At 35.7% G+C, this 1153433-nt stretch overlaps 6 protein-coding genes and 2 pseudogenes across 16 annotated transcripts; 3 read left to right on the top strand and 5 right to left on the bottom strand.

The window, feature by feature from the left end:
* Positions 1 to 116436: 116436 nt before the first annotated feature.
* NAF1 (nuclear assembly factor 1 ribonucleoprotein) lies at positions 116437 to 168389 on the bottom strand. Its single transcript, XM_081077419.1, has 8 exons — positions 167858 to 168389; positions 163511 to 163679; positions 136376 to 136469; positions 135050 to 135132; positions 126808 to 126968; positions 123760 to 123811; positions 120283 to 120385; positions 116437 to 117580 (listed from the first exon to the last, which is right to left on the bottom strand). The coding sequence occupies exons 1-8, from the start codon at positions 168217 to 168219 to the stop codon at positions 117108 to 117110; spliced, it is 1497 nt and encodes a 498-aa protein (XP_080933545.1). The 5' UTR covers positions 168220 to 168389; the 3' UTR covers positions 116437 to 117107.
* On the top strand, positions 153327 to 154139 carry LOC308508963 (proteasome subunit alpha type-1-like; annotated as a pseudogene). Its single transcript has one exon. The product of its transcript is annotated as a proteasome subunit alpha type-1-like (transcript).
* Positions 168390 to 255828: 87439 nt separating the features above from the next.
* Positions 255829 to 264318, bottom strand: NPY1R (neuropeptide Y receptor Y1). Of its 4 annotated transcripts, XM_081075686.1 has the most exons (5): positions 263946 to 264065; positions 263127 to 263238; positions 262579 to 262803; positions 257687 to 258536; positions 255829 to 257581 (listed from the first exon to the last, which is right to left on the bottom strand). In XM_081075686.1, the coding sequence occupies exons 4-5, from the start codon at positions 258383 to 258385 to the stop codon at positions 257129 to 257131; spliced, it is 1152 nt and encodes a 383-aa protein (XP_080931812.1). In that variant the 5' UTR covers positions 258386 to 258536; positions 262579 to 262803; positions 263127 to 263238; positions 263946 to 264065; the 3' UTR covers positions 255829 to 257128. The 4 variants fall into 4 exon arrangements, with proteins under 4 accessions (XP_080931812.1, XP_080931811.1, XP_080931813.1 ...); XM_081075685.1 differs by lacking the exon at positions 262579 to 262803 and having other exon boundaries at positions 263946 to 264318; XM_081075687.1 differs by lacking the exons at positions 262579 to 262803; positions 263127 to 263238; positions 263946 to 264065 and adding an exon at positions 264174 to 264301.
* Positions 264319 to 274496: 10178 nt separating this feature from the next.
* On the top strand, positions 274497 to 280993 carry NPY5R (neuropeptide Y receptor Y5). 3 transcript variants are annotated; one of them, XM_081075454.1, is made up of 3 exons: positions 274497 to 274661; positions 276574 to 276613; positions 279321 to 280993. In XM_081075454.1, the coding sequence occupies exon 3, from the start codon at positions 279330 to 279332 to the stop codon at positions 280668 to 280670; it is 1341 nt and encodes a 446-aa protein (XP_080931580.1). In that variant the 5' UTR covers positions 274497 to 274661; positions 276574 to 276613; positions 279321 to 279329; the 3' UTR covers positions 280671 to 280993. The 3 variants fall into 3 exon arrangements, with proteins under 3 accessions (XP_080931580.1, XP_080931578.1, XP_080931579.1); XM_081075453.1 differs by lacking the exon at positions 274497 to 274661 and adding an exon at positions 274824 to 274916; XM_081075452.1 differs by lacking the exon at positions 276574 to 276613 and having other exon boundaries at positions 274497 to 274916; positions 279321 to 280986.
* An 85340-nt stretch (positions 280994 to 366333) lies between these two features.
* Positions 366334 to 368223, bottom strand: TKTL2 (transketolase like 2; the record flags this gene model as incomplete). The annotated part of the gene is made up of 1 exon (XM_081076954.1): positions 366334 to 368223. One exon carries the CDS (start codon positions 368221 to 368223, stop codon positions 366334 to 366336), a length of 1890 nt encoding a protein of 629 aa, XP_080933080.1.
* A 5590-nt stretch (positions 368224 to 373813) lies between these two features.
* On the top strand, positions 373814 to 407206 carry TMA16 (translation machinery associated 16 homolog). 3 transcript variants are annotated; one of them, XM_081077616.1, is made up of 8 exons: positions 373814 to 373947; positions 383123 to 383235; positions 388438 to 388475; positions 389717 to 389801; positions 390986 to 391134; positions 392643 to 392685; positions 401467 to 401574; positions 405621 to 407206. In XM_081077616.1, exons 1-7 carry the CDS (start codon positions 373945 to 373947, stop codon positions 401570 to 401572), a joined length of 537 nt encoding a protein of 178 aa, XP_080933742.1. In that variant the 5' UTR covers positions 373814 to 373944; the 3' UTR covers positions 401573 to 401574; positions 405621 to 407206. The 3 variants fall into 3 exon arrangements, with proteins under 3 accessions (XP_080933742.1, XP_080933741.1, XP_080933740.1); XM_081077615.1 differs by lacking the exon at positions 405621 to 407206 and adding an exon at positions 403878 to 403991 and having other exon boundaries at positions 373820 to 373947; XM_081077614.1 differs by lacking the exons at positions 401467 to 401574; positions 405621 to 407206 and adding an exon at positions 394122 to 394873 and having other exon boundaries at positions 373820 to 373947.
* A 661-nt stretch (positions 407207 to 407867) lies between these two features.
* On the bottom strand, positions 407868 to 1064065 carry MARCHF1 (membrane associated ring-CH-type finger 1). Of its 2 annotated transcripts, XM_081077612.1 has the most exons (10): positions 1063178 to 1064065; positions 871759 to 871835; positions 870608 to 870748; positions 802949 to 803157; positions 685295 to 685443; positions 542446 to 542496; positions 480651 to 480730; positions 451955 to 452135; positions 415528 to 415675; positions 407868 to 408174 (listed from the first exon to the last, which is right to left on the bottom strand). In XM_081077612.1, exons 5-10 carry the CDS (start codon positions 685403 to 685405, stop codon positions 407876 to 407878), a joined length of 870 nt encoding a protein of 289 aa, XP_080933738.1. In that variant the 5' UTR covers positions 685406 to 685443; positions 802949 to 803157; positions 870608 to 870748; positions 871759 to 871835; positions 1063178 to 1064065; the 3' UTR covers positions 407868 to 407875. The 2 variants fall into 2 exon arrangements, with proteins under 2 accessions (XP_080933738.1, XP_080933739.1); XM_081077613.1 differs by lacking the exons at positions 685295 to 685443; positions 870608 to 870748.
* On the bottom strand, positions 965893 to 966595 carry LOC308508885 (protein FAM204A-like; annotated as a pseudogene). Its single transcript has one exon. The product of its transcript is annotated as a protein FAM204A-like (transcript).
* Positions 1064066 to 1153433: the final 89368 nt, after the last annotated feature.

Genomic DNA, 1153433 nt, shown 5'->3' with positions numbered 1-1153433 from the left:
ATATAGATGATGTAATATAGAATTGTACACTTGAAACCTATGGAATTTTACTAACCATTGTGCCCCCAATAAATTTAATTTAAAAGAATTAGGCAGAGGACCTGAATACATAAGTTTTTTCCAAAACAAACAAACATTACACCTAAGGAAACTGGAAAAAGAACAGCAAAACAAGCCCAAAGGGAGTACAAAGAAAGAAATAAGAAAGATCAGAACAGAAATAAATGAAATAGAGACAAAAAAAATAAATAAAAGATCAATGAAACAAAGAGCTGTTTTTTTGAAAAGATAAAACTGACTTGGAAGAAAAAAAAACAAAAATCTTAATATTGCTAATTTTCATTTCTGAAAAAAAATGTTTTTTGTCAAACGTTAATTCTAAAAATCCCCAGGAAGTGTTATTATTGGCACAAATTAAATAAATTGCCCATTTTGGACAAATAATAGTAGTCAGAAAGATGAATTATCATAATGGAGCCAACTTAGGTCAGAAACTGCATCCTACCAATCACTGTAGCTTTTGTAGGCTCTACCAGAATCATATGATTGAAGTGACAACAGTAATATACTCAAGGACTAAAGGGAAGAGTGTGAGCAAAGAAATTATTAGGTGTCCACTATATTGTCTTCAGAAGATAAAATAATTGAGTTGTCGCGTAACAGAAAACACTTAACTTTTATTATAGATTGAACACTTAAGCTGTCAATTCATTTTCTAATATAAATTTATTTTGAACACAACTAAGAACATAATATTTTAGGAATGGGAATAAAGTAACCATGTACAGGGTGTAGAGATGAATTAGAACTATGCTATTAAAGTGCTGAATTGCTTGTATTCAATGAAATAATTGCCATTTTCTCAAGACATCCAATTCAGCAGTTCACAACGCTCTACTGCACCTGCTGTTTATGAGCCTAATTATGAGTGCAGTGCAGAAACCACCAACAACAAATATGACACTTCAGGATATATCAAAAAAAGACTAACAAAGTGAAAGGATTTACTACAAAAAAAACCACAAAAACAAAAAAATGAAGTGCTTATAAATAAAGAAGACCAAGGTAATGTTATCTAAAATGGCACAATAATTTGCCCTGAATTATGTTCTAGAAAATAAATAACACTTGAAAAGAAACATAGCATTGCCTGCAGAGTTTGAAATTGCTGCCTCCAACGACATTATTTCCTGTTGATATCAATTTGCCTCAGGGACAAGATGTCTAACCAGCAGTCCATCCCCAACTGGTTACCAACATTGTCTGCTGATGACCACATCTCTGTACACGTGAGCTGATTTTTGTGAGGAGGCTTTGTTCCATAGCCCAGGGACTGCATTCTACTGGCCGAAAATGGGATTGTCAGTAAATAAGCAAGTATCCAACGTTGTGCTCTTGTACCTAAGCTGACAATGTTGGTGCTGCGTCCGACTATTTTAACATTCCTCACATGGCCCACCTTGTTAAATACTTAAACCAGGAGTGACCAATGTCTAGAGATCATAACTGATGATCGTGGATGCAGTATTTCTTACATAGTAGATTCTGGGCTTAGCCACATTAAGTGACCCTCAGGAACAGCAGAAGCACTCTTGACTCATGTTTTATGGATGCTCTGACCTTCCCATACCATCTACTAGAGGATAATCTTCCAGACAATAGTGAATGTGAGTTCTTCATCTTTTCATCTTTAGCATAGATCTTACTGAAGAGTAAGCATGTGATAAAGGTTTGTTGATTACATAAATAAATGAATGGCACTTCTAACTAGGAAAAAGTAACTCCACTAGAGGTTCAGAGAATAGGCTTCCACAATAAAATGACAGCTGTGTCCATCTATAGGATTACATGTTTATTACAAAAACATAGTAATGACAGATGCTACTTATTATTTATTATTTTATTGCCTTGTCCATTAACAGAAAAACTAAGCAAAGAGCTATTTCTAGAGTCTTGCAAGACATAAAAATGGCTCAGACATCAGTGGCAGGACATAAAGTGGTGAAAAGTCAGCACCCTGAATATACATTGAAAGTACCAACCACAAGATATGCGGATGAACTAGACCTGTGATGTGAGAGAAAACAGAAGAATACACAAACATGTTAAATACAGGAATAGACACAGAGATAGACAGATAAAAGATAGGGATAGAGACCGAGAATTCTGGAAATAAAGTAACAATGTGAAAACAGTCAGTGTATTAATTCTACTAAAGTTGTAAGATTACAAGGGTAGATGGGTTAAAGGAGCATCTAAGTGTTAAATACAACATTCAGAAAGATGACCGAAAAGGATCTGCCAGTGAGTTAGGAGAAAAAAACAAGTAGTACTTCCATCAGAGGAAACAATACATCTTGTTAAGTATTGTTTCTAAGTTAAATAAAATGAGGACTAAAAGTTGGTCATTGTTTTTGTCAAGTAGAAGTCATTGATAACCTTCTCACTACTGTTTTAGAAGAGAAATAGGGAGGAAAGACTAATTAAAATATCTATTAAAGAGAATGGGAGCAAAGAGGAGGAAACCGTGTTTAAAGCAGTACTTGCGATGAGCTTTACTGCAAGGGATTGCAGAACAAGGGGTAGACAAGGATGTAGATATAGATATAGGGGATAGTGGGAGATCATTTTCACAGGTGGAAAGATTTACAGGATGTTAATATGATAATATAACTGAAGGGAGATGGATAAAAGATAAAGGAGGCAGTGGATGTAATTGCAGGAGCAAATTTGAGTGAGCAACTCACAGTGCTTTGGAGACACTGTCAAATGATTTACTTGTATTGTCTCATTTATTATTAAAATAACCACTGAGGTGAATATTCTTATGCTGTTTTCCAGATGAGTAATGGATTAGAGAGGACTGCTAACTTGCCTAAAGTCACACAGCTAGTAAGAGGCCGAGGCCAGAGATAAACCCAAGACTTTCAAATTTTTCTGAGCTTGACCTAATCATTAACTATAGGTGATAAAATTTGTCAGGACACTAAGGTATAGCTATTAATTTTACTTGAACCTAGGGCCATGAAATTCATTATATATCATTTAACGTACCCAAAAATTATCTTTGGCTCTAAGAGAAGGACTTCAAATAACATTTTTATACAAATTTCAGTTACATAATTCTCCATAGTCAGTCAACAGAAAAAATATATACACTCGTATATACATGTATAGTTAAATCAACTTTATAGAATTTTAGTTATATAAAAACATTTTGTCTATATATAATCCCCTGTTCAATTTTTCAACAAAGACAGTACATTGCCAGAAAAATATATTGTAGAGTTAGAGATAAATGTACAGGTTTATTTCCCAGGGTTCCATATAATGACTGTGGACACCAAAGAAAGAGAGGCTGAATCACTTACCAGAGATAGAGATTGAATTAGACCAGAGAAACAATGGAAAATTCTTGGAGAAATGAGATTGAAACCATGTCCTAAACCAAATAAGGAAAATAAAAAGTTGAAGAATCAAAACCTAGGGAAGCTGTGAGTTAGAAAATGTTATTTGGGCTGTTACAGATGTAAAAATCTTAAGTATTTTCCTTTAAAAATTCCATCTTTTATTTACGAAGTAGTATGCAAGTGATTAAGTGCGATATGGAACTGAATAAACATAGGTCTAAATCCTCAGTGAGTAACTTGGATATTTTGCCTCCCTAAGATTCCATTTCTTCATCTTTACTAAGAAGAGTGTCTACCTCAAAGAGTTGTGAAGATTATATAAGATCATTTTGATGGAGCTTACTGCTTAGCCAACACTAAATATTACATCATGTTGGTAATTTTTATTGCCTTTTATATTTGGGTATAAGTGTTTCCTTGAAAGTTTTTCTTGAAAGCAGCTGCAATTTAAAATGAATTCTGGTCTTCCTAAATTTGTTTTTTAAATTAATCTCTGAGTAATGATCAAAAAGATTTAAAAAAAAAAGAAAAGTTGAGAGAATTTGCCACAAAAGACTTCTTAAATCCATGTATCCTTAGAAATGAAGACTCTTAGCAAACTGACATTAGACTTATCTTTATGAGATTTACAGTTATTTTGAGAACAACATGACAACATGAACATTGAAATAACTGCCCAACCTCAATGCATTCTCACCATAAAATACTTTCTTTAGAAAGTATTTTATATATTACATATAAAGTACTTACATATAAGTACTTTATATTACATATAAAGTACTTTCATTATATACCATATACATATACATATACATATATACATATGTATATATATATATACACACTCGTATGTCAGGCACTACGCTTTAAATAATTACTTTGCAGTCACGTATTAAATTTTTAAAACCTCTCTATTCAAATAAATGTTCACCTAAGGAACATTCTTAATACTACTTTTCCTATCTTTTGAAGGCAGAAAGAATACCTTCAACAGCCACGTATAGAAGTGAGAGTTTTAAAGCCCTAATTTATAAAAAAAAAAAAAAATTATATAATCCCATCATTACAAATGGAGTAAAGTGTGTTCAATTTTGTGTTTTATTTAATAAAGAAATTAACATTTCCCCTCTTGTGTCTTACTGAAATTCATCAGGATACTGTAGTTCATAGTGATTGATATGTTACTAATTATTACCCCACAGCCTAAACTGCTAGTAGTTCAAACATTTTACATCATTATGTGATTGTAACTAAGTACATCTTCCAACCAAATCACTAATAATATTTAAAATTATTCAGTGACTACAAAATAAAAAGGGGGCCGGCCGGTGGCTCAGGCGGTTGGAGCTCTGGCTCCTAACTCCGAAGGCTGCCAGTTTGATTCCCACATGGGCCAATGGGCTCTCAACCACAAGGTTGCTGGTTCGACTCCCACAAGGGATGGTGGGCTGCGCAGCCTGCAATTAACAATGGCAATTAAACCTGGAGCTGAGCTGCACCCTCCACAATTAAAACTGAAAGGACAACTTGAAGCTGAATGGTGCCTTCCACAACTAAGAGTGAAAGGACAACAACTTGACTTGGAAAAAAGTCCTGGAAGTACACACTGTTCCCCAATAAAGTCCTGTTCCTCTTCTCCAATAAAATCTTTAAAAAAATACAAATAAAAAAATTAAAATTAAGCTAATCTTATGGATTACTGTAAAAAGAGTAAGAAAAAAAGATCTTAAAGAAGCACATTTTTACGCTATTAGTTTCCTTATTTTTTCTTTGATTTACAGAGTTTCTCTTCTCTGCCTGGCATCACCTAATTCATTGATGTCAATTGCTTGTCTTTAAAATAACTGTGTATTTGACATTAATTCACAGTATCTGTTAAATTGAATTTATCACATCTTCCTATGAAAATGTTGTGTTCCCAGAGCAGTTTATTTGCCAGACTATCTAAATGACCTCTAATCCAGCTATAGAAACTAAGTTTCCACACCATTTCATATTCTGATGATACAACACTTGGTTTGAAAACGTCTTATTACCCTAAAAGTTCTCTGGTTGGAATGTAGTGAACAGCTGCACTTATTCATGTTTTCTGGATCTGTATATGAACACTAACTAAAAGTATACAGGAAAAAATACTGTTTCCATCCTACCATGATAATCCCAGCAGATAATTAATACTTATTTATTTTTTTAATGAAAAGTCTGCTGCGATAAGCTCCCCTTCTTTCATTTGGTTTACCAAAATCAATGTACTGTCTGGCTTCATGTAGTCATTTCATGACCTAAATAGCAAGAAGAAAAATATATTCCTTTTGCTATGTAAAAATTTAATGTAAGGAGTTGGAATGAGTAATGTTAAATTTTTCAGTATTTTTCATTTCAATAGTCTTTGGAGACAATGGAAATAGATCTCTATATTCCATGTTATTTAGGAAGTTTTATTATGAATAATATATTTTATTGATAACCTCATCTCACTCCTACCTTTTTATGTCTTACTTGTATTTTAAATCCGAATCTCTAAACCGTCTTCCAAACCCTTCTTATAACTATGTGTAACCCTTGTCATGCTATTGAGTATAGCAGTTATACCAGAATGAAAAGGATTTAGGCAATCCCCTTGCCTAGTGCCTAATTTATAACCATATATGAAAAAACAAACAAGTGAACACTTATTTCTCAGGGATGCTTTACATAGATGAATTCTATAGCTATTCCAGAAGTCCATAAATTATGTGGTGATGACTATGAAGAAATAAAGTATTGAGCAACAAACACAAGATACCTTGTTTTATCTAGTGTTTTATTAACTGATTTCTACTCAGTTCAGCAAATGTTCATTGAAACTCTACGAGGTCTCGCTTTTCTGAGATACTAAGAAGAATGGAAATGTCTGATATGTGATCAGAGTTTCAGAAAACTGGGCAAAATAAGAACAATATGCACAATGAAGGAAAATCACCACAAAGGGATGAATGTGTAAGGAACATATTCAGGAAAAAGTAAAAAATAAATAGAACAGCAGATGAAAGTCCTGCTGGACATTAGTTTAAAATATGATGGATTAGGTAAAGGGGTTCAGACTATAAGTTCTTCAAATAAGTGAAGCAGGAAAATTTGTTCAGATATAAAAGTATATTTTGTTTGCACTATTGCTTGTAGTTTTCCTTTGCCAATGCATATCAAAAAAAGGAAGCCAAGCTATTGTGTAATAAAAATTATGGCAACTATCATGGGGTTAGGACCTCCTACCTTCCACTCCCTTACTCCCAGGTCTGGCACCAAAGAAAACCCTGGACTGCTTTTAACATAGTGAGTGGTCAGAGGAACGCTCAGTAATGATGCATATTTAATTTTTTGCCAGCCACGTGCATGAGCTCAGCAGGTAACACAGAACTAATAGAATACAATACTTCTGGTATTTGCTATGCAGCAAGTTTCACATCCATCAGACAAGACAAATGGTTTGCTTCTTCAGTAAACTTCACTTAGTTCTGAAGTTATTCAAAGAGTTCAATAATGCCAAGTATAATACTGGCATAGAAACCAATAACTTTTAGTCTCTAGCAATAATCAAATTGTAAATATAATAGGAAAAATAATATTGTACTTATGATTTCCACAAAATTATAAAAATGTAGGAATCAACTCCAAGTATCCTACAGGAAGAAAATTTAATTTAGAATTAATGAAATATATAGAAAATAGATTAGAGACACACAAAATTAAAGATGTAAAGAGCACAGATAATTTTTAATCCAGTAATTCTACTTGTCAACATCCATCACTCAAATGAACTACTATGCTATTCATTGCAGTTTTGTTTTTGATATTGAAAAACTGGAAACATAACTGTGTAACAGTAAGAAAATGGTTAAATAAATTTCAGTAAATTAATATTAGAGAATGCAAGAAAGCATTTAAAAAGTATGCATTAATTCTATAAAATCTTAAAGATATATTCAGTATTAAAATAATTGGAAAATAATATTTATAGTATATTATTTGTGTAAAAAATAAAAGGTAAAAAAAATATGAAAACAATGTGTTTGTAAACTATGGTAAAAAAATTTTTTAAAACCCAAGTAATGGAGTAATATTCCTTGTTCATGGATTGGAAGACTTGGTATTTTTTTACATGTTAATTTTTACCAAATTTATCTTTTTGATTCAGATAATTTCAATCAATATTTCAAAATGTTTCTTGAAACTTTACCAACTAAATACTAAAATGCACATCAAAATATGTGGGACCTAGAATAGCCTATTTTGGTTTCATATGGGTGAGCAAAAACCAAGCTGAATTCCTGTTTAAGTCAATGCTATTTAGAGTTGTCTGTCACTTTCAGACAAACTCAGATGATCCATAGAGCCGTCTTATCAAAATGCCCTCATGGACATCATCAATATCAACTGAATGTATCTCGACAATAAATGTCAGCCCCAAATTGCCATCCCTTTTTCCTGTAGATAAGTGGTTTTACCAAAGCCTTTCCAATATCCGTGGGTTGGAAAGTCTCTTCTGTATCAGATGCTGTATCTGTGATGCATAATTTGTAATTTGTAAACCCTTTCATCAGATATGGATAGTCTCCTTTCATTAACCTTTTAAGTGCCAGGATGGGTGCTAACACTTGTTTCTCTGTTAAAACCCTTTACATTGTATTACAGCATGATTTTTGATGAAGGCTTTTTGAATCCACATTCACAAATGTTGTCAGCATGAAATTGGGGGGTGTATTATTTTTCCTGTTTGTGTCAGATTCAATTCTTCCCAAACAAGTACACATAAGATGTACCCATTATCCAGGATCATTTTTATGGCAAAATAGACATAAAAGGCTCAAAAATGTTTAGGTTATCTATGAATCAGGCATGTTACAACACAGCCAGTTTCTTTGGTTGTAGATTTGGGGTTCATGCCAGGCAGAAATGGCATAATTTTATCAAATTTCAAGGTTCTGCAGTGCATTTTAAAATGTATACTCTATATTCCTTCAAATAAGGTAACGATATGTCTCAATTACAGCGTGGTGTAGGACTAGTGATTGCTGGCTCCACTGCAGCAACAGGCAATGATGGGAAGAGTTTGGGAATTTCAATTGGTAATTCAGCTCCAAAGTTGAGTTGATCCTTGCATAGGGAATAGAGGATCCCTCACAGGACAGTGAGTTTGTCCCAGTACAACTGCAAGTCAACAAAACACTTAAGTATTAACTCTGATATTTTTGGTTGGGTTTTCTCCCAGCCACTCTACTGGAAGCTTTTGAATTACCACTTTAAATTCATGAAAATATTTTGTATCGGGAGTTTTCATCAAGTTTATCTAACTACTGATAGTTTATCACATCCAATCATTAAGAACTGGCAAACAATAAATCCAAAGTTTATTCTCAAGAATTTATCTATCATTGAATTAGTTGGGAGATGTAATTTTGGTGATCTCTGAATGATCGCGGACATAATTTTTCATCTGTTTTGGTCTGAAAATACTGATAGTTCCCTCATAGGCTTCAGGATGCTAATCCCATAGGATAAAAGTAACCTGTTTACATTTAGTTCAGGAGCCCTGGAAAGCGACCATATTCGAGTCTTCGGAAATCTAGTGATTTGAGTTGAGCAAAGTACTGGCGGATGACCCTTGTGTATGAGGAACTGGCTCTCCTGCAACTCCTTCACCATGAAGATCCAATCTAAATATTGTACTTTTACATAACCTAGCCAAAGCAATGGGTCAAATAATAAGAATTTTACCAAAAATGGACCAATTCTAGAATCTTGTGTTACCAGTCACAATAAAATGGGTATGTGATGTACAATGGGCCAGTCAGAACTCATCACCAGAATTTTTAGAAACAATGAAAGGAGAGAATCAAAGTTGTGATATGTAGTCTAGCTTTATGCAAGTAATAAGGCGTGAAAAGAAGATTCTGTTTTTCTAACTTGTATATAAAAAATGATTCCTTCTAACCTTTGCTGCTTCATCTCCTGGAATATTTGTCATGCGTGTGCAATAAACCTGACATATACCATATTGCTCCATAACAAAATTCAGGTAAAAATCCACATCTAGCTGTGGGGAGAAAGGGTGGTATGACAGGTAAGAAATATAGACTCTAGCTGTACACTCCTATGTGCGCAATTTAAAATGGAATTGTTCTATTACTAAAAGAAAGGATGAGAAAATAGATGTTTCAAATAACTGTCAGTTTCTATCTGACAAAACATGTTTGTTAAATTCTTCCTTGAATTCTGTGAGCTACCCCATTTTTTTTTCCTGAGCAATTTTGTTCAGTTTTCTGAACTTTGAAATCCAGAGAGGCAATTGTGCTGTTAACCATTTGGGTTTTCGATAAAAATTCTACTTCTGGAGTAAATAAAGAGCAACTAAATTTTACCTGAAATTTCAATCATTCCAGGCTCTGGTAAAAAATTAGTTTTTAATTAAAGAATATTGAGCAATGCAGAATCCAGATTTGGAAGGTTTAGAATCACGTTCTAGAGTGACTAACTCATCCTGTTTTGCCTGAGAATATCTTGATTTAATTAATAAAAGTCCTGTGTTCAAAAAAGCCCCTTAATTCTAAGAAAACCTGGAGAGTTAGTAACCCTAAACTATAACTTTATATCTCAATTCTAATAGACTCCTCGCTTGCATTTGTAACCCAGTTTTATTGACTGATCTGCACTCTGATGACCTTATTACTTTCAGGTCCTCTAGGACTGAACTGGGATCCTAAGCTTACTCTCAAACATTCTTGTGAGAATAATAATCTCCTCGTGAAATCTTAGACCTATGGTTGCAACTATTTTCTGGCTCCTACTGACTGAAACTTTGTCATCCAGTAAAATAAAAGCATTAAAAATATATTCTAGACTTTACTTTCAGAACCTATCACAATCGCTGGCATAGACGTTTTATAAAAATGTTTTATACAAAAATAGTTTTTAAATAAATTAGTGCATCTCCACATATTACCTGTTCCTAAATACCCTGTCACCACGCTTTGTACCCCTGCCTGGATATACCTGCCATATTTTGCTGAATATCCCTATGTTGGCATTCTACTAGCTTATTTGTTACCTGGTAACACAAAATGTCTGTCTGCTTGAGCAGCCATCCATTATGTCTGGTCGGCTCAATCCCTAGCTATCTAAATATGAAATCATACTAAGTTATTCTCTGGATAATTTCTCTATCATTAAAACTCACTGTGAATTTTTAGTTACATATGAACTAAATAGCTTAATTCTTTCAAAAAATTAGGCAATGGATATTTGCTATCAAAAACACACTCTTTTTGTAGTTGTCCTTCTCCCATAGCTTCTTTTAAATGCATGGTGGCCATACCAAAACCACATGATCCTATCCTACTGGGACAGATGATTAGACCTTCGAATGGACACATAAACAGTAGAAATCCACACAAATTATTTGTTTAGCCAACCAGATTTTTCTCATGTCAAAAATGTGAACTATGAGACACAAAGCTTGAATGAATCTAATGGACTTAGACCTACGTTTATGTGGAATTGGAGTCAAAATTGGCACTGGGGCAAGGCAAAGCCACATACAAGCCAAATTTACAGAAAATCAGGCGTAATCTTCAAAAAAAACCAAAAAACTAGTCTACGAATTTTAAAATAAAACATATGGACAGAGGGAAATACGCTAAGGCCAAGAAAGAAAAAGAGAAAAACCTGTACATTGACTTTTGCTGATGCAATGACACCTAGTTACATTTCCTATGGTGGCTTCCATGAAAGGAAATGCACCTGCATCCTGATAACCAGCACCCTTCTTGCTGGGACCTCTTTGAATGTTTTGTTCATTGAATCCAAATAACCTCTGTCCTGGGAATTGATCTATCTGCCTTTTATACAAATCATCCAGCCACCAGTACAAAGGTAAAGTTCTGAATACCTAAACTGAATGTTTCATCATACTGTTTGTTGCCTTTTATCTTTAAAGAGTAGAACCAGAGAATGTTAGCACTGGACAGGGTCTTTCCTTCACTCATTTCATTTCTCTCCTTTGCAAAAAAAGAAAAAAGAAAAAAAGAAAAAAAAGAAACAGACCCATGGAATTGAGTTGATATTACAATGTCAATGAAAAAAGACAGTGACTTAGAATTTTGATTTCCCATCCTAGAATTGTCTACTATGTGATCACCTCATGTATATTTAAATGTCTCTGAAACGCTAAAGTGTGCAGTACAATCACTTCTCTATCCTCCCTTGCCCAGCAGCAGCAGCCACTGACATGTGGACCCCACCCCTGCTGTTTGTGAGGCTGTGCCTTTGTGTGAACCAGCTCAGTGAGTTGGAATCTCCACAAGAGCGGCCAGCCTATCATGATGCTAGCTATCACTTCCAAGCCTTAGTTAGCTGGCACTGTGCTTTCTGTTGTGCTGTCTTGAAGTATCCCTTCTGTTGTTCTATTTTGTCAGTTTCATGTGTGGCTGATTGCTCTCTACCTCAGCTCACCGCACAGCTTCTGCTTTAGCACATGCCATTGTCATCTCTGTCCTTCACACGATCAGCCTGAGAAAAATGAAACATATCCGTTGATCTTGTCTTTTCTATTCCAACACGATCAATTAGCAGGGCTGAACTTAATTTCCGGTCTTTTGTTGAAATTTGGGTTCAGTATTGTAAATAGTAAGTATAGTGTTAGAATGTCTTTATCTAGGTGAATATAATGTTTCCAAATGCAGACAGCATTCCTATGAAATCTGAGTTTTACTTCTACTCATTTTTCCAGCCAACCACACACACGTGCATGAACATAGGCACACACATGCACAAACAAGAACACACACACATACTCTCTCATGCAAAGCTGTGTCAAATGTGTTGTTTTTAGTAGTGTCTTTTTAATAAAATACTCAAGAAACTCTATTAATAAACAGTAAACTGTTTCTGAGAAGCCATGCTTTGTTGGCGTTTTTTCCATTGCAACCTTATTCTTTTTGTTTCTTTCTTTCTTTCAGGTGTAAAAAACAATGTAATAGTTAGATATTTACACCCCTCGCAAAGTGATAACCCCCCCAAAAACAAGTATCCCTCTGCATAATATTGAATGTCAAATGTGTTTTGCATAAAGGACAAGAGCACCAGTAGCCATCTAATTCATCATCTGTTCACTATCAAACTGAGGGGAGAAAGTGACTGAAGTTGCTGATGAGAACTCACTAACTGCCTCCAGAACTCACCAGGTGAGAAGCAGACATGGGTCTGTCTGCTCACATGTCCCTTAGATCTGGAAAAATATACCAGGTTCTTTCCACCAAGAACCCCCTGCAGCACCAGTAGCAGCACCAGGCAGTGTCCCTGTCTCCGTCACTCCCCAAACTCCACTGGAGAGTGAGCTGCTAGCCAGCTCCCTCATTGCAGAGAACACCCATCTCCATGAGGCATTCTCTTCCTGCTACCCACCTCTTACATGACTGGAAGTGGGAAAGATGAAGCCCCCTCTTCCTCTTTTCCATAACAAAGGAAGGGAATCAACATTATAGTGTTTCTACTCAAATGAATTCCCTTTAAAGACTCTCCAAAGGGCTTCTCTGCTAGAAGCTGGAGATTCAAATTGGCGATCTATAGAATAGGAACCATTTTGGCTGCCTCTTGGCAAGACCTGCCTAGTTATGTCCAGAGTTTCTCCTCAGACTGTGGGTATCCTTAGCCCCTTCCACCACCATTGCCTTCACCTTGTATGTTTTAGCTAAAATTACAAGATGAAAAGTCCCTTCAGATCTTGCTACAATGCAATTTAAAATACAATCATACATTCATCTAACATAAAACTTAGCTATAGCTCCATTTATAAATTATTAGATTTTTAGTAAATTTACAATTTACTTATAAATGGATATTGAAGTTCATAGACAATTTGCAAGAAGCAAATCATGAAGGGAAACGAAACATATATGAATTTATGATAATTTCTATGTACCAAAACCCTTATTTAAAAAAATCAGCAGTTACCAGAACTCATGAGGGCTGTTTTATAGGCGTTTCCTTCATGATACAGACCTGGAAATAATTCCCAAGTAGGCATCTCCTAAGCTTTATTCTTTGTTTCACCTTATGTCTCAAGAGCTCCCCCACTCTTTTCTCTTACATAGGACAATTGCTTTCCTCTCTTCTATCTCAGCTTAGTTTTAGCATGAAACGGGGTCTCTCCACAGCCCTCCATGCTTGTTCCTGGTGGAGGCAAGAACACTGTTCAACTGTGTCTCAAGAGTGTTATGCAAACCACTATGAGGAACAATAAAATGGTTAAATGATAATGGTTACAGACAGAATCTTCTTTTTTTCCTGACAGCACAGGCTTCTGTTGTACAGGCCCTGATTCCCATTCCGATAACCTAACTGAACCACTCCTTGGCCTTCTGTCCTATGACTTTATCCTGAAAATGGACCTCACGCACAAAACAAAAACCAAATCAAAAACAGAAAAAGCTTTTTTTAATCCTAATTCCTCTTCAGGGAAGAGCACAGTTCTTGTGCAGTCCTTCCATAAAACTGGCAGAGTACAGAGGAAAGACGCCAAACTTCAGAGTGAGCTGTTCTGTTAATTCCTAGTCACCATAGTTATCTAAGTGATCTAGGAAAATTACCTAACCATCTGAGCCTCCTCACTTCCTTACTGATGAAAATAAGGAAAATAACATCTGCCTTTCAGGTTGTGCAAGACTTAAATCAGATAATAAGTAAAGCACTGAGATCACAGTCTATAATTAATAAAGACTTGTTTATTGACTAAAGTCCCCCAAAACAACTGGACTGTTCCTCACCTCATAGACAGATGCAGTTAAGGTGTGACCAGAGGTGTCCACTCACGGTGTCGCTTTCTGAGCACCGCCAACTGAGCTGGTCCCTCGCTGCCTGTGTCTTGGCTCAGTCCAGGAATGAACCTTCTTGGCATCCCAACAACCCACTTGAGAACTTCAGGTTTAATCCAGAAGCAGTGATGGTGGATTTATAAACTTACTAAATATGGGGTCAGAGGCCTAGTTTTGAGCCCTGTTTCTGCCACTTTCCAATACCATGGGTGCAAGTCAGTCCATTTGTATGCACTTCCTATACTCACGGTGTCTATGGACATTCAACAATTATATACGTACAGTGTATGTAATCAATGTATTGGATACGAGATTTGTCATCTTAGTCAAGTAATTCAACTTCTCTAGGCCTGTCTCTGCACGTGTTAAATGGGGATAGTGAACCTGCTGGTCTAGAAATTATTTTCTGCTATAACATTTTATCTTTACGCTAAAGGCTAGTTTATGAATGCCCTTTCTCCTTTCAAACATGAGCTAATGGATGCCCTTAGTAGTTTACTTAAATTATACAGGATTACCTAGCTACTTCCTATTTTTCTTTATTTTTGTTTTTATTTGGGGCCAGAAAAGATTTATTCTGAGGTCTAGTCAAATGGCAGTCAATTCAACAGCACACATGGCAATGTGGTATTGGCTGTGTCAAAAACCAAACCGTAACAAGTTTACATGTGTCTGTTATCTTACTACATGTGAAAAGTTATTTAGAATAATACTTAATCTAAGAAGAAGAAAAGCTTCAAATATATGTTTCATGATAATTCAATAATAAAATTCAATAAAGACTTCTCTTTCATCTTTATATTTTTATCACATGTTAAAGAAAATCTAAAATGTAATAAAATATCATTAGTTGGACTCCAATTAGCTCTAGTTCATCCTTTAGAAATGTACAGATATGATTGATTTATTTTGGAGGGGAAAATAAAGTTTTCCAGAAAAAAAAATAAGAATATGAGTATGGTGGTGCAGATCTCTCTTCAAGATCCTGATTTTGATTCTTTTGGACATATACCCAGAAGTGGGACTGCTGGGTCATGTAGTAGTTCTATTTTTAATTTCCTGAGGAACCCCATACTGTTTTCCAAAGTAGATGCACATTCTACATTTTCACCAACAGTGTACAAGGGTTCCGATTTCTCCACATCCTTGCCAACATTTGTTTTACATATACAGTAGTACCTCGGTTTTTGAACATCTCTGTTGACAAACATTTTGGTTTATGAATGCTGTAAACTGGAAGTAAATGCTTTGGTTTTCGAACACGGCTCAGAAGTCGAATATGTCACATGGCTTCCCCTAAGTGCAAGATCCTGAGGCCTAGCTGTCGGCTGTTGTCGAATGTTTCAGAGCTCGTGAATTACGTTAGAAAACCGAGGTACCACTGTATACATTGTGTGTGTGATTTTTTTGTATATCAATTATATCTTAATAAAACATTTAAAAAACTTAAGGAATATGTGTATGGCAAATTTAATATCCTGACAAGTAAAGGGACATACACTGGTCTTAAGAGTTTTTTTTAAAGAAATATATTTTTAAATAAAAAAAACACTATTTTTTTAAGTACTTACAAGATTGTCTTGAGAAGTAGAACTCGCTCCCCATTTTTAGTGGTCAGTGTTTCTGATTATAACTATGATAGGAGTAAGACCAATAAGGAAAACTGACATGATATTTCCATATCAAAAGTGTCAACATCAAGAAAATTTTTAAAAATGGTGCTCATAGCTTATCATTTTGTTTTTAATTACAAACAATAAGAAAGCATATTGAAAGTGGAAAATAAAGTGACCAGTACGAACTTCCATTGCAAATCAAGCATAACTTTTTGTTTGTGGGCTCTGTTATCTTAGTTCCAAGTAATTACAGTGGTTTTTACTTCAGTAAAATAAAAATTAGAATTCATGCTCTCACTTGGTCTACAAGAAGCAGACATATATTCATTATCCAGCCTAAGAAATACATATATATATAAAACACTATGACCCCTAAAGTCTCCTATGAACCCTTGCCCAGTTCCACCTCCGTCTCTCTCCAGAAATAACTATCTTGACTTATAGTATTTATAATTTTTCAATGCAGTTTTGTTATTTTTATTATCTATGTATGTAACCTCAAATAACATGTTGCTTAATAGTCTGTTCTTAAGCTTTGTTTAAATGGAATTAACTGTGTGCATTTCTCTTGCCTCTTTCACTCAACAGCCCTTTAATGAAATTCAACTATATTGATCCTGTAGATCTAAATATTTCATTTTCCTGTTGCGCCAAACTTCCAGTATATGAATATAACAAACTGTGTTTATTTATTCTGGTGTTGATAGAGTATTGACTTTTTTCTATTTTTTTGTTTCAGTGAATAATGATGCCATGAGCAATCTTGTGCATCAAGAATCTTGCTGAATCATAGGGAATGTATCACTAACTTTAGCAGGTAATATGAAACAGTTTTCCAAAGGGACTGCACAAATTAAAACTTCCACGAATAGTAGGTGAGGAGTATCATTGCTCCACATCTTCAAAAAGACTTTGTACTGTAAGACTCATTTTCGCCAGCTAGGTCAGTATGAGAATGGAAGTCACTAAGGCTTTAATTTGCATTTCACTATCTAGTAGTATTAAAACTCTTCATGTGCGTAGGGGCCATCTGTACTTTCTTGTCTATGAACTACTTATTCATAACTTAATGTGTTTACTCTCGGGTTGTTTTTCTTTACCTTATTAATATGTAAACTTTTTTACATATTTGAAACACCAATCATTTGTCGGTTGTACATAAAGCGATAACATCCACTTTGAAGGTTCTCATTTTATTCCTTTTATGTCTTTTGATATACAGAAGCTCTTAAGTTTAATGAGCTCATTTCTTAGCCTTTATGGTTTCTACTTCTCTGCACTAAGAATAATGGATTTTTCTTTGTTATTCAATGCATAACAATTACTGTCATTATTCTTTTTTGTTGCTCAAATTACCAAATTTGCCGAGTGGAGGCCCCTTCCAGCTGGATCTTCTGTCATTTTTTTAATATTACCTCATTTGCATTTGGGCTCTTTCAGGCACAAGATATCTCAGTCTCACCATGTACTTTCCTGTTTTAGGACTATAATCAGCCATTTCTCTAAGAAGTCCTGACTCTTTTTCTTGAAACCATGATCTGGGCAGTCAGTGTATTAACTGATGTCAGGGTGTCCTTTCAGGCCTTTATTATACAGAAAAAAATTATGAAATGTGTGTTTTAACAAGCATGGGATCATATTAATATTTTCAATTCAAAATCAAAATCAGAGACTGTCTTCTCTCTTACATTTTTTTAAATTAATATATTTTTTCCCTGACAGTGAAAAATTATAGTTCCAATAATATTAACACATCAACTTGCCGTATTCTCCAATATACACAGAAAAGTCTCAAATTATATTACCAACATCAATATTAACAATAAATCCATAAGTAATGTTTAAGATATGTTTTGTAGTACTTTTTGTCCTGAAAATATATACCACTAAGGATATGTAGTGAGAGCAGTTTTGGTATTTTATTTTCAAAAATTACCTGAAATAATCCTTTTCTCCACATGGTGATACTATCAATGTGATAGGCATATACATTTGTTTATATTCAATTTTAGGAGGACCTTTCATCCTTTGTTGATACAATTTTATATTTTAATATGTAATATTCAAGAGTCAAATTGCTTAATGCTTGTTTTGGAAAATACTGATTTGTTCCAAAACTATTTACATATTTGAACATAACACAAACTTGGTCTTTGCTTATGCGTAATATCATCAACAGAAAACATCACCCAGTTGAACCAAGCTGAGTAAGCGTATTCACACACATGGAACATCCATCAGGTACCTCCGTTCACTGCATGTTATAAGCCACACACATCACACTCACAGTAGGTGTTGCGACTTTCCTCTAACTCTGCTTCTTTCACTTCACAACTTTCCTCTAACCCTGCTTCTTACACAAGACATAAGTTTCACTTCCACCAGCAAACTTTAAATCTGTTTCATGGTAGAGTGTCCTGTTGATTGTAATATTTATGTATTTCTTAACCATTCAACATGTGTATAATTGTGCACCACTTTTGTTAGTTTTTGAGTGCCACTAACCCCATATTTCTCATAAGCCCTGTGGATTTTATTGTACAATTTTGTATAATACAGTGATATTTTGGAGTGCATACATCTTGTTATAACAGAACTAAAGAGAACTCAAGTTCTCATTCCTATCCCTTCCATTCATTCCTATCAACTTTCTAGAAATATCATTTTTCAGTAAGTTCTGACTTAGATTCTGGTTAATCCTTCCTGTGTTTTATTTTGAGAAATGATCAATATAGATTAGATGGTAATGATAGATAGGTATATAGATAGATATGGACATAGATAGATAGATAGATAGATAGATAGATAGAAAGATAGATAGATAGATAGATAGATAGATAGATAGATATAGATAGACAGACAGACAGACAGACAGACAAATAGATGATAGATAGATAGAATTTTATTTCTCTTTCTTTCTTACCAAAATCAGGATCATAAACCTCTCCTTTCCTAGCTTTTTTTTCACTTAACAATATGACATGCAAATTACTACATATAAGACCATAGATATTTTTCTTTCCTTTTTTCACAGCTTCACAGGATTTCATTGTGAGATTGTACAATAGTCTATTGAACCAACCTCATCTTGATGGATATTTGCATTATTAATTACATGTTATAATGCGCTGAAGTAACTTTATACATATGCTATTTTCTATTTGTGGAGGGATTTCTTTAGGTTAAATGAAGAAAAGTGTTATTTTTGTGGTTAAAAGGTAAATATATGTGTAATTTTGTTGGTAATTCATTTTACATCAGCACCAGCAAAAAAATAAGAATTCCTGTTTCTCCACAACCTTGCTCTCAAAATGAGTTATCAAGCCACTTTTATTTGTCAATTCTATGAATATAAAAAATGATATCTGTGCAGTTCTAATTTGTATATTTTTTATGTTTAAGGGCTTTCTGTGTATCTTTTGTCATGATCTGTCTGTTCATAATTTTTGTTCACTTGTTAATTGGATTTATGGTCTTTTCCTTCTTGAGTTTCAAGAACCCTTAATAGATTAAAGACATTAGCCCTCTATCTGTGATGTAAGTTGTAAATTGCAAATATTTTCTCATTTTGTGATTTAGTTTTTACTTTGCTTCTTGAGGGACTCCAATTGTATAAACTTGTACATTTATCATTTTATCACTAATGATGTTTGCCTTTCCTTTATTTTGTTTTTGTTCTTAGCTATTTTAATTCTCTCTTCATTGACATGAATTGTATTTACAGTCAAATAAATTCTTTTGTCACCTTGTACTTTAGTATTCACTTCTGAAATTATTTTAACTTTTCATTTTTTTCAGTTGTGTTTACTTTATGCTCTTTTCATTTTTATTCTAAGTCTTCCAACATCTTTAATTGCATACTTTAAGAATATTTAGCTCATGTTGGAATAGTGTGTTGCAGGTTTTATCTGTATTTTAGTGGGTTTTGTGGATTCTACTTTTATTAGCTAAAAATAGTTTTTATTGTGAAACAATTTTAAGTGAATAAATATTTATACTATGTGTTGATAATGTCCTAAAATTTATGTAAAAGATTTCATTTTTATTTCTAATATATTAAGAATATTAACTAAAAATGGATCAAAGACCTAAACACAAGACCTGAAACAAAAAAGAAGAAAGCACAGCTACTAAACTTGTGGACCTTGGGTTTAAAGAGGATTTTATGAATTTGACTTCAGAGGCAAGGGAAGTAAAAGCTAAAATAAATGAATGGGACTATATCAAACAAAAAAGTTTCTGCACGGCAAAAGAAATCCTCGACAAAACAAAGAGGCAATCAAACAAATGGGAGAAAATAGTTACAAACAATACCTCTGATAAGGGGCTAATATTTAAAATATATAAGGAACTCATACAACTCAACAACAAAAAGACAAAGAATCTGATTTAAAAATTGGCAGGGGACATGAACAGACACTTCTCCCAAGAAGACCTACAAACAACCAACCGATGTATGAAAAAATGCTCAACTTCACTAGTTATTAGGGAAATGCAAATCAAAACTATAATGAGCCATCACCTCATACCTTTTAAAATGGCTGTCATCAACAAGACAAAATGATAACAAGGGTTGGAAAGGCTATGGAGAAAAAGGAACCCTCACACTGTTGGTGGGACTAGATTGGTGCAGCAGCACCAACATATATTCCCAGTGTGGAGGTTCCTCATAAAATTAAGAATAGAATTACATATGACCCAGCAATCCCTCTCCTGGGTATCTACCCAAAAAATCTGAAAACATTTATCCACACAGATACATGTACTCTAATGTTCATTGCAGCATTATTTACAGTGACCAACACATGGGAACAACCAAAGTGGCCTTTGATAAATGATTGGATAAAGAAGATATGGTATATATACACAATGGAACACTACTCTGCCATAAGAAAAGATGAAATAACACCATTTGTGACAACATGGATGGATTTTGAGATTATTATGCTAAGTGAAATAAGACAGACAGAAAAAGTCGAGAACCATATGATTTCACTCATATATGGGATACAAAACTGAAAGCAAGAAAGGCAAAAGACAAACAAATAAAGAAACAAAAACTCACAGACACAGACAACAGTTTAGTGGTTACCAGAGGGTAAGGGGATGAGAGGGATGGTAGAAGAGGGTAAAGGGGACCAAATATATGGTGATGGAAGAACTAAATCTGGGTGGTGAGCACACAATGTTATATGTATAGATGACGTGTTATAGAATTGTACACTTGAAACCTATGTAATTTTACTAATATTGTCACCCCAATAAATTTACTTTAAAACAATGGGGGGAAAAAATGGAGAGGTCTAACGCATTTCCATTTACATTGTGGTTTGTATTTTTTCTCTTAATACCACTCTGATATATCTTTCTTTAAGTTCTTAACAGCCTATTCTTTGAAGCCTCTATATCCTTTAATTAAAGTCAAAATAAAAATTGAATAGCTTTCACTTCTAAATTGAATTATCTCATCCAAAAGAATTGCCTGGAATCTATTATGCTTAAAATACAATCACTCTGTCTCCTTTTTTTCAGGTAATGCAAAAATGGTTTAATATTATAAAATGAAATTCACAGAACAAAGAAAAATACTATTGTGATAAATGAAAAAGCAAAAGATTCAACATCAGTAAAATACAATTACTCTTAAACGGATAAAATTCTAACAGTCAACTATGATTATGAGGCTTGAAGTAACTGTGCTAATGAAACTTCTAGCCTTTTTCAAGATGAGATGTGAGCTGTCTTTTGACATATATATATATATATATATATATATATATATATATATATATATATATATATATATATATGACATATATATATGTATCTGAACAGGGACCAGTGGAGAGAATATCCTACCTTCAAGAAAGTAGTGTTGTCAGTATGAGGGATATAAATGATGAACGTCTAAGTATTACCTTGTTTTGTACACTTGAAACTAATAAATAAATTAATTAATTAAAAAAAATGATCATAAAGGTAAAAGTTATGTAAATACATGAAACGAGAATGACAGAATGCTGTTAACTGGGGAAGCTGGGTGATGGGTACTTGGGGGTTCATTATACTTTTCTCTCCACGTGTGTATGGCTTCTAGCTAAAGTTTTCAAAAAAAAAAGTTTAAAAATTGTTGGTGGTAAGTTGTAAAATATATGGGTATCCTCAAAAAAAAAAAAAAATATCTTCTAGTAAAAATATATTTAGCTGTTATCCCTGCACATGTTGTAAAGGCATGACCACTGGTAAACATGCCCCTGCTGTATAGAACTTGGAGGGGGGGCAAAAGGGGGGCATTTTTGAAAGTGGTGAGTGACATTGATGATTGCTGAAGCCCTCAGTGATCAGCACAAAAGACTGTTCCACTAGCACTGAGCTCTCACTGCTCTAGATGCATTCGTCTGTGCTGCAGGTACAGCTGGGTCCAGCCAGCTTGAGTGACCCTTGTAAAAGCTTGTTGTTTTTTTTTTTTTGTCTCATGAATGCCCTTGATAATAAATAAAAAAAAAGGGAGGGGGAGATAATGTATCTCTCTACAGTTTCAACTCAAAAAAAAAAAAAAAAAAAGAAAGTAGTGTTGTTAATTTGTTAATACTAATGCTACCTTAATATACTTTTTTTGTTTTTATCCTTTATTAAATTTATTGGAGTAAGATTAGTTAGCAAAATTATATGTTTCAAGCATACATTTATATATTTTTATTTTATTTTATTTTATTTATTTTTTTTTTTATTTCCATAATACATCATCTATATATTGCATTGGGCTATCACCACCCAGAGTCAATTCTCCTTCCTTCACCATACATTTGACCCCCTTTTCCCTCTTTTACCACCCACCTTCCCCCTTATACTCTGGTAACCACTAAACTGTTGTCTGTGTCTATGAGTTTTTGTTTCTTTGTTTGCTTGTCTTGTTCCTTTGTTGCTTTCACATATGAGTGAAGTCATATGGTTCTTAACGTTTTCTGTCTGACTTAATATTCTTCTTTTATTCACACTTTTGAACCCTTATTTTGGAGGGTTTGGTAGATGAAGATGAGTTATCGCTCATTAATTTCAGCAAACAGAACAATAGACATTGTTCACTGACTTTAAACCACTAAGTAACTGTAACACCACTATGCAATCTACATAATTAAAATACCTGAAAAAAAACCAATCTCATACATTTACAGTTGACAACCATAAATTTAAAAATATTGTAAATTTTCTAAGTAATAATGTAAAATGTGAATGAAAGGAAAATCATGAAATCAGAAAAGAATAACTTTCAATGAAATAAAATTTTAAACTCTGAAGTTTAACAGGTTTTTTTTGAAAAGGTGTTTATATCTTAAATTTCATTAGTTTAACTGATGTCCACCTAAACGAATGTGCTTAAAAAGGAAAGTTTTAAGTTATTCTAGATGTCCCTATGTAAAAAAATATGAAGCCCATTACAAGGAAAAAAAAAATTATATATATATATATATATATATATATATATATATATATATATATATATATATTTCAGTTTTCTTTACCCAAAAGGAATTTATATGATCCATATATAATAACATTATTGAAAATACCATTTATAATGATTACTTGCAGGTTGTATATTTTAGTGTTTTTGAGAAATCAAAAACAGGAAATCTGATCATTTGGAGGGCATTAACTATATTAAGTAGCCTCATTATCTCTCTACTTCCTAAACGATCATTAGTTAATAATATTGTTTGTACAAATATACTTTTTAGTCATAAATCCACCATTTCAATTTTTATTTGATCATTCTTTTCTATTATCTATATATTTACATTAGTTATTTCAATGTTTTATACCTTTAGAAAGATTTTGTTTTGATTTATCCTAGTTATTATATTGTTAACGTCATTCTTTGTGTATTAAAGCAAATGTGTTATTTTCAGGTAATGCTCACAAAGTCAAGCCAAGCTATCTAACAGAAAGGAAATAAGGAAATAAGGAAGGAAGGAAGGTTGGGAGGGAGGGAGAGAGGGAGGGAGGAAGAAAGAACGCAGGAAGAGCAGAAAGAAGGAAGAAGAGGAAGAGAGTAAAGCCTTACTTTTTTGAAGTTCATGCTTTTCAGCTACATTAATTCATATCTTACCCAACACATTTCCTCGTCATCAAGCCATCATTGTTAATGATTACTGTGTCTGTGCTAATAATCCATCCCATACCTTGGTCTCGTTTCTAATTTTTTTAAATCTCTTCCAATATGTTCTCCACTCCAAAGCAGTTACCCATTCTATAATTATATCCCAGACCATACATCAACAAACAAGTTCATGATCTCTAAAATCTTTTTCTTTTTGAACATCCTACTGTCAAATCTCTTCCTCCTATCTTCCCAGCTCATGGCCTACTCTCCCTCTACTTTAAGTCTTTAAGTTCATGAGACTTCTAATATATTAACTCTAACAATCACTACCCTCTAATACCCTCCTGTCTCCATTTCCACTCCTCATGGCTCAGATTTCTTTCAGCATTGTCATGGTAAATCCTTAAAAAGGCCTTCCTCTTCCTTGAACCCTTTCTTCTAGTGTTTTACCTCTTTGAAAAACCTCATGGCTGGATGCACGAAATTACCTATATTATTATGAGCACTCATGAAGCTCAACATTAATGGGAAAAAAACATGCCAACAAATGGATTGATTTAAGCTTATATCTATGATCACAAATTATAAACGGGCACTTATATTTACCCTATAATCCTGTCTTATTTCCAGCTATTGGTTCATTGTCTTTCTTGCTTTTCTTTTAGTTTACAAATTTAATTTTGACCTAGCCCTCTTGCTCCTCCTCAATTTTGTTAAATTCCTCACCTTCTAGGTTTTACTTTAACAAGCTTATAACCTTTATTCCATTTTTAAACAGTAAGGAATAGCTGCTGAAAATTGATACAGTTAAATAACACAGCTCACTTTGAAGTCTAGCATCTAATTAGAGCTGTTTCAGAGACCACATATTAGCTTCCCTGAGGTTTAAAAGAGACAATGCCTTGAAGGCCACCACTACGTTGATTAAGTGTCTGGATCCTTTCATTATCGGCTCTCCTCTCTTTTCTGAAATTAGTCTCCAGAGAATATGACTGGAAGATACAAGGACAGTAAGTACAAGTTATTGGTCTCATTATGGAGAACCACAGAAAACATAAAAATTCCAAATATTTTTCAGTCCTAAGGCTTGCACTGCATGAGAAATCCTGACCTAAACAGACTTGGACATTTTTCACTCTATAATTATTTATACAGTTTAGCACTGCTTAAAGAACAAAATTCAAATGTATTAAGCCTAGTACAGAAGCACTCTATTTTCCAGTCTTATATTTCACTATTTTCTTATGTGACACCTGCTGCTCAGTGATGCTCAATAACTCTTAAAAAATACAGCATGTTGTTAATGATTTATTGTTCCAGGTCATCCTTTCTATTGTTGCCTCTGGAAACAAATTGGATATGCTCTCTTCTCTTAGATGCCAAACCATAACTCAGACTAATCATAAGCTAATTGGATAATACAAAAGAAAACAGGAGTATTGCTTCTTCTTCAATTTCTGATTAGCCACAAACACAGACCATGCTATCTGAAGCCTGTGAATTAATGTCTCCCACACATCATTCCCAAAGAGACCTTTATTTTCCTTTCAGAGTGCATGCCGGTACCTCTGAAGGCAAGTATCTCTGCCTCTGCAAAAGCAAAATGCTCTCACATACATAAGAGCTCCGTTAATGTTTGTGGGACAAATAAAGAATGAATATTGGTGTGCATTGTTGCAAGCAACTAATGGAAAAACTAGGTTTTACTGGAATGATACCAAGCATTTTACAGAGTCTAAGGGAAGGGATGAAGCAAGGCCTTAGGACAAAATTGGAACTGGGACTGCTCAGAATGTCTTCTTTATACCAATTTCTACTTTTTTCTCCCAATATACTTCATTTTTCTTTGCCTCCAATTCTTTCTCTCGCTCTATTCTTTCTCTGTCTCTCCCTGTCTGTGTAATTTAGCTGATCCTGTTTATCCCATTCACATGTCATGATCCTATATCTCTCCAACTGCTTTTTGCAATCCACATTTGCAAATATAGAAACTGATTTGCCCCTCTGACATCAAGTGTCTATCCCCAAAATAACTATAACCAAAGGGTCAGATACACAATATACAAATACAGTTGCAATCATAAAGATGGAGGAGGAAAAGAGCTAAATTCTAGAATTGGGTGGTGGACACACAATGAGATAGGTATCGAATAGGAGTCTGCTAGGCAATGAATGATATAAATGGGCTATTAGACGAAATAATTGAATAATATTTATTTAGACCTCATAATATGGATTCCTAGACAATTTCTTAGGTCATGTCAAGAAATTAAAGACTTTCCATCTTTCAAGTATGCTTTGAATATTCTAATGATACCCATTAATTACTGTCTTTGTTCCCTCTGCAACCCCCAATCTGTCTTTGCAATTACAAGAAACCTCAAAGTCCCTGGAAACCTTCACTTTCCCAGCTGCATCATTTTCAGGGTCAGACTTAAAGTCTCTTGCTAGAGCAACTACTCAAATTAAAGTTTGGCGTTTGCCCCACCATGGTTTCAAATCTATAATGTACTGACTGGACACCCTATTACTATACCACCTCCTCCTCCCCTGCCCCCTGCTGCCATCCCTACAATCCCTGAGACTGTATTCTTCTACTTCTCAGCCTTGAGGATAAACCTAATTTCACCATGAGAAAAACAGGTTGATTTGAAGTACCAGTTGTTTTTTGGCCACCTCTCTAAAATACCTGCCTTTGCAACTCCGGTCGTTTTCATTGTTCCCTTTCATCAGAATCATTCATATTCAGGTCATTCTAGTTGTTTTACATTAACAGGAAGATTTCTGAAGGCCTTACTAGTATTTAAATTTTCTTTTCCCCAAAACTGTGTTTCTTCCTTTACCTTCTACATTATGCTTCCTTACTCTTTCATAACTGCTCATCTCCTTGGGAAATTATGTGAAACAGAGTCGCCTTCCGTTTTGCACATTTTTCAGGATTCCGTTATTTGAAAAATACAGAAAGTTAACCTCAACTAGCTTAGGCAAAAATGAAAAATTTATTGAATGAATTCATTCAATAACAGATATTTATTTTTCATAATTGTATAACCTATCAGATACAGTGCTAAGTGCCAGATATTCAACGGTAAACAATAGAGCCTGGTCCCCTTCACGCCAAGCTAGTGGAGTATGGAGTCACCTGGGTAACTTATGCAACCAGAGGAAGAGTTGGCTAACCAAGCTGGAGTCAGGGCAAGAGTAGAGCTGAGCTTTAGCAATCTCTGAGACAAGAAATCACTCCAAGAAAAGCAATTACTAAGAACCCCTATTGTTTAGATCCCTTTTTAATTCATAATCTTACATAACTCTTACAAGCATATAATTTAGTATTGTCTCCATTTTGCAGATAAGGAAACGAAGGCTCAAAAAGATGAACAAATCATCTAAGGTAATCTAAGTAGTAAAATCAAAAGCTAAGATTTGAATCCAAATCTTAAAAGCTCAGCATCCAACTCTTTTCACTTTATCATTTTGCTTTCACTCCAAAATCCAGGAAAATTAGGAAATGACATTTATGTCCACTTGTTTTTGAAGACATACAAAATGTGACAATTTTCTCATTCACTTATGTCAGTGGCCAAGTGATTCTATGACTTCCACTTTCCGGTTTGTGAGCCTTTCTCTCCACAACTGACTTCGTAGATTTGCATACATCCTACACTTACATAATTAACCCAATGGTATGGAAATAATATACGTGCGATCTTAATGGATATATTAAAACTGAGATAATTAGTGTTGCTTCATCAATGCAAGTTAAGAGAAGCTAGATGCGTATTTAGGTATGAAAACAAAAAGAAAATGAAAGAGGTGCCAATAGAATTTGTACAAGGTAAGTTAAAATTAGAGTACTATATGTGTGCATATTGCAATGTGGATACAATTTAAATATGTCATTAGGCAAGAATACATCAAAACAAACCTGACTTGACAGATTTTGTATTGTTTATACAGCACCTCACAAAGGCATTTGAGATGGCTTAGCAGTAAGAAGTACAAACGGGGATCTATGATTGCTGTTATAAAATATGTCCATAAACTGAGAAGTGTCCCCCCAAACCATTACTTTTGAGGAAAGCTCATATTAGAGATACTTCAGTAACACAAGTCCAAAAAGAGTTAGTGCGCAATATTATCTAAGTCTTTCATTTTCTTCTGACAGCAATAGAAATTCCAGAGTCTATCATGAATCATGCATAAACAACACACAGGTCCATTTCGCCGTATTAGAAATCCCTGGCTTCAGGTTGACATTTCATCCATTAGATAGGGGAGTGAGGAATCTTCATGTTAGGTGGGGGAGAGAGGAATTTTCATTTTCTAATTCAGTGAGCTAACTTAACTTCCTCCTTGCTGAAGTGCAGGCACTCACGTGGATGCAGGTGCCGGTACACCTGCCTGCACACAAATAAGAATAACAAACACAATTATTTCAAGCTATAAAATTCAAATCAAATTCAAATTTGTGAGCTATTAGCAATAATGTTTGATAACTCACAGGATACAAGATAAGATTTATGTAACTTCAAGGAGAGCAAAAATCATTACCCAAAGGAAAGACGTCATTTTGAATATATTGCATGTACTTAAGTATATTCTCCTGACAATGATTTGCATTGTTTGTTCTTCTACTGTAAGCTTAACAAATAACACTGTATCAACAGTGAGACCTGAGCACTAGCCTGAGATTCTATACACTGTACACGCTAAATGAAAAGTGTTACCCAAGAGACCTCAAGCTCTCCTCCTTTCCTTTTTAATCCCCTCTGTCCCATTTATTTTTGAAGTTCTTAAAAGAAGGTGCTTTAATTTTCTTTGTCACCTTTATTACCAGATTTAAATTCCAGCTATTACTGAATGGTTCGATCCCTGCTTGCCATATCACCTCCTATATCTTCTTTCTTTTCTACTGCCCCATAGCTCTCTAACTTGATCACAACTCTTTTTCCTTCTCTCAAACCTCCATCAGAATCTTTTTTGGTATAAGCATCTTTTACTCAAGACTTTGGCAGAATGTGTGGATTCCTTAGCAGAATACATAAAAGAAAGCAATCTTCAATTTATCACTAGATACCAGTGTCATTAATAGTATCCTGCCATCGCCACTACAGAGAACTTCCCACCAGCTGTCCTTCTGAGCTTCTGTGTGTTTATTTGCTCATTTTTAAATTGTTGTGTCTTTATCTTCCTTAACCAAAACTTTGCCGCATCACAGCTTCTTTGTATTGTGATCTTGCTTCCTCCTCTTCACATTGTCCAACAAAGAGCTCAAAACTCCAAATTTCTGTTATTTGATTAAGCGATTAAGCAGAGAAAGTTAGTTATCTCGACTTCCTTGTGTTTCGTGTCAAAAGGGTCATTAAAATATTTCTCTAAAGAAAGTATCTGTCACCTGTGATCTCCAGCTTCACATATATACACCAACAGAAAATTAGAGTTGAAGTTTTTCTTTTGCAGAGGATGAAATCCAGACAGTAAACCCTGTCCCACAAATAGTCTATGAAAGGATAAGAGAACCTTTGGAAAATTGCCTCTTCTCAAGTGCTGAGAAAATCTGAATCATGATCGATTATTTATTTCTTACCATTTTACACAAAATTAAATTAGGGATATTAGGCATCTTGATTCCAAAACAGGAGACTCTAGAAGAAGCCCAACTGCAAAAATATTTTGGACTGGGTTTGCAACAGAAACACAAGGAAGACATTGGGTTTGTTTAGAGAAAGCTTTTCTGCCTGCTTTTCCCCCTGGTTCCCTCAAATGCCCCCCTTTTCAAGTACACTTTTTCTATTTTGAGGGTGGTCTCATGGATGCCAGTAAGAGGGTTTGCAAAACCAATAAGGGATTTCTCCCCAAATCAGTAATGGGGTTGTAGAGTCCCTTCAGCAATCTCAGAGACAGCAGCCCTTTCTGAATGATTCTCAGTTTCACCCTGAGGTAACATTTTTTTTCCAAGAAACTGCCTTATTTTTCTTTAGCAGTGGAAACAAACCAAATTTCTATTTCCACAGCCCATAAAATATATAGCAGTACTCGAGACAGAGTAAATGAGAACAAAGAGTCTCCTTCGGTCCTCCCTATCACTTTTTGTTAAGGTGCACGTGGTAAGGATGACACTTCAATCTTTTGAAAGCAGTAGCGTCCCAGGTTGGAACAAAAAATTCTTTATTTATTTATTAAATGATGTATTTATTAGATTCTACCTCCCGGCCCTTGGTTACATGACACTACACTCTAGGAAAGCATTCCTGCATACAGCTCTGTAGAGATGTACATGCATATTTTTGGACTCCTGTGTATTTTGTTTCCATACTCAGGTGCTAGGACAAGGGATTGTTATTTACTTATGAACCCCCTTAAATGTCAACAATGGTTGCCTGTATTTCTTCGATAGCCTATATAAGCAGAGTAGATATTTGATAGCTATAGGCTGTTTCAATGTCCCAGAAGATAAAAATGGGTGCAACTAACTGTGGGAAGAGAAATAGAGTGTTAATTGTTTTATCTCATTTTCTAGTATACATAGCAGAAGGCTATAAACTTAACTTTTATATTTCTAGTATTTCTATATCTCTAGCATTACCAAGACCATTGTACAAAATAATATAGTAATTCTTTTTATCTAAGTTAATGGTCTGACCGGAACATATAGGTTCTTTACATAAAGTCATAAAAAGTTTCATCTACCATGTTTCCCAAAAATAAGACCTAGCCAGACCATCAGCTCTAATGCATCTTTTGGAGCAAAAATTAATATAAGACCTCGTATTATATTACATTATTTATATTATATTATATTATATTATATTATACCCGGTCTTATATTATAGTAAAATAATACTGGAACTTATATTAATTTTTGTTCCAAAAGATGCATTAGAGCTGACGGTCCAGCTAGATCTTATTTTGGGGGAAACACAGCACCTGGGCCAGTGCTGAGCTAATGTGATAAAGCATACCAAGCTTTACCAAGTTTGTCACTCGCTACTATAATGTATTGGAATATCATTAGATTAATTAATTAAGATATAATTAGTTTGAAACACTCAATAATGAATCAATTGATATACTTTTAGTAATAATAAATAGAGTGGCTACTAGATATCTCCCAAGAGAAAATTTTTAAAAAATGAACTATCATGTTAGACAAGTTAGTCAAAATAACATTACCAGTATATCAGGTAACTTCTCAGTTGCCTTCTCAACAAGGTCTTTCCTGACCTGTCTTTGTAAAATTTCAACCTGATATCCTGACACTTTATATTCCCATTCTCTGCTTTTTCCTCCTTTGGACTCATAGTGATTAACATACTATGTATTTTCTGAAATATAATTCTTTATCACCTATCTCCCCCAAATATACACTCCATGAAGGCAAGGATCTGTTGTTCACTGCTTTGTCCTTCGTTCCTGAAACAATGCCTGACACATAATAGTCTCTCAATAAATATTTGTTAAATGAGTGAACAGATACATGAAAGACAAACTGCTGAAGAATTCCTTTAATTTTTCTCTTCCTTGCAGTGAAGAAAATTGCCTTTTCTACAGGGAGGAAAATTGGTTTTCCCTGCCCTAGCACTATTCCTGCAGAGTCCCTTATCTCCTCTCCATCACACTTCTCTATAACTTTTCCAATAAAAACAATATGAACACTTGGAAGAGCATGATATTTAGTACCTAAAAATATAGATTTGTCCTACCTCTGTAACATATGAGCTGTTTAAGCCTGTTATCTCACTTGTGAAGTGGAAATACAAATGCAAGCACATTTGCAAAGATGTAGAAAAGATTAAAATGAGTGTTGGAAAGTGCTTTGTAAACCTCAAAAACGTATATAAATATTTACAATTACAGGCCAGCAGTCATTACCCCAAGAGCTTTTTCTTCTCCTTTCTGCCAAGTAATATTTATCCTCCAGTCCCATACAATACACATTTTTTAATTATAAATAAAACTATTGCTTGAGCACTTTCTTCTTCAATGGCAGTCCAGTGGCTGCTATACTGCCTTGTGGAAGGGAAGAGCACATCATTTTTCAATATTTGTGTGACTGCCGCTTCTCACGGACCTCCAAAAACCAGACTTAAGCCAATGAGCCAATAGGGAAGAATAACTCATGTAAGGGTCCAGCAGCCAGAGAGAAATAGCAGACAAAGTAAACAAAGTTATACATGGTAAATAAGATCAGAAGGTAATATAAAGGAGGTAATATAATTACAAGGGTGCTAGCGAGATCTTTTCTCATTTGCTGTGGACTCTGAAATTAAAAATGAGATATAAATTTCTTTGTTCTACAACATTGCTCTTCAGGAGTATTCTATTAGAGAGGAAACGCCACTTGAGAGAAACACATAAAAACCAATATCAGTTTTCAATATCTTCACATAAATTAGGTTTTAGATAACTAGCTCTCATTGGAAGGAAGAGAACAAAAGCCCAATGGAATAGGACTGATATTAAATGAGTCCTAAAGCTAGGGAAAATGTAAGTCCCAGAATAATTCTTGAGAAGAATATATTAACCTAGGGCAAGGTTCAGCAAACTTTTTCTGTAAAAGATCAGACAGTAAATATTTTTTAGGCTTTATACGCTATTTGGCCTGTATGGTAACTACTCATTTCTGACACTGTAGCACAAAAGTTAACTGTAGACAATATATCAGTGAATGGGTATCACTGTATTCCAATAAATTTTAATTACAAAAAAAGGCCAAATGGCCAATGGGCCATAGTTTGTCAATTCCTGGCCTACAGGTCCAAAATGGGTAGATTCCTATCATATTTTTCCCAGAATAATGAAAGAAGTGGGATCTCAAGAAAATGGCAAAACAAAATCTGCACATTTCCTAAGGTAATTTAATGCTGCCAGGGCTCATTCTGCCATCAAGCTTTACATGGAATATTAAATCTCAGTTCATCCTTGTTTTGTCTCCAACCAGAATTCATTTCAGCAAAGCAGATTACAATCCATTTTTCCCTTTCCTTTTGACAGGACACACTTATCAAGAGCAGTAGAGCTCAGTGGCTGAAGATGTGGGTTCTGAAGCCAGATTTCCAGCATTTGTCCTACTCCCTCATTTACCACATGTGTGACCTTGGACTTGTAATTTAACCTCCATTTCCTCATCTGTAAAGTTGGGGGTCATAATGGAACCTACTTTACAGGGTTTTTATGAAGACTGCATCAGAAATAGGTAAAGCTCTTAGAATAATGTCTGATATATATTCATTGCTGTCTGTTAGGTATTGTTTTGAATCTTTCTAGGTGAAGAAAGAAGAACTCTTTTCTACCTGCTCCTGAGTTTCAAATATATAAATAAGTAAATTGTATAGTTGGCTGATGATGTAGGCTCACTATATTGCTTCAGATTGTGGCTGATCATGGGAAAGAGAATTGTGAGAACACAGTGACATAAATGGGGCTTCTTTCTCTCAGTCTCAGTTCTAATCTTCTTGTTTCCACTAGGTTAGTTGTTGGTGACTATGGGAAACTGGGTGTGTGTGCAGGTTTGAATTTTGTGAGAAGGGTGACAGAGAGTGGAGCTTTTTCAGCCATGCCTAGGGTACCTTCTCAAACCAGGACCAAGAGCCTCTGGATAAGAAATAGAAAGCAGAAAGTGATGGAGCCTGGAAAAAGTTTGGTGTGAAGAAATCCATGGATCCCTTAGGGCATGAGAGTGACTAATATTTTTGTTACCAAGAGGAAAAGAAGAGACCAAATAGATAAACTGAGTCCTCTCTACCCCAGAGCTATCGAGACAAGCATAGAAGCCAACTCCTTCCATCCTTTCATATTGTCAGGCCAAGGGGAAAAAGATTATACCATTTTCCATTGTTTGTGTGACTGGTGTCACTTAGGGTCTTCCAACAGCCAGACGACCCCAGTGAGCCAACAAAAAATGTACCAGCCTGTATAAGGGGGCTCAGAAGCCAGAGAGAGCATTATTAACAAGAGAAATAAAATAAAATGCCCAGGAAACTAGAGCTTCTGGAAAGACAGGTAGCAATTTGAATGAAAATGACAGAACCCTTTAAGGAGGTTCAGCACAAGGAACATTTTGGAAATTTAAAATAAAGTGTAATTTTTCCAACTAAACAATTTAGTAGACAATTTGAAGATTATAGTCACTCTTGAGATCTAAATAAGTGATGCAGAATATTAATTTCAAGTCTTCTTTCAAAGCATTATGAAAAACATAAAAGGATAAACTCATGATGGAAAAGGTGTTAGATACAGAAAGTCTAACATGTGAATTATTTATAAAAGTTCCAGAAAGAGAAAAAGGAATAATGGAGGAGGGGGAAAAAATAATATATATATACCATGGAGATTACTCAAAAAAATAAAATTTGAACTACCTTATGACCCAGCCAAAAAAAAAAAAAAAAAAAAAAAAATATATATATATATATATATATATGTATATATATATATATATATATATATATACATATACACCCTTTTTGGAGGTAAAGAAAGAAAACAGATTGAAAGTAAGTTCTCATCCAATTCCAGTCTGAACTGGCAGAAAAAGACACATACTTCTGCATAGGTGGGTAAATGCCTGAATACTAAGATACAGAAAAAATTGCAAAGTTCTAGACCCCTCCAAAAAAAAAAAGTTATCTACAAAGGATAAATAATGAGATTTTCTCATTTCCAACACTGGACACTAGAAGGTAGCTAACTAATATCAACCAGTTTTTAAGAGAAGATTAGGATCGAGAGATGTGCATTCACCTGAGATACATTCACCTGTCCAGGCAAAAGAAACATATTTAAGGACATGTAATATTTCAGGTAGTAATATTTATAAAATAACATAAAAGTATTTAAATATGTTTTTGGGATGTTAAAATAACTGCAAATAAGTCTTTCGAAAACAAGAGAGACCTTCTCTATGGAAAATTCCAATCATCTAAAACCAAGAGGGGCTAAGTGGAAGGGTGGTAGAACATGCAGTGGTGCATTGTCATGGATAAAAAAAACACCTTATCCTATTGACAAATAATAGTGTTTAAATATATTTCTGATTATGGTAACAGGAATAGAAGTTGTAATTATGTATGGAATTGAATGCTACAACTAAATCTCCAAATTAACAAAGAAAGCAGGAGCCTGGAGAGTTGGGTGAAAAAACTAAAGGGATTAAGAAATACAAATTGGTAGTTACAAAGTAGTCACGGGGAATGTAAAGTACAGCATAGAGAATACAGTCCATAATGTTGCAACAACTATGTATAATGCCAGGTGGGTACTAAACTAGTCAGGAAATCACTGAATAAATTATATAAACGTTGAACCACTATGCTATACACCTGAAATTAATATAATATTGAATGTCAACTGTAACTGAAAAAAGAGTAATTTTACAAAAAGAAAATAACATTAATAGAAACTTGGTCATGTTTGGTGTAACAAAAATAATATAAAATTAAAAATAAGAACAAGTAAGTTGGAAGAAAAACAAGTATCTCAATCATTATAGTAAACACAATGAAACTAAACAACAATATGCTATTTTAAGGGACTACTAAAAATAAAACCCAGCAACATGCTGTTTTGAAGAAACTAGAAACAAAGGGTTAGACACAGATTGAAAACAAAATTATGGTGCAAAAAAAAAAAAAAAATTGGTCAAAAGCACACAAAAAGAAACCAGCGGCTGTCAATATTAGTATGAAATCAGATACAATTTAAGCTAAAAAAAAAAAAAAAAAAAATCCTGAAAGAAAAACAAGAGAATTCTGTAGCCACAAAAGGCAAACGTATGAAATTTCATAGTCATAAACCCACACACTAAAATTTGTCTCATAATACATAATGAATAAAAATACAAAGAGAGCCTGTTGAAAACACAGCACTTAATGTAAAAAAGTAAGGCTAGACAAAAGCAAATAGAATGATTCAATACTGACTTGATTTAATAGACATATAGGTACAATTCATTTTGTCCATTTGTTTATTCACTATGTACACAATTTTACTATGTACCTGGCAACAAAGAGCCTTTAACAAAATAAAAAAATATATAGCTATATATCAGGACATATTCTCAGCTCATGATCCAGATGGATTAGAAATACATAATTTTAAAATTACTAATTTAACCACTAGAAATTTAAAATATATGATCCTAGGATAATCCTTAGACCAGAAAAGAAGTCAAAAAAAAGTTCACAAACTATAGAAAGAGAAATGGAAAGGAAAACTTCACTGCTGAGAAACAGAAAAAGCTGTACCTAGTAAAAACTTAGCCTGCAATGTCTTTGATAATGAGGACAAAAGAAAAAAATACATATTTGTCTTATCATCTTATTAATAAATTAGATACAAATGAATGAAAATCAAAGAAGTAAATAATTATAAATGAATTTAAATAGGAAAATAAATAGGTAGTTAATAAAATAGTACAAAGGCATCAGTAGTATGAGCTTATTACCAAAAAAAATTGAGACAGAATAAAGTAATACAAGTTTAGGGGTGCAACTATGTGCTAAATTTTTTAAATCCAGAGGAAACGATTGATTTCCTAATAAACTATAAATGAGAAGAACTGACACACAGAAAGAATTGGGAATAAGAATCCACCTAGTATTATAAAAGACCTATTGAAATGGTCACAAGAGCCATAGGTTAACAGTCAAGCTTTATCAACTTTTAAAGAATGGATTTCAAAATAGCTCCAGGAGATGAGTCAGCATCATAGTGGCATGAGACATGCCTCATTTTTGTACCCCCCTCAACAACAAAAATTTGGCACCTATCCACAGACAAAAGTGCCTTTGTGGGAGCAGAGGGAAGCAGCACCATATGCCCAGGGACCCGGAAGGAGCCTCGCCCAACTTTGCATCTGGTAAGAGGCAGACAGGCCTCAGTCCAGGCTATGGACCCTGCAGAGGCCTGAGAGAACTGGCCTGTTGTGATCCTGAAGCCCCTGGAAAACACTGTCTGAGACAATCACTCACAGACGAGAGACAAATTCCTAGAAATATAAAACCTGCCAAGACTGAGTCATGAAGAAACAGAAAATCTGAAGAGACCAATAACAAGTAAGAATACTGCACCAATCAATAAAACTCTCCCAACAAAGAAAAATCCAGGACCAGATAGTTTCACTGATGAATTCTATCAAACATTTACAGAAGAATTAACACCAATCCTCAAACTTTCTTAATGCCTTTTAAATTTTTTTAAATGTAACTAAAGATTGATTAACTCTAACAGCAAAAATTTCTGACTCCTTTTCAGTTCAGGGACATTCACACTGAAAAAACACTTTCAAATAACATGTATTAATTCCTTAGTGTTACCACAATAAAATACCACGGACTGGGGAGCCTAAAACGGAAATTTATCTTCTCACAGTTCTGGAGGGTACAAGTCCACCCAGAAGGCTTCCTCCAAAGCTTCTAGGAGAGGTTTCCTCTTTGCCTCTCTCAGCTTGCAGTAGCCCCCAGCACTCCTTGGCTTGTGACAGAATAACTCCACTACGTGCTTCTGTCTTCACTCTCTGTCTCTTTATTCTCATTAGACACCAGCTATGTTGGATAAACCACCCTAATGGCTTCATCTTAACTTTTCTACATCTGCAAAGACTCTAGGTCAAAATAATGTCACATACATGAGTAACAGGAGTTAGGACGTCACCATATCTTTTGCAGGAGACACAATTCAACCCATAACCTAAAGTCAGCAATAAACACATATCAATTTCAATCTGTTTTGTTGGGTTTTGAAGACATTAATTAGCTCTCCTTTCCATAAAGCAATAATAGCATGCAACCTTGGCTGATTATTACAATCATCTGCAAGCTTATAAACATCCCAATTCTCAAGCCTGCATCACAGAACAATTAAATCAGCATCTCCAAAAACATGAGTATATATGTAAAGTCTTAGATGAACCAATGTGTGTTTAAGTTTGAAAAGTACTGTAATAGACACAGGAAAAAACTAAATAGAAAAAAATCTGCTTTATTATTAAAGAACATAGTTTCACTCATGAGGTCAAAATATGGTTCTATTTCTTTGCACATAAATTGAACTTAACTCCCAGTCATAGAAGAGCTAGACAATTGCAGGCTACTCCCTGCAGGGGCAGAGCTTGGCCCATTTGGTTCTAGCATTTGGCCTGCCAGGAGTCAGGTCCTGTGAGTGAGAGAAGACAAGCTAAGCCAGAATAGACAGTGTTTTCACGGTCTCATCAATCAAATCAATCTCCCATGGAGAGTAGTGAGAGGTGAAAAAAATAATAGGAAGTTGCTATTACTTCCAAGGATCAGATATCCATTTGTTTTTCTTCTCTAAGAGAAGCAAACATAATTTTTAGTTATAATTGCAAAAGCACAATTAATTGATTGTTTCCATTCCCCGTAAAATCTTGCCGATCTAAAATTGAGTTCCTCCTCAATTTACTAATTTAACTTCTATTTTTTCCTATCCAATGGAATCATCCTTTGGTAGTACTTCCTACACAACAAGAGGCATGTTATTTATTTTCACAACATGTTAAATATGACTATCCATCAGAGGTAGATATCTATCGACCAATTCCTTTATTAATTTACACATTCAGCACATATTTCTCTAGGGTTGTACTCTGAGCCAACAGACATCTTTCCAGTCTCTGCCTTGGACTTTATATTCTATTAGAAAAGACAGAAAATAACAAGCAAACAAATAAATATTGTAGGTAGTGATAAGTGCTTTGGAGAAAAACAAAGCAGAGTCAAGAAGAGAATGTGATAAGGCTCAGGGAAGCTTTTGCTAAACACAGTCTCTCGGCACTCCGCATCCAGTCCTGCCCCTTCTATGTCCTCTACTTACACTAGAATGGAAGAATAAAGACTACATTTCTCAGATCCCCTTTCAGCTAGCTCAGTAGGTGTGGCTTAGGTTGTACCTGGGAGATGTCCTTGCAGAAAATGTGGAAGATTCATGGAGTTTGAGGCCTTTCCTGCACTGGTGGCAACCAACTGGCAAGCTTCAGCACATGCAAACCCACGCACCGCTGAGCACCAGAGTCCCCTGTCTAATACTCGCTTCATGGTGTGAGGTGGCTGTGGCAGCAGCCATGTAGTTAAGTGTGGCATCGGCCATTTCCTGCCCTCTACAGTGGTATGGCCCAAAGTCAGGGGGTTCAGTAGTGATCCCTTGGTTGGCTTTCCTTCTTTTTGTAAGCTCTAATTTTTAGATTAAATGCCTTTCTCCCTGAAATACCTACCGTTACTTCTGTTTTCTGCACTGAATCAGAGGAGCTGCTTCAAAAAGAGCAGCCAGGAAAGTCTCTCAGATGAGTTGACCTTTGAGTGAAGAGATACCTAAATGAACATACGCATGCAAGGACCAGGGGAAGAGAGCTCTAGGCAGAGAGGATAAAAACTACAAAAAATGAGTTCAACGTGTTTGCCAGACAGCAAGAAGTCTACTCTAGCTGGGGGCGGGTGGGGGGGAATAACTGAATAGGAAGATGGTTAGTACGCAGTATGGAAAGATAAGCAGAGGCAGGATCACTTCTGGCCGTACAGGGCATGACAAGATAATAAGATTTATTCTCAGATGGGAAGTATTTGGAGTGTTGTAGCAAGAGAGTGACACAAGCTTGCTCCTGGGTGGAAAATAGACTATAAGGGAGAGATTATAAAAGCTGAAGACCACATTGAAGGTTGTTGCCATGATCCAAGAGAATATAATAATATAAACTATGTTGGTGGGAATGGGGAGACTATAGACTATACACTGGAAATGGGGAAAAGAGACTGGATATATTTTGAAGGTAGCCAAAAAGACTTTTGATTTGTTGTACAGAATATTCCATGCAAATATAACTGGTTGAACACATAAATTTTTACCCAAGCCAAAATACCTTAAAAATGAATGAGGACTTTTAATAGTTATGCTGGGGAAACAGACATACACTGGGATTGTACCAAGCAAAATAGATGTAAAAATCTCTGAAGCATGAGGAAAAGAAAGAACTTGAGAATGACACAAAAGGTTTTAGCTTGAAACATTGGAGGGATAAGATTTCTACTTTGAGAGACGAAGGACTGGAAAAGAAACAGGGGGAGGTGGTTTACATCAAGAATGCTACCAGGGCTGGCTTTATGGACATATGACCTGTGCACTTGCACAGATACCGTGCTCAGGAGCTTACCTCCAAATGGAAGGCCAATCTCTTTAATCAAGGATGTTTATATCATTAGAGCAGATAAAACAAGATTACATTCCGAGACTTTTCTGTAATGTTCAGCTATAACTTAAACTCAAGGGAATGAATATGGCAGTGGCTCAGTCCAATTTTCCTGTGATTTTTTTTTCTTTCATTCAATTTAGGAAAACTACTCTTGATAGTAAAGTATTAGTTTCCCTTCCTTGGGCTCCTTTCTAACAATCTGGCTGTGCACAGTTATATTACCTGTTGTGCCCTTCTCTGCAGCTGGCAGGCTCTGAGAGGTATGCTTTATAATGCACCTCTGCTTCCAGCCTGTGTTCTCTTGGGGAGATCTGAATATTATTTCTCTAAAACAATATAAAATTTAAACTCACAAAAGATCTATTCAGAACAGCTGAGACTTACATGCGTACACGTGGTCAAGCTCTGTGACCAGAACCCTCATCTTTAAAGAGGCTTCAACAGCCACAGTCCTAGCCGTGTTCAATTGTACATTGTGGGTATCTTTTCTTTCCCTTCTAATACCAAATAGTTTCAGATATGACTGGGTGAGCGTCAGCATATACTGCCTTAATTAAAAAATTTAGAGCAGTGCTTTAGTTTCCTAGGGCTGCCATAACAACTGGGTAGCTTAAAACAGGGTAGCTTAAAACAGCAGGAATGTATTGTCTCACATTTCTGGAAGCTAGAAGTCTGAGATCCAGGTAATGGCAGGGCTCTTCTCTCTGAAGGCCCCAGGGGAGAATGCTTACTTGCCTCTTCAGCTTCTATAGTTTTAACTAGTCTCTCCCCTGTCCTTCCTAATAATCTAGTCACAGAACTGACACTAGGAAGTTATCTTTCACACTCCTGTTCATGCATCCCTTACAAACCAATCGTTTCCAAGGTCCCATTGTCCTCTCTCTTTTGGTTGCTGTCCATTCTTTGCACTGTTACCCCATTGTTCAGGGCCTAAGCTCCTCACCTATGTCATCTTAAAGGTTTCTAATCTCATTCCCTCACCTCAGCTCCCCTTACCTCGTGTCTAGGTCCACCTATATTCTTCCATCTAAATAGTTTTTTGGAAACACAGCTTTAACCACATAACTTCAGAATCCTTGGTGCTTCAAATCTAAACTCCTCAACCTAGCATTCAGACTTCTCCAAATTCTAGACTCGACCTACCTGTTTAATCTTATATCACAATATTTCTCATGATGCCATATAATCCAAAACTCCCTGCCCTCCCCCCAACACACCCCATGCTCTCTTCTTCCTCTCTACATATTCTTCTGTCATGTATTATGATAGGGATGATCTCTATATATGGCACCCTAGCATTAATGAGCATTTCTAGTGCCTAGATCTTGGTTTTTAATACCATTCTCCAATAAAAGGAACCAAGGCTCTTTAAAGAAATGCTGATCTTGAAAATAGGGTAGGAAATATAAAAGATGAACCAGGAGAATCTTGTTGTGCCAGAAAGTAAGAAAGTGCACAAAATATAAAAATCCCTTAATGATAGTAGTATGACAAAGGGACACAGGAGCCACATGAAAAAGCACCCAATATAAATTTATTTTATAAATAAAATAATATTGGATTGTAACCAAGGTATAAAATAAATGTAGGGATAAAATAAATGTCCAGGAGTAAATAATGATATAAATCAATGGTTGAATAAATGGGGAAGAGAGGCAAATCTCCCATGCAAAGAATTTCAAATAATTTATGTAAATACTCTATACTAATGGTCGAGAAGCGTAATTTTTTGCTCATAAAGTGTGGATTGCACAGTGATTTTTCCCAAAAAAATGTACAACATAAAACAGGAAGAAAAAGTAACTCTGAGTGGAGAAAACTGACAAACACAACCTTAGCCACGTGATCAAAGTCAACATCAACAGTGATAAGTCATGTTGATAGTTGTGTACCTAATCTGTGATGTGACAAAATGGCCCTTTACCTCTGTGCTCTTCCTCCCAAAATAACCATGAACTCCAAACTAATCATGAAACAAATATCAGACAAATCCCTATTGTGGGACATTCTATAAAATATCTGACTAGTACTCTTCAATACTGTCAAGATAATCAAAAACAAAGAAAGTCTGAGTAACTCTCATAGCCATGAGATGTCTAAGCAAACTTGACAAGAAAATGTAATGTGGTATTCTGGATGAAAAAGGGTATAGGTATAAATAAAGTATATCTGAATAAAATACGGATTTTAGTTAATAATGTATCAATATTGGTTAATAAATTATAACAAATGTACCATATATACATATATATATATAAAATACGTATACATATACATATATATATATATATATACACACAATATTTTTAATTGGAGGACATTAGGCAAGAGTATATGGAAACTCCTGTACTGTCTTTACAATTTTCCCGTAAATCTGAAACTATTGTAAGATAAAAATGTTATTTAGAAAAAAATAATGCCCCGGCCTGCAGAACTGTACGATTTCTGCAGAATTGTATAATCATTGCTGCCTCATTCTAGCTTCAATTACTCCTATATGTTATTAACATGAATACAATTATTTTTAAGGCATCATAAATTTGCATTTCACCATCATCCAACACAAAATAAAGGGGAACAGATGCCTAACTGGATCAGCAAATCCAACAAGCGTATTAGATAGTGATTCCCAGCCCAATGATGAGAAAAGTCCAAGGCTTCCAGATGTAGATACTTTACTCCAATTACACGTAGACTACTCTCACATGAGCACAGCATCAAATCAGCAACGTCATCCACCGTCTCCAAACTCGCACCTGCATCACGGGGAGATTCTACTGGCAGAAACTCTTGCCAAAAGAGACCCAGTTTACCATCTGTCAGTGAGAAGCACTGGCAAGAGCTTTGAAAAATAGAAAAGAAAACACCATTATTCTTTTTTAGCCGTGACAGTCAAAGTCATTGATAAATGGTAGGAATAAATTTGCATGATCTTCCAGGAATTCTCTCATTAATTTCTGTAGGCAATTTAGATCATAGTCATTGGTTCCCTTGAATTATGTAGTTTCTTTATCTCTTAAGTAGTATTGGTAGCTTTCCTGACTTCTCTTCCTCCTGTCCTTCCAAAGAGTCTATAAGTACCCAGTTCTTTATATTAAATTTCTTCCCATTTCAAATACCTTGAGAAATTGCAGTTTTACTAGCCAAATGCTAACTGATTCAATTGGTTAGTAATTCGGTCAATGTATATGGTAATCCCATGCTCAGGGTCATTCAATTTCTAAATATACTGCCTCACAATCTAGCAGTAATTTATTATATTTCCATACCAGAAAAAAGTATTCTGTCTGATACACAAGAAGCTGATACACAACCTTAGACAACTCTCGAATTCACCTCACCATTTGGTCTCAAGGATGATAATTCCGGCCCACAGCAATTTTAACCCATTCTCTATCTGATCAATCTGAATTGTATCATTAGTTTTAGTAATTAATCTCTCTGATATACATTAAAAAATAGTACAATATCAAACCAATATTAGAACTGTTCAGTATTTTCCCACTGTCAGAGGTAGTTCCAGCATAACACACACAGTCCATGGGCAAAACCAGGTATTTTTTTCAAAGTCCTCTGTGAATATATGCCAGAGTTCTTGAATTAGCTAGAAAACAAACTCAATGTAGATAGGTGGTTTACACTTGAACAGTGCTAATAAGTGCAGCAGTCCCAAATAAAATACAAGTGTTGAAAGAACAAAAATCAGATCAGTCCATGGCTAGTATCCTTTGAAAACCACCTCTTTATGAGACACCAGGACATGTTTAGTTATTTTTTCCCAGACATCTACACAAAAGAAGTTGTGTTCACAAATTCCAGCTCCGAAGCATAGAGATGAAGTAAAGTGGTATGTCAGTGTTTGCACAATAATAGCCATTATTTGAAGGAGGGGAAAAAAATAAAGAGTGAGAAGAAGAAAGGGGTAAAAAATAATGAAAAGGTGATTAAAATAAGGGGGAATAGAAAGGGAATAGTGGGAAAAAAATGAAGGAAAACACAGAAAGAAAAATATTCTCCTTCACTTTGACAGTACTTGTGAGACAGTTAAATGCAGTTACTGTGATAAATCACCCAGGTATTCCCCATGACATCAACTTCTTGCTCACTGCTCTTCCATTTTGGAGTATTATTTATTTAAACCTGCTCTAAATAAGATAGGTACTGTGGTGTCATCTATATGAAAAATAAAATAGGTACAGAATCTCTTAAGCAGAACCAGAAGTATCTGTTAATTTGTTAATCTGTTGTTTAGATCCTAACAAAAAATTAAAAATCTTGATCTGCAACCAAAGGAAGATATGAGATCTCATGTAAATAAAAGCATTTTCTTTAATTTAAAGTTTATTGGGGTGACAACAGTAAGTAAAGTTACATAGGTTTCAGATATATAATGCTCCAATACATCTATATATCATATTGTGTGTTCACCACAAGCAATTGTTTGATTTAATTTTATTTTTAGATAAAAATCCAAGTTCTTATGCTCCTATTAAAAGAAGATAGAAGGTAACTGTCTAACAAATGCAATCACTTCACTGACAAATGGAATCCAGCTCTTTTTTTAAAAGATGACACAATGAGTAGCAATTACAGAGCATGAATTTCTGTTGAATAGTATTAGGTTGGTGCAAAAATAATTGCAGTTTAAAAGGTTAAAAATAATTGCAAAAACCTCAATTACTTTTGCACCAACCTAATATTGTTTTTCCTTTTTCCAGTTTGATTGTGGTATAACTGACAAGTAAAATGTTAAGATATTTAAAGTGTGCAACATGATGATTTGATAAATATAAACACTGGCAAAGGACTCTTCCTGAGTTGATTATCTCATCCATCACCTCATTAATGAAACTTATTTTTTGGGGGGGAGAGAACATTTTTTTTTTACTCTCTTAGCATATTTCAATTATACAGTACAATGCTATCAACTAAAGTCACCAAGTTATACATTAAATCTTCCGAACTTTATCCTCTTATAACTGAAAGTTTGTGCCCTTTTACCAACCTCTCCCTATTTCTTCCATCCTCAGCCCCTGCAAACATCTTTCTACTCTCTGTTTCTATAATTTGACTTGTTTGTTTGTTTTTAGATTCCACATATAAGTGATACCATGTAGTATTTGTCTTTATCCATTTGGCTTATTTCACTCACTATAATGCCCTCCAGAATCATCCATGTTGTCACAAACATCAGGATTTCCTACTTTTTTAAGGCTGAATAATATTCCATTGCACATTATGCCATATTTTCATTATCCATAGTAATGTTTATTTAAATAATTCTTTATTCAAGTTAAAAAACTCCCTTATTCTAGTTAAGATAAGGATTATTAACTTTGTTTCTATAGTACTACACAAATTTCCCAAAAAGATTTGCCTGCATTTGAAATTCTGACATGGAGAACTATTTGGCATGCAAATTATACATTATATATCAATTATAATGTAAAGATTGGACTACTGAAAGTAAACAAGGTAACTTTTATAATATCAGTGCTTGCTACAAAGTAGGCACTCAAGTATTTGAATATTAATAAATACTTCTAATTGTAACATTAATTAAAATACCTAAATTCATTGTATTCTTATAGCTGAGGCAAATTATAATCATTATCTTGTTTAAGTCTCAAGGTTATCATATAAAGTAGGTTGTATACTCGTGTCACTCCCATTATACAAGTATGGAAAATCATACACAGGGAGGCTAAATCATACACACACACACACACACACACACACACTCCTTTTTGTTATGGTCTTTTTTTGTGTTTGTGTGGTCAAAGTAAAGACTTTGGTCTAAGAGTTAGGGCTTGACACCAGACTGTCCAGCCTGTACAGATGGCTACAAAATGGGAGGAAATTCCATTAAATGACATTAGACTACTATTACACTACTCACACCACTGCTCAATGAAGAACTTACTACTAGAATTCTAGTGAACCAAAAGGTGTTGGACAGCAAATCAGTTCATTTACAACAAAATAACAACTTATTCTCCAGATAGAAAAATCTGGTTCTGTTTCTCTTTATTTTATTTTTTTTTAATTTCAGTTTGAACTGGTACAAATAAGCTAGACTTCTAGAAGCAATGAAAACCTTCCTCATGTTCTCCTTTGTATTTTTTCCTAAAAATGGATTGACTTGTTCTTTGGGAGAATTAGAAATTATTATGTATTTTTCACATATTTCTGAGGTTTAGAATGCACATGTACTTAAAAGTATTTTATTTTTTACCTCTTCTTTCTTTTTCCCTAGGTCCCTTTTTCCCAGAAACAATTACTTATTGTAGCAGACCTGAAGCATCGAGTCTTTTGTTTCGTCCTAATTGTTTTGATAATTTGCCATTATCTATTTAGATGAGATGAATCACATTTTAGAAATGTGTGTGTGTGTGCGTGTATGTGGTGTATAAGTATGAATTAGTGTCCCAGATTTACTAAGGAAGGCACAGTATCCTGAGATTGTCAACCCATCTTGTAATAGACTTATCATGAACTTGATATGTCAAAAATACTGCTGTATTTTAGTCAAGCTTTCCTGAAATGCTCCCCTATTACCATTAAGTTACTCTCAAATTAAATAACTAGGTAAATAGTGTGACTTCTAGTGGCCCATCCTAACCTACTTGTAGGGGAACTTATACCAGTATTTGAAAGACTATGTAGATGGCATTTGAATAGAAGCATCTGCAGTTCAATTTAGGAAAAATTAAACTGTGATTCTTCTTCACCAACTTGGAGAAAAAAAAATGTTCTTGATGTCTTTTCTGGGTTTATCAGAATCCATACTTCTTATAAAGTGGTGATTTTGATGCCTAATGAATAAAAACATACTCATAAACTATACAAGGAAGGATGGGCATTTAGAATAGGCAACATAGCTTGAGGAAAGCTGATGAGGAATAAATCCTCTTTTATTTACTCAAATCTCTAAGTTGTATTTTATTTTAGTCAACAAACTTTTTGTCCTTCATTCCTTCCTCCTACATGATTCCTTTCTTCCCCCTTTTTTCTCTCTTTTGTGGACAATGGAGTTAGTGTTAGCATTTTAGCTTCTCAGAAAAAAAAATGTTGTATTTTTTAAAAAATATAAATTACTAAACTTTACATGACTACCTAACAATAAACATATACTAATAATATTAAGTCCTTTAGGTGCTCTCTAGAGACTCAGAACTAATTTGGGAATCTTTTCATCTCTGACGTAAAACTTGGCTACTTTACTTTCCCAGAGAGTTTAGTAGCTAAAAATGGTTGGAGGAAAAAAGAAAGCATGATGCCATGGTCAACTCTGAAAATGCACTTGTAAAACTCTCACAGGATTATTTCTAACAGTATGAGTCTCGACAAGAGCAATATTTTTTGAGTTAGAAATAGGAAATGACACATACTATGAATTATTTATGCATTAAGTTAGCAGTTTTAGTTTGTGGGAGCTATAAAGTCTCAGTCTCTCTCTCTCTCTCTCTCTCTCTCTCTCTCTCTCTATATATATATATATATATATATATATATATATATATATACACACACACATATGTATATAGGTATATATATACACATATATACGTGTATATATATACATATATATACATATATATATATATATATATATATATACACATATATCTTTTAAGTGAATTAGCAATTGTAAAAAATGAAATGTGATTAACATTGATGGAAAGTACCAGCACTCCAATTTATTAAGTCCTGGTTTCCAGAGAGGTCTAACTTCATAACTATTCCACAGGACAGTCTCATCCTGAGGGCAATTTAAATGTTAGGGATAAACAAATAAAAAATATCAGAGGCAAGAACGGTGAGGGCATGCTAAATGTTTTAAAGTTTGAAGAAACCTCAGAGAGAAAATTGACTTAGACATCCTCCATCCTTAATTTCTACCCTAGCCAATTTTAACAAGAAAAGAATAGACACCATCAGCCAGGCTCTGCTGGAACAGTATGTGATCCAGCATGAGATTCTCACACTACCCTTATACCCCCCAAGGAGTATGATCTTTGCAATTGTGGTTCTATTAAAAAAAGGGGGGGAAATGCAATTTTTTGTTGTTGTTCTAAAATACCCTTAAGAAGAAGCCAAAGATTTATCCTATGTGTTTTCTTTGAGGAGAAAGGGAAAATTAATAATTAATATTGACCCTCTCCATACCAGACAGATATTTTTTGCTTACATTTATAATGCATGAGGTTTATGCACCTAGTCATTCACTTACAATAGAGTAAACCTTCTTTTTCTTATTCATATTTTTTAAATCATAGTTTCCTTAATAAAAGTAATTTTGCAGACATCCTATTCTAGAAGACATTGTTACACCAATTTACAGCTGGTAAAACTAAACAAAAAATGGCTTGTCCCAAAAGAATACCAAATTAGTTAGTGTCAGAAATAGAAATAAAGTCTCATGATTCTCTACCCAGTATTCCAGTTCACACTGAAACTTTGAATTATTAAAAATAGTTCTAGGGAAGCAACACTCTTATTGGGAATATACAGTTAAAATATGACAATTGCCTCATGTTAAACTACAGTTGAACAAGAACATGGTTCTCATTTAAGTTAAGCTATAGTTAAAAAATAAAGATACACATTTCTTCAATATAAGGGTATTAAGTTTTTTAAACAGTTTCAGGAGGCTGAATAAAGTTTTAAAAAATTAAAATAGCAATCCTAGTCAAAGCACCAAATGTAATATCTGCAATGATGATTGTCACTCTATTCTGTTTAAACTTACAAGAAACATTAGCTGTAATATGAGGTCACTGACATTTTATAAATGAGAAAAAATGAGACTCAGAGAAAAACGATTAAATGAATTTCCTAAAATCAAGCTGCTGGGAAATGACATATTTGTGACTTGAACCTGTTCTTCTGATGTTATGTATAGTTCTCTTATGGAGTAGCATGCTCATTTACTTGTTTTGTGATTATGATCATAAGATAAATAATAAGACTCATTTATAAATTATATATAAATCATTAAAGTGATTAGTGATAATGCTTGGAATCTGACAATGTCCATTTAATATGTAACAAATATCAAATTTAAAAAAATACTTCACATGACAATTAAGACTTGAAAAAAACAAAGTGATATTTGCATTTCTCTGATGATTAGTGATGGTGAGCTTTTCTTCATATGTCTATTGGCCATCTGTATGTCCTCTTTGGAGAAATGTCTATTCAGGTCTTCTGCCCATTTTTTAATTGGAGTGTTGGTAAAAAGGATCAAATATATGGTGATGGAAGGAGAATTGACTCTGGGTGGTGAACACACAATGTGATATACAGATGATGTATTACAGTATTATACACCTGAAACCTATGTAATTTTACTAACATTGTTACCCCAATAAGCTTTAATTTTTTAGAAAAAGTTACAGAAGCAATCACATTTCCAAAGAAAAATAAATTATGAGTGGAGCTACTGTTAGCACTGCATACTCTATGCCAGATCAAAGCCTCACATGGTCCTCCAGCCCCATCTGCTTTGTCTTAGGAGATAAACCCTCATCAGGACTTAGGGCTGTTTTGTCTGCTCTGACATGAGGACACACCTGTGCATAGTAATATCAACACAAATTATCACTAAGGAAGCTGGTCCAAATGAGGCACCAAATGGACAAATGATTACTAAGTCAAGATCAAAGGATTAGAGCCTTGGCAGGTGAGCAAGGCTTCAGCAGATTTTATCAACATCATTAAAGCCTTCTTACTCAATGAGATAGAAGCATGAAGTGGATTGGTTAATTGAAAGTCACTTTGAACCGATATTATGAAAAGAGAGATATACATATCCAATTTTTATTATTTAACACCTATATTATTTATATCCATTTGCAATCTTTATACTGTCAGGCCAAAGACTTTTTTGGAGATAAACATCTGTGATCAGATTCTCAAGCTGTCTTTTTTACATAAACCATAATTATAAATGTATTATCTAAGACTTCTAGTTTGTGGTTCCTAAAAGTGGAAGAAAACTTTTAAGACTCTTAAAGACAAACTGAATGCAGAATCGCTCTAGATTTTGCATTTTTCATTATTTTCCTTCCATTATTTTAGAGTTGTCTAGCATACACATGTAATTTGAAAGCACTTATTGTTTTCCAAGGTATTAAATTTAATTTTCATGGTTTCAATTCATATTTTATCATATTATGTTATATCTAAATTACATAATTACAAGAGCAATTCAACTGGCACAAGCAGGTTTAATTGCTAGCACAATGACTTTTTGTAAGGCTGGTAAGAGCAGAAACATACAGGTATGCTCAGAGATTACATACTAGCGCCAAAAAGCATTCAGTATACATGGGAATCTGTCAGTATTGTGCAAAGGGAAGGGAAAACATCAGTTAGTCTCAATGAAGGACTCAACATGTGATGTCCAAGGAAAGATATCACAAAACAATTATTTCAGTAGGGAAACTCAGTAGTCTACCATTTTCTATCAAGGTCAATTCAGAACTATTTCAGCTTTCCTGGGTTGAATAGAGTTAGCTAAATGAGCTCTGTTTTCATGCCTCAGAAATGTGCTTGGGGAACTTTCACAGTTTGTCTTTTGTGCGCTCTTGAAAAATATGTCATTTTACAATTATTTCATTTATACTGAGTCCATAAGAGATAACACTGTTGTGCCTATATTTAGAGATATTTGGTGTTCTTGGGAATACCAGAATAACAATATAATATAAAATGTTTGTATAGATACTGTACACAATATCTTTATGGAACATAAAATCTATTGTGTTTTCCAGTTTAGTAAATTAAATATCAATATTTTCCATCATGCGTCCTGAAAGCTTTTTTACATCACAAATATTCTACATGGCAGATGCTTTTAGGTAAAAAAAATCTTAAACAAAATGTTTTCTATTTTATCATCTAGAAAATTCTCTAAGGAAACTAGTAGTCATTCTAAAAGTTTCCTAATGAAAATACTTTTCTTCTATAAGATAAATGCTTGTGTCTCTGTTTTCAAAAAGACAATCAATTAAGCACATAACATATATGGTATTCCAGTTCTTCCTTAATTCTCTGAAAGATCTTACATTTGTTTTTAAATTCCACTGAATTCAAAGAGTGTGTAAATATAATGTTTAAATCTGGCAACTAAATTTATTGGCATTTAAAAAAAAATGTCCTTAAAATCTATCTAACTGGGCATAACCTATCAATTTAGAGCCATTTTTTTCAAATTGAAGTAAAAACCAAAATAGTTAATGCTTTCTCCATTAAGCATTAAAATTTCCAAAAAAAAAAGGCATTGGATTCAATTTCTACCATATTATTTTAATAAAGCATTGTTTCATTCAATTAAAACTAAAACTAAATTTTAAGATACAGACAGTATTTTGGAATCACATAATATAGAAGCTCATCTATACAAAATGTTGAATATATGCCAGGGTTTCTTTTTTTCTTTTTGGTTTGCTACCTTTTTTTTTTTTTAACATTTGTATAAGTGCAGTCAAACAAAGACATTCACTTAACAAGCATTAAATGAACCAACATTAATTAATTGTACAGACTGTATTAATTTTACTGGATATCTAATAATAAAGGGTGACTTTCAGCAATGTCTTCTAACTGCTATACCGTGTTTCCCTGAAAACAAGACCTAGCTGGACAACTAGCTCTAATGTGTCTTTTGGAGCAAAAATTAATATAAGACCCTGTCTCATTTTACTAATGTAAGACCGGGTCTTATAACATAATATAATACAATAATATAATATAATATAATATGATATGATATGATATGATATAATATAATATAATATAATATAATATAATATAATATAATATAATACCAGGTCTCATACTAATTTTTGCTCCAAAAGATTCATTAGAGCTGATGGTGCGGTTAGGTATTAATTTTGGGAAAACATGGTATTCAAAGGATTATTTTCAGCATGTTTTTACCTAGACTTTCTGTAATGTTAGATATTGCTCATAACACCCTCCATGAAGTACTGCCTTTCCTTCCTTTGTATTACATTACCTTCTATTGGTTATTTTCTTAATCTCTGACTAATTATTCTCATCCCCCACTGTAGATCCTCTTCGTAGCCTACACCTTAACTACTGTCGCTAGGGTTTCTTCCATCCTTGAACTTCTATGATTTCCCTGGATGACTTTATCCATCTTCATGATTCCCATCACCACAACTCCAAAATATGTATTTCTAGCTTATTCTTCGTCATAATATTATTCTCAACTCCCTACTACATAACTCAAATATCATTCAAATAGGTCTTTTTTTCTATAATAACACTGCACAATTCATGTGGTTTATAATTACAAATATTTCCTTCTTGTTTATGGCTCTGCTCCAGATTGTAGTGACATATGAACCATTATAGGATGGCTGAAGAAGAAATAAATCCCGGGTTCTGATGTTCTTATTATAGAGAATAGGAGAGCAAGACCAGTCATGGGAAATGAAAACATGTTTCTTAAGCCTCTGCTTAGAACTGGTAAACTAAAACTATTTTTCTCATATCATTAGAAAATCACATGGCCAACCCCAAAATCAATGGGGCGGTGAAATATTAAGGCAAAGGATAGAAAAGTATTAAAAAATGTAAATAAATTTAATAGTCTTTCAAACTATTATACTCGAAAGCAGTAAGTTCAAACTGATAATAATTATTTTGTCAAAATACCTTATTGTCATCCTATGAATCTTATTTTACCATTGTACTGTTACCATTTGCCCAGTTGTTCAAGCTGAAAAATTGAAAGTAATTCTCAATTCCTCCATTTACTCCACAGTACACCAGTCAATACCCCTTGCTACTTCTATCCTAAACATCTACTATAAAAGTCCATTTCTTTCTATCCTATAACTGCTGCACTATTTCAGGATCTTGTCATCCCTTACCTAACTATATTAATGATCTGTTACATTTGAAAGAATCTGCTGTAACAGATTTACCTCAAAACCTCAGTAGTGTAACATAACGTAATAGAAATTAATTTGCCACTCACAAAATATCCAAAATAGTTATTCTAATTTCATGTCTGGTACTCTTCCAAATAATGACCCACTTCTACCAAGTGGCTCTACCACCTTCAGTTATCTTTTCCTAAGGGTAAATGATGTACAGGATTGCATGTTGATGGGTCTTGTGTGCCAGGCCTAGATGTGACACACCTCACTTCTATCCACTTTCTTTTGGCTAGAATGTATCATATGGCTTTACCCATCTTCAAGAGATTAGGATACACAATCTAGTTGTGTGCTCGGGAGGAAGAGAACATGGGTTTGGTGAACAGCTAACCAGTCTCTACTACAATCTTATAGTTGATCTTTTTGCCAGCAGAAAGGCCACTGTTGTCCGAATAATATTTCTAAAGCATAAATTTGATGTTATTCTTCCACTTAAAATATCTCCAGAACTCTACAATGATTGAGAATAAAGGTTAAACCTCTTAGTGAGATATTCAAGGCACTTCCTGTGAAGACAACCTACTCTTCAGTCACATTGCATTACTTCCAGTTCTGTGAAAATAACATGCTGAACCTTCAGTCTGCTGTGCTGCGGTCATAGCCAACCCCTGTACTGCTGTTCATTTAATAAATAAACAATCAACTTTAAAGCTTAATTCAGGCAACAGCTTCTCTATGAAGTCCTTCATTATTGCTTTAGAAGTCATTTAGAAATGACCATTCTTCCTTTCGTTCCGTTTATCCTACATACTGTTTTCCCATGTCAATTACAACACTTTATACACTTACTACCTCTCCTTCCCTGCCACTATGCTATCCATGGGATTGGGGGGAGGGACATTAGGTTCAAATATTCCTCAATATTTGATCAATACTGAAGATTATTATTTATCAACCCATCAACAATGAACATAATCAGGCAGATGCAATAATATACTAGTTACAAATTCGGCTGACCTTCTCAATGGAACCAAGTGACAGAAACCTCCATAAGACCACACAAAATCCACAATATTACTGGGCGATTCAGAAAGGTGTAGGTGTACTTGACTCTCTAAATTCTTATTCCATCTTCATGAAAAGATGGAAGTGGCTGCCCAATTTTAGCCAGTCTACATATATTGAGCACTTTTCATTTCGTCAGTGAAAATAATTTTAAAATTTACTGCGCTGTAAGAGTAGGTTAGCATAAGAAAGAAAGCCATTTTCTGAATGACCTTAACAGGGTGTGGACCAGATGTCCTGTTTGAAAAGAGCTTATCTTGTTAACTGCCGACTGGGTGGGGTACAAACCAGCTTATCTTGTCAAATCCCCAGAATGTGGAACAAGCCCATGATATGTATACTCTTTGAAGCTATGGAAAATTACTGGATGCTTTAAAGATGCTATATAAACCCTTGGCTTTGAGTGCTCGGGGTCCTTGTTAAAACCCGCTGCGTCGGGCAGATACTTGGACCCCAGCTAGCTGGAAATAAACCTCGCTGTGTGACTTGCATTATCGCGTGTGTCCTCTGTCCAATTGAGGGGCGGTCGATTCTAGACCTTAACAGCGCTAATTAACAAACTTGCTGTTAATTACAGGTAAAGTCTTGGGAGTGAGGGCTGCTGATTCCAGGGCCTGGCAGTCTATCAAATCACCTCTACATTGTCTGATTAGAGTCAGTTAGATGACTAAAAAGTTAACAAACTTCCCCCAAAGTCAGGACCAGTATACTCCAGAGTTTTCTCCCAGAATGTGACTCAAACATTTGGTTAGAAAAAACTGTCTCAGGAAAATTTGTACTGTAAATAACCAAATAGTCATGAGGGTTACTACAGAAGACTCAAAGAGGAATCACAGATTTTACTTTGCTAAATCACAATGTGAACATGTTCACCTAACTTCTATCTCATTAAAAAAACATTGATGAAGCATCACATGATTACCTCAGAAAACATGAGACTATTTGTGGACTGTCTTTGGTTCCTAATGATTCCTTTCATGATTCAAAAAATAGCAATGGGTGTGAAAGTCACTTTTGCAACTTGGTTTAAATGAGGAAATGCAAGAATGAGTCTTAATATTCTTTCAGTGAGGTTTCCATTCTGATTTACAATTTTTTTCCCAATAAACATGAAATGGACTAAAAGTAACAACAGAAAACCGCTGCTCTGATCCAGCTTCCTTTCCATATATGAAAGAAGCCCTGATTTCAGTCAGGTTGTAAAAAGACAACAAAAAGAGAAACCTGGACAAATTTAAAATTATACTAGTCTATGGACCTAGTGAAAAACGGGGGACACAAGAAACACTTAAAAGAATGGAACTCTAGGAAGAATAGTTTTTCAAAGATGAGCAGAGAGCTTCAGTGCGTTGCACATCTTGGGACAGTGGGAGTACAGAAGAGGGGAGCCATAGGTGGAGATTTTCGGAGAATGAGGAAGATGATAGAATGGGTTAGAGAAACAGAATAAAATCTCAAAGACTTCCAAATGCAAAACCAAACTGTTTGTCTTCACAATTCTAATCTCCAAGGCATTCCTTCAATTTTGCTCTGAACATAACAATGGAGGAAGGGCTGTCACTGTAATCATGCACATTCTTACAATGATTGGATTTGAGAGTCCTGTCAGAGCTGCAAAAGAATTAAGAACATAATACCCACAGTGCAGCCCAACTCCTTCCCATCTCAAATGCTGCCAAGATCAAAAGTGCAATAGGTCAGAAATCTGGGACATGGGCTAAACACTAAACACTGGTGAATTCCATTTACTGAAAAGAAGGGTGGCCCTTCAAGACTAACAACCCAAACCATATATATAAATGCATATATATATGCATATGTATATATATGTACATATGTATATATACACATATATGCATGCATATATATGCATACGTATATATGTGCATGTGTATATATGTATATACATATATATACATAATATGCATACATATATACATATATATCTATATGTGTGTGTGTATATATATTTTTTTTTCTCTTTTTGCTCTTGTCATGGGGCCGATTGTTGGTAAAGAGTCAATAGATGAATTAACACTGAGATAGTAAGGATTTACCATCACTTAATGGGTTAAGTCTCTGAGGTGCATTTGTTTTTAATGGGAGACAATACAATATGCTAGAAAACAAAAACTCTAAGGGTTAGATTAAAGATACCACTTTAAAAAACACAAAAAAGATACTGGACTAAAAAAGAGATAGGTTTTAATGCAAGAGGTGGGGAGAGAGAATTCTTTGGTATGCCCCTGAAATCCTATTCTATAGGCTCTTACAGAAGGCTCAAAAAGAACAAAGTTTGAAAAATACAGGTTCTATTGTAACAGCTATAAAAGATATCAGAGGGGTAGTAGATTGGGGGGTGGGTTATCACTTAATGAGGCATTTAAATGTGTAACTATTACATTGCTTTGTACACCTGAAACTAATTATAAAGAAAGAAAGAAAGAAAGAAAGAAAGAAAGAAAGAAAGAAAGAAAGAAAGAAAGAAAGAAAGAAAGAAAGAGAGAGAGAGAGAGAGAGAAAGAAAAGAAAAGAAAAAGGCGGATGGTTTTCAAATTGCAATAAGAAAGAGCTTTCTAACAACACCAAAACCAAAAATAACAAGGCCTATTATTTACTGTATGCTTCTGCATGCAATTATATTCTGTATATTATCTCATTAAATCTTCAAAACAGACTTTTGTGTTTGGCACTCTAATGACCAATTGGAAAAGGAGAAGGAAATTAGCACAGGGACGTTAAATACATAAATTGCTTCACATTACACCTGAAACCCACACCTACATGGTCTGATACTGGACAATCATTTTAGTAATCCTGTCACACTGCCAGTAATTAGATATAATCGATAATAGGACCAAATGCTTCATGAAGCCATGTTATTAAATTTCACTCAAATTAATAAATCATTTCTCTGTACTTGTCATGTACAAAGGATATAATGCTTTTCAACTGATGAGATTCACTTTTCTTAAAAAGACAATGAATTTAAAGCCATTTATCATGTGACAATCTATACTTCTTTTCAAAGAAGTAGAGATAGGTAGTTCTTATTAGATTCTTGGGTTCCTCAAGTGAAGGAGATCTATACCCATTTATTTTTTTTCTTTTGGTCTGGAATGCTAGTAATGAGAAGCCCCACGGAGCTCACCACCTTAGCATGGCCAACTAGAAAAGCAGCTGGATATTTCTGTGCTTCTGAAGAGTGTCCAACATTTAGTAAGAAATTAAACACCAGCAGGACCAGTAAGGTCACCATGAGGAATGCACTTCCCCAGTGGAAACTGGCACGGATCACACAACCAGACAAGAATGCCTTCCATACTGACGGTATAGAGTGACTATGTCTGAGACACTGAGGTATTGTCCATTTCAGGGGAGGCCAGAATGAACATTACTGACCAAAGACCAGTTGCCTCACTCAGGGCTGAAATGCCACATAAGCCCTCTGCTCGTAGGACCCAGGTGGTCCTCCACAATACACCTTGAAAATCAAATCTGTTTAAACCGGAAATGGTACTGTTTTCCTGGAAGCTGCCATCAGAGAATGAAAACTCCAGTGAGAAGTTAAATTAAATTTAGAAAAATAAAGAGCATTATATTTTCCATGTGCCTCAGGTTATGGCCTATAAAGGTCAAACCCACTGATTGTTTATTCACAAGATTGAAATTCAAAGCTGTGGCCCCATTAAGGCTACTTTTTGTTTATTTGTTCAACTCTGAAAAGTGTTGATTTAAATGTCAGGTTTAACTTGAAAGGCTAAAATAAAAAGGACAATTGTAAGAATATCATAGTGAAATCAATGATTTCAATTATTGATTCTATAACTTTACGGAAAATAGGTCTCACATGCAGCACTAACGAAAAAAGAAAAAGCATCTGAACCTCACTTCCAAGAGACTTTGATGTAGTAGGTCTGCAATGGAGCCCATCTGTATTCTAGATTACCTATACATTTTTTAAATCTTGTGAATACATTATGATAAACACATGTGAAATTAAAAAAAAAGTGGACCAAGTTCAAGACTGTGCACTCAGCAATGATCTTTTATCTATTCTCAGGATAATTACAGATACCAAAGGCAGCACATGAAAAACTTCTACTGGGATCTTTTGGGGGGATTTCTCTAGATTTGCCTTCCTTCTATGTCTTTGCTAGCATGTTTTTCTTTAGTTCCTAACCTCAATGGCTTCATGTCATGCAGGGCCTCAGCTCCCACACCCCGCACAAGAATGCAGGATATGGTGAGGCCAAAAAGGAATAACAACGAAATCGCAGATAGGGGAGTCATACCATTATATTCTCGATGATGGCTGCTCAAGACACAAAAGCAAACATCCTCCAGTACTCCAATGAGGGGTCTTGCTGCACCCCAGTCTTGCAGGCGGCCGGGCGAGACACAGGAAGTAGGATCCACACGATGGGCAATCTGCCATCCGCACTTGCTATCCGCACTTGCTAGCCACAATCTGCACTTACTAGCCACAATCTGCATTTACTAGCCACAATCTGCGCTTAGCCGCAATCCCGCCGTAAGCTACTCTGCCAACCAACCAACCAAACCCCCAGTGTAGCCAGGGTTAGTTATATTAGTGGCTAATGGCTAACTGGTAACAGCTGATGGCCACCAGCCACAGAGGATGGCCATCTGATTACAGCTGATGGCCATCTAATAGAGCCAGCACCTTTCCATGTGAGGCTGAGAGTCTGGAAACTACTCTCTGGGACTCTGTCCCCACACTTCATGTTTGGCTTCTTTTTTCTTTTTTTCTTTTTTCTAATTGCCTCATTTCAATCAGGAATGATTTTTGAAATGTTGATCTTGGTTCTGACCTAGCAATCCATAAGATGCTATATATAATTATCCCCAAGGTCTACATACTGCAAAGGTCACCAAATGGTGACTTCTCTCCCCAACTTTCTCCCTAATCCAGGGAGGGAGATCAGAAAAGATACTTCTCTCTAAACCTTCTGAAAATAATGTGTAGACATAAGGGGGTGGCGAGGTGTTTCTGACTGGTTTATGCTTTGAACATTCTGACACAAAGTTCCTCAGTGCCTAACGCCTCCTAGGCGGTAACCTAGTTTCCCTATACTCAGTCTCTAAGTTAAATTCTCATAGAGTTATTCTTTTTATGGGTAAGAAATTCAGACCTTCTGGAGCACATAAAAGATTGAGAAAAATAACATCTTATCAATAACGTGGCACATATTTATTTTTTTTAGTCATTCACTTACTCATTATTTATTCACAAATATCTCTTGGTACTTACTAAGTGCCAAACATAAAGAATAAACCTGAAGCAGAGGAAAAAGGCAGATTAAAAAAATACTTATGCAATATGCCAAGGACTGTATTAAAGAAATAGCAAACAGATATGAGGTGTTCTTTTTCTTAAGTTGCTGATGTGTCTCTGAGGTAACATTAAGAGAAGATGTAAAAGGGATGGTGGTAATTAGTCATATTGTTAACCTCTGTTTCTGAAGGATTTTGTGATTGCATCATTTACTATTCATCAGCTTTATTTCTATTCTATTCTTAGAGTACTGCATGCATATGCTTAATGAATAACAAACTCCTGTACTGGTGTACTTGATCCAAAACTACCCGCAGCTCCTTAGATTTTACCCTCAGAGCTGTATTGGGGAATTTTCAGATCTGTAAATAATTCATTACGTAATTCCTATCTTTGGTTTTGCTCTTAGAACTGACATACATAGTGATCTATGTAATTCTTCTTTACTCCGCTTGCACAGCAAGGCATCATTTATTTTGCTAAGAAAAGACATTTTATTTGGAATAAGGTCCCACATCCACTTATTTGGCCCCTTTAGTCATTAATAGTAGCATACTGGTGACTTACTAGAGCAAGAGCTGGCACAGATATTTTGCATTTTTTCTTCAAATTATAAGAAAAGAAAACAAATTGCTTTCCCCATTTTGCCTTTTTGGTATATGCAAATAAAATTCCAGGGCTTGCCCTGAACAAAGCCTAAAAGGACATTTATTTCATTTAACTAGGAGCTTATCAGGGAAGTCAATTCTACAAATCGCAAGGCCAAAGTGATCAGTTGCTAAAAGCTTTGCCACTTTCACTAGAAAATGCTTAAATTCCTATTTCCTATATGCTAAATATGAAAATGTGACTCAGAATTGACACTGAAGGATAAATCAAAGAAAATAAAATCTTCCCATAGTTTGATTGATATGAAAGTTTGTACCCAATGAACTAGGAAAGAGAGATAAGCAGCTTGCATTATTTTCTGAAAATCAGTCACTAGATTTCTGTTTTCTAAAAGGAATGGAAAATGCAAACCCACCAATGGGAATTCTGTCTTCAAGGTAAAATAGATGATAAAAACAGTATCTGTTAAATGTTGGGAGGCACATCTGATCATAGGGAGAAAGAATAAACGGATTTGTGTACAGAAGAAGAGTATTTTACTACACTGAGCCATGTTGATGTAACTGCCCACTCCCAACGTCACTCGTTTACACTTCTAGATTGCTATGTCAATACAACAAATGGGAGCTTAGTGAAAAATCTATAGAAGTGCAAAACGAAGACAAAACAATAGTGTTATAAATGTGGATCTTTGATTCTACAGAATTGTAACTGTCCCTGAAAGCTCTTTTTAAATCAAATCAGATGCTACAGACCATTTAGGCCAATCACCTCCTTTTACAGTGAAGAAAGAAAAGAAAAAAGAACCCAGCTACATACAGCTCAGAAGATAATGTCTTAAATTAGATACCTAAAAACTACATAATATAAACTTTGGAACTAAACTCCAGTTCTCTGTTCTTCACCTGCAATAATTTTTCACATTTTCCATACTGGGGTAAATTGACAAATCACAGGCTGAATTATATATATTAACTGTACACTGAAGACATTAACTTTATCTCGTAATGATGATGTAAACCAAATCATTAAAAGGTAGTTTTATTTAGCTTAACAACGCTTATCCAAAAATAATTATTAAAGGGACATACTGTAATACAGAAGTATTACAATAATAAGTATTTCCTACACATCCTTCTGTGAATTGTTAGCTAGTTACATTCTCTCAAAGTATTAGGGAATTGTAATAGTACTAATTTTAACAATTCTCAGGTACTTTACAATGCAAATAATTGAATTTCCATGAATAATACTATTTTAAATAGAAGATGTAAGAGTATTTTCCAGTGTCACTTATTAATGAAATGTTATTGATATTACAGTGAGATATTTGCAACCTATAAAATCATTCTTTACCAATGTTATAAAACATACTAAAATCTAATCCATAGAAGATAATATGGACCCCTATGTTTATTTAAATGAAGTATGGGTGGAAAAAGAATGTTAAGAAATGCAGACAGCTGTTTTTAAGCTTAGTATTATGGTATTATTATGTATAAAAGAAAAAAAACTTTAAGAAATTGGTGTGATACCCCTGTATTTGTTTAAATAGAATATTTGAAGATCTATAAGGACAAAATAACTATCTAAGGAACATGAAAAAGTAGCTATAAAGTTTGTGAAACAGAGACCTAGGTAAACTCACCCTGTTGTGTCTGCTTTTTACCTGAATTTTGATCTCCAATTCACCAGTTTTATAACACTGCCAGGCTTCCAAAAACTTTCATTTTAATATATGACTCCTCTGCTTTAACACGTCTAATTCCCTAATTCCCATTGGTCAAAATGCATATTGTTTGTCCTAACACATAAAATCCCGTATAATCTTAACCTATGCAGCAGTACCTTTCGATGTACAAGCGGTTGTGAACTCCGCCTTCTGCGGACTTCCCCCCAAATCTCCCCACCTTGGCAGTCTGCAGGATCCCATCCAAACGAATCCAGTCTCCAGTACTTCCCTCTGCCTTCACTGCTCACCTCAGCAGGTGCACCCTCATCCTTTCAACCGGGGGGTACATCGTGTCTTTCTGTGAACCCTCTGCTTCCTGGGAGCCCCGCTGACCACGTTACTGAATTTTTCAATGATGTTATCGATAATTTTATTATTTTAGCTATCTTATATATCTATCCTAGTGGATAGCTCACCTGTCAGGGGGAAGAACTACTTTTATTCTACTCAGAATCTCAAAAGGTGCATTGTAGAGAACTATGACAAGAATAGTCATTCAATAAATGGTGACAACATGAATAGTACATTTCAGAAAGGAGCGTATCTTCAGGTGACCAGAGGAATAAAGTAATCTTTCCAGTGTGAATTCTACAGTCAGAACTCAGGTTTTATTTTCTGAGCTGTAAATTCAAGTTCTCAACTCCCTACATGGAAGACAGTAAACCAGGGAGGAGGCCAACCATAAGTTGCTATAGTACCCCATGAATTGGACCTAAATCTAAAATTAATACATTGGGGAGAAAATTCTCTACATCTTACGTTCAATTTATAAAAGATAGGTAAAGTGTAAGACAATGAGGATTACTGGCACAAAAAACAATGTAACAAAACACAAACATATGGACCATCTATAGGTTTTTTTTCAGCTCTCTACAAATTGTTCTAAACAGAAATAACTAAACTGTCTCTGCTCTATAGATATCAAACAATTTTAAAAGTTTTGCATATAAACATGTATTCAGGTTTTGTTCAATCAAAGCAATATAAGCAAATACTTTAAAGCACTAAATAGTACAAAGGAAGAGTTACCTTTCCCATACCTCTTCACTCCCTTCCTGCACCCCACGTACACTTTTATCCATTTCTCTTCAAATTTTTCTGGTAGTTATCTCCAACATTCTGAGCTTCTCCCCCGATTTCCTGATTCATAAACTTTCAACTTTATATATTAACATCCTAATAAGAAAAATAAGGTGGTTTTTCCACTTACAAGGATGCTCCAATTTCCCTCCCCCTTCTCCTTCAAATTTGACAATATAGCAATACTCAGTGCTTAACTGACTGCTATTAAATTCTTTTTAAATCTATTCAATTTCCTTTCTCATTCTATTGGCCATAGATATTTCTGTCTTGACTCTGTTTTGTGAGATGAAGACATTAGCCTCAACTTGTTTCTTTTCCCTTTCTTTGAATTTATTAGGGTGACAATTGTTAGTAAAATCACATAGATTTCAGGTGTGCAATTCTGTATTACATCATCTATAAATCCCATTGTGTGTTCACCACCCAGGGTCAGTTCTCCTTCCATCACCAAACATTTGATTCCCCTTACCCTCATCTTCCACTCCCCCATCCCACATACCCTCTGGTAACCACTAAACTATTGTCTGTGTCTATGAGTTTTTGTTTCTAATTTTGTTTGTCTTTTTTCTTTTGTTGTTTTGGTTTATATACCACATATCAGTGAAATCATAGGGTTCTCTGCTTTTTCTGTCTGACTTATTTCACTTAGCATTATACTCTCAAGATCCATCCATGTTGTCATAAATGTTCCTATATCATCTTTTCTTACCGCTGAATAGTATTCCATTGTGTATATATACCATAACTTCTTTATCCATTCATCTATCGAAAAACATTTTGGTTGTTTCCATGTCTTGGCCACTGTAAACAAAGCTGGAGCACACGTGTCTTTCTGGATAAATGTTTTCAGACTTTTTGGGTAGATACCCAGGAGAGGGACTGCTGGGTCATACGGTAATTCTATTTGTAATTTTTTGAGGAACCTCCACACTGCCTTCCATAACTGCTGCACCAGTCTGCATTCCCACCAACAGTGTATGAGGGTTCCTTTTTCTCCACAGCCTCTCCAACAGTTGTTACTATTTGTCTTGTTGATGATAGCTATTCTAACTGAGGTGAGGTGATATCTCATTGTGGTTTTTATTTGCATTTCTCTGATGATTAGTGATGTAGAGAATTTTTTCATATGTCTATTTCGTATGTGCTATTTCATATGTCCTCTTTGAAGAAATGTCTCTTCCGGTCCTCTGCCCATTTTTCACTGTTTGTTTTTTTGTTGTTGAGTTACATGAGTTCCTTGTATATTTTGGATATTAGCCCCTTATCAGAGGCAGTGTTTGCAAAAATCTTCTCCCATTCAGTTGGTTGCCTCTTTATTTTGTCGATGGTTTCTTTTGCTTTGCAGAAGGTTTTAAGTTTCATATAGTCCCATTCGTTTATTTTAGCTTTTACTTCCGTTGCCTTTGGAGTCAAATTCATAAAATGCTCTTTGAACCCAAGGTCCATAAGTGTAGTACCTATGTTTTCTTCTGTGCAGTTTATTGTATCAGGTCTTATGCTTAAGTGTTTGATCCATTTTGAATTAATTTTGGTACATGGTGATAGATAGCAATCCAGTTTCATTCTTTTGCACGTGGCTATCCAATTCTGCCAACACTATTTATTGAAGAGGCTGTCTTTTCTCCATTGTATGTTTTTTGTTTTTATGTCAAAAATTATCTGTCCATATTTATGTGGTTTTACTTCTGCGTTCTCAATTCTATTCCATTGGTCTATATGTCTGTTTTTCTGCTGATACCATGCTGTTTTGCTTATTGTAGCCCTGCAGTGCAAGCTAAAGTCAGGGAGTGTGGTACCTCCAGAATTGTTCTTTTTTCTTAAGATTGCTTTGGCTATTCAGGATCTTTGTAGTTCCCAACAAATCTGATGATTTTTTGTTCTATTTCTTTAAAAAATGTCATTTGGATTTGATGGGGATTGCATTAAATTTATATATTGCTTTGAGTAATATGGTCGTTTTAACTATGTTGATTCTTCCAATCCATGAGGACGGAATATATTGCCATTTTTTTGTGTCTTCTTCAATTTCTTTTAAAAATGTCTTTCACAACCTTGGTTAAGTTTATTCCTAGGTATTTTATTCTTTTTGCTGTAATTGCAAAGGAATTGTTTTTTGTATTTCTTTTTCTGAAATTTCATTGTTATTATATAGGAATGCAGTCGACTTTTGTACGTTGATTTTGTAACCAGCAACTTTACTGTAATCATTGATTGTTTCTAACAGGTTTTTGGTGGAGTATTTAGGGTTTTCTATATATAGCATCATGTCATCTGCAAAGAATGACAACTTAACTTTTTCATTCCAAATTTGGATGCCTTTTATTTCTTTCTCTTGCCTGATTGCTCTGGCAAGGACTTTCAACAATATGTTGAAAAGCAGAGGTGATAGGGGACAGCCCTGTCGTGTTCCTGAATGTAGAGCAAAGGGCTTCAGTTTTTTACCATTAATTATGAGATTAGCAGAGGGCTTGTCATATATGGCCTTTAATGTTAAGGTATTTTCCTTCTATACCTATTTTATTAAGTGTTTTAATCATAAATGGATGTTGTATCTTATCAAATGCTTTTTCTGCATCAATTGATATAATCATATTTTTGTGTCCTTTATTTTGTTTACCTGATGTATCACATTGATGGATTTGTGGATGTTGAACCATCCTTGTGCCCAGGGAAGAACCCCACTTAGTCATGATTAATAATCTTTTTAATGCATTGTTGTATTCTATTTGCTAGAATATTGTTTAGGATTTTTGCATCTGTATTCATCAGAGATATTGGTCTGTAGTTTTCTTTTTTTGTGTTGTCCTTATCACAACACAAAACATTACCCTGGTATCAGGGTAATGTTGGCCTCATAAAATGAGTTAGGGAGTACTGTCTCTTCTTCAATTTTTTGGAAGAGTTTGAGCAGAATTGGTATTAGATCCTCTTTGAAGGTTTGGTAGAATTCACTAGTGAAGCCATCTGGTCCAGGACCTTTGCTTTTGGGAAGGTTTTGGATGACTGATTCAATTTCGTTACTGGTGATCGGTCTGTTTAGATTTTCCAGTTCTTCATGGTTCAGCCTAGAAGGCTATATTTTTCTAAGAACTTGTCCATATCTTCTAGGTTATTGAAATTGGTGGCATATAGTCCTTCATAGTATTCTTGGATGTTCCTTTGTATTTCTGTGGTGTCCGTGATAACTTCCCCTTTTTCATTTCTGATTTTGTTAATTAGTGTCTTCTCTCTTTTTATCTTAGTGAGTCTAGCCAAGGGTTTGTCAATTTTGTTAATCTTTTCAAAGAACCAGCTCTTTGTCACATTAATTTTTTTCTATTGTCTTTTTGTTCTCTATTTCATTTATTTCTGCTCTGATTTTTGTTAATTCCTTTCTTCTGCTGACCTTGGGTTTCATTTGTTCTTCTTTTTCTAGTTGTTTAAGGTATAACGTGAGATTATTTGTTTGGGATTTTTCTTGTTTCTTGAGATAGGCCTGTAATAATATAAATTTCCCTCTTAAAACTGCTTTCGCTGCATCCACAAAATTGGTAGGATGTATTTTCATTGTCATTTGTTTCTATGTATCTTTTGAGCTCTCCTCTAATTTCTTCTTTGACCCAGTCGTTCTTTAAAAGTATGTTGTTTAATCTCCATGTATTTGTGTTTATTCCTGCTTTCTTTTTGCAGTTGATATCCAATTTCAAAGCCTTGTGATCAGAAAATATGCTTGGTATGATTTCAGTCTTCTTAAATTTGCTGAGGCTGATTTTACATCCCAATATATGGTCTATCCTTGAGAATGTTTCATGTACACTAGAAAAAAAATGTATACTCTGATGTTTTAGTATGAAGTGCTCTCTCTCTCTCTCTCTCTCTCTCTCTCTCTCTCTCTCTATATATATATATATATATATATATATATATATATGTCAATTATGTCCATTTCATCTAATGTGTCATTTAGGGCTGCTATTTCATTATTTACTTTCTGTTTGGATGATCTATCCATAGCTGTCAGTGATGTATTTAAGTCCCCTAGTACAATTGTGTTTTGGTCAATTTCTCCCTTTAGTTCTGTTAGTAGTTGCTTGGTATGTTTCAGTGCTCCCTATGGGGGGCATAAATATTGATGACTGTTATGTCTTCTTGTTGTATAGTCCCCTTTACCATTATGAAATGTCCATCTTTGTCTCTTGTTACCTTTTACACCCTGAAGTCTGTTTCATCTGATACCAGTATGGCTACACCTGATTTTCTATGGGTACCATTTGTTTGTAGTGTCAATTTCCACCCTTTCACTTTAAGTCTATGCTTGTCCTTGTATCTGAGATGTGTCTCTTGGAGATAGCATATGGTTGGGTTTAGTTTTTTGATCCAATCTGCTTCTCTGTGCCTTTTTATTCATGAGTTCAGTCCATTTACACTTAGAGTGATTATGGATATGTGAGGATTTCCTTTCATTCTATCTTTAGTTTTCTGGTAAGACTGTATCCCTATTGTTTCTTTGTCTTTTTGTTGTTGTCTATTATTTCTGTGTGCTGATATTCTATGATGTTTCCCTATGTTTCTTCTTTTATTACAGTATATATTTCAGTTCTGAATTTTTTGGGGGGAGGTTACCCTTAATTTTATGGAAAAGAAAGTTTGATATTTAGAGTATTCCATTTTCTTCAGCATGCTTACTTTCTCCATTCCCATATTCCAGTTCAGGCCTTTACTCTCCTTGTTTTAATGTTTTGGTTGCCACAAATTATCCCTGTTGATGGTAGTCGAATAGCCTCCTTCAGTATTTCTTGTAGTGCAGGTCGTGTATTAGAAAATTCCCTCAGCTTCTGTATGTCTGGAAATGTCTTTATTCCTTCTTCATATCTAAAGGATATCTTTGCTGGATATATTATTCTTGACTCAAAATTTCTCTCTTTCAATAGTTTGAATATTTGGTTCCACTCCGTCCTGGCTTGTAGAGTTTCTGCTAAAAAATCTGATTATAATCTAATGGGCTTTCCTTTTTAGGTTACTGTCTTCTTTTCCCTGGCTGCCTTGAGGATTCTTTCTTTGTCGTTGATTTTTGACAGCTTCAATACAATGTGCCTTGGAGAAGGCCTGTTGGGATTGAGGTAATTAGGTGTTCTATTTGCTTCCTGGATTCGAGGATCCAGTTCTGTCCACAAGTTTGGGAACTTCGCATCGATAATTTGTTTGAATATATTCTCTGTTCCCTTCTCTCTTTCTTCTCCTCCTGATATGCCCATTATTCTTATATTGTTCTTTCTGATAGAGTCAGAAAGTTCTTGTAGAGTGCTTTCATTTTTTTTTAAGCCTCAAGCCTTTCTTCTTCCATCTGTGTCATTTCCAGGTTTGTATGTTCGATGTCACTGATTCTTTCTTTCATCTGGTCAACTCTAATAACTAAACTGGCTATTTCATTCTTAATTTCTTCTATTGAGTTCTTAATCTCCAGAAATTCCATTTGGTCCTTTTTTAAAATTTCAATCTCTTTTGTAAAATGATCACATTGTTTTTTATTGTGTTTCTGAGTTCATTAAACTGCCTTTCTGTGTTTTCTTGCATCTCAAGTTTTTTCAGAACTACAATCTTTAATTCTCTGTCATTTAAGTCACATAATTCCATATCTTTAAGTTCCTTTTCTGGAGACTTTTCACTGTCTTTCTGAGCTGTCTTTTTGCCTTGGTTATTCATGACAATTACTGAATTATTATTTCTCTTCCTAGACATCTACAGCCGTGGCCTCTGCAACAGGTTGATAGGAAGAGGTCTTTCTTTTGTTTTCCAGTCCTTTTGGGTAGAATTTTATTTTCTCTCCGACTGCAGCCTTTTTTTCTATCTCACATGGTAGTGCTATGTTTCCTCTGCACTGTTCCAGCTTCTCACACAATGGGGGGATTCCCTGAGAGACAGGCTTCTCCTCTGTTAACAGTTCACCTGGGTCACAGACCCCGTATCCGTGTGGGTATGAGGAGAGCTTTTGAAGTTCCAAAGCTCTTTCTGCACCAGATTCAGAGCCTCTGTGTTTCAGCAGTTCTGTTTACTCCTGCAGGGATCTGCCCAGATAGGTAGAGCCAGGGGCGGGGTGAGTTGTGAGAGGTGGCCCAGAGCATTGGCGGCGACCACCACCACAGCTGGTCCTGCTTCCACAGCTCCCTCCCCTTTGCCGGAACTAGTTGGGCTGCAAATCTGTGTCTGTGGTCCACAGTTCTCAGAACTGCAAATATTCTGTTCTTTTGATCTGACACTGCTACTGTTCTGATTCTAGCACGGGGCAGGTGGGGGTGGGGTGAGCTATGGGAGGGTAAGGAGGGGGCGGCTAGTTTCAGTGCCTAAGGCTTCCGTTCTCTGCTTGGCAGTGAGGGCTTAAACCACCATTTTCAGCCTTCTTCCCTCAGTCTTTTCTCTGATGTCTCTACCGTGAGCTTTGGGTTCAGCCGTGTTATATGCTGCCCCCTCAGCCCTGTGGGCCGTAAGCGGAGCCCTAGCAGTCCGAGTTCTTCCCTCTCCCACAGCTGCGGTAGTTCCGGGATGCAGCGAGCTTGGAGCACTCAGCTAGGTCTGCATCCTGCACCCGAGGGGCTCCGTCTCTGCACTCCTCCCTTCCCTCCTTTCCAGCTCGCTGGATTCACCCACCTTTAAGTGAATTCAGTAGTGGGCCTCTTCGTCTTGCCTGTCTACTGTGCAGGGAGTCCTTTGTGGAGTTATAGTTGTTTGATTAGTTGTAAATTCCAGGGGAGATTTACAGAGGCTCACCTCACGCCGCCATTTTGATGACTTTTCCTCAACTTGTTTCTAAGAGTGCTTAAAATAAGAAATCAAACTGAAATGTGGTAAGATGTCTTAAAATGAATTGAGAATAGAAAACTAAGTCAAAAGTGTTTTAAAACTCTTTCATAGTAGTACATTTTTTATTCTGATTTTGAGAAAATGGGCTTTTAAAGTAATGCAATGAAGTAATTTCTTAATCTATTATGCTAATATCCGTGAAAAAATATAATTTTATAGTTGTGAGAGTATGAGAACAAATGGTAGAAGAACACATTCCTCTCTAATTTTCATTCCTTTTAATAAGAAGAAACAATTGTTCTGAATTTTCTCTTTGAATAGTCCATCAATTACAGTGAGTTCATACATAACACACACTAAAAATTATACTTTTTATTATCTTTTTTTCAAACATAGCTACTCTGCAGAAGAAACACATATAAAACAATATAAAAACATTTAGGTCTATGCAATTTTGTGGAGGTAGATTTATTTTGTGGGGGAGAATATGATGCCAGATCAACAAAGAAGGCAATCACATGATGAATGTTATAAAGGAAAGAAAATAGTGAGAAAGTGGTCTACATTTTTATTTCATCAGTCACTAATAACAACTTGTGATAAAACTTAAATGAAAAGTTACTATCTAAGCAATTACCAAGCTTCTGAAAGTGGAAGACCTACCATTATTTAAATCATCACCTGATTTCACAGTTAACTGTGTAAAAGTGAACTTTACCAGTTTTGTAGGAGACCGTGCTAAAGCTATGTTTGAATGAATGTAACATGGGAGCAGTGTGAGTTTATTTGATGGTTGGTTTATTTTAAAAAACAAATGGGAATGGAACAGGGAAATGAAACGGATGCTGTAAAATTGTATGAAAACTATAATAAAGGCAACCACAATAGTAGAGAAATAATATACAATTGTCACAGGTGAGTTTCTAAGAACCGGACTCTGAAATGTAGGGTAAAGGGTAGCATTCAAGAAGTGTATTATAGTTTACCACATATTCTCAGGATCAACTCTTAGGATGGGAAGGGAAGAGAAGAAAGCAATATAGTGGTCCCCCTTTATACCCAGAGGACATACGTTCTAAGACCACCAGTGGATACAACTTCAGATAGTACCGACCCTATACACATACATACCTATGATAAAGTTCAATTATAAATTAGGCACAGTAAGAGATTAACAATAATAACTAATAATAAAATAGAACAACTATAGCAATACATTACAATAAAATGTATGTGAATGTGGCCTCTTTCAAAATATCTTATTGTACTGTACTCACCCATGCACTTAAAGATGTACTATATGTCTTCTCTTTTGGCATATCTGCATTGCCAGCATTGGTACTCTTGCACTTTTGGGCCATGATTAAGTAAAATAAGGGTAACTTAAACAGAAGCATTGCAATAAAATGGCAGTCGATCTGGTAACCCACAGGCCAACTAAGTGACCAATGGGCAGGGAGCATCCAAAGTGTGGAGACGCAACAGCGTGGGGACGCAAACAGTGTGGAGTTGCTGGATAAGAAATGATTCACTGCCTGGGCTGGTTCACGTTCTAGGCTGGATGGAGTGGACTCGCGAGACTGCTACTCAGAACGGGAGCAATTTAAAATTTATGAGTTGTTTATTTGTGGAATTTTCTGTTTAATGTTTCGGACCCCAGTTGACTATGGGTACCTAAAATTGTGGAGAGTGAAAAGTCACATAAGAGGGGACTGCTGTATTTGCAGAGGGAGTTTTGCAGGGGTAAAGTAATAACAAGGGACACTCTGAAGTTAGAAGCTGGACTAGCCCTTCAGAGAGTTCCACAATTGAAACCAAGTCATGGAGTTTTTTATAATGCACTCCCCAGCCCCCACCTCCACATTCACCACAGGTTGGAGGCAGGTTGCCTCGGGGTGTTAGTGTGTCAAGTTAACAAAAAGAGCAAAGAACTGAGGATGTTAGCAAGCATCATTCCTAGGAACCGGGAGAGTAAGAACTTCTGTTCTAAAATAGGAACTGGCTGAGTGTTGTGAGCAACTGAAAGGGCAGTCACGACACTTCAGTCTATTCCTGAAAGTCAAGGGGACATTAACCCCTCCGCAGTGCCCTATGTCCCTGCGTGGTACTCGTGACATGAGTGGGGAACAAAGTCCCCACACACAGGTTCAGATAGAGTAACACAGCTTTTTTGGGAGCCAATGTCCCTCCAGAGGCCAGCTCTGGTAAGCACAGAAGGTTATACAGAACAGAACAGAATTTAATAACGAACCAAGTCCCAGGTCAATTGAGGTGGAGAGGTTTCCTGGTCTGGAGAGGTAAGTTTGTACCACGATGGGTCTGAGGCAAGCTGGTCTTGCAAGGAAGAACTTTGGAGAGTCCTGGAGTATCAGGGCTTGCACCTCGCAGAGGGTCTTAGCTGCAGTGTCCCGTTGGACTACTTATGGCATTGCTCTGGAGTTTTTTTATCCTCTTTTCCTTAGACTTGTTTACCTCTTAGATGATAACGAGAAGTTGTTTGTTAGGAGTTGTTTACCTCTTAGGTGAACGTGTTTATCATTCAATTTTGTTATGTTCAGTTTCACACAAAAACATACACATGTTTACTTTCATGTCTATGCTCTAAATATAAACCTGTTTACTTTCACTTTACCCTTATCAGTCTCACACATGTGCAGCCATAGTCCTGTCCTTACTAGTAAACAATTTGTTTTGTAAACCTCAATCCAACGTATACAATACATTTTATATGCTCTATACACCACTGAGGCATCACAACATCCAATACTGTCTGCCCTCCGGCCACATCAGTCACAGCAACTGACATTGGGGCTTCCACTTGTTTGTAATAGTTCAGTGTCATCTTCCAGGCTCCATCTGTGTTTCTCAGGGCTAGAAAGTGAACTAATTGAAGATACGGTGGGGCTAGCATCTCTGCATCTTTGAGTCCTCAAAGCACTGCTTTCTGCCATTGCCCTCTAAATATGATGCTGTTCTTGATATACCAATTTGGCTGTATGTGTGGGGGGAGAAAGGGGAGAGGAGTTGGTAACTTGAAAGACTTCAGTGTAATATTTTAATAAAAAAGCTATTATACTGTAACCAAGGAATCAATGGTAGGGGCATTATGCCGACTACAAAATGTGCCCATTCCCATTATACATTTTAAGACTGATAAAAAGACCACTGGCTGGATCCATGGGGCCGGTGGCAGTGGATCCACCATGAAGTGAACTCCTAAGTCCCTGCTATCAGAAAAAGCCACAAATAATGCATGGTTTTGGGTATCAGTGCCAATTCAGACCAGTACATCAACAATACTAAAAATGTTATGCAATTTTCTTTTCTCCAGTATATGGCTTCAAGTGTAATTACTATCACTTTTAGAAGCAAGAGGAATCTGTCCCGACCCGCGGGACACTACACGAGGAACCCCGAAGCACCTAGAAGGGAGAAAAATGGGAGACACAAAGACCGGAGACAAGACAGGAGTTCTGATCAAGTCTCTCTTTATTGCAGCTCAATCATGGGTTATATACATTCTTTTGCTGGGTGGAGGGGCATTAACATAAGAAGGGTTGCGGCAGGCTAGTGATCTTAAGCCATCGGGACACATCCTACAGAATGTGGGTGTTACCCAAGTAACTTCCTCTATCTCATGCTTCTCAGTTATGTGATGGTGCCTTTCAGGCACCTGCCCTCTACAGGAATCATTATTTTGTATACTTGCTGTAGTATTGTGGATCTCCCTACCAGGAATCTGGGAAGAAGTTAATACGTTTCTGGTATGAAAACTGACTCTGGTCCAAAAATTGAACAGTGAATTGTGATTTTGTAAATTGTGATACCCACATTCAACATTCTGATCATCCATCATTGATATTTTCTAGTTAAATAGACTGAGAAATACTCTTATTGGCTGATAATCTATCTGGTCTCTGGAGATACACATACTATTAATTATCTCCAGAGCTCTCTGTAGGTCTGGCCTACCTGGCTACCACTGGGACCTCACCACACTTTATGACCATTGTACCTGCCTGGCTTCCACTTGCTTCTATTATTTCAAGATCCTATTCTTTCCATCTAAGATCCTGCCTTGTTTGGAGATTTAACTTTATGTATAGCTATGTTACACTTTTATTAAGTCCTGTGCCTATTTCCCGCTGTCTTTCCTCTGCCTGCTCTCTCTATGCTGCTATGGAGGTCTCCTGACTCCCATAGTCAACTTCTAATTGACTGTCTTTAACTTTTCTTTGTCTCTCTCTAGAGCATCAATTGCCTTTGGCACATATCATCCACCTTCATTGTCCTTACATTTGGTCTTTCCTCCATATTGCTAATGTGTCTGATATATTGCTCTTTTCACGGATACATTATTCCAACTTACCTCCCATGAAAGTTTCAGCAATTTCACTGCTACCTTATGCCAAGGGCTATGTGTGGCCCACAAATACCCCTACCTATGGATGTGATAGTGTCCCCATTAGAGTGAGACAATGAGTGGTACAGCTCCCCATTTTCAAAATAGCATCTGCTTTCACAGACTCCTCGTGGCACAACTGTTGCAGGTTGGGTTCCCCAGGAAGCTACTCTGACATGGGGACTAGTGTGCAAGAAGTGTCCTGGGCTGTACTATTGGGATCAACAACTCTGGTGAAAGGACCGGAAGCAGGATTTGGCAGAAGAAGAAGTGAGGCAGCTACTATGTGCTCACAACAAGCCATCCTTGCAGGGCGTGCTGGAGCTGAGGTGACCCTTCAGAAAAGTCCCAATTGTGCTGAGCGGGCAGAGCACTTAAAGTCCTCACCAACTTTCCTCAGCAAGTTTTTGGGACTTGAGTCAAGGTAGATTTCTTCAGCAAAAAGCAATTACCAGAGAAAACTGGCTGTGGAAGGAGGCCGGCATTTGGCAGTATGCTCTGTGGTTGGGGGGAAAGTATTCCAGCTTTGGAGGGGAATCTGCAAAGCATCTACATAGCTGGCACCAAAGTACCAACTGCAGGAGAAATAATTATAGGATCAAGACCTGATGTTTCTATTTCTCACTTAAAGATAGTCACTGTATGAGGGATATACATGACAAATATCTAAATATTACATTGTTTTGGGCATCTGAAACTAATAAAAAAAAGTTAAAAAAAGATGAAAAAAAAGTTTAAAAACCAAATTGTGAAGGATTTTAATGACTAACCATGTAATGTTGAACCTGATATATGCCATAGTTCAATAGATATGTAATGTGTTTTTCAAAGACAGTTTGATTTAAACATTCCTACATCTATGAATAAATGTCTTCTCAATCAACAGACATTGGATTTTGTCCAATATTAAAAAAAAAAAGATAGTATTGGGGAAACGTTAAATAATTAAATTGATCACCTGCGTCCTTCTCTTCTATTTTCCATCGCTTTTATATTCTGCTTTTATCTTTGCCATCATCCATCACTCCTTTGTCCTCAGCGTGCACTAATACTAGATTCATGTTTCTAAAACACTGTTAAATTTAAATTATTCGCATCCACCATGAGGGTCTCGCTTTTCTCCTAAAGAATAAATAAAACCCAGTCTTTAAAACCTTCTTCAACCTAATTCCAACTAACCTCCCTACTCCAAACACAAAACAACCACTTAAACCAGAATGATCTATATATTGTTCCTCCCCCACACAGCCTGAAACATCCAATTAGAATTGCCTCTTTCATGTTTTGCTCATACCATTCTACCCTTCTGAAAAGCCCTTCCTTCTCCTATTCATCTTTCAAGATGACCTCAATCAAAATTCCCATGGCAATTGAAGGACAGGTGGTGACCTCTCTCCCCTCTGGATGTTATCGCTTGTTGCATAGAGCACCCTATTAGAAATTCTTTACGTATAACCTCTCATCAGCTCTCATATCATTGTTCTGCTTTGTGATTTGCCTTTTCACAGAACTAATTCTTCTCTTCCTGTCTGAGAGTAAATCATTTTGCAGCAAGTAGTACTCTGATGTCGTATGCCTAGTATCACTAAACCCTAAATGAATGAATGTGGAAGAGCACCAGCCACAAGACCAACATCTGTGCCACTTTCTCATTAAGAAAGAAAGCCCTCCCAACTTAAGTGTTGCCTAAATGTAGGATTAGTCCTGTCCTAAAACTTGTAGTGCTTAACATGATGCCAAATTACAGTCCATCCCCACTAAGCCTATTTGTACCAACAGCGGGTGTTGGCACATTCACTGTGTGAAAAAGGAAAATCATTCTTACATCTTGGAATCCATGCTGGTCCTTCTTTGTGTGGAAATGAAATTAAACACTAACATGGTACCCATGTAATAGCTATAAAAGCCTTTTGTAGCACATCACAAGTTAGAGGCATGCGTATGGATTTTAGGATTATAACCATTATTCGTGTTGAGCTACAAAGGCCCTCAAGATTAAGTCATTCCTACGGAATAAATTGTCCCATTCTTGATCGCCAATAAAGTTGTGAGTTTTAATATATATTTTTAAAACTATTTTTTCTAAATTTTTCAAGGATTGGAGCAATTGGGTTGATTGAAATACATATTTTGCCATTGAGTAGCATTCTTTGAATGCTCTTAGGATTTCAGATCATTTCATCCTAGAGAAGAATACAGAGATCCAAAATCTAGCTCAGTGGTTCTCAACAGGGGGTGATTTTCCCCCCATGGTGGACATTTGGCAATGTCTAGTAACACTTTAGATGTCACAACTGAGTGGGGGAGATGCTAGTAACAATTAGTGAGCAGAGACTGAGAGGCTGCCAAATACCGTACACAGGACAGCACCCATAGGAAAGAATTATCCAGCTTAAATATCATAGTGCTGAGGTTAGAGAAATCCTGATCTAGAACAAAGTGCTTTTTTTTCAGGTGTAGTCATATACTAAACAAGAGGAAATGCATTCTTCTTCTGAGAGTAAGAGATTTCACTCACTGTAGCTTCCAAAATTAGTTTAATATATATATATATATATATATATATATATATATATATATATATATATATATATACATGAAGGTAAAATAGATTTATGAGGTAATTATCTATTTGCCTACAAATGTTTTATTGTAGGCAAGGCAAATCACGCCATGGGGAATTAAAACCACAGTGAAATTTGCTTTAGTTTGTTTTACTCTAAGGATTGTAATAATTCCCTAATGACTTTTTTTTATCATAGTTGAAACTACATAGCATATTTTGAAGTATTTTACTTTCCCAGGACTGGATATTGTGCAAGACATTTTTACTATTACCATTTGGATCCTTTAAATGTATTCCAACCAAATGGTTTCTAGAAATTGCCGCACTGTAATTCTTCCTGTAGTTATAGCCTTTTCATCTTTTCTTGCATCTTCCATTCATTTATAAGTGCTCTTAGCCTGACTTTATGCTTTCATTGGGCCTCAAGTACACAAATGTAGAGACTAAACATCTGCTCCTTTCTATAACCAAAGTATTCTCTGCTGAAGTGACAAAGACTGACTACCGTTACTTAGCTTCCTAACCACCATTCACTAGGGCCCTTTCAACTAAGAGAGTTACATATTGTTCTCCTAATAAAAAGTGATATTTCTTTTGAGAACTGAACAAAAAAGGTAAATATAGTCATCTGTTTCCATTATGCGTTTCATTAGCAGCAAATTCCCTTAATGTTTATATCAATAAGATTTTTTTTAAGGAAAACAAAAGGAGAAGCACACACACAAAAAAAATTTGTAAATGTGACTTACATAGAGTGCCCAGTATTATTAATAATCGATTAATTAATTAATGACAGTAGGTAATGAAACATTTCATGCAGTGGGGAAATAATTTTACTTTATATATAAGAGGTTTATACAGAATAGAAAACTAAATGAGTACCTGCATTTCTTCTCTAGTGAAAATAATAATAAAATAATAGTTAAACTAATAACATGTTAATTTGTACACAGGTTGGTCATGCACCGTCATTTCATGCTGGATTTATTCACAGTCTGTGCCTGGTATGTATATTGTATGAAACTGATAAGAAAAATATGACCATGAAGGAGTTACAAAGCAATTTTTATTTCAACATGCTAAGTGATAAAATAACCAAATAAAGAAGAAAGGAGAAAGAGCTAATTTTCCCCCAAATCGAGATAATACGAGCTCTCATTGCACAGTTTAATGAATGCCAAGAGGTTGATCACAACTAAAATGGAGAAGGAGATATTTTAGTAGATCAGAGCCTGAACTTGTCCAACAATGTGCCCATAAATATTAGTAAGATTTTTTTTTTCTGGTGCTTGCTTCTGTTATAAGGGCTCAAATTGCTAAAGGAACTTCAGCAAAATCAGAGACCTTGAAATTCCCAATGGAAAGGCTTCCTAGGATCCTAATTATACTGTCAGTTTCAGGTGGTCATGTAAAATACCTTAGAATATCACCTCTAATAGAAAAAGGATTATTTTTAAGTCAATAGACAAATTTATAATCCTTAATCCATTATTAACTAGATAAATTACCTTATGGAACTCACATGATCTCTCTGGTTTCCAAGGTCTTCATATGTTAAATTCTACACTATTAAACACATAATTATTGAGTTCGTACTAGGTAGTGTACATTACCAACACAAGAAGATGATACAGTGTCTTTCCTGCTCTCAAAATATGAGAAAATCTATTTGCCTTTTGAAGTAAGGTAGTTGATTAGAAAAATAATTCTGAAGATATCAAAAGGAAAAAATAAGAGTTGAAACAGAGTGGAGTGCCCTGATATCAGAGAGAGTGTCACTTATGTAATTGATTATCAAATTAAACATAGATATTCCTACTGGTTTATCATTGGCCAGCTTCTAAGTACCCCACCATAGATGCTCTAAAATACCCCTTTGGGTAAGGCTCACTTAGGTATATTATATGACAAGGAAATGAAAGTGGAAGGAACATTGACCCTCGGCCTATAATATGAACTAATCTTCATGGTTAAAAGGACCAAAGATAAAGGGAAAAAAGGATAGAGAGGAACAAGCAATTGCTGTCTTCTCTCTTTCATGTTGGTTCACTGCCCCTTTATCTAAAGTTTATCAATAACACTTTGATTGTTGCCTGGATATGAATTAATTGTCAAAGGCTGACTTGAGATATTTGATAACTGAGAAAGTCTAAGCAGCCTCTTAATTTACATTCTTCCAGATTCCATATGTTTATCTAGACAAATCACCAGAAAGTAAACATTAAGTTATATTCTCTTCACTCTCCATAAGAGTTTCATCTATGAATTAAAATACAAGATACTCTCAACACACATACATAATGCATATTGATGTAAGAAAGGTCATTTAGAAGTTTTTTTTTTTTTTTCTTTATAATAGTCTTGCAATCATTCATGAACTAACCTCTCTTACCAATCCCCAAACCTTGGGTTCTTTTTCACCTGGGTTATTTAACTGTATTCCAGGGAATCCATGAATTCCCCAAAATTTAATGCAAAAAAAAAAAAAAGTAATTTTTTCCTGGGCTGAACTGGAGACAGATCTAATGCTTTTATCATCTTCCTAAAAAAGTCTGTGATCATTTAAAAACACAGTGAACAATTCACTCACTGCTTTACTTGGAAGTCCTAGATTTAGAATAAAGAGATGCTACTCTAAGCACAGTTTGTCCCTAAGTAATTTTCTTCATGGGTCAGTCATAAATATCCCCCTATATTTCTTTCCACAGTGAGAGAAATAGTGGTTTTCATTCTATGTGTACATGTCTGTGATGGAGTAAGAAAAGGTTGGGATGGGAAGAAGCCTCGCCACTCACAGTCAAGTTACCATGTAATTACAAGTGGTGACAGATTTCTTGGATACTTGGCTTGGATATATGAACAAAAGGTTGAGAGAGACAGAGCTGGAATTCTGATTTGATCCGCCTTCCTTTGGAGGAAGCAGTACATAATTATATCCCAACTGATGATCATGAATCAAGCTTCAGACTTGTATCTAGGCAGGTTGCCATTATTGTATTTGCATGCTCTTTCAGTTTCAGAAAGATAAGTCAAGGCAGCAGATATTTTCCTTTAGATCCAGAACACCTTGTACCAGAGGTCCCCTCAATTTTTTTTTTTGCCTTGGTATTCCAAATTACTACCAGAATCTTTAACTCAGAAGCTGTTTTCTAACTCCATAGAGTATCTCTTGCCATTTATAGATTCAGTAGACTCCAGAGAAGTTTGGGCATTGCTAAGGTCAGTAATAGTTTCCAGAGGAAGGAAGTAGGGCTAGATTTTTACTTCATTCTTTATTAACTGTATATTTTGATATCACTTTGGTTATCAGTTAGATTAACGTCCTATTTCCATTTTCTGTAGTAAACAGAAAACTAAACATGACTTTACTGTCATAAAATAAGATTGCCATTTGCCTAGCCCTGCTGTATAATTAGTGACCATCACAAGGAATGGCTCAAGATAAACTATCCCAAATCCCAAATCTCAAATCATTATTTTTAGTAGCAAACCTCCAACATTTCATTAGCTTAAAGTTCACAAGACAGAAAATCTGATGCTCTAGGTATTCTAAATATTCTGGGCATATGCCATAGTTGGAATGAAATATACCTGAAAAAATGCTGGCACATGGAAGACATCACTAATATACATCATGCCACTAGCTTCCATCTACAGGTTAGATTCCATTAATATTTATATCCAGTTTACAAGAACTTTGAAAGTTTTTTTTTCAAATTGCTGGCATACTTTCCAATTTTCCAGGCTTCTTTCCAAATACTAGGATTCCTCAGGGGGCTTACACATGTTCATGAATCATTCTCTAATGCTTCCCAAGGTAATGGAGGAACAGAGCCTCTCACATCTCAGCCAGACCCCACAGTTGATGGCCATCTGCTGGATTTGATTGCTTCTACTAGGGAGGCACCACTGTCACTACTGAGAAGACAGGGAAGCAATCTCACAGCAAGATTCTCTAGTCTAAAGTGTCATAGTTCTTGAATTTCAAGCATATACTGCCATCATCGCCATACATCTGAGAGTCACACATTTTTGCCTTAGGGTTGTGCTGCATTCAGTGGGCTCAAATGAACACTAAAATGGAGTTTAAAATAAAGACTATTAAGGACATCCAAATAAAGAGTACACATTGTCATTTACAAAAATACGCTTTCTACCTCTACACATTTCCCTCACTCTCTACAGCTATTCCAATACGTCCTTCCTCAAACTCTCATTAAAAATTATTTATCCAACCACGGAATTATATAGTTTGTTTTCCTTCTGTTCACCAAACTTTGTCGCTCTGTACTTTCTTATGTAGATTAACTCGGCAGGAAGGACTCATTTCTTTATTACAGGAAGCAAGAGAGGAGGTTATCAATAGGCAAAGATTCCCTTTGGTGGCTACAGAAGAAGCGAAATTTAATTTTTGCACCTTAACCATAGGCATTTTCCCCAACGTGAACCTCAGCGTGAATATGAGTGCAATGGAGGTATGAGGCAACTTCAGAATGAGTTCACATAAGACATACTCGTATGTGTCCCTACAATAACTCCTGCATTTGTGCTAAGTACAAGTCGATGTCTACACTCAACCCTCAATTTCAATAAATTCCCTTATAAGAGCCCACATTGTCCTTTCCTACAGCACACCATTGATTGGCACTATTTTACTTTAAAAAACATGTTGTTAAGTCTATGGATTTTATGATAGAGGGAAATTCAGGATCCAAACTCCTTTTGTGCTCTTATGTAAAATTGCATATTTGATAATACATGTGGGGAGAGATCCAAAACATTTCTCTCAGGCACAGCAAAAACTGAAATAAAAATATATCACAGTGGCCGGTTAGCTCAGTTGGTTAGAGCGCGGTGCTAATAACACCAAGGTTGCCGGTTCGATTCCTGCATGGGCCACTGTGAGCTGCGCCCTCCTTTAAAAAAAAAAGTGAAATAAAATTGATTAAAAGATGAAAAAGCCACCCATCCACAATTCTATAACCAAGTATTTGCTCAGCCAAAGTATCTAGAGAAAAAAATGGCTATCTGTCCACAAACCCAGGTATGCTATAAATAAAAGATTGATTTTATTGTATTATTCTAATTAATTTCTCTTGATATCCCATTCTAATAAAATGATGGGAAACAATTTCATTCCATTTTTAAGTATCTCTCCATTTCTTCAGGATTTTATCTAAGTTCTGAGAAGTTTACAAAACACCCAGGACTCAGAGTATATACATTTGATTTCAATCTACATTTTTGATCCAGGACCCTTTAATTCAGGGGATTTCAACTTTACTTAACATGTCATACTAAGGTCCTAAGAACCACAGTCTGCTCTATTGTGGTTATAGTGCATGGAAAACTGTGCAATGTCTAATCATCCTTCCACAGCCAACCTCCTCTCCAAATCTTTGCTGTGTCCCTGGGATTCTGACTATAGCTCAATCCCCTTTACAGTTAAATGCTCCAAAACTCTCAAGGATCTTGCCAGTCCTGAGGACTCTGGGGCCCTGTGATATCTATCCACTCTCATTCAGCACAGCATTTTTAAGTGGTGCAAAAAATGAAAAGAAGAAGCAACGCTTTTTCAGGATGTTCTCAATATGATATATATTCTTGGCATGTAAAGAGCCCAGTAAGGGACAAGACTCTCAGAAAGCTTACACATATTTTCTTATCACAAACACTTATTAAAACAAGGAAATTACTATGAACTCTATCACAGAGAGTCAGGGTAGAATCTTGGACCAGCTCCAGTTGTCTGTTCTCATGATAGAAATCTTTATGTTGCTTTCTCCTCTTCATCTGGCATAAATAAAACATGTAAGGAAAAATCGACATTTTCTTTACACTGAGCTCACAAAGTGAATAAACCAGCTCTGTGGGTTTTATTTTAATGTTGTGAAGATGATTGAAGAAGTATTGACATTTTCTATGTATGTTTAAGAAAAGGTCAAGCTAGAAGATAGTGAAGTATGAGAGATGCCTCTTTTTAAATTGCCTTTTTAAATTGCATCTTTTAAAATTGTATCTCAAGACAATAGAGAAAACAGGAAATAGGAAAAGAAACTCCATTTTTGATGGAATGGGGATACACCTATAGCCAAAATCCATACAGGATGAATTGCTGGGGACATGGAAGATTTGACCACCATGAGAGAACACATGGCGCTAAACTGTCAGACAGGGCACAGGGCTCTCCAAGGTCATGGCACACCCGGAGGGACACAGTCAGGGACCTCTTACTTGGAACTACAAGAATGGGATACGTGAACTGTCTATGGAAGCCATCCTAGATGCCTTCCTATATCCCTTCTAACATGAAAATGTGGCAGAAGCAACAGCTACATTTTGAAATGTACAGAAAACACCATCTCTGCAAATATTCTGTAATGAAGAGATGTGTGAATGATCAGGAGTTCTGGAGCTTCTAATTTTCCTCAAATAAATAGCTGGAGGGTATCACAGCGATCCAGGGAAGATTTCCATGAACCCAGACAACAGCCCTGGCTCCCTATCAACCATCCTCTAAATTATTGCTGGTCCAGGGAGAAATTGCCTCTTTAAGTATAATCTTTTTAATTATATAAAATTTATGCTATATATGAAAAACAAAAGGCATACAAATGAGGGGTGAAAAAATAAACAGACAAAAAGGGTGACCTTAAGTCAATGAAAATATTGAGTAAAACATTTCTAATAACTCAAAAACAGTAATGAAAATATTGCACCTAAAAAGTAAGACATCAAGAGATACAAAATTTGATGAATAATTGAGAAGATAGCAGGAGGAAATAAAACATGACATGTGGAATTTATGAAGAAGTAGATAAGAAAATAAAATATACCATCAGAGAAATGAAGTCCATGTAAAATTTAATTCAAGAAAAATGTCTTGAAATAAAAAAATGTACTTGAAATTATACATTATAGAAATTACAGATTAACAGGGTACGGCATGGGTCAGAAAATACTGATACAGAATTTTCAGCTCTAATGCACATACCAGAAAAGTCAATGGCTTTCCATGAAAAGAAAAAAGTTTTGAAAACCCAAAGAAAAAAAAGAAGACACCATTTTTCTTCCAAAAATCAGAGTAACCTCTCCTTTCTCACAGTAGTATTCACTTCTGGGAAAGAGCAGAACAATGCAAACAACAACCTTACAAGAAAAATCATTACACAAGAAAAATGTTCCTGGCCATGCTGATTTAAAGATTTAATGACCATAGAAAAATATTTTTAACATATAGAATTCAGGAAATGTGATTCAAATGATCTCTTTTTGAAAAATGTGCTAAAGGAAGAACTTAAAATGAAAGAGAATTAAATGGAGAGACTATGGTAAAAACTGCTGACATGGAACGTTGAATTCATTTAAATACAGGACCTTGGCCAAAACTATTAAAAGAGTTATGGTTACAGAGGAGAATTTTAATGTTTTAAACTGTGGCACAGGAGAAAAAGTAACGTAACTAAGAAAAGTTAGGATGGCACACTACAGAGAACACATAAAGAAGGGTAAGTTTGCTGCTAGCTTCATCTTTTTACAACCTGAGACCAAAATATATAGTTTAAAGCTGATAAATTAAGTAATAGAAGTATACTTAAAGGTATAAGATTAAATACAAAAAGAAATAGCATCAATAATATAAAATCAGGTAAAATATAAACAAAAATCAGAAAATGGAGGGAACAGAGGTCTGAGGATGTCGAATTGCGCTCATTTTATCATCACTCATAGTAGTCAATAAGTCATTGCTGATTACATAAGAACTAAAATTATTATATCAATTATTAATAATAGTAATAAAGGTAAGTACCTGAGAACTAAAACCAGACTGCAAAAACTAGAGGGTATCAGAAGAATAAACACATGAAGCCAAATAAAGAAAAGAAATACATGCTTATTTCTATCTAGATAGACAGATTGTGGAATGATAAACAAGAAATCAATAAAAAGATTAGGGGAATGACAAATGGGAATTGTTAGCAATGTTACAGTTGACTGAAAAAAATAATTTAATATAAATTATGCTGCATATGAAAATTCACTAGTAAATTATTTTTAATGACAAAATATAAAGGATTGACCAAAGTCGGTACTGGCTTTGAACGGTGTCATTTAGCTAGCTGGAACTAGAGACCCTTCCCTGTGGAGGGCGAGGCAAGAACAAGTTGCAGGAGATTGGTAAGCAGGAAATGAAGCAGCAGCCATTACACTCCGGAGCTTGGCATAAAGCTCCAGCACTACGTTGTCACTGGACAGCTCATCACCGCCTTTCTGGCTTGTTGAGATGACAGGGCCTGCTGAGCCTGTTGCTCTTACAGCCCCCACAGGAGATTCCCTCTCTAAGTCCTGAAGAAGGTTCATGTGCAGCTGGAGACCAAAAATCTGCCAGCTCTTTCTGCTTAGAATAAGGGATTTGCTGTAGGCATTAGACTTTATGTAACTGTGAGACCCAGTGAAGAAGTCTGTGAAAGATTTCTGCTGGGGGGGCCTGACATTAGCATAAAGCAGCAAGGCCAATAATCAGAAAGAAAACCTGGATGGGAAGAGGGAGAGAGCAATGATACACTGGGATTCATGAGGAAAGCTGGAAACTATGTCTGCCTCTGAGCACCTCCCGCCTCAAAGTCACAGCAGAAGGATACGTCAAGCATACTTTAAGCATATTCCTTTGTCTTTGATGACTTCCACCAATATAAGGCAAAAATACAGACTGATATTTTGAATTCTAAGAAACGGGTATATTACAAAGGGGTTCAGAATAAGTCTCCCCAGAATGTGCCATTTTGCACGCAAATTATTTTGAATTGAAGACAATTAAGGCCCAAAAGACTCAGGAAGGGTTTTGTTTTGTTGTTTTGTTTGGTTTGGTTTTGTTTTGGTTTGGTGTGTTTTGTTTTGTTTTGTTTTGTTTGTTTTACCACCCCCATAATTGCCTAAAATAATTTAGATAGAAAGTCTGGTCCAGGAAAAAATCTAGCACAAGCGATAACTACAAAGAATATGGGCTAGGTGTGGTGGGCTGGGCAGCGCTCAGCAGGGCCCTTTGTTCCAGTTCTTCTCTGTGTCCCATTGTCTCTGCACGGCATGGCAAACATTTGTTTATCAAATATTTGTTCTTCCCATCTTCCTTTAAACTGTCTCCCTTTCCTTGGAGCCCCAAACCCCCACCCTCTCTGACTTAGCTCAGGATAGTATATAAGCTCCAATTGCTTGCCTTTGACCTCTCATGTCTTTGTGAGGCTCCCATACTGTACTATGAAATTACATATATTTCTCTCCTGTTATTCTGTCTTATGTCAATTTAATTAATAGACCAGACAAAAGAATCTAGAAGAGTAGAGAAAGCAATTTTAATCTGCTATATTATAAAAAGAATCTTGCCCAGTCTTCATCAGTGCTAAACTCTCAAAGAAGTGTTGAGCACAAAGTCTCAATAGTACTTGTTACATAAATAACCAGATGACTAGATGTCTAATTATACTCTTAAAACTTGGAAGGTAAGACTCCATTCATTCTCATTTGGAGTATTTTTGCCTGATCTCTAACAAAATTAAGATTATTCTCATTCTTTTTTTTCTCCTCACTTTCAGTATGATTGATAATAGGTGATAATGCCATATTCCACTTGAAAAGCACATATTCTGTCCTTTCTATTTGAAGCATAGCTGGAGGTAAAAATCAATCTAGAATGAGAGACCATGGCTGTCATCCTCAAAATGAAATTCAAAGCACTTTTTTTGAAACAATTAATTTACTTGGCACTAGTTTCTGTCACAATTCTCCTACCCTTCCTTCTTTCATCATCATAACAGAAATAGTAACACAGCGAAGATATGGAAAAGATGCTCTTCTACTCTTCCATAGTTTTAGAACACATTTACTGTATTTCTATTGTGAGTCAGACCCTGAATGAAAGATACATTAATAAAACAAAGTTCAAGAATTAGAGAGGAAAAGATATAGGACTACAAACATGAATAATAATGAGAGGGATGCCAGGAAAGTACAGAGCTACAAAGTTGAGAAGTAGGAGGAGGCGGCCCTATCACTGAGTCTTGAAGGATGAGTCAGGATTCACTGGGCTTGAGGTCCAAGAAGCTATTTTACACAAGAGCTATGAAAACAGTGGTAGTGAGACTTGGCCAGAATAATAGACAAGGGAGATATTTAGGTGTTGGATCAATAGAACTTGGTGATGGGTTGGAATACAGAATGTGCTGAGAAGAGTCAATAGAAAAAGAAAATAATTTAAGAGAGAAATGGGAATAATCGACATGGGAAATGTCTAGGGCGCAGGTCAGCAAACTGCTGTGGGAAAAACCCAGTGGACAGCTTGGGACCGGAAAGTTCCAACCCTCTAATCACATGGTTGTTGGTTTCTCTGGGAAGCAGCCCCCATCCTTAGGTGCTTCACAAAGTCACCTCATTAACATAAACCCATTTGTGGTGGAAAGGGGCTTATTAAGAGTAACAAGACATCCATTTCACCGTTAGTGGCTCTGAAGTGGCCATTTCAGGACCTAAGGATAAGAAACCAAATACAGTCAGCCTTCCATATCCGTGGGTTCTATATCCAGGGATCCAACCAATTGTGGATCGAAACACTGAAAAAAAAAAAAAAAAGTTACATCATTGCTGACCTGGACTATGCTGCTGGCCTACTATGGTTGTGTCTGTACTTAACATGAACAGTCTTTTTTTCTTGTCATTATTCCCTAAACAATACAGTATAACAACTATTTGCATATCATTTACATTGTATTAGGTATTCTTATATAAGCAATCTAGAGATGATTTAAAGTTTTCAGGAGGATATGCATGGCTTATCTGCAAATATTATGCCATTTTATAGAAGGGACTTCAGCAGCCCCAGATTTTTGCTATTTGCAGGGATCTTGGAATCAAAGCCCCATAGATAATGAGGGACCATTGTATTATGACAAATGACCTATCATTGCTCTTATTACTCAGGAAATTCCAAGGGTTCAGGAGTTCTGTCCCAGGGGTTGAAGACCAAATATAATGGGGGGTGCCAAAAAATGTATACAAGTAGATATATTGGTCAGTGTTGCTCAAGCAGTATTCAGCATAATCAGAAGTGTCTGGACGCTGATGGTAACCACTTTGAGCACCTCTTGTAATTACAGAAGTCAAACATGACTTGTATTTATCTTTTATTATTGGTATGTATTATTACAATTTTAATAGTTTTCTTATCTTAAATTGTGTATACATTGTTTGGCACCCTCTGTATATTTATTAAAAACCACAATATCATACTCCCTACAAGCTGCTTGCAGGATTTTTCAGTCTTCCTCTCCTTGTCTTACTTTCCCTCACAGATCTCTCCCTCCTTTACAGCTAGTCACCATTCCCTTCAAAGTTTAGTTAGGTGAGAAGGCTTCTGCGTAGTTAGAAGCAACACCTACGTAAAATTCATGTGATTAACTATTAGTACAATTCTTAGGAAAGAGAGTGGTGTCAATATTTTCTTAAAGCCTCTTGAGGTGATCCTAATTGGCATCCAAGGTTGAGAAGTACTGTTTAAAAGGAATAATATGTTTAAAAGGGAACAACATTCTGAAAGAAATCAATAAAATCGGCAAGGAAGGAGCAAAATGGAGGCACTGAGAACAGCAAGAATTCTAACACAGTAGAAAAAGTGAGAGATTATTGTAGTTGGAAGGGAGAAAAGGAGATGTGGATGGATTTTAGAGTTAGGACAATCATGAGAGCTTGCTAATTGGCTCAATATGTTGGATAAAAATAAAGTATTATGGGTGGCACTCAGGTTTCTGGTTTGGGCAACAATATCTTTAAGGAGGGGGGAGAAAAATAGCAGCCCTATTCCTATTGCCACGTAGCTGGCCATGGTGTTCAGCTGAATATAAACAATAGTACAATGTCAGATAAGTTCACTCTGTCATCATAATGGTGCAAGACAAAAACAAGACCCTCTGTGATCATGACTGAGCACAAATAAAATAAGACCATGCTGATAAAGGTTATTCATATATCAGAACCCACAAAATGGAGACCTCCCGAGTGGCCAAGTCCAAATCTGTCAGCCAGCACTATTGGGAAACATCTGTGAAGGAAGCCTAACATACATCACTTAATCCTCCAACTCAGCTTTAGCCAGCTTACTTTACCTTAGAAAATAAGACCTTCTAGCCTTGTAAGGAGATACCTGACCTCCTAGCCAATCACACCCTGTTTCCATGTTGCTGCTTCTAACATTTTGTAAAACTTGTTTGCCCCAAATCCCTCAGAAACAGTGCTCCACTGCTGCAAGGCTCTGTGTTCCCCCAATCGATGGGTTGTTTTCCCTTGAATAAAGGACAACAAACTCATTAATAAATTGTTCTGTCATCTGACAATGGAAACCACAAAAATGACCAATCGTTTTGTTCTTCCAGCAAATATAAGTGACTGCTGCTTCTCTACCAACCACAGCATTCACCTTGCTCTAATCCTCCATCCTGACATATAAAAAGTATTAAGATGCCCGATTATGGAATTGCCCCTAATGGATACAGCCAATCCAGAACCAGTCCCGACTTCTGTGAACCCTCTCCAAAACCACTTAGCACAGCCCATCTTCTCTCTCAATCCTCTCCTAAGCACACTCTCATTGAGATGCCCCGCGTTCCCTGTGGGAGCCGTCTCCTGTGCTGCAACAAATAATAAACCCAATTTCGTTTGACTACAAGTGTCTCCTGTTGGCCTTTGGTGACATTTACTGAAAAAGGGAAGTATTGGAGAAGGATAGGATTGTTTGAAGACAAGAGGATAGTTTTGTTTTGTGCGTGTTGAGTGTGAGGCACAGATTTTTTTAGGGTAATTAGATTTATTGATCTGGGACTCAGAAAAGGAGTTTGTGCTGAGAAGTAGATCTGTGAGTCATTAGCACAAAGATGATAAGTGAACTCAGAGGGAGTGGGGCAGATAAGTTTATCTGGAGAAAGTCTGTATGGTGAGAGGAGAATAGGTCCAATACAAATCTAAAAGAGAGGGTGGAAGACAAGGCAGAACAGACAAGAATCAGGAATGACCAGGATTTAGGAGAAAAACACATCACTTAGGAGTGACATCACTGAAGATAAATAAAATGCTTCAAGGACAAGTAGTTAACCAGATCTGTATAATGTTGTTTCATATGCTTTCATTTTTTGTGTCCTACCTTGCCTTGCTCTTAAAATTATTTTATCATAAAAATAATGCATGCACATAATTTTTAAATACGTATACACATGAACTCCATCCATTCCTCAAGTGTGACTACTATGAGCAGTATTATATGTTTGGGAAAGGTATTTTTCCTGGACTTTTATGAATGTGCAAGAATACATATACTTTTGTTTTTACATAAATATTAGACATAGTTTTGTACATTTTTTAATTAAAAAATTAATTTCTGCATAATAAATATGACCACATAAATATAATTCTTTTCATTGTATGTTTGATGTTCTATTATACAACATACCATAAATTATTATGCCATTTTAACCATTTTTCTATTCTGATCATCTGGGTTGCTTCCAAGCTTACAAACAGGGTGGTAAGGTCTTCATACATAAATATTTAACTGCTTGTGCAATTACGTTTGAAGGATACATTTCTCAGACTGAAATTTCTAGGTTACTAAGTTTGTGTAGCCAATCTTTAATAGTTAATTATTCATTTAAAGGATTACATGAACTAACATAGCCACAAGAGTTTATGAGTTTGTGTTTTCTAAAACCTCAGCAAGTATCATATATATCTTTCCTAGCCTCAAAATGAAGTGCTTCTCTTGGTTACGTCAAGCATGGCCCAATACTTGCTGACCCATTATTGCTCTGACCTCTCTATACACAATTTTGGTTCCCAGACACTTATTGCATCGGTTCACTTTCCAGCTTGCTGAGGCTGCGCCCAAAAACTATGAACTGAGAGAATCTATTTGACAGTATTTGGTGGTATTATATGCAAAAATAGAAAAATGCCCCAAACATGTCAATCATTCCTCCTCTCCCCCTTCTTTCCATGAGTTTCCCAAGGTAGTTCTATAAAAGGAAGCATAGCTCAATGGAAAATCAAGTCCCACGTTAGTCACCGTGGAGTCAGTGACCAATGACCACAAAGATAGATTTCTGGCAGAGGTTTTGTAGCTTTGGCCAAGCATGACTGTTTCCCACACTGCCCCAGGCCCCACTCACATCTATAGCTTGGGAGGGACTAACTATCCCATCAGGCTATTAGATGAAAGAATTGGGAAGAGATCAGCTGAGTTTGTCCCTGAATTCTGTAATCCAGCTTCCTCACCATAAAAAGGAAAGGACACTTTCTGAACTAACATGTATTTTTAACTTAAAGCTATGCCACCCCTGGTAAAAGAAGTGGAATGTCTTGGATTTAAATATCGGAGCAGCAGCTCCTCCTCCTTAGATGGGTGCTAGAAGGCAAGTGGGAAGGAGACAGCAGAAATGTCCTCCCACAGCTGTCAAACTGTGACCTAAAAGAACAGCCTCACATCACACTAGAATACATTTCCCTGAAACGGTCTCTTTCTGGGCAGATTCAAGTGAGTGCCAGAATAAAGACACACCTTCTTGATGCATTACTGTCACTTAACTGCAGTTTATCCTTGTTTATACAGAAGTAAAAGGAAGATATATTGTAAAATACTTGGATGAAACTGAACTTCCTTTTTATTTTAAGGATGAATTTCACCCTTACAGACCAATGTATAACAATGTTTATGCTACCAGTTTCAATTTAAAAAAAAAATTAATTGGCAAGATTTATTAAAAATATTCTTATTGTAATTTTGCCTGGAGTTGAGCATATAACTAAAATAAAGATGCAAGTTTTTAGTCATGCTTTTTCACTACTCTCTGTCTTATCACGTGTTGTAGCTTACTTTGCATGCTATTCCCAATTTCTCAGCTTGGAAAACTCCTACTCACCCTTCAAGACACAGCACAAGTGTCACCTCCCCTGTGGTCCTTTTCCCTGCTCTCCCCTTTATTATCTCCTTGTGCCCTGTAATTATTTCTACTAAGGTACTCATCTCACTGAATGGAAATCACTTATTCCTTTCTCTGTCATCCCTGCTAGCCAGTGAGCTCAAGAGTATAGTTTGTGGATTAGTCATTGTGTGTTTCCAGAACTTAAAGTACTCAATAAATATTTATGGAATAAATAAAGGGAAATGGAAGCCTTCTTCTGATGCTTCTGTTTCATTAACTGAAATTAGAAAAGGGAAAGAAATTTATCTTAAGGAATACCTTCTCTGGTAAAGGGGCAAGAATTCCAATAACTAGAAGGTTCCATAGCATAGAAAGCTCACAAAATGTGAAAATTGATATCCAAATAAAAATTTCAGAAATATTGGTGGCTTCTGGACACCTAGTAAGAACTTAAGAGGAAAGAAGTGACTTCCATCTTCTGGATTCATCTGAGCACCAGCCCCAGTGCTTTTCAGTGAGTTTCAACAATTTGCTAACAAGGTATATAAGTGTTCTAACAATCCTTATCTCCCTTTTGCTTTTAATCATCTCTAAGCCTTCCTGGCAATCAAAGATAATTGTATAAGAAGAAAATCAGCACTTCTGCATGAAAGTGTTTCTGTAGCTCAACTTGCTCTTTTTGATTTAACTATTCCTTGCATTAGTGCACGCAGAAAAGCGCTCTCACTTACCTAATACAGGGAAATCAAGAACCTAAATGAAAAATATTGCTTCTTATAGTAAAATAGAATGATGTACATTGCAAGTTCTACTTTATCTTGTACACATACAAAAATTTTTAAATTTTTCTTGTGATTATTTCTTTTTTTTGTCACCCATATAAAATAAATCACATAAAATATTACATATTACCTAAGAAGACTTAAATTTAGTTTTCCAAAATAGGATTATGCAATAAGACAATAGCCATAGTGACAGACTTTTGAGAGAACATTTTTTTTTTAATTTTTATTGGGGAATATTGGGGAATAGTGTGTTTCTCCAGGGCTCATCAGCTCCAAGTTGTTGTCCTTCAATCTAGTTATGGAGGGTGCAGCTCAGCTCCAAGCCCAGTAGCCGTTTTCAATCTTTAGTTGCAGGGAGCTCAGCCCAAGGTCCCATGCAGGAATTGAACCGGCAACCTTGTTGTTGAGAGCTCAAGCTCTAACCAACTGAGCCATCTGGCTGCCCCGAGAGAACATTTTTTTACTTTTTTCTTCCCACCGGCATACCAACAACCAATGTTGAAGAATTTAATTTGCAGACATTTTTATAATGTAGAGAATTAACTGCTATCTATCATTAAAGTTTAGCTAGAACCAGAAAGAGGAGGAAAGTAAAAAAAAAAAAAAAAAAAAAAATGATGTGGGGAAAATCCTTTCACTGAGTATTGTGCAGAGAAAAGAGAGAAAGTGCTCATATGTATGTCAAATTTTAGGTTCTCTAGACTGTGTGTGTGTGTGTGTGTGTGTGTGTGTGTGTGTGTGTGTGTGTGTGTGTGAGAGAGAGAGAGAGAGAGAGAGAGAGAGAGAGAGAGAGAGAGAGAGAAAGAGAGAGAGAGAAAGAGACTTTTTATGAAATAAGAGATAAGGAGAAATAAGGCTCTAGGAAAGGGCAGGTCCACAAGCTGCTGAAACTATATACCTGGGAACAGCCACATCAAAATAAATGTGGCAGCACAGAGTCATCAGGTAGATTAAGGATGTTACGGACTGAACTGTGTCCCCCCCACATTCACATGTTGAAGTCCTAATACCCAATGTGACTGTACTTGGAGATGGGACCTTTAAGGAGATCATAAAGATGAAATGAGGCCATAAGTGTCTAATCTAATAGGACTGGTATCCTAATAAGAAGAGGAAGAGACAGACACCAGCGATCTCACTCCTTTATCACATGTGTGCAGACGATGCCCATGTGAGGACACAGCGAGAAGGCAGCTGTATAAGCCAGGCAGAGAAGTATCATCAGAAGGGAATTTGCCAGCACTCTGATCTTAGACTTACAGCCTCCAGAAAAGAAAAGACACATTTTGTTTAAGCCACTTAGTCTGGTTTTTGGTTATGGAAATCTGAGCAAACTAACACGGAGGGCCTGAAGTTTAGCTTTCTTGAGTCATTTAGTACTAGCTTTCAAAATATTTTGCTCTAGAATAATTTATAATTTGGGAAACTTTTGGTACAATAAGGTGCACTACCCATTAGCTGATAAAAGTACATTAGTCCTAGCCCCAAGAGAAGGGCAAAGCCTATTTATGTTACTGTAACATTTGGTCTCAATGAAGATAAGCAGGTCTTCTCCATTTTTCAAAATTAAGCCTTTACTAAATCAAGTCAGCTTAAACATTCAGTAGTCAAGTGTATCATCTTACAGAAAAAGCCTTTAAGTTAACTAAAAATCTAAATAAAAATTGGTGTCATTCTCCCCTAACTTTTGCTGGTGGTTCTCATTATTTACCATTTCCACTCTTTGGACTGTTTTCTGTTATATTTCAAACAGGTGATTTCTTTTTGTTTGAATATAACAAAACATGGGCATACAAAGATGTTGATGCCTTTATTTGTGAAATTATTGATCTGTATTCAAGTAGTAAGAATGGATGGACATTTATATTTAAGGAGACCCATTCCAACCTTTAGGCTCATTAATGTATTAACCAAAGTCATAATAAATGATCACTAAGAAATAATTTACAGTGCAGTGGCAATGATAAGCTTCAATTTCTGAATGATATCAGAGTGAGTGGTCACATGAAAATGCCAGTAGTGTCGTCTTTCTGACCTTAGTAATGATCGTGTACGTCTTGTGAAATTCCTGAAGATTTAGTATAAATGACTAAGAAAGCTATTATTTGTGCATAAGAGAAATCCAACTCAATTATAGACAGAATTCAGTAATTGGTTCAGTGCCTTTTCATACTTTAGGGCATTTTAAGTCTGAGAAATAAAAGAACGAAAGAAAATTGGCACTCGAAAATTTAATTATTAGGTGCAATACAAATTTTTCTTCATCCTTGATTTTATCAAAAGTTATACTCTCATGGGTTACACCAAGACTTCGGCAGACCCCTCCTTTATAATCACTAGTTTATGGAGTCCCTATTCTGGTTCTCACTTGTGCTGTTACATTCCTTAACAGTCTTAAGAGGCTCTGGACTGAGGCAGGGCCTGATGCAAATCCCAGCTCTGCAAGTTGCTGTCTTGGTAAATTAATCACTGTGAGGGGCAGTTTACACCATGGTATAATTCAGAAAACGATAGTTCTTATATAATCGTATGATTATAAGCATTAAGTGAGACAACTTCTATAAAACTGGGACTTAACATGGTGCTTGGAATATAATTTTAAATGCTTAATAAATGTTACCTGTAATTAGATCATAAAGTGACAACAAGAAGAAAACAAGGAAAATACTCAAAAGCTGAAATGTATACTTTTGAACCTAGTATCTATGATTCTTTAAAAAAAGTGTTAGCTGTTTAATATTTGACCAATTAATGTGACTATTCTCTCTTGTACTATATTTAGACTTTACAAGATAGTCTTTTATAATTGCTATAATTTTCTGTTGGAAATGACAATTTCTTAAGACAATAAACATGCTGGACAGCATTTTCATCTTATTAGAAGCAAAATTCCATCCCTACAAAATAAAATACCTACTTAATTCTTTCCAAGAGTTAAGTAAAATAAAATACACTTGCTTTTAGAGATAAATGATGGCAAGGATGTGAAGAAAAGAGAATGCTTATTCACTGTTGGTGGGAACGTAAATTTGTGTAACCAAGATGGGAAATAGTATGGAGTTTCTTCAAAAAAAATTACAAAATAGAACTACCTTATGACACAGCAATCCCACTTCTGGGTATGTAAACAAAAGAATTGAAATCAGGATCTTGTAGAGATATCTACACTCCTTTGTTCATTGCTTCATTACTCAAAATAGCCAAGCTATGAAAACGCCCTAAGTGCCCATCAATGGATAAATGGATAAAGATGCGGTGAATATAGCTGGCCTTTAAACAACATGGGGGTTAGGAGCACCTACTGTGAAAATCTGAGAATGCCTACAGTTAGACCTCCGTATACACAGATTCCAACCAGGGAGTTAACCCTTGAACAGCACTGATTTGAACTGTATGGGTCAGTTGAACTGTATAAGTGGACCCTGCAGTTCAAAGCCATGTTGTTCATGAGCCAACTTTATATATACTGTTCGAACAGAATACTGTTCGGCTCCTGTTATGTGAGCCAACTTGTACAATCTTGAGGACATTACACTAAGTGAAAGAAGTCAGAGAAAAACAAGTAATGTATGATATCACTCACCTGTGGAATCTAAAAAGGCTGAACTCAGAGAAACAGACAGCAGTAAAGTGGTGGTTACCGGGGAGGGGATGAAGGAGGTGGTAGAGGAAATGGGGAGATATTGGTTGAAAGGTACAAACGTCCAATTATACCATTAACAAGTTCTAGGGATCTAATGAACAGCATGGTGATTATATCTAATAATACTGTATTATATACTTGAATTTTGCTAAGAGATTAAATCATAAATGTTCTTACCACAATAGAGAAATGGCAATTATGTCAGACTGAAGGTATTAGCTAATGATATGGTGGTAATCATTCTGCAATACATAAATGTATCAACTCCACATGTTGTACACCTTAAACTTACACAATGTTAATGTCAATTATATCTCAACAAAGCTGGAAATAAATAAAAACTAAAAATGTACTTGTGTTTGACCAAGCAAGTATATTTTTATAAATAAAATACATGTGAATGCCTGGTTTGCATTTATCTTAAATCCTCTAGTAGATGTAGAAACCACGCATATTTTCCAATGTTCAATAGTTGGCTGCTAGGTTTCGAATGCACCTGTGATTCTGTTCCTGTTGAGAATTAAGCTTTAGTTAAGTAACAATTGTGAATAAGAAAAATTGTAACTTGCCAATTATACCTTGTATTGTTTATTTGTTAACGGTTTGTTCTAAATTTCATTTAAACATAATGTCAATAATAACATTCTCTACTATCAAGCTTCACCATTTTGAGGACTTCGGTTTTTACTTAGAAAATGCACAATTAATCATGCACTTTCATTAACTGCGCGTGTGAGAAGCCTCTCTGTTTGGACTGTGAAGCAGGGCACTGCTATGGGCAGCTGTCCTAGTAGAAGACATGGTGTGAACCTGGGAGCCTAAATCGATAGAATGAGGAGAACTCACCACGCGCTGCCAGTGTTCTTCTTATACCATTTCAAACTAAGTAGCTTGTGCAAATTAAAGTTAAATATGCAAATATCCTCAGACTCTAATGCATTGGTCAATATGGCAGGCACTAGCCCCAAGCAGCTATAGAAATTTAAATTTAAATTAATTGAAATTAAAGAAAGTTTCAATGCAATTCCTCAGTCCCATTAGCCACACTTCAATATCCCCATCTGGCTAGTATCTACCATATTAGGAAGTGTCAATAAAGATTATTTCCCTCAGCAGAAAATTCTGTTGGGCAGCACTAGTCCAGAGTTTCCATTTTTTATAATAATGAAAACAGAGGCAGATAAGAATTTCTGTAAAAGCATGAAGCGTAAATACTCATTTTTTTCCTCCTTTTCATCCCTTGTGTTTTTTTCTTTTCTTTCTTCTGCCTAGTTTTTCCTCATCTCAATAGTATCAACCGGTACAGAAGATTTCAGTTTCGAAAGGAAAATTTTAATTAAAAATTAATTTAGAAAAACAACTTGAAGTAAATCTTAAGTTTCCTGAAAAATTTAGAGAACATGATACAAAAGGATATTTTCAACACTCCATGTGAGATGAATATTTATATGTAACTCCAAAATAAAGACTTATTCATTAGTAAATTAGGCAAAATTAGTAGACAAAATTTATTTTGATTTTCAGTCCACGTTAAAGAGAATTCTGCATCCTTCTCCCCTATTTTCAAAGAATGGCACACTTCAGAGTTATTTCTCTACACCTACCTTTCTTAGCAAAAGTAGCTAATCCTGATACTCTTTGGGCATTTTGCTAATAGTAGGGACAACTGAACCCCAAAAACAGAACCCTCTGCTTCCACTTCTAAGGACCAGTCTATGCTCAGGTACAGCATGTTCCTTTGCCCGCTCCTACGCTGAGAGTCCAGGGACACTGCACTCTCCCAATGCCATCTTCTCCCCAGGACAAGGCTTTTTTTTCTCATTCTCTTTTCAAGTTTAGACCATCTTGCAGGAGTGAACCGACTTCAATTCAGCAAAGAGTGATCTCACTTCAGTCCCAGACCTAGGAACATTCTACAAATAAGCTTTTATCTGAAGGCCCTGGATTCGTTCAACTATTTTAAAAATTGGTTCCCATAGGGCTATTAGTTCTCTTCTATTTGTTCCATTAGCCAGAACCTGGGAGAGGATAAAAGCCTAAAGTAAACTAAAAGCACAATATACAATAGTGTAACTTTACCATTTTTTTTTCACTATTGCCCCCCACTCCAAGAAGCTTTTTTAGATACTTTTTTCCTAATCTCCCAGTGTGAAATTTTAATACCTCAGATATAGTGTATATGTAATAACTGTATGGGTGCCTATGCTTTGTACATAAAAAGAGTAAGAATTTTTCACTTTCTAAGAATCATGTTTTATCTCCTTGGACATAATATTGCCCCCTTTAATAATGTCTGATAAATAGGAATTGAAATACCAGAAATAGATACTATTTTCAAGGTCCTTTACCTGCTGCAGCGCATTGTCATGTACAGGTCAAAGCTTATAGCTTGCTTGAGTGTGATTAGGACTTTTTTACCTCCTGCATACATCATAATTTGCATACATTAATAATTTAGTAAGGAAATATCCTCTTTGGGCTTTCTGAGAAATCACAGTATCTGAAGTCACTGAACCTTAACCTTGGAGATCTTCTATTATCGTACGCCATGATTTTCAATGTAACTGTTACAGGCAGGAGAGGATTGTGAAAGAATAAGAGACAAGGACATAGCAGGAATGGAGGAAATGGATGAAGATCCTAGATAATAGCATATGGCACATTTTTTTAATTTTTATTATCCAATAGCCATTCATCCAAGCCCATTGGTCAACAGCTTGCCCGTGTCTCTTTTTTGGAAACCTCTGAACATAACAGATTAGCACTTGAAGAGCATCTCTTATTTCCCCACTCTCAATTATTAAAATGCCTCACCACTTCCTAAGAAAATAATATTCAAATGTTGAGCATTGAGTTCAATATGAGAACATCTGTCATTCTTTAAGGTAATAATTGCTAAAGATTTACACTAACCTATATTCCATTTAGTCAAAAGTTCCCCCCTGCATATTATTTGGTAAGTCAACAAATCTTTACAATTAAGACAATAAATAAGGCTTTTCATTGATATTTTCCTTCATTATTCTTCCCATGGAAATAAAAAGAATATGGGGATTTAAATGTATAATGAAATATTGTTCTTAAGATATATTCAATTAAAGTAACAAGCAAAAATACACTCTTTGATTTATTCTATCATCCATCCATTCATTCATTCACCCAATAAATATTGACTGTAGGTGCTATGTAACAGAGGAAAACACATTTATCCTAAAGAAGCTGGTACTGAGACATAATTTTTGTTCATCTGAGGAGTCCCTCCCTTTTCAGGTTAGATTCTCAAAAGAAAAGGACTTACTGTCTTTTTCTTTTGGTTATAGTTCTTTAATGAAACTAAGCTTAGGAAGACATAGGTTCCCATTCCCTCTTTTCTCTTCCCAATCTTTCTATAAGTTGACAATAAATTATTTAGAACTCTCCATCTGTACTTATCCAGGATATTTCTGTTTGGAGCAGAAATAGGCTTTCATTAAAACAACTCCAACCATACAAGGTTTTGATGCTTCCGTTTCACCTTCTTTTTGTCCAGATAGAAACTTAATCTTGCAAGGGCTGAGAGACTACAACTAGAGAAAATTACATCCTTCATATACAATTCAATACTTCTTTCTTCTCCCTTCATTACCTCTGACCTTTATATTTTCTATCGCAATATAAAATTCATAATTTATACCATAAGTAATCTCAAAATGAAATGCTTAGAAGCTGATACTATCTAGCTAGACTATACTGAAATGTTGGCCTACAATTGTTACTCTTTGAAGAAGGAAGAACAAGTTCTACCTATTCACTCTGAATTCATTAAAACTTTTATTTTCACCTTCAATTTGTCTAGGAAGAAAAACAAATCCTCTTGTAGTGAGGCTAATATTTGTTCAAAGTATTTTTCTATGAGTTAGTGAATTAAAAAAGTAACATTTAAGGGCATATAGAAAGAACACAGGTAGTAACAAGAGGACGCTGACATATCCTGCCTCACAGAGACAGAAAAACATGCCAGAACTTGCTCTATGAGATCTTCTATCAGGAAGGACAGAGCTCCTCCATAGGGAGCTAAAACCTGACTTGAGTTTAAATAAAAAGGTGTTTCTCAGGATCACCTCACATTCTTGTATATGTGGAGAGGTTACTGCCATCATTAGTGAGTGTGAGAGCTGTCACGTCCAGCCCAACACAGGCAGTGAGGGTGCGAGAAGGGGCGGCTTGGATTAAGTTTTTAAGAAAGAAAGAAACAGAGACTTAATGCAGTTAAATCTCTCCTCATGGCATTGTACACCAGAAGCTAAACATTAATGAATGCCAACTATAATTTTATATATATAATGTGATGGTTCAGTGTGAGGTCGGAGGGATAGTGGATGGGGGAGGGGGGTTCACAGTGTGAGGGATATAAATGATGAACGTCTAAGTATTACCTTGTCTTGTACACCTGAAACTAATAAATAAATAAAAAATAAAAATAAAAAAGATACTAACAAAAAAAAAAAAAAATCTCTCCAAAGGCCAGGGGTCTCTCAGTCTCAGAGGACTGGAGCCCCTAATCGGACCGGACCGAGTGGAGGTTTTTATTGATAAGTATACAAATACAAGAAAGTAACATTGTTTCTTACACGGTCTGTGAGACTCAGACATCATAGTAGAAAAATGTTTATTCCAATCACCCTTTGTCTGTAAACAGCCGAAGCACAAGGTCCCATGATGTCTTAATTAAGGTATGTACCAGAGCAAGCAATGGCTTTTCCCAGGCAGGGGGAAGGAGAGGGAAGTCCCCTTCCCATATTTGTCTAAGGCAGCTCACTGGGGGTCCCCACTCGGTTCCATCTGGCTTAGGTTGTATCTCCTGTGAGATATCTTACCTGTCTTTGGCTGCAACTGTCTTTTGGAGACCAGACAGAGACATAGGTATAAACACAAGGATGGAACAGAGTCCCAGAAAGGCACAGTCTCACAGACTCTTCTTTCCTTAAGGAAAGACACGGAGGGACAGTTGGCTAGGCTGTTGTGCGACTACAGAGAGTGGCCAGGTATGAATGGCCAGTGATGGATATCTGATCTTCTGATCTGATCTGAAATTAAAATATAACGTACCACGGACTGTGCTTTTAAAATCCAGAGACAGAATCTTTATTTTGCGTTTCTCATTTTGTCTTTCTTCATGGCAAATGATATGTGAGGTGGGATCCTATTGAGTATGCAGCTCTAGAGATCATTAAACAAGAAAGAAGGCAGCTTTTCATTATTTATTTAGTCAGAACATATAGTCCATGAAATCTGTGCGTTGCAGACAGGGTTTCCATGGAAACGATTCTATACCAAAGAATGCCTGACTAGGATGGCAGATTTGCTGTTACCATCACCAGCCAGGGTAATGTTTGCAAATCCCACCATCTTAACTTTAAAAGTAATTTTCATGGTAAATGGATTGTGTCTATCTTCTCACTGCCCTGGAAATCTTAGGTCAAACAACGGTGATGCATATGTGTTTCAGGGCATTTCCACAGATTTTAAAATGATTTTTAGTTTTCATTTTGGTTTTTCTATTTAGGTTTTCATCAAGTTAAACTCTACTATGGATTTTTTTGAACCCACAATTGACGAGCTCCAGCCACTTTATGATTTGTGGTGGTCCCAGGAATCAGGAACCACAGTCTCTAGGGATTTATTTTTATTTAGAAAATACATTAAAGGCTTATAACTAATAGAGCTATGTAAGTTTGTTTCTCCTTTCTACAATAACTAGAAATTGTTTCTTTTCACGTAAGTTAAAACCCGGAAATTCCTTTTCAAAGGATCTTGAGGAAACTCCTTATCTAAGGGTATCCTATAAAAAATTTCTTTTTTACACATTTCTAGATGTGACTGGCTATTGCTTACCTACACTTTATTGTTTCTTATTCAAAGTGACAAATATTGAATATATTCTTCTAGCTATAAAGCTCAAAAAATGATTTCATGTTAAATAAATTGATGAATATCAGAGTCAAGGGAGGAAAGAATAACTATCAGCTGAGAGGGGAAAGCAAAATGGTAAATTTCTTTGGTAATTGTCAACCCATTTAAAATATTCAAATTCTGAGAGCTATTCCTAGAAAAATTAAAAGTAGTTTAGTTCTCTCCTTTAACCACCACTATTCCCTCCTCTTCTCTGAGCATAAAGTAAAATACACAATTCTTGTTAGTTAGTTAGTTAGTTAGTTAGTTAGTTAGTTAGTTAGTTAGTTTTGAAATCAGATGTCTTGAGGCTTGAGCAACTGGAAGGATGGAGTTGGCATCAACCAAAAGAACAGAAACTTACAGTGGAGTAAGCTTGAAGTGAAAGTTTGGGACATGTGAGGATATTTATTAGTCATCTAAGAAAAGGTAGTCTGTGGATTTCTGAGTCTGAACAAAGTCTGGAAGAGATGAGTAAACTTAGAAAACAGAAATGCACCAAGCGCACAGCCTGGTGGGCCTCCTCCTTTAAGAGTCAATGAAAGAGAATCAACCAGAAAAGGAAACTGAGAAGCAGAGCCACTTCCCTGCACAACTCCAGGAGACACCATGTGTATTTGGGGCTGGGTAAATGGCATGTCTTAGAATTGTGCAATCAGGAGCCCATCTGAGAAAGTGTGATCAGTGAGGTAGAATAAACAAGAGAGCTTGACATCCTAGAAGCCAAGTGGGATAAAGTACGAGAAAGTAGAAAATTACCAACCATGAAAAGAAGCTAAGTGTGATGAAGGCTGAGATCAGACAATCGTCATGTGCACTGTAGAGGTCCTTGATAACTTTGACAAGAGCAGTTTTCACTGATCAGTGGGGACAAAAGCCTGATTCGAATAAACTAAAGAGAAATGGTAGATGAAGAATTGGAGACTGGTACTATAGATCATTTTAAAGTCATTTGTTATTGTTGTTTTAAAGAGAAGAAATATGGCAGTAGTGGGTAAAGTGGTCCAAAAGAATTATTATTATTAATTATTATATATATATATAGGCTGGGAGAGGTAATAGCAATTTTTCCAGTAAAGAAAGATTGGTGGTGCAAGAGGGAAGAGGAGGAAAGTGCTAGAGTGATATCTTTGAGTAAGCAAATACAATACACAAATAAAGTGATAGGCCTTAAATCAAAGTGTTAGCTAAAGAAGACAGTCATAGGATATTAGGACAAAAGCAGGTTGGTAGATAGACATGGAGCTGGGAGTCTGAATGCTTTCTGAGGTGTCACAGATTGGGTTCTCTGGACTTTGGAATGCTGAATATTTATGAGGGATCAACACCTATGGAAGAGAGAGAGGAAACAGGATTCCACGGAAGAAAAATTCAAACTACAGTGAATGCATGACGAAGCCTAAACCAACCCCAAAGAGAGCTCTGGATTTCTCCCTCAGTGCCTTTCTGCCACCACCACCCACATCCCTCATAAACAGACACTGGAGGTGGGCGTCCTCTGGAAGGGTGTATACTCTTGGGCTCTTGCTAGGTAAGGTGGACTTGGAAGGAGCTGATTGGAAGGAGCTGATTGCAGGAGGCTATCTGCTGACAGCTCTCCCAGCAGCTGGGGTGATGGCTCTTTCCTTAAATGGGGATGTGGGTGATACTTCTCTTTGTTCTCCAAATAGAATTGTTTCCATTTTCTCTGTACAAAGAGGCGAGCAAAACTGATACTTGGGAGTGAGGAAGGATAGTGAAATTGGGGGGTGCGAAAGTGGAGGCCTGGAAGATAGAGGAGAGGTGTGAAACTGTCACGGAGGTGAGTGACCAGTGAATAGACTAGGGAAATACACTGCACTTCCTGGCAGTTTTAAAGGGTCCATTTTAGATTTAGTAGTTATGAATTTCAAGTGATATTAGCACGGTGGTTTGGTTTTCTCCATTTACATTCAACTCCACATGTGTTGGTTGCAGAGACAGACTGAGAGAGGGGAAAATGAACTGAGAAATCAAACAGTTAATAGGGGGCCAGATCGAGGAACTTGCAGGCCATTTAAGAACGTTTTTGCTCTGAATGAGACAGGAAACCATTTCAGGGTTGTTTGTTTTAGTCCTTTTGATTTTGAAAACTAATACACATATAAGAAATTGCGTAGAACATGAATGCACAGCTCAATAAATGATCACAAAGGGATCACCCATATAAATCAATCCAGGTTAAGAAACAGCACAGAAAGCTCGCCTCCTTGCCCTCTGCCAATTGATATGACCTCCTCACTGTTAATGGTCTTTGCTGACATTTATGATAATTCCTCTCTTGCTTGCGTTTTAGTTTTGCCATCAAAGCTTGTGTCCCTAAAAATTAAAGATTACGTTAGTTTTCACTTTTCTTTATCTTTTCATAAATGGAATATATATGTTGTGTCTGGCACTTTTGTTCTACATTCTGTTTTTGAGATTCATTCATGTTGCATTTGTAAGTTCAGCCAAGCACAAGATCAGACTTGGGTTTGGTTTTTCAGAAATTTTAACCCTGCAACAACAGGAGATAATTTTGTGAAGGGAGTTGTTTTTGTGTGTGTTTATTTCTGGATAATACAGAAGTTATCTGAGTCCTTACCCAGGTTGGGAGATTGGAATTTACAGCCCTGAACTCATCTTTCTGCAAACTCTACAGTACACTTAAAAGTCATTATTGACCCAATGTGAAGTCCTTATTCTTTATTCCCATGATAATGTTTTATGGCAGCAACTATGTGATCACTTACAATTTTGTCTTCTGTAGAGACTAGCTGTTTAGTTACTGCATGCCATGAACGACTTGTGTTTAATTTACCAGGACAATGGAATCAATGATAATTTTAAATCTATTCAGATGGGAAAACAACTTCAGGTTCCTATCTGTAAAATTTTATTGCTTTTATTCGAATATACTCCCATTTATCAAAAACTCGACCAGTCTATGTTCAGTCAGGAAAACAGAACTATTAAAATTATTATGTGAATAAGAAGCTTACTATAGGAATTAGGACATAGACAAATGGGGGAGGAGTTGGAAAAGGGAAGACAGGAAGAGGAGAGGTGAGAAATCACAGCCAGTCACTAACATGACAGTGGGTGGGTAGGTAGGAGCACGCAGGAAAATCCAAGTCGTGCATGCCTGGCCACAAAAGTGGAAGCACAGACAGAGGATTTGTGGAGAGGCCTGTGAAAGCTACCACCTCTGAGGAAACTGCAGTAACACACTTGGTGTTCGGCAGGACCAGGAGCTGGACAGAGCTGGAAGCTGGAACCTCCCTCTGTGGTCTCACTGTCTGAGACCAGGAGCATCCAGCAGTATTGACTTCTCTCTCACTTCCACTTGTACAATCTTATGATCATGGGTGTCCCCCTTGATCAATTCTAATCCAGAACCATACAGAACAAGCGATCCCGCAAAATACACTCCCAGGCTTAGATAGGAATGGTAGTACAAGCTGACACATTCAGCATACTCTGTTCATGTGAGGAACGATACTGATTTTCACATATTAAATAAACCACCCTGCTATCCTGGAATAAACCCTACTTGGCAGTGTTATAATATCCATTTCCTTTTTTGCATTTTTCAAATATTTGCTGAATTCATGTTGCTAATTCACTTTGTACATAGTATTTTTGCATCTTACATGGAAGATACATATGAGATCTGCCTGTAATATTCCTCTTTTGTCATGTCCCTGTCAGACTTTGGCATCAAGTTTATGTTGGCCTCATAAAATTAGGTCGCACTGCTTCTTATTTTTCTATTTCCTTGTAAAATTTATGTAATTTTACATTTTTTCCCCAAAACATTTAGAATTCCCTAGTCAAGCGATCTGGGCCTTAAGTATTCTCTGTAGATTCTTTTTTTTTTAAGTATAGATTCTACTTAAGTAGCTAAAAAACTGATATTTTATTTTTTCTGTGTCCATTTTTATATTTATTTTTCTAGAAATGTGGCTATTTCATGTACTTTAAAAAAATTTATTGGCATACAGTTGTTCATTAAATCCTTTTGTTTCCCTAATATTGGCATTACATTTATTTTACCTACATGAATATAATGTTCAAGCAGATTTCTTCATAATATCATCAAATTAGAAAAGGAGAATCACTAGGATCAAAGGCTAGTAAAAGACTCTTAACATTTTACTAAATAACCTTCTATAATGTTTGATATTATCCATGGTATAAAAAAAATGGATGGTTTTTGTAGGCTTGGCCATGCTTAATAATCACATTCCTTTTAATCCATTTTTTACCAACTTGATAAACTGAAAACAGTATTCTTCTACTTAATTTTATTTGCATTTCTTTAAATTTATTTAAAAGCTGAGCATTCTTTTTCCAACTTTTTATTGGTCACATATATTTCTTTGTGAATTGACAGACCATATCCTATGAGTTGCATTTTGATTTAAAAGACTAAACAGGCAAACTCTACAAAAAGGAAAAATAGTCAAACACCTTCAATATGACTAGTGATGAAAGAGTATTACTAACAGGATGATACTGTTTATTTAAAATAGTACACGTTGTACATTGTTTATATGTATGTGCGCAACAGAATTTTGCAGCTAGCTATTTTACATAATTCTTCTCTGTCTGCTTTATTTGTGAAGATCTATTTTTATGCATAATTTTCAAGGTAAAACAAAAGCCTACATGTAAATGTTTGCCAAATTATCATGTAAATTAATATCATCATTATGATACCAAATTGCCCCTTGAAACAAAATTGCTTCTCCATAATAAACAAACTAATAAAGATGCAACAGGGGCATTACACAGATCTTAGATCTAAGTTGTTGCTAAAAATATTCAAAATAAATTCCTAAAACTGACAAAATACAGCAACAGATAGACCATCAGTTTTTGATTGATATTAAAAGTGAATGTTTATAACCCAAAAAGTGTACATTAATTTTAAAAACAATCTATAATTTCTTACTAATTACTCGACACTGATTTTTAAAACAACTGATTTACGACTAATTTAAAAAGCAATCCACATTTTCCATGGAATTCTTTAATAGATACAGGAATGCTGTAAAGTATTAACCCATGGAGTAAAATGAAACTCTTGGAAATATTGTAGCTTAATTATGTAACTGCTATAACGAGTATTCTTATTATGGAAGTAAAAATTCTAAGTGGATAAATAGAAAATAAATATCATTGAATTAACCTTGAATTATTTTCGTGTGTGAGTGTGTGTGTGTGTGTTATGTGTGTTGTCACATCAAGTGCTGGTAAATTTCTAGCAAAATTTCTTATCACTAATGTCTCCTTAAATGTAAATGAAATAGTTTTATTTTCTTAGTTTTTGTTCTAATATTAGTTTTTCTAGTCCTCTAATTCCAACTGTTGAAAATCTTGCAGTTTATCGTTGCCCTCAGTGAGGCAGCCTGGAATGGTGGTTCCAAGCTCACATTCTAGAAACAGATGACTATATTCAACATGACTTCATCATTCCTAGCTCTTAGAAATTAGTCCTTAATTGCTACAAGGCTTCATTATCCTCCTTCATAAAATTATAACAATAGTATTCCCTACTTCACAAAACTGTTATAAAGATTAAAAGATATAAACCACACAAAATATATCCTTTTTCAGGGGCTGACACCTTACCTAATTACTCAGACACTAAACCTGAGTCATTCCAGATGCCTTCCCTTCTCTACCCTACTCAATAACATTGCAAGTCCTGTCAATTCACGTTCCTGAAATTTCTGCAATCCAAAACCACCTCAACCACTAGTAAATCTTCATTATTACTCTCCTGTGCTGTTTTCATCAATAGTTTCCTAATCTGCCTCCTTCCATTTTCTCCCTCCAACTCATTCTCTCAGATAGTGATGTTTCCAAAATACGAAACTAACGGTATCACTAACCCGGTGTGAAGGCATGGGGTGAGGTTTCCCCAGGTAGGCCCCCAATGCTACCTGTCATTTGGCCTTCAGCTCCTTTCTAGCTTCTGGGATCAGTTTCCCCCATTCTACCCACACCCTCTACAGTCATACTGACCTGCCCATTGGGTTCTCAACATGCCGAACTGTTTTCCAGTTCCACAGCTGTTCTCAGGCTTAGCCCTTATTTTCGAAGAACCAGCACCAGGATCATGTCCTCTGTGAATGCTTCCCTATCTTCTTCCTCCTTCCATGTCTACCTACCGTAGAACTGACCTCCCTCACCTCCACGTTTCCACTACACTCTGTGCAGACATGTACTTGTATGCTAGCACTTGGTGCCCTTGTGTGCGTATTTTCTACTATAGATATTTTCTACTATAGATACTGAAGACTCTAAGGGTTGTATCTTCAGCATCAAATGCATGATCAATAAAAAGCATAAAACATGTTTTTATTGAATAAATGAGTGAATGAAAGTTCAACGGCTCTCTAACCTCAATTTCACTAGGGTGGTTAATTTAAAAAAAAATACATTAACGGTAAATGATCATGGTAATACATTAACGGTAAATGACTTCCCTGTCAGTTGCTACAAAAGATTTACAGAGTGGTGCTTTCATTATTTTTTCATATTTACAAATAAAACTAGTGCATGACTTCAAGTGGCTTTCTCACCCCAAAGCTATTTTACAAAACAGAGAAAACCTGGAGGGGAAAGTAAATATCTCCTAGAATACTGTTTTCTTTTTATTCTTTAGTTTTAAATTCCCTGGAAACCTTATTGTATATACACATACATATACATACGTATCATACATTATTCTTTGCTATTGATAAGGTAAGCTCTTTTTGATGACCAATACAAAGAACCCAAAAATCCCTGTAGTAGGCGTTATCATTCTTAATAAAGAATAACAGCCATATTTCGATATCTAAAGTCTAAATTTTTAAGCAAATTTTATTATCTTGAGAAAAAAAGATTACTAATTTTGATGTTCCAAAATCTTCCAATTTCCACATTAGCATTGATGGGGTACTCTGAAAACCAGTTCCAAAAAAAAAAAATAATAAATCCATTTTCTGTTGATCTCTCTGACCCATTTCTGGGGCACAACTGACGTGGAAACGTGTGCCAAAATTGATTGAAACCTTATAGCAATTAAGGACTAATTTCTTAGAGTAGGAATGATGAAGTTGATACCCTGAGAAATACCGTCAAGTTATTAAGTAAATAGAATTATCACCCATGTTTGTGGCATTCAATTCAACTGAAATCAGCACATAAAGACCACTATATTCTAGAAATACAAAGAATCCCATAGGTTATGAATCACTATGAAGCATCTCAAAACACGTTTTCAATTACTGTCTCTTAAATATCTTTTGTGTGCTAGCAGTAAGAGCAGATGTGATCCAACAGTGCTGGTCCTCAAGAAGATTACAGTCTAACAGGGAAAATCCATACAATCAGTTACAGTAAAACATCATGAGTATTACGACAATGTAAGTAGAGCACTCTGTGAGAACTAATATTCTTAGATTTCATTTTTGCATTCACAGAAATAAAACTTTTGAAATGAGTATTTTGTAAGGGGTAACGCTGCTTCCCCATCCTGAAAGGTGGGTGCCCATCCAGTTCAGATGGCTACATGTAAAAGTATCTAGACGTAGTCTTTGACTACAAATTTATGAAAACTAGAAAAGTATTAACTAGCATGATTTAATCCATTTTATAAGAGCAATCTACTTTGCCTTTCTGTAACAAAAATAAACAATGCTACTGTAAGAGATAGTTATATACCATTTTCCACATCTTCCACCCTAAGGAAATGCAGTGATGTTTAAGCTGATTATGCCTAAAAAAAAGAGTCTCATTCTGGCCTCGTCTCTATTTCTCCTCCCAGAAACTTCCCTGGATCGTTTTGTGTTCCATTTGAGTCCTTCCCTTTTCTGATGTTCTTGTATGTGGGCATTTTTAGTATTTAGAGAATGTCCTTAGACTTTGTGAACTTACTCAAATTTGACCTTTCACCACAATATGCCTGGAATGAGCTCTGTAAGGCAGAGACAAACACCTGCAGTTGTTAAGCTGATGACAGTGTCCTGTTCTTCTAGTTTAAGAATGAATTCCTGTTTATAGTCTAAATTATACAGAAATTCCCCATTGGGCAGAAATATACACATTAGATATTTTTCCAGATGTGTAAAGACCATGAAATATTTCCTCTATTACTGGCTAAAATCATTTGGAAGTTTTTCCTGTATAGCCATTTGAAACCCAACATTCTTTAGGATAATGTTTCTCTAAATTGAAGTCCACAGATATATTCTTACAGGTATAAGAATGGTGTAAAATGGTGTAATGTAAATGTAAATGGTGTAAAATGTAAATGTACATGGTGTAAAATGTAAATGGTGTAAAAGTCCACAGGTATAAAAATGGTGTAAGACGTGGAAAAGAATTCTCATAGAATTAAATTTAGTTTCTTAACTCAATGTTTCCCAAACTGTTATCTGAGAATAAGTTTCCGGGTGTCCATAACAAAAAAAATTTTAAAGGATTAGTGTATTACCAAATTTGAGAAACAGTTACTGTTATACCAGCTCCGGAAGAAGAAAACCTTGAGAAACTCTCTATCCAACACATCTCTTTCCCTTTCTTCAAATATTACTTTTTTAAAAAGAGGAAAGCCATGGATCCCATCTTCTAAAAAAATGTACGTATCACAGGTTTCTAATGGGTTCTACAACAGCAGGGACCAAAAAAAACCACGTTAAGAACCACAGAATCTACACTACAGAACAGCGGTTTCCTAACCTAATACAACATATTTGAATAATTCTTCCAGGTCCCCGGGGTCTTCTAACAAATTGTCTTCTTAGCAAGACTAGAGATATCTCTCAGAGATGCACACTACCATGAATTTCTGCCAGCTATCATCTATGACAGTAGTTTCCCAAATTTGTTCTTGAGAGTAATGGTATAGTGAGATGTCCTAGGAAAAAAAAATAAACATGGGAATATAGTCTATAGTCCTTGATAGAAGATTGAACCATATGAAATTGCCATTTGGTAGGAAATTTCATATGGTTCAAACTAACAATATTTGAATGTATCAATAAAGTTAATGCCTACAGTTATTTCCTTCTGCCCTTAATCATTTCTCTGCCTATAATCTTGCTAAACAGAATTCATTTGAACTCACACTGTTACCAATAAATATACTAGCAATTATACTTCGTCAAAAACCAAACTAATGTTAAAGAAAATTAATCATTTGCTTTGAATCATTCAGCCAGCTGCTAAGATAGCTTGAGTAACTAAGCCTGGCAGTCTTAAATCGTATCTAAGATGACAGCTGCGTGATATGTAGTCCAACAGACATTTGCAAGAGTGGTGGGATAGAAGAGAGAGAAGGTTTTCCCAGCACTAGTAAGTCATGGAAGCACACAATGAAAGCCTTAAACAGCTGTAAGAACAGGTTTTGCACAAGGCAGTAGTACTGATACTGAGAACCTTTTATTAGTTCATCTCTACCATCCAATATAGGCCACCATTGTCTATGTATCACATTTTAATAGGAATGCCATGCTAACAGATTTTCCTCCTTTGTATTTGTTGTATGTTATTATTTGGGTCACATCTCTTGTTAGAAACAATGTTCAGCCCATCTAACCTCAATATGAATAAAAAGCTCTTACCACATAAGGTCACTTTGTTCTGTTTGGGGTTTGGTGTAATGCAACCAACTTCAAAATAAGCCAATGTAATATTTATGCCCATTTCATGAACCTTATAAGTAGAAATGAAAGGCACTAACCAACTAAAATGTGCAAAACAATCAGGCTTTTTGTACTAGTCTTCAAATAGCTACATGTATATGTACACATTATAAATGCATATATGTGTGTGTGTATGTGTGTGTATATATATATAACATATAAAAATGTACATATACTTTCTTATTGAATGTGCAGAAAATTTTCATATTTTTTTCACTAGCTGTTTTCATTATTTTACCATTTGATACACAAATTTGTACCTCGTTTCCAAGACACTAAGTAATTGCACATGTCTAATCCATCAATGATAACAATTTAGGTACAGAGTATACAGAGTCAAAAATGAGATGTAATTTCATTGCTGCTAGCAGGTCAAAACAAGTACTTTGGTCTGATAGATGGTATTAAGAAGATATTTCTCAACTTTAATTTCAAGCACACTATAATAATTGTTTCCTTGGTTTCTGAAACATAATCACTACATAAAGCTAGAATCAGACCAGGTCACAGAACAAGTAAAGAAAGGCTTTTAGAATTATTGGCAATTTGTCTGCAGAAAAGGAAACAAATGTGTGGAATTTTTATTTTCACCCTAAATGCATTATATCATAATTAATGTAGAATGCATTAAATCATCGTGTACCTGCCACATTAGTTGACAATGAATTCTCATAAATATTTTTAAAATTTTTCTAGCTTGTATTCTACTAAAAGTAGCTATGTTTAAGTTATACCTCAAAGTGTACTCATATTACCGTTTGTATCAAATATGCAATGTTAGAACAAAGATTTCATGGAATGCATATTTTGTGAACACACAAATTCACTCTATATGTTAATTTAGTTTTCTTTTTTAAAAAGAATCTAGTATTTAACAACATACTAATTTATTTTCTCTAGCAATTATAGGAGTACACCACTCTTTCAAAAAAATTCCACATATCCTGAGCATGTGAAGACACGGTCCTAAGTAAAATATTTTCTCAAGCCTACCTCAAACCAACTGGGAAAGGGCGACAAGTAGACACGTGAGGGTTTCTCTTCCTCTGCTTAAATTCCCCGACTTGTGTCTTCCGAAGACAACAAGAGATTGCCTTTTTCTGAAACAGAAAAGAACTCAATAATGGGATGCCATGTAAAAGAACTAGTAGAAAGCATTGAAACCAGTTAATCATATTGTCTTAAAAATATTTATGTAAATTTATAAAACTGAAGGCAAACAGCAACATTATTGTTGAAATATACATAAATGACACATTATGTCTGAGATTCTATCTCCCCCCAAATCATTATGATTGTTATCTTAAGAAACCTTGTCCTTAAAAAATACACTTAAAGGGGGCAGCCAGTTGGGTCAGTTGATTAGAGTGCGGGCTCTTGGCAACAGGATTGCTGGTTCGATTCCCACGTGGGCTGGTGGGCTGCGTCCTCCACAACTAGATTGAAGACAACAAGCTGCCACTGAGTTCCCCCAAAGGGGCAGCCAGATAGCTCAGTTGGTTGGAACGTGAGCTCTTGACAACAGGGTTGCCAGTTTGATTCTCACATAGGATGGTGGGCTGTGCCCCCTGCAACTAAGATTGAAAACGGCAACTGGACTTAGAGCTGGGTTTCGCCCTCAACTAGATTGAAGGACAGTGACTTGACATGGAGCTGATGGGCCCTGAAGGAACACACTGTTCCCCAATATTCCCCAATAAAATTTTTTTTTTAAATTTAAAAAATGCACTAAAGTTTTTAGCACCTGAAGATTTAAAATACTCTCATTAGTTTAAAATTATGCTAGACCAGAACTTAGTCTACTCATTTCTTATCCATCAAACGTCCTGAATTTTTTAAATGTCCTTAGTGTTCACCAAGGCAAACAACAAAAAAAAGGGCCATAAAAGGAAAAGTAGTACAGTAGAGGTGGGGAGTAACAAATCAGAATGTGTGTGGGAAGAGAAAGCATTCTATACTCCTCTTTGCCCCCAGATAAGGAGATCTCTACATAATGGCCCTGTGCCATCTCCTGTGTGTCCAGTTAGTCTTGATAATTAATAATGAAGCTACTCAGGGGATGGATACATTTTGGTATCTACCTTTGTGGTTTAACTAACATGCCTTTTAAGGAAAGTTCTTTGGTCAATTTTGAAATTGCACGTTCTATTCCAGGTTTCCACTAGACAGTCTTAATCCAGTTCTTTCAATATCTATTTCTAACAAGTGGACAAGTCATCCAGATATCATGGATCTCAGTATCTTTTCTGTAAAAGAAAGGAAGAGGAGACAGTGTTACCTCAATAAAATGCATATACGAGGTCTGACAATTAAGTTCGTGAACTCGTTTTCAACAAAATTGCCAACTTTTTTTGATATCAGAAGGATTATTCATTATGCAATTATACCAACTGTTAGAGCGCAGTACTCATAGCACCCAGGTCACCGGTTCAATTCCCATATGGGCCAGTGAGCTGTGCCCCCACTCCCCCACAACTAGATTGAAAACAACCACTTGACTTGGAGCTGATGGGTCCTGGAAAAACACACTATTCCGCAATAGAAAATGTGTTAAAAAAAAAAAAAAAGAAATTATACTAACTGGACAAACAGTCAACAAAGCTGACTATTTGGAAGTGCTGAAAAGGCTATGTGAAATAGTGGTTAACTTTTCACCAATTCATGGCTCTTGCATCACGACAGTGCACCAGCTCACACAGCACTGTCTGTGAGGGAGTTTTTAGCCAGTAAACAAATAACTATATTGGAACACCCTCGCTACTCACCTGATCTGGCCCCCAATGACTTCTTTCTTTACCCAAAGATAAAGGAAATATTGAAAGGAAGACATTTTGATGACATTCAGGACATCAAGGGTAACATGAGGGCAAGTCTGATTCCTGCCAGAAAAAGATTCATTCCGGAAAAAGAGTTCCAAAACTGCTTTGAAGGGTGGACTAGGCATTGGCATCGGTGCATAGCTTCCCAAGGGGAGTATTTCGAAGGTGGCCGCAGTGATATTCAACAGTGAGGTATGGAACACTTTTTCTAGGGTGAGTTCGCAAACTCAATTGTCTGACTTCGTAGTAGCTTAGGTGATAATTTTAATTTTACGCATTTACAACTGCAGATGTGCAAAGGCATTCTCCACATTCAATCACGTGTCAATCTATTTTATCGTAGGAAAAGGCTAAAATAAAGAAGTCTCTATCTGAGGTGAGAAACTTGTTGTGTAAAACACTGTTTATCTTTATATCAGCTAGCAGTTTAAAGATGTAGAGCTACAGAATTTTAAAAGCACTGAGATTAAGGTAGGGATGGTGAAAATTGTATTTCTCTTCCAAACGAAAGCGACAACAGGTCCTCCTTTTAAACTCCAAAGACAGATGGAGTTGACGAAATACAGCTCTGAGGACCCAACGAGATGCTACAGATACAGTTTAAGCAGCCAGGTTTTCTTTCTCGTCTTCCCAGTCAAGCCCACCTGGTCACCACTACTCCAAACAGTACTCCCTGCAGTTCCAGGATAAATGGCCAAGAAGTTAGTCATATACCTACCCTGCAATCTATCTATACAAAGAATAAATCACCCGGGGTCAGGGGTTACCTGTTAATAATAGTTTCGTAGGTAGGTCTCAGCTCAGATCTACCGGATTTGAATCTAAAATAAAGTCCAAGAATGTGCATTTTTAATAAGCTATCCAAAACTTAGGTGATAATTATAGGTGATTTCCAGGAACCCTGAAGTTTCAAAAACCCTGAAGTAAGTATGAGGAGCAAGGTAAATTGAATCAAAGTGTTTAAGGTAGCTACTTAACTGAGAGCAGATATCAAATGGTAGCACTCAGCTCTGTGTTTCTTCAGATATTATGTACTATCAGGTACTAATGCTTGACAAGTTACAGGGATTCAAAGATTTTTTAAATGCCATGGTGATTATAACTTTTTGATTTATAATACTATTAATAAATGATAACACCTTACTCTTTCCATTCTTGTAGAAAACTTTTTTTTAGTCCTTCTAGATATAATCTCATTTAACTCTGATGATATTCTATCAACCAGAAAAGGACGGTGCCATATATGAAGGTAACTCCTAAAGAGAAGCTGCAAAAAGATTTCAAAAAAGAATAATAAAAGTACAACACATGCTAAAGTCAGCGTATACCAAAACAAGAGGTTCTCAATATGTGCCCAGGAACCCTGCAGATTCCTCAGTCCGTGGGGAGGTGATGAGGGGCCTGGGTGCAACCAGAGCCCAAGGGCTTGTGGTGAGTGGTCCCCAGAATACCCTGATGTGCATACAAGCATTATTTTCTAAGAGTGTCAAGGAACGAAAGATTGGGAAGCACCAATTTAGCAAAAAGTGCTGATCAGACACTAAAGGAAAAAACAGGCTTAACTCCTTGCCATCTTACTGAGTGACCTTAGTTAAGTCACTTAACTCTTTGGAACCCTTAGTTAAGCTCTTCCTTATTTATTAAATGAGGACTAGTTGATGCTACTTTTAAGGACTTCCCTATTTCTAAAATTTCGTAATTTCCCTTACATTTGTATCATGATGTAAAATAATACTGGTCATTTAACAACTCCGAATTCAGTCGGTCCCTCATTAAATAGTTATCAAGCACCTAATCTGTGTCAGGCATGTGAGAATCTGGGAGACACATAGTCTCCTAGTGTGGGGTCAAATACATGTTATTGTGAATAAATAACATTTTATTGTGAATAATCGTGTGTCCCTTTAAGTGATTAAACACTGAATAATGACCAAATAATGGAAATCTATATATATATAATGAAAAGCTTCTCTATGCATAATGAATAAATATTAACTTTAATTATAGTCATAGTTTCTACCAATATGTAAAGCTTTCCATTCCTTCTCTGTATCCTTTACTTGTTCTAAAAAAATAAAAAAAAAAAAAAACAAAAAAATTCACACCATTTAAATTTACTGGTAAGTTGCATTTACAATCAAAATCAACTTCCAAAGTATGTTTATAAAAATAGTTTATTTTAAAGATTCTCCATAGAACTCTAACACCTCATTTTCAGATATACTAAAAAGATAATCAGTACGTTCAGTATATTTTGATCCATGATAAAAGTTGTTCCAGATCTATTAATAAATCTAAATATATTGTTTAATTGGACAGGGATGGGAAAAAACATGGATTGAAAGTTTTAACTAAATATTGCATAATTAGATTTTCCCTCTGTAAATTTAAACTGATACAATTTCATAAAGGTTACAATGGATGCAATTTCACATGGATACAATTGCATAAAGGTTACTAATATATATCAACTTACAACAAAAGGAAGAACTTAGTATTTTACAATGTTTTAAAAATCTAACTCCATAATCGTTTTCTTTAAAAAAAGAAAAAAAAAACCTTCCCATATTTAAAAAAGAAAACAAGAAACAAATTTTCTCATATAACATAAAAAGTCCACATTGCTCTGGAAATGCATACATTCACCTAATAGTACGATCCAAAATGAGAATTACTATCTCCAGAAGAGGGGGGCGGAGGCAAGGGAGGTGGGGGCGGAGGTGGTGGTATGGAGTAGGGAATGGGAAGGAATGGGGGAGGTGCCATGTTAGGCACAGCCCAACCCATGTTTACAGAGGCAGGTGGTGGAGGTGGTGGTGGTGGTGGAGGTGGGAGTGGAGGAGGGAGTGAAAAATGATGCACGTCAAACACTGGAGGAGGAAAGGGATACCGTGGCATCATGAGACTCTCTTGTGTCCGAGGTAGAAATCCTGGAGTCTCCAGAGATGCCGTGTGCTCTGGGTTATAAAACTGTGGAGGCGGGGGCCTCCCATGGGCGGGTCGGGGATGTCTACCCCGGGAAAATCCTCGTGTAGATTCTCTGTTGCGATACCCTTTTGAATGCTCTGAAGCACAGCTATGAGCATTCCAATTCTGATGTACTTCTGCAAAATCTTCACCTTTGAGTGGGGTAAAATAAAGCATAAAAACAAAATTAAAAATCTTAATACATCCAAAATACTGTTTCAAATTTCAATAATGCCTTTTCTTTAACTTCCAGTATATCGTATGGTAGTTAAAAGCGTAAGGCTTAAAATGATCAATTTTAAAGAATCCAAAAGGCCAAAGTATCAGGAAAGGAAAGCCCAGCACGACAGAAACCTTTTAGACAATAACCCCTCGACGCCAGCTGAACACCACAGAGAAACCTGGACACCGCCCCCACCAACACTCGCAAAGGCTGAATGAGGGTCTAGACTTCCACCCCTGACAGGTGCTGATGCGATGTCTCCATCCTCAGACCAGGCTGGTGTCAGAGCAGGCCGAACAGGGAGATAGTCACCGGCCTCCCCACAGTGACTGGAGACCCCGTGGGGAAGCTGGCCTTCCACCCCCTGACCTGCCGCCTGCATTGGGTGGAGTCAGAGAAGACCTAGCAGAGGCAGGACGATCACTGGTGCCCAGTGGTATGAGGCCACCCCCTACTGGAGTCAGGGGAGCAGTAAGGAGGCATCTGACCCTCCCAGGCACAAGAGGAGGCCTAGACTTGCCCAGCAATAACAGGGCACCTCTGGCCTCAGGTGTAACAGAGGCTGAGAAGAAAACCTGGACTTCTATCTTTACCTGGTAGTAACAGTAATAAGGGGACACCCTCCTTCTTTTCCTGCCAGAGAAGTTTTAAAAACAAAACTGCTAAAACATAAGATTTAAATAAGATTTTGGGTCTCATCACATACCCATTATTTCTAGGTTTCAAATGAAAATCACTCGTCATACCAAGAAGATTTCAAACTTAGTGAAAACTCAAAATGAATTGAGGTCAATAGCAAGATGTCAAAGACCTCAGAACTACCTGAGAAATATTTTAAAAGTCATCATAAAAATGCTTCAATTATGGACACGCTAGAACAAATAAAAATTGAAAGCCTAAGGCAAAAAAGAAATACAAAGAAGAAACAAATAGAAATTTTTAACTGCAAATTCAATAATATAGTAAAGATGTCAATTCTCTCCAAACCAATATACAGGTTTAATGCAATTCCTATAAAAATCCCAGCAAGACGTTTTGTCAATATAGAGAAGATTATTCCAAAATTCATATAGAAAGGCAAAGGACTAGAATAGCTAAAATAATTTTGCAAACTTTCAGAAAAAAATACAAGAGAAAATCTTTGAGATGTAATGTATAGGTAAGAAATCCGCACACTTCATACAAGGAAAACTAATAAAGTGGGCTTTATCAAAATTAAGAATTTTTGTTCTGCAAATGACCATTTTAAGAGGATGAAAACACAGGCTTAAGACTGGAAGACATTATGTACAATAACTCTCATAATTCAAGTTAAAAAAACAGAAGTACAATTAGCTAACATTGGGCAAAATACATGCACAAATAAATATATCAGTGAAGAGGATATGCAAATTGCAAATGAACACATGGAAAGATGTTCAATATCATTAGCCATTAGGAAAATACAAGTTAAAACCACAGTTAGATATCACTACACACTATGAGAATGGCTAAAATAAAAAAGTGACAGCACTAGATACTGGTGAGAATGCAGAGAAACTGAGTCAGTCATATATCGGTGATGGGAATGTAAAGTGGTACAGCCACACTGAAAAACAGTATGGCAGTGTCTTGACAAACTAAACATACAAACATCACATAGTCCAACGACTGCACTCTTGGACACTTATCCCAGAGAAATGAAGTTGTGTTCTCACAAAAACCTGTACACAAATGAGTAAAACAACTTTATGCCCATAACCAAAAACTGTTAACAACCCAGAAGACCCTCAATGCATGAATGGTTAAACAATCTGTGGTATATCCATGTAATAGAATACCACTCTGGAACAAAAAGAAACAAACTTGACACATACAACAATCAGGATGTATCTCCATGCTCAGTGACAAGTGCCAATCAATCCCTAATGGTAACATACTGTATGACTCCATTTATAGGAGTATTCACAATTTTGACAAAAAAATACCACAAAAATGCAGAATAGATTACTGGTTGCCAGGAGTTAAGGAGGAGGAGGTAGGGAGGAAAGTGTGAGTGACTATAAAAAGGCAACATCAGGGATCTTTTTCTGTGATGGAACTGTTCTTATACCTTCACTGCATCAACGTCAATACACTGGTTATGGTATTTTACTGCATAGTTCTGCAAGATATTACTATCGTAGGAAACAGCGTAATGGGCATACAAGAGATATTATTTCTTACAATTGCATGTGAATATATAAAAGCTTAGTTTTTTTAAAAGTACAAATAAAACATAAAAAGGTACAATAAAAGGGAACGCATGTTAAAAAATAAAATACCTTGATTTAGCTATTTAGCCATATAATTTAATTCTAAACAGGGAAGTAAGTAAATTTCCTAAGAAAAAGTGCTCACGAGCACAAATGACTATACCGAGGCTTAGTTTGCTTTTACCCCTGGAAGCTTTTTTTACGTCCTTAAGCTTGAAAAACTACCTATGGATTATCCTTGTTACTCTCTCCCACCACATCTCATGCTGTGGAAGATGCTAGGTAGATGACAGGAGGCAAAAAGAAATCCCAGAAGTTTCCTTCAGTTTTATTACTGATGAACTTAAGTAAATGTAAGTGAAGATAAAAAATTACTATATATATTACGTTCACTCACCTGATTCATTAAATTCAGATTTGAATTTTTTCCGGCCTGGAATCTGAGACTTCTTTTTCTGTTTGGCTTCTTTTTCCTTTTCATCATCACTGAAATCTAAGGCCTGAAAGAGAAAAATATATAGATTTATGTCATGTGAATTTACCAATTCAACGGTGCATACTTGGACATGAGAAGAACACGCCTATTATTTAACACTGACCCTGAAAGATACTTTTACACTTAATATTTTCCAGTAATACTTGAATTAATTACATATGGCAGAAAAATAAACTGTTTTTTGATAAATGCCTAAAGACTGTTAATTGACAAAGAGTCAGAAGAGTACTCAAGGCTTTTCATTTATTTATTTATTTACTTACTTACTTTTAATTCCTAGAAAGTTACAGATAGATAACTTTAAAATGCTAATCTTTAACAACCTTCAGATATGGCTATTCCCTAGCTAGAAGTCTGACTTCCTGCTTAGAGTCAAGATTCATCACAGTGCCCCCTGCCAAAAATGCTAAAGGAAGGATCAGTCAGGAATGTGCAAGTAACCAAGTATCAGATCTAATATAAACATAGAAGAGAATGTTTCATCTTTCACTCATGCAAAAACTGCAGGTACTCATTATATGCAGGCAGTGTTCTAAACACTTTCCAGGTATTAATTATTTATTAATATGTCATATATAGTAAGGGCTGAATAATAAGGCACAATTAGGGTAGAGAAAAATCACTGGCGATGCTATCTAGATAGCACTGCAGGGAAAGGTTTTGACAAGCAGATACATGCATGACCCAACTTATAAGAGGAAATCATTTTAAATTGCAAGAGGGAAATTCAGAGGTAACTAAATTTGCGATTCACTGTTACAGCCCATCAAAAAAACAAGACTTACAAGCTATATAATGACTTCTATGATTCCTTAGAAATCAGGCATATTATTATTTTATTAATATCAGAAAATAGATATGTTTCATAAAAAACATATGAAAGCAGGCTAACTGTGTATGCATGTGTGCACATTTTAAAGGAAGAAATAAAATGTATATGAAAGTCTCTGTGTGGGATTTTCAGTATGGTGTTGCTTGGATACATTCTAGATCAAATAAATGGTCCATGAAAAACGAGGCCATTCACCTCAGGATCTATAACCAAACTCAAAAACACCAACTAATTTTAGTACCTTCAAAATACATGATTTTTTTATTACTGATCTTAATGTGCTAAGATTTTTAAAATCTTGTTGAATCTGGTGTCTACCGACAGTGGAAAGTATTGAGATTAGACGGAAAACATTCCTGTCTCTGAAACTGTTCATTCAAATGAGAAAAATAGGTAAACAGACCAATGACAAGTGCTGTGCTTTACTGTTATGGGAATATGGGGCTGAAGAGGGGAAAAAAAGGGCACGGAAGCCTTCTTGGTACAAGTGACCCAAGATAAATCTCTAATGATGAATCAGCAGTGAAAAGAAGGGAAAGGAAATTTCCAAGGATTGGGAACATGTGCAGAGGCACAGTATATTCAAGAAATGAAAATGGTTCTGCAAGGCAAAGTGAAAGCTTCTTATATAGAAAAATCAGAGACAATGAAATTAGAGAATAAAGAACCTTACTGTGCCATTTTAAATAATTGGGCATCATCTAAAGAGCAGGGAGGTTAAAGGATTTTAATTGGCAATAGTTTATTTTAGAGAGAATGTCATAGCAATATTTTGCAATCACCTGTTAAAATAGGAAAAAAAATCGCATTTTCCTTATATAAAAATTAATTTAAACTGGCATTCATTAAACACACTTAGTCAACTATAAATTAAGTACTCATATATTAGAAATTATTATGAGTATGATACATTCCCTATAAGTAATTTTTAGTTCCTTTATGCAAGTCCAACATTTCCCACTTTCACAGCATTGTTTTTCAAATAAGTTTAAACCCACAAATCCCCAATTCTAATCTATGATTAACACTAGGCGATAATTCTAAACTACAAAGTGTCATCAAAATCAAATGAACTTTAGACTTTCAGAGTTTTCCATACTGTAGAAATAAAGGACAGATAACTACTTAGAAAAAAACAAACTACATGAAGTATGCTCAGATTTAATTTTATAATTAGCCTAATCAAACCAATTTTATAAACAATTAGAATTACCATAATTAGCAACTTCAATGCTTAGGTCTGAAACAACAGAATATTTGCCTTTCACCAGAAATGTCTTTCAAAACCTTTGTGAAGTCTCGAATACTTTAAAAGCATGTAATTTCAGTAATAAAATATCCTATACATAACTAAGAACATAAAGTGAAGCTTCAAGGCTTTAATGCAGGGGTGTCCAAACTGCGGCCGCGGGCCGCAGATCTATTGTTAATTGGCCCGCAGCAAATTCCAAAAATATATTTAGTTTACTTAAATAAACCAGGTGAGGCAATACGTACTTCACCTCGAGTGAGTGGCCGGCTGTTTGTGTATTTTACTGCATATGGACCTTGGTGAAAACCATTGAAAAAAGTTTGGGCACCCCTACTTTAATGGAAACCACATGACTACATGCCATAAACTAGAAAATACACTCCGATGGTGATCTGGATACTAAACCAAGACCACTCACTGGTTAAGTGACCCCCTAAGTGAGCATGAGTTACCTAATTCTTACCTCAGCAAAATTAGAAATTATCAGAGACTATGAATCTTCAACATTGCTTGAGAACTAAAATGAACAAAGTTACATCTACAAATAACAAGAATTTATAGTACTGGGAAACTTCCTAAGAACTACTGAACACATATTAAAACTCTCATAATAATTACATGTTTTCTTTCATATTGTATAAATTCATTTTCAAGACATGTATACACTCATTGCTGCAATGTTTACATTTATAAACTTAAACGAAAGAAAACATGCTCAAACATCTCCATGGAAAATTAAATCAAATGATTCTACACACTATTCCTGACTCTATTCCATCTCTCTAGAAAGACTCTGAGACGTAAAACTAGTCCTGCTGACATGGATTCAAAACAGAAAATCAAGAACTCTCCTTTGAAGACAGTGACTATATTGTAAAAGATGGACAGGTAGGTAGATTCTAATGGTTTTGCACCTCCAAAAGTAAGGCCACTTATTAAAAGCACCATTAATAAATGTCTTCATGTATCACATGGTAAATTACTAAATTGAATAACATTTTTAAAAATATTGACAATTCTGCCTTTATCAGGTGTCAAAATTGATTAAAAAATAGGAAATTATAAGTAAAATGATAAGGTGATAATTATTAAAACGTGGCTGAAAATATTTTAAATAATCAATCAAAAATTCTTACTGAAAGTAGGTATAGAAGAGTCATCTAGGAGAGGGGGAGCACATGATCTCACATGTGTAAGCAGCAGGAGAGACCTCCTCACCATCAAAAATGATGAATTTGTAAGATTAAGTCCTGCCTTACTTTCTAAAATATTGTGTAAAAAGACTTATATTTACATCCATTGGTGGTTCCTGGTCATTCTTCCATGATGCATCCGATCCCCTATCCCTAGGAAGAGAAAATAAAAAGTCAAAGTACTTGTTAGATTCTGGTAAGCACTTATAACTTAATAGCATGGAAAATCATAAAATCAAAGACATGCGCTCAGCTCTTAATTTTGCAATATATATGAAAATAACAGCAAAAAGAGGACCATTTATATGTCCTTTACCTTGTTTCAGAAGATGTGGGAAACTCCTAAGAAAAACCTACCAGTTGGACACACACAGACATTAGGACTGGGGTATCAGAATGAGAAGGCCAGGCTGTGGTGTGCAGAGGGAGGTGGTCCTGCAGACCATAAGCATCTCCAAATGCTACAACTTGGGCACTTTCATGACACCTTACTTAGTTCAGAAAACTCACTTCACTAAATGCTTATTCTACACCCACTATAGGTCAGACACTGGTCCAGGACAGTGCTAAGGACACAAAAACGAATTATGAGGCATTCCCTTGTCTAAGATTTTACAGGCTTAAAACTGTAGAGATAACAACACGGAATGCTTTTCCTCAATTTACCTGAGGAATATCAATGAGACTCCATCAATAAATAGTGACTCTCAAAGCAGAGAGGGTAAAATAAAGGTTATCAAGTTTCGCAAGTGGGAGGAGTTTTTAAGATTCTGAAGGACAGTATAATCACAAGCATTAATTACATTTAGTAGAAAGTTTCATAGTCTGACCAACAAAAGTATATATATGTATATGTAAATATATATATCAATCATTAGTATGATAATAATTTCTGTTAGCTCAGTTTAATCTTATTTTTTAATCGTTTAGATTCCATAGTTTGGCAATATGTTGTCATTCAATTACAAAGTATTAGCAGTAGATGTCTTCACCGCTTTATACTAGATCTCAAAAATAAATGAGATTCTCAGGAATTCATTAAAGTCATTAATCCATTAATCTCCAGTCTATAAAAATCAATTTACAGATGTCAGAGGGCTGGCACAATGTCAAAGTCACTAAGTTTGCTCTGAAATTCTGATTCAGGACTTTGACAGATGAGGCATTGGCAATGACTTTTCCACCACTTAAAGTTTTACTTGCTAATTATCATCTTACTCCTATACATTTAACATAGCTCCAGTGCTCCTTTTGTGCATATATGCCATGTGTGGTACCCTTAACCTGGAGTTTAAAGACATAAATGGGAAAAGTGCCCCACCCAGTGCACTTACCACTGAAAAAATCAAAATCTACTGAAGAAAAGATCAAGCCACATTTCAAAGAGCACTTTTAACACAGAGAGTCAGTTCATGGGAAGCTCAGTGTAAAATAACCTTACTAGAGGTGGGAAAGCTGGAGAGGAGCTGAACTTCTCTACCTCAAAGGCCAAGTACTGCAGTGAGTTCCCAAGACAGACAACAAAATGCAGTCTAGACTAGAACTGGCTTTGTCGGGCGGGGCCTCTGCAGGGTACGAGTAATTTCCCGATTCTTTAGTTTTTTGTTACTTTTTTCCAGGATAAAAGTCTTGTTCATGCGAATCAAGAAAAAAGACTGCCCGTATCGTTTAAAAATCTATTTAATAAACATCTTCAGAAAATCTTTTTCAGTTTATCTGTTTTAAGTTAAAATATTTTATTTGTCAAAAGCAAAACGTATAGCATATCCACAGCAACATTCTAATATTCTAAGCGGAATGAAATGCTAATTTAGGCATGATTTTAAAACACACTAAAATCTTTATGACTTTACTGTCTATTTAATTTACTTTTCTTGTCAGGGGTCATTTAGAAAACTTAACCTTATACAGCCTGAAGAATAACTTAGGCATAGTGTTCCTTCAGGTAATTATGTGGATTCTTAAACGTGAATTTAATCAATTATCGGGAACAAAAATTTCATATCTGAAATAATAAGTAAAATTCAGAGACTTGCTTTAATATGGAAGTGAAACAGAGACCTTCTGCCGTGCAGTTGGGACGAGTACTTTTGACATAGCACCAACACTGGCTTTTGAGAAACAGGCAACTTCAAGTTTTGACATAGCACTCACTGACTGAAGTTCTCTTTGTATTTCCTACAAAGACCACGTCCCTAATGCTTTACCGATATTTCAAGTTTCCAATTAAAGGAGAACTAGGCCTCAGAGAGACATGCAAGTCAAACTGAGTGCAAAGTCTTCTTGGATTTAACATCTCTCTTCCCTCCCCATCTCTTGTGGACTTTTCTTCCACTCCTAATTTGACGATATTTTTAGTGGCTCATATTCATTACATCTTTCTAAAGTATTAAACTAAGTTTTATAGAAAGAGCAATTCCACATGAACTATATTCCACTGGTTTATATAAAATTAAATTGTATAATTATAATATGTTTGATATAAACAGCTCTACAGCTAAACACTTGGCAGCACAATTAAAACACGGAAATGCAAAGTTAACCAGTGGGAGCATAAGTATGCAGCAATATTACTACCCACATGACACAGGCATTTTATAGCATAGTTACAGACAAAACTGAGAGCGCTGGTTTATTAAAGTCAACCCTGTTTATCATCACTTGATACAGAACTTGTCACGGACACATTTTAGTTGTCTCTTCTCTAAGTTTATAATTTACAAGGAACCTGAAATCGACTCATTTTTTTCTTGCGAATTACAAAGTTTTATTAATAGTTAGGCCAGTGAATGTAATCCAAAGAAAATATTTAAAATGGAAAAGAAGTCTTTTAAATGGTAACACTAATACTGAAGTAGCATGTATATTAAAGAATGCATACAATGACAAACAATGAGTTAGAATTCATAAAGTTTATATGGCTCAAATGTATTCCTACTAGTTGATGAAGTCATTTTGGGCAAAAGACATAAATGATCTCTACCTGTAAAATCTGATAACAAATTTTAGCTTTCAGAGATGTTATTAGGAAGATAAATGAACTCTTTGGAAGACAGATACCATTTAACTGTAAGACACTACTATCACTGATAATTATTACTAAAAAATAAACATTAGATAAGCAAACAACATGTCAATCAAGTACTTACTGTTTAAGTTTTTCTGTGAATATATATTGGGTGAAGTCTTTCATTGACGGAGCAAAATACATAGTGTCCTTTATTTTAATACCTTTACTCTCAATGTGTTCTGAAGAATTAAACCGTAACACATAAAACGGATGTGCAACAGGTCCAAATATCTCAAATATCTATAAAATAGAAGAAACATAAAAAGCCTCCTTTAACATGTAAATAATGACTCAAAAAGTTAGTAATATTCAAAATAGAAAATAATGATTTTGGTAATTTTTGTCAGTGTCAGAGAAATAAAAATTGCATTCATATTTAAGCCATCTTTGTATACTCATAAAGCTTTCATATTTTGATTATAAATGCATTCGCTTTTTCCAGATTTCTTTTTAAGAATTTAAAATGAGTGTAGAAAGCTTACCCCTTGCTAAATTCAAATCATTTTGGTGGTACCAACTAGATACAAATTATGAATTTTTTTCTTATTGCTCATTTGAGTTGTATGGTGTAAGAAAAGAATTACAATTGAAAACTTCTGAGAAATAAAATTCTGTCTGGCATTTGGAATCTTATAATACAAAACTTAAAAGCAAACTTCTGCTTTAATGGGTATTCAATCATTTCTGCTGTTTCCATACAGAGATTAACATTTTTAAAAAGTTAAATCACAACTTTTTCTAACTCAAAAAGTCACAAAATTGCTTTGAACTTGAAGTCACTTATTTCTCAAAAAACAAAGATGCTATAATACAGCCTTTAACTTTTATGTAAAAAAAATACTTTTGACTCACAAATTATTTCTGAAAATGCTTTATGAACGATGAAAGACTCATTTTCAAACCTCTCAAAATAAATACCTGAGTTTTTAAAAATAATGTTTCTAATAATGAATGTATGTATATTATAGGCACTAGGCCATGACTAATGTCACTGTAGATTGCTCCAGTCTTTTTTCTATTAATAAATTGTTCAAGATTATATTGTAGTTTTGCATACTGCTCCCTTTTAAAACCTAAAATTGCACTAAGTTTTTCAATGTTATGAATATTCTTTGTAACTATAATTTCAGGGGCTATATAACATTCCTTTATAGATCTAGCACAATTTGTTCACTTGTCTTATATTATAGAACATTTAGGAAGCTTCCAATTTGTTCAATATAATTAATGGTACCATGATGAGCACCTTTATATCTGTGTAAATTTCTATGCTTTAGGTTTCCTGAAAACTGATTTGTCAGGGAATTCCATTACTGGAGCCAAGAGTATGATGAGTATTAAAACTCTTGATGTAAATTACTAAATAACTTTCCAAATAATTTGGACCATTTTAAACCAACTACATTGAAAGTGCCTGATTTATTACATCTTCAGTTCTTGAGATTTTCATAGTAAATGCTCTCATTTTATGCTTTTTAGTCTACCACTCAAGATTTTATTAATTTTCAATATGGCATAAAACAGCTCATCCATCAGGATACCAACACTGTGAAGATGCAATTACTCTAAAAACAACTAGCAATACTGAAAACACTTAGATTGCCAATGAAATAACACTAATAGCATCAAAAATTTAAGCTTTTTTTTTTTTTAAAGCTAACAAACAATTGGAAGGAAACAGAAATTTGCTTTGAAAACATTTAGAAAAATATTCTTCCAACCAGGATTGCAAAGGATACGAAGACTATATTGGAGCACATCTTTTACTGACCCACATTATACAGATTAAAGTAATATGTCATCTTACTTGTCACTTTCTTAAAGAGTCTTAAAAACAATTTCCTTTTTTTTTTTTTTTAATTCCCTTGATGAAGATAGAAAAATCTGATTCTTTAAGTTCCGACAGGGATAAAAAAATATCTTTAAAAAATTTCCTATGACTCCACTAGGGCAAAGTACAATAATCACTGTGACCTGGCACATAAAGCTGTTTCCCAAGGATTTATTTCCTGGGTGGCATGACTGCATTTCCTAACTGTGAGAAATGATTTCACTACAGAAATATCTTAACACTGTCAGGCTTATGCAGAGACCAGTTTGAACTAAAATATAAGTGACATTCAACATTCTTAGATAAAACCAAAGTAGACTTAGTTACCTATTCTTTTTTTTTTTTTTTAAACCACTGGTCACATCTTGTGACTCACTTGAACTCCACCCCGCCCAGCTAATGCTGCATCCCCGAGGGCACTCTCAACACCATGTCAACCAGCCAGACACATGCTCCTAAGGAGCCTCTTTCCTAAGGAGCCTCTTTCAACAGGTGGGCCTTACGAGCAAGCTGGCAGGTGGCAACAGGCATAGGGGGCCCTGAGCTTTTTGCTCAGCGACCTCAGGCCTAATACTGGTGGTAGCCAACCCCAGTTCACAGCAAAGCCACTCCCACACCCCTCCAGGTCCAGCATGGACAGCAGTCAACTGCATACAGCTTTGAAGCACCTACCAGGTAGCCACCGGCCGGTAAAAGGCAGGGCTCAAATTGCCCAAGAGATTCCAGAAACAACTCACTCGGAGGCCAGCTTCAGACCACAACCAGAGCACTACCTGGTTAGACCCACAAGTGGCACATCCAAATGGCGTTCTCCACAGGCACAAGCCCACGGGGGTGAATTCTCCGTAGAGGGATCAGTCCTTAACACAGCAGTTCATACACTGTGGGCAATGCCGATCCTCATAGCTACTCAGCCTAGGAGCCAATCCCACCCACTAACAAGCCAAAAGCAATCAAAGCTCAACCACACCAGGAGAACGCACACAATACACGGGACACCTCTGGGAAGCACGCACAGGAGATTAGGGAGACTGCTACAAAGGACACATACTACATATGCCACCCAGCAAAGACTGCGAGGCATAGGTGATCCACCTAATACATAGAAGCAAACACAAGGTGGCAGCCAGAAGGAGGAAACAAAGACACGTGTCCCAAATGAAAGAACAGAAGAAACCACCAGAAATGGAACTAAATGAAACGGAAGCAGCCAGCCTACCAGAGACAGAGCTTAAAATATTGATGATATGAATGTTTAAGGAACTCAGTGAGAATTTCAACGGAAGGATAGCAAGCATAAAGGATATAGAAACCTTGAACAACAACCAGTAGGAAATAAAGAATACAATAACTGAAATGAAGAACACACTACAGGGAATCATCAGCAGATGAGATGAAGCAGAGGATCAAATAAGAGATTTAGAAGACAAGGGAGCAGAATTCACCCAACCGGAACAACAACAACAAAAGAATAAAAAACAATGAAAATAGTTTAAGAGACCTGTGGGACAACATCAAGCGAAACAACATTCACATCATAGGAATACCAGAAGGAGAAAAGAAGGAGCAAGGGATCAAAAACATATTTGAAGAAATAATGACCCCAAACTTCCCTAACCTGGTGAAGGAAAATGATACACAAGTCCAGGAAGTGCAGAGTCCCAAACGAGATGACCTCAAACAGGCCAAACCAAGACACATCATAGTCAAAATGGCAAAGATTAAAGATAAAGAGATAATCCTAAAAGCAGCAGGATAAAGACAGCGAGTTACTTACAAGGGAGCTCTTAGTTGCCTATTAAGATCTGAAGTGTTTATGAGCCACAGCTACAATAAAATCATTATAAAGTTATAAGTAAATCAATGCCACATACGGCAGGCAACAGGAAGCTACATTATGGAATCAGTAGATGGCATACACCAATACTGAGGTATTTAGATTAGCAGACATTTGGTCCTGTCCAAAACGTCCATGGAGACATTTGGTCCATTGTTAATATAAATCCCACCCTTTTGCAAGATTCCAACCCTGACCCACCTACCTAACCCTATCTACCATTACCAGCTAGGTTACCAAGAGTTATTATTGGCAATACAGCCATAACAATTATTGGACCAATAATACTAGATGTATTTTTTATGTGTTAATCCTGTAAACCCAAAGTAGAAATAAATGTAATGGGCTCTTTAAACCTAGGCACAATTTCTAAGTGTGAACATTTTGGATAGGAATAAATATCAGGGACCTTTTAGCACGGACCAAACAAATGTCCTGCTAGAGATATTTATGATCCTACCCAAAATAGTCACAGGAAAACTTGACTGAGTTCACTTAAGCAATTTAGCTAGAGTTATACAAAAGAATAATTCAACAATATTTTATACAACTATCAGCTTCAAAGTATAGATTTTCAACTGGCTAATACCTGAAAGCTAAATTGTGAAGAGCAACTTTAGACAAAGCAGGGCACAGGCCAGCACATTTCATCTCACATTTGCATTAAACCTCCACTCCCTACTCAGTCTTTCCAACTAACTCTGGGGATTTTGCCACTTCCACACTACCAGCCTAAAAGATAAAAGGAAAGGAAGGAATAGGCTGCAAGGATGTTGTGAAAAACAGAACTTAAGACAGTAATGTCTGAGATGTTTACCTTATGGTAGGCAAGTGACCTTCTTTATACCTTAATTAGTATACATTCTGTAGAACTACTCATATAAAAATTTATTACAACTAATATGTTATACTTGCCTATCATCTGAGAAGTGATTTTCTAAATGCCCTTCTACTTGGCTCTAGCTTATAATCTCTTATTCAAAAGTAGCATCTTTCTGCTAAAATCTCTCAAAGGATTCCGGTCACATAAAGGGGTGACAAACACACACCACCACCACCACCACAGTACAGATATAGCATGGGGTGGGTCGGGAATAAACTGACAAGCAGGGAAGTAAGAGTACGCTAGTCCCCCAAATTCTCACTGTGCAGCACAGGCTTGGCTGATGCTCTGTGTGTGACACGACAAAGTTCCAGCAGCTGGGGTCCTGCCTGTGTCAGCTGGCTGAACATGCATAGAGCTCGCCCCCACAGAGAAGAAGCTGGGGTCTCCTCCCCTCTCCACATACACCACGTTACACACTTATGCGTTAGCCTAAGAGGGGCTAAGTAACTCCCAGTTTCTCTAGGTAACAACATATTAAGGAATGTCCAAGCCCAGGAACGAGGCTGGAGGGCTGTGCATTTAGAGCAGCGGTGTCAAAACTTTTTTCAACGTTTTTTACCAAGGGCCATATGCGGTAAAATACACAAACAGCCAGGCCACTCACTGGTTTATTTAAGTAAACTAAATGTTTTTGGAATTTGCTGCAGGCCAATTAACAATGGATTGGGGACGGCAGTTGGCAGCAGGCCGCAGTTTTGACACCCGTGATTTAGAGGGTGGAGATATGCATGCTGCCAATCTGAGAACAGCTTTCGAAGAAGCCATTAGCCAAAGGCCTTACTGTCCACCCACCGAGCCAGCTTTTCACTAAACTATCAAGAGGGGAAATAAACCTCCACAGCTATCCAGAATTGTCTCCTATCAATCACTTTATACTGACTTCCCATTAATAAAAATGAAGAAAGTATGATTATTCTAACTCATTAAGTCAAAGAGTTACTTCAATCACTGTATTATACAAGTAATTACACAAGTTACTCATGAAAAAAACAAAACACTGTACCAATATACTATGGAGGCTTTCAGAAAATCATCACATACTCCCAGCCAAGACTGTAATATAAAGCATTCTTTAAAAAAAAAATCCATAAAAATTCCTATCCAATGATATTTGATAGGGAAATATTTTACTGTTTTGGTTTATTAAAAAGTAAAACAAACAACAACAAAAAACAAAACCTGCTCTGACGAATACTCAAAACTAAATGCAAAACAAATAACCAACAAATTCATGTTATATAGGTGGCATGGGTTGGTCATTTTTTTTTAATCCCTGATATTAAAAAACTAAACATTAAAAGTGGAATTTTATTCATCATTTATCAAGAGGAACAAATCATTATTACATCATCATTACTATTAAAGTATTATTAAAGGGAAAAAGGCAGAAATACAAATCTGAGGTTGCCCTCTTTAAATTAGTGGGAAGGGGAAAGGAGGTGGGAGGGAAATAAATCAGATAGACCAACTGGATTGAAAATTCAATTTTGTTCCTTTTTAATTTTGTGATTTTTGAGTAAATGAAGATAATTCCACCTCCATACAGAACTTAAAGTGAATTTTTAAAAAATACACAAAATATCTATCACAGTGGCTCATTATTACTGTTATTATTGAAGAGCAGAGAAAAAAGAAAGGATATGCAAAAGTTTAACACTGAAGGTAAACTAACTTAGTGTCTAGATAAGACATGCTAAAGATCTAAAATGACATTCAATTTCATTTTCTGGTCACTGGTTTGTTTAATTAATACTCTCAACCCCCAACTCGACTCTGCCATTATTTAGGGGAATTATTTCAAGGTGCTTAGATTTATAATCAAATATTTTTGAAAGACTTGTTACTTCCTGAATTTACAAAAGCTTTCTATGTAATATTTAGAAATAGATTTAATAAACACTTCCCTCTAGATTTACACTACATAGCTAAAGTTAGAGGTGTAAATATTACATTTATCTGACTCCTTTCAAAGTCAAATGATCTGAAAAGCTGAATATTAACATTTTTAGTCACAATTACAGGACTGAGAATTCAAATGTGTTAGAGGATATAAGAAATGTGAATTTAGAGGTTTTTAATTAGAGAAGTATTAGGTATATTTAAATTAAAATTGTCTAAGCTTCTTACAGAAAAAAGGCAACTATCACGCAAATCATAAGTAAAAGAGTCATGGAAATAATCAGTTTCAATTCATAGTCAGAAAAATCAAGAAATATGTTTCCCTTACCTCTCCTCCCTCCCCTATTCTACTACTTTTCTTGAGGACAGCAAGAAATGTTTACGTGGGTTTTTTTTGCACCAGAGCAGAATGTGGGTGTGTCCTAAAGAAGTCCTATGCAATAAGCATGGGCAAGTACTGACAGCACTCCTTGTCTTTCCACCTTCTCTGAGGGGAGTAAGCCCCCTAGTTTATCTCTAACACCTACAAGGCACCTGCGGTGTGCATATTTGCAACAAAGTACTAAGCCTAGGTATTTGAAAGGGAAAAAGGTAGAGCACCATCCTTCAGGCATTAAAAAGCCCTTCTTCCCCTCACAAACTTTCTCAAAAATTGCCAAAAAACATTTGTTCTAGACTCCAATTAATTCTGCCACTGATTGCTTTGCAATCCTAAGTGACTCATTTTTCTTTGGTAAATTAATGCCTGTCAACCTAAGAAAACATATGTAGGTGTCGTGCAAGGTGGAAGGACCCTGATAAAAATCGGATCCCTTTCTAATTGTTGTTAGAATAGAACAGAAGGAAAAGGCAGAGAAAAGGTAAGGTTATGTGAGGACCCAATAATATAGTTCAAAATACATGCTTTCTTCCTGATTAAATAGAAATTAGTCATATCTCCTAAAACAAAAAAAAAGAAGCCAACTGGCACTTATCTGGGAAAAACTAAACCACAGAAAGTTGCTTCTCCAAAGCATAACAGCTGTTATTTGTTATTTGTTTTCAACTCAATATACATTTACTTAGCACACGTAATTTACAAAGAACTGTATTTCATACAGTGGGGAATACTGAGATAGACAAAACTTGGTCCCTACTGCCAGTAAAGAAACACTTGGTTAGAGTTTATCTTCTTGATCTTAGAGGGTTTTATGCCCTCTGCTGCTGGCTCAGGATTGTGTATTTAATGGGTAAAATGTGTGCGGTCTTCCCTATTAACGATGGATGTGCAGGGTTGTGCAGTTAGTCACGAGGCTAAAAGGGACCCAACCTTATGATGCATACTCAAGTGCATATATTCGTAATTCCCCAGAATGTGCTTACAGTGACACTTTAGGGCATCACTGAAATTGTTTTCCACTTGGAAAAGACTGCTCTCTCAGCTTCCACCTGAGGAAACACAAGTAAAAAGTTCTGAGAGCCGCTACTCAGAGGGACTTAAACAAACCAGAAAAGAATAGTAACGATTGCACTGTGGGGAGTCTTCTGCACTTCATTATGAGGGCCTGGGGGTAGGGTACTGTGGCTTACTCAATATGTAGAGCTACTGCCTAGCAAAGTACCTCACAAACATAAGGGAAAAATTCTATACATGACTCAAAGCGGCAAAACTACTCAAGCGGCAGAGTAATCAGTATTAAACCAACATATAGACAGACACATAGCATTAAACAAAATTGAGAATGCACTAAGGAGAATGTTCAATGTGGGAGCTTTAGATTGCTCATCTACTAAAATTACTAAAGTTTTTTTAGGACACATAGGGAAAGTCAGAAAAACCAATCAACAAAGAAACACAGTAATTTGTAAGATTTGAATTTTTTACAAACCTTTCCTGCAGCCTGTCGATCACTTTTAAAAATGACAGTCTCCTCATTAACTGGAGGTAGGTTAGTCATAGATTCAATTATTACTGAAAAATGAAACAAAACAGATTATTTCAAGATTTTATCAGAAGATAATATAGAATTTAAGAGGGAATTTAGGCTTTAATTCCAACATAATTTAAAATAAAATTTAAAGTAAGATAATATACCTCTATTCCCCTTGATAAACAAAGTCTATTTATTACCAAGCAGCACAGGGAAATGGATTGTACATATTTTTATTTAATACAAAAAGCTACAATTCTAAGAAAAAAAAAAGAAAGTGTAAAGTCTCACTGACAATTTGAATTACCCATTAAAAAGTCAACAAATTCAAGATGTATACATTTTCTCTTCTATCTTTGCTGTGTCCTTTAAGTCCTGTAAACTAAGGGAGCTGATGGACAATCTAGGTCTGCTTCCCAGTTCCAAAATCCTATGACTTGGTCAACTTGGACATCTATTCTCAGGTGTATGTTACTCTGAGAGTTACTGGCAGCTAGGTAACTTCAAGGTCTTTCATATAACTACCTCACATGTTGGTGCTAAAAGAAGCCCATAATCTCTAGTTCTCTTAAAATCCAGCAGCTTCATATTTCATGCCATTAATATCTGTATTAACATCACAGACCTTTCTAATTTACATGTTTGAGATAAAATCAAAGGCAGTAGACAGAATAATACCCCCCCAAAAAAGAAAAAGATATCTACACCCTAATCCCTGAATCTGTGAATATGTTACTTAACATCAACTTTTTTTGAGGATAGGATGAAGATTAAGGACCCTGAGATGCAGAGATTATCCTGGATTATGCATTGAGGCCCAATCTTAGGAGTTCTTAAAAGCACAGAACCTTTCCAGGCTGCCTTCAGGGAGAAGCCACACTATAGGCTTTGCAGTTCAAGGAGGGGTCCATGAACCAAGGAATGCAGGCAGCCTCTAGAAGCTGAAAGGGGCCCGCAGATGGATTCTCCCCTAGAGTCTCTATAAAAAAACTCAGCCCTGTGGACCCCGATTTTAGCCTAGTAAAACACATGTCAGACTTCTGTCCCAAAGAACTGTAAAATAATAAATTTCTGTTGTTTTAAGCCACTAAATTTGTAGAAATTTAATAGCAATAGAAAACGAATACCACACAAAGAAAAATTCTGGAGAACTATGTTGATAAAAGCAGATTTTAATTTTTTATAAATACAATGTACTTATGGATTACTTATATAAGTAAAAACTTTAATTATTAATGCATGCTGGAATATAAATAATTTCTATTAATACAATTATTTACATACCTAATTGTTCAATAATACTTGAAACCATCCCAAAAGGCTTTAATTCAGTATCTTCAGGAAGAATAATAGTGAGTTCTTCAACTGAAGGTAGTTCCTATAATATAAAAAAAAAGCATTAATCTTTCTCCAGCTTCAACAAATCTAAAAGGAGACACAGTTTCCATTTAAACCACTATATATATTTCTGAAGATGTAACATTAAGGACATATGCCATCTCTTTGATGTTAGCCTTTTTAGTGTCTGACATTTCTCCCACCTCCAACATCTCCCCACTTAAGTGATGCAACAGTCTGCACCCTAATCCAGATAGACTGCGAACACAGAGAAAAGTACCACTCAAGATTTTTCCAAATGCACTAGAAGAGGGGAAAAAAAAAAATTGTTAAGGAATCCAAGGAAAAGAGACAATGTACATTATTTTCCAAAGAAAAGAGACAATGTACATAATTCCCAAAGACATTACATTTTAAGAAAAATAATTCTACTGGACACTACAACTTCACAGAAGGAGAGTTCTCTTTCTTGGCTGCCTTGATTTAGTTGATCAGTTTGACTGTGATTAAGTTATTGAACAGGAATGCAGCACTCTCTTCTGGGTCTGTGTGAAAAAGAGATATAAATGTCTGGCCTATTCAGGAAAAAACACAGAATTCCTGGAAACAGAACGTAGCCGTCAGCCTAGAAAAGCTGTGAAAATGTTGCCTGGCATCTTCCCTATCTAGGTTAAAAACTAAATTTTTTAACATCGAAAGATTTGTCTTTTCTGACCCAGCACCTAACTCTCAGTTGCTATAGAAACTAGACATTGAAGTAAAGATGAAGTTGTAGAGAAATCTTAAAATAAAACTGACCTTAGGAAATTAAACAACCAGAGCTTTCTATTCTTGACCTTTACCAACCAAATGGTCACAGTTAACTCTTAGAAGAAAGTGTTTCAGTAAGAAGGCTTAAAGTACAAAGATCCTATTAATGGCATGTTAGGAGTTAGTTTGGGAGGACAAAGATAACTTTTGGAGAAACGTTGGAAAAGATGGGAAAACCTAAATAACACAGTGTATTGCAGATACATGTATCATGGGTAATGATTTTCCACTACAGGGACTCAAAAAAGGTTTTTAACAAAATCACTTAACTAGAGTTAAAGTATAACTTGCTTCTTCTGGGAGATGCTATATTCTGATCAAGGATTACTTATGAAGAACCACTCTAAGGGTCTCAACCGACTCAATGTAGAAGACTTACCTCTATATGGTTAGTCTGGGTGGGTTTGGAAAAAATGACTGTTTTATACATCAAAATTTTTCTGTACTTGTAGGGAGAGGACAACCACTTGTCACTTTATCCTATTAAGTGTGGAAAGTCTTTTCTTGGCAAGACCATGATTTGAAAGTGGTCCATGTGTATACCAAAATAGAGAAAGGAGTTCAGTTGTTAGAACAAACTAGTAAAGAAGATGTAATATGGAATAGCCTTGTTTAAGTTCTTACCTAAAGAAACCCCACACTCTGTTAAATATAAGACTGAAAAACAACAATGTTGGGGGACTGCAGAGAGGAGGGCTTTAATGACATTTTAGAGGGCAATTGTGACATGGGTCTCAAACTGGTTCTGGTTCTGGAAGTGGCACTTTGCCCCACTGTCTAACCAAATTATGGTAAGATCTAGAGCAAATACTCTTATTAGTTTTGGACTAAAACTAGTGGTTAAACAGTCAGGAGTGTGGCAGTAGAAGAAAGGGCAGGGAAGTTTCCAAAAGAGAAAGTGTTGCTAGATCTTTTATGAAAACCTCCCAACTGGATAGGAGGGCAGACCACATACCATTAACACTTAGGACACAAAATCAATCTTATTCTCAAATACTAAATAAATGCTATTTGACCACAAAATGAAAGGGTCCTCATTTTGTATTTTCTAGTAGGAGGAATAAAATCCCGTGCAATATAATTATGTTTCGGTACAATCTAAACTCTGATACTGTTTTGATTTCTTTTATTTTTTTTTCCTTTAAAGTATAAAAGTAGTGCATGTTCTTGTTTTTAATAACAGGAAATATTTAAGTAGTACAGAAAGATGCCAATAAAATAAAATTCCCCTACCTTATTCCTTTCAACCCAATTCCTCTTCATAGACAGCTGCTGTCAAAGTCATTCAAAAACATTTACTACATAAACATAAACTTTCTTAACTTTAAAATGTTTTACTTAAAAAAATTCTGCCCCTTTAAAAATTTTTACCATTACATACAATGATACAACAAACATTCTTTCATGTAGATCTTTGAGTAACTCTTGTGAAAAATTCTTCTGAGTGGAACTGCGAGATCGAAAGATATGAGCATTTTTAATTTTGACTATACTGCTAAATTTCCTTCCGAAAATGTTGTATTAATTTACATTTCCACAAACAATGTGTAAGAAATTTTCCTACAGCCTCGCCATCATTGAGAAGCAAATCTTTGCCAGTCTGATAGGTCCAAAATAGTATCTTGCTTTAATGTGAATTTCTTCATTAATTAGGAAGACTGATCATCCTTACATGTTTCCTGGCTATTTTGTATTTATGAATTGTTTGTGTATGTCATACTTTTTTTTGGAGGCTTTACCTTTTAATAAATTTGTAAGAGAACTTTGGGTTCTTAAGAACATTTGCCCTTTATCAAGTATGTAGCACATATCCACTCCCTTACCTCTTAGCATGTGTTTTAGCATTTAAGCTTTTAATGAACTTTAGTATTTTGATTTTTATATAGTCAAATATATCAAATCTTTTATTTAGCTTTTGAGACTAGTGACAGTCACATTTAGAAATACCTTCCCTTGATCAAATTAATTTTTAAAATTCACCGTTTTCAACACATCTAGTTTCATTTTCAATATTTGTATATTTGGTCCATTTGCGATTTTATTCTTATATAAAATAAAGGCAGAGATTGGATTTATGTTTATCCAAATTACTAGCCAGTTATCCCTACATGTTGAATAATCCATCTTTCCCCCTACTGATTAGAAAAACACATTTTAATATATACTAAATGTACTCATATATTTGGACTTTTTACTGAAATCTCCATTTGGCTCTATTAATCTATTTCACTGTCAGTACTAAAATATTTTAACATCTAAGCTTTTCTTAACATGTGTTAATACTTGCTAATAAGGGCTAGTTTCCCTATCCAATTCATCAATATTTTTCCCATTGGAATTTTTCTAGCTATTCTCATACTTATTTTACCAGATAAACTTTAAAACCGACTTGTTATATTAATGTCGTTAGTATTGATTAAAATCACATTTAATTACAGTTGTCTATTTATAGGTACTACATAGTCCTAGGCTTTTTCAAAGCCATTTTATACCTTATTTGCTTTCATAAATTACTAGTTATTTAATATTTTTTACAGCTATTATAGGGTACTGACTAAACACAAGAACACATGCTGAAATTTGGGTCTATTGCTTTCCTTGTGTATTCACTATATTACTATATTTACAACTTATATATATATTACCATATATATAACTTATAAAAATATACGTCCTCCTTCTCCTTTTTAATATTACATCATATTTTTCACTTTTCAACATTAGTTGGTATTTCCAGAATGTCAGTTATCGAGCAATTGTGATACCTGACTCTTAGGTATGTTTCAAATGTTAAGCCTAATGATGCATTTTGATTGGAATTTCTTTTTAATAAGATTAAGAAAGCATCCATCTATTCCTAGCTCACCAAGTTTTTGTTGTTGTTGTTGTTGCTGTTTAATCAGGAAGGGCTGTTGATCTTTATCAAATGCCTCTTTGTCATCTTTTGACATCATTATTATTTATTTTACATGGAGCAGGTCAATCTATAGGGTCTGATGAAGACGTAATGTTCTGTTCTAAGGATGTCTATGAGACATCCAGCATGAGGAAGACGGGAAAAAGACACAAAGCTGGAATATTTGCCATGAGCAGGAACTCACACTTGTGGTACAAAACAATCTGGAACGCCCCCTTATTTCCTGTTGCTACCTTATTTATATATATATATATATATATATATATATATATATATATATATATATATACACACACACACATACACAGAGCTAAAAGTTTTGCCTACAAATGTGAAAGATCTCCGATGTTATGTACAACCAAACTTAGGGGGAAAAACAGACACAGACAGCGCTATCTGTGGTCACTGGTACAGTCCAATTCCTGTTCAGTGATCCCTGTACCTTGTTAACAAAGTAGCGTATATACAGTTTCCTGAGCATTCTTCAAAAAGGCCAAAAGTGATGTGCATGAAATCTCAATCCCAATACTCTGCAGAACACAAAAGATATATAAAGAACTAAATATTGTACAAAAAACGTGTAAGAGGTAAATGAGATCACTAAGTGAAACCAAGCCTTGCACAATTCCAGGTTGAGAGCCTGTTAGGGACTTTGCTTTTGAAAGTCCAGTTAAGTCAAGCAACGTATTTGCTTTGAAAATGGCAAACATTTTGGGAAATGAACCAGAGGAGAAAAGATATATTTGTTCCTTTTAAATAAGCACACTAGAAAGGAAGGACAAAAGGGGGGAAATAACCCAAACTCCATCAACAAGAATTCACACACATGCTGTACTTTCCATAAAAATTTTGGCAGGTCTGAAAAGGTAGAACTTTAGAAGGTTCAAAGGGAAAGTCCCTTGGATTCCCATGTCACACTGGGCAACAAAAGGTCCTGTCTTGATGTTTCGGTAGGAAATGTCACCTTCTCTTGCTATCTACTAAATCTAAAGTACTACATCACCAACAAATCTAGTCACTACCAAATTATCCCGCTGCTTTTCTTTCTTCTAAACACATTACTGTCTAACATCTTATTTGTTTCATTGCTTAGCATCTATTTCTCTAACTAGAGAAAATAAATCCAACAAAAACTAGAACCTGGTCAGTTTTCCTCACCCAGGACAATGACTAGCACATAAGAGGTACTCAGTATATATTTACTAAATGAACTGACATTCTCATCAGTCCGAGCTACACAAAAATCTCAGAAGAGATCAGTCTGTTTTCTGTCTTAATGAAAAAAATCAGAATTGAATTATGTCATCAAAATGGCGGCGTGAGGTGAGACTCTGGAAGCCCCCCTGGAATTTACAACTAATCGAACAACAATAACTCCACAAAGGACTCCCTGCACAGCACACAGGCAAGACAAAGAGGCCGACTACTGAATTCACCTAAAAGTGGGAGAATCGTGCGAGTGGGGGAGGAGGGAAGGAGAAGTGCGGAGATGGAGCCACGGCGGGTGCAAGACACAGACCTAGCTCAGTGCTCCGAGCTCGCTGCATCCCAGAACTACCGCAGCTGCGGAAGAGGGAAGAACTCGGACCGCTAGTGTTCCGCTTACGGCCCACAGGGTGAGGGGGCAGCATATAACATGGCTGAACCCAACGCTCACGGCAGAGACCTCAGAGAAAAGACTGAGGTAAGAAGACTGAAAACGGTGTTTTAAGCCCTCACTGCCGAGCAGAGAACAGAAGCCTTAGGCACTGAGACTAGCAGCCCCCTCCCTACCCTCCCAGAGCTCACCCCGCCCCCACCTGCCCGGTGCTAGAAGCAGAACAGTAGCAGTGTCAGATCAAAAGATCAGAATATTTGCTGCTCTGAGAACTGTGGTCTGCAGACACCGACTCGCAGCCCAAATAGTTCCAGAAAAGGGGAGGGAGCTGTGGAAGCGGGACCGGCTGTGGTGGTGGTCACCGCCATTGCTCTGGGCCACCTCTCACAACTCACCCCTTCCCTGGCCCCACCTATCTGGGCGGATCCCTGCAGGAGTAAACTGCTGAAATATACGGGCTCTGAATCTGGTGCACAAAGACCTTTGGAATTTCAGAAGCTCTCCGCATCCCAACAGAAACGTGGTGCCCTATGACCCAGGCGAACTGTTAACACAGACGCCCGTCTCCCAGGGAATCACCCCAATGTGGGAGAAGCTGGAATCGTGCAGAGAAAACATAGCACTACTGTGTGAGAGAGGAAAGAAAAGGCTGCAGTCCGAGGGAAAATAAAACATTCTACCCACAAGTAATGGAAAACAAAAGAAAGACCTCTTCCAATCAACCTGTTGCAGAAGCCACTCCTGTAGATGTCTAGGAAGAGAAATAATAAATCAATAATTGCCATGAACAACAAGACAGCTCAGAAAGAAAGTGAAAAGTCTCCAAAAAAGGAACTTAAAGAAATGGAAATATGTGACTTTAATGACAGAGAATTCAAGACTGCAGTTCTGAAAAAACTCAACGAGATGCCAAAAAACACAGAAAGGGAATTTAATGAACTCAGAAACGCAATCAAAGAACAACATGAGCATTTTACAAAAGAGATAGAAATTTTGAAAAAGAACCAAATGGAATTTCTGGAGATTAAGAACTCAAAAGAAGAAATTAAGAATAAATAACCAGCTTAGGTAGTAGAGTTGACCAGATGGAGGAAAGAATCAGTGACATCGAAGATAGAAACCTGGAAATTACAAAGATGGAAGAAGAAAGAGACTTGAGACTTAAAAGAAATGAAAGAACTCTACAAGAACTTTCTGACTCTAACAAAAAGCAATATAAGAATGGGCATACCAGAAGGAGAAGAGAGAAGGGAACAGAGAATATATTCAAACAAATTATTGATGAGAACTTCCCAAACTTGTGGACAGAACTGGATCCTCGAATCCAAGAAGCAAATAGAACACCTAATTACCTCAATCCCAGCAGTCCTTCTCCAAGGCACATTGTATTGAAGCTGTCTAAAATCAACGACAAAGAAAGAATCCTCAAGGCAGCCAGGGAAAACAAGACAGTAACCTACAAAGGAAAGCCCACTAGATTATCATCAGATTTTTCAGCAGAAACTCTACAAGCCAGGAGGGAGTGGAACCAAATATTCAAACTATTGAAAGAGAGAAATTATGAGCCAAGAATAATATATCCAGCATAGATATCCTTTAGATATGAAGCAGGAATAAAGACCTTTCCAGACATACAGAAGCTGAGGGAATTTTCTAATATACGACCCGCACTACAAGAAATACTAAAGGAGGCTATTCGACCACCATCAACAGGGACAATTTGTGGCAACATAAAAAGGGGGAAAGTAAAGGCCTAAACCGGAATACGGGAATAGAGAAAGTAAGCGTGCAAAAGAAAATGGAATACTCTATAAATATCAAACTTTCTTTTACATAAACTTAAGGGTAACTACTCAAAATAAATCCAGAACTGAAATATATACTGTAATAAAAGGAGAAACAGAGGGAAATATCATAGAATACCATCACACAGAAATAATAGACAACAACAAACAGGCAAAGAAACAATGGAGACACAGCCATACCAGAAAACTAAAGATAGACTGACAGGAAATCCTCACGTGTCAATAATCACCCTAAATGTAAATGGACTGAACTCACCAATAAAGAGACACAGAGTAGCAGACTGGATCAGAAAACTAACCCAACCATATGCTGTCTCCAAGAGACACATCTCAGATACAAGGACAAGCATAGACTCAAAGTGATAGGGTGGAAATTGACATTCCAAGCAAATGGTACCCAGAGTAAATCAGGTGTAGCCATAATAATATCAGATGAAACAGACTTCAGGGTGAAAAAGATAACAGGAGACAAAGATGGACATTTCATAATGGTAAAGTGGACTATACAACAAGAAGACATAATAGTCATCAATATTTATACCACCAATAAGGAAGCACCAAAATATACGAAGCAACTACTAACAGAACTAAAGGGAGAAACTGAGCAAAACACAATTATACTAGTGGACTTAAATACATCATTGACGGCTATGGATAGATCATCCAGACAGAAAATAAATAACGAAATAGCAGCCCTAAGAGACACATTAGATGTAATCGACATAACTGACATATATAGAGCACTTCATCCTAAAACATCAGACCACACATTCTTTTCGAGTGTACATGGAAGGAACATTCTCAAGGATAGACCATACATTGGGACATAAAATCAGACTCAGCAAATTTAAGAAGACTGAAATCATACCAAGCATATTCTCTGATCACAAGGCTTTGAAATTAGATATATCGACTGCAAAAAGAAAGCAGGAAAAAACACAAATACATGGAGATTAAACAACATACTTTTGAAGAACGACTGGGTCAAAGAAGAAATTAGAGGAGAGATCAAAATACACATAGAAACAAATGACAATGAAAATACATCCTACCAAAATTTTGGGGATGCAGCGAAAGCAGTTTTAAGAGGGAAATTTATACCATTACAGGCCTATCTCAAGAAACAAGAAAAAACCCAAATAAATAACCTCACGTTACAACTTAAAGAACTAGAAAAAGAAGAACAAGTGAAACCCAAGGTCAGAAGAAAGGAAATAACAAAAATCAGAGCATAACTAAATGAAATAGAAAACAAAAAGACAATAGAAAAAAATAATGTGACAAAGAGCTGGTTCTTTGAAAAGAATAACAAAATTGACAAACCCTTGGCTAAGCTCACTAAGATAAGAAGAGAGAAGACACTAATTAACAAAATCAGAAATGAAAAAAAGGGATGTCATCATGGACACCACAGAAATACAGAGGATCATCCAAGAATACTATGAAGGACTATATGCCACCAAATTCAATAACCGAGAAGAAATGGACAACTTCTTAGAAGCATATAGCCTTCCAAGGCTGAACCATGAAGAACTGGAAAATCTAAATAGACGGATTACCAGTAACGAAATTGAATCAGTCATCCAAAAACTTCTCAAAAGCAAAAGTTTTGGACCAGGTGCCTTCACTAGTGAATTCTACGAAACCTTCAAAGAGGATCTAATACCAATCCTGCTCAAACTTCCAAAAAATTGAAGAAGAGACAGTACTCCCTAACTCATTTTATGAGGCCAACATTACCCTGATACCAAACCTGGTAAGGACAACACAAAAAAAGAAAACTACAGACAAATATCTCTGATGAATACAGATGCAAAAATCCTAAACAAAATTCTTGCAATTTTCTTTGAACTACAGGGCTACAATAATAAAAACAGCATGGTATTGGCAGAAAAACAGACACACAGACCAATGGAATAGAACTGAGAACCCAGAAATAAAACCTCATAAATATGGACAGATAATTTTTGACAAAGAAGCTAAAAACATACAATGGAGGAAAGACAGCCTCTTCAATAAATGGTGCTGTAAGAATTGGATAGCCACGTGCAAAAGAATGAAACTGGACTGTTATCTGTCACCATGTACCAAAATTAATTCAAAATGGATCAAAGACTTAAGCATAAGACCTGACACAATAAACTGCATAGAAGAAAACATAGGTATTAAACGCATGGACCTTGGGTTCAAAGAGCATTTTATGAATTTGACTCCAAAGGTAATGGAAGTAAAAGCTAAAATAAACAAATGGGACTATATGAAACTGCAAAGCTTCTGCACAGCACAAGAAACCATCGACAAAATAAAGAGGCAACCAACTGAATGGGAGAAGATTTTTGCAAACAGTGCCTCCAATAAGGGGCTAATATCCAAAATATACAAGGAACTCATGCAACTCATAAAACAAAAAAACAAACAACCCAACTGAAATATGGGCAGAGGACCTGAAGAGACATTTCTCCAAAGAGGACATACAAATGGCAAATAGACATATGAAAAAATTCTCAACATCACTAATCATCAGAGAAATGCAAATAAAAACCACAATGAGATATCACCTCACCCCAGTCAGAATGGCTATCATCAACAAGACAAATAGTAACAAGTGTTGGAGAGGCTGTGGAGAAAAAGGAACCCTCATCCACTGTTGGTGGGAATGCAGACTGGTGCAGCCGCTATGGAAGGCAGTGTGGAGGTTCCTCAAGAAATTACGAACAGAATTACCATATGACCCAATAATCCCTCTCCTGGGTATCTACCCTAAAAATCCGAAAACATTTATCCATAAAGACACGTGTGCTCCAATGTTCACTGTAGCTTTGTTTACAGTGGCCAAGACATGGAAACAACCAAAATGTCCTTCGATAGATGAATGGACAAAGAAGTTGTGGTATATATACACTATGGAATACTATTCGGCCGTAAGAAAAGATGATATAGGAATAATTGTGACAACATGGATGGATCGTGAGAGTATAGTACTAAGTGAAATAAGTCAGACAGAAAAAGCAGAGAACCATATGATTTCACTGATATGTGGTATATAAACCAAAAACAACAAAAGAACAAGACAAACAAATGAGAAACAAAAACTCATAGACACAGATAATAGTTTAGTGGTTACCAGAGGGCAAGGGGGGGAGGGAGATGAGGGGAAGGGGGATCAAATATATGGTGATGGAAGGAGAACTGACTCTGGGTGGTGAACACACAATGGGATTTATAGATTATGTAATACATAATTGGACACATGAAATGTATGTAATTTTACTAACAAATGTCACCCCAATAAATTAAAAAAAAATCGGAATTGAAAATATAATTCCTAGAATTCAAACATGAATCCTGAAGGAATGAAAAGGACCTCAGCTTAACCTTCTCAGAAATAAAGTGAAAAAAGGCAGGTTTCCAAGGAAGCTTCACTACCCAGGATTGATGCATAGATACCTCAGGTTGCAGCAGCAAACATTATTACAATTATTAGATTAACACCTGGCTCCCCCATAACACAGCAGCGGCCCCAGGTAAGACAATGGATATATCTCCTGGGTCTCATAGGTCTCCCGTATCTCCTTTAAGCATATAAAAATCAATCTCTTTGATTTTTCTACAAGTGGGGAAAGGATGTGTATGTGTGACAGAAAAGAGGAGAAACACACAGACACATTCCAATATTAGGAAAACTATGGCCAAAACACACACTTGAAGTATCTGACCACTTCGGCAGTGCACAAAGAATACAAAGAATCAGAAATAAAATGCATATTGATGAACCAAAAAAATTAAAGGGAGAGGTGATGAAGGAAACCTGGGATAGAAAGACCTTCTTTATCATATACCATGTTTCCCCGAAAATAAGACCTAGCCCGACCATCAGCTCTAATGTGTGTTTTTTGGAGCAAAAATCAATATAAGACCTGGTCTTACTTTACTTTACTGTAAAATGACTTTACTGTCACTTATGTAATATATGACCAGATATAATATAACTAATATAACATAATATAATATATAACATAATACCAGTCTTATATTAATTTTTGCTCCAAAAGACACATTAGAGCTGCTTGTCTGGCTAGGTCTTATTTTGGGGGAAACACGGTAATAAGCAAAAACCAAGCACACTGAAAATAACAGAAGAAGGCTACTTACTTAATTGCAGGTTAGGAAGATTCAAGCGTGAGCCTGGATTACCCCATAACCCTCATGGAAAGACGGGCGAGTGGGTGGAAAACTCATTTTATTCTGCTTATGCAATACTAGACAGTATATATGTGCTCATTTAAATGTAATTAATTAAAATTAAACAGAATTTAAAATGCAGTCTTCAGTGACACTAGCCACATTGCAAGTGGGCAGTGGTTTAAGACAACAGTTTAAGCTCCAAAACTTAAGTACATATTAAGACAACATGGCTATAAAAAGATTTGCATCATTGCAGGAAGACCTCTTGGACTACACCGCTTTACATTCTCATACACCTGAAGAGCCCTCCATTACAAAACATACACCAAGTATTAGTAGCACTCATCTATTTGTGGCCATTAATACAGGTAAAATTTTAAAATGACATTATAACAGCAGGCACCATATGACTATGAATTCTTAATGTTAACATGGACATTCCACTTGGGAAACAAAGATTTGTGATAAATCTTCATTTTCATAATTGTTATTTCCCCAAATTAAAATGAAACCAAATACCTGTTTTAGATGTAGAGTATCTGCAACTAGAGATAAATATCTATGCTAGCATTTAAATAAAATTAATATGGCGTTCACAGACTCAAATATCAAGAATAAAAATAATTTTTCTGGACATATTTATTCAATGCTTGTATATGTAATAACAGAGTGGCAAGTATAGGAAGAGAAATATTGCATTCACAGCATCAGCAGAAAAGGCCACACAGAAATAAAAATCCTCAGACACATCACAGCATTTGGCAAATGAACTACTGGAATTCACACACTAAAGCAACTGAATCATTGTTTCCGGGGAGCGTTACAGTTCCAAGTCAAAGAGGCTTTATTAAGAGGTAATATGTACCACAGCTTCTTAATCCAGTCATCTACCGATGGGCATTTCGGTTGTTTCCATATCTTGGCTATTGTGTAAAGTGCTGCAATAAACATAAAAGTGCATACTGATTTTTGAATTGGAGTTTTGGATTTCTCCGGGTAGATGCCTAGGAGTGGAATTACTGGATCGTAGGGTAGTTCCATTTTCAGATTCCTGAGATACCTCCATATTGTTTTTCATAGCATTGTACACCAGAAGCTAAACATTAATGAATGCCAACTATAATTTTATATATATAATGTGATGGCTCAGTGTGAGGTCGGAGGGATAGTGGATGGGGGAAGGGGGGTTCACAGTGTGAGGGATATAAATGATGAACGTCTAAGTATTACCTTGTCTTGTACACCTGAAACTAACAAATTAAAAAATAAATAAATAAATAAATAAATAAATAAATAAATAAATAAATAAAAGATACGTGAAAAAAAAAAAAGAGGTAATATGGCCCAAGCAAATACAATTTAAGAAAGCTTACTTTACATTATACAGTCATGCTTCACATGACAATATACAAAATAAATGATTATTCAGAAACCAAATAATCAGGAAGTTCCCATGATCTACTTCCAATGTTACTATGCACGCGCCCACAAGTACAAAAAATATAGGAGACTGGAATCTACCTGCTACTAGTTCAGAATCTTCTCCTCCCCAATTACACCACCAGGCAGGTCACTTTTTTTTTTTTCTGGGTGTAAGTTTTCCTATCTATAAATAGTGAGAAAACTAAGCAAAAATGCTGAATAGTTCATATAAATGGCTAACAATGCAATTAAAAAATTAACTGCATGTAATAAAAAAGACAGTGCAAAAACAAATTATATACCAGGCTCTAACAAAACTATTATGATACTGTGATAATAGATACTCATAACTATGGTATTAAAGAAATGCAAGATATTAAGGACACTTCTGAATACCCATGAAAGAGCAATATTGTCTGTGTTATAAGAATATTATTATATTCTCATTCTCAAACATCTGTAAGGCCTACAGTATTGCTCAGTTAAATAAAATATTCAAACAAGCAGCAGCACATAACAAACTGTAGACATACCCATCAAAAACTGGGTGTCTAAGAATTCCAGCACAAAAATTAAAGGATCTAATGGGTCAAACATGGCGTTCTCAGAAGATGACATTGATATTTTACAATGGCCTTGACCTTCCTAGCTCTTAAAGGCTTATTATAGGGCAAGGAAAAAAAAATCAGCAACCTGATGATCCTCTGAGGCAAAATTATCTAAAGAACCTTGATTTGGGTTTTCATTCACAAATATAGAAAAAGAGCAGCAAAGGCTAGTGGGGAAGAAATCAAACATTCCGAATGGCAACTAATCCTTTTTGGTGCTGGTTTGGGGAGAATTTTTAAAAGTAAGGAAAGTGGAATGAAAGTATCATCTGACCACTTATCTCATATTACCTAAGAGGACATACACGTGGCAGCCAATTATCTGTGAGATTCATTTTTCAGATATGGTTGACAAGTAAGGTCCAATTCCTGTAGTACTGAGAGCCATAACTGGAAACCATTTTTTCCCCTATAGCTGATAAAACATATTGGAAAAAAGAAAGAATTAGGGCCATACACTGTGTTTCAACTGTAACCACACATAACATTTAGTCTAATTCATCAGTTTCTCCAGGAAAAGTACTGTTACAAAGTTCATGGAACTCAGCTATTTCTTTAGCTATCACCAATAAATATCATTTGCCCTCATTAATTACCTCATTGTATATGACACCAAAGTTAGAGTCAGACTAGCTGATTAAATATTTTCACCTAAAAAATGAAGTATCTTTATCTTTTTTAATAAAAGCAATGTTCTCATACTGTTTTTCTCTAAAATTACTGTCACAGAAACAAAGTTCATAAGAACACCTTCGAAAGTTGACTACATAAATGTAAAATAAAATTATAACCCATCTCAGTATGAAAAACCTTCAATGATGAACCCTATCATATTCTTTTATGTTAACTGAGACCACATTTCATGAAATCTAAGATTTTATATATCACGATGATAAAAGCACTTCCAAATAACTGTAAAATGCCATCAATTATTGGTCCCAACTTTTCACAAATGTTAAAAGGTGAAAAAAGTGTCCACTTTAGCATTGACATTAGCTGTATGCATGAAAAATGAAAGAACAAACAAACATTCCCTGAGCCCCTACTATGTAACCAACACTGGAAATAACTGTCATGCAACAGAGTTGGTCTCTTCATTGGGAAAGTTCATATTCTCTTTACCTGTAACTTTGCACGTATATCCTATCCACCTTTTCAATCTAAGTTCAGGCCATAATGCCTTCCTTGACCGCTGCAGTGCAAGTTTTCTCCCCTTTCACTCCTTCTTATGGCTTCTTTTGTCTGGTAGCATTCATCTGACATTCAAACCTTCTCTCTCTGGTGTTACTTTGCTTTCAGCCTAAGTGTGTATACTCACTCTCTAGTGAAATTCCTCTTTAACAGACATTTGTCTTTATTCTCTAAAGCAATCAGAATTCACTTATTAAAATCTACTGGAGAATGGGGGAATCTAATAAATAGAATGTTTCTGGGTAATGATCACATATACGTAAATACATAGGACATATATAGATATGCTACTCAATAAAACAGTATTTATTTGAAGGTAACAGATCATTCATGCTTGATATTAGCTTTACTGAAATCAGTTTATACAATGAAGCACAAAATATTAATTTCTTAAAAATATTTGTAGAGAATACCAAACATTAATGACAAACGATTTTCTTTTAAGTATATGAGCCATTTCTTAAAAATCAGAAGTTTTGAGAAGACTGTTATTAAGTGCCATCAGTATTCTAAGATACAATAGTATTAGTAGTAATTCCAAAGACATCAAGAGTCATAAAAAGCTAAAGTTGAAAGAGGCCAGTACTTTAGGACAAAACTTATCAACTAAGTTAGGCCTTGAAAACATCATACGCATATTCAGTCAGTTCTTAAGTGTAGGCCAACGTATAATTTTATAGATAGTGGGAGATCAAAAGGTATGAAATAATCCACTGTAACTTCTGGCCACTTGAAGTGGCCCAGATGTATCCATATCCTCATGTTAGGATATTTTAGGATATGTGTCTGCATTGCCAGAATCAAAAAGAGAATATGACTAACTACAAAGTACATTTGTTCGAAAATGTAATATAGGAAGTCTCCAAATCATGAAGGAAAATTTACCAAGAATCACCTACAAGCATTAAATTTGTTTCTTGGTCATGCTATATTGTATGTATAAATACACACTTTATCCTTATTGTAGCATTATCCTTTTTTTAAAAATCCCCAAAACCAATGTAATCATAATTTCCAAACATTATATAAAACTTTTCACATTTTCAAAAGAGTAAATAGGCATTAACTGATAACATTCATTTCTGCTTAAGACTTTGAAATGTCACAATCCCATAAATGTTTTTATGATTCTAAAAATTTTAATTACATCTGATTTATCTGAATGAAAAGTTCAGGGCATAAACTCCTGAAAACATTTTTCAAAAAGATTCTAATTTTCCAATTCAATCACACACCAAATAAACCCTGTGTGGTTTAATGTAGTTCCAAGGCTATAATATGCATGCTGCTTTATGTTTACTGTGCAGGTTAATATATAAATCTTCCCAGTATTAAAGAAGGGTTTGTTTGCAAGAATAATTCCACCTGGTTTTATCTAACATCATGTATTACATAATTATGACATTATGAAAAGAGCCTATTAAGACTCTCCTTTTCAATGACTGACTAATATAGCTGACTAATCCCTCTTTTTTTTCCTTCCTCAATCAAGTTATAACCAAATCTTATGAAGGGATTGTTGCAACTCTCTAAGATTTTATTCGAAAAGAACAATCTCAAGGTTACTTCACCATATATTCCTATATACTGACGATGAAACATGTGCAGGAGTTAGTTGTTAGATCACCAGGATCTAACTTCCCAACAATAGAAAAGATTCAAAAAGCTAGATGCAAGGAGGTGACATTCCTGCCTAACAACAGACTAAATGGAGGTAAAAATTAAGCTCAGCATGCCTAAAGGACAACAGACAACTGCCTAAACTGTGAGACACTTTATAAAAAGGTGGGACATAAAACTGGGTTAAACTGGGCATGTCTGTTTTAGAGCTCTCTAAGCCTCCAGCACAAACTCTAAAATCGGTTTAACTCTGGCCCATTTCAATTTATGTACACCTTTTAGCAAAGACAACATGGATAAAACATTTCATAAATTTTCTTCAGAAAATATATATTTTATTATAACTAATTAGCTGGTGCCTCCTATACCAGGAGACCTGAACGAAACAGCACATACGTCCCAGCTAGAGTGATAACAAAAGAGGAAATACTTTCTAGGAAGAGTGGACTGTCATTTCCTTAAAAAAAGAGAAAAAAAAAAAAATGAACCTAAGCTGAGTAATAGGATTATCTCAAAAGTGAGCAAATACATATAAATCTAATTAGCCAGTTCCTGGGGAAGCTGAAAGTAGAAGACAACAATATTTACACCCAAGGACACAGAAATCCATGTACGTGCTAAAATGAAAAAGATCAATCTACAGGTAAACTGATGAAGTCAGTCAATAAAGAAAAGAATAAAAGGACAGGCAGACTTGATCCATAGCTTTGCTGGAGGCTCCAGCCAGGCCCAAGAAGGAACCATGTTTTGCAATCAGTATAACAATGATGTCACTCGTTGGAGCCCTCAGGGCAGGACTCATCAAATTGAATATGCAATGGAAGCTGCTGCCAAACAAGGTGCAGCCACAGTCGGTCTGAAATCATAACCCATGGAGTGTTGGTTGCCTTGAAGAGAGCACAGTCAGAACTTGCAGCTCATCAGAAAAATATTCTCCACCTTGACAACCATATTGGTATTTCAATTGCAGGATTTAAGGTGATGCTAGACTGTTACGTAATTTTATGAGCCAGGAGTGTTTGGATTCCACATTTGTATTTGACAGACGTCTTCCTGTGTCTCATCTTGTAGCTCTAATTGGAAGCAAGACCCAGATACCAATACAAAGATATGGCCAGAAACCATATGGTGTTGGGCTGCTTATTGCTGGTTATGATGACATGGGCTCTCATATTTTCCAAACCTGTCCATCTGCTAACTATTTTCACTGCAGTTCTATGTCCATTGGAGCCCATTCTCAATCAGCTCATACTTACTTGGAGAGACATAATCTGAGTTTATGGAACGTGACTTCAATGAACTGGTTAAGCACGGTCTGTGTGCCTTATGAGAGACCTCCTGCTAACAGGAAGTAACTACAAAGAATGTTTCCATCGGAACTGTTGGTAAAGATTTGGAGTTTACAATATATGACGATGATGATGATGATGATGATGATGATGATGATGTGTCTCCATTTCTGGAAGGTCTTGAAGAAAGGCCATAGAGAAAAGCACGGCCTGCTCAACCTGCTGATAAACCAGCAGAAAAGGCCGCTGAACCAATGGAGAATTAAGTGATAAACCAGTCTATATGTGTATTATCAACTATGTAGGAATGCAAGAACACGTACTGACGACAATAATCTATACTTTGAACCGAAAGACCTGTAGTGGTGACATAGTATGCTTTAAGAACCAGTCCAGACTGGTCATCAAAATGGAGGCATGAGGTGAACCTCTGAAAGCTCCCCTGGAATTTACAACAAATTGAAAAACTGTAACTCCACAAAGGACTCCCTGCACAGCACACAGGCAAGACGAAGAGTCTCACTACTGAATTCACCTAAAGGTGGGAGAATCGCGCGAGTGGGGGAGGAGGGAAGGGAGAAGTGCGGAGATGGAGCCGCGCGGGCGCAGGACACAGACCTAGCTCAGTGCTCCGAGCTCGCTGCATCCTGGAACTACAGCAGCTGCAGGAAAGGAAAGAACTTGGACTGCTAGGGCTCCGCTTACGGCCCACAGGGTGAGGGGGCAGCATACAAAACCGCTGAACACAACGCTCGCTCACGGCAGAGACCTCAGAGAAAAGACTGAGGTAAGAAGACTGAAAACGGTGTTTTAAGCCCTCACTGCCGAGCAGAGAACAGAAGCCTTAGGCACTGAGACTCGCCGCCCCCTCCGTACCCTCCCAGAGCTCGCCCCGCCCCCACCTGCCCGGTGCTAGAAGCAGAACAGCAGCAGTGTCAGATCAAAAGATCAGAATATTTGCTGCTCTGAGAACTGTGGTCTGCAGACACCGACTCGCAGCCTAACTAGTTCCGGAAAAGGGGAGGGAGCTGTGGAAGCGGGACCAGCTGCAGTGGTGGTCACCACCATTGCACTGGGCCACCTCTCACAACTCACCCCGTCCCTGGCCCAACCTATCTGGGCAGATCCCTGCAGGAGTAAACAGAACTGCTGAAACACAGAGGCTCTGAATCTGGTGCAGAAAGAGCTTTGAAATTTCAGAAGCTCTCCGCATCCCCACAGGGATGTGGTGCCCTAAGACCCAAGTGAACTGTTAACAGAGGAGAAGCCCGCCTTTCATGGAATCCCCCCATTGTGTGAGAAGCTGGAATACTGCAGAGAAAACATAGCACTATGAGAAACTCTATGAGAGAGACCCATAACACTATGAGAGACAAAAAAAAGGCTACAGTCAGAGAGAAAATAAAACATTCTACAAACACCTACTAGAAAACAAAAGAAAGACTTCTTCCAATCAACCCATTGCAGAACCCACTCCTGTAGATTTCTAGGAAGATAAATAATAAATCATTAATTGACATGAATAACCAAGGCAACAAGACAGCTGAGAAAGAAAGTGAAAAGTCTCCAGAAAAGGAACTTAAAGATATGGAAATATGTGACCTAAATGACAGAGAATTCAAGATTGCACTTCTGAAAAAACTCAACGAGATGCAAGAAAACACAGAAAGGCAGTTTTAATGAACTCAGAAACACAATCAAAGAACAAAATGAACATTTTATCAAAGAGATTGGAATTTTAAAAAAGAACCAAATAGAATTTCTGGAGATTAAGAATTCAATAGAAGAAATTAAAAATGAAACAGCCATCTTAGGTAGTAGAGTTAACCAAATGGAGGAAAGAATCAGTGACATCGAAGACAGAAACCTGGAAGTGACACGAATGGAAGAAGAGACTTCAAACTTAAAAGAAATGAAAGAACTCTACAAGAACTTTCTGACTCCATCAGAAAGAGCAATATAAGAATAATGGGTGGACCAGAAGGAGAGGAAAGAGAGAAGGGACCAGAGACTATATTTAAACAGTCGACGAGAACTTCGCAAATTTGTTGGAAGAACTGGATCCTCAAATCCAAGAAGCAAATAGAACTCCTAATTACCTCAATCCATATAGGCCTTCTCCAAGGCACATTGTATTGAAGCTGTCAAAAACCAATGACAAAGAATCCTAAAGGCAGCCAGGGAGAAGAAGATGGTAACCTACAAAGGAAAGCTCATTAGATTGTCATCAGATTTCTCAGCAGAAACTCTACAAGCCAGAGGTAGAGGAAACAAATATTCAAACTATTGAAAGAGAGAAAGTTGAACCAAGGATAACATACAGAGCAAAAATATCCTTTAGAAACGAAGGAGGAATAAAGACGTTTCCAGACATACAGAAGCTGAAGGAATTTTCTAATACATGACCTACCCTACAATAAATATTAAAGAAGGCTACTTGACCACCATCCCCAGGGACAATGTGTGGCAACCAAAACATAAAAAGGGGAGAATAAAGACATGAAATGGATTATGGGAATGGAGAAAGAAGACATGCTGAAGGAAATGGAATACTCTAAATACCAAACTTTCTTTCACATAAACTTAAGGGTAACCAATCAAAAAAAATCCAGAACTGAAATAAATACTGTAATAAAAGAAGAAACAAAGGAAAACATCACAGAATGCCACCACACAGAAATAATAGACAACAACAAAAAAGGAAAAAAATAATGGAGACACAGTCTTACCTAAAACTAAACATAAAATGACAGTAAACCCTCACATATCAATAATCACCCTAAATGTAAATGGACTGAACTCACCAATGAAAAGGCACAGAGTAGCAGACTGGATCAAAAAACTAAACCCAACCATATGCTGTTTCCAAGAGACACATCTCAGCTACAAGGACAAGCACAGACTCAAAGTGATAGGGTGGAAATTGACACTCCAAGCAAATGGTATCCAGAGAAAATCAGGGATATCCATACTGGTATCAGATGAAACAGACTTGAGGGTGAAAAAGGTAACAAGAAACAAAGATGGACATTTCATAATGGTAAAGGGGACTATACAACAAGAAGACATAACAGTCATCGATATTTATGCCATCAATCAGGGAGCACCGAAATACACCAAGCAACTACTAACAGAACTAAAGGGAGAAACTGACCAAAACACAATTATACTAGGGGACTTAAATACATCATTGACAGCTATGGATAGATCATTCAAACAAAGAATAAGAAGTGAAATAGCAGCCCTAAATGACACAGTAGATAAAACGGACCTAAATTGACATACATAGAGCACTTCATCCCAAAACATCAGACTACACATTTTTTCTAGTGTACATGATACATTCTCAAGGATAGATCATATATTGGAACATAAAATCAGCCTCAGCAAATTTAAGAAGATTGAAATCATACCAAGCATGTTCTCTGATCACAAGGCTTTGAAATTGGATATCAACTTCAAAAAGAAAGCAGGAAAAAACACAAATACATGGAGATTAAACAACATACTTTTAAAGAACGACTGGGTGAAAGAAAAAATTAGAGGAGAGATCAAAAGAAACACAGAAAAAAATGAGAATAACAATACATCCTACCCAAATTTTTGGGATACAGCGAAAGCAGTTTTAAGAGGGAATGATTTATATCATTACAGGCCTATCTCAAGAAACAAGAAAAATCCCAAATAAATAACCTCACATTACACCTTAAAGAACTAGAAAAAGAACAAATGAAACCCAAGGTCAGCAGAAGAAAGGAAATAATAAAAATCAGAGCAGAACTGAATGAAATAGAGAACAAAACGACAATAGAAAAATTAATGTGACAAAGAGCTGGTTCTTTGAAAAGATTAACAAAATTGACAAACCCTTGGCTAGGCTCACTAAGATAAAAAGAGAGAAGACACTAATTAACAAAATCTGAAATGAAAAAGGGGAAGTTATCACGGATGCCACAGAAATACAAAGGATCATGCAAGAATACTATGAAGGACTATATGCCACCAAATTCAATAACCTAGAAGAAATGGACAACTTCTTAGAAACATATAGCCTTCAAAGGCTGAACCATGAAGAACTGGAAAATCTAAACAGACCAATCACCAGTAACGAAATTGAATCAGTCATCCAAAACCTTTCCAAAAGCAAAAGTCCAGGACCAGATGGCTTCCCTAGTGAATTCTACCAAACCTTCAAAGAGGATCTAATAGCAATCCTGCTCAAACTCTTTCAAAATATTGAAGAAGAGAAAAAAAAAAAAAAAATATTGAAGAAGAGACAGTGCTCCCTAACTCATTTTATGAGGCCAACATTACCCTGATACCAAAACCTGGTAAGGACGACACAAAAATATCTCTGATGAATACAGATGCAAAAATCCTAAACAAAATTCTAGCAAATCGAATGCAACAATACATTAAAAAGATTATTCATCACGATCAAGTGGGGTTCATCCCGGGTACAAGGATGGTTCAACATCCGCAAATCCATCAATATGATACATCACATAAACAAAATAAAGGACAAAAATCATATGATTATATCAATTGATGCAGAAAAAGCATTTGATAAGATACAACATCCATTTATGATTAAAACACTTAATAGGTATAGAAGGAAAATACAGGAATATAATAAAGGCCATATATGACAAATCCTCAGTTCATATCATAATTAATGGTGAAAAACTGAAGCCCTTTGCTCTACATTCAGGAACACGAAAGGGCTGTCCCCTATCACCTCTGCTTTTCAACATAGTGTTAGACATTCTCACCAGAGCAATCAGGCAAGAGAAAGAAATAAAAGGCATCCAAAATGGGAATGAAGGTTAAATTGTCACTCTTTGCAGATGACATGATGGTATATACAGAAAACCTTAAAGACTCCAACAAGAAGCTATTAGAAACAATCAACGAATACAGTAAAGTTGCTGGCTACAATATCAACGCACAAATGTTCATTGCATTCCTATATACTAATAATGAAATCTCAGAAAAAGAAATACAACAAATAATTCCTTTTGCAATTGCAGCAAAAAGAATAAAATACTTATGAATAAACTTAACCAAGGATGTGAAGGACCTATATGCTGAAAACTACAAGACATTTTTAAAAGAAATTGAAGAAAACACAAAGAAATGGAAAGACATTCCGTGCTCATGGATTGGAAGAATCAACATAGTTAAAATGGCCATATTATCCAAAGTAATATACAGATTTAATTCAATCCCATCAAAATCCCAATGGCATTTTTTAAAGAAATTAAAGAAAAAATCATCAGATTTGTTTGGAACCACAAAAGATTCCGAATAGCCAAAGCATTATTAAGATATAAGAACAATGCTGGAGGTATCACGCTTTCTGACTTTAGCTTGTACTACAGGGCAACAATAATAAAAACAGCATTGTACTGGCAGAAAAACAGATACATAGATCAATGGAACAAAATTGAGAACCCAGAAATAAAACCGCATAAATATGGACAGATAATTTTTGACAAAGAAGTAAAAAACATACAATGGAGAAAAGACAACCTCTTTAATAAATGGTACTGGGAGAATTGGAAAGCCATGTGCAAAAGAATGAAACTGGACTGCTATCTGTCACCATGTATCAAAATTAATTCAAAATGGATCAAAGACAAGCATAAGACCTGAAACAATAAATTGCCTAGAAGAAAACAGGTACTAAACTTATGGACCTTGGGTTCAAAGAGCGTTTTATGAATTTGACTCCAAAGGCAAGGCAAGTAAAAGCTAAAATAAATGAATGGGGACTACATCAAACTTAAAAGCTTCTGCACGGCAAAAGAAACCATCGACAAAATAAAGAGGCAACCAACTGAATGGGAGAAGATTTTGCAAACAGTGCCTCTGATAATGGGCTAATATCCCAAATATACAAGGAACTCATGCAACTCATAAAACAAAAAAACAAACAACCCAATTGAATAATGGGCAGAGTATAGTTTCAGAGGCCCTGAAGAGACATTTCTCCAAAGAGGACACACAAATGGCAAATAGACATATGAAAAAATTCTCAACATCACTAATCATCAGAGAAGTGCAAATAAAAACCAAAATGAGATATCACCTCACCCTGTCAGAATGGCTGTCATCAACAAGACAAATAGTAACAACTGTTGGAGAGGCTGTGGAGAAAAAGGAACCCTCATCCACTGTTGGTGGGAATGCAGACTGGTGCAGCAGTTATGGAAGGCAGTGTGGAGGTTCCTCAAAAAATTACGAATAGAATTACCGTATAACCCAGCAATCCCTCTCCTGGTATCTACCCAAAAAATCTGAAAACATTTATCCATAAAGACACTTGTGCTGCAATGTTCATTGCAGCTTTATTTACAGTGGCCAAGACATGGAAACAACCAAAATGTCCTTCGATAGATGAATGGATAAAGAAGTTGTGGCATATATACACAATGGAATACTATTCGGCCGTAAGAAAAGATGATATAGGAACATTTGTGACAACATGGATGGATCCTGAGATTATAATGCTAAGCGAAATAAGTCAGACAGAAAAAGCAGAGAACCACATGATTTCACTGATATGTGGTATATAAACCAAAAACAACAAAAGAACAAGACAAACAAATGAGAAACAAAAACTCATGGACACAGACAATAGTTTAGTGGTTACCAGAGGATAAGGGGGGTTGGTGGGAGGGATTCGAGAGGAAGGGGGATCAAATATATGGTGGTGGAAGGAGAACTGACTCTGAGGGGTGAACACACAATGGGATTTATAGATGATGTAATACAGAATTGTACACCTGAAATCTACGTAACTTTACTAACAATTGTCACCCCGATAAACTTTTAAAAAAAAAATTATCAGTCCAGGTGTGAATTTTTTCCAAGCTCCTTCACTGTAAAGCATATATTGTGACGCATTTTTCTTTGAGAGGGTATATATTCATTTTCTAAACAGTATAGTTATGTGTACTAATGTTTTTATGTAAAGAATATAGTGTCTTTGTGATTTTAAAGACAACTGTGAAATACAATTGTTTCACCTGCTGGGGGAAAAAAAGTGACATGCAGAGAACTATTAGGATATCCAAGAAGCACATAAAATAAACAGCATGGCCATCCTACAGAGCTGCCTTAATTCCCAATGACTCTCCTAGCCAAATAAGTTTAAAACAAAACCCCCTTCTCCTGAAGTACTTTCGCGAGTGTCTACTGCTCACAACCACAAGGGTCCAACATATGTGGTAACACCTTCCAAGTGTTTCCCTTTTCACCTCTATGGAGAATAACTACTATTAATGACTGAATGGCACCCCATTCTGAAATGGATATAAACCTCCCTTTCCTGTGACAGACAATCCATTCCTCCTGGTTTGCATAGGTTGATACCACCCACCCAACCCCAACCCTTCTTAAAATATACACACATTCACACTCCACTCTGCCAATCGCTCTCATATGCTCCAGCCCTCACGCTCACTCATGTGCTTTCTCTCAAGCACACACTTTCCTACATATTCTCCTACACAAACAGGAGTGACTACATGACTCATGCCAGAACAATCTGCATACCCGTTCCACTAGACTCGGTAATTTGTTCAGGGCTGTGTACCAAGACGCAGGTAAATCAGTAAAAGTCCTTCCATGACTTTCATACAAGAGTATCAGTGGCCAACTGCCAGCCCCATGGAGAAACACCTACTGATCAACTGAGAAAGAAGCAGAGTCCTAAAGACACTGAGTACTTGTAGCCATACTATCCTTGGTAGTAAGAGCCAAGTCATTCTCTTCCCTTGAACTTCAGAGTTGGGGGCCTGATGGAGTCCTAATATACTCTTTCAGAGCCCTAAATCAAAGATTTAGTGCAGACCAGGGAACTCTACCTATCTCTAGAAGCAGAGTTGTCTAAAGGACTAAAAACTTCTAACAGGTTTATTTCCTAGTTGTGTAAATATAAAGTGAACAGCTCGTCAAGAATCTAAAACTGAAAAATAAAGACCTCTTCCATCCTTCTCAAAGATCTCTAGGAACTGGCACAAAAAGGAAAGGACCAGCCCATTTTTCCAAGTTTTAAAAGCGAACACACTTTCCCAGCAAAAATGTAATTTTCTGATATGAGCCAAATATACATACTCACAGAACTCAATAGCACTTCCAGCAATTAAATTTATTTGTCTCTGCTCTATTTCTTGTCTGTTTCCCTCCACTAGACACTATGAAAGCAGAAACCGGATGGGTTTTGTTTACAGCACCTAGCATGTAGCAGGTGTGCTATAATAGTTTAAGAATGAATTAAGTTAAATATTCACTCATTCATTCATTCCATTGACTGAGAACCCATTACGTGTAAAGCACTCTACTGAAAACTACAAGAGCTACAAAGATCAAATATGAACCTAGTCCAGCAAAGAACACGGTTACTGGCCTCTCTGCGGCTACAGATCCTTTTCGACTTTGATGAAAATATGGGTACTCTATACAGACACATACTAAACAAATAGACCAAGATTTTACATTCAATTTCAAGGGAGTCCCAAGGTAAGAATTCCAGATCTAGTAAGAAAAATAAGTTGACATATACACAGAAGTCCTTTATTTGCTGATTTTTATACTCTAAGAAAAAACTTAAGAAGAAAGGAAAGCAAGATTCAGGGAAAAGACCAAACAAGTGTCCCAATATTTTCAGAAAAAGAATCATAAGTTGGGAGAGGCTTTGTGTAAAAACACTACTGAGAGATATCAATGTCTGTAGGATGCAAACATGAAATACTGATGAAGTTGCATAAAATTCCAAGGGATTTCAATACATGAAACACAAGACAGTAAATTTCTTATATGAGTAAAGAAAAAGAAATAATATTGGTAGAATTCAGTTATGGAAAGGCACCCTACCGCCTCCAGGCTTTTCAATTTTTTTCAAAACTTGCATTAAACTTTTTCACTCATTTAAGCATTATATAGTAGTTGAAATTAGTGATCATTAAATTTATAAAAACAACTAATAATAACTAAGTACATGTGAGGGTAGGGAGAATAAACATGTAACAATATAGCCTATATTCTGAAACTCTGAGGAGACTTTCCTCTTGACTCGAGAGGTTTCAACCAGACTACCATTATCCTCCTCGGGGCATCTTACAGCTTAAGAGGAAATAATCACACAAGAGCTAACTTTACAAACCAAACCTATCAAGTGTCATTTTACAATGAACGTCAACTAATTAGGATACCTAATAAGCTCAACCCATTTAATTTCATTTTCTATGTCTCTAAATACAATCAATTAAAAAGAATGATTTCAATTGCCATTGAGCAAAATTTTCTGGCTTATGGATATAAACAAAACAAAACAACAAAAAATAAATATTTTCTAGGGAAGATTAAAAAATGAAAAATAGCAAGATAAAGTTGACACCCTGGGGGAAGAACAATTAGCAAATGTTAGAGTTAGAAACTTAAAAAGTATTCAGATCAATCTTCTCTTTTACTTAAAAAAGGCAAGGCATGGCAAAAATAAGTCCATTAAGAAATTCAGAATAGTCTTCAAATTTATGGAGCCGGTACAGACCAAATAAGATCAATATGAGTACCACAATATATTTGAGAATATTCAAATTGGGTTTGTGTAGTGACAAATCTAGGTACTTACATTAAGAAGTAACTCATCTTTTGTTTTAAGAGGAAAATTCTTGTTTTCCTTCTCAACTTGTAAATCATCTTCTCCATCTGACAGCACTGGAGCAAGTGATGTAGGAGAGGAAGAGGAAGATGAGGAAGACGAGGAAGATGAGGAGCTTGAACTATCTGAATCTGTTTCACTGCAGGGAAGAAAAAGTTGAAAACTTAGTAAATCATTAATATAATGGAATGATACTAACATAAGATTATTCAACTAAGAAATATCTACTTTACCACATGTTTATTGTTACTGGTGTAATTCACAAGCCAGCATTTTGAAGTCGATTACAGTATTTGGAAAATAGTCCTTACGCCACTGACATTTCAAATCCCGATGTAACTGATACTCTCTTATTAATACAATAGTTTTACACATCACACATCTGTCTGAATATAATTAAGCATGTGACATATCACTGACAGAAGAGGGCTCTGGGCAAAGCACTTCTCTTATTGGTCATTAATGACCAGATCACTTAATTGCCATAGTTTCTTCTCAGTCTTCAGACAATTTGGAACCTCAGTCACCAACCATGTTGACCCGTCTACTCTGAAAACCCCTTTCGCCCTTGACTTCCACAGCACTTCTTGTTACTAGTAACCCTCCTCACAGTGTAAATTTTGTTTGCTGGTTACCCCACTTTGGCCCCTTTCATGTGCTGAGCCCCATGCTCATTTTCCCTTCTCTCTGTACTCTTCCCATGGATAACCTCACCCACTTCAATGTTTTCAATCATCATCCAGGTGCAGAGCACTTCTACACCTTCAATGCTGCTATCTCTAAGCTCCACTCTGACCTTTGGCTGCATACTGGCCACCCGTGTGTGAATGATCTGTATCTATATTTACTTCACACAGCAACAAGTTAAACGGAAAAAAAGTGCATTCTCCTCACTGAATCACTTCTGTTTGAGCTTCTATTTTATTTATTTCTTAGTCTTTAATCTAGTCACTATAGGTAGAAACCTCGGAATCACTTTGAGCTATCCATTCTCAAAGTCAATGACACAATTCTATCTTCAGATTAGTAAACATCACTCCTATTCCATTTTCCATCCCATTTCCATTGCTACTCCTATTTCAAGTCCTCATTTCTCACCTGCTTTTCTGTAATAGTATAACTGATGTCAATACTACTCTGTCCCCACAATCACCCCTTTTATCCTATTGCTGTAGTACTGCTACTTTCACCCTCTCATGACCTTCCATCCTAATCAGTTCACACTCTAGCTTTAAAAAAACCGTTCTTGACTGAAGATTAGATATGTGGTAATCATTGTTGATTTTGTTACATGTGATAAGAGTATTGTGATTATGTAAGAGAATGCCCTCTTAGAGAATGCATGCTGAAACATTTAGGAATGAAGTATTATGTCTGTAAATGAATTTCAAATGGCTTAATTACATGTACAGGTGAAACTAACACTTCTGAAATGTTATTAACTGCTAAGTCAAGGTGATAACTATATGGGTTTATACTATTCTTCCCATTTTTTATTAAGAAAATATTAAAACACAAGAGATAAACCTTAACAAATTTTCTCCCTAAATCCATAGTGTACAAGGTGAAGGTCATGCTCCTTAGCATGACATCTATCTCAGAGCCACTTGCAATCAAGTTCCCGGTAACCTTCACAATCTCATCTCCTACCACTTCTCACACACAGGTTTTTATCTAGCATAGAAGTGTATAGAGTTTTCCATTTATGATACTTCCATTGACTAGAATGTCTTCAAATGTAAAGAAATCTCATTTCTCTTTCCATATTTCCCCGAAAATAAGACCTAGCCGGACCATCAGCTCTACTGCATCTTTTGGAGCAAAAATTAATTTAAGACCCGGTCTTATGTTAAAGTAAGACCAGGTATAATATAATATGATACTGGGTCTTACATTAATTTTTGCTCCAAAAGACACATTAGAGCTGATGGTCCGGCTAGGTCTTATTTTCGGGGAAACATGGTTATAGGTTCATCTTAAATATTGCCACCTCTGAAGCCACCCCCTAATCAACAAAAGAAGCATTGCTGACTTCCTTTCCTATCTCTCACGGCACTTTTTTTCAAACTACTTATTATGAAGGACTTGAAATCATGACATTAGCTCTGGTAAGTATTACCTTTCCTCCTGTTACAGACGGAAATGGGCAAAGGCCATTTCACCACTTGGGCTGAGGAATGAGCAAATCCATCCGATTTGCAAGTGAACTCCTTCCTACCATTGTTGGCTTAAGAATCTCTCCCTCTGTCCCAGATCATTCCCATCAGCACACCAACATTCTGCACTGCATGCTTAACCATCCATCGATGCCTCATTTCTCCCCTTAAAATATCTTTGAAAAGTTATTAACACATTCTGTCTCTACTCCCTTATTTCTTCAATCATCACCACTCCTTTACAAGGTCACCAAAAATCTCCAGCTGTAAAATCCAGTGGACACCTTTCTGTCATATTATTTAACTTCTCAGCAACATTTGACATGCCTCCCCACTCACTTCCTCAAAAACCTTCCATTTTTTTGCATGTATTATAGTACAGTGGTATCCCACCGTTCTGTCGTCATGGCTTTAAATATGAACTTCACTGAAAAAGACTTAAAAGACATAACACTTAAATGCAGAGTTTGAATACTGTTTCAATTCTAATTCAAACAAACCAACTGTTAAAAGACACCATTGAGACAACCAGAAAACTATGAATACAGACCAAGTGATATTAAGGAATTAGGATTAATATTTAGTAAAACTGATAATGAATGGTGGTTATACAGAGTATTTTATCAATTAGAAACTCATAGCAAAGAATTTTCAGGTAAAGTAGCACGATGACTGAGATCTGCTTTAAAACTATCAGGTTAAAAAGTGTTAGATAAAACAAGATTAGCAAGTATTGGAAACTGTTAAGTTTGGTGATGAGTATATTGCATTCATGATATTATTCTCTACTTTTTCCCAAATTGAACATGTCTATAATAAAAAAGTTCTAACTACAATCTGATGATGCTGAAATGTACATCTCCAGCCTAGAACTGTCCTCCAAACCCTAAATTCATCAAACTACTGCTTGCCTGACATCTCCAAATGGCTGTCAGAGAAATCTCAAATTAATTGTCCAAATTAAACATTCCTATTGGTTTCTAGCCCCCATCTCAATAAACACTGAGTACACAGCACCACAATCAACCCAGCTGATGGCTCTTTGTCTAGCCACTTCCACATCTATTTGTAAGCCTGACCACGGTAACTTCAAAATATTCAATCCAGACAACCATGGTCATGTCATGGACTCACGCAACATCTTTCCATCTACTTCCACTCTTCTCTGCTTTTGCTCTTGAACCCAGTTCAATTCTTCCTCTACAGAGCAAAACTTACTAGAATGTTAACCTGCACATGCCACTTCTGTGCTTAAAATTCTTCAACAACTTCTTCAGTACGTAGAATTAAAACTTTAATATGGCTACAGGGTCCTACAAGGGTGGGGGTTCTCCTAATACTTTCTCAGTGCCTTGCTTGCTCCCTCATGGTAATTTTCACCAACTCTATGTATTGATATGTTTACTTACATTTTTCATCCCTCTCACTAGAATGTAGGGCAAGGATCATGTTTACTGCGGTTCACCTCTGTTCTGTATCCCACACAACACACTCCCGCACGACTTGTAAACATTTAATGTGAGTAGAGAACATCCTACACACTTAAGTCCTTAAGTCTTCACCCACCATAGAAGTTTCATATTTAAAAGACACGGGGCAGCGGGGTCGGGAGAGGGAAGTCTTACAAAACCTAATCAGAGTATACCATAATACTAAGTGATAATGTTTTGCTGATTTCACGAACACATGCTCCCAACAAGGATTACAGGAATTAACAAAATTGTCAGGAGCCAATTTGGAAGCACAGAGAGTCCTTTCCTCCTCAATTCACCTGCTTCAAAAACACAAGCACACGTTAAACTTCATGGGGGTGGAAAAAAACATCAGATCTGACACAAAACTCAGTTACAACCACCAGGGACACGCCAAACCAAGTAGCTACAGAAATGATCCAATATCCTCAGGTTTTCGATAGTCTAACTGAAAATGATACGATCTGTATACACATAGGATCTTGCAGACTACCAAATTTGGGGGAGGAGCGAGCGGACTACCAGGCTCAGATTCACAGCGAGATGTGCAGTCAACAGCGAGAAACGCGCGGCCCGAGCAGCGAGTCAACACGTGCGCGGTGAGCTCCAGGGGCCTCCGCTCACCCGCAGGCCCCCCGCGGGTTCTACAAGCCCTCTCCCCGCGCGTTCGGGACCTGCAGGCACCCGACCTGTCCGATTCTGAATCCGAGTCCGACATCTCCAAGAGGCCTGGGGGCTGCGCCAGCGGTGCGGCGCCCGTGCCGGTGACGCAGTTCCCTCCAGGTGGCGGTTCTGGCCCCAACTGCGGCGCGGAGCCCTCGCCGACCGCGGGGCCGAGCACAAGTTCCGGCGGCTGCTCCTCGGCTGCCGGAGTCTCCGCGGCCTGCCCCGTGTCGGGAGACCCCTCAGCCGACTGTCCCGGCGGCGGAGGCTGTGGGACAGGAACGGAGCCCGGTGCCTGCCCGGTGGCCTGACCTTGGCCAACCCCAAAGCCGGTAACATTGAATTTCAGAGTCTCCAGCTGAGCAGCGGCGGCCTCCACTACTTCCATGGCGTCGAGGCAGTCTCACGTCCTGGGCCTCGGGCAGGCTCGCGGCTCGCTCGGGGAATACAGCAGCCTTGGCAGCGGCTATAACTGTACCTGGGTCCCACTTCCCGCGTTTCTCCGGGAACCACACGCGGGGTTGCCTGGAGACACGCCCCCACCGCTCACTCAGAGGCACTTCCGGGAGAGCGTATTACGTAACGTGACGCGCTGCGCTCCCTGGGGGCGGGGCGGGCCGCAGAACCTTTGAAAACCGGACCTCGGGCGGTCCTAACGCCGCCTTTTTCCCTGCGTTAGCGGGACGGCGCCGCTCACACGGTCAAGTCGGACGCGTCGAATCGCCAATTGCTGGATCTGGGACAATTCTACTACAAACGAATATTCTAACGGGTTGTAGGACGGGGGGAGATGACTGTGCGAGCCTCTGTGTATCAGAAACTTGAGCCTGGACGTCTTGAACACACATGTCCCGTAAACTTAATTAAAGTGAAGTGAAGTGAAATCGCTTGAAAGGTAGCGAACACGTTAACCACTTATCTCAAAAAAATCTACTACAACTATTCCATTCCCCCCCCCAAAGCCCTCTCAAAGACAGCGGTAATAATGATGGACAACGTTGCTGCCTCGTGATGGCCCGTGTTGTAGTTGACGCTGCTCCTTAGAAAGGGTGGTAAAGGACTAACTGTAGTAACGTAACCTGGAAAACCATCTTTCTAGATCATAAGGCAAACAAGCGAAAAGGTCTTAGGGTTGAGGTAGGGATCAGAATCTCATGGTTCCCGATTAGAACTTCAATGTGATGCCTCAGCGCCTCCAGTAATAATAAATAACCGCTGTTACCATTTATTAAGAATATGTGCCAAGGACTAGGCTAAAGATTTTCTCAGTTACAGCCCGCTGGAGGGGGATTGGTCCCAGGACCACGTCCAACCCCCACCGCCGCCCCTCCCCCTCAGATACCAAATTCAGGATGCGGAACTCGCTTACATAAAATGGCGTAATATTGGCATATAACCTACTCACTTCCTCCAGTCTACTAAAAATCGTCAATAGATTACTCATAATTCCTCATGCAATGCGAATGCTGTGTAAACAGTTGTTATACTATATTGTGTAGGGAATAACGACAAGAAAAAAATTCTGTAGGTGTTCAGTACAGAGGCAACCATCTTAGGCCTAACCGGATAGTTCACATCAGCAACAACGTAACATTTTTAAAAATATTTTTTTATCGGACATGGGTTGAATCCACGGATGTGGAACCTCCAGATACAGAGGGCACCCTGTTTTCAGTGAGAATTTAGTGGGTGCCTTCCACAGGGGTACATCTTTACAGAAATTCAATACAAGAATGATAGTCTCTCGTTTTGAGGCGCTTGCACTCTAATTGAAGTAAAAAAAGCCAATGCACGGAAGATAAGTAGAAAGATACTTGAAATGTGGAACTCAAGATGCAAGTTCAGCAGTAGTAGGAACTTAAGTAAGACTTGTGGGCTATATCATGGATATCCTCCAAAGGGAAGCAGGAATTTCAACTTGAAATACTGCTCACTAATGCAATGATGAAGCAGACCTCAGTGTTCCCAGCTAATAGATCTGTGTTCAAATCTCTGCTCTACCATTTTCTTGTTGGCAAGTAACCCGACATACCTAAATCTCATTTTCCTTATCTGTAAAATGGAAAACATACTATCTCATTGAGGGCATGTGAGCGTTACTTAAGGTTTTATAGAAGAGAATGACCCCTGTCATACACATAATAAATGTGCAAAAATACTTGATAAATACGTGGAACAATGCATGAACTTCTGAATAAAATGATACTTCAGTTGCAATGTCTTGCAGAGATACGCAGTATAAACTGGAGGAGAGAAGAAATTTAAGTCAGAATGACCCTCCAGCCAACCAAAGGTTTGCATTTTTCCAGGAATTAAGTGATGAAAATCTGAACCAGGGCTAGAGTCAGTGAATTGAGTAAAGGAAATAAATCCCCAACATCAGAATAATTGCAGTATTGTAAAATTTCTAAACAAGGAAACTAGAAAGAAGTTGGTATTCCCAATAAACATGGAAACGTTGGAATGAGATTATGATACCGAGTTTGAAGGAAAAGGGGACAGTCAGTTGAAAATGCCAGTAGACACTTGAAAAATATGAGACTGAATTTGATAGAAAGGTTAAGACCAGAAGCAGAGGTTTGGGAACAATTCAAATACCCATTTGTTCGTTCAGTGATGATTGACCTCTATGCTGTGTGCTATGCCCTGCACTATGAGCTGGGCATACAGGACGGTGAATGAAACGCAGTCCCTGTCCTTGAGGAGCTAACAGTTTAGTAGAAAAGACAAGTTGGAAACAAGTGATAAATACTTCAGTAGAGAAATATAGTAGAAGCATGTACTGTGGTAGTGGAATGTACAAATGGGAATGTTAAAGAGAAAGAAACTACTCGTAAAGTAAGGAAGGCTTTCCAATGAATATGACATTTGAGCTGGGCCTTTGAAGAGAACCAAAACTTTTTTTAACCTGAGAAAGTAGGAGCACTTCATAAGCGGGAATAAATAAGATCATGTAATATTCTTTTTAAAACCCTAAATGTTTGATATCACGCTTAGAATAAAATCTAGACTCCCTGCTTTTGATCTTCAAAACTCTTCCTGATCTGGCTGCTACTTATCTCTCTGATTTCCCCTCCTTTGTGCCATTTACGTCACTGATCTTGATCTTTAGCACACCAAGCTTATTCTTTACATGTGGCAGTCTCACTCTCATGATCTCTCTTCTCTTCACTTAATGTAGTTCATTTTCTTTATTTACTCATGTCTCTACTCAGATATTACATCCTGGATAGGGCTTTCCAGACCATACAACCTAAGAATACCCCCTAATACCAGTTACTTTCCAGCTCATTGCTCTTTTTTTATTTTTAATAGTAAGTATCTTCACATGAAATTATCATATTTATTTACTTTTTTATTGTCTCTGTTTTCCCATAAATTAAGTCTCATGAACTCAAGATCTTTGTCTAATTCACACCTGTCTCTCAGTGTCCAGAACCATAAGAAATCCTAAAAAAAAAAAAAAAAAAAATTGAAAGAAAGAGAAAACAAACAATAAATCTTTATGAAACAATAACAGTAAAGAAGAAATGATTTACAGATAAAGGTTAAAGGTACAGGTGATATCTAAGTTATTCATTCAGTTTAAATGAATCTAATGATCGCTGAGAAAGGCTACAGTTTCCAATAAAAAGGTCTATTTGTTTTGGGGATGGGGACACTCTGTGTTGCAGGATAAGAATAGCTGTACTTCTACCTAGCTTTAAACTAGGTCACTATTTTTCAGTTGCTAGTTTTTCTAAAAGCTGGAATGTTTCAAAATGTCTTAAATTTACCTACTTCCAGAGCCTGCTTCTCTACCACATTAGTATTTCTAACAGCTGCTAAACTTGGTCTGAAGTCTTTAGCCTAAGGCTAAAAGCTAAAAAAAAGGGGAAAAAAACAAAAAACAAAAAACTTCCTTGAAAGAATAAACAGTTTATAAGATTACTATTAAAATTAAGTTTGTCTTGAATTAAATTATGAACTGAAAGTCATGTGATATTCCAGAGCTAACATGTAAAAAAAAACCTAAACATATTCTTTAAAGTGCAAAAACAAAGTTTATGAGAAGAAATTTACTTGAAAAACAAACAGAATTTTGCAAGTTCGCCAGTCTCTATTTATTATAAACATTATGAAATTTTTCAAAAAAAATAAAACTGCTAATCAGCGCTTACTGCCATTTTCATCGATTTGCAATGTGTTGCTACTCAAAATAGGCGGCATATCACATGGAAACTTGTTAAAAATGCAGAAGCTCAGGCCCTACCTTTTCAATCAGACTCTGCATTTTAACAAAATTCCCCATGTCATTTGCATGCACATAAAAACCTGTCCTAGTGATTGTGTAAGGGCAGGAAACATCACCAGAGTAGCTTAGTGCTTGAAAGTAAAGTGAATGAAAGCCTTTTAAAATAATAGTTGACGTATTGGACTATTAAGTCTAAGCTAAATAAACTGAATAGCTCATTGTCTATTGATACCTCTACTTGGTTGCCCCACAAGTACTTCAAATTCTCACATCTAAAGCTGATCTCGACATCCTTTTCCACATCCTTCTCCGCCTTTATCTCCTATCCTGGTAAGGTCACCAACCTCTCTATACCAGCTTCCGCATTTGTTGTTTTGACTTAGTCCATGTCACATTCACTCATTCATTCAAAAAATATTCATCAAACACTAACTTTGAATCAGGTGCTAGGTATTGGGAATAAAGTGGTGTGGGGACAGAGTCCCAGAGAGCAGTTTCTAGGCTCTCGGTCTCACGTGGAAAGATGCTGGCTCGGGTAGTAGATGGCCGTCAGCTGTGACTAGTTGGCCATCAGCTGTTACCGGTTAGCCATTAGCCACTGATATAACTGCCATGGCTATTTAAGCAGTTGGTTGGTTGGCAGAGAAGTGGATGGTGGATTGCGGCTAGCAATTGGATTACCTTGTGGATCGTGTTAATCCTATTTCCTGTGTGTCGCCAGGCCACCAGCGAGACTGGGGTGCAGGAAGACCCGTCATTAGGATACTGGCAGATGTTTGCCTTTGTGTCTTGACCAGCCACCATCGAGAATATAGTGGTATGAACCTTCTATCCATGGCTCCTTTGCTGTTCCTTTTTGGCCTTGCCATATCCTGCGTTCTTGTGCAGGGAGCGGGAGCTGAGTCCCTGCATGACAAGTGGCAAACAAAATAGAAAAGGCCCTAAGCTCTTGGAACTCACAATATAAAATTTCAGTTTTAGATAATGAATAGCCATGACATCAGAACTCAATAGACCTTTCAGATTTTTTTCTAAAAGCTTTAATGTTTCGGGAGCTAATCAAGGTGAGGGTTAGGAAATGGGGAGGATGGGGAGATTGGCATTTCAGATCCCTTACACATGTTGGGTTTCAAGTAAGATTTCATTTTTAGTGACCAAAAAAAATACACCAAATAATTTGAAAGCTAAGGCTTTTTCTGGGAATGTCGTTTTATACATTTTGTTTTTTGTTTCAAATTTTTAAGTCAGGCATTTGTATAGGTGACACACTGATTGAGCTTAGTTTGTTTCAGTATTTAAAAAGACATTAGTAGACACATGTACAGTTCAGTTAGAAGCTTACAATGCCCTTGTTAAATGGAAATAAGATTTTCTAATATTTGTCACATAATGACTGCAAGTAGGATATGTGACTGTTTAGGCAAGTCGTTATTACCATTTTCATGTACAGTGGCACTAAGACTGGGTCAGGGTCTGTATTTTGCATTGCAGACTAATGAAGTAAGAAAAAGAAAGGCATAAATGCTATTTCAGCCCAAAACATTTTACTAGACCTTCTTGAGTGCGGACAGAAAAAATAGAAAAAATATGTACCAAAAATGAGCCTGTTGTTAGGGGAAATACCTATTTATATTCCACTCCTTATGTTTCCATAGAGGAAAGATTTCCACTCCATTACTCAGGAATGAGAATATGAAAGTAACACCTCTAGCTTCCCTGTCTCCTCTCATATCCCACTGGTGAAGAAAGTGACTTACCTGATTGGTGAATTTGAGAAAGGGGAGCTGAGCATGTTTGGGCCAATACCTTTGGGACCCTCCTTCAGTTCTACCTAGTGGCAGAGAGGGTGCATCTAAGCTATGCTCCATTATGCAATAATAATAATAAGTGCAAACACATACGTAGCATTGAACTGTGTGCCAGCCACTATTCTAAACATTGTATAAATCTATTCAATTATTTCCACAAAATTTTGAAGTAGATCTAATTATCATTCCCATTTTATAGATGAGGAAACAGGCTAAAGAGGATGAGTGAATTTCCCAAGATTACATGGCTGGTGAATGTTCCTATATGCTCCTCCAGAGGTCTGAAAATTCCAACTAATACACTGACTGAAGTCTGTCCATTCTAAGAAGGTCATTCTGCTGAAGATCTAAGACCATGTTTGGTAATCAGTGTTATCAAGAATCAAGGTAACTTTTTTCTCTATCCGACTATCTTTTGGGTCTTCTTTCTAAATTGCTGTGTACTTCGAAAGAGAAGAAAGGAATGGTATTTATTGGCCACCCAAAAGTCCAATCTGTAGAGGCCAACGTTTGGGAACAGCAGCATACAGAGAAAATGAATGTTGAGTGCTGAGTAGCAACACCTAAGCTCTCCAACACAAATGAGCTGCCCAAATGTCCCACTCCCCAAAGCGGATGTTCCAAAGCAGTGCTGTTCTATGGAAAGCTCTTTAGTGACGGACATGTTCTATATCTGTGCTATCCAATACAGTAGCCACTAGCCTCATTTAGCTCCTACGCCCTTGGAATGTGGCCAAGACAACTGAGGACCTGAATTTGGACTTGAATATGAATGAATTTAAATGTAAATGTTCCTTCAGAAGAGTCATGAAGTTTTCAGCTAATACAGTGACTGGATAGGTGAGTCTGTCTAGACCCAAAAGTCCATTTTGCTACCACTGCAACCATATTGGACAGTGCCATTTCCAACCTTTATCATCCTTCTAAGCTTTCTTTTTGTAATTCTTTCACTCCTATCAAATATACATTAGATGATGAACTCCCACACCTTTCTGCCTCCAGATTTATAAACTTCATCCATACCCACTTTTGTTACTATCTCTTTGATCTCAAAAACTAAGAGATCCCTCAGAATCTAGAACTAACTCAGATGTGCTATGAATTTCATCTCTGCATGCCTTCTCAGGGACCATTCTCATCTATTTTATCTCAGTCGTTTTCGGTCAAAAATCAACATTTTTCTTCTCTCTTTCCTTTTTTCCCCTTTAAACATGTTTTCTTTTAAATCCCTTTCTTTATCTCTCTTTTTTTTCCTTCATAGGAAAACTTCTTGAAAATGTAGTCTGTACTTGGTGTTCTCCACTTCCTCATCTTCTATTCCTTAACTCATTGCAGTACACTTACAACAAAACCACTACACTAAAACTTTTAAATTGCCAAATCCAATCAATATTCCTTAGCATTCATCTTTACTGGCCTCTAGTAATATGATACTGTTTATTGCTCCCTCACTTGGTATTTCAGGTATCATTCTTATATTTCACCCCTTTCTGCTTTATTTCTGTTTATTTTATTTTACTTTTAGCATATTTTTTATCTTTATTAAATTCATTGTGGTGCAACTGGTTAGTAAAATTATATAGGTTTCAAGTGTACAATTCTATAATCCATCATCTGTACAAGGTCAGACAATTAAGTTCGTGAACTCATCCTAGAAAAAGTGCTGCATACCACATTGCAGAATATCACAACAGTCACCTTCAAAGTACTCCCCTTGGGAAACTATGCACCAAGCCCAGCGCCTAGTCCACCCTTCAAAGCAATTTTGGAACACTTCTGAAATGGCCATCAGAGCTGTCATTGTATTACCTTGATGTCCTGAATGTCATCAAAATGTCTTCGTTTCAGTATTTCCTTTGTCTTCGGATAAAGAAAGAAGTCATTGGGGGCCAGATCAGGTGAGTAGGAAGGGTATTCCAATACAGTCATTTGTTTACTGGCTAAAAACTCCCTTACAGACAGTGCCATGTGAGCTGGTGTGTTGTCGTGATGCAAGAGCCACAAATTGTTGGCAAAAAGTTCAGGTCATCTAACTTTTTCATGCAGCCTTTTCAGCACTTCCAAATAGTAAACTTGGTTAACTGTCCAGTTGGTACAAATTCATAATGAATAATCCTGCTGATATCAAAAAGATTAGCAACACCATTGCAACAAGTTCACAAATTTAATTGGCAGACCTCGTATCTACCACATCTGCTTTATCCAATCATCTATTGAAGGGCATTTCAATTGATTCCAGGTCTTTGCCACCGTGAATAATGCTACAATGGACATAGTATTACATATATCTTTACAGAGAAATGTTTTCAGATTTTTGGGTGTAGATATCAAGAAGAGAGATTGCTGGGTCATATGGTAATTTTAATCTTCATCTTTTGAGGACCCTCCATAGTATTTTCCACAGTGGCTGTATCAATTCACATTCCCACCAGCAGTGTATGAGGGTTCCTTTTTCTCCACAACCTGTCCAATGTATGTTATTACTTGTCTTGTTGATATTTTTGACTCTTCCTCCATTCTCTCTTAACTGCTGGTGTACTGATCAGTTCCACCTCTCTCTAATCCATCCTTATACTTTTCCCAGAATAAGATTTCTGAAATGCAAATGTGATCATAATTTTTCTGGTTCAAAACCTTCCAGTAACTCACCGTTGTCTTATGATAAAACTTCTAAATGTGACATGACATGAATTATACATCAGCCACCCGAGTGGTGATAGGAATGAAGATGGTATTGTTAGAGACAATTTTAACCAAAGCATAGAGACAAAGAAATATTGGGCTTGTTTACTTTTTTCGGCTATAAATGTAGTGATTTCTATGTTCAACATTCTGTTCTGAGAAATGTCACAATATACAGGATATAATCTAAAACTTGAGCGCTCTTGACGGTTGAAAGCATAAACTTTAGCTTAGACTTCCCTGAGGACTCCACTTAACATTATTGTTGACCCTTAAAAATTACCATCTGTCTATTGTGTTAGGTCATCCTCTGCTCCAACCACTAAAACCCTGTTTTCACGGTAGGTATTTTAAAGTCCACCTAACCACATCAAATATGACTAAGAACATTAGTTGGTAGTCTTTCAAGGACTCTTCAAAGCTCTCTTAGGGTAAGCAGACATTCGCCTTGCTCACTGCTACTGGAACTACCAGGTGGATCGTACGAATCAGGTCCTTACAACATGTCTCCAAATAAACAAATTCTCTGTGCAGGGTTACAGGGTTACCTCTTTTCCTCGAGACAGAATTTATATATACCAATTGCTGTACACTGAATATTTGTGCCCCCCCAGCAACATTTATATATTGAAACCTACCCCCCCTCATTGTGATAGTATTAGGAAGAGGGGCCTTTAGGAGGTGATGAGGTCATGAGGGTGTGACCTTCATAAGTGGGATTAGTTTTCTGTAAGGGACTTGAGAGAGCTCCCTTGTGCTTTTGTCAGTGAGATTATAAAGGAACAATGGGCAGTCTGCCAACAGGAAGGGGGCTCTCATCAGAACCTGCTCAAACTGGCACCCTGATCTCAGACTTCAACCCTTCAAAACTATGAAAATTCTATTGTTTATAAACCACCCAGTCTGCTTTGTTAATAGCAGCCCAAACTGACAAAGACACCAATACCCCATGACCTAGTCGTAACAGTACATTAAATTGGAACTTTTGAATGAAGCACCAGAGTACATGAGGTGCCACATTCCAGGAAGTGATAGACATCCTTGAATGAAGTGTTAGACTTCCTTGGGTGTAGAATTTCAAAGGAAATAGCCAAAACTCATTTATAAGAATTTTAAACTCTCTTACATCAGAACAATAAAAAAAGAGAAGGATGGACATTCACTGGATTTTATGAAGAAGGTTTTGGAAAGAAACTTGGTAGACTGTTGTGATTACCACCGCCTCCCTCAATTCCCCTTACCTCTTCTTCCTGCCATCTCTCATCAACACAGGAAGGACTGAAACACCTAGAAGGATAATGAGCTAAGAACGGAGGAGAAACACTAGAACAAAATAAAAGAGAAAAGAAGACCAAGTCCCCCTTCCCACTATCAGTGACCAGCTCAAAGAAGACTTCAGCTAGAGAAGTAAGTGAGAGGATTTTACGTTGAAATCAAATTTATAGTTTTGACTATTATCCAGGACATTTCTGAGTAGTGACTATATTTGCCACTTTAAAAGATCATAGGATGTTCTCTTATTGAAGAGGGGCCAGAAAAGTCAGAGGGATTGAGTTTTCACACAGACAGGAGGAGGATTCTTTTTACTGGGCAGATTTAAAGGGACGGGGGAAAAAAAAGACAGAAGTGAAGCTGTATGAGTCTGCTGTACACAGTCTGAGCCCCAGACTTCCCCAACCATCTGCCCATCCAAACCTGGCAGAGCTCCGCACTGCAGCATACTCTTATTGCCAAGGCCAAGTACCCCTCAAAGCACACCTTGGAGAGCAGAAGGTAATTCAAGCAAAGACACAAACTGCTACAAAGGGAAAGACTACATTGCTCTGTATCAGTGATTCACTTATCAAGCTCATCCCTTTCTTGCCTAACATTCCTCAAATTGTATATTAGTCTTCACTCTTTATCATGCCTAACTGGACGTTGCCTTATCGCTTCTGTCCCAGACCAGTGCTGATACCCAGCTTCAACGTCTGGCTAGATCAATGCCCTGGGAGGAACACACGGGCCTCTCGCTTGGTCATACACACTCCAGACCAGGGCTCAGGGCTCCAGGTTGAAATGGGTCTCTGAGACAAATTGAACTGCTAGACCTAAACCAACTCTACATTCATCCTTAACTTTAACTCTTTCTTTTAGTGATGTCTATGTATTCTTTTTTTCCAATCCCATCTCATCACACATCGTATTCATTATTAGTCTATTCCACTTTTGACCCTATGAAATGCTGTCTCTCCATCCTACCAACACATCTCTGAACCACCTTCGCTAATACTGCTTCAGAATCTCAACTTAACCTCAGATAACCTCTGTGTCAGGGGTGCACTGCTGTGCACGGTGCTGTCAGCCGCTTGGTTTACCAGCATCATCTGCACCAGGTCAGGCAGGACTAGGAGGTCCAAGGAGGGCATATGAGAGGGCAAGTCAAATTTTCTATGTCAATTATGCCTCAGTAAAGCTGAAATTAAAAAAAAAAAAAAACCTGAATATTTTTGGAACAGCTGCTGTAATCCAGGTTGGATGTATGGATGACACACTCAGCGAAGTTCTTAAACACTTCATTCTTATTTTCAGCTCTATCTGAAGCTAGGGTTTACATTCCCTTTTTCTAAATTTGAGTTTACAGGCCAGTTTTGACTATTTCTTATTTGTTGCCGATAATTCAATCTTGAAGTTACTAAAATTGATTTTACTCTTCCAAGAAAAATACTTTATTTTTAATAAAGCAATATGAAAGTTAAACAGAGGTCAATCAATAGTTGAATGGTTTCATGAACCAGCCAATTAGAATGCAGCAGCTGTCATCATTTCCAATTTGGGAAAGGAGCAGTAAAAAACAGATGTTTTGTGGTTTGTTTGTTTGCTTGCTGGGTCCGAGAAAATTATTTTCACACTGCCTTGTTGACATTTACTAGTAAGCGAGGGAAAGTTCTCATAGGAAATATTTCCTTTTCCTCTAGATTCCAAATTCAAATATGTCAAGGTCATTCTCGTTCAGTTTTCTGAATTAAATGATGATATCCTTCAGTGGATTATTTACTGCATGTATCACGGGAAAGGTGATACTGAATGATAGAGTGAGGAAAAGGTGCTATGTTTCCCTGAAAATAAGACCTGACCGGAAAATAAGCCCCAACATGATTTTTCGGGATGACATCCCTTGAACATAAGACCTGATGCAACTTTTGGAGCAAAACTTAATATAGGACCAGGTCTTATTTTCGGGGAAACACGGTAATTGGCCCTGGAATCTTTTTGTCAAAGACACCCTGGTTCACTGCAGGAAGTAGGCAAGATCATTTCGATATCGTTCAGGGCTTAAGCAATTAACTTACTTTTCAGCAGTTCTGAATCATACCTAATGATTAAAGTAGTGACCCTACTACCTCTCACCATTCTTCTCCTGTCACCTGAGAAGTGCCAATTTGAGGACTGGTGCAGGCATCCTAACCTAACAATGCAGTTAGCTTCTTCAGGAGGGGGTGAGTTTAAAACCGTAATGGAATACTTGAAGCACAGGCTAAGACAGGATTGAAGAAAGTCTTATCCTGGGCTTGAAGGTGGACTAGATAACTTCTAGGATAGTGATCTCCAGCTTTTTGTTTTTGTTTTTTTTGGCATGTGCCCTTGTTTTGCATTCTTTTATGAGATGGTCAGACAGATGTGCTACAAGAAGACAGAGGAGAGGCTCAAGAAGCACCAACATTTATTATACTCACAGTTCCTAGAGACAGGAGCCACATAAAGCCATGCGGGAAAGACACCAGGGTGGTCAGGAGGCAGAAGACAAGAGCCTGGGGGAAGATTTAGGCCACTACCTTTAGTGGGCTTTCTTGGGGAAAGGCAGAGTAGGGCTGAGTGAACAGTTTAGGATTGCCTAATTGGAAGAATTTATGCGGGATTTGGGCTATACGTGTGGTCCCTCTTTGCCTGGCAAGTGGCTCTGCTAAGATTAAGACAGAATAATGTTGCCTCTGAGGCATATGAGCCAGACAGAGGAGATTTGGTTTTGGATTTGTTAGTTTGCATATGAAAGACTGCTCTACTTACTGCTATCTCTAAGAATTGGCTAGCCCCAGAAACACAGTCTCTCCCTAGCAAGGAAAGTTTTTTTTAAGATGTCAAACATAATAATATACAAAAATTTAAAAATATTTACAGTACAGTACCACATCAGAAAATGATTTGGCAGTACATACCCTCAAAATATGCATATTCATTTACTTGTAAATTATATACATTAATATATTAAGTGCATTAAAATTCACAACAAAAATGGAACTTTTAAAAATGATAAATTTTAGATTAAACTTTAGAGGAAATAAAGCATACTATTAAAATAACTCAAATTTAAAATCAATGCAAACTTTTAAATTAAAGGTACAAAAAGTTTTTTATTGAATACATAGCAGTTTTATTAATAATTTAGTGAGAGTAATACTATTGAATATGAGCTATTATTTGAAAATATTGTGTTAGCAACGTGATACAGCAAATTAAAGATGAGTTTTTAAATTTAAGTTTTTTACTTTTTTAATATGGAAAATTTTAATAGTTAGAAAAGTAAAATAAATACTAGAACAAACTCCTGTGTATTCTTCATCCATTTCAATCTTTATCAGTCATAGCAATCTTGGTTTATCCATACCTCACACTCCCCTGACCATTGCCATGAATTATTTTGAAACAGATTCCAGGTATATAATTCATCTGTAAATGTTTCAATATGTATTTCTTTAAAATACGTATTTTTTAAATAAACCACAATCTTATTAACACAGAAAAAAATTAACAAAAATTCCCTAAGATAGTCAAATATCCAGGCACTGTTCACATTTTTTCATGATTTTTTACAGCCAATTAAGCTTATTATTCATAATTGATTTAGTGACTGTAATAGCTGAAAAAGACACATCACAAAAGCATAATAAAGCAATGTACATTATACGCTTAGAGTTGTTAAATTGTGCATAAGAGTGGATGTGAAAGCATCTTTCAAAGAGTTGCCTTGATAATTTTGAACATTTTTACCCAACCTTTTAAAATCTGATTGGGCTGCCATTGTTTTCATCTTGTAATACATTTGACAAAAGAGATCTCTTTTTTAATTGAGATGTAATTGACATATAACATTGTTTAAGGTATACTAATGTGATTTGATACTCTGCATTTATATATTGCAACATGAGTACCACCATAGCCTTAGCTAACATCTTCCTTATGTCATACAATTATCATTTCTTGTTTGTGGTGAGAATATTTAAGATCTAATTTCTTAGTACTTTGAAGTCTATAATACAGTATTGTTAACTATAAAAAGAGATCTTATTAGGAAACAGAAAGTACACTTCGTTGTCTTCTTGTTTTCTTGTTTACTAGTACCAAGCACTGGTTTCTTTGGAATAATTTTTAAAGCCATTCATATGTACAATGAGAGGTACTTTAGTTAAAACCATTTATTATATATCATAAAACTATAGGCAAGACTAAATCTACTTATGTCACACTTAACCATTCGATGTGTTACCATATACTTCAACAGAAGGGACAAGGGCAAACTCTTCTATTGAGCCCTCTTTTCCTTCTTCCCTCCAAATACTTCTCTTATTATACCAAACTCTGGGTGCATTTAACTATAGAATGAAGGCACCAGGGTCAATCCATATATTTAATATAAGTAAAGCTTATTTTTTTCCAAAATTCTTCTAATTAAAAAAATAAGTATAAATGGAAGCGCTAAAATTTTCTTTCTACTCAGTGGATTGTCACATGTACCCCTTGGGTGAACACCAAATGTTTTCTGAGCTTTCTAGTTCTGTTAATTGCTCCTTTTCAGTACTTTTGGAAAGTTCTTAGCCATTATTACTTTACATATTTCTTCTGCTTCATTTTCTCTTTCTTTTCCAATTGGTATTCCGATTATCCATCTACAGCTTTTGGAATCGTCCCACAGATTCTGGATATTTTATTCTGTTCTTTTCGTTCTTTCTTCTCTTTGATTTCATTTGGGGAAGTTTCTGTCAACCTTTCTCAAGCTTTTTGATCTTCTCAAGTCTAGTCTACTGATGATGAGCCCACGAAAGACATTCTTCATTTCTGTTACGTGTTTTGTATTTTCAGCATGCCCTTTTGGTTCTTTCTTAGTTTCAATTTCTCTGTTGATATTACCCATCTGTTCTTATATCTTGTCTACTTTTTTCCATTCGCGTATTTAACATATTAATCATATTATTTTAAATTCCCTATCTCATAATTTTAACATCTTTGTCATATCTAAGTCTGGTTTGGGGGCTTGTTTTGTTTCTTCAGACTGTTTTTTTCTTGCCGTTTAGCACGCCTTGTACATTTTTTTGTTAATAGCTGGATGTGATATAATATGTAAGGTAATAAGACAGCGAAATAGTCTTCAGTGTGAGGTTTTATGTTAATCTGGCTAGGAATTAAGTTGTGTTTAATATCTCTGTAGCTTTAAGTACAAAGGCTTCCAATCCCTCAAATATCCTCTTTTTTGCTTCCCTGTTGACTTTAGGCTTCCCTGAGTACTCCTCCTTAGAGAGAGTATGTGTTTCAAAGCTCAGCAGTAAAGCACTGTTATTATACTGAAGCACTGTTGGTATGTGGTGAGGTATAGGGGAAAGGAAGCATTCTATATTCTGATTATATCTTTTACTGGACTTGTGTCCTTGGACTATTACCTTTTCAAGTGCCTCCTTTCCCCCCCTGTCCCATGTGAGACAGAAAGGCTATAGGGGACTGAAGTGAAATGCCCTTTTCCCACTTGAGGTTAAGGCTTTGCTAAAGATTTGCCCCCGAGAATGTAGGTCTTTGTTATGGAGAATACTCTGGGCATTTTTCACAATGATTAGTTTTTCCTTCTTCCTTTCAAATCCAAAAAGGGATTTTTCTTAGCTTGTCCTCATAAGAATGAGTTTTAGAAAAGGATTTCAGGTATTATCTCTTGAAATATTGCTGCTCTACAGTGGCCTCTGTCCTTTCTTTCTGTGACTCCAAATTTACAGGTAATAGACCATTTTACCATGTCACATGTTTCTTGTGCTCTTTTATGTATTTTCTATTTCTCATACTTTGAGCTAGACATTTTCATTTTTTCTGACCTATCATCCAATTAATTCATTGTTTTTTCATTCTGTTATGTCTGGTTATTTTTCTTTCTGTGTTGGATATTATATAGAGAAAAATTATAGATAACTTGAATTTCTAGATGATGTTTCCCACTGAGAGAATTTATTTTTGCTTCTTTTACTAAGGTGATAAGACCCCAGGTCATCTGAATCTAATCAACAGTTAAAATGACTCTAATTTGAGCCTTATTTCTGGTTCCCCCTTAATTCCTAGGGTGGGGACTTCCATAAAACCTGCAGTGTTTACTAGGCATCCTCCTTCTTCATAATCCTTAAAACCTACTTTTTTGTCACCGGAACTTCAGGAGTCTATCAAAGCAGTAAGCTTAGCATTACAGTCGCAGCAGTTACTTTTGGAATTGACAGATCCTGGATTCATCTCTCTGAACTTCCATTCTCTCTAGGGTATTAGTGTCACAAATCTTTACTATTTGGCAGCTTTATTGTGCCTTCAAATAGATTTTAGTTTGTTTTATTTTTATCCAGAACTTCTAGTTCTTAGTTAGAAGTAGAATAACAAAAAATACTTCTTAAAAAAAATAGGAAGGACCATAGAGAGTAAAAACATTTATTTTTTTCTCTATCTTAGTGATCTGAAATTTTGGATCCATAAAGTATCAAATAAGATCTGGTCCAGAAATGATATATATATATATATGATATATGTGTAACACTAGTAATATAAATCAGCTAATATATATATATATATATATATATAATGTATATATTATATATTATATATTATTATATTATATATATTATATGTTATAATATAATATATTGTATATTATATATTATATATATACATATGTGTGTGTATATATGTGTGTGTATATATGTATGTGTATATATGTATATATGTATATATATGTATATATATACACATATATATGCATGTATATGTAATATACCTAATTAGTACATTATGTAAAAAGTTTCTTTTCATAATTTTTCTTTCAAACATTTCTGGCTAAGGCAACAACATTATATGGCATTTAATAACTGCAAACTAGCCTGTGGAGTTAAATATAGCTCTGTGGGAATTATAGCTCTCTGTGGTTTAGCAGGCTATGTAGATGACAGTTTTCTCTTGAAAACTCTACAGCTAGTTTGTTACATTTCATTATTACACAGACTTTGATAATATCCTCAATTATTTTACATATTTTTGAGGTCATCCCAGGGGGAAATGAGCAAGATTTCCCAAGTTGCCTTAAGTAGATTCCAACCTCCTAATAAGGATGTTCCTCCACCTTAACTAGTGCCTCTTATGCTGGAACATGGTCTTTCACATATGGATGAGAGAATAAATGAATGAAAACGGAGGCATTCTCTAGATTTTCAAAGTTTTCCTGCAAAAAAACCTCAAACTGAGCATAAGAGTCTTTCAGTGTTCTTACCAACATCAAGTAGGGCAAAGCAACCGCCTCTGTGATAGAGTTTCGGGGATGTTTTTAATTGAAGGAAAATACTAAAAATAGCAATATTAAGAATACAAATAATACAATAATTCAGGTTAAAAAATAACTAGATTATCTGTGGTTCAAGCAATTATTTGCCTTCAGGGCTTAAAATAATAGTTTCCAAAGATTTGTGTATCTTCAATCTGTGCTGAATTAAGCTTATCACATTTTTTTGAAATTTTTTTTATTGGGGTAACAATTGTTAGTAACATTACGTAGATTTCAGGTGTACAATTCTGTATTACATCATCTATAAATCCCATTGTGTGTTCACCACCCAGAGTCAGTTCTCCTTCCATCACCATATATTTGATCCCCCTTACCCTCATCTCCCATCCCCCACCCCCTTACACTCTGGTAACCACTAAACTATTGTCTGTGTCTATGAGTTTTTCTTTCTCATTTGTTTGTCTGTATTTTTATTGTTTTTGGTTTATATACCACATATCAGTGAAATTATATGGTTCTCTGCTTTTTCTGTCTGACATATTTCGCTTTGCATTATAATCTCAAGATACATCCATGTTGTCACAATGTTCCTATATCATCTTTTCCTACCGCCAAATTGTATTCCATTGTGTATATATACTACAACTTCTTTGTCCATTCATTTATCGAAGGACATTTTGGTTGTTTCCATGTCTTGGCCACTGTAAACAAAGCTGCAATGAACATTGGAGTACACGTGTCTTTATGGATAAATGTTTTCAGATTTTTTGGGTAGATACCCAGGAGAGGGATTGCTGGGTCATATGGTAATTCTATTTGTAATTATTTTGAGGAACCTCCACACTGCCTTCCATAGCGGCTGCACCAGTCTGCATTCCCACCAACAGTGTATTGGGTTCCTTCCTCACCACAGCCTCTCCAACACTTGTTACTATTTGTCTTGTTGATGACAGCCATTCTGACCGGGGTGAGGTGATATCTCATTGTGGTTTTTATTTGCTTTTCTCTGATAATTAGTGATGTTGAGCATTTTTTCATATGTCTATTTGCCATTTGTATGCCCTCTTGGGAGAAATGTCTCTTCAGGTCGTCTGCCCATTTTTCAAATGGGTTGTTTGTTTTTTTGTTGTTGAGTTGCATGAGTTCCTTGTATATTTGGGATATTAGCCCCTTATCAGAGGCACTGTTTGTAAAAATCTTCTCTCATTCAGTTTGTTGCCTCTTTATTTTGTTGATGGTTTCTTTTGCTATGCAGAAGCTTTTAAGTTTCATAGAGTCCCATTCATTTATTTTAGCTTTTACTTCCATTGCCTTTGGAGTCAAATTCATAAAATGCTCTTTGAACCCAAGGTCCATAAGTTTAGTACCTATATTTTCTTCTATGCAGTTTATTGTGTCAGGTCTTATGCTTAAGTCTTTGATCCATTTTGAATTAATTTTGGTACATGGTGACAGATAGCAATCCAGTTTCATTCTTTTGCACGTGGCTATCCAATTCTGCCAACACTATTTATTGAAGAGGCTGTCTTTCCTCCCTTGTATGTTTTTTGCTTCTTTGTCAAAAATTATCTGTCCATATTTATGTGGTTTTAGTTCTGGGTTCTCAATTCTATTCCATTGGTCTATGTGTCTGTTTTAATGCCAATATCATGCTGTTTTGATTATTGTAGCCCTGTAGTACAAGCTAAAGTCAGGGAGTGTGATATCTCCAGTATTGTTCTTTTTACTTAAGATTGCTTTGGCAATTCGGGGTCTTTTGTGGTTCCAAACAAATCTGATGATTTTTTGTTTTATTTCTTTAAAAAATGCCATTGGGATTTTGATGGGTATTGCATTAAATCTTTATATTGCTTCAAGTAATATGGCCATTTTAACTATGTTAATTCTTCCAATCCATGAGCACGGAATGTCTTTCCATTTCTTTGTGTCTTCTTCAATTTCTTTTTAAAATGTCTTGCAGTTTTCAGCATATAGGTCTTTCACATCCTTGGTTAAGTTTATTCCTAGGCATTTTATTCTATTTGCTGCAATTACAAAAGGAATTATTTTTTGTTTTTTGTTTTTTTTGTATTTCTTTTTCTGAGATTTCATTGTTAGTATACAGGAATGCAATGGACTTTTGTACATGATTTTGTAGCCGGCAACTTTACTGTATTTGTTGATTGTTTCTAATAGCTTTTTGGTGGAGTCTTTAGGGTTTTCTATATGTAGCATCATGTCATCTGCAAAGAGTGACAATTTAACTTCTTCATTCCCAATCTAGATGCCTTTTATTTCTTACTCTTGCTTGGTTGTTCTGGCAAGGACTTCCAATACTATGTTGAAAAGCAGGGGTGATAGGTGACAGCCCTGTCGTGTTCCTGAACATAGAGCAAAGGGCTTCAGTTTTTCACCATTAATTATGAGATTATTTGAGGGCTTGTCATATATGGCCTTTATTATATTAAGGTATTTTCCTTCTATACCTAGTGTTTTAATCATAAATGGATGTATCTTGTGAAATGCTTTTTCTGCATCAATTGATATAATCATATGATTTTTGTCCTTTATTTTGTTTATGATGTATCACATTGATGGATTTGCAGATGTTGAACCATCCTTGTGTCCCGGGGTTGAACCCCACTTGGTCGTGATGAATAATCTTTTTATGCATTGTTGTACTCGTTGTGCTAGAATTTTGTTTAGGATTTTGACATCTGTATTCATCAGAGATATTTGTCTGTAGTTTTCTTTTTTTATGTTGTCCTTACCAGGTTTTGGTATCAGGGTAATGTCGGCCTCATGAAATGAATTAGGGAGTACTGTCTCTTCTTCAATTTTTTGGAAGAGTTTGAGACGGATTGATGTTAGATCCTCTTGGTAGAATTCACTAGTGAAGCCATCTGGTCCTGGACTTTTGCTTTTGGAAAGGTTTTGGATGACTGATTTAATTTCGTTACTGGTGATAGGTCTGTTTAGATTTTCCAGTTCTTCATGATTCAGCCTTGGAAGGCTATATGTTTCTAAGAACTTGTCCATTTCTTCTAGGTTACTGAATTTGGTGGCATATAGTCCTTCATAGTATTCTTGGATGATCCTTTGTAGTTCTGTGGTGTCCATGATAACGTCTCTTTTTCCATTTCTGATTTTGTTAATTAGTGTCTTCTCTCTTTTTATCTTAGTGAGTCTAGCCAAGAGTTTGTCAATTTTGTTAATCTTTTCAAAGAATCAGCTCTTTGTCACATTAATTTTTTCTATTGTCTTTTTGTTCTCTATTTCATTCAGTTCTGCTCTGATTTGTGTTATTTCCTTTCTTCTGCTGACCTTGGGTTTCATTTGTTCTTCTTTTTCTAGTTCTTTAAGGTGTAACATGAGGTTATTTTTTTGGGATTTTACTTGTTTCTTGAGATAGGCCTGTAATGATTTAAATCATTCCCTCTTAAAACTGCTTTCGCTGCATCCCAAAGGTTTTGGTAGGATTTATTTTCATTGTCATTTGTTTCTGTGTATCTTTTGATCTCTCCTCTAATTTCTTCTTTGACCCGGTCGTTCTTTAAAAGTATGTTGTTTAATCTCCATGTATTTGTGTTTTTCCTTCTTTCTTTTTGCAGTTGATATATCTAATTTCAAAGCCTTGTGATCAGAGAATATGCTTGGTATGATTTCAGTTTTCTTAAATTTGCTGAGGCTGATTTTATGTCCCAATATATGGTCTATCCTTGAGAATGTTCCATGTACACTAGAAAAAATGTATAGTCTGACGTTTTAGGATGAAGTGCCCTATATATGTCAATTAGGTCCATTTCATCTAATGTGTCATTTAGGGCTGCTATTTTGTTATTTATTTTCTGTTTGGATGATCTATCCATAGCTGTCAATGATGTATTTATGTCCCCTAGTATAATTGTGTTTTGCTCAATTACTCCCTTTAGTTCTGTTAGCAGTTGCTTCGTATATTTTGGTGCTCCCTGATTGGGGGCATAAGTATTGATGACTCTTATTCTTCTTGTTGTATAGTCCCCTTTACCATTATGAAATGTCCATCTTTGTCTCTTTTTACCTTTTTCTACCTGAAGTCTGTTTCATTTGATGCCAGTATGGCTACACCTGATTTTCTCTGGATACCATTTGCTTGGAGTGTCAATTTCCACCCTTTCACTTTGAGTCTATGCTTGTCCTTGTAACTGAGATGTGTGTCTTGGAGACAGCATATGGTTGAGTTTAGTTTTTTGATCCAATCTGCTACTCTGTGCCTTTTCATTCATGACTTCAGTCATGACATTTAGGGTGATTATTGATATGTGAGGAGTTCCTGTCATTCTGTCTTTAGTTTTCTGGTAAGGCTTTGTCTCCATTGTTTCTTTGCCTTTTTGTTGTTGTGTATTATTTCTGTGTGATGGTATTCTATGATGTTTCCCTCTGTTTCTTTTTTTATAACAGTATATAGTTCAGTGCTGGATTTTTTTTTTTTGAGTGGTTACTCTTAAGTGTATGTAAAAGAAAGTTTGATATTTAGAGTATTCCATGTTCTTCAGCACGCTTACTTTCTCTATTTCCATATTCCGGTTCAGGCCTTTACTCTCCCCATTTTTATGTTTTGGTTGCCACAAATTGTCCCTGTTGATGGTGGTCGAATAGCCTCCTTTAGTATTTCTTGTAGTGCAGGTCATGTATTAGAAAATTCCCTCAGCTTCTGTTTGTCTCGGAAGGTATTTATTCCTCCTTCATATCTAAAGGATATCTTTGCTGGATATATTATTCGTGGCTGATAATTTCTCTCTTTCAATGGTTTGAATATTTGGTTCCACTCCCTACTGGTTTGTAGAATTTCTGGTGAAAAATCTGATTATAATCTAATGGGCTTTCCTTTGTAGGTTACCATCTTCTTTTTCCTGGCTGCCTTGAGGATTCTTTCTTTCTTGTTGATGTTAGACAGCTTCAATACAGTGTGCCTTGGAGAAGGCCTGTTGGGATTGAGGTAATAAGCTTATCACATTTTAACAATAATTTATTCTTTTTCTGGAATTATGTTAAGCTTTTGTAGTTATTATCTTCCTATAGCTTATGTCTAAAAAAATGCAAAGATACACAAATATGACTAAATTTGAAAATAGAAATTTGGGAAGCATTTAATGACTTCTAACTATGTCTCTAAAAATGGTAAACCTCTTCATTAATTGACATGGTATTATTTCTATGCCAGTACATTTTCCTTTTTTTATTGTATTCTACCAACTCTCTAAAATTTTCTTAAAAGGCATTGAAATAACAATGGACATTTAAAGAGGAATGTGTGTCTTTGACAAATGATATTTGGAGTGACTGATGGTTTCTGTTTATTTAAATTTAGTGGTGTTTATTTTAAAGCAGGTTTTTCTTGTTTTATTATGTTCAATAGAATTACTATTGAACTAGACCAGATAAATAGAAAGCATTATAAATCATCCTTTTTTTTACTATGTTTCCCCGAAAATAAGACCAAGCCAGACCATCAGCTCTAATGCATCTTTTGGAGCAAAAATTAATATAAGACCCGGTCTTATATTATATTGTGTTACATGAGACCCAGTCTTGTATTATATTGTGTTACATAAGACCTGGTCTTATGTTATAGTAAAATAAGACTGGGTCTGATATTAATTTTTGCTCCAAAAGTCACATTAGAGCTGATGGTCTGTCTAGGTCTTATTTTCGGGGAAACATGGTATTACAACAGATGGTGGTTCTATTGCAAAAAAGAAATTCTCCAGTTAGATAGTCCCTGAACATGCGGCATGTAATGTAAAAAGGTATGGTTTTGCTTCAAAAGCATGATTGAGAGTACCGTATTTGGCATTGCTAATATGAGTTCTTTGGAGGTCACCAGAGATAATTTTATATGCAGAAAAGGAACTTAAGAAGTTTAATTTGTGTATTAAATTTACAATTTTAAAACCCTGTTTAAAATTTACATTTTTAAAACTTTCTGAAGCATTTAAATTTACCTCATAATCTTGTTTGCTTGTAAGACTGGTAAATTTTAATCAATAATTTTAAGACGTATTTGAATAATATTTGGAACTGCTTAAACGTTAAACACCTTCAACATTTCAAGTTGCATTTGTGAGTTTAATGTACTTTATTTTCTTAAGTATTTCAGTTGTTTTCAAATATCCTGACTGGTTACTTAAATAACTCTTGTAAATCTAATAAATGGTTAAACATGGTAAACCTAAAGTTTTCTCAAATGTCCTAACGCTATGCATAAACTTAGTACTACTTCAACCTAACAACCACCATCCTAAATAAATTGTGCAATTCCACATATTAAATTGAAGTACCAATATTTCCATACCAAATTGTTGTTAAAATCACTAATACAGTTGACCCCTGAAAAGTACAGGAGTTAGAGATGCTCTAACTCTCTGCGCAAGAGAGTTTCTGCTGTGCAAAAATTCTTATATAACTTTTGACTTCCCCAAAACTTAACTAACAGCTTACTGTTGACCAGAAGCCTTAGCAATAACATAAAATTGATTATCACATTTTGTATGTTATATGTATTATATACTGTATGTTTACAATAAAGTAAGCTAGAGAAAAGAAAATGTTATTAATAAAATCATAAGGAAGAGAAAATGCATTTACAGTACTGTATGTATTTACTGAAAAAAAATGTAAGTGGATCCGTGTTCAAGAATCAACTGTATATGAGGTTTTAATTTGTACTTTCTTTCAAATATAAAAATATTAATTCTCGTATTCTATTTCTCCTAAATCTTTGAATGCTTAATCCATCATATTCCTCTGATTAACTGTTGCATAACTATAAGAAAATAAAATTTAATTCAATTCACTCATGCATTCATTCATTCATTCACTCATTCATTCATTCATCCAAACAGTTATTTCCTTAATTGTTAGTGTGTATAGCTCAATGTTAGCTAGTGTCTATAGCACAATGAACAAAGCAGAAAAAAACCAAGCCTGTACTCATGGAGCTTAACTTCTTAAGGGAAAAGAAAAATGATAAACAAGATATATTTATCGTATAATTTATAATATGTTAAAAGGTGATACAACACCCATTTGGATGGCTACCATTAAAAAAAAAACAACAACAGAAAATAACAAGTGTTGGAGAGAATGTGAAGAAATTTGAACTTTTATGCACTGTTGGTGGGAATGTAAAATGGTACAGCTTCTGTGAAAATAAAATGAGGGTTCCTCCAAAAATTGAAAATAAAATTACCATATGATGAATAATTCCACATCTCTGTATATACTCAAAAGAATTGAAAGCAAGGTCTCAATAGCATTATTCACAATAACTGAAAATGGACGCAACCCAAGTGTCCATTGACAGATGAGTAGATAAGCAAAGCGTAGCGTGTATATATATGTATACACAATGGAATATTATTCAGCTTTGAAAAGGAAGGAATTCTGACATACGCTACAACATGAATAAACCTTGAGGACGTTATGCTAAGTGGAAAAATCCAATCTCACACACACACACACACACACACACACACACACACACATACACACACACTACATGATTCCATTTATTTGAGGTACTTAGGGTAATGAAAATCACAGAGACAAAAAGTAGAATGGTAGTTGCCCAGGGCTGGGAGGAGGGGAAAAGGGGGAACTATTGTTTAATGGGTGTAGAATTTCAGTGTCGCAAGATGAAGAGAGTTCTGAAAATGAACGGTGCTTATGGTTACACAACAATATAAATGTACTTAATACCGCCCCACTGTACAAGGTAGTAAATTTTATGTTTTGTATATTTTGCCACAGTTAAAAAAAAAATGGAAGAAAAAATTTAGATTCTAGGGAGAAAAATAAACTAGGAAAGGGGCCTGAAGCAATTTTAAACTGGATTGAAAAGAACTGAGATAAGCCTGCAGATTTGAGTAGGGCAAAAGAGTTGGATCTGCAGACATTCAGAAACTTTGATCTCATTGTCACCCAAGCTTCTATTTTGATCACTAGGTCACCTGATTGAAAAATTCATATAGAGATTGGGCTCATAACTCACCTGATTTTCCTTCACACGGAGAAATCTTTAAATATCTTCCAGGAGGACACTTCAGGGAATTTTGCCTCTCTTTAACTTTAAGATAGGGAAAATTTTCTAAGGCTAAAGAATCTTGTTTATGTTTTTCAGGACCTCTAAATGTTTTTTGGATATTTAAAATGTTATTTGATATCTCACAGGCTTTTTCTGATTTATGAGATCATTCTACCTTCAGAAATACATAACTGTTTTTTCCTGAATGCACAAAATATAAAATTGCCTGGCATTGTATTAATAGATGTTTTTCGGAGAAAATCTGTTTGTTGCATTTAGACTCTCAACTACAATATTACTTGGAAAATGATACTTGGAATACATTTAAAATGCTAATAGTTCCCAAAACTAATTATATTAGATTCATATAAACAGAAGATTGAGAAATCTTGCTAATTTATATCTAAGCAAAATTACACCAACAGATTTTTAACTTGATCTGGCCAATATCATTGTAATGAGCAATATCCGCTCCCACCAGTGGAACTTGAAATGAGAAATAGCAAAAATTTCCATGTACAAATTACTCAACAACAAGAATGAATTGCCAATATTTTAAGGTGCATTTTTAAAGTTTGGCAATTTATTTGCTATGTGACTGTAAGAAAAATACCAGACATGCTTGATTAAAAGTTTCTGTCCACATTTTAAAAAGACAACATAGAAACTAAATTTACAAAAATCTATGTTTCCCATTAAATTGCACTGTTTGTGTGCATATAAGTCATGCCATAAAGTGATTTAAGCTTATCTAACTTAAAGTTTTAAATGGAGGCATATACTTTTGGAGCAGGAAGAATAGTAACTCTCTGAAGTCGAATCTCGGTTATTCCTCCTGCCCTTCATTCTCAGACATAAATTGCTTAAAGTAACCAAAAGGAGGAAGTTGCTGGGGCTCAAACAGCTTTTCTAATACTCAAGAAAGGATAAAGGCACATATGTGTTGTGAGGAGCTCGAACAGGAAGGGGACAGAGCCTTCACAGGAAATAACCACACAGACCTCTATCACATGGTGCCCTTGTTCTTCCTTGAATTGTCAGCCATGTTCCCATGGCTCTGTCCATCTGTCTGTCTGAAAAGTGCTTCCCTTTGTTCTTCAAATGTCATCTCAATTTTTGTTCAAAAGTAGTGTTTCTGTGAAACTTTCTGTGGCTGACTGCATTTTTTCCAAGATGACACAGCAATATTTCCAGTCCCACATGCTCTTCCAGTAAGAGGTGGAATCTATTTTCCATCCCCTGGAAAGCGGGCATGGCTTTGTAACTATCCAGTAAATAGAAGGAGCCCAAATTGGCACTGTGTGACTTTGAAGCTAGGCTACAAAGTGTTTCTGTTTAGACCTCTTTCTCTCCTTGGGACTTGAGTCCTTGGAACCCAGCTACTGTTTTGTGAGGAAGCTGAAGCCATGAGGAGAGGACTTACCTACCATGTCTACGTGCTTCAGCATCATCTGCCACATATTTGCGGGAACAGGCCTTTGGATGATTCTAGCCCTCAGCTTTCAAGTCTTCCAGCTGAGGCCTTAGACATTGTGGAACAGAGACGTGCTGTCCCTACCATGCCGTGGGCAAATTCTTGACTCAAAACGTGGTTGAACTCTTAAGTTTTGGGGTTATTTGTTATGCAGTTAGAGATAACGGGCAGGGCTGCCAGGGGAGCATGTGGAGCCCCAGGGAAATATTTCTTGTGGACCTCCTCTCTCTATAAACTATTTGATTAAAAAGAAAGGTATTGTAAAAGTCATGGGCCCATGTGAGTTCTAGTGATTTATCAGTGAAGAATATGTTTATTGTCCAATCAGTGAACTTGAAGATTCTTAGTCCAATGTCTGACCTTTCCTAGAGTCATGTCAAATCAGCAGATCAGCACTATTCTGGTGGTACAATCTATCATGACCCCAAGAAAGAAATACTGTGCCAACCAGTAGAAGTGATCCACTTCTTAGGCCGTCCTCCTGGAACAGGGGCCTGGTCACACACCCCTGGGTGACCTCAGACGCATGAGTCCCAGAGTTCTTTGAAGCACTTGATTGGCCTTATGCATAGGTAGGAAGTCAGAGAATGCCTCAAAGAGGAGAAAGTGGAACCTGGCCTCAGATCCCTTAATGGCACACCTGGCCCCAGACAGTCCCAAGCACTAGCGTGGGACTTCGAAAATTCCAAGGAGATTTGACGTATCAGGGCCTGGAAGCACAGGGACTGAGACAGGGGCTCTGCTCGTCACCCTCTTAAAGACACACTGACATTGGAACACCTTCCCTCATTTCTCCCTGCACCCTCAGTACTCCTTTCCACCCATCCTGCTCTGTTTTTCCATATAGCACTTAAACAAACATTGATATACAAGATATTCATCTTTTTAAAACATTTTAATGTCTGTTTCCTCCTTCTGAAATGTAAGCTCCAAGAAGGTTGGCATTTTGTTTGTTCCCACTTGTGTCCCTATCTCCTAGAATAATGCCTGGAGCTGACAGGTATTCAGTAATATCAGGTAGTGATAACTGTTAAGAAGAAAATAAGAAGGGGTGAGGGCATAGAGAAAGGTTGGGATAGAGGGCTACTTTAGATAGGGCAGTCAGGGAATGTTTCTCTTCTTATATCTGAGGAGAAGCTTGAATGAAAGGAAGCAGAGATCCAAAGATGTAAGGGGAAGAGTATTCCGTGCAAAAGGAGTAAAACTGCAAAGATCCTGAAGTAAGAATGTGCTTAGTGTGTTTGAGGAATAGACGAAGGGTGTGTGATTAGAACAATGTAGGACAGTGGGAGGAAATGAGGTTATGAGATCACTATGATCCTGAAAATACAGAGCTTTTTAAGCCAACCTAAGAAATTTATATTTTTTTCTGAAGTAACTGAAAACCACTGGCGGGTTGTGAACAGGAGACAATATGATTGATGAAAAGTGAGTGAGCAGTTAGTGAGAAGACTGTCCAATTAGAAATAAGAGGACTTCATAGGGAGAATAAAGTGAAAGCACACAAACATGGGCAGAGTAGTTACATTTGGGAATTGTTGGAAAAGAAAATCACTCAACAAGCATTTATCAATTACAGTGTGCTTACTTATAGTATGCTAAGTATTAGAGATATAAACGTTAATAAAATACAGTCATAGAACTCACATTCAGTGAAAAAAGAAGCAAAACCAAATAATAAGACCCTGGGCTATTGTAGTAGTCATCGCACATGATTGTAATTTCATTGTCTATTTTTCCCACTGGACTAAGACCCTAGGTAAAGGACTTTGCCTATTTTGTCTTTCTCTCTTATCTTTCTCTTTTGATATCTCCAGTTCTGAGTATGACTGTGACAGAGTAGATGCCATACATATACTTTATGAATGAATGAGTGAAGGTTAAAGCAATGATGAAGACCTCTAAGGGCAGTATGAGAACACAAGGGGAAGGGACATAGCTAGAGATGATGTTACCTGAGCAAGTGGGAAGCATGGTTGGCATTCAGGAAAATAGGAATGCTTATGAAACTCCAGGAACGATTGATTTGAGGTTGCAGACTATAACTTGAGATGTGGAGACTTAAATGCAATAGGATTTAAGAAATAGGCATACATCACATCATGGAGGCACTTATAAGCCACCTCACCAGTTTTTCTATGCACAGTGGGGAAACAGAAAAGGGACTTCAGCAAGAAAGGGATGTGCTTAGGCTGATGTGGTATAGCCCTGATTTGGGTTTGATGTAGGCCACACCAGATTTAGCAAATCACTCATTGGCTGCTATATCAGACAAGTGGCAAAATGTTTTGTTGTCGATTAATCTGGACTTTTGGAGTGGAGGCAAACGAGAAGGCTAATATAATGACCTCCTTCTGTACCTCCTCTCCCTGTTCCCTTTGTACTTGTATGAGAGCCATGTGACTCCTACCTGCAGTCACTCTTGCCCTGGGACTTGAGACTAAGTCTGTCTACAGTCAGAGGTGATTAAGAGGGGAGATCTCAGAGCCCAATGAACTAAAACCATGCCAACCCTGCCACTTCTCTCATTCTGACTGCATGCCCTAAATTGAGTAATCTGGCTGTTCCCTTATTTCTAAAATCAAGATCAAAGCTCTACTCATATGTTCACCAAGACTGGGTTCATGTTCTGTGTTTACTAATTGCCTTGATTGCATCTTATTAGACTACAATATAGAGACTATTATATGGACTACTATTATATGAACTACTACATTATAGTCTATATAACATTTCTGCATGAATTAGAAAAAGCTATGTTCTCAGGGAAGAAATAGGTGGAGCTTCAGACTCGCAGGATTGATAGTTAGCCCTTGCTGGACACCTCTGTGCTGTTCACAAGCTGCCCAACTGTTGTTGGTGGTCCTGCCTGAGTCCTGCGTCATCAGACTGTGACCCCTGAACCTCAGCCTGTGACCTTCATCTTGCTACCAGACTTCTCATACTGGATTGGCCCCCTGCCTTCTCCCCAAAACCCAGCTGAGTGACTCCTGCCTGCTAAAACAGTTTAGGATTTTAAGGGAAAAAATGCTGTTAATTCAAGTTTAGAGGAATATTTTTAATTTTTTCAATGAGGTTTAAAAACCATACATTAAGAGTTCAAATGATCTATCTTTCTTTTGTATATTATTTAGTCACGTTATTAGAAAATTAATATTTGGTTTTATCATATAGATAATTTTCTTATCTATGATTGGCCAAGGTGTCTACTATTATATTTTCTTTCTCAGGAGAGTCACCTGACGTATAAATCAGATATTCATATATATATATATAGATTTTTAAAAATAATTTCTATTCTGTTTCATTGTCTATATGTATATTGTTACACCAATACAACATTGTGTTAATTATTCTAGTTTTATAAGACTAGATAGATAGATAGATTCCTCTTTTTTTTTTTCAGTAATGTTTTGTGGGGTTTTTGCTCGAAAGTCTATTAGTTTTATTTTACTATAGCTACAAAAGTTTATTTGAAGTGATGTTTACACGATACATCTTGTTTCCTTACTTTTCAGTATCCTTATATTTTATGTATATCTCTTATAAGTAGCATATTAGTTGGGTTTGTTGTAGTTGTCAAATATGATAATCTTTATCTTTTAATTGGAGAAGTTATTTTTATTTACATTAATAACTGATATGTTTGGGTTTAAATCTATCACTTTGCTATTGGTTACGTATTTATCTCATTTGCTCTGTATTCCCTTTCTCTCATTTAGGTCAGTCAGTTGCTCAAAATATATATGTTTTGAGCATAGTCAGCAGGATCCTTTCACTAAGATACAAATATCCTCAGAAATAGAGAACTTCTAACAAATACAAAATTATACCTTAAATAAGGCAGGATATATTAATAAAATGAGCAGTCAGGGGTCTGAGGAGACCAGAATAGGAGAAACACGAGTGGGCAGCTTTTAAGGAGAAACAGTAAGTCCTAAGAGAAAGCTAGCATCTATTTGATCCCAGTATTGCAGGGGCCTAAGTTATAACTGGAAAAGTATCCAAGGAACAAGGGTCTGGTGAGTAAACACTGAGCATTCTGCTTAATTCCTGTAGTCATCAGGTATCTGTATTTGTCCATCTGGTCTGCATATAAAACCACCTCCCCATCACTATATCGTGTAATAATAAGTATTTATTCTCACCCTTGAGACCATGTGGATCAGCTTCTATGACTCTGTTTCAGAGTTGGCTCCACTCTGGGGGTGTTCATTCTGAGGCCCGGGAAGTAGGAATAGTGGTTGCTCTGGGAGAGGTTGAAGTCAGCCACCAAATAAGTTTAAATACACAATGACATTTAAAATCTGGTCTTGAACTTGTACATTCTCACTTCCACCCACATCTCATTGACCAAAACAAGTCCTATGGAGAAGGCCAACATCTAAAGTACAGGAAAGTACCCTCCTCCTACAGGAGGTCGGGGTTAAGGAATATGTATTTGCTGAACCGTAGTTTAACTGATGTCAGTGGGTAGCTCGAAAATGCTTTTAAAGCACCCATAATTCTTTCTGTGCTTTTTGCTCACGCAGCAAAAAAACATCATCCTTGGGCTTTTGTACCTTCTCATTTTGGTCTTCATGAATGTTTAAATGAAATCTGGATAGCAAGTGGGTCCTTTCTTTATAAAATCAGCTTGCAGTAGACTACCGTATACTTTGGAACTTGAAAAAAATAATCATATAAGATATTTGACTTCTTCCCTGCCTCTCCCTACAATAAGGACTTCTGTAGTGCTCTTCAGATACAATAAACATCTATTTTTGTAAGCTATTTCAGTTAGGTTCCATTAAAAGTAGGATTCTCTTCTTGGGCTTTAGCACGCTTGCAGTTATAGTCTGCAATTATACTATTTTGAAATTTATTCAGATAATTGGTATTAGAATTCAGATAATAGGTATTAGAATAGTAGAAACTCATAATGTAGACATAAGAATAATGCTTTAATCATTTATTTTTAATATTAGAGAAAAATAACAAATTCCCAATGCATTGAAAATATTACATTGAGAATAAAGTGAAGGCACTTTGAAGAATGCTTTCACATAAATATAATGCATCATACTGTCTGCTTGACAAATATAAATCACACAAATATAAATCCTCTGCATACAAGAAACACCTAAATTAAAGATGAATAAGAGCAAGATACATATCCAAAGGAACATGAATAAAACAAATACTTTCAATCCACTGTAGATATGTAGCAAAACAAAAGTATAGGATAAGATAGCAGAATATTGGAGTTGTTATCGGCAGTTGTTATCGGCGGTGGGAGTTTCATTACCTAATATCCTCAGGTAAAAGGAATTCTAGTAGGTATTTCAAAAGAAATAAAAAGAAGAACTGAAAACAGGGATTTATGACAATACTGAAATCAACACTGTGTTTTTAGAAACTGGGAAAGAACAAAATTGACTCAGTGGCAGTTTTAATAGGTTTGGTTGGCTAAGAATGGCAAAGCATCATTGATGCTAAAAAGTTACAGGCAGCAAAGACAGAGCACAACTAAACCACCTGGACAGATGATAAAGTAATGAAGAAACTGGGAGACTTAAGGGCATGGGGAACAGAAGAAGAAGGACAAAAGGGAGGAAAAAAGGAAGGGAAGAATGAAGGAAGGAAGGAAGAAAGGAAGGAAGGAAGGAAGGAAGGAAGGAAGGAAGGAAGGAAGGAAGGAAGGAAAGAAAGAAGGAATGAATGCCTTAAAAAAAACCCAGCATTTTATATGTGCTGTACTTGGAAGGTTTCTATGAATATTTAAACTTTAATGACAGAAAAGAAAAATCTATCCTTATGAAAATCTGTACTGGGTCTTAGGCAGAAATGGGGCTCTTCAATGACCATATAGTTTCCCAAATCTTTTTGTTGTTCTGAGATGCTCAATTTTTGTAAACCAAAGTCTTTTCTTTTGAGATAATTTACACACATAGATTTGCAAAATATATTGTATCACAAAAACTCCACAAATTGCTTTCCTGTCCCTGCTTCTATAGCAGCATCTGTTTTTTGAGATGAATAAGATGCACTCAGTCCAAAAGCAGCCTGGACTTTGAGGAAGGTCTACAGGGAACAACACAGGGAATTTTTGGTCCCTCTGTTATATATACTCGCAAAAATCCCACTTTTTTATTGAACCCAGCTAGCTACTTTTGCTCATTGCAAAAGAAAATATATATACTCACATAACTTGTGATTGAATATGCTATAAAAACCATAAATAAAGCCCTCAAACTGGTATTCAAAAATGCCCAGAAAATACGATTATATTTGGCTCACTTTTATTTTTTCTGAGACGACTATTTCATACCTTCTCTCTTCAAATTTCTTGTACCCCTTTCTTTACTCTCTTTAGTGGTACCCTCACCTCTTACTTTATTGTAAAAATACTCAAAAGTAGACACAATCAATACAGCCACAAGCATTCATGTTCATATTGTATGTGTCTACTTTGCCATAAAGGAACGTGTTTCTGCTTCCCCCCAAAAGGTCACCCTACCATCATGCTCTGGGTTCTGTCTCTTTTTCCTTGCACTCTTTCTGCTGCAGCAATTTCTTGCTCCCTTTTGGATCCTTCCTATTCTCGCTGGCACATGTACGCTTCTTCAGCATTATCTACCCTGTACTCCACATCCTCCTTCGCCTTCCAGGATGTCTGTGCTCCCTTTATCTTTTTCATTTCCCCCTTCTCATTTATTCTTGAACCTACTGAAATCAAGCTTCTGTTTCCAGCAAATTTGTTGACATGGTTTTTTTCAAGATCACAAACAGTTTTCAAGTTAGTAAATTCAATGGGTTGTCCATTATTAGTCTTACTTTGATTGGGTTCTCAGCGGTATTGGACATGATTGACCACTTTCTGCTTCCTGAAATAGTTTATTGTCTGCTTCTCAGATACACCTCTCTTTTGTTTTCTACTTCACAAGCAGTCTCAGAATCCTCTATAGATTTCAGCTTCTCTAACTACCCTCTAATATTGGAGTTCTCAAAGCTGAACTTTGATCCTAGTTCTCATCTCTAAATACCGGCTCTCCTTAAGTGATACCTAGTTTCATGTCTTTAAAAACATGTTCACTTCTACATTTATATCTCTTGTCTTCACTTCTCTTCTGAGCTCTAGACTCATATCTAACTACCTACTACATGGAATTTCCATTTGTGTAGTGTATCAGTTGGGGTAACACTAGATGCTTTAACAAACAAACTTTCCAAATTTCAGTGGCTTAATATAATAATAAAATGTAGTTCTCATTCATAGACAGTGCAATTTGGGGGGGGGGGGTTCCAAAAGCATCCTTCCTCATGATGATGAGTTGGTTTCCAGACTTCTCCCTTATGTTTTCACCCTCACCTAGGGCCTGAGGGTATTCTGCTTCAGTGAAGAGGAAGCAGGAGTAGATAAAACACCATACCTTGGTCTCTTCTGGACAGAATCACACACATGTTCTCCTTTGTTCCATTGGTCAGAACTAATCATATGGCCCCTCTCAGATGCAGTATGAGCTAGGAAATATTGTTTCTGGGCTAAAAGCTTCTCACCAGCAATGATTATACTATACTAAGGGGAGTATGAATCTTTCATGTGCAGTTAGCCATCTCAGCCACATTCTGCCTTTCTTGCCACCAAATAAGCATTCAAACCCTTCTTCCCCTACACGAAATCTAAGGATCTGCTCTCTGAGGGATAAAGCCAAAAGTTTCATCAGCTATTGTATCCAATTAACAGTCCAGGATCTCTGGGTGATGAATGATTCTCTCCAGCAGAGGTGGGTATGGTTCCATGTACTCTGGCAACATATGAACTAAAAAAAAGGTTATCTGTCCACTCCATCCCATGCCCTCACAACCAATATACAGTGTTGGAGCAGGGACCAAAAAAAAAAAAAAATGCAATAAAAACTTACATTCTGAAAAGGAAAGTGTCTGGCAAAACTTCTCACACCAACTGAAGGAAAACTCTGTATTTTCCCTCTGCTACGCACCCCACTTCACTTCTGGCCACCAAATGTGTGGGTTTTTTTCCACACTCGCCAATTCTCTGATACCAGGTGGGTGTCCTACAATTCAGTTCTAACACTATCTGGAGATAGCATGAGATCCAACAAGTTAAGAGCTCAGTACCACAAGACTGCTCCTACCCTAGACACCAGTTGCAAGTCCTAGGTTGTTACCTGTCCTTCTGACTGCTGGCTGTAATTGGGCGTTACCATGCTTTCCTCCAGTTCTATAATTTGCTAGGATGGCTCACAGAATTCAGGGGAACACTTATTTATATTCACCAGTTTATTATGCAATAAAGGATGCAGATGAAGAAATATGTAAGGTGAGGTCCAGAAGGATCCTCCGTGCAAGAGCTTCTATCCCTGTGTAGTTGTAGATGGTAGAGAAAGGCTTTTGAGGCAGACAAACAACATGTGCAAAGATTCTGAATTCAGAAATATACACGTTGTATTTGAGAGCCTGAAAAAAGACCAGCGTCTTTGTGGAAAGTTCTGTGGAGTGGAAAACTTCCAGAAGTGGAAGAGTGTGCCAGTTAAGGATTGTGGGGTTTTATTACAAGAGTAATGGGAGATTACTAAAATAAGATTTAAAGAAGGGATGATATGATTAAATGTACACTGTTACTGTATCATAATACAGTCCAGTATGGGCCTTGTGAAACAGATTCTGCCATCCATCAAAATAATATTGTAAAGGTCAATTTCATTGCTGTTGAAGAACTCAAAATAAATCATTAAAATGACTAAAAATATATCTGAAATCAAAGTTAGAATACTTGTAAATCTTTGAATCAATTTAAATAGTAAATTTTTTCTGGCTTCTATAAATAGGCCTATGTGTGATATACAATAATCAAAGTATTTTTAAATTATATTAAGGAATAGATTTTTTAAAAGTAAAATTATGACTCATGCAATATAAAATGAGTAGATATCAAAGATTTTATTTTTAATTCGTAACTGATGATGAAATCAATAAGATAGTAAAATTTTAAAGAAAAATTCAAAGAGCCCTACGTATATAGGCAAATGAGGAATGATGAAATAAATTTACAAATAGATGTACAATGGGTCCATCCACATGCAATAATCAATTCTATTCTACCTGACACAACTAATTTGCATTTCTGTGGAAAGAATCTTCGCATTATTACCATGTTTCCCTGAAAATAAAACCTAGCTGGACCATCAGTTCTAATGCATTTTTTGGAGCAAAAATTAATATAAGACCCGGTCTTATAGTAAAATAAGATAGGATAGGATAGGATAGGATAGGATAGGATAGGATAGGATAGGATAGGATAGGATAGGATAGGATAGGATAAGATAAGATAATTCCTGGTCTTATATTAATTTTTCTCCAAAAGACTCATTAGGGCTGATGGTCTGGCTAGGTCCTTTTTTGGGGGAAACACGGTAGTTACTCACAACTTGTAGAGTTGAAAGGTAGTGCAAAGAATGAGAGTGAGAAGATCTGGAAGGGTATGCTAGAGGAACACATTTTTGGTCAGTTTCAAAGTCTTACAGAATTTTTCTATAAGTATATAAAAATTATAAATGTTACGCCCTATAAAACGGCTGCTTTAATACTGGACTATAAAAAAACTGCCCTGCCCTTTAATAGACCGTACCTAAAATCAATGCAGTTATTTCTGGAAAAGCTCTGTGGGCTCCTGGAGCAGTTCTGCTTTAATCGTGATGTAGGTCAGCTTCATAACCTATGAATCTAGACAGATTTCACTCCTGTGAGGGAGACCCTGATGAGAGAATCCGGCCATATGATGAAGGACTCGTGACCCATGGGAACTGTGAGACAATACATATGTTGTTTTAAGCCGCTAAGTTTTGTGGTAAATTTTTATACAGAATACAAAACTAATGTAAATAGATACAGTAGGATTCCATTTATATAGAGTTGAAAACTTGGCAACACTCACATATGGTGTTAGATGTTAAGATAGGGACTGTCTCTGGGAAGTAAAGAGGGGTTAACAATTGGGTGGGGACATCAGAGGGTTCCTGGTATCTGATAATGCTCTTTATCTAGGCAAGTGTGCTCATTTTGTGGAAATTCGTTAAGCTGTACACATAGGATTTGTGTATTTTTCTGAATATATAGTTCAATTAAATGTTAATGAAGAAAGATACGATTTTGCTTTCCTAAGAGTTTATATTTCTGATTCCATTGCCAAAAAATACCTGATAATATTAACATATATTGAGCCTGCATATCTCCAAGGGCTTCATATGAACTAACATGTTTTTATATTTTAAGTTTGGTTTTAGTGAGCTTTTTAATTTAGAAATCTGTTAATTTGATATAGTCAAATGTAAAAATGCAGTACTTGTCCCTTGGAGTACACTTGTATCTTGTTTAAGAATCATCCCGACCCTGTAGTATTTTTAGAGTTAAATCAATATAGAATTGATTACAGTGCTTCTAGGAACAAGTGAAGTGTTTCCTACATATGATAATTACTTTAATATACTCTGTGTTTTTAAGATAAGTACAAAGTCTTTGGTGTGCATGAAAGGCAGTTTTCTCTCCTACATAGACACCCACAATAAAAACATTTCATTAATTATATTGAACCCACTTTTTCCATTTATTTATTTATTTATTTATTTATTTATTTATTTATTTATTTATTTAAACTTAGACTTTTCTGTATATACATTTTTTTATTTTATTGGGGAAGGGGAACAGGACTTTACTGGGGAACAGTGTGCACCTCCAGGTCTCTTTCCAAGTCAAGCTGTCCTTTCAGTCTTAGTTGTGGAGGGCGCAGCCCAGCCCCAGGTCCAGCCGCCACCGTTAGTTGCAGGGGCACAGCCCACCATCCCCCGCGGGAGTCTAGGAGTCGAACCAGCAACCTTAGTTGAAAGCCCACTGGCCCATGTGGGAATCGAACCAGCAGCCTTTGGCATTAGGAGCATGGAGCTCCAACTGCCTGAGCCACTGGGCCGGCCCTTTCCATTTATTTTTGGTAAGTGACATCGCTTTTTATTCCTAACATATAAGGACTCTACTGGTGCTTTTTTTTTATTTTTTTGCATGAAGACAAATAATTTTTCTTAGTAATTATTATCATTTTCTTGTTACAATCTTGGTTTTTAAATGCTCTCTCTAGTTTGGCATTCCAAACAATTTGAATTGTATTTATTTATGTTTTGAATACATAATATATTCTTTTGATTCAAAATTCAAAAGATACAAGAGTGAATACAGAGAAAAATCACCTTCCTACTCTGTCTCCAAGGCTCCAGTTCTTCTTCCACCAGGCAATGTATGATATAATTTTCTTGTGTAGCCTTATGGAAATAGTTTATGCATATATAAGAAAATATGTGTGAAATATATTTATATATTTGTGTTGATGTAGATATAGATACAGTTATGTATTTCCTGTTACTCAGAAATGAGCAGGCTGTTTTTTACTCTAGAGACAATAAGCTGCTTAAGATGAGAGTCTCTCTGATTCATCGGTGGGATCTCTCCAGCGCGTTGATGTATAATTTTCCCCCTCGCTTTTTGGCACGTGGTGGCATATATACCCATTCTTCACTGTATATGGTTTTTGTTTTTTGTTTTGTTTTTTAGATAACAGCATTTTTTTGTAGTGAATTCCATATCAGTACATAAAGCATTTTCTTACCCCTTCTCTTTTTTTTAATTAATATTTTTTCAATTACAGCTGATATTCACTATTATTTTATATTAGTTTCACATGTACATCATAGTAGTTAGACATTTATATGATTCTTAGCCCTTTTCATGATGGTATAATATTTCATTGTGTATAATATTCCTTTTTTTTTTACTTAATCTTATGCATATTTCGGTTGTTTCCAATAGCTTGCTATTATAATGTGCATGTGGCCATCAAAAATACTTTATTATGTTTCCTTCATTTACTAACACCTAACTTCAGTTGAGCACTTAGTATGATTTTGGCACCATGTGAAGTGCTTTACATAAATTATCTCATTCAGTTCTCAAGCTGACTCCATGACAGCAGTACTTTTTTTATTCCTACTTCACAAATGAAGAAAATGAGAGGTTAACTAATTTGCCTAAGGTGAGAAAATGAGTAAGTGAAAGATTCAGAGTCTGGTAGTCTGTGCATCTCCAAAACTCCTATAACAGAAAATAATTATATAGATATTTGACACCCCGTATGTATGCAACATGCTGGGAAGAGCACACAAATGAATCAGACACAGACCCATCTTAAGGAGCTGATTGTAAGTGTTAAAAACAGACTGATCATTTCTGAGTAACAGTAAGTCACTTAATTATAGCAGATTTCAACGTAGTGACTGACAGGTCAGTAAAAAGACGTTCATCTCTACACAGAAATTACAGTTTAAAATCGTATTCTCAATTTCAAGTTACGTAATTTAACTAAAGAGTACCAGCTTTAAAAAGTAGTAATTATAACATTTAATAAAACTTCAAATCTGCTTCTGATGTAATCATAATAGGGTATAAACTTAACAGCTAAATTTCAAAAATGAGCACTTTTTAGCAGTGAAGTGGGAAACATATCTAAATCATTAATTATAGCTAGAGATAAATCTTCCAATGGAGGAGAATTTGAAACAAATATGAAGAAAATGAATGTCGTGGGAAGAATTCTGAAAAATGGCTTGCCTGATTCTAGGACAGAAGTTAAACTTATTGTGATTATTGGATTTTGAAAATTCCCATTTCATTTTTTTTTTCACTGCCAATTTTCTTTAGGGACAAAGATTAGAAGTGTCAAAAATAACATTTAACAGACATTTCTTCCAAATTTGGGGTTGTGTAGGAAGGCAAAATGTTATAAAGAAAACTTCTTTTAGATTTCCAGCTTAGTTTGGAATATTAAAAAGAAAAGGAAAAAGAAAAAAGTTGTAGTAAGAACAGAAAACATAGTTTATAGACAGGTATTTGCATCCGAAATATAGTCTTGGCAATTCAATTACTCCTTTCACTCTCCTTCTACAGATGCCCTTGAATTTACTCCTAAGACTTCAACATTTGGCCATCGTATTCCTTATCTAGTGACTCCTGTAATCTGCCTACATAAAATCAAAAATTTAGGTCGAATTAGGACACAGGAGAATTTTTCAATTTTTGGCCTTTGAATTGGCAATCAAATCAACGGATACGACTATCAAAATGCAGATCCCCAGGCCCAAATCCTGACTTTTTAAAAACAAAGTATCCAGCAACCTGCATTTTTGGTGATTTCATGCACCCAAGTTTTAGAACTACTGCACTGAAAGCAAGGAAACTACAGGGGTTACCTATGACTTCCCTCTTCCCTCATGCACTTAGAGACAAACCAGTGGATAGAAAGTGTACCAACTCACCGGAGAGGTGATTCCTATACCGGGCTCTGCTGCTCCCTTGCAGACTGACCTTGTTGAGACACTGAACGTCCATGAAACCCATCCTCCTGTTCCTCTGGGTTACTGTGAGGTTAGGATAACATATGTGCCGGCTCTTTATTTCCTGCCATAAAAACGTATGATATTAACATTCTCTCAGAATAGGTTAAAGAATAATATATTAAAAATAAAATTCATTTCTATTTCCAACAACAAAAAAAAAAGAAAAAGCAAGGAAGACAACAGATAAATATTTGTTAACATTTTGTAAATGTATGGCAGTATTAAATACCAGTTTTCATAATTATTATTCTTAATAGCTCTTCCTTGTGTTACTTTTTCACATGGAAACCAACAGCACATTTGCTTCCACTGATTTAAAGATGGACAAGTTTCACAGATAAGTGTTGCTTACTTTTTGATACAATTTAGTTTCCACCAAATCTCTGAAAATCTTTCTACATCACGGTAGCATGTATGCCTTGGGGATTATAGTATCTTTTGCTTTTTTTATTTTAAAAAAGAAGCATGAGTTAGTTTGACAATTGTGACTAATATGATCACAACCCCTGGGAAATTAGATGGTTTTCTGGAGACATCACTAAAAATTACCGACTGAAACTATTCCTGTCTGATGTATGAATTGCTCTATACACCAAGGCTACAAACTGTCAGAATAAACAAACCCTAAGATGAGAACCTTTTACTAGTTGTTCCAGCTGGTCAAATCACTGATGAGTCAGTAGACACATCTGCCTGTTGCATAAGTGCCTTACCATTTCCAGGCCTCAGGAGCCGGGAGAAATGAAGGAATAGGATCAGATAATGAAGGCACAGGGGCCTGTGGTGTATCTTCTATCATCATGACTGAAAATAGGGATGCTTCAATCAACAAAAAGAGGTTGAGTGGAAAAATAGAAAGCAAAAGTCTAATGCTATAAAGGAATTAAAACAAAAATTGCAAAGCCAAAGTGATATACTATATTGCTATAACTAGAAAGGGAGTGGGGGCGGAGAGAGAAGGGAGGAAAGGGGAGGGGAGGGAGAAGGGGGGAGGGAATTAGAATCACAGTTTTGCATTTCTAGCTGTATGGCCTTGAGCAAGTGACTTAACCTCTCTGTTTCACTTTCATCTGCAAATGGCAATGGTGCTATTTTGAAATGCTGCTACATAAAAATACTCAAATGTTGTTTTTATCAATATTATTAGTGGATTTATACAGTTAATATTCAGTTACTCATGAGTAGTATCTGACTGGACTTATGGTAACTCTATCTGACTGGACTTATGGTAACTCTATGTTACTCATGAGTAATATCTGACATACAGGCATTTGCAAAGTGACTATTGATTTAATTCGTGAGATTGGACTACGGTTTTCAATTTGAAATTTTAGGCTCTTTAAAGCTTTTCTCTAGAAGTTAGTCTACTACAAAATTTGAAAATAAATTTACATTTGATTTTTTAATATACCTAGATTAGGAAGAAAGACATTTTTCCCTTACTGATCTCCTTTATTTTTACTCAGAATTAAATTATGTATATATTTCAATATAATTACTCTCAACTTTATTCTAGGACTACCTAAATAAAAATGAGAAGATATTAAAGACACTTTAAAATTCTGATAGGGTAGTGATATTATGATTCCATTTAGTTTAGCTTTTTAAGGCTAAACTCATTATTCAAAGGCCTCTGGATAGCTCTGACATTTAAAAAAAAAATACCAAATTAAACTAATCAATGTGAAATATGTAGACTTGTGATTAAACAGAAAAGTTTTTAAAAAGTAAATCAATGAGATTCTATTGAGAGTCCTACATTGTAGTTTTTAGCTGAAATAATTCATGAACCTGATTCATTCAGGGAATTTTTTTTTTTTTTTTTCTGAGGAGGGCGCAGCTCACAGTGGCCCATGCCGGGATTGAACCAGCAACCTTGGTGTTATTAGCACCATGCTTTAACCAACTGAGCTAACAGCCTCCACCAGCTTGTTCAGGGAATTCTTAATGGAGCCTTAGGAGAGGAGGAGTAGAAGCATGTTGCTGCCTGAGGCTTGAGTAGTATATAGATATGCTGTACAGCATAAACAAGGAAAATCTGAGTTTGCTGCCACCTGCTTCACATTTTAATTGGTCCGGCCACAGTTCTGTGAGCACTGCAGTAACTCTTCTCTTATATGTCAGCATTCTTAATGACTGTGAGCTGAATTCATCAGTATGAAGAGATGAGGCTGACAGGAATTAAAAACACGATCTATTTGGCATTAAGAGAATACCACAGGAACATTGGCATGGCACCTACTACTCCTTTCCAAGGACATAATCAAAAGAGAGTTGGACAACCCTCACCACCCACACTTCCCAGGTGGCTAACAAATAAATGGATCATTACCGAATAGGCTAGCAGGTTTCGGGATATTGGAAACAAACTGTCCATGACTGTTTTCAAGTTTAGAAACATCTAATGTCATTCTTTGACATTAAAAAAAAAGAGACTTTAGTAAAATTATTTCCAAAAGAAGAAAGTAACCTAATGTGAAGGGAGGTAAAAACAATGTTTTTGCTGCTGCTGCTGCTGTTAATTTTCTCTTGCCATTGGCAAAGCAAATGATTTATTTTGAAATTTAGAGAGACTATACGCCTTTACATAAGTTATATAATTTGGTTAATATAGTACTTCTAAGTTTAACAGAATCATGGTTCCAGTAAATAATAGGAATTCGTTGTGTGTTTTGCTCAAGTTAATATATTTCAATCTGTTTACACATGTATTTGGTCACATTTTGACAAATTTGACAGGCATGACTGGGTTTTATACAATAGAATTAAGAGAATGAATTAAATTATTCTAAAATCACTTAGATATAATTATAAGGGTAAATAGTGGTGGAATAATCTGCAATGGATAAATGAATGGCAGCTTAAAAGTTAAAAAGCATATAGTATTATACAAAAATAAGATATAAAAGTTTCCCTTCCCCTTTAGGGGTATTCTACATTCTACAATTCAATTTCTTTTTAATGACAGCTTTATTATAGCATGTATCATATCAGTACTTCCTTTGTATCACCAAATGATTCCTTTATGGACAAACAATATTCCAATGTATAGAGATATACTACATTTTGTTTATCCATTGATCAGTTGACAGACATTTGGGTTTCCATCATTTGGCTATTATGAATAATGCTGCTGTGAATATTGTGTATAAGTCTTTGTGTGGGCATATATTCCCATTCTCTTGGCATATGCCTAGGAGTGCATCTTGCTGGACTTATGGTAACTCTATGTTTAAAATTGGAGAAACCTGAAGAATATTCTTCAAAGTGGCAGCATTATTTTACATTTCCACCAGCAATATATGAGGGTTCCATTTTTATAATCCTTATCCACACTTGTCTATTTTTCTTATTTTAACCATCCTAGGGATGTGGAGTGGTATCTCATTATGGTTTGATTTGCATTTCTCTAATGATTAATGTGGAACATCTTTTTGTGCGCATAGTGGGCCACTGTATATCTATCTATCTGTCTATCTATCTATCTATCTATCTATCTATCTATCTATCTTTCTATCTATCTATATACACACTTACATACATACACATACATACACATATACACATACACACATACATACATGTATGTATACATACAAGCTAATTTTATAACTTTATTATATTACATATATATGTACATATATTTTTAAATAAAAATGCCTATTCAAATCTTTTACCAAGTTTCAATTTATTTTGTTATGTGTCCTTTCTTAAAATTAATTTTATTTTTAGAGGTATTTTAGGTTCACAGCAAAATTGAGGGGAAGGTAGAGAGATTTCCCATATGTCCCCTACCCTACAAAGTGCACAGCCCCCACTGTTATCAACACCCCCACCAGAGTGGGATATTTGTTACAATTGATGAACCTACACACACACCCCATAATCACCCAAGGTCCATAGTTTACATTACTCTTCACTCTTGGTATATATTCTATGGGTTTGGAAAATAATATGTGATAAAACGTATCCATCATTATGGTATAATACAGAGTCTTTTCCCTACCCTAAAAATCATGTCTTCCAGTTGCTCATCCTTCCTCCCTCTGAAACCCTTGACAACCACTTATCTTTTTACTGTCTCCTTAGTTTGCCTTTTTCAGAGTGTCATATATTTAGAATCATACTGTATGTAGCCTCGGATTGGCTTTTATCACTTGGTGATAGTAAGGTTCTCCCATGTGGTTTTATGGATAAACTGATAGCTTATTTCTCTTTAGTGCTAAATAATATCCCATTGTCTGGATGTGCCACAGTTTATTTATCCATTCTTCTACTGAAGAACATCTTGGTTATTTACAAGTTTTAGCAATTATGAATAAAGCTTCTATTAACCCCTATGCATAGGTTTTTCCTGCAGACATAAGTTTTCAGTTATTTGTCTATTTTTGAGCTGTAAGTGTACCTCATATATTCTGGATACAAGTTCCTTAATAAGACATGGTTTGCAAATATTTTCTCTAATTTCATGGGTTATCTTTTCACTTTCTTGATGGTGTCCTTTGAAAAGTTTTTGGTCTTGATGAAGTACAATTTATTTTGTTTATTTTTTGTGTAAAAACCATTATCTAATTCAAGATCACAAAAATTTACTCCTATGTTTTCTTCTAGGAATTTCATAGCTTTTACTGTTATATTTAAATCTATGATCCATTTGAGTTAATTTTTATATATAGCATGAGGTAAGAGTCAACTTTATTTTGGTGTGAATATCTAGTTATCCCAGCACTATTTATTGAAAAGATTAGTCTTTCCCTGTTGAATTATCTTGACAGTTTTGTAAGAAGTTGACAATAAATTTAATGTTTTTTTTTGTTTGTTTTTTGCATAGATGCTCAATTCTGTTCCATGGTCTAAACTTATGTCAATATCACTTGGTCTTGATTACTGTTCCTTCATATTAAATTTTGAAATCTGGAATAGCAAGACCTCTAACAGTTTTCAATATTTTTTTGTTGTTTTGGGTCCTTTGCATTTATTTTCATATGTATTTTAGTATCAGTTTTTCATTTTCTACAAAGGTGTAGCAAGGATTTTGATAGGTATTGCATTGAATCTGTAGACTAGTTTGGGAAACAGCGCCATCTTAACAATATTAAGTCTTCTGTTCCATGATCATAGAATGTCTTTCCATTTATGTAGGTCTTCTTTTAATGTCTTTTAATAATGTTTTATAGTTTTCCATGTAACTTTTGCACTTCTTTTTTTTTATTTTATTTCAAAGTACTTCATTCTTTGTTGTTGTTTAAGACTTGTTTTCTTAATTTCATTTTTGTGTTGTTCATTGCCAGTATATAGACATATAATTGATTTTGGTATAGTGATCTTATATCCTACAGCCTTGCTGAACCCATTTATTAGTTCTGATAGTTTTTTTAATGGATTTCTTAGGATTTTCTGTACACAGTCATGTGTTGCTTAATGATGACAATACATTCTGAGAAATGCATTGTTAGGTGATTTTGTCATTGTGTGAGCATCACAGAGGTCTAACCTACTACACACCTAAACTGTATGGTATACTACAAGCCTGCACAGCATGTTATTATACTGAATACTGTAGGCAGTTGTAACACGATGATTAAGTATTTGTATATCTAAACACATTGAAACATAGAAAAAGTACAGGAAATAATATGGTATAAAAGATTTTTTAAATTGTACAACTGTATAGGGCACTTACCATGAACGGAGCTTGCAGGGCTGAAAGTTGCTCTGGGTGAGTCAGTGAGAGAGTGGCGGGTGAATATGAAGGCCTCGGACATTACTGTACATGACTCTAGACTTTATAAACACTGTACACTTAAGCTACAATACATTTAGTTTTTTCTTTCCTTAATAATAAATTAACCTTAGCTTACTGTAACTTTTTTTACTTTATAAACTTTTTAACTTTTTGAACTTTTTAACTCTTTTGTAATAACACTTAGCTTAAAACACAAACACATTGTATAGCTATAGAAAAATAGTTTCCTTTTCTATATATTTTTTCTATGAGCTTTCTTCTATTTTAATTTTTACTTTTTTTCCCCACTTTTTAAACTTTTTGGTTAAAAACTAAGACAGAAACACACACATTAACCTAGGCCTCCACAGGGTCCGGATACCAATATCTCTGTTTTCCACTTCTACATCTTGTCCCACTGGAAGGTCTTCAGGAGCAATAACGCACATGGAGCTGTCATCTCTTGTAATAACGATGCCTTCTTCTGGAATACTTCCTGAAGGACCTGCCTGAGGCTCTACTTGAGGAGGCGTCACTCTTTTCAGAAATATGTCCATGGTGTTTTGCTTCATTTGTTTCTTTTTTATCATAGATTTTTTCTGTAAAGAAACGTGTTTCTGAATATTTTATGCTGACATGGAATTATCTGAAAATAGTAAACAAAACCATGTAAATTATTTTTTAAAAATAAGTGTGTTTTTTATGTCAATCTACAGCCCTACTGATTAAGTGCTTCTTTGAAGTAGGGTTGGGGAGAAGAGGGAGAGGGAGAGGGAGACTACTGAAGGCTGAGTAAATATGGAAATATCTCAATAAAGATGTTTCTTACCCACTGAGCCAGACTGAAACTGATGACTTGATTACATTTGTCAAGTTACTGTCTAAAGACTATAGTCTGTGAAAGATAGTGAAGCAGTTATGCAAATTTATGTATAAAAATAAAAATCACATATGTGCCTTGAGGGAAAGCTTTCAAGCCAAAATGCTAATGATGTGAGATAACAATATTTAGCATCTCTACAGATTTTAATTCAAAGAGCAAAATGTATTACAAATTTATTATCTGCTAAATGAAAGTAGGCAATGTTATTTTCCTGTGTTATAAATTTCAAAAGTGTACATTTTAACTGAACAAAAATATAGACATAATAATGAAATCTTTGAAAGGGAAAACACCAGAAAACAACACCTAAAATAAATTTTTTAGGACTTAAAAACATCTCAGCGACACAATTGAATCAAATGTATGAATAAAACTGCATACAAATTTGAACACTATAAATATTTTAAAGATTATTCTATTCCACAGCATTTACATTTTAATATATAAGTTAAATTTTTTTAAAGAGTGTGAATTGCAGGTTATTTAGTGTGAACAAAATATGGCTGCCATCTTAAAGACTTTAAAACTAATGGGAGAAATAAAACTAATTCATGGCTCTAACAGTAACTACATGTTATGTGCTAAAGAGCTGCAAAGGAGGCAACTAGAAGAGACTGAAGAGGAAGTAATTATCTGTGATTGGCTTTGTAAAGGGGAATTGAGACATATTTTGAAGTATACGTAGGATTTCCCAACTCTATATTGGAAGAAGTAAATTTAGAGGGTAATAAAATAATGTTAACGAACTGCTAGAACGTGAAGTGTGATAAGTGGAATGGTGAGGGCTAGACTGAAGAGGCAGATTAAGGTGGGAATGTTTTCTTCAGAAAACAGAAATAAGAAATGACCGAAGCACTCTGAACATGACAGTAACACAATTATGTTTGATTTTTTAATCTCTTTTCAAAGGATTGATGCAATAAATCTGAGATAGAAAAGACAGGAATAGAAGTATTTTGTAGGAGTGTGAGGGATTAATTTTTTTCTTTTTTTCTTTTTTGGACATAGAAGAAAAAACTGTACAAAGTCTTAGAAACTTTCTTAACACACACCTTTACCTCCCTCATCCTGTTTCCTTCCTTCCTTCCTTCCTTCCTTCCTTCCTTCCTTCCTTCCTTCCTTCCCTCCTTCCCTCCCTCCCTCCCTCCCTCCCTCCCTCCCTCCCTCCCTCCCTCCTTCCTTCCTTTCTTCCTTCTTTCCCTTTTTTAACTACAGAAACAGAACTCCACATATAACTTAGTTATTTATATGCCCGGGTCCATGCAGTGAATCAGTTGTATTCTGAGGTGTTGATGGAATGTTCCTGTGGAGACTTCGTTCTAGAGGCTGGAAACATAAATATAGATATCATAAAAAGAGATGAGAGTTAGACCTACAGATTTGGAACTCTTTCTCATAGAATTTAAAAGAATGCTCAGTTTTGGGGTAGAAGATAAATAAGAATAAGGGATGAGTTTGGAAGGTAAATTCTTCAATGAAAGGTAGCCACACAAGGCAAGTAAGAATGCAGGATTTAGTAATTTGAAAACTATTTTGATATAGAAGCCCTGAAAGAGATTTGGACAGTCTGAATTTGAACTCAGATACTTCATTCTTCCTGTAGTTTACTCTCTGGGATCCTGGAGACAAACAACTCCTTATTTGGAGTTTTCTGAGAACATTACATGTGTTTTCTCATTTTATTCTTACAAAGATTCTATGAGTTAAGTACTTTTACTGTTCTCATTTTATAGATGAGTAAACTGAGGGATAGGAAGTTTGAGGTGCTTGCCTAAAATTACACAGTTTGTGAATAAAATAGCTGGGATTGCAGCCCGTTCATTCTGATGCCTGGGACCCATCCTTTTAATTTAATTTATATATTAAATACCAAGTTCCCCTGTCCCATCACTGCCTCTGTTCTGTCATTTTCTCCTGTTATTCGCTTATTTATGCTTATACCAAGAGATAGGAATTTTGTGTATATTAAAGATATAAGAGGAGGGAAAAATCAATGTCACTAGATAAAATTATTTTGATTTATTTTTCCTATGGAGAAATATATGACATTGTTTATCTGGGTTTTTTTTTTTTTTACATAAACAACATAAAACTTTGATTATGTTAAAAAAGTAATAATAAGTTTTATTTCTGTATTGCACAGAAAAATAAACAGTAATAAAATGAAGAAGAATGAGAGAGACAAAGAAGAAAGAAAAAGAGAATTAGAAAAATAGAAACAGAAAAAGCAATTGAGAGAAAAAAATAGACATAAGGGGAAATTTGTAAACTAAAATTTATTAAGCTACTACTGTATCAGATACCTGTATCAGGTACACTGCATGTTGTAGCAGCGTCTGTTGCTTTCCCACTCACAACCAGCCCCCACTTTCCCTGCTTTCACAGCTCACCAACTTCCTGCTTAGTTGCAATTCTGTGGGAGGTCCCACCCAGCCTTTTGGCTACCATCTTACAAGCGTGAAGATTCAAATCTAAGGATTAAGCCACGGGAAATATGAAAAAGTCTCAGTTCTTCATGACATCATGGAGCCACTAAATCAACCAACCCAATAGTTATCTCACCCCCAGGCTCCTTGTCTAATAAGATAATGCATATATTCATTGCTTTAGCCTCTTTTAATTAAGTCTTCAGTTAGTGGCAGCTGCAAGGATCTTAATCTCGCTGCCATTCATGCCTTCACTGAATATAAAAATACATATTCATATTGAATCTACAAAGATTCCTCCAGTGCTGGGAATGCCACCCACTTTGAGTTGCTCTTACACAGTGGGGGTAGGGAGGAATGTGGTTGTCACCGAAGTGACTCACTTAAGCTCCTCTTGCTAGTCCTTTCTTTGGTTTTGGTGGATGGTGCAGCCACAACCAGGGGCACAGGCCCTTCAGGCATCACAATCTGTATCCCAACAGGCTACTGCTCACCACTGAGATGAGCAGAGGTGAGAACTCCAGGTGAAGGACTTTCAAATAAATTGTACAGGAAGGAGAAAATGAGTATCAGAGGTGGTGCTGTGTTGTGCTGTAGCAGCAGAGACTGTGACTTGCCCCACTGGTCTTCTTATGAATTTACTTCAGGAAAAAGGCCCAACAGAACTTCTATTAATAAAGGGATATGAGTCGTCCAAGGGGTAGACTGAGGTAAATGCTTCAGTGTGATGCCCAAATCCCTCTTCAGGGCTAAAGGACTCATTCCCTGGGTTGCTCTAATTGCTGCTGACACACAGTCCCCAGCTCTCCGCCTTCTCAGCAAACTGCCTTTACCAAAGACAGTTGCCAAGCCCAAGGTCATGCCCCTTCCCAGCACGGCCGGCAGCCATGACTTGGCGGGAAAAAGGCCCTGCTTCCTCACTCCAACATAGGACAACTCAGAGGGACCAATCGGCTTCAGAGATGCCAGTAGGACCTAGGGAGGCCTCTGCTGCCCAGCGTTGCACCTAGCATCTTCTGACCCGTCCTGTTTCCTCCACAGGTGTTTATCCCAAGACCAACCATGTTATAATAAAATATTGCACCCTACTTTCAGAACCAGAGGCTGCTTCTGGGGAACCCAATGTGCATCATCTGGTCCAACATCACAGGCCTTTCTGAGGAAGTGACCTTCGCTGCCGAGCTTTGCAGAATGAATACAGATAAACCAAAAGAGGAGGCCAGATCATTTAAATCTGAGGCAATTGTTCTCAACAGGAGGAATTATCATACACACCCCTTCACCCACAGAGGGCATTTGGCCTGGAGACATATTTTAGTTGTTACAGCTAAGGGTTTTACTGGCATCTGTTTGACTAGAGGCCAGGAATGCTGCTAAACATCTTACACACACAGGATAACCATCCACAGCAAAAAGCTATCCAGTCCAAAACGTCAATAGTGCCGAGCTTCAGAAACCCTGGCCTGAGGAAACAGTGTATGGAGAGACTGAGGTGGGAAGGCGCATGGAACATTTGAGAAATTAGAACCCAATGAATCTGGAACACAGTACCAGGGAGTGGAGGGGAGGGAAGTCGCAAAGCAGGCAGTGTAAAGGAAGTTGATTTTCATATTAATGGAAAGCCATTGAGAACTTCTACACTAGGGACAAAAATGACCTGGGGGTATGTTTTTAAGAAATTACCCAGTCTGCTAATGGGTACTTGCAGTTAAATGGAACTCGAGGAGAAGCAGAGGGTGTCCAAGAATCATGTGAAATTTATGGTGGCTTGATTAGCTGGATGTCAGGGGAGAAGGAGAAAGTTTTTGAGAAATATTTCTGAGGAAGAGGTAAAAAAAACTTAATCATGAACTGGAGAAACATGATGTCACGTGTAAGTGCATGGCCTCGAGAACCAGAGGACCTGGGTTCAAATTCCAGTTTTGCAGCCTTTAGCCGTTCATATTTTATGTCTCTATGCCTTGGTTTTTGACCTGCTGTTATGACTATGGAATGAGTTAATTATTGTAAAGTGCTTAGGTGTGCCGGGCGCATGGTTAATGTTGTATATAAATCCTCTTAAATAAATAAACCGATTAAGTACAGAGATACAGGATATCTCCAAGGGTCCTGGCCTTTCTGATTTGTGTGGCCGGTGGACGATTGTGCCATTGACTGAGCTGAAAAACCGGATGAGACTCTCTTGGTTTTGTTTTCTCTTGGGGGTTGGAGGGGTGGTGGCCAGGCTCATGGACAGGAAACCACTGGGTCACGGAAACATGGAAAAGTGGAGTAGCTAACAAGGTCAAGACTGTTTGGATAACGAGTAAAATGACAGGAGAAACTCAGGAAGTTTTTAAAAGTGCATCCTGAATATATTCTTTAAAAAAAAAAAGACGAGGTCTTGTGCTAAACAGAGCACGTTGCCGTAAACCCAGAGCTTCCAGTAAATATCGCCTCCTCAACCTTGTACTGCACAGATAAGATTTCCTAGGCTCGATTCTTCTTCTTTCGAAGAGGGAGTTAAGTTGTGAGCTGATACTGATTGAATTATCATTACCACTTTGTGACATTCACTGGTACCAGTTTGGGTTATCAAACAAACTAAAGAAATTCTACCAACCATATATTGAGAATTCCATGAAATCTGAAGACAATTTTAAGTCTCAGTGTTTATCTTATTCTTATTAAACAACAATTGTTTTAATTTTTCCCTTTCCCTTTCCTTCAGAAGTGTAACCAGCTTACACGATGCAGGACTAGGATGGTAACAGAGTAAGTTAAAAAATAATATCATTAGTGAATAGTATTTCACCTGAGTGCTTAGAAGCAAATCTAAAATTGCAAAGTTGTCTGTCCATGTGAAAATGTGAAAGAATGATACATCTGAGGTGCACTTATCCAAAATTGTAATGCTAAGGGCTATATAAATCAGCCTGAAATTTCTTAGCATCTTTGTTCTTTTGCAACTGTTTATTTAGAGCATGTTTTTTTTTTTTTTTTTTTTTTTTTTTTTGAAACGGGAAAAAATTTGCAGGATCATTGTCTCTGGCAACACATTCTATTTCTCTACTTTGACAAGCATATTTAGTTAATTGCATGGACTACTGGTATGAATATTTTTTTTAGAAAGAAAGATACATGAGGCTTGGGGAGCTTGTTTTGTGTACTGTGATCCCAGAATAGAAAAAAAGAAAACCCAGTGGTAAGTGGTAAGTTTGAAGTGTTGATTACATAGAGGAAAATAGAAATTGGTTTACTTGTAAAAGGAATCTAATTCTGGAATTTTGTTAATTTGCACAAGATGGGGGGGGGTAGAAAATTGCTTCCTATGTTCCCTCAAGCATGCAGTATATCATCATTGGCCATTTATTCCCTTATATTTTGCGTAGATTTTGAAGTCTAACAAGTGTTTTTATAAATATTTTCTTGGTCTCAAAAGAGCCCAGTGAGGCAGACACAGCAAGGCATCATGGCTGTTGTACAGGTGTGGTGACCAAGAATTAGATGTGAAGGTCACAGCGAATAATAGATACAGCACTCCCCTGAACTCATGTCTTCTGACTCCAGGATCAGAGCTATTTCTTTCCAGTTTGACTTCCATTATGTATGTTTTCTCATTTGATTCAAGAAGCTGGGACCTTCAAAAAGAAGCCCAAGGGCCTGATTAGCTCACCAACAACAACTGTATTTATATATTTAGAAACATCTTAGAACTAAATGTAGTGGTCCAGGGCCAGTTCAAGTTCTAGTCCTTGCCATTCTAACATATATATATATATATATATATATATATATATATATATATATATATATATATATATATATATTATATATATACATACTCTTTCATTTTAAAGTATGAAGATTATGTTTACGTCTTCCAGAAAGAGGTACCTATACAATCCATGTGTACAATTTAGCAGTACATGGCACATGGTAGCAAAATATTTCCTTACTAGCTGCATGAGTTGAAACACCTGTGCCTCAGGCATGGACAGGTCACAGGCGTGTCACTCGTAGCCCAAAGTCCCTGTGGTGAGCCAGTGGTTATGCAGGACTGAAGTTATGCTTATCTTCAGGTTCATTTGAAAAACTGTCTGTTGAGGGAAGGGGCCATTATCTGCTTCAGCATTGCACATCTTCAATGAGTGGAGTATCTGGGACAGACTAACTGAGTCAATATTTGTTGAATAAATGAATACATGGAGTGTGGTAACCTCCAATGGAGGCCTCAGCAGGCCTCCAACACCCATAAACGACTATGTACCTTTTAACATCCAACTCAGCAATCGCCCAGTGAGTCAAAAGCTATTGAGTACCTTTTACATGCCAAACTATTTTAGGTGCTAGGGACTCATAAGTGAAAAAAAAAAAAGCTCAGTTGAATTTATAGTCTAGTGGCAAGAGGCAGAAACAAGACAAAAAATTAAAGTGGTAGATGGTGATAAGAGCTAAGGAAAACAATAAGTCAAAAGATGGAAATAAGGAGCATTGGGTTGGCTTACATATTATAGGCAGAGTAGCCAAGAACCTCTAATCTATGGAAACTATTGTTATCTCCTTTTCATGTTTATAGTCACTAAACTGAGCGTCTTGTCATTCACATCCTTATCTAATTTTCAGGCTTGTAATTGAAAGCTTATTTTTTTCTAGGCATTGTATACATACATAAATGTCACAGAATTAGTCATCGGAGAACTTTCATTTTAGAGCGTGTCCCCTAGTCATGGCTTGGTGGGGCACGTGGTACATGTTAGACTGACAGACTCCTGATGTCGGGGTGGTGTCCAGATCAATCTTTGGAGACTCACAGTCCCTAACAGATAAACCACACCTTCTGATAATAAAGACCTTAGATTTAAATTTTGAACAATTTGTTTCATTCTTTGGAAGAATTTAAAAGGTTTATAAAATAATTCAGGATTTAAATGTTTGCAGTTCCTCCCTCACCATTATATGCGTGATTATCACTAGTTTGTTGTTTCCCTTTTAATTCATAAGTGTCTTACCCAGCTCAGGCTGCCGTAACAAGTGCCAGAGACTGGGTGGCTTAAACACAAATTTATTTTCTGACAATGCTGGAAGCTGGAAAGTCCAGCAGAGTCATTGTCTGATGAGGACTCTCTCCATGGGTTGCAGATGGCAGCCTCTTGTTGTCCTTATACAGCCTTTCCTTGGCGTGTGCATGGGGCCAGGGGTGAGGGTGGGGAGCATAGAGTGACAGAGAGAGAGAGATCTTCCTATTCTAATAGGGTCACTGATCCTATTGGATTAGGATCCCACCCTTTTGAACCTCATTTAAATTTTATTTATATCCTAAAAGCCCTATCTCCAAATACAATTAGATTTGGGACTAGGGCTTCAAAATATGGACTTTACAGGGATATTCTTCTGTCCATAGCACTAAGAAAACAAGTCTTGAACATACTATTTTGAAAAAGAATACATCTGATCTATTCAACCAATATTTATTGAGCTTGTCTTATGTGCCACACACTATTCTAGGCATTTGGGTTATATCAGTGAACAAAGCAAAGATTCTTGCCCTCATGGAATGTACATTTTGGCAGGCAATATTTTTAAATAGATTTTAATAATCTGAGTTATTGAATGCCTGATGATATTTTTCATGTATCTTACTGAGGTCTTGCTTGGTAATAATTTTTTAAACATTAGCAAAAAAGAAAAATCAGACAGCTTGCAAAAAGTCAGGCATTACTAAAAGTACCATACAAGATATGATGACAAAAATATAAAGAAAACATACTAGCTATCAAAATTTATGTTACAGAACTCCATTAAAATAAACTGGTTTTGTAGGGCCATGAGTTAAAATAGAAAAGGTTTTCCTCGGTGAAGAACTGAACAGCATTTTAAAGCATTTTTCCAACAGGCACAAACAGTATTAGAATGGCGTGACAGGAATGAGAAATAAATGACAATGAAATGTTACGTTTTGAAATCAGTGGACTAGCCCAAGAATAAAAGTGAAATAGCAAGGAAACCTTTAGAGTATTACTTATTAGGGATTAAAAGCTTAAAAATGCTTATTTTATTATGTCACAAAGACTCTAAAAAGACATTTAATCTGAGATAGGTAAAATCAGCAAGAATAATTTCAAGGTTTTATTATCCTCTTTCCCCCCTCTTTTTAAAAATTTAGTTTTCAATTACAATTGACATGCAGTATTATATTAGTTTCAGGTATACAACATAGCGATTAGACATTTATATGCATTATGAAGTGATCATCTCATAAATCTAGTACCTACCTGGCACCACACATAGTTATTACAGTGTTTGACTATATTCCTTCCTTATGCTGTACTTGACATCCCTGTGAGTATTTTTATAACTGACCATTGGTACTTCTTAATCTCTTTCACATTTTTGCCCATCCCCCTAAACCTCGTCCCATCTGGAGACCATCGTTTGTTCTCTGTATCTGTGGGTTTGTTTCTGTTCTGTTTGTTCATGTATTTTGTTTTTAGATTCCAGTAAGTGCAAGAATACATTTTAAAGAGATTTTCTTTAAAATCAAGTTGTATCCCTTATAATTACATAGCATTTAACAAACAATAATTGACAACCACATATACTTAAATGTCATAATATTATTCCAAATCCATTTCTAAACCTGATCCTTTAAAGAGAAGATGACCTATTTTGTCAAATGTGTTCTTAGGTAGCAATGTGATTAAAAATTTTCAGATTTTAACCGAAAGACAGTCATATCTCTTTCCTGGAAGGGCTCCCTTCCTGGACACAATTCCTGAGCTTCTGAAGCCCTGACTGTGCTCTGAAGACCTATAGCACTAGGTAGAACACTTTGGAAAAGAGAGAAAGGAAGGGTGAGAGGGTGAAAGGAAGGAGGAACGGAAGGAAGGAAAGCAGAAAGGAAAGAAGGGATGGAGGGAGGGAAAGGGTGTATAGTATCCCCTAAGTCATCTTTCTTGAGAGTCCCCATACCTCCCATGTCTGTGATACCACCAGTGCTATCCAAGGATACCTAATACTTGACCAGCAGTATTGCACGCTGTGAAACAAATGTTTGCATATTCTTCTGTTTCCACATTAAGAACGAGGGATGGGGTGTTTATCTTCTCCGATTCCAGCTTGTACAGAATGATTGTCTTATTTTATTTGGAAGACTCCTCTTCTTCCTTTCCAACTCACATCATTTTGTTTTTTGAATAAATATTCCAGGGGCTATAACTTTCCATCATTTAGGAATTTTTTTTTTTAAAGTTGTAGTTCATTGCCTCTTCTGTATTTCCTCTTAAATACTTCCACAGCACTCACATTACAGTCTATCTTCTGGGAAAAATAAAACAAAACAAAACAAAACAAAACCTTAGAGTGTTGCAGAAAAGAAAAGAAAACCAACTTAAAGCATGTTGTTTTTACTTTGTATTTTTTCAGTTGTGCATTCTTAAAATTTAAATTATGACTGTGGAATGATTGAGACTTTTTGTCCAGTGAAATTTAATTTACTTCTGAAACCATTTACTTCTTTTCCCCCAGATTTATGGAGATATAATTGACAGTTAACATATTGTGTAAGTTTAAGGTTTACAACGTGACGATTTGATGTGCATATATATTATGAAATGTTGACCATAACAAGGTTAGTGAATACATTTATCACCTCACATAGTCACAATTTTTGAAATCTTTTTAGTATAAGTTTTTATTTTTTAAATACAAAAGTAAACATGAAGTTATGTTGCTTCAACGTTAACTCAGTTTTGCCTCATTAAAACTAAGTCCCTTGGGAATTAGCACAAAGAAAAATCACAGCTTCTGATGTTATCTGTTAATCCATTACAGTGATATTTTCTAGTGAATGACTATTTCAGTCTCAGATCATGAAAAACAGGTGAAGAATTATGAATGGATTAATGAAGAGAATCATCTTTTAAAAAAAGACTTTACTTATTAAAAATTAGAACACACAATGTGATATGTAGATGATCTGTTACAGAACTGTACGCCTGAAACCGATGTAACTTTATTAACAATTGCCACCCCAATAAACTTTAATTAAAAAAAAGAAAAATCAGTTTCACTAAAACCTCAGCCAAGATGGTGCCCAGATAACTAGTCACATTTCCCGTAATATTTGGCTCCTAGGAATGATGTGCCCTCCGGTGGTGTTAGGACTAGACCCAATAATAATTTGTTTGTTATCGCTCAAGAGAAACAATAGTATGTTTTTTAATGTGCTCTGTTATCTTCATTTATTTGGAGTTTGGAGTTTAATAGCATTGCCTCATTGCGTTTTATTTATATCATCACTAACCTTAATGTTTTAAATCAGGTTGTTTTGCCCATAAATATGACCCATGACTTTTACTCTATTAAATTGCACACTTAGCCACTTAGGAGAAGAGTAGGATGACTTAATTTTATTGAGATCCACGCTTCCTAAATTTCTTTTACATTTTTTTCCTAACATTTTGTTTCTTTATACTGACAAAGAATTCCTCTAGGTTTTCATTTTTAAAACTAATAAAGCCAACTCACAAACATAGGAAATACTTGGGTGATTGATGGATTTAATTATACTGGTGGAGGAACAACAACAACAACAACAAAACCCTGAAGCAGTAGTAGCCTGTGGCTGGCCTGGAACAGCTAGCCAGTAGTAGTCTGGGACCTGCTGATTTAATAATGCAGAAAACAGCAAGTGCACTAAGCAGGGAGCAGAACACATCTGCAAAGAGTGGTGACACTCAGGAAAGATGGCGTCCTAGTCTGTGCTGTGACAAGGAAACGTTGCTGGCCACCCAGGAGACTCTCGTTCTCACATGGCAGCAATGTCAATCAGTAGGGTTATTTCTACATTAAAAAAACAAACAAACCTAAAAAAAAAAAAAGAAAGAACAGCGAATGGGATACATTTCATACACATTTCATGTGTATTTACTGCCTAGTCAATATTTTTTTTTCCTGAGAAAATCAGAGCTGAGTGGTTGTTGTTGTTGTTTTCTTTTTTTTTTGTTTTTAAAGAAAGTGGGGAAGTGAGCAATGTGTAATTTAGATGGATTGCTGAATAGAAACACAATCTACCCTGAGCAGTTTTAGATTCACATTTTATATTTATGGATTTAATCTCATCATAACCTCTGCTACTCTGTGGAAAGGTATAAATAGAACAGTTAATTGGCTTTGCAAACATTGCAGGCCATTCTAAGGCAATTTATCCTACAAAGTAATTTCTAGCATTTAACAAAATTAGGACAATATTGGCAAAATATAACCCCCCAAAATAAAAGTTCCTAAACTTTGACTGCTCCCCTTTTCTACCTGTCCATGTTTGCATATACCTATTCAAATACTCAACTCAAATGGTTCTTCCTCCTGGTAGTCTTTCCTAATTTCCCAAGACAGTATTATATCTTACTCCTCGGTGTTCCTGCAACACTTAGTTTACATTTCTATTTTGATACTGTTTCCCCGAAAATGAGACCTAGCCGGACAATCAGCTCTAATGAGTCTTTTGGAGCAAAAATTAATATAAGACTGATATAAGACCCGGTCTTATAGAAAAATAAAACCCGGTGTTGTTATGTGATGTCATGTGATGTTATGTTATGTTATATGTTATGTTATGTTATACCCAGTCTTATAGTAAAATAAGACCGGGTCTTTATATTAATTTTTGCTCCCAAGACTCATTAGAGCTCATTGTCCGGCTAGGTCTTATTTTCCGGGAAACACAGTATTTATTTAAGTCTGTCTTAACTCTACCACATTATAAAAAAAACTATTCTTAAAAAAGTAACCATGACTTATATATGATAATAGCCAAGGACATCTTCATGCTCATCTAACTCAAGGATGATGTCTCAGTATTTGATCTTATTTACCCCTTTGCTCTATATTTTTCATTGTCATTTTTATGCTCTCCATCTACTGTACCTGATTATAGAATCCAACAAATAAGTATTTGTAATTAATGGTGCTGGGGACCACTATGTGGTAATCCTATGCATATATATCACTTTTGAAATTCAAAATTAGGTGTCTGGAGGTACAAAATTGCCTTTGGCTAAAAGAGGAATACACAAAATAAAGCATTGAATGTCTACTGCAATTTCATAGGCAGTCTCCTAAAAGTGCAGCAACTGTAAAATCAATATCAGATTCTAGAGGAACTGAATTGAAAACTCAAATAATACTGGTCAGCAAACAATTATCTGGTCTGTAAGAGCAAAATAAAGAGAGGAAAGTGAAGGCTTTATGGGAAGTCAACACTTCCAAATCCACTCATCTGTGTGTAATATTAGTGAAACCATAGAAGTCTCTTTTTCATGTTACAAGCAAGAGCCTCAAACCCTGAGAGCTGAGAGGCAGCTTTGACCAAAAAAGACAAGGAAGGAAGGAAGAAAAGGGGAGGGGAGGTAAGGGGAAGAGAAGAGAATAGAGGGAAGAAAAGAAAGACCTCTGATATTGACATAGATATTGACTAAAGAGAATTTTGAAATATGCTTTTATTCTACCTATTACCATGAATGCCATAGGTAATGGTTGTATATTTTGACATCAGTGGTATTATCTGGAAATAATGGCACTCTGAATAGTCGATATGTGATGATACAACTCAAGTGATTTGCAGAAGTATATATTATGGTGACAGCTAACATGTCCTGTGCACTTTGTTATTCTTTCATCAAATATTTATTGATTCCTTTAGATTTAGGAACTGAGGGCACCAGGTTTCACAAGATGCAAACAAACAAATACTACACAGGCTCTTAGAAGGAGTAGTAGAAGTGATTGATTTTGCTTCTTGGTATACAGGAAAGGCTTGAAAAAGTAGGAGCACTCTGACCTAGTTTCAGGAATGATTAGTGTGTCAGGTAGATGGAGATGGATGGGGAAGGAGATTTTCCAGACAGGTACAAAGGCCCAGAGGTGTGAAAGGATAAGGATGGCCAGAGAGCTTTCAGGGGAAAGATTTGGCTGTAGCACAAAGTACAATGGAGAGAATTGTAATTAAGGGAAGTTTAAAGTAGTCAGGAGCCAAACATGCAGGGCATTGTATTTGAAACTAAGAAATTGGACTTTATTTTGCTGTCTAGTGCTTCTCTTTAGTGCATATAAGGATCTCCTGGAAAGCTTGTAAAATGTCCCAGTCCTAAAAATTCTGATTCGGTAGGTCTAGGGTAAGCTCCAGAAAACCATGTTTAGCAAAAATCCTCAGTGACATTTTTGAAGGTAGTTTTTGTTGATACCTTGAGAAAACAGTTCTAGTAACTGCAGGATACCGAGGCATTCTAACCAGAAGCATAACATTTCTGCAGGATACTTTGGCATGGGGAAAAGAAGGAAATGGGACACACTTGATTTGATCTGACAGCCCAATGTTTTGTAAAATATTTGGTCTGGGATGAAGGAGACCTGGAATAGTAGTCTGGCTCCATCACCAAACAACAGTGTTTTTTCAGAGTGGTAATCTAATTTATCTGACTCATTTGCATCTTTTGTTAAAGAGTACAATATTATGAACCTTCCCAATAAATAGATAAATAATAAAGCTAAAAATGCTTTAAAATATCTGTGCTTTATGCAACTCAAGTGGAAGTTTATGATTGTAAACTATACAAATGTTAGACTGGCTAAATCAAGGATATGACCCAAAGTAGAGAATATGCAGTATTAACGGATACCAGCTAACACTTAAGTTTATGTTTTTGAAAACGTTGTCATTCATTTTTATTCTTACATATCAGTGTAGCCTTTAAGAAAGAGTACATAATTGCTTGTTCTAGTTAAAAATCAATGTAAGCATTTTTCTCATTTACTTTATTATTTATGTTCCATTTATAAATATAAAAGACATTCATTTTAATTATTTGTAATAATTTTTTTAAATGCTCCAGTAGTTTTGGTGCAAAACTACTTAATAAAACTACTTAATGATTTGTCAATAATGCATTTGCGTATAAAAAATATCTTCTCACCATAATCAATATTGCTTATTCTTTCTAAACCTTTGGTTCATTTATAGATTCCTAGTGGTCTGCAGAGCAGTCTTTGACTTCAGGTTTTATGAATACATATGAAAACTGAAGAGACTGCCTCTTTCTTATCTGAATGAAAAACTGAAAATTCAGACTTTTCATTTAACATCACTTTTAACACCCTAACGTAACAAAATTGATGACAATGTTTTTTGTTTTGTTTTATTTTATTTAGAATAAGTGGTTTAACTTCTCAGGACCTCAGTTTCTTTTTTCACTTATTTTCAGTTTAATAAACTTCCTGTATTTTTTTTTAAGTGGCTTATTTAGTTTTTTGAACATCACATTAATGGGGTTGGAAGCATGGGTTCTTAAATCATATGAAAGGTATTTTCGTCTTTTTTTCATTTTTGTTTCAAGGACACAAATGGCAACCTTGATAGCCATCTTGCAAATACATCAATTGTTTTTCAGAAGAATTTATATGAAAAAAAAATGAGTGAAAACACTTTGCCATTATTTTTGGAAAAGCCACTGAGAATATCCTTAATAATAATGATAGATGCTGAAAATTTGAATATAGGTTCTCAGACAAAAAGTAGAAAGATGTGGTCAGAACGTACCCTTAGTATCCGCCTAATAATTTCCTCAGCATTACAAATTCAAATCGCTAATAGATACATAAGTACTATCTGCCAGGAACTTTATAAGCATTTTGAAATTTTTCAGTTGTGGACACTGATGCATGAAGGTGTCAGGCAACTTTCTTAAGGTAATATTAGTGGTTAGAAAGTAGAACTGGGATTCATCCCGAGGGAGTTGGACTCTGGAGTCAGCACTTGTAACAACATCCCACTAAACTGAATGAGTCTCTTTTAATTCAGACATGCACAAACAGATTCTGTCATTGATCACAAGCAATCATTTAGATTTTTACTAAAGTATGAAGTTCTCAATTTCAGTGATCTCTGCCAAGGTAATAATAGTGGACTATGAATTATATAAATGAAATGATCATCTTTTTATTCTTTGCACAAAAAAAAATGAAAACTTCTTCAAATCTATCTTCATATAGGTTGAAACAATTCATTCAAAAGCCCATTTTAAAAGTGGGAGTTTAAGTGTACCCATGTGGAATAAAGACCTGACCACTGTTCTCATACAAAAGTTCCTGGAGTTATTGAACTAAAAGTCAGGAAACCTGATTTCTCAAACCAGATCTGCTGGCAACCACCTGTGTGCTCTGAAGAAAGCAAGTTATCTTTCTTGTCCTTAGTTGGTTTTTTTTCTTCCATTATAATATCAAAGGACTGGACCAGCCAGCCTCCACTCTATCTGTCAGCTCTAAAATTTTATGCTTCTGTCATTAAGAATAAAATGTGTTGCCCATCGCTGAGTTAAACATAATAATGGATCATCTCAGATCTGAAAAATATGCCTTTAATCTCATGTAACACCTCAGGCTCACGGTATCACAGGAGAGCTATACCAATCACATTTAGCGGCTTTGCTTATATAGTTTATGGCCAGAATTGGTTTGCTTTAGATAACACAATCTTATACTGTGCCACTGTTGCTAAGATACAGTTTGTAAATAAAAGTTATTTTAAATATACATCCTGGTGTAGAGAGGGAAAAAAAAAAAAAAACATGGATAGTGGTTGGCCAAAGATTTAAACGTTTTGAGAGGTCTGAGACAATGCTTTAGATCAATCTTTAAATGGCCCACTTTTAAGTGCATCCTAAAATTATTTTGCTTCACGCTGAAACTGAGTGAAGAGGGGTTAGGAACTCAGAAGGAGAGTGAGCAAGTCTAAGGTTAGTAATAATGATGAATTATTTTGCAGCTCAGTGACTTGGCCAGTTTGAAAAAGACACTGATATTGTTGCCACACGGCTCTGTAAGGATATTTTGTCCTTGACATTTAAGTCTCAGTCTTTTCACTAAAAAAAAGGGAGAGAATTGTCATCATCCACAATCGATCAAAAAGGGCCTTGTCTTAGAAACTGCTGTTGAAGACTAAAGGGATTCCAACTGGTCAGCCCTGTCTCCAAGGGCAGTTGGCACGTGGGTTACCAGACAGAGATGATAGAGTGGGTTATTTCCCCTGGGCTGAGCATTAACAGGCAGAAAATCCTGTGGCTCCTCCAGGTGACTCCTCCACCACAACCTGACACCCCACTACTAGATATCCATGTCCAAAGCCATAGTGGCTTTCGCTCTTCAAAAGCCCTCTCGGGAATGTGAAGGAGTGAGGCCGAAGAAGCCTGTGCTTCTGAGGGGGGTTTCTGGGCAGCTAGTTGTCAAAAGGACAAAAGGGTGGGGAGAAAGGAGTCTGGAGGGTACCTTGGCTGCCAGTCAAGGGAGAAAAGGAACTGGAAGTGTACTCAGGCTTTCAAAGTCAGATTTTTGCCTGCTTCCATCATTTCACCAAGGGCCAGTCCAGCTGTCCTAGCTTATTATTGGCTTCATGAATGAGGACTGTTCCATTAGTCTATTTCATTGACTTTGATGATTCTAGGCAATATTTCTATTAGCCACGTTCAGATTCTCAGGCTTTGCATAATATACCTCCTTCCTTCATTCCTCATCTAAGCAGACGTGTCCTGTCTCCCAGCCTGTGTTTATTCAAGAAATCTAACTTGATTTTATGTTGATTAATCAAAAGCCCTTTAGCCCCTGATAGGCTTCTGAGGGAGGCTTGAAAGCATCACCCCTGCCGCTAGGCATTGTGAGGTCTTTATAACATTGACTAATTCAGAAGTGTCCCACTGAGAAGATGCTGTCACCACACACTCACTCACAGCAGCGTACCAATTAGGATCTCTTCCACAACAAGCAACTCTCTTCTTCCACCCTTTTCTTCCACTGCCTTTTATTATCATCATCATTATTACTATTACTATGATTATATGTCCAACTTCTTCACCAGCTCTAAGGTGTGTCTACTCATAGCCTGGACAGCGTAGTCACAGCTCATTACCATTCACACTGCGATTTCTTCCACCCCACCCCCTACCACCAGTGTCAGACTCAGTACTTGGCAAAGGGTTAGCTTTTAGTCAGTCTTCCTTAACCAAAGGAAAATGATAAGAGCAGAAGAACATTTCACCATTATTTGAAATAATATCTGAAAGCAATAGACATTCTTAGTATTTCTCTGTTTCTTAGAGGGGAAAATAGGGCTGAACACTTCGACCACGGTCTGGTTGATTTTGTGCATGCTGCTGTGAATAATGAGTGTAGATCCCACTCAAACACGAGTCGAAGCTCCAAAATGGTAGGTGATGAGAATCATTCAAAGCCTTAGGGTTTTACTAACCTTTGCTACCTGGGTTTGGTCCTAATCCGTCCTTTTTCTTCTTTCCCTTTCATCTGACTCAGGATCATTACCTTCTTGTCTTTCTGGGTATCTCCCATGTCCAGGCCATAAAAATAAATGAATAAAATAGAACAGTAACAAAATCACTCTGTTAGTAAGTAAAAGGTTAACTTGGAAATTGCTGATGCCCAGACTGCTTAGCTAATATAAGGACATAAATCATATACTTCTCCAGCATGTGCCCCTGGGAAAATCCTGGAAGAAAGTGTTGAACTATGGGCTTCAGGCTGTTTCATAGAAATGGAACTAAAGACACAACAGGAGGCTCTCACTGCCAAAGAAAAATGAGAAATATAAATCTTGCAAAAAAAGGTACACTAAAAAAGTAGGAGAACATAATAATAACAAACTCAGGAGCTTAAACTTACTGTCTTCAAATAATTCTATGATTCTAAAGATTTATATATGTTTTATACAGCCATACCTTGAATTTCCACACTTTATGGTTATGCATATTTAAAATACATGGTATTTGTAGTCAGCCATCCCTATGGTCGAGATGTTCCACAACTTACCAGCCTTGTGGCCTTGGGTTTCTGAGCTCTCTAACATCTAATGAACATAAACAAAGGGTAATTGTTTTATGTACAATAGGATTAAATGCTAATTGAGCTTTGTGTGTGCTAGGCACACGTTGCCTCATGTAATCCTCACATAACCTTATGAGGTAAGGACCATCATTAGCATATTTTTCAGATGCGATAGCTAACATACATAAAAGTTAAGTCATTTGCCCAAGGTGAGACAGATGGTAAGTGGGAAACCTGGGATTTAAGCTCAGGCTAAAGTCTGAAGAAGCCACACTCTTAACTACTATTCTTTAAATCAATATGTTTGCAAAAATCTTAGACATGGAAGAATTTAGTAGAACCCATTGTTTCCATGTGAGGAACCTGGGCCTCAGAATTGGGTCAGAGTCACCAGGGAGTGACAGGTGCAGGAGAAGGAGCCAGCTCCCCTTTCTCTGCATGCACACCTCAAACCTCACTGCCCTGGGAGGGCTCTCTCCACACACGCGCACGCACACACACACACACACACACACGCACACACACACACACACACACACACACACACTAGAGATGCTCATTGGGTTGTCTGAACTTTCATGAGAGCCAACAAAAGAATATTTGTTTTGAGAAAAGTTTTTTTTATATTATTTAGATCGTTTATATAAACTAATAAACTGCAGCATCAGAATAAGAGTCGATAAAGCAGAGGGAATAGAGAAGAGTGGAAATGAACAGAATTAAATCTGGTTTTGATTATTTGCTGTATCTCCAAATAGGAGAAGTATGGGTGCCATGGAATTTTTCATCCTTAGTCCATCACTTACGAGGACTTCATCTATACAAAAAAATCAAAAGAGGGGCTACAGAAACATTTACATTTTTTAACTCTTTTTGTCTATGTGCAGGTTGGGGGTTTTCCTCAGCTACCACTGGTGTCCTACTGGAAATGTAATGACACTACTAGGGTCTCTTACTAGAGCAGCTCAGTACCATTCACACCTTGTAATTTCTTGCTCACAACCATCCTAGGAAAGGTGAAGAGGAGATCGAATTGTCTCCTTTTGTCAGAGGACAGTGAGGCTCAGAGAAGTTAAATGATACACATGCCAGGTTGCTGCACTGACCTTGTGATTCTCATGGTCTCTCAGAGGATGGTTTCATTGACCACAACCTCTTTCTCTTTCTCCCAAGTGTGATGGCCTATGTCCCAGGAATGTCCTGTAATTGACATCTAGATCTGTCTCTGTATATCACTTCATAGTGCTTTTTCTTTTTGTTGATGGTAAAGATAGAAAAACAATAGAGATGAGAGTCACTCCCTCTAAAAAGGGACTTTAGAAGTGGTGGAGTTGGAACGCGTAGTTACTATGGACCTTGTCACAACAAGATCAATATCTATTTTTACCCACAGACTCAAAAGGCAAACTCAGAAGCAAGCGGTTAATTATTTAATGACTGTAGAAATATGTATCAGCCCAGAGATAAAGGTTAACAGGAAAGTTTTTAGTCACAAGTTTATTGCATAGATGTACATCATAATCTAGACTTAACTCAAACCTAATCCACCCTCAGACCTCTGAGCAGCGAGTTATAAGTTATAAGGGAAAGGAAAGAAGACACAGGTATGAGTGACATCAGTCCATCAAATCAGACAAATTCCCACGTTATAATATCAGAGGGTCAAATTTCAACAGTCTTTCTTCATTGTCCTGAACAGTTTTTGACAGACTTGCCTAAATCTGCTTGTTGCTTCAGCACAGGTAAATGGTTGCTATCTGATATAGTGATTACTATTCAGGATCGTGTTGGGCCCTAAAAATGGTCTTGTTTTGGTTTGACATATTAATTATTTAAATAATTTTTGATCTGGCATTTGCATTACTTACGGTACAGGCTAAGTTGCTTTCATAAGGATACCCCAGAATACTCAGAACACCTTATTATGCTCACATTTACTACAGGTCAGGAATTGAGATAGGACAGAGCAGAAAGGGCCTGTTCTAAGATGTCTGGAGCCCTAGCTGGAAAGACGTGAAGGTCTGGGGGTGATTCAGATTATTAGAGGCAGGAATTATCTGGAGGCGTCTTTACTGACATCTCTGCACCTGGGTTGGGAGAACGTGAAGGCGCCCTCAGCTGGGGCTGTCAGCCTAAGCCTGGCCTCTCCATGGGGCTTGTGCGTGACACAGCAGGGCAGCTGGGTTGCCACAGGCATCCTGAGACTGAGCATTCTGAGAGAACCAGCTGTGAAGCACGTGGCCTCTTCTGGCCAAACGTTGGAAGTCACATAGTGTCACTTTAGCCATGCTTCATTGGTGGAAGAAGTTATAAGTCCTTCAAAGGGAGGGGACATCGACTCCACTTCTTTATGCCTTGTTTTAAAACTGTAACAAGATGTTTAAATAAATGTACACTCCAAAGGTGAGCATTCCAGGGCTGGGGATGGCTCTGCTCTCTTCAACCTATGGCTTCCAAGGTTTCTCCAATTTTCACCATTTTCTAGGCAACACTGAGTAGAATAAGCATCTGTAAGGTGATGACCTGGAAATAGCACACTTCAGACTCTTTCATATCTTAGATAGGCCCACATGACTATAGAAGAGTCTGAGAGAACAATGTGTAGATTATAGATATGAGAGGATATGAGTGCCCAGGTAAAACTGGGGGGATTCTGCTAAGAAGGAGAGAAGGGATGTTGGGAGACAAAGGACCTCAGTCTGCCCCTCTGTACTTCCCTCCTCCCCCAAATTCTACACATACACTTTTCTTTCTATTAATACAACTCTTCCTCTTCCCCCAAAAAAGACAACTCAAAATCTCATCCTATTTCTTCAGGCAGCCCAAAGTCAGGATTTCTGGATGATATTCTGTCTTCTCCATCAAACCATGTTACCCCAAATATAAGATGTAACCAGACAATCAGCTCTAATGTGTCTTTTGGAGCAAAAATTAATGTAAGACCCGGTATTATATTTATATTTATATTTATATTTATATTATATTATATTATATTATATTATATTATATTATATTATATTATACCCAGTCTGATATTATAATAAAATAAGACCGGGTCTTATATTAATTTTTGCTCCAAAAAAAGCATTAGAGCTGATTGTCAGCTTGGTCTTATTTTTGGGGAAACATGGTATCTGGCTATGGCTCCTCCTGGTCTGGCAGACATCAAACAACAACCAAACAAAATGTTAATGGCATGAGCCTCCCAGCTGGCTCTGGACAACTCACCTCTGGTTGTTACATGATAGAAAAATGAACTGTCCTTTTTTTTTAATGCACTGTATTTTTTGTTTGTTTGTTTCTGTCACATCAGCTTAGCTTTAACCCAAACTCATACAGCATTTATCAAGAAATGACTTGACTCTTCTACATTTATTTCAGTTTTGTATGTAAAGAGGCCTTCTCAACCAACAAGACTATGTATATTACCAATTTAGGATTCAGTGGAGTCTATTTTGCTTATTCTCTGTTACCTTGTTCAATGATCTCAACAGACGCTGCAATAGAGAGCACAAAGAGAAGAGCAGATGGTCTGGAAAAAGAATCAAAGCAAACTTGGCACTCGTTGTTACAGTCATTGCCACTTCTTTTGCTTTCAAATGAGAAAAATCATTATAGTTAGTTTCTGGAAATTTCCCTACAGACTCAGTGAAACCCAGGATGCTGAGATAAGGATTAAGAGGAAATCCTCTTATCCTTGCCCACTCCTTGTCACATTAACTGATGAGGCCGCCTGAACATTGTCATGTGGAATAATTAGGTGAGGATTATGTATTCATCAATTGACTTCTGAAGCTCCTACTCAACCCCTGACTACCGAGGGACAATTCTGACATGGGCTATATGTGGCAAGTGTTAAATAGATTTCTAGGTCAAGGTGGAGTCTCTCCTGCCCAGGATGTCACGTCAGCAGACTAAAACTTAGACAACTTTCATCTCCCCTTCAATGCCCCACTTTACCAGGCAGCCAATCCCCAAACACCAAGCCAACTCTGGGCTCTGTACTTAGTTCCGTATTCCTTATTCATTTTCTGGTTTTCTCTTCCTTGTTCCTTATCCTTTCTACTATAGCAGCATCCTGCCTTTCACCCCATATTGCAATTCTCTGGACCCCTGGAAACAGAGACTCCCACTTCATGAAGTTTGTATCACCTAAATTGTCTTCTTTATTTTTAACCAAGTTATCTTAATTTTCAGTAGTGTGTGTGTTCCTTGATTCTTTTTAAATCTTCAAGTGTTTATTTTAGAATTCTGAGACCAAACTGATACAGTAACACTGCAGTTAATCAGATTGCTTGGGTAAGTGATAGTCCTATTAACTAGAGTTTGGTAAAATAAGACATTAGAACCCCGCACACTGGACATCTCCAGGTGCTGTCTGGACATCAGTGGACATAAGTGTTAATGAAGACTTCTAGAGTCCCTGCAACTGAAAAGATTATGATTCTCCCATGTGGATAATCAATATTACTATTATTATTATTCCGAATTGTTAAATGTAAAAATTATTTTTAATTATGATTTTGCTATAAAACCTAAATCAATAAATGTTCTTGAATAGCAAATAAATGATTTACCAAAGCGTTTTTTGATGCGCATGTTTTGTTAGTGTCCTACACATAGGCTTGCCCTGCCCTAGGTTATGTAGGCTGACTTTAATAATGGTCTCTTCAAAGCAGAGAGGGCTGGGCACTAGTAATCATAACACAGATACCATCTTGCCCAACACAAAGACACTTATAACACAGGAGGAATCAAACAGAGACATAAAGTACAGCCAAGGCAAGCCCGAGCCAGAGAGGAGGAGCTTGACAGGTACCACAGGTAGTCGGGAATACTAGTTTATTCAGCACCTTGGGGACCCACCTGAGTTCTCGCAGACAATTCGGGAGGAATTTGTGAGAAGTCTAGAGTTTCTGCAGACCAGTTTAGAGAAGAGAAGAAAATGAAGTTATAATAATAATTGTAATTCAGTTTTCACTTCCTGGTATATGTAATCTGGTTAGTGTGTGTGTGTGTGTGTGTGTGTGTGTGTGTGTGTGTGTGTGTACGTACACACACAATGTGCATGTGATAGAAGATAAAATATATTGCAAAAAATTGAATCTTGGTGATTCAAAGTCTTCAGTCACCATAATCAGAAATCTTTGATCATTGCTTGTATTATAAATTAACATAGATGTATAAAAAAAATATGGAAGCGATTGAATTTAGTGTGCAAAGTGCTGTAACATGCCCTGAAAATTATTTTCTGTTATATTCAGTATTCTGTCATTTTGCTTTTGTTCAGGGCAACCAACAATAATTTTGTATCTTTAATCACAATTTTAGGGCATGTATTAAAATTTCAGTTCAATTTAACAAATGTGTCAGGTATAATTCAAGATACTGGGATACAGAGATGATGAAGAAGTAATCTCTGTTTTCAGAAGCCTCATACTGAAAAGATACACCAAAAACATATATAAATATAGATACAAAAAATATGAAAACAATGATTTGAGGCAGTATAATTAAATTCCATCATATATACCCAAAGTAAATAGTGCAGCAGTGAACTAGCAGCACATAGGAAGATTACTTAATTTAGTTGGGGGATGTGGGGTTTCAATGCGAAAGCATTCCTAAAAGGAGGTAGTGACTGATCTGTAGGGGGGAGAAGAGAAATCAACTAGGCAATTAAGTCAAGATTGGGAACCAACAAAGGGATTATAACAAAGTTATAGAACACTTGACCTCGTGAGAGACTGAGTGTGCATTGGTGTGATTGAAGTGAAAAGTGCATGGACATTTGGGGAGTTAAATCTGGAAGGGTAGCGGAAGTTTGAACTTAATCTCGAAGGTATGAGGAGCTGCTAAGAAATGAAGCAAATGAGTAACGTGATAGGATTCGCATGTTAGGAAATTCTTCTGGCAGCTGTTTGGAAGGTAGACTGGAAATGATAGCTAAGAACTACTATAAATGGCTAATCGAGAAATGACAAGGGTGTCAAGTAAGGCTTTGACACTGAGGTAGAAGGAGAGGAAATAAAGCATTTCAGAGGTAATGTTTGGGTAAAAGGGGGAAGGAAATTAAGATAATTCTCCTTATTTCTGGTAATTGGTGGTTCCACTAACTGAGTCAAGGAAAACTAAAAAAAAAAAAAAAAAAAAAAAAAAAGCAGATTTGGATTTGTGTGCAAGATGGATGCTGGTGATACCTGTCATAGAAAATAGATTTGCAATGTTTGTGGAGGTGTCAAAGAGGCATTTGGAAATCGGATTTAAAAACAAGAAGTCTAGGGTTGTGAGTGATATAGTGTAATTATTCTTATTGCATCTCATGTAGATCATCTTAACACTACGTTTAATCATCTGTTATCAAAATATAACGTTTCTTTACTCCTTGTTTTATGGAGTATGAAATACTTAATCATGCTGTTCTAATATGAAGAAGAACCACATAAATGGAATCATAATGAAAGAGTCAGTTTTAGAAGTCAAAAATGCAAAGGCAGTGGCTGAGAATAAATCCCCTGAGAGCCATATTTAAACACAATATTTCCTTGAAAGAGATATTTTCAAATTTTTATGCATCGCTAAAAGGTAGTGTGGGATTGAGGTTCAAAGCACCTTTTCTGAAACAGACTGTATGTTTTATCCCCAGTTCTGCCCCCCTGGGCTGTGTGATTTTAAACAACTCACTTATGCTCCCTGTGCTTCAGCAATCTCCTGAGTAAAATAAGAATGGTAATTTGAGGACTACATACCACACAGGAGTTTTTGTAAGAATTAAATGAGATATGACAAGTTAAGCATTTAAAAGAGAGCCAACAGATAGAAAGTATTCAATAAGCATTTTCTATTATTATCTTGAATGAACAGTAGTTTTTATTATTGTTTTGACATACATCTACCTAGGATGGTGAAGAATGGTCTCCAATTTGTTATCTCTATACCAAATGAATCCAAAGGCGGTACTTGACCTAAGTAGAAATTACCTTCATTTCAAAAGGGATTCGATACAAGGTGGATATGTAAATGTGTTTCTTCTAGGGAAATGGAGATTTTTTTCCAGCATTAAGGAAAATTAAAGCACATTCAATATTTAAAATACATACATGTATATTCAGTTTGGGGGAAAGTGAACTGTTTGGCATTGTTTGCAATAATCACCCAGCTACTAGTTTCAGTTTTTCCTAATAATACAGATGCAATCCTAGTCTTAGTAAACAAACTGTATGATGGACAAAAGAGAGAGATTATTATAAAAATTGGAAACTAAAACAAATGCAATTAGTAAGCCTTAATTGTGTAAAACTGAGGGCAATATTTGTTCTTGAGCTTTCTTGTGGTGCGTTCTGAAGCAGAGCTAATTAGCTTGGAGAGTCAGCTCCCCATCTAGAGGAGAGGGTGTGGGCAGAAACCTGTGGTGTCGGACGGAAGGGAAATTTCAGAAAATGAGAGGATTAAAAAATAAAGGATACCAAATCAAACATTTCAAATCAAAAGTAGAGAAAGAATACCCTGGCCTCTCCACACCTAACCCCCGTAAAAAATAAATAAATAAATACATACATACATACATAAATAAAAATAAATAAATAAATAAATAAATAAATAATAAATAAATAAATAAAAATTTGTATCCATGTATCTTGTGTTAAAGGAAAGAAATAAGGGCTGTGAGATCATTTAGAAGCAGCATCACCCCCTGCTATGTGACGCTCAGTTCAGCTTCTGAACTTTGAACTAATTCTTTCTCTTAATTCCCTTTTCTTTCCCTCTTAACTTTCTTGATTATATGCCTTCCTCTGAATAATCAACAAGTCAAAGTGTGGTTTAAACAAACCGGTCTCAGAAAATTGGTCTAAGTGGATTCCAGGAGTGTTGGCTCAAGATGAATTCCACACAGTGATAGGATGCTATGTCCTCAGGGTGACTAACGTGTTTTAATTCCGATTCCCAAATCCTGGGAGCTGTCTTAGATTATAGCTTTCTTGAAATAAGCACTGTTGAATATTATGTTTATTAAAAGGCAACGAGGCAGCTTCTCACACCATTTTTTTTCTACATACATATATAGTAGGCATTTGGTAGGTCCATTCCTAAATGAAGCTTTACCAAATAAAATATGAAAACTAAAAGTGACAAGGTACAATGAAGAGGATATGGAAGGGTAAAAACTTAAGAGGACACTAAAAGTGTATTTCAATCTATTTAATATAGCTTCCTATACAACACACAACAATTAGATACATCTTTTGGAGAAAACAGCATAAAAATAAAGAAAACCCCACCATGTAGTACATTTTGCTCCCAGGAAACCACCCACACTTCTCGATTTGGAAATATATCCTTAGGGTATTTTTGCCAGAAATAATTTATCCTTCCCCACATTCACATGTTGAAAGAAATCTTCCTAACTTCCTCCTCCTCCCATTTTAAGGGCAAATTTATACTTATGAAACATACCCCTGGCTTAGTTTATGTCTTCTTGCATTTTTCCATTAGCAAAGTAAAAACTCAGGATTCATTATCTTCGGTCTCAGAAAATTGGTCTAAGTGGATTCCAGGAGTGTTGGCTCTAGGTGAATTCCACACAGTGATAGGATGCTATGTCCTCAGGGTGACTAACGTGTTTTAATTCAGATTCCCAAATCCTGGGAGCTATAATAGATTAGGAAGAGCTAAGGTCAAGCATCCATCTCTAGTCCATCCACCTATGGCCAATCTTGGGGTTGGGAGTAGGAGAAGGAGTAGGAGGAATAGGGCTGCATATTAGAAACATGGCAGCTTTCAGGGAAATGTGACAATGCGCTGAGAGGCAACTTCCAAAATTATCTACTACAGGCTCTGGCCAGAGTTTATTCACCAACAGGATTAAAAAGAATCAGGGAGATAAACTGTTTGGAAGAGATGTACTTGGGATGTGATTTATTTTAAAACAGTGTCCTCAAATTGCTCTTTGGGGTTGAACACAGAGTATTGTGGCAATGACAAAACAGAAACCTAGAGGTATCTTATCTCAGTAACAGGCTAGAGATCTTACTTTTTATCCATGGTCAAGGAAAGACAAGATAGTGTCGATAATATCATCCCTCTCACAAGATCAAATAGAAAAATGACAGTTTCAGATAACTATGATTTTCTGCTTAGTTTTGCTTTGCTTTTCTAAGCATAACATATGCAAACATGGCCAAAACAAAATACCATACTTAGCCTTTTCTGATACCAGTCTTTCTCACACAAGTGGCACTGTTTGAGATGCTACCAAAATTGTACATATTGCCAAATGCTTTATCCTTAATGTCAGATTCATAGAAATAATAGCACAAATTTTGTTTTTAACAAAGGCACTTGCTATATTCTTAGTTGAAATTTTATCTCCTATTTAATAAGAGTAACTAAAAAATAAGAAAGGGACTATTTTATGCTTAACCATTAACTTTTAAATAAAAATTCTCAGTATGGAAAAATCTATAATAATATAGACAAGCTGTTCTAAAATTTGTATTGAAAGATACAAGCCTAGCATAACTAATTAAATATTGAAAAAGAAGAATAAAATAGGAGGAATCTCTCTACCTTACATTAAGGCTTACTATACAGCTACAGTAATCAAGACAGTGTGGTATTGGTGAAGGGATAGACATTGAGATCAATAAAACAGAATAGAGAATGCATAAATTGGCCCCACATCAATATATCCAACTTGTCTTTGAAAAGGTGCAAAAGCAACTCAGTGAAGGAGAGATAGTTTTTCTTTTTCCTTTGTTTAAAAAAAGGTATCGACTAAAACTTCACACTTTATACAAAAACTAACTCAAACTAACATACATACAGATCACAAACATAAATGTAAAACATGAAACTATCAGTCTTTCAGAAAAACTAGGAGAAAATCTTCATATTTTAGGCAAAGTATTCTGAGACTTGACATCAGAAGCACAATCCATAAAGGGAAAAATTCATACACTGGACCTCATCAAAATTAAAACTTCTTCTCTGCCAAAGACCTTCTTAAGAGGATGAACAGACAAACTACAGACTGAAAAAAATATTTGCAGACCACATATCTGACATAAAACTAATATCCAGACTAGTATAAAACATTTTTTACTATCAAAAATCAATAGTAAAAAAACAAATAATCCAATTATAAAATATGCAAAAGAAGTGAAGAGACATTTCACTGAAGAGGATATACAGATGGCAAATAAGCATGTGAAAAGATGTTCAACCTCATCAGTCAACAGGGACATGCAAATTCAAACAACCATGAGATAATCATGACCCTCTATAAGTATGGCTAAAATAAAACTGGTGACAACACCAAATGCTGGTGGGAATGTAGTGAAACCGGATCACTCATACAGTGCTGCTGTAAATGTAATATGATACAGCCAATCTGGAAAACAATTTGTCTGTGTCTTAAAAACTAAACCTGTAATTGCCATGTGATCCACCAGTTGTACTCTTGGGGGAATTTATGGAAATTTATGTTCACGTGGAAAACCTATACACAGCAGCTTTATTTATAATAACCCCAAACAGGAGACAACTCACATCCTGAAACAAATGAATGGTTAAACAAACTGTGATACACCATACTATAAAATATTACTGTGTAATAAAAAGGAATGAACCACTGATACTCAAAACTCTCTGGATGAATCTCTGGGAAATTATACAGAGTCAAAAAACCTCTTCTATCAAACGTACAGAAACTTAAGGAATAACTATACCAATTACACTACTTTCTACTAAGGAAGCAAGCTTGTGTCTGTGCGGGGATTTCAAGGTCCTGCGACCCCAGGAAGTGGTAGAGGAGGAGGGGCATGGACTCCGCGAGGGCGTGTCTGATGCCTGTGGACTTCTTGCAGGATGGATGGAGAATGGCTGCAAGAGTCTCATTATCAAGGGCACGACCTGTAATCAACCAGCTACCAGCAGCTGAAGGGAATGAGTACTTGAGTTCTGCAGGAGAGATGGTCTGACTGGCGTACCGCAGCATACACTGCAAGAACAGATCAATATCAACATTTCTAAATTACATTTTCAGTGACTGAGAGAATAGGCTTCGTGACTAATATTCACACCTTAGGAAAACCATGGCAAGATATCATTACTAACTCAAATCCCCTTAGTGGCAAATAAACAATTCTTGAAAATCGACTAGACTTACGAACAGAAATCGGAGGCACTTTGCTTGTTTGTTTATAAACCTGCTATTTGGGTCCATTGATCTAGGTATTAGAAAATTAATCTGGGTGTATGGCTGGAGTATTTTTATATGTCCTTTAGATGTAATTTGTATTAGAGGTATAGAACAAAATGTATAAATATCATAGTAAGGTCAAGTGGAGATTAGTTGAAAAAAGTTGGTCGATGTATTCAATCCACTGAATGTGAACATTTAGCCTTAAATTCAAAAGCTAAGATTAGTGAGAAGAAGAAAAATATTCCCTTCTGAATGGAAATGAATAAATATAAATTCCATAAATTCTATACATTATGACTTTTCTTGATGAGTGTTCTTTGTAACTGTGACTAATTTGGGCAGAGTGTATTTCTATACCAAAAATGATTCATTCAAAGCAGGAAACACGAAGACTATGAATAAGCACTAAGTAGCCCTGGCAGAGAAAACTAAGGTCAAGTATGCCAGTCCCTTAACATTTTGAGAGTAGAAACTCCATTGAGATTTCTGATAAAAGCTATGGACTCTCTCTCAGGAAATATGCCTGCACTAAAATTTTTACATATATGTTCAGGGGGCTTCTGCATCCCTGGAAATATTTCTTTGTACTCCATTATTCCAAGAAGACCAAATTGGAACCTCCGATCATCCATTATTTTCCACTCCCAGTGTCACCATTTCTAATTCAAGCCAATTTTATATCACTCCTCGTCTAAGTCATCCTCTCCCAATCTTTCTTATTGAGTTTACTTTCATGTTACACAGGTCACTATCCAGCTTAAAATTTTAGTTTTCTTCTCTGCTACTGAACAAAGTGCAAACCCCTCAACCCATTATTCAGATTGCTCTATGATTTGATCGCAGTTTATCTTATCTTTCTACCAGCTTTATTTCTTGGATATACCTAACAGAACTTTTCCATCTCTATCCTTTTACTTGTAAAGTTTTTGTTTTGCTTGTAATGCCTTTTTTTTCCATCTGTGCCTATCGAGTTTAAGGCTCAATTTAAACATTAAATACCCTTTAAATGTTGCCTTTATATTAATATCTTTCTGCGCTTTCTCTAATGTTCCCATAGCATTTAGTTTATGTATTTTATATAGTATTTGACATCTATTTATATTGCAATCATTTATACATGTGAATTACCTCCTTTTAAGATAGTCAGTGTTTTGGGTTTGGAATGTGTCTTATATGTCTCTTTTTACACACATTTATTTATTTAATAAAATTGTATTGGTACCAGTCATGTGCTTGGTACCCAGTACAAAAGTTATTAGCAAAACATACGTGGTCCTTGTTGTCATAGAAAATACAGATAAGCAAAACACAGGCAATAAATTAACAAAGCAACAAATAATTACAAAATGTTAAATTCTGCGAAAGAAATAAACAGAGAGCTTAGTCAAAACTTAACAGAAAGGCCTACTTAGAATGATCAGGAAAGGCCTCCCCATGTCTAAGAGATTGGACTGACGCCTGCAGGATGACGGGAAAGCTGTTATAAAGAAAGCCTAGGAAAGAACATTTTAGATCGAAGGAACAGCATGAGCAAAAACCCTAAGATGAGAAAAAAAAGACCCTTGGAATGTTCTCGAAATTAAATTAGGGTCCAGGTGACTGAAGCACAGTGAATGAGAGGGGGAATTGCACCAAATGTGGTTGTACAGAGAAGCAGGGGCCAGATTATTTAGGGCTTTATTGTCCATCATAAGCATTTTGGATTGTATGCTATATGTGAGGAACAGAAGGGACACATAATTTAATTTGTATGTAAAAACTCTTGTAAGCTCTTCTATGGAGGATAAACTGAAGGTACAGGAACAACAGAGAATCAGGAAAGCTGGTTAGAAGGCACACGGTATTGGTAGAAAGAGATGGTAGCAGCAATGGAAAATGTGCATTGTTTTGAGATGAATTATAAAGGTAAAATTAATGGATCTTAGGGACAGATTTGAAATTGTGAATGAAAAAAAAAGAATAACCAAGGATGATTTCTAAGCAGCTGAATGACTAATGATTAATTCCAGTCTTCTGGAGGAGAAATGGATTTGAGAAATTAATAATTTAGTTTTTGACTGCCTCAAAAGTCACTAGAAGATTCTAGGAAGATTATGGCTTGATGATGCCTCTGCTGACCTCCGCCTCTCCTCCATAGAAGCTGCCGGGGCCTGACTACAGGCATGGCTGGAGAATGAGAGCCAGCTCCAGACCCTGGTGGGTCCTGATGGACAGTACGGGCACAGACTTCTTTCCTCTAGGTTCGGCAAGAACCTAGGCAATCTCTAGGCAAGAACCTAGAGATTGCAAAGTTCTTGGAGAAAACCAAAATGTTGAGGAAAAGCTATGAACTGCCTCCCAAACAAGGGCAAGATTGTTTCTGAAAGGACTTGCAGGTGCACCTGACCTCAGCAGAGAGGAAAAAAATGTTGGCCAGGGTTCTCCTTACTTCCAAGGCTGGATGAAGAATGAATGTTAGATACAGAAACAGCACTGTCTGCTATAGCAATGTACCTTGGAATACACACTTTCAGTTTTGAAATAATTCTGTCATATGATATGAAAACTGAGGCACCGAGAAAGTAAATCGTTTGCCCAACTTCACATAGCCACAAGGTGGTGGAAGTGATTTTTGAACTCAGGCAAATAAAATCTGGCTACAAATTGTTTATAGTGATAAAGACGCCCCAGGTTTTGCAGTTATAACTGGTGGCCTTAGCAAGCCAGTCATTTAGTAAGAACTAAGCCTGAAGTCCCTCATCTACAAAGTCTGGTGTATGGATGACTGTGTTGGTCTTTTCCAACTCCACCATTCTATGAGAAGCACATATTAATGTCCTTAAATAACGGGACAATATGGCTGTGACACAGGAATCGTGACTCGTTTAGGCTAATCTTAATAAAATTAAAATGTTCATAAATCAGATTCTTGGCCTTCTCAGTTAAGAACAAAATTTTACTCACAATGTGTAGCACTGAAAAGGACTCTGTCAACATTGACAATCTGTAAAGAAGCCAATACAGAGGCCTTTTATCTGTGATGAATATTGTATTTTTGAATGAATAATACCAGGCAAAGTGAAATATGAACCAATGTGAAGGTTTAGGTACCTAAATAACGGCTTTACTTAATAGAAAAATATCTTTGCCTTTTAATGAATTGCTTGTGACGCTGATACTGAAAATGCATCTAATTTGGATTCATGATAGTGCTTAACTTAGACTAAAAAATAAACATGTAACAGTAGAAGCAAGAGACCAACTGCACACTAACATAATAACAATTGATCATGATAATAATCGGGCATGAAACGATGTGCAATGAGTGTGCATTATTTTTTATTAGTTAACTTCCTCAAGAGTTAGTGTTTGTTGTTTTTTTTAACTTTTTATTTGGAAATAATTATAGATTGATAGGATGTTCCCTTTAACCAAGTTTTCTCCAACTGTTTTATCTTATATAATTAGCGTAATATATCAAAATTAGGAATTTGATATTGGTACAATGTGTGTATAATTTTAGTCATAAGAGTTAGTTTTAAACCTTAGAAAAAAATGTCTTCTTTTCGTAATTAAGATGCATTTCCACCTATGCTGCTGGCTCAAATTTTCACTTTGGGCTGAAACCTTAACAGAATAAAGACAGTTTTTGAATAATGAGCTTACTTCATGCTCTTGTTGCTATACTTAGCACTGCTTAAGATATTTTCAGTATTAGCTAAATTATATCGTCATTTGTCCAACAACCAGATTTTATGCTATTTTTATAGGTACATTTGTTGCAAAAAAGAGAGTATTTGAGAAGTCCATTAAAGCATTTTGTTAAAGAGTGGCATTAGTACTTGAGAATGTTCTCACTGAAGTCAGCACAGGTGTCTCAAATTCTATATACAGTTGACCGTTCAACAACGCAGGTGTTCGGGGTGCCAGCCCCCATCTTCCCTCAGTTGAAAATCCTTGTATAACTTTTGACTCCCTCAAAACTTAACTACTGTTAATCAAAGCCTTACCAATTACATAAACAGTTTATTAACACATATTTTGTATGCTATATGTATTATGTACAGTATTCTTACACTAAAGTAAGTTGTAGAATAGAAAGTGTTATTAAGAAAATGATAAGGAAGGGAAAAATACATTTATAGTACTATGTGTATTTATTGAAAACTTTCTGCATGCAAGTGGACCTGCACAGTTCAAACCCAAGTTGTTTTGAAGGATCAACTGTACTTTAAATTTATAATTTCCTTTTCCTCTAGCCACTCTTGATCTTATCTGTGTTAACATTGTTTTGGAGCACTTTTCTCTGTATACCTGATCTTGTGACAAGTCAATTATATGCTTGTTTTATTGTTGTTGTTGGTATTTGACGTGGGTGGAAAAGGCGGGTCCTGAGTTCCCTTCAGCACACACAGAGGGTCAGTTCCCCGCAGTTCGCTCCATGTGAGTGTGGAAGGACCCTGGTGTAGAAAGGGCAGACTGGAGCTCTATAGCCAGCTGTAGTATCAGCTGGATCTGGTTACTTAGACTCTGGTGAGCCTCCGTTTCCCCACCTCTAACAAACACATTATAAATTCAAGGACTTCTTAGATACTTTCTGCGTTTAATTCAATAATTCTGTGATTTCTCAGATAATTCAGTAAGTAGTTCAGCTGGGACACACAAATTCAATCCCGTAGCCAATGTTTCCTAGTGTGGGATGTGATCAGCAAGAATACAGTTCCATTTCTTTGAAAGCACACCTTTGGTACGCTTGGAACATCAGTGGATCATGAGCCGGAGAATCTTTTCAGCTATGACAGTCTGGCTGGGCGATGGCCCTAACCTCTCGCATGCTAAGCTAGGCAGCCTTTGCCATGCCGTGAGCCAGGCCAGAACACGAGCAGCAGCACATTGAAATTCTACGGCTCAGTTGCCAGAAATCTAGGATAATAGATGATGTGTGGTGCATTAGGAGCATGGGATTTGGAGCCAGACCTTGGTTTGAACCCCAACCCACCTCCCTGGCTGTGTTTATAGACAGCTATGTGGATCAGGAATGAAGGAAGACCAGGGTGAGTAAACTCTGGACAGAACTTTAAGAACAAGCACAGAGACAGTCTTACTGTCTGCCCCATTTCAAACTGCCTTCTGGACAGAGATGCTTCTGAACAGAAAGATGTGATTTCCAGCCAGGCAGGAGTCAAAAGTGTGTGAGTAAACCCTGCCCTTAGAAAGTGAAGTTAACAGAGGATAGAATGACCTCACAGCAGATAAATATAAACCATGAGCAAAAATGAGCATTAAAATCATTCATCTTCAGATTTGGAAAAAGACTGCAATTAGGACCTCATCCTCAATATCCTACTATATCCCGACCAGTGGTTATCAACTCTTTGCTTCAGTATCCCCAATCATGGGTAACTCACTATCTCCCAGAATAAATGGTTTAATATTATGCCTTCCTAATTCTGTCCTTCCTGATTAAGGACCATCCTTAATGTTCTTATATTTTCTTGTGTAATGGTTTGAGCAGGAAGTAAAAGAGAGGGGGAAGAAAAAGGAAATAAGTGCAGCTCTTGCCAAATCTTAGCCTAATGGTTGGACAATATCACAATTTCATTGGCTTTATTTACAGGACTAATTTAACCTCAGAATCCATGAATTGATATGGATAAGCAATTCTTGGTGAGCATTTCCTTTGAACTTATTTGCATTTTATCACCTTAGAGAGAAGTATTTTAGAGTACTCAAAATTTCACATTATTGTAACCAAGTTTTGGAAAAATTCCAGAACAAGTGGTTTCCTTTTTTATATCTATTTCAAATACATGGTTTGATGTTTTCCCCAAGCATTTGCTTGAAGTGTGAAATTGTTCCCACAGCTCTGGTAATGCTCCTTAAATTTCTCATCAAAAACAAAGTACAGAAGCATACTGTATGGAAAAAAAGAACTTTAATAAAGATGGCCAATCCTAGGTGGAACCAAACCTGCAATGTGTGTAACCATATGTGCAGCTTTCCAAATGGTTAAAATGCTTAATTTTTTCTTTCCTCAAACTGGAGGGTTTTTTTGCATCATCCTCTGTTTCCTTAGATAGGGATTATATATGAGGACAGTCAGAACTATTAAAAATGAAGTGACTATATTTCAGAAGAATAATTTGTGTTTTCTGTAACTGTGCAGCCGTTATATTTTAATATCTAATACACAATCAGCAGGAACTTGTTTTCACTACTCACCTCTTCAGTCTTTGCCATCCAGAAAGAGCAGGTATTATTGATTTCTCCACGTAAGCAGTTATGGAGGAGGGTTACAAGGAGGTTGAAGTGTCTAACTCTTAAGGAATCCATCTAGGAAATTAAAGATATTTCAAAAGAAATATTTGTGGATGTATACTAGTCTAAACAGTAAAGAGTATCGTAAAGTTACATAAAAAGAGAGCCTACTAGTTAAATATGACTGACTTCTTTTAAAAGAAAGTGACTAATTTTAAGACAAGAGAACAGGGCAGTGCAGAGTTTGAGAGGGAAGGCTCCAGACTCTGATAGTTCTGAATTTGGATTCTGGCTTCACCATGAATACCTATATGACCCTGAACAAGTTATTTTTGGTTAAACCTGAGCCTATAATTACATCCTTAATGATAAGGCTGATACAGCTATTTAACCTCATCAAATTCGTGTGAGGAATAAATGAGATACACAAAAATTATCTCCTATGGTCCCTAACACATAGTAGTGCTTAATAAATGTAAGCAGTATTATGTTACTGCTTAATCCTGGACTCTAGAAATATTTTTTGTGTCTGCTATATTCCAGGTTCTGTAAGAAGTATTGGAGATATAAGAATTTGAAGTTTCTTGCTTTGTCAGTTCTCAAAATCTAGTAGAGAGGAGACAAACCTAAAGAAACGGCATCTAGTGTGAAAAGTGCGGTGACAAGGAACATGGGAACAGAGCCTAAGGGGACCAGGGCAGAATTGCAGATAAGACATTAAGCTTTTAGATGGCTTTATAATTGACAGTCTTTCCATTGCTGCAGACACCTAGAAATGCTTCTGATCCTTCATCCCCTATGCTAGACTCCATGGATAAGATTTCTGGGAATAAGTCATGTGCTTCTAAATTCTTTCTGCGGTTAAGGTTGCTGTCTAAGCACTATTTTAGGGATTGTCATTAAAGCAGAACATTCAGTGCATTTCTGGAAGTGTCAAGAAGTTCTGTGGGGTCTTTTGGGACACTTCACTGATGGGAGGGCATATGTCATCTCGTATGAGGTAGTGATTTAACTGTGGCCTCTGGAATCAGGCTCCTGGGATGGACTTCTGATTCTTTCATGGTTTGCTATGTGCAAAATACAGTTTCTCTAAGCCTGTATTTCTATAGAATGGGGAGCATAACATTGCTTACTTTATGAAATTTTATAAGGATTAAAGAAGTAATATAGGAAAGGCACTTGATAGATGCTAAGTGACAAATGTTGGCTGTTGCACTCGGTTGAAGACCTAAAACGTGCTCTTAGTTCAGAAAAGTCATTTTTTAATTTGGTTTCTTAGGACCATGAGCCAGTAATCAGAATAAAAAGGGAGTACATCTCTTGGCAAAAAGGAAAAATCTAGAGGTGCTGGAAAGAACACCTCTCTTTGTAATTAAGTTATTTTCTATTTCCCTGGATGAGGAAGGGTGAAGGATTCTCTGTCAAATTAGATAAGGACTGGTTTCCATTTACGTTGTTGTGATAGCTCTATTTTCTGTGTACTTGTTCATAATGTTCTCATTTAATGTGTAAATATGTTTTAGTCCTGACAAGGTGTGCTCCTGGTTTTATGACCAAGTCTGTTGCCATGCTGCCCATAGTTTTATATTTTATATTTAATAAGAATCCATTGATTTATTCTTTTTATCGGATTTCTTCTTGTGAAAAGATTCATGTAGAATAAGCCACAGCTAAAGAACAGCACTTGCCTAAATAGCCAAGACACTAAAAGACAGAAAAGAGCAAAGCCATGGAAGGAAGATATGTCACCCATAGAAATATCAATAACAGACTCTGGACACAGGAAGTGGTGGGAGTGTCCATCACACTAAAATAAACATGCTGATTAATTAAAATCTCCCTCACCATGCCTTGCCTGCAGTCTCTTTGTTAGTTTCACCAGCAGCAAAGCTGTATTGTCATTCTCTGATTTCTAGTGATTATTGTCTGAAATGTTGTATTGTAACTGAAAACAGCAGCTCCAAAATAACCAGCCACTCCTTGCCACATGAAAATCAAAAATAAATAAATAAATCACACATTTGATAGTTTATAATAATTATACAAATGTATACCATGTCATTTCTAAACCAAATTCATAAGATTTATTCTTTTCAATCCTTAAACCCAAATTCTTAGTTAACAGACTTGTTGAGGTTATCACTTTGTGAGATACATAAATGTCTAACCACTATGTTGGGTTGTACACTGGAAACTAATACATAAATAAATAATAAAATTGGGGAAAGAGAAGAAATATTTTAAAAAATTGATGATATTTAGGTTAGGTTTTCTGCATAAGCAAGCTTTTTAAGCCTTTTTAAAATTGTGAAGTATTACACACATACAGAAAAGTGCACAAAGGATAATTGAAGAGCATAATGAATAGCTATGAAAAGAACACTCAGAAGGAGAACTAGAATATGCTATATTCTGAGACTTCCTGTACCTGGCTGTCTCATCCAGATCCCACTCCTTTCCTTTCCAGCTTGAGGTGTCCATAGCCTTGACTTTTACAGTAATCACTTTCTCTGTAGTTTTCCTAACTATGTATGCATCTCTAAAAATGTAGTTTAGTTTTGTGGTCTTTTGAAATTCACGTGAGTGGGATCATACAAAATGTGTTATTATTTTCATTTATTCAATGGAAGATTTGGGATAGAGTCAGAGTTTATTTAGTTTTATTGCTATAAAATATTCCAGTCTATGGGTACACTGTGATTATTTGTCCATTCTACCATCTTTGGACACTCAGCTTATATCTAGTTTCGGATAATTAAGGACAATGATGCTGCAGACATTCTTTTGCATATAGTACATTCTGGTCCACATGGGCAAGAGATTTTGTTGAGTTCTTTTCCTACGATTAAAGTTGTAGGATAATAAGATATGCACATCTTCAACTTTACTAGCTAATTCCAAACTGTTTTCTAAATTGGTTGTACCCATTTACAGTCCTACCAGTCGTGTATGCAACTCATACTGTTCTCATTGTAGCCAGTCTTAAAGGTATGCAACTGTGTTTTAGTGTAATTTTAATTTGCCTATTCCTGATTACTAATGACATGGAAGAACGCTTAGATGTTTAGCAATAATTTGAATTTCCTTTTTTGTGAAGCTCAAATATTTTGTCCATTTTTCTGCTAAGTGTTCTTCATTTTTCTTAATAATATTATTAAATAAAATCTGAATACCTTTATTGATGTATATTTGACAAATAAAATTATAAGGTATTTAAAGTATACAATGTGATGATTTGATTTATGTATGCAATGTAAAAGGACTCCTCCTATTGAATTAATTAACCATATCCATCACCTCGCGTATTTACTGTTTTTTCCAGGACATTTAAGTTCTCCTTTCTTAGTAAATTTTAATTGTACAATACAGTGTTATCAGCTATAGTCATCATCTTATACATTAGACCATCAGAGTTAATTAGTCTTATCACTGAAAGTTTATACCCTTTTACCAACTTCTTCCTGAATTTCCTGTAATCCCCTAGCCCTTGGCAATCACTTTTCTGTTCTCTGTGTCTGTGAGTTCAATTTTATATATATTTTAAGATTCCACATATAAGTGATACCATGAAGAATTTGTGTAACATGTTTGATGAGCCACAGGGTTAAGCAGATGAAGAAAATATGGAGACTGTAAAAGAATTCACATTGCACTAAAACATACATTCGCTAGCAGAATCCTAGATCGCTGAGAAAAGCAGTCCTGGTTGTGATGAAAGACTTAGCAGTGCCTACAAACTCACTCAATGGCAGTGAGGGAACAAGGCCCCAGTTATCTCTAAAGCCCCAGTTCAAATCCACCTCTTTCCACCACTTTAACTGTGTGTGAAGTACATTCATTGGGAAAACACCCATTCGTTTGATTGTCAAATTTTGAAATTATAATATGCATTTAGATTTCCTTGGAAGTTTGTGGACTAGAAAAGGGAATGAGAATACCCAATGTTAATAGTAAATACATAAAGCTAATATGAATAGTCAAATTCTGTTTTTAAGGAGAATTCTCCAATTCAACAGAAATTATGGATACAATAATCATAATGGCCATTTTCTCTCCACTTCACTCCATTTCTTATGGCAGCTAAAATCAGAGAGAAGGTGGATGGTATTGTTATGCCCTAATGATATAATTTATAAAGAGAAACAAATTATTGTCCAAAAGTCTATCTTAGTTTCAGCTCAACGAGTTTACTCGCACTGGACAGACCTGGGTTTGATTTCTACCCCAGTTGTTAGTGTGTAGCTCAAATTTTTCAACTTGAGCTTCAGTTTCCTCTTATGTAAAGTGGCCGCTTTACATATTCTCACAGGTACTTAAGAACTTGACATAGTACTTGGTATATACTAAATGTTTAAAAATTCTAGCTATTAGCATTTTATTCCAAATATATATATATATATATATATATATATATATATATATATATATATGCTGCATTATAACTATGCTCTTAAACTAAGCCAATAATTTGTTTTGTTCATTAGGAAACCTAATGGTTCTATAGTTTGTATATAACATGGACATTTGTTTCTTCTTGAATTACAATGGATGCGTGTTGACCCTAGACTTTACTATTAGGTCATCAACATCTTTGGATAAAAGAGAAGAATTTGATGTTCAGTTCATTATATGAACCTAAGCAATCAGCAGCCTATACAGCTGAATGAAAATCAGAATGAAATGGCCTTCTTAGCAAATGCACTGACAAAGAAGCACCTACGTATTTAGGCTGTTCTCAAGTAGCCATTTGTTTCCATAGCACCTAAGTAGAGAAAGACAAAATTTCCCATTAGTCCCCCTAAGCAGAGAAACATCAAGTAGTTTAAAATTCCAGGTTTTGGTCAGGAAAGATGATCATAGTTTCCATTAAAAGTTGGTTTTAGATTTTTTTTTTCTTATTTGGTTAACTAAAGTCATTCTTGGGCTATAATTTGAACTCATATTATCATTCAAATTTTTGATATTTGTTTGACCTACAAGACTAATCATGCAAGTTTTTAAAATCTGCAATGTCCTGTTTGGCTTAGTTTAGAAGAGAAAATAACATAATAAAAAGCACTTTCTTGGTGAAGATGGACTTAACAGGGGGAGTTCAAGAAAATTTCAGGATGTGAAGTCAATATGATCATAAATGAGAAGGAAGGAAATTTGGTCATTATGTATTCATTCATTTGTTTTAGAAATATTTTTTTCAAAACTTTCTAAGTACCTGGCACTCTGCTAAATGCACTGGGGACGGTTCCTGCCTTTAAGAAGTTTCAAGAAGCAAAGGAGGAAGATTGCGTCATCAGTAGTTATGTTATACTATTGTAGAAAGCGTTTCATTAGCAAGCAGATATAAGGTACTGTGAGAACATCGTGGGAGGGAAGACATGGAACTACAAAAGAAAACGAAACTGAAGAGAGACACAAAGGAGACACCTCAGAAAAAGCAAAAACTATTTTAATAAAGAAAATGTCTATCTTTCTAAAATCAAACATATTTAATACTTTGTGTGTATAATACATCAAAGATATGTCTTGTTCTTCAAAATGTCCTTTCTCCAAATGATTTTGAGGCTCAATCATGATTATAGGATACATGAAATTAAAAATATTAACATGACAACTACTCAGTACTCTGTATAGTGCATTATTTATAAGACTCCACAAGGCACACAATTTATACAAATGAACACGTGCTATATGAAGGGTTCTCAGTTTTCAGGTATTTATCCCTGCTAGCCAGGGTAAACATTCTTCTAACATTGTACCTTGGTGTCCTTTGAAAGATGGACATTGAAAAGTAAAAATAAGTTAGGATATAGGCACTGATGTATGGAAAATACATTTTGTGTTTTTATACACTGTAAGCTGGAAATGCCTTTTAAATTACATGTATATTTATTTTGAAAAGCTTGACAAACACTGAGCAATCTGTAAAGAATGGAAAACCTCTTGACCATCAATTCAGATATAATTCTACTATTTGTAGCACTATTAATTTAATGGTTAAGCTAATTACTTTAAAACCCTTTGATTGTCAGGTACCAAAATAGTTTTGAAGTTAGAGAACTGCTTCCCCACTTAATTCTTGTGGGTGGCTCAATTCCCCATGATATTCAGAGCTGAAAAGTATTTTTTTATGCATTTTTATCTTAAGCAATAATCCATTAGGAGCAAAATAAATCCTGTCTTAAAATTTTTAAAAAATGCAAATCATTCTTGAATGACTTTAGACTGTAGGATTGCAAGACACAGACTCTCTTTTACCCCCACATCCTGAATTCTGCTCTTTCATGTTGTCACGTCTGTAACAGACTGAAATGATGCCTGTTGTTATATCAGGACCACCCAATGTAGTGACAATCTAATCTAATCAGGATGGCCCAATCTAATGAGAGTGTCAGGTGTAGTGCTTCTAAAGTCAGTTAATAGTAATACTTTAAAGAAATTTCATTGCAAGAAATACTGTATAAGAGCCTTTATATTATATGCATGAATTCACAAAAAGCACTTAAAGGGCATCTGGTCAAAACTATTGCCAGAAGATTCCAAAGCCCATACATTTTGTTCCAAATGTAATTATGGCAGTTACCACAAAAGCAGTGAAAAGCAAGATAAGAAAATCGTGGTCTTTCTTCAATGATTTCAACCCCATTCCTTGGTTGAACAGGTAATGAAAGTATGTTGTAGGTTGTGCTTGTTTTGAAAGAGATGTCAGCTGGGACCATATGCTACAGCAGCTTCAGATTTTTTCATTATCATTGTTGTTGATTTTTTTAAATGCGACTGGGCTTGCTTGCTTCAAAGAAGTCTTAGAAACATCTGTGTGCATGGTCGACATGGCTATTGTCTCGTAGTCATCATCCCGAGACCGGAAATCACAAAAGTTAAAGAAGAACTGCAAGTCTCTCTGGAAATTTTTGTTCAGGAATCCATAAAATATGGGGTTGACACAAGTAGATATCATTGCTGTGAGGTGGCAGAGCAGGAATAAGAGATTATGGTTGCAGGTAGCAATGATCTGATGGTTCCAATCAAACACTGTATTAAAGATGGTAAGAGGCAGCCAGCAGACCGCAAATGCTACCACAATGGACAGCAGCATGATGTTGATTCTTTTGGTTTCACCGGACCTGTACTTACTGTCTCTCATCTTGTCCATCATGTTGTTTCTCCTTTTTAAGCGTATATATATCTATAGAGAAAAGAAAAAAATGAGTTCAACTAGAACCACTCATGTAATGAGGAATTCTATGGAAAGAAGGTAAAAAGGCAAATGGTCGGGGGGTAGTTTTCTTACCTTGAAGTAGCAAATAAATATAAAACAGAGTGGGCCGAAGTACTGCAGCACCAAGAGGAGAGTGGTGTAAGACAACCTATGAGAGTCCAATGGAAATTTATCAAAGCATACATATTTGTCCTTGTACGCATCCAGTGTGACATTTTGGAATGGCTCATCAGTCAAGACTTGAAAGATCAGGAAGGGTAGAGAAGAAGCAACAGCAAGGACCCAAATGACAGCAATACCTACATATGCATGTCTATTATTTGGTCTCCACCCTCGTGGGTTGATTATCAGCTGGTAACGTTCCACAGCAATGAGAACCAGAGAGAAAATGGACACAGTGATTGAAACACATTGCACAAAAGGATTCAACTTGCACATTGCCTCACCAAAAACCCAGTGGTCCATTAATGTGTAGACAAATGTGAAGGGGAGACACATGATGGCGACAAGTAAGTCTGAGAAGGAAAGGTTCACAATCAGGATATTGGTCACATTTCTCATCTCCTTTTGTTTCAAGATGATTATGATCAAGGCCAGGTTTCCAGTGACGCCAAGAATTATCACAGCTCCATAAGCGAGAGCTAATGTAAATATCATGGCCAAGGGCAGATGACAGTCATCATTTTCAAAAGCCAAAAACTGGGAATTCTTCTTTGAAAAATTATAGTAGATTGAATGGTTTTCAACCTGGGAAAACACAGTTGAATTCATTTTGATTGGTTTGGTTGTTATAGATTAGTTTAGATAAATGGATAGTATGTTTCTTCAAAGCAGGTCAAATGTTCAGCTTATTCTTATTCCCCATATTGGAATCCACTTATCAAAATTATTCTGAATTCTTCATTCCCTGGAACTGAACAATCTGTAAAGAGAAAATGACCAATTGCATTACTAATTTTATGGAGGGCAGTCAAAATGAATTCTGACTGACAGTACTATTTAATGTGAAGACATTGAAATAAATAAAATGAAATCTGTACAAACATCTTTTTAAAATAGCAGAAACATTTTGAAAAAAATCTCACAGTATTTTTCATTGGACTTGCTTACACACCAAGTTTCAGCAAAACATAGTGGTCTGTAAATTAGTAAGGCATGTGTAAATCTCATGCTCAAATTCTTACATAAACAGTACTATCAGCACGTTCTGAACACTGTCAGAGTATGAATATATAACATAAAATGCAATGCACAGCTTAAAACAAGAAAAATATATGAAACAAGCAAAGCAGAACAAAACAAAAATTACCTAATTCTTCCTCTTACTATAAAAATGAAATAATTCATTTAGAGGTCAAGTTGTAGTACTAGCTCCATCGTACAGTGAACTACTCTTTAAGGCAGACATATTTAACACAAGTATATTCCAAAGGAGATGATTAATACAGTGAAACATCAAAAATACTTTGTCATATTAAGGACTGTTGAAGGAACAGATGTTTAATCCAAAAAAGACTGTAGGAATGGTACAGACATCTCATAATTGTCTGGGTAGCATGTGGCATAGGGAACTGGACTTAGAGTAGTAAATCTAACTACTCAAGTTAGAAGTAGAACCAAACGAAGTATATTATATTAAAAACAAAACAAAACAAATTTCACATTGTTATGAGGAACAAAGGTTTAATCAAATGGGATGAATTGCCCTCAAATCTAACAAGTGTCCATACACAAAAATTTGTAACTACTAGACTTTTGAGGATTGTGTAAGAGGTTCAATTGCATAACTCTGAAGCTCTAACTGTAAGATTCTATGATTTTATTAATATGTCCCAAGCTTTCAAAGGATGTTTAAGGTTCTAGTCATGTAAATATCCTCCTTCCCTCTAGATTGTACACAGATATAAGACAGGGACCTAATTTGTCATCATGTTGATCTTTCATAGCCTTTTGTGATATACATATTCTTTTCTTACCAACAAAACAAATTACAGTGATAGTTTTATAAAGATTAAAAGCTTTTTTAAAAAATCTCTAATTTACTCTAGATTACTAAGTAGATATATGAGGTGAGATTTCTTCTGTTAATTAACAGGCCATTGTGCCTGTGTTAAGAAAGGGAATTGTGTTTATTTCTTATTTGAGAACAATAAAGAAACTCATGAAGATTTACTTCCATTGAAAAGGAGATAAGACATTTAATGAACCACCAATACATTTACTTTTTAAGTGGTTCCTCTAATGAACCTTGCCTTGAGTGTTTTTGCTTTCTAGAATATGGAGTGTTTTTTACTATAAAACCACAACTTGGATTTATAAAACTGAAGAAGAATAAAAATAAAGGTTGCTAATATTAAGTGAGAATGAAAGTAGTAAGATTAGAAATGGTAGTGGAACAATTTCAAATGTGAATGTTATTAGAAATATGGCTCTCCCCTCCTCTATGCAACAACGTATAATTATAATGACTCCTAAATTTACGTGGTGATCACACTTTTTCTCTCAAGAATATCAAAGGCAGAATTGATATGTGTCTCCTAGTGTCTTGAGAATAAACCTTGAAGAAGCAAGTAATAATCTAAAAATTCTCTGGAAATTTCTCCCTTAAGGATTCAAGAAAACTTTGTATCATACTGCATATTCAGGTTGTTATCCACATATTGAACATTACTTATCAGTTCATTGCGAGTTTTTCTTCATTATGTAAAGTAAAAATAGCTTGATAGGAAAGTTCATCTTCTTTATGCTATGACTTCTCATGGCTCCCTGCACCAGGTGAGTAAGTACCCAGGTATGAGCCACATGAGGTATGCACTATTGAATCCCTCCTCAGCCTGATGCTTAAGACCTCTACATTATGCCTCTCTTCTATCTTTCACTGCTTGCTCTAATAGTCCCATTGTGATGCTCTGTTCTAGGCAGGCCAGTCTCTTCACAGTCAAGTGCACCTGGCCTGTTTTAGCATCTGCGTCTTCGCTCCTACCATTCCTCTTGCTAGGTGTTCTGTCTCATCACAATCCAGTCTACCCATCTTTCAAAGCACCATGTAGTGCCTTGAATCCTTAATCGGCTCCTCTCAATTATAATATAACCCCTTTAAGGTAATGACTGTATATTTCATAGTACCTTGCAAATGTTAGATTTAGAATTAAAATGTGCTGACATAGTTGATGCATGGTTGAAATTACAGATTCTCTCATGAATCAATCTTAATATCAACAGCTGAATTCTATCCTAGTCCTTTTACATGGCATAGGGAACTGGACATAGCAAAACGGATGCTAATTACAATAGTAATTTTATTAGTTCAGGTATATAGGAAAAAAATGTTCCACTTTGTGTTAAAAAAAGAAATTGTTTCTGAAAGAAAATTCACTCACCCAATAAATACTTATTGAACACTTATTTTGTGTCAGGCATGATTTTAGTGGAGACAGCAGTTACGTTCTCATTGAGTTTCTAGTCTTGTGGGCAGAGAAAGACAATAATAATAATAATAATAATAATAATAATAATAAATAATAGGTAGTATGACAGATGATAGTAAATGCTATGGAGAAAAATAAAGCAATGCAGGGGAACTGGGATTGTTGGTAGCTGCAGTTTATTACTGGGTGGTGAGGGAAGGCCTCTGCCTGCCTGAGAAGATGGCATGTGCAGTAAGTGCTAAGTGAGGAAGCCATGCAGAGATCTCAGGGATTGCCTCCCATATGGAAAGAATGTAACATCCTTAAGGCTGGAGCCTATGTGGTGTGCTAAACAGAAATCCAAAGTGGAATAAATAAGGGAGAGACTAGTAGAAAATTAATTGGAAATGGTAAACAGGAGGAACGGACTGTGTAGGGCCCGATTCCACTGGACTGTCTGACTTGTTTCCTGAGAAAGATGTGGAGTCACTGGAGAGTCTGTGGTAAAGGGGTGAAGTTATATGACTTGTTTTAAAATTATTGTTCTAGCTGCTGTTTTCAACAGACTTAGGAAAGAAAAGAAGTAGGGAGATTCATTAAGAGGCTAGTGCATTAATCCAGGTGAGAGAGATCATGAAGATGGAAAAGAAGAAAAATAAAAATTTTACATCCACTGACCAAGTCCGACAGAATTCAATGTGTATGAGAATTAATGCAAACATTTATTAAATTATTACAATGTATGGGCTACAAAGACAGCTTTCTTGCAGATGAGTTTAGGTAAATATAGTGAAACTCTATAACACATTTGAAATTATATTTGATAGACATTTTCTGTGAGGAATAGCACTGTTCCTACTAAGTTAACTTACCTAGAGATAAAATGTAAACTTTTTATTTTTCAATTATTTGCAAGCCTCCTTTGCTAAATGCATGTTGGGTAGTACTTCCAGTTGGATAAAACAGTTCCCCATTTGGATAAAATGTGTATTTTCAGCCTACCTTAGTATAATTTCAAGGAAGAGTAATTGTCAGAAAATGAAAATACTAAAAGAGAATTTACATACATTATCTTCGCAATAGAAAATAATTTGATATTTACTATTCCAATATATAGTTCTAAAATAAGGTGTGCAACTACAGATACGACAAAAATGAAATATTATTAAATCTCATGATGCCTGTCATGTGCATTTACAGACAAATCAGAGACACTGAATACATCACCAGTTGGCAAATAGAAATTTCTTTCTGCTTTCCAATTAGAAAACTGTCTTTTCACTACTTGCTGTCCTTAGTGCTCTTACTACCTGAAAATACACCTTTCTGGTCATAGCCTGCCACAGGTAATTTTTTCATGTGCTCATAATTAGCTGTTCACCTCGTGTGTTTTGGAAAAGAAATTCCATCCTTGTTACAAGCAGCCCTCCCAAAGTTACTGGGAGTTTAGCTCCCATGAGTTACATAATTCCCTGTTTCTTCCTCTCCAAGGAGGGCCTGTTCAACACACAGCGCCACAAAACAGTAAGAAAGACTAATAAAGCCATAGTCACCTACCGATAGGCAATTGGTCTTGTCATGGGTGGGGAGCTGGGCTGGAAAGCTTTCTGCTCTCTCTTGCTTCACCAGGCAAGCAGCCTGGAGTCTTGGGACTGACAGCAATGGATTTTCTGTTCTGTCCAGGCAGAGACAGGCGAACCCTGCCCTTACCCTTCACTCTGTGCTACCTAGTGAGTGATGCTTTCTCCTAGGATCCTGGTGAGCATGGCCAATCTAAGAGGTCTTGGAAAGGGGAGGGGTGGATGTCAAAGCACACTGCCTCTCTCCCCCCTTTTTCCGTGCAGCGTGCATGGGTGCCCACCTTTATTGTTAGCTTGGTGAACTGCCCCAGATTTTCCTCATTCCTAAACCTCCCCAAAACACACACACACACACACACACACACACACACACACACACACATTTGCCACCCATCTATCAGGGAAATATGTCTATCTTTGATGATGAGACTATCAAAAAGGAAAACATCCAAACCAACTAAAAACAAGCAAGCAGAGCCCAAACTCAGTTCTCTCTGACCCAACATCAGTGTTTAAAATATTCACCTTTCTCCGGTCTCCCTGAGGACCAACGGAATACTCTTAAGCCACCTCCACCTCCAGCCCATCGCCAATCTTCCAACCCAGCCGGGCTCCAACATCACTGTTCTAAAAGGAGCTAAAGAGTTCCCTGATTAAAACTTGGAAATGGGAGGACGGGCTCAGGGCATCCACCAGGGAGTCGCCACAGCCTGGGAGGGCCCAGTACAGGTGGATGGGGCTTGGTTCCAGCCCAGTCCTGAGAACCACAAGTGTCCCCGGGTGCTACGCTCACGCCGGGGCCTCCGCGGGCTCCCCGCCCGGCACGCGCCGCCAGGGGGGGGACGAAGGCGAACGACCCGCCAAACCCACCCTCCCCAGACCATCCTAGCGCTGGTTGCTCCGCCAAAACTCCAGTGCGGCCGCCCGGGCAGAGGCTCCAGCTCAGCTAGTTACAGAAAACTGCGAAAGATGGGCGAGGTGACAGAAAGACCAACTAGGGCAGCTGCCCTCCCCCTGGGATTTCGTACGAGAACCCGAGGAGAGAAGAACTCTGATCCCATCCAGAAATCCTGCCGGGACAGGCTGTGCAGGTGCCGCAAGTTCGGTTACCAGCGTCCTCACAGCCATCGGCAGGAGTCCTGGAGTTGTTCCATCTTTCCGAGCATCCCGCGCCCTGCCCGCAAGGGGACCGGGACCGAAAGGACTGACCCCCCCACGTCCCACCTCAGGGCCCCAGAGCCAATTTCGGGCTCTCGTATGTTTTTTCCTTCCTCTCTCATCCTCCCCTCCATGAAGGAGAGATTTCTCAAAAGTCCCTTAAAAGGGTGTACACTTGAAACTTACCCGTCAGTTAGATTCGTCCTTCTCACCCCTGTTTGTGGAAGCGGGAAGGGTGGCGATGGAACGGAGCCGAGAAGGGAGCCAAGATCTGCTGGTATTTCTCCTGCTCCAACCCTCAAGATTGATGAAGATAAGCAGAGACGCCCCCTTAAAGCCGAACTCCACCTCATCCCGGGATCACGTGACGCGCCCCACGAGTAGCGCCTCAAGCTCCCCCCCCAAACACCTCACCTTGGATATGCACCTCGGGGGAGCGTTGCCTAGGAATTACGGAAAGAAAAGCAATTAAACTAATCCACACGTTGTTAGACACAGACGCACGGTGCAGAGGAAAGTAATCACTCATACCCACACAGTCCTTGACTCCGCGAAGGCCAGGCGGTTCTACCAGGCTTTGGAAAAGTCAGTGCCACCGTGTTTTCCTTTGTTTGCAGGTCAGTGCCATCTTGTGGCCGACGTGCCACCCGGCCGAAAAAGCTGGGCTGTACACCCAGCTCAAGAATGACAGGGGTGGTTACTTAGGGGAAGAGAAAACGTGACATTCACGGCGACATCATCCACTATCCGTTTCTTGCTTCGTTTTGTGACGTTCAAGTAGTTCTTCACACCAGGGCCGAGTTTTTCCCCCCTCATTTTAAAAAAGAAGAGAAGACTTAAAAAAAAAAAAAAAAGCAAAAGTAGCGAATCAGTCTTCCTTTCTTTCCACTGAGAAAATGCATTGAGTCAGATCTGTTCCCAGTGTCTGGCTGCTTTTTTTAGGGGAGCACGATGGACGGAACATTTCCCTGACGGTCAAAGAATCAATGCCATTTCGTCGGTCCTTCATCTACAACAGTACTGAGCATTATGAATAAAAGAGAATGTACAGAGTACACTGATGGTGGTAAAACCATCGTGGTGCTTGATGATTCAGGCTAATTAATGATACGCTGATCTCAGATGATTTAAATAGTTCCATTCTACTTTGAAAATTAAAAGTTGTGTAACACAAACATGTGCGCGCACACACATTATTTACTGATGTAGATGAATAAAACTTCCAAATCAAACTGTCAAAAAATAAAAAGCCTTCCTAATAAAGATATAGGTGACTGCCTAGAATACGCATAAAGGTTTTATTACATAACAACTATGATTGCATTCTGTCTTCAGACTGAAAACAAAATTCCAACACAAATGGAATTGCCTGAACTTTACACTGTTAAGAAATGTTTTGTTTTGTTTTCTCCTGATTGTTAGGCTGAATAAACATTATGTAAAGCTCAATATAGGCCATAGCTCATTTATTTATATAGACAATGATGTGCACAATCTTTTTATTTCCTAGCAAAGCTTTATAAAATATTTGTCATTAAACATTTTTATATAGTTGGAAAGGAATATGATCAAGAATTAAAAATATCTGATTATGTAATCAATGTACTATAATAATAGATAAGAGCATACATTTTAAAAATTCCACTGATGGTTAAACAGAGTAGAATGGCATATACATTTTCTTTTTCTTTTTTTCTTCTTCTTTCTTTCCTTTTTTTTTTTTTTTACCAAGGTTAAAATTAAGACATAATTTAGGGATTTCAGTTATTTTAAAGAGCAATAACTTATTTAGGTTTCTAGTCACCCCCTGTCCAATCCATTTGCTTAAGTCGTTTTCTGTTCTTAGAAGCAAGTTTACCCCCAAGGTTTTGATCATCAAATTGGCTACTTTTAGCCTGCTGCAAGAATTACACATGAAATAATTTAATTCTCTACGAAGAACACATTTTTTATGCTATATCAGCTAATATATTCCTATATATTAGCTGCTATATATCAGCAAATATTTTTACCTGAGAATATAATTTGGACTCATTAGATACTTTCCTTCCTGTATTTTCCAAGAATGCTAATAAAGGCATATCCACAAGAATGCCTGAACTACTGTGGCTATTGTATTTTGTCATCTTATTAACTTAATTTTTATAAAGTGTCCCCCTTAAGGCAAATTTATAAAGCTGCATTCTTGAGATAGTCATCTCAATACCAGTCTTTGTAAGATCGTTGATCTCAAAGACTTTTTCTATGTCAAATGTTGTGGTAAAAAGAGAAGTTTTGAAATGCTCCTCAACAACAGCAAAATTATTTAATTCTCTAGGAGTATCATTTACTAAGTGTTCTTTCCAAAGTGTGAAAGGGAAAAATTAAGCATAGTATAATCACCAAATATAATGTAAGATCCTCGTATAATGTAATCTTGGAAAGTTTGAAATAAAGTCATCTGAGTTCCTCAGAAGATGTGTTAAAGAGAAGATAGTTGTTAAATAAAGATCACTGATTTTTCTACTCTTAAGTGAACACTCAGTCACATACTTTCCTATTTGGGATTCAAACTAGATAAAACCTTTGCTAGGGAGAGATAATTTTTTGCATTTTGTGTATTTCTTTCTGAAATTTCAAAACAGTCTAGCCTATAACCCATGACTAGGAAAAATAAATTAATGAACTATTCTCATAATCTCTTGGGCCAACAGTCTTGTTCTGTCATTGAAACTGAGGGATAGTCTCTACTCATTAAATCTCGGTAGATATTAAGTTTATCATATACATTTTAAAAAATGGGACACCTTTATGGTCTGACCCTTTAAAATCCATGATTCAATAATTGTCTAGCTAAAAGTGTGTCACTATACTTGGTACAGGAATTTATCCATTGTGATGACTTTATTGCTCTCCTGATGAATTTCTGCTGCAAGGGTTAAAGTTTCTGAAATGCTATTAGGCCTTGATACAGGAAAATTATAATAAATTATCATTTAGAAAAATCTTGATAAGCATTAACACTATATGTAACTAGAAATGTAAGTAGGGAACTAGAATGTAGATAATATTGAAAAGGAGGAAACCCCACTGGGGTAGCACTTACCCCAGCATGTTGTTGGGTTAGTTCATATTCTATGAATTAACCAGGTGCCAGATTTCCTTCTTTCTGTGACTTACCTACTGCATTTCTTTGAATCTATGCTATGATACCACAGCAAGTAAGTTGCAATGTTATTTTATGGACCACTGAGAAAGAAAAAGATGCTTCCAGTCAAGCAATGGCATACAATCAATTGTAAATAAATCTAAAAGTTAGAGTACTAAAATGTTAAAGAGAAAGCCCTCATCGTAGAACCTATGATATATATAGTAAGTAAAGAGTTGTAACTAAATTGGTTAGTTTAAATAGTACAATCAGTTTATCCAGTTGTCTTTTTTAAAAAATTAACTAGCAGAAGGAAGTGACAATGAATTTAGTTTAAATGTTAGTATACAAGTAAATACACAAACAATTCCATTATCTTCCTAGTGTAGAAGACACCAAATATTTATGGATTTGTTTTATTTATGGAAGACATCCAAATATTTATGGATTTGTTCTTGGTTTGAAATAGGAATGCACTCAAGAAAGTTCTTATTTGGTTACACAGGCTACAAATTTAGAGCATTTGTTTTAAAACTCTGTCAGAATAAGACTGCATAGGACTAGGATCTTAAAATTATTTAGCATATATCTGAACATCATTCTCCAGATCTCATCTTGTCAGACACCCTTGAGCTATTCAACAAAAGTGTGGTGCTATTTTACAAAAGCCTATCATTTGGGATTTGTTGCATGCCTAATGAAAAGAGAGTTGCCATTGTTACTATTGTTGTTTTTTATTATAATTATTACTATTCTCTTCAGAATTCCTTCCAAAGAGATGGAGTAGGAATCCCTGGTGAGAAGGGCAAGTATGAATGCCGCCATTGAACCTTCCATCATCTCTGACAAACATCTCTGACTGTGCATTGCCCCACTCCCACCCCCACCTCCGAAATCTCAGGCTTGGCATTAGACCTCTTCACAAGCCAGCACTTCAGGTAGCCGACATAAGTACATCAGACTTGGCCCCAGGATGTAAAACGGTTTCACATCCCTGAGATAGGGCCGTTTTCTCCCAAAGACAGGAAAAAGATCCCTTATGGGCACCTAAATTTCACAAATGGGTGCAGAGGTGGTATGGTATGAAATGTTTGCTTAGGCAAGTGTCTTTTCTTCATTCCTTTGAAGTCTAGCTGTTGCTTTTCTTTCCCCAGATACATATAAATCTAGAAAGAGGATACATATCCCAGGATGGGCTATGGTATATAATCTGACTCTTCTCAACCCAAGAAACTACTTAGCTACCACTCTCTGCTAGCAGAGCATGTAGGTGAAAATAGAACTCAACTGCACAGATTATTGTAATTACAAATTCAAAACCTTACTTGAGCCTTTAATATTACCTAGAAATCATTGGGCTTGTGTGACTCCCAATTCCTCTCCTCTTCAAAGATATTTCATATTGTCACCCCTCTCCCCCTCTGACTGCACACCGTCAGTCTCAATGGACTCCTCCTTCCTTCTGAAGTGAGTAAAAGCTCCCTAAATCTCTCATCCCTCGTGCTGGTAGTAGGTCCTCCAGCCTGGCTCTTTCAGTCCCCAGGCTTTGAGTCACCTTAGCCCATTGAGTTTTCCCAGCTGATGCCCCAAACATCATATGACAGAGATAAGCCATCACCATTGTGCTCTGCCACCCAATCCATGAACATAAAATCCATAAGCGAGTTGTTATTTTATTCCACTAAGTTTTGAGAGGTTTATTAAACAATGCTAACACTTATTTATTAAATAATTCAGTTTTACTGGCTTAACATTAAAATAAAAACAAAAACAAAATTGCTCACTCTTTCTCATTATAACTCTCTCCCCCATGTCCTGGCTGCTCTGGCTGTCTTCTCTTACCTGATAGCTTCTTCAAGAAGAAGGTCCATCACTGTCCTCTGATTGGCTCCTCAAATATGGCCTACCTGAAACTGCTTCTGCCAAGGACACCAGTGACAGAAGCCAGTGGACACAATTCAGACTTTATTGTTCTTATTCTTTATGTTGAATTTGACTCTCTTGACCATCCTATCCTTCCGGAATTTTATTTTCCTTTGACTTCACTAACTCTACATTTCAGGCTTTTCTCCTTCCTTACTGGCTGTTCCTCAGTCTCTCCCCCAGGATCTACCATCTCCATCTAACTCTGAGGTGTTTTTTTCCTTAGGATCCTATAATATAAATGGGCCAGAGATGGCACCTCTGTATTAACCTAAAATGGTCCCCATATTATCTACTTCGTCACAGCAGGCTAGGACTATTAGCCCAAAGCCAGAAAGCACCAAACTCAAATTCTCACACATCTAATTGCTTTAAATATAGCCCCAAATAAATATTTGTTTTTGCCACTTAGAGCCTACCAACTTCATACACCCTAAGAAATTACACCCATCATCTGTTAACCATAGATAAGACAAATCTTGTAACCATAAACCACACCAATCTGCAGCTGTCCTTCGGAACTCTGCCTCAAGTCTCCCCACCTTGCTGCTGAGTGAAGTCACCTAGGTATGAAAGCTCCCCTCCTATTTTTCCCTTCCCACGCTTAAGAGTCCCTTTGTCCTATCCTCATTCTGGGTGACAGCTCCACATGTTGTCTCTGGAAGGTCTCTTGCTAGGACAGACTTCCCCTGCCATGCAACCCTATCCAAGACCACCCAAAAAAGCTTGTATGTTATCATCTTCTGTGGACCTGTCTGTTCTTTGATCGACCCTGAATTTACCAAATTTACTGGAGATTTCATTCTAAAGCTTCTCTTTTTCCCCCACTCTTGATGCATATTCATACTCATGCCATCAATTATTTGCTTGTATGCTCCTAACTCTAAATGCCTATCTAAAGTACAGCTCTCTCTCGTGTTTCCTTGAAAATATGCTCCTGATAGTGGACTGGATGTCAATCAATGTCATCATCTCTATCCTGCAAGCCAAAATCTAAGAATTGTCCCCAATGTTTCCCTCTCACACCCTCAAATTCAGCTGGGCAGATTCCCATCCATTTTACTCCCTAAATATCTTTCAGATGTGTTCTTTCACATCCATCAAGCTAAGCTCTCTTATTTCTCAACTCAGTGGTCTCTCTGTCACTAGCTGCTTTCACAGCAATCCAGTTATATCGCTCCCCAGCTCAAATTGTCTAGTTTTTCTTGAGAGCCTTTAAGTAAAGTGCAATGTCCCTTGAAACCAACATTTTCAGTATCATCCTCTACCACGTCCCATACACATCAGTCAAACTGAACTATTTGCACCTTTCTGGATGTTACCCTCTCTCTCACCTTCACACTATGTCCCCACTTCTAACTTGCCCACCCCCTCCATCTGCTGGTTTCTCTCTCACCAGTTCCTCTCCTTAACTATAAAGCCCTCTCTTATATCTCGCCATCTCCCCAAATCCTCCATAAACTGAGTTTGTCTTATTTTTATTCCTGCAGCTCCCTAAGTTTGTTTCTATCATGGAATTTGTCATACTATGTTGCAACTTATTTATTTGCACAGACCTACAACTACACTGTGATCACTGGAAGGTGGTGACTCCTTTTTTCACCTCTTCAACCTTAGAGTATAGAATAACATCTGGCATATCATAAGATACTGAAAAAAGTTTTGTTGGACGATTAAAGTACAAAAAGTAAGGTAGGATTTCATAAATTAACGAACATCACAAATCAAGCCCGGTTGTTCATCTCAAACATTTAAAAAATGTCTTTGGCATTTTAGCTATGCTGGATTATTACTATTTTTATACTGCACAAAATGCTGGTATCCACGTGTACGTTTTAGTATATGTATATATGCTTACCACTAACTCCTCTTGATGATTCTTCTCCTATTTTTAGATTTTTTATGTGTTGATTCCGCTTTCCCCATTAGGTGTAAGCTTAAATAATGGGCCATACTGTCTTTGAAAATGCATATAATGTCTAACAGATGAAATGTCTCATATTTTTTTCTACCTGCTGAATGATATACTTTTAAAAGCTGAGTAACCTGTGAGAACAAGAGGAAGACTACGGAAACAGATGCACTTTTGAAGAGCATATTATTTAACCATCTCAATTTTTGATTCTGGACTTATACTTTGAACAGTTCATAAAATATTATTTTTAAAGACTATTCAAAACAAAACAAGATATCACAAATTAACTCTCATTTTCATTTAAATAGAGTAAAGCTATATTTAGACTTACAACTAGATTTAAATGATTAACAATCAAAAATTAGCTAAGAAATGAAAAATTTATTTTTAGAAAACAATGTTGGGGAGATACTTATCAGCAATACCACTTATTGTGAGGAGTTTTGATCCACAAAAGAAGACTATACAGCCTATATATGTATTTACATGATAGAATGTTATGTCTCCAAAAGAATCCATGTTCTCTTATATATATATATATATATATATATGATAAAATATATATTTACATATATACATATATGTAATATATACATATTTTGTGCTGAAATTTTAAAAATAATATAATTAGATAAAGAATTGATCTGTAAGACACCCACAACTTCTTAAAAGAATGAATCAAATGTCATTATGCAGTTATTATAGCTGTAGGAAAGAGAATGTGCCAGTATTAATGGGAAACTCAATAGTATTGCTTCTTTTTTTCTAACACTGAGGGGGAGACAAACAATTTCTATGACCATTACATTTTTCTGAAGATCCACAAAGGTTATTTTTGTCCACGTATGTCTGTAATGCATGCTTGTTCATGGCATAAAGTCATAGGTATTCAGAGCTCAAAGAGGGCTTTAGATTTGCTAGTCAAAACATTTCACTTTTCAAACAAAGAAAGTGAAGACTAAAAAAATGAAGTGCCTTGTGCAAAGCCACACTATTAATTTGGGATAAAACCTGACTGCAATCCAGGTGTTCTGACAAGTGTCCCTTATACAACTATGTATGTGATTGTAAAACTGTATACATGCGAATAGCATATATGTGTGTGTGTATTTTAAACATGGAAAATTTACTTTAAAAAAGAACTGCACATTCTCTCTGGAAATCAGTCACCCCTTTATATTTAATGATCTCATCATTACTACATCAAAAGGAAAGATATAAAGTTTTGCTTAAGTAGCTTAGCACTTGTTAGAAGAAAGCAATGAAATGTTGACAGTGCTTGAGGACCTCAGAATTATCATTGAATTGCCTGGGAAAATGACTCTGTGCACACAAATACTTTGGGCTTACTTTTTAAAAGTTTGCTTTAAAAAAAGCAAACAGCTTTTGTTCCATAAAAAAGTGGTATATATTTCACAATTATAAATCAATTCCTTGTTTTAAGTCCTAGATATTAATTACAATGACAAACTATTACTATCCCAAAGAAGTCAATGAAGCAATGGGCATCATAAAATATTTTTGATAACACATAGAAATGGCCATTTCCACATCTTTTAAGAATTAAGGATTTAATTTTACCATGGTAGAAACAGTGGATAAAGAAATATTACTCTTAATGAATATTTAAAAACTCTCAGAGAAAAATATGTGTCAAATAGTCTAATACGATTTTCTCTACTTTATTTACCCCCACTATTCCCATAATACATCAAGGTCACATTTCATTTGAGATCATACCAAAGCATTTTAGTAACTCTCCTCCACAAATGGTAGCTGTTATTAAAATGCAACAATAACTTTGACAAAAACAACAGACACGTGCCTCAAAGAAACAGACAACAATGCAACAACAGGCATTGTTTGGAGAGTGTTTTATTCTTCAATAATTTGTCTTAGTAATCCCAAATAATTTTAACTTTCACCTTTATAGATAAGCTGTCTTTCATAACTAATAAAGAACCATGACTGCTGGGAAAGAGCCAGTTTAATTTTGTAACACATATAACATCCAACTTAATTTCCCAAATGAGCATTGTATAAATAGTGAGTAGGAAAACTACAGGAGCAGAGGTGAACATGACTATTTCTGTTCCCAGAGGTAGCAGTCTCCCTGCTTGACTATTACTCCATAAAACAGAACAAAATTACTCTATTATGTTCTACAAAGAGTGTTGATGATTAGTCTTGAATCCTTCCTGGGAAATTTGAAGATAAAAATGTATGTATCTTCATATCTTCCTCTTTACATAGCATATTGTTGGGATTTTCAAAATAACAATTTCTTCCCCACAAAAGTACTCTTAATATTTTTTCACTCTGTGTACATCAAAAATGTATTTAAAGAAGAAATTCTGACTCCCTTTTTGAGATCTGCATGTTTTTGTATGTGGTGAGAAAGGAAATGGTGAGTTAATCAAAATCTTCATCTCAATGACATGTTGACCTTTTATTTTTAATACCCTAATAGCAGTTACTTTAATATAAAGGTTCATGTCATCAAGGAACAAGCAAATTTGTGGAAAAGAAAAAATAAAATTCATTTTGTATTTTTAATATACAAAGCTTATAGCATATGTTTTTTGAAGATTGTCATAATGGGATTCCTTTGAGAGTTGTTTTAAAGCTAATGTGTATTTGAAGTTGGTCTGTATTATAACTGTGCAAGGGATGAAAGGATAGAAAGTTATGCGGCAATGTGTATATAGTACACTAACTGTACAGATGTAGGAGTTAAAAAAAGTTTAAGAACAAAAGTTTGTTTTCTCACTGATTATCCTTTCTCGACACTTCCATCCCTCCCCTCACCCATTGCAGAATCCCATGGGCCGGCTCAGACTACTTACTGTGTTAAAATTTGGGAAAGAATATACTAGTATTCCAGAAATAGAAAAGAATGAGATAGGAACTGGATTTACTTGAGGTATTGAAAATCTATCTCTCTCATACAATGACAATCTATACAGATCCTCTATCAAATGCTAAAATTCAGCAGAAAAAGAGTGCAGGAATTTTGTCTGACTTCTAGGAGAACAGAAATTAGATTTACACATTGCTCCCAAAGGATACAGTCCTCTCCAGTTTACAGAATCAGTCCCACAGAATTGCACTCATCACCAGATACACAATGCCATGACTGCCAGTTAGTCGTTTTCCAGTGTTAAAGTATACAAGAAATACAGCCTTCATCGTGCACGCTACAGTCAAATCTCTCTCTCTCTCTCTCTCTCTCTCTCTCTCTCTCTCTCTCTCTCTCTCTCTCTCTCACACACACACACACACACACACACACACACACACACACTGACTAAAAATAAGGCAAACCATTGGGGATGGAAATCACGTTGAGGAGAAACAGGAGGACAAATTTTATTGTTTTTTTTTCTGTCTTTTTAAATCAATGGCATCACTTTTTACCCCCTCGTCGTCTTTTTATCAGTGAGTGTGGTCTTGAGAAGCGTTGATTCCACTTGGGCTTCACTCCCCAGCGCTACGCTTGCCCACGCCCACAACTACTCCTCCTAAGCAATGGGAATAAATCCTTTCCCCATTCATCGCTGACTCCTTTGTGTCCCCTACACGTTCAGGTCAACCTTGGTGCCTAGACTTCTCCCTTCCTCTCTTCAAAAAGGTGCAAGATAAAGCAGTGTTCTGTTTTGGTCTTTATTTGTTTTTATTTTTTTTATTTTTCCGAACAAAGAGAGAACCTGGGCCTCACAGCTTTTTCTCGGGGAGCCTAAGCTCCTACAGATACCCCCGCACCCCGGCACGATTTCAATACTCCTCCTAGTTCACTTCACAGAGCTGGGATTAGAATGGGCAGAAATCTTCCTGTTCCCATCAAGTTAACTTGGCTTCAGCGGGGAACCGGAGGCCAGGGAGACAGGGTGCCATCCTGGGGGCCTGCAGCGTCTCCCTAGGGCACCCAAACAGCAAGGTAGGAGCTGGGATGCCCCGGCCCGGGATTTGGGAGAGGCCGGCGCGGAGCAGGCGCCCTGGAGCAGGGTCTCGGGGGTCGCTGGAGCAGTCACGTGCTCCCCAGGCACCTCTAAAACCCCCGCGGCTCCCCACTCCCTCCTCCCCACTGCCACCTCCAGGTCTCCTCCTGCAGCCACCGCCGCCCGCGCGCAGGAGCGACCGCGCTCCGCCACGTCCCCGGGAGCCGAGGCGCCGGCAGCGGGGGCACCCCGAGGTACGGGGTTCAGCCTCTCCCCGACACCCCTTCCGAGCGGGGCTGGGCCTGCAGGGAAGGGCGAGTCCGCACTGGGCCCCGGGAGCCGCACCTCGGTCCCCGGGTGTTTTCGGGGCTCCCGAGAGGGCGGGGTGGGGAAGCCGAAAGCAGCTCGCTGGAAAAGTGGGGATCTGGGGGGCGGGCGGAACGGGCGATTGTTAGGCGTGAAGGGAAAGCGGGAAGGGACCCGGGGAATTCTTCCGTACGGGGCAGGTACTCACCCGCGTGGAGCAGGCACGGGCCGGACCCGCGGGGAGAGTGTGCGGGGTCCGCGCTGGAGCCTGGGAGGGAGGGATGCGTGGGGGGTCGGAGAGGACCAAGCGCTCCCCCTGGGCGGGACGAGCCCCGGTGCAGCCCCGGTGCAGCCCCACTGGGGATCGGCCGCCCTCGGGGTTTCGCGGGCCAGGGCTCAGCCCCAGCCCGACCCTGACCAGGCTCCGGGGCTCAGTCCACCCGGCTCCACTCGGGGCGTCCAACTGCCGCGCGGTCCCGCAGCTGGCGGGAGACCCAGAGGCAGCTGCGCCCCGGGTTTGCGCTCCTATTTGCAAGGTGGCCTCCTACCAAATGCGAGCAATAACATATGCACACACCTCGAATTCCAGAAATAGGGCATTTCTATCCCCAAGTTTACCCACCGTTAGCTCATCTGTTCAAGGAACTGAACCATCGTATTGGATCGAAGCCAAAAGACCTTGCCATAGACCATGGAAATAGCCTCAAGCGCTCTCAGCAAAATGTTGCAGCCCGAATGCAATTTTAAATTTCTGATTTCTCAAGGGAAGAGAAATTCTGCTGTTAGAACTGAGAAGAGAGGGTGGCGCGTGCCTGTGTTTGTCAGTTGAGCAGCAGAACTCTATTTATCTTTCCCATTAAATTTTGCCAGATTCTGGCTGTAAAAATAAATCATGGGAATATTTGAGAACCTGGAATCTCGCCATTGTGCTAGGATCACAGCAAAAGAGGCAATAGTTGATATTTTATCATTGGTAGAGGGGGAAAAAATTACATGTATTTTCTTCTTTTGTGTAATTGGCATCCTTTGTGAAAAGAAAGATGTGCATTTTCATTAGGCAGGAAATTATCCTAATAAAGGAAAGTTATTTAAAAGTATAAGCTCAGTCTCTTAGTATCCTTTAAGTTCCCTGCAGTTTCTCCTATTATCCTAAGATCTACTTAACATACTTCAAGTCTACTCAGATTTCATTTGTCATTGTGTTAGATATAGATCAATTTTTATTAAAAATTACAATAAGCACAGTTTGACGAATATTTTTTTTCTTTCACTTTTTACTCGGAGGATTAAAGTTTGATGTTTCAGCTTGCTAATTCAGATGGTAGGAGATAAAACTAGATACAAAAGAGAAGAACAAAATCCCATATTTAAGCTCAACAAAGCTTTGACACAGTCAATATAAAATTTCTTCTCAAATAATATTTTGTTTTAAACCATTCTCTCTTTGGTTATATTTCATAATTTCTCTAGTAATCTGAGATGAAGAAAAGTTCACATATAACATTACTTGTATTATGTATAAAATATGTTGCATAAAATTGTACAGCGTTCATTCTAACATTTGTTGAAAGACAATTATTAAACAGATTTCTATTTTCATTATAGGTTTGCTTATTGTGCTTTTCAGGAAAAAGAAAGTGAAGGGGTAAGTTTAAGGAAAGAAATCCTTTGGCCTTCTTTTGCCTTTCATTTTAAAGTGTTTCTTCTACCTTAGATTTTCAATTTAAAAAAAAAAGAAGATTTAAATCTGATTGGATAAAATTTTCCTAATGTGGATGAAAAAGGGGCCACATACTAAACCTGACAAGCTCAGGAAAGGCCAGCATGGCAGGCCCTACAAGCTCCGAGACTGAAATTAACCACATAGAAAGGCTGCATAAAATTCCTAACTAAAAGTGGTCATGGTGGGTAGTCATATCCTTGGCCTGTAGCTGCCTTGACAAAGGTCACTCTTTACCTTAACTGAGCCTGTCTATTTTCTGTTATCTCCATTAGAGTCTAACAGAGAGGACTGACTGTGTATGTGGGAAGCAATCTGAACTTCAGACTTAAAACCATGTTATTTCTATTACCACAAACTTTGCAGCAGTTCCTCTTCAAAAAATTTGGATAGTAATATTTTACACTAAATGAGTGTCATCCTACAGTTGCATGTCCCCAAACTGCACAGAGCCTTTGTAGAATTAACTATTCGATGTTTCTCTGGCCTTACCTTGGTAGTAGAAAAGGCAGTCGGTAACTAGTGGTCTACAACAGAAAAGGATTGTTTTAAGAAAGTGAGTCAAAAGAATAACTAAGCAGGATCACAGTAACAAATAGCCTGCATAGTCTAAGTGTATATAGGATCCTGGATAACTTAGATGGAGCCAAGGGGCCATCAGAACTTTTAAGTTAAGCAGGGAGGCCAGTCAAGGATGCTTTGATTAGCAGCTCACCGACTTATCCAGGGTATTTGCAGGGAGGCCATGGATTAGTAATGTGATAAATAAGATGATTCCGTAGGCCATGGGAGTCGCTTTTGTACCACTAATCCTTTCTAACTTGAGGTAATATCAATGTAAATTAGGGGTTGGGGTCTAAGAATAAATGAATCAGATCCCGAGTTTCTGAATTTATTGATCTTCAAAAGGATGTCATTAGCTTTCAGAAAGTAGTCCAATGAACATAGAATTAGTTGTGGAAGTTGTGAAAAACTTAAACTTTCAAATTTTCTCCTAGCTCAATGGTGTGTATTTGAAACTTGCTGTATATAAAACTGAATTAGTTATTTATAATGCATGTATGTACACAACAGGATTTCCTGTCTGGAAATTTATTGGATCAGGACCTATCAGTCTGAAAGATAACTGAATAACAAACTGAAGATAATAGTGTTTACTATTAATTTAAATACATAGCATTTTCATAGTTTTAACTATAGATCCCACTATGGAAATAGGTAGATACGTGTATATTGATATGGAATGAAAAAAATGTTTAAGTTACATATATATTAGGGTCTCTGTAACAATATATATTCATCAGAATTAATTATTGCTGTCCTGAGTATTCTGCAGGAAAATTTTGTTAAAAAATAAGAGTGCTTACGTTTTAAACAGGATGAAAGATTTCTTTTACCTTTTATTGATATAAGCAGTTTTGTGCTTCGTCAGGAAATACTGTCAAATCTCTAGTATACAGCAGTAAATAAGTAATACCATTGTGGTATTAATAGTATTACATTATCAATTTCCTTTGAAATGAAAACTTATTACAGGGTGTTATTACATTAGCATCTCTTCTACATTTAACTTTAAGATATAATATTTTCCTTAAACAATATGAATTTATTGAACCTTTTCAAAGCTAAAATCTGTTTTCAATTTTTAAATTAAAAATCAAACAGGTAAATGTTGTCTTTAAAATCACCAGCAGCACTGCTTGTCAGTGGCTATTTTAATTCACGATAGTCTGGCACATCTCAAAGGACTGAGGCTTGATCACGGAATGATTTTGCCAAGTCCAGCATTGTGTTCACATAGTCAACAGTACAAGTTGATAAACATTTATTGAGTGCCTACTATATACACGTAGGTCCTGAGACAGTGTTTCTACACTCGAGAAGCTTTAATTTAAACACTGCTTGAACTAAATAATATTTAGGATGCTAGATTTTTGTTTGAATTTTTCATTTGCCATGAATATTTATTTAACATCTGCTATGGTGAAGTTACTTACGGTAGATACCACGAGTAAGGGAAAGTTTCTGCTTTTCCATTGCTTATAAATAAGGTAGATGGTATGTATTATAATTGCAATGCAAAACAGACTGTGACATGTAGCACCAGACAATTATAAACAGAGCACTATAGGGGTTCAGAGGAGGAGATCCCATCCAATTGAGTAGACCAAGGAATACTTTAGGATAGGTGACTCTTAAGTTTGGCTTTGATTCAAGTAGGAAAGGAAAAAATGTTTAAGGTAAGATTATATGACCACACCATGCACCAGGGACCTTGATTAGAGAAGACTATTAATGAGTTATTGTAAATTAGGTATTGGGCAGTTCTTATCTACATTTGCCTCTTTCTTCCCTAACATTATTTCCTACATAAATTAAAAATATAAAAAGTCTGCTATTTTAACACGTTACACACCACAGAAATGATGATAGACTTAAACTTACTATAATTGATACTGGCTGATGATATTTGCACTGCGCTTGGAACCAATGAAAGACTTTACAGAACTTAGGAGAATAATAAGGTAATGAGAGCAAATTGTAAAATTTAGTTTCCCTCTCAGTGGATTCATTTATAGTTGTCATGTAATTTTTTTCAAGTTGCTAACTGATGTCCTTTTATTCCAAGCAGGATTATAATATGGATTTAGAGCTCACGGATTATTATAACCAGACACTTGCTACAGAGAACAACACTGCTGCCCCTCGGAATTCTGATTTCCCAGCCTGGGATGACTATAAAAGCAGTGTAGATGACTTGCAGTATTTTCTGATTGGACTCTATACATTTGTAAGTCTTCTTGGCTTTATGGGGAATCTGCTTATTTTAATGGCTCTCATGAGAAAGCGTAATCAGAATACCACAGTAAACTTCCTGATAGGAAATTTGGCCTTCTCTGATATCTTGGTTGTGCTGTTTTGCTCACCTTTCACACTGACCTCTGTTTTACTGGATCAGTGGATGTTTGGCAAAGTCATGTGTCATATTATGCCTTTCCTTCAATGTGTGTCAGTTCTGGTTTCAACTTTAATTTTAATATCAATTGCCGTTGTCCGGTATCATATGATTAAGCATCCAATATCTAATAACCTAACAGCAAACCATGGCTACTTCCTGATAGCTACAGTGTGGACACTAGGTTTTGCGATTTGTTCTCCACTTCCCGTGTTCCACAGTCTTGTGGAACTTCAGGAAACATTTGGCTCAGCGTTGCTGAGCAACAGGTACTTATGTGTTGAATCGTGGCCATCGGATTCATACAGAATTGCTTTTACTATATCTTTATTGCTAGTTCAGTATATTCTGCCCTTAGTTTGTCTAACTGTAAGTCATACCAGTGTCTGCAGGAGTATAAGTTGTGGATTGTCCAACCAAGAAAACAAACTAGAGGAAAATGAAATGATCAACTTAACTCTTCATCCATCCAAAAAGAGTGGGCCTCAGGTAAAACTCTCCAGCAGCCGTAAATGGAGCTATTCATTTATCAGAAAACACAGGAGAAGATACAGCAAGAAAACAGCATGCGTATTACCTGCTCCAGCAAGACCTCCTCAAGAGAATCATTTAAGAACGCTTCCAGAAAACTTCGGCTCTGTGAAAAGTCATCTCTTTTCATCCAGTAAGTTCATCCCAGGGGTTCCCACCTGCTTTGAGATGAAACCTGAAGAAAACTCAGATGTTCATGAAATGAGAGTAAATCGTTCTATCATGAGAATAAAAAAGAGATCTCGAAGTGTTTTCTATAGACTGACCGTACTTATATTAGTGTTTGCTCTTAGCTGGATGCCACTACACCTTTTCCATGTGGTAACCGATTTTAATGATAATCTTATTTCAAATAGGCATTTCAAGTTGGTGTATTGCATTTGTCATTTGTTAGGCATGATGTCCTGTTGTCTTAATCCAATCCTATATGGATTTCTTAACAATGGGATCAAAGCTGATTTAATGTCCCTTATAAACTGTCTTCGTATGTCATAAATCTCTCTGTGTGCTTACCAAAGAAAGAACAAATGCTTGGATCATCGAAAATATATTCATGATAATTGTGTCTGTATAACAAACAAATTTTGTTAATTTATGGAATTTAATTTATGTATAAGAGTTCTGGATTTGAATGTCAGTTCATAATATATGGAAGATAATTTTAATATGTTATAGTACTTTATACTTTGTATAAAATCAGTGTCAATCCAATCTGTAGTTTCATTTTAGAAAGTAGTTATATTACCTTTTATTTCATCTTGTCTTGTAAATTAATGAATTATAATTTTTAAAAAAATAAAAGTTATATCTACCAACTCAATATTTTTGTTCAAAATTATAATAAGCAAAAATATTTTTCCTGAGGAACATTTAATTTCAAATGTAATGAATATTTATTATCTATTTATCTTCATTTCTACTTCACAAGATTCATCATGTTTAGTTTGTGAAAATACAGAAAATATTTAGTATGCCCAACAAATCGTAACTAAAGGACAGATGTATGCCCAAGTCATGATTATAATTGTAAACATTAGGTACAGTTTTGTAACTCCTACAGGAAAATGCATATCTCCTATTATTGATAATTGGTCAAAGTGTCATTTTATCCCCATTGTCCTAGTAATACAAAATTAATTTACCAAATTAAAACAGATTTTAAATCTTTTCCAGACTTATACCATATTAATACTATCAAATATTGTTTTTATATACATATTTTATATTCTAAAATGTGAAGTATAAATGATATCTGTATTTCCAAGCATTAAGTAGTTTTAAAGAATACTTAAAATGTCCACAGGAAAAGAAAAAAAAAAGTCAGTTAATTTTTTTTGGCCAGGATATAGAATGCTGAATATACTTTACACTATTTCAGTACTGAGGTCTCATATGCTATCTTACCTAACTGAGGTCAATCTTTTCAAGTGGAACTTTTTGTTTGTTTTAATCAGTTCTGTAAAGAAGTGAGTCCCTGAAAATAATTGAATTTTGTCCATGTGGTTCAAATGTTCGAAATAACGTTGCTGTCTTCATCTACTTCCTGTAACTGATTTAGCCATCCCCTGTATTGATTCTTGTTCATAAGGGAAAACAACAAAACAAACTTTTTAAGTTTGCAAACAATATGTGGTTCTGGTAGTTATGTAATCCATTGAAAGTCTAAAATCTTGATGGGGGCTTTCTTTGGTCCCCTCTCCTCCCCTAGATGATATCTACATGTAGAGGAAGCTGAAAATGGCGCTGGTCCACAAGGTTCCCTCTGCTGGCTCCTGCTGAATTCCAGTTCACTACAGTCGTCACCCGGCCTGATCTCCATGTTACAGCAGCCTCTGTCTGTGCTGTATAAATGTATGGTCTGTTCTCAGCAAGGTCAGGGCCTGAAAGTCCGGCCCCAGAATCCCCCACCCCTGCTGACACTGTCAGATGTAAACTCTCTGAGTCCTAGCTATATCTTCCATTTTGTTTTGTGCCTAGGCTATCTGTTCTGTGGGGTGTTGCCCCTGCCAAGTCTGAGGATGATTCAGGAACTTTAAACTCATCTCCAGGAACTCTGCAGGAACTTACGAAATTCTGCTCCTGGTATAGGTTACCATAAACTGAGACAGGCAACATGGGCTTACTCGGGCTTTCTCTGCCCAAACACTGGAAGCTGCCATATCTATGCTGTCATGGTCACCGCACGTTGTTGCAAAAGCACTCAAATTTTCAGTCTCTCTCTAGATTTTCAAATATGATACTGTGTACAAGCCCCGTATGCTTTTAGCTTCCCTCTCATCTATCTGGTGCTACATGAGTTTTTATATGATAGCAGATAGAGAAAGTGAAGAAACTTTGGTTTCCATTTGCTTTTCTCTTTTTCTCCCACTCCTTTTTACTCAAAGAGCTTTCTGCTTCATTCTGCCTACTATGAATGCCCCCATACTGATAATATCTTTACTTTTCTCCACACTGTGGCTTATAGTAAAACTGTTTAGAACATCAAGGTTTGCTTTTGGAAAACTAAGCTCTTGTGATTTAAAACCTTCTTCCTTTTGCAAGGCTTAGATTCAAGACTATTGTCTCACCCTGCCCCAAAACAAAAACAAAAAATCAAAGCTAAAGAATACCCTCTTATTTAAAAGCAATAGGAATTTTCATTTCCACCAGGGCAAGCAATATCAAGGTTTAACTTTAGTGGCTAAAGGGGGGGAAAAAAACCTCACTGATAAGGTCAAATATAAATACAAGGGAGGTATTTTATCCTCTTTAAGTTACATTAGCAAATGTACAATAACTGTCAAATTTCACACATTTTATGGTTGCTGATAGATGAGTTTAGTTAAAATGGATAAACTAATTTGGGGCTCTTAAACTATTGAATTCAAAGGAAGCAATTTGTCTTTTCTAAGCAAAAATGACTGAATGTTTTGAATAATTGAAAACTGAGAAGTTTGAATGAATTGGTGGATAGAAGTCATTAAGAAGGGGATGAATGGTTTTAGAAGCTTATTACGAATAATAATTTCTTCCATGGAGATTTGCTTAGTGAGTTAAACTATTTATGTTCAATCAATTCTCCATTGCTCAAAAGCTGATTCTCTAACTTTTTTTACTGTTTTCTCTCCTGGTGTCTGATTTGATAACTCCTTCCACAGCACCTTCACAAAGCAAGTCTGGGGGAAATCACTGGAGATGAAATTATAAACAACTAGCCTCATTATTGTTCAAATTATTTAAAAATATTTAGTTCAGGAAGAAATGTTAAATTGAGTTTTAGTGGTTAAATTATTTCTGCTAGCTATGCTGCCCATTACTATGGATAATACAACAATGAATGAATGAATGAATAAATAAATAAATAAATAAATAAATAAATAAATAAATAAATAAATGGAAAATGCACAAAGAGCAACGGAGATGATTAAATGATGAAGAAATGTATGTGAGGATTATTTTCTTCAGATATCTATTGAATGCCTACTGTGTGCCAGAAACTCTTCTAGGTGCTTAGGATATAACAATGAATAAGAGCCCTGCTCCTTTGATGTTTGCCTCCTGGGTGGTGGCAGGAGATGGACAAACAATAAGCTATAAGCAAGAACAATAAAAAGTGAATTACATAGTAGTGATACAGTGTATAGATAGATACATTCATTTCCTAGGGTTGCCATCAGATGACATGACAAAACCATTTGCTCTACATAATTCATCCTACATTAACTTGATATTGGTGTGACATTTCTGTTCGCTAATTGTCCTTATCCGATGGAAAATAAAATGCCATATATCTTTCTGACAAGCAGGAGCCAGCCACTGAGGGTAAACTCCCACAGAGACAGGGAGATTGGGTGCTATCTTGATATTTTCAATTCAAAGAGAGGGCTCCAAGGCCCTTCGGAAAAACTTTCTTGAGCTGTAAAATTGGCAAGAGGGTTTTTATTGTTATTCTTTTAGCTTTTTAAAAGACTTACAAATTAAAGAATTTACAATGTCTTTTTAAAGAAAATTATCTAAGAAAAGCAAAAAATCTCCCCTTTGGCCCCCAGAGAAATTTATTATTATTATTACTATTATTAGAATTGTTTAACCCTTACACTGTATTTAGGTTGTTCTCAGAAGAGGCAATTTTGTCCCCCAATGGTCATTTTATAATACCTGGAGGCATTTTTGATTGTCATAACTGGGAGAATGAGGTTACACTCATCTAGAGCATAGAGGCCAGAGATGCTGCTAAACGTCCAACAACAGTAAGACAGTCCCCACAACAAGGAATTATCCAGCCCAACATAGCAATAGTGCTGAGGGTGAGAAAGCCTAGCCTATGAGGAGATTAATCACATAATTTATCATCTAAACTGGGACACTTTTTAGAATGAAAAGCTGGTACTGTTAATAATCAGACTGTGACAGCTGATGCATGTATATGATGTATACTTTCTTTGTAAATTAACTGTCAATGATTTGACTCTCAAGAATTATACTCACAGCATTTTATTGACAGAATCTCTCCGGGTATGCTGGTAAACACACCCACTTTCTGCAGTGGCGTGGGTGTGTCCTGATTTGTAGTGTTTGTGATTTACATAATGTAAATGCCACCACCGTGGTCATTTCAAGCTATCCACATGACCTCACTAAATGTGGAGTTGGGAAGAGATGTACAAGAGCGTGCTATCATATAGTATTTCCACTGTACACATACAAAAGATGGAAATAACCTTAGAGCAAAGAAAACAGTACAATAATCAGGAAGTGATGAATGTAGAATACTTATTACCTTTGTTTATAACATGATTTACTTAACTGTAAATTTATATCATTTTTTATTTTTTTCAGTTATAGTTGACATTCAATATTAGTTTATATTAATTTCAGGGGTACAACATAATGGTTAGATATTTGCATAGTTTAATAAATGATCCCCTGTGTACTATACATATCCACCTGGCACTATAGTTATTCCATATCATGGATTATAGTCCCTATGCTTTCCTTTACATCCCCATGACTATTTTGTAACCACCGATTTGTACTTTTCAATCTCTTCTCCTTTTTTCTTTCAATCACACCCCCATTGTCTCTCCTACCTGGCAACCATCAAAATGGTCTCAGTATGTATAAGTTTGTTTGTTTTGTTTGTTTATTTTGTTCTCTAGATCCCACATGTAAGTGAAATCACACTGCGTCTTTCTTTCTCTGTCTCACACTCCACTTGTCGCAATATCCTCTAGGTCCATTGATGTCCTGGCAGATGACAAGAATCCATTCCCTTCTCTGGCTGAGCATTACAAGTATTTCATCGTGTATATGTACCACCTCCTCTTTATCCATTCTCCAATTGACTGACACCCAGGCTGCTTCCACAGCTTGGCAATTATAAAAAAATGCGGCAGTAAACGTATGGATGCAGATGTCCCCTCGAAGTAGTGTTTTGGGTTTCTTTGGATAAATACTCAGATGTGGGATTATTAGGTCCTTCTTTCTCTCTTGCTATAGACTCTGTTTTAAAGACTATTTTGTCTGGTACAAGTATTGCTACCCTAGGTTTTTTTTTCCCCCATTTTCATGAAATATCTTTTTCCATCCCTTTATTTCCCAGTTACGTATGTCTTTTAATCTGCAGGGATTCTCTTGTAGGCAGCATATATAAGGGTTTTGTTTTCTTATCCATTCAGCCCCCCCTGTGTCTTCTGATTGGAACATTTAATCCATTTACATTGAAAGTAATTGCTGATAGATATGTAGCTATTGCCATTTTATTACTCATAATCTTGATTTTTTTTTTCATCTTAAAGAAGTCCCTCTAACATTCCTTGTAATAATGATTTGGTGGTGATAAACTCCTTTAGCTTTTTCTTATCTGGGAAGTTCTTTATTTGTCCTTCAATTTTAAATGATAGCCTTGCTGGGTAGAGTAATCTTGGTTGTAGGTCCTTGCTTTTCATCACTTTGACTATTTTGTGCCAATCCCTTCTGGCCTGTAAAGTTTCTGTTCAGAACCAGCTGCCGATCTACGGGAGCTCCCTTATGAGTTACGAGTTGCCTTTCTCTTGCTGCTTTTAGGAGTCTCTCTGTCTTTAATCTTTGCCATTCTAATTATAACGTGTCTTGGTGTGGGCCTGTTTGGGTGCATCACATTTGGGACTCTGCACTTCCTGGACTTGTATGTCTATTTCCTTCAGTTAGAAAAATTTTCAGTTATTATTTCCTCAAATAGGTTCTCAATCCCTTGCTTTCTCTCTTCTCCTTCTAGTACCCCTATTATGTTGTTATGCTTAATGTTGTTCCAGAGGTCTCTTAAACTATCCTCATTTGGCGGGGAGAAGGGGTGTATTTTTTTTCTTTTTGCTATTCCATTTGGGTGTTTCCTGTTACCTTGTTTTCCAAATCACTGATTCAATATTCTGCTTCATCTAATCTGCTGGTGATTCCTTCCAGTGCATTCTTCATTTTAATTATTGTATTCTTCACTTCTGACTAGTTCTTTTTTATGGTTTCTATGTCCTTTTTTATGCTTCTTATCTCTTTGTTGAAGTTCTCACTGAATTCCTTGAACATCCTTATAACCATTGTTTTGAATTCTGTATTTGGTAGATTGCTTGCCTCCATTTCTTTTAGCTCTTTTTCTGGAGTTTTCTCTTGTTCTTTCATTTGGGACATATTTCTTTGTTTCCTCATTTTGGATGCCTCTCTGTGTTTGTTTCTATGTATTAGGTAAATCTGCTATGTCTTCCAGTCTTGGCCAGGTGGCCTTATGTAGTAGGTGCTCTTTCAGTCTCCCTGGTCACCTGTTTCATGTGCTCCAGAAGAGTCCCTTGTGTGTGCTTTCCTGTTATAGTTGAGACTTGATCGATATCGGCACATCAGTGGATGGGACTGACCGTCAGACTGATTGGCTGTGGGGTTTGCCACATCCACAACTTAGAGGCTGCTGTGGGGGGGTGCGGCTTACCCCACTGAGTGCCTGTTGAAACTACCCTTTGTGCCACTTGTGGGGCTAATTGGGTGAGGCTCTGCTGTGGTCTGAAGCCAACCTCCAAGTATGTTGGGTCCGGGGCCTTTTGCGAGGGCTCCAGTGCAGGCCCAGGTCACCCATTGCCTGTCACCAGACGTGGACTAGCTGGGAGGTGTCACAAAGCAATCTGTGGTTATTTTTTGCCTGTGCTAAACCTGGAGGTGAGTGGGAGAGGTCTCGCTGTGAACTGAGGACATGTGCTTCCAGTACCGGGCCTGGGGTAGCTCCGCAAAAAACCAGGACACCCTGAGGTCTGCTGCCACCTGCCAGCTCCTTTAAGTTCAGCCACTGATAAAGCTTCACGAGGTATGCAAATTGAGTGAGGTATTGTCTCAGGGAGACACTAGAGTGGGAAGGGTTGTGGTCACTAGGTTTATGTAGATTCTTGTTTGGTGCCACTACTGAACCTGGAGCTACTCAGCAAAAGACTCAACACACCCAGGCCAGTCGCTGCCTGCCTGGGGCCCGTGGACTCCAATAGTTTTCTAAGAAAGAGTGAAATGTGGGTGGGCCTAGCTTCTCATAGAGAAAAATGCCTCTGGCCATTGGGGAAGTTGGGTGGGGTGGTGTCCCAGTGAGTCAGCAGGATGAAGCAGCTGAGCTCTCCAGGCCAATCAGATTTAGATTTGGCCATGTGGGGGCGGGCTTAACAGAGGAAAGATGGTGCCCACCTGCTGGCTGTTTGGGAGGAGTTGAACCCCACACAAGGAAAATGGCGACGGTCTTTCAGTGCTTATCCCACAGCCACACACTTCAGTCTGCCCCACATATGCTTCTGATGCCCCCTGAGTCACCATCCCTCTGCCGGAGACCAGGGTAAGTGCATACGAGTGACTGAGTCTGCGCTTGGGCTGTTTAAGAGGACGTTTGAGTTTCCTGAAGCCATTGGTCCCACCAAGATGGTTGGAATCCCCACTGTTTTTCACAGTCAGATGTTGTGAGGGGTACTCTATCTTGCACCAGTACTCCAGGCTGGAGAGCTGGTATGGGGCTGGTGTCCCTGGCTCCTCCAAGGGAAACCTCTATGGCCAAGATATCCCTCCTGATCTCAACCACCACATGGAGGTTTGGGGCCAGCTTGTTTCATGTCTCCACCCCTACTTCCAGTCTCAATGTGGCTTCTTCTTTCTATCCCTAGCTATGAAACTTCTGTTCAGCTAGATTTCACATGATTCGCCAGGCTGACTGTTCTATAATTTAGTTGTAATTTTAATGTGTTCACAGAAAGAAGCAGGCATAGTGTTTATCTACTCTGCCATCTTGGATCTCTCCCTAAGGTTAGATTTATTTTATTTGAGATTTTTCTTGTTTCTTGAGGACATGTATTGCTATGAATTTTTCTCTTAGGATTGCTTTTGCTGTGTCCCATAAATTTTGGGTCATGTTTTAGTTTTCATTTGTCTCAGGTACCTTTTTTGATTCTTCCTTGATCTTATTGTTAACCCATTCATTATTTAGTAGCATGTTATTTACCCTCCATGTGTTTTCCAGTTTTTTTGTCCTTGTAATTTGTTTCTAGTTTTATACCAATGTGGTCAGAGAACATGCTTGATATGATTTCAATCTTCTTAAACTTATTAAGATTTGTTTTGTGGTCTACCATGTAGTCCATTTTGGAAAGTGTCCCAGGTGTACTTGAAAAGAATGTATATTCTGCTGCTTTGGGGTGAAATGCTCTGAAAATATCAAGTAAATTCATCTAGTCTGTGTGTCATTTAAGGCCACTGTTTCCTTGTTGATTTTCTGTCTGGAATATCTGTGCATTGGTGTCAATGTGATGTTAAATTCCCCTACTATGATTGTATGACTGTTGATCTCTCCCTTTATATTGGTCAATATTTGCTTTATATATTTAGGTGCTCCTAAGTTGGGTGCGTAAATGTTTATAAAAGTTATATCTTCTTGTTGGATTGATCACTTTATCATTATGTATTGTCTCTCTTTGCCTCTTATTATAGCCTTTGTTTTAAAGTCTATTTTGTCTGACATAATTATTGCTATCCCAGTTTTTTTGTTATTGCCATGCACATGAAATATCATTTTCTATCCATTTACTTTCAGTCTGTGTTTGTCTTTTGATCTGAGTGGGTCTTTGTAGACAGCTTATGTATGGGTCTTGTTTTCTTATCTGTTCAGCTATCGTATGTCTTTTGATGGGAGCATTTAATCCATTGACTTTTAAAGTGATTATTCACAGATAAATAGTTATTATTACCATTTTATTATTCATATCTTTGTTCTCCCCCCCCCACACCCCTCACATCTTCTGAAAGAAGTCCCTTTAACATTCCTTGTAATACCACTTTTGGTACTGATGAATAGCTTTTTCTTGTCTGGGAAGCTCTTTATCTCTCCTTCAATTTTAAATGATAGCCTTGCTGGGTAGAGTTTTCTTGGTTGTAGTTCCTTGCTTTTCATCACTTTAAATATTTTGTGCTAATCCCTTTTTGCCTGCAAAGTTTCTGTTGAGATATCAGCTGACAGTCTTACTGGGAGCTCCCTTGTAAGTAACTAGTTGTTTTCTCTTGCTGCTTTTAGAAGTCTCTCTTTGTCTTTAACTTTTGCCATTTAAATTATAGTGTGTCTTAGTGTGGACCTATTTGGGTTCATCTTGTTTGGGACTCTCTGGACTTGTATATCTATTTCCTTCATCAGGTTAGGAAAGTCTTCAGTCATTATTTTTTCAAATAGGTTCTCAATCCCTTGCTTTCTCTCTTATTTTTCTGGTACCCCTATGATGTGAAGGTTATTATGTTTGATGTTGTCCCAGAAGCCCCTTAATCTATCCTCATTTTTTTTTTACTATTATTTTTCTTTTTACTGTCTGATTGGGTGTTTTATGCTACCTTGTCTTCCAAATAGCTGATTCAATCCTCTGTTTCATCTAATCTGCTGGCAATTCCTTAGGTGATTCCTGTATTCTTCATGTCAGTTATTATATTCTTCATTTTTGACTGGCTCTTCTTATGGTTTCTATGTCCTTTTTTATGCTTCTTATCTCTTTGTTGAAGTTCTCACTAAGTTCCTTGAGCATCATTTTAACCATTGTTTTGAAATCTATATTTGGTTGATTGCTTGCTTCCATTTCTTTTAGTTCTTTTTCTGGAATATTTTCCTGTTCTTTCATTTGGGATATGTTTCTTTGTTTCTTTATTTTGGTTTTCTCTCTGTGTTTGTTTCTATGCATTAGGTAGATCTGCTGTATCTCCTAGTCTTGTCCAGGTTGCTTTACGTAGTAGGTGCCTGTGGGGCCCAGTGGTACCATCTCCCTGATCACCTGTGCTGGGTGCTCTAAGGGTATCCCTTGTGTAGGTTTGTGTGTACCCTCCTGTTGTAGTTGAGTCTTAATTGCTGTTGGCATGTTGGTGGGTGGGATTGACCCTCAGGCTGACTGGCGGTGGGGTTTGGCCATGTCTACAGCTTACAGGCTGCTGTGTAAGGGTCCTATTCTGTGGAGCAAGATTCACCGCAGCAGGCCCTAGTGTGTGCTGAGACTATTCTTTGGGTGTGCCACTTGTGGGGCTAATGGGGTGGTGTTCTGTTGTGGTCTGAAACCGGCTGCTGGGTATATTGGCTCTGGGGACTCTTGGGAGGGGTTTCAATGCTGTCTCAGTTCAGCTGCTGCCTGTGATTATCCTAGGACTACATGGTAGGAAGTACAAAGCTGTCTGTGGTTGGCGCTGCCTGTGCTAGACCTAGAGGAGTATGGGAGAGTTCACACTGTGAACCAAGGATGACTGCCACCAGTACCAAGCCTGGGGTAGCGCTGCAAAAAGCCCAGGGCATCCCAAGGCCTGCTGCCACTTGCCAGCTGCCTGTAAGACTCAGCTGCTTGATAGAGCCTCATGTGGTATGGGAGTGTGTGAGGAGGGTTCTAAGGGAGTCATCATGTTGCAGTGAGTGATGTTCACCAAGTTAATGTTGATTCTGCTTTGGGGCCAGTGCTGATCCTGGAGCTATTCAGCAAAAGGCTCAGAGCACACGAAGGCCAGCCACCACCCGCCTGGAGCCCATGGACCCCCGAGAGTTGTCCAGGAAAGACTAGCAAGGACTGGGGCTGGCTGCTGGCCATGAAAGTGCCTCAGTTATTGCACAGGTTGGCAGGGGGTTAGGGAGAAGGGCGAGGGGCGTAGTGTCCCTGGAAGTAACCAGAATGGAACAAGAGGAGCTCACCAGGCCAATTCAGATCTGGCTGTATAGGGGAGGGTTTCAGCACAGGAAAAATGGTGCCCACCTGCTGGCTGCACTTGAGGAGGATTCTACACAGGGAAAATGGTCACTGTCTCTCTAGTCCTTGCCCTGAAGCCAGACTACTCAGTCTCTCCCACTATATCTCTGGTGTCTCCTGAGTTGTTGTCCCTCCACCAGAGCCCATGGTGATTGCCTAGGAGCAAGTGAGTCTATGTGCAAACCCTTTAAGAGGATGCTTGGGTTTCTCCAGCCTTCCGTCTTTCCTGGTTGGTTGATATTCCCACTGTTTTTCACAGCCAGATGTTGTGGGAGGTTCTTCTTCCTAGCAATTGTACTCTGGGCTGGGGAACCCAATGTGGAGCTGGGGTTTCTTGCTCCTCCGGGGGGACCTTATAAGTTTATATATATTTTTATAATGTCTGTTTTTAACAACTGACTTGCAAATTTCCTGTAAATTTAACACAGAGTTTTGTGAGATGGTACAAGTTGGCTCCAACCCACCTCTTACTTTATGTTGTAACTGGAAAATAAAAATTTACTGTTGAACTCTTAGGGTATGTAAAATAAATACAAAGGGCGAGGGTTTGCTTTGGCACTTTTTCTCACACCGAGCGTCTGCTGCCCAAATTGTCCCCATTCTCCTCAAAAAAGAATTCACTAATTTAATTGTTCAAGACTCAGAGTATTTATTGAACCATAGTTTCTCTATAAAAAGAGTTACTTCAAAAATTCATTAGCTTTACTGTAGACAGGCCTTGGTCTAGAAATAGTAGTTCCAAAGATAAGGAGAGAAAAAAGTTGGCAAGTGGGAAAGTCCTTGTGGCAGGATCCAATTTTCACATGATTTGGAAAAAAAATCTTCATAGTCTGTACAATTACGCTGTGGCAACTTCTTGGTTTTTTCACAGGACAAGCCCAGCATTACAATGGTGTATCAATATTGCTGAACATGATTTGTTAACATTCACTAGACGTGTCTTATCTATATTATGCTAGTTCCGTTTTAATTTTATTTTTGTTTCAATAAATATTATATATGACAAAAGAATTGTGAAAACACATCTAAAAGATAAAAATGATGTTTTATAATAATATAAGTTATATTATTCATATATTGATTAATGAGTTATAATGTTCTCCATCATTTTCTATAATGTGCTCCTTTAAGTTGTATAAAACCGTACATCCATTCTAGACCAAGAATCCTTAAAGGGGTTGATTCTTTGCATCCTTTGAAAGAGTTGATTTTTTTATACACTTTCATATATTTTCTGGTTTTAGACTATTCAGAGTTTCCTTCAATCACATTTTTTTAAATGTCTAGTTTTGTTTAAATTGACTTATTGGTCGCTGAAGTCGAAATTCATATACAAATCATGATTGTACAGTATAATTAATTTTGCCAAAAGGAGCACATCTGTGTAAGCACCACTCAGATCAAGCTAGAGTAAACTTCTGGCACCCAAAAGCTTACCTTGTTTTAGTTATCACACTATCTTCTCCTGTAAAGTAATCACTATTCTGGATCCTAATACCATAGATTAATTTTACCAATTTTTGAACTTTGAATAAATGGAATCACATAGTATTACCCTTTTTGTCATCATCTTTTGTTCACATTATATATGTGAAATTCATTCATTTTACTGTGTATTATGAGTTTATGTATTTTCGCTGCCATTGTATTCCATTGGATGAATATTGATGGGCATTTGGTTGTTTCCAGTTTTGGTTATTCCAAACAGTGCTGCTATGAACATTTTTGCACCTGTTTTTATGAATATATTATACACATTTTGGTTGAGTCAATACCTATGCATAGAATTGCTGGATCATAGGCTATACACGTGATCAACTTCAGTCGATAATGATGAAGAGTTTTCCAAAGTGGTTGTACAAGTGTATATTCTGACCAGCTGACCAGTATCTATTCACTCCAGATCCTTACCTGTACCACACAATGTAATGTCACACTTTTTATTTTTCTGTCTATATTTTAAAATTTTAGCCATTCTTTAAAATGTATAGTGGTATCACATTGTAGTTTTAATTTGCCTTTTTTCTGATGATTAATACAGTAGCACATTTTCATATATTAGTTATTTGAATATCTTATTTGGGAAAAGATTGTCCAAGTTTTCTGTTTTTGGGGGTTGTTTTTTTCCATTTTTATATTGGAAAGACTAAGACTAATAAGATAGTCATAGTAATTGTGAAATTTAGGTGGGTAGTCTGTCTTTACTTATTGATTGGTTGTTCTTTATATATTTGTCATATGAATGCATGCCTTCTTTGTTCTCTCACTTTGTGCTTTGTCTTTCACTCTTTTATTTACTAGAAGTTCTTAATTATTTTGAGTTGATCCATCTTCTCCTTTATGGTAAGTTGCTTTTTATGCTCTGATTGAAAAATTTTACCGAGGGTCACAAAGATCTTATATTTTCTCATCTAAAACTTTTATTAATTTGCCTTTCATGTGTAGAACAATTCATCTAGAAGTATTTCTATGTATGGTGTGAGATTTACTTTTCCCCATAGAGATATCCCATTGGCCCAACACTATTTACTGAAATGGCCATACTTTCCCATAGCTCTGACAAGAGTTGGTATTTAGTAGAAAGTTCTTCAGATTTGTTCTTCACCTTAATTAGTCTTTCCCCTTTCGTTTCTATAATAAATTTTACAATTTATACACTGGAATGCAATAATAACATACTTTATTATACTATTATGAATAAAGAACAAGATAATAAATTTATAAGTCAGTTTAGATAGATTTGACATCATTACATTTAATTTTGAAATTCATAAATATTTAGTTAAGTAGTCTTTAAATTCTTTCAGCTGTGTGTTGTCATTTTCAATATAGCAATTTTGCACATCTTCTTTTAGATGTATTCCTAAATATTTGGTGATTTTGAATGTTATTTTAAATGCTAATTGTAAAATTATAAACGTTTCATTTTTGAACTGTTTATTGCTTGTATGTATATATTTTTGTATTGGCTTTCTAACCAGCAAACATACTAATTTTGCATATAAATTCTAACAATTCATATGCCGGGTATTTTGGATTTTCTACATATACCATTATGTTTTCTACAAATATTGACAGTTTTATTTTTTTCATTTCTCATCATCATACATTTGGTTTATTGTCTGTGACTTATCATGTTGCGACCTGCACAACACAAGCCGTGGGAAGGTGAGGGAGGCGGCGAGGGTTGAACTATAATAAAGAGACAGAGACTCATATACAGTTAAATCACAGAGGACCAAGGGACTCGCAGTCTCAAGAGACTGGAGCCCCGAATCCAGTATTTATAGGTTACAAACAATGAACATCACATGATTAGAGGCAGGGTCTGTGAAACTCTTACACCACTTCAGAAAAATGATTTCAATACCCAATTATTTGTCCCAAAGCAGCCGAAGCATATCGTCCCAAGATGACTAAGGTGCGGTATGCACCACCTGGGGGAGAGAGTCTCTCACGGTGAAACTGTGCCATGAGCTCAGCAGAAAGAGCTGAATCTTATTGCTCTAATGGGCCTCTCTCACAATAAGGTGAGAGGGAGTAGCAGAGGCAAGCGGCAGCTTCCCACAAGAACAAGAGGAAGGAAGGGCAAGGCTCCCTCATGTTGTTTCTTATAGCAGCTCATTGGGGTCTCATCGGGGTCCCATCTGGCTTGAGTTGTCCCTCCCATGAAGAATCTTACTCGTCGTTGACCGCAGACCCTTCTCTTGAAGACCAGATGGAGAGACTCAGGATATTATAAACTCCATCCCAGAGAGGCACAGTCCCACAACTTCTTCTTTCCTTAGGGAAAGGCTGTGGGGGACAAACGGCTAGGCTGCTGTGTGACCACATTATCACACTGGCTAAATCCCTCAATATAATGTTAATAGATTTGGTGATTGCAAGCATCCTTGTCTTATTGCCAGTCTCAGGGGTAATGTACTTATATTTGTTTTCTATGCACACAGCAAAATCTATGCTTGGTGTGCAAAGCCTAAAATTAGATGAATAAGTTAGGACTTGTCATATTACTCCTGTAACAGTACATACTCATGTTCAAGGTATCATTCTGATAAAATACAAGTTACGTCTCATTTACTTCACTTGAATTTGCAAGGTGAGATTTGAGGGATATTTCAAACATAATCAGACAAGGGTTTCAGTGACTAGTGGCAACTAAACAGGAGATGTTTCAAGTGTTGGTGCTAGCATTTTGATATTTTCTCTATGTGGCATGTCAGTGCAATTTAGTGATTTCACAATTACTATGACTATCTTATTAGTCTTAGAGATTTATCTAACACTTTTAACTATGGTACTAGATATCTGTATACCTAAAAATAATACAGTCACCATTATTGTGTGTGTGTGTGTGTGTGTGTGTGTGTGCGCGCACGCGAGCGCACATATGTGTGTTTTACCTGGGTCGATTTAGCAGTTGAATTTAGTAGAAAGATCATAGACTTTGGACCAATATAGGCCTTAATCAGTACCTCACCAGTCATTCAATATATGTGTAACCTTGACCTGAGGGACCCATTTCTCCGAACCTCAGTATCTTCATCTATTAAATAAAGATAAGAGCAGAAAAATAGGCAAATAATGAGCATTAATCATAATAGCATAACAATATGTCTAGTATAATGCTTGCTATATTCATTAGGCCCCAAATAAAAATTATATATTATTAATAGTAAAGGCAATAATAAAATATATCTGAATAATGCAACAGAATAAAAACCAGGCTCAGGCAGTATAATCACATAGATGTGCATATAAATCTTAGTTGCACCAATTACAAACTATGTAAGTATACCTTCACACCTCAGATAAGTTACTTAACACCTCTGAAAATAAGTTCCCACATCTATAAAGTAGAAAATGATACTAATTTATAGGATTAAAATGAAAATTAAAGGAGATTGTGTATAAGAGACTTAGCACAGTTTCTATACATGAGACGCCTACAATCCGTGGTAGCTATTTTATTATTGCTGCTGTTAAACATCATGAAGATTAACTGAGCTGGGATATGGAATGTTCCAAACAGAGTGCTTGAGATACTAACTAAGTGTTAAACCTGCACTGTCTTTCATTTACCACCATCACTACCTCCCTCATTACTGCTACTGAAGATTGACTGCAATTCCAAACTTCTAAAGATCAGAATTGAACAGATGAGTACAATAAATAGAAAATATGTATAGGACAAAAGAATTCCGGAAATTTTCCAGTCTTTGCTCATTCACCTTTATCCTGTGAATTAAGTTCTCATTGAGGAACTTCTCAAAATGCATTTTTTAAGTTCATATATATAAATAAGATCCCATATTTTGTCATTTCAAAAAATACTACTTGAACTTTTCTACAAAAAGCTGTTCAAAACTGGCTACCTGGGTGTTCTCACCAAAACCCAGCAAGACCATGACTGTTTCTGCTCAGAAATTTGAAAGCCCTGTATTGCCTTCTCTTCAGCTTTTTTAACCGGCTGGTAATCATATTGTCTAGACTCCAGTTAGCTTCCCTGCCTCTTATTTAATGATCTAGGACCTTCATTTCCTGAACAGGAGTAGACACACATGAATGAATTTTACCCATTAAGACACAATGAATCATTTTCCTAAGAAACAGCTAGGTTCAGCAGCTGAGAGAACCACAAAAGACTTCTTCCTCTTTCATGCTGTGAATCTAAATGCAGTCTTTTTCCCCAGTAAGTTAGAAGACTTATTCTTAAGAGTGACTAAAGGAGAGTACATTGACCCTTAAAAGAAATAATATGTCCCAGAGAACATAGAAATAGACCGGGAGGTTGGGGTATATATATACTTCTGGATTGTACCTGACCATCTGGGTAATCTGATCTAAGTTTCTCACTGGTGATATGTCATAGCTTTTTTGTTTGTTTGTCTGTTTGTTTGTTTCTTAGCAGTGTGATGGGATTAATCAGAAATCTGAAGAAAGAGAAAGGGATTAAGATAACCTAGGAATTTTAATATTTGTAAAAATGAAAGTTAATTTTAATATTAGTTGCTTCAGTTAATTGTTTCAATGCTTTAATGTGGTGCTCTCCTCATTTTAGAGATGAGGAAACTAAGGTGTATGAAACTATTACTTACACAAGCCAATAGCTTGCTGGTAGCAGAGCCAGGATTTGACGCTCAGTTGTCTGAGTTCTCTCTTTGTTCTACCCTGTATTGCCTTTTTTTAAAAAAATAATAAACCTGGTACCCTCCTGCTCTAAATAAAACAACTGACACATTCACCTTTGCCTCTACAGGAGGTAATTAAATTCTGTAAGGATTATAGGCAGGCAGTGAATAATCTATGGCCACCCTATCCTATTCAGTCCCACTCTACATGCCAGAGAGAACATACCGGAGCAAATGGACAGAAAACCATACAGGTGGGTTTAGAAGAACATCTGGGGAATTGAACACCCAGGCCAAAGAGGCCCAACTCAAGCTCCATTTCCTAAGGGCTTCAGTTTATCTCCTTTGCTGATTCCTGAGCATGAGAATCTCGATCGCTGCTATTGACTGAATCTCTTAAAAGTAAGATAACTTTTTCTTCAAAGAGTACTTTTAAAAGAAGTACTCTTCATGTTTCTTATTTTGCAGTTTTATACTAACAACATAAAGGATTTATTGAGATAACCTGGGCAGCAGACTGTAAATTTAGATCCCATTGGTCTAGTTTTATCTGATGCTCACACAGAAAGAATGGCCCCTTCTTAAGATGACAATCGGTGCTGGAAGTTTATTACCTGTGGGCTAGGTAAGAGTCACTAGGATATGTTTATTTCAGATACTTCCCCCCCGCCAGTTTTATTGAGAAATAGTGGGCATATATCACTGTACAAGTTTAAGGTATACAGCATGAAAGTTTGAGTTACATAGGTCATAAAATGATCACCATGATACATGTAGTTACTATCCATCATCTCATATAGCTACAACTAAAAAAAGAAAAATATTCTTCTTGTGATGAGAGCTCTTAGGATCTAATCTTTAACAACTTTCCTATATATTATACAGTAGTGTTACCTATAATTAGTGATGTTGTACATCACATCTCTAGTACTTATTTGTGTGTGAGTGGGTGTGTACATTATATCCCCATGCCTTATTTGATGATACCTCTTTTTCATATGTTCTTTAAAAATATTTTTATTATTTGAAATGTATTGGAGAGAGAGAAGCATGGAATAGTGTTGCATACCAATGTTCACATCATATGCACCCAAGTGATAAGATTTGGGGTGAAGCTTTTACTTTCTTCTTTTGCCTTTCTGTACAACTTGAATACTTTATAACAAGCATGTATTTTTCACGTAATGAATATAAGGTAATTCCTACCATACAACATAAATGGGATCCACAAAATTCAATTTCTTAAAATATATGTAATATATCTGCAATGGTTAGTAAAAATAAAAATACTATTTTCAGTTAGTGTGTATTGTCATAAATGTACAAAAGTAAAGATGATAAAAACTATGGTATACACAAATGACTTTACATTGAACTGAGAAAGTCCTGTCCCAAATAATCACAGGGCGGTCACTTCCAAACAAACCCTCACATGGTAGTCTACCCCCATTTGAGCATAGGTGTTGAGTAAATGATGGGAGCTGAATGATAGTCACATGATAGCCAGGCTTTACTGAAGTATTGTGTTGTATTTATTATGCTAAAATAAGAATTTTTATATAACTAAGGACAAATGATATATGTTAATTTTGCTTAGATCCTAAAGAGGGTGTCTTTATTAACTCACATTGTGTGCCCTAATCTCTACCTCAAGTAATGCCACATATTGGCTTTTTTTCTACATGTGATGCGGAACCCATGGAATGAATAGAACTAAGAGATAATGAAGAAACAAGTCAAATAAACTAAACTGACCTATACAGCAAAGAGGGAGAAGCAGAATGAGAGAGAGAAAACCATACAGGTGGGTTTAGATGACTATTTGAGGAGTTGAACAATGAAAGACTCCAAACTACCTGATATATATATTTTCCATAAAAATATAAATAAATTTCTCAGTTTCTTTACTACTGTTATCAGGTTATTTTCCCAGCAATGAACTTCATTTTAGTGTTTCATAAAATACATATTTTGTCACTCATTACATCATTTTCATTTTCTTTTGAGGCAAATGGATAGTTTTGAAAGTATATGCCCACAAATTATTACTACATATAACATTTCAATTAAGTACATAAGAGCTGAAATTTAAGTATCTAGTTCAAAACTACAACCTAACATAAATACATCAGTTGCTTACTACAAAACCTCTTATTCAGTGTGATTTTTTTGTCTATTTAGAAAGAGAGACCACCAGTTATCACTCTATTAATGGTACCTTGTTGTTCTTGTACCTTTCCCCTCAAATTGTTCTTGTGTGTTTCATTCTTCTAAAAACAGTTTGCTGGTTTTAGTTACTTCTTTGTCTTCACAGATTAAAAGAAGTTTTTAAAGAAAGAGATCACATATCACCTTAGAAACCTGATTGAAGGGAAGTGATATATCCTAAAACATAATAAAGCAAACGGGCATCTGGCTGATTTATTATTTCTAGCCACTTCTTAACTGGTCATGTTGTCTTTGTGAAAAGTGAACAATGCCAGGTCTTAAAGAAAGGTGTTAGCAGTATTTCCTAAAGCACTATGTGATAGCAAGGTCAGTTAAGTATTCTCAGAAGAGTACACGGGCAAGTAACTACTAGGTTATCATGAGCTATCTCTGTATAAATGGGGTTTGGCAAAAATTGAGAATGTCACAATATCCAGGCTGAATATAAATAGGCACAGCCAGAGAACTTATACATCTATAGATGTTCCCTAGAAATGATATTGCAATCTCAGCGTATACCCATTGTCTCTTTTCGTCCATGATTTGAGAAAACGAGAGCTCACCTTAGGTGGCTACACACAGAGATACTCACAAATAATATAAAGACACCAAGTTCTCCTCTCTCCTGTGTTTCATGTGTGGCATTGAGTCCCAGATATGTGTGAGTTTTCCCATGGTTTCCAATCATGGATTAATACTTTTTTCCTTTGTCTTTTTTCTGAAATTTCCAGATCAAGACTGGAGGCAGAAATGTTTACATACTTCTGCACCAAACGAGTACTAAAAAAATTAGAAAGACTGAAAAGACCGCTTAACGAAAAGGCAGAAACACTTCTCAACATTGCATATCACTCCTATTAGCATTATCTTTTTCTCTTGATCATAGGTGTTCAGCCTGGTCCAAGAGAAATAAAAAGAAAAAGAAACAAAGAAAATTTCATGTAGATGAAAGAGGCATTTTAGGCTTGTGACAGCCGTATTATTGCAAAGCTAGCAGACACTGACTCTCTGGTAGTTCTCTGTATAAAACATCCCAAAGTGATAATTATCCAATTTTCCCTACACTAAAGAAAAGATTATGTTATAGCAGAATCTCCACTGAATTCCAAGAGCAAATTACTTTTGGCGAAAAGCTCAATGGACTCTTAACTAACATCTTTTCTAAATAGCTTCGGTACTAATGGAATAGAAATTTTAAAAAAGGGGACGATGGAAGACTTTGAGAGTTTGGTTTATTAAGAGTAAAATTTAAGAGTGCTAATGTCCATACTTCCAGGATAACTACATTTTTATTATGATGCTGGAAGGAATGTTAAGAGAAAAAGTTTTCACAAGAATTCAAGAACACAGTGAATTCACAAACAGCATACATGGTTGTGTCCTCTCCAATCTGCAGACCAATTATGTGCCCTACTATTGTCAGGCTTAGTACTTACTTTCTGCCCTTGACTACTTTCCCTGCAAGTCAATTTTCTTTTCTCCCATATGTTGGTGTCTTTCCTGTATCTGACCCTACTAATTTATAAAAGGTATTATTAAACGATGCTTTAAATATTGTCTGGTTAACTCTCACGCACTTCTTAGAAAACTATGAATCCTTGCAGCCTTCAGGAGTCTAATTTGGAAATACATTTCAAAAACCTTAAAAAGTGTATTCTTCTTGATTCAGAAATTGTATCCCACAAATTTTCTAACAAGGAAAAAATCAGAAATATGCAAAAATTAGCAATAGGATATTCATGAAAAGCTGTATTTAACTTAAAATGTGCAAATAATCTGAATGTCCAAGCTTGGGATTGTTAGAATTAATTTTTTAGAGATGATAGTGTCAGTAAGGTGGCAGAATAAGAAGCTCTGGACTTCTAATGGGCAGACACACCACTTCAACAATAATCCATGGACCAATTTTCTTTGTGATAAATCCAGAAACCAGCTGAGAAGCTCCCGTGCCCCCTGTGAGCGTAAAAACAGCCACATCATAGTTTGTAGGAAAATCTGAGGCACCTTGTCACCAAAATCCCTCCCCTTGGCACAAAGCCATAAGATTTGGAGAAATTCCCAGGTCCCAGCTTCTCCCTTGGAGGGAAGGAAAGGACTAGACCATACATCCAACATTTGGATCTTTCAGGGGACTGCCCAAAAGACTGATTTCAGTCTTATCTGAATCTGAGTCCAGACAGGAACTCTCAGGACGTCTCAGGTTGGGAATCACTGAGAACAAAGATGGTGATTTGGACTAGCAGCAAATTTTGCATTTATGTTCATCACATATATTGGCCTTTAATTTTCATTTCTAGTAGTGTCCTTGTCTTGCTATGAGGGTAATGTTGGCTTCGTAAAATGAGTTTGGAAGTGTTCCCTCCTCTTCAATTTTTTGGAAGAGTTTGAGAAGGATTGGGACTAATTCTCCTTTTAATGTTTGGTAGAATTTACCAGTGAGGCCATCTGGTCCTGGGCTTTTCTGTGTTGGGACATTTATGATTACGGATTCAACCTCCTTGCTAATAATTGGTCTGGTCAGATTTTCTATTTCTTCATGATCCATTCTTGGTGGGTTGTATGACTCTAGGAATTTATCCATCATTTCTAAGTTATCCAGTTTGTTGAACCTTGAATGACATAGGTGTTAGGGGTACCAACACCCCAGGAGTCATAAATCTGCATATAACTTTTGACTCTACAGATGGCCCTTTGCATACATGAATTGAACCAACTATGGACAGAACATAGAATTTTTGATCCATGGTTGGAAAAACAGTTATGAATGAAAAAATACAGTTTTTGACCCATGGTTGGTTGAATTTGGGATGTGAAACCTGCAGATACGAAGGGCCCACTGTATTTATTTTTTAAAAATCTGCATGTAAGTGGACCCACACAGTTCAAACCCTTGTTGTTCAAGGGCCAACTGCATACCAAAAAGTCAATAGTGGTCAAAAATTTGGTGATATTATGATATAACATGTTTCCCTGAAAATAAGACCTAGCCGGACAATCAGCTCTTTTGGAGCAAAAATTAATATAAGACCCGCTATTATATTATTATATTAGCCCCAGTCTCATAGTAAAATAAGACCAGGTCTTACATTAATTTTTAATGCATATGTATGCACACACACAAAAATTAATATAAGACCTGCTATTATATTATATTATATTATATTAGCCCCAGTCTTATAGTAAAATAAGACCAGGTCTTATATTAATTTTTAATCTATATATATGCACACACACACACACACACACATATAACAAGTAATGTTCAGTCGGGAAAATTAAAGAATAGCATATAATATCTATAAATATGCATATGCGTACCGATACATATGTATGTGTCTGAACAGCATTACTTAAATACTAAATAAGCTGTCAGTTTTAAATTAGCTGATAAATACAAGTTCCATCACTGACAGGCATTTACATTTAAAAAGAATCTCAGCACCAAAGAAATCACTACTCTGTTTAAAAAAACAAGCAATTGTTAGGAGACAGCTTAGGTTCTACTCACCATTTGCCTTTGAAACTACTTCAGAGAAGTTGCTAAATCTGACTATAGGACATATTGACGGGATGGTGTTAGCTCCTTATCAAATGTGCTAATGTCAGAGTATATTTCTTTTTTCTTTTTCTTTCCTTCTTTCTTTCTTTCTCTTTCTTTCTTTCTTTCTTTCTTTCTTTCTTTCTTTCTTTCTTTCTTTCTTTCTTTCTTTCTTTCTTTCTTTCTTTCTTTCTTTCTTTCTCTCTCTCTCTCTCTCAATCTCTCTCTCTTTCTTTCTCTCTTTCTCTTTCTTTCTCTTTTTCTCTCTCTCTTTCTTTCTTTCTTTCTTTCTTTCTTTCTTTCTTTCTTTCTTTCTTTCTTTCTCTCTCTCTCAATCTCTCTTTCTTTCTCTCTTTCTCTTTCTTTCTCTTTTTCTCTCTCTCTTTCTATGTTTCTTTCTTTCTATGTTTCTTTCTTTCTTTCTTTCTTTCTTTCTTTCTTGCTTGCTTGCTTGCTTGCTTGCTTTCTTTCTTTCTTTCTTTCTTTCTTTCTTTCTTTCTTTCTTTCTTTCTTTCTTTCTTTCTTTCTTTCTTTCTTTCTTCTAAAAGAGTTGTATTTGAAGGAAAAAAAAAGGCCCAAATAGAAAAGAAAAGAGAGAGAGAGAGAGAGATATCAAACCCTAGCAATTAAACTTTTTCTGTTCCCAAGAGGAACACGCAGAATGCCAGGGAATTAAATTATAAAACTATAAACATTGAACCACCCGCAAGTTATTAGAATGGCAAAAATCCAAAAACTTGTGAACACCAAATGCTGGCAGGGATATGGAGCCACAGGACCTCTCATTCATTGCTGGTGGTAATGCAAAATGGTACAGCTACTCTGGAAGACAGTTTGGCAAGTTCTTACAAAATTCAATATACTCTTACCACATGATCCAGCAATCACACTCCTTGATATTTACCCAAACAAGTTGAAAATTTATGTCCACACAAAAAGTTGCACATGCATGTTTATAGGAGCAGCTTTATTCACAATCACCAAAATTTGGAAGCAACCAGGACACCCTTCAGTCAGTGAATGGATAAATAAACTGTGGTACATCCAGACACTGGAATATTATTCAGACTAAAAAGAAATGAGCTATCAAGTCATGAAAAGACATGGAGGAGCCTTAGATGCATAGCACTAAGTGAAATAAGCCAATCTAAAAAGGCTAACTAATGTATGCTTCCAACAAGATGACATTTTGGCAAAGGCAAAAGTAAGAAGACAGTAAAAAGATCAGTGGTTGCTAGAGGTTAGGACAGGAAAATGAACAGACAGAGCACAGAGTATGTTTAGGGCAGTGACACTATTCTGCACGATACTATAATAATGGGTATGTCATTATACATTTGTCAAAATCCATAGAATATACAACACCATGAGAGAACCGTATATAAACTATGGACTTTGAGGGATGATAATGGCTCAATATAGGTTCATCAGTTGTAACAAATGTCCCACTCTGGTGAGTGGTATTGACAATGGGGGAGGCTGAGGGTGTGTTTGGACAGGGGGACACAGGAAATCTTTGTACCTTCTGTTTAATTAGGCTGAGAATCTAAAATGAAATCCACACAAATACACATATGTATGTACATAAAGAGTGTTACAGAATGTGAAGAATCAGATGTCATGTCATCAAATTAAAAAGCAACAACAATATAATCAGAAAGAGGAAGAGTCTTCAGATGCAGAGAGATGGGAAGGAAAGGAGCAGGAATTTTCCAACTAAAGAGAGATGCTTTCATAACTGATTTTTATCAAGTATTTATTTGCCCTCTGAGGCCATGTGCATATTTGTCCTCTGGGTTTTATGTTGCTGGATCACTTCTTGCTCATCGCCTCGTCTTCTTTCATGTTCTCCTGTAGTTTTCCATGTATTCATCCTGCTTTTAGTTTGGCTTGTCTGCCTTCTTTGTACTTTTGTTGCCCCTATTCTCTAGTATAAAAGAAACAGTAAATACAAACTCTGAGACCTGAAGATTTGGGGCATGTGCCTCCTCAGAATAAATGCTTTATTATAAAACATTCATTAAAAAGCATCCAGTCCAAAATCAATTATAGCTTTAGGTCTCTGAGCACTCAGAAAAAAAAAAGGAAAAAAAAGGAAACCAACATTACCTTTAAAGACAAAAGTACAAAGTTCACTGTATTTGTTTCAATGGAAAGATAAATTTGTTTAACAGTATATTCCTTTTAGAAAGCACTGAAAGACCAGCTGAACAGAGACCTTGAAAAGTTGTTTTTCATTGCAGATATAGGAAAATTGACTTATTTCTCCTCTACCTCAGGAAATAAAGAAAATGAAGATTTGACATTCTAGACTACTTCCAAAAAAAATTGCCAAATCTTATTATATGTAGATGAGGTATGCTAGAAGCTTGGCTAAGAAGTGTGTTTGTTACATTCCTGTCAACGTGCTCCTTATACAATTGGTAGTTGTAGAATACTCCATGTAATGGTGCACCATCCATTATTACTTACTGCCTCTGACTGCCTTGGGATAGCAAGTGCAAAATGTCAGCAGACACATTAAAAAACAAAGAGATGGTCATCAGCACTGGACACGTTGAGAATTGCCATCGGACCCTTCTAGTACTTTAGAGGCCTGCAGAATAACTAAATAAACCCCTGTGCCAGTCAGTTAATTCTAGACTAAGGGAAGAATTGGAGACAGCCAGTACAAACCACTCTACTGAGAACCTCTGATCTAAAAGTCACTGGAGAAATCAGGTGTGACTAAAGGGGTATATGAAATCAGAATAGGATTGTTTGCAAAGATGAGAGAAATTACAGGAAATTGGCCCGATGATACGTGTGATTTAGTAGTAGGAGGGGAATTACACAGGAGAAAATGGAAAGACTCATTGAAGCAATGACCTTGAGTAATGAGAAAAAAAATGTCTAAGTGTAGGGGTTACCCTAGGATGGAAACTCATCTATAGGAAGAACAGAAAAAAGAAGACTGAGAATATATGGGACAGAATATGGCTGGTTACGTAATTTGTGGCCCAAGTGAAAAGTGAAAGTTCAGAGCCCTGGCCAAGGGCAGAGAAGTCACTCTCCCCTTCCCATGGTGGGTAAGTAAGTATGTTAGTCAAGGCTGTCTAGAAAAACAGAACCAGTAGTGTGTGTGAGTGTGTGTGTGTGTGTGTGTGTGTGTGTATGTGTGTGAAACATGAAGAAATGTATTTAAAGGAATAGGCTTATGTGTTTACAGAGATTGGCAAGTCCAAAATCTGTAGAGTAGCTCAACCAGGAAGCTAAAGACCCAGAAAGAGCCAATATTGCATTTCAAGTCTGTGATAACTACTTTTATGTGTCAACTTAACTGGACTAAGGGACACTCAGATGGCTGGTGAAACATTATTTCTGGGTGTATCTGTGCGGTGTTTCCAGAAGAGATTAATACATGAATAAGTCAACTGAGTAAATAAGATTGCCCTCACCAATATGGGCGGGTACCATCCAATCCCTTGAGGATCTGAATAGACTAAAAAGGCAGAAGAAGGTGAATTCTCTCTCTTCTTGAGCTGGGACATACATCTTCTTCTGTCCTTGAACGCTGAACATTGGAGGTGGTCCTCAGGCATTCAGACTGCAGGACTTATACCAACAGTCCCTGGGGTTCTCAGGCCTTCAGAATTGGGCTTTGGACCATCAGCTTTCGTGGTTCTCCAGCTTCCAGACAGTGTATTGTGGGACTTCTCAGCCTCCATAATCACATGAGCCAATTGCCATAATGAATCTCTTTACATCTTTATATATTCTATTCATTCTGTTCCTCTGGAGAACCTTGACTAATACAAAGTCCAAAGGCTGTAGTCTGCTGGCAGAATTTCTTCTTCCTCCAGGAAGGTCCGTCTTTTATTCTACGAATATTCAGACTTTCAGCTGATAGAAAGAAGCCCACCCACATCATGGAAGACAATCTGCTTTACTCAGAGGCCACCAATTTAAACGTTAATCTCATCTAAGAACACCCTCACAGAAACACCTGGAATAATGTCTCACTGCATTGTGGCCCAACCAAGTTGACACGTAAAATAAACCATCAGATCTGGGATCAGGAGTGGTCTGGAAGCCTCCTGCCCAGTCACCTGCTGAATGAGCTATGGAGCTTCCAGACCCAGCCATCGCCTTGCCCCACATGGGGCATGTGCCCTGCCCTGACCACATTGCACTGGTGTCCAGGAGTTCTGCATGGGTGGGAGGAGGCTGATAGCAGAACACAGACTGTTGGCCCAATACAACTTGTCTCCCTAGTGGAGGATGGCAGCAGTGGTGGGGAGGGGGATAATGCAAGAGCAGGAGGGGGAAAGAAAGGCTGGGGGCCGGCATTAAGGGATCAGAACCCACTTGGAGTTGGTAAAGAAGCACTATGAGGCAGGACGCAGGCTCCAAGCCCCTGAAGCATGTGCCATTGTTCTTTTGGACCTCACTTACAAAATACAAATACAAAGGTAAAATTATTGAGAACTGCATCTTAAGACAGGGATTACAGAGCATGAAACCCCCAGAGCAGGACCCTGGGAGTGTGGGCCCTGTGTGAGGCCTGGACTCATATGCATGAAGCATGTGCCCACCCGGATGGAGGTAGATGAGCATGGCTTAGTGGGATTTGTGGAATTTTTCACATTGCTTTTATTTGCTCAATAGAATCAAGTGATCGACTGAGAGAGAGAAAAGGGAAGAGATGGTGGAGGTTTCAGGAGAGAGAAGACATTAAAAAATCATTTAGGAGGACTGGGAGAGAGAAAATGAACCAAGAAAATATACCTGGATTTCTGGGCAGCTCAAGAGGCTACTTGAATTTCACGGTCACGACTCTAAATAGAGACCAAACAGTGAGGTAGTATAATTTTCCCCAGCAGCATTCAGATGTGTAGCTGCAGAAGGGAGTGGGGAAGTGCTGGAATCTTTCCAGGAAAGTATCATCAAGCAAAAGAGGGCAAAGGCGTCGAGCTTGTAGGTAACAGCGTGATAAGAATGTTGGAACATAGACATAAATAAATGAATAAATAGGCAAGTAAATGAAAGATTACTTAGTAAGTTCCAGACACTTTGTACCAGATAGACTACTTTCATTATCTTATTTAATCTTCAAAACATTATGAGTTAGTATATTCATTTATTTTATCCAGCAAGTATTTGCTGAGCACTTTTATGTGCCAGACACTTTTCGGTAGCCATGGCTTATTCATAGGGAAGATGTGCACTTTCATGGAGCAGGAAAATGAAAATAACCATAAGTAAATGAACAGCGTAGTTTTAGGTAGTGGACAGTGTTTTGCAGGCAACATAATTGGGTAAGAAAGTGGAGTTTGGCTGAGGCTGGATAGGATATTAAATCAGGTAGTGAAAGAAAGTCTGAAATAATAAGTGAGTGGAAACAAGATTAACACACACACACACACACACACACACACACACACACACACACACACACGAAGCTATAATGAGTGGAAGCTAAAGAGATGTCTTACCTTCACAAGAGCAATGGAAGGCAGTAAGCAACTGCATTCACAACCTAGTCTATGTGTAGCATAGTCTACGTGAATGGCGCCCCCTACAGGCGGGCAGCACACAACCGCACATACACCACGAAAGGGAGAGTACATCCTGTGCTGAAGACGCTCCCAACTGCAAGCACATAGATAGAAACGTGTCGAAAACACGGCAAAATGTATATAATTACCATGGGATGCTGATTTCCATTTCTCTGGGAGTTTCAGAAAACCCTTAACCGAGTGAGGTTATGATAATCGCTTCTGAGTCTGGTACCTACTTTTCTTTTGTTGCTGAGCTCTGCTGATTCCTGTGTGCCCTCTCTACTCTTCTTTTCCCACACCTGTCTGTGCTTGAATGCCATTTACTTTTAGGAGAAAGCTTATTTAACACTCTGTAGAAAATGACTGGTTTCTACTTGTATAACGACACAAAGTTCATTTAAAGTACAGAGTCATTACTTATTGTACTGTCTGTGAGGCTTCCATTTTCTCCACTGTACTCTGCAAAGCACCTGTTGCCACTCACACATATGAGCTCCCATTTGCAAGCTGCCGTGACTGGTTGGTTTTCTCTGCGCCGAGTGTTTTCTGTTCTTTGGCCAGATGTCTTCGTGTTCTCTCTTCTTTCTGTACTGCTGCCATGAGAAGACATTTTATTCTCCCTTCCATTATATCAAACTTTGGCATGAAGAATGATTTCTTGATTGGGTATGAACGGAAAAGGAATCTCGGGTAAAAATATGGATGCCATACTAGTTGCAATGTAATATAGTTTATGTCCTAAATTATATCTTCTCATGGATTTTTCTGACTACGCATTTAATAGTCATTGTCTCACAAAGTGTAAAAAAGAATGAACCAAGAATCAGAAGTTCTGCGCTCTAGTTCTAACGCTGATACTTATTAGCAAGCTACTATAATAAACACCGATGATCTTTATTTCTTCTTCCTATATAGGCATGGCGATCTGGGTCTAATATACAATGTTCTTCTGAACACCAGGGAGGAAATGTAGGTAAAAATGATTTGTACATCAGAAAAACACGTTATAGTCCTAAAGCTTATTGTACACATAATTTTTGCTGGTTACTTTTTCTATAATACATTTATTTTAAGGTTATAATTAAGATAGTTCAGAAAAGGTATACGTGAAATTATGTCTAGCTAAAGATGCTATTATAGAATATTTAAATGTGGATGCCTTTAACTTTGCTCCTAGCAGGAAGTTTTCCAGTGCAAAATCTTTTTTCTGATATGTAACACCATAACAGTCACTTTGTTCAACTTACTATCTGAGAGACAAGGTTAAAGATATTCACAGTAATTGATCTTTTTGAGAATGTGAGTCATGGGAAATTGAACTACCCTAATGTACTAATGGCTTAAAAGCTTATGAACTGACCAAAATACACATTTTGCACATGGGAAAGAACATCATGGCCTTGTAAAGTACTGGGGCCACATAGCTATCTTGAAAAACATCAAAGTGGAAGAAATTCTATTGTCTTTTTTTCCCTATGTATTGGAGGTTTCATTAACATATTACTTCTAAAACTTAAAAACCACAATGAAAAATGCATATGGAGAAAAAGATTTAAGAGGGTCATGGATATGAAATAACCTCAAGAAAAATAAATAAAAAGTTGATTTTAGGAGTGAAATGACCCCTTTAAAAGAAAGAAAAAAAGAAACTCAGAACTTCCAACACCTGGCACTAATTGGAGAATCAGCAGATAGAAAAGGGGAGCTAAACTAAGTGGCACCAGTTTTGTTCCCTTAATTATAACCTTCTCTCTTAGGTTCTCTATAATTCCACTGCTACGAATATGTTGCTTCCCAGGCTTCCCCTTAGCATGAAAACAGCCGTGCCTTGATTTTGTCAGCCTGAATTTAAATCTGTGGAGCTTTGGTCTATACTGACGCCTGAACTTAAATTTGGAATCTCAGAAGTAGCTACTCCCACCATGTTTCACATTCTTGACATCACTGGACCCTATCCAAGCCACAAACTCATATCTTCCCTGACCCATCTATCATTTCTGCTCTCAGATCCTTTGTTTACATCCTAAACCTCCTCATGGAATACTTATTTTACTGTCTAGAAAATTTCACTCTCCAATAACATCACTTGCCCTGTAAGTACCTCCAGGGTAGGCTGTTCATCCTCTTAAAGACAGTATACCAAACACTCAAATACCAAACAGTGGGGAATTTTAATCTGAGTAAGATTAGAAGCCAGAAGTCTTTAGACAGAGAAGTAATATGATTTATTTAAACTCTCAAAAGACTACAACACGAGTAAAAGCAAAAGGAAGCTATTGCAATAACCTAGTTGGTGTCTTGGACTAGAATGTTAATGACAGAGGTGATGAGAAGTGATGAGACACTGAATATTTTTCAAAAGTAGAGCTGTTGGTTTTTGATGTTGAATTGGATGAGGATGAAAGAGAAGTCAAGTGTGTGTGTGTGTGTGTGTGTGTGTGTGTGTGTGTGTGTGTGTTCCATGATTAGCTGGGTGAAAGAGAGTGTCATTTATTGAGATGGGGAGACTAGGGGTGGAGAGTATTGTTCAGTAGGAGTGCTGAATAGAAATTCAAACATTTTGTTTTGGACATGTAATTTTGAAATGCCAATTAGACATTCATGTAGGGATGTCAAAAAAAGCAGCTGAATTTTCAATTCTGGGATTAAGGGGAGAGGTTGGAGCTGGATACATAAATTTAGGACTTTTCTGTTTATAGGCGGCATAAAGCCACAAGACTGGAGATTTCCAGAGAGTGGATAAATACATCTAGAGAAGATCAGCAGTGTGAGAACTGTACATACACGTGTAGATGGAATGTGGTAAAGCAACAAAGGAGACTGACGGGGGAAGTTAGTGAAGTAGGAAAACCTTGACAGAATAGTATTTTAAACAAAAGAGAAAAAAGCATTTCAAGCAGGAGGAAATAATCAATCGATGCTGATGGTACAATATGAAGATGAAGTGATAGATATTTCCAGAAAATATTTCTTTGGATTTGAAGTTTTTAGCATAGACAGCTCATTTCTTGCATTTAATGGACGATATTTACAGAGCCCTGTTGTTGAAGAAAGTCATATTTTCCCAGGTACCCAAAACTCCATGTTGGATGAGAATCTAAGTATAAACAGTCAGCAGCAACAAGAATAAAAAAGATAACATAATTAGGAATAAACAAAATATGAAAAATACAGGACCTGAATGAAGACAACTTAAAAACTTTACTGAGAAATATTATGGTAACCAGAATAAAGGTCTCCAAAGATGTCTCTGTCCTGTTTCTGTAGCTTGTGACCAAATTATATTACATGGCAAGAGGGACTTTGTAGATATGAATATATTTAGTGTTTTGAGATGGGGAGATTACCCTGGATCACCCAGGTGGGTCCAATGTGATCATAGGATATTTATTGGGGAGCTCAGAAGGGTGGGAGTCAGAGAAGGAAATCTGACAACAGACTCAGAGTTTATGTGGGCCACTAATCAAGTAATGCAGGCAGCCTACAGAAGCTGGAAAAGATAAGGAAATGGTTTCTCCTCTAAGTTTACAGGCGGGAACACAGCCTTGTCAATCCACTGTAAAATTTTGACCTAAAAAACTATACGGTAATGAATTTGTATTGCTTTAATCCACTGTGTTTTTGGTAATTTGTTGAAACAACCATGGAAAACCAATACAGATTTTTAAAGACTTGAACTAGTGGGAAGAAATCGTCTATCACATGTACGCAGAGATAAATCTATACATGCCCAGAAAAGTTTCTGGAAGCACTCCCATCTGGTTGGTGAGACCTGGAATAGCCTTAGAGAACATTTTCCTTCATCTTTTACCTTCCTGTGCTATTGGAATCATTTTATTTTTAATTAGCCATTTGTATTACTTTTAATATATTTTTTTGAAAATGCCGTGGATTGGATAAAATTGAGCCAATTCATTTCCAGTCACTGCGGAAGGCAGTTTCTCTCCCCAGTAGTGGGTTAGATTTCTCCTGCCACTGGGATGGACAAGTAAGAAATATGGAAGCAGTTGGTTTGTACTGATGCTCTTAAAGATAAGCAGCCATGCCTTACACCTTGGCATAGAAATATACAGAGCATAGCATCACAGATAAAAAATATAGCTAAGGTTTTCAAGCTTTGCCAGATATTCTGCAGTCCAAATAATAAGGAATCATTGGATAATAGGGTTCTCTTACTCTTAGAAATAATAATAGCTTTGAAGCAAATTTCATATGACACCTGTTAGTAATCATTTTACTCTAGAAAAAAATGAAATGGGGAAAAGATAAGAATGATATAAAGGTTCAAGAATAATAGCTGAACGGCTCTGATAGATTTGACATTTTGATGGTGTCCTGCCATGATTCAGTGTATTATATTTTGTCTGAATGGTAAATGGGTTATGTGTGAAAGGGCATAAATGTGGTCATTTAGCAAGTGGCGTGTTTTGCTTAATGCAAATCGCTAAAACGTAAATCCTTTTTGTAAACCGTCAGCATGTCTATTTTGTTTTAAAATGATGCCACTGACAGTGATCAAAGCAATAACTGTGTGTCCAACTGAGAAGAAGATCCAATCAACGGTGCTTTCCTACTGTGGGGACAGTAAAGTCATTTACAATACTAATATTTGCTTATTCTGATATTCTGATAGAAAATTGTTTTTCTGAACCATAAACTATTCTGATTGCTGTCTGTTCACTACGTATTAGGCTAACTACGACTGTCCTTTCTCTGAAGGCCACACATATGTGACATACTTTGCTGTTGTACTCTGTATCTTCCTCTGGTTACCTTGCTTTGGTTACATAGAACAAATTATATAGGCTGGTACAAGACTTTAGCTTTATTTGAGGTTATTCTAAATGTATAATAATTCATCAACATAAATCCTCTAATCACCACTTTTTAAAACTTCAAAGCCTAGGAATATTTCTAATAAATAAACATAATTTTGGCATTTTACCCTCCCACATTACAACCAATCCTTTTTTTTCTGAACAAAGAAGTTTCATGATATTTTTATAATATTGGCCTAAAAGATCAGACACACTTAGTTTTAAAGATGGAGATTTCATTTGAATAAAAAGCACTGTGTGCTTCACGCCTCTTTCACAGAATTTAAATACAAAAAGTACGCTTTTGGGAAATGTAAAGTGTTTATCACCACCGAAGAATATCTTTGTTTATTTTTCCTATTGACATTCATCTTTATATTCCCAAAAGTTTTCATTTAAAGCTAAGAATTTTAAAACCTATGGAACAGCTTTTAAGTGTTATTAGATAGTAATAGAACCTAGGAAAGTACATTCAGAAGATAAATAGTGCCTAAAAATTGTGTTTGGGACCCTAAAAAATATTTTTCTTTTCTTTCTATGGTGTAATTCCAAGAGAAAATAAATAATGAAAATGATGTCATGCTCACTTGGCATGGTTCTTTCTGATATTCATTTTACTTAATGAATCTGGCTTTGCAAAAACAAGAACTCAGTGCTTTGCCTGTAATTAAGATGTGCTGCCATCAGGAGAATTGAAGCTGTGCCTTCATTATAATCCACTGACAGCACTTACGATAAGAATTTTACATGCTTTCCACTCAGTGATATTAGTAAACAAAAACAGAACAATTAACAATAGCCGAATGTATCATTTTTCATAAAATAATACTAAAATATGGAAGTTCTTAAGCAAACATGATTTCAAATTTAATTATTTTTCTCAATATTACCAATCTTCGTTACCGTGATATTTAATTTTTCCAGATATAAATCTTATTGATGCAGCATTCTGCAAAAGGTGATATTCTCTTGCTCTGCCCACTTGAAACAACACAGTATTAACCACAATAGCCATTTGGACTTCTTTCCATCTCCTTATTTATGGAATGAGAAACCCATGCTAAGTACAGTGTAAGTCAGTAAGCATAACTGAGTATCAAACAATACAAAGTGGGGCTGACATTGATTTAGAGTTCTGCCCCTCTAAATTCTTTTTAGAGGGGCAGAACTCTAAAAAGTTCTTAGAGTTTTTAAGAACTTTTCCACTATTTTAGGGAAATGGTGAAAATTTTTAGAATGGCTTCTATTCTGGTCTGGCTTCATTTTCTATGTTTCGTTCTCAGTTTTGCCTGCTCCTACTTTCTGTGTATAATCTGCTCTTTTGACAGTTCTCAAAAGGGATTAGGAAACTCCCAATTGAAGAGAAAGCAGGTATTACTGTGGCCTAAGCACATTCAATCGGCTTTCTAGGGCAGAGTTCTGTCCTTCAAAGTGAAAAGGAGAGAAAAACACATCTTGCAATAAAACTCCAAATATGCAATATTGAATGGAGCATATCATTTCTTCTCTTCAGTCAGAGGGAAGCTTTGAAGCTACTGGAACATTTATTTTAACCTTAGATGATGTTTGTTTTGAAGCGTTTAAAACATGCCGTTTCCAGTCTTTGAGATATCATCTTATTAAATGCAATATTTTTTTATGCTTCGAGTTTTTTAAATTAAAATTTTAGCTGTACTGATATGTATTAATGAATTAATTCATGTGTTCTATCAACCAACATTTATTTAATGTCTACTATATGGGAAACATTGTGCTTGACAGGGATACAGAGTATAAAACGGCTCTGGTTCCTGCTTTCCTAGAGCTTTTTATTCTAATCAGTTACAGGCAGAAAACAACCCAGCTTTGCTGGCCTTAGTGATTCTCCCATCTAGAGGCCTTGAGCACTTGAGGTGCTGAATCTTAACAAAGAAAAACATCCTTAACAAAAGAAAAACGTTCTGGTTTTTTTTTTTTTTTTTTTTGCATTTCTCTTTGGTAAAACTGTCCCAGAGAGTTTTGCCGGGGCCCCAATGTGTTATACAAAGTAAGCACAGTACAGCATATTTCAGTACAGGGAATCTTCTCTTTGCATGGTTCTGTTACACATAAATTTCAGTTATCATGGTTGACTTAAATAATAGTAGTTCCCCAACAACACAGTTCAAATTTTAATGGCCATGATATATTAACTTTGAGTAATTGTAAAATACAAACTTCCCTGCTAACGCTCCAGTCCACAAATCACTGTTGTGAATAACAGATGTGCATCATGATTAGTGATCAATCACATCACTTCTTTCAAAGTCTGTTGTGATTGGTCACTGCGCATGTGTTATTCGCTTAGTGCCCAGACGGCAAAGCGTGTAGCTGCACTGCTTCCCTGTCTCTTGACATTTTACAAAATAAACCCATCTGACATTTGACAAAAGTGGATAACTGAAAGAGCAAATAGGCCAAAAAAAAAGACGCAAGAAAAGCAAGGAAACAAACACACAAAAAATGATATGGAAGTGAAATTCAAATCAAACCTAAAAGGAGTTATAGAAGAAATAATTAATTATGAAAATGTCAACCCTGCTGCTGTTTGAGAGACTGTAGATATGTAGCCAGTGGGATTTATGAAAGGGAACTTGACATTAATGAGAAAAGTGGTTGTGAGGAATATTCCCAGGGGAAGTGACGCTAACAGCAAGCTTCACATTAAAGAAACTCTCAGAGGTATTCACAACATGGAAAGCACTAGGAGAAAATGTTGAGAGATGACCCAAATTTCAAAAGATGTATGAAAACTTGCAAAGGCATACAGAAGATGCTCATTCTGTATCTGTACGCAATAAGTTATACAATGAAGAGACGGCAAACACTTTTCAATCTGGTTTTGAGAAGTTTTTCCCCAAAGAAATAAAATATGTTAAATTTCTTCTAATGTTTTGCATTACAATGTATCAGATAGATAGATAAATAAATAAATAAATATTCATTTTACTATTTTGCATTTCCCTACATATTTATAACCAATGGTTTAAAAAAACCCATCTTATTCAATGTTATAACAAAAAGTTTTAAAGATAGAACAATTGTAGTTTTTACCATTAATTTAAATGAATCCTTTGCATGGTTTCAGTTTGAATTTTCTTTTTTTTCTTTTTTTGATCCTGCACTACTGTGCAAAGCAGACTGCCTGTATATATTATATCCTACTCTCTTCATAGCACCCATAATTCATGTGGGGGTTGATCCAGGGGTGGTTTAAGTACCATAGGCCATCAAACACAGAGCTCATATTCCTTTTCACTGACTAAGTACCTACAATGCTTCTCAGCCCTTCTGCAAAGATAGTTTCATTGGGCAAGCTCACCATTTTGGTAGACATGAAAAAATAAGCCTGAAATTTGGAAGGATGTGTAATCTGAAGTATTTTTCCAGGCAATTCCTCACCTCCTGTGTACATATAATCAATTCTGATATAAGCCAGCTCAGCAGATCTATAGACATTTTGAGTCATGACTAAATCCACAATGGTGGACACTGCTCCATTTGAGAGCACTGTTCAATAAGAAAAATTAAAATAAAAGAGGAAAATATTCAAATAACAAAAAAATATATTAGAATCCTTCTCATTGCAGAAGAGTTCTAATAATACTTATTTTGAGAACAGTAGAAAAGTCTATTTATGTCTAAGACCTATGGCAAAATGATCTTGATTTTTAAAATTGGTATAATTTAATAGAAAATGTTGTCTCTTAAAAAGAGATAGTCTATTCATATTTTCATATTTTCTCTTGACTTAAATACATGCTTGTATCACACTGAATACTTTTTTATATTCCGGATCACCACTTTAATACAGTTTATTTCTCATTTCCTAATGCCCAAGCGATAAAATAAACTCAAATAAAGAGAAACTGTAATTTTTTTTTATTGTTTTGATTTACACTTCATAAAATGGAGCGAAAACAATGCAGTTCTTTTCTCTAGCTAAAAGATGTTCACATAATTCACCTTCTGACGCTTGCAGAGATGTACCACTAGACACTCTTTTACTGAAAGAGTCATATTTATTTCCTTGATTTTGAATATGCATTTGGATGTGTAGCCTTGAAAAAGATTACATACAAAACAATTTTCAATTGCATTTTGATGATGGAGGTCGCATATTTTAACTAATGAGTTTTGTGGCTCACTGCTATAGTTTGAGAGGCCTGGAAATGAGTTGTGCCAGTTGATGGTTGCATAAGTAGATAAACAAGGCTGGATCAGTTCAGCAGAGCACCAAATTGCCAGTAAAAGAATAATAAAAACAGCCTCCTACTTAGCAGCTGGGAAGAGTACATGCCCTCAAGTTCACTCTTATTTAATAAAGGAGTAAAGTCCTTTTTTATAGTAAATATCCTTATCCTGCATCAGAGATAATAAAACATGAATCCAAATAAATAAGCTGTAGTTTACATAATTGTTTTAATGCTTATACTCTTCCAGAAGTGAAGAATAAAAAGCATTTTGGATTAAACTGTTAAACAGCAGCTAAAGGACATACATATTAAAAGAAACAAAAAAATCTGTCTAAAATATGGAGGCAATATGCATATTGAATAAGTTCGCTAACTTTAAAATCAAAATTCAATTAAAATAAGTAAAAGTCTTTGTCTAGCCAACTTCAATGAATTTTGGAACTCCCTTTATTGACAACAGTGTAACAGCCTGATTAGAAGAAAGACCTAGGAACAAGGAAGCAATGAGAAGATCCAAAGTCTAGTCCTGCTTTTGCCAGTAAGTAGAATTCTAGAAAAGATTTATAAAAAAGAATAGCTCTCCTTCACTGAGGACTTACTCTACAACAGTCAGACCCTTTGTTCATACACCTTATTTAGTCCTTTCTCGCAATAATCCTGGGAGATAGGTATCTTTATCTTCATGTTATAGCTAGAAGCAGAACCCCAGGCTTCCCAAAGCATAGGAGCCAGTAAGGGGTCAACCTAGAATTAAAACTCAGATTCATTGCACTCTAAAGGCTGCATCCTTCCCAAGAGGTTAAGTCTCATTCCTTCTTAAATAATCCAAAATAAAACGGGTTCCTTTTTCTTATCAAATCAGTTTCAAATGTAAATGAGAGTTTCTCTTTTGGCAGTGAGCTCCTGAATCTCACTCATATTTTTTCCATTGCATCATGCTGTCACTGATATTTTATGATCTTAGTTATATTTAAGTTATTGCATTTTATATTTTTATTTTTACCCTAAGTAATAAAGCGTATCTTAATATTTGTCTCTGAGTAACAATAAGGTCAACTGGAGAGCAAAGGAGTGTTTTGAAAATTTAAAGGTAGTAGACAAGCTGAAGTCATGATTATGCTTTCATTATGGAAAAACAAAAGATTTGCTTTCTAAACTAAACAATACTTCAGAAGACTGTGCAGACTTTATTCAATACCAAGAAACACCATTAAAAAGACCATATTTATAGGGTGAGAAACACGAGGCCATCTGCTGAGACTATAAGGGCAAACACCAATTTAAAATAAAGGCTTAATTTCCCTTGTTGAAAATATGGGAAGAGACTTCCCCTCTCTCTTAAAGTATTTACTTTAGAAAACCTGTACTTGTGAGTTTGTTCTCTGACCCTTTGACATGAGTGTGGTTTTTTGTTTTGTTGAGAAATAATTGACATGCATCACTATATTAGTTTAAGGTGTAGAGCATGATGGTTTGATTTACATATATTGTGAAATGATCACCACAATACTTTAGTCAACATCCATCATCTCATATGGATACAATAAAAAGAAAATAAATTCTCCTTGTGATAAGAACTCTTAAAGATCTACTTCTTAACAACTTTCTTATATATTATGCAGTTCTATTAACTATAGTCGTCATGGGTGTACATTATATGTAAATCTTTTTAAAGCTGAATAAGCCTCTTGCCAGCTTTATAACCCAGAAATCTCTTTCTTAAGCATCTAGGAAACATCTCTTTGAAATGTAATCAGGAAGAGAGAGCCCCTCTCTCCTCCTGTGGGAGGGGAGGAGCCTAACTTCAGCGGGGCTCCTTGCTCAGAGTTGCAAAACTACCTCCTGTTATAAAGATATGAGAGTTTTCTTGAATAAAGCCAATGAAATCACATAGCTGGTCGCTACAATTACCAAGTGAATTTAAGATGAACTATGTGGGACAAATGGTGCTGTGAAATCCTCTTACTTGAAGACCAGTTATTGTTTATTTTGAGAGCATGTATGTAATGGGTTGTATCTGCTTGACTATGTAACATGGTGAGATTTCCTTCTGTGTAATCCCTTAGTTGATTGTCTGTGACATTTGTCACATTCCAGTTTAATGTTTACTCAATAATAACATTATTTTCTTTCTCTTTTACCTTTATAGAGAGGTTTCCTGAATTGGGAGGAAATTTTGCTTTTAATTATTTCTCCCAACAAGAGAAAATATATTTTCAGAGGATCAGAAGTCCTTATAAAACTTGAGTCTTGAGCCCAGTCAGGATAATAAGCAATGAACATTTTATCAGTGAACATTTGAAAAGATGTATGTGACTGACTGATAAGAGAAATCTGTACTTATTCTTTTCATTATTAAAGAGGTGTGCATTGTGCCCTTTCGATAGAATACAAGGTAGTCTAATTTTTCTATCTAAGATTCAAATTCAATTAATGGATGTATTGGGAATTCGAGGCATTACATATGTAAGTGCAAAACACAGCAAGAAAAGTGGTGGTTGACATTTAGTATGTTAAACTAAGCAGTATTCTCTATGTTCGTTCTCTTAAATCTCAACCCATAGGATGCTCTGTTTAAAAATAAAAAATAAAAAACAAGGAGGGAGGAAGGGAAAGTTTTGGAGGCTGCATACTATATTCTGTTTTAAAGGTTCACAATAATATATACTAAACATTAATAAATAATAACATGTGCTAAATATAATGTGGTAATGGTAGCATAATTATAAGGTCTGAGATATCTTGCAGTCAAGAAATTTGTCTCATTTTGTTTGATCTAATTCTTTCTAAATTTATTTGACCTTTGAGAACATTTTAGCAACTAGTTGTTAATATCCTCAGTGATGCTAGTGTCCTGTGGAACAGAGCGCTAGCAGTCACTGAGGATTTTAAAAAAAATATTCAAACTGATTGTATTAGGGAAACATATTTTGGGAAGTGCTGATTTAAGGCCAGCACTGATAATTTACATTTTTCCATTTCCATTTAATCATTTGAACAAAGAGACACACATTTGATTAATCATGAAGTGCTGCTATAAAGCAGTTTGCTTCAGAATTTAACATATGGCAACATTGGCAATTCAGGGTTTTTGGTTAATGGGGATTAACAAACACAGCTGGAAGCCTCTGTTCATCATTCAGAAAGAGTAATCTGTAGAAGTAGCTTTAAAAGTGCTTTTCTTTTCTTGGGTTTTTGGATTGTGCTTACTCTCATGGAAATGGATTTCATATTAATCCTTGGGGTGAAAAATCGACATAATCTTTTTCTATTATTAAATGAATTATTTTTAATCAACTCTGCTGCTTATGCAGGCATTTTCCCAAACCAACTAGTATAAAAAGCAAAAAATTCCTTTGTGCCGAAGTGGTTGTTCCACTAAAATTCTAGTCTTCAGAGTGAGAACCAAAATCGTTTACCCCTATATTCAACCTGGACCTGAGGACTGAAACTGCTGTCCTACAAGCACCTACAATGACATGACTTTCCTACATCGCTATCTTCATCAGCACTTATTTTTCCTGGAGTCCTTTGCCCAACCAAACAGTTTGATTGTATTGTACAGCACCTTCCTGAGGGACCCATCACCTCCTCAGTGCAGAGCATGTCCATTACACCCCAACGTCTTCTACTTGACCTTTCTTTCAATGCTGGACTATAGTGATGAGAGGTAAACCCGTGATTCTTCAACAAAGGGGTGGCAAGAGATGAAGCCTCAAAAATATGGTTGACAATTTTTTTTTTTATTAATTAATTTATTTATTAGTTTCAGGTGTACAAAACAAGGTAATACTTAGACGTTCATCATTTATATCCCTCATACTGTGAACCCCCCTCCCCCCATCCACTATCCCTCCGACCTCACACTGAACCATCACATTATATATATAAAATTATAGTTGGCATTCATTAATGTTTAGCTTCTGATGTACAATGCCATGATCAGGTATCCACAGTATCCCTGAGGTGGTCTCCCAAATAGGACGCATGTCCATCGGATACCCAACAAAATCTTTACAACATTATAGAATACCTTCCCCAAATTAATTTTCAAAAGAAAAACCCTGAAGCCATCTTGTGGTTACCAGCTGCTTCCAAATCCCTTCACCTTTCCCCTTATCCCCAACCCCCTCCCACACACCCATCTAACCACTCTCGGTTTTTTCTCTGCGTCCCCAAAACTGACTCTGATTAGTTCATTCACATAGTCTTTTCTTTAGATTCCATATATAAGTGAGATCATATGGTACTTGTCTTTCTCTTTCTGACTTATTTCACTTAACATAATGTTCTCTAGATCCATCCATGTTGCTGCAAATGATAAGATTTCTTTCTTCTTTATGGCTGCGTAATACTCCATTGTATAAATGTACCACAGCTTCTTAATCCAGTCATCTACCGATGGGCATTTTGGTTGTTTCCATATCTTGGCTATTGTGTAAAGTGCTGCAATAAACATAGGAGTGCATACAGATTTTTGAATTGGAGTTTTGGATTTCTCCGGGTAGATGCCTAGGAGTGGAATTACTGGATCATAGGGTAGTTCCATTTTCAGATTCCTGAGATACCTCCATATTGTTTTCCATAGTGGCTGCACTAATCTGCAGTCCCACCAACAGTGCACTAGCGTTCCCTTTTCTCCACATCCGCGCCAGCATTTGTTGTTTGTTGATTTATTGATAATAGCCATTTTGACTGGAGTGAGGTGGTATCTCATTGTGGTTTTTATTTGCATTTCTCTGATGGTTAGTGAGGTTGAGCATTTCTTCATATGTCTTCTTGCCTTCTGTATGTCCTTTTTAGAGAAATGTCTCCCCAAGTCCTCTGCCCATTTTTTAATTGGGTTGTTTGTTTTTTTGGAGTTGAGTTGAGTAAGTTTTTTATAGATTTGTGATATTAATCCCTTATCAGATATATCATTGGCAAATATCTTTTCCCATAGAGTAGGATCCCTTTTTGTTTTATTGATGGTTTCCTTTGCTGTGAAAAAACTTTTTAGTTTGATGTAATCCCACATGTTTATTTTTTCTCTTACTTCGCTCGCGCGAGGGGATATATCAGTGAAAATCTTACTCCGGGTAATGTCCATGAAGTTTCTTCCTATATTTTCTTCTAGATATTTTATGGTTTCAGATCTTACATTTAAGTCTTTAAGCCATTTTGAATTTGTTTTTGTATATGGTGTAAGGAGGTGGTCCAGCTTCATTTTCTTGCATGTGTCCGTGGTTGACAATTTTTAATGTGACTGAATATCATTTCCTGATGATATGAAATTTCCTGATGATCTCTTGATGTGAAAGCACATAGTTAGGATCAAAATCAGAGTGACCCCCTTTAAAATTGATTCTCTTCAAGTAGATGGGAGTCTGGTTTGAAGAGGGGCCCAAATCAAGGGATGACACTTTGCAGATGAAGTTCAACATTACTTTATCCTGGTTTCTAAACCCCGTTTAAACTTCTTGACAATACGGCCTTATCATTTTTCCCCCAACTCCGTAGGTTTGCTTCTTGCTTTTAAACAAGGTTAAGAATAGAGTAAGGAGAAAGAGATAGCCAAGGTTAATGTAATTGGAAAGGTGAAAAGTCTACCAATGTGATAAGATCAAATACTTTTACACATAACTTTTTTTTTTTTTTCACATTCTGGTATTTCAGAATCTAAAATTCACAAGTGAGTGGCAAGAAAAAAAGTGACAACGTCCACTTCATATGCCAACATTTGGGTATGTAATAAGTCTTTTGTGAAAAAAATGCCTGGCACATAATAGAATATTGAATGAATGAATAAATGAAAGAAAACATTCCTTGTGCTGGTGTATCCTAACGAGTGGAAAGCATATACTAATGAATTCTACCCTTTCTTGGCATATTTGTATTTCTGAATGATCTTGGGAAAATTCTAATGCACATACACTTTAATTTAATAAAGTGATCAATCTTTAAATGAATTGCTCTTCTAAATTTAGCACAGTGATGACATAACATAATCAACAAGGAGATCTTTTTTGGTTTTTATTCCTTCACAAGATAATAATCATCCAGTGAGAAAAGAATTACTGATCCTTAATCAAAAGAAGAGAGAAATCAGATTAGGATATTTTTACATTAAACTTATTGAAAACGTTAAAGGAAATATGGAGTTGGTGAAAGCTTGAAATTAAAATTCACAGCCAATTTCCAAATAATTTATTCCCTCTCTTCAATTCAGTGGAAGCAATAAAGCTGGCAAAGTAAATATTAAACTTCATTATTGAGTTCAAAAATTACTCTGCAGAATGTGTGTATAGACTACAACAATGCTTCTAGACACAAATATTCTTATTTCATTGAAGACAGATTCGGCCTAATTCAGAAGAATATTGAATTAGCATTACTACATATTTCATGAGGAGACTGAATTTATCCACTTAGTGGAAAGGTCAACTGGAAGTTAATTAAGGAGTGTTGAAAATGAGTTACATTATCAGCTTCTGTTTAAACTGTAGTAGAAAAGAAGGATCCATGAAGTAGACACAAATAAGAGAAAGGATTCATCAGACTAAACTTAATTAAATGTAACAAATTTTAGTTAAAGAGAAAAAAGGTCATTTTCTGAGACAGATATATCCAGTATAGTAGGTGAGGAGCTTAAGTTGGGACCTAGCTTTAGGAGTAAAGTAGATCAATGACTGGTGTCCAAAAGACCTGTAGTTGTGAATTTGACCATTGGTTCTTGCATTTTTTCCATTCACAACCATCAGGCAGTGGCTATCCATGTCCTCACAAGAAGGCAAAAGGATGTAGAAATTAAGGCATTAAAACACTTATGGACCTTGATTAGTCAGTCACAAGCAAGACAATCTCTAGTCTGACATTTAACTCCATCAGTTTTAGTAATAGCTTAAAAAGATGGAACTTTGCAAAAAGTTTCCATTTCCTGATTTTGATAAATTGGCTATTATAAATTTCGACAAATCTGGTTTAAAACTAGTGACTTAAAATTATTTTTTAAACTAGAGAATCATATGATTTCACTGATATGTGAAATGTAAAACTGAAAGCAACAAAGAAACAAGACAAAGAACCAAAAACTCATGGACACAAACAATAGTTTAGTGGTTACCAGAGGGTAAAGGGGGATGGGGGTGGTAGATGAGGGTAAAGGGGATCAAATATATGGTGACGGAGGAAGAACTGACTCTGGGTGGTAAACACACAAGGGGATTTATAGATGAGGTAATACAGAATTGTATACTTGAGACCTATGTGACTTTGCTAACCAATGTCACCCCAATAAACTTTAATAAAAAATTATTTTTTAATATTTTCTTCCTCTAATTAATGAATATCAATTAATAGTTGATATTAACATCAACTCAATAACCCAATTAATATCAATTAAAAGTTAACTTACATTTAGTAAACGAATATCCCAAACTGAAATAGCTGTCTATAATGGGTAGTTTCATTCCAAATTAAATTATTTAAAGAATAAAGCCTGAGCAACAGGACTTGGGGAACTAATTTAATATTAATAGTGTTAAAAATTTGACATTTAATTGTTTTGTTGCCCTTATTTTTTTCTATAAAATACAGTATTCTTTTCCCTCTTTTTAATAAAAAAAAAAAGTGAGTGGAAAGGAGTGGTCTTAGATTTGATATAAATCTACCAAGAACTTGAATATTTGAAATAATTTGGAGTTCATTTCACATTTAGAAAGGAAATTAAAAATGTTTGTCTTAAAATGAAACCAAATAGAAGTAGGTTTGAGTTTTTTTTCCACTACTTAATCACTTGACAAAATCGTATGATTTGTTTTCACTGAGTCCCATTTATAAAATGGAACACTGATAACTTATTGTGTTGTTGGGTGAATTAATATGGAGAAAATGTGTTTAATATTGTCATTATAAAGCTGATTTGTATTTAACATTATCATCATAGCCCCTCTCACATGTTGTAGCTATTATGGTTCTATATTTTAATAGAACGGAAGCTCCAGTTATTTGTAAAACAACTACACTCAAACTTACAAAACTAACCAAAAGACGGAAGGATATTGTATACCTAACATTAGAAAATTATTTAGAGATCTTCTGTGCAAATTATTTTTGGGGTGCATTAATAGCTTTTGTGAAATATTAAAAGGTGCATCTCCAAAAGAAATTCCCCACTTTAAAAATAACACTTATTAGCATCCTGTGGAACTTGAGAGCACCAAGGAAAACAGTTCAGGAAAAGCTAATTTACAGTATTTGGAATTCTACTTGCCAAGTATAGCAATCATATTAGACCACTTCAATATGTAGTTAAATTATATTAACTATTACTCTATTGTATCAGTCAAACTCCTAGAAGAAAAAAGATGGTGGATTAAAACAAGAGACATGCAGATATTTTAATAAGTGGAGTTTTTACAAAAACGCAAGCAAGATTTAGAGAAATTAGGGATAATGCAGTATCCCACGGCTAGCAATAGCAAAAACTGTTATCACATGTAGGCTTGAAGGTGCAAGGAGAGGGAGTAGAAATGAGAGAGTGCCATCATGAACAAGGCTCCCTCAATGAGCCTGTGGTGGAGAAACACTCCCACCCTCCAGCTGCCCAGCAGACACAGAGCCACACAATCACCCATCCTTCAATCACTATACTCTGCTTCATGAGATGAATGAACAGTGAGTGCTGAAAAACCACAACGGGAAAATCCTGCAGCTCTCTGCTATATACTGTTATGCTTCAAGCAGTTGAGTGATGCAAGTGGGGGAGATAGATTCACAAAATATTGGAACAGCATGAAATGAAAAATTTGTGGTAGACAAAAAAATGAGTTTAATAACTATTGTATGAAGAATGATGAAAATTTGAAAGCCTAGAAAAATATTGGCAGATAAAATAAGCTATGAAATCAAAATCCTCCTGCAAAAGGTAATCTGAATTGTTAGATAAAAGATTATCTAAAACTAGTAACACTCATACTCTCTTAGGCAAAAGAAATTGGATACCAAATTAACTGTCTGAAAAATCTTAGAAGTAATAAAGGATAGATGGAATCTACGATTCCGTTTCTTAGACTGTGACATTTTGCTGGAGTAAGTGAAGATAGTGGGGTTGGCTTAAAGCTTAATTCTGGCTCTTCTTAGCAGCATAAACATGAGCCAGTCAGCATCTCACTAAATTAGTTTCCGCATCTATGAAAAAATGAGATTAGTAATACCTAACTCCAGGTTTGTTGTGAATATATGTCTTCATGTATATGGACGTTCTGTTTCACAGTAGGAACAAAATAAATGTCATTGAAATAATCGCAGCATAGATTTTCACCTTGGAAAATCAACATGTGGCGTTATTTTTATATGATGTTTATTTTTTTCTGACCATCTGTATTAGTCAAGATAATTAATGCTTGGCTATGCTACAGTAGCCAAAAACCTCAAATCTCAGGATCCTGAAACAACTAATTTTTTTTAGTTGTTTTCATTTTAGTCTATGTGGAGATTTTGAGGGACCTAGGATTCTTCCGTATTGGGATAACTCTGGTATCTTAACATCTTTCCTGCTGGGGAAGAGAGAAGGTAAAGATAGAAAGCTATACTTAAATGCTCAACTTGAAAGTAATTCACTTTAGTTTATTTCATATGTCACTGACCAGAATTAGTGACATAGCCTAAATAACGGGAGAGACTGGGAAATGGTTTCCTCTCATGTGTTCAAGGAGAGAACTGCATATAGCTGAGCACTAATAGTCTCTATTACAGTATACCACTGGGTTTATTGTCAGCTGCTTGGACTGCTATTTTAATTACTTAAAAAAATGCTTCTTGGCATGAAGCAAAATGTGTATGGCTTATATTCTCTAGCACTTAAGAAATCACTGGACACTTAAGAAGACCCTTAAGAAGAAAATCGTTACTTGATTACTAAAAATACAAATTTGAAATCATCTACTCCTTGGTTATCATAAAAAGATAAGAAATAACTAGTGTTGGCAAAGATGTGAAGAAAAGGAAACCTTTGTGTTCTACTTGTGGGAATGTATATTGGTGTAACTATTATGAAAAACAGTATGGAGTTTCCTCAAAAAAATTAAAAAGAGTAACCATATGATCCAGCAATTTTACTCCTGCATATTTATCCAAAGAAAACTCTAACTCTAACTCAAATATATATATATATATATATATATATATATATATATATATATATATATACATATATATATATATATACACCCCCATGTTCATTATAGCATTATTTACAATAGCCAAGATATGTAAACCACATAAGTGCCCATTAACAGATGAATGGATAAAGAAAATGAACACACACACACATACACACACACACACACACACACGCGCACACACACACACACATTATTCAGCCATAACAAAGAGTGAAATCTTGCCATTTGCTACAACATGGAAGGAACTTAAGGGTATTACGCTAAGTGGAATAAGACAGAGAAAGAAAAATACTGTATGATCTCACTTGTATGAGGAACCAAAACGAGAACAACAAAAAATGAGCTCATAGATACAGAGAACAGATTGGCGGTTGCCGGAGGCTGAGGATGAGGGGTGGGCAAAATGGGTGAAGAGAGTCAAAAAGTATAAACTTCCAATTATACAATAAATAAGCCTAGGGGAGATAATGTATGGACTGATGATTATAGTTAATAATACTGTATTGCATGTTTGAAAGTTGCTAAGAAAGTACATCTTAAAAGTTATCACAAGAAAAAAATTCTGTAGCTATGTATGGTGATGGATGTAATTTACTGTTTGTCACTTCACTAGATTATAAGCTTCCTGGGGTCAGGAACTATGTCTTATTCATCGCTCTACAGTGTTTAGCTAAATACTTACACATGGTGGGTGATCAAATTGAATTATTCTATAAGTAATAGGATGGATATACATCACAAAATTGTCACTTTACATGCCATTGGCAAGGGTGACATCAGCAATGTAAAGTCTAAGTCTTTCCCTTTTATTATATATCTCAGTAATTTTCCTTTTTTAAAACAATGTATGATGAGCAATTTCTATCTTTTCACTTAGTAATTTATTTTTAATGACATTTTTGTGGTCTAAATTTCTCAGTAGATTGTTTCTTCAGAACGAGAATCTTGTTTTCTCTTGTATTTGTTTATATCCCATAAAGTACCTACTTCCAATGAACATTATACTTAATAGCTTCTCAATAAATGTCAGATAATTGCTACGTTGAGTGGATACTAACCGTGAAAAACTGATTTAGAACAAAGTATAGTTCCAGACAGAGTTTAGAGAGTAGCAAGAAAGCAAATTGACAAGCTAGATGGGCTTTTATCTGAAACTTCACCTGAAAATAGAGAACTAAGGCCATTTTCTGTGACATGCACAGTACAAATTTCATGGCCACTGAACAACTAGACAATTTTGTCCCAAATTGATTCACATTTTTCTTTCATGTATCAATTTATTTTGCTTCTACATCTAAATTTGTCCAGGTAAAAAAAGAGGGGAATCTTTTGCATGACTTTTCAGCAAACAAGAGTGTAAACACTTGATGAAATGACTCGATCCACTATTTATTGCATATAGTTGCAACACCATTCATTGAAAACACAGTACCAACACTGCAAAAAAGGGGTTAAAATCAGAAGAACATTCATTTTGTAAAAATGAACGTGAAAACTAAAGAAAAAGATTCTCTATATAGATCACATTGCTGAAGTACATATTTTGTCCCATAAAAAGCTGATTCATTTCCATTACCATGGTGACCTAAGAGAACATGAAATTGCCATGGATTAATGGTTTCACTTAGGGGCCAATTTTCAAACTAATAGGCATGTGTTCCTTTTTGTCCCTTATTCTTGGTAACATTCACCAATGGTCTTACATCACGTTTTAGGATATAGTGTATCATTTTTTTCTGTCAGAAGGTGACTTGTCCAGGAACCCGAAGCAAAACAAACTGTGTGTCTCTGATAAAGCCCCCCAAAGTAACTAGTACGAAAACCATTTTAACTAAGTATTAATACATTTGCCTTGCCATTTAAAAATGCGGCAGAGGCTGCTAGAGATTCATTAAAATCCATCGTCCTCTTCTTTCTTGGCATAAAACAAGATTACATTTCCCTGCAGTCAAGTTTGTCTATGTGAGTTGGGTTTTATCCAATGGAATATGATTGGAGGTCACATATACCACATTCAGAGATGACTAATTACATCTCCTAAATATGTTTCTCCATGTTTCTTTCCCCTTCTGAATGATTAGGGTAGCAATGCCCCAGATGACCTTGGATGAAACATATCAAAACTGGCAGAGAAAACGGTTGTCAGCCCGGCTAATGAGTAATTGCCACTCATAAAGGAGTTCCACTCTGCTGACTTTGATACCAGCTTTGAACTGTTAGAAAAGAAAGAAATCTTCTTGTTCTTTAATCCACCATGTTTCAGGGGCTCTTGGTTATTGCAGCTTAGCCAACCAATTTTGACCTCAGACTTGGTGTGGGGTAAATGTGTGTCTCATGCAGTCATAATCACAAATTAAGAAACATAATTATTAGGAACTTAAATTGTAAGATCCAAAAACGGAAATGATACATCTTCATAAATAACTTGGTCTTGCATAAAAATTAGCGATAACAAAAACTATGTTTTATACGTATATCTTTTGTTTAGCATAAACTAATTTGACAAATGCCTAAGTGAAGGGCTTTAGGAATTTAATAATTCATTCTTTAAATTGTATCCACACATTGTCCTGAAATTTAGGGGTTTTGTCATTATTTGGAGTTCTCAATTTTCTTATGAATGTGGATCCATCAAAATGTAGCAACTTGCCAATATTCGATTACCCTAACTGTATATTGTATGACTCAACACTATTTTGATATACTATCAAAGACCAAATTTGGCCAAAGACCAAATTTGTCATTAGGTAGTAATAGTGATAGTGATAATGTTAAGAGCTACTATCACAGTACCCATTACTTTCTATAATGTACATTTAATTTAATCTTCACACCAAATTTGAAGTCGATATTAGTATCCACATGTCACAGATGAGAAACTAAGGCTCAGAAGGAATTAAATAACTTGTCCAAAGCTCTAAACACGTAAGTTGCTGGAACCAGGATTTGGATCCAGGCTTTGACTCCAATGTTTGTGCTTTTAGTTCCCCACTATATGAGCACAGAGAGAAAATTATTCAGCAGAATCATTTTGCCAATTTTCCTTGAGTATCACTGCTTTAGAGAGAATTTCATGTACTAGCAAGATACCGAGCCACTCTGTATTGCTAAGTCAGAACTGGACTCTTAAGTCCTTAGCTTTGTAGAACATCTCTTCTGAATCAAGCATAGAATAACGTATAAAAATGAGAAAATTATCTTCAAAACAAAAAGAAATGACATCTTTCAAAGTGTTAGAAATGTAAAATTATATTTCTGGTTCTTTATCTACAGTGGAAACCACATCTGATGTCATATCCATTTTTATTTTTACAATTTGATATTTTATCTTCAACCTCCACTTCTAACTTGGATTTCAGACATAATTCCAAGTATCTAAAAGACAATTCCACCTGGGCTTTATATTGAAACCTTTAATACAACTCTTTAAACAAAGCACACAGTTCCCCTCAGAACTTGACTGCCCATCCTGACATTCCCATTTATTTCCCCAATTAAATAATTGATTTCTCAGTTCTTTTGCCTTCGTGTTACTTAGTTTGTACTGTATGTATATCACTTATCAAATTCATGAATTTTAACTATTTTTATACACAATCTATCTCCCCTAATGGCTTGTAGTACATGATATTTTATAAATGTGTCTTTTGTTTAGAAGAAATTAATTTTAACAATTTAACATTCAGTCACTTATCTATTTAACTACAAATTTACTTTAAGAGATGGTGACATTTTACACTTGAAACTAATAAAATATTGTGTGTCAACTGTAATTAAATTTTTTCAATTAAAAAAAAAGACGGTGTCTTTTGAACTAGGTGGGAACCATTGCTTTATATCCATCCTTATGCTCCCAGAAAGATCTGGTGCAGTTTCCTGATTTTAACTGGATCATGACAAATATCTGTTGAGGAACAAATCACACATAAATACATTAATAGAGAACTTTAGTACTAATAGATAAGATAAATTCTGAAACAAGAAAGGGCAGTTATATAAAACTAGAGTGCACATGAATCAATGCCCAGTGGGCAGGGAGTAGGTGAAATCCATCTTAACATTATGATTTGGAGAAATTTTTATTTAGAATAGTAAGGTGATTAATAAGCACCCAACAGAAATGTAGTTCATGTGTAACAAGCTGCAATCCTGGAAACTGTTAAATTTCATAAACATGATGTTTTGTAATGACAGAAGTTTTTTAGGTTAATATGAAATAGTGAAAATGAGAACATTTGAATAAGCATTTGTCAATGCTTATCAAGAAGTATGCAGATGACAGACACTCACTTATTTGAGAGACATGAGTCTTCAAGTCATCTTAAAAAACATTCTCTAAAGAGGAGCAAGAGAAATTCTCTAGAATTAATCAGGCAAGATTAGTCCTACCATTTTGCTCAAACTTCTCACATTTTCTTTCGTTCATCAGGTATGTTAATGCTAAAAATTAAGTATGATTCTGGATTTGAGTATTAGGATCACTAGGAGCATTATCGTTATCATCTTCTATTGTGACAGATTTATTAGTGTGCAAAAAGGAGGAATGTTTCAGCACGTGTAATTCCTGATGTTATCACTAAGAAACTATGTAGTCTAGAGGAAATCGCTGAATCTCTCTGGTTTCCACGTTCCCCTTCCACAAATGAAGAAATAAAACTAACGTCCTTCACTGGTTTTTAAAAACAATCTGATTCGAAAAGAGTGTATTATTAAGTAGGACTATCTGCTCCCCTCAGTGAAGATCTTTCCTGGCAGATGACATCTTTATTATGAGAACATTCCAGGGAAAACTAAAAGTTTCTTAAGAAGAATTCGTGTTTAAGACTTGAGCCCATTTGTCTCTTGTTTACATGGACTTAATTTGATGCTTATACTCAAGGAACACATTTCTTCAAATTAGGTTTTTATTCAAAGTATTAGTCTATCCTATGGTTATTAGACTGATACTGCTTCTAATAACCCAGCAAATGTCCATCTGGTTTTAAACACAAATGGCAGTTATAAGGATCTGGGACAGCTGCCAAAATTGTGGTCTTGTCTTCTTTTGTCGTACTTCTCTTAAACACAAATCAGGAGGATCCCATATGTTTTGAATAGAGTCAAGAAATCTGGTTCTGGATTTGACTTAGTGTAAAACCCAGCTCTATTTTAGTGTTTTCCTTAAGTTTAGGTATATTACAGAGTCAATGTTAGGAGTTTTGAATCTATCATACTCTAGAATAAACTTGAATTTCTAGGAATTACTTAAATAACAACCAGATGAAATTGAATTACACCATATGGATTTTCTCTACTTTAGTGCACTTCTCAAGGTTGGTTGATAGAGATATCATGCCTGAATATCTTCTATTACTAGGTTAAAACATCAATTATCAGGTTAAAATAAGGGACAGAAGGAGGTACCAAGCTTAAATATGAATAAAGGAGAAGTCCAGGGCATTTATAAACAACCTCCCGAAAAGTCCCCTAAGGAAGAGACTCTAATCAAATGATTTCTTTTTGATGGGCAAAGCCAATTTGACTATATTCATAACTATTATAACTGGCAAACAGATTTCTATACATCTTCATCTATTTCTGGCTGAGGTCAACATTATCTTTTACGCCAATTCACCCCAAAATACAGTAACAATATTATGAAACCCACAAGTTTTGGTTTCAATGTCATGAGCCAAATATGTCTCAGCACAATTGAAATCCAAAGTCTGCTAGCTACAGGTAGCTGGGTTTTCATGAACATTTGTAGATGACCTATGTAACTTAGGGGAGCCACCCCTCAGAGAAGATTAAGAATTGACACCATCCACAGGGATATAAAATATAGCATATCGAATATAGTCAATAATATTGTAATAACTATGTATAGTGCCACGTGGGTACTAGACTAATTGGGGATATCAGTTTGTAAATTATATAAATGTCTAACCACTATGCTGTACACCTGAAACTAATATAAAATAATATTGAATGTCAACTGTAGTGAAAACAAAATAGCCCAAGTTAAAAAAAAATGGCACCATTAAATTATTTCTTTGTCAATGAAAAATGTTAGGGGACATTTAATTTAGAATTTCGTGTAGTAAATCATAGGGAATGTTTGAACAAAAATGTTTGTGCTTTAAAATCTATTAATCACAATTGAAAAAATATTTTATGAATATATATTGTGTAACTACCCTATACACATATGATGTAGCTCAATATAACAAGTGCTGTTAGAGAACATTTAATTAAAATCAAAGAATTTTTGCTTCTCTGTTCAGTTATAAAATTATAAACTTTTAGGACTCTGCTTTCCATTCTCCGCATAAAGAGAGGAGATATAAAGATACATATGATTTTTCTTTTAGAGTCAGACCACTTACCAAGTCATAGACAAGATAACTTACTCAAAACTCCACTCTTTGTCACTCATTTCCTTAACTTAGGTCTGAAATCTGCTGTAAGGGTGAGAGTAAGACCTGCCTCAGGTAGGACCACCGGGGGGTCAGGTTCTGGTCTCCATGCTTCTGTTTTCTGAAACTCAGTTTTAAATGCTTACTCCAAGAATCGGGCACAATTTATATACATTCCATAGCATAATTTATATACAGAATTCCAATTGACTTATTTCAAATGAAGGAGAAACTGATATTATCCTAGCCTAATAATTGGAGTCAATTATCTGAATAAGAAAGTGCTTTCCTGCTGACTCTGGAAAGTAACTTTTATAGAAAAATGTTGCTTATTGAATTTATTATTATAACCCATAAGCCACAATAGAAAAGCTTTAATATTCTCATAAATAGATTTTCTCTATTTTCGAGATAGTTACACATCTGGAACCAACCATCTGGAATCAGAATACCTCTCCCTTATCACATACCAGTTTACACTCTCCACACTGCCTTTTTTCATATCCCTCATCAGTTAGTAACATTTCTGTCATTATAACACAATCTCATGAACAGGTTAGGATTTCCATGATTATCTTTTATCTTTAGTTTCCAGGAACTGTGGCTTGTTAATTTCATCAGTACACTATCTCACAAACATGATCCAGGGTGAGTTACTTCTGGGAAGTTGCCTAAAAATAATTAAATCTGTCTACAGTTGGTTTGTTCTGGTTCCTTTTACTGAGAGTATGACATATGTTCTCGACTTTTATCCTTTTACTTCATCCTCAATCTGTGTATTTAACCAATACATTGGACTTTACAAAATAGACTAGATTCATAATTATAAATGTATAGTATGAAATAACCATTCTATTATCAACCATTTTAGGAATGTTAGCATTAGCATCTAACATAAGAAAAAGATCACACTTATTCTATTGTGTTAGATGAAATAATTATATTTAAGAATAAAAAAAATTGGTAGGTCAGTATTATTTGAAGGACAAACATGGTTTTCTTTGAAAGTATTTATATTACATTCTTTCCTACCTAGCCCATTTCCCACTCCCCTAATTTAAAACATCATCAAAAAGTTTAATAGAAATCATATAAAAAGTACAGCAAAAGAAGCCAAATCAATTATTGACTTCCTCTATATTTTATATGTACATTATATATAGTAAAAAGTACCCATTGGCTGTGTTACATTGACTAACATACTTTTTAAATTGCATAATATCAAGATGAGGAAATATGACACAGAGTAAATATCAGAGACTTTGAAAACAGGCTCTGTTGGTTTGCAATAGAAACATCTGTCTTTATTTGGGTAGACTTGAACAAATCCTTGATATCCTTCATATTTGGCTTCTGTATCTATAAGTAGTGACTGTCCTGATAAGCCATTTGGGGATTGTAGATGATGTGTACTGAATGGTGAAGTAATTCCTATTTCTTTGAGGCTTTATGGGATTAAATTGTAATAATGTCCAGCATATTATGGGTATTTAATGGGCAGTATTGGTTATTACTATTGACAGAAGCTTACTCTGAAAGGCTATAGACATGTTGACCTACAATCAACAATAAAGTCTATGCTTTTAGAAAGATAACTGAAAGCTAACAAATTGCATAAAATCTTATTGGGTAAAGAGAAATGAAGACCAAAATTTAGAAATAATATTGACATAGGCTTATGTCATGTTTCCCACTTTTCAAATAATTTGCATATCAATTTCAAAAAGGAATTTAATCAGTAGGAATTAACCTTTTATTTCATGGACAACATCAAAATAACAATAGAGTGTGGTAAAAAGATATGAGGTATAATTCTTGCCATTAAGTTCCTTGTAATGCACTAGAAGATAACAGAGACATTTTAAAGTATAATAAAGAGCTAAAATTATGACAAAGGTAGTAGATGTGAAAGAAATTCAAGAAAGCAAGAGTAAGTAAATTTAACTTAATAAGTAGTCAGAGTAAATGACTAAATAAGTACGTAGTCAGAGAAAGAGGTGGGGAGAGATAGGCCCTGAAGATAGATGAGATATGGAGATGTGGATGTGGATAAAGGTGAGCAAAGGAAAGCCATGCGTAAAATCATTGTGGCAGAAAGAAATTCTGTAGGTGTGGGAAAGTGAGAAGACTGAAGGTAGCAGTGAGCGATCAGTGGAGATAATCATGGTAAGAATTAACAGTCATGGTGGGACCAGATGGTGGAACACTTTAGTGCTAAAATGACATGTCTGGTTTTGATCTGATAAGCATTTAAAAACAACTATTTTGCAATCAGATCTGAGTTCAGATGCTTCTTCTGACATTTCTTGGCTGTGTGACTTTTGGAATGCAAACAGACCTCTCTGACCTTCTGTTTCTTCATCTGTCATATGTGGAAAAGAATTCTAAAGTCAGAGAATTGTACATACAGTGCCCAGAAGATTATGGTTCACAACACAAGTTTTTCAAAGGAAGCCAAAGACCAAAACGTGTAGATTGTAGCCTCATTTCACGAAGCAGACTTGAAAATCAAGAAAGCAAATGATTTTGAAGAAATTCTTAAAGATGAGTGATTGTCACTGGTTCTCTGGACTCTCAGCCCTGTGTTCCGCCCATTAAATCACATTAATTTTGCCAATTGTGCAAAATCCCAAATACACAGAGCAATTTGGGAATCACTAAGCTAGTAGGGAACTATAGAAAAAAAGTTAAAACTTTGTATTATTTGTTATTTTATATACTATGATTATATTATATGTTACTAATAACATATATAATCACAAGCCAAAATAAATATTTGAGCATATGGATTATCAGTTAAATAATAGTATTACATCAATGTTAAACTTACTGAAGGTTGGAAACTGTCCTGTGGTTATGTAAGAAAATACCTTATTCATAGGAAATCACACTGAAATATTTAGAGGTAAAAGAAGGCTATGACGTCTGCAAATTACTCTCAAAAATTCTGAGAAAAGGACATATATTTTGTTCTATATACATATATGTACGTGTATGTATAAGTATATATGTATATATAAGTGTAAGTATATACAAGTATATGGGTGTTCTTTGTACTATTCTTGCAACTTTTATGTAATTTAAAATTATTTCTATATAAAAAGTTTATGAAAAAAGAGCAGGGGAATGATAAATACAGAATCCAGCTGATATGAAAGAGGCAGAGGAATTAGGTAGGACAGCAAGACACAAATTAATGTGAAGTGTTAATGTTCTCTGTGACAGATTCATGGCTGTTCCTTTATTTACTATGCTTTAAATTACATGTCAGTCATACTCGTGTGTGTATGTGTGTGTGAAATAGTACATTAGAAGGAAGAATAAAGGAAAAATAATTATCTGTAAAAAGTAAGGATTTGAGCAAGAAAAAATTACAAAACAATTCTGCCTATAATTTTGTCCAAATGATATAATGAGATATAAGCAATATATTTAGAAAAGGAGAAGAGATTGATGTAAGATTTGAGAGAGAACATTCAAGCCACTTGAGATGAAATAAGACCTTCAAAGTTAAGAGTTGCAGTTATCATTTTAGAGATCTGGCAAAGTCTAAGGGAACTGAGGAAAACATTGACTTCACAATGATGAATTCCAGGACCGTGAAAGATATGCTTTACTCTGTTGAGAGTTGCACTGTTCAGAGAAAAACATCTTTTAGGAGTTAAGGATTGTTAATGTTTGTGTGGTTCTCAAATTTTACAAACCAAAATATAGATTCACCAGTACACACAGAATACTTATTTTATACAAAGAACTGTACTAGGAGATATCGGGAATAAACACATACAAAAACAGCATGCTTTCCACCTCAAGGAACATAACATCGTAAACAGAAATAACTATGTTTTGAGGGAGAACATGAGATGTCATGAAAGAATGAAGCAAGAAGGACTTCTTCGGAAGAAAAAGTATTTGGCAGTCCTAAAATACATTAGTGGATCAAGAGAGGATTTTGAAGAAAGCTGCTTACAAGTAGACCTTGAAGTTTGGGTGGGATTGCAGCAGGTATAAATACTGGAAGAACCATAGCAAGAAAGTCTTACCAAGCATCAGGGTCAGTGTGAGAAAGCTGAAGTTACAAGCAGATTGTGCACTGTTCAGACTGATGATGAAATGTCCAGCTGACTGGAGACTTGGGAGAACCATGAGAGGCCTGGAGACCAGGACGGAAAGGGGACTTAGAGCTGGATTGTGCCAGGCATTGCTGGTGCACTGAGTAAGGAATATTTCCCAAACGTGGTGAGCACATACTCCAGCACAATAGGCAAACATCTCAGTGGTGTGGTGGTAAGTCCTCCTGTCCAACCTGAATGGCACCTGTTCTGCATGAAGAAACAGATGCCAAGTGGAAGTTCTCTATCTTGCCCATGGCAGAGTCACACACACAGCCCAAACATCTTCAAGCATGGCTAGCAGTGGGGTGTTTCTGAACTCTCTCATTTCTAGCACACTGTTCTCAACTTGAAATTCGAGATTTGTGTCATATCTCAAAATTGTTTTTCAATTTGGTCCTAATTGTTTTATATGAGGCAGACATTATTGAAGATGTTTCTATGAAATTGTAGCTGTTCCCTAACTTCAGTATAGAAAAATTTTCTTCTGCTGTTGTTTTTTTTTTTTGTTGTTTTGTGTTGTTTTACTTTATTTAGTTTCTGTTTTATTTTATTTATTTGCGTGTAGAATGTTTACTGCCATTTAAAGCTCAGGCAGGGAAGTTAAACACTTACCACTTTGCCATCTAACCTGGAAGTCACATATTTTCTTCTTTGACTAAACTCCACGGGAGACAGAAACATTCTTAGTAAGACGGTGGCTTCGATTTAATTATATCAGCTCCAAAGCATAAAAGAATTTCCTTCTCAGTGTGTTACTGGCTATGGAATAAAACATTCTCAGAGTTTCTAAATTAAATTAAAACCGGCTTTTTGATAGATTGCCTAATTAGTCCAGGAAAGAATTATTCCAACAGTTACAAATATCAGACCAGGAGCCTTGAGTCATCCAGGTCTCGCCCATATCACAATTTAGAATGCCCTAATTTCCATAAAAAGTACAGGCCTTCACAGAACATCTCATGTTAGGGTAGCACACTCTCCTCTAAAGAAAAAGAAGTGCTACTTTATTAGACATGGTTGCATTTCCCAGGGTTTTTGTGATTTCACCACGGTGAAAATTTCTTGGTAGCAACCTCAGCAACCGGGGAAAGAGAAAATATTATGACTAATCTGAATTGCTCAAAGTACATTTCCTGGTGGATCACACCCCAGGCACCATTACCAAAACTGTGTTGGGTTATATGAGGCATCATAAAATGGCACAGCTAAGAGGAACTGCACTCTATTTTTAAAAGTTAAACTTTTTTATTATGTAGCTTTAATCAGAAAAATTGAATAACCTGGCTAAGGTTAACCAGAGCTGAATGGCGGAGACAAGACAAAACCTCAGGCTTTCTGATTGTGCTCATTTGTACTTCACCTTTCACCACTCCTGAGAGTCAAAGAATTTGACTCCTCTTCCCTGGTAAATTTGAACCTCCTCTTCCCTGGTAAATACAAAAATGAAAACCCAATTCTTTTAAAAAGCCAAACATTTTTAAATGTTTCAATATGCCCCCAAACCATGTAAACAATATAAATAGGGTAAGAGTGGTTGCCTCTCGACAAAGGAACTATTGGCTGAGGGATAAAGGAATAGGAGGGAAATTTATGTTTTTCTACACACTCATTATGTCTTTAAATTTTGTCCTATGTGAACAAAATTTTTTCTTAAGGAATTCTTCACTAAGACGAATTAAAATTGATAGAGAAAACGTGTGTGCATAGATTAAGGAGATGCCTACGGGTGCCAAGTTGACAAGTGGAGGACTTATGATGGTTAATTATGTATCAACCTCACTGTGCCACAAAATGCCCAGATATTTGACTAAGCATTACTTCTGGGTGTGTCTGCCAGGTTGTTTCCTGATGATATTAGTCTTTGAATGGTGGGCTCGGTAAAGCAGGTTGTCCTCTCCAGTATGGGTGGGCATTACCAATCTATTAAGGGTCTGAATAGAACAAAAGATGGAGGAAGGAAGAATTCACCCAGCTGCCTGCTTGAGCTGGGACATTGTTCTTTTCCTGCCCTTGGACTGAGACACGATCGGCTTCCCTGATCCTCAGGCTTTTGAACTTGAACTGAATTACACCACCAGCTTTACTGGGTCTCCAGTTTGTAAACAGCATATTGTGGGACTCCTCAGTCTCCACAATAACTCCTAATATTAGTCTACATAATATACTCATTATATATATATATATATATATATATATATATATATATATAATATAACATATATATCACATATATACATATGATTGGTTCTGTTTCTTGGGAAAACTCTGACTAATGTGGTGTATTTATTATGTGCCAGGCACATATGCATTATCTCATTCAATTCTCACAGTAAAACTGGAAGATTTCTATGTGTTATGCAGTGGAAGAAGCTAGAGCACTGGTCTGTGATCCTTTCCTTTTCTCGTCTGGGGAAATGTGAAAAGGCAGACAACCCAGTGTAATGTCCTTGTCAACATGTTAACTGAACCTCGGAGTAAACAGACTAATATTTGCCAGGAGGGGGATATTTATTTCCAGAATGTTTGTAACAAGCTGTGTCTGGTTAAGTATAAATAAACTCAAAATCTATGTTTTTTTAGGCATGGCTCTGTGGAAAATGTCACATAAAGTAAAATACAAAAACAGAGATGTGCAGTGTATGGTAAACCCCCAAAAGGTTACTATGAAATCTCATATATTATTAGAGTCAGTGAATAAGTGTCTAATGCAGAAAGAGAGAATTTGGGGGACCAACTCAATATTCCAGAACTCACCCTGCATTGACTTCCGTCTGTCTTCATTCAAGCCCCTTCTTGCTTCAGAGCCTCTCAGGAAAAGGCTCTTAAACAGCTCTTTTATGATGATTTGCCAGTAGAAATTTTGTTATGTAGACCTATCTGCAAATGGACACTCCTCTAATTGTGTGCTTGAGAGAAAGAAAGGCAGTAAAAAGAGGTGAGAAAAGACTGAAAGGAACTATATAAATGGGTACCTAATGAAAGCTGACTTCACATCATCAAAAGGTCTTTACCGGGTCTTCAAAATATAAAAAGAATAATACTTATGTGTGCATGGTTCGTGAAATCCAAACATTGAATTAAGGTAAATATATTATCATCATAATCGCTGGAGGATATAGAGTGTAACAGTTATGAGCTTAGCCTCTAGAGCCAGACTGATTAGATTTTAATCTCTGCTCCTCTGTGTATTAGCTATGAACATGGCCAGGCCATTAACTTCTCCATGCCTCATTTTTCTCATCTGTAAAGTGGGAACAATAGTCCTTAGCTCATACGGTTGTTATAAGGATTAAGTGAGACAAAATATATAAAGGGTTTAAAACAAAGCCTAATACGCAGTAAGTGCTTCACAGGTATAAGCTATTCTTACTCTCAGAGCTACATATAAGGTGCAAAACTAAACAAAACAAAACATTTTGAACGAGCTCAGTCGGTGACAGGATCAGAATTCCAATCTTGCTATTTGCAAAATCATACACTTCGATAAAATACAATTCTATCTTGAAAGATTTTGTAAATATTTTAAAATTAAAACTATGATTTCAGAGCACTTTATATGCATATCTATTATGTCACTTTATGAAAGGTATTGTAGTTTTGTTTTGTTTTCACAGCCTTCTCTATCAAACTATGATTTCAGAGCAGAATTGTGGAGCATTCATCTTTGTCTTACCTGCCCAGCAGAGTGAATGTTAAACACTGGGTTTTTTAATAAATGTTTGGTAAATATCATACACTGTTGGTGGGAATACAGACTGGTGCAGCCATTATGGAAGGCAGTGTGGAGGTTCCTCAAAAAATTACGAACAGAATTACCATATGACCCAGCAATCCCTCTCCTGGGCATCTACCAAAAAAAATCTGAAAACATTTATCCATAAAGACACGTGTACTCCAATGTTCATTGCAGCTTTGTTCACAGTGGCCAAGACATGGAAACAACCAAAACATCCTTCAACAGATGAATGGATAAAGAAGTTGTGGTATATATACACAATGGAATACTATTTGGCAGTAAGAAAAGATGATATAGGAACATTTGTGACAACATGGATGGATCTTGAGAGTATAATGCTAAGCGAAATAAGTCAGACAGAAGCAGAGAACCACATGATTTCACTGATATGTGGTATATAAACCAAAAACAACAAAAAACAAGACAAACAAATGAGAAACAAGAACTCATAGACACAGACAATAGTTTAGTGGTTACCAGATGGTAAGGGGCGTGGGGGGAGGGAGATGAGGGTAAAGGGGATCAAATATATGGTGATGGAAGGAGAACTGACTCTGGGTGGTGAACACACAATGGGATTTATAGATGATGTAATACAGAATTGTACACCTGAAATCTAGGTAATTTCACTAACAATTGTCACCCCAATAAATTTTAAAAAATTGGTAAATAAACACTAAGTGCAGCAAATAATAATCAGTATACTATTTGACCTGTACTTTTCTAACTCTTAAAGTCACATTACTTGAATTTCTATATTTTATTTTATGCAGTCGCATTTGAGCGTATCTTTGGCAGATCATTGCCAAAAATTTTAGATACTTAGTGGCAAATAAAAAAAGACATTCCTCAAGTTTTACTTACTTCCTTTAATCTAACCATACCATTCCACTTAGCAAATGTCACTTATGACTCTCAGAGTAGTAACTCAGATTTATCTCATTACTTGATCAAAGGCACATATTATCTGGCATCCAATAAACATATTTTCCCAGCAGTTGAGCTCTTAAATGCCTCAGCTATGTTGCAATAATTTAACTCTCCTCAAAAACAAAGAAATAAAAATAAACACGTAGCTTCCTTTCTTTATAAAACTGTCTTCAGTCAAGAAAAAAATTGAACATTAATATAGCAGGTCTTAGCACTATTAAAATATTCTCAAAATTGTTCACCATGGCAGTTTTCTGTTTTATGTAAATTGTTCACAGACACACACACACACACGCACGCACATATACATGCACGCCTCACAGATACCCCCCAAATTACAGAACTTGAAACAACCAAAAATGGGAGAGTGCTGACCCCTGATTAATACAGAAATAAAGAGGACAAGTTAACATGAAGTGCTTCAGGCCTTCAGCTCAGCATTTCTATCACAGTTGCACACCATTTCTCTTTCACAAATCTCTCACTATATCCACAAATGCAGTACTCAGAGGCTGTGACATGCAAAACCCATTCCTCTGTGACACTTAATGCCTACAAATCTACTTTCTTGGTTAAAGAATTACACTGAATCTACAATTTCCCTTTAACCAGAAAGATGTACTCATTGGATAATAAAATAAAACAGAATCTGTCATTACGAAGTGTAAGCAGGGCATTCCATGGTTTAGGAGAACACATCGATGGTTTTCAAGTGAGGCAACAAAGAACTTGTAACAACTCTACAAATCCAATCCTCAAATGTCCCCATATTAAGCCTTAACTTGAGCAGCAGAGTAAAATATTTTTGCCTCAATTTCGGAGCTTTGAGGTTCTAGATGTATATTAAAACATATTTGAATCTTTCTCTAGTTTGTCAGACATATGTGTTTAGTGTATGCATGTAACTGCACATATAATTCCATTATATGTTCTTATTAGAGCTTATTGAAGATAGGTTAAGGAATAAAGTCAAGTAAAAAAGGAAGGATTTCTACTTTATTAGATCAATCCTTTGTGGATAAAAATATGTTTTCGAAAGTAAATTTTCAGCCTCCCTTAAGTCTTTAGAGTGTATAGCTCTTTTATTTTGTTTTGGATTGCCAGGACATAAGCTTGCTTATTATACGAATATGTAAAAAAACATTGTATCTAACAAAAACGGAAAATGATTAAACCACAACATATCCAAAATGAATGTAGAAGGTGTTTGCGTAGCAGAATATATATATCCTATATGCTAAATCAAATGCAAGCTCATAGACAATAAGTGCTAGGTCATGTATCTAAATCTCATTGTTTAATAAATATTAAAATTAATCAGGATGATATGTTGAAATGTAAATATACACAGAAGAATTTGTCATGTGTCTGTAAATATCTTAGTGTCTAATGTTGAGCAGAATGAGAATTTCATAATATAGATTTCTGATAATTTATTTTACTTTTCAGTTAGTAGCTGAACGATAGGAAAAAGCAAATGCAGTTGAGGAATTATAAAATAATAGCAAGTTGCTTGTCTCATGTTGATCAATGGGAATCACACACACATACACACACACACACACACACACATTGACAAGTCATAAATCTTTTCTTTCTGCTATAAGTGTACAGCAGGGGTTCTTAACCTGCAGTGCAAGATCATAAATGGAAATAAAATTATATATTTTTTTGCCTTAACTTCTAATTGAAGTTTATCATTTCCTCTAATTATTAACATATAGGAAATCAAACAAACAAAAAGACAGCAACAACACACACCATTAGTACTACAATAGAAATCGTAGATATTTTTATATCACATAACAATTATTGCAAATACTGTTTATGTCCTTTACTACTTTGAAGTTATTATAGTTATTAGTCATTGCTATTATTATTTAATGCAATAATTTTAAAAGTACACACATTACTATAGCACACGTTTATTTTTAAATATTTTGATTATTGTATTTCAATATGATTTTTGCCATTGTATATTCATGTATTTTACTTTATGCATTTAAAAACATGATTATGACAAAGAAATAATAGACTTTGCCACACTGCAAAGGGGTCTATGTGAAACAGAAAACAGAAAAATGGCACCTCAGAGATGTCCTAATCTCCAGAACATGTGAATATGTTACTGTACATGCCAAAAGGGACTTTGCAGTTATGATTAAGGTTAGTAAGATGAGGAGAAAGTCCTGGATCTATCATTTAAGTAAGCCTAATGTAATCACAGGGTCCTTATGAGAGGAAAGCAAGAGTGCGAAAGTGAGGAAGAAACGTGATGATGGAAGCAGAGGTTGGCGTGATGTGCTTGGAAGACAGAGGAAGGGGCCATAAGCCAAGGAGTTCCGGTTGCCTCTGGGAGTTGGAAAGGGCAAAGGAAACCAGTTTTCCTCTGGGGCCTTCAGAAGGAATGCAGCCTGATGACAACTTGATTTTAGCTCAGTGAAACTCATTTTGGACTTCTGACCTCTACAATGACAAGAACATAATTTGTGCTGTTTTAAGTCACCAAATTTGTGGGAATTTGTCACAACAGCAGTAAGAAACCAATACACCATGACATCAAAGAGTCAGGAACACCTGAGAGGGTGATGTTGATCACTTGTTCCACTAGCAATGCCCATCTTCCTGGGACTTACGAGAAATGATTTCAGCGTCTTTCATATATGGAACACTGTCTTAGATTGACTATTACTAAGAACAAGTGCTTTATTTTCCTGGAAATATGTCGCGTCCCGTACCACGAGGGTTGTAGGGAGTGAGGGGGGCGATGCAGGGTTAAGAAAGACAGTAGCAATGAGTAGAGTGCAAGCGGGGCCAAAGCACTCCAGCCTCAAGGATTGAGCCTCAAATCGGCCAATGCACAGCTTTTATTAGTTAGGTGGGGAAGTAAAGGAGATAAAGCTTGTCAATCTCAAGATCTGTGAATCCCATACATTATAATAGGAAACTGATTCAAGCAAATCACCTTTGCCTGCGGGCAGCTGAACCGTAAGTCTCAGGATGTATGTACTTCTCCAAGGGACAAAATCTTTATGCATATGAATAGATGGAGAGCACATCATTGAGTCACTTCCCCTGCAGGTTGTGGGAAGGAATGCAGCCACAGAGGCAGAGGCTCTCCTTAGGGGTGGGGTGGGGGAGGTGGGTGGATGTGCCCACCTATATAAACCCCGTGGATTCTCTTGTTGATCCCCACGGGGCTGTGTCTGGCTTGAGTTGTTCCCCCGTGGGGAATCTTACTCGTCATTGGCTGACCAGCCATCTTTCTGGGGCCAAACAGGGAGACATAAGTTGCAAGTACAAAGATGAAGCAAAGTCCCTGAAAGGATCCATCTCACAGACTCTCCTTTCTTTAAGGGGCAAGTACGAAACAGATGGGTAGGCTGCTGCGTGGCAACAGAAATATTTCAATACTAAAATATGTTTAAGGTTTTAGTGCAATTATATTGACCTTACACCAAAAATAAAAAAGTAGACATATTTTCTGTTATTTGGGGAATAATAATTACTTTTCAGATTTCAAACTGAATATATCTAAGACCTAGTATTTACACAAATGACATTCTTTACTCAAACGCAATTTGTTTTTTTAGAGAATGTAATTTTAAAAGCCTCGAAAGTGATTTTAATATAATTATAGCAATTTTTTTTCAGCTGGGAAAATTCCATAGTGTTTTGATGCTTTATTCATGTCCACACAGAATCGCAGTAATAACTTATTAAAGACCAAGACCATGACCTAAACTGCCCTAGTCACTCTTTAGACTACCTTGACCAATACACTGACCATTATGTAAGACAACATAATTAATATTGTCCCGCAGACAACTCCTTGTAATGACATATTCCTTGCCTTTACCAGCCTGATTTACACATTATAAATCCATAATGGTTGATGAGATCAAACATGTTTTATTTTATTTTATATAAATATATGCTGTTGTTTTATCAACCTAACAGTATCAAAAAACCACCTCTCTCTTTTATAAAGGCAGCTTGTGGAAACAGCATAATTTTGATAATGGAAAGGTCTTTGTGTGATGAGTTAGTGTACCTCTTCTTGGAAACAGTTCAAAGGCAATTCAATCATTCGTGAACACCATCTTCCTAATGCTAGGCCTACTGTTGCTATTTAATTCATTTGAAATCACAGTTATGATAACTGGTTCCTGGTAGCCAAATATATACACACACACATATATACATACATATATTTTTAATACAAAATGTGGAAAGGGAATTATTCTTTCATGACATGGATTAATTGTATGTGTATAAGTTTTGAAATCATTCCAATAAATGACAGGTTTCAAATTTGCCCAGTGATGTAAACATAATTCAATAGACTCCAAGTTCATTGTATGAATTCCACTGAAATAAAAGCTTGAAAAAAATGATAGTCCTATTTGTTTTTAAGTCAGTGTAAGAGATCTGAAAACCCTGGGAAATGCTGCCCTGTTCATAGCCAGATTTCCTAGTTAGCCCTTCGTGCTTGAGCAAAACCCTTATTATTATTCCTGTGCCTAGGAATGCATCACTGCTCTTTATACAAATTATGAAAACTCAGCTAAGAAAGGTCAAGCACGAGGCACATCATTCTGAACCACTGAGTGCTGATACTGCTAGTGATGTTAAAGATCAACCTGTACCTCCAATTTTACACATTAGGAAACAAAAATGTACAGAAGTTAAGAGGCTTGTACAAATGCATGTCGTTAACAGAGGCAAAGCCAGAAAACTCTGCCTTCTGATCCCATATTCATTGCATTAGATCCCATTAGTTTATCTTCAAATCAATTCAGTCTAATGTATTTGACTCGGTATAGTCCAACACCTGAAGTGTCAGATACTGTGCTAAGTGATAGAGATTAACAAAAAAATAAATAAAAGAATAATGCATTCTTAAAGAGAAAGAAACATGTAAATAAATCCATGGTATTAATTTGAAATCTGTGCTGTAATAAAAATAGGCTTCAAGGAGGGAAGGAGTCAGCTCAATTCTGGAATCAGTGAAGGCTCATTGAAGAACTTATTCCAGAATTGAGTTTGCAGACCTAATGAGAGAGTATTCCTATCAGAGAGAAAGAAAAATCATGGATAAAAGCAAGAAAGAACATCCTTCTCTGTGATCTTTCCTCGGCCACCACACCTCTAACAGTAAGAATGACAGAGGGAAAACAGGAGCTTCCTGTACTCCGGGTAAGACTGTGCTTCCTGGGACGTCTGTGACTCAACTGGCAGGAAGTAAGCGGGTGCCACAGAGTGTCTCTTGTTGTCCGAAGACATTAGGAGAGAGACTCACAGATGCAGGTGTCCTCGGGAAGAATGCCCATCTGTCGCCTCACCTCGCTGTCAGAGTTCCTGGCAGCAGGTGCCCAGTGGTCTCACAACCTTACTGCCACATTCTGCTTGTGACTATTAGAGTCAATCATGTCATACAGGTCATGTATTTTTATTCCTGATTACCTCAGTCATTACATGAAGCCCAAGATTTCCAAATTCACCCTCTTCCCCAGTTTCTCATCCTTTCAGACTTCTGTCTAGAACTCATTGTGAGTCTACTCAACAGTACCATAGCTGGGTCACACTCCGCCACCATGCCATTTTTCAAAGATGTTTCTCTCTCCCAGTGTGAGAGCTTCAAGTTAAAGCACACAGGCTGACTAGTGGGGCCCAGGTTTTCGCCTCCCCCACTCCCTGTGCATAAGACCCTTTGGCAGAACACCACCTACATGACTTTAAGTGGTTTAGATCCTGAGTCATTTTTCTGAATGTTCCCTTTGTCTTCTCACTGGAAGTGAAATCTAACTCCACCCTGGGGCCATAGCTTCTCTTATATGCCTTTTAAAAGAATCCTTTTTCTTTTGCTCTCCTTTACTCATTGAGTTATGTTTAATATTTGCAATAAAGTAATGTAGATGCTCACCAACCAGAGACCACATGAAACACAAGAATCAAAGTGGGGCTTAATACTTGTTGCAACGGAGACCATATGCCATGGGGAAAAGATGGGGTATCTCAGTAAGAGGATACTATGAGGCAGGGGTTGTTATAGGATTGGAGCTTATGTTAGGTAATTTTGGAGAGGAACCAAGGAAGTGTGTTTTGCTCTGGACTGGGTGTTTTTAGAAAATGAGGGCAATTCTATGATTGTGTATCTTCCTTTTCATCTGGGAGGTAAGTGGAATGGACTGGGATTAAAGCTGTAATTGATAAAAGAAATAGCAGTTGCTCATGTAGCATGCGGGGGGGGGGCTTGGTTACTTTTGTGATTTGCACAGTGTTCTATTTTTCTATACTCAGAAATGATTATGGAATAGTCTTGGTTTTGCTTCTTCTGTCACCGCCATTCAGAGTGACCTTGGCTGATGTGGATAGTCTATGCAATTGTTTATATTAAGAAAGAAACAGCATAGCCTTGCCATGAGTGCCAGGTCAGCATTCAGGATGGCTTCTTTTCTTTCTCAGGAAATATCCTTGACAGACTTTTTTTCCCTTCCATATGGAAATACTTTAATGCTTCATCACTAAGTATATTTGCTGTAGTTTTTCACAGATACTTTTAACAAAGCGAAGAAAATTGATTTCTGCTCTTACTGAGAATTTTTATCATAAATGAGTATTAAGCTAAGCCGTTACACAACAATGATTGAGTGACAGACACACGAGACTGGCCTGAAGGCCTAGATGACACTCTCTAATTTGTCCTATGTTCTAGGCCTCCTTATCTTCAGGCTCTCCATCTTCCATAGTCCATGTTAACGTTTTAACCATATTTCTAAAATATAAATAATCACAGTACTTTAAATCTTATTCAGTAATTCCCCGGTACTCACACAATAAATTCCAAAATCCTGTGCATAAAAATGCCTTCAAGTTATGATCCCCTATTTATATATTTAACTGCATTCCTTGTAATTCACCCATATACATTTAAATGTATTTATATCTAAATATTCATTAATACAACAGTACTTGATAAAATGCCAAGCAGAGTTTTAAGCATTGTTAATATAGCAGTGAATAAAGTAAATGAAACTATTTGCCCTCACAGATTTTACAACACCCAGAGAGGGAGAGACAATAAAACATAACTCCTATAATGTCGCTCTTTAATATTTCTTTTAGCTAAAGTGAAAAACTGATTTACCACTGAAGAATGACAGTGGATTATAATAAACTTAATCAGATAAGCACACTCCAAGTGCTGCTGCTATCTTTTCTCAGGCATATCAACAGAGCTCATCACACCTTTTACAAATGACTTTTTTCTCTTAACTAAGAAGCAAAGACCTCTAGAAGCAATTTCCTTTCACTTAGAAGAAACAGCAGGACATTTAACAATTTATGTCAGAACAATGTCAACTCTGACTCTTTGCTGTCATCTAATAAACAGGAATTAGATAATCTCACCATCCCACAAGACATTTTACTGTTCTGATGACACCATGCTAATTGGACCTGAATAGGAGGCAACGTAAGTATTCTAAATGCTTTAGTGAGATACAGGAAATGAACAATAAATCCCTGGAAAATACAGGGATCTGTCACCTCATTAAAGTTTCTAGGGGAAGAGGTGGTAAAGTCGTCTTCAACATATCACAATTCCACCTATCAAATGAAGTACATGTTTCTATACACTGTGATCTTTGCTAAAAGACCACAATGCTTAGTATTTGGAAGCAACATATATTACACTTACTGAATGATCTAAATAGAGACATGTCAGCTTTTAGTGGAAGCTAGAAGAGAACAGACCCACCAGATGATACAGGATGTTTAAGCAGCTCTGCCATTTTTTGTCTCTATGATCCAAGAGATCCAATGATGCTTGAATACTCCATAAGTGTTCTCCATCAAGACTGTGGCTGGCTTTGATAAGAAAATCACAACAAAGTCTCAGAATTCTAGAACAAATTCAAGCCACTTTTGGAATGTAAGGTTCTTTTTGAGATACAGTTAATGGCATGAGTATCTGGTTGCTGGACATTGGGAGACATTAAGAACTGACATACTCCTCAAGAGATGAGCATTCTGAGGTCATTCAAAATTAGATTATACATATCAGTATTCTACGTTCAACTGGAATATACTTATTTGGAGTATCTCCTGAAAGCCTAAGGAAGTTACCTAAACAGGATGTTCACTCTTGTGCTGGTTGTGTTTTTCCCTCAACTCACATCTAAACCTTTATAAGAAGTTCCTTTGACCAGTTTTTATTAGAGAGGAAATAATTGGAATCTGGCTAAAAATGATTTTGTAGATATGATGGCATTAACTGGAAGTGACCTACAGTGACAGTAAAGTTGTTGATGATATGAATAACACTATCAACATATTTGAACTAATTGACGTTTCTACAATGCTACATCCAACAATGACAGAAAATACATTCTTTTCAAATGCACATGCAATATTCATCTGCTTAGATCACCTGGTGGGTTATTCTAAATATCTAAAGATCACAAAAATAAAGAATTAAGACCAAACATGGTATACTTTTACTAATATGGTATTAAATTAAAAATAAATAACTGGACATATCTGGAAAATAAAATTTGAAAATTTAAAATACATGATATCAAAATGTTCGTGATGGAGCTGAAGATCTTGCAATAAAGATATAAAATATTTAATATAAAGACGCAAAAATTAGTGATCTAAGCTTCCACCTTAAGAAGTTATAAAAGAGCAAGTTAAAAATAAAGTATAAGAAAAAAGTAAAGAATATGAAAAGAGCAATAAAAAATCAATAAAATTAAAAGTTGGTTCTTTGAAAAGATTAATAAAATTGATATACTTTCAACAATATTGATTAAGAAAAAAGATAATACAAATAAAAAATGAAAGAGAAGCATTTATCATTTTGTGAGGGGTGAAATGTCTATTACATTGTTTTGTAAACCTGAAACTAAACTAAAATAAAACAAAATAAAAATTTCTAGAGGTAGAAGTATATGGAAAAAAATGAAAGAGGGGACCTAATTATAGATTCTATAGACATTAAAAAGGTAATAAGGATATATTATAGGAAGGGAATAAATTTGACTGTCAAAAGAAATGGATAAATTATTTGAAAAAAATAACAAAATTGACATAAGAAAAAGTAGAAAATCTGGAAAATAATCCTATATCAATTATAGAAAAATAGTCATATATAAATTAGACAAATTTAATTCATAATTAAAAACTTTCCTACAGAGAAAATTTCCGGCCAAGACTACTTCACCAATGACTATCAAACATTTAATGAATAAATAATATGAATCTTACTCAAACAATTTCAGTAAACAGAGGATGAAGAAGTATTTCCCCAGTGGCCTTATGAAGCCAGCATAACCATAATATGAAAAAGTGACAAATATAGTCCAACAAAAATTAGAGCCCAATATCCCTAATGAATATATATGCAAAATTCCTTTAAAAGTATTAGCAAATTGAATCCAGCAATATATAATATGTATAACATATCAGCACCAAGTTGGGTTTATCTCAAGCATGCAAAATTGGTTTAGCCTTAGAAAATCAGTCCAGGTAACTACCCATTCCAGCAGAATAAAAGGATTTTTTAAAAGATTTTATTGGGGATGGGGAACAGGACTTTATTCAGGAACAGTGTGTACTTCCAGGACTTTTTTCCAAGTCAAGTTGTTGTTCTTTCAATCTTAGTTGTGGAGGGTGCCATTCAGCTTTAAGTTGTTGTCTTTTCAGTCTTAGTTATGGAGGGCACAGCTGAGCTCCAGGTCCAGTTGCCATTACAGAGGGCGCAGCCCACCATCCCTTGGGGAGTGGAACTGGCGACCTTGTGGTTGAGAGGATGCGCTCCAACCAACGAGCCATCTGGGAGGCAGCTCAGCTCAAGGTGCTGTGTTCAATCTTAGTTGCAGGAGGCACTGCTCACCATTCCTTGTGGGTCTCCAGGAATCGAACTGGTAACCTTGTGGTTGCGAGCCCACTGGCCCATGTGGGAATCGAGCTGGCAGCCTTCGGAGTTAGGAGCATGGAGCTCTAACCGCCTGAGCCATTGGGCAGGCCCCAGAATAAAAGGTTTTTAAAGCATGATAATTTCTATAGAAAATATAATTTGACAAAATTTAAACATCCATTCATAATAAAAACTCTCATCAAAGTAGGAATTTGAAAAGGACTTCTTTCAAATGATAAAAGCCATCTACACAAAGCCTGCAGCTCACATCATACTTAATGGTAAAATATTAAATCTTTCTTTTCCTGTGAGGTTCAGAACAAGGCTAGCATGTCCATTATCACCACTTCTATTCAACGCTGTATTGGATTCATAGTTTGTACAATAAGATTAGAAAAACAAATAAAATACATAAATATTAAAAAACAAGAAAAACTTTCTTTGTCCTAAGATACTGTGATTATGTACATAGAAAACCATTTGGAAGATATACCCAAAAATATCTTGACAGAATTTGTAAGTAAATTTAGCAAGAATTCAGGATACAAATTAAACATAACAGTAATAAATAACTGGAAATAAAAAAAAAATAAAATCTATATGACTTACAACAGCATCAAAAAAGTATCAAATCCCTAGGACTAAATCTAGCATATAATTCTCAGTTGGAAGTGACCTAGTCCCTGCAGAGACATTTGGCAAATGTCTGGAAATATTTTTGGTTATCATAACTGGGGACCACTTCTGGCATCTAGTGGGTAGAGATGCCAGGAAGCTCCTAAGCTTTCTACAATGCACAGACAGCACCCCACAACAAAGATGTGTCTGGTCTAAAGGGTCAGTAATGCCGAGTTTGAGAAACCCTGATATGGCATAAGATGTGAAAGATCACTACACAACAAAGGTTTAAGACCCAATTGAGAGAAACTTACAAAGACCTCGATCGATACGTTTTTAAGTTACAATGGTTCATGTATTGTTATGACGGATATGATGAAATTAATTTATAAATTTAACATAATTCCTATTGAAACTGTATCAAGTATTTTTTAAAGGAAGTAGAAAAGTTCATTCTAAAAATTTTGTAGACTCATAAAGGATATCAAATAGCTAAAACAATCTTGAAAAAAGGAAAACGAATTTAGAGTTCTTACACTACTTGATTTCAAAACTAACTATAAAGCTCGAATGCAGGACGTAGATACATGGATCACTTGAACAGAATAGAGTCCAGAAATAGACCCACTCATATATAGCCAACAGATTTACAACCAAGGTGCCACGTTCATTCAATGAACAAAGGAAAACCTTTTTAAGAAATGTTCCCATATGACAATTAGATATCTGTCTGGAGAAAACAAAATACAACAAAGCAAAAAAAAAAAAAAAAGTCTTATCTCACACCAAATACAAAAATATTTTGATACAGGTCATATACCTAAAGCATCAAACCTGGAAACATAAACCTCGTGGAGGAAAACAGGAGATTATCTTTGAGAACTTGGAATCAGCACAATTTCTGGGACAGGACACAAATAGCACTGACCAAAAACTTGAAAATTAATTAATGAAATTCCTTAAAAATTTAAAGTGTGTGTTCCTCCAAAGACGACATTAATAAAGTGAATAAAAAAGCCATAGATTGAGGAAAACATTTATGACACATATGACAAAGGATTTGAATCCATAATATATAAAGAAACCTACAAATCAATAGTAAAAAGGCAAACATCCCAAATTTTTAAACGAGCCAAAGATTTGGACACTACACACACCATCGATATACTGACACCGAGATACTAAATGCTCAACAAACACATGAAAGGGTACTGAATATATTTAGTCATTGGGAGTCTGCAAATTGAAACTATAAATGAGGTACTATTTTATACCCATTGGAACGGCTAAAATCAGAAGGACTAACTCCATTGCCTATTGTTAAAGGTGTGGAGCAATTGGTAATGGCACCTTGGATTTTCTTTGAGAACTCTTCTGCTGCACTCTCTAGCCTTCTGTTTCAGAAGTGGAATCTGCCTGTAGACTTCAGGGCTGGGCAGAAGACTTGAGCCTGGACAATTTGAGTTACAGCAGATAATTCAGAAATGTTGCTTGATCTAAGCTGGCTCAATTAAAGTTAGTAAAGTCAGCTCTGGGTCTTTTAATTCTGGGGAAATAAATGTTTCTTTTTTTGTGTTGGCACTTAAACTGGTAGCATATAAAACTGATACAATTGGTGATCATCAGACTAGTGGAGCTTTCATGGAAACAAAACAGCCACAGAATTATATGGAGCCAGGAAGCAGAATGACAGATCAATTTGGTGCTGAATCCAGCAGTACGTAAGCTTGTTCCAAGCCTGGACTTGCTGTTAGAAAAAGCAATAAATTCCTTTTCCTCAAGCCAGGAATTCTGTTTTTCATTTGCAACTTAAAAAATAGTGATTAAAACGGAAGTAAACCAGACTCCATTTTTTCTTTGCCAGTAAACAAAATCAATCTAGAATATATGTTTTAATCCTTCTATGTACTATATTCTTTTTGATATAAGACTTGAAAAGGCATTCATTTTTTTCCCTGCTTTATAAGTAAACTGTTTTAAAAAGCTTCTTCTAAAAGGATATAAGACATACTATGATATGCTATACCAGTTTTAAGCAGAGATTTTACTCTGGGGGAAAAATCAGTGTTAAAATGAATGTCCTCACTTCATTAAACGGCAAAGGAACCAGCATTGCCACAAGAAATGAAAATCTATTATCTAAAGTGGTTGAGATGAAGAATGAACAGGAGGAATACAGTGGTGTGTATTACTTTCAGGAAGAAAAATAAAAAAAAATAACCAAGTTATTCTTGTCAGTAGTCAAGTGAAATTGCTAGATTTAGAAAAATGCAATTCTATTAAACTCTGAGAATGTCTGCAGATGGTAAACTGATAGAGGGGTTACGCAGAAATTTAAGAGGGAGTGATCATCAAGAAAATATTTATTTAAAAACGGGTAATAGTGGTCTCTACCAGCTATCATAAACACATGTTCAAAATGAGATGTATGACATGCAGCATGTCAAATTAGTGAAACTGACCATAATTCAAAATCCACAACTTTTACAATTAAAATATAATAAATAAATATAATTAATGGTGTGATCTTTGGAGTAAATTTTAAAATAATATAAATTAGGTGAAATTTTAATATTAAAACAATAATAGTCTTCAGTTCATTATATATCATCCTTGCAATAATCTGAAATTTCTTTTGTTTGGGATCTAAATCAGGCGTACAAATTTATCAAAGGTAATAAGAAAAACATCTTTTACTAAATTTTAATAATAGCTACATTTGTTAATAGCTTATTATTATTAAATACTATGCTATTTACTCTAAATGCATTATTATATTTAATCCTTACAATAATCCCATGTTATATATTTCATTAAGGTCATTGTAAAGATGATGAAACCAAGAATTACTGAAGTCAAATAGATACCTTGTCACAAGCTAAACAGCCTATGTGGAATTTGGTCTGTCTCAGTTTAGATCCCATACACAAGTCAAAACAGCAGAAAATGTTTTTGAAACAAATTTAGGCCCAAAGAGTGAAGTGAAAAAGATCTCCAAATTTAGGAACTACAGAAATAAAAATATACTGAATTAAAGAAAGCCCAGTTTCAAATTTCTGTAACTGACTCTAGCTCAATTTTAACAGATATCTCTCCTGGGAAATGTAATCTATATACATACATGAGATTTTTAAAATTTTTATCCAGTGCTGATAATTTTTGCAACACTATTGGAAGAAACAAAGCTCAATTTCCACTTTAAACAATATTTTTAAAAATCTAAATTAATTAAGATCTGATACAAGAATAAAACCATCAAATCATTGGAGATAATTTTGGAGGACAATATTTGTACAGCCCTAGATTTGGCAATGGATGTGGAGAAAGATAGACCTTAAATAAGAAAGCACATCCAGAAGCCATGTAAGAAAAAAATAGTCATATTTAATTGCATCGTATATTCAACAATATTGTTTTCTACATGCATTGCTTTTATCATCACATTCACTGTAATTTTTTTCTGACTCTATTGTTTGTCTTATTAATTTGCTTTAATAATATTTCTATTATACAAAGAATTCATCAATTAATAAAAATAAGACAAATATTTGAAGAAAATGAAGCAAAGAATATAAACAAACAATTCACATAGGATAAAATTCAAACATTGACAAGCATGTAAAACTATCTTCAACATGGCTAGTAGTAAGGCAAACACAAAACAAAACCATAATGAGATGCTATTTTTAACTGGTCAGATTGGCAAAAATTAAGAGTGAAAATATCGCCTGCTGACAGTATTTCAGAAAAATAAGAGGGACACTTGCTAAAACTGTTTTTTTGGAACATAATCTGTCAATAACTGTTAATATAAAAAGAACATGCTCTTTGATTTAGCAGCTCCATTGTTTTTTTAAATCTCATCTAGGAAAAAATTAAAATATATATACAGGGCTGGATTTTTTTTGTAGCATGGAAGCACCTAAAAGTCTACTAATTGGGGAATGCTAAAAGATGTTATACGCATGCCTTGAAATTGTAAAAAATATCCACTGATCTGAAGAGATGTTTAGAGTATACTGTAAGTAAAAAAAGAAACTTTGAGTGTAATGGGTAGAAAATGGTTCCACTTTAGTTAAAATAAAACAAAATAAAAAAATTTACATGTGTTATATATCAAGATAAAAATACCCTGGGAAAAGGTCATTTGTCTGAGTATGGAGAAGGGACTAAAAGAGATAAAAAGAGATACAGTGGTTACCACAGGGAATAAAGTAAGAGATGGGTTGGGAAATGTGAGATCATTAATTTTTTACTAATAAAATTCTGTATTGTTTTTTCCCATTAAAATAAGTATGCATTATCCTGTGTAATTATAAAACCTAAAATAGAAAGACTTTAAAAATTTGAAGCTGTAGTGATAAGACCAATTTTAATGTTGAAAAATCCCAACATGCTATGTAAAGCCAGTATGGTGAATAAAATGTTGTAACTACAGAATGAGTCAGCAAGTGGCTCCAGGGACCTTGCAATTCTGCCCTGTGGGTGGACCTGTGGCAACTGCAAAGCATTCAGATTTGAAAATTTTGAAACACCATTTCAGCTCACCTCTAGCTGACTTCAGTATAGGTCCTCCTCTTCCTCATGAAGAAGAGAGTTTTGATAAGGAGAGGCAAAAGGAGAGTTTTAAGGAGAGGCAGAAGGCAGTGAAAAGAGAAAATTGATGGAGCAAAGTCATAGAGTTAAGTCAGGAGATTATGCAATCAGACACTTCCTGAGGGCAGAGCTGAGAAAGGGAGAAGGATGGATCTTTTTCAGGAATGCAAGTTAAGATGCGAGCTATTGATTTTTATCCTTCAACAATAACAACTGACACTGACATAGCGCTTACTTTTTTGACAGTCACCATTCTGAAAGTCTTATACATTTAACTCATTTAATCTTTCCACAACCTCATGAAGGTACTTAATACCTTCAAACCTGAAGGTTTTTTCCATGTATGGAATATACTCTTCTCTTCCAATATGCCCATTTTCTTTCCAATTTCTTTACTGCCTAACACCTAACACCTGTCGTTGTTCTTAATACCTTAATACCTAAGCAATACTTTCAAAATCTACATCAGCATGTTAGGTTAAATCATATGAAACTTCTAATATTTGAATAATTTTGACCCACAACAATGAGAATTTCATATGTTTCAGTGTAATATCATCCTGTGTTTGTGAATTTTACTTATGGACATATCTTTCCCACCGAAGAGGAACCATGGTAAGTATCCAAACTTTTTTTTTTTTTTAATCTCTGTTTCTCCAAAGCCTATTAGGGTATCCTCTACATAGTATATATTCACTAATAATTACAGAATATAGAAATAAATGAAGATACAGAGAAATTCTAAAGTAGGAAGGCATGTGAGAGGATTAAAAAGGAGATAAAACAAAAGACTGAGGGCATGGACATTGATGGTGCAAAAATCAGTGTATGATTCAGTCAAATTCTTAAGAATAGGTGTCAATATTGCTCATAAAATGTGTCTTTCAATGGCACTCAGGCTTAAAGACACTCCCAAATCTGTTGATTAATTGATATATTTCCTATTTCGGCTCCACGTACGTAGCCATGTTGAAGAACAGAAGTCCAAAAGAAGAGGAGATTCTAAATGGTTAGGAAATATGTTATTATACAATCTGATGTAATTATTTAAAAATGGAAAATGATGTAAGTCAGCATTATAAATACCTGGAAAGTGCATTTAAGATCAAAGAGATGATGGTGAAAGGGAAGTTTTCCGTAGAAGGCTTTCCAGATGAAGACAGCATTATAGAGCACTGTTCCATTTTCCATTGAATACATGTACGATAGAGAAATAGTCTTTAAAACTATTGGATGTGGCTGAACTAAGTAGAAGTTTTAAAGATAAACATAAATGTAAACCAGCACCAATTGCTATAATCTGTTTTGTAAGAGAAGAAATGAATTTTTAAGATATACTAATAAGTGCAAAGGTAAAAAGAGTCAAGAGTGAAGATAACTAACACTACTGACATAGGTGACATTTTGAGTTCTTAGAATTGCAAAGTGTAAACTCTATAGTTCATGAGCAAATCTATACAATATGTCAGAGACTCTCAATGGATAACTTGGCCTTTTACATAGAGATTAATACTGCCCTATATCTTCTTTTATTTTCTTCCTCAAATTCAAATATCACTTCTTACTATCTCCCAGCTTCTATAAGCTCATCCTTTCTTTCTTCTTAATTCAAATCCCCTCCTCCCTTTAGTACTCTGAATATATGTCTACCTTCATCTTCAAAATTTTATAGCATTCTCTTTCTATTGATTTTTAAGCCTGATCCATACCGCTATCTCCACTAATCTTAAAAACCTATGGACCTATGACCTTTTAAAGTACTGTATTATTATTAGTGGTAAAAAAAAAAAATTCTCAAAAGTCTTACTGATATCACGGGCTTCATTTTCTCACCACTTACTTCATCCCTACCTATTGCTGCCTGGCTTCCACCTTCCTCTCGCTACTCCATTTGCTGTCTTGAAGATTTCAGGGGAAAAAAAAAAAAATAAAATAAAAGATAGTTAATGGAGTAAGGTCCCAGAGAACATGAGAAGATGAGCAGTGATGAAAGCAATGCAAAGTGATACAAGGGAGCCTTGAAAAGGAGGAAACACTGTCACGGTCACAAAATTGTGGGAAGTCACCTGGAGAACAGACTAGAAAGAAGGGTTTGGTCAATCCATGTCCGGGAAAAGTTATGGCCAGATAACCTGCAATAACACATTGTACTGGGATAAGTACTGTGTAGAGAGAACCAATCTGTATGGGACCCAGTCAAGAGTTGATGTCTTGACTGGAAATTCATGAACTGTTTTCATAAACAACAAACAGAAGCCATTATTACAGTAACTGAAATTGTGGTACCTTGTACAATAAAGATGCATTGGGTGAAGGTCATGCCTTTATTGTATAATTTCAGATATTTTGGTTGTGGTGAGGGTGGAGGAAAGTAGAAAAGAGAGAGAAGGTTAAGAGCTGCATGAGTATGTAAACTGTGGATGAAAGACAATAATCCAAAGGTTCCAATCGTTTAAGAGGACTATAATTTACTATGTTGAGGCTAAGTTAGCTAAAGGTCTCTTGGACAATTTTCACCACAGTATATAAAAACGAGGGTGAATTCTTTTTTTCTCAAGGGCTCTATAGTTTTTTAAGTTTTTTTTTTCTTTCTTAACTTCCTTACCACCTATACCAAGCCAGTTTTTCCTGGGAGGACTTTGTAGCCATTGGCTTCACAGATCATCAGTATTTGTTCCTTAAAATAGCTTGTTTCGCCTGATTGGATCACCAGCATTCTCAAATAAGACATTCCAAGTAAAGCTGGAATTGTATAATATAACCAACTAAAACTTGGTAAGAAGGAGGGCAGTTTCTTACTGAAATAACTACCCTAAGCTATTTTGCCACACACTAAAAAGGAGATTTCATAGGCGTTTTTCAATTCTGAGGAGAAGGAGGCCATGAGAATCAGATATTATTTTAAAACACTTCATTTTAAATTACAAAAGCAGAATGTATGTAATCATTGTGGGGCAGCTTAAGCAATAGCTTCTTTAAATATCTAGAAAAATAGAAAAACAAAATGAATATTCCAAACAGATTACAACAATAAATTTCCCTCCCATCAGTTCATTCAGTTATTATTGTCCTGCTGGATTTGGGGTTGGTAGTCACATAATGTCTCACATAAAACTGAGCCCTGAACATCCTGATGCAGTCCACTGATTTGGTCTGAAAGTTGTCTAAATGACCTGCTCGGAAGCCTGTCCTCAGAGTTTATCCTCTGAATTGTTAACATTAGTCCAAGGTTTTAACTTATCTAAAGCTGTCAGAAATTATTTTCAAGCTCACATACCACAAAACATGATTGATTAGTCTTGACACAAAGCTTATCAGAATAGTGATTCAATTAAGGTGAATAAAATCTAATTTTTCATAATCATAAACATTATGTAGGAGTAAAGTTAGCCTACTTGATCAGCAAAACTATTTCAGTTTAGAAAAAGCAAACCCAAAGAGAATAAAATATAAGCTTGTTTCATACTTAACATTGATGAACTAGAACACAGTTTTTCTTTTTTCCTTTTTTTTAATTAAACAAAAATAATTAAACTGGTCTTTCTTGCTACAGAGTTATACATTTACCCCAAATTAAAGTTACATCTCATTTTTTAATTATTTTTTTAAGGTTGTAAATTCTCATATTATTTTAATTGCCTTTTAAAATAAAATTGTTATATCACATTTTAAAATACATCCATTGGAATTAGAATGACATATCAAATCTGACAGTGATAAATTAATTCTGACTAAATAAAGTGAGTTCTCTAAACTTCAGGGCACCATGCCCTAGATTGTCCTAGATTGCAACAGGAGAACATTTTGCTCCGAACCTGAATTTAAGATATTTTGCTATTAAGAGAACAATTGTTATCTAAGTTGTGGAAATTCATATCAAAAATAAGGGATTGGCCCAAAAGTAAATGTGAGGTTTACAGCAGGTATATTGATGATTCTCTCTCTCTCTCTCTCTCTCTCTCTCTCTCTCTCTCTCTCTCTCTCTCTCTAAGTTTATTGGGGTGACAATGGTTAGTAAAGTTACATAGGTTTCAGGTGTACAATTCTGTAATACATCATCTATATATCACATTGTGTGCTCACCACCCAGAATCAGTTCTCCTTCTATCACCATATATTTGATCCTGTTTACCCTCATCAACTACCCCTTACCCTCCTTACCTTCTGGTAACCACTAAACTATTGTCTGTGTCTATGAGTTTTTATTTCTTCATTTGTTTGTTTTGTTCCTTTGTTGTTTTCACTGATATGTGGGATGATCATCTCTTAACTATTTATACAGCAGAATTCACAATAAACTGAAGTTAGGTTAATATAAATTCAGTCAGTACATGGTAACAATATGCACCATCAGAGACAATGAGGAATATCAAAGATAAAAAAGCAGAGAAATAGTCTAGCAGTGACAGCAAGCTGGAGTCTTACACCCAAATGAAATAATGTATATGGCTATGAATTATCCAGGAATCTTGTCACAAGTCAAGGAAAACATGTCTCTTGTGAATCTAAACTAATTGTATATATATAAAAAATTAAACAATCCATTGGTCAATCAGAAATAAACCTGAAACTTCTAACTTCCTCTCCCTTGGAACGACGCGAAGTATAATTTCATACTATAGACACAAGTGAATGAGAGTATTTACCTTCTCCTTAATGAAGAAACTGAAAATACTTTTCATAAATCTTGAATATTCTATTTCTAAAACTTATAGAAGGATAAGGCATAGAGATGTTTCAGGACGTGTGGACTGGATGAAATACAGTGCTACCGTCTTTACTATTTCTTACTATGTTCTTTGCTTTGCTCTCTTGAGACTCTAAGCAACAGGGCTTTGACAATAGTTGAGTCACAGGAGGAAAAAAACTTTTTAAACAAAGATGTCATCTTTGCCAACCCCTCCAGTCTACGCTGAATTCAGAACATACTCACATGGGTTCAAGTAACTTTCTAATTTCAGGCTTTACTTTGGGCAAAATTGCAGGAAGGCAAAGTAAGATACATAATTTACTACTGGATCATGGTGACTTCCTTAAAGGAGGCTCTGCCAGAATTAATATTTTAAAGTGTTCCTTTGTTTGGCACTTCAAAGATGTCACAACTGGTAATGAATGATAACTGTAAGCATGGGTGAAAAATATGGCTTTGTTTTGAAAAGTGGAAGAGGGGCAATTATGAAAGAGGATATTGGAAAAAAAATCACAGGGTTATTCTCAGACAGATCAATTTTAAGAACGAAAACATGGATTTAAGGATCTGGAAATAGAGTCGCTAAAATCTTCCATGCCTACACGCCACTTGCAAAATCTTCAGGACCTACACCCTCCCCAGAGTACCCAGCCCCCCACAAGGGACATCTACCTCAGTTTAAGGATTGTGAACCTAAATTGCTAAAATTACTTTAATGAGATCTTTTTAGTTTAACTTTCTAAAGAGCTTCTAAAAATATATCTCTTTAAATGGGATATTAAAAGAGAATATAATCCAGATGTAATTGCATCAAGATGCAATTTAATATTTGTAGAAATTGACAGCCTATTTCTAAAATTTATATGAAAATTTAAAAGATCAAGAAAAGGGAGGGCAATCTTGAAAACAAGAAGTGGAGGAAGTGGAAGACTTAAACTACTAAATGTTAGAATTTAAGAAAAAGCAATGGTAATTAAGACAGTGTAGCATCGGCACAAGTGTAAACAAATAGACCAATGGGACTGAAACAAATTTACACATGTACAGTCACCTGATGCATGAGAAAGATAACACTGGTGCAGTGAGGGAAAGGGTTTTGTTTTTTAACGGTGCTGTGCAATTGTGTCAAAAACTGTATTGACCTCCAACCTCAAACCTCACATAATAATTAATTCCAGATGAATTATAGATCTGTATGTGAAAAATATAAAGTTTGCAGAAGAAAACACAAGAGAGTATCTTCAATAACCTTAGGGAAAGTAAAGATTTTTTAAACATAACACAAAAAGTGCTAACTAGAGAGAAAACGATGATAAATAGGACTACATTAAAGTGAACACTTCTGTTTATCTAAAGAAACTCTTGAGGGATTTAAAGCTAGAGAATATTCCCTCTTACTTGAAGAATTGTAGACACCAGGTTCACCTCTTCTTTCTTCTCTCTGGAACTGATAGCCACTGGTTGATACCTCAAGGAATAGAACCCTTACAGGATTCTTAAGGGCTTCCCCACCTTCCTCCAAAAAATATTTTTGGTGGTCTCTGAGATTGCATTAGTCATTTAAAAAAAAACCCAACCTGATCTATTGTCATTATTAAGGTGTATTTATGCATGTTTGGTTGAAAACAGACAATTTTGAACCCTTCTTTCATGTTATAAGCCATAAAAACTGAAACCCGTTCCCAGTATGCACACTCAAATTATGGCAAGTAATTTTGTGTTAGTGTTTTATCTATTTTACTGTGTCTGATCAATGTTCTCTCTCAGGTTTGAAAAATAAGTATGGAGACTTGTTATTCAATAGCACCCCCCTCTTAGATATGTAATATTTAACTGATCCTACTAGATGGGAATGGCTATATTATAAGATCCAGTTATAATCTCATACTAGCAAACACAATTGGATATTTGTGTGTCTGTATGTGTGTGTGTGTGTGATAAGTGAGATAAAATTCTTTGTGTGCATTTTCTAAATGTTTACAATGGTCCTTTAGCAACTGTTCTTATTTTTACAAAATAATTTTTAAATTTTATGAAACAAACAGAGCACTTATGATCAATTTTCAAGAGGAAAACAGAACCAGCTCAGAGAAAAAGGTCAGTGGTAGAATGAGTAGGCTCCAATTTCTCCGATTCCCAAGTAGGTCTTTTTTGGTCTCTATCACACTTTCTAGATCAACATTTCCTGAAACAAATTGGTGATGCCTCCAAAGAACTTAATGAGGGCACTTACCAAGGTGATAAAATAAGGAACCGATTACCTGATAAGCCAGACACAGAGTAATTTTAAATTTAGTTATGAACCTCAGGTCCATCTTTAACTTACCTGACTGGTACTCTTTTCTTGTATTCTAGCCATATAATTTATCTACTCTCAGGTAAAAAGTAAGGGTTCTCCTTAAAACATGGCTTTTCAGCCCACACATTGTTCTCGGGCTGTTTATCTCCAGCTCAAACCTTTTTCCAGGGTTACTACTGTTCAGGGACATGCCTCTTTGTGCTTCTAGTTTAGAAAGAACAAGAGAGAAACCAAATCACACATACAAGAAACAAACTAAGTCAAACTGCTGGTTTTTAAATGTATTTATTTATGATATTGACTTTAGTATGCTTAGTGAATATACTCTAGTTAGCAGTCTGGTTTGGTCATTGAAAAAATGAAACATTTCTGAAACCTCACCAAACAGTGTAGTGTGCAGACTAGAACTAGTTATGGTTTCATCTCTTTATGAAACAGCCACTGCAATCAGTATGGTGTATCTTAAGAACCTTCACTGCATCTCCATAGCCTCTAAACTGTAGAGGAGAGATGGAGTTAAACGTCAGAGGAAATCCCAAGGCAACTGTAGTCAAACATTATCTGGGAAGTTGCCAGTAAGACTGCATTACATGACAGCTCAAACTTGCTTTAAAAACTTGGGCTACTGAAGTCTACAGTTAAATCCACATTTTCTCTACTTGCAAGGAAATTACACACATTTAAGAAACTGGTACCTGTTATTCCCAACCCAATCAGTTATTTGTAGTCTTATCAGAAAACATTGTGGCTGTTTGTTATTTGGTTACTTAAAATTCTTTAAACCGACTTTAATGATTCAAAAATGAAAGTGATTTTTGTATTGTCATCGTTTAAGAGAAGGGTAATTAACTTGAATTTCTACATTAAGAATAAAGAAACTTGTTAAACATCTTTTGAAAAAAGCACAACGGTATAGATATAAATGATGGTTTTGTAACAATGAGAATGAATGTAATATAAAGATAACAGTATTTTAAGATGAAAACCAACAGACTGACTTTTAAAGAAATCAGCCATTTTAATTCTTTAAAGTATATTTCACGGCCTCTATGATGTGTCTGGCACTGATTCCAAACATATCCAGCAACTCGCTAGGTTTCCCACTTCGAGGGACTCCTGACACTGCCAGCTGATGAACAAGGACATCAGGCTCCCTGGAGACAGCCGCACAGACAGCTTCTCCAATGCCACCTTCGCGACAGTGATCTTCCACTGTGATGACCTGGCCGCCTGTAGCTTTTGCGCTGGAGATGATGGTGGCAGCATCCAGGGGTTTAATGGTAAATGGGTCAATGACACGAACAGAAATACCTTGTTGAGAAAGATGGTCAGCAGCTGCTAAGGCTTCATGCAGAGTGACTCCAGCTCCAATAACTGTGACTTTGTCATTGACACTGTGGCGGATGACCTTGGCCTGTCCAATCTCAAAATTTTCTTGGGGAGTATAAATAACTGCAGTTTCTGGTCGGGTGGTCCGAATGAAGCACATCCCTTTGGTATTCGCGGCCAGATAAATAGCATGCTCTGTCGAGATGGCATCACTTGGATAGAAAACAGTACAATGGGGAATGCTTCGGAACATGGCTAGATCCTCCAGGGCCATCTGCGAGGGTCCGTCTTCACCAATGGACACCCCGCAGTGGGAGCCAATAAGATTGATATTGGCTTGTGATATGCCTCCCATTCGGATCTGATCAAACGCTCGGGTCAGAAAGGCAGCAAAGGTACTAACAAAAGCAATGGTTCGACCACGTGCGGCACAGCCTAATGCCACACTTACCATGTTTTGCTCAGCAATGAAACACTCAATAAAACGCTCAGGATGTTCTTTCTTGAATATCTCGGAAAAGGTGGAGTTCTTTGTGTCCCCATCCAGGACAATAACTCTTTTATTTTCATGGCTCAGTTTAGCCAAAGCCAAACCACACGCTTTCCGAGTAGTTATCTTGTCACCGACTTTGTAGTCAGGCAGACGGGTCATTTTTATAGGCCTGATGCTGATCTGAGGTGAGTCCTCAACAGGGGGTTTCGGCCTAAGATTCTTGTTGGTCTGTATCTGACTCTCAATTAATTCGATGATTGCATCTGCTCTTTCTTTGGGCATGGGCTTTCCGTGCCAATTGTCCGCATCCTCAACGTTGGGGATACCCCGGCCCTTGAAGGTCTTTGCAATGATGGCAGTGGGCTTGTTCTTCATCTGAGCCGCTTGACAAAATGCTTGGCACAAGGCTTCCACATCGTGGCCGTCCACTAAATAAGTATTCCACCCAAAGGCTTCACAGCGATTCCGATAGACGTCGGTGCAGTGCTCCAGGGGTGCAACGCCACTTTGCCCCAAGCGGTTCACGTCGAACACCGCCACGAGATTGTCCAAACTGTAGTGGGAAGCAAAGGCCAAGGCCTCCCAGACGGAGCCTTCCGAGGATTCCCCGTCCCCCAAGAGGCAGAACACCCGGTAACTGGCCTTGTCAAAGTACTTGCCAGTGTAAGCCATTCCACACGCGGCACCTAATCCTTGCCCAAGAGATCCCGTGGCCACATCCACAAACGACAGCCGTGGGGTGGGATGTCCCTCCAAGTCACAGTGAATTCGCCTCAAGTGCAGCAAGTCGGACTCGCTGATGTAGCCCACCTCTGCCCAGGCGGCATAGAGGACGGGAGCTGCATGGCCCTTGGAGAGGATGAACCTGTCGTTGTCGGGGTGCTCTGGCTCTGTGGGCTTATACCTCATCGTGTGGAAGAAGAGCACGGACATGATCTCGGCGGCGCTGCAGCACGACGTGGGGTGGCCGGAGCTGGAGGCACACGTGGCCCTGATGGAATGGATCCGCAGGCGGTTGGCCATGTCCCGCAGCACCTGCACCGTGTCTGCGTCGGGCTTGGCGTCGGGCTTGGCGTCGTCGGCCATGGTTTGTGCAGAGCAAACGTCGGTTCCCGCAGAGTAAACGCTGGTTCCGGCGGAGCAAACGTTGGCTGCGCGCCCGTGGCCGTCCCGTCACGTGACCCCGCCTCCTGGTCCCGCCTCCTGGCCCCGCCTCCTGGCCCCGCCTCCTGGAGGAAATGGGCTCAGCAACCGGCAACAGGGACACGGGCGTGGCCCGCCAGCTCTGTCGCGAGGCTGTTACCGGTAGACAACCTGGGGACCTGCCACGTGCCTCCACACGCTTCCTTCCTCCGCGTGATTCTGCCTCTTTCTTCTACACGTGACCGTCTCCTTCCAGCCCAATTGAATGGGTTTTAATGATTTCTTTTGTTACTTGCATGTTCAACATTATTAAACATCAAATTTATTTATACCTTTCCTTGTAAGTTCAAAAGGGGGCATTCTTATATCCGTATGTTACAGGAAGCTATTTGTGAGGTTGTGCTTCTTTTATATGGATTAACACTGTATCTGAGACATCACTCTTTACAGTAGAGCATTAGTCCAAATGGTCCAAAGTCACTTTTTTTTTCCAGTCGCTTCAAATCTGGCAGCACTTTATATGGCATATGGCAGCACTATGTCACCATAGACTTTCTCAGAGCAATGGAAAATTCTAACTTATAGATAGAAATACAATGACAAATGTAGCCAAAAATTACAGGAAGAACAAATCTAAAACCATTCACTGGCAATTTCCCCAGTTTACCCTAAAGTACTATTACTGTTACAATAAATAACTTTTAAAACAAAATTAATTTACTTACTTTAGTTATAAAACTAAATTTGTGCCACTGAGCTTCTCTAGTGGTCAAGATTTATAGCTTATCATCAGAAAACAAAACACAATGACAGTATATCATTTCCTGTCATGTCCTACGCAACACAGGCAGCAAGGAAACGAGAAGGGGCAAGGGGCAGCTTTGGGTTAAGTTTTTAAGAAAGAAACAAACAGAGACTTAATGTAGTTAAATCTCTCCGAAGGCCAGGGTCCCTCACAGTCTCAGAGGACTGGAGTCCCTAATGGGACCACTGGAGGCTTTTATTGATACTCATACAAGTAACATTGTTTCTTACACAGTCTGTGAGACTCATACATCATAGCAGAAAAATGTTTATTCCAATCACCCTTTGTCTATAAATAGCTGAAGCACAAGGTCCCATGATGTCTTAATTACGGTATGTACCCTCTCAGGGTCAAGTCTCTCATATTGTAACAGCTCCATTGAGATAGGTGGAGAGAACTGATCTTTACTGTCCTCACGACTTCTCTCACAAACAGGTGCAAGGGAAAAGCCAGAGCTGGCAGTGGCTATTCCCAGGCAGGGGGAAGGGGAGGCAAGGCCCCTTCCCATATTTTTCTAAGGCATCACGTCAGGGGTCTCCACTCGGTTCCGCCTGGTTTAGGTTGTATCTCCAGTGAGATATCTTACCCGTCTTTGGCTGCAAACCATCTTTTGGACACCAGATACAGAGACATAAGGTGTAAACACAAGGATGGAACAGAGTCCCAGAAAGGCACAGTCTCACAGACTCTTCTTTCCTTAAGGAAAGACATGGGAGGAGAGGGGGGACAGTTGGCTAGGCTGTTGTGTGACTACAATTTCCCCTGCTCCCATGTTAAACATCTTGATTCTTGAGCAATAATTCGTAACATTGACTTCATATTAAAATCATGACACTGGGAAACAAAACCAAAAACAAAACAACAACAACAATGCTGGGTTGCATCCCAGATACGTTGAATTTGAATCTCTGGAAGTAGTCTGGGAAGCTGTATTCTTTTTTTAAAAAAAAGATTTTATTGGGGATGGGGAACAGGACTTTATTGGGGAACAGTGTGTACTTCCAGGCCTTTTTTCCAAGTCAAGTTGTTGTCCTTTCAATCTTAGTTGTGGAGGGTGCCGTTCAGCTTCAAGTTGTTGTCCTTTCAGTCTTAGTTGTGGATGGCGCAGCTCAGCTCCAGGTCCAGTTGCCATTTTCTAGTTGCAGGGGGCACAGACCACCATCCCTTGCGGGAGTCGAACCGTCAACCTTGTGGTTGAGAGCCCACTGGCCCATGTGGGAATAGAACCGGCAGCCTTTGGAGTTAAGAGCATGGAGCTCTAACCGTCTGAGCCACTAGGCTGGCCCCTGGGCCGGCCTCTGGGAAGCTGTATTTTTTAAATGTTTGCATTGATTTTAAGTCAAAGTTAAGACCAGATAATCATCTGCAGATAGGCAGTGGTTCTCAACAAAGTACAACCCATATGTACTTTAGAGTCAGTCATCTGGGGAGTTGCAAAAAATCTCACATCCAGGCAGCACTCCAAACCAATTAAATCAGAATTTCTGGGTGATGTATCTAGGCATCAGTAATTTTAAAAGCTCCCTAGACAATTTTGGTGTTCAATCAGGTTGGAACCAACTAATTCAGGGAGTATTGCTACTGTCTCTTACATTATATCTCAGAAAAATATTTTAAATATTTTCTATTTAAACTAATTCTATCATTTTCATTTTAAGGATATATATTTGAATAAACCATAATGGTATGACACCAACAAGATTTTAAGACTTGATGAAGGAATGTTAGAGTAGGAAAAGTCCTTAAGAGGTCATCTTGTATGCATTACTCCCCAGGTCCTTTGCAAATTAATGTTTGCTTACCCTTTTAGATAAAGGAAGAGACAATAAAAACAAACTAGAGTTGGACTGGGAGTAAGATGGGAATTAGAGGGAAAAAAATATTCACAGCATCATAATACAAATGACTAAGGGCTGACAGAAAAGCAGTTAATATAAACACAGGTAGCTCACTATTATTCTGGCTGAGGCAAGCTCTAATAAATCCGAACAACTGATAAACATGATAATTTTAAAATGAGCTATGAGGCAGTGTTCACATGAAAAAAAGATGGGAGAAATAGGAACTACTTAACATTTCTCTTCAAGTTCCCAAATTCTTTCATTTATTTAATTCCATCAAAGTATTGCACAACTATTTCCCAAAGTATTAAATAGAAAGTTTTTAACATTAGTAAAGGTCAGTTGTGTTAAGAAAAGAATGTGTTCTTGGAGATTTAATACCCTAGATAGTGAGTATCGATTTCCCACTGTCATTCTATGAGACTATGGATTTTTTTATACTATAAAGCCAACAACATTTTATAAATTATCTGTAAAATATTATAAAGTATTCTGAGATATTTTTAAAAGGGAAGTCTGGAAAGTTACATAAAAGTTAATAATATTTCATTTAAGCATTTTAGTTTTTTAGAATATATTTTTAAAAACACAATTGAAAACCATGTAAGTATAAAGTATGCATAATTTGATAATGCAAAATTACCCAATGTGGTTGTGAACACAACTTAGTGAAATAAATCAAATATATGATACAACATTCTATTCCCCTCATTTAGAAGATTCTATCATTGACAAAAACCCAAACAAATATTTTTAAGTCAACATGCCAAACATTTAGTTGTCTTGGAGAACAGTCCACTACTCACTTTAGAGTTCATTTTGGAAGACAGGCAGAAGTATTCTGCAAATAGAAAGAAATTATTTATTTATTTATTTATTTATTTATTTATTTATTTATTTATTTACTTATGTATTTATTTAGGTTTATCCACACAAAGTAGGAATTGTGAAACTCAAGTACCTACTGGGCTAGAGAGGTACCATGAATATATGAATGTCAGATATTATATAAGAGGGTTGGAGGAACCTATGACAAACTGGAGAATACAAGCCCACCTAAAATCATTCAAAATTGAAAAAAAAATCTGTGAACACTTTGTTGAAAAAAAACACCCCATCAAACAAAACACGTCTTCAGGCTACCAGTTTGATCATTGATTTAAAATCTGTTGAAAATAAATAAATGGTGTTTTTGTTATAACTTTTGTTTCATTTTTTTTTGCTAATTTTTTCTAATGATATGGAAACATTTATTGTAGTGTGTACTTCAAATAAAAATAAGATCTAGCAGGATCACTAATACAAATAGCTATGGAGGGAAAAATATAAATTGCAGAAATTGGTAAGTGCTATATCTATTGGGTTACAGTAAACAACACACATAACGATTACTCTGGAGGCCTTCACTGATTTGTGAAAAAATGTATATATATTTGCTCTATGAGGGTGAGTTATATTTAGAGGTTGGGAACACTGAAATTTCACTTATATTTTATCTGAACTGTTGAGTTTTGTTAAAATAAAATTTTATAAAAGAAAGACATAAACATTGAGTTCATTTTTGTTTTCTTCCATGTCTTGAATCTGGTTAGTTTAGTAGGATGAGTATAGAGCAAGTAAGGGTAAGATGCTTGTGTGAGACAATAGGTTTCTTGGGGGGAAAAATGTATTTTTGCAAGCACTGGAAGAAGTATTCTAAATAGATCTGTTAGTTTAAATTGTGTTGTGGTGAAGTCTAGTAAATATTTGTTTAAATATTTTATCAGTTTTCTTTTCTATTAATTACTAAAACAAAAAAAAAGGTAATTTCCTGCCAAGGTGGTTGGTTTTTCTACTTCTTGAAATTTTATCAGTTTTTCCATTATATATTTGGAGCTATATTACTAAACACATGTATATTTCAAATAGAAACTTTTTATCATTATGAAATGATCTTATCCAGCTACCATAATATCTTTTGACTTACAATTTATTTTGTTTAACATTGCTGTATCTATACTAATATTGTTTTCATTAGTATTTGCTTAGTACACCTTCATCTTTGAGTTTTAATTTTTCTGTTTCCTTATATTTTAAATACTATGTCTCTTATAAACAGGACGTAGTTGTATGTTTTAAACCCAATATGACATATTAATTTTTTAATTAGGGCACTTAGTCCATGATTATTGCTATATGTATTTAAATCTACCACCATATTTTTATTTTTTATTTTCCTGGTACTATGTCCCCCCCTTTATTTCCTTGCATTGAATGATCTGTTTTTTAAAATTATTTTCTCTACTTGTTTGTATCCTATTGAAAGTTAGGTATACTGTTTCTATTTTTTAATCATTGTCCTAGAAATTAAGCATGTGTTCTTATTATATCAATATTCAATGTTAATAAATACTTAACCGTTTTACACAAACACACATCTCTGTATATTTAAGGCACAGGAAAACATCTACAAACTGTCTATGATAGTTATTGGGTGGCCGGACCCTTAGATGGAGCAGGATGACGTGGGGGGAGGGAGCAGAAGCGGGGAGATCATTCCGTCCTTTCTGAGCACTCCCCCCAGGAGAAGGCCAGCCCCCAAGAGCACAGCCTGGTTCGGCTCTGGAATTGCGCGCTGGGTCAGATGCCCACGCTCCGCGTCCGGGCCTGGGGCGCCACTGGCCTGAAGCGCCAGGCGTCGACGAGCCCAGTTCAAATCTCCCGCCTCGTACTCGGCGTGGGGCCAAGTTCAGCCTCCCGCCCCAAGCTCCCTCCCTCCACGCCACGCGAGCACGTAGAGAGGCTGCCCGCTGGAACAAGGCTTAAAAGTCCGGCACGGGCCACAAAGACCAGGTCTCGGTTCCCCGGGACATTTTAGGGAAACGTACTTGCCCCTCCCTTTCCGGTCGGGGCCGCCCCAGCTTCTTCGGCCCCACGTGTGTTTGGGTTGGAGCCGCCCTGTGAACTCCTGGAGCTGCTGTCGGTGAGGTAGCCCGGGTCTGGAGTGCAGCATCCCCCCGGGGCCGCGGGGACGTCACCATGGTGGGCACCCTCCCGCTCCCTCGAATCCGCTCGGCTGTCTGGAAGGCTCTTGTAGAGCAGAGTGGCGGGAGGAGGAGGCTTGGGAAGCTGGGAGGGCAGAGGATGCGAAGTGATTAATTACACGGGGCGGCACGCAGGGGCGGCCGGGTGCGGGGCGCAGCCGCCCGAAGGAGGCGTCGGGGCCCAGTCGTGCGGACCTTAGAGATCAGCTTCTGAGGTCGAAAGTGCACACAGGGCGCCGCGCCGTTCTTCCCTTGGTGCCTGACTTCATCCTGGCCGCGGCCCCCTCGGCCGCGTACTTTTACAGTTTTCGCTTCTCAACCGGTGTACGGGGACACTGGGGGTGGGCAGAACTCGTGAACGCGCTGCTTGCACACACCTGTGCCCCCTGCCGGGCTGGTGGACTGGTGGGCTCAGGGGCCTCTGCCTGGGCGCCCAGCCCCGCGCGTTAGTGACCCACTCCCGCCCCAAATCCTGCTCTGTCGTCCCCCGGTCCCGCCCGCCACGGCGCTGCAAATGGTTATTTTTTTTTATTTTATTTTATTTTATTTATTTTATTTATTTTTTATTGTTTTTATTAAACTTTGACTAGACGTGAAAGTGTTTATATAACACACTTATAAAGTATAAAGATTAGCCGTAAAAGGACCTCTCGTTTATCCATTATCCACTGTAAGAAATAAAACAGCATGGCCTTTGAAAGCCTCTGTGTTCCTGGAACCTATAACCTTCAGGAATCCCTCAGAGGTAAACAGTATCTAAATTCTGTATAATTCGCTTACTTTTCTTTATAGTTCCAACTTATATTTGTATTCCAAAACTATTTGTTGTTTCTTCTTGCTTTTTTTCACGTATGTTCTTGAGAATAATTCTTGAATAGGAACATTTTCAAGTTTTTAATAAAATACTCATTTTCAAGTTTTTAATAAAAACAATAACATCAGAAAGTATAATCTGGTAAAAGTTATGATACTCTGGCTACTTTCTCCCCCCCCACCCTTTTGTTTGTTTGTTTGTTTGTTTGTTTTTAATACAGCTGTCATTGTTGTCTTTCATGTCTACTACAGTCTTTTTGCTTTAGATTATATATGTTTGTGTAAATTCATTCTTTTGTTTATCACTACACTTGTGCCATAGGCAACCCTTTATAATTGTCTTTCACAGCCTTTCCCTTTCACACTGGAACATTAAAACATTAATAAATGTTATTGTGTGTGAGTGATTCAGGGGTTGATTGGTATTTGACTGTAGTTGTCCTTGACGATGAGAATTTCACTTTTGTCAGGCTGTGTAGTAGAAGTATATTGCCTTATCATAAGAGTCAAAAGAGAGGCATGCGTATAAATCTGTTCTTGTTGGCACATCTCCTGCCCTGTCATTTTTCAGGCATATCTCCAGTGATTGCTGCATCTTTTATTGAATTTAAAACTCAGCTTGGCACTGGAGGTTTTCCATCTAGACTTTTATGTCAGTTACTTGAAACTTATTTCAGTAGAACTCAGATTGTTGGCCATTGCAAGTCAGTAGACTGAGCTGGTACCTGTCTGCTAAATTACGATCTTGGTGAAATTACTTAACCCCTCTGAGTTATCCGATCTATTAAATTGGGATAATCATAGTGCCTACCTCAGATAATTGTTGTGAACATTACCTGTAAACCAATGAACCTGATGTCTGGTATTTGGTAAATGTTAGTTGTAATTGACTTGAGTAATAGTAGTAAATAGTAACAGCTTGTAGTTGTCCACTCTTGTTTCTTTATTTTTGCTTATTGTGGTTTCCTAGGGTTTCACAAGTTCATACCTTTCCCTTATATCAAAATTTAGCTAACATGGATCTTTTCAAACTAATCCATCCCACGTAACACTTTTCATTCTGCATTAGGTTTTAGTGCTTTTAAGTCTGGTGTGTACTAGGCACTCACAGGTATACTTCTTTTTTATATGAGCCTGTTAAGGAGTTTGAGTGTGCTTATCTACATAGCTAGATTATAAACCATGAAAAAGTGTGCCATCATCCTCCCTTGATTACTGTGGGCATGAACTATAACTGACTACATATTCCTTAATGACAAGAATTATGTGTTGTTGGGTTGACATCTATAAATGTGAGCTATTACAAGTTAGCTTAGTACATCTTATTTTTCTTTTCAGCTGTATTGAGATATAATTGACATACAACATTGTGTAAGTTTAAGATATACAACGTGATTTTTTATACATACATGTTACGAAATTATTGGCACAATAAACTTAGTTAACAATCCCTTACTTCACATCATTTCATTTTTTCCCCCTGTTGTGAGAACTCAAGTATACAATACAGTATTGTTAACTATAGTCACCATGTTGTACATTAGGTCCTCAGAACTTACTCATCTCATAACTGGAAGTTTGTACCCACTGACTGCCTTCACCCATTTCCCCCATCACTCACTCCTGACAACCACTAATCTACTCCTTGCTTCTTTTAATTACGTATTTTAACACAAATATTTGAAGCATATTGCCCCTACAATGTCTTTCTCTGTTGCTGTTTTTCTTTTTTTGGAAACTATTTATGTGTTTTCTTCTATTACTCTCAATTCTGAATTCAAAGAATAGTTTAGAATGAATTTTCTGAAGTAATCACTGAAGACTGTAGGAAAGCGATACTTTTAATACAAGTTTTGTGATTCGAATATTTCTGTGGCGCTAGAAACTTTTCAAAGTAGGCATAGTTATTCAAAACAGTTCATTAGTTATGCCTATGAAAAGAAATTGTGCTTTTGCTATATCTTTGAAAGTTAAATTTGCTAATTTCAAAACATATACTGTTAATCTTCTATAGAAAATACACCTTAAGACTTGTCCCTCCGTTTTTTTCATATGTTTATATTCTGTATTATTATTGATAGAGTTTTATTTCAGTTTTCTGTTGAAGCATTTTGTTGGTTTTTTTGTGTGTGTGTGTGTTGTGATATACTGAAAAATATGAAAATGTCTTGGAATGTAGTGTTTTATTGTACCTATTTCTGTACCTATTGTACCACATCCTGCCTTGAGGCATCTTTTTCATGAATAAGTTATTATGAGGAATCATGAACTACAGTTGAGTCAGAATACAAGTTGTTTCTTTGTACCTTCTTTGTACTAAGTCTTGGTTTCTTTAACTGAGATCTAAAGCTATGAAAATGTTTTCATACTACAAAGGTATCAAACTATTTTTTGTTCTAAAGAAAGTTTTTAAATCTTTAAAGGAAAAATTTTTAAATAATTGTTTTATTTTTCAATTACAGTTGACATACAATATTTTATTAGTTTCAGGTGTACAACGTAGTGATTAGACATTTACATAACTTATGAAGTAATACATTGATAAATCTAGTACGCATCTGACAGCATACGTAGTTATTACAATATCATTGGCTGCATTTCTTATGCTGTACTTTTACAATCCCATAACTGTTTTGTAACTACCAATTTGTACGTCTTAATCCCTTCCCTTTTTTCACCGATTCCACCCAACCCCTCTCACATCTGGCAACCATCAAAATGTGCTCTGTATCTATGAGTTTGTTTCTGTTTTGTTTTTTTACTTTATTTTATTTTTTTAGATTACACATATAAGTGAAATCATATGGTATTTGTCTTTGTCTGACTTATTTCACTCAGCACAGTACCTTCTAGGTCCATCCATATTGGTGCTGATAGCAAGATATCATTCTTTTTTATGGCTGAGTAATATTCCATTGTTTATGTCCCACTTCTTTATCCATTCATCTTTTGATGGGCACCCAGGTTGATTCCATATTTTGGCCATTGTAAACAATGCTGCAATGAACATATGGATGCACATGTCCCTTAGAAATAGTGTGTGGGCTTTCTTTGGATAAATGCCCAGCAGTGGGATTACTGGGTCCTTCTTTGTCTCTTGTTATAGCCTTTAAAGTCTGTTTTGTCTAATATAAGTATTGCTACTCCAGATTTTTTTTGTTTGTTTGTTTTCATTTTCATGAAATATTTGTTTCCATCCCTTTATTTTCAGTCTGTGTGTGTCTTTTGATCTGAAGTGAGTCTCTTATACACAGCATATGTAAGAGTCTAGTTTTGTTATCCGTCAGCCACCCTATGTCTTGATTGGAACATTTAATCCATTTACATTTAAAGTACTTGAAGATAGATATGTAGTTATTGCCATTTTATTCATATCTTTTAATTTTTTTTTCTTTTTATAGATGGTCCCTCTAACACTTCTTGTAATACTCGTTTGGTGATGATGAACTCCTTTAGCTATTTCTTGTCTGGGAAGCTCCTTATCTGTCCTTAGATTCTAAATGATAACTTTGCTGTGTAGAGTAATCTGGATTATAAATCCTTGCTTTTCATCACTTTGAATATTTCCCGCCACTCCCTTCTGGCCTGCAAAGTTTCTGTTGAGAAATCAGCAGGCAGTCTTATGGGAGCTCCCTTCTGAGTAAATAACTGCTTTTCTCTTGCTGTTTTTAAGATTTTCTCTTTGTGTTTAACCTTTGGCATTTTAATTATGATGTGTCTTGGTGTGGATCTGTTTGGGTTCATCTTGTTTGGGACTCTGCACTTCCTGGGCTTGTATGTCTATTTCTTTCACCAGATTAGGGAAGTTTTCTGTCATTATTTCTTCAATAGATTTTCAATACCTTGCTCTCTTTCTTCTTCTGGTACCCTGATGGTGCAAATGTTGGTATGCTTGATGTTGTCCAAGAGGCCCCTTAAACTGTGCTCAACTTTTTTTTTTCCTTTTTGCTGTTCTGATTGGGTGTTTTCTGCTACTTTAACTTCTGAATCACTGGTTTGACCCTCTGCTTCATCTAATCTACTGTTGATTCCCTCTAATGTATTCTTATTTCATTTATTGTGTTCTTCATTTCTGACTGGTTCCTTTTTATGTTTTCTGTCTCCATTTTTATGTTTTCTATCTCTTTGATAAAGTTCTCCCTGGGTTCATCTACTCTTCCCCCAAGTTCATTGAGCATCCTTATAACAGTGGTTTGAACTCTGTGTCTGTATTTAGATTGCTTGTCTCCATTTTGTTCAGTTCTTTTTCTGGAGCTTTGTTCTGTTCTTTCATTTGGGACATGTTTCTATGTCTCCCCATTTTGGCTGCCTCTCTGTCTTTATTTCTATGTATTAGGTAGAGCTGCTCTGTTTCTGATCTTAGTAGAGTGGCTGTGGGGGACCCAGTGGCACATTCTCCCTGGTCACCAGAGCTGGTGTTCCAGATGTGTCCCTTGTGTGGGTTGTATGTCCCCCCTTATTTTAGTTGAGCCTTGGTTGTTGTTTGCATGTCAGTAGGAGGGATTGACCCTCAGGATGATTGGTTTTGAGGACTGGTTGTGATTAAAATGGAGCAGCTATTATGCAGGGACTTACCTTGTACAACAGGATTCACTTTAGCAGGGCTCTGGTACCTTCCCAGTCTGCCCTTTGGGTGTGTCGCTTGTGGAGGCAGCTGGGTGATGCTCTGACTTGGTCCAAAGCCGGCATCTTCATATGACAGCCCCAAGAACTCCTGGGAGGGGGCCCCCCACAAGCCCAGTTTGGCTGTAGCGCATCCTCTGCTCGGGGCCACCTGGCATGAGCCACAAAGCAATCTGCAAATGGCAGCCACCCACTTTGGGCTTGGAGGTGCCTGGTAGAGGCCAAGCTGTGTACTGAGGCCTGCTGTCACTCGTGCTGGGCTTTGAGCTACTCAGCACAAGGTATGGGGCACAGTGAGGCCAGATGCTGCTTGTTTGAGTTTTGTGAACCTTTGAGAGATTTTAGAAAAGTCCGTAGCATGAGCCAAGATAGGTCATTTGTAAGGAAAAGCCACTGGAATGGCTTGGATGGGCCCACAAGTTGGGCGGGATGGGTTCTCAGGGAATCACCAGGGTGAGGTGAACAGTATTAGTCAGGTTGCTGTGTTTGCATGTTGGGAGTGGGAAGGGCTCAACAAAGAAACAGTGGCTTCTGCCAGCTCTTCTCTCTGGGCGAAAGCTGCCCCTCCAGCCCTTGCGCTGCATCCATAGAACTTAGTTCCTCCCTATATGTCCCTGGTGCTATTTGAGCTGCTGCCCCAGCACTGGAGTGGAGAGTGAATGAGTCCATCAGCAATAAGTCCATGCACTCGTCCTTTAAGAGGGACACCTGGGACGCCTGTAGCTGCCCATGTCTCACTCAGCCACAATCTCCACTGGGTTTCACACCCAAAAATTGTGGGGACTTCTCTTCCTGGCACTAGAATCCTGGGATGGGGAGCCTAGTGTGGGACTGGGACACCTCTCCCCAGAGGGCACCTTTGCAGCTGAGATATCTCCCTGATTTTTAACCGCCACATGTAAGTGTGGGGCCAGCCCATTCCACGTCTCCGCCCTTCCTACCAGTCTAGAGGTGGTTTCTTCTATATGTCCTTAGTTATAGGACTTCGGTTCAGCTAGATTTGAGATTCTCAATGATAGTTGTTCTGTAGTTTAGTTGTAATTTTGATGTGGTCATGAGAGGAGGTGAGCACAGCATTTATCTACTCTGCCATCTTGATTGGAAATCCTCAGGGAAAATTTTTCCCAGACTTGAACATATTGCTGAAACAGTGTTACACAGCTCTGTAACTTTAGTTGTTAAATTTTAACAGCTTCAGAGAGCACCTTTTTTCCTTGAGATTTTTGTGACTTTTGTTTCATTTTATTTATTAGGATATGAAACAATGATACCTTTTCAAAGTGCACACTTTTGTTTTGGTTTAGGTGCTGTGAGGGGCTTGCATTAGTTATCTCTTTCTGTGTAACAAGTTATCCCAAAATTGCATGGCTTAAAACAACAACATTTATTATATCAGTTTCTGTGAGTGAGGGATCAGGCAGAGCTTACCAGGTTTCTGCCTCTAGGTGTCTCACATGGTTGCCAGTGAGGTATAACCGGAGGCTGTTGTAAATTTTAAGGCACGACTAGGGAGGATCTGCTTCCCAGCTCACTTACATGGCTCTTGGTACATTCATCTCCTCGTGGACTATTGCACTGAGGGCCTCCGTTCCTCACCGACTATTGGCTGGAGGCCTCCCTTCATTATTTGTTACATTGGCCTCTCCATAGGGCAGATCACTGCATGACAGTTGGTTTCCATTAGAGCAAACCAAGTGAGAGAGCAAAACAGAAAGTACACAAGACAGAAGTCAGAGTCCTTTCAAAACCTAATCTCAGGGTTGAAATCTCATCAGTTTTGCCAAATGTTATTTATTAAAAGTGACAACACACTCGAGGGGAGAGGAACACACAGGGGCATGAGTATCAGGAGATGGGATTCTTTGGGGGCCATCTTAGAGGCAGCCCAAGTTTTTACTTGATTTATGTTTGATAGGTAAACTTCATGCATAAAAACATTCTTATATCTTCCACCCTCACACATGTGCAGAGAGACACACAAAAGAATGCACATACTGTTTTATGATGGCTTTATTCTTTATTCCCTTATACCCATAACCAACTTCCAGTGCCATTTTGGGTGTCAGACTTGGAGCTCTCTCTCTGGTCAGGTTTTCCAAGAAGGGAGCAGTACATACTTGTCAAATATTTTAGTGAATATTTATTCAAGGAATGAATGCATGTGTAAATGAGGAATTGGTGGTCCTTTTAATTCTGTCTGGAGCGTTTTACAAAGGAAGTGACTTTGACCCGCATCTCTTCAAAAGACAAGTAAGGAAATGGATTTTGCAGGCAGAGGTAACAAGCATAGAATCAAGAAGTTATGAGACAGAAAGGTGTGGTCTGGAAATCGTGAGAAGTTCAGTAAGAATGGGATGGATGATGAATATTTTGAAGAAAGAGAAACAGTGATGGAGAAGTAGGTTGGGGGTAGACTGTTTTTCATGTTAAGGACTTAGGACTTAACTGTGAGCTAGTAGAGTTAGTGTCATAGAAAAATAAGCTCTGTGACTTCCATGAAGGACTGACTAGTACCGGTAGTGAGAACTTAAAGGCCATCCTAGTCGTGAAAGCTCATGAGGCTGAATTAAGGCAATGGCAATTTTGAAGAGAAGATTCTAGAAACATTTAACGTTTTTGAGTATCAGGTGTGTTGAGAGACTGCTAGCTGTTCCCTAATAGACTTTCTTTTTCCTCTATAGTACGTAGTTTATTCTTTTCTGAGAATAAACATTACATTTACTCATCTTCCTTATATAACCTCTGTTTAAATTTTGGTCAGTGGGATGGAAGCAGAAGACTCTGCAGCTTCCCAGATCTCGCTCTTAAAAGAAAGCGGTATGCCTTTTGATTTTCTTTTCTACTTCTCACTGGCTGGAATTTAGACCTGGTATTACTATGCCATCTTGGACTGTATGGGTACACAGGAGGCTGGATAGCCTAAAGATAGTAGTATAGATAACAAGATGGAAGGAACCTGGATCTCTGACGGCTTTGATGAGCAGAGCCTCCAGTCCCTGCTTTTTTATTTGATAGAACTAAATTTTATCTGGGTTAAGAAATTATTACTTTGGGTTTCTATCATAGGAAGCCAGACCTAATTCCTAAATAATAATAGGTGTGATAAGATATAGAATTATGTAGGAATAAAGAATTGCTGAAATGTCTAGTTTAGAGCGCTGAATGAATTGTGACCTAGTTAACTGGCATAAGGCTTGAATGGGAAAATAATTTGTTTCCTTTTGGATGTGTTAATTTGGAAATGGCCTCTATTATTTCCTCTGTTCCTATTTTCCTATGAGCCCAACTTTGATTTTGTTTGATTCACTGCCCACTCTGTTCCATGTACAACTTCTACAATCAAGCTTCCATTAACATCCTGTGTTCTTTCTGCCCTCCTTAACTTTCTTAATTGTTACACAAATTTCCAACTGTGCGTCCACTCCCTATCTGCATTTTCTGTACCTACTTTGAAGATGAAACAGTTGAAGAGCTGGATTTATTGACCCTTTCTGGTCCTATCTGTATTTTCTTACATCATGGAGAGTAGTTCTGAATATATCTGTTACGACCATGGAAACAAAGACTGAATTATTTAACAAGTCTGGCTCATCTCTTGATTCCTAGTGTAGTGTTTCTGGCTCAAACTATGTCTGTTATATTACTGTTTTTAGAATTTATTTTTAAAGGGATTTTTTTTGACAGAAATCACTTATATATCTGACTTAGCATGTGTCATATGTTTTCTTTCATTTTAGCCTAAAGCACCAAAGGGAAAAATTGTGGGACGGGAAAAAAAAGTCATCCATCCGTACAGTAGAAAAGCTGCTCAAATTACGAGAGAGGCCCACAAACAAGAAAAAAAGGAAAAGTAAGTGTCTTTTTATCATTTGTGTTGTGCATTGGTGAAAAGTCCATTTACATATTTCTCCTTCATCAATATTCCTCTTCTTCCCCTAAGTATTTTCTATGCACTGAGGGTAAAACAGTGAACAAGAATTCAGCTTTTACAGACCTTACCTGGAACAGATACATAAGTTTGAGTAGGTTGTGATGAGTGCAGTGAAGGAAAACTAAAAAGGACTATGGGATGGAGAGCTAGGTAGATGTGCTATTTTACATAGGATAGTCATGGAAGGCTTCTCTGAAGAATTTACATTTGAGCAGAGAGCTGGAAGATGCGAGGGAGGGAGCTATGCAGATGTGGGTGTGGGGGGGGGCATATAGGTGAAAGTGACTATTAGACATATCATAGGAGATACAGAATGGGCAGTTGGATATGTTTAGTCTGTAGTTCAGAGGACAGCATAGGGATGGATGTAGACATAAATTTGGGAGCCATCAGCATCTATGGGTCTGCAAGCCGTGACATCAGATAAGGTCACCTAATGAGTAAATGCAGAGAGGAAATAGAAGAGAGCCCAGGGTTGTGTCCAGAGGCCCTTCAACCTTGGAGAGGCTGGAAAAAGGAAGATCCAGCAAGTGAGACTGAGAGGGAGGGAAAAGAAGATCGCGTTTCAAAGAGAAGGTGGTGTCAATCTATGTCCTTTGCTGTCCATTAATGTGAGGACTGAGGATTGATTTAGTCATTTGACTTAGTAATGCGGAAATCATTTAGTAAAGTGGAGAGCCTGTATATTTTTGTGGGTTATCTTCTTAGTTGGTGCTCTGGAAATTACATGTTAACTCAAAACAATCTAATTCAGGTTAATGTCAAGTTAATTTCAATAGTATACAAAAAATTTGCTCCACTGTGCTCCATTCCCACCCCTGCCTTTGTACTGTTATTGTCATTTACATTACATCTTTATACATTAGAAGCCCATAAACACAGTTAAGTAATTATGTTTTTATGTTGTTGTCTTAAATTAGAAGAAAGGTGTTACAAATAATAATACATTTATACTATCTTCAGTTTTGCTGTTGTGTTGTTGATATTTCCTTTGTGTCTTTCCTGGACTAATTTTGTGAAGTCTGTGCATTGTGTGTGGCCATTGAAATTTCTGCTCAGTTGGTGGTCAGCTAATGTTTAGACCACGATTTCTCTAAATGTCTTCCATTAATAGGTCTGTCAGCCGTTGCCGAGGGCCTCTGTGAGTCGTGGGGCATACCTTCCACACTCCCGTAGGCAGTTTACTGAGACTTCACTTCTTGTTTGCACAGAGCCGCCCCGTTAGCCAGAGGTGAGAGACTAGGACTTCACCAGGTCTTTTCTTGGCATGACCCAATCCTGACAGTCTCGATTCCCAGGAATATGTTGAAGCTAGCTTTTCAAAGCTCTCTGTGCACCTTCCATTTCCCAGTTTTGTTTTGTTTTTCTTTTTAATTTTTTGGTCAGCCTTTTGTTAGCCCCCAACTAGTAATATCGCTCCGGAAGCTGCTGTCTTAGACAATTACTGCTAATGATTTTCCAGAAACAACCTGGGAGTCGGGCTGTTCCTGCAGAGAGAGCTCTGAGTCAGATTAAATAAAGACAAAGTAACTCTGAGAATGGAGCCTTTCAGTATGTTGCCTTTCAGATCAAATGGTGTCAGTTTTTTGAGTAGCAGCATCACTGAACATGAGTCATTGTTTAATTTAAATGGGCACACGCTCACAGATAGCATCTTACAATGCTGCTGGTCTGCACTAGAGCAGTGCTTCCAGGAAGACAGAAATGTGAGTTGCATGTTTTCAAAAATGGTTGGTGACAAGATACTCAGACTGTTTGGACAACTGTAAGCAAGATGATAGAAAAGGTATCAATAGGACTGAACTTGAACTTTGGCCACCTGTGGCTTCTTAGAAATCAATAACAGTTATACAATACTGCTTTAATTGCTGCCTAAGAAGTTATACCACACATCTTAGCAGCATGAAACAAACAGTTTCTTGGTCAGGAATCCCAGTTGCCACTTCACTGGGTGCACGAGCCTCAGAGTCTCACAGGGTTACAGTCAAGATACTGGTTGGGGCTGCATTCATCTCAGAGCTTGATGGGGAGAGCTTTTGCTTCCACGCTTCCTCACGTGGCTGTTGGCAGACCTTAAGTGATGTTGGCTGGAGACATTAGTTTCTTGCCATGTGAGCCTCTCCATAGGGCTGCTCACAATGTGGCAGCTTGGTCCCTCCAAACCGAAGGCTTTGAGACAGAGCTAGAGCGGGGACCAAGATGGAGGACAGTCTTTGTAACCTAATTTAGGAATGACATCCATCATTGCACTATCTTATTTGGAAGAAGCCAGTCACTACGTCCAGCCACCTTCCAGGGCATCAAAGACACAAATCAAGAGGCAAGAATCAGTGAGGATCATCTTAGATAACTACCACCTTTTGTTATTCTCCTACCGAAGATTCTTGATTTTCTAAGGAACACAGGTAGCCAGGCAGCTCAGAGTATCTAGCCTCTGTACTTTTTCTCAGAATTCAGGATTCTTTGTACTACTTCCTAAGGTTTCTTCTTAGGGACAAAGAGAGGTGGGGGGCGTGGAGATCCCAGAGGATATCTGTTAGGGTGCGGTGCCTTTGACCAGTAGTAGAGAATGCAAAAGCAGACTTGCTGGGTTGATCAGATTGACTCTTCCTGATGTCCTCTGATTACCTAAAGACACTGCAGGAGTGAATAGCAACAGAGTAAGAATTCAAATGTGTTCTTCATTTTTAGTATTTGGACGCTCTGATTTAGAACTGTATGAAATACTGCTTCTGTGCATGTTAAAAGAAAGTAGTATGGTTTGTACACTAGCACATTTCAAGCAATGCAGAATTTACAGGCAGCAAATAGCTATTGTGTATCATGATTTTAGCTTTGTTTTCTCAGCATAGCAGCATTTTGTTGTTATGTACTGTCATCCTATCCTGCAGGGTATGTAGCAAGGAACTGTGAAAATGACTTAGTACAAAAAAGTAGCAAAGGGAAACTACTAAGCATAATGGCTAAGAGTCTAGGAAACAGATACTTTTGAGAATTAATCTATTATCTTTCTGTTTTTCTTTATCCCAACTGATACTACTCTTGTTCCCTCATTGAGTTTATGCAACTTGACTTCTCACTAGATTCTTCTCTCCAGCCTTACTTGAAAGGAATAAATTCTTCCAAAGTTATTCTGAACCTTGTTATGAAGTGTTCTTTATTTTTTAAAATCAACTTTGAGGTATACATAACATACAATAAAGTAGACATATTTTAAGTGTGCAAGTGTAGGGCTTTAACAATACATTGCTGTAATGCCCCTGAGCAGTACACAGTGCATTTTTATCCTCCCCAAAGTTTCTCTATGCCACTTCCCAGCCAGTCCTTCCTCTCCACATTCAGCCTCAGGCAACCACTGATTTGCTCTTTATTTTCATAGATGAGACTTGTCTTTCCTAATGTTTCATATAAATGAAATCATATTGTATATAATATTTTGTGCCGACTTCTTTTGCTTATCATAACGTTTGAGAAATTTATCCGTGTTATTTCACATGTTAATCGTCTTTCTCTTCTACTACTGAGTAGTATTTCATTGTATTGACGTGCAGTTTCTTTATCTATTCATCTGTTGACGGTCATTTGGGTTGTTTAGACTTTTTGGCTATTTATTACCGAGGTCTGCAAACTAAGGGCCCAGCCCCTGTTTTTACGAAAAGAGTTTTATTGGAAAGCAGCTATGCCCATCCTTTCACATTGCATATGACTGCTTTGAGGCCACACGGGCAGAGGGGAGTAGTTGTGGTGGAGACTGACCATATGGCCCACAAAGCCTAAAATCTCACTCTGGCCATTTAAGAAATTTGACAGCCCCTGCTATTACAAATAAAGCTGCATGAACGTTCATGTACAATATTTGTGTGGACATATGCTTTCATTGTTCTTTTAGTTTCTGGAACTGGAATAGCCAGGTCATATGATGGATGTATGTTTAAGAATATAAGAAATCGAATTTATAAGAAATTAAGTTTCTAAGAATTGCAGGTCATGTGAAAAGTGTAATGTTTAAGTATGTAAGAAATTGAGTTTTCCAAAATGATTGTACCATTGTATATTTTCACCACCAGTGTATAAGTGTTAACATTTAGTCCATATCCAATTAAATATATTGTATTATTAGTTTGTTAAAAAAAATTAGCCAATCTGATAGGTGTACAGTAGTATCTCAGTCTGGTTTAATTTGCACACTTAGTAATCTCGATGGCTACTGGTGTTAGGTATCTTTGGATGTGCTTATTGTCATTTGTATGCCTTTGTTTTGATGGGAAAAAATCTGTTAAAATCTTTTGTCCTTTTTGGTGTTGGGTTGTTTGTTTATCATTAAGTAGGAAGAGCTGTTTGTATATTCTGCATGCAAGTCTTTTGTTCATTATTTGTATTGTGAATATTTTCTCCCATTCTGTGGCTAAACATTTTTTTATAAAAGAGGCTTCGTTTTATTCTCTAGTTTTCTAGTTGTTTAAAGTGAAAGAGTAAATCCTGTCTGCTTTGCTGGGCAGGGGCAATGGATATTTTGTTCATTGCTGTATCCCTAGTGAGTGGTATAAAATGTACCAACAACTATCCAAAGATCTCTTCTGAATGAATTAGTATATAGAATATCAACAAGAGAAGGCATGTATCACTTCGACTGTTTTCTGAGAATAAATGAGTCTTTTTCTTTGTTATAACTCCTTTCAAATTTATGAAAAGTAACCATTCTGCTCTGTTCTTGTTGAAGTTTAAAAGGTGACAGTAATGTATTTTGGTCTTGGTGGCAGCACTCAATCTTCTAGAAGAGATTCATTACTCTTTTGTGCACCAGTATTCTGCATATTACAATACCCGCCCGAACATTCATAATTCAGTCAAGCTCATTTGTGTTTTCAAAACTGATTTGTTCTATAGATGTGCTTTAGTCATTGAAGAGCTAAAAAACTGTTTCTAATAACATTTTGTTCAAGTGATTTAAAAGAGAAGCATGGTGTTCAATGTTTCTGTATTAGCAAAATTAATTTCATATGTACGAAAAAATGATCTTGAATTAAGGTCTTTTAGGCAGTTTCTCTTTTTGTTGTTTTGACAAATTTTTAAAACTTGCTTTGGAAATTTTCTAACATGTTATGCACCTTTTCTTCTAAGGTTGAAGAATGAAAAGGCGTTGCGTCTCAAACTTATTGGTAAGTAGACTTACTTATTTGACATTCTGGCTAGAATATTGTGAAGGTCTGCCCTATACCTGTTTTTCTTTTGACTTTCCTAGTGAAATACTGTTTTTTTCTAGGTGAATTTTCTTTATCAGTCTTGATTAAAACAAAACAAAATCAATCATTAAACTCTTAGAATAGTGTTAATAATATTTCTAGCTCAGTGTTTCAAGAATTATTTGGAAATTCTTTAATTCCAAATAATTTGTATTCACCTACCTACATAGCTATCTGCATCTATCATCCATCTATCTATCTGTCTGTCTGTCTGTCTGTCTGTCTGTCTATCTATCTAAAGTTTAATTCTAGTGCCGTAACCATTAGAATTATGGCCTAAGTATTTTGGAAACTAGTTCATATGTAATGATGTGGATACATAGATCCTCAGTCGGTGTCTCAGCTCAGTGTCACAATCCTTTTTTTTTTGAGGGGTGTCAAATTTATTTGACAAATTTATTTCCAAATAGTGACTATTAGGCTTTATTACTAAAATTAAAGGTATTTGAATTCTTACCTAATGCTTCATCGGGTAATGGAGTAGTATTTCTAAATGGGCTCAGTATCTGGAGTAGGGCCATTTTTTGATCTCTAATATTGAGAAATCTCACTGAAAGTGACCCTCATAGTCTGATTTCCTCTGAAGGATGATGTCTGTTAGCTCTTTGTATCGGGCAGATGCTTATGTTTGATGTATTTACTAACTTTGAGGCCCTGGACGGGTCACTTAACCTTTCTCATCCGTGAATAGGAATAATAATAGTACTAACCCTCAAAGAATTGTGAAGCTTTGGCATAGGGCCTGCTGCTTACTAGATGTTCAGCAAATACCATTTTCATTGTTAATCTCATTTTCATTTTTATTTTATTATGTTTTCATTTTTATTATTTTACTTCAATCCTTTGCTTTTTACATGCTTAGACTGTTATGTTAAAGTAGTCTTTCTTTTTTCTTTTTTTTTTAAATTTGTGCATCCTTGGTTGATTAAGAAATACATACAGATAAGAATCCCTCCCACCGCTTTCTCTTCCCCAAATTAAAGTGTGACAATTTAATTTCTTACAGACTGGTTTAATTAGCTTTGAGCCCATGCAAGCCTTCATATTTAGCATTGAAATAAATTTTGATAGTTTTAAACACATCGATGTTGAAAATTATAATATCTCTTTCCTTAAATGATGACTCGTAGTATTTATCTTGGTGCTTGTTGTTATAGGTGAAAAACTGCAGTGGTTTCAGAATCATCTTGATCCCCAAAAAGTAGTATATTCAAGGAAAGATGCTTGTGAATTAATTGAAAGGTAAATACTGGGCTTGTTATAAACACTGGGCTTGTTATGAACAAAAGGTCGAAAAGAGCAATTCTTCAGTCTGGTTCTTCAAGAGGCAGACTTCTGTTCTGGATTTATAGAAAAGCAGATGGGCTTTGTTATTGGAAAGACTTGACTCATGTCCGAGCCTCTAAACTTGAGTAGGTTGTAACCTCTGTGGGCCTCAGAGTGGTAGTCAGCCCAGCTTCTTGGGACCTGGAAAGGCTTCCCGGGGAAATGTCATTCCAAGTGTCACCTGCCGGGTAGGCATTAGCAGATTGAGGTAAGGTAGTTGGAAGAGCCTCTAGACAGAGGGAACAATATCTAAAAGGCCCACACGTGAGAGCAACATGTACAGTAATCTGCCAGACATTTAATACGACTGAAGCAACAAGTTCAAGGAGGGAATTGTGACAGGTACAATAAGTGACAATCAACTCATGAAAGACGTCAAATATCATTGTAAGAGTTTGGATTTTATCAAAGGACGTTGGGATGAGAGCCTTTGGAGGCTCCCATTGCAGAGCATCTGAGATGATCATATTTAGACTTTAGAAAGGTCACAGCAGGGAGAACAAGGAGAATGGCCCGAGGGACCATGGCTTTGGCCAGGAGACTGCTGGGAGGCTGATGAAGCAATCCAGGCAAGAGATGGTGGCAGCCTGTGCTTGGTTAGTAGCAGTGCAGTGAAGAGAAATGCAGGATTCCAGAAATATGAAGAAGGTAGAAGTCTCAGTCTTCAGTGAAAACTTAGATGAGGCATAAAAGGACGAGAGAGGACTCAAGGAGGACACTTACGTCCTTAACTTGGGCAACTGGATGGATAGTCATACTGTTTCCTGAGATGGGGAGCCAAAGAGATGGAGCAGGTTGGGTGGGGAATGTGGGGAGGGGAGGCGTGAGGACCTGGTCAGTTTTGATGTGTTAGGCCTCCACAGAGCAAGTGCACACGTCCAGGAGGCAGTTGGATATGAGGATCTGGAGTTTAACAGGTACTTTAATGGCAGGCAGTGATTTGGTTGCTAAAATTTTGGGAACGGTTGAGTTATCCAGGGGAGGTCTGAGGACTCAGAGGATTATAAATGTGTAAAGGACAGGTGAAAGCTGGAGATTATGTTTTAAATGAAAGCCAAATATACAGACTTTGTAACTCACATCATTTTCTTATTTTTCAGGTATTTAAATCGATTCAGCAGTGAGCTGGAGCAGATTGAATTACATAACAGCATCAAAGACAGGCAGGGAAGGCGGCACTGTTCCCGGGAGACAGTCATCAGACAGACGATGGAGCGGGAGCGACAACAGTTTGAAGGATACGGCCTTGGTGTGTTCTTCGCTGTGCTTTTCCCTTTTCCTTTCTAAAATACATAGCGATATCACTTATGATTCATCTCCAAAGTTTGTTATTGTATTTAATTTAGTTTGATTTTCTAAATAATATTTTTTATACTTTTATTTATTTATTTATTCATTTTTTTATTGGGGAACAGTGTGCTTTTCCAGGACCCTTAAGCTCCAAGTCAATTCATGGTTTTCAATGTAGTTGTGGAGGGCGCAGCTCACTGGCCCATGTGGGAATCGAACTGGCGACCTTGGTGTTATGAACACTGCGCTTTAACCACTGAGTCAACTGCCTGCCCTCTTATTTATTTATTTATTTATTTAATTTTCACATTCTCCAAAACTCAGTTGTGACAGTGACATCATATCTTTGTAATGTGAGAGTAGAGTTTTTCTCTCCCGCTGGCTCATACCTATTTGCTTTGTTTTAGATTTATTACTTGCCCATCTCCAGCTACATCTGAATTTCTTTAGAAGGCACTGTGTCCTTCTCATCTTTGTAATTCTTGTGGTACCAAGCTATATTTATTGCAGTCATTCTTGAGAAAGATAGAAATCAAATATTCATTCTTAGCATTGTAACATTTGTTACCATTCCTAAAGACAAGTGTTATCGGTTTACTGTCTGAAGAAAAGCACCTAGTAAGTGAAGGTGCTTCAGGCTTGCAAAGCCCACAAATAGGTGAGGACCCAAAGGCTACATATGGCCTACAAATGGTATTTGATTGGCTTATTAATTATCTGTATAAAAAATGTGATTTCACATGAAAAATGCAGATTTCTGGCTTCTCTTAAAAATTCAGATGATTTGGCAAATAATTTGCTGGATGTACTATACTTACCTGTCAGTTAAAGGAAGCACTCTATGGCTTCCCTTTGGCATATCCGAATTGACAGCATCACTACTTGCACTTTGGGTCATTAAGTAAAATAAGGGTGACTTGATCACAAACATTGTGATACCACAACAGTCTATCTGATACCCAAGACAGTTACTAAGTGGCTAATGGGGCAGGTAGGTGGAGATGAAACAAAGAAAGGGATGGTTCATGTCCTGGGCAGGATGGAGTGGCACATTCTGAGATTTCATCAAGCTATTCAGACTCGCGGCAATTTAAAACTTATGAATTGGTTATGTCTGGAATTTTCTGTTTGATATTTTCGGGCTGCGGTTAACCTCTGATGACCGAAACTTTGGAAAGCAACACTGCAGATAAGGGGGTACTACTGTAGGTTTGTTTTATTTTACAGATTCTATTTAGCATTCATTATGTAATTGCATTTTCTTTAAACCACCTTAAACTAAGCCCTTTATACTTATAAAACTTACTGTCATATAGAAGCATAACAATGCTTTGAAATTTTGTTTTGCTTTGTATAGTCTTGCTGTCAATTTTTATTTGTTCTATCTGAGATGATAAATGAGGAAACTATAAAATGTTGTAATTTGGAAAACATTGTCTAATGAATTTAAATTATTTTCTTTCCCAGAGATTCCAGATATTGTAAATGCAGGTAATCTGAAAATGTTTAGGTGAGTCTGTCACTTCTGTTGTTCCTTGAAGCTAAAATACTTGTAATACTTGTTGTAAAATACTTGAGACATAAACTTTCTTCCCTTTTCAGTTTAGACATTAGAGCTGAAAGGAGGTTTTTGTTTTTTTTTTAACCTTTTCTCTTTCATCAAAGTATAATTTTCCTAAATTGTGTTTATTTGAAACACCAGATACACACTGGAATGATGGTGATATGTGCTTTTATTTATTTATTTTTTTGCTTTTCAAAACGTTATTAAAGTACTAAAAGGACTCCATCTCACTATTCCTTCCCAATACTTAATTTTTTAAATGATGGGGACAGACTTGATGGCTCAGAGTCACATTGAGGGACAGTTTGCAGTACCTTCTTTTGGAGAAGTTGGTTAATGGGAAGTGATACCAGGGAAAGGGCTAAGTCATTCAAAACCAAGCAGTCCAGCGGGCTCTTTAATAGTACTCTTTTTTTAACCAAAGAGATGACTGAGTAGGATTTCAGTTTTGAAACATGGCTTCTTTGTCTTTAGAAAATGATTTTTTTTTAAAGCATTTTGGTCTTAACCATGTTGATAGGCCTGAAATTTTATGTTAATTGAAATTAGACAAATTTAAATCCAGTCATGTTCTTTGACACCTTTAAGCTTATTTTATATTTTTATACTTCTGAATTCATAGAAAAATACTTAGTATTTAATATTTATAAAATATTAGCTCTAATAAAATTCACCAATCACACTTAAATAGTTCACTGTTTAGCTCATATGCTTGTATTTATAATTTAGATACATGGAGCTTAAGATTCTTTTTATGCCTTTATTTTTTTGCCTGTAATATGAATTGAGTAGATATATGTATGCTCTTTATTTCTAAAACAATGTATGTTCTGCCTCTCCCCAAAAAAGCCAGAAATGGAGAAGAAATTAGGACAAACTATTGGTACTGCTGGTTGGAGTTCAGTTCTCAAACAGTCTTCATATTGTTCCTAAAATAAATCAACATGCAATTGTCACCATAAATGTTGAGGTTGAAAAACTAAGTTTTCTAGTATAACCATAAAAGTTGTTTGATTATTGACCCTTACCTGTGACTTCCCATCATGTGTGAAAAGAAAAACATTTGCAGATTTGCCAGGTATGATCCAGTTCCTGCTTGTGAGGTTCTTCATACCATAGAGTCTGACTGAGGGAAGTGTGCAGGTTAGGAAGGGTAAAAGAATGCAACAGAGCGTCCTTGTAACTTCTGCCTCGTATTTTCCTGTATTGCTTTGGAAGTTTGGGATCTGTGGGAGTCTCTGTAATGCATTTATGTTATTTCTAGTGCATTTGAATCTGCTGTAAATTTATAAACTTCATTCTGCTACTTTCAGAATTTTGAATATTGACCTTCTGCTTCCCCACCTCACACCCCACCAACCCGCTATACTCTTTTAATCTAGGGAATGGGATTTTGATCTGAAGAAATTGCCAAACATTAAAATGAGAAAAATGTGTGTTAATGATGCAGTTCCTAAGAAGGGCAAGAAGAAAACTGTTCTAACTGTAGACAAAGATTTGGGGGAATTGGCACTAAATGATGAATCAAGTGACTCCGATGAGGACATGACTGCAGTGGCCTGATTTTCCTTTATTTGAGTTGAAAATAAATAATTTGAAAGCTTCAAGTTGCACTTGAATTGATTATTTAGCTTATTCTCTTACATGATGAGAATCCCATTTGCATGTTCAAAAACTGTTAAATGATTTTTATTTAAAAATGAATGTTGCTTTTTATTTACACTAAGTTGCTCAAAAAGATATAGTGAAATAGTGATTTGTGTTTCTGAGCCATAGTATCCATGTTACCTCATCAATATAAACTCAGATGTGATTGAAAGGGGCTTGTTATGAATAACAAAATACACATTTATTGAAATTTCAAGGACTTTAGGAGCTTTCTGTCACTAACAGGAACAAAAAACAAATACGTATGTATTATAAATCACAATATCACACCTGGTATATTTATTTAGGTCTTTGATTTCACCAACTTTGGGTAGTTTTCAATACTGACCTTGTGCATCTTTTGTCCAATTCATTTCTATTTCATATTTTGAAGCTATTATGAAGTGGTATCAATTCTTCATTTTGTTCTTATTGTTGTGAGTTTATAGAAATACAGTTGATTTTCCCTGGATATAAGTATCCTGCAATCTTGCTAAATTCACTTATTAGATTAGTAGCGTTTTTTTGTGTGTTTTTTTTTTTTTTTTTTTTTTTTTTTTGTAGAGTCTGTAGAATTTTCCACATAGGTGACCACGTTGATTACAAATGAAGAACATTTAGTTTTGGTCATAACATTTGATTAGTCAAAACATGACCAGTAACACATCATTATGCCCCTGGTTTAGAAGCACATAGCCTCTGAAAAATAAAATAATGTATATTTAAAAGTATAAAATTCTCGTATTTAAAATTCCCTCTCATGTTGGGAATTGGGGAATTGTGTTTGTAGCTCCTGGTATTATGGTATTATTGGCCCCCACGCTCACTGCAGCTCTGGCAGGCCCGCCCCATGAGCCCAGGATAGCAGCTGCCAGCCGTGGCGGCCACACATAGTAGCACACTGATGGCTGCGGCCGCACGGGTTGCCGGCCACTCGTGGCTAGCACACGGTGGCACACAGCAGCCGCTCAGCTGCATTACGCAGTGACACACACTGGCTGCTGGGCCACAGCGCCCCCAGCAGCTCACGCAGCTCACTGGCCCTGTGGGAATCGAACCGGCGGCCTTGGCATTAGGAGCACAGAGCTCCAACCACCTGAGCCACTGGCCTGCCCAGATACTTGGGCCCTTTTTTTTTTTTTAACTTTTATCAGGAAAGAACAAGTAGAAAATGAGTATAGGGTGCATGTTTAAATGTGCAAGCTCTGTTGTCTTTCTATTCTCTACTGTTATGAATCTAATGATAAAATAGGATCACTGAGAAATGATTGTGAAAGCATTCTGTAAATGGTAAATGAGTATGGAAATATGTTTACTGAGAGCAACAATAATAAGTTGGTGCATGGGATTTTTATACTTAGGTCTATAATTTTACTTGTTTATATCTCAAAGGAGGGACCGCCTCACTCAGTATTTTCACAGCTTTTCATAAGCCAGTAAAACATGTTTATGTAAGTTAATATGTAATATCTACAGTTATATATAATCATAGATAATTACATAACAAATACAGAATTCTAAAACATCGATTTACCATTCCTCCCAGCCATAGAAATTAATTCAGTTCAGTTATTAGGTGTGACACACAAGTTATTTGAAAAGTCAATTGAAGGAAGACACGCTTATTACACTTTTAAATCTTGAAATCAGGGTACTTCTCATAATATCCAAAAACTTGCTGACTATCTCTTTTACTGTAAGTTTTCATTAATTATGTCTTAGAACCAATTTTATTTCATAGTTAAGGAAGTAGAGAATATTGTACCACCACATGTCACAAACATTTTGTGGACATAAATTTATATTACAATATTAGCTTCCATGATCTTTAATGCATTCCATTTATTTTTTTACTATGAAGTATTTAGGAATGATTATTCTACCTTAGTCATTATATGCTCTGATGTAGAGGTCACAGACTTCTCTAATATTAATTTTTGTTTTCAAAGGCCAAATTGTGAAAGATGAATATGTATCTTTTTTAAAAAAAATATGGAAGTGATGCTGTAACACATTCATGCCGTTCTTGTACCAGCCTTGCTCCCTTAAATGAAACTCAAAAGATAACAGCGCTGAAATCAACAAAAGGTGTTCTAATTAAGAATAGAGAATTGCCTCAGCGGTGACTCAGATTTGGATCTTATATACAACTTGACCTAGATGCCATTTTTTCTTTATTTTAAATTTCTTGAAAGAAAGCAAAACCAAATTAGTATAATATTAAAAGATGTACTTTAAAATGACCCTCAGTATTATGCCATCATGAACTAGCTGCTTTTCTAATTACTTGAAATGTTTTCACGTCATTCCATTATCTCTGCATATGGTTCCTGTGGTACATTATGTGAGCCTGATGTCCCACAGTCTCTGTTCAGGGTAAGAGTAGAATCTAACTTCAGACTGAGAAAGAGGACTGGATAGTAATATCATCATCAGGAAAGCAAAAGATGTCTTCATGTTCCCCAGCCATTTGAAAATGTCTATCACCGCATTATCAGCACTACCCTTTTCTATACCCATTTTAATATAGTAGATTGCATAATTTATCATTTGTTCACTCACTCATTCAGAAAATCTTTATCAACCTGTGTCAGGTGCTGTGGTGGAGCTCTGGAAGTTAGAGATGAACACACGTTCATATGAAATCATACGGTTCTTGATTTTTTCTGTCTGACTTATTTCACTTAGCATGGTAATCTCAAGAGCCATCCATGTTGACACAGATGGCAGTATTTCACTTTATGGCCAGGTAATATTCCATTATACATGTGTACCACATCTTCTTTATTGTACCAAGTCGTTATCCAATCATCTATCGAAAGACACTTCAGTTGTTTCCATATCTTTGTCAGCATGAATAATGCTGCAATGAACATTGGAGTACATCTATGTTTATAAATAAATATTTTCAGATTTTTGGGGTGGATACCCAGAAGAGGGATTGCTGGGTTGTACAGTAATTCTATTTTTAATTTTTTGAGGAAACTTCATACTGTTTTTCATTGTGGCTGTACTATTTACAACACTGAATAGAATATATGTTTTTCCTATAATCTCAAAAACATTTCTGAGTGATTAAATGATAAATAAACATACTATGTTTCTTAGACAAGTTCTTCCATTAATAAATATATCGTTAATATGTTTATTATATTAAGTATATTCAATATAAGTGATGCATTAATAAAAGTGTGTGTGATTTTATCTACTTTAAACTTTCAATTTTTATCCTTAAGTATTTGGAATATTACATTTATGTTTAAGGTAAATTTCCACTGTATGTTTTTCCTAATTTTCCTCCAATCAGTTATATCCTAATTAATGTGAAGAGAGGGATGGGAGTCCTCTCTTATAATTTTCAGTTGAAAAATAATACAAGTGATAATACTGTATCTTCTCTTGAATACAGTTGATACATATGCACAAATTTTGAATTTGGCTAAAGTATTTTAATGATAACAGGTTCTTATGTTATAAATTAGAACACCACTTTATAAGGCTCATCAAACCTTTTTTTTCATAAATGACTTCATATGCAGGCAAATGTGTAATATTTAACCTGGTTTTGACTTAAATTCAGTAATCAATTGGTGAATAATGCAATATAGATTGATGCTATATTTCTGGAAGTAATTATACTATTATAGTTTCTATTGTTTCAGAAGTTAATACTATTTTGCAACATCAAACGGAATAGTCAAAATTTTCCTTGTTATGTCTAGAGCAGAAAATGAAGTAAAATGGGGTTAAAATTTAAACCCTGATGCCTACTTTTAACTTCCATCTTTTTCTTCACTTTACAACCTACCTTTCTATTTTTGTGCTCAAAGTGATAATAAGGAATAGCTCCTGGATATTGAGGAAGTTCTTACATACAAAATTACTCATAAGAATTTGTTAGTTTTTGGGTTTTCTTTTCCATTCTTACAGTGAAGCTGTGTTAAATAATGCATAACTATTTGTCTGTAATTTTAAAAAATAGAGACATTAGACTGATTCTTATCTGAATTATATTTCTATAGCAATTTTCACATTTCACTTTGAATAAAATTCAAACTCATCAGCTCTTTCTATCAAGCTTGTCCATTTCCATCTGCATAGGCACCCTGCACTGGACCCAACTTAAATTTCTTGCAGTTTAAGACCTATGAGGTCTGACAATTAAGTTTGCGAACTCATCCTAGAAAAAGTGCTACATATCTCACTGCTGAATATCAACTACGGTCACCTTCGAAGTACTCCCCTTGGGAAGCTATGCACTGATGCCAGGGCCTCGTCCACCCTTCAAAGCAATTTTGGAACTCTTTTTCTCGAATGGCCATTAGAGCTGTTGTATTGCCCTTGATGTCCTGAATGCCATCAAAATGTCATAAAAATAAGGCCATGTCTAACCTGTTTCTCCGCGCCCTCCCCCCCCTTGCAGTTAACATGCCTTTCTCCTTCCAGATGGGCCTGTAAAACAGAGAAAAGCATACCTGGATGTTCAGGTTCTTTCCTTTTCCCAATTCTAGGGCCTAGTGAGGGCTATTAACTCAGCCTTTTGAGTGGCGGTCCCAGGGGGCAGGGCCTCTACTTCTATCATTTCATTTAGGGTGACAGTTGCTAGTCTTTTATCTGTTTAGTTTGGCAAACCATTCTTCCATATTTGGGAGGGGTTCACTTTCTAGGTCTGCCCAGATGAAGTATGTTGTACTTGTATTTTCTATGCAGTTATGTTCCAGATCCCCCAGCTCAATTGGGAATAGAGTGGCTGGGTTTAAAATGTGGCATGTTTTTATGGTGATAGCTGGGTTGTTTAGGAGCATGGCCTGGATTGATCTCCCAGGCGATAGCCATTCTGTCCCCTTAGATTTTATCAGGGATTGAACCTGGTGTGAGATCCAGATGGCTACAGATTGTCCCAAAGTCACATTTTCTCTCTCTTTTAAGAGGGTGACTTAACAACCACTCTAAGGCAAGGAGGCCATCCTTTGGTTGTCTGATCTAATTGTTTAGAAAAATGAGCAATTACCCAGGTCAGAGGTCTAAGCTTCTGAGTTAAGACCCCAAGTGCTATTTCCCTGTCTCTCATGTACATATAATAGAAATCAAGTCTTCGTTAAGTCCAGGAGACCCAAAGCTGGTACTTGAATCAGCTGTCACTTGAGTCCCCGAAAAGCCCTTTCACATTCTGACTCCATTCAAATGATTCATTACGCTTCCCTTTTAGGCCTTCAAAGAGAGATTTGGCTATTAATCCAAAATTAGGGATCCAAATAGAATCTGGTCATCCCCAAGAAACGTCTAAGTTGCCTTCTTATGGGGGTAGAATCACGGTTTGCAGATAGCATCTCTCCTGTCTTCTCAAGATACTTTTTATTTTGTTTCATTTTTAAAGAAACCATTCTTTATATGTCATCAACAATTTAAATCACTATATGTGTTTTTTAAACCACTATTTAAGGGGAACAGGACTTTATTGGGGAACAGTGTTTCCAGGACTTTTTTATTGGGGAACGGTGTGTTTTTCCCAGAACTCATCAGCTCCACCCAAGTCAAGTTGTTGTCCTTTCAATCTTAGTTGTGTAGGGTGCAGCTCAGCTGCAGGTCCAGTCACCAGGAGTAGAACCTGGCAACCTTGTGGCTGAGAGCCCTGCACTCCAACCAACTGAGCCATCGGTTTTTCAGCTCAATGTCAGCAACTCAGCTCAAGGTGCCGTGTTCAAACTTAGTTGCCAGGCACACGCAGCCCACAGGGGGCGCAACCCACCATCCCCTGTGGGAGTCAAACCAGCAACCTTGTGGTTGAGAGCTCACTGGCCCATGGGGAGATGGACCGGCAGCCTTGGGCGTTAGGAGCACGGAGCTCCAACCACCTGAGCCACCGGGCCAGCCCCTGTGGGTACTTCTTGAGCAGTGATGATGGCTAAGTTGTTTTTCAGTAGTAATGTTTCAGTCATCTTCCTCTTAAACATTAAACCTATTTTCTTTCCTTGTAAAATAGGGAAAATGTCATGTGAAATTCATATACACGGATAGATTGTACATTATTTTTATTTATTTTCTTTGAGCCAAAATGAAATGGTATAAAAAGAAATGCAGTGACTATTCTTGTTATGTTGATCTCCCACACTTAATCTGTGTTATCTTTGATAAAGGGGATAAACGATTTCAGGTTAGCTCTTTGTGTTAGTATATTATTTTCTGCTTTCTCATTGTGAAAAGTGATAGGTTTTATTTGTTGGAAACAGACCGAAAGATTAGAGAACCAATTTTTTTCAGTTGTGTTATTTTTTTCTTCTAAGAGATACTAATGTAACTCAGTATGTCAAGTACCATGAAAAATACAGGTGTAGTAGAATGTTATTCACACAACTTTAGTATCTTTTAGTCTATTTCTAAAGGATGCAATGCAAGTGTACCTGAGTATTTTCAAGGAAAAACAAAAACAATGCCGTATGAGGTTAGCTAGATATTAATTAAGTTTTAACAATTTATCTAGAGTGCTTTTTTACTTTTGAAAATTAAAAATAGAATTTATTTCCATAATTTCACTTCTCAAGGGTCTAATTATTTCATTTGCAGTGATGTAACTGATGCTGATTTCCTTTTGCTTTAGCAATCTGGGTGGAAGTATGGCTTTATGGTTACATAAGTTCTATCTCTTTAGTCATTGGAAAATTACCTTTGTTTAGTTCATATGGAGTCTCAAAATAGCTATAAAACTGAGTCACAAATTACAGTAAAGAAAATAGTAACTGTTTTACCTGGTCTGATGTTTTAAAAGCCATACTGTTAGATGAATAATTTGGGGAATGGCATATCATCCTCTCCCTCAAACATTTGTTCCTAGTTTTTCCTATGCTATCAAAGCAAAAAAACATACCAAGCCACGATGCTTGGAACTAGAATAGATAAATACTTGCTGCATGGATGAGTTTACTTTACCATTTAGGGCCATATTTGTCATGTCATTTCTCGCTGGACCAAACTACCTTAGAGATTATTTGTCTTTAGAGTAGTTGCTTTTAAATGATATCCTTAATCATTGTCTATAGAACATGTTCTTTCTGCAGTGCTAACTTGTGCTCTCTTATCTAGACCACTTTGCGGTCAGTCGTCTATCTCAGTAAGATGGTTTCTGCAGTCCGTGGCCATGGAGCAGAATAAAAGTAACTCTCCCTGTTGGCACTTCTGTATAAACTAAAGGTTGGTAGACATGTTTTGGAAAAGCTAGATAGTAAATATTTCAGGTGTTGCCGGCCAAATGTGGTTTCTGTTGTATAATCGTGTGTTTGTGTGTGTGTGTTTTACCACCTTTAAAAATGTAAAAGCCATTCAGTCCATTGCCATACACAAATAGGCCATGGGCTGGGTTTGGCCTGCTTGCCACAGTTTGCCAACAGCTGGTCTAAATCAGTGAGCTGAACTTCCATGGCCCTATGGCTATGATACGTTTCTAAACTCAGAGCAACTAACTCTGAAATCTGTGGTCTCTTTTCCTAATATCCTAGTCACTTCCTTGCCTTACCAATGTAAGTATCTCTTTAGGACTCCTTAGCATTAAATAGGAGCTTTTTCTACTCTGTATCTCTTGTGTTTCAGGGGCAGGAGATTGGATAGGTTTCCTCTTTGCTCTACTGCCAATTTCAAACAATTTCTCCCTTAGTTCTTTGAAATTTTAATATTCTCTCCCTTTCCTTATTATCTTACCTCCCTGAAGAGCCTTCTTTCTGCTCATTCATTGAGGACTTTAGCTCTTGGCTCAGTTTTCTTCCTCTCTCCCATTTCAGTCATTTTAGTGATTCCAGTAGCCAATGGATCTACTGATCTAACAGATCTAACAGATCCAAGGGATCTAACACTGCCACCTATACGTTTCTCAGTCTTTTTCTCTTGTCACGTCAGAGGCCTCTCAGTGGTCACGCCCACCCAGAACCTTATCAGCATCTGGAACGTCTGTAAACTTGACTTTGAATATTTCCTCCTCCATTCAGTCACCTATCCCTCGCCATTGATGAAGTTCTACACTGTGACCTCATTCTCTAATTGGGTATCATCTAACTCCTGTCTTCAGCTTCTTTCTGGTTCAGCTTAGATTCAGAGTCCAAAGCTGCTTCCTTGCATTTGCTCTCAGTTCCTCTGCCCTTGACTGCATGATATTCCTCTTTGAAAACCCAAACCAGTTAAGGAAGTTACCTGTCTCCTTCATACCTGTTCCCAAGCAGCTCAACATTGTTGGAGAATCCCTGAAAATAAGACCTAGCCAGACCATCGGCTCTAATATGTCTTTTGGAGCAAAACACAATATAAGACCCAGTCTTATATAAGACCCAGTCTTCATTATATTATACTGTATTATATATTATATTATACACGATCTTATATAAGACCTGGTCTTATTTTAATATAGTATATAAGACCTGGTCTTATATTAAAATAAGAATGGGTCTTATATTAATTTTTGCTCCAAAAGACGCATTAGAGCTGATGGTCCGGCTAGGTCTTATTTTCGGGGAAACACAGTATCACAGACCATTTTCCAATTCATGTTTGCAAATCTCAAGTGGATTCTCAATACTGCTTACCAGTTTTACTGTTTCCCTATTAAGTTCATTTTCCAACTTGGAAGATAATATTTTTTACCACTTTTTCATACTTTCTAGCTTTAATACTAGGGTCCTCAGTGTTCAGCTGTTAACTTTTTATACATCATTGAGAAAATAGACACTCATTTTCTTTCAATTTAATGGATGTAGTAGCTTTTCTCCTTTCAAAGACAAGCATTCCTACTTGTGCTCTAAATTCCCACACCTTATTGTCTTCTTAAGAACCTTGATTCTCCCCAAGTTTTTCACCTTTAGTTTCTCAAGCTAAAAAACTGCCTATAAATCATCCTTGATTATTCCCCATGTCTCTTTCGTGTCCTTCCTTAGTCCAATTAGTATTTCTGGTTCTGTTTCCAAAAAAAAAAAAAAGTAAATCAGTTCATGTGAGGCCATCTCCACTTCGCGCTCTTACCTAATCCACCAGGTCTTGGCTGTTCTATGTGCAGAAAGTCGCTTCCTGACTGGCCTCGTGCCACCATTCTTGTCCACTTAATCCATTTTTTTATTACCTGAGTAGAAAAATGCTGTTATATTCTTTTGTATATCCAAACCTTATTCATGAGAAAATCCTTTCTCTATATTACATTATTTTTCTTGAAGTATTTTTATTATTATTAAAATTTATTGGGGTGACAATGGCCATCAAAACTACATAGGTTTCAAGTATACAGTCTATAATACATCATCTGTATATTGCATTATGTGCTCACCACCCAAAGTCAGTTTTCCTCCCATCACCATACATTGGACGCCATTCACCCTCTCCTACCAGCCCTTTTTCCCCCACATTATTTTTCTTAGTGTTTGTTTTAAACGGGGTTTGAAAGATATAGGTTATTTCCGCTGCTTTTTCCTAATGAGTGCATCTTTTTCTTCCTTTCTGCAATGTCATGGGTTTGTCAGTCTGTGTTGGCCTTGTTTGAATGTTGCAAATACAAATCTACAGAAATCCCGGTAAGTTAACCAAAAAAGTATAGAACCCACAACAAAGGTATGAGTCACTCCTTTAATATACAAAGTCTTTCACAGATAATTATTTTCTTTTCCTTAATCTGCTTTAGTACACATTATTCACAAAACAGTAAATTGTTAATGCAAGAGAATTAGGTAAAACCAATAAAGTACAAATGCTCAATTTCAAAAATTGCACACAGTTAAAATAATTTTTTCTTGTTAATTTTAATGCAATATCCAATTTCAAAATGGGCTTTCTTCAGATGTGGAGGAAACACTGCAGCCCAAAATAACAGTATGTCCTTTCAACTGTATTAATATGTAAAATAGCACCTTTGGGCTGACTTAAGAAAAAAGGTTTTTATCTTTCTTAATTAAAGTGTAAGCCCTACACAATTATTATATAATAACTACAATAATGATAAGTTTTAAGAGCTCTACTTTGTCCCAAAATACTCAGTGGCAAGGCAAAGAAAGGTAAACTATGTCAGGCAGATGGAATAATCTTTCTCACCTCACACCAATGACAATTATGATACCTAATGATGTCATTGCTCTAATGAGCTAATTTTCCAACCAAAGAACAGCTGTTTTAGGGGTACTCAGAGACCTTTTGCAAAACAAGATAAATACAACCATGAGGTCATTTCACTGGGACTACAATCACATGTGAAAGCAGCTCGGAGAGAGTTAATCTTGGGGCATTTTGAAAGACTCCTTCAGTATAAACCTATCTTCCTTCAATTTCTCCACTGCTATATCCCAGGTTGATGGGATCACATTTGGGTGTTGTTTTCTTCATTTTTGTTTTATTTGTGTTTGTACTTAAGCTTCATTGCCTTTTGGACTTCACTTTTTAAAAAAGTGCTTGAATTTCATTCCTTTACAATTTAATCTTTGATCCTATACAATTAAAGTGACAGCTTTTAAAAAATTAACAGCATAAATGTTTGTGGCTTATAGTATTGATAATACCACAGATTCTTGATTATAAAAAGCCAGAAAGTTTTAAACCAAACTGTAAGTTCATTCTTCAATTCCAGTCCTTTATTTCAATTCCAGTTTATTTCTTATATCAGCAGGTAAACATGCTTCAAAAAATAGTCATTCTGGAGAGCAGTTTTTCTTTTTGGAGGGTATATCCAGTCCACAAAAGCGTTGTCACAAAGCCGAATCCTTTCGTTGAAAGGGCAAATGTACCATTGCCACACAGAATATAAGAAGAAAATAATCATCCTTAGGTTTTAAGTGCACATAGTTATTTAGCTTGAACCATAAACAGCCATTGCAAGAAACCTTTTTAAAATATTTGAATTCAAGAGTTCAGGGTTTAAAAAGGTCAGAAGAATAACAATAAGATGTTGACTTTTAACCTGCCAGGGTGCTACATTATTTTCTCATTTCAAGAATGCCAAAGCCTATGTAAGTCAATTTTGAGAATTTAAGTATGGTTTTAAAACACCATGTCATCTTTTGTTAATACAGTAATGTTTATCTTTACTTTTCATTCTAGAAATGTTTTTTTTAGTGTTAAGTATAGCCCTTAATACATGAGGCCTTATTTTAAAAATAGCCAATTGCCTCTCACTGTGAAATGAGCTATATATACACTTACCTATCTTGCTTAGGTTTGTACAGAATTTAAACAGTATTTTTGGAAGTAATTAAGGTAAATAATCATTTTCCTTCCAGAACAAAGAAAAGAGAAATCAACATTTCTTTGTTTGCTGGTGACTAAATTATTTCCCCCAGGAATATTTGTAAACCGCATGTTGCCATTGCTAAACCACAGGAAAAATGGATTAGTAAAAAGCTTGGAAAAATGAACAGATAAATTGAATCAAGTTTAATCCCTTGGGTGAGATGCCATGTTCAGTTTGTTTAAGTTTCATACTTCACTTGTGTCCTTATTTGCACAGAAATTTTGGTCCAGTTCAGTTATCTCAATTATGTTTGCCCTGTGCCTTTTATTTCACATCCCAATAATAAAGTTTTAAGAAAGGTGAGTTTAAACCTTTGTTTCCTGACTGGAAACCTTAACATGTTTCTCATGTACATACGTGAATACACATACACATGCCACACACATAGAGTTGACATCTCCCTTTATTCTTGGGCATCAGGACTAGTTGGACTCGGTATCAGCCCCTAATTCACATCATCTTTCTCCCATTAAAAAGGTTATTTCTTTTTCCCTTTTCCTATGATATCTTTGAAGAACAAGCACACGGATCATTACAAAGTGCATCAATGTGATACCCAGATTTGTGCAATGCAATACCCATGCTTTGGTTCCTGTGGCCACCGTGGTTCCTTTTCCACAATAATAAATATGACAGCTAACAAAAATAAATCACCTTTTTAAAATGTAAGACATCTTTCAACAGGCCACTACATCTATAATCATTAATGTAGCTCACGGCAATATCATTCACACTTCAGTTTTACATGAATATGCAAACATCATAATAATCAACTGAACTGTCAAACCTAAACAACTCAATGTATTACTTACCACAGAATTTGTCCAATATTTTTGCTTCCCAGCTGAGCAAGGGAAATGCTGTCAGCTTTTAAAAATAGAGTCTAAATGCTTAACTACTCATCTGTCAAGTTGACACCTCATATGGATTTTTTTTAAAGCCTTACACATTTGACTTAATAATGAAAATATTTAATTTTTATTTTCCGTATCATAAGTGCTTCATTGTAGCAAACGAGTTAATTTCAGAACTTTGCTAAAGATTGCTTTATCTTTCTATGCTTTTGTTTTTTGCACCCTTCAGAGAAATTGTAATTTTATCTAACTCTTCAACCAAGATATTAAATTTGTTTGATTAATTTAGTGCTTTGTAAAATTATAACATTTGTGCGACTTTGAATAAAAGAATGAGTTAAGCTGATGTTTTGCAATATTAACTGTTAAATGAAGCAGAGGCTCTAATTTTAGGATTGCTATGCAATATGGTTAATTCAAATTGAGATATGCTGAAAGGATAAAATACTGGATTTTGAAGACTTGGTTCATAAAAAAAGATGTAAAATATCTCAATTAACTTTTGACATTATGACAGGTTGAAATAACTTGGATATATATTGTTAAATGTAATACATCATCAAAATTAATTTCACCTATTTTACTTTTTGTAATGGGGCTACTAAAAATTTAAAATTTACATATGTGGCCTGCATTTGTGGCTCACGTTATATTTCTGTTAGACAACACTGGTGTAGAGGGTCCAGATTTCAACTTCTGTGTGTATTCAACAGGGCTAATTAAACAAACAAATGAAAAAAAAACCTCTGCACATCCTTTGTTCATGATTTAAATATAAATCCAAGTATTAATATCTTCAAATGCATACTGCATTGATTTTAAAAACATGCATCTGTCAAAACAACTGGACTCCACAATAGCCAAAAAATCTGTTACCTGTCAAAAGTGAGACTATCAAAAGATGCTTCCTCCCAGTGTGCTTCTGATGTATCTCGGGGCTAATGCAGACAATGTCAAGCTTAAAAACAAGTATGTTATTCCCAGATGAGATAGTTAACATTACGAGGCCCTAGAAGAAATACATATTGTAATTCAAGTCTGTATTCTTAAACTTTCCCCTGCAACCTTGAAGACTCATATGTCTGTTTAGTCTGACGATGAACTTTGCCTAAAAGGACTCCTTACTCCAGTGATATTTTATAACTGTTTTAGAAATTACTCTTTAGCAAATGTTTCACATCTCCATATCACACTTTAGACTCTGCTTGATGGGATCCTGGTCATTTGGTGTCCTTCCCTCCTTTCCTTTCTGAGCAAAGTAAGGAAAGGTGACTCAGTAGGAGAAAGGGGAGAAGATGAAGAAAGTGAATAATTCAGGATCACTTCTGTCATTTGTAGTGGCTGAGGGCTAGAAAGGTATTCTTCAGCGAAGAAACTCCACCTGTCTCCATCACACTGGTATAACTTCAGGGGGGCTGCCTTCTGCAGATGGCAGTGAATTTGTACCCGTTTGCAAGACAGGCACCACCACGGCATCCTTGATGTCCGTGTTTATGTGACACGAGAAGTTCTTCTCCTGTTTTTTGGCAGTGTCTGGGCAGTTTTGCACAAAGATCACACGGTTGTATGCCTTCAACCTGCGCCACAACTGAACGTAGGCTTTACACTGTACGTACATGAAGACGAGACCTCCCGTGAAGCCGATGGCCACCACAACCAGTTTTGTCCAAAATGGCCATTCAAGGACACCTTTGAAATAAAAAAGAGAATGCTGTCACCAATCAATGGATTTGGTAACTTTCTTCCACAGCTCCAAAAGACTATGCCTTCCTGATAAAGTTCACAGATAAGGAATATATTGCTATATAAGTGTAAAATTCTATGGATAAGAATTATAACTTGAATTGCTTTTAAATATGCTAAAGGTATGGTTGAAATTATATATGAAGAAATTCTCTTACCTACCACTGTAATGATGTCTCATTTCCCCTCCTAGTATCAAGTACCTACTATGATTATCAGTACTTGAAACATACATGAGACTTTTGATACTTTAACATTTATTCTTTATAGCTATACCTTTAAGGAAGGACTGACCATATTGAATGGAAGGATCAGCAGCTAAAATCCTTAATCTGATTATGAACAATACCTAAAAGTAGGAGGTACAGAAATAGGTAAATGTATGGGATTGTACATACAGGTCCCCATTCCCACCCTCATTCTTTAAAAACTTAAAAAAAAAAAAATGAGAAATAAACTGCCACATCTCACCAAAGACAGAAAGAGAATTTCTCAGTATAGACATGCATAAGATTTAGGATTTTAGTTACCTGTACTTGTTTCATAAATTACATTTTGTTACCGAGAACATCACTTTCTTCCACGCCCCCAATATAGCCAAAACAATATCATAAAAATATATTCAATATAAAAATTAGTAATGTGATGGTTTGTTATATCCCTTAAAAATGGAGGTAATGGTATTAGGTTGGTGCAAAAGCAATTGCGGTTGTAAAGGTTATAAACAGCCACAAAAAACGCAATAATTTTTGCACCAACCTAATCGTATTTACCTCATAGAGTTGTTAGAGTGGATTAAATGAATTAGCACTGACACACAGTGCTATAAAAATGTAAATTGTTGTTGCTAGCTGAGTGGTTTAAATGCTATGCATCTTGGCCTGACTGAGTTGTAGATTAATAGCAAGGCTTTCTCTGGTGCCTACAGCTAAGACCTTTCTAACTTCATTGGGCTTCATCAATCTTTGAATGTCGCACCTAGAGTCTGAGCATGGAAACTTCAGGGATGCAGGTGAGGAGAAAGGCTGGTTAGCTGCAAGCCAGGCCACTACCCTTTAGTCAGCACTACACCGCCTCACCCTGTGCCCCGGGCAATCCCCTTCATGGAGAAAAGCTCAGAAATCTACCAAAACTTAAAAAGGTCCTGAAATGCATAAGTGGCCACTGTGTGTACTGTATTTGTTAGGAAACATTTACACCAAACTTTCAGAGCACAATGGCAATGGCTTATAAGCTGGATACATCCACTGGCCCCTTTCAGGCTCATTTGCCTTCCAGCAATATTGTTTCTCTGAAAACCTACTTCCTTGCTAATGGAATAGGGTCCCAGTCCTTCTCCATGGGAGGCACACATGCTGGGTCACTCGTAACAGATTGCTTCTCTGTTTTCTCTTTAAGTCAAATTGGGTAAACCACAAGCTCCCAGATGGGTGGTTATAATATAGCTGCAGATGAGGCAAATTACTTATTTCCTCATCTTTAAAACAATGATCTTTAAGGTCTATGCCAGCTTTTAAATTTAAATTCTAGGAATATTCTGCATGTCATACGTGGCAGATCGTGGGCCTGGAGGCACCGGGAGTATGTCTAAAAAGCCGTTCCCAATCCCTAACCAGCAGAAGAGAACCTACCTCATTTAACAGTGGCAGGACAAAGTATATATAGAAAAAGCATTGCTTTGGTAATTTGGGATATTTTTGGCTGGATGCTTAGATTACGCAGAGTTACAAAATATGTTTGTATAAGGGTATGTGTGAGTGGTAGGGCAGGCAGGTGGTTTTCTCCTTTACTTTTCTTCTGGTCGCTTCCCTACAGTTGGAGCGTATTCAGTCAAACTTAGTTTTACAAATGAGGAAATTGAGCTTCAAAGTGATTATTTTATTCACGATAACTAGCCACTGACCAAGGCAGAACTAGAACCCTGGCCTTCTGACAACTAGCCCAAGTCAGCATTTCTCATGTTTGGATTGTTACCAATAACCAACATATAATTACTTTAAAAAGGAATAGTTTAAACAACAATGGTGAAAAGGAAAATACTGTATGAATTGCAGGGAACTAATTTTGAACACACACTCTAAGTAGATGTTAACAGCCAACGAGTCCTACACAGCCATTTGTTCTTATCTGTGGACACAGCTACAGCCAGCGAAAATTTGGGAGCTTCTCCTAATAGACCAATTATTCTCTGAATAATGAAGCCTGGACCTTGCCCTGGAGATACTGAGAGGCTCACAAGTGAGTCAGGCATGGGAAAAAAAAATCGATTGGTTATGCTAGTCCCTTGTGGTATATACATTTGAATAATTCTGGGGCAACATTAAAATCTGCACCTACGGTCTTTTTAATAGGTAGCATAAATTTGTTTTTTCTTGGTCTGTATTGTTTTGTGTTTTGTTTTCAACACACAAATAGTATACTGGAGCATTCTTCTCGAATAAGTAAAGATAAGGCAGGAAGAGCAATTGTTTTCCCAAATTAGAGTTGGCAACCTGGATGAATCAGGATGTTAAAGTTCCAAGTACCATGTATTACATTTTTTTTTCCTTATCACATGTGACAGTGAGATGCGAGAGGTATCTGAGGCATCATGCATATCATCTAAAAAGAACAACCATTTAAAAACATAAATGGTTTGTTATTTTTTTCCTTCCAGGATTGTTGTTATAGTTCATAGATGTTGCTGTTTTTATACTCAACCTCAATTCTGGTTGAAGAAGGACAGTTTGTTCCTCTTCCAATATTTTGGAAGGTTTTCAAAATGGATTTAGAGTATTTTGACTTTTAAATTATACAGTTTTTTTCCCCCCTAAAAACTTTAAAAGTAAATTCAGAATCGGTACTCAGAGTCTCAATACCAGAGGAAGATGAAAATAAAACTCATACAAATGGCTGTACTACCTGTAATGGATTACATTGGGAAACCAGATTTTAAATACAATTTGAGCATAAGTACAGATGATACCCTTTACAAAAGTCACTATTTGAAATTACATGACTTAGGAGCTGTCTCACCAGCAAGTGGATCTGTAGAAATAGCCCCAGGCACTGCTTCTTGATAAATATCTTGCTTCCTAATTCAAAAGCTCTGAACACCAAAGATAATAGTTACCTAATTTTCATTTGATTTTAAGAAACTGAAAATAATTTTTAAAAGTAATATGATAGAAAGCTGACACTTGACTATATGTGTGTATATATACATGTATATATATATACGTACATATATACCATGTTTCCCTGAAAATAAGACCTAGCCGGACAATCAGCTTTAATGTGTCTTTTGGAGCAAAAATTAATATAAGAACCGGTATTATTTTGCTATAAGACCGGGATATATATGTATGTATATGTGTGTATATACATATATATACACACACACACATATATATATATACATATATAACCCAGTCTTGTATATACATATATATACATATATATGTGTGTGTGCATATATATATATATATATATATATATATATATATATATATATAAAATATATATATATACTGACCTTTGATTGCCATTCAAGCTTTCTATTGGGAAATCTAAGGGACCTGAGTGATACTCCTTTGGGTGACTGGTCTGAAATCCTGCTTCTACCCAGAAAGGAAAAAGGAAAAAAAAAATTGAAAAAAGTATTTTTAAAAAAGATACAAGTTGGAAAAGCTTGAGTATGAGATATTCACACTTCATCATTCCTTCTACAGCATTGACTGGGCCACTTGCCAGGTGCCACACACAGAGCTCAGCACCATGGGTGTGCTGGTGAGTAAGACAGGCTTAGATGGCCTGCTCTGAGCTCAGAGGCTATTGGGGAGGAAAGACAATTACATGAGCAATTACAATTACGTGTCCTGGGAGTGGGAGAGCAGAGCTTCTCAGCATGACTGCACAATAGAGTCATGAGTTAGGGATAATGAAATCTGAACCTCTGAGGATAAACTTCAGGCTTCGTAGGGGTATGGAAACTCCACAGGTAATTCGAATGTGCAATCAAGATGAAGTAAGGGGTGTGTGGTAAATGCACGAAGCTATGGGAATATATGGTTCTTCACATTTCGAGAGCTTCAGAATTACCTGTTTGCTTCTTAAGCACAAATGACGGGGTTCCACCCTCAGAATTTCTGATTAATAGGTCAGAGGGGATGGGGTGGCCGAGAATCTGCATTTCTCCACCAAGTGCCCAGGTGATGCTACTGCTAGTGGTCCAGGGACCACATTTTGAGAACCACTGTAATAGTAACAATGATTCTAGTTCAGGGAGCTGAACTAGGTTTCCCAGACAGAGAGAAGTTTAAGGTGAACTGCAAAGGTAGAGTGGGGGTTTAGGGAGCGGTGTGAGAGTATATGGGTGTTTGAGTGTGTGGAGGTGGACAGGAGAAGCAGGGAGGAGATGCTTTATGTAAAGAGAAAAGCTAAGCAAGGGTCTGGAAGTATGTTGGGGGAGCTGACGAATGGTCAGCATAATTGGCTACAGCTAGGTTATAGGGGGAGGCACATAATCCCACTAAAGAGTTTGGTGTATGTTTTAAGAGTATTGGCTAATTAGGGAAGGTTGTGGTCACATTTGTACAATATTTTGTAACTTTGCTGGAAGCACATTATTAAGCATGGGTTGAAAGTGGGCAAAACTTGAGAAAGTCCAGTTAAGAAGTCGTTGCAGTTTTTAGGTAAAAGACATGGTCGTTTGTACATGGATGGTGGCAGTGAGGAAGGAGAGAAACGGACAGATTCCAGAGCATATGAGGCAGAATAAATAGGATTTAGTGATTGACTTACAGTAGAAGTGGGGGAGAAGGAGGAGATGAGGAATTAGAGCTGTGTTGGCTTTGGTTACTGGGTGTCAGTAATGTCTTTCCCACAGGTGTCGGAGTGGGAAGTGGTAGTAGATGGAGTTTGGACATACTGAGTTGGTGCCTGGAAGACCCTTAGATGGGCACGTTCAGGAGGTACACAGATGCATAATCAGAGTGCAGTATGAGCTGGGGATAAATTTGGGGTGTCATCAGAATAGATGTGACAACTGGAGACATAAGGATATCCAGGGGAACCAGAGAATGAGCAGGCAGAGTGAGCTAAATGGAAGGCGGCATGGGACCCTGGGTTCTGGAGAAACTAGGTGGCTGAAGTTGAGGCTGTCAAGTTCACACGAGATAAATGATCACTATGCACTCACATGTCTCAGTAGTGACTCTGAATAAAGGAATGTAAGAGAGAGATTCTGACCTGTTGACAACATCTGAATGACATGAGATTGCTTCTTCTTGTGATGCCTTGGAGAGGTGCTCTTACCCTCCTTTCCCTTACATGTGACTTAAGGAGAAAGGAAAGAGCCCTTGAGGACTAGTACAGCTAGACCATGACCGTGTCACCGCTGGGAGAAGGCGAGGCTACACTGGGGCAAATTTGTGATTCTCAAACACTGAACTCCAAGTCAGACATCTACAAATATGAAGTCTCTGGTTATCATGCCTGCCCTTGATTATTAGGAAAACATTTGAGTCGTGAGGATGTATGTTGGGTATAGAAAGGTGGGGATGGTGGTGGAATGTCTCTTTGTTTTTCCATACATACACAATGGCACCGTTTCTGGCACACTTTCCCGTTACTGGGCTTGGGCCAGTGCCTCTAAATATAGGGAACACAGATTTAAAAAAAAAAAAAAAAAGTTCTACTCTCTAGGTCCTACCCTATTTAATAAGGATCTAATAGATATTATTGTTTAATCGAGCATCTCAGTAACAATGCATAATGTAGTTGTAAAGAATGTAGTTTGATATAAATTATATAAAAATGAGTTAAGATTGAACCAAAAAACAAACAAAACATCCCTACTTGTTTTTCAAGCCACAGTGTTTTCATTCTCTTTCAGAAGCAGTGGGACCTGTATCTCCATCACCCCTCATCCCCGCCCCCCCAATCCCCCCCCCCACCACCACCACACACAGCCCCTTTTATTCGCCCAGGTCCCAGTCGCTTCTAGAATGCCCAGAAGAGCACGTTGGTGTGCACTGCTGCCATCATGAGGTCAAGTGTGAGAATGCAACATCCTTCCCTTCTGCTTGTATGAATCCAAAGACATACAGAAGTAACAAAGCTTTTCTTTTAAAAATTATTTTCTTTTCCTCACTTCTTCTCATCATTTTCTTTTCCTTTTTTGAGGGAGGCACATAAACATTTTCATAACACTACAAACTTACAGTGTTATCATCTGAACAATTTCTCCTTTCAAATTCACCATGTGTTTAATATTGTGTTTGTTCCCCCTGCCACCCCACGTGGGGATGCGGGGGGGTGGGGGGTGGGATGAGTTAGGGGACTATTTCTCACTGTTTTACCAGCTATGATTTAGGCTATATGCTAAAGCTGTTAGAATCCGACGAAAAATAGAGCTGGGTACCTTCAGAAGTGAAGATAACCTAGTTTCAATGACCTATGCATTTTAAATATTAGAATATGCCTTAATGATTTTCAAACTGTAGAGGGCGGGTGCCTGTAAGGCACCATCACATGACTGAGAAGCATGAGATAGAGGAAGTTACTTAAGTCTTTAGATAACACCCACATTTCTGTAGGGGGTGTCCGGATGGCTTAAGACCTCTAGCCTGCGGCAACCCTTCTTATGTTAATGCCCCTCCACCCAGCAAAAGAATGTATATAACCCCTGATTGAGCTGCAATAAAGATAGACTTGATCAGAACTCCTGTCTTGTCTCCGGTCTTTGTGTCTCCCATTTTCCTCCCTTCTAGGTGCTTCGGGGTCCCTCGTGTAGTGTCCCTGCAGGTCGGGACATCAAACATCTTTTTTTGCAGACTTGATGCCATCCTTCACAATCAAACTATTAAACTGTTTAAAATTTCAAACTATAGTGTTAATCCACTCTATCAACTTACATAGTACTAATAAGCTATTACATTCTTTACTACCGTATCCGCATATTCATGTTTTTAAAGAAGCTAAATTCACTGGGTGAATTAAATCAAGTGAAAAACCTTTCAGTTTTAAAACCTGTCGACCTTTTCCCATCAGGAAAAACCTGATCCTCATCCAGCTCCTGCAAAGCCTGGAGTGGTGGATGAAATTTTATATATTTCTCCCTACTCAAGTTCACATGAACTTGATAAATCTCCCATCTCAGCTTGGCACCCCATTTATAGTCAATAGCATCGTTGGAGAAGACTCGATTGCCAGCCCTGGTGTTTGCTAGTGCACTAAACGGGGGAAATGGCTTCCCTCCCTGGTTCTGGGTATCCTCACCGCATCCAAGAGGGGAGAAAAGAAGAGACGTGCCCTTACCATTGTCGTTACCTTGCTTGATTTCCTCCGCTGTCCGGTCTATTAATACATACAAGGACCAAACCACACACGTGATTGCGATGACGTGGAATGTGACCGAGCAGAATATTTTTCTCCTTTCACTCGTGCTCATCTGTAGTTTCTCCCACTGCAATTGTAAACGAATCACACAAAACTGAATTTCTAACCAGGAAACTTTGTTCCCCAATTATAGCCCAGACATAGCTCATGAATGGAGGGAAAGCATTAAGGATTTGCAATTTCAGAGGACACTATAATATTCAAATAAGTCCTCGTGTAGAAAGACATGAAATCTGGGCAGCCGGTTAGCTCAGTTGGTTAGAGCACAGAGCTCTTAACAACAAGGTTGCCGGTTCGATCCCCACATGGGCCACTGTGAGCTGCGCCCTCCACAAGCAGATGGAAACAACTACTTGACTTGGAGCTGATGGGTCCTGGAAAGACACACTTAAAAAATTAAAAAAAAAATGTTTTAAAAGGTTAAAAAAATTGCAAAAACCATAGTTACTTAAAAAAAGATATGAAATCATAACCTGTGGAATTATATGTAACTTAAATACATATTAAAGTGAAAACAAAAATATGTTTGTATTTCCAAATGAATTAAATCAAGTCTTTTCTGTTTTGCTAACCTGTCATTTCCTTGTTTGTGACATGAATGGGATAGTTTTAATACTGAACAATTTTTAGAAAACATTTTATTTCAGGTTTCTGCATATCACTTCTTTGCAGTACTAGGTTATAAGTAGTAATAAGTAATCTCTTTGTGGATTAAAACATAACCTGACATAGTGTTGCATTACTGAATGTATAACTCAAACAAAGAATTTGAATGGCTGGATGATACCGGTTTACAATTCTTCTCCTGGGAAACACATTTTATCATCTGGGCAATGGGAGAAAATCAGTTGAGACCCCTTAGTGCAGTCTGGATTAGCTGCTGCCACTGTTGTCACAACCATTGACCCTTAGTCACACTCCTCAGAAGGTTGAGAGCTGCTCCCTCAGTCTGAGAGAGGAAGAGGGCCACAATTTGTATACTTACATGTTAGGTTTTGTGTCCATATGAGGGAATGTGTCTACTTATTAACTTTGAAGAAATAGACTCTCAAACAAAATTTTAATGCTTTGACAGCTACAGCATCATTTCATTCCCGAGTTAAGTATTGTGTCTTTATTTCTCTTTGTATTATTTCTATAGGAAAATCAAATCACTTAGGTCTTGTTAGAGGTGAACTGATGTGCTAAGCTTTCAATAATCCACGATTCTTATTATGTTTTTGCTAAAGCAAAATCGTTAGAACTTCAGAAGACCCCATTCCTTCCCCACCTCCCACCCCACCCCCACATATAATTCCATAAGCAACTCAGTTGGAAACAAGAGGGCATCCATTATGTCCCATAAAGTCATGGTTCTGTCACCAGCTCTGAGACATTGGTGAAGTCATTTAATCTCTCCAGGCCCACTTGCTTCATAAGACTTGAATTGTGGCAGAAGCTGTGACAGAGAGGTTTGGGAAGAGAATACCAGTCTTTTCTTCCTCTGTTAACAGACTAGTAATTCTATGAGGGTGAGAATTGTGCCAGCTAAAAGCTGCTTTCCAACCTTCCTTGGCAGACGTGAACATGGGCTGTTTTTCACCCGTGAGGCATGAGGGGCTATCTAGTGAGATATCAAGTGTTCACCTTCCTGACTCAGGAATTGCTCCTTCTTCCTTTCCTCCATTTTCTCTTCTTTGCTGCTTGGAAATCATAATTGATGGTAAGAATCCCAACAGTCATCTTGCAAACTCGAGGAAAAGTTTTGAGAATCGGAGAGACCTCAGCCTGATGAGCAACAGTTCACCTCTGGATGACCACTTACACATGCAAGGAAATAAAGCCCTGTCTGATTAAGCCATAATTTCTCAGGACTCTGCTGCTTGTTAGCAAATGTAATTCTTGATGAAAGAATCAAATAGATACTTCCTAACTTCCCTTCCAGTCTCATGGTTAAAATCCTATAATTTCATTTGTAAGAGAGCAAATTTCTTCAAGTGTGATCATGATGCTCCAGAAATCTTAAACATGTTAGAGACATAAATGTTTTATTTACAAACACCATCTTTTACTCTCCTCTTACTGGCCAGTGATCACAGTTTTCCTCATAAGGTTCTGTTAGTCCCAATTAACAATTCATACTTCATCTTGTACTTTCTTCTCCATCACACAATATTTTATATATTATTCCATGTAAATAATGGAGAAATTTTAGTAATGTGGCCAGGGGAAAACCAGGTGCTTCAATTTAGATTTAATTTTTTAATTGATATTGAATTGAGAAGATTTTAGTACGTGCATCTTGGCTTTTATCAAAACTTCATATCTGTGAAAGATTGATTTTTTAAATTTTGTTTTGTTATTGATTTACTATGATGTTAACTTGAATAATCTGTATAATTATAGAATAGAATGTTATCCTTTTGTGACTTAATGATGATTTCTTGAATTACCTCAATATTCAATGTGACCAAATAAAAAATGCAGGATGGTTCAGAAAATCAGCTTGACACATTCAAATTTCCTAAATTTTGCAAGTAGATGAGAATACTTTTGGTAACAAAATAAACAGACCAAATCAACCCTCAATTGTAAAGCTGGCTTTTAAAGAAGCCCTTAATTATTGGGTCTTCTTAAATCTAAGGAGCATTTCAATGCAGTGACTGAAACGCATTCTTCAAAATTAATGAGCCTTACATAGAAAAGTATCAGTGTGACCAACAGGGAGGGACCAAATCAAATAAAGACTCCTTCTAGTTCCAGACAATGGAAGCTCTAAAGTTGTCCCTTCCTAAGCTCAAGAGCATTTTAAAAAAGAAGTGTAGATGTCATAAAAATGGTGGCGTGAGGTGAGCCTCTGGAAATCTCCCCTGGAATTTACAACAAATATAACAACTATAACTCCACAAAGGATTCCCTGCACAGCACACAGTCAAGATGAAGAGGCCCACTACTGAATTCACCTCCAGGTGGGTGAATCGCACGCCAGCGGGAGAGGAGGGAAGGGAGAAGTACGGAGACGGAACCGCTCGGGCGCAGGATGAAGACCTAGCTCAGTGCTCCGAGCTCGCTGCATCCCAGAACTACCGCAGCTGTGGGAGAGGGAAGAACTCGGACTGCTAGGGCTCCACTTACGGCCCACAGGGCTGAGGGGGCAGCATATAACATGGCTGAACCCAACGCTCATGGCAGAGACCTCGGAGAAAAGACTGAGATAAGAAGACTGAAAACGGTGTTTTAAGCCCTCACTGCCGAGCAGAGAACAGAAGCCTTAGGCACTGAGACTAGCTGGCCCCTCTCTACCCTCCCAGAGCTCGCCCAGCCCCCACCTTCCCGGTGCTAGAAGAAGAACAGTAGCAGTGTCAGATCAAAAGAACAGAATATTTGCTGTTCTGAGAACTGTGGACCGCAGACACAGATTCGCAGCCCGACTAGTTCCGATAAAAGGGAGGGAGCTGTGGAAGCAGGACCAGCTGTGGTGGTGGTCGCAGCCATTGCTCTGGGCCACCTCTCACAACTCACCCTGCCCCCAGCCCCATCTATCTGAATGGATCCCTACAGGAGTAAACAGAGCTGCTGAAGCACACAGGCTCTGAATCTGGGGCAGAAAGAGCTTTGAAACCTCAGAAGCTCTCCACATCCCCCCATGGAGGTGATGCCATATTACCAAGGCCAACTGTTCACAGAGGAGAAGCCTGCCTTCCAGGGAATCCCCCCATTGTGTGAGAAGCCAGAATAGTGCAGAGAAAATATAAAACTACAGTGTGAGAGAGAATAAAAGGCTGCATTCGGAGAGAAAATAAAACATTCCACCAACACCTACTGGAAAACAAATGAAATACCTCTTTCTATCAACCTGTTGCAGAACCCACTTCTGTACATGTCTAGGAAGAGAAACAATAAATTATTAATGGCCATGAAATCAAGATTGCAATTGTTAAAAAACTCAACGAGATGCAAGAAAACACAGACAGGCAGTTTAACGAACTCAGAAACACAATCAAAGAACAAAATGAACATTTTGCCAAAGAGATTGAAATTTTAAAAAAGAACCAAATAGAATTTCTGGAGATTAAGAACTCACTAAAAGAAATGAAGAATGAAATAGCCAGCTTAGGTCGTAGAGTTGACCAGATGGAAGAAAGAATAGGTGACATAGAAGATAGAAATCTGGAATTGACACAGATGGAAGAAAGAGACGTGAGACTTAAAAGAAATGAAAGAACTCTACAAGAACTTTCTGACTCCATCAGAAAGAGCAATATAAGAATAACGGTCATGCCAGACAGAGAAGAAAGAGAGAAGGAAACAGAGAGTATATTCAAACAAATAGTCGATGAGAACTTCCCAAACTTGTGGAAAGAACTGGATCCTTGAATCAAAGAAGCAAATAGAACACCTAATTATCTCAACTCCAACAGGCCTTCTCCAATGCACATAGTATTGAAGCTGTCTAAAATCAATGACAAAGAAAGAATCCTCAAGGCAGCCAAGGAAAAGAAGATAGTAACCCACAAAGAAAGCCCATTAGAATATCAACAGATTTTTCAGCAGAAACGCTACAAGCCAGGAGGGAGTGGAACCAAATATTCAAACTATTGAAAGAGAGAAATTATGAGCCAAGAATAATATATCCAGCAAAGATCTCCTTTAGATATGAAGGAGAAATAAAGACCTTTCCAGATATACAGAAGCTGAGGGAATTTTCTAATACATGACCTGCACTAAAAGAGATACTAAAGGAGGCTATTAGACTATCATCAACAGGGACAATTTGTGGCAACATAAAAAGAAGGGAGAGTAAAGGCCTGAACCAGAATATGGGAATGGAGAAAGTAAGCATGTTGAAGAAAATGAAATACTCTTAATATCAAACTTTCTTTTACATAAACTTAGTGGTAACCACTCAAAAAAAAAAATCCAGAACTGAAATATATACTGTAATAAAAGAAGAAACAGAGGGAAAAATCATAGAATACCACCACACAGAAATAATAGACAACAACAAAAAGGCAAAGAAACAATGGAGACACAGTCTTACCAGAAAACTAAAGATAGAATGACAGGAAATCCTCACATATCAATAATCACCCTGAATGTAAATGGATTGAACTCACCAATAAAAAGGCACAGCTATCACCTCTGCTTTTCAACACAGTGTTGGAAGTCCTTGCCAGAGCAATCAGGCAAAAGAAATAAATAAAAGACATCCAAATTGGGAAAGAAGATGTTAAACTGTCACTCTTTGCAGATGGCATGATGCTATATATAGAAAACCCTAAAGATTACACCAAAAAACTATTAGCAACAATCAACGAATACAGTCAAGTTGCCGGCTACAAAATCAACATACAAAAGTCCATTGCATTCCTATATACTAACAATGAAATGCCAGAAAAAGAAATTAAAAGAAAATTCCTTTTGTAATTGCAACAAAAAGAATAAAATACCTAGGGAATAAACTTAACCAAGGTTGTGAAAGACCCATACGCTGAAAAGTATAAGACATTTTTAAAAGAAATTGAAGAAGACACAAAGAAATAGAAAGACATTCTGTGCTCATGGATGGAAGAATCAACATAGTTAAAATGGCCATATTACCCAAAGCCATATACAGATTTAATGCAATCCCCATCAAAATCCCAATTACATTTTTTAAAGAAATAGAACAAAAAATCATCAGATTTGTATGGAACCACAAAGACCCTGAATAGGCAAAGCAATCCTAAGAAAAAAGAACAATGCGGGAGGTATCATAATCCCTGACTTTAGCTTGTACTACAGGGCAACAACAATCAAAACAGCATGGTATCAACAGAAAAACAGACACATAAGACCAATGGAATAGAATTGAGAACCCAGAAATAAAACCACATAAATATGGACAGATAATTTTTGACAAAGAAGCTAAAAACGTACAATGGAGGAAAGACAGCCTCTTCAATAAATGGTGCTGGGAGAATTGGATAGCCACGTGCAAAAGAATGACACTGGACTGCTATCTGTTACCATGTACCAAAATTAATTCTAAATGGATCAAAGACTTAAGCATAAGACCTGAAACAACAAACTGCATAGAAGAAAACATAGGTACTAAACTATTGACCTTGGGTTCAAAGAGCATTTTATGAATCTGCCTCCAAAGGCAAGGGAAGTAAAAGCTAAAATAAACGAATGGGACTATATGAAACTTAAAAGCTTCTGCACAGCAAAAGAAACCATCAACAAAATAAAGAGGCAACCAACTGAATGGGAGATTTTTTCAAACAGTCCCTCCGATAGGGGGCTAATATCCAAATTATACAAGGAATGCATGCAACTAAACAACAAAAAAACAAACAACCCTATTGAAAAATGGGCAGAGGACCTGAAGAGACATTTCTCCAAAGAGGACATACAAATAGCAAATAGACATATGAAAAAATGCTCAACATCTCTAATCATCGGAGAAATGCAAATTAAAACCACAATGAGATATCCCCTCACCCCAGTCAGAATGGCTATCACCAACAAGACAAATAGTAACAAGTGTTGGAGAGGCTGTGGAGAAAAAGGAACCCTCATACACTGTTGGTGGGAATGCAGACTGGTGCAGCTGTTATGGAAGGCAGTGTGGAGGTTCCTCAAAAAATTACGAATAGAATTACCATATGACCCAGCAATCCCTCTCCTGGGTAGCTACCCAAAACTTCTGAAAACATTTATCCATAAAGACACATGTGCTCCAATGTTCACTGCAGCTTTATTTATAGTGGCCAAGACATGGAAACAACCAAAATGTGTTTCGATAGATGAATGGATAAAGAAGTTGTGGTATATATACACAATGGAATCCTATTCGGCGGTAAGAAAAAATGAAATAGGACCATTTGTGACAACATGGATGGATCTCGAGATTACAATGCTAAGTGAAATAAGTCGGACAGAAAAAGCAGAGAACCATATGATTTCACTGATATGTGGTATATAAACCAAAAATAACGAAAGAACAAGACAAGCAAATGAGAAACAAAAACTCACAGACACAGACAATAGTTTAGTGGTTACCAGAGGGTAAGGGGGTGGGGGGTGGGTGATGAGGGTAAGGGGGATCAAATATATGGTGATGGAAGGAGAACTGACTCTGGGTGGTGAACACACAATGATTTATAGATGATGCAATACAGAATTGTACACCTGAAATCTATGTAACTTTACTAACTGTCACACCAATAAACTTTAATTAAAGAAAAAAAAAAGAAGTGTAAAGGGATACTCAAACTTTCCTATTTTTCCTTTATAAATCCTTACAGAAACTCTTCAGGAATTCACTAGACAGCACACAGTGGTAAATGTAATACCACAGCGCCCTCTTCTGCATGATTGCATTACTGCATACAAAAGTCTGCATAAGGCATCAACAGAAATCTTTGTATTTCATAAAATGTTCATCCATAGACAAGCCTTCACAGTGAGGAATGGATGGAAAAGGCAAGGATAGAAATCTTATTTTAACAAAGCTGTCACGAAAGGGTCTTACTTTAATATTCGGGAAGCTGAAATTCAATACCAGTTCACCAAAGATTTTGTGATCCGAGAATGACGATCTGCCCAGTTTTATAAAACAACGTGTGCTTAGGCCACATGAGCATGTGCCTAATGTTTACCAGGGTGACCCTCTGTAGCGGGGGATATTGGAGAGGAGAGCCTTGCGGGGTGCTCAGTGTGGTTCCCTGCTCAGCAGCTGCAGTGTCAGCGTCACCTGGCACTTGTTGGAAATGCAAATTCTCACACCCCACTTTTTTATGATGATTCTGTTGGCGTTGCCTTGTCGCTGATGAAGCATAGCTCTCTGCCAGTGCGGCAACACCCAGACGGCCACTGCCTTTCCTCTTTAGGTTATTCAGGCCTGAGTCAAATATCCTTTCCTCAAGTCCCTCAGTTTTAAGGTGACACATGTCTCTCCAAGTGGTCTCAGTGAAGCAGGTGGAAAAGCTAAAGGCAGCAGCTCCCTTCCCCAAGGGGCAGGGGAAAGCCATGCACCGTAGTACACCACCCGGCTTTTGACACCTCTTTAGAATGCTAATGCTCTTAGCACCTCCTACATAGGCCGTCTTGGACCTTGGTTTAAGCTTTATAATAGCTGGTTCTTTGGTAACTGTTCTATTGTTTTTGGCCTTTGGTCTCTTGCCAAAGCCGTCAACAGTAGAAAGAATTGAACAGAACTGTTATTCATTTAGAAACATGCTACTGGATTTTTTTTTTAAAGTCTTGTACGTTGGAATATAAATTAATACAAACTTTGATTCTGTGAATTTTTCTATTTGTCTTAGCTAAATCAAACTGTTCAGGTTCTCTCATTTAAATTGCTTGTATTTTGTCCTAAAATATAAATTCAAACAGACGGCATAATGAGAATGCTTTTCAAATCTTTGTACGAGTGAAGAATGAAGGCAGTTTATTTGCACAATATCAAAATACATGAGGTAGGGACTGCGTTACTGAATCCATTTCGTTTTCTTCCTTGACACCGTTTCACTCCATTTTCCAGCTTTGGTAACCAGAAGAACCAAAAACATCAGCAAATCTATATAGCGCTAGAGCAAACAACTACCACCAGATGGCGGTAAGCCCCAACTGTTGCTAATACCAATAATTTTTTTTTTTCTTTTCTTTTCTTTTTTTTCTTTTTTCCCCGTGCAACTAGACCCCGGAGAAGCCGGCCAGTGGAGCAGGCTCTTCCTGGTCATTTCATTGACCCAGCATAAATGCAAAACCACATTTTAACTGTTTAAAAATTTCGGACCATCCCTGATTATCATTTTATGGTCGAGCTTTACTGCATATGAGTGACAATAATACCCAGAACAGAAAGTCTAAAGTTTATTACACTATCTACGTGCTTTAGTAAGATACAGTGTGCAAGTAAACCCTGCAAAAGTACTGGGGTTTACAAAATAAGTAAAGTTTCTAGAAGACCTGTTGGTCTGGGGCAGTAGTTCTTAAAGTGTTCACCAGAAGCATGAGCATTAACTTGGGTCTTGATAGTGTTAATTAATTAAACAAAGAGGTAATTGGGCCCAGGCGGCTGTAATGCCAGGGTGGCCTTGGTAAGCAAACCCAAACCTAAGCCTGTAAAGGCCTGGACATTCAGCAAGCCAAACCTAAGGATAACCAATCACAGCCAACTAGGCTTTAAGCTGTAGCCAATCAAATGATTCCCTTGCTTTGCTTCTGCACTTTATGTAAATCTTTCCCCTGGCTCCTGTGGGTGGAGCACTCCTAACCAATTCTGGTTTTCAACTGATTCAAATTGATTATTATTCAAATAAACTCTTAAAAATTTTAATATGCCTCAGTTTATCTTTTAACATTAGAAAAGCAATTATTTTGGGCCCCACATCTGACTTACTGGATCAGACACTCTGGTGGCAGGGCCCTGCAACCTGCGTTTTAACTAGTCCTCAAGGTAGGTAAATTCTCCTAGCCTAACGAATGATGCTTGGCAGAATTGTATGGTGACCTCAATGGAGTCTATATTAGAAATAGTATTTGTCACTCCCTGACATAAACTAATCACTAATCCAGGGAAGGAAAATCAATAAGCCAGTTTGATTATTTGGCTGTGATGTAAATATTTCAGGTTGAGTGAAAAATCACCAAATCAGTGAATTTGTTTGAAGTAGAGTCGTTTGGAGTTAGCTCATTCATCACTCAACAGTGGCATTTTTTAATTCCACTCTTTCAAATTAGTGTTTAGGTGCATGCAAGCCTATTAGAATCTCATTTTGTTAGTTATAATTTCAAATACTTTGGGAAAGAGCCAAACAACAGACTCTTAACATTTATGAGTAGTAACTCTTGAGCCCTTAACCAATCCCCAAGGCCATAAATATGCCAATGGTAAACAATTTCCCTCTTAAAAGTGGGTTAAAGAACCCTGGAAGAAAAAAGTGATCTCTTCAGGCTTATAGTGGCATGTGTTACAAGCCTGAGGACAGGTATGAAACAAGAAAGCCACGCCCACATGTAAATAGATGGTGGACAGTTGGTTAAGTTTACTGATTACTTCAGGCGCTCACCATCAGACACAAGTTAGAATGTGTAGGTGATACATACTTGTTAACAGAACCACACAGAACGATGTACATGGATTTCCTACCTTTCTCACTATTACCCAAACCTCAAATGTTAGATCCATAAATACTTGGTGGGACTACTGTTATCCCCTGGAAAAATCTTGATTCCGGGACAAGAGGAAATTGTCTTGCACTGCAACAGGGGTTAGGACCTACATCCAAATAAGTCACAGCATGAACAAGGAGGAATGGACCACGTGCCCAGGTTCACCTTTGAGTCTCCAGATGAAATGTAAATCAAGGATTAACAGTTTGAGCACTACTGATTTGAGGTGGGAGAAGTGGTCACTGAGACTAGTAGTACCCAGGCTAGGGTAAAGATAGCACTGCAAACTGGCAATCTTCCCGAAGAATGGTTTCTAAATTTTCCCACTGTAATGCAGGGTCTCTGGTTCCGCTCTCAGCTGGTAGACACAGAATATGGTGAGGCCGAAAAGGAACACCGCCGGAGCCATGGATCAGGGGTTCATACCACTTATTCTCGCTGGCCACTGGGTTCGAGATACAGGAAGCAGGATCCACGTGATCTGCAATCCGCGGTCTGCTTCTTTGCCAACCGGCCTGCTAGCCACAATCTGCGCTTGCCAGCGTAGCCACGGCAGTTATATTAGTGGCTAATGGCTAACTGGTTACAGCCATCTACTGCCCAAGCCAGCACCTTTCCATGTGAGGTCAAGAGCCTAGAAACTCCTCTCTGGGACTCCGTCCCTACACCCACAAAGAGGAGGAATATTTGGGAACCTGAAATCAATGGCTACATCTTGCTACCACACAGTTTGTCTTCTTTGTCACACAGGGCTACTGAGTAATGCGCATTGCCTGAACATGAAGGAGAATAATAATAAAAAATATTCAGGTTTGCAAATCCTTTGTATTTAAACGTAGTTTTCAGCCTTGGCTAACAGAAACCTCTGGGGAACTGGTTATTAATGTACACACCCAGACCTTGCTGAATCCAAACTGTGTAGTTCACAGTGTACTCTGTCTGATCCAAGGTGCACTTGTTAACAAGGATGGCTCTGGGTTCAAATTCTGCGCTGCCCTAAGTACTGTGTGACCTTGGCTGAGTTACTTCAATTCTCCGTCCATCCATTCCCTTATCTGTAAAACAGATGGTGACAAGAATGGTACCTACTTTACAGGGTCAAGTTTAAGTGAGTTATATATATAAGTGCCGGACAGTATCAGGCCCTTCTAAAGAATTCAATAAATGATTATCATAACTGTGAACTTACCACACTACATCCAATGAGACTTTGGTTGTGTTCACCTTTGTGTAAATAACATCACAGAGGGACAATGGATAGACTGGGATTTGTTCATGCAGAACGAAGGCAGCCAAAGCACCCAATCTCCATCTGCTTTCCACGTATAAATAGATTTTTCTGAATACTGAATCTCACAGTAGGGAAATAGAGACTGTTTTTGTTAACTATTTCAACAAAGAAAGGTAAGTGGATGAGTAGTGGATGAAAGGTAAGTGGATGAAAGGTAAGTGGATGACTAGGTAGATTCATTTAAAAGACTGCACAATTATAGTTTCTTTTCTGTTAGGATTGAAAAAAAAAAAAGCACAGGTTACACTATATACCCCAGTAAGTTCTCATTTCTTTTGTCTGGAAATTTAATTCAAATGTTATGTTAAGACTTCCCAAAGAAATACTGTTCCGGATGACAGTTTTTACAAAAGGTTAAAGGGACTCAAACATTCCAAATCAACTGAAAGCCTTGATGTGAGTGTGTGGGTTACAACTAGGTCTTCCCTAAGTAACACAGGACACAAAAGGTGGCCTGATTGGGAAGGTCTAGAAATGTGCCTTGGGCACCTTTATCTAGCTTAGTGATCACAAAGGCCAAGAAGGTACCTGAGGATGGGTAAGTAAATAAATGGCTCTTTGCCCTCAAAGGCAATTAACTTCGATTCTATATATAATGAGTCCGTGTTTGCTTTTCAGAAAAAATTTTTGAGGCCAACTTATATAATATCGTGTTTTCCTGAATATAAGACCTAGCTGGACAATCAGCTCTAATTCATCTTTTGGAGCAAAAATTAATATAAGACCCAGTCTTATTTTACTATAATATAAGACCCGGTCTTATCTAACATAAGATATTAATTTTTGCTCCAAAAGATGCATTAGAGCTGATGGTCTGGCTAGGTCTTATTTTTGGGGAAACACGGTAGTACTTTACGGACAGAGGACACATTACTTTACTGTATTTATGACAGTACTTGGAAAAGCCCCGTAGAATAGAAAATTAGAGGTGTTAAAACAGGACAAATTCAACTTAAAACTAAAATCCAAGCATTATTGAAATACCATTTTAAAGCTTCAGGAAAAAGTGCACTTATTTAAACCAGTTGTAGTAAAAATATATTGCATTGATATGCTTGTCACATTAGTTTCCAATGGGAGAAATATGTTACTTAAGAACTGTGGCTCAGTGCTGATGCAGACAGAGGTATCAATGACCAGATGAGAAATTGTCCAAATGCAAAGACACCAGTAGGATCAGAGGCCAAGAGAATACAGATGATGTTGCTAAGAGCCACCGGGAACAGGGAGAGCTGGGGCAGAGGTAGGGGGTCCGGGGTGGTGGGTGAGGACAGACGCACAGTGTGACAGGCCCAACAGGCAAGAAGCCACGTGCTCAGAAAGGCACTGGAGTGAAGCGACTAGGGTCAGGCTGATCGGGATTAGAGCCCAAGCAGGAAATCTCAAGTGTCTGACTTGGGGCAGATAACCGACCTCTTAAGTTCCAGTTTCCTCGTTGGTGAAATTGAGATAATGACACTCTCCCTTGCACAGGGTTGTGGTTAGAATTATACAAGGTAATATCCATAAATAGCACATAGCAAGCCCTCACAGAGGCCAGGGGTCCCTAACAGATTTATGAAACGAAGTCCTACTCCACAGATGTTACATTAGGCTCAGACTGGATTTTGTAAAATTATAATTATTTTTGAATTTCTTGAAATGTAACAAACTCCATTTGCCTTAGTCCCCACACCACTCTCATTGGTTTACGCCCTGCCCACTTTACTCATTTATGTTACCTGCTGGGCACCTGTGGGCAAATGAATTGGCGAACCTTGAAGTATCAGCATCGGTAAGCAGCACTTTTCAGGGAGACAGAAGCCAAAACAGACATGTGCAAAAAAAGCTTGCTGGATCTTGAAAAGAGCTGTGGATCTTAGAAACCAACATGAAGAGGTGGCAGAAGGCCACCTGGTACTAAAAGATGCCCAGAAAGGAGCAATTAGGAAGATCTAAGTTATTGTATTGATGTGCTGGAAACTGTTGTGTGAGAATATCTATCTTACAGATATAAATACTCTAAAAATATTGTGGCCAGTAAATTCAGTTACAAAAATATGTATAAAAACAGATGAGTTCTATTAATTATATTCAGCCAACTTTACGAGGCTTAAAATTTTCTCTCTCTATAAAACGTATATTACATATCAAATGTATCTAAACATATGTGAATCTGATGTCATATTAAACAATTTCCTCATAAACCTTTTCCTGATCTCCCATTCTTTGCCTTTCAAGGCGTTTATGAAATGTAGGATTTCCTGAAACTTTTGAGTAAGGCATTTATAACGTAGGAAAAAAAAGTTGAATAACATTGTCCACTAGAGGGTGCAATGATATCACACATGAAGATGATTTGAGGGGGAAGAAAGGAATGCAATGAGCAAATGCTTATTAAACAGGACTATCTAGATGGGAGATATGCTGTGTGGTATTTAAGGCACATGTGCATTGAAATTGCTCTGGCAACAGTTAAAATAGCAAATTCCTAGGCTCTGTCCAGATCCACAACTGGGGGTGGGGGGCCTAGGAATCTGCATTCCTAATGGGCACTCCATGTCATTTTTATGTATGCTGAAGTTTGAGAATTACTTCCCTGAGGAGAGAAAAAGTTAGGGAAATATTGTAGAAAGAAGCTGTAATTTCTAATACTTTTTACTAGGAGTGAAGATATTTCTACCTCCCTCCGCCCATCCCTCCAAAAAGACCCATCCACATCTGGGTTGATTGATATGTTATCATATAAGAACACAAATTACTTAAAGTTAATTAATACATGCATTTAGACAAAGTTTGTTTTAACCAGTATCAAACCAATACTTGGTTCTCTGTTTTCTCCTGAAAGTTATGGTGAAAAATAATTATCTCATACACTGTGGAAGAGATATCAGTATATTACTGCTTCAGGCACGTTGAACCAGCAGAAAATCTATGGTGCTGTCCACGGAATCCTTAATTATGGGCTGTGACTTCATAAACAAAGAGAATAATTGGGTAACATTTCATAAAGTGGCATATTCCCTCATCTCTATAGATTGAAGTCCTTCCTAGGACTCTTGGGAATTGCTACTGCCGTCTGGGATGCTCTTAACAGAAGTCCATTTCTCATGTCTGTTTCTGCTTCTTCAGTCAATCTCCACAGTCCACGTGGGGTCTACACAGGCCCATTGTCCACCGCTATGCCCAAAATGGTGACAGCCTTGCAGTTTGGGAAAAAGTGCCCACACACTAAGCAGAATCCTAGAGAGGGGAACATTAGAAGATATTTTAAAAGACTTCATTTTACAGAAGCCATTGAGGCCCAGGAAACTGAACTGATCTGCTCAAGGCAATACAGTATGTTATTAGTAGATTTTTTTTTCTTCTAGCTAAGAATTTTGTTCTAAATCTGAAGACTCTTTTTAAAGAGCAGAGTTCTTCAGCGTTTCTAGGGGTATACAAATTCCATTAATTGTATGTAAGGTGTTGCATGTTTTTGCTTTTTTCTGGGAGGATGTCCATAATTTCATTGGATTCTCAGAGGTCTAAGACATTTTCTAGATTAAAAGCCCTTACTTTAAACTGGTCTCCCTTGAATTGATTGACAGTCATGTATCAACTTCTTATAAAATAAGGAAGCACTGGGCCAGGGTAGGGCAAGAGGCACATATCATGCCCACAGGCTGGAAATGAAACTTGTGGTTCAGGAGCTTGACATAGTAAAACAAAAAAATTAACTTCCACAGCTGAAAGTCTTTGTTTTTGTGTGTGTGTGTGTGTGTGTGTGTGTGTGTGTGTGTGTGTGTGTTTAAGAAAATATTTATTAGGCCATTGTTAGCAAAAGAATACTGGTCTTGAGGCATGGCGTTTAAACCACCAGCAGCATGGCTACATAGAAAAGACAACATGTGCATTGTCCTGGAGTTTTGCAAGCACTTTATACATCAAGTAGGGGAGAAAGATGTAAATCCTTCTGAAAGGATTTACATTAGCTATAAACAAAGGAGATGGGAGAAGGTGAAGGGGGCTAGTATGGTGATAAGCGCCGCAGAGTCCAAAAAACTAACAGGTCCATAAGGAGCAGAGGCTCCTGGGGTTCGATGGTGCCTGGCTACTCTCTCTATCTAGATAATCTCTGAAATTGCCACCTGGAAGTTAATTGAATAATTCTAACATACACTAAGGAGTGTAAGTCTTTTGTTGTTCTAGGACTAAAAAAAATAAACCAATAGTTTATTATTTTAATGAATTCCTTTTTGTCTTCTTTTGGCCTGCTGTAATGTAATTTAGGACATCTCAGAATTTTCTCCTTGTCGACATATTTGGAAAACAAAAGATGGCTCTGCAACCATAACTGGCCAGATTTCCTCATTTGCAGTACTCAGAATGGATTCCAAATCCCACATGCTGATTCTCAGGCTGCTGGGTGGTGAGAGAGAATGTGTAACCTTCATGCATGTTTTTGTGGGAATGTTCAACTGTGTTCAGACATTTTTCTGTATAAGAAAGACAACTGTGTCTTATCCTACCAGCCCCAAACCTAGATTTCCTCCATTTAAGAAGTTGTTGTTTTGAACCAAGGGAAGCTTTCAGGTGGCTTAGACTCTCAGGTGTCTTAGAATCTCCAGAACAATTTTGTTCTGGTCCTTCAGGAGACCTTGCCAAGGAGTCTGTTTTGTATAATGATCCCTTAGATCTGTTTGTTCTCTCTGTGGGATTTCTTGAGGCAGGTGACATTCTAGAACAGATTCCATATTTCTTCCTAGAGCTTAACGGTGAGAAGTGAATAGGAGAGGAAATCTTATTCAAAAGTTCTTATTTAGTAGTCCGTCATTTTTTCCCTCTCATCTCTTTGGATGTGTAACAAAAATGGGTTGGCCTGGCTTGTTTCTCTAGGTCCTTCATTCCCAGTTATTAAAATTCTGATAATAAACACCCTTCACTGCAAATTCAGTGGTCAGTTTCTCTAGCACCACTGGATTCCTGCAAAGGGATAGAAATCAAATATTATTAACCAATCTAATATTATTCTAATAATTTGTTATGAGAAAAACAAAGAGGTGAAGTTCCATCTCCCACATTAAAAATGGAGGAAAAAGGTTTAATATTTCCACTGAAATTATTCCCCTTCTCTCAAAGATCATGAGCTGAACTGAGCATGATAAAGGGGGAAGGAAAAGAGGGTGAACTTTGGGTTATGTGAAAATTCACAGAGTTGTGTGGAATAGAGATTTGTCTGAGAAAACTGCCAAGACTGAGTTGGAGCATGAGGTGGAAGGACAGGAGCTGAGGCAGGAAGGGCGGGCAGCACCAGTGATGCAGATCCTTGGTTATCAATTCAAAGCCTGGGAGTAGGGGCCCGGGACTGACACGAACTAATTAACGTGCAGAGAAGTAGAAAATGCCCTCCATGGAGTTTTTTCAACAGAAATTTCTTCATGACTTGTTGGGATAAAAAGCAAGAGCACCAGGGATGTGAACGTGAGCTGGTCTGTTTGAGCGAGACAATGGGAAGAATGTCTCTCATTCTGAGGAGATGGGGGAGAGAGGGACAGGTGGGGCTAAGAGAGCTAGGGAGGAGGTAGAAGGCTCTGGCTTCATGACTGGATTCCTCGCCTTCGATTGAACTCACCAAATGTGGGGCAAAACCTACAGAGATCAGGTTACCTGAACAGGTTGGACAACCTGTATAGATGGTATGTGGGTGGAAATAGAGAAAATAAGTTGTAGGCATGTGCAGAAAGCAGGTGCCAGATGTACACTGTCCAGGGCCATGAATTTGAAGATTGGGCTAAATTTAAGACATCTGTAAGGAATCATGCAGAAAGGACTTTGGGTTAACAGGCTTTTAGAAAGACCATTCTTGCAGCTGTATGAGGATGAACCGGAGAGATGGTGACAAACTGGTAGCCCCTGCTACTGGTTTTTCTTTCCAAGGGCAGGAAAGAACTGATGTCTTAAAAGTGGATCTAATATTATTAAATATGACTTCTACTTTGGAAAATCTTGATACTCTCATGGGTAAACTCCCATGAGTTCCTATCTTCAGACTAAACACATATTTATAAGTGCATTGTACCCTTCTTACTTTCTTCCCTCTTATCTAAGAAGACAAAATGTCCCTCTACAGTCTGAAATAATCATTCCCCATGGCCCTTGACCCTATGATTATATCTTTTTATTTATTTTTAACTTCCCTCTGTATATGTAGTCCCCTTCCCTTCAACATGGGTACTTGGTTGTATGTCTTTCCCGGCTTTTATTTCATGATAGTTTATTATTTTATTAACCATATGTTCATTATACCGTGCTTCCTTGAAAATAAGACCGGGTCTTATACTGCATTTCCCTGAAAAGAAGACTGGGTCTTATATTCATTTTTGTTCCAAAAGATGCATTAGGGCATATTTTCAGGGGATGTCTTATTTGAATCTACATCTATTCAAATACAGTCATGTATTCTTCTTCTGGAACATTGTCATAATGTACTAAATGTGTCTGTCTGGTTGACAATCTTAACTGAGACTTATTTTCAGGGTAGGTCTTATTTTCAGGGAAGCACAGTACAAAATTTATAAAGTACAGACAACCGATAAAATCATGCATAATCTCATCTGCAACTTACATCTCCAATTTTTTTTTATGTACACATAACATATATTAGAATGTAAACATTCAGGCCATTTCAAAATGGAAATTTAATTCTCAGACTATCTTTATTTCTTTGGAGCACCAGCAGAATGGAGATGGGAAGATATGAGGAGTGGTTGACAATTAGGAAGGTATAAAGGCAGATTCCTTTTGTGCTAAGAACAGGTCAGAGGATGGAGGGAGGAGGAAAAACATACCCAAGCTGGGCGTCTGGATGACGAGAGTCATCTAAAAGCTTTTCTAGCAGGCAGAGGCCTTGCTGCTCAGGAAGAACTTTGGAGAATGTATCTAACAGAGGACCACTTTGAGAGATGTTGTTTGAAAGATGGGAGCCGGGCAAGGTCTGAGTCACTTCTCAGAGACCATCCATCATTAACTTTAATCCGCTGTTAGTCTGTGGTTGTGTCATAGGCCTCTCATTTTTCCCCTCAGTGGAGCCCAGGAGGACCGGAATTTACTTCTATCTACCTATTCACCCATTGGCCACCAAGCAGGAATGCCCCCTTCAATGCTTCTCTCAGAATCTATCTGCATAGCTGGTATCGCCACTCTCCTTTTGCCCTGTCCCAGGACATTTGTACATACAGGAAGGGGGACACCTTTGGGTATCTAGAGGAGTAATTCTGGGGAAGCCTTTTAATTAGTGGCAAGAAGCAAGAACTGAAAAATTGCGAGACACCAAGCCTTGAACTGTTTTCTGTTTACATCATTTAAAAACACAACTTTATTGAGATATAATTGACATGTATGCTTCATATATTTAAAGTGTAAAAGTTGATAAATTTTGACATATATTTTACACCCATGAAACTCTCATGATCAAGAATCTGAACATATCTATCATTCCCTAGTTTCCTCTATCCTTTTCTGATGCCTCCCACCCAGCCTTTCCCATGCCTCCTCCCCTGGTAATAACTGATATGCTTTTTGTCACTGTAGATTACTATGCATTTTCTAGAATTTTATATAAATGAAATTGTAATAATACATGCTCTTTTGTCTGGCTTTCTTCACTCAGCATAATTATTTTGAGATTTACCCATATTATATAATGTATCAATATTCATTCCTTTTATTGCTAATAGTATTCTACTGTATTGCTATACCAAAATGTGTTTATTTGTTCACCTGATGAACATTTGGGCTGTATCCAGTAGGGGACTATGAAAAATAAAGCTATTAGGAACTTTCATGTACAAGTTTTTCTATGAACATGTGTTTTTATTTCTATTGGATAAATACTTAGGGGTGAAATGGACAGATTATATGGTTGGCATATGCTTAATTATTTAAAAAACTGCCAAATTTTTCCAAAGTGGCTATATCATTTTATATTTTTCATCAGCAGTGTGTGAACATTCCAGTTCCTCTATATCCTTCCCAACTCTTGGTATGAACAGTCTGTTCAATTTTAGCCATTCTAATAGGTGTGCGGTGGTATCACTGTGGTTTTAATTTGCATTTCTCTAATGACTAATGCTGTTGAACATCTTTTTAGGTTTTTATTTGTCATCTGTATATCTTCTTTGATGGCGTGTCTATTGAAATTTCTTGCCATTTTAATTTATTGGGTTGTTTGTTTTCTTATTATTGAGCTTTCAGAGTTCTTTATATATGTGGGATACTAATCCTTTACCAGATATATGATTTGAAAATATTTTTTTCCTAATGTGTGTCTTGTCATTTCATTTTCTTAACAGTGACTTTTTTTCTTTTATAATTAAAGTTAATTAGGGTGACAATTGTTAGTAAAGTTACAAAGTTTTCAGGTGTACAACTTTGTAATACATCATCTATATATCACATTGGGTAAACAGTGACCTTTGAATAGTAGATGTATTTAATTTTGACAAAGTCCAATATAGCAATTTGTTCTTTTATGGATCTTGCTTTAGTGTCATGTCTAAATATCTTTGCCTAACTCAAAGTCATAAAAGTTTTCTCCTATGTTTTCTTCTAGCAATGTTATTATTTTAGGTTTTACATTTGTAGGATACATTTTGAGTTAATTTTTGTATATGGAGTGAGATATGGATTATAATTTATTTTTGCATTTATTAAAAAGACCATCCTTTCCCTATTGAATTGCTTTTGCATCTTTCTGGACTCTTGATTCTGGTCCATTCATCTATTTGTTAGTCTTGACAACCATACCACATTGCCTTAATTCCTGTACGTTTATTTATAGCTTTTTTTGTAGTCTTTAAATCAGGTAGTATTATTCCTTCAACTTTGTCCTGTTTTTCAAAGTTGATTTGGCTATTCTAGGCCCTTTGTATAAAATAAAAAACTGAGAACTTAGACAATTTATTTAAACTCTCTAGGTCTCATTTGTGTTTTCTCATTTGTGACACTATAAGAACATCTATTTCGTATTTCTTGGGAGGGTTAAATGAGGTTATGTATACAAAAGCACACAGCACAGTGTTTGGCACCAGTAAGCAACCAGTAAGTTCTGGCTGATCTTTGTGGACATGAACATAATGCATCTTAGCACATCATCACTATAAATGAGCTACACCTGACCAAATTTACTTAATGGCAACTCAAGAGGAAAATTTCCCCAGGACCTCAGGGACCTGATAATCTGTGTATTTGCTGAAACATTTATATTTATATGTGACGCATTATTAAATTGATAATTTTCCCTCCTTGCTTTGACTGCTAAACATTTTAGAAGCAAATTACCCTTCACATACAAATAGCATAAAAGACCTGCGGTACGCATCTTCCTTATGTTTGCCTTATGATATTATTCCACTCATTTTCTTTTACTACAACCTCCTTAAACCATTCACCTTACATTTTGGTGTGTATCTCTGTAAGTTGGCTCAAATCCATTGTGCTTGGTGAAGGAGTGATAATAATATTCGAAGGCTGTAATAAGAGAGGGCTGAGCTAAGCAAGCTACAAGGTTTTGTAGACTGACATTTGAATGCCAGACCTGTCAACTCACAATAATGCAAAGAAAATAATGCCAATTCTTTGACACCGGGTACAATAATTTGTACTATTTTATATGAATAAAATTCTTTAGCTTATTGAAATAAGAATTGGCAGCTGAAAGGAGCTGAGGTATGTTTAATCTAATAAATGTGCAACGTAAAAATGCTCTGAGCCATTCAGATCCATATAGGAACTTCATTTAAAGCCACATACGTGCATTCTTAAACCTTTGGGAATCATGAAATGAAACATGGCTGCCTTTTATGTAATCAACTTTTGAACAAAAATGTAAAGGGCAGGAAGTCTTAAAAATAGTTGAATAACTAGAAATCAGACCAGTAGTACTGGATGAGTGACTAAGAATTACTTCCAATCACTATGTAAGTTAAATGTAGCCTGTGAGTTCATTACCATGATTATGTCCAAAAACAGTCTTCAAATTTTCAAACCTCACTAAGAATCTTAACCTAATCCAGTTTTCTTGTAAACAGTAGGCTAGTACAAAGAGTAAAATAATCCTGAATCTCCTTTCATTGAGATTTTCCTTTAAACCAACCACTTGTGTAGCCCAGACCTCTGGGCTCTGATGTCAGCCTCTGATTCAAGTGTGATAATGTCATAGCTTCCCAGAGAATTGTGGAGTTACCCCACTGACATGGAAAGAAATCTCAGAACTGGGCCTTGATTCTTAAAAAGTGGGAGAATATACAACAGGTGGGTAATGTTAACCCCAGAAAATATTTTGCTTTTAAGTGATTTAATTTTACAAACCATGAAAAAGGTGTTGATTGCAATCAATTTACATAGAAATTAGTCAAAATAAGCCAACATTGTTCCTACAGCTTCAAAAATGTAACTGCCTGCAGTAAACAACCTCACATCTCCTGGAAATGCAGAGATAGGACATAAATGCTATGGGATTATTTTAACTTTAATGCTTTAATATACACATCATCCCTCAAGTCAAATTCTTTCCCTGTAATGACACGACATCTTATAAAAAAGTAATAGTCTTGTGCATGCAAGAGGATGTATTTGACCCCGTGTATTATAAGAGATGATTGTGATTTAAGGTTTGCAACATTGGATATGGTTTTCCAGAGCGGAGAAAACAGGGCTGTGTGTTGCCTTGACGACATGGGTTAGTTGCATCAAGAAATCTATGGCAATGCAGGACCTTCTAGTATGTCAAGATTGCAAGCTATTTACCAAATTAGGTTAAAAGAAAACTAATCCCACTGCAAGGCAGTATTACTTGACCTATAAAATATTAGTTCTCGCTTTTTGTCATGAGCCTTGTTGGAAAACAGGTGAAAAATCTAGGTAGGCAAAACAGTCAGGAACACAGGAAGTAGACAGAAACTGCATGGGTTTTATTCAAGACCCCATCACCCTCTCGTCTAAACCATCACACTTCCAAAGGACTGCAGGAATTTCGGCATATTCTCTGAAAGTCACTTCTGCTAAGAATAATTGTATCATGCCCAGATTCTGCTGATTTTCTCAGCAGTCTCTCACAAAGCTTCTCTATGGGGAATAGCCTATATTGCATATTCTTAAATAATAAGCATAATAAAGATGACCACAACAAAGCTAGTTATTAGCTGAACAGGAAACAAAACCTGCTAGCATATATGCTCTCTCGAACAATTAGCCTGGCAGGGCTGAGGAGAGATTTATCTGGAGAGTATCATGCCTTCAAGACAAAACCTGCTACTCAAAACCTACGTTATTGAACAAGTTCGTTTCCTCCCCTCAGCAAGCACCACTCTGTGACAGTGTTCTTAGTATACAGTTTTGATACCCTTCTTTTAAAAATTACCATAAAGCAATTTTGAATGAGGAGCCTGGATTTTCCTTCCATAAATGCTTTTCTGCTTTTCTTTGGCTTAAACTACAGTATGAGTTTTGTTTTCAACACAGTCTCATGCCGTGATCCATCTGATATTATCAGAAATGGGCCCTGAATGAAGGAGACATAGTATGTGGCTGGGCTAGCCTTCTGAACTTGGCATTTCCTGGCTTTAAGGATCATGAAAGGGAACTGGAACTAGAGGGACATGTCCTAGGAACAGAGGACCTGCCTCTGTAATAACAAGTTGAGAATCACTAGCTCAAGGTACTATGATTTGACATGGTATAAATGGGTAAACAGTGCCAGCTGCAACATGTGCAAGGTCACAGGAACCTAGCAGAGTGTGCCCTGGAGTCTGAAGGCTAAGAACAAAAAATCTTTTTGTTCCAAGTGACATTTAGTTTGTTTCTCCTGGGTAATAGACAGAGAAGTGAAATAGATGGACCCATCATTTGCATGAAAGGCCGGTATTACTCATAAGGCTTTGTGTCTATTAGAGGCAAAAATCATCACTCCAAGCCTATGAATAATTTAAAGGGCACCAGTGGATAAATGGAAACACTGCTTTTTAGAAGCATCTTTAGAAGGGACAGTTGAACAGGCGTGGCATCAACAATGACTCACTGACTATACAGCAGGTAGAAAAATAGGCCTATTGTTTGGGAAGTATGCCAAAGTAGTCGTCATGGACGGCTTCTGCTTCAATCCTGAACATCAGGATTTCTCAACCAAGAGAAGAATATAGAGAATCTAAGCAGATATAAAGCCATGATCTGTGCTGTTAGCTCAGTCCTTCAACCTTATCAATTGACAAGCTAACCAACATAGTTTCCATGCAAACACTCTTATAGGACCATAGGAAACAGGGGTTTTATCTAAGAAGACGGAACTCAGCTTTCTCCCACGATTTTATGTCTCATGGTAAGTGGGCCATCTGTCCTTTGGTCTATTTAGTGTGACCACACAAAGGTCAGTCTCACAGGGGAGCTGTTTGGGGGAAATATGTGAGTCTATCTTGTGGTCACATTAGAACAAAAATCCTTCTATTATAGAGAAGAAAGTAGGCATATCTAAGTAAAACACACCGCCGGTGAAAAGCAACTGACATGACAGAAGGAAGCCTTACATTCTGGTCCTGATTTTACACAAACATCTAATTTTGAGTAAGATGTTTAGCAATCCTTGGGTGTTATGTTTTTCCCCCTTATAAAATAAAATGTTAGATTTAGTGGTTTCCAATCTCTTTTCTTTAGGGCCCAAGGATATTTCCGAGTTTCAGGGGCTATCAGAGGTCAAAGGCGAACAGGGAACAGGAAGAAATCTGGGGCCCCCCTTTTCTTATTTTTCTCATTAGTCTAATCAGAGTACTTCAGCATTTACCTCTTTTGTTCTTCAATCTTGTAACTTTTAAAAATGAACTTTTAGTTTTGGAATAATATTAGATTTACAGAACATTTTCAAAGGTTGTATATACCCTTCACCCAGTGTCCCTAACGTTAACATATTACATTACCAAAATATATTTGTTAAAGCAATTAAACCAACATTAGCACATTAATATTAACTAAATCTAGGCTTTATTAGGATTGCACCAGTTTTCCCGCTAATTTCCTTTTACATTTGAGGTAATGTTCACAGATGAAAGTTCTGAGACTATCTTTCACAGCGTTTACAAAGCAGGGGAGAGATGTAAAAGACAATCTAGTACCTAATGCAGACTAGCTTTTTGATTCATCAGAATGATTGAAAGATCTAAGTTAGGAATTAGTTTTTCCTTATGTGAGTCAAAGATACAGAAAGCATGGTTCTGCACTGGCGTCACCTGGGAGTTTGTGAGGAGGGCAGAATCTCATGCCCAATCTCAGGCCTACACAATAATCAAAACTTGATTCATTTTTGAGATTTATTTCCAGACCTACAGGAAAAGGTCATTTAAAGACTAGACAGAATTTCTTTTTATGGCAGTCTCCTGGTCTACCCTTCTTCACAGTTGTCTAAAGGCAATCACTTTTAAATATGGTGGGTGTTATTTACCTCCATCATTTTATATAATATGCTCTACTACTATTGATAACTCATTGAGATTGCATATTATCTATTGATCCCTTATTATTGTTGTGGATGATTTAATGCTTAGCCACAGACCTTTTCACTCACATTCCCTGTAACCTTCCCTATAATCTGAATGATTTTTGAAGAAAATAAATGATGGCCTGTGAGGAGCAAGAACTCTTAAGTTGTGATGATTTTGGTTGGGGTGTTTATTGAGCTAAACGCAAGGGGTAAGGTGAATTTCTGCTATTTCCACAAAGTCATTTGTTAGTTGTCTGTGATTCAGGGATTTGGGCAAACAGAAGTTGTGGGCTATGAGGAAAGGTGGAGGATTATTTTTTTTACAGAAACAGATTAACCCCTGGACTTGGTCTATTTGCCTTAAGTCTGCCCATTAAAGATGTTTGGAAATATCTTTTTGATGACCAGTTCTTGCTTCACAGACCTTCCTGAGCAGCTATGAGTCTGAGTCAGAAGTCATACTGAAGATCAGTGCCAGCCAGCCTCTCTTAACTGAGGTACCTGCAGAAAGATATACTCATCTGGCCTGCTGGGATCATCTTCCCCCGGTAAGGCATACGGTTGTATTAATTGATCTACGGATATCACAGGGAGCAGTGGCCCCCAAAAGACCAGAAATTCTCAGATACCTTTGCTGGGCATCGTGGGATGAAGAATGTCATGATTAATGCCAAATGGAGGCACTGGCTGCTCAAGGGTGCTCCATACCAGAGGTTCAGGTGAATCAGGTGCTCCGATTCCATGTAGGTAGGCACACCTATTCCACAATGCCACAATCTCCTTATCATTCCCCTGCACTGCATTATTTACCATTAAGCATCATAGAACCACACTGCTTCATTCATTTATATTACCTATCTGGCTTCTGATATAAAGTAAATCATCTGTGGGACTGAGCAGCACTCTTCAGATACTGTTTGGTAATTTTTCTCAGACAAATTGGACAGGTTCGACTTGTAAGGAAAGAATGTGTATGCTTTGTTAATCATTCTTATTACCCTTTAAAGCAAACTATGGTGCATCTTTGTACATCTTCCTAGCTCTGGTTCTTGACATTCATTCAACAACCTTTTCTTTCTTTCTTTTTTTTTTTTTGAAGAGCAAAGATTTTTATTAAAGCGAAAGTACAGCTCTCTTGTGTGACGGGGTACCCAAAACTGGGATGCCCCCATTCAACAACCTTTTCATCTCTGCCCTAAGGGAGAGGCAGTTGTGAAATTGAGGATTTTTTTCACCTAAAAATTCCCATGAACGTACTTTCAGTTATAATTTAATGCTTGGAATCCTATGAACCCTTTCCAGAGTAACTAAAATTACCTCCCATACCATTTTTAAGTCTATTTCAACATATTATTTCTAACTCATTTTCAAACTCCCTAATATGATCCTACCCCACAAGAATGTAAATTCTCTGAGATCAGAGGATGCTTGGTCATCACTATAATCTTAGTGCCAGGGACAGTGACAGGCACACAGTAGGTGCTCAGTAAATATTTGTTGAATGAATGAATAAGAGGAAGTAGTGAATCATATCTAGGCATCACTGGAACACTCTAAAGTGCGGTCCTTTAGACACAACTGGCCTGATGTATGAAAAGAGTCCAATAGGAGATTATCAGTCTCTTAGGAAATAAGCCATTTCCTAGATGCAGAAAAGATGTAACTCAAAAATTTGTTAGCTTTGTTTATTGATAAAAATACTTCATCAAAATTTCGACTTTTGTATTAAACTAGCTATACATTTATAGAATATATTTTGTATTCAATATTTTGTATTAAACTAGCTATATATTTTTACGTTTACAGAAACCCTAGCCTTCAACAAAATAGAATATCTTTCTTGGACTTAACTAAACGGATTTGCGTAGAACTTCAGTCTACACTCATTGTGTTTACTGAACCAAAGAGGAAATGGCTTTCAGTACAGCCTGACTCTTTTCTTGGGTCACAAGTCTTCCATGTATATCCCAGGGCTGCAGAACAGCCTTGCTGTCAAGAACCTTTTACATTTGCTTTACTTTAGCCTTTGCCCACCTGCTTACAACTTATAAGAAAGACAAAGTGTGGCCTGGCTTCTAGTGACCTTTCAGGATGACTCCTTAAATACTCAATTGCTCTCAAATACTCTCATGTCTTCTCATTTCTTTCCTCCTCTTTCTCTTCCTTCTCGCTTTTGTCTCTAGTTCTTCTCCCTTGTCTTCCTTTCGTCATGCCTTTTAATGTTTTTGTTCTTTTTTTAAATATAGAGAGGGCATGCTTTGTGTTTTTTCACCATGGTTCACTTTAAAGGATAATAGGAAAGATTAAGGAAGCATACACGTTATTTCTTTTATTGCAACCTTGAACTCCTGTCCTGCACAGCCTAAGCTACTGTAACTGTGAAGGATGTTTTCTATACCTTTTTTTCTTTTTCTTCTGCACATTTAAATTCATTTAAATGTGAAGTTTCTTTCTCTGTCTTCCTTCCTTCTCTCTCTTTCTCTCCCCATTTGCCGCCCCCCCCCACCGCTTTTCTTTCTTTCAGTGGACTCCTTAGTTTGATTTTCATGAAACCATACAATTTTAAGTTGGAAGAAACTTTAAAGGTACTCATGTCCAGTCTCCTCATTTTATAGTTAAAGCAACTGAGGTAAGGCTCAGAGGGACTAAGCTTCAGAACCAGAATTAGGCTGGGTCAATTAGCCTAATTTGGGGTAAAGCATTCATACGCAAGATAATAGCATTGGTAGGATGAGGCTGTGGGTGGTATAGCCATGTGGGAAACAAAAGAAGCAGAGCCACTGGATGGTACCATTCAGAGAAAAGTAGAAAATGGGAAGGAAGCTGGCTTGGGAGAGATGAGTTCTCATTTGGAGTAAAACCTTTCAGCCATCTTGCTCCTTATAATGTTGATAGCATCACACAAACGTGTTAATGCGTGTACCGTGGTGCTAGACACCGTCATTCCAGGTAGAGCATATCAAAGACTCCCTCATTTCTCTCTTACTTGTCAATCTGATAGAAACGGAATTTGATCTGTCTGAACTATTTGCTTGACAGAAAGCCATGTTGATTTTCAGTGCCTTATGGTTCAAAAAATTAAGCCAAAAATTTAGGAATTTTTTTCTTATCTTTTATGCCAAGATTTGAGAATGTGGAATAATAAATTAAGAAAAAAATCCCAGCTGAGAAAGAACAAAAAATCTTTAGCTGGAGGAAAATTAAAATATGATGGTAATTCAAAACTCCATCATTACGTCATCTTAAAAAAATTAAAATGAAAGACAAATATAATTTCTTTTTCATAAAAAGCTCAATCATGAGATGATGCTTTAGGGAAATCTTTATTTGCAACAGTTTGTGTGTTTGCACGTGCCCACGTGGATGTACATATGTTTCTGCACATTCTAATTTGATGTTTTCCATATGGATCACTGTAATATTGAGTCCATCATTTTAAGCATAATTTATGTTTCAAATATCAAAATACCCAGTATAGAAAAGAAGTTCCATGCATCCCTTGTCCTTGTCAAAATAAAAATGGATGTTTTCCAAGGATGGAACTCTATTCTGTTAACAACTTCAATAGAAAATCTAATGGAAGCTAAGTGTTTCTTTTCATATCTGTAACAGTAACATGAGGTGACATTCTTACCAAGCAAGTGAGGTTATATTCTTCAAGTGCTAATTTTCAAAGAAAAAAACAGTATCAAAGTAGTATATAATTGGATCTACTAACAAGGAAGTACTAAAGAGGAATGTTCCAGCCAGCAATGATTATTCAGGGAATGTTTATTTAAGTCTCCTTTGAGACATTCTCTATCAAATTCTGCTCTATATTCCCAACCTTCTCTCCCAAATGTCCTAGATAGCCAATGGCTAATACCTTCACGATTAGCCTAGGTTATGTGAAGCATAGAGCACAAAAGAGAAAAGACAGTCATCTTTCTATGTGTTTATAGCTATTGTAAAAAAATATTTTAATATGGATGGTCTCATAAGTAAAGACCAAACACATGATGGCTTGCTCTCTTTGAATTACATCTACCATTCCCTCTGGAGTTACAGAAAATTCTTGACACCCCCCCCCCCCCCCCCGCCTACCATGCCTTTCAAATTTATTACAAAATATTGTAACTCATCCTTTTTCGTCTTTTCGCAATGGACTATATGCTCTATGAAAGCAGGCTTTTTTCCTGTCTGGATCACAATTGAGCACAACTGTCATATAGCAGATGGTATGGTGAGCTGAGTAAATGAGTGAACTGGGCATCATTGGAGCCTTGGATACGGGCCAACGAGTAGCCCCCCGCCCCCACTGAAAAACTTTAAGTTTTCTTTTCTATAGAAATTTTAAGTTTCCTTCTCCTTAAAGTTTCCTTTTCCCCGGTTTTATAGCTCCTACCCTCTCCTTCATATAATTGCCCTAAAACTCGTGATATATACTTGATTGTAATCATTGAAGTGTAATGTTCTTCCCAACTTGTTCTGGGCCCAGTGCCTGGACAATTAACATCACCTGAATAATCGGTTAAGTGGCCACAGGTTCCATAGAGTGGACAGATTTTCCATCACTTAGCCACCTCACACGAATAGATTCGAGCTCTGCTCTTTAAGAAATTTATTAATTAAAATCCATTTTTCCTCATTCAAGAGCCTTAGGGATACAGATGATACCCCAAGATTACCAGTCCCAACCAAAGAAGCCAACATGGTCTTTCAGGCAGATCTCGAGACCCCTTCCTCTGATCTAAGATCAGAAAGGGCGAGAGTTTCGTGAATCCCCCAATAGGTAGAGAGAGCTCTATGCCACTGCCTAGCAGGAAGCAGATACAGAAGAAAAGACCTCCTGTCCCTAACTTCCCATAGACATTTTTTGGGGGATCACATCTCTCAGGGGGAAAACAGGGCAGGCAGTTAGAGATAGGCATTGGGACTCTGCATTCCTGCACATCCAACACAACCCACAGAATGCGACCACCCAAAAGACCTCCCCTCTCTGCCCAAAACTTCCCCTTCTCACTGTAATTATCTACCCCTATGAGGAAACAAATGGATACAAAATACCCAACTAGGTTAGACCAGTCACTCACATCTGCGCAGTAAAGGCCACAACAACATTCATTTCACCTGGGCCTTATTATACCATCATTATAATATCATACATATGCCTGGAAGTTCATTAATCTCATCATAACAGACTGAATTCTGGGAAGGAACATGTGCAGTCTAAAAAGATGAGATAATAGCCCCTTGTCAATCACAGGTGTCAATCAAGTGGTCCATGCCCGGAAAGGAACAGCCCATTCTAGTGAAAAAAAGGGATAAAAACTCGAAGTTCTTGCCAGTCAGTCCTTTGAGCCTTGCCTTTGCTCGGGGCCCACTCTGAATCTTTTGGAGTATACTTTCTCTCCTAATAATGCCACCTTTGGGCCTGCTCCAATCCCTTTGGAGTATACTTTCTCTTCTAATAATGGCCTTGAGCCACTGCTTTCTGCTCAGGCTTGCTTCTACCTCTTTGAAGTGTAGTTTTTCTTCTAATAAACTGCTTTTTCACTACTTTACCTCGGTATCTCGTTCAATTCTTTGCTCAAGATGCCGAGAATCTGGACATAGCACCGAGCACGGCCCACTCTCCAGTAGCACCTTCTTGGAACAATCACTCAGAACGCAGCTGGCTGCTGGTGAAGGCTCAAATCTGCCTAGAGGGAGTACTGCGTTTATGGGTGCCAGCTTCATAAAAGCACAAGCCCTTCTGCTGCCCAGGGAAGAATATTTCTATTCTGTACAAACGGTTCTATAACACTGATCCCCGTTGACTGCACAACTTTTCATTTTATTTTTTGAAAATTTAAAGACTAACTGACCTACTAGTGTTTCGCAAAAAAAAACAAAAAGATGAAGCCATGTGATAAATCCCAACTATCTATTAGAAAACAGCATAGGCCAGTTGTATTTCCTATCTCATAATTATTTGACATAAGACATGTTGACGTTGTTATCTACTGACATTGGAATACCACTTCAATTGAGATATCAATTGTAGTTCTGAGAGCATAAATGTGTTTAGGCAATAAAACAAAAAACAAGGAAAACATTTTAGTGGAACAGAGAGTGCTTCAATTGAGTTGAAATACTTTTCTTCTGATGATCTTCTTTTTATTATTTTGTAGTTTACTAATCCTTTCCCTTCCCACGGCAATCACCTAAGTATCCTGTTGGTTCTTCTTTCTCATTGAGTGAAGCAGTGAGAAGGTAAAGGGAAGTGTTTGGCTATAGAAAAATCACCACTGGATCGTGAGAAACTTGTTGTGGCAAAGTCCCTTGGTTCATTTGAAAAGCATGAGTTTGAAAACAAAATCATTTCCTAAGAGTATTCTAAATCACTTAGGCTGTCCTTGGGGCTCATATAATAATGAAACGGATACAGCAAAAAGATGAGAGAATGAGTATGTATTGCTAATTATGAGTATGGATGTTTAAAGACGTATAAAGAAAGGTTGGTCTGGCCTCACACTAGAGCACAGATTTTCATTGCCTCCAGGCTAAAAATTTGTGAGGAAATTAAACAGTAAGACTCCTCTCCCACATTGGGCTCTGATTATAGGGGAACAGCCTGGGGACATTAACATTTCATTTGCTGAAGGCTTTCTTATCACATAATCCCAAGTAATTTGAGTAAAATTGAGAATTAAGAAGGATGCCAAAGAGAATTCCAAGAATCCTAGAATGACACCGGAATGTTCATAACCACTAAAATTCTTGTCAACGATCAAAAAAGAATCTTGCAGAAGTACATCTAGAACCGACTTCCACTTTTTATAGACCTAATTCTATATAACTCTTGATTTTTCTTATTGTTGTTGTTTAAAGTAGAAAACAGTAGTTATGTAAAACTGTTGAATAAGGGCTATTGGAGGAACAGAGAAGTGACAGTGGCAGCTCTGGGGGCAGGGAAGAAACAACAAAAAAGGAGACAGAAGGACTCTCAAAACACAGCAGACCAGTGGAAGCAGAATGCGGATAAACAGCCTTATATGTGTTTCAAGCTATAGAGGCTATTAATGTTTTTCAGCCTGCAAAATAATTGATGTTTATAAAATGATGTAATTAAGTATTAGGAAAATACATTGGGTAAATATCCATGTTTAAGAAGGAAAATTTTAGAAAAAAATATTTATTTTATAAAAATTTATTTTGAAAGATTTCCATTAGAAATGGTTTAAATAAAAACTAAAATTTTGATGCTTAAAGTAAGTGGGTCTCGATTACTTAAGGCAGCGAGTCCCAGTGCAATGAATACAAGCTTTAGAATCAGGGAGCTTCGGAGTGTGTGATATTAATTAAGTTTGACACGGTGTCTCATTTTCCTCATTTGTAAAATGGGTTTATGTATGCCTGTATAAAATAGGGTTGTAATGAGGATTAAATTAATTAAGTGATATATTCTAAATATCTGGCACATAGTAGAAATTCAGGGTGTGGTGGTTGTATTAGTGAAATTGCAAATCCCCCAGAATGATAAGTAAATGATGCATTTTTAATTTCTCTTGTGTATTCAATAGGGTGCTGGAAGACCTAGCTAGGAATCTGGCCGCATTCCCTGCCCTGTCTAATTTTAAAGCTATGAATTGCAAGACCTCCAGCTTCAAAAAGAATCAATAATAACCTTTGGGCAGTTGATTTGCTACAGTAACTTGCATTGGCTCTTGGCTCTTTTGAAAGATGTAATGCTACACCAAATTAAGGAAAGGGAGGAATTCACAGAGTATTTGCCAACTACAGTTCTTTACTTTTGTAATACATAGTTTAACAAAAGCATCGTAAGTCATTATGGTGTAACTGTAGAAATATCAGCATTATTATTTATTTGTTTTAACACAGTAAGTTCACACAACACTTTTATTTTATGAACTTTCCAATATTCAATTGTTTTTGATCTGCAGAAATGACAAGTGCATAGGGTCCAACCTAATCATTACTAAAGCAAGGGTAGTTGATTCATGCCTCATTGTATTTGTAAAAATGAGACAAATAAATGGATACATAGAGTTGAATATTTTCTATTATATGTTTGTCAAATAGTTTGTATGGAAAAAACTATATAATAAAGAAATATTTTAGGGGAGGACATAAGGTTGTCAGTAGCACTTGCTGCCCTCAAACTTTGCTTCATATCCAGTAGCTGGTTTCTCCCATTCAGGAGTCATTCAAACCTACACCTCCTGCAATTCTTTAGCTTCAGAACAGATTAGTTTATGCTTCCTAATCAATACTTGTGTCCATTTCCAAATTTCATGGCGTTGTCATTCGGCTTTCTATATTTTTGACCTTTTGACTTTTCTAGACCCTGAGAATTATTTCTGACCCTGGTAAGTCAGCAGACTGATGGGACTTTTCTTGAGTGTTCTAAAAGTAGTTGAACTACTGACTTAAAGATGCTAAAAATTGTTTTTTTCTAAAATAAGCTCTTTATTTTATTTATACTTCAAAGATTTTCTCCTGGAAACATTAGGATACCTTTATGAATTTACTAACTATAGATTTTGGTATAGTAATAGTAGAAATTAATGAAGTAAGGTTTTACTGATATCTTTACAGACTAACTATTAAGCCCCAAGGTTTGTCAGATTATGAAGATTTGCACCTTTTTACTTTAAGAAGCCATTTCATCTAAACAGAATCTCCTGCCTCCATTGGCTAATGGTAGAAATTCAAAATCATTAGCTAGCTTGTTTTCTGTGGTTGGTCTTTAGGACATTCCAAACTGTAATCGCGTTAATGAGTTGAGAGCAATTAATTGGGTGTACTTTGAATATATTCTACCCAAATGCTATGCCTGTCATTCTTAATGACCATTTGAAAACTATTAAAAGAAACCTGTTGATGGATCTTAGTGTCATCAAAAAATAAAAACCTATCTAGAACAGTTTAAAGATTCTTCATATCTGTGTAGTTCGTACCACCTCAGAATGAAAAGTCATTTTAGATACTGCCATTTAAGTATTACCCGAGTGCTTCACAGTTTAAAGGAGAAAGTAAAAGTTCTGAATACTTTTTCTAGGTTTTTCACGTCCACAAATCATAGAAGGAGGGATAGAATGCACGCTTCTCATGTCTAGGACTCATGTGTTAGATCAGGAGTTGAAAATTCACATCCCTACACTAGAGCCACAGAGGTATTCAGACGTGGGGAGATGAAACAAAGTCTTGGGAGCAGAAAGAGAGAAAGGGATGAGAAATGTGAAGAAATTGAAAGCAAACAGCCTTTTAAAATAACTAGCCACCATTTAGCTCCACTGGGTGTTGTCCCTTGGGAATGTGGTTACACTAAAACCAGACAGTAATTTTCAAATAAAGATATGTGGATTATTTATTCAAAATAATCACATATTTAAATGTTGATAAGTAATTAAATTTTAAGCTCTGTGGGTCAAATAAAACACATCTGTGGGCTGTCAGAAAGCAACCTCTGCAATAGATTCTAACATCCTCTGTAGATATATAAATTCTATTAAAAATGAAGGGTGCTGATATGCTATCCTTCATCAATATTTATGACCAATCGAAGGAAATCTTTTTTTTTTTTTTTTTTTTTTTACAGCTAGGGTATTTCATTAATCAACAGATAGTAGGTGTCCCACTAGGTTGCTGCCACATATTCATTACTAAAAGACATTATCTTCTTAGTATATAATGAATATTCATATTCATTAAAAAGATAGATGTATTCACTGTATTTCTCTAATTTCTAAACAGGTTAGTTGAGAAGAAAAGAATTTCCTGATAGGGTTGTACATTATTGGGAATGGAATACTAAGAAAGGATCGAAGTTGTATATCAGGGGCTAGTCTATAAAAGCCAAAGGTAGAATAAGAAGTTCCATGCAGCATCGTGTATTATTTATTACACAAAAAACACGGGAGGGGGGTAGAGAGTATGGATAAGAGAAAATGTAAATATTTTATTATCCTAGATTGTTGCTTTCAAATTGAAATATTATTTTTGACAAAGTCGAAATGAAAATTTTAGACAGATGTAGGTGAAGAAAAAAAAAACGTGAAGAAATATACAGATGCTATGAAACAATTTGTAGTTCCCTGAGGGGTTAGAAGAGAAATTTACAAAATCCTGGAGTGCAATGTGTCATTTAGTTACTCCAGACAGCACACAGCATCTGTTCAGTGGATAAAGCAAAGGGTAAGGAGAAAGGGTCCATTTCTATTTCTGGCACTTGATTGCTCTAGGACCAGAGGAACAGAGTGGTCACCCTCTGGCATTCAAGTCACCCCATATGTTAAAAAAAAAGACAGTGTGTATCCCAAAGGCATTTTGTGCGTCAGTTTTGACATCCCTAACCCATTTGCAGATTTTTAAAATCAAGGCTATCACAAAAGCAGGGAACACTATTCTCCCTCTCCGTAATTTACTGATTTAATGAAGAACCGCAATGGTCAACCACCAATCAGAGGCCTGTTGGAATATTCTTGTAAGCTTTACATCTCTGCTCATCCCGGAACCCATCACGTTTATTTCCAAGCAATGTTCTTTTTATCCACTTTTTCTTTTCATTTAATTTAAATGAAAAAGCAGCTCTAGGCAGGTTCATTATTTAAACTGCCGTCTCCACACTCTCTTTTGGCAATTGAGACATCCACATATGTAAAACTGCAGTTAGGTAAAAAGATGAATACATTACGTGCAAAAATCCAGGGGCCCAGCCATCAGGCAGGAACTACTTAAAGTTCATTGTCTTTGTATCCTTTACAAGTTTTCCTTTGCTAGCTTTGAGTGAGATGCTAACTTTATGTTTGACGCATGTTTTTATTGTCATTCTTTAGAAAAAAAATAGAACGTAAATGAGAAATTTGAAGATTAAATTTATAGATTAAAATGTATTTACCACTCTTTTACAGCTTGATGCACAATATAAAAAATAATACTTTTTCTTTCTATTTATTCTAATTATGCATGAACCATCCAACCAAATCCCCAGATAGAGGCAAACACAAAAAAAGAGTCCATGCCTTACAAAAAAAAATCATTCTCTGCTACTGCTCTTACCTAATGCCCGACTTTCAAGAAATTATACGAGTTCATATTATTTAATGTCATCTATGATCCAACCTTCTAAGAAATTGACCTCATTAAGCACGTCCTCCCAGTTCCCATCAGTTCAATTATACCGAATTACCAGTATATTTTGTGCATGCACACATACTTTTTTTTTGAAGAGTGATATAAAAAACAGAGGCCCTAGAAACAAAAGAAGGAAGGATTATCTGAAAACACTTGGCTGCATCTCACACAGTGAGCCCCACATGAGACATGTACTCTTCGTGGATATTAGCATGTTAGCAACATCTTATTGGGGAAAGAAAATCAATGTTAAAGCAAGCCTGCTTTGCACGTTCTCGCTTTCAAACCAATCCCTGCAGATACGGTACCTTCCGGAGGGGTTTGAGCTTGGTCTCCATTATGAAGTCATACTTGCAGAGCTCACAGCAGCGCGTGTCTGAGCTTTTGATCCACTGGTGGAGACAGGACTGGTGGACGAAGCGCAGGGTTCCTGTGCAGCGACAGGGCGTGATGAGGGGGCTCTCTTCATCCCCTTCGCAGTGACAGATCCTGGGGAAGGACACAGCAGCCGGGATGAGATCTCCCAGAGAATATTTCCTCCCTCACTTATCCCAGGCTGTGTTAGGAACTGCACCCTAAGATTGGGAACGCATGAACTTTTCACTTTAACTTGATGCTAAAAATGAATCTATGACCAATACTACTTTTGTTTCATTTCCATAATCATTGCTGGACTCATACGTCATGTTATAAGGCATTAGACATTGGTACATTCCTATATTTAAGCCAATTTAAGCAGCATGACGATCGGACTCTGTCCTAGCTTAATCTAGTTAATAGGTCAGTGTCTATTGGCATAAGCTTGCTCTCATATATAAAAATTATGCCTTTTTATATATACACATATTCTAAGGAACGTTGTAATCTGATAACTTCATTCTTTTATTTTGATAGTTTTATAGGGGCCATGGTATATAATTTAGTACATATTGGTATCCTATCAATTCTGAAAAATTTAACATGTCACCAAAGAATAAAGTGAATACAAAAAGTCTCAGCTTGGAAATAATTACAAAGATTTTCCTAGGAAAATGCACACATATGTGGTCACAACAGATGGCTTGAACTGCCAAGGATCATCATTGCTTAAAAGTCACAAAAGTCATTGGTTATATAATCAAGTACAGTAAATCCTATTGTTTTAACATGTTAATTAGTACATCTTCCACGGAATTCAGAGTTCAGCTAGTTTACTGAATTACTATGAATTCTAGAGTCATAGAGTTACCGTCTATGAAATGTTCCTTATTCTCATCTTCAAATTAAAAAAAAAAAATACTTTGTTTTCCTCATTGGATGAGATAAGCTTTTACTTCAAGATTGTGAATTCAAATCCCAGCACTTCAATAATTCTTATGATTTAACCAACTATTAAAGTTGATAATAAATTTGATTAGAAATATTGCTTGACATCTGTTAGAAATAGGAATGAAACATTAAGAAAAATATCTGCATAGTTACGTTTTTGAGCTAAGTCACCGTGGCAGGCTCGAAGAATGTTTAAATTGCTGCTACTGCTCTTTTCTTTTAGGTATATATGCTCTATTTTCCAGAACCATGAGTTTTAAAGGGTGAAAAATTTTAAATGCTTTTATCTATTTCAGCTGTCTCCCCAGGGGAAATGAAATGGCTGCTCAGATTGTTACTGCAGCAAGATACAGGAACTGAAACCCAACCCTCCTCTAACCTCAAAATAAAGAAGTATGACACAGTGCGCTAGGTATTTTGAATCTCTTTTTCTTAAGTAAAAATAAAGTAAGCAAAGAAGAACACTGACTTCTAAAGTCCTTGGGGTGGGAGTGATGGTAAGTTCAAAATCACAGTCTTCCCCTAGTCTGAGTTAGGAAGTAGCAGTGTTGGATGTAGCAGCATATATAAAAGGCGGACATGGTGAGGACAAACTAAAAATTATCAGAGAGTCTATATTTTTTAATATAAAAGCCCCAAGTATCTTCTTTTTCTAACGGTGTAGGTCCTAGGAATCAGGGTTTAGTATATTTTGTATCCAAGTGTTGAAAATAGTGTTGGTTACATCATAGGTGATCAGCACATGATAGTTGAATAAAGAATAATTCAGTTGCAAACTATGACTTATTATAAAAGCAACCAGTGAAAACAAATTTGGGTTTCCATAGCTCTTCATTTTGTTGTAATACTTATTCTTGGAGCCACTGAAACTTAATGAATTATATAGTACATAGCACGGGAGGTTGGTATTTCTTAAAGCCTTGAAACTGTTATCTCCCTGCCTCCCCACACACAGATACGCTCTTAGATCAGGGGTCAGCAAACTATGGCCTAATTCTTCCTGCTGTCTGTTCTTGTAAATAAAGTTTTATTGGCACACACCCACACACATTTGTTTATGTACTGCTTACAGCTATGTTTGCACTATAACTGCAGAATTCAGAGTTGCTGTAGAGACCATATGTCTGCCAAGACTAACGTATTTACTCTCTGGCCTTTTTACAGAGAACATTTGCTTATCCCTGCCACAAACATAGTGATTCTGAGTTAAAGACAATGCATGGATATTATCAAAAATAATAAAAGCAAAGTTTAGAAAAAAAAAAATCACCCCAACCTTTGCAAGGAATAAAAGTTGAAGTAAAGGTGACAGAGAGAAGCACACAATAAAAATGAAAGTGTATCCTGGCCTGGCATTGTAGCCCACTTATCCATGTACAGTCTGCAGAGACAGGGGGCACTATTTCTTATTTGAAAAATAAAAACTTGCAGTTAATGCCATCTGATAATTCATCACTAAAGAAATGGTCGCGTCAAATGCCTGCACAGCTGCCAAGATGATCTGAGGGTCCAATTTTTTACCGACAGGAAAAAAGTAATTTATTCATAGTAAGCAGATTTAAGCAGACCTTGCTGATTACTGAGTTCACACTGACCTGAGCAGTTTAATGATTGTGGTCTGACTTCCTATGTCTTATAGATTCCTTTTTAAAAATTTCTGCTGAAACTGTTACTGAAGCACCATCAGCAACATCATTTCTTTTTTCATAAAATTAAGATGATTCCCCATAGGAAAAAATATCAAAAGCTTAGTTCATTTTCATTCCCATTTCACAAGATTTATTTTTACATTATTTTAGCATTTTGAACTTTTTCTAAAATTTCCAACCAATGTTGGACCCCAGTGTCTTTTTCAAACCATGTTAAGGTTGTTCTAAATGAATTTAAGAGCCAAATATAAACTTCAAATAACTACTTAAAAATAAAAATAAAAAATAATAATGTGAGAGTGCCATGACAGAAATAATTAAACAATTCTTAAATTGATATACTTCACACAAACCACAATTGCTAAATTAAATTATAAATGAAAACACAGTAATGAAAATATTAACTGCTTTTTCCAACAATGTGCAGACAAAATGATTTTAATAATGAGATAAAATTTCATTGTAAAATATTCATAATTTTGATGCATTTTTACCTTGTGGGAAGTTACAGCTTGTTATTTGAGTGATTCTGTAAAACCATTGGTGATCTGCACTAGAGTCAGTTTTATTGGCAGTTTAGTACGTGAACTGGCTGCTTACATCGTCATCAGTATATGTTGAGACTTTCATCATTTATAACTTGAATAAACGTGTGCTTCCATATAATTTCCAGCTTTCTTTGAAAAGCAGATCACAAAATGCTGTTTTGCAATTAAATTTTGGAAACGTGTGTGTGTGTGTGTGTGTGTGTGTGTATACTTAAATTTCCTTCCTTAATGTTTGAGTTTTTAGAAAAGCAGGCTTTTTTCTTTTTTTTCTTTTTTTTCCTCATGTATCTTAAAATGACCTCCACTGCTCCCCATCCTTCCCTTGCCAAAGCTGCTTGGCTCTGGTAGAATAATAATGTTTTTCTGCATACTTAAAAATATATATATATATCACTAAAAAATATTCACAAAGGCCACAGTGATTATGCAACTTTAGGATTTTTTTTCATTCATTCATTTGTCATTTCATTCATTCACACTCTCTTGGTTCTTGCTATATGCAAAGAAAATCTGATAGGGTAAATTGAAAGGGAGAGAAAAGAGCCTGAAGGCAGATGCCTCATTTGGGCCTCTGTTACAGTCATCCAGGTGTTAAGAATATGGAACACTGTGGTGACATTGGGGTGGAGAGATTTTTGAGGACCTTTCTTGGTTCCATGACTAGCGGTGGCAGCCAAGCACATTTACTAATATGCAAATCCTAAAGGCAGTCATCCCTGTAATCTTCAGACAGCATCTCAGATCTGTCAATTCTTTCTTCCCGTATTTCATGCCATTTTTTCCCCTTTCTTTTTTGGTAAATCTTTCTAATATATCCCCTCACTTGCGTACCTACATGCTTTTCTCTCCAAATAAATAATCTTTAAACACAGCAATTATGGGTACTGTTATATTTGTAATTGTTTAATTTGGATGTTAATCTTTACTCAAAACTAATCATCCTACTTCAGAGTTTGGCACTCATTCTTAGAATCCATTTTCCTAGGCTAAGAATGATTAGAATACATGTTGGAAACAAGCCATAGTGAGAAATTAATGCTCAAGTAAATGAGTGAGGAGATATAATCGCTCTCTGACTGAGAAATATAGCAGATATAAAACTGAAAGCAACAAACAAACAAGCAAAAACTCAGACAGTTTAGTGGTTACCAGAGGTTAAGGGGGGAGGGAGGTAGAAGAGGGTAAAAGGGGTCAAATATATGGTGACAGAAGGAGAACTGACTCTGGGTGTTGATAACCCAATACAATATATAGACGATGTATTATAGAAATGCACACTTGAAACCTATGTAATTTTACTAATCAATGTCACGCCCAATACATTTAATAAAAGCAAGCAAAATTTAAAAAAAGAGAAATATAGCAGAGCAATATAGAGAAAGGAGAGCAGACTAGAGAACATTTTATTTTTCATTTTTATTCCATTTTATTTTAACAGGGAAAACCTGTACTTGTTCATAAAGCAGTAAGTGAAGGTATCAAAGAAAGGTAGACATTTAAAAGTCAGGCAAGAGAATGCCACATTGTTAAATGAAGGTTCTTGAGAGATTAAGAAAGTAAGAGGAAAGAAAGTCTGGTAGAGGAATATCTCTGGGAGAGTGGAAGAATACACAAGAGGGAAATAGACATGTTTTCCTGGGAGCAAGAGGTAGAGGAAAAAATGATATAGGTGAAGAGAATTGCAGTAGCTGGGTCTGGGAGGTCTTATTATCTTCCGTGATACATGAGACTACTTATATGTTATACAGAAGGCAGAAAGGTATAAGGTTAAGGTCTTATTAAGGCTGTAAATAATTAGAAAAAGCCACTTGGAGAAAGTGACAGAAAATTAACTAAGCATGACTATCAGAACTGTGGAGCAGTCAAGGGGTCCCTGATGAGATTAGACAGCACAAATTTATAGCAGACACTGTTAACACTGCTTTGTGGCTTGGCAGTGTTCAGTAGTCAGAGAGCAATCCTACAGTTAGTAGCACAATCCAACATCTTGAGATCACTAGGTCAGAAATGGGACAGACAAAGGAGTGAAGGATTCTGGTGCATCAGAGAATAAATACAGTGTGAGGAGTTGATCAAAGGGTCTAGACCAACACGGCAGGAAGGCAAGTGAAACTATCTTGTGGTTAATGTGTTGTGAGACAAGAATGGGTTTGAAAGACTGGAAGTCACAGTGATGGTGAAGAACTGATGTTGAAAGTAGCAGGAAATGGGAGAAAAATTGTCTATAATTAGAGTGTTTACGTGTATGTCCCTCGTGGATGACTTCACGTCCCTTTTCTCATAGTTTTTCCATTGTCATAGAAAAAACAATCTGGACTTGTTTGGTGCTTGAAATTCACAAGGAAATCAAATCCTGACTCACACCCTTGCTTTCTCTTCCAGTAAACTACAGAAGTTCTCAGTTGACTCATGTGTAAAATGAGGTTAAAATAGCTCTTAGGGTGTTGTGAGGGTTAAACAAGATACAACAGTGCAGAACCTGGCACACAGTAGGCAATCAAACACTTGTCAATTTTATTATGGCTCATTTGTTAATTTTATCCTGGGATCATGGGGTTACTACTACTGCTATTTCTATTACTAATTTGGTTTATCTGTGGCATTACTTTCAGTTCTTTGTAACTAATAGTCGTTAACAGCTAGTTTGTTAAGTTGATTAGAGCAAATGCTTGTTTATGCCAAGGTTATGAATTCTGACTCCTTACAGGTGAGTTAATAGTTACTGACACATTTGAATCAAAAGGTCAGTCAAGTCAAAGACATATCTCAAACAAAACTAGGGAGTACATTTAGATCTGTGTAAAGTAAAATTGGGATTGAATTTAGCTTTACTTTTTAATATGTTGGATGGCCTTAGACAAGTTTTCAGACAGTTGGTTTTTTCATCTGTAAAATCTTACAAGGTTATTCTGAGGCTCAAATACAGTAAGATATATGGGAAAATATAGTAAAGTATAAATATTATCCCACGTTAAGGTACTATTGCCAATATCTAAATAAGAAATAAAATCAACAAAAATTGCTGCTAGGTAGTAAATGCAATGCATTGCATGCTTTTTATAAAAGCAACTCAATTGTCTATGCCTGCATTCCAATTTACAGACTCATTTTTCATCTTAAAGGACTCTGATGTAACAAAGGGAGATATTTTTTCCATCTGCCTTTGTACTTAGATTACTTTACTGCCATGCTGCCAACACCCTCCTTACAGTCAAGCCTAAGGACCTCTTCTAGTTCATCTTTTCTGTCTTTTTCCATTGTTGACTAACCCCTCCTTCTTGAAAAATCTCTTTTTGGTTTCTGTGATATTGCTCTTATATCACTACCCTTAAAGTTGGGAAAAGTGGAATCAGAAGGGTATGTAAAATCCCAGCAATCCCTTATCTGCGTATCTACCCCCAAAATCTGTAAACATTTATCTGTAAAGATATATGTACCCCTATGATCATTGCAGCATTATTCGTGATGGCTAAGACACGGAAACAACCAAAGCATCCTTCAATATACTTTGGATAAAGAAGATATGGTACATATATACAATGGAACACTACTCAGCCATAGGAAAAGATGAAATGGCCATTTGTGACAAGATGGCTGGATCTTGAGATTACCAGGCTAAGCAAAAATAAGCCAGAGAGAAAAAAATCGAGAAATATATGACTTCACTCATATATGGGATATAAAACTGAAAGCAATACAAGACAAAGAAAGAAACAAACAAACACTCACAGACACAGACAACAGTTTAGTGGTTACCAGAGAATAAGAGGGGAAAAGGGTGGTAAAAGAGAAAAAAGGGGGTCAAATATATGGTGATAGAAGGAGAACTAACTCTGGGTGATGAGCACACAATGTGATATATAGATGATGTCTGATAGAACTGTACACTTGAAACCTGTATAATTTTACTAACTAATGTCACTTCAATAAATTTAATAAAAAAATAGAGACCTCCCCCAAAGGAAGTGTATATAAAATGATTGTGGGGGTCATAATAATGATAACCTATGAAGGACAGACTAAAAATGTTAGGATTCTGGAGCCTGGGAAGGTAACAAATGATAGGGGAGATATGATAGGTGAGACTATGATATGATATAATATGATATGATATATGATATGATATGATATGACGATATACGATATATGATATGAGAGATATTATCGTGAGAGATGACAGGGGAATGATATAGAATTCAACATCTGTAAACTCATGGCGAAGACTTTTCTACCATAATTAAAAATTGTGGGCCAAAGGGATGACCTTCTAAATCAGGGGTGTCAAAACTGCGGCCTGCGGGCCAACTGCGGTCCGCAATCCATTGTTAATTGGCCCACAGCAAATTCCAAAACTATATTTAGTTTACTTAAATAAACCAAGTGAGGCAATCCGTACTTCACCTCGAGTGAGTGGCCCGGCTGTTTGTGTATTTTACCGCATATGGCCCTTGGTAAAAAATGTTGAAAAAAGTTTGGACACTCCTGTTCTAAAGTATGAGTGTAGTCATTTTCGGACAAATCAAAAGAAATACTAAGTCCCACATTTAACATGTTGGAGGAAATAAAGGCAGGGAAATTACATGACAGTTTTCTTTAGATCTGGGAAAGGCTATTGTGTGAAAGGGCAACTGGTCTTGCTCTGTCTTACAACTGGATCCAATGAGTAAAAGTTAAAGGAATAAACAGCTTTCCAAAGATGTTATAAGCTGCCCCAGGAAATTTTTCATCATTGAAAGTACTCAAGCATGGGTAAGGTTGGTTATATGGCGAGAATAGTGTAAAAAGAAATCAAGCAAGGGTAATTAGACGACATGACCTCCCATTTAGTTTCCAATGTTGCAATTGTGTTATTCTTCCTTTCCTGCAGACTGACTTCTACACCACCGCCGCCTCCCATTTCTTTATCAGCATTTCCCCTCTGCTTATCCTGGGAGGTGTGACCCTTTGATTTTTCCTCTCTACACTGACTACCCTTTTGGAGGAAGCGATGTAGGCCCACAACTTAAAGCACTGCTCCTGGACTTGCTATTGCAAAACATCTATCTCCAAAACCAACCTCTGCTTCTCAATAGCAAGAAACTTTAGCCAGTCCTCTGACTCCAATAATGGGGTATCCCCAAAGGAAGGCTTACTGTTCCCTACATCTCATCATCTCCAAAATGGCTTTTCTTTCCCAAGACACCATTTCATAAATAACCCATACTCTTGGCTTGCTTTTATCTTTGAAACTTCCGTGTACTTCAGACTCTATATTCAAATTGTTATCAATATGGCAATATTTTTCTCCCTCAGTGTTTTTCATATCTTCCTCCTTTTCGTCTTTACAGTCTTCTCTCTACTAGTTTTGAGTTGTCAACAGGTACACGAACTATCGTTAAGGCTTTGTTCCTTCCAAATCATTCTTAAAACATACAGTTAATCAGATCCTCTTAACATACTGCCACTCTTCAAGAACTCTGACACCAAAAAAATAAAATCCAAATGACTTCACCTGGTTTTCATATGACCTTTAATAATTTGGATTTATCGTGACTATCCTGTTGTATTTCCCACTAATCCCCAACATCCAGGTATAGTAACATGGTTCAGAATTTACCAGATGTTAAACTATGGGTTTTGCCACAAGTAAATTACCATTGTGCCAAGATCTTGATTCCTTTCAGCATAGAGGGCAGTTTAAAGGTCCTGGGTGTGTTGTTCATTCACCCTATTTAACTCACAACTGGTATCATGTTCTGCGTGTCATGATGTGAAAAAACTTGGGAAACACTCGTGTGGTTGTTAAAAGTATAGTCAGCATTAGAATAACAGTTTTGCCTGTCTATGTCTATTAAATTACTTAAATCTTTTATTTTCAAGTTCTTCACCAATAAAATAGGAAAATAGCAGTGTCTACTTCATAGGACTGTTTATAAGGATTAAGTTAATTGTCAATAAAGATTAAATAGTATTTTTTTTCAATTAACGATAGGATAGTTATTTCCTCAGCCTATTGCATTCCGGAAATGTCTCCTTCTGAGCATTTCCTCAAATATGATCTCATACTTATGATATCCCCCTCTCTTGATAATACCACATCTAAATTTAAGCTATCCTAAGACTCACACCATAAATGAAACAGCTTCTAGATCTTCTTTCCCTACAATCCTCCTTCAATTTCTTGAGGTTTTATTGCTCTTAAATCCCAATCCATGCAAATCTGCTCTTTGTTGTTGCTAATTGTTTCATCTACCTAAATTCTGCTATTATGAGCTGAATAAATTCCTGTTTATTAATTTTGGGGGGCAGAACTTTTGTATGGAAAGAATAGCACGATATTAAGAGTAATTTATATGTTGAGAGTGTTAAAAAGTCAGGGTAAATATGATTAATTACTAGACCATAAGTGGACTGGGAAAGGTATAGTTTAAGCTGTTATTTAACCATGTACAGAGATAGACCAAAAGAGATAATCTTAGTGAGATAATTTAGCAATTCTCAGAAGTTGTTACCAACTATCAGTGTTTTGTTTATGTTTCAGGAAAATTCTCACTTACAATGAAATCCTCATTTATAATGAAAGCGAGAAATGTATGATCCTTACACATACCATGAACTCTTTAATTTGCATTTGAGGAACTAAACTGAGGTGTACCAATTTTATAACTTATCTGAGCATCAGAGGAAGTCAAGCAAACTGATCTGTTGTAGAAAGGAGAAGTAACTCTTCTTTAATAGCAGAGAAGAAAATGGACAGTATTTAATAATAGTATTCTTCCTAACAGCTGTTTCCAGCAACTCCTATGATATGGAATCTGCATAAATTTTTGGAATTGAAAGGTAAAAGGCTTATATATCAGATTTCTAAGATTTCCTTTATGGGGATAAAGACAAGCATTGTAAGTTACCATTTGGCTTGAGACTAAAAGTATCTTGAAAGTGCTAATTAAAAATACAATTAAAATATAAGAACAAAAATAGTTTACAGACAGCTGATACAATTTTTGTAATCAAAAGACTGGTTATTCTGAATCTACAATCTTCTTAACATCTACAGATGAGTGACAGCTTTTCACACCCAAGTGATTTTTTAAAAATGTTTTGTTTCCCAAAGGAATATTTGCAACACACAAAAAACTGGTACATAGCATGACTTCCTGAATTTAATTTCATGCCCTAATTTGTCACCACTGACTTGGTCAAAACCTCAGACCATCTGCACAGAGCTAGAGGGAATGAATGATCAACAAAAACAGTGACATAGCAGTGTTCCTGTCTCCTAACTTGATCTTTTTGCTGATCCAAAGTCACAACTAATCAGCTGCATTTTTCTTCCCACTAGATATCACACTGATGGAAAACAGTGAAGAAGAAAATGATCACGTTGCTGTACCAATAATAAAAGCAGAGGAGGCTAAGTCTTGTTTGAATTCAAAGGTATTTTGGTTGTTTGAGCTGCTATGGAGTGGGAAGATTCTCTTTGAAATGCTCTTCTTGCCGCTCACATCAACCTTTGGTTTTGTTTCAATCCTGTTGATATCAGGAGTTTAAATCCTGACCGAGATCAAAGATTCTCAGATGGATGCCTCTGTTATTGTCTAGCCTAGTGATTGTCTCAGAGTCCTTGCTGAGGACTTTCTGAAGTCTCCATGGGTTCATGGAGTACAGTAGATTTCTTTCTCGTGTGTTGGTATGTGTCACCCCAAAAGTCCCAGCCCCAACTGCGGGATAGATCTACCTCATTAGTCCTAGAATCAGCTCCAGCTGTCCAAAACCTCCCTGTCAGGAGAGATCAAAAGACAGAATGTGATATAAAGAAATAATCCCTCCCCTGTTAACCATCACTTTGCTGTTGGTGAGCTCATACTATCCATTCTCTGTTGGTGAGCTCAGAACACAATCTAATCCTGGGGAAAGGAATTGATTTTCCCCAATGGTATTTACCTTTTAGATCCTACTTTATAATTTTGGTGACACATAGATGGGTAAATAGATAAGAAGCATTGAATGAATATACCTATGCAATGATTTTCTCTACATTCTGACATATTGCAAACATTCACTTTATATGTCAGCTTTGAGATCGTTTTTGGGTTTGTTTGTAAGATTGACAAAATTAAACTAGAGATATTTCTAAGCAGGTATTCTTAAAGTTATTAGGTTCACTTTTTATTAGCTTCATACATTGAGGTGAAAATGAAAAACAAAAGGACAGATAATACACACTAATTTGCTTTCTGTGCAGATATAACCAAAGACATATATTTAGTCAGATGCAGAGTAGGGCGTTGGTACATACATAATAACAGACCTATCAGAAAAATTATTATTATAACTTTTTAGTCTTTTTCTTTTCTGCGTGTGGCAGAAATTCTTAATGGAAATATACTTTGTGATAGCTCTTTCTTTGTGATTGCTAAGTGTTTGAATCCTCATTCTCAAACATGACTTCCTTCTGTTTTTGTCCATTCATTATTCTTATCTGGCTGAGCATTACATCAAAGAAGTCTCAAGTTGCCATGGATAATTGACAAAGTAATTTATTTACAGATAACCAAGAATGCATTGCATGAATCAGAAACACGCTTCTCCCTATGAAATCTTCCACACAGACAAGTAAGTGTCTTGGTGAAATATTGATGTTTTATAGAAGTTCCAGCCACTTTGAGTGAAGAATGGTCAGTCTTTACTCATTAATTTGTTCATTTATTTACTTAGTCATTCTCTCAAGAAATAATTTGTTGCACATGTATACAAGGTGTTGTGATAAATACAAAGATGAATAAGTCTCAGTCTTTGCCCTACAAGGAACTTTTACTTTCACAGGAACTTATACTTTCACAGTTCATACATTGGACAACTGCACAACTAGCCAGACTCCAAGTTGCAATGTGATGTGTGCCATATTAAATGCTATTATATACGAGGGATGGAAAGATAAGGTGCTGATTGGAGGTAGGGGTGGCGGTTAAGTATAATGAAAGATGTAGTACGTGAACTGGAATTGGTGCCTGGGTAGAATTTTAGCAGATAAGATGGAAGTTGGTAGAATACACCATAGAAGATATTTCTCAGTGAATGCTTAGAAGTAGAATTGACCAGGGTTTGAAAGGCCACGTTTGAAAGGTACACGAGAGTTTCGCTAGAATTGTAGTGGGATGACATGCTGAAAATAAAGTAAGATTTTGGAGAGCCTAAAATACATATCATTCATCCAGTGCCGATATCTACTCAAGCAAGTGTGTGTGCAGGCACAGACACATGCACACACCTAAAACGCTTTAACTGTATTCAGTTGGAGTGGGAACTCACTAAAGAATTTGAGTAAGAAGGTAAGATAATTAGAAAGCTTAATCTGGCTGTGTTACCTCAGAGATTAGAAAGAAAAAGAAGAGAATATTATAATAGTCAAAGTCCATAGCAATAAAAACAAGACTAGTGTAATTGTTGCGAGAATGGTAAAAAAGAACAAGACGTGCTGTTCTCATGTTGGGGAAAGGAGAAGGGGAGGAGCTGTGGGAGAATGGGAGTGTACAGACTAAACTTACTTTAGGGTTTTACTTACAGCTTCTCAGGACAGCTCTTCAAGACTAATCTAGTTACAGAGCCTCTGAGCATTTGTCACCACAGGTGCCACTTGGAAAACATAATGTTCATAATTTAATTTTTAACTTAGTTACACTGTATGGAGACAGTCATTTTGAAAAGTAAGGAAGTAGTTTCATACTTTCTCATAGATGCTATTACCTTGAATTTGAGCTATTTCAATGATTAATCATATTGGAAAGATATTTTTCCAAATAGCAGTACGATGACCAATATCAATAATTTCAAGAAATAATTACATTTGAAATATACTTTTCCAACTAGTAGTAGAATGACAAATACATAATTCATGATGTGTTTTTTTACTTCCTCTTTCTAATCCACATTTTCTTAGTGTGTGTATTCTATCTAGAATGATTCTTATACTATTTGTTTATCCCAATTATTTGTTTTTTGATCATGGGACAGAAGTACAATTTTGTGGAAACAATTTAAAATGCCTAGTGAAAATAAAAACATAAAACTTTTATTTTATTCAGAATCTTGATGGGACAGAATTTTCATTTAGGAAAAAACACTAAGATTTTTTTTTTTTTCCTGACAGTTTTCATTCTTCAACAGCTATATGTATGTTCATTATATCTTGTCATTCGGAGACATAACTGAAAACATAGTATAATTCTATTAAAAATTACATACACAGAAAAGACTAGAAGGAAACATCAAAATCTAAATAGTGATTATCTATCCAGGTAATTAAGTTTAACTTAAAATAGGAATTTTCCCTATTTTTAATTTTCTTTACAATAACCATGACTATTATAATAAGTTCTAACATAAATATTAAAATAAACTAAAAATATAGAGATTTAAGAATATTTTTCCCAATTCTACTTTCTTTTCTCTCATTCTCTAATAAGTTAACAAATTTGTCAATATTAGATAGATTATATATTTGAGCAATTTGGAAAAGTTCCTAGTCTTATTGTCAGTCAATGTGAATGGCTTTCCTGTTCCCTTCTTGATTAGATTCAATAGTGGTCCTTGTCATATTTTGTTTACACAGTAACCAACTGAGTTCCATTTCCTGTCATTTGTATTTTAATAGAAATAAAAAATGTACAGGTCTTAAACTTATCAGTGAATCTCCAATTTATACCCAAAATATTTATTCACTGGAAAGACAGAAAAGTATAAAAAATACTTTGTCCCTACCTCCACTCCACACACGTACACCAATGCCAGGAATAACTTGTAGTATCTGAATTTAAGTGTATAAAACTTGATATTTCATGTCTGCTATGGCCTACATTTATGATCTACACAAGTATGTGTAGGCATTCCATGTAGGTATATGAGATTCTGCTTCAGTTTCCTAGGAGACAAAACCCATTTACCCAGTTGCAAGGGGTCTCTTCAATTGCGTCATTAGCATTTAAACTACCTGGATCTGAGGGTGCGTCTGAACTTTCTCAATTCTCATCCTCTATTGAATCTTTCTCAATGCCTAGCCTTCATTTGTCTCTGTATTTTCATCACCTTTTGCTCTTTCTCGTTCTTGGACAGAATTTTTCGCTATGAAATAATCTAAATGATAAATTGGTTTCATTTTTCCTCCACACCCAATATGAATAAATTTAAATGATTGTGTATGCCCGGTGCAATTATTATGTATATGTCTTCCCTGTCACCTTTGCCTTTCTGTTATGTCTCTGAAGAAGCTGTCTTATTTGAAAATAGAAACAATAAAAAATTTTAAAATGTAAAACTTTTAAAATGTAAAAAATTTTAAAGTGTAAAACTTCACTGAAAGGTAAAGTAGAACTATTTTTGTCATGCACAAACTACAAAAGTGAAAAATGCAAGTGCAAAACATGCAAGTACAAAAGTGAAAACCTCAAGTATACTACACTGTTGCACTAAACATGCAAGATAAATAAAATTAGCAGATCACGTTTGGAGCATGTGTGTAAATGTATATATAATACACACACGTATGTGTGTGTGTTATGTGCCGTTGAGTCAGCTCCAACTCCTGGCAACCCTATGACAGAGTGATGTCCGCAATGGCCTGTCCTCAACAGTCCTGATCAGCTCCTGAAGACTCAGGCCTTTGAGTCTTTTATGGAGTCAGTCCATCTCATATTTGGTTTCCCTCTTTTCCTGTTGCCTTCTATTTTTTCCATTTCATATATATATAGTCATTCCTTAGTATCTGTGGGGATTGGTTCCAGGACTCCCGCATGGATACCAACCTCCAGAATGCTGAAATCTCTTATACAAAACAGTGTAGTATAGTATTTGCATGTAAACCACACACATCCTCTCATATAATTTAAATCATCTCTAGAGTACTTGTAATATCTAACACAATGTACATAGTTGTTATACGGTATTGTTTAAGGAATGATCACAAGGAAAAAAGTCTGTACATCTTCAGTACACATGCAACCATAGGAGGTCTAACTACATAGTACAAGAGAGAAACAATTAACATTTTTTCCCAAATATTTTCAATTCACAGTTGGTTGAATCTGCAGATGTGGAATGCGTGCATATGGAGGGCCAACTAATATATATATATATATATATGTACACACACACACATATACACATATGTATATATGTACATATAGTACATACATATGTACACACACACATATACACATATAGTATGCCAAATCATTTTTAAAATAGACAATCATCAAATACAAACATATATCATCTCCTTTATTTGCTTTGTGTTTTGCTGTTCCCTCACGCACAGACTTATATCAGGTCTTTTCCCTTAATACTCTAAAGCACCCTAGCTTTAGCCCATTGCAGCGTGAACACACTCTGTTACAATTGTCTGTTTTCTTATTTGTAGTCTCTACTTTAGTCTCTAATATTAGTGGTTCTCAAACTTTAGCATGCATCAGACTCACAGAGGGGGGCAGTTACAGACTGGGTCTCACTCTGAGAGTTTCTGAATCAATAAGTCTAGGTCTGGATTCAATAATTTGCGTGTTTATCAAGTTCCTAGGTGATTGTGATGCCACTGGTACAGGCATTACACTTTGAGAGCCAGGGATTTAGGGTTATTTGTTGTTGTTTTCCCCATAGTGTCATTTGAAAGTAAATTACAGCTAGATAAAAAATTTGAGGTTTAACCCCAGATGAAAGTTGTTAAAAGAATTGTATATTCTATGTCCACCAGGAAAGTTGCCAAGTTTGAGAATCACCGTCCTAAATGATTTCAGGAGCTGAAAAGAAATACTGTGCACCAGTTGCTCAACCCCAGGCTCCATTCTAGTGTGTCCAGATTATAGAAGTGCTATGAAGTGGACACCTGCTTCAAGTATGCTTCTTGCAATATATGTATCATCCGGGCTTCAACCAGTGGACCTGACACTGGGATAAAAATCAGTGATTCTCAGCCTTGGCTGCTCATTAAAATCATCTGGGACACTTTAAACAGATATATCAATGCAGGGGTCCAGACAGCAACTTTTTTTCTGTTTTTAACTTCTCAAGTGAGTCTAACATGCAGCCAGATTGAGAACCACTGGGTGAAGTGATCTCTCTGATCCTTTCTAGTTCTAATTTTGAGGCTTTGGAATATTGATCAGAGCCAGTACTCCTCTGATGCATGGGATATTTTGACAGTGTACATGACTTCTACTTCATTCTAGTTATTATTTTTTGATTTCTTTATTATTCTTTTTTTTTTCTTTCTAATGTTACTGTCTTATAGTGTGGCAAAACATTTTAATTAGGTTGTGAGCTAGCTTAGGGCAAGGGGTTATGAGCTAACTTAGATCAAAGAGTCTGTAAAATAAAGATGTCAGAATTTATTAAGGTGAGGCTCAGAAGGGACAAATAAGAACAAAGTGGTCCAAGTGAGGCAGAAAACAGAGAGGGTTTCATTATCACTTGTCATATAATCATGAAGGAAAGAAGAAAGTTTTCAGTATAATGTTGAAAGTAAAATCCATCTGCAAGAGGTTTCCCAAACACAGGAACTCCTGGACTATGGCATTTTCAGTTCTGCATAAACCTGGAAGGGAACGGAGGAGAACTAATAGACCCCTGTAGTCCTTGCATCTGACCGAGGTGGGGGGTGGATGAGAACATTGTGTTAAGTTTAAGACTGCCTGAGTGCTATGAACAAAAGCAACTCACTGAGGCTGTTCCAGGGGCATTTTAATTTCTGAACCAAATTAGACACTATTTAAATTTAAATTTACCTATAACTGAGGACGATTGCAGACAATTTGTATAACTACTGTGCAACGATTATAAAGAAGATGAGAACATAAATGGTAATTAGAAATGGAGGAAACGTTCAAGCTATAAATAAATTGTCAGATATAAAACATGATTTAGTAGCAACCAGCACTGTAGCTAATACATTCATCACTTTAAATACACAGTGTTCATTTTCTGTTTGCATAAATATATAGGAGACCTGAATTTAGTATATGCATAATGGTTTTAAAATGAATTTCTGTGAGAGAAGAGAGAGGGTATTTTGCTTCTTTCCTTTTCCTTTTGAGACATAGAAGAAATTCCATATTACCAAATAGAAGTTCATTAAAGGAAGCACATAGTTCAAAATAACTGCAATCCTGAACCCATGTCATTCTTAAATTAAGAAGTAGATAAACTCTACCTAATTGATATTCCGTCTTAATCAGTATTTTGCCCTTTGGCATAACTGGGTATTTAATAAACTTAGAAATTAACAAAAAAAAAGATAAATAAAGCACAGCGTAAATAGCTTTATAATATGTCAGTACTGGCTTATATGTCTGAAGGAGTAGCATGCTTCTATCTAATTTTGCCTGAAATTTTCTGAAGTTGGAAAATTCCTGATTGACATTCAAATCTACTCTAAACAGGGAGATGTCTATTGTTTCTATTTTCCTTTCTAAAAGCACAACTTGTTAAATAATTGGCCCACAGAATACATGCTGTTTCCAAAAATCATAGTGATCTATTTTGCCAAATTAGAAGGTAATCAATCAATCCACTTGGTTTTGGTCATGTAAGATAATTTAGCAGTCAAGGCAATCAGTATTATTGATGACACTGTCATTCCATTCCTAGAAAGATTATCTCCCATATTGAGAATTAGAGGGGAAAAAACAACAACACAAAAACTGCTATGAACAAGGCATATCTTTGAACGATATTTCAAAAAACATATAAAATGATTCAATTTCTACAAGCCTTTCAAGTTATTTTTCTCATAAGTTTTGTGTGTGCATGTATGTGTGTGTGTGTATATGTCAAAATACGCATTGAGATAAATGCTGATAGACTGAAATCACACTAAACATTTATAACGTCAAAATGTGTTATAAACGTTTTTCTTTTCTTTATTGGGGAAAATTTACTGTCAAAATAAAGTAGCAGTGTGTATATCTGAATTTTTACTGAGGACTGCAATGAGTAAAATTATTCATTTCGAAGAAAGAAGTAGTTCTAAAACATTGTATCATACTAGTAATGTATACATTTGTAATGCACATCCATTGTTCTCATTTTTTGATCTTATAAATGAAGAGAGGATCGTTTCACTTTGTGCAAATTTGACTAGTCATGTAGAGAGAAAGCAAGAGTTCAAACTGAGACTTTGTGACTCTGTGTTACGCAATCCAAGTAACTCTGGCAGGTTATAAAGTGTTCGTACCTATATTTCCTACCAACTCAGCTGTTATTAAAATGAACAGGAGAAAGGTGGTTATTAAACCCTACAAGACTCAGCAAAAGGAAGACAAAGGCGTAAGGAAGAGAATAAATTTGAGAATTTAAGAATCTGTTACCTCTTGGAAATGAATGCTCCTCATTAACTTACTTAGGATGACCTTTCTCACTTGAATAGTGAAGACTCGGAGCAGTTTATCTTGTACTCATGGAATAGACTTTGACAATAGAACATCAGTCTCATTTTTATACAGAAAAATGAATAGAAAGAAGTAACAGAATGCATAACTGAGTGAATATAAATCTAGTAGTAACCAGTAGAAAATACAAGGACACAGGCTGATTAAATATTAGAAAGAATGTTCTCATATTTAGAGACTGAAAGGAAAGAGGCTGCCCCAGCAATTATATGTGTAAGGAAGGGCTAGTTGATAACGTATGTGGATCTACCAAAGACCATCAAACAGCAGGTGAAAAAGTGACCTGGGTGATGTGAGTCTATGAACCCAGTCTTTCCAATGACTAGCATATGGCTGAAATTTTAAGGTAAAAAGAATATTTTTTCTTTAAATCAATATTGAGAACAAAACTACTCACTGAAGTGTTATTTTACTTTAAAAATCTTAATTGCAAAGCATATTTTTCTTAGCGTTTAAATTTCAAGTTTATCTGGGGATACATGAGGATACACACACAAAACTCTGCTAAATGTGAAACTTAGACGTTTCATGATGTCACTCCCTTAGGTCCATGTTCAATTGCCTTCTTTGGTTGTATGTACATTTAAATGATGTGTGGCAGAGGCAAATTACACTTCTTTCAGTCTGTGGCCACATAAAATCATAGTTATGACCCTCAACAGAACTTTCAATAATATTTTTCTATCTTATTATGTTGAGCATTGCCAGACTTAGCAAAAATATACAGGATCTCAGTTAAATGTGAATTTCAGATAAACAACAAATATACATATATATTTGTAGTATGAGTATGTCCCAATAAAAAAATTATTTGTTGTTTTTCTGAAATGCAAATTTCACTGGATGTTTGATCCTGCAACCAACCCCCTTCTCTACAAGGCCATCAAAAAGAAATATTTATAATCTGTACATCTATATTTGTCCACATTTATTATATCCCCTTTTACTTCTATTGCAAAGAAAGATATACCTATTTTCCTTGCTATGGCAATCCTATTATGGGCTTTCAGTCCCTTCCTTTCCTACTTTGTCTGTGGGACTTTAATAAATAAACAATCCTCTTAGTTTTCTGCATTTTCTCTCTCTCTCTCTCTCTCTCTCTCTCTCTCTCTCTCTCTCTCTCTCTCTCTCTCTCTCAGTTCAAGGGTCCTCTAAATTAAAAAATAAACCAAAAAAAAAAAAAGGCCTCCAAATTCATCTCTCTTTCTATTTATTATATTCCCTCTTTCCTTTACACACTCCTGGGCTTTCATCTCTCTCCTTATCCATTCTGCTCTTTCTCTCTTTTGGTTTCTTTTTCTTTTTCAGGACCACTAAATGTTGCTATTCCACAGTGTTCTTCATGCCCTCATCTTCTCAGTTTACAAATTTTCCATGGGAGATCTTGACAATCACCATCTATATGCTCAAGACTTCCTAATCTTCATTTAAAGTCGAGATACCTCTTCTGAACTCTAGAGCATATAGACCTTTATATATACTGGCCTCCAGGATCTCTCTCTTTGGATATTTGCCTTGCATCTCAAAACATCATGTCTAAGACTAAACTCTACCTTCACCTTCTAAATCTGTCTTTCAAGTAGTGTGTTTGTTCTCTCAGTCATAATTGGTACTATAATCTACACTGTTTTCTAAGTCAGAAACTTGAGATTAGATATCATCAAGTCCCGTTTGATTTAATTTCAAAATACTTTTAAATTACATCTACTTCTTTTTATTCTCACAGCCGCCATTACCTGTTCTCTGGAACAGTTATTCCTTTCTAATTGGTTTCCTTTGATTTCAGTGTTTTACCCTCTAATCTATTTTCTAAAAGCATCTTGAGTGATCTTCTAAAACCCAAAAGTGACGGTGTCACTTTTGCTTAAAAGTCTATAGAACGTTCCCCTGGTGATTAGATCACAATCCCAACTCCTAACTATGGTTGACAGAGAACTCCATGATTGGCTACCACCCCACTCCTGCTCTCTGCTAGGACACACTGAAATCCTTTTACACCGTATCTCAATCATCTCTGGGTGTTCACAGATGACATATCTTTTTCCTGGAATAGATTATCTCTTCTCTTTGCTTGACTTACTCTTACTTCTCCTTTGAATTTCTCAATTGTTAGTTCCTCAGGGAAACCTGCTTTGTTCTAGTAAATATATGTGTTCCTTTTGCTTCATTCATGGAGTTTCTTTTTTAAACATTTGCCTGTTTAATTGTTTGTCTAACCAACTGTGATATAGCTCATGAGGAATGGGACTATTACTGTATTTTCCACTGTATTTACAGTTTCTAGAACATTGCTTTGATACACAGTAAATTACCAACAAATAGTTGTTCAATGTGTGAAATGAATGAGCACACAGATATGATGACAGGAATACAAAGGGCCCATTTTAAGCCAAATTTTCTTAGGAGCTCAGGCCTATTACTCAAAACTATCTAAATTAATCTTATAAATGCTAGAGCTTTGTCACAAAGTATGAGCTCCTTGCTCTTGAAAAGTAGTCTTCTGTTATGGACATTTGGAGTTTTAGAAATTTTCTCTGACCATTTTACTACACCTACTTTAAAAGTTCCTGCAACTTGCAAGAATTAAGTCAACGTAGACTACTTTTACTGTTTTTTTCATCCAATTTTTCCTCAAATTCTTTTCTTAATGAAGAAATGAGAACATACCTATTGAACGCTATACCAAGACAATACAAAGTATCCCTTCAAACTCACCGTCCAACCAAGCTCGAACTAGAACATCACCAGGAGTTATTTACTTTTGTGCTCTCCTTCTTTTAAAGAGGCCATTGATGAAATTCAATATTCTTTATTTGTTCTACCCTGAACCACCCAGCTCCTATGATTGTGCCCACGGTTTTTGCAAAGCCATTACAAGAGTTCTGTTTGAACCATGCTAAAGGCCAGAATTATTCTGAGGACTGTGGAGGGCACAAAATAGGTGTAAGGCATGATTCCTATCTTCAAGAAGCTTATTCCATAGGAAAGAGAGAACGAATGTAGATGACACTGTTAGAGAACAACTGCATACTAAATAAAACAACTGCCTACTAAACAACTGTGACTCTAAAGGTTATGGGAATTCCAAGAAAAAAAAAGAAAAAAAAAGATCACTATAGACCAGAACAGTTTGGAAAAGCTTCTTGAAAGAGAATAAAAATGAGGTGAATATTGGGGGTGGCCAGTTAGCTCAGTTGGTTAGAGCCTTGGTGCTAATAACACCAAGGTTGACATTCTGATCCCTGCATGGGCCCCTGTGAACTGCACCCTCCTTAAAAAAATAAAAACAAACAAATAAAACAATAAAGTTCTGTGTGTGTGTTTTTTTTAAATATGAGGTGAATATTGAAGTATACCTAACAATGGGCACCCTCCTTAAAAAAATAAAAACAAACAAATAAAACAAACAAATAAATAAAACAAACAAATAAAACAATAAAGTTCTGTGTGTTTTTTTTTTTAAATATGAGGTGAATATTGAAGTATACCTAACAATGGGCATTTGGAGAGAAAGAGAAAGACATTTCAGAGGGGAAGAACTGTATTTGATGGTAGTTGAGCACTACTATTTATTTATTTATTTTTGCTCAGAATTCTTTTCCCACTTCTTCTGGTACTGGTGCTGCTCTTTTTGTTGTTGAAATGTCTTTTCCACTCTTCATCAGGTTCTGGAGGGCTTTCCAATAGCCACATTTTAAATCCTGCCTGCCCACCCAGGGATTTGCTCTCAGCATAATGCTTCACGCTGCTGGTGACTGTGGTGACCCCAAGGCTGTGACCTAAGGGCAGGTTAATTATCTTTCATCCCCGGATTTCATGTGTAACTGCTACTAGAGGGCGTTTCTCTTTTCTGTTAGGTCACTGCTGGTAAAATGTAAGCCTGAAGCTATGTCTGTCCACAGTGTCTCTTCCCTATGCTGTATAGAGGAAGTTTGTCTGCAGTTGGCAAAAATGAGAGAAACACTCAGAAAAGAAGAGAGACAGAGAGAGAGAGAGAGAGAGAGAGAGAGAGAGAGAGAGAGAGAGAGAGAGAGAGAAGGAGGAAGCACATTATCGGAGACTCTGGAGTCCCTGAAGCCATCAGTATACCTGGACTTTCTATTTCTGTGGCTAATATATCCAATTCTTACTTCAGTGCATTTGAATTGGTTTCAGAAAATTTTAACCTGGTGGAGGAGTCCTGACCAAAACAGGCAGATGTAGAGAGAAGGACCACAATAGGACATTGGTAATGAGAAAGAAGGCACACATCAAAAGCAATATCTGGAGGAAGAAACAGCAGGCCTTGGTTAGAGACTGCATGTATTCAATGCAGAAGAAGAGTCAAAACTGAAAATTCAAGGGATTTGTGGACTCACTGAGAGAAATGGGGGTAGTTGGGATGAGGAAGTGGGTTTGCAGAGAAACGATATCCAAACCATGACTTTCCTGGTAAAGCTGGGACATTGTCAGTCTATGGTTTTATTAAGATGACCCACACTGTGCTGGTATGACAGTGTAAAATACAGAAACATAACCTAATCACGCTGTGTCTGCATTCAGCAGAATGATAGAAAACTATAGTTATGCTTCCCAAACTCATCCTTTCAATTACTTTTGCTTTTTTCTCTTCCCAGTTAAAGCTCGTGGACATGTTGTAGCATAGAACAGTGGTTCTCAAAATGTGATCCCTGGGTCAGCAACATCTGTATCACCTGGGAACATTTTAGAAATGCTAATTCATGGGTCCAATCCCAAAGTAAGGGAATCAGGAACTCTGGAGGAGGTCCAATGATCTGTATTTTAATAAGCCTTGTAGTTGGGATTGATGTCCACTCAGGTTTGAGAACTGCTGGTGTAGAGTTTTGTGTTTTTTTTCATGTTGGCTCCATAGCAGGTGAGGTAACCCAACGCTTAGTACTGTGATTTCACACAGGAAGAATGACTCCCTTAAAAAAATTCATTTTCCTACATCTATTCACTCAAAAACTGTGTTGAATATGTGCTATCTGCCAGGCACTGTGGACACTGTAGTGCACAAATCTGACACCGTTGATCCCAAAAATACCTATATGTTCACTATTTAAAATTATGCTCTCAAAGTGACTCCCAGGGGACCTGAGTGTTGGTTAGAGAATCACGAAGGTGTACCTGAAGAAATGACATTTAAACCAAGAAAGAGTGACCAGGAGCTAATCTGGTGATGGGCACAGGGGATAATGTGAAGACATTCTAAGCCTTAAAAGGGACAGGCCTGGGCACTTTCAGGGAATTAAAGACAGGCCAGCATGAATAGGTCATTGTTAATGATGAATATTGAAGCTGGAGAGGCAGAGCTGATAGATAGATCATGCGGGGACTTGCAAATCATCTTAAAGATTTTTAATTTGTCACTGAAGGCAATTAAAAGCCGTTGAAAAATCTCAAGCAGGGGCTGACATGATCTAATTCACACTTTTTCTAAACGTAATTCTTTTTTTTCCCCTATAAAAAGGCAAAGCTTTTCCCACTACACACCTATGGATGTAGTAGCACGATGATTTAAATTTCCTGTAAGTGATTGGCTAATAGAGAAACTTGCTCTGAATAAGGCTTTGATGAGGGTGGGAAAGAACACAGAGTGTCTGTGGGGGGACTACATGCCAGGAACAGAGAAGGAGGAAGGGCTCGGAAGCTTCTTCTGCTTTGTGGTGTGGCTGAGACTGGTCCTGCCTATGCACATCTGAAGCAGTAGGAGTGTGAGTTCACAGGCAATTACTGCTTCTCCCACGGGTCAGCTTCCTTCCCTTTACACAGAAGACTCTGGTGCTCAGGCCGTGTCCATCTAGAGGCTTCTCCCCCTTCCATTTAAAGATTTCATTCACTTTCCAGACATTGCAGTCACCTCTCTGAGAATGACACACAAATCTGTATGTCCTCCCTGGTCTTGAGAAGATTTTCATTTTTAATATCTTTGTGCTATTGCCTTGTGCTAATACATCATGTTAATGACAATTGCAAATATTCAATTTCTTCATGTTGCTCTGTGTATAGCTCACTAATGCTTGAAAAATCACACAGACCCAGCCCTGACTGCTGCCCAATGTTTCAGTGACAAGTCTCAGATTGTTGGCTGGACAGCTGACCCTTGAATGTCATTGCAACCACAAATAGCCTGTCTATAATTGAACTCACCTTGTTTTTTTCCAAACCAACTTGCTTCTGCCCTCTTCTGCCTTTGTCAGCAACACCAGCATTTATTCTCTCCCAAGTTCCAAGGTTTGGAGTCATTCTTGACTCCTTTGTCTTATGCTCTCACCAATTCCAAACATTAAGATTGTTCCTATTCACCTGGCGGAATGCCGGTACACAAGTGTCCCCCCCTTTCATTACCCTTTTTCATCCTAGTCTTACTTTTCTCAAAGCAGGATACTTCCACCATATCACAACTCGTTCTCCTAAATCTAGGCTCCTTTCCCAGGACGTGCTCAGAAGAACACTGTGACTATTCTGTATATGTTATTCTTCATCAACCTTATTTTATTTATTAATAGCAAATACTCTTTGTATTATTACTATTTTTTGCAGTGGAACGTTCTTTCTTTCTTAAAGGATTATTATTATTTAAGACAGATTCACGAAACTTCTTTGGTTGAAGATGGGCTAAAGGGAATACAATCCCCTTGATCTGTCCTCAACTTTCGAGGCAGCCTGTTGGTACCAAGAGGTTCATTGAGGCAATTTGAAAATAAGGATGTACAGAATAAACTCCTGGGAAGGATATGCATGTTTTGTTTACAATGTCTTTTTAAAAAAAAATTAGTTGTTATCAATCGATGCACACCTTTCAACCTAATCACACACATTTACACAAAATTCTTAAATGCACTGTGCTATTCCCACATCTCTGGCTGGGCTCATGGCATTTCCCCTGCCTGAGAGACTGCATTGCCTTCCATGCATGTTTGCCAATCTAAACTCTACTCTCCTCAGTCCCAATCCTACTTTTTAAGGTTCCCAGATTGTTCCAGCTCTCAGCAATTTTTCTTTATTCAAAATCCTATAGTATCCCTCTTTTTAAATTCACCCTGTTCTATATCTTGAACTTTCACATTTTCAGGTGTGAAGGCAAGAATCCAGTCTTGTCACTATTTATCCTGGGTATTTGGTACAATACGCTGCCCTTAGTATTTGCTTAGTGGGCAGATTTTGATGGTAACTCACAGCAAGAAATACTAACAATAGGCCCATCAATTTCTCTTTCATTAATAGAAGTCTAAGTTAAACGTCCTGTCTTTTGAAAATGTTCCCCCAGAGCAGTGCTGTTCAGTTGGGAAGAACAGCCATTCTGACTTTAATTGCAAGCATTATGTTTTTCTCCAATTACCATTAATCCTACAACTAGCTTCTTCGACTGTTTTTCATTAAATTATGTTGGGAGTAGATTTGGGGAATGACAACAGCTGGTCGAGACTAGAAACAGTATTTTGTTCCATCCCCCAACATTTTAGCTAAGCCACATTTAAATTATATTCAGAAGATTACAGGAAACTTACATTAATATGTAAATCAAATGGTGTCACCTATCTTTTAAATCCCTTAGCACATCTTACATGGCCCTCTCCACCTCTGTGTCCTTGTGTCTGTCACCCATCCCCCTCACTCACCACACCCTGGCCACAACAGCCAGTTTTCAGTTCCCTGAATTGCTAAACTTGTTCTCTCCTCCTGGCTTCATGTAGTGGCACTCTGCCTGGATGGCTCTCCCTGTTTCTTTCCTTGATCAATTCCTGTCATCCTTTGAGCCTCAGTCAGCTTGTCACTTCCTTAAGAGAGTTCTTCTCCCATCTCCCAGAATAAGGAAAACTTCCTTGTTATGTGTTTTCATATTCCTTTCATATTTGTAATTATACATTAACTATACAATAGTTTTGTGTCTCTTAATCTAATCAGACTGTAAGCTCTAAGGAGTCAGAAAGTATACAAATGGTATGCATTATAATATTTTCAATGCCTAGAATAAAATTTGAGGCACACCAGATGCTTAAATAAATGAATGAGCATTTTGTGAATGACTACCTTCCAAAACTCGCAGAGAAGCAAACCATCTCATATTATTTACATCCAGAGTTCAATTGTTCTCTTTTTCCACCCTGAATGGACATAGACAGCATTCTCTGAGCCACCTGATTCACATAAAACACACATACATGTTTTATACAGTAATTTTAACTTTCCTAAAAACAAGCCCAAACAATCAAGCATTATGCAACAAAAAATTCACTTGCTCCCTAACAGAATTCAACCAACTTTAATGATTGGGTATAATATGAAAATGTGAAAATACGTGTTGTGTTTAAATGGTCTCATGTGTGAAAAACAGCATGGGTATTCCTATAATTTTTTTTAACATTGTTATTTTGAAAACGTGTGCAGTTGGGTAAAAAGTGCAAGACAGTAGTCTTACAGCTCTGAACTGTCTACATGTGGAAAGCTTTTAGTATGTGATAATCACAAAGTAAATGTCATCCCCTTCCCTGAAGGCTCCAGCAACCCCACTGGTAAGTCCAGGACCTGTCTGTGTTCTTTCAGACTTGAATAACCCTGCTGAGTAAGACAACTGGAGAACAAATTAGCACCAACTGCAAAATAGATTTTTTGATACAAAAATCTGACCTTAAAACCCCCAAACCTTGAATATCTTTGTGTCAGGGTGCTAACAGTTCACGAAATTTACATTGAAGAGTCCAAGATTTCATACACTCTCACTCATCTTTCCTCCACTAGTGCTGTCTTAACTAGAATGGGTATAAGACTCAATTGGTTTGTCATTCTCTTTACCAGAGTAAATTATTATTGAATTAAAAGAAGGGGAAAGGAGAAATTTAATTCTATTCTGAAACAGTTTTCAAATCCATGAATACTTCCACATTGTTTTATTCAGACCCACCCCTTCTCATTTTATCACCTTATATCCAACCAGACAAATAGCAGCATGAATAAATGTCATGTTTTAACTCACTCCTAACTCACAGCAAAAAGAAATACATTTGAATGTCATCAAGTCTTTCTCTATAGTGACTGACCTGCATATTTCTACATTATCAGAAGCATCGTAGGAGGCAGGAGGCTTCTGAACAGTTATTCACCTGGAACCTTATATCATCCACATACATGCTGCCTTCTGTAACTGCCAATATTCAGTGCTGGAATCTGTCTCTGAAAATCTTCTCTTGATTGTTTCATTTTGCCTAAAACTATGCAAGAGCTGTGGGTTCCTGTGTTGGTATCTGCCTTTGAGTTCTTTATGGTTCCTTGAGGACCTCTTAATCTCAAAGGATCCTCTAGGCAGGGAAAGACTGTACCCTTGGTGCCATGTGCCTTTTCCTCTGCAGACATTTAAGGAGCAACTCTCACATTTGATCAGCTCTTGTTGCTTTTCATTTTTGGATCCCAAATCTACCAGATCAATTCTATTAGGAGAAGAAGACCCATCCAAATTTTCACATGATTTATTATTATTTCTTCTTCTTCATAACAGTCGGAATTTAACTTGGGCTCTTCTTTTTGCCTGAATCCAATGACCCTCATCTATGGAAGATAAATCTGAAGAATCTGTGTGAAGCTTACTCCATCTGGGGCTTGAGATTGGGAGTTTGAAATCATTTCTTTTTCCTTTTATTGGCTCTCCTGCATGCTCATATATCTCAGAGGACCTTCTCCTACTCGTAGGCCTTTGTTTTACTGATTTCTTACCAAAGTCCTTCCTAGCAGGGCTCAGCACCATAAGAAGGGGGCACTACTCAAATCCATCTTCTGATGTATCATGCAAGATGGTAGACCTAGACAAAGCAGCAGGCAAAGGATGGGAAATGGGAATGGAGAGGAAAGCCAGAGGGAAACAGAGAGAGAAAATGATGAAAATGATAGCATGGACCAGAAGTTGGTAAATAAAGATCAAATGAAGAAAATGTACTAAAGGAAAAAAAAAAAGATTAAGCCAGTATAAATCACCCATGGACAATGTAAGGCAGAAGCAAGAGCCACATAGTCTCTGAATATAAAACAAGAATACAAAACACTACTCAAAAAAATATTAAGTGGGATCGTTTGCTGAGCACTTACCTGCAGATGTCCTGAGTGGACGGACAGACAGACAACCTTGACTGGCTCCTGGGAGCTGTCCCTGTTGTTGGGCTGCTTGCCTGGAGAAACAAGTTAGATAATTTGGCATCTTGGTTAAGGTAATACATGGTCGATATTTTGCTTTTTTTCCACATATTGAAAAAATTACAACAAATGTGGCTGCCGGTCATGTTGCTTATAGCACAGCTCACAGAATGTAGGAAGTTAGACGTGCGTTTTGCAAAAGTAAAACTTTTTTGAGGAACTTGAAACAGCTGAGATGCTGCACCACTCTGCTGTTGCTTCATTTATGAGAGAGGAAGATGAATCTACGGTTTCTATTCTACTTACTGTAAACATTTGAGTGGAATTGCTTGATTTGCATTGGAAACAAATGGGAAACAGTTGAATATTTTATGCTATGAAGGACATAAAGGCTATTATGTGACAAGGATGATAAAAATCTGGGAAGCCGAAATAATCACATCACCATTAGATTGCTCAATGGTACCTGGAGTTCACATTATGTCACATCAAGGCTCCATGATATAACATATTTGAAAATAGTTTGTAATATGTAAAAGCCTACAGTTAGTACTATTTCATCATTGAAACTAATAAAATTTATCCATTGTAATGTTATTGATCTTTCACGTCTTTTAACCCTGTGACTATATGGAGCCTAAGAATAAGAGAGTACGGAATACTTCAGATTAGTGGCACAAAATTGAGTATATTTCCCTAAGCTCCTACCTATGAAACACAGCATTTTCTGTACTCTTTTTGACTTCTTTAACCCATTGTACTTGATACAGATGATGATAAATCAAAAGCTAGAATGCGTTGAGAATTTACTGTGTACCAGGGCACTGTGCTATGACATGATCTACTGTCTCTTTAATCCTTATGATAACCTCGTGAGAGGGAAATAATAATAACAGTTTTGAGTGACTTTATGTGTCAGTCACTGTTCTAAGTGATTTTCATCTGTTCATTCATTAATACTCACAAGAAATGCATGTGGGAAATACTATAATTATTTCACATTACAGATGGAGAAACTGAGAATTTGGTGCCTTTTCTTACTAGTAGATGTTGAGCACAGGGTTGGATGAGGAATCTTGGTCCTTCATCTGATCTCTAACCCCTTAGCGGTACACTTTTCCACCTTTACACAGGAGGAAACCAAAGAAGTCCTAGGTCAAGACTCAGGCCAGTCTGACTGCACAGATGAAACGCACAATTTTGCCACCAAGAAAAATACCAGTAAAGTTAGAAAAATTAATCTCAAAGTAGTTCCAAACATTCCCATATTTAAGATATACACACCTTTTGGGATCCAGAGAAAGAGAAACTAATGCTAACTATTATGTAATAGATACAATGAGCTCTGAGAAGAAAGAAAGAGATGGCATCCCGAAGGGGCTTCCTGTTTAGTGGAGAAGAGATGGAAAAGAACAGGCAATGGTAATAGTCTAGCAGATCCTGGTAGATTCTAGCAATAGGAGTTCTGGTGAAAGGAGTGCACCTAATGTAGAATGGAGCAGAGATTTAAAGTAAGTGTCCCAGAGGAAATGACACCTAACCTCAAAAGAGTGAGTGCGAGTAGAGTGGGGGAGGGCAGTCCAGACAGGGAGAAGGATGTACAAGAGCACAGATTAGACTGAATGTGGCTTGTTCGGGAACCACAGAAAGTTTTGTAAGAACTATAGGGAAGGAGTTGAATGAAATAAGAAGTAATACAAAGTCAAGATAAAGGAGAAGACAGAGGTCCTGTATGCCACACTGGAAAGTGTGGGTTGTATTTTCCGATAAATGGAAAGTCATTGACAGATATTCAGCAGCAAATGGAAATGATTAAATTTGGACACTAGAAAGCTCACTTTGACAGCTGAGAATTGGAAGGTCCAGGGTCACAGTAAGCAGGAAGAAGAACTAGGATTCAACATATCCAGGATACAGTGGTGATTGAGAGGTGGCATAATTTAAAAAAATACAATCCCAACTGGCTGTTTTATGTTTCAATATGATACATATTCTTGAAAGATCAGCTGAAAAAAGTAATACAGGGAAAGAACTAGGGAAATTCTTTAATAAAAGCTAAGTGGAATCATAGATTAAAGCACTTTTACCAGATAGCAAGACAGAATAATATGTGGGTGGCAAAGAAAAAAGACACATCGTTAGAATAGAAATCTATCATCTATCATCTATCTTAAGTGTATCTATCTAATCTATCTAAAGTTGCATTTCAAAACAGTGGGAAAAGAGTAGGTTATTACATAAATAGCATGGGGAAAAATGACCAGTCATTTGAATGAAAAAATGTAAAGCTAGATTCCTTCTTCACTATCTACACTAAAATTTAGGTGTATGAAATAGTTAAGTATGAAAGACTTAACTGTAGTAAAATAAAACCATAAAAATATGAGAAGAACACATAACTAAATATGTTTATAATATTGTGGAATGGAATCCCTTTATTAGGATGAAATAAAACAACAACAAAAATAACATAGGAAAAGACAGATAAGCATGATATTAAAAAAACAATTTCTAATTTATAAAAAAGAAATACATATATTCACATATCAACACTATCCCAGAAAAAATTTCAAAGCCATAGGTAATGCCATATTCCTAACATATATAATGGCCAAACAGCTAATTTCTCTAGTATTCAGAGATATTTTACAAATCAAGGAAGGAAAGTTGATTAATCTTTGAGAAAAATGAGTAAAACACAGAGACAGGTAGTTCACAGAGAAGAAATTACACATGGCCAAAAGCCACATATAAAAAAAGACACAAAATCTCAAGCAAAAAAAAAAAATGCAAATTCAGTTGGAAATGGTATTTATTTCCACTTATTAGAACAGCATATTTAAAAAGATTGATTATACCCAGTGTACTGAGGTGAGGAAAACCAAGCATCATGATATATTTTGGAAGTACCTAATTGTAAATTGGCACAACTTGTTGGAGGGCAATTTGGTAAACTCTATTAAAACAAAAAATGTCTATGCTATTCAAGTCAGAAATTCTTCTTATAAGAATCAGTTTTGCTAAAACACTTGCACAATTGCCCAAAGATATTTTCATTATAACAAGAACGTTCATTATAGCATTGTTTGTAATAGTGAGAAATTGAAAACAACTCAAATGTTTAGTTATTTACAATGAGATACATAAGCCATTAAAAGGAATGAGATATACTACATACATGCACACACAAACTCACACACATATTTGGAGGATATATTTTTATGTAAAAAGTCAATTTAAGCAAAGCAATTCAAAGTTTTAGGTAGTATGATCCAGTTTGGGTAAATAAAGCTTTCATGATGTATGTTATCATATGAATAGGACACATCTGGAGAAGTATATGTTCAACCATTAACAGTGATTATCTTTGTGAGGCGGGATTATAAAAAATGTTTATTTTTCAGGTTATATAGTTCTGGAATATTTAAAATCTTTAATTTTAATAAAAGGAAAAATAACTTCTTAATCATATAAATGCTGATGTGATAAATAACAACTATTAATATTAATAATCGATATTTGTGTGGGGGGAGGGGTTTCCTTCAATATTTAGTGATAAAGTCATTGCTTATTTAGCCTCTTTGAGCTGCACTTCTCTCCTTCAATTAAATATAGTCATTATGACATCTACATAAAAGGATTGTTGGAGGGTAACATGAAATCATTGATCAGGAAAGGGCTTTGTAGAGCGTCCAAGGGTTGTAATAGGACACTGATCTCGAAATATTAGAATTCTTTTTACTCATTGTCAGAAAATTATGTTTTCTCCTCAAAAATGGGCTCAATGGTGTCCCCTCATTGAGAGAAAAGACACATAACAGACTTAACTCAATGATTCTCAATCCTGGCTAAAAATTAGAATCACTGGGGAGGTTTTTTAAAAAAATACCTCTCCCTGGCTCTAATTTTAAAATCCGAGGAATGGGACTTAGGGCACAGACTCTGCCCATCAGTATTCTTAAAAGCTGCCCTAGTGACTCAACGTGCATCCAAAGATAAGAACCACTGGATAAGGTCAAAGGGGACAATGCCCTCCTTCAAATTCACATTAGTTATTTTTTTTCTTCTGAAACTCCAGTGATAATATTCCTGAAAGCCTGTTTCTTTTTTTTTATTATAAAATGTTTTCTAAATCCCCAAATCTCAATTGTATGTATGTAGAAGAGATCTTGGACTTCTGGTCATAATTTTACCACACCCAATAGCAGAGGGAGAGGAGGAATAGGACGTGGTAGAAGTGATGAGGCAGATGGACCTAAGCCAGTTCTCCCATTCCCACAGCCTGGTATGAGTGAGGGAATCCACAGGTCTCCTCGTGCTTTTGTGAGTGTGTGAAAGAGAAATGAGATTGTTAGCCTGGGGGAGTAAGCAAGAGTCACCAGAGTTAAAATTAACATGACTTTTTAACAGAGGGCCACAGAAAAGACTACCCAGGCAAGAGGCCTGGCAAGACCAATGAAAACCCAAATAGACTGGAAGGTAAGAGTCTAGCTTAACTGTAACAAAGAGCTAATCACCAGGTTCAACAGCCAAGGAGTGGTGCTTTAGCAATAGGTCTGGTAAAAACCTGCAGTACAGAACTCTAAATAGAGGTCCCTCCCCCAGTGTATTCTGAAAATTGAAGCAAATGGGAAGAAACCTTGAAAGTGTGAAGAATGTGTTTAAGTTCTGAACTGATAGACACTGAGGTCTTGTTTTGATTAAAAAAAAAAAAAAGGAGGAAAACATTTCCCATGTCAGCGGTAAAGAGGGTTTAAGAGGAAGGTAAGGAAACTCAGCTTACTTTTAGAAATTCACATGCTTCCCTCCACTACATTTTGCAAAATTTATCGCACTACCTGCTGAGGGCCATGTGGGATTCCTAAGAAACCCTGTGTAATGAGCATCCATCCTATTGGCTGAGTACAAAATCTAGATGTAGAAGAAAGTGATCTTGAAGCTAAGTCTGTAATTCAGTGGATTAAAAGTGGTGCATACAGGAAGACACAAGCCAGACGGCAAAAAATAGAAAAGAGTGGCATTCGGGCAAGTTGTCTTAATGCTCTTTTGGGCACAGAAAAGAAGTGGAAGGCACGGAAGGCACGGAATATCTTTTGGAAGGCATGGAATATCTTTTCAAAAAGGGAAAGCCCAGTCCACCTTTGGCAATTCACATCACTGGGGAAGTCTTAGAGCAAGGCCAGATTCTTTGGTCAGGTCAAGAAAAGAAGCTGCAACTAAAGGCACAGAATCAAACCTGCCTCGAGATGCCCTAGAAGGCCAGCAAATGGAGCTGCGCTCGTCTGCACAAGCCAAGCAGAGCCAGCCTACATGTCCTATTGGGATGGACAGTTGAAAACACAGATGGGACAGTGATTGCCAGAAGGGAGGGCATGGCAGAAATTTTGGTTTGTATTAGCAGCTCGTGTCCCCTCCTACTTCTCAAAAGCCACTCACTCCTATCGATATAGATTAAATCTAAGATAAGCTTTGGCAGCTGTCTAGATAGAACCACTGGGACCAGGAGATTGTAAGGCTAGTTCTGAGAGCAAGGACTACTTTTAGGGGAAGAAATAGGAACCATTCTGTGAAGGCGTTGAGGTCCCATCATAGTGCCTAAGCTCCATAGGAAAATGGAGGCATTCTGGGAGCTGGATAGACAAACAGATTTAGGCAGTTATCTCTGGTACCCTGCATCACATCCCTTCAGTCCACTTCTGATAGCTGCAGCTATCAGAATTGGCGAACAATTCCTTGTGAGTGCCAACTGACCTCATGGTGACAATGTCCCACCTCAAGTGAGTACCACTGAGTTTCTACTTTCTAGTCCTAATTCCATCAGAAGGCAATGGCCTTGCACAAGCCTGAATATAAAGGGGCAACTCTCAAAAATAGAAGGTGGGGTGGGTGTCCAGGAGCTTGTGGATAAATGATCCATTCTCCTGTCCCTCAGATAGAAAATTGTGACAGACATTTTGGGCATTTCTCAGGAGTCCCATTAGAACCAAGCCTCTATAAATGAATTCAAATTGCACCCTTAAGTTGACTTTCCTTCCATCTTTGTCTCATGTTCCCTAAATCCCTCCTTTATGATTCCTGGGATGACTTCTGAAATGCATCACCTGCATTGAAAGTCTTGTCATCAGTACTTTTTTGAGGGGAATTCAAACTGAGGGAAAGTTGGTACATGAGATAGTTCTAGAAAGCAGACACACTCATGGTCTGACATAATAGGGAGCCCTTTGCTGGGAATAAGTGGGGTGGTGATAATGCCTAGAGAGCAGCCAACAATTACTGGATGGCTGAAGTTGATAAGGAGGCATGCAGTAGCTCTAGCATTTGTACAGTAAGGGCCAATGATAATGATAAAGATATGTGCTTAGTTAACTGTCTTGGAAGCTTCTATGAAAGAGAATGGCAAATTCAGCTTGGCCAAATATCAATCAAGGGCACTCTGTGAAAGCCTGTATACAAGTATACCCCAAAGCACAGAGATGTTACCCCTAAGCAGCCCTCAACTAAAAGGAGACAAAAGCCAGAGGATAAATGCACTAGCCCCTAGTCTTTCAGGTAATCAATTCTTGGAGACATTCTTTGGATTTCATAGGTGATCTTGGTGGAATCAGCCCCATTTGACACATCAGTGACCTCCACTACACCCTTTTATTGGCTTCTCCTGTTTTTAATCTCTCACTCCCCTTCTCCTTCACTCCTGCTGCCTAGGAGACAATTCCCAAATAAACTACCCATGCAAGTCCTTGTCCCAGGTTATGCTTTTGTAAGAACATAAACTCAGTCACTGGAAGTGAGAGTGGGCTAATTCATCTTACATAAATTCGTTGCCTGTTGCCTTTCCGTGGTCATGCTGGCCTGGACTATCTCCCACGCTCCTGTAGTTGTATGGATTCCCCTTCACCTGAGTCCTCTAGTTGCAGGTCTGATGCCTAATCTAAATTCCACTGCCAGAACATCCAGTTCCAGATCTTGGCCTTCCCTCAACCTGAGGCAGTTAACTGTCCAGAGAGAAGAAAGTCTTACAGTTCTCACTGCCACGCTTTTCTCCCCTCCATTTTGATCTGTATTCTACAGACATTTATCTTCCTAAGGTATAGCTCTAGTCATTTCATTTGCCTTATCAAAAGGCTTCAATTGTTCCTGACTACCTAATAAATTAAGTATCCCATCTACTTTTCTGGTATTAACTTTAGTCACTTCTAATTCCTGGGTTCCACCAAAACCTAGCTTATTTGTTTTTATCAAATATATCCCATACTTCATTTCTATGCTTTTGTCAGTAAAGAAAACAACAAGAGAAAAGCCTTGAAATTTTCCTCAAGGCCCAGCTAATTTCTCCAATTTTATGCACAGCCATTTTCCTTTGAACTCCAGGATCCCTTTTTGACTTCTCTTGTGGAATCAATTTCTCTTGCTTTAGCATTTATTTTATCATCCATATTCTTGTCTAACCATTTCCAAACTGCCACAATATCCTACAGTTAATCTTCTTTTTTGCTTCCCTACCAGATTGAGAGGCTGGCCATGCCATACTAATTTTGGAAACCTTTATAGTGCCTTGTATGTAGCAGGTAGCTAATAAAGGGTTGTGGGGTTGAATTGAACTTGATAACAGTTGAATTGAGTTGAACTGAACTTGGTAATATTTAGACTGAGTTGAATTGATCTTGGTAAATCCTGTCCTGATTGCAATAGAGATAAAGATGACAATCATATCCAGTGAATCAAGATGAAAGAACACTGTCCTCTGTAAAAGAGGCAGTTCTGCTCTGTTTCAAAAGAAATGAAATGAGGCCAAACTTTATATAATTCTTGAGACCCTATCCTTGGACTTTGGGGTTAAAAAGCACATCAAATTTAGAGATGCATCTTCTATTTTCTTTTAAAGATAGGGATTCCTATTTAGCAAGTGACAACTGTATTGTGTAGAGAAGAGTGAATCTTTCAACAATATTTAAGCTGTCAGGTCTTTTTCAAAAGAAAACATAGTAATCGAGAATAAAAGCGAATTAAAATCTTTTAAATGCATGGCCCTATTCAGCAGCAATGAATTGTTTTAATTTGCTAGTTGGTACATTATGAGAGCTTGGTAATTTGTTCATCCCTTTAATAGGTGTACGATTGAAATGCAGTTGGAATGGGGAAAATAACAATTGGCTGGATGAGCAGAATAATATGTTCTTTGAAATGAAGCATTCTTTGTAATGGATGTTTATTTCAGATGATTACATTGTACAGTGCATTCGAATGGGAAAAACAAACAGGAGGCCAGCTGCACTAATTTTATCAAAGTTATTTATATCAGCCATATAATTAAAGGCAGTAATTTCAAATTAGGTTTTCTGAGAATCCATTTATAGGCAACACAAGGCAACTTGTCTCTATGGCATCTAGGCACTGACTGTGCTCTGGGGGCAATGTTAACTATTGCCAATTGGCCTTAGCATTTTGAAAATTAATTATTGTTTTCGAAAGATGCTAAAGCTGTTGCCTCCTGCTGCCCTAACCAGTTTAGATCCACTCTACTAGGAGAGCTTGATATATAATTTATGGAGGTGACAGAGAATAATCATGCATAATCATTTACAGATGGATTCTCTTATTTACTAATACATTAATGATACTCTATGAAGAATGATTCTAGAACTTCAGATGGGAAGTGTTGCAGAAGCTTCTTTTTTAAAGTCTCCATTAATTTCAATAGTAGTTCATGAATAACATGTTGAAGAATTAAGTATTAGATGAAATATTAAACTGGCTCTAGGGAACAGAAAGAGGCCTGACACTTTCTAAAAGACCCTTTTGGGTGGTGAAAATGATATTTAATGGCTAAAAGAAATCAATTGAGAGAACATACTTAAGGACTCTCAGGGCTAGGGGGAATTTCATAAAGGTGACCTGGTCTGAACCCCATCTGATAGTATTATTACATTTATAACACTCTCACTAGGTAATCTGTCCATCCCTGCCAGGTCAGTAGCAGAATTCACTATCTCCTGAGAACATCCCTTGCATTTCTCTAATTGTATCACCTAACTGTATTGTCATAGCATCACATTGAAGTCAGTTTCTCTATGATTTTCAGCACTCATTCTAATTTTACCCTCCAGAACCACGTAGAATTTGTCTAATCTCTGAGTCTTTCTTTTATACCAGGGCCCTTTACTACTTAGTGATCCTCACATGTACTGTATCCTTGCAACCCATCCTTCATTCTGGAATATATACATATATATATATATATATATACACACACACATATATATGTATATATATATTCCTATATATATATTCCTATATATATTCCTATATATATATTTCTATATATATATTTCTATATATGTATGCAATTTTATGTGAAACTTTGAAGTATACATTTGGAGCAGAGAATAATTAAGTTCATTGGAAACATATGATGCCTCTAAAGAAAGATGTTAGACAATGACGGGATGTCAATGTCAGGTTAAGTAGTGTTCTACATTATCTGATATATATTCAGTAAAGGCACTGATTAGGAGATAAGGATGATGACAAGTGTCCTTAAAAGAGGTCTATCTATTGAAAAATTAAGTGTAAAAAATTCCATTTATAATAGCATCAAAACCATGAAAGACATACAAATTAACCAATGGGGCAGAATAGAGAGTCCAGAAATAGATTCACAAATACGATCAATTGATTTACAACAAAGGTGCCAGGGCGATTCAATGAGGAAAAGAACATCTTTCAAACTAATGGTGCTGGAATAAATGGATATCCATGGGAATAAAATGAATCTCAATCCTTACCTACAACATATTAAAAATTATTTAGAATGATTTATTCAAAACAAAAAAGCTGAAACTACACAATTCAGAGAAGAAAGTAAGGAAATCTTTGTGATTTCAAAGTAGGATAAGATTTTCTAGATGAGATACAAAAAGCACAAATCATAAAATAAATTGTTGGTAAACTAGATTTTATATGTTAAATGCTCTTAGAGAGGCATTATAAAGAGAACATGCAAGTTGCATATCGAATAAAGAAGTTGTACCCAGAGTATATAAAGAATTCTTACATTCTTATAACTCAGTAATAAAAAGACACCCAATAAAAATAGGCTAAAGATATGAGCAGCCACTTAAAAAATGATGTATTTCAAATAAACATTTAAAAAAATGTTCTCTTATTCATTAATCATCAATGAAATGCAAATTACAGCCACAGTAATATAGCACTACAAACCTATTAGAATGGCTGTAGTTAAAAAATACCGACAATATCAAGTACTGGCAAGAATGCAAAGCAACTGGAACTTTCATATATTACCGGAGGTAATACTGTGTTTCCCCGAAAATAAGACCTAGCCAGACAATCAGCTTTAATACATCTTTTGGAGCAAAAATTAATATAAGACCTGGTCTTATTTTACTATAACATAAGGCTGGGTCTTTTATAATATAATTAATATAATATAAAACGTAATGTAATGTAATATAATATAATATAATATAATATGATATAATACTGGGTATAATATAATATAATATAAGACTGGGTCTCATTTTAATTTTTTGCTCCAAAAGACGCATTAGTGCTGATTGTCTGTCGAGGTCTTATTTTTGGGGAAACACAGTATAAAAAAGGAAATCATTTGGAAGTTTCACATAAAGTTAAATGCACCTACCATACAACCCAGCCATTCCACTTCAATGCATTTACTCAAGAGAAATAAAAGCATATGTCCACCCACAGCAAACCTTGTATATAAATGTTCATAGCAGCATTATTCACAATAGCCAAAATGTGGAAGCAATCGATGTGTCCATCGATGGATTAATGAATAAGCAAAATGTGGTATATGCATACAATGGAATATTATTCAGCCTTTAAAAGGAAGGAACTTCTGACACATTCTACAACATGAAGGAACGTTGAGAACATTATGCTAATTGAAATAAGCCAGACACAAGAAGACAAATATCATATGATTCCACTTATTTAAGATACCTAAAGTAGACAAATTTATAGAGATAGAAATTAGAATGGTGGTTGCCAGGAGTGGTGGAGGCAGGTAGTGGAGAGTTGTTGTTTACTTGGTATAGAGTTTCAGTTTTGCAAGATGAAAAGAGTTCTGGAGATTGGTTGTGCAACAGTCAGAATGAATTTAACACTACTGAACTTGCACACTTAAAATGGGTTAAGATAGTACATTTTATGTTATGGGTATCTTAACTACAATTTAAAAAATTTAAAAATCTAAGAAGGCAATGGGACAAAGAGTAAATGAGGGCAGGAAAGATGAGATACATACCTTTGGGTCCACTGGCCAGAGCAGTAAGCCAAATGTGGTTCAGAGTTTTCTAATCCCTGATAGAAAGAATCATATGTACTTTCCATAAGGCAAACAAAATGTGAACCATTAGAAGAAGCAAAATTATTAGTTCTGGGACCAAAGAGAACATTCATTTCTGGATGGTCATTTAAGAGAAATAGTGATGAACATTTATCTTCAACACAATTTTTATAATGAATACAGTGATGAGTTTCAATCACATGTCCATTATTATTTTCCAATGGCATGAGGTCAAAGTAAAATTCAGTGTGACAGGAAAATTGTTACCTTGATTGTATACCATCAGAATATAATAACAGACATGTGTTTGGAATTCATTGCTGTGCTGTTCATCATAAAATATTCTTAGCTCCTTCCCTTACCTCCTCCCTTTTAAAATCTTCACTGCTTATCTGCCAAATCTTTATCATGCAATTTGGATTGGCAGATAGTGATACTTAAAGGAGAAAGAGAGGTGGGATAGATTTCTACAAAGGAAAAGCATGGAAAGGAAATAAATACGATCTAATGAGGAGATGGAGTAAGGACAGAGTAATAGGGATCTGAGAACAGCTTTCAGAGTTTTGTGGATGAGACAAAGATGATCAGCTGTTTAAATGAATAAGGATTGAGGAGATAGAGAGAAAGGATCTTTAGGAACCCTTATCGTGTGTTCTTTGCCCTGGTTCCAGCTTCATCTCCCTCTCTGCCTCCAATACTTAGACCACTCCAAGAAAACCTTTAGGAAACAGCTCACCAGTGCTTTCGGAATTGTAATTGCATTTCTTTAGAATGACACTTTGCATTGGACTTAAACTGGAAGCAAGAAGGCCTGGGTTTATTTAGGTTCTATCAATGAAAAGAAGCTCTATAGAAGAGCAAAATATAAATCTAACGTATTCTTTTCTATCTGTCTTAATTCAGGAATTAACTTTAGATTACCTGGAGGAAAAGCTAGAGATCAGACAATACTTTATAAATCCTATGTCTCTCAACAGGATTGTTGATAAAGAGTTGAGATGAGTTAAGGGTTGTATATTCCCAGTCATATGCTTCCGTGAAGCAACTCCATGTAGTTAGTTAAATACGGAGTCAGATGAGGTCAGGGAATCATAGGTGTCTTCTTATATATATTGAGAATCCTATCCAAATATCCACATATGTAAAAATCTGGTAAATGATCCCAAGGAAATTAGTCAAAGATATATACATAGGCAAGGCAAGAGGTTTCAGAAGGTACACGTAAGTATATACATAAAAGAACAGTTAGGACCTCAAATTTCAACACCATGGGACATAGCTATAGATAATTTTATCCTGGAAAACATTTAAAGTATGTGCAATCATATCTCTACTATATTTATACAAAAATAAAAAACCAGCAATCCACCCACAATATATTTAACAGCCTGAGCTGTTAAAGAGAAATATATTTCTTTTTAACAGAGACCTTCTATTATACCCACCAAGTTAAACTGCTTGCCAATTCCATGCAAATAACTGAGTAAGTAACTAAGTAAGTTGGATTTTTACACAGGATTATTAACATTTTATATAAGGAAAAGCACATTTAGTTTTATAATAGTTGATTTGTAGATTTTTAGAGTAATAATCTGATAATCGAGCTATTTATGCGTTAAGGCCACGCTTTGTTCATTAAAATCATATTCTTTTTATCAAAGAGAGTGTTTCCTTTTTTATTTCAAATGCCAAAGGGGTACAAATGGGGCAATTCAGACAAGAGAATGTGAAAAGACTACAATATTAGTCTCAGTTTTCATAGCTCCTTCATTTATAATGTGTGTTTTTATGGTTTTAACACAAAATCTCATTATTGTGTCAACCTATAAGTGCAGTCTCTGAGTTGTCCCTAAAGTCGTTTTTAGCATCTGGCAAATACAATACATTTGCTTAATGTTATAATATATCATTCTTGCATTTTCTACATGTTAATTTCTAAATAGTGTCTGCTATAAGAATCTGAAAAAATATTTCTTAACATCTGAGTTGTTACTTCATCAAATTTGTCAATTTGAAGAATAAAATGATAGTTTGATTGAGAACACATAGGGAAATCAAATAATAACACTGGGAGAACAAAGAGAAGAACTAAAGTCATTACAATTCCTGTAATTTTGTTATTATGACTAATGATAGTATAAGACAATGATGGCTGTTTGAGGGGGTGGGGGTGGGGGAAGAGGTTTCTAAAGGAAATGAACTCATGATACACATAAATCTGGGCTTTACTGAAGGTCTTGGGATGTATTTCTTCTGAAAATTAAGGGCCTACTTTATGTAGTTATTACATTAAACAATTCAGGACCAGGAGTAGGAAACTACAAGGAAAATATTAATCCCTAAACTGATGCAGGAGTTAATAAGTATTTTTAAGCTTACTTCAATGGAAAGAAAATATTGATATGATAGTGAAGGAGTCGAGGACACACCACCCCCAAATACGCTGCTTTGGCATATTGATTATTTTGATATAAAAGCACTTGAAAAACAGCAGGTGCCAGAAGGGCACTCTGAACTCCCTTTTTTTCCTGAAACAGGAAATTGAAATTCCCATGTGGTAGATGCCTTCCATATATCAGGAGGAAACAAACGCTATCACCAGAGACGAGGAGTTGAGACAGAAGGAAATCTGTACAAATAGCTTGCTAAAATAATTCTTATGTTTCTTTAGTCTCCCTACATTTTTTATTTACTTTTTCACAATTGCCACTCTTTGTTCAATTTAGTATATAAGCACTCGGATCTAACCGCTTCTTTGGGTGTTCATTTTCTTGTGACTACTCTCATATACATGCAGTCTTATTCAATAAAATGTGTATTCTTTTCTCTTATTAATCTGTTTGATGTCAATCCCAGCTGGAAACCCAAGGGTAGAAGAGAAAATGTATCTGCCCTACACTAGGAGCAAGGTGTTCTCTTTTTGGGCCCAAGAGGAGTGGAACTTTTGTTGAGAAACATAAATCTGATGGATACATTTAGGAACTCCAAAGAATTCCAAAGACAACTTCATAGGCTAGTCTTTGTCTCTCTCTTTGATTTCCATTTCTTTTTTTTTTTCTTTTCTTATTGTTAGGTTCTTCCTCTCCAGACTGGTGCCAGAGATTAGTGGGACCAGGAATAAAGTTGGTTTATCTATGTTGGAATTAAATATTATACAAACTTTCCTACTTTATTTGGCTTGATTAGCCCTGTGTACAACTGCTCAGAACCCGTTGAACTGAATGTCAACATTGTATTTGTATCTTGTGTCCATCAATAGAGACCTGTTTCTATTCTTATGGAAATCTCCCTATCCTCCATCTCCACTCCCACAATGCTAGCATCCCCTTGTTTTCCAGTGGTTGTACTGTCCAGGACAAATTCCTGATCTGTTAGATCAGATCACAGAGAGTTAGTAATTTGACTTTATATTCAGATGAGTGATGCAACATATTTAACTGAGCTGAGCAGCACGGGTGATTGTATTAATTTTTGCCTTTCTCTGGGGGGTAAATTTGAGAGGCAGCTCTAGATTTTTGTTGTCCTACAGGAAAAAAAAAATCATTTGCATTTTTTTTTAACAGTAAAAATAATAAAAAAGGTTTTTTTTATTAACATTTAATTGATTGAAGTCTCCATCACCTTTTAATAGCCATGTAGTGTTGAAATTTCCTAGAGAGTACTGGATTACCTGAATTTCTTTTCTGACTAAAGAATACACGTACAGTTGTCACTGTTTACATTAAAATCATTTTAGATCTGAGTGAACCATTCTCATTGGATTTACAAATCATTGTCTTGCATTCTGGTTGACTTGACTGCATGTTTATCTTTTGACTAAGGAGACAGGTTTGCTAGATCTTTGTAGAGTTCTGACTAAAGAATACACGTACAGTTGTCACTGTTTACATTAAAATCATTTTAGATCTGAGTGAACCATTCTCATTGGATTTACAAATCATTGTCTTGCATTCTGGTTGACTTGACTGCATGTTTATCTTTTGACTAAGGAGACAGGTTTGCTAGATCTTTGTAGAGTTCCTTCCATAGCTACTGGTAGAATTGATTTTTTCATATGCTCTAAAGCAAATGGATGGGAGACTAATGGAAACTTATGGGGTATACTATTTATAGCTCTGGTTTGCTTCTCTAGAACTCCAGATCTACTAAATATATTTTGGAGAGCTAGGGTGTTATGATTTGTTGGCCTGTAAAAATAATCCTCCTAAAAAAATTTCTATCTATGGATAAGCCAATAAGAATTATTTGGCTACAATTAATTGAATTGTTTAATATCATTATTAGGCAATAAACTAGAAGATCTTGGATTAAGACTAAGAAAAAAAATCCCTTTAATGCGGGCTAAGTAAGCACTAATTAAAATACCATGTTTTTATATTTTGTTTTTTTTAAAGATGGTTTATTGCTAAAAATGGGAGCATAATGAACAAGAAAGAAGCACTATATTTACATAAATAAACGATTCCCAAATACTGATTTTGAAACAGTTAATTAAAGTGGAAAACTGCTACATTTCCTCTTCTTATAACTCCCTAGGCATGATGGGTAATTTTATGTGTCAACTTGATTGGGGGAAGGGGTGCCCAGATTAAACATTATTTCTGGGTGTGTCTGTGAGGGTATTTCCTGGAGATTAGAATTTGAGTAATTCCTGAGCTCAGTAAAGTAGGCTGCTTTCCCTAATGTGTGTGGACATCAACTAATTCCTTGAGGACTTGAATAAAACAAAAAGGTGGAGGAAGGAGGAATTCAATTCTTTTTGCTTCTTGCCTGCCTGCTTGAGTTGAGACATTGTTCTTCTCTTGCCCTTTGAGTGGGATTTATACCATTAGCTCCAGGGGCTCTCAGGCCTTCAGACTCCAGCTGGAATTACACCACTCAGCTTTCCTGAGTCTCCAGTTTGCAGATGGCAGATTGCGGGACTTTTCAGCCTCTATAATCTCATGATCCTACTCCTCATAATACATCTCTTTCTATGAGTTCTTTTATTCTGAAAAAAAAAAAAAAGATGACTAAAACACTAGGGTGGATACTGAATAATTAGCAATGATTTCAATGATTTACATTTCTTTAGAGTTTCTTTTGGGGGTGAGTGGGAAGGTAAGCAATTTTCTGGTTTTCCAAAATTAGTTTTCAGTTTATTTTTTGTAACTATTTGTTATGAAAGCAAGAAAATGCCCAGAGCGGAAACATGTAGAGGATCAGTGCCATATTTTTTAATGGAGATGGGAGTAATGAAGATGGAGATGGGAGTAATGAAGAATGTCAATGTAAAATTGACAATGTTATTGCACAATGTTTGTCCTCGGCTCTCTAAAGTTAAAATGTATTTTTCTTAGAATATATATTTAATAGTCCTTTCGTAAGTGATACTACCCATGTTTCTTCAAAAAATTTTTTTCTAAGTACAAAATTTATAACATTTAGGCAAAGCCAATAATTCTATATGTTTTTTGTATCATGCTTTCTTAAGCATTTCAACCATTTTAGGTAAAATATTGGTTTCTCAGATAGTATGTTAGGTAAAATACTGCCCTTCAAACTTAATGTTCTCCGCAAAAACTGAAGCAAATTCAGGAGGTTGCTTATAAGTTTTGATCTCCAAGAAGAAAAATCATATAACAATGTTTGATATTAATATGAAATAAAACTTCGAATTTTCTTCTTTACATTAGAGACTCACTTCTTTCCTTTAAAATATTGTTCTTTTCTTTAAAGCAATCATTCAATTAATAAAAAAGTTTCCAAACTGCCTTTAAAGAAAAATTGTTCTTTTGAGTCAAAAGATAGGAAATTGAAACTAAGTAAATATTTAGCTTTGTATAGATCTTATTTTCCAGATATTAGGCTTGATTGTTAGACAATTAGTGCAACAAATTTCAGACACAATATATTACCCACTGTGCATAATACTGCCTAAGAATTAGGCGTACAGTGTTCAGCTTATTTATATTATGAACTTTGGTGAGTCAGCTTTAAGACTTATCTTCTTTGTCCAAACTTTGATGTTTGGTGCATAAAACAAGGCAGGTTAGGCATTTTTGTTTGTCTTCTAATTAATGGTGAAGATTTTATTTATTTTGTCATTCTGTAGTCAATAGTAGGAGCCACCGAACTATGGCCCATGGAGTAAATCCAACCTGCTGACTGTTTTTGCAAGTAATGTTTTATTGGACTACAGCCAGACTCACTCATATACACATGGTCTTTGGTTGCATTTATACTACAATGGCAGAGGTAAGTAGTTGTGATATATTACAAGGCATGCAAAGTTGAAGATATTTACTATCTGGTCCTTGGCAGAAAAAGTTTCCTGCACCCTGGTTTATAGTAAAGGTAACAAACTCATGGAGAAAAGCTGAAATGGCCATCTTCAATGACAAATTTTTTTTTTTTAAAGTTTGAGAGAAAATAAAATATGTAATATTGTAGAGGAAAATAAAATATAAAATAATGAAGGAGCTGAAAATTATCATGGAGAAAAAAGAGCAAGAAACACATAAAATTACAATGAGTGAGTATATATTGAAATTACAACCCTAGTATTAAATAGCAACCTAAAGAAGAATGGACGTGAGGGTTAAAAAGAATATAGGAGTTTAGATGTTTGGGCAAAGTAAAGGTAAACATGCAAACATACAATTATATATAAAAAAAAAAGTCTGTCATTCCCTGTTATGCTCTGATAATATCTTTGGGAAAGGAAAAAAAAACAAAACAAAACAAGTAAAAGCACAGGGAGTCCACTGCACCCTTTTTTCCCAATGTGACTATATATTTGGCTTTTCTAAAATCATCATGGTTGTAGAAGGCAAACAGTGCTATTTAAGTTGAATGCATAGCATAAGATCCAAGCCTCATGTGATTCATTCTTCTAGAGTACGCTGAATTTAACTTCATTTCTGGTAAATTATGTACCTGTTTCAGCACATTCCTGAGAATGAGTTTTTCTTTGAGCACAATATGCTCCATTCGACTGGATATTCCATTAAAACAAATGGATTCTCTGCACTGAAATAGGCTACCAGAGCCATCATATTGACTTATATCATACAAAAAGAACATTTTCCTGGAGTATTTTTAGAATTTAACTACTTTAAGCTTAATTTTCTTTAAACCTTCAGGAATGCCGAATGGTACAATGGGAGAGAAATTTATAGGCAGAGAGTTATAAACCAAAACATATTGCACAAAAGGAAAGGACACTGAGAAACATAATTGGTGATAATCCATATTTTTTGTTTCCAAATCTATCTGTCAAAGAGATTGAGCTGGTGAATTTTTTAATAGATATTTTAGGGCATAAATAGCATCTGCAACATAGAAGCTAACACTTGCCGGTCCCCAGCAGCTGGGGCTGCAGGATCCATCCTCAGAAGACCTTCAAAAGCAACTCATTACCTCTTAGCTTGACGTCAGTTTTAAAGTGTACGATGATAAAAACAAAAACATAAACAAACAAAAAAAAACCAAACACAGCATTTCCCCTCAAACATCGCTAAATCAAAGTCCTCTTATGACACACTGTGGAGTGCTTTCTTGTTTATACCTGGTTCTGTCATTGTGCCCTTGATATAACGTCTTAATGGTTATACTCGAGTTTCCACTTCAAGAAAACAGAGAGAGGATATCTCTATGAGTACAAAGGCAAAATGAATAGCTAAATAAGTACAACCCTCTTCTTTATTACTAGGGACACTGGTTTATAATCTGCTCCAATAATTAACTTTTGTTTTTCTTTTGTCTCCATAGAAATACAAGGTGTGAACAAATAATATGGTGAATGTTTAAATACAAAAAAAAATTACAGTAAAAGACACATTGCCATTAATTCCCCTGAAAACACTCCCCCTTGCTTTGAACACACTTATCCCATCATTCTCGCCACTTTCTGAAGTAATTCTAGAAGTCCTCTTTTGTGAGTGTCTTTAGTTGCGCAGTCATGGCTGCCTCAATGACCAGAATCGATTCAAAATATTCACCTTTCAATTTGACTTTGGGGAAAAGCCAGAAGTCACACAGTGCCAGATCCACTGAATAAGGTGGTTGAGGACACGTAACATTTTTTTTTTTATTAGTTTCAGGTGCACAAGACAAAGTAATACTTAGACGTTTATCATTTACATCCCTCACACAGTGTGACCCCCCTCCCCCATCCACTATCCCGCTGACATCGCACAGAGCCATTACATTTCCACTGTCACTATTCCTAATGCTGTACTCCGCTTCTTGTAAGTATATACCTACATATATATATATACATATATATGTATATATATATATATACATATATATATATATATAATTATAGTTGGCATTCATTATTGTTCAGCTTCAGGAATACAGTGCATTGATCAGGCATCTACATCTTCCCTGAGGTGGTCTCCCAAATGGGACACGTGTTCATCAGATACCCTACAAAATCTTTACAACATTATTGATTACGTTCCTCAAATTAATTTTCAAAACTCCGTGGCCATCTTGTGGTTACCAACTGTTTTCTAATCCCCTCATCTTCCCCCTTATCACCCCCCCCCCGCCCATCGCCACGTAACATTTTTATTTGACAGAAACTGCCATACCAGAAGCGATGTTTGACATGCAACATTGTCATGATGAAGGATGAAGTAAATACACTCACGAAAGAGGACTTCCAGAACTGCTCCAGAGTGTAGCAAGAAAGATTGGATAAGTGTGTTCGAAGTGAGAGGGAGTATTTTGAAGGGGATTAATGGCAATGTGTCTTTTACTATAATATTTTTTTATTTAGACATTCACCATAATTTTTGATCACACCTCGTACCTTTTATTAAACTACCTGATTTCTAGCACCATATAGAGCCTAACTTTGATAGATGTCCACTTGCAATACCATTTCCTGAATGAGACACAGCTGTTTAACTGAACTGACCTATTTTTAAGACTAAGAGACTGGTTCAATGAGATATTGAGCAATCTACCAACTGAGCTTCTGGACCATGAAACTTCTTGGGGAAACTTCAATGGTGGGGAATGACAGGTAGCAGAATGTGCCACCCCACAATGTCAGTTTGGCATAAGATTATTTTGAGTGAAAGGCAATTGAGTAGAGGCAGATACAAGAAAAGCTTTCTACCTCACCTCCCCGCCATTTGCCTAAAAGCAAAACGTAAATTTACAAAGGTGTCCCTCTTCCTTCCAGGAAGGACAAAGGTTAATCCCCAGAGACAGCTTTGAAGTCTTATCAGAGGGGAAGGCTCCCATTTAAATCGGTGTCACAAATCTTACTGTTCTTCACTCTGCTTTTCCTGGGAACCTCCCTATAATGGGCCTTCTTCTCAGCTTTTTGTCTTTTGCTGAAGATGATATTTAAACCAGTGTTCTAAGCCAGGGTTTTGCATTACTAGATCCCTGCATATCTCCCTGTATATGTGAGATATACATGTTAATAAACTTCTGTTTTGGTTTTTTTTTCCTCTTAAAAAATATAAAGCCATGGAATGGGTGTGATAACCTAGAAATTGAGTATAGATAGAGATGAGATGAGGGTATAATTTGGGGTCTATCTGATATTTGAGATCAGAAAGACAAAGAAGAACCACTAACAGATTAAAAAAAGGAAAGCCAGCAGAGGAGGGCGCTTAGAAATCAAATAAAAAAGAGAAGGCACTTTGCGAAGAATAGAGAGAACCACTAGAACCACTATATTAAATATCCTGAGAAGTCTGGTATGATAAACACTGAGAATTGACAATTCGGCAATGTGGAAATCATTGTTGGCCTTGACAAGAGTGTTGTTATGGTAGAAGGCTTGACTAGAATATGTTCAAGAAAGAGTTGAAATATAAGGAATGAATCCAGCAGATATAGAACACTTTAAACTATCTCATTTTTAAATTAAAATAGTTTAGGTACACAAAACAGTACTGAGGCCATTGTATTGAAGGGCTGTGCACCGACATCATTTTTGTCAAATTTTCAGTCAGTGCTTCCCAACTTTTTCAACTTTTCTCAAATATAAATATTTGAGAAAACAAGGATATATAGAGACAGAGACTTGCAGATGGGGTTAACTGACGCATGGATTGTAGCAACCTAAGGTCCTTCTTGACTGAGGGGAATCAATAAGTTTGGCCAGTGCCTCTAGCAAAAATTAACATAAGACCTGGTATTATGTTTATTATATTATGTTATATTATATTATATTATACCCAGTATTTTATATTATATTATATTATATTATATTATATTATATCATATCATATCATATCATATCATATCATATCATATCATATCATATCATATAATATCATATTATATATCATATTATAGACCCGGTCTTATATTGTAGCAAAATAAGACCGGGTCTTATTTTTGGGGAAACAGGGTCTCTCTGGCTGTGGTTCATGCTTTCTTTCTGATTCCTGGAGACTTGTCTTCCCTTCTTGCTCACACAGCTAAGAATTGATAAGGATATTTGCTATATTTTTACCTAGTGTTTCTAAGTGTTAATATTAGGAGTGATTTCAGCTCATCCTGTCTATAGCATTGCTCATCTCTAATTGTCTTGTTTTTATCTTTGCCAATGATGGAGTTTACAGGCAAGAGTGTGGAAGCTCATGGAAACTAAATGATTAGCCCGAGAGCAAGCAGTAGGTGGCAGAGCCAGGATCATCTCTTTCTTGGCCCACTATTCTCTCCCACACATTATGCCCTTAGATCTCTTCTACTTCTGAAACCTTCTGATTTTAATATGCACTAATAAATAGAAGCTATAAGGGTTCTGGACCCTATTCCAATGTGTGTGTGTGTGTTTGGGTAAGGGTGGATTTTCCCCACAGCAACAAGCAATTCTCTGAAACCACCTGGCTGTCCTACAATTTATCTCAATTCTGACAATATTTACCCAGAGATAGCATCAGCTTCCACAGGTCAAGGACACAGTCCCAAAAGACGGCATCCACTTCAGATGCCAATTGAAAATCCAGGTTATTCCCTGTACACCTGACAGACTGTACAGCAGAGGTTCCCAAGACTGCGTCCAGGGGTTTGTTTAATTATCTAGGGCAGCTCACAGAACTCAGGAAACCCATTAACTCCCATTAACTCATTAGATTTCTGATTTACTATAAAAGATATTAAAGGACACAAATCAACAGTCAGATGAAGAGATACACAGGGCAAGGTCTTGAACAAAGAAGCTTATGTCCTCTGGGACTTTGGGGCCTGTCATGGGTGGCACACAGACGCATTTTGGATAACCTCCCCAGAAGATCTCCAAGCCTCCTCCTTTTGGGTTTTTATGGAGGTTTCATTAGGTATGATTGACTAAATCATTGGGCTTTGTAGGTTGATTCAACTTCTAACTCCTCTTCCTCACATGAACATGATAAGTTGGGAACTCAAAATTCCAACCCTCTATTAATTTCCAAAAGGTACCTCATTAACATAAACTCAGGTGGGTTGAAAGGGTTTTGTTATAAATATCAAGATTTCTTTATACATCTTATCACTTAGGAAATTCTAAGGGTTTTAAGAGTTTTGTTCCAGAATTGAGGATAAAGACCAAATACATATTTATTATCAATCACAATGTCACCAAAATTTATGCTGAAATCTACTCAGAAGAATCTATCAAGAACATGCAAATCCATAGAAGCTAAAAATCCTTAAGCTTTCATATTTGTGAACCTATCTTCTGCCTTGCAATTTTTATCTCTTCTAATAATCTTTTGCTGCTAGATCGCTCATCAGAACTCTGAGCTATTATCATAGCTAAGCCAAGGCTTCGAAGCACTTGCCAAAATGGGGTAGTAAAAAGAAAAAACAACCCAAAAAACAAAAAAACAGAGAAAAACACCAAAACAGCTGACAAATGCAATCAGCTGTGATATGTGAATTTGCATTGTTTAACTGGAGATTGGACACTAAAAAAATAAATTAACAGAGTAGTGTCCGCTACCTTATATTTCATAGACAATGAAATTCAAAAGCACAATGCTGAAAAAGTCTGACAAAAATGTTTTGTTTAATAAACCAAAGAATAAGGAATTTAAAGCAATGAAGTTGTGTAATACCATCTCTATCTGTCTCTTCCTGGTAAGAGGATAATGTACTCCTCTACTTAATATCCACCAGCATATGTGAGATTTTACTGAGCACACATACTCATATGAGCACACATACTGAGCACACATTACAACTAATAGTAAATTCCAAGATGTATACAAAAGATCAAGTTAATTAAAGATACTTTGAAATACAGTAATTAGTTCCTATTTGTTAATATATAGATTCCATGTCAATGAGTTTCAAATTTTTAAAAAGCAGTAGGGCCCTCTTTTCCAAATTAACTGTTAAAAATAACTGCTAAATATAGAATAGATTAAACTAAAATGTTCTCCTTGAAGAAAGGAAGGAGACCCTACCATCCAGCCTGGTCTGTGCGGCACCTCTAGAGAACTAAGGAGTCCCCAGAAATTGTTATGAATAAACCAAATCCTGTATGGAGGTGAAGTGAATCTAAAAATCATGTTTGAAATTCCTAACATGATGAAACAAAGAAATATAGTCTATTGCGGGGCCAATTTATCTAGCAGATACAGTAGGTACTCACTTAAAGCCCAGAGTATTATTTTTAAGGACTCATGAAAATATTTTGATTTTAGTTTCCTTTAAATTAATATAATAAAAAAGTATAATAAAAACAGACTAAATATTTGTCTTTATACTAACATGGTCATGAAATAGCATTTTAATTTTTTGTTTCTTTGCTTGAGGATGGGATCCACCAAAGGCTTTGCAAAGTATCTACAGCCCATGAAAGTTATAATGCAGCCTTGGCAATGTTTCCCATTAGTGACTGGACATGGTGCTATGGCCCTGATCCCAACAACTTTAGAACATTCTGTAGAATTAAAGATAATTGACTCTTAGTTTCAGTATACACGAAAATTCCCATGCCACTCTTGATGTCATAATATTTAGTAGTATAGACGAAAATAACTATAGAGAAACAAATGACAATGTGTTAAAATTGCTTAAAAGGTTCTGTCAAGAAAATAATTACAGAGAGACACCGACACTGCTGCCCAAATAGCATATTGCTCGGGGTGAGAACTTTGTTAGCTAAAGCTTTTTCCTGAGAGGTTTAGATGCTCATGTGACAGGACGACTTAAAGAACTGTCTAGTCCTCCTACCTCCAAAAAATCCTTTTCAAAGTGCATTTTCAGGCAGTAAAGATGACTAATTATATTCTTCCATTCACACTATAATTTACTTCCATAACAACAATTTTTATACGTGTGATAGAAATACTCAGTCTTCTCGACGTTATTCCTTGAGAGTATACAATATTTTAAGGAAACACTCTGTTACATAAGGCGGCTCTGTGCTTGAAGATTAATAAGACGAAGTGTGAATTCATTCCCTTTATCCATCCATTTATACCTTTGTTATGACTTTCTTTTCCCTCTATGAAAGACTGGCACAACCCTAAGTAGAAAACTCTGACCACTGTTACTCCCTGCCTGGGACACAATATATCTGTTGTTGAATAAACTCTCAAAGACACTTAGCATTTTGTTATAAATTTGTCTAAAAATATATGAAACTACTTTTTAATAACTAAAACTCACCAGTTGTACTACTTTATTGGGTGCACCAAGACAATCTCTCAGAGGTGAGGGTTTTGATGAAGGCTGAGGGGAGTAGGGTGCCCAGTGGGTTTCACATGGGCAGCGTATACCATGCCTCTTCAAGCAGACATTCATGTTTATTCTTCATGCCAACATGCTAAAATCTCTCATAGCAAGTTAAATGTGTCATTTTACTTAATTTACTGTTGAGCACTTTATACATATCATCATTTGAAATATTGAGAACAAATATCAACAAATGGCCCAAATCATGAATATCTGTGCACCTATCTGTTATCAAAGTAAACAATGAGGTAAATCAGAGCATCTGAAATTGTATGTCCATGTGTCTTCTGAAAACTATAAATTATTGTTATTTGATACTGTCATTTTGTTTGATTAAGCTTTGGCCATGACAACACACAGCTTTATGATATTTTTGTTCTATTTTGTGAGCTTTATCCTGTAGGTGATTCTGTAACTGATTCTGAAGAAACATTTTCGCATTAAAAAAGCTTTTTTTATTTTATTGCTCCTACCCAATTCTTCCTCTTTTTAGTCATAACATACACACACACACACACACACACACACACACACACACACAGTCCAAAATAAAACACTCTTGGAATTTGTGTCAGTGCTGTGTAAATGTTTCAGCAAGAGGATTATTTCATGAATTTATTATCAGGAATTTGTCAAAGAAGTACACATTCAGATTTAGACCATTTGCCATCTCCATAAATATAAAACACTCATTTTAAATTGTGGCAGTCTGCTCTTCCTGAGCTGACTGCTACACTCACTCTCAATGAATGGATTGAGCATGGATTGTGGTCTTGACTGCCAACTTTATTTTCAGGGAACAGTGGAATCAGATGGGAGAGGCCAAGTCACAAGATAGAATTTTCTTTTTTGGACTGTTTTCATAGACTTCAAGGTTCTGCTTTACACTTCCTGTTTGTAACCACTGTGATAGCTTCCCATTTTAAAATATAATTTAAAAACAGTTTAAAGTTCTACTTTTACATTGGTAAATAGAAACAACACTAATACCACAAAACTCTGAAGTTTTGCTCTTCTATGTTGTACCTAGACTCCAAGGACTCTAAGCTTTCTGAGAGAAAGGACCATGCATTGCCTTGTCATTGTTTAATTAATATTTGGTGACTAATATAACATGGGACAGTTTTATAAACAAACAAAAAATTGTTCAACATCTTTTTTTTTTTTTTTTTTAAGCCAGTAGTGTGTTAGGTGCAAAATACTTTTTAAAGGACCCAGCCCTGTGAGCACTTGCAGACATTCAGACAAATCACGTGGTAAAAGTTCCTGGACTCTGGGGGTAAATTGAAGTTTTGCTACAGGGTGACCTTATCACACATTCTCGAGCTGCTTCTGTGGCTGAAGTGGCAGGGCTCCTACAACAGGACTCACAAACAAGAGAAAAATATCACACTTTTCAATCATTAACTACACCTGAGTTTCCTCCCAATACCACAGTCTTGAACAACAACTAAAATTATGTTGAAAATGATGTCCTTCTAACTGGATCATAAAACCTTTCACTGATATCAAAATACACACTTCCCTGAATCTTCATGTTAGATTGGAATTATGTGACAAGCCCCTAGAATAGTGGAGAATTCCTGAGGATATCTCTGTTAGTTTTAGGATATTTTTAGATGGGTATACAGTTGCATGATGTCCACTATTATAAAAACTTTAAAATTTGATGGAAAGGTATAATTTTTTATGGCCCTGCTTTTTTGAAAGCTTATTTTGAAAGGCCTGTATTAGAATGAATGTATACACAATCCCTACACAATCTGTCAAATATTTCTAGTTAGAAACACCAGTGGTAATTAAACTATGTATTTATTTGACATAAATATATGACCAAATGATCATGATATTGTTATATCACTCTGTGTGTATAAACAACCATAACTTGAAGAAACTTTAGTATATTTTTGGTATACTACAATTCCAAACAGATTCAGATTTCACAACTTCACTGCCACGCTGTCAATGAACTAGTGAATTATATTCAACAAAAATGCTGAGATTCTAATCTCAGTGAGGCAGGGAGCTAAGTGCTAGTAACAGAAAATGAGTAAGACATATACATACCTGTCCTCAAGAATGGCTAGTCTTATAAGTGAAACATACATGCAAACAATTAATGTAAATACTGTTTGATAATATATGAATAGGATCATGCACATTACAGAAAATAGGATAGAGGAACGACTAATTCTAAGGGGAAGGAGGAGATGGAAGTAGAATGGACAAAGACAAGTTAGAACATATATTATGTTGGTGCAAAAGTAATTGTGGTTTTTGCAATTTTTAACCTTTTAAACTGCAATTACTTTTTCACCAACCTAATGACAAGTGGCATAGTCTAGGAAGCCCAGGATCTCACCAGATACATATGGGAAAGAAACCAAATTGGAGGCATGTAAACAACAGAGTACACTGTTACCACTGAAACGTGGTGTCGGGAAAGGGCCGGGTGGCAAGACCAGAGCAGGCTAAATCACAAAATAAGTTGAAAGTACAAGTACGACTTCAGGTAATATCTCTGACAGGCAAAACCAAATATATCAGAAGCAAAATTTCTTTCGTACACTGATTTTGTAGCTGGCAACTTTACTGTATTCATTTACTGTTTCTAATAGCTTTTTGGTAGAGTCTTTAGGGTTTTCTATATATAGCATAAAGAAAAAAAAGGATTTCTTTATATTATTTCTCTCTAATCACTTCCCCTGTGGATGATGCAATGAATAAATTATCAATAATAGTGTAAGAACCCTATAGGTGACTTCCTTTTAGAAATATAATATGCACAAAAGTCCATAAAATTAACTAGGAAGGTCAATGAATTATCACAAAATGAATTAGGTCAAGATATAGAACATTACCCACATTTTGGAAGCCGCCTGCAGGCCCCACTTTTTATTCACCTATATCCTTTTACCCCATAAAGAGAATCATTATTTTGTTTATTTATTTTTTATCGCATTTAGTTTCTTTCTTTTCAAAAATATTTTTAGCATCTATATATGCAGTCTTAATAACTGTTATATAGCTTTACCTTTTTAAAGAGAATCATATAATGTGTGTTATTTCCTGACTGGTTTCTGTCAACACTATGTTTAAGATTAATTTAAATTTCTGCATTCATTCATTTTCACAGCTGTATAGTGTGAAATATACACTATATTCCCACCATTCCCATCACTCTATGTCCTCACCAACAATTAGTATTTTCATTCTTTTAAATTGTAGCCAGTCTAATATCTGTGTAATAGTATCTCATTATGCTTTAAATTTGCATTTCTCTGATTACTCATGAACTCAAATAACTTTCATATGTTTATTACCTCTGAATATTCTTTTTTGTGACTTGCCTTCAACTGTCCTTTTTCTATTGGGCTCTCAGGTTACCTTTCCCCCCTTATTGAATCATAGTTCTTATACATATTCTGGATATAAATCTTTGTCTGTTATGCATGTTGAAAATATATTTTCATACTCTATAGTTTGCCTTTTTACTCTAACAATGATGCTTTTAGATGAGCAGAATTTCTGCATTTTAATGTAGTCCAATGAATCTTTTATGGTTAGTGGTCTCTTATTAGTTTAAAACTCATTTTTCTGAATTGAGAAATTCCCTCATGTTTCTATATATCGCCTAAAATCTAAGAAAATAGCCAAAGGACACAGTTCTCAAAATCCCCTTCCCCACATACTTCTAGGTGAGAGACTCCTGGAAGTGATTTGGAAGGTAGAAAAATGGAAAAGAAGCCATTATTCCCCTACAGGCTTTTGCAGTTAAATGTGTGGGCTGTCATGAGATTCACAGCGGCTTTCTGATAAGCCCTTGAGATCCACCCATTTCACTTCTGCAGACTGTGGTAGTTTGTGGGAGCTTCTGAGAACTTCTGGGGAATTGTAGCAACTTTTGAAAAGTTTGAGAAGTCCTGATTTGGTGCTTCGGGATGAGTGCTGTAATTTTCAATGGTAGCTTCTCAGGTCTTCAGCCTCTCAGATCTTCCAAGGTTGGTATAAGCCTCCAGTACTTACATTAAATGTTCTATACTTGGATGCATACAATAGCTGCGTTTTTAATGACTGAATTCTGACTTTGCTCCAGTTTTATTGTCTTACCTCTTTGTATACCTAGCTATCTTTTATTGTTGAACATTGTATTCATAAGAGTGATTCTTAAAAATCATTTGAGGCAAAGTGAGAACTTTGGTTTGCTCATTCTAGGAACCTAGTGTCACTACTAACCCAGAATCTCACAAATTTTGTTCCAGGCATGGAAATGATTTGAAATGAGCTCAGGGGCTGTGAGGCTTATCTACTTCCTGCTCACTCTTAATCCTCAAGTTTAGTCTTCTTGAAAGGCCACCAGAGCAGGTTAACCAGGTCCCAAATTTGGGCAGGTCCTGGACTCCTACTTTGGCTTCTCAGACTCTCAGCTGCTCAGCCATATCTGAAATACCTCTAAGGAAAAGTAGCCCCAAATGCCAAGCTCCCCTCCCTCGATTTTTATCTTTTATAGATCCTTTCCTGTTATTTTGTCCCTGACATGTTAATTCCCCAAAATCTTCAAGGAGATTATTTTTTTATATATAATTTTTCAACGTTTCTAATTATCTTTGTTGGAAGTAATGATCCAAGTTATTTATTTTGTTATTATGAGAAGCAGAGTCCCTATAGGTGACTTCTTTTACATTTATTTCTTTAAATATCATTTATTAAAAACAAATCTTAATCAGCATAATAATACATGTCAGTTGGGTTAAAGAGATTTACATGAAAAACTATAAAATGGAAATTTTTTTATAATCTTAGTATAATAAGAACTTTTCTAAGTCAGATATTAGAAACTAGAAACTCGAAAGAGCAAAGATAAAAATATTTTACTATATAAAATTTAAAAATCTCTGTACCTTAAAAAAATAACACAAAGTTAAAAGACAAGTTATAGATTGATAATAAGTATTTGATACAAATAGAAGGGAAAATTACATATATCTCTCACTATTACCCCTTCAATTACACTTATATTTTCTTTTAAATTTTCTTACTTTGTAGATTTTTTCTTACTTTTTTTTGGCTCAGCTGATTTTCTCCATAGCTTTACATTCATGTTTATGGATTTAAAGACATCTTGTCATTTATTGAAGATGTAGAATACTTTTCTAAAAGATTTATTCATTAATTCAATGAATATTTACTGAATAGCCACCATCAGTCACACAAATGTTTTAAAAGCTGAGGATACAATGGTTAACAAATGTTCTTATTCTGGCAGTCAATCATTGGAAGGGTTCTATATTTCTTCTTAATCTTCAGGTATTTCCTTTCTCTTGTCTTGCAGTATCTGGTAATTACAAGTTTGTTTTTATTTTTGTTTATTAATCTTTGAATAAGAGGAGAGCTAGGCACACCTATGTATGCCAATGGGAAAATCATGAGATGAGATTATTGTAGACTTCATTCCTTCTGGGTTCACTTGTTTGCTGGTTCAAGCCTTCCCCTTGCATTTAGCTGGAAAGTTTATGAAGGATGTAGCCCCTTGCCTAGTTCCCCGTGTTAGTAGTTGGACGCACGGGTGATCTTCTCCTAGACCTACTACCTAGCCTTTTAAATGGGTGAGATGAATGAAAAAACAAAATCATCACTGCTTATTGTTATAGAGGCTCTTGGATCTTATCTCCTTCAATAACTATAGCTATTTCTCTGTAAATCTGTCTTTTTGTTTTCTGGGAACTATAATTACCAACAAGGTGTACAAAGGCTGAGAGTGATTAAGGATGTATAATCAGTACACTGGCTCCTTAAAAACCGAACACTTCAAGTAGAGGGATAGCTACCAAGATTTTGCTTTAAAAGGGACTTCATATTTTGAATTAGGGGTCAAGTGGAGGCAGAGTCTAATAGTTACCGTCTAGCCAAAACATAATGCAAGTCTTTCACCAATTGCATTTTGCTTGTTTGTTTGTTTTAGTATGGCTCTATTCTGGTAGGATTATCTCTTTTTTTGAAAAAGTTTATTGGGGTGACAATGCTTAGTAAAGTTACATAGGTTTCAGGTGGTAGTTTTTTGTATATCTTTGTACTTGTAAGTGGTAATGGGGTAGGTCATATTGGATGCTAACTGATGCCATTTTTCCCCCTAGAGTTAATTTTTTAGTTCAATTTCTAATGCAACATTTTCTCATATGTATCTATATTGGTATTTACAATTAAATGCACTGGTTTTTGAACATGCATATGTTAGAGTTGCAAAACACTGAATGGAATGTAATCAAATAGGTCATGACATAATTTCATTCTCTAGACACTTACATACTTATATAAAATCCTCATGGCAATTCAATTTTAAACAAGAAAGGTATAAGTTTTTTTTTTAATTACCAGTGAGAATAGGAAGTATTTTTTAAAAGATCATCTCAATAGATTTTTAAAATTTTTAGTTTTCTAGCTTTTCCAAAGTTATTTTTTTCTGTATTTCAAAAGTAAAAGTTTATTGTTAGGATAAAGAAAAGAAGAAAGTAAAAGCTGCCTGTTTTCTACTACATGATATGACCATGGTTGTATATATGTTTGCTTTGTTTATTATCCAGGGTTATTCATACAAAGACAACTAAGACTATAGGCAGAGGGGTCTCACATCCATCTGCATATCTGTCACTTTACTGTGTGATCTTAGACAAGTAACTTAACCTCTAAGTACCTTAGTTACCTCACCTGTAAAATGGGGACACTATTATTTACCTTGTAGGAGCAGTAATTGAAGTAATACATATAAAGCTCTTCAAAACTTTCTGGTACACAAAAACAGCACTTAAAAGTACAGCTACTATTATTTGTAAACTCCTTGTTAAAAATGAGTTATTTAACATTTTGTTTTATGAGACTTTTTTTTTTTTTTACTTAATAAGATAGTAGAATCACGTAACAAAATACTGTCTTCCAACACAATTTCAATGGCTTCATAACACATATTTTTGATGTGTCGTCAATTAACTTTTTATAGTTGATTTGTTTTCTCCTTTTGACTATTACATACTTCATTAGTTTCCTATTGCTGCTTTAAGAAATCACCACACATTTAGTGACTTAAAAATGACCAAATTTATTACCTTACAGTTCTGGAGGTAAGAAGTCTAAAATCAAGACTTTGGCAGGGTTGTACACTTTCTGAAGGTTCCAGGGGAACCAAGTTTTTTCCTGCTTCTAGAAGTCACCTGTATTTCTTGGCTCACGCCCTTCCTTGATTCTTCAAAGTACATCACTTCAACCTCTGGCTCTGTTGTGATATGTCCTTTTCCTGACTTTGACCCTTTGCCTCCCTCTTATTGGAACTTATGTGATTACACTGGGCACATCCAGATATCCAGGCCGATCTTCCCATCTCAAGTCCCTTCACCTAATCACATCTGCAAAGTCCTTTTTGCCATGAAAAGCAACATATTTACAGGTTCCAGAAATTAGGACACGGACATCTCTGGAGAGTCATTATTCAGCCTCCCATATACATCAAGCTGAAATAAACATCTTTAGAGAAACTAATGTATGTGTCCTTCATTATTTCTTAGTATAGATTTTTAGACATAAAGTTGCTGGGCAAATAATATGTCCAGTTAAAATTTTTGCCTAATTTGCCCATTTAACATTTAGCAAATGCCTAAATGAATGAATATTATCTAATTAAATCCAAGAAGGCTGTATTAATTTATACTCTCATCAGGATTTTCTGACAGTTGCATTTTATTTTAATGTTCAGCGTTTCGGAATTTCTAAATCTTTTAATCTTAACATTCGGCTTTTAGTTGTTCTTTATCTGAATTGTTAGTCAAAGTTTCCAATAACAAAAACAGAGGAGTTTTGTTAGTTTTTTTTATATCTAAACAAAATGCTAACAGAACAAAGACATCCTAAATTAAGATTCGCTCTGCTGTCAATAGTAAAATAGCTATTTAACGAAAGGCAGGTGACAAAAATAGGGGAGATATTGCAACATCTAAAAAGACAGAAAAAAATAAAGCTATGATTTTCTACAGAAATCCATAAGTAACATATAAAAGGCAAGAGCTTTTCTTTTAAAGTGCTTGCCATATGCCACAGACTTTGATATATTATATATTATTTTGGAAAACTGTCGTGACTATAATTCATGAATTGAAACTGGAGAATAAAAATGTTGATTCAAATTTTTAAAAAATGTGAGAAAAAAATAAAGCAAAACAAAACTACTGCTGGCATGACAGTAAACTAACATGGGTTCCTAGGCACCCCTTCAAAATCAAACTTGGCAAAACCAAAGGTGAGAATAGAAAACATGAAATACAGAAGTGACCTACATAACAAACCAACAACTGAACTGATCCACCCTTGGGAGACGACCCAAGGCCTCGAACTGGGAGTGGGGGAAGTGGCCTTTGGGGGACCTCTCAAGTTCTTCTTTTGCTTGTTCCCTTCATTGCCATCAGACAATCACTGCTTTCCCTTTCGCCATCAAACTCATCACCAACACATAGAGAATAGTGATTTAAGGTACAATCAGGGTCATGAAAACAGCAGAGCAAAACACAAACAACAAGAAAACAAAAGTGATGGGATGAGGAGCTGAGAAAAACGAGTGGAGTTGACCAGGTCCCCTCACACCTTAGAGCTACCTCCAGCCTTGCTTTTTCTATATCCCCAAGGCAGATTACTATCTAAGTTAGAAAGACTCTTCTTTTTGTAGCTTATTTCAGCTCAAAAGCAGAGGTGAAAATCGGATCAATGAGTTTACCCAGAAAGGTAACAGCAAAGGGAGCTTATCAACAATAGTTTGGAGCTTTCCACCTTATTGTTTACCCCCTACCCTGGCTTTCTGCCTTTGCCCAGTAACCCTAACCAGAATAACTAATTTTTCCATGGAAATAGAGTTCACAAATCAAATACTGGACATCTGGGTAATAAAGGTATTGCAAAGAAAAGTTTAAATTGAACAATATATAGCATTTGAACCACAATAATTGGAGTCATAATTTAAAATTTGTATAATATTTATGTTTAAGGAAAAGAGGGAAGATACTAGTGATATCAAACAAGAAAAATAAGTCATAAAATTGGAAACATTAGATGTTAAAATATAATGATTGAAATAACATAATAGTAGGGATAAATACCAAGCTGGATAAAGCTGGTATTTAGTGATTTGGAGGATGATACTTAGGAACTCTTTTAGAAAACAACTCTAAAGAATAAAGATATAAATATATATATATATATACATATATATGTATATATAGTATATATATATATATATAATATAATCATAAAGATAAATTTCAGAAGATTAAAAAAGATGGAAGATTTCAGGTTGAAAGAGTTTATAGAAAGCTAAACAAGGGGGAGAATTAAAAACCATTGTCTGACATATTTAGTGAAATTTAAGAATATCAAAGAGTATTCCAAATACAATAAGAATATTCCAATACAATAAGAGTATTCCAAAATACAATAAGAGTATTCCAAAAATGCTCAGGGAGAACTAGCAAATCTCCTGTGGTGGAACAAAAATTAGATTGTCAAATATTTTGGCAGTAACATATGACACATGAAAAATGGAGTAATAATTTTGAAGTATTGAAAACTATCCAGTTGAATAATTCTTCACATGAGAGGACATGAAAATATTATCAGGCATCTAAGATTTCAGAACTTTTGATCACATCATAAAATAAAATCACTCTTGAAGTATGTACTCAAATAAGTAAAGAGAAACAACAACAATAACAAAAAAACCCAGAGATGCTACAAGTATTAGGAGAAGAAGGGGTGCTCAAATTCTTCAGTGACATTTAGTGTTTGTGTGTGTGTGTGTGGGGGGGGGTTGAATGGGAAAGGAAGAGGAGAGAAGAACAAGCACAAAATCACTAGGACCTAGTTAAAATAAAATAGAAAGTTTATCCATAACAAAGAAAATTAAGTTCTAGAAAAGAGTAAAAAAAATGTGTGGGCTGAGAAAAAACAAAGGGATATAAGGCTGTGCTAGGTAGTTGTTTTATTAAGGGGAACATGTAAACATTGGTACATTTAAGATCTCAGAAGATTAAATAAATGTACGATGGTTCTTCAGCTGAAATCAACCACCATAAGAACAACAACAAAAAATAATGTATAGCTTTAAAATTAGAAGAACTAAACTAGACCTATAAAAGGAAAGAAGAGAGAGAGAGAGAAACAAGAAATAAATGAAAGAATAAAGTTCATGTATAATTAAAAATAGAAACAGATATACATAATCAGATGAACTTAGAAAAATAAGATTTGATAATGTTTTCTACAAGTGACACTTCTAAAACAAAATGACAATTATTTTTTATCAGGGAAAATATGAACAGCCACAAAAAGCTTGGGTAGCAACTTTAAAATGTAACAAAAGAGAATTTAAGGCAAAAATATCACATGAGTATACAAGGATGTTATATACTGGACAAAGGAAAAAAATAGAAAAAGGAGAAATAACATTATAAATACATGTGCACCTATAATACAGACTCAAACATATAAATCAAAATTTTCCGGGAAGAAACAGGTAAATTAACAATTGTAATTTGAGATTTTACATATTCTTCTCAGAAATTGCAATCAAGTAAACAAAAATAAGCAAACTCTTTTCCACACAAAACCTAGAACAATTTTTTAAAGCTGCAAATTAGATTTTGTCATTTCTTTTTACCATAATTCTTCTATAGCTTTCCATTATTCTTAGAATAAAATCCAGACGGTTCTACATGTCTCTGGATGTGGCTCATAATTTGTCCCCATCTTATTTCATTCTTTTTCTTTCCTTTAGTTATTACATTTTTACCAAACTAGACTTCTACTGGTACTTACTTGGAAGATGACCAGAATTCTTGCCTCAGAATTCTTGCCTCAGAATTTTGGAGTCTACTGTTTCATGATACAACAGCCTTTCACTTTTCGCTAGACAATGCCTTTGTATCATTCAGGTCTCCTTAAAATATCTCTTCCTCAGAGAGGCTTTGGCTATTCATGTTTCATTGAAAACAAACAAAACATATTCCTTATTCCCTAATTCTCTATGCAAACTATTTCTTCAGCAGCACTTAACACCATCTGATAACACCATCTTGTTTATATACTTACTCGTCTAGGGTTGGTCTCTCCCACTAGTGTGACAGCTCTATCAGGAAACATGACTCTTTATCCACTGTGTGGATATTCCTATCCATTAGCAGAGCACCTGACACACTTTGTGTGCTGACAGATTACTGCATAGGGCAGCATGGTGGAGAGGAAGAAACATGGCGTTTGGAATTGCAGATTTCCAACCTGCCAGATTTCCAACCTGGCCTCAGTTTCCTCAGCCGTAAAAAGTGTGTTTTTTAATAAGCAAGCTAGTTGTAAGGATGAACTCATTAATGAGTTCACTTATGTGAAAAAATTTTAGAATGATATCTAGCATTTAGCAGATAAATTGGCGATGGTAACGTAGAGGATTGGGTTTGCGGCCCTTCTTCCTTAGCTCCACTGCCCTCAATACAGAATTATTAGTACAACGACAAGCTTAAACTCCACGGCAGAGTTCCTCGGTTCGCTGTCCTTCCTGATTTCATACAGTAAAGCATGAGTGTTACACTCAGGTCAGAAAACCACTTGAACTTCATTTTGATTATTATGACAGTGTTATCAGGCTTGCCAGATTAAAGAAATAGCCATCTCTGTATTGTTTCTGCACTCAGGCCAACTGGATGGTATGTGTTATGATTAAATAACACAGAATCTGCTCTGCCTCTTGCATAGAATTAATTTTGCTATAGTTTCCATTTCATTAGAGGAACACTTTAAAACAGGTCAAGTGTAACCAAGACTAAATTGAACATGCATTATTCTATTTCGGTTGGCCCTCCAAACTGATACATATTTAATGCCATTTTATAAGGAAGTTCACATGTCAGGCCGATTCCTCTAAGGAAACAAATGTCTTACGTCTCCCACTAGGTAATTTCAGAACAAACACTCAGTATATCTCTTCTACTCTCCTGTAACATTTCCTGCGCAGAAAAGAAGCTATTTGTGTGAGTTATATGGAGTACAATGGATAGCAGTACGTGGAATACTGTTCTCTTTATTGCTTGTGTCTCTCTGGAACTTACTTTACGCTTTCAGGCATACCTTGGATTTTTCCACATTTTCTTTATTGGTACTGGATTCTTGAAATTATGAAAGTTTAATGCAATTTAGGTCCATGCCTTGCTGTTTATCCACCTAGTATTAATGGTTTTATTTATCAGGTTGTTCAGGCAGCGAGATGACCCCAGTGACTTTTAACATTTCGCTACATGTAAACGCAGTTCCTTGTAGATAAATCCACTCTCTGCAATACTCAACACCACTGAAACACATGAACCTTTTGTTTCTATAACTGTCCTGATTTTTCAAAAATGCGTGCATGACCTAATGAGTCATGTACTTTGGGCTTTAGTATCTGGCATTGTGGTGTGGGATCTGGGCAGAAGGAATAAAGGGTAGAGTGGACTGTGAGTGGTGGCTATGCCATTATATCATTAAGTGTAGTGTTTAGCTTTCCAAACATTCAAATCAATGGAAAGAGCAGAGAGTTGAAATTATTTCCCTACCTGCCAGAGTGCTTTGGGAGAATGTTAACTGAGTGTCTGGGCTTTATGTTTAAATTTTTCTCATAGGTTTCAAAAGATCCCTGGGTTTTCCAGAGATATTTTCTCAGATGAAAAGATACCCTAGTCTGACCATTGTCCAGAAGAAAGTCTCTGAGTCTATGCTCATATTATTTTACTCTGCGTCCTGTTTAGCAGTAAACAGTATTACCTGCCCGACACATTCCTGGTAACACAGATGGAAACCTGAACATCATCTAACTTCAGTCTTCATCTAGCTCCCAAACTTCCGAGTCTTCAAGTCCTGTATATTTGGGCTTTTAAAGAATATCTCATATTTATCTCCACTTCTTCAACTCCCATGTGTCACTCGGGTCAAGTGCAATTGCCTTTTAACTAATCTCTTGCTTTTTCTAAACTGATCAATCTCACTTCTACAGTGCTCTTACTAAAACTCAGATCTTTGCACATTACTTTCCTGTTTTAAATCTTTCAATGTTCACCATAACTTTCATTGTAAAGCTCTACTCCATCTCTTCGTCTAAGGATCTTGCACGGTCAGGTCCATACTTATCTCACCAGTTCCACCTCTGTGATTCCTTAAAATGCAACTGTTTGCTTCAAACTACTAGCAGTTGTTCCAGACCATGTCATGCCCTTTTGTTTTCCTAGGACTTTGCACTAGTTGTTGGCTGTTTCGCTTTTTTATCTATTACTTACTTTACCTTTTACAACTCAGCTCAGGTTCAACCTACCCAGAAAGCCTTTTTGGATACTACAGCCTAATTTGAATTCCTCTTTCTTAGGAAGCTATAATATTTTCCTTGTGTCTTTATCATAAAACTCAGGACACTTTTTCTGAAGTTGAAGGTGACTAGTGCTTACATGTTTGCCAAACCTAATAATCTTCTCTCGGTATTAATCCTCCTCAAACTCTCTGAGGAGTTCTGCTCTCTAGAACACCAGATCTTTTTGAAACAGTCTCCTTTTTGGTATTCTGTGGATCAGTACTCTCCAAGTTTGGATCTCTGTCGTCACATCTTGTGTTCTTCGAGGGCTCCTTGTCATCCTTCCTCTATGGAACTAGGAATGTTTCTTGCTATTCTGTCTTTAAATCTGATTTTTCCCCCATACATTTATTTCACGTGAATACCATTTCTTAAATTTAGAACCACTGTCTCTGTCAAATAAATCCTGAATCTCTAATCTCAATCCAGATCTGTGCTTTAAGATATTTTACAATGATTTACAATTCCTTCATAACACTTATCAAAGTTTACTGTTAGGTATCTGTATGATTTTATGACTGCTTTAATAACTCAATGCACTGTAAATTTCAAGACTCATGATTGCATTTCTAGTGCCTGGCACTGTGTCTGAGATCCTCTCTCTCTCTCTCTAAATATCTCTCTCTCTAAATCTCTCTCTCTCTCTCTCTCTCTCTCTCTCTCTCTCTATATATATATATATATATATATATGTATGTATATATATACATATATATATATATATATGTATATATATCAGACACAGTGCCAGGCACTAGAAATGCAATATATATGTATATATATATATGGCATGTACATTTTAAGAAATGGAAAAACTATTAAAATTGTAATAATATATACCAATAACAAGAGATGAATATAACAAGAGATGAATACAAGTCACATTTGACTTGTGCAATTACAAGTGGTATTAAAAGTGGTTACCATCAGTGTAATTTTAGCATGTTTTTCTTTCCTTTCTTAAAATGTGCATACATTTTTTTTGGCATCCTCTGTATATATGAGTGTGTGTGTATGTGTGTGTGTGTGTATTTCAACAAATACTTGCTGAATAGATGAATAATAACGAGATGCTATTGGGACTATGTTAGATGAGACTATTGTTGTTTCCGAACTGCACCTCAGAACACGTAAACAGTATCCCCATATTTTAAGGGGCTGTGCTACTGTGTCTATATAGGACTTGCTAAGGGATGGTTCCCATACACTATTTTTTTTTGACATTTCTATCCAGTAATCAACTTCAGGCTATGTAAGGAAGAAAAGATTGACAGGATAGAAGTTCTGATCAGTGTGGTTGAAAGAATGCTTCCATTCCTTTCAAGCCAAGTAAAGGGAAATTTAGAAAAACCTAGAGAAGCATTTTTAGACTGGCATGTAGTCATACAGTTGTACAGGTTGTACACTGCACTCTAGAGGTGACATTCACATCATAGACATTACAGTTCAGTAACTTTCAATCAGATGGCAGTAAAATATTTTGTTCTAATAAAGCCAGTATATAATATGACAATTTTATGGTAGATAGAAATATAATATGTTGAGTAAGTGGTACCTTTTCCTACTTTGCACAAAGGTGACACTTGAGTTTGATATTTACCATTTAGGTTTTGGAAGCAATAGAGATTATTGCCTATCTCCAATTTAGAAAAATTTAAAGATAAAAAATTAACTGAATCTGGGCATTACTGCAGAGTGCGAAAAGTAGCTGAAGTAAGATGTATTTCTACTGCTAAGGAGCAAGGGTTCATGTTTTCTGTGGGCTTAAGTAGTCTTAAAAGAAGTCAGTTCTTCCTGCCAGGACAAAGTGATGTTAATGGAAAATGTCTGTGTATATGTGTTCTACTTATAATGGCTGAGTAATAAATTATCCCCAAACTTAGTGACTTAAAGCAATGACATTTAGTTGGATCACAAATCAGCAAGGACAACTCTCAACTTAGTGTCAACGAGGGAGGCTTAAAGGCTTGGGGAGAGAATCACATGGAAGCTCACTTACTCATGTGTCTGCCACCTGGGCTGGGAAAACTCAAACAGCGAGGTGGTCAAACAGCTGTGGCTCCTTGGGCATCTCCATGCAGACTCTCTACGTGCTCTCTCCAGCATGGTGGCTTCAGGGCAGCCAATATTCTTAGGTTATCATTTCAGGGCTCTCAAGGAGTATGTCAGGAGAGAGAAATAACCTGGCAAAATTTATGACCTAGTCTTAAAAGACTCACAATATCATTTCTGCTACATTCAATTGTTTGAAGGAATTACAAAGTTTAACCTAGTTTCAAGAGGAGGGAACATAGGCCCGTCTTCTTGATAGAGAAGTATACATGTCACATCGAAGGAAGAACATGTGGCCTGGGATATATATTGGTGTAGCCAATAAAAAGAATTCTAGAAGAGTCATAAGACATCAGTGGCAAAGTATATTGCCAATGTCAGGGAGGATTCTAGTTTGGGCAGTCTCCCCCATCCTCTACCCACTGCCCCTAATGCTACAGAAGGATATCAAAATAAAGCCAACATTAGGGTATCTGCCACACCTCAGTGCCAGATTATGAGAGCACCACTCTGTCCTTTTGACTAGGCTAGAATCTCTTGATAAGATTCATCTCTCTTTATTTCATCCCTTGTTTCCAATTTTTAAGCTATAACTTTATTTTAATAATTAATCATAGCAGTATTTTTTCTTTCCCATTTGTATTAACTTGCCCAGGTACTCAACAGCTCATATCCAGTTTATTGTAATGTCTCTGAGCATTACTCTCTGCTCCTCCAATCCTATATATTGCTACCAATGTTTCTCTTTTTTCTAGAAAATTTCCAAATATACACAAAAACTGAAAGGATTATGCAGTAACATCAGTATACCAATACCTACATTTCTAAAATTTTGCTAATTTTACTTTATCACATATTTACCTGTTTCTCCATCTCTTTATCTATTCAAAAATCCATCTTTTTCTGATTCACGTCAAAGGAAGTTGCATGCAAAAAGTACACTTCATTTCTAAATAATTCAGAATGCATACCATAACCAGCATTCAATATTGTGTACAACACTTTTTTAGGTAAAATTTCACATGTAGTGAAATGCATAAATCTTAAATGCACCATGTGACAAGTTGAGAGTGTATTACTATTTTTTAAGTACCACTTTTAGTATGCTATTCTCCTTCTCAAGAAACCTAAATGGCTTCCTACTGTCTATCAAAATAAGCCACCTACAACCTTTTCTTAATACAACCACATTAATTCTCCAATTATATTTGAAATCACTTCCCTTTTTTCCTATAGTGTGAGTCCTACATAATCTGTGATGGTCATTTACACTTCTGTGTGTGTGTCACACTGAAGAAAAGTCAGACAGAACTGTGGAGGTAGTTTGACACATTAGACTATGGATAAGTAATTCTTGGAGAATAACACTTAGGTTAAATAAACATCCAGGCTCTGCCACTAACTTGTTTCATGACTTAGGGTAAATTACTTAATCTAAGTCTTAGTGTTGTAATCTTAAATAGTAAACCTATTTAAGAAGGTTCCTATCAGTGTTTGGGAATAATATGTATACGGTTCCAACTAGGATGCTCGAAACATAGTAGGTGTTCAATAAATGACACACAGCAGGTACTCATTAAGTATCCTTATTAATACTAATAAAACAGTAAAGTTCCAACCTCAAGAAACTTAAACCCTAATTTGTATTGTGCTAATAACAAAATAAGTTTGAATATGAAACATTTTTACCTCAGGTACAACATAATTTTTTATGTATTAAGCAGCAAGTAAAGCTTCTTTTACACTCAGGTAAAAAGATCCATATATAAATTTTATGTTGTTCTATTTCCTCATTTGGATTCATATGTGAGTGAATGAACATGGCAGAGGATAAAGTATGTGGAAAGATAAATGGATGGGCCATATTCCTGTTAACATTTTTCTTCCAATCTCCTTCAAGTACTTGTAAATATGTACTCACTGAACTATCTCTATCATGAGGTCTGACGTTTCTTAATACCTACGTTGTAACATCTTTATCTCCTGGGTTAAGTGTTGAACTCAGAGCTTGACACCTAAGTTTTCAATAAATGTTTACTATTATTGTTGTTGTTGTAATTCTTCACTTAGAAAAAAAGAAAGCAAGAAAGCAAGTCAAAGACCCAGCTGATGTAAGAGTAACGCTCTTTCGTAAAGTGTATGCCCATGCAGAAAATGAGTTGGCCATTAAAATTCACTGTGGAAAACCTAAGAATACAGTAATCAAATGAAATATTTCTGGAACTATTAAATACTTATTATAATTTTTATTATTGTTAGCCATCTTGTGTCCTGAGAGCAAAGATGCTTTTGCAAAACCAAACTCTCCCATTAAAAGTCTTTCCAAACGATGCAAAATTTACCTTGCAGTACATGGATTAGAGACCTGCAGATTTGTTATCAGGTTTTCAGCATATGTGTTTTGTCTAATTCTTCAGATGGGCAGGCACAAAAAGTAATTTTAGTATTTTTTTTCTTACTTTAAAAAGTCATCTTGAAACAGTGGAAATCTTAAGTTGGGGAAACAAGAAAGCACTCAATATGAAAATGAAATCCCTGGGTTACCTGTTCAATAGCCTCTCAAGTTCGATGTACATTGCAAGAGGTAAGAACTTATATTCTTTTCACCTAGCACAAAAAAAGTACAAAACATAAGTTTGCTGAGTAAATGAATAAAATACCAGTTTATTGTAGCTTGGTCAGCAAAAATTTTCCTTCTGGCAGACTGAAGGCCTGTGATGAATCAGAAAGTAACTAATTGTTGTATTTTCATTTTAAAGGTAAAAATAAAAAGTTATTAGGTCTGAGAATCTCAGTATGCTGTGAAGGGATGCATCATGTTTATTGGTTTTAGGTATAGTGGATATAGAGTTCCCCTCATTCGTCCTTTCCTTGGTGGAAGCAAGAAACACGTATTCTTATAATTTTCCCCTTTCCTCACTTCAGCAGAAAAATGAGATGGAAAACAATGCAAGTGTTTACTGAATTTCATCTTAAATTGGTGCTATTTATATATCCCTATGCCTTCACAGAGCTTTGATTGTAAATTTTAATGAAATGAAAATCAAATGAGGGAATACATGATGTGTCTCTGCAGTAATTAGTGAGATAGAGATTTGACAATTATCCAGTTAATCTGATCAACAAAGACAGCCAAATTGGGTACTTTAAGTCTCAAAGTGGATTTATTTGGCCTAGTCAATCCAAATTGACTACGAACATTAATTACATTAACAACACAGCTGCCAACATTCTCCTCACTGTAGGATATATGGAAAAAGCTCCAAAATAGGGGAGCTTTTAAGAAAAGAAACAAATAGTAGATAATAGCAAGTAACCAAATAGTAGAAAACAAATAGTAGATAATAGCAAGTAACCAAATAAATGTAGCTGAGAGAAGCAAAAGAACAGGATTCAACTGTAACAGACGAAAAACAGAAAAAAAGACAAGGTCATAAAAATTTTGAAAGGACAATTAATATCTAATATTATAAGAAATAACAGAAAAGGAAAGAGGCAGTCAGAGGATCTATTGATGTAATCCTATGGAAAATGTGTTAACATATCTTTTGTTTAAGTGGCTTAAAGATAATCAAAAACGGACTTCTTTGACCTTTTTAAAAATTTTTTTATGAAATGTATCAGGGTGACATTGGTTAGTAAAATTATATAGGTTTCAGGTGTACAATTCTGTATTACATCATCTATAAATCCCATTGTGTGTTCACCACCCAGAGTCAGTTCTCCTTCCATCACCATATATTTGACCCCCTTTACCACCTTTGACTATTAACGACTTAAACAATGCCTTGCTTTTTTAAAATTGTAGTATTTGAACTAGAACATGTCCAATTCCCTGACTTTATCAATCATTATAGTTGCTAGAACTATATACAGCCTATTTTCATGAGAGAGGAAATCTGCAAAATTATTTCCTAAAATAAAATCATAGATGAAAAATTCAAGGATGCCACCATGAAAGTATCATATTAGATATTATACATTTGAAGAAATTTTGTATAGTTTATTGACCTTAAATATATTAAAAGAAATGAAACAATAATTTGGCTTCAGTTCAATTTTTCTTGCCTTAAATTCTCAGATGAGGAAAACCAGAGGGAGAAAATTATGATTGCTTAGAGTACTAATGGATAGTATTCATTCCTCTTACTTGTACCTTCTTCTATCCCTACCCCCCAACATTCCAGAAAACTATTAATTCATAGCTAGTTAGACTTTAAATGTATGCTCCTATTTCATCAGAGATATATTACATTGAAATATATACTAGTATCTGCAAAAATTAGAAATAAATTGAATGTAATCAGTCTCATGTAAAATAAATCCCTTCCTTTGGAAAAGAAACTACAACTGCAAGATTGTTTTTTTTTCTCTCCGCTCTGTGGGATATAACAGATGATCAGTGACAAAAGATAATTTCCACACTGGTAACACAAAACGACATATTATTCATTCCCTTTCAGAATTATTATTGAAAAAAAATACTGGCCCACGTTAGCTTTATTATCCAGTCTGGAGAAACAACTTCCAACATTATTACAGTTGCACAGTCACAACAATTAGAGCTGCAGCATTAATTCCCTGGGATGAAACCATTCATGATCAGTAGTTCTTGTTATTCAATATTTCTTGTTATAAGAAGATTGCCTTAAATCAAGCAAATTTGAATGGATGTTAGGTAATAGGATTTAAGAATTTGTAAATTGACATCTCAAATATTATCATATATTGTCCAGACTGGGATTAATTTTTTAGCTGCATTGAGAATATCTAAGCAACCATTCATTTATTTCTTTTCAGAGAGAAGTTGAGCGTGTTTTTTTTTTACAGCAGCAATGTCTGTTTGATAGACATTTCTGTGATGATGGAAATATTCTGTAGCTGTGTTGTCCAATATGGTAACCATTAAGCACTTGTAGCTATTGAACACTTGAAATGTGGCCAGTGCAACTAAAGAACTGACTTTTAAATTTTATGTAATTGTAATTAATTTAAATTTAGATAGCCACTAATGGCTGATGCCTACCACACTGGACAGCACTATTTAAGAGTAGTCTACCAGCTACTTGGTACTGTAAATTCACCTGTATAGAATATTTTTTCCATATATATCCTAAAACAAATCTGTCATCTTGATCTGAAGGACCTAGGTTGTTGGGGAAAGATTTCCCCTATCATCTGTAGGATAGGTTAAGAACTGTTGACATTATTCGACAGATTTAAAAGACATGAGACCCTAATCTCATCTCACAAGTCTAGTAATTCATATTATACTAAAACAAAGGAAATTTTAAAATATGCAAGTATAATATTAAACAGCTGAAGTTAAAACAAGCTGGTCCATTTGATACATGACATGTATTTGATATATGCCAAGGAAGCCACTCCCCGTGTTGCTTAATATCTTGGCAGTCTATTCTGCTCTGCCTATTCTCTCCCACTGAGTGGTTGGCACGGCCTTTTTTCTGAGTTCTTTAGGAGCCTGTACTTGGCTGGGCATTGGGTCAGGAGCTCTCAGCTGTCTACACTGCTAGTGATAGCCAGAGCTCTTCAGCTAAGGAGACGCAGGGCATGTAACCCCATGTCCCGTGTGTCTGATCATAAGCCAAGCTGCAGCCTTGCTTCTGAATTTCACCTCCACAAACATAGTTTTCGTTAACAGCTAACTGTGTTTTCAATTAAAATTACTTTGACTCTGGACTTCCCTCAAAGACAGTCGTCCTCTTTTGCAGGGATGTTCAGAAGCAATAGAATGCAAACAGATTAACGATGAAAGGATACTAGATCCATGTACTAAGTATTGGAGGAGATAAAGTGTTATTGATCCCAGCTTCTTGGTGGGTGTTCCGTTCAGAGATTTAATCACTGGCAATACTTAAAAGTGGAATTAAAAGCAGCCCGTGGAAACCATGAAGCCCAAATGTCTTGCCTGAGAGTCGACTCCCTTTCCCCACCAACCATCCAAATGTTGGTCATGTTAAAGCAGATAAAAAAGTACCTCCACCTCTTCTTGTTATCTGAAGGCTGAACAAATTAAATACAGTACAAATATTGAAAGAAGTCATAACTAAATAAAGATAACATAGCTTAAGGACCATATTACTGAAGGCAAAAGGAGAGGATATATTTCAAATCCTTTGGTATCTATTGTTTGCCAGAAGACGTGTGAAGCCTCAGACATGATTTAATTGGTTAACAAAAAGGCTAGCTAGCATTACAGTATCCAAATCATGATCCCTGCAGGGAGTTCTCCTCTGTCACCTTTGTTTGTAATCACCTCAACCGACAGTCAGATCAACAGCTTTCCCAGTCTGGCCCCTAGTACTAGACATCCCCCCCAACCCCCCCTTCTCCACCCAGATCCTCAAAATGCTTCGTTAAAGGCAAGCTTCCTAAAAGTTATGGCTTTTCCTAGTTCTTGAGATCCAGGAGAATTATGGAGGCCTGTCCTAGATAAAATCTGAAAGAAAAAAAAAAATAATTGAAACCTCAAAGAACTTTTTAGCTAGAGATAACAATCCAGAACAATGCATAAAAATCCTAGAATGTACATTTCATAATGCCAGTGACTTTAACAGCTCTTATAGCTTTGAACCTCTAGCATCTAAAATAATTTTTTGCATACAGTAAATAGGTGTTCTATAACTAACATATGAGTAAAAAAATCAGAGATGCTGCATTATTTTGTTTTATCAAAATATGGACAATCAATCCATATTTTACCCAAACAAACAAAGCTCATCATCATGCAAAATACTAATCCTCTATGTTTATATGGAGATGTAATTCTCCTCTTTGTAAAGCTAAGTATTCCCCCCAATCAAACATGAATACGCGCACACACACACACACACACACACACACACACTCCATCGTATTGATGCGATTATGTTAATCAGATCTAACGTCCATGAAAGGACAATGATCTGAAAGCTGTATGAGCACATCTGTATTCCAGAGGGCAGGAGAAAAATACTACAAACATTCAGGAGCTGACCAAATCAGTGAAATTTTTAGGAGTCCCATGTGTTACGCATGTCATCACATTCTCTTCAGAGTGAAGGACATATTTTGCATTTTACTTTACTGTTAAGAAACACCCAGAGTGTTCAGCGGGTTTCAGTGACAGGAAAAAGCAAATTGGGAATAATGCTCAGACCCTTTATCAGATGACTCAGAAGACAACCAGTTTTGAATGGGGCCTAGAATGAGAGACAAAGGAAGAGAGATAAGAAGGATCAGCTGCAATGCAAGCAGCCTTGATGTGAGAGCCGTAATAAGTGGCAAACACTATACTATAAAGTCACCATGGTAAATAAGAATGCAAGTCCCAACAGGAGAACTGCAGTGAACACCCTAGTTCAAGGCCAGACTGTGGTAGCAGAGTTCTCTTCATAGTTTGGAAAGCAGCTCCGGGAATGCTACTTGGCTCTAGAAAAATTAAAGGCCTGATCATGGACATCAGTTGGCCACATGACGGGAGCTTTCCCTTATGAACTTGATAATACGAGTATTGTTATCTGCTAGGCAGAGCGGCAATTCATCGAACAACTGCACTTGCTCATTACGAGGAGGGAGGGTTTCTGCTATACAATGAGGAAGCAAGAAGATTTTAAAACTTGGGAGATATATTGTGGCATTATTTTTGTTTATTCACACCCAGGCTTAATTTCAAATGGCTGATTACAACAATCACGATCTGTTAAGGGCACAGTAATCATAATGGAGATCAGAGACATCTCACCAGCCAGCCAACTAGTCTAACAGAACTGAACATCAAGAATGAGGGAGAGTAGATAAGAAAGCAAGACCCTTGTATATGCTGTATACAAGAGACTCACCTCAGATCAAAAGACACACACAGGCTGAAAGTGAAGGGTTGGAGTAAGATATTTCATGCAAATGGAAATGAGAAAAAAAACTGGAGTTGCAATACTTATATCTGACAAAATAAACTTTAAAATGAAGAACATATTAAAAGACAAAGATGGGCACTATGCAATAATAAAGGGATCGATCCAACAAGAGGATATAACCCTAGTAAACATCTATGTATCCAACATAGGAGCACCTAAATATATAAAACAGATATTGACTGACATAAAGACAGAGATCAACAGTAACACTATCATAGTAGGGGACTTCAACACACCTCTGACAACAAGGGACAGGTCTTCCAGACAGAAAATCAATATGGAAATAACAGCCTTAAATGATACATTGGACCACTTGGATTTAATCGATATTTTCAGAGCATTTCACCCCAATGCTGCAGCATACTTGTTCTTCTCAAGTGCACATGGAACATTTTCCAAGATAGACCATATGTTAGACCACAAAAAAAGTCTTGATAAATTTAAGAAAATTGAAATCATACCAATTGTTTTCTCTGACCACAGTGCTATGAAATTAGAAATGAACTACAAGAAAAAAAATTGGAAGACACACAAATTCATGGAGGATGAGTAACATGTTACTAAATAATGAATGGGTCAAGCAGGAGATCAAGGAAGAAATCAAAAGATATCTTGAGACAAAAATGAAAACATGACGACCCAAAATCTATGGGATGCCGTGAAAGCAGTCCTCACAGGGAAATTCATAGCATTGCAGGCCTACCTAAAGAAACAAGAAACATCACTAATCAACAGTTTATCTTCACACTTAAGGGACCCGGAAAAAGAACAGCAAAATAAGTCCAAAGGGAGTACAAGGAAGGAGATAATAAAGATCAGAGTAGAAATAAATGAAATAGAAACCAGGAAAACAATACAAAAGATCAATGAATCCAAGAGTTGGTTCTTAGAGAAGATAAACAAAATTGACAAACCTTTAGCCAGACTCATTAAAAAAAAGAGACAGAGAACCCAAATTAATAAACTCAGAAATGAAAGAGGAGAAGTGACAACAGACACCACAGAAATACAAAAAGTTTAAGAAATTACTATGAGCAACTATATGCCAACAAATTTGACAATGTGGAAGAAATGGACAATTTTCTAGAGGCGTACAACCTTCCAAGGCTAACTCAAGAAGAAACAGAAAACCTGAATAGACTGATTACATCAGGGAAATTGAATCAGTAATCAACAATCTCCCAACAAACAAAAGCCCTGGACCAGATGGCTTTACAGGTGAATTTTACAAAACGTTCAAAAAAGAATTATCACATATTCTCCTCAAGCTCTTCCAAAAAATGCAGAAGGAGGGAACACTCCCAAATACTTCTTATGAAACCACTATCACCCTGATCACAAAATCAGACAAAGACACCACAAATAAAGAAAACTACAGGCCGATATCTCTAATGAACATAGATGCAAAAATCCTCAACAAAATATTAGCGAAGAGAATTCAGCAATACATTAAAAAGATCATACACCATGATCAAGTGGGATTCATCCCTGGTATGCAAGGGTGGTTCAACATCCGCAGATCAATTAATGTGATACACCACATTAACAAAATGAAAAATAAAAATCACATGATCATATCAATAGATGCAGAAAAATCATTTGATAAAATCCAGCAGCCATTTATGATAAAAACCTTTAAGAAAGTGGGAATAGAGGGATCATATCTCAACATAATAAATGCCATATATGATAAACCCACAGCTACCATCATATTCAATGGGGAAAAGCTAAAACCATCCCCTTTAAGATCAGGAACAAGGCAAGGTTGCACACTTTCTCCACTTCTATTCAACATAGTGCTGGAAGTTCTAGCCACAGCAATCAGACAAGAAAAAGAAATAAAAGGCATCCAAATCGGTAAGGAGGAAGTAAAATTATCAATATATGCAGATGATATGATACTATATACAGAGAACCCTAAAGACTCCACCAAGAAACTATTAGAGCTGATAGATGAATTTAGTAAAGTAGCATGATATAAAATTAATATTCAGAAATAAGTTGCATTTGTATATACCAATAATAAAACATCAGATGGAAGAAATTAAAAAAACAATCCCATTTACAATTGCTCCAAAGACTATAAAATACCTGGGAATAAATTTAACCAAAGAAATAAAAGATCTGTACTCAGAAAATTATAAGACACTGAAGAAAGAAATGAAAGAAGATACAAACAGATGGGAACACATACCATGTTCACGGATAGGAAGAATTAATATAGTTAAAATGTCCATACTGCCTAAGGCAATATACATATTCAACGCAATTCCTATCAAACTACCAACGATGTTTTTCACAGAAATAGAACATATAATCCTAAAATTTATATGGGACCATAAAAGACCCCGGATAGCCTCAGCAATCTTGAGAAATAAGAATAAAGTGGGAGGTATAACAATACCTGACTTCAAATTGTACTACAAGGCTACAGTAATCAAAACAGCATGGCACTGGCATAAAAACAGACACATAGATCAATGGAACAGAATAGAGAGTCCAGAAATAAATCCATACCTATATGGCCATTTAATCTATGACAATGGAAGTGAGAATGTACGGTGGGGTAAAGACACTCTATTCAATAAATGATGCTGGGAAACCTGGACTGACACATGCAGAAAATGAAGCTGGACCACCACCTTACACCATATACAAAAATAAATTCAAAATGGCTTAAAGACTTAAACGTAAGATCTGAAACCATAAAATTCCTAGAAGAAAATATAGGAAGAAACTTCACAGACATTACCCAGAGTAAGATTTTTACTGATATATCCCCTCGTGCGAGGGAAGTAAGAGAAAAAATAAACATGTGGGGTTACATCAAACTAAAAAGCTTTTTCACAGCAAAGGAAACCATCAATAAAACAAAAAGGGATCCCACTGAATAAGAAAAAATATTTGCCAATGATATATCTGATAAGGGGTTAATATCACAAATTTATAAAAAAACTCACTCGAGTCAACTCCAAAAAAACAAACAACCCAATTAAAAAATGGGCAGAGGACATGAAGAGACATTTTTCTAAAAAGGACATACAGATGACAAACACATAAAGAAATGCTCAACCTCACTAACCATCAGAGAAATGCAAATAAAATCCACAATGAGATACCACCTCACCCCAGTCAAAATGGCTACCATCAATAAAACAACAAACAACAAGTGCTGGCACAGAGGTGGAGAAAAGGGAACATTTGTGCACTGTTGGTGGGATTGCAGATTGGTGCCGCCACTATGGAAAACCGTATGGAGGTGTCTCAAAAATCTGAAAGTGGAACTACCGTATGATCCAGCAATTCCACTCCTAGGTATCTATCCGGAGAAATCCAAAACTCCAACTCAAAAATCTCTATGCATTCCTATGTTTATTGCAGCATTATCCCCAATAGCCAAGACATGGAAATAACCGAAATACTCATCGGTAGATGACTGGATTAAGAAACTGGTACATTTATACAATGGAGTATTATGCAGCCATAAAGAAGAAAAAAATCTTACCATTCGCAACAACATGGATGGACCTAGGAATATTATGTTAAGTGAAATAAGTCAGAAAGAGAGACAAATACCATATGATCTCACATGCGGAATCTAAAGAAAAGAATAAGTGAATGAACTAATCAGAAACAGTTTTGGAGACATAGAGGAAAAACTGAGTGTTGATAGATGGGTGGGTGGGGGTGGGGATAAGGAGAAAGGTGGGATTAGAAAACAGTCGGTAATCACAAGATGGCGACGGGGTTTTGGAAATTAATTTAGGGAATGTAATCAATAATGTTGTAAAGATTTTGTAGGGTGCCCGATGGACACGTGTCCCATTTGGGAGACCCCTTCAGGGATGATGTAGATGCCTGATCACTGCACTGTGCACCTGAAGCTGAACAATAATGAATGCCAGCTATAATTTTATATATCTCTATATATGTATATGTATGTATGTATATACTTACAAGAAGTGGAGTACGGCATTAGGAATATAGGCAGTGGAAATGTAATGGCTCTGTGCAATGTCAGAGGAATAGTGGATGGGGGAGGGGGTTCACACAGTGTGAGAGATATAAATGATAAACGTCTAAGTATTACTTTGTCTTGTGCACCTGAAACTAATAAAAAAATAAAACAAAAACAAAAACAAAACAAACAAACAAAAATCAGAAAACTTTCCCAGAATTCCTTCTGATGCCCCTTCCCTCTCATTGGCCAAAACTGTATTACAGTTCTTGGCCTAAATAGCAAGGAGATGATCAGATTCATTTCCTACAAACGGGGAGAGGCCCAGCCTATCTGAAGGACAAAGTTGCTCAAAGAAAGGTGAAAAAAATTAGAGCTGTTAGGCAGAAAGAAGATAAGGCAATGGACACTGCATAAGTATCAGTATTGGTCATAATGTACTGCTTAAGGAATTTTGTTTATTGAAAATTTTATTTTTTAAGGTTAAGTATTTCACACTGGGAGAAGAGTTGATAGTATTATAGTCAACATCTGTGATCCAATCACTCAGCTTTATTACCTACTAATGTTTGCTCAGATCCTCATTAAATGAAGAAAACAACAAATATATCTGCGATCATCTCTGTACCCAGCATTAAGTGCATTTCCTTTTCTTCTTCCCTCCCTGTGACTAGTAGCCTAAATTCCTTATTTCCCTTCTTATGCTTAATTTTATATTTGTGCTACATATGTATGTACTGTAATGAAACTCTAAAAATTCATTCGTGGTTTTCAAAAGGTAAAGAAAATAAAACAAATACCAAGTTTGTGAGAAAACAAAAAGAATGAGGGATATCTGAAATAAGTGGTAAAAGAAAGTGATGAATCACTTATGGCTTTGGCAGCTTCAATAACAAAAGCTCATTTGACTCTTCCATATCTTTGACTTCTCCCCTCAGAAATTGTGACCACTCCTCATCTAAGAATATCGTCGACAAGATGGAATTAGTTCATATCGCTCTGAGTGGTGCGACGGATGGGCCATACCAGACGCTGCCAGGGTTCCACCAAGACCCATTCTGGCTCTTTTCACCGTTTCAGTACATGCTTTGGTTTCTGGGGACTTTTGTGTCTGAAGTGCCACAACTGCGATTCTCTTTGGAAAACTGCCTTTGGCTTCTTAGACAGCTGTGGGGACAAAACCCCAAAAAAGCAGTTTCCAGGCTCTCGGCCTCACATAGAAAGGTGCTGGCTCGGGTAGTAAATGGCCATCAACTGTGATCAGATGCCAGCAGCTGTGGCTAGTTGGCCGTCAGCTGTAACCCGTAGGCCATTGGCCACTAATATAACGGCTGTGGCTACGCTAGCAGGAAAGGAATGGGGTCTAGCAAGAAGATGGTGGCTGGCAAGCGCGGACTGCTGTTAGGCAGATTATGTAGATCCTGCTTCCTGTGTCTCCAGCCCAGCCGCCAGCGAGAATATATTGGTTTGACTCCCCTACTTATGGCTCCATGGGTGTTCCTTTTTGGCCTTACCGTGTCCTGCGTTCTTGGGCGGGGAGTGGGAGCTGAGACCCTGCACGACAAATGGCGCAGCGAGCAGGGTTCCCTGCGTGACACATGGCGTAGTCGGCAGGATACGGTGCCAGCCAAAGCTTTCCGAAGGGCAGTGGAGCAGTTTGTGCGTATGAAAGCTCAGTCTCAGGAAGACCAGGAGGAGCAGCTGCCGGAGAGCTCGATCCCCGTGGAGGGGTGGAAAGATGTGGATGGTTCCCCAACCAGCAGAGGCCGGAGAAAGTGGAGAAAGAGGAGAAAGCGAAGGTTGTTGCCGCCCTGTGGGCTGGGAAGTGCTTGCTGAGGCAGCCTGGATGCGGGACTTGTCCCAGGAGGAAATGCATGCTGAGTCCTCCGTGGGAGATGAGGGTGAGGTCAAGGTCATCATCTCTCACCCCCAGGACAGCCCTGGCGAATGACTATGGACTATGGGGAATTGCCTTCCATCCCTAATTTATTGGACGCTTGACTGTTTGGGAACATACCATCATGTAGTGGGACTGGCGGATGTTTGCTTTTGTGTCTTGACTGGCCGCCATTGATAATATGTAAGCACCTTGATGTGAGCCACTGTTGTTCCAGCACAGTACCCCGAGAGGCCCAGAGAGAGAGTGGCAGTGCCCTGAGAGGCCCTGGCTGTGTCCAGGAAGTCTGGCTGTGTCCAGAGAGAGAGTGGCAGTGCCCTGAGAGGCCCTGGCTGTGTCCAGGAAGTCTGGCTGTGCCCAGAGAGAGTGGCAGTGCCCTGTGAGCCCTGGCTGTGTCCAGGAAGTCTGGCTGTGTCCAGAGAGAGTGGCAGTGCCCTGAGAGGCCCTGGCTGTGTCCAGGAAGTCTGGCTGTGCCCAGAGAGAGTGACAGTGCCCTGAGAAACTCTGGCTGTGCCCGGGGAAACAGGTGGTACCCTAAGAAGCCCAGGAAGTCTGGCTGTGACCAGAAGTACTGTGGTGGTGCCCTGAGAAAAGCTGGCTGTGCCCGGGGAAACAGGTGGTACCCTAAGAAGCCCAGGAAGTCTGGCTGTGCCCAGAAGTACTGTGGTGGTCCCCTGAGAAAACCTGGCTGTGCCCGGGGAGACTGGTGGTACCCTAAGAAGCCCAGGAAGTCTGGCCGTGCCCAGAAGTACTGTGGTGGTGCCCTGAGAAACCCTGGCTGTGCTCAGAGAGCCTGGCTGTGTTCAGGATAGTGCATTCACCTCCAGGCTCCTTGCACAGGGCCCCTCGCAGAAGACGCTTGTCGCGTAGATTGTGAGGCGAGACCCTGTAGGGGTGGAGTGTGGGGACAAAACCCCAAAAAAGCAGTTTCCAGGCTCTCGGCCTCACATAGAAAGGTGCTGGCTCGGGTAGTAAATGGCCATCAACTGTGATCAGATGCCAGCAGCTGTGGCTAGTTGGCCGTCAGCTGTAACCCGTAGGCCATTGGCCACTAATATAACGGCTGTGGCTACGCTAGCAGAGAAAAGGAATGGGGGCTAGCAAGAAGATGGTGGCTGGCAAGCGCGGACTGCTGTTAGGCAGATTATGTAGATCCTGCTTCCTGTGTCTCCAGCCCAGCCGCCAGCGAGAATATATTGGTTTGACTCCCCTACTTATGGCTCCATGGGTGTTCCTTTTTGGCCTTACCGTGTCCTGCATTCTTGGGTGGGGAGTGGGAGCTGAGACCCTGCACGACAAATGGCGCAGCAAGCAGGGTTCCCCGCGTGACAACAGCTTTACCTGCATGTGAAGAGAGTCAATGTGCCTGGAAGTTTCCCTTTCTCTAAGTGACGCTGAGCCAGGGAATGACTGGCATGGGAGGATGTAAGTTCCTCTCCCATGCCTCAAGTCGGGACAACTTTAAGTATATTTCATGCTGCGCAGTTCCCTTGCAGGATCAGGGGAACTTTTCTGGACTTCCTCCTCTTCCCTGTCCTGCTTCTCCCACTCTTTTAATGGCTTCTCCTGGGAACACTCTCATAGGAAATCACTGCAAACAATTTTCATCTCAGGATCTGCTTCTGGGCAACCTGACCTAAGACAGATTCTTATTGCATATTAATTGTGGACATTTTGAATAGGATATTTGAGTCTGGAATTCCTGGCAGAAATATAAGCTAGAGCTACCTGTTTGAGAGTTGTTGGCCTGTGATGCTATATAAAGCCATGGGCTAGGTGAGACCACCTAAGAAGTAAGTGTATATAAAGAAAAAGCTGCTGGATATAAGAACATCGCAGGCTTTCTTAATCTTCCACCCACACCATTACTAATTCAACTAAAATTTATCCTCAGTGTTAGCTTTGGTCCCAGGACAGATTGAGATTCAGGCTCTATAAAAGTTCTCAAATTAGTTCACTTCATTTCTAGTTGTTTCCTAATTCTACATATCATATTACTTCATCAACTTACCCTCTAAAAGTATGTAGTCTGAGGATATAGCTGACTTACAGGCCCATTGTATAAGCAAACCAAGACGGATCTCTCAATAAATCAGAACATTAAACACCTGTTCAAAGATGCAAATGCGTGGCTCAGTTTCAGCTGAAAGAATTCCCAATACATTTTACATTTGGGGAACACTTTCACCTTGACCTTGCTGAAAACTATCTTAGAATTTTAATGACAAAATGTGGAGATGAAGATTTACAAAGGTAAAACCAAAGTATGTATTCGATCCAATAAACCCATCTATTTAAAATGAGATGATTCATACAATGCCTTGTACATGGTACATTCTTTAAAAAAAATTGTGGGTTGAATCTCCATTTATTGCAGAATAGACTAGGGTACACAGACAAGAGAAGAGAAAGCTTTAGAAATACTTTATACACTACATAGCATCTTTACCTTAACATTATACGTGACATTTCTAGACCAACTGAACAATTTAGAAGAACCTTTGTCAAGTAAATGAAGTCATGAGAATATCATAGGAAATAATGGAAACTAATTGAAACACCATTTTGTTAAGGTGATGGCTTTTGAATTTCTTTTCATAAGTAGATTAGATTTTGTGAGCTGCTCCCTACAAAGACCAAAAGCATAAAGGGTTTCATTTAAAAGAAAATCCTAGATGTTGACTTGAATTGAAAGTACACAGCTTTCTTTCCTTTTGACAGTTTGCTTTTGAAAGGTTTTTCTTGTGAAATGCATAATGTGCTGTTGCTAGTTGAATGTAATGATCCCAAGAAGAAATAAAAGAAAGGCCAAATTTGGCTAATTTTACATCTTGAGGAACCTATTTCTGAGCTGTATGTGTATTAAAAAGCAGCAATAAGCACTAATATCAAAAGCAGCTTTTCAAAAATAAAAAGTAAGTGATGGATAAATGGATAAATGTTCACATGGAGATATTTTGACAATCTCACATACATTGTTTTGTTTTAAACCTATATAGCTTCTTGTAGCTTTTGGGTCAACTTTAACATATTCAAGGCCCACAAATCTTATTAGAATAATAATTTAAAATGAGTCACAGGACTACCTGTCTTATATATTCCGAAAACAAACTAGAAATATAAACTAATAAAAAATTAAAAGTTGGAATGACTAGAAAACTCAACGTGTAACTGCAGTTGAATAATATATGGTACAATGATTCAGAAGCAAAGACGAAGGAGAACATTTTTAATGATCACTAATAATACTGTATTTGTTATTTATCCTATTTAGGTTTAGATATTTCATATTCACAACAGCAAGATCATGCTTATACAGTCCTGAATAGCAGAAATAATAATATTCAGTTTCACACATATTTATTTGAAAAAGTCTCAAGGATCTTGATGGGTTCTAAATCTATCTCTGCGTTCCCAAGTCAGATAACACTTGTTTGACTAGACTGAAGAGAATGTATCCTATTATCAAAGTTCCATGTCAAAGGCCCCTAAAAACATTTATGTACCGCTTTCCTTATAATTCATGTTTTCTAGTGTCTGTATCTTGTACTTATATCTCTTTAAACACACGTTCCTGACTATTGATCAAGTCACATCTGTTCTTCAAGTCTCTGTTTATACACCATTCTTCTAAGGGATCCTCTTTGATGTCACTCTTTCTTCACCAAATGGAAGTGATCATTCTCTGAACTCCCATAGCTCCTGTCTATACTTTTGTGACTAACGCATCAGAGTTTCCTATGAATCTGCCCAGGTTCGGTGATTTTCTAGGACAGTTCACAGGACTGAGCTTATAGTCATACTCAGGGCTATGATTTATTACAGTGAAAGGGTACAACAGAAAATCAGTGAAGGGAAAAGGGACATGGGGTGAAGTCCAGAGGAAACCAAGAGCAAAGTTCCAAAATTTTTCTCCCAGTGGAGTCATACAGGATGTGCTTCATTCATGCAGCAGTGAGTTGGACAACAGTGTGAAGTGCTGTCTACCAGGGAAACTCAGAGACTCAGTGCCCAAAGTTTTTACTGGGGGCTGGTTACATAGGTATCCACCGCCTAGCATGTACCAAAATTCCAGACTCCCTTAGGAAAGCAGGCATTTAGATAGACCACATAGTTTGCACAGTTTAGGCATAGTGAACCATTCTTATCGATTAGGGTGGTTCTCAACTTCTGAAATCCAAGTTCCCAGATGATATCCCAGGGCCAACCTGTCAGCAGGCTTTCCCAAGGATAAGAGTTGCAGGCTTGCTTGGTATCTTTTCTGCACAGGGAATTATACAGTTGTACTTAACTTATATGTTATGTTATGTTATATTTTGTGTTTCAAATTCTTCACTGTAAATTTGCTGAAGACTAGGAAAAGATTTTTTTTCATGACTCCATCATTTCCAGTATAGAACAAGATTCCTGATGGAGACATTCCACAAATGATGATTAGAAGGTCTGTAGATTAGGTAAGGAAAAGCAAGAAATAGTCAGGAAAGCAGACTCAACAGTATGAAGGACATTTTTGCTATCCCATCCTGGATGGAGTCCTCTATGTTATCTGTGATTTTCCCATATCAAAGGATCGAGCACAGCACAGACTTGATAAAGATAAGGAAGTTACCCAGTATAAATAATACTGCTAAAATAATTTATTATTGTTTATATATATATATATATATATATATATATATATATATATATATATATATATATATATATATATAACATTATGTACCACTCTGAGAGTTAGGTACTGTTATATATTCTCCTTTCAGACATAGTTACTAAGGAAGTTAAATAACCCTCCTGAGCAGTTATTCTACAATCCACATTCTTAATTACTGTTATATTGATTATCACATCCTTGAAAAGCTCAGTCTTTTTTTGACATAAAAAATTATTTTAACAAAATTAGAGGAAAAACATCCTTGTTCCATTTTAATATTTTCTTCTACACCACTTTAAAAGGACTACAACATTGCTAGATTTTGCCATTTCATACTTGGTAAGTTATGTGGTCTTAATGAAGAATTTATCATGTAGTAATTCATGAAAAAGTAGTAAGGAGTCGACAATGGATTTAGCATTTGTGACTATCATTCTGAACACAAACAAGAGGAAAGTTACATTGATTTCAATAAAATAAATGTATGCTCACTAAAATATTTTTATCCCTTCAGGTGTGAGATAGTTGATTTTTGCTATTGTACAATTAGAGTTACTATTTAAGAAGCGAGCTTTTCATTTCTATCTGAATAGAATGTGTTTTTCTCATTAACTGTCTCCCCCACAATGACACAATCAGTACATATCAGGGCCTGGAAGAAGAACTCACAGAAGGGAAACTACACGCCTGACGTTTTCACTTCTCAGAGAATAAATCATAAAGGCTAAAATGTTACAAACAAACTGCGTTATGTCAAACTCAAACAGCAGTTTGGAACTGCAGATATAATTTCATCCCTGGATAGTGAAACAATATATTTGGTGTGACAAAGGAGTTGTCAGTACCATTTACAAGTTTCTAGGTAATATTAACATTAAGTTCAGATGGAAGCGTGTCCCGCAGCTACAGGCAAGGCTCTTCATGAGGTGATGGAGATGACAGACCTTTGAAAGGTATTGTTTTAATTTACAACATGTAAGAAAATATCTCTCATGTGACTGATATCATCATAGTCATGTCACACAGGAAGCAACAGTGTTTGAGGAAGGGGAAGTTAATGTCGCGGGGTTACAGAGTAAAAAGACTTGCATTCAGATGCTCTCTTTCCAGAGTGAGGCTCTTCACCACCAGCCATGCTGACCCTCAAACTTGAATGTAATTATGTACACATGTTCCGTACCATGTATTGAGATGCAATTCCCTATGGGTCTCTAGCATCATTGCATGTCTTGCAAGTAGAAGCACTGACTGCTTCTATTCTGGAATATCTTTTTAAAGATGTTTGTATAGTGGATGGCATTGCAACATGGAGATATGGTCTCCCTATGGAGCATTGGACAGGCATGCTTACTCTCTATTAAAAATATTAAGGTTGTTTGCATTCATAGGGTTTCTCTTTAGTGTAAACAACCCTATTATTTTTAATAAAGTGTAAGAAAAATGCCTGTCCAATGCTCCACAGGGAGACCATATCTCCATGTTGCAATGCCATCCACTATACAAACATCTTTAAAAAGATATTCCAGAGTAGAAGCAGGCAATGCTTCCGCTTGAAAAACATGTAGCTATGCAAGAGACCCATAGAGAATTGCATCTCACATTAAAGGAGACCCATAGGGAGTGTATTTCCACTTCTTTTGCAAAGAAACATGTAGATGAAAGTAAGTCCCCAAATACTCTTAGCAATAGTACATAAAATTTGCATGTAGTATTTTTTTCTTACATTTCAGTAAATGAAACTTGTATCTTTTAAAAAAATAAAAAACAAAAATAAATAAAAATATTAGGGTTTCCTAAGGTTAGGGTTCTGCTCCTGTCATCCACCCAGTGTGTTTGCAGGTGTCACCTGACCATCTTGGCATTTTCTTGGAAGAAGTGGCCTCAGGAAACCAGCTTAAGAAAATGCCAATCTTCTCGCTACTGCTATTTTTTCAATAAGTAATAAAGTCTTTTCTTTCTGAAAACAAAACAAAGTAAAACACAAAAGTTTCCTTAAATTTGGAGTGGATCTAGGTTCTGCAGTGCCTAAAGTTTATTTTGGCAGTGCATAAAGTTTATTTTATATTACACATGTAAAATTAAGTTCAAGGGTGTGGAAAGGTGCTGGCAAGTGAGGGGCTCTGTAATAGAAGTTCTATTCGTGGTAAATATATCTTTGTCTGAATTATATTTTTGGAAGTCATAAATTTCTAATTTGACAGCTGGCTCTAAATGACTTGTCACTCCCCAAACACCAAGTCTATACATTGCATAGTGCCTCAGTTTAGAGAATAACTCTTAATTTTTGTTTTTGAGGCAACATCTAGAGTATCTATCTCTCCCATGCCAAAATTTTTCAACACTGTGGTTTCTTATTTGGATTTATAGTCAGTCTAGGGAGGCGCTTTTTGTTTTGTTTTTTGGTTTTTTTTTTTTTTGTCATTTATTGACTCTAAAGTAAATATGACCAAACAAATATCTCATGTCATAAACTGATTTCTAAAACCTGTTCTGGTGACAAGAATAAATTCGAAAACCTAAATTCATGGAAATTGTACCATGAATGTTATAGTTTCAAGTTGGGTATGTGGCAGCTCTATGATGCTTGAAATGAGAGAAAAAAACATACTTTGTATGACCCTCTAAAAGTAGCAAATTATCTTTTGCATGTAGCACTGAAGAGGGAAAAATAGCTTTACTCATTTTGCTATGTAAAATTGTGTCTTTTTGTCACAGTAACAATTTGAAATAGTTGAAACCATTAACATATTTGTGTGTTGTTTGTAGGTAACAATTATGGGTTAAATATTAGAAAATATTTACATAAACTCGTAAAATATGGAAATCAATAAACAATTAAGAAAATAAGTAAAATTTACTTACTTTTGAAATATTACTTGATCGACTTGCAGATCGCCCTGGGGATTTGTCATTCTGAAAAATAAAATAAGAGACATTAAAAATACAGCAATAGTTTTTACCACTGAGGGAAAAAAAAGCATAGCACAGCAGATGTGTAAATGCTCTCTATATTGTTCTATTAGAGGTAGAAATTGCTTATACAGAATGGCTTATCTCTTACTAAATTGTATTTCTCTTTTACATATCAGTATCATTTTGAAAATGTTTCAATTACCATCGGGGTATATGTCAGTCTAGAAGTATTTATTTTCAGGAAATGCTCATTTCTCTAGAAAAAGATATTCAGTTCCTTTGAAATAAAATTAGTGGAAATATAATCCATTGTTTGCCCTTTTGCTTTTGCTATCAGGAATTTGAGTAAATTCTGGTTCTCAAGGTCAGTAATTATTGTATACCAAGCACATGGTATACAAGCATGCATCTAACTCGTACGCTTGTAAAATGCATTTTGTTACTCTTTTCTGTTATTTGCCTTTTAAAATAAAAAAAAATCTAAATGACACTTTTAAAATTTAAAACATTTAATTGTTTAAATTAAAAAAGTAGTTTTAAATTATTTTAAAATTAAAAAATTCAAAATAAGTTTAAAAAAGTTATACCCTCATTTGTTGCTCCTTTAAGATTTTCCAATTTACTTGAAAAGAAGTATAAAAAAAGGTTTTGAATAGGTAATTTTTAAAAAGTTACAGTTTTAAAGTAGGAGGGTATCTTAAAGAGTGTCACCCCCTCATTTCAAACTCAGAAGCATTCTGTTCCAGGCAGTCATAAGTTCATGACAAGGCCAAGGCCAGCCACAGGCCTTCTGACTACTCCAGTCTGGTTGTTCTCCCACCGTGACAATTATTGCCTCATAGATAACTGAGTGGGCAATCAGAATGTATGCATTTCAGACGTAGAAAGAGATCACAGTACTCTTCCTACAGAGTACACAACCTATCCTTCTGTAGAGAAAATGTTATTGAAGAACTTGTTCTACAAACCAAAAGTTTGTGAAGGATCTGAACTAACATTATCACTGAAATATTTTAAGATTCTTTTAAAAATAATTTTCTGAGCATCTGAACTCAGCACAAAAGTGGACTTGACTAGATACCCGCAGAGGTCATTTTTGAGAACTAAGTTCTTATAATAACCTGAAACTGTCCCATGATGACTGTTTGAGAAAGTTTCAGAAACATGCTGATGACAGGATATCACAAATGTGTTACTGTGGAAATACAATTGCTGCATTCACTGCAGATTGTCACTGTGTCATCTACAGGCTTGCAGATATTGCAGCTGAACAAACTTTTTCCTTTACATGCAACATCCATCTCGTACAACCGCTGATGTCACTGTGGAACATGTTATTACAAACCAAGATGAGTCACAACGATACAATTAGTTACACCTCATAACAGCCCCGTGATCCAGGGGGAGATTAATGTATCTACTACCCACAGACATTTTTCCTTGATTAGCTTCCTCTGGTGATGGAGAGAGGTACTTTTCTACTGACATCTCAACTCCTCTTTTAGAGACTAGAAAACAAAACCCATCCATCTTTCCTTCTCAGTGAAATTCAGGATTTTGACACTATAGAACAGAGGTGAATAGGCCACGTGTTGTAATAGGTTTTGGGAGTGGTTTTGTTGTGGTGTTTTTGTTTTGTTTGTTTTGTGTTTTATGTTTTCTATATTTAAATGGTATTTGAGAATATGATTAAGGAACTAGAATTGAAAAGTGCTTCAGCAAGAACTAAGAAATACTGTAGGAAATTCAATTTGGTATAAGATTACCTAATTTTTCAAACCAAATACGACTTTGTGGTGTTTCACATAAAAGAAGGAGGGCCAGGTTCCCTCCACAATTGTTAAGGAAATCAGCAGGGTCTTATAATAAAGAGATAATTCTCATATTCTTCACCAGCATCCCCCAATCTAATGGGAGGAAGCATTTGTTTAATTATTTAGTATTTCAAGAGATCTTTTACCTTAAAATCCATTGGTTCCATTTTCTCCTAATATGAGATTAGGCATTGAAAGAAATAAATGAGCTTAGGTAAAGGTTACATTTTTGCCATGGCTAAGTTCTCTATTATCTCTATTCCAGTTAAAATATGGGAACAGAGTGAGGCACACTTGCTGTGCTGGCAGTGATATAGAGTAAGAGATTGACTTGCAATTAGACCTGTGGTAGTAGACTAGCTCTAGCAGGAGTATATTGTTTGACATTCTAGGACCTCAATTTCCTCGCTATAAAATGGAGATTGTTATAAGATCAAATGAGTTATAAATGAAAACATTTTATAGATTGCATTATTTCTGTTATTATTCACAGGTAGAGGAAACTCCAAAAGACTGCCTTCAAATTTCATGATTATCACCGGTTGCTAGACTCATACTTTTAACATAAACATGCATTTCTCTGTCCTGCAATTCTGCCTCTGTTGTGGATAAGATTCTGGCATATAAAACTTAAGAATAGAAAATCAAATTTTTCTCTACCCAAGAGGACTAAGGAAGTTTGGTCTGCCTTGCCTTTGAAGCGAAGCGCCAGAAGCACTTTCTCCCTTGGAAAACGTCCAAAGCAATCTGTCCAATTTGCTACTAATTAATTGGGTGGTTTGTCCCATTACTATCACAATGACATATTCTACTTTGTAGATTATTCAAATATGGTTGTCATACCTTATTATGATCAGCTTAAATACTTTACCTTAGATTAAATAGAAGCCATCTTACACTCTAACATCACTTACTGGTACCAAAATTATAGTAATCGTGCAGGTCAATAAAAGTTGGAACCAATAAGTTCCAACAAGTCTACATGAAAAATCTGGGATCATCAAGGAGTGATGCTGGATCTTGGCAGATCATTTACAATATACAGAGGGAAATACTTAAGTTTTATAAGCGTTTTTTAATATTTTCAAGAGTTTTCTAATTTTTGTTTTGATATGAATGTAACTGACATTGTCAGTTTTCTGTGATTATTAATATAATAACATCTTTTAAATTTGATCTTACTAAACATGGTTGGATTTTTATTTCCATCAAGAAAACAATGATTACCAAATGAAAAAAAATTAATACTAAATTGTTTTAATATATTTTTTAATGTTATAATTTAAGGAAAGTGGCATAGTTCCTTTAAAAGGAAATGGTCTGTGTTAAAGAATACACAGTGTGGCTGGACCTGAACGTAGCTACATATGAATATTCTGTTTATTATATCATTGATCAGAAGAGGGCAGTAAGAAAACTTGAAGGAGGTTTTGTATGTGATCTGAAGGAAAAAAACTATTCCTGAATGAAGAAACCAGAATAAGACAGTCTCACACAGACCTTTGATATGATGCTATCTGTAGTATTTTTCCCTTTGTTCCCTGCCCCGACCCATGGCTAAAAATCAAGAGTATTTGAAAGGAGAAAAAGAATGTGATAAATTGAAGGGTCACCTGAAGAATTCTCAGTAGACAACAGAATATTTTTGCTAGGATAATTAAAGCTTGGAAAAAAAGAAAAGTCTTTAAAGACAATGTGGCTTATAAAAAAATTAAACAAGAAAATAGAGAAGTTGAATAATGCAATAAAAACTTGAAAGTTGAATAATGCAATAAAAAATCACATGTTCATTAATTGAAAAATACTTTTTAATGTCTATTAAACATTAAAAAATTATTTGGCATCAAATAACACCTTAGAAAAAGTATTTAAATAGAGATTTTATAGGGCACTTCTTTTGATATTGAGGCAATAAAATTAGAAATAAAATTTGAAATGTGACTAATAAATCTTAATCACCTGAAAAATTAACTACCACATATTTAGATATTTCTTGGTCCAAAGAAATGAAATCTTGCTGGAAAATTATAGCCAGAAACTCTAGAAAACATACTAAGTAAGATCTATAGAACACAGCAAAAGCTGTATCCAGATAAACATTTATAACTATACATTCTTTCATTATTAAAGAACCCAGTTCAAAACAAAATAAAAGAATATAGAAAAATTGTGTAATATACAAGCTAAAACTCATTAAGTGGATGTAAATAAGAAGGATAAAGAAATACTTTCTTAGAGCAGGTCCTTTGGGAAGCAAAATTACAAAAAAAGATGAACTTTCTATAGTGTTTAGTAAAGAAAAGAGAGAGCAAAATTGTATAAGAAATGAGTAAGGATATATAACCAAAGACACAGAAAAGATTAGAAAAATGATAAAAGCTACATATAATGCTAGTGCAACAAATTTGAAAACCTAACGGAAATGAATCATATTCTAGCAAAATAAACGTTGCCAGGATTTTTTCAAGAGAGAGAAAAACGTGATAGCAATGAAGAGATTGGAAAAGTAAATGAAAGTGTGTATCCTAAAAAGGATACAGACATGATGATTACACAACTGTATATTATTTTTGTATCTTATTTTTGAAGAACATATAATTCCAATTTTATTTACACTATTTTTTATTATAAAATCATAAATTTCCCTAATTCATATTATTAATACTGTATGAATGAAACTCCAAATATACTAAGTCAGCACCCAAAAAGAAATAAAGAGGGAAATTAAATTATGTTCTAATCTTATTTGGGACTACAGATGCAAAATTTCTTTAAAAAAACATTACCTTATATCTAAATAGTAGCATATTTCTTTGATAAACCAGCAGTTTATTTTTTTTCAAATGCACAGGAAATAGAATAAACACAATTTATTCCAGATATTCCTGTATCAGGAAATCTGTCAACATAATTCTTTAGATTAATAAAGTGAAAGAGAAAAGCATTATGATCTTAAATGCTGAAAAAATATTTGACAAACTTCGGCAGTCTTATTGCACTGTAAGCTCTAAGTAAAATACAAATTGAAAGGAACCCTCTTAAAGTATTAAAGACAATATTCTATAGAACCAATAACAAATATTATTCTAAATGGTAAAATACTAGAACTCTGGTAGTTAAAGAAATTCTGTTAGGGATGCTTGATCTTGCTATTATTATTCAAATTGTCTGAAGGATTCTAGCAAGTATAATAACAACAAAATAAATATTTAGTAGGAAAAATATTGAAAAAGAAGCAATAAAACAAACTTCTTTTGTTGATAATACTTTTATAGTACTTCTAAGAGTCTCTACTTAAAAAAGAAAACTACTACAATTAATGGGAATTTGGTGCAATACTTAGATACAGGGTAATTATACCACGGCAGAGTCTACTAAATTTTCTAAAATCCATTTTCCCTCTTTCTGTATTAACAGAATAGTGACTGAGAGTACATCTTCCCAGTCACATTACATCTCCCTTCCAGTTATAGGTTGCCTATGACAAAATTCTCTTCAGTGAGATGTGAACAGAGCCAGCAATTGTCTGTTTTCAGCCTGTCCCATAAATCTAAAATTTCTTTCATGCCTTTTCTATTGCTCTGTCTTAGGATGGTGAGTATCAGAATTAGCCAGGAAGCCACATATTAAAGATAATAGAGCTGGCTTCTCTTCAGTCCTTGAATGACCTCTAACAATTTGGAACATACTCTCTAAACTATCATGAGAGAGAGATATATAATATTGTATATCATTTGAGCCATCACTTTTTGGATTTATTATAACAGTTGAGTCTATCCTAATGGAAATACTGCAAAATCAATAGCTCTCTTCTACCAATAAATATCCAGAAATGTGATAATAAAAACAAAAACAATAAAACACTTAAGAATAAATTTAACAAAGAAATCATAAAATCTTATTAAAATATAAACAATAAAATCTTATGAGAAGTATAAATCATGATCTGAACAAATGAAAGCACCATTTTTTGATGGCAAGATAATTTTATAAACATAAATCCTCTACAGATTGACATATAAGTAGAATGTAGTTCCACTTAGGTCCCCAATGGGGCCTATTTCTTCTTTTCCAAAGTAGAAAGGAGATAGATAAAATGAACTTAAAGTATATCTATCTATCTATCTATATATAGATAGATAGACATATTTTATAGATATATATACTTTATATATATACTTTATATACATACTTTATATATATATACTTTATATACATACTTCATATACATACTTTATATATATATATATAAAGAAATGCCTGAGAATAACCAAGAAATGATTAAAAAGGAGGTCTCCCTATGCTAGGCATTATCTGTATTAAAAGTCACTGTGATTAAGTCAATATGGTACGGCATAAGAATTAACCAAAAGGTCAGTGAAATCCAGAATAGGAAATCAGAAATAGATATAAGAATTTCATATATAACAAAACTAGTATTTTAAGTCAATATTGAAAGGATAGTTAATATAATAAATGCTTCTAGACAAATGGCTATCCATGTGGAAGTAAAAGTCAAACTCCTATCACATAGTACATACAATCATAGACTCCAGATTGAACAGTCTTAATGTGAAAAAAATAAATTTTTGAAATAAACCTAAATTATAAATGAAATATTGGAATAGGTGAGATTCTATAAAACTAATATAGGAATCACAAACTATGTCACATTTGATTATATTGAATCTGAAAAAAAGACAAAAATTAAAGCAAATAAACAAACCATACAGTTAGAAAAAAGTACAACACAGAAGACTGATAAAGTTCACTTTCCCTAATATACAAAGAGATTATGTCTATTCACACAATAAGGCAAGAGAAAAAAAATGCCAACAAAGTTTTAAGCAAAAGATAGGAATAGAAATTCACAAAAAAGGAACTACAGATTAAAAAAAAATTAAATTTATTGAGTGGCAGTGGTCAGAAAAATTATATAGGTTTCAAGTGTACATTTCTATAATACAGATTGTTAATAAACATATGACAAGATACTTAAAATCACAATCAGGAAAACACAAAATAATAAGACATTGCTTTATATTCATCATGCTGGAAAAACTGAAGAGTGATAACCTCTGTTGCTGATTGGGATAAGAAGAAAGAGTACTCTTTAAAAGTGCCAGTAGAAGTGTGAATTTTTACAGTATCATTAAAAAAAACTGGCAACATCTGGTAAAATTAAAAATATAATATTATGCAGTAATCTTACTGTTGGGAATCTATTCCAGAGAAATAAAAACATTGGTACATAAAGATGTGTGAATAAGAACACTTAATACAGGTATGTTCTTAATTGAAAAAAAAAATTGCAGTAAAGAGGTTCGAGATGATCATGTCTCCAAGCTTTAAGCCCACCCTCCTAAATTCTGCTCCCGGCCTGGGACTCTGCAAATCACATTTCTGTTTCATTATCTGGCTCCCTCTGAAGCCCTCTACCACTAGGAAGGGGGAACCACAGGGAAACTGAAAGAGGAGAAAGGCTCCATCCTATTTGCTTCCTGTTGTCATCTTATCCGCTTCGCGTGTGTGTGCGCGCGTGCGCATGAGCCCCCGTGCATCATCTTAGAAATAGTTCTTCACCCTCTTTGCAGCAGTTCCCGCCTGTAGCAGCTGCTGATACCCTCAGAAACACCCTCAGAAACAGCCTCATTACACTCTTTAAACACAAGCACCCAGCCAGCTGGCTACCTCCTCAGAAGTCTGAGTTTCAGTTCCAGGGGGCCCTATTCCAAGCTTTTAATAATTCCAGTGTCTTCCCTTGTTCATCCAGACATGCAATTCCAATTTGTAATATCTTGGTGTTCTTCGTTTTTTTTTTTTCTTTTTTTTTCTTTTGCTGTTACCTACTGAACACTCTTTTACAGCCGGACACCGTCTTTGTATTAAATTCTCTGTTCAAACAAAAAGTCTGGTTTCTCTCTCTTGAGTAGATCCTGACTAATAGAGTAAGCAATACTCATCCATTGAGAAATGATTAAATAAGTTACAGTAGAGCCACACCTTGGAATACTCTGCAATTATTTAAAAAACCCCAGGCAGGTCGCCACACCTCCAGTATTAATAATATACATATAATTTACAAATTGGCTCTGTGCCATTTGACCTAAAGAGATTTCCATAAGATTGAGTGTGAAGAGTAAAATGAGAAGTGGTATCATATGATTATTTGTAAAATATATAAGGACAGAAACTCTAGAAGTGTCTATATGTGCATATATTTGTGTGTAGACATATATTTGTACATGAATGTATGAGTACAAAAATCAAAAAAGGGTATGTATGAGTGTGTTAACGAGGTTTTTTGTAGGGGGATGGTAGTGGGAGGGCAGAGGGAGAACCAGTGAAAAAGGAAAAAAAGGGGAGGGAGGAGATAAGGCAAAAAAAAAAAAAAAGTCCTTAGAAAGCGAAAGAATATAAGAGCCTGTTGGACGCCTGTTCATGTTAAAATAATATATGTATGCGATATGTATGCAGAAATTACAAAGCAAATATGAAGTTATATCTTTATCTTGGCAAGTGATTATATTCATCCATGATGTATTATTAAGGTGATAAAATCTGAAAGAACAATGTGTACAGGGCAATTTCATTTCTCTAAAAACAAATATACAGAACCTCTCTATATGATTATGTACAAAGTCTGAAAACTAAGTTCGCGAACTGATCCTAGAAAAAAAATGTTTCATACCTCATTGCTGAATATCACTACAGTCACCTTTGAAATACTCCCCTTGGGAAGCTATGCACTGATGTCAGTGCCCAGTCTACGTTTCAAAGCAATTTTGAAACTTTTTCTGGAATGGCTGTAAGAGATGTCATATTACCCTTGATGTCCTGAATGTCATCAAAATGTCTTCCTTTCAATAATTACTTTATCTTTGGGTAAAGAAAGAAGTCATTGGGAGCCACATCAAGTGAGTAGGGAGGGTGTCTTAATACAGTTATCTGTTTACTGGCTAAAACTCCCTCACAGACAGGGCCGTGTGAGCTGGTGCGTTGTCGTGATGTAAGAGCCATGAATTGTTGAAAAGCTCAGGTCATCTAATTTTTTCACACAGCCTTTTCAGCACTTCCAAATAGTAAACTTAATTAACTGTTGTTCAGTTGGTCCAAATTCATAATGAATAATCCCTCTGATATCAAAAAAGGTTAGCAACATTGTTACAAGTTTGTGAACTTAATTGTCAGACCTCATATTTACATATACCTATACTTTTGACTGAGCAAAAATATGTTCATCCAATATTGGTTATTAATACACCAATCTATTCACAATGGTTACCTTCACTCCCTTAGTATGGTGAGACTGAAGGGGAGCAGGCAGGCCCATGGGGGATATTCTAGCTATCTCTAAATATTTTTGTGTGGTCTAGTTTTACTTGTTTTTCATTTTTTCTGGTAAAATATCAAATTAAGAAAATTTAAAAAAGAAAAATGGTATAGCTAGTCTTACTCATCAAAGACTCTATCTATCTATCTATCTATCTATCTATCTATCTATCTATCTATCTATCATCTACCATCTCTCTCTTTCTCTCTCTCCATATATATTAAAGAGAAGTATGCATGTATGTGAGATCAAAACAAGTTGGAAGAAACATTTGATGCTTATATTCTTCAAGACAGTACAGTATCTGGAACATAAGACACTGCATTAATTATTAAGTCAGGTAGGATTGGTGAAAAAAACCTCAGGATTTATGGTTACAACACTTGGATTAGATTTCCAGCTTCATGAGTAAGTGTCCATGAGAAAATCATTTACTTTCTTTGGCCCTGTCTTGCTGAGTTTGCAAAATGGGCCTAAGGATCTTATAGAATAGCAGTAGAAGCAAATATGATAAACTTTGAGAAAGTATATTCCAAATGTTAAAGCACCGTGTAAATATAAACTACGATATTAGGATTTTTAAGCTTGGATTTACTAGAGTTAAAGAAAAATTAATGAAAAGGACACTTACTTGTAAGTGGTCACATTTATTATTAAATTCTGCTCCATATATAATTATTTGAAAACATTCTGAATTAAAAAAAAACCTAACAAACATAATTCCCAAATACCAAATTTAATGTAAAAACTTGCTCAGTTTGCTAATTATGATAATGGATAAAAGCTTTATTTGTATTCAGATAGCCCAAACAATTGTGATGGCGAGGAAATAAATATAAAACTTATGCTATAGAAATCTCCCCTCTCTCCCTAAAAAGTTTTGCAAAAATATGCCCTTGATGTACACACTTCTAAAAAAAAGACTGTCTGCTGCTGAGAGACACATCATTCTGAACAAGATAGTAATTGTAATTCCTAGCATGAAAACAAAAGGAAATGCTTATTTAAAAAAAGTTTGCTCTCCAGCACTAAAAATATTTCAAACTGAGTCTTATTTGGATGGAAAGAAAAAGAATATAGAAATGATCACTGGCTGAATTGCCAAAGTGCCAGGGAAAAGGCCCTGAGGGTTTAATTCATACATCTTTCCAGTTATGAAAAGACAAAACAAGAAGCACTGAATGGCTGCTAACATGCAGAAGGTGATGATTTCAGTTCAGTGGCTTGTGTGAAAAGGTGATTACTGCTGTGTTTTGTTTTTGTTTTTGTTTTTTACAGTACATAGAGTGAGGTTAGCATAAGCTTTTAGTGTACAACAGTTGAACCCTTATAAGAGTATAAATTTTACTTATTCCCACAATTCTGTTCTATATCACTATGCTCACATTAAAAACAGGAAGTTCATATTAAAAACAGGAAGCTCACCACACCTCTCATATTCTAAGAATACACACAGAGTTTACAAAACTTTTTTTTAAATTGATCCATGTATAAAATTCTTGGTCATCTACTTTCTCTCACAATAATCTTCTTAATTACTATTGCCAAAAGAAAAATCTATCATCAGTTGCCTTAATTTTTTTCTTTTTTGCAAAACACAAAATATATAGACCCATTCCTTATTAATTGACTGTTTTTCCAATAAGTGTTTCACATTTCACTGATTTTTAGGCTTTATTTTCTGTCTTGGAATCTCAGAGTTTCCAGCAGTAATTAAAGACATCTTATGTTCATTTGAGCTCCAAATGTTATATTCACAGGGGTGCTGATCGTCTCCATTAGTCCCTACAGAACTGTGCCCCACTCTTCTCCACACTGCCATGTGCCCAGGAGGCACACCTGGATGGATCTCATCTCAGGCTCCCTTGCTCTCTGACTTCCAATTTCATTCCATTAGTGCAGAGCCCCAGTAGGAGATTATAGGATTGGAGGATAATGAGATCAGAGTAATTATCTCCTCCTTGAGACATCACCAGAGGCTGACTCTGTCCCTCAAATGGACGTCTCAGCATTTTCACAAAGCCATCTCTGTTTCTGGGTTCTGGAAAATGCTGCTCTTCATTGCCTCTTCAAGCCTGTGGGGTAGTAACCACCCACTGCTGTTTCTAGCCAGGGTGTACTGGTCTACCCCTTGTATTCTCTACATACTCTGCTCACACCTGTTGTAAATTGACTATTAATTCTTCCCAAATTATCCAATTTGGAAGTGCCATCTGTTTCTGACTAGACCCCTATGGATAAAAATCTTCCTTAGTATTCTTTCTATTGTTGCATAAAAAAATTATCACTAATTTTTCCTATTGTTATCAATTGAAGATCTTAGAAGGTTACTATGGAGGTATGGCCATATTTGACAAACCACAGTCTGCAGCTACTAGAAAATCTATCAAGTAGCTTTCAAACCACTCTTCATATAAAAGTTATATTGTTTCCTCCTATAGATTTTAAGATTGGAGACATGTTTGTAAGAAAGTCCACATATTAGAGACCAAACATTTAAAATGTGCTGTATGGTGGCATGTTTTCATTAGAATCTTTCATTCTATTAAAAGGACTTTAGTGATGATATATTTCTTAAGACATTGTCAAGGAAAGTTCAGGCTAGGTTTTCTAGTAAATTCTGAAATAGGATTAAAACATTCTAAAACCTACATGGTGTGTGTGTGTTTCCCATGGCTTCAGGATGGAAAAAAACAAAAAGCTATGTTTCTGTGAGAAACTCAACAATACGTCCCTTATCTTAAGACATAAACTTTAAAAATAGTAAACATTTTGTGATCCAAGCAAACATGTTTAGGCATGTTCCATGCAAAGGTCAATAATCCTTCCCTCTGTACTTAAATGTGATGAAGCTACTTCAAGCTGTTCCATTCTTGTGCCTGAACTCTCCTATTCATGCCTCCACACCGTTATCCAACTCTTTCTCCCTCCTTCAGTCAATAATACATAAAGAAATGCATTAAAATTTTATCCTTGGGTATGTAAATTCTTGTTCCGTAAAATAGCTGAGGACATGACATTTTCCTAGTTGAACAAACAGGCATGCAACATAGATGTGGATCAGAACACAGTCCCAGGAAATGTTATTACAAGTTTCAGGCCTTTTCCTCATTGTCACTTATTTATGGTCCTTTTTTGATAATCCCTCATTATTTGATAATATGGGACCACCAGGGAGTCTGGAGTTACACATCTTTTTTTAAAGATTTTATTGAGGAAGGGGAACAGGACTTTATTGGGGAACAGTGTGTACTTCCAGGCCTTTTTTCCAAGTCAAGTTGTTGTCCTTTCAATCTTAGTTGTGGAGGGCGCAGCTCAGCTCCAGGTCCAGTTGCAGGGTGCGCGGCCCTCCATCCCTTGCAGGAGTCAACCGGCAACCTTGTGGTTGAGAGGACGCGCTCCAAACAACTGGGCCATCCGGGAGCTCAGCGGCAGCTCAGCTCAAGGTGTCGTGTTCAATCTTAGTTGCAGGGGGGCGGAGCCCACCATCCCTTGCATGACTGGAGGAGTTGAACTGGCAACCTCGTGGTTGAGAGCCCTCTGGCCCATGTGGGAATCGAACTGGCAGCCTTTGGAGTTAGGAACATAGAGCTCTAACCGCCTGAGCCACCAGTCCGGTCCCAAGTTACACATCTTAAGGCAACATTTCATGGAACTCGTAGGAAGACAGCCTAAAAGTCAATCTTAGTTTGCATAAATGCAAGTGGCATGCATGCTTGAGAAAGATCACAGCCAGATTATTTCTAAACAATAAGCAGCTTTAACAGATCCTTTCTTTTTTCTCTTTCTCTTTCTCCATTGCTATCTTCTTAAGATATTTTAAAAACAAAAAAAAATTGAACTCACACATCAGACAGAATGTCAGGATTCTTGTCCACTATTATTAGGTTAATTACTAGACAAATTATAGAGGGTATGAAAACAAGGGACCTCACAAGAATCCATAACAAAATCAAATTTAATTTTTCTACGCATACACTCTCTTGGATCCAGGAAAAAATGATTAGGAATGACACTGGAGAGTTATGACTTAATGCAGTATTATAACTAATAAATAGTAAATTTGGCAGAATGGTTCAACTCAAATTTCAACTACACCACTTCTGGTGTGACCTTGGACAAGTTACTTAACCACCTGCAACTTCTGTTGATCCATCTGTAGAACACTGATAATAATACAGTCCTCTCAAAGTTGTTTTGAGTATTAAATTAGAAAGTAGGAATTAAATTAAATAAAGTGCTTAGTATGGAACATAAAGGGCTAACCAAATAGTAGCATGATCTTGTATTTTATATAAACTTTATATCTTATTTATATGCAGTCTGTATTACATTACATTAGAAACATAATCTGTTAGAAATAAAAGTTCTGCATCCATTTCTTGAAAATGTGAAAAAGATCAGTTTCAGACAGACGTTATGAAGCACTTCTTCATAAAATTAAAAGCACGCCTTCAAATCTCACCTGTGGACAATGGTAGAGGTGTGAGACCCTGACTTGTCTAATAAGATAAGGCCCGTGTGGAACAGGATATCTGCCTCAGGCACTCATGTGGATGTCACTGACAACAAATAGCCTCAGTGGCCTTGGTCACTTACAAAGAAGTCTTAACAAGTTTGCACATTTTAATGAAATGTGTGCATACCTTAAAGAGACGGGAAGAAATAATTTACAGCTACCAAATAAGACATCGAATAGTAAATATATGCATATAATAAGCATAGTAATAATAATTAATAAGCATCAGAATGAATTTTCAGTCCTTTTCCTCACTGTCATTTACTTATGAGCCATTTTTGACAAGGTACCTGGTTCAAATTCTAGATCTGGTCACCAATCACTAGCATTGACTTTGGCCCTGTCACTTTACTTTTCAGTGTCTCATTTATTCTTTTTCGGGGCTTGTAATGGTTTTACGTATTATAAGTACCAGACTAAGTAGGATTTATGAAACATGTTTCAATAAAAAAATGATAGAAGTGAAAAGTTTGAAAATGCAACGTTTTAGCCACTTAGCTTTCACGAACTGCCTGATTCTCCACCACACGCATAGAAACCGTGCCCAATAAATACATAATGTAAGTCAAAATTTGCTTCCTATGCAAACAACTTGTAGAGAAAACTCCTAGCCTTCCTTTCTAACTATGTTATTGTCCACAAATTTTTTTTTACATAAAAATTCTGGAGACTCATTGTACACAAATACCAATTACTTAATTAAATTAATTCGGGTGTAAGTTTATGTATATTATTCTACTATCATTACTTGATAAAGTGTTTCTCAAGGGAAGGGACTATATTTAAATTACATTTTTATTCTCTTTACATTAAATCCAGTATCTGCCTGGAGCATGATAGATGTTTAATAAGTTAAGTAGAACTATGATTCATTCTCTATGTTGTTTCAGAGAGATTTAGCACACATATTCTTGGGGATAATAGACAGCAAGTATACAATAGCAATTTACATGATATTTCATTCATGAATACTAAAATAAGCCTTTATTTTTATTCATTCATAATAGTAAAATAAAAATCCATACCTTTTTTTTAAAATGTGGCTAAAATGAAAGTCACAGATACAAAGAAACATTGGATTTATTTTGGTCATAGCATATTTTGAATTTTGAATACAATATTATCAAATTCTCCATGTGGTAACACTATACATGTTTGGTAGCAGTACTGGTTTAATCAAAAGCAGTCATGCTTTGACCTTGGATGGCGAGTTGAAATTTTAAAAAAGAGGTAGAAAGAACAGCGGCCTGATACCTGCTAAAAGTCCTACCTGAAATTCTAGTATTATAAGCTATACTGAATCTACTTTAGTTGACTCTCCCCCAGCAAAGATATTAGCTTTTATATATTTGAGCTTCTTTAGGTTTATAAAGTATTTACATAATTTCAACTACCCAAATGTGAAAATCTGAAGGGAGTGAACATTAATCTTAGTGGAAACTACTGAGGTCCGAGACATGCACATATGTGCACAAAAGAAACATGAATTAATGACTATTTATTAAAGACATTTCAATTTCGCATAATATAAAGAATCTCTGGGGATAAAATATAATAAAAGGGCTGGCATATCTGCTGAAAATTCTCTATTTCAATATCATAAGTTCAAAAGGCATTAAGACCTTTGCCCACAAGGAGTTTCAAAAGAATTAATGAGTTTTCCACCACATGCTGTGAGACGAATAAAAATCAACACTCCCTAGATCTCCACTTATAACAAGATAGTTCAGGGAATGATTTAGTTTCTACAATTTTTGCCAAATATCAAAATGAAAAGCATAGAAATGTTATCAAGAACACAAAAAGATACGTATGGGACAGTCAGCAAAATATTGGTGGTTCAAAATAAAGCAATGTTAGTAAATTATGATTTATCACCAGGAAGATTCATGTGCTTATGTAACTAGTTTTCTGAAAGTCTTTATAGAACAAACAAATTGAACTTTTATGATGGCAGGTTCTAGGAGGTCTATCAAATATGATCTGGTAAATATGATTCAATTTATGGAAAAAACAAAAGCAAGCATCCAGTAGAGACTAGTATTATTTGGCTTTAGTCATAAGTTTTAAAATCTGTTTCACAGTACAAGATGCACTATTTTATAAATGTTTCTTTGTACAAAGTAACTTTAAAATTGTCTTTAGAGTAATAGGTCCCAGTCATTTCACAACCTTCTAGATTAGGGGTATTCAAACTGTGGCCCGCGGGCCAACTGCGGCCCATGATCCATTGTTAATTGGCCCGCAGCAAATTCCAAAAATATATTTAGTTTACTTAAATAAACCAGGTGAGGCAATACGTACTTCACCTCGAGTGAGTGGCCCAGCTGTTTGTGTATTTTACCGCATATGGCCCTTGGTGAAAAACGTTGAAAAAAGTTTGGACACTCCTGTTCTAGATGATAATATTGATTGTTCTCAGATGTTGATGTTAGACAGTCAACTTGAATCAGACACATCAAAAACAATAAAAATCCATTATTTTTATATAAATGCAAGCAGAAGCTTAACCTGTAAGGATGCATGTAGAATTTATCATGTCAAAGAATTACTAATATGCTCCCTTTGCGTATGGAGCACAAAGGATGTGCGTTCCATTTGTCTTTGCAGTGGTGTTGACTTGTTTTTCCTAGGTCAGCTCCACGCAGGAGATCAGTCCTTTGGGGATCATTGGGGAAATCACTAGTGGGTGGGTGACAGGGTAAAGTGTAGCCATGTGCAGAAAAGCATCACCTAAAAACTAAAAAGTTCACAACACTACCAAAGTTTGAGTTGGTTGCCAAACAGCAACTGTAGGTCCAGAAAGTATTACAAATCTAAAAAGATTTTATCCATAGTTATTCAAATGGGCAAATTAGTAACTGTATCATAGAAATTAATGAATAAATGTTTTAAGTTAACAAGATATATTAGTTTGTAATGTCTCCAGGAAAAAAATGTCTTGAGGAATATGATGTTATAGTGATCGATTTATTTATTTTGTGAGTTTATATTTCAAGTATTAAAATAATGGGTGATAAAAAAATAGTGTCACAGAAGAAAACACAAACAAGGAAAGTAAAGTAAGAGAAAATAAATAATGAGAATTTAAGTGATAAAAGATAATACATTTCCATTCAGTAAGTGCATTAGAAAATTAATTTAAAAATAAATCCTCTAACTTTTCAGTCTGTAATTGTGAGGCAGTAAAGAACAGCATGTATAGACATAAAACCTCAAGTCAGAAATTGCAATGCTTGAGTCCTGGCTCTATCATTTGTTGATTAGCTGTGCAATCCTGGGAAACATATTTAACCTCTCTGAGTCTGTTACTACAATTGTAAAAGGTAAATAACAATAGTACTTATGAAGTATCATTCCTTTAAGCATTAAATGAGACAATTTATGTAAAAATGTTAGCTTCCAGTTAATATCTGTTTTTCATTTTTATTATATCTCATGTCTAGAATGACATTTTATTTTATTTTTCATGGCTTTCAATGACTTTCTAATATGAATTTTTTTAAATGATGAGAAATATAAGCAGTCACTGTGTTTAACTTTTAAGACATCACTGTATTTTGTGGCATAGAATTACACACCAATATTTTAAAAGTAACACTGTATGGGGAAATATGTTAGCATGAGCAATCAAAGAATCATTGACAGCCAGATCTAAGAGGTACATTTTGAACATTCTACTTTTACAGATGGAACAGCTAAGAATGAGTGAAGTGATTCACTCATGGTCCTAGTTAACATGTGGCACCTCAATTTCTACCACAAATTCAGTGTATATTCAGCTGAACTTGCTCAGTATTCATTATTTCATTAATGTATTTATTCAATCAACCAATACTTATAGACACTATATGCCAGGCACCCAACTGTATCTCTCTGATGCTTGTGGACAATACTTGAGTGAAATGCAAATTTAAAGGACATAAAAATAATTAAAATTTATAATATACAAAAATTTTGTTGATAAAGAATGTTTAATAAGTAATGAGTGGAGTTGTCCCTTGAATTTCACAGAAGTAGTGTATAATAATTTTGTTACTTGTGTGACTTCTCTGTTTTCTTTCTTTCATATCCAAAGAGTATTACTTGTAACTATTAATTGTGGTTCAATGAGTGCTGAGCATCACACGCCAATAAAAGTAAATTATTTTTTATTGCTTCTCCCTCTCCAAATGCCACCTCCACCTCCATTAATCATTGTAATAATCTTTTTGCTGAATTCTTCTTTTTCAAATCTCTAAAAGTTGGTGGTATTACTGTTTAGATCTCTATACTTACTCGTTGGAGAGCTCTTCCAGTTGTATAGGTTTAAGGATAACACATAAGATGAAGACATCTGAACTCATAACTCCTTGTCTGATCTCTCCTTTGAATTTCAGACACATCTGTCCAACTTTTTTCTCATCATCTCCAACTACCTACTTAGCATCTCTATATAGATTTATAATAGGCAGCTCAAATTTACTTGTCCAAATGTAAGTCAATTTTGGAATGGTATGGGAAAAGAGCAACTCAAATAATCCAGGGTCTTCCCTAGATAACTGCATTTGAAAGGCGATAGAACTATCCATAACTTTCATAGAGCCCTTGGTATTTAATTAAAAGAATAAGTAAAAAATAATTTTAATTATGTTCAGAAAAAAAAGTAAGTTAACACTCCCTATATCCCAGCACACTCCTCTGCATACACAATCCATTATCCTCATGGCAACTAGAATTATTCTTAAAAAGTAAATCAGGCTTCTCAGCCATACGAATCCTGTGAGCATTACCAGCTGCAACACTACATGGTCAGACTTAATTGGAATTACTTCACCATCTATTTCTGGCTAAGTTGGAGTAATGGGGACTGAATTTATCTTCCCATATAAAACAACTGAAAAAGCCAACAAAACATAAGAAACAATGGCTCTCAAGATAGTGAGCAACAAAGGAGAGCAATCCTGAAAGATGATATACAAATAAAGTTAGTCCTACAATTATTCCAGATTTCTACCTGGAGAGTTTCCAGGTAATAGCATAAGGAAGGAAAACCCAAGCAGAAATTGGAAGGCTCTCTGAGTTGAGGAGATGGCTTTGGGAGTCAAAGAGAACAGAGTTGGTGAGAGTTCAAAGAGCTCGGTACCAGAGAGGAAATAATGGTGCAGTAAGAGAACTCAAGATATACTCAGGGGACCCTTCAATATTCAACTGAGTATTGATCAGCTCAGACAGGTGAGAAAACTACCCAAAGGAGCCACATGAAAAGGTTTAGTGGAAACAGTGCCCAGGTATCATACAAGACCAGGAATGCCATTCATTACTAACAGCCAGCGTTGATAACCTTATAATTCACTGGGTATCAGTTAGAGTATTAAGGAAGTCTTCCCTAGTAATAAGGGAAAAAAAATTACTAAGAATAAAATCTATCTTATTTGGCCTAACAAAACTGTAAAGCAAGACCCAAAAGGATCAAACTGTTTCCAACTAACTTAACCACCACCCAAGACAAAGTTCAACAATATTTCTAGCAATACAAACATAGACAGTAGACAACAAAGTAAAATACACAATGTTTTTATGAAATCAAAAGTTACCAGGTATATAAAGAAGCAGGAAATAGAACCATGTTGGAGAGAAAAATCAATCAATCAAAACTGACCTATAAGTAACAAGGATTATAGAATTACTATACAAGGGCATTAAAATAGTTATTATGTCTCTATTCCATATGTTCAAATAGCTAAACGCAAGCTCGAACATAAAAAGTACATATACAAGAGATAAAAAAAAAGACTCTAATGAAACTTTTAAAGATGACAGCTACAAAGTCTGAGATGAATGAAAAATGTACTGGATAGAATTAACAGCAGATTAGATACGCAGCAAAAAAAAACTTGACAGAAAAAGAAAACAGAAAAGAAAAGAAGAAGTCTACAGAATGGAACATAGAAAAAAGGAATAATGGAAAAAAATGAAAAGAGCATCAGTGCCCTGGAGAACAAGTTCGGACAACGAAATATACATGCAATGAGAATCCCTAGGTGGAGAATCCCATGGAGGAAAGACAAGGAGTGAAGAATATTATATTCTAAATGATGAATATTATAAATGCATAGATCCAAGACACTCAACTAACTGTAAGCACAAAAACATGAAGAAACTATACTAAGGGACATCATAATTAAATTGTTTCAAATCACCGATAAAAAGAAAAATTTTAAAGCAGAGGAAAAAAGACACCATGTAGAGTAACAAAGATAAGATTGTCAGAAAATCTTATTGGAAAAAATGCAAGCTTTGAAGACATCTTTAAAGCAATAAAAGAAAAAAGGAATCTTTCAACTTATAATTTTAACCAGTGAAAATATCTTCCAAATATGAAGCCAAATAAAGATATATTAGAGATACAAAAGCTGAAAGAATTCACCACCAGCAGACTTGCTTGCATTGTAAGAAATGTTAAAGTAGAAGGAAAGCAGAAGGAAAATTATTCCAGATGAAAATCTGGATCTACACAAAGGAATAAAGTACACTGGAAATGCTAACTATTTTGAAGAAAAGGAAGGAAGGAAGGAAGGAAAATTTTAATCCAGCTTTCATATCTTGTTAACAAATTAACTCATAATGAATCACAGATATAAATAGAAAGCCAAAAACTATAACATTTCTAGAAGAAAACATAGGAGAAATCTTTATAACCTTGGTTTAGGAAAAGTTCTCTTAGATAAAATATAAAAAGCATAATCCACGAACGAAAAAATAATGATAAACTGGACATCATCAAAATTAAGAACTTCTGATATTCAAAAGATATTGATTTAAAAAAAAACAACGGAAACCCTGAGCAAAATATTTGCAAATCACATATCAGATCAAGGACTTTCATCTTGATTTCACAAAGAAATTTCAATATTCAACAAAACAAACAACCCAAATACATGCAAAGATTTGAACAGACTCTTCACCAAAGAAGACATTCAACTTATGAATAAGCACATGGAATATGGTCAATAGCTTTAGTCTATCATTAGGGGAATGAAAATTAAAACCACAGTGAGTTACTACTATACCAATTCAAATGGCTAAATTTTAAAAATAATAAACAAAAAACAGCTGACCATTTTAATTGTTGGCAGGAGAGGAAGTGGCAACCGTAATGTACTAGTGGTGGGAATGTACAACCACTTAATGTGGTAGTTTCTTAAAAAGCTAAATATACATCTACATACATTCTACTCTTAGATATTTTACCCAAGAGAAATTGAAGCACGTGTCCATACAAACACTTGTATATAAATTTTCACAGCAGCCTTATTTATAATATTTTTTTAAAAATCTGGAAACAATCTAAATGTCCTTTACCAAGTGAAGGAATAAACTGCAGATAATCTATGCAATAGAATATTACTCAGCAGTAAAAAAGATTGAATTACTGATATACACAACAAACTGGCTCTTTAAAGAATCATGCTGAGTAAAGAGTCCAGACCAAAAAGAGAACACACTTTTTGTAATATTCCAGTTCTGGAATGAAATGTCCATATTCTAGAACATTCACACTAACACAGATTAGTAGTTGCCTGGGGATGAGGGCACCATGGGGGAGGTGCAGATTGGAGAATTACACAGGACACAAAGAAATCTTTGGCGAGTAGGTTATGTTCATGATTTGCAACAATGGTCTCGAGAGGTGTATAGGTATGTCAGAATTTGTCAAATTGTAAACACTTACCATTTATAGTATGTCAATTATACCTCAATAAAGTTGTAAACATAAATTAAATCAGATCATATCACTCTTCTGCTCAAAGCCCTCTACTACTTTCCCATTATTTTTAGAATAAAATGTAAAGCTCCTACTATGAGTTAAAAGGTTCTATATGATCTGGCCCCTCACTCATGTTTCATCCTCTTTTTACAGTCATTTTTTTCCCCCTTTGCTAACTCTCTTTAGTCTCCCTAATGTTCGTGAACATGGCAAGCGTGTGGCTAACCAGGAGCATTTGCTATTCCCTCAGCTGCACACACCTTCCCCACAAATATGCACGGATTTTTCTTCCTCACTTTCTTTAATGCTGTAATCAAATGCCACCCTGAGAAGCCTTCTCTGACCACACTATGTACTGTAGCCCACACCCTCATCACGTTCCATTATTTTTTCCCCAACCCACAGATCTCCCCGGCTACTCTACCCACATGGTATTATATTAACGATTGTTTATTTATTGTCCGTTTTCCCCAATAGAATGTAACAGCTATGGCAATGGAAAACATGTCTGTTTTGTTCAGTGCTACAACTGTCACCTGGAAGAGTGTCTAACACATTATGCGCTCAGTAAAGATAAACTGATGCAGTTATCTAGATAATGCTAAACCCTTCTCTATAGGCTATTGTACCAGAATAGCCCTGGTCATATCTTTAAAATTTTTCTTCCTCCCCCCCTCCAATTTTTATGATATGCTGCAGTGGTATATGTGCCAGGATTGAAATGTTTTAAAAAATTGAAGATACTGCTTCCAACCTAGCTTTTCCCAGAGTGCCAAGGATAATGATGCCTAAAATATATAGGATGGTTTGATGCCTCAGGGATGGATATAAAGTAAAAAAAGAAAAAAACCAAGAAAGAAAGAAAAAAAAGTAGCATATTTTAAAGAAATGAAGCGCTGCAAAAACATCAATACTAAATAACATTAAGTTATATAACATCTAAGAAATATGATAAAAAAAATCCCAAAGTAGTCAACTAAAATGCTTTCACTCTATTACAGTCAACAAATAGATTTTATGCACAAATGAGCAAGAAATTGTTTTTCATTACAAATAAAGTCTTGCATAAATATAATTTATTTTGTTCATCCCTTTTTAGTCCTACATCCTTTTTTGTGTTCTCTCTTAGTACACAAAAGTAAAAGGTCTAATAAATTTATGATGGAGCTAACACATTCAGTTGCACACGACATACAGATACACCACATCTAATGCATGTTAAAGTAGAGAAACAAGTCTAGGTCTATCTCTAAACTGCTTTAAATCACATCTTTTTTGCACATCTTTGTAGCTCAGGCACAAAGGCAGAGCCATCTGTGCTCATGGAGAACAAAGTTGCGATGTGCAAGGAAGCATTCATCTGTTTGTCGGTCCCCCAGAGTCCTGGTGTCTGTCCTTTAATTAGATGACTCCTGTGGTCATTCCCATTCTTTTAAGTCACCTCCCAGGAATCAGAGCTTTCCTCAGTTGCCTCCGGAAGCAGTTTAGGCTTCCTGGTAGTCTGGATGTGCATGCCTTGAAGGGAGACAAGGGAGGGTTATATGATTATCTGAAACCAGCAGGCCCTGTAGACCCGGTGTCAACAAAAAGATTCAGTTCTGACTCATGCTGGTTCAGAAAAGATGGGAGGAGATCTGTGCCTGCTTTCAAATTGGCCTTAATTAATAGAATCAACAGAAAAATGCCAGAGTCATATTTTAATCTGCTTTCAGGCCTTTGAACAAACACGAGTCTTTCTCAGTAGATGGCAGAGGTTTCCATAATAAAACCAATGCCTTCTTTGCAACCATTTAAACTACTTGACAGAACAAAGCTAGGTACTTACGGGCACAGGATTCTGTTTCACTCATGCCTTGTCAGATCCCAAAATGTATTTAGCATTAGAGAGCTTTTGCATATTTTTGTAGAAATATTTTCATCATCTATTATTGCCTCCTAGGGAAAATGGCACATGAGAATTTACATTTTTATGCAACAAAAGCTTCTTCAAATTGAGAAGTAATACATTATCACCCACCAGGGACATCCATATTAAATACCAAAACATGCCCAAAATATCTTTATGTGTCTAAGAAAGTGCTATTTTTCTTATTGAAAATGGTGTTTTAAGGAGTACTTTATGCCAGGTGATAAACACTCTCCCAAACTCCAGTTCTTATAAATACAAAGCAGAACAGAACTGTTCAGGATGAAGTCTGAGAAAAATATTTCACTGCTGTACACAGAAAAGCCACAGCTTTGTGGTTGGCACAAAAGCAATCATGAAACTTTAAAACCTGAAACATATTTCAAATTACGAATTACTTCAAACATCATAAATATCCCTAATTCTCAGTCTCATTAAATAACTTCTACCTCCTTCCTAACTAGTTTCTATTAGAAGTGTCAGTTGCTGGGTCATATGGTGATTCTATTCTTAATTTTTTGAGGAACCTTCTCACTGCCTTTAATAGCAGCTAGACTAATCTGCATTCCCACCAACAGTGTATGAGGGTTCTTTTTTCTCCACAGCCTCTCCAACACTTGTTATTATTTGCCTTGTTGATGATACCATATGACCTAGCAATCCCTCTCATGGGTATCTACCCCCCAAAAATCTGAAAACATTTATCCGGAAAGATATATGAGCCCTGATGTTCATTGCAGTTTTATTTACGGTGGCAAGACATGGAAACAACCAATATGTCCTTCGATACATGAATGGATAAAGAAGTTGTGGTATATACACAATGGAATACTATTCAGTGGTAAGAAAAGATGAAATTGGACCATTTGTGACAACACGGATCGATCTTGAGATTATAATGCTAAGCAAAATAAGGCAGACAGAAAAAGTAGACAACCATATGATTTCACTGATATGTGGTATATAAACCAAAAACAACAAAAGAACAAGGCAAACAAATGAGAAACAAAAACTCATAGACAGACAACAGTTTAGTGGTTACCAGAGGGTAAAGGAGGGTGGGAGATGAGGGTAAGGGGGATCAAATATATGGTGATGGAAAAAGAACTGACTCTGGGTGGTGAACACACAATGGGATTTATAGATGATGTAACACAGAATTGTACACCTGAAATCTAGGTAATTTTACTAACCACTGTCACCCCAATAACATTTAATTAAAAAAATACAAAATATAACCTCCCCCCCAAAAGAAGTGTCTGTTGTTGCTGGTAAAACCAAGGATGACAACAGGACAAACAAAAATTCCTTGAAGTCCATAATAGAAATTTCAGACCTTTGCCTTTTGTCAAAAATAGCACTTCAATTTCATTTCTTTACTTCAAAAAAAAATGTTTACCTGTGGAATAAATATTTATTCATACCTCAGCCATCTTACAACCCTTCACACCACATTGAACGGTAAATAGGTTTGACACGCTTCCTCCCTATGATACATTACAGAGATTCCTGATAGAGCTGCCACTGATTCATGCTATGCACTGAAATACGAGGATGACTAGACACATCATAAAAGGACACAGTAGACTAGTTCATTGGATAAGCAATTATTCACAAATTATGGGGGCTGATTGTTATGTATGAGAAAATTCAGTAGGATGAAAAGAACATCTCACTCTTGACATTTATGCCAGGCAGAATGGCAAAATTGTATGTGTGGTAAGAGTGATAGAATAGTAATTTCAAAGTACACCATACCCTTAGTAAAAGAACACTACACTGAAATGTCATGAACTCAAAAATTCCCCCGTTTTGAAAGCCTTGAAGAACACTACTCAGTATTTAACAACTAAAATAGTGTAAGAGATAATCATGTAAAATTCACTAACATGACATTCAGAATAAATTCTCAGGAGGAAATAATTCTCTCTTAGCAAAAGTTTTCAGTTATAAATAATCATTTAAACTTTCTTTATGTGCTAATTTTCAGACATAATTTTTATTTCACACTTTCATGTTAAGATTAAAGTACAATTTTGTTTCATTTTAGGACTTCACAAAATCTTGTCCGGTGTAAAAAACCTATTGTTCTCCATTATGTTAAGCGAAATAAGCCAGAAAGAGAAAGACAAGTACCATATGATCTCACTTATATGCGGAATCTAAAGAAAAGAATAAGTGAATGAACTAATCAGAAACAGTTCTGGGGACAAAGAGGAAAAACTGAGGGTTGTTAGATGCGGGGGTGGGGGTGGGGATAAGGGGGAAGATGAGGGGATTAGAAAACAGTTGGTAACCACAAAATGGCCTCAGGGTTTTTGAAAAATAATTTGGGGAACGTAATCAATAATGTTGTAAAGATTTTGTAGGGTATCTGATGGACACAGGTCCCATTTGGGAGACCACCTCAGGGAAGATGTAGATGCTTGATCAATGTACTGTACACCTGAAACTGAACAATAATGAATGCCAACTATGATTTTATATATATAATGTGATGGCTCGGTGCGATGTCGGAGGGATAGTGGAAGGGGGAATGGGGGAGGGGAGGTTCACGGTGTGAGGGATATAAATGATGAACGTCTAAGTATTACCTTGTCTTGTGCACCTGAAACTAATAATAAAAAAAACCCCTATTGTTCTCATTATGCATCTTACGATGCAGTCTAATTCCCTGTGATAATGGCATTCCACCCATAGGTCAGAATACCTGAATGATGGTGAAATAAATAATAAATTGTGGTTCACTGTTTTCTTGCTGCAATCACTTTTGTCATTTACTTGCCAATATGTAAATTACCTCATCATTACAAGAAGGCTGCATGATTGAACTAATTTTGATTCACAGTCATTTAAAATGAGAGATTTGTTGATGATTACACACCAGCTGAGAGAGCTCAGTTTTAGTCCTTGATAAAGACCAATGGCATTGTCAAAACCACCTGTGACCATCCCCAACCCCCTCCTGCCAAGGTACTGTGCTCTCACTTAACCTCCTTCGCTGCAGGGCACAGGTCCTCTTTCACAGATGGCGGCCGAAGACATAAGACTTGTGGATCAGAGAAAAGGACAACAGCAGTATCCATAGTACCAGTGCTTGTGCTGGTTCCCCGTGGCCCGGTTCACACTGGGCAATGGGGAGAGAGCCAAGTGAGGTTTTTACACGCGATGGACTGTGTAACAGGAGAGAAACCCTAAGTTTAGGGAACCCAAATAATGGTAACCACCAATACGCATGCCTGCCCTGTGCTACAGAGGGAAACATTATCTCCCTTTTCCAAGGCTCTTCACTATATAACAAACACCCTCAGAAAGATAAGGTGGAACACGACAGTGCCTCTGCCAGCAAGATGTGCAGAAATGCAAGAGACTCGTGGAGAGTGTATTCCAACATTAATTCCACTTAATGTAATGCATTCCAGTTGTCTTCACTGAATAGGGAAATAGTGGAATGAAGAAACTCTAAAGCAGGGCATCCACAAATAGCTATACATCTTGCTACTCAAGAGCTACCAGAGAACACATAGTGGGAATCAGAGCCAAAAAGATTGTCATGTCACTTACTGCAAAGAAGAGACCTCACCGTGTCTAATAAATAACATCTATCAGTATAGACATCTCCTGGCTTCCACTTAGACCCTTCAGACTGTATGTTGTCCTTTTGTGAACTATGTTCTCTATTGTTTCTTTCCTGTCTGTGTTACTCTTTTATCTACTATACTATTCTATAGGGCAGAGGGTGTGGTGTGAAACACACTGCCTGGAAATCAGAAGACTGGGTTCTAAGCTCAATTCTTCTACATACTAGTTATGTGACCTTGAGTAAGTCATTTAAAACAGCTGAATCTGTTTTGTTGTATGTAAAATGAGGAGGTCAACTTTCCAGCACCGTTCAGTTACCCTGATTATTCTTTTACTTGTGGTTTCATGGTTTAATTGCTCAGGACTGTTATTGATGTGTGTGTGTCTCTCTTTGTGTATGAAGTAGAGAATAAAAGAGAGGGAGAGGAAGAGACTGTCTTTAATGTCACCCTTAATTTGCCCCCTAAGGAAAATCCAAATCCTCATTCATTTATTGAATACTTAGTAGGCAATGTATTATGAAGAAAATGTTCAGTACAGAGTTTTCAAAAAGCATCTCTCCTGGCTAGTAACTGTGCATAATACATTATTACTTCAATTATTTTGCTTAATATTCAAATTATTTTGCTTTCAATTATTTTGCTTAATCTTTGCTTAAAAATCCTTGCAGGTGGGTATGTCTCCAGTCACCTCTAGGGGGCGGAATGAGGATTTGCTCTGATGGCAGAATCACCGGATCACATCCTGATCCTGCCCCTTTGTAACAAAGTGATCTTAGATAATTTAGTTAACCTTTTAAAATCTTTGTTTTCTCATTAAAAAATCTGAGTAATACTATATAATGAAGCTATTCTGAGGAGTATGCAATGTTGAATGTAAAGCATCCTAGTACATATTTGATATAAATAAATGTAATTGTTTTTTAACCTCCCATTAAAAAAATTAGGGAAGCTACCATCATGGTGTTTAAACGACTTGCCTAAGATCACATAGCTGGTAATATGTATTGGTTTCTTTCCAAAGTCATAGACGTTTCTTGATTGAAATCTTTCTCACAAGAGGTCTGACTTTTAATAGTGGGGATAAGGAAAGTGGTATATTCACTTTTCCTTTCTGCTTCAATCATATCTCCAGCCAACCATCATGGGGCAAACCAGACATCGTGGACTGATATGTTAGAATATTACTTCTACTTATGTTAAAATGTGTTTTTAATTATTATTATGGTAAACTGTACATAACAAAATTCACCATTTTAACCATTTTTAGTGAAAATTCAGTGGCATTAAGTACCTTCACAATATTGTACAGCACTACTTATTTTGATCTCATCCTTTCAATTTTCTAGTTTTGTATATGTTTATAATCTATATAATAAATGTAGTAGTATATGCATTTCTGATTTTTTTTAAATATAGGCACATTGAGGGTGTGCTTACAATTTTTTAAAGATAGCTGCATGACCAAACCTCATGGAGACCACTGGCTTAGGGCAATGCTCTTTATGATCCTCTACCAAATCCACCCATTGAGCTGTGCTCTCCAGTTGTACTGTCTTCTCATTCCTCTTCCCCAGGCTTGCTGTGAACACTGAATGAAGCCAGGCCAAACATGACAGCCAATTGACCAGTCCTCAAAGGGATTAACTTTCTATATCTGAAATATTAGGAACTGTCACCTAACATAGGAAAGGCTGAGACAGAGAAAACGAGTGCTGCAATTTCAGCTACAGTTCAACTGCACCAACCCCTGCCTTTCATGTAAACTATTTCAGTACCTTCAGATGGAATAGGATGAGAAAGGAAAGCAATGAGCTTTGGAAAGGAGAATCTGTGTGCTAATTATAACCACTTCTACTTCTAGGGAACTGTATAGCTTACTACACATTTAACTTTTCATCCTCAAAACATTCTATTCTAAAAATTAGTTCGTTGAAATCAAGGAGGATACATAATTTGTATGTTGTATGATATCCATACAATTACTGAGGGCCAGAGGAGGGGCTAAAATCACAGTGTGGCATCATCTTTCTGCCTGGAACCGCTGCCCTTTACATAACAGCTGCATCTAAGGAGAGATGCTTGAAGGAGTCATGGACCAAGGTGGTCAGAGCCTGGTCTACTATGTGGCAAGCAGGCAAGTACTATCGCAGTGATTCTTAAACTGCACTCAGAATTAGGACCATCTGAGACACTCATTAAAAAATACAAATTCCCTGTATTGTAATGCTAAAGAATTTGAATCCATAGATCTACTTAGAAATCTGTATTTTAAACCATTTCCCAGGTGATGTTATTAGGAGTCAGCTATGGAATCAAATTCTTCAAATAATTAAAACTAGAAAATTGGTATTTGAAGAATCAAAATAGTTTCTGTATTGTAATGTGGACCTTGAACTTTTTAAGCAAAGCTAATATGAGAAAAATATGTACTCTTTGTAAATGAGCAATCTCTGGATTTGTGAAGTAAAAGAAATTTCCATCTTTTTGGAAGACATTCTTCTGTTAAGTCATATAAATTCTGTTAAATAATATAAATTAAATGTCTGTAGCTCAAAATTAGTCCCCAAATAATCAGAATTATATCGAGAGAGATCCTTACTTGACTCCAATGTCTCAATTTTCTTGATTAAATAATTTAGACTTTAAGGAATGTGTTGTTGATTCTAGTGACTGTTTTTCTGGACTTGAAAAAATCAGACCATTCCATGCATGTAGGAATGAGGGTTAGGGTGCGAGCGGGGGTCTTCTCTGAGGGAAATGGAGGCCCTCTCCATGTATCATCCTGGAGCAGGAAGGACTGGCCTCTGTTCTGTGGTTGAAAAGAACCCTCTTCACAGTTGGTGTTAAAGAGTTGGGCTTTGCATTCTGAGAAGAGAGAACCGGATCAAAGAGGATTCCAATTAATGTGAGAAAAACTGGCCCTTGAAACATGGAAGAAGGCTAGGTGAAATGGAGAGAGATGGCTTCATGTCTTGGAATATTTTATGGTGGCTGGGCTCTAAGAAAAATGTCATCTTCAGTTTAAAGTTATATTCTTCTCTTCTTCCCTGATACAAGCTCTCAGTAATAAGTAGGATAGCCTGGTGGTTGCTCTGCTTTGGGGAAACAGGAGAAGAACCCAATTATTCCGTTCTTGGAGGCACAGTGAGGAGGACTTCAGACTGATCATAAGCCAGCAAGTGATCTCCATGCTTATGTCTTTCTAGCCGCCATGCTCCACTACCACATTCATTACCCCACTGACATTTCCAGTAACATCTTTGGGACTGTTAATGTAGGCATTAGCTCCATGGGGATCCCTTATGAGAAATTCTCATTCACGCTATTATTCCCAGAGAGCAATTGCACTGTACTAAGAGAAACATATGGGGATACTTTAGATTGGATAGCTCAACTAGTGAAAATTCAAGACTAATAAAGTCAAGGTCAGGAGATTGTTCTCTATGGTAATCAAGGAGCAATTAACTTAGAAAGAGAAATAATTTTCCAACGGCAGTGATTAAAACTGCGCCTTGGCCAATGACTGCTGTCATTGTGAAGCCCAGGTGAGAAAAGGACGATGCTTAATCTGTCCATCAGCAGACTCATTAGTCCAAAATGACACGTTAATGCCTGTGGGTGCTTCTGATTGGTCTAGACGGGGAAGAAGGAATTAAGGGCAGGGAAAGAAGGAGGAATAATAGAAGACAATTAAAGGATCACACATGTATTTGTGGGAGTGCAAAACTACAATTTACAAGATATGCAGGATGGTAAGCACCTTAATGTATTTTATACCTGAAGGGAGAGTACTTTTGGGATTCCTCAGTGCCAACATTGTTATGATGACCTCTTTTTACTCAGCACGGAGCAGAGAAACCACTCAAAGATCATATCTGGATGATGGTGTGTTGGTTGTGATGTCTTTACCGAAAGATATGGGCTCTAAGCATTATTCAGAAGAGGAAAATTAAGTATGTAAGCCAAAGATAAAATTATCTGTGTGTGTGTGTGTGTGTGTGTGTTTTGTGTGTGTGTGTGTATGTAATTGCGTACAGGTTTTTAATGAATAAGGAAAGAGAAAGCATACAATTGTTTGAATCTAGTGATCAGATCATTAGTATATAGAGTCAGAGGAGTTGAGTCAACCACCTGACCTGCATGTGACAACGTGAGCTATTCCTGGAAGATGAATCAGAAAGGTGAGACCTTTTCCACACTTACAAATTTCTTATTTACATATCTCTAGTTCATCTATTTTTAGTACTAAACTTGATAAGATTTCAGTGTGAAGACTAGATCTATGGTGCTATGGGAATAAATAGTATTTTCAGTTGCTTTTGTCCTGTAGCTCTTTTTCTTTTACAAAACCATTTGCACTCATGACACATACATACCCGGTCAGTTCAACGCATGTGACACAAGCCGACATTACATCAAAGTTATTCTGATACTTTAAAGTACAACAGTCTATTATAAGAAATGACTATCTCATTGTACTCATCTACTACTGTTGTAAGTGTAGTTTTAAAGCACACGTTTATGCAGTGCTTATCTGATCTAAATTGTGGCAGCGGGGGAGGAGAGGAAGCATTTGTTTTAAACAACATCCTTGACTGCTGTTCTAAAAGGACTAATGGAGGAGAGAATAAACGTAGAGTACAATCCTGAATCTGGAAGGAAGCAACATCAGAAACAGACTCTGGCACATTGTCTCACCCTGTACATTCAACAGAGATTAAGACAAAGATTACACATTATCTGACGTGGCATCATCAGTGACCAGACTATCCCACTGCCCTTACTTGTGTCCCTGGCTCTCTCATGCTGGCCACAGGTAAGTGGATGGGAAAAGATGTGCTGAGCAGAATTTCCCAGCATGTAAACATTCACAGCCTAAGCCCAATGAACAGGGACAGACAAACAAGATGGTGTGTGAAAGAAATGTAATCTTAAGACACTTATTGCTGTGACCGACTATGGTAAAGTGAATGTGTAAAGAAACTGGACACTAATTAGCACATGAAATTTGCTTCTCTGTTGAAAGGGATTCACTTATAATAGCAAATGAAAGAAAAACGTTACACTATCTTTCACAGAGTTGTACTAAACAATTTGCTGAAACTGGTCATCTCTCCTTCAACTTTACAACCAGTACAAGTAAATATCCAGAAGTTGGTGCTTAAATAACACTTTGGATCACAATATAGAGTCTCCATTGTGTGACCCTACATTGTGACTACAGCTGTGGTTTTGATTGAGTGTATGCAGTAAATCACCTTGGTTTTAGGGAGAAGTACTTCAAATAGAATTGTTCCGTAATACATTAATTTCATTAAGAAACTGACCCCTATTTTCAAATCAATTTCTATTTCATGAGCAGGTGCTGGAAGACTTTTCAAAGGCACTGCACTTAACTCATTCTCAGGGAGCTATGATAGATTTATTACTATGTGCATTTTTTGTTAAGACAAGAAGACTCCAAGGACACACTGGGTGACTTTTCACAGCATTTTTATTTGTATTATTGAACCAAAGTTCAATAATTTTTTTTTCCTGGAGGATGATAGGAAATAGACTATATCTTTTTCTGTTCAGGGGGGAGGCTTTTCGTATTTCAGGTGCAGAATTATAATAAAAGACCATATATCCCATGAATGATGTGGAAAAATAGCATGTTATTAATCAGATCTTTAATGGACTTTCTAAATAATAAGCAATTTTTTAAAGTCCTTTCTGGGTAAAAGATCAGATTCGTGTATTGAAATAAGCCTGTACTGTGACTTCAGTCAGAATTTGCAACTACTTATGCTTTCTGATTTGCAATTGACTTGCCTGCAAAATGGAAAAGAAAAAAAAAAAAACAACCTAATTTGTTAGCAAATATTATGTGGGGGTCAAATGACTAAGATATGAAAGTGCCTAGAAAAATACTTGATTAATAAGGAAGTAATATTTATACAGCATTTCCCCCCTTGAATATACATTGTTTACATTTCTATTGAAAGAAGAGAGCCAAGTCAAAATTAGCCTATTATATTTTTTGCCCTAAAGTAAGAAATAATTATGTATGTGGGGGGTACCTCATTTTACAAAGAATCAAGGCAACTTATAAAAATATAAAAAAGACAATAAAATTGATCCAGAAAATATATTAATAGATTAAAAGTATAACACTGGAAATAAAGATAATATACAAATTACAAAAAATAGACCTTATGTTTCTTTATATTTTTTCTCACTAAGAAGGGATGAAAATTTGGCTTTGAGATCCCAAGAGATCAAAGCAAAAAGAAAAAGTAGTTTCAAATTTTGAACATTTATTTTAAAAATCATAGCAATCTCCCATCAGAAATAAAATTTGTCATAATACTTAGTTCCAAAATGTGTTCCATGGATTATTTTTGAAGGGATATAGTAATATAGTGGGTAATGAACTCAACCACATATTAAAAAAACATAGGGGGTAATGGAATTCTGGGAAGGCTACCGATTAGGAAGCACCAGGAAACTGTTTCTCCACCTAGACAATAATTATATTGGCATGATCTGTCCCATGTAACTACTTTGGAACTCTGCAGTCTATTGAAGGCTTACAATACCCAGGGAAAGACTTGGATGGTAACTTGCAGTTAATTTTGGTCAATTTCAGCTCTTAGCATAGTAGAAGCTACACAGCCCTCACTACTCAGCTCTGTGGCTGACAGCTGTGCATGTGTTCCAGGAGCAGTTTGCCAGAGGCAGGGTGGGCAAAAAGGATCCTGTCCTCCAAATGTTAGGGATCTGTGCTCTGGTCTCTGATTGCTGCTTCTGGTCTCAGACATGCAAAGAGGTACATGGCCAGGACTGCAGTACAAGCACCTCCATTTGAAGTGACTTTAAAGGGCTGACATCCTTCCCCTCCCCCACCCCTTTCATTTTTCTCTTTTTCCTCTTTTGGCAGCCAGACAGAAGAAAATAGGACATTCAAAAGCAACTATATATATATGGGGGAAATCAGAGAGTCACTGTACATGCTTAGGGAAAGGAGCAGGCTTAGTAAATACCTAAAAAGACCTTAAGTTTATACCTCAGGCTGACCTTCAGCACAGAGACAGTCTACAACAACAATTTAAAAAATAAACAGAAACAGAAACAAAAAAATTCTTACAAACTCTGGGGGAAGGCGGTAATCTGATTTCCAGAGTTACCATATTATCAGATTCCAAAGTCCAGTTTTTAAGAAAATATAGCAAGGCATACAAAGAAAGTATGGCCCATTCAGGAAAAAAAAAAAAAGAAAGTAAATCTATCAATAGAAACTGTCCCTGAAAAAGGCTAGATAGGCAGATCTACTAGGCAAAGACTTTAAAGCAACTGTCTTAAAGATGACCAATGAATTAAAAAAAGATGTGGAGAAAGTCAAAGAAATTATGTATGAACAAAAGGGAAACATCATTAAAGAAATAAGAAATGTAAAAATAAAATGAAATTCTAGAGCTGAAAAGTATAAGAACTAAAATGAAAATTCATTTGAGGAATGCAAAGGCAAAATTGAATAGGCAGAAGAAAGAATCAGCAAATCAGAAGTCGGGACAATGGAAAGTATAAGTCTTAGGGACAGAAAGAAAAAAACAATATGGAAGAAAAGTGAAGAGAGAGAGGGACTGTGGGGCACCATCAACTGAACCAACGTATGTATTGTGGGAGCCCCATAAGAGGCAGAGGGGTGAAAAGAATATTAAAGAAATAATGGCTGAAAACTCCTCAAATTTGGTGAAATACATAAACATAAACATCCATAAAGCTTGACAAACTCCAAGTAGGATGAACTCAAAGGTAACCACACTGGAATACATTATAATAAAACTTTTGAAAGACAAAGACAAAAAAAAAAGAATATTGAAATCAGCAAAAGAGAAGTGATTCACTACATACAAAAGATCCTCCATTAGGTTATCAGCAGATTTTTCATCAGAAACTTTGGAAGCGAGAAGGCAGTGGACTGATATTCTCAATGTATAAATAGATAAAGACTGTCAACCAAAAATTTTACCTGGCAAAACTGTCTTTCAAAAGTGAGAGAGTAATTAGAACGAGGTAAACAAAAGCTGAGAAAGTTCATTAGACCTGCCTTGAAAGAAATACTCAAGGGAGATCTGTAGATTGAAATACAAGGACAATACATAGCAAATTGAAGTCATATAAAGAAATAAAAATTGCAGTAAAGGAAGATGCATGAGAAATTGTAAAATCTAGCATTATTGTAACAATGGTTTGTAATTCCAATTTTTATTTTCTAGATGATTTATGAGATGAATGCATTAAAATTTTTATAGTCTATGAGCTAGTACTATTGTAACTTTTTATGTTTAATTCTATATTTTGTTTTCTACAGAATTTAAGAGACTAATGCATTTAAAACAACCATTACTCATGAAAGAGGACTTCCAGAACTGCTTCAGAAAGTAGCAAGGATGATGGGATAAGTGTGCTTGAAGCAAGGGGGAGTATTTTCAGGAGAATTAATGGCAATGTATCTTTCACTGTAATAAATTTTTTCATTGAAAAATTCTCCATATTTTTTTATCACACCTTGTATAAAAAAGATTCAAAATGAGCAAAGGACATGAATTTCTCCAAAGAAGACATACACATGGCCAATAAGACATGGAAAGATGCTCAACATTACTATCATTATGGAAATGTAAATTAAAATCACAATAAGATTCCAACTCACACCCACCAAGATGGCTACTAACAAAAAATCAGAAAATAACAAATGTTGAAAAGGATGTGGAGAAATTAGAACCCTCATGCACTACGGTAGGAATGTACAGCTGGTTTGGAAAATAATACAGTGGTTCCCCAAACAATTAAAAGTAGAATTACTATATATGATCCAGTAATTTCACTGTTGGATATATATATATAGAATATATATATATATATATATATATATATATATATATATATATATATATATCTCCCAAAGAATTCAAAGTAGGATTTTGAGGATATATTCATTCATCCATGTTCACAGCAGCAATACTCACAATAGTTAAAATTAGAAACAATGCAGGTATCTATTATGGATGAATGGATACACAAAACATAATAGGTACCAAAATGGTAGCCTACTAAGCCTTACAAAGAAAGGAAATTTAAATAAGCTACAACATGGATGAACAACATGGATGAACTTGGACACTATGCTAAGTAAAATAAGCCAGACACATGAGAAATACTGTACATTTCATTTACATTTCACTTACTCTTAAGCTGCTACTTAAGAGTAGTCAAAATCATAGAGGCAGAACCCAGAATGGTGGTTGCCAGGGAACAGGGGACTGGAGTCTTATTACCTTTTTTTTTTTTTTTTAAAGATTTTATTGAAGAAGGGGAACAGTTTGTATTTCCAGGATTTTATTGCGGAACAGTGTGTCTTCCCAGGACCCATCAGCTCCAAGTCGTTGTCCTTCAGTCTTAATGTGGAGGGTGCAGCTCAGCTCCAAGTTCAGTTGCCGTTTTCAATCTAGTTGTAGGGGGGGCACAGCCCACTATCTATGTGGGAATTAAACAGGCAACCTTGTTGTTAAGAGCACGTGCTCTAAGCAACTGAGCCATCCGGCCACCCTTGGAGTCTTATTGTTTAATATACTTTCAGTTTTAAAAGATGAAAAGTGTTCTGGAGATGGATGGTGGCAATGGTAGCACAACATTATGAATCTATTCAATAGCACTGAACCATACATTCAAAAACAGTTAAGATGGTAAATTTTATGTTATGTGTGTTTTCCCACAATTAAAAAAAATGAAAAAAAAAATATTGCAGGGAAAATCCCTTAATGAGACCATCATGTTGGAGCAAATACCATAAACGCTCTGCTGGTAGGTGGACATGTTAACTCCTGACATGAAGCTTTCAAAAAGCCTGGTACTGCCCTGCTCACCGCCTCAGCCATTCTGCTCAGCCAGTACAGCATCTAATCAAAACTGACATTCTCCAATTGTTTATCCCAGCAACAGATCATGAGAAAACTTCTAAGAGCTAGTAATGTGAAAGAGAGAGAGTGTTCTGCTTAGGTGACACTACCTCTTTTCTTCCAAGGAGTTTAGGAATTTCCTTTCACTTTAGAGAAGCTGAGTTGTGAGGCTGGGAAGGTTCAGTAACATACACTCTAATTTTTGTAAATAGATTTTACTTTTTAGAGCAACTTCAGGTTTGCAGAAAAATTGAGCAGAAGATACAGAAATTTCCCATACACCCCTTGATATCACACAAATGCATTTCTTCTACTACTATCAATATCCGTCACCAGAGTGGAACATTTGTTACAATCGATGAACCTATCTTGACATATCATCACCCAACATCCATAGTTTACCTTAGAGTTCATTCTTGGTGTTTTACATTCTGTAGGTTTGGACAAATTTATGGCGACAGGTATCTACTATTAGAGTATGATAGAGTGTATTTTCATTGCCCTAAAAATCCTCTGTGTTTTTCCTATTTATCCCTCTTTCTCCCCTAATCCTTGACAACCACTGATCTTTGAATTGTCTCCATAGTTTTGCCTTTTCCAGAATGCCATATAATTGGAATCATATAAAATGAAGCCTTTTCAGATTGGCTTATTTCACTTAGTAATATGCATTTAAGATTATTCCATGTCTTTTGATACCTTGCTAGCTTACTTCATTTTAGTACTGAATAATATTCCATTGTATGGATGTGCCACAGTTTATTTATCCATTCACCTACTGATGGACATCTTCATTATTTCCACACTTTATTTATCCATTCAATTATTGAAGGATATTTTAGTTATTCACATTTGGGCAATTATCAGTAAAGCTGCTGTAACTATCCATGTGCAGGATTTTTTGTGGCTATAACTTTTCAATTCATTTGGGTAAACACCAAGGAACATGATTGCTGTACAGTCTGATAATGGTAGTTTTGTAAGAGATACCAAACTATCCTCCAAAGTGGCTGCACCATTTTGTTTTCCCATTAGCAATGAATGGGAGTTCTTGTTGCTCACACTCTCATTTTATGCTCTCCCTTTTCCTTGCCTCTACTTCCTCTTTTTACTTACTTTTTTAATTTTAATTTTTTTTAACGCACACACTGATAATGTTTAGCATTTACTATTTTGACTGAGGCTCTGTTTCCTCAAAAACATGTGCTAAGGCAACTGGTATACCTATCATGCTACCTATAAGCTAGCAAAGTGACTTCACCTCATGAACTCTCATCCTTATCACTGTACATCAGCAGTGGGAGAGTTTTGTAGACTGAGGCTTCTTCCTCAGAGTCCAGTGACTAAATGAAGGCACAAATCCAGAGAGAAGTAGACCACTGAAAACAGTCTTTGAACTTGAGTGCATTTTCAAAGCTGGGTGAACTTGATCAACACTTTCTAATATCATACCTCGCAGAGGTAAAGGAAACAAAATTCAGGGTCTGCCAATAGTGCAATCTAACAGGAGACACATATGGAATCTGCCACCTTAAAGGATCACACTGTCACTGTCATGAAGGAGTAGAATATTTTCATCTTCTTTCAGGAAACTGTAAAGAAAATTGTCTTTCATAAAGCATAGCATGTAGAAGAGGGGAAAAACACTTCTCCCTGAGAATTTGTAGCTATAGCAAGCCTAAATTCAAATGACCTAGCTGGACCAAAATACCTCAAGCTGAGAATTTGTTTTAAAGTGAGCTCAAGCTGGTAGTGCCCTGAGGTACTGGCAGAAGCAAGTATAAATTTTCTCTGATGGAACCTACTTCTAGATATCAAAACAATTCCCACGGGTAACATTTCAAGATGTATGAGCTCACAGTCAAAACTCAAAATATACAAGAAAACAAGGTATCCTATGTGAAAGCCAGCAAATTTACTGACAGTTGAATGTAACATGCAAAGGCTAGGGGGGTTATCATTTTGTGAGGGGTATAGATCTCTATTATTTTGTTTTGTACACTTGAAACTAATAATTTAAAAAATGCAAAGGCTTCAAATTCTGAAAATGTGAAACAAGCAATTTTGTTCACAATGTTTAATAAAATAAGTGAAGGAATTGAATATATGAGTCAATAAGAAAAATCTATTAAAATTATCAACCAGAATCCAGAAGGGACCAAACTAAACTTCTAGAACTAAAATATTTTTCTCTGTAGTTATTCATAGTTTTAGGTGTACAGGTCTTGTGTATTAGTTTGTTGAATTTATTCTTGAGTATTTTATATTTTTAAATGCTAAATAGTATTAATACTTTATGTCATTTTAAAATTATTTTTGTGAGTAGATAGAAATGTAATTGATTTATTTATTTTTTTGTATATTTTTGTATATTTTTGTAATTCATTCTCATATTCTATTTTTGGATTTCTTAGGATTTTCTATGCAAACAATCAGGTCATCTGCAAATAAAACCAGTTTATCTTTTTCCTTTCCAATTTTTATGATTTTTATTTCTTTTTCTTGCCTTCTTGCCCTGGCAAGGACCTTCAGCAACATGTTGATTAGAAGTGATGAGGGCATTCATCCTTGCCTTTTCCACATTTTAGAGAGTTCTGTCTTCACCACTAAGTATAAATGTATAAGTATTTGTAGATGGCCTTTATTAAATTGGGGAATCCCTTCCTTATTCCTAGTTTACGAGAGTTATGAACAGTTATTAAATTTTGTCAGTTGTATCTTCTGAATCTACTGAATTTATGACACAATGTGATTATACAGCCTCATAGGGACTATTCTGTGAAACCAGCCAAGTAGGAGTACTTAACTCAATAATAATACATCCAAATATTGGCTCACTGTCCTCTACTTTAATCCTTTTGTCCTTCATTCCTGCTTCTTCTGAATAGATCGTCTCAGACTATTCTGTTTCCAAGGGATCCCAGACTAAAACATATTATAACTATCAAAGACACCGAATCAATAGTTAAAAATATATTAGACAGAGAACATAAGACTTCAATGGCAGATGGCTTTATGTTTGATCTCTCCCAAATTTTTAAGGAGCAAATAATTTCAAGTACACACAAACTCCTCCAAATAATAACAAAGGACATCTACCTGTCTCAGTTTATAAAGCTAACATAACCTTGATACTCAAACTAGAATATTTAAGAGAGAGAGAAAAGAAAAAAAAAGGAGAGTCTAATTTGTGAATATACCAGGGATGCCCAAAAAATGTACACATTTTAAGAGATGTTATCCATGTATTACTTTTCAAAGTTGAATTGAATTACGGTAGAAATGTGTAGTATGATGTTCGCTCAAAAGATGGAGTTAATCAAATGAATGCTAGTGTCATTCATTGTATTATAATTTTAATACAGTTGTTTCCTTTCTTATAATGTGTATACATTTTTTTGGTACCCTCTGTAGATGCAAAATTCTACACAAAATACTAGCAAACCATTGATACTAGCAAATACTAGCAAAATCCATTGATATAGAACAATGTAATAAAATTGAAAAATTTGTATTTCTCTCTGGTCATAAAAGTAGATTACATTTAGAAAGACAATTTGTGTTTTCACCATGTTAACAAATTTAAGGAGAAAAGTAATATCCAACCTAAAAGCTATAGAAAAGAATGATAAATTTTAATATCAACTCTTGATAAGAAAAATTCTTTATGAAATAAGAATATAATGTAACTTTCTGTGACTGATATAAGAAGAGTCACACAAAAACTAGAGCGTGTTTATATTATGTTAAATATGTAATACTAACAACACTCTTTGCAAGATTAAGAACAAGAGAAGGGTGTCAGCTGCCACCATTTCTACACAACATTATCTTAGAATCTGAGCCATGGAGTAAGGCATGACAAAAAAAGAAAAAAAAAAGCAGAAGGGAGAAAAGATAGAAAATCAGCCGGTTTTTCTTTTAGAGAATGAAAATTTATACAGAAAAATTCAAAAGTGTCTACAAATAAATTATTATAATTAACTATAAAAAGGCTTTAGAAAATTTCTGGCTATAAAATCAACATACAATAAGAAAATGCAAATTTATATACTACCAAAACATTATAATACATGATAACAGCAGGTGAGCAAGAGCTTTATGAGAAAATGATAAATGAAAGACAAATGTAAAATAGGCTTAAATAAAGATACTTAATATTCGTGACTGAAAGTTACAATATTGAAGGATATCACTTCTCAACTTGCTACATAGATTTAATGTGATTCTTTGGCCTCAGGTGTTTCATCTTCAAATACTTTGGGGGCCATCATAAGTGCTGCATAAGTGTTAAGCATTATTATCATAAAAAAGAGAAAAGACAAATCACAAATGTGGACACAGCATGTACAAACATGTAATTGACAAAGGATTAATATATGTTTATAACATACCTGAAAATTAATTAAAGACAAAAATACTATCTGGACAAATTGGCAAAAATAGTCTAAATAGCCACTTCAAGGAAGAAAAATCACAAGTGTTCAATAAACATATGAAATGCTGTTCAACCTCATTTGTAAGCCTAAAATATAAGTAAAATCCACAAGATAACATGTTACTCCCATTAAGTTGGCAAAAACTAAATAGTTTTACAATATAAAATCTTGTCAAGAATGTCCTGCGAGTGGAAATTTAATCACAACTACTTTGTAAGATATGTTTTCATTATCGATAAAGTTGAAGGTATGCACACTGTATGATAATTTTCTTCAACAGAATGATGAGTATGTAAGGAAGCAGAAAGGGAAAGCAAAGATCCCAAGCTTCAATTTTGCCTCCAGTCTCACTACCCTCTTAATTTTAGATGAGTGGTTTTCAACCAGGAGTAATTGCACTCCCCACTCCCAGCAAGGAAAATTTGGCAAAGTTTGGAGAAATGTTTGTTTTTTCCCAACTGAGTGGGGTATGGTGGTGCTACTCACTTCTAGCAGGTAAAGGCCAAAGATGTTAAGTACTATATTCTACAGTGCAAAGAAAAACCCCTCATAAAGAATTCATCCTGCCCAATATATCAATAACACTTGTTGAGAACCCTGGTGTTAGATTTATGACCAAATTTCCGGATCAACAAATTACACTGAGATTGCTGTTCTCTCCTGGTAGCTGATAACAGTTAGGAAGTCACATATACAGCTAATGAAGTTTTTGTCCTTCCTTCAAATATGTTACATCATAGGCTAGTGTCCTGTGGGACTTAGATTTCTAACAGCACATAAGGCCTGCTATGCTAATTTACCTAAAAAGTTAGGACTGCCAGTCACCAACCTAAGGAGATGTTGAGTCCCAGGCAATATTGGGGCTCTTGTTCTTCTCTTTCAGTTTGATTTCTACACTTAAAACTAGCAGTGAACACAACTGTCTTGCTGTGTCTGACACTATCATTTTGGACAGACCATGCAGAAAGAAATACAGAGTGAACCACAGAGCAAAGATCCAATTTTCTTCCTGAAAGAAAAACACTCAAGAGGTGAAACAATTTGTTCGGCTGACTCATGTACTTAGGACTATTGGATATCAGAAAAGGGGAAAAAATTACCAAAATAAGTAGGGAAGCAACACTGTATTTCTGTTGATAACAAGGTAGCTAGTAAAGAATATAAAACCTTGATGAGGGTTTAGATTGAGTGAACAGGCTCCATAAAATTGGTGCTGAATGAGAAATTTCCTGCAAGAAAGAAAACTATGTCAAGGTACACACAGGCTTTGCCTTCCTTGGGAAGTAAGAGGTATTGCCAATGATACATTACCAGTTGAATCCAAATTACTGGGCCTGACCTACTACCTACTGTCAGAGATGCATTGGTGGTGCCCTTATCCCTTCCAATGAGCAATGAGACAAATTTTATTCTACTATGTAACCTGACCATGCCAATAGATACAGCCATTGCTTAAGTGATTCAGACACTTTTCACTTTAAGGCTACTTGTGACTCTTTCAAAGCAACTCGAATATTACTTAACAGAAATAGTAACACTGAACTTACAAATACTTTCACCTACGATTTATATTTGGATCATCACAACAGCCCATGTTCAAGATGATCATTGAGACACAGCAGAAAAATGCTTTTTCCAGAGTCATCGAGCTAGAAAAGCTAGAGCCCTATTTGTCCAATTCCTACTGTAGGGCTCTTTCTACTGCATCAATATAACATCAATTCTTATAAAGAGAAGCATATAAAAGAACGTCAATTAAAAAATGAACAAAATATATTTTGGACCCTAATACTAATTTCATGTATTCTGAGAATAACAAAGTGAATTTTGAATAAAATGCTTTATATCCAGGTGTCTAATATAAACTTACGGTTTATGTTCAACTTGCTAACATAAATTTGTTTAGGATTCTGATAGTTTGTGATCTCTCTGAAGAAAAAGTTAGCAGGAATATCTCTAATGACAGAAAGACAGTATGTGGAAAGAAAAAAAAAATGGAGATGATTTTCTAATAGTCTTTGCATTCCTTTCATCAGAGACCCGTAGGCCACAGAGGCTACAGAGGATGGAGAGGAAATGGGCTGCCATTTTTGTTATATTGAAGCCTTATGTGGATTTAAAAATAACACTTCAGATGAAAATGGAAATCGATAGTTATTGCCATATTATTTCTTTAAACTCAACTCTTCCTATAATCCAAATCTTTGTTAAATCAGCAACGTCTACAAATTTAAGTCTGGAGGAGGGAGTTATTGGGTAAACTGTCAAAAATACAAACACATTATCAACACAATTTTGAAACTGGAGGATCACATGTGTGCAAGCCTCAGTCTCCACAGTTGCTTCTCCCAAGTTCTGATATTGTCTTGGTGTCTTTCCTACCTAATAGTTCCGGGAGTACATGTGAAGAAACCTGAAACATCATGAAGCTAAGGCAGAACCAGGAACTTCACCTAAATATTAAATTACATTTATATATGGTTACTGTCAGTCAATTTCTGAATAAACTGCAGAGAAAATGTGGACATAATAAGCATGAACAGTGTTGGCTGGGCTTAAATCCAGCTTGTCATTTGGATTCCCTGTCTATTCCTATCTTGAGTCCATAATAATGACGTTACTTTTTGTATCCTAAAAATGCCAGTTTAGGGAATACTGAAGGGAATATTACTTAAACAGGCAAGTACATTTTTGTATGTTGTGATGCTCAGGAGCAGCAAAATATTAAAAAATGCAAGTTCTCTGAAAAGAATAGAACTACCATATAACATCACTAGGTCAGCCTTGTCTTCATAGTTTGAGAAATAAGTATTTTAAATGAATGAAGGATTCTGTTGATCCACACGATACTGGAGCTTTTAGAATTTACTTTACATTAGCTTGACTCGATGGCCTTTGATTCAATGACCATCTTGGCCTCATGGCTAACAGAGTTAGTTATTACACCAAGGACAAGCGTTAACACGCCTCATTAAGCCCACAAAGGTGTCACTCTATTCTCAGTAAAAGAGTTCAGCCTATTAAAAGGGTTAAAGTGATATTTCAGAGCAATTGCCCCTTTGTTGAAATTTATTTATTTAGTTCATGACCTAATTTTTCCATTTAGTTACAGCGAAAAGGGCAAGAGATTCTAGAGAAAGAGATGATAAAATATGAATTATTAAGATAAGAGAGTTTTATTCATTTCCTTTTCCAGTATTTTTCTCTCTCTCTTCTTATTCATTTTCTTTTATTTTCCCATTAGTTTTCTCTTTCTATACATTTTTTTTTATTCAAAACACATACTTTCAGGGCCAGATTTCCTGGGCCAGCCACCTGACCGGGAGATGCAAGAGCCTGGAAGGCCCCGCCCACCTGGGGGTGCAGTTGTTGCTGTCTTGATAATTCCAAATGTTACACTTACTAGTAGGATGATTTGAGGACTAGGATGAGGGACTATGTCAGTTTCCAATCTGGGTTCCGAGGAGCCTCAGGGGGCTGCATGGAGAGGAATGTAACAAAATGAATGGAACTCAAGGCTTCCCATCCCAGCCAGAGTTTAACTAAAGATATTCCATCTGCTTTAAGCACTGGGCTTCCAGAAGAGATTTTTTTAATTGCAAAATGAGCTCAGTTACTAACTATATTGGAAATTGCTCATTTCTCTGATGAATACGCTGAGGTCCAGGGAGCTTAGGTATCTTTTTCCATGGACACTCAGGAACATAGAAGAAAAATCCTGGTTTCCTATAGTAGGTAAATTAGTACACTTGAAGGACAAAAGCCTAAGTTCAATTTCAATTCATTCAGTGAACATTTTATACCTAGGTTAACAGACATGCTGTGACTTTTATGAGTTAAGACAGAATGATGGAATGCTTTGTACCTTGACACCTTAAAAGACACATGGAATAATCTGAGCTGGGTTCTGACCTCCTAAAAGCCTGCCTTGTATTCTCTCACAGCCTGAAACTTTGTAAGGACAGATGCCTCTGTTTATTTTTTTTGATATTGAGCATATTATAGCAACTTAATAACTGATAAAAACAGAAATACAGACAAAAACAAAACATTGACTTTACTTTCACTTATAAATTTTGGAATAATCAAAAGGGTTTGCAAATATTAGGAAAGTCTTCTTATTACTAGCATTTTTAAACACTAGAGTCCTAGTTACTAAAGTTACTAGTTACAGCTTGAAAAGAACTGAAGTAAACATTAAATCAAATAATAAGTTGTATCAATATAAGCTACTTCATTCTTGCTATATAATTTTTAATTACCTTTCATGTTTTATTCATAGTCACTGAAAATTTTCTTTTCTACTAAGGATAATTATTCATGCTGGTGATCTTTTTCAAAATGCAAACATTTGGAAGGTAAGGACTTTGTTATTCTTAAAGCATCAAATATAATTGGAATTATTTGATGGTGATGAGGAACAAAAAGTAGTTGCAAGGTAAGTTCTTTTTTCAATGGTGCATGCTTGCATTAATGCATGGCAGCTTAATTTCAGAAACCATGTGACTTTTATGGAAGTTAGTAATAACATACATACATAGATTATTGTTCTATAATGTAGAATAATACATTTAAGCTCCCAAAAGGTACATGATAATGTGCCTTAGATTAATTCAATACTGGTGTATAAGCTTTTTCTTTGTTTTGTCAATAAATGATTAAAAGCATTTTAAGGTTAATGATCTCATGATGTGATCAATCATTCTTAGCTACAATATGCCACCAGGGCTCCTCATTTTGCTGAAAGTAAATGATTTTTTGATAATGATCACAAGAAGCACATCTGTATGCTGGCTGAAAAGTTAATTAAAATGTGATTCCATCTGGTAGTCCAGTTGGGAATGTCACTATTCGATTTAATCTACATTGAGTGGAAATGAACTCTGCATAATCAAAAGATATAATGCAGCAGGGGATATGGAGCTGTAAGTTAGTCAGTGTTGCACATGTTAATTTAAATCTTTTCTTCTCTTAAATTTTTTTTATAAAAGTGAGAAATCTGGGAAAGCAGAATTTCCTTATAATTTCTCAATATGGGTACATTTCCCTTTATGTGAATTTTGTCTAACTGCAGAATTATTCCTGTTTTCTCCCTTAATTTTCAGTAGGGTTAAGAGAGTTGCTGTGAGTACAAATACATTCTTTGGATGCTGTTGACCACAATCGCTCATTTTGTTCTGATACCATGTGTATTAGGTTCTTATTGCTTTTGTAAAAAAGGTATCACTAACTTGGTATCTCAAAATAACACAAATATACTATCTAACAGTTCCAGAAGTCAGAGGTCCAAAATGGGTCCCACTAGCTAACATCAAGCTGTAAGCACGATCTTGTTCCTTCTGGAGTCTCTAGAAGGTAAACTGTTTCCTTGACTAGAAGCTTCTAGAAGCTTCCCACATTCCTTGGCCTGTGCCCTCCTTCCAACTTCAAAGCCAGCAATGGATGATCAGGTCTTCCTCATGATGCCATCTCTAGTTCTAATTCTTCCTCCCTCTTTCCACTAAGGCCCCTTGTGATTACATTGAGTCCATCCATATTATACGCAATAATTTCCTTGTCTTAAATCAGCCTATTAACAAACTCAGTTCCATCTACAATTTTAATTCCTTCTTTCATATCACATAACATATTCATAAGTTTGGGGTATTAGGATATGTACATCTTTGGGAGGCTATTATTCTTTCTTCCACACATTGTATTTAGTTTATTCTAGTCCTTGAGTAGAGAGTGATATTCTTATTTTCCCCTCAGAGAATTTAGAAATCTCCTTTTTGGTTTGTCTGATGTTTACCAGTTTGTGCATATGCTGAAAAGTATTTCTAGTTACATATTCTCCCAAAGTATGGAGAACTGGAGACAAAACTTATATTAAAAGGTGTTTCATTTAGGCATTATTGCAATGTATAATTGAATACATATAAAATTGCATTTCTTTGCATGGAAAAGGGGAATTTTTGTTTGTTTGTTTGTTTTTTTAAACTAACTCAGAAATTCACTGTGGGTCTTACTATGATAGGATATCCATTTTTTTAAGCTACTAATTTAATTACTATAATTTGGCCAATATTCCATCTTACAAACTTTTTTCTATCCTGTATTTCTGTGGAAAGTGGAAAATTTGTCATCAGTTGAATATATTTCCATTAAACTAAAATAGATAGGAATTTAAACTTCGCTTGTTGAAATTGCAGCTTCACAATTATTAACCCAACCCTAAATTCCAGACTCCATAGAATATGTCTAACAATGTGTGTATAGTTCTGCAAATAAAAATGTGCCCAATGAGATAACCAGAGGAATTAGGAGAGTGATGATGCAAGTATAAAATTACTTGAATTTTAGAGACAATCATTTTAAAACTAGAAAAAAATTAGAAGTTCTAATGCTCATAAGACACTTAGTCTATTAATCAATCAAATTTTAATCATGCAAGCAGAACCACTCACTAGGATATATGTTTATATATGAAGAGGTTTGTTATTACACAATTGGGGGAGCTGATTAAGCAGTTTCTTTTGCCTTTGTGTCTGATGCTAAAGCTTGAAGTCTACAGGGCAGGAAGTGGAGAAGGGAAGATGAATGTGAAGAGAGCAAAGATCATCTATAAGCCACAAGCATGAGTTAGAGCCCATGAGAACAGACTGGAACTAATGTCAGATCTTGCTGCCTCTGACCTTGAAGGTACCGTGGTCCTTCAGAAGCTGAGGCCCTTTGTCATGAAGCCCGGAAGTTGAAGCTAAAGAAGGATCAAGGGGAAGAAGTAGAAATTGCAGGTCTGGAGGCAGCCTCACTCCAATGGGATGAGCTAGCATATAAGTGACACCATCTCTAAATGATGGAATAGCTGCTACTTTGCTTTACTCTGCATGAGTCTTGCAATCTCCCTTGTTGTCCACCTTAACTACAAACATACAGTGAAGGAATTCTGGGAAATGATGTCTAGCTTAGCCAAACTGACACATTACAAAGCCACTACACATAGTCTGGGAACATTTATGATCTAATAAAAATATTTATCTCCAGTAATTTTCCAACCATTAAGAACAACAAGTAATTTTGCTCTTTCCCTTTCCCTTCTCTATACTCAGGTTCGGTTTGAGTTTGTTTATTGAAATATATATTGGAGAATATTTGTTTTTTCCTTTGGGATAAAAAACACTGACTAATAAAACCTTTGGAGCTCTCAGTCTTCTTTCTCAAAATATTGTCAGATATCATTGGTCTTTTTAAGCCAAATAATAATTTATTTTGCTTCATCAATGAAAAACGAGGGAATAGGATAGGGATTAAGGCATTGAAAAGTGAGGTATTTATTTGTATTACTTCAGGTTTTTCTTTAAAAAGCCTCTCTCATTTAAATTTTATTTTTCTAAAAAAGGCTTTTTTTACTTTGCATGATTCAGATATACGTATTTGTTCACTATTTATTTCACATTTATATGTCTGACCTGTACAATTAATACACAGGTATTTTATGAAACCAACTTTCATAAAAATTCTGTTCTAACAAATGGAAAAGAGAAGTAATACTTGTACTTTGGATTAAAGAAATATGCAAAAGTAACTTTGAATATGTTATTCATAATCAAGAGAAGAATTTCAGAAATTACTTGGACCATGTGTAAAGAAAAAAATACCTTTTCCTCAGTTGGATATTTAAGGTACAACTACATTATGAGGACTACATCATTTTAAAAATTGTCCTGAATCTCCAAATTTCTTTTTGAGTACAGAAAGTTGAAAATAAATATATATATATATATATATATATATATATATATATATATATATATATATACATATATATATATATGTGTGTGTGTGTGTAAATATATATTTCCATATATACAGAGGGTGCCCCCTAAAAATGTATACACATTTTATGAAAGGAAATAACTGTATTAAAATTATGCTGATGGTGACGTCATCAAAATGGCGGCGGGAGGTGAGCCTCTGTAAAGCTTCCCTAAAATTTACAACTAATCGAACAACAATAACTCCACAAAGGACTCCCTGCACAGCACACAGGCAAGACGAAGAGGCCCACTACTGAATTCACCTCAAGGTGGGAGAATCACGCGAGCAGGAGAGGAGGGAAGGGAGAAGCGCAGGACACAGACCTAGCTCAGTGCTCCGAGCTCGCTGCATCCCGGAACTACCACAGCTGCGGGAGAGGGAAGAACTCGGACTGCTAGGGCTCTGTTTATGGCCCACAGGGCTGAGGGGGCAGCATATACCATGGTTGAACCCAATGCTCACGGCAGAGACCTCGGAGAAAAGACTGAGAGAAGAAGGCTGAAAATGGTGGTTTAAGCCCTCACTGCCGAGCAGAGAACGGAAGCCTTAGGCACTGAGACTAGCCACCCCCTCCCTACCCTCCCAGAGCTCGCCCCGCCCCCACCTGCCCGGTGCTAGAAGCAGAGCAGCAGCAGTGTCAGATCAAAATAACAGAATATTTGCTGTTCTGGGAACTGTGGACTGCAGGCACAGATTCAAAGCCCAGCTAGTTCAGCAAAGGGGAGGAAAGAAAGAGAGAAGGGAACAGAGAACATATTCAAACAAATTGTTGATGAGAACTTCCCAAACTTGTGGACAGAACTGATTCTTCGAATCCAAGAAGCAAGTAGAACACCTAATTATCTCAATGCAACAGGCCTTTTCCAAGGCACATTGTATTGAAGCTGTCTAAAATCAACGAAAAAGAAAGAATCCTCAAGGCAGCCAGGGAAAAGAAGATAACCTACAAAGGAAAGCCCATTAGATTATCATCAGATTTTTCAGCATAAACTCTACAAGTCAGGAGGGAGTGGAACCAAATATTCAAACTATTGAAAGGAGAAATTATGAGCCAAGAATAATATATCCAGCGAAGATATCCTTTAGATATGAAGGAGGAATAAAGACCTTTCCAGACATACAAAAGCTGAGGGAATTTTCTAATACGCAACCTGCACTACAAGAAATACTAAAGGAGGCTATTCGACCACCATGAACAGGGACAATTTGTGGCAACCAAAAGATGAAAAGGGGGAGAGTAAAGGCCTGAACCGGAATATGAGAATGGAGAAAGTAAGCATGCTGAAGAAAATGGAATACTCTAAATATCAAACTTTCTTTTATATAAACTTAGTGGTAACCACACACACACAAAAAAAATCCAGAACTGAAATATATACTGTAATAAAAGAAGAAACAGAGGGAAACATCATAGAAAACTACCATACAGAAATAACAGACAACAAGAAAAAGGCCAAAAACCAATGGAGACACAGTCTTACCAGAAAACTAAAGATAGAAAGACAGGAAATACTCACATATCAATAATCACCCAAAATGTAAATGGACTGAACTCAGCAATAAAAAAACACAGAGTAGCAGATTGGATCAAAACCCAATCATATGCTGTCTCCAAGAGACACATCTCAGCTACAAGGACAAGCATAGACTCAAAGTGAAAGGGTGGAAATTGATACTCCAAGCAAATGGTACCCAGAGAAAATCAGGTGTAGCCATAATAATATCAGATGAAACAGACTTCAGGGTGAAAAGATAACAAGAGCTAAAGATGGACATTTCATCATGGTAAAGGGGACTATACAACAAGAAGACATAACAGTCATTAATATTAATGCCCCCAATCAGGGAGCACCAAAATATAGCAAGCAACTACTAACAGAACTAAAGGGAGAAATTGACTAAAACACAATTATACTAGAGAACTTAAATACATCATTGACAGCTATGAATAGATCATCCAAACAGAAAACAAATAACGAAATAGCAGCCCTAAATGACACATTAGATGAAATGGACATCATTGACATATATTGAGCACTTCATCCTAAAACATCAGACTATACATTCTTTTCTAGTGTACATGGAACATTCTCATGGATAGACCATATATTGGGACATAAAATCAGCCTCAGCAAATTTAAGAAGATTGAAATCATACCAAGCATATTCTCTGATCACAAGGCTTTGAAATTGGATATCAATTGAAAAATGAAGGCAGGAAAAAACACAAATACATGGAGATTAAACAACATACTTTTAAAGAATGACTGGGTCAAAGAAGAAATTAGAGGAGAGATCAAAAGATACATAGAAACAAATGACAATGAAAATACATCCTACCAAAATTTTGGGGATGCAGCAAAAGCAGTTTTAAGAGGGAAATTTATATCATTACAGGCCTATCTGAAGAAACAAGAAAATCCCAAATAAACAACCTCATGTTACACCTTAAAGAACTAGAAAAAGAAGAACAAGTGAAACCCAAGGTCATCAGAAGAAAGGAAATAAAAAAATCAGAGCAGAACTAAATGAAATAGAGAACAAAAAGACAATAGAAAAAATTGTGACAAAGCGCTGGTTCTTTAAAAAGATTGACAAAATTGACAAGCCCTTGGCTAGACTCACTAAGATAAAAAAAGGGAAGATACTAATTAACAAAATCAGAAATGAAAAAGGGGAAGTTATCATGGACACCACAGAAATACAAAGGATCATCCAAGAATACTATGAAGGACTATATGCCACCAAATTTAATAACTTAGAAGAAATGGACAAGTTCTTAGAAACATATAGCCTTCCAAGGCTGAACCATGAAGAACTGGAAAACCTAAACAGACCGATCACCAGTAACAAAATTGAATCAGTCATACAAAACCTCCCCAAAAGAAAAAGTCCAGGACCAGATGGCTTTCCTAGTGAATTCTACCAAACCTTCAAAGAAATCTAACAGCAATCCTGCTCAAACTCCTCCAAAAATTTGAAGAAGAGACAGTACTCCCTAACTCATTTTATGAGGCCAGCATTACCCTGATATCAAAACCTGGTAAGGACAACACAAAAAAAGAAAACTACAGACCTATATCTCTGATGAATACTGATGCAAAAATCCTAAACAAAATTCTAGCAAATTGAATACAAAAATGCATTAAAAATATTATTCATCACGACCAAGTGGGGTTCATCCCCGGGGCACAAGGATGGTTCAACATCCGCAAATCCATCAATATGATACATCACATAAACAAAATAAAGGACAAAAGTCATATGGTTATATCAATTGATGCAGAAAAAGCATTTGACAAGATACGACATCCATTTATGATTAAAACACTTAATAAAATAGGTATAGAAGGAAAATACCTCAACATAATAAAGGCCATCTATGACAAGCCCTCAGCTAATCTCATAATTAATGGTGAAAAACTGAAGCCCTTTGCTCTACGTTCAGGAACACGATAGGGCTGTCCCCTATCACCTCTGCTTTTCAACATAGTGTTGGAAGTCTTTGCCAGAGCAATCAGGCAAGAGAAAGAAATAAAAGGTATCCAAATTGGGAATGAAGAAGTTAAATTATCACTCTTTGCAGATGACATGATGCTATATATAGAAAACCCTAAGGACTCCACCAAAAAGCTATTAGAAACAATCAACGAATACAGTCAAGTTGCTGGCTACAAAATCAACGTACAAAAGTCCATTGCATTCCTATATACTAACAATGAAATCTCAGAAAAAGAAATACAAAAAACAATTCCCTTTGCAATTGCAGCAAAAAGAATAAAATACCTAGGAATAAACTTAACCAAGGATGTGAAAGACCTATATGCTGAAAATTATAAGACATTTTTGAAAGAAACTGAAGAAGGCACAAAGAAATGGAAAGCCATTCTGCGCTCATGGATTGGAAGAATCAACATAGTTAAAATGGCCATATTACCCAAAGCAATATACAGATTTAATGCAATCCCCATCAAAATCCCAATGGCATTTTTTAAAGAAATAGAACAAAAAATCATCAGATTTGTTTGGAACCACAAAAGACCCCGAATAGCCAAAGCAATCTTCAGAAAAAAGAACAATACTGGAAGTATCACACTCCTTGACTTTAGCTTGTACTACAGGGCTACAATAATCAAAACAGCATGGTACTGGCAGAAAAACAGGGACATAGACCGATGGAATAGAATTGAGAACCCAGAAATAAAACCTCATAAATATGGACAGATAATTTTTGACAAAGAAGCTAAAAGCATACAATGGAGGAAAGACAGCCTCTTCAATAAAAGGTGCTGGGAGACTGGATAGCCACATGCAAAAGAATGACACTGGACTGCTGTCTGTCACCATGTACCAAAATAAATTCAAAATGGATCAAAGACTTAAGCATAAGACCTGACATAATAAACTACATAGAAGAAAACATAGGTACTGAACTTATGGACCTTGGGTTCAAAGAGCATTTTATGAATTTGACTCCAAAGGCAATGGAAGTAAAAGCTAAAATAAACGAATGGGACTATATGAAATTTAAAAGCTTCTGCACAGCAAAAGAAACCATCGACAAAATAAAGAGGCAACCAACTGAATGGGAGAAGATTTTTGCAAACAGTGCCTCCGATAAGGGGCTCATATCCAAAATATACAAGGAACTTATGAAGTTCAACAACAAAAAAACAAACAACCCAATTGAAATGGGCAGACGACCTGAAGAGACATTTCTCCAAAGAGGATATACAAATGGCAAATAAACATATGAAAAAATGCTCAACATCACTAATCATCAGAGAAATGCAAATAAAAACCACAATGAGATATCACCTCACCCCAGTCAGAATGGCTGTCATCAACAAGACAAATAGTAACAAGTGTTGGAGAGGCTGTGGAGAAAAAGGAACCCTCATACACTATTGGTGGGAATGCAGAGTGGTGCAGCCATTATGGAAGGCAGTGTGGAGGTTCCTCAAAAAATTATGAATAGAATTACCATATGACCCAGCAATCCCCCTCCTGGGTGTCTACCCAAAAATTCTGAAAACATTTCTCTATAAAGACACGTGTACTCCAATGTTCATTGCAGCTTTGTTCACGGTGGCCAAGACATGGAAACAACCAAAATGTCCTTTGATAGATAAATGGATAAAGAAGTTGTGGTATATATACACAATGGAATACTATTCGGTGGTAAGAAAAGATGATATAGGAATATTTGTGACAACATGGATGGATCTTGAGAGTATAATCCTAAGCGAAATAAGTCAGACAGAAAAAGCAGAGAACCCTATGATTTCACTGATATGTGGTATATAAACCAAAAACAACAAAAGAACAAGACAAACAAATGAGAAACAAAAACTCATAGACACAGACAATAGTTTAGTGGTTATCAGAGGGTAAGGGGGTTGGGGGGTGGGAGATGAAGGTAAGGAGGTTCAAATATATGGTGATGGAATAAGAACTAACTCTGGGTGATGGACACACAATGGGATTTATAGATGATGTAATACAGAATTGTACACCTGAAATCTGTGTAATTTTGCTAACAATTGTCACCCCAATAAATTAAAAAAAAAATTATGCTGATGGTAACCACTTTGAACAGCTCTTGTAACTGCAGAAGTCAAACGTGACTTGTATTCATTTTTTTGTTATCAGTGTATATTATTAAAATTTTAATAAAGTTTTTTCATATATATATACACCCTCTGTGTGTGTGTACTATACACATATATATGTGTATATATATATATATGCCATATATATATATACACACACCATACACACACACGTATATATTTTACAATCTAAACATAGAGTGAAGGGTTTTATATTCCAGAATTTTTGAGGAGAAATTGTATCCCTTAATATCACTTCTCTGACGACTGTAAACATATAGTATAGTGACTTAAAATTATCCCAATAGCACATTTACTTTAATTAATAATTTAAAACATCTAAATAATGTTTGTAAGATACTGACCCTGTGAAATCTTGATTCATTCTTATACATATTTTTATCTAGAGGGTTAACATGTGATCTTTGACATTAGCATTGATTGAAATAGAGTTAAATTTCTTACTATACATTTCCCTGACATTCATTATGAATATGAGAATAAGAGTAGGGCCATCATGGCAACATAAATAGTCATGTGAGAAGCTTACTCTAGTCCTCTTCGTTATAAAATAATCGTGCATGTTCCTACTGCACGTAACCAGGCTGTAATTACATGGCGATATTCAAGGGACAACCTGAACCACAGAGGCAAAATGCAAAGGATACGTTCCTGGCACTGGTATTACAAAATGTGCTTATATCCTTCTGAGCACAATGTTAGAATGTAGTTTTTATATGTGAAATAGAAGAGACAGCTTAGATGAGAAGACTATGGTTCCTATTTCGTTCTAAATCAGTCAGGATGTAGTTCTCTGTGATTTTTACAGTTCATTCTACTTCTACTTCATGAAGTCTGAGGACAGAAATCAAGAGAGGCCGTAGGAAATCCTCTGTTGAAATCAATGAGTTCATGACTATCCTCTATCCTTACTTTCATACCGGCTCCAATGTTGTTCTTGTTCATTGAGCAGAAGCATGGTTATTTGCAGGGCTGGGGCATTCTTGTCTTGTCCAGGGATGAATTCTCTCTCCCTGGACTTAATGCTAATTAATTTTATTTGCTAAGGCTAGCCCATACTGTTTCTTTGGAGCATTAATTTTTAATTCACAGACTGTAAAACCTCCTGAAATTCTATGAAAAATTGTTTATCTACATACTTATTTTTCTGGGGAGAAAAGGCTAGGCCTTTGTAAGAATCTTACTGAGGACTATGACCAATGAAAGCTTATGAATCACTGCTTTAGAGGGTTTGTGAATGGTTTCTCCCTTAACGTTCTACAGTATGCTTAAAAAAGAAAAGTGTAAAGAAGAGGAATACTTTGGTATACATTGCATGACATTTGCGTCTGGCAGTGGTACCCTGTTTGGGGACATTTTGTACTGTACAGCAATGAAGGTTCTGATATTAAGGACTCTGAGATCTCTACTTTTTAATTAATGAGACATACTGTTATACTGGGAGTGAATTATTTAGTCCCAAACATTAATCTCTCTATTCTAGTGTGTACTAAATAAGCAAGTAAATTAAAGAAAAAAAATTAAACATAGTTGCAAAGATTTTCTGATGATAGAGGTACAAGGCTAAAGGAATCATATAAACTCATTTCCTCATCTTTTTTGAAATTTGTCATTTTAAATTTTTCATGAAAAAATAAACACCATCCAAAGTCTATACTACTGCAGGCAATTAAGGCAAAAAATATAAGCCTTACTCCTTCACCGTAAGGTCTAAATACATTATTATTACTATTGTTACTATTACTACTATTATTACATTATTATTAATATTGCCTATGTCTAAGTTTACATTCATTAAAACAGTCATTATGGGCTCCTGGGGTCTAGGTATTGTTGTAGCACTTTAGATTATAATAGATTGCAATGTTATTTAGGATGAAGAAATACAAGAACTTGGTAATTTATAACTTGTGAAAATGAGAGAACAAGAGGAACCTATTAGGACATTGAGGTTTCTTGCTTTGATAACTGGAGGAGTAAGTTTACTAAGATAAATAATATAGGAAGAAGAGTATATTAAGGGGTGGAAAGCTCATGCAGAAGCTCCTTAACATATTTACAACGCCTAAAATGTTTATTGTATTGCACTAAGAGTTGAGGCTATCCAGCACAGAGGAAACATTTCTAAGGTTGCTGTATTTGCTAGTTCTTTGGAGGAACAGTGGCATATGTGTCCACAGGATATAACAGAACTTCACAGCTAACCATTTTTACTTTGAGAAAATTTGTCTTTACAGTGAAAATTATTTACTCACTGGATTAGAGAAATTCCTGAGAAATACCCTTCTTTGAATATTATGTGGCCTCAGCGTCTTACGTTCCCTGGTGACAACTACAGTGACCATGAAAATGTGACAATAGAGAACCCAAGAGTGGTTTTAAAGTTATAAATATCTAATGGAGATTAGACATAGAGCTGAGTCAGCAAGTGCATATTATTAGTTTCAACCATTTCCCACTTTGCTATAGTTCATCGCTATGATACCATAACCCGGGACCATAAATATGTTGGCGCTGACTTGTACTGGCTCACCAGAGCCAACTGTTAAATCTTCAGGCATATTTTGTCCAGCTGTCAATCACAGGCATTATCAAGAAGTTAAATCCTATAAAGTCACAATGCACTTGTTATATTAAAAACAAAGATAAACATTCAAACGTGTTACTTCTTAATTATTTCACTACATTTTACTATTATCTAAGGTCTTGAGGTTACTTACATCTATTGTATCTGTATGGTGGAAATGCTATATAATAATGTGCTGCTGTACATCCTTTCTCAGCTCTGTATTTAATGAGGTTACGCTGGTAGCTTGATATCATGGCATGCAAGAGAATACCACTGAAATCGGGAAACGCTACAAATCAAGGTTTATTGTTTCACTGATTGTTAGATTTAAGAGTGCAGAGAAAATGCTAATAATGGAGATTAAATGTAAAGTGTGTTTTGTTTTCAGCCATTATAGTGTAAGTACTATAAAAATATGAGGAAATATTCTAATATTGGAAGACTATTAACCAATTTACCGAAGAAAACATTGACACTGACCACTAATGAACAAATGACATTCCAACATACATTTTTGATTTTTCACTTTCATCTTACTGTCAAATAAAACAAAGACATTAGCATTCTTGTCAGGACAGCACTCATCTGTCAATTGCAGCTACAACTGTAATGATAGTACTCTCTGTCAACAGGTTGGCCATGCATATAACGTATCACAAAAATTAAAACATTCAGTGAAAATCAATTGACTACATGGAATTTATAACAAAAATTATTGCATAGTCATTATTATTTGTAAGTTGTGTGCTACACACCCTTGATATCAGTAAAGTTTATAATAAATGTACACATGAATATGTATGCAGATTTTCTTTTTCAGTGAGTACCTGTTAAACACCACTGTCTCAAACATGAAACCAATAGGTTTACCACTTTCATAGTGTCCAAGTAGCAAGATTTTGGGGTTAGCTAGCTATAGTCTGAAATAACTCAATACATGTTCACAGAACATTCCCTAGCTCTGCAGTCATAACCTTACACTGATATACTAGAAGCAAACGAGATGGGTAATTAAAACTATGAACATTATACAGAGTGTGCCCCCCAAAATGTATACACATTTTAAGAAAGGAAAACTGTATTAAAATTGTAATACTCAATATATACCGATAACAAAAGATGAATACAAGTCACGTTTGACTTATGCAATTACAAGAGGTGCTCAAAGTGGTTACAATGAGCATCTAGATACTTCTGATTACGGCAAACTACTGCTTGAGCAACGTTGACCAAAGTGTCCACTTATATACATTTTTTTGGCACCCCTGGTATTATTTATTTGGAATCTTATTGATTGTATTTATTCTACTGCATTATATAAAGTTTTCTGAAGTCTAATTTACTTCCCAAAATGAGGGCTACCGGAGATACCTTATGTTATATGGAATTTTCAGTTTCTATACACTTTTACACATCATCTCATTGACCCACATAAGATTTGTCAACAGATAAGGAAAATATTACTACCTGAAGAGACTCAGCTAGGATACTGAGGTTTTCAGGGATAACTTTGTTGAACATTGCACAGCTATTCCTTGCCTGAGCTCAGAATAAAACTTCGGACTTCTAGTGGACCTGTCATTAAAGACAGTCACTGCCTCTCCAATTAGATTCTCCTTTTCACTATAATTGCTGACTTTGTGCTCAAAGCTTTATTTCACTCTTCCAGATAAGAGAAATACAATGGACTAAAATGGCAACAGCAAATAGCATTGGAGAAGGGAGGTCTGAAATGCATGTCAGGGAAGGGTTTTTTTTTTCTCTGTGTGTACTGAATCCTGAATGACAGGCTTAAGATTGCTTTTTGCTTTAATTTATGTTGTGAGTTTCTTTTTATGATTATCAATGAGTTTTCATGTGAGTATGCAATCATAGTAAGAGTCAAACGCCAGCAATTTCCTGACAAGTTATAAAACAATAAAATACTCCTAAATGGTATATCACAGAAGGTGATATTTTTATACCAGAGGTGTCTATAAATCATCTAAGCATTCCTCCTGAGATTTCTATTCTCACCTGGAGAAACAAAAAGAAAAATGCATAGAAAAAGTGTTATCCAGAGAAAAACAAATGTAACTTCGGAAAAAGTGAAAAGATCCAGAAGTCTCATAATGCTTATGTAAATTAGAGAAGAGAATGCTTATGTGACTCGATTCTTCTCCGTCCCAATTTATGCCTTACCTATACTAGTAAAGGTCTGAGAACTTAGCACTTAACACAAATATCAAAAATAAAATATAAACGGTTGATAATGGCTTCTCAAGAAATATCTTTACTCAAATATGCAATCTAATTGCAGGTCCCATTTATTTGCTATCATGTTCTAAAGTGAACCCCTCCGGAAAGGGACAGGATCCAAAGCTCAGAAACTCAATTTTATGAGGTAAGTTAGAGTTTAAGGAGGAAAAAGAGGTAGTATGAAACCCTGTACCCTTTTAATAGTCCTTACATATTGTGCTTTGCTGTGCTTTTGAGCAGTTGGACATCACCCCTTGGTCCATTATCAATGTATTCAGAATAAACTCACTCTGGATATTTTTCCATCAAAAATCTCACTTAAGAAGGAGGGCAGGGGAATGCTCTCCTTTGCTAAAAACAAAACAAAACAAAACAAAAATCCAAACAAACAGGAATAGAAAAACAAAATAGTGCCCAAAGTTCTTTTGCTAGGTTTTTCTTAGCAGAGATGAGACAAAAGAGGATTTTGAAAACCATTTTTTGTTGTTGTTGAGAATGAAATCAACATTGGTATTGATTTTTAAGCACACATTGGTGACTAACCTTAATCTAAGAGGCAAGTTCAAATTCACTAGACTCTGGGGTTGCTTCTGACTTTCCCACAAGGCTGTGTGTCAATGCTCCAGAAGGAACCACTTTAGCTATGCCCATGTCAGATGTCCCTGAAGAAGCTGCCTTCCTAGGGTTTGTCAGCTTAGTTCTAGTCTCTAGTTGACCACCATATTCCATTGGCAGACAACCTCAACATACTGGTGCCCTGGCTGCAGATGAAAATACCTCTCCCTCAAAGAAGAGAGGAACCTGTCTCCTCGTAGGTTAACCCATTACAATCCTTCAATCAATCACTCACACACACACACACACACACACACACAACACAAGACAAATTACACATGTAATAATAGAAAATTCCTTTAAAGAGACAATGAATATTTGCTTCAATTTTCAGAGCTAGTGGATTGTTTATCTTTAAAAAAAATTATGAGTTTCAGGTATACAAAACATGACCACTGCAGTGTACACCTGCAGCTGAAGCTGAATAATAATGAACGTCAAGTATAATTTAATACATATAGTCACAGGATGTGGAGTACAGCACAGGTACGTCCCAGAGGATCGTTCTGGAGTGTCTTGCTCAGAGCTTCGCAGAGGGTCTTAGCTTGAACACCCAGTCAGACCACTCATAGCATTGCTCTCGAGCTGTACTTTTATCCTCCTTTCCCTGACTTGTTTACTCCTCAGGTGATAACCGGAAGTTGTTTGCTAGGAGTTATTTAACTCTTAGGTGACAACCAGAAGTTGTTTTGGTGAAAGTGTTTATCATTCAATTTTGTTATGCTCAGTTTCACACAAAAACGTGTTTTTCGCTTCATTCTTATCAGTCTCACACATGTGTGGCCATATTCCTAGCTCGTGTCCCTACTAGTAAACAACTTGTTTTGCAAACCTCAATCCAACATATATAATATATGCTGTACACACTAGTTAGCAATAGAGAACAAACAAGGTACTGTCTTGAGCACCAAGATTGACATTTTTGACCCAACAGTGACACGAAATGGTATTCTGGCCTTTTTCCTGCCCTTAAATTTCTATCTACTCTCATCTACAGATTGAGTGATTTTATTTGTTAACAGTATAAAATTTGCTTTTACTTCTTTTATTTCATTTTTTATGACTACTTTAAAAGTCTTAAAAACTATAAGAACTTAATTTTATGCAACTTATGTCACACCAATGACTGTAGATGTACACTGCCATCATCCTCATTTACCAAACAGGAAATTACGATTTTTTTTTTCCTATTTGGTTTAAAGTTTCAGCTTGGGGCTGTCTGTACAGAAATAACCAGATTTACCTACAGAGTACATTTATTTAAAAAAAGAGGAAAAAAAAACTTCATCAAAAAGGTCTAAATTAAACCATCATATCTACTAAAAGATTTAAGAGGGAAAATGTAAAATATAACTCTAAGGTTTGATTTTTTTTTTGGTAGGTCAAAGTTGAATTAACTGTTCTCTAAAGTGTTTAAGCTTACACAATGTATACTAATTCTGCCTTGAAGTATTCTGCATTACATTTTTAAATTTCACTACTTTTAATAATTTGCACCCTTTGCTTTAGATTTAAGATCGCCTCAGTTGGAGATCCTCACTCTCCTCAACTGCAATAAACCCTCAGATACTCAAACCTGACCTTCTTCCAAAGAGAACAACATTGTCTTTTAAAATGTCATCTTCATTATTTTAAAAGGACAGATCCTTTTTTCTCTTTGAAATAGTCCAAACGTTCCCAATTAGCAAAACATGACTTAAGTCTCTGAGATTCATGAGCTGATCTTCAGAAGCCCTGTTCTCCCCATAAAATACAAGAGAAGTCTCACATGGGTTCTCTTGCTATTGAGACATGAAGTCCTTCTGACTTGTCTAATTTTCTCCTCCCAGTGGATTATAAAATAGGAATTCCTGCCAAATAGTCTCAGATTAAAAAGAAAATCAGAGAGGTTGGTAAAAGGGTACAAATTTTCAGCTATCACATGAATAAAATCTGAGTATCTAACATAAAACACGGTCACTATAGTTGATATTACTGTATTGTATAATTGAAATCTGCTGAGAACAGAACTTAAACGTCCTCACTAAAAAACAAAATACGTGAGGTGATGGATATATTAACTAACTAGATGAGGAGAACCTTTTCACAATGTGTATGTATATCAAATTACCATAATGTACACTTTAAAAATTCTTACAGTTTTATATGTCTGTAATACCTCAATAAAGCTTCAATTAAAAAAAAATAGAACTGGAAAAAAATCAGAATTGCCATTATGAAGGGTTTATATTACCTCTTTTTGAAAAGAACACTACAAACGCAACTTCAATGATGTATTCACAGATACTTTGAACTGGCTTTGTTACAAAGTTATGAATATATTACAAATATAATTCAAATTAGTGTGAAGTATGCGTAGTTTTAGTCCAATTGTAGGGGAAAGACGAAACAAAACAAAAAGTGCTATTCAACAGGGAAGGTTGTTCAGTTGTTCTAAATCGAAAAAGTCAGGGGGGAAAGTTTGAAATAGTTTTTAATGCAATGCTACAAGTTCTGACTTTCTTCTTAGGAAATCCATAGGTAATTATTATTTTGCAAGAGCCTGAATAAATTTCAAAGATTGAATGAGTCATCTACAATACAATGCTTATTAGAACTCTATTGAGTATAACCTTTTGCACTTTGTATGAGTTTCTAAAAATTCATCTCTCTGTACAACCAAATTGAGCCTTATTTCTTTGGTTTGAGTTCTAGAAGTAGGAAAGTAAGAACTTTAAGTCAGTAACCATTCTACCTATAGGAATATGTTAAATTTCCTATACTTTCTTTTTCTTTAAGCCATTAGCTCTTCAATTGATATGAAATCATTATATCTTAAGTATCTGGATGTATTAAGTATTTGGTGGCTACGATAATACTGAAAATATTAAGTGTGAATATGTATCTTAAACTGCATATCATATAAATAAGTCCCACTTATTTATTGAATAATTCCAACTTATTTGTTGAATAATAAAGCTTATTTTTCCTCTGCTAGCACAAGGCCATCATAAAGACACTTCTTCTCTTGTGCTTTTTAAAAATCAGACCAAAATATTTTAAAAAAAGACTTACATAGCTCTATATAAATTTATGTTAAACATATATGTTTAAGAATTAATATGAACAAACTTCTGATCTAGCCATAACTATATGTCCAGCCCAAGATGAAAGAAAACAAACAGCCAGACAGGCAATATATTAAGAGAAGTAAAATAATAATATAATAGATACTATAAATAGAATACTTTGGTCCTAATCTGTGCTAAGCATTTCACATATTTTATTGCATTTTCTCTTTACAAGAAATCTATAAAGTTGGTTTATTACCTTTTACAGATGAGGAAACTCAGATTTAGAGAATTTAAGTTATTTACCAAAGTGATGCCACAGAGCTAGCGTCAAACCCAGTCTGTCCTACTTTAAAGACCATGTTTTTAATCCACTTGCAGCCCGGGCATCATTTTCCCAAATAAAAGCTGAGTGACTGACATGAGAATGACTCAGAAGCATTCAGGCCAACTTTAACAGAACTGCCAAGACCCTGTTTCTTAAATCACTTTTTTTTTTTTTTAATGGCCTCTGGATTTGAGATTTCAGCAGTAGCTGGGACAGAGTTCACTTTAAATGCACCATATTGGACAAGAATCGCCTAGGATACCACATATCACACAGACTAGATTACTAACAACTAGAGGTCAATGGTCAGGGAGTGAATGTGTACATATTTAAAATGATGCTTTAAGTGATTTTAAACTTAAAATTGTGCTTAAGATGTTAACATGGAAAGAAAGGAGTATGTCTGGCAAGAATGGCTAAATGACTAGTTGAAGTTACACACAGACACATATGGCTTCGTTGCTAGACGGCCTGAAGAATAAACTGCAGCATAAAATATAAGTTCAAAGGAGGCATTATTATTGGTATATAATAGAGCAACATGGCTGTCAGAATAAATTATTCTCACGGAAAACACACACCCCCACACAAACACTCACATAATAGTGATGGGGATTTACACAGACCCTGAGAAAATTTCAGAATCAGATTTTCATTTGTCTTCTTTGTGGAGAGGAAAGGGTGATAAACTGTTTAGCAGAGATAGTTGCAAAGAACCAACTAACTAGATGGGGGGAAAAATGGAGAGGGCTTGGAAAGAAAGAGTACTTAATTGTTCATGAGAAAAGGTAACAGGACAAAAAAGTAAAAAGACATTTTTTTTAATTGCTTCTATCACACAGTACAGTTTTTTGAAAAGTAAAGAACTACTTGGCTGGGTTCAAAGAGGATTTTATGAATTTGACCTCAAAGACAAGGGAAGTAAAAGCTAAAATAAATGAATGGGACTATATCAAACCACAAAGCTTCTGCACAGTGAAAGAAATCATCAACAAAATAAAGAGCAACCAATCAAATGGGAGAAGATTTTTGCAAACAATGCCTCTGATAATGGGCTAATATCCTAAATATATAAGGAACTCATACAACTCAACAGCAAAAAAGCAAAAAATCCAATTTAAAAATGGGCAGAGGACTTGAAGAGACATTTCTCCAAAGAGGACATACAAATGGCAAATAGACATATGAAAAAATGCTCAACATCACTAATCATCAGAGAAATGCAATTAAAAACCACAATGAGATATCACCTCACCCTGTCAGAATGGCTGTCATCAAAAAGACAAATAGTAACAAGTGTTGGAGAGGCTGTGGAGAAAAAGGAACCCTCAGACACTGTTGGTGGGAATGCAGATTGGTGCAGCCACTATGGAAGGCAGCATGGAGATTCCTCAAAAAATTAAAAACAGAATCATTATATGACCTAGCAATACCTTTCCTGGGTATCTACCGAAAAAAACAAAAAAAAATATGAAAACATTTTTCCATAAAGATATATGTGCTCTGATGTTCACTGCAGCTTTATTTATAGTTGCCAACACATGGAAACAACAAAAGTGTCCTTTGACAGATGATTGGATGAAGAAGTTGTGGTATATATACACAATGGAATACTATTCTGCCATAAGAAAAGATGAAATAATGCCATTTGTGACAACATGGATGGATCTTGAGATTATAATGCTAATAGAAATAAGTCAGATAGAAAAAGTAGAGAACCATATGATTTCACTGATATGTGGGATATGAAACTGAAAATAACAAAAGAACAAGACAAACAAATGAAGAAACAAAACTCATAGACATAGGCAATAGTTTAGTGGTTACCAGAGGGTAAGAGGATAGGGGGGTAGTAAATGAAGGTAAAGGGGATCAACTATATGGTGATGGAAAGAGAACTGACTTTGGGTGGTGAACATACAATGTGATATATAGATGATGTATTACAGAATTGTACACCTGAAAATCTATGTCACTTTGCTAACAATTGTCACCCCAATGAAATTTAATTTACAAAAAACATGGTCTTATAAAAGTATGAGTATTATCCAGGATATTACAATTCAAAGAATAATTAAGTTAAAACTTAACTAAGCAGTGATTGAAAAATGTAACTTAGAAAAGTCTTAGCTTTCAAGGGGTCATGAGATTAGGTTAGGCCACCCAGATAACCTCCCTTTATTGAAGTCAACTGACCCTTAAAATAACCTCATCATGCAAGTAAAATCCATATAATCACACTCCTGGGAACTATGCAGGGGACAGTGAATCTTGAAGGACATCTGAGAATTGTGCCTGCCACACAGAGCCACTAAAGTGATGCCCCTCAAGGGGCCGGGCAATCCCTGCGGCATGAGAAAAGGATTTTGTTTTGTTTAGTGCTATGTCTCTTGCACTGCGAACAAAGGCTGTCGTGTAGCAGTCATTACAATGTTGTTGCCTGAATATATGAATTATTAACATTTTATACATCAAAGGAGAACATATGTTATGTAACTGGGCTCGTGTCTCAAATTCAGTTCAGGAAGATTTCAGAGGAATTTGTTGCCAACCCGAAGTTCAGCGAGGGCTTCATGGGGCAGGTACAATTCTCAGGGACAAATTAAAGGGCTCGACTCACTGGTTTTAAGATAACAAGAGGGGCAGGAGTAAGACCAATAGTAGGAAAATGCTCAGTTTTGGATGCAACAGAATATTTCCAAGGAGTAAACAATGAGCAAATTTATCTGTGTTGAGTAGAGAAGAAAAGAGGGAAAAAAGGTACCACCAATCTCGGGCAGGTACCTGGAGGAAGAATTGCTAACATATTGTTTCCTTTCTACTATAAAATAAATACGAATTAAAAAGGACCACACATCCTTTGAGCTTCAGGACTTTCAAGACAGGGATACCAGTGAACTGATTTTTTTAGGGATTTTTATAAACCACGGAATGACACAGTTCCATCATGTTCCACGGAGGATACCAGAAATGTGGGGTCATTTAGAGTAACTTGTGATGTATAGTCTTAAATTACAACAAACATCCATAAGAATATATTCTTCGATATCATTTGGTAATATTTATAAATTAGGAAATTAGGGTTCGAAGAAAATTAAGGAGTTTTGCATACAGTTACTTTTTTAACAAGGTTTAGGTTTTGTGTTCAAACCTAGATCTGCCGGTTTCTAGCATCTACTCCCCCCCCTCCCCTTTCCTGCCTTTCCCATCCCCGGGTTCAATTATGTGGTTGTATTTGTTTAGATAATTGGGATTTGCCAACGTAACATACGCTGAAAGAAGAACATTTAAAACATACTTCCAAGAAAAAGCCTAAATATTGCAGTGTTTAGCTTTTGTTTTTATTCGAGTATTTAGTGCACATTGCCTTTTGTAATACTTGATTGTCCTCATGTCTTTTTCCTTACTAGACCATCCATCCACTGGAGGCTGACTGTATTTCTCACACGTCTCCACATTTCCAACACGTAGTACATTTTTTTACACACAAAAGATATTAACATAATTTTCTGGGAAAAATAGTTAAAATTATATAATCAAGACAATATATAGAGGTATTACAAAGGGACCTCATTAATAACATCACTGCTGTACAGAGGTTAGTCTTGGTCATAGGATTTAGAAAATCTAAAACGATTTTAATTGAAAGTATATATGCTCTGTTAACAAGTGGATAAAATAGGTAATTTTGAGGGTACAGGATAGTTTGTGTCAATTTTCCTAGCCTCAAGAAAAATGTTTTTACAATTGCTTTATGCTCTCTCTATCAACTCTTTTACTTTATCCTCTTTTGCTTTTTAATTCAACCCTTTTATAAAGAAAATCATTTGTAATTCATGCTTAAAGAGAAAATACATAGACTTTCCATCCATCTGATTTAAATAAGAGCATTTTATGATTATCTGTATCTTGGTCAAGAAACTGCCTTCTCAGAAGCTTTGGTCAATGAATCATGTTTAAATTGCATGCTAATCTCCAGTATAAGGTTGTGACTTCTTAGAAGACGAATGGGCTCTGCCACTGGAATTTACTGAAAATAGCAACTCCACAAAAAGAGATTTATTTTGCTAATGATGGACCATTCCACTCATTCTTTTTTTATGATGAATAGCCGTATCCATAAATGTAAAACATCTCATTGCTGCAAGAGCCAACTGATGCCAGTTTTTTGGGCTTCAATGTCATAAAAATGAACACTGTACCTGACACGAAGTTAGAAAGCAAACCTGTATTGGGAGATAGCTAGTGCAACAGGGAACCAGCAAGAAGAAAGGAGCTGCCTGGTTCCCGGATGACAGTGCGAATCGTTACCACTGTGTTCAGCAACAATGTCTGAATCTCATGGTCAGCAGGTGTCTGGCCAACAACAGGTTTTGTTGTTGTTGTTGAAGTTCTATAAAAGCAAACTTACATAGAAATTTTATAACCTCTGCTTTTTTGTTGTTTTTAATAAATGATTAACTTCCTGCGATAGAAGCATGCTGGTTATTTTACAGTTTACTGATTGCATTGTGTTTTTTCGCTTCTTAGTTATGTATATTTAGGGTGTGGGCAGCGGGTACTCAGTGTCTCAGGCTCTTTACCTTTGCACTCCTGACCTTATAGACAGGATGGAGTCTGGCTTTAAAATAGAATCCCTCTCTTTATCCCTATGCTGGCTCAGCATGAAGTTACATACCTATTTTTTGTCTCAGATGTCTCCATGCATCATTTTATAAAGTCCCTTGTGACTTTTGTGGATGTTTTGGGTTGTGCTTCAGGACTTCTATTGTAATGTATTACATGTTAATTGTGGAAAATCATATGGATTCTTACCAATTGACACTTTAAAACAATATTTGCTTACTACCATAGTGATAAAACACTGAAAAACCAAGAACGTGGGATCAGAACAGAGACCATACATTTTATTTGGGAATAATCTGTTTACTTGTTTTGTCAGGCTTCTATTTTTATTTTCTGAAATATGTTTAGGAGTATAAAGATATCAGGGATAAGTGGTAAGCCTATCCAAACAAGTGATGTCACTTTTACTTAAGGTTTTCCTCTCCCATAGTTTGCATTGTTTTCTGTCAGTTTTATTTAGGTATAATTTATATACAATAAAATTAACCAATTTTCTTTTTTTTTTTTTTTTTTTTTAATTAATTTTATTGGGGTGACAATTGTTAGTAAATTTACATAGATTTCAGGTGTACAATTCTGTATTACATCGTCTATAAATCCCATTGTGTGTTCACCACCCAGAGTCAGTTCTCCTTCCATCACCATATATTTGATCCCCTTTACCCTCATCACCCACCCCCCACCCCCTTACCCTCTGGTAACCACTAAATTATTGTCTGTGTCTATGAGTTTTTGTTTCTCATTTGTTTGTCTTGTTCTTTTTGGTTTATATACCACATATCAGTGAAATCATAGGGTTCTCTGCTTTTTCTGTCTGACTTGTTTCACTTAGCATTATTCTCTCGAGATCCATCCATGTTGTCACAAATGTTCCTATATCATCTTTCCTTAACGCCGAATAGTATTCCATTGTGTATATGTACCACAACTTCTTTATCCATTCATCTATCGAAGGACATTTTGGTTGTTTCCATGTCTTGGCTACCGTAAACAAAGCTGCAATGAACATTGGCGTACACGTGTCTCTATAGAGAAATGCTTTTATATTTTTGGGGTAGATACCCAGGAGAGCGATTGCTGGGTCATATGGTAATTCTATTCGTAATTTCTTGAGGAACCTCCACACTGCCTTCCATAGCGGCTGCACCAGTCTGCATTCCCACCAACAGTGTATGAGAGTTCCTTTTTCTCCACAGCCTCTCCAACACTTGTTACTATTTGTTTTGTTGATGAAAGCCATTCTGACTGGGGTGAGGTGATATCTCATTGTGGTTTTCATTTGCATTTCTCTGATGATTAGCGATGTTGAGCATTTTTTCATATGTCTATTTGCCATTTGTATATCCTCTTTGGAGAAATGTCTCTTCAGGTCCTCTGTCCATTTCTCAATTGGGTTGTTTGTTTTTTTGTTGTTGAGTTTCATGAGTTCCTTGTATATTTTGGATATTAGCCCCTTATCAGAGGAACTGTTTGCGAAAATCTTCTCCCATTCAGTTGGTTGCCTCATTATTTTGTCAATAGTTTCTTTTGCTGTGCAGAAGCTTTTCAGTTTCATATAATCCCATTTGTTTATTTTAGTTTTTACTTCCATTGCCTTTGGAGTCAAATTCATAAAATGCTCTTTGAACCCAAGGTCCATAAGTTTAGTACCTATGTTTTCTTCAATGCAGTTTATTGTGTCAGGTCTTATGCTTAGGTCTTTGATCCATTTTGAATTAATTTTGGTACATGGTGACAGATAGCAGTCCAGTTTCATTCTTTTGCACGTAGCTATCCAATTCTGCCAGCACCATTTATTGAAGAGGCTGTCTTTCGTCCATTGTATGTTTTTAGCTTCTTTGTCAAAAATTATCTGTCCATATTTATGTGGTTTTATTTCTGGGTTCTCAATTCTATTCCATTGGTCTATGTGTCTGTTTTTCCGCCAATACCAAGCTGTTTTGATTATTGTAGCCCTGTAGTACAGGGAAAAATCAGGGAGTGTGATACCTCCAGTATTGTTCTTTTTTTTTAATATTGCTTTGGCTATTCGGGGTCTTTTGTGGTTCCAAACAAATCTGATGATTTTTTGTTCTATTTCTTTAAAAAATGCCATTGGGATTTTAATGGGGATTGCATTAAATCTGTATATGGCTTTGGGTAATATGGCCATTTTAACTATGTTGATTCTTCCAATCCATGAGCACGGAATGTCTTTCCATTTCTTTGTGTCTTCTTCAATTTCTTTCAAAGATGTCTTATAGTTTTCAGCATATAAATCCTTCACATCCTTGGTTAAGTTTATTCCTAGGTATTTTATTCTTTTTGCTGCAATTGCAAAAGGAATTGTTTTTTCTATCTCTTTTTCTGAGATTTCATTGTTGGTATATAGGAAAGCAATGGACTTTTGTACGTTGATTTTGTAGCCAGCAACTTTACTATATTCATTGATTGTTTCTAATAGCTTTTTGTTGGAGTCTTTAGGGTTTTCTATGTATAGCATCATGTCATCTGCAAAGAGTGACAATTTAACTTCTTCATTCCCAATTTGGATGCCTTTTATTTCTTTCTCTTGCCTGATAGCTCTGGCGAGGACTTCCAACACTATGTTGAAAAGCAGAGGTGATAGGGGACAACCTTGTCGTGTTCCTGAACGTAGAGCAAAGGGCTTCAGCTTTTCACCATTAATTATGAGATTAGCTGAGGGCTTGTCGTATATGGCCTTTATTATGTTGAGGTATTTTCCTTCTATACCAATTTTAGTAAGTGTTTTAATCATAAATGGATGTTGTATCTTATCAAATGCTTTTTCTGCATCAATTGATAGAATCATATGATTTTTGTCCTTTATTTTGTTTATGTGATGTATCACATTGATGGATTTGCGAATGTTGAACCATCCTTGTGCCCCGGGGATGAACCCCACTTGGTCGTGATGAATAATCTTTTTAATGCATTGTTGTATTCGATTTGCTAGAATTTTGTTTAGGATTTTAGCATCTGTATTCATCAGAGATATAGGTCTGTAGTTTTCTTTTTTTGTGTTGTCCTTACCAGGTTTTGGTATCAGGGTAATGTTGGCCTCATAAAATGAGTTAGGGAGTACTGACTCTTCTTCAATTTTTTGGAAGAGTTTGAGCAGGATTGGTATTAGATCCTCTTTGAAGGTTTGGTAGAATTCACTGGTGAAGCCATCTGGTCCAGGACTTTTGGTTTTGGGAAGGTTTTTGATGACTGATTCAATTTCCTTACTGGTGATCGGCCTGTTTAGATTTTCCACTTCTTCTTGGTTCAGCCTTGGAAGGCTATATGTTTCTAAGAACTTGTCCATTTCTTCTAAGTTATTAAATTTGGTGGCATATAGTCCTTCATAGTATTCTTGGATAATCCTTTGTATTTCTGTGGTGTCCGTGATAACTTCCCCTTTTTCATTTCTGATTTTGTTAATTAGTGTCTTCTCTCTTTTTATCTTAGTGAGTCTAGCCAAGGGTTTGTCGATTTTGTTAATCTTTTCAAAGAACCAGCTTTTTGTCACATTAATTTTTTCTATTGTCTTTTTGTTCTCTATTTCATTTAGTTCTGCTCTGATTTTTGTTATTTCCTTTCTTCTGCTGACCTTGGGTTTCGCTTGTTCTTCTTTTTCTAGTTTTTTAAGGTGTAACATGAGGTTATTTATTTGGGATTTTTCTTGTTTCTTGAGATAGGCCTGTAATGATATAAATTTCCCTCTTAAAACTGCTTTCGCGGCATCCCAAAAATTTTGGTAAGATGTATTTTCATTGTCATTTGTTTCTATGTATCTTTTGAGCTCTCCTCTAATTTCTTCTTTGACCCAGTCGTTCTTTAAAAGTATGTTGTTTAATCTCCATGTATTTGTGTTTTTTCCTGCTTTCTTTTTGCAGTTGATATCCAATTTCAAAGCTTTGTGATCAGAGAATATGCTTGGTATGATTTCAATCTTCTTAAATTTGCTGAGGCTGATTTTGTGTCCCAATATATGGTCTATCCTTGAGAATGTTCCATGTACACTAGAAAAGAATGTATAGTCTGATGTTTTAGGATGAAGTGCTCTATATATGTCAATTATGTCCAATTCATCTAATGTGTCATTTAGGGCTGCGATTTCGTTATTTATCTTCTGTTTGGATGATCTATCCATAGCTGTCAATGATGTATTTAAGTCCCCTAGTATAATTGTGTTTTGGTCAATTTCTCCCTTTAGTTCTGTTAGTAGTTGCTTGGTATATTTCGGTGCTCCCTGATTGGGGGCATAAATATTGATGACTGTTATGTCTTCTTGTTGTATAGTCCCCTTTACCATTATGAAGTGTCCATCTTTGTCTCTTGTTATCTTTTTCACCCTGAAGTCTGTTTCATCGGAAATCATTATGGCTACACCTGATTTTTTCTGGGTACCATTTGCTTAAAGTGTCAATTTCCACCCTTTCACTTTGAGTCTATGCTTGTCCTTGTAGCTGAGATGTGTCTCTTGTAGGCAGCATATGGTTGGGTTTAGTTTTTTGATCCAATCTGCTACTCTGTGTCTCTTTATTGGTGAGTTCAGTCCATTTACATTCAGGGTGATTATTGATATGTGAGGATTTCCTGTCATTCTGTCTTTAGTTTTCTGGTAAGGCTGTGTCTCCATTGTTTCTTTGCCTTTTTGTTGTTGTCTGTTATTTCTGTGTGGTAGTATTCTATGATGTTTCCCTCTGTTTCTTCTTTTATTACAGTATATATTTCAGATTTGGATGTTTTTTGAGTGGTTACCCTTGAGTTTATGTAAAAGAAAGTTTGATATTTAGAGTATTCCAGTTTCTTCAGTACGCTTACTTTCTCTATTCCCATATTCCAGTTGAGGCCTTTACGCTCCCCCTTTTTATGTTTCGGTTGCCACAAGTTGTCCCTGTTGATGGTGGTCTAATAGCCTCCTTTAGTATTTCTTGTAGTGCAGGTCGTGTATTAGAAAATTCCCTCAGCTTCTGGATGTCTGGAAAGGTCTTTATTCCTCCTTCATATCTAAAGGAGATCTTTGCTGGATATATTATTCTTGGCTCATGATTTCTCTCTTTCAGTAGTTTGAATATTTGGTTCCATTCCCTCCTAGCTTGTAGAGTTTCTGCTGAAAAATCTGATGATAATCTAATGGGCTTTCCTTTGTAAGTTACCGTCTTCTTTTCCCTGGCTGCCTTGAGGATTCTTTCTTTATCATTGATTTTAGACAGCTTCAATACAATGTGCCTTGGTGAAGGCCTGTTGGGATTGAGGTAATTAGGTGTTCTATTTGCTTCTTGGATTCGAGGATCCAGTTCTGTCCACAAGTTTGGGAAGTTCTCATCGACGATTTGTTTGAATATATTCTCTGTTCCCTTCCCTCTTTCTTCTCCTTCTGGTATACCCATTATTCTTATATTGCTCTTTCTGGTGGAGTCAGAAAGTTCTTGTAGAGTTCTTTCATTTCTTTTAAGTCTCAAGTCTCTTTCTTCTTCCCTCTGTGTAAATTCCAGGTTCCTATCTTCGATGTCACTGATTCTTTCCTCCATCTGGTCAACTCTACTACCTAAGCTGGATATTTTATTGTTAATTTCTTCTATTGAGTTCTTAATCTCCAGAAATTCTATTTGGTTCTTTTTCAAGATTTCAATCTCTTTTGTAAAATGCTCATGGTGTTCTTTGATTGTGTTTCTGAGTTCATTAAACTGCCTTTCTGTGTTTTCTTGCATCTCGTTCAGTTTTTTCAGAATTGCGATCTTGAATTCTCTGTCATTTAAATCACAAAGGTCCATATCTCTAAGTTCCTTTTCTGGAGACTTTTCACTTTCTTTCTGAGCTATCTTGTTGCCTTGGTTATTCATGGCAATCACTGATTTACTATTTCTCTTCCTAGACATCTACAGGAGTGTCTTCTGCAACAGGTTGATAGGTATGCGAAGAGCTTTTGGAGTTCCAAAGCTCTTTCTCCACCAGATTCAGAGCCCGTTTGTTTCAGCAGTTCTGTTTACTCCTGCAGGGATCCGCCCAGATAGGTGGGGCCAGGGGCGGGGTGAGTTGTGAGAGGTGGCCCAGAGCAATGGCGGCGACCACCACCACAGCCAGTCCTGCTTCCACAGCTCCCTCCCCTTTGCCGGAACTAGTTGAGCTGCGAATCTGTGTCTGCGGTCCACAGTTCTCAGAGCAGCAAATATTCTGTCCTTTGATCCGACACTGCTACTTTATCGCTTCTAGCACGGGGCAGGTGGGGGCGGGGCGAGCTCTTGGAGGGTAGGGAGGGGGCGGCTAGTCTCCGTGACTAAGGCTTCCGTTCTCCGCTCGGCAGTGAGGGCTTAAACCACCGATTTCAGCCCTCTTCCCTCAGTCTTTGCTCCGAGGTCTGCCGTGAACGTTGGGTTCAGCGGTTTTGTACGCTGCCCCCTCAGCCCTGTGGGCCGTAAGCGGAGCCCTAGCAGTCCGAGTCCTTCCCTCTCCCGCAGTTGCGGGAGATCCGGGAGCAGCGGGCTCCGAGCACTGAGCTAGGTCTGTGTCCTGCGCCCGCGCGGCTCCGTCTTCGCACTTCTCCTCTCCCTCCTCCCCCGCTCGCGCGATTCACCCACCTGGAGGTGAATTCAGTAGTCGGCCTCTTCGTCTTGCCTGACTGCTGTGCAAGGAGTCCTTTGTGGAGTTATTGTTGTCCGATTCGTTGTAAATTCCAGGGGAGCGTTACAGAGGCTCACCTCACGCCGCCATTTTTTTTTTTCCCTCCAAATTAACCAATTTTCCATGTACAATTTGATGAGTTTTGAGGAATGTATGTGGTTGGGTAATGGCCACAATAATAACTCAGGATATTTACATCATCTCAAAAAAACTCTGTAGTGTCCGTTGGGAAACAACTGAGCAGCTATCACTACAGTTTTGCCTGTTCTAGAATGTGGTATCAGTGGAATCATATAGTGTGTACTTTTATCTGTCTGGGTTCTTTCACTTTGCATAATGTTTTTGAAGTTCATCCATGTTGCTGCATATATCAGTAGTACACACCTCCTTATTGGTAAGTTGGTTTCTAATTTACAGATATATCATAATTTGCTTATCTGTTTACCAGTTGATGCCCTTTTGGCTGTTTTACAATTTGGGTGTTATGAATAAGCTGTCGTGAATATCTCAATACACGCTTTATGGACATTCCTTTTTATTTCACTTGAGTAAATATCAAAGAGCAGAATTGCTGGGTTAAATGGTAAATGTATGTTTGACTTCATAAGAAATTGACAAACTGTTGCTTCACATTTTCACTAATGTTTGGTATTGTCAGTCTTCTTCATTTTAACCATTTGAGTGGGTATGCAGTGATATCTCATTTTAGTTTTAATTTGTATTGCTTGGATGAATAATTACTGAGTACCTTTTCATGTGTTTATTTACTATCCATATATCTTTTGGGGTGAATCCTCAAAACTTTTGTCCATTTGTGAGGACTACTGGTCTTCTTAGATCACTTATTTTAAAAGTGTGTAATAAAGCAAAGAAAGCAACATAAATTTGGTTTCAAAAGTTTCACTACCTGCCTGCTGCCCCCTTAAGTGTATGACCCAAGCAACAACATTTGGTTGATGAACTCCCAAGGCTTAGGGACTAACTCTTGAGTACAACTTTGAGAATTAGACTCTTGAATAGATAAAATGATAGTTTTCATAGGGTTCTATAAATATACAGCTAATTCCTTAAAACTAAAACTATTTCTAAGAAACTACAGAGAGAGTTTTCTTTTTCTTCTCTTTTCCTTCCTTCCCCCACTCTTTTACCCTTCCCCTTCTTTCCTTTTTTCTTTCTTTCTTTCTTTTTTTTTTTTTTGTGCCATGTCACCTCTGGTAGTGAAGAGTGGTTTCTATGCAAAATTCTGTTTATTAATTTACTGAGAATACTTCAGTGGCTATTGGTCTATTCCTAATAATTTTATAACCTCAGATTAGTGTCACTTCTGGATAGTGTATGCCAATGACTTCTTGTAAGTAAAGCTGCAAATTATATACGGCCCAGAAGCCAGAATAGGGCAATCACATCAACAATCCATACAATCAATAGGTATTTCTTGAGTATCTAGTTCAGTAACAAGTATAAAGCAGGCTGCTAAAAGAAAACCATAGGATCTTTTCAATAGGTTGATGCCTGACATCTGGCTACTATTACAATGAAACATTGGTAGTTCTGTTAGTTCAATATTCCAAACCAAAGCTTATAAATGTAGGAATATTCTAAACAGCATGTAGATGTAAGAATGACAGATGATATTCTTTTTTAACTTTTTTACACCAATTAAGCTACAGGTTAGACAAAAGTTACAGACTATTACATTTACTTCATAAAATCTGAACTCCTTTGGATCCACTCTACCTAATGGCAACCCTTCCAAAGGTATTATTTTTCTTAAGTGTTATGTTGGCTTCATAAAAAGAATTGGAAAGCTACCTTATATCTCTTTGTCCTGAAACAACTGTTTCCCTATCACCAATCCTACTCACCTATACTTTGTGATAAATGATGAAAGATCAGATTAGAGAAAAGGTCAGATTAGAGAAAACTGCATCACTTCATGGGATTACAGCATTCAAAATGACTCCAAAGAGATCAACAGATTAGTCTATTTCTCTTCTCTGATTCACCTTTGCTGGCAGTCATTTACTCTCATTCACAAATAATGGGACAGTTTGTTAGCTTCTAAGTAACAATTTATAAATGAATTACTGTACACTTCAAATACTAAAATCTACTCACAACCAAAAGTTACTTCTAATATTAGGGTCTGAGTCCTGAAAAGATTATTTGAGAATTTTTCTTAAATGATTCTTTTGTTCATATATAAGGGATATATAAGACGAATGTTCTACAAGGTTTGTATTTCTGCCTTCTTAGAATGGGAGGCAAAGGGAAAATAAAAATATATAATATATGAGGCACCTAGTACTTAGAATCATGCTCAGTACATACCAGACACTCAAAAAGTTTTTGAATGCTTAACAGTGTCTTAGTGACTTGTCCTTTGGATTTGCAGATTGTCCTCCACTAAATGATGACTCTCAGGAAGCAGAACTGACTATAACTTCTGGTTTCAGCAGGATAGTTAAAAAAATTAACTGATCAGATTACGGAGTGAGAGATACAGGGTTAGTAGAGTTGAAATCTGCCCTTAATCCCCTGTAATTCTCTAGAGAAATTATTTAGCCCTGTTTTGAGACCTCATTGCTAATCATAAAAGGAAGATTATAACATACCTACCAAAAATTGGCTAAGTACGGACCTGGACCAATAAGAGTGGGTGCCTGACCAATCAGAACAGATGCTGCTCGTTATACCATGTGGTCAATTATCATTGTCAATAACCACCTCGGGTTTGTTACCAGCCTCAAGAGAAATAATACATGTGAAGTATTTAACACAGTGCAAGGCCCTAGTAAGCAATCAATAAATGTTGTTTTAAGTTGTTTAGATTGGTCCAGATTTTACTGTGTCTGGCAGCAACTTCTAAGAGTTTGTGGTATGTAGTGACTGTTCTGCATTTCTCTTTGAAAAATTTGCTCGGTTTTTGAAATAGGGAGGTAAACATTGCTGTTTCTTTCCTCCCCTAAAACCCTCCTCTTGCTTGCCATTAAACCTCTACTCAAACAAATTTTTTCCTTACCTCAACTTTAGTTATGTACATATTTGTTTCACTGTATGTGTTATTATAAACTATATCAAATCCTTTGTACAGTGAGGCAAGACATGAGTAAATGAAGCAAGAATATGAATATGAATGGATGGATGGCTGTTGGTTCCTGAGTAGTACTGTCCAAACAGACCTCAGTACGATTCACCTACTAAAATGCACTCACTTTACCTTCTGAAAGATTCTTTCCATTATGAAATTTAGTCATTGAAGAGTTTACTTGGAAAGCTGCCCATAATCTTTCTCATACAATGAAGAGAGGAGTGTTTTACAGAGTTTACTTTTGTCTTCTTAGGATGTGATTTATTGAGAAAAATATACATCAGTGAGGTTAGACAAAAAATAATATTTGCAATTGTGTTTACTCAATGGGCTAGGAATGAAGTCTCCATTATCCAAGGATGGTATTATTGATATTACTTTTGCCCAAACATATTAATTTTGCTTCAAACATACTGATATTATTTTTGCCTAACCTGGCAAAAAAGGGCATGTGATTATTTAAAACTTCAGGCAAGCCTAAGAATCCCAAACCCACGTCTTTAGAAAAAAGTGAAATTCACAAGCCCAAGAAGGGGAATCCTCCCTAATGTGCTCATGACAATAAACAAGAAAGATGTTTGTGGAGTACAGCAGAGGAAGCTGTTAAATTAGCTTCCTGAGGAAATCTTCTGTGTCAGGATGGAGATCTTTGTTAGCTCTGTTTAATGGGACATGTTATATTTCATTTCCCCTCTTAGGTTTTCTAAAGTGGAATTTTAAAATTTATATATTTTTAAACTTCTATCACTATATTTTGGATGTCTTGTCACCCATATGTTGGATACAAGATAACCATAATTTCTCTGTTCATGAGGAGATACTCTGGAGTTATCAAACAGGAAAACCCACGATTCAGCAGTCCTAGACTTAAAGGTCAAAGACAAAAGGAGAAAACAATTTTCTTTAGGAAGTGGGGAATTATAGCTTTCATTTTACAGGGATGGTTGGTTTATGTCAATGGGGCCTCTAAGGTTATCATGTTTGAAAGAAGTATGCATGGATATCAGAGAGTCAATGAGTGCACTGTTACTTCTGATTTTCAAGTACACTTTCCTCCTTCTGATGACAGAACCAACTTTTCCGAGCAGAAATTGTTCCATGTGATTTTGGTAGGACTGTCTGCGTACTCCCACAGTGTTGTCTGTGTGATCCAGGCCTGGTCAGTAAGAGTGCTGCACTTCACACCTCCCTGGCTCCAGTGCTTGTTTGTGAAACAGCAAGTGATTGAAACAAAGTAAATCAGGCTGCTCCTGGGTCATTTTATGCCAGACCCCAAGGGGGAGATAGATACCATTTTACTACTGAGATCAACATGCTGGTAGGAGATGAGTTTTGACTGTTAGAAGACATAAAAGAAAAGATCAATTTAGAAAAAGAGAGAAAAGCCTTGACATAGATTCTGTCAAACTTGGAGCCAGATATAGCCTTGGTCTTTTCTGTATGTGAGCCCCACGTGGGGAGTAGGGGATGGGAGAGGGAGCCTTTAGCATGGTTCGTCTCGAATCATTTGCAGGTCTGTCATTTTGAAACAAAGGAGTCCAGACTAACATGATGGGGTGGGAGGTGGGATCAGAACACTCATGACCAAAGAGTTCAGCTGACAATGTAGGATTTAAATTTGGCAAATGATCCATGTTTGCTAAATCAGTAGGGAAAGGAGATATTAAGCAGGAGTTGTGTGGAGTGTAGTGAATCCTCCCAGTTCATCTTGCAAAAGTTCAATGTTTTACGCATCAGGAGTAAAGGAGGAAACATGCAAAGGGGAAGAGATAATAGAAAAAGGAAAACATTTCCTCGAATAGGGCCAAAGACAAAATGAGTCCAAGTTGGGAACAGTCACATGTGAGACTTATCTACTTATAACTGAACCCAAGTTAGACTGCCTCTACAAAAGCAAGATAGTCATCTTATCATTAATCCAAGAAAACTGTCCATGGCATTCCAGTGTGTGTGTGTGTGTGTGTGTGTGTGTGTGTGTGTGTGTGTGTGTCTGTATGTGTGTTTTTGTTTTTGTTTTTGTTTTCTTTTTCAGTCATACAGTTGAAGTGAGACAAGGTCAGCGCTTTGTTCAGACGTACATTTCATACATATTTTTCCTCTGAGCTAGTATATATGATGTTCACCCTAAGATCAAATCACTAAAAGTAAGAAGTACCCTAATATTGCACTATAGTTTCTTGGTACATGTGTTTATCTAGAAAAACATGTATATGAACATTTTAGGAAACTCTCTTCCGTGGTTACACGCAGAATACTATTGCTATTCACTCAGTTAAAGGAGAAAAAAAAATTTTCTAAGTTAAAATAGAATAGCTTTAGTGTTTTGACAATCCTTGAAAAAATTAAATTTGGGTAGAAAGAAACACAGGCACTCTGATTCCCACACAAGCTAAACTCCCTGGGATGAGACAGGTGCTCAGGGTATATCTACCAGTACGCAATGGAAAAGTCCTCAGGCAGGTTTCCCCTGCTTACTACACTTAACTCAGACCTCCCTTTTTTCTTTTTGGTCCTATCACATTTCCCCACAACTTTTCACTCTTCAGCAAACCTAGCATAAAATTAATCAGGTTTAACTTCTTGTTCGGGTCTTCGTTTCCTCTTTTGTCATGTAACTTGTTAAATAAATGTATATGCTTTTCTTTTGTTAACCTGTCTTTTGTTATGGGGCCCCAGCCAAGGGTAAAGGAAAATATATATTTATATTTTTCCTCCCCTATACCCACAAGGGTAAAGGAAAATATATATTTATATTTTTCCTCCCCTATACCCACAAGGTAAAAATTATTATTACCCTTTCACAGATGATAAAATTGACGTTCAAAGTAAAGTAACCTCGAAGATCACAAAACTAGTGAATGGCAAAATTCCTGACCATCGGAATTCTAAATTTTAGACTGTAAAACTCTATTCTACCCAGCTTAAACAGGAAGAGGTTTCATATAAGATAGTATAGAGGATCCCTGGAAAGGAGAGAAACGAGGCCAAGTTTATGAGACAGCTTCAGAACCATAGATTGGCCTGACAAGTGAGCTGTCGACTCCCCTGAACTAGGGTCACACTTCCCCTGCTGTGAGAAACCTGTCCCACTGTTATAACCAGCAAACACATTCATCTGCTACCACCTTTACCAGATACATCTCCCAGTTATCTCCCAGTCACTTCTGAAACAGCATTCTGAGGGGATTCAGGTAAGGGATAGAACTAAAGTATGGACTAGGGTGAGACAAGGGAAGAAGCTATGGTGTCACATTTAAGGGGGCACTCACTCTCAGAGTCATGCACATGCAGGGGAAACATCTGAGAGAGAATTCTTCCTTAAAGTTTGAACTTTGGGTGCCTTGCTTTCTTAAGAGAAGTCCTGGCCTGAGACTTGAGTGTAGGTCTTCACCTCAGCTGAGTTTGTCACAGGGCACCAGGACAATTCTGCCAAGTCATAGACTAAAAACTCAGCTATGAGGGTTATTTCTACCTTTGCCATTGACAAAAGATCTTTGATATTTTGCTTATTGTTTGGCTCTCTACTTCTGGAAAAATAAGAACAAGGAGACAACACTATTCCAAACAATGCGGAAATCTCAGTTATCATTAAGTACTTAACAAATGTTTAGCAAATAAAAAATGTAATATGCAATTAATAAATATAGTCTTCTAATGATTAATTTTCAAATGAGATTTTTTCCCCCAAACAGTAACTTTTGATAGAAAATCTGTGATTCTCACAAATATGTATCCCACTTTAGATATTCTTGATTCATGTTTCCCATGCACTCACTGAGACATTCAAATACCACAAGCAAAGATCTCTGTCTGATTTATAGGCCTCTCAACCTTATTCTTATAAAAGACTGTCTGCTCTAGATCAATAACCTTTTGTACCAGCCACGATATTGACTGCAGAACGGAGAAATGTGTCCATTGTCACACTGTGACAAGAGGAATGCGAGAGAAATAATTAGTCTTACAAAATTCTAGTATTAAAAAATAGTTACATTTGAGTCTCACTGTGTTTATAGGTCTAGTGTTGTGAGAAATTGGAATCACAGATTTTAGAACTTATTGTGATTAAAATTTAAGTACTCCAAGTTGTGGTTCTCCATTATCACATAAAAATGACATAAATGGCATTAGTCTCACAATTATATTAATTTACAATTTGAAAATTTCCCCACAGTTTCTCATACAGACATCCACAATTACTCATCCATTTCTATGGCTTACTCTGATTCTAAGTGTGTCACAGGCTTTTTATTTAAAGGAGCTGGTATTCCACACCCCGATACTCCTAGTTAAGGAGACTTTCTGAATAGAGGTGTCATCAAATATTGATTTAAAATTGTGCTTCTATTATTTCTCATTCAGCCAGAACCAAAACAAAATTAAGAAAATGACTTTTTTTCCTTCATTCTCCACCAAAAAAAAAAAAAATTACTTATGAAACACAATGTAGAATACATGGGAGAACAATACTGCATTATTGTTAGTGGTATGAAGACTAAAAGTCTGTTTTTTAAAATTTTGCTAGAAGAGGTAAACAATAGCTCATATATTCCCACAGTATCTGTTAAATGATTAAAAACACCAAGCTTATCCCAAATTTAATGAATGTCAGAGAAAAAAAGCCACAGTGATAGGTAGAACACTGACACCCTAAGGATGTCCACATTCAAATCCCCAACACCTGTAGTATGTTACCACACATGGCAAAAAGGATTTTGTACCCGTGATTAAATTAAGAATTCTGTGAGTGTGAGATTAATCTGAATTATCCTGATGGACCCAATATAAATAAGAGAGTCCTTATAAGAGGGAGAAAGAAGGATCAGAGTCAGGGAAGGAGATGTGACAATAAAAGCAAAAGTCGTGTGTGTGTGTGTGTGTGTGTGTGTGTGTGTGTGTGTGTGTGTAAAACAAAGACAGAGAGAGGAGAGAGAGAGAGAGAGAGAGAGAGAGAGAGAGAGAGAGAGAGAGAGAGAGAGAGATGCTTTGCACATGCAAATGCTGCTGACATTAAAGAAGGAGGAAAAGGCCAGGAGGCCTGGAAACTAGGAATAATGTTGGCCTCAAGAGCAGAAAAAGGCAAGAAAATGGGTTTTCCCCTAGAATCTCCAGAACCAATTCAGTCCAGCTCCTACCTTGATTTTAGGACTCTTGACTTTTAGAAATGCAAAATAATAAATTTATGCTTTCTTATGTCACTAAGTCTGTGGTCATTTGATATAGCAGCAATAGGAAACATGTACATTCACTCTATGCCCCCCCTACTTTATAAATTTCAACATTTATAAATATTTAATGGAAATTGAATTGCTTAAGTATGTCAAAACTCAGATTAGATTTGGCATAGATTTGAAAATTTTAGACACTGAATATTACTCCGAAAATATACTTCACACATAATATCAATATCGCTCAACATAGTACTTGAGCCATACATTTAAGTAGAAGTTTAAGAATGCTATGAAGTTCAATATTACATCTGCTTTATTTAATATAGTCAAATTTAGCAATTAAGTCTCTCTCTCTCTCTCTCTCTCTCTCTCTCTCTGTACACACACACACACACACACACATATGCACATACATATGAGTTCTGATAATTAAGTCTGTGAACTTGTTGCAACGATGTTGCTAACCTTTTTAGTATCAGAGGGATTATTCAATATGAATTTGTACCAACTGGACAAACAATTCACCAAGTTTACTATTTGGAAGTGCTGAAAAGGCTGCGTGAAAAAGTTAGATGACATGAACTTTTCACCAACACTTCATGGCTCTTGCATCACAACAATGCACCAGCTCACACGGCACTGTCTGTGAGGGAGTTTTTAGCCAGTAAACAAATAACTATATTGGAACACCCTACCTACTCACCTGATCTGCCCCCCAATGACTTCTTTTTTTACCCAAAGATAAAGGAAATATTGAAAGGAAGACAATTTGATGACATTCAGGATACCAAGGGCAATACAATGACAGCTCTGATGGCCATTCCAGAAAAAGAGTTCCAAAATTTCTTTGAAGGGTGGACTAGGTGCTGGTGTCAGTGCATAGCTTCCCAAGGGGAGGACTTCGAAGGTGACGGTAGTGATATTCAGCAATGAGGTATGTAGCACTTTTTGTAGGATGAGTTCGTGAACTTAATTGTCTGGCCGTGTGTGTGTGTGTGTGTATGTGTGTGTGCGCGCGTGTGTGTGTGTGTGTGTGTGTGTGTGTGTGTGTAACTAATTTGGTTTTTAAACAAGACGTTATAGTAGTATATAAAATGAAAAGAGCAAATCACTAGTGTTTATAAAATCATGAACTTTGACAATATTCCATGAAAACTAAATATTAACTTTATTATATAGGTATTAATAAACTTTTTGGTTTTGTGATAATGGTAGGTTACAAGATAATACAGAGTTAACAAAGACAGCATAATTCTGATATAATCATCACCCAGCTTAACTAAACGTTAACATTTTACCTAAGTATATTCATCAAAATTAATAAATTAACAAGGGTACAATAATAGTAATTAAACTACAGACTTTATTTAGATTTCATTAGTTTTTCCACTAATGTCTTTTTCTGTTCCAGGATTCAATCAGGGATACTATACTACATTTATTCATTGTGTTTCCTTAGTGTCCTCTGATCTCTGAAAATTTCTCAGTATTTCCTTGTTTTTCATGACCTTGGCACTTTAGAAGAGTTCTAGATAGGTATTTTGTAGAATAACAATACATTTTGGGTTGTCTTATTTTTCTTATCATTACACTAGGATTATGGATTAAGGGAGCTGAGGAGCATGTTTCATTGCATCACCTCAGGAGGTACATGCTATCAGTAGGACTCATTACTATTGATAATCCGATCACTTGGTAAGGAGAAACCTCCAGGTTTCTGCATAGAGTATTTTTCTCTAATCCAGCCTGGACTCCAGAGTGGGAGAATTAAGCTTCACCTCCTGCACAAGTAGAACCAAAGTATTCATGGAAATATGTTAGACCCACCACAGGACTAATCAATATTTTGGGGGATATACTTTGAGATTATGCAAGTATCCCATTTCCCCTTAAAGTTTCCCTCGCTAATTTTAACATTTATCAGCGAATCTTGCACACAGTAGTTATCACTGGGATGTTCTTATGGTGATTTTTTATTTCATTCCTGTCTCATGCATTTTTATTTGGAATTTTCCTGCAAGAAAGAGTTGTCTCTTTTCCCTCATTTATTTATTCAAACATTTATTAATATGAGTATAGATTCATGGATACTTATATTACTCTTTGGATTTGAATCTAAAAGTATCAATTTTTACGTTTTTGCTCATTAGCCTCATATTTTGAAACATGCGGATACTGTGGGATAGAAATATGAATGACTGATAAATCCTCCCTGTAAAATATTGAAAATAAATGGAAAGTTATACACTAAAAAATTTTGAAAAAAATTAGGCAATGCTTCTCCAATTTCATGCATATCAGGAAGAGCTCAGGAACTTACTAAAAATGCAGATTCTTAGAACTTTCTCCTTATATTTGTATATTTGTATTTGTACAGTTAACAGGACTATGATGGAATAAAAACTTGACATTTTAGGAAATATGCTGCTGCTTCTGATTCATTCACATGAAAAAAAAACAAAAAACAATGGAGATATATTGCTTGGAGAAAACATCAATAATATCACTCAATAAAGTACTTGAGCCATGCATTAAGTAGAAGTTTAAGAACACTATGAAGTTCAGTGTTACGTCTGCTTTATTTAATATAGTGATTGAGAATGTAAATAAAAATCATATCTATCAAATTTGAAAATAATATAACATGAAGAGTTCCAGGAAAAAGGGTTCAGTAACAATAACCACACAGAAAAGAATATGCATGATAAATATCTAGGGTAAGGAGAATTTTCAACTTTTTCAAATATTTTATTGATTGTCTTTATATTAAATCCCCATCGCTGTTCCTTGAAATTGTTTTGAGGGCTACAGTTTCATTTAAAGGTAACTATGTATAAGACTCATAACATCTTAGTATTTTTTCATGCTCTGGAAATTATACATATTCATATTAACTTTTCAGAATAATTTGTCAATCAAAAATGATTTTATGCTGGAATATGACATCATACCAGTTCAAAATACCACCTCTGATTGACAAGGGTGGGTATTACAGGACTGCAGAATGAGAGTTGAGATACTGGCTCCTCCTTAAGAGACTTCCCTTCTCTTTACAAAGCAGATCTATTCACCAGGTATCTCTCTGTGGCTCCTTTGAACCAACATAACTTTTCCAACTTAATCTCTCATCTTTAGTTTGTTTCTTTCTTTGATTTCTTTCCGAGTGCTTACGAACAAATTAGGTTTTCAGTGTCTTAATTACTCTTCACTCCACTTTGCTACACTTCTCTGTGCCATCACTCCTAAGCTTCTGGTGGGCATTTCTGTGCACTTCTGCTTTCACAGCCCACCAGTCCATAGTAGGTTTCTATCAGCCTTTTTGTTCATATTATTCTAAGAAATGTTCTTGTCTTTAAATGCTAATGTCCCTGAACTGCCCAAACAGTAACTGTTCCTAAGACCTTTTCTTGCTAGGAATAAAAAGGGAAAAATAAATGGATGAGGTGCTTAAATAAGGATGTCACCTTTTTTCTAAATCAAAATACTTCCTGTCACTTCTTGCTTTATAAAGATAGGGTCAAGAAGAAAAAAGAAAAAGACACACACAAAGAAAACAAAAATATAATTAAAAAATAACAAAACAACACAGGATCAATTAATGGAATTTTCAGTTTCATCACTGCAATAAGCACAGATACGTTTAGATCAACAACGTATCATTACAACAAAACTGTTTAACTATCCCTTAAAGTCTATGACAGAGGAATTTTCCCTTTATATTGGTCTTAACATTCTTTTGTTGGTGGAAAAAAATCTCTATGACAGAATGTAAAACAAATGATATCCAATTTTTAACAAACAGAATATTTAGATTCTACTAAAATTGATCAGATTAATTTTAATTTAATGGCTTATAAATATAATTCATGTTTGTTCTTTTGCTCTTCCTATCTACATACCCAAAAATCAATCCAACACATATACCTTTTCATTTTCAACAAATGCTTGCTGATCTTTATAATCTAATATTTGCAATGCATATGTTACATTCTGTATCTGTAAATTTGCATTAAAAATAGGTATAATTCTTTCACAGAGACATAACTAAATCCGCATCATATGTATAGCTAAACCTAACCACTTAATTGGTATAATCTTCTAATGCACATGGCATGCATTTAAAACATTTGAATAAGTATTTTAACTGAAGAGTAAAACATAATCAATCCTGATTTAGATGTAAATTTCTATGGATGGAATTTAGAATTAAACACTAACAACCACAAGATTTAAAAAATACATATCACAATGTACTTAATGGTGTTCACAAGGTGGTTGTTATCAGTTATAGGAGAGAGGTAAACTTGGGACCCAGGGAGAAAGCACGGAGGAAGTGTGTGTGGGCACTGCCTAGGATTAGGGGCCCCCAGCTCTGATAGACCCTGGTTCTATTGCTTCATAACTATTTGACCTTTCCTCTCAAAAATAAGATTTCCTTCCTGAAGTCTTTGGAGGACTGCATGCAATGATGTATGTAAACAACTCAATTCAATGTCAGACATATAGCAGATGTTAAGCAAATTTTAGTTTTTTGTATGCACACCCACTTTGTTCTTTCTCCATTAAAAGGCAGCAGGGGAAAAAAGTTATCCCTAAATGAAAAAGTAGAACTAAGCATCCAAAAATATCATCTCCATCTACAGATTTGAGTTGTCATGGCAATGGGAGTATTATCCTACTATTCTCTCTAGTTAGGTAGCAACAGGAATATATTTATTTCACAGACTGAAAACAGCACTTAGAAAAGTTTCAAGTAGTACTGGGATTGGTGGATTTATAAAATTAGTTGCTGGAGACCAGATCCAGCCTAAGGCCTGTAGTTCTCCCCAGCCAGCTAGAGGAAAAGAAATGGACTATTCATCAAGTATGTCAGTTTCAAATATTCCTATCCCTAAAAGATATAGTTTTGCAAAATTCCTAACACATCAAATGATAAATTTGTAATGGCAGATAAAAAAGTACGACACAAATGTATATATAATAGGATGGGAACTCGGTAAAAATTCACAAATTTATGTACACATTAACAGAGGAAAACACTAAAAGTATGATATTCACAGTCCTTAAATGGGATGGTAAGTCATGATGATTTTTCTTCATTTGTGCATATTTTCTGTACTTTCCAAATTACATATGCATTATGTTCATATCAAAATATATTCTATATTAAAAAAGTGGATAATAATTAGTAAGAGTTCCTCACATATTATAGTAAAATATCCTCGTGTTTAACTATCAATTTTGCAGAGCTATGAGACTCAGATTTGCAGGTACGATGGTAGCTTTTTCTTTTTCTTTTTCTAATGTATTGTGAAATAGAGCACATAAACACAAAAATGTATATAAAATAACTGTGGGGTTAAAAATAATAAAACAAACATTTTTAAGATCACCACAAAAATTAAGAAATAGAACATCCTTTAACAGTACTTTAAATGCTGCCTTTCATCTTATTCATTTCCCAACCTGTCTTGACTATTCTTCACCTATTTTCTTTCTAAATAAATTTGGGACTCATTTTATCAATGTGAAGGGAAATCTCCATTGATTGGAATTGAAATGTATCTACAAATCAAATTCATAAAAATGTCAATTTATGACATTGATTTTCTTATCCAATCACATTATTTAGTCTTCTTTCAGTGTCTTTCAATAAAAATTTGCTGCATGGTTGTGCATTTTTGGTTGAATTAATTCCCAGGCATTTTAATATTTTAAAACTAATTTTTACTTTATACAAATGCAATTTTGTTAAATGTTCACATTATGTTGCTTAGGTCTTTTGTAACTTAATTTTTTTCCTTGATCTATCATTTACTTATAGAAATGTGCTAATAGTTTTTTCCATTATGATGGGGATTTATCAATTATTCCACATAATTCTGTCAAGGTTTGAAGGATACTTAATGTATATAAATTTGTAATTATCATATTCTCCTAGGAAATGAAAACTTTTATCACTGTGTCATCATGCTTCTATCCCAGCAATAAATTTGACTTAAAGTATAATTTGTCTGATATTACTATAGCCACATTAGTAGCTAAAGTGTCCTTTTAAAGAGATTTTTTTATTTTGGCCAAGAGCAGGGGAGGAGTAAATGTGTAGTATTTGCTTTATAAAACTCTTTCTATCCTTTGCCTTTTAATTTTTATGTGTCCTTAAGTTTTATATGCAGGTTTTAAAAATAGCACATCACTATATTTATTTTTTAATACAATCTTATAATCTTTCTCTTTTAATTAGTGAATATACTTCATTTATATCTATTGTGATATTTTGGATTTATTCTCATCATTATTCTCATAATTGGATTACTGCTCTTCCTAGTCTATCTTTTCCCTCCACTATTTTCATAGTTATGTTCTTTATGAGTATTTCTTTAGTAGTTATATAGCTTTTAACCTTCCTACTTCATAAAATATGGAGTATAAAAATATATCTGCCTTCCTCCTGAATACTAAATGCCTGTCTGATCACATCTCATAGCTTTAATGCTAGTTTGATCTAATATATTAGATTTACTTAGACTTAACCCCACAAACTAGGTATTGATATCATTACTTTAATTTTTAATCACTTTTCCCTCTTACATCTCAGACCTTATGTTTAGGATTATTTCCCAATTGTCAAAGGCATAGCTCAGATTATTTTTGTGTTTATAACTGTCTGTTGGAAACACACTGATAAAATTTCATGTTTTATTTCTCTTTGTATTTCATCTCTATTCCTCAAATATATTTCATATTTGCTGAGCATTATTTTTTCTCCTGATACATTGAGGATATTTTCCTACTGCCTCGAGGCTTCCATTCTTGTTATTACGAAGTCTGCAGTACTTTATAAATGATCTGTCTTTTCTCTGTAGACGCCTTTGAAGATCTTTTGTCTTTGGAGTTATGTAGCTTCACTATGACACAGTGTGTGCGTGTGTACGTGTGTGTGTGTGTGTGTGTGTATGTGTGTGCGTGTGTGTATGTATGTGGTTTATTCCATTTGAAATTATCTGGGCTTCCTGATATGGGGTTGGAGTCTAACAATTCTTCAAGTTGCCAAATATTATCTCTTCAAATATTACCACAGCACCTTTCTCTCTATATTTTTTCCCAGAACTCAAGATAGAGATATGTAAGATATTTTCACATTATTCCCAGTTTTGATTCACGTCTCTTTTATAATTTAATTAAATTTTCTCTCCTGCATTTTGGGTATTTGGTTTGATACTCCAGTTCACTAAATTTCCTGGGCTACATTTAATGTTTCATAATTTGTCCGTCAAGTTTTTAATTTTAATTATTTTGATTTTTATTCCTAGAGTTTCAGTTGATTGTTTTTCCAATTCTGTTGATCTTTAAATATATGTATATATATATATATATATATATATATATATATATACATATATACATATCTTCATACATATATATACATATATTTTCTTATTTGCCTATAATTTCTAGCTTCTCTTTTATTTCTTTTAACACATTATAGTTATTTAATATTCTGTACCTGATTATTTCAACATCTTAATTTTGTGGGTCTGATTCTTTTATCATTGTTTATTGTTTCTTACTTACATTCATGTGAAAGCTTGTGTGCTTGTATTTGAGTATAATTTTAAACTCTGAGTTCATGTTTCTTAGAACTTTAACTTGGAAGTTCTTGGAGGCCTCAGTTAGAGGTTTATTCTGCAAGAGATGATATATATTTGCATTTAGGGAACATTAGCAACATAATATCACTTTAAATTTGATTCTATTTTGAGGGGGTTTGGAGCCACTAAACTACATGAGATCTGAGATATAGTTAAATATTCTCAGGGCAGGCTTGTTCCCCATGCACTCAGTTCCAAATTCTAATTAGGAAGTTTATTCCCAAATTGTATTTATACTCAAGATAGAGTGTTTGGGGAAGATAAGTAAATGCCTTTCCCATCAGGAAGGGAAGGAGAAAACAAGAGTAGGAAAGTTGAAAGAGAAGTAATTCAGTGGGTGGAATGTTTAGTTAAACAGAGGAGAGAGAAAGAGAGAGAGAGAGAGAGAGAGAGAGAGAGAGAGAGAGAGAGAGAGAGAGAGACAGAGAGAGACAGAGAGAGACAGAGAGAGACAGAGAGAGAGAGAGAGACAGAGAGACAGAGAGACAGAGAACATGAATGAGCAGGGGAACATTTTAGAACAGAAAACTAAATGAAGTAGTAGAAAGATCAGCAAACCTGTGGGAAGACTTCAATATTTACCTAAATGGGAAGAAGGAAAGAAAGTTACTTCTGTACAACACCTAGAATGTATAATGCACTACCTATGCAGGTTGTCATTATTAGGTCATTTAATCTTCTCAATGGCACTTTCAGGTAACCATTATTGTCTTCACAGTGGCCCTCTATTTGATTTTTTTTTGTAAGTCTAAAGTTGCACTGTCCAACACAAAGCATCGAGCTACACATGGATATTTAAATTTAAACTACTGAAAATTAAATAAAATTGAATATTTAGTTTCTTATTTGTACCAGCCACATTTCAGGTGCTCAATAGCTATTTGTATCTAGTGGCTACCATTTTGGGTAGTACAAATAGAACTTCTCCATCATTGTGGAAGTTCTATAGAACAGCACTTATCTAAAGTGTCCCTTCAAAGAGATTCTTAATAAATGATTTCTGATGATTCTGACAAAGCATTGTCTCTGGATGTTCCTCAATTTCCAAGTTTCATTTTCCACCATGCATGCAAAAATGTTCAGTGTATCTTTGTAAAATGTGCACTTTGTAAAAGTGCACATTATGTCTGACAATATTTGAAAAGGCACAAATAATTTAAATCGATTTAATTCACTGTTAAATCCGGCAAATGTGAACTAGCATGTAAAAAGGTATACAAACTTAGGTATATCAACTGAGAGCTAACAAAAAATGTACACATCTACAAATATTTGATGTTTCTTAACTAGATTTGGGGAAAAAAATCTTTAAACCATGTAATATCTTTATAGAGTTTAAAAATGAGTTTAAAAATTATTTGATTCTGATGAAGAATTCAACTAAAAATGTTATAGTCTGAATATTAATGTTTATTATTTTAATTCTAAATTTTAAATTACTTATTGATTGTAAAACAGTATTTTCTCCTATTTTATTGGCACATTTGCTGTCTTTTCTCTTCAACATCATTTTCCTCTGCTACTGTATTTTATTAAAACAACCAACAAATAATTTCTAAGGGTCTTTTTTCTATGTAGTATCTTAAATACAAATTAAAAGCATTAAGAGTCATCTAAATCGTATCTCCCATCTCTTCTCAATAGTCTTATACACAGGGAATTCTGGTGACAATAAACAGTTATGTAAACATAATTCCAGGCTATATTCTATGATAAAAATATGTTTGACTTCCTTTTCACTACGCTGAAGCAAGAAACAACAAAGTATCATCTGGGATGGATGTTTTAGGTAATTATTATGACATGTTTTATTTTTTTAAAACTGAGTTTTCAAAGATAAAGTCTTCAGACTCTACAGAACATCAAGAATCAGTGCAAAAGGAAATTGCAAACATTTTTAAATGAAAAATACCATCACAGGTGTTTCATCAAGGGACAGTGGGCAAGACGTTGTCAACCTCTCTAATCTCCAGGGAACAAGGCCAACTTTCACATCAGCGAATGAACAGGTAATAACTGAGAAGTTTAAGGTATCTCTGAAATCAATTATTTTCCTCTAAAATCCTGTAGACTCCTTCTGTAATGTGAACTGAAATACTCATAGGAAGAACACCAGGTACTAAAACAGCTCATGTATGTAACTGTCACTCACAGAAGACTCTCTTTCACATTCTTTCCATCGGCATCTTTTAAAGAATTTCTAATATCATCACCATGTTACTTATGAATTTGAGAGAAAACAAAGATTGTGCTTTGTTTTTAAAGAAAGCCAAACAAAACAAAACAAAAACCCACACAAACTCTATACATGTTAGCTAATCTTTTACCCAGAGCTTATAAAGAATAAATTCTAAATTTTCTGTTTTCAGTTATAGACAGTCCATGCATTTTTTATATTGGGAGGATTTCAAGTGGATTACAAGGAATCATCCAAAAGTCAATATAACAACAGACTAATATTTTATATACCGGTAACTGCGGGGAAAAAAAATGTCCCTGAACACCTACCTACAAGTATCCTGAAATTCCCTATGGAAACTGATTTTTCTCTTTAGAAAATGCTATATTAAAATATTTTGAGTTGTGAAACTAAAATAACTTGAATTACACTGGTTTGTTTTTACTTCATTTTTGGATAATGCACATTATGACGTTGGGGAGGTGTACTAAACTTAAGCATGGCACACAATTAAATTGTGCATTTGTATACATCCACGTATACACCCAGATAAAAATATACAGTATTGTCTGTACTCTCCGCTCCCTATTTGTTCTTCCCAGTCAATTCTTCTTCCTAAGAGGCAACTACTAGTTAGACTTCTATCACTTTCCATTGATTTTGCCTGTTCTTTGGCTTCATAAAAATAGAATAACAAAGAGTATAACTTTTGTGTTTTGCTTCCTTTGTTTGACATAAGGTTTTGAGATTCATCCATGTTGCTGCATGGACATGGTTTTCATTCTTTTTTAAAAATTGCTGCAGAGCCGTCAGTATATAGTTTATCAGTTGCAGCATTTTTTACATAAGTATTTTTAAGAGTATTGCTTTGGATGAGAGAGAAGGTACAGTATTTGAAAATGAAAAGTAAAAGTAAGTTTGAACATACATGAGATATGTGCAATTTTTGAGAGGAAACCATTGACCAAAATTTCACTTGATTTGCCCAGATCCTGCACTATGTAACTTTGCACATATTAACAAACATAATCTTAATTTATTTATAAAAGAAAGATAAATCTTTAAAAAAAAATGTAGTTCCTTTCTCTGGTAAGAATAAGTTGACTCAGTTAAAGATATCTAGTGATTTGTTCCAATCACAGTGAATACAATGTCGTAGAAAGTCATCTTTTCTGATTATCCTAATACTGATTTAGAACTCCTTTTTCACACAGCAGAGATGACGTCTTGTGTCACATTCAAGTGATAAAGGAAGCCCTCATTTACTACCTGACTCACCCATTAAGCCTCATTTTAAAGTGTTTCTTCTGACTCTTTAAACCATTAAGTCTGTTGAATTATTGCTAAAATACCCCAGTTGGAATTTCTGGAAGGGATAAGTGGTCTTCATAGCTATATAGCATTGGAAAGTAAAGCTATTTCTGAATATTCAAAATAATATTTTCCAAATGTAAAGCATGTAATTGAAAAGTATATGCATTCTCTCTCATGAATTCATAGACGTTTCTAAACTTTGCATTTAAATTAAATCCCCTGAATGTTAAATAGCTTTTTGCTTTGCAATTGCACTCTCCTTCATGTAATACTTTGTATATAGCTCAAGACCACTGGAGATTATTATACTGTTAGTAAAAGGTGGTAGGCATTTTTACTTGAAGCTTAAGTCAGTTATTTTCCCCCCAGTGTAATGCTCTTTTGTATCTTTCCATTCAGTTCCATGTGGATTATGGGGACAAGAAGTAAATTCAGTCTTTAATCCCCATTGCAAACTCCAGAGTGTATTTTAGCACGATATTCCTATATAGGTATGTTCTGCTACTTACACAAAATAAGAGAGATCGTCTTAGAAGAACTGTTTGAAATCACTTGTAAACCAAGCATTGCATTTCTGATTTCTGCAGCTGAAACAATAACTGATTCATAAAACATGCTTCTTAAAACATGCAACATGGCAGGCAGACTTTTATTTATTATTTCCAGTATGTCCTTCCTTTTCTAGGCATGATGATGAAATGCAGATGATGAAATGCACGCTTGATTGAGAAGAAGTAATCTTTGAGAAGCAGTTCTTGAGTCAAACTGAGACCACAGTGAAATGATCTGTTTAAAGAACTGTCATCACAGGATTCCAGTAGCCCTACTCACAGACATCTTCACTCACTTATAAAACTATGGTCCCACAGGTCCCACAGATTTCCAAATGTAAGCAGCCAACATCCACAGACATGGTTCACTTTAGAACCAATAACTGAAAAATCTGAACAGTGAGCACATCCAGTACCTACGTTTTTGGGTCTCAATCAGTTTTCTCCAGCACAGTCTCTCTAAGTGTAGTTGTCAGAAAAGCAGCACCACCTTGGGAACTTGAGGGGAATGCAAATTCTCGGGTTCCCCTCCAGACCTACTCAGTGAGAGACCAGTAGTCTGTTTTAACAAGCTTTCCAGGCGATTATGATGCACACCAAGGTTTGCAAACCATTGTTTAGTGGAATTACTAAACAAAAGGATTGTGAAAGTATCTAAAAGAAAAATCAGGGATTAATCATTAAACTCTGAATTAAATTAAACGAAAATCACCAGATTAAATCAATATAATTAAAACGTCCCTGTTTCTCTTGGGAGAAAAATAGAACAGGTTTTATCTCCCAGAGTAACAACTACAACTATAATAAACTAAAATTTCACCCAATTAGATTTTCTTAATTGAAAAATAAACGAGAGGATGTCAGGTTCTCAAGATAAGTCATGAGGATCCAAATTTTCTTTCTGTTTGTGAGGACGCATCATTGAAATCACTGGAGCACGTTACTCCGTTAAGAATGCAAGAATCTGTGACTTCCATGCCACCACGTTAGTTGCTGTGGAGTGACAGACTGATTATAATCAGTGGGTGCATTTACATGGTCACAATACCAACCCAACCACAAGGCACACGTGTAGAAGCCTCTCTTCCCATGTCTTTCCCTTACCTTGTTAAAATCTTCTACCCTGATTTTTTTTTGTGGACTCTGACAATTCTTATTTCACCAACTCCTTAAATACTGTTATTCTCCAAAGAGCTGCCTAACTCTTATTTCATTTTAAGGAATATTCTCAGGAAAAATCCCTTCCAAACTTGTCCTTAGGTTGATGCTTGAATTCTCTGCTTGTCCATGAACTAGGCTTAACAGGGGGGGCTCTGCCCTTACTAGGGGCAGGCCTGGAGCATGAAAGGAAGGGTTTAAGTTAGGAGCTACATGTTGAAAAAAAACAGTTGGTGGGCATGTTGTTTAGGCATGTTGTTTTCTCCAATCAACTTTATAAGCAATATATTAATGTGTTACTTGCCTCTGTCTGATATCCTCCTTTTTTTTTCTCAGAGCCACATTCTGGGTGAGTGGAAAGAGTGGGAAGGATGACAGCATGATTAGCAACCCCCACAAACTTCAAACAGGAAAACAAATTCAAGCAGAACACTAAAAGGAAGTCTCACTCCTGTCTCAGAACCCAAATCCCTTTTTATCCATCTAGTACTTTCTCTTTTCCTATTAATTGCAGCACCGTCTTTTTGGGGGTAATTGCTTCCTTCCCATTCCACCCCAGTGGCTCAAATGGAGACTGCTAACCTGGTAGCCTGGTCTCTCTGACCACTGGGAGTAGACACATGACCCATGATGCAGCATTCTTTCCTCAGATTGCTTTAGCAGAGAGGAGCTTACTCTCTGGTGGCAAAGATATGATATAAATAGATGCTCACCATTCTCCCAATAGCAGGAAGAAAATGAAACTAGTACACAGAGAGAAGAGATGGGAGAAGTGTCCTAATGTCTAGTCTCAACTATTCTCATCCCCTGGTACAATGCTTTTCAGGCCAATTTTATACACAGATAAATCTGCCAACCTTAGTCCAAACAGTGTCATCACTCACAACAAAACAATTCCTAACTAATGAAACTTTGTTCAAACGACTAAATTCCAGTTGGATTAAGGTGATAGATGTTAAAAAATATATATATAGCATATAATTTGGAAGAAAGCAGAAAGATGAATCTAACAAATATGATGAAAACTTTTTCTAAGCATAAAAATGGAAGATACAAAGGAAATGTCAGATAAAATGGAAAAACAACACAAACTTTAGTTTGTCAAAAATCCTAAACAAAAAATATATTGGATAAAACAGTACAATTTTGCTAACATTTTCAGAGATTACTATGTAAAATACTTATATAAATTGTTGAAGGATAACATAATGGTCTCAGTAGTAAAATGGGTCAAATATATAAATAGATAATTCACAAACAGAAAACATAAATGGCTAATAAACATTTTTTTAAAGTGTATATATGCACATATATATATATATATATATATATATATATATATATATATATGCATGTGTACCGTGTGTTCATACACATTTTATGGATATGTAAACTGCTATTTTAGAAGCAATTTAATAGTTTTTCCAAGCAGCTTTTTCAATCTTCATTCCATTTATCATAACTTCATTTCCAGGACTCTGCTCCAAGAATATAATTCAAAATTACCAAAATGTTTATAGAAGTGACAAGTCCACTTAACAAATATTATTTGGCTATTGAAATAGTGATAATGAAGAATAGTAAAATTACAAAAATGGTTGTTTCAATGTAAAGAAGTGCAATATTTTACATATGAAATTATTTCAACTATATTAAAAATATATATAGAACAAATAGTAGAAATAAATATACCCCAAATTTAATGGTACTTAACTCTGGGAAGTGAAATAATAGGTAATTTTATTTGCTTCTTTATGCTTTTCTGTATTTTCTCCAAGTATTTATTATTTTTATTATAAAATTGTTAACATGCAAAGACTTAACACTTTTCTATCAGTATTTAAACAAGTTTTGCTTCTGAATTACAGAATTGACTCTGAAGTGATTAGTCACAGACTCTCTGATAATCACAGTAAAAACTCAGGCTTTCGCCTTGGACCCTCTCCCTTAGTACTACACACATTTCCTGCACTGCTAGCTTCCTATCGTGCTATTTTGTGACACAATATTTTGAGATAGAGAAAAGAATTACTTCTGTGTAGATATTGACATTAGTTTATTTCCAAGTAGGCAACATAATTACAACAAAAACCACAGCTAACCAAAACCCAATAACAACTGCTCACATAAAATAAAATAACCATTTCATTAATCACATGCTGCCTGGAACGTTCCTTTGCCATGACAACTACCTGGATTTTCTAGATAAGCATTTCTGATTGAAGTACACCATTGGCACTCCTGTCCCAGCTTGCTTGACCTAGTTTAGCAGAAGTTCTGCAGTCTGAATTGGAAATGCTACAGCTTAAAGGAAATTTCAAATTGAAGCATCAATTAAAACGTCTTTGCAATGTATATTTTGGAAATTTAACCTTGCTTAACAAAAGTGTTTTTCAGAGTCAGAGATAGCACTGAGGTCGCCAGTATGAGTCCTAGGATCTACAAATGGGAATGAGAGGTGAAGGACACCAGGACATACATTTTAAATCCACTTTTGGATTTAAGGAGAAAATGAGATGGATTGCTTGGGTGGAGGTTAGATTAGACTGTCTCATTCATTTCACACAGAGTTGAGATTTCAAAACCAAGCACCCTCTCTAGCACCTCATCTCAAACACAGCAAGTCCTCTTTCTCCTCCTTTCATCTGTTTCCTTCCCTCCTTGCATCTTTGCAATAGACTCTCAGCTTTAATTCCACCTTCCTTCTCTGACTTTATCTTTTCCTATCCTGTAAAGGATAATTAACACATGGTGTTAAATTTTAAATTTAAAAATGCCCATTTATGTATGTGCTCTGGGAACCTTTCAAAAGGGGTCATCATCTGTGTAAGACTAGTACAGCTATGGGATATGCAACGTGGCTTACTAACAGTAAGAACAACTTTTCACCAGTGTTTCCCTTTATAAACTAATAGCTTCAAGAAAAACCCAGCTGAGACCTCCATGTCTAGTTCAGTCTGCTGTGATATTTGCATTTTAGAATGATAGCTATTTCACAATTTTTCTATTTATTTCAAAAATAGCACTTTAGTCATACTGTTTCTGCCCATATCTTTGGTAAGAGAAAATTTCCACAAGAACTGAAAACGTTAAATTGTTGTTTGTTTCACACTCTCCTATTATGAAGTCCTCCATGATTTCAGAATAAGTTAGAGGAAAAGGTCCCAGTTCATATGAAAAGCCAGGACGACATGAGGGGCCTATTATTGCTGAGGATATTATTACGTGCAAGACATACCATATCTTTTCTTTTGCTTACTTTTACTTTTATATAACATATATGTGTATATATGCATAGAAGTTTTATAAAAGTCAAGCACACACATATATGACAAGCTGTGATCAGCTTTGGGTCACAATATATTTTAAAGTAAAAATGTATTTTAAAAATGTGAAGGACTGACTTGTATTATGAAATGATAGAATGAAGAAGCAACATTACCGATGTTCGAGTTCAGCAAGTTCTACAAAACCTCACTTTTTCTTCCTTTGGATTCTCTTTGGTAAGTTTTCTTGTACGTGGTGCGATCTAAAAAGCTCTAAGCAAAAACTATCAGATTTGGAGAGACCTCCCATTTGAATGCCTAGCCACCAGCTGTAACTGGGAAAGACTGTTATAAGAGGCCTGGTAATCCACAACTGAAGCTTTTGGAGTCAGCTTCTAGGATCGCCCACCTGAATTTGCACTCCATCCTGGATGTAGACAACTGAGGCTACCGAGTTGGTACAAAATGAAAGAGAGAGAGAGAGAGAGAGAGAGAGAGAGAGAGAGAGAGAGAGAGGAAAATAATGGGGAAAGTTCAGTGTATAGGTCTGAGGATGCCTTCACTTTGGGCTGATTTAACACTTTAGCAGTGTTTAGCTCAAAATGAAAATGGTGTTTTCCAAAACAATCTGTAATTCAGTAGTATTTTTTAAAATTATTAACCATAATAAATTTAAGAGTGTCCAACAATATTTTGAACTTTCCCATGATGTCTTCTTTTTTTTTTTGCTCCAAAAGACGCATTACAGCTGATTGTCCGACTAGGTCTTATTTGGGGGGAAACAGGTACATAAGATCCTGATTACTTTATTAAGCAATTTCATTTGAAAATAAACCTATAAAATGACTAAATTAATTGTAAATGCCACACATCTTAGAAGCCACAAAATGTGGAAAAAATCTAATGTAACTAGAGAATTGTTTGCCATAATTACATATTATTTAGGGGGAAAACTCTTTGCAGCATGATGTAACAGAAATTGAGATGAACTAAAAGTCAGAAAACTTAGGGTCTATTTCTGGTTCTAATGCTTATATGCCAGGTGACTTTGGGCAAATCACTTATTTTCTCTCTGTTTTAGTTTTCTTGTCTGAAAAATAAAAAACTATCAACAAACACTATGGGATTGTGAGATGTTGAAATTATATAAATAAGTTCAAAATACGTTTAAAATTCTAAAATACCAGAATATGCCAGTATCTCTCTTTTTAGAATTTATTTATTGATTATAAGACATAAACTTGTATAAACTTAAACATTTGAAGATTCTTTTCTACTGGTTTTTGAAATTATGAGTGTATCTGTGCTAGAAAGTGGTCAGAATCATTTTTTAAAAGTTAAGATAGAATGAAAAGGCCACAGTTGCTCACCAGATATATTCATGAATAAAGAAAAAAATAGATATACATATATATATATATATACATATATATATATATATATTTCCTTTGTTTGTTCAGAAAGTGCAGTAGTAATAGCAACATTATTATGATAAAGTTCAAGTTGGCATTTTACCTCAAATCTTACATAAATACATTGTGATACTTGTGCTTAAAATCAAGAATTTAAAAACTTGGATATTTTACTTTTATTATAACATGTCACACGTTTTCTATTTAAGCTATAATATTTTTAAAAACTCCCAAATACCCTACTGATAATCAATGTCCATATTTATAAATAAATTGGTTTCAGTCTTTATCCCTTTAATACCTGAGTAACCATACTGCAGTTTCAAAAGAAACTTCTTTTGTGGCAGACCTAGAAAATTGTCTAGTAAAACTACGTGCTGCATGTTCTTATTGATAAGGAAAAGGGAGAAAAGTAACAGGGCATCCATTATGGGTAACGCACAGGATTGGTTGCATAATGTGCATAATTATATTAAATCTTCACAATAATCCTTGCTGAGTATTACCGGCCCTACTCCTTTAGAGGCTCAGAGAGAAGAAATACCTCAATGATGACGACACAGCTTCTGATGGAAGGCCCAAGGCCCAATTTCTTTGCAGAGGGCCACAATTGATCTTTTTGTGCTTTGATCTATTGTTCCACAGTGTAAGACCTTTCCTTCAAAGATGTCAAAAGATTTAGGGCTATCGAAATCATCCAAGAATAATAATTTTAATGCCTGGTCTATATAGATATACAAAATACCAGAATGTTATAAGAGATATTCCAGAGAAGTACCTAGTTCTTTCCTCACAGAAAAATCGTGGGCACTATCTGCGTAATAGCTTAATAATTAATGCAGAAATGTGGGGAAATGAGTCAGTCTATCAAATGAAAAAAAAAAAATAGCATTCATCTTTTTCAATCATCTTAACTCCCTCCATTTCCCCTTTTTGTGGCTAGAAAAAAGTATATTCTGTCTCTAAGTAATATGTTCAAGGGAAATGCACATGTATTTATCAAGAACAAAGTAGTAAACACTGTCTCTACGGGTTGCTAGAAATTACTTATTTCACAGCAACCATACTACACTCAGAGTCGCCTCATTTCTACTAAACGAACAATAAAATGGTACTTCTAAAAAGAATGTCTGGAGCTTAAGCAAGAACACTGTGAAACGAAGGAGATGTCAGTGGGACCAGATGTTTGTAATTGCATCTAAACTGCTGGGAATACACTGAAAAATTGGCTGAGAGAAGGGAATAAAACCTAAGGCTGATCAATAAGCAGGAGATGACTTCTCATATAGTTTCATGTGCTTTTTGGCAGATCATTATCATGAATTACATTGATCTTCAAAAAAGCATATACAGGACATCAGATGAGTGAAATAATATCCTAGTGTGATTTTTTTAAAATAACATGTGGTTCAACAAATACTCTTTATCTTTCCACATTTTCTCCTTCTTGACCGGATACTGTAACACAAGGTCCTTAATGATACCATTAATAATAACTTTATGAGTTAACACTCTTTTATCATTAAGTAACTGTAACACAAATTTTACAAATAAATACTTGTTGGATACTTAATGGGCATCACACTGTTTCCAAAAAGGCAGAAGGTTTTTATATTCTGACAACAGCCCTTTGAGATAACTGATGTTATTATCTCCATCTACAGATGAGAACACTGCATTGCAGGGAGGGTAAGAGACTTGCCCCCAAGATTACACAGTTTAGTAAACAGCAGAACTGGGATCTGAAACCTGAGGTCTGCTTTCCAAGCCTACGCTCAGCAATTACACCGCACAACGTCTATGAGAGGTTTCTGAGCAGCTCCTGTGTGTCAGGCAATCTGCCATACAAGATCCACACAATTTTCCTTCATCCTCCCAGCCGGCTCCCAGGAGCTATAATGATCTATATTTTACAAATGGGGAAATGAAGATTCAGAGGGACCTAACGAACCTGGTCAAGGCCCACAGCTATCGAGTGGTGAAAACAGAATATGACTCCGGTCTTTTTGACTCCAAACCGATCCTCGGTCTACTCTCCCATGCTTTGGCTTTGTCCATTATTTTCTCAGCAATTTTATGTTCGTTGCAGGATTTCAAATGCCAAAATATTTTGGAAATAGTCGTAAGATGCTAGACATGTCTTCACTAATTATAACTCACTCAAAATTACAATAAAACAATGTCTCCCCAGGGATACCACTGTTCACTTATTACCCTCAATCTCTGGGTCTGACCACACTGCTTTATATAATATCACGTTTGAGACAGCATGTCACCTTTCCTTGGTGTAAAATTCTTCCCACACTACGTCTCTTTACTCTTTAATGGGAGATAGTTTTACACAATTTTAAACCACCTTTAATGATCTGTTGCACTTAAGAATACGTCTAATAGGTCAGCACCCAGTGCACACACTCAGTTGAATTTAAATAAAATTTACATAGCAATCAGGATTTGGCGGCATTTCTGTCAAGGGTTTGCATACTTTTTTGGAAACCACTTGCAAAGATATCTCCAATTAAATTATTACTCAGTTGTTTCAGTTTGTGGTAAGTTGCTTCATTGACTGGTCTTTCAATTGTTTCTCCTTATTTCACTATGTTTTAATCTGCTTCCTTTTTGAGGGAAAGATAATAAAAGATTCTTTATCTTATTGATTCTGTGGGACTTTGCATAATATTCTTTTGTCCATGTTTCATGAATCTTGACAGATAGAAGTGATGCAAGTCATAATATTTGCATTTTGAATCAATGAGAATTAATATTTCCTTTTGGCTAGAAAATTCTTCTCTGATATCCTCTTGGAAACACTGGAGCATTTCAAATCAAGTATATCTATAATTGCCATATTACTCTAGCCTTCTTTGCTCCCAACTTGGCCTTTAATCATTTCCCCTGTTCATAAACCGTTCATGCCACCCTCTGGAACTGCCACTCAAAACCTGCAAAGCCCCACATGTCCTTTCCATGTCTTCACTGAATTCTGGTTTGTCTCTGAAGACACCAATTTTTCAATGTTGGCTATTTTCTCACCAGCCCATGAACTTCATGTTCAAGAGGAGAAACTGGCATTCTTGCTGCTCCCAGTAGAGCTCCCATCGGGTTACTTGTCTTTCTGAAGCACATGCCACCATGTGAAGTGACTTCTCATTGTTAACATCTGCAGACATCCACCCCACTCCTCTTTCATTGAGGACTCTGGCACCAGGTTCATGGTCTTCTTCTCTGACCCAGAACGTGCTAGTGATTTATCTAATGATAATATGTATCCTAGTGGCCCATCATCACCCTGGTCTCTTTATCCCCACTGCTCTTCTTTCTCTCTCCACTTCAGCCTCCCATCCCAGAGTCACAGTGTGGATGTGCCACCGTCTCTAACAATGGCACTCCCAAATCCACATTTATTATCCAATGACACCCCCTACAACCATGTTTAAAACACACTTGGATAGCCCAGTCCTTTATCCTCTCTACTTCCTTCACATCTCTTCTGATCAAGGTGATAACCTACAGTTTTTATTTTCATAACATATTTTCTAATATTCCTGCCTCATTGGTTTTTATTGCACGTGGATGGTACAACCACTGGCCTGAGTGAAACCACTGCACATCGGTTCTCTGTGACTTCCCCAGAACAGCAGAGCGCTGCTTGAGAGTTTCACACCAGGTTGGTTTTGTGCCATCATAAATTAGTGATAACCAAACTCAAAACCACCCTGAACCACTTTCTGTAAACCTTACTCTGTTTCTCTGAAAACCTTCTCTCCAATGTATCACAACCGTTTCAAAACTTTTCAGCTCGTATGAAACCTCTGGTAATCTCCACCTCTCCACATCCCTCATATTCAGTAATGATCTCACCTTCTACTTTACAAAGAAAATAGAAGCTCTCAGCCAAAAATCTTAATCTTCCCAACATTCCCCTGATATTCACAACACCAGTCATAGAAACCAACTTGCATATGCACTTACCCTTTCTGTCACCTTTCCTGTGAAAAGAGAGAACTGCATGTTTGCCTGCTTAAAGCCATTGCCTCTACCTGTGCTACAGCTTTCATCTCTTCCTGCCTCCAGAAACCATAAACTAGATGATTCCTTTGTTGAATTCTATTTTCAGCCTCTTCCTGTCACCTGAAAATTTCCCATCATCTTTTAAACATGCATGAATCTGTGCATTCAAAAAAAAAAAACAAACCCAAAAAACTAAATAATTTAAAAACAAAACAAAAACATAAAACTGTGTTTTGTGGCTTTTATCAAAAAGACAAGGATTAGCAAGCACTGGTGAGAATGGGGAGCAACTGGAACCCTATGCCCTGCTGGTGGGAATGTAAATCGGTGCAGCCACGATGGAAAACAGTACTGAGCTTCTTCCAAAACTTAAAAATAGAAATACCGTATGATCCAGCAATTCCACGTCTGGATATTTAGCTGAAGAAAACAAAAACAGTAACTCAAAAAGTTAGATGACCTCTCATGTTCACTGAAGCATTATTTACAATAGCTAAGACATGGAAGCAACTTAAGCGTCCATTGAAGGATGAATGGATAATGAAAATTGTGTTATAAATATACACTGGCATATTATTCAGCCATAAAAGAAGGAAATCATGACATTTGCAATAACATAGATGGGCATTGAGGGCATTATGCTAAGTGAAATAAGCAATGAAAGACAAATGTCATATGATCTTGCTTATATGTGAAATGTTACAAAAAAAAAAAAGAGTTCAGAGATACAGAGATAGAGAGAACAGATTAGTATTTGCCAGATGCAGAGTGGAGGTTGGGCACAATGGGTGAAGATGGTCAAAAGGAACAAACTTCCAGTTATAAAATAAATAAATAAGTCATGGGGATATAATCTACAGCTTGATGACTGTGGTTAATCATACTTTATTGTATATCTGAAAGTTGCTACTAGAGTAGCTCTTAAAAGTTCTCATTACAAGAAAAAAACATTGACACTATGTGTGAAGTGATGGATGTTAACTAGAACTATGTCGGCAATCATTATGCAATATATACAAATATCGAATCATTATGTCGATTATATAGCAATAGAAAAAACAGACAAACAAACATAAAACTGACCCTCCAACTAATGCTCTCTCCTTCACAACCAAGTTTCTCAAAGGAGTTATCTGTACCCAGTGTCTCCATTTTCTCACCTCCCACTAGGCTGTGCCAAATAGCTCTTAATAAAGTCAATCCTGACTTTATAATGCGTAGATCATAAAAAGATAATGCACACTGTCCATTTTTCTTATCTGGCCCCTCAGCAGCATCCTATAATGCTGACCTCAGTTGTCCTTTTGAAGCCCTCACTTTTATAAACTTTCACTTCACAGTCCAGTCCTACTGTGTTTCCCCCAAAATAAGACCTAGCTGGACCATCAGCTCTAATGCGTCATTTGGAGCAAAAATTAATATAAGACCCGGTCTTATGTTACTATAAAATAAGTAAAATAAGTAAATTTATAGTAACATAAGACCGGGTCTTTTTAACGTAATACAATATAAGACTGGGTCTTATATTCATTTTTGCTCCAAAAGATGCATTAGAGCTGATGGTCCGGCTAGGGCTTATTTTGGGGGAAACACGTTAGAACCCCCCAGCTGCTCCGTCTTTGCCTCCTTTAGAAGTCCATCCTTCTCCACCTGGCCAGTGACATGCAGAATTTCACAGGCTGTATTCTAGGCCTTCTGATTTTCTTGTTTTATACTGTCTCATTGGGAAAAGCATTCATGCTCACAGATTTAATGACATGCATATATATATATACACATACATATATATGTATGTATGGATGTATATATATGCATGTCATGCATGTATATATGTATGTATATGTATGTATGTATGTATGTGTATATATATATAGTTTATATATATATATATATATATATATATATATATATAGTTTCCAACTCAGACCCCTCTTTATGCTGCACATCATGTATTCATAGTTTAATGACATCTTTTTTTGGATATTCAAAGGATCCTCAGATTCATAATGGCTAACATGAACTTTATTATCTTTCTTACAGTCTACTCAAACCCACTCTGTTCCAGTGTTCCTTACTTCTAATAATAGTAACACATTCATCAAATAAGGTAGCTAGCTGGAAAGCTAGGGTGGTTTTGTATCTTCTTTTCATCCCACATTCAATCCATCACTAAATTCTGCACAGTTGACTATAAATTTCATACACATCCACTCCTTTCTTTTCCCAAACACCATCTCCTACAAATTCTAGTCCATGCTGTCATTATCTCTATCATGGGATATTGAAATAGTCTCCTAAGTATTCTACTCACATCTATTTTTGTTCCATTTCATTCTCTATACTACTACAGGATGAGCTTTTTAAAATGCAAATATAATTTAATGATGCCACCTACCTGCTTAATATTCTTTATTGCTCTTGGTATAAAAAAAAAGCTTATCAGCCTAGTCCTTCACCTATTTTTTCCAGCTTTACTTACACTAAACTTGACCAGCTCTTTCTGCTCCAATCTCACTGGCCTTCTATGTCTTCATACACACTATAATCTTTATAACCATGGGTGCTTGCACATGGTTTCCTCATTCTTGGACACAATACCCTCCCTTCTTTGTTAAATTAACTCTTATCCTTCTGATCTCAACACAAGTTGCTCCTCCAAGACAGTATTGTTTTTAAATTATACATATATAATATATATATAATATATAATTTATTTTATACATAAACAGGTATATGTATATATATATATATATATATATTTATATATATATATATATATATATAGGCATATATATAACCATAATTGTTACTTCTCCCTAACATCCATCACAATTTCAATTTTATATTTTGTGTGTGTTTGGTTAATTAATGGCTGTTTCTGTAAACCAGACCATGAGGTTAAGAACCATGCACGGCAATGCCTAACAGAGGGCTGGCAACAGTAGGCATTGAATAAATATCTGTAGAATATAAAATATAATTTCAATCATCCAGGCTGATATATTTGTTGTAAATGCAGTCACTGATACTATGAGGTAAGTTGCAAAATACTATGGGCCAAAAAATTGTAAGTTCAAGAATGTAAAGTAAAAATTAATCATGAAAAATTTGTTAGCAGGATTAGAAAGTGATGGCCTTAATTAGTTTGGAGGTGCTCTCTAATTTTTCATTTCTGTTTTCAATTTCACTGAGAGATGACTAATTCTACAAACCAAGGAAAAGCTGTCCTTTGTAGAACAAGAGACCATGAAGGTGGAAAATTGCAGCTTCACATTCTAAATCTTTTACTTATTGCCAAGGCCCTGGAAAAATAGTTTCTCTTTTACGGGTTCAGAAAATTGAACTGCTCAGTTACAGTTCCACCTTGGGAAAGCACCATCTGTGGCTCCAGTGGCACAAAACAGAAATTCCTTTGGCAAAAGAAAGCACGGAGCAAGTTTCAATCCATAACATCACCTCCTCATACTGCTACTGGCAGCAGACATGCAAAGAAATTGGTGGAGTTATGAGATCGTGTCATTACATAAAATTAATAAAAGCACAACTTTGCATGATTCTTTATGCTTCGGGAAGACTTTTAATTACTTTCACTTATTCTGGTTTTTAAACCATATTCTCAACTTTAATTTCTTGGATATAAATCATTTGTTGTTTGATTTCTAAGTTGGGAATCTAAAGGAATATATAATTATAGAGACAAAAGGTTTGCATTCCTTTTCATGAACATCTGCTTCGTGCACTGGATCAGACGATTGATTTATCACAAGGAAGGCTCACTCCTTGTTGAGCTTTCCTTCTAAAAGTCACCTGTCCTATAATTAAGTCACACGTACACAAAAACCCCACTGCAATCTATTTATTTGCCCATTATTGAATACTAAGGCAAAAACAACAACAACAACAATAATAATAATAAAAGAAGAGGTGCTAGATCTTAAACTCAACTGTTTGAGGTGTACAGGTCACAGAAGTCATTGAGAATATGATGAAATTGGTGAGTTCTTCCTCCAGAAAAGTATACTTCACATACAATTTCACATAAAATGTGAGGTGATTTGTAGTGCCCTGAATTCCATTCATGGATCTGAGTAGAGAAAACTTGTTATAAACTGTGGACTCCAAGACTCTAACTACTGACAGTCAACTCCTTCTCTTCACCTGCCGTTAAATCCATTGTGCTGCCAACATAAATATTCTCACTTTATTTTCTTCATTAATCTCATGCCACCTGTACCCACACCACTTACAAAACTGATGGAATTTTAGACCACCAGAACTCAGAGGACTGAGGGAATGGATAAAGAATTTCCTTCACATTTCCATGTTAATTTAAATTTCCAGAAGTACTCAGACATCAAAAATTTGTGTCCAAGAAACTACAACGCTAATTGCTTGGCCAGCTGCTTTGTACAGCTGATCTCACAACTACCCAGTAAGAAAGGCATTACTGCCCTCATGGTACAGATGAGGAAACTGAGGATCAAAGAGTTTAAAGCAAGTTGGCCTGAATCAGGAGGTGGCGGAACCAGAATCAGCACCCAAATTTTATCAACTCTAAGCATTTTGCTCTGTCCATTACTTGAGTTTTATCTAATGAAAGATGAAAGGTATACATTAGGACAGTAGACATTTAAGAGAGTGATTCATTTTCTAATTTTCTACCAAAAACAATTTCCTGACCTAATTCCTAACCAAATATAGACCATTATTGTTGTTTTGAAAAATGTATCACTGGCCATTAAATTAGTTTTAGGTGATGGACTGAGTTAACAATTTTCCATCCTGATTCAAAGATTTTTCTCCTAATCACTGTGAGAGCAAAAACATTTACAAAGCAAAATGATCAGAAGAAGTAATTAAAGTATGCTAAAACAATGCAACATAGAGAAAACTAATGATAAAAATAATCAAATAATGGTAATCCTCCAGAGAAAATACATTTCAGTTTTCTAAATTTAATAAAACACAATCAATGTACTTTGAGCCAAAAATACATTTAAATTATTTTAAAGAGGTAGCCACAAAATTGAGAAATATAAAGTATAGCCAGTTTAGACAATATAGTTCCTTTCTACAGAATTTTTAAAATTATAAAATTCTTTTATATAATTCAAGTTTTTATTTCAAGAGCCAAGTTCCAATATCAAAATATCTGGAAGAATAGAAATAAAAACCAAACTATAACTTAAGGGGATGGGAATACACACAAACACACACACACACACACACACACACACACACACACACAGAGGGTGCCAAAAATATATATATACATTTTAAGAAAGGAAAAACTGTATTCATTGTAGTACTCGATACATACCCATAACAAAAGATGAAAACAAGTCAGGTTTGACTTCTGCAATTACAAGAGGTGCTCAGAGTGGTTACCATCAGCGTCCAGGCACTTCTGATTACTGCGAACTATTGCTTGAGCATAGATAATATCTCTTAAAATGTGTATACCTTTTTTGGCACCCCCAGTGTGTGTGTGTGTGTGTGTGTGTGTGTGTATATATATACATACGTACATATATGTATATGTACGTATGTATATATATATACACACAAATTAGACTTAGAATCACTTTTTGATAAGTCTAATAAATACTTAATGTCAAAGTGCATATATATATATATACACATATATTATACATATTTTAAAGTTAATGTATTTAAAGAAAACCTTAGACACATTTTTTATCCAAATCTATTATATCTATCTTATTTATATATTAATGTTTTTATATTGATTGACTTTTTCTTTACATATGTGTGTGTTTCTGTGTATGTGTATGTGTACATATATTTAAATTAAGGTTGCATGCTTCTTTTTTTATATTATGGTTTCATATAGGTCGTTTTTGGAGAAAGGGGTTATTTTTTCACTAAGAACCGTCTTTTCCTTGAGCTGTGAGAAGCTGTATTCACTTCTACGTTCCTTTGCTCTCCTCTTTCCTACTCAGGAACTCCTACTGATAACTTCTCTGCTATATTGATCTAGCACTTTTTTCTTTCCAGTCCTTCCAAAAAGATAAGTATGTGGAGTCAGTACTGAATCATAAATGTCTTCATAGGTACTAAAGGCTGTATGATTGGTACAGTGAACACCTATTTTAGGTGTCAAGGGGCTGAAACTTGTTATAGGAAAAACAGTAACATTTAACCCTGTACATTTTGGGTGCTATATGTTCTGTGTCAGTGTATTTGGATGCACTTTTCTTCTTCCACTTTTTAACAATACTTCACCTTATTGTGTTGACTCTCATTTGTCATAGAGAGCAGTCGTAACCTAACCCAGAACTTTTATCTCTCAAGAAGTTGCCTTTTTATTTGCTTTTGTAATACTTCTCATTTATAGAGGATTTTAAGATTAAATTAATCAATTGTATTTGAACACAATTTGTTCTTTCTCAGTTTATAAACTATTCAATTCTAAAATATTGAACGAACATAAATGCCTATACAACATTTCATATCTACACAATATCATTTTAAGTAATTATTCCTCATGAAAATATTTTCCCTTAAGGTATAGTCACAGATTTCAGATTTTCGGTGAACTGATAACATGGATAGGCTCCTAACAATTTATCTTTCACCTCTTCCTGTATGAACACCAGCTTTATCAAAGTTAATTATGCATAGCAACCCACATATTGACCATATTCTATATACCCCTCCTGTGGAGATGATCATGGGAGTCGATTGGCTGTAATCATAGAACGTATGAGTAAAATTATTTTTGGTCAGTGAGTGAGGATAGAAAGTAAGATGTTTTGGACCCATCCTACACATTTGACACGGATAGGCCTTTGGTTTGTCATGAAACTTTTACATACATTAAAATGTGATAAATTAACTATATGGTTTTGATATGTTAAAAATAACTGATGACATATTTTATTTTCTAGTTAATTTTTCTATTAATCTATGTAGATTATATTCTAGAAATTTAACAATTTATGTAGTGCAATTTATCATTTTTAGTGCCATAAGATATTGTCAATTTACTTGCACATTATAGATCCAAAAGATATCAAGATATCTTTAGAGTGTTAGTATTCAACAAGTATTAATGAAGATATTTCCTTTCTCTTTGGTTTAGAAAAAAAGGCAACATAAAAAATAATCACAATTAATTATTTTAAAATTTCACTTTTGAAATTTTACTTTCTGATTCCCCTTCTTGATGGAAAGCTTTAAAATATTTTATAAAGTGATTCCTCAAATTTGTAGTTATAAAAATGTACTCAAATGTTTTACATAAACATAGATTTCATTAATATTCAAATATTCAAGTGGTATTTAGTGATTTAATAAATATTTAATTCAAATATTCAAGTGGTATTTAGTGATTTAATAAATATTTACTGAGATTCTAACCTTGTGCTATAATAGGCACTAGGGTACCAACATATACCCTGCTTCATTGAGTTCATAAGAGAAAAAAAAATACAGGTAAATAAATATATTGATTAAATAATTAGAAAACATAACAAGTGCTATGAGGAAACAATAGGTATTGTACAAAATAACAGGAGTGGCCGTACTTTGAAAGGGTGTAAGGCTTCTATGAGAATATAATATTTATGCTTTGCTCTATATGTCCATGGATAATCCAGAGAATGGCCAGCCAGTGTATGGGATTGTTCCCAGCAGAGGTAACAACAAGGTCAAAGGAGGTACAATAGAGAAATAATATTAGAAAACCTAATTTATAAATCACAATATTGAGATATTTTCCACAATTCCCACAAATAACACTGGGCAAAATTTGTTAATTTATGTTCCCTTTGCATGTAGAAGATATGAACATTTTCATTTTCTAGAATGAAAAACGGAATCAGTAATGAAAACATTTTTTTTTTTTTTGCTGCCATTGCTAAAGAAAACTAAAATTATTCATATTATATTCATTCTCATACCAGCTCTGGTAGCAATGAAATACCAGGCAGGTAGTAATGAATGTCTTCTTTTATCTTAGGCGGAAAATAAGATATGTAGTGGTACAGAACTGTTTACATATGAACCTCTTCTAAGTATATTGATGTCTTAAACAGCTTTAGCTGTTGTTCAATAAGATTTTTGACCAACATACTGACATTTGCTCCACTGGATTAGAGAAGTCTCAGGAGAGTTGAAGGTTATGGCACATGAGACTTTTGTTGGAGATTATCCTAATCAATGACATTATAAAAATAAGAACCTAGATCAAATAATGTCTGTAACAGCTGGATTAAATGTCTACTTTAATTGACATGATGTATATGTTTGCTGGTTAAAATAGATAAGTTGGTTAAAATATTAGTGAATTATTTCTGACGTGGAATTAAGTTTTCTCTTTTAGGTTGTAAGTTCCTTTTAGGCAGGATTGTTCTTTGTAAAAGCAAAGAGTGACCCTCAGCTTAGTCCAGGGGTGTCCAAACTTTTTTCAACATTTTTCACCAAGGGCCATATGCGGTAAAATATACAAACAGCCGGGCCACTCACTCGAGGTGAAATACGTATTGCCTCACCTGGTTTATTTAAGTAAACTAAATATATTTTTGGAATTTGCTACGGGCCTGTTAACAATGGATCATGGGCTCCAGTTGTCCCGCGGGTTGCAGTTTGGACACACCTGGCTTAGTCCAATGCTTGTCACATGGTTAGCATTTAATAAGATACGGCTGAACAGAAAAACTCCTCCGAACCGGTTAGGGCCAATAAAGCTTATCCTGGACATACTCCAGAGATACTTGGTAAGTTACAGATATTTTGGTAATTCTTTGTACACTATGCACAAACTGAATCTTAGTTTGAAATTTTGCAAAATTAAAATTGAATGAACCATGCAATTATACATACTGCCAATGAAAATAAGACATTTCTTTTTCTTGACTGGAGATGTTTAAACCAGCACAGCTAAAGAAGCACAAATCTAAACGAAAATTAGTGTCTGGTGTAAGTGTATTTCTAGAATGCATGCCGTGAATGTCTATTCAGTGGATCTGAGATGAGGCACAATTATTGATATTCTACCCCTAGCAAACACACACACACACACACACACACACACACACACACACACACACACACACTCCCCTATACAGATTCCTTAGGTCATCCTGATTGAACGTTTTCTTTTGGTTACCTTTTTAAATGTTCCTTGTTCCTATAATACTTACTCTTAACTCTATAGAAACGTCTTGACTGATACTAGAAGAGTGAAATGAAGCATGAGAAATAACTGATTCTTGATATTCACTTGGTTTTCATACTTACTTTTATCTTTTATATCATTTTTCCATATCATTTTTTAATAAAAACCTCATGCTTCAGTCATTATGGAATTATGTTCTGTGGTTATCTTTCTTATATAAACATGGCTTCTAAATAATTAAGCTGAATGATCGCAGATTTCAAAGGATTAAAATGAATAGTTTGAAGAAACTAAAGGAAAAACATATCCACTAATATACTTGAAATTCTTCATATAAAAGAAAGTAAAAATTTTATAAAGAAGTAAAATTGATATCAAGAGAGGAAGAAATAATGGGGTATTTACATTAAAAATAGAAAAAAATCTGTATTGTTTTATACACACAAGGCATCAATAACAACTTATAAGGAAAACTATCATTGGTAAAGCAATTCACTGTGGGAAATAAAATACCATTTTAATTTTCCCCTCAACCCTGAATCACGGACATTCTAGCCCTGTTAAACAAAAGCAGAAAACAGCCTTTGTAGGTTCTAGACTGAGTATAGAGCTGCTTGTAGGTCAGAAGTGCAGGCTTCTCATTCTAGTGATCTCATTCTATCCCAACGTTACAGGTGCAGGAGAGTTGCACAATGAACAAAGAGCTGGGGAAGGGGCACCTAGCCAGCCAGGCTGAGTAGCTGAATCAACCCTCAAGTCAGAGAGATGCTGGATACCACAGCTGAATGCCTTCATACCCACAAGAGCAAGAAGAAAGAATATTCCAAAGGAAAAAAACATTTTTATCAGCATGATCTCCGACCATTGGCTGCACACTTCCTGACTCAGTACCTATTTGCTGTTGATTTTCTAACAGCATATTTTATCCAGGGAATCTCAAAACAGTTTGTGAAACATCACTGTACACGGACATTGGCACGACAGAGTCACTTATGTAAAAGGAACTAACATGGAGCTGGAAGGCCATGAAAAAGTTTGCCTTATGCTCATCTTACCCACAAACTTTTGAAGTTTTGAACCAGCAATGAAATCACATCATGAATTTCACTTCCTCCTCACCATGGCAACAAGGCCGTCTGCAATCTTTGCCTTGAAAGGAACCAATCTGCTTCACCAGCTACCACACTTCATTTGCATATGAGGTTATGGACTAAATGAGGTTATGGACTCTTGGACTTCCATACTTCCTGTAGAAGCACAGCCTGGAACTTACTTCAGATTCTTACCACCTTGACCTGACCAATCTTTTATGAACTAGTCCCCACACACCATGTTAGACAGTCAATAGGAAAAGTTTCTTTTATTACCATTTGTGGGGTTTGCCTTTATAAGCTCTGGTTTTCTTTGTCTTCCACAGAGCACAATTTGTGGTACCACCTGAATTTCTGCCTTCCGCATTACAATCCTTTCCTCATATAAATGCATTCTATTTATGACAGCCTAAATCTTTCTTTTTTCTTTTGTTTTTTTGGTCGACACCACCATATATTGAAAATAGATGACAGGAATTTTTCCATCCTTATTCTTCATTACAGAGGCACAAAAAAGACTAGAGGACTTGTTTTATTTAACATAAAAAAAAATTCGAGTTCCTTGAATATCATCTCATAAAACCTACTACAGACACCTTGTGCTACTAGCATATTTGTGACTATCCTTTTCGATTTATACATTTTCATCTATGCCAGTTTAAGTTACCCACAGAGCAAGAAACTTAAATACTGAGAAGTTGCCAAATCTCCTTACTCTCTTTCCACATCACACAGTGGCTCTTCCCTGGATTTCTCAGGAGTACAGACAGGCCCAAAGGAAAGGGAAGAAGGAATGGATACTGCTCTTTTCCCTGGACTGGATGGTGAGCACATATACACTGACATTAAAAACCCAAACCTTCATTTCTAAACATTGTTTCTACCAGCATTACTTTTCGATATGCAAATGTCCATATTGAATTTACATTTTTCCTTACAAGTCTGTCCTGAGGTGAATGTAAATAGCTGTTTGTGAATAAATTAATTAGAAAAACAATTGGACCTGAGGCCCCACTACACACAAGAAATAACCCTTTCATCTTTTTCAGCAAACAGGTTAATAACTTGGCCTTGCCTAACTTCCTAATTTTCTGAAACTAATTTTTCAAATAGTAGATAGATTGTATCTGGCCAGTCCAGTTTTGGGTTGAGTTTCTAAAACATATTGTGTATAGCCTGGAGCAATGATGAAATGTCAGGATTTTGAGGGGAAATTTTAATTGGGAACAATTTAATTAGTCTCCAAAAGTTTAATTCAAAATATTTGAGCATTCCAGGAATAGGATTCGTTTTATATTTAGCTTCAGTTTTCTTATCTGTTTTACTGTTTGGAAAATAAATGCAGACTAGATTCAACAATGCTTAATAAACTCAACAGTTTTCCTAGATTAGCTAGGAATGTTTCTTCTTTTATCATATATATATATATATATATATATATATATATATATATATATATACACACATACATATGTATATATATGTTTATCATATATTGATGGGTCATGTTGGACTAAAGAAGGAAACTCTACCCAAAAAAATGAAAGAACAAAGTACAGAGGAAGGAGGAGAGGAATGCTGGGCTGTCAGAGGAGCAGCACAGGAATTAAAGGTGGAAAGATGCTGAGAACCCTGGACTGATTCACCCAACCTTCATCCTTCCCTCCTTCCACATTTGGAAAGCAAAAAACTGCTTTTCCCAGATTTCCTAATAGCTTGGGTTCTTGAGCACATCAGGTCCATCAATTACATCTTGTCCTGAGATTTAGAAAAGTTGAACTGTGGTCTTTTTTCTAGTGATTGTGTGGCAGCTGCTGCTTTCAGTCAAGATTGTGAAATGTTAAGTTTCTGCAGCAGCAACAGTGGAGCATCGGTTATTATTAGTTTTGTAGATACTGAGAGGCAGTTGTGGTAATATAGGTGGGAGCTCTTGCTCCAGCATGGTCTAGGACAAAGAGTGACCTTAGACTTGGTACTGTTCTTCCCTGGGCCATTGAGTGGAGCTCTGGGAGTATTTCTAAGAAGCTCAGCTGACAAATTCTTCCGCCCTTCCAACAACTTAATTCTCATCTTCCTTGACTTCCTAGAGTGATTTCTATTCCCTGGACTGCACTCTGACTGATAAAGGGAGTGAGTGTCAGAAGCCTATTAAGTGCTTTTACCAGTTTTAGAACCAAGGGAGTTTTCCAGACGAAACACCCAAAGAAATTGGCAGGTCAGAACTAAATCTAAAGTCCAAAGTCAGGCTATTTACTAAATTCAAATACAAACACTAGTAAAAAAAAAAAAGTGAAAAGCCCATGAAGACAATGGAAAGTAACAGAAAATGGTCCAGGATAATAAGCATGTTGTGCTGTTGTTGTTGTTTTACTCAGTGTGTGGGTACCAATTCTTTGGTGTGGCAGAGCTTGAACCACGTAAGGGATTCGTGAAAGTAAATAACAGAATTTGAGTATGAAGGTCCTCACTAATATACCACACTAACAAGCTTGGTATTTGTGTTATACACAATACTGAGCTATTGATGGTTTTAAAGCACTGAGTTCTATGTATGTTTTGGAAAGACAACATTTAAGCAAAGATCAGAACATAGGAGAAACAGTAAGATTTGGAAGCAGAAAGACAAATTAGAAAATGGTTGAAATATTACAGGACAGATAGGATAAACTCATGAATGGAAGTGAGGGAAAATTGAAAAGATGTATCTGAGGTAGCCTTGATAAGACTGTGTTGGGATGGGAGGTATACTTGACAGAAAGAGATGCACTTTCTAATCTGGGCAAATGGATAAATTGTGATGCCTTTTGTACAGATATAATATAGGCACAGAATTTATGAGAATAAACAAGCTAGGACTCAGCAAGGTAGAAAGTCAGGATTACATGATTCCAGGGCTGGTCTCGTCCTGATGAATTATGCAACCCTGAATGAATTTCTTAATCTTCAAGCTTTCCTTGTTTGTATAACAGAGGTAGTAATATCTGTCGTCCATAATACATGCAATTGGTGTGAGAATAAAACGAGCTAATGTGACAGTGATACAAAAAATTAACTTGTTTCTTCTGATTATTATAACTCATTTGGCAAAACTGGAAAGGTCTAGTAAAAACTTCCTGAACTGGAAAAAAGAGACTTAATTTTTTTCATCTAGCTCAGCTTAAAGTTTGAGCTGAAATATTATTTACTGTTTTTAGCTTAGCCTGAGTGACCTGGGCTACTTCGGTAGGAAAAAAAGAATAATGCTATGCAAAGCATATTATTTTATTTGGAAAGACAACTGAATAAAGTGGCCATAATTCAGAGATTTCAATGGAAACGGGGACAATTACTGTGGAATAATGTGTTTCAGTTTATTGTGCACAGAGTTGTGTAACATCAATCGAAGCTTTCCGGAAGCAATTAGAACACAGTGAACTACAATTTCATCAAGTCCAAGTCCACATGTGAGCAACAATTGGGAGTCCTGTCTCATTTCTCAGCCATTCTGACAAGCAAAAGGCAATGAACTTCAGCCTGCTACTATGTTTCCTTGAAAATAAGACCTAGCCAGACCATCAGCTGTAATGCTTCTTTTGGAGCAAAAATTAACATAAGACCCAGTCTTATTTTACTATAAGACAGGGTATAACATAACATAACATAACATAACATAACATAACATAATATATAGGGTATAATATAATACAATACAATACAATACAATACAATACAATACAATATAATACAATACAATACAATATAATACCGGGTCATATTAATTATTGCTCCAAAAGACACATTAGAGCTGATGGTCTTGCTAGGTCTTATTTTCGGGGAAACACGATATATACAGTCTTGTTACATTAAAACAACAATAGCAGTAGAAACGTGTTTGTACTTCACTCCTTTGTTTTGGAAGAGAAATAGAAAATATGTTCTTTACCAAAAACAAAACAAAATTCTACTTGTAAATCAGCACCTGAGTTAATTGTATGTTTGACACAGAATTCAAAGCACGTGAAAAACAACCTTGTTAGACATACATCAAAGTTGTACCTTTAGAAGAAAGTGGCAGGAATTGGTTGCCTGATAAAAACCTGCCAAATAATCTAATCGAGAAATAATACAGACTGCTTTCTGTCCTCCCAATAATTTCTGTGATATATATAACTGAAATAGGACTTACATTATTTATTGTGCTTGCTTAATTTCTATAAAGTATTATGAGAAAATAAAACTTTTCCACATATTGGATCTTAAGTCAATCTCTTTATAGTTATACCTGTATACTCTGATCAGTGCAGATTTCTGGAGAGGTAGACCTGTTATTACGGTTCATGCACATAAATATTTATAATAATTATATTTATAATAAATAAAGTCTAGTGTAATAGTTAGGATAACATTCTTATTATAACTTATAATAAATATATAGGAATAGGTAAGACTACATCCAGGGTTCTTAAAATCCCAGAGTCAGAAATCTTTCTAGACAGGCAAGCAGATGAGTGATGCAATTCATCACTCATGGATTTTAACTATATATCTCAAACTTAAGGATTTCACATGTATTTTACAAAAGCATATATAATTAGTTCATATAAAGATGTAGTATAAATGTATTTTTTAAAGTTTCTTTTTCTTTTGTTACCTGGCTTAGTGACAAGGGAAAATTTGCTTGAAATGTCTTCATCTCAGCTTCCCCATCTGTAAGATGGGAAAAATAATATAACAAAGTGTCTCTTGATAGTAAAAATAAAAATGGACTGCACTGAACTTGGCACAGTTCCTCTTGGAAGAAGCTAGTGATGGGCAACATATGATGATGGTCTTATGCAAGATTGAGTGAAATATTTATTTCTTTTTCTAGTGTAAGGAATTAACATGAAGCTCTCTAGAATGTTCCCAATGATATGTTTCCATATCATTGGAAGGACATGGCCTTATATAGACCCATCTTCAGATCTACCCCTATGTACATGATTGTTGTAATTTATTTTCTGGTGCACACTTACTCCTTACCCTACATGTCAGGGCTTGTTAAAAGATGTGCCTTGGTTTCTCTGCTATAAGTAATAAAGGCCCATCTTCAGAATCGGTAGACAAACACAAGAAATAAAAAGTGTCCTATTGACCAAAGTTAACAGAGGGTAGAAACAGTAATTATCAGTAGAAGAAAGTATCACAAAAACAGTGATACCAAGAGGACCATTAGCAGGGAAGAGAGCAAAGGGCTCTTTGATCACAGGGTTATGACAGAAGAATATGGGATAATTATTTTGGAGCCCATGATAATTAGCCCCCCAGAAATCTCACAGAGTAACTGGAGAACAAGCTGAGGAAGTTGAATTTTAGGTGAGCAAGTTGAAGCAAACCATTCTAATATATGTTTTAATAATGGCTCTAAATATGCCACAGGCTTGTTTTAAAAGATAAGAATCCCCTATTCGAAGAGGAACAGTAAAAACACCACGTGCTTACTATCATAGGGGAGCTGAATATCTTACTAAAAGACACACTACTAGTTACTGACAGATTCAGAATGGAAAATACCATGAATCACAATTAGAGGCAGGATTAGGAGCTGGAAGTACTGAATTCTTGATTCAGTGCTATTAGACTTGGCCAAATCATTAAAACATTCTCAGCCTTAACTTGTCTATGATTATACAAGTAGAAAGGAGCAGAGCTATGATTAAAATTAAGGAAATAGGAACAAAGAAACAGGTGGCACAGATGCCAAAATGGTAAGACAGATTTAAACACCAAAATTGAAAGTCATTACACTCAATAATAATAATAATAAAACAGCTGCTATGTGGATAAAAAAATACAACTAATAATAAGCTATATGGGAGACAACTTAAATATAATGATAGATAAAAATGAAAATATTAATGCAAAAAGATATATCATACAAAAAATAAAAAGAAAGTTGGGGTAGCTAAACTACTATCAAAGTAGGCTTTAAGGAATTATTGCTGTGAATAGAGAACATTTTATAACGATAACATGGTCAATACATGAGGAAGACATAAATAAAATGTTATGTAATCAATAGCATAGCTTCAAAACATATAAAACAAAGTCAGAAAGATAAATCTATAATCATAGCGGAATCACAGCTCCCTGGAACTGTTAGAACAAGGAAACCAAAAGAAAATCAGTGGGGATATAGAATAATTGAAAAAATTGATTGACAAACTTGAGCGAATTCATTTTATAAAACACTGCACCTGATAAGTGCAAAAGGCATATTCTTTCCAAATACACATAGAACATTTACTAATATTACCATTTGGTGGGATATAAAGCAATCTGAACAAATGTCAAAGAATTTAAATCAGTAAAATTATAACTAGACACCCCACACAAAAAAACCCTGAAAAGCTAAGAAATATACTTCTAATATCCTATGGGTTACAAACAATCTCAGTGGAAGTATGAAACTATTGAATCAAATAATAATTAAAATGAAATGTATTTCCTGTATCACATAAGTGGTAAAGGAAAAGCTACACTTAGAGGGAAATTTTTAGACTGAAAATGCCTATATTAGAAATAAAGAAAGCTGATATTCAATGATCTAATTATTTGTCTCAGGAAATGAGAAAATAAACAACAAACTGAACCCCAAGTAACAGAAGAAAGAAAATAGTAAATCAAAAGAACAAAATAAACTACAAACAAATTATACAGGGGCCAAGACAATGGAATAGTGAAAGAATAGTCTTTCTAGCCTTTCTAGTTAGCAGCAAATGGTGCTAGCACAACTGGGTGCATGAACACTCACATTCAAAAGAATGAATGTGGATCCCTACTTCACACCATGCACAATGATTAACTCAAAGTGGTTTACAGACATAAACATAAGAGTCAAAACTTTAAAATTCTGACGAGATAGCACATGAATACATCTCTGTGATCTCTGGTTAGGCAGTGATTCCTTAGATCCATCACTAACAGCACAGACAACAAAAGAGAAAATTGATACGTTGATTTCATCAAAATGAAAGGCTTTTTGCTTCAAAGTGCACCATCAAGAAAGTGAAAAGGCAATCCACAAACTGGGAGAAAATATTTGCAAATATGTTCATACATAAAATCATATACAGGAGATTTGTGTGCAGAACATATAAAGAACTTTGCTAATTTGGCCATAAAAATACAACTGAAAGATATTCCTCCAAAGAAGATATATGGATGGCTAATAAACCCGTGAAATGATGCTTACCATCATCAGTCATGAGGTAAATTAAAAATCAAAATCACAATGACCACATCACACACACTAGACAATTATAATCAAAGAGACAGACACTGACAAGTGTTGGAGAGAAAGCAGAGCATTGAAAACCTTACACATTCCATTGGAAATTTAAAATGGGGGGAGGGGGTTGGGGATGGGGGGAAGGGTGGAGGGATTGGGGGGCGGCTGGTGACCCCAGGATGGCCTCAGGGTTTTTTGAGAGTTACTTTGGGGAACTTATTCAATAGTGTTTGGGGATTTTGTTGGGTGTCCGATGGACATGTGTCCTGTTTGGGAGACCACCTCAGGGATGCTGTGGATGCCTGGTCATGGCATTGTACACCAGAGGCTGGACATTAATGAATGCCAACTATAATTTTATGTGTATAATGTGATGGCTCGGTGTGAGGTCAGGGTGGTGGTGGATGGGGAGAGGGGGGTTCACGGTGTGAGGGATGTAAAAATAAAATAAAATAAAATAAAACTATAAAAAAATAAAAAAAAATAAAATAAAATGGCACAGCCCCTGTAAAAAACACTTTGGCAATCCCTCAAACCATTATGATCAATTGATTCCACTTGTAAATATCTAAGCAAGAAAATGAAAATATTTGTTTGTATAAATACTTATACATAAATGTGCATAATAGCATTATGCACAATAGCCAAGAAGTGACAACAACCCATATCAACTGATGAGTGGATAAGAAAATGTGGTGCATTCATACAATGTAATACTATTTGGCAATAAAAAGGAAAGAAGGACTGATCCATGCTACAATGTGGATGAATCTCTAAAACATTATGCTAAGTAAAAGAAACCAGTCACAAAAGACTACATATTGTCCAGGATGCAACATTTTGGATATTGTGATATTACGTATTCTCTTTAGTCTTTTGTGTGTTTTTCCCCCCTTCAGCAGGCGTTCTGCTTTGGGGGGCTGGATAGGTGTCTACGTTCAGTTTCCCACTGGGTCCCACCCACAACATCTTAGCAAAAGTAGGGCACTAACTCCCTATCTCACTGTCTCTGAGCAGAAGTGTAAGATCAGCTCCCACTGGGCCCCACTGAAAGGTTAAAATGATAATATTTTGTGTAATTGAGTCAAATAAAATATATCATTAAGTTTTTTTTTAAAAAAAGACTACATATTGTACAATTCCATTTGTATGCGAGATCAAGAATAAACAAATCTATGGAGACAAAGTAGATCAGTAATTGCCTACGCCTGGGGTAGGGGGGTTTGAAGAAGCGCTGGTGAGTGACTGCTAATGCATATAAATTTCCTTTGAGGATGCTGAAAATGGTCAAAAACTAGATTAACGCCAATGGTGGCTCTGTAAATATAATCAATATAAAACTTGGTAAATATACTAAAAATGATTGAATTGCATACTTTAAATGGGTAGATTTACTATTATTTAAAATATATCTCAAGAGAGCACTTAAGAAAAAAACATTCAATAGATAAAATTGACAAACAATAAAATTTGTTCTTTGGAAAATATTAGTCAGACCTACTGAGAATTATCCATATAAAAAAAAACTAGTGAAAAATACCAATATCAGAAAGGAAAAGATAACATCATAGATGTCATACACATCCAAAATATAACATGACCAATTTTATACTAACAAATTTAAGAATTTAGTATCATTTGGACAAAATGACCACATTTCTAGAAAAAACATGATATATCAAAACAGATATAGAAATGAAATAAATTCTGCTTTCCACATTTTTGTAATTTGTTGGAATCTCTTTCACTGTTGTAGAATTATTCCATTTTGTGTTTTTATGTAATCCTTTGGTGTCTCAGGAAGGAAAGGGTGTGAATCACTGCCATGACAGGGAAGTTGACATCTGAGTAGAAAGACAAGTATTTAAAGAAAAGCCAATGATTTGAGAGACACTTTAATCTAATAAGAAAATATCACTTGATCCTTTTAAATAACAAGGTAGAATACAATCAATTTTTTATGGAGAAGCAAACTTATTTTTAATCTCTTCTCTGCGTTTACTTGTGTGTAGCAAAATCAATATATTACACTTATGCAAAGATTAGCAAACACCTTGCATAAAGACTAAGTAAGAAACGTGTTTTCTTAAATGTCTTTCACTAAGTGTAAGTATGTCTCTAAAAGAATTAATACAAGCCATTGGTAGTAGAGCTTAACATAAGACACTTCAGAAAATATAGTGAATAATGTGATTCTGGGCTTTGATAATATCATATGCATATGACTGCACTAACTTTTGTTTATTGTAACATAATGAGAAGCATTAACAACATCAGCAAAGCTACGTCCATTGAATAATACTGGTTTGTTTAATTTCCATAGGTGAAATTGCTCCACTCATGAAAACAAGACAACCAATTTTTGTTTGCAGTCTCATTGCAATAAAATTTGGTTGGTGTGACAATGTGTCTGTGAAAGTTGACAAGTGGGTAACTGCAATGTATAAGCTATTTCATTTTTTATGTTTAAAGAATTACTGGATTGCTAAATTAAATTTTATTTCTGTAGGCTGTGTCAGACACATAAAAACCAGGTGTCTAAGTTTGCATTTCTGCATTTGAGTTGCTGATTTCTTAATGTGGAATCACAAGCTGTACGAATGGATTATTCCACCTAATAATTACAGTTGGCAATTACTATGGTGATATAAAAATTATTTAACGGGCCATCAATTGCAAGGTTGTTTTTGGCTTTTAACCCAGGGGATTGGCTTCATATGTTGAACAGACATTTAATGGATGATATTGTGTTAAACCGTTAAAACAAATTAAGCCTATACAAGAGAATCTATTAAATAACCTTATCCCTTCCTCCAGAAATTTAGTTGATAATTATTAATATCCATGAGGATGTTAATAGCCAGCCAGTTATTTCAAATATAGATCCAGCAACTATATTTTTCATCTCTAAATTCATTTTAAACACTATTTAAAACTATATTTAATTTGCACTCTACTATTTAATAGGTACAAATAAAATGTTAAAAGTGATTACCACTCCTATATAAATATAATGCACTGAGTTACTTCAGATCCTGATAAATCCCCTGGGACAAGGTATTTAGCCAAAGCCTAACTTTTTTTTTAATCTGTGAAATGGGGATATATATATATATATATATATATATATATATATATTCAAAGAAGTGTGTAACAAATTCAGATTTCATGTGAATCTGAATTAAATTTATTTCAGATTAAATAAAATTAAACTTTATGCATCTAGTAAAGTCAGTGTTTTTATCTTTTTCTTGGCACATTCTTTGCAGAAAAGTGTATACAGCGCGGATTCTAGAATAAGGTTTACTAGCAGGGTAAACTTAGGCAAGTTACCTCTTTCCTCTGCAGAAGGGAGATTTTATATATTTTGTACGGATTCTGTAGCAAGGATGAAATGAGTTGTTAACATATCATGTGCTCAAAACAGTGCCCAGTACATAGTATGTATTCAACAAATGTTAACTTTTGTTGCATTATTTTTCCCACTGTGTGTTTTGCCAAGTGAGCAAATAAAAATACTACATGTTGGATATTAAAGCTAAAGAAATTATACCAAAATATTTAGTTAATTCCACTACCTATAGAAAGTGTAATCCTGTATTAGGTTAAGTGTGTTTCTGTAACTCAATTCCTGAAGACGATTGTGTTTACTTACTACACCAAATGGATAATATGTCTTTCAAAGGAAACAGAACACAACAATTTAATTTGTACATAAGTGGTTTATACAGCATCATAGAATGCCCCTTCCTCTTCTCTCCTTACCACCATCCTCTTTACGTCACCGACTCTCAGTGGTGCTTGGGGAACACCTGAACCTCCATAGCTGGGTTAGGTACCCGTCTGAGGGTTCTTCTTACGCCCTTTGTTTACTCCCCATCCTACTCATTCATTTATCATATCATTTAGTACACCTATTCATCTACCTGTTTTCTTCACTAGGTTCTTGAGATAAGGATGGTTTCTATTTTTTTTAACACTATTTATTTATTTATTTATTGTATAGTACAGTGAGTGTGGGGACAGAGCCCCAGAAAGCAGTTTCCAGGTTCTCGGCCTCACATAAAAAGGTGCTGGCTCGGGTAGTAAATGGCCATCGACTGTGATCAGATGGCCAGCAGCCGTGGCTAGTTGGCCATCAACTGTAACTGTAAGCCATTGGCCACTAATATAACTGCTGTGGCTACACTAGCAGAAGAAATGGGGGCTAGCAAGAAGATGGTGGCTGGCAAGCGCGGACTGCTGTTAGGACGGCGGGTTGCAGATTATGTAGATCCTGCTTCCTGTGTCTCCAGCCCAGCCGCCAGCGAGAATATATTGGTTTGACTCCCCTATCTATGGCTCCGTGGGTGTTCTGTTTGGCCTCACCGTGTCCTGCGTTCTTATGTGGGGACCAGAGGCCCCACCTGACACCCTGCATGACAGTGAGTGCTTGGCATATAGCTGACTCTCAATTGAGATTAGGTAAATGAAAATACTTTCTAAATAGGGTGATTACTGTGATTCAAATAGTTCTGAATCCTTCATTGCCTCGTGATCTACTTACCCCTATTCTGTTCCTTGGTAACCGACAGCTCTGGAGTTCCAAACTGTAACTCGACAATGCACAACCATGGATACCAAATCATTCATTCGGCAGTGTGATAACTACATGGTGAATGAGTAGAGTACTTGTTCTAGGTTAAGCGCTACCATGTTATATCATGTGACTGTCGAATATTTCTATAAACAAGGTATTCTCTATGAAGTAGCATAGAAGACGGAAAATGTTTAGAATTCTGGATTCCTGCTCTGCCACTTACCTAGTCTTTTGAAACTTAGTTTCTCTTTCTATGTGATGAGAAAAATCATACCTACATAAAGAGTTACTATGGGGTTTTTGGATACATTTCTAAACTTTTTGGAATAGAATAGGCATTAAAAATACTATTACTGTATCATTAATTTGGGGGTTTTAAGATATAAATTTATCTAAGAGCTCTACCTTGTCTGTCTTTTAAATAAGAAAATGGTTGCACAGAAATAGCTCCGGAGTTTTGATCTCACTCTGACACATGCCCCTTATTCCCAGAGATAATTTTTGTTTTGTTCTGAGGCCAAAACAAGCTGACTCAACAAATACCAACTCAATTGATCCTGCCTGCTTCCTCCCCACGAAGCATAACAACACTCCCACCAAATCCAGGACAAAGAAGAAACCTTTGCCATCTGTGTCATTTGTGAGGGGAGAGAAACAATATTCCTCAATTCTCCATACAAGCAACAGGAAGTCTCTCCTATTTCGGTATACACAACTCTGCCCATTTCTCCTCAGATAATGAAATCAGGTAGGATACGTAAAAACCAATATGTTCTAAGTACTATACAGGTAGTAGAATTAAACAACTATTGAGAATTAAACATCTTTCTGAGGAGCTCACAATTTAATTTATATCTAAATTAAACAGACACATATGACACATTTTGATAAAGAGCAGCTGTGTGCATGATCTCATGGTTTACTCCTCAGAGGAAAAGATCTCTTCATATGAGGAGCATTTTTACTCAATTATTACGATTATGAATAATCATGTTTTGACATTGTTCAGTAACTATACAATTAAAGTTAATATACTACTTTACGCTGCACAGCAAATGTAAGTTTTCTTCATGGCGTGATGTAGCAATCTCCCCCTTTCCATTCTTCAATTCAATCTGTTTCCATAACAACCACTGGGATATATATTTTTAATGATTTTACTTTCTTACAAAAATCAAAGCTCTTGAAAGCATAATGTCGTTTATTTAATTTCCCTCATTTGTTTTTTATAGTTATCCTAATAAAAATTTATATTTTATTCACTATTGCCTTTGGCAGTACTTAGTAAAAGCTCTGTAATATCTATTAAAAACAATAACTGATAAATGATCAAATAAGAAAGAATTAAAAGGAGAAAGAAAATGAGTTTTAAAAATCCTGCAAACTCTATCTTCCCTGACACAATTTATTTTCAGAATGCATCAAGGCCATTGAAAAATAAACAATTGGCCCACTTGCTCAAACACTAAAAGAAATAACAGTGAACCTGTTAAAAATAAGTCAATCGATTTAATGAGAAATTTAACATACTCAAATTCTTCTTTCTATTTACCTTTTTTGTTTGTTTTTTTAAGAGAGGTTATGTTTGTGGGGCAATATCAGTCCATTTGCTACAGGCAGATATATGATTTCCTTTTAGCCTGGAATGACTAAAAGTAGGCAAGGAAAATCATTGGAAAGAGAGTGGGGGAAAATGATTCTGGTAAATATCAACTGGTAAATGTGAGTTCTTAATAAGGACAAATTTATATTTCATTGTCTTATGCATTGGGAAAACTATCTGCAGTATTTTAAATTCTTATCAAAAGTAGCATTATATTATCACAACAGAATGTGCTTTTTATAATCATATTCTTACTTTCCAAAACTTTAATTCTGTATTTTGGTTATAGAAATCATCTCAGAACTGTTTGATTTTTAAAATTAGTTCTTCCATATTTTAAGGCATATGACATTTCTAATTAGAGGAGGGAATTTAATATGTGAGATATTGTACTAAATAGAGCTTTATAAACAAACAAAAAAATCTCACGTTTGCTCAGTAAATGCTCTCTGCTCAAAGTATTTATTCATTCTACAAATTGTATTGTTTCCTTTATGTTCCAAACACCAGAGAAATAGAGCTAAAATGGGACAAATCTTCCCTTTTTCCTATTATATCTTAGTGTCGAAAAACAAAACATAAAACAATATGCATTCATATTTATACAAATATTTTCCGATAAAGATGAGTGTATGAAAAAAAGAAAACCAGAATTGGCACAGAGAGTGCATGGGTGAAGAGGCATAATTAGTGCACTATTAAGAGTAATTCCAGTCCAGCTATTATGGTAAATATGCCAAGTTCTGAGTGAAGAAGCTAAGCCATGGAAAGATGTAGGGAAAGAAACTTTTAGACCTAGTTCCATGAAAAATACATATATGGTCTAATTACTATCTCCTTAATTTATATAATAAACACCATCTCCATATTATTAATTTATGAAACAGAATACTTTCTCCCTCAATTTTGTTAACATCCATGCATAAAGATAGTTGATGAGGATCAAATGCTATGGTCATTAATCAAAAGGATAGAATTCTTCACTTCAATTTGGTGATTAAATATAACAAATTAGATTCAATACACCATACTCTAATCAATTCAACCAACAGCATTGTTGAATATTATAAACAGAAGTCAAATAATTTAAAACATTTTGCTAATTTTTAATACAAAATACTTCAGCCTACTAGAATTGGACATGGCTATTTTGAAAAGCAAATCATATCCACTCCACCACACTTTTACAAGTTTTGGCACAAAATGAGGAAAGATATGCTATCTTCATCTGTCTATAGTAAAAGCTCCACCTGACTTCCTTTCCTTTAGGTTTTCACCCAATTTTGTTCTCTTATGATATTATTGTGGGTTTTTCTAATGGTAAGATCAACTGTAATTAAACTTATATAAACTCTATACAGTTATTTATTTTCTATATGATATCCAAGGGATGTCAGTGTTCATTAAATCATAAAGAATGGATTCTAGATGAAAAAGTATCCAATTCAGGGCCTGATTTCTTCTATATTACAGGAATGTCCAGGTGGGCTGATTTAATATAGTATAATACAAAAGAAGTAACAGTAGAGCCTATAAGCAACGAGAACAACAAAAAAGCTGCTAATGTTACGATTCTTTAATTAAAACATACAATCCATCTACATGCTTCTAAAATAAATCAAAATAAAGGCACATCGTTTTCATTTCTGATTTTTCATGAGCTTAAGTAATATGCAACTTTCACCTTCGGCACAACTCTTCTATTTTGAAAATAAAAGATGACACAATTAAACATGAATCTTTTTAGCAGCTTGTTTTACTAATACATACTTATCAGATTGTGTAAGGTGGTACTTTGTCCAATAGCTGCAAATTTCATTTTTAAAATGTGTATTATCAATAAGTTACATCTTATTCCTGTGGAGAGTTTATAGTAAATTGGAAAAATCTTGGGATTTAAATTCAGATAGAATTCAGCCTCATCAATTCTTCCTTCTTACTTGCTACCTAAGAGAGTTATTTAACTTTGTTGAGTTACAATGTTTTCCCTTGTAGTATGCCAACAACTGTATCACTTCCGATAATGAGTGTGGTATATAAATAGCCTGCAAATTAGAAGACCTGGGTCCTTATGATTTGGAGTAAATTACCTAAACTCTTAGCAACATATCTATTTCATTACCATTTAGCTCATTAACTTTGTATTGTATAAATCTCAGTATGGTGGTGAGCTATAATGAAACACTGGACACAAAAATTATAAAGCTTTATGACTATTACAAATCATTTGAATTTTATATTTATGCATTACACACTTCTTGAAACCTTTTTTAGCCAGTCTCTCCTTTCATCTATTCTAGAGCAGCAAGCACCTCAACACAGACCATGTACAGAGAAGGATGGAAAATGTGCCCTGAGCCAATGAATAAATGTTTGGAAATGGCAAATCTCCTCATCAAACACACAGAGCGACACAACTATAGTCTATTTATAGTCTCAAAGAATTACCATTGATTATAAAAAAAGTAACTTTCTCTGGAGTTGTTGATAACTATCTAAAATGACATTTTTTCATCTCCCTAGTTTGAGTTTCATAGATTTTTTTCAATTCTATCCCTCATAAAAATCTTTCACCTTCTTATTTCTGACTCTTAATATTGAAAACCTGATTTGATTCAGGAAATTGCTTAAGGGTGTAGTCGGTATAAGGTACTTTTTTGTTTGTTTGTTTGTTTGTTTTTAACATGTAAACTTGTGTTACAATAGATTTAAAAGAGATGTTTCTTCCTTGCTTATCATACAAAGGGCTCTCCTACCCCTTAAGTTACAATTGTGAAGATTGTCATTTACTTAAGTTTAATCTCTCAAATCTCTCAGTGTTCTCATTCAATTTGAAAGATTTTAAGCTAAATAAATATTTTCTGAATTTAAAAAGTCACGTAGTCTGAATTACCTTATAGGTTAAAAAAAGAAAAGAAAAACTGTTTTTCAATTAGGTCAGTTATTGAGGATGTAATGGTAAAAATGGCTATGAAATTGGACATATTTATATCAGTCAATGCAGAGCAGATAATGATCCAACAGACACACATAATCATGACATTATAAAGGCCCTATTTGTCCTTGTGCCACACTGCAATGTATTATTATCTCATTTACAATCTTTGTGCTTAGCCAAATGTATCCAATTCAAAAAATGACTGTTTTCGGCCCCCAACCTGAGACAGACATGGTAGAATAGCCCTCTAGATTTAGACTCCTAAGATTCTTAGAACACCTAGCATCACCAGTTAATACCTAAGGAACTTTGAGAACGTTTTTAAATGTCTCTATTCCTCAGTTTCCTTGTCCATCCAGTAGGGCTAATAATCATACCTACACTTCACTGGATTCTTGTGAGTATTAAAAACAAGAATATGTGTAAAATGCATAGAAAAGCTCCTGGCATATATTAATCAGCCATCTTCCTCCTCCTCACCATCATCATCATCTTTAATGGGGGTATGGTATGTACAGGAAAGCCTCAAAGGTTCTGGATGACAGCAGCAGAGACATAATAAAAGCATCGGTATACAAAATGGAAATATAGGACAAAATGCCACCTATCTCTCAAAGAAGAAATGCATTTGTAGTAGAGGCTGGCCATATGCTCTCAATTTCGTAATTTTGGTGATATAAGATGACTCTATATCCCATCATCCTAACAGATACACTGAGGTATGTCTCTGGTTTCCAACCAATGGTACCAAGGTAGAAGGGATAACACGTCACTTCCAAACCTAACCAGGTACCTCCATGATCACCGACTGCTTCTCTTTCCATTACGTGATAAACTCAGACAAGACAGTAGTCCCATGAGATGGGGGGAGCAGGGATCCCTGCATTCATTGTTGGAGAGTCAAATGTCCTGCATCGGACTGAGTCATGAGCAAAAACAAACCTCTGTCACATGAAGCTTTTGAAACGTCTGAGTTTAGTTGTGACAGCTCTTATTCTTTTTTTTTTTTTTTAATAACAGCTCTTATTCTTAATTTTTATACTCATGACTAAGCTGCTGTCACTCAGCTCTAAATGCATTCTTGTATGTTCTGCTTTAAGATGCTGCATCTGGGAACCTTCAAACAAGATTTTTCCTTTGACATTTACCCCTTGGTCAGATTCTGCCGATGTCAGTGCTACAGGAAGCTAGAATATGGAAGGAGAAAGAAAGGGCTCGCTTCTTGCTTACCCTCTGTTTCTGTTAGTGCCATCCCAGTAACACTTCTTTAAGTCAATAGTGGAAGGTGGGTACAGTTTCTCATTTTTCCCCCACACTCTTTGAACTATTAGGTTGGTGCAAAAGTAATTATGGTTGAAAAGATTAAAAATAATTGCAAAAAACCACAATTATTTTTTTTAATTAATTTATTTATTTATTAGTTTCAGGTGTACAAAACAAGGTAATACTTAGACGTTCATCATTTATACAATGGAGTATTACGCAGCCATAAAGAAGAAAGAAATCTTATCATTCACAATTATTTTTGCACCAACCTAATATCTTTACTGCACTGTGCCCTTCCTCCCACGTGAATATATAAGGGCTGAGAAGTGCACTCCCTTCAGGAATCTGGATCAACTTCAGAGTTTACTACAACAGCTGAGGAGGATCTCTCCTCAGAGTCTGGGGTGCAGTTCAGGGGCTTTTCCTTCAGCCTTTGAGGTTAGAATAACTCAAGCTTCCTCCTTGTGTTACTCCTCTGTATGAATGGTTGTTACTTCTAGCAGTAAACTTGTGAACCTTCTTGACTTTTGATTTTTGCAGTCTTGCAACAGCAGATTAAATAATTTTTCATATTATATCCTCTGCTAAAATTACTGGGTTCTGCTTACATGGCTGTACTCCAACTTTTCTAACTATTCAAATATAGAAATTGGTAGCTAAAGCCTGTGCTACCATTAAAAAAATCTCAAATAGGTGGCATTTGTTTAATGGTTGAACCACGGGTAGCAAGGAAATGGATTTCAAAGGTCAAAAAGCCATCTAGCTACATGATGCATTGGAAAACTCTTGGTAAAACTGCTGTTTGATTTCACTTGGGAAACAGACAGTGGGCCCCTGTGGGACTGGCAACACTCAACATAGACTGAAAAACAAACTTAATAATGTATGTTGATTATTACTGGCTACATTCAGTGAAGTGTTACAAGAGAAATGTGAGCTAAGAAACTCATTAGCTGGTGTGGAAGAAGATCTGACAGAGAAAGAGAGAATCCAGAAGTTTCAGAGATTATTGGACAAAATGTCTGGCTTCTTCTAAACCCCAAATGATGGGACACGACACCAGTGCAAGCATTAAGTAACAAAGGTCCAATAAAAATGTACATATGAATAAAGTGACTCAGGGCAAATATGAGATTTAGAGCTAAAGTAAAACTCAGTTGAACAAAGTAATTCGGGTAGAACATCAGGTTAAGGACATGGTCTTCCTGCCTGTTTTTCAAGACAATATCTTCTTGAGAGAGAGAGACACAGGAGAATAGGAAGTCAAAGGCACCCAAGAAACAACTTTCCTAGGCAAATGGACTATCAGGAGGCAAATAGATCAGAACCCTATGAATGTTTCAGAAGACCATAGTAGTAAAATACCATGATCCCAGATATATGAGCCTTGAAATATTTAAGACTTAAAACAACTCTTGGCCCCATTTTTCCCAATGGGAAAAAATATTTAAGGCAGCACAACCCTCAAGAGGCAGTCAAAAATGGACAAGGAGAATAATAGAAAAGAAAGAACTTCCCGGGAGCATATCCAGAAGCTAAAAAGAACCATGGACAGGGGAGATGGACAAAGCCTATTCAAGTATCCTCCCTGACATCCAGGTTAGGGAGACTTTATAATGTCTGTCTAGTATAATTTCACCTCTGATTTCCATGTGTATCTGATTCTTTCTTTTTCCAAGCAAGAGTATTTATTGTGGTTTCCCTATTCCTACTCCTTACCGGTACATTGGGTATAAATCCACGTTGAAAGCTGGTTGCAAAATACAGATAATTTATTCATAGATGATTCACCAACATCATTATTTGATGAGGACAATGAATAAGCAGAAATCATGGACGTGAGCTGAATCCATGACTGACTGAAATAATTTTTAGTTATCCTTCTTGGAATGTAATGATCCTTCCTCATGAAAGAGTGGAAACATGACATGAATATATGATGACTAGAAATGAGGACTAGGGCAAAGAGAGGCTAGGTGCTCACTAATTCCACCTGCTTTTCCTGATAACATAGATCCCTAATGTTAACGAGTCCCCACACCTCCTACAGTGGGCCCATGAAACTATGTCCTGGCCGATGGAAGGATGTCCACACATTCAATGCTGCTTCATAATAGCCCATGCACAATGGACCATGTAGTCTCTTCCTTTTCCTCAGTGATATGAGAGGCCACGTGCTTAAGAAGGCAGCATCATAAAACAAAAAGAGTCTCTATCCTTGCATCATCATTTGACAGTAAACCTCAAAAGAGAGCTGCCTAGGACAAACAGGTCATGACATAAGAATGAAATATTTGATTTTTCTATGTTAAGAAACTGAGATTTTGAAGTTATGTTACAGTGCCTAGATTTTATCCCATCACATAGCATTAGATATTAACAGATTAATGACTGGATATAATTAAATTGGTAACTTGATGTCTTTTCCTTTATTTTTAATTTATTGGGGTGACAATTGTTAGTGAAATTACATAGATTTCAGGTGTACAATTCTGTATTACATCATCTATAAATCCCATTGTGTGTTCACCACCCAGAGTCAGTTCTCCTTCCATCACCATATATTTGATCCCTCTTACCCTCATCTCCCTCCCCCACTTACACTCTGGTAACCACTAAACTATTGTCTGTGTCTATGAGTTCTTGTTTCTCATTTGTTTGTCTTGTTCTTTTGTTGTTTTTGGTTTATATACCACATATCAGTGAAATCATAGGGTTCTCTCCTTTTTCTGTCTGACTTATTTCGCTTAGCATTATACTCTCAAGATCCATCCATGTTGTCAAATGCTCCTATATCATCTGTTCTTACTGCCGAATAGTATTCCATTGTGTATGTATACCACAACTTCTTTATCAATTCATCTATCGAAGGACATTTTGGTTGTTTCCATGTCTTGACCACCGTAAACAAAGCTGCAATGAACATTGGAGCACACGTGTCTTTATGGATAAATGTTTTCAGATTTTTTTGGTAGATACCCAGGAGAGGGATTGCTGGGTCATATGGTAATTCTATTCGTAATTTTTTGAGGAACCTCCACACTGCCTTCCATAACGGCTGCACCAGTCTGCATTCCCACCAACAGTGTATGAGGGTTCCTTTTTCTCCACAGCCTCTCCAACACTTGTTACTATTTGTCTTATTGATGACAGCCATTCTGACAGGGGTGAGGTGATATCTCATTGTGGTTTTTATTTGCATTTCTCTGATGATTACTGATGTTGAGCATTTTTTCATATGTTTATTTGCCATTTGTATGTCCTCTTTGGAGAAATGTCTCTTCAGGTCCTCTCCCCATTTTTCAATTGGGTTGTTTTTTTGTTGTTGAGCTTCATAAGTTCCTTGTATATTTTGGATATTAGCCCCTTCTAGGAGGCACTGTTTGCAAAAATCTTCTCCCATTCAGTTGGTTGCCTCCTTATTTTGTTGATGGTTTCTTTTGCTGTGCAGAAGCTTTTAAGTTTCATAGAGTCCCATTCGTTTATTTTAGCTTTTACTTCCACTGCCTTTGGATTCAAATTCATAAAATGCTCCTTGAACCCAAGGTCCATAAGTTCAGTACCTATGTTTTCTTCTATCCAGTTTATTGTTGTCAGGTCTTATGCTTAAGTCTTTGATCCATTTTGAATTAATTTTGGTGCATGGTGACAAATAGCAGTACAGTTTCATTCTTTTGCACGTGGCTATCCAATTCTCCCAGCACCATTTATTGAAGAGGCTGTCTTTCCTCCATTGTATGTTTTTAGCTTCTTTGTCAAAAATTATCTGTCTATATTTATGAGGTTTTATTTCTGCATTCTCAATTCTATTCCATTGGTCTATGTGTTTTAATGCCAATACCATGCTGTTTTGATTATTGTAGCCCTGTAGTACAAGCTAAGTCAGGGAGTGTGATTCCTCTAGTATTGTTCTTTTTTCTTAAGATTGCTTTGGCTATTTGGGGTCTTTTGTGGTTTCAAACATATCTGATGATTTTTTGTTCTATTTCTTTTAAAAATGCCATTGGAATTTCGATGGGGATTGCATTAAATCTGTATATTGCTTTGCGTAATATGGCCATTTTAACTATGTTGATTCTTCCAATCCATGAGCACGGAATGTCTTTCCATTTCTTTGTGTCTTCTTCAATTTCTTTCAAAAATGTCTTATACTTTTCAGCATATAGGTCCTTCACATCCTTGGTTAAGTTTATTCCTAGGTATTTTATTCTTTTTGCTGCAATTGCAAAGGGAATTGTTTTTTGTATTTCTTTTTCTGAGATTTCATTGTTAGTATATAGAAATACAATGGACTTTTGTACGTTGATTTTGTAGCCAGCAACTTGACTGTATTCGCTGATTGTTTCTAATAGCTTTTTGGTGGAGTCTTTAGGGTTTTCTATATATAGCATCATGTCATCTCCAAAGAGTGATAATTTAAGTTCTTCATTCCCAATTTGGATGCCTTTTATTTCTTTCTCTTGCCTGGTGGCTCTGGCAAAGACTTCCAACACTATGTTGAAAAGCAGAGGTGATAGGGGACAGTCCTGTCGTGTTCCTGAACGTAGAGCAAAGTGCTTCAGTTTTTCACCATTAATTATGAGATTAGCTGAGGGCTTGTCATAGATGGCCTTTATTATGTTATTTTCCTTCTATACCTGTTTTGTTAAGTGTTTTAATCATAAATGGATGTTCTATCTTATCAAATGCTTTTTCTGCATCAATTGATATAATCATATGATTTTTGTTTTTTATTTTGTTTATGTGATGTATCATATTGATGGATTTGCGGATGTTGAACCATCCTTGTGCCTCGGGGATGAACCCCACTTCGTCGTGATGAATAATCTTTTTAATGCATTGTTGTATTCAATTTGCTAGAATTTTGTTTAGGATTTTTGCATCTGTATTCCTCAGAGATATTGGTCTGTTGTTTTCTTTTTTTGTGTTGTCCTTACCAGGTTTTGGTATCAGGGTAATGCTGGCCTCATAAAATGACTTAGGGAGTACTGTCTCTTCTTCAATTTTTTGGAAGAGTTTGAGAAGGATTGGTATTAGATCCTGTTTGAAGGTTTGGTAGAATTCACTAGAGAAGCCATCTGGTCCCGGACTTTTGCTTTTGGGAAGGTTTTGGATGACTGATTCAATTTCGTTACTGGTGATCGGTCTGTTTAGATTTTCCAGTTCTTCATGGTTCAGCCCTGGAAGGCTATATGTTTCTAAGAACTTGTCCATTTCTTCTAGTTTATTGAATTTGGTGACATATAGTCCTTCATAGTATTCTTGGATGATCCTTTGTATTTCTGTGGTGTCCATGATAAATTCCCCTTTTTCATTTCTGATTTTGTTAATCAGTGTCTTCTCTCTTTTTATCTTAATGAGTCTAGCCAAGGGTTTGTTGATTTTGTTAATCTTTTTAAAGAACCAGCTCTTTGTCACATTAATTTTTTCTATTGTCTTTTTGTTCTCTATTTCATTTAGTTATGCTCTGATTTTTGTTATATCCTTTCTTCTGCTGACCTTGGGTTTCACTTGTTCTTCTTTTTCTAGTTCTTTAAGGTGTAACATGAGGTTATTTATTTGGGATTTTTCTTATTTCTTCAGATAGGCCTGTAATGATATAAATTTCCCTCTTAAAACTGCTTTTGCTGCATCCCCCAAATTTTGGTAGGATGTATTTTCATTGTCATTTGTTTCTATGTATCTTTTGATCTCTCCTCTAATTTCTTCTTTGACCCAGTCATTCTTTAAAAGTATGTTGTTTAATCTCCATGTATTTGTGTTTTTTCCTGCTTTCTTTTCACAGTTGATATCCAATTTCAAAGCCTTGTGATCAGAGAATATGCTTGGTATGATTTCAGTCTTCTTAAATTTGCTGAGGCTGATTTTATGTCCCAATATATGGTCTATCCTTGAGAATATTCCATGTATATTAGAAAAGAGTGTAAAGTCTGATGTTTTAGGATGAAGTGCTCCATAAATGTCAATGATGTCCATTTCATCTAATGTATCATTTAGGGCTGCTATTTCGTTATTTATTTTCTGTTTGGATGATCTATCCATAGCTGTCAATGATATATTTAAGTCCCCTAGTATAATTGTGTTTTGGTCAATTTCTCCCTTTAGTTCTGTTAGTAGTTGCTTGCTATATTTTGGTGCTCCCTGATTGGGGGCATAAATATTGATGACTGTTATGTCTTCTTGTTGTATAGTCCCCTTTACCATTATGAAATGTCCATCTTTGTCTCTTGTTATCTTTTTCACCCTGAAGTCTGTTTCATCTGATACCATTATAGCTACACCTGATTTTCTCTGGGTACCATTTGCTTGGAATGTCAATTTCCACCCTTTCACTTTGAGTCTATGCTTGTCCTTGTAGCTGAGATGTGTCTTTTGGAGATAGCATATGGTTGGGTTTAGTTTTTTGATCCAGTCTGCTACTCTGTGCCTTTTGATTGGTGAGTTCAGTTCATTTACATTTAGGGTGATTATTGACATGTGAGGATTTCCTGTCATTCTATCTTTAGTTTTCTGGTTTGGTTGTGTCTCCGTTGTTTCTTTGCCTTTTTGTTGTTGTCTGCTATTTTGGTGTGGTGGTATTCTATGATATTTCCCTCTGTTTCTTCTTTATTACAGTATATGTTTCAGTTCTGGGTTTTTTTTTTTTTTTGAGTGGTTACCCTTAAGTTTATGTAAAAGAAAGTTTGATATTTAGAGTATTCCATTTTTTTCAGCGCGCTTACTTTCTCTATTCCCATATTCCGGTTCAGGCCTTTAATCTCCCCCTTTTTATGCTGCCACAAATTGTCCCTGTTGATGGTGGTCGAATAGCCTCCTTTAGTATTTTTTGTAGTGCAGGTCGTGTATTAGAAAATTCCCTCAGCTTCTGTGTGTCTGGAAATGTCTTTATTCCTCATTTATATTTAAAAAATATCTTTGCTGGATATATTATTCTTGGCTCATAATTTCTCTTTTTCAATAGTTTGAATATTTGGTTCCACTCCCTCCTGGCTTGTAGAGTTTCTGAAGAAAAATCTGATGATAATCAAATGGGCTCTTCTTTGTAGGTTACCGTCTTGTTTTCCCTGGCTGCCTTGAGAATTCTCTTTGTCATTGATTTTAGACAGTTTCAATGCAATGTGCCTTGGAGAAGGCCTGTTGGGATTAAGGTAATTAGGTGTTCTATTTGCTTCTTGGATTCGAGGATCCAGTTCTGTCCACAAGTTTGGAAAGTTCTCATCAACAATTTGTTTGAATATATTCTCTGTTCCCTTCTCTCTTTCTTCTCATTCTGGTATGCCCATTATTCTTATATTGCTCTTTCTGATAGAGTCAGAAAGTTCTTGTAGAGTTCTTTCATTTCTTTTAAGTCTCAAGTCTATTTCTTCTTCCATCCATGTCATTTCCAGGTTCTATCTTCGATGTCACTGATTCTTTCCTTCATCTGGTCAACTCTACTACCTAAGCTGGTTATTTCATTCTTAATTTATTCTATCGAGTTCTTAATTTCCAGAAATTCCATTTGGTTCTTTTTTAAAATTTCAATCTCTTTTGTAAAATGCTCATGTTGTTTTTTGATTGAGTTTGTGAGTTCATTAAATTGCCTTTGTGTGTTGTCTTGCATCTCGTTGAGTTTTTTCAGAACTGCAATCTTGAATTCTCTGTCATTTAAGTCACATATTTCCATATTTCTAAGTTCCTTTTTTGGAGAATTTTCACTTTCTTTCTGAGCTGTCTTGTTGACTTGGTTATTCAGGGCAATTACTGATTTATTATTTCTCTTCCTAGATGTCTATGGGAGTGGCTTCTGCAACAGGTTGATAGGAAGAGATCTTTCTTTTGTTTGCCAATACTTGTTGGTAGAATGTTTTATTTTCTCTCCGACTGCAGCCTTTTTTTTCCTCTCTCACACAGTAGTGCTATGTTTTCTCTGCACTACTCCAGCTTCTCACACAATTGGGGAATTCCCTGGGAGATGGGCTTCTCCTCTGTTAACAGTTCACCTGGGTCATAGGGCGTCACATCCCTGTGGGGATGCAGAGAGCTTTTGAAGTTCCAAAGCTCTTTCTGCACCATATTCAGAGCCTGTATGTTTCAGCAGCTCTGTTTACTCCTGCAGGAATCTGCCCAGATAGGTGGGGTCAGGGGCGGTGTGAGTTGTGAGAGGTGGCCCAGAGCATTGGCGGCGACCACCACCACAGCCAGTCCCGCTTCCACAGCTCCCTCCCCTTTGCCGGAACTAGTTGGGCTGCGAATCTGTGTCTGCGGTCCACAGTTCTCAGAACAGCAAATATTCTGTTCTTTAGATCTGACACTGCTACTATTCGTCTTCTAGCACCAGGCAGGTGGGGGTGGGGCGAGCTCTGGGAGAGTAGGGAGGGGGCATCTAGTCTCAGTGCCTAAGGCTTCCGTTCTCTGCTCAGCAGTGAGGTCTTAAACCACCGTTTTCAGCCTTCTTCCCTCAGTCTTTTCTCCGAGGTCTCTGCCGTGAGCGTTGGGTTCAGCCGTGTTATATGCTGCCCCCTCAGCCCTGTGGGCCATAAGCAGAGCCCTAGCAGTCCGAGTTCTTCCTTCTCCTGCATCTGCGGTAGTTCCGGGATGCAGCGAGATCGGAGCACTGAGCTAGGTCTGTGTCTTGCGCCCGCGTGGCTCCGTCTCCTCACTTCTCCCTTCCCTCCTCCCCTGCTCACGCAATTCTCCCACCTTTAGGTGAATTCAGTAGTGGGCCTCTTCATCTTGCCTGTCTGCTGTTCAGGGAGTCCTTTGTGGAGTTATTGTTATTTGATTAGTTGTAAATTCCAAGGGAGTTTACAGAGGCTCACCTCATGCCGCCATTTTGATGACATCTACCATCTTTTTCTTTTTACAGAAAGTATTTGAAGAAGAAAATGTCATCAAGAGAGTGAGACAGGACGTATAGTAGAAAAAGCCTTGCCTTGAGAAGACTAGCTTCCTGTAATCCTTTTTCATTTACTAGCTAAGTGACACTTGTAAAGTCAATTAATTTTTTTGGACCACAGTTTGTACACACCTGTAAAATAAAGCTAATATTAGGTTACCCAATTGTAAGAGAAAGCCAGAACAATTGTTGGCTCAAGATTTTGATCTGCATTTCTATGAAATTGGAATTAAGCATTAAAGCCACTCTTATGAAAGCACAGTAGTAACTTCTTTTATTTAAAAATTAGCTACTGCATGACACATGACAAAGTGCAGCTTTATGAATAAATATTGTGTAATACGTGTTGAAGTGGTGTTAACCCATGCCAAGCAGTTTTATTGAAAATAATAATTTACAAAAGGTGATATTAGAGATAAAGCAGTGCAGATGACATTTCAAAGATTTTATTCCCTAGAACTTTGACTTTTTAGTCATATTGCTCACATTTCTCCATACCCTCCCCACAATCTAAGGTGATAAAATTTAAGCAAAATTCCCACTTCTATGTTTTGTCAACAGAAAGTCTATTCCTTCGGATGGTTTCTCTTGATATCCACTCAATAATGTTTATTCAAGATCATTATTTCTACATAAAATAATAGAAATTATCAAGTAACGCAAAAGTAAAAATAAATAAGTAAATAAATAAAAAGTTTAAAAACCCTAAAATATTTTCTCATATTCAATTATGCATTCATCAACTAATAAAATCAAGGCTAATGAAAACACGTGTTCTTATAAAATGGTAAAACAATAATTAAAATATATCTAATATGTCAAACTAAAGTGCAGAAATTAGATGGAATTTTCCTTCCTTAAAATGAAGAATGTTGCAGCCAAAATCTAAATGAAGAGCATAAAAAACTCCTTTTGCTAATGAGTTCTCTTTTCTCAATCACTGGGAAATAATGGCTAGTTAAAGTCAAGCATTTGAACTTAAAGCGGACAACAAAACATAGAGTATGTCATTATCTTGTCTTCAAATCATTTTTGCAATTATTTGACTGAAAATTTGAAAATTATAATTTTTGAATCCTTTTTGCAGACATTTTTAGAATATATGTTAAAAAATACAGAAGGTATGTTCTGATTATCATTGTTTTTGAATAATTCTGTACTTGTTTTGCTCCACTTACTCCATTACACAAGTACAGAACTCAAGATATGAACTTTAAATATCTCTTTAAGGTCCCCAACATAAAGCAAGGGCAAAGACATAGAGAGAAAAATAAATTGTTGTTTAATCTGAAGTAAACTCTGATATTATATGGCATTAAGACATATCTACGAATAGTCGTTAACTAAACTGAATCTATATGAACATAATACAAGTGCGAATACTATTGTAAACAAGAATAATGCTTACTTAGAAAGTCATCCCTCTCTTCATTTCCTTTGCATTCCATTTACATACAAGCTATTTTGAGGTAAAATAACTTTTCACTCACCAATGTGGAGGTTTGTGAGGCATCAGCCAAATCCCCTGAGATCTCGGGTGTTCGCGTGTTGTTTGGGATTCTGTGAGGGTTACGGGCTATCGCTTCACACCAGCCCAGCATTTTCTCCTTCCTCTTATCCCTTTTCAATTTCTGAAATTCTGAAAATAATTTACATTCCCTGAAACAGGTCACTCTTATTAGTTGTCTACTTTTGGAAAATGTACATAATTGAAATTAAATAAGCAAATTAATGAAATACCAATGGAGACATTGTGTTTTACCCAGGAATTATGGGAAGGAAAAGAATATGCCGATTATCAATAATATCCCAGAGCCACAGGGAATGAAAACAGTACACATCTATTCAAAGAGCCGAACAACTTTTATACCCCAATTTGTGACACTTCTAGATGGTGGAAATTCCTTGCATCAGGTTCTAAGTATTACTTTCAGGGATCAGTTTATAACATGAAGTTCTTCACTTGGGAGCTAAGAACAGACCCAGATGCTGATATAATTACATATTCCAATGACATCTAAAATTTGTCATAGATTTTCAGCTGATTGCCCCTACAGATGCAGAAGAAATTGAACACAGGCCACTGACAGGGATTACTCATTCTACCAATGGAATGATTATCTCCCTTGGAAAGTTCTGCCCACTAAAGGAGAAATTTTAGTGCAAGCTTGGTAAATTTAGTATATGACATCTAGCACCAGTACAATCTATTCAAAAGTAATATTTTTAAAAAATATCGTTACTATCGCACGAGTAAAAATTTTCCACAACTCCTTCTAGCTTTCCAGAATTTCCCATGTGGGGGAACTTTTCTTTTTTTGTCTTTGAAAAAGTTGTATCAACAATGACTTTTAACATAATGGAGAAAACATTCTTTCCCTTTTAAAGTTTTATAGCCTACTTTTCCACTTCACCACCCTCAGTAATTAGAAATAGTTTATTGCAGGTCTTTAGTTAAATGCATTACAGTGTCAACTAAATATCAAAAATAATGTGGAGTAATTATTTTTCACAGCATCCAAAGCAATTAGCAATCTGGTAGTTTATAACATTTCAGGGATTCAAAATAGCACATTTCATAGCACTAAGAAAAGTAACATAAAGGTTGCACTAACAGATTGATGAGTTATTATCCTAAATGACAAAATACTCAAGTTAAATGGATCTGAACAATGTAAATAGGGAAGTTATATATTTTTAAAAAACGTTAAGTCTAAGATACTCAAAGGAATGGATTTCTTAATAAGAATGAACATCTAATATGAGTGAATCATTCATTTGAGATACAGGGAAATGGTTAGGGAGCTTGAAAACAATTGTTTGAATGAGCAACAAATTATTAACACTTGCCATTTCCAACACATTGCTTAAGATTTTATTGAAAATTCTTGTCTATGTTATACAAAATCTGCCTATCCAACTAATTTGTACTCAACAAAAAGTAAATATTTCTGCATTTTCCAGCACAGTATCTTGGTTATTCATCAGCTTTAAATTACATTTCTTGAAGTGTGCTAAAAGTAAATGAAAATTAGTATCTTTATTCAAAGGCAAGAAGTGCAATGATACATAATGACCAAAAACGTTTAATCATGTATAAACAAATGTTCTACTTGTAAGTCATCTGCCATGTTTTTTTAAATTTTCACTCTATAATTAAATATCACTTTAGTACTTATAATAAAATCTTGAATTCATGCATAATAAAGTAGCCCATGACGTTATGATATCATTAGTACCCATTCTGGGATATGTTCTTAAAGGCAGCCAACTTTGTATTTCTTATTAAGTTTCTGAGATTACATAAAACAGTTTCATTTCATTTGCAGCATGCTTCTGTGGTGGGAGCGGTGCTGGTCACAGTTATGTTCCTTCTTATTCGGTCAACATTAACCCATAATTTTTTATTGAGCTCCTACTATACTATACAGGTACTGAAGTAGGTAGGGAAGAGTCAAAAGAGGAAGATTACTTTCATTTTTTATTTGAGTTGGATTCGTTGCAATGTTCTAGAGAATTTTAAACACCAAAACCAACTAGGATCATTCTGACTCTGTTTCCATTTGTAAATTTATTTGCTCAACTCCAAGGTGACTGCCTGCTTCTTTTCATCTTAGATATCTTCCCTGAACTTGGCTTGTGCAAATCGCTTCTTTGAACTGTTTTGTTGAATTGCTATCAACAAGTCATCATGAGAAGAGCTATTAAAATTTTGGCTATACCTACTAAGGTAGTACAATAAAATGTCAACTGTATTCTAATTCTATTTCGCATGTAACAGTTGTTATTTTAATTCTAGAATGATTAGACCTGCTAAATAATTCAACAAGTTAAAATATATACTTTTTTAACCTAATAATGATTCATAATAATCACTGAATATTCACTATGGACATTGTACTCTCTGTTGTGGGAAAACAGAAAAGAATCACAGTACAAGGCTATGGCCTTGAAGATTGGAAAGCTTATAACTGAACTTGGACATATTCATAGGAATATTTACAAAGAAAGTTAAATGTATGAAATGGTAAAAGGAATCTACACAGCTTCAGTTCAGCTTTCAATATATGCATGAATAATATATAAGAATATAAAAAAGACCTATGATGGTTATATTGTTACATCAACACATTCACATCATATTGTAAGAGAGGAATTTTGTCTAATGACTTGCTCTGTATCATAGGCACCCACTGACATTACCAGCCAGTTACCTTACAATAAAAAAAATTTTATCTGGAAGAAACCAATGTTCAAATGGCCTCTAAAGAAGCAGCATGGGTATAGGCAAATTGAAAACAAAGGAGTTAGGGAAAAAGAGAGATTTACTGCCTTATCCCATAAATCCCTATGGGTAAGAGACTGTGATGGTTGTTCAAGATAATACCTTCTTTTATGTTATCACAAAACAGTCAGAGTTCAGGTCATATTACAAAGAAATCTTTTTTTGCATCACTAATGATAAAGTAAGGATTCCAGAAATAGTTTAGGTGATTTGAGATAACTAAAAGGTTAATAATTATTGACTGTTGAGCCTCTGCAGACCAGCATTCTTCCTACACAGGTCTGGAGTACTCATCATATTCTTACGTGTAAGAATGTACGGTCCGTCAGCAAAGGGTAGGCAAATTATGAGAATTTATAATTAACCCTAAAGCACTTTAAACTGTAAGTATCATTAGTATTATATCAGAAGAGGAAAGTGGTCATTAAGCATTCATGTTAATTGCTATCTAACCATTGAACCAAACTAATATGAGATGCAGCAATGAGCAACTTATTTAATGATTACAGGAAATTGAGATTTAACTAAGCTTAATTTTTAATATGCTACTTCAAGCAGATATTTAATTTAATAAATAGGAGCACAGTGCATTCTCTGTGAACTAAATTGATAACAAATTAAAATTATGAAGAAAAAATTGCAAAGCAATGGGGTATGCCTCGTGGAGGATAATTTATTTTTAATTCAGAACACTGAATGCTTCCTTTGTGCCAGACACTGTGCTTGGAAGTACTGGTGCAGGGATGAAAGAGATCCAGAGCTCAGACATAATAGGGAAACTGACAAGTAGACCAACTTTGATAGCAGTGCAATGCGTAAGTACTATGAAAACTTTGAGAAAAGATGGTTGACTTTGTATCAGCTGAAGGAGAGGTTGATTTTGGATGACTTTCCAAAGAAAATAGAATTACAAATAATTTACATGACAAGTATTACTATTCCAAAGGCTTCTGCCACCACCAGCTGTATTGCACAACTCCAGGGGGCGTCATTCACATTGTAATCCATGTAAATAGCGCAGAGCTCCAAGAGATGTTCTTCATATAAAACGCCACGTAAACTATGCACCTGGAGCTGTACAACACGGCAGAAAGACAGCCTAGCTGATTTCTCCAAGTGAAGCTTATTACTCTTGCCTTATTGGACCCTAGTCTAATGCAATTTAATCTTAAAATAGGAACTTTTTCCCCCATAGAAAAAAAAAAATGCAATCCCCTGCCTCTATGTTGCTTCTCCATCTCCTCAACTATTTCCTTCCTAAAATTTGCCCATTCCATATCATATCCAGTAAGGTACAGTTAAGGGGTGGGCCAAATGCTTCCCCGCTTCACCACATACATGTACCTGAGAAAGCCCTCCCCACAAGCACACACCTCCTCTCATACAACCATCCTCAAACTTGAGTCTTATAAATAGTCCTTGTCCAAAAATGTGAAAGGGTTTTTCACTTGAAAATTTGATGGATTTGGCTATATATTTCTTGAGCGTAGTGTCACTAAGAAATACATCTCAACTATTGAACACTTTCTTCCTCCAGAATAATAATGAAGTTCAATTTCCATTTTCAAAGAAACAACTTGCAAATAAGAGAAGGAAGGAACAGTTAGGAATATGCTTCCTTTCCTCATTTAACTGCATCTCTCTGAAAATTAATATTTGTTCCTTGGAGAGGGGTGTGTGTGTGTGTGTGTGTGTGTGTGTGTGCGTGTGTTCTAAGAGTACTCCCTAGATATTCAGAAAACTAGAACATGCATGCCCAAAATTCACACCAACTGCTACTCTGGAACTCTGTGTGGATGTTGTGAAGTACTCACACACAACTAGGAATTGTTTCTGCAGACTTGGAAGTGCTAAAGACTACCAAGGACTACCTGCTGGGGATGAATTTTGGAACCCTTTAGACCAGATCAGTATATTTGTTAAATTTACTGCTATGAAATGGAGATGTGTCCTGAGGGCCTTCTGGTTTCTATAAGTAGGATGTGAGGTTTCTCAAATGGAAAGAGAGGTTCATAGCTGTATTCTAGGATATGGAACACTCACTGACACAGAAGAGCGATAAATAATTGTTGATAATAAAATGAATGATAAAAAAAGAGTTCTTCTTTGAGTAAAGTTAGGAAATGGGAACAACCATAGCATGACGCATAGTGAAGGTTTAAATTCTTCAGTACCTTTTCTTGGTCTATAGCAGACATATTTTTAGTATACAGTTCTCTTCTTAAAAATTCTCCCTCCACCTTGCAATTCCTTTTAGAAGCACAAATCTTTCTGTAAAGTCTAAGTTATCCCAGCCTTGTGGGGAGACCTGGGGGTGAATAAAGAAACGGTACAACAAAAGGCAGGAGGGCTCTCAATCCCTCCTCTGTTGAGGCAGTGTAGAGAGAGAAGCTATTTTGGAAAAAATAGTTTTGGTGCCAATAGGAGCCATAACACTAAACACTGTTAGAAACAGGAGAAAAAGCAGCTTCCGGGAGGCAACTTTGGGAAAACTACAATAACAGTGACTCCTCCAGTCTGAAAATACTAAGGGAAGTGACTCAGTCAATGAAGAGAAAATCACACATAAATACCCACACCAGAGGTGGGGGAGTTGTTCTTTAGTGATGACTGTAAAGCTTTTTCATGAAATGGGTCATGCTAGCTCAACACTCAGCACACACGTTGGACCAATATTTTAGGCATAAAACATGAAATGGGAGGGACTTCCAGTTTTATCTCTGACATGTAAAAAGTCTGGAAATCATCACCCCCATCCTTATCAAAAGATAAAGCTTAGCAAACTGAAAATCAATGATTTTTCTTGGAATCATCAGAGAATGAGGTCGTAAAACAAACCCACCACCCCAAAATATGGAGAGACAGGTGAATACAGAGAAACATGGTCACTTTCAGAATACATGGAGAGAAGCTGCAGTAATTTTGATATATTATTGGAGGCACAATTTGACCTCCCTTGGGAATGAGATCCTGGAGGCTGCATTCTTACTGAGAGCTCCGCACTTCCCTGGGTTTTACCAACAGGAAACGTATGTACATCTCATGATGAATAGCAGAGCAAGATATCATGTGGCACTAGTAGGGAGAAGGGAAGAGTAATCATCATGAAAAATAACAAAGAACTACTCTACAGAGAAAATATCCCAGCGGTCTTATTAACCTACCTGGATGAAGGGCATTTGTCCTGCTCCGGGACTTTCCAGCCTTCTTGCCTCACTTAAGGTGGGGAGGAGAAGCTAAGACACACTTGTGAAGGCCACAGCCCAGGAACAGAGGCCCATTAAAAGACTTAGATTTAGTTACAAAATTATGCTTTCCCTCTGTTGTACTTTTCTGTTGTACTTTTTGTACTTATTCAAAGTGGACCTAATTTAAATGCAAAGCTATAAAACCTCTGGAAGAAAACAAAGGGAAAAATGTGGGTGACTTTACACTCAGCAATGAATTGTTAGATACTACAATAAAATGACAATCCATGAAAGGAAAAACATTGGCAAGTTAGAATTTACTAAATGCTTAATATTCTACTTTGTAAAAGACTTATAACAGAATGAAAAGTCAGGGAGATAACATTGAAAAATGCCTATCAGATAAAGGACTTGTACCTAACATACACAAAGAACTCTTAACACTCAAAATTAAGGAAAAAAACACCCCAATAAAAGATGGGCAAACAATCTGAACAGACATGTCACCAAGAGGATCTACAGATGGCAAATAAACATATGAAAGTTACTCATCATCCTATGTCATTAGGAAATTGCAAATTAAAACAATGAGATACCACTGCAGCTCTATTAGAATGGCTCAAACCCAACAACCTGATAATACCAGATACTGGCAAGGATGTGACTCAGCAGGGAGTCTCATACATGGCAGGTGGGAAAGCACAACAGTACAGCCACTTTGTTAAAGAATTTGGTAGTTTCTTACAAAGATACAAAGTTACAAAGATAACATTAGTCTTATGATAGAGTCCAGCAATTATACTTGTAACTAGTTACCCAGCTGACTTGAGAACTCTGTGTCCACAAAAACCTGTACACAAACGTTTACAGTCGCTTTGCTTGTAATTGCTAAAACCTGAAAGCAACTAATATATCCTTTAATCGATGAATGGATAAACAAATGGTGGCGCAGCCACATGACGACATACTATTCGGAAATACAAAGAAATGAGTTATTAAGCCACACAAAAAGCATGCATGACTCTTAAATGCATATTGCCATGTTAACGGAGCAGATCTGAAAAGGGCTTGTTTATGTATGCTTCCAATTATACGCCATTCTAGAAAAAGCAAAACGATAGCAACAGTAAAACGTTTCGTGATAGGGCAGTGGACTATTTTACGTGACACTGTAATGATGAAGACACTAGACCACACATCTGCACAAACCTAACCTATCGAACGTCACAGCACAAAGGGCAAACTTTGAAATGTGAGCAAATTACAACATATTACTTAAGAGGTCAGGGAATCCCAAGATAGAATGAGAAAGACACAATCTACATACGTTACAAATGTATGGAACAACCTCACTAAAGAGGGAAACGTGCTGATCTAAATAACTTTAGAAATGAGTGGAGTCTGTCAGATGAAAGCAAACAAACATTGTACACAGGCACCGTGCTCTAGTTATTAAAATTGTTCCCGGCAGAGGTACGGGTTAACACTTCTAATACGGTGGTACACACACACTGAACTTGAACAATTAGTAAGTGGTTGGCAGATAGTGCGGGCCAGGTTTCTCAGTGTTGGAGTGGGAGGTTACAGACAAGCACAGGGAGCAGGCACGTGCATGCCATGTGGAATTAGAGATAGAGACATCAGTACGATTAGAGTTGGAGACATCAGTATAAACTCACGGTTAGCTTAATAAAGATACATATGATTACATATAGAAATATTTATAACCATGTGTACATACACAGATACACACCTCACACACACACGCACACACACACACACACGTACATCCTTTTTCTGTCAGTTCACACAGCCCAGAAACAATGATACCGCAGGAGCAATAAATATACCTAGTGCCCAGATTTTGGTTTCTACTACTATTCTCCAATAGAAGGAAGCAGAGCTGCTTGGAGAAATGGCTGATTCCAGTACTGGGAGAGGAAACATACAAGATGAGCTGGATAAACTTGTAGTGTCAGAAGGTAAGGAAATGTTGACAAACAAAACAAATAAACTAAGTACAATTATGGGTATATGCCAAAAGGATACAGGAGCCAAATGAGCTGAAGCCAAAGCTGGAATAATTTGAACAACAAAATAAAGTAGTATTAGATTATAACCCTACGCATAAAATAAATATCCATGTGTTTATACTGATATAAATAAATGATAGAATGAAGAAATAAATGGAGAACAGAGAACTCCCTCACCTCACGCAGAATTCTAAATAATTTATGTAGATAGTCCACCCTCAAAGGCTGAGGAGCATAACTCCCCACTTCATTAAGAGTGTATATAGTAACTTCCTTCCAAAGAGCACAATATAGAAGGATGAATAACAGGAATAACTTTACAGTGGAGAAACCTGACAAACCCCACCTTAGGTGGGTTATTAAGGTCAACACTAACAGTGATAAGTCATGTTGATAGTATGTACTCTTTTTAGATGTGATAAAAATGGTATTTTCCCACTGGGGTCTCCTCCCAAAAAACCCATAACCCCAGTCTAACAATGAGAAAAAATGTATATCAGAAAAATCTCAGTTGAGGAAGATTCTGCATAAGCCCAGAACAATAATCCTCAAAACTGTCAAGGTCATCAAACAAGGCAAGTCTGGGAAACGGTTAGCCGAGAGGAGCCTAAGGAGACATTAAATGTAATGTATCTTGAATGTGATGCCAAAAAAATGACATTAGGTAAAAATAAAGGAAATCTGAACAAAGCACAGACTTTAGCTAATTTTAACGTATTAGTATTGGTTCACTAATTGTAACAAATGTACCATACTAATATAAGATCTTAATAACACGGAAAACTGGGTACAGAATATATGGGAACTTTTTGTGTTATGTTCACATTTTTTCTGTAAACCTAAAACTATTATGAAACAAAAAGCTTATTTTAAAAAATAAAATGTGGATTCTATTTTTCAGGTCTGTGAAAACTACATTTCAATACACAGTTCTAATCAATAGCCAGTTGAAAAGTGCACATATGCAAAGGCTAATGATGTAATGATTCTAACAAATTGTTCTAAATTATATGGTTCAGGCACTTATTACAGAGAAAGACTGTAGATGAGTTAGAAATTTTGACTGGAGTTATTTTTACTTTCTCATGAGAAATAGATAACTACAAGAGACTGGCAGAAACATATGTATTATTTGTTTGGGATTCAAAAGTGACAAATTGATTTTCCTCAAAGTTCCAAACAAAATAGTTATCACTGGGCTAAAAATAGCCTAACTTGTACCCCCATCTCTCTTAAAAATGAGAGAATATAGTGAAAGAATGAAACTCATAGAAATTAATACAATGCCTTTGAAGATAACATTTTGCTATGTGCACCAGACATATCCACTTCCTTTTGAATTCCATTTATCTAGGGCATGAAAGTGTGTGTAACAAGGAAAAAATAAAAGAAATTAGCATATCTTGAGTAGATTTATGAACACACTTAAACGTGTTTGAGCATAATACTGGTTTCTAACTTTTTCAAGTGTTAAAATATCTTTTTATCGTTAAAAGTTTAGCAAGCCATTGACTTAATAATAAGTGTATTTAAAACACAGATTTATTGAGAAAATGCATTGCCATGTGTATTTGTGATTATAACAACTTTGTAAGTCATTCCAGAGATTGATATCACACATCTTGCAAGTCCTTACAACATCTAGATATTTTGCCTAAAATGTTCAAATATATAGTTTTTAACCATCTACATTGAGCATGAAAACATGGCTTCCAAGAAGGTTAGATTCCTTTCTAACTCCCTGGCTCTTTGAGAGGATTTCGAGATGAACTGTGTTACTCATTACTCTCAGGGTAAGTTTCTGAAAGGCATAAGTCTTTATAATGGAGAGATACGACTGAATGTTTCACATCAAATATTTTAATCACCTTTCATGAACCCACTTAAAACTGTAACAGCTGGTTAATTCATTATTTAATATAAGTTTGAAATTCTGAATAGCTAACATATAAAAAAAAAAAGTATGAGCATGTAAATACAGATTTTCCTAAATTTCTAGGCTTATTTTGGGGACTTTTATTATTTATATGAATGTAGTTTCTTTCTGTAAGTTTCACAAAACCCTTAAGATTAAAAAAATCATATACAACTTTCCCTGTATCTTGTCCATGCTAAGGGACTGTGGACCTCTGTTCCTTTCCTTTCCAGTATGACTAGCTGAAATTTCTACTAAATTTCTTATAATCCAAAAGAGATTTTTATCTTTTTGACACTGTAATTCTTAGAAAAAGGTTATATTTTCCTCTTTATGTTGACCTCTAATGAACTAGAAGTCAATTAACAATATAATTTAATATTACTAGGTTGGTGCAAAAGTAATTGCGGTTTAAAAGGTTAAAAAAATGCAAAAACCGCAATTACTTTTGCACCAACCTAATATTTTCTAATGTTTCTAACATACATATTTTACATTTTTAGTGTAATCCTAAATATTTTGTTGATGTTTGAATATCATCAACCATTGATGTTCGTATTTTGCCTACTTTTAACCCAATGTTCTAAATATATCTTTGTATTATAGTTCACTCAAACTTTTTTTGCAAGTTACAAATGTTACTTTCAGCTTAACGCATTTCTTAACTGCAAATATATACCAAGAATCAATAAACTCAATGCTCACTCATAATGAATCTCCCACTTTCTTCTCCATCTAGTCTCCAATTGTGATACTTACATAAAATGGATAAATAAAAGGAGATAGAGTTCTAACATTTTGCTGTTTAAACTTGCCATATAATTTCAAGTTTTTAAATAACTATTAATAATCATGATAAGCGTAAGTTTTTTTTTTAATTAAAGTTTATTGGGGTGACAATTGTCAGTAAAGTTACGTAGATTTTAGGTGTACAATTCTGTATTACATCATCTATAAATCCCATTGTGTGTTCACTACCCAGAGTCAGTTCTCCTTCCGCCACCATATATTTGATCCCCTTTACCCTCATCTACCAGCCCCCTCCCCATTTACCCTCTGGTAACCACTAAACTATTGTCTGTGTCTATGAGATTTTGTTTCTCATTTGCTTGTCTTGTTCTTTTGTTGGTTTCAGTTTTATATACCACGTAGTGAAATCATATGGCTCTCGACTTTTCCTGTCTGATTTATTTCACTTAGCATGATAATCTGAAGATCCCTCCATGTTGTTTTTTAAACAAAATATTGCAATACTAAATAAATGGAAACCTATTTGTGAATTTTCTTCCACAAATGAGGTTAAATGAACACACAATACTATCCATAATACAGCAGAATGTACTTATTTTAATATTAAAATTATTGTGTATGACCTAATCAAATTTACATTTCAGTGGCAACAATATGATGAATATGTTACTGCATAGTCAATCTCCTTTTATCACGGACACTTGAATTGACCAATAATTCAAACACTACCAATATTTTTTTATACTAAAACTTATTTGCCACAAGCTACGATTTGCCATTCCCAGAACTTACTTTGTCCAAACTCCAAAAATACTCACACAAATACTCAGTAATATCCAAGTTTTAAGATCACAGTTTAACTGTTTATAAACCAGTATCCACAATTAAAAGTGATAAAAGGTATACTAACTTTCAAGAAATTACTTAACAATTATTTTATTTCTGAGAAGCCAATCCTTCTGGTACATCTGCTTGCAATCTCCTCTTCTGTATTCATCTCCCTGTGATGTCTCTTCCCTGCCCTGTGCTTTTTCCATGCTGCTTATACTAGACTACTTCATCAATAACTCTGCAATACATCACCTGGTTACTTAACTGCTTCCTTGTCTACAAGAAATTGGTAGTTTACTTTCTTCACCATCAGAATGTCTTTTGCATTGTATCATTATTTGTTCCCTGTGTGCCTCTCCACTGATATTGGAAGTTCTCTAAGAAAGGGATGAGTGTATTTTCAAAAGAGTCTCTCATACTTCCAAGACCACAAACCCTCACAGCCCCCAGCAGATACTCAATAATGTTCAGTGCATATTTAAACAGGAAGAAGAAATTTAGAGTGGAAAAAACAAACAAACAAACAAATCCTAGTTTCCATATATTAATGAAAAGCAAAACTTACCACCCAATGCTAAACCCTCTTTTAACACTGCCTACATACAAAATGTATAAGAATACTATAAAAATGTGAGTTAAAATTAAAATCATAAAAAGCCAGGGTCATTTTGTGAGAAATGACAAAAACTGAACACCAATTTAATGACAAATGATGTTAGTACCAAACCATTGAATATAAATTATATTGTGAAAACTATTCAACAGTTGATGCTAAAAGAGAAAAAACTTAATTTGCGTGCATTAACATTATTCAGCATTTGCAGAGTTCTAATGCCACTAATTTTATCACAAAAGAGGAATTAATATACATATATATGTAAACAAATGTTTAATTTGGAACTGATTCCATAAGAGCTAAATCTGGATATGTGAATAGTAACTTTTAAAACAGCATCTGTGAAGTTCCACCTGAAGATAAATTTGACATTTGAAATGTATTCTGTTTCATCGTGAAGAAAAAAGTTAATTCATGATAAGGAAAGGAAACTTTGTTTTTGACAAAATAAAATAAAAAAGTGATTTTGGTGGACTTTATACCCCTTCAAAGATGGCCTATGATCACAAGAAAGCAGAATTCAACCTCAGAGAATGTTTTTCCAGAAAATATAAATAGCATCATGTGAAATAGACAGAAAGCTCTAATACAACACTATGCCCTGCTGCCATTCCTGACTACCCATTTTTTAGTAACCTTTAACAAATCCTTTATAATATGCTAATGAGCTACTTACAATTTAATTCATACTGTACAAGAATTGTCCAAAGTAGTGTAGAAGGATCAAGGTTGCTGCAGAAAAGGAAAAACAAATCTAGGGAAGCAGGAGAAAAGCAGAAATGAATGGTATAGTTTGGGGACTACACGACTGAGTCAAGTAATACTGAAGAATAATGCTATATTACCTTAACCATAATCTAGACCAGTGATAACTTGAATGTAAACTTAACCAGGCCTTCTTTGTTATAAAGATACTTCGTGACCTTTGGCAATGGTAAGTCCCAATAACAAGAGCAACCCAACTGATTTGCTCAGACGATGAGCAGACTCAATTTTGCACTTTCAGTAAATTGCAGAAATGAAGCCCTGACTTGAGAGGCTACAATTCCAAAACCGGTGTAAAATCTGCCTCAGGGTCATTAACCTCTTGCTTTCTTTGACCCTAGAATTTACCGTCAAATAAAAACACAAATTACATATTATAAGTTGCTACAGGTAAAAATTATCTCTATATGGTTTCTGTCAGACAAGCCAGGAGGGACAGAAAAATCCAAGGGGGAGAGCATTTTTGAGTAGTTTGTCTATTAAATAACTCTTTTCAAGATAAGATAAAAGTCTTTTTAAGATAAGAAAATATTAAGGCTATTAATGTCAAATTGATGTTTATATTGTACAACATTATGTAGCCATACTTATGAATCACTTCATGACTGAGATAAGTTTATTATATACTACATTGTCCAGATTTCATACTGTTAAAAATCAAGACTCTTTGTTCATTAACATATATTGTCCATGCCCCAGTGTATACTAAAACCTTAATCTAATATCTTAGTTAACATGGAAGCAGACTGATGAAAATAATATGGGAAACTGGCATCTGCAAAATTCTGAACTCTCCCAAGACTGTCTTTGAATATGAGAGAAATGTGAAACCCAAGAAATTTACATACTTAAATATTGGTCTTGTTCTAGGCATTTGGAAATCAATTTAGTTACTCAGTCAAAGGTCCAATACATAACATTTCACATTAACAGTTGATTTTCTGGCTAACCAGGATTTCCATGGAATTCAAGTATACAAAAACATAAGATAATACAAGGGAAAAAATAAGGACTCATAATGGGTTTTTTGATTTTCTATATAGAATTTTTCTAAATTCTATATTATATTCCAAGTGTCTAATTGCTCCAATTAGATGTGTATTGTAATTAAGATGTGTCACAAACATTTTTCATTTGAAAAGATTTACATTCAAAGGAGTCCCATTTTCCATTACCCTTGCCATTGTCCAAATATATTTAGGATATGGACAAAATAGAGCAGACTTATTGCCTAGTACCCAAGTTTTTTCTTTTGTTTGTCTTTGTTTGTTGGTATATTATGAATAGTGTTTTACATACTGCAGAAGGGAAAAATAATCTAAAATTAATTAACTTGTATGACAAAAAAGTCTGAGGTACACATTTCCTCCCTGATTGCATGGTCACATTTACCCAACATTATAGTGAGAAAAAACGGGATGAATTAAAAACAACAGCCAGTCTGGAGATGGTGCTTTTCCCATTATAGTTCAGAAGATTAAGATGGCTTGAAACTGAATAAAGAAATCAATGAAAAATAAATCATGGGTTTTCATATGTGAGAAACAAAGTATCTTTTTAAGTATAATGGTAGGACTCTCATTCACATATTTGAAGAGTTAGTACAAAAATACATTGTTTTTTATATGGTCTGACACAATGCAGAGTGTTTAGTAAAAGATCTGATTGAGGAAAATAAACAAATTGTTTAGGTATATATAACAAATTGTTATAGTGGGATTAATATCTGAGTGGTGTTATGCCTAATAGTATCTCTCCCAATATCAAAACTGTATTGTTAAATAACTTCTTGTTCATTGTGCTGTGTGGGCTCATTCAGAGAACTTTAAATATATCTTTGCCCTCTGCAGGACTTCATAGTAAAAGGAATAGAAAAGTAAAAGGTAGAATGACAAACATTTTAAAATAAATATATCACATTTGGTTTATTATGTTAAAATATGTATCTGACCCTACAAAACCAGACATAAAATGTCAAAAAGTGTGCATTTGGTATCTTCATTTATTTTATATAAAGCTTTATGATAATTCCTTCACTGTGTAGTTCTCTGTACAATACATCTTCATTTGTTAATGTTTGAGTCCAGAACTACTAGTTAATGAGTAATCCAAAATCAAATTTCAGGAAAAATTTGTTTTAGACAGTGTATTAAAATGACTAATTTCATGATCTATAATGTTCAAAACAATTGAGGGCTTTAGCCAAGGAAGGATATTTGATACTGGAGTGTGTTTTTAATTAATTTAGTCAAGAAGCAGCTTAAAGTATTTGAAACAAAGATGCTTAAAAGAAAAAAAAGAAAAAAAAAAACTTAGGAGAAGTAATCCAATAATATCAACCAGTAGATGCAGTTGGATGTTTCACTAGACATAGTTAATGGAACTAAATTCTAAATATGTCAGTATAAGTGACATTTTGAATTCTAATTCAAAATAACCAGGTATCTTGCATTATTTTGGACAATCCATTTGTCATGGAGATGTTTGAGCAACTGTATCACCTTAAAGTGGACACTAACTTGATTGCTTACCCAAAGGGAAGACAAAGACAACACTTGATCAAAATGAAATGCCAAAGAACACTTAAAACCATTTAAATCTATACAAATAGACCCTTGAAAGATGGCAAACCTGTACCCCTAACAGAAGATGAAAGCAGACTGCTGGGACAGTTGATCAAAGTCAAAAGATCTCAGGAAAGAATTATGTGATATAAGAAGTATTTTGAAAATATCCTTGCCTTTTATACAATAAATAGGTAGTGTGATAGGTAACAGCTTTACTTTTACATCAGAAGAGGTTATATCACAGTAATGTTGTATCTTTAAGTAAAAGACAAATATGATCAACAAGTCACCTGCATTCAAGAAGTGTTGATGCCAAAACAAATAATCCATATTTCACTTATGGATTTCATTTAAAGTATTTAATAACCAGTAGGGTATGGGCACTACCAATTGCAACAGGTAATACACTTTGGGTTGTCAGATTACTAGAGATGCTAGGACAGCCAGAAAAGAAGAGTCTCAGAAAGCTAAGATCTGTATTTATTTCCCAACTGGAGAAGTACTGTACTATTTTAATAGCTTGTATGGTAGTCCTGTAGTTACCTCTGCACACCAAATACTGTAAGGCCCAAAGATGCATGAAAAAAGGCTTACCCAAGTGACTGCAATTTTTCATTAGTGGGCCACAAAATAGGAGTATTGCATTGTGGGTCCCACTCCCATGTGATTTTTTGATGAAGTATAACCTGCTAGCTATAATGTGTACTTTTTTTGTAGTAACAGAAAATCAAGTGTAAAAATTCAATCAACACTATTAATATAAAATTGTGTGTCCACAGGCATATACTAGATATGGACTGATGTTGAGAAAATATTCAGGGAGAAATGTTGATATTTAATATTCATTGGAGATTTTCTTTAAGAGCCTAGCTATATTCTTAGTGCAATTATATACCACTGAGGTAGCACTTAAACTTAGTTTACAAAGATTTCTAAAAAATACATTTTTAGGCAAATAGGAGCATTGGAGTACTGAAATTCTCAGAAAACGGCTGCAATTTGTATACTTATCCTTGGGACACTTTGTTCTTTTTTTAAAAAAATTTCCACCTATTTCTCCTGAAATGAATCCAAATGTATGGGGGTGGGGGTGGTGAAATTCACACACACCCTGAATTTTATAATTTAACCAGAAAGATATGAAGTTCGTTTTATATACAACAAAATTTATGAATATCCTTTGGAAATTTTGACTTCATGTGCATATAACATCTCTATAATTCTCTTCTTTTTCTAATTCTAGTCAGCTTAGGACAATTCATAATAGTGGAGTGAGCTCAATTATATTTACTTTTCCTTAACACACTTGTTAAATTTGATTTTGAATGCATGCATTTCTTTTTAACATATCAGTGACAGTATTTTTGAAATTTGTTCTACAGTTAGTCTTCAGTTAAACGTGGTCAGGTAGCTTTGTGATATATACACATGATTCACTGGGTAGTCCACATTTTGAGTTTCTTAGAACTCTTTAATTCCAAAGTCACTGATGTGAAAAAGTAACTTAACAAGACTCAGCATTAAATGTATGAAACATCAATAATCTGTCACAATTTCATCCAAAACAACTTTAAATTATGTGAAGAACAAAATCACAATACAAAAGAAAATTCAGTCCCTTAATTACATTCCCCATCACAACAGGAAATAACAACTCACAAATTCCACAGTGTGACCTGCCTGCTCACTGACAGAATGGAAATTGGGCTCTTGAACCTTCTCTTCTGATTTGTATAAAATGTTGAAACATTTATTTGTCCCCTTTTCTTTCAGGTACTAACATGTACAAACTGTACTCAATTTTTCTATATTTAAACAAAGCTACAAAATATTCACTGATATGGACTGTTAATTCTACAAATTGCTTTTAAAAAAAAGAAAACTCATGCAAATAACACTATAGGGTCAGGATAATTCCACTTATTCAATAGGCTGTTTAGGGGATATTGTCCAGGATACACAGGGATGGTTACTTGATTCTGACCAGAGGTTACTAAGGAGGGGGAATTTGAAGGCTGAGTAATAAATCAGTATTTGGAAAAGAAAAGAATGTAGCTTTCAGGCAGAGAGAATAATATATAATAAGAAAACACACAACCATAAATACACGTGTAGAGAGTAGATAAAGAAAAGTAAAATCTAGAATTGAAACTTTAAAAAAAACCTGTTAGATTATTAGACACAATCTCCGCATTTTAAAGATTAAGGAACTCTCAGAGAAACTGTGTCTTGACAGACTCCAGACAGCAAAATTTGACACTTGAATGCCAAATTTATAAATGTAACTCTAACCTACTTTCCAAAATCCAGACTTACAGCCAACTACAAGTATATTCACCTCGATAGGAATGGCCTAATTACTATGTCTAAAATGGAACTTAATTTCTCTTCAAAAATTGTTCTGTCATTCAAGACTTCCATTTTTATTACGTCTTCCCCACTCCTTCTGGTTCCTAAACTAGAAAGTGGATGTCACCCATGGTTATTTTCCTCCCCATACTTCTAGTCAGCCACCAGATATAAAGATTAAATTCAGAATGTATCTCAAATCCAGTTTCTTCTCTCCGTCTCCCATTATCACCAGCTTAATTCAGATTCATCAACTCTCATTTGGATTCTTAAAACAGCTTCCTAACTGTTCTCCCTATTCATTCAGCATGGGGATTGTGAGATGCCAGCAGGGCCTCCATACAAAACTGCTCAGGGGGCAGTTTGAGGTATTCTCATGAAACTGGATTACGATTTGAATGAGGGTTGTAGATTTTGTAATTATTGACATAGAATATTATAAATCAGGAAAATACATAGCATTGCTCAAAAAAAGGAGGGTGAAAAGGAGAAGAGATGAGGATAAAAATACAAAGCAATATATTTTGCTTTTTTACCATCTACTGCTGATTATTTTCTGTATGCCTGCATGTGAATGGGGAATTTTTTTCATCAATTCACCAATTGTCAGAAAATTAACTAGCTAGACTTTCCAAATAATTCCAAGACACATTAATAGTTGAGAAGGCTATTAGAGTAAAAATGCTAAGCTAATAATGTTTGATAATTAAACAGCACAATAAAATAACTTTATGGATTCAATCATAAATTTGTGTTAAATTATTCCATAATTTGTACCAATTCTTTGAAGTTTTAGGAAACAGAAAGTAGCCAAAAAATGTATTTCAAAAACTCCACAGGTTTCTAAATACTAGCTATTATCTATGCTTAACTACATGTAGACTGTGTTAAGAACTGTACTATATAAATGATAATGACAGCCTTATATTATAAGTCCCTTTTATCTGTCATCACTTGTGATCTCAAGATCTGTTATTTTCATCACTACAGAAATGTTCTTGATTAAATGTCTAAGTGACGAAGGCATCAGTGATTTAATCTCAGTATGTTCACCATTTATCTTTTTCTTAGTACATGTCCAGGGTTTACCTCTCTTCTCCCTCTTCAACAATGTTTCATAACTCTCACTGTATATCAACTGGAAAGTTTTTTTTTAAAAATTACCATTGTCTCAGTCCCCTAGACATTTTTATATTATCAAATTTTATCATCACTACAACGTCTTACTTTCCTCATCTATAGATGAATATAAAGTCCCTATTTAACATCGCAGCTTAACATTTCCAAAAATAAACTCTGGACCATTCCTCTCATAAATTTGCTTCATCCCAATTCACTATTCACCTTCTTACATACGAAATATCTAAAAATTATGAAATTTTACTTACACTGCTACCACCCTATAATATTCTTATTGTCTTATAACATAGGCTTCATAGACCAGTCAGAATGAACTTTTAAAAATGTAAATTAAAAAAAATTAAAAAAGAAAATGTAAATTGGATAATGTCTGCTTAAAACTCTCCAGTGACACGGTTACACTTACAACAAAGGCAAATCTCTTCCCATAGCCTTTATAGATGCGCATGCAAGCATGTATGTGTGTATATGTGTGCATACATGCACAGGCATGAAAGTGGAAGATACGGAGTAGAGAAGATGAGTATGTACTTTCAAGTGTGGATTCCAAAAAAAGTTTCCAAGCAAATTGAAGATATTCTTTCCTATGTTTCTCACTTTTGTCTCTCCGACAATTTGTCAGGGAACAAAGAGTCCTGTAGACTGCCTGGGCCAGACGTTACCTCTGTATTGAGGAAGTGTCAGGATCCTAGGGTTCAGACTGGGGCAACTGAGGCAATAAGACAGGATCTCTGGGTACTGGGGTGCCCAGGACACCAGCATGGTTGGTTGTCAAGGGGAACAATTGTATCCATATGTACCAGCTAAGTTTATATTACTATAACACTTATATAATTATTTTTCATGGCAGTATTATTTATAATTATTAAAATAGTGAAATCAGTCTAAACATCCTTCATGGGATACACTGAAATCAATTTTACATTATAAATAAAGGAGGCAGACACCCATGATGCATTGTTTAAGGTGAAAAAAGCAAGTTCCAGGCCAACATACATGGTAGCATCTCCTACATTTAAAAACAGCATGTGTGCACTCATTCATTCATGTGTGTATGTGTGTTACATACACATGCAAATATCTGGAAAGTTTTATATCAAACTGTTAACAATAGTTACTGGAAAACTGGACTATGGAAAGGGATGGAGTAATTGAAAGAAGTTTATGCTTTACTTTATAGACTACGTATTGTTTGAATTTTACAATGAGCATATATAATGGTGGCAGTTTGAAAATTCTTAAAGAAGTTGGAGGGGAATGAATGTGCGTGCGTGTGTGTGTGTGTGTGTGTGTGTGTGTGTGTGTGCTGGTATATGCAGTTTTAAAACCAAAAGTTGAGGATAAAAGGCATTGAATATTGTATGGGGGCTATTTGAAAATTCTGCTTGTTGTTAGGTTCCAATTCATGGTGCTTGAGGTAATGACTAATGAGCAAGGGATTTGCAACAGTTGTCCATGGTGGATAAAGAAACTTATGCAACATTAAGCAATTTATAATATTGTTAAATATCATACTACATATACACTATGTTTATAAATATTACATAAACTTTAAATACTTATATCAATAAATACATACATAAATACTGTATACATGAATCAAGTCATAACATATTTGAAACTTGATGCTAATTTATACATTAGCAACTAGGTGGACATAGAATTGAAAACATTTTCATTGTTACAAAATTATTTAATAAAATGTAAGGAACTTTAGTAAATTTAATTTTTCACCCTTAAAATATTTTGCTTTCAAATTTTGATGTTTATTAAATATAATTTATAATTTACACTTTATATTGGATAATTGAATACTTAGAAATATAATTCTTAATAAGTAATATGTAAATTGTTTAAATTTTTTATATTTTTATATTTACATTAATGGACATCATTTTGAATTTTCTATATTTTGAATCCAGTTTTATTTCACTCTTTAATCCTTTAGATTATTATTTTTGCTGGAACCCAAATTATATAAAAAAATATTGATTGCACCAACATAATTATTTTGCTGAAATGAAAGGGAGAAAATAACTTTTCTTGAGTAAATATATAATAATATACAAATTAGGAAGGTTTTATTGTATTATTTAATTACTTAATGGACCAAACATTACAGTCCATTAATGAGACACACATAAACATAAGCAACATTAATTAAATTAATCTATCTATGAATTTTAGTCAACTCGTAGTTATATAAAAATATAGCTTCATACTATCTAAAAGCAATTTATTGCATAAAGTTATATGTTTCAGTGTTGGACAGAGCATATTTATTTAAAATGCATTAGCTTGATTTAAAACTGTTAAATATTCAACATATATCCTGAGTTTCCATTTGAACTCCTGTTCCAAGTTCCCTTTCATACCCAGGTGAGTGGGCCACCATCGTTCCACACAGACAGAATCATTGAGGAGGAGGGAAGTATGTTTACCGCAGAATGGATTAGAAATAAGTAGAGATAAAGAAAGGTTTGAAGAGAACTTTGTGGCAACATCATGGGCAGCCGTGTAGAACAAACACACAGGAGAGCTGGAAATCACCACGGCTTCACACCCCCATGATCCCATCACATCCGAGTACACATTTAAATGCACAGAATGTTTCCAATTCATGCTGTGAAGCATGAGGAATGAAACCATGCAAGAAACATATACTTGGCACCTACCTTGTGACCTTTGCTAAGCACTGGGGGTGAATAAATATAACATGTTTCCTACCCTTGAGGTGTCTCATCTACAAAATAACTGAATTACATTAAGGGACATGGGAACAGAAGTAATAAATCAGAGTCAATATGGTGGGGATTAGGTAGGAGAAAAATGTTAGGAATATCTGAAATATAGGAAATACTATACAGGAACCAACGGAAAGATTTAAGAACAGAAACACATCTATGAACTTTACTTGGGCACATAACACCAATAATAATGGTGAAAGGTGTGCAGATGGGCACTATTTATTAAATCTGACAGCAGACTGAACTCTACCTCTTGTACGTGAGGAAACAGGGTAGTCTAATGTTTCTTAACTGCCATCCCTTCAAGGGAGTGTCATGAAAATGAAATATCTTGATTATGCATCTATCCCAGTGAAAATATCTATAAATAAAACAATAATTTGTCACTTCATGAAGAAAGCTACATAAATAGTGAATCATGGATACTGTCTGCTGTATCATATCCTATTTACTGATTTATTTCCATTTTCTATAGAGACTTGCTTCTCATTTTAATTTGCAGAAATATAGTACTTCACAGAGCAGAGATGAAAGAGGAAATTTTTGAATGTCTGGTTTTGAAACTGCTTTGAAAAGAGCCCACAACTTGGGAAGTATTTTTTACTGAAATGAATGTAGGGTTGTGTCAGTGGGACTTTGGCGTAATAATTGAGGCAGCAGATTCACCTACCCTCTTCTTGCCAAAGCAAAGATGATACAGTAATGCTAACCCACGCTATGGAGGGCTATCATAAATTCCCAGACATCCCAAAAATTCCCAGGTCTCAGGGAAGATGGAACTTGAGAAGCTATTTGTCTTTAGGCAGAAATGTGCCATGTTAATCAGCTAAGCAGCTACAATATTATTAAAGGGATTACATACGTACACATTTCCTTAACGTTTCATCATTATATAAAATTTGTCTAAATTATTGTCTTTTTCTTTTTACTTTTGCCTCTTGGGACTTCCACATAGCCCACTGGAGACCACTGTTAACTTACTTTTTTTTTTTTTTTTGGTAGGTTTTCTTGTTCATCTCACCATTATTATATTAGGTGCCCAATGTCGATGCCATATGAAAATATTTCAAGGTAATTTCACAAATACATTTTCACATTCCAGAGGAGGCGAAATACAAATAATTCAGCACCTGGGAGACAGCTGTGCAGAAAACAAGCCCAGGGCACTTTTACCTGATACCGTACCGTTACTTATTCATGGTTGTCCTAGATGCATGGGAGTTGCTCCCCGTGCTGTTATTTTCTCCTGCCAATCCAGCTCCCCATCATTGGAAATTAACAAGTATATCTAATGGTTGAAACCTTAATGAAAGAGACACAGTCAACCACGCATCATTCATACAAACCAAGAGGCCCAGAGATTCTGGCACTTGGTTTGACTTTATTTATGTTGTATCCTATTAGATTCCACTCTAACGTTGGAAATTGGACACCTTTCTATCTGACCTGTTGATTTAATATGAGAATTGATGGCAGCTGAAATCTTGTAGATCTACAGCTTTCCTCCAAATGATCCATTTTCCTACTTTTCAGGATGTACCAGGCATATGGATTTTACCTAATCACTCTGGAATACATTCTGGTACTTATAAACATGAATAGGTCTGACTTTATAGGAATTCAGAATATTTTAAATATAACAAAAGTTAAAAGTGAAACATATTCAAGATGCTTTGGAAAGATATCTAGCTGGACGTGGGTAATTGCCATATCACAAATAATACGACCCAAGGTAGAAAAATAAATTGGGCATTTCACTCTGTAATTTTAAAGGTTAAGCCTTGTTTCTGAACTGAGATTAGAAAAGGGGAGCAGATGTTAATATCATGTTCCTTTCATATTATATTTCATTGAATGTGAAGAATGATAATATGTTCCATTCCACTTGTAAATATAAATTCCACTTAATTAATTAATTGATTGATCCTTTTTAAAACACTGAGAATTACATAGTTTTTGTCTTTTCCATTCTACATATAAAGATACTATAGCTCATAATCACCCAGTCAGCAAGGGTTCTTAACCATTGCTGTCTCTTACCCTGCTTAAAGTTTCCAATAAGTGATCCAACATTTAATTAAGGAGTCTTCAGATGTGCTATGAAAACATTATCAGATATTTTACTATAATGAAGTATTGCGTGCCAATACTAGAGATTTTAGAAGAATATAATGGTTGGGATATTTTTTCCCTGAGGCTTACAGAGAGGGTTGCCAGGTAATACACAAGATGCCCAGTTAAATTTCAGACAAATAATGAATATTGTTTAGTATAAGTATGCCCTAAATTTTACATGGGACATACTTATACTAAAAAATTACTTGTTTTTTATCTGACATTTATATGTAACTGGGTATCCTATATTTTCATTTGCTAAACCGAGCAACCCTATTTACAGAGCACTCCTGATAGTCAGCCTATACACTGACATATGAGCTCTTTGCCTGCCCCAGTCTGTATCAAATCTAGGGACATTCAATAAATCCGTCAGAAAATAGCAAATTGATGTTCACAGATTTTTGATGGATGAAGTTACTTCCTTTGAAAATTACTATAATGGGATAAAGAAATAGTTCCTTCCTTATTCAGTGATAAAGAACTCCCCAATTTACTACGTTTAAATACTGCAGTGTCTAAAAACTGGTTCCTTTAATAAAGGGACTGATAGTTGATTGTCAGCTGAGCCTAAGTCCTTTAGTGCAGTAGCGCAGAGGACTGTACATTGTAGAAGGGTCCAGCTTAAATGGACTTCTAGGAGACCTTCATAGGAGCAACTCATTTCCCTGGATCTGAGTACCAAATCCCTGCTTAAAGTATTTCTAGACAGAAGGGGAAGATAGTCTTATACTAAGTACATTTAAAATTGTGAAATGAACATATCTCTAGTGTCACCTAATAGACTGTTTCCTGTTCTACCTTAAAATGCATGATATTTTACGACCATATTTGGACAGCCCTTATTTTATTTTATTTTAATATTCTACATAAACAGATTTTTCAAATGGAGTGGCCTACCCTCTCTTCCCTCTCAGAGGTCATGAGGACAAAGGCAATAAAGTAGCATTGGTACTGGCACCTCCATTCCACTCCCCTTGCCTCTCTTATTTCCTAAGAGGTCTCAGTTCCAAGATCTCTTGGTACCTGGGAAGCTCACAGGTGTTACTGGGGCCGCCAGGGTTTTTAAACATAATCATCACATATATGACTAATTTAAAATTACCCTGAATGTATTTAATGAGATATCTTGTATTTCTGATCCAAAATCCCAATCCTTACATTCACTTCTCAAACTTATATATACAGAGCTATATACCAAGAGATAGCCAAAGTCAGAAGACAGACATGACATACGTTTTAGAAAAGAGTTAATAATTGAAAAAAGTACTTTATCTAAAAACTAGTATGACTGAATGAATGTTCACTCTATTTTTTTTTACCTATACGCACCTCTATGTTTATTGCGGCACTATTCGCAATATCCAAGACATAAAAACAACCGAAACGCCCATCAATAGACAATTGGATAAAGAAATTGTGGTACATTTATACAATATAATATTACTTTGCTATAAAAAAAGAACGAAATCTTACCATTTGCAACAACGTAGATGGACCTAGAGAATATTATGCTAAGTGAAGTAAGTCAGACTAGAAAGACAAATACCACACGATCTCACTTACATGTGGAACCTAAAGAACAGAATAAATGAGCAAACAAAACAAAAATAGACTCAGAGACACAGAGGAAAAAACTGACGTTTGCTAGATGGGAGGGGGGCTTGGAGAATGGGAGAGAAGGTAAAGGGATTAGAAAGTACAAATTGGCAGTCACAAACTCATCACGGAAATGTGAAATACAGTATGGGGAATATAATCAATAATGTTGTAAAGATCATGTAGGGTGGCAGATGGGCACTGGACTTATCAGGGGAATCACGTCATAGACGGTGTAGATTCCTGGCCACTGCACTGTATACCTGAAGCTCAAGCAGAATAACACTGAATGTCAACCATAATTAAATACATATGTACAGATAGATAGATAGATAGATAGATAGATAGATAGATAGATAGATAGATAGATAGTCATGGGATGTAAAGTATAGCATAAGTAATGTAGTCAAGGGTATTGTAGCATCTATATATGGTGTCAGATGGGTAGTAAACTTGGGGAGAGGAGTTATCACTTTGTGAAGGGTGTAAATGTCTAATCATTATGTTGTTTTGTACACATGAAACTAATATAAATAAATAAATAAATAAATATTTAAAAGATATTAAAAACTTTTTAAAAAATTAGTGACTGTCACTTGAAAAATAATGCCCCAATCTCCAGAAATGTGAGTTTCTTTTCTAGGCAGTTGGTGACATTTGGGGATAAATTTTGAAAAGTTCTCCACTTTTGAGAGAGGTATAAAATAAGCAAGTGAGGCAGTGTTGTAGGCCTTAGGAAGAATATATATGTATATTATATATATGTTACATATACATTTATATATGTATTATCTATACCTATTTCTATATCATCTGTATCTATATCTACCACATCTTCTGTATTCATCCATCCATCAATATACACATAGGTTGTTTCTATATGTTTGCTATTGTCAATAATGCTGCAATGAACATGGGGTACATACATCTTTTTTAATTATTGTTTTTGTTTTCTTCAAATAAATACCAAGAAGTGAGATTGCTGGATCATTAGGTAGTTCTATTTTTAATTTTCTGAGGAACTTCCATACATCTTTCCATTGTGGCTTCGCCATTTACATTTCTACCAACAGTGTACGAGAGTTCCCTTTTCTCCACATCCTTGTTAACACTTGTTATTTCTATTTTTATGTGGGCTTTCTAGGCTACCCAATATAATGCTCCAGTACATAGCTTACTGTATATACTTATTAATAAATACAGCAAACCAAAATATAATGAGCAGTATGTTTTTATAATGATGTGCATTTAACAATAAATATATAGCAAAATAAAATGTATTGGGAAAACAATATTTTTAAATGATAAAATGTCTCAATAAAACATTTTGGAGACACCTGCATTAAACTATTTTGAGGCAGTTTGGAAGGAAAATAGATAGGAGGCACTACCAAAACTCAACCAAGTCCTGTGATTAGGTAAGTTCAATAAAGTAAACAGAAAAGAGGATGGGGTTGGAGATTCTTTTGTTCACATAGGGAAAAGTGCAAAACATTGAGTATGATTGAAGGAGGAAAGAACTTTTGTGATGGACGGGAAACTCCATAGGATTTCTCACTTCCAAAGTGAAAGGCATATTGCATTTTCCTTGGTGACGGGTTAAGAAAGAAGGGCTTTTGGCAGGAGAAAGCTGAAAGATTCTTGACGTTCACACATTCAAAACCCACATCAGTCTACAGGTATAAGAAATCCTGTTCCTATAAAATGAAGAGGCATTTTGGAAAGATAGGATGAAAAAGTCAAGAGTCAGCTAAACTTTTGCCCTGAATCTTCTTCTCCTGCCCCAAATGTCCATGCCTAAAAGACTTTTCAATTTTGACATTTCCAAATACCACACTTTCCAACCCAGAATTCTCCCTTGAATTCTGGATCCTCATTTCCAACTGTCATCCATGTATTTCTACTTTGATTCATTGTTAATTCAACATGTATTTATTGAAGATTCTTCCATAGATCTGTCTATAGCAAGAGAACATAGTGATCACTTGCACCTCGAATATTACTGTCTGCGTGAGAGTCATTTTTCACTGCTAATTGACAAACTGCAGTGTGGTTTCATGTGTCTGTTTCATTAGGTCAGAGTCCACTACTGAGAAAGGAATCGAGCATTGGTGTGCAGGCCAAATTATTTTCTAAGCTCTTAAGGCTGAGGATCAGACAGGCAGTTGGAAATTCATCAAGGCACCAGTCCGCTGCAGTTTTTCTTGGACGCAGCCTGAGGCCATCTTCTTGGAGAGCATGACATCCCTCTTATACCCTGACTGTTTTGTGTGCAGCTAGCACTGCTGTGTTGCTGCTGTTTCATTTCTGCATTGCACGCCAGACATGGTGCTAAATACTGAGGATGCAAAATTGTTAAATGTGGTCCCTGTGAACAGGAAGCATATATCTAAATAAATCAATGTGCACAGTAAATCATACCAATTATTATAGTATGGTATAATACATGCTACTGAGAGCTCTGGGATGATGCTTGAGCTGAGTTTCAACAAGCTGGAGCTACACGAGGACTTGGGGGAGTCAATGTGAGCAATAACAGACACATATAATCGTCTCTGCCCATGGTTCCTGACACAGAGTTCCAAAAACCATTGGAATTTCCTAAGTGATAATCGTAGTAGGAGCATCTCTTGTTTTAATATTTGGTCTTTGACCCTATCCTGACACCGAGCTCCTAAAACACTTGTAAATTCCTAACTGCTAATGTGTGTGTGTGTGTGTGTGTGTGTGTGTGTGTGTGTGTGTGTGTGTGTGTGTGTAGTTACAAGAAGCGGAGTACAGCATTAGGAATAGAGTCAGTGGAAATGTAATGGCTCTGTGCGATGTCAGAGGGATAGTGGATGGGAGGAGGGGGGTTGTCACATTGTGAGGGATATAAATGATAAATGTCTAAGCATTACTTTGTCTTGTGCACCTGAAACTAATAAAAAATGTTAAAAAAAGAGTACTAGGAGCATCTATTGTGAGGGCTTACGGATGTCTACTGGATGGGGGCTGGTCATCAGAAATACCAAGCCATGACTAGACGCTTGAAAATTTTTGCTCCCCCTCTCCATCCCCAGGGATGGAAGAGGGGCTGGAAATGGAGTTAATAATTGATTGTGTCTATGTGAGGAAGCCTCCATAAAAATCCCAATAGTAAGGGCTTCTGAGATTTTCCAGGTTGGTGAATACATCCTGGTAGTGGGAGGGTAATGCCCCAACTCCATGGGGACAGAAGCTCTTGCACTCGGGACCCTCCCAGACCTGCCCCTACGTGTCTCTTGATCTAGCTATTCATCTGTATCCCTGATCATATCCTTCAATAGACTGGGAAACATAAGTAAGTGTCTCCCGGAGTTCTGTGAGCCATTCCAGCAAATTAATCCAACCCAAGGAGGGGATTGCAGGGACCTCCGATTTGAAGCTAGGTTGGACAGAAGTTTGTGGGTAACGTGGGGACCTACTACTTACTACTGGCATCTGAAGAGAAGGAGGGAAAGTCTTATGGGACTGAGCGTTTAATCTGTGGGCTCTGACACTATCTCTAGGTAGTGTTAGAATTGAGTTAAATTGTAGAACATCCAGCTGGTGTCACAGAGAATTACTTATTGGAGGGGAAAACTTCCACACATCTGGTGTCAGAAGTGTTGTGTGATAGTAGTGTGAGAATAAAAGTAAGACATGGTAACAGAATCAAAGTTGTTTTTTTTTTTGTTTGTTTGTTTGTTTTTGTTTTTTGTTTTCAAAAGAACATATAGGGAGAAGGAAAGGAATGGAGAAAAAAAAGGAGATCTGAAATTAAACGCCATGTTCTAGAGATCCAAGTAGTTTATGATGCCCTTATATATTAAAATAACAAGTAACATTTATAGTCTTTTTCTTGTGCCAGGCACTGTTCTAAGTGCTTTATAGCTATCAAACCATTAAATCCTTTAACAATCCTATGAGGTAGGTGTTCCTTTCACCTCTACTTTAGGGAAGAGAAAACTGAGGTACAGAGAGATTACATATCTTATTCATGGTCACACAAGTAATATTCTTGGAACCAGGGCCTGAACTCAGGCAGTGGGAATCCAGAGTCTTCATCTTTAACAAAGAGGTTATATAATATGGTAATTTCTTAAGCATTCTTCCTAAACTATAAATGTAATTAGAGCAGGAACTGTGTCATATTCTTTGACACGGTCTCATTACCATGTAGTACAGCCAAACATAGTCAATATATGTTACATGATGGAAGAAAAGAGGTTAAGATATTAGATAAAAGATTGACAAAAAGGATCCTGGTTAAGTTCCTTAGACCTTAGTTCCAGGATTGTGTAATGTTTTCCTGAGTAACCTTTGCTGATTCCTCATATGCAATGAGAATCATGTCCTTTTTTAAAAAATTTTATTAAATTTATTGGGGTGACATTGGTTAGCAAAAGTATATGTTTCAAGTGTACAATTCTATAACACATCATTTATAAATTTCATTGCGTGTTCACCACCCAAAGTCAATTCCCCTTCCATCACCATATATTTGACCTCCTTTATCCTCTTCTACTACTTCCCCTCCCCACTTACCCTATGGTAACCACTAAACTGTTGTTTGTGTCTATGATTTTTCATTTGTCTTGTTTGTTTGTTGCTTTCAGTTTTATATCCCACATATGAGTGAAATCATATGGTTCTCAACTTTTTCTGTCTGACGCATTTCGCTTAGCATGATAATCTCAGGATCCATCCATGTTGTAACAAATGGCAGTATTTCATCTTTTCCTATGTCAGAGTAATATTCCATTGTATATACATAATACTTCTTTTTCCAATCATCAATTGAAGGACACTTTGGTTGTTTCTATGTCTTGGCTATTGTGAATAACACTGCAATGAAAATAGGGGTATGGATAAATGTTTTCAGACTTTTTGGCTAGATACCCAGAAGAGCAATTGCTAAGTCATATAGTAATTCTATTATTAACTTTTTGAGGAACCTCCATACTGTTTTCCATAGTGGCTGTACCAATTTACATTCTCACCAGCAGTGTTTCAGGGTTCCTTTTTCTCCACAGCCTCTCCAACATTTGTTATTACTAGTCTTGCTGATGACAGCCATTCTAACAGGTGTGAGGTGGTATCTCATTGTGGTTTTGATTTGCATTTCCCTAATAATTAGTGAAGTTGAACATCTTTTCATATATCTGTTGGTCATTTGTATATCTTCTTGGAAGAAGTTCAGGTCTTCTGCCTATTTTTTAATTGGATTGTTTGGTTTTTTTGTAGTTGTATGAGTTCTTTATATATTTTGGATATTAGCCCCTTATTGGAGGTGTTGTTTGCAACACCTCCCGTCGAGTTGGTTGCCTCTTTGTTTTGTTGATGGTTTCTTTTGCTGGGCAAAAGCTTTTTAGTTTGATAATAGTCCCATTATTTATTTTTGCTTTCCCTTCCTTTGCCTTTGAGGTCAAATTCATAAAATCCTCTGTAAATCCATGGTCCATAAGTTTAGTATCTATGCTTTCTTCTATGCCTTTTACTGTTTCAGGTTTTATATTTAGGTCTTTGATCCATTTTGAGTTAATTTGGTATATGGTGAAAGATAGACAGATAGCATTGCTATCTGTCACCATATTTCCCAGCACCATTTATTGAAGAGGCTTTCTTTTATCTGTTGTATGTTTTTGGCTTCTTTGTTGAAAATTACCTGCCCATATATATGTGGGTTTATTTCTGGGTTCTCAATTCTATTCCATTGGTCTACTTGTCTATTTTTCTGCCCATACTGTGTTGTTTTTGATTACTGACGCTTTGTAGTATTAACTGTAGTCAGGACGTGTGATACCTCCAGCCTTGTTCTTTTTTTTTTTGTCAGAATTACTGTGGTTATTCAGGGTCGTTTGTGATTCCATGCAGAGAATTGTATCCTTATCCTATTTCCCTCCTCTACTATATTTTATAGACCAGAAGTTATATCCTTCTGAGTTGGTGACTCTGACCACTGTATCACTCTCTTGTTCCACCTCTGCATATACCCTTTATAACAAATCTTCGTAATAAATGTCAAACCATTATCTACATACAAAAACATTCCTTAATAATAAATACTAATAATACATACTATTTTTATTACATTTTAAATGTAGGACTATATGCTGCTGTTTCTGGTGGTTTTTCTGCCAGAATTAGTAAGTAAAAATAAGTTTCTGTGTCTATGTCACAAAATATTCAGGATCTTTTCAAATTTTAAAATAAGCTCCTTCTGCCCTGTTTTTATTCTTTTTGTTTGGTTGGTTGTTTTCTGAGAGGCAATTAAATGCCAGAAATAAAGATTGCAGATTTTAGAATCAGACTGACTAAAATCAAAGCTTGACTCTTGCCCTCCATTAGTTGTGTGACTTCGGGCAAATTATTTGGTCGATCTATGCCTCAGTTTCCTCACATGTAAAATAAAGTGATAGTGACATATCCTTCATTGTGTGGTTAAGGATTAAATGGGTTAATCTATGTAACACCTTGCAATTGTGTCTGGCAAATAATAAGCACCATTTAAATACCAGTACATTTTAAAAGTACAACAAGACTTATTTCTCCATTCATTCAACAAATATGCATTAGGAATCTACTATATGTTGGACATGCTTCTGGCAATGAGAATGTAGCAGTGAATGAAAGAGAAAGTATTCCTGGCCTTAAGAAACCCACAGTCTAATTAAGAGACACAGACACTAAATAGACAAGCCAGTCAATATAAGTATGTCAGATGGTAATAAATGCTGTGGAGATAAATCAGTACCTTTAAAACAGAAAAGGGGAATAGAAAATGGGGTTGTTATTTAATACAAGACAGGGAGTAGATAGGCAAAGGAAAGGAAAGGAATATAGTTTTAAGAGGAAAATTATTTCTCTGAAGATTGTATGTCAGATTTCACTCAGAAAAACAGAAGCCTTTCTTTGTCTTCCAAGTATGAAGTGTTTTCACACAGGACATCAGAAACTTGCATACACTTTGGAAGGGTTGGGAAGGGAAGTTCAGGAAATCTGCTGTCAAAAATCTTGGCCATCAATACTAAATAGCTTTTTTGTAAATTAAACTTCGAAAGAGTTTAAACCATTGTAAATCACAGAAGCTCTATCGGTAGACTCCAGTCCAGAGCCATTTAAGGTAGGACATTTTTAAGAAATGTGATTCTGAGGAGTCCTGAGCTGGGGATGATACAGAGGTAACAACAGACATCCCCACACACAGAGGAAAAGACTAATGGAAAGAAGTGCATGTCTGATAATATTTGGAGAAAAGCAAGACAATCAATGGGTCTGGAGTAGAGGGAGAATCTAAGCATGGAATGTGATGAGGCTTGAGGGGTAATGGGGAATGACTGCAAGAGTATAAATTTAATTTGGTTTTAAAAGGATAGTTCTAGCTGCTTTGTAGTGATGAGGCTATAGGGAAGCAAGAACAAATTCAATAAGACGGATGAAGTGCCTCTTGCAGTAATCTTGTAGAAAGATTATGATGGTTTGGGCTAGGGTGATTAACAGTGAAGAGAGGTCGCCAGATTCTGGATTTATTTTTAATGGCTTGGATGTGGTTTGGGGGAGGGGTTAGAAAGAGGGGTGACAGATAAATAAAGGATGATCCTGGGTTTTGGACCAAAGCAATTAGAAAAATGGAGTGGTTAGTTAATGAGATGTGAACAATATAAAATGTTGGGTTTTTGAGACGGGGAAATTAGGAACCTTGTTTTAGGCATATCAAATTTGCAATGTTTATTAGACTACAAGTGGAGTGTCAAGTAGAAAATTAGATAAGGAGTATGGATTTCAGGAGAGAGACCTGGGATACCAGTGTAAATTTGGAGACCTAATCAGCATGTAGATGCGTTTTAAAGCCAAAAGGTAATTGAAATCACTTAGGGAGTAAGTGAAAATAGAAAAGGAGCTTAACAATTCAGCCCCTGAGGAGCACAAAGTTTATACATAAAAGGACTTAGAGAACCAGTAAGAAGTCTGAGGGAAAAAAGTAGCCAATGAAGTAAATAGGGGAAACACCATGAGAGTGTGGAATGCCTTGGAAGTCAAATAAAAGGAATATTATAAGAAACGACCAACTAGGTCAAATGCTCCATCAAAAGACAATTGAGACTTGGCCATTAAATTAGGAAGGTGAAGGTCACTGGGTCCCATGACAGCGCAGTTTTGATGAAGAAAGAAGGAAGCTTGTTAGAGCGGGCTCAATGGAGAAGTGGGGCATTCACTGGAAGCAGGAGGTATGAACAGTTTTCGAGAATTTTTTTTTCTGTAAATGGAAATAGAGTTTAGCTAAAATGGTACGTGGGGTTATGAGATTTTTTGTTGCTTAAGATGGATGTAATGACAGCATGCTTGTGTGAGGATGGGAATGATGGAGTACAAGGGAAAATTGATAATTTATTTCTGAAAGAATTTCTCTATTGACTTTGAGTAAGGTGGATGGAATTGTATCTAATGTACATGTTGAGGCATTGCCTTAGCTAAGATCGTGAACATTTCATCCTCAGCAAAAGAAATCAAGTGTCCAGTATATGGGCACAAGTTAATGGATTTGTAGAGGATAGTGGAAGGGGAAGTTCTCTTCTGATTACTTCTATTCTGGTAAAATACAAAGCGAGCATGTCAGTCAAGAGAGAGGATGGACGAGGTGGCCTCAAGGGTCTCAGGAAAGAGGTGATGGTATGAAATAGCTGATCAAGTTAGTGAGACAGTGAATAAACTAGAGATGCAGGAATTGCTTAGTAGCTCTATAGGTCTGCTTGTGGTAAGCAGTCAGGAAGAAAGATGTGGGAGGCTTGAATGTTTTTCCCCAGCCACATCCAGGGCACAGATGAGTGTCTCGAGGAGGCAATGGATTAGATTTCACTAGACTTAGAGGTTTTCCAACCAAATACCCAGAAGAAAAAGAATAGCAATTGAGATGAATGATATATACAAAAGGAGTGATTATAATGATGGATCATGGAACTTGTGTTGCATAAGTAAAATAATGAGAAGCTCATTGAACCAAAGACAGAGAAAAATGGTTAAGATCAACTGATTCAAGGTCTACGGGGAGGTTATCTAAAAACTGTTGGAGATAGGTTCTAGAGAATGTGAGCTAAAAATATATGAAGGGTGGTCAAAAATGAAAATGAGATTAAGGAGTGAGTACAGTTATTGTTAATGACAATGTCTAAGCTGCACTATGTAAGATGGTAGCTACCTGCCATATGTGGCTATTTAAATTAATTGAAATTCAGTAAAGTGAGAATGCACTTCCTTAGTCACACTAGCTACATTTCAGTACTCAACAGCCACTGTTCCTACTGGCTATTTGTCTTACTCCATTCAGGCAACAGAATACCATAAACTGGGTAGCTTATAAACATCAGAAATTTCTCTCTCACAGTCTGGAGGCTAGGAAGTCATGATAAAAGTAACAGCAGATTCACTCTCTAGCGATGACTTCTTTCCTGGTTCACAGATGACCATCTCTTTGCAGAATAGATAAGAGAGGTCTCTTTTATAAGGGTGGTAATCCCATTTATGAGGGTTCCATCTTCATGGCCAAATCACCTCATAAAGGTGCCACCTCCAAAATACCATCACAGTGGAGATTAGGTTTCAACATATGAATTTGGGGGGACACAAACATTCAATCTATCACTTTACTGTATCGAACAGCATAGGTATAGACCATTCCTATAATTGCAGAAAGTTCTACTGAACATAATTGGCTTATGTATGGCCATAGGAAGGGATGGCTGAATTAGGATGGAGGCAAGGACAGTGGAGAAGGACAAAGAAATGATTTACAAGATAACTGGAAGGATCAATTATTACAGGAACAATATTGAAGAGAGACATCCATTTTGAACAGAAAAGAGAACAATTTTGAAGATCACTAACCAGGAGCTAACATTATCAAGGGGCCAATGGCCTCTGCAGATGGTTGTAACAAAGAGAGGTATTAGGTAGTATAGTTTGATAGAATGAACTTCGATGCCAGTGTTTTTAGGGAGGAAGGAGGTACAGTTATCTGAAAGGAATTAGGAACTGCATCCCATAATATATAGAGGAATGAGGATAGTTTATCACCAATTGCATTACCTATAGAACCAGTTTTTCTCTGCATTACACTTCCCTGTTTAAATACTCAGAGCATTTTCTGTTTTCCTGATTACACAGATACCCATTCTTATTTATGTATTTATTGCCTACTTATTGTTTTCTTTTTTATTTTTTATTGCACTATGGTCAATATGTTAGGTGATGTAATAGGCTTGCTTTTAATAATAATTGTGTATTTTTGGATTTCTAATATTTAAATTTTGGAGGTCTCATTAACATGGGACAAGCCAACTGTGTGTCATCACTGGTAAAATTTCTGCCAGATCTCAAAGCTAATCTTCTTTTTTGTTTCACAGTACAAAACCAGGAACAGATTAATGTCTAGTAAATGTATAAATATTCAGACCACGTCAGACAAGTTTGAAATATGTTACTATTGTTCATATTCATTTTATTTTGCTGACTTCACATTATTAGTATAATTAACCTATATTTCAAACACCAGAGACTAAAATAAGCTTCAAAGCCCAGGGGATACCATATGAAGGCAGAAAAAAGTCACCAAAATCTTGTCAGGTCACAATTTTGAGAGTTCTGTTGTGCATAATTGAGCAATAATTATTTCCATGCTTCATCTTGCTAGCATAAAACAGTAATTAAATTTTCATCCTGAGAAAGTGAGTAATTTCCTGATTTCTTACTTAGGGCCATGAGGGGAAAATGAGTTTTCAAGCTCAGATGGTGAATAATTTTAACACCTGAATGTGTAAGAGGAATATCTAGAATAAAAGGTGTTAAGAACACAAAACAGATTACCAATTAAATTATTTACACAGTTCCTGTTTTATATTTTTGTTTTCTCATTTTTAAAGGTTAACATAAATTTCCAATGGATGTTCAGGCAGACCATCACAATAAAGCAAGAATTGCAGTAAAACAAGTCACATGAATTTTTTGGTTTCCCAATGCATAGAAAAGTTATGTTTACACTACATGGGAGTCAATTAGTGTGAAACAGCATCAGGTCTAAAACAATCAATGTACATTCCTTAATGAAAAAATACTTTATTGCTAAAAAATGCTAACCGTTATCTGAAACGTCCAGTGAGTCATAATCTTTTTGCTGTAGAAGGTTTTGCCTCAGTGTTGATGGGATTGACTGATCACAGTCATGGTTGCTGAAGATTGGGGTGGCTATGAAAATTTCTTAAAATAAGACAACAATGAAGTTTGCTGCACCCATTGACTGTTTCATGAACAATTTCTCTGGAGCGTGTGATGCTACTGCTTTATCAACTAAGTTTATAAAACATTCTAAGTTCTTTGTTGTAATTTCAACACTCTTCATGGCATCTCCACCAGGAGTAAATAGACTCTATCTCAAGAAACCACTTTCTTTGGCGTCCATGCCAAGCAACAGCTCATCCATTAAAGTTTATCATAAGATTGCAGCAATTCAGTCACATTTTCAGACTCCACTTCTGATTCTAGTTCTTTTGCTATTTCTACTGCATCTGCAGTTGCTTCCTCCACTGAAGTCTTACACCCCTCAAAGTGATCCTTGACGGTTGGACTCAACTTCTTCCAAACTCCCATTAAGGCTGATTTTTGATCTCTTCGTATGAATCAGGAACTTTCCTAATGGTATCTGGAATTCTTTCCAAAAGGTTTTCAATTTACTTTACCCAGATCCATAAGAACAATTACTATCTATAGCAGGTATGCCCTTACAAAACGCATTTCTTAAATAATAAAACTTGTACGTTAAAATTACTCCTTGATCCATGGGCTGCAAAATGGATATTATGTTGGGAGGCATGAAAACAACAGAAATCTGATTGTACATCACCCTCAGAGTTCGTGGGCAACCAGGTGCATTGTCAATGAGCAGTAACATTTGGAAACACATATTTTTGTTTTCCTGAGAAATAGATCTCAACAGTGGGCTTAAAATAGTCAGCAAACCATGTATTAAACAGATGTGCTGTCATCCAGGCTTTGTTCCATTTATAGAGCACATACAGAACAGATTTAGCTTAATTCTTAAGGGCCCTGAGATTTTCAGAATGGTAAATGAGAATTGGCTTCAACTTAAATTCATCAGCTGCATTAGCCCCTAACAAGAGAGTCAGCCTGTGCTTTGAAGCTTCCAAACCAAGCATTGACTTCTCATGTCTAGCTATGAAAGTCCTAGATGGCATCTTCTTCCAAAAAAGGCTGTTGTGTCTACATTGTTATTTAGTGTAGCCACCTTCATTATTATCTTTGCTAGACCTTATGGATAACTTGCTGTAGCTTCTACATCAGCACTGGCTGCTTCACCTTGCACTTTTATGTTATGGAGATGAGTTCTTTCCTGAAACCTCATGAACCAACCTCTGCTAGCTTCAAACTTTTCTTCTTCAGCTTCTTCACCTTTCTCAGTCTTCTTAGAATTAAAGAGAGTTAGGGCTCTGTTTTGGACTAGGTTTTGGTTTAAGGGAATGTTGTGGCTGGTTTGATCTACCCAGACCATTAAAACTTTCTGCAGATCAGCACCAGGCTGTTTCATTTTCTTATCATCTGTGTATTCACTGTAGTATCACTTTTAATTTCCTTTAAAATTTTTCCTTTGCATTCACAACTTGGCTAACTGTTGGTAAAAGAAGCCTAGTTTTTGGCCTATCTAGGCTTTCAACATGCCATCCTCATTAAGCTTAATCATTACTAGCTTTTAATTTAACGTGAGGAATATGTGCCTCTTCCCTTTATTTCAACAATTGGAGTCCATTGTAGGGATATTAATTGGCCTAATTTCAATGTTGTTGTTTCTCAGGGAATAAGGAAGCCTGAGGAGAGGAAGAGAGATGATGGAAGAAGTAGCGGCTGGTCAGTGGAATACACACAACATTTATCAACATGGTTTGTGGGGCCCCAAAACAATCACAATAGTAACATCAAAGATGACTGTTCACAGATTACCATAACAAATACAATAATAATGATGATGAAAAAGTTTGAAATATTGTGAGAATTACCAAAATGTGACACAGAGACACAGAGTGAGCAAATGATGTTGAGAAAATGGCACCAATAGGCTTGCTTGATGCAGGTGGTTACCTCCAATTTGTAAAACACACAATGTCTGTGAAGCTCAATGAAGTGAAGCACAATAAAACAAGGTATGTCTATAAATCCATAGCATTCATTCCAAAATATGTCTCACAAAGGAGTACTTTTGCCTATGAAAATTTATGAACACTCCCAACTCACAAAAATGAAACAAAACAAAAAAAGCTGAAAAAGCTGTCATCATTGTACACGATAAGTACGGGCTTTGCAATGCTTTCCCATAATACACTACATTCTTCCCTAAGGATCTCGTTCTCTTTCCCCATGACTTGCACACACTTGTGAATTAGTAGAACATTGATTCCTTTATCATCTAAGGGCTAATCTAAACAGAGCCAAATCAGGCTACCACAGAAAGCACAAGAAATTACCCTGCACTTACGTTTTTCTTCCTCTAATATATATTACTTAATAATTGTCCTCCTAGAAATGATTAATAGCATACATGACGTCTTTTTCTTTTATTAGCAAATAATTTTGGTACAAGACTGTTTCCTGCTTTGACTGATACCGTGTTTCCCCGAAAATAGGACCCAGCAGGACCATCAGCTCTAATGCATCTTTTGGAGCAAAAATTAATATAAGACCTGGTATTATATTATTATATTATGTTATATTATATTATAGTATAATATAGTATATAAGACCTGGTCTTATAGTAAAATACGACCAGGTCTTACATTATTTTTTGCTCCAAAAGACGCATTAGAGTTGATGGTCCGGCTAGGTCTTATTTGTGGGGAAACACAGTACTATCCAGTATTAATCTGTCCCTTTTCAATGAAAAAGTAAAGGACCTCCACAAATTAAACAAACAAACAAACACCTTCAGCCCATTGGCATTTTAACAATTTAAATATGTAGAAAATAAAAATGTCTAATGACCTCATCTACTCACTGAGTTACACATTTAAGTTCACAAAGGAAATGTGGGGGAAAGAAAGCATAAACCCTATGTCCTAACCAGTTTTCTTCCAGACTAGAAACCTTTTAAATGCATAATCAAAAATAGTGATTTAAAATATTTCCTTATTATGTATTCATTCATTCATTCATTCATTTATTGCCTAAAACCTTAGACGAGGGGTGTCAAAACTGCGGCCTGCGGGCCAACTGTGGTCCGCAATCCATTGTTAATTGGCCCACAGCAAATTCCAAAAATGTATTTAGTTTACTTAAATAAACCAGGTGAGGCAATACGTACTTCACCTCGAGTGAATGGCCCAACTGTGTGTTTTACCGCATATGGCCCTTGGTAAAAAACGTTGAAAAAAGTTTTGACACCCCTGCCTTAGACAGACATTTTATAGAACATTTAAGAGTAGAACTGCAATGTTTGAAATGGAAGCAGACCCTTCAAGCTTGCTCATAATTTAATCAGATGGCCTACTGAGGCTCTTTATAGCTTAATTTTAAAAATACTTCTTGAGAAAATTGCTGCTTGCCTTGGAAGTTACAAGTAGCTATAGTTGTCATCATGTAGGAAATACCTGTCATAAAGAATATAGGTATAAGAAAAAAGTTATATTTAGTGAGTTTTTTCTTTAAAAGAATCATTCATTCAAGAATGTATTTATATTTTTCATTATAAGAAAAGAAGATGATGGTAGAAGAGAAGCAATTTAAGAGAACGTTATGTCAAGAACTGGGAAAGGTTTCCTTGTAAACTAATTAGTTAGCCACCACAGTTTCATGGATGCTGTAGTAAGATATGAGATTCCAGGGTAAGAGGCAAATTACTTTATTACTCAAAGCAACAGTCATAGCCACAGGATTAACATTTGTGCCCATTCCTTGAACCTAATTATTCAGAAGATAGTGCAAAGAGGGCTTGGTGATACCTGCACACACAGCAGGTTGCATTATAGGAGAGGAACCCTGAGCTTAGGGAACCGAGATCTTTTATAAAGGGTGCTTAGCCTGCCTGATCTTGGCCCTGGACATAAACAAACCTGCTTTTGCTCTGGATGGAGACACCATGTACATCTTCTAAGGTTGTTTGCTATACAAACATCTTCGAGAAGATAATTCAGAACAAAAACAGTCAGTACCTCTGCTCACAAGACAAGCAGAAATGCAAGACATCCATGGATAATTGTTTTCCAACACATTAAACATACACAAGGAAAGAGACCTGGGTAAATAATTATCATAAATTTACATAATATTCTATCTTTTTGAATAGCTAATTATTGTTTCTAAAACTTTTATCAGAAAACATTTAAGGAACTGTACTGAGACTTTGACACACAATTAAAGCTTAATAAGTGTCTTTTGAATAAGTGTAGGAATTAATAGTAATTATTTTCCTGTTTTATTCAAAATGAAGGGGCATTTAATAGTAGCTTCTCTAAAACATTCACTGGAGCCTCATTACAGCATGGAAGAGTGAATCAGAGACCCATCAGATATATGCAAGGCAGTCAGAAGCCAACACCATCAAAGAAATGTGCACAGGTAGCATGAACGACAGGTAGCCAGAAAAGAAACCGATTACCTACTGGAAATTCGATCACTGGTCAAATAGCACAGGAACGCTCATGGTGTTCCTCAGTAACTTACATTAATGTCGACTTTTGACACTTCAATTACATTGTTAGACCCATTTCCTCATTTTCCTTGCATAATCACAGGAAAAGAAAGTGTGAAATACTGATCCAGAATTACAAAGCCACTGAAGTCTCAGGTACAGAGTAATATTATTTCTTATTAAGGACAGGAACATAACATCTGTCATCTTTCAAGACTTAGCTAACTGTGAGAAGAAACTTCCCTCCCAAGCTGCACTGTTTGGCAATTTTCTTCTAGGTTATTATAGTATCATGATTGTAGCATTTGCCACTTTATACTGTAGTTGTCTATTTACTTGTCTAAATCTTCATATAGGTATATAAAAACTTTTAAAATAAGAATTGAATCATAATCATGGCTACATACCCAACACATTCAGTACAAGTCTATAGAGATTTATAATTAGCATATGAAGAATCAAATAATGATCAATTAATGAAGAGAAAAGCTGCATTGTCAACCCCTATAAGAATGGAGATACACAGACATTGAAGTCACTTTAAAATCTTCTTGCTTTGAAAGATAAGAAGTCTACCCATTCACACATGCATACATTGATGCAGTTTTACCTACAAACAAACACATATAACAATGCATTTGCAATGGCTAGAAAGTTTACCACATCAAAGTTTTCAGCAGTTTAAATGATTAAGATGTCTAGTTATGTAATTAGGGTAACAGCTACTTGGGCTTGTTTAGATTCATTATTGCCTTTACAACTTTATTCTTCCAAAATACCAATTAAATACTCCTCTGAATAGGAATAAATCATTTTAGGACAAGCTGGTTTCCTGAGATAGCGACACATCTTGCATGCTTGATGAACTGGCTCAAATGATGATGCCAGGCTGGTGATAAACACCATATTGGCTCCAACCATAACACCTGTCTCGTGAACCGAAAGTGGGGCTAAACATACGCGTCTCTTTCCACAGTTTACTGTGCATGTGATCAGCCACTGCCTTTCCAAAGTCGGAAGTGCACAGTGTAGATGGAGGCAGGAAGGACAGATAATGTACTTGAGGGTTTCCATCTTCTAAGCTTGCTGTTCCACAAAATTAAGGAAGCGCCCTGTTGGATGCTGTGGGAGAAGGTGATCTTCTGTTCTGATCAGGTTGCAAATGAGGGCTGGGGTAGCTTGATTTTGCTTTCTATTTTCTGGGTTTATGATTTGTAAGTAGAGGCTTTAGTTGTGTACATTGTCAGCAGGTATGCTCAGTGAGGGCCTCAGTTACCACTTAGATGAAGGTAATGCAGAGACAATGCCCTCACCTCCCTCGGGACCAACGCTTGACTCTCCTGATTGCGGTCCCTGTTCAGTCATGTTGTAGGCAAAACCCCCGCCACCCAACAATAAACACAGACACAGCTGAAAATGGAAAATAAAAGTTCCCAGCAAGAGTGACTCAGTTGCTTCACCACGAGGAGCACTGATGGACACTGTGAAATCACTGTTTAGTGAAATAAAAATGACTTTCTGAAACCAAGTATAAAATATAGTGTGCAAATAGTTCTTTCTCATTACCCTTTCGTGTTTTTTTTATTGTGTCCGCTTGCTATCTGTTGAATTTATGATACATATCACGCTAAAAAAGATTTAAGAATAATTCCCTGTTCTAGTCAACTGAGGGTTTGTTAGCATGCAGATAATTATAACAACAATAATAGTGATGATGAAACCAGGAACAGAAACTACAGGATTCAGTTGGTCTTTGGTTGTTTTGTTTCTTCTATAGCACTGTCTGGAAGTCAAGAAAGCACTACCATGTTGTAATCAGTTATGCAATTTGAACTAATCATGTTATATCTTCATGCTTCCATTTTCTGATCTGTAAATAGTCAACATAAGGCATCCCATCCTTATTGTTTTTTAGGGATTTCTGAGAATCTAAGGGTGTCCATTTTCTTCCTGGGATTCCTTCCTTACACAGTGTTTTTCTTGGTTTTCTCCAAATGTCCTGCTATGGCAACCCTTCCTTCTAGATTCTTATAACATCTCATCTGGACTTGTACGATAGCCTTACTCTTGACTCCTCCCCTCTTTTCTCCTTTCCCTCTAATGTTTTAACCACAATTGACATATCAGTCTTTCTAACACCTATCTTTGATCCTGGCACTATCCTAATCAAGAACAGTTAATTTTGTCAAGTGCCTGAAAAAGATAATGGAACAAAATGGGTAATTACTATCTTACACTGTGCAGTCATGACTCTTCTCCCCCACAGCCCTTGTCCCCCACAGCATTTGGGAGGTGGGAACCATCCATGCTCTGCAAAGCTGTCACTAAATAATTCTCCTACCATCCTCACTAAAATTCTTGACTTTTCTTTCTTTTTTTTTTTTTAATTAAAGTTTATTGGGGTGACAATTGTTAGTAAAATTACATAGACTTCAGGTGTACAATTCTGTATTACATCATCTATAAATCCCATTGTGTGTTCACATTCTTGACTTTTTGAACAAGACAAGCAAATGAGAAAAAAAACTCATAGACACGGACAATAGTTTAGTGGTTACCAGAGGGTAAGGGGGGTGGTTGGTGGGAGATGAGGGTAAAGGGGATCCAATATATGGTGATGGAAGGAGAACTGACTCTGGGTGGTGAACACACTATGGGATTTATAGACGATGTAATACAGAATTGTACACCTGAAATGTATGTAATTTTACTAACAATTGTCACCCCAATAAACTTTAATTTAAAAATAAAATTCTTGACTTTTCAAATGCATATGACCACACCACACCTCCCATATTAAGCCAGTTGCAGCCAGTTCACCGTTGGTCCACTCCTCTTCATTTCTTAAATATTTGAGTTCTTATCTCATCGCTTACTCTCTCCACTACTCCTGAAAAATTCTTGGCAATGTCAACATCTACATAGGCAGCCATTATAACAGTGACCCCCAAGTCCCTTGATCACCTCTCCTTCAACCTCCCATGACCTATCTCCACTGAGTCAAGGGGTGTGTGTGTGTGTGTGTGTGTGTGTGTGTGTGTGTACCTTGTCATTGTCACCAATTGCATTACATCTTTGATCTCAAGGTCAAACACTTATTCTTTCTCCAGTACTTTGTACATTTACAACCCATTCCCTCAAGTATCTGACCGACAATTCTTTAACCCCACTAGGAAATATAATTTACTGAACCCACCATCTTTTTCTGTCCCTTGCTTAATTTATGTTCTCATCTCTCTTCCTACCAAACTTAGATTCCATAGCCCTTCCTTATAATCGCTTCCTTCCATTCACCCTCACATTCCTTTCATTCTCATGACTCTTCACACCTCGAAAAACTCCAACATTGATAAATTCCATCTTGATGTCTACTCAGTACCTATCTACCTGAAGATGCTAGGGGGAAAATATGCAACCGTGCTAATTGGTTTCCATTTAAATCAAGACCCCTTGCTTCAAGTGGACCCAACAATCACACAGCATTTGTAACACATCCTCTTTCCTCACGCTTCTAGCACTTCCTCCCCATCCTTGTGCTCAGATAATGATTTGGCTTTCTGATGCACTGAGAAAACATAGTGATTGAAAAGAACTTCCAGATATGGGTACCAACTCATCTACCCCCCAAATTGCAACAGTGTCCATATAATCTATCCTCCTGCTTTTACTACAGAAAAATTTACCCTGATCCCACGTAAGCTCATGACCTCCAGTGTTCTGCTTAGGCACTGGAAGCCACCCTCTCCTCTTGCCTAAAACATCATTACAACTATTTTCGGCTTTCTACTGCACCAACATTGCTTTCCTATCTACTTCGCTCTTTCCTACAGCATAAAAATGTTTTAATTTCTCATATTAAATAAACAAACTGCTTTATCCTCTAGCAGCCACTCCATTCACTTCATTCCTATACCTCAATAAGTTGCCTATACTCCCTTTTCATAAATTACTTCCTCTCCCCTCACTTCATTATCCAAGTGAAGCTAGACTCTTACTTCTACCATTTAAATAAAATTTGTCTTGCAAGGTCACTAATGACTCCACATAGTGAAATGTAATGGTTGGTTGTCAGTTTTCCCTTTATCAGCAACACTATATGTGATTGATTACTCCCTTTGTCTTTGAAACACTTGGCTTTTATGACGTACTCTCATTTCCCTCCTCCTTCCTTCCCCCCTATTTCCATCCTCTTTGCCAAGTTTACTTCATGTTCCTTTTTAAACATAGGAATACCCCGAGGCTCTGTCCTCAGACCTCTGCTTTATCCAGGCTTAGTTCTTTGCTGAAATAGTAGTCTTATTGCTTTAGATACTATCTAAATGTGGATGATGACAAATGTTCTTATCTTGGTCCTTTCTCCTGACTTCCAGATTCATACTTAGTACTGAATTCTTGTCATCTCCATTGGGATGTCTCATAAACAGATCAAACATAACATACGCAAAAACAGGTTCCCAATTTCACTCCCCCGGGCCTCCACCACGACACACACACCTACTTCTCCCAGTTTTGCCTTTCCTACTAAATAGCAATGTTTCAAACACACCAGGCATGTCACTTGTCAGGGCCTTTGCCATGGTCTTCCCTCAGCCTTGAACTCTATTTCCCAGCTTGCTCCATGATGTCCTTTGTCTTTGCTCAAATGTCACCTCCTCAGTAAGACCTCCACTGATGCCCTTCCCCCCAAATCTTTATCTTTCTTCCATGATTTGTTTTTATCCATTTCCTGGGTCAATAGTTTACTTATAAGTCTTTGGTACTAATTTTTATTGCCTTTTTACTACCACTAGAATATGAACTCCATGAGGTTTTGTACACTACAAAACACCATGCTCAGAATACTGACTAGTACCCAGTCAACTCACAGTATATATTTGTTAAATGAATGAATTCAGACTGCTACTGTATTAAATTTAAGGATTTATTTAGGGAGAACTGGCAAACTGACATCAATATAGTCCTATCTACAGGATACATTTCTTCAAAAAACTTATTTTTCAATGTTTCTACATGGTGACATTACTGACCTAATAATTGATCTTATTTCTGTAACCTCTATTCCAGGAAACGCAATGCCCACATATAGATTCAGGCTTAAACAAATAGTAGCACAGCTGAAACTAACAATACATCTAATAAGGTAAATTACAAAAAGAAGGTTAAAAATCTTTCTTCAATCCTGTGTAATTTCTATTGACCTAAATCTCTTCAGCATCTTTTTAATATAGTCATTGTCACCTGTTGCTTCTACAGAGTGAACCAAGGATTGCTATGTTCTAGGAAAATCAATGTTGCACTTGATGAAATTAATTGAAGTGTCTCTGTTTAGATATTCTATCTTAATTTCAGTTTGTTTTAACATATGTTAAAAAGCTTTTCTATGCTCAGTATTGTGGTAGGCACTAAGAGAATATAGACAAGGTAGTTATTAGAGAGCTTTCAATGGAAATGTTAGACATATTATAAACATATCTATCAAGGGACCAATTAAGTAATTAATATCAACACAGTGATTTAATCATTAACATTTAATATTAAGAACAGTTCCAAGATTACAGTGATAAAATTGTTTAAGTAATGCCAGATATTTATGGCAGGCTGTGGTCTATCCTGAAACAAACTACACACCACTTTGTTATCCTTCAGTTTACCATGTAATTTTACGTCAAATTGGTGAGAATCTCTCTAATCATTATTTATTGATTGTAAGTGATGCGTACTGTGGAAGCAATATAGAGTAGTAAATCGATAACCTGGGTTAAGATCTGGGTTTGACAATGATAAATTATCTGAGTGACCTCGTGTTAGGTAAATTTGCCTCTTAAAATCTTATTTTTTTATAGTCAACTAATTTTTAACAAAGGAGCAAAAGCAATACAAATGGTGCTGTAACAACTGGACATCCACATGGAAAAAAGTGAATCTAGACACACATTAAACCTTGCACCAAAGGGAAAAGAAAGGAAGAAAGCAAGGAAGGAAGAAAGGAAGAAAATTTTAAAACACAGGTTTGCTGAAGGCTATGCTGAGGCCATCCCTGAGGGGAGTAATCTCCTAATTTATTTCTATGTCCTTCTGTATTAAAATTAAAAAAAATATACACAAAATCTAAAAGAAGAAAAGAAAGTTGATCACAACCTAAATGTAAAATACAGAACTATGAAACTCCTAGATTATAATATAGGAGAAAACCTAGATGAACTTAGATAAGGCAATGACTTTTTGGATACAACACCAAAGGCAGGATACATGAAAAGAATTGATAAGCTAGACTTCATTAAAATTAAAAACTTCTGCTCTGTGAAAGACAATGCCAAGAGAATAACCAGATAAGACACAGACTGGGAGAAAATATATGCAAAAGACATATCTGATAAAGGACTGTTACCTCACATATACAGAGAACTCTCAAAACACAACAAGAAGAAAACAAACAACCTGCTTAAAAGCCAAAGACCTTCATAGACACCTCATCAAAGAAGATATATAGACAGCAAAGAAGTATAAGAAACGATGTTCCATATATGTCTTCGGGAAATGCAAATTAAATCAACAATGAAATACCAATGCACACCTATTAGAATGGCCAAAATGTGCACATTGACAACATCAAATGCTGGGAGGACAGGGAACAACAGGAATTCTCATTCATTGCTCATCAGAATGCAAAAAGGCACAGGTACTTTGAAAGACAATTAGGTGGTTTCTTACAAAACCAAGCATATTCATACCATATAATCCAACAATCATGCTCCTTGGTATTTATCCAAAGGAGTTTAAACTTATATCCACACAAAAACCTGCTCACAGATGTTTATAGCAGCTTTATTCTTAGTTACCAAAACTTGGACACAGCCAAGGTGTCCTTCAGTAGATGGATAAATAAACAATAGCAAATCCCCGCAAAGGGATATTATTCAATGCTAGAAAAAATAAGCTATCAAGCCATGAAACAATATGAAGGAAATTTAAATGAATATTACTAAGTGAAAGAAGCCAATATATAATGGAACGTATAAATAAAATGATGGTTATGCGTCATTATATACCAAGGGTGCCAAAAAAAAATGTATACAAGTGGACAATTTGGTCACCTTTACTCAAGCAGTAGTTCGCCATAACCAGAAGCGTCTGGACACTGATGGTAACCACTTTGAGCACCTCATGTAATTGCAGAAGTCAAACATGACTTGTATTCATCTTTTGTTATTGGTATATACAACTATTCAGCATTACAATTTTAATACAGTTTTCCTTTCTTAAAATGTATATACATTTTTTGGCACCCTCTGTATTTGTCCAAACCACAGAATGTACAACACCATGAGTGAACCCTAATGTAAACTAAGGAATTTGGGTGATATTAATGTGCCCATGTAGGTTCATCAGTTGTAAAAAATGCACCACCCTGGTGGTGGGTGTTGATAATGGGGGAGTCTATGCATGTGTGAGACAGGGGGTATATGGAAATTTCTGTATGCTCCCCTCCATTTTGCTGTGAACCTTGAACTGCTCTTAAGAAATAGATAATTTTAAAAAATTACCTTCTTCTCTATCAATTGATGATTATACTATTTTATAGTGCTATGGTAGAGATTTAATATAAAGAACATACATTTTCTAGTGTACAGAGGACTTCCGTGATAGTTATTATTAGTACAGTACAATCAGGGCTAGTGTATGTCCTGCGCTTGGAACACAGCTCACTAACCTGATGGCGAACTTTTCATTCAGCCTATTTTATGAATGTAGGTATCTTTATTAATATTTGGTCACTTGTCTTATACACATAGTCCTTTTCATTTGCCTGTGGCTCTCATTAGATTTACTGCCCATAGGCGTAGGATCAGACTTCTCTCTTTTTGCAGCTCCACAGAGCACCCAAGGCAGTATACTTACTCCACACTGGGAGTTTTAATGTTTTCAGCCCTGCGGATATTTTTTCAGAGTTAAGATAGTTATAGAAAAGCACAGACTGACAAATGGGTTACGAAGGCATGGGCAGTACAGATTTACAGCAGGAATGGCATTTCTCTTCCCGGTAGAGCAATTACTGTGTTCTATTTCAGATATTCGGAGGTTTTGCAAAATTTATGGGAATAACCAAGATATCTATTATCTCCCCCTTTATCCCATTTACTGAAGCACTCATTCCAGGAACTGCCGAATAAACAACAGTGAAAACATAGCTCTGTCTTAGGTGTTTAGCTTCTGTTGTCTTTATGGCTAAAAGCTCTAGCTCTTTAACATTAATATCAAATAAATTTCAAGTCTTGTGGAAAATGAAATTATACCACATCACTCAAGTGAGAAATTCTGCTGTAAAACTGCTGAAGGAACAGAAAAATGTCGCCAGTGAGGGGAAAAAAAAAACCCTGCTCATTAGTATTTTTCTCATCCCTAAATACTTCCTCAAAGAAGAGCAATGAAAAGTCTGTGGGGGTGGAGGGTAACACGTGTCAAAATCACTGTCAGATCTACTCAACAATACTCTAAAACAAGATACGACTGATGAAACATCAAAACAGACCGTCATGGCTAATGTCAAGCACCTTTAGAGCCCTTTGGGGCATCTCAATTAGCTCTAGCAGTCGCAATATGTGTACATTACCATCAGAGAATGCTGATTTTAAAAATCTAATTAAATATTAAGAAGGCAATACACATCCTTTCAAGTGATTTTATCCCATAATTAGAGACAGTTGATCACACAGACCGAGAGAATGCGATCACTGGCTCACAGAGAACCATAAGTGGCACTGAGACAGAGGATATATCAAACCGCAGACATGATGTGTTTTCTACTTACTGATTGTTGGCCCTTCTCTTAATGAGAAAAATCTTAGAGACCCAATTTCCATCATAATTTGCATACATTTGTTATGACCACCTATTGCATCTTTAATGCCTTTTTCACCCTTAAGCAAAGAACTTTGGGTAGGAAATTCTCAGTGTATTGTTCTAGAAAAGCCCAAACTGTCAGACTCTAGATTTTCTAACCTGGAGAGAGTAACTATATCTTAATCTTTCTATCAAAAGGAAACAATAATAATTGATTCTCTGTGTCTAGAAAGTGTCCAATTGTCAATCACAGTAAGCAAACATATTATTACCTCAGCAAATATATGCTCTTTCCAGCCTCCAAACATTCTTTGTCATAATTTCCTTCTTTTATAGCTACGTTCACCAAAACTATTGCTGACTTCATTACTCCTACTTTAGTGCTCCAGTGAGGGCTAGGTATCGTGGGAGCTATTGTCCACCTTCTCCAACCCGTGACCTTTCTCTTCTGAGAGGCAAGTTGACTTCTCCCACCTGCTACCTTCAAAGTTATACTTCCACATGCACCTGTCCCTTCATATTGCAGACTGTTCCCAATGACCTCCATTTCCAAACTGCTTCCTAGTAACTACTAGATCTTCAAAATAGATTGAAATGCCAGAAGACTCAGATTATTGTCAATTCTGGAAAATCACATAGTCTTATAAGGTTTATTTGATGTCTCTGAAAAAAAGTCCCAAATGTTTCATTTTTGTGTCAGTAGGTAATTCTTGTTTTTTAATTTATCCTCCTTCCCTTCCACATGTATTCTTCCCTTCTTCTTCTTCTTCTTCTTCTTCTTCTTCTTCTTCTTCTTCTTCTTCTTCTCCTCCTCCTCCTCCTCCTCCTCCTCCTCCTCCTCCTTCTTCTTCCTCTTTCTCCTCCTCCTCCTCCTCCTCCTCCTCCTCCTCCTCCTCCTTCTTCTTCTTCTTCTTCCTCTTTCTCCTCCTCCTCCTCCTCCTCCTCCTTCTTCTTCTTCTCCTTCTCTCTCTCTCTCTCTCTCTCTCTCTCTCTCTCTCTCTCTCTCTCTCTCTCTCTCTCCATACTGAAAAAATAAAATACAAGCTCCTTCAGGGAAGAAACCTAGGGGCTGAGACTTATTGATATAAATACTAAACATACATGTGCTACTTTAGAATATGGACTTGTTACCTGATGACAAGCTTTCCCTAACATTTACTGTGCCAAGGGCTGGATATCTAAATATGGATTTCCTCCGACTATCTCCCCAGCAACACTCCATTTCTTTGGTTAGACCTTTCTTATTCCACTAGTTGACACACCCACTATCTTGTTCTTCCTTTGTGGCTGAATTTCCTTTAACACTCAGCACCTGGCCCATTAGAGAGTTCTCATTTGAAGGTTCCTCTATCCACTACTCTTCTAAGGCTCTTAAACTTTAAATCCTAATGCTTTCTTGACATAACCATGGTAAAAAATTGATTCTCAGAAGCTGAGAAACAGGGAACATTCTAATTTAAATGAACCTTCTAGCAATTAGTTAACTGCAGGTTAACTTAAAAGTGTTCAGTATGTCTTTTTGGGGGTTCTATAATTCAAAGCAATTTTATAAGGTATATAAAACTGAAAACAACAAAGGAACAAGACAAACAAAGAAACAAAAACTCGTAGACACAGACAATAGTTTAGTGGTTACCAGAGGGTAAGGGGGAAGGGGTAGTAGATGAGAGTAAAAGGGATCAAATATATGGTGATGGAAGGAGAACAGACTCTGGGTGGAGAACACACATGTGATATATAGATGATGTATTACAGAATTGTACACCTGAAACAGATGTAACTTTACTAACAATTGTCACCCCAGTAAACTTAAAAAAAAAGATTTCAAAGCTAACTTTGAATGGGTTCCATCTATAGGAATTTGCCTCAAAGTTGTATTTATCATATAATTTAGAACAAAAAATATTATGAGCCAAATGGAAAACAGTTAAGTGATCATTATAAGCATATGTATTAAATAAAGATTAAGTGTATATAGAGTTATGCCCTTCAAATGATATATATTTGTGCTTTGTGAATAGGACAGATTTAGGCACAATCATTTGAACCACTAGGTTTGTTTTATTTAAGTCATGACATAGTAAGAAGACATTTAAAAAGTTTGCGTAGAATCAAAACTATGCAATTCTACTGACTATTGCATATTCTACACAAACTTTATGTTCATTACTAATCAGCAGTTTTAGGTTTAAAATATCTAATCCATTTATTTAAAATAGTGATACATTTTCAACTACAATTGCAAACTGAACAATTCTATGCTTATCTCCTGTTATTAAAAGAGTTAAACAGGTATTTTTTGAAGTCATCAGCAACCAAGCCATCCCCAATTCACAGATTAAACAGGGGTGTCTTGAGCTAAGCTACATTAGTTTTTGAAGACTGAACTAGACCTATAAGAACCAGGGCCAGAAATGGGTGAACCTCAGTTTCTTGAGCTGAAATCCCCTCAGTGCTTGTCTCCTCACCAAGATTCCCTTTGCTACTTTCAACGTTGGCTGACACCGAATCCAGAATGACTTGAGATGGCCTGCAAAGAGCAAACAAGAGGATGCTTCTTGAACGGAGTTACAATAATCCAGTAAAGGGAGTAGGTGTCTCTAATACTACAGATGAAGAAACTGGGGCCTAATGCACATTGCTGTACTTTGCTTTTGAACCAAGAAAGGGAAGAGAATGATAAAATAATTCTAAATGGCAAGCCTATTATAATTTTCAATTCCATTCAACAAATATTTATTGAGTACCCAATATAGACTTTCATAACACAGTTAATGATCTATTTGAACAATGTACTGATTCTAAAACAAATATTGTGCTCTTTTAATGATTCTCCTCTAACTTTTTATTTAAAGCTTAATGATTTAAACTTCTGAAATAGAACATGGCTCTCCCTATAGGGATGTACTTACTGTACTGCTGCTTTAACTTTGAGTATTTTCTGAGGCCAATTTTGATATGTATGAAGGCTAAGGTGGTTATCAGACTCCTAAAATAATCCTTTAGGTAGGAAGATTCCCATTTACCAATGTCTCCTTCTCAATCTGATCTCTGGAAGACCAACGTGACCATAGCATAGCTGAATGCCCTTCTTATGTATTGCAGTTATATGGTCAGCTTAAATAGTCATCATCAGAAGACTCTATTATGGGATCGTCCAACTTACATGGAAAGCTAAAAATGTTTTCCATACTTTTACTTGTTATTTATGTGGCTTAATAATTCAGACTAATTCCATCTCTTTCAGACAGAAAAAAAAAAGTAATACTAATATGCTAAATCTCAGCAGTCTTCTGTGAAAAGCTTAAAATGTATCCAATGGATACATGAAGCAATATCACTATATTTTTCCTCTGAAGCCCTACAATTATGGATTGTTTATTTAGTACAAAAGTGTTACTGGATGAGCAGTTATGAGTAGATAAATGGAGCTTTGTTCTATCACCCTCAGGAGGAATTTCTTGTTGACCACTGGCTTTTACCCATCTCCTGCCATCAACCTGTAGTCATGGAGCATTGAGCATGTCCCCTGGGCCTCAATGGGCAACTGGGGAAAGAAGTGGTGTATTGAGGTAAAATCTGAGAAGTACCCAGGCTCATTAGGGTTTACCTTGGATAGATAGAATATTGCTCAGGTTGAAGGGTGGGAAAGAGGACTAGGATGAAGATGAGGGGATCTAGAAGAGAGACTAGAAAGCACATTAATGTATCTGGTGGGAATCCAAATAATGTGTTCCTTCTCCTATCAGCAAGTATCGAGTTTTCAGCTGTTTGTATGTCAGATTATGGACAGAAATTGTAACTGTCAATTGATGACTCTGTAGATCCTATTAAAATCCTAGGCAAGAAAACAGGTATTTGACAAGGACTATTTAAGGAGCACACTCTTTCTTGTCCTTTAGAGATCAGGTGTCTGAGGCTTGACATTAATATCAGGTACCACACACACACACACACACACACACACACACACACACACACACACACCAACAAACTGTCACTGAGTGTTAACTCAATCATTTGCTTTTGGCTTTCATTGAAAATCAATAGACAGAATATTTTTAAGAAGAATGTTTGTTGCACCTTTTACAAATTCACTGGTCAGATATTAGAATTTTTTGTCCTTAACCCTTGTTTTGGGATCCGTGTAGTAAATTCCTTTATAGTCATTAATGCCCCAAATATTGGCATTCTTTCAGTAACTTCTATATTTTATGTTGCCTGATAATAAAAACTACACAGCAGTCCTCTTTTTCATACTTGCCTTGTTTTTGGAAGCTCAGAGCTAAATTTTATGTTCAATCATACAAACTCTATTTCCTCATATATTTGTGTTTCCTATTTTATTTGATTTTAATTATGTATTTCTATCGTAAGATCTTTGTTTTATACCTTTCTTAACAAAATAAACTGCAAATGAATGGAATCTATGTTTTATGTGTCAGTAAAAGCTTGTCATTTTTGTGTGTGTGTTGGTGTCATTGTGTTTAGTTTTGATTTAAGAAAAAGAAGAGAGTATACAAGGTGGCAAATGAGTTATAAGGGTCGTGATAGGTTATACTATAAAACTCAGTAATGCTTTGAAAGAAAACATAGGTTAGGAAATGTGGCCTACCTCATTTGCTAAATCAATGTTCCCATTTAGCAAAGTACCCAGATTATAACAGAATAAAAAAAAAATTTCCATTCCAAACCAATCAGCTACATATTTGTACAGGATTTTGAGATCAGAACATTCTGCAATAACCCTTACTTTTAGATTGCATTTTCAATTGAATAAGATAATAAGTGTCGGGGGTGAGGGGAGTTTAGATTAGTTGACAGGCTGGAATGAATTGGAACTATAATTTCTTATTTGAGCTTGTCAGTCAGCCCTGTTCATTTTGATTCATTTCTTCTATTTAGACACTAGATTAATCTGAACTGAGTCAAGTACTAGGAAAGTCTGACTGCTATGTAATTTCTCCAAGGTTTATTAATTCAGGATAATACACATGGAAGCTCATGCAAGAGGTCCTACCACCTGGCACAGCCATTTAATTCCAACACCGATACAAGGGAGGTACCTTGAGAATAAAACAAGGAACCTAGAGGCTGGTGTTAAAATACATGTGTTGCATCCCTTTAAAAATCACAAGTCAATTAGCTACACATATCGCATTTCATTCTCAAGACATTTATCCAAATGCTACCATAAGCTGATGCCTGCACATGGCACACTTATGAGAAGATATGTAGTCTTGATGGCTTATCTTGCAGGGTTAATTCAGCAATATAGCTTGGCAATCAAGATAAAGACAATCAAAACTCATCCTATATCCTACCCACACAGCATATTTCAATTAGCAGCTAATATGAAATTCTGCAACCATATTGGGCACATATCAAAATGAAAATTTACCTTGCCATGGATAATGGGTTTCTATCAACAATATTAACCATGTACCTATGACATTCAAAATGTTGTTGCCTGATTACTTAAAGCTACTCTACGGACACTGTGTGTGTGTGTGTGTGTGTGTGTGTGTGTGTGTGAGAGAGAGAGAGAGAGAGAGAGAGAGAGAATGAATATTATGCTAATCCATATTTTCAGAACTAGAAACTTACAAGCTAGCGGTGATATAATCAAGATGGCCACATATGTCATTTTGGACATCAGTCCCCTCACTAGAAGACCAAATGGCAACTATTGATACACAAGGTATCATTGTGAAAAATCCCGGGACCCAGAATGAGGCTGCAGCATGCCCCTGAGCCACAGAGACTGAGAAGGACTGATGAGAAGGGTAAGAGGAGCAGCTATACTCTGACCAAACTGCCCCACGCCAGGTCAACACAGCGCCTCAACAAGATGAACCACCTGGGCCTATGGTGTCTCCAATGAGGAGAAAAGATCCCAAGGTGGACATCCAGCCTCCTCAGCATTGCAGGATGCTTCATGGGAGGCCCGCTTGGGTCTCACCTCACAGGGATCACAGGGGACATCTCTGGGGCTTGACCACTGAAGATCAGACAGAAACAGAGAAGACAGAGCAGGGAGTACAGCAACCAGTGCTCAGATGCAGACAGACCTCATTCCTCCTCAGAGCTGCACCTGAGAGGAGATCCCAGCCAGCACCTCTGCACATATGCTGAGAGGAGGAGGTGGCCCTGTCTGGCCAGGGAGTTCAGTGGGCAGTTCTGCCTGGTTCTGGTCCCCAGTCAATGGGGCTGTACTGATCATTGAGACTGCTTTACATTCCAATCTGGGCAGAGAAGCAAATTTGAAGCCCCACCTATTACTGAGTATAATAGCCTCCAGTTCTGCTTGACCAAGAAGTCTAGCCAGAGAAACTAGGCAGCCAAGTAGCCCATTGTATAACCATGTCTGCAGCACCAGTGCCTAAGAAGAGATCCCAACCAGAAGCTCTGTTGACCTGTAGAGCCAACCCAGTGATCTTACTGGAGCTCAGTGGATACTACTGCCTGATTCAGGTCCCCAGCCAACAGGCCACTGGCTGCAGAGCCGACTCTGGGCATGGAACAATTTCCCAGCCTTGTCCAACTGCTGAATATAGCCTCCAGTCCCATGCAATCAGGAAGCCTGACCAGAGACTCTGGGTAGCCAAAGAGCCCATTCCACAGCTGTGCTTGGGCAGGGAATTAAGCCAACAGCTCTGCCCAGCTGTTCAGTATAGCCTCTGGCCCCATATGGCCTATTTTACAGAAACAGCAAAAAGCAATCCTAAACTTCATATGAAACCAAAAAGACCCCAAATAGAAACCAAAAAGACCTCAAAGCAACTCTGAGAAAGAACAAAGGTGGAGGTATCACACTCCCTGATTTCAAACCATATTACAAAGTAAGAATAATTTTTAAAAAGCATGGTACTGGCATAAAAACAGGCATAAACCAACATAATAGAACACAGAGCCCAGAAATAAACTCTTGTCTATACAATCAACTAATAGTTGACAAGGGAGCCAAGAATACTGAATGAGAAAAAGATAGTATTCAATAAATATTGCTAGGGAAACTGAATATTCACATGAAAAATAAAACTGGGCCCCTATTTTACACTATACACGAACATTAACTCGGAAAGGATAAAAGACTTAAATGTAAGGCCTGACTCCATAAGTCTCCTAGAGAAAACATAGGGGAAATCTTTGTGAAATTGGATTTGGCAATGATTTTATAAATATGACACCCAAAGCATAGCAACAAAATAAAAAACAAACAAGTGGGGCTACATAAAAACTAAAAAAGCTTATGCACAGTTAAAGAAACCATCAACAAAATAAAGACAGCTTATGGAACGGGAGAGTATATTTGCAAAGCACGTGTCTCATAAGGGGTTACTATCCAAAATATATAAGAAATTCATACAACTCAATATCGAAAAGACAAATAATTCAATTACAAAATGGGCAAAAGACCTGAACTGACATTTTTTTCAAAGACATACAAAAGGCCAACAGGTACATGAAAAGGCGTTCAGTATAACTAATCACCAGGGAAATGCAAATCAAAACCACAATGATCTATCACCTCACACCTATTAGAATGGCTATTATCAAAAAGATAAGAAATGACAACAAGTGTTGGCAAGGATGTGAATAAAAGTGTACCCTTGTGCACTATTGGTGGGAGTGTACATTGGTAGAGACACTATGGGAAATATTATGGAGGCTCCTCAAAAAATTGAAATTTTTTACTACCATAAATAATCTATGATGGGCACCCTTCTGTATAATCTTCACATTTACATTCATAGAAGTGAAATTAATGGATTTAAAAGCTATCTACTTATTTCTTAAATAGATTTGTTAACACAAGCTAAGTAAAGATATAATAGCCGATAGAAAAATAGAGACTATAAAACCAGTCAATCAACAGAATTAATCTCATTCTACCAGAATGTAACATTGAGAAAAGAAAACCAGTAACACACTTCATTATTTTCTTTTTTAAAATTATAATTTTTCCAGTAATACGGTTTCCTGTGGCACTTCTAGGCTTAAAAAATACTTTTAATAAGTGCTAATTGATATACTGTAGTATAATATCCTTCCTTAAACCACCCATTCTGAATTAATTTAACTTACATTGCTGAATAATGTATTTAAATTGTGTTCAGGTACAGTTACTATGGAAAACTACAATAATAACAGCAATAATAGAAACAGTAAGTGTTTGAATGTAAGATGATAATAAACTCATACAGCACTCCAGGATTCCAATTTCAGAGGCTTAATATTATCTTTCAGATGCATAAACATAAGTATTTCTGTCATTGCAAGCCCATAAGTTGTATCCTACTGCGGTAAATGTAAATGACACTTAACAATCATGTGTAATCCATACTCATACTATAATTACCACGAAACACACAACACACTATTTTCAGGAGAGAGAAAGTTCCATGTCTGTTGACAATGTCTGCCCTCTATAAGGAATTGGGTTTAACAGTCCAGTGGAAGGGTCATATATTTATAGCACAGCAATAAATCCCATTTTTCTTACATTAAGCAACATTGAATTAGAAGTTTTAGTCAGATTTCTCCACTAAAAATAACGGCTTCTCTTTCAATATCTGATACATTCATTATACGACTAATTGAACTCTGAATTGATTTTTAAGAGTTAAAGAACTTTAATTTCATAGAAACAAAATTGAGTAACCCAGATTAAATTACTTTAGAGATTTTTTTTTTATCCTGAACTAGGAAACAATCAGGTTATCTGCATATTTATATTTGAAGACAGTTGTCTGAGAATTAGCTTGTATCTGACATTAATGAAACTGAGACATGTCAGTGAATAAGTATCCTACACTATTAATACACTCAGAAAAAATTTCACCAGCTACCCTGTTAAATCTATTTTTAAAATTATCAGCCCATTTTTTTCTCATTAGGATACACTAGAAATAAAATTACCTAATCATATCCTACCTGGAACACTCATTCTTAGACTAGATGAAGAGGCATCTCATAATTTTCTAAGCATAGCAAAATATTTTACATATAAGGGCTAAGTCTTCAGTTTGTGAAGAAATATAGAATTAGTTTATAACTGAATTAAGCCATCAAAACTTTCTATGAATAACTAAATTATATACAACCAATTAAAATGAAAATTTAACATTCAAAAGAGGCAAACCAATGGGTAAAAATGAAGTATTTCATATGACTTTCTTCTATGCACAGGACAGAAAATATTTTCAAGAAGGATCATATAGTAAGGCTTTGCAAGCAACACAATTTCTTTTATAATGATTCAACATTGTTGTTTTAGCACAAAGCAGCCATAGACATTATATAAAGAATGTGTTGCAATAAAACTACAGATGGTGCCCAAAAAACGTGCACACATTTTAAGAAAGGAAAACTGTATTAAAATTGTAATACTCAATGTACACTGATAACAAAAGATGAATACAAGTCATGTTTGACTTCTGCAATTACAAGAGGTGCTCAAAGTGGTTACCATCAGCAACCAGACACTTCTGATTATGGCGAACTACTGCTTGAGCAACGTGGACCAAAGTGTCCGCTTGTATACATTTTTTTGGCAACCCCAGTATTTACCAAAACAGGAAGAGGGCTGGATCTGTAGTATATATACTGTAGTATAATATCCTTCCTTAAACAGCTCATTCCGAATTAATTTAACTTACATTGCTGAATAATGTATTTACATTGTGTTCAGATACAGTTACTATGGAAAACTCCAATAATAACAGCAATGATAGAAACAATAAGTGTTTCAATGTAAGATGATAATAAACTCTCACAGCACTCCAGGATTCCAATTTCAGAGGCTTAACATTATCTTTCATATATGTAAACGTAAGTATTTCTATCATTGCAAGCGGATACATCGGCCAGTTTGCCAAACTCGGGTCCGTGTCAACCGATAAACTAGATCTTAAGAGGACATCATTTCCAGTGGCTTCAACATTTTCTCAATGTTAACTTCTCTCCTGTACGTAGTGTGACTTACTCCTATAATATACCATCTCAGATGTTCCAAATTTTTCTATGCTTCCAAACTAGTAATCTTCAAAAGTGGCTGGTGAAAAACCTCTCCTAAAATAGATAGTCTGAGTAATTAATAATAATGTTGATAAATTTATGTATCACATGCTCAAGACCTCAGGCTTGCAATCACTCATCAGATGTTAATAAAAAATTAAATTCGAAATAACAAAAGATATTGGTAATAGCAAGAACATGAAAAGTAGTGTATTCAGCATTACTACTGGGAGAAAATCACTTCACCTTGCTTCCTGTTTCTTTAATTAGAAACCTCCGGTTTGCCAGTCCATTCTCTCATTGTTTATTTTCAGAGGATGGGAGTGATTGAATAATCTGATTGGTGGGTTTGGGGAAAGAAGCTGCACATGCACAGTTTAGTACCTTCTGGGTCTGATCTCCTTCTTGGAACATAGAAAGCACACTTTCTATTCACTCTCTCTGCCCTGTAATAATAAGTTTAGTAGGAAAAGATTTCCCTGTCAGGGGGAAGTGTATACCTGAGACTTGGTGAGGAGTTATTATTATTGAGAACAAAAGTTCTAGAAAGCCTACTATGTCCACACATCCAAGTGTGGCCATCTAATGATGCAGCTTGCATCAGTAACTATACATAGTATTTGAATATTCTTTATATGTTGTATCAAATAGAAATATATTTGAATACAAGTAATAAAAAAAGTATGTGTTACGAGCTAAATTGTATCCTGCAAAAATTCGTATGTTGAAGTCTTAACTTCCAGTACTCAGAATGTGACTGTATTTGGAGATACGGCCCTTAAAACGGTAATTAAAGTAAAATGAGGTCATATGGGTGAGACCTAATCCAATATGATTGGTGTCCTTATAAAAGGAACTGACACACACAGTGTAAAAACAATGTGAAGACAGCGAGAGAAGGTAGCTATCTACAAACCAAGGAGAGAGGCCTCAGAAGAAATCAACCCCGCCAACACCTTAACATCAAACTTCTAGCCTCCAGAATTGTAAAAAAATAAATCTCTGTAATTTAAACTATCCAGTCTGTGGTACTTTGTTAGGGCAACCCTACCAAACTACTGCAGAGTGGCTTAAGCAAGATCTATATTTCTTTGCTCAGGAAAAGTAAATAAACTACAAAAAAACCTTAGTCTAGAGCTTGTATAACAGCACTGTGAAGTCCTCAGAAATGCAAGTTCTTTCCATCTTTCAGATCTGGCTATTGCATTTCTGTCAGGAGGAAGGAAAAATAAGAGAGAAACCTGGTCTTCATTCTTGTAAAAATATTTCTGTTTACAGACCATTGGCAGTACTTAGATACACTGCCACACCTACTTGCTAAGAGGGAGACTGGACAACATAGTCATTATTTTAGGAAGTCTTGTGCCGAGCTAAAAACTTGAAGTTCTCTTATTTAAGGAGAGGAGAATAGATACTGACAAACAAAGAACTGTCACTCATTTGGATCTGAGCCAATGAAAGGAAGAAATTACATAATTACCCCCTACAAAGCCAGTGACTTTTAAATGCAGATTTATCCAGAGTACTCTAGGTAGCTCTATGGAATGGGAAAGGAAGTGACATTTGGGATTGCATCAAAGACAGCTAGGAGTGGAAAAAGCCATTTGCATACAAGAAATTATCCTTAAAAGCCATAAGAGCTGGCTTTTGAATGGGCTTTAAGCAGAGATAATTTGATTGTTTTGACCATTTTCCTGGTTATTACCATTTGTCAGCTTCAACCCAATTATGTGGTGATACACATTTGACCATTACGACAGTTAACATTCATTCGTCTTGTCTACTTTAGTGGAAAAAACAAAGCATGACAAAATAAAGCAATCATACGGTCTATCAGTGTTAGAGCAGCATTTTCAAAGTTGTCTAGTGCCCCTAACCCTAGTCTAAAATCCATGGAGATCAAAAATGTATTGACACAGGAATAAGAGAAAATTATTTAGGAAGTCACTATGGATAATGTTACATGAAATAAAGTATGTAAAAACCACTTTGACAAATATAAAGTACTACAGGAATTAAAGAGATATATTATTAGAAAGCAGGTCACTCATTAGTTCAAAACAAGTCACAGAAAGGCGTTTCCTGGATGAATGATAAATTATGAAAGTTAAAATGTTCTATTATGTTTTGCAATCAAATGCAAGTTTTCTTTGTGGAACACAGTCTGTTCAAAAGTAGTATGTGAACAGATTTTTGAGACATTTAAAGATTAAGGCCATGGGTATTTTTAATTACATAGTTATAAAAATATATTTTTTAAATTTTATTACTTATTTTATTCTTCTTAAGTAGTCAAAATACCTCATAGTGCTAAAAGTTCCTCTATATTTTCTGTGTTTTGTGTAGAAAACAAACATCCATAATGATTTTCAACATCAGCTTGAGGCCTTGCTGTTCAATTCTCTATTTTTGATGATTATAAAGTTCCTGGTTAAATTTCTGTGCCTCCAAAGTGAGATTTCCTTCTGCTCTAATTTGTAATGAACAAAATGCCTTCTCTGGGACCCTGCTGTATAAATATTAACAATCTTTTTCAGTGCTATATTCTAATGCTAGAACCCTCATCCTTTCTCAAGGAAACTTCATTTTTCTATAAACAAGTTTTGGAATCCCACTACCTCTGTGGAATCTTACATCATTACTCATGGAAAAGTGTCTGGAAATTCTCCTTATCCTAGTTCACAATTTACATTGAAAGCCAGGGTATTTAACGTGTACAACTTGCTAGTCAAAGCTTAATATGTTTTTGATAAAGAAGAAAATAATTGAGGAGAAACTGAGCTTTACTCTATAATGGCCACACTTGTAGTCAGTTGTCACATGAAAGCATCACAACAGCAAATCTATTGCTTTCTGGACACTGGTGTTCTGCTTCCCTCCCCCTGACACGTCTTCCTATCACTTATTGCAACTGTCACCACAGTCTAAGTGCTCAAACCCAGCGTATCTTTGGAATTAATAAATGCTAATTAATTAGACTTTTGCCTTCCATTCCTCCTGATTATATGTTTCTTTAACATCTGCGCAGCAGGTGATGGCATGCTATTAAAGCAGACATGAGCTTGAGTAATATCTGGAACTGACAGCACCGCAATCGCCTTCCTTTGATTTGTTCTTTGTGTATTCATAGAAATAAATGATCATTTGTGACAGCTATTATCCAAGCTTTACATAATTTAGATAACGTGTGGGAAAAAATTTATTCTCTTTCCATTTAGGAGAGAATAGTTAATCAAAATGCATGAGAAAGTCGATTGAAAAGTGACTTGTTACAGATCCTTAAACATCACCCATAGTGTTCTTAACTATGGACTAATTTTCTTTTGTTTTATAGACATTCTGATCAAGTCCTTAGTAAAACACCACTTCATGAAAGTGACAATCACTTTTTCACAATAAATATAACCATGATCAATCTTTGAAAAAATGAAATTTTCCAGTGTAATTCTCTCCTACAATAAATAAGCTCAGGGTTTTAAAGCTCTCTGAGAAAGAAATTGCTGAACTTTTACAAATGTTTTCAGAAAGCAATGTAATTTGTGTGAAAGATGAATACCCATAATTAGTCATAAAATGTTGATCCTCTTCCTATAGACTATTAAATATACACACACGATAAACCTATCAGTTATAAAAGGAGATATTTATAAAAATGTTATTGTTATTGTACGAAATTTAAAACATGGGGCTGTTTTTCTAATATTGAAACAAAACCCAAAAAGTGAAAAGAAACAAAGTATACAGCTTTATTAAGATTAGATTCAGAAAAAAAATGAGCTTTGTACTTAAGAGTTTTGTATGTTTCAAGCACCTGCCAAATATTTAAAAAAATCACTCAGATATTAAGCCGTTAAGAATGCCTGAAAATATTCCCCAAATCAGAAAATATTCCCCAAATCAGCCGTTAAGAATGCCTGAAAATATTCCCCAAATATTATACAGGTATAATATTTTTAACAATATAGTAAAAATAGAAGTTTATATTACATGTAAAAGACTTTTTCTTAATAATATTTTCGGTTGTAGATTAAGCGAAACTTAAAAATAAAAACTTTTCTTGAAAACTGTCAGGACACTTGTCAAAACACTACAAATAAACTATAAGGGAAGTGACCAAGCTATATTTCGAGGCAAATGTATCTTTTTTGAAAAAGCTTTTACCTATAACTGTCTAAGAATAATCAAAATAAACAAAACTAGTTTAAAAAAATAACTAGGAACAGTCTAAGGAAAATACAAAAGAAAGATTAAAAATTGAAAACAAAATTAATAACTTAAAAAGAAAAACAAATATTACTTAAAAAAATTAAATCAGACGGCTTGTTTTTTTGAGTAAGGAAATTAAATACACAATAAGTACACAGTCAAAATATCAAATATTTCAAATTATTGACTAAATATAATGTAATTCCAATTAAGATACCAGCAGTGTATATTTTTGTCTTTGGGGAACTGTTCAAGCCTGTCCTGCTTTGCCTTGCCCACTCCACACTGCAGATTCCTGAAGAAGGTCACTGTGTCCTATTGGGGCTGCTAGTTAGTTCTCTGGAGATAAACTGCCAGCCCTGTGTTACAGTGGCTCCCTCCTGTGTGCGCATCTCAGAGTGGCTGCAGGAATGCTCCCTTGCAGTATTTCTGGTGTGCTCTGGGATCCTGACTCCATGCACTCACCTTCACTGCCTGTGGTCCTGGTGACACAGGATGGGCTGACAGAGACAGAAGGGTCAGGAGCTTGGAAGCATTTCTGCCACAATTTCAAACTTGAATTGAAATTTTGGAATATGTTGAGTGACGTGAGTTAATGAATCTACTTGGAAAGTCTTAAGGATAACCATGCGTCTATGTTTGAAGATTGAAATTCCAGAGCTAAACAGATTTTAATTAGCATACACTGAGCAAAGTAAAAACCCCTCATAAACAGAAACTATAAAAGGTAAAAAGGATTCAACCAAACTGGCTACACTTCAGAAACAAAACTTGTAAAGTTTTAATAATGTCAAATTTTAAAAAGTATAATTTGAGAAGGTTTAGCATGTTAAAAGCTTGAATTACATCAAAGCACCTTTCTGCAAAGAAATTGATAGTCAATGTCTTTGTGTGTAAGGAGAGCAAACTTAGGTTAAATCAGCTTAAAATACCAAAATCAGAAATTTAAATGAGAAAAAGGAAACATAACCTGATGGAAATGTTCTTAAACTGCTCATGATGCTAGGAATTGCCACAGAATCTAATTTCCCTGCGGATGTTTGTGAAGTGAGGAGACACTCATTGATTGGGAATAACTGAAATTTACTCTTGCCTAAGTATAAAACTAAAGGTTCCTTAGACTGTTCCCAGTCTCAGGGTGTCAGACTTAAGATGTTTATGAGCCTATGATAGGCTGATTTAAGTCATCAGCTCAAAAGAAAGTATGTAGGTTTACAAGTTTATATTCATGTTATATTCTTGCTGTCAATACAAGGGCAACGTGTGGTGGGTTCTAAGAAAAAGGAAAACCATCATGTAAGGTGTTCATGACGAATTTGACCATTACCATAATAGAACCCTCTCGTGACGACTTCAGAACTGTAAGAGAGCAAAGTCAGATGATGTGATTATTTTTAATAAGGTAAGACACATTTCAGATTTTTTTCAACGGTTCTATGTTTTTTCTCTCAGAATATTATAGCTGTGTTGGATAAAAAAATATGTGAAGATGATACCATAATAAAGGAAAAGTCAATTTATGATTTATCAGAACTGTTTAATTCTCGGGGAAATCAGAATTAAATTTTTAGAGGAAAAAGTGTTATTTTATTATTCTTTATTCTAAATTAGTTACTATACCTTAAAGTTGGGAAGAAATTCCCAGGAGCTTTGAGTACTTGGAAAGGGACTTTGTACTTCCACACTATAAAGAACACGAAGACAACAAAACTGGGTTTTCCATTTTAGACCACTTTCTATACTAAACAAAAAATAAGTTTCTTTTGGCTATTGTATAGTGAGTCACACAGGATTTTGCAGTTTACCCCAACAATTCTGGCAGTCAGGTTTCCTGTAACATACAGAAAATCTGTCGAACAAATTTAATTCATCCATCTGTTTCTCACACACAGCTATTGTAATATGCAATTCTGTGAACAATTGATTATTTGGGTATTGAATTAGTGGTGTTTGGTTTTATATCATTTGACTTGCAAATGTGTCTCTCTAATGCATTTTCATAACTACATTAGACAGATATTTCAGCTAATAAAGCAAATTCATGAAGAGTAATTAACTCTCCCTTTAATGCTAAATGACACACATCAATAGATACTCCTCATCGAGCAAACAACCCCTTTGTCTCCACTTTATTACTGTGAAGCTGTATCTTTCAACAGAATACAACAAATGCATTTTGTTTCAACAAACTTTTTTCAGGGCTACTTAGAGAAATTAACTCTCAAACAAAGTCAAATTCAGCTCAACTGATTAAATCATAAGAAATTTTTATCCTAAGAAAAGTTGTAAAGATAGAGGAAACTATGGAAAATCAAGTAATCGTTTAAGTGAACAAATGTCAGGTCTGTGTAGCTCTCACAGGGCTGGAAGAAAGCTGAGAAAAGATGTTAACATATCTCTTCACAAAAAGCACGTTAATGGTGATCCAGGGTTGCTTCACCTCACAAGATTATACTTAATATAATCCCTTGGAAATTAAATTTTGGAAGATCAATTGAATTCGCTTCAATTGTTTTTTTCAGGAACTGACAAATGATTTCCCTTCAAATCAACAAAATATGTATCTGTTATTCTTTTTATATGTGCATCACTATGAAATCCATCTTCAAAATGAATCATTTAAGAACCATTCTATAAATATCACCAACTTCCTTTCCAGCTCCCTATCGGTATTCCATAATTTCTCTCTACACGCTTTTTGCTTTCTGCATATTTAGAGCAAGTTAAAAATACACTTTGTTTTTAACAATTAAAAGTTCTGTGTGGAAAATCCTTAGCAGTTCTTTTAATATTCCTTACAGAAAATACTTTTTATTTATCCAAGCTAAACATTCCAGTTTTCATTACAAACTAGTTATTGCACTTAGAACAAGCAAGGAAAAGGGATATTAACTTATAAGCTATCTCACCCCAGTGAGTCTAAGATTAATAGGCTTAAAGCCAGAAAGTAAATCCATTAAATCTGTTTAATCCATTTAAATATATTTAATCTAAAGTTAAACTATTCAAGGATAATAGTACATTTTGTTTTATTTCTAGCCACAGGTAATTTTACTTTTATATACACATTTATGTTGTAGCAGTATTAAGCTTTTACGATTAGAAAGGTGATGTACTGGAATTAGAGAAAATTTATCAAAAAAGTAAAAGAAAATTTAGATCACATCCTATAATGCAGGCATAAATACTGCCAACATACAGGCAGTTTGCTTCCATTCTTTTCACAATAGATAGCTGCACGCAGATAGATCATAAGTGGCAAATACATAAATAGATAGCTATTTTATTTTAGTAAATAAGAGTGATACTGCTTAGAGAGTTTTATATTACTAAATATTATACTGTATTTTGTGCTGCCAATAAACATTTTTAGAATATTTGATTTCTAAAAACAATACATTTTAATGTTAAAATGTATTTAAATCAAACGGTCGTTAACCCCTTCCATAAATGTTCGTTGAGCATCTATTATGTGCAAAGAATTGTGTTTAATGCATGGAATGTAGAAAGATTTGCACAATATCTCCACAGACCCATATTCTAGGCGATGGAGTGCCAGATTCAAGAGGCTATAACACAAGGCCAAAAGCACTTAAATAACATAAAACAACAACACGTTTCACAATTTCAGAGGCGAAACTAATTAACATTCTCCTTAGAGAGTAATGAAAGGAGTCAAGACATTTGAGCTGAACCTCCAAGGCTGGTTGGACTTTGGACATGTGCAAATGAGAAGAACGAGCATTGTAAGTGAAGAGACAGCATGAGCTAAGGAACAGAGGCAGGATATGCATTTCAAACATGAACAGAGTATCTCAGAAAATGGAGTATAAAACATTCAGATTTGTGTGCCTAGAAGTGTTACAGAACAAGGAGCAACAATAGAAAAGAACACAGTAACAACATAAAAGCTGTGTCACTGATGGGCTACAAGACATTTTCCCTATTATTTACTTAAATTATTTTGAGATTTTATTCATTTTATTTAACAAAGCACACACAGTGCCATAAAGTTCTCTTACAACTTTATAAATGTAAATGCATTTGATCATTTTGACACCATGGGGTGTGTGTAAATATTTCAGATAAGGAACTGAGGGACAGAGAAGCTAAGAAACCTGATCAGGGGGACATAACTATGTAGCTGGTACCAGAGGTAGATGTCAAACCTAGAAAGTTTTTCTCCAAAATCCAAACTCTTTGCTGCCAATCTTTTTCAAATCTTTCTGCTGCCACCATTTATAATTAATCTGTAATATAATAAACTTGAACAAAAAAATAAAGAGCAACATGATACATACTTATACAAAGTTTATTTCCATAGATACCCCTTTATTTCCATGAGCCAATTTATTTTCAGTCGAGCCCTATGGGTATATGTATAAAGTAACGGTGTCTTGTACTCATGAGCAAAACTCTGCAGAATCCTAAGTCTCAAGGAGTTTTCTAAGATCCTAAAGGAACAGTTTAGTGACCTTGGTCTTGCTCTCCAATAGATATGAATTTGGTCTCCCCAAGCAAGACTCAAATCACTGATAAACTTCTTAAAGACTTTGTCACCGGAAGTGATGTGTTTGGCCAAAGACTGGAAGTATTGAATTTTTTTTTTTTAATTTAGCTAACAATATTTTCTAGCAGATTAATTTTATTCAAGAAGGAAGAAAAAGAGTAATACGAAAAACAATACAAGGTTTCATTCATACATGAAGTCATTCAGACCAGAAACACAGATATCATCACTTGCTGGGGACTAAGGGACTCACAAGTTTACATCACTTAAAGAGTGGTCTATTCCTCAAACATCCCAGAAAACTCAATAACTGAATGTTCCAAGTAAAAATGTTCTCTAGTTAACACTTTTATCTTTACTGCCAAGAAATCATTATCCTGAAAGGAAATAATTCTTCTAAATCAATCCATTGCTATGCTACTTTTGTATTCAACACAATTGCAAGATGCTTAAAAAATTACAGAAGTAAAGTGAGACACATGTTGAATTTTTTTCAAAAGAAATAATTATCTATGAAAAGCTGCATCTGTTATCAGTTCAAAGAAGCTCACAGACTGAACTTGAAGAGACATCTAACAATTTCCCCGTGAAAATAGAGAATATGTGAACAGAACATAAGAAAATGGGCAAGATTGAAGTCTAGTGTGACAAACCTTTATGAGACTGAATCTCTCAAAGTACCTGCTCATTTGGGAGTGGGGTATAATTTAATCCTTACTTGCTGTTGATTAAAACATGTGAACAGAAAAGTTGACATTAATAAACACATCCTAGAAACGGAGAAAAACTAAAATTTCTAATATAAAGAAGTTAATGTTTAATATGTGTACTTTCCCAAAGTTCACCTACCCCAAGAAGTATTTGGTTTCAACATATTCTGAGGTTTTTCAGTTCCTTTCAAGTTCAGTATGCAAATAATAACCAAGTCATACAAAATATACTTTGTAAACTTTTTAGTTGAGGTGTCATATACATAAAGTAGAAAAAATTAAATTGTACCTTTTGTTTAATTTAATGAATTAGCATAATTATGTAATTACCAACTAGGTCAAGATGTAGAATACCAGTTAACATCTGCCACAAAGGTAACTGTTACTTAGATTTCAAATAACCGTAGTTTTGTCTGTTTTTGAACTTCAGATAAATGGAATCATATCTTTTTTATGTTTTACTGCCTGGCTTCTTTCATTTAATTGTGTGATACTCATTTACATTTTCCCAAGTAGTTGTAGGTGTTTTTGTTTTGTTTGATTTTTAATTTCTGCATTGTATGAATATAATACATTTATTCATTGATTGTTAATGGATATTCTGGTTACTCCTTCTTAGGGACTATGAAAGCTGCTAGGAGCATTCTTGTACAGGTCTTTTAGCCAACATATGTACTCTTTTTTATTGGGCACATATGTAGAAATGGAATTTCTGGTAAAGAATGTATGTATATGTTCAGCTTTAGTAATTCTTAACCATTTTCCAAAATGGTTTTATCAGTTTATGCCCCATCATACTGCTTGAGAATTCCAGTTGCTCCACATGCTCACAAATATTTAGAATTCTCAATATTTTTATTTTTTTTAATGTTATACATGCTGGTGTATAAAGTTGTAACAGAATATCACTCGGAATTTAATTTGTATTTCTCTGATACTAAGACATTTATATTTCAAGAAAATTTAAAAGAGAGAAAAAAGTTTGCCCCTTAGAAACTAAAACAGGCAGGTGTCAGAATAAACTACATATAATGTATGAAAATGTGTCTCAAGGAAGATGATTAACTTTATTAGTATTCAGAGGGTTCTAGCAAAATTAAAATGGACAAAGTTCTAGAATAGAATGTGTATTGTAGAGAAACCTAAATACAACTAAAAATAATAGATTAGAAATCAAATTTGAGCATAACCAATGATATTTTAAGTTACCAAAATGTTGTATGGCCAATCACCCCCAGATTTACATAAATATCTTAGATTGGGAAAGAGAAGGTTTCAAATATTATTAAAATATTTTGTAATTTAAGATAGACATGTTTGTCTTTTCCTTTCTTATAATGACACTTCACGCTTTGGACATGTTAAATGGGACACTGTGACTTAATGTGAGAAGTGTTCCCTTCTTAGACTATGTCAGTTCCAACTGCCAGTTAGGTTTCCTGTTCCAAATTAGACAGGCCTAGCCAGATTCAAAATTCATGCCTTGCAGCTGAGAGGAGGAACTTCTATTTTAAATAAACTGCTGGGACTATCCTGGTAAAGAACTAGCAAAAGTAGTTATAGTCCCTGAAACTCAAGTTCCGTGTGGGAAACTGCATATCATATTTGGCCAACAAATACTTGCATGTGAGGGAAAAGAGAGAGAGAGAGAGAGAGAGAGAGAGAGAGAGAGAGAGAGAGAGAGAGAGAGAGAGAGAGGTTGTTTTATACTAATGAAGCTATACAAATTTTAAGTAATAGAGGTGCCCCTTTTATATTTTCAAAGTGAATATATAGATGATTTTTAGATATGTTTCATGATTCTACTTAAATGATCCTAACAAGTGGAAAACCCCTTTCCACTACTAAAATGAGACAGGTTTGTTGGCAAGTGTGCAGAGAAATTTTAAAGTGGACCATATAAAACTTGAAACAGATAATATAGAAATTGTCCTCAAGAAAGAAAGAGAGACAGAAGGACTTCTACGGATTCTTGGTAAGATCAGAAATATACCCTGGAGTTAACATGTACCCATTTTATAAGGATATTAAGATGAAACATGAGATCAAGACAATTTTTCAGATTAGCATTTCAGTTGACTATGGAATGTACATTCATGAAAGCAAAGACTCATGAGTAAAATGCTTTTGTATCAACACCAAGATTTAGAAATGTTTCTCTCCCAAATGAAATATGAGGAAAGAAAATTTGTATATTTTCTTTTTCTTATACGTTCTCCTCTTTTTATGATTCCCTACTTCTCTATTAAGCATTTGATATTTGAATGGAGTATGTATAATTTATTCATGTTAGAAAAGTCTCAATTAGATGTCCAAGCCCTTGAATAATCTGTTATTTTATAATTATAGTAGAGAAAACTGAAGCAAATTGCCTTTACAACTTCACCCATTCGTTTTTCTTTCATTGACACACTCTTTCCCTCCATGAATTTTATAGTCATCTATATGCCAATCATTTTGCTGGGTCCAAGGGATAAAACACACACCAACACACTGCCTTTGCCTCAAGCTAACATCCCAATGGCTAAAACAAAACCCAAATATAAGGAAAAGCAGTGTGACAAGTGCTGGAGGAAAGACAATGAGAATAAGAATGCAGAAGAGCTAGGTGTGGATGTAGAGCGATCTTCCAAGCATGTATGTCATCTTTAGAATTTTTATAATTATAGGGTAGTTGGTATTATGACTCACATTTTACAGATGAGGAAACTAGGACAGAGAAAATTCAACTGACTCAGGGTAATCTAAATTGAATTATCACCGTTTCAGAAAAATGAATTGCTATCTGAAAATTCTGGATAGAGAGGATATTTTAATTATATTTGTAGCAGCCTTTGAACAAAAACATTAAGATCCTGATTTAAGTTATGTATTAATATTATAAAGACAGGCTATAAAAAAAGTAATATGTAAAGTAATAAAATCAAGAAAAATTGTACATGCTGAGAGTGGTAAAGTCTACTCTAAGCACTTTAATTTCCATCCCTGGATTTTTAATTTTCAATGTAATACAATTAAAAAAAACATAACTGCCTTAATATAACTTTTGAAATTTCACTATTCTAATATTTTCTATACTACAAAAATTGTCCTCAAGATACCAGTGGGACAAAATAAATAAATCAATAAATAAGAGAGCTGTGTGTGCTTCTAATTAAGAAACCTTAGGGAGACCACATAATTTATGGTCCAAATTGGAGCACTCCTGAAATTAAAAAGAGGCTCTTATAAAAATGATCCCAGCACATCAGCTATAAACTGAGATTATTCTGAATAAGATGAAATGTATGGTCAGTGGCGGTGGGGGGGGGCACTGAATTGTTTCCCCTCAAAATGCATGTGTTGAAGGCCTGACCCCCCAGTAGTTCAGAATGTGACTGTATTTGGAGAAAGAATCTTTAAAGAGGGAATTGATTTAAAGTGTGGTCATTAGGATGGGCCCTAACCCAATAGGACTGGTGTCCTTGTAGGAAGAGGAAAGTAGGACACAGGTAACATAGATACAAAGGGACCACTATGTGAGGGCACATTGGCAAGGTGGCTGTCTGCAAACCAACAAAAGAAGTCTCAGGAGAAGTTTGATCACAAACTTTTAGCCTCCAGAGTTGAGAGAAAATAATAAAAGTCTGTTGTTTAAGCCACCCAGTCTGTGTAATTATGGAAGCTCTAGCTAACTAATACAACATGTTTGTCAGGTACTCCATGGTTTTCTTGATATTCCAAAAGCTGTAAAATAGTTGCTTTCAAACTTTAGGGGACAAAACAACTACTGGGAATGCACTAAAATGCGGAGTTCTGGGCCTCCCTTCAGACCTACTGAATCAGAACATCTGATTATCACAGAATTATCTGAAGTTACAGCCTGGGAATCTAATTATTAATATACTCCATCAAACTCTCATCTTCAACAGAAAATTTTCTTATAATCCAGAAAAAGAACAATCCAAATATTTTTCAACAGAACTGAAGTAGAAGGATTTCTTTCATCAAATGTGCATTGTAATTATATTTCTTCTGAATCTAACTATGTTGAGTTTTTTCCAGGTTTACTGAGCAATAACTGACATATAACATTGTGTAAGCTTAAGATATACAACATATTCATTTGGTAGACTTGTGTATTGCAAAAACAATCACCACCATAGAGTTATCTCACACCACCATCAGACCACATAAAGCTATATTCATCTCGATACATAAAATTATGGTATAAAAATTATAAAACTAAACTACTAGGTACAATTCTAAATCTACTAGGTACAATTCTGAATCATTCATCTATAAAAAGGGAATACTAACAATGCCTGCCTCAGAGAATTGTTATAAAAGTTAAATTATTATATTCAAAGCACTGTACAGTAGTGCCTATGCAGAGAAAAAAAATCAGTGACTATTATTACTAATTCTTACTTGTAGTTCTTACCTGTAGTTCTACATATATTAAAATTATCAAATAGATTTATCCTGTTCTGCTGTAATACTTCGATATTGAAGTAATCAGATTGATTTAACAATCCTTTTCAGAAAAGCTCTCCCAGTTCATCTTTACCAGATTTATTTTCTATTCCTCAGAACAATGCTGAAAATTCATGTCAATTCTGTCACTTTCTAATGCTAATCAGATCTATGTCAATATCTCAGTGGTAACACACTTAAGCATGTTTGCGCAAACTGTGTGATAGCTTCATAGACTACAAGATCAAAGAGTTTTGGAGCTGTACTAAATGGTAGAAATAGTCATCCACTCCTCATAATATGACTTGCTCGAGGTCATGTGCATTTTTTACAGAGCCAGAACTAGAACCCAGGTGTTCCGATTTCTAACACACTGTCCTTTACTTTTAGTATGATCATACAATTTACTGTTCAAATAGGAAAATTTGGAGAATGAAAGAGGATACCATTAAAAACACATGGGAAGAACTGACATAAATTAGGACAGCTCAAGTAAAACCAAGATTATTGCAGTGGGCTGAATGTTTGTATTCCCGCAAAATTCCTAATGCCTAATGTGATGGTATTAAGAGATGAGCCCTATGGGGGCTGATTAGGTCATGAGGATAGAGCCTTCATGAATGGGATTAATGCCCTTATAAAACGACGCAAGAGATCTTGCTTCCTCTGGTCTGTTCTCTGCCATGTATAGAACACACAGCAAGAAGACAGCCAGCTGCAAATTAGGAAGAGGACTCTCCCCAGAACCTGACCATGTTGGCAACCTGACCTCAGACTTTCAACCTCCGGAATCAGGAAAAAGAAACTCCTGTTGATTATAAGTCATGCAGTCAACGTTAATTTGTTAAAGCAGCCTGAATTAAGACAATTATGGTATATCAGCCATGATTTAACAAGTAAAATAGAAATGACATCAGGTGTTTTAATATGGAGTATTCTATATGGCTGAGTTGTTAAATGGGGTTAGAGAACTGAAAAAGCAAAAAGGAAACACTAGTTAGACAATAACTGCAGGAATCAACTATCACTGCCTAAACTGGGGAAATAACAGGAAAGATATTAAGGTTTTTAATCCTTACGAGTTCAGAAAAGGGGCACCAGAGACCTGAAATTCACTCTTGAGAAAAAGTACCAACAACTGGCTGCTGCTGACCCCTTAGAAACTCAGGGGAGGATTCCAGCAGAGTTGGGACTCAGCGAGAGGTGCAGGGGATGATGCCACCTCAAGAGTTTGAAGGAACTCTTGGACCTTTAAGAATGATGTGATGTCTTGTGTAACAATTAATTTCATATGTAAACTTGGGTGATGGCGACATGGATATTTGGTCAAACATTATCTGGCTGTTTCTGGGACATGTGCGTCTATCCTATGCCTGCCCCATGATCATATTTTGGAAGCACATAACTTTTCTAGTTTCACAGGTTCACAGCAGGAGGGGAATTCTGCCTCAGGATGAATCATACCTTGAGTCTCACCCACATCTCATTTAGATGATATTTAAATGAGATTTCAAACTTTAGACTTTAGAGTTGATGCTGAAATGAATTAAGACTTTGACGGCTGTTGGGATGGAATAAATTTATTTGGCATGTAAGAAGGACATGCATTTTGAAGGGCCAAGGAATGCTATGGGATGAATTGTGCCACCCCACAATTCAAATGTTGAAGCCCTAACCCTCCATGTAATTCTGTATGCTACTAGCATCTTTAAGAGGTAATTATGTTCAAAGAGGTCATTCGGTTGGAGCCCTAACGCAATGGGATTGGTGGCCTTAGAAGAAGGGGAACAGAAAACGACCTCTCTCTCCTTCTCTCTGTGCTATGTGAGCACACAGAGAGAAGTTGGTCATCTGTAAGGCAGGAAGAGAGCCCTCACCAGAAACTGAATCAGTCAGAACCTTGATCTTATACTTCCAGCATTCCAGAACTGAGAATATAAATTTCTGTTGTTTAAGCCACTAAGTTTTTTTTTTTTTGGTTGCTGTTTTTTATTTTTGTTATTGTTGTTGTTGCACCCAAACTGACTAAGACCACGTTTTTTTTAATGAGATTGACGTTTACATTGGTGGCCTTTGATTACATTCCACAGGAGGGTGGGCCGCATCCAATCAGATGAAAACATTAATAGAAAAAAAGAGTAACCACCCCTGAGAAGGAGTTCTTCCAGTGCACTTCCTCTATACCCACACTGAAACTCTTCCCTGAGTGTCCAGATGGTCAACCTACCCCATCAGATTTCGAACGTACCAAGCCTCTACCATTACATGGAGCAATTCCTTAAAATAAATATTTTCCTGTATATATTCACATCCTACTGTTTCTGTTTCTCTAGAGAACCCTTATTAATACATTTGGTTAATGCCAGGACCTCGGAAACTCAGAAAGGGACACTAAGACCTCAGTCTTAGATCTCTGTGGAGGCTGATAATGGCACTGCGCGTGGAGGATGGGTGCTGTGAAACGGGGGCTAACCTTCGGGCAGCAGATGTTACCCACATACCCCTGGTGCCTCCGACGGACACATTAAGGATGGCTCTGGAAATGACTAAAGACGCTTGAGATGTAAACCAACTGCTGCTGATTGAGTGAAACACCATCTGCTGGGATGATACTGACAGGAACAAGATTCTTCTCCCTGTCTTTCCATCTGTCTCCAATGTCCCTGACTGGGGGAACTCACAGGGAACCAGCTGACAAAGAGGGTTTCAGAATCTCAGACTCAGCATCTCCAAGCAGAGTACATAAGAGTGGGTTTGGAGCACAACCCATCCTCCTTCAAAACAGTTATCAATTTTATGCTTCTTTATAACTTGCTGCACATATATTTCACATCAATGAAATAACTTGCACCTTCTCCTTCAATAGGTAGGTGCAAAATCCAAAGCATCACATATCAATCTCTAGTGACAGTAGTTCAAACCTCTCTAGCGATGTTCTTTCCTCTTCTATTTTAGTCACAGTCCCACGTGAATATTCTATAACCTAAGGACTAACTTTTTAAGTAAACCACCATTACCGAACCTTAAATAAAATAACAATGGAAATGAATGGGAAGGAAAAGAAAACAGTGAATACATACACACAAACGTGTGTGTGTATGTGTGTGTGTATACACTCACATACCCAAAGATATTAATGTATATTGATGGAGTTCTCATTTTGTAACTGGTCACAAAACTATAACTGGTCTTTGTAACTTTTTTTTATTCTAGTACAAATTCTATGTGCTGTTTGTCATTGGCAGCAGATGGGGTAACTTACATTTTCATTCCTAAAAAAAAGTCTGAATCCTCAGTGATCCTATATATAAATACTGTTGGGGTTGCTATAATTTTCCACTAACTTTTGCTGCTGAGCTTGGAGGCACCACAGATAATCTTCTGGGCTCACTGCCATATTCTTCCAGCTCCCATTAGTAGTAGTGACCCAGTTTCTCCTTTGCAATCAAGATCAATCATGCCAGCCAGTGCAATGACCTGCTTGTTGGTTCAATGGCAGCAAAAGCACAAAATGGTCAGGTGGCATTCTCAAATGCTAATTCAATGAAACCACTGTTGTGTCCCCTTGTGAAAGGGAAATTTTCCCTTAGAAAGTAAGAAATTCAAATCTGTAGCATCTAAGTCACGGGAAAAAATGTAAAAATGCTGCAAGTGGGTTAAGTGAAACAGTGAGTGATACCATTCCATCTTCCATCCCTTGATTCACAGACCCACATATTCTAGATATAGAAAAAACATGATATACTGGTCACTGATTCAAAACATTGTATTCACCCTGTAAGATAGAATCTCACTTTTTTAAGGGTATAATCTCTAAACTGCACTGTCATTATGCTTTCAATAGAGCATTCCACCATTCTATCAGGTCATCTGCTTTCCACTGATGAAATGCATAAATGAGCCCATTGGCATACTTATTTTGATGTGAAATGAGTATCTTGGCCCTATACAATGTCCTATGAATAAAATGGAGGTAAATAGAACCATAGATGTTGGTGCTAGTAGAAGCATTTGGGGCAGGAATACAAATGTATATCCACAATACCACCCTATTCCAGTGAGGACAAATTACTGCCTCCCCCGACCCTATGCCCCACTGGATGGTGTCCATTGTAATCACTCAGTGAAGAGGTGGATGGCTGGCTCCTCCTGAGAAAGGTGCCATGTTGGAGTCTTGCATTGATCTCTACTGTTAAAAGGCTTAGGTTTTATTCAGCAGTGGTAACAGATACAAACACCGTGAGACTTAAGAGTGAAAAAGAAGGGCAAACTCAACCTTTGCAATGGCTGTCAAGAAAGAATTTGTGAAGGAGTTGGGATTGAGTAGGGCATTGAATGGAGGTAAAAAAGTTGAAGGAAGGAAAAGGCTATTCCAAGAAATCATAAGTGTACGAACACAAGCGATGTTATAGGCAGGAATAAACATGGCAGATGTAGCACCAGGTAGGACAAACAGCCATCTGATTGTGCATGTTAAATAGCAATAAAGGATAAATGCCTGGATTATGGATGACCCTCCCTCTGCTTTCAAACTGTGGCCCTGCTACTTTGTGCCCTGAGACTTTTGGGGGGTATTTCTCCATCCATACAAAACTGACAACAAAATATACTATACTCCAAGTTCTGTTCAATGGATTTACCACTGATTTTTCAGAGACATTCCAAAGTTTTCTGGTTGGTCCCTCTAGAACAGTTTATCTAAGTATCTCAGTTTTCTCATTTGTGAAAAGGAGATAATAATAGTACCTATGTCACTGAGCTGTTGTGGTGAGTAAACTATTTGATATATGTAAAGCACTTAAAAGGGTTCTTGGCGTATAGTAAATGCTATAAAAGTGCTTTTAAATTACAATTTAAAGTTATGAGTCAATTTCTAAAAGTGTTTACTTACACTTATTTCTATGAAATACTTCATAGAAATAAAATAAAGTAAAACCTGTCTACTTATTTCCACATTGTATTTCTTTAGCCAAATCATGTTCTTCTGTGTTTACTTTTTGGTAGAAATCATGCAATACATAAAATTTAGTGTGAAAGTGTGGTTAAACTAGAAATGCTTTTTCAATAAAAACTTGTATTTGGTGTCATACACAATAAAACAGCATGTTAAAATATTTATTTTCTATTGCTTTATATTACATATTTCATAAGTGACAGCCTGATTTTGTGAAATATCTGTGAAGTTGTAATGTTATCCATCATCATTGTCCTGGAAAATTGGTCAAATCCACCATGGCCAATTTGGAAGCCATTCTCCAAGTGCAGTAGTATAAAGCAGTGAAGCAAATAAATTAGTCATGTGTTTCAACAATTGCTTTCAGATCCAGGAGTTCCTCTAGAAACATGCCTTTCTGGATAAGACGGTGTTTCTCTATCTTATGGTAACCCCTGTTAAGATGTATATCAAGATATTAAGGCAACTGTCCTATATGCCTCTTGAGCAGCTTCTTGACTTTGGCTACTTATGTGTTGACAAGGCAGTGCTCCTGAGAACCTGAACTGATGGAATAAGTGAATTATCTGGGCAGACAGAGTCATAAAAGTTCATGTCCCTGACAATTGCATGGTGATGGTGGAATATACTGTGATGGGAAAATTGAAGGGAAATCCATCCTCACCAACAGTGTTGGAGGCAAGACATTTTTCTCCTCTATTTTTTTTCCTTTCAATAGGAACTAACAGGGAAGAATTCATTACCTCCTCAGATCTACTTTAGACATTTCTGTTTAACTATGTAACTTTACTAACAACTGTTACCCCAATAAACTTTAATTAAAAAAAATTCTCCCTTATAATGAATTAAAATTATTTCCTTTCATATCAGTTTTCTCCTTGTTTTCATTCATTAGTTTCACTGGATTCTACACCACCCACCACTATTCCCTTCCCAATGTGAATTATAATTATTTGGTGGAGAGCTCTCCTTCAAAAAAAGAACAAAATTCCTTCAGGATTCTTATCTCAGATATCATTTCAAAGTACATTATAATAATAAAATAATAATTATTAAATTATGATTCTTATTATTATTATTTTGGATTAGCCTGGATACCATCTATAGAAGGCTGCTTTGTAAGTAACCAAAACCAACTCTGGTTAACTAAAATTAAAAAATAAGAAACTTATTAGAATACTATTATATAGTTCACAGAATAAAAGCAAAGTTTCAATACTCAGAACTCAAGCAGAACAAAAGCCAGGAAAGCACTGAGGCGTAAGGGGAATCTCTTCAGGCAGCAGCCGTCATGATGAATCATCCTCGACTATTTCTTTCCTACTCTTGTCTCCCGTCTTCAAATTCAAATTCTAGGGAAAAGTCATCTCACTGTCTGAGCTCGGCTTAGATGCCTACTTCTAGGCCAGGACACAGCAGAGCATTTGACAACAGCAGAAGGGTAGTGGTTTTCCAAAGGAAAATCAAGGTTCTGTGCATGAGAAGTAAGGAAGTTGGATTCTAGACAAACAAAACTCATAGAGTCCCACGAAAGGATGCACTGGCATTTGTGTTCAATTAAAATTCACTTGAAAAAAAGGTATTTCACTTTATATAATAACTTACTAACAATATAGTCTAAAAATCCTATACACGAACATTTTTTTGTGTTACTCATTTTCATGTACTTAGAATAGAAAGATGTGATACCCTTCGTAGCTATGGTGACCAGAATAATGTCCTCCTACAGATGACCAGGCCCAAATCCCTGAAACCTATGAATATCTCACCTTATACAGCAAGGGGACTGGGGGGGGTAGTTGAAGATATAATTAAGTTAAAGATCTTCAGATGGGGAGATTATCTTGGATTATCCACGTGGACACATTATAATCACAGGGTCCTTATAAGAGGAAGGCAGGAGGGTCAGAGTCAGAGAAAGAGACATAAGTGATGAAGGTCAAAGTGATGTGTGGCCACAAGTCAAGGAATTCACGCAGCTTCTAGAAGCTAGAAAAGGTAAAATGGGCTCTCTCCTTGATCCTCCTGAAAGACCACAGCCTTATAGAAACCAATTTTTGATTTCTGACATCCAGAACTGTAAAATTGTAAATCCGTGCTCTAACTCATTAAATTTGTGGTGATTTTTTAATAGTAGAAATAGGACACTACGGAAGTAGCTTGTAAGTCTACCAGCCACCTGCTTTTTAGGTAACTTAGTTTTCCTTTGTGTCTGCTGAGTTACCTTTAGTTTATAATTATTTGTCTTATTTTTTCTATTAATACCTGGGGACTGAAAATTGCTTTGCAGCTATTATAGCTTTTTAGAAGAAAAAAGAACATATGCTGCAACCATTTCTATTTCTATGGACTATTAGCAAAATTCTGAAGGTATGTAGTAGTATTCCACAGTGCGGTCTACTTTGTTGTCACCACGACTCCCTTTGCTTACATGTTTTGCCTTCTTACCATTCTACTTCATTTCTTCCCCACACTGCGCTGTCTTCTACCACAGCACACTGCAAATCCACATAAGGTACCAGACCACAATCTAGCTATAAAATTAAAGAGATAAAACATACAGCAGATTTTAAACTAAATAACCAATGTGCCCAAATGGCATTACATGGTGCATTTTATGTTTTAATGCTTCATTAACAATATTACTGTCAAATCAGGCAGTATCATTAGCTACAGTTTTTTCATATTAAGAAGCAAATTCTTAGAGGTTAAGCTACTTGTAGCTGATCTTAATACTATACAGAGAGCACATTTATTTTCATTAGAAAAAGCAGTTTTCTGAGAATTTGCTACATGTCTAGTATTTTAGGACTTGGTGGAGCAAAAATTTTCATTCCTTTTCTACATGAAAGTTGCAATCAGGTTAGGAAAACAACACAAGTTAATAAAAAAAAACAGTATATGACTAATTGCCAGGTATTTCAGTTAAAACGCTGTGCATAAAGAGAGAGAGAGAGAGAGAGAGAGAGAGAGAGAGAGAGAGAGAGAGAGAGAGAGAGAGAGAGGCTGATCAAGGAGAGCTTGTTTCTCAGGAAAGGCTTTGTATAGACAGGACCTGACTTGGACATAAAATTATGTACATAATGCAGGTAAGTGTAAAAGAGAATACATTCTAAGTAGAACAAACAGCAAGAAAACCTAAGTACAGCACTGTGATGACTGTGTAATACAGAGGAATAGCAGAAAATAAGAATAAACGAGAAGTCCATTTTCAACAGAGCAGTCAGCAGCAACTTGGAAATACAGTGAGAATTTGAGCAGACAAGTGAGGAGATGAAAGTATTTAAAAAGCAATGGTAAGCGTAATGACTGGAGAGTGTGAAAACCAAAGACCAGAAAAACCAAGTCTACGAGAGTGTGAAAGGAGAGCAAGATGTCAATCCTGAGGCCATCTCGCCTGTTCAAGAGCTGCCTAGCATGAGATCTACGAAGCTGCCATATACATGTTATGATGTTTATCTATTAGAAACAATTCTTTTGAGTGATAAAATATCCTAATTTATAGAATTATTTCTATTACATGAGTGTATGTTTATGAAAAGTTCGTTTTCCAGAAAAGAAATGTATTTCTCCTTGATGTTAGAAGGAACCTCACCTTGATGTCAGTTCCACAGAACACTGTACGAGGGAGGCAATGACCCAAGTGACTTTCAGTAATTCAGAGACTACTCAGTTATTGCAAAAGTATGAGATGTCATAATCTTAAACAGAGTCAAGTCATGTAGACTGAACAGATTAGCTATCAAAAAAAAATGAAACCACATAAAAATATCACTTCACTCACTGTAACGGTAGTATGAAAAATGAGTTAAACTCCAACTAAAACATGACCTCAATTGAGGGAAATTTATCATAACAGAGGAGATTAAAAATGGTTCTTACTTCTGGAAATAATCAATTTTGTTTGCACTTGTCCTTAACCATATCTGTAATACTGTCTTTAAAACTATTACCAACTCCAATTCTTCCCTTGCTGCCTTTCAACTAATCTTCGTCCTGAACTTTCAACCATGAAGCAGTCGCCATGCAGATGTGAAGAACCATGAACATAAGGGTCAGACTGTGGAATAGAATTAGAAAATATGCCTATTTAAGTGAACAGGATACTTCCTTGTGGAGAACATACAGGCTGAAGCTAAAACCAAAACTAATTCCAAAAAGAAAAGTCCTGGCAAATAAGAGAGAGAAAAACTATGTGACTGACGGAAGGTAGAGTAGTTCTGAAATAAAGAATGCAAGGGAGCAAAAAATGAAATCTGGGAACTAAAGAGGACAGAGCAAGGGAAAGAGAAGAAAGATAAAGCAGAAAGGGGACCAGGCAATGGTCAAAATAAGTACTACATTCACAGCTTGCTTTCTGGGTCCTGCCTGGGTGGGTTGTATGGATAAGTCAATTGGGTTTAAAGATCCACAGACTGCTTAGATCACCCTGAAGTACCATTTAGGAAAGAAGACTTGGACCCTTGGCTGTAGCTCCCCAAATATATGCTATGTAAATAAGCTAAAGGTACCTTAGAATGATACTTTCATAAGCAGATAGTCCCCACGTTACTATTTCAAAATGTGCTACACACTGTGAATTATATAAGTCAACACTTTTATAAAATATTTTCTGACTGTATTTCCTCATTTTTCATTTCATCATATAATTTAACATTTATAAAGGATGGAACATTTCTTCAATCCAGGAAAACAGTCATTAATAGCAACAAAGATTCTGTTGATCCCTTAGCTCTTTAAGAGTCCATGAATATCGCTTACTTTTCCCTAAAAATTAAGACATGAGAAATATTTAGAATTTGATCTTCCAAATACAAAGTCATAATTCCCATCTCCTAAATTAAAGTTGAATACTGTTTAATATTGTAGATTTCACTTGTGAGAGATTCTTTGACAATTCTTTTATCCCTTCTTTATCCTATAGAAAATCCCAACCCAAAGACATGTGAAATCTTTGTTAGGGTATAACTTTTTCATATCATTTTTCTAACATTTACTGTAAATTGTAGTGCAAATATTCCATACTAACTTCTTCACTGTCTTTTTTCAGCTCTTCTGGCTGTGAGGAATTCCTGAACAAAAGACAGTTAAAGCACCTAAAAATTAAGCGCATATGAGAATGATTTATTAAGATGAAAATGTGGATTATGTTTTTAGCATGCTCACTATAGAACAAAAAGAGATTCTACATAATGTGCATAGTTATATTAATGAAACATTCACCACTCCACCTATGTAGTATAAATTATCCAGCTCAAATACTGTGACCAGATATAATTTGCATATCATCTAAACAGCTATATGGCTATAATATGCTTTTAGAAAGTACAAAAAGCAATGGTATATGAAAGATACAACCCGCTATCAGCTACCTCCTTTGCCTTTTATTACAGCACACTGCCAAGTGCAATTGGTGAAAATTAGAGGCTCCTTCTGCAATTTGTCTTAGGGACACATAATTGCCAGGTAAGCAGCAATGAGTTTACCTTTCGAAAATTTGGGCCAAGAACAGAAACAGATAAGTAAAAAGAAGAATGTGAACCAATCCATTTTCATCAAGCCATAAAGCCTAAAATTTACAAAGGAGAAGAGGAAGATAAATGAAAGGGAGTAAAATGAAAGGTAATGTCATATCCACTGGGAATTTAAAAGTGGCCTTTCATATTTTTCAGCCTCCAGCTACATTCTCCTTAGCTTTTTATACCTATATTTGGAATATCTTCCTGTACCTTCCAACTACTTGTTAGAATTCCACCTCAACGTTCCAAACATTACATTCTATGTGATACTCTTTTTCATCTTCCTCTAAAAATAATTCAAGGTAGTATATAGCATGCATTCCTGTTGGGTGAATCATTGTGGCCAGGTTGGTATGGTGCAAATATCTCAGGATTTGCAGTCAGATTGGATTGACTCTGCCAATGACTTGCTGTGTAACAAAAAGTTATTTAAGCCTCAATTTTTCTCATGTGTAAAATGATAATGATGTTACCTATTTCATCATGGTATGATGAAGTTTGAACAAAATGAAATACATAAAACGCTGAACACAGGGTTTAGTACATAGTAGATTCACAATGATTTTTAGTTCTCTTTGCTTCTCTTTCTCTTTTAGTCTCTGGTTTTCTTCTCAAATAAATAATAATAATAATAATGCCGATGTCATAGTTTTGAAACCAGGAGCTCATCGAGTTCCTTAATAAATCTGCAGTCAATAGTGAAACCACCATTAGTTAGTATACATTCATATACTCAAAGTCTTATGTCAGATATCAGCAAATAAAAGCCTGCAGGCCAAATCCAGCCCCCTGGCTGTTTTGTAGAGCCCACAAGCTAAGAATGGCTTTTACATTTTAAAGTTGTTTTAAAAATAATTAAAAGAAAAATAAAATTATATGAAACTGAAATTTTGGTGTTCATGAATAAAGTTTTATTGGCACACATTCATGTTCACTTGTTTATGTATTGGCTATGGCTACTTTTATATTAACCATGGCAAAATTAAGTAGGTAAGACACAGACTGTATGGACCACAAAACCTAAAATATTTATTATCTACCTGGTCCTTCACAGAAAATGTTTGCTAGCCCCTGTCTTAGATTAATAACAATAGAAAAATGAATCAGATATAGAGTCCCAGACTTTGATGCTAATTTTTTTAAGGCAAAATTCACTGCAGCTCTAACAATAGTTTATTTATAATAAGCCCTAAATAGACACTTTTAAAAACATAAATAGTTAGATAAAGGACATAGGTCCCATGAAAGGTAAAACATTTTTAACTTTCATTTACTAAAATTTCACTTAAATACAATAATGAATGAAAGTTCTTACATAAATTATATAAAATATTAACATACTATAATTCAATTCTTAAGAAATTCAGAATTTAAAAAACAAGTAAAGTTTAACCTTAACATAAAACTAAATGTTTAAGTAGTTGGTTAAAAAAAAAAATTCAGCATTTAAAGTTCCATATCAAAAAAGTTTCTTGGAGGACTGATATAATTTCATTCAATTATTAAAAATACATGATCAGAAGTGAAATATAATGAGGTAACATTTAGAGATGCTTGAAAACAATTTTCTCATTTGTCCCCTGCATGGTCTTAGGTAAAACTAAAATGCACATTTAGAAAGATTGATAATCCTTTGCAATATTCTTTCTTTCTAGAAGAATTTTAGCAAGACATTGTCTTGACAAGTTTTCTTCTTTTAAAAATAAACTAGAGTCATTATTTATGACTACCATAAACTTCAGAAAAATTTTTAAATCTAATAAATAATGTCTCAAATTAGTGCTTCTAAAACTTGACTGTGTACATCAATCACAGGGCTATCCTGTTACAAATGTAGGCACTGATTCAGTATCTCCCAGGTGACAATGATCACTCATTGAGTACCAAGGTCTAAATAATACTGGCTTCTATCAGAGAAAATCATGGTTTTGCTTTCTCTGTCCAACTTATTTCACTTAATATAATGCCCTCAAGATCATTTACTTGCTCACAATAGATTCTGAGCCTCTCTAGGAAAAGAGAATTCTAGTCATGTGTATATTCCAGTGCCAAGAACAGCATATTATTATAGATACTTAATAAGTGTTCAGTGAATTGATAAATGAATGGAACAACCTTCATTTCTGTATAAAATATATTAGAAAACTCTGTACATTCAACTACTTTGGGAAATAGATGTCGAAAGTCTGTTTAAAAATTGTCACAGGTAGAAAGAGACAAAGAGACATGATGACTAAATGTAATGTGGTATCTTAGATTGGATCCTGGGCCATGAAATTACACGAGTGGGGGGAAAATGGTGAGATTAAAAATTAAAAAGTCTGTTGTCAATAGAATACTATCAATGTTAGTTTCTTAATTTTGACAAAGCAATACGTAAAAATTACAATTATTTAAAATGTTAAATTGGGGAAATCTGGGTGATAGGTATCTGGAAACGTTCTGTACTTTCTTCATAATATTTCTGTAAATCTTAAATTATTCCAAAACAAAAACTCAAAAGAAAATTCTGCTCAAGTCATAGTCCCAAGCCAGATTTCCTTGACTCATTCAGTCATTCAATAAATATTTATTGACAATGTCTACCATATGGGAGGAGCTCAAAAATATGTGTGAATGAACCACTGCCACATGGATATGACTCTTTGTACCTTGGAAATCCCATCATTAAAGTCACTGTCATATTGGCCAAAGACGGAAGCCAGTACCAGTGCCAGAATGCCATAGTTTCAGTCAACAGACTAGACATTGTCTTTAGCCCATTAGTAAATTATTAGTAAGATTTTGATGTTAGTTAATTATTTCTTTAAGCAACAAATAAAGATGATACCAAGGAGAAAATTTTCTATAAAGGCAACAAAATAAGATGTCAGTAAAATGAACCATATTTGATATAAAATAGTAATGTACACAAATTACTTTAAATAAATAGTATAACTTATGTGTTGAGATAACTGATAAGTGATTTGGAAGAAAAAATGAACAAATAGATATGAATAACAAAATGATTGTCTATAGTAAATATATGCATAAGCCTTTAAATAGTATGGTTATCATTCAATTTGAAATAACTCCTATAACATTATGTCTTCAGGAAAGGAATTGCAAACTGCACACTGTAATGGTTATATTTATCCAACATAAGCTAAGTACTCAATTAATAAGAATCCCTGCTGCTCACCCATCTCATATAACCTAGAATATTTATCTACATTATCTCTATATTATTACAAAATTCAGAAAATGATGTTATTTTTCCTCCAAATGTAGAAATTTTATGCGGTTTTATTAGTTAACTATTTTCAACTGTTAAAGAATTGTATTAAGGTAAATAATAGAATTTGTGCATGTTTTAACACATTTTTTAATTTGAGTTTACCAACAGAAATGTCATAGTTACAGCTGGGAAAGGTTTTTTGTTTAGAAAAAAAAAGTACAGCTGTGTTCTAAATCATGGAACGAAATTTTAGATCACTGATTAAACTCTGCAATCATCAGTGTCATGTGAGTGATTTCTTTGTGAAATTCTGTATACATGTGTAGTGACTGTGCTGAGAAATTCATCTTAGCAGTCGTTTTAGGGTTTCTTTCTGTTAAATTCACACTCAAAACCGAACTAACATGCAACCAAGTGGATGGTAGAGTGTTGCCCAGGAAACCATACCATCTACTGATTTCAATTTGTTCTGAATATATGAAAATTCCCAGCTAAAATGCTGTGTGTTGCTGTCAAGTCAGTAGCTTGGCTCTTTTCTGCCCTCCCTTCCCTTTTTTTTTTTTTTAAAGGACACCCTTTATTAAATGCGTTGTAGAAAGAAAAACTATGAAGGATGGAAAGAAGATATCAAATGACTGACCAACTACTTAAATATATGCCAGATACAGTATTAAGTACTTCTATATATAAAACTAAACTCTTGTTTTCCTTTATACCAAAACTTGCACTCTTCTATAGTTTCCAATTAAGGAAATAGCTCTTATCCCTCACTAAACTGCTCAAGCTTTGACTATTTATATTGTTACACACCACTTCCTACCTGTTAGCAGATCCACTCTACTTTCACTGCAAATGGTGAGTGTGACCAGCACTCTGTACATTCACAAGCATTACCTAGGTACTGATCTGTAGTGTGGCTTTTCCCAGACTCCTGCAATAGCTACCTAATCGGTTCTCTGTTCAATTCATGCTTCTCTACAGTTTATTCTGCATACTGCATTCAGAGAATCTTTTAAAAACTCAAGTAATTTCCAATTATACTTAAAATAAAAATCAGAGCCTTACAATAGCTTGAAAGACTGCACATCTGGCCCCTGGATACTTCTCAACTCTATCTTTTTTCTTATGGTACTTCAGCCATTCCTGCTAAAGCATTCCAGAATATTCCTGTCTTAGGACCTTTTGCAGAGAAGAATCTTAACGCCAGAAATTTGCATGTCTAGCTCCCTAATTACCTTCAGAGGTTCAAATTTTATCATTTCTAATAGCTTTAACCTGACCACTTTATTTAAAATAGCAAACCTTCCCTCCCCAATTGCCTTCCACTCACTTTATCTTTTTCCTATTTCTTTTTTCCATTGTGTTTACCACCTGACTTTAATACATAAGGACTTGTTAGTTATCGGCCTCTCTCTCCACTAGAAACTTAAAGCTCGGATGACTTTGTTAGGGACTTTCTTAGGGATAACCAAGTTAGAGACAGTCTTCGTTTACACAGTGCCCAGAAGCCAGCCAGTGCTTCCAGTAGTAGGAAGCACTTCACAGATAATTACTAGTTTTGTTAGATAATCGATGAGTATGTTTCCTTTTGATTCACACACACACACACACACACACACTCTCTCTCTCTCTCTCTCTCTCACACACACACACACACACACACACACACACACGAGGTCTGACAATTATGTGTGCGAATTCATCCTAGAAAAAGTGCTACATACCTCATTGCTGAATATCACTACGGTCACCTTCGAAATACTCCCCTTGGGAAGCTATGCACTGATGCCAGCGCCTTGTCCACCCTTCAAAGCCATTTTGGAACTCTTTTTCTGGAATGGCCATCAGAGCTGTCGTCATATTACCCTTGATGTCCTGAATGTCACCCAAATGTCTTCCTTTCAGCATTTCCTTTGTCTTTGGTAAAGAAAGAAATCATTGGGAGCCAGATCAGGTGAGTAGGGAGGGTGTTCCAATACAGTTATTTGGTTACTGGCTAAAAACTTCCTCACAGACAGTGCCATGTGAGCTGGTGCATTGCCGTGATACAAGAGCCATGAATTGTTGGCGAAAAGTTCAGGTCGCCTAATTTTTTCACGCAGCCTTTTCAGCACTTCCGGATAGTAAACTTGATTAACTGTTTGTCCAGTTGGTACAAATTCATAATGAATAATCCCTCTGATATAAAAACAGGTTAGCAACATCATTGCGACAAGTTTGCAAACTTGTCAGACCTCGTGTGTGTATATGTGTATATGTGTGTGTATGAGTTCTTTTCTTTACATGTAAGATTTGACTATTTTACATACTGAGCAAAACTTGGGATCACATATCATAAAACAGATAAAATGTCTTTGTTAAGAGAGAGTACTATTCTGTCAAATGTAAGAACATTTTCTTCATTCTGTTTTCTTGCTTTATGTTCTTTATACTGCTTTATAAATATACTGTTATTTATATTTCTTGCTTTATGTTATTTATAGTGACCTAGGCTAGTCTTTTAAAGTCTACTGGAGTCTACAATCAACTGAAATTACTGCAAGAAAAGAGAGCTCATGCTTGATAACATTCTGTTTTATTTTACCATACACAAATTCCCCCAGAAGTTTCAAACTCTTCAGGATGACTTACTTTGACCAACAGAAACATAGTGAAAGTAACACTGTGCAAGTTCTGAATCTAAGCTTTAAAAGGATTAACAGCTTCTACTTTCACAAAGAAGGAATTCATCTGCCTTGTTAAAAAGTCTAGGCTATCCTATCACTGGAGTATTAGAAACATGAAGAAAAAGAAAGAACAAATGGGGAAAAACACCATAGCTCCCCAGCCGGCAGCCAACACCAAGGTCCCAGACACGAGAGTGAGGTCACCTTGGAATGTGCAAACCCAGCTGATCTGTCCCACCACAAGCAGCAGAGAAGAGCTGTCCCTGCCAAACTGTACACAGATACCTGACCTCAGAATTGTGAGCAAATAGCATTATGGTTGTTTTAAGCCGGCACAACTTGGAGTGTTTCATTCAGCAGCTATGTTAGTCCTCTCAGGTTGCCGAATACTACAATTGGAGTGGCTTAAACAACAGAAATTTATTTTACAACAGTTCTGGAGGCTAAAAGTCCAAGATGAAGGTGCAATCAGGGATGATTTCTGGTGGGAACTCTCTTTCTGGTAGATGGTTATCTTCTCACTGCGTCCTCACATGGCCTCTTCCCCAGCTGTGTGGAGAGAGCTCTCCGGTGTCTCTTCCTTTTCTTAGAAGGACAGCAATCCTACTGAATTAGGGCCCAACCTCATTTAACTTTATTTAACCCTAATTATCTCCCTGAAGAACCTATTTCCAAATACAGTCACATTGGAGGTTAGGGATACAATTCATGAATCTTGGGGGACAATTAGTCCATAACATCAGTAATAGAAAACATACACTCATCTACAGAATAGTTATTAAATAACAATTAGTCCTATATTGACCATTCAAATGACAAAGATGCATATGCTCTCTATAGAACATTAATAGTCCTAGGGAGGACTAACAGATATGACATTGCTATTTCTTATATCTGACATAAGTACTCAATGCTTTCCTTGAAGTGATAAAAGTCAAATATGTTTCTACCATTGTTAGTATGTGAGGCTGGCTGAGAACCACTGATTTTATAATCACTGCTTCACTTAAATGAATGCAAAAAAAACAAACAAAACAAAACAAAACAAAAAAACCCAGAAGCACATCATATGGTGTGACATCACTATGCCATTCACTTAAAATGTGTCTTATGCTACCCTTCCCTACGTTGCCTTCTTATTCTATCGCAGTTGGTCATTAGCTGGAGTAGCATTATATGATCAAAGGGACATACAACTGGCATAACCAAAAAATTTGCTTATTATCCTTTCTTAGCAAATGCCTATGGTATTCTCTGATCTAAAATTTTATGTAACTTCTCTTTGACTCCTATTCTCCAATGTTAAAAGAATAAGATTAAAAATATTTTCTCTGACATAGTGAGGCTAAGGGTACTAATACACTGAAGATAACTACCAATTTTCATTAGCATCCTTGGAAGTCCATGATGAAAGGCTGTAACTAGCAGACCATATTATAATTTCTTTTAGAAGAGAAAACTCATTGTTTCACTGTGCTCTATTGATTTTAATTTTTCCATTCATTTTACTGTCATGCCCCAGTATTCCAGGGGCAAAGTGGAAAATGTTAATATCCCTTTTATACTGTGAAATTAAGAAACTCTTGCCTGTTAAAATGTGAAAAATGTGACTTACACTAATCTGCAAAGTAGAACATTACAAAAGTGAATATAACTGGTTAGTATCTATGCTAGATTTTATTTCTAAATACGTCTTTCTAATATTCTTCACCCCCAAAAAAACCAATCCCAGGCTATGAAAAGTTTTCAATCGGAAGAGACTGAAAAAAACAAAGACACTCATCCCTTGTCCGGGTGATCTTAGAAACACAAGGTGCAAGTTGAAGTCATTTAGGACCAGGAATGCTTTCCCTCCAATTAAGGAGACAAAGGTTTTCAGTCATTCACCAATAGTTATTCCATATCTTCTTTATGCCAGACCCCATGCTAGATGCTGGCAAGCAATAAGATGAGGGGTGGGAGGGGTGTTGTGGCTGACTGTGTAAGTAGAGTGGACCAAGAAGGCTTCAAGGTGGAAGTGGCTGGATGAGAGACATAAAGCAATAGATCTTTTGTGGGAATTCATAGGTTCACATGCCCTAATTAATTGTATAGAGAACGATTAAAACAATATGCTATTGAATGTGACCTAAATTTGAATAACATAATTATCATATACATATTGTGTACTATAACTGTTGAGACAAATGTTCTGCTTAGGCATTCAACTCTGAATAGTGTAAAAAAAAAAAGAAATTGTCGAAGACATAAAATATAAACATTGCCTTTCTCTTTAATTTAGATACAATAGTAATATATTAAGGAAAAGATGTTTTTGGCATTCTAGTGAAGAAGTTTTATAAGGACTTTAGTATAACTTCAAATCTTATAAAACTTCTTTACTACTTTTTAAAGAAGAAGCAATTTTAAAAGTAATTTTTAATTATTTAGAGCTTGGAATTTTATTTTGCTTCTTTGGTAAAATGTTCGTGACTTTCATACAAGGATATGGCATCTGGTTTGATCTCATGAGATAAATACTCTGAGCACCAGAGCCTTATATTCAAAAAATTCTTTAAAAATCCACATTTATTTCCACTCAACAGGATTTCCTGGAGGACGCTGTATTTCTCTACAGAACCTTATATTTCAAAACATCTGGATCAGAATAGGACCATTATGCTTTTAACATATAATGATTTTAATGGAACACATTTAATGATTTTAAGTTCTCTAAAAAAAAAAAACACTAAAATGAATTTATAAGGTATTACTGACTTTAAAAAAACTTACATACACAAATGCATTGGTTATATGTCTCAGGCTGAGACTGCAATGTCGCCTGGGGCATTAGTTAGCTCTGAGTATAGAGAAGAAATTAAAGCAAAGATGCTTCATCAACATAAGAGATATATTTTTCTGGGAGGTTGCTAGTGGCTTTATAACCTGAAGAAAATTTTTTTCTTTTTCAACAGCTCTTTTGGTAACCAGTTGAAAACAAATTGCCACAGGAATAGAAAATTGATGATATTCATTCCACTGTTCTCCTTGGTGAATTACATTTTATGAAGGAAAGTTTTGTGGATCACAGAAAGGTGAAGCTACAAACAAGAACATTCAAGAGATCATCTATGCCAAAACCAACATTTTCCAGAGATTGTCAGTGACTTGCGGTAGCTAGTATCCAAAAGATGGCCCTCCAACAAACCATGCCTTCAAGTACCACACCTGTGTGTTCTCTCCCCTCAAATCAGGACTTGATCCGTAATTGCTTCAACCAATAGATTGGGGTGGAATTGATGTCCTGTCATTTCCAGGCCTTTCAGAGGCCTTAGAGTTCTACTTCCTCTCTCAGAAGCCAGGTGCTTCATACGATGAGCACCTGTTTGGGACCATCATGGTCTGAGAAGCCCAAGTCATCGGTAGAAACCCTAGAGAATGAGACTGAGTGCAGAGGGCCAAGACCTGTGAGAGAAGAAGTGCTCACTGCCATTCAGACTTGTCAAACTCTTGGAGAACTCTACGCTAGCTAAAATCAGACAGCTACCACAAAAGACAACCTAAGCAAGAACCTCCCTGCTGAGCCCAGTAAACCCTCAAAACTATGAGAGGTAATAATATGTTGTAGTTTTAAGTTGCCAAGTTTGGGATGGTTTGTTACTCAGCAATAAATAAGCAGAAGTCTTGCCTACCAAACCAGAGCTAGAGCAAGACAACCACTTCTCCTAAATTCCATTACCTGACCCTTTTTCCACAATCACCTGCACATGTGGTTATTGCCACTTTCTCTAAATATCTATGGTATTTATTATTACAAATAATCATTTGATATTAAGCAAATACTGCTTTGAATTGTTAGGTGTCTATGTCTTCTTTATTTCTAATGAGAGCAAAAATTAACTGCTTCTTTATCTAGCAGAAACATACTACTTCTATAAGGAGCAATTATTTAAAGATCACAGTGATGATGTTTTGAAAGTTAAGTTCCATTACCTTTAACTTAATAGGCAGTGAATAATTATCTATATACAGTCTGTGTTAGCTTGTGACAGCAGTTCCATCTAGAAGGATTATAAAAACCAGATTGCTGGACTCTATTCCCCAGAGTTTCTGATTTAGAAGACCTAAAATATAGCCCAGGAATTTCATTTCCAACAAGTTCCCAGTGATGGTGATGTTATAGATGCAGGACAATATTGTGAGAATGTCTGGGTTAAAATAATCCCCAAACCCAAATCCCTCTTTTCTAGGACTTTTAGTCCAAAAGAATTACAAATCATGTAAAAACAAGTTTGTCTGTGTTTTTCACTTTCTCATCCTTGGCTTTTCTCCTTTGTGATTCCCTTTTTCTCTAATCCTCTCCATGGGCAGTATCTTCGGGTTCATCTCTGCCTTCCAAATGCCATTCAATGTAAAGTCCCTCACAGCTATGACTTCCTCCAAACATATAGAACACGTCAAAATTGTCCACTGCAACAGTGTTTCTTATCCAAAAATATTGCATTAAATGATCAATTTTGAGCCCATCCTGGGTGGAGACTATGCTGACAGTATTTCTGTACCAGCAGTGCCCAATAACACCATGACTGACATATGTAGTTGGTATCCAACCATGAGTATTTTTAGGTAAAATTTTTTAAAAGTCAATGTAAAATGTGAATTATTGATAATTTTGCTATGGTGCTACATGCAAGGATAGACAAGTTTAAGAATTATGTCTGAGAACTGAAAGGAATGAAATATCAGCATGAGATTTTCAAGTGGTTCAAAAAACATAGGTGTCAGCTGACATTTATTAAGCATCTGTGTTAACCAGAACCAGAAAAAATGATGAATAATATATAATTACAGCACTCCAGGTACTTACAGACTAGTGAAAGACATGTGGGAAGGATTATGATTTTGTTTCAAATAATGGAGATTCTAAGCACTCCATTCAAATGAGGAAAAGGTCTCTCTTGTTATCAACTCATTGACTCCTCGTGATTCCCCTATGTGGCGGGGGCTATTATTCATCTCACAGATTAGGAAACAGAAAGTATGTCAGCGGAAATGAACCTGGGCAGTTTTGTTCCAGAGTCTGTGCTCCTTGAAACTAGGTTGCATTGCTCTCTTTTAAAAGCAATGAGAAAGTAGAATTCTAAAACAAATTCTAATTTTATTTTGGTAAATGCTCATTAATGTGAATTCATGGTTCTACATAGCAAGCGTTCTCCTACTTCATAGAAGAGTGATATGGTCATATCTGGACTGTTAAACAGTTCAGGCTTTTTTAGGGACAAATGTTTAAACAGAGCATAGGACTTTAAAATGCTATAAAGTTATAAATAAATAAATAAATAAATAAATAAATAAATAAATAAATAAAATGACAACAACAAAATAAAACTATTATTCCTCCTTCTATCTATTTCTCTATTTTCCCCACACTTAGGTACCTGGGTCGGGTAGATCTGCCTTATCACCCAAAAAGGTGACAAGAATAATGGTCACAAAACAGTTTTCTGGTCAAGATGGCTCAGAACGTAAATGATATGTTCACCTACTCCCATGACCACATAAAAAATACAACTAAACTACAGAACAACCATCATTAAAAACTGCCTCAATTCTAGCTGAACAGAAGTCCTATAACTAAGGACATACAAAAGAAGCCAGCTTGAGACTAGTAGAAAGCTGCCTTGAGACTAGAAGGGGCAGAGACAAAGAAACAGCTGGTCCCACACCCATATGTGGTAGTTAAAAATTGGGAGGAATATCTCTGCATCAGAGGTATGATGTGAGGAGTGAGAGGTCCGAGCCCCACACAGGTTCCCCAGTCCTGGGTTCCAGTTCTGGGAAAAGAAGTTCCCATAACTTCTGCCTATGAAAACAAGTGGAGACTGTGGTTGAGTGAGATGAAGTGCTGGAGTCCCAGGGGCTCCTCTTAAAGGGCCAACTCATGGACTTACTCACTGATGGACTCACTCTCTCTGAGCTCCAGCACTGGGTTAGCAGCTCAAAAGGCACCAGGGAAATAAGGGGAGGAACCAAATTGTCTGGCTTCAGGGAGAGAGATGGAGGGGCAGATTTCTCCCAGACAGAAGTGCTGGCAAAAGTCATTGCTCTATTTTGAGCCCTCCCCCATCCAGCCTACATGTGCAATACCTAAGTTTCCATCAACCAAGCAAAAACCATTTGTTCTTCCCTAGTGAGTCCCTGAGATGCTGCCCCACCCAACTTGCAGGCCCACCCAAGTCACTTCAAGTGGCTTTTCCATACAAACAGCCTATCTTCGCTCATGCTGCAGGCTTTCTGGAAATCGCTCAAAGGTTCACAAACCCCAGACAAACAGCATCTGACTTGGCATGCCCTGTACCTCTTGCTAAGCAGCCCCAAGCCTAGCACCAGTGGCAGCTGGTCTCAGTTGCAGTTTAGCCTCTCCCAGGCACATCGAAGCCCAGCACAAGTGACAGGCATCTGCAGATCACTTTGTAGCTCATACCAAGTGGCCTTGGGCAGGGCACAGGCAGCAACTGACCTTGGTCTGTACCAGAGAACCTCCCAAGAGGTTCCAGAATTAACATACATGGTGGCCAGCTTTGGACCACGCCAGAGCACCACCTAACCACCACCACAAAAAAAACACATGCAAAGGGCAGACTCAGCAGGTACCAGAGCCCCACAAAAAGCAAATCTTGCTCCGTAGGATTAACCCCTGCATAACAGCTCCTCCCCTGTAGTCATGGCCAGGCCTCACAACCAATCAACCTGAGGGTCAATCCCTCCCACTAACATGCAAATAGCAATCAAGAATCAACTACAACAGGAGCACATACACTGCCCGCACAATGGACACACCTGGAGGACCCAGTGCAGGTGACTTGGGGGATGTTTAAACACAGAGCACCACTAGATCCCACAGGACACCTTTATATAAGGCCACTCAGGACACCTTTATATAAGGCCACTCCACCAAGACCAGGAGCTATAACAACTCTACATAATATATAGAAATAAACACAGGGAGGCAGCCAAAATGAGGAGACAAAGAAACAAATGAAAGAACAGAACAAATCTCCAAAAAAAGAACTAAACAAAATGGAGACATGCAATCTACCAGATGATGAGTTCAAAACACTGTTACAAAGATTCTCAATCTCAGTGAGAACTTCAACAAAGAAATAAAAAACATAAAAATGGATAGAAAACATAAAAAGAACCAGTCAGAAATGAAGAATACAATAACTGAAATGAAGGATACATAAGAGGGAATCAACAGATTAGAAGAAGCAGAGGATCAAATCAGTGATTTGGCAGATAAGGTAGCAGAAAATACCCAATCAGAACAGCAAAAACAGAATACAAATAATGAGGATAGTTTAAAGGGCCTTGGGGATAACATCAAGCATACTAATATTCGCGTCTTAGGGGTACCAAAAAGAGATGAGAGAGAGCAAGGAATTGAAAACCCATTTGAAGAAATGATGACAGAAAATTTCCCTAACATGGTGAAGGAAAGAGACATGCAAGCCCAGGAATCACAGAGAGTCCAAAAGAATATGAACCCAAACAGGTTACATTACAAGATACAAACCAAGATACATTATAATTAAAATGCCAAAGGTTAAAGAAAGAATCTTAAAAGTAGCAAGAGAAAAGCAGTTATTTACCTATAAGAGAGCTCCCATAAGACTATCAGCTCATTTCTCAAGAGAAACTTTGCAGTCCAGAAGGGATATTCAAAGTGATGAAAAGCAAGGACTTACAACGAAGATTATAGTACCCAGCAAAGCTGCCATTTAGAATCAAAGGAGATAAAGAGCTTGAAAGACAAAAAAAAAAAAAAAGAAAGAAAAAGCTAACGGAGTCCATCACTACCAAACCAGTACTACAAAAAAATGTAAAGGAACTTCTTTAGGGAAAAAATACATATATAAAAACATGAATAATAAAGTCGCAATAACTACATATCAATAAGCAATTAGTTTACATGTAAATGGATTAAATATTCTAATCAAAAGATGTAGGGTGGTTGAATGAATAAGAAAATAAGACCTTTACATATGCTGCATTCAAGAGACTCTCTCCAGATCAAAGGACATACAGACTGAAAGTAAAGAAATAGAGAAAGGTATTTCATGAAAATAAATAAATAAATAAATAAATTTAGAAATCCGGGGTAGCAATATTTATACCAGACAAAACAGATTTTAAAACAAAGTCTATAACAAAAGACAAAGAAGGACCTAATAACCACACTTCTGGGTATTTATCCAAAGAAACCCAAAACACTAATTTGAAAAGACATATGCATCCAATATTATAGCAACATTATTTACAATGGCCAAGACATGGAGGTAACCTAAGTGTTCATCAATACATGAATGGATAAATAATAAGTGGTACATATATACAATGGAATATTAGTCGTGAAAAGAATGAAATCTTGCCATCTGCAATAACATTGATGGAACTAGAGGGTATTAATTTGCTGAATGAAATAAATCAGACAGAGAAAAACAAATACCATTATGATCCCACTTATATGTGGAATCTAAATAAATAAATAAATAAATAATAAACAAACAAACAAACAAAACAGAAACAAACTCACAGATACATAGCACATTTTAAGGGTTGACAGATGGGGGTTGGGGGGATCGGTGAAAAAGGGGAAAGGATTAAGAAGTAAAATTTTAGTTACAAAATAGACATGGGGATCTCAAGTATAGCATAGGGAATATAGTCAATAATATTGTAATAACTATGTATGGTGTCAGATGAGTCCTCGATTTATCAGGGTGATCACTTTGCAAATTAAAAAAGTGTCTGACCACCATATTGTACATCTGACACAAATATAATATTGTAGGTCAACTGTAATTGAAAAACAATTAATTTAAAAAATAATGGTAGTAAGCTGAGCATTTAATTAAAATCTTAAATTAAAATTTTATTTTGTTTGGACTCATGTCTCTTTATTGTCATTTGAAGAAGAGGTAACTCTAGAATTCAAGGCTTACAAAGGAGGGAAGCTGCTGTCCCCAGCTCAAAACCAATAGATTTTCTTGTGCTTCTAAGTGCCCTGGGTCCCTATTGCCTCCATCACTTTCTCTACCAGTGTCTTTAGATAGGACATATAGATTTTTTCTAGAGCTTCTCCCACTGATGTACCTTTGGGGAGATCAATCCATGTTTCAGGGACAATGACATTAGCCTTGGGAAGTTTAGGTTTGGGAACAATTCTTCCTGAAGGTGTGGAAACTCGCACTGCTCTCCTTTCTCTGTGAATCTCTACTCCATTTCAATGGGTTTCCTGTCCACAGGATCCACAAGTTTGACTTGGTGGTGGAGCAAGGGGGCTTCTCGAGGGATCCCCACTAATCCTTGATCTTACCAAAGGAATGTAATGTGTGTTCAGCCCATCCAGGATTACCCAGTTTCACTGCCAAATAGCAGTATTAAGAGCCCATACCCACTCTTTCCTGCCTCCACTCCTACTGAATATGACATTTTTTTCAGAATAGTTGACATGTTCACTTATAAAACAGCACTGAATTTATATCTTCACTGTTAGCTTAAAAAGACTATAACACTGTGCAGGTAAACCCAGTTTATCTATGGCAAATATCCCCAAATGGACAGATTTAGGCATCTGACAACCACATAATCAGAGCACATAACAATGAGTTTGATTTGCTACTCAAGTTGCATATGTAACACAGATTGTGAAAGACTCACCCAATAGGTCCTACATTTGATACATAAGAATGTGTGTATTATCTCTATGTGGGAAGGGCGTACTTTCACTGGTGAATGTCATAATTTTGAGTGTAGTTTATCATATATCAGAGAAAGAGATATTAGATACAATAACATACAAAATATAAAATTTAAGTATATTTGGCATTTGAGGCTGTGTGTTATTATTAACAGCCCATGTTACATATGTAGCTCTTGCAAAGTTATATTGATTATGTTTCATAGTTGAGATTATTAATATTTCAAAGGTGAAATTTATAATTACACTAAAATTTGCTATATTACACTAAGATAAAAAAATACAAAAATTATATCATGTATAAATGGGTGCTTCCAATGCAATTTTATAATGTATTGTCTTTATAAACATAGTTATTTTGCATACAAGGGAGATATTATTTCATTTTAATTAGGTTATTTAAATTTTAAACCATTAAGGAAATCAGCTTTAGGGTATAAATCATACTTTTCATAGCTATAGGCTATATCTTTTTACATAATAAATGGGATGAAAACTCAGCATCCAATTTCCCAGTGGTTAAGTCAATGACCAAAGCAATTCTTATATCGAAAAACATACAATGGGTATCTTTGTGACATTTACTGGGCTATATGTTCAGCATTCAAAAATAAATGTGAACTCAGTAACTGAAAGGATGATGATGATGATAAACAATGCCTGACAAATAACAGGCATTTAATAAATATTCCTTGAAGAACCAATAGATAAATGAATCGAAGCTAATATTTTAGAGCTCTTTCTATATGCTGGGCACTGATCTAAATACTTTCACGTATTAAAACATTTAATTTTCCTAATAGCCCTATTATTCTCACAATTATTCAGAGGAGGAAACTGGACCTTCATGTGGAAATAACTTCCCAGTGTAACTCAGCTATCAAGCAGCACAGATGAGGTCTGTCTACTTGAGAGCTCCAGCGGGAGAGTCAGTCTTGCATGCAGCAAAGTCAGCTACAAATTGGTGGGACGGTGTGATCATAGACATGGAAAAAGGTGCCCTGACAACTAAAAGAAGGGGATTTTTCTGATTGTGTGAAATGAAAAATATTTTACAGTTGAGTTCTCTATTGTAGTTGGGCCTAAAAATTCAACAGGAAAAGAACATCCAAAGGAGAGGGGGGATAATTCTGGCATAATTGTAGAGTCAGTCAGTGATGAGTCGATCAATAAGTCCACAGCAATCAGAGAGTGAATGGACAGTACGAGACCTGGAAGAAGAAATGTCTTTTGGAATCAGATCATTAAAGGACCTTGTGTACCATGACAAGGAAATTGGATTTACAAATAAGGCAGTGAGAAGTCATCAAAGTCACTTAAGCAGAAGAGTGATATTGTCAAATTATCTTTTACTAAGTTAACCAGTTGACAGACTCGAGCATGGTCCTTGATGATCAGTCAGGAACAATAAGCAGTGAGAATGAAGGAAAGGGGAAACAAGTGATCAGTAGTCAATACTTCATCTCACTGTGCTACCACACTCCTGGTGGTCCACTTCTTTTTAACTTTGAAGATATGCTTTAAGAAAGGCAAATCACTTTTGAAATTTGCCTTACTGGGCCAATCAAAACATTGTAAGGGCAGTGTTTCAATCCACAGCTGTCAATGTTTTTCCCACTCTCTCACTTTCTGCTCTATCACTCAGCTAGTTTCCCAGGTCTCCATTCCTTCCTTCGGTTAGTATGAGACAAAGAGAAACTTTCAAAGGCTGTAGGTAGTTGTATTAGCGTTCTCTAGAGAAACAGAACCAATGGCAGATATATATGTATATATACAGTACAATTATATATATATATATATATGTATATATATACACACACATATATATACACATATATATACCTATATCTATAATCTATAGATATATAGATATCTATTATATATTTATATATAATGTATCTATAATCTATATAGATATAAATAGATACAGATATAGAGATTTATTATTAGGAATTGGCTTGTGCAATTTCTGGAGGCTGGGAAGTCTCCAGAGTGGGCAGCAGGGCTGATCATGCAGATGAGGTCTGAAGGCAGGATACTAGAGAATGTCCTTGTGCTCAAGGAGTCCAGTCATCGTTCTTTCTGTTCAGGCCTTCAAATGACTCCATGAGGCCTACCCACATTCTGAAGGGCAATCGGCTTACTAATTAAAATGTTAATGTCATTTAAAACATTCTCTGATTGGACACATAAAACTAACCGTCATGGTGGTCATTCCGGGACAGGTCTCAGAGTAAGTTTCCATTAGGTTGGTACAAAAGTAACTGCATTTTTTGCAATTATTTTTAATGATTTAAACCGCAATTACTTTTGTACCAACCTAATACTTGCTAGGATACCCATTAAGCCTTCGTAAGACACACACACACACACACACAACCCTGTATGGTTGAAATTGTCTTTCATACCAGGGGCAAGTATTTGCTGCTGTAAATATTCATTTGCTGTGAGTATTTTCCTACAGTGTTTCCCTGAAAATAAGACCTAACTGGAAAATAAGCCCTAACATGATTTTTCAGGACGACATCCCCTGAACATAAGCCCTAATATGTCTTTTGGAGCAAAACTTAATATAAAACCCAGTCTTATTTTCAGGGAAACACGATAGTCATCGCATAAAATTCAAAACTCCTTGTATCCGTCTCCATGAGAATCTTTTACTTGAGAATAGCCTCTTGTGGGCTCCTTGGACCCTATTCACTATACCTTACATATGTGTTTCTTATGTACCCAGGAAAAATAAAAGTCTTGTTTTGGTTTTTTGGAAGGCATTTGTAACGCTCACTTAAAGACACTCCTGTTACGTAAACAGGGAAAAATAAATAAATAAAGAGAGAAGAAAATTTAGACTTGAATTTCTACCTGGGCAATTTCCAAATTCAGCAAGTAGAAACATGCTTTACTACTTGTTGCAAAGACAATAATAACCACTATGTATTATGTTTTTCTCTAAAATACAGAAAAAAAATTCTGTTCATTTTCCATATGTTACTGTTATTAAATAATGTTTATAGCATTTAATGCATACGAACAACATTGATGAAAAACACCATTGCACCTCACCAGCATTTGCTGAACACCTACTCTGTGCCAAGCAGTGAATAAACACTTTCTGCTTTCCTACAGTTCTGGGGCTTCCTTCTCAGTTGGGCACACTATATTATTTGCACTTATGAGAAGTGCGAGATTGTAGAGGCAGACACCCAAATCCTTATAGTTGGCAATCATTTCCTGTCTGACTCAGCACCACTCCTGTTCCATCTGCCCGTCATCCAACAAACAGCGTTGAAGTGAAATCAGCCCTGGAAAATAAAATGCAACACACTGAAGAGACTTAGACTCTTAGACTTCCTGGCTCAGGAATTGTTTATCCAAATCCACTGTGTCTAGCCACAGTGCATTAATTAGGAGGGCTCAGCTTAATTCTTCCCCAAGACCTGTGGAAAGTAGAGAGAAAAACGATGTTATGGCAGTGCTCGGTCTATAGCACTTAGAGGTCCTAGAAGAGCCTGGATTGTAGCACTCACAGTGGAGAAGCAGCTAGCCAATAGCATATAGCTGGGATTTGTTTTCAGCCTTTTAATTAGGCAGGTTGGACTTTGACGAGAAGATGGGAAGAGCTCCAGTCCTAAGAGAAGAATGGAGCTCACACAGTCAGAGAAATAGGGGTCACAGTCCCCTTCTTCATATGCACATCGGGTGAACTATTTGCATTTTCAAATCTGGTGCTAAGCCCTATATCTATGAGTCCCATTTCAAGTAAGAAAAATGTAAGAGAAGCATCATGAAATTCAGTGTTTCCTATGGCATTTTCTACAAGGTAAAGCAAATTCTGTGCTGGAATGAGGATACTTCAAAACATGTTCAAAGAAATCTCTGTCCGTGTAGTGATAGATTTTAGGGAATAAATAATGCTTCTCAGAGAACTGATACTTGACTGTAAAGTTGGTACATGACAAGAGTATTTATTGTAACATAGTTTCCTGCATTTACAGAGAACTAGAGTTAATGTAAAAGTTAAAACGATTTTGCTCAGATCATAAGTTCCCCCTTCCATTATTTATCTTGAGTGATCAAAGTGGCATATGTTGCAGTCCATCTGGATGAGAAAAAGATCAAAACAAATGACATGAAACAGAAATATAAGCTAAATGCCACATGTTTCTCTGATCCAATTTTCCCTAAACTTGATGCAATGTAGCTTATTAGTCAATGCATTCAACAAAAAATATGTAGATTAGAGTGGAAATATGGAATGGTAGAGGAAATGATACTATTCAAGGTACTGTAATTTTTCAGTTCATAGCACATGTTTGGGGAAGAATTAAGGAGACTGGCAACAAACACAGTCTCAAAATGACTTGACATGTGCAACCACTATTTAAATAAACAAGATTTACATTGAATGACACATATTTTTCATTAAGCCACTTCACCAAAGTGACAGTTGCCAAGGAGGAAGACACGAGGATGCTAATTGGAACAGAGCAGGGGCTCAGCAAAGTCTGAGAACTTGAGAGAGGCAGAGCCTCCAACCCAAGGCAAAATGACTCTCATGACATGATGTCTTTCCAGGTTCTGTGCATGACATCTCTTCCTAGTGTGAGGCACATGGTAGGTGTTTTTTAAAAAAATTGGGGGATAAGCCTACTCGTTTGTAAAGTGATGTTTTGCACCTCTATTTTTACTGTCTTTAAAATAATCTGATTCATAGCAGGGACCCAGCCATGCTCCCAGTCTACATCAAGCAATCTGAGTGAAGAATCACTAATTATCTTGTTTTCCCACGGGTCCTGGAGGGTTCTGGGGCCAATCAGGTCACCAGGGTACTGCACTGAATCATCCATAAACTCCTTCACAACAAATTAACCATGCATCTGGGCATGCTTCAAAATAGGGCAAAGTAGACTATCAAGGAAAAGAAACTTGACTTTCTCCCCATTTGGAGGTTGAATCTCTTCTAGAATATTCCCTGTAAATCCTCACTCTGCTTGCTTGAACACCTAAGGAACTGAGGTGTTCTCCTGCTTCATGAAGCAGTCCCTTTCGTTTTCAAACTGAAATATCCAGTTCTCAATATTAATAAGATTTTATGTATAGAGCAAAAATTCTAACTCCGTACAAAACTAATTCTGACCTTAGTAATCATACTTACTCAAATCCCTTTTCCACCACAGGATGGAATGTAAACTCCGTGAGGACCAGAAATTCATCTAGGTAACACTCTATCCCTAACTACTAAAATGCTGACAGATAGTACTCAATAAATTTTTGTTGAATAGATGAATGAAGGAAGGAAGTCTCACACATGTTCAAGTGTTTGAGAAAACAATGATGTTTAGTGGAAAAAAGAAATTTTAGTGTGAAAAACAATGAGTAAGAGTCAGGAAGCCTGAATTCGAGTTTCACCTCTAAATCTCAAGATCTATCACGGCTTGGGGCATATTGGGGTATCAACACTCTAGGGTCAATTTTTCTTTATGTGAAAAAGAGGAGTTTGGTTACTTTTAATCTCATTTCTCATCAGACTATGACATTCAGTATCCTTTTAATTCTAGGTTATGAATTCCAGTGCTACATAGAACATATTTAATATCTTTCTCCTAGCTCAACTTCCCCAAATATTCCTAAAATTCTAATTTTATGCACATTTCTTATATCTAAAACATGCCTACATATGCTCCTAAAACAGGTTTTTATAAAAATATTGTTTCAAGCCTCTTTACCTATCTGTATTGTCCATTTCTTCGAATACTTCAGTTGGTCAGTAGTACTTTTAAAATGGAACAACTGGACCTAAACATAACACCACTGGGAAATGCTGAGCACTATAAACTAGAGTGAGACTATCATCTCACTAGTCCTAAATACAATTTCTTCATCCCACAAATATTTATTGTGAGGTTGCAATGTGTCAACACCGCTCTGGGTACAGGGAGAGAGACAATGCATTTCTCACTGATATGCCTTGTTTTCAGGTAGGAAGAGACGAAACAGGTAGTTTCATATTGTGATCCTTATTAATGAAGCAAATAAAACCAACTAGTGGGAAAGTAGGTCAGGAAACTGTTGTATTACTTAAGACAAATGCAGACAGATGAGTAGAGCCAAACACATAAAGAATTAAGGGGAAAGCACTGCACGTAAATGGGACCAGTCCATTCCAATCCCTGAGACAGAAATGAGCTTTGTGTGCCCAAAAGTGAAGAAAAGCCCACGGTTACCAGCCATAGCAAACCCAAGGAAAAGTTGTATGACATATAACTTCATTGTAGTATTTTATAGGTGGACTGGTTCAAATTTATCATCTTAGATTTGTCACTCAGGTTAGCCCTGTTACTGAAGCTTCCACAGAACCAAAGTTAGTGGAAGGACAAATTATCCATAAGGAATGATAAATGGTAGTGAAACTAAGAATGTTTGCAGAGGTGAGAAGGGAGCAGGTATTTTAGTTTGATACACTAGGGAAGTGAGCTTAAATGTGTCATTAAGTAAACATGGAGGTTGAACTAAGGCAGAGCTGGAGAAACTAAGATTAAAGAAAGGATGTAAGAAAGCCAGGTAATGATTGAAAGGGCCAAGTAAACACTTAAAGCAGAGTCTTTGCCCATGTATTTTTAAAGAATATATTCTCCATGGTAAGACCTGCATGTAAAGGTCTAGGGGCTAGATGAAAACATTCAGTCTCGTAGGATATTGTCTAATATTATTGAACCTTCCTCATATAATATTATATATTTAAGAAGTATGCATGCCTTTTAACATTGGCATTCAAAATATTATAAAAAGAATGAAATATGAATTAGCCAAAGGAAAACACTCCGTCAAAAGGATTTTTCAGTTTGCATTTGAAAATGTTCGATTTTTAAAATTTAAGTACACTCTACTTTTTAAATATTAGATGTATTTATATTACAAGACACATTTGTACTAAAATGTATCAGATATAGAATCCTAAGGGGCTCCATTTAGAAGAATCAGAATCAGTCACTCTCAATGTAATTGTTATGGTTGCAAAGTTAATATAGCAGCTGAAATTAACCTAGCAATGGCAAAGATGATTTCTATATGTAAATGGGGTATTAAAATAGATTGTCACTTCCTTCTAAAAAGAAACAGTGTGGCAAGCATAAAATCTGCCTTTAACCTCTGCAGAGACTATCAGAACAAGCTGTGCAAATTTATCAAGTGTAAAGTCTCTAGAACAGAAAACGCGAGCATATATTTAAAGAAGAACACTGTATCAGTTTTCTATGGCTGCATAACAAACAACCGCAAAATTTAAAACAACATCCATTTATTTAGCTGGTGATTCTGTGAAGTAGTTACTTAGGCCTAGATCAGGCTCAAATAATCTCCACAAGGCTTATCCATACATCTGCAGTCAGGTGGTGACTGGTTGGTCTTTGACAGCCTCACTCATATGTCTAGTGACTATTTATTTGTTGGCTGGGGCCAATGGGAGTGACAGGGCTATATTTTTCTCATCCAATCGCTATTTTGGCTTTAATCGGTTTGCAAGAAAAGCAAAAGGGCAAATGCTAATGCACAAGTATTTGTCAAGGCTCAGCTTGCAACTGTTTTTCCTACTCTCCCATCCTCTAGCAACAGTATTGGGAGACACGAAGGAAGGTGTGAAATGCAGGGAGATAAAAATAAATAGGAGCCATTACTGCAGTTAATCCACCATAGCCACATGGGATAAACCCGTTAGCAAAAAAAAAAAAAGAAAAGACAATCTCCACGTTAAAAAATGACAGGATCTAGTGCTAGAAATAACACAAAAGATCTTCTCAGGGTCTGAGAAAGATAACAAGAAACTAGATTTTCTGCTGTATGAGTATTAAGACAGAGACCCGGTTTCTTTTGTTCACTGCCAAATCTTTAGTGCCCCAGCCAGTGCTTGGCTGTTATCAGTACTACTAAATGTGTGTTGAATAAATGAGCAATTTTTAGTATATGTGCTGCCGAAGCAAGCACTAAATGAGCAATTTTTAATGGAAGAGACTTTTCCTCTTGAAGGTCTAGAGGCTAAAACACACCTTTGCACAGTGGGAAGAAGCAAGGTGATTTAGTGGTTTTAACATGGCCTCTGGTGTCAGACGGCCTGGGTTTACATCCTGACTTTGACTCTGTATTATGTTCTTGGAGAAAGTGCCATGCCTTTCTGAGCCAAATTTTCTGAACAATAACGAAGATAATCACAGTATCCATTTGTGCTGGTTTTAAACATGACTCCCAAGTTATTTGACATGACTCACTTCATGAGGTAGGGTCTGCGACACCTTTTGAATGAAGTGGGCTTGTGATATTTTAACCAACAGAGTCCAGTGAGAACAAGGTGCATCACTTCCAAGAGATGGTCATAAAAGGTGATACAGCTTCTGCCCTGATTGTTGGAACATGTGCTTTTGAAACCCTGTGCTTCCATTTGAGAAATTTGACTACCGTGAGATCAGAATGTTGGAAAGAAGGCAAGTGACACAAAATGGCCATGGGCAGTGCTCCAGGTGGCAGTCTTACTCTTGGAATCATCCTAACCCATATACCGGAAATAGGGTTGAACAAACCATCAAACTATGAGTTACTCTCTCCAACCTTCAACTCTTTCCAGCAGAGTCCCTGGGCATCATACAACAGGGATGCCCAGCCCAGCCAACCTTTGTCTGAATTTCCCACCCATAGAATTCATGAGCGTAGTACTATTTGTTTTAAGACACTAAGTTTTGGGGTACCTTCTTGTGTAGCAATAGTTTCTCATTTGAAGTACAGATACTTTATGGAAAAGAAAGAATAGAGTAAGGGAATAACCAAGAGTCAGAAAGCAGAACCAACAGCCTCAGAAAACTGCTTTTAGGAAACAGAAAATAAACCCTAGTCAAAGAACGTGAAACAAGTACTCAGCTGGATTTTAGAATTGCTATGGACCAGTTACTGCTCTGTATCTCTCTCTTCTCTCCTTTTTGAATAGGAGTGTCTATGGAGGTTATGCAACAATTTAATGTGGACAGATAGCTCATCTCTTTTAGTGTTCTTCAGATTGAAAACAACCAAACTAGAAGAACTGCACTCAAGAAGCCTCATCTGCAACTGTAAAATTTAAATGACAAGATCCTGGACTTTCAGTTGATGACAAAATAGGGTGAGGCTTGAGAGAGGTTGGGGAAGAGAATGATTGTACGTTGCACCTTGGAATGTAAAGAAAGGGATGTAAATAATTGTAGCCACAGGTGAATCATGGTGGTTTTAAAACATGAGCCCAGAATTGTGACACTACTTTCTTCCATCTGGGCAGGAACAGGAACAACTTACTAATAGGCTACCACCTACGTGATGCTGGGTGATTTCTGAAGCCGGATCATAAAAAGCAATGCAGCTTTGGATTCGTTTGTTGGAAAACTTAACCTTCTGTCACCATTAAGAAGTCTCATTACCCCGTAGTACCATGCTATAGGACACAAACAGAAATGAAGAGGTCACGTGTAAGTTATTCGATTGACAGTCCTAGTCTTCTATGCAAACCAATTCAGGTGTCCAACATCTGAATGAATGAGCTATCAGGTAATTCTAGCATTCTATCAGGTAATTCCAGCTATCAGGTAGTTCCTAGCATTTGAGTCACCTCGGAATCACGGTCACACACAGTAAAGCATCTCACTGTGTACTGTCAAATTCCGGACCCACAGAATTCATGAGCATGATAAAATGGTTGCTCTTAACTCATTAAGTTTGGGGGCAATTCATTAAGCAGAAATAGCAACTGAAATACAATCTCATAGAGAAGTTGTGAGTAATCTTAAAAAGCATGTAAAACAATTCCTGTTGAACACACAGTATGTGTCTAATAAGTATTCGCCCGAATAATAATGATGATTGATGACTGTAAATATATGAAATATATACTCTTTATATAATATTAGTGTCAGGATTAACATATTCACTTCATTAGCATATTCACTTAGCAGGTCAGGGCAGGGAGATTATTTGTTAATGCTGATTGCCAGAAATGTATATTTGAAAAATTCAGGGCAAGAGGGAAACCTGATTAATAGCTAAAATTTAGCCATCCACATTTAGGGCTATTAAGCCCAGGATTCCTTCATCTTGAGACACCGGTGGAAAAATGGTCAAGTCCCTGGTTGACATCATAGAAAGGCAGAGTTACTGACTATTAAATACCATATATAATGTTCCCCAGTCCATGCAAATAAACTCCCAATTATTTCATATTGTTATCCCAATTCAAATTCAGTGTAATGGCTTTTCCTTAGGCACTTCTACCCTCTAAGTCATTTAACTGATATTGCAAGCATTGATATCCCCAAAGAGTATCAGAAGAAAAAGAAAATTTCACAAGGCAATTCATGTCAAATTGAACCAAGCTGGTATCTCAGGTAAATACTGTAAGTTCAACAGTTATAATAAAGTCATCATTGTGCAGATGAAGACTGTTTAAAAGCTGTTCAGCACAATGTCGTTTTAATAGGCTTTATTGTAATTTAGAAGAATTTTAAAAAAACTTTTACTATTTCTCTAAATACTCAAATATTTACAAAATAATCCTGTGCATGTAAACTTTCAACAAACTTTCCTATTCAGGATCTTTGGTTATTTTAGTTTGTCATAACATGACCTACGCTTTATAATACCTAAAGAGTTGGTAAAACAAAAGGCCATGAAGAGCATTAACACTATAAAGATGAAGAAAAGTAAAAAGAATTATCAAAATAAGATAATTGCAATACTCAAATTTAAACATCCAAGGAATGTTGAAAAATATTAACATAAGTAAAGAACACCTGGCAATAGGCGCATGGAACAGATGTGAAAGATAACATGCATTTCTCTATAAATTGTTGACTAGAAAATTCTTAGTTCAGCAGCTGTGAGATTGAGGTTGACAGCAAAGAAAAGCCATAAGGGTAGGTTTCACTTATTTCAGTCAAACAGACATGGTCTAGACCCATAGAGTTCAAAGTGTTGGCAAACTGCAAATAGCAATGAGTTAGCTTTTTATTTTCATTATTTTTATCACCATTGTTATAAAAAGCTCTATTGATGATGCCATGTAACTTTAAATACTGTGTTTCCCCAAAAATAAGACCTAGCCGGACCATCAGCTCTAATGCGTCTTTTGGAGCAAAAATTAATATAAGACCAGGTCTTACTTTACTATAAGACCAGGGATATGATATGATATGATATGATATGATATGATATGATATGATATGATATGATATGATACGATATAATGTAATGTAATACAATATAATGCAATATAATATAATACCGGGTCTTATATTAATTTTTGCTTCAAAAGACACATTAGAGCTGATCATCTAGATGCGTCCTATTTTCAGGGAAACACGGTATTTCTTCATCATTTTATCATTAATGGAAGCTGTTAATTAAATAGTCATATTCACTACAAACAATAAAATATCTTGATAAAAATATAGTCAACATAGGGAAGTAATTCCTCTAGCACTTTCATTATTCAAGCACTTAATGGTATTTATTTTGTCCCAATGAATCTGCTAGCACTTTAGAAATATTAACTCATTTTAATTCTCACAACTTTATGAGGTAGTCCTCACATTTGTCACTATTTGTACATGGCATACTGAGGCATAGAAATGTAACCAATCTCAGTGAGGGCCCACAGTTCAAAAGTTGCAAAGCTCAGATCTGAACCCAATCAGTCTCTTCCAGGCACATGCTTTTAACTATTTCAGTCTCTTGTCTCTCAACATACACAATCATGTAATAAGCGAGAGATTCTTTCTAAATATAAACCATGCAATTTCTATTATACTCTCATAGGACACCAAACAGAATGCCTCGGTCAGATGGTAACATTGATGATAGTCAAACTTGAATCTTTCCCTGTGCACTCGACTAACTGAACACAGAAATCACTTCTTCACCTGAATGGACTGCAGTAATAATTTCATAATAAGTGGTCATATGGGAAGTGGTTTCAGTAAAATAAAACATACTGCTAGAATTTAAATTTTTAAAGCTTTGTAAGATTTACAATAACAAATCTCATATTTTTTAAGTTCATGAAAATTAATTTTGAATAAATTATGGAAAGTAAAGCTGTATTATGGATGTAAATCTGTACAACTTTCAGCCACTAAGCATTCATTCATAGCCATACACCACCGTATGGAGCTTATTCAGAAGTAAACCTGGTTAAGTTTACAGGTAGGAATAATTACTATCTGTAAAAAAATTGATCATTTGTGGAAACATGTATGCTGGTGCCTCATTTAACAAATGTTTGTTCACTCTGTATTTCCCACATGAGCTTTTGTGCCCTGTAGCACTGCATGTCCAATGGTTCTTGGTGCCAATTTTTCCCCCCTAAGAAACACTCTTTTGGTGTTGACGTGAAAAATACAAACCCTAGAGAATTCAAAATGGTCCCCGGGATCAGAAAATGTGTATTATTTGGCAGTGGTTGGATGAAGAGAGCTCTCTGCAATTGTCCTCTTTGTCTTCCCTACTCAGATTTGCACAATTGGATGCATGGGATAATTAGTGTGAAAAGTGAGAGGCCAAACACCAAAAGTCAGACGCTTAGCACCCCAGAGCACTCTGTCCTTTCCTTAAGTTTCCTTTTCCCTCTTTTAAAAGTCTTACCACCAGCTCTACCCGTGTGTCACACCTATTTCAATTATTTAACAGGATTGTAGAGACAGGGAAGAGAATGAGTATCGAATAGATGTCATTTCTCATCCTCCCCTGGAGGTTGTGAAGACTGCGGTAAGTGACTCAGGGGGCTATTCCTAGCAATGAGCTGGAGGAAAGCAACAGTCAGACTGTAATCCCCCCCTCAGCGGTACCTCAAATTCAGGGATTCTAAATCCATGGTGGCACTGTCAGTGCTCCCTTTGTGCTGCAAGAATTGAGTTAAATTTTGGGAAATCAGCAAATTCTAAAAATCCTGATTAATAAAACATGTGTATCTATATCTGTTCCTCCCATACTCCAAGACACTTGTACATCAAGATTTTTGTTCAACAATCTCTCAAACACAATGATCACATTGAGTCTCATTAAAATCACCAGAATTCATAATACACTTTTGTTTTTAAATCCACACCAGGGAGAAGTTTTAACAATCTACCTGCCTCATTGAGACCACAATTTTAAAAACACTGACCAGAGTGTATCAGCAATTACTAGTTGTTTCCATTTAATAGTTAATAAAATGTGTTACTCAGTCTTACTTACTAATGCAATTATCCACAACATCTATGTTAAACAGGAAAAATTAATGTGAATTATGCTAATTTCATTGCTGAAAGCAAATAATAACATGGAAATTTCCTGGTTTTCATTAGATGAAAGTATTTTAGTACTATTAGCATACTCAGTGGAATTCACTCTAAGCACATGGGATTCTAATATTCAATTTAGACCCAGGAGAGTAGTTGGAATGTGCTCTGGAGAAATGAAGAAGAGAATTAGCCTTTCTATCCCCTGGCATTCTCCCTATAATGTCAGGGAGACTGTTTTACACCTGCTAAATATGTATTTCATTTGGTTAATACACAGCATTCCGGCAAAATGTGCACAGGTTATTCATGAATGAATGTGTGTGATTGCTTTACCTGAATCCCAGCTATTTTTAACCTCAGGAGTTAGTTGTTGCACAGGTAGCAATGCAGGGAACTACTGTAACTGTACTTTGGCAAAGGAGAATCATGTAGGGCCCAGTTATATGGTAAGTGATATAACACCCAACAATAAAAAATAAAAATGCCTTAAGTAACAAACAGCGGATATTGAATCACTTCATTGGAAAATTGTTTGGTTTTGAACATGGGTCAGTTTCAAGCAAGAATTGAACCAGTGACTCAACTAATATCATTCAGAACTTATTTTCTCTGTTTCTCTGTCCTGCCTATTTCCAAGTTAGCTTCAGCATCAGGAGCTACTTTGGTCCCCCTGAAGGTCCGACATTTTTCCAATATCCAGATCCAGACCTCATGTCCTCATACAAACCATCCAGAAGAAGAGAACAATTTTTTTCCAGAGGTTTCTAGAACCAATAAGGCTTATCTTCACCAAAAGTCCAAAAGGCTCCATGTGTGTCATTGATGTTGATGGAGTTATGTACACATTCCTGAACCATTTACTATGACGGAGTATTATGATATACTGACTGGTTTAAGCAAATCAAGGCTCATTCTTAATCACGTGGCTGAGAACGGGCAGGGTTGGTTCTCTGAGCACTGTTACCAGAAAATAGCATGGATGAGTCACAGCAGTGATAACATGTGTCCACTAAAGGTGAGGCCTCATTACTCAGTTCCATTCTTCTTGATCCAAATACTCTAAGTCCTCACTTAACCTGTCAATAGGTTCTGTGACTTCAAGCCAAATGACTTAGAACAAAACCAATTTCACCATAGGCTAATTAATATTAAAAAAGAGCTAAGTTCCAATGGCATCTCATCAACGTTATAATGAGATGACATTGAATAAAACAATGTTATTTCAGGACCTACTGCATGCCTTGAAGACAATCACAGCCTTTGAGTGCCCAGAGTGAATAACCACATGATTATGTTAAAGGAATATTCATTAAGCGTCTGAGCACTGGAAACAAACCATCAGGAATGCTTTAATGTGAAAAGTGAGAACATTTTCATTAATGTAATACAGCTGAAAACAAAATCTTTTAAATTTGATTCAGATAAAAGACTAGAATTGGATTATGGTAGAAAAAATAAAAATGTTAATGTTTTAAAAAAGGAGTAACAGAAGAACATAAAATGCTCTGAGTTTTGAAATGAGATCTAGTAAATGTATTGTTTTTTTCTATAATTACTAGCAAATATACCTTTTTTCTAGGGGACAACCTGGAGAGGTTAAGTGACTTACTCAAGATTAAAAGGCTTTGGTGAAGCCAGAACTCCATTTCAGGGATCCTGAATTTCAGTCCAGTATTCCCGCTACTAACTACCGTGTTTCCCTGAAAATAAGACCTAGCCACACAATCAGCTCTAATGCGTCTTTTAGAGCAAAAATTAATATCAGACCCGGTATTATATTATATTATATTATAACATATTATGAGACCCGGTTTTATATTAAAATAAGACTGGGTCTTATATTAATTTTCTCTCCAAAAGATGCATTAGAACTGATTTTCTGGCTAGGTCTTATGTTTCAGGAAAACAATTTTACTCATTGTTATTTAATTTTTACCTTATTTTGCATTTTTAATAAAATTAATTCTTGTTACTTTCTATAAATAGGACCTATTTAATATCCCACCTGATTTTATGAGTCATGGGCAGATAACTGTTAACAACAAGAAATCCAAACATCCTTCCATTGAGAGGTTAGCAGCTTTAGGGTTTATACAGCTTTCTTAAGTTTTGGAATTGTAATTCTGTGCCTTGAAAAAAAACTAGTAAATGCAGTAGTAATAGAAAGGGCTTTCTAACACACAGGATATATGTTGTTTAATTTATCCATCTTTTGAGGCATTTACAACTGTTTTAGACTATCTACTTAGTCACCTTGACAAGAGATTTAATGGCCTATAAGATTTAATAAAATGTTTCAAACGTACTCTTAAAGAGAACTTTTAACTCCATCTTATTGAAAACCAAGAATGTGAAACCTGAAAAGTGCTTCCCATTCTGATACTCAGAACTACGTTTCTTTTTAAAAATAATATGTAGGCTAGGAGTTTCCTCTCTTTTTCTCATATTCAACCTAAATTTTCTTTAAGATTGTCTGCTAACTCACCTTGGCACACACTAAAGTGTGTTTACAGCTGAAAGAAATGAAGCTGTTCATAAATGGAGACGTCTTTAAAGATTTGTGAGGATGTGGCTTAACAGAAATATCTGGATTGTGGCTATTTTTAATAGATGTAGAATCATTTCATTATTATTTCTACCATGAAAAAAAAACCAAATGTGTTTGATTTATTTTCAAAAGTCACGTGAGCCAGCCATCTCTGCTTTATCTGATTCATCATCAAGGAGACATTAACAGCAGGAGACTGTCTGGTGGTGACATCATGCCAAAGAACAGGGGGAGGAAATTTGGAAATGAAAATGTTTTCATTACCAAACATTGTTCAGATGCCAATCATTCTAGATAGGAAAATTGCCATCCAATATCATCTTCTGAAGTTTCTTGTAAAATTACCTCATATTCACCCAACAAATCTAGACAATGAGTAATAACATATAACTTTTTAAAATCTTGAAATTCCATACCTATTTTCAGAATTGGTCAGTGTCCTCCATTTCCCACCCCATGTCAATGAAATCAAGAGATACTCTTTAACGTTCTCATAATCACATTACCAAGTCAAACCAAACAGACATATTTAAGCGCCTACTTCCAATTAATACTAAGCTGGTAAGTTTCCTGACTTTACAAAGATGTTTCATTCTTAGAGACTCCAGAAATACCCAATATGCCTATGGCAGGGCAATTACTATGGTACAAGTATCTCTCACACTAAATTAGGAAAGAACTCCTGAAGTTCTGTACAATTCTAGCCACATCAAGATCTCGTTCCTCTTCAATGACATTTCAAAATCAGTTCCAATAAAGTACAAAGAGGCTCTAAAATGTCTTTTCATGTTTGAAGATGTGTTTGAGGTTACTACTCTCTTCATTTCGGGTACACCTTGACCCTCCACTCCCATCACTTTTAATGGTTGGTTTTCCTTGGTTTTGTTTTTGTTTCTATGTTCCCTCTGTCCCTAGTATGTATTCTTGAGAGAGAAAAAGACTAATATAGAGAACTGCAGGTGGAGAAAGCTTATTTTTCTACAAAGCTTGTAAGACCTGAGGGCTAGGTAATAGCTATGTTAAGGAGACAAGTATCTGGCATTCTATCTCAAGCGCTTTATTAGGTGAACAAAACATTTACAATATTTTCACCCAATATTCTTGAGTCTGCCCAATCTCTTTCTTAAAACACTTTGAAGTAAGTTCCCAGCATCTGATCTTTAAGCAGTTTTGCTTAGAACAACAGCTGCTGAATTTCACTGCAAAATAAAACCTGAATCTAGGAAGTTGAATATTATATTTCTCTAGCCCTTGGAAGTTTCAAATAATGCTTTTCTTTTTCATGAAGAAAAAAATTACAAATGAAACAGACATCAAACAAAAGGAATACGCATGCATGCACTGGGGATGTATGAGAAGAGCAGCCGATCCTATGAGGCAGAGAAATGTCATCCTAATTCATGTTATACATTTGGTGACACAGCTGTCATACCTCTGGCTTCACTGTCATTTTGTTAAGAAAGTTATTTTCAAACATTCTAGCTTAATGGGCAGTGAGCAAAATTAGCAAACGTCAACAGTCCCACTATCTGAAAATGGATAGCAGCAATATCCATCACTGTCCGGGATAGCTGGGTTGTGCCCTGGCAGCCAAAAAGTCCAAAGTGACTCTGTACACTGTTTAGACAAAGAGGCAGAAGTTTTTAATCTGTCAAGCAGCATGTGTCCTTATAGCTCTGGTTCCTTTCTTCATTCAGAAAACAGAGGTTACGTTTCATATGTTCCTGTGAGTTACAAATGGTTCTCTTCCAATCTGCTATTACACTGAGAGCAGAAGCCCAGCTGCTCTTAAACCCTAGCCACATCCTGTGGTGCAAAGACCAGCATTGGCTACAGTTGGCTTGGCTGTCTTATTTTATCAAATCAAACCTCCTCTTACCTCGACTTCCTTGTTCTTCTCTTTGTTTCTGCCCATTGAACTTCTCCCATTGCTGGCGGTCTCCCGTGCTGGGATTACGGATATCTGGTGGAGGGGCATACTGGCAGGGCTGCAGGTTGCCAGTCCCCGGCTGGACGCCTTAGCTCTTCACTAGCCCTGGGTAGCCCACCTGCACAACTGTTCATATCCTTGCTTTGCCAAGCTCAGTTCTAAACAGAAAGGGGAAAAATAGTGTTTGAGTCACTGTGCAGCAAAAGCCGGGGTCTCTGGCTAAAATGTCATACACACTGAAAGGGAGCCTAAAAGAAATGCAAGAGCAAATAATCCAGGGAGTGTTGTCTCTCAAAAGGATGATTTACTGCAAGTCATAACCATACTGCTTTGTCACTGGAGCACCCCCTCTCCCTAAGAGCATTGTGGGAGACAATTCAATTTCTATTGTACCTAATAACTGTCATGGAAACCAAGGAAACCTAGGTCTCACAGGCCCTTATTAGCAACTACTTCCTTTAATGGCACAGACTTCCACATTTGCAGCGGCTGCCACTTCTGCTTTTGTTTCTCCCCTAATTCCCCAGGAGTCCACTAAGCACCCAAAGACTCTGAATCCTGCTGACTAAGTAAATAAGCAGAAGGCTGAAAAGCTTAGTGTCCTATTTGAAGGCAAATCTCTTCCTTGAAAAGCGTGGCTAGCTGGCTGTGTCCTTCATGCCTCCGCAATAATCTGCTTACGTCAAAGGATCTGCCTTGAAGCGAAAAGCACCCAATGATGTACTTAAAATAAGGAGAGAGAGAGAGAGAGAGAGAGAGAGAGAGAGAGAGAGAGAGAGAGAGAGAGAGAATGACAACGAGATTGGGAGCAAGTGCAAATGTTTCATTGGCTGGTTCTAAAAAAAAGAGCTAACCATTCCGGCACCTTCCTTAGTAAGACATCAGCAACAGGCGTCAGACGGCATCATCATTCTGATACACGGAGCACCACTGCACATTTCAGTTTTATTGCAACTCTTCTGCTCCCTGAAATATCTTTGTTAGTAGTAGCCTCGCCTTGCTGTTTCAAGAAGGAAATAGACTGCTAAGGACTTTACTGTCCTTTTAATAGTTATATAATTTGGAGAAACTAAATAGTGGATCCAAATTTCTGCCCTTCAAATTAAAAAAATGAAAAAAAATTAACTTTTAAAAATCACTTTTCCCTGTGATCATTTCATCTTTGTAGGGTATTTGTTATTCTGTCTTTCAAAGGACAGAATTTTCTTTTCTCATTTTAGATAAATGCACTTTATATTTTCTGGACATTGTGAATCGATCACAATCTTTTGGGTTTCTTCACTCCAAAAGAAGCACAATTCAGAAAATCTGTTGTTTTATATATCTTTGGGCACTAAGTGTAAGTTCTAATTTGTCCCTAATCACACAGGAGATCTTCCAAGTAGTTTCTGGCTGCAATTTACCTTTAACGAGCTTTGCATTCCACAAAAATAATGTCATTTCTACATGACATTCCAGTTTGTTTAAACTCGGGATACAGATAAAAAGTGAGATGGGTAGCGACGCTCATTGGCAACTAAGACAAAAATAATCCAATGCAAAGACTGCTTAAATATCTTTAAATATTTGCTAAAATAAATACTTTAATGTACTTTCAAGTTTGGTCTAATTGTGTGTTCCTTTTTAACTTAAATTTGCCACCCTCACATGAGCTCTGGTGGTGGCTCTTACCTGCACCATCGATCAGGCTCACTTGGAGAGAATTTTGACACATAGGTACCCGAGGCTCATAGATTCAGGTTCAATAGAACTGCAGTGGGAACCTGAAGTGGACATTTCTTTAAAATATCACAAATGATTCTGATACAAAATTTTGAGAATCATGGCTGTACATCAATAAAATAACCTTAGAACAATAAGCTAAGGTTTGACTAGTGAAAAAATCTCTTGCTTTAAAACAGTGAAAAATAGAGTTAAGTAACCCAGAACTTGGCAGTTGTTCATCATCACTCTTAGTTTACAAAGTGCATTTGTGAAGTACAGGAGCTTTAATGAAGTGACTAAAATCTAAAGTCTTCCAAAAATACCATGTCCAAAGTTAAGTTGATAATGCCTAGTAAATTATGTGAGCTTAAGGCTCACATCTGTGAACTGCAATTGAGAGGTGGGCATTTCCTTACTTTAAAAATAATCCTTAATGCCTCTCTCGAGAAGAACTGTCTTAATTAAGGGAAGGTTGGAAATAAAAGTCTGTAAATTTAATAGTGTGTCACAAATACTAAAACGCAAATGGTGAATATGTAATATCATCAGTGTTTACACACATGAAAGGCTAAGGCAGCTTTCCAGATAATTTAGACTTTAATGCTTTTGCTTAAAATATTCATTGAAGTTACAGAAAAGGAGATTTTTAGCTTGAATTAACTAAATGGCTGTCTTAATCCTTTACCTCATTATGCGTGTGAGGTTTATCCTTTGTTTACTCTCAGATTTTTCAAAAATCAGATTTGAACTTCAAGTTAATTTGATTTATGTGGTTGAGTTATTTCAGTTAGCAAATTTAGAAAATAAATCGAATTTCCATTTATATATATATATATATATATATATATATATACACATATATATTTAGAGTAATTTACACACTAAATAAGAAAGTCTTTTCAATTCTTCAGCACTAACAGGAAGCATTAATAACCAGGATATTTATTAAAGAATTACCTAGTATTGTATTAGGTATAGCCACAATTGAGCATTTAAAATATTCCAATAGTATCAGAGAGAAAAAAAAGACACATGCTTTTAATACTTTGTGTGTTCTGATGTTCTCCTGTGTCGGAACACTGCAACACACATCAGCTAATGGGAATATCTTACATTCATCTAATACTTTTACTTAAGCAGCAACCAGAGTGCTGTGCCAACCAGAAGTATGAAGTCTCTCTGGGATGCTTCATCATGTAACAATCCAAAATTACAACAAACAGACAAAAAACTGTTGTGGAATGCATTTCTCCTATGAGAGCACAGTCCATCTAGTGCAGTAATTGAACTCTACAGAATTAATGAGAAGCAATGCATTCAGCAACTGGGCACCGCCAGGCACTGACCCCACTACCAGAGAAGAGTCATGGATTCTGCAATCAGTCAGCTAATTCCTATCTATCTGTACACAACCACAATACATGAATATGGTTGAGGTTTCCAAACTTGATTTTTGTGGAAACTACTGAGCATGATTATTGTTGAAACCTTCTGGGAATATTCTCTCCCCACCTGACACTATTTCATACGCATGCCTGAGTTACATTTATTTTGCTTCCACCTTCTGGTTTCCAACACTCTGACTCTTCAAACAGAACCTGAATTGCAGCCTCTGGCTCCTAATGTGGCTTTTGTGGTTGATAATTCTAATGCTAGAACCTCAGCTTTCCCTAAGAGAATCTGATATGGTGCTTCTCCTTGCTCTCAATGGCCTATGTTGTCTCTCGTTTCAAAGAAAAACAAAACAAAATATGCATCTGGTCTTCTACTTGGAGACCAAACTCAACTTTGCCAGCTTCAAGGAAAAAAACAAAAAACAAAAAAACAAAAAATGGCCTCTAAGGGTTTTATTTAGCTTGTAATTAAGCAAAAAAAGAAATACAGTATTAAAGACAAGAAACCAAGTAAACATCTGCTAATGCATTAACTGGACATATTGATAATTCAATTCAACAAACATTTATTGAATATTATCTGCGCTTTCTGAACCACGCTAGGAATGAAGGAGCAGGAAGTAATGGACAAAATTATGGGGGACAACCTCTGTAGGAATGAGACTATCTCAAGGAGTTTGCTGTGTAATTAGGGAGACATGACATACGCAGATAAATCAGTTTGAAGAACATATGACACAATAAATCAATATTTAAAACACAATATAAAATACTGAATGTAAGTGTCAAAAAAGGCTTGAGCACCAAGAAATCATCATAGGTCTAAATAGTTCATCTTGAGGAGGAATTGAGGCCTGCGTAGGAGCTTGGCAGAGACAAGGTGATAAAATGACTTTAAGACATAGAGATGAGTGCAAGGTTGGCATGTGGGCGTCCAGGACACTATTTTAAACAACACAGAAAATTTGTTTAAGGTTATCAGTTAGTGTAGGCCATGTATGCCCATTAGAATATAACATTGATTAAAACTTGGGAGGGGAGAGGGAAGAAACCAGGCCAAGAGCCTCAAGAAAGGGAAAGTCTAGGCAAAGCAGTATCAAAGTTATAAATGCATTGATAGAGGACATAGAAATAATAAAGATAAGAACTTTAAGCGGATTCTGAAAATGGAAACAAGGCATTCTGAGTTGGGGAACAGATATTTCATAACACATCCCTAGCAAAAGGGAGGAAACCTGGATCAAATGGGTTTTCAATGTTCTATCACACAAGGCCTCTGTCAGAGGTTACTGGGAAGAATATGGGAGCAGGACAGCACTGCACACAGACTTCATGACATCTTGCAAGACAAAAGGAAAAAGGAACTTGGACTTAAAATCTATTTTTATTAGGGAAATTCTAAGGCATATACTTATATAGAAGAGTTAGGAAATGACTCAGACAAAATAAGATCAACGCAAACAATGAGAAGAAAAGATAAAACAGAAAAATAATTTAAATAACTAGTTCTCCATTTACAGAAGATCTGCAATGTAATGAAGCATATCTAAAATGGTGTGTTTTCGTGGATTCTGTCTGATTGTTTGGATGCAATCATGATTATATTTGGTATGTGAAACCATCTTTTGTAATTAGAACATCCTTTTCAAGTAGAAATTCTGTCCCAGAAGACCTTTCAGAAGCAATTAGATGATCAGTCTTCAAACATGAACATGAAATGAACTCTCAAGATCTTTGATTTTATTTGCTGGAAAGTACTGGTCCTAATTTTGGACACATCTATTCTCTGAGGTTGAACCTGATTACAATGGAGCCAAGGAATTCATTTCACTCTTTTGGAGAATCAATAGCAGTCCTCACAGTGACATAAAATATGTGATAATTACAGCAGGCGCCAAAACAGTCAGTTGTACTAGTTTTTATTCTTGATAATATGCTCATGACAAAAGAATATCATCAGAAACAATCTCCTTATTAACTTCATAAGACTAATCTTTGCTCCTTTCTAATTTACTGAGAGAAAGAAAAAAAAAAGTCATTTCATCCTATTCACTGAAAAAATGATGTGTTAAAAGTAATCAGAAATCTAAGGAAGATAAGCGTATATTAATATTTAATTAGCTTTGTGGACATAGTTTAGGACTAAACAAAGTCAAATTTTTATGTTGTGTATTACTTTGCCTGGCAAAACGAATGAAATCAAAATCTTGTTTAGAAAACAAGATTTATTTTGGCAAATAAATTTAAATTCAGTATAACTCTCCAAGTATACAAATGTACCAGTTAATGTTTGTTAATGTTCTTTTTAACTTTCAAAATGTTAGTATATCCAGTTGAACAAAGAGCAAATAGGGGCAAAAATCTCTTAGGGCAAATATCTGCTTCCCTCACATATCTTCAGGAAATGTAAAGCACTCATGCCAAAAGGATGGGTTGGCATCTGCTGGGATACCGGAGTCATGGCAGAAGGTCTTCAAGTCATTTGTTGCTTCAGAACCTTTTCACTCTGTCTCAAGGAATGGGGGTAAAATGGGTATGTCCGCACAGGACATTTCACACAGACTATTTTCTGAGGCTCCCTCCCCTTCCATATTCTCGTCTTCACTGTCAGCATCTCTGGGGATCTCATAAACCCTAGCCTTCTGAAAGCCTAGTAGCGCAGTTCCTCTCAGCCTTTGAATGAGTTAAAGAGGAAAACAGTTTCTCTTCATACATGTCAAAATTCTGACTTAATGCTTCAGAGTACTTATGAGCAAATTTAATTCAGTGCTTCTTGGATAGTTATAAGATATTAAGCAAAAGAGAACTGTCCCTGACATTTTTAATCAAGCAAACACACACACACACACACACACACACACACACACGCGCGCGCGTGTATTCACCCGAGTACATGCACAAAAACACAAAACAAATAATATTATTTCGGATTCATAACTAAAATTGAAGTCCAGGTGTAGAGATATATGTATCTACTCAAATATTATTTATTTATATTCCTTATAAATAAATTTGTCTTGCTAGTCTTTATTCAGTTTGAGTGGAAAATAGAATCATAGAATTTTATATTTGAAAGGAAAATTAGAAAGCACCCTACCATTCTACAGATGAGCAGATTAAGCAGAGTGAATGTTTTGACATAATCAAAGACTAGTTAGATGACAGAGTCAATGCAAAACAATCGCCTGCTTCACGGAAACTCCTGTCCTTTCACCATGCTCTGACCCAACCTAATAAGTATAAAGTATAGATATGTTTTAAGTAAAAACAAGCTATGTAATAACTACATTTATATATATACATTATGAGTATGCATTTATTTCTGAGAGAAATACACTTTATGGTATAATTGTAAAGTGTACATATCTCCTCTTTGAAAACTTCATTTTACTAAAGTTTTTTGTTGTTGTTAATTTCTGAAAGATACAATGTTTTTTATTATTATTTGAGGAATAATTATTAAGTTTGAGGCCTTCCTAGTTTTTCCTTGTTTTTTACTCGCATGGCCCACTGATTATGAAAAATGTCAAGAATCATAAAGTTAACATTATTACTGTTACTATTTTCAGAATAAATTATATTATGACAAACGATTATAATCAGTACTTTGGAAAGATCTATAAGAAATGACGGGTCAAAATTCAGAAAGTTATATCTATATTCTCTTCTTTCATATCTGGCAGATTTCATAATGACAAAATTATTACAAGATTACATTTTATATTTTCTGCTGCTGTATTCCAAAATAATCAGCAGACTTAGGCAATTTGGTTAATTTTCCAGGTAGCCATGTATGAGAACAGTCAAAATGGCATTTTGAATATCACTGAGGAAATGAAGGGCTGACGGGCCATAAGAAAATTGGTTTTCATACTTGTTTTTAGAGATACACTCACACATTTTCAGCCCAACCCAATAGAACATTTCTCCTATAGAGGGTATCAGAAAGTATCTTCAATTCAGGTTGGTCCTGTCAAATGTACACACATCTATTTTATTTTACTCAGCAATTTTCCCAGCCAAATTTAAAGGTTATAAGAGCATTATTTTTAAGTTTGAAAACAGAACTTAGAAACAAAACTAACCTATAATTTAATTTTCAACTTTTTAAAATGGAAATTATATTTATTAACTTTACTAGTTTTACATACTAAAGAAATATTTTACAAGATGAAAAACACACTACCTTCAATAACAGGTGACCATGAAATTCCCAGTTTTTGTAGCTTAAGGATTAGTTTTTTCTATCCAAAATAACACAACCTCAGAAATAACTGTATAACCCCAGTTGAACAATGTGTTTTAAGAAGCCATTGAGTATTCAAAACTATCTCGTTATCCTTTTGAGAACAAAATTGCTCATTCCTATTTTTCAAACCACCATGTTTATTCCTTGCAGACTTTTAGAAATAAGACATGGAATCCCATCAGAATTTAATAATACTTCTCAATAGCCATACTACTCCCTGTTATGAGTTGAATCATGTCTCCCCAAAAGTATATGTCAGAGTCCTATCCTTCAGTACCTCAGAATTTAATTTTTTTGGAGAAAGGTATCTATAGATGTAATCGATTTAAAATGAGCTCATTAGTGGCAGCCACATTCCGGCAAACTGCTGCCCTCAAAAAAAGGGAGAAAATTTTGACACAGAAACAGACATGCACGTACAGAAAATGCCATGAGAAATTTGGAGTTATGCTGCCAAAGACAAGAAACTAACAAAGCTAAGGACTGGCACAGATGCTTTTTCAGTGCCTTTGGAAAAAACAGGGCCCTGATGACACCTTGTTCTAGGATTTCTAGCCTCCATAACTGTGAGACAATACATTTCTGTTTGAGCCACACAGTTTTTGGTACTTTGTTACAATAGCCCTCCGAAAGGAATTCACTCCTATAGAAAGGTGCTTTGAATCATTTTTACTATAACCCTCCCCTAAAAGTGTATGAATAATACACTTTCAGTGAGCTACAAAAGTACTGGGTATAACCACAATTGAACAATGTATTCTAAGAGAACATGGAACATACAAAATTATCTTTTAATCCTTTTAAAGAATAAGATTGGTTATTTATTTTTAATTAGCATGTATATCCCTTGCAGACTTCTAGAAATAAGTAAATAAAATAAGAAATGAGCTACTCATTAACTTTGAGTAGCTAATATAATAGTCCCAGAGAAAAAAATACGCAGACTTACTAAATAGTCTCTTTGCATTTATTGTTATTTTAAAATTAATGTTATGCTCTAATATATATTCTGATATGGATGAAAATATTATATCAACATTTTAATTTACCATTATAAAAAGCAATAACCTAAGGAAAAATAAGGAACCACTAAAACCTTAACTCCTGAATTTGTTACTTGTATTTTTCAAATTTCTTTGATAAAGTAAAGCAATTTTGGTTAAACATAACCTAAGATATGATCTCTTTCTAGAAAAGAGGAAAAGTGATGTTCAAAAGTATATATTATATTTCTCCATTTCAAATGCTGAATAAGAGAATTAGTAATGGCACTCAGACGTCCTTGTTTTGCGCTCTATATAAGAGACTCTATTCCTCACGAAAGCCGGTAAAGTTTTGCTTCAGAATAGAAACATTTTCTGGTGAGAGGCAAATAACAGGTGTAGAGAAATTAGAAGGTAGCTTACTGAAACCTGGGCATCAAGAATGGCATGCTATTGGAGAGCCAGTAAGGCGGAAATGGCATTCCAATGGATGTCTAGGCTTCTGTGAACAGGCAGGTGTGTCCAACAGGAAATGAGCCCCAGGAGAGGCAAAAAATAAGACAGCTTATGAGGCACGATACATAAGACATGAATGATGATAAAGAACCAGGTTAACATAGCGGGTTCTGAGGATAGAGTCTTAGGAAAAGAGTAGTTATCTGTTGGGTCCTAAGAATGCATGTCTTTCTCTGAACTGAGAATGACCATCCAACAAGAGCCAGAGGATAACAATGGACATCATATCCAAGGGAAACAGCTAAGGGTAGAAAAAGAAGACCAACGATGATATAGTGAGAGCCAAGAGAAAAAACCAGCAGTTGAAATATAAATGTGTATGCTCCATCGACTAGTTCTTTGAAAAAACTGTAAGAAAATGGCAAATACCTGTACCCAAACTGTAGTTTATATAATGTAAGTTTTCATGATCAGAGGGTTGTAGTAGCTCAATATCATTATTATAAATCTGAGTTATTATATTGTAAAAAAAATAATGATGACAACAATAATCACTATTTGTTGAACCATCTAATATCTGCCAAATAATAGATCAGGCACTTTATATTTATATCACCTAATCTAGCTCTCACTACAATCTTTCTAGGAAGAATTATTGTCTTCATTTAACAGAGAAGGGAAGTGAGTCTCTGAGAGATATATGACTTGCCCAAGTTCCCATATAGAGTCAATGACTGATTTTACATTAAATTTAACTCTGCCTGTTGTTTTAACACCTTTAAAAAAACATGCTAATAGAGAGCGCTGATTTATACATTTGCAGAACAAATACGGTATTGATTGTGAGAGGTGCTGAGCAGATTCATCATGGTACCCTAATTACACTGTCCTTGTTGTCCATGCCACAAAGCCGAACAGTCAATTAATGCTTTGAAAGCTTTAGTTACAGTGACACCCAACTCAGTGCACTCTATGGTAAAGACTTTGTTTTCAGAGTAGTGGGCAAAATGAGTGTATCTATCACAAGTTCCTATGCTATTTGGCCACTTCGCCAAGAAGGTGGAGTCAATAGGGTACTAACAGGTCAAAAGTTTAGAAAATTAACTTCCTTTTTTAATTGTTTATTGGGGTGACAATTGTGAGTAAAATTACATAGGTTTCAGGTGTACAATTCTGTAATATATCATCTATGTATCACCTTGTGTGTTGCTGAAAAAAATAAGTGAAACACAGAGGCCCTAAATTATTTTTATGCCAGGTTATGAAGCATTGAATTGAAAGGTGTTCGGCAAGACATTATTTCCTGAAAATTTTCACAGATGGCAGTCACCATGCATGCCAAATAATCATAAGAAGTACCTAAATTTTAGAAAACAAATTTAATTTGCTACCCTAAGAGCTCTGCAGACATCGGCTGGTAAATTAAATAAAACATTTAGTGAACATAAATGTATAATGAAAGAGAAAGAGACAAACACAGACACACACAGTGAAACTGAACAACTCTATCTAAAACACTTAAAAAGAATAAATTGGATTATTTGGGCTGAAATATTTGCTGATACAATTACTGAGTTGGACAGAATTTAATGATTATTTTTAGACCCTGTGGTGGTTACATTGAGAAAAAAGGAACACTTGAATAGAATATTAAGAGGTATTGATTCCTGGACCACACAATGGATGAGTATCTACAGTTGGTTTGAAAATAGAATGCAATCTGAACTATGAATCTATTATGAACATTATGCATAATGTTAAACTTTATCTTTTCCTTCATAGAAAAACAACTATCTAATAAAATGTTTAATATTATACATAGAGAATAACATAAATCTAATAAAGCAATAAAAACAAAGATTTCTGTTTAGAATTTTAAAATTAACTGGTGATTTTTCATCTGTTGTAAAAGAGGCCGCAATTACACAAAGATGATTTTTCTAAAACTGGCTATAATTGGCAAATGAAAGAGACATGAAGGAAAATGATGGCCATTTAGGTCACATTAAAATTACTGCATTTCATTTCCACCTATGAACAGAGAGTTTAATGCATCTACAATCATACAACATTCTACTTTTCCTTTTAAAGAAGAGGCTAATATGTATTGTATACCTTAAATTATTTTAAATAAAGATAACCATTTTCGGTTAGATAGTCTTTATGAGAATACTGGAAAAACATTTAATAACTTCATCTGCAGAGCTAAAAAGTATATGATTATAACAAGTATAAAGCACATAGATAAATCATGACACATTCTAGGCATTCAAAAAAGTTATGTTGCAAACACCTAAGAACAGAATGGAAATCACAAAACCAGGTAATGATATAAGAGGCTAGGTAAGCAGTACCAGGAAGGAAGCAGCATGAAGTGAAAAATCAAGGTGGGGAGATGTCTTCCTCCATTGCTCTAAGGCTTTTCTCCCTCACTACATATAATTATAAATTATAAAGAAATACAAAACTGGAAAAAATATATTAAACAAATGTTTCCATTCATTATACAACCGGGCAGGACAGCAGCACAGCAGCACAGATCCATGTCTCCTGAAAAAGGAAAAACAATGAGATGATTCCTACAAATTTCTGGTTTTCTGCTTGAAGGCAATTTCTGGACCCTGGTGCAGAGAAGAACAAAACCAGAACCTGGTTGTCTGTCTTAGGTGAGGAGATAGAGACTGAGGTGGAGGGAAATGGAGATGGCTGGAGAAAAAAAAAAAAAAAAACCGAGAAAAAGGACCTATAGATGAAGAGCTCCAGAAATCTATAAGGGGTCCCCTGGAGACTTTAGCTACATACTAATCTGCATATTTGTGAGGTGAGATTCCACAAAACAGATGAAAGGAAAGAACAACTACCTGAAAACTATAAATCAAACAAATCCCAGAGTTGGCACAGGGTTCAAGATATAGCAAGTGAAAAAGGATAGCACTTGTGGAATGACAGGATATTCAGCAAAGAACCCCAAATGATTAGAGTACATGCTACTCTAGACACTTTCTAAAAAAAGCTTCAAAGCCAGCCTCTAAAGACATAAACTAAACTTTAAGTAAGTTATTTGTCAAAACAACGTTTGTACTTTTTAAAGGAAGATAATGAAATCCAGATTCTTGACAATGGAATATTCAGAGTAGTTTGCATTGAATAAAATGAGACTAGACGTATAAAGCAGAAGCAAAATATGATTCAGTCAGGATGAAAGTCAGCAAAGTGACAGATCCAGAAATTATTGAGATGATAGCATTATCAGATAAACCATTATAGTAGCTGATACAAATTAGCTCAAAGGAAAACATAATTATAAGGAGGAAAGAAATGCAAAATCTATTTTTAAAAATGTAAGTTCTAAGTATAAAAAAATACAAAACCCGAAATGAAAATCCACTAAGTAGAGTTCAAACTACATTAAACACTACAGAAAAAAGATAAGTGGAGACACAACAAAAAAAAAATATGCAAACTACAGCACAAAAAGGGAAAAAAAGGCTAAAGAATATCACATTTAAAATTATGTATAATGTCCATAACAGAATCACAGCTCAGATTATATTTTACTTTCAAACCAACTATAGATATGTGACCATTGTATAGAACTTGGATTATCAGGTTTCTAGACTTAATATAAAGCTAAGTTACCAAAACTGTGTGGTATTAGTATATGGATAAATGGGTCAATGTAAATAAATAAAGAGTTTTCGAGGATACCTGTACATCTGTGGTTCAAACGATTTTTCTACAACCTGCCAGGTTAATTCAACAAAAGTAATTATATATATACATATACATATATATGCAAATGGTATTGTAATATCTGTATGTACATTTGAAAATAAATGAATATTGATCCTTACCTCAGGTCATAGACAAAATTTTACTCAAAGTAAAACAAAGACCAAAGCATAAAGGCTAAAAAAAAAAAAAAAAATTCTAAAAGGAAATAGGAACCACTAATCACATGTAGCTAATTAAATAAACTGAAAATTAAAAATTCACTTTTTCAGTTATACTAGCCACATCTCAAGGGCTACAGAGACACATATAGCTAGTGATCCCGTGGCTGTACACTAAACGATAGAAAATTTCTATTGTTTCAGGAAGTACTGCTGGGCAGCGCTGTTGTAAAAAGTTGTCTGTGGTCATATATTGCTGAGCATATTAAACCTTATTAAATTTCACCTTCTTTACATTCACTTGTAGTAACTTTATTAAGTGATAAATTTATGGTTACTTGAAGATGATATCAAGTAATTCTTTAGTTTTTTCTAGGATTTGTAGGTGAGCGAGCCATTAGATTCTGATGAGAAATGCATCAGGGATTCCAGTTTTAAATGCTCTTTTCAAATCCATAGATAGTTCTTACAATGCTTTATTTCTAAGGTATATGAGGTTTTCTTTAATTGTATTTCTTTTAATACTGTACTCTTTTGAGAAAACTATTTTTGACAAGTATCCCTTTTTCCTTTCTTGTTTCTACCTTTCTAAAGGTTTTATAAGTAACAGATTGACAATAGTCAGTAGCAAAAATACCTGGAAGAGGGAAAACAAATTAGAGGACAGCTGTATTTTCTGAAAAACATTATACAATAATATATATCTGTTACTGTTTTCCCGATTTATAAGTAAGATTTCTCAATACTTTTATTGATGTTTTATAAAACGTCTATTATAAATTTAGAATTTGAAAAAAATATTATTTAAATATAATAACAAATGGAAATAATTCATAGAACAAAGGGAGAAAACCACCTCCCCTAAAGATGACTTTTTGGGAAAAAATGAGAATCTAGCTTGTTTAAAAATTTAGAGTAGGAGCTAATACACCTTTACTATTGTTTTATAACCTTCAAGTGCAGCAAAAGCATTTCTAATATTCTTCCCTAAAAAACTTTATTATCATAAACTCTGTCAGTGAAGATGAAAAGCTGTTCTACAATAACCTTGTACAACAATCTGCCATCTATCATCTCATCCTTCTTCAAGATCAAACTGCCTCTTTACAGAAACATTTTCTGTGAAACATTTGCCTTAACACAAGAGATTCACCCTAATAATAAATGACATATGTGAGTGTGATCATTTTTTAATGACAATTAAATAACTTTCTGGGATGTTTACTGAATGTTCAGAATATGAGGTGCTGTGGGGTATGCAAGAAAGTGTGATGAAATAGCACAGCTGAGGAGTTAACACACAAAACAGGTTCTTTGACGATTAAGATAACACAGTATCACACATAAATCTGCATGGCACTGGTAATAACTGCCACATAATTTTCAGCATGAATGAATCACTATTTCTTTGAGAGGAAATTTGTTGCTGAGAAAGTGAGATTAGAGTGGTGGATTAAAAATGTTCAGGAGAAGATGTAAGTAAATGTAAGAGAAGAAAATAATAAGAGAAGATAATTTTGAGCATATGAGAATACTATGTTACTCTCTGATTTATAAGGGGGAAAAAATGAGGGAAAGAGAAACAACCCCCACCATAAAAATCAGTATAAGAATATTATGGGAAATTGAAGGAGAATAAATGATGGAGTTCAGGGTGGAGAATATAAAATTCTCTTACTTTGTAGAAGAAACAAAAGTTAATGTCTGATGTTTATAGAACAAGGAATAGAAGATTCTATATGTATTTAAGGTTACAAAGTAACTAACAGAATAACTACTAACAATAATCTCACAATATTAGAGTGGGGGAGTAGAAATGATGGGGGAAACCAAATAAAAAAAGCTATATTTCATCTATCCTTGTGGGAGTAAAAGGAGATTGGCAAGAGTAAAAACTACAAGTAATGAAGATTAATAAATACAGTCACTAACAAAAGTGAAAACAAGAATGGTTTCCAGTGATTGCCTCTGGAGCAAGGGACTGAAGTGAATTAGATTATGTGCATGTGTTATGTTAATTAAAATTTCAATGTATGTATACTCCCTGAAAATGGATGTATTACATCTGAAAAAAATGTTCAAACTCAGAGATATTTTAACTATTTTTTTAACACCTTATTTACTTAAAAAAAATGAAATATACACAGGAAGCACAGTGATTCCTGCATGCAAATATATACTGAGAAGTCAAAAATATTCCATTTAATCTCACCTTCCTTTTACACTTTTCCTTATGTTTCATTGTCATTTTTGCATCCAATTTTAACATATTAAAATGTGACTCTCTCACTATTCATCAGCTGCAGCAAAAAAAATCACCAGAAAATATTCAGAATACCACGTATAATAGAAAATCTTATTGAAGGTAAAATACCTAGGATGATTATACAATGCTAAAATAAGTCTACATTGCCTAAATTATTTGTTTGCAAGATACAATTGATGCTATAAAAATGGTTATGTATACAAAAAAAATAGCAAACTTATCTCTGAGTCCTAGTTACAAATTTTATTTTTCTTGTGATAAGAACTTTTAAGATCTACTCTCTTCGCAACTTCCAAGTATACAACACAGTATTACTATCTACAGCCATCATTCTGTGTATTACATTCCCAGGACTTATTTATTTTATAATTAGAAGTTTGTACCTTTTGATCCCCTTCACATTTTACCTGCCCTCAAACCCTCATCTCTGAAAACCAGGCAACCATCAATCCAGTATCTGTATGTATGAGCTCAGTTTTTTGTTGTTTCAAATTCCACATATAAGTGAGATAATATGTTATGTCTTTCTCTGTCTGACTTTTTTCACTGAGCATAATACCCTCAAGAGCCATCCATGTTGTCACAAATGGCAAGATTTCAATCTTTTTATGGCTCAATAATATTCCTTCTGTATAAATTAGATAGTTTTTAATTTTTTGAGGAACCTCTATACTGTTTTCCATAGTGGTTGCCCCAATTTACATTCTTACCAACAGTGCATAGGGTTTTTTTAACCACATCCTCACCAACATTTGTTATTTTTTTGTCTTTTTTGATAATAGCCATTCTAACATGTGTTAGGTAGGTATCTTATTGTAGTTTTGATTTGTATTTCCTTTATGATTAGTGATATCATACTGAGCCCTTTAGCATGTGTCGAGTATCATGCTAAGATCCGGGCTAGCAGTATTTTATTTAACCTTAACAAAAATTCTATAAAATAGGCAATATTATCTTCATTTTAAAAAGGAGTAAAGTTTCATAGAGATTATATAATCTGCCTACTGTTTTATAGCTACTATGTCTTAAAACGGAGATCCAAACTCTAGCTCTCCAACACCTGTGTGTTTAATGACTTCACTGATCCCTGCTCCCCCAAGCCCAAAGCGTCACTAATAGAAGTTAACTTCTTACTTATCTTTCCCAGGCTGCAACTCTTCCTGGCACACGGGTGGTCCCTGTTGACACTAGGGGTCATAGCTGCTGTTTTTTGCAGTTTTGTATAAATCATGACTACTTAGTTGATTATTTAACATCTCTCAAGGAGGCATGAAATTACAAAAAAAAATGATGTTTTATATTCAAAATTTGCAAAGACTTTTATTTAAATAGCAATATCCAGTGGCCAGAATTAAGGAAAATGGGACCTTGACTATCAACTCTAGGTTGTAATTACAGTTGATAATATCCCCAGAGAGATATTTAATCTGAAACATAAAGTTTGTACTCTTTCAGTCTGCAATTCTTCTAGAAACATGTTACCAGCTATAAGTAAGTTCATTGTAGTTTGGTTATAGTACTGAAAAAAGAAGTATGCTAAATGTTTAACACGAGATTTGTTCAAAAACTATTATGTTTCAGTTCAGTGACATAATATCCCATTACTAAAGGTAAAGTTGTACAAAAATAGTTGATGGCACGGTCAATGTCAAGGGAAAAGTGAATACTTCTAGGTGAGGTTATAGGAAGGGTTCTCTTTCATTCCTGTATAATTGTTATAAATTGTGTCCAAATGCTAAAAGTATTTATTTTTATTTATTTATTTTTTAATTAAAATGTATTGCGGTGACAATGGTTAGTAAAATTACTAACAATTGTAACAAGTGTACAATTCTGTAATACATCATCTATATATTTTTAAAATAAATATTAACTACTCAAGCAAGACACCCTAATAGGGGTTCCATGGATCCACAGACGTCAAGAACCTTTCTGAAACCGTATGTAAAATTTACAATCTCTGGAATCTTTTATGGAAAAGAACAAGATCTTGCATGGATTCTCAAAGGGGGCCAAGAACTCAACTAAGTTTCAGAACTATTCATCTAAATACCATATAAGAATAAACTAATTTCATTTTAATTTCTTTGATTAGTATGGACAACTCTAAAATTCAAGATAGGGTATGTATACATTATAATTCATCATCAACTACTAAGACAAATCCTTTCAGGTCTATAGTCACAAAGAAATGTCAAAATATATTCTGAGACATTGGATTTCTTAAGCACTATAGCATATGTTTACTTCGTTTATAGCACTATTACTGAGTAAAATTTGTAATAAAAGTATACCTTTTTAAATAAGTAAGGCCAGCTTAATAAATTGACTTAATACAGTTAAGATTTCAACAAGTTTAAATAACCAAATATGAGTATGTGCATAAAACCAAGACTCAGGTATGTGACAAGTTGTTATAAATAGAGTAAGATAAAAAAATTGCATTTAGTAAAATATAAAATACTATTACTACTATTTTCACTCAAACGATGAATAAATAGAATACATATGATTACCTGATAATAGCTTTATCATTTGAACTTTTAAAACAACAGATTTTCATGGTAAATATCATACATAACAAAAATTTCATTTTAGAAAATAAAAGTGGCATAGCCCAATGGTTTACACACAAAATTATGTTTCAGTTTACAAAGTTTTTTGCGTGTGCATAGTACTTCTTTCCTCCTCAAAGTAACTCTGTTTGCCATTATTAACCCAGGTTTACAAACAAGGATACCAAAGTTCAGGGAAGTTAAACTATTTTCATTAAGTCACTGAAACAACATATACTAGAGCTGGGCTTCTCACATACAGTTCCCTTGTACCCAAATTCGGAGAACTTAAAAAAAGGTATGTGTTAGGAATTGACTTCCACACATATACCTCTAAATATATGTAGTATGCCACACTATTAATGAGATATAAAAGAGAAAATGCCACTATATCCATTAATTTTATACATTTGATTATGTTCTTCTATTTAATTAACATTTCTGACCAATGAAATACCACTTGTATAATTTTTTAATATAAAGTGTTACTTAGACATACAACATTATTATTATGTCTGTTCAGAGCCTTAACTGTCTTGGTTTGAAAGCTTCTCCAGGGATCTTCTAAATGTATGCAGAAATATATAATGGTATAGATAGAATAAAAGTGGTGTTATTCCTGCTTATAGTAAATAAATGACTTATTCAAACCCTGACAACCATAACTGAAATCCAAGATTCTCTGTAGATCTACGTAAGATGTTAGTTCTCTTTTAAATGAATAACATTTAAGAAGTTCTCCATTGTTTTAGAATAATGACAGTCACTACCCAAACCTGAGCTATGAAATATAAAAGCAAATTCTCTGGACTACTTAAGGAAATTGACAACCTCTTACAACTTCTAGAAAGAAAATAACTGCACATGCTTTTCAATGTAGAGTGTGTAAAATCCCTTCTTTTGTCGCATTGACCAGAAAACTTTTAGGGAAGAAAAATATCTATATAGCCCAGTAATTCCATGAAAATAAACCACCATAAGTTTTTTAAAAAAGTAAAATAAAAAAAATGACACCGGCAAAAAACAAAATTAGACATTTTTAGTGACGGTACTGAAATCAAACACAGCAGATTCTCTGATTGTAAGTAAACTTTACATGGATGAAAAACTTAATGAAATTAGATTTAATTAATGAGTTTTTATATTTAAAAAAAGAGTTGTTAAAAATATATTTAGTGAAATGTTATATGTTTTAGCTTGAATTAATGGTAATGAAGTTCTGAGAGGTTGTCTGCCTCATCACTCAGAGATAATGTCCTTTAACTATATTTTCTAAACAATTTGCATAATACTATTGGCTGGTTGACACTGTTTCTAATCTTCTTTGAGAAGGGGATTGAAAGAATGAAGAAAGCTGCTTGAAGATCTGTGTTTTCTGATACAGACAGCTAAAATAAAGTAACTCTGTAATTGAATTAGGAAGCTATAAAATTAACCTAATAGAATTACCTTCTCATGAGTCCAATGTTCCCTGAAAACATATGAATATAAATAAGTAGAAAGCATAAATCCAAAGTCTGCAAGAATGATGTATACAATCTGTTTTTGTTATATTTTCAAATTCTGTTTTAAAAATAACAACAAAATATTTATTTTTATTTCATTAGTCTCAACAAGGGATATAATTCCAGGAAATTCATGAAAAATGTTATACAAATGGTATTAGGTTGGTGCAAAAGTAATCGTGCTTTAAAAGGTTAAAAATAATTGCAAAAATCGCACCAACCTAATAAGTAGCTAGACAAAACAAATGCTCAACCGCAGTGATCAGAAAACACAAATTAAAACCACATTTGTGATACCACTACATACTCAACAGAAAAGCTAAAATTTTAAAGGCTGTTGGTGAGAATATGGAGCAAGGGGAACATTCATAAATTTCTGGGGGAGGGTGTAATTTTGGAAAAGTTAGACACTATCTAATGGTGAATGTATGCATACTTAATCACTCAGTGCTTTCATCTCTAAGTAAAAGTTATCTCAGAGCAGTGTTAGCAATTGAGTTAGTGATAAACGATAATGTTCTAGATATATTTAAAGGTAGAAGCACCAAGATTTCATGATTAATTTAATATGGGGGAAAAGAGAAAAGAGCAAAATAAACCCTAAATTTTGGCCTTGAGTAACTGGCTGGATACTAGTGTGTTCAGCTGGGACAGTGAACACTATATTGAGCAGTTAACCTCACTGATATATCTGTGAATGTCCACCAAATAAATAAAAATAAATCTATGCACATTGTGTGTTTTCACACGTATATACACTCCATAATTTAATAATGCAAAATAAAAATGTACAAGGAACTCATGCAACTCAACAACAACAACAACAAAAAAAAACAACCCAATTGAAAAATGGGCAGACGACCTGAAGAGACATTTCTCCAAAGAACATATAAATGGGAAATAGACATATGAAAAAATGTTCAACATCACTAACCATCAGAGAAATGCAAATAAAAACCACAATGAGATATCACCTCACCCCAGTCAGAATGACTATCATCAACAAGATAGATAGTAACAAGTGTTGGAGAGGCTGTGGAGAAAAAGGAACCCTTATACACTGTTGGTGGGAATGCAGACTGTTGCAGCCATTATGGAAGGCAGTGTGGAGGTTCCTCAAAAAATTACCAATAGAATTACCATATGACCCAGCAATCCCTCTCCTGGGTATCTACCCCAAAAATCTGAAAACATTTATCCATAAAGACACGTGTGCTCCAATGTTCATTGCAGCTTTGCTTACGGTGGCCAAGACATGGAAACAACCAAAATGTCCTTCGATAGATGAATGGATAAAGAAGTTGTGGCATATATACACAATGGAATACTATTCGGCGGTAAGAAAAGATGATATAGGAACATTTGTGACAACATGGATGGATCTTGAGAGTATAATGCTAAGCGATATAAGTCAGACAGAAAAAGCAGAGAACCCTATGATTTCACTGATATGTGGTATATAAACCAAAAACAACAAAAGAACAAGACAAACAAATGAAAAACAAAAACTCATAGACACAGATAATAGTTTAGTGGTTACCAGAGGGTAAGGGGGTGGGAGGTGGGAGATGAGGGTAAAGGGGGATCAAATATATGGTGATGGAAGAAGAACTGACTCTGGGTGGTGAACACACAATGTGAGATACAGATAATGTAACTTTACTAACAATTATCACCCCAATACACTTTAATTTTTTAAAAAAGAAAAAGAATGCATAATAAATGACCTGATATAAAAATAGACAATATTTCGATAAAGAAGACCATAAATTTAAGATCCATATCTTTCATGAGATTTTGATGTGCAAGAACCACAGTATTAATCTATCTGAATGAATATAGTCACAAAATTGTGAATAACAAGTACAGCCACATTCTTAACGTATAATTATGCTAGAAGAAGAATCTAAAGTGTAAACAGTTTGGGGGGGAGGCAGGGCCTCTGCCATTTCTCCCTCTCTGATTTGCTGTTCTTCCCTGGTAGGTGTAGCACCGTCATTCCATTCTTTTTTCTGCGAACATATTTGCTAGCTTGTGAAGCAGAGGGCAAGAAGGCTATGGGAGCTAAAATGTAGTCTGTGTTTATTTATCAATCCCAGCATCCCCAGGCATGGAGCCAAACCAGGAAAAGAGATGTCTCTTTATTAGGACACCTTTTTTCTCTGAGCTGGAACTGGCAAGGCTGTGCATAACTAGGAAAACGGTGTAGCAGTTAGGGTCCAGGCAGGAAATAAAAAAGGGGCATATACATAGTTTAATTGAAGATAGCTTAGTAAAAGGACTCTTTACAGAAGTATGTGCAATAGGTAGAAAATCTATCAGAGCTGGTGGAGTACCTGGAGAGTAGAAACAATGGAAATTCCTAACTACCTCTAAATGTAAAGGGACAGGTGAACATTGCCAGAGATTGGTAAAAGCAGAGGTGGTGGCGAAAGGGCTGCCCAATAGGGCTTATAATTAGAAGCAGGACAATGTCAGGAAGGAGCAGGAATAATATAAATACCCAGACCTGTGCTCCTTCCCACTCTCCAGGCTTAGCAGCTGTGTCTCAGTGCTGAGTCCAACTGCAAGGCAGAGGGGAAGAGAGCTGGAATGATGTAGCACATTCCAGTTGGCTGTTCAGGACCCAGAGCAGAGGCAGAAAAAGGCAGAGACTGGAATTACTAGTATAAGATATATCTTTCCCATTTATCTAATGCATTAACCATGTTTCTAACTTCTATAAACTGCATGCTTTAACATCTGTTCTAATGCATATACTGGGCATACCTTGTGGTAGACAACCCAATAATATGCCCGAGACATCCTGCTTGACTTCCTGCCTCCCTCATCTCCCCTCTCCCACCTACTCACCTCCCTTCCAAGAGGAGCCCTCCTCCAGGGAACACACTTTTCAAAATCAAAACCAAGCAATACAGAGGCCACACTTCCAATGACTTCCTTTATGGGTGTCTTGCACTCTGAGCTTAACCACCCCAGGCTAGGTACCAGGAAACAGGGACAGCCGCTATGCCCCAGCGCCTGCTGACGTCATTCAAAGTAGCCAGTCCTAAAGCTACCTGCCCTCACTAGTCCCATCCTGTGGAAACCTCAATAAAGGCTCTTTTCTCTGGTGCTTGCCTGTGTGGCCCCCCCAGGCATGGTGTGCTCCTCTGCTCATGGAAACTGTAATAAACTACCTTTTTATCGGCCACTTATTAAACTCACTGCATTGTTTTATGTTAAGAAGGATTTGTTATGACTTGAGATTATTAAACTTTACTTATTTTTCTAAATTTATCATCTCCAATTGTATGGTTTCAAGTGATACAATCAATAATTTGTACAACTGACTAGGCATAAAGTAATATAAAATAAAGGGGCAATAAAATGTGATTACAGGAGACCATTAATATGAAATAAGATGAAGGAAATGCATTAATCCAATGCATATCTTCCAGTTGATAGTCAATACGAACTTCTAACATGGAATTTGAAGATTCATTAACCTGTGTGTGTATCAGATTAAGGAGTAAAATAATTTGTATTCATCTCTAGTCATTAATTTGGAGAAATAGAAAATGCTTTGTTTGTCTGTTTTACTTTTTAAATTCAACCTCAAATGATGTATGCTAATCCAGGTTTTTAAGCTGCTTAAAAAAAAAAAAGGGGCAGCCACAGGCTTGGTATAAAACTTGACTCTCCTTGTGGAACTTCTTGTCTCAGAGTAGCAACATGTATTAATTTTGATATGCCAGTAAAGTTATATGGAAAGAAATTGGGTTGAAATTGCATTTTCCACGTAATAGAAAAAACCTGTGCAACAAAATTAGGTAAAGAGTGGAGATGCTCTTAATATAAAAAGTCCCCTCTATGGACTAGTACCACCAAAACAAAAGGCTCCTGTAACCACAGTTAAAAAATACCTGTCACCCTTTCCAATTCTCACAAAGACACCTACTCACCGGAGGCTGCATCAACAAAAGGAACTGTGAAGAGAAGGCACCTTGAAGAATGAACTTTCATCTATTATTCACTACAGCTCAATTCAACCTTCTGCGTAAAACATTGTTACTCTCCACATTCTCACACCACGCACAGATAAATAAATAAAAGCACAAATATTGTGGCTTCCTACTGTAGTATAATGCCACTAGATAGTAGTAGAGTTTCAGGGAATGTTCAATGAATACTTTGAGAATTCCTGAGATCTGGTTTAAGAAAATGGAAGTGGTCTTTAATGTGAAGCGTTTGATGAGGCAGATTTCCCCATGCTGAGTACTGTAAACCTGAATTCCACCTTGTGCCATTTTATACCTCCAGAAACAATGAAGGAAAACAGACTGGGAATTTGCATATCCATCATGGATGAAATAAAGCCTACTTCATGAGGGAGATAAATATAAAGATACGAAAATATTTGAAAAATAAATTTCTAGAATTGGACATTTTAAAGCTATTTTGTATTTATGTTTAACTAGGCTTCTGAATTTTGATGAATGTGTGCTGATGGTCGATAAGTAGCTTTTTAGAAAATGTGAACGTTAAATATCTCTTAAACATCAATATGGTTTTGAATTTTGCAATAAATGTATACATGTTTTTTGTATCCTCTTCAATACTCAATCTAGGTGTTTGTTCAACACAAGCAAATATGCTTGTTGTTACTCATTTCTCTCCTGTATTTCAAGAATTTCTTTTGTGCTTGGAGAGCTTCCAGTGTAAAAACTGAATTTAGAAAGTAACACTGACTATTTTCTAAAGGAAGAATAGTAGAGTATAACTGGGAATTCTGATTCATTTACTCTAATAGCAATCTGATAAGTTAGCTGAAAGACGACCCCACTAAAATTGTGGGCCTATTTTATCAAAATGTGAAAACATACTATATGTTCACTACCTTTCTTGAAAGTGTGCCATTTTATTAGCTCTCAGATACTAAATTCAATCTGAAATTTCAGTGGCAATTATAATGACAATGTTAATAGGATCATAATATAATAAAACTATTACCATTATATTAGGAAGCCCATGAAGCCAACCAGCTCCAGCTCTCATTATGGGGGAAATATACCTAGAAAATTGTCACATAAGTAGACAAAGAATTGCATGACAGCATCTCCGTGTGCAGACCAAATATATTTTATGTGGCAAGAAGGGAATTTAGGCACGGTTAGAGCTGTAAAGCCTATCCTAGCTACCAGGGCCTCCACATCCATCAGAAATTTCTCCTTCACCCACCACAGCACTGTGCCTACAGTCTTTGTTAACGGCACTTAGCCTTTTTATTGGAAACCGCTGTCTTCTACACGCCTTATCTCTTCTTTTAGCCTAGAAGCCCCTTGTGGATGGGATTCATGCTTACTTCATCAATTTATCTGTCACAACTATAGTGACTCCTTGGTTGTGCCTTGAGCAATTAATTGTTGAGTGGATAAAGACCTAATTACAGATCAAGTCAGTACATCTTATAACAAGAGCACTGTGTTTCACATTACAATACTATTTCAATGCGTTTTCCTTTCCATTCTACCAAAAGCCTAGAGCTGTGGTCCCAGCACAAGCAGCCTGAGCATTTCCTGAATGATACACTGCTAGTTCTGATTCTGGAGATGTGACTCAGCAAGCCTTTCTAGCGATTCTTACAAGTCTTTCTAGTGATTCTCATGTAGGCTAACGGTTGAGAACCACTGGTCTGAAGAGTCATGGCAGGCTTATAATCTTTTTTTTTTGTACCTTCATAGAGTATTAAGTAATCTTATTTCTTAGAATTATGATCAATATAGTGTAAAAAAAAAAAAGTCCCATAACCAGATTTAAGTGATCAATTTGGGCTTAGAAAAGGAGACACTTCTCCCTACTTCTGTGATTTATCATATCATTCATTGCGCCTGCTCTCTGGAGATACCAATACTTCTGCAAATTGACACAACCAATAGTTCTCAATTTATTTCTCTTAATATTATTTTCTAAAAGAGCAAAATATGTTTATAATTGTCTTCAATCTTTTGTCCTCAGAAGCTGTTCATGCGGGGCCAGATTCCAACAATGAGACCTCTCTGTTCTTCCAGTTACAGAGAGACCTCTCTGTCCCTTCAGGCTAAATGAGTAAGAATGTATGTGCTAATTAAAATAAATCATTCTATGAAAGGAGAGGTTAGACTCTGAGGAAACAGAAGGCAGATGACTGGAATCAGGCCTAGGAACCTCTCTAACAGCTTTCCTCCTTGCTCCTCTTCAAACCATCCTAGAGCGTCCTTTCTTAACATGGTATTTCCCTTCCTTAATCCTAAAATAATTCTCACAGGGTTGTCTAGAAGTAGACAGGGGATGAAACGGAGGTTCTAACGTTTAGCAAACATAAGAAAAGACAACCTTTCCAGTAATTCAGGAAAATCAAAATTAAATTAAGGACCTCTAGGAGCTTTTTTGGTTTATGGAACTGGCATGGCTCTGGTTACACATATAGTCCTAGAAGTATACAGCAAAAGAAAAAGAGTCAATATTACCGTCTGATAACTAAAAACAAAAATCAATTACTCCTAAAAATTTCAAAAAGAACCCAATCAACCAACAAAACAAAGAAAAAAACAACAAAAAATAAGAAACCTCTAAAGGATTTTAAACTTTGTAAATACTGCAACTTTAATTAATTTAAAGTGCATATTCTCTCAGCAAATTTTAAGGGTTACGTGATTCAAGTTTAATTTACTTGGTTTTTTTCTTTAATGTAGAAATAATCAAATTACACTGTATTGTGGCTTAGTTCTTAAAAATTGCAAAATATACTAACTTAGTAGAAAAAAAAAAACCAACTTGCCCTGTATTATACTTCCTTTTCCCCTTTTCTTCTCTGTCAATCTTGTCTCAAATAAAAGCAGCCCAAGATGCATTATTAGCTACATGAGGGTAAGGACGTAATTTATTTTACTTTTTATATGCAACAAAGTTCCTGAAACATAATGTCAGGAACTAGGAATGGTCTGGGATTTTGCCCTATGATACTCACATGCTAACAAGCTAGCCTGCCTCAGTTTCATGAGTGCTGGCGGAAAATACAGGATTCCTGATTCACAGACAAAAGGAAGTTATTTACTTACAGCAATAGCACTAACCAAAGTATGATCATTTTCTTGCACCGGTTCCCCACACCCCAATGATCACAGGTGGACGCAATGAGAGAGGTGACATCTGCCCATGCAGTGGGTTGCATTACAGGAGATAAATCTCAAGCTTAATCCCAATGTTTTATAATGGGTCTGTGCCTCAGAGGAACACATTATCTTTATTATAGTAAACAGCCAACAAATCTTCCTTATCTCCCAGAAGCGACACTGTTTTGTTTTCCAAGGCTGTTTGCTCTACCAATATTCTTGAAAAGATCACCCAGAACCAAAGCTGTCAGTGCCTCTTCGCAAGATACGCAGAAACACAAGACACATGGAGATTGTCTCCCAACACATAACAGGTGCTCATTTTCAGTTTTTGATTAATTGATTAAAACAATGAAAATTATTCCAATTATAATCACTATTTCATAGCATTACCTGATGCTAATTATTGGCATATTCTTAAATGACCAACGTAAATATAGTGATTTTCATATTTCCTATTAAGTATAACTCATTAAATGCTTAATATATCCATTCTCTATACTAGAAATTATAGTTTATTAGCAAAAATCTCATCCTTGTCCTGTAATGAGTTTATAATTCAAGATAAAAATATTAATAAAAACACAAATATATTGAACCTGCAATACGTGAGTGAACATGAACAACATTATTTTTAAGACACTACTGCACTCTATGAATGAGAAGAAAATGGAGTTACATAATTAGTGAGAGTTAGTGAAAATAACTGTAGAAATATGATCATCTAAGGACAGAGTGAAGGAAAGCATCCAGTTATTTTGTTGAGAACTACCATAAAAAGTTTTATTGGCGAAGAAATACTTCTAGATATGTTTAGGAGACAGGAATATCTTGGTGGAGAACAGGGAAATGCATATTGAATATAGATTAATATTTTTATAAAAAGATTAAAAACTGTTATGTTCAAGTTTAAACCTCAGGAAAAAATCACCACCACGTACTTAATTACACTAAACAAATGAATACTCCTCAAGGAAAAGTAAGCCTTTATAAGTGTTATTAAATATGAATACTTCTATTTGAAATATAGGAAATCTGCTTAAAACCATATCCAAATATATATTTTCTATTTTAGGATCACTCTGCTCCTAACCCCAGTGACATCCATTTAAATAAAGACCTGGCCAGAGAACAACCATAAAAGATGAAAAATGACCTCCAGCTGACAGGCAGTAAGGAAACACAGACCTCCCTCCTACAACCACATGGAAATGAGAATTCTGCCATGCCTGAGCCTGGAAGTAGACTTTCCTCCAGAACCCACAGATACCGTGTTTCCCCGAAAATAGGCCACAGATATCATGTTTCCCCGAAAATAAGGCCTAACTAGAAAATAAGACTTAACATGATTTTTCAGGATGACATCCCCTGAACATAAGCCTTAATGCATCTTTTGGAGCAAAAATTAATATAAGACCCAGTCTTATTTTCCGGGAAACACGGTACGTATAAGCCCAGACGGGCCAGAACTTTGTGGGATAGCAGCAGAAAACCCAGCTAAATTCACCTGGACTTCTGATCTACCAATCAATGAGTTAATAAATAAGTGTTGTTTTAATCCATTAAATTTGTAGTAATTTGTTATGGTAACAATAGAAAACAACTACAGTGACTTTCTGTAAACAAATCCTAACTTAATTTTGTAGGTTTTACCACGGCCCCATACCCAAGGTATTCTAATTCTAATCGGCTCTCCTTTTTTTTTTCTGAACATACATATATTCTTTCACCATTACTATTTTGTTCTTAATTCCTCCAAAAAAGACCTTCGTGGGCCATTTCTGTTAAATAAAATTACATCCATCCTTCAAGGCTTAGCTTAAATCCCAAGAAAAATGATTTCATCCTTGGCAAATAAGACTCAAGAAATTTCTAATTTTATAAACTCCAATGTTCAAATTATACATTTGTGGGCAAATAACTAGCATCGTGGATTTGTAATTATATCTTCTGATTTATTTACCTCATTGTACAATTTAGAGTTGTAGCTCCCAAGAGGAAATATTATTTTACCCTTCTAGTAACCATCTTCTTTCCCAAGGCAGTGCCTATCATATCCAAAATTATCTCAAAAGGTTATAGTGGCTAATATATTTTGTTTCTTTCTACTCAAAACAGCAAAAGTAAAAGCCAAACCAAAATCTCAATAGCTATGGAATAAAAAACATCATGCTAATTAAAAAAAATTGTACGAAAAATAGTACCTGATCTTCTGTGAGATGCTATATTTCCAAGTCATCTGAAAAACATATTATTATTACTCAGTTCTGATTTTACAAATAGAAATGAAAACACATCAGCTTAAACAAATCTACTTTTATTTCTGATTTACACTATAAATCTACTAGGCACTCCCTTTGAATTTAGCACATGATCTCATAAATTTTGATGGTGAATATTGTTAGTCATCTTAAATTAATCAATGAAGCACATCATTGCTCAGTACAAGGTTAAAATTTAAGAATCTAACATATAAAAAAGTATATTCTACATGAGCAAAAGTTAAAACTAATGAGTCCAAACAAGTGATGGCTGATAAGAGAGAATTTAAATTCATCAACAAGAACTTAATCAAACCACATATAACATAATTTTTGTGTTATCTTCCAGCTACTTTTTTGAACACTTCCATAAAATGGCAAGCATTAAAAGGAAGCAAAAGTCTACCACCACCTCTGGGTTACTGTGGATGCCTGATCATGGCACAGTACACCAGAAGCTAAACAATAATGAATGCCAACTATAATTTTATATATATAATGTGATGGCTCGGTGCGAGGTCGGAGGGGTAGTGGATGCGGGGGGGAAGGGGTTCACAGTATAAGGGATATAAATGATGAACGTCTAAGTATTACCTTGTCTTGCACACCTGAAAAAAAAGTCTAATAGCCATACTTTTGTTGCATATTTTCATTTACTATGTCCTAGACAGATTGCCTTTCGCATGTGTTGACTTTTTAATGTTCATTCAGAAAACAATACAATTAACTTGTTCTTTTAAAATTCATTATGGCTCTAGTTTTCTCTTGATATATATTATCATTGCATTTATGGACCAAAGTTCCATTTCCTTTTTTAGTTCAGTTTTTCTTATCTCATTACTACCCAATCATAAAGTTGAAAAGAGGTTTCGACTTTGACTTTTTAAAGTTTGCAGATCTCAATTTATCTAGCTTACAACCTTGCCTTTGTTATACTGCAAATTTCTTTTAAAAACTTCCAATTGCCTTGGAACATTTTTCTCAATTATTGTATCCACTGCAATATCCCAATCAATACCAAAACAGTTATTCCTCTCTAGAATTAATTGTCAGGGTAGATTTTATTTTTCCATTTTTTTCCTTAAATATGTTAAATCTTATCATCTTTCAGCTACCTTCATAAAATATTTTACAAACCTTAACTTCTTATCTAATCTATTCCTACCTATGGGGGCAGGGAACACAGAAAAATCAACTCTATAATTTTCTGACACAAAAATTTCTACTGAATAAATATGCTAATTATTAAAAACCAATATTTATTTAACATTAATAGATGGCAAGAACCTAACGTATTACGTATTTGTTATTAGCTTAAAAACATTTTCTGGTTTATCCCTCCCAACAATCCTAGGAAACGTATTTTACTCCAATTTTCACAAATTTTGATAATGAGGAGCAGAGAGTTTAATTAACTTTTCTAGATTTACTCAGCTATTGGAGATTAAAGCAGTTACTAAATCAGTGATGATACACACAAAACATAATGTCCTAACCTCTATGGTATGTCACACACATCTCCTAATGAGGCACTGAAAAAAAATATCCTGGAGATGAGATCAAAATAGCGGCATGAGGTGAGCTTCTGGAAATCTTCCCAGGAATTTACAATAAATTGAACAACTATAACTCCACAAAGGACTCCCTGCATAGCAGACAGATAAGACAAAGAGTCTCACTACTGAATTCACGTAAAGGTGGGCAAATTGAGCGAGCTGGGGAGGAGGAAAAAGAGAAGTACAGAGACGGAGCCACGCCAGCACAGGATGCAGACCTAGCTGAGTGCTCCAAGCTCGCTGCATCCCGGAAATACCGCAGCTGCGGGAGAGGGAAGAACTCGGACTGCTAGGGCTCTGCTTATGGTCCACAGGGCTGAAGGGGCAGCATATAACATGGCTGAACCCAACGTCATGGCAGAGACCTCGGAGAAAAGACTGAGGTAAGAAGGCTGAAAACGGTGCTTTAAGCCCTCACTGCTGCAGAGAATGGAAGCCTTAGGCACTGAGACTAGCCGCCCCCTCCCTACCCTCCAGAGCTCGCCCCGCCCACATCTGCCCAGTGCTAGAAGCCCAACAGTAGCAGTGTCAGATCAAAAGAATATTTGCTGTTCTGAGAACTGTGGTCCACAGACAAAGATTCGCAGCCCAACTAGTTCCAGCAAAGGGGAGGGAGCTGTGGAAGCAGGACCAGATGGGGTGGTGGTTGCTGCCATTGCTCTGGGCCAATTCTCACAACCCACCTTGCCCCTGTCCCCACTTATCTGGGCGGATCCCTGCAGGAGTAAACAGAACTGTTAAAAAACACAGGCTCTGAATCTGGTGCAGGAAGAGCTTTGGTACTTCAAAAGCTCTCTTCATCCCCAGAGGAATGCAGTGCCCTATTACCCAGGTGAACTGTTAACAGAGGAGAAGCACACCTTCCAGAGAATCCCCCCATTTTTTGAGAAGCAGGAATAGTGCAGAGAAAATATTACACGACACTGTGAGAGACAAAAAACAGCTGCAGTTGGAGAGAAAATAAAACATTCTACAAACACGTACTGGAAAACAAAAGAAAGACCTCTTCCTATCAACCTGTTGCAGAACCCACTCCTGTAGATGTCTAGGAAGAGAAATAATAAATCATTGATTGTCATGAATAACCAAGGCAACAAGACAGCTCAAAAAGAAAGTGAAAAGTCTCCACAAAAGGAACTTAAAGATATGGAAGTATGTGACTTAAATGACAAAGAATTCAAGATTGCAGTTCTGAAAAAACTCAATGAGATGCAATAAAACACAGAAAGGCAGTTTAATGAACTCAGAAACACAACCAAAGAACATCACAAACATTTTAACAAAGAGACTGAAATTTTAAAAAAAGAATCAAATGAAATTTCTGGAGATTAAGAACTAAATAAAAGAAATTAAGAGTGAAATAGCCAGCTTAGGTAGTAGAGTTGACCATATGGAGGAAAGACTCAGTGACATCAAAAATAAAAACCAGGAAATCACACAGATGGAAGAAGAGACATGAGACTTAAAAGAAATGAAGAATTATACAAGAACTTTCTGACTCCATCAGAAAGAGCAATATAAGAATAATGGGCATATCAGAAGAAGAAAGAGAGAAGGGAACAGAGAGCATATTCAACAAATAGTCGATGAGAAGTTCCCAAACTTGTGGAAAGAATTAGATTCTCGAATCCAAGAAGCAAATAGAACACCTAATTACCCCAACAGGCCTTCTCCAACGCACATTGTATTGAAGCTGTCAAAAATCAACAACAAAGAAAGAATCCTCAAGGCAGCCAGGGAAAAGAAGATGATAACCTACAAAGGAAAGCCATTTAGAGTATCATCAGATTTCTCAGCAGAAACTCTACAAACCAGGAGGGAGTGGAACCAAATACTCAAACTATTGAAAGAGAGAAATTATGAGCCAAGAATAATATACCCAGCAAAGATATCCTTTAGATATAAAGAAGCAATAAAGACCTTTCCAGACAAATAGAAGCTGAACGAATTTTCTAATTCATCCTGCACTACAAGAAATACTAAAGGAGTCTATTAGACCACCATCAACAGGATCAATTTTGGCAACCAAAACATAAAAAATGGGAGAGTAAAGGCCTGAACCAAAACATGGGAATGGAAAAAGTACACATGCTGAAGAAAATGGAATACTCTAAATATCAAACTTTCTTTTACATAAACTTAAGGGTAACCACTCAAAATAAAATCCAGAACTGAAATATATACTGTAATAAAAGAAGTAACAGAGGGAAACATCACAGAATACCACCACACAGAAATAATAGACAACAACAAAAAGGCAAAGAAACAATGCAGACACAGTCTTTCCAGAAAATTAAAGACAGAATGACAGGAAACCCTCACATATCAATAATCACCCTAAATGTAAATGGACTGAATTCACCAAGAGAAAGTCACAGAGTAGCAGATTGGATCAAAAAACTAAACTCAACCGTGTGCTGTCTGCAAGAGACACATTTCAGCTACAAGGACAACCATAGACTCAAAGTGAAAGGGTGGAAATTGACACTCCAAGAAAATGGCATCCAGAGAAAATTAGGTGTAGCCATACTAGTATCAGAGGAAACAAACTTCAGGGTGAAAAAGGTAACAAGAGACAAAGATGGACACTTCATAATGGGAAAGGAGACTATACAACAAGAAGACATAACAGTCATCAATATTTATGTCCCCAAACAGGGAGTACTGAAATATACCAAGCAACTACTAAAAGAACTAAAGGGAGAAATTGACCAAAACACAATTATACTAGGGGACCTAAATACATCATTGACAGCTATGGATAGATCATCCACACAGAAAATAAATAATGAAATAGCAGCCCTAAATGACATATTAGATGAAATGGACATAATTGACATTTATAGAGCACTTCATCCTAAAACATCAGACTATATATTTTTTTCTAGTGTACATGGAACATTCTCAAGGACAGACCATATATTGGGACATAAAACTAACCTCAGGAAATTTAAGAAAACTGAAATCATACCAAGCATATTCACTGATCAAAAGGCTTTGAAATTGGATATCAACTGCAAAAAGAAAGCAGGAAAAAACACAAATACATGGAGATTAAACAACATACTTTTAAAGAACGACTGGGTCAAAGAAGAAATTAGAGATCAAAAGATACATAGAAACAAATGACAATGAAAATACACCCTACCAAAATTTTGGGGATGAAGGAAAAGCAGTTTTAAGAGGGAAATTTATATCATTACAGGCCTATTTCAAGAAACAAGAAAAATCTCAAAATAAATACTCATGAATTGGAAGAATCAACATAGTTAAAATGGCCATATTACCCAAAGCAATATACAGATTTAATGCAATCCCCATCAAAATCGCAATGGTATTTTTTTAAAGAAATAGAACAAAAAAAATTATCAGATTTGTTTGGAACCACAAAGACTCCAAATAGCCAAAGCAATCTTAAGAAAAAAGAACAGTGCTGGAGGTATCACACTCCCTGACTTTCTCTTGTACTACAGGGCAACAATAATCAAAACAGCATGGTATTGGCAGAAAAACATACATGTAGACCAATGGAATAGAATTGAGAATTCAGAAGTAAAACCACATAAATACGGAAAGATAATTTTTGACAAAAAAGCAAAAAATATACAATGGAGAAAAGACAGCCTCTTCAATAAATGGTGCTGGGAGAACTGGAAAGCCACGTGCAAAAGAATGAAACTGGACTGCTATCTGTCACCATGTCCCAAAATTAATTCAAAATGGATCAAAGACTTAAGCATAAGACCTGCCACAATAAACTGTATAGAAGAAAACATAGGTACTAAACTTATGGACCTTGGGTTCAAAGAGCATTTTATGAATTTGACTCCAAAGGCAAGGGAAGTAAAAGCTAAAATAAACGAATGGGACTATATGAAACTTAAAAGCTTCTGCACAGCAAAAGAAACCATCGACAAAATAAAGAGGCAACCAACTGAATGGGAGAAGATTTTTGCAAACAGTGCCGCCGATAAGGGGCTAATATCCAAAATATACAAGGAACCATGAAGCGCAACAACAAAAAAACAAACAACCCAATTGAAAAATGGGCAGAGGCCCTGAAGAGACATTTCTCCAAAGAGGACATACAAATGGCAAATAGACATATGAAAAAATGCTCAACATTACTAATCATCAGAGAAATACAAATAGAAACCACAATGAGATATCACCTCACCCCAGTCAGAATGGCTATCATCAACAAGACAAATAGTAACAAGTTACCAGAGGGTAAGCAGAGAGGAGGGTGGTAGATGAGGGAAAAGGGGATCAAATACATGGTGATGGAAGGAGAACTGACTCTGGGTGGTGAATACACAATGCAATATATAGATGATGTATTATAGAATTGTACACTTGAAAGCTATGTAATTTTACTATTGTCAGCCCAATAAATTTAGTTAAAAAAAGAAGATAAGGCAGTTTAGAATATAGTACATATAATATGCTTCACGTGTGTGGTTTTTTACATGTTCATATAGCAGAATAACAAACAAAAAAATATGTTCTTATTCATGCTTTTCTATATGTCCTAAATTTGTATTCTTATACTAATAGGTAACATTTTGCATGTTAACAATGTGCCAGACACTCTACTAAGTCTCAAAATTTGATGAGATAGGTTATAATATCTCCTTACTAGAAAAGGTATGAGGTACACATCACTTAGAGAGGGTAGGTAACTTTCCCAAGAACACAAAACCAGTAAGTAGCAAAGCCAGCATCCTCTCGGGTCTATCTAATTCCATAGTCCAGATACTTAATTGCCATGTTATTCTGTAACGTTCAGGGGAAAACAAGGAAGACAATGTATCAGAATCACAGAAGTATTTATAGATAACACAGGATTTATAGAAAATCACCCTGATTCCCTCTAAATAATGGAGAACTTCTAGAATACATTAATAGAGGACATGTCTGCTTTTACCCATGCAGCCTTCTCAAAATGCCAAAGAATTTTTATTTGCACTGATGAAAAGTAAATATTGCAACAATGAGAATTCAGATATTGGATACATCAAGATATATACACGTAAAGGACTCTGACTTCCAGACCATAAATAACGGAAGTCAATGACATGATTGCTATCTTACTTCCACTTAAAAAACAAAACAAAACAAAAACAAACAAAAACTAGTACCAATGTTATAAAGACAATTCTCTGAGGTGTTTCTACACATTTTATGATAGCTTTTTGCATTCTGTATTATCTCTCCAAGGATGTTTACATAACATTCAGCCTTAAAAGTCAGAGACTATTCTCTCTCAAATCAGAATAATAAAAACAATGCCTTTCTCCTGGACAAAGATTGGACAGATGTGCTACAGATCCCATAGAAGATTACAAATTCCCCAAGCTCAGGTTCCCTTGGCAGTGGCAAAGACCTACAATGTTCATAGCACCCACCAGGGTGGCTCCTCAGCATTCCCATTAAACAGAGAGAAAGTGGTACAACTGAAGCTCATGCTGCCTGTTGAAAAAGTTCCTCCTGGAATAGTTACTCCTGGAATCGCTCTGTTTCAGCCCCTAAAGAAACAATTCAAGTACCTCATATTCTTTGTTTTATTTTATATTTCTCCTTCTTCTTTTACTATCTTTATGTTTTGGTTTCTCGACATTTTGGTTACTCTCGAACATGAAAATGACCATGAAGGATGTCTCATTCATCCTCCTTTTCTAAGGCAGAAATCAAGTCTTCATTAATCTGAATTAATTAATCTGAATTTAATTAATCTGAATTAAACCAACATTCAGATTCCATTTGAAAAACACAAAAAACACAGTAACAATCACCATGTCATAAAGAAGGCCATCTTGATTTCAAGAGGCTCTAATGGTTAGGAAATTACTCTTTGTAGCATCATGTAATAAGGATGTTGCAAATGACTTAGAGTATTATCTAATTCAGGCCTCTATTCAATTTGTTGGGGGTTGTGTAAATTGAAGAAAGCAAGACACAAGCAAGTGAAAAGAGTTCAAGTAAGTTAGTGAAAACTACAGTGAAGGAAATAACCCTGGATCATGTGATGAAATATTAAGCAATAGGGAAGCCCCTGGGCTTGGGTGGTTAAGGTTAAGCTCACTGAGCCCCTCTCCTGAACACAGGCACGAGGTGCTAAATAAATATGTATTAGATGGATTAATAAGTTAAAAGAACAGTAGTAATACATCAATGTAGGCTTATATTAAACTTTTAATCCACTTCAACATTCTCCTTTTGGGTTTAACGTATATTAAGTAAGTAGCATGGATTCAGGAAAAGAACACAGTCACAGAGTAATGGTCTTCTGGGGACCAATGCTTTGTCACTTAATTAATTCTATAGCTATGTTATAGAAAATGTACATGTACATATACATTCAACATTCTATGCCCTCTTTATTTTATAGCCCCATTATCAACTTGTAACAAGAAGAACCTTCTTGTAACAAGAAGAACCTGATTTTGTGAAGACCTTTGAATGTTAGGTTTGAATGTTAGTTGTTTTTATGTTTGGGGGTGTTTTTTTTTTTTCCAAGTAAATTTGTTCTTTTTTAGTCAAGTCTGCATTACTGATGGGGCCCATCTTTGTCACCATGGAAAGATGCAAACATCCACTTTACAGAAGTAACCTTCAAAGAACTTTGCAATATTTCCAATTCTCTATAAATATCTGCAGCAGAAAAATAATAAGTCCAACTGTAGCTTGAAGAAGCCATCCTTCAGTTTGGGATAGTTACTGCAGGACACGCTTGGTGCCTGGGCAATATCCCGTCCATTACCTTTCTCTAGTCCTACAAAGATCCAGCTGTGTGTGCTTTGTCTCCTGTAACCACGACCACTATCTCTTTGTTGAAGGGCTGCCTTCAGGCTGCTGAGTCAACCTAAGCTGTGTGCTGCTGGGAGCACAGAAAGTACTTGGGAATTGAGGGAGGCATTCCTTAACTGAGGATTGGCAAGTGTGGAGGTATAACTTTTCTACCTCTCCTACTCTCAGTCAGGACAACTCAGAGGTGTGCCTGACACTGGCTCAAGAGATTCCAGAGCATTTGAAACTAAGTTCCCATGAGAACTTTTAGAATCTCATTTGGGTTCCTTCATGTTCTGCCCCACTTCTTCATTCTCCTCCCATGTTTTTCTGGGAAGACTTCCAATGAATCACTTCCATAGGAAGACTCATGTCAGGATCTGTCTCTGCAAAATCCAACCTAAAAATGTTAGCAGTGTTATCTATTTCCAACCTGTTTGTTTAAAGTTATAGATCAGGTCAAAGAACTCACAACCAGGGTTGGCGTTAAGGGGTTGTTACCACGGCAATCGCACAGGGCTCTATGCTCAGAAGGGGACCCCATGCATGGCACTTGGGGATTAACACTCTGTGGTTGCCATCTTGAAATTCTTAATAATTTTATCTCTGAAATTGTGTTTTGTTATTTAAGTACATTGGGACAATGGAGCAAGTAGGAACTAGGGAGGAACTCAGGGCCTCAGTTTACACATGATCTTATCTCCCCTCCACCCTAGCCCTCCAGGGCAGACAGGTTCTGAGCCTCTCACGCTCCCACACTGACTCAGCAACTGCAGCCACTCTGCTGCCAGCAGAGATCTGAGCGTGGGCTCCTGGAGGGCTGCATGGAGTCGCAGAGTGAAGACCCACGCACCTATAAATTCTGGTACTCACCTCAGGAGCACCTATGCTTCTGGGGAAATAGGGCATGAAATAGCAAATAAAAACAGCATGACATTTCAAGAGAAAGACCACAAAAGAAAACAAAAAGCTTTTTACATTTTTGAACAAGGGGGGCTGCCTTTACATATTGCAGTGGGGCCCACAAATTATGCAGTTGGCCCTGCTCATACCTTTTCCTTTGTATTAATTATAACAAAGACTGCAGTGCTTTGAATGAAAACTAATATCTCACTCATTACATAAGAATATCTACCCATTAAGTCCAGCTAAGAAGAAATGCATCCAACTAAATTGTTTGCTTAATTCAACTTCCATTTCCTCCTTTCATCCTTAGTAATAGATACCTGATGATTTTTCTAGATATATTACTTTATATAATTCAGATAAGATTTTCCAGTCTCCTTTATATCTTGGATATGGTCACATGGCTAAGTCCTGGTTGGTCACATATAAACATATATGTTGTGTGGGATTTCTATGAAAGTTCCCTAAAAATAGCTGAAGGGATTTTTTCCCCCATTTGTCTTTCATCCTTCTTAGAGGCTGAAACTCAGACATGAAGTAACCATCTTGACTCATGAGGCAGCTGTAAGAATAGAAACAATGGGCTAAGGCAGTAAAGCAGAAAGACAAAAGCCTAGATCCTAAGGCCATAACTCTCTGGACTGTCTACATGCAGACTCCCTGTATGTACGAGGGACATATAAACTTCTATGTTTTGGGGGTGGCCGGTTAGTTCTGTTGTTTGGAGCATGGTGCTGATGGCACCTAGGTTGCTGGCTCAATCCCCGCATGGGCCACTGTGAGCTGTGCCCTCCTTAAAAAAATTGAATGAATGAATGAATGAATAAATAAATAAATAAATAAAACAAAATAAAATAAACTTCTACGTTTAAGTCATGGTGTTTGTTTTGTTTTTTCCTTATGTGTAGACAAACTTAACATTAGCTAATAAAAAAAGGCAATTATTTTCCCTTAAAGAAATGTAATCAATCAATTAATCAATCTCTTTGAGACATATCCACTAAAAGCCAATGTTCACTGATATAATAAAAAAGAACTTTACATTGCATTCCATTTCTTGATTTTAAAATGTACCTCTTGGAAAGCCAGTTATTCAAACCCCTGTCTCTGATGAAATTGACAACTGTCAGGGCAACGGGGGGAAAAATTGCTTGGATTCCCGGTGAAGTTTTTGATGAAAGTATTCAGATATAGAAACCAATGAGTCACAAAGATTCCTGTTGAACTTCTTTGTTCCCTAAAATTGCAAATTCAGATATGTTGCCAAAAACTGCAGGTGCTCCATCCATGCAGAGTAACAAGATTTTCTTTCCAGTTGAAGTCTGGCTCGGCATAGAAATTTTTCACCATCTGAAGACACTGAGTTTGCCAAAGGGCTCATAGAATTCTTCATTGATATTTGATGCGTGTACATAGAGCTGGTTGTACTGAAAGTACAACAGCAACTGTTTCATCTGGTTGTGTGTTGAAGGGAAATAACAGCTGCCAATTCCTCCATGATCTATTTCAAAATGGTAAAAGAGTATCAGCAACTCTGGAGTAAATGATGTCCTGTTACAGAGGCATTGGTTGCGTGTGCTTCCTCATAAACCAACCTGACATTTCCAGGGCATGGCTTCACCATGAGCTTTCCGGTGTGTATCCATTCTTTCTCTTAGCAACGTGATAAGCAATTCTGTAGGATGTTTCAAAACCAGGCTTTTGTGCTGAGACAAAATTCAAGTTTTGATAAAGTTCTAGCTTTTTCAAATTCATGCTTCTTATAAAAAAAAATGCCACATCATTGATACATTTTCAGGATGGTTAAATAAAAGATGTTTCTTCAGCGTTCTTGACATTCTATGCATTGGCAAAAACTCCTGGCCATGTGGGAGGCACTTCAGTTTTTGTGCACCATCAAGCTTAGCAATGAAAATAAAATTATACTACATGTAAGCTTTGTTGTTATTATATTTATGTTTTCCAATCAAGATTAACCCAATATAAATAAATACATGTTATGTCCATAATCATGAAGGTGGATACATTTTTGTGAATTCCTATTAAAGAATGTCACTCTACGTGAAGTTTGCATTATCTGATGATTAACAATTGTACACTTGTTTTAAAGTAATAAAACTTTGAGAATAAAACCTGGCCTTAATAATTTTCATAAAGATGGACAATATTGAGTAAACAAAATATTTTTGCAAGAAGTTCATAAATTGGAAGTAGGTAAAAATAACCATTTGATTCTCAGACCTGACACTTAGTATTAATATAAACACTATCAAGCTTTTTATCCTCTTTGTGTCTCCTTGTTTTCTCATGCATAGAATGAAATTTTTACTTAAAGTAAATTCAATAAAGATAACTTAGTATATAAGTCAATTTGCATAAACAAAAGATGTTAGTTTTGTTTCTGGGTCACATTTTGCCTATTCTGTCGTTTTTGTGCAAACAAAATAAAGGATTTAAAAATTAAAGATGGTCCCCTTTTTTCCAAAATATCCATATTTTGATATTATATTTCTAAATATAATATAAAGTTATACAATTTAGCTAAAGACTTACACACTAATCTTATTGCAAATTAGATAAACAGTGGTTTAGAATAGTATATACTAAAAAATATATTGGAGAATTTAATTGAAAGTGATCTCATTGGGGAACAACTTTCTGGTATGTCTTCGGGCTATATTTACAGAAAATAGAACCTCGAATAAGGGAGAGACTAAACATACAGTATTGCAATTTTACCAGATAACATTTCTTTCTTTTGTAGTTCTGGAATGAGATGTGATAAAGTGTATAAAAATATGTTGTGACCAATGCATAATAAGAAATATTGCATAAAAATGAAGAACCATATTATTTAATAAGTAATTGAAAAATTTAGGATTTTTACCAGGACAAAGTGGGAACAATCATGAGTGCTTTCAAATAATTAGACAGTTTTCATTTAGAAAAAAAGGCCCAACATTCTTCATAGCCTTCAAGGAACAGAAAGAACCAAGACAAGTAAGTAAAAGTTAGAAGAAGATTCACTTCGATTCAATATAAATAAAAATTTTCAAATAGTTGTAACTTTCTAAGGACGAAATGGATTTTGATAAGCACTAGAAATGCTCCTCTCTACATTTCTCCTAAGCCATGTATTTTTGTCCTTTTCTTTCATGCATCGCATTATGATTTGATAAGTGTGTAAATAATCTCCTCCGCGTATTATCACCAACAAAAATGGTGAAGAGACAAATTCCGTGCTGCGAGAGGGTAGTTCTCAGTTACGTCAGTTTATTAACAGTATTCTTTGACAATAATTGTTCAGTCATTTACAAATTCAACCAACCACCCTATCATTGTGCTCTCCTCCATCCATTTCTTTTGCAAATTCATCATACGAAACTACTGTCGTCTTTCCACATCTACAACAGTCCAAATACTTTCATACCAGCAACAAAAGACACAAAAAAGGAGATAGTATGTCCTTTACACCAGAATCTTGTTGGTTCCCAGTCAAATGCTGTTATTTCTATTTGCTCACAAATTATTTTAAAAATAATTTCTCTCATAAATGGTCATGTTATTTGAGTACTTTGCTTCTGAATTCCAACTTTCCCCACTTTAACTATCTGAGTCTTTCATTGATGCCTTGATTCATTATACTTTTCCAAATATGAATAACTGATTCATCTTTAAACTTCTTTCAGTACCTATGTAAGTATGGAAATTTTTGTTTCCTAAAATTTGAATTCATTTTGGAATATTTCTATTGAAGTACTCTCAATGGGGAAAAATGTTCACTAAATTTGTACTCAAGTAACTCAGTATTGTCCGTTACATCATCTAGCCTCATGTAATGAACCTAATTCCTTTTTATTTCTCTCGACTTCAACAAAAATGAAAGTGCCTTTTGCATTGTTTAAATTGTTCTAGTCTTTATTTTGAACTCTTACAATCCAAATACTATTCTTAAAATTTCAAACTGAACTTTTGCGTTCTCTATAGCAGTATAGCCCGAGAAACTGAGTGATAGCAAACATTCCTTCAAAACTATGTTTTAAAAGAATTTTGTCATTATATGTAATGTTAAATAGATACATACATGATATGTAGAGGCTTCCAGTATTAAAACACCTTATGGAAAGTGTGTAGAGCTTCCCCCCCCAGAGGTTTGAGATGGTATTCTTGAATTTAAGAAGGTCCTATCTAGAATTTTACTAGAGTGTAAATTTGTATATAAAACCAAGAGAGGGTTCATTTCAAAAATTGATTAGTTGGGAATATGGGGGAGGGTTCAATGTTTATTCTTTGTAAGGTGACCACATATTCTGATTTGCCTAGGATGGTCTACATTTACCCCCGTTAGCCCACCATCATAGCTAGTTAGTGCTCCTTTACCTTTATGTAATGTAAGAATCTGCTTTGACCGTGAGTTACAAATTAAACATCATTTTTCCAATTTGAAAAATAATAAATAAGTAACATTTTATCTCTCATTCAGAGTGAAACATGTTAGTTCTTTTGTATGAGGAAATACTAGTTTGTAAAAATAATAACTATCAATAAGTATCCTAGAAAGTATTTAGTAATATTTTTCAAATTTAAAAGAAATAGAAAAAGAAATAAAGCATTATTCTTCTATAGCATTTGAGGTTTATTTTTGCTATGGACTATCTAGTTTTCACCATAAAATCTACAAGTGAAAAATGTATAACTTGTCAATAATTCATTTCAAAACAAAATTTAATAGTGGTTAAAACATAATAGTTTTAAATATTATGAAAATATTAAATATAAAGAAAATGAAAAGTATTTTCATCCATCAAGGAATAAAACTATATTTACTAATTGCACTTGCATTTAATGAAAGGTCATGTTTTAATTAATATGCTTTAAAAAATGAATATTAATAAAGCAAACATAGGTCAATGCCAGTTTTCCAAATTAATTCAACTTGTTGTAATGAATATTTAAAGTTTTGTTTTGTTCCTTTGAGATATGTTGCTGTTCTTATTTCTTTCTATAAGACATCTCTTCATATTGTTACTGACAACACATAGCTTCCTAGTGGTGAACTTTGCTTTTAAAACTTCTCACCCTGCTGTGTTTCTGGTTCCTACTGTAAGTGTACACTACATGAAATAAAACTTTATACTTTCTTCTTCCCAACTACCCCACTCTGTACTGCAAGAGCGATGCTTCATTATGTCTTTTCTGTATTCTTTAGTGCAACAAGAATGTGAAATTCATATGAAATACATAATTCCAATGCCAACAACATGACAATACATCTGTAGATATTTTTCAAAAAATAGTGAAACTAGAGGAGTAACAACATTATTTTCACTCTGCGCTTTGAGCTAGTCAAAAATGTGGAAAAGAAAGTCATTTTTGACAGGACTTCTGCCCTATTTGATATATCATAGGAGAGATACAGTGAAAGTCACACAGAAACTACTGATAGTAGCTCAGGTTTTTTTTTCCTACAACAAATATGAAAACGTTATAATTCCCCAATGTAGATTTGTGGTTTTCTACCACCATAATTATTCACTATATAATGCTTTTTCTAGAAACTGATAAATTTTAAATGTTCTCATTATTCTCTCTGAAAGGAAACTGGAAGCATTAGTTTTTAATAGAAATAGGAGCACTAAAACCCTGAGATGAAGTTATTTTCTCTAGTAAAATAACTTTATCAGTGCCTTACCTCTGCATATAACTAAACTGGTCAATTCAAATAGACAGGGAAAAAAATTAACATATGCCTCAATTTAGGAGTAGTGCTATCAAGTACAATTGAAGTTTATATGAAAGAGTCTGGTGGTGACTGATCTTAACATAGAAGATGAAAGTGAGTGAGTTCTAAAGAACTGTAGAATTCACACAGTGAAGAAAAAAATAATGTAAACACTCAGGAACAAAAGTTTATCTGGAAAATAATGTAAACACTCAGGAACAAAGTTTATCTGAAGTACAATGACCTGTGCAGACATTAGAAGTAAGATATGATTTAGGAGTTGAGTTTATAAATAGCCAGATGAGTGTGGGATGTACACATTAAGGATAGAATATGAAAGTCTCTGAACATGAGCTAAAGATTTTCACATCATCATTTCTAGAGTCAATGTTGTACACCCCCAAAATTCATATGTTAAAACCTGATCCTCCATGTGATGGTTAGGAGATCACGCCTTTGGGCAGCGATTAGGTCTTGAGGCTGAAGCCGTCACAAATGAGATTGGTGTCCTTAGAAAAGAGACCCCAGAGAGCTCCCTAGCTCCTTCCACCATGTGAGGACATAGTGATAAGAGGGATGTCTGTGAACCAAGAGGCGGGCTCTCACCAGACACTAAATCTGCTGATGCCTTTCTCTTGGACTTCCCAGTCTCCAGACCTCTGAGACATAAATTCCTGTTGTTTATAAGTCACCAAGTCTGAGGTATTCTGTTATAGCAACCTGAACTAAGACAATCCTGCAAGAAATTAAAGGCCAGTGAATTTTGATAAGGAGTAATACGCTGAATACACTATTTTAGAAAGTTAAACTTTAGTAAGTAAATACTGATAGCTGATATTTGCTGAGACTTTGCTATGGATCAATGATTGTGTTGAGAACTTTCCAAAATATTTCATTTTGAAAGGGATTTTTCTGAAAGAAGACCACAATGCAAATGAAGTTCTTAGATAGTTCTTTCAGTGTTGAAAGACTGAACATACAAATGAGCAATAGCCAGACCATATATGACTAATAGAACTCTGATCAATATCAGAAGTCCAGGGACCCAAACCACAACTTCTGGGACAACTAGAGCAAAAAGCCAAAACTTTGCAGCAATCAGCCCAGAATAGTCAGGACTTGATCAACAATTCACATACTTGTTTGTTTTTTCCTTTTTGCTTCCAACTCAGAACCAATCAGAAATGCTCAATATGCTCCTAATACAATCTTGTGAGAATCACAAGATTCCAACTTTCCCATGCTAATGACCTCCAATCAGAGCTTACCTGAAAAGGTCCCTTTCTTTTACTATAAAGCTTTCCCACTTGACTAATTATCTCTCAGTTTCTGCCAGGTGCAAGTGATGGGGACTGCCTCCCTTGGTATAGCAAACTCTGAATAAATATACTTTGTTTGTTCTCACTGGAGTGGTCTTCATTCATTTCTAGAGTATGAAACAGGCAAACAACCTTTCTAGAAGCAAATACAGAAACACGTATCACATCCTTGAAAATGGGTATCAACTTTAATTCCATCTAATTCAGATAATTTCTCCTGGAGAAATTAATACAAAGAACATAAAACTCTACATGAATATTCCTAGCTGCACTGTTTATAATATTGAAAAAGTAGAGCCAACCAGTTTAAAAATAGGTGTTTGGCTGAAAAATTGTAGTAATAGAATAAAATAACAAGTAGTCATTTAAAAGTATTTAGTAAAGGAATAGTTATAGACATGAAAATTTTTCCTCAGTATATTTTAAAGTGACATGACAACAGGTTATATGTAGTACAAACAGCACTATCTTATAGATCGTTTTCAAAAATCTATCTACAGAGGTTTCTACTAGATGTTTTAGTAAAATATGGCTCATCTTTTGTTCATTTTATAAATCTATATATTTTATTATTATAAGAAAAAATAATCTTCTATCTAACGGTAAGAACAAAACAAATGCTACCCTGTTTTACATTATTGTTCGGTCAAAACAATTAACCCTTTTGTAGCTATGACATTATGTGTGCTTTATATTTGATGACATCTGCCTCAAAATGTTAAAACAGATCAGTGATTTTAGAAATTGTGAGAAAATAAATCAATGAAAATAGCCTCTGTTCTCTCGAGCTACCATATTTGAACTATCTATACCAAAAAGCAACAATATTAGGTAAATATTTAAAAAACAATACATTTCTAATAGCATGCCAGGATTACAAGACAGTAAGAAAGTACTAAGCTGTGTTAAATTCAAAAAGAATGCCCCCCTTCTTCAACTCACAGTGTGTCCACACCCTCTGTCACGTAGTGGCCTCCTACTCTGCCTCTGGTTTATACCGTGCGGCTCGCTTTGGACCAATGGAATGCTGGCAAGCATGTGGCATGCAAGAGACTGAAAAGTGCTTATGTGTTTGGATTTTTCTCACTCATATCATCTGTGACAGCCAGGAGAGGGACATACCCAGGTTAGCCCTATTTAGTCCCAGGGAGAGAATGAGAACGATGAGAAGTGGCATCAAATCACTCCAGTCATGGCCGCTGAGGCCATCATCTGCTGACTGACACCTGGCCCCTGCACAGCTACAAGCCCCACTAGGAGCCTGAGAGCTGCCTAGCTGACCACCCCAGATACATGAGCAATATATGCCTACTTTTGTGTATCACTGAAGTACTGTGATTGTTACATAGCATTATTATAGGACTGGATAACTGGTATCTGAGACAAAGTCTAAGTGATAGTTGGAAGCCAGATGATTAATTGGAATCCGGAACTGATTTTGTCCTGAGAGTATTTGCCAAGCTGACTGAACTTATGCTTTTTAAAAATAAATAAAAATAAAAAATAAAAAATAAAAAAATATATAAATATATATATATTTTTAAGTTATTACCACAATAAGGTTAGTTAACACATCCATCAACTCATGTACTTACAGATTTTCTTGTGTGTGGTGAGAACTTTTAAAATCTCTCTTAGCTACTTTTAAATATATAATATAGTATTGTTAACTATAGTCAATGTGCTGTATATCCTTTTGTTTTGATATAGTAACAGGAAGTGGAAAAGGGCATTAAATGTTGGGGTGTGCCCTCAAGGTGGGGGTGGACTCTAGGAGGCCAGAGTAGGTGACCCAGGTGCTTGGCAGAAGATCAAATGTCTCTTTGAAGAAAGATAGCTTTCATCTTAGGACTCCTAGAATTCCAACAAATAATTTTCTTTTAAACATAATGAATAAATAAATAAATAAATAAATAAATAAATAAATAAATAAATAAATAAATAAATAAATAAAACAGTTCACAAGAAAAAAACAGAGTTGAGTATATTAGAAAAAAGGAACGATATACAACCGTTAGAGGAAACAAAAAGCAGTAAAAGACTTGAAAATACATGCAATATTAGAATTCAAAGAAACCAGTTTAAAAACAACTATGCTTACTGTGTTCAAAGACATAAAACACAAGATTTAAAATAACACCAGTTAACAGGAAACTATGAGAAATAACCTAGCATTTAAAAAAAAAAAAAAGAACACATAGAACTTCTAGAAATGAACACTATTGCTGAAGTTCAAAATTCAAGGACTGGCTTAAGAGCAGATTAGACACAAATATATTAACTTCTTTATTAAGATACATTTTTGGTATATTTTTGGGTATAAACTTCTATGTTAATGTTGAGAAATCACATTTACAATCCCACCACCCAATTGGGTCAGTGTTCTGAAAACCCTTCCTAATTTGATGGATGGGAAATTGTATTCTATTATTACTTTAATTTGCATTTCTGTTATTTTGAAGGAGGTTGAGCATCTTTTTATCCATTTAGGGTCTTTTTCCTTTTTCACTTCTTCCTCTGTACATTGTTTATTGATATGTTTGTCTATGTTCCTATTGTGTTATGTATTTGCTTCTTACTTCATTGTAAAATATATGTTATACTATGATATCAACACTGTGTGTTACAGATGGCAAATACTCATATTTTCTCCAAGTGTGTTTTCTGTCAAAGAAAAACGTGGTTCTATAATTTCTGGAAGGCCACTATTTTAAGAAACACAGGAGAAAAGTTATTGATCAAAAGAGCGGTTTGTATTTTCATCCAAACTGAAAATTAAAAATGGAAGTGATCACAATGATTATACTTCTCCATAAAGCAATCAACAATAGTAGTGATTGACAAAGTCAGTACTTTTATAGAAGCTTTATTCTTTACAATGTTAATAAATATATGCAAGTTTTTTTTACTGTAATGTATTTATCTAGACAACATGTCTTCTTATTTTTAGTAGAGTTCATTATACAATATATACCAAAGAAAATATTACCAGAATAGAGAATAAATTTAAGGACTCATATAACTTCTAATTTAATAAAACAAGGGATTCTAACATAGCAATTCAATGAATTTTCTAATCTAGAAACTTTCCCAATTATTTACACTCCTTTGTAAAAGTATTAGTGTGCCTTTTCTTTTGGTCAATTTTATCTACTTTTGTATTTCTATTTATCTACTTTTAAGCAGTCATAATTTGACCATTACAAAATAAAATAGAATTTCACAACAAAAATAATCAAAAAGAAGTATCTACCTGCGTTTTAAGTAGCATATTTTTTTATAATATTAACATTACAAATTTATTATGGAAAGAGTGAAAAGTGTTACAAACAAAATATATTAATACAAGTAGGGTAGTCTAATACATTGGTAGTTCACCATAAGCTACCGCTTAAGAATATAGCTTATATTCATACCCTAGTGTAATCCCATTCTCTTGACTTGGGACTGTCCTGGTGGCTCACTTTAACTAATTGCACTTAAATTGACAAAAAAGAAAAGAAAAAAAAAACTCTATAAGAATTTCTGGACAAAGGTCAACCAGTTATCATTGAAAATTTAGCAATCATAATTTAAGAATGCTACCCTAGACAAATATCTTGAAACTGAGAAATATTGTTTACATATGAAAATATCAAAATCAGGTATGTTTCTGATTCAAAATAGCACACACATATAATTATTCACTGATTTTATTTAAATTTGTTATGGGAAATGATGCTGTTTTAATATGTGAGTACTTTATGGAGTAACTTAGTAAAGGAAGCTTTCTGTAAAATAAAAACTTTTCTGACAAGTTCTTAAGTAAAAAATAATACTGCTCTTGCTTGCTCAAAGATATAGACAGAAAGGGAAGGTTCTCAGAATCCTAACATATCTGGGGGAATGCAGGAATCTAAACAAGCTCTGTGAATGCTCCTCTACTTATTACCTATCAGCAAAGGGTCGCCTCTTAGTTTTGTGGCAAAAGGGAAAAATGCCCTTTCATGTGGTCAAGGTTTCCTGGAAAAACACACACACACACACACACACTAATGCAGAAACCAGCTGCTAGGAAATTTGGTCACTAGATTTTTACCTATGCATGTGTTTAGCCTTTAGTTTTTCCCAACACGGATGCTTTTTATCCATGGTTTCGTTAGAGCAATACTAGACGAATAGGCATTTTGACCAAGAAAACTAATGAAGACATCATCTAAGAACACTGGGCTAATAAACTGTCTCATACCATCTGGCTGGCACATGTGCACGGGTCTGCTCACTATGCCCTGTGCATGCCATATTGTCCACCCTGCCAACAGAGCAGGCAACTTATTCATGTATTAGTGTTTTCCAAATTATGAAAACAGCCCCAGGAGGCTACTTTCCCCAAAGCCTCTTCTTCCTCATACCCACATAGGCATAGTCCCTGTAAATGTCAAAGTCTCCAAAAACACAAGTTTGTTTGTCTCCAGTGAAGCTTGTCTTCTCATTTCACCTTCAGCAGTCAAGGCATGAAATTATGTATTAGCGAAGTAAATTATCCCCAAGAACACGAGGGACAGATGCTACATTTCTTATTGCCTTCAGCTTAAATATATTAATTTACAGGCCCCATATTTGCATAATAAGAAATGAAGCAACAGATGAAAGACCTTTATAGTAATTCTTATCTGCTCCTTTCCCAATTTGGTCTTCACATGTCTTTGAATTCAATAATAGTCTAGAAGATGCCAATTATATAAGAAATTTTAGAAAAAAGAAGCAGAAAGGGATAGTAAAATTTTTACTTCATTAAGCAGATTCACATATTTCCTAGAAAGCATACATATAAACATTATCTGTGCTTTAACACAGAAAATTATTTTGAGGACACTCTACGAAAACATCAAGTAACTGGGCATCATATTATCACTTTCATTTGTTCAAGGTAATGACAAATAAATGTATGTGTTAAAAATAGAGCAATTCATACATTGCATCTCATTTGCAAACCCATGAAGCAAGCAATGTGATCATTCCTGAAATTAGCCGAATGTGGTGCCTTCATCCTGACTTGCAATCCATTTTAAGCTGAGGAGAAACAGGACTGTAATGAAGCTCGTTCCCACAAATCGCTGCTACAAATCAGTGCCAGCCATGTGGAATACTGAAATTAGAACTGACATTAAAAACGCACATTGCCCATATTCTGCCCTGAATCTCAAAGCTCTTCTCACATATTGAGATATTTTTCCTACAAATTGATCCAAAAGATACGTAAATAATGGTGGTTTTGATAGGGAAGGTCTCCCATTTATTATACTTCCTTACTTCCTTTCTCTCACTTGGAGCACATGGCATGTTTGCTATAAGGGGACAAAGGAAGTCACCAAGGTGACGCTGCCTCTTCGCAGAAAGCAAAGGAGGAGTTCAGGAGGGTAAACAGATGAGAATGCGTTGGCTACTTCCTCTACAGAGTGGGAAATAAAGTCAGATGAGGTTGGAGGTAGAAGATGTTCAAAAGTTGTCGAACAGCTTTTTGTTCTGTTGTTTTTCATAAACAGCTGGCTTTTCTCTTGGACCAAATGCCATACAAAATTAAATTGATATGTTAATGACTCATCTTGTCACATGTATGATGACTCCATTCCTGGCTCATAAATGAACAACATGGAATTGGTACCAAGGGCATGAGTGAGGGGACAACAGCTAGACAGAGGTAATACCTTGCTTTTCTACAGAAAGCAGTATAGATTCAATAGGCAGAAAGCTTACTCCAAAAAGCATGTATTGTTGTTACTGTTTTAAATGAAATAAAACAGTATATTTCACAGCATCCGCCTCAACTCTAAGCTGCATCCACTGGTCTGGTATATAGACATGGTCTTGTTTACATCTTTAAAGAAATAACCAAAGTGAGCAAATGTTTTTTATGGTCTTACTGTTAAATTCTAGCCCCACCCAATTCTGCTTCGGTCACTTTTTTTTCTTTTTTCTTTCTTTTTTTTTTTTTTAATCTGATTCCACACTTCCACAGAAGATCTAAAAGGACCCCTAGGAGTAATTTCCAACATCACAATAAAAAAACATAAAGGCACAAACACAGAGGCAAACATAGAAATCATTTGTAGTATATTTACTTTCTCCTTCTATTAGCCATACTTCTTTTAGATTATTTTGACCTAGGGGTGTGATTTTTGATTTTTATTTTCTTTTAAACCTGTTTTAGCTTCTGTGATGTATTCTGCATTAGCCTCACATATGAAAGATCGCTACTTAGTGTAGGGGCCTCTAAAAATCATTGAGCATTTGCCAGTTATTAAGGACTATGTTTGACACTTTGGTATGTTTATCTCATTGCATTATCATTGCTTCATCACTGAGGTATGATTTATCCCATTTCATAGGTAAAAAAGCTAAGTATCATAAAAAATGAGGAAATATATTAGGTCATACAGCTAATAAGAGAAGCTGGAATTACGTTTTCTCTCCTACTAAATTTATTACAAAAAAGGATTTCTTTGTTTTTAATTTATTGGGGTGACATTGTTAGTAAAGTTACATAGATTTCAGGTGTACAATTCTGTATTACATCATCTATAAATCCCATTGTGTGTTCACCACCCAGAATCAGTTCTCCTTCCATCACCATATATTTGATCCCCACAAAAAAGGATTTCTATCTTACAAATGTTGAACTTGGATTAGTAATTGTAGTTTATTATAATTTATTTGCGATATGAGATTGCGTATTATTCTATATCATTTTCCCCATCTGTACTAATTCATTATTTTGGATATAAAGGTATACAATAAACATTTGGTTAATTAAAGTGAATTAAATTTCCATATTTTAGATAAAAAACACTTTTTTATTAGGAAAATAATTTATCTAAATGTAATTGCTATTGCATAAGTTTAGTAAAATGAGCAATTGTTATTTGTTATTCTAAGATAGTATTTTATGTAAAATCTAAATCTGTCAACTTCCAAAATTCAGTAAGTGCTTATAATTTCCTCTTCTAGCGTTTCATGTGAATTATAGTTTCGATTCCCAAAATTCAAGTAAGAAATATTGCAAAATAAGCACTACTTTATCAATGTTTTAATTGAGAGACATATGTTTGTATTTCATGGCTCTTTAAGATTCAGTTTCTTTAGCCATCCATATTTCTTAAACCATTACTAACGTCCAATAAACAAACCTGACTGACAACTTTATCACAACATGTAAAATGACACAATGCTTCTGTGTGACTAGAAAAGTTGATGACAATTTTTTAAACTAATGAAATCTAATAAAATAATGATTATCTACTTATATTTTACTGACGGAATTCACTTATTAAACCCAAAAAGCCCAAAGAAAGTCTCATATGCTATCACTTGCTACCTCCTATTACTTGATTGCATAATCTTAACCTTTAAATGGACCATTTAATGTTTTAAATGAAATCTCTCTATTTCACCATTTAATATATTTTGTATCTATATAATCTAATTTATATCTATATAATCTAATTTGAAATATCCAAAAAATACAAAACTATTTTTTCCAGCAATAAAAATGCTTTTCATGTAATTGTATTTCACAGTTCTATTTATACAGGTATCATAAATCTAAAACATACTCTTTTGTAATTTATTTAAAATCCCAAGATAAACCAAAGATATTAAGCTTTATGAGATTTTTTTCATAGGCCATAAATTGCAAAACGTTAGTAAAAGTTAAATTTGTTCTTACGAAAAAAATGATTTTCAGCCCTTTCAAAGCCATTTTAGGAGACTCTCTTATTTATCTCACTATGCATGTTGCCATAATACAGCTAAAGATTAAAATAAAAAAGCATACTCAGATACAAGAGATAATATTCTCCAACCAGTACAAAATAGTAATAAGAAGTCATATTATGCTCTCTACAATAGCACTTTCCCTTTTAAATAAGACAATAAGACACCGTATTGTCTTTTCATTTGCTAAATTCCCAATGACATTAAAGCACAGACTTAAGAAAGAATATTGTAATTTAAGAGTTTTTGTGCATTAAAAATAATACATAGTTAAGAATAAAAATCATGGGCACCTAAGGGGAAGTATAACTATTACAGATTTCTCAAAGGCAAATGCCAAATGAGTTTCTTTCAAAATACCTGCCACAGTGATTCTGTAGTGCAATTCTAAAGTCTGTCTTGGTGTATGAAAATCACTTCTGTTATGAAAGATAATTACGATTTTGTATTCCTCACCATTTTTCTAGATAGGCACAGGATAAGAGAGGACACAATTGGATCGAGGTAAAGATTGAATTATGAAAAAAATAAATCTTGCCATCCTGGTTCTATTGATTTATAAAAAATATTTACATGGGAATGATTTATTTATTACAAGGACTTGATGATGTAGGTTAATAAAAATAACTAAAAAGAAGAAAAAGGCAATTAAAAACAAAAGGTATGCTATGCCTTCTAGAAATACAATTTCCAAAATGTTTTGCTCACTCATATTAAATCTTGGGATTTGTAATGTTATTAAAGGCTAAAAATAATCAGCCCTAAAGGATAAAAAAATAACTTCTTTCTCTAAATATGTTTCTGTTTTACAATTGTTGGTTCAGTTTAACACACCAGGTACACTTTTATTTCATGTACCTAAGACCACTGTATAAATTTTATGAATACTGGCTAAAAAATAATACATTTGTCCTGGAGGTGTATCATGAATCTTATTAAACAATTATCATTAGAAAAACACACTGTACTATAAGTTTTGTTTAAAAATATGAAGCCATTTTCTTAATGAGCATATAAATGACCAACAGTAACCTTAGATCCTTCATTAATATAATACAATTTACTTTTAGCCAAGAAAAGATCAACATATTTTACTACGGTAAACACAAGGAATTAAGAGTAATAGTCATTCAGTGTTAATTAGGTATTGTAGAGTATTTTACTGAACTCTTTCATCTATCTATGTTACAGATTAAGAAATCAAATGTTCACATTAGCAACCACATAGCTAAAGAGTAACAGTTAATATTCAAGCCCAAAAAAGTTCATACTCCGTGTTTTTAATCACTAAATCACATTGAATTTAAGTTTAAGAAATTAATACCGGGGGTGCCAAAAAATTGTATACAAGTGGACACTGGTCAACATTGCTCAAGCAGTAGTTTGCTGTAATCAGAAGTGTCTGGAAGCTGATGGTAACCACTCTGAGCACCTCCTATAATTGCAGAAGTCAAACGTGACTTGTGTTCATCTTTTGTTATCAGTATATATTGAGTATTAGAATTTTAATACTTTTCCTTTCTTAAAATGTTGTGTATACATTTTTTGGCACCCTCTGTACATGTTAGGAGAAAATATTGGAAATCTCAGTTATTATCAAGAAATCACAAATAATCACTGTTAATGATTTGCTATCAAGTATGTGGACTGAAGTCATTTGATATAATTTTTGGAAGATAAGCAGTGGCTTAAGAAGAGGAAACAATATCTATGAAGTGAATGAAAGGAAATATAACAACAATAATTACAAAATGGAATGTATGCCTGGAAATAAAGTTTCAACTAATGATTTAATAAAACTAATATATGTGATTACAGAATGTTGCCTAAAGATCTTATTAAGCATGTGAATTTTTAGCATGCTTGTTTATAAACAACAACTAGGTAAAAATGTAATTTAAAAAGCACTCATGATTGCATCAAAACTTAAAATATATAGGAATAAACTATTTATCTTTAGATCCCGCACTGTAACAATTACGAATCTTTATTTTTTAATTTATTAAGGGGACAATTGTTCATGAAACTACATAGATTTCAGGTGTACAATTCTGTATTACATCATCTATAAATTCCATTGTGTGTTCACCACTCAGAATCAGTTCTCCTTCCACCACCATATATTTGATTCCCCTTACCCTCATCTCCCTCTCCCCAACCCCCTTACCTTCTGGTAACCACTAAACTATTGTCTGGGTCTATGAGATTTTGTTTCTCATTTGTTTGTCTTGTTCTTTTGTTGTTTTTGGTTTATATACACATATCAGTGAAATCATAGGGTTCTCTGCTTTTTCTGCCTGACTTATTTCGCTTAGCATTATACTCTCAAGATCCATCCATGTTGTCACAAATGTTCCTATATCATCTTTTCTTACCGCTGAATAGTATTCCATTGTGTATATATACCACAACTTCTTTATCCATTCATCTATCGAAGGACATTTTGGTTGTTTCCATGTCTTGGCCACCGTAAATACAGCTGCAATGAACATTGGAGCACACGTGTCTTTATGGATAAATGTTTTCAGATTTTTGGGGTAGATACCCAGGAGAGGGACTGCTGGGTCATATGGTAATTTTATTCGTAATTTTTTGAGGAACCTCCACACTGCCTTCCATAGTGGCTGCACCAGTCTGCATTCCCACCAACAGTGTATGAGGATTCCTTTTTCTCCACAGCCTCTCCAACACTTGTTACTATTTGTCTTGTTGATGATAGCCATTCTGACTGGGGTGAGGTGATATCTCATTGTGGTTTTTATTTGCATTTCTCTGGTGATTAGTGATGTTGAGCATTTTTTCATATGTTTATTTCCATTTATATGTCCTCTTTGGAGAAATGTCTCCTCAGGTCCTCAACCCATTTTTCACTTGAGTTGTTTGATTTTTGTTGTTGAGTTGCATGAGTTCCTTGTATATTTTGGATATTAGCCCTTTATCGGAGGCACTGTTTGCAAAAATCCCCAATTCAGTTGGTTGCTTCTTTATTTTGTCAATGGTTTCTTTTCCTGTGCAGAAGCTTTTAAGTTTCATATAGTCCCATTCATTTATTTTACCGTTTACTTCCCTTGCCTTTGGAGTCAAATTCATAAAATGCTCTTTGAACCCAAGGTCCATAAGTTTAGTACCTATGTTTTCTTTTATGCAGTTTATTCTCCCAAGTCTTATGCTTAAGTCTTTTATCCATTTTGAATTAATTTTGGTACATGGTGACAGGTAGCAGTCCAGTTTCATTCTTTTGCACTTGGCTTTCCAATTCTGCCAGGACCATTTATTGAAGAGGCTGTCTTTTCTCCATTGTATGTTTTTTGCTTCTTTGTCAAAAATTGTCTTTCCATATTTATGTGATTTTATTTCTGCATTCTCAATTCTATTCCATTGGTCTATGTGTCTGTTTTTCTGCCAATACCATGCTGTTTTGCTTATTATAGCCCTGTAGTACAAGCTAAAGTCAGGGATTTTGATACCTCCAGTATTGTTCTTTTTTCTTAAGATTGCTTTGGCTATTTGGGATATTTTGTGGTTCCAAACAAATCTGATGATTTTTTTGTACTATTTCTTTTAAAAATGCCATTGGGATTTTGATGGGGATTGCATTAAATCTGTATATTGCTTTGGGTAATATGGCCATTTTAACTATGATGATTCATCCAACCCTTGAGCACGTAATGTCTTTCCATTTCTTTGTGTCTTCTTCATTTTTAAATGTCTTACAGTTTTCAGCATATAGGTCTTTCACACCCTTGGTTAAGTTGATTCCTAGGTATTTTATTCTTTTTGTTGCAATTCCAAACGGATTTCTTTTTCTTTTTCTGAGATTTCATTGTTAGTATATAGGAATGCAATGGACTTTTGTATATTGATTTTGTAGCTGGCAACTTTACTGTATTCATTGATTGTTTCTAATAGCATTTTGGTGGAGTCTTTAGGGTTTTCTATATATAGCATCATGTCATCTCTAAAGAGTGACAATTTAACTTCTTCATTCCCCGTTTGGATGCCTTTTATTTCTTTGTCTTGCCTGATGGCTCTGGCGAGGACTTCCAACACTATGTTGAAAAGCAGAGGTGATTGAGGACAACCCTTTGTGTTCCTGAACGTAGAGCAAAGGGCTTCAGTTTTTTTACCATTAATTATGAGATTAGCTGAGGGTTTGTCATATATGGCCTTTATTATGTTAAGGTATTTTTCTTCTATGCCTATTTTATTAAGTGTTTTAATCATAAATGGATGTTGTGTCTTGTCAAATGCTTTTTCTGCATCAATTGATATACTCATATGATTTTTGTCCTTTATTTTGTTTATGTGATGTATCACATTGATGGATTTGCATATGTTGAACCATCCTTGTGCCCTGGGGATGAACCCCACTTGGTCATGATGAATAATCTTTTTAATGCATTGTTGTATTCTGTTTGCTAGAATTTTGTTTAGGATTTTTGCATCAGTATTCATCAGAGATATTGGTCTGTCGTTTTCTTTTTTTGTGTGTTGTCCTTACCCGATTTTAGTATCAGGGTAATGTTGGCCTCATAAAATGAGTTAGAGAGTATTGTCTCGTCTTCAATTTTTTGGAAGAGTTTGAGCAGGATTGGTATTAGATCCTCTTTGAAGGTTTGGTAGAATTCACTAGTGAAGCCATCTGGTCCAGGACTTTTACTTTTGGAAAGGTTTTGGATGACTGATTCAATTTCGTTACTGGTGATCGGTCTGTTCAGATTTTCCAGTACTTCATGGTTCAGCCTAGGAAGGTTATGTGTTTCTAAGAACTTGTCCATTTTTCTAGGTTATTGAATTTGGTGGCATATAGTCCTTCATAGTATTCTTGGATGATCCTTTGTATTTCTGTGGCGTCTATTATAACTTCCCCATTTTCAGTTCTGATTTTGTTAATTAGTGTCTTCTCTCTGTTTATCTTATTGAGTCTAGCCAAGGGTTTGTCAATATGTTAATTTTTTCAAAGAACCAGCTCTTTGTCACATTAATTGTTTCTATTGTCTTTATGTTCGCTATTTCATTTAGTTCTGCTCTGATTTTTGTTATTTCCTTTCTTCTGCTGACCTTGGGTTTCATTTGTTCTTCTTTTTCTAGTTCTTTAAGGTGTAACGTGAGGTTATTTATTTGGGATTTTTCTTGTTTCTTGAGATAGGCCTGTAATGATATAAATTTCCCTCTTAAAACTGTTTTTGCTGGATCCCCAAAATTTTGGTAGGATGTATTTTCATTTTCATTTGTTTCTATGTATCTTTTGATCTCTCCTTTAATTTCTTCTTTGACCCAGTCATTCTTTAAGAATATGCTGTTTAATCTCCATGTATTTGTGTTTTTTCCTGCTTTCTTTTCACAGTTGATATCCAATTTCAAGGCCTTGTGATTAGAGAATATGCTTGGTATGATTTCAATCTTCTTAAATTTGCTGAGGCTAGTTTTATGTCCCAATATATAGCCTATCATTGAGAATGTTCCATGTACACTAGTAAAGAATGTATAGTCTGATATTTTAGGATGAAGTGGTCTATAAATGTCAATTATGTCCATTTTATCTAATGTGTAATGTAGGTCTGCTATTTCATTATTGATTTTCTGTTTGGATGATCTATCCATAGCTGTCAATGATGTATTTAGGACCCCTAGTATAATTGTGTTTTGGTCAATTTCTCCCTTTAGTTCTGTTAGTAGTTCCTTGGTATATTTTGGTACTCCCTGATTGGGGCATAAATATTGATGACTGCTATATCTTCTTGTTGTATAGTCCCCTTTATCATTATGAAGTGTCCATCTTTGTCTCTTGTTACCTTTTTCACCCTGAAGTCTGTTTCATCTGATATCATTATGGCTACACCTGATTTTCTCTGGGTACCATTTGCTTGGAGTGTCAATTTCCTCCCTTTCACTTTGAGTCTATGCTTGTCCTTGTAGCTGAGATGTGTCTCTTGGAGACAGCATATGGTTGTGTTTAGTTTTTTGATCCAATCTGCTACTCTGTGCCTTTTTATTGGTGAGTTCAGTCCATTTACATTTAAGGTGATTATTGATATGTGAGTATTTCCTATCGTTCTATCTTTAGTTTTCTGATAAGACTGTGTCTCCATTGTTTCTTTGCCTTTTTGTTGTTGTCTATTATTTCTGTGTGGTGGTAGTCTATGATTTTTCCCTCTGTTTTTTCTTTTATTACAGTATATATTTCAGTGCCAGAATTTTTTTGAGCAGTTACCATTAAGTTTATGTAAAAGAAAGTTTGATATTTAGGATATTCCATTTTCTTCAGCATGTTTACTTTCTCCATTCCCATATTCCAGGTCATGCCTTCACTCTCCCCATTTTTATGTTTTGGTTGCCACAAATTGTCCATATTGATGGTGGTCGAATAGGCTCTTTAGTATTTCTTGTAGTACAGGTTATGTATTAGAAAATTCCTTCAGCTTCTGTATGGAAAGGTCTTTATTCCTCCTTCATATCTAAAGGATATCTTTGCTGGGTATATTATTCTTGGCTCATAATTTCTCTTTCAATAATTTGAATATTTGATTCCACTTCCTCCTGGCTGGTAGAGTTTCTGCTGAAAAATCTGACGATAATCTAATGGGCTTTCCTTTGTAGGATACCGTCTTCTTTTCCTTGGCTGTCTTGAGGATTCCTTCTTTGTCGTTGATTTTAGACAGCTTCAATACAATGTGCGTTGGAGAAGGCCTGCTGGGACTGAGGTAATTAGGTGTTCTTTTGGCTTCTTGGACTCGAGGATTCAATTCTTTCCACAAGTTTGGGAAGTTCTCATCGACTGTTTATTTGAATATAATCCCTGTTCCCTTCTCCCTTTCTTCCCCTTCTGGTATGCCCATTATTCTTATGTTGCTCTTTCTGATGGAGTCAGAAAGTTCTTGTAGAGTTCTTTCATTTTTTTTAAGTCTCAAGTCTCTTTCTTCTTCCATCCATGTCACTTCAGGTTCTATCTTCGATGTCACTGATTCTTTCCTCCATCTGGTCAACTCTACTACCTAAGCTGGCCATTTCATTCTTCATTTCTATTGAGTTCTTAATCTCCAGAAATTCCATTTGGTTCTTTTTTTAAAATTTCAATCTCTTTTTTTTTCTTTTTTTTTTTTTTTTTTTGCTCATGTTGTTCTTTGATTGCGTTTCTGAATGCATTAAGTTGCCTTTCTGTGTTTTCTTGCATCTCGTTGAGATTTTTCAGAACTGAAATCTTGAATTCTCTGTCATTTAAGTCACATTTTTCCATATCTTTAAGTTCCTTTTCTGGAGATTTTTCACTTTCGTTTTGAGCTGTGTTGTTGCCTTGGTTATTCAGGGCAATTACTGATTTATTATTTCTCTCCTAGACATCTACTGGAGTGGCTTCTGCAACAGGTTGATTGGAAGAGGTCTTTCTTTTGTTTTTCAATGCTTGTTGGTAGAATGTTTTATTTTCTCTCCGACTGAAGCCTTTTTTTCCCTCTCTCACACAGTAGTGCTATGTTTTCTCTGCACTATTCCAGCCTCTCACACAATGGGGGGATTCCCTGGGAGATGGGCTTCTCCTCTGTTAACAGTTCGCCTGGGTCATAGGGCGCCACGTCCCTGTGGGGATGCGGAGAGATTTTGAAGTTCCAAAGCTCTTTCTGCACCAGATTCAGAGCCTGTATGTTTCAGCAGCTCTGTTTACTCCTGCTGGAATCTGCCCAGATAGGTGGGGTCAGGGGTGGGGTGAGTTGTGAGAGGTGGCCCAGAGCAATGCCGGCGACCACCACCACAGCCGGTCCTGCTTCCACAGCTCCCTCCCCTTTGCCAGAACTAGTTGCACTATGAATCTGTGTCTGCAGTCCACAGTTCTCAGAACAGCAAATATTCTGTTCTTTTGATCTGACACTGTTACTGTTCCGCTTTTAGCACTGGGCAGGTGGGGGCAGGGCGAGCTCTGGGAGGGTAGGGAGGTTGCAGCTAGTCTCCATGCCTAAGGCTTCCATTCTCTGCTTGGCAGTGAGGGCTTAAACCACTGTTTTCAGCCTTCTTCCCTCAGTCTTTTCTCCGAGGTCTCTTCCGTGAGCGTTGGGTTCAACTGTGTTATATGCTGCCCCCTCAGCCCTGTGGGCCATAAGTGGAGCCCTAGCAGTCCAAGTTCTTCCCTCTCTCGCATCTGCAGTAGTTCCGGGATGCAGGGAGCTCGGAGCACTGAGCTAGGTCTGTGTCCTGCACCCGTGGGACTCCGTCTCCGCACTTCTCCCTTCCCTCCTCCCCCTGCTTGCGCGATTCTCCCACCGTTAGGTGAATTCAGTAGTGGGTCTCTTCGTCTTCCCTGTCTGCTGTGCAGGGAGTCCTTTGTGAAGTTACTGTTGTTCAATTAGTTGTAAATTCCAGGGGAGCTTTACAGAGGCTCACCTCATGCCGCCATTTTGATGACGTCTCAGGAATCTGACAATTACGAATCTTTACCAAGAAAAAATAAATTATTTGAAAAGTAAAGAGTTTTATGATGGTTCTAAATGGGAGAAATAAATATTATAAACATGTAAAAATTTCCTAAATAAGTATAAATATTTAACAAAAATCCAGAATATTTTTCTCTATTTTCAAACTTGACATAGGTCAAATTTATAATTTTCAACTTTGATATATAATCTTTCCATAATTTGAAAGAATATTACCATTAATATTGTCATCAGTTTGTAATTTGCCTCATAGTTAATAAAAGGCAACTTTATGGTGGAAAAAATTGGCTCAGTCTGCTTCTGCCACAAAAGATCAAACCTTAGAGACATCTCGAGTCAATTTGTTCAGGTGTCTAATCTTTTGAAAAGAGATGATCATTAGAGTGATTTAGATTATATATAAATATGCCTTGAATATTAGAAAGGTTAATAGAATGAATGAATTTTTACTTTCTCCTCTTAATTTATAAAATAGGAAACTGTACCCAGAGAAACAAATGGATTTTCCAGGGTGATAAAGCTGATGACAAAGCCATGACAGGGACCCACAGCAAGTACCTTTCTGACCACATTCAGTGCCTGATAAGATGTTCCAAACGAGGAATTTTTGGAGAATTTATAACACATCTGAAAACTAGACCAAAAGTGATTATTTTAACATTGTCTAGTATAGAATAATTCCTACAGACCCACAAAGTAGCCAATACAAAAGAAGGGAAAGAATCAATAATACATTGGAAGAATTTATGTCTATATTACTTAGGAAATGGCAATAGTACTATAGAAAATAGAAAAAAATACAGGTAAAGTTCAGAAGACATATAAGAATAATCGCCATATTATTTAAAAATAATCTTGTAGTTAAACATTTAATGTTTAATATATTAAATGCTCATGGAATTATATAAAGAAAATCTAACTGATATGTATTAAGGCCTACTGTGTGCCATGTAAAGCACCTAACAACCAAGAGAGGGTAAAGACTAACCATCACCATTTTACAAAAGGTTTCCTTGGACTGAGACTGAGCAAGTACTGGGCCTAAGGCCCAAGGCCACTCAAGGAGAAATTATCAATCAAGATCTAAATTTCAGTTTCACTCCAAAGCTTGAGCTCTTCGCATTGCACATATGGTGTTAGAAGGTTTGGTGTAAATAACTATATTCTATTTATTGAAGTGGTAGAATAGTGTTGGAGTTCCTAACCCAGGCTACTTGGTTTCCAATCCAAACACTTTTGAATGATAATGGCAATAGTCGAGGCTGAGTAGCTATGTTCATAACTCTTGTTTGTCCTCAAACACTGTGACTAACACATTTAGACACAAAGCCATTTTGCCTTTGGACTAAAAACACTGAGGAAGTACTCTCACCATAGGAAAAGCCTGCATAAATGGCCTCATTTTCCCCTTTTGGCTCCCAACGATGTAGAATTTTCTGTACCATTACGGAGCAGAAAAGACTCCGTTTTTCAGATTTAGCATTTGAAATATGACCAATGTTGGATTTGTGTAGAGAATCCTCAAACTACAGTCAAATGCCTGAATTTGTCATCATCAACAATGCTTCGATTCAGTCTCCTCAAAATACAACACAAAGTTTGAAACCAGTACTCTTGGCAACATAAATAAAAGGTCTGACTTTGATACACCATACAACCCAATCCAATCAATCCAATCTAATCAATTTAATCCAATCCAATCAATCAAGTCTATCTATAACATACTTTTTTCGATTTCTATACATTTATATATTTTTTTATCAAAACATCATCCATGTTGATAATGACTTCACAGAAACAAAATCAGTTTGAGATACACTCTGCTTCTTGGAAAGTTGTCTCTGATTTTCTCAGGTAGGTATTATATAAGAGACTGTAATAGGACCAATTTCCTGAGGCATATTAAGAAGCAATGATGCATAAAACCTTTTTCAATATCAAGTTCAGAGCAGGACAAAAGATGAATTTATTAATGTTAATGTTATGACAAATGAAAAAAAAAGTCACATTTAGTAATTATGCTGGGAAAACACATTAGAGTTTGTCACATTTAAAGAAAGTCTTTTTTAAATAAAGAAATTATTCAAAAAGAATTTTTGTCAATGGTGTTTCTGAAGTGATGTCAGGAATGTGTGTGTGTGTGTGTGTGTGTGTGTGTGTGTGTGTGTGTGTTTAAAAAGCAATAAAAATGGAGAACCGAACACTTTTTAATTTTGTTATATTTTCTATCATGGATGCCCACGTAGTAATCATGAACAAAGAAGAAAAAACATCTCTGCTAATCAGCAAGAAACGCTGCTGCAGTTCATGAGAAGAAATAATGGATAAAATTTTGTTATTTTGGGAAGTGATGCTCACGATATTGATCTTTATTCTATAAATGAATCTCTAACTGAAAGGAGACTGAATTTTCCTTTTAGAGACTTCTAATTTTTGCACTTACTCATTTATGTTTATGCTACATATCAATTTTCTTTTTCCATTTAGAGGTGTTAAGAGCTTTACTCCAAATAACAAACTACCATAACTTCCTAATATAGAACATAGATTTAAAAAAGAAAAAAAGCAGGGAAAATACACATGTATCCATAAACCTACTTGGAAAAAATGTTTACCTAGCAAATTTATCATAATAGAGTTCCGATTAAATTAAACTCATTAAGAGGGTCACTTAAGGTCTCAGTCGTGATGGTATAGAGCATATCTTCAAGGTCTCTGCTCAAAATCTTTAACACAAAGACTCACAAAATTAACATCCTTTTAATGCTTTTTTAAGCATTTGACATTCTTTTCTGACAAAAATTTTCATCCTGCACACAAGTACCTCAACTTCTAGTGATAAACAGAATGAGCATCAACATATGCTAAATAAGTGTATGTGTTACCTAAATGAATGAATTCATAACCCTTAACTTTCACAATGAAATATCTTTATTTTCAACATGGCTGATATCTATACCATAGAGGTGCTTTCTCAGTCAGGAATGAAAACTTCCTGCCCTTCAGATATTCACTAAAACTTCACTTATGAGTTGCCTATCATAAAACTCCTATCTTAAGCCTGCTAGAAACCATTGACATTCAAGATAATTGTCTAAAATAAGCTGACAACTATTTTATTCCTTTACGATTCTTCGGGCTTTTCCCTCTGTCTCTAAATAATCAGAAAGCTGACATAGTCACTTTGTTTCCTCGTGTGATTGCATTTAAATTTTGTTCAAGGTGTCTACCAAAGGCTGAAAAATAAGAAACAACCATATGTGGAAGATCTTTCCCAAATTTTACAGTTTCTATTGAGAATGCATGCCATTATGTCTTTCAAATGTATAACCATCCTCATAAGACATGAGGGAGAAAAATGTTTCTCTTGAACTGCTAGCCCTTCTTTTGGACAAGGTGAGTCTAACAAACTCAAAACTATATACAGAAACACTATAGCTTGCCCCAACACATCTGTTTGTTTGTTTGTTTTGTTATGTTTTGTTTTGATGTAACCATCTCCTGTCCAATTTTGACCCTGGCATTGTATTTATCATGTATCAGTGGTTTCTGGTTCATAGTCTGTATTTTTCTTGTCAATCGCCACCAATGCCTCCAGTTTAGATAATATTAAACATCATTAAAATATATATTGTGACATATATTAAATACAAAATGTTAAAAATATATCTAAAAACAGATTGAGATATTAGCTTGTATTGCTGTAATAATTGTTATTCATTCTACTCTATCACAACAGATTGCTGGGGCCCCAAAAGGTTCCACATGAACAAGTCTCATTGATCTTACAACACTCTTGAAAATTACTAACAAATATTTTTATTCTAAATTAGTATTTAGGAAAATATTGTTATTTTTCATTCTTTTACATCAACTTCTGTAGGTATCTATGCCATCTATTCTGCTCTCTTTTTTATATCTTATGTGTATTTTTACAAATATCACTTAAATAGTTCATTAAATTTTTTAAATTTCAGGTTAAGCATCATTTTATCTTCCTTTGAGAATATTTAAGTTATTTCTTGCCACATCATAAGTATGTGCCTATGAGTAAATGAGCAAATCAACAAATGAAATGTTTATGGTACAACTTCATAGTTATTTCTTTCTGACCAGGTGTCTTTTAGGAAAGTAAGAGGAAGATTTGTAAATGAAACAAAGAATCAAATCTATTTTGTTGCTACAAAATGTGCATGGTTATAAAACAAACGGTTTCATCATTCATGAAGCAAACAATTACTCCTGAGTATCACCTCTGGACTTTATGTGGGTAAAACGTACTCAAAAATGAATGAACATTTCTTTCAATACTTCAAGAACCCCTAAGTTTATTCATTTAAAATTTTACTTCTAGATAAACTAGAGGTGCAGTGATAGTATAAAATGACGATAAATGCAAACGATCCATTTGTCTTACTATAAAAAAATGCCAATGACATAAAAACAAAAAGAATGGGGCTGACATAAAAATATAAGTAGAGATTAGAAACTCTTGGAAAATAAGTTGAAGATATTTCACTAATTGGGAGATCTCAAAGCATGTATTGTTCATATAAACTGCCCTCTCCACCCAACCTCTTAATTTTAAGATTTCCATTCACTGCACATTTCCCCACTTATTCAGTTATACAGATGGCACCATCTTTGATTTTTTTTCACCCTTCCCCCCCATTTCAATCATTCAGTAATTGATAGGAGAGAATTTCATTGAAATGTCTCCTATGACTGCCTCCCACAGAATAAAGCATAGGCTACCCAGCATGGAATTAAGATCTTTCATGGTTTAGACCAAACTTATCTACTTAGTTTTACTTTCCACTATTCATTAGATAAAATTCTCTTTTCAATACCTTTAAAGTTAGGACATATCACACATCCTAAGTAAATTCTAAAGTCAAGTCTGTTGTCCTTACTTTACCCTATCTGTAATATCAGTCTTTTAGTATCCATTAAGTTTTATCTATATTTAATTTTTCAATTTTAATTACAGTGATTCTCAAATAACTGCAGCACTTCATTCATTCATTATTGTTCTCGTTTTCCCTACATTTCTTTGAATATGTATGTGACATACAAAGGATAGACTTAAAATGGTATGGCAGGTGAGAAAGGTCATAATATAGTCTGCATTTTTTACTGAATTTAATCCTATATTTAATTTTTATATAATTGATTTTTTTCCACAATGAGATTATAGTAATTTGAAAGCAGTGATATTTTGCTCTTTTATTCCCCACAGTTTTAGAACAAATATTCATTTGATTGAATCCCTTAAATTAAATTTTAAAAAACTTGAAAAAAAATATATGCTGATTTCATCTCTACTGAGTTTCTGGGAGAAGAAAGCCTATGAAATAATTAGTTGCATTAGCCAGAAAATAGTTATTTCTAAATTGAAACAATTCATTGTCTAAAATTCCAGAAACATAGCCTCTGTTGAAAGGTATCATTACCTTGCGAAGTATAATCTTTTCTTAAGGAAATGTCAATAATGAACTGCAAAAAGATACCTGTGATTTTTTTTTTTTAATGTGCTCATTAAAGCATTGGTTTAGATGAATTCCAGCCAGATGAAATAAGCGTCGTTCCCAGGGAAGTTCTCATTGTAACTGCAGAAGTTCTACTTTGATCACTCTTTATACCCTTAGAGAAAACTGTACAAATTCTCCATCAGGAACTGGACAGTTATACAACAGAGACCATCGCTGAGCAGGTATCTTGCTAAACCAGTTAATTTCCTCCTCGGTATGGTCTCAGAAAAGCGAAGCCAATGCTGACTGAAGCTAACGACCTACACCAGCATGTAAAAGAGTAACTGCGTTTGAAACATTTCTCACGTTGGATAAGTGGGCGCTTTTTCTCTGGGACAGTTCCTGCAAGATAGGATTGGTTTTGTTCTAAAAGATCTTTCAAAGTAAGGGATTTTCCCAGTGCTATGTATAGTTATTCTCGTGCTTACAAATTCGCACAGCACGGAAATCTATACCGATAATAGTACAGGTTTACTGTACTTAAGTTTTGTTTTTTTCTAAATCACTACAAAATAAAGAATTGGTCCCCTTTTCTATAAGATCTCTTCATATAAATGAAGAATAATATTCAGATATATCTTTCTTATTTTCTTCTGCAAATGGAATTATTCTACTTCCTTTATATTTTTATCAGAGACATATTGCCAAGAATTTTTAAACACCATTTTTATTTCTCTCCTGCACCTTCTCTATATATTTCAGATTCTTCATTAGCTGAATAGGTTGATATAAAATTGTATAAAGTCATTTTAATGTTGTTGCTATCCCATGGTAAAAAACTGAAATTTAAGAGCTAGACACATACGTGGATAAATCTGTAATAAAAAATATAGAACTGACCATTTTTATTAAATGCAACGACTTACAGGGGAAACTCCAGGGTTTACATAGAAAAAAAAAAAAATAAAAGTGGATAGAGTTTAGGAAAACATGAAATTGCTGTACCATAGTTTAAATTTAAGATGAAGGTTTTTTGTTAATCTACATAATCTGTTTTTTTCTTCATGAAATGTGTCAATATTTTTCTTTACAAATTTTCCCTCCTTTATTGGATGTGATCTTTCCACCAATTTCAAGATCTTTTTGAACTGATTTATGCCTTCCAAATTACTGTATAGGTTCCTAAATCTGCTGTAACCTTTAAGTGTGCTCTCGTGTAATAATATTCAGCACTAATTAAGTTGTTCAAAAATACTATGGTAACAAAATACCTCTGATGAAGAGCAGTTGGGATGGTTACTATGCCACTGATTACAGATCTTTAAGTATATCTTTTCATCTAGTGATGCCTCGTCCATTTATTATGGAGGGGATATAACATTTTTTTCTCTTGTTCGTTGGAAATAGTCTGCCTGAATGTAAAGAAGGAAGGAAGGGAGGGAGGGAGGGAGGGAGGGAGGGAATGAATGGATGAAGGAGGGAGGGAAAGAGGGAGGGGTTCGAAAGAGAAGGGAGAGAGGGAGAGAGAGAGAGAGAGAGAGAGAGAGAGAGAGAGAGAGAGAGAGAGAGAGAGAGAAGTTGCAAATGTCAAATAAATGACATTCTCTCAATCTACTGGGTCTGTCATAGAAAACTATAATAATTACATGCAAAGAGACTATTTTATCTCAGTATCAGAAGGCAGCTTGTAAAAGAGGGGAAGATCTATTTGCTTTATACTGTATTTTAAAAACTGAAACAGCAGAATTTCTCAACTTTGATGTAATCAGGGGGTTATAAATGTGAAGGTTCAAGAAACATTCAATTTAATGCCATTCATGACTTTCCGCACAATAGCCTTTGTTTGCTTTGTGACATTTGTAATAAATGAGTATTAGACAAATTCTAGTACACCAAAGTCTTACAGTACACATCTCATCGAAATGAATATTATAACCCTGGAATGTAAAATCCAAGTATTTTGACGAGATAAAATCAATATGTTTCCTAAAGATGGTCAGTGTTTAGTTAGCTTCATGTGGCCACATAAGGAAGTTATCACAGACAAAATCGAATATATTTGTTCACTGAGATGAAGGACATTATAATTACCAATATATTTGCACAGGCCAAATCAGTGTTACTGACAGCACTGCCCCTTTAAACTAGCTCATCAACTGATAAAGTTCTTATCACAAGTCATTAAAATATTGGCTAACAGATAAAAGAAAACAGAATTCACCTAAGAAAGAAATACTTTTCACTATTCACTGAAATTGAAAAAAAAAATCAGGTGAAAGGACGCTTGAAAAGAATAAAATCAATTAAGTCTTCCATTAAAGCAAAATTCTACTCTAATTCCAAATGAAAAAAAAAAAAAAGAAAAAGTGTTTCTCAGCAGCAGAAAGTCTTCTTAATCTAGGATAAAAACAGATGAACTTACAAAATACAGCAGTGTCTCATTTAATCACAGCAGGACAACTGAGTCTATTCTTTCAGAACTCCTCTTGGGTACATTTCCTGAAAAAGAAAATTCAAATAAATAAACTTACAGTGAAGTGTTAAAAAAGCAACCATAAGGAAACTAAGTTTGTGTAAGGGAAAAATCACACAAAACTGTACAAACTGTGGGTCTATATAAATAGTCTTTAAACTGTATTATAATCAAAACTGCTGCTGATGTCAGCTGTGCCAATACACAGACCATGTGGAAGGATGTATATATCAACTTCTATACAGTTCCAAACATCTAAATATTTAAGTTTGCTATGATTGCGTCAACTGAAGTTTTATTTGCTAATAAATAAGTTTAAAATGGTCTCTTCTAGTACAAGACGGAAGAGGTCGCTTACACCCTTCATGTGCTGCTGAACAGCTATGCCACTTGGCAATAGCCCCAAAGACTTGAGTACAAGCTAAAAATCCAACTAGAATATCCAGCCCCAGTTTGATACAGTTGTTTCATGATGATACAGCCTGAAATTGACAGAATGTTTTAAACATAATGAGGAAAAAGAAAAAGATGACACACTTGAAGGATAAGCAAAGGAACATTATGTGCAAAGGAACATTATGTGAAGATAAGCAAGAGCTTCAGTTTTGGATCCTTGTGCATTCTAAGCAGCAGGTTAAGAGGAAACATTCACAGCCACATGCTTCACTGCCTTTTATATCTCCATATAAGAGTGTATATAAAATAGCACCAACTATTCCACCCCTTATTTGTTTTAGGACCCACTCCAGCAAAAGGCAAATATGATTATAATATTAAATTGTCTAGGTCTGGTTGAAAGGGCTAAGAATGCCAATGTTCGTACAGGTAGCTGACATCAATCTCTTAGAATCTCTTCATGTTCTTTTTTAGATGAAGAAAGATCACAGATAATATCTTAACAAACTGTACTAATAGATAATATTACTAGTCATTTTCAAAGAATGTGTAGAGTGACATTATAGTTGTAGATATAATTACATGTTCTTATCATAATTGGACCTATTTACAGAATCAATGCGCATGCAGCTAAAGCAGAAGTTGTATAATTATTTAAAATAAATCTGCCCATAGAATTAAGAAGTTGATTTACAAAAGTCAACTGTTGCCCCGGGAACAGACTGCAAATATATATGGTAGAAAAACTAACTTCAAACTATATACAACAAATTGAAAATCAGAAAAATAACAACAAAATGTTTCTACAAGAGAAGAATACATTGTATAGACCTATGATCATTTCCATCATTTTTTAATTGTTATCAATGCAATTTTTAAAATAGGTCACTGTTATTTCTACTTTCACTAAATAATTTTTTTATGAACTGTGCGTTTTCAAATACTCAAAATAAGTACAGTCTTAGCAATCAAACATCCATCAACAACTGCAAAGGACTTCTTTTACAAATTAAATAATGGTATCCTTCTTTGGCCTCAGAATAGTCCAACTACTGACATCCAGCTTTAATTATGATTACCTTCAGTTTTGCTTAAATTAAAATGAATAACTTGAAAACTGCTCATGTCTCGAAGGGTCTTTTTAAAGATGATATAATTTAAATAGAATTTAGATATTAAAATCTGAATTCCAAATACAAAGCATTGTGAACTATCAATGGATCTATTTGCATAATGAAAACAAATAAACAGAAACTCTAAAAATTGTGAAGTTATAATGTCATTAGTTGCATGAGAGAGATTAGTGTTACACATTTCACTGTTTCATCATTTTAGGTTCTCCAGATGGCCTTTTGAAAGCTTAATAAACCAAATGTTTTCCTTCTTCATACTAACTATCCAACATTTACTTCATCTTGTACAATATGGCATGACATACAATAAAGGAATGAAAAAAGCGGAGGAAGGAAGAAAAGGAAGGAGGGAGAGACGGTGGAAGGAAGAAAGGAAAGAACAAAGCTTACATAAAGAAATGTGTGGTTTATATACCACATATCAGTGAAATCATAAACCAAAAACAAGACAAACAAATGAGAAACAAGAACTCATAGACCACAGACAATAGTTTAGTGGTTACCAGAGGGTAAGGGGGGTGGGGGGAGGGAGATGAGGGTAAAGGGGATCAAATATATGGTGATGGAAGGAGAACTGACTCTGGGTGGTGAACACACAATGGGATTTATTGATGATGTAATACGGAATTGTACACCTGAAATTATGTAATTTCATTAACAATTGTCACCCCAATAAATAAATTTAAAAAAAAAATAAAAAAAAAATAAATTAATTAAAAAAAAAAAAAAAAGAAAGAAATGTGTGTTATCTGGAGAAAGGAGGGAGTCTGAGACTAAACTGTGGTTAACACTGGTGTTCTTACATATTTATCTGTGCATTTGGGCGAGGTGGGTGTCAAAATTATCTTAGTATGAGTGACTGAAAGGAATCCTGAGAGCGAACTAAGTGAATGGAGAATTGTATAGATAAGTATATCTCAGAAATAAATTGAATGTCAACTATAGTTATATATTTATATAAATAAATAAACATATACATGTATATCACAATAGAAGTAAAAACAACAAAAAGATAATAGGAATATTTATCAAGAACACTATATGAAGAAAATTTTACTTACAAAAGATGCAAACTAATCATAAAACAGTCATTTGTATCCAAGTTAATATATACATTTTTAATTATCCCCCAAAATGCTCAGCGTTCTTATTGTTTTGTTTTGTTTTTTCCTTCTAAAGCGGGACAGGTTGATTCTAAAATACAAGTGGAAAAGTTAACAATGGAGAACAGTGAGCAAACCCTGCAAAAGAAATGAGGGGACCTTAGCTCCAGCAAATGATAAGACATGCCATTAAGTTTCTATAATTAAAACAGTATTGTGCTGGTCCAAAAATACACATAGAGTAGACATTCAAAAATTAGACTCATCTATATAATTCTCGGAGAAAATGGACTTTTAAATAAGAAAGTGTGGACAAGTGTGTAACCATTGGGTAAAATTGGATCCATATCTAATACCACAGAGCAGTATTACTGTAAGTAGATAAGATATTTGAATCATTTTTTAAAAACTACATACATACATCAGAAAAAAACATACATTAATTCTTTATAATTTGGAGGCAAAATTTTCTAACAATGATGTATCCAGAAACAATAAAAAAATACAGATATATCCACCTATATTTTTTAAATACAGATACATTCACTTATATTTTAAAAATGACAAATGTGCCATAAGCAAATTTAAAAAACAAACTATAAGCTTTTACACAAACAACGATGAATATCAATCACAGTTTGAAATTAAGGAGAAAAAAACAACAACCCTTAAAACCCCATAGAAATATTCAGAGTATGAACAGAGAATTCACAAGATATACAAACGATCTTTAACTACATGAAATGATGTTCAAGTACTCATAATTATAAAACATACAACTTAAAAGAACCCTGAAATACTATTTCTCATTTATCAAGTTGGCAAAAATAACAAAAATATTGAGAACACACAAAGCTGTAAGGAAACAAGCGAGGCACACATATGCATTGCTAGTGAGAGCTCAGAATGGTAGAATTGCTGCAGAATCCTCCAAAATTGTTAATGGATTTACCCACTGACCCAGCAATCCTATTCTACATTAAAAATGCTCCTCTGCAAATATAAAATAAAACGCACAATCTCCTCTGATCCACTCCCCTCATGCACTTTTCCCTCTACTGGGGTCCAAACTGTGTGTGGGATTGCTGCCTTCATGCAGCCACCCCAGTCGCCCCACTCAGACTCCAATACCTTGCACGAAGGCTAACACCCCAGCATGCATTCTCCCTCTTTACCCTTTTGAACTCTTATACCCAACTCTGTTGTCTCACAGCCCATCCCCTTCCTGTACTCAGTTTGGTCCCACCTAATGGCTTTGAACTGGATTGTTTAGAAAGTGAAGTGACGGAAGGGGAAGATAAAGAGAATAGATCATGATTTTTAAATACTTCTCTCAACTAAAATGTACAGTGGTTCCTAGGAGTAATGGTGGTGCAGAGAAGCTGAAAGTGTTACATTAGCAAAATATTAGCCCACTTAGAATTGCAGATTTGTGTTTTCTTTTTCTTTTAGTGTTCTACAACAGAACAGTAGTGAATGTGAGAAGAAGGAGATCTTGTCACAACAAATATAATTTGTCATTTGGAAATACAATCTCATAATCATAAATCTAATTTATTTTATAACTTGAAAAAAAGGTTTTATGGCTTGATAATACTTTTTAAACACTATGTAATTCAGAGAATTCATTAAGAAAAACAAATTAATATTTTACTATTATGAATTTGTATTTTCCTATTGGATATGGCTATAATTAAGCAAAAATAGAAAACTGAGACTTACCTTCTAATTTTGAAGGTGGAATAAATTATCCAAAAAGATGTACAGTCTCAGAGAGGTGGTCATTGAAAAGTGCAGTGATCAGCATTTACAACTACTTACATTAACTTTTCTCTGAATTAAATTATATAATTTTGTTACGTACAAAAGGATTATTTCATTATGATTTTCATTATATACAGAAATATTGGCACAGTATAGATTTTTTTGCATGGCTTCTTCCATATAAGTGCAATCAAATATTGAATGTTATTAAATGAAACATTGTTCTAAGTAAATTTCTAGTTTAAAATTTTTCAAAAATCATCATATTTATTTTAGAAAGTGAATCCTATGTTCCTGAACTTTTATTGCGCACTTGTAATTTACAATTCAAAGTTTTAAAAAACATATGCAATTAGAATGTTTTGAATAAGATTCATTAGAATGCAAACATTACACATTACTTTTATAAACATCATCAATATTACCAATCATAACATCTGGAAGGAGAAATGGAAAAAAGTATTTTAAAAATAAACATCTTTTTAAACACATATGAATTTTAATTTCTTCATAGCGATTTATCACAATAGTTTGCTAAAGCATTTTTCAAAATAATTATGCTTTGAAAACCATTATTAAAATATGTATGTATATTCAAAGGTACAAAAGCAATTTTAAATTCAAATACTAAATGTTATGAAATACTTTGGTTTCATAAGGACATATTATGCAGAAAACAGTTTACTATTGTTTCTCACCCAAGATTTAAAATACCAACAATGATTTCACTTAGAATTTCACTTCATTTCACTGTTTTCAATGAATGTGCTCAAAGCTACAATATCATTATGTTTTAATTGAGTATAGATAACACTCACAATAATAAAATGTTGAAATAGAGAGTGTAATAAACCCTGCAAAGTGCTTTGTCATTAACAAAGAGTTTTTATAATAATCTCATCTTCAGAACACCCTGTGAGGTTTCACCCATTTTCTAAACTGCAAAATTGAGGCTGCGAGGGACTTCATAACCTATAAACAGTGTGGCTGTAAGTGGCCTCCCTGGGAATAGATCCAAAGTTGGATAGTTTTGGCTCATTGTTCTTTTTCGTATGCCACAATTCTCTCAGCATAAATTAACAAGTTAATTGACATAGTTATGTATTACAAATATGAAGTGAATGGACTTGAGTCTTTATTTTCCCACTAAAATTCTAAATTTATAAGCTTATATTTCAAATAACTTTCTATGACAGACTTCCTTCACACTGATAAAAATGATTATCTCTGATTTCTTTGTCTACAGACAGGAGAACAGTGATTTTGTAAAATAATATGGCTAACTCTCTGCTTTGGGATTTAACAAACCATGGTTTACACAAACCATGTAAAAACCAAGCATCTTCTTGTGAGTATAAAGGAATGTATGTGTAATATCTATATTCCATAATAAAAACTGTAGGAGGGATTCCCAGAAAACACGCCCCTTCCAGATTAATGAAAAATGTCATCCTTGAAGTGCTAAGGTGGGTTCCTGGGAAAGATGAATTCCCTGGGGAGACAGGGAGCTAAAATGCCATCCGGAGGTTGCCATGGGATACAGTTTCTAAGAGCATTTGCAGAGCAGATGGAAGGAAGCTAAATGAAGTATATGCAGGTATGAAAAGAGAAGTTTTTTTATTTCATTTGCCATTAAACAATGGTAGAACTTGAACATTTGTCTATGGGGAAACAATTCATCCTGTCATAGAAATTACATTTGGCATTTGGAAATACAATCTTATAATTGTAAACCTAATTTATTTTAAAACTTGAAAGAGCAGTTTTCCTAATGGCATAATGCTCATCAAAGAAAATGATATTTTCTAAGAACCAATAGAGAAATAAATAATATTACGTTTACTAACACGAATTTATGCTTTCTTCTGTTGTAAGATTATAGTTAAACAGAAATAGGAAACTATTAATAACTGTTCTTCTAAGACCTAAAACTGGAAAATACTAAGACTTGATTATCAAAGGGAAGGCAAGCCTCTTGAAATTCTACAGATAGTGGCCTTGTTTGCAAACTAGTTTCCTGTGCCAGCTACTCTGAGTAGCTTCTGGATACACCACTTTCCTCTATAAAACAGCATCATTTTCATTAGCATGGTTCTTGAGTGGCCTTCAGTGAATTAGCTGGCTTTACATGAGAATGTAATTTCTTACATGAAGTTCGTGCATTGAATATATCTGATACATGCCATACAAATTTCTATTTAAAAAAGATGCTATTTAAAATAGATTAATTTCTATTTAAAATAGATTAATTTCTATTTAATTGCTATTTAAAATAGATTAATTTCTATTTAATTTGATGCAAATCAAATGCTTTTTGGGGGAATGCACTGACTGACTAATCCTTGCCAGAAAAATTACAAGAGAATATTGACTTATAAGTTCTATGTATGTATTAATACTAATTTCTGAATTACTACTTTAACTGTACTATTAACAGCAAGAAATCCTACACAGACAGACAATAAAACAAAATAAACAAAAACTTGTAGCTTCCTGTATGCTAATACTATAAATGAGTCACACTTCAAGAAAGACAAATTGTTGTGCGGAAGAAATAGAACGAAAAAAATAACACTTTCTTCCTTCTGTTTTCCCCTCCTTCTCTCCCTCTCTCCCTCCCTTCCTTCTTCCCTCTTTCTACTTTTTGCTAGGATTTGGAAAGGGGTGGAGAGACTTTATGAGATTCAGGTAATTATTATCAGCAAGAATACACTACAGGTATTTTTCTTCATATTACATATCAGAAAATAATATATATATATATGTATATATATATATATATATATATATATCAATATATATATATATATCACATTGCCTTACTATTGGCGATATCAACTATATATGTAGTCATTTGACTAACATGATGACAGATGACAGCCAATTCTGACCACTATAAATGCACATTTTTTTTCTCTGCAATCTGTGCTAGATTATTTTGCCAACAATTTGAAAATCCCGTTTCCCAATGATCATTGACATAATTAGGTTTTAGCACCGATTGATGACCCTTACCTGAATCAGCTATAAATGTTGAATGACCAATTCTATCATTATATATACCTTTATATCTAGCACATCTTTCACAAAAAGTGTTGTTCTTTCCCCCCTTTCATATTATGTATGTACATACACACATATGTACATATTCATACATGTATGTATTTATTATCATCAGAATTTTGTACCATATATTATAATCAATTCTGGACACTATCATTTTTGGATGCTCAAATATGTTATAAATTTACTCAGTAGGAACATCTTCAAACTGGGTTTTCTTTCCTCGTAACGTGATTCCATTTTTCCTTAAACTTCCTTGCTTTCTGGTAGAACACAATGCCCCAGGCACTACTTATATATTGTAGTTGCCCCAGATCTGAAATTAACTACTTAGGGAAGAAGAGAAGTACATTATCTGATTGGTGTATGTATTTGGGAGAAGGAACAAGGAAAATGTAGCTCAGTCCCTTCAGGGTTCTCTTTCTAAATTGGTCTCAGCAGAATACTTGTATATGCATTCTGGGATGTTCTCTTCCACTGCAATAAAGGATCTGCCCCTATTGGAGAAGCCCGTGGTTGCCCAAATGAGCCAAGGACTGGGTGGAAAAATCTACCTCGTTTAGGGTTAGAAGACAGGCCCATAGTAACTGTCAGTGTAGGCCATGAACTCCAATCTAACCTTTATCAAGAATGAAACTGATACTTTGATCTCCAGTCACCATGATTCCTCTCTATATCCCAAGTGGTTGTAGATTTGGACAAGGAAAATAGGTATCAGTTTATTGAATTCAAAACGATTATGGTGTTTACATAGAGTTTCAACACACTAAAATATAAATACAAATATAATCACAAACACACATGCACACACATGCAACAGAGAGTGAAATTGTGCCTAAAAAAATACTATATACTTTGTGACCTACAGGAATTCTAATATCCAAAGACTAATTAATTACTAATAATGTTACCAAAAATAAATCAGCGAGGCTGTTGGTAGGGCTAGTAGAAGTACAATCCAAAACAACTAAAATTCTTGAAATGTGACATGTACCATGTTTCCCCGAAAATAAGCCCCAGTTAAGATCGTCAGCCAGACGGACACATTTAGTACATTATGACGATGTTCCAGAAGATGACATGACTGTATTTGAATAAATGTAGATTGTTGCACATGAAAAAAATAAGACACCCTCTGAAAATACGCCCTAATGAATCTTTTGGAGCAAAAATCAACATAAGACCCGGTCTTATTTTGGGGGAAATACGGTATAAGATCTGGTCTTATTTTCAGGAAAATATGGTACTAAAAAAAGCATCTGCCTCATCCCAGTATTGAATTGTCTATCTGCTTCTGCAACTGATCCTCTCATTAACCTGGATGAGCTACTGCTCTGCAAAAAAGAGTAACTAAGGTCTGACGAGAATCTGGTTTTACAGAGTCCACTTAGTCTGATCTCATTTTCTAAAGAGATACTATATTAGAAAAACTTTTAAATATTTTCACATATATCATTTTCTAACTATAGTGATAATTCTTCAAGGGTGTTTTAGAACCCTAGCATAGTGTCTTATAAATAGTAGGCATTCGGTTAAAGTTTTGTTTTCCAAGTCATTATTATTCAATAATTAGTTATGAACTTTGCCATTTTTCGGCCTTTTTTTTTTTTTTTTTTTGTCTTTCTAAAATCTTTTTAGTTAGATTTTACAAAGCAATTTCATGAATGGGTCAGGGGAAGCAATTTCTCCTTTTATTTCCAAATTGCTTTCCAAACACATTACTATAATAGGGTACAAAATGATTTTACTCTGCCAGAACACTTGATTGGTTACCAGTGTTTCTACAATCTCAAGGGGTATCTTAAAACTCAAATAATTTTCATTTTGTTAAAATGCATTATCATTTAAATTTCTGTTCTCTGCTGAAAGCAGCACCTGCTTAAAAATTCCATTTTTTTGTTCCCTGAGACAATACAAGCTTGCATGAAGAATATATTATATTTCCTCTGGTATCTAAGATACACTCTGTTGGTAAACAGTCTGCTCAGTGACTTTAACTCAAGCCACCAAGTCACTCTTTAATGCATGTTTCCTGCTATTTTAAAACCAAGGGAATTTCCTGACTTGCATTTATTTATATCCCTCCTCACCCCATCCAATACATACCACAATATTCAATAGACTCTGGAAATATACATAAGAAATGCCTAATAGTGGTTGCCTTTAAGCAGAACTAGAGGACTGTGTTCAGGGGGGCAAAAGAGAGAATTACTTTCATCTATTTTTTTTGAAATCTTTAAATTTCTTTTAGAATCTGCATGTATTGCCAATTGAAAACAAAAATAGAAGGTTCAAGGTACAAATCCAAGTATTATGGAGGCTGTCAGAGTATTAGTCTTAGAAAAAAACTAATTTTCCAAGTTTAATTGAGCAGTTATTTCCCCCCAAGCAACTAAGTAAGGTCTGGAGTAAGTTGACCTGAGTCTGGATAACACCTGTCAGGTTTAGACAGGGTAATAAGTACCTTTGATATTTCCTCTCATTTTCTGTATGTGTCCTTTGAAGGAGTTCCATGCAGAATTAGCTTTGATCATCATCTTTGAGATCCTCTTATTCAAATGAAATGACACAGTCCTCTCGGTTGGTAATTAGTGCCTCTCATGTCTTTTTTCTTCCATGCAGAGCACCTCCATTCCATGTAAATCAGAAATACTGGAGAGGAACTATGCTAGAATTAAAACTAGAGATTTCTACTTGGAAACACAACCCACAGCTTTGAAGTTCATTACATATGGAAATATAGAACACTGAGATGATGATGCTGATGATGGTTTAGAACTCTGCAACTTTTAAATTTGGCATTCCCTTAGAATGAGAGTCAGTAACAATTCAGTGAAGGATCTGCTTAACTTTATTAAAGCAATCAATAAAGATAAGTTACTTAATGCATAACTGCATTTGATACTGAACGAGGTGATTCTCATCTAGAACAGAATACAAAAAAAATGTGATTCATGAAATATCTGCATCAAATCACTAGGATTGCTTGTAAAAAGTGCTGATGTTTTAGCCTTCTTTCAGTCCCAACACATCAGAATGTTTGGGGTCTACTTTAGGCATCTAGATTCTGTAAAGACCCATAGCTAATCTTTTTTTACCCTTAAGTCCCAAAATAATGACTCTAGAATCTTTAAGAGAAATAAGACTGCATCTGTTTGCAAGTACACAGAGAGAGGATGCAGTCAATATACAATCATAATACCTTTTTTACATGGTCCCAAAATTCCTTTAAAGGAAATTTAGGAAAAAAATGTTTTCTATTGTTGAAAGGATTGTATTAATTATTAACATATTTATACATATACAACTGGGTATACATATACGACTACATATTACATCTACTTAAATATATAAAAATGTTAATATAATGTAAATACAAATATTTAAATTGTTAATAAAGATTATTATATTTATATGTCCATATATAATGTGAGTTATATAATTTTATATAAAGTGATATAGTCCCAAGTGAGTGAAGATTAACTGGAGACGTGAAATAAATCATAGTAATTTCTTAAGGAGAACAAGATAAAAGCATTATTACTTAAGAAACATTAGCTCTTTGGAGGTAGACTCATTTCAGTACATGTTTGCCTGAATGGAGTAGATTATTGACAGAGATTAAAGTGACTGGTAAGCCACTGAGCTAAGACTATTTTTCAGAAGGTATGGTGGCAGATAGTTGTTACAGTGAGGTCAGAGGGGAAGAGGGGGACACCAAAAAGATGTTTTGAGCCAGATGAACCTGAGACATACCGGAAACACATTTATAAGACAGAACCACAATGATTGAACTATGTAACTTGAACCTACTATCATAAACAGGTATATATCCTTGTAGCACTTTTTCAAATATAACTGAATCAAAAATTAGGAAAACATAAAATGATTTTGTTAAATCTTCAGGAAAACAAGATAATTATCACTAGCAAGCTCTAAATACTGAAGCAATACAATGTTGAATATATTTTTCTCTAAATATTGAAAATTAAAAATATCCAAAAAATTATTAAAATTAAGAAGTATATATCAATGTATTAATTGTACATGTAATAATAAAGTAGATTACAAGTGATAGATTGACCTAGAAAAAAGTAATGACTATGAGAATCTAAGTGTAATATATATTTATGTTCCTATATATCTTTGGACGATAAAACTATTTTATCTCATTATAAATTAAAAAGATACTTTCCACTTTTTCAATGCTTCACTTGAACGTCTTTTTTCCCTTGCTCCTTTAGTATTTTTTTTCTAGTAAAACCAATTGAAACTGTCTCTAAACATGAAACTGGGGGAATAATATCATCCATTGTTTCCTAAAATATTTATTTCCAATTTCTAAGTTAAACTAATAAAATACACTTAGGGATAATTAGTGTTTCTCAGGCTGGTTCTCTCCTATTTTCATTGCTCCTTTTCTTGTTTGTAGAATCTTACACAGTGTGTTACAGGTCTCTTCAAGTGATTATCGAGATTTTATTCCTACCGTCAACAGAGCACTATTCTCATGCATTTGAGATCCTAATAATTTTGGAAATTTCTACAAGAGTATCTGGTCTCCCTTGAATGTCTTAAGAGCCCTGCCTTACATTTCCAAGAATTCTCCTGTTGTTGAACTAAATCTCCCAAAGAGTAGTCTAAGAGTATGTCCTCTTGTTTTCAGGAGGGAATTTTTCACCCACACAACCCCATCTAGAATCTTTCATCTTAATCAAATTTTCGTTGGTTTTCCTGTGCAGAATAGGGCCAGTTTCAGTATATCATGACTGAAAATGATGCTCTGTGATGAATAAATATGATGCTGAAATATGTAAGATAACTTGAGATACTACCAAATAATAATATTAGTAACAATAACAGGAAGAAAAGAACAAGAGTAAGAATAAGCATTTATTTTTTTTTTCATTAGAAAAGACTAACTTGGGGCAGAAGATCCCTTTATGTCTAATTTGGCCACAAACTTAATGTGTGTACACACACACACACACACACACACACATTTTAATGGACTGAGTCAGGTTTAAAGAAAATATATTTTCTAGACACTGAAAACGTCTCTTTGAAAACACAGAAACCTATCATCAACGACATTTCAAAGTAATAAAAGAGACAAAGCTGTCACCCAAAATAACTTTTTGAAAGTTTGGCTCTAAATTTAATCCCCTATATATTCAATGAACACCCTACACATTTCAAATTTAATCATCTTGAAAAACTACATTAAATCTAACATCTTTTGATCATTGACAATGACTATGATAGTAGTTACCTGGCTACAATATGTTTGTTCTTTCTATTATGAAAACAAATATCAAGTTATCTTTCAAGTTATCAAAATAGTTAAAAACCAAAATGTTCTTTTCATGAATCTCACTCAAAATAAGGCCTACTATTAAGGCCGAATATTACGTGCTGCCTTGACATCTGGTCAAATTAGAGGGTTTTGAAAGGCTTTAACTGCCCGTTCTCCTCCCCACTCTATTCCTTAGACAAATAATCCTCCTTGTTATGGGAACCAGCCACAGTCCTTGCTTATCCCTGAGAAGTGGGTTTCAGTTCCTTGCCAGCCCACAGAATTATTCAAACAAGCCAATCAGATCCTCCAGTAGGAACAGGGGACACCCCTTCTCTTATACTACAAAACCTGCTTCCCACAGTCCCTGGTTTTTCACTCTGTCCCTGAGTACAACCCCCAAGTAGCCCTGCGTGGAATGCAGTATCATCTTCACCTGGGCTGTGAGTATATGTGATTAGTTGATTGCCATCAATCTCATCTTTCTATTGTTGGGTGTTGTGTTCAGACTTCCCTTAATCCAAAAGCAGGAATCCTTCCTTCACCAACAAAATGAAGAGAAGTTGGATAAAACCTAAGTGAAATCTAAACCTAAAAAATTAAAATTTTATATGAGTAGACAATATTAAATTAAATATTTAAATAAAATGTAAAATGTATATTACTATTAATTTATATTAATACAAAATAAATCATTTTATATTAATAGAACTCATTCTAGATTTTGTTAAAAACTAGATAAAACGTTCTGAAATTAGATAGTGGTGATGGCTGCAAAATTTTGAGAATGGTGCATACTTAAAAAGCATGAATTTTATGGCATGTGAATTACATCTTAATAAAAAAAATTAAAATTAAAATAGTACTGCCGATAGCCCAATGAAAATGCTGAACTGTCTCATACTAAAAGTTAATACTCATTTGGAAGCATACCACATTACATTGGAATATACAGAAATGGCTATAAGGAATGAAGAAATGAGCATTTATTTAGAGAGTAACTCATAGCAAATGCTGAAATAAATGTAGCAAACCAACCTCTATTTTAAGGACGATTACTGGATACCTAACAAGTATATTCATTAGCATAAATTGTGAAGGAAGTGAAACAATTAACACGGAGAATATAATGCTTGGTTTTGATTTTTCGCAACAGATTCATAGCATTTAGAATCCAAAGTTATATTGGATTCAGCTTTATAAAATCAATAGTTATAAACACTTATTTAAGATGGAAAAACCCACACCATTTTTATATTTAATATAATAGTAAAAATTTACATTCATAGAATGTTAAGAGAGGAAATTTAAACAGAGTTGTAGCTTCTTCTTCCAAATAAAGAAATGAGATTCAAAGAAATCATGTGACTGGCCCAAGGTCATATATTTAGGTAGGGTCAGAGCCAGGACCAGACCTAAAATTTTCCCTCTTCTAGCATGTGCTTCCTTTTTCACTGCCCTCTTCTCAATCACTGACGTGAAACACTGGGTATCATTTAGATTGATGCTAGACTTGGTAAATATCTTTGACTCTGCATGTTCAGAGTCTTCAGGCATATGTGTCCTATACTCTGAAAAGATTTCAAAAGAAACATTTTGTTGATCTAGAGATATAGACTTGGTAAAGAAAATGTAAACAATCATAATCGGGTCACTCTGAGTTGCTATTTATGTATGAGAGTCACTAAGGAGAAAGTCTAATTGAGCACAATTGTGTAAGGACCATTTTTTATCACATCTACTCACTTTGAACAAACGTTTTATTTCTATGTGCATTAATCCACCTAATCAAGGTTTTTAAGTTTTACTCCTTCTGAAAAGAATTTAGCTTAGCATTTTAAGACAAAAAATAGGCTTAGCTGCTCCTGGCGGATCATACATACTACAAGTTGAGCAAATAGTTAATATAAACAAATGTATAGTATGGCAGAAAAATACAGAGGACACCAAAAAAAAAATGTACACACATTTTAAGAAAGCAAAACTGCATTAAAATTGTACTACTCAATATATACCTATACCAAAGATGAATACAAGTCACGTTTGACTTCTGCAATTACAAGACGTGCTCAAAGTGCTTACCATCAGCGTCCAGACACTTCTGATTATGGCGAATTACTGCTTGAGCAACGTTGACCAAAGTTACATTTCTTTGGCACCCCGGATATGACAGAAAGTGGCTAGACAATGCCACCTCCTACTTTTCCCATATCTGGTTATTTGATTATTGACTCTAAACATCCCACTAAGTGGCTACATGGCTCACAGTAGTGTTCGTAATTGCCTGCATTCTAAAGGATGAGCATTCTTCATAGTGAGTGTTTCAAGCCATTTTACAAGAGTAGTCTCTTCTATTTTGAAGTTCATCACGACAGTTCCTGAAAACATCATTAATAAGTTCTTCAATCCTTAGAGATAGTGGGAGTGAAAAGCTTGCTTAAAATATTGATCTGGCACAACATCAAAAAGAAAACAACTACAATGTCAAAGTTTCGCTTGGTCTTTGTGTAGCTAATGATAATGATTTGGAATGGGTGGCTCTTTGGGAATGGATTGTAATTGGCTTTGTTTCTTTCATTCAGATTGATCATTGGACATATTTTTAAGGCAAGGCGAAGAAGAGAAGTGGTCTACCTAGGAATTTGATGGGTCTTCTAACAAACTAGAAATATAAGTATTTCTGTGAAAGGACTCCTATAAAATTTAAAGCATTTTTTTCTTTTCTCCTGGTACTCAGAATTTAACATCACATTTAGTTTTTCTTATTTCTTTTCCTTAGGTTGTAATTCATTCCATCTCCCCTGAGCCTTACGCCGTCAGCATCCTAGAGTTAGTAGTAGTTGTTTGGGAGATGGAAAAAGGAGTAGCGTTCAACCTGGGGTGACATGGTGATTTTAAAAACCACAATAGCCAATGGAAGGCCAGAATACAGGGCAGAGGTCCAAGTAACCAAAAAGATGTAAGCTGCAATAGATTGCCTTCAAGCTAAATCAGACAAATCTGTTCTCACTTTCACAAGGAATTCACTTTCGTGGTCTGTGCTGTCGCTTACACACTCCATATAACTATCCTGCAGCAAAAAGTTACTTGGGACTATTAAAGCTACAAATTTCCCTAGGTACAATCACTACCTAAGAAGGTAATCTATAGAATGCAGTACTGTGACATGGGCTAATTATGTCTAAAAACTGTGTCATTCCACAACTTCATGGGAACATAAATGCTGACTTTTGACACATCACTCTCCCAATTACTCGGATATCTCTGAGAAAGAGAGTTAATAGCAAAATTTATAGTAAAGCCTTGTTGGGACATAAAGGAATGAAAGGAAGTAATTGTCTAAACAATTTGTTCATATCTAAAGGAAATTTAGAAACTTTATTGTGAGATTTAAACCATATGACAAAATTTACTTTAGTCAAAATGCTATTTTAGAGCTTCTTTCCAGTCAATTCAAATTCCATAGCTCTCATTACTTGACTATTATTATAATTTTTAAACATTGGCATCTACTTTCTATTAACTCTGATACGTTTTCTAACTTTAAAGTTGTCAGGACTTCCCTTAAGATTTTCTTCATCTTAATAGACAGCCTTGTTACTTACTAGACTAAAACTTCAGAATATGTCAAAAGGAGAGCTATTCTGAATAAGATAATTATGTTAATATATTTCTATGATATTATGATAATAGAATATGACAGGCAAAACTTGATGGTATAACACATGGTAATATCTTTCATGTAACATCAACAGAGTGATTATTTCTTAATGGCAGGAAAAAAAGTTCAGCTATCAACCTGCTTTCACAATATTAATGGGTTGTAGGTTTCAGATTTTTCTGCCAAATGCTATGGATTAGGTTCAATGGGCCAATATCTAATAATAATCTCTTTTATTCTTTTAAAGAATATATCAAAATATGTATTCCTAGTAACACATGTCACAATAGAAAAGAAACAAACTCAATATCTTCATGATGGTGAGAACTACATTTAACAAAGTACGTCACTAATGATGAAAGGGTACATTCCATTCTTGTGTCTAATCATTTATACCATTTATAATCATTTATACTAGATCTCTAGAAAATATTTTTCCTTGCAAAGACTAACTAAAAATCTTTAGGCTACAAATTTTAAAAAACGCAAATGACAATAAGTTAGTGAGAATAGATAGTAGCGGATTTATTACAGAGTGGTTTGGAGGAAGTTGTTGGGAAGTGAGCACAAAGTAGAGGACTTGAAAACACACTAACTCACAGCCCTTGCTTTATTCCTGCTTACGAGTCCTCCAGGGCTTTCCCACTGCAGTACTGACAAAGCCAACAAAGCCTACTTCAGCTCAAATTGCTACAGTGACAGCAAGTAGCTAGTGAACTGTGGGAAGGAAGGAGTGGAGACGTTTTTATGTTTATTAGAGGATCTATTGGACCCCGTAAAATTTTTTCTTATATTAAGTTCTTTTCTTAGCTAGATTTTTTTCCCTAGTCTCTAACATGATCTAGTTTTTCTTTTCTTTCTGTAATTGTAAACTTTATTATTATTAATTTTTTTTTTAATCTTGGAAAACAGAACCACCACATACAAGCCTGTGTGGATAGGCTATTTCAGTTGGGCGGTATATACACCACCACACTGTAAAATATCTGAATTTCATTTATGAAGCAAAATAACAAGTCATTGACAGAGAAGCCTTGGCTAGATATTGCATTTTTTTTAAGTATGTTTAATTCTTCCTTTTGGCTTGACTTAAACAGATAAAGAGATATTGTTGCTTCCGATTGCCAAGGCAATGTTGATAATAACTAACGCTTTCTACATATAAATCATGTGTGTCAGACACTGTTCTAAAAGCTTTTGATGAAATAATTTCAAATAATCCTTATAACACACTGTTAGGAAGGTACCCTTAACATCCTTATCTCATGGATGAGAAAACTGTGGTGCAGGGAGTAAAGTAACCTGCTCCACATCTGACTCTAATATCTTACACATGACGATCTTTCCTCAGTATCTCTTTATCAGTGATTAAGAGCACGAAATATACTACCCCAATAGCTTTAAGAGTCTATTACTGTTTGTTCTAAAGCAGCCATAAAAATTAAGTTAGAGTCCATAATGTAAGACTCTTAAGAAAGAGTTACACACACACAAAAAAACATCTATTTACCAAAAATGGTGATGCAGTTACCAAATGTAGGATACAGTAGTATGGAGAGAACGACAGAGATAAAAATGACTTTGTCAGAAACAAAAACTCATAGAAGCAGACAACAGTTTAGTGGTTACCAGAAGGTAAGGGGTGAGGGTGGTAATAGAAGAGGATAAAAGGGATCAAATATATGGTGATGGAAGGAGAACTGACTCTGGGTGATGAGCACACAATGTGGTATATAGATGATGTAATACAGAATTGTACATTTGAAACTTATGTAATTTTACTAACCTTTGTCACCCCCAATAAATGTAATAATTTTAAAAAATGGCCTTGTCTCTGTCTTCCAGAGTTTACAATATAGTATAAAGACAGTGGTATCCAAATGGTTAAAAAGCCAGTGACTCAAGAGAGGATCAAAGTACTATATGCAATGTCTAAGAAAGAGGGATTATTTCTGGCTGAAGAGATCAGGAAAGCCTATATACCTATTAACAACAAACTTAATAAACAACAAAAAAAGTAAAAAAGGATAGTTTCAATTTTTTGTTTGGTTGGTGGGTCCATCACTAACCATGACATGCAGAAGCTATGGAGAAGCTATCATTCTAAAACTGTAGCAAGACTCGGAGGCACTTTGGGTTGGATCTGTAAAATAAGTCTCTTCTTCCATTCTGGAAAAATAACGTGAGAAAGCTCTTTATTATCTAAATACAAAGAGAGTCATCACCTATTATTCCAGGAGAAAGTCATTAGCCTGGATGCTTCTTTGGGAGAAGTCCTTCTTAGTTCTTTATTAATTTAATACTTGACTACTACTTGTTCAATGTGTGTTTATGTGTCTGTTGAGATGTTACTGTCTAAATAATCTAAGCTGAGGCCCCTAAGACTTCAGGCTACATGATTAGAAAGAAACGTGTTGAAAGAAAAACATTAAAAATAAAATGGTCTGGGGTTGGGTAAGCCCAATCTACACTATAAAATGAATGTCCTATAGATGGTGCTATTTTAAAACTGGCAAAATTGCGTTTGGGGAAATGTAGTAATGTGATTGTCCTAGGAGAGACACAATACAAGGAGATATTCTTATAGGAGAATAAAGGGCTTCAAGTGTCACTGAGTCATAAAAGAGTAAAGTGCTATAACTAGAAGTAGCAATGAGGGAGCAAGGCCTGACCCTGAAGACTGAGGTCACTCCTAAAAAGTAGGGCCTGGACTTTGAGGTATAGGTATTCTTGGAGGACTAGCAGTGGTAGCAGGTTTGGGGTACTTGCCATATGGGGCAAGGATCCAGGATCTAGACGTATAGAAGCACAGTTAAAATGGACACTGAAGATAGAAAAATCTGTGTTTTCTGTGGGAACCAACTCTGTACAGTTACATGGTATCATTGTGTTGTACTTCTTTTTCAACTTTTCCCTAATCTTTTAGAATGGATTTACCAACACTTTGCAATTGTATCTTCTTTGTATTTGGGTAAATTAAGAAATAAACATGTCCAGACTTCAGATGAAGTAACATGAGCAGAGAAGTGCAGCGTATTGGTAACAGTGAAGAGTAGCAGCAAGAACTAACCTGGTGAAGGAAATGGACATACAAGCCCAGGAAGCAGAGAGACTCCCAAACAAGATGAACCCAAATTCGCCCACATCAAGACACATAATTCAAATTCCAAAGGTTAAAAACAAAGAGAGAATCTTAAAAGCAGCATGAGAAAAGCAGTTAGTTACCTACAAGGGAGCTCCCATTAGACCATCAGTTGATTTCTCAACAGGAACTTTGCAGGCCAGAAGGAATTGGCAGGAAATATTCAAAGCAATGAAAAGCCAGGACCCACAACCAAGATTACTCTACCCAGCAAAGTTATCATTTAGACTTAAAGGACAGATAAAGAGCATCCCAGTCAAGAAAAAGCTAAAGGAGTTCATCAACACCAAACCAGTATTACAAGAAATGTTAGAGGGACTTCTTTAAGAAGAAGAAGAAACTAAAAAATATGAATAATAAAGTGGTAATGACTACATATCTATCAACAATTACTTTAAATGTAAATGGATAAATGCTCTAATCAAAAGATAGAGTGGCTGAATGGATTTTTTTTAAAAAGCACCCTTACATATGCTGCTTATGAGACTCATTTTAGATCAAAAGGCACATACAGACTGAAAGTAAAGGGATGAGGAAAAGATATTTCATGAAAATGAAAAAAAAAAAAAAGTACCTAGCAGTACTTTTACCAGACAAAACAGACTTTAAAACAAAGTCTATAACAAGAGACAAAGAAGGATCCAGTAATCTCCCTTCTGGGTATTTATCTGAAGAAACCCAAAACGCTAATTCAAGGGGATATGCGCATCCATATGTTCACTACAGCATTGTTTACAATGCCCAGGTGGAGGCAACCTGGGTGTCCACTGATGGAGGAATGGATAAAGAGGAAGTAGTGCATACAATGGAATATTGTTTGGCCATGGAAGGGAACGGATTCTTGCCCTCTGTGCTAGCATGGATGGATCTGGAGGATATTGTGCTGAGTAGAGTATGTCAGACAGAGAAAGACAGATGCAATGTGATTTTGCTTATAAGTGGAATCTAAAGCAAAATAAATAAACAAAACGGAAACAAACTCATAGATACAGAGCACATGTTGATGGTTGGCAGATCAGAGGGTGGTTTGGGGTGAGTTAGAAAGAGGAAGAAATTAAGAAGCACAAATTGGTTGTTACACAGTAGTTATGGGGATGTAGGGTATAACATAAGGAATATAGTCAACAATATTGTAATAACTATGTATGGTATCAGGTGGGTACTAGATTTATCGGGGTGATAGGTGGGAGAGGAGTTGGGGGTCAAGGTGAAAAAGGTGAAGGGATTAAGAAGCCAAACTGGTAGTTACAAAACAGCTGTGGGGAGGTAAAGTAAAATATAGAGAACATAGTCAATATTATGGTAATAATTATGTATAGTGCCAGGTGGGTACTAGTCAGAGGGATCACTTCTTCAATTATATAAATGTCTATACTGTACACCTGAAATTAACACAAAATAATATCAAATGTCAAAATAAACACATAAAGAGTAAAAATAATGAATGTATTCTTAAATCCTGGGTTAGTAAAGCTTAGACTTAGCCATCACACAAATTGTAAATGAAAGGAGTCAAAATTTTATTCTCGGTTATCTCAACAAAACTCCTCAGTTGGCTTTTCTGAAAGTAAATTCTTCATCTCTTAAATGGGCAGTAAAGTAATGATTTCTTTTTCTGGCCTGGTAAATGAAAATACATCTAAGACTTCTGTGAGACTATGAAGTTCTATGGTAAGATAAACATGACATTTTACAAAACTGGTAAACTTTATAATTGATAATACATAGAAAGTCTCAAAGAACCTGATAATACACAACAATAAAAACACATGAATACCATATGCCAGAAGAAATGTTGTTATCGTAACATTTTAACATATCTTGAAAAGAACAAGTAACTTCAGAAGAGAACATTATTCAACCTTAAATCAAACACTTGATCTTTCAAAATTTTTAAATTTTACAAAATCTCATATTCATAAACCCAGTCCTTTTCACGTAAAAAATGTTGACATTCTGACAGGTAGTAACTTCCCCTTCATAACACCTCAAATACAGGGTAGGTGCAGCTGAGCTACCAAAAGCCAAAAAAAAAAAAAAAAAAAGAAAATGAGAAGCGTGGTGTAACATGATGTCTACCTTCACCTGTCAGTAAGAGGCTGGGAAAGTAAAGCAGTAGTGTTGGAATGACAGAAATGACCTGCAGTATTCATAAACAAGAAAAGGAGATCTGAAGGGAGAAAGGTGCTCATCCTTGCTCTGAGAGTTGCTTATTCAGAACAGTAGTGAAGCTCTTTAAAAATTCAAAGATGCTTTAAGCAGAAGGAAAAACCAATGCTAGAAAATGAAAATTTAAAGAACACCATACACAAGCCACATGCATTTTGTCTATTGTAAATGCTAAGAAATGATGTACAATATATTTTATAAACTATATTAACCTTTAAGAAAATGAAGAGATAGTAAATTAGATTTACACTCACTCGAATTTCTGGACAATTGATGGCATATCTCATTTCATCTTTCTCTCCCTGCTCCCAGTAACAAAGACTTGTTAATTATCCAATTTTCTCAGAAATAACCCTCGGAGACTAAGGGCCATTTAACAGATCAAGGTCTCAATTTCTGAATTCAGCCTTTTATCTTTTGGACTTCCATCCATACTAAGGTAAAATATACTCCCAGGTGTTAAGAATGTAGATCTATTAATTACCTAAACTCTAGTTGTTAAGAGTGACTCATCTAAAAAAGAAAAAAGAGTGACTCATCTGTATCTGTGTACCTATACCTTATCCACAAATGGTATTTCTAACTAATCACAACATCCTCAGTCAACAAATCTGGACATGACCTCCTGACATTTGTCAACACAACACTCCAGCCAGACTCTAACAGTTCAAGAGGATGAGCACAAGAATCAAAACCTTTTTGCTACCCTAATATTAAAGGGTCCTTTCAGTAATAGGCCCTTATAACCTGACACTCACGATTATTATCAATGGACGCTTCTGAAATTGGCTCCATGTAATGGTTCACTTGGTGAGTTTATCTTTAAGTGTAAGGGGAATATGGGGGGGTGGGAGGGACTTAGCAACAACCTCTCCTTTTCATGGTAACAGCAGGCAGCAAAGGCTTCCTAACCTTTCCTTTGGCAGATATACCCCACCAGCAGCATTCTCTAGGGATGAGGGCTTCTAGAATCTTTACCTGTTGACTATTGTTTTAAGCTCTACAATTTGTCTCTGAAACAGCTATTGGCTGTTTCACAATTCTCTATGTGATCAACTAGTTTTAATTTGTATCTACTTCATCTAGATAACAGCCAGAAAATGTTTTTTCTTAGCTCTCTCTTGGCAACTACTTATAAAGAAACTTATCTGAGGAATGTGCTCCCACCCCACCTCCGTCTCAACTAGGTTAATCTGTACCATACCATATCAAATCACACTCCTGTTCGTTCCTTCATCTATTTTTTGTTCTGTCTTCAGGCAATGCACTTTACAGATAAGTTGGCTCTTAATGGAAGTTAAAATAAAATAATAAAAGCTCCCCAACTATTTGCAACACAGAGTTCATCGTTCCAACTGGCAATGTGCAAACTGTAGGTAAGGTGGCAACTTGGTAAAAATACAAATTCTTCACAGATCCTCACAAAGGGTACAAAAATAATTGTATAAAGTGACCCTTGGGAATATCCCTTGTCATCCCATGTAATTACCCAAATTAGTATAACTAAATTTGAAGTCATACTGGATTTTCAATATATTAAAGAATAACCTATTGAACATTCAAACATGATAAAAATTTAATAAAATGAAATTAACGCAATCATATATACCTTTTGTAATAGTCAAATTCAATTCAATAGATATCAAAAAATAGTCATCTTATGAGAATTTGAATGCAGTTCTTTTCATTTCTTATGACCAAGTTACCTTATCGTACTAGCTACTCAGTTGTGACCATCCTAGACCCACGTAAAGAAAAACATGCATTTAACTAGGATAATCTATTTAACAGAGGATCAAAAGACACTGGAACTATAACTACCAGTAAAAGATGTTGACATGATGGTAGTTCACTGGATTTTGCTCAATTCTTGAATATAATTCCAAAAATGAATCAGCGTGAAAATAAAGACTACTTGAATAATGACAAGAGAGAATTCAGATTCTTCAGGGGAATTCCATACTCCATAGATCCTGCTTAACTGGTCTAGTACTGCTCATGATGGACAGCCATCTTCTCCTCAATTAATCACTACCTTATTGTATCATTTCTTTCTCTCTCCCCTAGTATCATTGTTCATCCTTAGCTTTCCCAATAAATTTTCAGTCTGTAAATTCTTTGAATGAAGTCACTTCTATATCGCTTTTAGTAAGCGACTGCCTGAAGCTGAGGTTTCTACAGCATTCCATGAAGGTCCACAACATGAGAAAACAAATTACTATTTTTAACAAAAATGCAATTAACCAAGCTGTCTATTGTGAAGTATGTTTTCAGACCTTTAGAAAGTTCTCGCTCACTGACCACTGTTTATTTTAATTAATTTTTTAAAACAAAAGATTAAGTCGTATAAGTAATTCTGGAGATTCAAGCAAATGTTTCCTTTTCTTCCTTCGGACCATCCAGAACAATTAACATGGACAAACATACTCATGCAATTGTTTCACAGTTATATGTCTTATATCCAAAAATGATATTGCATTTCTCGTAGCCCAGGATCATGCACAGAACATGTTTTTTGTGCCCTATAGACTCTAGGTCCTTTCTGAGCTCTTTACATTTGAAAAGTAGGTTTTTATTGAATTCAGCAAATGACATCTCAGGAAGTATCAGAACATGGAATACAGGGTTCAGAGAGTACAGTAAGAAGTTTTTTTGTATGTCATGACAAGTAGGGGATGGGCTAGATCATGAAAGGTCATCATTACCTGTCAGTCTCCATGAGAAATTGCTGCTTTTCAGAGTTTTTCTCCTTCTTAACTAAGAGATTCTGATGATATTTATCTATGTTTTCCAAAGCTGGTTTCTTGGCAACAGCTTCAAGGACTCTTTCAGTAAAAAATAACTATTTTTAGATTTGAGTCAGTAGTAAGAATTCATGTTTTTGGTCAGGAATACCATGAATTCATAAAGTTTTAGACATACTTACAATCAGATAAATCAGACGCTTCCCTAGTGTCGTAGGTATTGGATGAATGATGTAAAGAATTTCAAACTGCTTGTTTGTAGTGTGGATTATCCTTATGGATTTCTGGATATTTAATAAATTTATGTCAAGCATTCAAACATCATCAATCATGGTTTTTATTGCAGTTGTTAAGTGTCTCACTGGGGCCTGGCCCACATGAAAAACAATCCGATTTCCTGATTAATGATGGAAATCTCTTTGTTATTCAATAGGATAAATTATTTGTGCCCAGAGTTTTTCTATTTAGACACTGTATTATTGCCTCATAAAATAATATAATGTAAAAGTGACTGTCAAAAGCAGTAAAAAATAAACAACTGTTGGTTCTACCTGCACACAATTAGAAAGTGAAATTCTATTGCAAGTTAATTACAGAGATTAATTCATATTTAAAAATCAATCACAGAAGTCAAAGATATGAATCTTATCATTAAATTTCACCTGGACAGATAATAACTTTAAATGACCTGTTATTAACTTTATTTTCTAAAAACTGGCAGTGTCTCAAGTGTTATGTTCTTTGAAAATGCAAAGCACTGGTTTCAAGTCTTTCCCAGAGCTCATATGTTCCCACCAATTGCAGGGAATGTGCCCAAAACAATGCAAATGAAGTTCTATTTGAGACCTGTGTGTCTGCAAATAGGTAGTTATGCATAAAAAGAAAAGGGATTGTTTTCTTTATGCAGAGAACAGACATTTCTTCTAAAGAGCAGGAAAGCCTAATTGGAAAAAATAAGCTGTGGCCCTAACATTTCTAACCTTGTCCTGCTCTGGCAACCTTGAGAATAAACTGAAGAATAAATTGAGCAAGAATAAAAAAGGGTTTAGATTCTTTTCTAGCCTAGATTTAGGCCATTTCAACAAAACATGAAAGTAGAAATGTCTCCTACCTAGCGATATGTCTGTTTTTTAGAAAAAGCTCAAAGCTTCATAAAGATTAATACATAACCTTGTGGGCAGAATAATGGTCTCTCAAAAATACCCACTTCCTAATCTCCAGAATCTATGACTATGTTACATTACATAGCAAAGGAGACTTGAGGTGGCAGATGGAATTAAGTTTGTTATTCATCTAACCTTATCATTTTGGTGGACCATTTGGGTTGGCCCCATATAATTACAAGAATCCTTAAATGGGAAGAAAGAGGCAAAAATGTCAGTGTCAGAGTGATGTGATGTGAGAAATACTTGATCAGCCACTGCCGGATTTGAAGAAGTAATGTGGGTGGCCTTTAGAAGCTGGAAAACGCAGGGAAACAGATTCCCCCCTAAAGCTTCCAGAAGGAATACACTACTGACATTTGATTTGGGGCCCAGTAAGACCCATTTTTGACCCCTGACCTCCAGAACTGTAAGAAAAATAAATGTGAGTTGTTTTAAGCCAATAAGTTTGTCATAATTTTTTACAGCAGCAGTAGAAAACTAAGACAGTGATAAACAGGGGAGCTAAGAAAACTTCAAGGGTAAAAAATATTACAGACGCATGTGTGGTGTGGTGGCTCGGTGTGAGGTCGGGGGGATGGTGGGTGGGGGGAGGGGGGTTCACAGTGTGAGGGATGTGGATGATGAACGTCTAAGTATTACCTTGTCTTGTATACCTGAAACTAATAAAAAAAAATATTACAGAAACTTCTCCATTTGGATTTTGAAAGATTGGATACAAGTCTGTTTGCCTGTTAAGTTCAAAATTACAAAACGAATACCACCATCCATGATATCTATTGGTGGTGACAAAGTTGACATCCTTTGTTCTTGGGAAGAGCTTTATTCTTACCTATGAAATTTTGAAGATAGAAAGACTGAGAATAGAATTATCTTTTATTTTGTGAACAACAGTTCTTTGCCTGAGGTAAGAGTCCCTATAGGGCACCTGCCTCAGACAGAAGAAACTGTATTCAGAAGAACTGAATGCAATTTTGAGTCAGAGGTTGCTGATCTCAATTTCTGCACTTTGCTACACTCATGGAATGTGACTGAAAATTCAGCTCTATCATCTTTCATAAGAGCTCATGCACATGGCAAGAACGGACCTCCTCTCTTCCTTTGGAATTTGCTACAAGCAAAGAAGGCACTGAGAACTGGCCTAAATGTTTTGGGGTTTTTAGAGGTAGTTTGTTTGTTTGTTTTACATTATTTCATTTTGTGCTTTTATCTAAAACAAGAAAATAAGGCTAAATGTACTTCTTTCTAACTCACCCCGAGTTTTATTTGCCAACATCCTTAATTCCCCAACCACTAACCACATTAAATTTTTACTTCACTTATTTTTAAAATTGCACCTTTGCTGACCTTCCCAAATCTGCAGGTTTTATTGGCTCTTGCCCTCACAACCATACCAAGAATGCTTAGGTTGGGCAGAAGTTAGCATGTATAACTCAAACCATATCCATCTACTCCTTTGTTTGCCAAGCATTGCTCTGAGTCCTGCAGTTGCAATGATGAATAAGAATGACAAAATCCTTGTCCTTACGGAGCTTTTATATTCCAGGGGGAATGTGGGGAAGACAGTAACAGATAAACACATCCTTACATATAGTCATACATAACAGAATTGTAATTTCAGGTTGTTGATAAGCAGTATAAATAAAATAAAACAACAGAAACCAGACTGACTTAGAGGGAATTACTTTAGCCAAGATGGTATCAAAATTATTTATGAATTTTTTTAAAAAATATGTTATTTTCTAATTTATTTTAGGAAAAAAATGTCCTCCTTCATCTTTTCAGAGAATTTGAGAGTGTATATATGGACTGGTATTTTAGGCAAAAATAATTATTAAGTTAAATATACAAGTGTGCGTGCACACACACACACATACACACACACACACACACACACATACACACAAACCCTCAATCACCAAAGCAGTAGTTTGAATACAATATGAATATTTGAATATACGGTATTTTCATATAGCATCTATACTACTTTTCCTTCATCGCATTTTATATTAGCAGGTACTTACACATGATAAGATTTTAGAGGTAGTTTGAATGGTTGCAACTTGTAATGTTGCAACTTCCTAACAGATTATCTTATTCTACTTCCTAGCCATCCTTCCACTCTGAGGCAATCATCCTAAAGCAACTCCCAATGAGTCACACTATTTTATAATCTCTTCCCCTCCTCCAATGAGAGCAGAATCTTGACTTGCTTCTAACCAATAGAATATGTCAAAAATGACAGGATGTCAGTGCCTTACTGATTACATTTTATAACAAAAAGCGAAAGTACCTAATCAAACCAAGGAAGATTATCCAGACTAAACCTGACCTAATCAAGTAAGTCATTTAAAGATGGTCTAAAAATCATTGACTAGAAGTAGCAGAGACTCTATCTCTTTTTCGGGCTTTGAAGAATCAAGCTACCATGAATGCTAATGCCTCAAGTGAATGAATTTTGCCCAAAACCTGAGGGAGCTTTGAAGCAAATCTTTCTTTAAGTCCAATCTCCAGATAAGGTCATAGGCTGGCCGACACCTTGATTTCAGCCTTGTGAGACCCTTAGGAGAAAATACAACTAAGCCATGTCTTCACTTATGTCCTCCAAAAACTGTGAGACAAAAAAGGAATGCTGTTTTCAACTGCCAAGTTTTTGACAGCAATATTGCTGTATTGTTATACAGCAATAGAAAACTAATACAGAGTTGTTCCAACAATAAACATTCCTTGTTCCTGTCACACTGTTCCCTGAAACATGAAATATTACTTTTGCATTTTTTGCTTTACTTCAGCTAATACTTGTAAAGGTGTGCACAAAAGTTTGTAAAACTGGTATAAAAGAGCTATAAATGAAATATTTATGAAACATTTCTGGGGGAAATTATTAAAGATTGAAAAATATAAGCTAACAGGAAATATAGTACAGTGGAAAGAAAATTGAATTTAGAATCAGAGTTGGATCTAAACCCTATCTCTGCCACTTAATAACTGCCAGACTCCAGTAGATTGTTTCTCTTCACTGGACCATATTGTCCATCCATAACATGAGCACATTGAACTTAATCACTCTGGCGAAATATGTGACATTCAGTGTTCTGGCCTGTAAAATGCCTTTGAAGAATACTACTTATCCTTTGAGACACCCTTTCTACTGATCCAGGTCCTAACCCTAGTATCCTTCTTAATATTATAAGCAAGACACGCACTATTATTATTAAGTGGTATAAAATATGAATTTTATCAGCCACCTGGATTACAGATGAATTCTAATGAAATTTCACTATCATAATCTAACTTTAAATATCTGATATGAATATTGAAATTAGAAAATGCTTTGCATTTAAAGAACCATAAAATATATATCAAAGCATTATATCAAAAATGTAATGCTTAGGAAAGTAACTAACATGAAAAAGCCAGAAAAAAAACTTTGGATATAATTTTTTACATGCTACTTTTAAAATAAGAAAAACAGCATAATCCAAAATGAACACGCAAATTCAACATCTCACAGCTAGTGCTCTTTCCTTCTCTCATTACAAAACCCAACTGACAGGTACACTTTTATCACAATTCAGCTTAAGGCTTACCTTCTCCATAAAACTTTTAAAGAATAACCCAAGTAAAGAATTTTAAAAATCAGAGAGCATATAACAAGATAAAAGAAGACAGACCACACAAAAGACAAAAATTTCAGATTCAATAAAAGTAAATTTGTCTCTATGCTTTTTATAAAAGACACACTTGATACAAAATGACCAAAAGGGAAGAATAAAATGATAGTTTCTGTTTCCGACATCTTGACTAACAGGATATAAGAACTGACCATTCAACTGAAAACAATTAAGTTGGAAAAATTTAGGGAAGCATATTCTTAAATCTCCCCACAAGATGTTAAAATATTTAATAATAATGATGACGATGATGATAATAATAATATATTCAGGCCAAAACCTAATTGAAAGTGGAAACTAACAGGAAAGTATTCATGATAGCTTTCATCTTGACGGTGAACTGGTAGACCTCATAAACTTGAACTGATGTCTTCAAATGGGTCAAAACAAGCCTAAAAGTCCAGGGGAGCAGAGAATAGGCGGATCTGGATGGAGTGGTACAGAGGACTTTGGTAGTTCTGTATGTAATTTTTTTTTTTTTTTTGAGAGCCCACTGGCCCATGTGGGAATCGAACCGGCAGCCTTCGGAGTTAGGAGCACGGAGCTCTAACCGCCTGCGCCACCCGGCCGGCCCATTGTATGTAATTTTTTGAGGAACCTCTATACTGTTTTCCACAGTGACTGTAACAATTTACATTCCCACCAACAGTATATGAGGGTTCCCTTTTCTCCACAGCCTCTCCAATATTTGTTTATTTCTTGTCTTTTTGATGACAGCCGTTTTAGAGGTGTAAGATATCTCATTCAGGTTTTGATTTGCATTTCCTGGATAATTAATGCTGTTGTACATCTTTTCATGTGACTGTTGGCTGTCTATATGTCTTCCTTGGAAAAAAAAATCTATTCAGATCCTCTGCCCATTTTTAAATTGGATTGTTTATTTTTTTTTGTTGAGTTGTATGAGTTCTTTATATATTTTGGATGTTAATCCTTTATTGCACGTGTCATTTGCATATATCTTCATGTAACTTAAAAGTTAAGAAAGAAAGCCTGGAACCTTCCCCAGGTAGAGAATCTAAAAGAAGAAATCCATTCTACAGGTATAGGACAACAAGTGGCTATAAACATAGTGTAAAGATGAATTAGATATGCCTACCTTGTTGCTAGTAATTACTAATAATCATGAACCATCCCTCATATGGCTGAAATTCCAGTAAGTTTTCATTTACAATGATTCTTGACACATAGTTCACTAAGGGACTTGGCAGAAGAATAACCAATACTTTTAATCCCAAAATTTTATTGAGAAATAAATATATCACTATGTAAGTTTAAGGTGTACAGCATGATGGGAAAAATTCTTTGGAGGCTCCTATCTTCATCCCAGGACTTAAAAACTTCCACAAATTAAATTCCAAGACATATGAGCTCACATTCAAAAAAGCACAAAACACTAAAAGAAACAAAGCAGGAGAAAGGCAGTGAAAATAACTGATGTCAGAACAAGGCTCATGAAGACTTCAGATATAGGAATCATCAGAGAGCATATAAAAAAAGTATGTTTTGTATGTTTAAAGACATAAAACAAGATTTTAAAAAAGACCAGACTATCATGAATTACGAGATTTGAAAAAAGAATCAAATAGAACTTTTAGGAGTTCAAAACACAACAATTTAATCCAAAAACCATCAGTAGAACAACGAAAGAAATAAGGTTTGAACTGGAATAAATTACATAATAGACATAGAGATACCAATTATGAAAGGCAAGGTAAGTGTCATAGAGGACGCCATGAGAAGGTTTCATTGATATCCCTATAAGTCAGAGTCGGATCGAGAAAAACTACAATCAAACTGGGTAGTTTGAGGAGATGTAAAGTACATGACATATTTTAATATTCTGTGGTTAGTAACTATGGGGAGCACTACCACCCTAGACCTAAAGAAGAAAGGGAAGGGAGTGGCGATGGACCACAGAGAGGACAGCTACAAGGAGGAGACTGCCTGACAGAAACTGTGACCTTTAGAGTTAATAAATGGTCAACCATCCTGGCCATACGCAAGCAATGGCAACATGTGCCCAAATGCACTTTCCTCCCTCCCTCTGCTCTGCTGCCTGTACCTGATATTTGAACATACGTGGAAGCCAGAAGGCAAGGGAGGTCGTATGTAGTCCATACAAGTCAGCCTCTTAGGAGATGAGTAGATGAGAAGAGGTCCAAAAATAGATATCCAAAACAATATATATCTTGCGTCGCAGGTGAAAATTTAAGAGACAATAAGGGAGACGCAAAATTTAGAGACAATGACTGGGCATTTTCCAAAATGGATGAAAGACCTAGTTATCAGATACAAGTATCCAAAAATTCAAAGCAGGGCAGACAAAAAGAAAATAATATAGAGAAAAATTATTAGGAAAGAGCACACACTCACACACAAATATACAAATGCAGCAAGCCTGAAAAAATTATCGCCTTTAAAGGAGCAACAATTTTACTGACAGCTAACTTCTCAAGAGTAACAATGGTCACCAGAAAACAGTGTAATACTATTTCCATGTGCTGCAATAAAATAAATGCCAACCTAGAATTCTACACTCAATGAAGATATCATTCATAAATAAGGATAAGTTTTATTTTTTAGAAAATTATTGAGAGATTTGCCATCAATAGAATCACTAAGTCAAAATTGTAAAGAATGTTCTTCAAGCAAAAATAAACTTATCCCGAACAGAAGGTCCTAGATATAGGAAGAAATGAAAGGCAAACAAACTGATAAACATGTAATAATATTTTAAAAGAAAAAAATATCATAATGTTGAGGAAATTAAGAACCAAGGTAAAACTAAAATACAAAACCAAAATAGCATACATGTGAGACACAAGGTAATTGGAGATAAAATGATTGAAATTTCCCTGCGCTGTTTGTAAGGAAGATTGAGATCCTGATTGATATTTGACTTTAAAGTGTACATATTAAAAGTTTAGAGTAAATGCTAAAAGAATAGTACTTCAAACTTCAAACTTGAATGTGCAACTTCAAACTAATATAGAAAAACATGGGAATATTCAATTGATCCAAGAGAAGTCAAGAAAGGAGAGAAAATAATAACATAAAAGACAGAATAGATTGAAGCTTCAAAATACATACAACAAAAACTTATATAACTGGAAGGAGAAATAGACAAATCAAGAGTTACAGATGAAGATTTCAATACCTGTTTGGAATAAATGACAGAACAAATAATCAGAAAATTAGTGAGTTACATGGAACACTAAAACAATACTACACACCAACTTGAACTAGTTGACATGACAGGGACACTTCACTAAATAAGAGTAAAATACACATATTTATAAGATAGTATGGAACATTTACCAAGATAGGCCATACCTGGGTCACAAAATAAGCCTCAAAATAAAAGATTCACCATAATATAAAGTATGTTCTCAGACAACAAAGAAATTAAATAAAAAATAATAACACAAAGATACATGGAAAAATCATAAGCATTTGAAAACTAAATAACACATTTCTAACCAGCCCATGGATCTAAGAAGAAATCAAAAGGAAAATCAGAACATATATTCTAGAAAATGATATAAAAATATATCAAAATGTGGAAGAATCTTGTGCTTAGAGAAAAACCAATCATGCTTTATTAGGAATGTATGGCCTATATTAGGAAAAGGAAAAAAGATCTCAAATCAAAAACCTCACTTCTTCCTTAAGAAATGAATAAAACAAGAGTAAATTAAACCCTAGATATGCCGAATAAAGAAAATCATACATATTAAAGGACAAAACAATTAAATAGAAAATAGATGAAAAAAACTAAAGAATAAATAAACCAAAAGCTGGTACTTTCTTTTTTTTTTTAATTTATTAGTTTCAGGTGTACAAGACAAGGTAATACTTATACGTTCATCATTTATATCCCTCACACTGTGAACCCCCCTCCCCCCATCCACTATCCCTCCGACCTCGCACGGAGCCATCACATTATATATATAAAATTATAGTTGGCATTCATTAATGTTTAGCTTCTGGTGTACAGTGCCATGATCAGGCATCTACAGTATCTCTGAGGTGGTCTCCCAAATAGGACGCATGTCCATCGGATACCCAACAAAATCTTTACAACATTATTGAATACGTTCCCAAAATTAATTTTCAAAAAACCCTGAGGCCATCTTGTGGTTACCAGCTGCTTCCTAATCCCTTCACCTTTCCCCTTATCCCCACCCCCCCCCCGCCCATCTAACAACTCTCGGTTTTTTCTTTGTGTCCCCAAAACTGTTTCTGATTAGTTCATTCACATATTCTTTTCTTTAGATTCCGCACATAAGTGAGATCATATGGTACTTGTCTCTCTGTTTCTGACTTATTTCACTTAACATAATGTTCTCTAGATCCATCCATGTTGTTGCAAATGATAAGATTTCTTTCTTCTTTATGGCTGCGTAATACTCCATTGTATAAATGTACCATAGCTTCTTAATCCAGTCATCTACCAATGGGCATTTCGGTTGTTTCCATATCTTGGCTATTGTGTAAAGTGCTGCAATAAACATAGGAGTGCATACTGATGTTTGAATTGTAGTTTTGGATTTCTCCTGATAGATACCTAGGTGTGGAATTACTGGATCATAGGGTAGTTCCATTTTCAGATTCCTGAGATACCTCCATACTGGTACTTTCAAACTTAATAATAATGATAAACCTCTAGCTGGATTGATCAGGAGAAATAGAGAAAAGACACAAGTGACCAATATTAAGAATGACAAAAGTGACATACACAGATCCTGTATCTATTTAAACAGTAATAGGAGAATTTTATGGACGACAGTATGAAATACACTAAAACATTATGGATAAACATTCAGATCCAGTCTGTAAAGAAAACCTCTGATAAATTCATCCATATTCATAGATAATATAAAAAGGTTATGTACACAAAGAAGTTCCCCATGTTCATATTAATTTACTGACTGAAAGAGGCGAGTTGTATACTAAATTACATACACAAATAATTTGTCGTTCAAGTGTGTATCAGTATTGTGTTGTAAGGAAACAATGCTTCAATGAGTCTTTAATTGAGTGGTAAGCACAGAAAACCATGGATTATGAGAATAATCAACCCTGTGGACAAAGAAAGGGATGCTGTAATAAATCTAACTGAAAGTTATCTCACCGGGTGATCTGATCTTAAATTCCTAACTGGGCAGGTCATGGTGAGTAGTCACATCCCAGGCATATAACTTCTTTAATAAAAGGTTTATCTTTGCCTTAAGCAAGCCCTATCTGTTGTTTTTGTGCATCTAGGTTAACACACCTTTGAAAGGCCAGAAGTAATCCTCTTTCCAGATTCTTCCAAAGCATAACCACCCTCAAGAGAGCACATAATCTTGTTTACTGTCCTGTAATCCAATTCCTACCTTGCTTTCTCCCACCTTCATGTCATCTTCCTGACATTTCTTCCTTAATTCCAAACGCATAAAAGAAATTGCAAAACTGTCATTTTCTGGAGCATCTGGGATCTTCCTCCCTGGCAACTATCTTCAGTTGGCCTCAAATAAATTCTTATAAATATTCGCTATAGGTTTAGACTTCTTACATCAACAAAGCTTTGAATGAATATGGACATGGGTTTGAATCATGGCTCCACTAGTTTCTAACTATATGATCCAGAAGAAATCATTAACCTCATTTGTAGGTAACTGTATCATGTAGTGTTTTTGTAAAGATAAAATAAATAATATATGCAGTGATGGGGAGCATTTTTAAATAATTTCTCTTACTTTATTAAGAAAATAGCAATGAGGTAAGTTAGACACTTCCTGATTTCCTCCCTCCCTGACCCACTCAACCATTAGATGAAAGTATGTAGAAACATAATAACATCAATGTAAGAGAAAGAAGCCTGGCTATGGTCAGTGTCAGATTCACCAATGTCAGTGCAATGTAGAAAAGGCAGGAAATAACTTAGAAAAGGGGATAAGGTGACTGGAAATGCAAAGAGTGCATTAGACGACTCAGAATTCTATGAATGAGAGATAGAATGCTCAAGCTGTGGTTCTGGCAATTTTTCTGGTAAAGGCTTTGAGCCAGAGACAATTACTACTGTATATCTCTCCATACGGATTCAATGTGTGTGTTCCCCCAAAATTCATATGGTGAAGCCCCATGCCCCAATGTGACTATTTGGAGATAGAGTGTACCAGTACATGAGGTGATCAAAGTTAGGTAAGATCATAAAGCTGGAGCCTGATCTGATAGGAGTAGATCAAAAGAGAGCTCTGATCTGATGTCTCTGTCTCTGTCTCTCTCTGTCTCTCTGTCTCTCTGTCTCTCTGTCTCTCTCTCTCTCTCCCTGTCTCTGTCTCTCTCTCTCTCTCTCTCTCTCTCTCTCTCTCTCTCTCTCTGTCTCTCCCTCTGCTCCCTCTCCGCCTCCCCCAATCCCCACCTTGTGAAGACATGGGGAGAAATGGGCAGTCTTCAAGTCAAGAAGGCCGTCACCAGAACTCTATCATGCCAGGACCCTGATCTCAGACTGTGAGATCATTCCCCAGAACTGAAAACAATAATTTCTGTTGTTTAAGCCACCCAGCCTTTGGTATTTTAAGGAAGCCTGAGGTGACTAAGACAGCTGTAGTTTTTATTTTCACTCCAATAAGCAGATTTTGCCTGATGAATATAGGCTACATATCAAATAACCTTTTATAAAGCAGAAACACAAAATGGGCATGAGATGAAAGATCTTTCAGTTTTGGATCAACAGTCAGGTGGGCGTGGAGGGGATATGAGGGGAGTTGAGTTCTATGTTGCCTGATGACCTTAACTTTCACTTCATCCTTCATCCTCTGAGATACTCCGCTCAGCAGGAGTGCTCCTCCCTCTCAATTCCCTTCTTTCTCTCGTTCTTTACTACTCCAATAAATCAAGTACTACCATGTCAACAGCGTGATCGTGGACCTTAGAGAGCAGAACAATATAGGACTGACACACCGTTCCAGTTGCTTTCTTTCCTTTCATGTTTACTGACTCACATGTGAAAATATGTAGGCTGAATGTGCTCAGTAAATAATGCAGCAACTCATTTACAAAGAATTTTTAAAATTAATACATGCAAGGAACAAAGGCTGATAGGCTCAGCTCTTAACAAGACACATTCTCACTGGAATCTGGGATAAGAATTTCAAAAATGTTATGCCTATCAAAAATGAACCTGGGGATAGACTTCTATCAGCCTAATCAAGATTCTTGCCTTTGAAGTGCTCCTTTTGTGTCTTCATGCCTTTTCCTCTGGCATCCTTATTTCATGCACAAGATGACAAATATATAGGCATGTTGGGTGAGCTTGTTCAGTCTAATAAAATTCCATCAGAGTCCAAATGAAGTGTGAAGCTAGTTAAAGGTTTTTCATTATTTCCTCACTTACATAATCAAGATATCCAAAAATATCTTATATCAAAATGCTCAGTGTTTTGAAAAGACAAACCATGCATCACAAAGAAAGTAACTAGTCTCTAAATTTGTCCTTAATTTTAAAATGTAAACTGTTGGGATAATGCAAATTTATAAAATCCAAAGAGAGACATCTAAGATATGTTTTTAATGTATGTAACATTAGTTATAAAAGGAAAATTTTTCAACATATTTAAAAGAAGGTATTTATTGAAAAGAGGAACATTATATAAAACCATGACCACCTGAGACTTTTCGCATTACTTGCTGCATTGCTGTACCTATGTAACTTGGTTCAGTGGCCCACATGCCCCTCTTACTATCTATACTTATGATGATGACTCACTCACTCAGAAACCTACGCATCATTTTCAACTAGAGAGAATAGCCAAGCAATTTAAGACCAATTGGAGAATTAAAAATCTATCAACTCCACACATGTGCCTTTACCTTGCATTTAGCAACAGCACCTTGTATGCGATTTCCTGGCCAGTGTTTGTTACTCTTACTGTGCCCTGTGTTTCCAGCCTGCTTAATTGAACTCACGTGTATTGTGAAAGCCAAAATTCTCAGCTATCTTCCCATACAGGCAAGTGTCCAGGAAAACAAAACAAAAGGCAAAAATGAAAGAATAGCACTTTAGGTCCAATGAATACCATGAGCCAGCTCTTATGAAATTTTGATGGAAACAGTAAACACATTTTGAAGAAAATTTCAGGGTGCCACTCTAAGAGCCTAAGAAATTAAACTACTTTGCATGGGCCATAAAAGGCCTTAGCATATGTTGCAAAGGTATATTTATTTCCTCATGAAGCTTAACAGGAATTAACTGTTCGTAATGAAAACACCTTTACAGTTTGTTATAAATGTCAGGTGATGGAGTTTATACATTTTTCTTTAACCTGCCAGGCTCACCAGAGACATTATTAGTCATTAATAATATTGTCAACAATTTTTTATTGTACTTGGTGCAGGGATCAAATTATCTTTCACAGTCACTATTGTTGTGAAGATTAAATGAGATAATATTTATGACTATGTCTTGCATTTAGTGTTCAGTAAATATTGGTTTATTTATGGTTCCTGACCTCAGAAAGCTTATATAGTCTGTTAAGGTTGCTCAGTCATTGAACATAATGCAATTGTTTATAATTATGATGGGAGAAGCATGCCCAATGGGGCATATAGGAGTAGGGTGGAGTCATTTAAATCTGACCATGAATACTAAAAGAGAATATATTTAAAGTGAACTTTGAAGGACAAGTAAAGGTTAGCTAAATGACAGGAAGAGATTTATTCAGAACTGAGGGAACATAGAAACAGAGACCCAAGGGATGGTTGCCAGAGGGACAGGGTGGGGGATGGGTGGAAAGGTGAAGAGAATCTAGTCAATAATATAATAAGTTTGCAGGGCGACAGGTGATTACTAGAATTAGTGGGGTGATTACATTGTAAGGTATAAAAATGTTGAGTCACTAAATTGTACACCTGAAACTAATATAATATTGTATACCAGCTACTCTTAAATTAAAAACTGATGGAACAAATCCCTGTGGAAGCGAGAGGAAATGTGACCAGTACACAGAAATGAAGCCATTATGATGTGATGATTGACATGAAACATTTTTTCATGTTCACAGGTAACAAGAGTAATTATGGTAGCTTTTATGTACTTTAATAAAGATAGCAAAGAAAATCTGATGAAATTAACTTAGAATTACATAAGTAATTACTGTTGGTTACCAATATAGACCCCAAACTGGAAAACTTGCTGATCCTATAATGTAACCAATGTTTTAAAATATTTATTCTTTCATTCAATAAATATTGCAATTAACTGAGTGGTAACTACAATTAACCTAGCAAAAAGGAATGTCTTATGGATGTTTGTATTCACAGTACTTTTGCTCTTTTAGTAAACATTAATTGTTTTTACCATTTATTTCAATAGTTCCTTTCCAAAGTGAAAAATGAAAAGCTTATAAATGCCATAAATGGTACAAAGAGAAGTGATCATTTATGAGCTTGAGTGTTTCCATTACTGTAATGTACTCTTGACTTAGAAAAATGACTATATAATGAAGCAACATTAACAATACTCACAACAGAATAATAATAGTATGAATAAGTAGGTGTCTGTTTACGTTCACCCATTTGCTTTTAAATCATATTGACCAGTGGACACAGATTACAACAATGCTTATTTTACCATCTCTATTAAGTGAATTAAGTGATTAGAAGATTCAAGGAATGATTATTTCTCAAATATTGGTCAAAATACAAGAAATTTTATCAAAGCTATACTATTATGTCATTCAAAAGAAAAAGTAAGGGCACATTATTTTTCCCCAAAGTTCACTAAGAAAGGCAAATTACTCGATCCAAAGCCTAAGAGGAATTTAAGTATACTTTTAAAGAATAATAAGTTTAAAAAAATTCATTATAAAGTTCCTCAGTATACTGACTATCACTGTCATTCAAATGACTCATGCTATTGGGGACAAGTACTGAGAAAATAAAAATGCACTGGGCCCTTTAAACTTTGCTGTTCAGGAGATTTGCCAACCAATATGCAAATATGGGTTTTAGAAAACAATGGTATCATAACAAATCCAATAATTCTTCAGTTTTTCAATTACCCTGTTAAGAATGACATTCTGATTTGAACAGGGAATATTCCGTTCTACTCAGCAGAATTTACTACTACTGGCTCCATCCATCTGGCCTGCTCCACGGTCTTGCCATCACAGCAAGTTTCTCCAATAGCCATCAGGCTCCCATGGGGTAAAATTAAGATGCCAAACATAAACCCTGTGTTCCATATGGAACCTTTATACTAATCACTTCTATTCCCCCATCTTCAGATGCTCTTCTCTTGTCTGCCTTATGATCATCTATCACCCCTCGTTTTTTCTAGTCTCTCAGAGCAGGAACTACAATTTACCTATGTGGCTTCATTCTTTTCCCTAGTGCCTACAACAGAGAGGATAAGGAAATCAGTTAGATAAAATAAAATCTAAACCTGTAAGAAAATCAAGTTATCGTTTACGAATCTGTAATCACTTTCTGGGCAGCAAACACAATATATCTTTTCTAATAATTACTTAAATGGTTAGGTGAGGATAAATATTAGAAAATAATATTTTCTGAGCACCAGAGACTTAACTTAATTTTTCTCTCATAAGGAATTATGTGAAACTTTAAGCCTTGCCCAGTGCTTCTCAGAATATTGTAAGCTCATTGAGTTTACTAACCATTTATTCATTATCAACAGCTCCCCATATACAGAACAGGCATTGACAAATTACTATGAGAAGAATAATAATAAATCCCCAATAGAGCACACAAAACAATTTTTTAGTTAAAAGTTAATTTACCACCTCCAAGTCTATAATTTATATCCAGAAAGAATATTAGATCATAGAAGAGAGAACTCTGCAAGCTTAAATTACAGGGAAAGTGATCATATGTCCTCCCTTCATCACATACATAGGGTGCACAATTTCACTGTCTTCGTTACCACACAAGAATATATTTTTAAAGAAAATTAAAGGACAAAAATTAAGATAAAATTATCTTAAATTAAAGTTCTGTTAGTTTTGGGTGTTTGATGGATTAGTATATACTCGTAAAGGGCAATGTCTTAAAATGTCACTGTATTATTTTACAGAATTCTTAAAATTGAAATCTAATGGAATGAAAACTGACAAACTACAACGTGTAAGTTATGAATAAAAATGAAAACAAATATTTATTTCCAAATATGTGGGTTTTGTATTTAAATCTCCACTTGGACTTATTCTTGGAGCAATTTTTTTAAAATTCCAGAACAGATTAATTTTGTACCCTAAATAGTAATTTTTCTTGAAGTCTACAGTAAAACAAACAACAGCAAAACAACAACAACTAATGGCAATTATGATTGAATTTAAATGAGAATAAAATTAACAATTGGCTACCCAGTTTTACTTCATCCAAAATGCATGTTATTACAATTGGTTTTTCTAGTTATTTTCAAACGAAAGATGAACGAGGTTGATTATTTCTGCTGTATGTTATCAATATAGATTACAGCAGATCAGACAAATTGTTAGATTAAAATAATAATGACATATGCAATCTCTATCCTGTGTCATCCTTAAAACATGTTTCCTAAGTTTGTAACAAGTGTCATTCTATGGCTAGGGAGAATTTCTTGATAGATTTTTTAAAAGGCGATTACAGAAATTATCTAACATTATAGTGTCAACTTCTAAAAGTGTCTATTATAAACAGCCAGTCAATATTACTTTCTGCGTAAAATAAGAAAGTTCAAAGATGATAAGTACTTTTCTCTTATCGCTCAGCACATGCTGAGATCGAAATGTGCAATCTTGGACCTTAAAATGTGTGACAGACCCATAGCAAGAGATACAGAAAGACAATAAAAGAGCTGAAAAGACTGCAGAATCACCTGCTTCAACACGGATACATTTTCCATAGCCTCTCAGCTTGTTGGTTGCCAATTAGCTGAGTAAAAGAGAGCTGTGTAAGTAAAGGAATAGATCAAAGTGAAGTAAGTACAGTGCTAAAAAGTGAATGTTGCTAGGGAATATTTTTTTCTTCCAAACTTCTTTCTTTTCTTTCTTTCTAGAATTATTTATTGAGCCCTGAACCCTATACACCAGATACTGTGTTAGGCATTAGAAATACAACTAAGATATTGTTCAGAAAACAGAAATGGACCAGAGAATGATTGCAGCCAAGTTAGTACAAGGTAAGAAATGGTGAGAGATTAGAAAGGTTGGCAGAGAAAACGCAACCTCATCATTGGATCTGTTGAGATGTTTTCTCCAGGCATTCACTCTCAAGGTGGCATGAAATGTCAGTACGTGTTTTTACAAAGCTTATAAGGCTTAACTTTTGTCTGCAGGTTGAAGGTCAAACTGAAAGCAATCCTATCTTATTCTAATACATCTCTTTTATTTTTATAAATAGTTATTTGGCTGTGCCTAATATCCACACAATCTTCACAGAAGATATTGACCAAAAAAACTAATTCTAAAAAATTATTAAGGAGGAAGAGTTACACCTTTGGAAAGGCACTACTAGTTAGCTAATTGTAGGTATTGTGGAGAATCTTTTTAACAAAGGGATAAAGACTTTATATATACGAGATAACTTTAGCTTGGAGGTACCTAGCTGGAATAGATGAGAAAGCCTCTGGAAAAGAAGCAATACTAATCCAGAGGCTGGAATAAGGAATATAGGTAGCGGGGTGAGGGGCCCAGGAGACATCAAGTTTCTCTGGAGAAAGAAAGCTAAGCCAACCTGGCTGCAGGAAAGGGTTCAAGATAAATATAACACAAATGAGATTTCCTCACCCTCTCTGATTTAAAGTTTGACCTAATGAGGTAACAACAACAATATATTTATATACTTCCCATCAGACCTACCACGTTTCCCCGAAAAGAAGACCTAGCTGGACAATCAGTTCTAATGCGCCTTTTGGAGTAAAAATTAAATTAATATAAGACCCGGTATTACATTATAGCATTATATTATATTATACTATATTATATTGTATTATATACTATTATATTATATTATCCCCAGTCTTATACTATATTATATAAGACCTGGTCTTATATTATAGTAAAATAAGACAGGGTTTTATATTAATTTTTGCTCCAAAAGACACATTAGATCTGATTGTCTGGCTAGGTCTTATTTTCGGGGAAACAGGGTAAGGAGTTGAAGCAGTAAGTGATGTGGCTCTATGCCTCCTGGAATAAATCACTGATTACTGATGATGTTAGCTTGTATATGAACACCTACCATCACTACAATTTTTAATACTATACCTTATCTGGAGACATTAGTATTTTCCCTTTTAAAATGAAGATTTATATCAGACAATAATAAAATCTTGACATATCTCAAAAACTGAGATAAATTAAACATTTAATTATAGGAGTTAACGAAAATATACCTCTAGGTGGAAAAAAAATGTGGTGTGACCATAATCATACTATATAGGTCTAGGGAAAATAAAAATTACGAAGAAATGGAAAACCATTCCTCCTGTAAATTGAAAATTTTACATCATAGTTGTTTGTGGGCTTTATTTAAAGATAAGATGATACTATCTTCAGAATAAGTTCAAACCCTCAATTTCTAGAAAAGAAAACACACAGCACCAACTTTCGCTATGCTGAATGGTAGTGTGGTTGAGGAAGAGGCCATGTTCTCCTGGCATTACCCCAGCACTACCTCACAATTTGCACACTGGCTGATGAAGGGGTCTTTCTCTTCATAAGTGGTTTTTCCACCACTCATTACCAGTTGCATAACCCCAGAGAGTGGAAGCAGCAGTTGGTAAAAAAAAAAAAAAAAAAGAAAGAAACAAAGAAGAAGAAGAAGAAGAAGAAGCAGCTATGGCCTCTTCTTTCTAGGATTCAATAAAAATCATTTTTAAGAAAATCACATAATGGAAAGACATTCCGTGCTCATGGATTGGAAGAATCAACATAGTTAAAATGGCCATATTACCCAAAGCAATATACAGATTTAGCACAATCCCCATCAAAATCCCAATGGCATTTTTTAAAGAAATAAAACAAAAAATCATCAGATTTGTTTGGAACCACAAAAGGCCCCGAATAGTCAAAGCAATTTAAGAAAAAAGAACAATACTGGAGGTATCACACTCCCTGACTTTAGCTTGTATTACAGGGCTACAATAATCAAAACAGCATGGTATTAACAGAAAAACAGACACATAGACCAATGGAATAGAATTGAGAACCCAGAAATAAAACCACATAAATATGGACAGATAATTTTTGACAAAGAAGCTAAAAACATACAATGGAGGAAAGACAGCCTCTTCAATAAATGGTGCTGGAAGAATTGGATAGCCACGTGCAAAAAATGAAACTGGATTGCTATCTGTCACCATGTACCAAAATTAATTCAAAATGGATCAAAGATTTAACCATAAAACCTGACACAATAAACTGCATAGAAGAAAACATAGGTACTAAACTTATGGACCTTGGGTTCAAAGAGCATTTTATGAATTTGACTCCAAAGGCAAGGGAAGTAAAAGCTAAAATAAACGAATGGGATTATATGAAACTTAAAAGCTTCTGCACAGCAAAAGAAACCATCGACAAAATAAAGAGGCAATCAACTGAATGAGAGAAGATTTTTGCAAACAGTGCCGCCGATAAGGGGCTAATATCCAAAATATACAAGGAACTCATGAAGCTCGACAACAAAAAAACAAACAACGCAATTGAAAAATGGGCAGAGGACCTGAAGAGACATTTCTCCAAAGAGGACATACAAATGGCAAATAGACATATGAAAAAATCCTCAACATCACTAATCATCAGAGAAATGCAAATAAAAACCACAATGAGATATCACCTCACTCCAATCAGAATGGCTATCATCAACAAGACAAATAGTAACAAGTGTTGGAGAGGCTGTGGAGAAAAAGGAACCCTCATACAGTGTTGGTGGGAATGCAGACTGATGCAGCCATTCTGGAAGGCAGTGTGGAGGTTCCTCAAAAAATTACAAATAGAATTACCATATGACCCAGGAATCCCTCTCCTGGGTATCTACCAAAACAAATCTGAAAATATTTATCCATAAAGACACGTGTGCTCCAATGTTCATTGCAGCTTTGTTTACTGCAATGGCCAAGACATGGAAACAACCAAAATGTCCTTTGATAGATGAATGGATAAAGAAGTTGTGGTATATATACACAATGGAATACTATTCGACGTTAAGGAAAGATGATATAGGAACATTTGTGACAACATGGATGGATCTTGAGAGTATAATGCTAAGCGAAATAAGTCAGACAGAAAAAGCAGAGAACCCTATGATTTCACTGATATGTGGTACATAAACCAAAAACAACAAAGGAACAAGACAAACAAATGAGAAACAAGAACTCATAGACACAGACAATAGTTTAGTGGTTACCAGAGGGTAAGCGGGGGTTGGGGGTGGGAGATGAGGGTAAGGGGAATCAAATATATGGTGATGGAAGGAGAATTGACTCTGGGTGGTGAACACCCAATGGGATTTATAGATGATGTAATACAGAATTGTACACCTGAAATCTATGTAATTTCACTAACAATTGTCACCCCAATAAATTAAAAAAAAGAAAGAAAATCACATAGCACAGGGTCCTGCCAGTAGTAAACTCATTACACACACACACACACACACACTATATCTAAGCTAAACTTATTAAGAATTAATAAGCCCTATTTGTCACTCGCCCTGTATTATAATTTCTTTGGCATCAATTTATCATGGCAAAATATGTAATACCTGAACACATGAAGAAAAAGAAGTAGCAAGTTTATATGAATTATAAATTAGTACACTAGTATAATTATATCAAATAATTTCAAAGTGACAGTATGTCCTCAAAATGGTACAGAAACTATTGAAAAATGCAATTTTCCTAATTCACAATAAGGGATAACACAGAAGTTAACTATAAAAATCAATTACCTGGAATTAACACACACACACACACACACACACACATACACACACACTGAAATGGGCACTTTAATGAGCAAATTTTGCATATTCATTCTTACAGGCTAATGTGACAAATGTCCTTCTCATAAGATACTATTAATATGTCGTCTCATTTGCAGCTAATTACACTCTATCTGGCAAAATATCTAGGAGTTTATTTTTTCAAAAGAAAATTTTGATCAGCATAAAAACAATTAGAGGTCTATCACCTATAAAAATGTGAAACAAGATGGAAAAAGTACTGAGAAGAAAGTTTTGCTCAACCTATGACTATTAAATAATTTCCAGCAGGAGGAGAATTTAAATGCTGGCTGATGGTTTACAGTAATAACAGACTAGCACAACATAACTCCATCCTAGATGGTAAAACTCTTGATGGTAGGCGTTTTGCTTCATTCACCCCTGAATCTCCAACAGTGACCTGGATTCGTACATCGTAAGTGCTGAACAGCTGTTTCTTGATTGAATTCCCAGGACACTGATAAAGGTCACACCTTTTAATAGTGAAAGCACTGAATGAAAAAGACAATTTTTTCCAAAGTACAGTTGTCAAAAATTTCATGATTAGATTAAGAATTTATATTGAATTATGGCTTCTGCTCTGGTAAGAATTTTATTAGATATAAAAATACAGATTTATTAAATTCAGCATATTAAATTTGAAGATGAAGAATTTTTTATCATTTGAACTTTTACATAAATTTGTAAAATATTCTTGCCTAAAATTGAAGATTAATGCATCTGACCTTTCACGAAGGTCAACTATATGAAATTGCAATCTAACAGTATTCTAGCTGTCCATTTAATATCCATCTAATAATTTTTAAATTATAATTCATTTGTACTGACTGTCAAAATTATTCAGCACTTTTTAACAATGAAATAGTTGGAGGTTTAAGTTTTACTAAAATATAACAACTGGCATAATCTGCCTTTATTTTTATAAGGGAGCTTATGTAGTAGAAGAGACAGTGATATATCATCTTTATGCTGATACCCAACATTTTATTTACATTAAGACAGCAAATATGTGTTCAAGTATCCTAAATTACCCTAATCCTCAGGGACAAGTTCGGTTACTAAATCTCTTACAAGTAACTCTAAGTCTTGCTATTTTGTAAGTAAGATTTAGTAAGTAATTAGTAAGTAATAAAATTTAGACTACCATGTTTAAGGGACAAATGCCATTAGAATCGCAATGTCCACTTGCCATCTCTGTTCTCACTGCTCTTGTCCAAACTGCCATCTCTCACCTGAACCATGTAATTGCCTTCTCCCCAGGCTACTTGCATCCATTCTAGTCACCACTTGCCTCCCTAGAACTTGTTTTCAACTCTCAGCCAGTGAAATCCTCACAAAGTAAAATTCTCATCATCTCATTTCCTTACCTAAAATCCTTTCCAAGAGTCCCATTGCTGTTAAAACAAAAGGAAAATCTTAGTATGGCCTGTAAGCTCCCGTAAGCCTGGGTCCCCTTCACTTCTCCCATTTAAGCCACCTAAGCCTTCCGTAGCTCCTCAAACCCACCAACTTTTCTTCTCCACAAAGCATTTGTTTGGGTACTTCCTCTCCGATAGGCACTGGCCTTCTTAATTGATTAGTTAACCCTACTCAATCCTCAATTTTAGCTCCCAGCATGGTCCTGTGTATCTCCTTCATATCACTTTTCTATACACATTTACATTTAGATCACACTCACACACTCATATATACGAGTATATGAGTATATACATACCACACATACTATTGTGAGCTATCTAAAGTACATATATATATGTATACATACATACATACTATAGTGAGATACTGTTGTATCTAAATACATATATATATACATGCACACATACTATTGTGAGATACCTAAAGTATACACACACACACACACACACACAAACTCTGTTTCCCCGAAAATAAGACCTAAAGACGTGTTAGAGCTAATGATCCAGGTAGTTCTTATTTTCATGAAACATGGTATACTCTACATATGATGTATGTGAAATTATTTGATGAATGTAAAAATACTCTAGGAGACTGTAAGCGCCATGAACGCTTAGATTGTATCTATTTTTTGCCATAATTTTATCTCTACCTGCCAACCTTAGTTTTTGTCACATACTAAGGCCCAATATGCGCAAGTTATAACAAGCATGTGCAAGAACTACAACTAATTCCATGGTTGGAAATGGATGGCCAACTAAAAGGACTCCAATTGGAGGGCACAGAATAGCTGTAAGATAATTCTGAAATCTTACAAAATGAAATTCCAAATAAACTCATTTCCAAGTTAGTTGTTTCCATGACAGTTTTTGATGAATATTCTATAATGAACAGTGGTAAATTATGACTTTTCTTTGGAAAGGTAATTATATTTTTAGTACCATCAAATAATGCTTAAGTGCTAGTTAGAAAATGACAATCCAGTCCTAATTTTGATACAATGCTGCAACACAATTCATAAACTACTATTTTAAAATTCTGTGTCAAGTTACTGCATTTTATCTAAGGACTGTGCCACAGCTTCTTAAAATTCTGTTTTTACTACCACATAACAAATTCGCTGAATGTAAACAGAATGAAATAATTTCCCAGTATCGGCTTTCTCTCTTGGAACTCAATCATGCATACAACCTACAACAGACAATATGTGTTGTATAATTAGGACTCAGGTTAGAGGTATGTTTTCTCTGAAACTCATTAAAATGAACTAAAGAACAAAATCTATAGATAAACACTCCATTGGCAGTGAAATGACTAATAGTTACAAAACACTAAGAAGGTAATCATAAAGACATTAAAAGTTACAACAAATCAGGTTCCCACTAGATCACTGGGCACTTCCTTAGAGGGCATTGTGCAGTGGGAGATGCGCACATTAATAAAATAAAGGATGAATAAAGGAAGGATGCTGGAGAGAGGATTACAAAATAGAATCAATACATTTGACTAATAGATATATAGCAAAAATTTTTAATCTTGTAATGTTCCCACACAATATTTGCAAAAATAAAATCAACCACCTTACGGTACAAATAATACATAAATACATTTCAAAAAGCAAAAATCATAACAGAACATATCTCCTGAGGTAGATGTATAGTAGTATCAGGATGATTACACAAGTCATATTTATAAGTGAAAAAAGCAACATACAAAGAAGTATGTAAGCTCATTTTTTTTGCAAACAGAACCTCTTTCTCTCTCTTTCCTTCTCTCCCTTCTTCCCTCCCTCCATCCCTTTCTTTCTTTCTACATATTTATCTATTATATATTATGCACACTACTTTTAATATATATTATATATGCATATATATATGCACATAAATATATCACATATCTGTGCACATATATATGCACATTTACATAAAAGTCTCATGCATGTGCAAGAAAAAACAGTTATAATACCATAATTGTTTTTGCAGCGTAGAACTGAAGAAGTTGGACTCATTTTTTTCTAACTTTATATATGTTTATGCCACTAGAGATTTACATCATATATGTCTTTTAAAATCAATAAGTACAAATTGATAGTTATAAAACAGTCACAAGGACGTGAAATACAGCATAGAGAATATAGTCAGTAATAGTATAAAAACTATGTATAGTGTCAGATGGGTACTAGATTTGTCAGTGGGATCACTTCATAAATTCTATAAATGCCTAACCACTATACTGTACACCTGAAACTAATATAAGATAATATAGAATGTCAACTATAACATATGTATATATTTATACATATATATATACATATATACACATATATTCATGGGATGTAAAGTACAGTATGGCGAATATAGTCAATGGTATTATAATAGCTATGTACAGTGTCAGATGGGTAGTAGACTTGTTGGGGCTATCAGTTTGCAAGGTGTATAAAGGTCTAATCACTATGTTGTTCTGTACACCTGAAATTAATACTACAATAATCAAATCAAGTTTAAAATAAACAAAGAGGAAGATCCCAAAGTCGACTGCAGAGTAATACCCAATATGTGCAAGTCAAGACTTGTTGTTATCAGCAATGGATAATTTGAAATGCTCCCAAATCCAACATCATATTTTTCCTTTGAAAATTTAAGCCCACAGTGATTGGTGCTATTCTTAATGGAAATAGAAAATATCTGGACACAAAGTTCTAATAAAAATTCTTCATGTCAAATGATAAGGTCTCAGAATTTAGAGCGATCAAGAGATCAAAAGTCTAAATCCCTTATTTTTGAGCTGAAGCATTTAAGCTTGAAGACTTGCCAATTTTAACTTCCCTCTGCCTGGTATAAACAAGTCCCACTTCGTATACCTCCTTGTATCTTATATTTTTAAAACTTTTAACATGTTCCTTTTTTTAATTACTTTAATAGGCAATAAGACTTATGGGTTCAAAACTAAAAATTTAAAGAGCAGCATACACAAAAAACTCACTTGAAGTCCCTGTTTCCATCCATGCAATGTGCCTATATTCCCTCTAGGTAATCCCACGTGTTATTTTTTCTACATTCTTCTAGAGATGCTATATGCAAAATAATCAAATATAAATGTATGAAGATACCCCCTTTTAACACTGAAGATAACATGTTATACCATACATACAATTTTGAAACTTTATTTTAAACAATAAAATTTGGAAACTTGCCCATTTTAAAACACAGACAGCTTTCTGATTCTCTCATATACAGTATTTCATCATAGAGACGCACCAAAATTTATTTAACCAGTGCCCTACTGAGGAACGGATGGTTTGTGTTCAATCTTTTGCTCTCACCTGAAATTAATTTAAAAAATCCAACAAATGTTAAGATGAATAATTTAGTGCCATGTCATTCTGCACTTGTATAATTCATTTATACGTTAAATTCCCAAAAGTGAGGTTACTGAGTTAATTTACTGTTTTAAAAATTGACAAGATATCCTCTACAGGGAATGTTCAAATAAATATACACTCCATGAAGATATGAGAAAGCCTGTTTCCCCCACAGCTTCACCAAAAGAACGTATTATCAACCTTAGAACTTCCCCCAATGCTGTATATAAAAAGTGATATCTAAAAACTATTTGTTCAAAATTCTGCCCTTTGATTCACTGAGTGGTTCTATTTCTTTATAACCTTTTGTCTGTGGGGAAACAGGCTTTCCATATGACCTATTTGGTGATTGGAAAATCCTCTTTTATCTATCAGATCAAAGATAAAGCCATGCTTTCTACACATCCCTTGTTACATATTCAAAAGGACACAATCTACACTGAAGAACTCTGACTGCCAGAGTTCTTAAAACTGGTTATACACCAATGCTGAGCAGCAGCCAGAAGTCTGTCTGCCTTAGCCCACTGACAAAACATTCCATAGAAATTCGTGGATAAAAATTCAGTGTCAAATGCCATACATAAGCAAAGACATAATCCAGCATTAACTTCCATGATGGCATGGCCCCTGAAGCAACAATGGACTTGCAATATTGAGCAGACCATTGAGGACAAGAAGAGAGCACTGAGCCTAAGCAGAACTGTCCCCTTGGTCTTAGCTAACCACAATGCCTGAGAATTAGCCCAAGGTTCTTAGCGATTCTGAACGGGATACTAATACACAACCTGCACAGTGTGTTGTACAAAAATATTGGTATAGCAAGATGAAAATTCTGTGCAAAGGATGGTGGTGATGGTAGCACTTAATGCCACTGAGCTGTATATGTAAAAATGGTTAAGATGGTTTTGATCTTATATGTATTTTACTACAATTTTTAAAAAAATTAAATTAAAAAGCACAACGAAATTTAAAATATATTGGTATTAATATAAAATAGGTCATTCTAAAAAGTTTTGTTGCCCTCCTAAAACTGTTTAAGAATTGAATTTAGATACCCAGGAGGAGTGTTAACAATGGGCAAAAATCACAGATAAATCCCTATTCTGAGGCTTATTTCTGTTTGGATTTGCTTTATGTCGCATTAGCATACTAAATTAATTTTGAAGGCTCTAATGTTGATATTTGGTGATAAACATATGGCACACATAAGGCATTTGAATGAATGACTCATTTTTATTAAATTTAGTTTTTATTTAAATGACAAAAATATTGCAAGTACTATATTCAATAACTTCATTAGGAAAATTTATTTCCAAGGTTAATCAACCTCTAAGTTCTGCAAGCAGCAAAGAGGTCTTATCTAGTGTTACCATGTATTAACACAACAGGTTTTATCATAGAAGCATCTACGCCTTAAAACAATGTTAAATCCTGAGAGATACAAGGATTGTTGAGAAGAAATATATCTCAACATAAATTTCATGCTTATTGTCTTCATGTCATCTGAGACTCAGTTCTTCTAAAGGAAGAACTATTTACATAAATCTTTGATGCAAATTATGTGGAGATCCAAAAATAACACTTTTTTTCCCCACTGAGGTGAGACTATAGCCAGATGATTTATAAAAATAAGTCACCTATTTTTAGGAAAAACAAACACTAAAATGCCTTTTATATTACAGGAGAATATAGAACTAGTTACAAAAAACATTTCAGACCAATATCTGTATTTCCTTGCAATGGTCTGTTGGCTGGTTGAGAGCTTAATAGGACAATGCTGATTTCTGGTTTGAATAATATCTGAAAACATGGAATAATCCTGAAGTCCTACTACCACCAAAGTGAATAATGTGTTTAACTGGTCAGCATTTCCTTAAGGATATGACAAGTGCTTCTATTGATTGTTATGCAGTTCTCCCTTTAAAAAACCTGTCATCCTAAAGAGTTCATATCATTGTTAGTCATGTTCTATATGGCCCAGTTGCATGAAATTCTGAGAGCAGATAGATAACGTTGCTCACTGCTAACTTCCTGCTATCAACTGTCATTCAAGGAGTGACCCACTCTACAGGCCAGTTCCATTTCTGGGGCACTTGTTTGGAAGGGGTCTTTTGGCCTTATCTGTTCCTATTGTCACGTCTTTCTTAGAAGAGGAAAACAGTATGATCTCGGAGAGGAAAAGAGCTCTCCCACTTCTAATTAAACACTAAGATTTGCTAAGATCTATGTTGAGCTATTCAGGGTTTAGCTACATTCATTGAACATCTCAGAAGAGTTCATCCTTATCTCCTACCATTTAATTGGTTAGGTGTCACTGGTTCCTTTATAATATAAGGAATAATTTCCAATGTTACCTGTGGACCGGGCCTTGAAAGTGTGTGATTGAGTCTCAATACGAGGAGGGGAAGGATATCCAAAGGCTTTCACCTAGATCAAGAATGCCTAAGTGTCTCAAAAGCAGGTTCCCTATTTGTAAATCAGTCAACACATATGAAGGTTTTATTCAAAATACTAACACTTGAGATGGTTTCAAATCACCTTCAACTATGACCGAAGTAATCACCATTTGAGTACAAATGCATATTATCTTCTGACCTTGCTCAAACTCTTAGCTCCCTCCCATCATTCTGGGCATTGGATGAACATGTGTGTTGGGAGATAGTCACCATGGGTCTGGCCTTTCCACACACTTGAGCAAAGGGCTTTGACAGTTTTGCTCAAGGACGTTTTGCAAAGCTGCTGTGGGTCAGGGAACAGATGTGCTTCTGCACTAGGGTAATAAAGTCCTTCCTCCTCTTTCAGGGACACTCCAGAATAATAAGAAAGTGTCTCTTCTGGGTCAGAGGGTGGACTGATTTCCTGATCGGGATATGGATAATCTCTCTCTCTGAAGTGGAAAGCAGCAGATATGGTTGCAGTCTTCTTATGAGTCAGGGACTTCCCAAGTTCCTCAGGTGTGACACAGACCCACGGTGTCACAGACCTACCTGGGCCCCCTCTGCATCGGGAACTGTTATGAACACAAAGCTCATGCTTCCTGTTGTGCTGTGAGGCATAAACTGTCTACATCATTTGGACTTGTTGTTTCCTCACTGGTTAAAATGATGGAAGCTGGGCAGACCCACCTGGCAGCTTCAATAGTTGCTGATGTTAGGAACTGCTTGAGTCCGTGACAACGTGGGTGTCAATTATAGGTAAATTAAAAGAAATTAATACATTGCTTAGCAATAAAAACAAAGCATAGTCTTTTCAAATTGTTTTTAAAAGTCATAATTGTTTCCCATGATAGGAATTATATTATATTAATTATTTTCACAAAGGTAGAGCTATTCAACCTTCCTGATGGCTGAAAGCTTGCATTGTCATATCAGTTTCCACATCTTTTCTCTCTAATTCTACAAATTAGAAAATGTAACCTGCTAAAATAAATTACTGTAAATCGCAATCATTTTGGCACTATAAAGCCCTTCAGAATACTCAAATTGAGTATGGAGCCAGAAATTATGAGTGTTTTCTCAATAAGGGCCATTTCAAACACTCCTTCAGAAGCCAAGTCAGTAAGACATATTCCAAACTAGAAGGCTGATCATTTTAATTTAGGAGAGGGCACTGTATAGAATTCATATCTGATTTTGACTGTCTATAGCCCTGGAAATTATTTCTCCCTGCTTTTGCTATATTTCCTTGTGGTGCTTACATATGTATGCCCAAGTATATATAAAAAATACTTCTCAAAGGAAAGATTTTTAGAACGAGTATCAGGAGAATATCAAATTCTTGATTATGGAGTTTCATCTTCATATAAAATCCTGGTATATCCAATGATAAGAATTCTTTCTCCTTCAGTCTTTAAGCAATAAGTTCAGGCTTTTAAGGGCTGGGAATACTTTACTAAGATCGTTACTTGAGCACGTACCTTGAAATTGTAAAACTTATCTTTACTTGTATTTTTGGTAGCAAGAAATAGTAACTTTTATTGTTTTCATTTCAAATACCTGGGAATTGTTTTTATCCTCAATAGTCAGCAGCTCAGAGTAGACATCAATGTTATGTCTTAACATACCGCAAAGAATAATATTTCGTGGTAGGGATTGGATCATCATAATAATTTTCCCTATTTCCTTCAATAGATACAATATAAATAAGACTGAGAGTACATATTAAAATTCAGTGCAAAACCCTTTCATTTCAAAGTAAATATGTCCTTTCTAATCCTCATATAGGTGGAATTGAATCACCATTGAGGACTTCTCCCTCATACTCTGCACATATACTAATAGCTAATTCATAATCTGCACATCAATTGATTAATCCAGTTATAAAATCATGTCTATTAGAACATGTATTAAAAAGCAGTTACTAAATAAAAAAGTAGTTACTTTCCTACAATGTATGTCATTAATATAGTGTGACACTGAACAGTGTGATTTAATGACAAAAAAAAATTGTCAGTAATTTGTCCTACTTTCTCTCTGATTATATTTGTAATTATTTCTGCATTTGGTTCTATAAATTTCTTGGAAATAGTATTCTCTATTCTTATTTTTGCATTGAGAAGTACAATTTTGAACAAAGACTCTAAGATCTGTCCCTTTTCTACATACAATTATAGATAGAATTAACCAAATTGTACTGGAAACGTAACTTTCGACTTGTTCTGAAAATCATTATTTGGTAAGATTTTATAAGTACTATCAGAGAGTTGAAGCAAATGGATTCTTGTAAACCAATACAGTTCAAATTTTAGATTGTGTAATTATACCTCCTATTTGCCCCTTATTTAAATGGAATTCTTTGGAAATAACTACAATCACACTCATTGACAGATATATATTCACATTCTATATATTTACTTAAATCCTGTTCACAATAAACATCATGTGTGTTGTGACACTGTTTTGCTATTGTTATCATCATAATTATGACTAAGAAACCAGTTTCAAGACTTTAAATCTATTTGGAAGAACTGGTAATAGAAAACAACTCAATTGTAAAATACGAAATGTAAAAATTTTAATAAACCTTACAAAAACAAACCAATGGCAAAAAAATAAATAGTCAAGAACAACTGCACCATGTTAAGTAAGTATTAAAGAGAAAACTGGCATTGCAGTAAGTTCACAATGATTAAGAGCATAGTGACTACTAAAAAAAAATAGGATTTCATAAAAGCATAAAAACATAAAAGCATTTTAATTTGCAAATTAATAAGTATGGGATTATATTTCTTCAGTTTTTTCCTCTAAAACTACCTAATGCTTAAAAAATAATAAATTATAGATTTTTTTAAAATACAAATCATTTAATAAATCTTTTAGAGGTAGATTCAAGTCTAGGCATATTAAGAGTTTCTCTTCCCCCCTAAGAAATAACTCAGAACACCAGCCCATACTAGGGACGTATAGTTGCTGTGCCAATGACTTTTATCTTCCGCTACAACACTTTTTGGAAGAAGCATTCCTTATGAAAAGTTCTAGACAAAACTTGACTTTCTGAGAATGATAAAGGGAGAATGCCTTTTCAATTTGCTTTTTTTTTTTTTCCAATGGAGAAATGAATTTCACTTCACGTCCAAAGATGGCTTCCATCCACCTAAACATGGATAATCTAACGGATGTTCTATGAGGGCATTTACCATGTCTGTTTGTTATTTGCTACTCAGTGCTAGAATAATAATCATCACATAATAAACATTCAACAAATATTTGGCAAATGAATAAATGTTGCCTGACTCTTCCACACCTAGTTCTTTAAGGAGATCTATAGCACTCAGGTGAGTAGTTCGACAGTTGCTAGGTCATCACCAAACCGAGAACCTTATGATAAAAGCTGCCTTTGAGAAGCAACTGGATCTTGTTCCCACACCCCAAGCAATTTGATTACGGTGGTTAGAAGTTCTAAATGAGTGCTTTTAGCGGGCTAAAGATTTTAATATGCACTATCCCAAACCCCATTTAAAAATCCAGATAACCATAGTCCATGATTCGTAAGGATGAACCAGCTATCTCTCTCAAACATATGTGAAGTCAATCAGACTCATCAATAAAATAAAAATAGCAGGAAACTAAGGCAGAGACAAAATATAGTCGTTTACCTAATGCTCCCAGGTTATTATAGTGACTCATAAATTAATTTTTTTGTCCTCATGACTACAGTACACACGTTCCATTTCTTTGTGAAAAAAAGGGAAAGAAAAATAATTTCAGTTTTAATTTCGTAGGCTACTTTTTTCATTTTAGCAGTTTCTGCCTATGGTGCTGACAAAGTATTAAACTTTAATGCCACAGCAGTATTCTAATTTCTAAAATTACTTTCGGAAACAGATTAAGGGCACTGCAGGTGGGGAAGTGCATTATGACTTCACTGGGAGCATAATGTGAGAACTACCATGATGGACGAACAAGCTAATGGAAAACATCCCCTTTCACTTTTCTTAGCAACATATTATGAAATACAACATAATTAAAAATTTTTAAAGCTAATTTCATTTTAATTTTTAATTACCTGATGTCTGTCAAAATCTTGCAGTTAATTAACTTTTCACACTCACACTCTACATGTCTTAATTATATGCTGTCATTCTACAGTAAAATCTAGCAGAATACTATTGACTAATATCAAAATGTTAAGGCCATGTTCTATGAGCATTTAATGAGTTACCATAAGAAGGGAGAAAAGCACAGTTTTAACCATTTTATACCAAATAATAAAATTCAATATTTCAGAAATTCTAAAATGAATTCTGTAATACTAAACTTTAACATACCAAACTTTGCTGACTTATAAAAAGAAAATGTGTTTTCCTTATAGTCACTCCATTACTCTAAGTTCTTTGAGGACATGATTCATTTTTTACTAATCTTTATAAACCCCCTCCCCATTATATAGCTGTCTTTCATGTAATGAGCACTCATGTTTATTGAATAAATGAAAGAGAAATATCTTTCCAAATATAATTTCAAATGTAACATCTCAGGATTCTTACGCTACTATAAAGAAAATAACAAATGATTTAGAAAGAGAAATGCACTTTCTATATTAATGTTTTATGAAAAATGTGATATATTTAGGATATTAGAAATATTTTAACTAGACTTATGAGAAAAAATATAGTGAAACTAAATGAAGTACTACCTCAAGAGTTCCAAAATATTTTTATTCCAATAATATCCATAACAAATAGAAACAGAGAATTACTCTTCTGCTATGCAACACGAAGGACCCTGGATTATGATCTGTGCCCTCATCCTGGCACAGGATTTTACTGGGCCACTACTGGATCAATTACTGGGCCGGTACCCTGGCTCTAGAATTCAAACCCTCATAGGCTTGTTTTCATCATTTAAAAACTGAGAGAATTTCAAAACTAAAATGAAGCTGACAGACTAGCTAGACCAGCAGTAAAGTTCTATGAATATAGACCAGTGATACTTCAAATATGGTTCTTAGCTTGCTGGTCACCTTATAGTTTGCTCTTACTGGGTTTTGAATTAATCAAACATTATAAATATTATTATGAGATTTACTGAAATTCTATAGACTTTTATTTTCACACATGGTGTAACTTAAGTGAGTTTTAGGGACTCCTGAAATCTGGTATTAATAACTAAGATTGGCCTATGACAAGAATTTATTGAGGTCTTCCATTATAGTAACAATAGAGCATCAGTCAATGCTGAAAATTCAACTTGAATATAATGATAATGCTGCAATTTTCCAGCAATGAATACATTGATAAATGCCTTGATTGATAAAGGTATCATTGATGATGCCCTGAGTTAGATCATAGTGCTTAATTACCGCTATTTACTACTATTGATTACCACTACATATTATTTACTCTCTGAGGCTATCTCTTTTCCACACTGTTTTTGTGAAAATAGATACAGGTTTTCCCCATTATCTGAAAGTGGAACATACGTATGAAACCTTTCCTAAGCTGAAATGGCATAAGCAAAGAGTATCCCCTACATTCTGAAAGTTCACATTAAGCCACTTCACTTTTACCAAAGGCATTAGCACCTGTGTTAGCTAACCAAAAAGATATCTAAAGAAGACTGTCCCTTTTACAAAAAGACCTACATAAGTACTGTAATGCTTTTCACATAAAAAAATATTTTTTTCTTTGGATTTTTTTCAGTTAGCAAAAACAGATGCGTACTATTGTAGGTCTTCTGTAAAACCAAAGTGGCCTAATGCAAATATTCAGAAAGCAGATGATACTGCATATGTATAATGTCCCCAAGCTTGCCTCATTGGTTCTATACAATGATTCTGCATCATTTAAATAACTTGTAACATGCAATTAAAATAATAAGTGAGTTTCTTTAGTCTTATAAACCATTACCTTAAAATATAAAATCAGGTATACAGCACAATATTCTTTTCCAAAAAAATTACATAAAATTTCCTTTAGCAATAAATACACTGTAATTTATTTTATCTTTTTAGCAGTGTTATCATTGTAAATTGTTTCTTTCCTTTTTTTTTTTTTTTAAATCACAGAGCTTATTTCACTTGAAAACAGGAGCCAAGAATTACTAACTGGGTTGTAATGGCTTTTCTTCTGCCTTAGAGGGCTATAATTTTAAAAAGGAAAAAAGAGAGAGAGAGAAAGTATGAGAGAGAGATAAAGGATAATTGATAGTGAAATGTTTTTGAAGGCTGCTATTCCAGTTAATGTTCACCAACCTTATGTATGAAAGAATCGACAGGTAACATGGGTCAAGCAGAAAAACTACTCCAACATACAGATGTTCCTTGTGAGAAGCTACGTGTGACTGAAAATGAAACCTTATCTGATTCCCATGTTGATGATGATGTGTAAATGCACAGAAACTCCTCTACCCTTTGTCAGTGAATCAATCTTCACAGGTACCCATTTGGTTTTTCAGTTTTAAAGACCCGGAAGAGGATGATTTCAACTTTGAATCTATACACTCGGTTAAAAGTAACCTAAGAATATGCATAGCAGATAATAAATAATACAGTGAACAGAAAAAGAAATATTTTTGGTGAGATTTCCTTTCAAATGAAAACCAAAATGTCAAAAATCAGTTTCTGAAAAGCTAAATCTATCCTTTAACATTTTCCAAAATATCTTATACTATAGCTTGTCTTTAGGTTAAAAAGCTTTCAAAAGCTCACAAATAAAAAGCTTACGTGTAACTGGTAATTCAAGCGTTATAAAACATCATGAATTTTCCATTTCTCACTCAAAATGTGACCTCGGTTGTATTTGTTCTGTCAAATTATAACCAAAACCAAAATATTTAACCAATTTTACATATATCAAATAATACAGGAATAAAATTAAAAAGCCACATATATGCATTTAAAGAAAAATAATTTCCTCCACTTTGAGACTTTGTTGTTTCTAGAAAATAATGTTACTGGTTTTAATTAGTTCTTATAACAAGGATCATAAGATCTTTTTTCAGCAGGTACTAGGCATGTGTCTTATATTTACCAGACATGCTGTATTAAAAAAGAATATTTCCCTAAAATAATTGTTTTACAGGTCTATGTGATTTAGGGGAAAATAATATAACTTAATACAGTGATCTATTGAGAATAATTAGAAAAACAGGCATTAAAAAATTTGTGTCTGAGCCATAATTCCACCAGCAAATACCTCCAAAGCCTTAGGTAAATAACATTTTTGGGAGGAGGGTCTCATTTTCCAATCAATAAATTGAGAAAGAAGTATAAATTTTGTTCCATCTCATAATGTGTACCATAACCAACAGGGAGAGGCACAGAACTAAATGGCTATAATTCTAGGAAAACAGAAACACATTTCCTAAAACCCTTACTATAAGAATATGAGCAATAGATTAAAATAAAATGAGAAACAGTGACTAGAAATTATCCCAGATCCCAGCAGTAAAATTTTTATGGATTTTAACAATCTTATTCCGATTTATTTGCACTTAGATTGCTCATATGTTCCCAATCCCATAACCCCACATAGCCAGACAACACTGCGAGAATTTAATGAACTTAAGTAAACTGTCTCAGAAATAAACATCTGAAAAATTTCCCTAGTTTACTTCCCAAATATTTCCATTCTGTATATCCCCACTATCCTACTGGGTTTCAGACCTTCAACATTTTCTTGTATACGGCTATCCAATAAATTTCTGACACTGAACTTTAAACTCTTGCGTCCCATAAATCCATCTACCATACTGACAAAAATGATACTTAAGTATAGATATAACCAAGCTATTCCCCTAGTTAACTTCTAGTGGCTTCCCATGTCTTCCCTGTCATCTTATCATACCTTACTTGTACGTGATCCTTTGAGTCGTGGGGCTGGTGTACGTGTTCAGTGTCCCCTCCCATTACACAGTACCCCAAGCTATAAGCTCCCGCAGATACAAAGTGCTGAAAGTGTCCTCAAAAGCACCATACTTTTGCACCTCTGTGCCTCTGCTCTTGTGTTTTTTGCCAGGGACCTCTGTGCAATCCCCAGTTGCTTTTGGCTACCTTTTCCTTTAAGAACCACTGAAGGTAACACTTTGTAACGGAAGCCTCCTTGCATGATTCTGGATTAAAGAGGTGCCTCTTCTCTGTGCATACAAACTTGGTATTCATGTTTGCATGACTGCATTTACCACATGGTATTATTGTTGTGTATCTGGCTTTTCCTCTACAATGATTTGTTCACCTTATTCATTTCAGATTCCTAGTGCCTGTCATATTATTTAGATATATGTAAGATATCATTGTGAACATTAAATAGTCATTTTGAGAGATGTTTTCCAAAAGAAGTATCAAAGATGGCATTAGTCCTAATATGATTAAAACAACTTAAAAAATAAAGGTGCAGTTCACCTCTCCACCCTTTAATGTGCTGTGCTCTTAGTTATAGTCAGATGATGACTTATCATTTTCTAACTATATCTTGTACCATTTCCTGGACATGTACTTCTTCCCTAACGACTTCAATTCCATTTATCTTCCAAGGTACAATTCTATAAAATATTTCTTTGCTTTTATTTCCTTTTTCTACCAAGTCCTCAAAGCTTCTTGTCAGACATACAGATATTTAACAAACGTCTGTAAACTACATTACCCTTACAATTACCTTTCTACAAGAAGGGTATGTGATTTCTTCAATAATTCATCCTACAAAAATTGGACGTCTTCTACAACCGAAGCACTGAGTTTACAGAAATAAATAAGCCAGAAGGATCTCTGCTTTAATGGATCTTATATATCCCAGTCAGAGTAAATAAAAAATAAATAAATAAGCAACTAGAATAGATCATTTCAGATAGTACTAATTGTTAGGAAGAAAAGAAAACACCATAGAGAGCAACTAGAGATTCATATAGATGAATGGTTGCAAGATCTTCTGGTGAAGGGGATAACCGAGCTAAGACCCAGTGAGTATTCCAGGCAGAGGAAACCACCAGTGGAAAACGCACTGTCTACATCATGATGATGTAGATGCCTGATCACTGCACTATACACCTCAAGCTGAAGCTGAACAATAATTTACGTCAACTACAATTATATAAATCTATTGAACGTCTATATATATAGATATATAGATAGATAGGTAGATAGATATATTTACAAGAAGTGGAGTGTAGCATTAGGAATAGAGACAATGGAAATGTAATGGCCCTGTGCGATGTCAGAGGGGTAGTAGATGGGGGGAGGAGGGTTATCACTATAGGAGGGATATACATGATAAATATCTATTCCATTGTTTTGTACACCTGAAACAATAAAAATTTAAAAAATAAGAAAATGCATGGTCTGGGAACAGAAAGCCAGCACAGCTGGGCTAAAAACAATGAGCCAGAGGAAAGAGTGGTAGGAGGAGATAAGGTGGCTTGCCCTTCCAAAGCAAGAAAAAGCGTTTGTATTTTATATCTAAGCATGATGAGACGATATTGAAGTCTTCTCAGCACAAAATCTGATTTATATTTTAAAGACTAAACTGAGGAAAGGAATTTTGAGTAGGATTAAGAGTTGGGAGGCTATCGTTGTCGTTGCAATCAAGATGTGTTAGTGGTTTGGAAAAGGGAAATAATGGTGAACTAGAAGGCAGAGTCAAGAGGACTTGTAATGCATTACATATGACAGGCAAAAGAAAGAGATGAGTAAGAATAACATCTTGATTCTTGGTCTGAGCAACTGAAAGGATAGTGGTGTCATTTCAAAGGGGAAGAATAGGAAAGGAACACATTTCGGGAGAGAAATTCAGAATTTTGTTTGTGGAAAGGCTAGCTTGAATTTAATGTCCAAATTTCTTAGTATAATGTAGAAGGACTTAATTCTCTTTTTCTCTAAATGCAATACACAATGTATTTTCAAAATATTAGGAAGAGAAGGGAAAACGTACCTAAGGATTATTTCATCCACTGAACTTTACGTTTTATGTTTCTACTCAGTTAAACAAATATGTATTCAACAAGTAAATATTTTTCGAGCATTCATAGTCAGAGAGACTGTATTAGGTTCTAGGTATACAGTGATAAACAAAACAAAAATATATCAATTGTACTGGAGTTTGCAACTTGTAGGAAAGAGAAATATGCAACAAAATGTTTCATGTGTTAGGAGGGTTATGTAAGGATAAATTTCAGAATGGGAGCCTATGGCTTGGGGAGTTAAATTGATTAGGGGATCAGGAAAGCCTGCCCAAGGAAACAGCATTACATTCAGATGATGTGAAAGCTACACAGGAGTTATCTAAACTATAGGAGAGTTCCAGGCATATGACACAATATATACCGAAATGCAAAGGTGAGAGGGAATATGGTAGGTTTCATGAAAAGTCTCCATATGGCTGAATCACAGAGGATAAGCGATAAAAGCAAGGTGAAATATGGTTGTGGAGACAAGAAGGGGTTATGGGATAGGTTTCCTAACAGTTCCCAAATACTTCCAACTGTTCGCTCAGTCGTTTGCAGTACATAAAAATATTCTTTACAATACCTAAAACTAAGTCACATATTCTTCCTTTGCATTTCCTTTGCCAACCTATAATAACTGTGGTGGGACAGTATCTTGAAGTACTCAAAGTAATTTCCATCCTCTTAGTTCCTTTTGACCTATCCTCATCCACCATTAAACCAAAACTATAAAAAGAGAGAGAAAAAGAGAGAGGTGGATTGAATTTCTCATTTTGTTTTTGTTTGCTTTTTCTTTCTTGTTTTCCCCATCTTGATCTGGACAACAGTCATGAAAGTCCTGTATTTCAATGCCTAGAATCCGGGACTAACTGAGGTTTTATGGAATTTTAGAATTACAAGAGCTCTGCTTTAAAAATTATACATTAAAGACTTGCAGACTCCAGCAAAATTCTTATAATTAACCAGAGAAGGGAGAATATCATAAAATAAAGCTATTTCTGGACACTCAGGAAGAGAGAGAGAGAGAGAGAGAGAGAGAGAGAGAGAGAGAGAGAGAGAAAGGACAGAGGACAGAGAAAGGGAGTAACGGAAGATAGAAAGGAAGGAGGAATGGAGGAAGGGAGAGAGGGAGGGAAAGCAGGAAGGGAGGGAGGACAGAAGGAAGGGCTTTGGGGATTGTAGAAGGATCTGGAGAAGACAAAGAAAGATGATAGCTACAGAATTGTCTGTGGGATCCTGTTCTGTGCACCCCCTCCTTGGGGTCAAGGGGTTAGGGTGAGTTGATATCAAACCCAACAGAAATTTAAACTGGTTGGAGGAGATATGTTTGTCAGGGTTCTCCAGAGAAGCAGAACCAAGAGGATATGCACATATACAGAGAAATTTAAGGAATTGGCTCATGTTGTTGTGGAGGCTTGCCAGGTCCAAAATCTGAGATTCAGGGAAGAGTTGCAATTTGAATCCAAAGACAGTCTACTGGCAAAATTCCTTTGTTTATAGGGTAGGTCAGTCCTTGTTCTACTAAGGCCTTTGACTGATTGAATGGGGCTCAGCCACATTATTGAGAGTGATCTGCTTTACTCAAATTCTACTGACTTAAATGTTAACCTCAGTCAAAAAAAAAAAAAAACTTCACAGAAACATCTAGAATAATCTTTGACCAAATATCTGAACACTGTGGCCTAGCCAAATTGATACATAAAATTTTGGCAAGTATCAAGTTTTGCCTGGTTTTCTATCTGGAGTTCTAGGGGGAAGACAACAACAACAAAAAGCATTGGTGGGGAACACTGGGGAGAAAGTGGAAGAGACAAGAAAGTTGAGAAGTTGAGAAAGTTCAGACCGAACTATAAATAGGAAGTACTGAGTCACATTATACATGTAAAAACCTGTGTTATTCAACTACCATATTTAAATACAGAACCAAAGATAGGTTAATTTCTATTATAAGCAATAAAATATTTATGAATTTACAGATTTGATGACTGTTATAATTCTAAAATCATATCTGCCCTATAATGCTTTGAACATAATTCTACTAGCACCTATTCCCTCTACTGTAATTGTTTGTAAATGTGATTTTTTTCCCACTAATATGAAGAATAGGTTCTATTATTTTTTTATGTGCCCAGACACAATTGATGGGTGTTAAATAAAAGACTGTTGCATGAAGGCTCATTAAGTCAAAAAATTCCCAGATTTCATATCACTCCCTCAAAGCAAAAGATGACACACCTTGATTATTTACCATTTTGAACATCGTCAAAAAAGAAAAAAATTAAATCAACATATCAAATCAAAACACCAGTTTTTCACGCACAGAAATTGTTTGGGATGAGTAACGTTTTCTTCCCAACTTTAGCATGTACCTCTCTATAAAGGAACCCATTTTTAGAAATCATAATTTTACTGTTTGCTCTTTGAGACAGCCCGGCAAAGGGAAAATAACATGTCTTTCATTTTGTGTGAGTCACGTTTCACTGTAAGTACAGAGCAGATTTCGCCAGTAAAAAAATGACATTAAATGTGTCATTCACTGTTCAGTGGCAATGACCCAGTTATATCTAACCATTCTGTGTTAAAAACTTTGTGCTTAATAAAATATGCAAGAAGCTTGTGTGATTTAAAAACCCTGGAATCCTGAAAACGCATCCTTGACAGGCATCAGAAAGCCAGTAAGAGTTGAGGCTGTGAAGAAAATGTGAAAGGAAATGCTGAAGGTATCAAACAACATTCAGAACAGAGTGACAAGGCTAGTCTGCAGCGACACTTCCAGCCTCATTCAGCTTCATCAGAAGGTAATTTCCTCAAGGACTTGTAAACTTTAATGGCAGCATTAAATATTTAATTTTACATTACTGCATGAAATTCTCTCTTACCATTTCAGTATTTAGATGTCTCTGTACAATCAAGAAACGCAATTTTTTTTAGTATAAACAAAGTTGAATAAAATAGTATTTAATTATTTTCATACTACAGCTATCCAAATTCAGTGAACATTTTCTTTGAAGACAGGTTGTAATTTTATCTAGCGTTTTACTGTATTCTTTCCTTTGATTTAATGACTTAAAATCCTATATTCTCATCTCATCCGGAATAAAAACCTTATACTTAATCCTGTATAAAAACATTGATACTTAAGCATTAATTTCATTGTTGGTCATTGACAGAAAGAAAAACAATCTGTGTATAAAAGCTGGCTACATTTTACACTTATAGTAATGATGAGGGCTTATATGTATTGAGAAGTGAATATGTCCCTAAACTGTGCAAAGAACTTTACTTCATTGTTCTATTTAATATTTGTAACAACTCAGTGATATGGGCACTAGTGTCATCTGCATTTGAAAAACGGAAATAAGATTTGTGAAGGATAAGTTGTATAGTCACACAGGAGAGCCAGGCTTGAACCTTGGTCTCACCAATGGTTCTAAAGTTCCTGTTCTATCTCATTCTGTTGGATAATAAACTAACTTGAAACAAGCAGGCATTGTCCATCTCCTTGGATTAAGATTATGTAGTAAGGAGAAAGATTTTAAGTCTCTCACTTAATATTAAATAACCCAAAGTATTCGACATGCAAAATCACATGGGTCCAATCCCATCTGCCAGTTGGAATGGTGATGCTATGAAGGGATGACGTTTGTCTGTTTGTTTGATTGATTGATTTCTTTTAAATACTTGCAGGAATCTGAAATGTTTCTGTCTCTATGCTCTTACTCCCCAACTAATATGGTGAGCCAGAATTCTGTACGTTAAAAAAAATCTCTCTAATTCTTGCAATTCATTTAACCTAAAGTACTATAAGATATCTCTGTAAACATAAAAAGATAGTAAAAACAAATTGTAAGGTAGCCAATGGAAACTAAAAATCCAACATGCTAAACAATTTGATGGCATTTTTCAGAATGATATATTTCATAGTAACACCTTCTGAGTGGATAAAGCTAAGTTCACATTTCATCAACAATGACCATTAATAATAGGCTCACTTTAGTAACATAAACACAAAAATTAAATTCAAGACTTAAAACCACTAACATTTCTGCTTCTCAAGACTAAAGTAACAACACCGCTTACCTTTGGCAAGAAGTGAAAATGAAAAATAATAAATGTTTATTTCACAATACATGGATCAAGGTAAAGCTCTATACCATTTGTTCTCTTTCTGCTAGATGGAGCCAAAGTTACCCTAGAAAACTTATTCATTAAAACCAAAACTAAAAAAGCTTCAATTTCTAAAATTTTTAAAATGGTGCTTTTCTATGTCAGATATCAAATTAAGAATTAGAAAGATGAAAGGGAAAAAAATCGGCCCTTTATCATATTATAAGAGTAAGAGTAATAACAGACCCTCCACTCATCTTTGTCAATAAAAGAAGGAAGAATATTTAGCTTTCAAAGATCATAAAACTATCCTTGAATAAAGGCCTCATTACTTAGGCTAAACTTATTTTATATAAGTAATCAGGATATTCATATATTTAATTGGGATATAGTCGACATATGTAATAATTATATATAATTGTTCAAACTAAGAGTTTGAATCAATAACAAAGTAAAAAATATTCTCTAAAACACAGTAGATAAAAACCAAATTTAAAATGATTAACAAATATGATTTTAACAAATAAAAATTATAATCATTTATCATAAAAATGAAATATATATACCAAATAGAAATTTTAATAATGATATAATAATAATAATAATAATAATACTGACCTTTACAAAGAACTTACTATATGTAGGCACTTTCTAAGCATTTATTATATAAATTAACAACAGAAAGTTCTTGATTTTTTTTATGGGGAGGAAGAGACAGTGGAAATGGAAGCCATTGTTAATGAAATTGAATAATAGTAACACATGTGCCAAAACAAATCATTATGTTTTTGTGTTTTAGAATGCATTAAACATTATTTCCTAATACATCTCTATAACATGATCTCTCTTGTTACAGCACTGCCAATTTGGAAATGTTTAGTCAATTGTGGGCCAATACATTTAACAGACTTTACAATTTTCTGTTTTAATTTCATTCATTCATTTTCATAATAATTTCCTACTACTATGTTATAGGCAATCAGAACGAATCTGATGGGAATATAATAGTCAGTATTAAACAAATCACCACAAAAATTAATTTTCAAATACAAATTGTGGTAGCTTCAATAAAGGAAAAACATACTTTATTAAGAAAGCAAAAATAAGAAAACAATTTTGACTTGGATGAAAACAGACAAGACCTCACTAAGTAAGTAATATGTAAGCAGAACCTTGAAGATAGGAGCTTCCAGGCAAAGGTTTCAAGAAGGCGCATTTTAGGCAGTTGGGACTGCATGTTGGAATCCCTGGTGTCAGAGAGATTTGTGTCTTCAAAGAACGAAATAATCAGTGTAGGAGGAATAAAATAAAGAAATCCTGAGAAAGCTTAGACAGGCAGGCAGGGGCCAGGTCCTGGTAAGTCACCTTAGGACTGTGGAATTTGACTCAAGTGCAATGGGAAGGTATTTAAAGGATTTTATGGAGGAAAGTGACAAGATTTAATTTACATCTACAAAAGATGGCTTCTGACACCCTGAGCTAGATTCTTTTTCCTTCCTCTTGCCCCCAGTGTAAATTAGGAAACAGAAGCTTTACTTAATGCCCAGTCCTAAGGACCTAGAAAGGAATTTAACCTAAAGCTGAACATTCAGGGACCAACTGCAGCAGTTTAACTTAAGTTAAATCTGAGCCTTCCCAGATGACATGTAAAGATATTTCCCAAGAAGACACAGTAATCTTTGCCTCTTAACTTGTATTTACCTACATAAATTCCATCTGGAGATAACCACTATTCTTCACAAGTGGACAAATGATCAAGCAAGAGAGAAAAGATAAAATATCACTGTGGTATCAGATGAAAAAAAAAAGTGCTATTTCAGGAGAAGGAAATGAGTTCGAGCCTGGGATAATGAAAACTGAGCATTTAAAACATTCCCTGTACTCTAATTGAAAAAGCAAGAGATACTGGTTACTATTTCATGGTATTAACATTAGTTAAGGTAATGCTCTTTTGATACATAAAGCACCAAAAATCTCAGTGGCTTAACATATTAGTTTCTCTGCTCGAGTCAAGGACAAAATGCTCTTCCTGAGCAGATGATAATTCAGGAATATTTCTTTCCGACTTACAGCTTTGCCATCTTGAAAATGTGGTATCCAAGATCTCCAGGCTCACATATACGCATATATCAAACGTCACAAGGAGCAGGGAGCATCTCACAAAGGAGATTTATACGGCCCAGGGCTGGAATCTTCTCACGGTTCACAGTTTACAGTTCACTAGCTAGAACTCAATCATACCTAACAACATGGCAGTCTGGGGAAGACAGTCTAGCTGTGTATGCAGGAGAAATAGGAGATGGGGTGGACTGGAAGCCAGACAGTCTCTGACACCTCAAGGCTGCCTTTGGACACATATTCCTGGAAATTCTGCTGTGCAACGTAACCAATATAAAAGTAAATTGATCCAGATTTATAGAGAACAAGGAATGGTAAAAGAAAAAAAAAAGAAAACAAACAAACAAAAAAAACAACAAGAATTGCTTTGTTCCATTCTGTAACATTGTTCTTATCTGAGGCCACCTGTAAAGGTTCTTGTCTTTTCTCTCTTGCTAGATCATTTGTCCACTTGTGAACGGCACTTATCCGCAGACTAATGTTATGTAGGCAAATACGAGCGAGGAAGCAAAGATTACTGTGTCTTTTTGTGGAAATATTTTAATCGTGTCAATGCTTTCGATGGTCCCCATTGTATAAATATAGCATTACAAATTGCCTTTTTCCTTCATGCATCACTCCTTCGTCTCCTAAAATCAATCCTCTTCATTTAATATGTATCTGCAATTGAAATATTTTATTGATATATCTTAATTAATCTAACTGAGTGGCCTCTGGAAGAAAATTTAGATTTCATGAACAGCATGTGTTATTTAGAATTAATAAACATTATGATTAGACAAGTTATGTATACTTAAATATTTTCTAGTTTTTTCTTGAAAATTAGTCTTCTGTGAGTATTGCAAAGAAAGTTTCCCTATACTATTTCAGTTTTCAGTAATAAATCAAAGAATATGTAAAGAAAAACTGATATCACTCTGATTGCAGTATGAAATATTGATTAGAAAGAAGCAAAAGTAGAAACAGACTGATTGATAAGAAAACGATTACATTAGCCTAAGCGTGAGAGGAGTTAGATCATTTATCAGCATCTCTGAAGATGAAGAGCAGTGGATGGCTTAAAGCTACAGAACATTTTAGAAGTAGAATTGACAGAGTTTTGTGTCAGGTTACATAGGGAAGATGAGGGAGAGAGAGATATTAAGGCTAACTCCTCAGTTTCTAGCGCAAGCAATTGGGTGAATCCAGATTCCACAAACTAAAATGGAGAAAATTAGAAGACAGATATTGAAGAAAAACCAAGAATTCAATTTGGGGCACATCAAGTTTGAGTTAGGTACATGAAGGTGCTCAACATCCTAGTCACAGTGAAATGCAAATCAAAACGACAATGAGCTATCACCTCACACCTATTAGAATGGCTATTATCAAAAAAGACAAGAAATAACAAGTGCTGGAGAGGCTGTGATGAAAAAGGAACCCTCATACATTGCTGGTGGGAATGTAAATTGATGTAGCCACTATGGAAAACAACATGGAAGTTGCTCAAAATATTAAAAATAAAACTACTGTATGACCCAGCAATTCCACGTCTGGGTATTTGTCCAAAGAGAATTAAAACACTAATTTGAAAATATATCTGCACCCCCATGTTCACTGCAGCATTATTTACAGAAGCCAAGATATGGAAACAACCTAAGTGTCCACCCATGGATGGATGGATAAAGAAAATGTGCTGTACATATACAATGGAATGTTATTCAGCCATAAAAAAGAATGAAATCTTGCCACTTGTAAAAATGGGGGTGAATCTTGAAGGCATTATGTTAAGTCTAAAAACAAAAAAACAAAAACAAACTGAGCTCACAGACAAAGAACATATTGACGGTTGCCAGAAAAAGGGGGCAGGGGAGGTGAGGAGGGAGGGAGGAGGGGAGAAAGTGAAATGAGTATAGGGTATCACAAGATACAAACTTGCAGTTATAAAATAAATGTCATGGGGATGTGATGTACAGCATGGTGACTATATTTAATAATATAGTACTGTATACTTGAAAGTTACTAAGACAGTAGATCTTAAAAGTTCTCATCACACACAAAAAAACTGCAACTGTGGGCAAAGGATGTTAACTAGACTTACTGGAGTGATCATTTTGCGATAAAACCAAATATTGAATCATTATGTTGTATACTTTAAACTACAATGTTATATGATAATTATGTCTCAATTTTTATAATCCAAAACAGTGCAACCTATTTCAACTAATTTGCAACAATAATTTTTGTACAACAGGAACTGGAAATTTCCGTAAAATCCCTAGACCCAAAAAAAAAAAAACACGATTTGGGATTTTTGAGTTTGAACCCTCCACTGAAATGTATATAGTCTTCATCCTAATAAGAAATTGTAAACTTTACATACAGTCCCCGACTTACAATTGTTCAACTTATGACTTTTTGATGTTACAATGGTGTGAAAGCAATATGCATTCAGTAGAAACCATGATTCAAATTTCAAATTTTGATATTTTCGCTTGTTAGTAATATGTGGCACCATATTCTCTCACGACGCTGGGCAGGAGAAGGGAGCTGCCCCTCCAGTCAGCCATGCGCTCACAAGGGTAAACAACCCATACTCGACAGTATATCATTATCTTAGATGATTCTGCCCAACTGGAGGCTAATGTTCTGAGCGTGTTTAAGGTAGGCTATGATGTTTGATAGATTACGTGTATTAAATATATTTTTGAATTATGATATTTTCAACTTACAATGGGTGTATTGGGATGTAACCCTATCATAAGGCAAGGAGCATCTGTATATTGTCAGCACTAATAAACATATTCTAACCAAAAATATTCACATAATAAATACATGGCGAAGCCTGAGAATGATATTCATTAGTTCTAATTTCATGACATTCTGTTACTTTTTTTAAAAAATGTGTGAATTGAAACTAAATTAGAAATGGAACACAAAAACTAAAAGGAGCAGTGACATATAGAGAGGGTGCCAAAAAAATGTATACACATTTTAAGAATAAAAAAACGGTATTAATTTTTAATACTCAATATATACCAAAAACAAAAGATGAATACAAGTCACATTTGACTTCTGCAATTACAGGAGGTGTTCAAAGTGTTTCCCATTAGCGTCCAGACACTTCTGATTATGGCAAACTATACTTGAGCAACGCTGACCAAAGTATTAACATCTCTTAAAATGTATATACATTTTTGGGCATACCAGGTATAATGAGAAAGATGTGATATGGATATTAAAAACCAGTCCATTATCAGAAATATTGAAACATAGCAGGGCTTTAAACAATCCAGAGTAAATCTGCACATTAGATTTAATACTCTACTGTTCATTCCTCTGTGAATCTTGTGAGAAAGAGTTGGTTGTAGATAAGAGCCAGCACTGGAGAGTTAGGAAAGTTGAGGAGAGATCCTAACATTTTGTCACTAATAACTGATACATTAAAATGTCTAACATGACTTTCTGGATTATTTTCTGTGATTAGTAAAACCTGAAAATATTAAAATGAAGGTTTGTGTCACTTATTAATGACATCTTATTTCTCCTACCCAATAGAGTATATTTGTGAGACGGTAATTGATCAAAAGACCTTAAATAGAGCTCTTTTGAAATAAATTTACAAGTGCAAGACCATTCTTATTCAGAAGATACTATTCTTGCTGCCAGGATATGCTTTGAACACTATTTGATATTCTACAGTTGGCAAACACAAAACAAAAACAGGAAAAAAAACTTTAAATGCTTGTTAAAAACTACAATGGACATTTTCTTCCATTGAAACCTCCAGAACAGAGGCAGAGGGCCCATGGCAGATGGAGAAGAATGCTGAATGTGTACAGAGAGAAAACTAAATGAGGTTACGTCTAGACAAACCCATTGTAAGTTGAAAATGCGTTTAATACTCCTAACTTACTGAACATGATAGCTTAGCATAGCCGACCTTAAACATGCTAAGAACACATATGTTAGTCTACAGTTGGGAAAAAAAATCATCCCACTGCCACTGCCCAGTGTTACAAGAGAGTATCGTACTACATGCTGTGATCCTGGAAAAAAATACAAATTCGAAGTATATTCTCTACTGAATGTGTATAGCTTTCACACCACGAAAAAGTTGAAAAATAGTAAGGTGAACTACTGTAAGTTGGGAACTGTCTGTATATCAATTTCCCTTAGTATTAGTTCTCAGTATGCTGGTCATCTGACTGTTTGCTTTTAGCTAGTACATTCCAGCTCCTTTTTATTCTGTTTTATATCTCAAGGCACTGGAAAAACCATTTCCAGTGTGTTTACAACATATTTGCTAGACTTCCCTTCATGCTGGATTACTTATTTGGGGTTCTACCAATGGAAAGCACTAGAAGTAGAACTAGGAGGGACAAACTTTTTCCTGCTTCCAGCGGTGTGTCTGTCAGTGGTGTTGTCAGCAGCCTGTGGCCTGAGACTAGGGTGAAGCCTGTGGCCTGAGCCTTTGAAGTTTCTGCAGAGTATCAATGGGTGAGGACAGCAGTGAGTGCCCTCAGCAGAACTGCTCTTGGACTCTAGTTTCCCCACTCTCTCCTTTTTTATACCAACAGGGTACAAGAGCTTCCAATAGTTATTAATATCAGGGATACATCAACTTCCTTCATCCTCCAACCCTCCTGAAACTTTCGTAACAAGTTCTCTGTATTTATTTGTGGTATCTATTATGGTTTTTGTCTTCCTGCATGGATGATGAGTGATACACTGAGAGATTTTTCATGAACGGTTGCTTTTCTGTATTTTGGAAGGAGAAAGAACAGCACATTTTTAAGCTAAATTAAAGGCAAGCCATTAACACAGTAGAGTGGGGGAGAGGAAATACCTCAGGGACGCAGTGACATCCTCTACTTTTCTCTTCATCCAAAAAAAGTCTTTCTTCATTCTCCACTTGTAGGGAAGGTGGGAAAAGAAACAACAATGGGGGATACACTCAATCATTGATAGAATCCATTCCAATGACCACCACTATTCAGTTCCTACATCTCTAAAATGGGCATAATACCAAAAACGTCAGAGTTGCTATGAGGTTTAAATGAGCTAAGGCAAATAAAATACCTAGTACAGACCCTAAAATACAGACAGAAGTGGTACTATTAGGTTCGAAATTGCAGCAGTACTATGGGGGTTGGCCACTCAGATTTCTGACCTCAGAACTCTGAAATGATAAATGAAAGTTGTTTTAAGCTACTACATTTGCGATAATTTGTTGTACAAATTCCTAACAACTTCCTATCTGATTAACATGAAACCTGGGTTTATACAATCTCACTTCATTGAATCCCCATTATCCTCCAGAAAACATCTCTATTTTCTAAGTGCCTATGTGATATGATAATGTAATGTCAAGCTAAAATCAAAGACTTTGTAAAGGACGTGTCTAGATCCAATTCATAGTTCTGCCACAGTATTGTGTCATTAGACAATGTGCTTCAAATGCTCGTCTTCTATTCTTTGTTGGTTTAGAAGACAGGTCACAAGTAGGTAGATTGTTGGGCAACTTCTGGCCAATGGTTTATTTTCTTTGGTAGGAAGTAAGTTTTAGTATATTTTTAAAACTTTAATGCCTTTTAGGTAGAACACACATTCTACAATTGACCACAATCACCACCAAGTCATCTTGTATTAAGCCCTTACCTTATTTTCCCATTACTATATGACTCTTGAAATAATCTGAGTGTACTAGATCTGACCAAGAACTTCGGGGGCGGGGGGGAGATTAAGTGGTGTTGAGAAAGAATCTAAAATTTGAGAGATCTGAGGAGGGAGAAATGAGGCTGAACAAGAATAGCCAGAACACTAAGATAAAATCAAGAGGACTGATAACTATCCTAAAGAATTGTAGAGTATTACCAGTCATCAACTGTAAAATTGAAGTATACTTTTCTAAAGTTACAAGAGTAAAAACAATTTCAACCAATCGTGCTAGAGAAAATTCTGAACTATCTATTCTCTCTCTATAATAATAATAATAATAATAATAAATAATAATACTACAATTGTTAAAATATAATTTAAAGTGACCAAAGAATATACAGTAAAAAAATATATTAAAAATATTATTTCTGTGTTTAAGTTGGCTCTCATATAAGACCTATATAATTAATGAAGATACTTGGGACTCAATTTTGCATGAAGTCAGCAACATAGGAAATGTGTCCCAAGGACAGAACAAAACTAAACTACATTGCAAGTATTTGTGAGAAAAGAAAAATGTGCTTATGCCAACATTTGAACACATGAAAGTATTTCCCTTTATATCTTAGTCGATTTTCATCCTTAACCATTATCCAAGAAAACATCATAAGTATTAACACTGGCAGTTGATTCATTTGTTTAGAAATAAAAATATGCCTTTCAGTAGAAACTGTCAGGTAGCCAAAGGAAAAATGATATGCAATTAGAGTTCCTTATTCTAAATGCCTTCGAAAATAAGATTGTTAAACATTCTTTTGAATCCGAAAGTCTCATTAGTACTTCATTAAATCTCCCAATATAAGGTGAAAGGGTATGTGATATTACTAAGAGAAAAGAAGGAAAAAATGTGCTTTACAAGGAATGGTAGCAGATTGAAAAATAATTATGTGAAAATTTAATTAGTTGGAATCCAATTGCTAACAAAGGGATGATTTGATTTAGTTAATTTTTTGTTTAATAAAATCATTTTTCTTGGATTAGGTTAATTACTGAAGAAAAATGTTTAAAATTTAATTATCTTGAGCTTCATGGAAGAATACAGAGCTCATACTGTAAAGTTTGAAAAGTAAAGGGGTTATCTATGACCTGCAGGTGTCTCATTCTGTGAGAAAACCCTATGAAAGCAGGGCTTTCCAAGAGTCTCAGCTACTCCAGGGAAAATTCCTGACTTTAGAAAGATGATAATATTTCCACCTTTCTCTACAAAAGTTACAAATGTTAGTAACTATTGGAATCTAAGAATATTACTAATTTTAACTAATGTTTATAAACATAATTACAAATTACCAAATTTATTTATAGAAATATTCAGGATATATTTACCTTAACCAATAGCATGAAAATAAATATAAATTGGAGGACAAATGCAGAATTAGAACTACTAGAAATACACAGAAACTTTTATAGGAAGCACTTTTTCACTCTCATTTATAGAGATTACAATTTGTCACAGCCTCTACTGTTTGCTAATGATTCTGTTCTGCTACTGAACAGAATTCCACTACCTCAACACTAAATATTATTACTAAATTACAACTCGCTTATGATTAGTCTGTTTTTTCTTACTCAATAAGACCAGATAACTTCCCAAAACAATTTTGGAACAAGTATCACTTGCCTATATCCCACTAGCTAAGACTGATGTAGGATTTAGCCTGGAATAAAATAAGACTTCACTTAAATGCAAAAGTTTGCTGAATGAACAAACAAAAAATTGATTCTGTGTATTCAGCTATCATTTATTCATCCGTCTATCAATGCTAAGAGCTCTCTATAAGTTTTGGGAAAAGTGCCAGCTAAAGATATTAAGGTTCGAGGATAGCGCATTAGAAAGAAAAAAAATGATTTATTTTCCAAAAAACAAGTCATTTTTAAATAATCCTAAGAAAGTAAGGGCAGCACTTCCCAGGAACAACATGACACCTTCGGTGACCTTATGTCAGGTGCGAAACCAATGGCCTTCTTATGTCTCAGGAGCAGATTCTGCCCAGACCCTTTATAAGGGTTATTAAAGTAGAAGACAAAGGGAAGAGCGGATTCATCAGCTCCAGAATTCGTCTAGCCCCAGGAAAAAAATAAAGCCTGAAAGGTGGTCCCCACATGTCAGTGTTACTGTTCTCTCTGCATATATAATAAGATGTCCACAGAGCATGCGGAAATGCCCTCACCCCAGTGACTCACCCAGAGTGCTAAGAAAGGTTTTTAGTGGAGGTACAATTTTATAACTAAAAGAGGGGGAAAAAAGAATGTGACTATTTAAAAAAAAAAAAGAAAACAAAGAAAGATGGCCCAGCTTCTAGTATCCAAGGGAGAGAAAGTATTTTCATCACAGATTTCTCAGTCTTTTTCTTTAAAACTATACTCTAAGATTATTTTGATTGAAAAAGGTAGGTTTGCTGGACAATCAGAGCCTTTATGAGAAACATGTAGATAATGTGCTAAATTTCCCTGTATAATAAGGCAAACAAAATCATAAAGAAGGAAATAAGTATTTGGCATTCAAATAAGAGTAAAACAATATTAAAATATCTGGAGATAATGGAGAGACCTTACTGGAAAAACTAGTAAGAAATTACTTATCAGTAATGAAGCAGCACCATGAAAGTCTAAGAATGGTAGAGTTAAGCATTCAAATTTAAGTAGTATTCTTGTTCACCCTAGGCTGTCAGCTCTCTTACCTACTCTCAAACCTTCCGGGGAAGTCTTTTAAAGTTCAGAGTGTTGCACAACTAAGGTTGGAGAATAAAGAAAAAGGGGTAAAAGGACAGTAGCTATGAAAGATGAAACAGTGAGCCAGGAACAGGATTAGGAAAAAGAGGTGACCACAGATGACAAGTGTCTAGGGAATCCTGGTGAGAAAATCGGGCATAAGCCATTTTATTTAGCTATTAATGTAAAATGTATCCCCAGAAGTCTGCAATATCTAGACAGTAGTGATTTGGGTTACAATAGATATTACTTTATTCCCTAATTTCCTACTATTTAGTTTCTTTTTGAGGAGTACAAACTTAGCTTTGTTTCACATTAGATTTGCATTTTTATGAAGAAACTCTGATATGAGTGTTCCCAGCATCTGTTTCAGCTTGTGCATTCACTGATGAAGATCATGATGTTGAAGTATATTGTGATTATTAATCATGTAGAAAAACAATATTGAATTTGAATATTTAGTCATGTCTCTATCACTATCATTGGCTAAACAACAAGATGGTCCAAAATCAAGATCCATTAATCAACAAAATGATACCTGTCTTCCCACAATCACTAGTTGCTCTTATCCCACTTTTTAAATCAGTTTTGAATTTCAAAGCGTATTTTTTGAAATACACTAAACTAAAACCAATTATCTTCCAATAAATTTTTCTTAAAGCAATATGGTAATATAAAGAATATGCATCAATTATATTATAATAATAAAGAATCAATTATAATATGAAACTTGAAATTCCGATGTATTTACTTTTATGTTGGCCCAGTTTTTAATTTTATAAATTTCAGAGGGATGGATCATCCAATATTGCAATTTAGTCCCACTGATGAAATGTTAACACAAGGTAGGAGGTGTTAACTGGACTACACCTTCATAGTACTAAAATGATTTAGAAAGCAAGAGCTGTCAAATCTCAAAGGGAGCTATTTAAAAATTCAGTATCTCTTTGCATTCTTAAAGGTTATTAACTGTACAGTGTCTCTGATTAACACTCTTAAAATTTAAGTAAAACTCAAAAAAGGACCAACAAAATGGCAGGTGATATGTTCTTTAATGTTATATCAGGACATAGTTTACAAAATTCATTCAAGGATTATTTACATCTCTAGGAGATGCGGTTGACTTAAGCATTTCTATTTAATTGCAGTTAATTACAGACACTATGAAGTTATATATTAACTTGTAGGTTTCTGTCCAACAGAAAAGATACCCCTAACGATTATGGTTTTATTGCCTCATAAGACACAATGATCAGCTTTGTGTGTCTCTAACCTACCAATTTTATTCTAACATTTTTAATGCCTTTCCAAATGGACTATTTAATCCCTATTTCTCAAATGTATTTGAAAACAGATTTCCATTTTACTTGTCCCTATCTAATAATTTGAATAAAATAGTTATCTTGTATTTGTATGAGGATGATATTTTTATCTCCTTAGAAATTATACTTTCTAAAAAGCATTGAAAACTTTTTGAAAATTATACTTTATGATCCCTACAGATCATAGTAAAAATTATTAGAAATGAAGTTCATTATTGCAACAAAAGCAAAGCAGCAGTGAACACTGAATAATATATTTTAGAGGCATTTTAGGCAATTTCCCATCCTTGCATCAAAATATTGTTGTTGGTTATCCTCTCCCTCCTAGTGCAGTCTGAAAAAAAAAAAAATGTAGGGTGAAAAAAAGAAGGAAGATAGACCCTCCCATTCCCTACAAACTTGGTTTTATCCTTCAAAACATACACGAATGGACATCACCATATGTTGCACACTAGATTTAGGGTGTATATAACTAGAGTAGTCTATGAATTTGCTAATTAATTTTTGACAGTAAGGTATCACCTCCACACTGAAACCATTCCGGAGGACACAAAGAGACAAATATGTATATTATTATGCTGCCTCATGTCACAAAGTAGCGGCTACTGTATGTCTAAAGAGCAGTGTTTCAAGCAGAATAAATTTAAAACAGAAAAAAAGAAAAAAGGTGAATGTTTATGCTATCTAACGGGCTCTGTTTATATTTTATTGGTCAAACTGGGTCATGTTCTACTTCCAGAGCAATCATGGGCCAAAGAAAATGAGCTTATTGGGATTACTTTGGACCGATTTTGATCATTCCCCAAGCCAAAAAAGACCTGATAAGGGAAAGATGATGGGAAGAAAACAGCTGGCATCTGCTACAAAAGTCCTCCAGACATTAGCTCTTTATAATTTAATCAGCTAAAAGGATTGAAGTTTTATGTCGGTGAACTTTAAATTAATTTGATCTGTTACGGACATAAACTTTGTTATACTCTCTTTAGAAGGATAAATGCAAACTGATTTTTTTTGTCATTTTAGTCAAAAAATACATATATATTTGAATACCACCTGCAAATATTTTTATTTTCTTTAGAATAGCAGTAGATATTTTTAGTATTTTAGATTTTAAATTAATATGTATCTTTTCGTTTTCTCCTGCCTTTCACTTCATTTAGATTATGTTTTTTTATGCTTCATGTGTATGAGGAAATTAATTTATGGAAACTATTTCAGAAAGCATCACAAAAAAGGTGGCTCTTCAAGAATATGAAAGAAATTTATGATTTATGTATATTAGGAAAGAAAGCAGATTAAATTATAAGTAATTTTGTAAAATGAAAAGGAGCTTATAAAGATAGATTTGTAGAGATAACAGAAATGATAAGCCCTGTTGGCACAGGCATGCAATACATTTCACCCACATTTTCAATAGGTAGAATTTTCCATATGCAGCTCTACAAAGCCTGCCAAATAGTAAAAATGAAGAGATAGAAAGGGAGGGAGAAAAAGAGATGGGAGAGGGGAAGGAGGGAGGAGAGAGGGAGAGAGGGAGGAAGAGTGAGATAATTATTTATAACAAATGTCTGATAAGTCAAAAACAGTAAGGATAGATTATACTTTTTGATGGTAGTTTTATAAATGATAATTTTTTAGTGTTTATGATATGTGTTATATGACTTTAAAGGCAGTATTTGATAGAGGGCATAAATTATGTATCAGTTCACACAGTAGGAATAATAAAGTATGTAGGAACACTAAAGTAAGAAGTTTGAGGGGAGACCTCAAAGGGAACGTTGTAGAGTTGGACCAATAAGAAAGTTTTAGAAATGCAAAATGACTAAAACAAATCTCTAGGGAGGAAATATAATTTTGTTTGTTTGTTTCATTCTCAAGTAACTAGAAACGTGAAGGGAGAAGCTGGGAGTTGTCATGCAAATACATATACATATATGGGGACAATAGTGGCTATTAATAGCAACATTTGAGGACTTGAGCATTTCTTCAAAAGGCACCGGGAAAGTCAAAAGATGGAATAATGAGTGCAATGTCATAAACTTCTTGGAAAAGCAGATGAAAAATATTGATTGCATTAAGTTTTCAACCAACAGATATTTGTGTGAACCAAGTCCAATAGTTTAGGAAGATGAACCAAAGATAAAAACTCCACCATTTATTATAAACATGAGCAGACAGGCTCTCTCCAGTGATTTTCTTGCCCATCCAACTGAGTTCAAACTCCATAGCAATCAAATCCCTTCTGCAATAGCCTACCATTTTCCACGGTGTGTTTCATGAAATATAGCTCTACTTTTTAAAAAAATGTGTCCCTTGGTAAAATTATAGGAATTCCTACCTATTATATTCTCCTCTTAGAGAACAATGATTCACATTGACACATTAAAGATTCTGAAAATCCCAGCAAAAGCCTATTTAAAATTGATTAATCTGTTCAGTTTTTAATTTTCTGAATTTATTTGCACCCAGAGCACTCTCTAGTGTTACCCACTAGCAGCCAAAGAAAATGACATCTCAGTTTTGGAAAGTTTAGCTTGCCTCAGGACAGTTCTAGTATTTTCTAAGTATATACGCTTTCTGTTTGTCAAAGTGGAAAACCAGATATGCTCCATATATATCTTAGGTTTCTACTTCTCTTGCAATTTTAATTTCATGTTCTTCTCTCTTTTTTGCATCTCCCTACTCCCATCCCTATATTCTCTCCCCAGTCTATCAATATATCACTAGAATTAAAAACTTTCACAAACTTTGACCTAGTAGACTCTCCCCTAATAACCCATCCTATAAATATCTGAAATGTAGAAAACGGTTTTACATGAAAAGATGTTCAATATTTAACTTATATTAGCAAAACCTATTACCTAAATGTCCTAAAAAAGGGGACTGGCTCGGTATTTAGATTATTTAGAATGGTGGAACAAAACAAAGTTAACTTTACAAAATTACAAAGATGTTTTAAAATATGGTACAACTCTAAGTTATTTAAGTTAATATAATATTTTTCAAAGCAGCATATAAAATTATATGCACAAATATTAATTTTCTCAAATATCTGAGGTAATACAGAAAGGTGAAAGTGAAATACATTCAATTGTTAATTATGGTTTTATTTGGGTGGTGATACCTTAGGTGTGTGTTTTAAAATTTTTCTAAGCATCTGGATTTTCAAAGCTTTGTACAATAACTTATAAATTGTACAATTAAAAATCAAAACAAAATGAACAAACTCTCATGCATTCTTCAGGGCCAAACTGATTTTCTTTGTTTTCTAGAAGACTCCCCTAATTCTTCTCCCTACCAGATGTCACTGCCTCTGTTTCCCAACTCCAGAGCTCTGTGGTATGTGTCTCTCAGGTGTGTTTCACAATCTACTTTGAATCAGAGACAGTCGTCCTACACTGCCTGTTCCAAATTACATTCTATTTTGTCCGCTGCAATGCTTACCAGAAAGCCTTTTTCATAGTGGACATTTAAGAAGCATTTGTTCGATGCATAGATTATTTTCTGTCTCACATTTATTCTCTGTTGTCAAGGTTTTTAAAAGAAAATTTTAAATCCAAAAGTTAAAAAATCAAATGGTATATATTTATAAGAATTCGAGAAATAATATATTCTCTTCACATTAGTTATTTGACTCATCTCTAACTTCTAGGTCATCCTATAAAGAAAGGAAAGAGTGTGTTTTTCCTAACTAGAAAGAAGTGCTCTCATTCTTCCTCTGAGTTATTCATATTTTTGTATTTTCCACTACATAAATACTAAAAATATGAATTTTTAAAAATTTAAACTTTAAAACATTTTTTTAAAAAAATGGACAAAACCAAGTGCACGTGATAATGTGGAGACTAGAATTCTCATATATTATAAGTGGGAATACAAAATGTTACGTCCACATGGAAAAACAGTTTGGCAGTACCTTATAAATGAAATATACTTCTAATTCTTCACCAAGTTTGTCAGGCTTTAGCACTCATTTGAAATACTTCCCATTGGTTTTAATGCATTCATAAATTTAAGCATAACTATTATTTTCTGTTTTCATTTTTTCTTATCCTGAGCAAATTTTAGCCATTCCACCTTACAGAGAGATTATTGATGGCAATAGTATTAGCAAATAAGAAAGGGCAAATGCAGGAAGAGGTTTACACCATTAACTGTTACATAATGCATTTACATAACCAACTAACCATTTATTATCTTCCATTTTTTGTCTTAGTCTATTTCTTACCTTCTCCTTATTTTTCTCTCCCTCTGGTCCTTCTCTTCTATAATACTTAGGCCAGTGATTCTCATCTCAAGAGATCCATCAGAATCACGTGTAGACGTTTTTTTTACAAAAAAAAAAAAAAAAAAAAAAAAGAAAAAGCTGGGCTCCATCATGATTCTTCTGAACCTGCAACTGTAACACGTGCACCTTGCATCTGTACCAGTAGGTTTCAGAAACCCCACATACGAGGTTGATGAACATCATTCCTTGGGGATACTGACTTAGAGTTTGCTCAGGGAAGCAAAGTTGGACCACTCGTACTACTCCATACTGTATATGTTGACACAGACTCTGCAAGAACTACAGATCTGCTGTGAGCATAACAGGCATATGCTGTACAATTCCATTACGTAAACACCAACTCAGTAGGAAAGAGAAAACAGCGATAACAGTATGATATTCTTCCATTTACTACTACGGATCAGTTCCTCACCCACCTATTCATCTGCTCCCTCAGACCCATTCTCATTTTCCCCTTTAATTAGCTTTTTTGTCTTGGTTGAAGATATTATCTGGAACACAGCAGATGCCCAATAATTCTTTTGTCTGTGTTTGTATTGATTGATTTACTCTTATATTAGTTAGTTTTACCTACTTGGATATAGTCCCATATAATTCTTTTTAAGTTTCCCCCAAACTATGTGTGTGCAGCTGAAGCTACAAATGTAATTTGGACTTGGGCACTCTAAAAATGGCTTCTAGAATAAAATCGTGTTCCCTGCTAACTATGGCCAACAGAAGAGGTCTGGAGGCCCAGAACCCCGAAAACACATCTCCTGTCTGCCCTGTAACCTGACAGTACCTCCTACCCATCTAACCAATGACCAACAAAATTAGTTTTCTATGACCCACATGTAGACTTTTAAAATGCACTCCAGCTGTCAGTACTATTTTATCTAAAATTTTTACCACAAATAGTAATAGATAGACAAAATTACCAAAAAGTTTAAGAAAGTTAACATAAGAGAAGTCTGATCAACATATTTAAAAATTTTGCAAACAAGCTAATTCTTGAAAAACATAGTTAATAAAGGAAGCAGAACAAAATTAAGTAAATGTAATCAATACCCTCAGAGCTTTTGAAAGGCTATCACTCCATAAATCAACAGAGATACTTATGGGGGCGGGGGAGAAGCTATTAGAATTGTTGGGGGAAAAAACAGTTTGCCAAAATAAAGTACCCTGCTTCCCTGACAATAAGACCTAGCTGGATAATCAACTCTAATGCATCTTTTGGAGCAAAAATTAATATAAGACCTAGTATTATATTATGTCATATATTATATTATATTATTATATATTATATTATTTTATACCTGGTCTTATATGATAGTAAAATAAGACCAGGTCTTACATTAATTTTTGCTCCAAAAGATGCATTAGAGCTGACTGTCCAGCTAGGTCTTATTTTCAGGGAAACTCGGTAAGTGCAAAAAAGGAAATATACAAAAAAAATGGCTTGAGGAGAATAAATCAATTGAAAATCACATTAATGAAAGATTGTCCTAAGATTTCCCCCAAAATTCAGTGAGAAAAACACAAATAAAAAGTGGAAGAAAATAGAAAAGATACAAAGAGGGCAGAACAAAACATTATAAAATATGTCTACTAAGATATATACATGTGCATTACATATACATACACATATGTATACACGTATACATATGTACACACATATCCACACGTATACACACGTATGGGACTGAAGGCAGCAATTGTGTGTGTGTGCATATACACACATATATGTATATATACACATATACACATGTGTATACATATGTGTGTATATACATAATGCACATATATGTCCTACTAGACATATTTTATAATGCTTATAATAGAATCTTGTATAATAGAACATAATATATAGAACCTTGTACAGAATGTATAGAGAATACAAACTAATACATTTCCAACAGCATGGACCATATCAAATGACTATGTACTATATGTCCATTTCCTTCCTAGCCCTCACTCCCATCTCTCTGACATTAATTTGCCTCCTGGAAAAAGATTCTGTTTCACTGACAGAAAGTGTAGTCAAAAAGCCAAGCAGGTCTACACATTCCCCCCAAGGAATCAGTGGAGCAACAAAAAGTAAGGATCAGTAAATAAGAGATTGGGAGAAGTCCCCCTGTCCCATTTTTGTAGGCATCTTAAACATCATAGGAACAGACAAGGAAGTGAACAAGATGTGGATGGACATAAAAGTCTGGGACTTAAAGTGAGGAACAAAAAGAAATTATATATTTGCTTCAGCTGGTCAAATTCTGTCCAAATTCTGTTTCCACCACTAAATCGATGTTGCTTTGATGGACAAAGAAAAGGCATAAAAGAGATTTTAAAAAGAAGGGGAAAAAAGCGTTTTTAGATGGAATGTACAGGTCACCCAATTCAGTCGGCACAGAAGTTTCTTCCACATCATTCCTGACATATCATAACATGGCTCCTCCTTTAACAATTCCAATGATGGAGCATCGGTCAATTAGTTTTTTTTAAAGCATCCTAAAATTTAGAAATCCCAACTGTTAGATTCTTGGTAGGTTAGAATCTCCCTTTACCCTCGTACGGACATCCTTGGACATCCATCTGCAATCTGGATCAAAATGGAATACATCTAACACGTACATCCTCCAAATTTTGAAACAGTTAACATGTCATCTTTGAAGTCCAGCAGTGATACATAAAAAAGGCACTCTGAAGTGCTTGACACACACATTCCTATGTAGGAGAACAGAATTCCATGTGTGACATTTTGATGTGCAATGTAGGGCTTAGAGCCGAAGATCAAAATTCATGGCTTTAGACCACGTGTCCTGTTTTTTGCTCCTGGCTCTCAGCCCAAATTCCACATAAACACCCAAACTCCACATTAAACTGTCAAAAGAATGTATTTTCTTCTTTTATACTCTTTTCCCAGAAACGCTAACGTTGTAGGTCAGACTCACAAAGGTAAGTGACCGCAATACATGTTGACAGGAGAACAAGTTCTTAAACCTGTCACCAACTCTACTTGCAGGCTCTTAGGACTGATTATGAACAACTTATATGCTTTAATTTTATAATTACAACAAAAATCATTGACTGACCCCTAGTCATGTCATCAATGTCTTGAGTTAACTCATATAGTTAACTCATAACATCATAAAATGTATAATAGGATCACTGACCGGTGAAAAATTATGGAATTAAATCATATTATTTCATTTACATAGAATCTATTCTAAAGAAAAGAAGGCAACCACTTATATGACATGCTTGATTGGTGCACAAAGAACAAAGTCAGTACTAATTTTAGTAAAAGCTAATTTTAATCAAGCAACACTTTTTCATTCATCATCTTTGGGCTCTAATCACTGTCTTCACTTGAATGCTGAACAAAAACAAATGCTAATTTTTGAAGGTTAATATAAAGCATCATCATACTACATTTATGCCCATTTTTACAAAACACCACAAATTCCTTCACATTGCTTAAGTATTATTACTGAGACTAAGTTTTTCTTATAATTTAATTGTCACATGAATATTACAAATTGAAGTTCAAATCAGATGGGAAATTATTTCTGAAATATTGTTTTTTTAATGAGAATTTATGTTTACCCACCTTAAATGTCTTTCTGTAATGCCTCTATCAATTGAGTTCTATTACTAACACTATGAATTAAGATGAAGTAGAGAGCCTCTGAAAAACTCACTCTGGAGTTATCACCCATCTAAAATCACTATGAAGGGTAAAAATTACCTTCTGGGTATTATAGAATGGTTTAACCAGCTAGAGTTTTTAATAGAGAAAAAAATAGTTGGTTTGACAGTCTTCTAATACCTTTTTCTAAAGTCTTATAACGTACACTCATGGTGAATAAACTATATAAGTTATTTATGGTGTATGCCTACAAAGCTATAATACAAAACATATGTAACTTTTCTACAATTTATTTTGCCAAAAACCTCAAGATGAAATGAACAAGAGATAGCCATCAAAACAATAATAAAATCTTTAATCCATTACCTTGCTTTAACCAGTGAAATTATTTTATTGACCCATCTATGATAGTCATAATCAATGACCAATACAGGGCGTCAGCCTACTTTTCCTTTTTTCTTTGACAGAATGCATTATTCCCCCCTTACCTGTGGTTTCACTTTCCATGGTTTCAGTTACTCACTATCAAACCCAGATTGAAAATATTACAGTATTTTGAGAGAGACAAACAGAGGACACTCATATAACTTTTATTACAGTATATTGTTATAAGTGTTCTATTTTATTATTAGACATTATTGTTAATCTCTTTCTGTGCCTGATTTATAAATTATACTTTATCAGAGGTGTGTATGTATGGATGTATGGATGTATGTATGTATAGGAAAAATTATAGTATACATAGAGCTTGGTACTATCTGTGGTTTCAGGTATCCACTGGGGATCTTAGAACATATTTCCTGCAATTAATAGGGGCTACTGCACTTCAACGCACTTCTCAGCAGAACAGTCAAAGGTAAAGATGATGAAATTTTATAATGGATTTACTTGAAATACACTTTTTAAAGTTATGCCCTGATATTAGAACTAATTCTCTTTAATCTCTTAAACCTACAGAAATATACAATGAAAATGATGTGATTTTTGAAGCACCATAAGATCTTACATCAAAGACATATACAGACTTTTTAAAAAGATTTTCAGTAAAAAGTGGGAAAAGTTTCCACTTACATTACCCTCACCAGATTCCTTATTTACCTCAGCAACCACATTTCTACTCAGCAGTGTTACTGAGTTAAACAGATTCTGATAGCTTTTTCTGGGACTTGATGAAGAGAAAAAAATGTGGCCTCATACCTAAATAAATTTTATTATAGCTTAAGTCAAGCTGAGGTATCCATACTTTTGTAAAACTCTATTCTCTGTTTTTCCCGTTACAATTTATCTCTAATTTCCCTTCCTTCACAAGTCTTTGCCCTCATATGCCTTCAGTACGGAAGTTCCCTAAAACTTTTCCTCTAGGCTTCACCTATCTCTCTCCCTCATGTGTACATTGTAAACTTTCCAAGAAATTATTCTTGATTATATCCAGCTTAGTTCCTGTCTTCTCCACACACAAGGACTGTGGAAATAGTCCCTATTTCCCTGTATCTCAAATTCCAAATCTTAGATCACATTACAGGAAAACAACATACAAAAGCATCAACTCACATTTTAGAATATTGCACTTTACTTCATATTAGTTCTAATGTATTAGAGCTACTACAAGAGCACATATATTTCAGGAAAAAAAATGTTAACCTAACATAAAATTCAGTCCTAGTGTTTTTCTCCTTCTATGATAAGTGCTGAGATGGAGAACCTCCTTAGATAAAGTTTAAGTTGTAGTTTATTTCTTAAGGTCTAGTTTAATTTCTTTCTCCACCACAGCTACACGTTAACTATTAGTGAAGAAACCCAGTTATATGCAGAATTTGATATTAAGAAAATACATTAGTTCTTTTTTGCCTCCTCCCTCCACTTCACCTCCTGCCTTTTTACATAAGGGGAAGCAGTTTAGCTTGTACTCTACTTTTTCCATTCTATTTTACATATTTACATAATTACATATTTACTTAAGTGGAGAAAGCATTGCTTATATTCTATTGTTTGTGTTCTATTTTTATGTATTTATTGTCCCCTGATAGCTAGGCGGCAATGCCCTCAGGACTAGGATCTTCCGGATGGTCCTAGACTTCTGGGATTTCAGTATAAAGTTGGTTTCAATTACTCCTTCTTACAAATTGCATTAATCAATACAAACAAAGATACATTTAAATCCTTGATCCAAAGTAACAGTTATAAGTATTATTTGTTTCATAACAAATTACTCCCAATTTTATTGACTTAAAACAGCATGCATTAATGATTTCACACACTTTTTGAGGGTCAGAAATTTGGATGTGATGTGTTCTGGCTCAGAATTGCTAGTGAGTGCGCAGTTTTCCTCTGATCTCTCCTCCTTTCTTCAATCACTTCTACCGTTTTGTCTCAGAAATATTCCACTTAACCTTATTTGGTTTATTAAATGCCTGTTAAACTGAGAGTCTTTGCCTAACTGTTAAATTCTCAGAAGGATCAATATTAAATATTAAGAATGCTATCACGTGTTGAGTTCTACTACTTAAACAGAGATTATTTACACTAATTCGTTATGTGACCTCTCTTTGGAAGGCAGCAGAGGCATCGATATGAGAAGATGGTTCTCAATCATTTTATTCCATAGTTCCTACAGAAACTACTATAAACCTCACTGCCCTAAAGTGTTTTGGCTTCTCTGTCAGGTTTCCTAGCTGATGATATAAACAGTAACATTATCTCAGATGTTCATAAGAAAAATACATATTTGAACCAAAAAAGCAGAAGACTGAGGAAACATTAAGGAATTGTTCACATTAATCAAATTTTAGAAATGAATTTGTACAAACGCAGATGGAGACAATACACATACCAATTTTACGTTACCTATGGCATATAAGATGATAAAAAACATTTAAAATATTTTTTAAATATTGTTTAACAAATCAATTTAACACACAAGCCACTTGTAATGGCTTATTACCTGACAGATCTGTAACAACTGAATAGATTATTATGAGGTTTCTTCCAAACAATCAGTTTGGGTTTTTGTGGAAAGATAATAAAATACATTTTCTTTGCTTCAATACAGAAACTTAAGAAAAATATTTTATCAATCACCATACCTTAGACCAAAAAAAGTATGTCTTATGGCAGAAGACACAGAACTGAGAAATATTTTAAAGGAGTGTCAATATGCCATTTCAATAATCTATTCAAATACGGACTATTTACAAATACAGTCAGTTCTCATAATTCACAGTAGTTATGTTCTAAACACTCACTGTGAACAGTGAATTAGCAAATACTGAATCATTATTTCTAAGGGAAATACCAGATTAAGTCCCTACGCGAGTATCTGGTCACATTTCCATCAACTCATCAATACATTATTTTATGTCTGTTTCTGTTGAAAGACACCTTATTTAATATATATTGTTGCTTCACTACCATTGAACTCACAGTCAATAGCACTGTAACCCACGCCTGAGTGACGCTCATCTGACACACATGTATTTTCTCTATGAGGCACATCACAGCTTTCCTGCACTTGGGAATACTAGCACTTCAGCACTATGCGTGAGGCCAGTTTAAACTTTGAAATCAGCAACAAAATGCAGAAAATGGGGGAAACGTGGCACTCACTGGACGACATAAAGGAGACTAATTCCTGGCATGAGACTGAAACAAGAAGGGAGAGCTTGACCTCAACTGGGAAAGTGTCTATCAGTGACCGGAATTGTTTTGCTCCCTTGTGGGCAACAGTGAAAGTGTTGAGACTATTGCTTTTGGAGTTACAAAGAAATGCTAGTGAGTAGGTAAATTCACAAATATTGTATCTGTGAATAATGAGGACTGAGCTAGAACGCATTTTAAATGATGACTTTGAAATTTAGAGACATTAATTTTTCTTTGACTCCTACAATCTCGGTTAATTTGCTATCTCCCTGACAATGGATACTCTTATTTGAGCCTTTCTCCACCTCACTGATCATTGTCCAACTCGGTCACCACATGCCCGTAAATCCACCTTAGCTTTCAGCTAAGATATATAGCCTAGAACAGCTATATAACTGTTCCATCTTCACATCTTTCATTCGCTTCTTCAAATTCCAAATCCAAGCCCCTTTTTCAAATAGACTCAACTGTCTACCATCTTGAACAACTTTTTGGCTAGACCATGCCATGTTACTTATTATTCATTTTCTGTTTTATTTACAAATCTTTGAATAAATTACATACCTGATGACATTGACTCCATGTCCCTATTAGTCCTTAATTCCTCAAAAATCAGGCTACTGAATCCAACACCCAATTAAAGTTACATTCTTCACTGACACCGAAACCTCTTTCCTGACAAATCTGATGGCTTTGGCTTAGATCTCATTTAAACTTGAAGGACTTACTACTGCCACTTTGATACTTTTGATCACTCTATGTATCTTGCCTTTCTTGCTTGTTTGACATTGCTCTGGGTTGCTGCTGTTTCTCTGCTGTAACTGTCTCTTTTTCTTCTTTCCCACTATCAGCAGGTATTTCTAACACCAGGAATATTCAAACAGTTTTACTACCTTGAAATAAATTTCTAGGCTCAAGATGGAGCCTCTCCTGCCCAGCATGCCGTGTCTGCAAACTGAACTTCTGTGATCCTGTAAATGCTCCATTTGACCAAGAAACACAGTATATCCAGTCAGCCAATGCCCCAAGGCCAAGCCAACTCTGAGCTCTACACTTACTTCCTTATTCCTTGATCTTTACAAATAAGGTCAGGTATGCAACCCCAGCCAACCATGCCCTTCCTATGAAACTCACTCTTGTATGTGTATATGTAAAACTAAGTAAACATTGGTAATTTCTCAATTTTTAGATTAGAGATTCCACAGTCTTTTCTTGAAAGTAATTTCCATTGAATAAATAACTGAATTGAATTAAAAAGCAAATTCAGAAAACCCAGGAACTTGGGAACCCATGCCTCTCTAGCTCAAGTTACTAAATATTGGATTAGAAAAAGAGAGCCAACAGAGGAAAGCCACAGTAAATACATTAGAAAGTTGAATTAACAATTAGTTAGCTTTATTCATATTGACATTTTATAGATTTTTGCATACTAAAAGTTTGTTTCCAAATGAGGAACTTACCTAAACCCTCTCCATTTAAGCCCATCCTGCATTACTTTACAAGGAAAGAACTGAATCCTCCATAAGACACCCCTCGAGGACATTACAATTTGATCACTAATGTAGTAAATTTGTATTTATTTATACCTTTAATTCTTCTTCAGAAGGTAGCCATGAAGTTAAATACCATTTTTTTAAAAGTTTTGAAAGTTCTATTTATCCCATTTTATGGTTTAACAAAACATGGTTTAAAAAAATACTTTTGAAGTTTAACAATATTACAATTGAATCTGAATTACTGAAGAGCTTCCATAAAAAGAAACAATGTCTTTAATGAAATAATGTGTATTTACAAAAATAAAATAAAACCTTTATTAACTAAATGCTAGTCATACTTACTATTTATATTTCTGGTTAAATGAGGGATTTTCTATTAATGTCAAACCTTTTTTTTTTTTTTTTCTCAAAGCTTTCCTATCATCCTATTTAATTTGCAGCCTGACATTGTACTTAAGTTGTATATCAATAAAAGTCAATAATTTCTGAATGAGGGGCCAAGTGGCTGTGTCACAATTTAAGTACATTATCTTTACTGCAAGAATTTTGGAAAATCCATTTCATTTGGATAAAGGCATAATTTTACTTATTTATTGACACGTTTCTGTGTGCCAGATACTTGAGGCCTTACTGTAGTTTTAAAAAACATTATTTCAAAATTTGCCAATCATCCATTTTTTTTATTTCGAGACCAGTATTTGAGAAATTTTTTTCAAACCTTCAGTAGTATGTCAAAAAACATGCATTCCTAGAGACAGTCTTTATCATGTGCTTTGACATAACTATAGTTAGGCAGTCCTTGACGTCCTCGATTTTCCTGCTAGATTATAGTGTTTAGATTGCTTTGTCAGGGAGCAGCACATTACCAGTAATTCAAATATGCTTTGAGCACAAGAAAGTGTTTTGACCAAGTTTGAAAATGCCCTGTACTTAGAGACTTTGGTAGCCCGTCTCAATCATGATCCCATCAACAGTAATAAACCTACGGAATCTTAAGTAAGCCCTGATGCTGAAATAGACAATCTCTTATAATCTTGAATTCTCACAGAATTTTTTTTAAAAGGTGTGTATGTGTCGTTTTCTTTCTTTTTTCCCATTGCTTTGACCTCCTTAGCAATTTCACAGAACTTAATATTGATTTCATATTGATGAAAATCTTTCTGACAGCATTGAATATTGTTATTGAATACTGTTACTATCTTACAACAGTATTGAATACTGTTTTTATCTTACAAAAGGCATTTCTTTCCTCCATATCTTGCATTGATAAGGACATGTTTAAATATAAGAAGAGAGCACCTTTGCTGTAAACATTTATGATGTGGTCACAGATATTAATTCAATAAATGCGCATTGAGAACTTTCTAGGTACTAAGCCTCGAGACAGTCACAGACCTGGTCATTTCCAGGACTCTATGACTTCAGCAAAGATACAAAATAAGAACGTGGAGACTTGGATCCCTGCCCAAGCTCTACCCCCAATCAGCCATATTGCTTTATCCCCTTTCCTTCAATGATGTTCCTCAAGCTCATTATTAGCTCACAAATTCCAAAATTTTTCTACTAGAATATTAGTAAACAATTCATTAGATATGACCACTAAATGCTAGCATGAAGCAGTAACTTGAATGTGTTTTATCATTACATTTGGTTTTACTTTTAAAGAACTTTAGCCATCTTTTAGAGATGGCTTTCCACAATGAGTACTGGGTGTTTGGACAAGTTTCCAGGACCAATTCCAACTGAGATTTTTCATTCTTCATCTTGGTTACATGTGTACATCATTTGAACTCTGCTCCCAGTTCATTGATCCCTCTTGTGTTTCTCCCATCACTCTCACTGCTCATTTTCTAAAGAATGTTCAAAGTTATACTGCCTTGAGTTATAGCTGTCTAATACAATTGTACCATTTTCTAAGAATCATCTCATAATTTAAAGAATGACATGGCTAAGAGAAATATTTAGGAAAACATTCCCAGGCAGAGTTGAATTTAAATTATCCTCCAAATACTACCGTCTATCCTTTTTTTAAAATTATAATATTTTATATAAAGGTATACAAAAATTAGTCAATTGCTTTTATTATGTGACTGTAAAGTATCAATTCTACTGCCTCTAATAAAGCAATAATTATTTTTATAACATTAAGATAAAGTCACTTGTAAAGACAATAGCAATTGAGACTTTCATGCCCCTATGACTAATCCGTTATAAACAAATGCCAATCTTAAAAACACAATGTCAGAGTAAGTGCAGTTACAGTGAGTACAAACATGAAAGTACAAGGAGTTCATCGGCTATGCTACACCAACTAGATGGAAAGTAAAATTGATTTTATACTGTGGGTCTATAAATATAAATAAAATTGTATTTTTTCTCCATACAAGTATGTATGCTCAGATTTCTTGCACAAATAACAGAATGCTCCATTCCATTCACTTCAACAGGATAAACTCTTTAGAAAAACCCAGAAAAGATTTGATAATCAACTTCCAAATTTATGCTCATGTTTTCTACTTCTATTAATTTCCTAACATATTTAACATAAGCAGGAAAATATTTTCAGTAAATTGAGCAACTGAAGACTCAAGTGAAAATTCAAGTAAAGACTCAAATGTCTTGAAGAACTCTGGCAAGTTACATGTATCCCACGTTGCTCTTGTTTCCTATCTCTTTGCTTCAAACCCCCGTACAATGGTGTTCTTTTTTTGAGCAATCTATGAATTTTCAGCATCCTTTTTGGCTTTTACACAATTGTGGCAGGCAAATGCTTCAGCAATTTTCACACCAAGCTCTCGAACAGCTAGCTGGTTTCTGAGTTCCTCAGCCTTCTCAGTATTCCACTCTTCCACAGCCTGCCCTATGCTCTTTTCAAGGCCCAACTTATCTTTTTTTTTCTTTTCTTCTTTTTAACAGTGGGTTCAAACCTATCATTGACTCCAAAATACTGAGTAAGCTCCTACCACTTGATTTCGTTTGAGGACTGTTCACTATGCAATTCTTCTTCATTCTTCTATTTACCTAGTCTGGAGTTTTGCTTTTTTTTTCCTTCTGAATCTTGAAGTTTTCTGTTCAGAAGGTTTCTTATGGAATTATTGAAACATATTCCACATATTTAAGTGAATTCCAGAAGGCCACTCTTCATAATGCATTTACGTTTGCCTCTGCTTCAGTTTTTGATCCATCTGTAGGGAAATCTAAAATCTCTGTTTTTCAAATGCTCCGATCTTGTTTATCTTCCTGTAAGTTAAGTCCAGAGTTCTCTAATGTGGCTTCATCTTCAGAATTCAACCCAATGTCACTTTCACTTAAGCCAGGAGGTAACAGCCTAGTCCACATTTTTGAGTCAGGAGCCAACTGCCTAACAGCCATCTTAAGACCCCGCCCTCCCACTGCTCATTTTTAATAAGAACCATCTCTTCTTCCTCAGCTGCCCCTAATTCCTTAGGAAATAGTGCTCCTTAGCCATTCTTATCTTAGGTCCCACAAATCACTTTACCAAGAAATGGCTTCCATTATAATATAAATTTTTACTTTTTGCATCTTTTGTTGTACAAAAGTATGTATTTGATATTTTGGCCCAGTAGTCACTAAGCACACATTGAGGCCCTGAGTTCAAATCTCAGATTGATTAATATGTGGCCACAATCTTGATTTTATTTTATTTTTATATATTTATTTATTTATTTATTTTGGACAACAGTTTGTCAAGATGTTATGTGTTTCAGGTTTGGACAAAAAACCTGAAATTAAGAAATTCCTCTTTTCTATGTTCTTATACTGGGTTCAGCAGACTGCAGAGCCTGAAGTATAGACTGATATGCTATTACTTTATAAAGAAATGCAATCTCAGGCAACAGGAGTGCCAGACAAGGGGAGTGAAATAGGGCAGGAGGGAAGGGTTAAGCTGAGATGTTTTACCAAATCGGTCATGACTAACGTTACACAATCTCATAGGATTGTCTTCTGAGTAGCCACATGAACTTCACCTTAGGACATTCCATCTAAAGGGGAAAACAGGGAAATTGTTATCTACTGTCTCCCGTTTCCACTAGTAAAAGCTCCTGCGATAGACTGATAGTTAAATCCCTCACACTTCTGAGTTTTGCTTGTATGACGTGTTAAGGATCCCACACTGTGAAGTCCACAAAGAAGCCCTTTGGCAGGAAAAAAGAGTTCTGTAACTGGAGCATAAGGTGAGGAGTTGTCAGGTTGCACCTAAGTGAAGTCGACTGGAGCCTGTGCAGAGCTGGATAACTCAGTAATGATTGAAACAAAAAGAGACTGAGAGTATCTGCAGTGATATGTGTAGGGTGTCTAATAAAATGTGGAACATGCATGCCTTTTGGGAGACCAAGTTTTTAACAAGAGAGATCTACAAGATATGTTGTAATGATTTCGTTCCATGATAATCAGAACAAGAGGGAGAAAGGCAGGAGGGTGGAAGAGAGAAGGCGAAAAGGAGAGAGGGAGAGAGAATTAATTCTCATTTCCTAACCTGCCCTCTCCTGTGTTCTAATTCTATCCATAGAGATAATGACCCATTCTCAACAATGTGGTGTATTCCCTTAAAGACTGGTTTTTACTCTTTCATAGATCTCATGTGTGTGTATGTGCACACACACATATTTTTTACAAAAATGGAATTATGGTATATGTATTGGTCAGTATCTCACTATTTCCTCTTCAGAGGTGCATTTTAACTCTTTTACTATTATTTGCACTAATCCTTGCAGTAGGGGTAGTAAAGGAAACAGCTAGATATAAATAGCTCCCGAAGGGATTCGGTAGGTAAGTGTCAGGGACTTCCCTCACCCAAGTCACTGTTTACCAAGATGCTTTGTCTCTGCAACAGAACAACATCAACCTCTGATTTTTCTATAAGGCTCTTTAATCACTGTGGGCGTGTCCCAAATCCAAAGACCACTGCCTATCCACTGCTGTAGGTACTTTAGGACCAATACTCAGTCTTGGTTTTGTTGATTCAAGTGGGCAGAATTTGGGTGGGGGGTTGCGGGTACAGCTAATATCAGTGGAAAGGATGTGTGACTGGTCAGGCTGCTGACAATCTGTGCATAAGAATCTCAACAGGGATGATGGTAGTGATACAGATATTAATTAATTCATATAGATATTAATACAATTGCACTATGAAAGCTTCTCTGCTCCAGCAGAGACATTGAGATAGATATTAAAACAAGCTTTATTTTATTCAAAGAGTTTATTTTTACCATCTGTTCAAATTACCTATTGCTGCATAACAAATAGCACTAAGCACTAACAACTTTTTTTTTAATAGGTCAGAAATTTAGACAGTGTGCAGTACAGATGGCTTGCATCTAGTCTGAGGCATCTGAAGCCTCAGCTGGCAAACTTTGAAGGAATGAAGGCGACTCAAAGAACTGAGGTCTAGAATTATCTGGAGGCTTCTTCTCTCATAAAGTCTGGCATTAGAACTGAGATGATTTCAAGGCTTAGCTGAGCCAGGGCTGTCAATGCTACATGTGGCCTCTCAGGGTGACTTGGGAATCTCAGGATGAGCCAGACTTCCCACAGAGAGTCTGAGAGGAAGAATAATTGCTCCAGGAGACCAAGGCAGAAGCTGTAGGGCTTCTGCTGACCTAGTCTGGGAATTCATGCTGCATCGCTTTTGGCAAAGTCTACTGGTTACAAGTGAGTCACAAAGACCAGCCCAGGTTTCAAGGGAAAGGAATTAGACACTCACCCTTGATGGGGAATGGCAAAGTTACATTTCTCAAAAGCATGTGTAATGTGAGAGGTTACTGAAGCCATACTGGAAAATACAATTCACTTCTACCATCCATAACACACCACACTTAATAAACATGGGAAGTCACTGGCAAACAATGCCACATTCTTAAAGATCAAGAAATTAAAGTGATTTGCTTACCGCTGCAAAAAGACTAGGGCTTAGAGAAAATTAACCATTGACCTATACTATGGCTACCGTACTGCCCCATATATCACACTGCGGCATACAATTTTTCCATTAAACATCGGTAAAATAGTAAGGTTATTTAGTGGCCAATATACTTGACCTAGTAATGTAATTTCATGATTTCTTACTCTAACTCTGTTATTAATGTGTGTGTGCATGTGTGTGTGTGTGTGTGTGTGTGTGTGTGTGTGAGATCTTCAGCAAGTCTCTCACCATCTTGGAGCTTCAGCAGCTGCTTTTAATTTGAGAAAAAAAAAGGCAAAATATATGCACCAATCCCAAGGTATATTGTGAGAGCAAATGCTCCATCATTAAAGCTTTTTATATGTCTGCATAGTAATGGCTGCCTGATGATTACAATAATGACAGTGACAGTGCTTCTTGGTATAAAAATGATTATAATGCTTCCCTTGGAAAATAATTTTTGTGCCTCTCAGTTCTCAGTTATCAAAGGTTCAAACAAAATCTCAAGCAGCTTCTGAAACTCAACCTACATTTCCATATGAAAAATAATTATTGTATATGTCAACAGGAAAATAAACAGAACAAGAATGAATGAATAATGATTATTAAGGAGTTCAATAATATATTGTTTTCTGGGGATGACGAATTGTCCAATGTTTACCACTAGCCATGTAAGTTCAGAAAAAACATTTGTCAAAAAAGTGAAAAATATTAATCAGGAGAATGTCTCATTTTTAAAGCAATCATTACTTATTCCTTTGTATTTATTTCTTCCTGCAATCAGGAAGACTAAAAACAGTAAAGATCACAATATACTATATTTTTTTATATACAATGACATAGGGCAGCAAAATTCGCCACACTAAAATGTGTCTCTCTGGCATGGAAATATTTTATTTTTAAGAAACAAAAGACTCAGGAAGAACCTCTGACCTTCCCCCACAATGCCTAGAAGAACTTAAGATAGGCCTGTTCTGGGAAAAACTGTCACCAGAGATAACCATATATATTAACATGAACTAGAATTGATAGATAGGAAAGAACCTCTCAAGGCCTGTTTGATCAAAATCCTCTCTGTGATCCACTGTCTCTAGATGGCCCAGCAAATACATGTTTACTAAACATTAACTCTTTCCGTCTCCCTGTAAATTGCCTTCCTTCCCGTTGAAGTCCCACACCCCTACCTCCTTCTCCTTACTCCAGAATGACATGTATACCTCATTGTGTGTTAGTATCTTTGAAATGTTCCTGCTTATGTGAATTCCCCATGCGTAGGTATTAAACTCGATTTTTCTCCTCTTCATCTGCCTTATGTCATTTTAATTATTTGACCAGCCATAAGAACCAAGAGGGGAAGGAGAGGATTTTTCCCTTTCCTCGGAAGGACTAGGAAAATTTAAATTTCATAATAAATTCACTGGAATATGTGAGTAAGCCAAATCTGATACCCTAATGAGATGCTTCCTATTTTTCAAACACAAAACTACTTACCAAGTGGTACTGGCATTTTGTTCAGAAATTACCTTATGAGATTAGTGAAAGAACAAATGGACTCTAACCTTAATAGTTCCAAACAGAATTTACCCTTTCGACTGAAGTGGCACACTTTCTCCTTCCTCATTATTCCCAACTTGCTAATAATGATATTAACAATGAAGCCACAAACTATAATCACAAAGCATTTCTGTCTGTTTTAAGTACATAAGTGTTACATGTCAGGAATCATCCTCTGTATGCCATCACTATGATGTTATACTTTCATATTTTATATAAGACTCTGGAACAATGTATAAGTGTTCGAGGAGCACAAGTTAATATCAGAATTTTGAGGGTCTTACTTAGCACCAAAGACGATAGATTCATAAAATGTATCACTAATACATAATGGTACCTTAGAATTTTATGGCATCATTCTTCACAGAAACATAAAAAAAAAGCTTTCAATTATATGATCTTTGAAATCAATTATATGATCTCAATTATATGATCTTCGTTATATGATCTTATTTTATCCCACCATATTTTGGGGGTTGGTAAGATCCAGAATATTTCTTTCATTTAACATAGGAGAGGTACGAGGCACGGAGAGAATTAACAATCTCATGGCAATGGATCATGCCACAATCGAAAGGCTTGATCTAGTACTCTATTCCCTCTTTAGAGCATAAAATGGCACTAAATAAATATTTGTTGAATACACAAATGTGTGAATAAATACCAAGCCTGACAATCAAGTTCACGAATTTGTGGCAACGATATTGTTAACCTTTTTTGATATCAAAGAGATTTTTCATTATGAATTTGTACCAACTGAACAAATACACTTTCTGGACAAAAACACATCAAGTTTACTATTTGGAAGTGCTGAAAAGGCTGCGTGAAAAAGTTAGACGACCTGAACTTTTCACTAACAATTCATGGCTCTTGCATCACGACAATGCACCAGCTCACACGGCACTGTCTGTGAGGGAGTTTTCAGCCAGTAAACAAATAACTGTATTGGAACACCCTCCCTACTCACCTGATCTGGCCCCCAATGACTTCTTTCTTTACCTAAAGATAAAGCAAATATTGAAAGGAAGACATTTTGATGACATTCAGGACATCAAATGTAATACGAGGACAGCTCTGATGGACATTGCAGTGAAAGAGTTCCAAAATTGCTTTGAAGGGTGGACTAGGTGCTGGCATCGGTGCATAGCTTCCCAAGGGGAGTACTTTGAAGGTGACTGTAGTGATATTCAGCAATGAGGTATATAGCACTTTTTCTAGGATGGGTTCACAAACTTAATTGTCCAACCTCGTAATTGCGTATGTGAAAACACTGAGACTAAAATACAGCATGAGAGCTTTCAAGCTTTTCCTGTATCCTTAGCCTTTGAAACATAAAAAGTTTACTATGTGAACTTTCATCATGATAGAAAAAAGTATATAGTTGTCTGTCAGTGTCCATGCGGGATTGGTTCAAGGACCTTCCAAGGACACCAAAAATCCAGGGATGTTCAAGCCCCTTATATAAAATGGAGTAGTACTTGCATGTACAATAATCTATACACATCCTCCCGTATAGTTTAAATCATCTCTAGATTACTTATAATTTCTATAGCAATGTAATGTAATGTAAATATTTGTTATACTATATTGTTTAGGGAATAATGACAAGAAAAAACATCTGTGCATGTTCAATACAGATGCAACCACTGTAGGCCTAACCTCATAGTACACGTCAGCAACAACGTAACTTATTAAAAAATGTTTTTGATCCAAGGTTGACTGATTCTGCAGATGCAAAGCCAGCAAATATAGAGGGCTACTGCATTATTATTAATAAGAAAGCCAAGTTGTAATTAAAATTTGGACATTTCAATAATTATTTCAAGTAAATTAAAGAGAAACTACCAATTACTTTTAAGAATTCCACACACCAAAAAATGGCTAACTGTATATCTTGGGAACTGAAAAATGAGGAATGTATAATATTTATGTTATGCCAAAATCCCAATGTAAGTTTTGTGTGGTAAAGCTCCTAATTAGAAGCTTAAATTATAGACTGTATTTGGAGCATTGACAGAGATGTTCCTTTTTAAAGGGCAAAATATGTTTTGACTAAATGAATCACAGAAAAGCATGTTTTAAAAAACATTCTAGAAAATTCGTAAGTTCATCTGTTAGACAACAAATGCTGAGTAAATTGGCTATCATAAACTTTTCTTTATCTCATTAAAACATCTTGAGAATAGTTCACTCTGAATAGTTGTCTCTTTAAAAAAATTACAGAATCTACTTTAGTTGAAAATGTAAAGAATCTTTCAGTAAAGTTAAGAATTTAAACTAGTGTTAAAATGCCACTGAATGAATATACATAGCACTAACATTGGGAAAATCCCAGTTCCACAGATATTTATTCAGAAATAAATACCGTCTGTGAATTAGAAATTATCATCACTTAAAACATTTTGTCTCCCATGATATGTTTTATTGAATGAGAAACACCACTGTACTTAGGTTGCTTAATAAATATCTCATTTTAAAAAATATTTTGCAAAAGAAAAATGAATGTGTCTCACATCTTTGATTTGAATCTAAAGATTTTAAGATGCAACTGGCTCAGTAATTTTCAATGTAAACTCAAAACTATAGTGAGAATAAATTCATTCAGAGTCTCAAAGTATTTTAAGCAATAAAGAGCAAATGTTGAGACAATTCTCACATTACAGAAAATCTACTATAGCAAGGACTGCACATATTTTATAGCTATATTCATTAATTCCATCCTCATAATTTTTTCAAATCCTTTTGGGAATTACATGAGCAATAACTAAATCAATATTTATTCATATATTTATTCAACAAATAATAATGAAAAGTTTATGTGAAAAGTTTTATTTACAACCCTTGAGTGAATACCAAGATGAAGAAGATATGGATTCTGCCATAGAGAAACTTAAAGACAAAATGGGCAAAGGGGACATGTAACTAGCATAAAGCAGAGAGCAGTGAAACATACAAATGAAGTGAATTTAGATTAGGAAATGATTGGATTGCTTGAAATCACTGGGAAGAGGGAAAGCTCTGAGCTGTATTTTTAAAACATGGGTTTGATTTTGGTTGTATAAGCATAAGGGGAAGAACGTTCCAAGGCACTGAGGCAGGACAGAAAATAAACAAAGACTGAGAAAGGAAAACATGGTGTGTATCTGCAATCAAAGCAGCTTAGTGAGACAGGAGGGAAGGTTTGCAGAGAAAATAGAAAAGATAAAGAGGGTAATGACTAGACAACTCATTACTAAGGGTACTGAATCTAAAACAATGTAAGTTGGACTTTGTTTTGTAGATATTGGGGAATCCCTCGAAAATTTATAGATAGGGTAAAAACTATATTCCAGGAACTTACGTAATTTCACTAACAATTGTCATCCCAATAAATTAAAAAATAAATAAATAAATAAGGGGAAAGTCAAGGAAAACAGAATGCAAATATTTTAGGAGTAGATATTCAAATGAACCATTATATCTTACAGATCTTCATGTGTCATCAGATTTTAGAATTTTTCCCTCACAAAGCCAAGATAGAAGATGCACTGAATATGGAAAATATGAAAGATAAACCCTGAAATTGCACAGGCCAAATAGTTTCCATATTATTTTGATTTCACTGTAGAAACTAGGAAATTAATCTGGAGGAAAAATGGTAACTCAATTTTCCACTTCAAGATTTCTCAATTAATAAAGCTAATATCACATGCGTTATATTAATAAATTATATTTATTTCAGTTATGTTTTGAGAACTTATTTCTCATCCAAGGGTCACCAATGTTGATAAATAATTCAATAATTAATCATAAATCTTATAAAACAGGGCAAACTGGAGTTTGCTTTTTTAATTACTTCATAATGTTTCATTATGTTACAACTAAAGCCATTTAAATATTTTTAATTACTAGAATCAAGAGAAATAGGAATGATAAAGTATTTTAACAACATTGTCTAGAACAAGAAAAAGGAAGAAATGAAAAAGAAGAATCAATGAAGGTTTTCAAATCCATCAACCAGTGGTATCTGAATGTGTACTAATTGTGCTAATTTATTATTCCCTATCTGATACATATATATACATATGCACATATTTTTTTTTTAATTTGGGAAGGGAGGATTGGAAAGACTGAATGATGTCATTTCTTACTAGCATTTAATAGACCCACAACAAAGATCAAGAAATACATTACCATGAACAATTATTACTCGCATAATGATTTAATATAAATGGTCAACAATGTGCTAGTCATTATATAAAATTAAATATTTAATATAAGACTTATGTTCTTTTCTCTGAGTTATTCATTAGTAAAATGTACAAGTATCTCCCTAGCAAAATCTATTTGAATTTGCTCTTTGCTTAACATTGCATAGAATGTCTTTCTTTCCATAGTTCTAAGGTATAACACCATTTCAAATAGAACATAGAATGATATTTACCAAAAACTACAGTGTTTTACTTCCGTTTTATGTGATGATCGAGAGAGAAAAGACACAGTGTAAGCCATGAGACTGAGAACATTTGAGGATCCTTATGTGTAATGAAATATAATGTTTGCCCTGGCAGCTTTTCTTACTTGGCCCTTCTCCTAGTCAAATCCAGTACAATCCCATATATGCCAAATTTTATCCTCAAGCCAAAGGGAAATTCACAAGGAAACAAGAATCTCTTCTCATCTTTAAACGGATGTTTTACATAGTGTATAAAAGGATGTGGTAAAAAAAATAATAATAATAAATAAATAAATAAATAAATAAATAAATACATAATTTAAAAAAATTAAAGGATGTGGTTTTTCACTCTATGTATCAGGACGATAGTAAAGGCAAATTACTTCATGTAGTATTGATAGAACAAAATTTGTTTATTGTTGCCTTCTTTATAATTCACAGTAATTTTGAAAAAAATCAGGATTTGGCTTAAATGGAAATACTTCTGTATTGCCTTACTAACTCTTCCAGCAGAATTCTCAACACAGAAAACAACACAACACACCACAGCTGCATGAGAATAAACAAAATCTTAATGAAATGGAAATCCATCTAGAAAGAAAAGATACATTTCAAAACTGACAAAATAATAAATTATAACTCAATTTTAGGAGGGCTAATGAAGAAATATAAAAAATAATTAAATTATTTCATCCAAAAAAGGCACAAAGCAGCAGGGGATTTTTTAATGATTTTGATTGTTTAAAAAAAAAAAACCAATGATTTTTTCACAAAATAAATGGTTGGGGACAGAAATACTCAAATGATTCTAGAGATAATATAATGAATAAACCTCAAATGGATTTGAACTTTTTTAAACCTGCCTATATATGGATGCAAAAAAAAAAAATCATAAAAGAGATGACTAGCTTCTATAACTTAAGCAATACAATAAAAAAAAGTGTTTACTATATTAACAATGTATAATTTAGGTCCGTGTTACTATGAATATATCTAAATCTTCAGTTCACAAGAACACTGAGCACATGCTGGATTCTGCCCCTTCTGCAGCAAACTTTTAGAAAAGAGAACTGATTTTCCTTTTTTTTTTTTCTGTAGTTAACTGTATATATCCTCAAAAAAAAAAAAAAAAGGAAAGAAAAACAAAATCACTAGAGGTAATCACAGGGGAAGGTAAGAAACTAGGCACCAGCAATAATCTTCAGCCCAGAAAGCACTGGAAGGCTTCCTCTCGGCATAGCCTCTTCCTGAGGGCACCTCACTCCCCACAGCTATGCATGTACTCAGCCCCTGCGTCAGTGATGAAAAAGAGCCTCAGCTCACATGACCATACCTCAAAGCCAACGCCAACTGGGAGGCCAAACACCTGAGAAAGACCAACACTATCAAAGCAATCAATAAATTTTACACATTAACAAACTTAGACACAATAAGATGGATTAATAAATAAATCAATATTACTTTATTAAAATAAATTACTTAATATTAGAGAAAGATGGGAAACGTTGTTCACATGAAAGAAGCATAAAAGGTAATGCAACTAAAATCTAACAGCAATAAAAGTGATTAAAAATAACAAATATAATTGTTTTTAATAAAAATTCAGTAAGTGACTATAGAAGAAAATGGAGAATGCAGACAGACGTTTCCAAAATCTATCTCTTAGTAATTCCAGAAGAGGGGGCAAAAAAAGACAATGTAAGTGAGAATGTAAATTAATCTATATTTAAAGGAATAATGCCTGAGAATTTTCCAAAGCCAGGAGAAGGGGAAAAGGGGAGGGCTAGTTCTCCATTTGAAAGAGCCCAATGTATAATGAAAAGGATTAAAGCAAAAGAATAACAATAGGGTCCAAGTGAAACTTCAAAACATTAAAGATGAGGAAAAAAAATCTAAAGAATTCAAATAGATATGCTAGATTATCCTAAAATGAAAAAAATATACTACTTCAATCCTTTAATTTGCAAAATTAAATACAGGGACAATTGAAACAAATTCTTAAAAAGGCTGTTGGAAAAGAATTTAAATCAAAAAATGCCTAATAGCCCAACTTTCATTCAAGAGATATGGGCTCAATAAAAGCATTTGCAGACATTTCAGGACAGAGAATACATACGCAAAACCTTTTCTAAATGAAACTATATTCTACCAAGGAGAAAACAATTACAGAAAGAAATAATAAGATAGGAAAAAATTAAAGCAACTAAATTGATAAAATCTACTCTAAGACTCAGATAGGTACCAAACACACAAAAAAAAGTTTTTAATAAGAAGCTGGAACTAAAATTCTGGACAATAGGCAGGTGGTGGTGGCTTATAACACAAATAGACTAGTATATTCAGTATATTGATTTGATTAAGGGGGGGATGTGAATATTGATTAAACCTAGACTGTATTATTCCATTTATATAACGTTCTTTTAATAACACAATTGTAGACACAGAAGGATTAGTGGTGGGGGGAGCAAGAGGAGGGGGTTGCAAGGTGGTGCCAACATAAAGGATTAGTATAAATGAGTTCCTTTGTGAACAAAGCAGTTCTGTATCTTGATTGCAGGGTTAATTATAAAAACATATACATGTAATACATGTCATGGAACTATGCAAACACATAAAAAAATGAATCTTACAAAAAGTGGTGAAATCTACAGTCTATTCAATTATATATACTAATACCAATTTGGGGTGGGGGTTGATAATGTGCTATAGTTATGTAAAATGTTACCATAAGAAACAACTGGGTTATGGGAACATGAATATCTCTGTACTATTTTTGCAACTTCTGTGAGTCTATAATTATTTCAAAATATAAAGTTTAAAAAAAAAAAAAAAATTTAAGTATAGCCCCTAAAAGAATATAAATCATAACTGGCAAACCAGTGAAGGGCAAAAGGCAATGATCCAATAAATGGTAAGAAAGATAAAAAGAAAACAATCAAAGAGCAAGCAAAAAAAAATAATTTTAAAAAGGAAGACAAAATTAAAAGGCAGAGTCTAAATTAAAATAGGAGGTATGATCAAACAATATGGTGAATGCTGCTGCCAAGTGCCATCCAATGGAGAGGCAGGGATCTTCAATATGGGAAGTAGCTCATCAAACCTTAGTGACAGTGTGGGACAAGTTCCAACTTGTATGGTGCAGTCAATCGGGTGTGAGTTATGGTTGAGAAAAGGTGTGTTTTAAAGTGTGCATAAATCACGAACAACGCATTAACATGAAATGGGGAAATGGTTTCATCCTTCATCATGACATCGCTCCATGTCACATATCGCTTCTGTTATGGCAATTTCTGTCAAATAAAAACATAGCAGTGTGTCCTCATCCACCTTTTTCACTGGATCTGGCAACACGCGACTTCTGACTCTTTCCCAAAGTAAAAATGACCATGAAATATAAACATTTTGATTAGATTCAGGACATTGAGGCAGCCACTACAACTCAACTAAAAACACTCATGAAAGAGGACTCCCCAGAACTGCTTCAGAAAGTGACAAGAATGATGGGATAACTGTGTTCGAAGCAAAGGGGAGTATTTTGAAGTGGATTAATGGCAATGTGTTTTTTATTGTAATCATTTTTTTAAATTTAAACATTCATCGTACTTTTTGATCATACCTCATACATAAAGAACTCATGCAACTCAACAACAAAAATAATCCAATTAAGAAACGGGCAGAGGATCTGAACAGACACATCTCCCAAGAAGACAAACAGCCAACAGACAGATCAAAAATTATCAACTTCACTAGCTAGTAGGGAAATACAAATCAAAATCACAATGAGATACCACCTCACACCTGTTAGAATAGATATTATCAACAAGAAAAGTAATAGCAAGTGTTGAAGAGATTGTGGAGATAAAGGAAACTTCATACACTGCTAGTGGAAATTTAAATTGGTACAGCCACTATGGAAAACAGTATAGAGTTTCTTCAAAAAATTGAGAATAGAATTACCATATGACCAGCAATCCCTGTTCTGGATAGCTACCCAAATAATCTGAAAACATTTATCCATAAAGATGGATAAATGTAGCCTGATGTTCATTGCAGCAATATTCACAGTGGCCAAGAAATGCAAACAACCAAAATGTCCTTCAATAGAGGACTGGATAAAGTAATCTATTTATACAATGGACTACTATCCGACCATAAGAAAAGATGAAATACTGCCATTTGCAACAACATGGATAGATTTTGAGATTATCATGCTAAGCGAAGCAAGTCAGAATAAGTCGAGAACCTTATGACTTCACTCACATGGGGGATATAAAACTGAAAGCAACAAACAAACAAGACAAACAAAATTTATAGATACAGACAGCAGTTTAGTGGTTATCAGAGGGTAAGAGGGAGACAGGCTCATAGAAGAGGGTCAAGGGGGTCAACTATATGGAGGAGAACTGACTCTGGGTGGTCAGCACTCGATATAATACATAGATGATGTATTATAGAATTGTACAATTGAAATCTATATAATTTTACTAACCAAAGTCACCTCAATAAATTTAATAAAAAATTTTAAATGACATTAATGCAAAAAAAATTAAAATAACAACACAAAGAAAGAAGTCCAAATTCTGCAATAACACCATGCATGAAAATGAGTTATACTCACCTATTAAAAAGATGGAGAATATCACAGAAAAAAGAACCAACTTATATTGGCTATGGCAGAGCCCCTAAAATCAAACAGCACAGGAATGTTGAAAAGTATAGGATGCCAAAAGTAATATCATTAGAAAAAAATAAAACGTTTGTTATTGAATTATTAAAATAAAAGAGGAAAGGTTTTTCAAAAATGATATGAAACCCAAATACATATGCACCTTATAGAATAGCTTTAAAAACATATAAAGAAAAACTAATAATTTCAGGAAAAGGTCAATTAATTATAATTCATATTTGATAACTTGATATAACTCTCTAAGAAACTAATAAACCAAATAACTAAAAAAAGAAAAAATACAAGAAAAAAACAAGAAATGCACTGAGATTATGAATGACATAATTAACAAATGACTTCATTTCTTTATGCCTCCAATAAATGGAGAATAAAACTTCTAATCATATACTAAAGGAATATTTATAAGGCATTGCTAAAAAAATAATTTTAAATATATGGAGTATTTAGGTAGGAAAGTGGGTGCTGGGGGGGGGGTGCTCCCAAGAGCTCTTGGGCTTTTTTCTCTGGTGTTACCTGCTGCCACACACACAAAGGTTATAGGAGCCTATGTTGTAAATGGCAAGATTTCATTCTTTTTAATGTATATATGTACCACCTCTTTTTTACCCATTCATCTACCATGTTTCCCTGAAAACAAGCCTCAGTTAAAATCTCAGCCAGACGGACACATTTAGTATGTTATGATGATGTTCCAGAAGATGACGTGACTGTATTTGAATAGATATAGGTTGTTGTACATGAAAAAATAAGACATCTCCTGAAAATGTCCTAATGTGTCTTTTGGAGCAAAAATTAATATAAGACCTGGTCTTATTTTTGGAGAAACACGGTATCATTAAACACCTAGGCTACTTCCATATCTTGGCTACTGTAAATAATGCTGCAATAAATGAGGGGGTGCACACATATGTTTTTGAGCTTGTAGTTTCATTTTCTTCATACAAATACCCAGAAGTGGAATTACCGGGTCATATGGTAGTTCTATTTTAAAATTTTTTGAGGAGTCTCCATATTGTTTTCCATAGCGGCTTAAGAGGTACAAACTTCCAGTTATTAAGGCACGGGGATATAATGTACAGCATGGGGTATATAGTTATAATAACTTTGTACAATGTCATGTTTACTAGACTCATCATGGTGATCACTTCATAAACTATCTGTATGTGTTGAATCATTATGTTGCATACCTAAAATTAATATATTGTATGTCAACTATAATTTAAAAAAAAACAAACATTCAGATAGCTATTGGACTGAGTATTTTATAAAGGAAAAAAAGGGAACATCGCAAATATCAGTAGAGGAATTCTTACTTAAAATGACTGTGCTGTTACTCAGCGAAACTCTAAAATGTGTTGCAAAGATGAAGGTTGCTCATTCAGAATGTAAACACAAGCTTATCTACCCCCAGGCTCATCAACATATCTCATTACACCTTTAATTTTATCTTTTAGATTTTCTTGTTTTTGGTGTGACTATTAGAAACCTTAGAGCTAAGGGCGGCCGGATGGCTCAGTTGGTTGGAGTGCCAGCTCTCGACGACAGGGTTGCCAGTTCGACTCCCGCATGGGATGCTGGGCTGTGCTCCCATGTAAAGATGGAGGGTGGCTACTGGACTTAGAGCTGGGCTGTGCCCTCCACAGCTAGACTGAAGGATGGCTACTTGGAGATGATGGGCCCTAGAGAGGCGTGCTGTTCCCCAATATGCCCCAATAAATATTTTTAAAAATTAAAAAGAAATAAAAGAAACTTTAGAGCTATACTGGAAGTCCAACCATATGAAAAATATCCGATTATGTGTTATAACAAATTACCAGTTCCATTTTATACTTTTTTGTTGCTTTCTAACATTTTTGATTTATATTTTATTAGGCTGAATTTTATTGGAACCTAATAACTAGTTGTAAGATAACGTAAATAATTTTGGAAAAATATGAGATAGCAATAAATAAAATATGTATGTTAAAAACAAAATATATAGTATATAAATATATAATGTATAAAATTTAATCAAATGAAAACAAAAATTGTAGTAAAATTTAAAATAAATTATGAATAGGTTCTGAAGAGAAATACAGAAAAATTTAAATTCTTAACTTTTACGATAGAAATACTATTTTTTAAACTTTTGTATTTTTATGTCTTGAACCATATAAGCAAAACCAACTTGAAAGTAAAAAATAGAGTCAGAAAACAAGGGAGAAAGCTTTTTTAAAGAAAGTAGCCTGGACTACTGTGTTTCCCCCAAAATAAGACCGGGTCTTACATTAGTTTTTACTCCAAAAGACACATTAAGGCTTATGTTCAGGGGATGTCCTCCTGTAAAATCTTGCTAGGGCTTATTTTCCGGTTAGGACTTCTTTTCAGGGAAACACAGTAGTAGAAAGCAAAATCGACTCACAAGAGGTTAGTAGATCTGCTTTCTGGTTTTTGTTCCACATAAATTAGGGGTGGGACACTTTCTTCCTAATTCAGAGCTTTAATCATCTTCTATTGTAGGGACTGTAGTTAATCTTATTTTTGAGTCTTAGAGTTCTTTGCCACTGAATGCAATTTTCAAAATGAGTTTTTGCAATGTGTAAAGCATTACTATGTCAAGGAAATATACTTGGGTGCCCTTGTTTTGATCATTGTACGCAGACATTTGATAATCCATTTCCATTTTGGGCTTCAAAATATCCTGTAGCCCTTGGATTAATAATATGTATTAACAGAAAGTCTGAATTTATTTTTTAACATTCTTCTTGCTCAATTTAATAGCTCTACTTTAAATATTCTGGGGAATAACTATCTTTAAAGTCTAAGCTTTCTTAATAGTGAAAAATAATGATATTTCAGAAGTATAGAGATAAATACTAATCTTTGGGACACTGAAAATATTTCAGTATTTATAGGCCAAAATAAATGAGATTATAAAGTCTAGTTAATAGTCTCTGAGAGTCTCCCCATACTTTATGTCAAATGGTTAATTCACTAAAAAAAAAAGACAAAAACCAGGAGCATTTTCCAGGAGCATTTCCTATACAATAGGCACGTGATTGCAATGTCTAAAGGTGAAATCTAGAGTTTTTCCAGAAAAAAAAAAAATTAGCAATGAACAGTAAACTTGTATTAAATTGAATTCACTGGGTCTAGTCTTCCAAGGTGAAGAGAATGATCACATTCCTCCCAAGTTCATGCCATCTCTGTCCATCACCTACCCATCAACATTGGGGGTCTATAATGATTAAGATGCATCATTGCAATAAATATTAGCTGGATAATAGTTCAGCGGTTTGCACTTTCAAGTTTTCTGCTTTCTTTAAGAACAGTGAATCTATGTGACCCTGTAGGTAGGTAGGTAGGTAGATACACACACACACACACACACACACACACACATATACATATGTCAATTCCATGTGACCCTTGAAATAAGTGTATGGATGTAACTTCCAGCATTTCCATGGATTTAGTCACTCTAAAGAAACTCCCACGTTGAAGATGTTCAACTCTTTGGAGATAAGCTAAACCACTTTCAGTAGCCATTCTGTAATTTGCATATCTCACAGCTATCACTATCCTCACTGCCTGCCACAGAGGAAATCTCTGGTCTAACAGTGTTTCTCAACTCTGGCTGTCATTTGGTCACCCTCAGCAATGCCTCAATTGATTTGGAGTGGGGCTGAGACTATTTTTTTAGATAGTTCCAGGTGATTCTAATACATAACCAAGGGTGAGAACCACTAACAAAGTTATAAAAAGATAATATCCAAGAAACATGGAGGTCGATAGGTTCTTTTCTTTTTAACATTAAAATAAATCTAATAAAAAGTTGTATCTTTTCTTCCAACTCAGCATAATCATCCCTCAAGCTTCAGTCACTATGTGTTCATAGGTGCTATAAACGTGCACCTCACTATTAATATCCCAGTCCATGCTCTACTGCTCACAAAACTCCAGCTATCTTAACCTTATAAACCTCCAGAATAATGACACCACTGGGTTCAATAAATTGCTTTGTTCTGAAGAGTTGTTAGATAAAGGAAGAGACTGTAAGATAAATCTGTCAATGACATATCCTTTGAGACTACTTACATTTTGTGGAACTTGTGAATCATTATCCACTTGAGTAAATGGTAAATTAACTGTCTATCCCATTGCTATGTCTGTCTAGCTGGCACAATTTTTCCAGGAATGGTTCTGCTTAGCGTGCTTACTTACCCAGTGTGCTCCAGGGGCCTCACATTAGCTATTTCTCTGAACCAACCAAACACAACACCCATGAAGTCAGCAAAACCTGGTGGATAACTTCATTCACACTATTTTCCCTTATTTCAGAGATTTACTGGAATAGACACTTACGATTTCATGTTTTGCCATAGAAATTCATAGAAACATCAACTTCATTAGACATACGGAATCTGATGGCTTAACACTATATAGAAGAATAAGAGCATTTATCAAATATTCACTACATGGAGTATGGAAAAGCCCATGCCACAAGTTATAAAGGAGTGGGGGACACAAAGATGAGTAACTCTACCTTTAACGAGCCTACATATACACGAATACTACAAAGGTGAATAAATAACAATTAGACAATATAGATTGTTTTCTAGTTGAAATGTATTTTGTTCATTTTTTACATAGAAAATTTCATCCAATCATCATGTTATGCGTTGTATTGTGTCCCCCCAAAATTCAAATATTGAAGTCTTAACTCCTAGTACTTCAAAATGTGACGTTATTTTAGAAATTGCAGATTTAATTACTTAAGATAAGGCATTAGTGGAGCGGCCTAATCCAATATAATTGTGTCCTTATTTTAGAAAGGGGGGAAATTTGGACACAGAGACACAGAGAGGATACCATATGAAGGTTGGAGCTTTGCACCAAAAGTCAAGGAAATACTGGAAGTGAGTAGAGAAGATTGTAACAGTTCCTTCCCAGCCCTGACAACACCTTGATCTTGAACTTCTCTCTCTAGAACTGTGAGACATAAATTTCTGTTGTTTAAGCTATTCAGTTTGAGATACTTTGAGACAGCAGCAGGTGGAAACAAATACACTTTATAATCTGCTAAGGTACACACTACCATTATTTATTTTGCATATGAGAAAACTATTTCAGAGATGGTGGGACTTGTCCAAAATCACATTCTTGACCCAAGTCAATGCAATTTTCCTCTCAGCAACTTTAAAAAAGAAAATGTACTGCAAATTATGTTAAATCCTTTGCTTAAACCTTCAAATGGCTTTCCTTTTCCACAGAATAAACTCTAAACTCTCGATCATAGCTCCACATGATTTCTTCCGTATTTTTCTGACAGCCTCTTGTATCACTCTGCTCCTTAATCATTATATTCTCCCCAAAGTAACTGAGCTTACCACCTTGGGTAGTCCTTTGCTCTGTGCCCTGTACCTCATCCACGGGAACCACAAAGATCTATTAATAGTAAGCATAATAGGAAACAAATGACTATTTACTTCCCCTTCTGAGTGCAATAGAGTAAGTTAAAAATGGTGGCAAGAAAAGGAGGGTAGAAGAAAAGACAATAAGAAATAAAAGTTCACAAGGGCTGATTTTATTTAAAAATTTGGGGAAGCAATAAGAAAAAGGGAAAAGAAGATTTTTCAAGGTGTGTGTGTGTACTAGTAAGTGAGAGACCACAGATAGAGGGAGACCCAGGAAGACTACAGAAATGAGAATTAGAGAAAAGCTGAGGCAGAAGTAACTCATGTACTTAGAGAGACTGAAAGCAATGGGCGCGAAGCGGGGATGTAAAGAAGTTTCACTGTGTGCTGTGCATGGAAACCACAAAGGCATATTTGATATTTGCAAATACATATAGAGACAGATTTAAATTGCATTTTTTATACTTTTTAAAATAAAAAACCATGCCAAGATTAGAATGAGGTAGCTCGACTTAATAATACAAACATTGATCAAAAATTGAAATATCCTTGTCATCTACAGGGTAATATGAAAAACACTTGACTTTTATTCATTTCTTTCTACTGATGATGGAACTGAGGCATGGAAAGTTAGTGTCAAAACTGAGGTATAAGATCTGCTACCAACATTTTGCAAATTTCATCATTGTGGCATTCACAGCTGCTCAGAAATCCAGTTTTAATATTGTAGAACTGTTCTTAATTTTGATTTATTTCATAGCTTTGTACTTGAAAAATTGTTAATACTCTAATTTACTATTGTTTTATATGCAACTACAACAGAATATACTTTCATCCTCCTTTTTTGAAATCTCATTCATAGTTTTGAGGATGTTTGTGATTTTTGTTTTAATTTAAATATTAATTTGAAATGTTATTTAGTATTAGATAAAACTATTGATGATAAATCTACAGATTAAGTAATTAGAAATTTTGAAATTAGTAATTAGAAATTTTGAAAGTAGAACAGAAGACTATTGTCATTACCTATTTCATAGCCAATTACAATTACGCAAAGTAATAAAGTTATGTAGATAAAATCATTCCAAGGAATTTATAAATTATACAGACGAAACTGTTAATGGATACCCTCTTTGGATTCTTCATTGAAGACATTCTGCCAATTTAGAATATATGTGTCATTCAAAGCAGCTAAGGAGTATTCCTGGCTAGTCTAGGCACATAATATCTGTGGAAAATGAACATTGTACATTTTTAAGTTGCATTTTTAAGATAACTGTTTAGAGATATACATTTGATGGACTCATGCATTTACTTTTTGCTTATAACTTGGGTTTCTGTAATGACATTAACATCCCAAATCCTTACCATAGTCTACAGGATCCTGGGCAGTGTGACACCTGCTGTAATCTCCTGCCTCACTTTATAGCACTTTCCCTTCCCTCAATCTGATCCAGCCACTCGAACAATGTTTGCATCCTAGACGGGACCAAGACAAGCTCTTCCCATTCAGGTTTTTGTACCTGCTCTTTTGTGCCTGAATTATTTTTACCCTGACCAGTTACTAGCCATCCTTTCTAATTCAGCTTAAATGGCACTGGCTCAGGGAAGCCTTCTTCAACTGCTTCCCTTTCCAACTAAATTAGGAACCACTGTGTGGTCATAGAGTAGTATCTCATCACATTTATAATTTTAAAACAATGTGGAGATTTCATTGTTTAACATCTGTTTCTGCCAAGAGACTGTAATTCCATGAAGGCAGGGACAAGACCTGTTTTGTTCACTCATACACACAGTCAAAATGGTTCCTGAAATATGCAGTAAATGATGAACAAATACTAAATGAATGAATAAGTAAATGAACAGATCTCTTATTTTAGAAAAGGGTGTTAAAGGGATTGTGACAGCTACAGTCAAACAGGCCGTTTGTGAGAAATACGAATCTGGTCTGGTCTTCTTTTCCATGGATACGTGGACTTGATAAACCTCTTATCTTAACCTCATTTAACTTCAGATTCCTCAATGGAATATTTTTCAGCCTTAAAGAAGAAGAAAATCCTGCAATACGTCACATCATAGATGAAACTTGAAGGCATTATGTTAAGTAAAATAAGCCAGTCACAGAAGGATAAAGACTGCATTATTCCATTTACATGAGGTATCTAAAATAGTCAAACTCATAGAGTGGAGTGGTGGCTCTAGGAGGGAGGAGGAAAGGGAAAGTTATTAACCAGTGGGTACAAAATGGATATAAAAATTCACTTAAGCAACATGAGGAAGTTCTAGAGATCTGCTGCACATGCCTATAAAGAATGATACTGTATTATATACTTAAGAGGGTAGATCTCATATTAGTGTTCTTACCACAATAAAGTTAATAATAAATAAAATAAAGAAAAGAAAACATGGACGATAGCATTTGCTATCTTACCCAACTCAGTTACTAAGGATCAAACGAGATGTCTGGTACGAATTAAATGGCACTGGAAAACCAAAAAACACTATTAAAGTAGTGTTTGTAGTAGTGTTTGTATTATTATCAATATTATTATTACCATTAGAAACTAATTATATTTCCAACTTAAGAATACGAATATCTAGTATAGCCTTAAATGCATCATTATTTAAGCCCATTCTCTAAATAAATAAATGCGTACATATTGCCTCTGAGATTCTAATCCACAGAGTTCTTGGGGTTCACATTTATCATTATTGTGCTTAGTGGTTGGGTCTCATAACCCATTGGCTTTCAGGTTTCTTCTCTACATTTGCAAATTAAATGTTTATTTCCATAGTTCAGGAAAGGAAGCAGAATTGATGAATTCCTTCTAATGGCTGCCCATTTCAAGAGGAACTTTGCATATGAAAACAAAGTTTAGCTATACAAACTGAGTGTTATTTTGAGTTCAAATAAAATCTTGGTAATTTATTTTAGCCTTAAATGTTTTCATTCTAGTTTAAAAAAAATAACATGGACAAAAGCAACTTTTAGTAGAACCGACATGATAAAATTTTCTTCCAGTTAGCTGAGAAACAACAGAGGTAATAGGCTAACTCAGCAATTTAAAAAATATTCATTAACTGCCATGTAGGTCCTCAATGTTGAATAGGCAGCTAAGGTTTGGTGGGATGAAATAATGGGAACATCATAGTCCAGTATTCGTGGAGTTTAGATTCTTCTATGAAGAATCAAGATAGACACAAATATCTAACATGGAGGTCTATATTTGATAACAGAGTTAGGGAAAATTTGAGAGATGGCAGTATATAGAAGGAAGAGTCACTTCTATTAGTGTGACCAGAGAACAGATCATATCTGAAGCCCTGAATAAGATGCATTCTGGAGGAGATATTGTGGCTTCTTCTGAAATGACTCTCCATGATCTCTGCTTGCTAATATTCAAGACCTCATGTAATCCCTTTCCCTTGGGTGTGGGTGGACCTACTGACTTACTTCCACAGAGGAGAATATTACAGAAGTAATGAGATGTCACTTACAAAATTAGGTTATAAAATATTGTGGCTGGCCTGCCTGCCTTCCTTCTTTCCCTTCCTCCCTTTCTCTCTTTCTTCCTCTTGGTGGCTCATTTTGATTAAATCAAGTACTATGTTGTGAGCTACCCAGTGGAGGGGTCCATGTAGTAAGAAATTGAGAACTATCTCTGACCAACATCCATCAAGGAACTGAGATCCACAGTCCAACAGCTTGGGAGGAACTAAATCTGGCCAAGGATCAAGTGAGTGCACGTGGAAGGGGATCCAACCTCAAACTGTGTTATGACTGCAGCAACAGCGGGCGCCTTGAGTCCCACTCTAGTGTTTGGGAAGAGGGGAGCAGACAAAGCCAGGGTTCATACAAAGTACAAAACTGGTCTAGAGATTCTTACGTAAGTACTATACACTCAGTGAACGTGTTAACTGACAATAAACAATACACTTTGCAAGAGAGCTGGTAAGTTTTCCTATGGTCTCAGCTGTGAATGGAGGGAGAAAATGCTCTCTTTGGAGACTGACACCAGAATTCAGCTCTCAAACAGGTTTCAGCCTGAATTGACACTACTGGGTGCTTCTCAAACCTGCAAGCTGAGAATTTAATTCAAAGTGGTCTCAAGTTGGTAATAGTCCAAAGTGCCCGGCAGAAATAAAATAAATCCTCTTTGAAAGAATGCCCCCATCAAACCAGGCCTCCGAGAAATCCCATATATCACGTTTCAAAACCCATGAGCCTCTAAGACAAAATCACAACATACATGATAAAACAAAGCAAGGAGAGTAAGCAGAAACATGGACAGCAGACTCCAACGTGAAAAGACTTCAAATGTGTATTCCAGCAAGGAACACACATATAGATATAGACGATAGAATAATATGTTAGATATAGACGATAAAATAATATGTTAATGTGATTTAAAAAATAAAAGGAATCAAAATTTTGAGTAAAGAACAAGCAAATTGTACCGGATGGTCCACTTGCCACCACCACCACGCCCACAGAAGTCTGGGAACTGTGCTGACATGTACATTGCTGCAGACGTGAGTTTGCTAATGCATGAAACTCATGAAAGTTGAAAAGGTAAAGTGAAGAGGCGATCATATTCAGGAGCTTTGGGGATTGGACACGGCAGTTTGGGCAGATGTCAGTTTTCAGACTGCTTCATGAACCCCCACTGTCAATCTCGGTGAATTTACAGCCTCTTCAGAAATCCCCATTAGCTCTAGTTTTTGTACCCACAGTCTGGCCTTTCAGGCTGAGACCTCTGATATAAAACCGAGTTCTTCTAATCCTCTCTGGCTGCTTTAACGATGGCTGTTCTCCTAGCTCTCCCAATAGTAAGAAATCTTAACGTTAAACCATTGTTACTGGAATTTGTAATATGGCTCCTGTTTTTCTGATCAAATTCTGAGTGATATTGGAATTCTAGAAGCTGTCCAGAAAGACATGAAAAAGAACCACACACTGAACTTCTTAAAATGAAAAAATATAATTGTTTGGACTAGGATGATTATAGTGGATGTATGGAAAAGTGGTTCATTTCTGAATGTTATTTGAAGAAAAAGACCATAAGAAACTTCCGCAACTTGATAGAATGACTTGCCATTCCCTAGGAGAAAAGATTGGTGGTGACATAGTGTAGTGAAGGTCAAAACATCTCTTAAACTTGAGATGTCCATTATAATGTACTATCTTTTCTATTCATTACTGTTTTCTAATGATTTTGGGTTTCACATTTTTTAAAGAGATATGTCTTTAATGTTCTTTTCTTGTAGTACTTTTATCTAACCTTAATGGGCAGATTACACTCCTCTCAAAAATTTAGTTGGGGAGTGTGCCCCATTTTCTTGTCTCTGGAACAGTTTCCATAGGAATAAAATGAATTGTTCTTTACATATTCGCTAGAACTCTCCTGTAAAATTAAGCTGGTTTTTGTTTTTAGTTTTCCTTTTTTGGGTTGTGGAAAGGGAGGTTTGTCCTGATTCAAAATGGAAAGGTTAAGATTCAGGTTTTCTATTTCTCCTTAAGTCAGCCGGGATATGTCACGTTTTTTTATTATTATTAATTTGTTCTTTTCATGAAACTTGCAATCGCTTCCTAAATAGCCCCTCTGCTTCTTCTCTGGACCCCTCCATTCTACTCACAATACAGAGCAAGAGTGTTCATTTACAACATATAACAGATTATGACAATTCTCTTGCTCCAAAGTCTCTCCTGGTTTCTTACAGTATTTAAAGTAAAACTAAAAACTTTCTAATCGACTGAAAAATGTCGCCCATCTGGTATCCATATGCTGTCTGGCTGCAGTCATACTGGCCTCCTTGCTGGTCCCTAAAAACTCCAGCATGCTTGTATATCAGGGTGTTTGCCCTTATGATTGTTTCTGCCTGGAAGATTTGTCTCCCAGGTAAACACAGGAATTATTCTCTCATGTCCTTCAAGTCCACTTTCAAATGTCCCATGCTCAGGAAGCCTCCCTGACCATCCTATATAAAATTATAGTCTTACATTTCCAATCTTTCTCCTACTTTAATATTCTCCATTTTACTTATCATCCTTGATAAACTATAAATATAGATGTTTATTTGTTTACTGTCTATCTACAAATGCTGGAATGTAACTTCTCTAATGACAAATATTTCTCTCTATTTGATTCACTAGTATATTCCTAAAGTATCTGTTACATAATAGACATACTCAATAAATATTTGTTGAGTTCAAATATTAATATTAAATCACAGTGGGTTTATCCCAGGAATTCAAAGTCAATTCAATAGCAATCCATATATGTATTTCATTACATTAGCTAATTAAAGGAGCTAAATCATGTAACTACCACAACAAAGACAGAAAAAAAATTTGATAAAATTGAATACTCATCCATGTTTTAAAACATCTTATCACTCTAGAAATAAAATAATAGGATACACCATATTTGGGTATAAAACACTAAAATTGGTAGTCATATCAAATTTTCCCCAAGTTACCAAAATTTAATTAAATTCACTTAAAAATCTTAGGCTTCTTCTTGGAACTCAACACAATGATTCTAAAATGTATATGGAAAACAAAAGATCTAAAATAGTGAAGCCACTTCTAAAACAGAGGAGAAAAAAGGGGTGAAAACTTTAAACAAGTTTTGAGACTAATTTTAAAGCTGTAGTATAAAATTCACGTACTATGATGTCTGAACAGGAAAATAGACTACTGGAATAAAATAGGGAAAACAACAATGATTATATGAATTTTGATAATTGATAAGGATGTCATTGCAAATCACTAAGTAAATGGTGGACAATTTAATCAATGTTAGGGCAAGTGATAGAATATCACAAGTGATAGAATAGGGCAAGTGATAGATAGATGTTAGGGCAGAGTAATGGCTTTCAAAGATATCCATTCCCTAAACATGGAACTTGTGAATGCATATTCCCTTATGTAGCAAAAAGGACTTTTCAGATGTGATTAAGAATATACACTTTAAGATGGGAACATTTGTCTGGATTGTCCAGATGGTTCAATCTAATCGTATGAGTTCTTAAAAATGGAGAACCTTTTCTGAGATCAGAAAGAGAGAATTGTTACAAGGGGAATAGGGTCAGAGAAAAGTGACATTTCTAGCTTTTAATATAGAGAAAGGAGACCATGAGGCAAGGAACGCTGGTGGTCTCTGAAAGCTAGAAATGGCAAGGAAATGAATTGTACCCTAGAGCGACCAAAAAGTACAGCCCTGCTGACGACTTGATTTTAATCCAGTGAAATTTATGTCTGACTTCTAACTAACAGAACAATAAAATGAAAATCTTGTGTTATTTTAATTCATTTAGTTTGTAATATTTGTTATAGCAGCAATAGAACAAGTGGTTATCTATATGGGAAACAATTAAATTGGGATACTTACCTCACACCAAAAATAGAAATTAATTCAAGATGAATTCCAAGAAAATATTCAAAATTAACTTAAAAACAAATGAAAATTTTTGTGATCTTTGGTAGGTCACATAATCAAGAAACACAAACGTTAAAGTGAAAAAAATGCATATGGCACTACATGAAATATAAAGCTTCTAAATTTTGAATATACCACAAAGTGGCAAGACAAATTATAAACTTTAAATACTTGGAACATATATATATGTTTATATATGTTATATATATATATGTTTATATATATATAAAATGAGTTACTATATTAGGTTGGTGCAAAACTAACTGTGGTTTAAAAGGTTAAAAATAATTACAAAAACCGCAATTACTTTTGCACCAACCTAATATATTCAGAATATATAATTCTCAAAAATCACAAGAGGAAAAAAACATAAAAGGAGAAGAGTAAAACTCATGAGCAAAAAAGGATAAACGAATGGCTAGTAAGCATGCAAAGAAGCTCACTCTCACAACACACAGAGAAATGCAAATTAAAGCTACCCTGAGATATTTTTTTTACATCCATTGGTCTGGTAAAAGTTAAATAGTATAAAAATAATAATCATTAATGAAGATGTGAAATAACACAAACTCATACCCATTGCTAGTAGGAGTACAAATTGATACAGCCATTTTATGAAATATTGCATTATAAAATAAAGTTGTAAATATGTGTATGTGATGATCCAGAGGTTTGCTGCTACTATTTAGCCAAGAGGTAAACCCAGATGTAACTAGCACATATGCTCCAGGAGACATATACAAAATGCTTATAACATTGTTTGTGATAGCAAAACACTAAAATCACCCAATTACCACCAAAAAGAGTAAAACCAAATATGAATCTCTTCAAGCAATTAAATAATATGTAGGTAATAAAATTAATCAACTATAACTACACATGTGCAACTATAACTACATATGGCCCAGCTCCCAAACACTCTGTTTAGTGAAAAAAACAAGCAGTAGAAGAATACAAAAAATGTGATTACAGTCATATAAATTTCAAAAGCATGCAAAGTAAAGAAACGTACTTTCTAAAAATAGATTCACAAGTGATAAAACTAAATCAAAAAAGGTGCAGCAACTATGGAAAACAGTATGGAGCTTCCTCAAAAGATTAATGGATAAAGAAATGTCTCACACACACACACACACACACACACACACACACACACACACAGGAATACTACTGAGCCATTCAAAAGAATGAGATCTTGCCATTTGAGACAACATAGATGGAATTTGAGTATATAGCACTAAGTTAAATAAGTCAGAAGGAAAAAGACAAACATCGTATGATTTCACTCATATGTATAAACTGAAAAATAAAAACAAATAAAATAAAACTAAAACAAACTCACAGAGAACAGATCAGTGGTTACCAAAGGGGAAACGGGTTAGAGGTGGGCAAAGAGGTGAAGGGGATCAATTGTATGGTGATGGATAATAGACTTTTGGGCTGATCACTTTGTAGTACGTACAGATGTTGAATTATAATGTTGTACACCTAAAACTTATATAATAAAAAAATTTAATGAAACTCCATTGGCAGTGTTTTTAACAAGACAATTTCTAAAGATGTACCAGCTTACTTATAGAAGCAAGTCAAATCCCTAAAACCATGATAAGAAAAAAGAGAACAGGCAAATGAGAACTATGCCTAAGTTGTTTTGAAAAAGGAATAAACAAACAAAATGTTCTTAAAAGAGGAAGAAAAAAATCAATATTCAACTCAAACTGCCTGCAGATAATTTATCAAAGGCCCCCGTCCCTTCACAATCACTTGTTTTGACATAAGGCTTTACAGCAGAAAAAAAAATGTCTTAGGCGATAAATCATAAAGCTAAATTTACCTAGTCTAAAGCTAAGTAGGCAGTGATGGTAAATTTTTCTCTACTTAAAAAAACAAGTGTGTTATTTACTGAGGTTCTACTCTCTCTGGAGCTTTTCCTTGTTAGTAATAAGGGGATAGCAAATCATAATTGTAGTGCACATGCAGCTAAACCATCCTTTCATCTCATGAAGATGACTCATAGGGCCTTATCTCTATTTTAAACTTTGCTTACAGTAAGTAGTAGGTTCAATATCTACATCTGAAATTGCTTAAGCCTGCAACATTTCCCTGCCCGATTAACAAGGTATTATTTGATTCTTTAGTGAATCCTGGGTAGTTTATTTTTTCTCAATAAGAGGGATTCATATCGATCAGCCAGGAAAAACATCATTAGAAGGAAAAGTCAATTTTAAAGTTATATTAGATGTGAGAAGACCATTTTCAACCCCCCGTCAGTCATGGTTATTTGTGCAAGTAAAAAACATCAGTGTTGATTAGGTTCAAAATATCACCATTTAGCCAGGATTCACTAACTCTATTGGACACACAGTATGTGGGCCTTGGACTCCACTTTTAAGAGTAGATACTATTAGGTTGGTAGTATCAGGTTTTGCAATTTTTAACCTTTTAAACCACAATTACTTTTGCAGTAACCTAATGTCCTGAAAAGTTGTAAAACTATGATAAGAGATCAGCTAATTTACCCTTAACCTAACTATAGTAACTGTATATCAACAAAGAGTTCCAAGGAAAGAAATGGAGAGTAAAGGATGATGGATCATTGAACATGTCAAAAATTACAAACAATAAAAGAGGCATTAGGCAGGATTTTCCTAGAAACTCTGTTCCTTTTCTGCTGTTATTCTGCTGCTGCTGCACAGATTCCCATAACCTGCCTTTCACCCCCTTGCTTCTATTAGAGAGCTCATTGACTTATGATAAATGTTAAGCCTGGAAGAGTTAAGGGTTGCTATAGGTATTTTTTTTTTTTTATGATACTCTGACATTACAACAATTCTTGGGGAAGCAAAAGTTAAAAACCTCTCTGGGTAAGTGTTAACTAATTAATTATGATTGTACTAAACAATGTTTGGATAATTTTTCCTTGTCCCTTGACAAAAAGTTAATAAATAACCCAGAAATAAGAAAGAGATTAATGGTTGATTAAATTGCACTCTGGTACTTTATACTGGTTCCTAAAATTTAGTTATTCACAAACTGTCATGCATTGTAAAGGTATGTAATATGTTGATTTCATTTATTTTTGGTGAAGTGAGATTGAGGCAGTGGCTCATTGAAGTAAAACACTCAACTAAGAGAAAGATAAAGGCATGTTCCCTTTTCCTTAGACATCATCATCATTAGTTACAGAGAGATTCGTTGATCCTGGAAAAAAATACATTTAAAATGATAACAATAAACAAATTCATAACTCTGATGACTTGAAGTGAAGAGAAATTGCCTCTATAGTTGTGCCTCCACAAAAAATTCATAATATTTGTCATGTTTATTACCCGTTAAGCTGTTATTAATCTTCCCTTTCTTTTCTATATTCAACGTCTCGATCTCAAGTAGACCTCATCTACATGCCACAGTCTCTCGCTACCCCTCCCCGGAAAAAAACCCAAAAAACTTCCCCCAATTCAACATCTTTCAGACACCATTTTATTCTTTCCTTTTTTTCAGATTTTTGAAAAATTTGCAAAAATTTACATATTCTCACGCTATTGCTTGTTTATTCCATTCCAATAGACTTGACTTCCGGTACTACATCAAAACAAGATTTAGTAACTGTACTGTCACTAAACACAAAGCATGTTGAAGTTCTCATCCTTACCTCAGCAGCATTTCATGATGAATCCCCTACCTTCTTTTTCTCTTGAATTGCATCACTCAACACACTTGTGGGGTTTTTTTCTCCCATCTTCAGATTCACTTCATCTTTCTCCATCCAGCCATAAAATTTTGCCTTACTCTCTTTTCACTTCTCACTGTCATCTCTGTAACCAATTTAATCCATGTCCACTGCTTAAATTACTGTACATTATATGGATGCACACAGATACGTGCATGTGTGCTTGTGCATGTGGACCATGTGCCTCTGTGTGTGTGTGTGTGTGTGTGTGTGTGTGTGTGTGTGTGTATATATACATATATAAAGAGTGAGAGCATGCTGGAATAGGGGCAAGGAAGAGAACCCAACAAGGTGACAGAACGGCCACAGTCAGGACAACTACAATCGTTTTATCTGGAGGGTGTGCATTCTTGCAGTTCTAATCAAATCAATAAGAAAACAAAATAAAAACTTTATGTTATAAAATGGATGAGAACAAATTTATCTGTGCATAAGATTGTTTACCTGATAATCCAATCGATACAATGGAAAACTCCTTGGAACTCAGAAAATTCAGGAAGGTGGCAGACTACAAAATGCATATTCAAAAAGCAGTGGCTTTTTATCAGCAATAATTAGTTAAAAATAAATTTTTAAAGTTGATCTCATTTCAAGGACAACCGAGAGAGAGAGAGAGAGAGATAAAGGCTCTTCTAATTTTAGTGAGTGATATAAAAATAAGAAATGCACCATGATTCTGGGGAATTCAAATGCTCACCCAATTTACCTACAGGTTTAATTAACTTTAATCAAAATGCCAACAAAACTTGTTTGGAAACTTTTCACAATGAATTCTTAAATTCATGTGTTAGCACAGCAGTGAAACAATAGGGAAATTTACACTTTAAGACAGAAGTTAATTGAAGGAGCACTGTCCCATCTCATATTGAAAAAAAATATATGAGATTTAATGGTTCACTGAATATTTAACGTGTGCACACATTATACTAAGCAATATACATAGATTATGTTAGTTAATCCTCTCAATAATCCTATGAAAAAGATATTGCTACACTCATTTTTATCATTTTAGCATTGAGTAAACTGAGGTTTAACAACGTTATTTCCTCAAAGTCACAAATCTAGCATGAAGCAGAATTGAAGTGTGAACCTAGGCCCATATGACTTCAAACACTGAACTCTCAACAACAAATAGCTGTCCACACTGATTGTTGCAGAGATGGGCATATCATGCAAATAGGTCAGACTCATTAGTAAGTGATTGATAGAGATCTCCTTTCTTCTAAGGCCATTGATTTTAAAGATTGTTTAAGGCTATTGTTATCGGGGAGTCATTCTCCTCACCTAGGAATAATACTCCTGCGGGGGAATATAGAGCAAAGAGACAGAAGCCTGTTGATCAGTCTTAAACCTCTGGATCCAGCTTTCTGGACTTCTAAATTGTGAGAAACCAAAATTTTTGTTTTGTTCAAATGAGTTAAATTGTGTTCTTGCCACTTGCAACAAAAAGCTTTCTGACCAAAAGACCAGTTGAGTGTTTTTGAGGAAAAGTGGGGCAAGAGAGTTACAGGTGTTTGCAAGAGAGTATTTATAATGAGGAATTATATGCAAAGTGAAGGAAAACAGTGGTGATGTATGGTGAGAGAGTAGTGTGGGTGGATGTATTGGAAGGGTCGATGGGGTGAAAATACTGCTCCAAGATAAAGGTAGTGGTAGGCAGGAGTCTGAGAGCAAACTTGTTGAAATTGAGATATTGGAGATGGCGCAGTTTGATAATATGGATATAGGGGTAATCACACCAATGGGTGACTGAGGTGGATAAAGTTGTAGAGTTCAAGGAACTAGGCGGACAGCATATAGGATGATAAAGCAGAAAAAGATTTGAGCAAAGAGTCACAATTATGGGTGAATTAGACAGCTGGAGAGAATGTTAGTGAGGAGAGCGGTGTAATCAGATGGTTTGAGTGCTAAGAAGACAGGAATTGGAGGAGAAAGAGTCAAAATGATTTGCATTTGGTAGTTGGGAGCATGGAGGATTCTTTCATGAGATACGTGATGTGAGAGAAGAAGAAACAAACCCATGTAAATGTGGTATGTGTGTGGTGTATGTTTGGTGTGTGGTATGTGTGTGGTGTGTGTGTGATGTATGGTGTGTGTGATGTGTGTAATGTGTGTGTGCTGTGCAGCCTGGACGGCAGACACTGATGTTTCCTCTGATAGGAAATGACTGCACGAGCATCTCAGGTTAACTCCTTCAGGTTGATCAAGTTGTGAGTTGAACATGATATATGAGTTCTTTATGGTCCAGACCCTTTAGCCTCCTCTCTCACCACTTCTCAGCACTGCATATTACCACTCAGCTCTATTGAACCACTTCTCGTTCTCCTAAATACTCTCTATTGTCTCTTCCTCAGCTTTATATACATATTTTTCTTCTGCCTGAACATTTCTTTCTCCCTCAGTCCGTCCACCCACCTGTTTTTGGCTGACAACGAGTGATGAGCTATGATTCAACTTTCACATTGCCTCCTCAGGGAAGCCTTCTTTTACTCACCAGGACTGTATCAGTGTTCCCACATCTTTTATTCCTATTAAAGTATGTCCCACACAACATCGTCTTTGAGTTTTAACGTAAGCTCTTTGATGGAAAGCATTATGACTTCCATATCCAGCCGTCAAGAAGAAAAGCTTGCGGTGGTTACTCAATACTTATTTGTAGCATGAATGAGTTGAACAAATTAAGAACAGTCACGACACAATCAGTCTTCTGTTTGAATATTTCAGGTGATTGATCTCACTATTCTGTTATTCATGTATTTTTGCTACACAACAAATGATGCCTATGTTCCTGAAGATTATGTACCACAATAGAAATAAGACTATAATGGAAATATAGAGAGACATCTGAATCAAGATTTCTCCTATCAGGTTGATTATCAGTAATGTATTTTTTTCCACATTGTCCTGAGACATAAACGCTCTTTTAGAAGACCTTCCATTCAGTCCTCTTTTCCCTCCCCCAAGCACTGTCTAACTGCTCAATGATTCTCCTTGTAATTACCAGTTTTTGTTCTAATGAAAACTGGGAACTTTTCTAATGGAAACTGGAAATTTTCAGGACTACAAAACTGACAGCCAGTATCTTCAAATCTAGGTAGAGTGAGCTCAGGAATAGGAAAACAGAAATATCTGTTCTGCTTTTACTACTCAATGGTTTCCTCACTATATAATCAGTATAATGGGTCAAATGATATTTGGGGGGAAAAAATTTAAGAAATGTGAAATAAACAACAGAAGTCTGAATTTATACCTTAATGGACTTCATATGTGTTTCAAAGTGTGCCTAAATTTGTGAAAACCATCTAGCCTTCTATTTTCTGGGCTAAGTTGACACGTAAAATAAATGTTCAATATTTGAACATAAATCTATAATCCATCTGGAGTTTATTTTGGCTTATGTCAGAAGGAATGAACCAATGTTATTCTTTCTCCAAATGGTTAGCCAGTTGTTTCAACACCTTTTCTTGAATAATTCATTTCTCTCCACTAATTTGAAATGCCAGTTTTTATGATATACTAAATTACTTTGTTGAATTAGGTAGATTGCTACTCTTTCTGTTATTCCACTGATCTTTCTATTCTTCTGTTGGAAAAACAACTCAAATGGCATTCAACATTGCCCAAAAAACCTATTTCTCTTTCTTAGTAACTCCATTTACCCATTCTCTGCAGTATGTCATGCTATTCCTCTCTCCTCAACACCAAACACACCTCCGCTGCCACAGTCACAATGTGTATAAGACACTTTAGAGGAATCGCCGCAACTTTTCTTCACAAGGGCTGTTTCCACACTTGCTCTCAAGGAAGAGGCATTGGATATGAGGAAAGATAGTGCTATCCACTAAGAGACAGAACACATAAATAGAAAGAGAGGGAGGTTTGGGAAGCAAGGGCATCTTGATGAATCCTCTTTGAGACACTTTGTGTTTCCAAGTGAAACTATGCCGCAGTGCCTGGAGCTCAGGAAAGTCTTGGGAGAAAGTATATGTGTACTTTCTGTAGGCAGTTAGATCAGCCACAGAGATTATATAATAAGAAAAAGCAGAATGGAGTCCAGAGATGCCAACAGAGACATTAAAAGATGTTCCCGAGAAGCTCAAGAACAGTAGAAGGAAGATAGGAGAAAATTCAGGAGGGCATGTGAATGGACGGTAATGAGGGAGGTAATATCATAGAAACCAAGAGAAGAGGGATTTTTAAAAATGAGAAAGATTTTGATGTCTGATTTGGTCTAGTGTATTATGTTTGTCAACAAGGGACCATTTTCTTATAAACAGAAGGATCAGTAATTATTTCTAGTTCAGACAGAATCATTTAATGTCAAATGCTGCTTTTGGTTAAGTGAGAATGACTGATTTTTAAAAAGACAACTGGATTAAATAATTAAGATCGATTTGTGATAAGTTTCAAATCAATACCATTGGAGAGACTTAAGCAACAAATTAGAAATAAGAGATACTGAAACTGAGGAAGCTTAGGTCTTGAGATGATAAACTAGTCAAATCACTTAGCATATGGAAAAAACACATTCTTAGTCTAGATGTGAGGTAGGACTGAGTGTTTCTGATAATTCACTTGAGGATTCTGATAATTAATATGGAAGTGTAGAACAAATGGAAAGACACTTAGCAAAGCCACTCAACTTGCCTTTATGCCAGTCCTTAAGCTAAAGAAGACCAAAAAAAAAAAAAAAACCACAAACCAAAAAAAAACAAACGTTGGTCAGGCTCAGTTTACCATAGTTTAAAAAATCCTACAGGATATACAATGTCCTATAGTGTTTCTGGACACATACACCTTTATTACATATCATGGCAATTAAGGATTTGAGTATTCAGGTCATTGACACATACCTTGGAAGAAGCAACTCACCTTGAAAGTGCTGAAAAAACAGTTCAAATTAAACAACAACAAAAAAAAAAAAAAAAAAACTTTTAAGTCGTTTTAAATAGCGTCTACAGTCTTGGGAAAACAAGGAAACCAAGAGTAGACTGGCTTACTCTCTGACTTCCAGGATCCGCATTATCATCGCCCTTATAGACGCCTACTTGGCTACACGTAATTACTTTGTATGTTAAAGGACAACTGGTTTAAAAGCGCAAAGATTTTCAACTATCACAACCATTTTTCTTTCTTGATACACAATTGAAAGTAAAAAGAAGTTCAATAACATAGATTTGGCACATCTTTTCCAAATACATGGGAAAATTAGATACAAAGTAATCCAAGTATGTTTGGGTTTTTAATTTGCAAAACACTTTCCCTAAGTAACCTTAGCTAAAATACATATGCATTAATAGCAACTGATTTTGTTTCTATTTTATCACATAATAATAGATTAAATGGCAGTCTCTTCAGTGTGGGTTTATTTTACAAAAGTGGCTTTACTACTGCAGGGAATATACAATATTTTTATACCAAGAAATTACCTGATCATGTTGAACAATAACACGTCTATGATTATAAATTTTAAGAATTGTCAGAGCTTCAAAACAAAGCCAGTGATGTGTCACTAGGAACTATTATTTCATTACAACCAAAAAAGTGCCTAAAAATTGAATGGCTATTGACTACTAAAGATATTTCTCTTTTTTTAAGTGGACTATCCCAGTAATTGTTCCATCTTCACTGTATTTTTTTAAAAGGATACACTGAAGCCACGGTTTATATACAATGAATATTAATGATAAACTCAGGCCATACCTCTCTCCCAACAAGAACTTTTGATAAAAAGTACCAATCTAGACTACTTTGATCTCAGCCCTAACAGAACTCAGGGGAGGAGTAAACATGAAAGTAAAATAATGAAACACCAATATAAAACTAAATTTAACTGATAAGAAGAACAAGAAAAATACTCCATAAACCAAAGTCATGCCAACAAAATATGGCTATAAAACTTTCTTTTTTTTTTTTTTTTCATTATTCAGCAGGGTTGTCTACTTATGTTCAACTACCCAAAAGATAAAGGGAAGTTTTAGTCAGATGCCTGGTTGTGTGATTTTTAGGAAACTTGCATTAGAATGTTACTCCTATAAGTAATGAAAAACAACCACCACTGCATTTAACAGCTAAGATGTTAATATACATCAATCATTTACCCTGAGTATTTTACATCTATTATCTTATTTGTTATATATCAGTTAAGATTTTTTTTAAAAACAAAAATAAGATACCCATAGTTTGAGTTTCAGCCTTAAAATAAAACTCGATTTTTCACATACTTTGTTATGTCTAAAGTTCTGCTTATTGCAAGTTTCCATGAATAACAAATAATCCTAATAGGAATGAATAATAATTCTAAACAAAACATTTTATCTAATAAATAAACTAATAATATGACAGGACTTACTGTTTAATAATTGTTGCCTCTTTTCTCATGGAGAATCACAATGTTAGAAGGAAAAGCTGGCACAGAGGGAGACACAGATTCTTAAGATATGTCATGTAGACTCCTGGATGACATCTCATTTTTATTTCAAACACAACTAAACTTTCATTCTCTCTCTCTCTGTCTGTCTCTGTCTCTCTCTCTCTCTCTCTCTCTCTCTCTCTCTCTCTCTCTCCCTCTCTCCTTCTGTAACTGATATAATCTTAAATTTTTGCTTCATCTCTTTGAAAAAAACACATCAAATTTCTTCCTTGATTCTCTTAGAGAAATAATTTGTCACCCAAGCCACATTCATTTTTAAGGAAAGCTAATTTTAAGTTGAGTTCACTATATATCCTGACACCATTGAGATTAAAAATAAATAAAAATATAAAATAAAATAAACAGAAATTTTATATATTTTATTTTATATATTTCTATAAAATAAACAGAAAATTTAGGCTACTTGGTCACCTTGTTGATTTAACTCATCTGTTCAAAGATGAGCTGATATATAATAAAATTAAAGAATTAACTATATGGAAAATACAAAGGAGACAATCTTTTTACAATGTATGTGAACTCTGATGGGATGACTTTCTTTCTTTCTCTCTCTCTCTCTCTCTCTCTCTCTCTCTCTCTCTCGCTCTCTCTCTCTCTCTCTCTTTCTTTCTTTCTTTCTTTCTCTCCTCTCTCTCCTTCCAAATGTGGGCTTTCATTATAAGCTTTGTAACATTATTCTCATAAGTGGCAATGAACAATAGGGCCATCAAGTAGAGTTAAGGGAGCTGTGGTGAAACTCTGGATTCAGTGATTAGACACACTGACAAATACTAGAAATGAAATAATAATGATGATACTAACAGTAATAATAAAATAAACTATGTGGAACCGACTGTGAAGGGAAAGCCTGCCTAAATTCAGCAAAGCAGTTCAGAGACACGGAGAAGTCAGACCGCACCCTCTTTGCTTGTCAATGACATGTAGTTCCATAGACCCCCATGCTCTGGGTTAATAAACGTGATGGTGTTCCCTCTGGTATCCAGATCTCAAGCTCTTGAATGATGGAGACTGAAGAGACATCACGGCTAGAGAACCACAGGACATGGGAAGAAACAAGGGGAGGGGAACAGGAAGGAAGCCGCTGGGCAGTGCGGGGGGCCTACAGGGCTACTTTCGGCATCGTGCAGCCGGGCTCTGTCCTGAGAAGCGGTTCAGGCACTTGTTAGAAACAAAGATTCCTCGGTCTCACCCTAACCCACTGAATCAGAATCTCCAGAGTCGGGTTCTGGAAATGGTTAACAAGTCTCACACATGATTCTTATGATAGACATGTTTGGAAACACACCTCTCAGGAAAGCAACTTTGGAGCAATGGATCACAGACAATTTTCAACCAGAGAGTAAACATGCACAGGGGTAGTAGGGTTGCCAGATTTAGCAAATACAAATACAGGATACCAGGTTATATTTGAATTTTAGATTAACAGGGAGTAATTTGTTTTAGTATGTTTCAAATATTGCATACTTCCATGAAAAATGGATTTGTTGTTTATCTGAAATTTGAATTTAACTGGACATCCTAAGGTTTTTCTATCTGGCCATCCTACATAGCAAGTCAGTATACAACATTGCATTTTTTAAAAAGTAAAATGTTTCCTGGGTGGCCTGGTGGCTCAGTTGGTTAGAGCAAGAGCTCTCTATAACAAGGTTGTCAGTTCAATTCCTGCAAGGGATGGTGAGCTGTGCCCCCTGCAACTAAAGATTGAAAATGGCAACTGGACTTGGAACTGAGCTGCCCTCCACAACTACTGTATTTCCCCGAAAATAAGACCTAGCTAGACAATCAACTCTAATGCGTCTTTTGGAGCAAAAATTAACACAAGACCCAGTCTTATTTTACTATAACATAAGATCAAGTTTGATATAATATAATATAATGTAATACTGGGTCTCATATTAATTTTTGCTCCAAAAGACGCATTAGAGCTGATTGTCTGGCTAGGTCTTATTTTCGGGGAAGCAGGGTAGACTGAAGGACAACTTGGAGTTGATGGGCCCTGGAGAAACACACTGTTCCCCAATATTCCCCAATTTAAAAAAAAGAAAAGTAAAATGTTTCCCCCCTCTGTGACTACTACTGTATTAAATAATCGAATTCACTCCAATAAGTTTTTTTTTTTTTTAAATTGAATCCAACAATCAGTGAACTGTATCCTTTTCTTCCTTTTATCAAACCCTCAACATCCACGAAACTAGTTAGTACCTATAAATCTATTCACACAGTTTGGCAATGTTTATGTTAATTAATTTACAATTACCTGATTGTTCCAATTATTTTCCCAGAATAACATATTGAGTTCTAGGAGCACACAGGAAATGGACACAGTTCCTTGATACTATAAATGATAATCTTTCCTTAAAGAGCAAGGAAATATACCTTATGTATTATTTATGTGTGCATATATTATATTAGGCTATAGTGTGTGTGTGAGAGAGAGAGATACAAAATGGATGAAGTCTACCTTAAAGGTCATTTTTATCCCTCAGGTCAAGGGTTCTGCAAAGTCCGTCATCATCAATAGTCAAGTATGTGGCAAGTATTGCACAGAAACAGAAAGAAGAGAAAAACAACCCATCCTCATAGAAAATGAACTCATTTTAGGGGCAAATAGTAAAGGACCACCTGTCATCATTTTTACTGTGAGGTTCCTTGCTTGTCATTCCAAAGGACAGCCTCCAGGATAAGCTAAATGACAATATAGTTTAAGGATGACCAAGTTGTCACAACAGGGCTCTCAGTTTCAAAGCAGCGAAAGTGTTACTGGACATTTTATTTATTAAATTTGTTGGTGTGATGTTTGAATTTAACTGGACATCCTGGGGTTTTTTTATCTGGCATCCTACATAGCAAGTCAGTATACAACATTGCATTTTTTAAAAAGTAAAATGTTTCCTGGGTGGCCTGGTGGCTCAGTTGGTTAGAGCAAGAGCTCTCCATAACAAGGTTGGTTAATGAAAAACAATTAAGAGAATATACTCTAAGGCATTCCTTAGAATCAGTGAGTCAGATTTTAAAAAGTCATCTCAACTGCATCATTCTTCCTGATTAGCTTGTATGCAACTTTACTAGGATTTAAATGAGAAGTCATACTTTCTTCGAACTTTGAAATCTTCACAGTATCTCTTACTTCAAGATATACAAAAGAAAAACATCTTTTTCATCATTGCTGTGCTGGCATGACATGAAAACTAAACTAGTCACTTTGTCTTTATTAACCAACATCACACCAACAAATTTAATAAATAAAATGTCCAGTAACACCTTCACTGCTTTGAAACTGAGAGCCCTGTTGTGACAACTTGGTCATTTTTAAACTATATTGTCATTTAGCTTATCCTGGAGGCTGTCCTTTGGAGTGACAAGCAAGGAACCTCACAGTAAAAATGATGACAGGTGGTCCTTTACTATTTGCCCCTAAAATGAGTTCATTTTCTATGAGATGGGTTGTCTTCATAAGAAGTTCCAGAAGGTCACTTGAGAATAATTCATTATTGATTGTATTACATAAGGTTTTGCATGTGGAAATGAAAGTCCTTAGAAGTTTGTTTACTAAACCATTAGGTTATAGAAGGATATTTCTCAGAGAAGCTGAAAGTCAAAGCACAGTGAACTAAATTCTACAACTGTTGACATAAACTGACCCAGAAATTCAAAGATACAATTTTAACTAAGGCTGCTGTGGGAAGCTTATGAGTGTCTAAAAAAGAAATGTTGTGTGGTATAGGAAGGAGACACAAATGTCACAGGCAAAGATTAAACCCATGATGTGTGTGGCTGAAAATCATGGGCAAATTCTCAAGGTAAAAGACTATGTTGAGGTCCAAGTTTTCATGGACATTGGAAGCAGTTGTGTTACAGTACAAAGAGTAAAGAAAGACAGAACTCATACAACTCAACAACAAAAAAACAAATAACCCAATTGAAAAATGGGCAGAGGACTTGAAGAGACATTTCTCCAAAGAGGACATACAAATGGCCATAGACATATGAAAAATGCTCAACATCACTAATCATCAGAGAAATGCAAATAAAAACCACAATGAGATATCACTTCACTCCAGTTAGAATGGCTACCATCAACAAGACAAATAGTAACAAGTGTTGGAGAGGATGTGGAGAAAAAGGAACCCTCATACACTATTGGTGGGAATGCAGACTGGTGCAGCCATTATGGAAGGTAGTATGGAGGTTCCTCAAAAAAATTAAGAATAGAATTACCATATGACCCAGCAATCCCTCTCTTAGGTATCTACCCAAAAAATCTGAAAACATTTATACATAAAGACATGTGTGCTCCAATGTTCATTGCAGCTTTATTTACAGTGGCCAAGACATGGAAACAACCAAAACATCTTTCAATAGATGAATAGATAAAGAAGTTGTGGTATATATACATAGTGGAATACTATTTAGCAGTAAGAAAAGATGAAATAGGACCATTTGTGACAACATGGATGGATCTTGAGAGTATAATGCTAAGTGAAATAGGTCAGACAGAAAAAGTAGAGAAACCTATGATTTCACTGATATGTGGTATATAAACCGAAAACAACAAAAGAACAAGACAAACAACTAAAGGAACAAAAACTCATAGACACAGACAATAGTTTAGGGGTTACCAAAGGGTAAGGAGGCAGGGAGGAGCGGGACCCTAGAAGAGGGTAAACGGGGTCTAATATATAGTGATGGAAATAGAACAGACTGGGTGGTGAACACACAATGTGAGATATAGATAATATATTACAGAATTGTACACATGAAATGTATATAACTTTACTAACAATTGTTGCCCCAATAAACTTTAATTTAAAGAAAAAAAAAAAGACGACAGACATAAAAAGTCTTACCACAGGAGCCAGAATTAACTAGAATACTGTAAAAAATAGGTTAACATTCGGATTTGTGACTTTTTTTTTTTTTTTTTTGATTTGTGACTTTTAAAATGAGTATTTTTTTAGTTGGCCTTCGAAAAGGGGATCAACTGGTATTAAATACAAGAAAGTGAAAAAAGAAAAGCAAATGGTGCCTACGGCTTTTAGTGATAGCCACATGCATCACAAAGGAAACTTCTCCTAATGATGGAGATTAGATTATATTGTTCAGTAACAGGAAAGGAATAGATATATGAACAAGAAATTAAAGAAGGAAATACTCGTAAGCAGAATGAGAATTTCTAGGTGTCAAGCAGAATTCATGAAAACTAATTCTAAGAGAAGATGAAAATAAAAGAGAAAGTCATCAAGCCAGATGAAATGTCAGAGTAAAGGATAATGTAATAAATAAAAGATTTCCCTCCCGTCCAAGAATTATAATCATCCTCTCCCCCTTATTATACTATTATGTAAATGCCAGCCAAATTTTGATCTTTCACCATATTTCTAGAGAGCTGCTCTATTCATGAAGAGTCCTTTTGAAATCTTGGTAAAGACTCAAAATATACATGAAAATATTCCAACTTTCTCAAAAATCATGTAACATTGGTAATTGACTGTCCTTGAAAAAATATACATATATATATATATTAATTACAGTTTACTTCTTAATGAAGAAAACATAAACAAATCCTATTACCAAAAATTATCTTTTATTCCTTGACTCTCCAAATTGCTTCATTACACATGCTGGAACTTAAATCTTAAATACTTGAGATTTGGCATGTTCCAGAAAAAATGTGTGCTGAGGTTTTCGGTGTGTTTTTGTTTTTGTTTTTTGTACTTGCGACACTCTGCTGTTTTGTTTTGTTTTGGTTTGTTTTAACAAATTCTGTAAATTTCAATTTATCCTAATTAAATTGATGACCTTTCATAAATCTGATCGTATCGTACCATACATTATACACTTCAGTGGTTTATCATCACTATAAATATAAAGATTAAAATACTCAGCCTATTTATGCTCTAATTCCAACCCATCTTCCTAGTCTCATCTCCTACCACTGGGATCTATACTTCAGCCATAACATCTGACCTGCTGTTACTTAATAATTCTATGCTTTTACGGAGTTCCCTTACGTCTTCTCTTATTTCACTTCTCTCTCTGAAATTGTTCTTAAATCCTTCAACATACACACACACACACACACACACACACACACACACATTTCTTTCCCTGTGTCTTAAAGCATCTTATATATGTCTCTATAATAACATTCACACATTGGACTGTAACTATTTATTAGCATATCTATTTTCCCCACTAACAAATGTACTCTTTCAAGTCAGAGGCTGTGTCGTATTCATCTTGCATTCTTGGCACCTTGACTTGTCCTGGAGGTTTGCCAGTCACTCAGTACAAGTTTGATGAATGGATGAATAATAATGTCTCTATAATTACATTAAAAATCAGGGAGACCTACCCATTATTTCAAGTTTCATCAATTGAAACAAACAAAAAGATATTGCATTTTAAGAATGTTATATACACTCTTGAGATTTACTAACTTACTGCTTTGCAAAAGTCAGGCATTTAGATTCACAATCGTTCCTAAAGTTCAAAAACTGATCATCGCCATTTTAAAATCTTGTGATGTTATTAAGTAGGAACCATGATTGAGGAAAAGAAAAGACTGCCTTAGAAGAGGTTAAAAATCCAAAAACTCCCCATCCTTCCCTCACTGTCCCTCCACCAAAAAAAATATATATATATCGATAGATAGGTACATAGATAGATATAGATAGATATAGATATAGAGATAGAGATAGATATAGAGATAGAGATAGATATAGAGATATAAATATGCTAGGGGTGCCAAAAAAATGTATACAAGTGAAAACTTTGGTCAATGTTGCTCAAGCAGTAGTTCGCCATAATCAGAATTGTCTGGACACTGATGGTAACCACTTTGAGCATCTCTTGTAACTGCAGAAGTCAAACATGAATTGTATTCATCTTTTGTTATTCATATATATTGAGTATTACAATTTTAATAGTTTTTTCCTTTCTTAAAATGTGTATACATTTTTTAGCACCCTCTGTATTTAGTTGCCTAATTTTTGCTAATAATATATTGAGAATTTTGATTATGTGTTTTAAAAATAAAATGCATGAATGAATAGTTAATCATATAATTCAAAGATGGAAATGCTTTCAGATAATGAAATTTGAAAAGTATTCATACTTCATTTTTATGAAAGCTAAGAATTGATTTTATGCTAGATATCTCAGATTGTCTTATAATAGCCCATGAAAGGAAAGATCATGAAAAATTACACTTCAGATTTATTTCTATTTAACTTCTAGAAATAGACTAATTTTTCAAACAAGGACAAAGAAGATAGATTCAAATAACTTTTGTTACAAATGTACCACTACTATTTTATTTAAAATCTTTGCATGTGTTAGTATTTCTAGATTTATAAATTTTAAGCATTTTTAAATGTAGTATTGTGATTATCAAAAATTTTAAACAGAAATTTAAAAAATATTCAGAGAATATGATTAGGAATTGGAGGACTTAAATTTTGCTAATGATAAAGCATGTTACGAGATTACAATTTTTAAATGCTTGAGAATATGTAAATAATTATAGTTTTTCCATTCCAATTTTATAATTCAACACTATAAAACAAAGTCCTAGATCACTCAAAGTTGGATTTCAGTTAACAGAAAAGGAAGTCTGCTTTAGAAAAGATCTAACGTAATAGATTTTCACTTACATATAATTAAAATTCTCCGTTGAGTGTCATTTCTAGTGCTATGAAATTAAATGCAATGCATTTTCTTGAAAATACTGACTGCTTCACAGAATCACTCTTTTAGTAACAAAATTATTTGATTTGTAGGGAGTGATGTATGAATTGCCATTTTAAATGCAATAAAATACAATTATTTATTTGAACTTAATTCTATACTCCCTTAATGATTCAGAGAGGCTTTACATGTATTACTTTCTCTCAAGTATTTTAATGGACTTATACTTGCTATAATTTGTTCGTTCATTCATTCAACAAATATTGCTGATACTGTCTTCTAGATTTTGCTAAAGTACCAAGACTAGTTTTTTGTCATGGGGGGGGGGGCTTAGGACTCCAGTCTAGTGTCATGAAATCAATCAAACAGTGGTAGTTATGCCTCCCTTAGAAGATGGGGAATCACTGGCTTTGTGGAGATGGGTAGTCATGTTACTTGTATATCTGTCATTGTTGTTGATTTCTTTTTAACCGACACCACAAAGAAGTTTTAACTACTGGAAGACCTTCAATAGCTTTTATTAGGTTGGTGCAAAAGTAACTGCAGTTTTTGCAGCTATTGTTGACCTTTTAAGCCGCAATTCTTTTTGCACCAACCTAATAATATTCACGTATTTGCATGTGGTCTATCTGTCATTCTCACATCCCACATCTACCTAATATGATTGCACAGCACTTATTATGGAAATCCAGTATTTAGAAAAAGTGAATTTTCAAGTTATACATTTTTAATACAAAAATACTTGCCCCAAACATGCATCTTTTAATGTAGAGGGATCCAAGAAGCCAGAACACGGAGTACATGAAAGCTTCTTATGGCCAAATTTAGGAAGATTCGGGGTGTTCATCAAGGAGGCAGTATAATCTGTTGGTTAAAAGCCGGTGCTGTACCACCCAAGAGACCCGGGTTCCTGACCTTGCTCTGTGTGGCTTTTTCAAATTGTTTAATCTCTGACTTTAGTTTCCAGATCTGTAAAATGCAATAATCTCTATTTTATAGGTTTGCAGTACTAAGAAAAATGATCGAAATATCATATTTAGCACAGTAGAGTGAATACAGAAATTATACAAAAAAAATGGTGTCATTAAAATTATCTTCAATGCAAACAATAGGAAATTTCCTTCATATATTCCTTGAGGCATTAAAAATGTGGAGAGAGACTTCGGTGTCAGCTGGACTTAACTTGCTTCCAAAGAATAAAGTACAGGAAGGGCATGAAAAGGTAACTGTACAGTGGAGAAACCTGGAGAATACTACCCTTCCCAGGTGATCAAGATTAATATGACCCGTGATGAGCCATATTGAAAGCAGGTCCCCCTGTTATGATGAGAAGGGTACTTCACCTCTGTAGTATTCATCCGAGGCTTTCATGAGAAAAACGTCAAACTAACCTACATTGAGAGGCATTCTACAAAACAGCTAATTAGTATTCCTCAAAATTGTTAAACTTCTGAAAAACTGTCATAAACCAGAGGAGACTAAGGAGACATGATACCTAAAGATAACATAGTATCCTGGATAAGATCATACAATAGAAAAGGGGCTTTAGTGAAAAAACTAGTGAAGCCGAGTAAATTCTGGCATTCAGTTAATAGTAATTCAGTAAGAACTAATGGTTTATTAGTTTTGATAAATACCATGGTTATATAAGATGTTAAAAGCTGGAAAAAATGGGTAAGAGGTATATAGGAATTGTCTACGTTATTTTTGCAACTTCTCTGTAAATCTAAATTTAAAATGATTCTAATTTTAAAAAATCTATTAAAAGGTGGTATCAGGGGAAGTCATAAAATGTAGAAACTGTGACTCAATTTACCTAATGTGTGTTTACTTAAATAGATACCATGAATCTCCTCAATGTGAAAACTTATGAATTTAAATTCTGCTATGAACTTCACAAGTCAGGTCTTAATCCCCACTTACCTAATTTAGTATAAAATATCTTAATACAACACTAAATGATAGGGGTGAAAACCTAAGTCCCAGGAAGAGTTTTAAAAGACCCCAAACACATACAGATGGCAAACAGACATATGAAGAAATGCTCAACCTCACTAACCATCAGAGAAATGCAAATAAAAACCACAATGAGATAGCACTTCACCTCAGTCAGAATGGCTACCATCAATAAATCAACAAACAACAAGTGCTGGCGCGGATGTGGAGAGAAGGGAACCCTTGTGCACTGTTGGTGGGATTGCAGATTGGTGCTGCCAGTATGGAAAACAGTATGGAGGTATCTCAAACATCTGAAAATGGAGCTATCTTATGACCCAGCAATTCCACTCTTAGGTATCTATCCAGAGAAATCCAAAACTCTGATTCAAAAAACTTTATGCACTCCTATGTTTATTGCAGCACTATACACAGTAGCCAAGACATGGAAACAACCGAAATGCCCAACGGTAGATGACTGGACTAGGAAACTGTGGTACATTTATATAATGGAGCATTATGCAGCCATAAAGAAGAAGGAAATATTACCATTTGCAACAATATGGATGGACCTAGAGAACATTATGTTAGGTGAAATAAGTCAGACAAGAAAAAGACAAATACCACATGATCTCACTTATATGTGGAATCTAAAGAAAAGAATAAATGAATGATCTAATCAGAGACATAGAGGAAAAATAGAGGGTTGCTAGATGGGAAGAGGGGGTGGGGATAAGGGAGAAGATGAGGGGATTAGAAAGCACAGTAGGTAACCACAAGACTGCCATGGGGAAACGAAAGTCAATGTGGGGAATGTAACCAATAATGTTGTAAAGATTTTGTAAGGTATCCAATGGACACTTGTCTCATTAGGGGGACCACTTCAGGGATGATGTGGATGCCTGATCACTGCACTGTACACCTGAAGCTGAACAATAATGAATGTCAACTATAATTTTATTTATATATATACAGACACACACACACACACACACATACATACATATATTTACAAGAAGCGGAGTACAGCATTAGGAATAGAGACAGTGGAAATGTAATGGCTCTGTGCGATGTCAGAGGGATAGTAGATGGGGGGAGGGGCCTTGTCACTGTGTGAGGGATATAAATGACAAATGTCTATTACATTGTTTTGTGCACCTGAAACTAATTTAAAAAATGGAAAAATAAGACTCCAAACATATTAACAATTTTCACCCTTGGAAGTGAAAACACTTGGATGTCTCAGCATAAATGCATTTTTTCTTTATGAACTGCCCAATACCAAGTAGTATTTTGTAGCAAGTTCAAACATGCAACAAGTACATGAAAATAACTTAAAATGCTAAATAAAAATAGATAAAAAATGAAGCCCCCCCCCCCGAGTTTTTTTTACATTGCAAAAAAGAGAATGACTATACTTATTGAACAAATTAATCAGCCTGAAGTAGCACTTCTCTTTCTGAGTGCTGGTGAAAACAAAAACAAAAACCCTAGGACCCTGAAATTTTTCCATAACAGTTACTTTCTTCAAATCTGAGCAGTGAATACTCATTGGAAGTAACCCATTACTACCTGATTTATGGTCCAGAATGTGGACGGTCCCCTTTGTATATTTTAAACAAGTTTCACATTTTGCTCCACATAGTAAGATGCAGTACAATACCTTTGCATGGATTTACAGTCATCCCTAAGACATTATGAGTTGTTCTCTCTACAGGTCTTTCAGGTTTGTTTTCTACAAAGTTATATTCAACTCCCAGCAGAGCTTAAAATGGGCTTTTCTTCTGGGATGCTTACAAAGATATTAACGCTCTAAGGTTATGGGCAATATATCATTGCTTCTGTGGACAAATGGTACCCTGGTTACTAGGAAGACTCTTCTGAGAGTATCTCTAGAAAGAGATTAGACTTTATTATTCTCCAAGTTAACCCAACATAAGACTGAAGCAAAATGAAGTACTCTGCGATAGCTAGAGGAAGTTAAGTGATAGAAAATAATTCATTTCCCTTTCAGGTGTACTCTGTGGAGTAAAATGATAGATTATGTTTTCAGAACACAAAAGGTCTGAGTAAAATAAGGTGTAGAAAAAAATGCATTTCAAGTGTATTTTCTTTAAAAATGTTTAACATTTTAAACAAAATACATCTTAAAGAATGCATTCTTACTATCCTACAATACACTCCTCCTGACATATACACACCAATCAAATACCTGCTCAAAAATATCACTAAAAAATACATATTAAGCATGCATTTATCCAACCAATATTTTTTGGGTGTCCACAATGTGCCAGGCTTGTGCAAGAAAGTAACATTATATTCATTCCATTAGAACTACATTCCCTCCATTAAGTGAGCCTACTAGACCAAATCCCTTAAATGTCCAATAACTTACAGTACTAACATGTGTGTTTGAATGGAGAAAAATAAAACTAGCACTAAAAGACCTAAAAATTTGGACATGTTAAATGGGAATCTTAGGAATATTGTAATGGAATGAAATCATTACATCAGAAAGCAGCAGGCCTTCAACATTAAGAGGCAAATTTAGAAATTGTTTGTATTACCGAAATGGGGTAGTAGCTTCAAAAAAAAAATGAATCAAGTAATCAAAAGTATATAAGGCACAATGTGTGGGAAATAAAGAAAGTTGGATTTTTGCCTCCTGAATTTAACATGACAGGCCAGTCCGGGCTGCACAGACCCTAAAGATAGGAAAGAGAGTATTCCTATTTATATTTGGTACAACTGATGAAAATAACCTATACCACAAGCATTGTCCCAATCTATCTTCCAAGATGTTCTAAGGTCAGACAGTTGAGCTGTTTGGCTACTGGGCTATGACTCTATGCAATGCCATACTCAACTCTTACATAAAGACAGATGATTTTGCTTGTCATAGCATTCTGTTTCCTACAACAAAGATAACATGATTATGGATTCCTTGCTGTCAGTTAAATCATTTAAAAAAATAAGCCCTCAAGTATCCTTATTCAAAAATAAAATACTTTAATTTTTCCATCGAATTCACTAATTAGCTAACAAACTTCTATTTGCAAAGTGTTCAGTGGAAGAAAATAATGTAAATCAAGCAAACATAACTCTCACCTGTGGTCCTGGAACCTGCAAATAACAGAAATAAAAGTCAAATCTTAAGATACCTAAACCTACGTTCCTAGGCCCAGAACACTTCTGAAACACTAGGCACTCATTCAGTCCTAAGTGGCACTTCCTGTCCTTCCTTGTCCTTTCCCCTGCCGTAGAATATCATTATTATCATTTTTATTATTGCTAAGAGAGTGCTCAAATGACCACTCTAAGCACTTCTACACAGTCCTTCACCTGAAATACTATCTCAATGAATTATGCACCTGGCTAATGGGAGCACTGGTATATACTTATACAAATGTACTTATAGTGATAAATGAGCATTTGAGAGAGCTATAATCCTGAAACCTACACCTAGCCTTCTGATTTACCCATGACTGTCTCGATATAACCTAAAATTCCAAAAATGGTATTCCAGGACCCCAGAATCTCCTCTCTAGAGATTTCCCCATCTCCTGAATAGTTTTGACTCCTTGAACTCATATTTTTACAATATTGGTGGAAGAAATACATGTGAAATTAACAGTGATACTAGTGTGAATTAACAAGTGCATCAGGTAGTTACAGGAAAAATGATAAAAGATGAAGAATTTACTCATATGCCTGGTCTGATTCAGTGTGGTGACAAATAAGAGGTGATATTTAAACTGACCATTAAAGGATAAGGAAGATATGAGTAACTAAGGAAAGAGAAGATGGGCAAACACAAAATAAAAAAAGCACAGCCATACAAGCATGAATATGCAGCATGATTAAGTTGGGTCTTTGGAGAAATGTTATGAAAGAAAAGACACTATAAATTAAGATGAGACCAGACCTTAAAGTGTCCAAATACATAATTAAGCATTTAATATGTTGAAATGGGAGGCATTTAAGCTTTATAGAGGAGCAATAACCCCAACGACTATGTGAGAAAATGCTAAAGGAGAAAAAGCATTAGAGACTAGAGAACTAGCTATGCTAACCCATGGCAATAGAAGTTGAATAAAAAGACAGAGATGGAGAACAGAAATATTCTGAAGATATAATTGCCTGGATTTGAAAATTGAGGAAAGGAAAGTGGAGCCCTATTTATTTATTTTTCTAGTCTGGCTGAAAAGAAGCAATCCATCTACACAAGAAGCTCAGAATAACTGTAAGCCTGTTTTAAGAAGGCAGGTTTAGATTTAACTATGCTAAATTCTGAAGAACTAAGAGGTGGAAAAGGCCATCTAACAGAGGGTTCTCTTTGGAGCACAGGAGAGGGAATAGGGTTAGCTTTGTGCATCAGGGTGTTGAAGGGGAGCAAAATTTTCCACCCCAAATATGCCACTTGGCATATTGATTACTTTGAATTAGTTACTTGAGAGATAACCAGTGCAAGAAGGACACTCTGATCCTCTCTTCTGTCTCCCTGAAAGCTGTAAATAAATTTCCCATGTGAAAGTTACCCTCCCTGCACCAGGAGGTAAAGAGACATCCTTACTACCAGAGATAGAAAACTCCGGCCAAGAAGTCTATGTAAACAAACTCTGCTTCGTTTCTTCACCTAAATTTCTTTGCCCTGTGAGTTCTTTACAAATTTGTTTCTCTGTCTAAAAATTGTAAAAGCTGACTGTTACGGTCATCTTTTTTAGGAAAAAAATGAGATCTATATCTATGAGACCTCCGAATGTATGAAATTAAACTTGATTTTCTCCTGCTAATCCATCTTATGCCAATTTAATTCTTAAACCAGCCAGAAGAACCTAGAAGAGTAGAAGGAAATTTTTTTCCTACCTGACATAGTCATGAGCACAAAACTGATAGCTACGTCTTGGGAGTGGGTGAAACTACACAAGAAGAAAATGCTGAGCCAATAAAAAGGCCAATGTCAAAAATTTAATGAACTTATATTTTTAATGAATGAGTAGACAAAGATTCAAAGAAGAAAACACAACAGAAAAAAAAATCAAAGAAATAAAGGAAGAATACCAAAGGTTCAATATCAGAAAAAGCAAAAGGAACAAAAATATCCCAAAGTGAATGGAAAAACATTCTAGAAGTATTGAAGAATGGCAGAAATCATGAATTTGGCTGACTCTGACAAAGCAGTCAAAATAAAGTACGAAAGAGAAAACTTAATTGCTGCAGGAATGGCATGAAGGAAGGGAAAGCCAGAAGATGTGACTAGAGAGAAAAGACAAATGCTGGGCTAGGATTGTCGAGGAGGCAAGAGAAAATGAGATAGAGAACAGGTTCATCAAGGAGAGGAATATGGATTTATTTTTGTCTGTATTAGTAGGAAGGTACCTCTGACATACAAAATAGCACGTCACATTTAACTGATGGAACATTCAGAATCTACTCAGCTCTTTTGGAAACTCATGAGGGTAAACACAGCCTTAGGTCACATGATATGACTGGTGATGCCCAGACTGCCCTCTGTATAGTGAATGGAAAGAACCTATTCCCACTTTCTAAAGAGTTTATAAAAGACCCTTTGGGAACCCCAATAAATTGGACCTCTTAGGAGCTACTGTCTTTTGTATCTGTTTCATTAAACACTTCCCATTCAACTACATTATTCCATTGTTCCAAAACAATACAATTAAAATCTTAAATGGAATATTTGAATTTTAACATGTCTCAAATTAAAATTACTTTATAATTTTGTAGTTAAAATCTTAAAACCAACTTAAATTTTCCAAATCTTTTTTTTGAGAAATTATAATTTCTGAAATATATATATGTACATATATATATTCAAATATATATAATAATAGAAAATTTTATATTAACCTCGGTGTCATGACTCTAAACGGTTGAAAATTTCAGTTACAGAAGATAAGGCTGGGAGAAAGCCTAATAACACTTTTTTGTGTTTATGAGTTCTATTATAAAGAATATTTTAATTAGCTCTCTAGTAAGAGCTGGAGAAAGAACAAACTCTATCTGCAGAATGAAGGGATTCAGTTAGACATAATTACAAGTATATTTTCACGTTCACAAATATAATGGTTCCAAAAGAGATCTTTAAAATCACTAATAGATGTTTATCGTTCTGGAGTGGAATTGGTTGCACACTTAATTTCACAGGCCCACAGGGGAGCTGTACTTTGATCTCTGCCATGTGAGTCGATTCATGTTCTCTCGAGTTTGGAACAATCATGGCAACGGGTGAACGTACACACTTTCTGCTCTGCAACTCACCTTTGTTTTCCTTCTTTCGATAAGGGGTCCCTGGACCTCAGCAGTATCCTTTCTGCTTTGTGATTTAGGACCAAACTTATTCGTTTCTGTAAAATAACCTTAAGAAATTAGATCTTTTAAATACGAGTACATGTTTGTTTTACAAGAAATGAAGATTGTATTTGTGATGAGGAAGAAGGATAGAAATGCTCCACGACTTACAGTGGGGTTACATCCTAATAAACCCATCATAAGTTGAGAATATTGGAAGTCTAAGATGCACTTACTATACCTAACCTACCTAACACCATAGCTTGGCCTAGCCTCCCTTAAATGTGCTCAGAACATTAGCCTTCTGTTGGGCAAAATCATCTCACCACCACTGCTCAGCATCACAAGAGCATCGCCAAACTGAGAAAAGGTCAAAACTCAAATGTGAAGTTTCTACTGAACGAGTAACACTTTCACACCACTGTGAAGTCGAAAAATCATAAGTAGAACCATCATACATCAAGGACTGTACATTCCAGACGCATCAAGAGGAAAAGCAGGTAAAACATAGGACCAGCTTGAGCCAGTGACTGCACTTTTCTGAGCCTCTATTTCCTCCTCATCATCTTTGATACTTCACAGGATTAAAAGGGGAATAAATGAAGACTGTGTGCAGATTATCTTTCAGGGTACTTGACACAAAGTAGGGGTTTCAACAAATTACCATCCTTCATTCCTTCATGGAAGTATAGTCATGCCCTTTCAAGTGTATTTATATCTCCTTAGAAGGAGTAATATTAACTACACATACAGCTCATGGAATTTGACTTCATTTCACCACACCCACATGACCGGGCCCCATTCCGCCAATCTCCACCACCACCACCAACAACACACACACACACACACACACACACACACCTTCAGGTCTGGGCTCTTAAGTGAAGTTCATGAGAGACAAAGTAAAGGGAATTGCATTTTCTTAGTTGCTATCAGGAAAGAGGAAAGATATCCCCTATAGGCATTAATTGTGATAATACACACAACTTAGTGACTGATGAATCTGAGTAAAAGCTCCCCTAGCCCTATCCACTGCTGGCATTTAAGATACTCTGTTTCCCCTAAAATAAGGCCTAGCTGGACAATCGGCTCTAACACGTCTTTTGGAGCAAAAATTAATATAAGACCCAGTATTATATTATCGTATCTTATCTTATATTAATTATATTATATTAATTATGTTATGTTAATTATATCAATTATATATTATATTATATATATTATATTATATTATATTATATTATATTATATTATATTATATTATATATTATATTATATTATATTATATTATATATTAGACCCAGACTTATATTACAGTAAAATAAGACCGGGTCTTATATTAATTTTTGCTCCAAAAAATGCATTAGAGCTGATTGGCCGGCTAGGTCTTATTTTTGGGGAAACACAATATCAAGCTGGCATGCTATTCAATCTCTTGCAAATCAACTACCACAAGCTATTTCATTCTGAAACACATTCTTCAGAACAATCAAAATATGAATTGATCTCCGTAAACTGTAAGATCGCAAGCCGCAAAATAGTGCAGAACCTTGCGGTTAGGATCCTAAGTAGGAGACTGCAGAAGACATGCAGAACTGATTAGCTATAAGCAAACATGATTAGCTATCAGCAAATTGAGAAAAACAAGTACAGATGTCCCTGAAGATAATTCATGAACACACAGAGCAAGTTACAGGGCAGGGGGGAGTGGGGAATGCAAACTGCGAGGCTTCTAGCAGCAGTCTATTAAACTCTAAAGAAGCACAGGAAGACAATAATGTAAAGTGTGTATTACTAATAAGCTAAGAGTTTCTACATATATTTCAAGTGCGTTTTGAAATAAATGAGAAGCTCCCGGGTGTACGCCCTCCCACTTCTTCATAACTTTACTCATTTTGAAAGTACTTAGAATCAGTCAGCAATGGTCACAGTTCTTTATAAAGTCTCAAGAGTTGCCTAGTTTGGGTTTCAAGTGGTAAGTTAAACTGATGGAAGGAAATCCTTTGTATTGAAATAGGTTGTGAAGGCACATGAGAAGATAAGTTATTTCCCTAAAGCACAAGGAAAACACCTGGGATCCTAGACCCTAGGAATACTTCCAGATAATTGCAATATTCACATCAAAATGTCGTGGGTTTGCTGTATCCGTGATACTCACATGCAATGTCTTTACAAATGTCCTTAAACAGCCTGGTTACGTCTGGGGCTACCAGGTCCACAGGAGGGTGTTTATCTTGTTTGAGGGGAGAAGAAAGCTACATTTAGTTAAATAAACCTTTTATTTCATTTTTTTCAAAGAGTTGCTTCTAGATTTTTAGACGTTTGATGAATCTGAATGTTTTCATCACACAGATCTGTGACTTTAGACACAGTCTAAGTCTCCAACCTCATTTGTAAAACACACTGCTTTGATCAGAGTGGAACCCCCCCCCCCCACATTCATCGATTCACACATTAACTTCCTCATCACAAACTTACTTTAGGCTATGTGCCAGACATTGTACTAGCCTCTGGGAAACCAATGCAGTCCAAAAATGGCAAGATCCTTACCTTCAAATGGATTCACTCCAGTTGGGACGACAGGTACTAAACAAATAAATACAATGTAGACACAGATGTAAAATGACAAATTATGATAAAGCACTATGAAGGAAAAGAACAGAATAATATTTTGGGAGAGACTACCATTGCTGAGTCACGGGTTCAGGATGAAGGGTATTTAGCTGAAATCTGATAAGGAAGTAGGAATGTGGGCCCAAACGTGGGAGAGAACCCACGTTTCAGACAGGAAAAGATCAAACAACTGAAAGAAGGCCAGAGTGAATTACGTGATCAGGAGAGCACCGCACTTCCTATTAGAATACCACGGTCCTATTCCAATGGCACCTCTAATCAACGGCATGAACAAGAGAGGATGTTGAGAACAAAATGTCTTCCAACTCTAAAACCCCATGCTTTCATGAGGAATGTTTAAGATTGGTAACTTGGGGTTTCACAGAAAATAAAAGATCTTTAGTTATTTATTTTCTATAAACCACATTTAATATTTTATCCACCAACAACAAATAATGAAAACTGCTGCATATTTTCCTTATGAAGATAGAATTTTAAAATAACTTACAAAATAACATTGCAGCATGCTAAACAATAAATTCACTTCAAATATTTCATAAGGCCTTCAACCTTTAAGGTATCGGTGCTAATTGTTACTCAGGCATATATGTTTCATTCACAGTTATATTAAAGTGATGCCATGTTATTGTCACTATATATAAAATAAAAATGTGATGAAAATAGAAAAATAAACATAGTCAGGAATTTTAATTACCAGGAATTTATCGCTGTCAAAAAAAATGATTCTCAAGGATTATGGTCTTCAGATTTGTTTATCTTTCCTTAACGTTAGCAAGATTATAATCGTTAAAGAAAAAAATTGTCAGTGTACTTTATCAGTATCTGTAGCATTTTTCTTCATCTTAAACTCTACTTTTTATCAGAATTATTAGAATTATCAAATTCTATGAAATCTTGAGAAATTAACTACTTACGTCAACCAACCACACTGTTTCAGAGAAAACAACTGAGTTCCAGAAAGAAAAGGTGACTAGTCCAAAGTCACACTGCGAGGTCAAAAATGATTCAAGTCTTGGTTTTGTTGTTTTAAACTTACTTCCGCATTACTTTGTCACCTCATACTCCTTTTTTCACACAGCTCAGCTTTAAACAATTCTCTCCTCACTGCAATAAAATGATTTTCTTTCAGGAGATCATTAATAGTCATTAGATTACAGGTAGTCTAGGCTCTTGTCTGACATTCTTTCTCCATAAATCAAAATCTAGACTTGTTGTGACAAAAGGTAAGATATTCTTCCTAAATCTGAGATGGGCAAAGGGTGGTTAAAAGACAAATGAATCCCCCTAATGTAATTCAGTGCATATCCAGAAAGTTTATAAATTAAAATAAAATAACTAGTCCTCTTGTGCCCATCTATCAACTATCTGGAGAAGAAGGCCCATACTTAATAAAATAAAAAGAGAAGATATTAATTTAGCCTCCTATACAAATGATATTGATTAAAAGTTAAGTATTCAACATGCCATGAATTAATCATCATCAGTGACAGCATCTACTCACTGAGTACTTAATTTTAAATGTTGAGGGGGAGAGTAATACTTGGAGATATCACACACACATTTTCTATATTTTCTTACACTGTTGCCCTCTAATATTTAATGATTTCCTTCCGACTTTTTAATTATAAGCACTCAGCCCTGGAGGAATACGAAGAACTCTTGCTTGAACAAAAGATCTAAAAGATTGGTCAAACACAAAAGGAATAGAAATTAGACTTCGCTGCTACCCACAAATCATCTCTTGCCCAACTAGATATTGATTTTCTGCACTGAGGACAGAACCCTCAGATGAGTTTATAAAATGAGGGAACAGGAGAAAAACTGAGTGGTGCTTCTTGGGGATTTGGAAGAACCCAGTATTTAGAGAGACAAAGCCTCACAGAGTTCCACAGAGCCCAGTACGTTAAGAGAGTAACCACATTCAGTCAGATGCATCTAAATTAGGGGACAGTTGGAAAAGGTTTTGGAGAACAGGAACCAAGGAGAAAATAGCAGCAACCTGTTTACCTCTAAGGCTCAGACAAGACAATGGATGTGTCGATAACTGATAGGTGGATATGTGGCCTGTGAAGACCCTAGTCCCTCTCTTCCCAACCCTATGTATTCTTGTCCCATCGCACTGTCTCTTCCTACCCCCAAGTCCCTCAGCAAAAGAAAAGTCTGAATCCATATGCCATTTCATTTTTGCTACTCCAACGAATGAAGACCCCCCAATTAGAAATTAAATTCAAAAACAGAAATATTCTGTCTGTGGATTGAGACTATCATCTTTCCATAATGGACTGTGCTCAAGGTACAGATTCATTTAAAAAACAATGTATGTCCTTCAATTGGTGTTACAGGTAAGAGACAGAGAACAGGCACAATAAAAATAAACCAAAAATATGATGACATTTGTGTGAGGTAACAAGACCAAGAAACTGTAAGATGGTTACAACTCCCTAATGTGCCTTTCAGGAACAAAATGAGCTTAATGCTCAAATCTTCAAAACAATTGTACTGTAAATGCTTTCAAATCATGTGTCTTCATTCACATTATTGGCCCCTGGAGCCTCCTAAACATGTCAAATCTTCAAGTTGTCATATAGCTACACTGACTCTTTTATATCTGCCACATGGAGTAACTATACACTAATGAATGTAGAGCAATGTCTGAGAAAAGCTGGAGTGACAGGACTAGAAAATTTGCCTCTCTAGAAAGAGTCGTTAGATTAAGCAACCTTTCAAAACCACTAACTTGAGTACGATACATTTAATTCTAAGTAGAAAAAAGAATCACCATGATGCTTATCCCTTGATATAATTCACAAATGATCTTGAAATTTCCTTCAAGTCTAGCATTAAATGTGAGATATATCAGCAAATGATTAATTTAGAAATGATACTTGTATAGGACTACACAAACAAATGTGGGAAATAAACTATCTGCTATTTCTTTTCTGGATTCCAAGAGAAAGAAATCAGTAAAAAATTAAAATGATATCATTGGTGGAATCTATTGATTTCAAATCACTGTCACTTAAGACGCTACCTGTGAAGATGAAGACAACTGGCTGACTTTGAACTCCTTATAATTCTCTGCTTACACGAGCTCCAGAAGAACCCAACTAATTGTGCAAGATGATTACAAATGCTATTATTTAAGAAAAAACTAAGTACATATTTTTTAAATCATATGATCTCATAAAATAATCACACAAGATAAGAAACAAAGAAAAAGGAGGGTGGAGCTCAGGGTTATATAAAATTTCATACCAGTAAAGGTAGGTAGGTAGGTAGATAGATGATTGATAGATAATAAAAATCTATGTTGTGCAAAAAGAACATCAATTTGTGCATAAAGAAAAACTTAAGCAGCAAGAATAAATAAACATGAAAATAGGACAGAAATATAATTATAGAATCACTTCCCCTGGATATTTTTAAAGAACAATTTTACCATTGGTACAAGTGGCAACCATCTTTTAATCCTTTTCAGATCTATAATTCTGGGAAGCTATCAAGTGCTGGTTAATTCATCACACACACACACACACACACACACACACACACACACAGTAATATGCAAAGATACTCCCTGTATATGTACTACATATGTAAATATACAGAGGGTGCCAAAAAATGTATATACATTTTAAGAAAGGAAAACTGTATTAAAATTTTAATACTCAATATATACCGATAACAAAAGATGAATACAAGTCACGTTTGACTTCTGCAATTACAAGAGGTGCTCAAAGTGATTACCATCAGTGTCCAGGCACTTCTGATTACGGCGACCTACTGCTTGGGCAATGCTGACCGAAAAGCAAATTCTCGCCTTTGGATCAAGAATATCTAGCATATTCCCAAGCAGGGGGTGGGTACAAGGCAGAGTAATTTAGCAGCAATGGCTGCGGTGCTGGGCATCATATCTTTAAAAAAATCAATAAAATGTGATTTGCACTCTTACCACAATGATAAATGCCTTGAAGATAGGGGCAATTCATATCTTTCTGTTTTCTCCTCTTTCTATATTCTAGACTTAGCAAAGTTCCAGAACACAGTAGCCAATCAATAACCAGTTGTGGAATTGAATCAAGTTCAACAGAATAACGTCCATTGATGGTATTTCCAAAGATATTAAGGGGGGGAGGAACTAAACCAGACAATTGGCTATGTATAAGGAATTGCAAGGATGGTAGTAATAACACTGTGCTCTGTTTAATAACTCAATGGTAAACCAGAAATAGCAATTACACTGCTTGTTTTTCTGATGACAGATAGCTCCTGTATCAAGAGTTTGCATGTGTAAAACCAAACTCACACAATGCAGGAATTCTCTAGCACAACAAAACATATTTTTTCTTTGTTATTGAAAGAAATAAACACAAAAATAATGTTCCTTTTAAATTATTTTCCAAATCATTAGGAAAAAATGAAATGTGGGTTTTATTGAACTACTGGAGAAGAAAGCATTTTTTTAAAGAACATATCGATTCAAGAGACCATTAAAACTATTCCATTTCTGAAAAACCGTTTTTATCTTTATCAGGAAACTGAAATGTATTTACAACAGTAGATAATATATTTATTATTTCAGGTCATTTATTCCTTTACCATATGTAACAATTTGCTCTGAGAGAAATTATACAACTGCTTAAAGCTACCACTCAGGTCCTTAATTTTAAATCATTAAGTAGAACAGTAAAAATATAGTTGCATAAGAAAACTTAGAGAACAAATCAAATAAAATAATTAGAAAAAATATATAATTTATCTCACAGAGTTTAGAAATTTTTCTAATGGTAGTGGAGGATAAATATTAACTCTCTTCTTCTTTACTTAGCAATCTGTGGGTTTACATGAAACCCTGAAACAAGTTCAATTTTGAAAACCTGAGTTCTAAGACTGTGTGAAAAACTTTCCACTAAGAATACTCTCTTTCTTATGTTTCGCTTTAGAACTCATCTTAAAGAATTCCAGGGAAAGGAAAAGTGGAAGCATTCCAAAAGCACTGCGATTGTTGCCTTTGCCACCACAGAGAAAGAAGTCGCTCTTGATCATTTATTTAATATGTTAACAGGTGAGTGTTTTTGAAACAGTTACTCTTTTTTGTTAACTGTGCTTTATACTGAATTACAGGCAGACATGTACTGAGCTCTTATGAGGATTACTACTCATAACACCCAAGATTCTCTTAAATAAACTCTGAGTCGTTCTCCCTGGTAATCCTGAGGCAGGAAAAAACAACAAATATGAATGTCAGTTCATCCTTAGCTTTATGACTTCATATGAAAGTAATAAAGTTAAACATTTTGGAATGGTATATATATCATTAACTGATGCCTCTGCAATACATATTTTAAGGAAAATAACATTTTCTTCAAGAGTACTATTCATTGAACAATTCTACAAGAAACCTTTCCACTGACCATCTGTCCAAACAGTGTATTTAAGTTCTAAGACATTTAAAAAGAGATCCATGTTGTTTGCTGCCAGTTGCTATGGAACTGAGAAAAAATTATGGTCCCAAATATCTTCTTGAGTCACATTAATCTTCGTGATTATCTTTTTTGTGTGAACTTTTGTTTCATAATCTGATTACATGACACTTGTGAAGAATTTGCAATCCCATTAGTATTAAATCTACTTCCAAAGAATTTTTGCTGGCAGGTGTGTTTCACATAAGTACATATTTGCATGGAGACTACAAATTAGAGTGTAACAATGTTTATGCATCAAATAATCAAGATACTAAATAATATGATTAAATATGTCATCAAGTTCTTCCTGGCATGGAGCTTTGTGGATTTCTCATTAACGTTTGAACGATGATTCTCTCATCTTTTATTTTGAACTGATTTGTTTCCCATCTTGCTTCCCTTTGATCCCCAAGTGTCAAATAAAATACATAATGACCATATATCATACGGTTTTCTCTATACAAGTCAAAAAGTCCATTTTTATCTATGGTGATCCTACCATTGCCAGAATACTAGTAGATGATGGTATTAATTTTCTTGTTACCAAAGGCACAGATGAATCAAGCTTTCATATCTTCCAAGAATTCTGATGAGTTCCCATCAGACTTCTAGAAAAGGTCAATTCAATGTGCAGGATACACATACCCCAGCAGCTTCATGGCAATGATATTATAGGTCACATTTGGGATGTTCCCCTAGAGCTTTACAGAAGGCACTTTCCTCGGGCAACGGTACTTCAGATACTAAAATCAAATAAAGCACCTATAAATTACATTCTCTACACTGACCATAACTAAGATTGAGAAAAGAATGTATCTGCTATTTATATAAGTTCTTATTCTAATACTGCTCACATTAGTTTCCTCCTTCACCATATTGAACATAAGGTAAGTTCACGTTAGAGAGGCAGATCCTTTACACTAGAAAAGTAAATATGTTGGCATATGGAGTCAGCCCTCCCTGAGCCATGTGGCCTCTACAAATCTACAAACTCCATGACTCTACATTAGAACAATGAAGCAGCTCTGGGACAACCCAGGACTTCTCTGAAGATATACTTACAGCCTCAACACGGAGGATGTTGGCACTAAGGATGTCTTGTCTTTATCTGGGAAACTCAACTAGTAAATCACAGATTTCTAAATAACCATGCGTGGATTTGCAGCGACTCTCATTCAACCATCTGAACTACTAAGCAATCAGGACCTGTCCACAGTGGTCTCCCCTGTATCTAAGTTGAGATCAGGCAGGACCAAAAGTCTACATCCTCTGCAGGGTAAACACATGCTTCCCAATGATGTTTCAGAAATACCGTAACAAACATTGGGACGGCCTGGCAGAACAGTGAAGTGGGTATGGCCTCTGTCAGGCCTCCTACCTCCTTTTTCTCTCCTCCTTTCTTTCACGCAAGGAACACTATTGCCAACTTTTTTTTGAGTTTTTTTTGTTTTTTTTAATAATTGTTTTATTTTTTAATTACAGTTGATATACAACAGTATATTAGTTTCAGGTGTATAACAGTGATTAGACATTTGTATAACTTTTAAATAGCTCCTAAGCTTAATGAGTATCCTCTCCAAAAGCACGTGTTATTTTAAAGGAAACAAAACCTATGCGTAACTCTGCATCATCTTCCCCAAAAGCCCCTCTCCCTAGATCGCCTAACTCAGTGAATGAAACAACTCATTCCAGCAACCTGAGAGTCAAAATGAGCCTTCTCCCTCTCCCACATTCAATCAATAATCAAGCCCTGACATATTTTTTCCTCACAAATGATTCTGAAATCCACCACCTCTATACACCTACTAATCTGTCTGATCTTCATTATCTTTTGCCTGAAAGAAAACAGCTTCCCAGCTTCAACTGCATCCATTTTTATCCATTCTCTATTCAGACTCCAGAGGAAGTGCTTCAACAAACAAATCAAAGATCTCAACACTCTCCTACTTAAAATCCTTCATTATTTCTAAGATAAAGTTAAAAATCCCTCAGCTTCTGCAGACAATCTTCATTTTTGCTCATTCAGCATGTTCTGATGACTGTCTTCTCTATCCCAAATTGTTTCATGGTATTCCCTAGTTTATATCACAATGGATTTCTTTCATCACAACTTCTGTAAAGACTAAAGAAAAATGTACTTTTAGTCAAGGTCAGACTTAAGATGGAGTGTTTGTCATCACAGCTTGTCTACATGGTTAGTTATCTTTGTTCTTATTTGCTAGCGGGGCAGATCTATACGATGCTTGAACGAATCTGACTGATTTCATGCACCACACCTCTCAAGGGGAAGTCATGTGAGAATCACTGCTCCCTCACCACACCACCCAAGCGCCAGAGTGAGGGATTTTACTGTTTACTTTAAGTTTTCTCAACTGTATGCAAGTCATGACTCTAGATAATTGCCTCTGTCGTACTTACAAACATCACCTGTATTGTAGGCTACAAGAGTTTTACCAGTCAGTGTTGACATGCGACCCTCTAGAGTGAGCCAGATTTAAACCCTGGAGAAATCCAATCAAACTAAAACACATTAACAATGATATGTCAGAAAATTTATCGTATTCTAGAGACTACATGGTTGCTATGCAATTCTTAAGCCATGCGAACTTTTTAATAAATATTTGTTAGTGCTTTGTTAGTAATTTATGAATTTGGTCCTTGTCATCACAACTTTTCTTTACCAACTCTTACTACTTCGTATTCACACAGTTAACATATGTTGAACCCCTACTGTATAACAAATGCTGTGTTCACTACATTGATAGCACGAAACCTTTTATTCTACTATACAAAGTATATTTCTTGATAACTTGCAAAAAAACTCGTGTCTTAAATAGTGACAATCCAACAACTTTCAGAACTTATTTTAAAAGTTATTTGCCAAATAAATATCAAATAGGGTACATGAATAAAACACAGAAAAGTTATTCCACAGTTCACTCAAGTATGGCAGAATGCTGAGGGAGTTGGCCAAACTACATTTTACGCACTAAGCACCAAGATTGTCTATGCACCATAAAACATTTCAGATCTCATTAAAACCAAGTGAACAATGCCAGTAAGAACATTTAAGGCCAACCTTAGCTTTCTTCTGTATTGGGTTGATTTAACCTACAAAAAAAAAAAAATTCCACAGACCTTTAACTTTCAATTGCAATGCTATGTTGTGGAAAATACTGAAGCAATGAAAAAGACTTTTTAACATCTTGATAGAATTGTTAACAAACCACTGTGGAAACATAGCAGGTATGTGAGAACTTTATATATCAATAGGCAATGTTTAGATCAAACTTTTCTAATTCTACAAGATAAAAATCACTCCAAGATGTAAAACTATGCTCTATACCACTAGACTCCAGCCAACTACAGTATCATAAGAAAGAGAGGTAGACATACCAAGTGCCATTGTCAGATTTCAGCAAGGAAGAAAACATGGAGACAAATTTGTCTAGTGTCCAAATTAATAGCCCATTTTTCAAATGATTTAGAACTTCCTCTATTTGCTCCAAGCCACCTACTGACCCATATCAGAAAGCTGAATTTTTCCAATCGCCTCAGGAAATGTCTTTTTTTTCAATATCACTTTTATTCCTTGTTTTTATTTATTTTATTAAATTTATTGGGGTGACATTGAAATTATATAGATTTTAAGTGTAAAATTCTATAATGCATCATCTAACCTCAGGAAATCTTACTTGTCACAAGGCATCTGGCGGGTGCATTGGGGGCTCTTGGGAGACTGTCAGTTATATGAGATTTCTATGAATCATAACTAGGCCATACCCAATAATAATATAGTTATACTATACTAATAACAAACTCTTTGAAACATAAAAGAACCAGGTGAGAAGAATCCCTATTTTATTTTATTTTTTTACTAGTTTCAGTTATACAAAACAACATAATGATTAGACACTTATACCCCTCACAAAGTGATAGCCCCAGCAAGTCTATTACCCATCTGACACCGTACATAGCTATTATAATACCATTGACTATATTGCCTATGACGTACTTTACATCCTGTGAATGTGAATATACATATATATTTAATTATAGTTGACATTCAATATTATTTTATATTAGTTTCAGGTGTACAGCACAGTGGTTAGGCATATACATAATCTATGAAAGGCATCCTTAATTTAGAGATGAGTAAATGATATTACAGTGGTTATATAACTTGAGAAGCAGAGTGAAGGTTATGAATGCAGGATCTGTATCCAGATAGGCTGAGTTTAAGTCTAGCTCCTTTACTTTCTAACATAAAACCTGGAGCAAATTATTTAATCTCTGCCTCAATTTCCTAATCAGTAAACTAAAAGTGATAGTAATACTCATTTCAGTGGGTTGCTACGTAAACTAAATGAGCTAAAACATGCAAAGTGATCAGACAAGTCCCTGGCATATAGTGAATGCTCAAAAATACTAGCAAATTTATTACTATTCAAGGTCTTTCAATCTATCAATGGTAGAGTCAGAACTGGAAGTCTGTTCTACCAACTCCTGAGCCAACCAGCCCTAGTGTACCTTACCAAAGGTTTTCACCTTTGACTTTGGTATTTTGGGAAGAGGAGTTTGGGGAAAATAAGGATGAATAGATCACACTAGCAACTACTTTTTAGACAATAAAAGACTTTGGCTCACTAGTTAGTATTCAGATATCGCTGCATCTTAGAGGGCAACAAATTCATAAGAGGTTTAGGAGAAAGAGATAGGAAAGAAGAGAAAGTAATGCAAGTTTTGTTTAAATATTCGTACGAATATTGTGTTTCAAAAAATAAGTAACAGTAACAAACCCTGTCTAAAATATTTTTAAATATCCAAATTCTACACTTCTTATCTATTAAAGCAGACATAACAAAAAGAGTTGCTAGAGAAGTGAAAGATACCTATCTGTAAGAGAACCAAGGGATCTTTGTTGAAAAAATACTTCTTTTATGCTAGGAGTTATTCTAATACTGTCTTGATCACTTTACTTTCTCTATAGTGGGCAATGTCCTGACGACATTTTTCTGATAACTATTTTCTGTGAAAAACAATGTAAGTAAAATACGTAAATTTCTATTCCAAGATAAGAAACTAAATCTACTCTAAACCACATCATATGCAAATTATTAACCTGCCTACCTGATTTTCTATTGTCCTTTTTTCTACGAGTATTGTTCAAAACTCATCTCTTCTACTAGAGAATGGGTCAAACATGATGCAATGAAACCCAAAATAATAAGACAGAAGTTCATTTCTCTTATGTTAAAAAAAAAAAGCCTCCACATGTGGTGTCCATGGCTAATAGAGTAAGTACTCAGACCTACGCTCCTTCCAGCTCACCTTGTAGCCATTCATGGAGGATGGTCTTTTCCTTCATGGTCCAGGATGGCTGCTAGACTTGAAATCATAACATCCACTAACTAGGTGAGAGGGTGAAAAAGAAGAATAGCTTCCTTAAATACCTCATACACATCTGCTCTCATCTCCTTGACAGGAATCTAGTCACCTGGTCACTCCTTTCAACCAATGTTGAGCTGGACACTAGTCTTTGCTGAGCCACACTTTTACTCAAGAAGGGAGAGTGAATATTGGGAGACAACCAGCAGACTGTGACTCAGGGAAGAAATCAAATAATGTAGAACAGAAAAGCCTGTTGCAAATGAGCAGGATTTTTGTGGTATTGATTGTGAGTAGGGAAACTTGTGGGGGATGAGTGGCTGTGTTTATACTGGGAGTAGGTGGGAGGTATGGATTAGGTAGACTGCGTTTTGATTCTCTGTTCATATGTACCTTTCATGTATGGCAGTTATTGTCTGGCTAAAAAATAATTTTCAGCAATAACACCCAGGTGATAACATGTCCAAACTCAGCTCTGTGCAATGTGGGATTGTTTTCATCTAGAATCAAGGACTCCAAACTGATTCCAAGTTCTCAGCTTAAATATACAGTAACTATTGACAAGACAGAAATTGTACTTTACTTTTATTCCTGAAAGAGTTAAATTCACTGTCTTGGGTGGCAATGTAGTGTAATTGTTACAAGTGAAAACTTGGGAGCCTAATAGTTTGAATTTCAACCCTGGCTCCTCTGTATACTAAAAGTGTGAGTTGGACAGGTTATTTAATTTCTTTATCCCAGGCTCATCTACAAAAGTGGAGATAATAAAATCTACTTGAATTTGGTGTAAGGATCAAATGAGTTTATAGATGTAAAACACTTATAGTAGGTCGTTGCATATAGTAATTGTTCAAAAAACTGCTAGCTCTTACCAACTGCAGACTTGTATTCTGGAATAAGACTGTGTACTATATCACCTGCAATCATGGGGGATGGGGGGACGGGAAGGGATGAGTAAAAGGAAAAACCATGGCCTGAAAAAGTGTTTGATGTTAATGGAGTGGATTTTGGTTTTTGTCATACTCAATCTGGAATTGATTCTCCCTTCTGGAGTGAGATACCATAAAATCTTCATACTGCCACAACATAATTCAGAAAGAGTTAAGTGAAAATGACTGGATATTATATAGAAGGAGACAGAGATAGATGTCAGAGAGTAATAGTACCCTACAAAGGGAGAGAAAACATTACAGGACAAAAGAAGTGGCCAGCATTTTTTTTAAATGTGGTAAATACAGAAGGAGTTGCCTCAAGTTCCATACAATGGGGACCAAGGATAGTTGGTCTATAAAAACGTGTTTGAATGGTCACTGTCTAAAGTATAACCTTTGAGTACTTTCACTAACTGTATATTCTATGCAGCTATTATTGAATGTTGTGAAGCAAGACGAGAGGTGTAATTGATACAGGTTAGATAGCATGTCCCTTGTTAGACAGGGAGATCCCTGGTGGAATAAACAAAGACAGCCATATCCTAAAACTCCAGGTTCTGAAATCACTCCTTCGCTCCAGGACATAATGTAACAAGGCCTTGAGGTTAATCATAAAATTCCTTTTGGCCTGACAAGCAGAGCTGATCTGATAAATAAGAGTGGTAATTCCTATAGGATGGGCAAACAGAACAAATCTGGTATACGAATTTCATTAGAAGGCGCCAATTCCCTTCTTCAAACAAGTTCCCTTTTTCAAACAGCTCCCCTTCCCCAAGCAGGCAAGGGAAGGTATAAAAGTGAGAGCTTTTGCCTCAGTCATGGGGCACCCCCATTCAGGACCCCCTCGTGCTCGGGAGCTGCAACCTCTTCTTCTGCCTCTAATAAACTATCCTCTTTTTAAAACTTTTTGCCTCTCCCTGGTCCGTGTTTCCATTCTTCAGCTTCGCAAGACATGGTCCAGCCCACACTCAGAAACTGCCAGCAGATCCAACATCACCTACATCATAATGTGACAAAGACAAGGTTGGCAGACCCTGCAGAAGCTGGATTACAAAGGACTGCCCTTACATTTCACTTAGCCATGAAAGCACTTTTTTAGAAAAGAAATGGAAATTTAATACCAGAATTCTAATCTATACCATGTAAATATATTCATATCTGAGAACATAGATGGTTTTTCTTCTTAAACGATCTATACAATTTTCAATTCATCCTGTGACTTGATAATACTCATCTTATTTGGTTGTCATTATAAAGTACAGAGTTAAAGAACCTCTTCAGGTTTTGTTCTGAACATCTGAACTGGATGGGCTCCAAAAGACAATGACAATTCTCCTGACACCCACAATGAGCAAACAAGACAAGCAACATCCCAAACAGAAGGGGCTTTCCCTTGGATGACTCCCCCCCTAACTGTGCTATGTGCAATATTTCTTCCATGGAAAAGTGAGAAAAAAAATTATTTTAATAAAAAATGTTTTCTTTTCATAAACCCATGTGTGGTAGAAATGTCTTTAAAATGGTCATTGATAAAGCTGTGTCACTGATGTAAGAAAAGAAGGTGAAAAATGTTATAGTCTTCAAATTTTACCTTATATTGTAATGAATTACTTTTCCTCTTTAGTTCAGATAATTTATTTGGAAAAAACAGAGACATAGCTGAAATAATAGGCTTTGTGAATGACTTATTAGCTTGGGGACATTCCTGGGTCATATTTATATTCTAGAATGAGAATAGCAAAAATGTATGCATATTTTTAAAACAATCACATAAACCAGGACAACCTCCATTATATGCTTTCCACACATTCATGTGTCTAAGTATGAATTCGTGAATCCAGTTTTCTATTCTGCAAATATTTATTGGCATCTACTTTACGCCAAGCACTATTTTAGATGCTGGAGAAATAACAGAAACCAAAACAATGTTTCTAACTTCATGGAGTTTGTATTCTAATTAATTCGTCTAGGAATCATGAAATGTTCTATTGAGCTAGAAGTAACTCATTAGGGAATTAATTCCAGAATACTCTACCAGAGGATAGTTCCCAAAATCTCTAATGAGAGGAAAGGCCTAGCAGAACACTAGAAGCAGGAGAACGAAGGAAATGCTGCTCTTCAAATGATGAGAAATACCTTGTTTCCCAGAAAATAAAACCAGGTCTTATATTAATATTTGTTCCAAAAGACGCATCAGGGCTTTTGTTCAGGGGATGTCATCCTGAAAAATCATACTAGGGCTTATTTTCCAGTTAGGTCTTATTTTCAGGGAAACACGGTAGTGGGCAAGATGAATTTTTTCTCATAGCATGAAGTCAAAGAAGTTCCACAGCTCCGAAAGGAAGAAGGCTGTCCTCGTGTCCCCATCTCCACCCACCAGCTGAGACCCACCTATAAGCACTCGGGTTTTGTCCACATTTCGGGAAATGAAGCTATCCAACTATTTGAACAATACCTATATTTGTAGAAAAACATAAATCACAGTTTTTCCAGGGGTAGCCCTGACAACCCAGTTACATAAAAACAGTTTTGAATGTTACTTACAGACACATAAAAGGACTTTTTTCCTGAATTGATGCCTTACCATTTTTGTGTCAGTAGATAATTAAGCTGCTTGAAAGCCTGAAGTATTTAATCATTAGTACCCTTCTGATGAAAACATTTTTTAAATAATTGTACTAATACCTTTTATATCACTAGTTAATATTTCTTTTATTCCCTTTTATTTAAAAAGTAATATTTCCTCACCTAAGTGAATACCGTTACCTTTTATTATGGTCTTAGAGATTTTACTGGTGGCAAAGAAATAGGAAAGAGAATGGTGAGCCATTCAAAATACAGAACATTAAAAAATAGTATAAATGCAAGATTTAATTACAATGGCGAGTAATTAAGGTCTTGTGAAAGAAAAAAAGAAAAGGAAAATGGGTGTATTCTTTTTTCAAATACTTTACAAAGTAACCTATTAAAACACAAGACTTTGAAGAGAGAACAAAAGTACACTCCTCTGATTCTGGACACATCAATTTTCCAGTTGGGTTTTAGCACTTTAAATTCTTTTGTTCAGCTTCTTATATTTTATATGCATGTGTGCATGTATTTTTTTTAAGTACTAATACCAGGTTATTAAAATGCGATAGTAGTGCACTTCCATTCCTTAAAATCATTGGCCTTAACAAATCACTTCATAAAACATTTAAAAGAATGCTTTAACTCACCCCCATTTCCTTCTCTTTCTGTCACTCTGTAGGGAAGCAAAGTTTGTCATTCCAACATGTGTCTCTTTAGCATGAGAATTATTTTATTTTTAAGAAACTCAGGAAGAACCTTTGACCTTCTCTTTTACTGCCTAAAAGAACGTGGATAGAGAGTCTGTTTCAAGAAGGGAGCTATCACCATACATAACACCATACGTAAGTATAAAAGGAACGTGCTGTGGTGGGGGGAGACGTGGCAGGACCCAGACATCACAGTCCACTCTGTGTCCCATTGGCACTGAGTGTCCCCGCAAACACTTGTTTACCAAACATGTGCTTTTCCATCTCCATGTGAATTGTCTTCTTTCCCCTTTGAAGTTCCAAACCACTACTTCCTTCTCCTTAGCTCAGATGTAATATAAGCTTCAATGACCTGATTTGTACTGAAGCCCCAAATTCTTATGGAATTTCTGTGTGTTTGTATATAATTAAATTTGGTGATTTTTTTTTTCCCGTTACTCTGTCTCATGTCAATTTAATTCTTGGACCAACCAGAAGAACCTAGAAAAGTATAGGAAAATTTCTTCCCACCAATACATTTATATATCTTATGACTGTGTGTGTGTGTGTGTGTGTGTGTGTGTGTGTACACACACATATACATAGATACACATATACATATGTATACATATATACATACATATATATACATACATATACAATTTATAATTCTTACCATAAATTTTATGCATAATAATAAAGAGAAAAATCTTCTCTGAATACTTCTCTCTGGCATCTTAACCTCATTACCTTTTTTATTGTATTATATTTATACGTGAGTTTATGTTTATTATATAAAATTTCAAGCTTATACAATAGCAGAGAAGACAATATAATAGATTGCCATGTTTCTATCATTAAAAATCATCTAAATAAATACATGTGTAGTCCTATTCCCAATATTTTTGTTCTTTCAAAATGTGCCAGGATCCCACATCATTCAATATCCCACAGAGCATTCATCTCCCACCTGGACTTCCCCTTATCTCTCTCTTTTCTATCTTTTATCCTTACCCATCCAATTTATTCTTTCTCTTATTCTGTCTATTTCTACTAAGGTTGTAACAAAGAAAAGTCATAGGAATGCCAATAGAAAGTGAAGAATACCAAATAATGGGCTAGAGCATGCCCCAGTCATGTTTTTCATTTCAGGACTCCAAGAGCTCCCATATTGCCCAGACATGCAAATGGCTGTTGTTCCGGTTTCTATCTCCTCGGACATTCCTGTTTTACCTGCCAAAGACTGCTATCGAAAATAATAATTAAAAGGTTGCTTTTAGAAAAATAATTATTCCTATTCACATCTTGGTATATGTTAGCACCGGTTGCCTTTCTACTAATTTACTCCAGAAATGGGACTCTGAGGAAATAGGGCATTGCACTGCAGATGGGAGAAGGGAACAAAGCTAGTTGGTATGAGGGCAGGCAGCACTGTGGAGGATAAGAAGTGACTGGGTTCCGTGCACTACTATGAGTCCTGGGCACAATATGCCGGCAACAATTGGGTTCCAGGATAGAAAAAAGAAGATCAGCTTTACTGAGTTTCAAAATTTACTTTCGGCTGGGTCTTTGAGCACAGGAAAGAAAAGCCCTGATTTCAACACCTAGAAGTCAGCGCAATGAATACCACGCTTCAACTGCATCTTGATTAACTGGGCACCGGTGATACAGTCTAGATGCCAAATCATCATCATAAGATGGTAGCGTTGAGGAGGAGGCTCTGCAAGTTGACTTAGAAAGGAAACAGTAACGTAATTAATTGGCTAGGAGCTGTCTATATTACAATACACTTTCGTTGTTACTAATTTGGGGATGGGATTGTGGTATTATGGGCACAGATATTTTTTAATGGTTCTTGTATTTAAAAACATATACTAAAATGTACAAGTGAAATGAAATGTCCAGGATTTGTTTCAATATAATCTGGGGAGATGGGAGGAATGTGGAAGAAAGACGAAACAAGACTGGCCATGAGTTGATCATTGTTGAAGCTGGGCAACAGAAACACGGGAGTTCATTTTGCTGTTGTCTGTTATTGTATGTGCTTCCAATTTTACATCATAAAGAAAAGATGTAATGAAAACATTGTTATAAAACTGTGTACATATGTTTGCATTCATATTCTCTCTTCCAATCACCAGTCAGGCAAGTTTAGTATATTATATAGTATTTTCAACAGAAACCTTTTTCTTTTTCTACTTAAAACAAGTAGTTGTAGAAAGAACAGTTCCTTGTTCAATGGGAGTTAATGAACTTGAATTTGCTATACTGAGAGACAACATTAGTATCAAACTCATGAATATAAAATGCTGAGGCAGAAGGTTCACAGCTGTGAAAGGGAAGAGTTTCTTAGTGGACCACTAAAGGGAAAGAAAGTGCTGTCTTCTTGATAGATGAGAGATTAAACAACCAAATTGACTACTCTGGAAATTGCCAACATGCCTGAAGGAGAGCCCATGTCAGGTAGGAATGTTTAGCAAATAGCAGGAAGTGGTTTTATAATAGTAACATAATACTGGTATTTGGTTGAGGCAAAAAAAAAAAAAAGGAAATATTAAGAAGAAAGGATTTGGTCTTTGAGGCTATGTACAGAACATTCAATTCCATTGCAAAATAAACTACCAACCTCAAAGGACCCAGAGGTCCCTACCATTGTTTTTGCAAATCAGTTCCCTTACTCCTTTTATTTCATAATACATAGCAAGGTTTATACGACAATTTTGTTTTTCTTTCTTCCCTTTTAAAGCAAATACTGAAATTTTTAAATAATGACTATTGGAACCAGTAACCAATCTATTGAAAGAACACGTTCTTTCACAGTAGACGTTGCTGATATGTATATTAAGGATACATTTGCTTTAAGGGTAACATTTGTTAATGTTATCAGTATGAGTAATGTTTGTTAATGTTATCAGTATGAGTAATGTTATCACTACTTTCTTCTCATCTTTTTTTGTAGGTGTGGCAGGCAACCTTTCAAAGGTTATCGCCAGGTTGCAAACCCTTGTTCTTCCATTCTTCTTGTTCTTCTGATGGGATGTGATCCCATCAGAGAAAAGGAGTACAAGTAAGACTGGCTTTGTATAAACATCTTCCTCTCCTACAAGTTATTTGGATGATTTATATTAACTGGATTTTAATGGCTCAGAAGAATTCTGTTCATCAATCTTTCACACCACAGTGAGAATCAAATAATGTCCAAAAATGGAAAGGAGAGGAGAGGAGAGGAGAGGAGAGGAGGAGGAGAGGAGAGGAGAGGAGAGGAGAGGAGAGGAGAAGAGAGGAGAGGGGAGGGGAAAGGAAGGGAAAGGAGGGGAGGGGAAGGGAGAGAGAGAAGAAAGAAAGAAAGAGAGAGAAAGAGAGAGAGAGAGAGAGAGAGAGATGGAGGGAGGGAGGGAGGGAGAGAGGGAGGAAGGGAAGGAAGGAAGGAAAGAGGTAAAGCCATGATAGGGTAATTTTTGGAACTCGGTACTGAGTACAATAAGTTCTACTGACTGTGTGTGTCTGTGTGTGTGTGTGTCTGTGTGTGTGTGTGTGTGTGTGTGTGTGTGTGTGTGAGCACGCGCGAATGCTGTTCTTGTTGCACCTTGAATATTAAAACAAAGAGTTCATCTTCACTGGCAAAATTTGATTATCTGTATATTTCATTTTCTATGTCAATACTCTCTTCCATTATTTGGGTGAGATAGTGAAACCAAGTTATGAAAAGCAGGCTTACGAAAAATCTAGAAAGACAACTAGCTTTAACGGAATAGTATACAGAAATGAATTTGGAGTCTGTGAGCCATTTCTCTTCCTGTTGTTGCTACTTAACTACAAATTCTGGCAAAATGTAACCTCTTTGTCCATCCATTTGTACACCTAAAAAAATAGGTCTAAAAATAATAAGCATGTGGGTTCCCAATCTCGGAAGTTCCCCTGGTGAAATTCGAAACTGCTCCCCATATATGGAGTGCAAGGAGGAACAGAAGAAAGAGGTTGATCATTCCCCATCAGTAGGTGGCAGGTTTAGCAAGCCAGGGAACTTACACACGTACAAGTCTTGTCTTGGGTGTCAGTAGGAGGAATAGATCTCCAACCCCTGCCTGCCAAAACCTTAAAAATTTATATAGAGGCCTTAATGGGATTCAGTCACTTGTTTAGTCTAGATGGCCTCGACAACACATTATTCTCTCCAGGCTTCATCCTTGAACCCCTTCTGGCAATGGAAATGGTGGGTGGAACATTCCAAAGACAGGAGAGGGATTAATGAAGCCTCCCACTGCCAGGGCCCAGATCATTCAACCAGCAGTCACATCCTCTCAATGACCTTCTCCAACAAACGAACACACCCATCCTGAGCCAATCAACTCAGCCACTACAAATTAAAGAAACTGAAGATTAAATTAAGGAAGTATTTTGCTCTCTCTAGTTATAAAGCTTGATATTCATAACCAAAGTCAATTCATGGGCACATTCATGAATTTTTCCCTTTGGCCATGAGTAATTAAAAAGTTTCCATGTGCCAAGCACTATGCTAGGTACTAAATCTGTAATAAATAAGCCACCACTTTAAATTATTTCTGTAATTCATACAATACACAGATGTAACTTTGCTTACTACTCTACTGTGAACTTACATCAACTACAAATATTAAAAATAGGACTTGACTTCCCTATTAAATACAGTTTTATTTTATCACCTGCTGGCATTTTTTCCATTATTTATTTTCCTCATTTTTGCCTACACTAAAGTATTCCTGAGTTCCAGAGCCTGATAACACATTGCAAATATTGGAGTTTAATAAGAATATACTAAAATCTGTTTTAATGATTCTCACATATAAAAATCATTCATAATGCCTTCGTTAATAATTAAAGTCAGTTATTTACATAAAGAGATTTTTAACAATAACATGAATTTTATCAGGCCAATGGTTTGATTCATGCTGAGACAAATTCACCATTTTGGTTAAGAGCTGAGATGGCAATGTGTAGTCCCTTGGGTATCCGAGCTGAGACTCTGTTTTCATTAGTTCTGAGTAAATGAGCTAAGCTGACCTAAACACATAATGCCCTAGATATATCAGGATAGGAAAGAAAAAAAAAAATGAGTCTCTTAGGAGTTGAGCTCCAGTAATAAAGAGACAAAAGAAATGTTGGGAAAACTAAAATTTCAAATTCTATAAATGTACAGAAGTTAAATATTTTTGAATAGGTGGAGTCATTGCCCAGGGAAAAAAATTCCCCATACTTTTAAAAAGTAAACATGTTTTATCATGAATACATATATGTACGTGTGTGTGTGTGTATATACACACACACACACACACACACACATATACATATATTGCATTATCCACATTGACTCAATCTTTAAAGAACACACCTAATAGCGAGGCTACAGGCCCTAGAGACCTGATTCTCATCTTCTGCCTCTTGGTGTCTCTAGTACCACGCATAGTAATGAATGGTCCTAACAAATTCTGATATCCCCAAGTCTGTAATTATATGCACATATGCTTAAGTAAAAACCAGTCAGACTGGTAAACTGCTTAGTCTTTTCACTTCAGAGATGTGCTGAATCATTCAAAGAGATGGCTTCATCGTGCAGCACCCAGCACCAATACCTGGCACTGGGGTTCAGAATTTGTTGAATGAATGAATGAATGACTGCAGATTTACAAAAAGCTATACACATTGTAGTGATTTTCATAATGCCTAATTGAGTCAGGGCTATCCCTCTTTACAAGTGTTTAAGGCAAAAAAATTTAAAAAGGAAATAAAAAATAATTTAATTCTTTACTTTAAAAAACATCCTTTTTTTAAAAAACTCATATACTAGTATTCGCATTTCCATACTGGATTTTTTTAAAGTTAATTCTGTCCTGGCATTCACAACTGTGATTGCCCTCCAAGTGAGTGTGTTGGGGAAAAATGGACCTCTGCTTATTTACGGATGTTTCCCATGCTCCTTGAACTGAGTCTGGCACATATGTGTCCTTCCAAATGCTGCTGAATGAGAACTGCCCCTGGTGACAAACACAGCTGAGAAATAGCCCACAGAGCTGGAACAATGAAGAATTGGCTAAGTTCTTTTCTTTGCCAGAAACAAATGTCTCTTTAGGCAAAAGGGCCAGATGTTGTCCTCTATCATCTCCCTCTTCCAAGGGGCCTGCTGTACTTCCTGTGTCATGGTAATGAATGATGTGGAATTTATTTCCTTTGCCTGCTCTTAGCTATTTTTATTTTCTTTTAATTTATCATACTGATAAAAGGCAGCTTATCCCATTTCCCAAAATGGGCTAATTATTTAGTGTTTCTATCTCCACTGTGTTGCCATTTTTTCCTTAGAAGACTTGTAACATATTCCTAACCTTAGTTCCAAAAATGAAACGTGACAAAATTTCTAATAGCTGTTTAATGGAGAGCAGTACTAAGGAAAATTATGAGTTCTGTAGTCACTGAGGATTTTCGGGACGTCAAGGACATTAATTTAGAGACAGTGGGGTAAACAGGAAGCAAGCATCAATATGCTAGAAGGAACAAATTTGTTTACAAAATGTACTTTAGAGCTAATTAAAGTGGACAATGTTTGTGTTCATGACATTTAATACAACTTATTCTACATATTCTTGTTGTCAGTACACTTTGTCAGTCTTTAAGAAGTTAACCTGATCCCTGATCCTATTAGACTTTTAAAAATTTGTTTTGAAAAGGGAGGGGAGGTAGTATGAAATAAAAACTAAATGAAATAAAAGAGAACTGCATACTTGCCTGTGGGGGTGTGGTGGGAGAGGAGTGATAATCTGATATTTCTGGGATTTTCTAAGAAAAGATAGAAGAGGTAAAAATCTAGACATTTTGTCCAATAATGGGCATCGAGAGAGCGTGCCAGGCTTTCTTTGTAGAAGATCAGCCTCACTGAAAAGTATAGATCTTGCTCAGCAGCACCGACTGCACTTCAGTCAGTGCTGATTTATAAACTGTCTTTATTTGGGGGAAAGGAGGAAAGGAGGGAGAGTCCATACTTGATTTGTTGCAGTATAGTAAGAAATGGGGAACAGAGGGACAATCTTTATTGAATTAAAATATTTACTTAGAAGAACAAGAATCTTTCACTTCCTACATTAAAGTTGGGATGTGTCTAATCCCAACTTCTTTTGAGTTTCATGGTGTGTTTCCATGATCGGAAGGAGCCAAAGACACAAGTATATGGAGAGCTGATTTATAAGTAGATGTCGCTCTCCTTGGGTCCTCACAAAGCATCCAAATATAATTGAACATATTGATACTCTTCTGAGAAGGCTTACAGCCTGGTCTGAGATCTATGCAGACCAATAGCATTTCTAGAGAGAAGGACAACTATGGAAAGAGAATGTATGAAAAATAATAACAAGCAAGCATTATGAAACAAAGCTAACGGGAAATATGATTCTCACCTAAATAAATTTGTATTCTTTTGGTCTTTAGTCTCATATGACCATGGGAAGGGATGTCTGGACAATTCATACATACATTCAAAAATGTATTTATTGAGATACTACCATAATTCACACACTCTTCCAGATACTGAAGATATCACAAAGAATAAGCTGGACAACCTCCCTGTCTTACAGCTTCTTATATTCTGAGGACAGTTAGTTTATGAACAACAAAACTTCCTTTTTAGGCTCCAACAGTAAGTAAAGCTTTCATACACCTAAAGATCTTCTATCTGGAAAAGTTCGAATCTTCCTGACACATAGATAGTACTGACGCACACAGAATGGAGAGGAATGATGGTGGGGAAAAAAGGGAAGCCCTCTCCCTGTCAGACTGTTGAATCAATCCACGGTCAGTTACCAAAACAGATCTAACCCACACTCAAAAGTTCATGTTGAACTTCTTGTTACATAATGTATGTCCTCTAAAAACTATCCTAGTGACTGGAAAGAGTTCATTGTACTTCTCAAAATGCTGGCTAGACTATGAACTGTAAGAATACACAGTTCTTACAGAATACTTTGTGGTCCAACTCTTGATTAGAAGCCAAATTTGAAAAAAGTTATAATACCTCTGCATTTTCATTCCCCTCGTCTCCAACAGTATTATTAAAATAAAGTACAGCGTTAATAATACCTAACTATCAGCTATTCACCATCTCCCAATTTTGAAGTATCCTTTTTCCACTAAAAATCTCATTCAGAACTACCAATCTTTACATAAGAAACTCTGGTGGTATTTTTTTCTTAGTATATACATTTTAGAGTACAGTACTTATTTTCCAGTGTTTGTCCAATATTATAGTTTTTATATTCTTTTGTAGGAATGACTCTAGATTAATGCAATTTTAGAGAGTAAGGGTTTTCAAAAGATTTCAAAAAGTCTGTAATTTATAGAGCTCAAATATCATAATCAGAATCTCTATACTCACAGGGATGTCTTATCAGTGCATAGCAGTTACTTATAAAAGAATATGAAAGAAGACAAGGAAGAGGGAAAATATTTCTTTAGCATTTGAGGTAAAAAAGGACAGTCACATACAATGATGATACTTTAAGCTTACCATCTCGTATTACTCAAAAAGTTTCAAGCAATTCCAAACACATAGAAGACAACACAACATGGTGGTTAAACAAATATTTCACTTTGGGAGCCAGAAACACCACAGCTGGAATTTCAACTACATCACTTAGTAAAAACTTGAATGATTTCAGTCAATGAAACCTCAGCTTCCTCATTACAAAATTAAAATGATAGCACATATTTCATGATGCTGTGAAGATTAAATTATAATCTTAGTAATATATTTAAAACATACTATGTTCATAATAAGCACACAAGCATTTAAACAAACACACATAGACACGTTTTCAATAATCCGGGGGGGGAGGTACTATTCCTTTTATTATTGTAGTACTGTAGATATACAAACTGACTCATGGTGCGATGAGTCTATGTTTAAAAATCATGTGTGGTCAATGTAGTTTCATACCATACCAAAATACAGCATAATATTGTCTGTCCTCAGTAGGGAGAGGCAATTGAAAACTCTCTTTCATACTTAAGCTGACTGGATGTATTACTTTCCCATTGTTGCTATAATATCTACCATAAATTTAGTGACTGAAAGTGACAAAAATGTATTATCTTAAGAGTTCTGGAGGTCAGAAATCTAAAATCGGTTTCACGGGTTAAAGTTAAGGTGTTGGCAAGGCTGGTTCATTCGGGAGCCTCTGAGGACAGAATTTGTTTTCTTGCCGTATCCAGTTTCTAGTGGTCACCTGTATTTCGTGTCTTACATGCAGACTCTTCTTCCATCTTCAAACTACATCACTGCATTCTCTGCTTCTGTCCTCACATCTCTCTCTCTCTAACTCTGATTCCTCCTGTCTCCCTTGTATAAGGATTATTGTGATTACATCTGGCCAACCCAGGTAATCAGGAATACTCGCCCCTTCTCAAGATCATTAACTTAAGCACATCTGCGAAGTCTCTTTTGCCACATAAAGTAATATTCACAAGTTCTGGGAACTCGAAAATGGAGATGGGGGTGGAGGCATTATTCAGCCTACCACACCCACACCAGACTTGTAAGAAATGCCAAGTAAAAAATTTATAATACAATAAAATACACTTCAGAGAATAATTCTGATGATTCAATTTTCAATACAGAAGAAAGTCAGATTCCTATAGTGACAGAGGGATCTAAAAATGAATGTGAGTTATCATTTGATCATAATACTAAGTATCAATCAGTAAAATGCTTGTGATTCATAAAAATAAAACCTTCTGCTATGTAGTTGTACAAAGTAGATATTTGAGAAATATTTCTTCCCCAAATCTTCAGAAGAAAAGGGAAACATCCATCTTCTGGAAGGGATCATGGCATCAGGAAGAGTTTCAGATTCTCCCACAGGGAGAGTAAATCCCTAGTAATTAGGTAACAGGTGGCAAGGGGAGAATTAGAAGAAAAAGAGGGCAAGGCTGCAGAAATTATACACTGTGGCTATTTCCCCTAATAAACAGAATATGAATCATTCCCCCACAACAACTTTGAGCTTCCAATAGTCAGTCCACAGTAGACAGCTAGATACCAAGATGTGAGCCAGAACAGACCTTGCAGCGCCTCCTCTGCTCAACAACAGCTGCTCTTTGGGCTGTGAGCCCAGGTGGATGGTGAAGACTTCAATGTACGAGTGCCAGGAGCCCCAAGGGTCTCATGGAATGACTAGAAATACAAGTCCTGCACCACATAACAACCTTTCAGTCAACAACAGCCCATACATACGATGGTGGTCCCCTACGATTATAAAGGAGCTGAAAAATTCTATCATCTAGTGACGTTGTAGCTGTCAGAATCTCATAGGGCAACACACTACTCATGTATTTTTATGGTGATGCTGGTGTACATAAACCTACTGTACCTCATAGGATGCCAGTGGTGGGCTATACCATCTAGGTTTGTGTAAGTGTACCCTATGATGTCCACACAACAAAATCATCTAACCAATGTAGCCCCATCATTAAGGGGCACGTGACGGTAGACAGAGGTCAGAAGTGGATAGCCTGAGATCGCCAATGGGACTGAAGGGGATAAATGCTAACAAGAAAATCACTGGCTAAGTAACATTAAATGTGAGGCACCAGGGAGTTTCCTTTGCACCAGAGAAAGAAAGAGAAGATAAAAGAAAAGTAGGCTGGATTTAAGAAAAAAACCTGAGATAAGAAACAGAAGAGCAAGAATTTCAAAATTAGACTGACTAAACAGGATATCTGAAGTTAATTTTACAAAAGTAAATGATATTTTCAACATGATATTTTCTTTGGGGACATAAAAAGAGAGAAAAGGAAGTGTAAGCTGATATGACTCTTGGTAAATGGGAATTGGTAGACCTGCCTGATTTAAGTAGTTTATCTTTTAAGCAGATATCATTAAGGAAATCAGTGCATAAGACGATTGGGTTGTAAAATAAGTCGTAATTAGGTTAATATTATTAATAACATCCCAAGAAAATGAAATCTATTTTTCTGACTATTAAACCAAGTTCAGCATAGTGTATGAAACATGAAATGCTACTGAATAATATTTGTTATTTTAAGAACCAGCTTTTTCTAACTATTGATAATATTAAACATTCAACAACTGGATATTTTAAAAAATAAAAACATAGAAGTATAAAAGAAAGTTTCAAAGGTCATTTGGGGTTTTTTTTCCATGTATTTATATAGCAATGGCATTTTTCTTTAAAATATTTGGAGGAAGATATGCTAATATATTCTACCTCAATCCATTTAGACAGGAGTTCCTCTAATTACGCCAGAAAACCTAATCTTAAATTCCAAAAACAAAGCTTTTTGTTTTCTTCTGGGGATTCAGAGCAAACACAGCTAGTGCAATAGGTGTATTTAATAGAAAAGCAATTCTATTCCTTTGCATCCAGCTGTTACAGAATATTCAGGAAATGTGGACATTCGCGTCGTGCCTTTAAGCACTCTATTAACTCCGGTGATGTGTGTCATTGCATGTGTGGTGGTTCTGACAGATAGCGCTCTATTCGAAGTGATGATGTTTTGGAAGGAATTCACTCTCTCTCTCATTGGCCACTGTTTTCAGTATTGTTGCCTGATACATTGCAAAGCTCTAAACAAACTTCAGTAGGTCTGTCTAGAGTGAGACTCTTCAATTACAAGCTACTGCTTCTGCCCAGTTAAGCTCTTCTGAAGTTCTTACTCCTGACATGTGGTAAGTAAATCACGATGTCCATAGTCCGTATTCTATTTGAGTAAGGTGAATAAAAATTTACCCAACAGTATTGCAACAGAATATTCAAATTATTTTTATGCTGCAATTCCAACGTACTCTCAATGATATAAAAGAGGTCACCTCCAGAGCTTTTTTTTTTAAATTACAGTGAGTTCTTTGCTGTAACGGTGTCTATTTTTTTAAAAAATACGTATCTTCAGAAGTGCTATAACATATGTGCTTACATTTTAGCTCCCACCTGTTAAGTTCATCTCTCTGGGATACACAGGTCACTAAGAAAATGACAGACTGTTCTCATTTAAACATCAGAATCTCTGGGAGTGGGGCCCAGAATTCAGACTTTTAGCAGTTCTAAAGGTGATGCGATTCACACCAAAATCTGAGAACCACATATAAAGATTTTTCAAAGTGACATTATTTCAGAGTGTCATATTCTCAGAGCAAATGTGAGCACAAACCCCAGGACTGTTCGATGCAATCAGCATGCCAGGCACGTATTAGGCACCTACTGCAGCAACACTTGCTCCAGCTCATGTCATTAATTGTTCTTGTGTAATATCAATAAAAGCAACATAATGAAGACTTTGTGACCCAGCAGAGACACTGGCTTTATGACTTTATCTGCAAGATAAAAACTTACAGCTTTACCCATTGGAAAAAAAAATCTGTTATTTTTCCCCAAGTTTTGCAATATGTTTAACACAGCAGGTGCCTACTTATGATATTTCCTGGGGCAAAATGGCTTCTCAGGCATCTGGCCCCCTGTTGAGTAAAGAAGGGGAAGTCACAGTCTCCAAAGAATCCATAACAAATATTCCAGATATTTGTAGATCTTTATGTCTCTATTATTTCTGCATTTTAAAATGGTTTGTGGGAGAAATATTTGAAAAAAAAAATGAGGCAAAATAAAAGGCTTCCCACACTGCCGTGGTATATGATCATACTCAAATAGGAATAGACTTTATTCTAACAGCATTCGATAAAGTTGTGGCTCATTGTGTATATTCATTACCCAGAGAGTTGGTTACACGTAGATTTGTCAGCTCCACCCAATGAGTTGGGTTTTGAGATGGGATTTTGGATGTTATTATCCCTTCTAAAACATTCTTATTCTCCAAGGTAGGGTTTGGCAGTAAATGGCCCTCAGTACTGGTCTTCCTGCTAACTAGAACCAAAGTTTCAATTGCATGCTCATTTTCATACACATATTTATAATAACAGCTGAAAGAATTTTCTAACTCTAACTTTTATAGAAACAGAAATACTTAGTAGAGAATACCTGAACCTACATATAGTAGTAAAGCATATGGTTTATTGACAAGTTAGTTAATGTAAGCTAATACATATAAGATGAGCCTAATGATATGCACTGGTTCTGGTCTTAATGATCATTCCTCCACATAAAGAACTGGTGAAACACTTGGCCAAACTTGGTTGAAATAGATCCATCTTATTCCTGATTATGCCCTCCTCCTCTTCTGATATTTTACTAGCTAACTCTCTTCTCTTTCCTACAATGTTCTGGTTCCACATTTGCTTTTCAAAATGGGCACTTGCTGATATCAAAGCTTTGATATTAATTACAAGAATTATTATTCTTTTTGTCTACTGTTATTCAAACTTCACATTATATTAGATCCTTCATCAGCAACTGTTTTCCTTTAACTCTAGCTGTTGTCACGCTTCCTAATTGACTAATGTAGGGATTGGTACAATGTAAATCTATAAGGGAATTTATGTCCCTCCATTATGGACACTAGAAAATATCTGCAATTGCTATTAGGTCTCTCTCTCTCTCTCTCTCTCTTTCATTCTCTCTCTCTCTGTCCTCTTCCTTGAATGTGCCTCTGTTATCATTCTCTCATTTTTGTAGATATTCGTGCAACTATGAGCTTTGTCTGTGCTTCAATACAGCTGCTGGAAACTATTTTTGTAGAAGGAGTTGAATATACACCAAAAGAATCCTTCCCCATGAAGATTTATGGTAGCATAATCAAACGTTAACCCTTGCCATGCCTTTCTGAGGTTTCCGTTTTAAACATGTACAACTTTAAAATATAACTTACTAAGGCAGAACTTTGCCTTTAACATATACAAACTTTTTGGAATGGATTTTGAAATCGCATACAAAAGGTTGTCCTAAAATGACCACAGAACGTGTGGTTTAATTTCATTTACAAAATGAACAGTAATAATTTTAATCATGTTACCTTACTGGCCCAAAAGTATTACCATAAATCCAGAGTGTTTGGGGCACATGAAAAATCATGGATACATTAAGCATTTGTAGAATTCCAAGGTTGACTCTTCATTTTTTTTCTCCTTAGTAAACACTAAAGGGATTTATAATGAAATATGTATTTTAAATTTAAACATGCCTGAGATACAAAAGTAAAAGGTATAGTATATAGTAGGTGAACACATAAAGCAAAAGGCTTACGTAGAAAATCTTTTTCTTTTTTTAATTAAAGTTTATTGGGGTGACAATTGTTAGTAAAGTTACACAGGTTTCAGGTGTACAATTCTGTAAGAGATCATCTATATATCACATTGTGTGTTCACCACCCAGAGTCAGTTCTCCTTCTATCTCTATATATTTGATCCCTTTTATCTTCATCTACCTCCCTCTTTCCCCCTTACCCTCTGGTAACCCTAAACTATTATCTGTGTCTATGAGTTTTTGTTTCTTCATTTGTTTGTCTTGTTCTTTTGTTGTTTTCAGTTTTATATACCACATATCAGTGAAATCATAAAAAACATTTTCTAAGGAACAAAGAATGCCATCTAAAACCTATGAATAGTTATGTGTGTGATTATCTCTACAACAGACATACACATACTTTAAAAACGTGTAATCCTACAAACACGTGCCAAGAATTCTATTTTCTTTTAAAATGGTCAACTTTCTATTATCTAAACTATTGGAAGAAAACAGTGGCATATTCCATACCAGAGAATTGTTACTGCTAATGTCTGAGGGACATGAGTTTAGGGAGCCTATGACTTATGTGGATGAAGGTTAAGGTCACACTGGAGCTACAGAGAAACTCCAACTCCATTTTAGTGTCCTTTTACTTAAGTTTTTTGACACACAGACACCTAAGACTAATTGGATTGGAAATCAGTCACAGTGTACTCCACTGAAAAGGTTAGGAATTTTCTTTGATAACACAAAGTAATAACTAGTTAAAATTTAAATGGTGATTTGTGATTTATCAAAAGCTTGTCAGTTAAGACAGGGGAAGAAAATATCAAAGGGAGTTTGTATAACAATATTTAGCACAGTTTAGTGAGCAATAGAGAAACATACTTTTGCTGTGGCTAGAAACTCATCTACTAATAGTATCATCTATAGTTTGTTCCTCAGTTCCATTTTGAAATATATATAAACATGTGTGTGTGTACATATATATAATGTGTATAATATATATTGTATATTATATACTATGTGTGTGAGTGAGTATATTATATATATATTATTATATATTACGTATAGTATATTACAGATAGTACATATAATTATATAAAATACACACACACACACCGGGGAGTGCCAAAAATATAAAAAATATATACGAGCGGACACTTTGGTCAACGTTGCTCAAGCAGTAGTTTGCCGTAATCACATGTGTCTGGACACTGATGGTAACCACTTTGAGCACCTCTTATAATTGCAGAAGTCAGACGTGACTTGTATTCATCTTTTGTTATCGGTATATATTGAGTATTATGATTTTAATACAGCTTTCCTTTCTTAAAATGTGTATACATTTTTTGGCACTATATATATATATATATATATATATATATATATATATATATATATATATATATATATTCCTACCAAACTGCCTCATTTTTGTTCCAGTTGTTTTTCTGGCAATGTCTTTTTCTGTAAAATGTAACTGCTAGAATCATTTCTCACAACATCTGAAATATTACTCATTAGGAGAGGTAGACTCATGTTGCATAAACAATTGCCATAGTCCCTAACAATCCAATTCCAGGAGGTAAAAGACTTATTAACAATAAATCCCACAAGAAGACTATATATATGTACATATATATAGCATGTGTTCCGTTCTGTTTCAAACTTATATGTGGCAAACATTTACTGACCAATAAACAGCACAATAAATTTCCAGATGATGTAAAATAACACACTCAATATAGGCTGGTTATGAGAAGTAATCAGGGCAGAAACCAGGTTTATTTAAGATAAGGCAATTGTCTTTCCCCTTCAAGTAAGAAAATCTGATTATTTGACCATCAATTTAAACTAATATAAACTAATTTTACCTCTGAGAGAGGATTCTAGGGACCCAAAAACTATGACTGGCAAATCTTCTCTTGAGTGGCTAGAAATACAAGAGAAGACCAGAGACATGAAGATAATGTCAATGGTTAAAACGGATTTACAGAACCCCTTCAAAAGAAGAGCCACCAAAGTTCTTACCAAAAGTTCCAGGGCATGAAATTTTAAGGAAAGAAAGAATCAAAGCAGAGTCAGGACATACTAGTCTTTCACGCTCCTTTGTATTTCTGTGGCATCAGTTGTAATGTCTCCTCTTTCATTTCTGAGTTTACTGGAGCCCTCTCTCTTTTGTTCTTGATTAATGAAATTGGACCCCTATCTTACATCACTCACAAAAATTAACTTAAAATGGATTAAAGACTGAAATGTAAGATCTGAAACTGTAAAACTCTTAAGATGAAAACATAGAGGAAAAGCTCCTTGACATTCGTCTTGAACATGAATTTTTAGATATGACATGAATAGCACAAGCAACAAAAGCAAAAATCAACCCATAGGACTATGTTAAACTAAAAGGCTTCTGCACAGCACAAGCAACAATCAATAAAATAAAAGGGCAATCTACAGAATAGGAGAAAATATTTGCAATCTATTTGATAAGGGGTTAATCTCCAAAATACAGAAGCAACTCATAAAACTCAATAACAGAAAAACAAATAATCCAATTAAAAACGGGCAAAGGAGCTCAATACACATTTTTCCAAAGGAGATATACAAATGGGCAACAGGTACACGAAAAGCTGCTCAATATCACTAGTCATTAGGGAAATACAAATCAAAACCACAATGTGGTACCACCTCACATCTGTTAGAATGTCTAAAGACAAGAGCCAGTGAGTTCTGGTGAGGATAAAGAGGAAAGGGAATCCTTGTATACACTTGGTGGGAATGTAAACTGGTACAGCCATTATGTAAAACACTACATAGATAGGTTCCTCAAAAAATTAAAAACAGAACTACCACATGATCCAGCAATCCCACTTCTCTGTATATATGGATGGCAATGAAATCACTATCTCAAAAAGGTAATTGACCAATGTCACCTCACTAGCGAGTGGGGATTTCAAGACAGCTCCATATAGCTTAGAGTCTGAGCTTTATCCAATTACCACTGTCTCCCACTCCTCTAACAGAACCTGAGTCTTTCTGTTTAAAATCTACTTTCAAAACTTCTTTATATAACACATATTTCCCTAAGTATAATAATTAAAGTGCAATATTTTTTCTCTCACTGAGGAAGAATTAACATAAAAGCATTCCGTCTTTAAAAGCACACCCCCTAGCACCTACATTGTAAAGGGCACATGATCAAATTCATACCACAGCTAAGTGAGTAGAAGACCATGATGAGCTGGTGAGTTCAGAGTCTGCAATCTACACACCTATTAGCCCTTTTTTTTTTTTAAAGGGGGGGGGAGGGAAAATGGAGCTTACTCTTTGGTCTTCACGAAAACACATAAAGGTAAAACTTGGCAAAATTAAATTGCTCTCTTAATGATTTATTAGGACAAGTTAGTGAAGGTAATCACCAATTCCTTTAAAACAACTTATTTTAAAGAAACAGTAATTCTTGGATCCCAGTAAGAAACAGCCAAAGTTGTCTTTTATCCTGTAGAGAGGCAAATTATTCAAAGAAATTTTCACATTAGATGTATCTTTACAGAGTGTAACTTAGCATGAAATAAAAGATTCCTTTCATATCATTCTTCTCTATATATAATTTTATCATTAAAATATATATATGTACATGCAGAAAAGTATTAAAAAATAAACCCCCATAAAAAACTTATTTGGATTTAACAGAAATTATCATTTTGAAGATCTGCTTCAGATACTCATTTTTTCAAACCAAGAAGTATTTACTTACATTTTTTATTGTGAAAATAAATCGTACTTATTAAAAAGTATTTGATAAAGAAAGAAAAGGAGGATAAAAAAACTAACCATGGTCCTATGACCACTATCAGCATTTTGAAATACTTCCTTTTATTTTTTTAAAGAAAAACAGATTGTTGTAATTAGACTTCTAATACTTAAAATCTCTTTAACATGTCCCCCGAATATTTTTGGGTTTTGGGAGTGTCTGGGTAATGTGTGATGAAGAATTTTAACATATTTTTGCATCATTTTTAATAATTTATACAAGCTGACAACTATGGTTTACCCTCACAATAGTCAGTGGAAACAATATCTATCATCACTGCTTTTAAGACTTGTGTTCTAACTTTTGGTCTACAAAAAAATAGGGGAGGAGATTTTGCTCTGAGTCTGTTTTTCTGAGGGTGGTTAGCCTCTATCATGAATATCATAAGGAACAAGTCAAAAATCCCAGTCTTTATCTTTTATACTTGTTATTCAATACCTTAATAATCTGCCCAATTAATTCTCTACTTTCATCTAATTCTCTGTAATTGTTCATGGCACAAATCTTTCATGATAATTACTGAATAAATACCTGTTTATCATTTATTTATTAAATGTTTTTAAAATAAGATATAGTCACAGGATTAAAAGATTTCATAAAAGATTAAGTTCAAAAGTAACCTAGAAAAATAAACAAAGTTATCTCCTTAAAAAGAGAGAATAGCGGGCAAGAGCTAGTGTATATAGCGTACTGAGTCTTAAAGGGCCATTTCACACTGTGTCTGGAATATGACTGAGGGTTTTATTCAGGCAAAACTGCTAAGAAATACCTAAGGAAATATAGCTGTAAGTGGAAAATAATTTGTCTCTAGTTCTTTGAGTTTCAAATTTGGGCGATATTAGAAGAACCAGAATCCAAACTTGTGTGAGGACATAGGCAATTTAATTTTATTAAAACCTAAGTACAAGAACTGACGCTGGACCGAGTAATTAAATGTAGCTCTACACCACACTTCAGTCGCATCTACATAGATTCTTTCTGTGTGATACGATTAAAATTCATCTCAAGTAGAACTTTAGTTGAAATACTTAAAAAGAAAAAGTCTACCTGCAATTCTACCCCCCTAAAAACTAACCGATACATAGTAAATGTATTTAATTTTTTAGAACAATGTAAAACTACTTCAATATACAGAAGTTTTAAAAGCGTCATATACAGTTTTGAAGGTATCGTCACAAGCTAGAACAAATATAGGAGCCATAAGTGAATAAATGTCTCATTCCCTTTTTTTAAAACGGTTTATTTAGAAAATCACTAACCTAAAATCATCAATTCCTACAGTTCCCAGATTTTTCAAATGTTCATAACTTTTAATATTTGTTCGTCAGCATATATTATACATTATTCTACCCAGATTCTTCACATATTTTTTTGCTAATATATCATCTTGTTTATTTGTGAGGCCCTTCCTTACTGCCACCCTCACACACGCAATCACACGCACTACTGCACACACTCTTCCCTCTTTAATATTTGAAACATTTTGTGACAGTCCCTCATAGCTGGCACATTTCCTCAACCCATATCACACCCCCTCCATCAGGCTGTCTATGACTCCTTCAAAATTGCCAAGCTCTCCCCATCAATAGGGCCTTGAGCATATTCAATTTGTCCCTCTGTTGGAAAACTCTTCCCTTCTCTCCCCACCTAATTAAACATTTTCATCCCTTCAGCTCAAGTGTCACCTCCTCAAGGAGGCTTGCTCAGACCTCCCTGGCTAAGACAGTCTCAGCAATGTGGACATGTCCTCCAATGCATTCACTCTCACATACATGCATTTATTTGTGTGATTATTTTATTAATTTCATAGAAATAAAACTCTCTAAGGAGGCAGCAATCATGCAGCATTTTTTCACTCATTCTATCGCCAGGACCTACCTGAGTACAGGGCACAGAGTGAATTGTCAGTAAATATATGTAAACGGAAAGTGAAAAAGAAGGAAAGGAGGGAAATTAATCTTTAGGTCAATAGGTGACTTCAGAGTGACTAAGAGAATTATTTAAATGACCTCAGTCAGTGACCTGAAAGATAACAAATTTGTAAATAAAATATTTTTGAGAAATACATTGTTTCAGCTTCTTCTTTATCATGTGTCTCTCATTACAAACGGATGTGGCTTAGTCCTTTAGGACTGATTATTCTCATTTCACTTTTTTTTCTTGTAAAGAAAACCAATGTACTATATATCTTAAGCCAAGTTCCTTTGAAAAACAGTCTGAAATTAAAATTTACATGCAAATAATAGAAGGTGATCCCAGAGACTGAAAATGAAGTACCAGGTAAAGTGAAACAGAGAAAGAATAAAAACCAATACAAGTGTCTAGAGTTGGGTCGTTATGGAGTTCAGTCACGGCCAACTGAGCTTCTATCCAAGCTGGACCTCTGAGAAATTATAAAAAGCCTCTAAGAACTGTCCACCCAGTCCCACTAACTAATTGAGGGGTTCCCTAAGTGGTTTTAGCTCCTCTCCACTTCTAGGCGGCTCTTCTGGGGCAGCGGGAAACATAAAACATGCTGGTAAAGTCACAGAGCAGAAAATAAAAGATTCACAGTACAAGCTCAAGGAAAGACGTCATCACCACTGAGTCACAGCCTGCCTACCATGTTTGCCAGAGTCATAGACAGAATCTGAAGTGAGGGGGAAAAGATGTAAAGCAGGGACCAAGAAGCATGGATATACTCTATGAGACTCAAAGCATTGCTCATCAGAGTGTGAGCTCAAAGTAATGAGCTAGCAGCACCACAGTACCTAATTCTTCATTCTCACCAAGCTTCAGTGAATTTCTTAATGTTCCTTAGGAAACTGACTCGAAGGCAGGCAAAACAGTCCATTCCAGGCATCCTCCAACTTCCATTTAACTGTGTCCCCAAAAGTCATGGGTTTCTCATATGTTATCTGGAACATATAACCACTTGAAAATGGCATTACATATTCTAATTCACCTTGACTATTAATCCACCACTAGACAGATTCAACAAAAATTCTAGGCTAATTCACAGAAATATGTTAATGAAGGTCATACTTTAAGTATATTGTTAAAGACATTGTTTCTAAAACAACTGATTACCATTTGTAACATTTCTTCTGAAAGAAACATATAATAAGAAAAGAAGCTGATACACTATTAACTTATTAACTATATTATATGCATATGATATCTGTTTGTATCCGTTGCATTTCAGAGTAACAACTTGAAAAATAAAGGATGGTGGTTACTAAGTATCGGAAGGCTCCAGACTTCACATATTATTCACTCCCTATTGTTAGTAAATTAGGATGATTCCTAAATCATGGGATGTTTATGTTCAAAAAAAAAAAAAAGAGTTACTTTTTTATGCATGTGTGTGCTATCACTCTTAAGGGAAAGAAAAGGTTTGCCAATTTATTATGTTTAGTTACCATGAATTTGAATCAACTAGTTGTTTGAATCTTTTTTTTTTTTTTTGCCTTTTACTGCTGATACTAAGTTCTACCTCAACAAAGAAATAGACAAACTGTCCCCAAACCATATTCTGCAGAATATAACTACTTAGTAGAATGTGGCCTCTTTTTATAATAAGACTTTCTAAAATCAAACAGGTTTGGAGTTAGCTGTATTGCCTAGAAGCCTGTAGGCTGGGAATACTAATTCCAGTTTTATCGTTTTATCACCAATAATGATCTTGCATCCCTGTACATCTCTTTTTTGTAATTGGTGAAAAATAATGACCCACTTCATCTGACAGTTATGGTGGAGTAACTCACAGTAGACCAACATTACACCAAGAACAATTAGAAAAGCCAGATATAAGAAGAAAAAAAAATCTGTTATAAAGTATTGGAGAGCTTCTGAAGAAGCCAAGAGTAGAGACTTCAAGATTCCTGATGGAGGAAGCATTGAAGTGGTAACCTGAATTTTTGAGGGTGCTCTTTTCCCCTGGAATGGAGAGCAGGGGCACTTGCCAACTTAGTCAAACAGCAAGAGGCTGAGAATATGGGCTTGTCTGAAGAGAAGACCACTATGTAGCATAGAGAATCCAGCAGAAATTTTGGCAGTCCTGTGGGGCTAAAGATGAAAAATTAGAGATAAGTGAGGCCAGGATCTAGCAAGACATAAATGATGAAGCACCTAGCTAATACATGCCTGGTTTTACCCACATGGCAATTGCTGACCCCTGAAGTCGCACATATGATTTCAGGCTAAAACACTAAGAGGAAAGCTTACTAAAGAAGAGCAGGGTTCCCAGAAGTCTTGCCCTGAATAGTGTTTAGTGCTCCCTAATGCACCAGTAGAATGTTCTGGATATCTATGCCTTGGCAGTTCAGGTATCCCAGCAGGGGAAGAAGTTTATTAAGTCAGCTCAATCACTGATTGGATTATAATAATTAGCCACCTCTACATTTATCAGCCTAGCAAAAGAAATGTTGACAACTCGCTGGACTTGGATAAATCATCTGGAGTCTCTAAATTTTTATACACAATTACAAAAATCAAGAGTAAAGACAAACACTGAGAAGCTCACAGTAATCTAATTATCTACATTAGCAGACAAAACCTATAAAATAATTTTGATTAGTATATTCCAAGTAACAGAGGAAAAGATGGAGAAAGCAGGTAAGTTGGAATCCATAGAAAAGAAGGAAATGTACTTTTGAGAACTAAAAAAATACAATAATTAGAGTAATAACCCACAGATGAGCCTGACAACATAGGCAGTGTAGAAGGCTGGTTAACTAGAAGAAAGAGCCAAAGGAAAATATTCAAACAAGCATAGAGAGAGTGAAAAATAGTGAAATACAGAGTGAGGCATGTTGGGCACAGTGAAACCATGTGTTAAATATATAATTGAGAGCTCAGAAAAAGAAAGGAGATACAATAGAGCAGAGCTATATATCAAGAATTCACCAGTGAATTTCATGTGATGAAATACATCACAATTCCACAAATTCCACAAATTCCAGAGCTCTGCAAACTCTAAGGAGGATACATGAAAAAAAAGAAAGAAAAAGAAAACCACACCTAGAAACATGATAGTAAAACCAAAGAAAAATAAAGACAAACGAAAAAAAATCCTAACATCAGTGAGAGACAAAGACACACTATCTTCAAAGCAACAATAAGACTGACAGATTTGATAGAAGCCAGGGTCAAAAGAATAACAAGTTAATGGATTGAAAGAAAATAACTGCCAAAAAAAGAATTTCTATACCCAGCTTAAATATTCTTTGAAAAGGAAAACTATATAAAAATATTGTCAAACACATAAAAAATAATTTTTGCCAGCAAACATGGAGTGAAAAAGATACATAACAACCTACTTAACAATTTTTATGAGAAACTGTAATAAAAGAATTGTCAAGAATGCCACTAATTAAATACCAGAAGTTTGAAATGGAAATTAGATTCACCTCTATATAAATTTACTTCTTTAACTGAAAATACCTACAAGTTAAAAAGCTAACTGATAGATAATATTCATTAGATAGTTATTTTTTCAAAATCACTTTTGCCCATTAGCTCATTTACTATGCACCATTCACTGTAAAAAAGGCAGGGCAGATATTATCTTTCCTTAATGTAAAATGAAACTAATGTTCAAGAGGTTCAGAGACTTCTCCTCCATCAAATGAAAAAGTCAAAACTAGAACACATATTTCCTACCCCGTGCCCATCATTCTGACACAGGGAAGTAGAAAATGAATCAGTAGTATCACAAAGGTCTATCAAGTTGCAAAAATGTGTCTAATATATATAACAAAGGAACAATTTTGGTTTGTGGAGATTCTGTCTCAAAATTTCTTCAATTTTATTTTTAAAAACACCATTAACATTGTGTGGACAGAGCCAGGAGTGCAGTTTCCAGGCTCTCAGCCTCATGTGGAAAGGTGCTGGCTCGGGTAGTAAATGGCCATCAGCTGTGAGCTATTGGCCACTAATAAACTGTCGTGGTTACGCTAGCAGCAACTGGCAAGGGCTGATTGCAGTGAGCACAGTAGATTGCAGTTAACAAAGCAAGTGAGGTTGGAGGGCAGAGAAGCAGACAGCAGGTTGGGGACTGTGTGGCTCCTGCTTCCTGTGTCTCCAACCCAGCCGCCAGCGAGAATATAGCGGTATGACTCCCCTATCTATGGCTCCATGGGTGTTCCTTTTTGGCCTCACCATGTCCTGCGTTCTTATGTGGGGAGCAGGAGCTGAGACCCCGCAGGACACCCTGCATGACAAACATTATCTTATTCCTATGAATAAGATATCACACTTCTGAATATTTTCAACACTCCCATTACCGTTGGTTTTCACTCTTAACATAATTCCAGAAGAAGCCAAGATGCCAAAACCTTTCAGCCAAAAAGATTTTACTGACCAATTTCCTTATTGAAGGCCTAGACAAAGGTTAGAGTCACAATGATCTGTGATCCATAAAGCATCTTTAAACTAGAATTTGAATTATACCATGGAAAAGCTCAGGAAATAGCCTTCTCTTTGAGTTCAAGCTATAATGTTTGCCTCAAGAAAGGTGAAGAGAGTTTCACTGTGTTACAGAGTTCCTGTAGTATCTGTTCCAAACTGGAAAAATGACAGCAAGACACCACCAAATAGTCCAAACTTATTCCGCATACAGAATCTTTTCTTGATAATCTCCCAGTGTTCTGACATAATCCTCTGTTCCATGACCTTGAACCATCACTATTGCCTACTGTGGGCAATATACCATAGTTTATTTTGTCTTCTAAGGCTCCTCTCCTCTCCTTTTTCCAAATTAAGAGTCCTTGAGTAATAAAATAGCCAAAATATTTGTGAAATATTAAAGAATATTATGAGACTATTCTCTAGTTCAAGGACATTATTTTATTTCATATGTTTTTAAAAATAACAACTACATCAAATCTTATGGATTTATAAGATGCTTACACTTTCTGAGAACTTTCCTTGTATATTCTAGTGCATGTGTAGTGAAGGACCAGAGCATTTTTTGCCTTCTTGGATATTTCTGAAATAAAAGATTTCAGACATAAAATATAACCTCTTATCCCTAACGCACATTTTTACTTACCACATACAGGGGGTAAAACATCTTATTGTTAAAGGAAATGTTATTTGCCAAAACCCATGAGCCAAATACCATATACCTCCTGCTTTGTTGCCTGATTCTCTAATTGATTGTATATATTTTATATAAATGTATATTTCTATGTCAGGTACACCACATCACATAAGCACATCAGCAGATGGTATGTTCACTCTCTAGTTCCAAAAAGAGATTCTGTTATTACAATATTTAAGGAAAGCAGCCAATACGAGCAACAGGTCCTATAAGAACCTTCATGTAAAGCTTCTTAAGCTTCACTATAAAGAGATGAGTATAATAAAGGTAGAAAAGAAAGAAAACTTTTGAAGAAACCGGTGGAGCCCTTTGTGATGGGAAGTCAGGAAACAAACAATGGAATAAAAATTACTTCTGAAACACAGGAGAAAATGTTGCTGGAAACCCCAGAAATCCTGAATAAAGATCATCTCTCTTTGATCATAATGTCAGTCTCTCAACCTAACATAACATAATCAAACATTTAATTATGCACTTCCGGGAAGGAGAGACAAGTGTCTAAAAGCCACAATGAGGTTTTCCAAAAGCACAACTGATGTGACATGCTCTGATACCCACCTTAGTCCCACAACTTATTTATATTTAGTAAAACCTCCCTCTATTATCTCTCCCAGTTCTTTTTTACTTTCATGACATTTCTTATCTCAATAATTTTCTATCCTGCCTTTTCTGAAAAGACCACTAACATTACCAGAAGAGCAATCACTGATCAAGAAAGTTTACCTTGATATTTCTGTTTTTAAAAAACTTCACTAGGATCACTTATCTTTAAAGAAAGATAAACAATCTAAAGGAAAACCAGTAAGCCTTTCTCAGAAAACAAAAATAAAATGATCTTTTTAATTATAACTCTAATTGTTACTTTCTTATATCCTAGCATTATCTTAGATGCTGGAATATCAAACTTATATACCAAAAATCACCTTAGTATTCATGGATCGTTCATTATACACTAAATTCATGAATATAAAATAGCTCTTAAAATTTTAAATATTTTAGACTGCAGCAGATGAAATTCCCCAAAAGTACCTGAATCCCAAAGTAGCAAACTCTCACTGCTTTTCACAAAGTGTTTCTTTTGTAAATAAATTGACATTTAAATCAAACATTCCAATAGATACCGTCACTTCTCTGTGATCTGAAAATTGGACTGTTACCAAACAGAAGGAATTCATTGATTAAACGTGTGCGGAGCCGACAAGTAACGAACGAGGAGGCGTGAGTAATGAATGGCATGTTGGCTTTCTAGTACTTATACGCAGCACCACTCTATAAACTAAGGTCCCTGCGCCAGTTCCAAGTCTTTTCTCTTTAAGCTCTAAAGCTCTGTAATAAAACATACCGATTTCAAAACTGTTTAGCAAGCAAACCTCTTGTGGAACTACTGACTAACAGGGGTTGCAGGAAGACGCGGATCTGCCTAACTATATATTGGAGATGCCTCTCACTCCATACACCTGCAACAAATACTCCTCGAGATAAGCACGTAAGAAACCGGGGGGTGGGGGGTGGGGGAGGTAAGAGCGAGAGTGAGTCTCCCCAAGTTTGCTCTTTCACTCATACCACTGGACAGCAGAACTTGGGCGTCTATCTGCCTCAATTGGTCACTTCACTTCCTGGAGCTTAAGCTCGCTCTGCGCCTGGAGAACTGCGACACTCACCGTGGGCGCAGGACCCTCTGGCGCCTGAAGTCCCAGCGTCTTAAGTTCCACCCGCAGCAGGAACACAATGGCATCCCTCGCCCAGGCGGGTGGGGGCCTGAGACCTGGATCCGACTCGACGGTTGCGGAGAGCCTTACTCAGGTCTGTGCGCATCAGCGTTAAACCCAAGACAAAGGCTGCCCTCCGCGGCCCGTGGCGCGCGCCCTCCCTGGGCAGTCAGTCGGCGCCGGTCCTCCGCAAGCCGACACCGGTAGCTCGTGAGCGGGTAAAGTGGCTCTCATCGACTCCGCGCTTTCCGAGGGGTGCGGCTCGGTGACTAGTACCCAGCGGGTGACAACAGCGCGCCGCGCACGGGGATCTGCCAGAAACGAGTTGCGCGCAGGGCGGGCGCAGGGATGCCAACAGAGGAAACGACCCCTGGTCGCCGGCTTCAATAGCCTCCACTCACCAGAGCGGCGCCCACAAGGAGTGGGGTCCTAGCACCCACCAGGAACCTCAGCTGAGACCTGGGGTCTCAGCTCCTCTGCAGACCCACCGGGCAAAGGCACCTGCTGCCCGCGCTCCGGCTCTGGGGCTATGCCCAGCCCCGCTGGGGGGTCAAGGACGCAGGCGCCTGGGTAGGCGAGCGGAGGAGGGTGCGGACACCCGGTGAAGCTAATTGAAGGATCTTCGCAATCACTCACCGGCTGAGGGCGAAGTAGCTCGGGCGGCCAACCGGCTGCGCACCGCGAGCATCCCGGGGCTCAGGCATCCTCCCACCCTTTGTCAACAGCGGGCGGAGCGCTCCTCCCCAGCTTGCGGACGTGCCGCTGGGTGGCGGGCAGCCCGGCTCCGGCGCTGCTTCCCGGCCCTCTCCCCTCCTCTCCTCCCCCTCCCATTCTCCGTCCCCCTCTCGCAGCCGGCACTCACTCAGCTCCCATTATGTCATCCGGTGGAAATCTGCCATGCTCAAAGACTGGAATAATCCAGCGCTCACGCGGGGACCGCCACGCGGGCGCGGGCGGGGGCGGCAGCAGAGGCTTTAGGCGCAGCCAGAACCTGCCGGGCCAGGATAACTGCAGTCCAGGACCGCACCGAGGATGGGTCTGCGGAAGGGAGACTCGGAGGTGTGTGTGGGCAGGGTGGGCGTGGTGGGGACAGAGCCCCAGGACGAAAAGTGAGGTCGCTGCTGCAAAGATTTCTAACTCGGTGTTTAGACTGACTGCAGATGCTGAGGGTCAGGAGAAAGTTTTCTTGGCTTCTCGGCAGCTCCTGCGCCCCAGCACGGTCATAGACACCTATGCCGCAGCCCGCGGAATAACTAGAACCCCTGGGACTCCAGAGCCTTAGCCTCAGTGAGAAAGTTTAGGATGTCTAGCCGATGGAGCAGCTGAAGGGATGAAGAAAAAGGAGTGTACTGTGTATGGACGAAATAATCTGAAGCAAAGCATTGTTTTGTTTGGGGGTGGGAGGCGCCGCGACGACCTACGAAACCACTAATACCGTACCGCAAGACGCCAAGAGCAGAAATTCACCCGTGACCCTAGTGTTTTTCCTTCTTTCCTACCCACCAAATACTATTGGACACTCTGGAGGTGACTTCCTGTGTCCTCACCCAAGGATTACCTTCGCTGACAAAACAATTTAAATCACAAGGAGTTCATTAAGAGCCATAAAAGATGTGTTGCCAATTCTTTTATGCTTAATATTCTTTATAATAGCAATAGGTGTTTTATTAGAGGAATACACAAACAGCCTCAGTACTTTGGAAGATTCCCCTGTAGTAATTAATGGACGCAGACACACGGACACACACACACACACACACACACACACACACACACACACACACACACCAGATTTGAGATCCAGCCCTACGTCAATCTACAGCGACTTCATGTTACAAACTCTCACAGTTCAGAGAGCAGATCCCAACAACTGACAGGTTATTCTCTTTTCAATCAAAGAGTCTCTTGAGATCCCCAGGGTGACCTACCACTAAGACCCCTGAGGGAAACAGGTCCCAGAGGAGGGCACCAACAACAGGTGCTGATTAGGCAGGCTTACCTGAGAGTGCCTGGGTAGGAACACATGGACTCTGCCCGGGAATTCATCCACAATTATCCTTTAGAAGTATAGAGAATGAGAATGGCATTTATTGCAAATATGGGTACAATTAGAAACACATTGATCTTTGTAAATAAAAAGAGGACTCCATATAATGACAGCCACTTGAAGGCTAGCCACTGTATTAAATAAGCTTGTTAATGCATTGTGAAATTGCGAAATCCACTGGGACTTATCTTAGGAAAAAGTAATAAGTGTGAAAAAGCAGGATCAGAAATTATTGTTAAAATAAATTATCAAAAAGGCCATGGTGGCCATAGTTTGGAAATAATGGGGGAAATCTAAAAGTGTTAACTTGCATTTATTCACTCTCAAATTAAAATATTTTTGGTATCAATATGTATTATATGTCATTATTAATATATATTACAAAGATATATTAAGCATCCTTGTTAACAGCCTTACTTTTTTTAAAGATTGAAAAAATATGTTAAGGATAGTCACTTATTCTTTCCTCCAAATCAAAGTACAAAAGAACATATAAAATGCATGCACAACTTTTACAGATGAGTATTTTTAAATATCAAAATAATGAAGATTTTTAAAAAGCAGGGCAACTAGGAAGTAAACTGGATGGGGAAAAGAAACAACTAAGAGAGATAAGAATTTGGTAATGTAAGCAATGACCGTCTTTGAGAATAGACAAACGATCTAATTGCTTGAAAAAAAAAAAAGTAATTACAACTGCTAATGATGCTGTTCCAAGTATATCAGAAGGTCAAGTTGTAAACCTTCCTTACTAGATTGCTTCTCTGATGCCCCATCTATCTTCATTGCCTCTGTTTATCTTGCTGTGCTTCAGCATTCTCCGGACTAATGCACAAGGATGGAGTCGAGAAGGTCAAAGGCAGTCAGCAGATCTGGGGAACTTAGGCAAATAACCAAAAAGATCAGAAAATGGATCCCTCCGCTTTTCTTTTTTTAAAGCACTCTTCTAAAGAGTTAAAGCAAACTCTGTATCACGTTGTACACCTTAAACTTACCCAGTGTTATATGTCAATTAGATCTCAATAAAGCTAGAAAAACTTTGTTTAAGAAAGAAACCTGTGTCTCGTACTTTAAGGGTAACGACACGCATTCACACGAGATAATTTACCTAGTCCAACAGAAAAGTCTTCAGTTATATGATCCTGGCATTCTTTGAGAAGGAAAAGTACTGTGCAGTGGTTTTCACTGTGGACCTTCATCTTTGCAAAGTGAATTTACTCATCTCTACAAGAACTTCTTTCCCAGTGTGTGTTAAACTACCAAGAGCCTTGCCTGTGTGTCATTGACGTTTCCCACTTCTAATGCATGCTTTTTCTTTATTTGCAATTTTTAAGTCATACTCTTTGAATATTTTAGGATATTTTTATCCAAATGGATGGCTATAAACAACTAAAATAAAACATCCAATTGCTACATTGAAAAGATATTATCATTCTTAGAAAAAAATTTACATTTGGACTCTTACAAACCTAACTTATATTCTAATCTTGTTTAAATGCAGAACATATTAAGCCGTGGAGTTGAAGATGTAGAGTAGAAATATTAACTCTGCCTCAATTATTGATGCTCTGCTACACTGTTTTCATACTGAGAAGTGATTCCTTTCACAGAAATAGTGACTGGGTGGGGGGGAAACAGACACATTTTAGTATTTTCCCTTGTGGGTTTCACAAACTATTTTTAAAAATTATATTCTGGTTTCATCTGAAACTCATTAATAGCTAGTGACTTTTTAAAAACAAGTTTTTCTAGATATGAATTTGTTAACTGTTGATAAATAACAACTAATAAGCAAAACTAATGTCATTAAGTTCTTATTATATGACAAGTACTGTGCTAAGTGCTTACATGCATTATTAGTCCATTTGATCTTTAAATTTACCCCCACAACATAAATGTCTTAGTAACCTTTGTTGAAGATGAGGAATTCGATATCTAGAGTGGTTATGAAAATCGTCCAAGCAACTAAACTAGAAAGAAGTCTAATTTAAGATTGTGTTCTATTAGCCTAAATACATACTAACAATACCCCTAGTAATAGCATACTAGCACCTTTTAGATAAGTCTTGCTCTGAAAAAATGAAAGCATGGTGATTACATATGTTCTATTTGGTGTGGTGGACAACATGCTTCTGCCATCAGTTACCACATCTATCATGAACTTTATTTCCATTGTCCCTGTTAGTGAAATGTTTCCAAAGCTATTTACAAAGAAAAGGAATCTCAGGATTCCACATCAATTTCAGTGTCTAATCTATCCTTAAACAGTTTCTGATGTAAAGCAAGGTGAAGTGATTTTGTACTTAAAGACAGATCACAGAAAAATGAAATAGAAAGAAAAGGAACCGTAAACCATTAATTTAAATAAAGTCAAAGACCACCTCAGCAACTATCTTCTCTGTACAGTTAATCCATTAGTGGGTCTGGGAAGGCAAACTACATCACCCATTCAAATGAAGGTTTTCTTCCCTACAGTGAATATCAACACAGAAAATAAATCATTTTATATATTGTATCTCAAAGGCCCCATATGTTTTTATCATTGAAAGTAACAGTCCCTGGGCACAGATGTATAAACAAGCTCCTTTAAATAGAAAAAATTTAGTATAGATTTTTTTTCAAAATCCTTTTTTATCTTACCTTTTTGATAATTGGCTGAAGTTCAGCAACTCTGCTAACAAGCGTTATTTAAATGGATTTGTGGAAAGGTTACAAGGTACACATAAGAGTTTCACTCTTTCAAGGTATGCTGCTAACCTAGCTCTTTGTATTAATTTCTCATTTATGAAAAAACAAAGTAAACAAGTAATGGGAATCTTTATATCCATAAGATAAGTTAGCAGGCATAAATTAATGTATTGCACACATGTGATCTATTTTGATTTTGGCTGCAGTATGTTATGCTGTCATTAAACATCCTTATTTTATAGGACAGGTGGCCCATCCCGTGTCCTTCTGCTCATTTTCCAGTTGCTCCATCTATAGTGCTAGTCGGTGGCACTCACATGATGGAGAATTGGTCATAGAGGAGCTGCTTTTGTTTAAAGGTAGAGGAACGGATGAGGAAAAGTTCTCTTGAAATGGACACACTTCTTGTGGAAAGGAAAAGGAAACTATGTATAGCAATAGGAGGCTACCAAAGAATTTGTGTATATAATTTCTCCTCAAATAAAGGAATTTGAAGAGTAGAGATGCTGGTTTACTTAAGCATATGTCATTTCTTCATCATCTTCAATTGGATTGTTTTGGAATCAAATGCTTGTGGCATTCAGCTATAATGATAGCATGAGTGATCTGCCTTCAATATTTCTACCCAGATCTTATGATGATGTGCGTATCCTCAAACTACTTCAGTTACCTTGGTTGACCCCATTTATAGGCATGGAATTAAGGACAACACAGACTGACATATTCACAACAGGGAGATAATTTTCTGATTTTTCAGTCATAGTTCTTAATCTTTACAGCGCACTACTTTCCCAAGCCTATATCTTTTAAACTATTATGGGAGAAAACACTGACAAATATATTTGCTAAGGAAAGGCCGTAACAGACATTCCTGATTTTCCAAGTCAACTTTAATTCCTGAAGTACACTGAAAGCCATGTGGAAAGAGCTCTGGATCTGACACTCTTAATGATGTTTTTCATGACTTAAGCAATTCATTTCAGCCATGTTATCTTTCTCATTTAGAAAAAAAGAATGTTAATTATATCCGTTGTAAGTACCTCTCATCTGAGAGGATTTTATGAGAAAAGAGAGTGGAAGTGTAATACAAAGGTAGGGTCAGAGTTGTAACAGAGTTACAACAGACCTAAGAGTAACAGATCTAAACAGGGCCGCCCGAGCTGTGTCCTGTACAGATATCAATTATGTGTTGATTTGGGGGAGAAGGAAAAGGGGGGGGGGAAATCAAGATCTATTCTCTCGGGGATCTTTCCAACAGACATAAAAATGGAGCAATGGAAAGAGAGCGACCTTCGAAAATATTCTAACTCCAGTTTTGCCATTTACTAGATAGACCTTGATCAATATATTTTAATCTCTCTGAACCTCACTTTCCCCTGTAAAATACAATTAAAGTTATTTTTCCTCAATTTATTTTAATGTTTTTAAAATGAAGCTATGTGTGCAATTCTAGTGTACTTTTAATACAGTGTTATTTCTCACCCTTCCCCAAAAGTTATTTTATTAATTATAACAAGGGGTTGGTGATGCAGTTTCAAAGAAATAAGCTGCTACCTCACAGAAGAAAGGAGAAGTGAGTCTGCTTAGATAATGACACATCCCAAACAGCTTGAACAGGACCTGTTGCTTGAAATTGGAAACTATTGCTTGAATGAATAAATATGATCGAATCAGTATAACAATTAAGTGAAATAAAAGATAATGATTCCTGGCATATAACAGCTGATCAATTACTCAGACAGCCTGGATTCAGGCCCTCATTGCCTTCTAAAACATTTGATTCATTTAGAAAGAAAATGTAGAGTATATGATGTGGTATTTTATATAACACCCCCACTGGGGTTTGGTTCAGCACCCTGATCAAACACAGCAATATGCCTGCAGTGAAATATGTGAAGATTCACAGTGTGATAAAACCAGCCTGAGGTCAGCTCAGGTCATGTATTATGACAAATGAGTTGTGAAAAATTTTTCAATGTTTAGAGATTTCTAGATTTTAGAATTTGGATAAGTGGTTGTGATATTAACAGTTAAGATTTATCAAGTATATACTATGTGTCAGGCACTGCTCTAAGCACTTGCCATGTATTAAGTTAATTCTCACAACAATTCTCTAAGGTAGGCACTATTATTACTTCCATTTTATAGGAGACAAACTTGATGAACAAGGAGGTTAAGTTACTTGCTTTATTTGGTTTATAAGCCAAAATAAGTCTGGAAGGATTTGTGGTAAACATTATAAAAATTAAATTAGAAAGAATATAAACATAAGCATTTATCTCAGTAGGGAAGGAATTTTTAAAATATAAGCAATGAAAGAAATCACAAATAAAAATAGTGATATATTTATTAAGCAACATAAAATTTCTTGACTATCAAAAATACCATATAAAAGTTTAAACCTTAATAAACTGGATTAAATATTTGCAACAGATGGTTAGCATATTCAATATATAAAGAGAGAGCTCATGCAAATCAAAAAAGAGCACTCAGTAAATGAGAAGGAAAGAAGCATAAATAAATCACCAAAAAAGAAATCCCAGTGACAAAACATAGTATAGAAATTGCAGACTAAAATTCAAGTTTAAATACTGAGATACAATTTTTTAAATATCAAGTAAAAATTTTTATAGCTTGTAAAACATGACAAATGCTTTAGGAATTCCCATAGTCTTTGAGGTAGTGATTTGATTTGTTTTTTAATCTACCATAGAGAAATAACAGAGATACAGAGAAAAAGTATCCACAAAGATATTCACTGAAGAGTAATTTATAATACTCTACCTCATAAAAATTTCTTGTAGTTATATATATATAAAAGAAAACAAAACCAATGTTTTAAGGCTTAGTGTCATGGCATCAATAAAACAATTTCAAACACATAAAGTGAAAAAATTGTTTGGGCCAAACTATATGCCATTTTTTAACACATTGCTGAGCCTAACAGAACTGCCAAATGTTATAAAATTATAGTTTAGCTTCCTAATATCATATTAATAAGCTTTTTGGAGTTGCTGCCAGGGAATCTGAGACCCTGAAGCCATATGTCTAGGCAGGAGAGTTTTCTCTGCTGATGTCCTGATCAGATGGGAGGGTAGTTTTCAGTGCAGAGATATTTTTTCACAGTAAGTGATGATTAGATGTGACATACCGGTCCACTGTGGACCTGTATTCTGTCCCTTTCTCCAAATATGTTATCAATACTGCAACTCTACAGCAGTATTAACTTTGAAGCCTTTGGGAACTAAATTAATCCAACTGGAGTATAATAAAATAGCAATTTTATCCATTAAAAATAAACCTCACACAACTTATTGACTTCCTTTCTTAACTCCAACTCCAGCCCTTCTTCCTCCCTGCTCTGTCTTTTGTAATCTTTTTCTTGTTAAACAATTCCACCATTCATCCAGGTTTTCAAGAAGGAAAGTTAAATAGTAGTACAAGATCTTTCCTCTCACTTGCACCACATTGAAATGAAATAATCCATATCTCATATATACACATACAACTATTTTTAGCAAATTATTGTATGTTGATTAAATGTCAGCTCTTTTAAAACATGATGGACATCTTGTTGACTGTATTATATGCTTCCAATAAAATATTCTATCGTGTATTTGTAGAGTCCTGTGTGATGTAAGTGACATAGTCACCAAGTCCTATGGGTTCTACCTCATAAAAAATTTCTTGTAGTTATTTTTTGCATACCAACATTTAACAATGTATCCACGTATTAAACATAGAATAATTGATTAATCACATTAATGCTTTATAAATGAATGATACTACCTTGAATATTTAAATGAAATAATATCTATCAGGAATTTGGCCACTGCAACGTTTCCAAAAGTGCCCATTTTGTTCATATTCTTGATTCTATACTGCCTAAATACTTATACAATACATATATACCTCAGTACGGCAACTGCTTACTTTTTTCTGGTTTCTTTATTGTCTTAGTTGCCCAGAAATTATTAACTAACCATATGTGCCAAGAAACATCAATTCTTCTATTAACTTTAATTAAATTGTTTCATACATGAATGCTGATAGTGGTTACTGGTTACTTTTCTGTTATCAATATCATATATTGTAAATTAGCTGCACAAGGAAAAACACTGTTTATCTGAATGTCTTCATTTGTAACTTATGTTGTCTCTCATTTACTTAGCAACATCAACCAAGTTTAGAAGATGCATATGGAGAATGAAAGAACAGCCAAACCTCTATATTTAAACCACAAAATCAATGTATCAGAAAGAAAATCAAATATTTAAACCATGTTCTTTGGCCACTAAATGTTTTGTGAACATAAGGTTTATCAAAAATCTTATTGCAAACTAATTAGTGCCATGAAAACATGCAATGATGATAACTAATGTTTATTGAGTTCTGTTAGGTGCTGGGCATTATTCTGAGTACTTTATATGCATCAGTTGATTTAGTCCTCACAACAACTTGGTGGAAAGGCATTATTATTTTCCCATTTTATAGATGAGAAAACTGATGTGCAAAAAAGGAAAACAACTTGTAAAGGTCATGCAACTACTGATGTCCCAGGTGATATTCAGAACCCAGGTAGTATATCTTCTGAGCCTTATTAATCTCTATGCAATACTGACTTTATTTAAATTAAATAGAAAATGGAATTGATTATTAGTAGTAGTAAGCACACAAAAATACATTAGAAATAAAAGAGTACCCTGGCCCATATTCCTGACCTGACTAGTTCCTGGGAAAAGATTCTGGTTTCACCATTTCCTAGCTATGCACTTAAAGTTCCTTGTCTATAAAATGAGAGTAATAAGAGTATTGATTTTATAGGGTTGTTGAACTGACTGCATCACTTAATTTATATGCATACTTCAATAGTGTGGTATATACCAAATGCTAGTTATTAGCATTTTCTGAGTAAAAGGAGATTATTTACCTTTTGGCTACCAAAAGGTAAATAAAAATTCATTTAGTTAATATTTATATGAAAATTGACAAACTATTATTTAAGTGTATAGATCAGTCTATTATGTACTTATTAAAAATGAGTTCTCTTTCATGAGTTCATAAGTCCATGTAAGGCTGAGACATGACATTAGACTTGGATTGACTAATAGGTTTTAATTTATGAGCTCTATAAGAAATTGATAGCAGTTTCCTGGGTGTGCGGTTAAGATTCCTATGGTTATACAAGTGTACAAAAGGAAAGAGTGCTTTGCTGGATTCGTGGTTATGCTGTGGACTTCTGTCAAGGAGCCTGCTTCAGCACCCTGGACAGCTCGTTGTACAGCCTGATTGGTCCGGACGCCTCTTGATTCCTTAGAATTTCTCTCGCCAAGAGGTACAACGCGACCTGTTATTCTCCAGAAATTTAAGCAAAAATACACAATATGTATATAATTTAATTAATGTCCTGCATGTGTATAGATAGTAGTATTTATTATTCTATTCGCAAGAAACCAAGATCATTCTCTTCTATAAAATGGGGAAAATAATAATGCCTTTCCATAAAGTTGTTGTGAGGACTAAATCAACTGATACACGTAAAGTATCCTCGTATTTTCCCAAGTTTTTTAAAAGCACTAATTTATATATATACATATATATTTATATTTATATATTTGTTTTTATTTTGCACTGGAGCTTATGGTATTTAAAATGGCAGAATTCATGAGATTGCTTAGAGTTGGAAATAATGTTTTCTAAGTCTTATTTTACTTAACAGCAATATCTGTGTTATCTGAAGTTCATATTTAAAGCATATTTATTTTAAGAATAGCTAGATAATCTTGCTCTTTGGAAGATAATTCCACTGTTAATATATGCTTTTTTGCCCCAAGGATGTTTGCAATCTTTTTTTTTAATACTTCACCATAGGATTATAAATTCTCAGTGTGCTTCTATTATAGTAACAGAATTGTTAAGTTTACTTATGTTTCCTTGCATTTCAAAATAAGGTAAATTAACTTCTGAATTGAACTTTTCACTTGGTAATTTCTCTCCAAGATAACAGCATTGTGTAAGTTCCCATAGCAGGCAATTGGCTTTCCTAAGTCCATAAAGCCTTTCCAGATTTCCTTTTTGTAAATGACATCTCTCCCTTTTCTGGATTCCTCCTCTATTGCTATAGTACTCTATGGCTGCCTAGTTTTACATTGTACATTTTTTGTACTATTTCACCTCACATGAACATTCCTTGCCCTATGGGATATCAGCTCTTTGAAGACAAAGATTATATCTTCTCCACATTTGTAATTTCCACATTACCTAACATATTGTATTACACATAGAAGGCCATTTAAAAAAAAGTTTGTGAAAGAACCATCGAATATTTTAAAGATCCATTTGTTTACAGGACCATGGGCTGGAAAATGCTTGATGATATTCAGAAATTCTTCTGAAAAATAAAATAAATGTGCATTTTACAAATCTGTTTCATATGCTGACTAGCCAGATTGATAATCATCAAATAGAGAAGCCAACTAGTATTGCTATAACGTCTGTTAGTCCTGCCTTAGAATATTTCCTATTATAAAGAAACCTGTTGATGCAATGGTATTCTCCAAATACACTGGCAGGCAATATCGCAATGGACACATAAGAGAGAGACTCACAGGACTCACAGGACAAGTTAAAATGCTCAAATAACATAATTTACTTACTCAATTAAAATACATAGTGAGAACCAAAGCAGAGAGGAAGAGACCACACTAATTTTGGGGTTATGCAATTTTACCTCGATAGATCATAGATAGATAGGTAGGTAGGTAGGTAGGTAGGTAGGTAGGTAGGTAGGTAGATTAGATAGATAGATAGATAGATAGATAGATAGATAGATAGATAGATAGATAGATAGATAGATAGATAGATGATAGATAGATAGATAGATAGATACATACATACATACATACATACATACATACATACATACATACATAAATAGATAGCTCCTTTCCCCCGCCCTCTCCTGAGCCACACTATCCCACTAATGTTATAGTTACAAGCACAAGAGTTTTGAGTAAATACCATGTTTCTCCGAAAATAAAACCTAGTTGGACAATCAGCTCTAATGCATCTTTTGGAGCAAAAATTAATATAAGACGCAGTCTTATTTTACTATAAGACCAGGTCTTATATTACATAATACAATATAATACCGAGTTTCACATTAATTTTTGCTCCAAAAGACGCATTAGAGCTGATTGTCCAGCTAGGTCTTATTTTCGGGGAAACACGGTAGGCTCAACAGACAAAAAAAGCCTGGGACCAGCACAATACTTTCTCTAGCAAAGATAAGCAGGGTGGGTATGTCTGACCAATCACTGAACTCACCAACTGAAAGCTCACTGGATAAGCTATGGATTTTATTTGTGTTTCTTGAGTAGAAGGTATATGAAGCCACATGGACATTACCAATGAATGACCAAATGAAAACCTTAGGAATACTCAATGGCTTACATATATTTAGTGTCTCATGAATATGTGTCTCTCATATATTTAGAGTAGGATGAATATTAGGTGTCTTCTAATCTTTCTTCTAATCTTTCTGTCTTTTTATATCTATGTTCATCTCACAAAGGCTCTGCTTACTACCCTACTTGTCTTTATTTAGCTCACCTTATGGATTCTGCCTATATCTCAGAAGCTACTTGCTTACATTATACTTATATATGTATGTATACATATATATATTTATATATAAAACACATCTTATAAGTTTTGCCTATGCATTGCTCTTCTTATTCCTCTTCTATAGTATATTCAAATATTTTCAAATGTAGCAATATTAAAAATTGTGCTATTAGGTTAAAAATGTATTGTGTACTTAAAACATTCAGAAGAAGGTAAACAGATAATTTTAGCATGAGTTTTGCAGCAGAATGTGTGTGTATAAAAGAAAACAAACTCAAAACACTTCTGTGAAGCTACATTAGTTAAAAAAAAAATGAAATAGCATTAGAAGGAATCAGGGATATAAAGACAAGAAAGTAAATTCTACAATTCAGCGAATTAAAAGATATTGGTAAGAATTGCTATAATGGTCAGGATAAGCTCAGCTGTGTTATATTCAAAAACACCCAAAAAACTCACCCTCCAAATTACAAGGGCACATTTCTCACTCACTCTTAATGTCCAACACAAATTCACCTAGGGACAGAAGTCTACCATCTTATAATACCACCATCTCAATACAAGGCTTTATGGTTTATCATGGCAGGAGACAGGTATGTGAACAAAGAAGCTGCAGTTGCTTATAAGTGCTTCTACCCAGAAGTAACACATCACTTTTATTTACATTTTAGTGCCTAAAGCAAATCACTTTGCCACATTAATTTCAAGGAGATGTGTGGCAAGAAAGAAACTGGAAGTTTTAGGAAATACTAGGAACGTCTTTTGTAGTAATTATTAACATGAAAGCAACAATCAGAGATTTACCAAATTGAAAGACAATGTGAAATAGTGAAAATTGAATACCATATCTGTACCGTTATACCTATGTACCTATGTTTTTAAAAACAAGTCATTTTCTAGGGGGAGAAATATCTAATGTGGTATATAGATTATGTATTTTACACTTTAAGTAAATATATCTTGTATAAGCATACTTCTTTCAGATTTTACTTTGTAGCAACCTATTTCATCTGTGAATTTAAGAAGATGAGAGGGTTATTTTACAAATTAAATCCATATCATTTTAAGTGGAAAATATAATAATAAACCTTTCGGTGGTCAGCACATCAGTCATTAAACAAAATACTCAGCATACAACTGACATGGCACTAATTACATTGTCATCTATTTTTTCATAAAGTTCTTGACACAAGTTGAAAATTTCATTGAATTTTAGAATGCTAAGCTCAAAAGAGCTCAGAAATCATTTAAACCATGTCTACGTAAAGAAACTAAGGCCCAAAAAGGTTAAGTGGATTTTATAAGATTTTACAGTTAAACCTTGGCAGAATTTTGACTGACTTATTCTCACTTTACCAAATAGTGAATTTTCAAAACCTTTATAAAGAAGCCTTCTCATTTTTATGTAAAAGAAAGAATATATACTATGGTGATGTGTGAATGAAGAAAGAATAGTTCAAAACTAAGTAATACATTAAATTGAAATATACATTATATATGTATATATACATATATATCCATAATCAGTCAAGTGATGTTGCATTGAGCTTTATATTCTCATTAATTCCACAATGTATGAAAAAAATACTATTTTTTAAAAAAATAAAGTATGAAGAGTATGCAATGTATCAAATAATACCTGAAAGAGTTTAATTATACTCCATATATTTATCTTTTAAGTCAAATATTCACTGTAAAAGGGAATTAATGAAAATTGGCTACCAGGCAACTTCTACATGTACAAAGAGTATCAATTATATAAAATCTGTGTGTGTACACACACACACACACACAGTATATTCCATAAAATAGCTGAGTCAATTTATGCCCAAGGTTTCTTTTATAAGAGAACTACAGTAAAATATCATCAGAATAGCTGTTAAATATGGTTCTTTACAATTTAAAATGTAATTGTATTTTTTGGTTACTATTTTTTTTATCTCCAAATTATTTGTTTCTTAACTTGTTTCATATTTATCTAATGCTTTTGATAAACAGAGTGATTTTTTTTCTTCTTTTGGAAAGTAGTCTTCATCCATCTGCCACAAAATCATCTTGGTGGGTCATAAAAGTTAGTAGGAGATTTAATAAAAACAGTCTTAATGTTTTTATTTGAATTTGAATTCAACGACACCCAAAAAGGAATTAGGCATTCTATGTAGCCAATTATAAAGGGGTAAAAAGGGGAAATATTATTTTTTTTTTTTACTCCATAACATAGAATACATAGGTAAACCCTTCTTAGGAGAAATTCACAATATGTGAATCAATTTCATGATGTTGATCTAAGAAGCCATAGAATACTGAGTTCAAATTTATCACCAAATTCTACTATAGCAGGAGGTCATCATTCAGCACTGTCTTCACTGACAAAGAAACAGAAAACTATATGTGAGTTACCATCTTCTTTAAGGGACTGGTGTGACCTGTATTGGTGAGGCCTTGACCTCTAAGACTAAATAGAAGCCTAGTATAGAACTGTGCCAGTACCCAATGGTTTACATGGCTAGGCAGTGTGACGTCATCTCTGGTATCATATCTGTCTTCCCTCCTGCTGGGCATCTAAAGCATTAGGCTATGCTGTAATCAAGAGTATAAAATATCTGTACCCTTAGGAGCTCTCATGAGATTTGAACACAAATTCAATGACCTCCAACACTTACACAAAACCCTTGTATGCTACTTGATATTTGAGAGCTGTTTCATAATGATTGTGTTAATAGAGCAGTGTCACGTTCTGACATTGCTTTCAACTTGACCATCAGGAACAAAGTTTCTGTACATCTTCCTCTTTATTCCTCTCAACTTTACCTTTACTTACCCTGTTTCCCCAAAAATAAGACCTAGCCAGACAATCAGCTATAATGCATCTTTTGGAGCAAAAATTAATATAAGACCGGGTATTACATTATATTATATAGACCCATCTTATAGCAAAATAAGACTGGGTATTATATTAATTTTTGCTCCAGAAAACTCATTAGAGCTGATTGTCTGGCTAGGTCTTATTTTCGGGAAACATGGTAGTTACAATTCAGTGTCAAACCCTCTATTTTTATGGACAATTAACTTGAAAAAAAAAAAAAGATTGTACAGGTTTTTCCTTACTGATTGTAAAACTGTGCTTAAGGATTCTCTACCCTCTGTCATTCAGTGTTCTCTATTCAAGAACACACATGAATAATTTGTGCTTTAGGGAAGTTCAACAACAAAAAAATGTATCTTTATAGATGGATGTGTGTGTGTTGTCAAAATGAAGGCTGTCTTCCTTCCTTCTTCCCTTCCTTTCTCTGTCTTTTTCCTTTCTTTCCTTCCTTCTTTCCTTCTTTCCTTCTTTCCTTCTTTCCTTCCTTCCTTCCTTCCTTCCTTCCTTCCTTCCTTCCTTCCTTCCTTAACTCCTAGCTGATCAAAAATAGCATCAAATTTATTCACTAAACACTGTAATTCAGTTCTACTCCTGAAAACATTTTAGTTTTTCTGATAACTTTAGAGGCACCATTCAATTTTATACTTCCAATGTACAATTTCCAATGTTCTGATTGTACAAATGTACAATGTACAATTAGTAAACCTGTAAATTTCCTCAAAATTCTCTTCTCAATCCTGCCTTCTTCTCCTCCATTTATCTGTTACTATTTTGGCCCTTTTTGGAGACCAACCCCACAGGGATATTGAGTCTAACCTGACCAAGAGAAGGAATGTATTAATTAGGAGGCCCTAATAGTCAGAATTCCTGGTCTGAGACAAGATATACTACATTAGACTCAGAATCCATTGAGCGGGTAGAACCTGGTTGCCTGGATCCCTGCTGCTCTCTCCTTCCTTTCTTCTCATTGTGAAGATTGGGTTTCTGCCTCAGTTTCTGGAATTAGCACTCTACATACCTTGCATAGAATACAGGCCTACTCTAAACACTAACTTTGTTAGAATCCTGATAACAAGTATAATATCAGATGATCTCTTTCATACAAGGAAGATTCTGCAGTGTGAATCCCTATGTGAAGGCTGGTGTCAGAAAGTTGCTCAGGAACATAATATAGCCACTTTCTCATGCTTAAATAGGATTCCTAATTAAAGAACATAGTTGCCAAACTCTTCAACTACTATATTGAATTTGCTTCTATGTCACTGTTGCCCAAATCCAGTTCAAGTTTATGATGTCACTTTTTTCCCAGGCCATTTTAATCTCAGTGGACACTCATCACTGCCTCCAGTCTTACTACAATGCCTTAATCAATTCATTCTCTGTTTCCTACCTTCTATTCTGTCTGAACCCTTTAATCCTGCTCCCCCTTCTCACATGCAGGTAAAGTCCTAATTAGATAGCTTCCTCATCTTCACATATTATACCATCTATACAATAGATAAAATACACCTGCTTCTACTAAAGTATCAACTCTACTTATTCAATAGATCCTATTTCTTCTCATCTGCCCAAGAGTTATCCCTCTTCAAGTACTCTGACTCTATCCTGCATTAATTTTTCTCTTTTTATTGTATCTTGCAGTCAGCATACAAATGCACTGTTGCTCCTTTCATCTTCAAAAAAAAAAAAACTTTCTTAAGGCTATTGCCTTATTGTTTTGCTGTCCTTTAGAGAAAAACTTTACTTGTCCACACTTCCTGATTCTACTTTCACACTCATTGGTTCTGTCTAGAAGTTACTCCAATCAGGATTTTATTCCATCCAATCTACTAAAACAGCTTTTGTCAATGAACTCCACAATACTTCTTACAATGTTTCATTTGCAGTCTTCATCTTATTGACTCCATAGGAACATTAAAAACATTTAGTCATGTTCTTCTTGAAATGACTTAGTTGATCATTTGTCTTCTGGAACACCATACTTCCCTGGTTTTTCTCATGTCTGACCATTCTCTATCTTCTGTAATGGATGTATTTCCTACCCTAACTCGCAAGCACTGGTGTACCCCAGAGACTCCATCAACGTACCTTGTCTCTATCTACATTAATTATCTGGGTGATCTCATCAAGTTTTATTGGCATCAAATATGATCTTTATGTTAAAGACTTTAAATTTTCACTTCAGACTCAAATTTGATGAACTTCAGATTAATATATGCAAAAGTCTTCACTGGACTAATCTTCTCAAACCTAACTCTTAGTGCCAACTCTTCTCCCTCAGGCTTCCTCATTTCAGTAAATAGCACCGTCATTTATATGCCATCATTCTTGGTGTTTCATTTTATATCACATCCCACATTCAGTGCATCAACAAATTAAAACATAATGCAAATCTTACCACTTCGCCTTCACCACTGCCATGACCCCATTCCAACCTACCATTACCCTCACCTAGAACATGGTCAAAGTATCCAGATTCCCTGCTTCCAGGACAACCATAATAATCCCATTGAAACATTAAAGCTGCGCATTACCCGCTTAATACCCTTCTGTAGCTTCCCATCATACTTAGAAAAAAATTCAATCTTTACCTTAAATTTACAAAGTTCTACAGTTGCATGACGTGTCCCTGGCTAACTCTCCATGAGCATTTCTTACCACCCTCACTCTAATTCCCTAATTCCATCCACACTTGCCTCTGGCTATTTCTCTAATCAGCCAAACTTGCTCCTACCTCAGAGCCTTTGCATTGGATGCTTTCTTTTCTTAAAATGTTCTTTCCCTGGTGTCTTTTTCCTGACTTCATTCAGTCTCAGTTCAAATGTTTACCTCCTCTAAGAAGCCTTCACTGAAGAAAACATTGCAAGTAATACCTCACATCACAGTCTACCTCCTTGAATCCTTTATTCCATGTCAATTATCATGACCTGTCACAGAAATGACCAGTGAACCAGTCAATCTGCTTAGAAAATATCAGCTAGTTTCATGAAAAGTTCAACCTTTCATTCCTGGCACCATAAAAACTGAAAACAAACCAATGGATTAATTTTAAAAGTTTATTTTGGCATTGCGAAGACACAGAATGTGATCATTATCTTCAAACTCTCTCTTTTAAAGGGCATTATGTGAGAATGCTATAAAATATTATGTGAAATCCACAGTAGTGATATCTGGGAAAGTCTGGGATGTAATTTTCAGAGAGAATAAGGGTGTACTTCTCACATATTTTGACACAGAACTAACGGTATTCTTTCAGATGCTAAACATGCTTACACTATATGCTAACAATCTGATTTCTACCATATTCATCCTTCTCATACCATTCAGAAACAATTTGTTGGAAAATCTTGCATTTTATGGTTGAACTCATAAACAACTTGAATGGTATATTGAACATTCATATACTCTTGCTTTGACATGAGTGTTAACAGAGAAATATGTGAAATTTGAAAAGCAGAATTTGAGTCTTGATTCCATTTTCTATGACTGTGGTCTTGAGTGAGTTGTTTAATGCTATGTGCTCAGTACTCTCATTGTTACAAAAAGAAAAAGGAGCAGATATCTTTTAGACACTTAAAAATATATAATGAAATTGTCTGAAAACTGGGAAATTATTAGTGATCTGAAATAAACCTTAACAAATTTTATACTATACATTGAATACAAATGATGGCATATAACTGGCAACAACGATTTAGGCGTCAAGTCATAAACTGGATATTTTATCACAATATAAGATCATAGGATTTTAGAAGAGTCAATATGTTTATCAAGTCCTTGTATGGCTACTGTATACAAGGAAGAATCTGTTACATATCCATAGACTATAGGTTGGTACAATGAAATACACACACACACACACACACACACACACAAAATCAGACAATTACATTCATGAACTCCTCCTAAGAAAAGTGCTACATACCTCATTGTTGAATATCACTATGATGACCTTTGAAGTACACCCCTTGGGAAGCTATGCACTGAGCCAGCGCCTAATCCACCCTTTTAAAGCAATTTTGCAACTCTTTCTGGAATGGCCATCAGAGCTATCATTACTACCTTTGATGTCCTGAGTGTCATCAAAATGTCTTCCTTTCAATATTTCCCTTATCTTTGGGTAAAGAAAGAAGTCATTGGGGGCCAGATCAATGAGTAGGGAGTGAATAGGGACGGTGTTCCAATACAGTTATTTGTTTACTGGCTATAAACTTTCTCACAGACAGTGCCGTGTGAGCTGCTGAATTGTTGTGATACAAGAGCCATGAATTGTTGGCAAAAAGTGCAAGTCATCTTTTTCACGCAGCCTTTTCAGCACTTCCAAATAATAAACTTGGTTAACTGTTTGTTTATTTGGTACAAATCCATAATAAATAATCCCTCTGATATCAAAAAAGTTTAGCAACATCACTGCAACAAGTCCGTACACTTGTCAGACTGTGCGTGTGTGTGTTTGCATAAGACTTTCCTTAAAATTGCTTCAAATTCCTAACATTCATGCATCAGTTACACCAGAAAGATTCTAAACTTGTAAGGGAATTATTCTTGTTTTATGAATTTCACCATTTTAAGTCCAGCTGATATCTGTCAACTTGCCTAAAGTCACATGATAAATTGTCATAGATTAAAAATAACAAGAAAAAAAAAACACAGCTCAACATAAGTCCTACGACAGAGATTTAATTTTCTAACCATTTTTAACACCAATTCTCTTTACAAACATTCCTATGATGTGAATATATTGTGTTCTTCCAATCTTGAGTTATTGAAAACAGATCTCAAATGATCCCAGTGAGTATATTCTACTCAATTAGTTAAGAAGTAGCAAAATCATCTTATCACAGAAAGAAAATGGGTAAATTTTCAAAGACCACTAAGCACAATCTTAATTTTTGAAGTGAATCATCACAAAGTTAGCATGTGTGATATGCAAAAGAAATTCCCACCTTCTAGAATGGCCCTTTCAAATGTCTAGCAGCATACAGAGTGCATACGCCCAGAGATAACACTCCTTTGCCCGCTTTCTTTTCTTCAGAGGGTACTCAACCCATTACAAAGTCACGGTTCAGCACTTTTGATCCTGTTATGGTGGGATAATGAGTTTTTCTCTTTGGATGTAAGAATTTTACTCACATACTTACAGATTATGTGGTGGCTTTAAGGCATGAAAAGCTGACAGCTACTCTAATGAGGATATACTCTTGAATTCAAGGAAACTCATATATTTAAGAGATGATGTGATCCTTTGGTGGGTACATCTAGCTTAAAGGATGGTCTTCTCATGATGCCATTTATTAACCTTTTTTCACCTATTTAAATATACCCTTGTTGGGAGTCTTGAGAACATTAACATTTGCCTAGGGGATAACTACTCTTTTAGTGTGGCTTAATAATCAAATCTATCATGAACAACATTAAAATTATATTTTAAAACATTAAAATCCCAGACAATGGATCTGGGATTCCAATCTGGTTTGTTGGACACCAGCTGATTGAAATTCAGCTTCTCATCTGCCTTATGTGTTGGTACTTTTCTACGGCATTTAATGTTATTTTTTCCATTTTCATTTCTTATGCTAGGAGAGAATGAGCTGCTGTAGTGTGCAACAATTAAGGTATTTTCTTACAAGCAGACTATCTCATACTTTTCTTGAACCTATAACTTCCTCTTTTTAGGTAACCTATGGAATACCTTCCCATACTATTTGCTTGACTTAGCCTATATTAAATATGAAAGAGGTTAAGTAGACATTCCAAATCTGATCAGACATTACTATAAAACCTCTTCCTTCCAGAACCCTATGACAGTCTGCTGATTTCTTCATGTTACCTCCTCATCACTGAGGACTACCAACATCAAGGCAAGCAGAACTTTAAATTCTCAATCTTTCCTATCTCCCTCTCTTGCCATTAGAAGTTATTTTGTCCTGTGTTCCATTTTCTCCAGACCCTCTTTCTCTTCAGAATTAGAGAAATTCATTGTTCCAAGGTAAGACTAATGAGACTCCATCCAAAAAACACTTACATATTAGCAAGATACTCAATTTGACAGCTAAATGGAATGTTCAAATGTAGAATTTCAGGTGTGGAAGAAGTTAGGGAAGGGAAATATGTGTGTTATCGGGGGACGGGAGGAGGAGCTTCCGCAGCGGTCCGCAGGCCACACTCCGTATTGCTGATTAACCTGTTGGTACATAAACTGGCCTTATTTATTTACTTTGTAAGGTAGGTGGCAGAAGCTACAGCATGCTTTCATAAGAGGAACTTTTTAAGATATCAAACAACTGAACTTCATCTGCTATTTTGAGACTATGCTAAATGCATCAACCGTGAATTGTACCAAGGTATTGTTGGAAGAGTCAGTGATGTCTCCAACACTTCTGACTGAATCATTGAAAGAAGAGATCTGTCACCTGTAAGACTAGAAGGAAGGAGTGGAAGTGAGAGGTCTGAGGTCGGAAGATCAGGATTTCAGTTTTGGATGTGCTAATATTGAGCTTCTTAGAATATCAGTGGCAGTGTAGACTATCAAACATTCATATGGAAGCAGTTGGATATAAGGGCTGGAAACTGTGAGAGATGCCTGAACAAGGGATGTGATTTTAGGAGTCATCAGAATATAGATGGTATTTGAACCCATAAGACACGATGCAATCACCAAAATACTCTTTGAGTTTAGATAGAAAACAGAAGTCTAAATGCTAAGTCCTAGGACTCCCTACAGTCTAGATGTCTGAAAGAATAAAAGAAACCAGGAGAGGAGAGTGAGAAGGAGCTTCCAGTAAGGTAGAAGTAAAACTAGGAGAGTGACATCCTGGAAAACCAATTAAAGAAAGTGTGTCAAAGAAGAAATGACCCACAGTGTCAAATACTATGTATATGTCAAGAAAAAGGAGAACTGAGAATTGACATAAGATTTTGAAACATGACATTTTGTTGACTTTGACAAGAACAGTGTTATTGGATTTGTGGGAGTGAATCAAAGAGCAAATAGAACTAATTTAGCTCATAAATATAAAATGTTTACAATAAAAACACCATTTATCTCTCTTTGATTCTGCCATTAGATGAGTTGAATGTAAAGTTTATTTGAAAAGAAAAAGAAGTAAGAATAACCAGGAAAATACTAAAAATAAAAAGGGGGGGTTAGAAACATATATACCTCTGTAATTAAAACAGTGTAGCATTAAAGCATAAATAAGCTGTCGGACCAATGAAACCAAATTGAAAAATGCAGAAAGAGAACTAATCTCTTATGAAAATCAAATACATGATAAAACATCTTAAATTACTGTGGAAAATAAGGACATTTTAATAAATGGTATTGAAATAATTGGATAGCAAAATAATAGAGCACAAATTAAACCTGTCTCTGTACACTATGATATATTCTAAATAGATTAAATATTTAAATGTAAAAAATAAATTTTTTAAGTAATAAAAGAAAAAATTACTAAATTCTTAACTTGGGACTGGAAAAAACTTTTCTAACTGTACTCAAAGTCAAGATGCAATAAGAATAACTGATAAATGGGACTAAATAAAATATTAAATTTAAATAAATAAATTTGATTTTTAAATCCCATACTCTGCATGTAGAAAAATTTTATACTATCATGATCAGAATAAAAAAATTAAAACACAAAAAACCTTTTCAACTTATATATCATTTTTTCAAATTATATATATTTTTCAAAATATATATCATATCTTCAACTTATATGCTACTTTATCATTGATAAGTATTACTAATTTAATATTTAAATAGATGCTTAAAACAGAAGGTAAAAAACAGTCAGGAAAATGGGCAGACTATATGAACAGACAGTTTGTGGAAAGAGAAATGCAAATATTCTTTAAACATACAGTAAGTTGTTTGATTGATCCTGAACACTGATAATGGAAAATAAAATTTTAAAACTGGTCTGTGGAGAAAAGAGAACCCTGTAAACTGCTGGTGCAAATGTTAATCAGTGTGACCTCTATGGAAAACAATATGGAGGTTCCTCAAAAAATTAAGAAGAGTTACAATATGACCTAGCAATCCCCTTCCTGGGTATCTACCCCAAAATTTTGAAAACACTTGTCTGTAAAGATTATATACATATAAGTTCATTGCAGCATTACCACAATAGCCAAGACATGGAAATAACCTAAGTGTCCTTCAACTGATGATTGGATAAAGATGTTGTGGTACATATATACAATGGAATCTTACTCACACATAAAAAGGATGAAATATTGCCATTTGTGAGAACATGGATGGATCTTAAGATTATCATGCTAAGCAAAATAAGTCACACGGAAAAGGACAAGAACCATATGATTTTACTCATGTGTGGGATATACAACAGAAAGCAACAAATGAAGAAGCAAAACTAATAAACTCACAGACACAGTACAGTGGTTACCAGAGGGGAAAGGCATTTTAATAATTTTTTTAAGGGCATTTTAAATAAAATTGAATAATCACCATGAAAAGCCAACATATGATATGTTGTGTTTTCTGGCTTTTAAAAAAATCACCAACCACTCTAAAATTTTCTAAATAACTAATACATTTAACTTTCAGTGAGGTACACAGACCATGTATGGAGTCTCCAAACAAACTTTCCTAAACACAGAGTGCAAACTGACAGTTATTCATGATATGGAAATTTAAATCAGATAACAAAGAACCTTGATTTGGCTAGAGAGCTGAATCTATAATTAATATTCAATGATGAAAATCACCATTGCCAGGAGTATTATAATCAGTAACCCAGGGATTCAGTAACTAGCTTGGTTGTGAGGGGAAGAAGAGAGAAGTAATCAAGTCTCAACACTTATCTTATTAATGTCACTCTTACTAGCACATTTTCTTGAAAGGAAACACTAAATAAGAAATATTCATGTTTTTTATTACAAAGTCACACATTTTTATTTCGGCTTGAAAATTTGTGTTAGAAATATGACAAGGAATATGACTCTGAAACAAGAAAATTAAGTGCAATCACCCAGTATTCATAAACCATCTGATTGCTATATATAAAACTACCATAGCAAGGGTCAAGCTTTGGGCTAGGAACTCGACATTTGAAGTACACTGTTGTTGACAAATAAACGATTGTAATTCAATGTGATAAGTTCTATATAAAAGTACGTATAAAAGACTAAGAGGAAAAATTGAGACTGTCAAAAATGACTTCAAAAAACAAATACCAGGTGAACTGTGTCTTAAGAAATATTTTGTGCCTTAATCTATTCCATAACAAGAGGGAAAAGTGGAAGAAAGCCCATGCAAATGGATTAACGAGTACAATGGCATATGATATTATGTGACCTATTCAGAACATGCAAATAGTTCTAAGGTAGTAGTATTAATTGCAGTGAAAGTATCTGCAAATGAGGCTGAAATGTACCATGAAGCCACATCATGAAGAATGTCTCTTCCACCAAGCTAAAGGGGTTTGTAAACTATTCAGTGGAGGGTGAGAGATCACCAAAGTTACTTAAGTAGGTGATTAGATTTGGATTTTATAAAGACAACTATGATGACAACATTACATTTGGATTGGAGAAGTGAGAGACTAAAGAGATTTCCCTAATTACCTAAAATTGCTATTAGTCAACAGGTCTTGGTAACAACCGTGTTTCCCCGAAAATAAGACCTAATCGGAAAATAAGCCCTAGCTTGATTTTTCAGGATGACATCCCTGAACATAAGTCCTAATGCATCTTTTGGAGCAAAAATTAATATAAGACCCAGTCTTATTTTGGGGGAAACATGATAATTGGGTGTTTAAGCTAATAAAGGGGGAAAAGTCCGGGACAACTCTGAGTTTCTATCTTCTATGACAGAATGAATTCATAGTGGCACAAAGTGGGAGTGGGAGGAGAGCAAATTTGGGGGGGAAAAAAGTAAAATTAGTGTTAGATACCAGGAACTTCCAGGAGATCCTCAGATGATAACTAGATACACAAGTTTTAAGTCTGAGATAGAAGTAAAGACTAAACACATACATCTTGGAGTAAACAACTTGCTGATGATATAAAAACTATGGAGAGGGATGAATGATATTGCCAAGAAAAACTATGGGAGATTAAAGTAAAGAGTACCAACAACAGAATCGAACCTTGGACCATTGGTGTTTAAAGGACAAAGAGAGGGAGGGAATCTAGTGAGAGAGATGACAGAACCTGGGTCATAGCTATCAAGGGAAGAGAGAATTTTATGAAGCTCATGTTATTATCAAATGTTTTACATTGGTCATGAAAAAAATAAAGACTAATGTGTTTCCATTGCAAATTTGGGGATCTTATTAAGAAGAGTCGATGATGGATGGGGGGTAAAAATTTGATTGCAGTGAGTTGAAAGTGAACGGAAGATAAACAAATAAAAATAGCATGTATACACATTTCTCTATAAATTGCATGATGAGGAAATGAAAGTGCTTCGCCTACATTTTAAGATTGAGTTCTTCTCAAATTCTACAACAAAATATTGTCAAACTAAAGTGCAATTGAAATAGTTATTTGCTTTATGTAAATAGGTTCACAAAGTAGAAAAGTGTTTTTATGTCCCTCAATCAAAAAATTAGGAAACGGAGCTTTAGCGGGAATAAGTAATGTTGCCAAGATTACATGAGTGGGGACAGGTGAAACCACAAACTAGTTTGGCCTGACTACTGAGCCTAGCATCTTGCCCACCTTAGATGATGATGCCAGTGAAAAATGTGAGACAATGGTTTTGTCTAACTTCAGGCAAAAATATTCACACACCATAGTATAATTGAGGTTTTAATCTCCCGTATGATACATTTTTTTCTATAGTTATTAGTTTAGATTTTCCAAGTCCTATTTCTATAGTTATTAGTTTAGATTTTCCAAGTCCTAAAGGTGTCCAGAAGTGATTTATTTTCATCTCAACTCCAAGACATTTTGAGCCATTTTATCAGCCTTTAGGGAAAACAGACTGTTGTTTTGTTTTGATTTGGTTTGTTTAAAAAAATAAAAAAGTTGGTTTACTAGGTAAAAATATTATAAACAGACACCAGGGGACATCTCCCTTGGCAACGAGTTTGTAAAATGTAATTCCCATCAGCTCAGTAGTCGAGATTAATGATATGGGAAGGGTTTAAACACTATAGGGGGCAGAAAGGGTGATTTAACAGCAAAGCTGTGCAAATTAATTTACCCCACATCTCACAGTCATCCTGTAAGTTTAAGAAAATAAAAGGAAAGAAGAAAGGGAGAGAGGGGACAAAATATATTTCCTACTTTCAACAAAGAAGTTGTTTATGATTTTTGCTTACTTTTTGTATTTATCTTTGGCTTTACTTTTGTTACAAGGTTCCCGTGTTACTAAAAAAACTCAGCTATAAAATACCTGCCATTGATGGGAATTATGAAAATAATACCCTTCTTTCTCGGAGCCCCAGTCCTAAAAATATACATCTTGGTTTAATAGTTCCACTTCTAGGAATACAACTTACAAAAAGTATAGCCCATGTATACAAATATATGCATAGGGATATCTACTGCAACATTGTTCAAAACAATCTGAAGAATAAATGAAACGCATCCATGTTAGAGACTTGTAAAGATTTCCATAAATGTGAAAAAATAATTTAAAAAAGCAAAATAACCATGAATTTCAATAAAATGTTCTCATATTTGTAAAAAAGAAAACCAAACCAACGGAACAAATATATTCATGAGAAAAACGCTTATCATGACGCACAAAAAGTTTAGGGATAGGACAGAAGGAAGAAATGAGTTTAAAAAGCACAAGCAGGCTTGACCAGGTATTGTTGTCCTATGTGAATTATGATATTTATTTCCCATATAATTACATATATAAATGTAAATCTCAAAACTGTTTAAATCTAAACAATGAAAGTTCATTATGCCACGAGGATAAAAGGAAAATCTACAATTTTAGAAAGAAAAAATGGTGCCTGTCAAAGGGGAATTACAAAACTAAAAAGGAATTACAAAACCACAAGCTAAAGTTTAGCATTTACTCTTGTAAACACACTGGGACTGTGAGGAGACCCAGTCGCCTGTGCCTGTAAGGATTGCCAGGTTTTACCCTATTTCATGAAAGTCCCAACCCATTTCCGCCAAATCCAAAGTTTATTTATATTCTCCTAGAGATGTCATCTTAACAACAGAAGCACTGCTTGCCTTGATGTTTACAATTTAAAGGTAAGTGTGGTTAAGATCGTGAAATGTCATAGTATTAAAATAAATCTAAATGATAGCAAAATCACAGTTTTAATTACATATATTGCCAAAGTATTTATCAGTTAACTTAGCTATTGGAAAATTTGCAACTTCTACTAGAATATGTCCTAGTAAGGTATATTCATACAGTAAATATAGAAGGAATAATTTAGACATTCTATTTTATTTAATAATATAAAATAATCTAGCTTGAGATTTCTGGACCCTGACACGAAGTTACTGAATTAGAATGAAAAGGGAAAGTTCCACAACTCTTTACAAAATCTTTCTAAGTACTTCTGATGATCAGCATGGAGGAGCAATACTCTCCTATATCTTTCAGTAAATACAAAGAAGCATATTTAAAATAACTGGTAATAAAATTCAACAGAATTAAAATGGCAAGAAAAAGTTAAGAGAAAAGGTGTACATTCACTTACACCTCCTAAAGTCTAAGGTCTCTTCATCTTAGCCAAATGTCTACATTCTAATTTTTTTACAGTGTACACTAATGTCCATACAGTAAAGAGTAAATAAAAGTCACTCTTGGTGAGTATTGACAGCTTTTTATTTACTATTCAAACAGACAATCTTTGCAATCTAGTATCATCATTATAAATTCCTAAAGAGCTATCATGGCTTCTCTCTGGTCAAAATTATTGCTTGCTGAATAAATCTACACTTCACGTTACAAATTGTTTTACTATTTGCTTCATCTTGCTTAGAATTCCCAGTACCATTGATGACATATGACATTGTGACGGAAACACACACACACACACACACACACACACAGCCACAAACTATGCTCCATTAATTTTATTTGTTTAGTTAGTGAGAGCTTCAGCCACTGCATCCAAATAGCTTCTCCTTTTTCTGGGTCAAGAACATGAAATAACAAATGGAGTGTGATGCTGCTGGAAATTCTTCCCAGAGTTACCTCTCTTGCCTATCTCTGGTGGCTATGTAACCTAAGATTCAGAGTTCTGGAAAAGTCGTCCTGAGGCGTCCTAGTTCATGCTTCTGCTTCCAGACCAGGTCTTGTATCCTATTAGCTGATGAAATGCACAGCTCGGAACCAACTTTTGAGACTGTCTATATGTGGAGAAGCGGTATGTGTATGTGTAAGTATGCTGTGGATTGATCTGATACGATTTCTTTTTTTTTTTTTTTAATTTATTTTTTATTTTTTTTTTATTAGTTTCAGGTGTACAAGACAAGGAAATACTTAGACGTTCATCATTTATATCCCTCACACTGTGAACCCCCCTCCCCCCATCCACTATCCCTCCGACCTCACACTGAACCAGATCTGATATGATTTCAAATCCACTTGTTTATGACCAAAATGAAGGTGTTTTCTTGTAAGTTGTTTTCATATAAGAATGAAGTTATGTCAGATGTCGTCATCGACTTCTGTAGTTGTCTGTAAGCACTCAGCAGTGCAGCTGAGGGGCCCCACTGAGGGCTTCTCAAAAACAACGTGTGGAGACACAACAATGGCTAGGGGACATTTAGACTATAAATACGGAGAGTTTGTGAGGATTATAAAAGAGTGTTCACTCTGGGCAAGAAGACCCTTTACTAATCTAAATAGCTCTCTGAAGACCTTGGGGCATTAGCTCCAGCCCTGGTAAAACAACCACCTGCTGGTAGTGGTGACAACCATGCAGTGGCCTCGTGAAGGAGATTATTTTGCGCACCCACGGCGCCTACATTCCCTAGCAGGGAACTTTCACTTTTGTGCTGGCAGCTGGGTGTCAGCTCTCAGTTAGCTAAGCCAAATCCCCTGAGAACCAACTCATAGAAAGGTACACCTAAAATTAAATCTGGGCTTTTATTTTATCTTAAACTCACCTTGCCTGAAACAATTGTAAACTCACTCAAAGTATCTTTTTTTCTTAGCTTATTAAGTGACATTATCCTATACTACTGGCTTGTGAAATTATAACTCCTGCAGTGAACCTATGTTAAATAAATCATTGGCAAAGATAATCTCAGTCTCTGAGCAGAATTTGCCACCCAAAACAAATCAGAATGTGAGTGTATGAGATGGAATATGATTAAAAATAAACACAAAAAACTAATGTTTTTAAACTAACTGTAGCACATGAAAGAGACTTTTAATAGTATACAGAAATTACTCCTGGATTTACTAATTTGGTAGCTATATACATTTGATGCAATGGTTTGGAATCATCAGATCGGTTAGTTTATTCTGTTTCCAAATTTATCAACACCAGGACTCTGATTACCCAGTGAGAGAGCTAAAAGTCGCCTAAATAGTATGATTTTAAGGGTACCAAACTCTTGTGTACCTCAGAACATCTCTCCATCTACACGATGGTAAGCCTATTTCTCCCTTTATTGATGGGTTAAATTCAATGAAGGCTCTGGAGCCCAACTTCCTATATTCAAATTCTGTCTTCATCACTTCTAGCAGAGTCCCCACAGGCAAGTTCCCTAACCTTGCTGTGCCTCTCAAGTAACTATCTGTTGAAAAACAAAATAAAACACCTTTTAGGACTGTCGAGATCAAGTGAGATGATAAACAGACAGTAAACACATAGAACAATGTCTGACCCACTGCAAGTGTTCCATGTTGACTATTGTCTTTAACATCATTATTGTTAGAAACCACTGTGATAATGCTTAGCTGCCATGATTCTCTCTTTCCCACCATTACAAATTGATAGTAGGTTCTAATAGCTTTTAGCCAGAACTCTGATTGTATGAGACACAGAAAAGACAGAATTCATTGCAATATTACAATAACAAACACTAGGTACTTTTTCCACACATTGTGTTCTAGTCCCTTGAGTTAAGAAGTTCCTTCCATTCAAATCCTAAACCTTTGTACAAACCCAGTTTAAGTGATTCCCTTTTTTGTAGCAGCATTTAAAAATGAAGATGGCCCTCCCTCCAAAAACAATAATAGTTCTATGTTGTCAGGAACTGTTCTATACATTTTAGGTGATTTACTATATTTACCCACCACAATATCCTATGACATGGGCACTATTATTTCCCTATTTCACAGATAAGAAAACTGAAGCCTGGGTCATACATACAGCAAGTGGTAGAACCAGAATTGAAATCTTGGTCTTGAGCTCCAAAGGCTGGTTCTTGACCTCTGTCTGCTCTTCTTGTGAATGCTTCTGGAACTCACATTCACCTTGTGACATTTGACTTTGTGATATTACTTGAATTTTTTCCATCAGGACTCCTCCTGAGCCAAGAACAGAGCCCTGCACTGACTGTCTTGCCCTCCAGTCTACCTGGCCCTAAGCCTCCCATGGTGACTTGGGCTTTACACCCTCATTCCAAAAGATCCCCTGTGTCACTGGCTGCCTCTATCCCATCTTCCCTGGGTACTGTGGAGCTCAGTCAGGCATTGAACGCAGGTGCTGCAGCCCTTGCAGGAGAGAAAAAACAAATTTTCCACTACCCTTCTAGGTTCTTGGCTGAGGTCCCCTCCACCATAATAAAAGACAGATTAATAGGAGAAAAACAAACAAAAGTTTAATAACATGTATATGTCCTGTAAACATGGAGATACCCAGAAAAACAGTAACACAGCACAATGGCCCAAATCATTATCTTAAATAGCATCTCCAGCTAAAAGACAAAAGACTTGGGGGTTGGTGAGAGTCAGTTATGAGAGGCTGTCAGGAAAAGAACAGTAAACATAATAAGGTTATTATGCAGATTTAAGCAGGTGCCTTCTAAAGTTTTAGTCATCCTTCTCTTCCCGGTACAGAGAGGGAGATACCTTTACATTTGGAGAGTTCCCTTATAAATGTAAATATCTGTTTTCAGAGCTTTTCCTGTGTCTGCTTTCTCTTAAAAGTAACCTGCCTAAAATAATGAATATACCCAAAAGACATATTTTGGGGTAGTACATTCTGCTCTCCTTCATCCTCACTGTAGTCCTCCTCTTCCACCCTGCCCCTCAAGCACCTGAGCTCAAGGACCACAGAAAGGCAACTGTGGAGTGGGCCACACTGGCCTAGCCTGACCTCCTGAAATCCCCCTCGCCCCAGGCTAGGAAAGACCTCTCTGCCCAGGACTATAGGGGACAACATGGGCAGGCCAGGCAGCACAGCAAGAGGGTCCAGGCGGTGCAGCCCTCCTGGGTGCAGGGAGGTCAGTGTGTGCCCTCGCTGTCCAGTTCCACAGTCCCAAGTCCAGTCAGTGACACTGCCTCTAGAGCACCACCTCACCCACCATGTGCCACCTCGTGCCTGTTTGCGCTGCCCTGTGTGATATCACACTCTACCCTTCCCTCCTCCCCAGGCTGGGTCAGAGCTCCCTTACCTCCCACCTGCTCGCTTCTTTGCTGATTTTTCAACGTGATTTTAAAGATTGGAAAATGACAGTATACATTTTTCATAAAACATGGTGCCTAAAAAAAAAACCTTTAGTAAATATTTTATTACTATTTATGTTTCCCACAAGTTTATATATTTACTTTCCAATTAGATTATAAGCTCATTGAGGGTGAAAAGATTATACTTTATAAATTTCGGGTTCTTCCAAAATTCCCACCACAACAGCAATACCTCCAAAATTTCTCTACAGGAAGGAATAGCAGTCCCTTCTGTTGAGGAGAAGGCAAGAATGAACTAAGAGATTTGTCTTGAAGCTTCATTTTCAAAGTAAACATGTTTACCTAGGTTATATATTTATTTGGGCACTTTATGGAGAGGCTGATAAAATTTGGGGTTCATTTAGACCCCCAATTACCCCTTGACCCCAATACCGTAGAACAGTGAGATGTACATGGGAGGCACTTATGAATATTTGATATATTTTACTACTATGATAAGATTCAAGCGACAGGAAATGCCATGGTGCCTTCACACATATTAAGGAGGATAACATTCCTAGAAATAAAATGGACAGTCTGCCCCACCCACAACAAGGTGACAATTACTTCACCTGTTCCACTTCCCATTCCAGAATGTCCCACTACATAACTCCAATGATCTATGGCTACTCTGAACCAGTACCAGACAGATGGTAACCTTAAAAAGAAAGCCGATTCTTACAAATTAGAATCAAGATTTTTATAGCACAATAAAGTCCAAGACCATATCTTTTTCCTCTATAAAACTTGCAGAAAGGAGCCTGAATTTAATTAAACTGCCATTACTTCTGAATTATGCATTCTATTTTCTATTTTTTCCCCAAAAGTCTTCATTATCTTTTAGTTTTCAGCCTGAAACAAAAAAGCAAAAAGAGAAGTAGGGGAAGAGGGAGGAGGAGAACACAACTAACAGAGGAAAGGGGCACTATTCAAGGGAAGGTTTACAATAATTTAAATCTATTTCCCATCTCAATGCAAGGGAACATGACAACAAGAGGAGATCACATGAAAGGACAGAGATTTAAAGTGCAATAGCATTTGAAATCAGGCAGACTGGGTTCACTTTTTCTAGTTCTACTACTTAGCAGCTGTGTGAATGATGTTAAATTATTTAACCATTCCCAGCTTCAGTGTTCTCATCTGTTAAAGAGAGACACTCACATCTACATAGCTTAGTGAATTAAATAAAGGAAATGCATATAAAATGCTCTGCAGCGGTCCTGGCACATTAGAACCCAGTCACTAGTAGCTGTTACCGCCATTAATCTTCCCATGGCTGATGCTGTCTATTGATGTCAAAGGAGAAGTTACGATGTAGAAGCTGAAATAGACATTCTTCCTTCCAGGGTGATGCTCTAAGGCTAAATAATCTTACACACAGTCATGATTGTGATAGAATTAAAGAAATATATTATTTTTAATATTACTAGCTTTATTGAAATACTATAATTCATATACCATTCAATTCACTCATTTCAAGCATCCAATTCAGTGGTTTTTAGTACATTCATAGAGTTGTGCAACCATCACTATGTGAATTTTAAAATATTTTCACCACCTTAAAAAGAAACCACGAACAACATACTTTTTTTATGTTGTTTTCAGAAGTAAAAACAGCAAGTTCATATATTTTATATACTTTTTCCAATAAAAAATTCAAGTTTACTTCATCATAAACATAAATACATATATTTATAATACTAAACTATTTAAATCATAAATTTAAAAGCTTTTAAATGGAATTTTATCAACTACTTATGGAGCTTTTACTATGGAACTAGAAATGACAGTATAGAAAATATAGTATTTATTTATTTATTCATTCATTTTTAATATTCGTTTTGGGTATACAAAACAACATAATGATTAGATATTTATACCACTCACAAAGTGGTATAAAAAATAACCCCTCTCCACATCTACTACCCCTATGACATACATTTTCTTAACAATATTTTTTTAATTAAGGTTTATTGGGATGACAATGGTTAGTAAAGTTACATAGATTTCAGGTGTACAATTCTGTAATATATCATCTATATATATCACATTGTGTGTTCACCACTCAGAGTCAGTTCTCCTTCCATCACCATATATTTGATCCCTTTACCCTCACCTACCACCCTCCAACAATATTTTTTTATGCTTTTAGAATGTCATAGAAACATTCTCTCTAGATGACAAATAATTATCAGATACATGATATAAAAATAGTAAACAAATTGGAATAAGCCATATTTACAGATTATCAGCTGATTCAAATATATTATGATGTATAATATGCCATAATAACTTTATAAAATAAGTTCAATGTAACACTAGTCACATTAAAACTGAGAATGATAATAGAACTGATACAGTAATGGCTATGAAATGGTACGTGCACACCTCTTCTGTATTTTCTTCTAATTCTTTAAGTTGGTAACTGGTCCAATACACATTACATTTTTTTAAACCTTAGGAAATACATGATTATCATACATAAGTAGTGGTTAAGTATTCAAAAATGTTAAGAAACATCAAGAAATAGAAACTCTATTCTTACTCTTAATGGTATGGACTAGGGAACCATAAGGTCTACATTCTCTTTATAATTGATTTTCCAGGTTGTTGATATTAATCAGGCTCTCTCGAAAACAATAAGAGTAGCAGGGGTTAACAACATGCCTAATGGAACCAGAGGCTCCTTATTAAATCCAGCTGAGTCACCTTAAGAAAGTCACATGACCTCCCTATGCCTCAGTTTTCTCATCTGTAAATTCAAGGTGATGTAGCAGCTCACACAGCCCGTTGGGTTGTGATGAGGATTAAATATGTAACACACAGAAAGCAGTGCCCAAATACTACATGTAGATAACCCCTTCCAGAAGGTAGAGCTTAATTTCCCTCCCCTTGAATGTGGGCTGGACTTAGTGAACTGCTTAAAAAGGCTAGTGGATGGAAAGGGAAATGGCACCTTTACAGTGGAGAAACCCGGCAATCTTCTCAGCTTTAACACCATCCCCCAAAATAAGAGCGATTTTCTTTAAAAATGATACTCAGATTGTCACACTACTACTTAAAACTTTCCAATGGCTTCTCCTTGTACTTAGAATGTTATATTTATATTATATTATATCATATCATATCATATTATATTATATTATAATTATATTATATTATACCTGGTCTTATATTATAGTAAAATAAGACTGGATATTATATTATATTATATATTATATAAGACCCAGTCTTATAGTAAAATAAGACTGGGTCTTAATTAATTGTTTTTGCTCCAAAAGACGCATTAAAGCTGACTGGCTAGGTCTTATTTTCGGGGAAACAAGGTGTGCATATATATATATATATATATATATATATATATACAGAGAGAGAGAGAGAGAGAGAGAGAGAGAGAGAGAGAGGGAAATTGACTTATTATAAGGAACTGGATCATGTGATCATGAAGACTGGCAATTCCAAACTCTTCAGGGAAGGCCAGCAGGCTGGAGACCCAATGTTACAATCTGATCCTGAAGGCAGTCTTTTATATTGCAGGTGAAGGCAATCTATTGGAGAAATTGCTCTTGCTCGGGGGAGGCTGGTCTTTTTGGTATTCATGCTTTCAACTGATAGGATGAGGCCCACCCAAATTATGGAAGACAATCTGCTTTACTAAAAGTGCATTGATTTAAATATTGATCTCAATAAAATATTGATCTCAATAAAAACACCCTCACAGAAATACTCATAATAATGTTTGACCAAATATCTGGGCACCTCATGGCCCAACCAAGTTGACACGTAAAATTAACTATCACACCACCATGAAATACTTTGCTGACATAGCTACTATATTGGAAAGGGGAAGTGAACTAGGAATGAAAGAAGGGAAATAGGCAAATATCTGTTAGTATATTGTGGACTTACATACTTATGAAATAGACCTGCAGGGAATCAGATTTGATGAGACAAGAGACCACACTGTGACCTGGCAAAAAACCAGAGTATTTGGGGTGAAGAGGTAATAGGTACAATGCTCGAGGAAATTTTTTGCAGATAATTAACCAACAAATTCTTTAATCACACATTCCCTTTAGTCCTCACTATTTTTTTCAAATCCAATGGAAATTCTAAACTAAGGATAGTGTTAATAAAATAATAAAAGCTTCAAAGAAATATTTTTAATCTCATTTTTGTACTCGACACAGGCAGTCTTCACCTTTTCGTTATTACTATTCTAAATTGGGTATTCTCACACCACAGGACTTTGTTAACATGCAGTGGTCGATCAGATAGCTCATTTGGTAAAGGTTTTTAGAAAAGGAAATGTTTTTTTTCTACTGGCTGTAGCCAATTCTATGGCACCAAAAGGCACGCTAATTAAAATTTACTTATTTTAGGAGTCAGATCACAAAAGGTTTTAGGCTAGTAAAGCTCTGATTATTATCTAAAGTTGTGCTATTAATAAAAAAAAAAAAAGTTTAGGCAAAAATAGTTTGCCCTAAATCTGAAGGGAATAGAAGACCAAGAGAAGAAAGAAAAAGTGGCACACCTATGGTGAACAAAGGAGGAAACAATTAGAAGGGAAAGAAGGTAAGAAGAAAACGTCATTCTCCCAGACGTCAGCAATTTTAGGCCCCTCATTAATACACTTCTTTCTTCTTAACATTCTATTTGAGTAATTCACAGTTAAACTGTTTTAATCTTAAAATGGTGTATTTATTACACTAATGAATTGATAGTACATTAAGGTAATGCTCCAGAAGAGGAGAAAAGATCGTATGTTCCCAAGGTCAGTTGGACAAGGCCAGCCCAAAAGTCCAGTCTGTGTACGTTGTCGCTGCCCGTGGAAGGTTCACACTCATATTTAGGAGAGCACCTGATTGTGCTCTGATCATGTACACCCACTAAAGTATTTCAGAAATACCAGGGGTGTCAAAAAACTGTGTACACATGGCTAGTATTCATTTTTTGTTACCGGTATATATTATTACAACTTTAATACAGATTTTTCCTTTCTTAAAATGCGTATACATTTTTTTTGCACCCTCTGTATAAATGTTCTTTCCGTATTTCTATTTAGATCAAATGAACAGGACCAGAGTTTGACACCCCAAAATATGCCTCTTTGGGATATTATTTTAAGTTGGTTATTTTTAAGAAACAAAAGACTCAGGAAAAAACTTTGACCTTCCCTCTAACTGCCCTAAAGAATTTAGATAGAAGATCTGCTCCAGATAGGGAATTATCATCTTAGATAATTATAGTCTAATAGAACGAGTGTTGATAGACAGTAAGGAACCAAGCAAGGCCCATTTGATCAAAGTCCTCTCTGCGTCCCATGGTTAAAGGTGGTCCAGTGCAAACGTTTGTTTACCAAACATTTGCTTTTTCATCTCTGTATGAATTGTCTCCCTGCCCTTTAAGATCCAAAACCACTACCCATCTCCTTTCTCCTTAGCTCAAGATGCCATATAAGTCACCAGCTCAGTTTGTCCTCAGGCCCCATATTCTTACATAACCCTCATACATGCATACATACATAATTAAATGTGGTTATTTCCCCCTGTTAATCTGTCTTATGTCATTTTAATGATTTGACTGGCCAGAACTAAGAGGGAAAAGGGGACGTTTTCTCCTCCCCCACCCAAGTTAAATAGTAAATGGCTCTTGTGAGATTTATAGACAATGAAATTGTTGAAAATCAATTTACGGCGTCTGCATATTTCATTATTTGTCATAAAAGTAAAAATCCTAAGCCACACTAGTCAGATATATGTGTATATATCAAGCCTCCAAAAGTCTGAGTCAAACTAAAAGAGAAGGAGGCAGATTTGGAAACTTTATATGAAGCCTGAGGTGACAGAAAGAAAGGTACTAGGTGGGAGGTTCCAAGTAGGTGAAAAGCTGGGAAGGGAATAAAGCTGTTTGCAAATGTTAACCTCCATCCAAAATGTCATTCATATATCCAGATGATGTGGTCTTCAGAAATGGTGACCACTTATCTAAACCACAAAAATCACCATTTTGAGACATCGACTGTAAGTCTTCACATCTGAAAAATAGCAACATTTTACTCGTTTGAATACTAAATTCCATATTCTTAGTTTGAGTTCACTTTTAGCTTCCTCAGGTAAGGTCTCTTGCTATTGAAAAAGGTGTGTCAAAGGAGTGACAAGAAATCTAAGCAAAAAAAGAAAAAATAATAATCCTTTTCAGGCCTGCATGGTCTGGAAAGAGGATAGACTCGGCGAGGACAGAAGTTTCAGGAGAGGATGAGAAACAGCAGTCATTCACTAATTCCATACTTTATTACAGGATTTCCCTCCATCACCCTTCCTCTACTGCTGACATATGAGGACTGAGTATGCCCAATGAAGGCCTGAGATCTCCAACGACCTCAATCAAAGGGACAGAGGGTTAGCAGGGGATGCTGATCTTGAAAAAGAATGAAGAAAAGCTTGGCTACCAGTTACTGATTCCTGATTCATTTTTAAAAATGAGCTGTGAGACATTAAAGTAACTGAAAATTCTTATAGTCTTCTTACCAAGAAATGCGGTCTGTGTCTACGTGGGCTATGTGATTGCTTGACCAATAAAGTATGGGAGAAATAGTGCTGTGCTGAATTTCTGAGCCCAGGCATTAAGGAGGGGCCAGTAGCTTCCATTCCTATTTTATGCAATACTCACACTTCACAGCTAGCATCCAAGTTGCCTCTGGCGAGACCCACAAGGAAAGCAAATTAGGCCACTGGCCAACAATCCAGCTGAGCTCCCAGACACAAGCCAGCACCCAACTTAGCAGCCATGTGAGTGAGCCATGGTTGAAGCAGATCTACCAATCCCCGTCAAGCTACTCTGTACACACCACACAGAGCAGAGATGCAATAATAAATAATGAAATCAAAGATATACTGTCAGCTATTTTGGAAAGAGGGTTGGGGTAGCACAGCTGTTAAAAGATTGAAAACTCTATATATACAATAAGCATTGTCTAAAGTTGCGATAAATAAAAATATAACATGTATCATGTGGAGAGGGGACTTTAAATGATTTGGTAACAAAAACTGATTCCCATCCTGGAAATGGCTGAAAACTATTATTTTGTCAGAGAAATATATATTTAATTTATATAGCTATGATGGGGAAACTGACCTTAAAATGGTTCCCTGCCACGTGGAACTGAGCTAAAATGGTGGCGGGAGCTGAGAGAAGTCCCCACCCTAAGCCCCAGCCCTCTTCCGCATAACCCCCTCCAAGCCTGAGCCAATCACCAAAGGACACCTACCTCTTCCCGACTGAAGGAAGTCCCTGACCCATAAAAACCTGCTCAAAACCTTGCTAGGGGCTCAGTCTTTTGGGAAGGATCCCGCTGAGCCCGCCGGAGTAATAAAGCTGACTCTCCTAACTCTCTGAGGGCCGCTTGGGTTCTTTACGGTCTTGGATTCTGCAACAGCTAACCAAATATAATATAAAGTACTCTAACAATTTTGCCCTTGCGTGTACACACATACACACACATACACACACACACACATGCACACGCACACTGTGGGGATGAGGAAAAATGGTGGAAGCCACAGTTTAAGTACCATCCTCGGCTAAAGACAAAAGAAGGTGTTGGGGTGGGCAGAATCCTGTGACCAGGAAAATCACAGGAAACAAGGATATGGGTGTTAAACAGAGATAAGTCCTTGCCTTCTCCAAGGATAAGAGTTTCTGGAGATTGAATCATCCCCTCTTCTTGATTCAGTCAGGGAAACACCCAAGCACGGAGATCACCCTTACAAATGGAGTTGCCTTTTAAAGAGTAGTTTCTACTCGGTTTTCAGAGCTTCTCCTATGTCTGATATTTCCTTAAAATGACCAGCTTAAAATAACCCTTATGCCAAAGAGACATGTTTTGGCGTGCTCCCTTACAAGTAAGGCAAAATGAGGTATATATGTTTTTTCTGGACCAAGAAGAAGAAGGTAGGGGCCTGGGACTTCAAAGGAAAGTAAGACAATTCACAGGGAGATGAAAAAAGTTAATGGTTAGTAAACAAATGTTTGCTGGTCCAGGCAGTGAGTCACAGAGAAGACTCATCAAAGGGCCTTGTGAGATTCCTCCCTGTCCACCATATCTAATTCATATTATACTAAGGTTATCTATGGTGATACTTCTGAGAACAGGCCTTATATCTTAAATTCTTTCAGGCAATCTGGGAGAAGGTAGAAGGTTCTTCCTAAGTCCTTTTGTTTCTCAAAATAAAAATAATCCTCAAGCCAGAGAGACACATTTGGAGATGGCAAATTGTGCTCCCCTACAATGCATGTTACAACTGTCATCTTCAAATATAACAAATGTTTGCAAACTAAACGATGAGGAAAAAAAAAAAAAAGATTATGTTTGGTTTTCCTGGCCCTTTTGAGAAAGAAGACTGCAGGAAGCCTCAGAGGGCTCATAGAAAGTCACCAGCACCAAGACCACATAGGGTTTTAAGATCAAAGTAACATATGCAAACTCCACTGACTTCAGATGCTAAATCAAACCACGAAAGGCTTTTTATTCTTCAAAAACTTAATGGATTTTGTCAGAGAATTTGTGTATGGCTTTTCCATTTCTCTGTTTTAATTATTACAGGCATTTGCATGAAAACAGGATCTTTATTTTTAAGAGTTTGTTTGTTCCTGCTCTTTTTCCCTCACTTTAAGTTATAACCCAGTATAAGATAAACAGCAGCAGGAAGAGATAAACTCTTAAAAGACAAAGATCTTGTTTTCATGCAAATTATTCAAAAAATGTTTTTGAAGTCAAACGTAAGATTGATAGTATGCAAATAACAGTGCCTGTAATATTTTCTGTATATTCTAAGATATTTTTTTCCCAGTGCTTGCTGAGCAAAGAAAATTTAGCTTTCAGACGTTAGGGGAGCAAAATATACCACCCCAAAATATGCCTCTTTGGCATATTCATTATTTTAAGCTGGTTATTTTTAAGAAACAGTAGACACTGGGAAAGCTCTGAAAACTATGTAGAAGTAAATATTTACATTTATAAGGCAACTCTCCATTTGTAGGGTTGTCTCCCTCTCTGTACCAGGAAGAGAAGGATGACTCTAAATCTCTAGAAACTCTCATCAGTGGAGAAGGCAAGAACTCAAATCTGCTTCACAACCTTATCCTGGTTTACGGTGCTTTTCCTGGTCACATTCCACATGACTCCCCACTCCCCACATCTTTTGTCTTTAGCTGAAAATAGTATTTTAGGTGATGGTTTGGGCCATTCAGGGAGTTAGTTTCCCTGGGTCTCTCATATGTATTAATACATAGGAGATATACATGTTATTAAACTTTGTTTTTTCTCCTGTTAGTCTGCCTTATATCAATTTAATTATTAAACCAGCCAAAGAAGGGTAGAAGGAAAAGTTTTCTCCCCTACAAGAAAAAATAATAAATATTGTACTTATCAAATGCCAACCTATATTAGCAAGAAATGCATATATTATTGAAATGTCACTTGGAATAAGGCTTATATCATGTTTAACCAACGCTTTTGAAATCTAAATAATTCTACTGTGACTTCGGAAACTTCCCAAACTGGGTACTGGGTCTCTCACAATAATGGGTCACTTCCTCATACTTTTATTTTTCCACATTTAAAGTTTGTTTGCACTTCAATAATATTCTCTCAAATGCATTGAGAGAATGGTTATTTCTTAACCCACTATCCATAGAACTACCTTTAATGTACAGATTGTTGTATATATTGTTGCATATTATTAATTATGATTAATAATATTAATCATATTAATATGATTTTAAATCCACTTATGTATGACTTCGGTGAATTTGTTGTAATCCACTCATTTATGATAGAGAAAAAAAGTTGCTTTGATATAAGAATGAAGTAAATCATGCCAGAATAGCATCATTCCACGTTTGTTGTCCTTGACAAGCAGTCAGCAGCCCTGCTGCTGAGCGGCCCCACTGTGGGCCTATGGATAAAAACATTTGGCTGGAGAAGCAACTGTGGTAAGGGACATTAGATATAAATACTGAGAGTTGTCAGATTTGAGAGTTTCAGTTTGGGGGAGGCTACTCTTTGCTAAACTAAAATTTCTTCTAAAACCCTTGAGCCATTTAGCTCCTGCTGTGGCCAAAATGACTCTTGGGCCCCGGAAAGAGATCAGTCCATCATCAACAAGGGCGTCTTCGTTTCCTAGCAACCAGGGGCTCTACCAACAGGGGACTTTTACTTTCGCACTGGCAGGTCTCAGTTGGTCACTGTTATATCCAAGTGCCTCTTCATATAAAAAACGGTACACCTCATATTAAATCCGGACTATTTCTTCATCTCCCATTGCCTGGAACAATAGTGTGATTAATCTGTCATTTATTTGGAGTATGTTATTTATTTATTTGGTTTATTAAGAGATATTACGTTGTACTCTATTGGCTCATGAAATTCCCACAGTGAATCTGTGCTAAATAAATTGCTTGCAAAGACAGAGTCAGTTTCTGAGTATAACTTTGATGCCTCCCCAAAACAAAACAAACTAAATACGTGTCAAAAATTTATAATGCATAAATACTTAATTGTAAGGTATTATTAGCATTAACAATTTCACATATGTGATCTTGTTTGGTTCTTTAAAAATCTTTTGAAGAACACTAAGAAGATATTACTAAGCCCATGTTTTAAAGTGAAAACTAATTAGAGAAGTTAAATTACTTGCTTGTAAGTCATGTGGCTAGAATGTTACAGTTGGATCAAGATAGAATTCAAGTATTCTGACTTTTAAACTCAGTATTTACCCAAAATATTATATATATAAAGAAATGATCTTTGGAATACCTACAAAAAATGAATTAAAGTAACAAAATTGTAATAAAATATATACTTTACTATAAAAGTGTCAGAGTTATCATAAGCCTGAATCAAGAGTGAGTTCATTGTTTTCTTTTTTTTAAAATTAATGTTTATTGGGGTGGCAATTATTAGTAAAGTTACATAGTTTTCAGGTGTACAATTCTGTATTACATCATCTATAAATCCCATTGTGTATTCACCACCCAGAGTCAGTTCTCCTTCCATCACCATATATTTGATCCCCTGAGTTCATTTCTTTTGCAAATGATAAGGACTAAATGGTTAGTTTATAGCTGGCATGGGGGTTTTGAAATTGTAGAATAAATATCACTTAAATATAAATGATATTTATATTTTGTTTCTATATTTCCTAAAAGTACTTCAAGATATAACATTTAGAAACCATTGGTCTAGAAAGCAGATTCTCATGATAGAAAAGCAAATGGAAACCCACTTCTGCCTGGTTGGCACATTAATTCCATGCCCTGGAAATACCTAGTAACCTCCAACCACTGTTTTTCACTAATGGAATAAACACACAAAGGGCACTCATAGAAAAACGGGCAAATAGCCTGGTGAGTTTAGAATTGGTTCCTCAGTTATTTGCTTCTTAAAAATATAGCCAGAGTGACAGTCTCATATTCTCTCTCTCACCCTCTCTCTCTTAACTTTTGGGTTTTAGCTTCCACTGAAGTTCCTGTAATTTAAATACAAAATACTTAAAATTCATTATGATAAATTTGTCTATAATTTAAAAAGTGTTATTATGTGGCTAGCGTCCTAACACATGGAACCAAAGTGTGAGTCTCCGTTCAGAGTTTCACAGTGCACAAACTTAACAGCTAATAGTTACCTCTAATTTCTAAATATAGTTGTCAAATACGTAAAAGATGCATAAATTGGGTTTTTTTGTTGTTTTTTTTTTGGGGGGGGGGATGTTTTGCTAATGTGATATCAAAGTATAGGAAAATTCTCTCCCTTACTATGAAAAATATATACACATAAAAAAAATTTGTGTGTATGAACATATCTGTTATCTATGATTGAGTAACAAATCACCCCACAATTTACTAGTGTAAAACAATAATGATTTACTATTTCTCATGTCTCAGATTCTTCTGCCAATCCCACCTAGACTCATGTAAAGAGCTGTCTTCAACTAGAGGGTTGTTGGGGGCTGGGCTCAGTGGGGAGAACTGGGAAGTTGACCTCTTTTCTCTATGTGATCTTTCATCCTTAAGGAATCTAGTCTAAGCCTCTTCAAGTGGTGGCAGCAACATTCCAAAAGAGCAAGCTCCAATATGTAAATATATATAAAGCTTCTACTCACCATTTGTATGCTGATATCCCATTGGCCAAACCAAATCACCTGGGCAAGCCCAGTGTCTACATGGGAGGGGCACTGAATACACTAGGGCATCATTTCCTGAAAGTATGGTTCATGGAGGGCCACTAGTGTAACTATGTACCATAGTGGGAACAAATTGCTACTTTGAAATAAAACAATTTGTATGTTTAGTCAAAAATTATTCTACAGGTGTGTAACCAGATTATCTGAGTGCTTCTACAGTGGGACAGCTTTCGGGTCAGGGAAAGTCTCTGTTATACATTTTATAAGAACAACTAAATAGCAAAAGCTTTTAAAAGGAAATCCAGTACCTTTATTTAGGAGAATATAATTATTGAGCACTCACCATGTAGTTGGTGCCTAATCGGGGAACTATATATAGTCTCACTTAATTTAATCTACTAGACAGCACTGAATAATTTTTTGTTAAATTTAATTAATGCAAATTATAATCCTGAAGGCTCACTTATTGGGTATTGTGCTAAACTATTTTCATCATTTTGACTAACATTCTGAAGACATAAATTCTAAGTAAAACCAACAGCAGTTCAATGAAACATCAACACTTCTGCCTTAGGATTGGTTCTCTCTTGAGTAACAAAGATCCAGAATAACCATGGCTTAAATAAGACCAGTTATTATAAGACCAGAAATAAGACCAGAAATTCTGGTGGGAATTTCTTTCTCACTGAGAAGGCTAGAGACAGGCAGTACAGGGTTAGGCTCTCCTGCTCTGAGGCTTCGGGTACCCAAGTCCTTCCAGCTTATCATTCCCATCCCTACAAAACAACTTTGGATACATGACCACACTTTGCTGCAAGGAAAGCTGGGAAATGTTGTCCTACCCTTTTTCCTTGGAGTTTATCACTCTTGGTGCAGAGGAATGAATGTCAGGAGACATGCACAATCTTTGTTTCACTTTGTATGCCATGACATGCTCAAACCCTAGGGTCAGAGATATAATCCCTAACAGCTCCTTTAAAATGGATGATTTCTCTGACTGATATTAATTAACCTATAGAGGATAAGCATACTTGGCCTTATTAGCATCAGATTCTAACCATCATGTTCCATGATATGGAGAAAAATTGGTACATTTGTAACTACAGAACTAGCAACATGTTGAACTGTTAGAATAGGCACAGTCCCTGTGACTCACTGAAATCCAAATAAAGAGGCAAGAAGTCATCAAGCGGAAAATCAGTCAGACAAGCAGTAGAGTAGTCCCCCCTTATCTAAGGGGTATACGTTCCAAGACCCCCAGTGGATGCTTGAAACCGTGGATAGTACCAAACCTTAGAGAGATACTCGATTTATGATGGGGTTCTGTCTCAATAAATCCATCATAAGTTGGAACTATCATCAGTCAAAAATGCATTGAATATACCTAAGTTATTGAGCATCATAGCTTAGCCTAGCCTATCTTAAACATGCTCAGAACACTTACATTAGCCCACAGTTGGGCAAAATCACCTTGTTGCCGCTGCCCAATATCACAAGAGGGTATCCTGCGGCATATATCGCTAGCTCTAGAAAAGATCAAAATTCAAAATTTGAAGTAAGGTTTCTACTGAATGTGTATTACTTTCACACCATTGTAAAGTTGAAAAATCATATGTCAAACCATCATAAGTTGGGGACCATCTTCATATGCTGTTATTTCCTAAATGTATATACCTATGATAAAGTTTCATTTATAAATCAGGCACAGTAAGAGATTAACAAGAATAGTAAAATAGAACAATTATAACAATATACTATAATAAAAGTTATGTAAATGTGGTCTCTGTCTCTCTCTTAGTATCTTATTGTACTGCATTCACCCTTCTTGTGATGATGTGTTGACTGCTGGTAACTGAGATCATGGAAAGCGAAACCATGGATAAGGGGACTACTGTATCTCAGGGGATGAGAATGCACTAAGAAAGCAGGGAGACTTGGCTGAAAAAGGAAAGAACTGCCTTAAACTTGTGCATTACCAAGAGAGGTAATTTTCTTTTTCCCATGACTATATACATATTAAATTATAGTTGACATATAATATTATTCAGCTTCATCCTCAGATGTACAGGGAAGTGGTTAGGCATCCACACCGTCCATGAAGGGGTCTCCCTAATAAGACATGTGCCCATGTGACACCTTACAAAATCTTTACAGTATTATTGATTATATTCCCCAAACTGTCTTTCGTATCCCTGTGGCAATATTGTTGTTACCAATTGATGCTATCTAATCCCTTCGCCTTCTCCCTCATCCCCACCCCCCTCCATTCTAGCAACCATCAGTTTGGGAGGAAATTTTTTAGTAAACTATAAAACTAAGAGAAATGTTACTGCTCGACCTCTGAGGTAAAGTTGACATTGGTTTGTAGGTATTCATTTTACATTGACCAAATTACCACATGATTTATTAACTTTTCTTACTACCTTTCCTATACAGTTCTTCAGAAATTCCCTCAAACACATACACGTTTGGTCCTCCTTGATGCCTAACTCAGCATCAGCATTCTTTCTGAGCATTCAGGATATACCAGTGCCACCAAAGGAGAACAACTGTCACTGACCCATGCCACCTGGACCTACCTCAGGGAGGGAAGCCAAAAACAATTCTCAAAACTTAAGGTAGACCATCTCTTCAAGAAGTATCTGCCACAAATTACAGTTCTAGTCTTTTCCTAATTCATCTTAGCTACTACTAAACTTTCTCAGGTACATTTGATGTATTCAATGTGCTTTCTTGGATCAAACTGGTTTTACCACAGAAACTATTTTATTTACTCAAATTTTATCCATAGCTTTATGAATATTGAATACTGATCCCTGTTTAAGGCACATTGTTTAGCCAGTTAGTAACATAACCAGTCCCTGAACAAAGGAAATTTAGCTGCTGAGTCCAGATTCACGCACTGACTGATTCTAGGGGAAATGCTTACCTTCTACAATAAATCTCAGTTCTTCTGTCAACCTCAATGACTGAAACTCTTATATATTTCTTCAAAGCAGCCCTGCTACGCTCTCTGCTGTGCTGATTGTTCCAAATTAGAGATCTGCTGCTTCCCTGTGGGCATCCTGTTGGAACATATAGATTTTCTATTGAGCCGCTAGGGCTTCACTTCAGTTTTGCACAGTAGCCAATTTAGGCAGATTGGAGCAATATATGCAATCCTGCTGCATAGTCAGCAGTGGAATTGTCTTACCAGGACGAATATGATGAGGATAAAGTCATATCCCCTGTCACACAGAGTAAACCAGTGTGACCTGACAGAAAGCGTGGAGGCTGAGGAGTCTACTATGTTACCTAGACATTCTCTTTCCTCATCTATAAAACGGGCAAGATAGGATAATGCTTACCTTGCATGATAACATGAATTATAGATAATGCATATAAAACACCTACCATAGTCTCTGAGATAGAATACTACGTAGTTATTATTATTATAAAATGTGAAAGATCTTCGGTTTAGAAAATGTAGAAAAATCAAATATTTTTCCTTAACACGAATATTCACATTGAGTCTTGTTAGTGCCTTTAGTGATTCTAAGGTTACTGTGCCCTCCCGAATAATTAAAAGTAAAATCAATAAACATTAAGGGGAGTTTTAGGAAGTTTAACACATTTCTGACTTTTTCCATCAGGATTACTTATTTTCTTTTTGAGAAATGTCAATATTCAAAATCTTTCGCCTGAAGCACATTTTTAATTTGCCTTAGGATAATCCAGCACTATTTAAAATGTACTTTAATCACTTCTACTCAAAAACATCCATTCCTTTCTAATCCTTTTACTAAGGATTTCAGAAAGAGCCTGAGAAACTTATTACTAAGAAAAACTTAGATATTGCCTAAATAAAAGGCAAAATGTAAATGTCTATATTGAAAACATTGGGTATTCCTACTGGAGCCCTGAGGCAAATATTAAGTTTTATTATATAAAAATTAAATAGAAATGTGTCTGAAAGAAGAATGGCATAGTGTAATGAGCCCAGGCTTGGAACTGAAAGAACTTTGTAGGATTTATTCATTCATTCAAAAAACATGTAAGGAATGCTTGCATTATGCTTATATTTAGATAATCTAAATATTATGGTGAGCATGATGGTATTTTCTGCCTTCCTATAATCTCTGTCTTGTGGGAAAGATAATCAGTACACACATAACTGTGAGGAGTTAACAAAGAAAAAGAAAATGTACTATGGACTCATGATAGATATACCAAAATGATTGTAAGGGTTCAAGGAAGTCCCTCTAACGAAGTGTCTTGGAAACTAAGATTACCTGAATATTCATAAATGCTAAAATTTGGAGTAGGAGAGGAGGCAGCAGGTGAGGTAGAATGGGAGGGTAAATGTTTATTCTATAGAAGGGTATTTCATAAGCAAGTGACATGAACATATTGTCATTTTAAAACACATGTTTCTGGCTACAGAGTGGAGCCTAGATTAGAGGGGGTCAAAAGTAGCTATAAGGAGATCCATGAAGAGCCACTTACAGGTAAGAGGCATAAAGGTAAGGCATAAAGTAGTGAAGGTAGAAAGCCACAAAGATGAAGAAGTGTAGACCACTGGGAAGGTTAGAATCGACAGTTCTATAAACAAGGGCTTGATGTTTCCTTAACCAGGGTGGAGAGAAAGAACAACAGACCAAATATGATGTCCAGATCCCAGATTCAGGAGCTGACTGGATGAGGATGCAATTTAGTAACCCAGAAAATACAGATGAACAGAAAGTTTGGAGGTGAAGATGATAAGGTGTCTTCAAAATATTCAAGGGAAGATATCTAGTAGGCACTTAGATACACAGGTTTGGGTTTCTGTTCAGAAGTCTGGGTTGAGAAAAAGTCTTAAGAAATGCTAAGCAGAACACATGGCCCATTCTGAACCTTCAGTGTGTGTTATACTTATTAGTTATAGTATTGCAAATAGTATTTACTGTCAGTGCATAGAAGTGTAACCATTACCAATACACAAAAGACAGAGAACTAAAGCCAATCAGTCATAAAGAAAAGTTCTTTCATTCATTTTGAAATGGTGGTATTCATAAATTTATACCAATGAGAATACAAACCTAATCCCCCTTTTTTTTCTTAATAAGAAAAAATCCTATCCTTTAATGGCTCAGAAGGAAGCGCCAGTACTGATAGGTTAGTGTTCACCTGTGGACTCTGAGTCAAGGGTTCCATTGATTGCTTAACCTCTGGTAACATACTCTTCTCCTCTGTGGTTTTATCAGTCAGTTGGTTTTCAACGTTTTCCAGGCCTTACCTTAAATCTTCCGTAATGGAGAATGATGTATTCAACCTGGCAGAGTAAGTGTTTTCTACCATCTTTCCCTCAAAGAATACTGATTTAGACAATCATCCATGGACAGCAGAGCCTTTGTGGAAGTCCAGCAGCCCAGCAGAAAGTTCTAGCACACTGTTGGAGAAAAAAGACATTCAAGAATGAATGCACTACAGAAGGTAACAGGAACAATTTCACTTTATCTAGGTCACCACTCCCTGAAGGCAGCATTACCCTGATGCAAAAGCCAGATAAGCACACTACAAGGAAAGAAAACTAGAGGCCAAAATCCCTAATGAATATAGATGCAAAAATTCTAGCAAACTGATCTCAACGGCATAATAAAAGGATTATACACCATAATCAAGTGAGATGTGTCCCTGGGTTGCAAGGATGGTTCAACATATACAAATCAATATGATACACGACACTAATAAATGAAAGATTATAAAAAATGACCATTTCAGTATATATGGAAAAGCATTTCACAAAATTCAACCTCCTTTCATGATAAAAACACTCGACAATTTGGATATAAAAGGCCATATATGAAGAGCTCACAGCTCACATCAAAAGGTTGAAAGCTTTTCCTTTATGATCAGGAACAAGACAAGCATACCCACTCTCATCACTCTTATTCAACATAGTACTGGAATTTTTAGCCAGAGCAAGGCGGAAAAAAGGTGGAGGGGACATCCAAATCAGAATGGAACAAGTAAAACTGTCTTTGTTGGGGGCAGCTGGTTAGCTCAGTTGGTTAGAGCGCGGTGCTCTTATCAACAAGGTTGCCCGTTCAATCCCCACATGGGCCACTGTGAGCTGCGCCCTCCACAACTAGATTGAAGAAACTACTTGACTTGGAGCTGATGGGTTCTGGAAAAACACACTTAAATAAATAAAATGTTTAATTAAAAAAAAAACTGTCTGTGTTTGCAGATGATATGACCTTAAATAGAGAAAAATTTAAAGACTCTGCCAAAAAAAATCATTAGAACTAATAAGCAAATCAGTAAAGCTGCACGATACAAAACCAACATATAGAAATAAGTTCCATTTCCATATACTAACAATGAAATATCTGAAAAAGAAATAACAAATAAAATACTTAGGATGAAATTTAACCAAGGAGGTGAAATATCAGTATACTGAAAACTGCAAGACTTTTTTTTTATTATTAGTTTCAGGTGCACAAGACAAGGTAATACTTAGACGTTCATCATTTATATCCCTCACACTATGGACCCCCTCCCCCCATCCCCCCATCCACTATCCCTCCGACCTCGCACCGAGCCATCACATTATATATATAAAATTATAGTTGGCATTCATTATTGTTCAGTTTCAGGTGTACAGTACATTGATCAAGCATCTACATCATCCCTGAGGTGGTCTCCCAGATGGGACCTGTGTCCATCAGATACCCTACAAAATCTTTACAGCATTATTGATTACGTTCCCCAAATTATTTTTCAAAAACCCTGAGGCCATTTTGTGGTTACAGACTGTTTTCTAATCCCCTCACCTTTCCCCTTATCCCCACCCCCCCCCCCGCCCATCTAACAACCCTCAGTTTTTCCTCTTTGTCCCCAGAACTGTTTCTGATTAGTTCATTCACTTATTCTTTTCTTTAGATTCCGCATGTAAGTGAGATCATATGGTACTTGTCTTTCTCTTTCTGGCTTATTTCGCTTAACAATGTTCTCTAGATCCATCCATCTTGTTGCAAATGGTAAGATTTCTTTTTTCTTTATGGCTGCGTAATACTCCATTGTATAAATGTACTACAGTTTCTTAATCCAGTCATCTACCAATGGGCATTTTGGTTGTTTCCATGTCTTGGCTATTGTGTATAGTGCTGCAATAAACATAGGAGTGCATACAGATTTTTGAATTGGAGTTTTGGATTTCTCTGGATAGATGCCTAGGAGTGGAATTACTGGATCATAGGGTAGTTCCATTTTCAGATTTCTGAGATACCTTCATACTGGAAAACTGCAATACTTTGATGAAAGAAATTAAAAAAGAGACATCAATGGAAAGATATCCTGTGCCCATGTATTGAAAGAGTTAATATTGCTAAAATGTCCATACTACCCAAACAGATCACTATATTTAATGCAATCTCTACCAACGTTCTCTGGCATTTTTCACAGAAATAGAAAAAGAAATCCTAAAATTTGTGTGAACAATAAAAAACCCTGAATATCCAATGCGATCCTAAAAGGAAAAGAAAATCTGGAGAAGAAAAGAAAATTATATTTTCCTGATTTCAAACTATTATTACAAAGCAATAGTAATCAAAATAGTATGTTACTGGCATAAAAACAGACACATAGATCAATGGAGCAGAACAGAGAGCCCCGAAATAAACACTCACATATATAGTCAACTAATATTTGACAAGGGAGCCAAGTATATTCATCAGGGAAAGAATAGTCTTTTCAATAAATAGTCACATGCAAAAGAATGAAATTGGACCCCTATTTTACATCACCCACGAAAATGAACTTGTAAGGTGTCAAAAACTTGAATGTAAGACCTGAAACAATAAACACTCCTAGAAGAAAACAAGAAAAAACTTCTTCACAATGAAACCACGGGATTGACATGACAAGAAGGATTTCCCCTTCCATATAGTTTTCTGCTATTAGAATTGGTGTTTATTTTCCTACTAACTAAACTCCTTTTTCAATAATCTTGTGTTAAGCGTCAGCAAGAGGACTGAGTAGATCATACCAGCCCCATATTTCAGACATTACCCACAGTGCCAGAAAAAGAGATAATAGAGCAACAAAGACAATAATCCTGGATCTAATGACCCAGGGAACTTGTGAAGTATATTGACATGGGAGTTACACTGTTATGAGATCATTTACAAAAAGTGATGCCCTAGGTACCCGCCATTTGTTTTCTCCATAAAAACAAGACCTTCAGCAGAAAATTCTGGATTGGAGGACACAGCAGATTTTCAGTTCAATGTAGAACTTCTTAACCTCCAATAGAGAAGACCCAAATATTTATTTTTAGTCAGCAATTATAATTGATGATGTTATTTTTGTTATCCATCACTTATATAGCTAACTCACAAAAATCATATTCTGGTATTTTGTAAAATGCTAGCAGTTTCAAATACTTTATCATAAAATTCAGTATTTGATATCTATTTATTTTTATCAGTTCTGCCCTAACACCATGACTTTTCTTCAAAGGGATTTCCTATCCCTTATAAAACATCTGAACTATTAGGAACACCGTAATATAACTTTAGGGCTGCTTGCATCCAGTATCTATCCCTCCTTCTTATAATTTATAATAAGAATTTGCTAAAATTTATTTAAAGACCTACAAATGTCCATCACTAGTCCATGTAGATTGCACAGGACTGCACATTCCCTCATCCTTAGTTATGGGAGTGGACATTTGACCCAGGCTTGGACAAGCAAAGCATAACATTTCCCTAGGTTAGCTTAATAATGGCGACAGGACAAAATCAGATTCAATAGAATTAGTTCTGGGATGTGGGTGAATCTCTAGGGGAAAAAGCAAGTTTTCTTTCAGGCTTGTCCTCAGAGCATGAAAACCTGATATTCATGGCAGCCAGGTTGCCACCACATAGAGAGAATTACATCGTTGCATCCAGCACAACAAAAGTTGTGGGGAGTGAGGAGGGCAGCACAGGGTTAAGAAAGACAGTAGACAAGAGTAGAGTGAAGGGCTGAGCCCCAAATCGGGCTATAGTTTTAGTAATTAGGTGAAGAAGTAAAGGAGATAAAGCTTGTCAATCTCAAGATCTGTGAATCCCATACATTATAATAGGAAACTGATTCAAACAACCGTCTCAGGATGAATGTACTTCCCCAAGGGACAAAACCTTTATGCATATGAATAGATGGAGAGCACATCATTGAGTCACTTCCCCTGCAGGTTGTGGGAAGGAATGCAGCCACAGGCGCAGAGGCTCTCCTTAGTTGGGGGAAAGTGGGGGGCTGTGCCCACCTCTATCAACCATGAGTTCCCCAGATGGTCCCCACGCGGCTGTGTCTGGCTTGGGTTGTCTCCCCATGGGGAATCATACCCTTCTTTGACTAGCCAGCCATCTTTCTGAGGCCAAACAGGGAGACATAAGGTGCAAGTACGAAGGTGAAACAAAGTCCCTGAAAGAATCTGTCTCACAGACTCTCCTTTCTTTAGGGGCAGGTACAAGGAGACAGAGGGGTAGGCTGCTGCGTGGCAACACTACGTCTTGATGACATCACCAGAGCCTTTGACTCAAGCTGTCCCTCATGCTATCTCCTGACTTTTTATAATAGTTACATAAGCCAATATTTTGCTAGTTTTCTTTCTGCTTAAGCAAATTTAAGTGCTTTCTGTCTCTTGTAACTAAAAAAATCCTAAGTGATACTATATAATTTAATCTTAAGAGACATATGAAGAAAGTTTGGAGAGCTAAACAAATTCAGTATGTCCTTTTCTGTTAAAAAAAAAAAAGCAGCCTCTAAATTCTTAGAAGAATACAACATCTATTTATAGTAAATATACTCAATTTCTGTACACATTTCATTGAGAGTAAATGAGATGAATCTTAGATAGATGATGATAGATAGATGATAGATAGATAGATAGATAGATAGATAGATAGATAGATAGATAGATAGATAGACAGATAGATCTTAATTATGCATTGGCTATGTGCTTGGATTGCCATATATGTGGCAATCCTGATTTCACCTGGGTTTTGAAAATCCTGACTTCAAACCTTAGCTCTGCCACTTCTAAGCCTCAGTTTCCTCATGTGTGAAATAAATGTGACAGGAATAAAACCTACCTCATGAGTTTAAATAAGCTTTCATGAGTTTAAACAAGATAGTGCCTGTAAAACTCCATATAAAGTGGGTGTTCAGTAAACATTAGCTGCTAGGTATTATTCACAGATGGCATTAAGATGAGAATACATTTATTTTCACTGAAGCTAAAGGAAAATAGAAAGTTAAGTCATAAGTTGGTAAATTTCAATTAGATCTCTGGTCTTGTATCATTCTGAGTGGACAAAGAGCCAAATCTTCCTGGATAAATGTTAAGTTGTTGTTTTTTAATATTAAATGTAATAAAGTTCCAACCCAGCTATATATCTGGTCTTAAATATTTGAATTTGTTATTACCTCTACAGGATGAAATACTTTTAGCATTTGGTGAAATTAAGAATGACTAGAAATGTTTGGAGAATTCTGAGCAGTTCCCATATACTCTTTGATTTAATTCGTTAAATAGCCAAACTCGATCTGAAGCAAGATTAAAATTTTTCCTCTTGAGAGTGGAAACGTAGCAATGATAAGAATGTTTGCCAGTTTAACTGGAGCTAGTATTTTGGGACAGACAAATGGTAGATGGTTTAGAATGTGGGTCTTCTTGCTGTTGCCTTGGCAAGTTTTACTGCCATACCTACCATCGCCTACAAAAAAAGAAGCTGACTCTGCATGTCCTCTTTACCTAACATATGAGCCAATATTCATCATAACTCATCCTATATAAAACTCACTTAGACCTAGGAGAAAGCTAATAGATACTTTTAAAAAGATACATACAAAATAAAATCAAAGTTCCACTGTGTCATTTTAAATGTGAATAGTATTAAAATTCTGAGATTTTAGCAAATTCAATGTAAATATTATTTTGTGCAAAAGTACTCTCAACTCTCATCAGGTAGATTTCCACTTTAGGACAATTTGTAAGTGAGGGAACATTTAAAGTCAGAAGATACAAAAGACAAAGATTCTCAACTGACACCTTGGCATGGGTGGAGGCTTAACGTTTTGGTCACTGCAGGTGTTGCAAGAATTATATGACCTATAATAGAAATAAAAACTAAAGTAGGAGCTAACAAATGCAGAGATATTTCACTTAAATGAAAGAAAATAAAAGCTTTCTGTTGGATTTGCTTTCATTCTTACTGCACCTATAATTTGCATCTCTCCATGTCTCCAGTTCTGTCCAGGAGCAAGTTGAAAATCTAAGATATGCAGCTTAATGAAAAAATTTGATCACTCAGATGAAAATGTTCTGCTTGCTTTTTGTTCCCCCTGGTCCAATTCATTTTCAGTCCTTATTTCCCCAGGAGAATGAAAATAGGAGTTTCTTCCTTTCATCCTCACGGCTGGTGCTGCCAATATTTTTGCAATGAAGATTCTTAACAAAGATGAATTAACTCCAACTCTGCTCTTCTTGATTTTTTTTCTCTCATTATCTGCTTCTCTGCTAAGTTTAGAATCTTTTTGACCATTGATCTGAGAGTGCATGATTCACAAAGTGCTGTATATGTGCCTTTAAGTATACATAATAAGACTTAGTCCCTGGAGGAGCTAGTGCCAGGGGCAACTGCATGTAAACTTTCTGGTTCATCTGGTTGCCCCAGTACACAGTCACTGAAGCACTGTCTTCAGTTTGTGCATTTTCCTGTATGTCAGACATGGCAGGCATCGCTGAGTTTCCATTCTGCTATTAAGCAAAGGAGGGCAGGGGGAGATAAGGCGAAGTGTAATGCAAAATGTAAATGGGGAAAAAACAAAATACGGTTCTTTCACTGCCAATAGTCTGTGGGCACACTACTACAGAAGGCGAAGATTTTTCCCTTGTAGTGTTTGAATTAGATTTTCAATTCATTATTACAAATGTTATAGCAATAAGTGTCATTAAATATTGTAAGGTTTATTTGTCTTGAACATATATATGCAACTTTATATAAAATAAAAAGCAATGGCTTTTTAATTGAGGTATAACTGACATATAACATTATATTAGTTTTGGGTGTACAACATAATGATTATGTATTTGCATATACGGCAAAATGATCACCATAAGTCTAGTTAACATCTGTCACCATATGTGTCACAAAGAATTTTTTTTCTTGTGATGAGAACTTTTAAGATCTACTCTCTGAGCAATGTTCAAATACGCCATACAGTATTAACTATAGCCACCATGCTGTGTATTACATCCCAGGACATTTATTTTGTAACTGGAGGTTTGTACCTTTTGACTTCCATCACTTATTTTGCCTAATCCCTACCCCCTACCTTGGCAACCAGCAATCTATTTTCTTTATCTATGACCTAGGGTTTTTGTTTGTTTGTTTGTTTGTTTGTTTAGATTCCACATATAAGTGAGATCAGATGATATTTGTTTTTCTCTGACTTATTTCTCTTAGATAATGCTCTCAAAGTCCATCCATGTTGTTGCAAATTGCAAGATTTCCATCTATTTTATAGCTGAATAATATTCCGTTGTATATATGCATATCTACACCACATCTCTTTATCCTTTCATCCATGAATGGACACTCAGGTTGTTTCCATATCTTGACTATTGTAAAACAAAAATGCTGAAATGAATATGGGGGTGCATATATCTTTTCAAGTTAGGTTTTCATTTTCTTCAGATTAATACCCAGATGAGGAATTACTGGATCATATAATAATTCTATTTTTTATTTTTTGAGGAACTTCCACACTGTTTTCCATAGTGGCTACACCAGGTGACATTCCCACCAACACTGCCCCAGGGTTCCCTTTACTCCACATATTTGCCTCACAATAACATTTGGTTTTTGTGCTACACTTTTTCCCTTTGGAAAACTTCATATATATTATTGCCAGGAACACACCTGACCTTCATTCCATATGCTTTTAGGAATGATAAGGTCTATGACTATCAGGATTCTGGGTAAAAAATAAACCACTGAGAAAGCTTGGACCTGACCTAACACAGACTTTGGGTTTGCATTAGCATGTGGCTCAGTAAGCTCAGATTGAACACAAAAATTGGCTCCAGATCATTGATATACTGGAAGCAAACTCTAAACCTCTCTGGAGGAATTTTCTTTTGTCATGAGAGATTATCACAAAGAAAGAAAATCCTCGCTATAGATCAACACTTACAAAACAAACAGATTACAAGTGAGAGTCATCAGATAAACACTAATGAATAGTTATAATACTAATGAATGTTATAAAAAACTTCTTGAGGGGCTTCCAGATGGCTCAGTTGGTTAGAGCACTAGCTCTCAACAACAAGGTTGCAGGTTCAATTCCCGCATGGGATGGTGGGCTGCACCCCCTACAACTAAGATTGAAAATGGCAACTGGACTTGGAGCTGAGCTGCGCCCTCCACAACTAGATTGAAGGACAATGACTTGGAGCTGATGGGCCCTGAAGAAACATACTATTCCCAATATTTCCCAATAAAAAAAGAAATAAAAAACAACAACATCGTGATAATGAAACAAAGTCTGAAAGAATAGAAACATATTTAAAGATATAAGAAAGTACATATAATCTTAAGAATAGAATAAGACATTAATGGAAATTAAAAAAAAAGATTTAATATTTGATGAAATGATTTAGCAGCAAATTAAACATTTCAGAAGCTGGAACTATTAAAGTGCAAAACAAATTTCAGAAAATTACACAGAATGCTTCATGTAGAAATAGAGAGATAGAACATGGAATGAGAAGGCCAACACACAACTAATAGGAGTTTCAAAAAAATAGAATAGAGGAAAATTAAATCAGTGTAGTATTGGCACAAGGGCATACAGACCAATGGAACAGAATAGGTAGTCTTGAAATACACCCATACATGGGAACGTGATTTATGAAAAAAAGTGGATTATAAAGTGGGGGGGAAAGGCCAATCTTCTCAAGAAATTGTGCTAATCAAAATGAAAATCTTTATGAGAAAAATATAATGAATGTCAATTTTCTACCTTAAATCATAAACAAAAAAGCAATTCCAGGTGGCTTATAGATGTAATATCAAGGGTGTAACAATAGTCCACTGAAAGATAACATGGGGAAATATCTTCAAAACCTTGAGGGCAAGCAAATATTTTTAAACAGAGCAACACACACACACACACACACATACTAACCACAAGAAAAAAAATGATACATTGGACTACACTAAAATTAGAAACGTCTTTTCATCAAAACACTCTATTGAGAAAGTAAAAAGTCAAGCCACAGACTAGGTTACATACCTGTATGAGTAATGTATTTAACTGACAGACAACTCCTCCACAATGCCTAAAGAACTTTTACCCACCAATAAGGAAAAGGTAGATAAACCAAGAGAAAAATGTGTAAAAGACTTGAATACGCACTTCAAAAAGGGAAAAATACAAGAAGATCAATAAATTATATGAAAAAGTGTGCAAAATAATTAGAAATCAGGAAAATGCAAACCAAAATCACAATTAGAGCCCACGAAACATCGTCCAAAATAAATAATATCAAAAATTCTGGTACCACCAAGCTTTGGTCTGAATGTGGAGCAAGTTACATACTGCTGTTGGGAGTATAAACTGGCACAACCACTTTGGAAAGCTACATATAGCTACTATCTACTACACATATGCATATTTCATTGCTTTATTTTACTCCTAGGAATGCACCTAAAATATACGGTATATATGCGCACCCAAAGACATGAACAAGAGTGTTCATAGAAGTATTACTTGTAGTTGTCTAAAACTGGAAACCTGATTTTTCATTAATATTGGAGGCAGGTGAATAAATGATGACATATACATACAAAAGAAGACCATACATACATCAATGGGAAGGAACAAACTATGTGAAACAACATTGATAAACCTTATAAACAAAATCTTGAGGGAAAACAAGCCAGACCAGAAGAACTGTATATACGAGCTTTGACAATTAAGTTCATGAACTGTTGCAGTGATATTGCTAACCTTTTCTTGATATCAGAGGGATTATTCATTATGTATTTGTACCAACTGGACAAACAGTTAACCAAGTTTACTATTTCAAAGTGCTGAAAAGGCTGCGTGAAAAAGTTAGATGACCTGAATTTTTCATTAACAATTCATGGCTCTTGCATCACGACAGTGCACCAGCTCACACGGCACTGTCTGTGAGGGAGTTTATAGCCAGTAAACAAATAACTGTATTGGAACACTCTCCCTACTCACCTGATCTGGCCCCCAATGACTTCTTTCTTTACCCAAAGATAAAGGAAATATTGAAAGGAAGACATTTTGATGACATTCAGGACATCAAGGGTAATACGAAGACAGCTCTGATGGCCATTCCAGAAAAAGAGTTCCAAACTTGCTTTGAAGGGTGGACTAGGCACTGGCGTCGGTGCATAGCTTCCCAAGGAGAGTCCTTAGAAGGTGACTATAGTGATATTCAGCAATGAGGTAGGTAGCACTTTTTCTAGGATGAGTTCGCAAACTTAATTGTCCAACCTCGTTTGTATGTGTATATATCAAAAACAGGCAAAAAGCAGTATATGGTGACAGAAATCAGGATTGTGATCTTCTCTGGGGAGGAGGTAAGAGTAGTCACTGAGAAAGGACCTAAGGGCAAGCTTCTGGGGTACAGATAATATTTTATTTCTTTATTTGGCTACTGGTTCCATAAATGTGTTTACTTTGTGATAGTTCATCAAAATATACATGCATTATTTGACACTTTCTATATTTCTATCTTACCTAAATAAAGATTTATTTAAAATAAAATACGAATAAAATAAAAATTCTAATTAGGACTTTATTTTTAAGAATTAGCTTTGTGAAGACTTTCCTTCTAAAAGAAGTATTTCTGATAGCTAAACTGAAATTACATCAACACAGAATACAAAACTGGGACTCAAGTTACCTAGGTTCTAATTCCACGCTGACATAACTAGTTCTCTTACTAGAATAAGTCATGTAACATGCCTGATCTTCATGTGCCTTTTGGGAAAAGAAGGTATTTAAGCTAATCCTGAACATTCCTCCCAACTCTAAAAGTCTCATGGCCCCAGTGATTTCCCTAATCAGATATACACCAATTGCTGAGCCATATGAAATGTACTCTTTCCTCCTAATCTAGTTACAGTAATAAAACCCTGATCATAAAGGGGGAATATGTCAGTGTTAAGAAAAACATATTATATGTTAGCAGAGGACTCATTTACAAACACACATAATATATCTGAAACACATAAAGTACAAAGATGAATTGTTTTCTTCCTTCTCATATGACCTTTTAAAATCAGAAATACTACTTACAGAATCTAGCCTCCCTCCCCATGCCATTTACGTGCAAAACATTCCTGACCTTTGTAAACGCAAGCCGTGGAACTCTGAATGTGACTTTAAAAATCAATTAATAAAGATTACAACGATATTTACCAATGTAGTAAAAAAAATTTCTGAAAAAACTTTTTAGGGCAGACAGATAAACAACGTAATAAATGACAAAGGCCATGTTGACTAGAGAACAGAATCCCTTTCTAACTCTTCTAACTAATCACTGCAGTCTGGCTGTTGTCTGATAAGAGAGTTAATGAGCCTATATTTCATCTTCTAAAGCAACCTAAGATCTCAATTAAATGCTCAAGGTGGAAAGAAGAAAGTGCCCTTTTTGTTGTTATTGTTTTCACCCATTTTCTTTGTGACATGACTGACAATTCCGTGAGACAAAAGTTCTGTCCCTCCTTGTTTCCCTCTGAAGTCCATGTCCCCTGCTGGGGTGCTTCTCTCAGCTCTTAACTCTGACTGTAGGCTCACACAGTTGGAGGAGAGAGCTAATCAATTTTACTACTGTCATAAGTTTCCACAATGGGATTATTCTCTGCCACCACAATGTCCAGAAGGCTAGGTCATTCTCTCTCAGACATACAGTGAGTGACTTGCCCTTTCAAATCTATGAGCCAGTTTCTTGAAACCCAGCAACGCATGTGAAATGAATTTTACACTTTGCCAACTTCCCTCACGCGTTTCCTTTTCAGCCTAATTCCTTTAAAAATAATCATAAAGAGATATTGAAAGGTCAGACACTCGGCAACAGGTTTGCCTCTCTAATACTGCAGGACACAGAGTATATTCACACAGCCATAAATTTAGGAAACTACAGCTCTACTGTTCTTTGCTCTTCATACAAATTCCTCATTAATTTTGTCCCTCCCGTTTCTCCTAATCCCATTTCTCTTTGCCTCATCAACACGCCCTGTCATAATGTTTTCAGTCTAAATATTGTAAAAATGAGCCTGTCCAGAAAAGACTTCTGCTGCCGTTACTCCAACTTTTCCTTACTAGGGTCATTCCAACATTTGGAGAGCAATTGTGACAATTTTAGTCAATGGAGGAAGAGGGATTCCAATATTCAATATTGCAATTTTTAAATGAACTCATTTTTTTGGAACTTGGATAGGTTTTGAAAACTGTAAGGAACAGTATTAAGCCAACAATAGGCAATTGAAATGCCAATGAGAATCTGACTAGGAGTTTCTCATGGCTTTTTTCTATCTTATTTCTACGGGGAAAAAGACTCACTCAGAGATACTGGATTTAAAAGAAACATTTAACATGTAAGTGTTTTAGAAGCTTTGTCAAAGTTCATATTGTTTAACAATAGAAAAGCACTCTGGCCAAGAGTTTAATGCTGCTTCTGAACAATAACTTACAAGAGTGTTTATACACAATTCAACTCCATCCCACTTTAATTCTCATGTTAATGAGAAGTTAAAACAGACTTACTTGAAACCCACAGACATCCATAGTTTCACAACTAAATCTGTGAATAGAACATGTTAACAAAATATAGCACTAAGGTAACTATAGACGGTGTAACTGATTGTAATAAACTGAATTTTGATATTTTGAAAAACAAATCAGTTTTTTGTCAAGGTTATGTTTTTGACAGGAACAGACATTTATAGAAAAACAAATGCTCAGGAAGAAAAATGGAAAACTACTGGTGGCCAAATATTACACAGAACAGATCATTCAAGCATGTAAATGAATCCTCCCTTCATTCCAGCCGGAAAAGTAAGTAAAGTCAGATCTTCCTACGTCCTTGAAGTCAGTAGCTATATTGGCTCCTAGGCTATCAGTGTACCTGACAGGTTAGTACTAAATTTGAAGTTGCTGTGGGATGCCAAGCCCTAACAGACAGATGTAGGATGAGAATAGTAAGTAAATCAGCAAATAGACCAAGATGAGGCTGAAAACTATATGGAGACACCTGCTCACCAGTGAAAGATCAGAACTATCACTGAGCATGCTTGATGGCCTGAGTGGTTGATAGATATCACTGTGGTAATGAGTACCAATCAACCATTTCTAGAAGAAAATTGAGTTTAAGTAGCTAACCAGCACTCTGTGGATAACAGTCTGAAATCAAATAGTGAGTATAATTCAGCCATTAAGATCCCCATAGCCAACCCGACGGGTTTTCTTTCATCCCTGAAGGTCCGTTTTAAGTTGCATAGGTACTGCCTGAGTTTGTTTCATCTTTTATTTCCATTTCCCATCCTCTAATAGAGGCACTAATGAGCTGTAAAAATAGCCAAGAGGCAGACAAAATAAGGACAGAGAAATAAAGGACAAGGTTAATTTACAAACTAAAAAATTACTCTCACAGAAATCAAAAGTTGGTTAGTAATGCTACGAAGTGATAAAATTATTTCAAAAAAATACTGGGATTTTTTTGTTTGTTTTTTGTTTTTTAACATATTGGAGAACATACAGGATTCCTTAAGTTCTTTACCACAGAAAACTGTCATGTTTCACTTAACTTTGATTTTGGTTTCTCTTACAAAGGAAACTTGTCCACAAAAGAATGGCTGAATCCAGCTTGGCTAAGGAATCTTGCATTGGTGAACTATATTTTCTGAAGGACCTGAATAACCTAAGGATTAAGATGTGGGGAAAAAAAATTATAATAGGCTAAGGACAAAAACATCGCAAAAAGCTTAACTGAATGTCAACTGGACTATTAGAAACCCTGACAGAAAAAGTAAAAAATAGACTGGGAAAGGAATTTCATTTTCAAGGCTGTGTTGTATACTTAGCCAACGATGGGCACTGTCACATATGTTATCTAATTAAACCCTCCAAAGAATCCAGTGAGTTCGCAGTGGTTTTCATACTTCTGCAGAGACAAACTGAGACTGAGAAAGCAACAACTTGTTCAGGATCACAGTTAGGAAGTATCAGAAAGACAGACTTTCTGACAACAGAGCCCTTATTCCTTTTTACTTCAGATGATTTTCTCAGATTTAAGAGCAAATAAAGGAAGGGAAAAAGTTTGGGAGGAGGCAGATGACAGGGTAAAGTGAGTTTTCCTATATATTTTAGTTATTTTGTCTAACAAAATAAGTTGGAAGAATCCTTAGCACAGTAAATTAGGTTTCAATAAGTAAATTTACAAAAACTAATAATCAGATTTAAAAATGGGGGAAGGACTTGAATAAATATTTCTCCAAGCAAGACATAAAATGGCCAACAGATATATGAAAAAATGCTCAACATCACTAATTATCAGAGTGATGCATATCAAAACAACAATGCAATATCACACATGCTAGGTTGGTTATAATCAAAAAATCAATAGATAACAAGTGTTGGTGAGGATATAGAGAAATTTGAAAGCTTGCATACTGCTGGTGGGAGGCAAAATGGTGCAGCTGCTGTAGAAAACACTGTGGAAATTCCTCAAAATATTAAAAATAGAATTACCATATGATCCAGTAATACCACTTCTAGGTATTTGAAATCAAGATCTCAAAGAGATATTAGCATTCCTATGTTATTGCGGCATTATTCACAATAGCCAAGATGTAGAAACAATCTAAATATCTACTGACAAATGAGTGGGCAAAGAAAATGTGTATGTACATACAACGGTGTACTATTTAGCCTTTAAAAAGCAGGAAATTCTGCCATATGCAACAACGTGGATGAATCTTGAGGACATTATGCTAAATGAAAAGTCAGTCACAGAAAGACAAATACTGCATCATCCCACTAATATGAGGTATAGTCAAATTCATAAACTCAAAGAGTGGAGTGGTGGTGAGGGAAGAAGAAAATGGGAAGTTAGTAATCAACAAACATAAAGTTAAGTAAGAAGTAAGCTCTAGAGCTCTCATGTACAACGCTGTGCTTATAATCAATACTGTATTATACACTTACAATTTTGTTAAAAGAATCATCTCATGTTAAATGCTCTTACCACAATAAACTAAAACATGCTTGCATTCAGAAAAAATAACTTTCTGAACAGTAGAAATTATATTACATTTTTGTTACACATAGGGAATATTTTGTCATTGGTGTGCGTTATTATTCTCAGACTATAGAGTATCTGTGTAAAGTATTTACTAATTAATGAGAAGACAGAAACTAGCTAGGAATCAGCCAAATTACTCTTTTGTGTCCTGGTGCTCTATTATGGTTAGAACTTCCGCAGAATTCTGCTGACTTGCATTTTGGATAGAGCGCCATGGTACTATCTCTCTTGGACCTCAGAAGCTCAAATTATTCTCATAAGAAAGGAGTTCTACATGTAAATATAGTAAGTAGGATAACATTTCTGTTTTGGATGCCTTTATTTCGTTTTCTGGCTTAATTGTTCTGACAATGACTCCTAGTACTATGTTGAATAGAAATGGGAAGAGTTGGCCTTCCTTGCCTTGTTCCCAATCTTAGAGGAAAAATTTTTAGTTTTTCACTATTGACTATTGTACTAACTGTGGACTTTAAACATATGGTCTTTATTGTGTTGAGGCTAATTACTTCTACACTTAGTTTATAGAGCATTTTTTTAAATTTATTTATTGGGGTGACAATTGTTAATGAAATTACATAATTTCAGGTGTACAATTCTGTATTACATCAACTATAAATCCCATTGTGTGTTCACCACCCAGAGTCAGTTCTCCTTCCATCACCATATATTTGATCCCCCTTACCCTCATCTCCTTCCCCCCACTCCCCTTACCCTCTGGTAACCACTAAACTATTGTCTGTGTCTATGAGTTTTTGTTTCTCATTTGTTTGTCTTGTTTTTGGTTTATATACCACATATCAGTGAAATCATAGGGTTCTCTGCTTTTTCTGTCTGACTTATTTCACTTAGCATTATACTTATAGAGCATTTTTATATTAAAAATATGCTGAATTTTGTCAAATGCTTTTCTTCTACCTCTATGGATATGCTAACATGATTTTCATTCTTTATTATGTTAATGAGGTATATCAAATTAATTGATTTCACTCTTCTTCAATTTTTTGGAAAGCATTTGAGAAAGACTGGCTTTAATTCTTCTTTAACTATATGGTAGATTTCACCCTTTGAAGCAATCTGGTCCTGAGCTTTTCTTTGTTGGGAGCTTTTGATCACTGATTCAATCTCCTCACTTTTTATTGGTCTGTTCAAATTTTCCATTTTTTCTCATGATTCAGCCCAGGTACATTTCTAGGAATCTATCCATTTCTTCCAGCCTATCCAATTTTTTGATCCCAATGTTATACTCAAAATGTCCCTCACTTGTTTTACATATGGAACTCTGTGGAGGGACATTCTATGAAATACAGTTTGGGAAAAACTAGATTACAGGCTCTCTGGGACAGTAGTGATTGTATATCATTACTGATTTTAGGCTTAATGTACAACACAGTGATTGTAGTTAATAATACTGTATTATACTTGAAAGTTGAATTTTTTCATCACAAAAAAGGAATGGATAATAATGTCATACGGTTATTAGCTAACGCTAAGGTGGTAATCATTTTGCAATATATAAGTATATCAAATCAACACATTGTATGTCTTAAACTTATACAATGTTATATGTCAATTATATCTTAATAAAGCTAGAATTTGTTTTTAGTTTTAAAAAAAGAAAATACAAAACAAAAGCTAGAAAATTTACTTTGTTGAACCATTTACTTCCAATGTCAAAGCAAATTCCCACTTTAAAAAAAAGGCAGCTGTGAAAAATATAAAATTTCTTATAAAATTTATTTCATGTCTTTGGTATAAAATTAATATATTTATGTACTTTGTTTTATTTTTATGTATTTTATACTTGACTTTTCTGTATTTTGAATAATAAAAATAACCCTTTTTATAATTAACATTACAGATCAAATAGGAAATAGAGATTATTATAAATCAATCTAGATATAGTTGTCTTAAGATTAACTATAGTGATACATTAAACATTAATAAATGTAGCTAATTTAGTGTTTAATGGACATTAAATAATTAATGCTGCGATAGTAGACTAAGCCTTGACATAATTACAGTTCTATATAGTTTTTAGAATGGAAGGTGCTAGAGGATACGTACTATGAAAATAAGATTCTCTTCCTTTCAACTCTTGACATTTTACCTAAATTTTCTAATGGTAACTATTTCTTTAAAGTTTATGTGTGTGTGTGTGTGTGTGTGTGTGTGTGTGTGTGTGTGTTTCCTTCTCAACCCAAATATAAGCAATTTGTGGGAGGAACATTATCTATATTATTACCTGTTGTATTTTACAAATAGCATCTGTTATGGTTGAATTGTTCCTCCAAAATATGTTGAAGTCCTAACCTTTGTTACTTGTGAATGTGACCTTATTTGGGAATAGGGTCTTTGCAGATATAATGAAGTTAAGAAGAGGTCATTACGGTAGGCCCTAATCCAATATGACTGGCATCCTTAGAAGAAGAGATAAAGGCCATGTGAAGATGCAGACGTACAGGGAAAACCGCATGGGACAAAAGGAGCAGAGAGTGGAGTAAAGCAGCTGCAAGAAAGGACCACCAAGAACTGACAGCCTCAACACAGAACTAGGAAGAGGAAAGTAAGGGTTCTCCCCTCCAGGTGTCAGTGAGAGCATGGCCTTGACAATACCTTGAATTTGAACTTCCAGCCTCCAGGACTGTGAGACAATATTTCTGTTGTTTTAAGCCACCTACTTTGTGATATTTGTGTGGCAGCCCTAGGAAACTAATTTAGCATTTAATAATGTATTGCCTCACACATAGAAAGCACTGAAGTACTACATCTTAAAGAAATTAAAATTTATTGCAGTTATTAGCAAAACAATATATTTTACCTTACTTCAATGAATCTAAGATGACACTGATTGTATGATAAATCATTATTTTATGTACCATTTATTAAAATACATACTATTAATTACACTATAATGCAATGTTCTTATCACTTAGAATTTCTTTTCACTCTATGCTTTTCGAAATACCTTTTTCATCACACCAGTCTCTCTTTGCTTTGAAATTTTAAAAAATCAAATCTGAAGATTTAAACAATTTCTCTTGCCTTCAATTGTATAACAGTGAAAGATGCAATCATTCTGAAAATAGTTTGATAACAAACGTCATACTAGTTCATCTGGTGAGTCTCTACACTTGTTAGCTTCCACAAAGCACTTGGATTTATTTTCAAAGAAAAATAACACAATTGTGATTATTACTGCAATGATGAATCATCGTTAATTAATATCAAAATTAGGCCTCACTGTCCTGTTTTCTTTGCTTTTCTCCACAGTTTGTTTTTTTAAATGCCAAATCATAGAGTAATATATTTTAGGTCTTTTAAATCTCAGTTAAACTGAAAATGTGTGGCATCAGCAATGTACGTAACTCCAGTGCAGGGATGGCAATCTGTACAGCTCTGATTAAATTCATGTACAAACAGACAATGACAGCCACTCTCTGATGCATGGCTGACAGCAGGTACCAGACTCTACAGACTGTAAAAATGCATCCCAGTTTCAGAGACATTGAAGTGTGAAAAAATGTCTTAAAATAAATAAAGTAGTAGAGATAATCATGTGACAGCTGCCATAGTCCTACTCAACACGGAAAGGAAACAATTTCTATATGGAAAACACAGGATAACCCAAATTTTAATTTAAACATCAATGAGGAATGATTTCATTGTTTACCTGCTTATTTAAGCTTGTGTATCTTCTGTTTTGAAAGCTATAAATTCCCATTTTGTAGTTGCCCCCAGCCCCCCAAAAAAAACGTTGGAGAGGAAAAATAATTTTTCTTCTACCCTTCTACGTTCTAATAATCAAATTGAAATAAGACAGATCAAAAGAAGAAAAAACATTTAATTTTATATTTATGGGACCCCCAAAGACATGAGACTCAAAAGGCAGCCAGATTATTGAGGTTTATATAACATTCAGAGCTAAGGAAAGGGGTAGGGGTCTGGGGATACATAGGGGAGGAAAGCCATTCACAGAAAGGGAGAGGAAATGCTCAGAAAACAAAGTTTGCCCTGTGATGAAGATATGATTCTTAGGTGAAAAAAGGATCTCTGGAGTGGTTGGATGGCTCAGTTGGTTAGAGCGCAAGCTCTGAACAACAGGGTTGCCGGTTCAGTTCCCACATGGGCCAGTGAGCTAGCTGCTCCCTCCACAACTAGTTTGAAGGCCAAAGAGTTGGAGCTGATGGCCCTGGAGAAGCACAATATTCCCCAATAAAAATAAATAAATAAAATTTTAAAAAGGATCTCTGTAATAATTTTCTTCCTCGGACCCCCTTTCCAACCTAAATTAAGGTAGGTGACAGGGAAGTAAAGAACTTTTCTTGTAGCTGCTCAGTTTTTATTGCCTTTGGCTCAGAATAATCCTTATCACAAAGAAACATATTCTGGGGTGACAAAACCTGCTCACCTCTATGCTTAGGTACTTATAAAGACAATAATTTTAAACACAACCTTTGCAGATGTTTGAACACAAAAATAATCCTGAAAAAATCTAGAAGAATAAAGTTTTTCAACAAAGCATTAAACAGATGGCTGTAACGAGTGCCATATCTTAGTTGTGGTCTTTTGGCAACTAAAAAGATATTGAATAACATCTGCAAGTGATTTCAAAGCAATAAAAATTGTTCTTGCTTAAAGATCTTCTAAAAATAGCTACATTGCCTCCTCAAATTGGCAATGCAAAAAGCTCTCTGTAGGATTACATGATTTTGTTATTGAATGTTACGAAGGGATAAGATCCCAAAAAGAAATGTATTAATTAGAGCCAAATCATTTTTGTAATACCTGTCACTAATACTCTTAAATTCTCACCAACTGAATTTGATCACTTCAATGAGGGAAACTCCCCTCAAAGGTATTTTGGTGGCTCCAGAGAGAAAGAAAGGAGACCAGAAAGAGAGGTGGCAGAGACACATAGTTGAATGCAGAGAACATGTTTTAGAACAAAAATGCCAGATATTCGATTTTAAGTTTTCACATGTTGTGAAGTAAAGCTCTTTTAAAGTTCCCAAACCTTTATTAAAGTTGCTACATATTCAGAGACTTAGAGTGTGTATATGTGTGTATGTATGGGTGTATGTAATCAAAAGGGGGCTGAATTTCATGATTAGATTGACTCCAGAAGATATAAAAAAAGTGCCATGACCTACGTAATGGAAAGTAAGACTTCAACGGAGGTGAAATGCCAGAGCCTGAGATGCCATAGAAACGTAACGATACCACATAAACCTCTCTCTCTTTCTCTCTCTCAACCCTCACTCCCAGAAATTTACAGATTAACACTTACCTTTATTAAAGGAACTAATTCAAATCAAACTTATTTGGATCTATTCTAGTGTTCTAGCTCCTAAGGATTTAAGTTACAGAAGGAATAGTTGAAGAGAATAAAAATAGCAGCTAACATCTCTTGAAAGCCTGTATTGTCACTTAATCCTCAGAGAACCTGTATAAAGTCAGTTGCTTTGCATCTATTCTGGCGATTAGAAAGGGGTTCAATAAAGTCACACAACTTGGAAGAGGCAAGAAGGAATTTTACCTCAGCTGGGCTCTTCCAAAGCCTGGGCATATAACAGCTGAGCCTGAGCAAGAAAAGACTGGGGAAAACAACAGTTTTCCTAAAGCAACCGTATTATTTTATTATATTAAAGGTCATCAGTAAACAAAAGGAACAAATCTTCCCTCCTATTCAGAGACAAATCCAGAAACAGTTAGTAAGCATATCTGGGAGGAGTGTCATATCCATATAAGTGATTCCAGCAACTAGATTTGTCCAAGAGTGGAATTCCTGGGACATTAAAGCAGAGATTGGATGACCATATGACAAAAACACCGTGGGAGATATGGAAGATGGTCTTTTAATGGGGTGGGGTTGGGGCCTGTTGATGCCCAGGCTCCATTAAAGCCTAAGATTCTATGAACTGAAAATCTCAGAGAAAGAAATTTTTTCTTACCTTTCCCCCAAGTGGATACAAGACTAAAGTTCTGAGACTATTAAATATTTTGGTGGTAACCCAAATTTCAACTTCTGATTTTCTCTACGTCACCAATTATATTATTGAAATCCTATTTTATTATTTTAACTCCAGCAGGAAACAATTTCTGATCAATAACATACTCAAATATTTTTTATAGAAACTATTGTTGAGCAAGAGCACCCATCTCTGAATGAGTTCAATTTCGCATCTGTCCCTAGAATTTCAGGAAACATTCCCTATGATTTTGGGGAAAGAATCAAATGCCTACATAGCCAATAGAAATTTTATCTGTGCTTATGGTATCAGAATTCTTCTTAAGTAACCATGACCTGTGCAGTTGAAGGTGGCCTTAAAATTAATGCAGCAAATAGCTCCTGGAGGAAATCCCAGTTTCTTTTTGATTGTTGTAGAGGAACATAAAATTTTGCTCAACCATAAAATGATTACGCATAGATCCAATCGACTCAGACTTTCTTCTCAACCAAAAAAAAAAATAAAAAAACATTAAGGGAAATTTTCAGGATCATTAGAAATATCAAGAAGAGGGATAAGGCCATGATTTACTTTAAAATATATATTTTCATCATTTTCAGTCATTTCAAGTCACGCAGAAGGCTATTCTCATACCTCTTTCTGGCAAAGTAATAATCAAAATTCATCAGTGTGTGTGTGTGTGTGTGTGTGTGTGTGTGTGTGTGTGTGTGTGTGTGCTGTGAAAGATGACATGAGTGGAGCCATATAAAATAGAGCCAAAGTTGGCATTTGAGAGCAACTGTCCCATGTGTTCTGTTTTCTTTATCTTCCGAACTGAACCAAACCACCAACATTCAAAGAAATCAGTAATGAAAAAATCCTGTTGGTAAGGACTGAGGAAATTGGACTTTAACAATAACCAAATTGCTAACCAGTCAATGAAGTACAAATCTAGCCTTTTGCCTGATGAATGAATGTTTTGTTTTTGTTTTGGGGGAGGTGGCAAAGTTATGCTCAGAGACTAATTCTGTCTTTGCTGTAATTTACTTGGCAGAGGTTTGCTACAGGATTTTTAATAATTTCACAAGCCAATAGCTTATAGGATAACATCTTTTAATAAACCAAATAAAGAAATAAAATACTCCAAACAAATGACAGATTAATCACACTACTGTTCCAGGCAAGTGGAGGTGAAAGGAGTAAAGTCTAAATTTAGACTTTCGACAAAGTGAGCCTTTTATACCAGCTTGGTTTCTCAGGAGAGCGGGCTTAACCAACTGGGAGCTCACTTTCAGCTGCTAGTACAAAAATGAAAGTCACGGTTGCTAGAGCATGTTATTAGAGAACAGAGGTGCTAGTGTTGGTGGGAAGGTTAGGCTGCTCTGAGGGTTACTACTTCAGGGAACCTGATGTAGTTTAGCACCATTGCCAACCAAAGAATTGCCTTGGCCACGGCGGGAGCAAATGTCTCAAGAGTTTCAGAGAGCTGTTTAGGTCAGCAAAGTGTGCCTCTCCCAAATCAAAACTCTCAAACAGTCCTCACAAACTCTCAGTATTTATAGGCTAATTGTCCCCTTGCCATAGCTGCTTCTCCACACATTTTTATCTATAAGCCCCCAGGAGCTGGGCTAACTGCTGATTAATGACAACAGATGGGGTGATCAAATCCTGACAGAACTTACTTCATTCTTATATCTAAAACTTTACTTCTAAAAACAACTGTTTTTTGTCTTTGTCATAAACAAGTAGATTCAAACAACTTCACTTAAGTCATAAACAAGTGGATATGAAATCATATTAAACTCATATACACCATTAAATCTCAAGCCAGTCTATGAAGTACAAATCTCACCTTACCTCATCTAGCACCAATGAACTCTCCTTTAATACAACCTACCTCATCTCCCTCCCCTTTCCCTCATAAAAACCCTGAGGGTGGGGTGTGTGTGGGGTACTATTTAGGCTTCTGCCTGAATCTGTACTCTCCAAACTGCAATTCTTTTAATGCCAAATAAACACTTTTTGTTCATTAGTGCTGCCTAGATTTTTAGGTTGACAATACATGCATATGTGTATTTCTTGTAAGGTTTCTATTGTGAATTCTATTAACACTTTTCTGCTTTTTGCCTTTTATAATCAGATCATAAATCTCACTCATGGATTTAGAATTGAGGTCACACGTGTTGCTCTGTGTACCAAAGTCAACCATACCCTGAGCGTCAGCTAATGCTGTTCTTCATGGCTTGTTCAGGGGAACTTTGAAAGAAGACATCCATCTCTCTGGAATGTCAGCATTTTAGGCATAGAGACTTACTATTTCCTCACCAGCAAGGATACAACCCTGGCAGTGTTATATTTTTTGCTAAGTACAGTAAACTCTTAATGGTCTATTGCATTTTTACATGGTATCTTCTCACAGTGACATTTTCTGTAGGTCATCCATTCACTGCCTTCTGTAAATATTCAGAAAATAGCTGTCAGCAATCAACTTGAGTCAATGGAAGGTTCTGATTAATGGGAAAGTTGACTCATCCATGACTGGTCTATTCATCTTTTACTATAGTGTTAACAGGAAAGAAAAACAGCTTTAATATCACTTACTTTTTTTCTTTTTGTTAGAATTATTGTAGCATCTTTTAGGTGACAGATTAGTTTGTGGACCTCAAATCATCTGATGTTGATTTAACCATGTATCTAACATTTAAAATATGTTAAACATTTTAAATAAGCATGTGTTAATAATATTTTGAAATTAATAAACATGTTATTTATTGAGCATATACTACATGCTGGATAATTGTCTAAGGGCTCAAAGTGCTTCATGGGTTATTAGCCCTCATTATACTCTAGGAAAAAGATAGATGTATTATTTGGACCCACTTTAAAAATGAGAAAAAAATGAGGAATACTTAAGCTCTGAACTTACTCAATGTCACATAGCTAGAAACTAACAGAACACTTGTAGTCATAAATGAGTATCTTCATACTACTTTTCCTAGTAAGTTGTGTATTTTAAAACCAACTTCCAAGTCATAAGAAAAAAAAACTTTATAAAGTAATGAATAATTTTATATATATATATATATATATATATATATATACACATATATATGTGTGTATATATATATATATATATATATATATATATATATATATGCAATTTTTGACAAGGTTAGGACCACAAAATCACAAGGAAAATTTACATCAATGTCAATTTTTAAGCATAGGACTTAAAAAAGTGTGCATAATACAACTGTAACTGCAAAGTAGGTATTCATATGGAAAATAACCGAAAAAAGATTATTAATAAACAAAACTATATGGATAACATTATTTCAGTAATTTTAGTTTTTTTAATTTCCCTTAATGTTATTGCATTATTTATGCAATAAAAATGACTCAAGTCAAAATTAGTCAAATGCAGCCCCAAAAATGAAATTCTTAGGTATAAATATAACAAAATATAAACAGTATCTACATGAAGGAAATTACAAAAATCTGGTGAAAGAAATTAAAAACAAATAAATGGAGAGATGTCCCATGCTTATTGATAGGAAGACTCAAATTGTCAAGATGTCGGTTCCTCCCAACTGGATCTATAGATTCAATGCAATCCCAGTCAGATCCCAGCAGGGCTTTTTGTGGTGGATATCAACAAACTGCTTCTAAAGTTTACATAAAGAGGCAAAAGACTCAGAATAGCCAACACAATATTGAAAGAGAAGCACAAAGTTGGAGAACTGACACTACTTGACGTCTCACTGTGAAACTACGGTAACCCAGAGAGTATAGTGTTGATGAAATAATATAATGGAACAGAATCCAGATCCCAGAAATAAAACCATATAAATATAGTTAACTGATCTTTGACAAAGGCAAAAGCAATACAACAGATAAAAGATAGTGTTTTCAACAAATAGTTCTGTAACTGGACAAATATATGCAAAAAAAAATGAGTCTGGACACATACCTTATACCTTTAACAGAAATTAACTCAAAATGGATCACACACCTAAATGCAAAATAAAAAAATTCCCAGAAGATAACAAAAGAGAAAAATCAAAATGACCTTTGTATGTCAATGACTTTTTAGATACAACACCAAAGGCATGACCGATGAAAGAAGAAATTGATAAGCTGGATTTCATTACAATTAAAATTTTCTGTCTGTGAAAGACACTAAGAGAATGACAAGATAAGCAACATCCTGGGAGAAGAAAATTGCACAAAAACATATTTGATAAAGAATTGTTATCCAAAATATATATTTAAAAACTCTTTAAAACTCTACAATAAACATACAAATAACCTAATTTAAAAATGGGCAAAATACCTGAACAGACATTGCAACAAAGAAGATACACAGATGGTAAAGAAGCATAAGAAAACATGCCCCATATCTAATGTCATCAGGAAATTCATGTTAAAACAATGAGATACCACTATACAACTATTAGAATGGCTAAAATCCAGAACACTAACACCACCAAAAGCTGGAGAAAATGTGGAGCAACAGGAACTCTCTCTCATTACTGGTGAAAACATAAAATAGTACAACCACTTCTGAAGACAGTGCTTTCTTACAAAACTAAACACTCTTACTCTACAATCCAGCAATTTCACTCTTTTGTATTTACCCATAGGAATTAAAAATTTATGTTGACACCAAAACCTGCACATGGATTTTTGTAGCAACTTTATAATAATTGCCAAAACTTGGAAGCAACAAAGATTTCTTTAGTAGGTGAATGAATAAACTGTGGTACATCCAGACAATGGAATATTACTCACTCAGCACCAAAAAGAAATGAGCTATTAAAACATGAAAAGCCATGGAGGGAATCTAAATACATATTAAGTGAAAGAAGTCAATCTGAAAAGACTACATACTGTATGATTCCAACTATATGACATCTGGAAAAGGCAAAACTATGGAGACAATAAAAAGAAAAGTGGTTGCCAGGTATCAGCGAAGAGGAGGGATGAATGGAGAACAGAGCACTTTCAGGACTATTGAACATGATACTACAATAGTGGATATATATCATTAAAAATTTATCCAAATTCATAGAATGTACAAAACCAAGAGCGAATCACATTTAAAGTATGGACTCTGGGTGATAATGATGTGTTAATGTAAGTTCATTAACTGTAATAAACATTCCACTCTGGTAGGGATGTTGATATTGGGGGATACTATGTATGTATGGGGACAGGGAATATATGGGAAATTTCTATACCTCCCATTCAATTTTTTGTGAACTTAAAACTGCTCTAAAAAATAGTCTGTTAAGTTTGGGGAACATAATCAATAAAGATTTTATAGGGTATCTGATAGACACTTTTCTTATTAGGGAGACCACTTCATGGACATTGTAGGTGCCTGACCACTGAAGTGTACACCTGAAGCTGAAGCTGAACAATAATGTCAACTATAATTTAATTTACATATATACACATATATATGTGTATATACATAAATTATATATATACATATAATCAATAATGTAAAGATTTTATATTTCATAGGGTATCTAATAGACATATATGTATGTATAAGTCACAGGATGTGGAGTACAGCATAAGGAATGGAGTCAGTGGAACTGTAACAGCTATATACAATGTCAGAGAGGTAGTAGATTAGGGGATGGGGGTTATCACTTTGTGCGGGGTACAAATGTTTAACTATTACGTTGTTTTGTACACCTGAAACTGTACACTAATTTGTAAAAAAAGGAAAACAAACGGTCTGTTAAAAAATATGATTCCAGTGAAAAATCATAATGCTTTATAATTGTTATCATATAATTCAAATTGTTATATATAACATTGTTTTATATTATATAAATTATATAATATGTATTTATATATTATATAATTGTTTTTTATATATACATATATACATGCACACACACACACACACACACACATATATGGTGGGATCAAGAGCTATGGTAAATGTTTAGATTAAAAAAATTATTACAGTGAAAGACACATTGCCATTAATCTCCCTCAAAATACTTCCCCTCACTTCAAACACAAACACACTTATCCCATCATTCTTGCCACACTCTGAAGCAGTTCTGGAAATCCTCTTTCGTGAGTGTCTTTATTTCATCCTCCATTATGACAATGCTCTGTGTCACACATCTGGTATGGCAATTTCTGTCAAATAAAAATATTATGGTGTGTCCTCATCCACTTTATTCACCAGATCTGGCACTCTGTGACTTCTGGCTCTTCCTCAAAGTCAAAATGACCATGCAAGAAAAAAGTTTTGAATCGATTTGGAACATCGAGGCAGCCACAGCTGTGCAACTAAAGACACTCACGAAAGAGGACTTTCAGAACTGCTTTAAAAAGAGGCAAGGACGATGGGATAAGTGTGTTCAAAGCAAAGGGGAATATTCTGAGGGGGATCAATGGCAATGTGTCTTTTACTGTAATAATTTTTTTTTAATTTAAACATTCACCATATTTTCTGATCATACCTCACGTGTGTGCGTATTATATACTATATATACATATATTTACATACATATGTGTGTATAAATACACACACTATAAAGTGAATTGTGTCACTCCAAAATTTGTATGTTGAAGTCCTCAGTCGTAATGGGATGATATTTAGAGATGGGACCTTTGGAAGGTAGTTAGGGTAAGATGAGGTCATGAGGGTGGGGCCTCATAATGGGATTAGTGGCTTTATCAGAAAAGGAAGAGAGAGAGAGAGATCACTCTCTTCACCATTTTAGGACACCGCGAGAAGGCAGTCATCTATAAGCCAGAAAAAAAGCCTTCACCTGGAACCAAAATGGCTGACACCTGGATCTTATACTTTCTACCTTCCAAAACTGTGAAAAATAGTTGTCTGTTGTTTAATGCATTTAGTCTCTGGTATTTTATTTTGTTATAGCAGCCTGAGCACATTGATAAACACTCTCTCTCTCTCTCTCTCTGAAAGGATTCACAACAAACTGTTAGGAGTAATTACTTCTGAGAAGAGTTAATGGGAATTTTGGATACAGGAAAGAGATGTTTATTTCCCATTTTATGCAAATCTTGTGTAATGTTTGAAATTTTAATGGAGCATATTGATTTGTTTTTTAAAACCCAGAGAAAATTAAATGTATTAATGAGGGGATAATGACTGTCTTGTTTCCTTTTGTTGAGTAGCTATGATAGAATATTAACAATTTAAAATTTTTTGCACAATCAATATTCAAAAATTGTATGTTGTTTTGAACAGAAATGTGTTTTGATGTAGTGACCTATGCAGCATTTCTGATGATTTTTTAATATTAGACCCCATACATTGTATGTTTCTTTCCTGTTGGCAAATGTACATCTCAGAAAACATCCTGTCACTCTTTTTCTTAATAAAATCAGACTTCTTCTGCAGAGGAATGCAATAGTAAGACAAATGTGTGCGCTCCAGGATGCAGAAGGATAGTTACTGGGAAAGGCAGCTTTGATGAAAGAGAACAATGTTGGTTCAAGTTATGTCATGGGAGGGTCTTCTTACTGTATAATTTTTCATATATGGCCATACATGACTCAATACAAATAGTATTTCTTAACCAAAAATAAGAAGAAAAAGGAAAAGGAGAAGACTAGAATTTGCATATATGTGAATATGTGAACAAGAATACATTATATAAAAATCAGAACGTTCTTAACAACATGCAAATACATATATATATTTCAAATTCAGACATATATAGTCACTTAGCATATAAATACGATACAAAAACTAGTGTCTGATTGCATACTCCATAACAGACAAAGCTCAAATATACAGAAATTAATAGATGTAAACCACAGTCATTCTACTCCCTTCCAACCTGTCCAAGCTGATTGTGGTTGAAGAAATGATGATGTCTTGATGATAATGTTTGTCTCATTTTCCTTGCTAAATATCTAATAACTGTTCTCAAAATAAATCAGTTCTATTTTCTAGATTTAATAACATAGAAAAACAATAATATTTAATACCAATATAAACCTTGTTAAGCTTACAAAGTGTTTTCATGCACATCTTCTCATTTGGTAATCGCAAAAACCTTCTGAAGAAGTGCTTTATACAAAAACAAAATCCATGGAAAATTAAATGAGGGATTTTTGATAACAGATGAGTCGCAGGGCTGTGATATAAATGTAGATATGTTGACTGCAGGTTCAGCTTTTTGAAATTGTTATGGTGGAAATGCCATAATGATTTTAGAAAACTAGAGACTAAAAATAACCCAGAAATAGAAGCATTTCCTGGATCTTTTGCTGTTACATTCTTTAATTTCTCAACAGTTGGCCAACTGAAGCTATAAATAGCTTTGTCTTATTCCACAAAAGCAGTATTTCATCTTTTTTTTCCCCGCTATACTGCATGTACTTGGTAATTTAAAAACCTCATATTTGAGCCAATTGACCTAATAAAACCCATTTCAGCCCTAGTTTGAAGTTTAAAAGCCATAGGATAGCGTACTAACATCATTTTGCATATTTAAAGATTCATGGAATTAACTTTCAATGACCCAAATGAATCTCCTATCACATAGAGATCTAGGAGAGTTCATTAGAGCAAACATGTATAACGGTTATTGAAGCAACATTTTTTAATAGCTGAAGCTTATATGATTACAAGTCACTTTCTTTATTAAAATGGCCAATTAGAAGGCAGCAGTCTATTTTATCAAGGTGGAAATGTAGCCTGGATTTTTCTTTGTTAATGAAAAGGACAAGACAGTGCTTAAATTTGAGTTTAATGGTCTGCAAATTCCCACCCTTATTTTGCAGCTCTGAAATTTAGCCCAAGAAAGGATAGGTGCATTTATAGAAACTGGTTTCACTACCTTCATACAAACAGAAGGCCCGGGAAGAATGAGCAATAATAGCAGTTTTCCAAAGAAGATGGAATTATACTACATTTTCTCTTTAATTCCTGCATTTCTCGTGAGAGATTGGAGAACGAAAAACAAAAGCTTACGGTGAACTTTACAGCTCTACGATGGCAGTTGGGTTTGGACTTTAGGAAGCAGACACAGAGACAGAGTTAGGAGTACAGAAAGTTTATTGTAGAGTAACATCCGTGAAAGCAAAAGAGAAGAAGTAGGGTGGAGGGGCGGATGCCATGAGACAGCAATGTAGATCAAAGTCTCTGTTTGCTGCACTCCCAAGGGGGCGTGCAGGGACAAAGGTCATCTGTGAAAAGAATCATATTTGGGTGCAAATGACGAGGCTCTTGTTCCACTGTCTTGCTCAGTCATTGACTAGCTCACCTCAAAAATAGTATGGCCTTGGCTCAAAAACTAGGGTAGTCCTGAAGGGGTTAACAACAGGAGACTATCAGTGAGCCACCCCCCTTTCTTGAAGGGGGACCTGGGTGGCATATCTCCATGTTGGTCACATGTGGTATACATCTATTCATTACACATATGGATATGGATATATTATGGTTGATATTGATTATACTACATTATAATACAAGGACAAAAGTCCTCATGAATTGAAGGACAAGTGTTCATTCAATTCTTCGTAGGAATCACTTAATTTTCTTATAATCACAAAAGATTATAAACACACAGCAACATGTCCCTTACCCAGAATATGTCAAACTGCTTAAGAATAAAAGTGTCACAGAGAAAAAGGACTAGAATATATGTATTCAGTGCTATGTCTAAATATACTCAATAAATCATAGACAAAATTACAATTTAGCCTATATAAAGAATTAGCACAGTTAAGGTCAGCAGGAAGGCTGACCCTTCTGAAAGTCCCACTGCAGGGAGTGGCATTTAACCTGGTCATACATTGTGTATGACCCTTTTCCATGCACAGGACAGGACAAAGCAACTTCCTCAGACTATACTCTGACACAAAGATCATTCTAGTGTTGAACATTGTCAATTGCAAAGTACTCTGTAGAAGTCATTTCTCAGCTGCTTCAGTAGAGTTAATTTATGCAATACTCAAATTTTTAAAGGTGTAAAATAACTTAATGGTTAACACTTGATCGCCATTTAATGAACTACCTTGAAAAGAAATTTTAGTATAAATGATAATTCAAGATGAAGGTACATCAGGTTCCTATTGGGACACTGAAAAAAATTAATCTCAGTCTAAATCAACAAAGAATTCAAGAGAGTAGCAAAAAAGTAAATGATAGTCAGGGAAAATCAGGGGCAAGAGAAACATTGTCTGGGTTTAGAATATGTGGAAATATCTAAAGGATATTAAAAATGTGGATTTTAGCACAAACCCCCTGGAATCTAGCTGAGAACAGAGTTTAAGTAGTAAAATACTGAAACAAGCATATCCATGATTCCCTTTTTTGTCCTTCATCAACATCCCGTCTTCTGACCATCGTACCACCCCAGGCACTGAGTGTCTCTAAGCTACAGACTGGTACCCATATACCCTATTCACTCAAATCTGAATAGTTCACCTCTCCCTCACCAAAACCCTCTCCCATCGCTTCCATGACTTGATATACTCACTGCATGCCAGTGTATTAACATAAGGGAACAACTAGCTATTAGATTTAGAGAAGTACCTAGACTGAGGATATCATATGCACTTGCAGGCAATATTCTGGGGGCTAAGAGTATGTTTCCCAGGTAAATGTATAGAATAGTACCAGAAATCATCTTTCCACAACTGATCCTGACACCAGGGCACCAGTACTACTCATATCTCAATAAAGTGCTAAATGCTCACACATTCCTTTTTACTCCACCCTTGTAGTTCTCATATGTAGACATTAGAATGTATTAGGTGGATCAATTGTTTTACACAAGGGGATGAGTTGAAATAGGATTAGTAATGTATTAAAAATTCAAAAACAGTTTTCTGCTTCATCATTCTATTCCAGAGTTCTATTTCAGTTCTATTTCAGAGTTCGGCATACTGAAATTAACTAAATTTAAGCAGATGTATGTACACTTTGAAGAGTAAAAAGATACCAATACACTACACTCACATACAAGATTATTTTTATACTCCTCAATTATAATAAATAATATCCAAATATTGTGCATCATCAGGAAATGTATGTATGTATATATTTGTATATATAGGACAATGTATGAAAGGTATAAAACTGAGAGAAAAATAATGTCATCACTTGTGTAATCAGCATAAGTTACTTAGAAATATCCAGTTGTTTTACTGAATCTTCAATCTTCATCCAGATGTTTAGCTTTCATAGATCCATCCACAATCTGAGAATTTTGAGAAGTGTAATTTTTTAAAAGGTCAATCAGAAAGTAAACATACCTAAAAAATTTATCTATAAGTATTTAAAGTGGGGTCAAAATATAATCAAATTAATCATTTAATCAGGAAAATAAGCAAACTACATAAGCTAGATGTAGAAAATGAACCATTTATTGATACATATTGATTTTTCAAAAATAGTTAATTAGCCTTGGTTTATTGAGACTGGAAATTTTATAATGTATTTGTTCAAAGATTATCTGGTATCAATTTTCTAAAAGTACTTGGGCAATTTGACTTGGTGGGAATAGCACCATTCCTCTTTCAGTACACAATTTGTATACTTTATACACATGGAAGGAATTATTTTGTAACTACAGAAGGAGGTAGTAGTTTGGTTAGGTCAAGATTCCCTAGGGAGAAAGGAAAAGAATCATTAAGAGAATTTATTATATCTATTACCCATCAGGCTCCCTTAGACTAGTTTGAATTGAATTGAGTAAAGGCTAGAAACTGATGGAACTATTTTCATAAGATACTCGATGAGAGTCTGTGTGAAGAATGAATGCCCGAAATTGACCTATTTTAAGAGAGACTTTGAAAGAAACTCCTAGCACATTCTCCCTGCCTCTGCACAGAAACCAACAGCGTGCAGAGAATCAGGAGATGATGCCCTTGGCAAGGCCTGTGATATTTTTACCGTATAGCACCATCAGCCATGTCAGCACAGTGGCTTTATGGAATAACTTTACGAACAGTGGATGTCAAAAACGGTGGATACTACATGATGAACTGCAGGTTATTCGTTGGCATAAGACTGGTTTACAGACATATATGAGATATGCCTTTGGGGATTCCCAGAAATAATTGAGAAATGCTTTGAGACACTGCTTGAACACGAAGGATATTGTTGAGAATCATCAAAATTAAGAAATAAAAATAAATGCGATTTCACTTCTGCCCCAAAGCTAGTATTTCCTGGAGAACTTTAGAATTATAGATGGTTACACACAATTGATCCAGGTATCTTGTTTAGAGACTACAACTATATACTGTCAACTTAAAGTATAGATCAATTGTTTCAGTGGTTTAGAATATAGAGAATATGATTAGCACCAAAAGAAAAAGTTACTAATAATAAAAGTACAATTAACGGAGACATTTTTAACTTGTGGGATTTTTTAAATACAGGATTTAAAAATATGAAGGAGAAAAAAATAATAACATTATCTCCAATTCTTCAATTAATAAGAAATTCTATAAGGAAATGCTAGAAAAGAAAATTAGAGTTACTTAATGAGGCAAATGATTCCCAATTATAATCTTTCTAACGATTCACATAAGATATGAGACTCAAGAGTCAACATATTTGAAAAACATATTAAAATTGATTATCCTTGTAAAGGAAATTACATTATAGTACAATCTTACCTCAGGTCCTAGCTATAAATCATATCACAGGAAAATCTCCTCCCACAGCCCATCAAAGCCTCTGCCCCCCGAATTTCCACTTTGATACATTAAAGAGTAATGGGAACTAGATTTGCCTCCTTCCACATAAAATAACTAAAAAACTAGATGAAATATCTGAAACAATACTTTTCCAACATTGGACAACAGGCAGTGTTGGAAAAAAAAGAAAGAAACAAGATGAAGCCTAAAAATGCCTTAGCTTACTGCCTGGAGAGAGTTTTTAAGCTTCAGAGCAGGGACAGAGAATCCAAATAGAGCCCAGTGGTTTCCTTGAGTTGAGGACACAGTTCAGAGTTCAGGGAGGCCAAGGATACAAGAACTGAAGAGGAGAGAGTGACACAGAGGGAGTTGCAAAGATATGCATAGGGTCCTCCTTGAGTATTCAACTGATTACTGATCAGTGCTTGCCACAAGAAAACCCTAAGTCTGGGGAAAGAACCACTTGAAAGGAACAGAAATCCCAAGCACTTAAAAAAGACCAGGAATAGTTCTGGTTATGTTCTAAATAGCCAGAGTGAATAGACTTTCTACCACATGATGTCTCAAGTAGTCTTCAGAAAGACATTATGCCACACTAATGATATCAAAATAAACCAAGATTAAAGGCTGTCCTGGACCATCTAAGTTCAGGACCTTTTAAGTTTAACACTTATAAGCAAGCTGGAAAGAATCAAACCATTTCCAAGATATTAGATTTCACCCTAGAACAAAGTCAAAAAATACTTAAAGAAATAGAAAATAAAAACTCTAGCACCCAAAAGAATAAAATTTGCAACAGCTAGTTTAGCATCCAATTATTAAATAATAGATATTCGAAGAAGCAGGAAAATACAATATGCAATGAATATATGAACTATAGAAAGAGACACAAAAATTATACAGATGACAGAATGTAGAAAAGGATGCTGAAACAGCTATTATAAATATATTCCATATGTTCAAGAAGATAAAGAAAAGTGTGAGCATACTAAGAGACACAGAAGCCTGATAAAAGACCTAGATCAAACTTCAAGAAATGAAAACAAATAATGTATGGGAAGAAAAATAAATTGGATGAGATTAGCAGTAAACACTGCTTAAAAGATTAATAATTATTAAGACATTGTAGTAGAAACTATTTCAAAAGAAACATGGAAAGTAATAAGACTAATATCCATATAGATATACATATTGTGTGTGTGTGTTTGTGTGTGTGTGTGTGTGTGTGTGTGTGTGTGTGTAGGCAGATAGAGAGATAGAGACATATGGAATATTATTCAGCCATGAGAAAGAAGGAAAACCTGCCTTTTGCCATAGTGTGGATAAAACTGAAGGACATGATGCTAAGTAAAACAAGCCAAACAGAGAAAGACAAATATTGAATGATCTTCACTTATATGTGAAACCTAAAAAAACCCCAAACAACTCATAGAAGCAGAGAGTTAAATGGTGGTGGGAATGATTGATGGGGAGATGTTGGTCAAAGAGTACAAAGTTGCAGTTATTTAAGATGAGTAAGTGCAGAAATCTAATATATAGCATGATGACTATAGTTAACAATGCTCTATTGAATACTGGAAATATGCTAAGTGAGTAGATTTCAGGTGCTCTCATCACCAAAAAAACAAAAGTAACTATGTGAGATATTATGTTAATTAGTTTGACTGCAGTATCAATTTCATTGTGTAGATGTATATCAAATCATCATGTTATAGGTCTTAAATATATACCATAAAAATAGACGAGTAATCTAAGAGAGAGCAAATCACATGGTAGAAATGCCTCTTATGATCTAACCTCCAAAGTCACATATCATCATTTCTGACACTTTCCATTGGTTACACAGGTCAGTACTCATTCACTGAGGGAGGGAACTAAACAAAGGGAATGAATACCAGAAGGGAGAAACATTGAGACCATCTTGTACACTGGCCATCACACTTGGCCTTTTCTAGAATCAGTGAATGATTAAATCAAGTTTTAGATGCCTGCTCGTCATCAATTTTTAACAAATATTTTTATTAATTTCTCTCTCGTTCAAATTCCCAGGTATAAAACAAATAAGTCTTTGGTATGTAATGTACTGCATAGTGAATATAGTCAGTAATATTATTACATCATGATATGGTATCAGATGGTTGCGGCACTTATCATGCTGATCACTTCTTTAGGTATATAAATGTGGAATAACTATGGTGTACACCTGAAACTAATGTAAAATGTATGTTAGCTATATTTTTAATAAAAATATTTAAGAAAAAATAAATTTAAAAAATTTATCTCTCCTCTCTTAATCTATAATAACCTTATTTAAGCTGCCAAGCATATTGTCCTATTCTTTTCATCATACCCAACAACTCCATTCTTAAGCCTAACACCTCGCTAGCCCTGATCAGTCTACTTATCATTTAAGTTATAAAAACACTAATATATAAATGTAGAAACAATACTCTCATAGCTTCTGTTCCCTAAGCAGAGACTAAAAATCAAATGTAACATTCACCAAAATAACATGCGGAATGTCAAACTTTTCCTGTATTTGATTCTAGTTTGTTTATTGTTTTTGTTTTTTGCAGACTGCTTGGTTTTCCTCAAGCAACTTAGTTGCCCAATGCTTATTTATTTACCAGCAGTAGTATAAATTCTTAACAGTAAATTCAGATGGCAAACAGTATGTCTCCAAAATAGGGATTATCATTAGGGTGTTTTTTTCCCCAAAAAATCTAACAGATCAGTTCTAAAGGCAAGTTATCTTTCTGTTGGCCAAGATGCAAATGAGAATATCAATAACTAGGGAAATTCTCACAACACTAGACAACTCTTAAATTAATGGGATGGATCACTCATTTGGTTTAGTAGACTTCCAGAGTGCAATGATATAAACTGGTCACTTCCAGCTTTGGGCATTGACAGATCAGTTACACTTACTCGCATTTTGTAATTTCTGCAAGAGTTAGCCTTAGAAGCCCTTATAACTTGTTAAATGAAGAAAATAATAGATTTTTTCTTTTGCTTCCCACTAGCCTTAATATATATTCACATATTGCATGAATTGAAATAAATTTACAAGTAGCTGTTTTTGCAAAACTCATTCTATGGAATCCTCCTCCTGCGAGTTTAACAGAGACTTTTAAAGCTGAAGAATATTTTAAAGAGTTTTTCTCACTCCAGAGAGTTTACCACAAATCTAGAATTTGGCTAACTACAACCTGCAGGGCAAATCCAGCCTACCATTTGATTTTGTAAATAAAGTTGTATTGGAAACAGCCATGTTCATCCATTTACCTACTGTCTGTGGCTACCTCTGTGCTATGACAGCAAAGTTGAATAGTTGTGACAGAGACCACATGGCCTGCAAGCCTAAAAATTTAGCATATAGCCCTTTGTAGAAAAAGTGTGCTAACCCCAACACATCACAAATGTTAACCAGGAAGAACTGTTCTTCAGCTGAGAGATAAGACAGGTACCAATTTCAAGACCTGGGGATAGTCTCATTGTACTAGACCACGTGACAACACCTAGGTGACAGAACTGAGAGTAAAAGTCCTACCAAACCTTACTCGTTAAAAAAAGGTCTTTATCCAGATTTAAACACCACAAAAGTATTGCACCACAGAAATAATCAGAAGGTAACAGAGAAAAATAAAGTTAATTGACATTTGAGCAGATTACTTGGAGATTTGAAGGTTCCCACTGATTCTGCAAGTCAACATCCTTGGTAACATATTACCTCAGTCATCATGCACTGCGATCAGAATCATATAAAATAGTAAGTATGGATTCATAGTTAGTGGGTATGCAAGCCACTAAAAATGACAAGTTTTAGTCAGATAGCAGCAGAGATGTGCAGCTTGCCTTTCAGGAGGAGGAGGCCAAGCTCTTGTTCCCAACAAGTACCTAGGAACTGCTCTTTATTGAAAAGACAAAGTATGTTAGGCTGACCACTCTTCCATGGCATCCAATGGTTTCACCTACTATCATTCCTTGCTAACCAACTTTTATGTGCCAGATTTGTCTCAGTCTAGCTGACAAGGCAAACTTAAACTCAAGTTCTGTCAAATAATGACTTTGTGATTGCAAGAGAAATACAAGCTGAAACCCTTGCCATTTACCCACTTAGCTTCAAGTGACCATGGGCTACCATGTAATTTTGGTACACATTGGCACTCTTTTAAGTACTTGGAAAACCCACTGGTACCAGCATTGCTATTGAAACAATTTGCTGAAGAAACATGAAATTCTAACCAAATGATGTTCTTGTTTCATTTTAAATATGCTAACCTTAATTTTTAAAATGTTTAAATCACTACTTAATCTTCTTGGTGTTTCTGTATAATGAGTGTGGCATCTGTAGGAATGTAAAAAATGGTCAGACTATGGAAATTAGTCATATCCAAGTGGAGAAAGTAGAGGCATAGCCTGGCCCTGGTTCAGCTCAGCACTTCCCTAATAAGACTTTTTAAAACACTTTCTGCTTTTTATTTTTTTACTGGAGCTACTGACAGCTTGCATACTGTTATTTGGCATGTAAAAAAAATGTTTTCATTTATTTAAAAGCAGCAGGTGTTAACTTAAGGTTCCAAAAATCATTTGGTAAACATGTCCTATGGAAGTACACAGTCTTGAAAAATCACAGTGTAATACTTTTATATTTACTTCCCACAATTAAAACAAATTCTGAGGCCTCAATGGTTTGTGTGTTCCGAAAGCACTGGCCTGGAACCAGGAAGCCTTCACTTTGATCTCAGTTCCTTTATCTGTCTTCATGAGTTGAGGCAAATCTCCACTTCTCTGGGTCTCAGATCTATCATTTGTTGATTGCTGATTCCTTTCATCTATAAAATGTTCTACCTGCATTTATATTTATATAAGCATGGGATTTGAAAAATACAAATCTGGTGCCATCTCAGCTCCTTTCCCACAGTGGAAAACAAGGCAGAGACCACATACCACTCCACTGGCTAGTGACAAGTCACATGAAATTATCTGGCCAATGAAAAAGATACTCTAATCACATATTTGAAACTTCTTCACTATTTTAATTGTCAATTTCTATTGAAAAGATTTTCAGGACAACTTCACAGGCAGCAGAGTACCTGGAGAAGTTTGGTAAATGACATAATTAATTTTTAGAATAGGCTGGCTAAGAACCTTGATTGATGAATCTTATTTCTAAGTACTAGAACCACTAAATAGGCAGATCATGTCCATGGAAATACTTGATCCAAGGTAATTAAATGATTTCCAAATAATCTGATGATTATGGTGATTTCCAACAGTTGTGTGCCGTCTAGAATTAAGCTTGATTTTATGTAGAAAGATATGTTTTTCTCAAACTCAGCAATTTTTTTAGTTGTTTTCTAGAATTATATTTAATCTTCAGTTCTTTTCAGTTTATGAAACTATTTCTCCCTGAGTGTTACATAGTGAATCGATCTGAAATAGCCAATGGCTGGACTACCAGTAAATTTGGGGGATCAATTTACCACTGTAAGGCATTACTCCCTGCTATATTTTGGCAGAACGAGCTAACCACGGTTAAGTGTTTCCAATTATTCTTACTCTTCCTGCCCATTTTATTTACTTTCTTGATGCTTTTTATATCCCAGCAACACAGAAATGTATGAGGCAGACAATGTGGGAAGATATTTTTTGAGTAGCCTGTCAAGTTCACTTTTGAAGAAGAGTTTAAAAACAGCTATCCCTTACTGGTATGCAACCATGTCAAACTGAGTGGTTTTAATCTCTTTTTCCTTTCCTGCTGAATACCAACCAAGTGTCTAGTGCTGTCAGCAACGTATTATGATGCCCATAACTTATGATTAGAAGAATATTAGCATTTTCACTCCTAGTTTCTAATCAAAGTATTTGATTTTTCAATTATTAGTATAATAATATTGAAGATTAGGGAACACAATGGCATTTTGCTTTTTCAAAGACATATTCTCCTTATATTCCCTAAATAAAATTTTCCGTATAATTTCCAGTAATTCACACATCTGGCCTCATGTAATGTTTCCTTTGTGGAAAGATGCAGTTTAAAATGGTTATCTTTCTCCTGTAGAAAGTTATAAATTTAAACCCTATTGAGATCAAATGAATATTAGAAACCTAGTTCACATATTTTATTCTTAGTATGATACAAATGACTATGGCAAAATAGTAATTCAAACTATTGTTCTAAATATTACATTTGACTATTTTATGTTGAACTAAAGAATGCATTTTTTATTCCATACAATAGTCCCCCTTTATCCATGGTTTTGCTTTCTGCAGTTTCAGTTATCTGCTGTCAACTGCATTCCAAAAATATTAAATGGAAAATTCCAGAAATGATCAATTCAACAGATATTTTGAGGATTGGCCGGTTAGCTCAGTTGGTTAGAGTGCTGTGCTCTTAACAACAGGGTTGCCAGTTCAATCCCTATATGGGCCACTGTGAGCTGCTCCCTCCACAACTAGATTGAAACAACTACTTGACTTGGAGCTGATGGGTCCTGGAAAAACATACTTAAAATAAATAAAAGTTTAATAAAAAAGATATTTTGAAAGAAAAAGAGCTTATTTTCACTTAACTTTTATTACAATATATTGTTATAATTGTTCTATTTTATTAGTTATTGTTGCTCTCTTACTGTGCCCAATTTATAAATTAAACTTTATCGGAGGTATGCAAGTATAGAAGAAAACATCATATATATAAGAGGTTTGGTACCATCTGCAGTTTCAGGCATCCACTGGGGGTCTTGGAACATATTCCCCCAAGGATAGATGGGACTACTGTATTTGTTTGTATTGTATTTATGATTCTCAGTGTAAGCTTAGTTTAAACTAGGGCTGCAATCATTTGAGAATTTTCCCAAGTGAGAACTTAACAGCTTGAATTAACAAGCTTTAATGTAGTCACAACAATAATGAATAAAATATTATCCCATCAGCGCAGGCCTAGACTCACAGAGCAAAAACATATATGAAAGGGACATCTAAAATAGATAGAAGAAGTAAAATAATCATTCACTTTATTAGTTGACGTCTACAGCTCACATTGCAGCTAACCCTCTGCAATGCTCTGCTTGCCCAGCAGATGGGGTTTGGATAACTCGGGTCCCTGCGTCCACACCCCTCCTCCCATGACGGTGGCCCAATGAAGGAGTAGGGGAGAACAATCCTCGGTAACACACAACTCCTTAGCTAGGAAGAGAAGAGATAAAATCTGCTTTGGAATATTTTTCGTATAGCAAAATTAGTAGAAT

Source organism: Rhinolophus hipposideros (genome assembly GCF_964194185.1).
Source record: "Rhinolophus hipposideros genome assembly, chromosome: 16".
NCBI lineage: Eukaryota > Metazoa > Chordata > Mammalia > Chiroptera > Rhinolophidae > Rhinolophus > Rhinolophus hipposideros.
The sequence above is the reverse complement of the archived record's forward strand: the minus strand, read 5'-3'. Positions and strand labels throughout refer to the sequence as shown.

What these genes read in the sequence shown, in the direction of transcription:
- TMA16 (XM_081077614.1), top strand. An exon ending in AAACAAGAAAAAAAGGAAAA is followed by an intron (nt 383,236 to 388,437) that starts GTAAGTGTCTTT and finishes TTTTCTTCTAAG; the next exon opens with GTTGAAGAATGAAAAGGCGT. An exon ending in GTTGCGTCTCAAACTTATTG is followed by an intron (nt 388,476 to 389,716) that starts GTAAGTAGACTT and finishes TTGTTGTTATAG; the next exon opens with GTGAAAAACTGCAGTGGTTT.
- NPY1R (XM_081075685.1), bottom strand. Translation starts at nt 258,385, where the DNA reads ATGAATTCAACTGTGTTTTCCCAGGTTGAAAACCATTCAATCTACTAT. An exon ending in TATTTATTTGCTACTTCAAG is followed by an intron (nt 257,582 to 257,686) that starts GTAAGAAAACTA and finishes TTTTCTCTATAG; the next exon opens with ATATATATACGCTTAAAAAG.
- NAF1 (XM_081077419.1), bottom strand. Translation starts at nt 168,219, where the DNA reads ATGGAAGTAGTGGAGGCCGCCGCTGCTCAGCTGGAGACTCTGAAATTC. An exon ending in AAGTATTATTGAACAATTAG is followed by an intron (nt 135,133 to 136,375) that starts GTATGTAAATAA and finishes TTCATTTTTCAG; the next exon opens with TAATAATTGAATCTATGACT. An exon ending in ACCAGGAACCACCAATGGAT is followed by an intron (nt 120,386 to 123,759) that starts GTAAATATAAGT and finishes TTTCTCTTTCAG; the next exon opens with GCCTTAGATTTCAGTGATGA.
- MARCHF1 (XM_081077612.1), bottom strand. Translation starts at nt 685,405, where the DNA reads ATGCTGGGCTGGTGTGAAGCGATAGCCCGTAACCCTCACAGAATCCCA. An exon ending in CCTCACAAACCTCCACATTG is followed by an intron (nt 542,497 to 685,294) that starts GTGAGTGAAAAG and finishes TTTATTTTTCAG; the next exon opens with AATGACAAATCCCCAGGGCG. An exon ending in TCCACTCAGGACATCTGCAG is followed by an intron (nt 452,136 to 480,650) that starts GTAAGTGCTCAG and finishes GTCCTTCCCCAG; the next exon opens with GATCTGTCACTGCGAAGGGG.
- NPY5R (XM_081075452.1), top strand. Translation starts at nt 274,674, where the DNA reads ATGCCCCGGCCCGGGATTTGGGAGAGGCCGGCGCGGAGCAGGCGCCCT. An exon ending in GGCAGCGGGGGCACCCCGAG is followed by an intron (nt 274,917 to 279,320) that starts GTACGGGGTTCA and finishes TATTCCAAGCAG; the next exon opens with GATTATAATATGGATTTAGA.